The 1,090,188-nt window shown below is 50.1% G+C and overlaps 329 protein-coding genes across 329 annotated transcripts; 152 read left to right on the top strand and 177 right to left on the bottom strand.

Annotated features, from left to right (window-relative positions):
- Nucleotides 1-15,730: 15,730 nt before the first annotated feature.
- On the top strand, nt 15,731-17,213 carry PG986_001056 (uncharacterized protein; the record flags this gene model as incomplete). The annotated part of the gene is made up of 2 exons (XM_066837278.1): nt 15,731-15,736; nt 16,017-17,213. The coding sequence occupies 2 exons, from the start codon at nt 15,731-15,733 to the stop codon at nt 17,211-17,213; spliced, it is 1,203 nt and encodes a 400-aa protein (XP_066706171.1).
- Nucleotides 17,214-17,678: 465 nt separating this feature from the next.
- Nucleotides 17,679-18,594, top strand: PG986_001057 (uncharacterized protein; the record flags this gene model as incomplete). The annotated part of the gene is made up of 2 exons (XM_066837279.1): nt 17,679-17,880; nt 17,945-18,594. 2 exons carry the CDS (start codon nt 17,679-17,681, stop codon nt 18,592-18,594), a joined length of 852 nt encoding a protein of 283 aa, XP_066706172.1.
- Nucleotides 18,595-19,416: 822 nt separating this feature from the next.
- Nucleotides 19,417-20,090, bottom strand: PG986_001058 (UPF0220 domain protein; the record flags this gene model as incomplete). Its single annotated transcript, XM_066837280.1, has 2 exons — nt 19,417-19,839; nt 19,998-20,090. The coding sequence occupies 2 exons, from the start codon at nt 20,088-20,090 to the stop codon at nt 19,417-19,419; spliced, it is 516 nt and encodes a 171-aa protein (XP_066706173.1).
- Nucleotides 20,091-20,623: 533 nt separating this feature from the next.
- On the bottom strand, nt 20,624-21,333 carry PG986_001059 (uncharacterized protein; the record flags this gene model as incomplete). Its single annotated transcript, XM_066837281.1, has 2 exons — nt 20,624-20,946; nt 21,033-21,333. The coding sequence occupies 2 exons, from the start codon at nt 21,331-21,333 to the stop codon at nt 20,624-20,626; spliced, it is 624 nt and encodes a 207-aa protein (XP_066706174.1).
- Nucleotides 21,334-23,205: 1,872 nt separating this feature from the next.
- Nucleotides 23,206-24,977, bottom strand: PG986_001060 (uncharacterized protein; the record flags this gene model as incomplete). The annotated part of the gene is made up of 4 exons (XM_066837282.1): nt 23,206-23,569; nt 23,623-24,745; nt 24,810-24,862; nt 24,967-24,977. 4 exons carry the CDS (start codon nt 24,975-24,977, stop codon nt 23,206-23,208), a joined length of 1,551 nt encoding a protein of 516 aa, XP_066706175.1.
- A 5,207-nt stretch (nt 24,978-30,184) lies between these two features.
- PG986_001061 (exocyst complex component) lies at nt 30,185-33,498 on the bottom strand (the record flags this gene model as incomplete). The annotated part of the gene is made up of 2 exons (XM_066837283.1): nt 30,185-30,845; nt 30,902-33,498. The coding sequence occupies 2 exons, from the start codon at nt 33,496-33,498 to the stop codon at nt 30,185-30,187; spliced, it is 3,258 nt and encodes a 1,085-aa protein (XP_066706176.1).
- Nucleotides 33,499-34,157: 659 nt separating this feature from the next.
- Nucleotides 34,158-35,887, bottom strand: PG986_001062 (uncharacterized protein; the record flags this gene model as incomplete). The annotated part of the gene is made up of 3 exons (XM_066837284.1): nt 34,158-35,486; nt 35,542-35,675; nt 35,731-35,887. 3 exons carry the CDS (start codon nt 35,885-35,887, stop codon nt 34,158-34,160), a joined length of 1,620 nt encoding a protein of 539 aa, XP_066706177.1.
- A 1,028-nt stretch (nt 35,888-36,915) lies between these two features.
- On the top strand, nt 36,916-37,710 carry PG986_001063 (uncharacterized protein; the record flags this gene model as incomplete). The annotated part of the gene is made up of 1 exon (XM_066837285.1): nt 36,916-37,710. One exon carries the CDS (start codon nt 36,916-36,918, stop codon nt 37,708-37,710), a length of 795 nt encoding a protein of 264 aa, XP_066706178.1.
- Nucleotides 37,711-39,237: 1,527 nt separating this feature from the next.
- Nucleotides 39,238-39,905, bottom strand: PG986_001064 (uncharacterized protein; the record flags this gene model as incomplete). Its single annotated transcript, XM_066837286.1, has 2 exons — nt 39,238-39,708; nt 39,846-39,905. The coding sequence occupies 2 exons, from the start codon at nt 39,903-39,905 to the stop codon at nt 39,238-39,240; spliced, it is 531 nt and encodes a 176-aa protein (XP_066706179.1).
- Nucleotides 39,906-40,203: 298 nt separating this feature from the next.
- On the bottom strand, nt 40,204-40,960 carry PG986_001065 (uncharacterized protein; the record flags this gene model as incomplete). Its single annotated transcript, XM_066837287.1, has 2 exons — nt 40,204-40,607; nt 40,669-40,960. 2 exons carry the CDS (start codon nt 40,958-40,960, stop codon nt 40,204-40,206), a joined length of 696 nt encoding a protein of 231 aa, XP_066706180.1.
- A 3,340-nt stretch (nt 40,961-44,300) lies between these two features.
- Nucleotides 44,301-44,651, top strand: PG986_001066 (glucose-repressible protein; the record flags this gene model as incomplete). The annotated part of the gene is made up of 3 exons (XM_066837288.1): nt 44,301-44,349; nt 44,429-44,501; nt 44,558-44,651. The coding sequence occupies 3 exons, from the start codon at nt 44,301-44,303 to the stop codon at nt 44,649-44,651; spliced, it is 216 nt and encodes a 71-aa protein (XP_066706181.1).
- Nucleotides 44,652-45,935: 1,284 nt separating this feature from the next.
- On the bottom strand, nt 45,936-46,460 carry PG986_001067 (uncharacterized protein; the record flags this gene model as incomplete). Its single annotated transcript, XM_066837289.1, has 1 exon — nt 45,936-46,460. The coding sequence occupies one exon, from the start codon at nt 46,458-46,460 to the stop codon at nt 45,936-45,938; it is 525 nt and encodes a 174-aa protein (XP_066706182.1).
- Nucleotides 46,461-46,971: 511 nt separating this feature from the next.
- On the top strand, nt 46,972-47,844 carry PG986_001068 (EBDP3 protein; the record flags this gene model as incomplete). The annotated part of the gene is made up of 2 exons (XM_066837290.1): nt 46,972-47,355; nt 47,455-47,844. 2 exons carry the CDS (start codon nt 46,972-46,974, stop codon nt 47,842-47,844), a joined length of 774 nt encoding a protein of 257 aa, XP_066706183.1.
- Nucleotides 47,845-48,967: 1,123 nt separating this feature from the next.
- Nucleotides 48,968-49,282, top strand: PG986_001069 (uncharacterized protein; the record flags this gene model as incomplete). Its single annotated transcript, XM_066837291.1, has 1 exon — nt 48,968-49,282. One exon carries the CDS (start codon nt 48,968-48,970, stop codon nt 49,280-49,282), a length of 315 nt encoding a protein of 104 aa, XP_066706184.1.
- Nucleotides 49,283-51,124: 1,842 nt separating this feature from the next.
- PG986_001070 (uncharacterized protein) lies at nt 51,125-52,676 on the top strand (the record flags this gene model as incomplete). Its single annotated transcript, XM_066837292.1, has 7 exons — nt 51,125-51,357; nt 51,428-51,493; nt 51,549-51,820; nt 51,889-52,087; nt 52,132-52,224; nt 52,300-52,333; nt 52,422-52,676. The coding sequence occupies 7 exons, from the start codon at nt 51,125-51,127 to the stop codon at nt 52,674-52,676; spliced, it is 1,152 nt and encodes a 383-aa protein (XP_066706185.1).
- A 309-nt stretch (nt 52,677-52,985) lies between these two features.
- Nucleotides 52,986-54,257, bottom strand: PG986_001071 (uncharacterized protein; the record flags this gene model as incomplete). Its single annotated transcript, XM_066837293.1, has 1 exon — nt 52,986-54,257. The coding sequence occupies one exon, from the start codon at nt 54,255-54,257 to the stop codon at nt 52,986-52,988; it is 1,272 nt and encodes a 423-aa protein (XP_066706186.1).
- A 1,422-nt stretch (nt 54,258-55,679) lies between these two features.
- On the bottom strand, nt 55,680-57,839 carry PG986_001072 (inorganic phosphate transporter PHO84; the record flags this gene model as incomplete). The annotated part of the gene is made up of 5 exons (XM_066837294.1): nt 55,680-55,749; nt 55,821-56,997; nt 57,088-57,160; nt 57,221-57,502; nt 57,582-57,839. The coding sequence occupies 5 exons, from the start codon at nt 57,837-57,839 to the stop codon at nt 55,680-55,682; spliced, it is 1,860 nt and encodes a 619-aa protein (XP_066706187.1).
- A 1,583-nt stretch (nt 57,840-59,422) lies between these two features.
- PG986_001073 (uncharacterized protein) lies at nt 59,423-59,647 on the top strand (the record flags this gene model as incomplete). Its single annotated transcript, XM_066837295.1, has 1 exon — nt 59,423-59,647. The coding sequence occupies one exon, from the start codon at nt 59,423-59,425 to the stop codon at nt 59,645-59,647; it is 225 nt and encodes a 74-aa protein (XP_066706188.1).
- Nucleotides 59,648-60,955: 1,308 nt separating this feature from the next.
- On the bottom strand, nt 60,956-61,933 carry PG986_001074 (uncharacterized protein; the record flags this gene model as incomplete). The annotated part of the gene is made up of 1 exon (XM_066837296.1): nt 60,956-61,933. The coding sequence occupies one exon, from the start codon at nt 61,931-61,933 to the stop codon at nt 60,956-60,958; it is 978 nt and encodes a 325-aa protein (XP_066706189.1).
- Nucleotides 61,934-63,837: 1,904 nt separating this feature from the next.
- On the bottom strand, nt 63,838-67,074 carry PG986_001075 (uncharacterized protein; the record flags this gene model as incomplete). The annotated part of the gene is made up of 1 exon (XM_066837297.1): nt 63,838-67,074. One exon carries the CDS (start codon nt 67,072-67,074, stop codon nt 63,838-63,840), a length of 3,237 nt encoding a protein of 1,078 aa, XP_066706190.1.
- Nucleotides 67,075-73,007: 5,933 nt separating this feature from the next.
- PG986_001076 (uncharacterized protein) lies at nt 73,008-74,075 on the top strand (the record flags this gene model as incomplete). Its single annotated transcript, XM_066837298.1, has 4 exons — nt 73,008-73,250; nt 73,315-73,537; nt 73,609-73,743; nt 73,804-74,075. 4 exons carry the CDS (start codon nt 73,008-73,010, stop codon nt 74,073-74,075), a joined length of 873 nt encoding a protein of 290 aa, XP_066706191.1.
- A 57-nt stretch (nt 74,076-74,132) lies between these two features.
- PG986_001077 (uncharacterized protein) lies at nt 74,133-75,335 on the bottom strand (the record flags this gene model as incomplete). Its single annotated transcript, XM_066837299.1, has 1 exon — nt 74,133-75,335. The coding sequence occupies one exon, from the start codon at nt 75,333-75,335 to the stop codon at nt 74,133-74,135; it is 1,203 nt and encodes a 400-aa protein (XP_066706192.1).
- A 987-nt stretch (nt 75,336-76,322) lies between these two features.
- PG986_001078 (Protein cwh43) lies at nt 76,323-80,645 on the top strand (the record flags this gene model as incomplete). Its single annotated transcript, XM_066837300.1, has 9 exons — nt 76,323-76,416; nt 76,490-76,657; nt 76,808-77,098; nt 77,149-77,275; nt 77,732-77,990; nt 78,138-78,830; nt 78,911-79,920; nt 80,257-80,405; nt 80,452-80,645. 9 exons carry the CDS (start codon nt 76,323-76,325, stop codon nt 80,643-80,645), a joined length of 2,985 nt encoding a protein of 994 aa, XP_066706193.1.
- A 676-nt stretch (nt 80,646-81,321) lies between these two features.
- On the top strand, nt 81,322-82,903 carry PG986_001079 (Cytochrome P450 71A20; the record flags this gene model as incomplete). The annotated part of the gene is made up of 2 exons (XM_066837301.1): nt 81,322-82,686; nt 82,760-82,903. The coding sequence occupies 2 exons, from the start codon at nt 81,322-81,324 to the stop codon at nt 82,901-82,903; spliced, it is 1,509 nt and encodes a 502-aa protein (XP_066706194.1).
- Nucleotides 82,904-83,314: 411 nt separating this feature from the next.
- PG986_001080 (uncharacterized protein) lies at nt 83,315-83,570 on the bottom strand (the record flags this gene model as incomplete). The annotated part of the gene is made up of 2 exons (XM_066837302.1): nt 83,315-83,458; nt 83,505-83,570. 2 exons carry the CDS (start codon nt 83,568-83,570, stop codon nt 83,315-83,317), a joined length of 210 nt encoding a protein of 69 aa, XP_066706195.1.
- A 2,019-nt stretch (nt 83,571-85,589) lies between these two features.
- Nucleotides 85,590-86,643, top strand: PG986_001081 (uncharacterized protein; the record flags this gene model as incomplete). The annotated part of the gene is made up of 2 exons (XM_066837303.1): nt 85,590-85,839; nt 85,901-86,643. The coding sequence occupies 2 exons, from the start codon at nt 85,590-85,592 to the stop codon at nt 86,641-86,643; spliced, it is 993 nt and encodes a 330-aa protein (XP_066706196.1).
- Nucleotides 86,644-88,378: 1,735 nt separating this feature from the next.
- On the top strand, nt 88,379-88,834 carry PG986_001082 (uncharacterized protein; the record flags this gene model as incomplete). The annotated part of the gene is made up of 1 exon (XM_066837304.1): nt 88,379-88,834. One exon carries the CDS (start codon nt 88,379-88,381, stop codon nt 88,832-88,834), a length of 456 nt encoding a protein of 151 aa, XP_066706197.1.
- Nucleotides 88,835-88,894: 60 nt separating this feature from the next.
- On the top strand, nt 88,895-89,787 carry PG986_001083 (uncharacterized protein; the record flags this gene model as incomplete). The annotated part of the gene is made up of 2 exons (XM_066837305.1): nt 88,895-89,221; nt 89,365-89,787. 2 exons carry the CDS (start codon nt 88,895-88,897, stop codon nt 89,785-89,787), a joined length of 750 nt encoding a protein of 249 aa, XP_066706198.1.
- Nucleotides 89,788-90,489: 702 nt separating this feature from the next.
- On the top strand, nt 90,490-91,854 carry PG986_001084 (uncharacterized protein; the record flags this gene model as incomplete). Its single annotated transcript, XM_066837306.1, has 5 exons — nt 90,490-90,589; nt 90,641-90,759; nt 90,832-91,405; nt 91,467-91,593; nt 91,779-91,854. 5 exons carry the CDS (start codon nt 90,490-90,492, stop codon nt 91,852-91,854), a joined length of 996 nt encoding a protein of 331 aa, XP_066706199.1.
- A 161-nt stretch (nt 91,855-92,015) lies between these two features.
- Nucleotides 92,016-93,119, bottom strand: PG986_001085 (uncharacterized protein; the record flags this gene model as incomplete). Its single annotated transcript, XM_066837307.1, is given in 2 exon segments — nt 92,016-92,993; nt 93,009-93,119. The coding sequence occupies 2 exon segments, from the start codon at nt 93,117-93,119 to the stop codon at nt 92,016-92,018; spliced, it is 1,089 nt and encodes a 362-aa protein (XP_066706200.1).
- A 23,043-nt stretch (nt 93,120-116,162) lies between these two features.
- PG986_001086 (uncharacterized protein) lies at nt 116,163-116,880 on the bottom strand (the record flags this gene model as incomplete). Its single annotated transcript, XM_066837308.1, has 3 exons — nt 116,163-116,347; nt 116,396-116,753; nt 116,806-116,880. 3 exons carry the CDS (start codon nt 116,878-116,880, stop codon nt 116,163-116,165), a joined length of 618 nt encoding a protein of 205 aa, XP_066706201.1.
- A 1,401-nt stretch (nt 116,881-118,281) lies between these two features.
- PG986_001087 (uncharacterized protein) lies at nt 118,282-119,685 on the bottom strand (the record flags this gene model as incomplete). Its single annotated transcript, XM_066837309.1, has 1 exon — nt 118,282-119,685. The coding sequence occupies one exon, from the start codon at nt 119,683-119,685 to the stop codon at nt 118,282-118,284; it is 1,404 nt and encodes a 467-aa protein (XP_066706202.1).
- A 3,655-nt stretch (nt 119,686-123,340) lies between these two features.
- PG986_001088 (uncharacterized protein) lies at nt 123,341-124,641 on the bottom strand (the record flags this gene model as incomplete). The annotated part of the gene is made up of 2 exons (XM_066837310.1): nt 123,341-124,109; nt 124,274-124,641. The coding sequence occupies 2 exons, from the start codon at nt 124,639-124,641 to the stop codon at nt 123,341-123,343; spliced, it is 1,137 nt and encodes a 378-aa protein (XP_066706203.1).
- Nucleotides 124,642-125,821: 1,180 nt separating this feature from the next.
- Nucleotides 125,822-128,278, top strand: PG986_001089 (uncharacterized protein; the record flags this gene model as incomplete). Its single annotated transcript, XM_066837311.1, has 9 exons — nt 125,822-126,520; nt 126,579-126,623; nt 126,687-126,744; nt 126,801-127,086; nt 127,146-127,245; nt 127,299-127,385; nt 127,463-127,660; nt 127,726-127,879; nt 127,968-128,278. The coding sequence occupies 9 exons, from the start codon at nt 125,822-125,824 to the stop codon at nt 128,276-128,278; spliced, it is 1,938 nt and encodes a 645-aa protein (XP_066706204.1).
- A 361-nt stretch (nt 128,279-128,639) lies between these two features.
- Nucleotides 128,640-129,560, bottom strand: PG986_001090 (uncharacterized protein; the record flags this gene model as incomplete). Its single annotated transcript, XM_066837312.1, has 2 exons — nt 128,640-129,178; nt 129,260-129,560. The coding sequence occupies 2 exons, from the start codon at nt 129,558-129,560 to the stop codon at nt 128,640-128,642; spliced, it is 840 nt and encodes a 279-aa protein (XP_066706205.1).
- Nucleotides 129,561-130,372: 812 nt separating this feature from the next.
- On the bottom strand, nt 130,373-136,246 carry PG986_001091 (Negative regulator of mitosis; the record flags this gene model as incomplete). Its single annotated transcript, XM_066837313.1, has 1 exon — nt 130,373-136,246. One exon carries the CDS (start codon nt 136,244-136,246, stop codon nt 130,373-130,375), a length of 5,874 nt encoding a protein of 1,957 aa, XP_066706206.1.
- Nucleotides 136,247-136,745: 499 nt separating this feature from the next.
- Nucleotides 136,746-140,891, top strand: PG986_001092 (uncharacterized protein; the record flags this gene model as incomplete). The annotated part of the gene is made up of 3 exons (XM_066837314.1): nt 136,746-137,168; nt 137,225-138,231; nt 138,278-140,891. The coding sequence occupies 3 exons, from the start codon at nt 136,746-136,748 to the stop codon at nt 140,889-140,891; spliced, it is 4,044 nt and encodes a 1,347-aa protein (XP_066706207.1).
- A 586-nt stretch (nt 140,892-141,477) lies between these two features.
- On the top strand, nt 141,478-142,101 carry PG986_001093 (O-acetyltransferase CAS1; the record flags this gene model as incomplete). The annotated part of the gene is made up of 1 exon (XM_066837315.1): nt 141,478-142,101. The coding sequence occupies one exon, from the start codon at nt 141,478-141,480 to the stop codon at nt 142,099-142,101; it is 624 nt and encodes a 207-aa protein (XP_066706208.1).
- A 946-nt stretch (nt 142,102-143,047) lies between these two features.
- PG986_001094 (uncharacterized protein) lies at nt 143,048-144,378 on the top strand (the record flags this gene model as incomplete). Its single annotated transcript, XM_066837316.1, is given in 2 exon segments — nt 143,048-144,268; nt 144,280-144,378. 2 exon segments carry the CDS (start codon nt 143,048-143,050, stop codon nt 144,376-144,378), a joined length of 1,320 nt encoding a protein of 439 aa, XP_066706209.1.
- An 820-nt stretch (nt 144,379-145,198) lies between these two features.
- On the top strand, nt 145,199-146,939 carry PG986_001095 (isotrichodermin C-15 hydroxylase; the record flags this gene model as incomplete). The annotated part of the gene is made up of 4 exons (XM_066837317.1): nt 145,199-145,258; nt 145,314-145,913; nt 145,971-146,203; nt 146,258-146,939. The coding sequence occupies 4 exons, from the start codon at nt 145,199-145,201 to the stop codon at nt 146,937-146,939; spliced, it is 1,575 nt and encodes a 524-aa protein (XP_066706210.1).
- A 934-nt stretch (nt 146,940-147,873) lies between these two features.
- PG986_001096 (beta-1-6-galactanase) lies at nt 147,874-149,151 on the top strand (the record flags this gene model as incomplete). The annotated part of the gene is made up of 1 exon (XM_066837318.1): nt 147,874-149,151. One exon carries the CDS (start codon nt 147,874-147,876, stop codon nt 149,149-149,151), a length of 1,278 nt encoding a protein of 425 aa, XP_066706211.1.
- Nucleotides 149,152-149,729: 578 nt separating this feature from the next.
- On the top strand, nt 149,730-151,763 carry PG986_001097 (uncharacterized protein; the record flags this gene model as incomplete). The annotated part of the gene is made up of 2 exons (XM_066837319.1): nt 149,730-150,227; nt 150,282-151,763. 2 exons carry the CDS (start codon nt 149,730-149,732, stop codon nt 151,761-151,763), a joined length of 1,980 nt encoding a protein of 659 aa, XP_066706212.1.
- Nucleotides 151,764-152,200: 437 nt separating this feature from the next.
- Nucleotides 152,201-152,838, bottom strand: PG986_001098 (40S ribosomal protein uS10; the record flags this gene model as incomplete). The annotated part of the gene is made up of 4 exons (XM_066837320.1): nt 152,201-152,285; nt 152,363-152,571; nt 152,700-152,718; nt 152,801-152,838. 4 exons carry the CDS (start codon nt 152,836-152,838, stop codon nt 152,201-152,203), a joined length of 351 nt encoding a protein of 116 aa, XP_066706213.1.
- Nucleotides 152,839-153,403: 565 nt separating this feature from the next.
- PG986_001099 (uncharacterized protein) lies at nt 153,404-155,446 on the top strand (the record flags this gene model as incomplete). Its single annotated transcript, XM_066837321.1, has 2 exons — nt 153,404-154,572; nt 154,624-155,446. The coding sequence occupies 2 exons, from the start codon at nt 153,404-153,406 to the stop codon at nt 155,444-155,446; spliced, it is 1,992 nt and encodes a 663-aa protein (XP_066706214.1).
- Nucleotides 155,447-155,514: 68 nt separating this feature from the next.
- PG986_001100 (uncharacterized protein) lies at nt 155,515-158,276 on the bottom strand (the record flags this gene model as incomplete). The annotated part of the gene is made up of 3 exons (XM_066837322.1): nt 155,515-157,229; nt 157,291-157,966; nt 158,106-158,276. The coding sequence occupies 3 exons, from the start codon at nt 158,274-158,276 to the stop codon at nt 155,515-155,517; spliced, it is 2,562 nt and encodes an 853-aa protein (XP_066706215.1).
- A 1,510-nt stretch (nt 158,277-159,786) lies between these two features.
- On the top strand, nt 159,787-161,060 carry PG986_001101 (uncharacterized protein; the record flags this gene model as incomplete). The annotated part of the gene is made up of 3 exons (XM_066837323.1): nt 159,787-159,840; nt 159,901-160,099; nt 160,156-161,060. The coding sequence occupies 3 exons, from the start codon at nt 159,787-159,789 to the stop codon at nt 161,058-161,060; spliced, it is 1,158 nt and encodes a 385-aa protein (XP_066706216.1).
- A 1,242-nt stretch (nt 161,061-162,302) lies between these two features.
- PG986_001102 (uncharacterized protein) lies at nt 162,303-164,230 on the top strand (the record flags this gene model as incomplete). Its single annotated transcript, XM_066837324.1, has 3 exons — nt 162,303-162,360; nt 162,415-163,480; nt 163,603-164,230. 3 exons carry the CDS (start codon nt 162,303-162,305, stop codon nt 164,228-164,230), a joined length of 1,752 nt encoding a protein of 583 aa, XP_066706217.1.
- A 677-nt stretch (nt 164,231-164,907) lies between these two features.
- Nucleotides 164,908-165,866, top strand: PG986_001103 (uncharacterized protein; the record flags this gene model as incomplete). Its single annotated transcript, XM_066837325.1, has 2 exons — nt 164,908-165,090; nt 165,267-165,866. 2 exons carry the CDS (start codon nt 164,908-164,910, stop codon nt 165,864-165,866), a joined length of 783 nt encoding a protein of 260 aa, XP_066706218.1.
- Nucleotides 165,867-166,366: 500 nt separating this feature from the next.
- On the bottom strand, nt 166,367-167,651 carry PG986_001104 (Sec14 cytosolic factor; the record flags this gene model as incomplete). The annotated part of the gene is made up of 4 exons (XM_066837326.1): nt 166,367-167,020; nt 167,145-167,268; nt 167,331-167,380; nt 167,463-167,651. 4 exons carry the CDS (start codon nt 167,649-167,651, stop codon nt 166,367-166,369), a joined length of 1,017 nt encoding a protein of 338 aa, XP_066706219.1.
- A 1,510-nt stretch (nt 167,652-169,161) lies between these two features.
- PG986_001105 (uncharacterized protein) lies at nt 169,162-170,148 on the bottom strand (the record flags this gene model as incomplete). The annotated part of the gene is made up of 6 exons (XM_066837327.1): nt 169,162-169,269; nt 169,333-169,458; nt 169,515-169,613; nt 169,675-169,786; nt 169,924-170,049; nt 170,117-170,148. 6 exons carry the CDS (start codon nt 170,146-170,148, stop codon nt 169,162-169,164), a joined length of 603 nt encoding a protein of 200 aa, XP_066706220.1.
- Nucleotides 170,149-171,404: 1,256 nt separating this feature from the next.
- Nucleotides 171,405-173,277, top strand: PG986_001106 (uncharacterized protein; the record flags this gene model as incomplete). The annotated part of the gene is given in 7 exon segments (XM_066837328.1): nt 171,405-171,545; nt 171,595-171,954; nt 172,009-172,213; nt 172,225-172,389; nt 172,503-172,771; nt 172,835-173,104; nt 173,170-173,277. The coding sequence occupies 7 exon segments, from the start codon at nt 171,405-171,407 to the stop codon at nt 173,275-173,277; spliced, it is 1,518 nt and encodes a 505-aa protein (XP_066706221.1).
- A 1,996-nt stretch (nt 173,278-175,273) lies between these two features.
- Nucleotides 175,274-176,616, top strand: PG986_001107 (Ligninase LG5; the record flags this gene model as incomplete). The annotated part of the gene is made up of 3 exons (XM_066837329.1): nt 175,274-175,519; nt 175,578-176,279; nt 176,353-176,616. The coding sequence occupies 3 exons, from the start codon at nt 175,274-175,276 to the stop codon at nt 176,614-176,616; spliced, it is 1,212 nt and encodes a 403-aa protein (XP_066706222.1).
- Nucleotides 176,617-176,967: 351 nt separating this feature from the next.
- On the bottom strand, nt 176,968-177,825 carry PG986_001108 (uncharacterized protein; the record flags this gene model as incomplete). The annotated part of the gene is made up of 1 exon (XM_066837330.1): nt 176,968-177,825. The coding sequence occupies one exon, from the start codon at nt 177,823-177,825 to the stop codon at nt 176,968-176,970; it is 858 nt and encodes a 285-aa protein (XP_066706223.1).
- Nucleotides 177,826-179,576: 1,751 nt separating this feature from the next.
- Nucleotides 179,577-179,940, bottom strand: PG986_001109 (uncharacterized protein; the record flags this gene model as incomplete). Its single annotated transcript, XM_066837331.1, has 3 exons — nt 179,577-179,668; nt 179,741-179,749; nt 179,820-179,940. The coding sequence occupies 3 exons, from the start codon at nt 179,938-179,940 to the stop codon at nt 179,577-179,579; spliced, it is 222 nt and encodes a 73-aa protein (XP_066706224.1).
- Nucleotides 179,941-181,128: 1,188 nt separating this feature from the next.
- On the top strand, nt 181,129-182,103 carry PG986_001110 (uncharacterized protein; the record flags this gene model as incomplete). The annotated part of the gene is made up of 1 exon (XM_066837332.1): nt 181,129-182,103. The coding sequence occupies one exon, from the start codon at nt 181,129-181,131 to the stop codon at nt 182,101-182,103; it is 975 nt and encodes a 324-aa protein (XP_066706225.1).
- An 824-nt stretch (nt 182,104-182,927) lies between these two features.
- PG986_001111 (uncharacterized protein) lies at nt 182,928-183,704 on the bottom strand (the record flags this gene model as incomplete). The annotated part of the gene is made up of 3 exons (XM_066837333.1): nt 182,928-182,937; nt 183,097-183,426; nt 183,574-183,704. 3 exons carry the CDS (start codon nt 183,702-183,704, stop codon nt 182,928-182,930), a joined length of 471 nt encoding a protein of 156 aa, XP_066706226.1.
- Nucleotides 183,705-185,136: 1,432 nt separating this feature from the next.
- Nucleotides 185,137-186,238, bottom strand: PG986_001112 (uncharacterized protein; the record flags this gene model as incomplete). Its single annotated transcript, XM_066837334.1, has 3 exons — nt 185,137-185,935; nt 185,987-186,045; nt 186,206-186,238. 3 exons carry the CDS (start codon nt 186,236-186,238, stop codon nt 185,137-185,139), a joined length of 891 nt encoding a protein of 296 aa, XP_066706227.1.
- Nucleotides 186,239-186,828: 590 nt separating this feature from the next.
- On the top strand, nt 186,829-187,986 carry PG986_001113 (uncharacterized protein; the record flags this gene model as incomplete). The annotated part of the gene is made up of 3 exons (XM_066837335.1): nt 186,829-187,181; nt 187,432-187,609; nt 187,678-187,986. The coding sequence occupies 3 exons, from the start codon at nt 186,829-186,831 to the stop codon at nt 187,984-187,986; spliced, it is 840 nt and encodes a 279-aa protein (XP_066706228.1).
- Nucleotides 187,987-188,465: 479 nt separating this feature from the next.
- On the bottom strand, nt 188,466-190,360 carry PG986_001114 (uncharacterized protein; the record flags this gene model as incomplete). The annotated part of the gene is made up of 5 exons (XM_066837336.1): nt 188,466-189,072; nt 189,134-189,195; nt 189,258-189,883; nt 189,961-190,060; nt 190,133-190,360. Coding segments are annotated over 5 exons (1,623 nt in total), but the record flags the coding sequence as incomplete, so codon positions are not given.
- An 869-nt stretch (nt 190,361-191,229) lies between these two features.
- Nucleotides 191,230-191,571, bottom strand: PG986_001115 (uncharacterized protein; the record flags this gene model as incomplete). The annotated part of the gene is made up of 2 exons (XM_066837337.1): nt 191,230-191,389; nt 191,519-191,571. 2 exons carry the CDS (start codon nt 191,569-191,571, stop codon nt 191,230-191,232), a joined length of 213 nt encoding a protein of 70 aa, XP_066706230.1.
- A 572-nt stretch (nt 191,572-192,143) lies between these two features.
- Nucleotides 192,144-192,913, bottom strand: PG986_001116 (uncharacterized protein; the record flags this gene model as incomplete). The annotated part of the gene is made up of 2 exons (XM_066837338.1): nt 192,144-192,729; nt 192,810-192,913. The coding sequence occupies 2 exons, from the start codon at nt 192,911-192,913 to the stop codon at nt 192,144-192,146; spliced, it is 690 nt and encodes a 229-aa protein (XP_066706231.1).
- Nucleotides 192,914-193,566: 653 nt separating this feature from the next.
- PG986_001117 (dna polymerase epsilon protein) lies at nt 193,567-200,534 on the bottom strand (the record flags this gene model as incomplete). The annotated part of the gene is made up of 3 exons (XM_066837339.1): nt 193,567-199,628; nt 199,677-199,819; nt 199,918-200,534. 3 exons carry the CDS (start codon nt 200,532-200,534, stop codon nt 193,567-193,569), a joined length of 6,822 nt encoding a protein of 2,273 aa, XP_066706232.1.
- A 644-nt stretch (nt 200,535-201,178) lies between these two features.
- PG986_001118 (uncharacterized protein) lies at nt 201,179-201,818 on the top strand (the record flags this gene model as incomplete). Its single annotated transcript, XM_066837340.1, has 2 exons — nt 201,179-201,521; nt 201,580-201,818. The coding sequence occupies 2 exons, from the start codon at nt 201,179-201,181 to the stop codon at nt 201,816-201,818; spliced, it is 582 nt and encodes a 193-aa protein (XP_066706233.1).
- Nucleotides 201,819-202,111: 293 nt separating this feature from the next.
- On the bottom strand, nt 202,112-203,248 carry PG986_001119 (uncharacterized protein; the record flags this gene model as incomplete). Its single annotated transcript, XM_066837341.1, has 1 exon — nt 202,112-203,248. The coding sequence occupies one exon, from the start codon at nt 203,246-203,248 to the stop codon at nt 202,112-202,114; it is 1,137 nt and encodes a 378-aa protein (XP_066706234.1).
- A 1,577-nt stretch (nt 203,249-204,825) lies between these two features.
- PG986_001120 (putative carbohydrate binding protein) lies at nt 204,826-205,942 on the top strand (the record flags this gene model as incomplete). Its single annotated transcript, XM_066837342.1, has 2 exons — nt 204,826-205,349; nt 205,435-205,942. 2 exons carry the CDS (start codon nt 204,826-204,828, stop codon nt 205,940-205,942), a joined length of 1,032 nt encoding a protein of 343 aa, XP_066706235.1.
- Nucleotides 205,943-206,003: 61 nt separating this feature from the next.
- Nucleotides 206,004-208,795, bottom strand: PG986_001121 (uncharacterized protein; the record flags this gene model as incomplete). The annotated part of the gene is made up of 2 exons (XM_066837343.1): nt 206,004-208,067; nt 208,139-208,795. The coding sequence occupies 2 exons, from the start codon at nt 208,793-208,795 to the stop codon at nt 206,004-206,006; spliced, it is 2,721 nt and encodes a 906-aa protein (XP_066706236.1).
- A 760-nt stretch (nt 208,796-209,555) lies between these two features.
- PG986_001122 (uncharacterized protein) lies at nt 209,556-209,890 on the bottom strand (the record flags this gene model as incomplete). Its single annotated transcript, XM_066837344.1, has 2 exons — nt 209,556-209,679; nt 209,763-209,890. The coding sequence occupies 2 exons, from the start codon at nt 209,888-209,890 to the stop codon at nt 209,556-209,558; spliced, it is 252 nt and encodes an 83-aa protein (XP_066706237.1).
- An 809-nt stretch (nt 209,891-210,699) lies between these two features.
- Nucleotides 210,700-212,491, bottom strand: PG986_001123 (amino acid permease; the record flags this gene model as incomplete). The annotated part of the gene is made up of 4 exons (XM_066837345.1): nt 210,700-211,711; nt 211,769-211,881; nt 211,943-212,165; nt 212,232-212,491. The coding sequence occupies 4 exons, from the start codon at nt 212,489-212,491 to the stop codon at nt 210,700-210,702; spliced, it is 1,608 nt and encodes a 535-aa protein (XP_066706238.1).
- A 1,241-nt stretch (nt 212,492-213,732) lies between these two features.
- Nucleotides 213,733-214,274, top strand: PG986_001124 (uncharacterized protein; the record flags this gene model as incomplete). The annotated part of the gene is made up of 2 exons (XM_066837346.1): nt 213,733-213,850; nt 213,934-214,274. 2 exons carry the CDS (start codon nt 213,733-213,735, stop codon nt 214,272-214,274), a joined length of 459 nt encoding a protein of 152 aa, XP_066706239.1.
- Nucleotides 214,275-214,414: 140 nt separating this feature from the next.
- Nucleotides 214,415-215,153, bottom strand: PG986_001125 (uncharacterized protein; the record flags this gene model as incomplete). The annotated part of the gene is made up of 2 exons (XM_066837347.1): nt 214,415-214,719; nt 215,057-215,153. The coding sequence occupies 2 exons, from the start codon at nt 215,151-215,153 to the stop codon at nt 214,415-214,417; spliced, it is 402 nt and encodes a 133-aa protein (XP_066706240.1).
- Nucleotides 215,154-215,350: 197 nt separating this feature from the next.
- Nucleotides 215,351-216,007, bottom strand: PG986_001126 (uncharacterized protein; the record flags this gene model as incomplete). Its single annotated transcript, XM_066837348.1, has 1 exon — nt 215,351-216,007. One exon carries the CDS (start codon nt 216,005-216,007, stop codon nt 215,351-215,353), a length of 657 nt encoding a protein of 218 aa, XP_066706241.1.
- Nucleotides 216,008-216,648: 641 nt separating this feature from the next.
- On the bottom strand, nt 216,649-217,892 carry PG986_001127 (L-fucose permease; the record flags this gene model as incomplete). The annotated part of the gene is made up of 5 exons (XM_066837349.1): nt 216,649-216,752; nt 217,001-217,131; nt 217,188-217,417; nt 217,473-217,702; nt 217,823-217,892. The coding sequence occupies 5 exons, from the start codon at nt 217,890-217,892 to the stop codon at nt 216,649-216,651; spliced, it is 765 nt and encodes a 254-aa protein (XP_066706242.1).
- A 1,634-nt stretch (nt 217,893-219,526) lies between these two features.
- PG986_001128 (uncharacterized protein) lies at nt 219,527-220,405 on the top strand (the record flags this gene model as incomplete). Its single annotated transcript, XM_066837350.1, has 1 exon — nt 219,527-220,405. One exon carries the CDS (start codon nt 219,527-219,529, stop codon nt 220,403-220,405), a length of 879 nt encoding a protein of 292 aa, XP_066706243.1.
- Nucleotides 220,406-220,513: 108 nt separating this feature from the next.
- On the bottom strand, nt 220,514-222,826 carry PG986_001129 (uncharacterized protein; the record flags this gene model as incomplete). Its single annotated transcript, XM_066837351.1, has 2 exons — nt 220,514-222,205; nt 222,263-222,826. 2 exons carry the CDS (start codon nt 222,824-222,826, stop codon nt 220,514-220,516), a joined length of 2,256 nt encoding a protein of 751 aa, XP_066706244.1.
- A 2,330-nt stretch (nt 222,827-225,156) lies between these two features.
- On the top strand, nt 225,157-226,556 carry PG986_001130 (uncharacterized protein; the record flags this gene model as incomplete). Its single annotated transcript, XM_066837352.1, has 3 exons — nt 225,157-225,248; nt 225,475-225,776; nt 225,907-226,556. The coding sequence occupies 3 exons, from the start codon at nt 225,157-225,159 to the stop codon at nt 226,554-226,556; spliced, it is 1,044 nt and encodes a 347-aa protein (XP_066706245.1).
- A 106-nt stretch (nt 226,557-226,662) lies between these two features.
- PG986_001131 (efflux pump antibiotic resistance protein) lies at nt 226,663-228,818 on the bottom strand (the record flags this gene model as incomplete). Its single annotated transcript, XM_066837353.1, has 8 exons — nt 226,663-227,208; nt 227,289-227,361; nt 227,421-227,768; nt 227,852-228,071; nt 228,162-228,312; nt 228,379-228,423; nt 228,517-228,570; nt 228,612-228,818. The coding sequence occupies 8 exons, from the start codon at nt 228,816-228,818 to the stop codon at nt 226,663-226,665; spliced, it is 1,644 nt and encodes a 547-aa protein (XP_066706246.1).
- A 34,197-nt stretch (nt 228,819-263,015) lies between these two features.
- On the bottom strand, nt 263,016-264,815 carry PG986_001132 (uncharacterized protein; the record flags this gene model as incomplete). The annotated part of the gene is made up of 5 exons (XM_066837354.1): nt 263,016-263,650; nt 263,719-263,860; nt 263,919-264,303; nt 264,383-264,539; nt 264,614-264,815. 5 exons carry the CDS (start codon nt 264,813-264,815, stop codon nt 263,016-263,018), a joined length of 1,521 nt encoding a protein of 506 aa, XP_066706247.1.
- Nucleotides 264,816-265,258: 443 nt separating this feature from the next.
- On the top strand, nt 265,259-267,034 carry PG986_001133 (cytochrome P450; the record flags this gene model as incomplete). The annotated part of the gene is made up of 4 exons (XM_066837355.1): nt 265,259-265,511; nt 265,582-266,123; nt 266,198-266,534; nt 266,610-267,034. The coding sequence occupies 4 exons, from the start codon at nt 265,259-265,261 to the stop codon at nt 267,032-267,034; spliced, it is 1,557 nt and encodes a 518-aa protein (XP_066706248.1).
- A 481-nt stretch (nt 267,035-267,515) lies between these two features.
- Nucleotides 267,516-268,364, bottom strand: PG986_001134 (uncharacterized protein; the record flags this gene model as incomplete). Its single annotated transcript, XM_066837356.1, has 1 exon — nt 267,516-268,364. The coding sequence occupies one exon, from the start codon at nt 268,362-268,364 to the stop codon at nt 267,516-267,518; it is 849 nt and encodes a 282-aa protein (XP_066706249.1).
- A 1,165-nt stretch (nt 268,365-269,529) lies between these two features.
- Nucleotides 269,530-277,567, top strand: PG986_001135 (Beta-ketoacyl synthase; the record flags this gene model as incomplete). The annotated part of the gene is given in 11 exon segments (XM_066837357.1): nt 269,530-270,001; nt 270,076-270,193; nt 270,275-271,551; nt 271,644-271,764; nt 271,776-272,757; nt 272,866-273,181; nt 273,259-275,363; nt 275,447-275,524; nt 275,606-276,018; nt 276,125-276,296; nt 276,395-277,567. 11 exon segments carry the CDS (start codon nt 269,530-269,532, stop codon nt 277,565-277,567), a joined length of 7,227 nt encoding a protein of 2,408 aa, XP_066706250.1.
- Nucleotides 277,568-278,132: 565 nt separating this feature from the next.
- On the top strand, nt 278,133-279,823 carry PG986_001136 (uncharacterized protein; the record flags this gene model as incomplete). Its single annotated transcript, XM_066837358.1, has 4 exons — nt 278,133-278,136; nt 278,289-278,821; nt 278,915-279,178; nt 279,254-279,823. The coding sequence occupies 4 exons, from the start codon at nt 278,133-278,135 to the stop codon at nt 279,821-279,823; spliced, it is 1,371 nt and encodes a 456-aa protein (XP_066706251.1).
- Nucleotides 279,824-280,466: 643 nt separating this feature from the next.
- Nucleotides 280,467-280,891, bottom strand: PG986_001137 (uncharacterized protein; the record flags this gene model as incomplete). The annotated part of the gene is made up of 2 exons (XM_066837359.1): nt 280,467-280,680; nt 280,764-280,891. The coding sequence occupies 2 exons, from the start codon at nt 280,889-280,891 to the stop codon at nt 280,467-280,469; spliced, it is 342 nt and encodes a 113-aa protein (XP_066706252.1).
- A 1,991-nt stretch (nt 280,892-282,882) lies between these two features.
- Nucleotides 282,883-283,283, bottom strand: PG986_001138 (uncharacterized protein; the record flags this gene model as incomplete). The annotated part of the gene is made up of 2 exons (XM_066837360.1): nt 282,883-283,223; nt 283,277-283,283. 2 exons carry the CDS (start codon nt 283,281-283,283, stop codon nt 282,883-282,885), a joined length of 348 nt encoding a protein of 115 aa, XP_066706253.1.
- A 1,060-nt stretch (nt 283,284-284,343) lies between these two features.
- PG986_001139 (uncharacterized protein) lies at nt 284,344-285,627 on the top strand (the record flags this gene model as incomplete). Its single annotated transcript, XM_066837361.1, has 4 exons — nt 284,344-284,596; nt 284,726-285,078; nt 285,161-285,411; nt 285,489-285,627. 4 exons carry the CDS (start codon nt 284,344-284,346, stop codon nt 285,625-285,627), a joined length of 996 nt encoding a protein of 331 aa, XP_066706254.1.
- A 973-nt stretch (nt 285,628-286,600) lies between these two features.
- On the top strand, nt 286,601-287,487 carry PG986_001140 (uncharacterized protein; the record flags this gene model as incomplete). Its single annotated transcript, XM_066837362.1, has 3 exons — nt 286,601-286,636; nt 286,726-287,267; nt 287,346-287,487. The coding sequence occupies 3 exons, from the start codon at nt 286,601-286,603 to the stop codon at nt 287,485-287,487; spliced, it is 720 nt and encodes a 239-aa protein (XP_066706255.1).
- A 245-nt stretch (nt 287,488-287,732) lies between these two features.
- Nucleotides 287,733-289,315, bottom strand: PG986_001141 (FAD dependent oxidoreductase; the record flags this gene model as incomplete). Its single annotated transcript, XM_066837363.1, has 3 exons — nt 287,733-287,995; nt 288,054-288,995; nt 289,054-289,315. Coding segments are annotated over 3 exons (1,467 nt in total), but the record flags the coding sequence as incomplete, so codon positions are not given.
- A 2,011-nt stretch (nt 289,316-291,326) lies between these two features.
- PG986_001142 (X-Pro dipeptidase) lies at nt 291,327-292,815 on the top strand (the record flags this gene model as incomplete). The annotated part of the gene is given in 3 exon segments (XM_066837364.1): nt 291,327-291,800; nt 291,811-292,638; nt 292,708-292,815. 3 exon segments carry the CDS (start codon nt 291,327-291,329, stop codon nt 292,813-292,815), a joined length of 1,410 nt encoding a protein of 469 aa, XP_066706257.1.
- Nucleotides 292,816-293,437: 622 nt separating this feature from the next.
- PG986_001143 (nucleoside-diphosphate-sugar epimerase protein) lies at nt 293,438-294,684 on the top strand (the record flags this gene model as incomplete). The annotated part of the gene is made up of 4 exons (XM_066837365.1): nt 293,438-293,454; nt 293,510-293,769; nt 293,828-293,991; nt 294,064-294,684. 4 exons carry the CDS (start codon nt 293,438-293,440, stop codon nt 294,682-294,684), a joined length of 1,062 nt encoding a protein of 353 aa, XP_066706258.1.
- Nucleotides 294,685-295,589: 905 nt separating this feature from the next.
- On the top strand, nt 295,590-296,798 carry PG986_001144 (uncharacterized protein; the record flags this gene model as incomplete). Its single annotated transcript, XM_066837366.1, has 1 exon — nt 295,590-296,798. One exon carries the CDS (start codon nt 295,590-295,592, stop codon nt 296,796-296,798), a length of 1,209 nt encoding a protein of 402 aa, XP_066706259.1.
- Nucleotides 296,799-297,572: 774 nt separating this feature from the next.
- Nucleotides 297,573-299,183, bottom strand: PG986_001145 (uncharacterized protein; the record flags this gene model as incomplete). The annotated part of the gene is made up of 1 exon (XM_066837367.1): nt 297,573-299,183. The coding sequence occupies one exon, from the start codon at nt 299,181-299,183 to the stop codon at nt 297,573-297,575; it is 1,611 nt and encodes a 536-aa protein (XP_066706260.1).
- A 775-nt stretch (nt 299,184-299,958) lies between these two features.
- PG986_001146 (glycoside hydrolase 28 protein) lies at nt 299,959-301,136 on the bottom strand (the record flags this gene model as incomplete). Its single annotated transcript, XM_066837368.1, has 2 exons — nt 299,959-300,673; nt 300,751-301,136. The coding sequence occupies 2 exons, from the start codon at nt 301,134-301,136 to the stop codon at nt 299,959-299,961; spliced, it is 1,101 nt and encodes a 366-aa protein (XP_066706261.1).
- A 1,460-nt stretch (nt 301,137-302,596) lies between these two features.
- PG986_001147 (ANTH domain-containing protein) lies at nt 302,597-304,753 on the bottom strand (the record flags this gene model as incomplete). The annotated part of the gene is made up of 4 exons (XM_066837369.1): nt 302,597-304,027; nt 304,087-304,328; nt 304,382-304,626; nt 304,734-304,753. The coding sequence occupies 4 exons, from the start codon at nt 304,751-304,753 to the stop codon at nt 302,597-302,599; spliced, it is 1,938 nt and encodes a 645-aa protein (XP_066706262.1).
- Nucleotides 304,754-306,469: 1,716 nt separating this feature from the next.
- PG986_001148 (aspartyl-tRNA synthetase) lies at nt 306,470-308,974 on the top strand (the record flags this gene model as incomplete). Its single annotated transcript, XM_066837370.1, has 4 exons — nt 306,470-306,692; nt 306,750-307,507; nt 307,555-307,866; nt 307,913-308,974. The coding sequence occupies 4 exons, from the start codon at nt 306,470-306,472 to the stop codon at nt 308,972-308,974; spliced, it is 2,355 nt and encodes a 784-aa protein (XP_066706263.1).
- A 530-nt stretch (nt 308,975-309,504) lies between these two features.
- Nucleotides 309,505-310,908, bottom strand: PG986_001149 (sulfonate dioxygenase; the record flags this gene model as incomplete). Its single annotated transcript, XM_066837371.1, has 4 exons — nt 309,505-309,858; nt 309,952-310,160; nt 310,226-310,439; nt 310,498-310,908. The coding sequence occupies 4 exons, from the start codon at nt 310,906-310,908 to the stop codon at nt 309,505-309,507; spliced, it is 1,188 nt and encodes a 395-aa protein (XP_066706264.1).
- A 1,201-nt stretch (nt 310,909-312,109) lies between these two features.
- Nucleotides 312,110-313,369, top strand: PG986_001150 (NCS1 nucleoside transporter family; the record flags this gene model as incomplete). The annotated part of the gene is made up of 1 exon (XM_066837372.1): nt 312,110-313,369. One exon carries the CDS (start codon nt 312,110-312,112, stop codon nt 313,367-313,369), a length of 1,260 nt encoding a protein of 419 aa, XP_066706265.1.
- A 633-nt stretch (nt 313,370-314,002) lies between these two features.
- Nucleotides 314,003-316,776, bottom strand: PG986_001151 (uncharacterized protein; the record flags this gene model as incomplete). The annotated part of the gene is made up of 6 exons (XM_066837373.1): nt 314,003-314,647; nt 314,716-315,178; nt 315,256-315,516; nt 315,594-316,371; nt 316,429-316,544; nt 316,616-316,776. The coding sequence occupies 6 exons, from the start codon at nt 316,774-316,776 to the stop codon at nt 314,003-314,005; spliced, it is 2,424 nt and encodes an 807-aa protein (XP_066706266.1).
- Nucleotides 316,777-317,811: 1,035 nt separating this feature from the next.
- On the top strand, nt 317,812-321,288 carry PG986_001152 (glycoside hydrolase family 31 protein; the record flags this gene model as incomplete). Its single annotated transcript, XM_066837374.1, has 3 exons — nt 317,812-318,128; nt 318,193-320,719; nt 320,794-321,288. The coding sequence occupies 3 exons, from the start codon at nt 317,812-317,814 to the stop codon at nt 321,286-321,288; spliced, it is 3,339 nt and encodes a 1,112-aa protein (XP_066706267.1).
- A 389-nt stretch (nt 321,289-321,677) lies between these two features.
- PG986_001153 (uncharacterized protein) lies at nt 321,678-322,256 on the bottom strand (the record flags this gene model as incomplete). The annotated part of the gene is made up of 1 exon (XM_066837375.1): nt 321,678-322,256. The coding sequence occupies one exon, from the start codon at nt 322,254-322,256 to the stop codon at nt 321,678-321,680; it is 579 nt and encodes a 192-aa protein (XP_066706268.1).
- A 951-nt stretch (nt 322,257-323,207) lies between these two features.
- PG986_001154 (uncharacterized protein) lies at nt 323,208-323,762 on the bottom strand (the record flags this gene model as incomplete). The annotated part of the gene is made up of 1 exon (XM_066837376.1): nt 323,208-323,762. The coding sequence occupies one exon, from the start codon at nt 323,760-323,762 to the stop codon at nt 323,208-323,210; it is 555 nt and encodes a 184-aa protein (XP_066706269.1).
- Nucleotides 323,763-325,087: 1,325 nt separating this feature from the next.
- PG986_001155 (major facilitator superfamily domain-containing protein) lies at nt 325,088-326,927 on the top strand (the record flags this gene model as incomplete). The annotated part of the gene is made up of 2 exons (XM_066837377.1): nt 325,088-325,811; nt 325,885-326,927. 2 exons carry the CDS (start codon nt 325,088-325,090, stop codon nt 326,925-326,927), a joined length of 1,767 nt encoding a protein of 588 aa, XP_066706270.1.
- A 618-nt stretch (nt 326,928-327,545) lies between these two features.
- Nucleotides 327,546-328,304, top strand: PG986_001156 (uncharacterized protein; the record flags this gene model as incomplete). Its single annotated transcript, XM_066837378.1, has 1 exon — nt 327,546-328,304. The coding sequence occupies one exon, from the start codon at nt 327,546-327,548 to the stop codon at nt 328,302-328,304; it is 759 nt and encodes a 252-aa protein (XP_066706271.1).
- A 713-nt stretch (nt 328,305-329,017) lies between these two features.
- On the top strand, nt 329,018-329,911 carry PG986_001157 (uncharacterized protein; the record flags this gene model as incomplete). Its single annotated transcript, XM_066837379.1, has 1 exon — nt 329,018-329,911. The coding sequence occupies one exon, from the start codon at nt 329,018-329,020 to the stop codon at nt 329,909-329,911; it is 894 nt and encodes a 297-aa protein (XP_066706272.1).
- Nucleotides 329,912-330,353: 442 nt separating this feature from the next.
- Nucleotides 330,354-331,862, bottom strand: PG986_001158 (uncharacterized protein; the record flags this gene model as incomplete). Its single annotated transcript, XM_066837380.1, has 4 exons — nt 330,354-330,612; nt 330,992-331,109; nt 331,204-331,585; nt 331,692-331,862. The coding sequence occupies 4 exons, from the start codon at nt 331,860-331,862 to the stop codon at nt 330,354-330,356; spliced, it is 930 nt and encodes a 309-aa protein (XP_066706273.1).
- Nucleotides 331,863-332,811: 949 nt separating this feature from the next.
- PG986_001159 (uncharacterized protein) lies at nt 332,812-333,147 on the top strand (the record flags this gene model as incomplete). The annotated part of the gene is made up of 2 exons (XM_066837381.1): nt 332,812-332,969; nt 333,033-333,147. 2 exons carry the CDS (start codon nt 332,812-332,814, stop codon nt 333,145-333,147), a joined length of 273 nt encoding a protein of 90 aa, XP_066706274.1.
- Nucleotides 333,148-334,274: 1,127 nt separating this feature from the next.
- PG986_001160 (uncharacterized protein) lies at nt 334,275-335,460 on the bottom strand (the record flags this gene model as incomplete). Its single annotated transcript, XM_066837382.1, has 2 exons — nt 334,275-335,158; nt 335,271-335,460. 2 exons carry the CDS (start codon nt 335,458-335,460, stop codon nt 334,275-334,277), a joined length of 1,074 nt encoding a protein of 357 aa, XP_066706275.1.
- Nucleotides 335,461-337,099: 1,639 nt separating this feature from the next.
- On the bottom strand, nt 337,100-337,511 carry PG986_001161 (uncharacterized protein; the record flags this gene model as incomplete). The annotated part of the gene is made up of 2 exons (XM_066837383.1): nt 337,100-337,348; nt 337,485-337,511. 2 exons carry the CDS (start codon nt 337,509-337,511, stop codon nt 337,100-337,102), a joined length of 276 nt encoding a protein of 91 aa, XP_066706276.1.
- A 1,136-nt stretch (nt 337,512-338,647) lies between these two features.
- Nucleotides 338,648-339,712, top strand: PG986_001162 (uncharacterized protein; the record flags this gene model as incomplete). Its single annotated transcript, XM_066837384.1, has 3 exons — nt 338,648-338,837; nt 339,259-339,287; nt 339,368-339,712. 3 exons carry the CDS (start codon nt 338,648-338,650, stop codon nt 339,710-339,712), a joined length of 564 nt encoding a protein of 187 aa, XP_066706277.1.
- A 645-nt stretch (nt 339,713-340,357) lies between these two features.
- PG986_001163 (uncharacterized protein) lies at nt 340,358-341,086 on the bottom strand (the record flags this gene model as incomplete). Its single annotated transcript, XM_066837385.1, has 1 exon — nt 340,358-341,086. The coding sequence occupies one exon, from the start codon at nt 341,084-341,086 to the stop codon at nt 340,358-340,360; it is 729 nt and encodes a 242-aa protein (XP_066706278.1).
- An 873-nt stretch (nt 341,087-341,959) lies between these two features.
- On the bottom strand, nt 341,960-343,827 carry PG986_001164 (uncharacterized protein; the record flags this gene model as incomplete). The annotated part of the gene is made up of 3 exons (XM_066837386.1): nt 341,960-342,199; nt 342,225-342,880; nt 342,957-343,827. 3 exons carry the CDS (start codon nt 343,825-343,827, stop codon nt 341,960-341,962), a joined length of 1,767 nt encoding a protein of 588 aa, XP_066706279.1.
- Nucleotides 343,828-345,260: 1,433 nt separating this feature from the next.
- On the top strand, nt 345,261-345,673 carry PG986_001165 (uncharacterized protein; the record flags this gene model as incomplete). The annotated part of the gene is made up of 2 exons (XM_066837387.1): nt 345,261-345,456; nt 345,513-345,673. 2 exons carry the CDS (start codon nt 345,261-345,263, stop codon nt 345,671-345,673), a joined length of 357 nt encoding a protein of 118 aa, XP_066706280.1.
- A 585-nt stretch (nt 345,674-346,258) lies between these two features.
- On the top strand, nt 346,259-348,330 carry PG986_001166 (uncharacterized protein; the record flags this gene model as incomplete). The annotated part of the gene is made up of 3 exons (XM_066837388.1): nt 346,259-346,811; nt 347,344-347,948; nt 348,022-348,330. The coding sequence occupies 3 exons, from the start codon at nt 346,259-346,261 to the stop codon at nt 348,328-348,330; spliced, it is 1,467 nt and encodes a 488-aa protein (XP_066706281.1).
- Nucleotides 348,331-351,806: 3,476 nt separating this feature from the next.
- PG986_001167 (uncharacterized protein) lies at nt 351,807-353,528 on the top strand (the record flags this gene model as incomplete). Its single annotated transcript, XM_066837389.1, has 1 exon — nt 351,807-353,528. The coding sequence occupies one exon, from the start codon at nt 351,807-351,809 to the stop codon at nt 353,526-353,528; it is 1,722 nt and encodes a 573-aa protein (XP_066706282.1).
- A 546-nt stretch (nt 353,529-354,074) lies between these two features.
- On the bottom strand, nt 354,075-355,792 carry PG986_001168 (uncharacterized protein; the record flags this gene model as incomplete). The annotated part of the gene is made up of 3 exons (XM_066837390.1): nt 354,075-354,868; nt 354,940-355,511; nt 355,602-355,792. 3 exons carry the CDS (start codon nt 355,790-355,792, stop codon nt 354,075-354,077), a joined length of 1,557 nt encoding a protein of 518 aa, XP_066706283.1.
- Nucleotides 355,793-357,541: 1,749 nt separating this feature from the next.
- Nucleotides 357,542-358,234, bottom strand: PG986_001169 (uncharacterized protein; the record flags this gene model as incomplete). Its single annotated transcript, XM_066837391.1, has 1 exon — nt 357,542-358,234. One exon carries the CDS (start codon nt 358,232-358,234, stop codon nt 357,542-357,544), a length of 693 nt encoding a protein of 230 aa, XP_066706284.1.
- A 721-nt stretch (nt 358,235-358,955) lies between these two features.
- Nucleotides 358,956-360,191, bottom strand: PG986_001170 (uncharacterized protein; the record flags this gene model as incomplete). Its single annotated transcript, XM_066837392.1, has 2 exons — nt 358,956-359,190; nt 359,266-360,191. The coding sequence occupies 2 exons, from the start codon at nt 360,189-360,191 to the stop codon at nt 358,956-358,958; spliced, it is 1,161 nt and encodes a 386-aa protein (XP_066706285.1).
- Nucleotides 360,192-361,236: 1,045 nt separating this feature from the next.
- PG986_001171 (uncharacterized protein) lies at nt 361,237-361,909 on the top strand (the record flags this gene model as incomplete). Its single annotated transcript, XM_066837393.1, is given in 2 exon segments — nt 361,237-361,683; nt 361,700-361,909. 2 exon segments carry the CDS (start codon nt 361,237-361,239, stop codon nt 361,907-361,909), a joined length of 657 nt encoding a protein of 218 aa, XP_066706286.1.
- An 18,886-nt stretch (nt 361,910-380,795) lies between these two features.
- Nucleotides 380,796-381,864, bottom strand: PG986_001172 (uncharacterized protein; the record flags this gene model as incomplete). The annotated part of the gene is made up of 2 exons (XM_066837394.1): nt 380,796-381,237; nt 381,326-381,864. 2 exons carry the CDS (start codon nt 381,862-381,864, stop codon nt 380,796-380,798), a joined length of 981 nt encoding a protein of 326 aa, XP_066706287.1.
- Nucleotides 381,865-382,222: 358 nt separating this feature from the next.
- On the bottom strand, nt 382,223-383,303 carry PG986_001173 (alpha/beta hydrolase fold-domain-containing protein; the record flags this gene model as incomplete). The annotated part of the gene is made up of 2 exons (XM_066837395.1): nt 382,223-382,835; nt 382,900-383,303. The coding sequence occupies 2 exons, from the start codon at nt 383,301-383,303 to the stop codon at nt 382,223-382,225; spliced, it is 1,017 nt and encodes a 338-aa protein (XP_066706288.1).
- Nucleotides 383,304-384,170: 867 nt separating this feature from the next.
- PG986_001174 (MFS transporter) lies at nt 384,171-385,774 on the top strand (the record flags this gene model as incomplete). The annotated part of the gene is made up of 3 exons (XM_066837396.1): nt 384,171-384,339; nt 384,395-384,481; nt 384,519-385,774. 3 exons carry the CDS (start codon nt 384,171-384,173, stop codon nt 385,772-385,774), a joined length of 1,512 nt encoding a protein of 503 aa, XP_066706289.1.
- A 470-nt stretch (nt 385,775-386,244) lies between these two features.
- PG986_001175 (uncharacterized protein) lies at nt 386,245-386,976 on the top strand (the record flags this gene model as incomplete). Its single annotated transcript, XM_066837397.1, has 1 exon — nt 386,245-386,976. One exon carries the CDS (start codon nt 386,245-386,247, stop codon nt 386,974-386,976), a length of 732 nt encoding a protein of 243 aa, XP_066706290.1.
- A 629-nt stretch (nt 386,977-387,605) lies between these two features.
- Nucleotides 387,606-388,709, top strand: PG986_001176 (D-threonine aldolase; the record flags this gene model as incomplete). The annotated part of the gene is made up of 1 exon (XM_066837398.1): nt 387,606-388,709. The coding sequence occupies one exon, from the start codon at nt 387,606-387,608 to the stop codon at nt 388,707-388,709; it is 1,104 nt and encodes a 367-aa protein (XP_066706291.1).
- An 883-nt stretch (nt 388,710-389,592) lies between these two features.
- On the bottom strand, nt 389,593-389,961 carry PG986_001177 (uncharacterized protein; the record flags this gene model as incomplete). The annotated part of the gene is made up of 1 exon (XM_066837399.1): nt 389,593-389,961. One exon carries the CDS (start codon nt 389,959-389,961, stop codon nt 389,593-389,595), a length of 369 nt encoding a protein of 122 aa, XP_066706292.1.
- A 4,371-nt stretch (nt 389,962-394,332) lies between these two features.
- Nucleotides 394,333-395,130, top strand: PG986_001178 (uncharacterized protein; the record flags this gene model as incomplete). Its single annotated transcript, XM_066837400.1, has 1 exon — nt 394,333-395,130. The coding sequence occupies one exon, from the start codon at nt 394,333-394,335 to the stop codon at nt 395,128-395,130; it is 798 nt and encodes a 265-aa protein (XP_066706293.1).
- A 3,361-nt stretch (nt 395,131-398,491) lies between these two features.
- On the bottom strand, nt 398,492-403,180 carry PG986_001179 (fatty acid oxygenase; the record flags this gene model as incomplete). Its single annotated transcript, XM_066837401.1, has 7 exons — nt 398,492-398,845; nt 398,889-399,785; nt 399,903-400,212; nt 400,440-401,911; nt 402,077-402,827; nt 402,958-403,103; nt 403,163-403,180. 7 exons carry the CDS (start codon nt 403,178-403,180, stop codon nt 398,492-398,494), a joined length of 3,948 nt encoding a protein of 1,315 aa, XP_066706294.1.
- Nucleotides 403,181-405,743: 2,563 nt separating this feature from the next.
- Nucleotides 405,744-407,057, top strand: PG986_001180 (uncharacterized protein; the record flags this gene model as incomplete). The annotated part of the gene is made up of 1 exon (XM_066837402.1): nt 405,744-407,057. One exon carries the CDS (start codon nt 405,744-405,746, stop codon nt 407,055-407,057), a length of 1,314 nt encoding a protein of 437 aa, XP_066706295.1.
- Nucleotides 407,058-407,139: 82 nt separating this feature from the next.
- PG986_001181 (uncharacterized protein) lies at nt 407,140-407,916 on the bottom strand (the record flags this gene model as incomplete). The annotated part of the gene is made up of 2 exons (XM_066837403.1): nt 407,140-407,774; nt 407,844-407,916. The coding sequence occupies 2 exons, from the start codon at nt 407,914-407,916 to the stop codon at nt 407,140-407,142; spliced, it is 708 nt and encodes a 235-aa protein (XP_066706296.1).
- Nucleotides 407,917-408,755: 839 nt separating this feature from the next.
- On the bottom strand, nt 408,756-412,803 carry PG986_001182 (uncharacterized protein; the record flags this gene model as incomplete). The annotated part of the gene is made up of 4 exons (XM_066837404.1): nt 408,756-409,721; nt 409,777-410,787; nt 410,846-412,080; nt 412,140-412,803. Coding segments are annotated over 4 exons (3,876 nt in total), but the record flags the coding sequence as incomplete, so codon positions are not given.
- Nucleotides 412,804-413,607: 804 nt separating this feature from the next.
- PG986_001183 (uncharacterized protein) lies at nt 413,608-414,216 on the top strand (the record flags this gene model as incomplete). The annotated part of the gene is made up of 1 exon (XM_066837405.1): nt 413,608-414,216. One exon carries the CDS (start codon nt 413,608-413,610, stop codon nt 414,214-414,216), a length of 609 nt encoding a protein of 202 aa, XP_066706298.1.
- A 546-nt stretch (nt 414,217-414,762) lies between these two features.
- Nucleotides 414,763-416,034, bottom strand: PG986_001184 (uncharacterized protein; the record flags this gene model as incomplete). The annotated part of the gene is made up of 1 exon (XM_066837406.1): nt 414,763-416,034. The coding sequence occupies one exon, from the start codon at nt 416,032-416,034 to the stop codon at nt 414,763-414,765; it is 1,272 nt and encodes a 423-aa protein (XP_066706299.1).
- Nucleotides 416,035-418,870: 2,836 nt separating this feature from the next.
- PG986_001185 (uncharacterized protein) lies at nt 418,871-420,742 on the top strand (the record flags this gene model as incomplete). Its single annotated transcript, XM_066837407.1, has 5 exons — nt 418,871-419,075; nt 419,128-419,969; nt 420,039-420,211; nt 420,268-420,482; nt 420,582-420,742. 5 exons carry the CDS (start codon nt 418,871-418,873, stop codon nt 420,740-420,742), a joined length of 1,596 nt encoding a protein of 531 aa, XP_066706300.1.
- A 76-nt stretch (nt 420,743-420,818) lies between these two features.
- Nucleotides 420,819-423,393, bottom strand: PG986_001186 (Integral membrane protein; the record flags this gene model as incomplete). The annotated part of the gene is made up of 8 exons (XM_066837408.1): nt 420,819-420,870; nt 421,079-421,824; nt 421,900-422,218; nt 422,340-422,537; nt 422,601-422,713; nt 422,789-422,995; nt 423,050-423,159; nt 423,303-423,393. The coding sequence occupies 8 exons, from the start codon at nt 423,391-423,393 to the stop codon at nt 420,819-420,821; spliced, it is 1,836 nt and encodes a 611-aa protein (XP_066706301.1).
- A 4,046-nt stretch (nt 423,394-427,439) lies between these two features.
- On the bottom strand, nt 427,440-428,459 carry PG986_001187 (uncharacterized protein; the record flags this gene model as incomplete). Its single annotated transcript, XM_066837409.1, has 4 exons — nt 427,440-427,637; nt 427,710-427,819; nt 427,995-428,171; nt 428,228-428,459. The coding sequence occupies 4 exons, from the start codon at nt 428,457-428,459 to the stop codon at nt 427,440-427,442; spliced, it is 717 nt and encodes a 238-aa protein (XP_066706302.1).
- Nucleotides 428,460-428,784: 325 nt separating this feature from the next.
- Nucleotides 428,785-430,921, bottom strand: PG986_001188 (polyphenol oxidase- variant; the record flags this gene model as incomplete). Its single annotated transcript, XM_066837410.1, is given in 4 exon segments — nt 428,785-429,519; nt 429,537-430,445; nt 430,502-430,632; nt 430,684-430,921. 4 exon segments carry the CDS (start codon nt 430,919-430,921, stop codon nt 428,785-428,787), a joined length of 2,013 nt encoding a protein of 670 aa, XP_066706303.1.
- Nucleotides 430,922-432,465: 1,544 nt separating this feature from the next.
- Nucleotides 432,466-433,557, bottom strand: PG986_001189 (uncharacterized protein; the record flags this gene model as incomplete). Its single annotated transcript, XM_066837411.1, has 2 exons — nt 432,466-433,482; nt 433,552-433,557. The coding sequence occupies 2 exons, from the start codon at nt 433,555-433,557 to the stop codon at nt 432,466-432,468; spliced, it is 1,023 nt and encodes a 340-aa protein (XP_066706304.1).
- A 648-nt stretch (nt 433,558-434,205) lies between these two features.
- Nucleotides 434,206-434,765, bottom strand: PG986_001190 (uncharacterized protein; the record flags this gene model as incomplete). The annotated part of the gene is made up of 2 exons (XM_066837412.1): nt 434,206-434,294; nt 434,342-434,765. The coding sequence occupies 2 exons, from the start codon at nt 434,763-434,765 to the stop codon at nt 434,206-434,208; spliced, it is 513 nt and encodes a 170-aa protein (XP_066706305.1).
- Nucleotides 434,766-438,354: 3,589 nt separating this feature from the next.
- Nucleotides 438,355-440,643, top strand: PG986_001191 (uncharacterized protein; the record flags this gene model as incomplete). Its single annotated transcript, XM_066837413.1, has 1 exon — nt 438,355-440,643. The coding sequence occupies one exon, from the start codon at nt 438,355-438,357 to the stop codon at nt 440,641-440,643; it is 2,289 nt and encodes a 762-aa protein (XP_066706306.1).
- Nucleotides 440,644-443,110: 2,467 nt separating this feature from the next.
- PG986_001192 (uncharacterized protein) lies at nt 443,111-443,791 on the top strand (the record flags this gene model as incomplete). Its single annotated transcript, XM_066837414.1, has 1 exon — nt 443,111-443,791. One exon carries the CDS (start codon nt 443,111-443,113, stop codon nt 443,789-443,791), a length of 681 nt encoding a protein of 226 aa, XP_066706307.1.
- Nucleotides 443,792-444,791: 1,000 nt separating this feature from the next.
- On the bottom strand, nt 444,792-445,538 carry PG986_001193 (uncharacterized protein; the record flags this gene model as incomplete). Its single annotated transcript, XM_066837415.1, has 1 exon — nt 444,792-445,538. The coding sequence occupies one exon, from the start codon at nt 445,536-445,538 to the stop codon at nt 444,792-444,794; it is 747 nt and encodes a 248-aa protein (XP_066706308.1).
- Nucleotides 445,539-446,533: 995 nt separating this feature from the next.
- On the bottom strand, nt 446,534-447,755 carry PG986_001194 (uncharacterized protein; the record flags this gene model as incomplete). The annotated part of the gene is made up of 4 exons (XM_066837416.1): nt 446,534-446,959; nt 447,021-447,089; nt 447,198-447,597; nt 447,736-447,755. The coding sequence occupies 4 exons, from the start codon at nt 447,753-447,755 to the stop codon at nt 446,534-446,536; spliced, it is 915 nt and encodes a 304-aa protein (XP_066706309.1).
- Nucleotides 447,756-448,318: 563 nt separating this feature from the next.
- PG986_001195 (pre-mRNA splicing factor ini1) lies at nt 448,319-448,816 on the top strand (the record flags this gene model as incomplete). Its single annotated transcript, XM_066837417.1, has 3 exons — nt 448,319-448,335; nt 448,404-448,677; nt 448,778-448,816. 3 exons carry the CDS (start codon nt 448,319-448,321, stop codon nt 448,814-448,816), a joined length of 330 nt encoding a protein of 109 aa, XP_066706310.1.
- Nucleotides 448,817-449,206: 390 nt separating this feature from the next.
- Nucleotides 449,207-450,685, bottom strand: PG986_001196 (uncharacterized protein; the record flags this gene model as incomplete). Its single annotated transcript, XM_066837418.1, has 2 exons — nt 449,207-450,083; nt 450,153-450,685. The coding sequence occupies 2 exons, from the start codon at nt 450,683-450,685 to the stop codon at nt 449,207-449,209; spliced, it is 1,410 nt and encodes a 469-aa protein (XP_066706311.1).
- A 1,864-nt stretch (nt 450,686-452,549) lies between these two features.
- PG986_001197 (uncharacterized protein) lies at nt 452,550-453,969 on the bottom strand (the record flags this gene model as incomplete). The annotated part of the gene is made up of 2 exons (XM_066837419.1): nt 452,550-453,014; nt 453,967-453,969. 2 exons carry the CDS (start codon nt 453,967-453,969, stop codon nt 452,550-452,552), a joined length of 468 nt encoding a protein of 155 aa, XP_066706312.1.
- A 1,414-nt stretch (nt 453,970-455,383) lies between these two features.
- PG986_001198 (uncharacterized protein) lies at nt 455,384-457,223 on the bottom strand (the record flags this gene model as incomplete). The annotated part of the gene is made up of 2 exons (XM_066837420.1): nt 455,384-456,369; nt 456,677-457,223. 2 exons carry the CDS (start codon nt 457,221-457,223, stop codon nt 455,384-455,386), a joined length of 1,533 nt encoding a protein of 510 aa, XP_066706313.1.
- Nucleotides 457,224-458,426: 1,203 nt separating this feature from the next.
- Nucleotides 458,427-459,810, bottom strand: PG986_001199 (uncharacterized protein; the record flags this gene model as incomplete). The annotated part of the gene is made up of 3 exons (XM_066837421.1): nt 458,427-458,907; nt 458,974-459,371; nt 459,490-459,810. 3 exons carry the CDS (start codon nt 459,808-459,810, stop codon nt 458,427-458,429), a joined length of 1,200 nt encoding a protein of 399 aa, XP_066706314.1.
- A 1,343-nt stretch (nt 459,811-461,153) lies between these two features.
- PG986_001200 (transferase) lies at nt 461,154-462,751 on the top strand (the record flags this gene model as incomplete). The annotated part of the gene is made up of 2 exons (XM_066837422.1): nt 461,154-462,579; nt 462,675-462,751. The coding sequence occupies 2 exons, from the start codon at nt 461,154-461,156 to the stop codon at nt 462,749-462,751; spliced, it is 1,503 nt and encodes a 500-aa protein (XP_066706315.1).
- A 294-nt stretch (nt 462,752-463,045) lies between these two features.
- PG986_001201 (uncharacterized protein) lies at nt 463,046-464,148 on the bottom strand (the record flags this gene model as incomplete). The annotated part of the gene is made up of 4 exons (XM_066837423.1): nt 463,046-463,116; nt 463,172-463,185; nt 463,250-463,816; nt 463,886-464,148. 4 exons carry the CDS (start codon nt 464,146-464,148, stop codon nt 463,046-463,048), a joined length of 915 nt encoding a protein of 304 aa, XP_066706316.1.
- A 652-nt stretch (nt 464,149-464,800) lies between these two features.
- On the bottom strand, nt 464,801-466,222 carry PG986_001202 (uncharacterized protein; the record flags this gene model as incomplete). Its single annotated transcript, XM_066837424.1, has 3 exons — nt 464,801-465,715; nt 465,768-466,078; nt 466,198-466,222. 3 exons carry the CDS (start codon nt 466,220-466,222, stop codon nt 464,801-464,803), a joined length of 1,251 nt encoding a protein of 416 aa, XP_066706317.1.
- Nucleotides 466,223-467,231: 1,009 nt separating this feature from the next.
- Nucleotides 467,232-469,589, top strand: PG986_001203 (uncharacterized protein; the record flags this gene model as incomplete). Its single annotated transcript, XM_066837425.1, has 9 exons — nt 467,232-467,500; nt 467,552-467,751; nt 467,939-468,124; nt 468,189-468,391; nt 468,447-468,862; nt 468,920-468,945; nt 468,998-469,125; nt 469,179-469,443; nt 469,513-469,589. 9 exons carry the CDS (start codon nt 467,232-467,234, stop codon nt 469,587-469,589), a joined length of 1,770 nt encoding a protein of 589 aa, XP_066706318.1.
- A 1,035-nt stretch (nt 469,590-470,624) lies between these two features.
- PG986_001204 (uncharacterized protein) lies at nt 470,625-471,032 on the bottom strand (the record flags this gene model as incomplete). Its single annotated transcript, XM_066837426.1, has 1 exon — nt 470,625-471,032. The coding sequence occupies one exon, from the start codon at nt 471,030-471,032 to the stop codon at nt 470,625-470,627; it is 408 nt and encodes a 135-aa protein (XP_066706319.1).
- A 2,649-nt stretch (nt 471,033-473,681) lies between these two features.
- Nucleotides 473,682-474,969, bottom strand: PG986_001205 (uncharacterized protein; the record flags this gene model as incomplete). Its single annotated transcript, XM_066837427.1, has 2 exons — nt 473,682-474,671; nt 474,736-474,969. 2 exons carry the CDS (start codon nt 474,967-474,969, stop codon nt 473,682-473,684), a joined length of 1,224 nt encoding a protein of 407 aa, XP_066706320.1.
- Nucleotides 474,970-478,110: 3,141 nt separating this feature from the next.
- Nucleotides 478,111-479,320, bottom strand: PG986_001206 (uncharacterized protein; the record flags this gene model as incomplete). Its single annotated transcript, XM_066837428.1, has 2 exons — nt 478,111-479,004; nt 479,081-479,320. 2 exons carry the CDS (start codon nt 479,318-479,320, stop codon nt 478,111-478,113), a joined length of 1,134 nt encoding a protein of 377 aa, XP_066706321.1.
- Nucleotides 479,321-479,873: 553 nt separating this feature from the next.
- Nucleotides 479,874-480,263, bottom strand: PG986_001207 (uncharacterized protein; the record flags this gene model as incomplete). The annotated part of the gene is made up of 2 exons (XM_066837429.1): nt 479,874-480,191; nt 480,252-480,263. The coding sequence occupies 2 exons, from the start codon at nt 480,261-480,263 to the stop codon at nt 479,874-479,876; spliced, it is 330 nt and encodes a 109-aa protein (XP_066706322.1).
- A 1,025-nt stretch (nt 480,264-481,288) lies between these two features.
- On the top strand, nt 481,289-482,113 carry PG986_001208 (uncharacterized protein; the record flags this gene model as incomplete). The annotated part of the gene is made up of 1 exon (XM_066837430.1): nt 481,289-482,113. The coding sequence occupies one exon, from the start codon at nt 481,289-481,291 to the stop codon at nt 482,111-482,113; it is 825 nt and encodes a 274-aa protein (XP_066706323.1).
- Nucleotides 482,114-482,774: 661 nt separating this feature from the next.
- PG986_001209 (uncharacterized protein) lies at nt 482,775-484,347 on the top strand (the record flags this gene model as incomplete). Its single annotated transcript, XM_066837431.1, has 5 exons — nt 482,775-482,856; nt 482,914-483,004; nt 483,183-483,347; nt 483,427-484,161; nt 484,233-484,347. 5 exons carry the CDS (start codon nt 482,775-482,777, stop codon nt 484,345-484,347), a joined length of 1,188 nt encoding a protein of 395 aa, XP_066706324.1.
- A 736-nt stretch (nt 484,348-485,083) lies between these two features.
- PG986_001210 (uncharacterized protein) lies at nt 485,084-485,650 on the top strand (the record flags this gene model as incomplete). Its single annotated transcript, XM_066837432.1, has 2 exons — nt 485,084-485,398; nt 485,471-485,650. The coding sequence occupies 2 exons, from the start codon at nt 485,084-485,086 to the stop codon at nt 485,648-485,650; spliced, it is 495 nt and encodes a 164-aa protein (XP_066706325.1).
- Nucleotides 485,651-486,056: 406 nt separating this feature from the next.
- Nucleotides 486,057-487,152, top strand: PG986_001211 (uncharacterized protein; the record flags this gene model as incomplete). The annotated part of the gene is made up of 2 exons (XM_066837433.1): nt 486,057-486,956; nt 487,015-487,152. 2 exons carry the CDS (start codon nt 486,057-486,059, stop codon nt 487,150-487,152), a joined length of 1,038 nt encoding a protein of 345 aa, XP_066706326.1.
- A 325-nt stretch (nt 487,153-487,477) lies between these two features.
- PG986_001212 (het domain protein) lies at nt 487,478-488,438 on the top strand (the record flags this gene model as incomplete). Its single annotated transcript, XM_066837434.1, has 2 exons — nt 487,478-488,311; nt 488,385-488,438. 2 exons carry the CDS (start codon nt 487,478-487,480, stop codon nt 488,436-488,438), a joined length of 888 nt encoding a protein of 295 aa, XP_066706327.1.
- Nucleotides 488,439-490,071: 1,633 nt separating this feature from the next.
- PG986_001213 (FAD-binding domain-containing protein) lies at nt 490,072-490,722 on the bottom strand (the record flags this gene model as incomplete). The annotated part of the gene is made up of 2 exons (XM_066837435.1): nt 490,072-490,314; nt 490,435-490,722. The coding sequence occupies 2 exons, from the start codon at nt 490,720-490,722 to the stop codon at nt 490,072-490,074; spliced, it is 531 nt and encodes a 176-aa protein (XP_066706328.1).
- Nucleotides 490,723-493,044: 2,322 nt separating this feature from the next.
- PG986_001214 (uncharacterized protein) lies at nt 493,045-493,357 on the top strand (the record flags this gene model as incomplete). The annotated part of the gene is made up of 2 exons (XM_066837436.1): nt 493,045-493,177; nt 493,224-493,357. The coding sequence occupies 2 exons, from the start codon at nt 493,045-493,047 to the stop codon at nt 493,355-493,357; spliced, it is 267 nt and encodes an 88-aa protein (XP_066706329.1).
- Nucleotides 493,358-494,872: 1,515 nt separating this feature from the next.
- Nucleotides 494,873-498,037, top strand: PG986_001215 (polyketide synthase; the record flags this gene model as incomplete). The annotated part of the gene is made up of 10 exons (XM_066837437.1): nt 494,873-495,118; nt 495,294-495,572; nt 495,644-495,922; nt 495,990-496,331; nt 496,429-496,467; nt 496,518-496,851; nt 496,917-497,010; nt 497,094-497,226; nt 497,309-497,708; nt 497,748-498,037. 10 exons carry the CDS (start codon nt 494,873-494,875, stop codon nt 498,035-498,037), a joined length of 2,436 nt encoding a protein of 811 aa, XP_066706330.1.
- A 145-nt stretch (nt 498,038-498,182) lies between these two features.
- Nucleotides 498,183-499,850, bottom strand: PG986_001216 (uncharacterized protein; the record flags this gene model as incomplete). Its single annotated transcript, XM_066837438.1, has 3 exons — nt 498,183-499,122; nt 499,346-499,721; nt 499,784-499,850. The coding sequence occupies 3 exons, from the start codon at nt 499,848-499,850 to the stop codon at nt 498,183-498,185; spliced, it is 1,383 nt and encodes a 460-aa protein (XP_066706331.1).
- A 1,082-nt stretch (nt 499,851-500,932) lies between these two features.
- PG986_001217 (uncharacterized protein) lies at nt 500,933-503,212 on the top strand (the record flags this gene model as incomplete). The annotated part of the gene is made up of 5 exons (XM_066837439.1): nt 500,933-501,309; nt 501,384-501,523; nt 501,599-502,112; nt 502,210-502,977; nt 503,035-503,212. Coding segments are annotated over 5 exons (1,977 nt in total), but the record flags the coding sequence as incomplete, so codon positions are not given.
- Nucleotides 503,213-506,336: 3,124 nt separating this feature from the next.
- PG986_001218 (uncharacterized protein) lies at nt 506,337-506,975 on the bottom strand (the record flags this gene model as incomplete). Its single annotated transcript, XM_066837440.1, has 1 exon — nt 506,337-506,975. One exon carries the CDS (start codon nt 506,973-506,975, stop codon nt 506,337-506,339), a length of 639 nt encoding a protein of 212 aa, XP_066706333.1.
- A 2,407-nt stretch (nt 506,976-509,382) lies between these two features.
- PG986_001219 (60S ribosomal protein eL32) lies at nt 509,383-510,103 on the bottom strand (the record flags this gene model as incomplete). Its single annotated transcript, XM_066837441.1, has 4 exons — nt 509,383-509,491; nt 509,569-509,690; nt 509,815-509,939; nt 510,064-510,103. The coding sequence occupies 4 exons, from the start codon at nt 510,101-510,103 to the stop codon at nt 509,383-509,385; spliced, it is 396 nt and encodes a 131-aa protein (XP_066706334.1).
- Nucleotides 510,104-511,006: 903 nt separating this feature from the next.
- PG986_001220 (DnaJ like subfamily A member 2) lies at nt 511,007-512,475 on the bottom strand (the record flags this gene model as incomplete). The annotated part of the gene is made up of 4 exons (XM_066837442.1): nt 511,007-511,093; nt 511,149-512,234; nt 512,296-512,354; nt 512,433-512,475. The coding sequence occupies 4 exons, from the start codon at nt 512,473-512,475 to the stop codon at nt 511,007-511,009; spliced, it is 1,275 nt and encodes a 424-aa protein (XP_066706335.1).
- Nucleotides 512,476-513,805: 1,330 nt separating this feature from the next.
- Nucleotides 513,806-516,014, top strand: PG986_001221 (glutamate--tRNA ligase- mitochondrial; the record flags this gene model as incomplete). Its single annotated transcript, XM_066837443.1, has 6 exons — nt 513,806-514,124; nt 514,169-514,231; nt 514,297-514,334; nt 514,400-514,804; nt 514,859-515,125; nt 515,208-516,014. The coding sequence occupies 6 exons, from the start codon at nt 513,806-513,808 to the stop codon at nt 516,012-516,014; spliced, it is 1,899 nt and encodes a 632-aa protein (XP_066706336.1).
- Nucleotides 516,015-516,331: 317 nt separating this feature from the next.
- On the bottom strand, nt 516,332-517,534 carry PG986_001222 (JAB1/Mov34/MPN/PAD-1 ubiquitin protease domain-containing protein; the record flags this gene model as incomplete). The annotated part of the gene is made up of 2 exons (XM_066837444.1): nt 516,332-517,377; nt 517,510-517,534. The coding sequence occupies 2 exons, from the start codon at nt 517,532-517,534 to the stop codon at nt 516,332-516,334; spliced, it is 1,071 nt and encodes a 356-aa protein (XP_066706337.1).
- Nucleotides 517,535-517,863: 329 nt separating this feature from the next.
- PG986_001223 (mitochondrial 37S ribosomal protein uS10m) lies at nt 517,864-518,842 on the top strand (the record flags this gene model as incomplete). Its single annotated transcript, XM_066837445.1, is given in 5 exon segments — nt 517,864-517,917; nt 517,975-518,030; nt 518,087-518,158; nt 518,172-518,638; nt 518,694-518,842. 5 exon segments carry the CDS (start codon nt 517,864-517,866, stop codon nt 518,840-518,842), a joined length of 798 nt encoding a protein of 265 aa, XP_066706338.1.
- Nucleotides 518,843-519,541: 699 nt separating this feature from the next.
- PG986_001224 (tryptophanyl-tRNA synthetase) lies at nt 519,542-520,769 on the top strand (the record flags this gene model as incomplete). The annotated part of the gene is made up of 3 exons (XM_066837446.1): nt 519,542-519,895; nt 519,975-520,215; nt 520,297-520,769. 3 exons carry the CDS (start codon nt 519,542-519,544, stop codon nt 520,767-520,769), a joined length of 1,068 nt encoding a protein of 355 aa, XP_066706339.1.
- Nucleotides 520,770-522,208: 1,439 nt separating this feature from the next.
- On the top strand, nt 522,209-523,376 carry PG986_001225 (uncharacterized protein; the record flags this gene model as incomplete). The annotated part of the gene is made up of 5 exons (XM_066837447.1): nt 522,209-522,547; nt 522,608-522,659; nt 522,727-523,015; nt 523,093-523,173; nt 523,235-523,376. The coding sequence occupies 5 exons, from the start codon at nt 522,209-522,211 to the stop codon at nt 523,374-523,376; spliced, it is 903 nt and encodes a 300-aa protein (XP_066706340.1).
- A 1,748-nt stretch (nt 523,377-525,124) lies between these two features.
- PG986_001226 (uncharacterized protein) lies at nt 525,125-527,293 on the bottom strand (the record flags this gene model as incomplete). The annotated part of the gene is made up of 2 exons (XM_066837448.1): nt 525,125-526,631; nt 526,692-527,293. The coding sequence occupies 2 exons, from the start codon at nt 527,291-527,293 to the stop codon at nt 525,125-525,127; spliced, it is 2,109 nt and encodes a 702-aa protein (XP_066706341.1).
- A 1,027-nt stretch (nt 527,294-528,320) lies between these two features.
- PG986_001227 (Lysophospholipid acyltransferase) lies at nt 528,321-530,361 on the bottom strand (the record flags this gene model as incomplete). Its single annotated transcript, XM_066837449.1, has 6 exons — nt 528,321-528,841; nt 528,906-529,443; nt 529,476-529,926; nt 529,995-530,094; nt 530,211-530,255; nt 530,340-530,361. 6 exons carry the CDS (start codon nt 530,359-530,361, stop codon nt 528,321-528,323), a joined length of 1,677 nt encoding a protein of 558 aa, XP_066706342.1.
- A 1,519-nt stretch (nt 530,362-531,880) lies between these two features.
- Nucleotides 531,881-533,227, bottom strand: PG986_001228 (uncharacterized protein; the record flags this gene model as incomplete). The annotated part of the gene is made up of 3 exons (XM_066837450.1): nt 531,881-532,317; nt 532,390-532,849; nt 532,949-533,227. The coding sequence occupies 3 exons, from the start codon at nt 533,225-533,227 to the stop codon at nt 531,881-531,883; spliced, it is 1,176 nt and encodes a 391-aa protein (XP_066706343.1).
- Nucleotides 533,228-534,788: 1,561 nt separating this feature from the next.
- On the bottom strand, nt 534,789-536,077 carry PG986_001229 (oxidoreductase; the record flags this gene model as incomplete). The annotated part of the gene is made up of 2 exons (XM_066837451.1): nt 534,789-535,871; nt 535,940-536,077. The coding sequence occupies 2 exons, from the start codon at nt 536,075-536,077 to the stop codon at nt 534,789-534,791; spliced, it is 1,221 nt and encodes a 406-aa protein (XP_066706344.1).
- Nucleotides 536,078-536,970: 893 nt separating this feature from the next.
- On the bottom strand, nt 536,971-540,422 carry PG986_001230 (leucyl-tRNA synthetase- cytoplasmic; the record flags this gene model as incomplete). Its single annotated transcript, XM_066837452.1, is given in 5 exon segments — nt 536,971-537,928; nt 537,989-538,091; nt 538,142-539,808; nt 539,871-540,209; nt 540,220-540,422. The coding sequence occupies 5 exon segments, from the start codon at nt 540,420-540,422 to the stop codon at nt 536,971-536,973; spliced, it is 3,270 nt and encodes a 1,089-aa protein (XP_066706345.1).
- Nucleotides 540,423-541,509: 1,087 nt separating this feature from the next.
- Nucleotides 541,510-542,079, bottom strand: PG986_001231 (histone H3-like centromeric protein cse-4; the record flags this gene model as incomplete). The annotated part of the gene is made up of 3 exons (XM_066837453.1): nt 541,510-541,725; nt 541,786-541,910; nt 541,968-542,079. 3 exons carry the CDS (start codon nt 542,077-542,079, stop codon nt 541,510-541,512), a joined length of 453 nt encoding a protein of 150 aa, XP_066706346.1.
- A 1,136-nt stretch (nt 542,080-543,215) lies between these two features.
- On the top strand, nt 543,216-544,032 carry PG986_001232 (ER-associated proteolytic system protein; the record flags this gene model as incomplete). Its single annotated transcript, XM_066837454.1, has 2 exons — nt 543,216-543,398; nt 543,472-544,032. The coding sequence occupies 2 exons, from the start codon at nt 543,216-543,218 to the stop codon at nt 544,030-544,032; spliced, it is 744 nt and encodes a 247-aa protein (XP_066706347.1).
- Nucleotides 544,033-544,897: 865 nt separating this feature from the next.
- On the top strand, nt 544,898-545,872 carry PG986_001233 (uncharacterized protein; the record flags this gene model as incomplete). Its single annotated transcript, XM_066837455.1, has 4 exons — nt 544,898-544,931; nt 545,240-545,550; nt 545,629-545,688; nt 545,759-545,872. The coding sequence occupies 4 exons, from the start codon at nt 544,898-544,900 to the stop codon at nt 545,870-545,872; spliced, it is 519 nt and encodes a 172-aa protein (XP_066706348.1).
- Nucleotides 545,873-546,339: 467 nt separating this feature from the next.
- PG986_001234 (uncharacterized protein) lies at nt 546,340-548,469 on the bottom strand (the record flags this gene model as incomplete). The annotated part of the gene is made up of 4 exons (XM_066837456.1): nt 546,340-546,570; nt 546,675-548,101; nt 548,153-548,212; nt 548,274-548,469. 4 exons carry the CDS (start codon nt 548,467-548,469, stop codon nt 546,340-546,342), a joined length of 1,914 nt encoding a protein of 637 aa, XP_066706349.1.
- Nucleotides 548,470-550,509: 2,040 nt separating this feature from the next.
- On the top strand, nt 550,510-552,304 carry PG986_001235 (uncharacterized protein; the record flags this gene model as incomplete). The annotated part of the gene is made up of 4 exons (XM_066837457.1): nt 550,510-550,717; nt 550,786-550,985; nt 551,057-552,064; nt 552,176-552,304. The coding sequence occupies 4 exons, from the start codon at nt 550,510-550,512 to the stop codon at nt 552,302-552,304; spliced, it is 1,545 nt and encodes a 514-aa protein (XP_066706350.1).
- Nucleotides 552,305-553,763: 1,459 nt separating this feature from the next.
- On the top strand, nt 553,764-555,463 carry PG986_001236 (uncharacterized protein; the record flags this gene model as incomplete). The annotated part of the gene is made up of 2 exons (XM_066837458.1): nt 553,764-554,543; nt 554,642-555,463. The coding sequence occupies 2 exons, from the start codon at nt 553,764-553,766 to the stop codon at nt 555,461-555,463; spliced, it is 1,602 nt and encodes a 533-aa protein (XP_066706351.1).
- Nucleotides 555,464-555,501: 38 nt separating this feature from the next.
- PG986_001237 (uncharacterized protein) lies at nt 555,502-555,889 on the top strand (the record flags this gene model as incomplete). The annotated part of the gene is made up of 2 exons (XM_066837459.1): nt 555,502-555,509; nt 555,637-555,889. The coding sequence occupies 2 exons, from the start codon at nt 555,502-555,504 to the stop codon at nt 555,887-555,889; spliced, it is 261 nt and encodes an 86-aa protein (XP_066706352.1).
- Nucleotides 555,890-556,143: 254 nt separating this feature from the next.
- On the bottom strand, nt 556,144-557,157 carry PG986_001238 (uncharacterized protein; the record flags this gene model as incomplete). Its single annotated transcript, XM_066837460.1, has 1 exon — nt 556,144-557,157. The coding sequence occupies one exon, from the start codon at nt 557,155-557,157 to the stop codon at nt 556,144-556,146; it is 1,014 nt and encodes a 337-aa protein (XP_066706353.1).
- A 563-nt stretch (nt 557,158-557,720) lies between these two features.
- Nucleotides 557,721-559,332, bottom strand: PG986_001239 (FAD binding domain containing protein; the record flags this gene model as incomplete). The annotated part of the gene is made up of 5 exons (XM_066837461.1): nt 557,721-558,089; nt 558,110-558,224; nt 558,292-558,762; nt 558,862-559,007; nt 559,117-559,332. 5 exons carry the CDS (start codon nt 559,330-559,332, stop codon nt 557,721-557,723), a joined length of 1,317 nt encoding a protein of 438 aa, XP_066706354.1.
- Nucleotides 559,333-560,429: 1,097 nt separating this feature from the next.
- On the top strand, nt 560,430-561,847 carry PG986_001240 (uncharacterized protein; the record flags this gene model as incomplete). The annotated part of the gene is made up of 5 exons (XM_066837462.1): nt 560,430-560,871; nt 560,933-561,007; nt 561,068-561,188; nt 561,248-561,315; nt 561,405-561,847. 5 exons carry the CDS (start codon nt 560,430-560,432, stop codon nt 561,845-561,847), a joined length of 1,149 nt encoding a protein of 382 aa, XP_066706355.1.
- A 745-nt stretch (nt 561,848-562,592) lies between these two features.
- Nucleotides 562,593-564,332, bottom strand: PG986_001241 (uncharacterized protein; the record flags this gene model as incomplete). Its single annotated transcript, XM_066837463.1, has 1 exon — nt 562,593-564,332. One exon carries the CDS (start codon nt 564,330-564,332, stop codon nt 562,593-562,595), a length of 1,740 nt encoding a protein of 579 aa, XP_066706356.1.
- Nucleotides 564,333-565,235: 903 nt separating this feature from the next.
- Nucleotides 565,236-567,187, top strand: PG986_001242 (uncharacterized protein; the record flags this gene model as incomplete). Its single annotated transcript, XM_066837464.1, has 6 exons — nt 565,236-565,307; nt 565,375-565,408; nt 565,472-566,002; nt 566,058-566,132; nt 566,185-566,427; nt 566,484-567,187. 6 exons carry the CDS (start codon nt 565,236-565,238, stop codon nt 567,185-567,187), a joined length of 1,659 nt encoding a protein of 552 aa, XP_066706357.1.
- Nucleotides 567,188-567,784: 597 nt separating this feature from the next.
- On the bottom strand, nt 567,785-569,009 carry PG986_001243 (naringenin-2-oxoglutarate 3-dioxygenase; the record flags this gene model as incomplete). The annotated part of the gene is made up of 2 exons (XM_066837465.1): nt 567,785-568,075; nt 568,131-569,009. 2 exons carry the CDS (start codon nt 569,007-569,009, stop codon nt 567,785-567,787), a joined length of 1,170 nt encoding a protein of 389 aa, XP_066706358.1.
- A 634-nt stretch (nt 569,010-569,643) lies between these two features.
- PG986_001244 (uncharacterized protein) lies at nt 569,644-570,999 on the top strand (the record flags this gene model as incomplete). Its single annotated transcript, XM_066837466.1, has 4 exons — nt 569,644-569,874; nt 569,945-570,483; nt 570,534-570,606; nt 570,649-570,999. 4 exons carry the CDS (start codon nt 569,644-569,646, stop codon nt 570,997-570,999), a joined length of 1,194 nt encoding a protein of 397 aa, XP_066706359.1.
- A 741-nt stretch (nt 571,000-571,740) lies between these two features.
- On the bottom strand, nt 571,741-572,553 carry PG986_001245 (uncharacterized protein; the record flags this gene model as incomplete). Its single annotated transcript, XM_066837467.1, has 2 exons — nt 571,741-572,257; nt 572,549-572,553. The coding sequence occupies 2 exons, from the start codon at nt 572,551-572,553 to the stop codon at nt 571,741-571,743; spliced, it is 522 nt and encodes a 173-aa protein (XP_066706360.1).
- Nucleotides 572,554-575,311: 2,758 nt separating this feature from the next.
- Nucleotides 575,312-578,300, bottom strand: PG986_001246 (uncharacterized protein; the record flags this gene model as incomplete). The annotated part of the gene is made up of 10 exons (XM_066837468.1): nt 575,312-575,533; nt 575,638-575,874; nt 575,956-576,102; nt 576,178-576,243; nt 576,306-576,524; nt 576,590-577,251; nt 577,320-577,674; nt 577,743-577,843; nt 577,905-577,945; nt 578,002-578,300. The coding sequence occupies 10 exons, from the start codon at nt 578,298-578,300 to the stop codon at nt 575,312-575,314; spliced, it is 2,349 nt and encodes a 782-aa protein (XP_066706361.1).
- Nucleotides 578,301-579,186: 886 nt separating this feature from the next.
- Nucleotides 579,187-580,651, top strand: PG986_001247 (uncharacterized protein; the record flags this gene model as incomplete). Its single annotated transcript, XM_066837469.1, has 3 exons — nt 579,187-579,750; nt 579,837-580,073; nt 580,139-580,651. The coding sequence occupies 3 exons, from the start codon at nt 579,187-579,189 to the stop codon at nt 580,649-580,651; spliced, it is 1,314 nt and encodes a 437-aa protein (XP_066706362.1).
- Nucleotides 580,652-581,657: 1,006 nt separating this feature from the next.
- Nucleotides 581,658-582,839, bottom strand: PG986_001248 (peroxin 11C; the record flags this gene model as incomplete). The annotated part of the gene is made up of 1 exon (XM_066837470.1): nt 581,658-582,839. One exon carries the CDS (start codon nt 582,837-582,839, stop codon nt 581,658-581,660), a length of 1,182 nt encoding a protein of 393 aa, XP_066706363.1.
- A 1,547-nt stretch (nt 582,840-584,386) lies between these two features.
- Nucleotides 584,387-587,656, top strand: PG986_001249 (uncharacterized protein; the record flags this gene model as incomplete). The annotated part of the gene is made up of 5 exons (XM_066837471.1): nt 584,387-584,814; nt 584,870-584,925; nt 584,984-585,826; nt 585,919-586,036; nt 586,090-587,656. The coding sequence occupies 5 exons, from the start codon at nt 584,387-584,389 to the stop codon at nt 587,654-587,656; spliced, it is 3,012 nt and encodes a 1,003-aa protein (XP_066706364.1).
- A 3,342-nt stretch (nt 587,657-590,998) lies between these two features.
- Nucleotides 590,999-595,146, bottom strand: PG986_001250 (RasGEF domain-containing protein; the record flags this gene model as incomplete). Its single annotated transcript, XM_066837472.1, has 5 exons — nt 590,999-591,026; nt 591,217-591,487; nt 591,562-591,778; nt 591,832-594,159; nt 594,307-595,146. The coding sequence occupies 5 exons, from the start codon at nt 595,144-595,146 to the stop codon at nt 590,999-591,001; spliced, it is 3,684 nt and encodes a 1,227-aa protein (XP_066706365.1).
- Nucleotides 595,147-606,737: 11,591 nt separating this feature from the next.
- On the top strand, nt 606,738-609,548 carry PG986_001251 (uncharacterized protein; the record flags this gene model as incomplete). The annotated part of the gene is made up of 3 exons (XM_066837473.1): nt 606,738-606,897; nt 607,145-609,329; nt 609,410-609,548. The coding sequence occupies 3 exons, from the start codon at nt 606,738-606,740 to the stop codon at nt 609,546-609,548; spliced, it is 2,484 nt and encodes an 827-aa protein (XP_066706366.1).
- Nucleotides 609,549-611,451: 1,903 nt separating this feature from the next.
- Nucleotides 611,452-612,642, top strand: PG986_001252 (glycoside hydrolase family 16 protein; the record flags this gene model as incomplete). The annotated part of the gene is made up of 2 exons (XM_066837474.1): nt 611,452-611,976; nt 612,133-612,642. 2 exons carry the CDS (start codon nt 611,452-611,454, stop codon nt 612,640-612,642), a joined length of 1,035 nt encoding a protein of 344 aa, XP_066706367.1.
- A 3,559-nt stretch (nt 612,643-616,201) lies between these two features.
- PG986_001253 (uncharacterized protein) lies at nt 616,202-617,508 on the top strand (the record flags this gene model as incomplete). Its single annotated transcript, XM_066837475.1, has 2 exons — nt 616,202-617,370; nt 617,403-617,508. 2 exons carry the CDS (start codon nt 616,202-616,204, stop codon nt 617,506-617,508), a joined length of 1,275 nt encoding a protein of 424 aa, XP_066706368.1.
- Nucleotides 617,509-618,457: 949 nt separating this feature from the next.
- On the top strand, nt 618,458-619,740 carry PG986_001254 (uncharacterized protein; the record flags this gene model as incomplete). The annotated part of the gene is given in 4 exon segments (XM_066837476.1): nt 618,458-618,857; nt 619,045-619,328; nt 619,457-619,605; nt 619,620-619,740. The coding sequence occupies 4 exon segments, from the start codon at nt 618,458-618,460 to the stop codon at nt 619,738-619,740; spliced, it is 954 nt and encodes a 317-aa protein (XP_066706369.1).
- A 1,246-nt stretch (nt 619,741-620,986) lies between these two features.
- On the bottom strand, nt 620,987-622,151 carry PG986_001255 (short-chain dehydrogenase; the record flags this gene model as incomplete). The annotated part of the gene is given in 4 exon segments (XM_066837477.1): nt 620,987-621,364; nt 621,376-621,783; nt 621,850-621,981; nt 622,047-622,151. The coding sequence occupies 4 exon segments, from the start codon at nt 622,149-622,151 to the stop codon at nt 620,987-620,989; spliced, it is 1,023 nt and encodes a 340-aa protein (XP_066706370.1).
- Nucleotides 622,152-622,562: 411 nt separating this feature from the next.
- Nucleotides 622,563-624,575, top strand: PG986_001256 (uncharacterized protein; the record flags this gene model as incomplete). Its single annotated transcript, XM_066837478.1, has 3 exons — nt 622,563-624,241; nt 624,325-624,413; nt 624,523-624,575. The coding sequence occupies 3 exons, from the start codon at nt 622,563-622,565 to the stop codon at nt 624,573-624,575; spliced, it is 1,821 nt and encodes a 606-aa protein (XP_066706371.1).
- Nucleotides 624,576-625,348: 773 nt separating this feature from the next.
- Nucleotides 625,349-626,647, bottom strand: PG986_001257 (GTP-binding protein GTR2; the record flags this gene model as incomplete). The annotated part of the gene is given in 4 exon segments (XM_066837479.1): nt 625,349-626,204; nt 626,259-626,360; nt 626,380-626,522; nt 626,561-626,647. The coding sequence occupies 4 exon segments, from the start codon at nt 626,645-626,647 to the stop codon at nt 625,349-625,351; spliced, it is 1,188 nt and encodes a 395-aa protein (XP_066706372.1).
- A 2,398-nt stretch (nt 626,648-629,045) lies between these two features.
- PG986_001258 (uncharacterized protein) lies at nt 629,046-631,183 on the bottom strand (the record flags this gene model as incomplete). Its single annotated transcript, XM_066837480.1, has 4 exons — nt 629,046-629,308; nt 629,370-629,787; nt 629,879-630,223; nt 631,166-631,183. 4 exons carry the CDS (start codon nt 631,181-631,183, stop codon nt 629,046-629,048), a joined length of 1,044 nt encoding a protein of 347 aa, XP_066706373.1.
- A 1,366-nt stretch (nt 631,184-632,549) lies between these two features.
- PG986_001259 (uncharacterized protein) lies at nt 632,550-633,305 on the bottom strand (the record flags this gene model as incomplete). The annotated part of the gene is made up of 1 exon (XM_066837481.1): nt 632,550-633,305. One exon carries the CDS (start codon nt 633,303-633,305, stop codon nt 632,550-632,552), a length of 756 nt encoding a protein of 251 aa, XP_066706374.1.
- A 2,249-nt stretch (nt 633,306-635,554) lies between these two features.
- On the bottom strand, nt 635,555-637,671 carry PG986_001260 (poly polymerase; the record flags this gene model as incomplete). The annotated part of the gene is made up of 4 exons (XM_066837482.1): nt 635,555-635,774; nt 635,824-635,947; nt 636,043-637,460; nt 637,529-637,671. The coding sequence occupies 4 exons, from the start codon at nt 637,669-637,671 to the stop codon at nt 635,555-635,557; spliced, it is 1,905 nt and encodes a 634-aa protein (XP_066706375.1).
- A 955-nt stretch (nt 637,672-638,626) lies between these two features.
- On the bottom strand, nt 638,627-640,773 carry PG986_001261 (uncharacterized protein; the record flags this gene model as incomplete). The annotated part of the gene is made up of 3 exons (XM_066837483.1): nt 638,627-639,558; nt 639,620-639,770; nt 639,820-640,773. The coding sequence occupies 3 exons, from the start codon at nt 640,771-640,773 to the stop codon at nt 638,627-638,629; spliced, it is 2,037 nt and encodes a 678-aa protein (XP_066706376.1).
- Nucleotides 640,774-642,381: 1,608 nt separating this feature from the next.
- PG986_001262 (putative PHO85-cyclin-dependent protein kinase) lies at nt 642,382-643,434 on the top strand (the record flags this gene model as incomplete). Its single annotated transcript, XM_066837484.1, has 2 exons — nt 642,382-642,450; nt 642,514-643,434. The coding sequence occupies 2 exons, from the start codon at nt 642,382-642,384 to the stop codon at nt 643,432-643,434; spliced, it is 990 nt and encodes a 329-aa protein (XP_066706377.1).
- A 1,056-nt stretch (nt 643,435-644,490) lies between these two features.
- Nucleotides 644,491-646,242, bottom strand: PG986_001263 (Bctaz1; the record flags this gene model as incomplete). Its single annotated transcript, XM_066837485.1, has 4 exons — nt 644,491-645,221; nt 645,368-645,660; nt 645,722-645,842; nt 645,999-646,242. The coding sequence occupies 4 exons, from the start codon at nt 646,240-646,242 to the stop codon at nt 644,491-644,493; spliced, it is 1,389 nt and encodes a 462-aa protein (XP_066706378.1).
- Nucleotides 646,243-646,899: 657 nt separating this feature from the next.
- On the top strand, nt 646,900-648,110 carry PG986_001264 (Nitric oxide synthase-interacting protein-like protein; the record flags this gene model as incomplete). The annotated part of the gene is made up of 2 exons (XM_066837486.1): nt 646,900-646,909; nt 646,987-648,110. 2 exons carry the CDS (start codon nt 646,900-646,902, stop codon nt 648,108-648,110), a joined length of 1,134 nt encoding a protein of 377 aa, XP_066706379.1.
- Nucleotides 648,111-648,788: 678 nt separating this feature from the next.
- PG986_001265 (uncharacterized protein) lies at nt 648,789-650,719 on the bottom strand (the record flags this gene model as incomplete). Its single annotated transcript, XM_066837487.1, has 3 exons — nt 648,789-649,980; nt 650,098-650,225; nt 650,579-650,719. The coding sequence occupies 3 exons, from the start codon at nt 650,717-650,719 to the stop codon at nt 648,789-648,791; spliced, it is 1,461 nt and encodes a 486-aa protein (XP_066706380.1).
- Nucleotides 650,720-652,328: 1,609 nt separating this feature from the next.
- On the bottom strand, nt 652,329-653,920 carry PG986_001266 (SCA7- zinc-binding domain-containing protein; the record flags this gene model as incomplete). The annotated part of the gene is made up of 5 exons (XM_066837488.1): nt 652,329-652,723; nt 652,807-652,983; nt 653,054-653,581; nt 653,644-653,781; nt 653,893-653,920. 5 exons carry the CDS (start codon nt 653,918-653,920, stop codon nt 652,329-652,331), a joined length of 1,266 nt encoding a protein of 421 aa, XP_066706381.1.
- An 839-nt stretch (nt 653,921-654,759) lies between these two features.
- PG986_001267 (uncharacterized protein) lies at nt 654,760-656,986 on the bottom strand (the record flags this gene model as incomplete). The annotated part of the gene is made up of 6 exons (XM_066837489.1): nt 654,760-655,452; nt 655,493-655,573; nt 655,629-655,775; nt 655,832-656,441; nt 656,846-656,902; nt 656,958-656,986. 6 exons carry the CDS (start codon nt 656,984-656,986, stop codon nt 654,760-654,762), a joined length of 1,617 nt encoding a protein of 538 aa, XP_066706382.1.
- A 793-nt stretch (nt 656,987-657,779) lies between these two features.
- Nucleotides 657,780-659,041, bottom strand: PG986_001268 (uncharacterized protein). Its single transcript, XM_066837490.1, has 4 exons — nt 659,002-659,041; nt 658,319-658,492; nt 657,977-658,130; nt 657,780-657,906 (listed from the first exon to the last, which is right to left on the bottom strand). Coding segments are annotated over exons 1-3 (330 nt in total). The 5' UTR covers nt 659,004-659,041; the 3' UTR covers nt 657,780-657,906.
- A 2,106-nt stretch (nt 659,042-661,147) lies between these two features.
- Nucleotides 661,148-663,196, bottom strand: PG986_001269 (uncharacterized protein; the record flags this gene model as incomplete). The annotated part of the gene is made up of 7 exons (XM_066837491.1): nt 661,148-661,661; nt 661,803-662,216; nt 662,306-662,429; nt 662,561-662,674; nt 662,741-662,767; nt 662,840-663,071; nt 663,134-663,196. 7 exons carry the CDS (start codon nt 663,194-663,196, stop codon nt 661,148-661,150), a joined length of 1,488 nt encoding a protein of 495 aa, XP_066706384.1.
- Nucleotides 663,197-664,915: 1,719 nt separating this feature from the next.
- On the top strand, nt 664,916-666,642 carry PG986_001270 (uncharacterized protein; the record flags this gene model as incomplete). Its single annotated transcript, XM_066837492.1, has 6 exons — nt 664,916-665,123; nt 665,225-665,244; nt 665,510-665,541; nt 665,636-666,007; nt 666,039-666,080; nt 666,174-666,642. The coding sequence occupies 6 exons, from the start codon at nt 664,916-664,918 to the stop codon at nt 666,640-666,642; spliced, it is 1,143 nt and encodes a 380-aa protein (XP_066706385.1).
- Nucleotides 666,643-668,290: 1,648 nt separating this feature from the next.
- On the bottom strand, nt 668,291-670,065 carry PG986_001271 (uncharacterized protein; the record flags this gene model as incomplete). The annotated part of the gene is made up of 4 exons (XM_066837493.1): nt 668,291-668,596; nt 668,653-669,066; nt 669,116-669,796; nt 669,856-670,065. 4 exons carry the CDS (start codon nt 670,063-670,065, stop codon nt 668,291-668,293), a joined length of 1,611 nt encoding a protein of 536 aa, XP_066706386.1.
- A 2,177-nt stretch (nt 670,066-672,242) lies between these two features.
- Nucleotides 672,243-673,199, bottom strand: PG986_001272 (uncharacterized protein; the record flags this gene model as incomplete). The annotated part of the gene is made up of 3 exons (XM_066837494.1): nt 672,243-672,534; nt 672,589-672,719; nt 672,807-673,199. The coding sequence occupies 3 exons, from the start codon at nt 673,197-673,199 to the stop codon at nt 672,243-672,245; spliced, it is 816 nt and encodes a 271-aa protein (XP_066706387.1).
- Nucleotides 673,200-674,046: 847 nt separating this feature from the next.
- Nucleotides 674,047-676,637, bottom strand: PG986_001273 (uncharacterized protein; the record flags this gene model as incomplete). The annotated part of the gene is made up of 2 exons (XM_066837495.1): nt 674,047-676,421; nt 676,487-676,637. 2 exons carry the CDS (start codon nt 676,635-676,637, stop codon nt 674,047-674,049), a joined length of 2,526 nt encoding a protein of 841 aa, XP_066706388.1.
- Nucleotides 676,638-677,882: 1,245 nt separating this feature from the next.
- PG986_001274 (uncharacterized protein) lies at nt 677,883-679,263 on the top strand (the record flags this gene model as incomplete). The annotated part of the gene is made up of 2 exons (XM_066837496.1): nt 677,883-678,911; nt 678,985-679,263. The coding sequence occupies 2 exons, from the start codon at nt 677,883-677,885 to the stop codon at nt 679,261-679,263; spliced, it is 1,308 nt and encodes a 435-aa protein (XP_066706389.1).
- A 329-nt stretch (nt 679,264-679,592) lies between these two features.
- Nucleotides 679,593-680,220, bottom strand: PG986_001275 (RNA-splicing factor; the record flags this gene model as incomplete). The annotated part of the gene is made up of 3 exons (XM_066837497.1): nt 679,593-679,803; nt 679,853-679,879; nt 679,988-680,220. The coding sequence occupies 3 exons, from the start codon at nt 680,218-680,220 to the stop codon at nt 679,593-679,595; spliced, it is 471 nt and encodes a 156-aa protein (XP_066706390.1).
- Nucleotides 680,221-680,667: 447 nt separating this feature from the next.
- On the top strand, nt 680,668-682,035 carry PG986_001276 (uncharacterized protein; the record flags this gene model as incomplete). Its single annotated transcript, XM_066837498.1, has 1 exon — nt 680,668-682,035. One exon carries the CDS (start codon nt 680,668-680,670, stop codon nt 682,033-682,035), a length of 1,368 nt encoding a protein of 455 aa, XP_066706391.1.
- Nucleotides 682,036-683,173: 1,138 nt separating this feature from the next.
- Nucleotides 683,174-684,449, bottom strand: PG986_001277 (uncharacterized protein; the record flags this gene model as incomplete). Its single annotated transcript, XM_066837499.1, has 4 exons — nt 684,298-684,449; nt 683,894-684,236; nt 683,283-683,839; nt 683,174-683,217 (listed from the first exon to the last, which is right to left on the bottom strand). Exons 1-4 carry the CDS (start codon nt 684,413-684,415, stop codon nt 683,174-683,176), a joined length of 1,062 nt encoding a protein of 353 aa, XP_066706392.1. The 5' UTR covers nt 684,416-684,449.
- A 7,253-nt stretch (nt 684,450-691,702) lies between these two features.
- PG986_001278 (uncharacterized protein) lies at nt 691,703-692,733 on the top strand (the record flags this gene model as incomplete). Its single annotated transcript, XM_066837500.1, has 3 exons — nt 691,703-691,748; nt 691,929-692,029; nt 692,104-692,733. The coding sequence occupies 3 exons, from the start codon at nt 691,703-691,705 to the stop codon at nt 692,731-692,733; spliced, it is 777 nt and encodes a 258-aa protein (XP_066706393.1).
- A 414-nt stretch (nt 692,734-693,147) lies between these two features.
- PG986_001279 (uncharacterized protein) lies at nt 693,148-694,407 on the bottom strand (the record flags this gene model as incomplete). The annotated part of the gene is made up of 2 exons (XM_066837501.1): nt 693,148-693,494; nt 693,552-694,407. The coding sequence occupies 2 exons, from the start codon at nt 694,405-694,407 to the stop codon at nt 693,148-693,150; spliced, it is 1,203 nt and encodes a 400-aa protein (XP_066706394.1).
- A 726-nt stretch (nt 694,408-695,133) lies between these two features.
- Nucleotides 695,134-697,936, bottom strand: PG986_001280 (chloride channel; the record flags this gene model as incomplete). Its single annotated transcript, XM_066837502.1, has 3 exons — nt 695,134-695,196; nt 695,260-697,218; nt 697,307-697,936. The coding sequence occupies 3 exons, from the start codon at nt 697,934-697,936 to the stop codon at nt 695,134-695,136; spliced, it is 2,652 nt and encodes an 883-aa protein (XP_066706395.1).
- A 3,257-nt stretch (nt 697,937-701,193) lies between these two features.
- Nucleotides 701,194-705,041, top strand: PG986_001281 (glycoside hydrolase family 27 protein; the record flags this gene model as incomplete). The annotated part of the gene is made up of 12 exons (XM_066837503.1): nt 701,194-701,313; nt 701,389-701,802; nt 701,867-702,031; nt 702,101-702,238; nt 702,308-702,742; nt 702,797-702,830; nt 703,432-703,560; nt 703,625-703,632; nt 703,730-703,737; nt 703,799-703,993; nt 704,065-704,395; nt 704,607-705,041. The coding sequence occupies 12 exons, from the start codon at nt 701,194-701,196 to the stop codon at nt 705,039-705,041; spliced, it is 2,412 nt and encodes an 803-aa protein (XP_066706396.1).
- Nucleotides 705,042-705,531: 490 nt separating this feature from the next.
- PG986_001282 (uncharacterized protein) lies at nt 705,532-707,572 on the bottom strand (the record flags this gene model as incomplete). The annotated part of the gene is made up of 4 exons (XM_066837504.1): nt 705,532-705,966; nt 706,024-706,723; nt 706,803-707,009; nt 707,145-707,572. 4 exons carry the CDS (start codon nt 707,570-707,572, stop codon nt 705,532-705,534), a joined length of 1,770 nt encoding a protein of 589 aa, XP_066706397.1.
- Nucleotides 707,573-709,466: 1,894 nt separating this feature from the next.
- PG986_001283 (NOL1/NOP2/sun domain protein) lies at nt 709,467-711,287 on the bottom strand (the record flags this gene model as incomplete). The annotated part of the gene is made up of 2 exons (XM_066837505.1): nt 709,467-711,023; nt 711,087-711,287. The coding sequence occupies 2 exons, from the start codon at nt 711,285-711,287 to the stop codon at nt 709,467-709,469; spliced, it is 1,758 nt and encodes a 585-aa protein (XP_066706398.1).
- An 853-nt stretch (nt 711,288-712,140) lies between these two features.
- Nucleotides 712,141-714,906, top strand: PG986_001284 (potassium uptake protein; the record flags this gene model as incomplete). The annotated part of the gene is made up of 7 exons (XM_066837506.1): nt 712,141-712,374; nt 712,450-712,575; nt 712,635-713,291; nt 713,349-713,415; nt 713,477-713,799; nt 713,873-714,066; nt 714,189-714,906. The coding sequence occupies 7 exons, from the start codon at nt 712,141-712,143 to the stop codon at nt 714,904-714,906; spliced, it is 2,319 nt and encodes a 772-aa protein (XP_066706399.1).
- A 697-nt stretch (nt 714,907-715,603) lies between these two features.
- Nucleotides 715,604-718,228, bottom strand: PG986_001285 (uncharacterized protein; the record flags this gene model as incomplete). Its single annotated transcript, XM_066837507.1, is given in 3 exon segments — nt 715,604-715,906; nt 715,917-718,110; nt 718,188-718,228. The coding sequence occupies 3 exon segments, from the start codon at nt 718,226-718,228 to the stop codon at nt 715,604-715,606; spliced, it is 2,538 nt and encodes an 845-aa protein (XP_066706400.1).
- A 3,130-nt stretch (nt 718,229-721,358) lies between these two features.
- Nucleotides 721,359-724,852, bottom strand: PG986_001286 (uncharacterized protein; the record flags this gene model as incomplete). The annotated part of the gene is made up of 6 exons (XM_066837508.1): nt 721,359-722,409; nt 722,472-723,477; nt 723,531-724,392; nt 724,449-724,467; nt 724,537-724,595; nt 724,670-724,852. Coding segments are annotated over 6 exons (3,180 nt in total), but the record flags the coding sequence as incomplete, so codon positions are not given.
- A 1,667-nt stretch (nt 724,853-726,519) lies between these two features.
- PG986_001287 (Dolichyl pyrophosphate Glc1Man9GlcNAc2 alpha-1-3-glucosyltransferase) lies at nt 726,520-728,231 on the bottom strand (the record flags this gene model as incomplete). Its single annotated transcript, XM_066837509.1, has 4 exons — nt 726,520-727,181; nt 727,248-727,741; nt 727,798-728,070; nt 728,155-728,231. 4 exons carry the CDS (start codon nt 728,229-728,231, stop codon nt 726,520-726,522), a joined length of 1,506 nt encoding a protein of 501 aa, XP_066706402.1.
- A 929-nt stretch (nt 728,232-729,160) lies between these two features.
- On the top strand, nt 729,161-730,587 carry PG986_001288 (legume-like lectin family protein; the record flags this gene model as incomplete). Its single annotated transcript, XM_066837510.1, has 3 exons — nt 729,161-729,273; nt 729,346-729,359; nt 729,428-730,587. The coding sequence occupies 3 exons, from the start codon at nt 729,161-729,163 to the stop codon at nt 730,585-730,587; spliced, it is 1,287 nt and encodes a 428-aa protein (XP_066706403.1).
- A 439-nt stretch (nt 730,588-731,026) lies between these two features.
- On the bottom strand, nt 731,027-732,811 carry PG986_001289 (uncharacterized protein; the record flags this gene model as incomplete). The annotated part of the gene is made up of 4 exons (XM_066837511.1): nt 731,027-732,383; nt 732,440-732,566; nt 732,650-732,690; nt 732,759-732,811. 4 exons carry the CDS (start codon nt 732,809-732,811, stop codon nt 731,027-731,029), a joined length of 1,578 nt encoding a protein of 525 aa, XP_066706404.1.
- A 1,093-nt stretch (nt 732,812-733,904) lies between these two features.
- Nucleotides 733,905-737,168, bottom strand: PG986_001290 (fungal specific transcription factor; the record flags this gene model as incomplete). The annotated part of the gene is made up of 5 exons (XM_066837512.1): nt 733,905-734,771; nt 734,825-735,836; nt 735,897-736,665; nt 736,728-736,774; nt 736,912-737,168. The coding sequence occupies 5 exons, from the start codon at nt 737,166-737,168 to the stop codon at nt 733,905-733,907; spliced, it is 2,952 nt and encodes a 983-aa protein (XP_066706405.1).
- Nucleotides 737,169-742,913: 5,745 nt separating this feature from the next.
- Nucleotides 742,914-744,559, top strand: PG986_001291 (COP9 signalosome complex subunit 1; the record flags this gene model as incomplete). The annotated part of the gene is made up of 5 exons (XM_066837513.1): nt 742,914-742,983; nt 743,050-743,094; nt 743,159-743,439; nt 743,499-744,263; nt 744,320-744,559. 5 exons carry the CDS (start codon nt 742,914-742,916, stop codon nt 744,557-744,559), a joined length of 1,401 nt encoding a protein of 466 aa, XP_066706406.1.
- A 470-nt stretch (nt 744,560-745,029) lies between these two features.
- On the bottom strand, nt 745,030-748,715 carry PG986_001292 (uncharacterized protein; the record flags this gene model as incomplete). Its single annotated transcript, XM_066837514.1, has 9 exons — nt 745,030-745,301; nt 745,439-745,610; nt 745,711-745,794; nt 746,198-746,785; nt 746,932-747,073; nt 747,130-747,167; nt 747,227-747,344; nt 747,403-748,048; nt 748,121-748,715. 9 exons carry the CDS (start codon nt 748,713-748,715, stop codon nt 745,030-745,032), a joined length of 2,655 nt encoding a protein of 884 aa, XP_066706407.1.
- A 575-nt stretch (nt 748,716-749,290) lies between these two features.
- Nucleotides 749,291-750,150, bottom strand: PG986_001293 (uncharacterized protein; the record flags this gene model as incomplete). Its single annotated transcript, XM_066837515.1, has 2 exons — nt 749,291-750,068; nt 750,122-750,150. The coding sequence occupies 2 exons, from the start codon at nt 750,148-750,150 to the stop codon at nt 749,291-749,293; spliced, it is 807 nt and encodes a 268-aa protein (XP_066706408.1).
- A 753-nt stretch (nt 750,151-750,903) lies between these two features.
- Nucleotides 750,904-751,482, top strand: PG986_001294 (uncharacterized protein; the record flags this gene model as incomplete). Its single annotated transcript, XM_066837516.1, has 4 exons — nt 750,904-751,009; nt 751,077-751,112; nt 751,225-751,340; nt 751,429-751,482. Coding segments are annotated over 4 exons (312 nt in total), but the record flags the coding sequence as incomplete, so codon positions are not given.
- A 279-nt stretch (nt 751,483-751,761) lies between these two features.
- PG986_001295 (potassium channel regulatory factor) lies at nt 751,762-752,814 on the bottom strand (the record flags this gene model as incomplete). The annotated part of the gene is made up of 1 exon (XM_066837517.1): nt 751,762-752,814. The coding sequence occupies one exon, from the start codon at nt 752,812-752,814 to the stop codon at nt 751,762-751,764; it is 1,053 nt and encodes a 350-aa protein (XP_066706410.1).
- A 591-nt stretch (nt 752,815-753,405) lies between these two features.
- On the top strand, nt 753,406-754,247 carry PG986_001296 (uncharacterized protein; the record flags this gene model as incomplete). The annotated part of the gene is made up of 2 exons (XM_066837518.1): nt 753,406-753,470; nt 753,545-754,247. The coding sequence occupies 2 exons, from the start codon at nt 753,406-753,408 to the stop codon at nt 754,245-754,247; spliced, it is 768 nt and encodes a 255-aa protein (XP_066706411.1).
- A 1,410-nt stretch (nt 754,248-755,657) lies between these two features.
- Nucleotides 755,658-756,517, top strand: PG986_001297 (heterokaryon incompatibility protein-domain-containing protein; the record flags this gene model as incomplete). The annotated part of the gene is made up of 3 exons (XM_066837519.1): nt 755,658-755,706; nt 755,780-756,126; nt 756,173-756,517. The coding sequence occupies 3 exons, from the start codon at nt 755,658-755,660 to the stop codon at nt 756,515-756,517; spliced, it is 741 nt and encodes a 246-aa protein (XP_066706412.1).
- A 65-nt stretch (nt 756,518-756,582) lies between these two features.
- PG986_001298 (HET-domain-containing protein) lies at nt 756,583-757,902 on the top strand (the record flags this gene model as incomplete). The annotated part of the gene is made up of 1 exon (XM_066837520.1): nt 756,583-757,902. The coding sequence occupies one exon, from the start codon at nt 756,583-756,585 to the stop codon at nt 757,900-757,902; it is 1,320 nt and encodes a 439-aa protein (XP_066706413.1).
- A 516-nt stretch (nt 757,903-758,418) lies between these two features.
- On the bottom strand, nt 758,419-759,433 carry PG986_001299 (uncharacterized protein; the record flags this gene model as incomplete). The annotated part of the gene is made up of 2 exons (XM_066837521.1): nt 758,419-759,141; nt 759,164-759,433. 2 exons carry the CDS (start codon nt 759,431-759,433, stop codon nt 758,419-758,421), a joined length of 993 nt encoding a protein of 330 aa, XP_066706414.1.
- A 547-nt stretch (nt 759,434-759,980) lies between these two features.
- Nucleotides 759,981-760,763, top strand: PG986_001300 (uncharacterized protein; the record flags this gene model as incomplete). The annotated part of the gene is made up of 3 exons (XM_066837522.1): nt 759,981-759,999; nt 760,046-760,239; nt 760,296-760,763. The coding sequence occupies 3 exons, from the start codon at nt 759,981-759,983 to the stop codon at nt 760,761-760,763; spliced, it is 681 nt and encodes a 226-aa protein (XP_066706415.1).
- A 169-nt stretch (nt 760,764-760,932) lies between these two features.
- On the bottom strand, nt 760,933-761,931 carry PG986_001301 (acetylxylan esterase A; the record flags this gene model as incomplete). The annotated part of the gene is made up of 2 exons (XM_066837523.1): nt 760,933-760,937; nt 761,019-761,931. 2 exons carry the CDS (start codon nt 761,929-761,931, stop codon nt 760,933-760,935), a joined length of 918 nt encoding a protein of 305 aa, XP_066706416.1.
- A 1,420-nt stretch (nt 761,932-763,351) lies between these two features.
- On the bottom strand, nt 763,352-765,199 carry PG986_001302 (uncharacterized protein; the record flags this gene model as incomplete). Its single annotated transcript, XM_066837524.1, has 6 exons — nt 763,352-763,624; nt 763,700-763,798; nt 763,822-764,006; nt 764,081-764,580; nt 764,612-764,696; nt 764,758-765,199. The coding sequence occupies 6 exons, from the start codon at nt 765,197-765,199 to the stop codon at nt 763,352-763,354; spliced, it is 1,584 nt and encodes a 527-aa protein (XP_066706417.1).
- A 426-nt stretch (nt 765,200-765,625) lies between these two features.
- Nucleotides 765,626-766,883, bottom strand: PG986_001303 (uncharacterized protein; the record flags this gene model as incomplete). The annotated part of the gene is made up of 5 exons (XM_066837525.1): nt 765,626-765,695; nt 765,767-765,950; nt 766,003-766,585; nt 766,646-766,773; nt 766,829-766,883. 5 exons carry the CDS (start codon nt 766,881-766,883, stop codon nt 765,626-765,628), a joined length of 1,020 nt encoding a protein of 339 aa, XP_066706418.1.
- Nucleotides 766,884-769,748: 2,865 nt separating this feature from the next.
- On the top strand, nt 769,749-773,147 carry PG986_001304 (uncharacterized protein; the record flags this gene model as incomplete). The annotated part of the gene is made up of 2 exons (XM_066837526.1): nt 769,749-770,001; nt 770,944-773,147. 2 exons carry the CDS (start codon nt 769,749-769,751, stop codon nt 773,145-773,147), a joined length of 2,457 nt encoding a protein of 818 aa, XP_066706419.1.
- Nucleotides 773,148-774,340: 1,193 nt separating this feature from the next.
- Nucleotides 774,341-775,015, bottom strand: PG986_001305 (uncharacterized protein; the record flags this gene model as incomplete). Its single annotated transcript, XM_066837527.1, has 1 exon — nt 774,341-775,015. One exon carries the CDS (start codon nt 775,013-775,015, stop codon nt 774,341-774,343), a length of 675 nt encoding a protein of 224 aa, XP_066706420.1.
- A 1,784-nt stretch (nt 775,016-776,799) lies between these two features.
- Nucleotides 776,800-778,310, bottom strand: PG986_001306 (uncharacterized protein; the record flags this gene model as incomplete). The annotated part of the gene is made up of 3 exons (XM_066837528.1): nt 776,800-777,141; nt 777,195-777,716; nt 778,278-778,310. The coding sequence occupies 3 exons, from the start codon at nt 778,308-778,310 to the stop codon at nt 776,800-776,802; spliced, it is 897 nt and encodes a 298-aa protein (XP_066706421.1).
- Nucleotides 778,311-778,537: 227 nt separating this feature from the next.
- PG986_001307 (uncharacterized protein) lies at nt 778,538-781,139 on the top strand (the record flags this gene model as incomplete). The annotated part of the gene is made up of 2 exons (XM_066837529.1): nt 778,538-779,056; nt 779,106-781,139. The coding sequence occupies 2 exons, from the start codon at nt 778,538-778,540 to the stop codon at nt 781,137-781,139; spliced, it is 2,553 nt and encodes an 850-aa protein (XP_066706422.1).
- Nucleotides 781,140-781,570: 431 nt separating this feature from the next.
- On the bottom strand, nt 781,571-782,708 carry PG986_001308 (xylitol dehydrogenase; the record flags this gene model as incomplete). Its single annotated transcript, XM_066837530.1, has 2 exons — nt 781,571-782,626; nt 782,688-782,708. 2 exons carry the CDS (start codon nt 782,706-782,708, stop codon nt 781,571-781,573), a joined length of 1,077 nt encoding a protein of 358 aa, XP_066706423.1.
- Nucleotides 782,709-786,402: 3,694 nt separating this feature from the next.
- On the top strand, nt 786,403-787,476 carry PG986_001309 (uncharacterized protein; the record flags this gene model as incomplete). The annotated part of the gene is made up of 3 exons (XM_066837531.1): nt 786,403-786,955; nt 787,019-787,085; nt 787,146-787,476. 3 exons carry the CDS (start codon nt 786,403-786,405, stop codon nt 787,474-787,476), a joined length of 951 nt encoding a protein of 316 aa, XP_066706424.1.
- A 1,183-nt stretch (nt 787,477-788,659) lies between these two features.
- Nucleotides 788,660-788,932, top strand: PG986_001310 (uncharacterized protein; the record flags this gene model as incomplete). Its single annotated transcript, XM_066837532.1, has 1 exon — nt 788,660-788,932. One exon carries the CDS (start codon nt 788,660-788,662, stop codon nt 788,930-788,932), a length of 273 nt encoding a protein of 90 aa, XP_066706425.1.
- A 1,452-nt stretch (nt 788,933-790,384) lies between these two features.
- Nucleotides 790,385-791,044, top strand: PG986_001311 (uncharacterized protein; the record flags this gene model as incomplete). The annotated part of the gene is made up of 1 exon (XM_066837533.1): nt 790,385-791,044. The coding sequence occupies one exon, from the start codon at nt 790,385-790,387 to the stop codon at nt 791,042-791,044; it is 660 nt and encodes a 219-aa protein (XP_066706426.1).
- A 252-nt stretch (nt 791,045-791,296) lies between these two features.
- PG986_001312 (uncharacterized protein) lies at nt 791,297-792,187 on the top strand (the record flags this gene model as incomplete). Its single annotated transcript, XM_066837534.1, has 2 exons — nt 791,297-791,401; nt 791,549-792,187. 2 exons carry the CDS (start codon nt 791,297-791,299, stop codon nt 792,185-792,187), a joined length of 744 nt encoding a protein of 247 aa, XP_066706427.1.
- A 1,929-nt stretch (nt 792,188-794,116) lies between these two features.
- PG986_001313 (uncharacterized protein) lies at nt 794,117-795,202 on the top strand (the record flags this gene model as incomplete). Its single annotated transcript, XM_066837535.1, has 4 exons — nt 794,117-794,197; nt 794,272-794,587; nt 794,659-794,898; nt 795,015-795,202. 4 exons carry the CDS (start codon nt 794,117-794,119, stop codon nt 795,200-795,202), a joined length of 825 nt encoding a protein of 274 aa, XP_066706428.1.
- A 502-nt stretch (nt 795,203-795,704) lies between these two features.
- Nucleotides 795,705-796,677, bottom strand: PG986_001314 (uncharacterized protein; the record flags this gene model as incomplete). The annotated part of the gene is made up of 2 exons (XM_066837536.1): nt 795,705-796,306; nt 796,371-796,677. 2 exons carry the CDS (start codon nt 796,675-796,677, stop codon nt 795,705-795,707), a joined length of 909 nt encoding a protein of 302 aa, XP_066706429.1.
- Nucleotides 796,678-797,280: 603 nt separating this feature from the next.
- PG986_001315 (aldehyde reductase) lies at nt 797,281-798,336 on the top strand (the record flags this gene model as incomplete). The annotated part of the gene is made up of 1 exon (XM_066837537.1): nt 797,281-798,336. The coding sequence occupies one exon, from the start codon at nt 797,281-797,283 to the stop codon at nt 798,334-798,336; it is 1,056 nt and encodes a 351-aa protein (XP_066706430.1).
- A 1,255-nt stretch (nt 798,337-799,591) lies between these two features.
- PG986_001316 (uncharacterized protein) lies at nt 799,592-800,734 on the top strand (the record flags this gene model as incomplete). The annotated part of the gene is made up of 1 exon (XM_066837538.1): nt 799,592-800,734. One exon carries the CDS (start codon nt 799,592-799,594, stop codon nt 800,732-800,734), a length of 1,143 nt encoding a protein of 380 aa, XP_066706431.1.
- A 956-nt stretch (nt 800,735-801,690) lies between these two features.
- Nucleotides 801,691-802,737, top strand: PG986_001317 (uncharacterized protein; the record flags this gene model as incomplete). Its single annotated transcript, XM_066837539.1, has 3 exons — nt 801,691-801,768; nt 801,842-802,081; nt 802,156-802,737. 3 exons carry the CDS (start codon nt 801,691-801,693, stop codon nt 802,735-802,737), a joined length of 900 nt encoding a protein of 299 aa, XP_066706432.1.
- Nucleotides 802,738-803,172: 435 nt separating this feature from the next.
- PG986_001318 (uncharacterized protein) lies at nt 803,173-804,288 on the bottom strand (the record flags this gene model as incomplete). Its single annotated transcript, XM_066837540.1, has 1 exon — nt 803,173-804,288. One exon carries the CDS (start codon nt 804,286-804,288, stop codon nt 803,173-803,175), a length of 1,116 nt encoding a protein of 371 aa, XP_066706433.1.
- A 1,240-nt stretch (nt 804,289-805,528) lies between these two features.
- On the top strand, nt 805,529-806,917 carry PG986_001319 (uncharacterized protein; the record flags this gene model as incomplete). Its single annotated transcript, XM_066837541.1, has 1 exon — nt 805,529-806,917. The coding sequence occupies one exon, from the start codon at nt 805,529-805,531 to the stop codon at nt 806,915-806,917; it is 1,389 nt and encodes a 462-aa protein (XP_066706434.1).
- Nucleotides 806,918-807,426: 509 nt separating this feature from the next.
- On the bottom strand, nt 807,427-809,035 carry PG986_001320 (uncharacterized protein; the record flags this gene model as incomplete). Its single annotated transcript, XM_066837542.1, has 2 exons — nt 807,427-807,570; nt 807,644-809,035. 2 exons carry the CDS (start codon nt 809,033-809,035, stop codon nt 807,427-807,429), a joined length of 1,536 nt encoding a protein of 511 aa, XP_066706435.1.
- A 646-nt stretch (nt 809,036-809,681) lies between these two features.
- On the bottom strand, nt 809,682-810,589 carry PG986_001321 (3-oxoacyl-reductase; the record flags this gene model as incomplete). Its single annotated transcript, XM_066837543.1, is given in 3 exon segments — nt 809,682-809,945; nt 809,959-810,015; nt 810,080-810,589. The coding sequence occupies 3 exon segments, from the start codon at nt 810,587-810,589 to the stop codon at nt 809,682-809,684; spliced, it is 831 nt and encodes a 276-aa protein (XP_066706436.1).
- A 721-nt stretch (nt 810,590-811,310) lies between these two features.
- On the top strand, nt 811,311-811,988 carry PG986_001322 (uncharacterized protein; the record flags this gene model as incomplete). The annotated part of the gene is made up of 1 exon (XM_066837544.1): nt 811,311-811,988. One exon carries the CDS (start codon nt 811,311-811,313, stop codon nt 811,986-811,988), a length of 678 nt encoding a protein of 225 aa, XP_066706437.1.
- A 2,582-nt stretch (nt 811,989-814,570) lies between these two features.
- PG986_001323 (high-affinity nicotinic acid transporter) lies at nt 814,571-816,474 on the bottom strand (the record flags this gene model as incomplete). Its single annotated transcript, XM_066837545.1, has 6 exons — nt 814,571-814,979; nt 815,046-815,257; nt 815,311-815,727; nt 815,811-816,097; nt 816,161-816,218; nt 816,280-816,474. 6 exons carry the CDS (start codon nt 816,472-816,474, stop codon nt 814,571-814,573), a joined length of 1,578 nt encoding a protein of 525 aa, XP_066706438.1.
- A 565-nt stretch (nt 816,475-817,039) lies between these two features.
- PG986_001324 (uncharacterized protein) lies at nt 817,040-817,438 on the bottom strand (the record flags this gene model as incomplete). The annotated part of the gene is made up of 1 exon (XM_066837546.1): nt 817,040-817,438. One exon carries the CDS (start codon nt 817,436-817,438, stop codon nt 817,040-817,042), a length of 399 nt encoding a protein of 132 aa, XP_066706439.1.
- Nucleotides 817,439-819,125: 1,687 nt separating this feature from the next.
- On the top strand, nt 819,126-819,501 carry PG986_001325 (uncharacterized protein; the record flags this gene model as incomplete). Its single annotated transcript, XM_066837547.1, has 2 exons — nt 819,126-819,209; nt 819,277-819,501. The coding sequence occupies 2 exons, from the start codon at nt 819,126-819,128 to the stop codon at nt 819,499-819,501; spliced, it is 309 nt and encodes a 102-aa protein (XP_066706440.1).
- A 1,059-nt stretch (nt 819,502-820,560) lies between these two features.
- PG986_001326 (MFS general substrate transporter) lies at nt 820,561-822,010 on the top strand (the record flags this gene model as incomplete). The annotated part of the gene is made up of 3 exons (XM_066837548.1): nt 820,561-820,850; nt 820,922-821,764; nt 821,821-822,010. The coding sequence occupies 3 exons, from the start codon at nt 820,561-820,563 to the stop codon at nt 822,008-822,010; spliced, it is 1,323 nt and encodes a 440-aa protein (XP_066706441.1).
- A 723-nt stretch (nt 822,011-822,733) lies between these two features.
- PG986_001327 (uncharacterized protein) lies at nt 822,734-823,824 on the top strand (the record flags this gene model as incomplete). Its single annotated transcript, XM_066837549.1, has 3 exons — nt 822,734-823,297; nt 823,358-823,540; nt 823,612-823,824. 3 exons carry the CDS (start codon nt 822,734-822,736, stop codon nt 823,822-823,824), a joined length of 960 nt encoding a protein of 319 aa, XP_066706442.1.
- Nucleotides 823,825-824,968: 1,144 nt separating this feature from the next.
- Nucleotides 824,969-825,444, bottom strand: PG986_001328 (uncharacterized protein; the record flags this gene model as incomplete). Its single annotated transcript, XM_066837550.1, has 2 exons — nt 824,969-825,067; nt 825,124-825,444. The coding sequence occupies 2 exons, from the start codon at nt 825,442-825,444 to the stop codon at nt 824,969-824,971; spliced, it is 420 nt and encodes a 139-aa protein (XP_066706443.1).
- A 361-nt stretch (nt 825,445-825,805) lies between these two features.
- On the bottom strand, nt 825,806-826,684 carry PG986_001329 (uncharacterized protein; the record flags this gene model as incomplete). The annotated part of the gene is made up of 1 exon (XM_066837551.1): nt 825,806-826,684. The coding sequence occupies one exon, from the start codon at nt 826,682-826,684 to the stop codon at nt 825,806-825,808; it is 879 nt and encodes a 292-aa protein (XP_066706444.1).
- A 962-nt stretch (nt 826,685-827,646) lies between these two features.
- PG986_001330 (uncharacterized protein) lies at nt 827,647-828,957 on the top strand (the record flags this gene model as incomplete). The annotated part of the gene is made up of 1 exon (XM_066837552.1): nt 827,647-828,957. One exon carries the CDS (start codon nt 827,647-827,649, stop codon nt 828,955-828,957), a length of 1,311 nt encoding a protein of 436 aa, XP_066706445.1.
- A 699-nt stretch (nt 828,958-829,656) lies between these two features.
- Nucleotides 829,657-831,661, top strand: PG986_001331 (putative uracil permease; the record flags this gene model as incomplete). Its single annotated transcript, XM_066837553.1, has 5 exons — nt 829,657-830,262; nt 830,322-830,504; nt 830,566-830,758; nt 830,821-831,245; nt 831,320-831,661. 5 exons carry the CDS (start codon nt 829,657-829,659, stop codon nt 831,659-831,661), a joined length of 1,749 nt encoding a protein of 582 aa, XP_066706446.1.
- A 497-nt stretch (nt 831,662-832,158) lies between these two features.
- Nucleotides 832,159-833,700, top strand: PG986_001332 (uncharacterized protein; the record flags this gene model as incomplete). Its single annotated transcript, XM_066837554.1, has 4 exons — nt 832,159-832,408; nt 832,487-832,588; nt 832,655-833,454; nt 833,521-833,700. 4 exons carry the CDS (start codon nt 832,159-832,161, stop codon nt 833,698-833,700), a joined length of 1,332 nt encoding a protein of 443 aa, XP_066706447.1.
- Nucleotides 833,701-834,044: 344 nt separating this feature from the next.
- Nucleotides 834,045-834,868, top strand: PG986_001333 (uncharacterized protein; the record flags this gene model as incomplete). Its single annotated transcript, XM_066837555.1, has 2 exons — nt 834,045-834,639; nt 834,684-834,868. 2 exons carry the CDS (start codon nt 834,045-834,047, stop codon nt 834,866-834,868), a joined length of 780 nt encoding a protein of 259 aa, XP_066706448.1.
- Nucleotides 834,869-835,115: 247 nt separating this feature from the next.
- On the bottom strand, nt 835,116-835,934 carry PG986_001334 (uncharacterized protein; the record flags this gene model as incomplete). Its single annotated transcript, XM_066837556.1, has 1 exon — nt 835,116-835,934. One exon carries the CDS (start codon nt 835,932-835,934, stop codon nt 835,116-835,118), a length of 819 nt encoding a protein of 272 aa, XP_066706449.1.
- A 633-nt stretch (nt 835,935-836,567) lies between these two features.
- Nucleotides 836,568-837,096, top strand: PG986_001335 (uncharacterized protein; the record flags this gene model as incomplete). Its single annotated transcript, XM_066837557.1, has 2 exons — nt 836,568-836,694; nt 836,768-837,096. The coding sequence occupies 2 exons, from the start codon at nt 836,568-836,570 to the stop codon at nt 837,094-837,096; spliced, it is 456 nt and encodes a 151-aa protein (XP_066706450.1).
- A 159-nt stretch (nt 837,097-837,255) lies between these two features.
- PG986_001336 (mitogen-activated protein kinase kinase) lies at nt 837,256-839,448 on the bottom strand (the record flags this gene model as incomplete). Its single annotated transcript, XM_066837558.1, is given in 3 exon segments — nt 837,256-837,290; nt 837,749-837,995; nt 838,015-839,448. 3 exon segments carry the CDS (start codon nt 839,446-839,448, stop codon nt 837,256-837,258), a joined length of 1,716 nt encoding a protein of 571 aa, XP_066706451.1.
- A 2,617-nt stretch (nt 839,449-842,065) lies between these two features.
- Nucleotides 842,066-842,656, top strand: PG986_001337 (uncharacterized protein; the record flags this gene model as incomplete). Its single annotated transcript, XM_066837559.1, has 1 exon — nt 842,066-842,656. One exon carries the CDS (start codon nt 842,066-842,068, stop codon nt 842,654-842,656), a length of 591 nt encoding a protein of 196 aa, XP_066706452.1.
- A 119-nt stretch (nt 842,657-842,775) lies between these two features.
- Nucleotides 842,776-843,221, top strand: PG986_001338 (uncharacterized protein; the record flags this gene model as incomplete). Its single annotated transcript, XM_066837560.1, has 2 exons — nt 842,776-843,043; nt 843,181-843,221. 2 exons carry the CDS (start codon nt 842,776-842,778, stop codon nt 843,219-843,221), a joined length of 309 nt encoding a protein of 102 aa, XP_066706453.1.
- Nucleotides 843,222-844,089: 868 nt separating this feature from the next.
- On the top strand, nt 844,090-844,397 carry PG986_001339 (uncharacterized protein; the record flags this gene model as incomplete). Its single annotated transcript, XM_066837561.1, has 2 exons — nt 844,090-844,336; nt 844,366-844,397. The coding sequence occupies 2 exons, from the start codon at nt 844,090-844,092 to the stop codon at nt 844,395-844,397; spliced, it is 279 nt and encodes a 92-aa protein (XP_066706454.1).
- An 829-nt stretch (nt 844,398-845,226) lies between these two features.
- PG986_001340 (uncharacterized protein) lies at nt 845,227-846,512 on the top strand (the record flags this gene model as incomplete). The annotated part of the gene is made up of 6 exons (XM_066837562.1): nt 845,227-845,360; nt 845,418-845,442; nt 845,502-845,705; nt 845,727-845,900; nt 846,038-846,222; nt 846,266-846,512. The coding sequence occupies 6 exons, from the start codon at nt 845,227-845,229 to the stop codon at nt 846,510-846,512; spliced, it is 969 nt and encodes a 322-aa protein (XP_066706455.1).
- A 399-nt stretch (nt 846,513-846,911) lies between these two features.
- On the top strand, nt 846,912-847,580 carry PG986_001341 (uncharacterized protein; the record flags this gene model as incomplete). The annotated part of the gene is made up of 2 exons (XM_066837563.1): nt 846,912-847,063; nt 847,223-847,580. 2 exons carry the CDS (start codon nt 846,912-846,914, stop codon nt 847,578-847,580), a joined length of 510 nt encoding a protein of 169 aa, XP_066706456.1.
- A 684-nt stretch (nt 847,581-848,264) lies between these two features.
- On the top strand, nt 848,265-849,398 carry PG986_001342 (uncharacterized protein; the record flags this gene model as incomplete). Its single annotated transcript, XM_066837564.1, has 2 exons — nt 848,265-848,386; nt 849,125-849,398. 2 exons carry the CDS (start codon nt 848,265-848,267, stop codon nt 849,396-849,398), a joined length of 396 nt encoding a protein of 131 aa, XP_066706457.1.
- Nucleotides 849,399-852,904: 3,506 nt separating this feature from the next.
- On the top strand, nt 852,905-854,231 carry PG986_001343 (uncharacterized protein; the record flags this gene model as incomplete). The annotated part of the gene is made up of 2 exons (XM_066837565.1): nt 852,905-853,067; nt 853,126-854,231. The coding sequence occupies 2 exons, from the start codon at nt 852,905-852,907 to the stop codon at nt 854,229-854,231; spliced, it is 1,269 nt and encodes a 422-aa protein (XP_066706458.1).
- Nucleotides 854,232-855,280: 1,049 nt separating this feature from the next.
- On the top strand, nt 855,281-856,290 carry PG986_001344 (pyrroline-5-carboxylate reductase; the record flags this gene model as incomplete). The annotated part of the gene is made up of 2 exons (XM_066837566.1): nt 855,281-855,839; nt 855,986-856,290. 2 exons carry the CDS (start codon nt 855,281-855,283, stop codon nt 856,288-856,290), a joined length of 864 nt encoding a protein of 287 aa, XP_066706459.1.
- Nucleotides 856,291-856,744: 454 nt separating this feature from the next.
- Nucleotides 856,745-858,673, bottom strand: PG986_001345 (heat shock protein; the record flags this gene model as incomplete). Its single annotated transcript, XM_066837567.1, has 3 exons — nt 856,745-856,897; nt 856,975-858,526; nt 858,603-858,673. 3 exons carry the CDS (start codon nt 858,671-858,673, stop codon nt 856,745-856,747), a joined length of 1,776 nt encoding a protein of 591 aa, XP_066706460.1.
- Nucleotides 858,674-859,619: 946 nt separating this feature from the next.
- Nucleotides 859,620-860,774, top strand: PG986_001346 (uncharacterized protein; the record flags this gene model as incomplete). The annotated part of the gene is made up of 1 exon (XM_066837568.1): nt 859,620-860,774. The coding sequence occupies one exon, from the start codon at nt 859,620-859,622 to the stop codon at nt 860,772-860,774; it is 1,155 nt and encodes a 384-aa protein (XP_066706461.1).
- Nucleotides 860,775-861,491: 717 nt separating this feature from the next.
- On the bottom strand, nt 861,492-862,515 carry PG986_001347 (peptidyl-prolyl cis-trans isomerase; the record flags this gene model as incomplete). The annotated part of the gene is made up of 5 exons (XM_066837569.1): nt 861,492-861,678; nt 861,747-861,853; nt 861,919-862,088; nt 862,342-862,364; nt 862,505-862,515. 5 exons carry the CDS (start codon nt 862,513-862,515, stop codon nt 861,492-861,494), a joined length of 498 nt encoding a protein of 165 aa, XP_066706462.1.
- Nucleotides 862,516-865,240: 2,725 nt separating this feature from the next.
- Nucleotides 865,241-867,064, top strand: PG986_001348 (uncharacterized protein; the record flags this gene model as incomplete). Its single annotated transcript, XM_066837570.1, has 3 exons — nt 865,241-865,322; nt 865,383-865,494; nt 865,582-867,064. 3 exons carry the CDS (start codon nt 865,241-865,243, stop codon nt 867,062-867,064), a joined length of 1,677 nt encoding a protein of 558 aa, XP_066706463.1.
- Nucleotides 867,065-868,331: 1,267 nt separating this feature from the next.
- Nucleotides 868,332-869,997, top strand: PG986_001349 (uncharacterized protein; the record flags this gene model as incomplete). Its single annotated transcript, XM_066837571.1, has 3 exons — nt 868,332-868,673; nt 868,741-869,154; nt 869,185-869,997. Coding segments are annotated over 3 exons (1,569 nt in total), but the record flags the coding sequence as incomplete, so codon positions are not given.
- Nucleotides 869,998-908,912: 38,915 nt separating this feature from the next.
- PG986_001350 (uncharacterized protein) lies at nt 908,913-910,958 on the bottom strand (the record flags this gene model as incomplete). The annotated part of the gene is made up of 6 exons (XM_066837572.1): nt 910,848-910,958; nt 910,720-910,786; nt 910,102-910,276; nt 909,588-909,789; nt 908,987-909,526; nt 908,913-908,942 (listed from the first exon to the last, which is right to left on the bottom strand). The coding sequence occupies exons 4-6, from the start codon at nt 909,768-909,770 to the stop codon at nt 908,913-908,915; spliced, it is 753 nt and encodes a 250-aa protein (XP_066706465.1). The 5' UTR covers nt 909,771-909,789; nt 910,102-910,276; nt 910,720-910,786; nt 910,848-910,958.
- Nucleotides 910,959-911,932: 974 nt separating this feature from the next.
- Nucleotides 911,933-913,082, bottom strand: PG986_001351 (uncharacterized protein; the record flags this gene model as incomplete). The annotated part of the gene is made up of 5 exons (XM_066837573.1): nt 911,933-911,998; nt 912,074-912,449; nt 912,520-912,602; nt 912,665-912,936; nt 913,073-913,082. 5 exons carry the CDS (start codon nt 913,080-913,082, stop codon nt 911,933-911,935), a joined length of 807 nt encoding a protein of 268 aa, XP_066706466.1.
- Nucleotides 913,083-915,535: 2,453 nt separating this feature from the next.
- PG986_001352 (uncharacterized protein) lies at nt 915,536-917,559 on the top strand (the record flags this gene model as incomplete). The annotated part of the gene is made up of 2 exons (XM_066837574.1): nt 915,536-916,176; nt 916,272-917,559. 2 exons carry the CDS (start codon nt 915,536-915,538, stop codon nt 917,557-917,559), a joined length of 1,929 nt encoding a protein of 642 aa, XP_066706467.1.
- Nucleotides 917,560-918,447: 888 nt separating this feature from the next.
- PG986_001353 (Cyanobacterial phytochrome B) lies at nt 918,448-923,389 on the bottom strand (the record flags this gene model as incomplete). The annotated part of the gene is made up of 3 exons (XM_066837575.1): nt 918,448-918,828; nt 918,895-920,522; nt 920,581-923,389. The coding sequence occupies 3 exons, from the start codon at nt 923,387-923,389 to the stop codon at nt 918,448-918,450; spliced, it is 4,818 nt and encodes a 1,605-aa protein (XP_066706468.1).
- Nucleotides 923,390-926,727: 3,338 nt separating this feature from the next.
- PG986_001354 (uncharacterized protein) lies at nt 926,728-930,156 on the bottom strand (the record flags this gene model as incomplete). Its single annotated transcript, XM_066837576.1, has 7 exons — nt 926,728-927,242; nt 927,293-927,593; nt 927,732-927,755; nt 927,809-928,275; nt 928,349-928,472; nt 928,528-929,510; nt 929,586-930,156. The coding sequence occupies 7 exons, from the start codon at nt 930,154-930,156 to the stop codon at nt 926,728-926,730; spliced, it is 2,985 nt and encodes a 994-aa protein (XP_066706469.1).
- Nucleotides 930,157-930,896: 740 nt separating this feature from the next.
- PG986_001355 (2-dehydropantoate 2-reductase) lies at nt 930,897-932,133 on the bottom strand (the record flags this gene model as incomplete). Its single annotated transcript, XM_066837577.1, has 4 exons — nt 930,897-931,211; nt 931,261-931,914; nt 931,988-932,054; nt 932,111-932,133. 4 exons carry the CDS (start codon nt 932,131-932,133, stop codon nt 930,897-930,899), a joined length of 1,059 nt encoding a protein of 352 aa, XP_066706470.1.
- A 14,491-nt stretch (nt 932,134-946,624) lies between these two features.
- Nucleotides 946,625-948,494, top strand: PG986_001356 (Copper resistance protein CRF1; the record flags this gene model as incomplete). Its single annotated transcript, XM_066837578.1, has 2 exons — nt 946,625-946,731; nt 947,316-948,494. Exons 1-2 carry the CDS (start codon nt 946,726-946,728, stop codon nt 948,492-948,494), a joined length of 1,185 nt encoding a protein of 394 aa, XP_066706471.1. The 5' UTR covers nt 946,625-946,725.
- A 2,430-nt stretch (nt 948,495-950,924) lies between these two features.
- PG986_001357 (2og-Fe oxygenase family protein) lies at nt 950,925-952,033 on the bottom strand (the record flags this gene model as incomplete). Its single annotated transcript, XM_066837579.1, has 3 exons — nt 950,925-951,271; nt 951,339-951,654; nt 951,719-952,033. 3 exons carry the CDS (start codon nt 952,031-952,033, stop codon nt 950,925-950,927), a joined length of 978 nt encoding a protein of 325 aa, XP_066706472.1.
- A 959-nt stretch (nt 952,034-952,992) lies between these two features.
- PG986_001358 (cytochrome oxidase assembly) lies at nt 952,993-954,473 on the bottom strand (the record flags this gene model as incomplete). The annotated part of the gene is made up of 2 exons (XM_066837580.1): nt 952,993-954,067; nt 954,139-954,473. The coding sequence occupies 2 exons, from the start codon at nt 954,471-954,473 to the stop codon at nt 952,993-952,995; spliced, it is 1,410 nt and encodes a 469-aa protein (XP_066706473.1).
- Nucleotides 954,474-954,805: 332 nt separating this feature from the next.
- PG986_001359 (cation efflux family protein) lies at nt 954,806-956,619 on the bottom strand (the record flags this gene model as incomplete). The annotated part of the gene is made up of 7 exons (XM_066837581.1): nt 954,806-954,975; nt 955,067-955,484; nt 955,541-955,696; nt 955,821-955,895; nt 955,956-956,033; nt 956,092-956,118; nt 956,182-956,619. 7 exons carry the CDS (start codon nt 956,617-956,619, stop codon nt 954,806-954,808), a joined length of 1,362 nt encoding a protein of 453 aa, XP_066706474.1.
- A 2,526-nt stretch (nt 956,620-959,145) lies between these two features.
- PG986_001360 (ZIP Zinc transporter) lies at nt 959,146-960,622 on the top strand (the record flags this gene model as incomplete). The annotated part of the gene is made up of 4 exons (XM_066837582.1): nt 959,146-959,236; nt 959,296-960,340; nt 960,408-960,532; nt 960,588-960,622. 4 exons carry the CDS (start codon nt 959,146-959,148, stop codon nt 960,620-960,622), a joined length of 1,296 nt encoding a protein of 431 aa, XP_066706475.1.
- Nucleotides 960,623-962,444: 1,822 nt separating this feature from the next.
- Nucleotides 962,445-963,579, bottom strand: PG986_001361 (catechol 1-2-dioxygenase; the record flags this gene model as incomplete). Its single annotated transcript, XM_066837583.1, has 4 exons — nt 962,445-962,459; nt 962,517-962,702; nt 962,783-963,218; nt 963,278-963,579. The coding sequence occupies 4 exons, from the start codon at nt 963,577-963,579 to the stop codon at nt 962,445-962,447; spliced, it is 939 nt and encodes a 312-aa protein (XP_066706476.1).
- Nucleotides 963,580-964,950: 1,371 nt separating this feature from the next.
- On the top strand, nt 964,951-966,180 carry PG986_001362 (carboxy-cis-cis-muconate cyclase; the record flags this gene model as incomplete). Its single annotated transcript, XM_066837584.1, has 3 exons — nt 964,951-965,097; nt 965,159-965,267; nt 965,351-966,180. 3 exons carry the CDS (start codon nt 964,951-964,953, stop codon nt 966,178-966,180), a joined length of 1,086 nt encoding a protein of 361 aa, XP_066706477.1.
- A 295-nt stretch (nt 966,181-966,475) lies between these two features.
- Nucleotides 966,476-968,684, bottom strand: PG986_001363 (uncharacterized protein; the record flags this gene model as incomplete). The annotated part of the gene is made up of 3 exons (XM_066837585.1): nt 966,476-967,493; nt 967,550-968,415; nt 968,484-968,684. The coding sequence occupies 3 exons, from the start codon at nt 968,682-968,684 to the stop codon at nt 966,476-966,478; spliced, it is 2,085 nt and encodes a 694-aa protein (XP_066706478.1).
- Nucleotides 968,685-970,103: 1,419 nt separating this feature from the next.
- On the top strand, nt 970,104-970,974 carry PG986_001364 (uncharacterized protein; the record flags this gene model as incomplete). The annotated part of the gene is made up of 2 exons (XM_066837586.1): nt 970,104-970,662; nt 970,886-970,974. 2 exons carry the CDS (start codon nt 970,104-970,106, stop codon nt 970,972-970,974), a joined length of 648 nt encoding a protein of 215 aa, XP_066706479.1.
- Nucleotides 970,975-972,242: 1,268 nt separating this feature from the next.
- PG986_001365 (uncharacterized protein) lies at nt 972,243-975,204 on the top strand (the record flags this gene model as incomplete). Its single annotated transcript, XM_066837587.1, has 3 exons — nt 972,243-973,861; nt 973,915-974,304; nt 974,388-975,204. The coding sequence occupies 3 exons, from the start codon at nt 972,243-972,245 to the stop codon at nt 975,202-975,204; spliced, it is 2,826 nt and encodes a 941-aa protein (XP_066706480.1).
- A 4,377-nt stretch (nt 975,205-979,581) lies between these two features.
- Nucleotides 979,582-980,791, top strand: PG986_001366 (ice nucleation protein; the record flags this gene model as incomplete). Its single annotated transcript, XM_066837588.1, has 2 exons — nt 979,582-979,678; nt 979,746-980,791. 2 exons carry the CDS (start codon nt 979,582-979,584, stop codon nt 980,789-980,791), a joined length of 1,143 nt encoding a protein of 380 aa, XP_066706481.1.
- Nucleotides 980,792-982,049: 1,258 nt separating this feature from the next.
- Nucleotides 982,050-987,154, bottom strand: PG986_001367 (uncharacterized protein; the record flags this gene model as incomplete). Its single annotated transcript, XM_066837589.1, has 6 exons — nt 982,050-983,108; nt 983,158-983,664; nt 983,696-984,850; nt 984,922-985,416; nt 985,486-985,581; nt 985,640-987,154. 6 exons carry the CDS (start codon nt 987,152-987,154, stop codon nt 982,050-982,052), a joined length of 4,827 nt encoding a protein of 1,608 aa, XP_066706482.1.
- Nucleotides 987,155-987,949: 795 nt separating this feature from the next.
- On the top strand, nt 987,950-989,284 carry PG986_001368 (uncharacterized protein; the record flags this gene model as incomplete). Its single annotated transcript, XM_066837590.1, has 1 exon — nt 987,950-989,284. One exon carries the CDS (start codon nt 987,950-987,952, stop codon nt 989,282-989,284), a length of 1,335 nt encoding a protein of 444 aa, XP_066706483.1.
- Nucleotides 989,285-990,789: 1,505 nt separating this feature from the next.
- Nucleotides 990,790-993,097, bottom strand: PG986_001369 (nitrogen regulatory protein otam; the record flags this gene model as incomplete). The annotated part of the gene is made up of 2 exons (XM_066837591.1): nt 990,790-992,580; nt 992,837-993,097. The coding sequence occupies 2 exons, from the start codon at nt 993,095-993,097 to the stop codon at nt 990,790-990,792; spliced, it is 2,052 nt and encodes a 683-aa protein (XP_066706484.1).
- Nucleotides 993,098-997,501: 4,404 nt separating this feature from the next.
- Nucleotides 997,502-999,310, bottom strand: PG986_001370 (uncharacterized protein; the record flags this gene model as incomplete). The annotated part of the gene is made up of 1 exon (XM_066837592.1): nt 997,502-999,310. The coding sequence occupies one exon, from the start codon at nt 999,308-999,310 to the stop codon at nt 997,502-997,504; it is 1,809 nt and encodes a 602-aa protein (XP_066706485.1).
- A 1,293-nt stretch (nt 999,311-1,000,603) lies between these two features.
- PG986_001371 (major facilitator superfamily transporter) lies at nt 1,000,604-1,002,105 on the top strand (the record flags this gene model as incomplete). The annotated part of the gene is made up of 3 exons (XM_066837593.1): nt 1,000,604-1,000,813; nt 1,000,873-1,001,355; nt 1,001,428-1,002,105. 3 exons carry the CDS (start codon nt 1,000,604-1,000,606, stop codon nt 1,002,103-1,002,105), a joined length of 1,371 nt encoding a protein of 456 aa, XP_066706486.1.
- An 869-nt stretch (nt 1,002,106-1,002,974) lies between these two features.
- On the top strand, nt 1,002,975-1,004,960 carry PG986_001372 (uncharacterized protein; the record flags this gene model as incomplete). The annotated part of the gene is made up of 7 exons (XM_066837594.1): nt 1,002,975-1,003,296; nt 1,003,373-1,003,400; nt 1,003,461-1,003,516; nt 1,003,586-1,003,609; nt 1,003,666-1,003,888; nt 1,003,968-1,004,295; nt 1,004,355-1,004,960. 7 exons carry the CDS (start codon nt 1,002,975-1,002,977, stop codon nt 1,004,958-1,004,960), a joined length of 1,587 nt encoding a protein of 528 aa, XP_066706487.1.
- A 284-nt stretch (nt 1,004,961-1,005,244) lies between these two features.
- On the bottom strand, nt 1,005,245-1,006,938 carry PG986_001373 (impact protein-like protein; the record flags this gene model as incomplete). Its single annotated transcript, XM_066837595.1, has 2 exons — nt 1,005,245-1,006,742; nt 1,006,826-1,006,938. 2 exons carry the CDS (start codon nt 1,006,936-1,006,938, stop codon nt 1,005,245-1,005,247), a joined length of 1,611 nt encoding a protein of 536 aa, XP_066706488.1.
- A 795-nt stretch (nt 1,006,939-1,007,733) lies between these two features.
- Nucleotides 1,007,734-1,009,141, top strand: PG986_001374 (Methyltransferase OMS1; the record flags this gene model as incomplete). The annotated part of the gene is made up of 2 exons (XM_066837596.1): nt 1,007,734-1,008,348; nt 1,008,395-1,009,141. 2 exons carry the CDS (start codon nt 1,007,734-1,007,736, stop codon nt 1,009,139-1,009,141), a joined length of 1,362 nt encoding a protein of 453 aa, XP_066706489.1.
- Nucleotides 1,009,142-1,009,829: 688 nt separating this feature from the next.
- On the bottom strand, nt 1,009,830-1,011,154 carry PG986_001375 (uncharacterized protein; the record flags this gene model as incomplete). The annotated part of the gene is given in 3 exon segments (XM_066837597.1): nt 1,009,830-1,010,190; nt 1,010,207-1,010,608; nt 1,010,688-1,011,154. The coding sequence occupies 3 exon segments, from the start codon at nt 1,011,152-1,011,154 to the stop codon at nt 1,009,830-1,009,832; spliced, it is 1,230 nt and encodes a 409-aa protein (XP_066706490.1).
- Nucleotides 1,011,155-1,015,441: 4,287 nt separating this feature from the next.
- On the bottom strand, nt 1,015,442-1,017,294 carry PG986_001376 (uncharacterized protein; the record flags this gene model as incomplete). Its single annotated transcript, XM_066837598.1, has 6 exons — nt 1,015,442-1,015,647; nt 1,015,778-1,015,857; nt 1,015,923-1,016,019; nt 1,016,114-1,016,323; nt 1,016,582-1,016,930; nt 1,016,998-1,017,294. The coding sequence occupies 6 exons, from the start codon at nt 1,017,292-1,017,294 to the stop codon at nt 1,015,442-1,015,444; spliced, it is 1,239 nt and encodes a 412-aa protein (XP_066706491.1).
- Nucleotides 1,017,295-1,019,545: 2,251 nt separating this feature from the next.
- PG986_001377 (CCR4-Not complex component- N.t1.c1-domain-containing protein) lies at nt 1,019,546-1,026,465 on the bottom strand (the record flags this gene model as incomplete). The annotated part of the gene is made up of 4 exons (XM_066837599.1): nt 1,019,546-1,023,448; nt 1,023,471-1,025,551; nt 1,025,631-1,025,952; nt 1,026,184-1,026,465. 4 exons carry the CDS (start codon nt 1,026,463-1,026,465, stop codon nt 1,019,546-1,019,548), a joined length of 6,588 nt encoding a protein of 2,195 aa, XP_066706492.1.
- A 2,119-nt stretch (nt 1,026,466-1,028,584) lies between these two features.
- PG986_001378 (uncharacterized protein) lies at nt 1,028,585-1,028,864 on the bottom strand (the record flags this gene model as incomplete). Its single annotated transcript, XM_066837600.1, has 2 exons — nt 1,028,585-1,028,776; nt 1,028,820-1,028,864. The coding sequence occupies 2 exons, from the start codon at nt 1,028,862-1,028,864 to the stop codon at nt 1,028,585-1,028,587; spliced, it is 237 nt and encodes a 78-aa protein (XP_066706493.1).
- A 1,240-nt stretch (nt 1,028,865-1,030,104) lies between these two features.
- Nucleotides 1,030,105-1,033,947, bottom strand: PG986_001379 (PAB-dependent poly(A)-specific ribonuclease subunit PAN2; the record flags this gene model as incomplete). The annotated part of the gene is made up of 8 exons (XM_066837601.1): nt 1,030,105-1,030,927; nt 1,030,980-1,031,193; nt 1,031,255-1,031,660; nt 1,031,707-1,031,823; nt 1,031,877-1,032,016; nt 1,032,070-1,032,320; nt 1,032,370-1,033,755; nt 1,033,796-1,033,947. 8 exons carry the CDS (start codon nt 1,033,945-1,033,947, stop codon nt 1,030,105-1,030,107), a joined length of 3,489 nt encoding a protein of 1,162 aa, XP_066706494.1.
- Nucleotides 1,033,948-1,070,834: 36,887 nt separating this feature from the next.
- On the bottom strand, nt 1,070,835-1,073,644 carry PG986_001380 (phosphoenolpyruvate carboxykinase; the record flags this gene model as incomplete). The annotated part of the gene is made up of 9 exons (XM_066837602.1): nt 1,070,835-1,071,471; nt 1,071,534-1,072,240; nt 1,072,766-1,072,799; nt 1,072,864-1,072,988; nt 1,073,057-1,073,098; nt 1,073,168-1,073,217; nt 1,073,293-1,073,324; nt 1,073,390-1,073,441; nt 1,073,533-1,073,644. The coding sequence occupies 9 exons, from the start codon at nt 1,073,642-1,073,644 to the stop codon at nt 1,070,835-1,070,837; spliced, it is 1,791 nt and encodes a 596-aa protein (XP_066706495.1).
- Nucleotides 1,073,645-1,077,139: 3,495 nt separating this feature from the next.
- On the bottom strand, nt 1,077,140-1,079,371 carry PG986_001381 (P-loop containing nucleoside triphosphate hydrolase; the record flags this gene model as incomplete). The annotated part of the gene is made up of 3 exons (XM_066837603.1): nt 1,077,140-1,077,196; nt 1,077,250-1,078,988; nt 1,079,044-1,079,371. The coding sequence occupies 3 exons, from the start codon at nt 1,079,369-1,079,371 to the stop codon at nt 1,077,140-1,077,142; spliced, it is 2,124 nt and encodes a 707-aa protein (XP_066706496.1).
- A 1,323-nt stretch (nt 1,079,372-1,080,694) lies between these two features.
- Nucleotides 1,080,695-1,082,730, top strand: PG986_001382 (uncharacterized protein; the record flags this gene model as incomplete). The annotated part of the gene is made up of 3 exons (XM_066837604.1): nt 1,080,695-1,080,805; nt 1,080,874-1,080,942; nt 1,081,006-1,082,730. The coding sequence occupies 3 exons, from the start codon at nt 1,080,695-1,080,697 to the stop codon at nt 1,082,728-1,082,730; spliced, it is 1,905 nt and encodes a 634-aa protein (XP_066706497.1).
- Nucleotides 1,082,731-1,083,261: 531 nt separating this feature from the next.
- PG986_001383 (SNF2 family domain-containing protein) lies at nt 1,083,262-1,086,378 on the bottom strand (the record flags this gene model as incomplete). The annotated part of the gene is made up of 1 exon (XM_066837605.1): nt 1,083,262-1,086,378. One exon carries the CDS (start codon nt 1,086,376-1,086,378, stop codon nt 1,083,262-1,083,264), a length of 3,117 nt encoding a protein of 1,038 aa, XP_066706498.1.
- Nucleotides 1,086,379-1,087,418: 1,040 nt separating this feature from the next.
- On the bottom strand, nt 1,087,419-1,089,835 carry PG986_001384 (class E vacuolar protein-sorting machinery protein HSE1; the record flags this gene model as incomplete). The annotated part of the gene is made up of 5 exons (XM_066837606.1): nt 1,089,763-1,089,835; nt 1,088,907-1,089,648; nt 1,088,685-1,088,859; nt 1,088,325-1,088,625; nt 1,087,419-1,088,269 (listed from the first exon to the last, which is right to left on the bottom strand). The coding sequence occupies exons 1-5, from the start codon at nt 1,089,803-1,089,805 to the stop codon at nt 1,087,419-1,087,421; spliced, it is 2,112 nt and encodes a 703-aa protein (XP_066706499.1). The 5' UTR covers nt 1,089,806-1,089,835.
- Between the last annotated feature and the right edge of the window lie 353 nt (nt 1,089,836-1,090,188).

The following is a 1,090,188-nucleotide window of genomic DNA, read 5'->3' on the forward strand; positions in this document are numbered from 1 at the left end:
TTAATTAGGAACACGAACAAGCCTTAAAAGAGTATATCACGGAAAATCTCGAGAAAAGAGTTATACGACTATTTACGTCGCTAGCAGGATTCCTTATACTTTTCGTCCTAAAAAAGAGCAGGGACGGGAAACCCAAATAGCGTATGTATATCGATTACCGGAAGCTTAACGAAATTACTATTAAAAACCGGTACCCTTTACCCTTAATTAGCGATTTGCGAAATAAGCTATTATACGCCAAAATTTTTATAGTATTTAACCTTTTTAACGTATATAACCTAATCCGTATTAAAGAAGGAGAGGAATAAAAAACCGCGTTTTAAACTAAGTATGGACATTTCGAGTATTAGGCTATGCCGTTTAGTTTAATTAACGCATTAGCTAGTTTCTAAGCAATAATTAATTACGTTTTACGAGAATACTTCGATAAGTTTATTGTAATATACCTCGATAACATTTTAATCTATTTCGAAAACGATAAATAATACCGAAAACACGTTAAGTTAGTACTTCGGAAATTATAGGACGTTAACCTACTGGTTAACCTAAAAAAGAGCGAGTTCTACTAACGATCCGTCATATTTATAAAATACGTGATATCCCCTAGAGAAATCCGGATAGAACCTTTTAAAATTTCAGCAGTCAAAAAGTGGCCCACGCCTATAAGCGCTATAGAGGTTAGATCCTTTTTAAAACTAGCTAACTATTACCGGATATTTATCCCCGGATTTGGCAGGTTAGCGATACCTTTAACGAACCTAATGAAAAAGGACGAACTATTTCGATAAATAGAGAAGGAAGACTAAGCTTTTTATAACATTAAAGAGTGAATCCTTAGCGAACTAGTGCTTCGCGTAATAAATCTTACTAAGCTTTTTAAAATCGAGACCGACGTATCGGATTATACGATTAAAAGGCAACTCAGTCAACGGAACAACAACGGAAAATCGCACCCTATCGCATTCTTTTTAAAAAAGCTTAATAGACTAGAACTTAACTACCAGATCTATAATAAAAAAACTAATGGCTATTATTAAAACTTGCAAAGAATAACGATATTACTTCAGCGGAACGGTAAAACTAGTTAAGGTCTACACTGACCATAAAAACCTTATTACGTTTACTACGATAAAAAAGCTAAATAAACGACAAGTATAATAGTTTGAATTCCTTTTAAGATTTAACCTTACCATTATTTACCGTAAAAGTAGCGAAAACGGTCGCGTTGATACACTAAGCCGACGATTAAACTATTAAGAGGAGGTCCCACCTAAGACACGGACTATTTTAACCTATAATTAGGATAATAACCTTACGCCGTTACAATAATTAAATACTACGAGTTCCGTATAGTATAACGACGATTAAATCTCTAAATTCCGACAATTAAAACAAACCCCGGATTTTACCAACTATACCAGGGATCGCCTCGAGAAACGAAATAACCTCGTCTTTTACCGAAATAAAATCTATATTCCCGAGCAATACCGTAAAAGCTTTATTAAAAAATTTTACGAGCACCCCGCGCACGGATACCAAGGAGTATTTAAAACCTAGAAACGGATTACCAGGCAATTCGACTACGGAAACCTTAAGCCAACTATAATTAAGATAATTAGCGAGTACGACTTCTATAATAAGGCTAAAGCCGCCCGATATCGACTATACGAAGAACTATAGCCGATCCCACCGTTAAATAGGGCGTAGAAAATAATCGCATTTAACTTTATAGTTAAGCTACCCTTATTAAAGGAACCCCTAATTAAGGTTAATTACAATAGTATCTTAATAATTACGGATAAATTTATAAAGTACACCTATTTCTTATCGTACAAAAAATTTAATAATATTAGCGACTTAGCCTACACGTTTTTACGAATAATCGTTAATTAATATAGGCTACTTAAAACGATTATCTCCGACCGAAATAAACTGTTCACCGCTAAGTTTTAAAAATCGCTCATAGCGTAACTCGGCGTAAAATATAAGTTATCCACGGCCTACTACCCCTAAACGAACGGGTAGACCGAACGAATAAACTAAACCCTAAAGTAATACTTACGTTATTACATTAACTATAAATAGGATAACTGGGTATAATTATTACTTATAATATAATTCGCCTATAACAGCGTAAATAACGAAGCCACTCGCATGTTACTATTTCGGGCAAACTACGGGTATAACCTAAAAGTTACTAGAATACCCCTAGAAAAAAAGCTAGCACTTATCGCGACTATACAAATCGAAAAACTAAAAAAACTGTAAATAACACTATAATAAAACTTTACCTTCCTCTAATAATAAATAAAGTAGTACGCCAACCGAACCAGGTTAAAGGGATTAACCTTAGAAAAGGGAGGAAAAGTTTACCTCTTGCGACGAAACATTAAAACTAAACGACTAAGCGAAAAATTAAACTTTAAAAAGATCGGACCATTTAAAATCGTAGAAGTTATTTCAAAAACTAACTACCGACTATCGTTACTTAAAATAATATAGATATACCCTATATTTTATATTTCATTACTCGAACCAGCCCCTAAAAATATAAAAACCGAGACATAGCTAAAAGTCGAAACGGATTAGCACGAGTATAAAATCGAGACAATCCTCGATAAAAAACGGGTCGGGAAAGGATAGAAATACCTCGTTAAGTAGAAAAATTATTTAACAAAAAACAACACCTGGGAACCTAGGAAACACTTAAAGAACGCCGTTGAGGAGCTTTAAAAGTTCGAGGGACGACCCTAAACTCCGCTAGTAACGACGGCTTCAGCAGTACGTTAAGATACACAGCGTTTTAATCGAACGAAAAGTCGGAAAGTAATATCGGAACCTCTTCGGGAGCCAGTTCGGATATAGCTTTATAACGAGCTTCTTTATTAGCCTTTTCGCGCTTAACGCGCTCGAATTCCTCGATACTATTAATACTACGATAAACCGCCCGTATTATTTTTCGAACTAGAGTTTCTTTTATTTTCGAAAGCGAAAAACCTTTTCCTTCGTAGTTTAGAGCTTATTTTTTAGCTTTTAATATTACTCGGCGATTTTTCGTAACTTAATAAGAATAATACTTTAAACGTCGTAACGAGACCGACTTTAACGAACGTACTTAGTATAACGGAACGAATTTTGTACCGAAACCTCGTAAAAAAAAAAAGCCACGGCTTTCGTAATAAGAACACGACGGCATAGTAACGAAATACTGTAAAATAGTAAATAATAAAGCGTCGCGTTGTTTAGTTTTTTTAGAGCGAGATTTACGTTTTTTAACGCGATTAAATAATATAATAAGTATATATTATAATAAAAAGTAAAAAGGAAGAAACTTACGAAAAATCTTAACACGACGGTAAATCCGTGGGTATTTATAGCGACCAAAACTGCTTTGGGGATAAAGCAAACAGGAAGAAGGGAATAGTATTACGACCTGGCCTAACCATGCGGCCTAGAACCTACCCTACGGCACGGCCTTACGATACCCCGAAACCCTGCATAAAGACCTAGTAACATTCTAAGCCACACTAGTCAACGAAGCCCCACCAGTCAGCAAAGCCTCACTAGTTATCGCGACCCCACTAGTTAGTAAAAACCTACGACGATTAAGCTACGACGATAACTAATACCAACGACGACAGGCAACACCCGACGCAGCCACCCTAAGACAGTACGAATTAAACAGCACGAGTTAAACAGCACGGACTAGATAACTAAGAAAAAACAACAGGATAATACTGGTTACGTAAAAATAAGATAGGGATATATTAGATCGCGGATATTTAATACGAGCCAAAATAAAATATATTAAATCGCGGATATCCAATAAGACCTAAAAAAATTAATAAAAGAGAGATTAAATATATAACGATAAACGCTCCCTATGTATTTCAAATAAACACTCTCTACTTTAATAATTAATCTAAGCATTAATTTAACCCATTAATAAAGCAAACAGCCTTAACGACTCTATTATAAATCCCCTTAAGTCTACGCACCTTAGTCACCTTTTATTCCTACGGCTATTACACATTATATCGATAGGAGTAGACTTTTATCGCACGTTTAAATACTCTCTCGTATTGCCAAACATAAACCCCAGTACGTCTTACTAGGTTTCCTTTAGAACCCAGATAGCGTTCGTTACACTAGGATTTACCACGCGAAACATTAATTCGCTAAGGATTTTATCCTTAATAGCTTAAAAGGCCGATTCTTTTTTATTAATTTATTAAAATAATGTATCTTTTCGTGTTAAGTGCGTAAAAAGTGTCGTTATTTTACTAAATCCAGGGACGAAGATCCGGTAATAATTAATTAATTTTAAGAAAAATTTAATTTTTATAACGCTTATAAGCCTAAGCTATTCTTATATTATTAATATTTTAAAGGGTTTTATTTAAAATTTTCCCGGGGATACCACGTATTTTATAAAAATAATTAACTTTTTATAAAACTCGCTTTTTTTAAATTAATTAAGAGTTTAGCGTTTTATAACTTTTAAAATACTATTTTAATATACTCTTTATACTGTTCCTCGTTTTCGGAATAGATTAAAATATTATTTAAATAAATTACCACGAACTTATCGAGGTATTTTCGTAAAATATAGTTAATTATATTTTAAAAACTCGCGGGTACGTTAGTAAATTTAAAAGGTATAGTTTAATATTTAAAGTATCCGTATTTAATTCGAAATGCTATTTTCTATTCTTTTTTTTAATGCGAATTAGGTTATATATATTAAGTAAGTCGAGTATAATAAAAATAACTGCTTTATATAGCTTATTACGTAAATCGTTAATTAAGGGAAATAAATATCGGTTTTTAATAATAATTTCGTTAAGTTTTCGGTAATTAACTTATAATCGCTATTTCTTTTTTTTCGTCTTTACTTTTTCGGGGAACGAAAAAAATAAGGTATCCTATTAATAAAGTAAATAATCGTATAACTCTTTTTTCAAGGTTCTCTTTAATATACTCTTTTAGGATTTCCTCGTATTCTTAATTAAACTTATATATTAATATAAACTATAATTCTTTCCTTTTTTTAAAAGGTATTTCGTAATTTTACCGTATATAAAACGGTAAACCCGTCTTTAATTTCCCACTAAAAAATCTATAAATTATCGGTATGTTTTTAATATAATCATCGTAACGTTCGGCTTAAGTTTTTTAATAATAATATATACTCGAAATACTTTAAATTTATTTAAGGGTCCTTTTTTAAAACGCTGCCTAGCGGTTAAAACTTTTCCTAGTATATCCTATTAAAGTTAAACTATTCTCTAATTAATTTTAAAATTATTTACTCGTAACTAAAGTATTTTTAATATTATATCGTATCTTAATATTTTCGTAATATTATATATAATTCGTTTATAACGTCTTTTAATATTAATCGAAAGGTTCGCGACTTCGCTTCGTACTTTACTATTTTCGTAGGTTATAAATCTTTTATCGATAATTTTAAATTAGTATAAAGCGTTTTTTTTACTAGTTTAATTTTAAGTTATTAACGATTTTTAATAAAATATAGTTTTTTTACGCTTCGTTATTAAGTAATATTTTAATAGTAACTTTTTTAATATTTATTATTAATATTATATACTTATAAATATTTCATTTATTCGTTATAAGGTATAAAAACCTATTTTATTTTATCGAATATCGTTCCTTTATAATCGGCGGGGTTCGTTTCTCGATCGTCGTTATAAAATTTCGTAAGGTATATTAATTTTTTTTAAGTTTATACTTAAACTTTTAAAGTTTTTAATTATAAACGTCGTATTATTACGCTATTCGTAATATACTAGTTTTATTAAATAATTATTTATTTTTAAAAGGTATTATAATAATAATTCTTTTTATAATAATTATTATTTAAGTTTTAATAATATCCTTGCTACGGCGCACTTTAAAATAGGCCTTTAGTAGCCTTACTAACCAGAGTGGGGCAAGGGCGTACGAGAAATAGCCCGAGCGCTACTTAACCTTTCCCTACTTATTTAAATAAGGAAATCGTCCCGGTAAAGCTAGACCTTTTCTTTCTTTCCCTATCTTTTTCGGTTTTTTATAATAAAACAATAATTTATAGCCTCACCTCCCGAATTACTATAATTATAATATTATCGAAAAAGATTTAACTTACTAAGCCTAAGAAGGCTTTATAAATATCCCACCCTTTTAAAAACTAAAACCTAAATTAATTTTAATTAAACAAAGTAATTAATTAAAATAGCCGCCGGCCTAGAAGAACGCGATACGCGCGTAAAATAAGCCCGTAAGTCAATACATTTTAATATCGACGATATTAACCGCTTCCTCGCGAACTTAAAAAGTATACCGCACGAGATTCTTTATTAATTAAACGTATATCCTTTATTTATTTTAACGTAAACCTAATAAATATAAATAACTAAAGCGTTATTACCGGGCGCGAAAACGAAAACTTACTATTTAATATTAAAAGCGACTTAAAATAAAAAGTTACCGCCCTTAAATTATCTTACTAATTATATTAAATCGAGACTAAACTTAAGCTGCAAACGTTTTTTTTCCCGATAATTTCTTTAACGTTATAAATAAAGATATCGAAAAAAGATTAAACGATTAATTATTATATATAATCCCTATTATAATACTCCCGCGATACTTTTCGTAACTTTTACCGAGACCGCGAAAACTTAATAGTTTAAACGCAAAGGCTTAATTATTAAAAAATATTTCGATAAAATATATAAGGAAAACCTAACCGCTATCTAAAAAGAGTTTAAACTACGAACCTTCCTTATAATAAACCTTAAAAACTAAACCCTTAATTTAATAAAGATTTTTAAAAACTTTAATATTAACTTAAAAAAAAGTCACATATAAACTGCCGTCCTCAGCGAAAAAGACTTAAATAACGACGCTAATTAAAAAAAATAGTTAAGATAGAGGATTAGATAAGGACGGTAAATTTACCGAGAAAGAAAAAAACCTTATATTAATCGTTATAAAGAGAGACGAGGAAATCTAGCAATTAAATTAATATATCGTTAATCTCTTAATTTAAAACCGAGGAATTTTAGTTTAAATAAAAGGGACGACTCGCACCGGCGTTATATCGTTTAATGGTTTAAAACGAAGTATTAAAATATTCGATCTCTCTTTATTTATTAATAAAAAAAACTTTAAAGTTAAGTTTAATTATTAATTTATAACCTTAAAAGGTAAGTTAAAAACGAATACTAATTACTATTTTACCGATAAAGATAAGTATACCTATATTATTAACCGGGTTAGCGGTAAAGCCGCTAAGAATTTATACCCTTTCGTTATTAACGAGTGGGATAACCCCTTAGTTAAAATTTCTAAAGATTTTCTAAATTACTTATACAAATAGTACCATAATTTTAACGCTTACGAAAAGGCCCGTAAAGCCTTCCGAAACTTAATTATAAAGCCTAATAATAGCTTCTAAACTTTTTAACTCGAATTCGTTAAGTTAACCGGACACGCCCGCGTTAAGAAAAATAATTATAAACGGGAGTTTAACGATAAATTACCCGCCTAATTAAATAAAAAAATAATTATCGATTATTATAACGATAATGTTTTATTCAATAAATTCTATTTTATTATTTTTCGATACAACTATTAATAGAATCGTAATTACATTCAGCGCAACGGCGTAAAAGAGAAGGATAACGTTAGAATTATCGGAAAGAGTGCTAAACGAAGTATTGCTTTTAAAATTAATTCCGCCGGTAGCTCCGCTACCGGATCGTTTAAATAGACCGATATTTCCCGTCGTATTTTTATCGCTGAAATAAAGAAGTTTTTAATTAAAAGAGTATATTTTAATTATAAAAAGATTAGATATTTCTCCTAGAACTATTTTAATAAAAAAACCCTCGACTAATAACGTACTAAGCGAGTTAACGGATTAATGGCTTTAATAAGATATAATTTTACTAATTTTAAATCGATCGTTTTATTTAATTTTACCCGTTTAGAAAAGGATTCCGATAACTCGGAAAATTAAATACCTTAGGGAATTTTAACTTTTTTCTAGGGATATTATCTAAGCTAAGTATATAAGATATATTTTTTTAATTTTTTATAGACCTATTTTAAAGGGGACCCTTTTATTTTTATTTATATTATAATAAGTAATAGATTATTTATTATTATTATTAATATATTTATAGATACGGGAGTTAACGGAAAGTTGTTTATAAGCGTAAAATTAGCCCGTAAAGTAATAAAGCGATTAAACTTTCGATAATTAATTAAGTTTTAATTTAAAATTATCGGAGGATACGACGATAAGTTTTTTTAATTAATTAATATCGCCCTTTTTTTAAATTTTAAGATATAAGGATATAAAATACTTTTTATACTTTTTTTTATAATTAATATAAAGTACGACTTTATTATCGGACGAAAATGGTTTAAGGAATATAATATTATAGTAAACTGTCGAAAGAAGCGGCTACTTTTTTTAAAGGACTAGCAGAAAGCCTAGACTTAAGATATTAATATTACGAAAGCAGGATAACTTTTAAAGAAACTCGAGTATAATTAAGACATTATTTAAAGGTAAAGAAAAATATTTATTAAAGATAAACGAAAGCGGGATAGAGTTTTTTTTTAAAGCTTTAGCTTAATTATCGATAGCTTATTATAGTAAATAAACCGGAAGCCTTGAGTAATAACCCGTTCCTAAGTTAACCTAAGGAACCGGAGGCAGTTCTTTAAACCACTATAAAAGCAGTTCGATAGTGTATTAAATAGTTTACTAGGGAATAGAAAATAAATAATTAAAATTAAATAATAAAAGGATTAATATTACCCCGTTACGTTATATTAAAGCCGTTTTTAAGGGACCGGTTTAAAGATTCCGAGATCTTTAAAATAAACCGTTAACTCGATAAATTACTACCTCCGCGCCTAATTAAAAAACTTTCACCTAGGAGGGGTTATCCCCTAAAAAACCTTTTTTACAGGCTAAAACGAGACGGCATGGAATAATATAAGTTAAAGCCCGTCGAGATATAAACTTTAAACGTAAGCGGATTTTTTAGCGATATCGATTCCGATATTATAAAAATCGTATACTTAAACGATATTAATCGAGTTATCGATTTTAAAAGCGATTTCTTATTAAACGATAAAGAAACCCTAAAATAAAAAGTTAAAGAGGCTATACCCCTTAATTATTATAAATACCACGATGTTTTTAATAAAACCTAATCTAACGTTATTACGCCGTACCGGGGAAGCGTAAGCGATTATTAAATAGACTTAAAAAAAGGAAAAAGCCCCGAGAATTTAAAGTTTAGCTTACTTTATAAAATATCCCTTAAGGAATTTAAGGCTTATAAGGAATACGTTACCGCCGCTTTAAAAAAGGGTTTTATTATTAGCAGTATTATTTCGTAGGTAGCGCTTATTTTATTTATATAGAAGGTTAATAGAGGACTTTATTTTTATATTAATTATCGTAAACTAAATATACTTATTAAAAAGGACCGGTATTCGCTACCGTTAATTAACGAAACCTTTAGTAGAATAATTAAAGTTAAAATATATATTAACGTTGTTTACTACTACGCGACGCATATCACTTAGCGACGCACCTTAATTTAATTCTAATATAATTAAACTTTAACGCGTAATACTTCTATAATTATAATACTTAATTAATCTTAAAAAGATCGGATAGTTTTAATAATTTAAGCGACACGAAACGGACCGAATTAAATAAACTAAAAAATAGTAATAAAAGTTTATAATATACCCGAATTAACTTTACGTTATCGAATTTATAGCCGAACTTTAAAATACGAAATCCAACCGAAACGACGTAAAATAAATTTAATTAAAAAAGAGGTACTTCGTAAATATATAATTAATTTAAATATTCGAGGGATGCCTCCCGATTTCGTTAATATAAAAAATATAGTTAATTTTTTTACCGCGTTACGCGGCGGCGACCGCGTTAATAAGTATTAAGTTAAGCGTTTTATTAATTATAACCCGGACTTAAAAATTAAAATAAATCGTCGATACGATTATTAAAAAGCTCTTTACGAAAATTCCAAAGTTATTTCTACTTAATTTACGCTGGTTGTAAATATAAAAGCGAAATACGGGATCGTCGATAAAAATATTTAGAATTTCGACGAAACCGGCTTTATAATAAATATAATCGGGTTAATACTCGTTATAATACGCGCCGAGCGGCGTAGAAAAGCGAAATCGGTCTAGCTTAATAATTAGGAATAGGCAACGGCGATTAAATATATTAATTTATAGGGTTAATATATTCCGCCGTTTTTAATCGTTTAAAGTTAATATTACCTCGCGAACTAGTCTCGCGAAACCGATTTACTGGGCGATTAAATAATTAAGCCGACTTTTAATAATTAAATTAATAATAAAACAAGCTTAGACTAGATTAAATATTTCGATAAATATACTAAATCGTAAACGAAAGGTCGTTACCGCTTTTTAATTCTCGACGGCTACGAGAATTATATTTCGGCCGAATTTAAAGTATATTACTAAAATAACGATATTATTACTATTAATATACTTCCCTATTTATCGTATTTATTTTAATTTCTCGATATAATACTTTATTCGTTTTTAAAGCGTATTTATTCGAAAAGAATCGAGCTATTTATTAAAGCTTTTATAAATTATATTACTAAGCTCGAGTTTTTTTATCGCTTTTAAAGCCGCGTATTTTATTATTTTTACGGAAATTAATATTAAATCTAGATTTAGCGTATTTAGTTTAATACCTTATAACCCTAACGAAGTAATTAATAAACTAAATATACGTCTCCGAACGCCTATACTTAACCTATCCCGTTTAAGGACGGCTAATATTTACGACCCTTAAACGCCGTTTAACCTCTAATAAATAACTAAACACTCTATTTATATTAAAAAAAGGGTGTTTACTTATTAAAAAAGCTCTTTAACGCCGATTTTAAATGCGGTAAATTAAATAGCGAAAAGTATAACTAAAATAGCCTATAAAATAACCTTTATACGCGATAAAATATATATATTAAAAAAAGCTAATTTAACACTTTTTAAACGCCGGAGAACTAAAAAATCGCGAGTTTAATTTAAAAAAGCCCTTACTATTAAAGAATTTTAATAATTATAAGACGAAAAGGTAAAAAGGAAACGTTTAGCGCTTAATAAAAATAAAAATAAGGGTTCGTCGAAACGGAGGGCGACCGGTAAAAAACGCTATAATATCTACGGCGAAATAGGTTATAATACGCGAATATATAAAACAAATATAAAATTAAGCGAGGAATCGAATAACGAGTAGTTTTAATTAATTTTAAGCGTTATAATTAAATTAATTTATATAAAAAGGTCGAGAAATAAAAAAGGTGCGTCGCCAAGTAATATGCGTCGCGTAGTGGTAAACCACGTTATAATTCTTTCCGTTATTTACGATACGTTTTAAGTAACGGCATTAACTTTAAATAATTAATATATCCTAGTTTTCTTAAGTACGTAAAAAAAGCATTCGTTTATTTAATATTCTAATTAATTAATCTCTTTATTTAAGCATTTACGTAGTTATTCGGGTTTTTTTTATTAATAAATAAAGAGCTTAAACGATAAAATATATAATCTTTATATATATAATATCGTAATAATAGTATATTATAAATATTAAGTTTCTACCGATACGTCGTAAAAACTAATAGTATATTATTTTATCGTTTAAATATTCGATATATATATTATAAATATATAAGATTTATAAAATAAAACAATATTCGGTACTTTCAAGGCTAACCTTTACGTTATTACTTATTTAATAATTGTTTTTTATATTTCGGAATAATATATCGAGTAAACTTTTTATAATTTATTAATTTATAAGTATAAGAATTTTAAGGATAATTATTTATTTATCCTCGTAAAATCGCCGGGATTATTAAGCTACCGTAAATATTATTTCGGTAATTAATAACTAATTAATTTTTTTAAATTAATAGCGTCGTTTTTATATAATCCGTTTTTTATTAAGCGTAATCAATTTAATAGTACTATTAGAATTATAATTATCGCTAATAAATATTCGTTAAAGTATAACGACTATTTAAAAGGTTATATATTTTTTAAGTGCCTTCGGGAATTAATTAAATTTTTTTTACTAGGTAAATAAAGTACTTATCGTCGTAATAAACTATTTAAAATAAGCTGCCGTATAATATATTTAACGTACTATTAACACTATTTTTTTTAATAATTATTAAAGGTCCTTTTACTTTAATAGTATTAACGTAATATTTATCGGGAATATACTTAAACGTTTTTTTAAGATTTTTATAATCTTTTATAAAATATTCGTCCTTCTTATAATTATAATAAATAACGTCTTTCCGGCGTTTACTTTTATTATTTTAATAGGTAGCGTTTAAGTTTATAAGTCCGCTATATAATTTATAGAATATTTTTTTTAAGTGCGTTAAATAAGTTAACCGTTATTAACCCGGGGTTTATTATTTAATTATAAAGCTCGATTACCCGACTTTTTTAAGCGTTATTTATATAAATAATTATCGATTTTAACTGTTTTTTTTATATATTTATCGAATTACTCGGGACGATCTTTCCGATTAATTTCGTTTTTTATATTTTTTTATAATCTTACGTAAAAAAGTATTATTAAAGCGTTATTATTACTTTATTTCGTTCGCGAAAAAATTTATTTAAACTTTACAATATACGCGAAAACTAATCCTTTTTATTTAAACTATATAAATTATTTCTCTATAATCCGAGCTTTATTTAAATTTCTAAAAATAGCTTATAATTTCTCTTTAAAAATAAAATAATAATACAAAATACGGCGTATTTAAATATTTTACTTTTTATTAAGGGGGTTATCGAGATAACTTTTTATAATAGGTTTAAATTATACGAAAACGTCCTTTTTAAGGTATTTTACGGTATAGAGGATTCGATCGGCCTTCGAGTTAAAATTTTTAACGTAAAAACGTAAATACGCCTTTATTTAAGTTAAGAATTTATAAACGATCCCTTTTTTATTATTATAAGTTTAAAGTGTAATAAATTTATATTTAAAGCGTTAACGCGTAGGTAATAAAGCTATTTAGTTAATAAGCTACTTATTATCGTTAATTAATTAATTAATTCGCTTTTAAAGCTATTCGATAAGTTAAAAAACGTCCGGTCTTTCGATTAAATTACTTATATTACCCTAAGCGGGGGTTTCGTTATTATTAAAATTTTAAGGTATTATAATATTCTTATAGGGATATTATTTAAGGGTTTAAATAGTAATTCGTAAGAATAAAAGCGATTAAAATATAACGAACGGCTATCGAGGTTTAAAAAAAACCTTATAAACGTGCTAAGGTTTATATTAATTAAAATAAGAGAGTATTTAAACGTGTAAATAAGTGCGTTTATTTAATATAATAAATAATATTTTAAATTAATCGTAAAACTTAATTAAAGGTGTAATAAGTTCGTTTAAGGTAATATACTTTATTAATATATTAAATTAATATTTAAATTAATCGCTAAAGTAAAGAGTGTTTATATAAAATATATAAAAAAGGTTTATTATTATATATTTAATCTCTTTTTTACCGATTTTACTATATTTCTTTAAATTACTAGCTCGTTAATAATCCGGTAATTTAATCGTGGTATTTAATTTATTTATTAAAATAATAAGCTATATTTTTAAACTTACGGTAGTTTACGGTAATTTATAATAAACTATTACGTAACGAGGTAGTCCGTACGTTTTTTATTAGTATTCCCGTTTATTATTTTTAATTACGGGGTTTTTAAAACCGCTATACCTCTTTTTAACCGTATAAATAGCTAGGTCGTAATATAAATATATTAAATCGTAAATAAAGGGTCGTTACCGCCTTTTAATTCTCGACGGCTATAAAAGCTATATTTCGGCTAAATTCGAAGTATATTATTAAAATAACAATATTATTATTATTAATATACCTTTTTATTTATTATATTTACTTTAACCTTTTAATATAGTATTTTATTCGCTTTTAAAGTATATTTATTCGAAAGAAATCGAGCTATTTATTAAGGTTTTAATAAATTATATTATTAAACTCGAGTTTTTTATTACTTTTAAAGCTACGTATTTTACTATTTTTACGGAAATTAATATTAAATTTAGATTTAACGTATTTAATTTAATACTTTATAACCTTAACGAGGTAATTAATAAATTAAATATATGTCTCCGAACGCTTATATTTAACTTATCCCGTTTAAGGATAGCTAGTATTTACGACCCTTAAACGCCGTTTAACCCTTAATAAATAATTAAGTATTTTATTTATATTAAAAAGAGGGTGTTTATTTATTAAAGAAGCTTTTCGACGCCGATTTTAAATACGGTAAACTAAATAATAAAGGGTATAATTAAAATAACTTATAAAATAACCTTTATATATAATAAAATATATATATTAAAAGAAGCTAATTTAATACTTTTTAAACGCCGGAGAGTTAAAAAGTCGCGAATTTAGTTTAAAAAAGCCCTTATTATTAAAAAATCTTAATAGTTATAAAACGAAAAGTAAAAAAAAAACGTTTAACGCTTAATAAAAATAAAAATAAGGGTTCGTCGAAATAAAAAGCGACCGATAAAAAGCGTTATAATATTTACAGCGAAATAAGTTATAATACGCGAATATATAAAAAAATATAAAATTAAACGAGAAATTAAATAACGAATAGTTTTAATTAATTTTAAGCGTTATAATTAAATTAATTTATATAAAAGGGTCGAGAAGTAAAAAAAGTGCGTCGCTAAATAATATACGTCGTATAATAGTAAACCACGTTAATAATAATAAATAAAAAGTGATAAAAAATAAAGTTAACGTTTATTCTACTATATTTTTAAAGGGCTTAAGTTTTTATATATATAAAACGGCTAAGTAAAGCCGAAATTAATACGTAAGTACCCCGTTTCCTTTACCTTTATTATAATTACGTAAAAAATATAAATCGTAAAAATAAGTTTCTTAGTATTTTACGTGTAAAAGTAAAATCTTTACTTTAAATAAATATTAAAAATAATAGTGTTTTATTTAATTTTTTATTACTTTATAATATAAAACTTTAAAAGCTTAAATATTAATATTTTAAAAGTGTAATTTAAAAGCTATTTTATTTATTTTATAGTAATATTATTCGTAGATAGTAATTACGGTGTAAACCCCCCGGCCCGTTGCAAGGGTGGCACGTAGCGCCATAGGCCGGCTTACCTAAATTTGAATTTAAACCTGAACCTATAGATAAATGACCGGCATGGACGGCTGAACAGAGGCAGCTAAAAACAACGATTTTTGGCCATTTTTTCACTTCAACCACACCCTTTACACACCGATTTATACGCCCCCAAAAGGCAGCAATGTACCCTCGTCGCCAGCCATCGTCCGAGCCAGCCTTCGAGCCAAAATCGACATGCGCAGCATTCAAGCCATCGTCGCCAAACCAAACCATCGTCACCAAGTCACTGTCACCAAGCCATCGTCGTGGAAATGTGTTGATTGTGTACGATTGATGCCAATTCCTTCCGATCGACGCGAAATCTAGGTCGTACGTCGATTTTGGCTGGCTTGAAGGCTAGTTCGAAAGCTGGCTCAAAGGCTGGCTCAAAGGTTGACTGCGACGAGGGTTAACGATGAGGGTACATTAATCTTATCGATAGGGTAAAAAGCAGCTAGGATTAACCGTTAGGGGGTAAATCTAACCGGCTTTTAGCTCATTGTTACAGTGTGGCCTCTGTTCAGCCGTCGCATATCACGATTCACATCAAGCTTCAGGGCTTCAGGGCTTCAGGGCAAGGCAGGATGCGAGGGGTTCGGAATTGTACGAGATGTCTCTCCAACATATCAAATCAAGCGACACATCTACACCACCCTCCGAGGTTGGTGCCGAACAAAGCTTTGCCTACTTTCTCTCTACAGCCAGTGCAAGAGAGAGCGTTCTCGGCGTCTACACCAGCGCAACGCAGCAGCAGTTCCACTACCCCTGGATCAGGCCCCAAATCAAAGACCAAGAATCGGCGGAGTCCCCTTGCGCTTCCAATTGGCGCTGCTACCGTCCTCGCAGCCTCATGGTATGCATTGGGGTCTGGGACCAAGGATGAGAGCCTCAACGACACCAGGTTCACTGCGTTCGACGTCGTCTCCAACGAGCCCGTCTCGCCCACCGCCTTCGTCTTGACCATTCGCAGTAGAGACAGCGAGCTGGCCAAGAACTCAGCCAAGTTGAAAGCAGCATGGGAGCACGGGCTGTGGTCGGTCGAGTTCAAGCAGCCGCAACTCCAGATTGCGCGCCACTACACGCCTTTGCCGCCCCTGGAGGGAGAGGATGGCACCGAGGGGCAGCTACGCTTCCTGGTCCGGAAGATGCAGGGCGGTGAAATGTCCAACTATCTGTCCAGGATGCAAGCCGGCAGTCAAGTGTGGTTAAGAGGCCCGCATCATGGGTTCGATATCCCCAAAAGACTGGGCGATGCCGGGGAGATTGTGTTCCTCGCCGGTGGAACAGGTATCGCCCCAGCTCTGCAAATGGTACACAAGCTTCTCGATACGAGCAGCATTGATGGTTCTGCAGATAACAGACCATCTATACGAATTCTCTGGGCGAATAGACGAAGTTTCGACTGTGTGGCTCGTGATCAATTGCAGGGCAAACTAAAAGCAGATGACGAGATGCAGTCCGTTTTCTTGCGCCAGATCCTGGATATGAAGCGCAAGCATGGCAACCACTTCAGCATCGACTACTATGTTGATGATGAGAAAAAGTTAATCGGCATCAAGGATGTAGATGTCGCATTACGTAGCGCTGGTGCTGCCAAACCCCCATCGACGCTCCAGCCAGCCCACAAGAGCTGCCGCTGGCACTCTACGGAGCTACTTGCCGTATCTATGGATGAAGACGATGGACAGATGCCGGGTGCCGCCTGTGCTTGCGCGCAAGAAGGCTCAGGACGCAAAATTGTTTGCGTTTCAGGCCCCGATGGGTTCATCGAGGCATTCGCAGGGCCGAAGCGGTGGGCTGGAGGCAGGGAGTTGCAGGGTCCAGTGCAAGGTGTCTTGGGTACAATCAAGCGGCAAAACAAGGGGACTATGGATGACTGGCTTGTCCTGAAGATGTGATACGCTCTCTATATAAACACTTGTATCACCACTGACATGTATACATATATATCCGGATAGACCATATAGATACTCATGAAAATCAGACCTCTCATGACCAAACTGCGTCAAGTGTCACCGCAGCAGTAGCCATTAAGCTTTCATTGCAGCTCATGTTCTCAATTCTGTCTACCGATACAGACAACAACATTCACATCACTGAAGGTTATGATTATAACTTCAGTTGCAGCATAATATTATCACGTATGACTGTCACATGAATTGAATATCACACCAAGTCAGTATAACTGATGATATGTATACTCCAATTACAGGTACAGTATGAGTCAAGATGGCATGCCTCTCCCAATTTCAAAACAACTCGACACTAGTATAAATACCCCTAGACAGTTTTCTCGCTCTGCTTGAACGAAAAACACCAAGATACCAAGACTACCACGATAACCCAATAATACCAATACCAAAATGTCTAGAGCCCCTAGCAAAGCCCCTTCCCAGGCTCCTTCTCAGTCCCCATCCCAGGCCCCATCCAGGGTTCCTTCCCAATCGCCATCGTCGCTAGCCGAGACGAGCGCTCCTCCGCAGTCACCTAGCTCCAAGGCGCCCTACATGACCACGATCGCCGAGGGCGCCGGAAGCATAAGCCCCTCCCCCGAGCCCATCCACCGTTGTCCCTGCCTCCCGAGGCCTCCACCTGAAGACATCCGCGCCCAGCGCCGCCCACGATGCAGCCTCTCCAAGCCACGCTCCGAGTCGCGCTCCCACCTCCTCGTCCTCCTCGCGAGCACCCAGAGGCACCTACGTACCGAGCGTGTCTGCTTCCCGCGCGCCCTCGAGCTCGGCAGCCATAGCCCGTAGCCAAGACCCCCACACCATCGCCGCCACCTCACGCTGGGTCGACAGCGGCGGTGCCAGCAGCCACCACACCCAAGTCCCCACCCTCTCCAACGCCCGCTTCGCGGCCCCCAGCGCCGCGCCGACGGTCCGGATCACGCGGTCCATCGTGCCGAGCGCCGTGCTCCACGCCGCCGCCGACGTCGCGCTCCCACCGACGACCATCGCGCCCGCCGGCCGGACCGAGTTCCCCACCACGAGCAGGGACCCGCAGGCCGCCCCGACCATGATCCCGACCGCCAGCGGCGTGCCCGTCGCGTCCCGGTGGACGTCCAAGGCCGACATCGCCGCGGCGACGCGGCAGGTCAACTACGCGCAGCTCGGGCGGGAGGAGAAGCGGGTGCAGGACAAGTGGGCCAAGGAGAAGGCCGACCAGTTCGCGCCTTGTCCTGCGAATTGGCCTTGGATGCGTCACGAGACGCGTGAGCTCCCCCTCCCCCCCTTTCCCCTTCCGGCTTCTGCCTTCCTATATGCGGCTGATCGATGATAATATATACTTACATCTTATCTACCGACAGATCCAGGTTATCGGTGTACTGGTGGAAAGCACTACAGTAAGTTTTCGCCGCCTCTTCTATATCGTTTTCGCGCTCTCTCCTGTTTCTCGCATGGAGCCAACACGAGATTGCTCCTGTGGGACCATTTGTCTTCGATGCCTGCTGACAAAACAACAGTGAGCGACCTGATGTTGGCCCAAGGCGAACCAGGCTTATACACCATCGGCATGCCAGTTGAATTCACGCCACACTACACCCCCAATTGGAACGAGGGACAGGTTCCCCGGGGGTATTATGGTCCAGTTCCGCCATTGGGGTGGGATGATCACCAGAAGAGGTGGATATATCCGATATGGTGTTAAGCGAGACCTTGTTCTTTGCCAGTACTTTCATGGCAGGGATGCGCGCATCATCAGATGTATATAGCAGCTACAGTAGCCCGTGGGTTATACCGAGATAGGTCACAAGATAGTAGAACTACCAAGTATGAGCTTCCTCATACCGGTTCAGAAGACGCGCATAGGTTACTTGACTAAGCCTGGTCAAGGGTGGCGAACAAAGTAAAAGAGGTTCTTAATTATGGCGCCTAGTCGCCAAATCAGCAAATACCGCTCCATTTGCTGTGCCTTACTATACACGTGAGAAGAAGTGCACTTCCCTGCAATCTCTCTCCGTTCCCAATTCCACACCGGCGTATCGTGGCATCCTAACTTGAATTCGGCCCATGTCTGCTTTACTGGCCGAGCCCTCTGCTTTCGACCACCATTTCCAACTTGTAACTGTCCCGGCGTTCTCGTTGCGAAGTATCAGATTTATAGGGCAAGGTTGTACGAGTATTCGTCCTCCATGTTCTGGCTGAGCCAGAGAACGACGCTGCTCAGACCGACCAGTCCGTTGGCAACGACATTCTCGACGCCCATGGTGAGGGCGGGCCACTGGACTTGCGGGACGATGAACTTGAGGACGAAGACGGTGACACCGCCGGCCATGCCGCCGGCGAGGGACGCGAAGCCCAGGAACAGGACGACGCGGGCCTTCCAGGCGACTCCGCTGCCGCTGTACGAGAAGGAGTCGGCCGACAGACGCGCCTTCTCGACACTGTTGATGATGAGCATGCCCAGTGAGCTGAAGATGAGCGGCAGCCAGTCGATGAAGGTCACGTGGACGTCGGAGCCATTGTTGGGGGATTTGGACCAGACGGCGGCATCGAGGAGAACGTAGAAGGCGAGGGAGAACTAGTGAATAGCAGTCGAGTTAGCGGGCGGTTTCTCGAAGGTTGGGTCTCTGACAGAGCGCGACGGCTATGCTGAAGAGCTAATAGCCTGATGCTTCGGGTAGATACGACGTATTGGCTTATGTGAATAAGCGAACAGAGAGAGGATGGTATGCATACCAGAGCGCCAGCGCTATAGACACCTGCGTTGCGAACCCAGGCGCTGTTCATCCATTGCGGCTTGCTGAACTTCCACAAACGATCATCCTCCATTGTCGCGGTCGGACGGTCGTCGGGCTTGTCGGGAAGAAGGAAAGGTTAATAATACAAGTCGCAGCTGTAACCGGTCGGACAAAGCCCAGGCGATTTGCTGGGGGCCCGTAGTATGGAGAAGTCGTCGTTGGTGGTGAAGTCGCAGTTGTGAGCGCAAAGAGTTGATAGCTAGGCTGCAGCTCTCGAGAACGACAGGGTCGAGATGCTTCAAGGGCAAGGCAAAGGCAAGCCGTCGGGCTCCGGAGGCTGGATGACGAACCACGGTGGGTCATAGCGCCCTGAGCTCACTGACTGACCAACCATCACGTGCGTTACAGCGCCCGCTTTAGCACTGTCCAGCTGCCAACAGCACTGAGCACCTCGGGCGATGTTTAAACACCCGACATAAAATGAATATATTGGTTACGGAGTGCGGGCATGAGCCTGTGGAATGAAATGCACACCCTAGACATGACGATCCAAAGAAGTATCCAGTCCTTGCCTGGCTCATACTTTCTCGACAACCCTTTCTCGGTCCACAACGCCCTCAACTGTTACCCCTCAGGATTTGATCCGTTGCCGAGTGGTGCATCGGCAATCAACGGGCCCTGCAGGTTGATGGTTGTCGTCAGCAGAAATGCGTACCTCTTCAGAGACACGGGAAAGAGACGATGGGGTAACGTCCTTACCATGTAAACAAGGTTCCGGTTGGTGATCCTCCATCCATCCTCCCCTCCTTGCCGCTCCCATGTATCCTGGTACTGTCCGTACGCGTACACGACACTTTGAGGGCCCGTCAACACCTCGGGCCCTGCCCCAGCTACCAGGAAGTGCGATGCCGTGTAGTAAGTGACCGAGATGGCCGACGTGGGACTGCCTTTGATTCAATAGGCAACACAATGTCAGCATGGTTAAGCGGTCGGCACGATGAGATGGCGGAGGAGAGGATATGTCACTGCTTACAAACTTGAATAATCTGCGTGCCATACATGTGTTGAGTCCCTTTCCACGTCGTCTCGAGCGCCTGCTGTAGAGACGTCTTGATAGCCTCCCGACCCTCCATCACGCCCAACGGATAGGAGTAGTTAGCGCGTGCATCGACGCTGAAGATGCGATCGAGCGCCGAGAAGGTCCTGGTATCTATTGCCAAAGGATACAAAGCCAACGTGTTGCGGATCGTGGATTCAGCAGCCACGTCAGAGACCGCACTCAGGGGCTGCAGAGTCTGGACCAGCTCCGAGACAGGCACAGGGCCTGAGGCCATGTTAGGACATGGTTGCGAGGAGGGCGGAGGTGAGCCAGATAATTCGGGGCCAACGCTTTGTGCTGGGATGACCAAAAAAGCCAGGAAGAACAGTACGGAGGCTGCCAGGCTCGGCATCTTGAGGTGCCAGCTTGATGGCTGGAGCGCTTTAGTGTTTAAGAAGAGTAAAACGAGTCACAAATCACTAGGCCATGGTCTTATTCTGCACGAGGTGCATCTAAGCCCGGTATCTAGCAACTTGAATCCAACCGCCCGCCGATGCCGCTTCTTTGATTGGATGCCACGATGGGACGAAGCTAGGGGGCCGGGAACGCCACACGACGACTCCCGAAGTGAGGGGCCGGCCGGCCGGGCATGATCTTTACCTACTCTATTTGGGATCAGTTCATTGACAGATCATGCATTTTGGGCCGTTACCAGCCGAATATCAAGCCGTTGGAGGGTGTGATAGCATCGGAAACTGTCGTGGCAGTCCTCGCGAGCAAATCAGGTGGTTAACTTGTCCGATATCCCTCTGAATAAGGAGGGGTTTCGACATTTGATGAGTGATATCAGATCGAGATACGTATACGACTGTCAGGGCCGTTTATCTCCCTCAAACCAAGCACCCTTCCCCCTGCTACGCCGAGACACCACAAGAAACAAAATCACTGACTCGCTCCAAACATTATTGCCTACCTACTCGGTGATGCTGTCCCCTCCTCCCTACTGCGCCACTCTAAAGTGAATACAAGCCAAAGGTGGACTTGCCCGGCATCTTCCTGCTGCCCGTAATCCCCATTACGTTGGGCATTATGCGCCTCGGCAGTACGACCAAGGCGAGGAAGAATTCAGAGACGGCCGTCACCGGTGATCTTGTTCGGGGTTATCACGATGAGCTCAATTCATCGGCGGCGGCGGCAGCAGCAAAGGGAGGAAGGCAGAGAGAAACAACCGCCTGGCCAGCAGCCTAGTATGCCGTTGTTCCACCTGAACTGCCAGCCCCTGTCGTTGTTGCTTCACATTATAACACCTACATCAGTGAATAACAGGGGCATATTATCCAGGGAAAGGTAGCATGTTCATTGATCTGAGCAGCACTGGACACAATATAATAGAAGAATGGCCTACCAAACAAGACATAATGCTGCCATACATACACACTCGTTATAAGTCATCGTCAAATTCAGCTTTGTAAATGCGTAGAATTCAGGCAATATAGGTACTCTATTAATGGCGACGAGGCCCTCTGTGCACCCCTATCGCAAATTCCGCGATGCAGACCACCTTAATCGTACTACAGTATGGGTCTCGTAATATGCCGAGACTATGTGCCGCCCCTCAACGCCTATGCGGAAATTCAGCACTCCGTGAACGCCAGAGCGTGGCCAGGACGGCCCATCTTTCCGGTCTTCTTCCAAAAATCATCGCCTTGTGTGATACATGCAGAGCACAGATGTCATGGCTCGTAAACTTGCTGCCCCATCTTCATCCCCAAGAATACTTATCTAAAGCACCCCGAGCGGAGCGAAGACGAAAAGCTGCACTTAAAATTCGTAGTAAATGGTCGACGAAGGCGCAAAACGGGGTTATTAATACAACAGTATGGCCGAGTCGTTTTCGGCCAGGAAAACACACCAAATGACGTTATTGGTAGTTGAGTGAGCCCAAATTTAGATATGCTGCCTTGATCCTGGCTCCCGTTGATAGCCAATGCTGGCCCTCAAGACGGTCCGATAGATGTGTTGCAGCAAATAAAATATTTGCAGACCGCCCCAAGACCTTTCGTCCGCTGTTTAGAGGGTAATCAACAATACGGGCATTGACAACGTCAGGATCGGGTGACGCAATATCAAAATCGGGTTGCAGTAGTTGTTGTAGTTGTGCATTCGATCAAATCTCGATCGTCTTCATGCCCTCTTCAATCTCTTCCGAGGCATTGCCACTCACAGCAGCAGTCTCGGCTTTTGGCGATGAGTTTTCCTTGTCCTTGGGCGACTCCTTCACTTCGGGAAGTTCCGTTGCCTTGGCTTCGTCCCCGGGTCGTGGGGTTTCAACTTCAACGAGTTTTGCTGGCGCGACGCCGTTCGTGTTGAGCTTATTCTCTGAGAGAGCCGCAGCGCCACCTTCCTCGGTGACTTGAGCCAGAGGGCTCGCTTTTCCATAGCCTGGCCGAATGGGGCTGGTCAAGGGCGACGGGCTGCTCAGTCTCTGAAGAGACCTGCCGCGGGATTCACCGTTGGGAGCATCGGCAGGGCTGGCGTAGGGAGAAGAGGCACCAGGAGAGGGGACCCCCCCGGGATCATTGACCTTCTCTTCGCAGTGGCCTTGGCAGTCCGGCCATGCTTCTGGTCCATTCTCCAGCGGAGAATATCGAAGTAGGAGGGCTCGACGCGGGTGGCCTTAAATTCCCGCAGTTTGAGTTCCGAGGTTTCTTCGTCGACAAACCACTTGCCGCTGTTCAAGTCGTCAGCTACCACCGCCAGAAAGTGGCCCCATGACCTTGCAACGACATATTTGATATCGTAGTCGCGACCGAAGAGGATGATTTGTCCCCAAGTTCCGGTGGGCCCGGGAGCCAGATCAACGGCCAGGTTGTTGCCACCCCAGTCTCGCACCAAAGGAATCCAGGCTTGGTGGGCATAGGCGCGCTGCACCGCACCGGCAGGGACACTGTCTTGCTTCGCAAGAAGGTCTTGTTTCCAGTTGGAGGTTTGGGATCCGGAAGGTGATGATCGGGAGGATGAGGCCTGGTTGCTGCTACCGCCAAAAGCCTTGGAGGGCACGGCCGGTTTGACGACATTCGTTTCGAGCAGGAACTCATGGTTCACCTTGCGCCACTGGTCCCATTCTTGAACGATCTCCTCGCAATCCAACAACATAGAGCCGAAAATGATACCTGTGGGCAGACCACCTCTTTCCTGTCCGTCGTGGACTGCCAGAGAGTCTCTGATATCCTGTGGTAACGAGCAATCCAGCTGATGCTCCAATTCGTTGATATCATTGTTCGTGCAACCTTCACACAGCTGGTCCCAGAGTTCGGGGTAGTTCTCTTCAGCCCAACTGTCTATCCGCCCCCAAGTGTGGCTAACAGGAGGTGCCGGAGGCCCACCATCGGCAAAGGACTGCATGGGGATTTCGCCCGGGCTGCTGATTGTCTCAAAGCCGTCATCGCCTATGTTCTTTGCGCTGAAGGACCGGAGTCCCGGCGAATAAGGGCCGCTCGGACCAGGGCTCGTGAGGGAGACGGGAGATGGCGCAGGCGCTCCCAAGTACGAGTTATCTTGACCAGCCAATCGACCGGTCTCGTCAATGTAGGGAGATGAGACGTCGGCACGAGATTCGTTGGCGGCTGTGGCGACGGATGTGAGAGTGCTTTGTCTGTTCAAAGGAACGTGTCGGCCGGATCGGTACGGGGAGTCGTAGGAGGAATCTGGAATCTGGCGGTCAGCAAGTGAAAAGACGGCGCTTTTGAGGTACCTCGGCAAGAGACTTACGGCGATCATAACTGGTCATTGTATGCCAGAACGACCGAAAGGTCCCTCCAATCCTGTATTGATGGTCAGCCATGTCTTCACGTCGAACCGTGGCCAATCGCGTTCGTTCTGCTTTCGCTTGCGCTTCTGGCCGTGGGCGGTCTTTTCTCTGACTTACGTGTTGGCCATGTTGACTGCGTCGATGCGTGTCCAGTTGAGGTTGGTATTAGGGGACTTGTAGTTCGGAATCTTTTTTTCCTCAGGGCCGGGACGGCAGCGGGAGCGGAAGGGGCGATGGTTTGATTACAATTAGCTTCGCGGGAAACTGGCTCTAGGCGCAACTCGGGACAGTCAAAAAAAAAAAAGAGGGCGTGGTAAAAGAGCAGTTTGCAACGAGCAGCAAACAAAGAATGATTGCTTTGGCGACTGGAGTGTCTGCTTCGCAGAAAGAACGATTGACAGGAAGCGTGCTTGGCCGAGACGCGGTGGTGGTCGAACACGAATGAGTGAACGAACGAACGGAAGGACTGGGCAGGAGTCGCCGAAAATGCCAATAATAAGTTTTGGAGGTGCCTGCGCCACGGGTTGAGAAAGGGGGTGTTTTTGTACAATGGGGGACTGGACTGGGCGACGGACGGGGGTGCAAGATCCAGTCAAGGTGTAGGGGCAGTGGAAGTAGGGGAGGCCGCAGGTGGGTATCGTCCTGTAGGGTCAGAGGAGGGTGTGTGGGAAGGAGACGCGGGAGGTACTTTTCCTGTCCCCTTAGGCTCCTACTCCTAGTAGCAAGCGATTTGATTGATGGTAGGACGTGAGATGTACAGGCGGATCTCAACAACTGGACTGGTAGGCCGCTTAGGTTAGGCGCAGGTACCTAATAAAGGCCACCCCCCCTGGTCTAGCTCGGATGTGGGTGCTTCACAATGCCTGAATGCCTGGGCTGGTGGGTGTGTCTGCTATGTATTTGCTGTCCTGTGCTCCCTCCCTGCTAATAAGAATAAGTTTGCCAGCCAGCGTCTGTGGCCTGCAGCGAACGTGTTTGGCTAATTTCGGGCCGCCTGCGAATCAATCGAACGAATGGCCAGTCGTCTTCCGTGCTGGGTTGCTCTCAGTCAACAATCAAGAAATAATCAAGTGTCAATTCAATGTTGGTGCTCTGCATTGTTTAATGGGTTGGGTAATGGCAGGATACCTAGGTCGTCACGCACGAACGAGTACGGTAAACGGGATAGGTAAAAGCTGCTCTGCGGGAATCGCTGTTTGGCACGGAATGTACGAGAACTGAATTGAACAAAAATGGCCCAGGATATCTGAAGTCTGCCGTCTGCCCGTGGCTTTGTCATTTCAATGCATCATGTCGATGTGTGTAGACCCCCGGCCAGTGCCGCGGGCTGGTAATTAAAAGTCGAGAAGCATTAAATGCTCTCACCCGCTTGCAGGCTTGCAGCGACCCATCCACGCATTCACTTCACTGCTGCCGCGAGATGAGCTCCAGTGATTGAACGTGCGTCTACGGCGTCGCTGAGAGTCGAGACTCTGACGCTTGATTCGGATGGTGGAGAAGGGGACCCCCGACCCAACTGTTGCGATGGTGATTGTACCGTAGCCAAGGGATCATGGCTCGTCGTCAATATTTTTCATCAAGTTTGCTGCGTGACCAATCCTTCGCCCCGTGACAGACTTTGCCGGGACGTGTGTACTCACCAGCTCTTCAAGGGATGGCTGGGTAGAGACGGATGTAGCGAACGTCACTTCTCGTAAGCACGCAAGCCGATTCCTATCGACTGCTGCTCAACGATGAAGCTCGGGGAATATCTGCCAAAGCATGAGAGATATACGCTATATATGTGACTATACAGCCCCAATTTGACCAGGTTTACTTCCAATGGACGGTTCAATGCTACGCCAGGCATGCAACTGGGCATACCCTCAAACAAATGGAGGCAGGGAGGGGCGAGAGATGGATAGCAGGGTCAAACCCAGAGCCGTTGGATCAAGATCTGGTCTCAATTGCATGAATTGACTGCAAAATGCATCGCGGGAGCCAGACAAGTAGGTAACAGACCCAACAGGCCTATTGCCCTACGCAGTGCTTGTTGGCTTTGGAACTCTATACTGCGAGGTCATAAGCCCTTCGCTGAGGTGTGTGTGGCTCATATTGATCCTTACCTAGTACTTATCACGTCATGGCATGCAATAAAACAACTTCGAAATCGCTGCCGCCGTAAAGAAACGGCGTCCATCATGAGCATCCGTCATAGTGATGCTGCTTTGCTACATAAGCCAAGGAGATACTGTAGAAGCCTGCATTAAGTGCCCTTCCTGTCCTGTCACGAACCTCTTGGAGGGTTGAGTGCGGCTCATCCCTTTATCCACCTGCCTGTGCCGTTATCTTGATGTTCGTTTTAAGTTCGGGGGCCTGATCGGGTATCGCATGGGGGAATGGTAATTTGTGAAGTGAGGAACCAACGACATTACCACGCCCCCGAAACCGAAGCCCCCGGATGGATGTGGGCGAGTAGGTAGCGTGAGGACACCCTCCTGTTTGCCTGACTGCCTATGTATTAACGAAGATATAATAATATTGTTGCTCTGGTACGCGCACTTGCAAACACGTCACGGTTGACGGTCGATTCGAACCATCGCGCTTGCGGTCGGTGCATGCGGAAGCTCGCTCCACTTCTCGTCTTCTAGCCTTTCCAGGGCTCCCTCACTCCCTAGCTAGGTAGACTCCCAAATTACACGGGCTCTTTTTTTTTTAAGGAGGAACTCTGGGATGCCTTCTCCCCGCCCGCCCTCCCTTCTTGACCGCCACGCCGAGGGCTCCTTTTTTTTCACTGCTGAAACTGGTCGACTGGGAGACTACGTTATTCGTTCTCACCGAAACTATTTCCGGGCCACGGTAGCTATGAAGCTGAATTCTCCGTGGTCTGATACGATGGCTACCGGCATGCACTCTCTCTATGTAGGTATCATCAAACAGGCCAAATCCTGCTTTGGTAGTTTGGAAGAGGGCTGGTCAGATCCTGCACGTTGTGCTTGCAGCATGCGCTGGTCGATCCAACCCAATCGAACCAAGAACATGAGTGCATTCTCACGCACTGCACTGGAGTCTCTGGAGTCTCTGTACCCCTTTTAACCGCCACATCTATCAACCTTTTTTGACAGACGCCTACTGGACGCCCGCCCTGTGCCTTACCACTGCGGCTCCCTTCCCCACTCCCAATCATCCCATAGTCTGTCTGTTGTTAGAACTTGTGCGCCTCAGTCGAGGAACCGTTGGATCACTAACACTAACCAATACCCCGTAGCGGCCTATCCACGTCCGGCCAGTCGCAACAACACAATGCAATTCTTTGCGCCTAGGTAAAAACTAGACACCCCCGAACTAGCCGGATGGGTAGAGCAAAGACGGCATATTCGGTACCTGACCTGTCAGAACTCGCTTGCACTATTCTGGGCCGCAGCAGCATTGGTCCTTGCAATAGTCCTGCCAGCCTGCATCCGTCTATCACACGGCTCGAACCAGAGTGTTCTGTAGCCAAGTCGGCTCTACGGATATAAAAAGAAGAACAGCACCAACAAAGGCGCGCCCGCCCCCCTTACAGACCAAGCCACTGGCACCCGTATTGCATATCGTCTATCGGCACATTTCTCATGGATGCCCGGAGTTTCCCATCAATCACATCATAGAGGAAGACACGGCGGCCGGCCGCTAACTTCCTTCGGAATTGCTCCTCTTTTGTTGAAAAGAATTCCGCTGATAAATCGGAGCATTTTTTTTTCTTTTTTTCTTTCAGCTTGAACTCCAATCTGGCCGAGCCTAGAGGGAGATGGGGGATCCATTCTTGGCACTATGCCTGGAGAGATGTAATGAGATAGGTATGCCGAGAGTGAAAGCCCCTAGGCCCCGTTTTGTTTCCCAACCCGCGCACCGCCACATCGGAGCAACATGCAGCCAAGACGATTAGCATCACCATCACACCCCCGCCACTCACTCACTCCCTCAAACTGCTCGCTCAACCTTTATCAGAGATAGACGATAGAGGGGAGCTTGTGACCTCTGAATACGCATACCATATGCACAGTAAGCAGGCTCGCAGACGAGACTTACATGGATCTATCTATCTATGAAACTTGCAAACCGGTTTTCCTTTTTTTTCTTCACGAGAGAGGAGCTAGGCAGACAGTTGAGTGGGTATGCAGTGCACTTCTGAACTCATGCCGAACGTAACTCTCCTACCTCTTAAACGCCCCAGCAGCCCAGCTTACCACCCTGAGCCGAAAGCTGGTGAAGGAAGCACGGCCAAACCAACAACCACTGGTTTCTGAAACAAATTCGCTTCCAACTCATAGGTAACGTTTCTCCCCCCCTGGCCTGCGCACACCATAAAACCATAATCAGCCCCTCCAACGACGCCACGGGCTTATTTACGAAAGGGGGAGAAGGGAGGAGGAGGCGCCAGCCAAGGAGAGGAGGCGCCAACGGCGTGCCGTTCCTGTGCCTTTCCCCAACCTCTTCTGTCTCTGCCACGTACCTAGGTAATAATAGTTTGTGTAAGTGGTACATACAGTCGCAGCCACAAACTGGTTCGCCCCACACACACACACACACACACACACACACCAAATGATGGCGTGAACCACACAAGCTGAAACGAATCAGTCCGCAGAGATAATGACGTTCTTGTGTCACCCACGAACGACCAGAGATCAGGATAGGTAGCCTACCTACTACATGCGGGTAGTCAGGTATTCAGGTAGTCACTTTGTCCCTTCGCATCGCATCTACTGTCCTTCTAGCCTGATTGCCATGCTCGCTTGGCCCCTCGCCTCCTTGCCTCCCTCGCCACCCATCTCTCGTATCCAACGTCATACAGCCTTTCGCTCGCGTGGTGTCTAAATGCGCTGAGCCGCCTTTACGAAATGTTTCACGCCAATGCAGCTCAGCGAGCGCTTGACGTCCAACCTGCAAAAGGCGGCACGGCGAGGAGGGGCAAGGGGGGGGGGCACGACGCCTATCGTTCTGCGACGGAACGTCATTCCTCGACGTGAAGTTTCTGGTGAACTGGCGCTATGCTGTTCTGATACGACGATTATAAACCATATGGAGGGAGGCAAGCCGTCTATGTGTATCTGAATCTATCAAATCCGCCGTTGTTACCCAAGCGGCTTCGTATGGACTTGGAGTTAAACAGTCCACCATACGCACATGTTGTGGTCAGATGTTCATGAGCTTCGTAGAAGTGCCCATCTCCAGTTTCATACCCACGAGAAGATCTAAATATAAAGTTCGATTACATATAAAAGTTCCCCAATACAAGCAAGCTCTTCGTAAGGACTCATCAAATACCTGCTATACGTACGTTATGCTATGTAGGTAGCGGACCAAACCAAACCTAGCTCTGCCACATATACTCGCTAAGCGCCAAAACCTTCTCGCCCATCTGCCTCTTGGCCGCGGCCGCGATGCCGCGCTCCGCGTGGGACAGCTGCTCGCTGTAGCACAGCTCCAGCATGGCCTTGAGCTCGTCGTAACTGAACCTCTCGCTCTCCGGCACGCCCCCATCCGCCCCCGCCTGGGCATCCTTCTTGGCCTTCTCCACGACGCCGTCGGGCCCCGCCGTGAACAGCGAGAAGTAGTTGGCCGCGCGCGCAAGGTCCACGCCGGCCTCGATGTTCTTCAGGTTCTGCTGCAGCACCAGAATGTTGAGCTGGATCCGCTCGCAGCCGCGCGTGTTCATGGGCTGCGCCACGAGCGCGTTTGACACGAGGTAGGCGTTGACCAAGCGGCCGAGCCCGGTGCGCACAAAGTCGATCTCGGTATCCCGTAGGAAGCGGACTATCGTCTCGTCGTAGGCGACGAGCTCGGAGTTGAGTGTTATGATTTCCTGGTCAGGCTCCTTGATCTCCTGATCTGGCGGTAGGACGTAAGGGGCTGTGGTAGGTGAGACTGAAATGGAGAGGGAATGGATGATGCGGGCGCGGATCTCGGTGTGGAGGGTCAAGAGTACAGAGCCAGCAAGCTCCTCGTAGGATGCTACTAGTCTGTCAAAGGACCTATACGACCGTTAGTCCAGGTCAAATCATAACAAATCTAGAAAGTTCGAACTTACTGTACAGTATCCTGGGTCATAGGTAAATACACAGGACCGCTTTGATCACTTGTAGCTTTATTGGGATCGTTGAGGAGAGTCCATCGTCGGTTCTGCGTCTTGGGCATGGTCGGCCGAGACGAATCAGTTTCGTGGGAGGTGATATGTCGCAGAGCCACGGCCTTGACTGCGAGCCATTTCATACTAGTATATAGGAGACAAAGCGAGGAAATGACATCGCGATCTTGGATAACATCGTTTGGCTCCAACTTGCGTTCATTTGTCTGTAAAATGAGCAGGTTGACCTCCTTGTCCAGCAGCTCGAGGTCGAGGTTCTCGGAGGTCCATAGCTTCTTAATTGTCTCCTGGAGCTCTCCGGTTGTGGTGGCAAGCTCGGCCGAGTAGCGTAGTGCGACTGAAGATGTTGGCGGCTCTTGAGCTTTTGAAACCAACGATCTGAACCATGCTTGGCATCTTTCCTGGTATCTCATCATCTGGCTGATGAGCAAGGAGCTGAGCGCCTGGTCGTGAGGAATGGTTCCCAGCATGCGACAGAACGCGGTGACAATGGTGAAGAATGACGTGGTGCCCTTGAATACAGGCCGCCTGGCTACCAGGGACCAGTCGGCATCTTGTTGGAACGAGTCAATTTCCGCAAAGACATTGTCGCTAAGCTTGGCCAACGTCTCGTCCAGCTGAGGTTGGAACACGTTGACCAAGAAGTTATCAAGGAACGATGTGAGGGTGCTTGCTGCCAGGTCAGAGCCAGGCGGCACAATCACCTTAAGCCGTTGCAGGAAGACCAAAGTTGGCGGCAGGAGCAAACTCATGTTGAACACGCTGGGTTCAACCAACGACTTGTACGATCCCGGAGCTTGCCTGTTCTCATAGGCGCCCAGCATTGCGTTCCTCTGTAATTCTTTTCCGCCTTTTTTGTCTTCTTTGTTCTTTCGCTCACCGGACGTCAGGCCAGGAACAGCAGCACGGATGATGCTATCGAGTGCCTCGTACTCGGCCGTCATCTCCACTGACTTTGAATCTGCTTCAGAGAACTTGAAGAGGTGGTCTCTGCCAGCATCTTTGTTACCGTTCAGAGGGCCACCTAGGTTCGGCGAGTTGTTATACTGGTATACGTCCGCATCCGTCGTCACATAGTTATGTAGTAGTGAGCGAATCTCGTTCTGGTAAAGGTTCCAAAGCTCCTTGAAACTACCAAGTAGAGCATTGTTGTTCCCTGACCCTTCTCGTCGAATGAGAGCTTTGATGGATTCATGGAAGACTCGGTGACCTTCGGCAATAGCTTCAAACTTGCCATACAGCGTCCACAGCAAGTCGTAGATGACATCAGCTCGCATCTGCGTCTCACGGCTGCCGTACATATGGAGCCCTTCCTGGCTTAGCGAGCCTCCGCGCAATGAGCTGGGATGCCTCTGGTCCACCTCGTTGATCGTTTCGTTGACAATGGAGAACAGTTCAACCGGCAATCGTTGCTTCAGGTTATCTACTGCACCTTCCAACCTTCCGAGTTTGTTCAGAGCCTCGACCAGTAGACTCACGTACCAGAAAGTATCGGCCTCGGGGTTCTTTGCCGGATCCTCGACTACGGCATGTCGAAGATCGAGGTTATCAAGGACGACATGAAACGGGATGATGTTAGATTGGTCGCCGTAGCTCTCGTTGTAGCCATCTTGCTTTTTTGCGAGATTCTGCCATCTTTCTTGGCAGTATGGCGATTTCAGATATAGATGCTCATGTAATTCCTCCACCAAAATGTCCATCAAGGCTGTCTCTTGGTTTGCCAAGTAACTCCTCAGATCGCTCAACGCTCCGATGTCGTCCAGCTCGGGCTTCCTCAGCTTGCGCAAAGCGTTGTGCAGAACCTCGACCGCCGTAAGAAACCTCTTCTCGGATATGCGTGCTTCGAGTTGGTCAGGGACCGTCCTAAGGTCTTCCAACTCGTTCAGCGTCTGCAGCACCTCGTCGTACATATGCGACGCTTTGTACATCTTCTTGAGCTCGGGATCGGTGGAACAGAGGTTGGCTCTGGAGGTGTTGAGAGATTCCTTGAGGGCGCGGACACGCTTCTGGGAGGACTGTATGCTCCCCTGGATTTTGTGAAAGGTACCGATCGAACTGTTGAAGCCCTGATGGTGCTCGTGTACGATTCCCTTCAGCGAGTCCTGGAGGTATTGATGGGTCTGCTGGAAGTTCCTGTATTCGTGGGCCCTGCCAACCGAGCTGGTGTCGAGAAGTTGCAACGCCAGCGACGCCGGAATGCAGTTGGCCTCGCATAGTGCGGGCCATTCTGCCTTGACTTGTTCGAGGACTTGGGAGATCTGTCGTTCAGCGCTCGACTGCTGGGCGCGTTGAAGTCTCGAGGACGCAGTCGAGCCACCGTAGCCAGCAGCGCCATTCCGAGGCGAGTCGATGGGGGGTGGTCGTCGTGGGTTCATCTGTTGCGGAGGGGTACCGTAGCGCTCGCTCCCGTAACCCTCGCCAAATTGATCGTAGTCATCGCCGCCTCCTCCATTTTGCGGTAGATCCTTCCTCCCATAGGAGCCGTAGCCATTAGCGCCGCCATTGCGATATGATGCGCCGCCGCCGTATCGGTTCGCCATGTTGATGCATATGCACCGGCCAGGTTATCGTCGACTTGAGGCGCTATTGCGGCGGATGACGTGGCATCGCGGGTCGGGTCCCAGTCGCAATACAGTCGGTGGTTCGATCAAGCAGTCGGTATGAGTGTCGGAATGATCTGAACGAGACGATCTAGTCGTCTGGTTGCTACTCGTTCTCGAGGATGTTGGGGGGCGGGGGTTATTAATGTTTCACTGGAGATTGCTGGTAGCCGTGGTAGGGACCTAAGCTTTGGCATTAGGCCACCTGCAGCGTGTCCCAGTTGCAGGGATGCGCTAATCTCAACCTCAGCACATGCCGCCCTTACCCAGCATTCAGCCCCCAATCGCAACCTCATCCAAACCTGGGACCAAATCCCATCAGATCTTTCATATGTACTCGTGAATTTTCATATACCTATTTTAGGCGAGCTACCAGTGTATTCGAGCTGCCTAAACACAGATGCACGAGGTGGCTGCGGTGCCCAATCTTGTCTTTGGATATTTCGCTACATGCTCATATGGCATTTAACGGACAAGCATTCACCATCAGAAGCAGGACGAGGCATGCGGTAACACATATTAGGCACTTGACATTACTACTGTCTAAATACTGTATCGTATCGTATCGTATTGCATTCATTATTAACAACCACCTCCCCTCAAGGCTTGATGCTCTTGAGCCAGGGGCTGCTCAGATCCGTGTAGAACGAGGCACCCTTGACCTTAGTCGGTGCCCCCGCCGCCGCGACCGCGCAATTCTCGAGCCAGTCGCCCTCGGCCGCGTACTTTTCGCCGACGTACTTGACGTAGTTGTCGAGCAGGCACGAGCGACCGGGCCCATTCTGGCACGAAGGGACGGGATAGACGGCGTCGTTCAAGCGGATGCGGATATAAGTGGCATTCTTCTGGGCAGCTGGCGTCCCAGTGATGGTGGGAACTGGAACACTGCTGCTGCTGCTGCTGACTGGTGTGGCGGTGGCATTGCGTACCATCGACGACAACGTGGTCGGCTGAGCTGTTTTGTGACGGCAGCTCCGACGCGTCGTGGTCACGGTACCGTTGCCGCTGCCTCCTCCGGACACGGCGCGGCAGTTTAGGCGTTCAAAGGCAATGGTGCCTCGCATGGTGACGTAGCGGGAACCAATCCACAACCGGCTATCATCCTTCTCGGTGGGCGAAAGCAGCGGCTGGGCGTCAAAAACACCACTGGAGGTGACGAGCTCGGTCAGCTGGCCGTCGTTTAAAAACGACACCAGCAACTTGGGTACGTCAAAGCTAGAGCCGTCGGCCTTCGTGCCGGTGACGTTGGGGCCCTGCGTGAAGAGGCCCATGAGGGCGTCGAGGTACGGAGTCATCATCTTCTTGTTGAGGCCGGTGCCCGGGCCGATGCCGTAAAAGTACCGCATGTCGTTGGAGTACTGGTAAGACTTGAGTTCTTCGCTTGTCAAGACGTCACACCAAGGGGACAGGCGGCCGGTGATCTGGCTCTCGTAGCCGCACAGGTAAGGAATGGAAGTGATATCGCCGGCCGTCAAAGTCAGATTGCCACTGATGAGAGAATTAAGGCGGGCCTGGACCGGAGGAATCCAGATCTTGTCCCACACACTCTGCTGCTCACTTCCCTCGCTGTCCGCAAAGTTGGGGCACATATCCGAAGGAGCGAGGGAATCCCCAATACCGCCAGGGAAGCCCTTTGAAGTGACGGAAACGATGCTACCAAGGGAGTCTGACTCCCAACCAAGGAAGCCACGGACGAACATCTGGGCAGTCTGGAGGACACGAGTGTAGTTATTGGCCCACACCATGAAGTCGTCTCCGTCCTTGTACAGGTCTGGGTATCTAGTTCGTAGCTGGTACCCCATGTCTTGAGCCTCCTTTACCCCCGTGGGGCTCTCCATGGCAATCTGTTTGGAAGGGTTCGTCAAAACCGTCTTCCAGCTTGGCATGAACGATAAAGCTCCAGAGGCTGTATATCCTCCAGCGGAAAGCTATCACAGGGTCAGCACAACTTCAGCACTCGGGAGGAGATTCATAGCACGGTACCTTCTGCTGAAGGCTGACCCAACCATTGTAGGCGCCCTGGTCAGGAAACCGAGAGCCATGACGCGAGACGTAGGCGGCCTGGTCCACATAGCAATTCTCGGGGACATCAGCCGAGATGCCATTCACATTGTCGCCTAGACACTCAAATCAGCACTGTTCGATCTGTACAGCAAACTGGCGCTCACGTACCAGCAAACCACGGGCCATTGGCACCCAGCCACTTGAGGGGCTCTGCAGCGTTCGCACCGGCGGGCAGATTGATGTCCTGGGCCGGGGCAAGAGGTTGGCCAGCGGCGGAAGCACCCGCGGCGGCGAGCGACACACCGATGATCAGTGAACTGACCATGATCGCGAACGAACGGTAGTGGCAGATAGACGAGTGTGGGAGTATCGAAAGAGTGGACGCCTACAACCAACAGGCACAGTGAGAAGAGATGCAAGTTACATCTTGTAATACCCAGGAAACGCATGCATCTTTAAGTCATCGCGGAGAGCAAGTGACATGACTCGGCTCCACCCGCACCCTTGAAGATGCCTCCCCCCCCGGGAACCGAACAGGCCGCATGGGAGAGCCCATGGCGGCCCCAGCAGTTCCTGCGCGTGTATCGAGAGGGCAGGCGAATGGACGGCGTCAGGCCATCGTGTCGTAGTTAGACGACAGGGCATACTCGCTACCAGGCTGTAAGACAGATAGACTGCATGAGTTCGAATTGTCGCCAAATCTCTCTACGAAGGAACAGGTGTTATCATACGTGCAATTCTCTCATTATATTCACACGTGAAGGAGCCTCTATAGACCACGTGGGAGGTCAATCACATCTGGTTCGTGGTGTTGGAGGGGGTGATAAGATGCACATCGGAAATTGGATCCAAAGAGGGTGGTATCGTGCGGGGGGTTAATCTAGCGGGCTAAAGCGTTCACAGCAACCCCTGCCGGGATGGTCCTCGGTAAACCATACGTTGTAGGACGTAGGGCATCCAGCACCTCGGTTCGTGGATGGGGTTCTCGACCGGCGAATGCACCCGAACCTTCAGATTGTATCTGGCTTTGATATTCTTGTCTTGTCTTACAGTAATACAATACACTACTGCGTTGGCCCAAAAAACGAAGCTCAGCACCTGCTTGATGGCTAAGCAGGGTGGAGTTACGCGCATGCGCACTCCGGGCGCGGGGAATCCCCACCACACCGGCTTCCTTTCACCGCGCAGAACTCGCCCGCCCGCAACCTCCAGCGCAACGACGGCACCGCACCATACGTCATTGGCCGTAAGCTGCCTCCGAAAGTCCCAGCAAGCTACCGATTATTTGCACGCGTGTAGATGTCACCACCGCCTTCCCTCGTTGCATTTCCTTATCCAACTCTTTCGGACAACATGCCCACCAGAATCCCCCAACCAGAAGACTTTGCGTCGCTGGCGCCCGCCATCACTGTCGGGCTCGCCTATCCCGAAGTACCAGAGACCACGACGGCCATCCTGATCCTCTTCCATGGACTGGGTGACTTCGAGGAAGCCTACACCGGCCTCGCCAAGACTCTGGCCCTGCCGGGTGTGATGGGTATTTCCGTTCGGGGCGTAACGCCGCTGCCGCCGGCGCTGCTGGGCTTGTCGGACGACGACGAGATGCCCACCCGGCACTTCCACTGGGGCGACGACCTGACCATCTCCCCCACGACGGGCGAGCTGGAACTCGACCCTGGATTCACCAAGACGACGGATGCGGTGCTGCAGAAGCTGATCCGCGGCGTGCTGATCGAGAAGTGCGGCTGGGGCACGCGCGACATGTTGATGTTCGGCTACGGACAAGGCGGATCCGTCGCGCTCGGTCTGGCATCACGCCTACGGGACAGCGAACAGACCGCGGACGCCACAGGAGGCGACAGTGCCGCACGGCAGGTGTTTAAGGGTATCGTGTCGGTAGGAGGACCGTTGCCGGCGAGTATGGTCCCGTCGATAAGCAGTCGGGAGAAGGCTCGTACGCCAGCTTTGGTATGCCATGGGAGATCCAGTGAGGCGGTCGACGAGGCGGCTATGGACGCACTGAAAAGCGAGTTCACGGACGTGCGTGAGGTGAAGTGGATGAAGGGCAACGATGGAATGCCGGATAGCAGAGAGGAGATGCTGCCAATCATGCAGTTTTTTGCCGAGAGGTTGCAGGATGTTCAGTAGTGTCCAATCCCAGAAGACACGAAGGATCCTACGTCAATTGAACAGAAGTGAAGGGAAAAAAATGTCTCTCAAGGAATCTGATCTGGCTGGCGTAGGAGGGATTCATTATTGACTTACTTCTTAGTGGTGTTTCATGGTCGTCATCGTCGTCGTCGACAACCGGACCATCCTCAATCTCATCTGATCGTCCATCATTTTCGGTCCTCGCGTTGGAGGAAGTAGTGAGTACGGAGGTACCCGTCCTTGTAGTAATATGGTTGTGTGACGTCGTTGAGTCTCACACGAGCTCTGATCTCGTAGCTTCATGTGGAAGGGGAAGCAGGCAGTGCTGCCATACGACGTTTCCAGACAATGTTGCGTGAATACATGTGTCTTAAGTACATGTTATTGTACTCGGTCGAACTGTTTGTTCGGCGATCTGTAAGGATAAGTCAGCATTGAATTCAAGTCTCACACATTAGCCAACTAAGCCAGACCAGATTCCTTGGTCGTCGGGAGGGGAGCTTGTTATCCGGCGATTTGAAGGTAGCTGGGTGAGTAGGTCTCTAGGTAGGTGGGCGGGTGTTTTTGGAAGGTCCGGGCAATCTCTCCTCTTTCATAGGTGATGCTTCTTGACTGGAGCTACTCTGAAGTGGGAGGGTAAGAAGCCCTGTATCCCATTCCAGTAATCTCGTCAACGACTGATGCGAAATTGATTTAATGATGGTCATGATGCGACGAGCCCCACCAATGTGTGTTCTGGGGTCTGGTTTCGCAAGACAAGCCGCACATTGAATGAAGCTCTACTTCCTCCGTTTATGATTCACGAGTGATCATCCAGGATACTCGTCCCATTATCGATTATAATGTTGTAGTAAACTGAAAAGATGTGAATTTCTCGCCAATAGATCAGTCGGGGGAATCTAACGGTGGTGGCTGCTCCATGCATTCTTTCCTACCAATATACCTTTTGATATGCAAAAAGTCAAGCATTGCCGCCTTTATCAATCCGAAACGACACCTGCAAAGACCTTCTATATTTAGGCATAAAAGTTGACGATGGAGTATTTACATGCTGCTACTGAACCCTGTGACTTTCGGACCCTCCAGATGATGACTGATCATTTCCTGGATGATGCCCCTTATCCTGGACGCAAGCACATCTCCTGTCTATATTATTTCCCTCGTCCTGATTAAGAACAACAATGTAATTTTCGGGGACTCGACCGGTCAATGCAGTTTCCATGCCGTCTATGAAGCAACAAGGTTAGCATAGTCTGGCTACGTTCAGAACGACAGATGGGGGTCTGGATACTCACACATTGCAAGATACGCGGCTTCCACGAGGACAGGTAACCACGTCATAGTAGACAGGATTTGACCAAAGGGCCACTCATTCATCGGTTCAATAGCCCAGCGGATGTACAGCAGCATCCACAGCCCCGTCCACATAGTAATCATGGCACACCCCATGATAACATGCCGCATGACCTTATTAATGGCACGTAAAAGCTTAGCAATCCCGGACCGAGGAGCAAGATATCCGAGTCACCAGCCTAAAGCCAACAAGAGCAGACGGATGACTGGACCGAACACTGTAAGAATACTAGTAACCGAAGTAACATAGATCGCGACGCTGCCCCCGTCCATCTGCGTCTGGCAATGTTGTACCTGGAAGGCGGTATAGTGCTCCCTGACAAGATCGCTGAAAGTATGCTTTGCGAACCATTTATTGCCGAAAGTCGCCCCTGTGGCCGCGCCCAAGCCCGAGTCTGGCCCCGCGTTGGCCATCGAGGTGATGTCCGCCCCGACCACGGCCACCGGGAGCGCATACTGCACCCATGTGGCGAGATCCACGAGCCGGCGCCGCCTGCGGTGCGGGTTTCCAGCCAGCGCCAGAAAGAGGAGCAGCACAGGACAGAAGGCGAATGTGGAGACGACTGCCGTGGTAAGCACGAAGCTTCGCGACTCGTCCGTTACGTTGCCGAGGTTGCCGCGGGACTCTCGAATTGCGGCTGTCTGGATTGCTTGGCATATGATACATGCTCCTAGAAACAGTTCGGATACTGAACCTCGGGCTACATTGACTACGTGGTTGAGTAGCGACGCTGACTTTCCGGGGCGAAATCAGCAAACAACCCACAATCTATGCCTACTTCCAGCTGCTGGAATGCGCTGCTTCCAAGCGGCGGTCCGTCCCATCTGGAAGTGGCCATGCTGTACGTACGAGGAAGCTACAGTTTTTCAATCATTTCCCATGCTGCTATTCAAGTTGATTCAAATATCTTTTCGGATAGACGGCTGACAAATGGATGTGCCCCAACACTGTCTCAATGCTGTCAGCAGGGGCAGCCAATCACATTACTGTATAAATGAGGCTATTTTAGACCATAATCAGATATATGCCCCATTGGATCTCTCAAAGGGACTGGTCATATTTGGAATTCATAGTATGCGAGTCTGGATTTGAGGCGCATATATATATATATAGATATTGGTCAGAATGCCCATGTCTCAAGCCTTCACATTTCCCACACCGCAATGCGTCAGTATCCTCACATACCAAGGGTGCAGGAAGATAATCTTGGGCGGGATCGGATGCCCCACGCCCTTGCCGTAGGAGCCCGCGCTGTCGAACAAGGCGGACTTGAGGCTGAAGACGGCCTCCTGCTTCTCGCGGTCGATGCGCGCGCTGAACAGGATGAGCCCATCCGAGTTCCTCAGGCCGGGCTGCAGCGGCGACCCTCCGCAGCGGACCGTGATCTCGTTGCCCTGGTTTTCGACGACCTCGAAGTGGTTGACGAACTTCAGGCCGGGCTCGTACTTGGCGACGGCCAGCTCCGAGGTCTTCCACGTGTGACCCTCCGATCCTGGAGGCGCATCGTAGCGCTCATGAAGCTTGCTCTGGGGCCAGAATCCTAGCAAGTCACGTTAGTAAGGGTGATCACGTCGGTAGAAAGCAACATTGAGTGACTGTACCCCATCGGCTCCAGCAGCCACGACAGAACTCGAGGGTCAAGGCGGCCTCGTCATTTCGGAGCTCCGGCCGAATTTTGCTGAGTGGCACACGCTTGATGCAGTCGTCCTGAAGAGCCGGGTTGGCTTTCGGGTTGTATTTTGCGTATGTCTTGGATCGGAACCATGCGTCTTCATTCTTCAGGTCGACGATTGAGGTTGTGGCACCGAGATAAGCCATGCCAGCGCCCACACTCGCCAGGCCGCCTGTGATGCCATAGAGGCCTGTCTTAAAGGTTGCCCGAAGAATCCCCATCCTGGTTGTTTTCCTTCCGAAATCCGACGTTAAAAAACACGAGCGTAGTTGTGATGTCGCGGGCAAATCAAAGTTGAGCCAATAATTCGGTTTGTCGCAAGCAATTGCTCGGCCCGTTATCCTGCACCACCATCAAGCAAGCCATCTCTAAACTTCGATGGGGCTGGCCAAGCCGGTCGTCAGACTCTCGACCCCGCCCGGGCACGGACGGTTTCGAGCCGCCTTGCTTTTGCGGCTCAAGTTACTGAAGCTGCAAGCATCCTGAACCACCGATATCGAGGTTCGAGCAAGAAATATGGACAAATATATTGTCCAGGAACAACGGCGTGCTTGCTTGGGCAATATCATCAAGTCCCGGTCACTGGCTGACAGCGACTAAGAATCCAAGGCTTTCGATATTCGGAAATGACAGTACTGATTTCGCTTAATGTACGCAATCCTGAATGGCGCTGTTCCCATGGCATGCGTGAATCAATCTCCCGATATCCCCTTAACGGCGAAAGAGCTGTCTGATCCCACCATATTATGGTGTAATGCACGGGAGTTGTGATCATGCAGTCTCTGGTTACATAAACGGCAAGTCGATTCTTGACGGAGGCCGGTATACCAGAAGCAGTGTTTCCGCCATCAAGGGGATATGTGAGATGTGAGAAACCGACGTACGCCAAACACGTATAGGATTTCTTCCAGGCAACCTGGTAGCTAGTCGAACATGCAACTCGCATTAATATTGATCCATTCGCTTTTCCTGGAGGAACCCAACGAATGCGTTCCTCATCAGGTGTGGTGCTTGCTTGTTCACTTAACAGGAAATTTGGCTGAAGGCTTGAACGAGGCATTAACGGCTAGAAAAACCATATCCTCCCCAGACACATGATCGACAGGGACGGCTCGGCATGCGCTGCAAGCTAAAAGCAGGGGCCAAATGTTTATGCCACAAGTTACGTATCATAAATCGTAGGCGGCACTCTGGTACAGTACTCTGTGGTGCATGGTGCAGGCTATGTGCTCAGACAAGCTTTGCCATCAACCAAGCGGCTAGATCCGCACAAGATGAATACGATCACGGATCGCCGCAGATGAACGGAGGAGTATCGATGCTTGTGATAAGGGTGACTACACATGAACCACAACAAGCCTTACCCCATGTGAATGCTTCATAGCCAGAGTGATGTGATACAGATCACGACTTCCGCCCAACAGACAGGCCGGAACGCCAGTCAGCAACAGCAAAGCGAATCAGGCCATCCGGAGTATTACCTATTAGTCGCCTCAATACAGGCACAAATATGACCCGCCGAGCCTCATAATTGCAAACTGTCAACATTGAGCAGGGAGAGCCTAGAATAGGGCCTAGCTCAAACATCGTGAAATCTGGTGGCTGTCCATTACGTCACGCAGCTTGCCTGGCAGAGAAGTGTCACCTAGCGGCAGGCTTGACGGTGTCCGGCGTAGACGGGAAACGTGTTTGCCCGGGCGTCCGGATGCTTCTTGCCAAACAAGTGGGCGGGCATTGCGTGGCCGGATCGTGATGCAATGCATGAAGATTCACAGTGGTGGACATTTGATGTGTTAAGGCGGACCAATTGCTCCGTGGGTACGGGCAATGGCTGGGACGCGATTCGGCTGCCTTGGATGTGGCGCTTTCCTCCTTGCAGGATTTATGTGGCCTTCTGACCCCGAGCTTGGACATGATGCAAGATGGAAAACACGATGAGAGCACTGGGGCATGATCGACGGGTAAAGCAGGCAGAGTAAGTACCCATCTGCTACTGCTTCATAGGCCAACGAGGCCAGATACCTGACCCAGCAATCTCGATCGAACATTGTTGCCATTGGGAGCGCCTCTTCATTTCAAGCCGACGGTCCCTCATGTTTTGGTACTATTGATACACAAGATCTACTACTATGGCTGAAAGCAGCTCGGCTAGCAGGCTGTTGGCGGGGTATGTGTGGCTTTGACGCACTCAGGTGCCACAGTTCCGAGGGGGCTAGACCGATCTGCCAGTCTCACTTCGCGGCCTACTGCAATGCAGAAATATCTATGATGTCAGACTTGCAACCACTAACAGCCCGGAGCTTTTTGAGCTGCAGCACATCCTCAGGAGTGGATGAGGCTTTTGATTGGCTGCCGAGCATGTTCCCATGCTACTAAGAATGGGCGGATCTGGCATGTGGGGGAATCCTTGACAGCTCTAGCTGTAACGTGCCAGGAACAGCCTGCAGAAAGACGAGCATGGCACATGGGCTTCTTGCAACCAGGATGGGAAACTGCGAGCGTTCGCCGGTGATTTGTGTGCTGACCGGCTGCAAGTCCGAACTCTACGTTTCGTGCAGCTGCCTCCCCGCGAATTGAATCAACACGTCTGTCGCAATCAGCGGTTCTTAGAGCACCGACTTCGCGGGCAGCCTGTCTTGATGGGTTGGGGCGAGAAAAGGCTTTACGGAAGAAGGTACTTGCTCGCCGTGCAGCAAAACCTAGGTAGCTGGTAGCCCGTCGGTTCGTTGGGTTGATAGGTATCATTGCAACCATGACGTACGTCGGTAGCTCGACCCCTCCAACATCATGGATGACAATATCTCAACAAAGGCATGTACACAAGTACTGCAAAGCTGAATCGTGCCTACAGACTCTCAAGCAGGCAAATAGTTGATACCCGAAATTGATGGCAGGTATCCATGGAAACTTGGAGGATTGAAATCCGCTATGTACTTCTGCAAACAGCTAGATAAAGAGTGAGCGTGTGTACTTACGTCCCACATGTTTGTGAGAAGAGGCTGACTGACAGGCTGGATCTAAGGAATGGAGCCCTTTAACCTACGTGCGTTTGATCCAAATGTCAACGAGGGGTACGAGGGACTTCCGGCCAGGCTTGTTCCTCTTTGCGGAGGGTGACCAATGCCCCTCCTTCATCCCTCCCTTTTGCGGGTTGTCATCGAGGTACATGGGGGATGTGGATGACACACAGGGTGGAGGGGAAACACAATGGCCCTTTCTCTACAATGACGTACATCCATGCCCTTTCCATTCTCCATGTGATTGCCCATGCATGGGGCTGTTTGCGTTTCGTGAATTCGATCAGTGAATCATAGAGACCATTGAATCTAAGGCAGGCAGGTGGCAGGTACCTACGTCAACGTATTCAAGGCATCGAGTAGGTTGTCAGATCAGGCAGGCCAACTCCCAGCAATCCCTCTATATAAACCCTTCCATCTCCCACTCTACAACCACTTCATTCTTTCATCATCACCATCACAACTCTCACACACACCATAACTCTCACACACACCACAACCTTCACACTCAACCAACCAAACAACCAACCAACAAACCTTCACAATGGATACCATCAACAACGCCGCCTCTTACGTCGCTGACACCGTCAAGGGTAAGCTCCCCTCTTCTGCCCTTGGCCGAGCTTCCTCACGCCTCAAGCATCAACAATACTAACCCTTCTCTTCTTCCAGGTGCCACCGCTACCGCCTCCAAGGAGGGTAACAAGGAGGTCGCCAAGGACGGCAACGCCTCCGCCACCACCCGGTAAGCATCTTGCTTTTTCCAACATCCACTTCTCCAGCATACTAACTGTTCATCAGTCTTACCGCCGGCAAGGACGCCATCGGTGACAAGGTTGACGAGAAGAAGCACAACACTTCTGCCGATGTCAACAAGGAGGCTGCCAAGCACTAAATGCGTCTTCCTCTACCACCAACAATCATGATGGTTCGGATTTGATTACGACCAAGGCGTTGGGCATTTCCTATGGATGGGAGGAAAGGATTCCTCAGATACGAGAGCTCCTAGAGCTAGCTTCAATACCCCTAAGATGACTTAGAATAAAGCTACTTTTACATCCTACACATTCTTGACTATTTTGACCTTATTCTGCTACTTCAAACATTATGACTTTTCCACCCGATTGAATATCAAATGCTCCTCACATTTGGTACATTGGCAATATTTACCCCTTCCGCAGCGACAACTTTCAGCAACAAATCCAGGTAATCAGTACGGACAGCTCTTCTATTTTTTGTTGCATGTCTTTGCAACGAAATTGTCCAAACTCGCAATTCAGCGCAAGGCTGATCTGATATGATGGGATGTTGATATGTTATCGACCTTTTCACATCAAGCCTTTGCGAGCCCGGTGGTCCATCAATCGTTCGGATTACAAGTGAGTTCCATCATGATACGACCTCGATGCTCTACTTCTCATTGCCGCCTCCACAGACAGTTACCAATTCACTTAAAAACAAAACTACGAATCAAACAGCCTCTTGCTTGCAGAAATTTCCCAATGCAAGTTCCAAAAGAATCAGTTATGTGGTGCTTCGATAGCTTGCCCCGTCGCACCCAAGACGTATGCACGGAATCCATGGTTTCCCACGATGTGGAAATTCGCAGTCAGTTCGCGTACCGATTGACAGGTACAAAGCTAGGCCTGATGCTGAAAAGCAAGTTACCGACGAGACACTCGCCAACCAAGCGACTGATAAGTGATTTGGACTAGAAGCATGGCCGCCAACATCAAGTGCTACAGGGCGCCCGGAGTTTATGTACATACAACGACTGGTGGAAAGTCACTGGATTACGATTTGCAGCACTGTTGAAGGGCATCCCATTGGTTATCATGGGTCTAATGGCCCCCAAACCTATCTTTCTGGTGAGCTTATCTTTTATCTTACCCACAGCAGATCTGGGGGCACACTACGAAGCGGGCTTGATCAGTGATCCTTGATGGCAGGGAGTATCTGCCGATTCTTCTCCGCTGTCATCACAATCGCAGCGAGGAAAGGGACGAAAGTGTTACCAGTGAGAGCAAGCGGGCCGTTAAGATTCTTAGGTCGCCCCAGTCATCTCGCAGCGTCGAGCTCTGCTTGAAACCCATCATCACCTTCTTTATCGGTACCACCTTGAGCGTTTCGTCCAAATAATTCAAAGACTGGGAGCCGATGAGGTCTCAAAGCGTGTCCACTAAAAGGCTCTCCCACAGCCGCATGCCTCGGAGCCATGGAGCGAGGGGAGGAAATGGCATATGTCAGACTCGCCGTCCGCGACGCTATGAGATACAGCAACGATGTCTGCCGCAACCTGGCTAACAGCTGTGTCACTATTCGTCGTCATCTCGGCGGAGGTAGTAGGAGCAGTCACAAACGGATGGGCAGACCACGGCAACTTCTGTTCCTTGGCCGGTAGCTCTGGTGTGCTATGTCGGTCCATGGTCCCTCGCGAAAGCCATAGGCGGGCATCGATTGCACATTGGCGTGAAGCAGCGCGTTCCTGCAACGGGTTTACCTCGAGATCTTTTATTCTTGGGGGCGGGGCCAGGAGGATCCCACAATCGATCCTCACGGGGACCCTGAAAAACTCCAGTGGTTCAAGGAGACTCTGTTCGACGATACCACCAACTTGCCGCGCAGCATCGGCCAAGGCCTGCTCACGAGAATGGTGCCCAGGTCGAGACAGACGAAGGGAAGCGGCAAGCAGTACCGTGTTCATGATGCAGAGGAGGCTTCGTGGAACAATCCCCATTGGGGAACCACGGCGGATCTCAGCATGATCTGAAAAAGGCGTCATTGGCTATCGACAATTTCAGCGACGCCATGATTCAAAGTATATCTATTTTATTTTGAGTGGTCAAGCATATTTTAGTGGAGGCCCATCTGGCCCATCTGGCCCTGAAGTTGGACTCTGACACAGACGACCGGGGCAGAAATGGGTGCATGGGCTAACAAGATCTCAAGTTGATATCTGTCCTCGGCGCTTGTTGGCTGTATTTTTGTAGATTGCGGTGAGGATTTGAAGCTATGCCACGAATGCCACATGCTGTTGTCCGAGCTTCGCAGAATTCTGGGTTCAGACCCACAGACGGGACGGTGAGAGACAACGATTCCAATGGGACCCCGAAAAGTTCGAAGACGCAGAGACCACCGCAACACCAACAACTTTCCCAAATCAATCAGACCCGACCTGTGTTGCTCAGCTATTGATCTGAGCAAATATTACGCACATGACCATGTCGCTCCCGGCCGATATCTTCGATCCGATCACGCTCATTTCGCTTGCGTCCACTCTCGCCATTTTGGCCGTCGCGTACAGCACATCCCGCGCCGTGCTATCTAAATCGACCTCTGTCGCCTGGCGTGGCTTCTTCATCTGGCATGCCTTTGATGCGCTGATCCATTTCATCTTGGAGGGGAGTTTCCTCTACCACTGCTTCTTCAGTTACCTGCCCCTGTCCAAGGTCAGGAACAAGCTGGCGCTGGCACCCACGGCGCACAACTTCCTTGGCCATACGGACCGCGCCTATGGCCCCCAGGCGGGCAGCAGTCCCTTTGCTCAGCTCTGGATGGTATACGCCAAGGCCGATCGGCGATGGGCTGGTGCAGATCTGGTACGCTTCTCCCTCTTTGCCCCTACCTACAACCCGAAGACAAAAAACTGCGTACCTAGTTCACACATGGCTAACTTCTGCTTTTCCTGCGTTTCATAGTCCGTCATTAGTCTCGAGCTCCTGACCGTCTTGGTCGCCGGACCGCTGGCCTGCCTCGTCTGCTACGGCATCTACAAGCGGGACCCCCGCACCAACATTGTTATGATCATAGTCGCTACCATGGAGCTCTACGGCGGCTTCATTACCTTCTGCCCAGAGTGGCTGACGATGAACCACAACCTCGATTCGAGCAACTTCATGTACATGTGGGTCTATCTGGTCTTCTTCAACATGCTCTGGGTTGTCATCCCCGTGTACGCCATCTGGTTTGCCTCCAACGAAATCAACGATGCGTTCGCAGTAAAGCCCACTTCCTTCTCGTCAAGGGGCAGCAGCAGCAGCAGCAGCAGCAGCAGATCATCCACTACGAAGAAGTCGAGACGCGATTAGAGCTGTGTTGCGCTACGGCCAAGAGTTCAACAACTGGTGGAAGACACGCACAAATATCAGCAGGCTTGGGGTCTCCATGAGGTGCCTGTCCGTCCAACGATAAAATTGTCGCCAGGTATACACCGCCTCTCGCCAGGCGGTTTGTTACATTGCTGTTTACCATTCGATGCAACCCGGCTTTGGAGCTGATATAGGAGTCTAAGGGCCCGCTAGTAAACGTTCGACTGCGTATATATAGCCCTTATATATACATATATATATATAAACCCCAATCAACTTATCTCATGTGGGCGTTTCGATCAGGACGGATCGATCACCACTGACCCTACCACGAAAGTTATGGGCCTGTCGATGTTTGCTGGCACTGTTTTGGGGAATTCCAAGCATAATGTGACCGTACCTCTGTTTGATATTTATATTTTGGCATAAGCGACATACATAGCCGAGATCTGTGCCAAGTAACGGTTTCTTCTAGTATGTCCCCACAAAGACCAAAGACACAGTACGAAGCAACCGTTGCCAGGGCGAAGTTTTTGCTTTTCGTCTGCACCCAGGAACCTCGTATGGCTGTTGTAACGTGGTGTTCTTGCTTCCCAATGGTATTGACCAAGTCACTGTTCGCCTGAAGATACCAAACCATTCTTTGTAACGTGGTGTCTTCTACGCAGTCATATCCTGATGTCATTTATCCGGGCCAGCGTGAAGTTGCATTGCATGCAAGGCACAAACACATAAACGACGGTAAGCTGCAAATGAGTATCTTTCCTTCTTCTGTGAGGACGGGAAAACTAGATCGAAACGGATTGACGGCGGACTGACGTGCATACTCGATCTGTAAAAAGGAATATACACCCGAAAAGGGGGTATAATCGCCTGAACGAATGCATGTCAAGGGTGTATTGCATCGCAACGCATGCGGAAAGCTCCACTTGCAACAAACGTTTCCTCAATACGAGATATCAGTTTCCTTGGACTGAGAAGACGATGTCGAGGGATATATCGTCGTCGTTCTGCCCACTATGGGACATCGTCCTCAATAGCCTCCTGTCATCTAAGGATCCTCTTCTATCCCACATCACCCTCGTCGCCGCCATCAATATACCCATTGAACAGTACCTCCAACATGAAGTTCATCACTGGATCCCTCGTCGCGCTCACGGCTGCTGGGGCTATGGCATCTCCTGTGCCTACCGTTCTTGAGGGGCCTATTGAGCAGCTCATCGTTAACGATTTTGTGCGCACTAGTCTGCCGGGCGAGCCGACGACTGTGCACTTCTCACTGCTGAACCACACCATCACCTGCGACAACGAAGCGCTGGAAGAGTGGCCCTCGGAGCGCTTCTATTGCACTGATCCTGGATATACCTTCTTGGTCCTGGACAGTGCCAACTCCAACTATTGGATCCTCGAGGTCCAGCATAGGCTAGACAACGGGTGAGTCGTAGTCATCTATTGCTCAGCAGCTGGCTGCTGCAGTTGAAATCGGGTGAAATGGGCGGAAAGCCCGCTGACCCCAAAACCCACCGCACAGTACCAGTCTTGCTGGCGCCTCTGTTCACCATCTGCTGGCAGGTCGGGACCGCAAACTTTGCTTTGGTGAATGTGGATTAGGAGCCGATGTAGGCCTCTTGTGGCCAACTCGAGTACGTTTGACGGGATTGATTGGGAGGACAAGCCTTCGGGCGTGGTCTGTCCTGAATGCCGGCACCTACTACCTGTGTCCATGAGGTAGCAATATCAGTGCGTCTGGTTTGATATGGTCATGGTCTATCAGGGGCAAGCGATATGTAACCGCCACTTCAGAAGTGGTCGTTGCTTGTCGTGCCACATTACCTAAGAAGCTGAGGAGTGATACATCTTGCACTGAATGAATCACAGTGATATATCATATGTTGTGCTACCTGTTGGTCGGACCCCTAAATTGTTATATTCCGTAGCTTCGGTCGCGGGTTTGCGGTTACCTGTCGTCAATTGTTTCGAGTAGGTACTGGCCGTAGATAGATGGCAGGGCACGGGGGTAAGGGCGAAGGTATGGATGAATGTCTAGTACAGACCCGGGCGATGAGATAAAACACCCAGCATCGCAACTGCCAATACATGAAGACGCCTGCTTGTCGGTCTCATGCGAGGCTTATGTGACACCCTCGGCCCGAGACCCCGTGCCCTTTGGCGGCGACGTGATTGTGACAGGAACTCGACATATTTGGTTACATTACCCGAGCTAATATCCTATCTGCCCAATCTGTATGTAGCCGCTAGGGGAAAAAAAAGAGCTCAGCTGCCGAGACATCGCTTGTTCGACGTCACCCATGGTACAAACCTCCCCGTGGCTCCAAATCATGTCCCTGACAGCCGGCTCCAAAACCGACCTCAGGCGAACTGGCGGGACGTTTCGTCTAACGGGAGCGAGGCAGACCTAGACTCTAGTGAGAGTAAGCAAGAAGACTGACAAGCTACTTGGTCGAACACATGTGAAGCCTTTTCAATGATCTAGACCCAGCTGTTTGCACGTCGCTAACACCCCGGTTCCTTATAAAATCGTACGTTCCCCGAGGTCCCTTTTTTACACCCGATATGGCAATCAGAGTCTGGCGTTGTGTACATGTAGGCTAGTCGACTTCCGATTGGATCTAGCTCTACGGGACGGTAGCTGTAGTAGCTCAGCTAACAGCATGGACGCACTAATCTGGGTTAGATGTATATCTCATTGGAACAAAGATGCTTCTAGGGATAAAGCTAGCTAAAACACGGCGTTAGGAGCGTTTTAATTTGGATGCGGCTGAACCGGAGCACCCGATAGACTTGATGATTGGGACAGGTTTAAGTATATAAGGGTCTTGGCAGTGGTTTCGGGGGAGATACGAAAGCGGCAATCCCACACTGGCTTCGGGGATACAGTCGAGCTGAATGTTGCTTACGGGTTCTGGACTCTCGAATAGCTAGCTTCATATAAAAAGAAACGAAACTGTTTCTCTATATCGCACTCAGCGGGTACGCTCTGTGACTTATCTGGACGCTTGGTAACTCCTGCAGATACTTCGTGGCCTATGCAGGTCCTTGGTGACTTCTGTACATGCCTAATGACTTGTGCAGAACGACCATGGGGGCACACGCTTGCTTTTCCGAAATAAATATGGAGAGTAACCTCTTCAGCTCAGATGCAGTGTTACTAGTTATGAGAAAACTGTGCAGTCATATCTGCCAGAAGAACGAATATTTAGCCTAGAGCACCGCAGCCCTACCTTCTTTCCCCAATACACTCTCCCTACGCCAACTGACAATGGACGCCTTACCTATCAAAAGACCCTACAGCCCAGTCCAAACCTTTGTCAAGGCACCTCGGATACCCGAGATAGGGCAACCAGAGCCCCCTAGCTTCGACGAGGTGAAAAACACCTTGGCCGGCCAGACGCTGGCTGTCCCCGACCTCCGTCCCCTATTTCAACACTGGCCCCAGGATGTAAGTCCAGCGTTGGACAGACTCCAAGAGGCAGTCTTAGACACCCTCGAGAAGTGAGTCCTCGTGTCGCCAAGCTGCCCACCAAAGCCATCACGATGCTGACTTCACTCTGAAATACGAAAGGCTTGACGTGAAGCCCCAGCTTCGCCAAGCACTGATCGAGGCCGACGTGGCCCACCTCACAGCCCAGTAAGCATGACCCTGTATCAGCCTTACTTGGAGGGACTCGCTAACAAGCAAACAGCTGCTGGCCAGACGCCGACTTTGAGGACCTAAACTTTATGGCTAACATGGTGCTCTGGGCTTGGGACGTGGAAACGTACACGGACAAGCTGAGCGCCGACGAAGAAGCCGCTCACACATTCCATGCCGAGGCCAAGAGCACTTGGAGCAGCATGCTCCGGCTGTATAACCATGACGGGACCGGCTGCACTGACTTCCAAGAGCCCTTGCAGTATCCAACGATCGCTTCGTTCAAACCGATTGCGGCTCGCCTGTGCCAGATGTTCGACCGGGGTAAGTGAAATCCGTGGTGCGACCCCTTTCTTTGGTATCGTGCGGTTTAGTAAGACGTATCTTGACAGAGTCCCGACAACTGCTCTTGGATGAACTGTTCCTCTGGCTCGATGGCACGAAGCTCGAGGCAAAGATGCGACACACCGGTCAGATGCCCCCATTTGATCGGTATCTGTACATGCGTGCAGCGGCCAACGGAAGCGATTTCTTCGTGGTCGTTACTGGGTATGTCCTGGCGTATCCTATATGCCTCCCCCTATCTGTTATGTAAGTTGCCCCAGTGGACGTCAGCAACTAAGAGATACACACAGACTTCAGAAGCTAGCTGCCGCTGGACACACTGCCCTAGGCAGGTCTCCTCGATGGATGGAGCTCAAAACGACAGCAGCGGCCATTAACTCCTTGTAAGCCTACCTGATCCTGGCCCTGAACAGGGCCTGAGCCGAGACGAGCCGAACCGAGCTGACACAATCAACCAGCGCCAACGACCTCTTTTCGGTGAGGAAAGAATTCGTGAGTACTGGCCAACACTTTCATCAGTGGCTGAGCAGACGGGCAGCGGGCAGCAGGCAGCTAACAGGCAAAAAACAAAACAAAACAGGAATCTGGCGAATACCTAAACTCCGTCATCCTCCGAGCGTATGATCTGGGTAGCGTCGAAGCCAGTGTTGCCGAGTGTATTGCCCGCGTCAAGGACCTCGTCCAGGAATTCGACCAACAGGCGCAAGCGATCCTGGCAGACACACCCGAAGAAGGAAATGCGCGCTCCTCGGCGGCGGGTGCCATTGAGGCGTTGCGTTCTTTCAACGTCGGCTGCCTGGAGTGGAGGCAAGTCGCTCATCCCGTTACTGGATGAAATTGAAAATGGCTGACTGTAGCCGAAACACTAGTCTGCATGTCAAGCGCTACGGTCTCCAAGACCACAGGCTGCCTGACGGGAGCGTCCGGCTCAAGTTGGGACCATGATAATGATGATGGGTATGGTAAAGAGCGTATCTTGGTCGGAATGAAGGCACTGCAGGAGCAGAATACTACCAAGCGCCTGGTAGTTATTGTTTCTTCTCGTATCATATGTTCTCTGAATTGGCAAACATGAAATGCATTGCCTTTGAATCTTGTCCAGCCGCTCTATTCTTGGTCGTCCATCGTATCTCGCAATATTTCATTAGGAACCGAGTACATCTATGCCTCCCCTCAGCAGCGGACCCCGCTTGAACGGCTCCACGACCTCGAACTCCCATCTCTTAGGAAGGCTCTCCTGCCTCCAGTGCACCATGCCGTACCGCAGCCAGTGCGCGTACGTCCCCGGCACATCGTCGGAGCCCTCGTTCGCCCTCCACAGCAACCCCAGCGTCGGCCCCAGCACGCGAAGGATCAGCCCGTGCGCCAGCTTGAACGCGAAGCTGCGCCGCAGGCACCCCTCGACAATCCCCCGCGCCTGCCGCTGCTCATCGCTCTCCGCCTCGCCCTCGCCCTCGCCCTCGCCCTCGCCCTCGCCCTCGCGCGGCAGCGGCAGCGACATGAGCGCGAAGGCCTTGGGCCCGTCCCAGGCCGTGAGCGCGTTGACCAGCTGCGACGCCTCCATGTAGTCGCTCGCCCAGACGTGCTCGCGCACGTAGCGCGGCCCGTCCCAGCCGCCCTCGTCGTCGACGAGGCCCATGACCAGCGCCGCCGCCTGGCCCTGGATGATGTAGTCGGACAGCAGGTCGGCGACCTCGTCGGGCCCGTAGACGCGCCCGTCCTCCTCGAAGCTCAGCGTGCGCGCCATCTTGGGCACGCCCCGCAGCAGCGGGCTGTTGCACATGCCGTCCGTCGTCGTCTTGCCCCCGTCGGCGGCCCACAGCGCCAGCAGCAGCTGGTGGCACCGCAGGAAGAGCGGGTTGTCCCGGTCCGACGCCAGGAAGTAGTTGGTCAGGTCGCGCCCGTTCATGGTGAACGTCACGACCTCCAGCGGGGAGGACTCGTCGCCCACCGTCTCCCGCCACAGCCGGTCCAGGTCGCCGATGGGCATCAGGCCCACGTCGGCGTAGACGCCGCCGTACCGGAGCAGCAGCGGCCAGCGCACGAGATCCGACGTGTGCTGGGCGCCGTATCTGCCGGCGAGGGTGCCGTCGCGGAAGGCGCGCGGGAACACGGCCGGGTCCGTCACGTCGAGAAAGTTGGCCACGTTCAGGGGAGAGCCCGGCAGGCGGTCGAGCACGCGTACGACCCAGCCCTGCCGCGAGAAGCGCCGGTGCCAGGTCCGGACGTTGCGCTGCGCGTAGCCGTGCATCTGGGCGAAGCCCGTGTCCCAGAACAGCCAGATGTTCTTCTCGCCGGACACGGGACGCGGGTGCAGCAGGTCGTGGTCGACTTCGGAGTCAGGCCGCAGGTCGAGCTGCTCCTCTGGAATAGGGGTAAGCCCCGCTGGGATGGGGTAGGGAGATGGCTGGGTCATGGCGTCTAGTGGCTGGGTTGTAGAAGAGGAGTTGTTTGGACAGTCTGGCATCAAAGCAGGTGTTAGCACTCCTTGCGATGTAAGTTGATGATGTCTTGACAGAACCATACCTGGCGGGGCGAGCCGACATATTTATCTCCATCATCGTGGCGCGAAGGCGTCCTTCCTTCCTATACTGTATCGTATCATACCATAGGTCCAGATGTGCTCGATTAGATGCTTACATGCATGTGGCCATGCAGTTTACGTGTGCAGTCGATGAATCATCCTGACCATCATCGCGCTAAGCTGCTTCAGGTCAACGCTCAGCTCCGTCTGGTGGGGGTCAGCACGCTAAAGTCTCACTGAGAGCTTAGCACCCGAGGCTTTTACAGGGCATCATTCTGTTCGGTCTGATGACGAACCTCGATATAGTACCGCTTCCATACCTTCTGGGATCCTTTCAATTCATGGGATTCTTTCGATTCATTCGATTCATCCGACTTTTCCAAGAAATTGATCGCAAAGTAGTTTGGCAGAAGGCCGTAAGTACTTGAAGAGAATGTATTTTCTCCATGCGCAGGTCTAGTAGGAAACTTGTCAAGGTCCCCAGCTTCACCGGGATCATTCTGGAAGGGCCTGGCCTTCGACCCCATTACTGTGATGTTGGTGGCGGATAGCCACCTATGTTGGCAAGGAGTTATGTGGCGAGGATTCCAACCAAGGGCTGGCTAGAGTGGGAAGACCAAAGCGTGTTGGAAGGAGGACATGAATGAATAAACGTGTATGGTAACGAAGAGGACTGATACATGAAGCGGGTCTGGGAACTAGAAAGTAAAGCAATCCATCGTGTTGCTCATATGGTTAGATTGACAATCTGATCCAGTCATACAGTCTGGGGTTTGTGCAACTCTTCCAACGCAGTTTGGAGTCATGACTGTCCTCACATACGAATATGAGCACTTTGGCAATTGTTAAGATCTAAACCGATTGTTATTACTGTTATTGCTAGAGCCGCCATGCCCACAGCTTGAGGCACTTACAAGAGCCTTCCGCATCACACAAAAGTCACAGCTAGATCCACCGCAAAGCTTAAGCAACTATATTTTCATGAATATATGTTACAAGTACTAGTATACAGATTGTACATCCTTTGTCGAAAGGATCCCGGAGACTTCTCCATGCCAGCACATGGTTGCTGCACATATGGCAAGCACAGAGAGGCTCCTGGGAAAATGCGGGAAGAGCTCTCTCTCTTGTACAGGGCTCTCTATCCGGCCGAAGCAACCCAACGACTGAAGCCGCGACGCCGTGCATTGTAGGGTGAGCATGAATGAAACGAGCGCCAATCTGATGTACATAGACATACATGTGCCGCAAGTGGTAAAAGAGGGACAGAAGCTACTGCTTGTTGCTCAACCAACCGTGTAAGTGAATGAATATCTAGAGAGAGCTGCGCTGCTCGGTCGGGCCCTTCTCGGTCTGTGAAGAACTGGTTGGAGATGGAGGCGCGCTGTAGACACACACACGCATTAGCAAGTTACCTGCATCAGTATGTATGGCTGTAGTGGTGGCATTACTTACGGCAACTCATCGCCTGCGCCGAGCTCCTCGAGCGTCTTCCTGGCCGACTCGGGGATGAGCAGGGTCGTGAAGAATCCCGCGAGCATGAAGAGAGCGAAGATCTGGATGATGTGCGGAAGCCAGGGGGTACTCCAGCGGGGGTCGTTTACGGCCTTTACGGGGTCGGCGCCGATGACACGCAGAGGCCCGAAGACGCACTGGGCGATGATGGCGCCGATCTTGCCGGTAGCGGCCGAGATGCCGTGGCTGGTGGCGCGGTACCGCGTGGGGAAGACCTCGGCGGGGATGATGAACGTGGTCGAGTTGGGCCCCGCGTTGAAGAAGAACTGCATGATGGTGTAGAGCACCATGAGCGCCTCGCCCGACAGGTTCCAGAAGTGGAAGCCCATGATGCAGAACGTCAGGGTCAGCATGAAGAAGCCGAAGAGCTGCACCGGCTTGCGCCCGACCGTGTCGATGACGGCGGCCGACACCCAGTAGCCCGGTACGGCGCCCGCCAGGACCAGGATGATGTTGCCGATGGCGGTGTCGTAAAAGTGCTCGTACATGTTGTCGTTGCCGCTCCAGCCGATGGCTTTGAGGATGATGGGGTTGTTCAGCCAGAGGCCGTAGGAGCCGACATTCTTCCCAGAGGGGTTAGCCGATGCGCAGAGGCAGATAAGGGTAACATGGCAGATAAAATGAAGACTCACAATGCAGAACCATGATAGAGCAGTGCCGAGGAGGACCTTCAAATTCTTCCACTTGCGGTAGTGCTGGCCAAAATCAGCCCAGCTGGCTTTGGGCGCTTCGGGCTCTGCGGCAGGCACAGGCATCAGAGTAGGGACGCGACCGGCTTCGTCCGCCTCCACCTCTGGCCATTTGGCCCTCCGGAATGCCTCGGGGCCGTTGGAAACACACGCCGCATCTCGGGCGACGACGATGAACGTGTACCGTGGGGTCTCAGGCATGGTGAGCCGGAAGTAGAGCGCGACGCAGCCGGGCACGGCGCCCATGCCGATCATGATGCGCCACATCTTGTCCACGGCCGAGTTGCATCCGTTCGACGTGGAGCAGAGGGTGTGGGTCGCCGATCCGATGAGAGAGTTCTTGAAACCGGCCGTGACCACGAGGAGCAGCAACGCGGCCGAAAGCTGGCCAATTCCCTGCATGGCGAAGACCGCGTTCATCATGAACCCTATCTACAGGTGAGCATCAAGTGGCATTTTCCCCATAAATCAGCAGTGTTCGATGTCCAGGGGGTACAGGAGTAAAAGGCGCTACCTACCTCTCCATTTCGTCGTGGCAAATTCTGAGGTGATGGTCGCGGATAAGGGGTAGTCCCCTCCGATGCCAACACCCTGCATAAATAGAGGGTGAGCAAATCCACCTCAAAAGGGGTCCAATAGTGTTTGACTCACCATAATGACTCTCCAGAAGATCATCAGGCCCACAATGCTCATGGCTGGCGAGCCGGAGGACAAGGCCTGAGCGAGCGTGACGACGATGATGATAATGAGCTCGAGTCCGTACATGGACTTGCGCCCGACAACGTCGGAGAGGATACCAAAGCTGACTTGACCGATGACGACACCGCCGAAAGTGGCGGCCTTGATGGCAGTGTCGGCCTCGGCTGGCAAGGTTCCGCCAAAGTAAACTATCCCCAGCATCGAGGTCACTAAGCCGATGGTGAAGATATCGTACTAGATGAAATAGAGAAGAGAAGTGTCAGCTGAAGGACTGCCTCCTGCGCCACAGTGTACGGGATTCATGAACACATACCGAGTCTGTGTAGAAACCAATGCCGGCGATGGCGCATGCGCGGACATGATACCAGCCAAAGGGGGCCTTGTCGATCTCGGCCAGGGCCAGTCGGCGTCTCTCGGCTGGGTCGCTGACATGGGCGAAGTCGTTATTAAAATTGTGGAAGGCGGAGTTGCCGCCCACCGTCGTGTTGGACTTGAGGATTGCGGCGTTGACCTCTGCGTCCGACAGCAGGCCGGGCGGCGCTACTTGGATCTGGTCTGGGTGAACGGCCATGTTGGGTTCTTGAAGGTTTCAGTCTCGTTCCTAAGCTTACATCCGGGTGGTCTTTTCGAAGTCTACAGCACCTGTGCCTGGAGAAGAACAGAGAATGCTAAGGAGAAATGGAAAAGGAAAGTCCTGAGGGGTAATCGCAAATCATATATGTAGCGATCAGGGAGCTGTCTGTGATGACTGAACGTGTACTCCCCTACTCCCAACCGTGGGCTGGCATCTGTTAGCGACATGGTGAACGAGATAGCGACTTAGGTGACCGACACGCAAGATCTAAGTCGCAAGCTTCGTATCAAGTTCGATAGTTTGTTGAACTATGAATAGTCATGCTGAGCTCCGTAAGAGGCATAGTCGCCAAAATACCCGGTCTTCTTGATCCGTCTGATTGAGCGACAGCTCAGGAAGAACGGACGGCCCCACGATTCAGCAGAGCCCAAGCACCCGCGTGCGGTTGGTTTGCTGCTGAAAGATAGGGATGAAGCAAATTGATAAGCTTGTTCTCGTTTGGTCTGAGGTCGACATCATCGCGCACTGTTGATCCCTCGAGGTCCAGCTGGCACGGGCCAAGACGACAGTTTGAACACATTCTTTGCGGGCGAAGAGAAACGTGTGGTCTCAATAAACAGGCAGTTTCCTATTCGAAAAAGGATACTATGGCGCCTATGTACCACCAGTGCTGATTGAGTAGCGAGGGGATGCTGGCATGTCAAGTAACTTTAGAGGCGTCGCTCACCTAGAAGACCCAGGGTTCCTTCTCGGGAAATGCGGTCAAGAGATAGGGACGTCCCCAAAGTGAATAGGAAAGAGGAAGAAGACACGTTGGCGCAGGCCGAGTATGCCATAAGCCGAGAAGAGACATACCACCTTGGTATACTCTGAAGCCAGCGAAAGCTTGTCCAATACCTCAATGAACATACATGACTTGAGGGTGTGTGCTCTTTGACTGCTTGGCAGGGGGTCTTAGAGGTGGAAGCAGGATCTAAATACATTCTTGTTGGCTGTTTGACATGCCATCATGCATCAACAGAACATGTTAATGATAATATTAGTTGTCAGCCAAGACAGAAATAACCTGAATAAGTGGTTGGGGTGTCAGGCGCCACACCCGCAGGAATAAGAAAATGGTAGATATCATCATACCTTCCAGGGGACAGAGACCATGTGCAGCGTACCCCTACGAGTCAAGACACAGGAGTCCGTCGATGAGATCACCGTGAGGAACTGCGCTGTGTTGCCAAGATAGCCTAGGGGAGTTTTGATGGTATCAGAGGGCTAAGAGAGTAGAGTGTATCTTGATAGTCCAAGCCATTGGACTGTGGGTTCTGAAGGGGCGTTGAAGTCCCGAGATCTGGAGGACGTCATCGGCTCTTCGCCAATCTCTGGTGACACCCACGAGGGCTTCTGAGTATCCGGTCGCAAGGGGGACAGAAGCAGGGCGTCGTGCTCGTCCCGAAGAAGGCCAGCCGCCGTTCGATCGGGAGCCAGTTCTTCAGTTTGGGCTACTGTGAAGGCATATGCAGCCGACTGACACACAGTTGACAGCGCGGCTCTGCTTCCGGTGGTGGCCAAACATTGATTGCCTAGCGATGCCGGTTTCTCCGCGTGTAGCTGGTGGTCTGGCGGGTCTGGCGGACCGGAAAGGGGTCGTCGTCAGGGCGCAAATCGGCGGCAAGCTTCACAGCCTCGCCTTGGTCCTCCCAAGACACAGACCGAATGCCAAGATGGCGGTAGAGCCGCCTTGGGAGACCGCTCAGATCTGCGCGAATCAATCCAGAATGGAGCCAAAGTCACCCGACGGCGAGATGCAGTAAACAAAGTGAACAAGGTTTTGAGTTTTCGTGCGGAAAAAAGCTTCGCAATGACGGGCCAAGTTTTCCCTCGCGATTGCGCTATTGGTCTTCTCTGTTTTGCGACGACCACAGATACTCAGCTGGACCAACTTCGAGTTGCGAAAGAAATTTTTTCCTTCTTTGATGTCGGGCTATTTTCGTCTTCATCACCAGAACCAGCTTTGCTTCTGCTTGTCGTGTCGGATCGATCGGCTTTCAATCGAGCCCTGGCGACAGGTTCTGACACGACGGGCCCTCTGCCGGGTGTCTTGGCTGAAGCATAGCAAACTCGCAGCTGCCGTCAGAAGCATGCACCCATTATTCTTGGCGATGCTTGCGAATCACCCACTAGATGGGGAGGGTATGTTCAGCGAGTCGATGCTCTCTCCTTTGTGCTCTTCGTGTTCTTCATTCATGCACCGTGAGAAAACTGGAAGGGCCAGAGAGAGGTCCGTATCGCCTCTCATCAACGTAAGTGATCCAAGTCATGCCTGCCAACACTTGCACTTGGCAACTCCCGCGGCCTTACCGAAAGCCACTTGCATATATCTGACATTCTGGTCCTTGCCCCCAATGAAATCCTGGGGCCCAGGTACGCATCACGAACACTGCGCTGCACCCTAGTCTCGAGAAGCCCATCGTGCCATCTCCGCTACTTTCTCAGTTTGCTTACATGGGTCTGGTAACCAAACCGGAAATTCGCTCGTGCACTTCTCCCCAGCCCAAAGGCATCTTGTGTATCATATCATCTTGATCCACAGCTAGCATGTAAAGTCAAACCCGCCCATGAATCCATCGACTTATCATCCAGTCCAGTCATCTCGAGTAACACGTCAATTTTGGCAAGGTTCATAACATCACAAGATCAATGAACTAGGAATATGAATGTGCGTATAGACATGACAATTTGTAATTGGTGGTTGGTATATAAAAGGTATGTTCGTAAGTAGGTTTTACACAGTTAGGTCGACGTGAGCAGGACTTTAGTTTAGGTCTCGTGCCCCGGATATGTATGGGATGGGATGGGTATGGTGGTACATGCATTTCATCATGCTATATATAAAGTATGGGGATAGGATAATCTGCCCTTCTTCGTGAGACTTCATCAGCCTGCGGGCTTTGCGGGTATCCTCACAACTCCTGCCTCGACAGGCGACCCCGACCGCGAGGGGCTCTTTTCATTAAAATAACGCATCCTTTCCGTAGCGTACACAGGCAGCGCGTATATGTGCACGCGGGGGCGAGAGAGAGAGAGAGAGCTGTGTAGATCAGATGTCTTTCTCTCGCCCACTAGCGGTACGCCTGGGCGGTGGTGAAGTTATTCTGGCTGTTGAGGCTGGGGTCCTGGTGGTACTGCTCAAGCCCGCGCTGCCAGCGCTCCTTCTCGCTAGGCATGGTCTCGAAGCCCGTGGGCTTGCCCTGCTCGTACATGGTGTCGAGCTGCTTGAGCTGCTCGTTGTCGCCCTCGCGGCGGCGGCGCCAGTGCCGGCGGAGCAGCACGATGGACGCGGCGATGAGCGCGAGCGCGCCCACGCCGCCGGCCACGGCGATGCCGATGGTGGCCCCCATGGGGAAGCCGCCGCTCTGCGCGGGCGCGGGCCCGTTTTGCGCCTGGGCGAGGCTGTTGGTGGGGGGAGGGGCGACGGAGCCCGACGGGGCGGCGACCAAGCTGGTGGTCTCCGGCAGAGGCGTGTTGATGAGGCTGGATACAGGGTCCAGGGGTGGGGGTGAAGTAGTGGTAGCAGGCAGAACGCTGGTTTGCATTGTGGTTGGGGCGCTCGTCTGGGCCGTGGTGGTTGGTTCAGGCTTCTTCTCCGTGGGCTCCGCGGGTTTTGTAGGCTTGGGAGCGTCATCCGCCTTGGTGGTGGATGGTGCCGGGGGCGCAGGCTCCTTGTCTTTGTTGTCGTCGCCGCCCTTATCTTTGTTGTCATCGTCGCCCTTCGCTGGGTTGGCAATGGCGCCCGGGGCTTCGGTAGCATCCGGTAGCTTCGAGGTTGTCTTCTGCGGCTCTGGCTTCGTCGCCGGAGGAGACGGTTCCTGCTTCTCTGGCGAGGATTTCGCCGGCGGCGTCTCCTTGGCCGGCGGTGCTGGCTCTGAAGCTGTCGGCGTAGGTGCAGCGGGTGCAGCGGGTGCAGCGGAGGTGCCAGCACCTCCACCGCCGCCGCCGCCGCCGTCGCCACCACCACCTAGCAAGTTGCCCACATCTTGACCGATCCCGCCCAACGCTCCGCCCAACGAATCACCAACTCCGGTTAAAAGGCCAGCCATGATGAAAGTAAAACAGCGTGATCAAACGCTGGACACTCCAGAAGAAGAGAATTAAGAAATAGGAGGAAAGAAAAAGGAACGAACGACTACTGGGTTCGGTGTGGTATCATCTAAACTTGGGGTATTGGAGGAAAACAACAGAACGGACGGTTCTTGTTGGTTAAAAGAAAAGAGGGAATAGCCATCACATATCACGGTAGCAGCCAGGGACTTTTGTGGACTGTCTGCAGCAGCAGAAGCTGTCTCCTCCAGTCCTCCCCATCGCATGTCCATGTGGCATCCGATAGCCGATGGGGATTTGGGTGGCAAACCATCTCGAGCGACATGCCATTAGCGCGCTGCCCAGTGAGGTCCGCAGTTCAGAAGCCAATTGCCCATGCTGCGCGAGAAGCAGAGTTGGGATGACGTCCAGTTCCGAGCGGTTGGACACAGTCGACGTTTCGGAGGCCTGCGGTGGAGTGCAGCGACAGCCAAGCACAGCCTGCCGTTCGTGATGCGGCATGGAGTTGAGGGCCGAGAAAGGGAAGGATTGCCGGTGGATCGGCTGTGTATCAAACCCCAGCAGCTTGGAAGCCCCTCCATCCGTGACCACCCCTGAAGATCAAAGACGACCCTGGATTCGCAGCCGCCTTAAGTGCCATTGCCGAATTTCGCGCCTGCGTCCCTGCGCGCTGTGTGGCTTTTGCGGGAAAGAGCGCGAAAAGGTAGGCAAACGCCCCCATTTCTTTTCTCCCTGGCTCGTTTCAACACAGCACCCCAACCAAAGATTAATTGACCGCCGTCATCACATCGTGCCATGTGCCATGTGCCAGTGTGCCATGACAGCCGATGGGACCTTTGGTTGGACGCGCAGCTCAGGCATGCACGCATGGAGAGAGGGGCGTTTTCGCTGGATAACGGGCAGCCCAGCGGCTGACGGGCAAGCGGCATCTCCTTCTCGCTGGATTGCTGGGCACCCACGCGCCACACTGCCTCGCATCTCTCTCTTTCCTGGCCGTGCGTCCTATCGTGACGAGTTCAGAGTAACCTTGGGTTGCAAGATGGAGTATGGTTAATTTCTGGGCTTACGTCGCAGTCAGGAAATCCATCATGAGATGAACAATTGACGTCAAGATACGACTCCCAAGGTTGATAACAGACAACGTCTCCAGAGGGCAGTGAACCTCTGCTCGTATTTGTGTTAGTCCCGGCCTGTCAACCCCGTTCGGGAGCTTTTCGTTTTCCAAAGAATGCTTAAAAGGCAGCGAGGGTCCGTCGCAAAGTCGCCAGGCAGACCTTGCCTTGAGACTTGACAACATTCTGTTTCGTTTTGCCTTGCACCCCCAGAAAGACTCGGGACCCGGGAACGACGAACTGCATACCCGAAACCTGTTGCTTAAAACGCCTTTTGAGACACTAATTCCATGAAGTGAAGAACATGACAGAACATGAAGAATTCCCCCCCTCTGGCCCAGCGTTAAGAATGGCATCTAGTTCAAAAACAGGTTGACTTATTATTTTTTATTTCAATTCCGATACTGTACATCCAGATGAACAACGGCAAGCCAGGTTTGGCAAGTCCATCGGCCCAAGCCGAGTAATGACAATATCGTCTCGACACAGGCTTTTTCGATGCTGGGTACGTTGCTGCATGCACTCTGCCTTAGGACTCATTGAACACAGAAACACACGTATGGGGAGTACCATACATGTAATCACAATGAATAACCAATCAATAAACAGTATCTTTGAGACGCCACTAACTCGCTCCAAGTCACGCCACTATGCCATGTCCCGTAAGTCCGTGAGCCCGTAAGCCATAATCTACACAGGCAGTCCACCAAGTCGGTATAGTCCAATATATACGATAGACAACTCCTTTACCTTGCTCCCGACTAGCCCCCTACGCGCCAACAGAAAACCACCTAGCCCTCCAGCCCCGCGTAAGAGCTTAATTGATTGAGCAATGTCGTCCACTTGGGACTCTTGAGGCTCTGGAGAGCACCGAAAAGACTCTCCTTGGTTGGCAACGCGTTCGGTGGTATGCTACGGGGATCGTTGGGATCTCGTGCTTTCTCGCTTAGCCTCCTCAAGGTCGACACACCCCACGTGATGATGTGTAGTATATCTGTGTCTTCACGGGGTTGAGCGGCCCTAGACCCGCGTGTAGGTGGTGGTGGAATCGGCTCGGCTTGGTTGCAGAGGGTTCGCACCAGCCGAAACAGATTCTGCGCAAACCCCTCTCCTGACGATAGCCAGGCTCGGGTGACCCCGCTTTCGTACCCGGGAGCTAGGGAAGCAATGATATCTGCTGCCAGTAGCCCTTGCATGATGACGGGTTTCCGGGCTTCGATGAATGAGGGTAGATTGGCAGGCCGCGTTTCCTTGTTCTGGTCTGGAATGGAACAAATCGCCAGCGCAAATGTCCGTGTCAGCAGTTCGCACGACGGGGACGAAGCTGTATCTGCGGCAAAGATAACCTTATAATGACTCCGGTTCGGCTCGTCACGCGCCAATAGCTTCGCAAGCGAGTCCACGGCATGAGGCATATAAGGGTGTACCGCTGGCTCGAATGGCGCAAAGACGATATTGTCATCGGTCATGCGTGGGGCTGGACTGGGTGCGAAAGCTAGCAAGAGATGTAAAAGACAGAACGCTTGTTCCTTGCCTGGCAATTCTAAGGCGCCGGCGATATTGGACAGCAAGACGATTACATCTTTCATGAAATCCAAGATATTTTTCGGAGACCTTAGCAAGTTGTCCAATGTACCCAGGGAGCGAATAGTACTGCAAAGAAACCTGACCACTGTATCCTCTGCTAGGATCGGCTGGTTTGGTTCGTGAAACGAGAGGTTGCGGAGAATTGTGGTGATGGCTATTAGTCGATCGGCGGCGTGCTCCAGTTCACTTTCCGCATCGCCGAGCATGGAAACCTTCTTCACGCTATACTGGTCCATCCGACACAACCGCATAACGTCTTCGTACGAGGGAAGATCAATTTCGTCGGATATCGGTTTCGAGGCCTCGGCAAGATCGTCCGCTTGCTCTTCAGCGCAGTCAATCAGCGACTCGACCAGGTCGTCACAGCCCCGAAGGTCTAGCATTAGATTGGGATGGCGCCAAGATTCGTGCGTCACAGTACCAAGAGTGTCCAGAGCCAGGCGGACCTCACCGCGGATGCCACATTGAAGGCTTTTGATAAGGGCATGTACATCGATCTGACCGAGCTCCAGAGGAGGGGGCACGTCAGGCCTCCATTGCTCCAACTCAGCACCGACTTGTGCGATAATGCCGAGTTCGAAGCCTCCAAACGCGTTGTTCATTCGTTCCATTTTGTTTGGCATATACTCATCGGATTGCGAAGCCAATGGGGCTGGAAAGGCCAGCGCCGGACCGCTGGCAGTCTGCGCATGATCGTGCTGTGCGTGAGGTGTGGGTATAGGCACACTTCCCGCCTTTCCGGCAGTGGACGGCGACGGCATCGGGAAATCTCCCGTGACTGGCGTTGTATCGACACTTCGGGAAAGGCTATTGCGCAAGTGCCCTGGCGCAACAACGGGAGGTTGCTGTGCCATCTGACCTGGCTGGGGTGTAGGGAAGCCATTCACGTTGGCCTGGTGCATCGAGGGCGTCTTCACTGGTGTCTGGTGGGATGGTTGCATCTGTGGCGGCTGCCCAGGCGGTTGAACTGGTTGGTGTGGTTGACCTGGTGGCATCGGCCCTTGCGCGCCCATCCTCTGAGGTGTACCTGGACCAGACGTTGTAGGCATACCAGCCGGGTTCGCCATTTGCTGATTACGACCTTTCTGCTTGTTCCATGCCTCCTCAAACTTGAGCAAGTTCTTTTCATATATCGCCTTGATCTGCGAAGGCGCGGAAGGGAACTGTGCTGGGAATCCCACAGCCGCAGCAACCTGACCCCATGTGTTACGTGCCATGACTGTTCTATAGCACCCAAACTTGCCCATGACTAGGAAGAGCTGAAGGAGGTTGACCGGGCGGCCATCGATCTGCGGATTTGTTTCGAGAGGGAGCCTTTGTAGGTTCATAAAGCTGACTAGGTTCTTCATGAAGCTGTCTGGATTCTGCCTGGCCATCTGGGACTGTTGCGACTGCATGGACCCAGGAGGTATTTGTCCGTTGGCCATGGGCATAGGCATTGGCGGCTTGTTGTTACTGTTGCTATTGTTGGGCATCATACCGCGGCCTTGGCCCATATTCTGTGCCTGCATTTGAGCAGCCATGTGCATGTTGCCCTGCGTAAGTTGTTGCTGAAGACGCATTTGATACATCATCTTTTGTTGCTGCGCCGGATCCATGGCTCCGCGTCCGGCGTGCTGGGCCGCCATCTGTTGCTGCATTTGTTGCATTTGCTGCATCTGGGCCATCTGGCTAGGGTGCATTTGAGGCATTGGCTGGCCCATCTGGCCCATTTGCGGCATCTGAGGCATCTGTCCCATATGTCCCATCTGGCCCATGTGCCCGACTTGACCCATCTGTTGAGGCATCATCTGTTGGCCCATAGGATTCTGACCCGATGGTGGCCTAGCTGGCGACGGAGATGGCGTGTAGCTTTGACCGAAGCCTGGTGGGAAGTTCTGATTTTGCATGTAAGGATTAGGTTGGGGGGTTCCGCCGTGTTCTGAAGGAACAGGGGATGCTTGCGGGCCAAACTGCCCCGAAGCGGGCGAGAATGGATGCGGCGATGCGGTATTGACGCGTTGAGGCACGCTTCCGGGTCGTATTTGGTTGCCGGCCATGACCGGAGAAGGCGACGCAGTTCCTGACCCGTTAGGCTGTAGGTGAGGATATTGTTGAGGTTGGCCGACGCCGTGCTGCTGTTGTGCCTGTTGCTGCTGCTGCATCGCGTTAGGCTGAAAACCCGGATAAGGTGATTGCTGGGGCGTGTCGGCGCGTGATGTCGGTAGCATGCCCGGGTTCTGTCGAGGCGACGCGCCCATGCTGTCTTCTCTCGGCCGGGGTCGCTTGGACGGCACGACGGAGTTGGTTTGATAGACGGGATTCTGGAAGGAGGGCGACGCATTGCGCATCGGGCCGTTCTGCATCGCCGAGGCTATCTGCTGGGGATTCGCGAATTGACCAGCAGCGGCGGCTGGATTGAACTGGGCAGGATTGGCCATGAAGGCCGATGGATCCATCATGTTCGCGCCTCCCCGAGGTTATTCGGATCGTTCATGTGCGGGAAGCCGTTGTTGCCATTGTGGTTCGGTACGGCCGCTGCCTCATTCATCCAAGAGGTCATGACTGATGGAGTTACCAATGGGAACCCATCAGACTGCGAATGCAAGCGGCGTCAGTAATTACAAAAAGAAACTAGAATTAGATAGCGACAAGACCATTCAGATGGAAACCCAACAAAAAATGGATGAGCAGTGACACGTCGCGATGCAAGAGTCGCGTCTGTCGCGGGTCTGGGTGACTACTGACCGATGCAAGAGATTGAATTGAAGGAGGTAGCAGGTTTGGGGCTGGGGTGTTTGGTGTCGGCCAACGGCACTTGGGGAAAAGGTGGAAGAGAAGAGAGAGGGAACGTGCTTGCTGCTTTGCTTTGCTGGGCGTGGGCGTGGGCGTGGGCTGGTGCTGGTGTGTGTCGGCCGCGTGCGCTGCGTCGGCTGCTTGTTGCGTCTGCTGGCTGGCTGGCTGGCTGGCTGGCTGGCTGGCTGCTACGTCCGCCGCGGGAAGATTTTCTCTGAGCGCCGCCTCCGAAGCAAGCTTCAATGGCAGAGAGCGAGCGAGCACGATTGATGGGAAGAGACACCGACTACGGCAGCACACCGCGTAGGCCGACTCCGAAAAAAAAACCGGGCAATCAACGGATGGTAGCACGAGACAAGCCTCTCGATTCGATATATCTCCAAAGTATCAGCCGGGCCAGGGTAACAGGAGATTGGAATTGAGCGAGGACAACGAAAAGGTCTCACCTAAACGTTAGGCGCGCTCCAGCATTGGTTTGCTTTTGGGGGAGGTGATTTGGCAGCTTCTCTCTCGGGAAATCAGAGCACTGTCTGACGCCAAGCCACGCTAGGCCAATAAGGGACTAGTCTATTCTAAGTGGAAACACCAAGCGAGATTTGAAGTTGGCTGGCCGCAACCTGAAATTGATAGCACCGCAAGTAGCTCAGGCGCTACTTCTGGTGCAATATCGGAGAAAAGAGACTTCTGCCGCAACCAAAAGGTTGACAACGGGTTCGCAAAGACAGCGAAAGAAACAGAAAAAAGAGGACATGTCCAGTTTTAGTTGGTGGTGTGGTTGGCTCGGACCTTGCTGATGTCCGCCTTCTAAGCCTGCCTTTGTCAACTCTTTACCTTTCAATTGCAATGTCTTCTTGACGAAGGCCCAGCAAAAGAGCCAGTGGTCAACAACGGAACACTCCGTCCATCATCAATGGCACATTGAGGATGGTTTTCATCGCTCCAAGGGGGAGGAGCGACTCCAATCGCACCAACAAAAAGAAGCTCCATGCACACACTCGTGATGTGCACAGCTTGCAGCTTCACGTCGGATGGAAATGCCAACTTGCGCTTGCAGGCTGTGACTTACCTGAATTCCCCCTATTAGTGGGCAGATTCCATTACCTGTGGTCAATGATGTGAGATTGATTCAGATCGCCAGATAAGCCATCAGTCCATGGATGGGTTGGTCAATAGTACGTGGGTTCAAGCCTTGAGCGATCCTGGGATGCCCATAACAAGTAGGGGGCCTGCGGTGTATGCGATGTGTACGTCCGGTCTCTGTCGATGCAGTGTCGAAATCCGATCGAGCCGCACCTACATAGACGGCCGTACGGCCCTGGGGCTGCAGTGTGTGAGAATCGATTTCAACCTCACGGAAGTTGGTGCCAAAGTCGCTGGCCCAGGTGGTGGTGGCACAGCTTGCCTCAGCGCACCCGGGCCTTCCTTCATGTTCTCTCTGTAGATTGCCGCAGTGTGGCCTGGCTCCAGGTTGGACACCCACGTCCCTCGCCATTTGGGTCGTTTGTGCATAGCGCTGCCCTCAAATTGTTGCCCGAACCAACACGAAAGAATCCTTTTTGTGTTTGATAGTAGGAACCGACATTGGCAGCCACTTGCAAGGCCATCGAGAAAATCAACACTCTCCTGGCAGAAGGCTCAAGCCAGTCCATGGGGAAGCTCGCAGGTGATTTGGCCCTTGGGGCCACGAGGACGCTGCAGGGCTGGGCAGATGCTGACAATGACTGCAAGCTGTGCATCCCTGAATGCGGTTGATCCGGGTGTGTACGTCGCCGCCAAAAGTGGCCAATGGAGAGGCCGGACAGAGTATGGAGCTAGTGCCCAAGTAGTTGGTTCCAACACGAATAACGTCGTCTTATCACCCTGCCGGCTCCCACGTCTGACTCGACCTCCCGGGCAAGCGTTTCTGACGAAAGTGAAGGCTGGATGAACTGTGGCCGAGAATAATAGAAGTTGTTGGTAAGGTCAACTCAACTCATCATACATTGGCATATGCCAAGTTGGCTGGGTCGAAGCGTGTTGCGTGCGAAACCTGGTCTCCTGCATGATGTGGAATTTGCGGGGGCGCGCCTGGTCGAACCCAATCCGTCCGTCCACATTCCCATTTTGGTGTCATTCTTTCGAAACAAGTGCCGTCTGTGTCTGCGCGCAAACTTCGAGTCCCAGGCAGTGAGCCATATGTTCGATTCGTTCTCTCCAGAGACAGAGGAGCGAAGAGTCCGTACCTGGGGGCACATTTTCTGCGGTGCTTTTCCCCGTTTCTCGCTTCCCCCTTCTCGCTGATGGTTGTTGCTGGTTTCCCGTATCAAATGGCAGCCCCCGTAACTGGGATCGAACCCGTAAAGAACTGTAGCCGGCGCTAAACTCCGTTGGAAGCTTCAGTTGAAGAACAACGAAAGCAAGCGCACCGCAGAACGCAAAAACATATGACGGGCAGAAATCATGAAGAAGCCGAGTGGGAGGGGAAGGGAGGAGAGAAGAAGACAGGAACAGCCACGGAGAAAACGAAGAGAAGAAAAGACGGTCACAAGGGAAAAGGGAACGGGGTTGCCAGTTTAGGTACAAAAGCTTTAACATCCCATCCCATTTACTCACTGACTGACAGGTACCTACCGATGGCTGGCTCGAGGTACTTTGGATGTATCTTATCCAATCCAGCCATCAATAGGACGGCCCGTCAACTGCGAAATTGACGCTAACAGCAGCAACCAGGCAGGGATCCATTTCGAGGCCATTTCACCCTGCAGCAGAGCGCCGAGCAGCACCCTACGCAATTGATACACAGTTGAAGGACAAGAGAAGAACCAGGTCGACACATGAGATCAGAAAAGCCCGTTTGACCTGGGGCAACGCAATTCCTTTGGTTTGTTTGCCCGCCTCTCCAGTTGAGAGTCTCATTTCCCCCAGTCGTCATCCGTTGGATCCTGTGGGAAAGAGAGAAAGCGGATAAGCTCCAGCTTCTAATTGCAGACACCAGACCCTATCCTGTTTCGTGTACCAACAAGGCCGGCAGTGCGTTGCTGGAAGTAGCCGTTTGCGAACAGACGACGCATATTGTGTGTTGGATCTCTGGGACACGCAGATCTATCATCTCGCCCCCCTCTGCCCTCCTGCCCTCCTGTCCTCCTGTCTCCTCTACTACCGTACTCACCCAATCCAGGCGAAGGGGGCTCGCTCACTTCTTCACAGCAAACCTTCGTCAATCTCTTCCGCTTCCCCAGCGTCCTTCACACGCATTCCACCCACCCTTTAGGTCGGAGCATGGGCCGCAAGAATTCTCTTTTGATTTGACTCATTACTGACAAAAGCTGCCGAGTGGACGACTGATAGGCTCCAGAGGGAGCTGGAGGTGGTGGGAACCGTCCGTCGCTGTCACGTTTCCATCCCTGTCCCATGTATCCCCCTCGTGTCTCCATTTTGCCTTTGGTGTTTCCCGATGCTAATGTAATAACAAACCACTGCCCAAGGTAGTCACAATGATTGACCGCATCCTTTATCCTGCACCATTGTACATGAGCTGATGCTTCGCTTGGGATTTGGGCCGGAAGATCAATGAATCTCACCAATACGATACGCCAACTATTGCCGTTCGTTCAACCCTCCAATCCGCCCCCCTACGATTTGAAGAGGGGAGAAGACTCGGAAGAGTTGGTTAAGTTGGGCGAGCCGGATCCACCTTATAGGCCACTGGAAGTCAGGGTCTACCTAATCCGCTGTGGGACGGTTGTACCGATCACGATATCGCGGTATGTATAACAACAACACATCCATACCTCATCAATTGCGGCCAAATTTTCCCTGACGGAGAACGAGCGAACAATATTGCGCACTCCCCCCCAATCCACGGGTGAGCTTTCTGGAACACATGCAACACGAATCCTTTTCGCCTTGGTCGGGGCCGTCGCAAGCCATCGCTGGGTTCCTGATGATCATAACGCTTAGGCCTGTGCCACTCAACGCTATTTTACCCCGTCGCCCCTCTCCACCACAAGTACGCACGCTCTGGGCCTCCTGCTGCTTCTGGCGGCTGCTGTACATACACGTAAGTCGCAGTGTGTGTTTTGTAACGCTTGCCGCTTGCCGCTTGCCGCTTGCTGCCTGCTGCCTGCTCCTTGAGACATTATCTTGTACCGGCGTTTTGCCCATCGTTGAGCGGGTTAGGTATATTCTGGTGTTATGATGCAATAGACCAGAGCCCGGAGATGATGAATAGAAACCACGCAGCGGCTAGTTCGACTAGTAAGAAGAGATTGGTTCCGGCGCTGCTGTCTCGCCCGGATTGGGCTTTCAATGCAAGATCTCATTGTGAAGGTTGACAAGCAAGGAGGGGATTTCACACCGGTCTGGTAGCAAATGCCACCCAATCTGTACCCAGAAGACCTGCCTTCGAAAAGACGAATTCGTCGCAGCAGGTTGCGGCTGGAGCGGGAGATGCTGCTGCATATGGTCAGAAAACGACTCGCGAGCCTGCTCATAAAGTAAGTGCACATCTCCTCTCATGCATTAGGTACAGAGCTTATGCCTCGGTCCCTGACTATCGACCTGTTCAATTGGCGTAACGATAACCTCCCGCGTTTCTTCGCTTGGTTTATTCCCCATAACGACAAGTTCGCCTGCGTGTATGTATGCTGCCTTACATATATGCAAGTGAACTATACTAGGAAAACAACGACGGGTAATCAACTGCCTGCCGACACACATGTCGTGGAGAAAAAAAGGAACAGAAGACGACATTTCGCACGCAGTTCTGTGGGATTGATGTCCATGCTTTCGAAGGAACAAAACCAGCCGAAGTTCTGGACGCGATATGCCTTCAGCCGCTTCAACTGATCTCACGAGTGGACAATTGGGACGGTTACGTTTAAACGCCCCCCCCCCCACCTTTCAACGACTACATCCGTGTACCTCATTGGTATCGACGGCGGATCACGACGAGCAAGCAGAATACCATAGATGCATCTATGCGCAGCGCAGGGGTTTCTATGCATCATACGCACATCAAAGCCCCCTCTTCCCAATAAAGACTCTGTTTCTGCGAATTGCAGCAGTCTCCCAAGATACGTAGTGCGATCCGTTAGCAAACAGTCCTTCCTGTCTCGCAGGCGTGAAAATCCCACCGCCTGTACGATACGTGAACAAACAATCTTGCAGGCTGCACGAGACGTGATGCCGCGCCCCTTTGAACCAGTCCGATGTACTGTGTCGCGCGTGATGAATGTCGACCGACATTACTACTATTGGAAGTACTCATGCTTCCTCTTCTTTTCTCTTCCTTCACTCGTTGCTTTTATCCCATGAAGATGTTTGGAATACGTGACAGCCTACGTGCACTTCTAAGCTGCAAATGCTGCGGAACATGCCCTTCAAGGTACAATCAAAATTATTGCCTGTTTGGGACTGGGTTACCTAAACTTTATTCCACTGTGCGCAACTCATGGGCACTTCCATACATGTACAGACTCGGTACGGGATATTCATTCGTACGGGTATCAGCAGTCAACTAACTCATGCTATATGCAACTGCTACTCTCCTAACCTGAAATAATTACCTCTGACAACCTGGAATCGTATCATCACCCCAGTAGAGCCATTCGTTAGCATCATGCCGCCCAAGCGAAAAGCGCCGCCGCCCGCCGAGGACGAGGTAGCAGCGGAGTCCTCAAACCTGCGCAGATCGACGCGTCGGAAACCATCCGCCCCCGTCGACGCGACGAAGGCGGCGACGACAACAACAGCACCAGCAGCAAAGAGCAAGACCTCCCCTATTGAGAAAAAGTCCGCGAAGAGTGTTAGTCGCAGCAGCGTAAAGACCAATGGCGACTCGAAGGAGAAAACTGCCAAAAGTGTACTGATCTCACATTTCATCCATCACACATCACATATACACCTACTAACACCTCTTCCTATAGGATACACAGCCTAATGGCACGCTAGACTCAACAAAGCCGGCCAAGGTCACTCAGGAGGAGTCGGCATCAGAGACAAACTCTGGTGCCGGGTCGAGTGATCCATCATGCGAAAAGTCATACTGGCTACTGAAAGCCGAACCAGAGACACGCCTGGAGAATGGCGTAGACGTCAGGTTTTCCATAGATGATTTGGCTTCGCGAACAGAACCAGAACCATGGGATGGTATGTTTTCCTCTTCTTCACATTTTGGGATTTCGAAGTGGGTTGCTCGTTATATATTGACAAAAATCTAGGTATTCGTAATTACGCCGCGCGTAATAATTTGCGGGCGATGAAGAAAGGCGACCTCGCCTTCTTTTATCACTCCAACTGCAAGGAGCCGGGTATTGTTGGCACGATGGAGATTGTGCGCGAACATTCCCCTGATCGTAAGGGCTATCTGATTTATCCCTTCCACTGTCTTGTTCTGTTGGCTAACACTATCCCAGTATCGGCCCATGATCCCAAAGCGCCATACTATGACTCTTCATCAAAACCATCTGAACCCAAGTGGAGTGTAGTGCATGTTGAGTTTCGCAGCAAGTTTGCTCAGCAGATAGGCTTGAAGGAGCTGCGAGAGATGGGCAAGCCTGGCCAGCCCTTGGAGAATATGCAGCTGCTCAAGCAGAGTCGTCTGAGTGTAAGCCGTGTGAGCCCTGCAGAGTTCGAGTACTTGATAGGGGTCGCAGCGGCAAGAGGTGGCATGTCCAAGGAGGTATGAGGGTCTTTCCGGAAGTGGGTTGTACGAGTAGTGGACTGCGCGATAAAGATGATTGTTTTACGGCTTCGGCAAAGTCTGGGCAGTGTATTCTAAAACCATGCGAAGACCAGGATCAAGACTTTCTGAAGCCAACACGGGGTTCATCCAGGCCAGCGTCTTGCGGGCCAATTGGATCTTGTCGCTGGTCGATGTCAAAGACGACTTGAGCCGGGAAAGAGTCTCCCGTAGCGCCTGAGGATATGCCGCAGAGTCGATAGAAACGCCAAGAACAGGCTGCCGAATAAAGCAATTGCACGCCGCTGGGTTATGAGGGTAGAGCTCCGACATGGTATCCAAAACGTGCTGGACAATCTTGGGTTGAGAAGAGACTTGTGGGAATTCGCCAAAAACGTCGAAAAACTGCTCTCCTGCTGCCGCGTTGAAAAAGGGCTGCTTCTTTGCGATGTCGAAGATGGCCATGGGTATCGCTCCGTCCAGGGCCGGGTTCCCCTCCTCCAGCTTCTCGGCCGTGCTATTATCGAAGACCTTCTTTGTCTGGCCATCGGGATTGGGTACCATCAGGCGACCGTTCTCGTCGGCGTCGTCTTCGCTATCTTCTTCGTCAAAGAGCATTTGGTCGTCGTCGTTCTCGGCTTGCTCCGCAATTGCTCTGTTCACGCCGCCCTTCTTGTTCTTTCGCGCCTCCATCTTCTCGAGCCACTGCATCTCGCAACGAGCATACTCGACCCATACCATGGAGTCTTTTGTGCAGAATCTCGCCCCACGCATGAAGAAGTTTCTCGCAGCGCTCATATCGTTGTTATCGGCGGCTCTCTTCCCGGCAAGCACCCACAGCTCGCTCTTCGCCGGGTGCATCCGCAGGGCTCTGGTTATGACTCTGCGCCACCTCTTAGTGGCCTTGACGTCCTTTGCAAACATCAGGTATTCCCTCCATAGCTCGAGACTTCCGGGATGCCGCGCGATAGAGCGTTCTAGGATGCCGAAGACGCGGCCTTCGCCGGCGTGAGACGTGCTTTGACTGATCCGTAGGCGAGCGCAGCGCTTCGCGCGTAGCTTCTCAAGAGACCGCTCCCACGCGACGTAGGCCAGGTAGTCGGCGGGCTTGCAGCCTGGCGAAAGAACTTTGTGCTCGAAATCCTCCCGTTTTCGTACTAGGTTACGAATCTCGGCCTGGGAGAAGATGTTCTTTGCTTCGAAGTCGCGGAGCTGGGGTACGGACTGTTCGAGGTAGTAGCGGGCTTTGTCGGCAATGGCGGCCATCTTGAAGGCTCGAAGATCTGCGCTGCTGCAGCCTGTCTAGAGAAGCCTGGTGTTATGATGTTGTCTGGTCCAGATGTTTCTAGGTGCTGGCCTCGAAAAAGCTCGATTGGTAGGAAACGAAGGATTGAACTTTTTAGTGGAGCCCCTGCCGTCTTCAGTGTGGCATCGGGCACAGGTCTGTGGCTTAACCGATAGGACCTGCCTGGAGATTGATAAGAAAGGTAACACCCACCCGCAACTACCGCGATACTTGATGAGGCTCAGCGTGGGGATTTGCTGCTGTCGTTGTGGAAATGACGCTACGTATGGGGACGTTGAGAAACATTGGCCATCTATGTATGGAGTATATTCGGCCAGGTAATGATTACCCCCGACTTTCGCAGTCCAATGTGATGTAAGCAACTGCTTTCACGTATAGAACACCGTCGGGAAAGTTGCCGACTTTTGGCGACGCAAGCAATGGACCATGTCGGTAGGACGATGAGGAGGACAAGGAACTCAGTTGTCCAACCCCTCTTTAATGTGAACTCTGTTACCCTCATTGGATAGGGCAAACAAATTCATGTCCCCACGGCTGCGGTTAGATGCAGAAAGCAAGACTGGCCTGACCTTACGCCTACTGGACGCCTTCCCACGCGACACAAAACCGAAGCTGCCGGAGCTAGCTGGATCTCCGATCAACAGACAAAAAGTAACCGTCTGCTTCCTGCCCAGGACCCAAGCCAGAATCCGAGCGCAACTGCCAAACCAAATGCTCGTAGGCTGGGTACACGGCTCGGCGACAAGCAAATAAGAGTTGGCGCTTCATGTCCTCGCCCCCCCGCCTTCTCCTCCTCCCTCTTCCTTCTCCCATCTTCTCTCGTTCCCGTCTTCCTCTAGTCTGCCAGACAATAAATGAACCGCTCTCTTTTTGCCGTCATCTGATGTGCGCCCATCGACTATTTTCTTGAGTTGTGAGAGGGAGTCGGGTTCCATTCATTGATCACGATGGTGTCTTCCACCTACAAAGACAAGCCGAGCGGGGCGCTCTTCGCCTTTAGCGCAAAGTGGGTTTCCTACGCGCATACCATCGTCGCATACAGTCAGTGAGGTTTTTGTTGTTGGAATCATATGTTCCGTCGCAGCAAGGTCTAGTCGTACTAAATATGCGTCAGCTGCTTTCATCAGCGCACTTGTCGTCGGCATATCGCTGCATTACCACAAGATTGTCGAGAACGAGTTCTACGGCTACCCTCAAGAATGGTTTCCTTCCGTTTCGGCCACGATCGGCGACCGATACCCCGAGCGATCCTTCTTTCAGCTCTTTATAGCTCTAACCTCCGGTACGTACGTTGCTGTGCACCTGAGTGGAATTGGGCAAGCCGACTGGCGTTCTCGATACTGTCAAATAAATGGCACAATACAGGCCAGGAGCTAATGCGGTTACACAGGACCCCGGTTCGCTCTCGTGGGACTCTGGTATTTATTGACAGCGAAGCCCGGGAAAATGCTTCCTAAGTTTGTGGCCGGTGTGGGCTTATTCCGGACTTTCACTTGCGGAGGTTGGACCTACGTTACCTCAACAGACGATCATGATTGGCACGACATCTTCATGATATCCTACCTTGTCGCAACCCTACCTTGGACCCTCGGTTGCATTGCGTTAAGTCCAGCGAATCCCAAGGCGATCAAGTATCGAAAGTATATCGCCACCGCCTTTTTCGGCACCCTTCTACCTTTGGTATACTACTTCATTCAACACAAGGTCCATCGCGTTGCCGGAGGTACGTTTGAGCATGTGCAGTGGCCTAGCTGGCTTGCTAACATTCTATAGCTTACACTACGTATGCCTTTTTCGAGTGGTCATTGATCCTGTATGACGTTGCCTTTGACGCCGTCACCGTCCTTGACTTTTCCACTTTTGAGATTGTCGTCAGGGACGTCGGCGGACTCAGCCAGGGGTACGTGCAATGGCTCCCCCAGTAACTGCTATTTTGCAATCGCACACTCGCTTGGGCTGGTCATATCGCCATTTTGGATTCTGTTAATTTGGTCTGCCATGATGTCTACTTTTTCCGTCTCCGGAAGTTGCCTTGGGCTGGTACTCTTCGATGAAAGACAAGACGAGATGCTCATAAGATCCATGCTGGTTCTTCTTCGGTTTTGTCCCCTTCAGCACTGGCAATTTGGGCCTCAAGGACTTTCTTGCTGGATACGGACAAAAGTTGGAGATTGTTGATGTTGGTTGATTTCGTTCGAGCGATTGGCATACTCAGCCTGACGAAGCCCACTGCATGCTTGGCTTGGAGCAGGATCAGGGCCTTGACAAGCGGGCAAGTGGTGAACCAGCTCGAGCGAGTGTGGGAGTGCTTTGTTGAGGCCTAAGTTGCGCAAGTGTATGCTAATGCATTGGCTAGAGTGAACAAATCTGGGATGTCTGATGTCGCGCTCGAAGAGCAGAAGACGAAAGCCACTGGCGGGATCTTCAACATCAAGTTCACCTGGAGAGAGACCTTTGACACGATCGCCGAAGTGTATCATGGCTATGTTTTCTGGTCCATTCTCACAGGTCTTGGACTCGTGATATGGTACTTCCCACTATGGTTCATGGGCATATCGGGCTATGAGGCTTTGGTTATGTCGACAATCTCGCCTCTGCTGTTAAGCATCAAGCCTGTGAGATCATTCGTCACCAACCACCTGAGAATATGTCACTTTCTTTCCCTTGCCGGCTTGTTAGCCTATCGGGTCGAAAGTCCGATCTATCGCCTCTTCACTGTCAGTTTTGGTGTATCGATGTCATGTCTCTCCTGGTCGGCTCAGTTATATTCGGAGAATGTCCACGAAACCCGCCTCGAGTCCAAAATACTTGCTTGGTTGGTCGGCTTGGTTCTTTCTTCAACTGCGAAATTCGCCTGGTGGACGAACAATCCCATCTGGCCCATCATGCATGCGGAGAACGGCGGACAGAATGAGATTGGGCTTCTCTTGGCGCTAATAGCTGCGTGGCGGTTCACTCGAAGAGCGCCATTGAATACCGGGGCCGCAAAGAGCGAAAACCTGGGGGACTCGGCGTTCCTGTCAGCTTTAGGGGTTGCCGGCCTCTTCTTCGGCCTGCACTCTCTCTTGTCCGACTCGAGCACCATGATCTCCTGGGTCTGGGAAGGCTATCCAGTACGAGGTCCTGTGGCCGTGCCCCATGGTTGGTTTACGATCGCGGCCATGACCGCCGGGCTTTTGACAGGCCTTGCGCACCCGAGTCTGGTTGGCACATGGTCTGTCTACGGCATTGCATGTGTTGGAGCAGCGATCCTCACATTGTATGCTAACTGGTTTGGCTACTACGGTGGAATTGTACTTGCATTCTACCTGATGGCCATTGCAGGGCCTTTTCTCAAGAACGCTGCGAAGAGGAGCCCCGCGACAACCTTCGGTCTTGGGTTCTTTCTCTACAATATCATGGTTCTCTTCCATGTCTGGGTGGTCGCTTACGCCTTCGTTCCAGGTGGTCCTTATGTCCGAGAACACACTGATTGGGTCATGATTACCATGATGTTATTGATTGGCGCTGGCGTCTTCAACCTGACCTGCACCAGTTCCCATGGACCACAGACACCACAGCGCCCCAATTCATCGCAGCACCAGAGATACCATACATCGGCATTGGCCTTGATCAACCTATTTTTCTTGCGATGGCATACCTCCGCTTCCCTTCGAATGACTATGTGCCTTATCATGCCGATTCACAGATCATCACCGCTGGCATCTGGACCATTCACTTCTCTCTTGACAACGATATGTGGTCTTCCGAGAAGCGCATCCGAAATTTGCTCAAGGAACTCGAGGTCGACGTTGTTGGACTTCTAGAGTCGGATCTTCAGCGCATCATCATGGGTAACCGCGATACAACACAATTCCTCGCCCAAGACCTCGGCATGTATGTGGACTATGGCCCGGGCCCTAACAAGCATACTTGGGGCGCAGCCCTGCTCAGCAAATTCCCTATTGTCAACTCGACACATCATCTATTGCCTTCTCCTGTCGGCGAGCTCGCCCCTATGATCCAGGCAACTCTCGACTGCTACGGCGAGCTGGTGGACGTGTTCGTTTTCCATTCGGGTCAGGAAGAAGACGCCGAGGATCGTCGACTTCAGTCAGAGTACGCCTCTAAGTTGATGGGCAATTCTCCTCGGCCTAGCATTCTCTTGTCGTACCTTGTCACCCAGCCACAGCAGGGTAACTACAAAACCTACGTGTCGGATCTGTCGCGGATGCACGACGTCGAACCGGGTGATTGGGACCGCTGGTGCGAGTACATCTTGTACAAAAAGTTACAACGTGTAGCGTATGCTCGCGTAAGCCGATCAACTATCACGGACACTGAATTACAAGTCGCCAAGTTCGTGGTACCTCGGAGACAAGAGGAAAAGGCGCTTGTATCAATATTGGAGGCGAATGAACAGGCGAGGGACTGGAAGGTCCAGGAAGATGAGGTGCCTGTAGGATGGAGATTCCCGGCTCTTTTCCGTGGGAAAGGCGTGAGGGGCCACCGCTACCACGTCTTTGATGAGCCTTACTACTATTCGCCAAAAGGATTAGGCCAAGGGTGAGTGGGAGCCGAGTAATTGTAACATAATGTGTATACTGGATGGTGACTGATACCCTTTCACGCAATACGGTGGTCCACGGGACACCAAGAGATGGATGAAGTGTACGAGACGGCCGAGAGCCAAGAGCGACTGCATGTTTTACGTTTAATGAGCATACTGTTCCATTCTTTGTAAATATGTTTCAGGTCCCACTTGTGATCGAATGGTTTTGTTCAATTGAGGCAATGGCCAATTGTGATTTGGGCAATAGCCAAACCCCTCCCTCTTCGATTCACCACTGCAATCGGATTAGCCTCTCTCAGGCATTACCACTCACCACAACTCATGCATAGCCTTGTTCTTCTTAAATTGAAACGCGTCGCGAGACGCCTTCGTGCTCATTGTGGTCCCTATAATGCGAGCGAGGGGCGAGGAATGAGTGTGCTTGCGAGGATGCTATCCGAGAGCAACATCCTCCGGGGCATCTTCTGGCGCCATGTCTGTCCGAACGTGAGAACAAAAATCCGGTCTTTGGTACACCTTTCTAGGCTCGGCAGCCGCTGGGAAGGGCTCGCGCCCTGAGCTTACGCTAGGTAGCGTGGACGAACCCGAAGCCGCCCCAGTCCGCGACGTTGACGGCGACCGTTACGATGCCCTTGGCGTAGACCGTGTCCCCGCGGGTCGTCGTGGACGGCTGTGCCTTCTTCCTGTAGCACGGGCAGCTGGAATGGTTCGCCGATGAAGCAGGCGGCGCGCTCCTGGAAAGCCACCTGCCGGTGTCGCGCGTCCGGGTTCCACTGCAGGCCCGAGTTGGTGTCGAGTCCGTATGTCGGCTCATGAGCCTTGGATGTAGCCCGAGCTGCCGTACGTCAGGTAGCTCAGCGGAAAGGATAGGAAACTTGGATGTTGTGATGTTGGCTAAAACCAAAAGGGGTATAGATCAAGCAGTGGTCAGAAACAATCAAAGACCCAGCGGGTTGCTGATCGAGGTATGACAAAACAAACAGACATTGGCATGCGCATACGAAGCAGGCATATACGCGATCTGAGCATACGTGGTATGCATATATATCTAGTCAGCAGCCTTAGTCGCTCTCCTGAGTAGTTCTTGTCATGATTCGCACACGGGGAATCAATCGGCAGCAACATGGGGGGTTCGCATGATTTGCATTTTCATACCCCGCAGCGGCTACAGAACCTGTATGGTCAGTTAAAGATTAGTACAGCCATGGGTGTTACATGGCTCTTACCCCTGGTCCGTTGCCCTCGGGGAGTCAACGGTCGCTTCAAGACACATCTCGTGATCTTTCATAAAGAGCTACCTGCGTCGCTTACGAAAAATCTCGGCTCAGTTGTCCCGTCCATTAGGCTTCTACAGTACTGCCGCCTGAGAGGAGCGACTGGAAACGAAAACGACAATGACGATCATAGCCGGACTCGGACTAGTGACCTTCGGAGTTGTCTCTGCGATCGCTTACTTCATACTCACAAGCATTCGCACGTATCGTCGGCTCCGCCACATCCCAGGCCCCTTTTGGGCGCGATGGACCAACCTCTGGCTCAGCCTACAGATGTTCCGCGGCGAATACATGGAGGTCATGGATAGGCTGCATAGACAGCACGGTCCCATCGTGTGCCTCGCCCCGGATTACGTCTCGATCAGCGACCCCGACGAGATCGCGAGGACCAAGAAGAAATGCAACCGCGGGCTGGCCTACAACGGCATGCGTCTGAGGCCCGGCCAGGATTCCCTGTTCGTCGAGCAGGACGCCAAAAGGCACGACCGGCTGCGGGCGAAGTTCACGCCAGCATTCATCTCCAAGGACGTCCTTGAAGGTGTCGAGGCTATGGTCGATGGCCATTTGACCAGCCTTCTGGAGCTCATCGAACACAAGTACATCTCTACCCCTGATAACTACCGCCCTATGGATCTGACCAAAGTCATCACCTATCTCACGACGGATATTACTTCCTGTATGGTTCTCGGACACGACTTCGAGTGCCTGAAGAGAGACGATGATTACCATGGGTACAACCATTCGATAGAGTCCTATCTACATGTACTGTCTTCACTGATCGTGCTACCCGCTTTCCAGAAGTTCATGGATACGCCGTGGCTAAGATACCTCGACGTGATGCGGCCTCCCTTGCGGCAAATCTTGGGTATTGCCGAAAGCTCTGTTGCCACGCGGTTCGGCGAGAAGAAGATCGAGAGGAAGGACATGCTGGGCTCGTTAGTCGCTCACGGGCTATCCCAGAGCGCACTGGAGTACGAGACGGTCTACGTCCTGGCTGCTGGCTCGGACACGAGCTCGACCGCCATGAAGGCGACGATTCTTCACGTGATGTCCACACCACACGTATACCGCAAGCTCCAACAGGAGATCGACGAGTCTCTTGCGTCGGGCAAAGTCACAACCTCACCCATCAACTCAGCCCAGGCAAGGGAACTCCCCTATCTGCAAGCCGTGATCAAAGAAGGCCTCCGGGTGTTTCCGCCCGCGGTAATTATACCGGTGGCATCGGGTCAAGACGAGGTGGTCTGCGGCAAGCTCGTGCCGGCAGGCACCAACGTCGAGCCGTCGCTCAAGACCGCCGCCAGAGACAAGGGTGTCTACGGCGATGATGCCGATTCGTTTCGACCTGAGCGGTGGTTAGAAGCCGATGTAGAGAAGCTCAGAGCGATGGAGGAGACCTCGAGGATCATCTGGGGAGGACCGGGCCGCTGGGAATGCCTCGGCAAGAAGATAGCCCTCATCGAGCTGGACAAGGTATTTTTCGAGGTAAGATTCCCTCTGGTGGAGCTTTCACGTTGTGGTCCAAATTCCAACTGACCATCACCATCTGAATGCAAAGCTGTTTCGGCGATTCGACATGGTTCTAGCCGACCCCACGAGCCCGTGGAAGACCAAGAGCTGTCGTCTCTGGGTCACGACCGATATGTACGTGAAAGTGGAGCGCAGGAAGGCACAATGTGACCCGAAGACACATCCGGCTTAACCGAGACAGCGAGACACACTTTTGGCAGATCACCTGCGTAGTGCTGCATGTTGGTAGTCTTGGTCACTCTTTATGCCAACATGATCTGATAAGTCTCAATGAGGAGACTAATAGCCTGCCCCGCCTGCCACTGCAACGAACCCCCATACAGGGATGCCCGATGGCCTTTCTGAGGGGTACCAAGTGAGAGCGAGGCCCGAATGTTGGTATCCGATTGGGCATATAGTTTCCTTGGTGGTCCCCACTTTCTTATTGTGTGCTCAGGAGTCAGGAGTCAGGGGTCAGGGGTCAGGGGTCAGGGGTCAGGGGTAGATTGTTTTCATGAATATCATTGGTACCACATATCCGGGTTTCTATCCAACTGCAGACACTTGACTGGATTGCTTCATTCAGGACCAACGCCTGCCCTCCCTACTTCACATTCGGTGTCAGGCTGTCCTTTCCGTATGCCGCCTCCCCTCGTTTCTCTACCATGTTGAGGCTGTTGACGTTGTAAGGTAGCGTGGCCGTCTCTGGGCTTCCATAGATGACTTCTGCCGGCTTGGCCTTCTTCTCCTTAGCAGGTAATTTGGAACACATAGGACCTAATCAGTGAACTCACTATGGGTGCCCCAGTTGCGAAGGATACCAACAAGGCAGAGAACGTGGCAATAGCTTGGAAACGCATCGTATGTTTTGTATTGGGGGCAATATCTTCCGTGTAGGGCAAAAGTTGGGTCTTGGATAATGTAATGGTAAAACTGCAATCGATGGATATCTTCCTGATATTTATATTTGAATTGGCTTTCAAAGTTTTGAAATCATATCCATTTGATTGAGAAAAGAGCTCACAGAATGCAGTACTCGTTAGTGATATGATATGCCAGGGTTAGTTGCATCACATGCAGCAGGCATATCACTCCTCACGCAGGGCTAATCCTGAAGGATCATGTAACTGGCCAATAGGATTCAGAGGTATCTTTATGTTTGCTTTCTACCTCCGCTCGGCAGTGTCTATCACATCAGGACCCCCTTCTACTCATCCGACCTCCATTCTTGATAGGGGGGTTGATCACAGCCTAAATGAGTCTGGGACATGCAAAGCCAGCATCGAGAGGACCAACTGGGCTTCGAGTCCTCGATAGTAGGCGAGGGGAATGGATCACCGTTCCATGCAGGAATTGGTCCATATTACTCGCCGCTCATAAAATGCTGCGATTTGTAGATCAGCAGGCCTCTGTTGAGCTCTCCTCAACAAGATACAACCCAATTGGAGCATGTCCTACAAAGACACATTGCGTTCATAGCTCCAACTGTTAGCTATTGGTAAGATGCAACCCCTATCGGCTGCCCCCCCTTAAATAACCCATACATTCCGTAGTTTCCCACTTAAATCGGTAAGATTTAAAACTTACTATAAAATTAAATAAAATAGGTAAAAATATAGAACTTTAATAATAAGATAGTAAATAAAATAAGAAAAAATTAGGCACTTTATATTAAAATTTAAAAAATTTGTTAAGGTGTTTTTTAAATACTTTTAAAAACACCGTATAAATTCGTGAAAAATAAACTTTTTATTTAAAAGAGATATAAAACATTATTTAAATACGATATTTAAATAATTATAATAGGAAAATGGTTTTTAAAAAACGAAGTTAAAAGCTATTTTATTTAATTTTATAAAATTATTTTAATATTTTATTTAAAGTTTACTAAGGAAAGTTTATTAGAGAAAACTCTATTTAAAAATAAAATCCGTATAGATTTTATTAAAGTAATAATTCTCTCTTATATCGATAAAATAAATAGTAAATACTTAAATATAAAAATATTACGTAATAAAAATAAATAATAAAAAACATATTTAAATAATAATAGTTTTTAATATAAAACATCTCTTTGTTACGACCTGGCTATTTATGCGGCTAAGAAAGAGGCACAGCGGTTTTAGAAGCCTCGTAGTTAAAAGCAACGAACGGGAATACTAGCAGAAAACGCACGGACCACCTCGTTACGTAATGGCTCACTATAGATCACCGTGAGCCACCGTGAGCCCAGGGGTATAGCTTACCATTTTAGTAAGTAAGCTAAACACCACGATTAGATTACCGGATCACTAGCGAGCTAGTAATTTAAAGAAATATAGTAAAATCGGTAAAGAAGAGATTAGATATATAACGATAAACCTTTCCTATATATTTTATATAAACACTCTTTACTTTAGCGATTAATTTAAGTATTAATTTAATACATTAGTAAGGCATATTACTTTAAACGAACCTATTACACTTTTAATTAAGTTTTACGATTAGTTTAGGATATTATTTATTATATTAAACGGACGCACTCGTTTACACGTTTAAGTACTCTCTCGTCTTAACTAATATAAACCCTAACACGTCTACGAGGTTTCTTTTAAACCTCGATAGCCGTTCGTTACACTCTTTAAATATTTAATTAAATAAAATGATTATTAAAATACAGTTTTTATATTTATAAGCGTTTAATAAAAAGTTACTAGCGTAGAATATAAAAATAATTTTTTTAATTTATTATTTAATTTATAAATAACATTTACTTAAAGGGTTAACGGAGGGGAAAGGGGTGGGGTCAGCCGGTAGGGGTTGCATTTTAGTGCAGCTTATTGTTATAAATGCCTATTATTCTATTATAACCCTTAAATTATGTTGAAGCCTACTTCACCATGACCTCGCATACCGTTGAACAGCATGGCCTGTTGTGCTCGCCGGAAATCGATCCCGGCGAAGACATAGGCTTTCTCAGCGAGAAACGACACGTTTTATCCCGTTCTGGCAAGCGTATGGCGAGAGCCTATCTCTGCATCACTATATTCAACGGCCTACTCTTCACTCTTTCATGTGTGTTGTTTGGGACGTGGTACTATAATGCGCATATAAGGAAGAATGGTGCTTTGAGACAATCGTCATCTTACAGTAAGTAGCTCACACAGGATCATGATCTAACCATAAATTCCCCAACTAACCAACCTCCGAGGCCCAATAATTGATATGCTGGAACTTGATATGAGTGTCCAGACCATGAACGGGACTCTGTTGCTGCCCAAGGATGGTGGATCAATTGCCCGGCAGATGCCCAACCCGGAGTCGGATGCCATATGGTCAGAGTATGAGCTCACTCGTTATTTCCCCGCCACTTCCGACCAGATCCGAGCCATGGGAAAGGACCACGCAGCAGTGGCCAAGCTTGAAGACGAAGATTGGGGCCTCGGGGACGACGCGTACGTGACGATTCTCGACGTGTACCATCAGCTTCATTGCCTGAACACGTTGAGGCAGCTGGCCTACCCCGAGTACTACTCCAACATTACACATCAGAACTCAATGACCACAGGTTCGAAGAAGGGTGAAGGCAAGAGAAAAAAGAAGAAAAGCGAGATACTCGCCATCCATGTCAACCACTGCGTGGACATGCTGATGCAGGCCATCCAGTGCAGCGGCAATGTGAACCTGATCACCATGCACTGGGTCGAAGAGCAGCCGTATCCGTTCCCGGACATGTCGGTGAACCGACAGTGCATCGACTTCGACAAGCTGATCACATGGCGGAAAGACAACACGTTGGACATGGAGAAGTACGTCAAGACGATGCGGAAGAAGGAGGACAGGGACTACAGCCAGCTGAAGGCCCCTGATGCGTACTACAAGTACTACATGCCGGACGCGGTCAACCCAAATCACCTGAATGGGGCCAATCCTGGAGAGGATTTCAATCTATAGCTTATAGAAACAGTTTGATATAGAGTGAGTTGCTTCGTTTGGAAGCCAAGTTACTGGGGCGTTTGGTGTTTGGTTTGATGTGCTTGCATGCAACCGTGTCTGATTAGAGTAGAACCCGGAAGCACACGGATAAGTGCCGACCTCTCGTATACCTGTTTAGACCTGTTGCATGAGTGAACGGAATTTAAAGATACCAAGAAAAGTCCTACATGACGTGGATCTTCGTGAGGTTCATTACTAGGTGCTCACCGACATAACGACCTCTCGACTAAAAAGATTAGTGAACATTCCCCAGAACGTCCGCCCATGTAAGGCTCGCATGTCAGAGGAGAACACATCTCGCTGGTGCTGGGAGAAAGGAAAGTTAGACGACGGGCATATTGCATCAGATTGGAGGCATCAACTCCTGACCCTACAGAAGTGTAATTACCAGGATTCTAAGCCCCAGTCGACACTTTGCAGGTAACTTATGCAAGAGAACGGAGCACCTGTAATTATTTCTCTTTCTGGCGCCAGCCTGAAAAGCAAACATCAGACCTGCAGGTATTCGGGCTGGTTTGGGGGCTGGGCTAGACCCCTTTCGTATGTCAGCAGGCATGCCACATTTTGGCTGGGGAGCCTGATGGAAGTCGATACATGCTGCCTGATCCAACACCATCGACCATTACTACCTTGTTAGTATCTGATCGCCATGTAGGAAGGCTATGCTGTTGACCAGCGTTGCCAGAAGGATACCAGTCGATGATCCGCTCCGGCTTTCGGTGAATGCGACTGTCAGCAATGGCTGAGGCCGGAATTCGGGCCTGGAGCCTGGCGGCTTGCGAGTCTCGGGGTACTGAGCCTTTACATCGCTACAACGGGCTCCTGAAATCTGCCTTAGCTGGATGTCACGCCCACACACCTCGGAGGCTAGTCAGCCTTGGGGCTGCCTCCATACCCGCCAAATACCTGTTCCGTTGGACAAGACGCACATTTGAGATTGATAATCGACCACGGGCGTCCACATATATTGGTTCCAGGTCTTACTATGTCGTGTTTGGGAGGCAGGCTAGGCGTGCCCGACTCTTTTCCATTACAGTATGATGCCGCGACTACACAGAAACGAGAACACAAGGAAGGAAAGATATCGCGAGAAGGAGGGAGGAAGCAAGACATGGCGGTAAGCAGGCTGGTTTCATTTGGAAATTAGTGCCAAAGACTCACACCTAATATCCAGAGAAAAGATCACCAGGCCCTTACGCCGGCTTGGACGCAGACGCAATGGCATGGAACCCAGAGAGGAGCTGTTCCAGAAGCACAGCATGAGCAAGAACATTGTTCGCAAAAATCCCGTACCGATCATGCCCAAACCCGATGAGTACATCAAAGGCTTCTCGGCTCAAAGTCCGTGTGCGAAAGGCACCCCGATGGCCTGCGGTTCCACACAGGATACAGTATTGCCAATAAAGGGGGACAAAGAGCCACATCCTGCTGGGAGTGACGGACCGAGTCGACCTATGACGCCCAAGCCGGCTTCCACATGGCCAAAGGCGTCCAAGGAGGACACCAAGAAGCAGGCCCAGCAGACTCAACTTGCCAAAGACAAGGTTCTCATCACAGCCCAGACAATGTCTCTTGCTCAAAGCAAACATGATACAAAGCCATGGGAGGCTGACGCAATCTCAATGACACCCATTGCGCCAGGCCATGGAAAGAACCAGAAGGTATATCAGAGCAAAGTCCGCGAGATCCAGAGATGCTCAACCCAAACACGAACAACGAAGCCAAGTTCACAGAATATTGGGAGCAGAAGCTCCTGCCCCAAATTGTCGATATATTGGGAGCCAACATCCAGGGCACTTACAGCATCAATGTTCGCAGGGGTGACGGGCCTGACCAGCGGGTTATAGACCTCATGACCCAGGGCAACTGTGCAAAGAAATACAGCGACGTACTCGAGGCTGCCAAGAATGAGCTCCTGCCGGAGGAGTTCAGCAGTAAGACCCAATTCGACTTCCGCAGCGGGAAATGTGCCTACTGTGTCGACGATACCGACAGTCAGACGTCGTCGCAGGTAGACTATTCTGCCCATTACCTTGGCGGAAACCCGCATCACTACAAGACCCCTGTCATGGGTGACTCAGCCGGCTCGAGATCGAACGACGGCAGTGCAACACTGGGTCCGCTGCTCCAGATTGGCGAGAAGTTCTAGCGTCTCGTCAACTGGCACATGTTTGACGATGGCAGAGAGAGCCAGTTCCGGCGATGGAACATGAAAAGGCCACCAGAAGAGCTCGACCTCGTCCACCCTTCCCCAAGCGACTTGCAGATCTACTCTCCAGACAAACAACATGTGGAGATGGGGAACTTGGTGGCCTTCTCAGGCCATATGTATAAGACGTACCGCCCCGCCACGTCGTCTGATGCAGGTACCAGCCCTCTTTCAAGGCGCTCACAAGTCACGACTGACTGGGCGCTCTTTGAAACAAAGGGGCCTGGTCTGTTGAACAGGATACGGCACATCATGGATGGACAGAGATCGGACCCTGCAGAGCCGGCCATCACCGGGACTGCCTCGGAAGTGAAGATAGGCGACGTGGTCTGTTCAACAGGGCGGTCTAGCGGGCACAGTTTTGGCACAGTTTGCAGGCGAGGGTTGCTCAAAAATGAGGATGGTACATTCGGGACTGGGCGGTCTCTTCCGATTATGATGACTCCTGGCACGATGGTATGGGGGTGAAGGGTGACTCAGGTGCAGGTATTGTAGACTGCGTCACCAACAAGCTCATCGGTCAACTCTGGGGGAGAAATCACTACGACGAAGATCCAAAGGAACCTGCCATCACCTACTTCACCACCATGTCGGACATCTATAATGACATACAAGTGCGCTGGCCTGATGGGCAATGTCCTCGCCCTAGGCTACCGGGTGAAGTGCCTTCTACAGAAGAAGCCCGCGGTACCTCCGTCACCAACATTGGGGGTATCGATGAAATTTTGGCAGCTGAAGATCACACCCCGCCATCCGGTGAGGGCTACTCAAACCTGGATTCTAAGTCGAGACGATCAAGTATCAGATCGTCTATACTCGTTGCGAGTTGTGGCAACATCATGGCAGCACGTTGGGTGCGGCATGCCGCTACGTGGCCAAGATTACAACATTAACTTGAAGGAACGTTGCTGTCCACCGATCTCATTTTCCCTACATTCTGAATTTATTTTCTCTTTTTCTTCCCTTCTTGTTCACATGGACATTTTGGGTTCCTTTTTGCACCATGAGATTAGCACTTGCATACGAGCTATTATGCTTTGTAATCTTGTAGTCATGCCCAAATCTGAGTTGTAGTGCTGAGCAAATTTTACACGCAATGGTGCTGTTGAAGATTGGCATCACCATACAAAGGGGGCATTTGTAAGTGGTATTTGACCTGGCCCGTTATGTTTTGGCGAACTATCATTGGCTGCTTTAGCCGGTTTTGAGTTTACCCCTGAACATCAATTGAAATCAGTCCCACCCCTGAGGGTGTGTACAAACCAAACACATGCTACTACCCCTTTATGACTCGGAGTATGTGATTCAGTTTAATGGCCAAATATTAAGCTTCGTTTTGCCAGGGCAGCAATTTTGCTCGCCCAAAATAGTAGTAGAGAACGTGTTTGTACGATTAATGCAAGTGGGCAAGATGTTTCTGTTCGATTCAAATATAATACAAGGGTGTCCCAGTCATCGAATATCAAACGCTTAACAATACCCCTGTTTCTGAACACGTGACCATCCACTGCATTCGCATCCTACATTCCTCGTTTGAGCTGGCACTCCCAGTCCATGTTACCTTCCCCTCATCTTCCTACATATACATTGTAATCATGCCAGCCAGCCCGGACTGGGACGGAACACCTAATTGGGACAAGGAGCCAGAGGTATCTGAACAATACATCCGTTACATCGATATTAACGTACAAGCCGGTAAGCCTGAGCCTCTAATGAGTCTGCGATCTAATGCCTGACAAGGAGCAGGGGTGCCGGAAGGGATAACAGCTTACAAAATAGTACCTCACGGCGCTTCTTTCTGGACTCGAACAGCACGGATCGAAGCCTTCGGGGAGGATGGATATTCTTACAGCTTCTTTCTCAAGGTAAATTCAACTTTTTTATCAGGAAACCCAGGCAAACTATTTGGCACTCAACGTTCATGTCATTTTACCTAGGTCTCGATAGGGGACGATGGAAAGGGTATGATGCACGGAGAATACGAATCGATGAAGGCCCTTCATAAAACCATGCCGGAGCTTGTTCCCCGTCCCATCGCATGGGGTACTTATTTCACGGCTAAAGGCATCCACTTCCTGCTATGTGAGTTTCACGACATGGAGGAGGGGCTATGCTCCATGGGAACGTTCCCCAAGCTCCTGGCTGAGCTGCACGAAAAGGGGGTCTCACCTACCGGCCTGTTCGGGTTCCCCGTCGCGACCTACCAGGGATGGCTGCCGCAGGACCCGACCTGGTGCGACACCTGGGAAGAGTGCTTCTCGCGGAACCTCGACATCATGTTCGAGCATGAGCTCCAGGCTCAGGGGCCCGGCGGCGCGGAGCTGGCCGAACTCCGGCGGACCGTCATGACGAGGGTCGTTCCGCGGCTGTTGAGGCCAATGGAGTCCGGAGGGAGACGGGTGGTCCCTCGGCTGATCCATGGCGATCTGTGGGAAGGCAATGCCGGAACGGATCGAGCCACTGCGATTCCCAAGATATTCGACGCATGTAGCTGGTATGCACATAACGAATGTGGGTTTCTCCCTGATCGTATCGTATCGCAATCGCGCCTGACTGACTCGATCTTGCGTAGTTGAGATGGCGCCGTGGCGGCCCGCGAGGCAGAAAATGGGAAAGCCGTATGTGGACGCATACATCCAGCACTTTCCTCCTGCCGAGCCAACCGAGGATTTCGATGGTCGCAACGCCTTGTACGCACTGTAAGTATCAATGTAAAATGTGAGTGGGAGAATAGGCTATGATGATCTGACATTTCCATAGACGCTTCAACTTGTGTTCTTCGGCACTCTACCCGGGTAATCTGAACTATCGTAACGTGTAAGTAAGTCTCTCTTAGTATGCATCTTGACAAAAATGGGTCTAGAGGTCTAACTCGCGGTTGCAGGGTAAAATCGGATCTCCGGGAGCTGGTAAAGCGATATCCCGAGACGTTCGAGGAGTGGCAAGAAAGACAAACTTAAAGGAGTCGACCAGGCGAAGAGTGGTAGTCTATCTGGGTTATTCTATAATAAAATCTACTGTTCCTGCTCGCCCGGAGTGTTCATTGTGTAGCCTCACCTGTTTGAGCTGCAAAGTCAGCTGAGCCCGTGCCGCCAGCCGTCTCGCAATGCTTCACTCCTAGTCACTGTTTGCGCCAAGCGTGCCCCTTCCGCGTCAAGATCAGGATGGCCGCCACCCCGCTCAGGCTAGCCGCGAGGAAGCCGCCGGCTAGGTACGACAAGCCGACTTGGAGGTTGTTGAAGTGGTATATCGGTCCATATATCACGGGGATGGACGTCTGGATGCAATAACAGACCGAATAGACCACTGCGGCCGTCCAGAGAGTCAACGACGTGTCTCGGTAGAAAACGATCCTCAGGGGTCCCAGCGGATTTGGGATGATAAACCTTTTTCGCCCGGTTGCCTTTGTTCCGCTACTGCTCGAACTCCTCAGCTCTAAATCGCCTGGAACATTCCCTGAGGGCGCGCCGTCTATCATTTCTTTCTCCTCGCTGTTGGCATGTCCCCTTTCCCGCCACAGCCAAAGCAGGGCATCCCACCACGTTCTCCAGATCCCCTGAGCGGCGATCCTGCCATTCCCCACAATGGCCCGATTGGTCTCGGGCAGGGTCCAGCCGATGAGCAAGAATGCCGTGCCCCCGAACACGACGAGCGTCCAGAAGCACCAATCGGGCCGCCCCGTCTCCCAGGCAATGACACCGCCGAGCAGCGGCCCCACGCAGGGCCCCAAGTTGGTGGCGGCCATGAGCGGGCCCAGCATGCGGCCGCGCTCGGCGGACGCGACGACGTCGGCCACGACGCCGTACGCGAGCGACAGGACCGTGGACCCGCCCAGGCTCTGCAAGCCGCGCAGGACGAGGAGCGCGGCGTAGCTGGCGCGGTTCAGCGCGAGGCCCAGGCCCGCAGCGCCGTAGACGGCGAAGGTCGCGAGCAGGACGGGCCGGCGGCCGAAGGAGTCGGACAGGGGCGCGAACAGCGCGGGCGAGACGGCTTGGAAGACGACGTAGAGCGTGATGGTGAGGTTGATGCCTTGCACCGAGCTGGCGTACTGGACGCTGAACAGCTCGATCAGGGGGAAGTAGATGGTGGCCGTGAGGAACTAGGCGAGGGTCACGTAGCCGAGCAGGAAGACCAGGTAGCGGCGGCGGCGGTCGCTGAAATGCGAATAGATATAATCACCGCTGGATTTGGTCCGTCGGCTTTGTACTGCTGGCTCGGCCGCCATGGTATAAAAAGGATGTAAGACGCTTACCCCCTAACGCGCACACCCCTTAACGAGCATTTTCTTTATTTTTAAGCTTTTAAATTTAAATAAATTAATTGTTAAATCTTAAAAAGTGGTTTTAATAAATTAAGTACTTTATTTTATAATAAATAAATTAATTTATTTATAATATTTATAAAAGGTGCACGAATTTAAATAGTAATAATAAGTAAAGGATAATAAAAAATAAAGTTAACGCTTATCTTATAGTATTTTTAAAGGGCCTTAGGTTCTTATATATATATAACGATTAAGTAAAGCCGAAACTAATGCGTAAATACCTCGTTTTTTTACTTTTATTATAATTATCTTTTCTTTTAAATAAACGTTTTAATTATATAGGCGGCTTTATTAGCGCGGCTCGTACCGGTTTTAATTAAAGTTTAAATAATAAAAGGTATTTATAATAAGTAACGAAATCGTAAGGTATAAATAAAAGGTAAATAAAGGGCGCGAGGCGTCGAAGCGTTTATATTTAAAGTGCTTAAAAATATAAATAAATTAATAAGGTTTTTAAACCCGCGCCCGTGTTATAATTATAATAATTCGAAAGGTAACTTAAAGCTATAAATTATTACTTTATTATAAAAAACCGAAAAAGATAAGGAAAAAAGGAAAAGGTTTAGCTTTACCGGAACGATTTCCTTATTTAAATAAGTAGAAAAAATTAAGTAGCGCTCGAGTTATTTTTCGTACGCCCTGTTTTATTTTAATTAATAAAGCTATTAAAAGCTTATTTTTAAAGTGCGCCGTAATATTACCCTTTTTTTAAAAATAGCTCGTCCCGAAATATATTAAGTAAAAAATTAGTATTATAACTATTTAAATTTATTTCTTTATTTAAATTACTATCTCTTTTAACCCTTTCGTTATACCGTTTTTTTAAAAAAACGGCTGGTTTATTATTATTTTCGTATAGTTCGTTAAACGTATCGTTCTCGGCCGTTTATAATTAATATTATAAACGTATTAAAGGATTAAAAGCTTCGAGATTTTACTCGTAGTAGGTTTATAACTATTTAACCGTATTTTTAAAGATTTTTACGAGATATTAAGTTAAGTCGAGGTTTTACCCTTTTTATTCGATTTAATATTATAATTTCCGATAATAAGTTTTTAAGTTAATAATACGGTATATTTCTTAATTTTTTTCGCTTAGTTTAATTACTTCGCCGTTAAAATTTCGTACTGCTTATTTAATTAAAGGGTTATTTAAATATTTCCTAAGTCGATTTATATAAAAAACCTTAAACTTATCTATTTTTTTAAAACTTTTAATAAATATAAGTAACCAATTTTTCGTTTAATTTTATAGTATTATCGGGTTAAAAAATAATCGAGCTTATCGATAAACTTTATAAAAAACTAGGTTTTTTTAATAATAAATACTCGATTCTTAATATCGAAATCCGGTTACCGTCGATATTTATTTTTTTAATTATATATTTTTTAGTAAACTTTAATTATATTTCTTTTAACTATTTTATAATAATTAACGATTCGCTTTATCTAGTTTTATACGATTATTCGGCTAAGCTTTTCGCGTTCTTTTAAATCCGTTATATTTTTAATCTTAGCCTTTTAATTTTAAGTAAATTTTATAAGGAACCCTATTTCGATCTTGTAAAAAGAATACCTTATTAAATTTTAAAATAACGTAACTTAAACGGTATTTATAGCCGGTAAATGTGAAAGGTGCACGAATTTAGGTGGTAACGATAGGTAAGGGGTGGTAAAAGGATAAAGTTAACGTTTATCCTTTTATATTTCTAGGGGGCCTAGGTTTTTATATATATAAAGCGGCGGAGTAAAGCCGGAATTAATACGTAAACGCCCCGTTTTTTCTATTTTTATTATAATTATTCCCTTTTTTAAATAAGCGTTCCGATTATATAAGCGGCTTTATTTACGCGGTTCGCTTATCTCGACGGGAGTTTAATTAATAAAGAGTTCCGTGGTAAATTATAGAGTAATAAGGTAAAAATAAAAAGTAAGTAAAAAGTAAATAAAAAGCGCGGGCGCCGAGGCGTTTATATTTAGGGTGCTTTTCGGAATATAAATAAATTTATAAGATTACCGAACTTATATTCGATATTTTTTTTATAACGTTAATTATAACTTTTTTTTATAATTATTAATACTACGGTTTTTTTTCCGTATTTTAATATTTTCGCGCCCGTTACTTTATTATAACTTTTTTAATACTTTTTTATTTATTATAGCTGCCGCTCGCCACCGAATTAATTTATTAAGTAATTATAACGGCGTTTTTATTACTATCGCGGCTAATTAAGCTTACTACTTATACGTTTCGTTTTAAGCGATTAATTATAAGCTTTTCGAGGGCGAGTTACCGGAGTTTAATTACGTTTTTAATAACCCGCGCTTTTTATTATATAATTAAATATACTCGAAACTCGGCTATATTAACGGTAATAAAACTTACGAAGCTGTAAGTACGCGCAGTTTTTTCGGTATCGATAATGTTTCGTTAACGTTTTATAATAAATTCCCGGCGCTTTTATAAGCGATTTTAATATTATCGACACTATTTTTTTAAGCTTGGCCGAGTATTTTTAAAAGGTAAATAATATCGATAAATACGTTTTTTTTTAGCCCTTCGCCGCGAGGCGGGTAGCATTTTTTGCCGTTTCGTTATTATTTTTACTTGTATAGTTAAGGTTTATAAGGCCGAATTTAATATTAGCGGCTCGAAAAAAACCGTTAAAATAAATAAAAACTCTCGGCCATTTTCTTTATAGCTACCGCGAGTACTTAATAAATCTGTCCTAAATAAAAAAGCCTAGTCGATTACCGCTAAGAGTGCCTCGCTCGCGAAGATATTTTACGTAAACGTTTTTAGTTTAATGCCTTTAACGCCGTAAATTTAAGGATCCTTTTTTTATATTACGTAGTTTCGTTAACGTTTTTTTAAATTATCGACGAGTTTATAATTATCGAAGCTTTCGTTTAGTTTTACTTATTATCTCGCGACCGTGGCTTCGTTATTTAATATATAGCCTTCGGTTTCGCTTAAAAACGTATCGCCGCTTTTTTCGCTCGTGTTAGCGATAACGTTATTGATGAATAGGCCGATTATTTCGAGGATCGTTTAAGATTTGTAGGTTTAGTTTTTTAAACGGAAGTTTCGTTTTTATTTCGACCGCGTTTTTTTTTATTAAGTGTATAGTTTAATCGGCGTAATACGAAACCTCGTGGCTTATTAAAAGGGCGTAAATATAATTACCGTTTAAGCGAGTAGGTTTAATTTCTATCGGGGCCCGGTTTTGGTTATATTTTTATAATTATTAATTAATGATTTACTAGAGTTTTTAAGTCGTTTCGGCTTTTTATTATAACTTTTTTTAAGCTTGCCTCTTTTTTTCGTGGTTAATTAATTAACGTGTGCCCTTTTTTCGTATTACGCGATTTTCGCCGGCGCGTTCTTTAAGTTTTTAGCCGACTTTTACTAGTTATATTTAAACGGCTAGCTTTTTTATTTTATTAGGTAGTATATTTAGTCTTCCTATTTTATTTTATTTCGCACTTTTTTTATTTCCTACTCTTCGTCGGCCTCTAGTTCCGGTATCGGAAACGTTTTATTAACCCTCGCCGTTTATAGCTTTAATAGCTAAATAAAAAAAACGTCGTGAAGCCGGGCGTATTTCTCGGGTAGGGCTAATCGGTAAATAAAGGTTTCGATACGCTTTAAAACCTTAAAAGGTTCGACGAACTTAAGGGCTAGTTTTCGGTTCTAAACTTTTAAGTTTTTAGTAGACAGGCTTATTATTTAGCCTACGTTTAAAGTTAACGGTTTATAATGGGAGTTATAATGCTTCGCTTGTTTTTCGGTCGCCTTTCGCTATTTCTCTTTTATTTCCGCCCGTAATTCCTGTAGTTTTAATAGCCGGTTTTTTACCGTAAGGGCCCCTTTCGAAAAGAAGTCGTCCTCGACGAATATTCGGAAATCCGGCTGATAACCGTAGGTTGCCTCGAAAAAGGAGAGGCTTATTGATGAGTTAACGGTTAAATTAATTACGAAAAAAGCAGTGTGTAATAGGTTCGGCTATAACTCTAGCTGTTCCGCTACGTAATAGCGTAGGTAGGTTTCGATAACCTGGTTTATACGCTTTGTTTATTCGTCGGTTTATAGGTGAAATGTTATCGAATATTTTAGTTTTACTTTATTCTCGTAGTTTAGCTCGGATTAAAAGGCGTTAATAAAAATAGCTTCTCGGTTTAAAAGTAGTTTTTTTAAGCTCCCGAATTAATACTTTATTTTTTCGTAGAAGAGTTAAGCTAGCTCTACGGCGTTAATAAAAGTTATTACTAAGAAAAAGAAAGATAGTTTAATATATCGGTTCATTATTATAAGAATAGCGTTAACGGCTTTTTTATAATAAAAAATTCCGGTAGGCCGATAATAAAGTTTATATTATATTTTTTTAAAGCGATTTAATTACGATAACGACGCGAACTTACTATAAAATTAATAGTGTTTCGCTTTCGAGCCGAGGTATACCGAATAGCCTTTTATATATTTCGCTGCGTTACTTTATAGCTCGGGTTAATAAAACTTTTTTTTAAAAGCTATATTATTCGGTCGCGCTTAAAATAATTATTAAACGGGTCGTTATAATAAACCTATAATAATTACGCTCGTAACGCTATTTATTTTAATACGTAAACTTTTTTTTAAAGTATATTAAGTTTTTTTTTATAATCGATTAATTACGGTTTAAATTAACCTCGGCCGCGGATTACGCTTTACTTTTTTTAATAGGTTTTGTCCCGTTTTTAGGCTTATATAATAAGAATTTTTAAATTTATATTAATTTAGTTTATTAAAGGGTTTTCTTCCTAAGCGGACTTTTTTATTTTTCGCCGAGATATCGCCTGCGATAAAACTATGCGTTCCTCCGCACTTCGTGTCCTATATATCGCCTAGGCTAATACTCGTAGTCTGCCTTTTAAAGGTATAATATCTATTATTAACTTTCGTTTTAACGTTAATAATAATATTAAATTATTTTTTATGTCGGCGGTATAATTAGGCCGTTTCGACGGGCTATCGGCCGGGTTATTTTTTCCCGGCCGGTGTATAATCGTAAAATTAAAGGGAATTAAATATATATACTATTATACTTAGCAATTATTTAACTTCTCGCTCCTTATAAAGCTTTATAAATTCTTATAGTCCGATAATATTTCGATAACGTATTTCGCCCTTTTTAAGTAATATTTTTAGTGTTTAAAGTACGAAATAATCGCTAACACTTTTTAATTTAAAGTTTTATAGTTTAATTTTAACCCCGAAAACTTTTTTAGAAAAAAGGAAATCGGGTGTTAAAATCCTCCGTTATTTTTTTAAGAAAAGGTTCCGGCTATTGTGAACCGGGAAGCGTTTATTTCGAGCTTTACCGGTTTTTCGGGGTTAAAATAGGCTAGTAACGGAGCTAATTAAAAAGATTACTTTAAATATTTAAAGGCTTACTCCGCGGCGTTATTTAGCGGGAATAAACTCTCGTTCCTTTTAAGGTTACGCCTTTTTAAAAGCTTTATTAAAAAGGTAGCGATTCCTAAATATTTCTTTATAAATTGTCGGTAAAAGTTATAAAAGTTTAAAAAGATTTATAGGTTATAAACGGAGTTTAATATAAACTATTTTTAAATAGTGTTCACTCGTAACGGGTTTATTAATACTCTTTTTATAAAAAATCCGATACTTTAGGAATTCGAGCGAGCTTTAAAAAAATTAATACTTAGTATACTTAGTGTATAGGTTCGCTTATATTAATTTTTCGACGATTTATTATACGTGTTTTTCGTGGGTTTTTTTATCGGTAAAATAAATTAAAATATTATTTAGGTATATTATATAGTATATATTAATTAATCCCTCGAGGTATTACGAAATATAGTATTAAAATATAACTGGGGCGTTAATAAAGTTTATAATTATTATTAAAAACTCGTAGTAGCCGTATCGAGTACGGAACGCGGTTTTTTACTTATCCTTTAATTTAATACGAATACGGTAATACATATTTTTTAAGTCGATTTTAAAAAAGACTTTTAATTACGAAACTTTATTTAATATCTTTAAAATAAGGGGTAAAATATAACGATTTTTAATCGTAATTTTATTAAGGCCCTTATAGTTTACGTATAACCGTAGCGTCCCGTCTTTTTTAGGGACGAAAAGAATAAGGGCCCCGGTTAAGCTTTAAGATTCGCGGATCTTCCCTCCCTTTTTTATTTTGTTTAGTTATTCGCGTAAGGCTTTTAATTTAAAGTATAACAACGGGTAAATAAGTTTATAAAAAGGTTCCGTGCCCGGTTTAAAATCGATAACATAATTTACTAATCGGTTAAACGGGAGGATATCGCACTTTTCCGTATTAAAAAAAGTAATAAGTCCATTAAAGTATTACGGAAAGGGCGCGTCGAAAGGATAATTAGCGACTTTTAACGTTTCTTTTTTTTTATATATCCTTTTTTAAAGATATTACGGCGTAATATTAAGCTCAGCTTTTATAAGCGCGATAGAATACCCGAAATATAAAAAATTAAACTCGCGTTACATCGATAAAAAACTATTAACGGTTTAATTTCGTATCGAGTATTATTCGTAATATTTATATAGCCTTATAAAATAAAAAGACGGGGGCGCCGATATATCGGGGGTCCCGGTTAATCGCGACGTAAAATCGGCGAACTTTTTAAATTACCCCTCGGAAATTAATAATATTAAACTTTACTTAATAAACGTTATACGTAGAGATATATAATTTATTAACCGACGTAATTAATACTACGCGAAATAAAGCTCGAAATAACTTAGCTTCCTCGGCGAAAATATAATTAACTATATTTACCTTTAAATAAATATTTAAATCGACGAACGTATAAACCGGGGCAAAACGTAATAATAGGGTAATAACCGTAATAGGGGTCCGTAAAGTTCTAAACACTTTTACGATTAAATTAATAGTTAAAGAGGGTATTTCTCCGTTTAAAACTTACGGTTATTTCCCGATATATACTATATTAGCGCTATGTCCAGGGCTATATATTTATTAGCGTAGTAGCCTTTTTTCCCGTATCGGTAATAAGTAACTTAGTTTAAATTAAAACGATTCGCGGTATTATTAAATAGAAATCGTATATTACCCGGGTAAAACAGTAAAATAATAATATCTTACCGAGCTTTAAAAAGGTTTATTTTACGCTACTTGAGGCTCCTTTTTTTAAACTCGGTAGCGTCCTCTTCGTTTCGAAATCGTTTCTTTAAAATTAACCTGGTTCGGTTATAAGGTTTTCCGTTTTTTATAAAAACGGGGAGGATTTCCTATCGTTATTTCGTAAAATCGACTATATTATTACGCCGATTCGGGAGGTTATGATAGTAATTTATAATGTTTTAATATAAAAATAAAAAGAGTTTCCCGAAAAAATAGTGTGCACGTTTTTTATCGAAACGTAAATATACCTAACTTTTTAAAAACGATAAATACTCATAAAACTACCTCGGATTTTAATATAAAAACTAATAAGTTTTTTTAATTATAAATTAATTATAGCGTTTTCGTTAACGGGGCTTTAAATTATTAATTTCGTTTAAATTAAGAAAGTTTTCTAATTATTTCGTAACTATTTCGCCTCGTTTTTTATAAAGGATTCCGTTTTAAGCCGAAACTATTATTTTATTTTTAACGTTATTTAACTACGGGCGTATAAGATGCGCGCGCGCGAGCGTCGATATAGTTTTAATGCCGCTTTATAAATTATCCTTAGCTCCTCGATCTAGCCCTTTTACTGCGCTCGTGTAAAAGTTAGGCTTAATTGTTCGTAGCGGAATTTAATAAGCTTACTAAGATTTATATCCGAGTCGCTAACCGATAAAGCTCCTTCCGCATTATTATTAAAATAATTTAAGCTTTAATTACGCTTATTAGGTATCGAAAAAGTATCGCTACCGTTATTTAAAAGTAATAAAAACGAAAAAGGGTTTTTATTATCCCCCGCGTAGCTAAAACGTAGTCGTTAATTATTAAGTTTTTTAAAACGTTATTTAAACGAAATACGGCTCGCTATAAACTATTTTATTTCTTTTCGTAAACATATCTAAAAAGATTCGAAAGGAAACTTTTTTAATCCCGTAATGCCCAAAGCCTTAACTATAGCGTCGTTTATAAACTTAAAAAGATCTCCTTTTTATAATAAATTCGGGGCGTCCCCGAAACTTTTTTTACCCGGGTTTAAATCGAAAAGGGCGCGCTTTATAAAAGCTTTACCTTTTCTTTTTAAAATCGATATCGTTATTAGGTAAATTATTATAAAAGCGTTAAAATTATAAAAAGTGCACGAATTTAAGTAATAATAATAGGTAAAGGGTAATAAAAGAACAAAACTAACGCTTATCCTTTTATATTTCTAAGAGGCTTAAGTCTTTATATATATAAGGCGGCGGAGTAAAGCCGGAACCGGTACGTAAGCGCCCCGTTCCTTCTACTCTTATTACAGTAAAGCTTTATTTTAATCGTTTTAAAAATAATTAGTAAATACTTCTAGCTTTTATTTAAAGTATTAAATCGTTACCTTAACTTATCCCGCTATTTAAAAATAACCTACCGAGGATAATTTTTACTTAATTTTTAAAATTTTTAAAACCTTATTTATTAAAACGGAGATAAACTACGGTCCTTAGTTTAAAATTATTATTAAAAGGTAATTATACGTTTAATATAATCTTTCGTAATATAATTAAGCTATTTTAATTACGGTAATAATTATTTAATAAACGATACTTTATATTCGTTTCCTTAATTTATTAATTACTAGTATAGTATTATCGTTTCTTTTTATTTTTAAATATTATTTTAAAGTTTATTATAATAACGTTTTAAAGTTATAATAAAATTAATAATAAGTATAAAAAGCTTAATATTTTATCGCGGGGAACTTTACTCGGCTTATATTCTATATAATTAATTACGAATATATCGTAATTTTTATTTAATTTTAATTAACGTAATCCACGGTTTAATTAAATACACAGTCTAATTAAATACTTTCTTTTAATTCCGTATAACTTATATTTTATACCTTATACCTTTACTATTTACGATAGTAAATTAATAGAAAGAGAACGATATATAATTAACGCTTTAAACGCTTTAAAAAGATTTTAAATTACGTATACGAGCCGTAGCGCGAATATATAATATCCCTTATATAACCTTACGTTATCGACGTTACGGTAATATTTTATAACGAAATATATAGTCGTTAATATAAAAGCTTACGAATTTCGAAAAGTAATTAATTATATAATATATAATTAATTTAGATTCGCGATCGTTTCCGACTCGAATAAATAGTATTAAAGATATAGCGAATCGCTTATTTAATTTATATAACGCGGAACGCGTCGGCGTTAATTAAGCTTTTAATTTTATATAATAATAATTAAATTTCCGGACTTGTTTTAACCGAAAAATCGATTATTAAAGAATTTTTTACGAAGATCACGACGCGTATTACGCGTAATTTATTCTTATATAGAATATAATTAATAAATATAAAATTTAAAAAGAGGATATATATAATTTCGATAAAACCGGGTTTTTTATAGGTTAAATTTTATTCGAAATAATCGTAATTACCTTTAATCGACGCGGAAGGCTTAAAGTAATATAGTAAAGGAACCGGGAATAGGTTATAGTGATTTAAGGCGTCGGATTATATAGTTACGTTATCCTTTTATATATTATCTTTACCGGGAAAACGTACCTTTTTTCTTAATATAAAAACAGCTTATTATCGAAAGACTAAGTAATCGTAGTTATTAAAAATAGCTAAACTATAAATAAAAAAGGCGAAGACTAAATTTAATATTTTAATAAATATATAAAATCTCGTATAAAGGGTATTTATCGCCTATTAATCTTTAATAGTTATAAGAACTATTACTCGATAACTTTTAAGCTTTATTATAAAAAGAACTCGATTATTATATTTTATATACTTTTTTATTTATTATATAAACTTTAGCTTTTTAATGTCGGTTATTTTCGTACGTTAAAAAGGACGTATAGGAAAGAAATTAAAGGTTTTATATAAGCGTAACGTGGTTTACCACTACGCGACGTATATCACTTAGCGACGCACTTTTTCTATTTCTCGACCTTTTTATATAAATGTTACGACCTGGCCCAACCATGCGGCCCAGGACCCACTTTACGGCACGGCCCTACGATACCCCGAACCTCTGCATAAGAAACCCAGCATAACTTTAAGCTATACTCGTTAACGGAACTCTACCAGTTAGTAAAGCCCTACTAATTATTACAACCCTACTAGTTAATAAGATTTACGACGATTAAACTACGACGATAACTAGTATTACGACGATAAGCAGCACCCGATACAGCTATTCCAGGATAGGCAGGAATAGATAAGCAGGAATAGATAAATAAGAATAGATAAACAGGAATAAGTAGACAGGAATGGATAAACAGGAATAGGCAAACAGGAATAAACAGACAAGAGGATCACGTAATAGTAGCTCAAAAAGAATTACTAAGTAATACTAAGCGTAATTAGTAGTAATCGCTGACTAGGCGCGATTAGTGAAAAAGGGATTAAATATATAACGATGGACGTTCCCTATATATTTTATATAAACACTCTTTACTTTAATGATCAATTTAAGCATTAATTTAACCTATTGGTGAGGCAAACAGCCTTAACGACTCTATTATAAATCCCTTCAAGTTTACGCACTTTAGTCACCTTTTATTTTTACGGTTATTACACATTATATCGATAAGAGTGGACTTTTATCGCATATTTAAATACTTTCTCGTATTGCTAAATATAAACCCCAGTACGTCTTACTAAGTTTCCTTTAGAACCCAAATAGCGTTCATTACATTTTAATTACTCTTATTTTTACGAGTCACTACCTAGACCCTTAAACAATAGCACCTACAGGAACCATATCTACACCTAAACTAAGCAACACCCCTCGCCACGGGAAGGCCCCTGCCACCACCGCAAACACCTCTCATCGAGACCCCGCGATAAAGGTAAACAGCGATAACAGCGACGATAGCCCTACCCAATAAACGTTGGCTAAACGAATCAAAAAACTTAAGCAGAAAAGCGCCAACTATTAGCACCACTACGTTAAGCTTAAAAAGAAACGCAACGAACTCTTAACTAAAAACACCCCAGGATAAATACTAAATATCGACGAACTACGAGAAAAAGTACGCCTCCTCCGTACCGCCGCTAACATTATTTAAACCCCTGTTGCTCCCAAGGGAGGCATAAAAATTAATACCCTAGCAACCTTCGACGGGACAAGTAGAAATCTCCGCGGATTCCTTATCTAAATTAAAGCCTACTAACGGTTTTATAAAAAACGTTCTAGAACGCTACTTAGCGAGTTGTCTACGCCGCCTCGTTTTTTAAAGGCAAGGTACTCGCCTGGTTTAAACCTTACCTGGACGAACTAGTAGAAAATAACTAATAAATTAAGCTATGCCGCGCAAAGGCACAACGAATTTTCGAAAACTACGATAGCTTCGAACAAGCTCTCAAATCACTCTTCTAAAACCCCGACGAGAAGCGATAAGCAAAAAGAAAATTAGAAACTTTCAAGCAAAAAGGATTAGCCGCCTCCTACACCGCCGAGTTCCGACGCATTATAGCTCGACTAAATTATACCGAAGCCACGAAAATTATAATATATTACCGGGGGTTAAAAAAAGATATTAAGGACGAACTCAACCGGCTTAATACCCTTAACAATTTTTTTTCGTATATAAAGCTCACCATTAAAATCGATACTCGTATATACGAACGACGCCGCGAAAAACAAGGCGAATAATAACGGTAAACTAGTCGAGTTTAAGCCAATATAAAACGACTACGTTACCACAATAACATGCCACTAAAAAAAAAGCACGGCGTATAATTATTACAGTAAACCTATAGACCTCGACGCTACCAGACACGATAAACATAATAAAAAATAGGGCGTCACTTACTATAACTATTAAAAATAGAAACATTTCGCCCGAAACTATCGATCCTTAAAAAAAGACTTCCGAAAAGTCCCGGATAAACGATAAGTTAATATTATCAATAATTAACCAACCCCTACAACTATTAAAAAAAGCAGCGCTAATAATACGATAAACGTGCCCCACGGTAGCCTATCCTGGATAGCCTATTACGACGATAATTACCACGACTATTTAATAAATAAAAAAGGGACGGGATAATTCCTTAAAACCCCCAAACGGCAAGGTACTATACGTACCCTCGCGATGGTACAACGATAAACCCTCTATAATAACGGAAACAGCGAAAGCAGCAGCGAAAATAAAAACCCGAGGAATAACCTAGTCCGCGACGAGCGCCGACTAAAGGATCCTAAACGGCTTATTAAACTGCCTACACCCGAACTTACCGTAAAAGTAGCGAAACCCCGAGACCTAGACATCGACAAATAGCTGGCGATCCCAAGAGTTACACTTCCTAAATCACGAAAACTGCGGCAAGTACTTATCATGTACGGACTTAAATAAAGAGTAAAGGGAAACTACGCTATTAGTAATAATCCTAAAATCTCGCCAATACACGATAATTACTTTTTACTCGCTTAAATCGGCTATATTCACAATAGTTACACCGAATACTTAACAGAGAAGCTCGAAAAAGAATAGTTCCCTTAAAGGATTAGCAAACACCCAATCAGGCAACCATACTTCAACCACCTCATCGGGAAAGTTAAAACAACTATACCTAACCCCCGACGAGCCTACCTACTAATCGAAAAGACTCCACAGTAGCCCCGAAAATACCACCTAGAGAAACAGGACTAAAGGGACTACACCAATAACAAGTACCTACAGCACGTTTAAAAAAGTTACGAGCCTACCGAACGCTCAAAAAAAGCGCACGATACTTCCAGAATACCTAAAACTCTTAGGTTAAAAAACCTGCCATAATAATAAAATTTTAAATACCGCCACCACCGTACAACCACGAGATACCGTACGCATAAATCCGTCGCTACTAACGAATAGCCGACGAACGAAACCTACTACAACGGTCGGGAAACGACTCCCGCCGGTTATAAAAAAATAATACCCGACGGGACACAATAAATCCCTGTGTTTAATAACGGATAACCAAAATATCTACGACTATATCGTATTAATAATCGAAATTAAAAGAGTTACCATCCGAGCGCTACTAAATAACAGAGCGTAAAGTAATTATATTTCACTACGAATCGTTAACAGCTTAGCCTTAAAATAGTAAGAAAAAAACGCCCTATACCGACTTAAAACCGTCGATAAAAAACTTATAACGTACGATAATAGAAACGTACGAAAGGAAATCGCGAACCTTTTAATTAATATCGAAAGACGTTATAAACGAATTACGTATAATATTACGGACGTCGTAAGATACGATATAATTTTAGGGATACCCTAATTACGGGTAAATAATCCTAAAGTCAATTAAAAAACAGGCTAACTTTAATAGGATACACCAAAAAGAGGTTTAATCGATGGGCAGCGGTCTAGGAAGCGACCCCCCAGCAAACCTAAGGTCCTTAGGGTATATATCATTACTAAAAAGCCTAAGCCGAACGTTACGACGACTATACCGGAAAAGTACCGGCAATTCGAAGCTCTTTTTAATAAAAAATTAAAAACAGGCTTACCGCCTTACACACGGTAAGATTATAAAATACCCCTTAAAAATAAAAAAGAACCCTTATTCATACTTATATATAAACTTAATCAGGAGTACGAACAAACCCTAAAAGAGTATATTACGAAAAATCTCGAGAAAAGAGTTATATAACCATCCACGTCACCAGCAGGCTTCCCTATACTTTTCGTTCTAAAGAAAAGTAAAGACGGGAAACCTAAGTGGCGTATATGCATCGATTACCGGAAGCTTAACGAAATTACTATTAAAAACCGGTACCCCTTACCCTTAATCAGCGATTTACAAAATAAACTGCTACACGCCAAAATTTTCACAGTACTTAACCTCCCCAACGCATATAACCTAATCCGTATCAAGGAAAGAGAGGAATAAAAAACCGCGTTTCGAACCAAATACGGACATTTCGAGTACCAAGCTATACCGTTTAACTTAACTAACGCACCAACTAGTTTTTAAACAATAATTAATTACGTTTTATAGGAATACTTCGATAAGTTTATCGTAATATACCTCGATAATATTTTAATCTACTCCGAAAACGATAAGTAATACCGAAAGTACGTAAAGTTAATACTCCGGAAACTATAAAACGCTAACCTATTAATTAACCTAGAAAAAAGCGAGTTCCATTAACGATCCGTTATATTTATAAGATACGTAATATCCCCTGGAGAAATCCGGATAGAACCTTCTAAGATTTTAACAGTTAAAAAGTGGCCCACGCCTATAAGCGCTATAGAAATTAAATCCTTCTTAAGACTAGCCAACTACTACCGAATATTTATCCCCGGATTTAATAGGTTAGCGACATTTTTAACGAACCTAACAAAGAAGGACGAACCATTCCGATGGACAAAAAAAAAGACCAAGCCTTTCACGACATTAAAAAACGAATCCTTAGCGAACCAGTACTTCGCGTAACAGATCCTACTAAACCTTTTAAAGTCGAGACCGACGCATCGAATTATACGATCAAAAGGCAACTCAGTTAACGGGACGACAACGAAAAGTCGCACCTTGTCGCATTCTTCTCGAAGAAGCTTAATGGACCAGAACTCAACTACCAGATCCACGATAAAGAGTTAATGGCCATTATTAAAGCTTACGAAGAATGGCGACATTACCTCAGCGGAACGGTAAAACCAGTCAAGGTTTACACCGACCATAAGAACCTCACAACGTTCACTACGATAAAGGAGCTGAATAAACGACAAGTACGATGGTCTGAATTCCTCTCAAAATTCAACCTTACCATTATTTACCGCAAGGGTAGCGAGAACGGTCGCGCCGACGCACTAAGCCGACGACTAGACCACCAGGAGGAGGTCCCACCTAAAACACGGACTATCCTGACCTATAACCAGGACGGTAACCTTACGCCGTCACGATAACTAAGTACCATAAGTTCCGTACAGTACAACGACGATTAGGTCTCCAAGTTCCGATAACTAAATCAGACCCCGGATCTTACCAACTACACCAGGGATCGCCTCGAGAAACGAGACAACCTCGTCTTCTACCGAAATAAGATCCACATCCCTAAGCAGTACTATAAAAGCTTTATTAAGGAATTTTACGAGCACCCCGCGCACGGACACCAAGGAGTATTTAAAACCTAGAAACGGATTACCAGGCAATTCGACTGCGAAAACCTTAAGCTAACTATAATTAAGGTAATTAGCGAGTGCGACCTCTATAATAAGGCCAAGGCCGCCCGATATCGACTATACGGAAAAATATAGCTAATTCCACCGCCAAATAAGGCGTAGAAAATAATCGCACTTAACTTTATAATTAAACTGCCCCTATCAGAGGAACCCTTAATTAAAGTTAATTACAATAGTATCCTGGTAATTACGAATAAACTTACGAAATACACCTACTTCCTATCGTATAAAAAATCTAATAATACTAGCAACCTAGCCTACACGTTCCTACGAATAATCGTTAACTAATATAGGCTGCCTAAAACGATTATCTCCGACCGAAACAAGCTGTTCACCGCTAAGTTTTAAAAATTGCTTATAGCGTAACTCGGCGTAAAATATAAGCTATCCACGGTTTATTACCCTTAAACAAACGGGCAGACCGAACGGATAAACTAGACCCTAAAGTAGTATTTACGCTACTACGTTAACTATAAATAAAATAACTAGGTACAGTTATTACCTATGGTACAATTCGCTTATAATAGCGTAAATAACGAAGCTACCCGTATATTACTATTTCGGGTAAACTACGGGTACGACTTAAAAATTATAAGAACACCCTTAGAAGGAAAGCTAACACCTGTCGCGACTATATAAATCGAAAAACTGAAAGAACTACAAACAGTACTACAGTAAAACCTTACCTTCCTCTAATAACGAATAAAGCAGTACGCCGACCGAACCAGGTTAAAGGGACCAACCTTAGAAGAGGGAGGAAAAGTTTACCTCCTGCGACGAAACATTAAAACTAAGCGACTAAGCGAAAAACTAGACTTTAAAAAGATCGAACCATTTAAAATCATAGAAGTTATTTTAAAAACCAACTATCGACTATCGCTACCTAAAATAATGCGGATATACCCCATATTTTATATCTCATTACTCGAACCAGCCCCCGAAAATACGAAAATTAATACACAGCTAGAAACCGAAATAAATTAGTACGAGTACGAAATCGAAAAGATTCTCGGTAAAAAAAGGATCGGACGAGGATTCTAATACCTCGTCTAATAGAAGGGTTACCCACCCGAAAATAACACCTAGGAACCTAAGAAACACTTAGCGAATGCCGCTAGGGAGCTACGGACGTTTAAGCAGTAACCTCCGGCATCGGCTCGAAAAAAAATCGGTCGCGGTCCAGTCGATAACGCCGAAACCACCCTAACCCTGGACGAATAGAGCAGCCTCAAACTCCTAACGCTCTTGCTCTTCTAGTTCGTCCAGAGAACGAAAGCCGCGTTGCACCAGCTTCACACCTTGGGTGCGAGCCATCTCCTTCTATTTCCGAAAACGAATTAAGCGGGCTACGGCCTCGTTAGTCTGCCGCTGCAGCTCGAGGAAGTACGCCTCTACCGCCGATTCCTCGTAAGAAAAACGCTTATACTCTTCTTATACCCGACGAAGGGAAAACAACGGGACCCTAGTACCATTATACGCGTAACTAACCCGAGTACATTCCTTACACTTATTAACACCTTCTATTATAATATAAAACTACCTTTTCGAGAAACAACGGCTATAAGGCATAATATCAAAACCAAATTTATCGAAGGCCTCGATAAAATTTACGCGACGAGCGGTAAAAGAACGAATAAACTTAGGTCGCGATTTTTTAATACGACTTAACATAATAAGTATATATTACAATAAAAATAAAAAGAAAGAACTTACGAAAAATACCAACATAAATAGTAGACCCGTAAGTATTTATAGCGACTAAACTACTTTAGGGACAAAGTAAAACAAAAAGGAGGGAATAGTATTACGACCTGGCCTAACTATACGGCCTAGGACTTACTTTATAGCACGGCCCTATAATACCCCGAACCTTTGCATAAAAAACCTAGCATAACTCTAAGCCATACCCGTTAACGGAACTCTACCAGTTAATAAAGCCCCACTAATTATTACAACCCCACTAATCAATAAAACCTACGACGACTAAGCTACAACGATAACTAACACTACAACGACAAGCAGCACCCGATATAACTACTCTAAAACAGGCAAAAATAGATAAGCAAAAATAAATAAACAGGAATAAATAAACAAAAATAAGCAGACAGGAATAAACAAACAGGAATAGGCAGACAGGAATAGATAAACAAGAGGATCACGTAGTAGTAGCTCAAGAGGAATTACTAAGCAACACTAAGTATAATCAGCAGTGATTATTAAGTAACACCAAGCGTAATTAGTAGTGATCGCTAACCAGGCGCGATCAATAAAGGAGGGATTAGATATATAATGATGGACGTTCCCTATATATTTTATATAAACACTCTCTACTTCAGTAATTAATCTAAGCATTAATTTAACCTATTAGTAAGGCAAACAGCCTTAACGACTCTATTGTAAATCCCCTTAAGTCTACGCACCTCAGTCACTTTTTATTCCTACGGCTATTGCACATTGTATCGATAGGAGTGGACTTCTATCGCACGTTCAGATACTCTCTCGTATTGCCAAACATAAACCCCAGTACGTCTTACTAGGTTTCCTTTGGAACCTAGATAGCGTTCGTTACAATAAATTAATTTAATTATAACGCTTAAAATTAATTAAAACTACTCGCTATTCGATTTTTTACTTAATTTTATATTCTTTTATATATTTATACATTATAACCTATTTCGCTATAAATATTATAGCGTTTTTTATTAATCGCTCTCCGTTTCGACGAACCCTTATTTTCATTTTTATCGGGCGTTAAACGCTTCCTTTTTACCTTTTCGTTTTATAATTATTAAAATTCTTTAATAATAAAAGCTCCTTTAAACTAAACTCGCGACTTTTTAACTCTTTAACGCTTAAAAAGTGCTAAATTAACCTCCTTTAATATATATATCCTATCGCGTATAAGGGTTATTTTATAAGTTATTTTAATTATACCCTTCGCTATTTAATCTACCGTATTTAAAATCGATATTAAAGAGCTTTTTTAATAAGTAAAAACCCTCTTTTTAATATAAATAGAATGCTTAATTATTTATTAAGGGTTAAACGGCGTTTAAAGGTCGTAGGTATTAGCCGTCTTTAAACAGAATAAGTTAAGTATAAGTGTTCGGAGACGTATATTTAACTTATTAATTACCTCGTTAAGGTTATAAAGTATTAAATTAAATATATTAAATTTAAATTTAATATTAATTTCCGTAAAAATAATAAAATACGCGGCTTTAAAGGCGATAAAGAATTCGAGTGTAACAGGAGCAGAAGGAACGGGGCGCTTACGTACCGGTTCCGGCTTTACTCCGCCGCCCTATATATATAGAAACCTAGGCCCCCTAGAAATATAGAAGGACAAGCGTTAGCTTTGTCCTTTCACTACCCCCTTACCCATCGTTACCACTTAGATTCGTGCACCTTTCACATCGAGCTTAAAAATATAGTTTATAAAAGCCTTAATAAATAGCTCGATTTCTTTCGAATAAGTACGCTTTAAAGGCGAATAAAATATTATATCGAAAAGTTAAAGTAAATACGATAAATAAGGAGGTATATTAATAGTAATAATATTATTATCCTAGTAATATACCTTAAATTCGGCTAAAATATAGCTCTCGTAGCCGTCGAGAATTAAAAAGCGGTAGCGACCTTTCGTCTACGATCTAATATATTTATCGAAGTACTTAATCTAGTTTAAGCTTGTTTCGTTATTAATTTAATTATTAAAAATCGGCTTAATTACTTAATCGCCCGGTAAATCGGTTTCGCGGGACTAGTTCGCGAAGTAATATTAACCTTAAATGATTAAAAACGGCGGAATATATTAACCTTATAAATTAATATATTTAATCGCCGTTACCTATTCTTAATTATTAAATTAAATCGACTTCGCCTTTTTACGCTATTCGACGTATATTACGACGAGTGTTAACCCGATTATACTTATTATAAAGTTAATTTTATCGAAATTCTAAATATCTTCGTCGACGATCCTGTATTTTACCTTTATATTCGCGATTAGCGTAAATTAAATAAAAATAACTTTAAAATCTTTATAAAAAACCCTTTAATAATTATACCGACGATTTATTTTAATTTTTAAATCCGGGTTACGATCGATAAAGCGTTTAATTTAGTGCTTACTAATACGGTCGCCGCCGCGCGACGCGGTAAAGAGATTAGTTATATTTTTTATATTAGCGAGATTAGGAAATATCCTTTAGATATTTAAATTAATTATATATTTATAAAGTACCTCTTTTTTAATTAGATTTATTTTATATCGTTTCGGTTAAATTTCGCGTTTTAAAGTTCGGCCGTAAATTCGATAGCGTAAAGTTAAGTTAAATATATTATAACGTGGTTTACTACTACGCGACGTATATTACTTAGCGACGCACCTTAATTTAATTCTAATATAATTAAACTTTAACGCGTAATACCTTTATAATTATAATACCTAATTAATCCCAAAAAAATCGGATAGTTTTAATAATTTAAATAACACGAAACGAACCGAATTAAATAAGCTAAAGAGCAGTAGTAAAAATTTATAATATACCCGAATTAACTTTACGCTATCGAATCTACGGCCGAACTTTAAAACGCGAAATCCGACCGAAACAACGTAAAATAAATCTAATTAAAAAAGAGGTACTTCGAAAATATATAATTAATCTAAATATTCGAGGAATGCTTCCCGATTTCGTTAATATAAAAAAATATAGCTAATTTTTTTATCGCGTCGCGCGGTAACGACCGCGTTAATAAGTATTAAGTTAAGCGTTTTATTAACCGTAATCCGGATTTAAAGATTAAAATAAATCGTCGGTACGATTATTAAAAAGCTTTTTATAAGGATTTTAAAATTATTTCTGCTTAGTTTACACTGGTCGCGAATATAAAGGCGAAATACGGGATTATTAATAAAAATATTTAAAATTTCGACGAGACCGGCTTTATAATAAGTATAATCGGGTTAATATTCGTCGTAATACGCGCCGAGCGGCGTAAAAAAGCGAAGTCGGTTTAGTTTAATAATTAGGAATAAGTAACGGCGATTAAATATATTAATTCGTAAAGTTAATATATTCCCTTGTTTTTAATTATTTAAAGTTAATATTACTTCGCGAATTAATCTCGCGAAACCGATTTACCGGGCGATTAAATAATTAAGCCGACTTTTAATAGCTAAACTAATAATAAAATAGGTTTAAACTAGATTAAACACTTCGATAAATATATTAAATCGTAAACGAAAAATCGTTACCGCCTCTTAATTCTCGACGGCTACGAAAGCTATATTTCGGCCGAATTCGAGGTATATTACTAAAATAACGATATTATTATTATTAATATACCCCCCTATTTATTACACTTACTTTAATTTTTTAATATAATACTTTATTCGCTTTTAAAACGTATTTATTCGAAAGAAATCGAGTTATTTATTAAGGCTTTTATAAATTATATTATTAAGCTTAAGTTTTTTATCGCTTTTAAAGCCGCGTATTTTACTGTTTTTACGGAAACTAATATTAAATCTAGATTTAGCGTATTTAATTTAGTACCTTATAACCTTAACGAGGTAATTAATAAGCTAAATATGCGTCTCTAAACGCCTACACTTAACCTATCCCGTTTAGAGACGGCCAGTACCTACGACCCTTAAACGCCGTCCAACCTTTAATAAATAATTAAGCACTCTATTTATATTAGAAAAAAGTGTTTACCCATTAAAAAAGCTCTCCGACGCCGATTTTAAATACGGTAAACTAAATAACGAAAGGTATAATTAAAATAGCTTATAAAATAACCCTTATACGCGATAAAATATATATATTAAAGGAGGCTAATTTAGTATTTTTTAAGCGCCGGAGAGCTAAAAAATCGCGAATCTAGCTTAAAAAAGCCTTAATTATTAAAAAATTTCAGCAGCTATAGGACGAAAAGGTAAAAAAAAAGCGTTCAGCGCCCGATAAAAATAAAAATAAGGGTTCGTCGAAGCGGAGGGCGACCGGTAAAAGGCGCTATAATATCTACGGCGAAATAGGTTATAATACGCGAATATATAAAAAAGATATAAAATTAAGCGAGGAATCGAATAACGAGTAGTTTTAATTAATTTTAAACGTTATAATTAAATTAATTTATATAAAAAGATCGAGAAATAAAAAAAGTGCGTCGCTAAGTGATATACGTCGCGTAGTAGTAAACCACGTTAAGCTTTTACTATTACTCTTTAACTTATTTAATTTAGTCCGTTTCGGATCGCTTAAATTATTAAAACTATTCGATCTTCTTAGGATTAATTAGGCATTATAATTATAGAGGTATTATACGTTAAAGTTTAATTATATTAGAATTAAATTAAAGTGCGTCGTTAAATAATATACGTCGCGTAGTAGTAAACCACGTTATATTACTTATATTTTAAAGGAAGATTTCCTATTAACGTTTTTAAAAGCGTTCTAAGCGATTTTTACCGTTTCGAATATATAAGGAGGCTTTCGAGGGATAATATTTATCCCGTATAATCCGGAATATATTATTTTATAATTAAATATAAAGCTATATATTTTAATACCTCCGGGGACGTTTTCCGGCTTACCTATTCCTTAGGAATTAAAAATTTTAAATAACCCGATTAAGGCTTAATCTTAAATTAAATACGTTTAAAACTATATTATACGGTATTAAAATAGCTCTCCGATATCGATTTTAATTAGATTTAATTAGATTACGAAAGGTATAATATAAATAATATATTAGCTCGCTTTTTTAAAGGGTAAAATAATTATATTATAAAAGGTAAATAAAATATTTAACCGGCGCCGCCGTATAAAAAAAATAGCTATAAGATAAAGGATTATTTTATATATAAATTAAAGAAAACCTATAGTTTTAAAGGAACGTTAATAAATAATTATAGGATAAATTGCGCCGGAGTAATAGTCGTACGAAAAGGCTTAAGACGCGCCCGCGACGCTATAGAATCTACGGGGAGCCCGGGTATAATTCGCGTATTTATTGAAATAATATAAAAGTATTTAAAGAGGAGGATTTCGATTAATTTTAATATATTAAATGCGTTATAATAGAATTAATTTATATTTCGTTATACGAGGCTTTAAAAAGTATTTAATTAAACCGTGTATTTAATTAAACCGTGGATTACGTTAATTAACTTAATAATAAACTACGTTAATATTTCTTTAATTTTTACTATTTTCTATATTTAATTAAAAAGGTTTTAAAACATAGGAAATATCTCGATTTTAATATAAAATAGCCTGTGCGTTGAGGAGTGTGAGCGCTGGGGGTGCAACGGCTTATGTTCGAAACCAAAAGCCCCTTATTTTTCTTCTAGATTAAATCGTTTACAGACCCCAAGCCTAGGGCCTCGGTACTAGGGCTTTGCGAGGCAACGAGTAGCTACATCTTCGGTCTTTCCAAACCCCGCATCAATCGGGAATGCAACGCTGTTCGTTGGTAACCCAACAGCCCGACAGTGAGGTCCATGGATCTAGTAGGGTTCATGATAGTTAGTTATGCTCAGCAAATAGGGGTCGCATTCAAGTCCTCCTCACCTGAGACGATTCTCTTGCCAGTTTGAGATGATACCTGGCTCCGGGAGAACATTGTCGTTGATCACGAGCTTGGCGCCCTTCTTCAGTGACGGGATGCGATTCCGCAAGATCCTGGTGCAGTACTTGTCAGCCCAATTATGCAGGATCCATCGGAAGAAGTAGACATCCGCCCCTTGACGGGCTGTTCCGTCAAGAAGTCATGTGCCATGAATTGCACACGGTTGGAGACGTCTGCCGGAATAGCGCTCTTGGCCGATTCGACGACGGGCGGCAAATTCCTGAACGACGAATTCCATAGTAGGGAAGTGGCGGGCAAGGGCGATGGACACGAATCCTTGCGATCCACCGACCTGCTCAAGATGGTTAGCTGAAGTACGAGGGGATACGATCAGGGCCTTCCAGCTTACGTCTACCATGCGACCGCTTGCATGATCAACCGAGGGATAACTGTTGACCACATGCGAGAGTTCAAAGCCTGTTCCCTCGGTGAAAGGTCTCACGGCGTTACCGAAACGTCGAGCACGCTCGGGGTTCTCGGCAAAGATCTCGTAGACGGACTTGTTCGTCCCGTTTGCCACTGAGAAGCCCTGCGCAAAATACAACCTCGTCGTCTTCTGGCTGGTCTCAAGACGTATAGACCATCACCACGACCAGAGGACCTTGGGAAGGGTCTAGACCCAGCGAATTGCCACCTCGGGCCATCGACTGCTCCATCATGGATACTGGCAAAGGCTCAAAGGTTATGGAGAAGAGGATGTTGCTGACATTGCGTAGCCTTTCGAAAGAAGTGCGGAATAGCTCGACGGCATACTCTAGAATGCCACAATCTGCCTTGACGGTGGTTGACTGATGACATTTTTTAATCAGAACTCACCCACACTTGGTGTGAAAAAGACTTTGGTGGTACGGATTTCTGAATGTACGGGATGATGCTAGCATCGGTAACAATGGGATAGCAGTCCTGAAGGCGACTTAGTTATCTAAGCCAGATGATTCGCTATATGCTGCATTTAGCGAGACCGTCAAAGACCAGCTTGTTGTATGCATAACCGGTGCAAGTATATGCGGTTGGCTGTACTCTAATGTGCAGTTGGTTACCCCCCTGGGCCCCTGTTGCCTTGGTATCGATGCAAGGGGGCCAGAACTCATGACGTATGCCGATCCGGATGAGAGGGTATGAGATCTTGGCGGGCCAGTTTCCTCTCTCTACCAAACTGATCAACACTTGAGAGTCTATGATAGGTCCATCTGGACTCCAAATAATCTCACCGGGCAACGGGCTCGGCGCCGCTCCTATTCGGTTTGTCTAAAGTGACTGCCGGAAATTAGTGGGGGCGATCTACAGCTAGATTTCCCGCTACCGCGATGGTTAGTCGCCGTTACGGTGGCGCTTTTAGTCAACTCGTCTGGCTTGGAGATGGCCTGTAGCTAAGAGAGAAGAGCTGAGCTAATCAAGACAAAGTTCACGGCTATCTATAGAAAAGTAGCTTGGTTGATTGCTGACGAAGAAACTGTTTGAAAGGGGCCAAAGCGCGAGACAAGAAGAGAATATACCAAACCCGATAGCGAGCGCCACTCAGCACTATAACCTACCCCATTCGGTTTTTCGTAGGATTCTATTAGTGGCTTAGCTTCAGCCACAGCAAGCTGTTCATCGAAGACAATTTAGATACAGTCCCGGGGCTGCGGATTTCCGGGGAGAAAAAACTGGAAGGAAACTCGTAACCTCACTACCTAGTCATTTGGTTTCATGGCTAAGCATGTTGGATTGTAAGAAATTACGTGCAGCAGATGGGTTGCGATACATAAATGCATGTGGAGAAATATTGGGGCTCGGGGTAAGACAATATTCCAACTGGATGTTTAAAGGCTTAGAAGGATACTTGCCGAATAATTATAGCCACTTTAAATATGATTGTAAGGAATTAGATTATACAGTAATCTTTTTCTCTCTTATTCAACTGGATAATAATTTGGAGACTAAACTGAGTATTACCTTATTACTTAAACGACCAAGCCACTCCTAATCATGAAATCAGTTAACTCCAGCACTATTTCCCCGTATTATATACCCTCTGGGTCTTGCATTTCCCCTTAAAGATCGATTCCCGGTTTTTACAAACAGAAAGACCACGAGGATTCGACCTCGTAGTGAATAGATCCCTGCCAGCCGGGCTGGTAGGTGGCAGCAGAGCTATCGTACTGCTGGGCGAAGAGCTTGCAGTAGGTGCCCTTGGCGACACCGTTCTCCTTGATCATGAAGCCGTTAAAGAAGTTGCACTTGCCAGGGTTGTAGCCTAAGTAGCTCGACCACTTGGCCCAGGCGCTCGAAGCGACGTTCTTGGCGTTCTGGGCCTTGGCGTAGTTGGCGCAGAGAGAGATGTCAAAGGGACCGGGGAAGAAGTGCTGGCCGATGCAGGTGCGGGGATGGTCGTGGACGTTGCCGCACTTGGTGGGCTTGGTGCAGCCGGAGGGAGTCTCGGGCGTGGTGGTGTTTGTCTTGCTGTAGCCGTTGGAGCCGGTGATGACGACCTGAAAACCGTCGCCGCGAGTCTGGCCATTGTTGTTGGCAGCCTCGGGAGTGACACCGGATCCCCAGTACGAGCACTTGTAGTTGGTGATGGAGTTGGGCAGGGAGCAAGAGCACTGGTCGCTGTTCCACGCAGGGTCACGCTCCATGAAGATGTTGAAGCTGGTGCAGAGCTCGATCGTATCACACTTGGCGGCGCATCCAGCGACATCGTAGCTCTTCAGGGTATCAACACCGAGGTAGGTGTTGGCGTTGACAGCGGCCGTCAGGTCCTTGAAAGTGGCAGCATAGCCCTTGGGGTCCTGGGCGTTCTTGGCGATCGCGTGGAGAGCAGGGTCGGTAACGAAGCCAGCAGCAGTATCAGGCTTGGCAACGGGGCCGTAGCCATCGGGCTGAGGAGCGCAAGGGTCCTCGGGGTTGATGAAGCCACAGTAAGTGCCCTCCTCGAACGGCTTGGCGCACCCGGTGGCAGTGGTGAAGACAAAAGTGTTGGACCAGGTGCCAGTGGGAGTGCAGGTAGAGGGGACGAGGCCGGTGGTGGTGGGTGCCGGAGAGGAAGCGGCGCTGGTGGCGGGAGTGGTAGTCTGGACCACCGTAGCCGTTGTTGCTGTCGGGTAAGAACCGTAGCCAGTGGGAAGGGGCTGGCTATTCCCGTACCCACCGTTTGAAGGGCTTTGAGCAACCGGGGGGCTGGGGCACCAGAACCACCAGCAGAACGTACGGTTGTCTAGGCTACGCTCGCTCAGCCTGCGCTCGTCCAGGCTGCGCTTTTCAGCAGCGGTAGCAGAAGCGGAAGCGGCGGCGGTCACAGCGGCGGTGGCGCTGGAGGAAGCGGCAGCAGCATTGTAGACTTTTGATTGCGAGGCAACGCCGGGGACAGGGCCGGTCGGGGCCGGGGCATTTTGGATCGCGGCGAAGTCAAGAGCCTGGGGTGCCGGAGAGGCGGCGACGAGCGCCGCGGCGGCGCCGAGGACGATGGCAGAGCGCATCTTGTGTCGAGGAAAGGAGTTGATAAGAATTAGCGAATGTAAGAAAGAAGCGAGAGTGGAGGGCGAAGCCTGCTTGTCTTGGAGAGGATGAGGAGCAAAAACACTGAGCTCGGGGGAGGACAGGCGAGTTTATATACGCCTCTGTCGCGACCTCTGATGCTGCCGGTGATGCGAGCCAACCCCCAGCAGACCCTCTGCATTCGTCAGCCAGCCAGCCGTTCGTGGGGCACATTGGGCCGCAGCCTCGGTGGAAATGTCAATGTGTTGTTTAGTCGGTTGGCAGTTCGTGTTGACGATGCGGTCGCCATGACTCTGTGTCCACGATGCATCATCAACTAGGCCATGCAGTTCGAGCAGGGGACGTAACCCGAAGGAGCAACGGCGTCGAAACCGGTGCAGGGGCTAATCAGGCACATCTGCCTCCAGCGGGCCTTAGCTCGGGTAGCCCGCGCCCAGCAACCGCCCGGTATTCAAGCAGTGCAGTGCGCGGCATGGCTGCGGACCCTGTTCCGACTCACCTAATAAAACCTGCCTACAGTAGATGCAAGCCATAGCGGAATGGCTGGCCAGGTTATTGAATGCTGCCAGGAGAAAGTCGGGGTTTGACAATTGATTGAATGGCATGGTTACGTCAAGTCAAATTGTCATCTTTGCTTTTTCAGGGCTCGAGGCGTCTTACTTTCTTCTTTCCTTAGACGTCCACTCTAGCGATACGAGGATAGAGCCAAGCATTCAAACATGGGCGACGCGACGCGACGCGATGCGATCCATATTAAAACAATGCAGCAAATTTTTGCCAAAGCCATTCAAGGTGGACGACTGCCCAACAATGGATTTCTGTAGGGCATGTATGTTGGTGTCTGACAACCAAACAAAGAGACGGCATGGTACATGGTGATGCTAGCACGGCATTTTTTTCTAGATTGATCATCATCCTGGTTCACACTGATGCGATGGAGGAGATGCAGAGCTAAGTACCTTGTACCGACTTCGACTAACACTAGACGAGAATCAATCTATGCAGGAACCCGCCCGTGGGTTTTTTTTCTTTCTTCGCTCTCTCGCTCTGTCTCTCTCTCTATTTTTGTCCCTGTAGTGGCCCGACCGCTCGCTAGCTCGAGGTTAGGTCCAAAGCTTATTAGTTCGTCCACCACAGACCGAAATGGAGTCGTGCCGTAGTCAGATCAACCGCCGACGGGCGAGTTTTCTCCCAGTATGACGGCACTATGAGATCTTGCTCCGTATACTAATTCATGGCAATTCTACGGATAAATTCTGGACCCCAAAGCTCTTCCTGCTTCGGGAATGATGCGAGCCCGAGGCTCCGGAAAGTGATCGACAGTCACTAAAATAGGCTCCGAGCGTAGAAGGCAAAAAGAAATATAATTATCGCCTGCCTTGCGCCAATGAGATCGACATAGTCAGGCCGGCGTCTGGAGCTTGGCTTGCCGCTTCTTACCGCCTCACCGGACGCTACGCGTGCATGTGCTTGGTTCTTGATAGTTCTAAATTTGGCGCCAACGGCCAAGGGGAAAGGGTATATTCCTAAGAAATATCTTTTGCAAGCGTCTCTGTCGGTGCATTCGCCAGTTGGCCTATGAGGTCCATGAGCCAGAAGCGGCCACTGCTTGGTCAGGAAAGAATAGCCTCATCGCGGTGAACCCACCACGGATCTACCGAGGGACCGGCTTTGTTACCTGGCTATATCCACTATTAATCCGTGCCGCCCGGTCACTACGATCGGCATCATGCCTTTTTGGGGGCGTTGACCTCTGTTTTTGTCTCCCTGCGTGTAGTCTTTCTTGCCTCATCATTGCACCGAACCCAGACCATTCTAAGATCGCTAGACTACCATGGTCTCTTCCAATACAGGACCTAGAATCCGGCCATCTATGTTCAGAGCGACTCGTGCGCCGGGCAGCGGGAAAGAAGCGGCCCCACAGCTCGAAGAGCTTCAGGGGGTCGATCGAAACCCCAGGAGAGCCACCTGATCCTCAGCCTTCTCCTCGCCAACTCGCCATTTACAACATCATATTTTGGTATAGTCACATATGGGTCACATGGCGCAATTGCTATTCTACGCCACAGACGCCAGTACGTGAGCAAGCTCCAGGCCGGGCTAGATCGTATCCATCGACGTTTCGTTGCAAAGTCCATGTTCTATTCATGGGGGTCATCAGAAAGGAGTAACAGATCAAATTATACTTATATGGAAATATGAGAAATCTTTGTTCTACTAAAAGAATGAGTTTCACTTAAAGTGTCGAGTAAAACGTATCTTCCGGATAAAAATTTACCATTTTCTTCTAAAGGCGCCCAAAAGACGGGAAAGGGAGAAAAAAAGAAAGAAACGAAAAAAGTATTGGAGCATTTTCCGGTCTCCACATACCATACATATAGCCCATCCATCAGAGGTCAAGTTATTGTCCATGCCTGACAGGCATGCTGAATTTACGAAGCGAAGCTGGGGCTGGTTCACTCCCATAACGGGAAATACCCCCCCCCAATCTAACCACTACAGTACACAAGGAAAACGCCTCTCGCTGAACATAGATTCGCAGCAGTTAGAAAAGTCTATTGGCTTGATTTTATCTGAAATTATCAAACGGCGTTGTATATTTGTAATTAGCTAGCTGAGTGTACTAGACGTGATATGTTAACCCTCGAAAAAGCTACGCAAATTCTCTATGTGAAAATAATTTCGTAAAGTACTTTTGCTGGGCAGACAACCTGTGCCCGGTCCCTCTCTTGTTCCGTTAGCCGCACGAACGAATCATGGCATTGGGATATATCGATTGTCCCGCGCTCTAGAGCGTTTGGTGTGTCATGCTCAAGAATAGCCGGGCAGAGGCAGTACACTATCCTTCTTGGGGTATCATTGTCGTTTGGGAGGACAAGCAAGCCCTTCAGACGGTACGAATCCTCGACGGAACTCTTCTCCGGAAACCACAGCTCATATTTGTTGTGAGAAAGAGATATTTGCAATTTCAGCCGGAGCAGCTGGCTGAATACATCTGTCAGTTCCGAGACCCGCCATGGACTCTCGCCCTCAACCATTGTGCCGATGTTGGGCGGAGCAAACCTAAGAGGGGCTCGACTTTCTCCAAACGCCAGGAATGGTGCAATCCTGTCAAAGAATCTTTCCGAGTAAATCCTGGCTGCGCAATCAAGCGCTCGCGGCAAGCCACTTTCGGGGTCGCCCAACATCCTGGTGACTGCCTCGCAATACAGTATGCGAAAAGCCCCTCTGCTACCTTTATCGTGAGAAAGACAGACATTAGCGAGCTCAAGAAACCGATAATCCATGCATCAACTTACAACGCAAGCTTACGGCTTCTAGAAAGGTGTTCGCAAAACCCTTGTTTGAGCCTGAGGCTAGGCTCTGGGTTATTTCAAAGTGCAGGTCTTGTAGCGCCTCTGGACTACCTGTAGAAATAAAAAGTTAGCAAGTCAAGCATGTTTGCAATAGTAGTGTATGCCGAATATACTTGCATCTGACAGAGAGTTCTGTATGGATGGAGTGTGCCAAGACTAAATTAAGCTCGGCATTGAAATGAGACATGAGTAACAATTCGTCACTCGCGATTTGATCTCCCATGTTTTGGCCAGGATAGAAACTCCAGTCAACAGCGCAAACACCCAGCATGGCTCGCAATCATCTTTCAGTCTCCCGTTGTGACGGTGGCTCGGAACTCGGCTTCTGGGGATATGCAAAGCGCGATGATAAGTTCATCTGCTCTGTGAGATATTTCACCACAGGCACCTCGGCGAGAAGGAACTTTTCTCTTATCAGGGACTTCGAAATATTGAACCATTGAAGTGAAATCTTCTTGAAATGAGATTGTATCTCATTAGAGTCCGGAGCCCATTGTATATCTGCCGTAGCGTATTGACGTTCGAATGAGATAAGTGATCCTCCGAAACTAGTATGGGCGTTAGGTAGTGGTGAGATAGCATGTATCTGAGACCAACCGGCCCTTGGCGGTTGCAGTGGCACATCGTGCTCGACATCTTCACCAGAGATCTGCGGTTCCTGGAAACCAGGCCTAGATTTCGTCGGTCCTTGGCCACCAGGAGAGGAATTCGGCCGTTCTTCTGTATGAGGGGTGAAAGTCGAGGCGTTTCGAGAATCGGGATGGGCAACCAAGCGTTGTTCAGGATGAGATTCAAAAGTAAAGCGTCCGTCGATATTGTCATCCAAATTCGAAGGGGCACCCAGATCGGGGGCCAAAAATTCCTCAGAACTCTGCATCATCTCATGTTCTCTTTCTAAGTTCCCATGGGTTTGGCACTGGTCACACAAGTGGTCGTCGGGGGCCACGGTGACATCGTCCGCTCCATAGTAGCACACTACGTGCTGCCAGAACGAGCAATCCGGGTTCGTGCATAGGATCGTGCCACCCAGAACATGACTAAAGCCGCATCTGCATTTGATAGGTTCATCGTTTTCGGGAATCTCCATTTGTTGGTCATTCCCCTCCAGACCCGGCTCTTGGGTTCGTGCCAAAAGTCGTCTATGCAAAAAGGGCTGGATTAGTGACAAGAGGGCATTTGGTGCCAGACGGTCTTTGGGGATAATGGTACTCACTCACTGTTATCGCGTACATCTTGATTAACGCGATTCCAGATATCAGGAAACTCACCTTCCAGGCGCGGTAGAGTCTTGTCCCAAGCGCCTTGCATGTACAGAGCGTCGGGCTCATGATCGCCATCATCGGGGCCAAAGTTTGTCCATAGCCACTGCATTTTTCTGCGTATCTGAGCAGCCGAGTAGGCAGGAAAGATTGTGGTTAGATGGTCGCAAGCTCGAGATATGCCTATCTTCCTGTGTTTCGGAGAAGACTTTTCGCAACTGTTGTCTTCATAAGGCCACCATTGTCGAATTCTGCCCACCGAGACATTGAGAGAAAAGAGCAGACGTTGGATGTCGTCGGGGCTCCATGCTGCAACCACCATGGTGGCTGTGGCGCGCGTGTTACACCTAAAAATGGCTGGGAGGTGCTTGCTAGGTAGTACAGTGACAACCTTGGATGAAGCGGGAGGGGACGGAGCGTGAGCAAACCGATTGCCGTAGACGCTACCAACTGATTTGATGGACAGCCTTCAGTTCAATGTAACTTCGGATGAGATCAATCGATGAACAGGTGAAGGAGGGGCATCGACAAGTGCATGAAGCAAACAGCCGGTTCTTTCGTTGCTGTTGCTGCCTGTAGGTATGCGATTTATCTCTGATGTTGAGATCGATAGGTGTCCAGATTGAGGGCCGCAAGGCCGGGCCGTTCAAAGTTGGATCGACCACGAACGCGGAGGGTGTCTTGGATGCGCCACGAAGATGCAGGGCACCGTGTAGGTTTCGTCTGTTTGCTGAGAAAAATATAGGTATTGGCCTACATAAGGTAGGATTGACCCATGGCACCGCACCTGCAGATAGACTTACTGCAAAGGCAGGCAGGCAGGCAGGGAGACGCGTCCTGTTTGTTTGTTTGTTTGGTGGCAAGAGAAAGAGAACGGAGAGAAAGAGCCAGCTGATGCCAACCAACCCGGTTCCTATCCCATTGGCAGGTTCATGAATGCAATGTAAGTAGGCATCAACACCTTACCAAAGTGAACACGGATTGATACATGAATGAACCAAATTGATAGATTTTCCTGGTTGGTGAAGTCTGCCTAGGCAATTCCCCTTATCAACATCTAGTGAGTGCTCCGCCGATCTGCCGAATGTGTATGTGCGTGTTTGGGTAGCAAGTGATGGAAGGTGCGAAATATGACCAGTCGTTCTAATTGGACGGCTTTCAGTCACACACTAATTTTCTGTTGCACCAGGCAATGATTCCATCTGATGCAGGTGCGCTTCAAGCATTCAATTGTTCTGGGTTCCAGCCGATGCCTCAGGTGTACCTATCTGTATGTACCTACCTACCTATATGTATGCCTCGCCGAGAGAGACCCTTGTTAGTGGCATCAATCTGTTTGCTTCACGCACGTCTGCCTGTCGCGCCCACCATCGCCGACACACAACTCTCTTGTCAGCAGCTTCTTGGGTTGAACTTGAACTTGAATTTCGAGTCGGCGACGCATACGCCCCGTCGCCAGGAACTTCATTCAAAGTAACACCCACCAGCCCCAACAATACAGCATGGCCATGGGCTCCAATGGTAACACCAACGTCGATGGCTACGTGCCTAAGCGCTGGAGAGCTGCGCTTGACTTTGGAACCACCACAACCAGCATTGTCTTTTGCCTTCCATCCGACTCCATTCCGGTCTTGCGAAAAGGGAAGATAGTGCATGTTAACAAATGGCCTTGTGAGACACCAGAAGAAGGCGCGAGTCGACTGAAAGCCACCAGCGAGATCCCCTCCGTCATACGCTACGACCTGACTGATGGCTCTGTCAAGATTGGCTGGGATGCCCTCACCACTATCAAGAGCCCCCTGTGGAGAAGAAACCCTGGCGTCATCATCGAACGCTTCAAGTTGCTCCTGGACACCAGCGAGAGCACAGCTGGTCTCCGAGGCGAGGTCCGACAGCGCATGGAGGCCTTGCAGACTCCCAAGGGAGAAGTCGATATAATTGCCGACTACCTACACCATGTCTTCGCCCATTCGCTTGATTTCATGCGCACCAACTATATGTTGGATGAGCGTGATGACATTGAGCTGATCCTGACGCTGCCTAATGCTTGGTCTCCCATGGCTGTGCGAAAAATGTACGGCGCCGTCGACATAGCCTCGCAATCATCAGGGTTGCCTATCGGGCAAATTCGACGAACCGTATCAGAAACAGAAGCTGGCATGGCGTATGTGCGGGAGACAAGCCGGGATGTCGAATTTGAGGTCGGTTACGATCAGTGTTCCTCCTTTACCTCCACACTGTTACTTACTTGTTGGGCAGACAGACGATTGCGTCCTCATGGGTGATATTGGTGGTGGTACTACGGTAAGTAATACTAACAATCCTGTCCATTTGAAGCGCCCTTGAGAGGTAACTGACGATATTTAGGATACCGTCCCATACCGCCTAGGAGCCTCCAGACTTTTTGAACTGGCACCTAGCACAGGTAAACCGTGACCCCCTCTTCAACTTCAATTTCCATATTGACTTGAAGATACATAGGAATCTCATGTGGTTCAACGAATCTCGATCAAGGATTCAAAACCCAATTGACAAAGGATGTCAAGCGCAGCATGCGGCCCGGCCTTAAGCTACACGACAACCCTTCACTGCAGAACAAGATTGATCTGGCTACGTTTGAGTTTGGCAAAGATCACAAGAAGAACATCAAGAAAGGTCAAGTGATTGACCTTTGGGTGCCGTTCAAGTTTCGAGAGGCTCGAAGTGTAGATCTGGCCAAATTTGCAGAGGATGACGACTGTGATCTTGGGTACTATTGTATCAATGAGTAAGTGATATGATGAGATCCTATCCAAGTGTGTGTATACTAGCTAACATCGGACCCAGACATGAGATCAGATCGGTATTCAATGCAGCTTGCAATCAGGTTTGGGCTCTCCTCAAAGAGCAGTTAGACCAAGTCATTCAACTGGGCCACAAGGTCAAGGTAGGCATCAAGTTGGGGTTTGGTAGTCTCGTTGTGCCACTAACAATACACAGATGATAGTGCTCGTCGGTGGATTCTCCGAGTCACTTTACCTACGCGAGGTTATTATCTACGAGTGTAGATCTTATGGCGTCGACGTCGTATTTCCCCCAAATGGTAGGAAGACCTGACGAATTTATCTCCATGGAAGAATCTAAGTTAACTTGACAACAGTCAGTGGGCAGTCGTAGAAGGGGCAATGATATGGGCCAACAAGGAGCAGTACCAAGCGGACAGAATCAGCCGCTACAGTGTTGGTATCAAGAGACACATGGCATACGAACCGCGGAAGAGATACCACAAAGGTATAAAGCCAGATGTCGACGAGTGGGGACGCAATTATGTTAAGAATTGCTTGGAGTGGGTGATCAAGAAGGTACGTTTTAGCGAAAGCGGACCACTCCAGGGACTTCGCTCATCACGTTTGCTTACATTCACCAGGGCTCCTTGATACCTGCCAATGGCCTCACCAAGACGTACGATCTCCACATATCCGTTGAGGAAGACAACTCAAGAACCATCCTATGCCAGGCTATCTACATCTCGGAGACGGCTTGTGAAGACAACTATCGCGATAGTGATCCAGTGAATGCAGGTACGTACACGTGCCGCGCCCCTGAGTCGGGCCACTTACTGTTGGCCTTTCCATGCCAATCTCCAAACAAAACTAACCAAAGATCCAGATGCCGAGTTACTGGAAACAGCCGAGTTCTCAATCGAGCTGGAGCCAATACGACATCTGATGAGACTCACAAAACTGACCAACGTCAAAAGACGCAAGACGAACAACGGAAAACGAACAGCTGATCGCCTCTACATGATAAATTTCCGACTCAAAATCACTATCAATGACTTGGCCTTGTCTTACAGAATCGAGTGTACAGACTCCCAACAGAAGGCAAAAACGGGCACTCTACCTTTGTCATACATCTTTGAACCGGGCACTGTTCTTAGAAACAGCACTGGAGACGTGCTAGGAGCAGATGGAAGATGAGGAGGATGCTCAGGTTGCAGTAGTCAATGCATCTGGTCAGCATGGACAATGATTGGTGGCTGCTGCTCTTGCTGGTTTGGCCAGCCACGTCCAATGGTAGAGCCAGACACCTCCAAAGGGGTCCATAGTGGATGATTTAAACCTCTGAGATTTGAGATGAGGTTACCATGTTCTGGTACAATTGTTGCTTTGTAGATATAGCTGAAAGGGAGACTAGCGATGAACAATCCGTGGTGCTTAACTGCTCTGACAACTTTGGTGCCGTGTAAGAAGTGGAATATCCCGTGCCTGACCATCCCATACCTACCCGAGACCATGCTGCCGGCAATTTTCTTTTCCCATACCTTTCGCTGTCCCCACATCAATGCATCACAGTCAAGGTATGCACGTAGCGAAGCTTGCCCCCTTCAACGCGGAACTCGTGGCTGTCGGGATCCGCGCCGGCAAAGTCGAAGAAGACGTCGACGGCGCCCGTGACCTCGTCGACGACGTAGCGGCGGTTGGTCTGCCGGACGCCCGAGGGCACGCCGACGTCGCAGCGGGGCTGGACGTAGGAGCCGCCCTCGAGCCGGGCGCAGGGGCTGCCCCAGGGCACCTTGATCGACTTGTCGTTGAAGAGGTCGAGGTAGGCGTCGGCGGCGGCCTGGATGACGTCGCGCGCGTCACGCTGCGCCTCGGGGATCTCGCCCCAGCTCTCCTGGGAGGCGTACCGCAGCGTCGCGGGCGCGTTGAAGAGCCAGTCGCCCGTGCTCGTCACGATGGTCTCGATCTTGCTGATGGTGGGGGCGGTGCTGTTGGGGGAGAGGCGGATTTGCGTCGCGACGACGTGGGGGGTTCTGGGCATCGGCGATGACTGCGGGGGTTGGTTGGGGGTTAGCTGTGTGTGTTGTCTTCCCATTCCTGTAGGGGAGAAAGGGCGACTGAATTCAGGGAGGAGTGGGCAGATCGGGGAGACAAGAAGTAAGTGGAAGCAGCGCATACTCAGCTCCGTGTAGGTGGCGCACTGTGTGGTGTCGTGGGTGCTGCGGTTGTGGTCGATCTTGAAGGACTGCGAGAGCAGGCCGCTGGCCAGGGTCGCCGTCTTGAAGTTCTGCGTGTAGACGGTGTTGGCGTCGACGCCCTTGAGCGTTTCGAGCTGCCCGGCTGCTTGAGCGGCGACGTACGAGTCCGAGATGGATACCAGAGTAGCGCGATCACAAGCGGTGGCGGCGCCCACAGCAGCGGGTCTTGCTGCGACGGCGCCTGCGAGCGCCGAGATGGCGGCGAAGAGTTGACGCTTCATGGCCAAGTTGTTTCGAATGACGAGTGTGTAGTTAGTGGAGGGTAGGAGGCAGCAGTACTTCCAGTATACGTTAATGTAAGAGGACGATAAATGGAGAGAGCGAGGAGCCTGGCCGGGTATTAAAGGTCAACAATGAAATGATATGCCGCAGTTCCGTGACATTATAAGATCCCTTCATTATTGCTCTCCAATGCGGAGGCAATATAACCGGTATTGATACTATATTAAGTCCCGGCAGTAGTAAAAGCTCCACGTTCACGACACGATTGGCGGCTAATATGGAACATGTCTCGATACCAGGGCGTTCGTCGGAACTCAGTTCACGGCAATCTCGACTTGAGGCTCCGGAGGTCACATAACTCCCACATTCGACCATGTGCGTTCATTGATTGACCCGAATGGGGGCGATGCTGGAAGCTCCCAATGGCTGCGAATAGCGAACGGAGTCAACAGTACTGTCTGAACGCCTGGTAGAGAGCGTCCTTGTTGCCAACCTGGAAGGCGACGAACAGCGGAACAGAGAAATCATAGGGCTTAGACTCCGAGTCTGCGATCAGTATAGAGGCGGCCATTCGTAAATCAGGTTCACAAGTCGTGTTGATGGACTAAGTCAATTCTTGGCTACATGTAGATAATTAGCAGCTTGATGATATACATACATGAAGAGTGCACTGTAGCCATGAAAAGAGTACACGGGGTACCTCGAATGATGATATTTGGGAATGCCACTATCGGCATACAGCAAACATCTTGACATCCCTTTTCCAACTCGATCCATGTCCTGTAGATTGCGGGCTGGAAGGCGGTTTGCACTATTCGCCACCTTCCCTGCCGGCAAGCCAAATCATACCCTTGAGGCTTTCCACGACGCTGTCCCTGAGCCAGCTCTCGCCAATCCATTCGTGATTATTTTCGCCCATCCTTGTGTGAGACCCCTGCGCTAGAATGTTCTTGTCTGTTTGTACTTTCCGCGCTCTGCCATCTACCCATTCAAACAAGGCCCTCAGGGCAAGCAGGTCATCTCGGCGGCCGTTTCGTACCGCTTCTTCCAGCATGAGCCTGGCGTCGACTACACTTCCATTGCTTAGTCCAACATCGGGACCGCCGACTCCGGTATCCAGAACAATGCCGCGTTCGGCATGGGTGAGTCGCCTCAGACTTCCTACAGCAGTGAACAGCCACTCTAGGGGTTGGCTGATTTCTTCGACTTGAGAGCCGCCTCCCGGCGCCTGGCGACCTAACGCCAGCATCGTGGCCGAGAATGGACTACCACCGGCAGGCCGGCGCCTGAGGTGCAGAACCTGGTTCAGTGCAAACTTGTCCCGAAGATCCTTCCCTTGCCCACCAGTAAAATCAAGGTCCATATTCCAATACTCGGGACTCGTCGTACTCACGCTGGCAATGTCATCGAGTGGGGGCAGTAGGCACGGTGTGGTTCGCGCGTCCTCCGGGCGGCCATCCTTAAACCTGATACGGATCGGAACGCCGACAGGAGTATCAGTGGCTACGTCCTTGGTAACAAGACACCGGGGGTCGGTTGCCAGAACCCAGAAATGGCGGAAAGCCTGCAAATGACTCTTATTGTCTTGCACTTGATCTGGGAAGACGGGGTAGAAGGCCACTAGTAGGGAGGCAATCGCAAGGTTGGAGGTGCTGAAGGTTTGAGTACCACAACCTAATGAAAGCACACCCATAGCCATGTGGATCGCCATGTGCGAACCAAATGTTGTTTCCGCGTCGTTCCGACCGTGAAGGGACCGTAAAATGCGAAGAACCTTGATGTCGCAAGTGCCAGCCATCACGGCCGCGGTTGATAGTGCAACAACATCGAGACACATGCGTCCAGTCACTTGGACAGCGCGTTCGTCAAAGTTGGCCTTGTGCGGTGTAGAGCGGCATAGACCGTAATAACGATACAAGTAATTGAGCAAAAGATCACGCACAACCGGATCGCCTGATCCAGCATACCGAAGACCAATCGCAAAACACAGACCGGCCAGGATTGTCAGGAACGGGAGATGTGTGGAGTTTAGCGGGCCACGTCCTGGGCCGTTGAAAGGTTGGGTCGGGGGGCTGACCCTTGACTGGTAACGAGCCGGTAGATTCTTCCGTATCCAATCATGGGTTGGCTTGATTTCAGACCACAGTATCAGGTGTTTTGCTAACGTTCGTAGGAGAAGCAGGTCTGGTCGAATGTAATCAAACTGCAACATGGCGTCTGGTACGTCGATCTTGCGAGCAACGATGTGATCCTCCGACTTCATATAGATCAAAGTTATCGCGACAATAGCAGCTGCACTCGACCGGTCGAGAATGTGAACCAGCTCGACCTTTTTCGACGTAGATGCCAGCATGAGGAGTTGTTCCGTAATGCGCATGTCGTGTAACCCTTTGAGATCACTTCCTTTGCCAAGGTTGATGAACCCAAGGGCGAAACCGGCGGCTAGACGGTAGCATTCACTACGCAGAGGTTCTTCCTCGTCGCCGGTCTCTATGTGTGATATCTCCGACATCATAATCTCACTCATACGGCGATGTTGGCTATTGCAGTAGAGCAGTCCGATGCCCATGATGCCAGTAGTCTGGGTCAACGGAGACAAGTTCAGCTCAGCAGCACCACGTGGCAACATCCGAGTGACATGTACGGATAAAAGACGAGTGATGAGGGAGTCCATTGTTCCGATGTACGAGGCAGCAAGGCCAAGTAGTAAACCAATCGATGTCATGGTATGCTTAGGGGTAAGGTATTTGAAGGCAACCCATTTAGCCACGCCTTTGAGATGGCCATTAAGACCCAGAGCGAGCAGGAATCCTGCGTGGCGGTTGTTCAAGTCGCTACCCGGCTTGTTATACAGGATCCAAGATGTGTCGATCCCTTTGGCTTGTCGTGAGATGGACAGTCCACCTGCAACCCCCGAGTGGAAAAAGGCCCAAGCAATCTTCTCCTCGGTGAAAAGAGTCTTGTCGACTCCGACGGTCTGATTCGTCGGCGTGACAGTACAGTTGAGCACAAACCCATTGATGTGGAATTTCTGAGTCAGCAAGGGAAAACGTAGACCATAATTCATCAGCCCCCGGCCAGCTGGGATTGACAATGTGTTGGTCGCAAGTCTTGTGACAAGGTCCTTCTGCTGTTCCAGGTAGAACGCATCCGACCACCCGGACTGGGGGTCAAGGCGAATTGCTCGAGGCTTGGTTGTCGTGAGCATAATCCTGGTCTCGTCTAATCTGCGATCCTCTTTAAATATCGCCCGAATGACCGCCTGCTTGTCGCTTTCAGCAACATCGTCTGTCGGCGCATCATTGAAGTCCATGACATTCTGACATAGAGAACTAAAGTCCCAAGATGCAAGGTGAGAAGATGTCATAAGATTGGTAGAGTTCAAACGCTGTTGATTCGTTATTGTGAGTACCGAGCCGACGTCGCTACGATCCACAAGAGCCAGCAGTTCTTTTGACCATCCCGGAGGTGGGCGTGCCTGACACTGCGCAATTGCATCTTGGAGAGGGACAAGAACCGCCTCCGGCAACGACTCTAGGAGAGTATGTGTGATACCGCTGTCGTGCATGGCTTCGACAAACCCCATTGGTGAGTCGCCTTTCAGCTTGAGATGATAGAAAAGTCGATCGAACATTTTGATACGCGGCAAGATGTCTGTCGACATGTTTGAAGTCATGGCCGGCAAAGTCCGGTCGAGGGTCGAGTCTTTCATCAGATTGCCTTGAATCCAGTCAAATATGTTCCAGATCGGTGGTTCGGGTGGGAGAATGGCGATTTCCGTAATGCCATTGGAGTTATCCGCAAAGTCCAAAGGCATCTCGAGGTCGTAGATATTGACCCATTGGGACCATTTGAGCCACTTCGCGATTTGGAGAATGATCGCCCGGAGGTCGCTGGGGCCGGGGGACACTGTCGTTGGGGTGGTAATGTCTAGCTTCTGCTCTTCTAGTAGCAAATGAAGTGCGATGAGGGCGTTCTGTGCTTGCTTTGACCTGTTTGAATCACTGAACCCCGGAGAAGTTGCGAGATAACCGCCTGGCCCACAAGCAGCTTGCCCAAGATCTGTGGCCATGAATGATTGAGCATGCTTCAAATGCGAGGAGAAAAAGGCCATCTCTTGTTCTCTCCCTTGGCTAGGTTTGAACAGGGTCATACTCGAATCGTCTCTCTCCAAGATCCATTTCCAGGCTGCGTGTTCCATCCAGTGGGGGTGTGTTGCGAAATTAGGCGCTTCGATAGTATTCATGACATCCCAGTCGCTCAAGTCTACATGAACTCCGCTACTTGATCTTAGATGGCCTCGCCTGCGCCGGTGACTAGGCCGGGTCACATGGGATGACCTAGGAAACTCAGTCGCACCCAGTGCGAGGAAAATAGTGGTCAGCAGTATAACGAAGGCCGACCACTCAATATCGGTTGCATCTATACACTCATGCTGCATCCATTTCATGACTTGCCACCAGCCAGGCAGCAATTTGTCGCCTTCGTCTGGACCTAAGCCTATGCGAAGAATGTCAAGGGCCTTTGCAACCTGTGGGCTTGCAGGCCGTAACTGAATGCGAATTTGATGAAGCTGTTGGCTTTCGCCGTCGACGATATCCACGGTCCCGTTCAGCTTGGAATGGCGGAAAGCTGCAATTTCCCCAAGAGGAGGCACTATCGACCGCCTCAAGCCAACATCTCGTTTGGCTTCACTACCTCGGTAGCCAAGACTGCGAATATTTGCAAGAGATAGCTTTGGCGGTAGTTCTAGAGGGGTGAATTGCCTCCCAGGTGCCTCGAGGCTAAGTACACGCTGGCCATTGCCAGCATCGGACAGGACCAATATCATGGCAGTGGGACCGTCCACTATCTTGCATGAATCGATGACATTTTGGGCTTTCTGAGAATGCAGAAAGTTGATGTCAATTGCCTTCGGTTTACGGGACGTTTTTGGTTCCATATGGACTTGGACGTTGAGAGTGAGCAACTGTAGACGCTTCTCCATCGGATCTTGTATACCAATCAGAACCTGGCGACGTTGGCGATCATCTGCGCAATGCCACGGCCCAGACATGCAAAACACGTTGCATTGGGTTCTCGCTGGCTGTTTCGAAAGAGAATACCGAACATTTGAATTCTCGACAGGGACCGAATGAATCTTCAAAAGTCGCATTTCTTGGGCCAGACCATCAAAGTCGTGGTCATCAAGACCCATATTGTGGAAGCCTTCGAAGTCTCCACCGGATCGCAGTTCTTCTAGCAGGTCATCAACAGGCGCTTCTAAAAAGCTGCCCATTGTGCTCTGCGTGACCGTGCCGCTGAAACTAACGCTGGGGAAGGCCCCACTGGTCCGAGGAGGTCTGTGGTTTCCGTGTGACGTCTCTCTTCGGGTCCCTGTAGCATTTGCAACCTGGGCTTGTTCGCCAAAGGCTGTCCTGTCCTGTGAGGCCGACAGATCGGCTCTGGCAAGCATAGAACTCACTCGGCGAGAAGCACGACGTCCAATGCCAGACTCCTTGTCCAGTCCAAGGGATGATTCGAATTTTTCGATGGCCCGATCTGTCTTGTCTTGCTTCTCACTCTTTCGAGTTCTCTTTCGAGGAAGCGGGGCGCCAAAGCTGTCATTGAAGCTTGCCTGAACTGGCGACGTGACGCCGCTTGGGTGGCCTGGCTGCATGGAGCTTCTTCGACGGTCTTTTGGCTTCTTGGGAGTTTTGGAAGCCCGGAAGGGGTCTTCGTTGTGGATGTAGGTAAACCGCCAAATACTGTACATGCTCGTCTCCCTGTTGATAGTGACTGCAAGAACTAACTGATCTGAATCGTGCGGGTCACGCCCCGTGTTGGGCAGTTGGATCTCCTCAAGGTGAAGTATCTCCTCGGCCTTGTCTAAGAAATCAGGAGATCTACTGGAACTCCTGCGGCTTTTTGGCTTTGCGGAGCGATCAGATTGTGTGACAACTAGGCCGAGTTCAAGGAGAGGGTCAACCAGGGACACCAGCCTGGGCCAATGGGAGTCATTAATCTCAGATGGCAACTCCCACAGGTTGTCCATCGTCGTACTACTCAGCCGCAATGGCAAGGCCTTTGGCCTACCGAGGGTTTCGGTAGTAAATGTTGTTTGTGCCGACGATGTCCTCATGGAGGCAGGGGAAGATTGGGGTGAAATGAAAGAGTTAGGAGGTACGCGCGGGAAAGTGACACTGGCGGCGATTCCGACCTCATTACGCTGCTTCCTTTGTATGATGACACCTTGGGGAGCTGCAACGGCAGACTCGACCTCGAAAGGCATATGGACGACATGGCTTGTCCCATCCAGGAAATATATGTGTGCCTGTGTTTTCAGAAAAACCACCAGGGCCTTCGAAAGGGGTCGTCCATCGATGCTCAGTCTTTGTCTCGGGCCACAGGGATATTCTTGCTTCGGGGACTCTTCCGACGTAGGAAAATAGGTCAACAGTGCTTGCGTTACGGGCTCCTTGTCCAGCTTGAATCCAAAGCATTTGCGAAATATGTTGCCCCTTGACCAGACGACAGCCTCCTGGGTGACCAGCAGCTCGTCTTCTCCCACATCGTCGCCATCGTGGTTTACCGCGATCTCCCAGCTGTAGTCGGAAGCTGTGGCGGTTTCTGGGAGGAGCTGCTCTTGAATGGCATAGCGAAGGGCGGTCGGCTCGTGCAGCCCGAGGGATGTCACCGAAGCCATGTTGATTGTGGGGGCTGCTCCATGAAGCAAGGCCAAGTATCAAGCTGTCTGTGTCGTAAAATCAGATTGGTCGTTCAATTTCGTAGCATCGTCAATCGTTTACGTAAAGGCCTGCAGTTCCGTCTGCGTCGTAGCTTCGGGTTTGGCTCTCCTGCTCCAAGTAACGCGACTTTGCGCTGAGGACGCGATTGCTAAAGTTTAGGTATGGAGGGGCATTGAGCTCCGGATCAAGATCTACCAGTACCGTATGCGCTACTGTGCACACCGCCTATTTGGGGTGGCAGAGGTGTGTCCAGCGCACGGATATAGGCCATTCCCCACTGTGCGAGCTACGCTCGGTCACTGACGTAGCCTCGGATCACCGCATAGCTCGATAGCTAGCAGCCATCTGTAGCTTCACAAACAAGTCCCCAGCCACAACACCATTCACTTGTCAACGGAATACCGGTGCTTACGAGTTTGTCTCTACCATGCCAATTCACAGGCCAAGCTGCCTATCATGACAGACGAATCGCCCAGTACGGGCAAAAGCAAAAACATCCATTACGACAGTGATGCCTCGGTCTCCAGCCCCGAACTTGTGAGGATCGATCCCAGACCGGTAGAGGACGAGGAAGAGGACGAGGAGGCTGCGCCTAAGACCGAATCCGACCGCCACCAAATACCAGGCGATGATGCTGGCGATCAACCCGCTGCCAATGCTAGCGAAGATGAGGAGGACGAGGAGGTTGGGGCAGATGATGATTCCGACGGCGAGGAAGTTGAGGAAGACTCCGACGATGACGAAGAAGACGACGAGCCGAAGCTGAAATACGCTCGGCTCACACAGCACCTAAATGCCGTCTATAGGAATGGCGACATGACGAGTGCATTTCTTGTCGCTGGAGATAAGATGCTCGTTGGCACGCATAATGGAAATATGGTAAGGACCGAGGCGCTTCTCCCCAGTTATGCGCCCTCGCACTAACTCGTCGTCAGAATGTAGTGCAACTCCCCATGTTCCAATCGATACGCGTATACCATGCACACGAGTCATCCGTGACGGGTGTATCGATATCGCCGTTTCCGCCGCCGCTACCCCCGACGACGCTGAAGTCAGAGGTCGCCAGTCGAGCTGTTTCGCAGGCCACAACCGGTCGTCATGCGCCCTCGCAGCATTCGGAGAGGACTGGATCAGCTGGTTCTCAGCGAAGGCCACGAGACTCCGTACAGCAGCTGCCGAATATACCTTCGAACAATATCTTCATTGCGACATCCTCCATGGATGGCAATGTATGTGTGCAATCCCTGATTGACATGACTGATGTCTCACTGCGGAACTTTGCCCGGCCAGTTCAGGCAGTAGCTCTTTCACCAGACTATAAAAATGACAGGACCTATGTCTCGGGAGGAAAAGCAGGGAGTCTTGTGCTGACGACAAATCCCCCTCGAGCCCGCAGCACATCCACGACTGTCGGCACTGCTGCGGCGACGGCTTCAGGCTGGCTTGGCAGTGTGGGACTGGGAGCCAACACCGGCAAAGACACTATCCTACATTCTGGAGAAGGAACAATCAGCAACATCAAGTGGTCCCTGTCAGGAAAGTACTTGGCTTGGCTAAATGAGCACGGTATCAAAATCATGCGGACAAAGATGCATCTAGACAGCGCAGATTCAGAAGACGCCTGGAAGCGTGTTGGCCATGTTGACCGTCCACAGACCGATGAATGGGAAGAGATGGCTGGTGTGTGGAAAGGGCGTGCTGAGTGGATAGACGAGCAAGCCGTGGAAAATGACGAAGATGGCAAGGAGGCAGAGGCCTCGCCGGCCTCGTCGGCAGCCGCAAACAAGTTGAAGCAGACAGCTTTGAAGGCGAATAAGAATATTGAACGGCTGTTGGTCGGATGGGGCGGTACAATCTGGATCATCCATATCCATCCTAGCCGGATGGGAGTGGGCAAATATGCCGGCGAAAGATCCGTTGGCCACGCAGAAATTGCGAAGAAGTAAGTAAACTCAACTACATACTTGAGTATTGCTAACCATCCCTAGGTTACGTATGGATTGCATCATCTCCGGCCTTTCCTTATACACTCCAACCCAACTTCTTGTTTTGGCATATTGCAAGCCAGACCAAGATGAGGAGGAAGATGACGTTAAGAAACACGTCAAAGGTCATCAGGCGCAACTGTCAACTACATCTAGCAGTAGCGAGCCCTCCGGGGGCAGGAGGCGACGCCAGAATGCGTTGGCACCAGAGTTGAGGTTGATTGATTTACAATCCCAAGCTGAAGTAGACAAAGACAGTCTAACTGTCAGTCAATTCGGGTCTTTGACGTCCAACGACTACCACTTGGGCGTTCTGCCGGCCGGGAACGCGGCGTCTGTGGTAGCATCGCGTGGTGTGTTGGATGCAATGGCTGGCTTTGGTTCGGAAATGTGGAATGCGGCCATCAACCCAAGATCACTTTTCAGTTCCGGTGCCAGCATCCGGAGCAATCCCAGTAATGATAATGCTTCGGGGACACAAGCGGCCAGCACTATCGGCAGTGGTCGTGCGCGCGCCATGCCCCCGCAGACTGTGCACCCAAATCTTGTGAAGCCCGGTTCCAAGATCTTCATACACAGCCCCTTTGACTGTATCCTGGCGACCAAGCGAGACCTTGGTGACCATCTGGAATGGTTACTTCAACAGCAAAGGTATGAAGATGCCTGGACTCTATTGGACGAACATCCCGAGATTATGGTCGCTTCTTCAGAAATGTCACCAGAATTTGTCCCTCCTGCACTTGAAAGGAAATCTACAAGTGATGACTTCTTCGAGGATACATCATCTGTGATAGAGTCACAGGTTCGAGCTCAGAACTCATCCGCAGAAAAGGAGAAACGGCGGATAGGGGAGTTGTGGCTACAGGAAATCGTTGAAACCCGCGATTGGGTTCAAGCAGGCAAGGTCGCTGCCAAAGTCTTGAACACGGCAGATCGTTGGGAGAAATGGATCTTCAACTTTGCAGGCGCCAAGAAGTTTGATGAAATCGTCAACTTCATCCCTACGGAGCCAATGCGACCGCCAATTCCGGGTACTGCTTATGAGATCGTTCTTGGTCATTATATTCAGAACGACAAGCCTCACTTTAAAGAATTGGTGGATAGGTGGAACCCAGATCTTTATGATATTCAAACCATCACTACTGCTCTGGAGAACCAACTGCGGTACCGAGACGTCAGAGAGGACAGTATTGAAGATGGAGAGAAGGGCAGGGACTGGCGAATTGTGATGGAGTCCTTGGCTCATCTTCAAGAGTTGAACGGGCGACACCGTGAAGCATTACGACACTACATCAAGCTTCAAGATGCCGACTCGGTCATGCGGTTGATAAGAGACAACCACTTGGCCGACGCTGTCACCGACGATGTACACAGTTTCATTGCGCTTAGGGTGCCCGAATCTCAGCTTTCGCAGATGACACTATCCGAGATAGATGAAGCAACATCAGAAGCTATCACACTTCTTGTGGAGGAGGCCCAACGTGGCTTGATCAAGCCAGATATTGTGGTGCAGCAGCTGGAGAAGAAGGAGCTCACCCGCTATCTCTTCTTTTATCTTCGCGGTTTGTGGAAGGCTTACCGCGAGCGGGCCGTCGATGAGACAGTATCGCTTGCAGATGACTTTGCGGATCTTGCAGTGCAACTTTTCGCCGAATTCGACCGGGTTCTGCTGATGGATTTCCTGAAAGTGTCCACAAGTTACGCATTCGAGACGGCTGCCCAGGAGTGCGAGGGCCACAACTATATTCCAGAACTGGTCTATCTCTACTCCAAAACGGGCCAGATGAAACGCGCACTCTATCTCATCATCGACAGGCTTGGAGATGTCTCGCAGGCAATTGCGTTTGCAAAAGAGCAGGGTGATCCGGATCTGTGGGAGGACCTTCTCAACTATAGTATGGACAAGCCTCAATTCATCCAGGGGTTGCTCGAAGAGGTTGGGACCTCAATCGACCCGATCACTCTTGTCCGGCGTATACCTGAAGGGCTGGAGATTCCTGGGTTACGAGAAGGTCTGAAGCACATCATGAAGGAACACGAAATACAGTACAGTATCTCGTCGGGTGTAGCACGTGTCCTCCGCTCCGAAGTTGCAGCCGCGCAGAACATGCTTCGTATGGGTCAGCGTAAAGGGATAAAATTCGACGTCAAGGTCAAGACTCAAGATCATGTCGATGTCCAGGTCAAGGAAGTAGCAACTCTCGACCCCCAAAGCAATCGACTGGCGGGTGATGTGAGCGGGACCGGAACCCCTACGGCATCAGACAATGTGGAAGCAGCTGTAGGAACGCGACAGCTCGAGCACGATCACCGAGCTGCGAAACCCGGGCACTGTTCTCGTTGCCACGAGCCATTCACCGAGTTCGAGGTCGAAACCCTCGTCGGGTTTGCTTGTGGTCATGTTTTCCACGTCAGCCACCTTCTGGAACAACTGCACCCCGGCGAGACCCCGGATCCCGGTCTAGTAGGAATTGACGATGAAGAAGACCGCACGAGCAACGGGCGTTTCGTCCGTAGGAAGGTAACGCACGCAAGACTCCTTAGGGATAAGATTGAGGCCGGCTGCCCAGTATGCAGCGATCGGGGCGACGTTGTCGACGGCGCGGTGATGGCATAGCGAATTTGTACGAGCAATCATTGCATTGAATGGCGTTTGGCGATGGACAACGGGTGCTTTTGAAGATTGGAAGTTCAATACCTCACGCGACGTAGGTAACCTTGGGACGCTACATAAGCATATCATGATATACCGTATTATTGCATTTTGGGATAATCCACTTCATTATACCTAGAGGATATCCTCTTCCTTTCCATTTGACATGTGTGCCTTCCCTGTGATTTCGATATATGCTGTCAAGGAATGATGCCTTGAAGTTGGTGGCTGTAATCCCCGCCAAGTGGGGGCCATTGAGCTGGCATCCACTGGGGGAATCCACGACCTGGAAGCACCTGGAGGGTCGTTCAGGCAAAGAAGCAGGCAAATAACAACCATTATTTGCTGCAAACACGTTGCCCTCTTTCATCTGATTGTGGTTTGCGAACTGCAAAGCTACGACCCCGAGTGATCCAAACTTACGATCGTTTTCCCATTTATGCTTTCGTTTCCTCGCCTTCCTTCAGCTATTAGGCGGCTACAAGCTCTGACATCATCGCTCAAACCAGCAACCAGTGCAGCACCAATCCAACAACTCCGTGCCTTCAGCATGTCTCAAAAGACGCAAGAGCCCGTCGTGAACAAGCTCACAGAGCTGGCCACTCAGGATGCCAAATGGATCACCCTCAAGAGGATCGACTACACAGATCAGACGGGCAAGGACCGCACCTGGGAGGTCGCAACGCGCAAGACCCGGGGCAAGGCCGACGTCGACGCCGTCGCCATGGGGAACGTCCTGCTGCATCCGTCCAAGCCGCCCTCGACCCTGGTCGTGATCCAGTACCGGCCGCCTCTGGACGCGTACACGGTCGAGTGGCCGGCGGGGCTGATTGACGCCGACGAGACGGCCGAGGAGGCCGCCGTGCGCGAGTTCAAGGAGGAGACGGGCTACGACTGCAAGCTCGTCAGCATGTCGCCCGTGCAAGCCGCCGACCCGGGCATGAGCGACGCCAACATGAAGATGGCCATGGTCGAGGTGCAGCTGGGCGAGAGCGACGAGCTGCCCGAGCAGCGCCTCGAGGACGGCGAGCACATCCAGCGCGTCGTCATCCCGCTCGCCGAGTTCTACGACCGCCTCGTCGAGTACTCCAAGAAGGACCGCTTCATCGTCGCGGCCAAGCTGTTCCACTTCGCTCACGGCATGCGCTTTGCGCAGACGCAGAAGTACATGTGAAACCTGGTCATTGGGGGAAGCGAATGGACCGGGAACGGCCAGCAACGGAAAAGACGACTTTTGGAGTTGGGTCACATGGCCACTTGAGCGTTACTGCTTCGGCCATCGTGAGGTTTTCACATCGAGATATAGCAAAAAGGTCAAATAAACAAATCATATGAACTATAGCTGGTCACTGCTTGGCGATAACGAGTGTGCATGGAGGATACGGACTGGTATATTTACTGTGTCCCCTTGAGTGACCTATTCGTGTCTGCAGTGGTTTGTAATCATGTCTAATGACTTGTCCCAAGACTCAATAGCATATGTAATACTATTCCAACGACGTTGATATGATAGTAGTCTTGATTAAGAAATCGGCGCAGTCGAAATGATTGGGGTGAGGCCATCGTGGCGCATGCTAAACTTGCATTCTTGATTCCGCCTAGTCGGTAGTACAGCCCCAAATATGCGTCATACGTTCGCTGGGAAGGTCCCACGTCAGCCTGCACATAAGCCTATACGGCACAGCAAGCTCGCAAGGCGTGCACAGCCTACATGCGGAACCGCCTAAGGTTACAGTACGTGTCAAGAAATGTTAGCCCCCCTCCACTGTTTCCCGAAAGGCAATAGAATACCATGCCTATTACCGTATATTCTAGGCCAGTTTGATCAAAAGTTAACCTTTGTAGGCATAGATTTTCTCACTATACTTTAACTTTTCGGTAAACAGTGGAGGGGGGGCCAACATTTCTTGACACGTACTGTAGTTTGCTGGTAGTGTCTTCCTGAGCCATGCAAACCCATGATTGATCAATGTCTTGTCTAATAAAGGCAGCAGACAATCATGCATATGTAAGTAGGTATGTAACCCGAACGGTTCCCCGTAGGAATTTTGCAGCATCAATTTGATCTTCCTGGTTCTTCTGATTTCATTGCTTGTAAGCTACCTATCATTTCACCCGAGATGCCTCTCGATTTGCAGCAATCGATTGCGGCTAGCATTGAACTCGACAACTTTCAACTCTCGTACAAGCCGGGAGATGTCATTACCGGCAACATCGTGCGGATCCAACTAGACCAACCTGACGAGGTGGTGGTGACCCTCCAGTTCTGGGCTCGGGTGAAGACCCGGATAGCCGAACGCCAGAACAACGGCGCCAATGGCGCCAGTTCAACCCGGCATTATGAAGGGGAATCGACCCTGTTCAATATCGCTGAGACCCTTTACCAAGGCCGGGCCTATGAGGGAAAGAACGTTTGGCCCTTTACTGTGACCATCCCGGATACGCATCTGCCTCCACGGCCAGCGGCAGGCAACACTCTGCCGCCCAGCCATTATTTGCGGGATGAACATCTTGCTCATATGAGACAGCGGCGCAACTATCTCTACGTCAAATATGTTATGGAGGCTGACGTCCGAAGCCTCACCAAGAAGGGCAAGTCTGCGCTGGCCGTGTTACCCCTCAACATCAGGACCCCATCTTCGCCCACGCCCATTCGAGACTTCGCAACTCGCGCAATGGCCACGGAGGAAACTCTCAGATCGCTGCATTTGCTCCCCGAGTACGCCAACGAGAGCCTATCCATTCGCCAGCACATGCGGAGCGTCTTCAAGCGGTCCAAGATTCCCCATTACAGTTTCGCCATCGTGGTCGAGTTCCCCACCGTCATTCAGCTGGAGCACCCGACTCCAATACCGTTCAAGATTAGGGGCATTGTGCGAACCGGAGAGAACGAAACGACGAGCGCCGTGGCCGAAAAGCCGCCGGACATCCACCTTGTCTCGGGTCAAGTGTACTTACGGAGTGTGACGAACACCGACGGCCTGGATGCATACAGCTACAAGCTGAGTGGCGTGTCGGAGGGCCGATGGAATCACCATCCCCTCATCACGCGCACCGACTTCCTCGACTTCAACGGGAAGCAGTTCGTCGTCCCCATGGAGGGCAAGCATGAACACGCGTGGATTGACATTGGCACGGCCGTAAGCCTGGGGGTGTCGACGCGAGGCGTGCAGGAGTCGGGGCTTTTCAGGACGTTCCAACTGCCGCTGTTCCCGTCGTTTCACAGTCAACACGTGCAGCACGTTCACCAGATGAAGTGGGAGCTGGTCTTTGCCTGTGCAGGCAAGAAATTCGAAATTGGGGGAAGCACCCGGTTCGCATTATGGGTCCGAGTCAGGAGCGTGAGCAACAGATCATGGACATCATCGGCCCGGATGGGATCCAGGGAGCTCACAGGGCTTGGGCGAACGGCAATGTTGACAACCCAATACTCGCACTTGGAATGCCGTAAGCATCAGCCCAGCTGAACTGAACGACGTATAAGCCTGGCGGTCCAAGAGTGCGCTGAGTAAGGACAGAGCCCTAGCGCCGTCCCAGCCAACACCAGCCTCCATGCGCCAACGCATTTGTGTTGACCTGCACGAAGAGGGCTAGAGGCTGGTAAAGGGGGAAAAAGTCCGGGCCTTGACTGAAGGAAAGTCCACCTGCAGATGTTTTATACATCCTAAGCCGAGATGTTTCGGTTGACGCAGCCAATAAGTTCGGCCAATCTAGAGTTCCGCGCCTTAGCCCGGGGCGCGGAAATGGATCGCTGGCGGGCTGAGCCTACAAAGCCGGCGCCAAGCTACGGCATTACCACATAAGATCCGCCAAGCCCACAGCAAGTCTGGGGAATCGTGGGGTTCGGCTGCATTTCGATTACCCAAGAGTAACAAGAAATGCCGCGTGACCATGGATAGAAGACATCTAAATACCCAAGGGCAATCCCTCTTACCGTCTAACGTCCATGGTTAGTGCAAGTCTGGCTACTATCCGGTTCCCCGCGACTAGCCGTTGATGCTTTGTCCGGAAAGGGCAGTTCGTCATAGCGGCTTGATAAGCTTTCAACGCCGCCTCCAACCGAGCCGGCATCATAAGAACAATGAGCGCCCACGAGACGTGGGGGTGAGCAGTGGAAATTGAGAAGGGACTGAAATTGATTGAGGGATACGGGGTTTCAAGAACTCAGTTTCTCTTTCTTAGAATCAGCCCATGCTATAAGAGACAGCTCTAATGAGTTGAGGGGGCATCTTCCATCGTATCCGCAAAGAGAAACAAGTCCCTGAACAGCAATGCTCTCTGTCAGTCTCGTCACCGCCCTCCTCGGCGCGGCGGCAGCTTTTGTGACATATGTAAGTTGTTGGAGCGCCTGTGCGTTTGCAAGACTTCATATCTAACCGCCTCCAGGTTGTAACGATTATTATCTATCGTCTTTACTTCCACCCGCTCTCCAAGTACCCCGGTCCGTTCTGGGCCAAGATCACCGACGCGTACCAGCTCTACCACGCCTGGAAGGGCGACCGACACCTGGAGTTCTGGCGCAACCACGAAAAGTACGGCAAGATTGTCCGCTTCGGGCCCAACTGCCTGTCCTTCAACTCCAACACGGCCCTCAAGACCATCTACGGCTTCAAGTCCAACGTGCGCAAGGCCGAGTTCTACGACGCCTTTGTCCACCCGGCCCCCAACACCCACAATGCCCGCGACAAGACGCTCCACGCGCGCAAGCGCCGCGTCCTATCCCACGGCTTCTCCGACAGCGCCATGAAGGAAATGGAGCGTTATGTGCTGGCCAACGTGCGCTCGTTCTGCGACCAGATCGGCGTGGGGGCGAGCGATAACCAAAAGGGATGGACGCCGGCCAAGAACATGGCCGACTGGTGCAACTACCTGGCCATGGATATCCTCGGAGACCTCTGCTTCGGCAAGGCGTTCCACATGCTGGAGAGGCCCGATAACCGCTATGCTTTGGAGCTGGTCTCGCTCGCGACGACTCGCCATCTGATTGTAAGTCTTTCTCTTACCTTGGCTGTAAATGCATGAGATATTCTAACATGCGCGCAGTGCGGTACAATGCCCATTGTTGGCAGGCTGGGTTTCGACAAGGTCCTCTTTAGCAAGATTGCGGCTGGCCGAGCCAAGTACATGGCATACAGCAAGGCGCAGCTGACCGAACGCACAAAGCTCGGCGACGAGACGGACCGACGGGACTTCTTCTATTACCTCTTGAGAGCACGCGACCCCGAGACAGGAGTCGGCTTCACCACGCCGGAACTGTGGGGCGAGTCCAACTTGCTGTAAGTACATACCTACCCAGTGAGAAGCCAACTATAGCTCACACGCGCTCTTAGTATCATTGCTGGATCGGATACCACATCAACGGCGATGGCGGCGACTTTCTTTTACCTCGTGCGCAATGTCGCGGCTCTGCAGAAGGCAGCGGCAGAGGTTCGCGGCGTGTTCAGCGACGCTGAGGAGATTACCCAAGGCGCGGGTCTGAACTCGTGCACTTACCTCCGCGCTTGCGTCGACGAGGCCATGCGCATGTCCCCGTCCGTCGGCGGCATTCCTCCCCGCGAGGTGCTGCCGGGCGGCATCACCATCGACGGCGAGCACATCCCCGAGGGCACCGTCGTGGGGACTCCACACTACACCATCCACCACAACGGGTCGTACTACCCCGAACCGTTCACGTACACGCCCGAGCGCTGGATCGCGGGATCGCACAAGAGCCAGGAAGGTGAGCGCGTCACCACGGCGTCCGAGGTGGAAGTAGCGCAGAGCGCTTTCTGTCCCTTTTCCATCGGACCCCGCGGCTGTATCGGGAAGGGGCTCGCGTACCAGGAGATGATGACGACACTGGCCCGCACGCTGCATCTGTACGATATCCGCAAAGCTCCCGGCGTCGTAGACCCGGGTGAGGGTAGCCCGGGGAACGAGTATGGTCGCCATCGTGTGCAGGAGTTCCAGCTGATCGATCAATTTACAAGTTTGAAGGACGGTCCTATGATTGAGTTCAGGAAGCGTGTTTGAGTTCGGGGCAAATGGGTGGTGGCTGGCTTGTAGCCTCAAGAGCTCGGGCGTTTGGTGACTTTTTTAGGGGCACTGTTCAAAATGAAAATGAGCTGGCGCTTGGTCGAATATATATATAATTAAAAAAACATCCCGGTGATAAAATTCCGGGTATACTTTCCCGTGTGCAATAAGCGAAAACGCTATATCGAGGTGATAGACTTAGGCACTTAATCAATAAGGGTGCTACTCCATCCCTGACTTCCAACGAGTACCGGCGAATACCGGCATCTGGAGTCCGGAACGCCGCGGGCCAAACGCGCTAATCAGGCAGGTACACTGTCCGGTCATGAGATCAAGATGGCAACCAAGACTGTAGTATCGTAACATTACCCTGGCAATCATGTTTGCTAGTCTTCAGGAAGTTGGAGATGCGGGGAACGAACAATCTGCCGGGATGAAGTCAACATAGGCTGCGGGGAAGACGGTCCCTCTCCAAATTTATGGCTGGGATGGGGCCATGTCGTATTCTTGTCTTACAAGATCTTGGTCTCAAATCAAACAATTTCCTCCAATCAGACCGAACACCCACTCCTACTTCCCCTGACAGATAAGGTGCGCCAGTCCGATGCGGCCTTGGCTTGCTCCGTATAGCATAACTACCAAGGCCGTTTGGGGTAGCGCTGCCGAACAGGTTCGTGGTGTTGCATGGGTACGCTCGGCAGGTGACGTGCTGACCGAATATTCACCAGCACATGTGACGAGAAAACATGGGGAAGCCCTCGCCTCGGTATCTCCCGCCCTTCTGGGCCTTCGTCACCGTGGTTGGCGGGAAGGGGGGCGAGTGCGCAACGACGTAGTGTGGAGGCGGACGATATAAGGAACGCATCGCCTGTCTTCCTGGAAAGGTGCTATCTGCCCCATACGCGCATACCGTCTAGCCTACATTGCCGCAATGAAGTCGATTCTCCAAGCCCATTTCCTTCACTTGCTTGCTGCAAGCAGCGGCTTCTTCGCGCAGATTGCCGAGTCGAGAACACTGCCAAGACAAAACGGCTGGCCCTTTGCTCCCTTCGTCACTTCAGGTCGTGATATCAAGGACACGCAAGGCCAAGATGTCGTCTACGCCGGTGCGAACTGGCCAGGGGCTGGTGAAGTCATGATCCCTGAGGGCCTTCAATACCAGTCCGTCGAGACTATCGTGTCGAAGATGAAGAGCATTGGAATGAACGCGATTCGTCTCACCTTTGCGATCGAACTGATTGATCAGATCTACGCAAATAATGGCGTTGACGTACCCCTATCAACCGCCTTCACCGAGGCCCTCGGTGCTGAGAATGGCACTATCATCTTAGACCAGGTCCTCGCCAACAACCCGTCCTTCACTGGAAGCACGACCCGGCTGGAGGTTTATGACGCAATCGCGGCCGAATGCGCAAAGCAGGAGATCTTCGTCCACCTGGACAACCACATGTCGAGGGGCGCTTGGTGCTGCAACACCGAAGACGGGAACTCGTGGTTCAACGATGTGGATTTCAATGTCGAGAACTGGACGAGGGGACTGGCGTACATGGCCGAGCACGGCAAGTCTTGGCCGGCGCTGGTCTCGATCGCCCTGCGCAACGAGCTGCGCAGCCCCGACAGCAACCCGGCGCTGAAGGAGAGCTCCTACAACTGGCAGGACTGGTATAAGTACATCCAGCAAGGCACCGAGGCCGTCCACGGGGCCAACCCGGACCTGCTCATCTTCCTGTCGGGCCTCAACTTCGACACGACCATGACCCCTGTCGTCCGGGGCACGGCCCTGACGCCCGGTAGCCGGACGTTCGACCTCGCCGACTTCGACGGGTACGCGGACAAGCTCGTGCTCGAGCTGCACAACTACGACAACAACGCCAACGACTGCGCGGCGCTCCAGGGCGGGCTGCACAACAACGGGTACCAAGCCATGAGCCCGCCCGGGGAGGAGGACGCGACCACGGTCAACGTCTTCCCCGTGCTACTGACCGAGTTTGGGTTCAACATGAACGCGACCGAGTGGCGGCGCACCTACGCGACGTGCCTGGCGGACTACATGCTGAAGCTCAGGTCCGGCTGGTTCGTCTGGGTCCTGGCGGGAAGCTACTACGTCCGTGATGGTACCCAGGACTACGAGGAGACTTGGGGCTTGCTCAACCACGATTGGTCGGATTGGCGCAGCCCCGGGTACGTCGAGGGGGGCTTATTCCGTTGATTGAAGGGACTGCGTCGCCATAGCTGTATTGTGCACTAGCTTGACACGATAGCCGGTAAAGTAGATCATGGTTGGATTAGGCAATACCATCATAAAAAGGCAGCGATATGATCTAAACGAACATGAACAATTGTCCGACTTTTGGTTTTAAGTGGCATACTTCAGATAGTCCAGTATGATACAACCGATTTGTACTATTAGCATCTCATTCGGGATCAGTTTCAGGTCGATCTTAAGTGACAGGTAGGATCAAATCAGAGCTGCTGGTGGAAAACGTGAACTTCAGGTACATACAGGCAGGACAGGATGCGGATGAGATGTGGGCTGCAGATACATTGGTACAATCATGCGTTTTATGCAATCTGCTTGCAGCTGGAGGTATGCAATAAGTGTGGTTGAACGTTTATGCGCTACCGAGAGCTTGAGCTTGGGAATTCCAGTAAATATGGGTCGCGCATTGTTCTCGCGTCGTAGGCGACGATTTATGCAAGGCTGTGGAAGGCTGTCGTTTTCTTGTTGGAAGAATCAACCGACAACCAGCTCAGCCTGGAGAGACTTGAAGTTCTATTGTTCTTGCAATGGCACCATTGTGCAAGTTCTACCAACAGGGAAACTGCCGCAATGGAAGTAAGTTTAAATCCACAAACCCTCTGCGAAACCCTCGTTTCTCTGCCTCAGGCTTGCTAGCTAGCACCCGCAACCAATTCGGTCCCAGAGCACCAACATCATACAACCTTGCGATTGGCATGAACCTCACTGACGCAATGTTCTCTCTACCAGCCAGTTGTCGCTTCGAGCACCCGGGTGCTTCGTCGAACCCATTCGGAGGCGCGAGTAGCAACCGTTTCGGCGCCCTGAGCTCGGGCGGAGGAGGAAGCAGCAATGGCCCCAACAAGTACAAGATCACCAAGGAAGCAATCAAGACCGATCTGGCAGACGAACGGCCGACATGGATAATGTCAGCATACGGCCCTGGCAAGGACGCCCCCGACCAGCTCTTCGGCGGCTACCCCCGCGAACAAAGCTTCGAGGAGCTACGACTGCATGTCCAAAGCAGCGCGAATCCGCAACAAGCAGTATGTTTTTCTTATCATGTTGTAGCCATAATGTAACTGACACGCAGAAACCAGCTTCAAGATGTCAATGCGCTGTACCAACAAGCCGAACAGCAAATCGCTACGACCCTGAACAACGTCGACCAAGCCATACAATTCCTCTTGGAATCTGAAACCCGACACCCGAACCGAAACGACATTTGCGCCCAGAATTCGCAGCAGGGCGGAGCAACCGGTGCCTTTGCCGTGGGCGCGAACCAAGCAGGCGGCTTTGGCTCAGCACCCGCAGCTAGCCAGAACCCCTTCTCAACAGGTCAGAGCCAGTCAAACCCGTTCGGCGGGGGCGCTGCTGCATCTACAGGCGCATTCGGGCAGCCATCATCACTGGGACAGAAGCCCAATCCATTTGGATCTACGGCATTCGGACAGCCATCTCAGCTAGGATCTACTGGAACCTCTGCATTTGGCGGCGGCTCAGGCGGCTCGGCATTTGGACAACCATCACAGATTGGTGGTTCGGGCGGTTCTGCGTTCGGACAACCTTCACAGCTAGGAGCTACAGGGGGCTCTGCATTCGGAGCACCATCGGCATTAGGGGGAACAGGAGCGTCTGCATTCGGGCAACCGTCCCAGCTAGGAAGCACAGGTGGTTCGGCATTCGGGCAGCCTTCGCAATTAGGAAGCACAGCCCCATCAGCTTTTGGTCAGCCATCCCAGTTAGGCGCGACAGGCGGTTCAGCGTTTGGTCAAACATCAGCTTTAGGGGCAAAGCCTAACCCATTTGGCGCACCATCTGGTGGCTCTGGCTTTGCTCAGGCCGCACAGCAGACTACGAGTGTTTTCGGCCAGACTGCTGCGCTTGGACAAAAGCCCAATCCGTTCGGGGCACCTGCTGCTAGCCCCTTTGGCGCGACGGCGCAGACTCAGAATGCGGCACCCGCAGCAAATCCGTTCGGACAGCCTGCCCAACCGAGTAGTGGGGCGTTCGGTCAGCCTGCCGCTACCAATCCATTCGGCAGCGCTCCGAACCCGCCGGCGGATTCCGCAATGGATACAACAGGCCCAGCAGCCTCAGCGGGAACAGCGGCACCCGCCAATCCTTTTGGGCAGCCAATGTCGAATGGAACTGGCCCTCAAGCCGCAAACCCCTTTGGTCAACCGCAACTCGGAAACGCCGGCGCAGCCCCAGCAGCAGGAGCAGCCGCCGCCGCGAAGGGCGCACCTGGCAACCCCTACGCACCCAATAGCACCAAACAACACCCACCGTATGAATCGTACGCCAACCGCGTGGGCGCCAAGCTTGTTCGGTTCAAAGGGCAGCCGGTCATGTACAAAGACGACGCCACCCCTGGCCTGCGTCTTCCCGACGGTAGCTTCCGCAAGATCTGGTTTCCTAACGGGCCGCCGGCTTACTATCGCGGCACTGAGCCCGACGATCCGTCCACCTATACCGATGCAGTCAAGAAGGCCTACGCAGATATGCATGCCAATGGGCGCTTCCTGGGGCCGATGCCCGATGTGCCGCCTCTGAGGGAGGACTGTGTTTGGGATTTTTAGATGGGAGATCTAAGAAAAGAGAATGAGGTTACGATTGTGCATCATCAAGGGCGTCGTCATGCATTACCGACCGGCGTTAGGGGCAGACTTGGCAAGCGGTTACGTGTGCATTTGTGGTTTATATACCCGATCTTAGGTCTTTGATGAATAGATTCAGACCTATCAATTTTGTCAATACTGGTTTCTTCTTCTTGACAGCGGAAGTTTTGCAGAAGTGTATCCATGCAAGTAGTCTCTACAATCTCAGTGTCATCATTTACATTGCATATTGGGTGTATTTGGTATTTTTGGTATTTTGTTTCAGCTTTGCATTCATCTCATTGAACAAAGAGTCTATAGTCAGGGGTAATATTTGGTGGTTAGACCAATTTTCTCCCCTTACGGATTTCACTCCGTTGGCCTCAAACCCTCGAACTTGCGACAAGTGGGTAACCAATTTAAGCAGCGATGGTGACCTCAACCTCAACACCGGCCTCGATGTTGACGATGATCTGCTTGACAACCTCGGTAGGGGCAGTCAGGCTGTAATTTTCGTTAGCGCGAGAGCTCCGTTCAGAAACAAGACGTATGGAATATCTGAGGGTAGGAAGGAAACGTACTCGATGAGACGCTTGTGGAGGCGCATCTCGTAGGTGTCCCAGGTCTTGGAACCCTCACCGCAAGGGGTCTTACGGGTGGTGACCTTCAGGTTCTTGGTGGGGAGGCGGACGGGGCCCTTGACGCGCAGGTCCTTGGACTTGGCGCGCTCGAGGAGCTCAGTGCAGACCTTCTCGATGGCGGCACACTTGCGGGAAGTGAGGGTGATACGCTGTTGGGGATCCGAGTTAGCAAAATTGGCGCCGTCTAGGTGTCCGTGTCGGAGCTATCGCAAATCGGTGGGATCGCGCGACTGCTGTCCGGCTGGTAGCATCAGGCAGTGAATGGGTTTCGACATACGATGCGGTGGGTCTTGGCGCTACAGAGAGGATATATTGTCAGTATGGTGATCTGTCTGTCGATGCGACTCGTCGCAACTTCCGCAGGGAATTTGTACTTACGCCTCGCCGAGATCCTTATCAGCCTTGTTGTAAGACATCTTGAATGAATTGGTGGATGAGAGATTGCTGGGAGTAGCTGAATAAAAGAGGTATGATGATTGCTACCTTCCGACTCGAACGATTTGCGTTACGGTTACGTGAGAAGGTGCCGAACAAAAATTGCTATGGTTGATGGGATCGCGAAAGGGAAGACTTTCTGCAACTTTTCGAACATTTCGACACTTGAATGTGGGGTGGATTTTTGCGTGGGTTGAGGGTTATCGATTACGGGGTGCTCGGCCAATCAGAGGGCAGGATCTGGCATGGGTGGGAGCTGACCAGCCGCTAAGCCCTTCCAAGCCTCAACATTGGGCGAGCTGGCGGGGGATCCACTGTTTTGGGCGGGCTCCTCCTTGATGGAGGTCTTAGAGTCACTCGGCCAAGTAGCAATGGATGCATCATCATGGTTCATGACAGCCCCAGTCTGGCTTGACGTGCTGTTATAAACCGCCGATCCAGGCCAAACAGAGGGAACTCATAGCCATACATAATTTCGCTGATCCTGCCTCACTCCCGAAAGAGCACGACTGATTTGATTGTTCGGAGGCTTGCATTTACCTCAACATGGCACCTTCTCTCCCTCCGTTTGCGCCGTTCCCCGAGGCACCCTGGAGAGATCATATCGTCCCGGAGGAATGGGAGGCTTGCCTGTCGTTATGGGTGTCCTTGGCCGAAGCCCACATGGCTCTCTCAGATGACGAGTTTCTTCAGCTATCCGTCAAGGACGAGTCGATTGAAGGCTATCTGGTCCCATTCATGAAGGAGACGGCCCTTTCGGGCATTACTATATTGGGTTCATCGAACAGTGCTTCCTCGCTGCTACGCCAAACATATTACCTCACATCCAGACTACTGAGGGCCCGCTCATCGCCGGCGGGGTTGTTACAATGGGAGTTCTTGTCCGACTTCAGCAAGATCTACGGGAAGAAGAGAGTATCGGCAGCACTGACCTTCCTCTTCCAGAAGCCGAAGGATACACCTGTGCCTTCTTTACAGGCCCTCAAGAAGGCACTGATCGTTGCATTGGATACTGGTATCAAGGGTGACCTGAGAATCCCCGAGGCCCGACTGAAGCAGCTCAACCATCTGCTTCACGCTTCACCCGAAGCAGCTGAGCTTTTCCTTGCTGGCACCGACTTTCTTGACGGGCTGGTCGCCTGTTACAAGATCATGAATCCGCCCCTGAGGAAAGCAATCATAACCACGGGTTATCTGTGTCTGGTGGGATTGACCGAGTCGGAGCCGCCAAAGTACTCGATGCTGTCAGATCAACTTTACTCCTTGAAAGCTGCCGCGGATGCACACAAGGCAGGGCCAACCAATGCGAATGATTCTATGGTCGCGGAATTGGTCACGGTCACACCAATCCTGAAGCAAGTTCAGATCAGACTTGAGGCATCCGGGTCTACGACAACCAGGACGAAGGCGGTTATTACTGCATTGGAGACATTCCGCAAACCAGGTGGGGCTGCCAGACCGAAGAAGTTCGTGAAGCGGAAGGTCGACAAGGGGAAAGGGGTGGCAAGCGCAGAAGATGGCGAAGATCTGTCACAAATGAGGGTTCATAGGATGAGCCAGATTTCACAGATCCAGGATTTATTCCCCGACCTAGGTACGGACTTTATTTCCAGGTTACTGGATGAATATGACGACAGCACGGAGCAAGTCATTTCCCATCTGCTGGAGGACTCACTACCGCCACATCTGGCTACCGCAGACCGCTCCAAGGACCTGTAAGGAACCAAATGCATTGATGTATTGTCAGATTACTAACAGAAATACAGGTCACCTGAACGAACTCGCAGGAGAAGAAGCAGTCTCGCACCACGAGCAACCCCACCGCTTCTACCCCAACGCCATAACGTGTTTGATGATGACGAGTTTGACAAGCTGGCAGTCAATGTTGGCAACTTGCATTTCGGAAAACAAAATCCAGGAAAAACAGCAGATGAAATGCTCAAGGACCGCTCGGCAGCACCTAACAAGGCTGCGATCTTATCGGCACTATCTGCTTTTGATGCAGACGACGATGAACGAGACGATACCTACGACGCTGTAGATTCCGGATTCGCTGTTAACGACGCATTAGCTGATGATGCCGAGGACCAGAAACGCAAGGACGTACATGAGGAGACTTTGTTCAAGGCGTATCAGGCAGACGCGAAGCTCTTTGGTCGCGACTCAGAAACACGCCGTGGTAACTACCGGGCGAAGCTCAAGCAGGACACGGGGATGACAGACGAGGCTATAGAAGGATGGGGATTGATGCTGAGCCGCAACCCTGCGCAGATGAAGTCATTGGAGATGAAGTATTCCGGATTCGATGGAAACCAAGCCACGATCGCCCCGACATCGTGGCGTGCCGGTGCTGACGATACTGAAGAGTCTGGTTCCTCACGCGGTGGCCACCGGGGCCGTGGTGGAGGCCGAGGTAGAGGAAGAGGAGGTGGAGGTGGAGGCCGTGGCGGAAACGTTGCTGGTCCGACTGGCGAGAAGGAAACCGAGAGCGCACGACGTCGCAAAGAAGCCAACAAGGGATCGCGGGCCAACCACAACAGACGAGACCAACGAGCCAAGAAGATGGCTCGTGGAGGCTTCCCCGGTTGATCTCCTAGTAAGACACCTTACTCTCTAATGATAACTTATTGTATGTATGGTTAAACGAGGCCATGATTTCACATGACTCTTCGTCTCTTCTCTGGCTGGTAAGTCCCAGATTGATGGCTGTTGCTACGGACAAGAGCTGTGGATCCCAACTTTCTCTTCCCATGTCCCGAATGTCGCTCATCTGGACACCTTGGTCCGAATAGGTCTTCGTCGTTCAGGGTCATAGCGTACGGGCTTCTCATCTCCAAAATGCCGGGTGAATTGGCTGCAAGGCCAAACGAGACCGAATACGAAGCCATGGGTGCTGGAGATATGGCACTATTGAAGGAATTAAAGGAGGATCCTACGTCTTCCAGTCCAGCATGGCGAGTCCAGTGGTGATTGTCGGCGCTCGCCTTAGGGGTTGCCAGCTCGGAGACCGAAGTGAGGTCGTGCTCGCTATGTGATCCTTCCCCGACTCCAGCAATCATCGAGACGAGTGACTCTCTGGAGCTCCTGCGGCTCTCCATGTACTCGCGCAGATCGTAGCATGTCCGGCAGACTGGGTATACAGGCCAGCGGTCGGCTTCGTCGCGGTATTGTGGGAGCTGTGGCCTGGTCTGCTCTCCACACTTTTCCTGGATGTCGTCAAATATGTCGAACATTGGTGTAAAGTAGGTTACCCGTGAACCACCGCCGTGATACTTGTTTCTTCCCCACAACTGGCCGATCAACATGTGCGTCTCGCAATCTATAACGGCAGCCCCGCTGTCGCCGGGGACGCCAATGCCACCTCGGATCCATTCATCCTCGTCATCTTGCGACTCGGGCTCCTCGATGAACCATTCTCTTGTGCCTTTGCCCGTGCCATTCCCGCTGTTCTTGCCGTCGACATAGGCAGGGATCTCGCAGACCTGGCCGCGCTGGTAGCCCGATGTGCGACCCGTCGAGCAAACGTCGGCTCCGGGAACCACACTGCTCATCCTCGTAATCGGGACTTCTTTCTTAGGAGCTGCGCCAGTTGGGAATTTTCTAAGCAGATTCGCTTCTCTGGTCTTGGCCGAGATCAGTGCCCAGTCGGTGACCACCAGCGGTGGCTCCATGTCCAACTCTTCCCAGTACGGTTCATGTGTGATCCTTGTCGTTTTCAAGTCATAACCAGATTTCGCCGCGATCTTGCCCAATTCGAAATCCAGCTCATCGCTTTCCAATGCATCGTGGCCCTCCTCGCGACACTGATCACGGTCCGCAGGCGAGGGGTGCAGGACAAATGCCAAGTCACCCGCGATGTTTGTCTCTTCGAACGGGTGGAAGTTGGCGAGCCAGTAATTGCCACCGCCGACAATAATCTTCGGGCCTAGTGTTGCACTCGTATCATCTCCATCTTGTAGGACGGCCCCGATGGAATCTCCCATGCAAGGGTTGCTGTAGCAGAATGGGTTTCGCGGGTTGCAGACCTCGTCTGGCATCTGCCTGCTCAGACCCCTTGCCCAGGTCAGCCGGTCGACCTCGCCGGTGGTGAAGACGAAACTGATGCCATGACGATACGTCTCCGGCAGCAGGTCCCGCACATGGGCCGCGATGGTCATCTTGCGCGCCTTGGACACGGGCTTCTTGGTCATGAGACAGATGCACCTCGTGTCGCGCTTCTTGCCTCTGGTGACGCTGATGACGTGCCCGGGACCGCACCATTTGGGTATGAACTCAATGAGGAAGGGGAGCACTCCATGCTCCCACACGAGGGGGAAACTCGCATGTTCGATCAGTCGGGGTGTGCGAGGACTTTCGGCCAGTTTGGCCGGTCCTACTACTCCGGGCAACGTCAGCTTACTTGGTCATACACTGGGCTCGATTCAACAATTTACCATTCTGGCGGCAAATTTTCTTTTCCAAGGCACCACGCAGCTTCTCGCGACAGCGCCTCTTGGAAATGCCGATCGACATTTCCATCTTCAGCAATCTGTCCTGTGCTGGGCCTGCGATCGCTGGCGGCTTCTCCATCTCGGCTTTCTTGCTGATGAGCGACGAAGATTGGGTCCTGTTGGTTTCCAAGTTGCCAACTTGGGTAGTGGTTGTAGCTGCGTCGTCCAACCTCGCACTTTTGTGGCCCCACCTAACATGGCAATCCAGTACCTCCTTGTTAGAGAAGGAGCCTTCGACACAGCCGAGGACGGGGCATTCGAGGAGATGCTCCATCTTGACGTGCCAATTGAGCTCTTCTCGGTTTATAAAGCTGCCGCTCCGGCATGGGCCGTTCTCATTCCAGCGGCACATGAGTGATGGGATGCCATTGGTGAGATATCCGGACTTCTTCTGCGAAAAAATAATGCTGAAGTCTGTGTTCGCATGGCTGGGCTTTGTCCTCATGCCATCCCACTGTGTCGGGTCATTGGAATCCGTCGATACAGGCTCGGTAGGGAACAACAAGGGGCTTGGTCGGCGCGTCCACATATGATGGCCCTGCATGAGGAAATCCTCCGTCCGTGTCGGCGAGAGGACCTCGGTCATGGACGAGGCCCATGATATGGCTGATGATGATGACTCGGGCGGGGGAGATATCCAGCGGCGGGGGTTCCGATGGGCCGTATGGCAGAGACAGAGCTTGCAGCTGGCCGCCCTTCGGGACTTCCTTCGAGCCTGATGGTCCGCCGAAAGGGAGTGGATATGGGCCGGAATAGACATTGGACAAATTGTCCTTCGCCTGGAGGTTGTTGTTGTTGTAGTATGGCCAGTTGGGGTCGATCTCATGTGGACTGTTGGCGATGGCGACTTGTTCTCCAGCAGCATTGGCGTGGTTGAGCTCGTAATCCGGATACTGGAACGCCGGCGCATGGTAAAAACCACTCTCCATTGGTGCTAGAGCCTGGTGAGTATCGGTTCCGCACACGGAGGCAACTCTATTGCCACGGGGCGGCGCCGCCACCGGCTGAGACTTTCTGGGCCGGGCCATTGCGGACCGAGTCTCCGTTGAGCGGAATCCCGGGTCGAGCGTTGGTGGTGGTCGCCGGGCTTACAAGAACAGCGCCGGTAAGTTGCTGGTTGGATTGACTAAGAAATTAGGTTTCGACAAAGGGATGAACGGGGTGGTTCCATTATGGTCAGGATTTGGGATTCTTACCGGGAGATATGAGTCCTAGGCCTGTCAGCAGATGCGGAGGCCTCTAGGCAGAAGCGTTGGACCGGGGGCGCAGCTCTCGCATATGCTGACTGTCCCTTATTGGTCGACCGGAGAACACCCCGGGTTGCCCGGAATCGTCACCTTCGTCATGTTGGGCAACTGGAGTGCAGCTTATATCAAAACGGGATGCGAAGATTGTCTCATTTTCTATTCTTTCTTTACTGAACATGCCTAGGTTTGACTTAGGGCTGGTGATGTTTTTGGGGTGTTTTGCATGCCGCCAAATACTCGACCCCTCGACGGCGAGCCCTGGACTTGGGGGGTTCACCCCCCCCTCCAAAACAGCTACTAAGTACAGCATAATGCCCTGGCAATGTGGGCATTGGTTCACAGATAGATTTAACCATTTTGAGCTCCAGTGTGGGATCCACAATGAATCACTGGGAATTGACGAGTGAGGTCTTGCGGCGGTCACGGGCCAGTTGTGAGCAAAGGGGCTCCCAACGGCGGTGTCTCTGTATGGTTTCACGAACAGCATACTCGGGCCAGCTGTAAGAAAACTGCATCACGCATCTCTCACATCGTATAATCCATGGCGAGTATCACTGGAATCACTATGAGCGGGTGTTTGGGTCTCTGAAGCATCTACCATGGGACGACTCCAAAGACAGGGGCGAGGTCGTGAACATCACACTGGTTCTCAAACTTGAAGATAATGTGCAATCAATTTTACATGTAATTAGGCCTTTCACATGGTTGCAGACAGAAAGAAGTCTGTTTATTGGCATTGTTGGGATCGTAACAACTGTACAGGTCGACGAGACTAACACTGTGGACGAGCAAAACCAAATTGCACTATCGTGACTTCATTGTCATTAAAGGCACTCGATGAGAAGGCTTCAGGCAAGCTCCGCATTTTCCACAAAGGTCTTTTGCCTGACCTGACCTTCTCATCACCTGCGAACTTTTTAGTCGGCTACCATTCTTTGGTGAGATGCGAACACTTTGGTCAGCTATCATTCTTTTGTGAGATGCAAGCAAGTGGCATTTTGATTTTCACAACACTTTCATCTCCCTCACCTCTACCCCCGAAGTCCCTGTGCGAAGTTTCTTGTTGCTTCCTGCTTCATTGGGTGGATCTCTGCATACCCGTCGACAAACTGTAGTCCTGTGAGATGTTTTGAACCCCAATACGATACCTTCAGACGGGAGTAATCAACGGCACAGTCGCCGTGTGAGCAACATGGTCATACACGGTATCAACGAGCGTGGTCCTTGGGACCGTCGTCACCAGCATGTAAGCCGACGGTTCCATTGGTATCGAAATCATCGAGCAGGTGGCAGAAACAGACGCCAGGGAAGGAACCAGGTCGACCGCCGGGGTCAGACTTTCCAGGCGATTCAGCAGCCTCACCAACATCATAACCCACTGCCTCATCCTTACCAGCCGCATTCACAGCCGCAGCCGGCGTTCCATCCAGCCCCCTCTACGTCATTCTCGGGGGTAAGTCAGCAGCCTAACGTCGGCGGCAATACATATGCCCAAGGTCCGCAAGGTACGTGTTCTTCCTGGTCGCCTCAAAGCTGTGACATTCTCTAACTCTTGAAATAGGCGAACATTCCAACTTCGATGGAAGGAACCATGGTCATGCTGCCTTCGATGTGCAGCATGCGTTTGGCGCCACCGTGTTCTCTGCTCTCCCTGGAAGCTGGCAACATCATCCAACATTTCCGCCTCAAACTAGCCAGACTATGTTTGCTGGGAAGAATTGCAGCGAGGCCATGATCGAGTCAAGAAAGAACATGCTCTGCCACAACTGCAAGCGCAGACACCCCCCTGAGCTCTGCCGCGGCCCTCTAGACGAAGGCGGACTGCTGAACTGTTGTGGTTTTTGTGGACAGAAACATCTAATCGACGACTGCCCCCAACTGAAGAATCTAAGTCCCCTGTCTCAAGGACTCTGGAAGCAGTACATCATATACGAGTCTCGAAGAGGCCTGGCACCTTTCGCAACAATGGAGGGGTACAGTATGTCCAATTTCCACGGAGGCCCCCGACTCGAAGTTCTCAACCCCGAGGTAGCCAAGCGGTGGGAGCGTCAGGTCTTGGTATACGATGAGACGGCTGGGCGCCGTCCCTACTGGTGCCGGTTCGACTGGAACTCGCAGACGCTGAAGCCCACAACGGACCTGTCCAACAGACTGCCGCGGGATCCTACGATTCCGCCTCACCTGCAGTATACAGGCCCACCCAGCCACTTAGCACCGAACCCAACCGATCCTCTCACACTTTGGCGTACAACGCCCGGATACTTGAACCTGAAAGACTGTCGAGAAGACGAGCTCCAGTATAATCCGTACTGGCTGCTCTTTGAGTCTGGCCGAAGATCCCCGGAAGACACGGGACTGTCTATCGTGAAAGCCCAAGTGCGGCTCAATAAGATGACGGGTCAGAAAATGGATTTCTACTCCCGTCTGGACTGGCCAGAGCACAGAGCATCAAACCTTATCGGCTAGACGATATGTACATTGGCCTTTGAATACGCAACGAAGTCCAGAGGATGGCATGTGGTCTTGCGTGCGACCTTGCCCAATGCTGGTGGGTTTATTAACGTTTGGGAATTTCGGTATGACGGTGTAACCTGTTGTGGAAATTCGGTAGCCATATCGAGGTTCTGATGTATGTTGGTCTTATTCACGGTCACGATCAAGCTGGAGATATTATCCACGTATCTCCAACTTTCCAGCATCTGAGTGACTGGAGAACAATCAAGGAGATAGCTCGGAATGTTGAGACCATCAGGATAGAAATGGTAGCAATATAGCATGATGCGGTAATGGCCGTACAATAAATGAGCAAAGCACCGCCGAAGAACCGTACAGTTTCTGTGTCACCCTTTATCCTGAGGTCCAGTTCCAAGTTTAGTGAGTGTATAATTGATGAATACACGGAACCTTCTGCCAATAAAATCACCGACATTAGCATAACCTCGTGGGTTACTCCTGAGTATCCGAGCTCATGGTGCCAACCGACTGCTCGACGAGCTTTATTATGGTAGTTTGGAGATCCAACTAATATACGACGAGGATAATGGATGCAATCACAGGTCTCAAATATGAGCTGTAGTACTCGAACGGCGGCGTTGCGAGCGCCGCGTGTTACCCGCACATCCTCGTCATCGTGACAAACCAGGGCATCGAGGACCACGACCTTCTGTTGGCCTACATAGACAATCGTCTTGTGATTGGCTTCCCAAATTAAGTAAGAGCGGGCAAGGAAGCTGTGTTACATGCCCGTACCGATCCGACTCGATCCCAGGGAAGCACTGCCACATGCAAATGTGGAAGGCCAGTCGGATAATTCCTGCGCAATGCCGATATACTCGATGGCATCCATGGTTGAAGCGAAGCTTAATGATGTGCGCTTTTACTTAGCGGGGAATAGAGCGGAATTATTACACAAATCACTTGAACATGGGAATCGCCTGCCTGATATCAGTTGTACCTTCTTCCCACCTCAACGATTTGGCGTATATGTGTACGTAGCCAGCGCCTTGAAAGTTGCATGGTGTATATCATACGATCAGCCGTGTACGTCAAAGAGCTAGGCAGGCGCCCACGGTCTAGCTCATGGCCAGGCGGTATAACAAGTGTCTCCATTAAGGGATTAACTCGACCAACTGATGTGGAGAGCCGTCTCTATCATCTGGGGCTGACAGGTGAGTTTGTTGTCCAGCATCAGAAAAGAAGAAGAAAAAAATGCATGAGAGGGACGACATGAATTTGGTGCCTCGACATCTGAATTTTGTTTATATACGTCTGAAATTTGTTGTTTCAATTCTTTATGGTCCGAATCTAATATTTCAGATAGGGGGCAAGCTAGTCGTTCGAACAAATAGCCTAAGCAATCCATGGTTTGGCAATCCAACTCAGCGCGTCGGCTATGGGGGCCGCACCCCAGTCCGCAAGCGTTACGTCGCCCTCGGCACTAACCCGGACGAAGATGTCACAATAATAACTGCGCTTCGTCCTCCGTTGCCCAGCATCGCGACTGTGCTCAAGTCCGCTCGCGTACCGTGGACGTGGTTCACTGGTATCAGAATAGGGCACAAATACGGTGACCCCTTCAGTGGCTTCTATGGCGTTCCATTGCCAGACCTGGAGTCTCGGTTTCCTGTGGTGCTGTTGATCAATGTGCAGTATGGGACTACCTTCGCCCTGGTGGCATCGGCCACCAGGACTGTCAAGACCATCTTGGAATCCAATGGCCTTGAGGAGATTCCAGTGGAGGTGCGCGAAAACGAGGTATATCACCACACTTCCAGAGACACATATGCGACCTATGTCGAAGATATAGTCAAAGACGAGTACTGGAAACCCCCGGCACATGATCCCTTGCAACCTTTGAGTAAGAGGTTGTTGCCTCTACTACCAACACTGAGCTGGGAGGTAATGAAGACTGCAAGTAATGAGGAGTCTGCAAAACGAGGAATTGCTGGTCCCTTCATGAATCTTGAAGGCGTTGAAGGCCTCTTTGCCACATCGTGTCGTCACGTTCTCCTGCCACAACCACAAGGGCCATATGCCACCAATCATTTTGAAAGAACGGGCTTTGAAGTCTCGCAAGGATCACCTGAGACTGTAGCAAGGTTATTACGGAAGTTCAATTATGATATGGACAGCTTTAAGCGAGAGTACCCGAAGGCAGAAGACAGGGTTAAGGCGTTTGGCGACTGGCTTGAGACATTGTCAGGTCCGAAGCCTGAAGAGCCTGACGGATTTGAGCGCGACGAAGTGAGCACTGTACGTTATCTCGAGGACATAATCGCTGTCTTGAGCTCTGTCCACGATGAGCCCGTCCCCGGCCGGCCCGGTGACGTGATAACAGGCACTGGTCTAGCTAAACGAAAAGTTGGATTCGTGTGTGCGGCTCCAGAGTATGGAATATCTCCAGTCCTGAGGCATTCGCTCACAGGGTTTTCAAATGACTGGGCCCTTTTGAAGCTGGACGAGGACAAATTCAAGAAAGCCAGCAACAAGATCTACCTGGGGTCTGCAGAATCCGCACACTCACAAGGCCTTTTGATTGGGATTTCCCTAACGAGATGCCGGCAACGAATTTTGGCTTGTATTTTGACCTGCCAGGAGAAGTTAAAGCCAATGGTGGCTTTCTTCATATGACCGGATACCTAGCCGGGACTTCGGATGATATAACAACCAAAGGAACGTCTGGCCTACCCTGCGACCGTGTCGTGAAGCGCGGAGCCAAGACCGGCCTGACGCTCGGGGTGACAAATGGCATCGAGGCCTGCGTCCGCGAGGGAGCGGTGGCGGAAAATGGGCCAGGCAGTCATGGCACGGGTGTCTGCTCGTGGAAAATGCTCGTTATTCCGTTCCCGGGACGCATGCAATTCTCAGCTCCGGGCGATTCAAGGGCGGCGGTGCTGAGCCAATCGGGGGTGTTCATGGGGCAGGTCGTTTCGGGCGGTCCCAAGCACAAAGATGAGTATCGGGGCGAGCAGCCCTCCTTCGACGTGGACGTCACTTTCATTGATATGGCTTGGACGATTGTGGATGGCATTGAGAGGCTGACCGGGAAAAGGCCCAAGTTGTTCTTACAAGAACGGCAGGTCTGGAATGACGCTTTTACGTCTTCTGCTGGAAATAAATCCCATGCATCCCATTGACAGATACACGCTGTTCTTGTTAAGCGTATAAGGAGAGACACGGCCATGAGTTTAAGGTCTCCGCGGTTATACAAATGATCTCGAAACAAGCAGTACAGGGACGTGGCTTTCACTTCGACGGTGCTTTACTTTCGACGGTACGGGAGGCATATCAAGAAGGATCTGGATATACTACTAGTGCAAAAGCGGCCGTTCGAATACGAAGCAGATGAGGCTTGAGAGCAAGTGTTGATGACTATTCGCTGTTGATTGGATGCGGTTCACCATATGGGTTGAGACAGAAACGCAGAGGAAGACAGATAGGGGCAACTTTTCCGAACGCAAATACTTAGCCAAGTGGCTATTTTCCCTTGCGTCCCAACATGCCAAAAAAAGATCATGAGACTTTCCGCGGCAAGGCCCGATAGGATGGAAAAGGGACCGTCAAGGTTCTCTGTCTGTCTCAGCGGTTCCCCGGATTCTTGGGGGCCCTGCGACTCCAGTAGCGGCCCCACCACTTCAGGAACAAATGCTTAATTGACAGCGGCATGATAAGCTTTCGATAAGCCGATTCATCCCGCCATTATCTCCATCGTCAACAAACCAAAAGTAAACACAGCGAGCAAGTAAACCTCCTTGTCGCCCGGTTCTTCGAATGCCATTTGGGGGAGAATTAATACCGCAAACTCTCTCTCACCATGGACACGGCAGTGTCTGCGCATCAGCGCAAGATCGAGCTCCAATCGCCCGAAGACTTGGCTTTCCTCCTGGCCAATGTGCGACGCGCAGCCACCGCGCGCATCGACGAAGCCTTCCCGCCGGTCGAGGGCGCCCAGGGCGAAGATGAGCTACGAACACGCATCGAGCAACTGATAAACGAGGTATGCATCAGACTCCTCACAATAAACACAAGAGATCAGTTCGCACCCCATTCGTTGCGATGACCATATTCCTACCAAACCACCCGAGCCCTCCAGCCCCAATGCCTAGTCTTGAGGCCCCCTCCCAGCAAACAACCCAGCTAACCCGCTCCCCCCCTCGGCATCTCTGCATATAGTACATCCAAAAGACCTTCGAGCTCGCCGCGCCCAACCTCTCCATCAACGGCATGCCCGTTGACCCGACCCAGCTGTCCTCGAACGCGACGTACTCGTCCTCGGGCAACCCCGCGGAGCCCGAGGTCGTCTACACGCCCTTTGACGCGCGCAAGCGGGCCCGCGTCGAGGAGCTGACGCGCGAGGAGGAGGACCTGCTGCGCGACATCGCGCACCTCAAGAAGACGGTCCCCGGCGCCGCCGCCGCCGCCTGGGTCACGGGCGTGCAGGCCGGCATCAAGGCCGACGAGGAGGCGCTCGAGGCACTCAAGGCGGCCGACGAGCAAGCCCAGGCCGAAGCCCAGGCTGCTGCTGCCACCACCACCAATGGGGACGGGACACAGCAACAGCAGAAGCAGCAGCAGAAGAGGAAGAGGAAGCAGAAGGACGGTGGCGAGGAGACCGGTTTGCGGGTAGAGGGCTTGGAGAGGCAGGCCGAGGTGGAACGACGGTATGGCGAAGCGGTGGCCGGCCTCGAGAGGCTGAAGAAGGAAATGCCTTCGATTGTGGCCAAGATGGAGAGGGCCAGGGGTGCGGGCGGATATGTGGTTACGGAGCGATGAACATCTTGAAGCTTTTGGGGAAGATCAGGAGCAACAGCAATTGGGTTACGACGGCGTTTCCGGGGCGTTTAGGTGAACCAAGACGAGATACCACATGGCGAATACTTGATAACTCATCCAGTAGTTGTTCTTGAATAGGGCAGGGGGAACTGGGCCACATAATGCTATACGGCCTTGTAAGGAGACCTGCTGTCATTGTTACAAGGCGGGAAACAGGAGCTCGAAACGAGTTTCTAGTACAAACAGTATGAGTACCAATCTGTATTGATGGATCGTATTTCTTATTGATCTATCTTAGTCGGCAGTACAGTGAAACTAGGAATCAAATGTGTCCTTCTGTTTGTATCTACCCGGGACACACAAATCTTCTTGATCTTTCTCAATGCAATTCATCCCCATGGCGAATCCCATGTCTAGCTTTCTTTCAACGACAATGGCTTATTCCAAAGTCTCAACACATCGCTGAACATCGTACCCACGTGGTGTGCGGGACAGCCACCTTATGCGGCGGCAGGGGCAGGAGCGGCAGCGGGTGCGTCCTCAGCGGCAGCAACCGGCACGCTCTCGCCAGCAGCAGTGGGCGCGGGCGCGGTCGTGGTGGCGGTAGCCGCCGTCTTCTTCTCCCACTTGGCGGGGCGGGCCCACTGGGGGTCCTGCCAGGGGCCTTGGTTGCTGAAGGCGCAGCCGCCCTCGCACTCACAGGTGCCGCCGATGCTCTTGGGTAGGTTCTCGGCGGGGACCTGGGCGAGCAGCTCTTTCTGGTAGCCGGAGCCGAGGATGTGGATCTTCTGAACGGTGACGGGGTCGAGCCAGCCCTTGACGGCGTTCCAGACGCCCGAGAAGCCCCAGGGCGCGTTGATGAGGTACATCCGGCCGAGGCGCTCCGGGTAGTAGTTCTGCGACATGGCCGAGGCTTGCTTCACATACGAGTAGACCTGAGGCACCTTGGTGATGCCGACGCCCTTGAGGTCCATGATGGTGCAGCACGTCTCCAGCAGGTTGCCGGCCTTGCGCGAGCAGGCGGGCAGGCGCGGGTCCGACAGGCGCTCGTACTCGACGGCCAGGTTCGTCAGCATGCGCTCGGCGGTGGTGATCTTGTACATGGCGGTCAGGTCGATGCCACCCATCTGTTCAATGTACACGGGGCGGCCATCCTAGAAGACGAGGGAGGGATCATGTCAGCAAAGAAAGATTTCGCAAAATAAGCCTGGCCAACATTGGACCACATTCGTGACCTTCGTGGACCGATCGATATGTGTGGGCGTTGGGTTCATGTACCTTGTCTGTCTTGTGGTAGTACTGGGGGTAGTACTTGAAGAGAGCCTCCTTCTCAGGGTAGTCCCAGGTCGGCACCGTCTCGTCGAGCTTGGTCTCTTTCCGCCACGCCTCGCAGTCGACGAACCTAATTTGGAGTCAGTCAGTGGATGGTCCCCTTCCACCGTTATTGCGTGGGCTCTGTCTCACATCTTCTTTGCGTTGTTGACATCGAACTTTCGGGCGCGCAGGAATCGCAGCTGTCACAACGATCTCCATGTCAGTGAATTGTTCGTATTGCACAGCTCTGTTACGACCACCACACCGAAGGGTGACACATACTAGGGTCAGCGTATCCAGGCGGTCGGTGAAGCCCTCGGCCTCGAGCAGCAGGCGCAGCTGGTCGACCTGGGCCTCCTGCTCGCTGGTGAGGTGGCCGGGGTGGCCGGGGTTCTTTTCGGGAGCAGTCGTCGGGAAGTCATAGTCGTCGTACTTCTCGTTCAACTTCATGGTAGGGTTTTCGGACGCCATGGTGAATGTGGTAGGAGGAAGAAGTGGGTTGGCGAGTTTGTTGGTGGTGTTGGGCGCGGGGGAGGATTGAGATAGTAGGTGGCAGCGAGAAGGGAGAGGAAGAACGGTTGAATGGAAACCTGTTCTTTAGCTGGGAGCGAAGCGTAGCCGACTCGGAGAAACGTTCAAAGGGGATGAAATGTATCTCTCGACGCAGGCAGAGGCAGTCAGGTAGCAGAGGGAAAGAAGATTGGCAAGGATATACCCGTAATAAGACTGCTTGCTGTCTGTTTCTGTTTCTCCTGGAAGCCCCCCGGGGGTCGAGTCCAAGCCAAATCCGGTTCGCGATGATTAGGGTCGCTGGGGCGTTTAGTCGCTTTAGTCGCTTTAGTTTAGACCCGGAAGCCGGGCCTGGACGACAGTGGTGGGTGGTGGGAATTTGGCAGGCATCGGTTGGCCTGTTGCCAATCAGAAGTGGGCTGGCCTCATGGGATCACTGATAATGGACTCCAGAAAACCGACGGTTAAGGCCTTCTCGCAACTGACCCTGACAGGGCCTGGCCACTAAATTATCCAGTAAACCGCTATCCACCTGTCAGTCAGAACCGTGTTGAGACCTCGTAAACAGCGGTGGAAGATCGGGTGGAGCTTCTACCTTGGCTCAGCTGGAATCTTTCAGGCTTGAATTGGCTTTTGGCATTGGGCTCTGCACTCTACATACTACCTACGTGTACGTGTCAGCGTGCAACGAACGAGCATCAATGTACAGCACATCAAGAGACAGACAGGCCAACTTCCCCTATTCTACATACTACTCTACATGACTACCTACCTACTACGTTCAATGTTACATCGTCCACTTCTCTTGCGCATTCCTGAGCCTCAGTTGCGATTGTCCTGGTCCAGAGCCTGCTGCGCCTCAGCTGTGCTGCTCATCTAAGCTCTAGAAGAGGCTACGTAATCCCAGGGTCCATTCTTCAAGGGAATCTGAAATTTAACCCCTAACCCCGCCAACAGATTACGATACGATTCCCCGCCCCAGGGCGCGTTCAGCGCAATTTTACTTCAATATTTTCCCGTGGCTAGCCCATTCGCATATCACGTAGCCTTGGGTCACTGAAAGGGGTCAAACAGATCGTGCAAAGAATCAGCACATACATTCGTTTAGATACCGAGCTTCCATTCCGTTTCTTCCAGCATTGCCTGACGTCAGCAAGCACACAGCCGCCTCCCTCGAGTATGTGTCATGTCTCCAGGCTAGATCGTCATATGCTCCAGGAAGGGCAGATCGCCCGCTTACAAGTCTGCTGAGATAGCCCAGGTCCTCATGGGTGCCCTTCTTGTATCTTTGCCACGGCTACAGTAACGTCCCTCGCGGCCAGCCTGTCGGACGTGACATTGCACAGCCGTATTAGTGGCTGTAGGATTTGTCGTTTTGCAACTCCCTCTGCTGTCGAGGGAGCCAAGCCTCAGGCCATTGAGGCAGTTTTTCTCGTCGACATAATCAGTAGTCTCGAAGGCCCGAGGCCGATCACGACTTCTCTTCAGCCCCCTTTCCTTTGCCCTCTTCGTCGGCCTTCTCTTTCCTCTTCTGCACGACATCCCAGTTGTAAACTCTCGCTACTGCAACTTCCATGGTCTGCAAGGTACGTCAGTAGCTGTATGAACATTGCCATGAGGATCCCCAGCACCAGCGTCTTACCGTGATCTGCTCCCGCAAAAAGTCGAGATCTTCTTCGCAGTTCGCGAAGCTTTGTTTTGCTGCTGCGAGCTTTGACTTTAATAACTCCTCGGCTTCGTCGATCGGGTATGAAAGCATCACATTTGCCTGTGTATATTATGTCAACAAACATAAGCCGCGTAGGATGCTTCAGGCACACGTACGCCTAGCCATAGGTAGACCTCGTCACTCGGTGGTACCCTTGCCTTGGCATATAGTGTGTCGTTAAGCTCGAATGTCGTCTCGATCGGATCGGATTCCTCCTAGATAGCCGGCTGTGCATCAGTGGATGCCACGCTGAGCTCGAGAGCATGATCGGCTTACCGTTCTTGTCTTCAAAAACCGCACCGTTTCGAGCGTCTTCTGGATGTCGGGCATCTTGTCGTTGAGTCCCGCGACTCTTCGCTGCAGATTAAGCTCCATGAACTGGTATTTTCTGAGGATTCGGCCAAGTCAGCCGTGCCCCGAGGTTCGCTTCTAGCTGCTCGACTGAATCGTTCGGCGCGCATTTACGAGGGATCGCCCGCCTATGCTCGTGCTTATGGTTTCGAGCGACCATGGCTGTGTACGTACGAGATCATTTCCTGGAAGTTTCGTAGCGTCCCTTCGACCTCTTCTCTGGATGAGACATAGTCCTCGACCTTGTCGACGAAAGGCGCCTGGGGGATTCCTCGGGGATTGGTTGCGCCTGCCTCCTTGCTGCTTGCCGATTAGTCGCGAGGGGTTCGTTGGTTGAGTAGGGCGCTGCATGACGGATCGCACGTACCTGGAGACGGCGTCCTTCCCTGTTGCCGACATGTTTGGGGGCGGCTATGGAGCTCACTGCAATAGCTGCTATGGCGGATGCAATTGAAGGGCAATACCGAGAGGATTGGCGGCGTCTTTCACAAATCTCTACGATTGCTGGAGGCACAATTTTGTTTCGCTCTGGGCCAGGCCGTCACTGAAATCCAGCGTGGGGTTGACTATGACTTGGCCAGAGCTCCCGCTGCTCAAGGTGGGGTTCTACAGACCACACTTCCAGGCCCCATCTTCAACCTTCAATCATGTTCCTAGTCCCATATTGGGCCCCCCTTTTGCAACAATACTCTGCGGCCTTTGGGGGTACACACTGAACAGGATCAATATGTCCAGTCGATTACGTTACTGTCAGTCTCACGAGAGCTGTGCATTGACACTGATTTTGCAGCTTCAAGAGCGGCCCTAATACCGGCACGTGGGTTGTCTGTTGCTAAGTCGTTTTCAAGCAAGCGCAGTATTCCGGACACATGCATCTCTCTGGTCCTCGTTGATGAGCCCAGCTTCGACGTTGGACCATCACTTTGAATGTCCAGGTGTAATTATACAAGGTATGTCATAAGTATACCTAACATGCTCAGCAAGAGCTTTGGTTAGCACCCTCCATTATCCTGACACATTACAAGTAACATGAAAACAAAAGCGTTGGCCCTGCAGTTCTTCATGTTACCCTATGATTCATCTGCGGCCGCGGATGCGACCATAGATGCTGATCAGCTCTCGTTCCAATGGCATCTGTGCCTGCCTACGCCACGAGAGCCCCAAACAGCACCCGACTCTTTTGCGCATTCTCCACACAAGCTGGGCCAAGATACTGCGGCCATGGCTTGGAGTTTTGACAAAGCTCGAGATAGATGCCGGCCGACGTCGTGATATTGGACCTCGGCATGGGTATCATTGTCAATTCTCGAAATCGAGATAATCTGAGCGTAACGGGCCAAGAACTACCCCCCGCCTCCGCATTTCCCCAGACCCTTGTGGCATTGCAGTTATGGATCCTCTATAGCCAACAGGATAACTGCCGAGAGCTGCCAAGCTCGTCTCTTTCAAGCCTGATAACCCCCTATATACGGGCTGTCGCATCTCATAAGATGCGGGGAAGGCCAACCGAAGTCTTGGACTGTAAGATAGGAAAGATCCATCATGTGATGTCCATGCTGCCTTTGGCTTATTAGTCGCAGCGCGACGTCTCTCAGTGTCATCTTGTAAACACAAAGCAAGAATACCTCAACGGTCGGTCACTCTCCAGATTCAAGATGGGTTCTATCGACAAAGATAGGATTCGCGCTCACTGGCGCTGTTTTCTAGCCTGTGGGCTGATTATCCTCTCTCCTTTTCAATATGGAATTGATTTCGGTATGATCGGGGGCCTTCAAGCTATGCCGGGATTCCTGATGGTTTGTCCTAGCCTGTCATCTCAGCGTTACTATGTATTGACCATTGTAGGTGTACGGGTACAGAGTCGACACCAGCGTGGCCAAGTTAGGCTGGAACATCTCCACGGAGCGCCAGCAGTTGATCTCGTCTCTGATGACGCTGGGCGCCTTCATCAGCTCTGGCACGGCAGGCTTCACTGCTGCCAAACTCGGGAGAAAAGCCTGTCTATGGCTTGCTTCACTCCTGTGCTGCGTTTCGAACATCATCATGATGGCCACCGAGGACATCGGAGCGCTGTACGCTGGGCGGTTTCTCATCGGCCTAGCTAATGGCTACTTCATGACATATTCTCAGCTATATATCCAGGAGAGCAGCCCAGCCAAGTATCGCGGCCTATTCTTGACTGCATTCCAGTTTAGCACCTCCATTGTAAGCCACTTCAACGGGAATTATTGCAGACATTTCTAATCCAAGATCGCGAAGGGCACCTTGATTGGCACCATAGTCGATTGGGCAACCGCTGGCCGCCCCGACAAGTCGGCGTATCTCATCCCACTAGGGCTCATCTACATTGTGCCGTTCATTTTGAGCATTGCCCTGATATTTATCCCCGAATCCCCACGATGGCTCATCCTGCAGGGAAGCTCGACAAGGGGCGCAAATCTTTGGAATGGCTCAGGCCGAAGGGGTCCCCAATAGATGACGAAGCCGCAGCCATTAAAGCTGCCATCGACAAGGAGCGAGAAATGGGAAGCAATACTGGGGTCGTGGACATGTTCAGGAATCCCATCGACCGCCGACGAACATTCCTTTCGGTTTCTGCTGTTACCCTCCAGGCGGCTTCAGGATCAATGTTTATCATCGGTGAGTGCCAATCCGGGGGCCATGATTGGCACCCGAAAGCCCATTTCATGATCAAAATGGGCTCCGTATCAGCCCCATATACGGCAAGGATGCGTTGACTAATAATGTGGTAGCCTACAAAGCGTACTTCTTCGCCATGGCCAATGTCTCGGACCCTTTCGCCATGAGTTGCGTCCTAAGTACAATGGGACTTATTGCAATTATTGCCAACTCTCTTATCGTCACGCGATACGGCCGAAGGAGAGTCTTGTTAATGACCGGCCTCGTAACTTGTGGGATCTTGCAGCTGATCGTCGCTGTGGTCTACGACAAGAACCCCGGCGCCAAGGTAACGGGCCAGGTTTTGGTGGCCTTCTCCTGTCTGTACTTGATGAGCTACAATGTAAGATCGTGACAATATACAGCCAGTGGCCTCACGATTCTACAATGCTAACAGTGAAGCCAGGGAATGATAGCCTCGTACGCATGGCTGGCCGGTGGCGAAATTCCATCGCAGCGCTTAAGGAGCCACACCTTTGGTCTGGCCGCAGCCGTGGGCTTCTTCTTTGCCTGGCTGACGACCTTTACAGCGCCCTACTTCATTAACCCAGAGTCTTTGAATTGGGGCCCCCGTTATGGATATATCTGGTTGCCGTCCTGCATCATTGCTGCCGTCTGGGTGTATTTGTTCTTGCCCGAGGTCAAGGGCAGAACACTCGAGGAGATTGATGAAATGGTACGTTCCACAATGCGCATGCCACTATCCTGGATCTTCTCACTGACATGGCGCGACACAAACAGTTTGCTTCTCGGCTGCCCGCGAGGAAGTTCAGGGGATACGTCTGCGTCGAAAACAGACCATCTGTCGACGGGGAAAAGGAAGAAGTCGCGGTGGAGGAGAAGGAATAAGACGATGGAATGCTGCTCTGCCTGAGAAGGGTTTGCCATGACGAATAAGCGAGCACGGAGTACGCCCGTCGACCCACCTTCTATACCAATACAGAGTACGAGCTGCAAGGTGGCAGGGTGCAGGGTGGTGTGATCAGATCCTATCGGGCTCAGCCGAAAGCCTCGCCCCTATTGCCTTCCGACGCTGGCTGGCTGGATGAATAGATATAACCTCTATATGGAAGTCTCCCCCATCCGAGATATATGTATCACGCAGTATCACGTTGTCCTACATGCTGTTGTCAGGTACCCGCTGGCATCGAGCAACGGTAATGCTTGGCGCCTCCTGGCTACCTACCTAAAGTAATGTGTGTGTACCTACTTTAGCGCAGCCCCCAGCTGACAACCGAAAGCACAGAAGAACTAGAGCTCTCATGCGATTTCCTAACAATTGCTCGAGCTAGCTTGCTTGTTCCATATCATGTTCACTTGGTCGCTCACTCGTTAGTTCTAGGTCGAGCCCACACCCGATTTCGACCCCCAGCAACGGATTTGCAGGGTTTTGTTATTCTACGAGTCGGGAGAAGCCACGTCAAAGCTTGGTCCGTGGCTGCATTCCAGCCGCATGCCAAGTCGTCACACAGGAAAGTACGACCTGAAGCAACAAAAGAAAATGTTGTCGGCTGATCGGGTACTGCAATTCTGAGGTCCGAACTTTGGGGGTTCTTTTGCTTCTTCAAAACTGATCATGACAAGACAAGCCTTGCTTTGCGATAATCCGGAGATATCTCCAACCCACCATCCGCCCCGGCCATCGGGATAGTGTCGATAAGCGAGAGTCAGGTGGAGGATCGACAACCGAAAAGTTATGTCAATTGGTGCGGCTGTCCAATTACACAGGAGGCGATTATATGACTGGGCTCAGCTCCTCGACGTTGCTCGAAGCCGATTGGGCGGGCGGCGCTTGGTCGATGCAAGCGCTAATCGAAGACCGAAATAGGCGGCATGGTTCGCTCTAGAAGGTGTGCGCCTCTGTAGATCAGAGCTGCAAACCAGAGCTGCAAACCGACAGGGGGCATATGCAGCCAGTGGCACACCACATCCCGGCGTTGTGCTGGCAACCCTTGCCCGTACAGCCTTCACGAGACCAAGGGCCAGTGTCTGTTGCCCTGGGCGCCTCCCAACGCCAACGCCCTGACATACTTGGAAGTTGGCACTAAACAGCTGGGCAGCCTAGCAGTCAGGCTCTGTCGCGTAGATCAGAAGGGTCGCGTCTAGACTACTGCAGGTTGCTTAATAGTCACAGCACCGCGGGGCTTGTGCCGACAACAACGACCGTCCTACACCAACGCTAAACCCTAAACCCAAGGATTGGTCTGGACTGGCCTCCCAGATCTACCATGCCCTCGCCGTACCCACGGTAGCGGGGAGTGATTACGAGATTCTTCGCATGAACAGAAGGAACTGGGACAGGCCAGGCCCAGTCATCAGGTCGCTTGGGACGATCAATGGGACCCGAGATGTTGGTAAACTCTGTGAGCTTCCAAGCCGCCGGGTCATGGTCTACCGGGTCTGGTATCCTTGGCCCTGTCTTTCCACATCTGAGCACCTACACCGGCTGGATATAGCAGCAACTCTCCGGCCTGGGGGTGGTGATGGCCCAGCAATACGATGACTACTAACCCGTAATCGAAGAGCGAGCGGCTGGGAGTACACACGGCTGCTTCTTTCAATGGTAGCCGAAGGGTTGTGCAGCCGCCCTCGCACGATGGCTTGCACCCGGCTGTCATTACTGGAATTTGATGGTGGCGTGAACATCTTTTCATTCCTGTAGAAATCGAGTATAAGAATTCGCAATGCCCCCGGTGTATGCCATTGTCTCAGATCCCATCTCACACCATCATCCACCTTATCGACATTCGCTCACTCGACCCTCATTCTTCTGAGGCACTCACTGCCTATCCCACTCTCCATTCGCTCTCCCTAGTTCCCATACCCACCCAATCATCCATTAGCTATGTTGTGGTCCAACGTCATTGCCACTTCCGTGGCCTTGGCCGGTGTCCCCTCTGCCCTGGGCTACCCGGGTATGGGCGAGCAGATGGCCGAGATCATGAGCCGTCAAAGTGCCAACGACGGGTTCGACTCGACGGAGCTCCTGGGCGACCTCCAGACTCTCCCAGACAACCAGCTGACCCCCACTGCGGCCGACATCAAGAAGATCCTGACCGGCAAAGGAACCCCCCCAGAGCACTACAACCTGGTCTGCCCCCAGGCTCGGCACCGCGGCGTGCCAGAAGGACACCTGCTGCGTGTGGCAGTACATCGTCAACGACATGGTGGCGGACTTCAAGGGCAGTTCGGGCAGATGCACGTCGTGGGCCCGACGGGCCGTGCGCCTGGGCTTCCACGACGCCGGCACCTGGTCCAAGACCACGGCCGCGCAGGGCCTGCCCGGCGGCGCCGACGGTTCGATCTGCACGACGGACGAGATCAACCGCGCCGACAACAACGGCCTGCAGGATATCTGCCAGAAGGTCAACGGCTGGTACAACACCTGGAACAAGCAGAAGGGCTACCCCGTGTCCCTGGCCGACATCATCCAGATGGGTGCCACCGTCGCCACCGTCGTCTGCCCCCTGGGCCCGCGCGTCAAGTCCTACGTCGGCCGCGTCGACGTGGCCAAGGCGGGGCCGCCCAACCTGCTGCCGGGAGTGGACCAGAGCGCCGACGACCTCATCGCGCTGTTCCGCGACAAGACCATCGGCCCCCACTCGCTTACCGCCCTCGTCGGCGCGCACACGACCAGCCAGCAGTTCTTCGTCAACACCACCCGCGCCGGGGACCCGCAGGATAGCACCCCCGGTGTCTGGGACGTGCTCTTCTACGGCCAGACTCTGGCTAAGAACGCGCCGCCCCGTGTCTTCAAGTTCAACAGCGACGTCGCCTTGTCGAAGCACCCCCAGACCGCCCCTGAATGGCAGAAGTTTGCCGGAGCCGGAGGACAGAAGGACTGGAACGAGGTAAGCATCAGACAAACCACCATATTTCTTTACTCTTTGGCCAGATTGACTCACACAGATCTTCCTCTTCTAGGACTTCGCCGCCGGCTACATCCGCCTGAGTCTGCTCGGCGTCAACAACATCAACAAGCTGACCGAGTGTACCAAGGTCCTGCCCGGTGGCATTCCATCCTTCACACCCAACGACCAGGCCAATGTGGACAAATGGCTCAACACGGCCGACCAGTCGCCGACTGCGAAGAAGATCTCCGACGCCCTCCACGCTGGTCAGAGTCTGCTGGGCTGGCTCTTCAGCTTGATCAAAGGGATTCTTGGAGGACTGAAGAAGACGGCCTAACCGGTTATCCTCTGCGCTGGATGGTTGGTCACATCATGTTGTGTATGTGTGTATATGGATGTATGTTTAAAGCATGTTATGAGTTGCGAGACTTGGCAATCTTGTCTACCTAGATAGATGTTACCCGCGACACCAATTTGGTATAATATTGTAATATATACACTTCTAACTACTGATCCGCTTCGTCCTCTTCACCTGTTCAATCCATATTAGTTATATGTAGGTACCGACATGCATTAGTCCTATGCTATATCGTACATTCAGATGCATATACACAATAATACATTACATATAGCCATCCATCCGTCATATGACCATCGCAATCTCACCACCTGCTGACACCCGACCTACCTAGTACACTCCCGGGATGATACGGTAGGGAACCTCCTTCTTGAACTGGACCCACTGCTCGCCGTACCGCTTGGAGCAGTACTCGTCCAAGACCGAAACGGCACGGCTGCTCAGGTCCCAGCCCATCCAAAGGCCCATCAACAGGCCGCCGACCCAGCCGCAGCCCACCATGGCGTAGCCGCCCCGCCAGAGCGCGTACCCGAAGTAGTTGACGTGCCGCGCCCAGCGCCACAGGCCGACCTTGCAGACCTTGCCCTGGTTCCGCGCCGCCCGCTTGAAGCGCAGGCGCTGGTACTCGGACAGCGTCTCGATGGTGATGCCGGCGGCGTACAGCAGGGCGCCGGCGAGGAGGGAGAGGGGCAGGTCGCCGTAGGAAGAGTCTTGGCCGAGGAGGAGGGAGAGGCGGGGGCCGCTGCTGCCGGCGGCTAGAGAGGAGGTCGCGGCGCCCGCGATGAGGATGGAGTTGAGCGAGTTGACGGCGGTGTTGAAGAGGCCCACGGGCACGGCGGCGCTGACGGGGAACTCCTCGGCGCTCAGGTAGGTCAGCCAGAAGATCTGCTTCGCGGACGAGCCGGCCGCCATGGCGAGCAGCAGGAGGCGCGGCAGCGGCAGGCCCAGCTTGTCGGGCAGATCGATGCCCGTGGTCGTCGTAGCGGTCGTCGTCGCCGCTAAGGTGGACAGGCCGACCGCGGCGAGGGCGCGCTCGGCGGCGCCATTGTGCAAGAGGTGGTACTGCCAGGGGATGTCGGCCAGGCGCATGCCGATGAAGGACGCGGTGCCCAGCGGGGTGGAGCGCTTGACCCCGCGGTTGATGAGGTCGAATTGCTTCTTTTTGTGTTTGTCGTCGGGGGGCGCCATGGTGGAGGTTCTTTTAGGGAGCTGTTCCAATTGACTCTGTTGCGTTATTTTGCAGTAAACAATTGAGTTCAAGCAAGGCATTTGTAACAAAGGCCCATAGACTGGAAAGACAATAGGTACGATGCTCGGCGTTCACTGAAGAGCCAAGTCCGTTGCGGCTGGTGGTCGGGACCGAAGCGGAGAGCGCTCGGGAAGTTCCATGACGACATTGTTGTGGTGCCAGGCTCAGGCTACTGAAACAAGAAAGTCCGTCCGATATTTTAGAGTTCTGTCTGTTTTGGTCTCATTTACCCAAGACTAGGAGATAGATACTATCGTATGTATATCATTTAACGACGAGCGGAGTACATCTCATGGACAAGTAGTACAATGCCCAAGTGCCGTCCGGGTCGGCCTACAAGCCTCCCGGCGCCCGCCTGTCGCTCATGCAAACGACAATCGACCTTCCTCATTCCGCAGGTAGGATGCATTCGGCAGTTGGTTGCCAGTCAGACTTGGGACGTTTAACTCATCCACCTCAATGGCGCTGACTCGGAGGAACCTGCGGTTTAACATGTATTGCATCCCGGTTCATGGCGATGTCGAACTGGCCTCTGCTCGTTCCCTTGGCGGCGAGACCCAGCCGGCCCACGCCTGGATGCCCTCCTCGATCTATTCGACGCTGCAGGGGCCCGTGTGCCCATACCGGGCATAGACGTCCCAAGCGTCTGGGTGTTAGGCACCTGGTTCAGCCGGTCCACACAGGTCTACCAGTCCTTGTCGCACCCGTGCGGAATGAAGCTGCTACCCTTGGGCCTGTAATTATTGATCTCGTTCTCGCCGGGTTCCGAGGTGTTCCGCTGGCCGGTCTTGGGGTTAATCACGGCGTAGAAGTGCGTGTCCGGCTAGGTGCTCACGGCGCCCACCACCCCGGCCCGTCCGGCGGACATCGTGGCGCCGCCCGGTAGGGGCTGGTGACAGAGCCAACTTCATGGTTTTAGCTCAGAGACCAAATGTCAGTTTCTTCTTGATTTGGGTATACTTACGTTGCGGTTGAGATGGTGGATAAGAGAAAGCCAAGGTCGAGATCATATCCCCTGTTTATGCACTCTAACTAGAAAACTAGCCACTTGTGTATAATGAAACTTGGAAGAATTGACAAGGCTAGAAGGAGTGAAAGCGTTATTGCTTGTTGACAGGCCTCATCGTACTAGTCTTCGTACATGCTTCACTCCGAGCGCTTCATGCTAAATCTTGTACGAAACGTGGTCCGTGAATTGTATGGTAGATCACATTGCCCCTAGAAACCCTTTTCAGACAACAGCTGGCTAGTGCTGGTCCCTGAGGTGATGTCTATTACCTTGATTGGACGAGTGATTAAGGATGCTGGAATGACGATGTTCATCATATTGCCAAGGACCAAAGTCAGTAATCTCAGGAGCATTAATACGAAACTACGCGGGACACCACCGAGCGTAATCGGACAAACGAAGCTCAATACTGGGCAAACAAGACACACCGGAGGCAAATCTGGAACCGACTTCATGCCGTCATTATCCGCTTGTTGACGCCATAAAGGAAGGAATATATTTGGTGGTATACTGTTAGCTTGACCCAAATGATCGATGACTCAACCCCTTTAACTGCCTTAATATCGACAACAAAACCTCCAAAAGCATAGCAGTCCATTTGCGCCCTTTGCAGTTTCACCTCAAACACGCTTGACATATAGCTAGCTGGTGACCACGGTCCGGGGGCTATCCAAGGCTCTCTTAAGCGAAGACACCCTTGACCCAGTCCACAGCCCGGCGGTAGGTGCCGTAGCTGGCATACGAGCCAGGGGGCTTGTATTCGCCGTAGTTGCCTAGACAGCTCAGATGTTAGATATCGGTTATTATTCGACGTTTTCATTGCCTGAGTGCCCTTCTTGACATACCGTACTTGCCTGGAAGGTCATTTCGTTAGCTCTTGAAACAAAATAGAGAACGTTTCGAGTAGGGGGACATTAAACTTACCGTAGGCACCGTAGTCGTCTCTCGCAGCCACCGCTTCGGCAGGCTGGGCATCAGCAGCCGGAGCCGGAGCAGCCAGAACGGATGCTGCGGTGGCAAGGACGAGGAGAGCGTTGACCTTCATAATGAATATTGTGATAATGCGACTGCAAGTGCAAAAAAAGGGGTAAGGGTGGTCTTGTCTGTCGAGTTTCGGGTACAGGCTTGTTGAATGCTTTGGAGCGTGATGGACTGATGTTGTCGGCAGATGGAGACGAGCACGTCTTTATATACACGGCTTTCTTGCCTTGGCTTCTCTATGTATCTGGAAGGCCGAGCTGCCTCGTATGGAAGCCATCTACTGCATTTCCCCAGCCCAGTATCAAAAGCTGTCTCCATCCACTCGGAATGTCTCAGCGACATCCGCGTCGACTCGTGCGGGGTTCAAAGGGACGGAGATGGTGCTGAGTTGACGCCCTACCTCTTGCGCTAATGAAGCCCGAGATGACGACAGAAGCAACCAACTACTCCGACTGGACTTGACGCTACAGCCTCGTGAGGACGAGTCCTGCGATATGTCGTGTAGCTACACGAGCTGATATTGTTTCTAAATCGGTCAGCCTACCCCGAGTTGGTGGCTAATGTAAGCGTCAGCTGGGGTACGTGGCGTGCGGAGATGCGCAAGTCCAGCTAATACCGGCATTTATTAGCCAAAGTCTTTGCCCAGTCCTCTTTCAGCTCCCCAAAGCCACGGCCGTAACCCTCTTCCAAGTCCGCACGACCGTCAGGTTCCGAGCCGGCCGACTCTCGGGCAAGACATTGGGGTAAATAGAGCTCAAGTCTTAGAATAGTAGCAGCTTCCAACTAGTGTGTTGTCCTTTCGCATCATGGCGTAGCCTAGAACATTCTCGTCTTTGATGCGATTCGTCCACGTCCCTCCCTGTGCATATACGAGGCTCCAAGTCGAGTAGGGCTGATATATTGCGCGGCCGGCTCTATCGACTTTGTCGACCAATAAGCTCAGACGGCGTGTTCGGGAATGGTGGCAGTGGTCTTGGCTACGGCAGTTATCCAGTAAGGACCATGCATTACCGAGGGATCCGATTCGAGACTCCTGGGACCGTATGTCAGCTGATTGCATTATTGAATTCTGACTTGGGTGGTGGTGGAGTTCTCTGACATCAACAATACTGATTCGACTTCAGCCGCAACCTCCCTAGGGGACTATTCTGCTCGCCTCGGGAGAACTCAACATTGTGTCCCGTTAACTATCATAAACAATTTTACACTGAAACTCTCCCTGAATCTTGACAATACCAAGTCCATCTGCAAGATGCCTGTGGCAAGCACCAAAGAAGAGCAGGAGAAACCTCTGACGGGCCAGTACGACAACGAGTACGACTCAGAAGAAGAAGAGAGTCAAGCAAGAAGACGTCGCAAACAAACATCATGGCGGGAGAACTTAGGCTGCAACCTGTGCATTTTGGCCGTTGCGGCTATCGTGTCAGCAGTCCTCGGGGCCATTTTAGCCTCCCGCAATGTTGATCTCGACAGCAAATGTTCGGCCTACACTTCGCAATACTGTATTGACCCCAAGTTCTTCTGTGCCAAGGCTGTACTGACGGAGATAATAGCACCGGTGTTGAAGGACGTCAAAATCAAATACGATATGGTGTCGTTCAACGGCTCCTTCAAGGCCCAAACCATATATCGGCAAAATGCCTCGCCTGAGGTCGATGCAGCCTGGGAGGCTCTTGGACTAGATTGTATGCTCGCAATTCCCGACCCAAACTCATTCCCTTGGAAGCTCACGATTCTCCCATTTCTAGCACGTGCCGGCGTGATCCCTCTGTCCGAGGGCCCAGCTTCCGGCCTCACGCCGCACCACGTTCAAGTCTCGCCCGAGCACGGCGGCGGCTACTTCGTCAACGTGGAGGGCCTGCACCACCTGCACTGCCTGAACCTGCTGCGCAAGGGGCTCTGGTACAACTACGAGTACTACCGCGCGCTCGGCCTGCACGCCTTCAAGAACGAGGAGCCCATCCTGCAGCTGCACGTGTCGCACTGCCTCGACACCCTCCGGCAGGTCCTCATGTGCAACGTCGACACGGGCGTCCTCGGCCAGGTTTGGTACGACCACCCCGAGGGGCCCCAGGCCTTCCCGGACTTCCAGTCCCGGCACAAGTGCAAGAACTTTGACGCGGTCCGGGACTGGGCCGTGGCGCTGCAGGCGCCGCCGGCCGAGGAGCTGCCGGAGGATTTCATGAAGGCGCCCGTGGATGGTGATGTTATACCAGGAGATATGTAATTGCGACATGTTTACTACACCCATACATGACAAAGGGAACCAAGCCTCGAAAATATAGGATAAATAATGAAAGACCTATGAAAATAATCCGTTGAATATTAGTCTGCATATGGGAGCAAAGCAGCAAATTACCCCTATCTCCTTCGGCTGCACAAGTTGCATGCAGAGTTCACCACCCAGAATGCAGTCAATTGAATCAATTGCTGATGGTGGTAGAAAAAGGCAAAAAAATTGGTTACTGCAGTGAAGTGAACATGGCTTTTGCAATTCATATCCCATTGCTGGAGCTCAGAATAGAAAGAAAGAAAAAGGCAAAAAGAAGTTTCTCCTGAAGACTCGCCTAGGACGGTTGATAGGAAATGGCAGATTGGTCACTCTCCCGAGCCGGATTTGAACCGGCGACCTGTGGATTACAAGGTGTGAAAATTACAGTCCATCGCTCTGCCAACTGAGCTATCGAGAGTGAAGCTAATTGGATGATAAATTGACCGCCTATGGGCAATTAGATATAGCAAGGCTAGCAGCACTCAATGCGACACAGCAACAGCCGTGGCTGGGTTGGTCACGACAACTCCCCATGACCTTGACTTGCATGTCAAGAAGACCAAACGATGAGGTGGCTTGGAAATGCAACCGGTGTCGATTCACTCATGGGCTAGCTGCGATGCAGGACTAATCCGCTGAAAAGGCAATTGTGATGTGGCTCTTTCTCACACATCACCAATGCTGTTCGTGTTATGGTGCAGTAGCTAAGTGATTGGTGCCCCCGGCAATCTTCAATGTCATTATCATCTTCCATGCTTGTCGTCAATCCGCCATCTTCTCTAGCGAATGCTATTTGTACGTGTATATGCGTGTGTGTGTGTGTGTGTGTGTGTATGCCTTTTGCCCAACTCCCATTATGCATCATCAAACATAGGTCCTCATTAATAAAGTGCATCGCGCCATCATTTCCCAATCAATCAATCAATCAATCACTCTGCCACTACATACTTCGTCTGCATCTTGAGCTCAAAGTCGGTGGGCCCTATGTACTGGGTGATCTGCCCGTTGGGGTTGTTGCTGCCCGGCGACTGCATCGTGATGACCATCTCGTTGTCGCTGGTCCAGGTGCCGGAGCGGCCGCCCTCGGCGGTCTCCTTGACCGTGAGCTCGACGGCCTGCTCGCCGACCTGGTGCATCGAGAAGCCGAGGCCGGAGCCGTCCTCGCACTGGCCGTCGGCGATGGGCGTCAGGTAGGGCGTGCTCGACAGGGTGGCGCCGCTGCCGTTGGAGCAGATGATCTCTGTGCCGTTCGCCGAGCGCGACACGGAGAATGAAGTGCTAATTGGTGGCGGAAGTGTTAGTATTGTTGCAGTTGTGCATGCGTCTCGCATGCGAGAAAATGGATGTTGCGGGATGCGAGGTTGTTACTGAAGCAGGTGGGCCTGGGCGGTGCAATACAGAAACGAGGGGGACAATTCGGCTTACACTTGGGTGATGGAGTGCGCAGCGACGTAAGATGCGAAACGGGTCACCTTCCAGCCACTCTCTTGCCGGGGAAGTGCAAGCGCATCGGCGGCCGTGGCCAGGGCAATGGTGATGAGCGAGTTGGCCTTCATTGTGTCGGGTCAATGAATGTTGTGTGTTGGTGTTGCTTCAGCGAATGACGTGAAAGAAAAATGAGAGTTTGGGGAGTTGTTGGTTGAACGAGACGGGGCTCTCTTTTCCGACTATTTGCTTTCCTCTTTTCTTTCTTGTTGAACAGGATTGGGAATGGCAAGCAAGCAAGTGTAGCAGCTAGTCCACCTGTTTATATAAAGTCATCGTCATATTGTCACATAGCTGGGTTTTTCTTCTCTTTCGACGGGGCCCCGATCTATATCGGTGGTGTGTTATTGGCATCTCGTATCGTACCCATCCATACCGTCGCTAGCCATATTAACTTCTGCGCTGTCGCCCAACTAACACTGACGTGGTAGCATCGGCTGCTCTATTCTGGGAGGCTTCGGGGACTCTGGTCTCAACGTCGGCACCCCTCATTGGCTGCCTGGGCTGCAGCACCTCGAAGATACCCTCCCTCTGTCCATCAATTCGTATCGAAAAAAAAGTGTGCTGTCGCGAATGATCTCCTGTTGTCACTCACTTCTCCGTCTCGTTGCGGTGCCTGTGCCAGCCACACTTCGCTTGCGCACCAGAAACCAATTGACTTGCCTGTCTGCAGAGCCTGTTGGTTGTTTGTCCCCGGATGTGACCCCAGCCTGCCCCAACACGGCACTTCCAGGCCGCGCCTGACGTAATCGGCCAGCATCCAGCCCCTTGAGGCTGTCTTACATTCCCGTCGTACCATTGGCAGCAGCAGCCGGTCAGGACGAGCTCTCAGCCTAATTCAGAGTTTGGCACCACGCATTCTCAAAACAGACGGATCGGCAACGGCGGTTCTCTGGGCGGTTCAACGTTACATGCGCCAAAAATCCACACCTACTTTCTGGCGGCGGCCAGTCCGGCGTTTTTTTCGCCGTTTTATCGCCGTCTCTTCCGGGCAAGTCAACCCCTATCAGCCAAGACTCCTGCGCTACTAGATCGCTTTGCATGCTCCCTTCTTCTGATTACCTTGATTGTGTAGAAGATCTGCAACTTGCTCATTTCCTTCGAGACACCTGAGAAGCAATTATGATATCAGCCGCAATAACCGAATCATGGCGAACAGTTAGTCAGTCCGCCCTTTCCTGGCCGGCTATCTGGCATTCTCGAACAGCAAACTGCACTGCTCGGTGTACCCTTTCTCAAGCGAGCTAGTCGTGTTCGCATCGATCCCGCATTTCGCGATGAGTGCCTGATGCTGAGTAGGCAAGGCTCATCCCTGTCTCTGGCTGCTCCTGAGCCGACGTGTCATAAGAGGCGTCATTTGGATACCGAGAAAACAGGGACATAGCTCGACGAGTAGAATTTGATAGATGAAAGATTGTGAATAAACGTCACTCTGTATAACTAAATAACTCTTTGCCAAAACCACTAATGCCATACCCAACTTTCCCCAACTTCCGATCCTATTTAACGAGTGACGACTTTGTTTACTTTACCACCACCTATTGCCTTGGGTCCACAACAGTTTGGAACAGTTGGAATCAGTTGAGATAAGAGTCCGGAAGGAGGAAACATTCTCAACTCTCCATGTATTTGCCAATCAACAACCTGTTCCTTGTGGAGAACTGAGAGAACATCCTGAAGCGTGTCGAGCTGGCGGTCGATAAACACCTTATGTGTTTTGACTACGGTTTTGGCGTGCTTAGTGCCTGGCTGGACGGGATCTGGCCGACCCATGGGGTTAACACGGAAGGTGTACTGAGTCTTGCGGAACTCGCTGCCTTTATCGACATCAGATTTGCTGGTCATTACAGTACCCTGTTCTCCGAGTACGAATTCCATCGAAGCAACGTCCTCGGGACGACCAAGGACCTCCAGGCCGAGGAGCGTGTCCAAATGGTTCGAGGACAGGAAGTTGGCCACCTCTTCAAAGAACTTCTCGTCAACCTTCATGAACCGGTCATCTAGCTTCCCATAACGGAATTCGTATGGGACGAATCCTCCGGACACTAATCTGTATATATGCCCGTGAATTGGCCCTTTGACGGCTGAGACTGGGACCGGCTTTGTCCAGCACACAGGTCTGCCTTCAACCTCGGTACAGGACCCAATCATGACGGCTCCCTCGGGTATACTGGAGTGGCTATGCACAAGATGAAGTCCGTACATCTCATGGGCGTGGTGACGCACGAATATCTCAGCGAGCCGTTGCAAGTTATCTTCCGAGACATCTGGCTGATCAGCATCATCTGGCAGATGATTATATCTATAGCCAATGTTAGATTGATTGAGGAAAAGTGACTGTTTCTAAACTCACGTAGCGTTCGAAGATTGGAAATCGCTGTGCTCAGGGAGGTAGTGAAGCCCTGCAAGTGACTTGGTTGATGGTACGCGGGATTTGAACGGTAGCGGAAGCCATTTCAAGAAACTTTGAAGCTATTCTTTCTCTAGATATATGTGTTTGCTGATGATAGTCTACTAGCTCGACGTAATGGACTGGGAAATAGCGATCCTTAAATCTCTATCATATGTGCACCTCCTTGACGGTATTCCCAACTTGGGATCTCATGGTATCAATCTTGAGGTATTTTGCGACGCCTTTTGAGGCACATTATTGATACTTTTTGCAGTCTCAGATACAGAAGGTTCATTCAAATCCGTTATCAGAGGCACCGAAGTCAGCTCTTGTGTTAAATTGCAGACGGAATCCAGATGATATAAGGCTTCGTTGAACTTGATACCAAACGCATACCGGTCCTTGCATCCCCGTCATTCCAAGAGTGATAAAGGCGACTGGGGATTGTGGAAGTTGCCAGTTGTTCAGATAAAGGAGGGAATAGAGGGTTAGCCCACGTAATACCTCGTCTTTGTTATTTGGAAAGCCTGAGATCGATCTCATGGAGTTAGATAACGAATGAGACAAGTCACTTTTCACAAGGATGCGTCGTATCCCGACATCCGTCACAAATACCACGGCCAACGCAACCCCTTTTGCTTCTGGTCTTCCTCCACCTTTCCAGTAGTCCTCTGGATCATATCTCAAGAAACACCACAAGCGAACATGAGTGAACCACGAGGGAGTTAACCGGTGGATGAAGGAGTCCATCGAAGAATGGTTTACCGAGCGACCCAAGCCTACACAGCAGACCCCTGATGATCATGCAAAGGCAGTTCTCAAGGGCACGTCAGTCCGAACCTGTTGGTATACAGGGTAGTCTCAGTTACACTGTCATTGTGGCCACGGAGAGGATTGTGTCCTTCAGAATCCCAGAGCAAGGCCTCGGGGGCGCGGTTGATAAGCTCGCCGCTGACATACATGGAGACATAGTCCCGCTGGCCACAAACCATGGCATGATTGGACACGACGGCACTGAAAACGGAGACCAGCCTCTACACATTGTTAGCATGCCGTATCTTCCTGGGAGAACGTATCTGGATGTGGGCCCGAGCAGCGCAGTACTTGATGAAAGCACGCGCAAGAAGCAAATCACTCTCAACGTCCATTTGGCCAGGTAATGCCCATTGACATAACCCTCCCCTCTCCATCAATGTACTATGCATATTTGGCTAACCCCAGTTCCAAACCAGATATTTTGCAAGGGCATGGAAGAATCCTCAGCCTGTTGCAGAGTCTCAGTTACGTGAGAAGAGGGACTTCATGCTCGCCAAGCTGGCTATTGTTAAGAAGCGCCCGCAGTTTGACTACTTGAAGCCTCATATAGATTAGCTGGAGAAGGGAGATGGCATTCGGCATCTCTATAGCCAACAGTATCCACAGGCACCGGCCCATGATGACCTCAACCAAATGAATCTTTTGGTCGACGTAGACACGTTTGAGATCCAGGGTATCATCGACTGGTCTCTCGCCAACATTGCGCCCTTCGGTTGGGACTACCACAATGTCAGGAGGCTCAATGGAAATGCCAATGAGCTTGGCTGGGTATGCCAACCATTATTCTCTTGCACATTTTATCTTACTTGCTAACGCGTCGTCTACTCTATCTGCAGACAGATTATAGTGACAGAAGTCTCCTGGAGAAATGTTTCTGGGATGAGTTCTTCACCGAGACTGGAATCAGCGATGTGAAGGAGCAAGAACAGGTCCAACGCGACACAATCCCTGCTGCGACACTTGCTACCATCATCCACTATTGCTACTGCAAGGATCTAGGTGGTACTACTATAGACACAATTCATCCAGAACCACCGGAATATTTGGATGGATGGCTTGGAAACGCACCCTGGGATCATGTAGTTCAAGCTCAGACACAAATTTCAGAGCAGGCCAAGCCTGGATATGATGACAAGGAGTCCTGATAAGCGTCTAGGCTGATCCGGGTGATGGCAAAGAATTGATCATGCCATCGCTGTTGGATAGGTATTGGAAGGACGAGTCACATGAGTGTCAAATTGAAAAACACGGAAGTCCAGCTGCGTCTAGTTAAAGTAATAACTAAAGCGATTGCCTTACCCATGCTTTCATGAGTATGGTTGCAAACCTAGACATAGATGTCTTCGGGTCTAGTCATTTGCTGCCCCTGGTTTTATCAAACAGATGAAAGCTATCTTAGGTGGATTTGTACTCATTGGTTACGTACGGACAATATTGTTGTCCGCTGCCCAATCCACCCCAGGAGTGCAGAACTAGTAGGCAAGATATCTATTTGTTATTTCCCACCAACCTCGTTGGCGCTTTTACCGAGGTTATCATGAGTATTATAGGGTTTGCCTCCCGTAAGCTCGAACACTGCATCACGCCAATTAGTACTTATTCACGCTTCTCTTATCTCTTAGGGCTAGTCCAATGGGAAAACCGAGAACTTACAGTCTACCGGAGCTGTAGCGAACTTCCTGGCCGGCGTCCGCTTCTGAAACAAGTAATCGAGCTCGCCGAACGTCCGGTTCTTGGTCTCGGGGAGGAAGAAGAAGATCCAGACGGCCCAGACGCCGCAGAGCCCAAAGTAGAAGAGCCCCGTCTTGGCGCCCCAGTTCCAGGCGTCGCTGCTGTCGTTGAGCATGCGGGGGTTGAGCTGGTTGACGGCGATCTGGCCGACGACGTAGACGGCGCGACCGAGCACGATGGTCTGGGCCCGGACGCGGCTGGCCGAGGCCTCGCCCACGATGGTGTAGCAGGTCGGGCCGATGGAGATCTTGAAGGTGAAGTTCACCAGGATCATGACGACGGCCACCGCGATGGCCGTGTTGGTCTGGCCGGGGACGAAGCCGAGGATGCCGATGATCAGCATGAGCAGGCCGATGCCGGTCGAGCCGTAGAGGTAGAAGACGCGGCGGCCGATGCGGCCCATGAGCGCGATGGCGATGGCGGTGGCGAAGATGTTGACGGATTGGATGCCCATGCTGTAGTTGAAGGTCTGGACTTGAGGCATACCAGCGGACCTCAGGCTGAGCTTTTGTTAGTGCCCACTCACATAGAGGGTCTTTTGTTTTAAGGCATGACGCTTACAAGATGGTCGCAAAAGAAGCAATGGACTGTCCATTCAGAATTTGGATAATCCAAGCCATGCACTGGAAAGCATTGAGTTGGTATTTCGAGAAAGAGAGCGACGGCTGAACCAAGGAGTACTTACCACGATACCAGTTCGCCGTAGGTTGGTGCCCCCGAAACAGTCCTTGAAGCTCGCATGCGCCGACTCGATCTTCTCCATCTCGTTGGTATGCACCATGAGCGCGAGCGTCTCCTTCATCGACTGCTCCGTGTACAGCCCCTTCCGCGCGAGGCGCCGCAGCGACTTCTCCGCGTCCGCGATGCGGCCCCGGCGGACGAGGTACCAGGGGCTCTCGGGCGCGGCGAGGGCGGCGAAGAAGAGCGGGACGACCCAGACCCACTGGAGGGCGTAGGGCAGCTTCCAGCCGAGGTCGCCGTCGAGGTCGAGCGAAGCGCGCAGGACGCCGGCGGCGAGGAAAGAGCCGCAGCCCCAGCACATGGAGACCCAGGCGGTCAGATAGCCGCGCATGGCGGCCGGGCAGATCTCGGCGGCGTAGGCGGTCGTCAGGGTCTGGAAGATGCCCCACGGGACGCCGCACAGGATGTTGGCGGCGAACAGCATCTGCACGTTGACGGCGAAGAAGAGGGCGAAGATGGTTGCGCCCATCAGCGCCATGGCGCCCATGTACACCCGCCGGGACCCGTAGCGGGACTGGAGCCAGCCGTTCAGCAGGAGCCCGATGATGGAGCCGATGTTGTTGCCATTTCCTAGCGGTCTAGCGTCAGTGGTTTGGCGCTTGGTAGATGTTCAACGGCCAGGTAATTGTATGAGGGGTAATAACAACCAATGGCCGACTGCCAGCTAGTCGGGATGTGCTGCTTCCCATTGGCATCGGGCCATCCGAATTTGTCCAGATATCCCTGATGGCCGAAAAAGTTGTTGACCTTGGAAGCAACGGCCGGTTAGTCCACGTCCTCCCCAGCCACCAACTGGAATAACGAAATCGGATAACTCACCAAACCAACGTCCATACCCTCCATTATGAGAGCCATGCTCAAGAGCACACTATAGACCGCACCGGGCCAGTAGCGGGAGAAGAGCTCCTTCCTCGGGAGTTGCGTCTCCTTGTCGCTGTTGGCGATGGCTGCCTCGACGAGAAGCGTGTCGGGGACGTACTCGGCATGGTCAGATCCGCCCAGCTGACCCTTCTCCAAGTTGGCCATTTTGTGTTTTGAGACGTAAGTACTATGCGCACTCAAGGTTTCTTCTTGATGTCAGTCTGAATGGGAAAAAGCGCCCTTTTTATATAGTCACAGGTCAAAGATTTCAAAGGAGGCTGGGATGTGAGACATGCAACGGCATCCCGCAAAGGTGCATCTCGGCTTCCTTTTCCCCGGACAGAACCCGGAGCCAATGCCGTGTCATCCTTGGGGCCAAGCAGACGTGCCATGCTTCAGACGTTGTGGTCTACCAGAATCAGTTGGCCAGGCTTGGCTCAGGCGGCCCTATCAAGCTGAGTGGCTACCCGAAGCCCCCGCCGTATTACCCCAGATCCTGTTTCCCCATGGGGGGCCCTCCCACAACCCATGCGGTCGGTAAGCGCTGGCGTTCAGGTGCCAAGAAGCCTGGGCGAGCCCGTGATCTCTTCCTCAGGATGCGCAAAGCCTAGACCACCACGACGGCTGGCGTGGGCCAAGCATGCCAAACTCGACTTCCCCTCTTCTGCGCCGTAATCCCCGATGCCAAGGTCGCTACCACGGACTCCCTCATCAATCCAAGGAGATTATGACTGGATCCAGGAACGTCTCTCCGAATCGAGAGACAGGGGGCGCTTACTTCGCTCTCAGCAGCATGCAGCCTAGCCGATCAGCTCTACCAAAACTCGGATCATCAATTCAAGTAAGGTTGGTCTACTATTGGTTATCGGTTGTGGGAACCAGTGGATTGGGGATATTACAATGCCACAGCTCACAAACTTTTGTTTCGTTTCTTATTTTGGTCACCAGTCGTATGGAAAGATACGCGGTTCATTCCGGTTCACTCATGTCTTCGTTTCGTAACTATGAGGTCGACCAATTCAGCCCTAAACAGGTTGCAGTTGGCAAAACACAGTCTATGATGAGTCTATGCTGAGATATGGCTTCTCCTCAGAAGGCTTGATCGCATGTCTCCGTATCCGGGATGGGTTACCATTGCCAGGCGATCTATAGGTATCGCGATCGAAAAGATGGTCGGTATCGGCGCCAAGGTACGGTCCCAGGGACGACAACGTCCTATAAGTAAGATTAGCTTCCGGTATCCAGGTATCGTAATCCGGGAAGAGGATATGAGGAGACACGACCTCCCACGAGTTGGGTACCCAGTTGTTAACGTACATCGAAATATGTTTGGTCATGTCTTACTCGTCGACAAGATTCTCGCCGTCGTCTCCGTCGACGGCGGATCCAGAGGCCATGTTGGTGCGGTCAGCGTCACTCTTGGCCTCTCACGTGTCGGCTATGTGGAGGCAACAAGGGATTAGTAAGTGCAAGAACCGGAGCATTTTGGGTCGAAACGTACATCAGCCTGTCATTAGAAGTCGTGGTCCAGGTGCAACCAGCCCTAGGGCAGCGGATGAGAGCTGGTTGTTGTCCGTCACTGTTACCGTCGGTAGATGCCATGGTTGCTGTGACTGGTTGAGTGCAACTGGCTGATGAAGGGAAAGTTGTATAGGAATTTGTGTTGTTCACACAGAAAATTAGTTTGGTTAGTCTATTTTTCTGCAAAGCCTTCTTTTATTTGTTATCAAACGTGTTATGGCAACATCGACGACCATGGCCCTTGCTGGCCAGCTAACCTTACCGAATTCCATGCTTGACTTCACTGTTAACGCCGTAGATGAAAAAGGTCTCAGAACCTTTAAAAAATTACGACATTGGCAACAAGGGCTATGTCACTTCATAGGAGCACAAATTATCAGTCTCTTTACATGTGTACAGAACCTGGTACTCTCTCGTGTTACATTATCACATTATCACCTTCCCATCCTCACTGGTCGATTCGACCTTGAACGAACCCGACCATGATAGCAATCCTGGCGATCTTAGCGGAAAGCAGTTCACGAGACTGCTCGAACTCCTCGGGGCTGTTCACTCTCATATCCAAGATCTTCATGTCGATGGTGTAGAGATCGCCGACGACTCTGTTCATCTGCTGCTCCACATCGCCTGCGTCCTCGACAACAGGGGCGGCCGGGGCAGCAGCAGCAGCAACAGCAGCAGGTTGTTGTTGGCGAACGACCTGTTGCTGGATCGGGGCGATCACAGGAGCAGCAGCGCCGTCGGGTTGCTCTGCATCATCTGGCTCGACGCCCTGACGCTGCGCGGGATTCGCATTCTCCTCCATTGTGGCGCCGCGGTGGACACCCTGGAGATGGTTTCGGAGTGCCTTCTCAGAAAGAAGTCCCTCGCCATAGCGTTTGCAATTAGGCTGATGACACACCCACTCCGTATTGATGTTGTGGTGTTTGAACTCGTGAGTACGGACCGAGTCCAGACGGACCGAAGTGTAGGCGCACTCGGAACATCTATGGTGATGTGCGTGGCGACGTGCGTGCTGCGTCTTGTTGTGATGTCTGGGCAGAGGCAATGTATAACATTAGTAACGCATCCATCATGGTAACCAAACCAACCTATAACGGGTACTCCTACATACCGCATACCACGCTTGTCATCAAGCGTGGTGGTCCAGTCGCAACCCTCGCGAGAGCAGGGCCAGGTGTTGACCTGTTGCTGACTTCCGTCTGAACCGTCCGACATTTTCCTTTAGGGGGAAAGAAAAACCACCCAGCGTGCTCAGAAAAGTGCAAAGGGGATGGTGGTGCGGACGAATTTGTTCGAGAAGTGCATGTGCAGAAGCCCAGGTTGAGGATGGCACTGTCGAAAGCGGCCTAGAATACGGATTTTGAGCGCTCCGCTATTGTCCGTCAAGTCGCCGACTCCTTTCGTGTTTTTTGTCTACCTGTGCCACACCCGCAGAACACTTTGCTTTCCATTTATGGCGTGGTTGGGTTAATAAACCGACGACCACTTAACCTCAGCTTAGTATGTATTCATACCCCCATGTGTTGGGAAGAAGAAAAAAAATCGTCTGATAGAATATCGCGACTACTGCGGTAAGTCAAGATATTACTTTAGGGGGCAACTGCCAAGAGTGAATGCAAAGACCTCATCCCTCAACTCCATACAAAGCCGCAAACGCGAATAAATCCAAAACTGCACAATATTCTGCGGTCGGCGACGATAAGAAGTTGAAACAATTTAAACAATTGCTATCTATACATGTCCTGTGGCCTGATAAACAGGAGTCACGTAAAGGCCGATATCAACACAAACTCCCCAACTCCAGCTATGAAAACAAAGCGCCAGTCATCATACCAGTAACCGATCCGCAACAGCAAGAAACCATCGAACTACAAACTGCCCAACACCTCCTCCACCACCGCCGTCAACATCCGCATACCAAACCACTCAGCCACCCCCTGGTACACCGCCAACTTCCGCAGCATCTCATCCCGCTTGACACTCTCGCCCCAGGCGCCGGAGCAAGTACAATGCTCAGCGAACTCGTTGAGACGGACGCCGCCGCAGCGCGTACACTTCACATCCTGGGTGGTCCACTCGACGACGACGCGCTCGACGTCGGCCATGAGGCGCTCCTCCACACGCAGGCGGTCGAACTCTGCGTCGCAGAACCCGCAGCGCCAGCTCTTGGCCGCCGCGGCCCGCCTCAGCTCGCCCTGGATCTGCTCGGCGGGCGCGTCGGCGGGAAGGTTTGCGGTCACTGTTGCCAAGTCCGGCAGTAGCGCCTCGTCGCGGCAGAGGTCCCAGTCCCGCGCCAGGGTGCACTCGGCGCAACTCCACTGCGCGATCTTGAGTGACGCCGAGGGATTGGCGAACGCCGCTTCCTTGGAGAACTCGCGTACATCGAAGAAGGCGAGGAGCTCCTTGCGGAGGAGGCGGGCCTCAGTCGTGATGTTCTTGTCCAGAGAGAGGACCTGCATGAGCGACTTCACGAGCTCAAGCACGGCGTTCTTGCTGGTAAAGCGCTTAGTCTTCTTCGATTTCGAAACGGTGGATGCATCTTCTTTCGAGAAACGGGAAAGGTTGTCTTGGGTGCCCGGTAGGACAGGGATAGACCAATCGGACGCCAGTTCAGGATGCAGGAGTTCGCGGGCTTGGGTGGACAGCAACCCCTTGATCTCCCTCTTCAGGGGCTTCTCGAACTGTTTAGTGAGGATGATCGCATCTCTCTCGCCTTCCTCTCCGTCCTTGATCGGCAGCTGGGTCAGCCGTGGCGTGGAGTTGGGATCACCACCCTTCAATGCCCCTGGTCGCTTCAGTGCATGCATGATCTCAATGAACTCAACGACCCAGTTCTGGAAGATATCCTGAAGGCGAAGTGGCAAGAACATCTTCATCTGCCAGTTCATGATGACCTCAAGCTTCTGGGTTTCGGCCTCGATGACCTCTTGACACGCCTTTCCACCAAAGTTGAACTCGTCATACCATACAAGGTAGTCCCAGTATTCCTTAACCTCCAGGTCAATGAAGTGAAACAAGGGCTTGCTCTTGATACTCTTGAGAATGTACTGGCTGTAGGCGTAGGCATTGCCCACCTCAGACTTGCTTGTCTGCAAGAGTAATCTGTTCGAATTGGCGAAGACCACCTGGGATCCCACACGTCTGAAGTCCGCCATGAGTTGCAGCAGAGCCTTGCGTGACATCATCTGCACGTAGTAGTGCAGAGCGCGGTCGTACATGAAACTGTCGGGCGATTCGACCCAGCGGACAAGATGTTGAACGAGGATATCTGCCATCGTGCTGCCCTTGCAGGCCTCAGACCACCACGACTTGACCATCTCACGAAGAACGAGGACACCTGCATTGGCGAACGCATTTTCAGAGTACAATGTATCTGTATCGTCAGCGCCGCTCGCGTCGGTAGCAGGGTTGAATGAAACGGAGTTCGCGCCTTCGAGTTCGTTGATTAGGGATGAAGTCAAAATGGTGTTGATGGCCAAATTCCGAACGTCGAGGTCAATGCACACTGAAGCATAAGTGCCAGGGTTATTAACAGAGGGCATAGAGACAGTATCTAGGGGACCAGTAACATCATCTTGCTCATAACCGGCGTGGTCGGGGCGAGCACCGGGAGACCACCAGAGAACGACATTGTTTGTCTGCAACCGACGGGCATACGCGATGTCGATCAAGAAGCGAGGATCATCCCGCTCCAAATTGCACAGGGGGATGTCGCCATACTTGGCAAGGTTCGTGAGATGCTGGATCCAGGCGCCGAGGTTAAGATAATGCGTCACAAGACGTCTTGCGATGACTGATTGCCAACCCAACGGTGGGAGAAGCCCATCGGCCTGATCGGACTTCAGCGGCAGAATAGGGAAGTCGGCAAGGACAGGCACGTCGTGGATGAGCTGGTTGCGCTGAGATGACTGGATCACAAGCATCAACGGCTTGGACTCATCCTTCTTCATCTTCTTGATCAAGTCGCCAACCTCCAGATGTGCCTTCCTGCGCGTGGTGACTTGAGTGACCTTGAATTGCAATGTGCTCTGGTATTTGAAACAGGCTTGCCAAGAACCGTCCTCTGCCTCTTGGAGGCGTCTGGTCATCATCTCGTTGTAGATTTTGGAAACGTTGGGTAAGTCTGCCCCGGCGTCTTTGTTCTTCTGGAGAATGACGATGTGAGCCTGTTCTCCAGCCGAGGAGAATATCCCGAATATCTGGCGTTCGCCTGCCATAACATGTGAGATGTACAAGTACGCCAACGGGTTCGTTGCGAGATAGCCCGTCTTGTTCTTGATAGGCCGCATCAAACTGTTCAAGTCGAATCCTTGTTCCAACCCTTTACCAAGTACGCCGGCTTGGCTCTGGTCGATAGTGGTCAAGTTACCCAGCTGCAGGACGGCTCGGATGTTCAGGGGCACTTGACGCTCATAGACACCCTCAACACTGGGATGGTTGAAGAGTAGAGAAAACTTCTCGGCCTCGGCAAAGTAGATCTCTTCAGGGACTGTAAGCTTGAAGAGATGCGTCGATGAGTGACCATTCGGCAGAGTATGGTTGACTTGCTCCGCTTCGCAGCCCTCAACCTCAATGTCAGGCAAATCTTTGCCCTTGAGGTTTAGGAAGACCTGGCGTGGTACTTTGATGTTGAGTGTGTGGATCTTTGAGTCAATCAACACGAATGCGCTCACGATACCAGGGTTGTCAGTCGCTCTGAGCTGCAGGAGCTGCCACGTATTCTTAAAGGTGACCTCTGCCTGGTTGCGGAACGTCTGCTGGATGTTGCTGCCCACATTTCCTCGACGCTCACCAAAAAGATGGCGGCGTCTGATACGAGCGGCCTTCTGGATCTTCCACTTCTGCTTTTGGTACTCAAGGAAAGCAGGATAGTCTTCAGAAGGGTCGGGCATCTTCTTAGGCAGAGTTGCAAAGGGGTCGATGTTCTCCTTGTCAGGCTCCGGGGACTTGCGCTTCTGCGCAGTCTGGGCAGGCTGCGAAGCGCCAATGACGGCCGAGGTGCTCTTAGGTTTGAGGAGATTCGCACCATAGTCCTCCAGGTCTTCAAGCCTTGGCCCATTGAGATTCGTTATATCTTCTAATGGGCCCTTGTTGAACATGTCGGTCATCTTCTTCTGCTTCATCTTATCATCCTTGATGTTGATTCGTCTCTGGAGCCAGTCCGGATGAGCCACACGGGGCACCGGATTGCGCACCTTCTGCAACGCAGCAGGGATGGTGATGAGCTTCTGAATGACAGAGCCCAGACGTTCCAGATAGTAGTCCCAATCGAGGAGAGCCCGAGGATCGGTATCCGACGGCTCTTCCTTGAGCCATTTGGTCAAGAACCTCCGTTTGATTTCGGGTTCAGCAGAGAAGATGGCCACCGGGATGGCGCGCTCGGTGACGGGTGCGTTTCTAGGCTTGGCGCATATAATGTACTTGCAGTTCAGCCCCTTATCCTTGACCATCTGCTCGCCGAGGAATTCGGCCAGGCGCCTGGCGGTCGTGATCGAGGTGGACTTCTGGGTACCATACTCTTCGAGAGTCTTGGACATACTTCGGTTTTCGCAAATCAGGTCAATAAGTTCTTCATCCGCCAGCGTTTTTCCTTTAGTGTTCAGCACATCCAGCCACCTGTTGGCGACCTTTGCGACAGCGCCATAGCACTCTGCCAGCGTGGTTCCTTCCAAGAAGAACTTGAAGATCTGCTGCTGGAAAATCTTGATGAGCTTCAGCTCACCACGACGCTTGACCTCGAACCCCTTCAGCTCAGCCAGACTACCGTCATCGTTGAAGACGGCGTATCGCTTCTTCAAGTTCTTGTCCTCCTCCTTTGAAGTGGGCAGGACCATGGCCTTGTAGGGACCGTCCACTTCGAAGAAGATGGAGTTATCGCTGTGTGTCTCGTACTTGAAGTTGACGGGATCGACAAGTGTCTGGTATTGATGGTTGGTGAACTTGGCGTGGACCTTGTGGTTCAACATGACGCAAGGATATGAAATCGCAAGCTTCTTGCCGTTCTTCGTCTTGAAGACGACGTTCTCAGGAAATGTGGCTGGCAACATACACCAGATACCATCAGTGTCCAGCTCAAGAGGTCGACCTAGTCGTTCGACAAGCTCTTTGGCAAGCTGGATGATTGTAGCTCCGGTTAAACATGTGACACCGGCCATTTCGAGGGAATACCACCGTGAACCCTTTCGCATGGCGTAACCATAGAACGAGTTGAGAATGACTTTATGGGCAAGCTGAAGCGAGTCGTACAACACGATCATCTTCTTCGCAGCATCGACCTCGGAGCTTGGGGCGCCAGATGACCGTAGAGCCTCCGTCTTGCCCTTCCAGACCTTGGTCTGGCCTTTGTAATCGTAGCGCCGGTCTCGGAAGTCCCTGACAGTGTTGACGTAAAATGGGTTTTCTCTCTGGCAGATGATGGCCTCACGCACGATGGTAGTCTGGTTACGAATCTTGTGGTAGACCTTCTGACTGTACGTCGTCAGGCGTTTCCTCACAAGGTTGGCCTGCTCCTCTTCTGACAGTTCTGACCATGACCGCATCGGAGAGTTGGGATACCTGCCAGGGAATCTCTCATTCTCCAACGCGTGCCGGATCATGTTGTACTCGTCGCGTTTGGCGGGCAGGTATTCGCCTCTCCAGGCCCAGGGCAGCCTCCTGTCACAAGTTTTGCCGGGTCGGTTGAAGTCGCATGCTGCGCAGTCCGACTCCGGAATCAACGAATCTGGCTGTAGTCGGTTGGTCGTCATGATATTGGGATACATGGAGGCGACATCCAAATGATAAATCAAAGGGTTCTCGCTCCGATTTGGTGTCTCTTTGAGCTTCATCAACTTCTCCGTGATCTGAGCCTTGACTTCCTCGTAGTTGGTAATGTCGTCCAACGACTTCTTCTCTTCGACAGTGATACTGAACTTCAGGGCAGCGTCCAGGTCGTTGAGCAGCTCATCGATAGCTGTAGTGTCGACAGCGAAGTTGACCGGGATATCTGCACGAAACACGCCAGCTTCGATACTCTCGACATGTCCACCAACATAAGTTTCGGCGTCTAGCAGATGGCCTTCCCAAAACGACTCCTTGGGCGCAATGTACTTGTTGGGAATCACAATGTTCTTCTGATAGGCCTGCACCATCAACAACATTTCACAAAGTGTACCCGTTCCTTTGCGCAACACATCGTCGCCACCCAGGGGCAAAATCGTACAAAGCGAGAAGACGAAGGGATGAATGTACTTCATGTAGAGATAGTACGTCGCAACAGCATCGGACACGGAGTACTCGGCCAGAGTCTGCGGCCTCTCGGCGGCGTATGGCGTCATGAGTTCGGGGTCAAGCTCGTCGGGATCGTAGCCAAGCTTGGCGACAGTGACGGCCTTCAAACCACGAGATCCTTGAGGAAGATAGGAGTCTCGGTTGACCCAGGCAAAACAGTCCATGTGTACACCATACGTGCACTTGTAGATGTCCTCACTGTCCTTCTTCCAGCCAATCTCGCGATACATGTCGATTCCATTGATGCTCGCTCTCGTCTCCACAAAAGGCCAATCGAAAAAGTCTCCGTTGTAAGTGGCTATTACTGAAGGCCGTGCCTCCTTGATGTGGAGAAAGAAGCGTTCTATTACTGCCTTCTCGTCCGGTTCGTTGAAGATCATGAAAGGTCCCGGGTATTCGGGTTTTGGCGTATATTCAAAGTCGGATATGTCTTCGGAGACAATCTCTCGATTCGTGATTAGGAAGCCTTGGCCGTCTATCATGTATGAAATCATCATAATTTGATCTACCGCCGCATCGGGAAACTTGAGAGGCAGTTTTGTGGTTTCGATATCGAAGGCCATCACGACCGGATCTGCTGGTGCCAGCCTTTCCTCGTTCAAAGTTATTGTAGTCACGCCGTGTTTGGCCTCCACGAAGTACCATCGTCCGGCTCTTATACCTGGTTCTTGTCAGTATCGTCGCATAGAGCTGTGATCGAAGAACTGACCTGTATCCATCATTACTCTTACATGGTACGGTACATCGTACTCTCTAATATCGACAATGAAGTCGCTCGCATCGGCAAAAGAAGCATTATTTCGTCTATCGTCATCTCGTGAATCGTCAAAGAGGTCGAAGCCGGCTTGTTCGCTGTGTTCCCGTTAGCAACAAGTTTCCCTTCTACTTTCGGGTATTGCCTCTACCACAACACCGCAATTGGCTCTGGCAAGGGGAAACAATAGACTTACGCAGCTACCTCGGCGTAAACATCGGCCGCATCCATCGCCTTGCGGTTCTTCTCGGCCAGGGGCAGAATGTCTTTCCTTGCCGCCATTAAGTCGTTCACATTCCTGAAGATGAGTTGTAGGAACGTCCTGCGATGCCCCAGCAAGTGGTTCGGCAGATTCAGGTCCTCCCGTTCGACCTTGTTGACGTTTTTCACCACGCCGCCGCCGGGGGCTCGCTTCACCCACTCCTCGACGTCGCTCTCGTGTCCCCTGCGCACCGCGATGAGGAAGTAGGGTTCGAACTCGAGGGATGCCTTGAAGGAGTTGCCGTCCTCCTCGATGAAGTAGCAGTCGAGGGCGGCGCGGCCGCCGTCGCCGTCCTCGAGGCCCAGCGTCGTCGGCTGCAGGTTGACGAGCCACCCTTCCTTCTTGCGGCCGGATTCGTACCGCGTATAGCCCATGGACTCGTCGATCTGCTGGGCGAGGGCGGCCCGCTCCGCCTTCTCGTCGGCGGACGTGCCCTCGGCGCGCGAGGAGGCCGCAAAAGTCTGGGGGCGGCCGCCGTGGAAGGCCTTCTTGCCGCCGCGGCGGGCGACACCCTTGGTGGGCTGCTTTCGACTAAGATGTGTATTCGGCATCGTGGAGGGCCCTCGTGGTATCTATCGGTTCGTGGGATATGAGGTAGGGTATGGGACCACACTGTCCCTCCTCAAGGAAAAGGGAAGAGATCAAGTAGCATACACTTGAGAAAGTGGTCGAAAGATAACCATGAATTGCGCCAATTGAACCAAATGAAGGCCTACCCAAACTGCTATGCAAGAATCTAACGATCGACAGTATTTGGGAGCCCTTGGCAGATTTCGGATTACTGAGCGAGTATCTGGCAGTCAAAGCCATGTACCAGAAAATCAACATGGGCAATCCAATCTCCATCCATGCAGAAGCCGAAATCCACTAAAACGCGGCGCGTGCAGACGACGCCAGGACGCGTCTGACCTGCACCAAAAGCGCGTTCGGGTCGCCGAACTAAAGTGGTTTCCACTAAAGAAGCCAAGCAGCACTAACAGAAGACCCTCTCTAAATGCATATGCACCCCTCCAGTGATCGCCCGCGTCATAATAGCTTCCCTTAATCGGCCTCGAATTAGCTAGCGTTTTTTGTGCAGCAGATACATGGGTATCGAAATCGATCAATTGCGCCCGAAAAACGAGTCGCCGTCCAACCACCGGAGGCACGATATACGTACTCGGCCTCACCTCCCCGACGTCCACACCCACACACCATGTCGCAGGATAACCAAAGGCCGCCCGCTGTGCGTAGTCCCCCGCCGGGCGCCACCGCACCTCCCGACCATGTAAACCAGCCCCAAGCATATGAAATCTTCCACGGCTCGAAGCCCGAGGACCGAGATGGCAGCATATCGACGACCGCAGCGTCGGCGAGCGCCAATGCGGCGCCACAGACAGAGGGAACAGGAAACAAACGGCCAACCGTGTCGGATGGGTTCAAGACCATAAAGCGGGACGATTGGTTCAGAATACATCAAATACCGTGCGCAAGAGAGGGCTTCATGACCGGCATTGTGACGGGTTTCGTAACCGGGTCAGGCAGGCTGATAGCTGGAGGTAAGTTACGGATTACTTTGCTTCAATCATGGCCCTTCTAAATATGCATAAATTACAGGCAAGTTATCTAAGGGCCTGAATTGGGGCGTTGGTGGATTCCTGATATCCAGCCTAGTCGGCTGGGAGTATTGCCAAGCTATGCGAAGGAAGGAAAAGGCCGCCATGGCCAGGGTCGTAGAAGTCATGGATCGTAAAAAAGCAGAGAAAATGAAACAGGCCGAGGAGGCGGCACGGAAGCGCAAAGAAGCTGCGGAGAAGGCCAAAGCAGAGTCTGCAAGGTGGTATAAGTTCTGGTAAAGCCATTCAATCGCATCCGATAGATGATACGGTTCAGTCTTGCTTCTCACGCTTCTCACCTCATTCTAATACCCAGTCGTGCTGTGTATATATGAATCATGTTGGGCTATAGCTACTTACCCACGTCGATAGGGTAAAATATATAATAGAAGCTGCTCTTGAGTCACATGTAAAACGCCGATTTCCCAGCACGAGAAGGCAACGGCCTCGTCAGATTGGCGTGCAAATAGTGGTATCGTGGTCAAACTCCTGAACTCCGGTTCCCTGTCGGTCGTATTCCGAAAACGTCACTATCACGTCATTACGACCGCCTCAGGCTCTGCCTCAGAGAAGTGCACTCGTATCATGGAATGGCTTCGCTTCAGAACAGCGGCTTCGCCCAGCTGCTCCCTGCGCTTCTGGTTTCTCCGGGCGCGGGCCTCGCTCTCTTCGCGCTTTTTGTATTCCGAAAGCTGCTGACGGCGCTTCTGTTTGCGTGCATAGGCAACGGCGGCGGTGGGTTTGAAGCCAATGCCGTTCAGTCCGGTCCCGTCATCATCCTTATCCTCTGCGTCGTACACGGTGATCTCGTCCTCGTGCCAAGTAAGGGCGGCCCGGATAGGATCAACCACAGTAGGTTCCTCTTCTATGCTGGCCTGGACTGCCTTCCGTCGAGACGAAGATAAAGGAGGTGACCCCACCCTTCTTCTGCTGCGCGACTTGGAATCAGCAAGGCGGTTGATGGAAGGATAGGACTTTTTCAGCGGTCCAGAACTTCCGTACTTGGCCTTCACAATTCCCGGGTCAACACCCTGGAATGTCAGCCTCCCATTGCCGTCAACCCCCACCGGGCCTGCTGGGTCTGCAGTTTCGCTGCCGGTGGTCCCGAAAGCTGCAACAGTGTCGCAATCTGGCAGCTTCACTCGCTTACGCGAGGCATCACCATCGTCGTCCAAGTCCATTTGTTGATCGTTACTGCTGCTCATATTGTTGTTGCTGGTACCCCTTGCACTGTCGAAGTCGAATACTCCAAGCTCTGTTGCAAAACACGTTCGTCCAGGCTCAGGTTGTTGGAGTTCGCTCTGTTTTGCAGCTGGGCTGGCGCTACTGCTGCCGTTGCTTTTACCGTCTTCGCTGCCGTCCGCGCCCGCCGTAGTAATGCTAGGCTTAGATTGGGTTGATGCGCCGACCCCACCCCCGCTTTCGCTTTCCACCAACGCCAAATCGCGGAATTGGTGAGCAACCTTTGTCCTGGGACTGCTATTGCCGTCCTCGGGTTTAGATGGCAGAAGTTTCGGGGCCTCAAATGAAAAGACCATTTTGGTGATGTAAGGGTATGTGCTGGCAGTTGAGCCGGCTGCGGAAGCCAGGCGTTGCTCGTTGGCAACATCATCTCTCTTGCGTTTCGGGGTGGACTGCAAGCCCGGGGGTGTGCCGCCTGAGCCCGCCATAATAACGGAGCTGGGTGGCTGCAGCTCAATTCAAGGATAGATATCGATTTTTGAATGAATATGGGGTAGAGCTGGAATCCCAAGGCCTAGGCTCGTTCTCTGTGTCCAAAATGCAGGGAGCGGTAGGACTGTTCGAGAATGATGGCCAGGAGTGTTGTTGCTCAATGAAGAAGTGAACCGCAGGAATCGGAGCTGAAAGTACGGCTGTGTTAGGTATGTGTGTATGCCACTTCGGATATTGACAGATGGTAGGTAGGCAGGTTGGCTGGCTAGGAGGTATGTAGGTAAAAGTGGAGGATCCCCAGGGGGTTGTTCGTCAGATGCATGCGTGGGCAGTCATTTGGCAAATCAGAGCGGGAAGTCGCAGCTGCCAAATAGTATGGTGATCTCGGTATTCGTACTTACCTCCCTGGGTAGGACCTTCGGGGAAACAGTCCAGACAAACCAGTTGGCCTGTCCTGGATCCGTGTGCGGCGTAATTGGTGGGTTTGATACACCCAAACTCGAGTCAACGGACTATGATGGATTGTCGAAGGGTCCCGTGCTGCTGCGGGTGATTGTTTGATCCCTGTTCTGGAACGGCGGTCGGAGCAGAAGCCCAGAGTAGCGGTTGGGCGATCGAGTTGTGGTTGTGGTTGTGGTTGTGGTTATTATGATGTATGTCTGTAGCCACATACGAAGGCCATCCACGTGCAGAGAATACCCAACGGTATGGTATGTCTTGACAGCTGCAACACATCACGGTTCCTGCGGCACGATTACGACGGGTTCGAAAGCCTTACTAAAACTTACTTAGTGTCGAGGTCTGTCCGATTACATTCACCGCATTGAAAGCCCCCCCTATTGTCTGACATCATCCACCGAATTGCCGTTAGATGACGGCTGAAAAGGGCACACAAGCGAAACCTAACTTCTCGCAAGCATCCAGTAAACTTTGATGAGGGTAGAGGGAGCTTCATAACCACGATCTGTCGGTTTGAGAAGAGCTCCTGCCAGCCATCGCTTCTCAGGATGGAGACAGAAAATGTCGATCTTGGACGAACACGCGGAACGTAAGAAAGCAGCTAGATAATCGTATCCGCTCAAGTAAAACCGATGTCCTGTCTATGCCGCGATACCTTCCGGCGCCTATGCATTTCCTTGCTCAGTTCTAGTCCAGCCACATCAACATATGCTCCATGCTGCCATGCCTTGCAACGATCTGATGTTCCAATTTACCCCCCATTTGAACCCCCCAACTTCTGGGCTTCCTTCCCATCTCCAAATTACCCCGCCTAACCCCACCACGATCGCCAGCAAGCTGTCAAGGCAGGAGCTGTGCAAATAGCCTGAATTGCTTGCGTCGTCGTCATGGGATTCTCTTCTCCTCTGAATTGCCACGACCATCATACGAGATGCGTTATTTCCTTTGCTAGATGACAAACCTGACAAATATATATCTATGGCCAGAACCTCCCAAACTTGAAACCATCGTATCAACTGCCACCTCGAAGCTCCTTCCCACCCTAGTAACACTTGCTTGCATTGGCACAGTTTAACGATTGGCAGCCGGTGACCGAAAGAGAAAACGAGCAACCATGGCTTCCGAGATCGAGTTCCTGCCCCTGGGCGCCATCATCAAGACCCTCAAGGTCGACGGCACCAACATCGTCCAGGGCTTCCCGACGCAGGAGCTCTACGTCTCGCACAACGAGCCCTTCTTCGGCGAGACGATTGGGCGCGTCGCGAACCGCGTGAGCGGCGCGAAGCTCAACTCCCTCAACGGCGGGCAGTCCTACCCGCTCAAGGCCAACGACGCGCCCAACAGCCTGCACGGCGGCGACAAAGGCTGGGGCAAGCGGGTGTGGGAGGGCCCTACGCCCGTCGGCCTGCGCGAGATCCCCGGCGTCCAGCTCGACGAGGGCGGCGAGAGTGTCCAGTTCCGGCTGCGCAGCGAGGACGGCGACATGGGCTACCCCGGCGAGGTCCTCGCCACCGTCACCTACACGACCGGCATCCAGAAGGTCGCCGGCGGCAAGAGCGCCACCGTGCTGGGCATGGAGTACGAGGCTGAGCTCGTGGGCGGCGCGGAGGAGACCGCCATCAACATGACGAACCACTCGTGCGTACCGGATCCACATGTTCATGTCGCATACCTCATACCTACGGATTGCTATGCTAACCTTGACTGCCGCCTACGTATCCAGATACTTCAACCTTTCCGGAGATCCCAAGATCGATAACACCGAAGTCCAGCTATGCACAGGATCCTACCTCCCCGTTGACGACGGCGGCATCCCGACCGGCGGCCCCACGACCTTCCCCAAGGTCAAGACCGACTCTAAATTCGTCCTCGGTGTTACCGACCCGGACATTGACGACTGCTTCGTCGTCGACCCGTCCGCCTCCCCGAGCTCCGTCCCGATCGACACCCGATCCCGATCCCTGACCAAGCTCATCTCGGCGCGTCACACCGGCAGCAAGATCAACCTCGAGGTCCTCAGCACCGAGCCCGCGTTCCAGTTCTACACCGGCAAGTACATCAATGTGCCCGAGGTCGCCGGTGTGCCCGCGCGCACCGCCCGAAGCGCCTTCTGCGTCGAGCCCAGCCGTTACGTGAACGCCTGCAACGTCGAGGAGTGGAAGAACCAGCAGCTGCTGAAGAAGGGCGAAAAGTACGGCTGCAGAAACGTATACCGCGCGTGGAGGGATTAAGAAGTTACGAAGTAGCAAGAAATGCTAGCATACTTCAATTCAGGTCTATCCCAAAATAAGTTCAGTTGTATAAGTCTTCCTCGTCCTCGTCGGCCTCTTTGATTGGTGCTGCAGGGGCCTTGGCTTCCTGCTTCCTCCATAAGCCAGCAAGAAAATCATTCGTGCTGGCTTCCTCAATGCCTTTGTCTTCCCGCTTTCGAAGGAAACGCGGGAATCGTAAGCTGAGGCCTCGATCCTGACTCACTAGACCAATGGCCGCTGTGTATACCGGAGATAATGTGATGTCTGCGAATGCCATTTCCCACACCTCCTGTGGTTCAAACCACACGTCCGGATGGCCGCCGCTATACTCGACAAAGTTCGGTTTTGTCTTGCGGGTATTCTTGTGCTTCCCCTCACCCTGCTCGCCCAAGTCATCATCGCTGTCGCCTCCTTTTGGTTCCTCTTTTTCTTCGTCTTCAGCCTCCCCAGACCCGTCGTCGTAGAACTTCCTATTGGCCTTGTAGAATGTATCTGTGAAACCACTCATGCATTTACACACGGCCTCCAAAGTACCCGTTTCCTCATTGCGTACGGCCATAAGAATGGGCGACCACCATTTCGCCTTGCGGCCGGATCCGTGCCACGCGGCCACGGGGATCAAGTCAAGCGTGTCGAAAGAAGCACTGTAGTCCTTCTTCACTTTGAGCCAGGAGTCTAGGCGCTTGTCGGGCTCATACGTGGCCAGCAGCGGCTTGCGACGCGAGAATGGCTTCTTCTCGCTGGCGGCATCGCTAGCTTTCCCCTTCTCCTTTCCTTTCCCTTTCGTCCGGCTCTTCGACTTTGACGGTGTCGGGGGTGCACTCGCGGCGGAACCATCCTCTTGAGCTCCATCTTGCGCATCGACTCCTGGTGCTGGGACATCTGTGAGGTTGTCGAGAATCTTGACCATGATTCCCTCGCATTTCGACTCTGTCGCAGATTTGAAGAACTCCAACACGGTCTCGGAATCCTGGGAATTCGCATCGATGCTTTTGACCCACGTAAAATGGTGCGGTATCTCGATGAAAAGCGACTTGAGCAGCTCCCGTCTTTCGCGAAACGGCCTGTCGAGGAGAGGCTGTCCGTTCAGGTACATGAGATCAAAGGCGAACAGACACACATTGATGGTGATCTCGCCAATGGCGACGTCCTTGCGCGCCCGATTCGTGAGGGTCTGAAAGTTCTTCAACTCGCCATTTTGCCGGTCCACGGCAACGACTTCGCCCTCCATGATGAAGCTGCTGACGCCTTCGCCGCGGATCTTGGGTACTAGGTCCACTAGATCGGGGTACTTGTCTGTCATGACTTCCAAGTGTCTTGAGAATATCGAAACATTTCCATTCTCGTCGCAGTGCACCTGCGCTCGTTGTCCGTCATACTTGTATTCGCAGGCAAAGCCGCGGCCCTGTAGCTTGGTAAGCATCTCAGAGAGGTCGCGGGTGATGCTTCCCAGCATAGGCCTCAAGGGGATGTGCAAGGTCAAGTCGCAGCGGATGAGCAGTTCGTCGCAGACTCCAATCTCCAGCAAGATTGGTACAAGGTCATTGTAATTCGGTCGGCGCGCAAAACAAGCCTTGACGATCTCTTCTGGCCTACTCCAGACTTCGGCCAGTTCATCCTTCTTCAGCTTTGACAGCTCTGTCACGGACCGTAAGGGGAAATCTGTATCGGTTGGTCGCGATAGTAGAAACGCCCTCGATAACGCGATCAGCATAGTCGTCTTCACAGCGCCGATACGAAGGTGCTGACAAAGAGTGCGGACAACATATCGAGACTCTTCGCCGCCACGTGCATCCTGTAGAAGTCTATCGACTATGCGCTGCTTGACTTCACCACTCCCTTGGCCCTGGCTGGTGGCGATTTTGACGAGCGACTGGTAGACGCTTTTGATGGTGAGAGGTTTGGGTTTGCGAAGAGTGAAGCTCTGTTTCTTCTTAGCCTCGAATGCGACATCGCCAGCATCTCCGTATTTATCATATATGGCCTTCAAGGACCTCTGATCCAAACCGCAGACCTGCTTCAGCGCTTTGGAGATAGCCGATCCACCCAAGCCCAGCTCTAAGGAGATGTACGGGGGTGATATCGAGTTGGTCGCCAACCACACCTGCATTAATGTCAGCACCGGTACCCAATCAGTAGTTTCGGATATATAATATATGACCGAGATGTACTCACGGCCGGGAGCAAGCTGCTGGGATCAGCTTCTATGATGACCCTCAAGCAGTTGACCAGGGTATCTACGATCTTGATGCGACTTGTAGTGCCGTTTATCAGTATGAAACAGCGAGTCAAAAGCGCGTATGACGCATCACCCCCCTCCGATCCCCAGTGGCTTTGCAGCAACGGCACGTATTTTGAAGGCTCGAAAGTCAAAGGGCTCTCATCAAAAGGGATGGACTCAGATACAGTATCCACAGATGCCGCGACTGACTGAAGCGACAAAGTCCCCTTCTGGTCTTGATCTGATGCAACGGCAGGCGTGACCTCACGACGCGGCACAGGTTCTACCGTTCTGTCGGCCTCTGTCCCCGGGGCCCGAGGAGGCTCTGGCTGTGGTGGTGTAGCTTCTGGGTTCACGGGATCTGCGCCATCCCGTGCGCGTTGCGCATCTTCCTGGTCAAACTGAGCCTGCAATTTCCGGGCCAGTTCCAAGTCGCTCGACTCATGATCTGGCCGTGTATCCTCTTCAGCTTCAGGCCAATCAATCGCTGGCTGCTCTGCAGCGCTGGTTTGTTTCTGCTTGGTGAAGAAGTATTCCAGTCCTCTCGAAGGCAAGGGTGGTTGCTGCTTTCCATCACTGTTCAGCTTTCTCTTTTTCGCTGGGCTTGGCATAATGGTGGCTGCGGCTGCGCCTGTTCCCGCATTTGCGACACAGACTACACGTATATCAAACTGGGTATTTGATTGAGGTGAATGGTTTCCGTAATCGCATCGTCTATGAGATCCAGGCAGCTTTGAACCCGTTGCTCGGTGACAACGAGACGTGCACGAATATCGATGATGCAACCGAGGCTGGGCTGGCAAATCGCATTATGCATATGAGCGGTATATTCATTTAATGAATTAGCTATCGCCGCCTTTACCTAAGGCCTTCAAGAGTACGTTCTTTTGCAAGGCACATACAATACGACCGATCAAACGTTTCTTTTGATGAGATTTTGGCTCATCCAACCCTGGCAAGCGGATTGCGTGAAACATTCCCTAACCTCGGCCCATTCTGTGAGCTTTACTTTGTGATACAGACATCTCACTCTTGCATGATCGGTTATGAAAGTCTTAGAATTCAGGAGAACATCATCCCTCGTATTTTCCGAGACGTAGCATGAATGAGCTGGAAGAAGAAATCTTCGTCAAGAGAAACACCAGAACTCAGGGCCATGCCTTCTAATCAAAGACCGTACTGGTGACAATCATGCACCGAAACATTATCCAGGAATTCCACCAAGAGAAAAGACCAAAACTCCCGAAACCACTGCAGATACCACAGAGCCCCCCCGAGTCAAACACGCAACCTGTTGAAGGTAGATTGCAGCTAACGGCGATTGATCCAATGCTCAGTTTGCGTAGCCGAGTCGATTATAGCCATATTTGCTTAAGGAGCGCAGGTGGCACCCTCAGAGTCGTCCATGCTGCACTGCCAGCCGTTGGCGCAGATGGAGGAGGTGACCCAGCTGCCGTTGTTGCAGACCTGGACGGTCGAGGTGCCGTTCATGGTCCTGTGTATCGGTCTGTATTAGTGACTCATTCATAACAAGTAGTAGGCATCGCTGCTTTTCTGAACGGCTCAGAGGTTACTCACTTTCCGCACTGGTAGGTACCGCCATTGCAGACGGCGCCCGAAGCGACCGGGGCGGGAGGAGTAGACTGGTTGCCCTGCGCGGCAGCGACGGTGGCGATGGTGGCGATGACGATGCTGGTGAACTGCATTTTGGATTGACTGAGGAGGATTTCTGAGAGAAAACTAAGAATGATTGGCAATGAAGCGAGGATGAAGCGAGAGATGATTGAGTGAATGAGGCTGTTGATGATGCTGAAGCGGATGCTCGAAAGAAGTTCAATTCCATCGACCAGATACCGGATTATATATCCATCTCATCGTCGTATGAAGGAGACGTCGAAACGTTTTCGTCCCGCACGAATGCACGCACTCTGCAAGGAAAACGGTCAACGAAGGTCACGATTTCTGTGGTCACGACTCGACATATCCCCATGTGCCGAACTGATTGTCTGGCAACTTTGATATCCCGCCGGCAGCATGCATCGGGGCTATACTAAGTCGACCTTAAAAACCGTCGTTTCTTACCAGACATAGAGTTCTGTCAAAGTCAAGCCTAATTCCGAGTCAGTCGTTCCTGGGTCTGAACAGCAGTCACGAGAGACCGAGACAACGAATTACCACCAATGCTTCCAGAGACTGGATCCAACTTTGTGCGTCTGCATATCAAGTGAAATAGGGATTCCGGCATGAGTGACATTCATCCCACGATTTGCACATATGTAAGATTGAGTTTGGTTAGTGGCGGGATGGCATTGGTCGTGTTGAACGTTCAACTGAGGCTAACATGCCATCGCACGTTTTTAGCTACCTACGCAGTTTGAGGCTTGAGCATCTTGAAAGGTAGAGGATGAAAGTTGAGGGCACCACGGGCATTAGCTCTAACGGCGCCTTGAGGCTCTATGGGCGTTCTAATACAAACGATATCCAAAGTCGACTCAACCCTGTCCACGCGCCGAGCCTAGAGGCTTTTGATCAGCTTCTGCCACAGAGTTTGCCGCCCATCTAGTTCCCCTTCGGCCAACTCTTTCGCCTCTTCGAGATCACGGCGCCGACCCGACTGCAGGTCAATCTCGTCGAGTCGCCAATACCGAGTCTTGCGGACAACCTTGTACCCAAAGTAGATGATGGGGAAGAGGGGCAACAAGATGTAGGCATCGACGAAGTTGCCAGCATTGAAGGGGCTGAACGTCGTCCAGCCTTGGACGAGGGCCAAGAAGATGTTGGCGCCGAGCCCAAAATACGCATTCCACGGATAGGCCCACGAGACGAACGGCAGGTCCTCGACGCGGTAGCCCTGCAACTGCCACGCTTTGCGGAAGCGGATGTGGATGAAGGAGATGGAGCCCCAGACCAGGAACGCCGAGACGCCGCTAAGGTTGACGATGTACTGGTAAGCTTCGCCGGCGCCCGTGGAAATGTTCATGAGCGACAGCGCGCCCGACGCGTTGGTGAAGATGATGGCGGCCCAGGGCACGCCGCGCCTGTTTGTTTTGCCCAGGATCCGCGGCGCCTTGCCGTCCTGCGCCATGAACAGGAGCGTGCGCGAGCCGACGTAGATGGAGCTGTTGACGGCCGACAGGCACGTCACCAGGATGAAGGCGTTGATCAGGTGCACGCCACCCTCCCAGCCGGCCTGCTGGATCGCGACCGTCATGGGGCTCTTGAGCGCGCGGCTGCCGCCGTTGACGAGGCCCTCGGCGTTGGAGGGGCAGGTGAGGCCGAAGAAGAAGGCGGAGCCCATGTAGATGAAGACGATGCGCCAGAAGACCTGGCGGATGGCCAGGGGGATCGCCACCCGCGGGTTCTTCGTCTCGGTGGCCGCGACCGCGACGGATTCCACGCCGGCGTAGAAGGTCGAGCAGAACACGAAGACGGCGGCTACCCCACGAAAGCCCCCCACGAACGGCCCAGGATCATGCCAATAGCGAAAACCTACGGCGTCGGCCCCCTTAACGCCCCCAGCGGCATAACTTCAAGGCGTGTGTCAGTTGCGTGCCGAGAATTGGGTGGTGGCTGGATGTACGAACATGATTGCGAAGATGAAGAACGTCGTGAGACCGACAAGTTTGATCAGTGCTAACCAGAACTCGGCCTCGCCAAACGTCTCGACTCCGAGCAGCTGAAAGCCCAGGAACAGGAACTGCAGTCCAAGTCAGTACGCCGCCCAAGTAGGTTATGGACAGGCGAGCATCGGTACATACCCATAAGATGAGGAACCAGCCCCAGACCGGAACGCGATCGCTCCAGAACACCAACACGCTCGTGATCGCATTGTACTCGTTGGAGAGCACTGCAACCCATATGATAAAGTAGTTCCATCCGACAGCGACGCCAAATGCTTTGTCAACGAAACGGTCGGCCAGTTTGGTGAATGCGCCACCGCTGGGGTACAGAGTTGTCAACTCTCCAAGACTCTGCATGATGCTAGTCATGTTGTCAGCGCCATTGTCATACCCGGGGATGAAGTGAGGGCCATGAATAAGGTCTTACCTAAAGGCAACCATGCCGATGATGCCAAACCCGATCAGCAAGGACGCCGGACCACCACTCGACAGCGCGCCTCCAGCCCCGACGAGCAGGCCGGGGCCGATGATGCCGGCCAAAGCCATCATGCTCAGATGTCTTGTCTTCAGCCCTCGCTTGACTCCACTGTCGGGGTCAATGGCCCGGAAGTCATCGCTGGCGTCACCTTCACCTGGTGCCACATCGGCCATCGGCTCCACCGTGCCGTCCTTCTTGGGGCTGTACATCCTGAGAGTATATCCGTCCGGGTTCAAACACGGAGATTTTCCAGGAAAGGCTGGCTGAGATAGACACGACGAGGGATCAACCGCAGAGAGAAAGCATCTCAACGGAAACTTGTAAAAGCTCGTCGTGGGCACGTTAGCCGATGGACATGGATGATATCGAGTCTGCCTTTTTCTTCCCTCCCAACCTCATTTCGGTGGGGGTCGCCGCTCGGTGAGGACCCCTGAGGGTCTCGATTTCTGGAGCAAATGGCTCAAAGCGGTTTGCAGAGAGTAACCATGAACCATGACGTGATCGCCGGGGCCCCGCAACTTGACCGATGTCCCCATTGTGATTGGCTTTTCACGGCAGTGCCAAGGAAACGCCCGTCTTTAAACTCGAAGCGGCATCGCTGTGGATGGTGTGAATGGGTGCGCAAGACTGGGAGGTGTCCACGGTAGGCGGCGAGAGAGATAAGATGGGGGCTGATGATTTGCAATTGCGCCATGCAGCTCACGGCATGAGCAAGTAACCGTAAGCCGAAGCCCTCGAGTCATCCATGGTCAGCAATGGATTTCTAGCGTATATATACATAATTTCCATCAAACCAATATGTGCCAATTGAATTTGAATGTGTCAAAACTCGGTATTCCGACTCCTCTTTTTCATGGGAAATGTCGATGTGACCTGAAGAAGACGGCATCTGCAGCACGCAGCAAATCAAAGCGCGTAATCGGAAAGGAAAGACAGCCGGCTGCGTGTGATATCTATCTGCCAGGTACTAGGTTACCTATAATCTGCATCTGCATCTGCACGTCAACTGACACAAACCCTCCGTTGGGTGAACCCGACTGCCGGGCCAAACGCCGTGAGCGGCATTACCATTCTCCAACCCGCCATTGCGTATGCCATCCCCCGTGTGTTATTGCATGTCACAATAGCCCCGACGGCGGTATCTCCGATCTTTCGGCTTCCAGGCCTGTGTGATACGCAATGCGTAGTAGACGTAGTAGACACGCATGGCAGCCTCGAGAAAAAGCAAATTCCAGTGTTTTAGACCCCGAGGCAACGAGGCAAGCTGAAAGGCCGCCTAGAAGTAGGATAGAGCTTCCGCGTCGCCGAGTATGTATTTGAGTCCGGTCTATTTCCTCGAAGTCCGCAGTGCACGTAACTGCCTCGAGGGGCCTAGGCTTCGAGCTTGCCAAAGCCGCCTTGGTCGCTGGACACGCCGTGATAGCCTGCCGCAGATCCGGCACGAGAAGGGATGATTGATACTGCGCATGAGATTACCCAGCTGGGCGGCACGTGGGTGCACATCGACATAGGTAGCGAGACCCTCGAGTCGATTGGCGCCTACGCTGCCACCAAGTATGCCCTCGAAGGTCAGTGCCCCCCCCCAATGACCATAAGCGCGCATCGCATCGCGAGTGACAGAGAAGCAAGGCGCCGACACTCGCGTCCGCAGGAATGACCGAAGCCCTTCACGCCGAGCTCATACCCTTTGGCATCCGTGTTCTCCTCGTCGAGCCGGGCGCCATGGACACCCGCTTCACCGCCACCAGCCGCGGCAACTGCACCGTGGAGACCCTCTTCAGTAACAGCTACCAGGGCTCGCTCGCGGAAAGGGCCGTACGCCACTTGACGGACGTGCCGGCCTACACGGCCCATGCCGGCAGTGCCGAAAAGGCCGCACTGCACATCGTCGAGGCCGTGGATGGCACTGGTACGTTGGGAAGGCAGGCAGGCCGTCGGGCTCCGCCTCCCCTTGGGCAAGGATACGCTCGAAGGCTTGAGGTCGAAGGGTAAGCAGCTGAGTGGACTGGCGGAGAACCTCGGGGAAATCACGGTGAGTATCGCTTGAACTAATCAATGGTCATGCATTCTCATTAGCAGTTTATCCCCAAGTATTTTTTCCCAATGGCCTCGCGTACGTTGTGCTGATGATACTATGACGCCTCTTGCTCATACCAGAGCACAGGTGTATCCCGCTCAGACCTCGCAATAGTCTTCCAGCCGGATAACTTCTTATTATCCCAATTGATGGCGTCGCAGCTGATGGTGCCCTCAAATTTGCGACAGTCGTTGCCGGAGAAGACGAGGTACCCAGTACCAGATCTCTCAGCCGCTCCGTCGTCAGTTTGGGGTTCATGGCCATGAAACCTCAACCAGAACTTGGGCGATCTGAAGCTGTTCTTCTCGAAGGTCTCAAATCGGCCCTGTTGTTGCTCTTCAAGTGACTCGCGCTCCACACCTGTATCAACAAGCTGGGTGTCTGTCCCAGCACTTGTAATACTCGAAACAATGCTGTCGCCGTCAATCTGATTTCCTTCGACATCTCCGTTTGAACCAGGCTCTCGGGCAGAATCCCCATTGGCATCCCCGAAATCGTCAATAATCCTGCTTAGCGCTTTCCTGCTGCCGGCCATCAATAACGTGGCCGTCACTGCCCCCTTCCAAGTGCAAATCCCCAATAACGCCTTCACCATCCATCGTGAGTCGAAGGATCTCTAGTGTCGACGAAGACGCATTCTTCCCCTTTCCAAGCTTGACTTCGTAGGTCCCAAAGCTCTTGCGCACGTCGAACACACCGTGAGCCTTGTCGCCTGCTTTCGATTTCCCGGCGCGGCCTCCGACGCGGTTATGGATGTGCCGCGACGACAAGACTGCATCTTCCCAATCGTCCATATTGTGTGCTATCTTGTGTGTTTTGGGAGCTTGCTCAATTGCCCAAGAATACGGCCGTTCTCTTAGCTTCTTGTCTTGGACAACGCAAAATCATTGACGTCATCAACCGCCATGGTGAGCTTTAACGAAGCTAGCCACTCAATTCGAGCTCTACGACCCAAGCGACGTTTTTTTTTTTTCCTTTTCGTCATGTCTCATTATGGATGCATTGACCAGTAAAATTTCATCTCTCGCGCATGAACGAAGCTGCAGCCTCTGATGATGCGGGAAGGTTTCGTGGGTGGCATCACGTATCCGATCTCGGCCCCCTTCCGACCATGCCACAGCCTGCGCACCGTACCCCTCGTGTATATGACCGGAGCAGTGAAAACGAGGCTTCGTTCTTCGGATGGCCCGCCACAGATGCGAGCAGCCTCGGTGCTCCTGTTTGCCATTTGTATCAAGGGTGCAATCTGCGCTGTCGGGTAGCTGGAAGCTCGACGGAATCTTTGGAGGGCGTGAGTCATGACGATATCGACACCGGCGGGGATGGGATTATTCGCTTGGCCTCCGCCATTGAACCGGTCTTCGTCGGGCGTGTACGCAGACGCATAGACCGAAAAGACGGCGCCGGATTGGAGCGTGAACCGATGTACTCCTTCCTCCAGATAGTGGATGCCCCTGTCGCGGCCACTCCGCCTAACTTCGAGCGCCTTGCGTGGCTCGTCCGGGTCGTCGTCTTCGTCTAGATTGGCAAGCCACCAGCTGCTGTCGAGTTCGAGGTCGTGGTTCCCGGCAATGACGAGCTTCAGCTCGGCATCAATCTGTGGGAGCGAGGACATGGCCGAACGATAGTTGCTGAGCCCACCGGCCATGGTCATATCTTCGCAGTGAAGGACTACGTCTACGGTTGGGAGGCTCGTAGGGTCTGGAAAGCTGCTATTATGCGTGTCTGACAGTATGAGAAATCGTATGGCGGGGGCCATTGTCGTTGCAGCTTGTGGGTGGTTTGGAGATGCGTGGATTTTGTGGTAGCTTATTGTCCGGGATAGTGAAGCCGGGTTGGTACGCTTGTCAACTACGTTAATGGAAGTTGGAATTTTAGATTTGAGGGAACGGGAGATCTAGTTATGGTTACCAATGTATGTTTTCCTTGACAGTTTGGTGTACCATGGGCTACATCTCTATCTAATCATTGTCTTGGATTTCCTGGTACGACTCGAACTTTAGATGCCGCCGCCATCGCCCCTTTCTTCCACACATACTGATACCTGTGGATACTGAAGGGTATAGACCTTTATCTCAAGTGTATACTTAAGCAAGTATGTTTTCCGTTACGAGTCATTGCTTTATTGCATTCCCTTCGTTATTGGAGGTTACGCGGTTCGGTACCGTCTTTAGGGTGGCCAGTTTATGACCAAAGAACTCAGGAATAGCTACAAGTAAGATTTTGATTTTTTAAACATGGATCTAGATAAAATTTGCCGCTTGAGGAAACTGTGGAACTCCAGGCTGGTCATTGCTCTCGTAGGGGCACCCATGCATACTCTTGGGCTTGCTGAAGTTCGGTACGCTGCTCTCGTAACCCATAGCCCTCGCGGCCCGATTGCACAGCCACCCCTTTGAGTTACGATAGAAACTTGGAAGCGGTGCTGGAGGATGGATTGGGGAGTCGGTTACGTCGTTACCGAAAGAAGAGACACTCATGTCGCGTCGAGACGGCGTGTAGGTGCCCAAGTCGCCCCCTGACATGCGCAAGGAATTCTTTCGTACCGTGATGAAGACGGGGCGGAATAGCGGGAGACAGGCTATTGCGTAAGTGTCAGTCGCCGTAACATACGCTCTGTTAATTACTGCACATGACTAACCTGAGACCACGGACAGGTTCACCTCAACGGTAGCCCATAACATGATGTTTGCCATATTCCAAGGTATATCCTTAGATGAGGAGTTGATCTCCTTGGCCAAGACGACGACAGTAAGGGATGCAGCGCAGACCCTAACCAATGTGTGAGCAGGCTGTTATTGAAGGTATACAAAGAAACGTAAGCTTACAAGATACCAAAGCCGAACAAGGAACATGTGCCAATCTTCTGCTTCGTCGAAAACTGCTGTAGCTTGCGGATCTCGACGACAGGGAGCACAATGATGACCACATCGAGTACAAAGTGTGCCAACGTGGACCAGAAGATGTACTCGGAGTCACTGATCAAGCACGTAGCGTCCTCAACAGTTTTATCCCAAAAGGCGTGCACCGGGACACAGTGAAATATCGTAATGAAGGTCTGAGACGTTGATCAGTATCGTTGCCTCGTGAGAGCCATGCGAGTGTTTACTCACCCTTGCCAGCAGCCACACACCGCTCAGTATGGCCAGAATGATGATGGGCCATCTTATGGACGACGTATTGAACACGCGCCAGTAAAAGGCCAGAATCGCGAACTTGATGAGAGTAATGGAGTACGTAAAAGCAAGCTGGAGGAAGAAGGTAAAGAGATCGGAGGTCCGCAAGGCAACACCTTCTGGATCTTTGACCATATCAATATGCCGCCCTAACCCGCTGTTGATCCCTATCGGACATGGTTAGTATAGATAGGTACGACAAGAGCAGTGGTGTGTAGGTAGGTATGACTTCTTACATAGCAATATGAGTGCCCCCCATGCCGTAGCAAAGAACTATCTCCAGATACCAGTCAGTTGGTCGTGAACCTTAGTGAAAGTCAGCGCGAAGAGGTCGAATAAACTCACATAAGCACCCATGCAGAACTAGTCATCCCACCACAGATCAACTTTGGTGATCTTTCTGGCCGGTAGCCGAAGCCCAAGGGCGCATGTGGCAAGCGAGAAGGTCACACCCAACGCGATCATGATCTCGAGTTGTTTTGTTGCCATAGCCAAGTTGTCATACGGTCGACTTCTGGAGTCATCAAGGCGGCTTTGGGGGAGAACAGAGCTTAGCAGAACAGAAGACGATATGGAGTGGTGGTGGATTTGATATCTGTGTTGGGCGTAGCCTTGAATACGATCCGTCCATCCCGACCGTGTATCATAGTAGTGACGCCAAGTTGGCTCGCTCAAAGTTCAGTAGCAGACACTGACCAAGACTCGATGCTAAAAGCTGCGAAACATCCCCGCGGCACCAAAACTCGAGGGGGTAATGGCAGCAGTCAGGCGCCAGTGGGAGGTGTGCTTGGCTGCCTCACGCTACACCGTTTGCGACCGTCACAGTCAGGTACACTCTCTCGTTGCGCCATGCTCTTGTACTGAATTTGTTACCGTTCTCCCCTTCAGAAAGAGATATTAAAACGAAGGGCAAGAAAAGTTCGTTTCCTCCGTGATCATCGGCAAGACTGAATGCAATACTGACTCTGTAACAGGGCAGCCTGTTGCTCACCTCGCTTACCTGACCCTGCGAGCAGGGAGATCTGGGACCCGGCCCCAATGGAGTAGCCGAAAACGGACAGGGGATCCTATAAACGGAAGAAGCCGGTACTATGCGCGGCAAAGAACATAAATTCTCATTTTGGCTACTCTCAACCAGCGTGGTTCAGTTCGCCGTCATCCAGACGCGCGAATGATTCGGTCGAGGCTCGCGCTTGATACGCGCAGTGTGTCAGTAAGACATGCCCTACACTAGGCTAACTCAGCCTGTACAGGACAAGCTTCGGTGCTGTTGATATATCAGTGGTTCTATATAGTGAGCAGAGCCCATCATTCCCCATGCCGTGGAAATGAGCATAAATCGACGACAACGGACAGGCCCCTTCGTTGCCACATATGGTTCACGAGGTGGGACTGTGGTCTGCATCAACCAGAATGCTGCTGCGTGTTCGGATAACGCGAGCTTTTCGCGCTGAATCTAACCATAACGTACCACGTGGTATCCCAAAGTCTTTGGGTCGTTTTTCTTTCCTTTTCGGGCTCCGGGCCGTATTACACGGGCTGCCACGACATTTGTTGCTGACTCCGGGCGTTGGCCGTCGGAAGAGGAACAATGAACGCGCATCGCGAATGTGAAAACACTAGCGGCAACACCATTACGAAGTTAAGAGCGTCGAAGATGGGATGAGACTCGATTGGCTGTCCAGCTGATCAGATAGGCTGGGACGGTGGTTGCAGTAAATACTGTGTGGATTATCGCTAAGCTTTAGGTATTTACTGTGTGAAATCAAGATCGTCATCCATCTAGGCTGCCCCCCTTCGCCTGAAGCTAGCGCAGAGGCTAACTCGGAGAACCCCATCTCCAAAATCTCCAAAAGATCGCAGCTAATTTTCGGGCCGCCCACCCCCACTAACCGTCCAGCCGTCCGTCATTACATCGACACCAACGCGCGCCGTTGCTGCTTGACACCCTACTAGTATCAAAGCCCGGCGTCGCAATAAATCCAAACGACATGATTCGCCCCCAGCCCCAAGAAGTCGAGCTGCTCATCCTGGGCGCGGGCTGGACCTCGACCTTCCTGCTGCCCATCCTGGAGAAGCAGGGGATCCAGTACGCCGCCACGACGACCGACGGCCGCGACGGCACCATCCCCTTCCGCTTCGACCCGGACTCGGACGACGAGGGCCAGTTCAAGCGCCTGCCCAGCGCCACGACGGTCCTCATCACCTTCCCGCTCAAGAACAAGGGGCCCGCCGCCCGCCTGACGCAGCTGTACGCCAGCACGCACCAGACCACCCAAAAGAAAAAGCCCCACTTCATCCAGCTCGGCGTCACGAGCATCTGGAAGGGCACCGACGGCTGGCAGGACGAGTCCTCCCCCTACGACCAGTCCGACGTGCGCGGCATCGCCGAGGACGAGCTGATGGCCGTCGCCGACGGCGCCGTCCTGGACCTCTCGGGCCTGTACGGCGGGTCGCGGCAGCCGCGACACTGGGTCGACCGCGTCGTCCAGACCAAGGAGGACCTGCGGGCCAAGGGCGCCGTGCACCTGGTCCACGGCCAGGACGTGGCGCGCGCCATCGTCGCGCTGCACCGCCACTTCACGCCCGGCCGGCGCTGGATCATTTGCGACATGCACATCTACGACTGGTGGGACCTGATCGAGGACTGGGCCATCAGCGCCCTCGCCGCGGCCGTGGCCGACCCCGCCAGCGTGTCCGAGGCCGAGGTCGCGAAGCAGAACCGGCTCTTGACCTGGGTCGGCGAGCTCATGCAGGAGGAGGGCGTCAAGGCGTTGCCGCGGGACAGCGCCCGCCTGGGTCGCGTCCTTGACGGTCGCGCTTTCTGGAAGGAGATGGGGATCATGCCGGTTTGCGGTCGCGTTCGGTAAAATTGAAAAAGGGAACAAATAGTCAAGTGTATATATATCGACTCCATATCCAACTCGCTCATACACGCGTCTGTGCGACACAAACATACATAACATCCCGAGTACATACTACTCCTTAAAAATAAGTTCGTCCCACAACTCGTTCGAAAACCGATTCTTCAGCTCCTCCAGCGTCCAATTCTGCCCCTTCCCGATCTCGGCCAGGGCCGCCCGGAACTTGGGGATCTGGTCCTTGTAGGCGACCGTCTTGAGGTACCTGCGCGCGTCCATGCCGCCGAGCTGGAACCCGTCCCACTCCTTGGCCCAGTGCGGGCGCACGTTGAGCTTGGCGCGGTCGCGGTCGGTGTAGGACATCCAGATATCGGACATGCGCTGCACGTAGCCGGCCCACTCGCCGTCGTGCGCCGCGTCCGGCACGGTCAGGACCTCGATGCTGGCGGTGCCCCAGGTGTTGCCGTGCTGCGGCGCCATGAGCATGTTGCTGCCGCCCATGATGCGCATCTCGAGGGTGAGCCTCATGGGCGCGGTGCCGTCTTCGTTGTAGATGTCGTAGACCAGGTTGATGGCGTCCCACCAGGCGCGCTTCACCACGGTGAAGTCGGGTCGGTCCTGGTCGTCTTCGCGCGCCGGGATCGGGATCTGGAACTCGATGTCGCGGACCCGCATGTTCTGGATGCCGCGTTGGAAGTGAAGCGCGTTGGGCAGGGGCGTCACGATGATCGGCTCCTTGTCCTCGCCCGCCTTGGGCTCGAGACTGGCCATGCCGTTGATGGCTAGCAGCTGTGCCTGCCACGAGCCCGGGATCTTGCTGAACAGCTTGCTGCTCGTCATGATGTGGCCCAGCCAGCCCTGGACCCACTGCAGGAAGACGGTGGCCTGGTCCGGGTACTCAGGCCAGATTTTGACGTCCGATTTCACCTCCTCGACGGTGTTCCACGTATTGACCCAGGCCTTCTGCTGGTAGGGGAACCAGAACCATTCGCTGTAGTAGTCATTTTCGGCCCGGCTCTCGAAATCGGCGTCAGCCTCCTGCAACTGCGTATCCGCATCGGCCTCGTCGAACCACTCGGCTCTTAGCGCCTCGGGGATGTCTTTCTTGTTCACCGGCGGAATGGCCAAGCCAATGTCCTTCTTCCGCGGCTTCAACACGGCGTAGGTCATGGCGTCCAGCTCGAAGGTGATGTGCGTGACGACACCCAGCAGGCCGAAGCAGCCTGCTGCCGCCTTGATCAGTTCCGGGTCGTCGACCATCCGCAGCTCCCCATGGCAGTCTACATACTCGATGCGGCGCACGAGGTCCGAGCACGTCTGGTGCCTGCGCCCGGCGCCGTGGCAGATCGGACCGTTGACGCCGCCGATGGTGACTTCGACGAGGATGACATCGACGGGCAGGGCCCAGGTCTTGTTCGCAAGGGCCCAGCGGCGGAAGTCCTCGTTAGTTACACCGGCGCCAATACGGCACAATCGCTTTTTGGGCCCCAGCTCCTCCTTCAGCTCAATGGTCTTGAACTCCGACATGCCTGGTACCATCGCTCCAGTGAAGTCGCCAGGTTCTAGGCTCATTGGGTCGGGCATGGACGTGACCTGGGTCAGGCCGACGAAGGAGACCAGCACGTTGTTGTCCTGGCTGAAGATGGGGGACCAGCTGTGACGGTAGCCGGCGCAGCGCACACGCAGGTTGTTGGATGCCGCCCAGCGAACGAGGTTCTGCACACCTAGGACTGTGGTCGGGACGAACGTGTACTGGGGTGTGTTTGTCACGGTTTGCCCCCAGTTCTGGAATTCAATCTGGGTAGGGACCTGGGATTATCGCGTTAGCTAGATGGCCTGGGTGCCGCACGCTTCAGTGTTGCTCACCAATTTCTTTGACTTGGCTTCATCTTCCCATATCTCCAGTGAGCTCGGTGGCTGTGTCCTGTCTCTGAAGTAGCTCGTAACGAGGCCCTTGACGTTGAGTATCTTGAGGAGTATGTTCTTCAGCACCGCAAATAGCGACTGCTTAACAGCAGAAGTCTGTGCCTCCTTAGCGGCAGCGGGGTGGTGTATGGTGTGACTGCCAGGGAATTTGATGTCTTTCCTGCCTACCACTTCCTCTGCTGTATCCCCATCCAAGAAGGCTTGAATCTGGTTCCTCAACTCGGGCGACTCGATATTCTGAAGTGCCAACTTGAACGTCAGCGTGTGGCGAAGTGCCTTCAGGATACCCCTGATCTGAACTTGAGGATCGAAGTCATTTTGTAGGACTGGATCGAGCACTTCGTGCTTCAACGTGTCCGGGTCGACATGTGATCTGTACCTGCTCTCGCCAATGTGATCACGAATATCTTGGAGAATGCGATTGCGCTGGAGCTCCCCGACGCCCAGGGATCGTCTTCTGGCGCCCGCAGCGGCGGCGGATGACAACGAACTCGACGGTGGCATGGTAGTGGTTGCTTATGATCAGCAATAGCCAAACACCCACGACCCCCATCCTCACCCACGCCGGCCATGGGCTCCCTCATATATAGATAGGGCGGAATGCCAGTCTGCCCTGCCTCGATCCTATGGTCGGTTCTCGAGGTGGGTTGCAATATGATTGCTGACAGCCATTGGGCTTACCTCTGCTGATCTGATTGGGCTGGCAGGGGACCCGACGCTGCCGCCTCGGGAGCTGAACCAGTACGATGCCGGGATACCTCCCACCGCGAAGCGATTGGACAATGCGCCCGAAGCGACACAATGGGACGCAATTCATCATATGTCTTTTTCGTGTCGAGCAGGCTCCTCGAGGGGGGATGAGCTGCATCATTCTGCCACAATGCCAATTGCCGTTTCATTCAATGCGACGTTCGGTTGATGCTGATTGATGGCACCGTCAGGCAGACTGCAAGGCATTGGGACCATTGCGCAAAACCCTGGGCCGGCCCCCAAGAAAAGCAAAAGGACGTTGCGGAAGGTCGAACGAGGAAAAAAAGGAAAGAAGAGTGGATAATGTTTGCTCGCTCGAGTCCAACATCAGCCCAGCGCTTAATGGCCTTCAGGCCTCATTGGCGAATTGGGGGCTTCTGCAGCTGAGCCCCTCGGAACTAGACTCCCCCACGAACCTGTAGGTAAGATTTCGTCATCGCCAGGGGATTCTTTAGGGGCTGAGCTGAGACTTGTTATCGTGTGATGGGTGGTATTAGGCAAATTAGGCAAACACGGAGAGGTGAGAACCTGTTGGTCAATTCGCGCTCACCGAGGACTTCTGACCCGCGACCAACCGATTGGCGGCCTTCCGCATCTCACCAGAGTAAGCAAGTCTTCGCCGGCGACTTGATCCACGCGCTTTCAATTCATGATGCCTGCCATTCCGTACAGCGTCGTACAGTTCCTTTCGATCTTGTGCCCGCACGTGACCTCAGAGTGGGCGCCCGTCTTTGGTTTGATGTGCCCGTGGACAAGCAGCTGGCAGTGGCTGGGTATCATGGTGGCCTTGATGCGGCGGACGAGGAGGATGCACGTCTCGTCGGCTCAGTCATGCAGGGCCAAATGCACGTACTAAGTGCCCGCGCCTCTCATGGGCTGTTCGACGTAGGAGGATGTAGCCTACGCGTATAGACCAGGCCCGCACTTCACCTTTCCAAACACCCCATGGTCGCGGTGTGAAATATCATCTGACGGAGAATTTCTTCGTCAAATTCCATTTCTGCAGCGAGGTCCGAGATCCCTTGCGGTTCGTCCCCCTGGCCGACCACAGCTCTCCAAATGCCGGTGTCAACACTGAAACACAAGGCCATGACTCCTTATCGTCGAACTGAACACCAAAAAGGGGTTGGAAGACTCAACTAACTTGTAGTCTTTGTTGGTAGGCATTGGGTCTACATATAATCACTTTACATGCAGTATTTGGCACTCCTTTAACACCTGAGAACAATCTCAAGACCCAGCATCGATCTTACCCCATTAATCGTGTAAGTATACTCGCGATTTATTGGAAGAAATGCTTACTGACTGTCGGCAGGAATTTGTTACTGTCTCGTAATCGTGTAACGCTTCCTTACGACAGTTGTGCCTGATACTGGCAAGGCCCTGACATCGAGCGATCTCCCGAATCGTGGGTTTCGGCCAAGGAACCCATGGGACCGGATCACCTTCGCGGAGGTCATGTCTACCACCGGCCCCTTCACGTTCAGGAGGATCTTCATAGAATATTCCACCAGCATCACCGGTATCTTCCACATAGGAAACCAGTTGAAGAACCTACAAGCGCTGAATCTTATTGGGGACGTGCTGGTCTCTTCTCTGTTGGCTGCTTGGCAAAAAACCCTGTCCCCGAGAAGAGCGACTCCAAACTGTTGGTAGAGCATTGGTCTGTCGGTTCTTGGAGGCAGGGGGATGGAACACCGGTGTTTAAGAGACAGAGGTTATACAGGAGTGTGGCAGATGTACATTTCATAGAAGCAGCCAAGATGCTCACCGCCATCGACCGAATCTACATCATGCTGTTAGATGAAAGTCGCCATATCCTCATCCAATAAGAGAAGCTACAATGCAACATCCCGGTCTCTGTTACATTATCCCTGGCTCTAGACTTTGTAACCTTTGGCAAAGGACAGTGCTTCAGCATCTAAGGGGATGAGCGTCTTGCACTTCCACCACTCATGCAAATATCACCATCTTTTCTCACTCATTTCGCGCTTGGACAAGAAAAGTCAAAGATTCGTAGAATAATGAGGTATTTGTAGATTCCGAGTGCCGAGCCAACATCAGGGACTACTGCGATACGTCGCATGAGTTCCGCCAAGAAAAGAGATCCCTCCGAAATTAGAAAATCTTCATTGGCCCCCGTCAAGCGCAACACGACGGCCCTGTTTGATTTCGGGTAGGTGCTGGGGAGAGACGCCGCCTGAGCCCTGTGTGTTGCAAGATGTAGTACGACCCGGCCCGTTGGTCGCGAGGAGACCCAACATCTCCCTCTTTCCCACCTGGCAACACCATGGATGATATTTTCCCCAAGGGATCAAATCTCCCACGCTAACGTTATGGCAAAAATTGTTTGTTTGGCTGCACACCTCAGCTTCCAACTCTGTCTATATCATATTCTGCAGACCCCTTGGTCAGCTTGGGCGATATGGCTATGCCGTCACTCAGGGATCATTCTCTGTTGTTATTGGTGTTATTCATGTTCCCCATCCACGCCTTGGGTGCTGCGAAGTGTTTTTACCCCGAGGCAAGGACGCCTTGGGCGATGCACCATGTAATCCTGAGCTGGATACCAGTCCCTGCTGCGGCGGCGGGTATGGCATGGTCTGTCTAGAGAACGGCTTGTGCCTGGGACCCAAGACCAACATTGTTCGAGGTTCTTGCACCGACGCGAATTGGGGACCTGGATGTTCGCGACTCTGCTTAGGTATGCACACCCTCCTCTCCATGAATATCGGGTCGAGAAGCCGCCGACCCTGGTTGCGCTGCGCTGCCTTCAGAGGAAATGGAGGTCCGACTAGCCAATGCACTGGGTGCTAACAACTCAATTGACAAAGGGGGCAGTATGGGCGGACCGGACCTGATCTCGTGCGCGAACTCTACAGGCAGCGAGGGTTCATACTGCTGCGACCACTTGTCGAACTGCTGCGATACAGGCGTCGGTCGCTTCCAGATACAGCGGCCGCGGCCAACGGCGTCTTGGAACACACAGGCTTCGCGATTCGAGCTTGTCGCCCAATCTTCCACATCCAGCAGCGCCGCTACCTCGGCGGCAAACCCCACAACATCATCCAATAGTCCCGGTACCCAGGGCGATCCGGCACCAACCGCCGCCGACGCGACCCCACAATCGACGGAGAGGCCCGCCGAGGAACAGCAAGGGCTTGCCTCGTCGACCGCAGCCGGCATCGGTATAGGAGTCCGGATTGGTTTTAGCGCTTTGGCAGTCTTCGGGTACATGGCGTTGAAGAGATACCGGAGCAACAAGGCAATCTCCAACACACAGGCCGCTCCTACTGGGGGAGACCCTATCGAGGTAGACGGCAGTGCACAGCATAAATATGACACGGGCAACTGGGGGTTTTCAACATCTGCTCAAGAGCTCCACGGTCAACAGAGGCCGCAAGAGTTGCATGACCAATATCGGCACGAGCTGCCTGAACAGTATCGACCGCAGGAGTTGCCTGGAGATTCCTACAGGGGCTGATTTTCCCGTTGGGCGTTGGGGGATATTTATGCTGAAGCTCTCTCCATTTGATTTACATAATACATTGTAGCATAAGTAGATATACTTAAATTAAATTACGTTAAAGCTAGGCCTTAACGCTCACAGCCCGAAGGTCTTGTAGTGACTTCCTCACGGCCAAGAACGAGACCAAGAGCGCGAGGCCGCCCAGAGCGGTTCCCATGGCCCACGAGGCCTTCAGACCGACGGCGTAAGCCTGGAGTACGCGGTCCAGCTCCTCGCCGCGGAATGCGCCGCGGATCCCGGTGGCGCCCACCGCCAGCACGTCGGAGGGCTCCAGATCGGGTACCAGCCGGCCCAGCGCCCAGATGAAGCTGTTGGTGAGCACGGCCTCCGTCGCCGCCACCCAGAGGGCCCCCGTCACCAGCTGGAAGAACATGACGATGGCGGTCACCAGGGCAATGTCCTGGGGCGCCACAATCGTCTGGGTTACCGTGACGGGTATCTGGATGCTGCATCCGACGCCGAAACCCATGAGCAGTTGGTATCCCACTATTTGGCCGATGGACGTGTCTTGATCAAAGGTGTAAATCAAACCGGCACCGAGCGTGACGAAGGCACCCCCAGGGCCAGGTACCATTGGTAGTGGCCAAAGTGCGCCAGAAGGTGGCCGCTGAGCCAGGTAGTTAGGGAGCTCATGAAGATCATCGGAAGGTTAAGGATACCACTGAATGTAGGTGTATAGCCCCTGACCACTTGGAAGTACTGGGGTAAATTGTACAAGGTGGCGAAGTTGGCGGCGTTGAGGCTTGCTAAGGAGTCAGCACTACTACTTACCTAAGTAGGGTAAGACGGGCATGTATGGGATTGGATCCGACGACTTACAAAAATATGAAGCAGTATAAGGGGAAGATGGCCCTGTGCTTCAAGAATCGAGGTGCTAGAATGGCATTGTCTTCGGAACGCCATTGCACGATAGCGAATAGAACCAGCATAACGACAAAGCCGACAAGCGTGCCGATCACCGGCGAAGAAGACCACGGATCGATTGCCCCGGCACGCTGCATGGACACGGTAAAGCAGATGGTCCATCCAAGAGACAGTGCGATACCTGGAAGGTCCAAGGCCACAAGCAACTTTTTCGGGCTGATGGGTACCGGTTGGATCGTTGCTGGTAAGAAAATCATGAGTAAGATCATAGCAACACCACCGATCGGGAGATTGATATAAAAGCTGAAGGAGTTTTGTTTTTGTTAGCCTCATCATTACTTTTTCAACAAAGGGCCAAGAGGGTTATGCAAGGAGTTATGACGTACGCCCATCGCCAGGTCACCTTGTCAGCAAATACACCTCCAAGAAGGGGTCCCACTACACTGGCGACGCTCCAGACCGCGCCCACGAGCCCGAAGTAGGACGGTGCCTTGGCCGGGGGGACGATGGACACGATGATGTTGTAGATGCCGCCGGTAACCCCTGCGCCGCCGAGGCCGGCTACAGCACGGCCGACAATCAGGGCGATGCTACTGGGTGCCGCGCCTATATCGTGATACGTTAGAACACTCTTTGATTTTCATCCTGCCTATTGCCGCCTGTCGGGGGTTGGCGACCCCAAGGTCAAAGTCATACCGCATACCACGCTGCCTACTTCGAAGATGACGATGGTCGTGAAGAAGACGAGTTTCTGGTTGAAGTGTGTGTAGGCCCTTCCCCAAAACGACTGGAATACAGCCAAGGTGATGAAGAAAGCAGCAGCATACCAGCCGATGTCTGCGATGGACTAGAGCTGCCTGTTAATACTCCTAGGCGCCTGTAAATACTGGGAGTGCTCGCAAGGGAAGCTCACATTAAACTCGTCGGTGATCTTGGGAATGACTGTCGCCACAATGGTCTGAGGCCGAGGTACACCACACGAGACATGTCAACACCATGCCGGGTAGCGGCGGCCAGCAGGCCATGGGATTAGGGGGGGATTGTATCGTACCATGTCAAGAGCCACCTGCGGGAGGGGAAGGGAGGGAAATGTGTCAGCATCGTTCTGAAGTGTTCGGCAAGCCGCACTACTGAATATGTACTCACTAGAAAGATGCTGAGAAGAAGAGCAGAAATAATGGCAATAAGTCGCGGGCCGGCAGGATGGTCCATTTTTTTCGTAATGACTTCACCTTCCTGTAAATGTGCAGCTCTTTCCGATGTCCCACCGTCACCGTTCGAGTGGCCAGCCTCTACTTTGACGGGACCTTCCCCCGCAGCGGGTGTCGCATCTTGGTCGTATGGTGATGGCATGGCGCGGCGCACGAGGGCCCAGAGCTGTAAGCACACAATGAAGCACGTTGATGTTGACTCGTGGTCGTGGTTTGTTTTCAAACCTGGGGCTCGATAGAGAGGACGGGGGAAAGGAAGACGCGGGTCGCGTTTTGGGAGACCGGAGTTGCTACATCATTTACTCGGACTCCGTACCTTGCAGGGGGGCCGGCCGTCGTGGATAATTGGCCGAGTGATTGATTAGTGATTGGCTGACCGCGATATGCTACGCTTACGGTAGCTATGGACTGTCTGACTCGCGGGGCCCAGCATATCCTATGCATTATCTGGGGATACTGTGGAGTTAAAAGACCTGATAGGTAGTATGCAGGCTGGGATACGGGCCAGGACATGGATCTTATTCCATTCAGCTGGGCACTTTTTGCCCCAGGGGCCTTCTGGCTATCGGAGGGCATGACTCGTAATGTCAGGCAAAGCACCGGTAGCAGTATATCCACCTGGAACGACACAATGGGGTTCGCTACACCCAACGGAGATGGTAGTTATACTATACTCTAGTAAACAAAGTATCTCAGGCAACGCCGCCCACCATCTAAGAGACTGATCGGCCGGCATCTCTGTTCCAGCCCATCCAAGCTGATTACATGGGTATCATCAGATAATGCACCTTCCACTTGCAAATATAGGTAGAAGTTCCATCTGGAATGCCGGGCATTCAACGCGTAAGATGCAACCCCTATCGGCTGCCCCCCCTCAAATGACCCCCCTAAAATAGATGCGAAAAATAACATCAGTAATAGATAAGTCAATTGAGCAATACATACTGCAATTTAAAGGCTGTTTCGGCTCGTGCGCACTATAATAGAGTTACTTTCACCACCAGCTCGATTTACATCACTTTTCACCACTTTATCGGCACCTCTTTTCGGCCTCTTTTTTAACCTTCTTTTTTTAATATCCTTTTTAAACCTCCCTAATATTTATTATATATATAAAGCTTTTATTAAGGTTTTTATTAACCTTTTTATTGTTTTAAGTTTTTATTTTTTTTAAATTTACTTTTAAACCGGCCGTCTTTTATTTTAACCGGTTAATTTAAGCCGTTAAATTATTAATATTTTTACCGAGCTTTTTATAATAACCTCTTAATTAAATTACCGGTAGTAACTTTAATATTAAATATTAACGTAATCCACGGTCTAATTAAACACACGGTTTAATTAAACACTTTTTTTTTATTTCGTATAACTTATATTTTATACTTTATACTTTTACTACTTATAATAGTAAATTAATAAAAAGAAAACGAGATATAATTAACGCTTTAAACGCTTTAAAAAACCTTAAATTACGCGTACGAACCGTAACGTAAATATATAATATCCCTTATATAACCTTACGTTATCGGCGTCGCGGTAATATTTTATAACGAAATACGTAATTATTAATATAAAAGTTTACGAATTTTAAAAAATAATTAATCGTATAATATATAATTAATTTAGATTCGTAATCGTTTTTACTTTAAATAAATAATATTTAAAATATAGCGAATCGATTATTTAATTTATACGACGCGGAACGCGTTAACGTTAATTAAGCTTTTAATTTCATACGACGATAATTAAATTTCCGGACGCGTTTTAACCGAAAAATCGATTATTAAAAAGTCCTCTACGAAAATTTCGACGCGTATTACGCGTAATTTCCTTTATACGGAATATAATTTATAAATACGGGATTTAAAAAAAATTATAATTTCGACGAAACCGGGTTTCTTATAAATTAAATTTCGTTCGAAATAGTCGTAATTACTTTTAATTAACGCGGAAAGCTTAAAATAGTATAGTAAAAAAAACCGGGATTAAGTTATAATAATTTAAAGCGTTAAATTATACGGTTACGCTATCCTTTCGTATATTATTTTTCCGGGAAAACGTACCTTTTTTCTTAATATAAAAACAGCTTATTATTAAAAAACTAAATAATTATAATTATTAAAAATAGCTAGATTACGAATAAAAACAGCGAGGATTAAATTCGATACTTTAACTAATATATTAAGTCTTATATAAAAAGTCGTTATCGCCTTTTAATTTTAAACGGCTACGAAAATTACTACTCGATAAATTTCAAGTTTTACTATAATAATAAATCAATTATTATACTTTATATACTTTTTTATTCGTTGTATAAACTTTAACCTCTTAATATCGACTGTTTTAATACGTTAAAAAAAGCGTACGGGAAAGAAATTAAAAGTTTTATACGAGCGTATATTACTTATATTTTAAAAGAAGACTTTTTATTAACGTTTTTAAAAACGTTATAAGCGATTTTTACCGTTTTAAATATATAAGGAGGCTTTTAAAAAATAAAACTCGTTTCGTATAATTCGAAATATATTATTTTATAATTAAATATAAAGCTATATATTTTAATACTTTTAAAGACGTTTTTCGGCCTACTTATTCCTTAAGAATTAAAAACCTTAAATAATTTAATTAAAGCTTAATATTAAACCGAATACGTTAAAAGTCGAATCGCGCGATATTAAAATAGCTCTCCGATATTAATTTTCGCTAAACTTAATTAAATCGCGAAAAATATAACGTAGGTTATACACCGGCTCGTTTTTTCAAAGGGTAAAATAATCGTACTATAAAAAGTAAATAAAATATTTATTACAATTATAATAATTTAAAAGGTAAAGCTATAAGTTATTATTTTATTATAAAAAACCGAAAAAGATAGGGAAAGAAGGAAAAGGTCTAGTTTTATTAAAACGATTTCCTTATTTAAATAAGTAAAGAAAAATTAAGTGGCGCTTAGGCTATTTTATACACGCCCTGCCCTATTTTAATTAATAAAGCTATTAAAAGCTTGTTTTTAAAGTGCGTTATAATATTACCCACCTTTTTAAAATAACTCGTCTCGAAATATATTAAGTAAAAAATTAATATTATAACTATTTAAATTTATTCCTTTATTTAAATTACTATTTTTTTTAACCTTTTAATCACGTAATCAGGTTTTTATAAGGCGGGGCTGTAAATAGGTCCTGAAATAAATGGAATTTACGACGAAGAGGAAAGGAAAAAGAAAATCGAGCTAGGGCCGATGCGGCAGATCGGTTTTAATAATAAGGTGGTAGGGCTAGTATAGGGTTTTTATATTAATTAGCGTATAAATTAACGTATTATATTATTACCCCCCTTTCGTAAAAAGGCGGCGCCTTAACGACTTTAAAAGGGATTTAAACGAAAGTATTTTTTAGTTAAAGTAAAAATAATTTCGGGTATTTACTTAATTATTCGATTATAAAGCTTTAATTTCTATAATATTACGGTTAAGTTTTTTCGTACTTTATCGCGAAAATTTCGCTAATTAATTTTTTTATAACGGGGTAATTTTATCCCTTTTTTTATAGGATTTTTTATTATAATTTATTTAGTTTTTCGCTTTACTAAACGGCGGATTTTTTTCGATATTAATAATTCGTTATTTAAGTAATTTTTATCGAAGCGGTTTTCCTTGGCCGCGAATTTTTATTACGTTAATTATATCGGGGGTCCGGTTTTATCGGGGTTTTAGCGATAGAAATCTTTTAATTTATCCGGAGTATTTTTAAAATTAAAGGCCGGGTACTAAGTATCGTTATTCTTTTAATTAATTTAATCCGCTTTATATTATAATTTATAGTAATAAATTCGAAATATTTTAATTTTAAATATTTTATACTCCGAGGTTTTAGGTTTATTAAAGTTTATAATTTTATTAGCCGGGCGCCTTAAAGCTTATCTAGGCAACGGGTTATTAAGGTTTTTAAAAAGTTAATTAATATAGTAAATCTTATTTCTTTATAAATTAAAAATATCTAGTTTATAAATATAATTATCGCGGAATAAAATACGAAAAGATTATTAAGTATAAAAGAAAGTTAATTTATCGCCGAGTTAATTCGTTTTTAAGCCGGCGATCTTTTTTAATATAAACCCGGTTATTTACGTTAAAATCCGGTTTTTTCGGTGTTTATTTATTTACTCCCTTATCTTTTTTAAAAAGTTAATATCGCTCGCCGCGCGGTTTTAACGTACTCTTTAATAATTTATATATTTTATTAGGTTTAAATTCGATCTAGTTTTTCGTTAAACAGAAATCTTTTTAAATCTTAGGTTTTTTTTTAATCGAAATAGTTCTAAAGTTTAAAACCTCGTTTTACTTCGAAAAGGGATATTTTTTTAAGGGAATCATATAGAATCGTAGTTTAAACGTAGTTTAAAACGGGTAATATATTAACCTAATTATTTTAATAATAAATTAAAAATAGTCGTAATCGTTAATCTATATACTTATTTATAATTTCTACTTAACCGATTATATTATAATATACCGTAAAAGCGAACGTTTATTTAATACCTAATATTTAATAGATTTCTTTTATAAAAAAAGCTATAAATTAAGTACTTTTATCGTTAATTACGATTCGTAATAGTTTAAATATTTAAAACGGCTTTTAATAATAAAACTAAGCGGCTTTTTTCGCGTTTATATTCTTATTATAAGGGGAAGTTTAATTATATTTTATTAAACGGTCGATAACCGCTATTATTATATTGTAACCCGTTTTTTTATCCGGGGGTTTATAGCTTTAAAGTTTACTATTACGTCTTATTACGATTAATTAAGCACCGGGAGTAGTTAAAGCTTCTCTAGTATTTTTATGCGTGGGATTTTAATTAGCTTATATATATAATTAACAATAAATACGTTATAATTATTTATTAATCCTAGCTATTAATAGCCTTAAAAAACTAGCTTTTTAGTTTTAATTATTTTTAAATAAGTAATCGTTATTTAATAATAAATATTTTTAATAATTTTCGTTCGAAAGTTATTTTTTAATAAAACCGTTAGTTTTCTTTTATAAAATAATAATTTATTAATTAATATAAAATCTTTATAATTTATACGCGCTTTTTTACGTAAAACCTCGAGGTTTTTCGATTATTAATTAACGTTAAATAGGGTATTTAAAAGGGATATCCTTAATAAATTAAGGGGCGGGATATTATCCTTTAATAATATAATTTTAATATCGACGGCCTTAAAACTAAATTTTAATAACGGGCTTAAGCGTTTAAAAATAGCTTGGTATTTTTCGTTTTTTTTTTAAACATAAAGGTTTTTAGTTCCTCCGTTTTTCGAAATAACGCGTTCGCGACGGTGTTATTTTTTTCGGGCCGGTAAAGAATAATAAAATTATATTAAGTTAAGATTTCGGTCTAACGGATTTATCGGGAATTAAAATACTGTTTAATATTAAAATATTTAAGCGCGTAATAATTAATAATAATAATAAACGGTTTAAAACGTTAAAGCCTAATTAATTTTACGCGTTAATATTATAAACTTCGAATTATAACTAATAACTCTTTATTATAAATAAAATAATTAAACTTTAATCCTTAAAGGGATTTAGAAAAATACCCGACTAAATACTATTCCCTATCGTCCCGTTTTAAAAAAAACGCTAGTAATAATATAATCGAATAAATCGGTTTTAAACTTCGTTTCCTTTTCGTAATTAAAATATAAAAAAACTAATAACGTGGTTTACTACTACGCGACGTATATCACTTGGCGACGCACCTTAATTTAATTCTAATATAATTAAATTTTAACGCGTAATACTTTTATAACTATAATACTTAATTAATCCTAAGAAGATCGGATAGTTTTAGTAATTTAAATAATACGAAACGGACCGAATTAAATAAGCTAAAGAATAGTAGTAAAAGTTTATAATATACCCGAATTAATTTTACGTTATTAAATTTACGGCCGAACTTTAAAATACGAAATTTAACCGAAACGATATAAAATAAATTTAATTAAAAAAGAGGTACTTTATAAATATATAATTATTCTAGATATTTAAAGGATACTTCCCGATCTCGTTAGTGTAGAAAATATAGCTAATTTCTTTACCGCGTCGCGCGGCGGCGATTACGTCGGTAAGCACTAAGTTAAGCGTTTTATCGACCGTAACCCGGACTTAAAGATTAAAATAAATCCTCGGTACGATTATTAAAGGGTTTTTTATAAGGATTTTAAAGTTATTTCTATTTAGTTTACGTTAATTATAAATATAAAAATAAAATATAAGATCGTCGATAAAAATATTTAGAATTTCGACGAGATTAGTTTTATAATAAGTATAATCGGGTTAATACTCGTCGTAACACGCGCCGAGCGGCGTAGAAAAGCGAAGTTAATTTAGTTTAATAATCGGGAATAGGTAACGGCGATTGAATATATTAATTTATAAGGTTAATACATTCCGCCGTTTTTAATCGTTTAAGGTTAATATTACTTTATAAATTGGTCCCGCGAAACCGATTTACCGGGCGATTAAGTAATTAAGCCGATTTTTAATGGCTAGATTAATAATGAGATAGGCTTAGATTAAATTAAATACTTCGATAAATATATTAAATCGTAGACGAAAAGTCGTTATTGCCTTTTAATTCTCGACGGCTATAAGAGCTATATTTCGGCTGAATTCAAGGTATATTATTAAAATAACGATATTATTATTATTAATATACCTCCCTATTTATCGTATTTATTTTAACTTTTTAATATAGTATTTTATTCGCTTTTAAAGCGTGTTTATTCGAAAAAATCGAGCTATTTATTAAGGTTTTTATAAATTATATTATTAAGCTTAAGTGTTTTATCGCTTTTAAAGCCGCGTATTTTATTGTTTTTACGAAAGTTAATATTAAATTTAAATTTAGCGTATCTAATTTAATACCTTATAACCTTAACGAGGTAATTAGTAAGCTAAATATGTGTTTCCGGACGCCTATATTTAACCTATCCCGTTTAGGGACGGCTAATACCTACGACTTTTAAACGCCGTTTAACTTTTAATAAATAATTAAGTACTTTATTTATATTAAAAAGAGGGTATTTACTTATTAAAAAAAGCTTTTCGACGCCGATTTTAAATACGGTAGATTAGATAGCGAAGGGTATAATTAAAATCGTTTATAAAATAACCCTTATACGCGATAAGATATATATATTAAAGGAGGTTAATTTAGTACTTTTTAAGCGTTAAAAAGCTAAAAAGTCGTAAGTTTAATTTAGAAAAGCTTTTATTATTAAGGAATTTTAATAGTTATAGAACGAAAAAGTAAAAAGGAAGCGTTTAGCGCTTAATAAAAATAAAAATAAGGGTTTATCGAAACGGAAAACGACCGGTAAAAAATACTGTAGTATTTACGGCGAGATAGGTTATAATACGCGAATATATAAAAAAGATATAAAATTAAGCGAAGAATCGGATAGCGAGTAGTTTTAATTAATTTTAAGCGTTATAATTAAATTAATTTATATAAAAAGGTCGAGAAATAAAAAAGGTGCGTCGTTAAGTAATATGCGTCGCGTAGTGGTAAACTACGTTACTTATAGTAAAACGTTTTTTAATTCGTTAAAAATAACTTATTACTTGATTTCCTTAAACTTATAATTAATTCGACTTCGTTAATATCGTTAATAGTTTAACGATTTTATTATAATTTTTAATAAATTTACGATAAAATTATAAAATCTAAAGAACGATTATACCGTTTTTATATTTATTAATAAAGACTAATTTTTTACCGCGGAGATCTTATTAAAGTTCACGGCGACGATATTAGTTTTAATAATAAAGCCGAAATATTTAGTTTTTATTATATTAAATTTATACTTTTTAAAGTTAATTTAAAGGCCGGCTTTTAATAGTTTTTAAAAAACTTTTTTTAGGTGCTTTTCGTATTAAAAAAAATCTTTAGAATAAATAAAAATATTATTAATATAAGTATAGTAAAAATTATCGAAATATTCCCGTAATAAGTTATTAATAAACTTTTAAAAAGTAAATAGTTTATTAATTAATTTAAATAAAAGGACTTTATATTTATATACTTTATAACGGGTTTAAAAAATCGTTAAATTTTTGTCTTTTTCCTTTAAGCGAACCTTATAAAAAGCTTACCGAATATTAATCTTAATATAAATTTTTATTTTAATTATTTTATTAAAAGTTTCCTCGATTAATAATAGCGAATATCGATTTTTTTGCGTAACGGCGTTTAATTTCCGGAAATCTACGTAAAAACGAAATTCGTCGTCGCTTTTAAAAATTATAAATATCGGAGCCGTTTAAAAAACGTCGCTTAATATAATAAAGCTTTTTTAAAAGTTTTTTAAAATATATTTTTAAATTACGATAAATTTTTCCAAAGATATTTTATAAAATAAACTATAGTTTAAATTATTTAATTTTATACCGTTTATTAATTTAACTTTATAGTTTATTAATTCGCGGTGTTTAATTAATTTATCGGATTATACTTTATTAAATATATAATAAAAGTCTTTATATATTTTAAATACTATTTTTTTTACTTTTTAACGTAGCTTATTTTCGTCCTTAAGTAAAGAGTTATTTCGAAAGGTTTCTTTTTTTTAAATAAACTTATCGATTTAATAAAAAATAACTTTATAAATTTAGTATAAATCGTTTTTTTATACTCTAATAAAAACTTAAAGCGTTTAAAATTACTATATCGAGCGCTCGTTAATAGTATTAGTTTATAACGTCGCGGGCGAAGTAATAAAGTTTATACTTATTTTTTTAATCGTAATAAAGCGTACGTTTTAACGTTTATTCGCGATTATTACCGAATTACTTTAATTTCCGTAGCTTATTATTCAAATTACGCTATATTTTAATTACTTTTTTATTTAACTAATAGATAATACGCGGACGGATTTTTAGGATTTAAATTTCTTTCTTTATAACGAAAAAACTAAAAATATTAAATAACCGCGTACCTTTCTTTTATGTAAAATAGGTTTTTAATTAAAAAAGTCGGCCGTTTTATTCCTATTTATTTATTTTAATTTAAGCTTTTAAAGCTTTATTCTTAATATCCGTATTTTTTTAATAATTCGAATATTATAATAATATACCTACTTTGTTTATCGATATATCCGTATTTTTAATAAAGTTTTAATTATTAAAATAATTTAAATAATAAGTTTTCGAGCGAATAATAATATCGTATTCTTCGAACTATTTCCGTTTAATAATAAAATTATATTTTATATTAATTACTACGAAAAAAACTAGCCCGGTGCTTTAATAATAAATTCGTAGGTTAACGAATATTACTACGTTAAAAAACTAAAAAAGTTTACCGTTAAAACCCCTAATTTCGTAAAGTCGAAAAGCGGTTACTCGTTTCGCATTTAATTATTTAATTATTTTACCCGTAAAGTTTACGTTTATAAATAAATAACCGGATATTTCCGTATTAATAAACGTTACGATAATAAATAACAATAATCTATTATTTCTTATAATATATTTAAAAATTAAAAAAGGGTTTTTAATTAATTTTTATAAAAAATTAGATAATATCGTTATTAAATTATTTTTAATAATAATTAATACTTATTTTAAAAAAGAGTCCTTATTTTTTAGGATTAATTTTTTAATTTTTTCGGCTCGGCGAGGGTTTAATTAAATTTATAATTATTAAAAAAAGGTTAAGCGACGCTTTTTTATACTTTTAATAAATTTCGTCAATATCTATAAATTTACGTCTTTCGGTATTATATTATTTTAAAAGGTAGTTAATTTTTCGATAGTTAATTTAGTAATAGTTAAAGTATCGTTTTTTTTACTAGTTTTTAAGTCCTTTTAACGGTAATAAAAAAAGGGTAGGTTTTAATCGAAGAAATATTTATTTACGGGGTAAGTCTAATAAAAATAAGGGTTTTAAAAATGTTAGCTTTATTGTTTTTATTACCGGAATTATTTTTACCTATCGACGAAAAAAAGGGCTTATTAAATCGCTTTCTTTTTTGTTCGCGTTTACGTAGCTTTAAATTATTTATTTATAATACTTAACGTAAACGTTAAAATCGATAGTTTTATTGAAATATATTATAACGGTAATAATTATAACGCGGAGTATAAGTTTATTATAAAAACCTTTTTTTAAAAAAACACGAGGGAATTCTTTCTTTCTAATTAATTTAACGAAATCGGAAAAAAACTTTTAATAATCGGTTAAAAAACTTATTTCTAATTAATCGTATTTTTTTTTACCTTTTCGCGAAAAGTATAATCGAAATATCGCTCTTAAAAATAGTCGAAGAGCTCGTTAATAGTAATAATACGATTAAAATAGTAATCCCGGAGGAAAAATAAAAGCTTATAAACAGTATTGTTTTTTATATAATTATAAATAGCGTTAAATATTTAATTATTAAAAAAAATGGTCGGTATTTTTAATTCGTATATTTTTAATTTAATAAAATTAAACCTTAAAAAATTTTTTATCCTTATTTTTATCGCTATAAAAATCGTTAACCTTAACTTTACGATTTTTTTTATAACGAGTACCTTTATTATTAATAATTATAAAAGAAGTATTATTACGTTTATTTATAATTAATCGGGTAATAACGGCTTAAGTGTTATATAATTATTTTAATCGGTTCGCCGATTTAATATTAACTTTTATAAGGTTAATAATTAAATCGTTTATAATTACCTTTATTTATTCCCGGGTAATAACGGTTTTATTATAAGCTTTAATTAATTCTTTTAAAGTAGTTTTTAACGAATTAAGTTTATCGTTTAATCCGTTAATTTTAAACTATTTTTTTATTAAGTTTTCGTTTTTATAAATATTGTAATAATCGAAAAGAGGGAACGAAGCTAAATATTTAGCTTAGGTAGCGGTTAATTTTAATTAAAGGTTTACCCGGTGAGCTTTAATATAAAAATTAAATATTTATACTATACGGATATAACCTAATAAAAATATAAAGCGTATTTCTTAGAATAGCTCGTTCGGTGTTACGACCTGGCCCAGCCATGCGGCCCAGAACCCACCCTACGGCACGGCCCTACGATACCCCGAAACCTCTGCACAAAGACCCAGCGTAATCCGAAGCCCCACCAGTCAGCGAAACCCCACCAGTCATTACGACCCCACTGGTCAGCAAGGCCAACTACGACGATAACCAACACCACGAATTAGACAGCACGAATTGGATAGCACGAACTGGACAGCACGAGTTAGACAGCACGAACTAAACAGCCAGGGAAAGACAAGCCACAGCAGGATAACACTGGTCACGTAGAAATAAAATACGCGCAACGACTCTCGGGATCGCGATAAAAGCCAGAAAGTCAGCTCGACAGGATCTCGCGAGAGCTGCGAGATCCCCGAGATCTAAGGAAATCAATAAAGGAGAAGTTGGATATATAACGATAGATATTCCCTATATATTTTATATAAACACTTTCTACTTTAGTAATTAATCTAAACATTAATTTAACCTATTAGTGAGGCAAACAGCCTTAACGACCCTATTATAAATACCCTTAAATCTACGCACCTCAGTCATCTTTATTCCTACGGCTATTACACATTGTATCGATAAAAGTGGACTTCTATCGCACATTTAGATACTCTCTCGTATTGCCAAACATAAAACCCCAGTACGTCTTACTAGGTTTCCTTTGGAACCCAGATAGCGTTCGTTACATTCGGGTTATTATATATTTTTTAAACTTATTAAAAGCGATAAATCCGTTTTTAAAAAATTATTTAGCTTTTTTAATTTTAATTTATGAGGCGAAAAAAAAGATAGTTTTATTATCGTTACGGGTATATCGATTAAATAAAGCGTTTAACCGAGCTTAAAATCGTTGCCGTTTAAATTATCGATTATAGTGTTATATCGTAAATGTTAGGCCTCTTTTTATAATTATTTAAAATCGGCGAGGATATAAAAACTTTGTTCGTTTTTTACGTTATCGGGGTTATTTTAAGCGGTTTATATTTATTCGATCTTTAAATTAATTAATAGGCTATATCGGTTTAAAGATTAGCGGAAAAAACGAGTTAATTTCTTATTAAATTTTTTAAGTTCGTTAATAAGCTTTACGAAAGCGTTTTAATTAAAACGTATATATTATTTAATTTTCGCTTAAGAGGCGCGGTCGTTTTCGTTATACGTTATAACGCGTTTATATTAAGGTAGGTCGTTAAGTATTAAAAGGTTTAATGTTAATTAATTAATTTTTACTTTTTATTATATAACGGCGAAAGTAATATTAATTAATTCGGATAATTAAATAAAATATTATACTACTAAATAATAAAAAAGGCGGTCGTAAATAATTACGCAATTAAGTTTTTATAAAGCGAGGCTATAAATAAGTTTTAAAATAAATAGAATTTGCGACAAAGAGGAAAAGAAAGAGAAAATCGAGCTAGGGCCGATGCGGCAGATCAGTTTTAATAACAGGGTGGTGAGGCTAGTGTAGGGTTTCCACACTAACTAGCGCATAGGTTAACGCATTATATTACTCTTTTTATTATATCGTTTTCTTTTTAAAAGCGGCTAGTTTATTATTATTTTCGTATAGTTTATTAAACGTATCGTTTTTAGCCGTTTATAATTAATATTATAAATATATCGGGGAATTAAAAGCCTCGGGATTTTATTCGTAATAAGTTTATAATTACTTAATTATATTTTTAAAGTTTTTTACGAGATATTAAGTTAAATCGGGATTTTTATAAAAGGTGTACGAATTTAAGTGGTAACGATAAGTAAAAGGTAGTGAAAAATAAAGTTAACGCTTATCCTTTTATATTTTTAAGGGGCTTAAGTTTTTATATATATAAAGCGACGAAATAAAGCCGAAATCGATATATAAACGCCTCGTTTTTTTTACTTTTATTATAATTATTCCCTTTTTTAAATAAGCGTCTCGATTATATAAGCGGCCTTATTTACACGTCCTATTAATTAACGGGAGCTTAGTTAAAGAAAAGTTCCGTAATAAATAATAAAATAGTAAAGTAAAAATAAAAGGTAAGTAAAGGATATTAAATATCGAAGCGCTTATATTTAAAGTACCCTTTAAAATATAAATAAACCGGTAAGGTTACCGAACTTTCACTCGTTTTTTTATAATATTAATTATAATCCTTTTTATAATTATTAATACCACGGTTTTTTCTCCGTATCTTAACACTTTTATACTCGTTAACTTATTATAACCCCTTTAATACCCCTTTACTTATTATAGCTGCCGCCCGCTACCGAATTAATTTATTAAGCAGTTATAACGGCGCCCTTATTACTATTACGGCCGACTAGGCTTACTATTTATATATTTCGTTTTAAGCGGTTAATTATAAACTTTTCGAAGACGAAATACCGGAGTTTAATTACGTTTTTAATAACCTACGCTCTTTATTATATAATTAAATATATTTAAAGCTTAATTATATTATTAATAATAAAATTTACGAAGCCGTAAATATATATAGTTTTTTCGATATCGACGGTGTTTCGTTAACGTTTTATAATAAATTCCCGGCGTTTTTATAGGTAATTTTAATATTATCGGCACTATTTTTTCGAGCTTAACTAAGTATTTTTAAAAGGTAAATAACGCCGATAAATACGTTTTTTAGCCTTTCGCCGTAAGGCGGGTAGTATTTTTTACCGTCTCGTCGTTATTTTTACCTATATAATCGAAGCTTATAAGGCCGAATTTAACATTAACGGTTTAAAAAAAAACTATTAAGGTAAATAAAAACTCTCGGCTATTTTTTTTATAATTACCGCGAGTGCTTAATAAATCTATTTTAAATAAAAAGGCTTAATTAATTACCGTTAAAAATACCTCGCTTATAAGGATATTTTACGTAAGCGTTTTTAATTTAACGCTTTTAACGCCGTAAATTTAAAGATTTTTTTCTTATATTACGTAGTTTTATTAACGTTTTTTTAAATTATTAACGAGTTTATAATTATTAAAGGTTTCGTTTAATTTCGCTTATTACCCCGTAATTATAGCTTCGCTATTTAATATATAATTCTCGGTTTCGTTCGGGAACGTATCGCCGCTTTTTTCGCCCGTATTAACGATAACGTTATTAATAAATAAATTAACTATTTTAAAAATCGTTTAAAACCCGTAAGTTTAGTTTTTTAAATAAAAGTTTCGTTTTTATTTCGGCCGCGTTTTTTTTTATTAAGCGTATAATTTAATTAACGTAATATAAGACTTCGTAGCTTATTAAAAAAGTATAAATATAATTACTATTTAAATAAATAAATTCGATTTTTACCGGGGCCCGGCTTCGGCCGTATTTTTGTAATTATTAATTAATAATTTATTAAAATTTTTAAGTCGTTCCGGTTTTTTATTATAACTTCTTTTTTAAACCTGCCCCTTTTGTTCGGAATTAACTAATTAACGGATGCCTTTTTTTTATATTACGTAACCTTTGCCGGCGCGTTTTTTAAGTTTTTAACCGGCTCTTATTAATTATATTTAAACGGCTAACCTTTTTATTTTATTAAATAATATACCTAGTTTTCCTATTTTATTTTATTTTATACTTCCTTTACTGTCCACTTTTTATTATCCTTTAATTTTACTATTAGGAGCGCTTTATCGGCTTTCGCCGTCTATAATTTTAATAGCTAAATAAAGAAAACGTCGTAAAGCTAAACGTATTTCTCGGGCAGGGCTAATCGGTAAATAAGGGTTTTAATACGTTTTAAAACTTTAAAAACTCCGACGAATTTAAAGGCTAATTTCCGGTTTTAAACTTTTAAGTTTTTAATAAATAAACCTATTATTTAACCTACGCTTAAAGTTAACGGTTTATAATAAAAATTATAATATTTCGCTTATTTTTCGATCGCTTTTCGCTATTTTTTTTATTCTCGCTTATAACTCTTATAGTTTTAATAGCCGGTTTTTTATTATAAAGGCCCTTTTCGAAAAAGAGTCGTTTTTAACGAATATTTAAAAATTCGGCTAATAATTATAAATTACTTTAAAAAGAGAAAAGCTTATCGATAAATTAACGGTTAAATTAATTACGAAAAAGGTAATATATAATAAGTTTAGCTATAATTTTAATTATTCCGTTACGTAATAACGTAAATAAGTTTCGATAACCTAGTTTATATACTTTATTTATTCGTCGGTTTATAAATAAAACGTTATCGAATATTTTAATTTTACCCTATTTTTATAGTTTAATTCGAATTAAAAAGCGTTAATAAAAATAATTCCCCGGTTCGAAAATAACCTTTTTAAGTTCCCGAATTAATATTTTATGTTTTTATAAAAGAATTAAGCTAACTTTATAGCATTAATAAAAATTATTACCGAAAAAAAGGATAACGTGGTTTACTACTACGCGACGTATATCACTTAGCGACGTACTTTTTTTATTTCTCGACTTTTTTATATAAATTAATTTAATTATAACGCTTAAAATTAATTAAAATTACTCGTTATCCGATTTTTCGCTTAATTTTATATCTTTTTTATATATTCGCGTATTATAACCTGTTTCGCCGTAAATACTATAACGCTTTTTACCGGTCGCCTTCCGTTTCGATAAACCCTTATTTTTATTTTTATCGGGCGCTGAACGCTTTTTTTTACTTTTTCGTTTTATAGTTTTTAAAATTCCTTAATAGTAAAGGCTTTTTTAAATTAAACTCGCGATTTTTTAACTCTTCGGCGCTTAAAAAGTGCTAAATTAACCTCTTTTAATATATATATCTTATCGCGTATAAAAGTTATTTTATAAGTTATTTTAGTTATACTTTTCGCTATTTAGTTTACCGTATTTAAAATTAGCGTCGGAGAGCTTTTTTAATAGGTAAACACCTTCTTTTAATATAAATAAAACACTTAATTATTTATTAGGGGTTAAACGACGTGTAAGGGTCGTAGGTACTAGCCGTCCCTAAACGGAATAGGTTAAATATAGGCGTCTAGAGACGCATATTTAGTTTATTAATTATTTCGTTAAGGTTATAAGGTATTAAACTAGATACGCTAAATCTAGATTTAATATTAACTTTCGTAAAAATAATAAAATGCGCGGCTTTAAAAGCGATAAAGAATTCGAGTTTAATAATATAGTTTATAAAAACCTTAATAAATAACTCGATTTCTTTCGAATAAGCACGCTTTAAAAGCGAATAAAATACTATATTAAAAAGTTAAAGTAAGTACGATAAATAGGGAGATATACTAATAATAATAATATCGTTATTTTAGTAATATACTTTAAATTCGGCCGAAATATAGCTCTCGTAGCCGTCGAAAATTAAGAGACGGTAATAACCCTTCGTTTATAATCTAATATATTTATTAAAATGTTTAATCTAGTTTAAGCTTATTTCGTTATTAGTCCAGCTATTAAAAATCGGCTTAATTACTTAATTACTCGGTAAATCGGTTTCGCGGGACTAGTTCGCGAGGTAATATTAACCTTAAACGATTAAAAACGGCGGAATATATTAGCCCTACGAATTAATATATTTAATCGCCGTTACCTATTCCCGATTATTAAGCTAAATTAATTTCGCTTTTTACGCCGTTCGGCGCGTATTATAACGAGTATTAACCCGATTATGCTTATTATAAAACCGGTTTCGTTAAAATTTTAAATGTTTTTATTAACGATCCCGTATTTCGCTTTTATATTCGTAATTAGCGTAAACCAGGTAGAAATAACTTTAAAATTCTCGTAAAAAACCTTTTAATAATCGTACTAACGATTTATTTTAGTTTTTAGGTTCGGGTTACGATTAATAAAGCGCTTAACCGAGTGTTTACCGACGCGGTCGCCGCCGCGCAACGGGGTAAGGAAATTAACTATATTTTTTATATTAACAAAATCGGGAGGCATTCCTCGGATATTTAAATTAATTATATATTTATAAAATACCTATTTTTTAATTAAATTTATTTTACGTCGTTTCGGTCGGATTTCGCGTTTTAAAATTCGGCCGTAAATTCGATAGCGTAAAGTTAATTCGGGTATATTATAAGCTTTTATTACTGCTCTTTAGTTTATTTAATTCGGTTTATTTCGTATTGCTTAAATTATTAAAACTATCCGAGTTTTTTAGGATTAATTAGGCATTATAGTTATAAAGGTATTACGCGTTAAGGTTTAATTATATTAGAATTAAATTAAGGTGCGTCGCCGAGTAATATACGTCGCGTAGTGGTAAACCACGTTAGCTTAATATATCGGTTTATTATTATATAAATAACGTTAATAGCTTTTTTATAATAAAAAGACTTTAATAAGCCGGTAATAAAATCTATACTATATTTTTTTAAAGCGATTTAATTACGGTAATAACGCGAACTTATCGTAAAATTAGTAGTATTTCGCTTTTAAACTAAAGTATACCAAATAGTTTTTTATATATTTTATTACGTTAGTTCGTAATTTAAGCTAATAAAATTTTCTTTTTAAAAATTATATTATTTAATCGCGCTTAAAATAATTATTAAACGAATCGTTATAATAAATTTATAATAACTACGCTTATAACGTTATTTATTTTAATACGTAAGCTTTTTTTTAAAGTATATTAAGCTTTTTTATAACCGATTAATTACGGTTTAACTTAATTTCGGCCGCAAATTATACTTTACTTTTTTAATAAGCTTCGTCCCGTTTTTAAGCTCATATAATAAAATTTTTTAAATTTATGTTAATTTAATTTATTAAGCGTTTTTTTTAAGCGGATCTTTTTACCTTTCGCCGGGATATCGCTTACGATAAAATTATACGTTCCCCCGTATTTCGCGTTCCGTATATCGCTTAAGTTAATACCCGTAATTTATTTCTTAAAAGTATAATATTTATTATTAATATCTATTTTAACGTCGATAATAATATTAAATTATTTTTTATATTAACGGTATAATTAGGCCGTTTTAACGGGCTATTAACCGGGTTATTTTTTTCCGGCCGGTATATAATCGTAAAATTAAAAAAAACTAAATATATATATTATTATACTTAGCGACTATTTAATTTTTCGTTTCTTATAAAGCTTTATAAATTCTTATAATCCGATAATATTTTAATAACGTACTTCGCTTTTTTTAAATAATATTTTTAATGTTTAAAACACGAAACGATCGCTAGCATTTTTTAATCTAGAGTTTATAATTTAATTCTAAGCCCGAAAACTCTTTTAAAAAAAGAAATCGGGTATTAAAATCCTTTATTACCTTTTTAAGAAAGGGTTCCGGCTATTGCGAACCGGAAAGCGTTTATTTCGAGCTTTACCGGCTTTTCGAGGTTAAAATAAACTAATAACGGAGTTAATTAAAAAGACTGTTTTAAGTATTTAAAGGCTTACTTTACGGCGTTATCTAATAGGAATAAACTCTCGTTTCTTTTAAGGTTATAGCCTTTTAAAAGCTTTATTAAAAAGGTAACGATTCTTAAATACCCTTTTATAAATCGCCGGTAGAAATTATAAAAGCTTAAAAAACCTATAAATTATAAACGGAATTTAATATAAACTATTTCTAAATAATGTTTATTCGTAACGGGTTTATTAATACTTTTTTTATAAAAATCCGATACTTTAAGAATTCGAATAAACTTTAAAAAAATTAATACTTAGCGCGCTTAACGTATAAATCCGCTTATAATAGTTTTTCGACGACTTATCGTATATATTTCTTATAGGTTTCTTTATTAGTAAAATAAATTAAAATATTATTTAAATATATTATATAGTACGTATCGATTAATTCTTCGAGACACTACGAAATATAATATTAAAACATAATTAAGGCGTTAATAAAGCTTATAACTATTATTAAGAACTCGTAGTAACCGTATTAAATACGGAACGCGGTTTTTTATTTATTCCTTAATTTAATACGAATACGGTAATAGGCATTTTTTAAGTCGATTTTAAAAAAAAACTTTTAATTACGAAACTCTATTTAATATTTCTAAAATAAAAGGTAAAATATAACGGTTTTTAATCGTAATTTTATTAAAGCTTTTATAGTTTACGTATAACCGTAACGTTTTGTCCTTTTTAAGGATAAAAAAGATAAAGGCTCTAATTAAGCTTTAAGATTTACGAATCTTCCCCCTTTTTTTTATTTTATCTAACTATTCGCGTAAAGCCTTTAATATTATAATTATAGTAATTCGGGAGGTAAGGCTATAAGTTATTATTTTATTATAGAAAACCGAAAAAAATAAGGAAAAAAAGAAAAGGTTTAGCCTTACCGGGACGATTTCTTTATTTAAATAAATAGGGGAAAATTAAATAGCGCTCGAGCTATCTCTCGTACGCCTTTACCTTATTCTAATTAATAAAGCTATTAAAAGCCTATTTTAAAATACGCCGTAATATTACCCGCTTTTTTAAAATAGTTCGTCTCGAAATATATTAAATAAAAAATTAATACTATAACTATTTAAACTTATTCCTTTATTTAAATCACTATCTCTTTCGACCCCTTCGTTATACCGTTCTTTTTTCGAAAGCGGCCGGTTTATTATTATTTTCGTATAACTCGTTAAATATATCGTTTTCGGCCGCTTATAATTAATACTATAAACATATCAGGGAATTAAAAGCTTTAAAATTTTACTCGTAATAAATCTATAATTATTTAGCCGTATTTTTAAAGTTCTCTACGGGATACTAAATTAAATCGGAATCCTATCCTCTCTATTCGATTTAATATTTAATTTTCGATAATAAATCCTTAAATTAATAATATAATATACCTCTTATTCTTTTTCTTCGCTTAATTTAATTACTTCGTTATTAAAGTTTCGTGCCGCTTATTTAATTAAAAAGTTATTCAGGTACTTCTTAAATCGTTTTATATAAAAAACTTTAAAACTTATCCATTCTTTTAAAACTTTTAATCAATATAAGTAACCGATTTTTCGTTTAATTTTATAATACTATCGAATTAAAAAATAATCGAGCTTATCGGTAAGCCTTATAAAAAACCAGGTTTTTCTAATAATAAATACTCGATCCTTAATATCGAAATCCGGTTATTATCGGTACTTATTTTTTTAATTATATATTCTTTATTAAGCTTTAATTATATTTCCTTTAACTATTTTATAATAATTAACGATTCGCTCTATTTAATTTTATACGATTATTCGGTTAAACTTCTCGCCTTTCTCTAAATTCGTTATATCTTTAATCTTAGCCTCTTAATCTTAAATAAATCTCATAAAAAACCCTATTTCGATCTCGTAAAAAGAATACCCTATTAAATTTTAAAATAACGTAGCCTAAATAATATTTATAACCGGTAAAGCTTCGTCTTAATCGTTTTAAAAATAGTTAATAAATACTCGCAGCTTTTATTCGAAATATTAAATCGTTACCTCGGCTTATTCCGCCGTTTAAAAATAACCTACCGAAAATAATTTTTACTTAATTCTTAAAATCGTTAATACCTTATTTATAAAAATAAAAATAAACTACGGTCCTTAATTTAAAATTATTATTAAAAAATAACTATACGTTTAATATAATCCTTTATAATATAATCGAGTTATTTCGATTACGATAATAATTATCTAATAAACGATACTCTATATTCGTTTCTTTAATTTATCGACTACTAATATAATATTATCGTTCCCTTTTTTACTTTTAAATATTATTTTAAAGTTTATCGTAATAACGTTTTAAAATTATAATAAAATTAATAATAAATATAAAAGGCTTAATATTTTATCGCGGGGAACTTTACTCGGCCTATATTTTATATAGTTAACTACGAATATATCGTAATTTTTACTTAATCTTAACTACTAATATTTTATTTATACCAGCCGCTTAATTTTATTCTTTTTTAAGTATATTATAAAGGTTCGAAAATAAACCTTATCGATTATATAAGTCCGAAAATCGCCTTCGTTAAACATAATAAGGCGGCTTTAAAATAAAATAAACCGTCCGTTAATAATTTATCCTTATATTTTATTTTCTTAGGCTCTTTATTTATATATCTTTAACCTCGAATATATAATATTCTCGTATAAAAAGGTATCGATAAATTTATATTTAAAACGTTTAAATAGCTTTTTAATTAAGTATAATTAAAAGCTCGCTTCCTTTTTAATTAAATAACGCGTTTCTTTTAAAGCTTAAATAACGTTTAAAAAAATTAGCTTAAATAAAGCTATAGTTTACTACATGTCCTTCTTATCCTTTTAAGTTTTAAAATTACCCGCTTTTTTAAAAAGTATATTAACGAGAATATTTTCTCCCCCCGGCTTATAAATAATTATAAAATTATATTATAATAATATATCGATTTAAACCGTTTATTTTATATTAAATAATCGTTTAATACCGAAACATTAAAATACTTCGTAATTAATAATTATAAAAAATAATTAAAATCGTTATAATTTTATTAATTCCGCTTTTTAATATTTAAACGCTTTTACTACTATTAATATTTCTTTATTTTAAATAAAGTAATTATACTCGGCTCTTTATATCGTTTCGGAATAAAAATATATAAAATACTATTTATTATTAAGTCCCTCCTTTTTAAAATAAAACGCTAATTAAAACATTATCCGATATATCGGTCTCGACTCGGGTTTTTTTATCGTAAAAAAAGTATACTAATACGGACGCCTTTAAAAGTAACTTTTTTAACCTTTCGAATACCTTTTAATATTCGTCGGTTTACGCGAAAATAAAACTTTTCTTAATTAAATTCGTTAAAAGCTTAATAATATAATTATATTTATATACGAAACGTCGATAATAATTATAAAATTTAAAAAAAAAACTAAACGGCTTTAACATTAATAGGGGCGTTTTAATCCTTAACGGCCTTAATCTTTTTAAAATCGATTTCCACGCCGTTTACACTCACTATAAAACTAAGGTATTTAATCTTAATAACGTAAAATTCGTATTTTTTTATATTAATTTAAAAACCTACTTCCCTTAATTTTTATAATATTTTTTTAACATATTCTACGTAATTTTCCTCGTTTTCTAAATAAATTAAAATATCGTCGAAATAAACGCTATAAAATAAATTTAAGTACTCTTTTAAAATTTCGTTAATAAATCGTTAAAACGTTACGAGGTTATTAATAAATTTAAAAGAAAAAACTTAGTATTTAAAGGATTTATACTTAATTCGAAATATCGTTAAATCTTAATCTTAAAGTTTTATACGAACCTTATAAAATATTTAGCGAATATTAATCTTAATATATATTTTAACTTTAATTATTCTATTAAGGGTTTTATTAATTAATAATAACGGATACCGGTCTTTTTTAATAAATATATTTAATTTATAATAATTAACGTAAAAACAGAGTCTTTTATTAGCTTTCCGTATAAATAAAATAAACGCTATTTATAAAATAATACTATTAACGATAAAACCTTTTTTTAAAGCGGCGGTAACGTATTTTTTATAAACTTTAAATTCCTCGAGGAATATTTTATAAAATAGGCTAAATTTTAAATTTTCGAAGCTTTTTTTTTAAATCTATTTAATGATCGCTTACGCTTTCTCGATACGGCGCGATAACGTCGAATTAAATCTTATTAAAAATATCGTAATATTTATAATAATTAAAAAGTATAACCTTTTTAATTTTTTATTTTAAGGTTTTTTCGTTATTTAATAAAAAATCGCTTTTAAAATCGATAATTCGATTAATATCGCTTAGGTATATAATTTTTATAACGTCGAAATCGATATCGTTAAAAAATCCGCCTACGTTTAAAGTTTATACCTCGACGGGCTTTAATTTATACTATTTTACGCCGTTTCGTTTTAACTTATAAAAAGGGTTTTTCGGGAAATAACCCCTTTTAAGTAAAAATCCTTTAGTTAAGCGCGAAAATAATAGTTTATCGGGTTAACGATTTATTTTAAAAATCTCGGGATTTTTAAACCGGTCCCTCGAAAGCGGCTTTAATATAATATAACGGGGTGGTATCGATCCTTTATTATTTAATTTTAACTATTTATTTTTTATTCTTTAATAAGTTATTTAATACGTTATCGAACTGTTTTTATAATAGCTAAAAAGACTACCTCCGGTTCTTTAAGTTAACTTAAAAACGAGCTATCGCTCGAAGCTTTCGGTTTATTTATTATAGTAAATTATTAATAATCAAATTAAAGCTTCGGAAAAAAGGCTTTATTTCGCCTTCGTTTATTTTCGATAAACATTTTTTTTACCTCTAAATAATATCTTAATTATACTCGGGTTTCTTTAAAAACTATCTTACCTTCGTAATATTAATATTTTAAGTTTAAGTTTTTTACTAATCTTTTAAAAAAAACTAGCCGTTTTTTTTAATAATTTATTATAACGTCGTATTCCTTAAACTATTTTCGTTTAATAATAAAGTTATATTTTATATCGATGATAAAAAAAAGTATAAAAAATATTTTATATCTTTATATTTTAAAGTTTAAAAAAAAGGCGATATTAATTAATTAAAAAAACTTATCGTCGTATTCTCTAATAATTTTAAATTAAAACTTAATTAACTATTAAGGTTTTAATTATTTTATTACTTTATAAGTTAATTTTACGTTTATAAACAGTTTTTTATTAATTCCCGTGTTTACGAGTATATTAATAATAGTAATAAATAATTTATTATTTATTATAATATAAATAAAAATAAAAAGGTTCCCTTTAAAATAAGTTTATAAAAAATTAAAAAGTATATCTTATATACTTAACTCGGATAATATTCTTAAAAAAGAGTTAAGATTTTTTAAAGTATTTAGTTTTTCGAGTTATCGAAGTTTTTTTTTAAACGGGCAGAGCTAAACGAAACGGTCGATTTAAAATTAATAAAATTATATTTTATTAAAACTATTAATTCGTTAACTCGCTTAATACGCTATTAATCGAAAATTTCTTTATTAAAACAATTCCGGGAAAAATGTCCGGTTTTTTTATAATTAAAACATACTTTTTTAATTAAAAACTTTTTTTATTTTAACGGTAGGAATACGACGGGAAATATCGGTTTATTTAAATAATCCGGTAATAAAACTACCGGCGGAATTAATTTTAAAGGTAATACTTCGTTTAACACTTTTTTAATAAATTTAGCGTTATCCTTTTTTTTACGCCGTTATATTAAACGTAATTACGATTTTATTAATAATTATATCGAAAAATAATAGAGTAAAATTTATCGAATAAAATATCGTCGTTACAATAATTAATAATTACTTTTTTATTTAATCGGGTAAATAATTTATCGTTAAATTTTCGTTTATAATCGTTTTTTTTAACGCGGGCGTATTCGATTAACTTAATAAACTCGAATCGAAAAGTTTAAAAATTATTATTAAGCTTTATAATTAAATCTCGGAAAGTTTTGTAAGCTTTTTCGTAAACGTTAAAATTATAATATTATTCGTATAAATAATTTAAAAAGTTTTTAAAAGTTTTAATTAAAAGATTATCTTACTCGTTAATAACGAAAAAATATAAATTCTTAACGGTTTTATTATTAACTCGGCTAATAATATAAGTATATTTATCCTTATCGATAAAATAATAATTAATATTCGTTTAAAGCTATTAAGTAATGTAACGCCGATACGGGTTATCTTTTTTATTTAAACCGAAACTCTTCGGTTTCGAATTAAAAAATTAACGATATATTAATTTAATTATTAAATTTCCTCGTTTCTCTTTATAATAATTAGTATAAGGTTTTTTTTCTCGGTAAATTTACCGTCCTTATTTAATTCTTTATTTTAACTATCTTTTTAATTAATATCGTTATTTAAGTCTTTTTCGCCGAGAACGGTAGTTTATATATAGCTCTCTTTTAAACTAGTATTAAAGTTTTTAAAAATTTTTATTAAATTAAAGGCTTAATTTTTAAAATTTATTATAAAAAGGGTTCGCAGTTTAAACTTTTTTTAAATAGCGGTCGGGTTTTTTTATATATTTTATCGAAATATTTTTCGACGATTAAGCTTTCGCGTTTAAATTATCAAGTTTTTACGGTTTCGATAAAAACTATGAAAAGTATCGCGGGAATATTATAGTAAAAATTATATATAATAGTTAATTATTTAATTTTTTCGATATTTTCGTTTATAACGTTAAAAAAGTTATCGGGAAGGAAAGGCGTTTATAGTTTAAATTTAACCTCGACCTAGTATAATTAATAAAATAATTTAAAGGCGGTAATTTTTTATTTTAAGTCGTTTTTAATATTAAATAATAAATCCTTATTTTCGCGCTTGGTAGGAACGTTTTAATTATTTACGTTTATCGGGTTTATATTAAAATAAACGAAGGATACGCGTATAATTAATAGAGAGTTTTACGCGGTATAGTAATATAGTGCGTTAGCCTGTGCGCTGGTTAGTGTAGAGACCCTACACTAGCCCCACCACCCTGTTGTTAAAACCGATCTACCGCATCGGCCTTAGCTCGATTTTCTTTTTCTTTTCTTCTTCGTCGTAAATTCTATTTATTTTAAAACTTATTTATAGCCCCGCTTTATAAAGATTTAATTACGTAATTATTTACGACCGCCCTTTTTATTATTTAATAGTACGATATTTTATTTAATTATTCGAATTAATTAATATTATTTTCGCCGTTATATAATAAAGAGTAAGTATTAATTAATTAACGTTAAACTTTTTAATACTTAACGACTTATTTTAATATAAATATACTATAGCGCGTAATAAAAATAATTATGCTTTTTAAGCGGAGGCTAAATAATATATACGTTTTAATTAAAACGTTTTTATAAATCTTATTAACGAACTTAAGGAATTCGATAAAAAGTTAACTCGTTTTTCCCGCCGATTTTTAAACTAACATAGTTTATTAATTAATTTAGAGATTAAATAAATATAAACCGCTTAAAATAACCCTAATAACGTAGAAAACGAACAGGGTTTTTATACCCTCGCTAACTTTAAATGATTATAAAAAGAGGCCTAATTTTTATAATATAATACTATAATCGACGATTTAAACGGCGACGACTTTTAAGCTCGGTTAAACGTTTTATTTAACCGATATACTCGCGATAATAATAAAACTACCTTTCCTTTCGCCTTATAAATTAAAATTAAAAAAGTTAAATAGCTTTTTAAAAATAAACTTATCGCTTTTAATAAATTTAAAAAAATATATAATAACCCGAATAAACTGTTTTAAAAATAACGCTTTATATTTTTATTAGGTTATGCCCGTACGGTATAAGTATTTAATTTTTACGTTAAGGCCCGCCGGGTAAACTTTTAATTAAAATTGATCGTTATTTAAGTTAAATATTTAGTTTTATTCCTTCTTTTCGACTATTACGATGTTTATAAAGGCGAGAATTTAATAAAAAAGCAGTTTAAAATTAACGGATTAAACGGTGAACTCGATTTATTAAAGATTATTTTAAAAAAGTTAATTAAAGCTTATAACGAGGCCGTTATTATTCGGGAATAGGCCGAGATAATTATAAACGATTTAATTATCGACCTTATAAAGGTTAATATTAAATATGCGAACCGATTAAAATAATTATATAACGCCTAGGCCGCCGTTACTCGATTAATTATAAATAAATATAATAATACTTTTTTATAATTATTAACGATAAAAATACTCGTTATAAAAAAATCGTAAAGTTAAAATCGATAATTTTTATAGCGATAAGGATAAGGATAAAAATTTTTTTAAGGTTTAATTTTATTAAGTTAAGGATATACGAATTAAAAATACCGACTATTTTTTTTAATAATTAAATATTTAACGTTATTTATAATTACGTAAAAAGCGATACTATTCGTAAACTCTTATTTTTTTCCGGGATTATTATTTTAATTATATTATTATTATCGACGAGCTTCTCGATTTCTTTTAAAAGTAATATTTCGATTATACTTCTCACGAAAAAGTAAAAAAAGAGTATAATTAATTAAAAATAATCTTTTTAATTAATTATTAAAAATTCTTTTCCGATTTTATTAAATTAATTAAAAAAAAGAATTCCCCCGTATTTTTTAAAAAGAAGGTTTTTATAATAAATTTGTAGCCCGCGTTATAATTATTATCGTTACGATATATTTTAACGAAACTATCGATTTTAAAGCTTATATTAAATATTATAAATAAATAATTTAAAGCTTTGTAAACGCGGACGAAAAAAAAGCGATTCGATAAGCTTTCTTTTTCGTTAACGGGTAAAAATAATTTCGGTAATAAAAATAATAAAGCTAATACTTTTAAAACCTTTATTTTTATTAAGCTTACCTTGTAAGTAAGTATCTTTTCGATTAAAACTTACCTTTTTTTTATTACCGTTAAAAAGACTTAGAAGCTAAAAAAAAACGATATTTTAACTATTATTAAATTAATTATCGGAAAATTAATTACCCTTTAAAGTAATATAATACCGGAGAATATAAACTTATCGATATTAACGAGATTTATTAGAAATAGAAAGGAGTATCGCTTAAACTCCCCTTTAATAACCGTAAATTTAGTTAAGCTTTCGCCGAGTCGAAAAGATTAAAAAATTAATCTTAAGGAATAAGGATTCCTTTTTAAAATAAATATTAATTACCGTTAAAAATAATTTAATAACGATATTATTTAACTTTTTATAGAAATTAATTAAAGGAATTTTTTTAACTTTTAAATATATTATAGGTAATAATAAATTATCATTATTTATTATCGTAACGTTTATTAATACGGAAATATCCGGTTATTTATTTATAAACGTAAACTTTGCGAATAAAATAATTAAATAATTAAATGCGAAACGAGTAACCGCTTTTTAACCTTACGAAATTAAAGGTTTTAATAGTAAATTTTTTTAATTTTTTAACGTAATAATATTTGTTAACTTACGAATTTATTATCGTAATATCGGGCTGGTCTTTTCCATAGTAATTAATATAAAATATAACTTTATTATTAAACGGAAATAGTTTAAGAAATACGACGTTATTATTCGCTTAAAAATTCGCTATTTAAACTATTTTAATAATTAAAACTTTATTAAAAACACGGATATATCGGTAAACGAGGTAAGCATATTATTATAATATTTAAGCTATTAAAAAAATGCGGATGTTAAAAAAAAAGCTTTAAAAGTTTAAATTAAAAAGAATAAACGGGAATAAAACGGCCGATTTTTTTAATTAAAAGCCCGCTTTACGTAGGGGGAAGGTACGCGGTTACTTAGTATCCTTAGTTTTCCCGTTATAAAAAAAGAAATTTAAATCCCGAAAATCCGTCCGCGTATTATTTACCGGTTAAATAAAAAAGTAATTAAAATATAGCGTAATTTTAACGATAAGTTATAAAAATTAGAATAATTTGGTAATAATTAGGAATAAACGTTAAAACGTACGCTTTATTACGATTAAAAAAATAAGCGCGAACCTTATCGTTTCGCCCGCGACGTTATAAATTAATATCGTTAATAAGCGCCCGATATAATGATTTTAAACGCTTTAAATTTTTATTAAAGTATAAAAAAAACGACTCGTATTAAATTTATAAAATTATCCTTTATTAAATCAATAAGTTTATTTAAAAAAAAGAGACTTTTCGAGATAATTTTTTGCTTAAAAACGAAAATAAACTGCGTGGAAAAGTAAAAAAAATAGTACTTAAAGTATATAAAGATTTTTATTATATATTTAATAAGATATAGTTCGATAAATTAATTAAATACCGCGAATTAATAAACTATAAAATCGAATTAACGAATAATATAAAACTAAACGATTTAAACTATAGCTTATTTTATAAAATATTTTTAAAAGAGTTTACCGTAACCCGAAAATATATTTCGAAAAACTTTTAAAAAAGCTTTATTATATTAAACGACGCCCTTTAAACGGCTCCGGTATTTATAACCTTTAAAAACGACGGCGGACTTCGTTTTTATGTAAACTTTTAAAAACTAAACGCCGTTACGCGAAAAAACCGATATCCGCTATTATTAATTAAAAGAACCCTTAATAGACTAATTAAAGTAAGAATTTATACTAAAATTAATATCCGGTAAACTTTTTATAAAGTCCGTTTAAAAAAAAACGAAAACTTAACGATTTTTTAAACCTATTACGAAGCGTATAAATATAAAATTCTTTTATTTAGGCTAATTAACGAACTATTTATTTTTTAAAGGTTTATTAACGATTTATTACGGGAATACTTTAATAATTTTTATTAACGTGGTTTATTACTACGCGACGTGTATTACTTAGCGACGCACTTTAATTTAATTCTAATATAATTAAACTTTAACGCGTAATACTTTTATAATTATAATGCTTAATTAATCCCAAAAAATCGGATAGTTTTAATAATTTAAGCGATACGAAACAGACCGAATTAAATAAACTAAAAAGTAATAGTAAAAGCTTATAATATACTCGAATTAACTTTACGCTATCGAATTTACGGCCGAACTTTAAAACGCGAAATCCGATCGAAACGACGTAAAATAAATCTAATTAAAAAAAGATACTTCGTAAATATATAATTAATCTGGATATTTAAAAAATACCTCCTGATTTCGTTAATATAAAAAATATAGCTAATCTCTTTACCGCGTCGCGCGGCGGCGACCGCGTCGGTAAACACTGGGTTAGGCGCTTTATTAATCGTAACCCGGACTTAAAAACTAAAATAAATCGTTAATATAATTATTAAAGGGCTTTTTACGAAAATTCTAAAGTTATTTTTATTTAGTTTACGCTGGTTACGAATATAAAGACGAAATACGGGATCGTTAACGAAAACATTTAGAATTTCGACGAAACCGGCTTTATAATAAGTATAATCGGGTTAATACTCGTCGTAATACGCGCCGAGCGGCGTAAAAAAACGAAGTCGGTTTAATTTAATAATCGGGAATAAGTAACGGCGATTAAATATATTAATTTATAAAGCTAATATATTCCGCCGTTTTTAATCGTTTAAAATTAATATTACTTCGCGAACTAATTTCGCGAAACCGATTTACTAAGTAATTAATTAATTAAGCCGACTTTTAATAATTAAACTAATAACGAAACAGGTTTAAATTAAATTAAACACTTCGATAAATATATTAGATCGTAAACAAAGAGTCGCTACCGCCTCTTAATTTTCGACGGCTACGAGAGTTATATTTCGGCCGAATTCGAAATATATTATTAAAATAACGATATTATTATTATTAATATACCTCCCTATTTATCGTATTTACTTTAACCTTTTAATATAATATTTTATTCGCTTTTAAAACGTACTTATTCGAAAAAATCGAGTTATTTATTAAAGCTTTTATAAACTATATTACTAAGCTCGAATTCTTTATCGCTTTTAAAGCCGCGTATTTTATTATTTTTACGGAAATTAACATTAAATCTAGATTTAAAGTATTTAATTTAATACTTTATAACCTTAACGAAGTAATTAATAAGCTAAATATATATCTCTAAACGCCTACATTTAACCTATTCTGTTTAAAGACGGCCAGTACCTACGACCTTTAAACACCGTTTAACCCCTAATAAATAATTAAGTACTTTATTTATATTAAAAAGAGGGTGTTTACCTATTAAAAAAGCTTTCCGACGCCGATTTTAAATACGGTAAACTAAATAGCGAAAAATATAACTAAAATAGCTTATAAAATAACCCTTATACGTAATAAAATATATATATTAAAAGAAGCTAATTTAGCACTTTTTAAGCGCCGAAGAGCTAAAAAATCGCGAGTTTAGCTTAAAAAAGCCCTTACTATTAAAAAATTTTAATAACTATAAAACGAAAAAGTAAAAAAGAAACGTTTAGCGCCCGATAAAAGTAAAAATAAGGGTTCGTCAAAACGGAGAGCGACCGGTAAAAAACGCTGTAATATTTACGGCGAAACAGGTTATAATACGTAAATATATAAAAAAGGATATAAAATTAAGCGAAAAATCGGATAACGAGTAATTTTAATTAATTTTAAGCGTTATAATTAAATTAATTTATATAAAAAAGTCGAGAAGTAAAAAAGGTGCGTCGCCAAGTGATATACGTCGCGTAGTGGTAAACCACGTTAGTTAAATTAATAACGAAACAAGCCTAGATTAAATTAAATATTTCTATAAATATATTAAATTATAAACGAAGGGCTACTACCGCCTTTTAATTTTCGACGGCCAAGAGAATTATATTTCAGCCGAATTCGAAGTATATTACTAAAATAACGATATTATTATTATTAATATACCCCCTTATTTATTATATTTATTCTAACCTTTTAATATAATATTTTATTCGCCTTTAAAATATATTTATTCGAGAAAAATCGAGTTATTTATTAAGGCTTTTATAAACTATATTATTAAGCTCGAGTTCTTTATCGCTTTTAAAGCCGCGTATTTTATTATTTTTACGGAAATTAATATTAAATTTAAATTTAGCGTATTTAATTTAATACCTTATAACTTTAACGAGGTAATTAATAAATTAAATATATATTTCCGAATATTTATATTTAACCTATCTTGTTTAAGGACGACTAATATTTATAACCCTTAATAAATAATTAAATACTCTATTTATATTAAAAAAGGGTATTTACCTATTAAAAAAGCTCTTTAACGCCGATTTTAAATGTAATAGATTAAATAATAAAGGGTTTAATTAAAATAGCTTATTAAATAACCTTTATACGCGATAAAATATATATATTAAAGGAGGTTAATTTAGCACTTTTTAAACGCCGAAGAATTAAAAAATCGTAAGTTTAGCTTAAAAAGGCTTTTATTATTAAAAACTCTTAATAATTATAAAACGAAAAAGTAAAAAAAAAGCGTTTAACGCTCGATAAAAATAAAAATAAAGGTTCGTTAAAACGAAAAACGACCGGTAAAAAGCGTTATAATATTTATAACGGAATAGGTTATAATACGTAAATATATAAAAAATATATAAAATTAAGCGAAAAATTAAATAGCGAATAGTTTTAATTAATTTTAAACGTTATAATTAAATTAATTTATATGAAAAGATTAAGAAGTGAAAAAAGTATATCGTTAAGTAATATAAAATATAACCTCCTTTAATTAACCCCCCCTCTTTATTAACCCCCTTTAATTTTAAATAACTTTAATGCCTTAAAGTAATAATAATAATATATAAAGAGGTTAAATCTCATTTATTTATTAATTAAAATATATTAAACTCTTCGTTTTCTTTTCTTTTTTTTATTAATACTATAATTAATAAAGAAATATATATTACATAAACGATTTAAACCGTGTTAACCGGCGAAGATATTAAACGTGTAGCTAAAAATTATAATATTAATAAGGGCACCCTTTATAATTAAATTAAAGAGAACCTTAATAAAAAACGAAATATAAGGCTTTATAATTATTTACCCTTATAAAAGAGACTTTTTTAATTAAATAAGCCCTTTTTTAAACTAGTTTAAGCTACGTATTAACGTACCGGTTATTTCGTATATACGTTTAAGGTATTCTTTTTATAAAAGGGGTTAATTAATTTATCGGTAAATAATAAATGCACCGTTTTTTAAAACGTTATTTAGCTTTTAAAACCGTACGTATTAAAGCGATAAATTTCCGGTGTTTCGTATATATATTAAACGGGGCTATATAAAGGTTTTTTAATTAATTTAATACTACTATTACTAATAATATACCCCCTCGACTTAAATTTAACGCTAATAAAATAGGAATTATAATAATAATAAAAGAGGGTATTATAATAATTAAACTTACCGCTTATTAAAGTTTAATACGAAACGACTCGGTTAATTATAAGTGGGTAATTATTTTTAAGTATATTAATATTATTAGTAATATTTTATTACTTTTAATTATATTTAAAAGTTAATCGGTTTAATAATAGTAATTCCTTTAAAAAAAGGATAAAATTAATTATAAATATAAAAATTAAGCTTTTAAGGCGTTATTAAAAGAATAAACTTTTAATTTTATAGCTTTAAAATAGTTAAAAAAAATCTTTATTCCTTTAACGAAGCTTAATAATTTTAATTAATAAAGGCTTTTAATTCTTAATAAATATAAAAATTATATTAATAATAACTTTATATTAATAACGTTAAAGGTTAAAGTATAGCTTTTTTATTTACTATTATATAGTTTTTATATACTTTAACCCTTAAATATTAATTATTTTAAGGTTTTAAAAAAAGGTTTTAAAAAGAGCTCGATTTAATATATACTATTATTAATAATAGCTACGTTAAAAAGGGGGACTTTTTTTCGAATTTAAATTAAAGTACGTAAAATAGCCTTTACTTTTAAAATTATTATTAATAAATAAATAATAATTAATATTTACCCCTTTAATATCGAAAAGCCGATAAATAATAAGCTCCGGCGCTTTAATATAATACGAGCTATTAATAAAGCTATTACCGCCGAGGATACACGCTAGCCGGTTAAATTAAAAACTAAAAAGATCGAAACGCCGAAAAACAGCCGGCAGGTTAAAAATTTAAAGGCTATAATATTTAATATAAAGGTTACTACCGGTAATTTAATTAAAAAGTTATTATAAAAAAGCTCGGTAAAAATATTAATAATTTAATAGCTTAAATCGGCCGGTTAAAATAAAAAAAAGCCGGTTTAAAGGTAAATTTAAAGAAAATAAAGGTTTAAAAAAAGAGGAAGGTTAATAAAGACCTTAATAAAAGCTTTATTTATATAGTAAACATTAAAAAGGTTTAAGAAAACGTTAAAAAGAAAGGCTAAAAAAAGGCCGAAAAGAGGCGCCGATAAAATAATAGAAATTAATATAAATCGAGCTAATAATAAAGGTAACTTTATTATAATACGTATAAGTCGAAATAAACCTTAAAATATAGTATATATTATTTAATTAACCTATTTATTAATGTTATTATTAATTTTTACATTTATTTTAAAAGGGTTAATAAAGCGAGGGGGGTTAATTAAAAGGGGTTATATTTTACGTCGCGTAATAATAAATTACGTTACGTGCTTTTTTAATTATAATAATAGTAATAAAAAAAGAAAAAAGAGTTTAATATACTATAATTATTAAACGAATAAAATTTAACCCCTTTATATACTATTATTATTACTTAAAGGCTTTAAAATTATTTAAAATCAAGAGGGGTTATTTAAGGGGGGGCAGCCAATAAGGGTTACATCTTAGTAGCTAGTAAGTGAGTGTCATTGCCAAGACTATATTGCCCTGGGTCGAAAATACTCTATTTAACGATGACTCTCACTCCATTGCTCTCCTTGTCCACCATAGGGATAAAGTAGTCTGACTTCATCTCCACCGTTTCCATACCCGTTTCGAAAAGCTCCATGTTGCAGCGCCGCAGGACGACGGCGAGGCCGATGATCATTTCCGCCCGCGCCAAGTTCATGCCGACGCACATCCGAGGACCGCGCCCAAAGGTCAGGAGGTACTTGGCCAGCGGCTCGCCGTTCCGCGCCCGCGGCTTGCGGCCCGACTCGTCCTCTAGCCAGCGCTCGGGCCAGAACTCGTGCGGCGCCTCCCAGATCTGGGCGTCGAAGTTGGAGAAGTAAATCGTCATGCTGAAGTAGGCGCCGGGCGGGATGACCCAGTCTTTGTACACGACGGGCGCGCGCGGGGACGTGCGGATGATGCGCTGCGAGAAGCCCAGAATCATACGCAGCGACTCGTTAATCACGGCGCTGAGGTAGGGCAGCGACTCGAGCACGTGCAGCGGCGGCGTCTGTCGGGGGTCCGGGAACACGGCTTGGAGTTCGGCGCATACCCGATCCCTCACGGCCGGATTGTTCAGGATGTAGAAGAGGGTTTTCGTCAGCGCTGTAGACGTAGTCTCGATTCCGCCAGTCACGACAGATACCCCTATACGGAAGCAGATGAGCAACTCTCCCAGGCCCGTGACATTGCGCCATGGACATGACAAGACATACCTTCTTGCCTCAGCCGCTCCACGGTTTTTTCCTCTTCCGGTAGGTTCGAATGGATCAGCTCGTTGAAGACAGTCTTGTGGGAGACGTGTTTGTGCGCATCATTGTCTCCTGACTTGATAACTTTGACCTGGTTTTCCACCGCCTGATATCTTCCCAGTCAGAACGTATACACTTCCCATGGAGCTGTGGGCGTCACTGACCTCATGAAAGGTGAACATTTCACCCATGTGGGGGTTCGAAGCTGCCAGCCATTTCTTGGGGAGCGATTGCAAAAACGTGAAAAGCCAAGGAAAGTGGCCTGTCATGTGTACGGTGTTGGCGATGGACTTGGCGGCCGTGGTGAACGGGCCGCAGAATGTTGGGTGCTCGAGATAGTCGTCGGAACGGGCAAAGACGTAGGCGGTGATGAGGTCGAAAGTATAAGCCGTGAAGGCATTATCCATAATGACAGGCTTTCCACTGTGCTTGTACTCATTGTCTAGTCTGTCGCATAAGCGTTGGGATCTATTGGCGATCAGATCGGCAATACCAGCAATCTTCTGCTTCGAGAAGAAGGGTGATAAAGCTGCGCGCCGAGACTTGTGGCTGCATGGGCGTTGCACTTAGTACAGGCCATGTATGCTGACAGAAAAGGTAATTAGATGAAGCAGTACGACAGTCTTACAGATGATGGTCGACCGTGTCAAATGCGGATTGTGGGATACCAAAACGGTAACTCCACTCAATTTTCTTGTTGAACTGCGAATTACCCGCGAAGACTATATCCGCCGCGTCCGGATCCGAAATGTGAACCTCCCAGGGGTTGATTCGCACGATAGGGCCTGCCATGCAATTTTCCAGTATTAGTCTTGATCGGCTCTTGTTGGTGGGATCGGATCGGGGCTTGGTAAATTACCATAATGTTCATGCCATTCCTTGAGCTTGAAGAAGAACTGTCCGCCCTTGTACACATCGTAATATGTCTCAACCCATCCGGTCAGAGCCGCCAGCTTCGGACCTGGGAACTTGGCAAGGGGACTGAAGTATAGTCGGTATAAGCACACCCCGAGGATCCATGCTGGGGTGGCGGCTAGCACCACCAGGAGACCATTCTGCATGGTGATGTTGTTATAAAACATGCTGTGCAACTAATCATCCAATTCGGCTTGTCGTGGGTTGAGGGGCCAGGTGACGATGAGAGATCTGGCGGCGATATGTACTACGCTCCGGCGATAAAATCATCATTGCCCATTGCACCGGAACACTGAAGCGAGCTCTTCGTATCATTTCTGTCCAATCACTTCAAGTATTAATTACCCCGCGTGGGGGGACCGACCGACCCACCGATTGGATTGTACACCCTCCGAACTCCCAAGATTGGTTGATATGGACTCGGCGACTTTCCAATTTTCCCAGGCCTGAGTTAGACTGTGCTGGCATTCGGTCCCGCTTCCTTGTCGGCTCAGGGTACAAATCGGCCCGTCAGCCCCAGAACAGCAGGCCTGTCACCACTGTTTTCTCATTGCAGGCGCTGCCAGGTAGTGCAGCCAATCTCGCTACCATGGAACTCGCCCCTGACTTGCGTGAATACGTCCGCGCGGTGTCACTGCAGCAGTGGACCCTCACCAGCATCCTGCTGATTGCTCTGGACCTTGTCTGCATTGCCGTGTACCGGCTGTGCCTCAGTCCCCTTGCTCGCTTCCCGGGCCCCAAGCTGGCGGCGTTGACGTATTGGGTCGAGACCTACTACGAGCTCTTCGTCGGCGAAGGTGGACAGTTCCCTTTCGAGTACCAGAAATGGCACAAGAAATACGGTAAGTTTCCAGTAGACGCCAATTACTCCTTCCTAAGTAGCCTGGCTAACTGAAGCAAATAAATAACTAGGCCCAATTATTCGCATCAACCCAACCGAGATACACATTGAGGATTCCTATTACTATGAGACCTTTTACGCAGCGAATAAGCCCGTCAGTAAAGTCGAGGCGCTGTCACGCCGCTTCGGCAACCCCACGGCTATCTTTAACACGTCTCCCCATGACCTACACCGCAAGCGGCGGGCGCCGCTGGCTCCCCTGTTCTCCAAGCGCAAGATTTCCAGCCGGTGCCACCTGATCCAGCGAAAGGTCGACGAGGTCTGTGAGATTATCAAGTCCGAGTACAAGGGCGCAGGGAAGGTCCTCAACTGCAAGAACATGTTTGCCTGCCTGGCCTGTGATGTCATGGTAGACTACTGCTTTGGGAGCAACGGCGACTGCATCCACCATCCAGACTTTGCCGCGCCTCTCATCGTGGCCACATCCAGTCTCGTAGAACCGATCCACTGGTTCACGCAGTTCCCGGTACTCCAAACCGTGGCATCGTTCTTGCCCGATTGGCTTACGGACAAGCTCGACCCGAATATCAAACACATCAGAAAATTGAATTCAGTAAGTGCGCAGTTTCACCTTCTTGATTTTACAGACCGTTGAGTTGGTTGCATACTAAGATGTGACTACTAAAGGAAGTGATGGAGCAATGCACAAAGACAATCAAGGCAGTGGACGCCGGCATGACCAAGGATGAAAGCGATACCATCGTGGTATCACTGCTCCGTGCGGATCTGCCCGAGGAGGAGAAGACCCTGCTGAGACTGTTCGATGAGACTGTCAGTCTTGTCGGAGCCGGTCTCGAGGCGCCCGCGCGTGGCATGAATGTCGCTCTGTTCCACATTTTGAACAACCCACCCGCGCTTCGGACGCTCCAGAAGGAATTGCAAGAAGCCATTCCGGACCCGGACATCATGCCCCCATGGGAGGAGCTGCAGCAGCTACCTTGGTTGAACTGCTGCATCGAAGAGAGTGAGTTTCTCCCACCCCTCTCATATCCAAAGAGACATAAGCATGCAAACACCTCATACTAATTGGTACAAAAAGGTTTGCGTCTAACATACGGTACTTCGCAACGGATGCCGCGCATCCTCGACAAGGAGCCGATCATCTACAAGGAATGGGCCATCCCGGCAGGCACCATCGTCAGCATGGACAACTGGCCCGTGTCGCACGACGAGACCATCTTCCACGACAGCTTCTCCTTCAAGCCCGAGCGCTGGCTGGGTTCCCCCAAGGCGGCCGACGGCAAGAGCCTGCAACGGTACCAGGTGGCCTTCGCGCGCGGCACCCGCGGCTGCTTGGGGACCCAGCTTGGCTACGCCGAGCTGTTCATCACCATCGCCACCCTGTTCCGCCGCTTCGACTTCGCGCCGCATGAATTCGACATCAAGGATGTCGAGTTTCACCGCGACCGGCTGGCTGTGCGGCCCCCGCTCTCCAGTAAGGGTGTACGTGTGTTGGTCAACTGAGAGTAGAAATTAAAGGTTGGAATCAAAGTCCAAACCCCAGGGGGGAAGGCTCAGGGTTCTTATAAGAACGACATCACACTACTGCAGGCCAAAGCTATTCTGGCCAGCGGTGGAGTAGAATATGGGAAACACTGGGGCACTTGGATCTTGTACGTGCATTCACGGGATGTTCATGCTATAGTCGTCGCTATTGTGGGACCGCTTGACGGTCTTGGCGAGGTGTCTCTTGAATAACGCCCAGGACATTGTTACGTGCTACGCCAGTCCAGGTGCGGGCATTCCAGATCATCAATCCTTTCAAAATCGGCCTTAGGATTATGCACATTTGCCCGCACTTCTGTCGACTCCCTGAACACTCTACCGCTCCGTACCCACTATGATAATTCCCATCTCACGTATCGGAGCAAAACACCATTTTCATGATCATGGGTACCATCAATAATCGTTGATCTACCCAAGCCCGCTGTTTTCATTATTATAATTATACGTGACGCAACAAAACCTCGGCCTGCAAAGCGGACAAGTCGGCAAAATCGTCGCCACTCAGCACATTGAGATGGCCCTTTCCCAGGGCGACGTGGACCTGTTTGGGCTCGGGGAAGGAGTCGAACAAGGCCCTCTGCTCTTCCGGGGGCGACATCTGGTCCAGCTCCGGAATGACCATCAGGACGGGCGTCGACTCCAGGTATCGCATGATGCCATGGGGCTGCCACATGAGCAGTTTGTAATAGGTCTGCACGGTGGTCTGGTTTTGGTAGTTGGGGGCGCCGCGCGACTGGGCGTTGAGCATGTAGTCGAGCTCGTCGGTGGAGGCGCCCAGGCCCAGGCCGGCCGGGTTGCGGCCCTGGGCCGTCAGCACGGGGAGGAATATGGGCGGGTTGCCGGCGAGCTGGGAGGCGCGGTCGCGCATGGCGGTGGCGAGGACGCGCGCGCGCGTCGCCGCCAGCTCGAAATTGAGCAGCGGGCACACGGCGATGCAGCACTTGGCGCGCCGGTCGAGCGCGGCGGCGCACAGGGCCACGGTGGCGGCAAAGGACTGGCCCCAGAAGGCGATGCGGTCCGGGTCCACCACGTCCAGCGTGCGCAGGTAGCTGAGCGCGTCCGAGTAGTCCGAGGCCTGCTTGATCGGGTCGATGTCGTTGCGGGGCGCGCCCTCGCTCTCGCCCAGCGTCCGCGGGTCGTACGTTAGGGCGGTGATGCCACGTGACTGGAACTGCTCGGCCACCTCGCCGACGAACATCTCCTTGACGCAGTTGAAGCCGGGGGGTGATGACGACGGCGGGGCCGCGCTGGTCGGCGCTGTAGAGCACTCCGGCGAGGACCAGTCCATCCAAGGTCTTGAAGGTGACTTTCTTTCCCGACATGATGACAAAGCTTGAGCCGTTGGGGAGTGGAGGGCAGCTGGGCTCAAACTCTGCGCAGAATCGCCAATGTTGGCTCCAATATGTTTCCTGGTGGTCTTTGGCCTTCTTGACTGCGAATCGGCGGCTTGCCAGGCACAGGGCACTTATATTATTGGGGCTTGCCTACATGTAGCTATTGCTGCCGGCAGTTGGTACAGACATTCATGGCTACTTCTGCATAAGCTAGCAGGGGACACAGGGGGGACCGCCCGAACCTGGTCAACGTCTTCAGGCTCCCTCGAATGCTACGAGGCTGGCAGGTGAGAAGCAGCATGATAACGTCGGCGCGGTTCGTTGCATGAGTGCCTAGGCAGATGTACCAAAGGCCTCCGGGCTACGGCGTATTAGTGGTAGTAATGGTACTTTCGGCATCGGACACTTTGCTCGGGGATATTTCTGCTTCTCCGCTTCATCTAGCGCATGGAGGCTTCGTAGATATTCTACCAATCATATTGCTGTAAATGCAAACCCCCTAAATAATAGTACTATAAAAAGTTGTTAACCTAAACCTTATTTAGTCGCCGAATTGAGACAATGATTGTGTATACTTTATCAACGTAATGCGACGGCGATTTGAACAACCTTACCCCATTGTACCGCCAGCCGTGATCGGCGAGGAGAGCGGGGAACCTATTGCGCTGGCCTAATACGCTGGTCGCACCGATGGAGGGAGTTGCACCAGGATTGTGTCGCAGGCAGTGCCAGACGCAGCTATTGCCAGTTCAAAAAACATCCTCTTAGGAATAAGATGCTGTCTGAAATCAAGTGAATAACCCCACAAGCTAGCATTGCGCTACGGTGCCGGAACTTGAGTTATCCCTATGCACCTGTCGAGTCCCTGTAACTGAGTTCACGAGGCTGATTTGAGCATTCGACAGCGTAGTATGTTACGCCAGCAGCTGGGGATATGTACCGAAGACCTTCAGCCTACGGTGCATTAATAGCAATAGTAGCTTTGACGGGCGTGACTTATATACTGGGGCAGTCGCCGGAGGTTTACGGGACGCGACTTTTACTCTCGCAAGACGGCTTGTCTCCTTCCTTATATTGCATAACTCCGTAAACGTCCGCAGCCGTCGATTGCTCGCAAAGATGGTGGCAAACGACTCAGGAGCCATGCTGGCTCATGGCGATAGAGGAGCAACCGCCCCTCTTGAACCCAAGATGAAGGTTCCCTACCGGCAGGAGCCAATTGCTGTGGTGGGCATGGCTTGCCGGCTGCCGGGCCAGAGCAACACGCCCAAAGCTCTCTGGGATTTCCTGATGCGCGGCGGCATCGCCGATACCCACGTTCCCGAGTCCCGCTTCCGCCAGTTCACACACTACGATGCGTCCACGAAGCCCAAGACCATGCGGTCTCCTGGAGGCATGTTCTTGGAGAACATTGATGTGCGCAATTTCGATGCGGCGTTTTTCTCTATATCTCACACCGATGCGGTCACTATGGACCCCCAACAGCGCCAGCTGCTCGAGGTTGTCTTCGAGTGTCTGGAGAACTCCGGGATCACTTTGGAGCAGCTGGACGAAGCTGCCGTGGCTTGCTTGGTCGGCACTTACTCGGTCGGTGAGTCTTGTTCGAGAATCAGGGGTCTCTTTTTTTTTTTTGCCTCCTCCCCGGTTGACACCTGGTCCTGCTAGATTACGACTACATGCACGCACGTGATCCCGAGGACCGCCCTCCCGGAGTCACTATCGGCATTGGACGAGCGATTCTGAGCAACAGAATAAGTCATTTTCTCAATATCAAAGGACCCAGGTAGGCCTCAGCTCCGCTTCGTGGTTCTTCACGCTAGCCGGCCGTATTCGAGGTATACTGAATCTTCTTCTACCTCGTCAGCATGTCGATAGACACAGCCTGCTCGGGAAGCTTGGTCTCACTGGATGTCGCCTGCCGCTATCTCAACACCGGCGAGGTGGACGGCGCCATAGTGGCAGGTGCCAACATCTACCTTAGTCCGGAACACGTCATGGACAGCGGGACGATGAAAGGGGCCGCGTCCGTGTCCGGCAAATGCCACACTTTCGACGCCAAGGCCGACGGGTACATCAAAGCCGAGGCCGTCAACGCCGTCTACCTGAAGCGTCTCTCGGACGCGATACGCGATGGCGACCCCATTCGATCCGTCATCCGGGGAACCGCCACCAACAGCGACGGAAGGACGCCGGGTATCGCCAGTCCGAGTGCCTCGGCTCAGGCCTTGGCCATACGTGCCGCGTATGCGAACGCGGGCATCGCCAACTTCAACGACACATCCTATCTGGAGTTCCACGGCACGGGCACCCAGGCCGGCGATCCCACCGAGGTCCAGGGCGCCGCTTCGGTCTTCGCGCCTGGTCGCGACCCCGACAAGCCCTTGTACATTGGCTCCATCAAAAGCAACATTGGCCATTCCGAGCCCGCGGCGGGTATCTCGGGCCTCCTCAAGGCGGTCCTCTCGATTGAGAACGGTATGATTCCCGGAAATCCCACCTTTATCGACCCCAGTCCCAAAATCGATTTCGTCGGCAGCAAGGTTTCGGCGTCGCGGGTCGCGCGTCCTTGGCCGGCCGCAGCACGATGCAAGCGGGCCAGTGTCAACTCGTTCGGGTACGGTGGGAGCAACGTCCACGTGGTGATCGAAGAGACGGGCTCCTTCGTCCAGGACACACGCCACAAGTCTTCGTACATGACCGACAGCGACGATCTCTTGGGTCTGGAGGAGGAGGAAGACGCATCGTCTGCCGCCAGCCGACGGCCGTACCTGCTTTGCCTGTCCGCCAACGACGACGACGCGCTGCAGGCCAACTTCGCGCGGTTGCGGACGCACCTGATGAACCCCCAGGTCAAGGCCGGCCTTCCCGACCTCGCCTACACGCTGAACGAGCGTCGGTCCAAGCTCTATTCTCGTGGCTATATCATCACCTCGTCCACCGACCTCGATGCCGGCGCTTTCTCTCGCGGCAAAAAGAACACGCACGCGCCCAAGATAGGCTTTGTCTTCACCGGCCAGGGTGCACAGTGGTCGCAGATGGGTCACGCCCTGGTGGAAACATTCCCTAGCGCAAAGAAGATCCTCGGTTTGCTCGACGAGGCGCTCCAAAGCCTTCCTACTCCGCCAGAGTGGCGCCTCCTGGGTACGTTTGTCTCCACGGTGCTTTTTCGTCGCGCCCACCACATGGCGGCTGTGATGTATACTAACCGTTTTTGTGTGCTTTCTTCTGCGTAGACGAGCTGACCCAAGTGCGGAGCCCGGAATACCTCCGCAGGCCGGAGTTTTCACAGCCCCTTGTGACGGCCCTCCAGATCGTCCTAGTCGACATCCTCCAACAGTGGGGGATCTCGCCCGAGTCCGTTGTAGGCCACTCTTCGGGGAAATTGCGGCGGCCTACACCGCCGGTCTCATCACCCGAGAGCAAGCCATCGTGGCCGCCTTCTACCGAGGCTATGCTTCCCATCTCTCCGCCCCGGCGCAGGATCTTGGCATGTTGGCGGCCGGCATCTCCGCCGCCGAGTTTCCAACCTACTCCGAGGGGTTGGAGGACCAGGTCTCGATTGCCTGCTTCAACAGTCCGCAGAGCATCACCATTTCGGGCCCCGTCACCGCCCTGGAGCAAGTGAGAGCACGGCTCGCCCAAGACGCCAAATTCGGCCGCCTGTTGCAGGTGAATATGGCCTACCACTCCAAGTTCATGGACCACGTCGGCGCAGAGTACTTCGGGCTCTTGGCTCCCCGGTTCCAAAGGCACAGGCGCATCGACAAGGGCGTCCGCATGTTCTCCTCGGTAACCGGACAGCTCCTCGACAGCGACAGCGGGACTGACACGGAGTACTGGAGGGGCAACATGGTGAACCCGGTGCTCTTCGACCAAGCTGTGCAGTCGCTGCTGGCCAGCGACAACCACGTCAACTTTCTGATCGAAATCGGCCCGTCCGGGGCCCTTGCTGGACCCATCAAGCAGATCCTGGTCGCCATGGGAGACGACGTCGCCGATGTGCAGTACTGCGTCGCCCTCTCCCGCGGCCGAGATGCTGTCCTCTCGACTTTCGACGTCGCTGGGAAGCTGTTCGTCGCGGGAGGCTCGGTCGATCTGCGCGCCGTGAACCAACTGGCCAGTAGCGGCCAAGAAGGCAGGCCCTCGCTCATTGTCGATCTTCCCAACTATGCATGGAATTATAGCACGCAGTATTGGTTCGAAAATGACGCGAGCAAAGACTGGCGGTATCGTTTGTTTCCTCACCACGATCTCATTGGAACCAAGATCCCCGGGACGTCATGGAACGAGCCCTCGTTCCGAAAGAAGCTCAGCCTCAACTCGTTACCGTGGCTCAAGGATCATAAGGTCAGTAGTTTTTTTTTTTTTTTTTTTTTTTTTTTTTTTTTCCAACCCGTGTGGTGTGGTTTACCGATGCGCGGCACAGTCATCATCATCTAACGATTCGTGTAACAGATGGGGACAGATATCATCTTCCCAGCCGCTGGCTTTGTAGCCATGGCCGTCGAGGTTGTACGTCAAAAGACCCAAGCCATGGCCATGCTAGAAGAAAGGCCGTTTGCGAATTCTCTCACCTACCGATTGCGCAACATGACCTTCTCTAGGGCCCTTGTGCTCGAGGAGGATACCGAGCACAAGGTCATGCTGACACTCACGCCCAAGACCGGATCGGGGGATACTTGGCATTCGTACAAAGTCCTCAGTCTGGTGGGAGACATCTGGCAAGAGCACAGTCGGGGCCTAATCAAGGCGGAGGCTTTCCGGGAAGAGAGTAAGCAAATGCCCTAGGCAACACCCAGCCGTCATAGAACGGGACGAAGACACTGACCAGAATTTCTGATATTACAGAGGCTTCTCCGGATATTTTGGCACCTCTCCGCTTCCCGACGGACGCGGCACTCTGGTACAAAGCTATGAACGATCAGGGCTATGGCTTCGGTCCCGCTTTCCAGAACCAGATCCAAGTCGAAGCCACCTCTGGCAAGAGGAGTAGCCGCTCGACCGTGTCCCTTGAGGAACCAGCCAGCGAGTACCGGCAGTCCTTCTACCCGCTGCACCCAGCCGTCATGGACGGTTGCTTCCAGACAAGCGGGCCTAGTCTTTGGGCTGGGAACAGGTCCGACTTGGACGCCGTCCTCATCCCTGCCCTGATTGGGGAGGTGGTCATCCACGATGTGCCCCAGAAGAGCAGCCGAGGCGTGGCGCAATCTCACGCGGTTTATCGGGGCCGGGGCCGCCGTGAAGAGGGCAAGAATTACATGTCCAATGTTTCTATCTACGACCAGGAAAGCGGCGTGCTCTTGTTGAAGCTGTCCGGCCTGGAGTACCATACCTTGGCGACATCAGACAACGTTTACAGCAAGCATGTGTACAGCCACGTCGTCTGGAAGCCGGATCTCTCCATGACTGCGCGAGTCCGACGGGGTCATGGCATCCACGATACGCTAGGAGCGAGTTTCGCGGCGTCTGCTACACCCCAAGAATGCGCAAACCAGATCATTGACATGATATCGTACAAGACCCCCCAGCTGAGCGTCCTCGAACTGGTCCACATCGCCGGCGTCTCCAGCAGTCTCTGGTACGGCAACAAGCCCGACTTCGAAAGATCCACCCGGAAGGCTTGCAGGAAGTTTCGGTACGTGGCCGTCGACCCCAGCGACCTGCTCGCCGCGCAGGAAACCTACCAGTCGTATTCGGAAAGTGGGGAGTTTGAGTTGCTGGATACGGCCCAAGCCAGCTCTCTGCCTGACGAAGACGATGTAGAGAAGTTTGACTTGGTCGTGGTGCGAACTCCCCATCACGGCATCGGTCAAGGAAAGGCGCTGGAGAATGCGAAACGGTTCGCCAAGAACAACAGATCTGCTTTCCTCCTTCACGTTACCACAAACAAACAGGGAGAAGCAGAGCAAGCGAGCTACGCCAATGGTACTACGCCGTGCGGCACGCAATCAATATTCACCAAAATATATCCGAATGGGCTTGTTTCTCTGAGCCTCAATATGAACACGGACGACGAAGACGACGGGGCCAAGGAGCGGACAGGCGCAACAGGACTGGACGTCTTTAACTTCACGCAAAGCAAGGTTCCAGAAAGCATTCGTGCAGGGCTCGTCGAAGCTGGCTGGGGCGTGAGTGAACCCGATTGGCCATTTGAAGTGATGAAATCGAGCAACATTACGCTCGTACTGGAGTTGGGAGAGCCCATCATGCCGACTTTGTCCAAGGAGCAATGCAAGGCGCTCCAGGCCCTCCTGAGCAGTGGTCGGAAGATCTTATGGGTCACAGAGGGGGCTCAGATGGAGGTCACCACACCCGACAAGGCCATGATTATCGGTCTCGCAAGAACGGTGCGTGCCGAAGACCCATCTGTCGACATCACCATCCTGGACGTGGAGAGGCATACGAATCCGGCCACGCTGCAGGCTATACTTCAGGTGATCCAAAGCATAGCGTCCAGGGAGAAGCCGAAGCTATATTCGGAGAACGAGTACGTCGAACGCGGCGGCATCATCTATATTTCGCGCCTCCTCCCGCACCACGCTGTGAACCAGGCGGATACCCAGCTCGTCAAGGGCTTGCCCGAGACCGAGGTCGACCTCCACGAGGCCGAGACCACGATACGCCTGCAATGCGAGCGTATCGGGACCCTGGAAGAGCTGCGTTTCAGCGAGGTCGCGTCCGCGGCGCTGCTCCTGGAAGCGAACCGCGTCGAAGTCGAGATCTTCGCGGCCGGTCTCAACTTCAAGGACATTGCCGTGGCCATGGGCATCGTGCCCGAGAACGAGCACCTGTTGGGCCTCGAAGGCGCCGGTGTCGTGCGTCGCGTCCACCCGTCCGTCACGAGGTTTAAGCCGGGCGACCGCGTGGTGGTGTTTGAGAAGGGGACCTTTGCCAATCGTATCATTCTCAGTACGGAGCGTACGCACCATATTCCCGACGACATGTCCTTCGAGGTAAGGAAAAGAATCTGCCGCCGGCGCCGTCATGATAATCATCATATCCGAGCGGATACACAAACTGACACTCACGGCTACAGGACGCCACCACCATTCCCGGTGTCTTCTTGACTTCCTTGTACAGTCTATACAATCTCGCCAACACCCAAAAGGGACACGTAAGGACACCCCCCGAGAAACGTTGAATTTTGCTTGAAAATACCAAGAGCTGACCCATTTTTCCCTCTTTTGAACCGCAGCGTGTCCTAATCCATTCCGCCTCTGGAGGGGTGGGTCAAGCGTGTATCCAGATCTGCCAGTACATCGGCGCGGAAGTGTTCGCGACGGTCGGGAACGACGACAAGAAGAAGCTGCTGATGGACACGTTCGGGATCCCCGAGAGCCAAATCTTTGGGTCCCGCACGACGCAGTTTGGCGACAAGTTGATGCAGGCCACGCAAGGACACGGCGTCGACGTCATCATCAACACCGTGGTCGGGGACCTTCTGGACGAGTCGTGGCGCTGCATCGCCGAGGGGGGCATCATGGTCGAGCTGGGCAAGAAGGACATGTTGGACCGCAATTTCCTGTCCATGGAACCTTTCAACCGGAACGCTTCCTACCGAGCCTTTGACTTGTCGCATCTGAGTGTGACCGATCAGGTCATTGACAGGTATGCACACCCAGCGTTCATTCCCCCTACGCCATTCTCCCTTTAAGCCGCCACTGAGCGGAAACTTGGATCTGACGAGAAGCACTAACACGAGATGAATGTATAGACTGCACCGTCAGTTGTGGCCCTTGGTGTCCGCCGGACACTTCAAGCCCATCAGGCCGGTTCAGACCTACTCTTTCGCCGACATTCCGGCCGCTTTCCGTTACATGCGTGGCGCGACGCATGTTGGAAAAATCATCGTCACCGATGGTCCTAGCGGACGCCCCAAGGTTATGGTAAGACAGACCCTCACCCCACGCTTCTCCCTCCGTGAGAAATTGAAAGGCTTTTTTGGATACTTATACTTACTGTACCCACCCTTTCTGATAAATAGGCTCGGCGAGCGCAGGAAAAGCTCGGCCTTCGTGCTGACGCCTCGTATCTCCTCGTCGGCGGTCTCAAGGGGCTTTGCGGCGCCATGGCGGTCCAAATGGCGCGTCTGGGCGCCAAAAGCCTCGTGGTCCTCTCGCGCAGCGGCTGCGGCGACGCCAAGTCGCAAAACGCGATCCACAACATCGAGGCCCACGGCTGCGCCGTCCTCGAGGTCCAGGGCGACGCCGCCAAGGAGAAAGACGTGCGACGGTGCTTCGAAGCGGCCCCTGCGCCCGTGGCGGGCGTGATCCAGGGCGCCATGGTGCTGCGGGACCGCATCTTCGGCTCCATGTCGGTGGAGGAGTACCACCAGGCCATTGCCGCCAAGCACCGCGGCACGTGGCATCTGCACCACGTGGCGCGGGAGCAGGGCTGCGACCTCGACTTCTTCACCCTGCTGTCGAGCGTCTCGGGCGTCGTGGGCCAGCGCGGCCAGGCCAACTACGCCGCCGCCAACGTGTTCCTCGACAACTTCGCGCACTACCGCCGCCGCCTGGGCCTCGCGGCCTGCGCCGTGGACCTGGGCGCCATCGAGGACATTGGCTACCTCTCGGAGCACAAGGAGATCCTGCAGGCCTTTGATCCGTCGTGGACTCCCATCAACGAGAAGCTGTTCGTCAAAATCTTCGCGCGGGCGCTCCGGCAAGACGTCAGCAGTGGTGGTCCGAGGGCGGCCGACGCCGTCGCCGACGCCCAGCTCGTGACGGCGCTGGCGGTGCCGCAGCCCCAAGACGCGCGCCTGCTCGCCGACGCTCGCTTCGCCGCGCTCGACTTCGGCTCAACGGCCGAGGGCGGTGGCGGCGGCGGCAGCGGCAGCGGTTCTGTATCGAGCGAGGCGGCCAAGGCGGTACAGGCGCTGTTCCTGCTAGTCAAGAGCGGCGCGCCGGCGTCGTCGGTGCTCAAAGCCACCATCGACGTGGCCAATCGGCAGTTTGTGGCGACGCTGCGGCTCGGCGAGCCCATGGAGATTGGCAAGTCGCTCGTGGCCTACGGGATGGACTCGCTGGCCGCCGTGGAGTTCCGCAATTGGGCGCGCGCGGAGCTGAGGGTGGAGCTGACGACGCTCGAGATTACGAACGCGACGTCGCTGCATGCGCTGTGCGAGAAGATTGCGGCGAGAATACCGAGATCGTGAGGAGTTCAGTGGTTGTTGTTAGCAAATGGGAGAGAGAAACATTCTAAGGATGAAAATGCATTAGGCAGATCGGAATCGGGCCTAAGTCACTGAGGCGTCTAGGGGACTTAGCGGGACTTAGCGGGGCTGGGGGAGCTGTTTACTTGTCGAAGCGCTGGAAAACGTATGGTCGGTGCTCAATGAGAAGACCTGGGTAGATTTTCATTGAACACTACTTAGGCAGAGCAGTTCACATTCACCAAAGTGACTGAAGCCGTAATACCTGAGACAGTCAATAGATTAATCACAGTGTGACATCTACATTATCATTGTATATCCGATCGGTGGTCTGCCTACTTCGCTAATCGGAACGCGAAATTTCACCGGATAGTGGGGGGGGGAACGACCTAGGTTAGTGCTTAGGGCCCCCAGCACCGGGCCCAGCACGCCCTTCCAGTCTCCCGGGTGACTTTTTAAGAGGGACGGACATTCAAGGGAGTTTTCGGGTCAGGTTGCGTGGGTAGAAAAGCGAGTACATATAAACGCCATCTCCTACAGCATCACACGAGCTGGAGACTATTCTCGCATGGGTAGGCCCGCGAGAGAGAGCAGCCATAAGCCTCATACCTATAATTTCCAATGGCAACAGCACGAGGCCAATTAATCCCACTGACAAGGCAGTCGGAGGGACGAGGAACCCATTCCGAACATGACCTCCAAGATCCACCCCCAGCCGCCCCAGTGCCGGCGCTGGCTCCAATATCCCGCAAGAAGCAGGCGGCCGTGCTGTTGTCGGCCTTCACCACCATAGCTCTCACCATCGGCTACAACCAGTGCTTCGGCGTGTTCCAGCAGTTCTACCTCTCCGCCGACCAGGACGTCCTAACGCCCTCCCCGGCCTCTGCGGCGTCCCCGCCCACGGCCCTGCTCGCCTTCGTGGGCACGCTCTGCTACGGCCTGACCTGGGCGGGCGGCATCGTCGTCAACCCCGTCATCTCGCGCATCGAGCATGGCGCCTGGGAGTCCGGTACCTCGCAGTCCTCCCGTCTATGGTACATCCGAGCCCTGCGCCTGCTGACGCCGAGGATGATCACCATGTCCGGGGTGTGCATGATGTCGCTCGGGTTCGCGCTGGCGTCGCTGAGTACGTCCATCTGGCACCTGCTGCTTACGCAGGGATTGATTGTTGGGTTGGGCATGTCCCTACTGTACTTCCCACTTCTGGCTCCGGCGCCTGAATACTTCACCAACCATCGCGCTACAGCCATGGGCTTCGTAAGTCCTTCACACTGCCTTTCCATGGCTGCATTAAATCTCAAAAGATATTGTCGCCAGTTCCAGCTGACCTTGTGACGCCTTTTCTCACAGATTCTCGCCGGTGGTGGAGCTGGTGGTCTCATTCTCTCGCCCGTGATACGAGCATTGCTCAGCTCACTCGGAGGTCGCTGGACTCTTAGGATCTACGCTGCCTTCAACTTGGTGGCCGGTCTGCCTGTGGCTTGGTCAGTGCCGCGCAGCCGATTCGCAGCTGGCTCTTCTTCTGAGCCACCCGAAAGGCCTAATACCCACGTCTCGCGGGCGCTGGCCTCTCGGTCTACTTTCATTTTTTCCGCAGTGGCTGCGTTTCTCCAGGTCTGTGCCCCGTATATACCTTACTTGGTCCCTTTTCGTGGTGAGATGCCAGGACCCGCTCTAACCTGTTGTTAGGCTGCCGGCGCACAACTACCCCTTTCATTCATTCCCTCGTACACTGTGGTCCTTGGCCAAACAGCATCAAACGGAGCGACGCTTCTCGCCGCCAGTAACGCGATCAACGCCGTATCGCGCGTCCTAACGGGCTACGCCGGCGACCGCCTGGGGCGGCAGAACACGCTGATCCTCACGCTCCTGCTTGCGGCGATGAGCGTCTTCTCCTTCTGGCTCAGCAGCGTGCTGGCAACGACATCAACGACGGCCTTCTCGCTCTGGCTTGGCTTCATCGTGCTCTACAGCTGCTCCGCCGGCGGGTACTACGGCCTTTTCCCGGCGCTGATCGCCGAGGTCTTCGGGATCCGCCAATACGCCGCCGTCAACGCCTTCATCCTGTTCGTGCGTGGGCTAGGGACCATGTTTGGCAGCCCCGTCGGCGGCACGCTGCTCGGGGGGGCCGGGAAGGGGACATCGGCGTATGTGAGTATCGCGTACTGGGACGGCGCGCTCTTGATGGGGGCGACCTTGTGCTGTGCCGGGGTGCGGTGGGCGGACAGCCAGGGCAAGGGGTGGAAGTGGATTGCCTGAGGTCTTGCGGCTTCGCAGGCTGTTCACCGCAAGATTCATATTCGGCATGTCTTACGATGCATGCCAGTTCAACAAGCCCAGCGATTGCTCGATAGTATATCATAAATATATACATCGTGATACATTTCCAATAGCTAGTACTGGCGAGTTCGCAGTATCTATACACTCGGTACAGGAATATTCAAGAAACGGATGTGACACTACTCACCAAGGCTTAACCCCCTAACCTAGAGAGGTAGCTACACATCTGTGGCTGTACTTCCCCCCTCCCAAGCCCAACCCCAAAATCTACCGCATGAAACGTGGGCTAGAGGACGTTAGAGCGTTGGCTAGCTCAACGACAGCTAGGTGCGAACTAGTCTAGTGGACGTAAGTTGCGCATTAGCTACGACTAACTACTGGCGGCGAGTTGATCCCACTATCACAATCGAAAGGCCAAGTGACACGCAGGTTGGTTCTTGCCCAGAATGTTTGGACTTCTTGTATTATTATTTCAGAGCGGTACCGAGCCAAGCCACACCACCCGTACTGCTAGTTTATGGCGTCATAATCATCATCGTACAAAATATGTCGTAAATATCGACGTCGTCCCCCGAAACTCCCGTGTAGTAACGAGGCTTGCCAGCCAAAATAGTCAGGTAGTTTAGATGCCGTACTTGTTGAAGTTGCCCTTCTCTTGCTGCTGACCGCTCGCCTGGCCGCCGGGGCGCTCGCCTCCGGTGATGCCACCGACGGTGTTGCCGACGGTGTCCGTCACGCCGCCGACGGTCTTGCCGACTCCGTCCGTCGTCTGTCCGACGGCGTTGCCGAGGCCGGCGGTGGTTTGGTTGAGGCCGCTGCCGAGACCTTGGGTCGTGCTGTGAGAGGAAAGGGATGTTAGCACCTTTGTTTGTATACAGGGCTGCATCAAATTCATGGCCTTTTAGTAATGAATGCTTACCTGCCCACGGCGCTGCCGACACCTCCGAGGAGACCGCCCTGGCCCTTGGCCTTCTCTCCGCCGGTCAGGACGTTATCGAGACCACCAACGACACCGCCGAGGAGACCGCCGCCTTGGTTGCCAGACATGTTGATGGGTGTTTGTTTGGTGAAGTGAGTTGTATGTGGTTGTCAAAGGGGTAGTAGTTGGACTTGTTTATCTTCTGATGAGTTGAAAGAGTTGATCTGGGAGAATCTAGAGTGTAGTTACAACAATGCAACCCTTGGGTGTCTTATATATCCAGTACCCGTTGCCCGTCTTGTAAGTGACATATGAGTGTGGCAGTACGTCAGTCGCGAGCCTCGGCCAGTAAGCCACAGCTGCCCTGTGACGTAGCTGGGCCGTGATGATATCACCCCTGATCCAATGGCGGGGCTGTTTAACGGTTTTGAACGGCGGGCGGTTGGAGTGGGGGCCGGTTGTGGTTGGTGCCTATTTTTTTGTGGCTAAGCGCGAAACCGGTTTTCTGCTTCGGCATCAACCACCTCGACAGCCACTCAGAGTTCAACGACCCCAACTTCTTTGCAGGGCAGCCAGCAGCTGAGCTCACCTCGAAAACAGCGCTAGCGAATTAGCCACAAGCGAGAGTCCTGGCCACAAGCGACTTCTGGAACGTCGAGGAAGGCGAGTGGATTCAGGGGCCCCAACGGCGGCTACGCGGATCGCCTGGCGAAGACGATCAATGGGGAAACGGAGCTTTGGGGACCACATGCCATCAATAGATTGCATATGCCAGATATCTCTTCCGCCGTATGTGTGACCAGTGAGGTCACTCGAAGTGAAAGATCATGATCGATCGATTGCTTAATAAGGCCAATCTATCAGAAACACGGAGGGTCGGGGGGGGCTGCTGGCAGGGGAAATGTGTTTTGCTCCTTGGCTCGAGGCTTCTCCCCATGACAGTGCATTAGCCAAACCTCCTTTTCGCTGACATGCTTAATTCGAGTGACTCATCGACGTCATTTCCATTATGGCGGCTCCCTCGTCTGCTCTCGTCAGTGCTAAAATCTTCCACCGCTATTACTAACGTGTCAACTACTGATCATCCATCCCCTCGAGCGAGATGTCTGCCTCTTAAGGTGTAGCGTGGACCGTCCGCCCAGATCATCACCCTATCGATCGATACACCTCCAATCTTGCATTAGATCGAAGCCTAGCCACTGGCGCCTGACCTTGCCGGTAGGTTGCTTGCCTTGCTCATGGAACCCATTTCGTAAAATTCTTCTCGAAGGACTGACTGCCGTTTTGTGCATGCTTATGTCCATGCGGATCTGACCTATTATATCTCTCTTGTGTGACCAGAGGTTGGTACGCACGGCTACTTGCCATTTGTCCCACACTGGTTCTGCCCCTTTCGAAAGGTCGCCGCCGTCGATGTTGACGTGACCTATCAGTACTATTGGCGTACAGTATTCATTGTCCTAGCCAACCATCAACCCTCTTAGACATAACGTACCTTCGAGTGCGATGATGTTTAAGGTTGCATCGAGTTTTGTATTCCCGCGTGCGGACCGCTATGCTTTCCATGTGCATAGGGTAAAAGGAGGAGACCGGCACCTTTGAGCCTACACTAGACGAGAGACTCCCAGAAATGCATTGTAACGGCCTTCGCGCGCTGCTGGCCGATGTACTGCTGGCCAATCAGCGTTTTTGACGGGAATAGGGGTTGATATAAATGCAAACAAGAGCAATGTTCTACCCAGAAGTCATTTCGACGACGACTACTCCCGATGAATCTGTACGTATGTAACCATGTAATCATAGATTTGGCTGCAACTATAGAATATGATATAACAAGAATCCTTAGGGGGTTCCTCCAAGACTAGCATTGACTAATCCTGCCGTATAGACAAATACAGCTGTTCACAAGCCACGGCAATTTATTTGGTGAATGTAGTAAGAGCATTGACCTGATGGCTGGAATCATGTATTCCACCTGCCTTTTTCCTTTCACGGCCTAGTGTCATGGTGAAAGGTGGCCAAGTCAGTCCCATATAAGCCTCAACGTAGGGTCATATCGATAAATGCAGGCGTTCAGTATAGCGCTAGAATGTGGTAACTCTGTCAAATGGTAAATTCGTCACCAGAAGTTACGGTAGATGGCGCGAGCCCCTGCACGGTATCTTTCCCGGTAGTTGTCCGGGTTCAACTCCGAGAGCTCCCAGGTGTGGTGCGTCTTCGGCGCCACGACGCGCAGGCGGCAAGGCGCTGGAGCACCCTTTCCATAGTAGTAAAGCGACTCGAGGGCCCGAGTCCAAGGCAACCACCAGTATCCGTCCCGCACGTGACTGTCAAGCCTGTCACGGTGGCTGAGGCTGGCGATAACGGTCACGTTCCGCAGGGCCGGCATCCGCTTCAGCTCAGAGCGGTAATAATCGAGGAAGTTCAGGTTACATGCGTTTTCGATGACGAGGTTCTGGGCTTGAAGATGTTCGATGGGATAGTCTTGGATTTCAGCAGGGTATAAGGCGTACACTGCATCGACTTCTAAATTGATCCATTCGCCTGGCAGCCCAAGACGCTGTAGGAGATTGGTTCCGAGACTCGCTGCAGGCGTACAAGAAAGCGGGCTGTTTATTGAGACCGGGAGGACCCCACAGCTTGTGGATACGATGGTCCTGAGGTTCTATGCTTAGGGACTAGATCATTTGGCGGAGCTCGGGGGGTAAACGCGAGAACGGGTGGAACACCCGCATTTCAGAACGCCCCTCCATAGACGGGATTATCTGAAGTGGTAGTGGGGGAGGTGACATCATTGCAGGCGTCGTTGTGCAACGGCAATGTTGGATGCTTGTGTTAGCATAAGGGAGCAGGCTATGAAACAATCTATCCAGAGAGCAGTCTTACTGTATGCAGGTCTATGATTCAAAGAGAGCGAGGGAGAGAATTTTCCCACTGCGCGTAATTGGAGGTCATTGTTACGCTGTCAGCGATCCATGGGAAAGACATATACGTGATCATGTTTGAGTTTCAGAACATTCAAGCACGACTGCGCTTTGAACTGATATTTTGGATGTAATATGCCTATCGCGGTAACAAGTCGGAACTGGAGTGAAAATATTGCTAGCATAGATAAGGTTATTTGATCAGGTGAAGACACCTCCTGCAACCCCCTGGGTACCTAGGTTAACTTGATTTGACCAGTAGGATACCTATAAGGGTTTGTTGGGGAGACGGGCGATTATAGATGGAGTGTACTGCAGCGAAGAATAAGCCCACATTGACAATATAGTCATTAGTTGTATCACGTTGAATCAAGCATCGTCACTGGCAAGCGGGCGAGTCACCAGAACATTTCGCATCAAAGGATGACCAAAGGAGTCTCACTATTCACAACGCTGAAGAGGAGACACAACTCCAAGTAGCAGCCGAATGTTATATAGCGGAATTTGGATGCATTTGCTTTTGATTCTCTAGTTTCTCCTATTGCATTCAATACGATAGTAAACTACGAAAAGCATCCCTTGAACACAACCTAACATCATAGTGCCCCTATTACTAACCCTGTCCTTTCCGTCATCCACCAACAATTGGTACTACAATGCAGGAACAGACCCCACATACTTCCTCCCCAGACTCGACTCCTCATGTAGGGGGAAAGTCCCTGCTCTCGGATGCCAAAAGAGAGTACAGTGTCAAGACAAACTGGTCGACCTTTGTAGACCAGCAGATGACCGGCCACACAGCGTCTCAGCTCCTCAGCAACCAGATCCCGGTAGTCCGGGCGAAGGGGTTTCTTACCCCGGAAGAGTGCGAGAAGATGCTCGCGATTCTCAAGACACACGAAATTGTAAGTGTGGGAGCTAATATTTCCATAGCTCCCGTATACCGGGGGGCCTGACTAGTCGATAGGGAAGCTACAAAAACACTTGGCCACGCCTCGGATCTATCGGTATACACCATTTTAACTATCTCCACGGTAGGCATGGGTGTTGAGGTGTCGTCTCGTGACCAAGCTGGGGACGCTGACCACGTATGTCCAGACAAGACACGATACTTCCATGACGTATCCAAGGCCCGGAGCCTTCAGCATCGCTGGAAAACCGAGGCCGGCATCGACATCCTTGAGCGCGTCGCTGGCAAGGTCCAGGAGGTTACCGGCGTCCCCACGCGCGTGGCGAAAAAAGGGGACAAGGAATATTTCGCTGGACTGGTACGAGCAGCTGACAAAGGCATTTCCATTCATGCAGACTGGAAGCCCTATGTGAAATTCGATTGCCATCAATGTGAAGCTTCCGTTGCCGCTGTTGCCCAAGAGGAAAACCATGGCTCTGGTGTAAGTCGATATTCCCCTCTCCTCTTCTACCATATGTTTGTTGCTGTTTCCATTCCTCTTGAGTAAATCTAACGATCAACAGGCCGGGACGACTCAATCATCCAAGGGATGGACGGTTACGAACATTGCGGCCCAACTGAGTTGGAACATCGTATTGAACCCCGTGTATGGCGGCGAGACAATCATCTATGACCGCGTGTGGGACGCGCCAGCGGACGAGCAGGCCTGGCAAAAGGAGATCGATTTCGACACCTACCACAAGAAGATGCTCGAGGGACGTCCGTTCAAGGTCATGTTGCCAGTGCCTGGGGGTCTGGCCTTTTTCAATACGCGGTGAGTATTCGCCCCCAGCGATATTCGGTTCGACTCGATCTTGTTAATCGCCGTGCTCATTATATACTTGAATGCAGTAACTTCCACGAGGTCCTACCTTGCGACACGTCCAGGAAGCACCCCGTCCCCGAGACCCGCTACACCGTGAGCTCGTTCATTGGATACAAGCCTCCCAGGGACGAGACCGACCCAGGGGCCCTGGTCTTGTGGTCGTGATAGCTGGCAAGATCAATCGCCTGCATGCAAGGTAAAGCCTGCTGGTCGTAAACACGCATGAAGATGAAGAAGACTCCACCGCCTGCGCTCGCGACAACGGGCAGGCCAGACTCTGGCAGACGTTTGCTTCGGGACATAGCGGGCTCGATGACTGGAGTGTGTCCATGTCGTTGCGGGTGCGACATAATAAGCACCGTCACATTTTCCTGTTCGATATTTGTTATTTATATTATCAATTCTTCGCCTGTGTCTGAGTCAGCTGATAGAGGGCTATTATATCTTCCAGTTTCTGGGCGTGGGGTGGGACGTGACCGTTGCAACGAGGTCGGAGGACATTCTCTCTGCAGAGCCGATCATTGATAAGAACAATGTCCGCATAGCACTCCAATGGTAGAAATAAACACAGCTAAACACTAAGAGATGTAATAACTGTTGTCTATCCCACTTTTCGGCCGTCGATATACCCGTTGACGACTGGCGGTGGAAATGACAAGTCCAGAGGCCTGTCAGAGATCCATGGAAGAAACCATCGGCCACTGGTTCTTTGCTATCAACCTCAAAGACAACCCGAACCGGGAAGGGTCACCCGGATGCTGCTTGTGTCGCTAATCAAATGCGGGGGAGAGATACAAGGAGCCCCCGAACCAACCAACTCCTCTAACCCCTCCTTTTCCTAGATATCCGGCTCATGCCGTAAGTTCAGCCGCGACCCATTCGGCGCCTGATAGCAACACCCAAGTCTGCTGATTGGCGCGGGGGAGGACTGATAGTGTAGTAGCATTGATGGCATCTTCCATTTCGATCAATGGTAGTCCCCAAGAAAGCGGTCTCAGACTTACTTCTCGAGCCTCGCATCACGGTACACTGCCGGTAACACGGGCTTGAATACACAGCCCAATCCGTGAAGCAAGCCCAAGAAACAAGCATAGAGCCAGAGGCGTTCCAATCAGACGCCTCGCTGCAGCTTACCACAATGGCCAGCTCGAACAAGCACGTCGTCTTTGACGTCGTAGGCAAGCTCCCCTTTACTGAGTCATTGCCCACAAAGACAGCAGCTAACCAGGGTTTCTGCCTGTCCACCTACTAGGGACTACGAAGCCTTCTACTCCGCCCTCGAGTCCCGCCTCGGCGCCCCGCCTGCGCGCCCACGCCATCGGCCCCCGCATCTTCGGCTACGCCTGGATGGAGGCCGGCGAGAAGGAGTACACCTACCTCAGCATGTCGGGCCGCTACGTCCCCTACTCGGCCGTCTCCCGCGCCCTCTTCTACCGCACCCTCTGGCAGGCCGGCGTCGCCGACCCCCGCGCCTTCGCCACCGACGACGACCGCGACTTCTTGCTGGCCGCCTACCGCCAGCTGCGCACCCGCCCGGGCGTCGACCGGTGCTTCCGCACGCTGCGCGACGCCGGCTACACCGTCTGGGCCCTCACCTCGGGCGACGTCGCGCGGGTGTCGGGCTACCTCCGCGACGGCGGCGTCGAGCTCCCGCCCGAGAACTTCGTCTCGTGCGACAGCATCGGCGTGGGCAAACCCGCGCCCGCCGTCTACGAGCACGTGCTCAAGAAGTTCCCGGCCGAGGGACTCGATGCTTGGTTCGCGGCTGGCCACATGTGGGATGCGTCCGCTGCGCGACAGACTGGGTAAGTGGCAGCCCCACTGCCTGTTTTCGTTGCACTCGCGATACCAGTTTCTAACATGGTAATCCATTGGGTGAATAGATTCAAGGGAGCCTGGATATCCTCATGGGAGAAGGATATGTGCTCCGAAATCTTCGGGGACATGGATGTGGTCGCCGACAGTCTACCGGAGATGGCCGACCGCATAGTGGCATTCGAGGAACAGCTAGCTGGAGAGGAATGAGCATGTATGGAGGTTCCCGAGGTCCAAGCAGGGGTTTCCTGGTTTCTCTTGATAACTCTCCATAGCCTATGACCTTCCTATGAATGATGTGAACACGGTAAAGATAAGGGCACCAAGAGCCCATGGGATATAGCAATTGCTCAGGTGGAGCCAAGCCGATCTGACATTGTATCCTAAGCCTAACAGCCAACTGGCGAACGACGCACATCTCGACACTATGTTCAAGCATAACTGAATGCTGCAATTTACAGCTTGGCTCTCACATTCCCATGTCCACCCCCTAAGATCTCGTTGTTTGTGGACTCCAGGCGCTTTTGGGTGACTTGGTAGACTTCCGGCACACCCGTCTCTTCGAACTTCTTCCCATGCCGCAGCATATCAACTATCCCTTTCGCAGACCGGAGGATAAGAGGCATGCCGTGTCCTGAAAAGCCTGCCAGCACCATTTGGCCCGGTTTTCCCGGCACCGCGCCGACGTGTGGCATGAAGTCCGAGCTGTAGCCCATGACTGAGACGAATGTGTTAGCCCGAATACAGAGAATGCGGTTAGGATGCGGGATACATACTGCCTGTCCACAGCTTATCCACCTTGGCACCACTGTCCTCCCAACCGAAGAAGGTCCGCTGCATGAACTCGTCGAAATGTGTCTTGGCCGGTTCGATGAGCTTGCTGTCATCGGCCACATTGTACCAGTGCGAGGGCTCTTCCCAGAACTTGACCCGGGCACCTCCGACGATGATGCTCCCGTCGGTCCGGGGAATCAGGTAATCGTACATCGCGGGGCCATGGCGAATGCTGTACGAATAGGGGAGGAAGGGCGCCCTGCGTGTCTTGTCGGGGACGATGTGACTGCAGATTCCCCGGACGGGCACAATATGGTCCTTGAACTGCGGGGCGATCTTGGCCGTGTAGCCGTTGGTGGCCAGAAGGACTTTCTTGGCTTTGATGCTCCCGCGGTCGGTCGTGACGAGCCAGCGGCCATCCGGCAACGGGGACTCGGAGACATGCGTGACAGGGGTATGGGTCTGCAGGTTGGCCCCCGTTTCACGGCACCCTGTAAGAGATGGAGCACCAGCTTGTATGGCCAAAGGTGAGCAGCCGAAAAGGTAAAACACGATAGCGCTCCCTTGACACCGGAAACCTGTGTGGTGGTTTCTTGTCAGGATCTTGCATACTCTTGGCATAATGTCAGTAGGTACAAGATAAGATAGGCTTACCTGCTCGGCATCTTTACCGTAGGCATGATATACGTCTTTCAGGTTTGCAACGCCAGACTTTGTCAATTCCATGTAAGCGTCGTGCGAATCCTTGGCCATAGTTGGATCCAAGGTGGCGTCGCACGCCCTAGTCATGACAAAATCGCAGTCGATGTCCTCCTTTTCCACCAGCTCCTTCACGGCGAAGAGATGCGAAGTTTCATAGGCCGCCACCTCGACGGCGTCCTTTACTCCGTACTTCTTAATGTACTTTGGCACATTGAAGTAAACATCGGGCTTCATGTGGCCGCCTGCGCATCATGTAAGTAAAGTTCAAATTGGCGGCGGGGCATAAACATGGTTACTTACCATTCCTACCTGTTGCGCCCGAGCAAGCTTCCCGGGCTTCCAGAATGGTGACTGATGGGGGTGAGGGGTTGTCTTCGTAGATGAAATGGGCCAGAGAGGCGCCGGAAAAGCCAGCGCCAATGATAACAATATCAGATTCCGTCGGAAGATCGGGAGTGGTACGGTGACTGTCGAGCTGGTGAGGCTCGGTCCTCCAGAACGGCAGAGTCGAGTTTGGAACTGGGAAGCCCTCCGATGCCATGGCGAAGCTAGTCGTTTCGTACCTGACTAAAATAGGCGGGAATTAGCGAGCTTGGTAGAACGTTCAGGGGCGTCCTGTAACTTTTCGTCCCTTCGCCTTTCAACACTCTGAGCCAAATTGAGACTTTGTCGACCTCCGAACAACAGCTTTAAACCCACCAGCTAAGATGTAATAGCAGAGACTGCCATCGAGAGAATTCCTGCGAATTCTTCAAGGCGCATCGTCTTGCCTAGTCCGTCATTGCCGGTCAGCACTCCAGGGAGGTACCCGGTGCCGCTATCGGCGGCTGACGCCTATACGCCGTAACTGGGGCAGGTCCACTCACTAAAGCACGCTGTGCAGCTGCCCTAAACGGCTCCCCCGGGGTATCTGACGGGATTGTCCAGGGGTTGTCGATACCCACGCGCATCTGTCATCCCGGTGGGAATGGATAGACCACGAAAATTTCTTCGCTTATCCTGACCGCTTGACCGTAGATGCCAGGGAGTTGAAGGGCGACTGACGTAGCTGTAGTTTCTGACAGTGGCTGTCCATTGAACCAAGCACGATGCATCTGATCTGGGTATCGGTACTGAGATGCTACCCGCAATCCAGATCGCTCCACATCCGCCATCTTGCTGCAGCCCACAACAGTGCAAATACGCCCATTGCTTCCCAACATAAGACCAACCGCCCTTCGGACTATCGTAGATGTCGAATCGACCTATCTATCGATAATTGAGATTAGATTCGTAGTTACAGATAAGCAAGTAAGTAGAAACAAGAATAGCGCAACTAAAGGCGTCGGTCGTTGATCTTCCTGCGTTCTGCCTGAACCTATTAATCAATAGTAATCCCCGGATGCACAGGATATCCAAGAAGGGAAGGTAAGCAACTCGTGCATGCACGGTGATTCATCACTCTGGGACAGTGTAGTAAAGAAGTAAGCGCTGGGAGTGGAAAGAATAAACATTCAAAGACGCCTACCACGAACTCGTCTATTGTTAGCCCGGTAAGCCAAGACAAGCTCCAAAGACGTCTCTCGGCGGACAGGCCCGAGACGACGGGGAAACCGGGCCGTACACGGCTACAAACACCGGCGTCAGTGACATAACGGCTTCATCGGGTATGCACGCGAAGCAACAATGTGAGCCCTATCAGAGACAAGATGCTGGAACGACGGGGACATATGTGCTGTCGAGCATGCCATGCTTCACAGCTTGTCGTTAAGCCAGCTATGTCGTATCTTCACATTCGTAGCCCGGGTTCTCGAAAAGTTCCAGAATCAACGGGTAGTTGTCAACACAGAGCTGTGTCATCCCCTTCGTTCGATTGCCGATGAGGACCTTGCTCCACGAACAGCGCCCCGCGCTTCTTGGCAGGTATCATCATCTGTTCTGCCTGTCGTGGAGGTCACATCGTCGTTATAGCCCTTTGGACGCTGTGATATAGGTTTGAGAATCTGCGTCCAGATCGAGAAGAAGCGCGACCGGTGTGTCTAGGGAAGAGCGGGAGTGACCAGGCGGGTCGAGAGCTGTGCAGAGCAGATAAGACGGATAGGGCGAGCTCTCATTCCTGATACGCCGGGTAGAGCCAAATTTTCAATTTAAGGAACATAGGTGAAAATATGAACCGGATATGTATTTGGACATGATCGAAGTAACTATCAAATTGATTTGATTTGGACTGGTGCTGCTCCTCAATCGCAACAAATTGATTGACAGAATATGGGTGTTGTGGTGTTAGCTTAGGCGTATAATGGGGATCTTTTAGTGCACTTATCACAGCAGGTCGTGCGAACAGTGCTGATACCCCGCTTTTAGGTGACTTCATGTTGGTTCGGTTAGCCGGAGAGATAAGGAACTCTTTCCACTAGTCGCAGTACTAGTTAGTACATTTCAAGGAGCTTGAACTTCCAGAACGCTTCCTTCAATGTAAACAACAATCCTATACAGCCACGCCATTCTTCACGATACATCGTGAACTGGATCAAGACACAGAAGTGAGGTAGAATCGGAATCCGGACTGGGCTTTCCCGCCCTTCAGAAAGGAAATGGCCATGCCCGACGCATCGGAGCCTCTGCTCCCACGTGCGTCCAGGCCGCGCAACGGGGCAGTTCGGCTCTGGGTCCTCCGTCTTGGCGTAGCCGTCGTCACCATCGGCGGTCTTCTGGTCCTGCTGAACCTGTCGCTCCATGACCATAATGGCAGCGGCGACGATGGCGCTGGCTCTGGCCCCAACGAGGGAGGAAACGCACCATTATCCGCCGCGTCGCTCGAAGCCTGCGCCTGGCCCCTTCTGGAGCCCCACGTGTCGCTGCTGGACGTCCCGGCCATTGCGCGCGACGAGTACCTGTCCCGGCAAGAGACCCTGGCCTCCGCGCTCGCCGCCGCGGGCGTCGACGCCTTCGTCGCGGAGCCCTCGGCCTCAACGGAGTACTACGCCAACATCTCGTCCTCCTTCGACCTGTCGGAGCGGCCGTTCCTGATGCTGCTCGAGGCCAAGACGGGAGTCTTCTCCTACCTCGTCCCCCCAGTTCGAGACCGGGCGCATCGCGGGGCTGGACATGGTCTACGACAACCGCGACCGGACCGACAGCCAGAACGCGACCGAAGTGGCCGTGGCGTGGGCCGAGGAGGAGTCGCCGTACGCGGTGCTGGCGCGCGCGCGCCCCGGCTGGAAGAAGGTCATGCTCGACGAGCACGCGCGCTACATGATCGCCGCGGGCCTGCAGGGGGCCGGCATCGAGGTCGTGCCCATGAGCGAGACGGTGCAGGCGCTGCGGGCGGTCAAGACGGCGGCCGAGGTCGCCCTGCTGCGGGGCATCAACACCTTCACGCTGGAGCTGGTGCGGTCCGTGCAAAAGTGCCTGCGCGTCGGCATGGCGCAAGAGGCCGTCGTGACCGCGTCGAGCCATCTCTTCGCCCGCGTCGGCGTCGGCGAGGGGTACTGGTCCATCGTCCTGTTCGGCGACCAGGCCGCGTATCCGCACGGGGGCAAGCACGGCAAGACCCTGGCGGAGGGCGAGTTCGCGCTCATCGACATTGGGTCTAAGCTGCACGGGTACGGGAGCGACGTGACGCGCACGATCCTACCGACGGGGGCCGAGGTCAGCAACGAGCTGATGGGCATCTGGCGCACGGTATTCGCGGCGCAGTCGGCGGGCTTCGAGCGCATGCGCGTCAACGAGACGTGCTCCGATGTCGATGCGGCTTCGAGGGTCGTCGTCAAGGAGGCCGGCTACGGTCCGTTCTACACCCATCGGCTAGGCCATGGGCTCGGATTGGAAATGCATGAACATCCCTATCTCAACGGGGCGAACAGCGAGAAACTGAAGCTGGGCGAAGTGGTCACGAACGAACCGGTACGTGGTTTTCCCCAACCCCTTATTTCCCTTGGCTTCCGTGACACAAAACTGACATTTGCGTAACAGGGCATCTACGTCACGACGGAACAAGCGAAAACTATTGGGAAGAAGTTCGGCTTCGGAGTCAGACTGGAGGACCCGATCCTTGTCACCGACAAAGGGGTGAGCCCATGACCGGGCGCAGAGCGCGTTCGCCCTACGACCCTTGAAGTGGTGGCGTTTTGATATTTGTCGAGGAAAGATCCCTCTCATCGTTACCAGACATATAGACGAGAAGCAATTATAGACGTTATTCCACAGATGATCCCCTGCGCCGTCGCAAACGAATCCAGACTTGGTCAGCAAGAGTATGCGACAACCGCGCCAATGCCAAACTCTTGGCCATGTCGAAAGCGCTGCTTTCGTACGATACTTCCAGCAAATATCCAATAGGATGCTGTATCCAATTAGTTTACATATCCAGTGGAGTACCGCTTTTGCCATCAAGGGGAACCTACACCCCACTTAGCAAGTTATTCTGGTGTATGGGAGCACGGGAGACGATGGCAGTGTGGGCGACAGTCAGCAATGCACATCTAGCTTCATGATCCATGCTGTCCAAACTATACCACTTCCAGCAGATGGGTGGGTGCTGGAACGAGCCAGTCGCTCCAGTCGCGAGGGCAAAAAATGGAGAACATATCAAATGAGAAGAGGGGAAAGATCCGTCCCAAGTTTGTTCTACTACACTCCGAGGTTCTCACTTACCGCTGATATTCGATCTACATGCGACTGATAGACATTATCCCACCTCAAGATGGCACGCATTTTCTTGTACGAGACCCCAGCAGCGATGATGTGTAGTAGGAGGTTGCTGACCCGACGATAGCATTGGTGGCACTGGGCACATCGGAGGAGCAGTCCTCCACAAGACGGCCGCGAGGAATGCCAACGTAGTGGTGACAGTGCTTGTCCGCGATGCGGAAAAGGCACAAAGATTGGTTTCCAAGTATCCGCAAGTCAAGCCAGTGATTGGCGACCTGGAGACCTTTGACGTGATCGAAGCGGCTTCTCGCGAAGCTGATATCGTGATCAATGCTGCACCAGACATCACCCATGACAAAGCCATCGAATCTGCGATCCGTGGGTGTAAGTTGGCGTGTATGGGAATTTGACAGATTAAAGCAGTTTTGCTGATATGTGTTAGTGGCGGGCCGTTCAACGAAAGGCTACTACATCCACACTTCAGGGGCGTCTATTCTTTGGGACGAGCCAAACGGTTCCAAGGAGGCTCGGACCTGGGATGATGTCGACGACATTGCAGACATCATGGCGCTAGACCTGGACAAGACGCACAGCGTTACCGACAATGTAAGCATATGCATCGCCGAGCCAAGCAAGTTACCTCGGAGCCGTTACAGGATGTGCTGAACGCCGCCATAGTTGGTTCGCAATGCAGCTGCGGACGTGAATGTGGCCATCATCTCGCCCGGGTTGGTCGGTGGCATGAGCCCGTCCATCGAGCATCCGACGCCGATCACGACGCCGGGCTTTGTTCTCACGTCGCGGGCATTCAAGACGGGGTTCCAGATCGCGCAAGGAGAAAACCAGCATGCGTGGATCCATGTCGAAGACATTGCCGACATGTACATGCTGCTTGTGGAGAAAGCGCTTGCTTCAGACCAGAGCTGCTGGGGTAAGGAAGCTTATTACTTTGGAGTTGGGGAGGTTATTGCCTTTTCCGACGTGATGCAGCGTCTTGCGCCGGTGCTGCACAAGCATGGCGTGATTGAGAGCGCAAAGGTGCAAAGCGTCGATACGGACGACGCAGCGAAGGCGAGCATGTACGGGGCCAGCTACAGCGAAGAGTCGGTGCCGCCGGCAGCGGATTCCTGGGCCATGCACATCGCGATCATGTACGGGGTCAACATGCGACTACGGGCGACGAGAATGACGAAGCTGGGTTGGAAACCTCAGAAGGGGCCCATTGTGGAGACATTCGACGAGGTCTTTGGCAGCTTTTTGCGTTCTGAGCGAGAGGCTGCTGACAAGGGTAAGGCGTGAGTGATGCAGTGTCTCACGGCATCGTACGACTGCAACAAGCCACATCCCGCAAGCACCTGATGACCGACCGTGGGATTGAGGGCGGGTGCGGGGGAGCAACGTCAAAGCGTTTCATCATGCAGGCCAGGCCAGCACTGTGGCAGAAACAGGTGAATATAATTCTTGTCCCTCTATCCAGTCAGACATATGCAGTTGGGGTTGATATGGGCTAGGGCGTAAGGAATGGAAGTTGAAAACGACTGATGAATTGGAAAAAGAATGTCTGCTTGCAGATCTGACCGTCCTGGCAGGCCGGCACGTGGGGGAATGGAACAAGTCAGACAGTGTTTCGTTTTCAGAAGCAGCACCGACACAGTGACCAGTGACAGTGACAGCGACAGTGCAGTACAGTGAGTGACCTACTGAATGGTCCGTTTCGGTGCATTTTACTGGTCTCAGCTGCAGCTGCCAGCCTTAACGCCAGTGAGGGTGTGAGGGTGATGGGTGAGATGTGGCTAGTGCTCCACTCTTCCCTTTTCCCCTTAGCTCCTGCTTCCGCCTGGAGTTCAATTCGTGCCTGTCCCTCCCGTTGCAGCCAGTCCTTTTTTTCCATTTGGGATGACAAAAGCTTGATGGGAATCGAAGGAGGCTTTTTTTTTCTCGCTCATCCTCTCTTTTGTAACGTGCATAGATCTCCTGTCCCAGCTTGCCTGATTTCTAGTATATGTGCTCACCTTCGTCTCTGATTGCATCGTTTCCCATCAGCTTCATTCATCTCGACTGAACCCGGCCCTTCCATCGTCTTTTCCCCGCGGGTTCAGTGCTGGCTCCTGGTCTTCCCCACGTTATCAGAGCTCGAGGACTCCACCATCAACTTGCGACCTACTTGCGCCTTGCGCCGGGACTCGACTCGACTGACTTCGAGCATGTCGCTGGACTCGTCGGACAGCGACCGCACCAGGAACGGGGATATCCATCGCGACCGTCTTGCTCAGCTCCCCGACAGTCTGCTGCTGCACATCTTTGATATTCTGGGGCACGCCTCCAAGCGCGAACTCTGCAATGTCTCCCGTCTGAGTAAGAAGTACCACAAACTCAGCGACGCCATTCTTTACAAAAGCATTCTTTTCGAGACCCCCGAACTGCACCTCGTTTTCAGCGACTCCCTCCAGCGGAGACCCCGCCGTGGCTCCGCCATCTATGAAGTCAAGCTGGCCTATCCCTCGTCGGAGCTCTCCCAGCTAACCCTCGATGCGCCCGTCCACGGCTCCCACTATGACCCGTCGCGCTTCGACGGTCTGTCGCGCACACTGTCCATCATGTCCAACCTCGAGACCCTGGACATTTCCGTGCCCGCCGTTCTTCTTCACGGTATTGGAACCTTGTTCAATGGACCGTTCGACTTGGCCTGTTTGAAGCATTGTTCCTTGTTTTACCAGACCCCCAACGACCAATACTGGGATCTTCGAGAGAACATCCACATTTTCTCTCACCCGACCCTCGAAACTCTAACCATAAAGCGCGCCAAACTGGATTACCGGGGTTTTGATTTCCTTGAGCGTCCCCACGAGACAAGTCTCAAAAGGCTCCGGCTAATCGAATGCGACATCAATGATGATGCGCTTTCCGACGTTCTCGAGTTCCCCGAGGCTCTGGAAGAGTTCGTCATGACTCAGACTGACGAGCCAGAACCCGCGCTGGAGGAGAGCTCCGACAATTTCTGGGACTACATTATCGCCCTGGGATCGCAAAGTCATTCGTTGAAAAGCCTAACAATCGACTGCCCAACTCTCAGCTGCCGCAAAGCTCTGCGCATGAGGGAGTTTACTGCTCTGAAGACTCTGCGCATGAACTGGGATTACCAACTGTTCGGGAAATCGTCCAAAAAGCCGCGTCTCCACTCCGTGGGCCTCCCGCCCGAGCTAGAAGAGCTGGAGCTCTTCAACGAACTGGGTCATGATGAGGAAGTCACCGAACTCCTGCTCTACTTGCTTCAGACCAAGAGCATCGTCGCGAGCACGTGGAAGAGATTCATAGTCGTCGAAGGCGATAAGGGGGTGTCCCAGGACATCATTGACGCGTGCAAGTCACAGGATCTGCAACTGGACATCATTGGGGCCATGGATACCGACTAGAGACAGTAGAGAGCGACAGACTGACCTGGGTCAAGATACAGGGTAGATGAAGGCCGAGTCTGAGAAGATTCCGTGCTATAATGGGCCAGATGACCAGGCAGTCTGTTGCCACCAAGGATTGAATAAAGAAAAGAAACTAGAGATAAATATAGATTAGAAATTCTTTATATACCACGCAGGCTGTCAAGGCCAACAACACGGTGTTGATCAACTACTGCCTCCAACGTGGGGTAACGAACCTTCAGTGGGGTTGCATTCCGAGCCGCCTGTGTGGCTTCGTGGAGGGTTGCAGACGTTACCTCTGTTCACACCTAAACATGCACCTTGTATAAGAAAAAGCTACATGTACCCTATCACTTTCGAAAGCTGGACGGCTGAACAGAGGTGACACTGTAACAATGAGCTAAAATCAATGGTTTTTTGCTATTTTTCACTCCAACCACACCCTTTACACACCGATTTATACGCCCCCAAAAAGCAACAATGTACCCTCGTCGCCAACCATCGTCCGAGCCAGCCTTCGAGCCAGCTTTTGAGCCAAAATCGACATGCGCAGCATTCGAGCCGTCGTCACCAAACCAAGCCATCGTCACCAAACCAAGTTTGTTGGGCATTATGGGTGTCGAAAGCGCGTTTTGTAACTCGACGCCAACGGGGGTGGTATTACATCGCGCCAAGAAAAACCATGATTCGTATCGCAAGTAGGTTATTCGTATCATTACCGTAACATTCTTCTCCTTCTTCTTCTTCTTCTTCATCTTCTTGGCCTTAGTCTTAGTTGCGGCCATCCGTATCGGAGCTGTCCTCATTCGCCACCGACACCCCAAACGAGGGCCCGAAATTGCAGTTGCGGCTCAGATTCCGCTGCAGCCGCTGCTCCTCCTTGGCCTCGCGCGTGATGATCCGAGAAAGCCGCCGTTCGGCGTCGTCGTCGTCGTCGTCGGGGCCGGCACCGTCCCCAACACCGCTGGCGCTGGCGCTGGTCATGGTGCCCGCGCCCGTCGTCGAGGCGGCCTCCCCGTCGTCGGCGCCCTTCTCGCTCCGCTGCTGCTGCTGCTGCGGACGCCGCTCCTTGGCGTCGCGCTCCCGCTCGAGCGCCAGCGCCGCCGTCACGCGCTCGCTGGACTGCTTGGCCTGCGCCTCCTCGGCGAGCATGGTGTAGTGCGACCGCCGGAAGACGCCGAGCGCGCTGAGGGCGCAGCTGACGAGCCACCAGGCGAAGAGGATGGGCAGGGCGTAGCGCAGGTGCGGGTTGCAGCCGCGGGACCAGATGTCGAGGAGGGTCTGGTAGACCTCGTGCGAGGGAAACAGGTAGCCGAGGCGGTAGAAGGCGGGCGAGAGCTCGAACGGGAGCAGGATCGAGGTGACGTTCATGATGACCCAGGAGATGAGGGCCATGGGCACGTAGGGGACGGGCAGCCAGATGGTGAAGACGTCGATGACCTGGAAGTTGAGGTGCGCGAACAGCCAGAGCACCATCCAGCTCTGCCCGAACTGCAGCGCGCCCACGTCCCAGCCGGCGCGGAAGGCCCAGATCATGCCCGTCACGCAGACGGAGCCGACGAGGCAGTAGGCGGCCGACAGCAGGAAGCGGATGACCATGACACGCGACGGGTGGACGCGCGCGTAGATCTTGAGGTTGGCGTAGAGGCCGTTGATGGCGCCGAGGTAGAAGAACTCCTGGATCAGGATCAGGATGATGACGAGCGTGTTGTAGATGGCGCGCGAGCCCTGGCTCGTCGGCTGCAGGTCGTCCTGCCGCAGCTTCCACGGGTCCGCGAGCACGGTGAAGGCCTCGGGGCTCGTGATGCGCCGGAGCCGGCCCGTCCCGTCGGTGCGCGAGTAGGCGACGCGCGCCGCCTCGGCCAGGGTCTGCATGTTGGACAGTACGGCCGTGTCGGCGACGGTCGAGTAGCGCGCCTCGTTCCAGATGAGCGTCATGACGTCCGAAGGGTCGTACGCCAAGGCCGGCGGGCCGCCGCCTAGCGCGTCCTCGAGGCGGGAGGAGGCGTTGGCCGAGACGTAGAGGCCGCCCCAGTAGCGCGTGCTGCAGACCGCCGAGCGCAGATCGGCCGGGACCGGGAAGGCGTCCGGCGCGGCAGCGACCAGCGTGGGAAAGTTGTCGCCCTTCAAGGATTCGTAGGCGGCCCGGACAGAGGCCCCGATGGCGCCGCCATCGTAGTCGACGAAGGCGATGTGGATGTTGTGGGTGTGCTCGGTCTGCTGGTAGAGGGAGCCGAAGCAGTAGGCGAAGAGGCCGAGGAAGAGCAGCTGCAGGAGGATGAAGTTCTTGAGGGCGATCTTGAAGAAGGCCTTGCCGAGCCCCGAGTGCTCGCCCCAGCCGATGCGGTTGTCGGTGGCCTTGGTGTAGTGCCACAGGGCCATGGTGTCGCTTGCCCCTTTTCGGTCGTGAACTAACTACTATTGCTCAAGAGGCCAAACACGAGTCGGACGGGTTCAGCCGCGCGATAAAGAGTCCGACAGAACATCTGATCGTCGGCAAGGAGCGCATTTTGTTATGAAAACGGCGCAGTCGCCAAGAAGTTCCCAATTTCGAGGTGGATTGGTGGTGGAGATGGGTTAGGCCCCTTTCGGCCGACTCCCCGGGCGGACCCTGTTCACGATGACGCCTGAGCCAGGTTTTTAGCTTGTAGCAGCTATTCCAATCTCAACTTTAGGCCAGCAGGCCCTCCCACGTGGCAGTAGGATCCCCGGACGTCCCGGCTAAGCGGTTGAGGTTGGCTGTTGGCTTTGGCTGTTGGCTCGCCTGCTTGCAAATGACGGATAACACCGCCACCGCGAACACCACCTCCACCAGGAATGTTTTACCCATCCTCGGTATGCTCACCTAGCTACAAGCTAGCAGACATAGTGCGGCGGCTACGTAACGCGGTCTATCTGAACAAAACACGACTCCCATCATTATGACAATTGGCTTCACGAAGTATCGGTATGGCGGGGCAAGCGACCAAAAGGAGTAACCAATGATAGTGATATATATATATACGATATGGTTTCATGTTCGCCGCGCATCAAGCAAGCTATTTACAAGAAAGAAGAAGCAGAGGATCCACCATTTGACCCCTACTACAGCGTTGCACTGCTATATGCCCCAAGCCGGAATGCGCATAGCAGAAGCCATCGCGACACAAGGCGCGATTTAGCAAGAAGCCGGGCTCGGCACGTTGCTGCACTTGTCCGAGGCCTTACCGCCGTCGATCTTGACGCCGCTCCACTTCCAGTTGGAGCAGGCGCCCTTGGCGCAGAGGATGTAGATGGGCGTGGCCTTCTTGCCGGAGACGGAGCCGGTGACGCCCGAGATGGAAAGGTCGGTGATGGGGACGCCGTCGGTGGGCTTGCCCGTGGGCGAGCCGTTCTCGTAGTCCTGCTGGATGACGATGCCGTACTTGGCGATGTTGGTCAGGGTGATGTCCTTGTACTCGACGCCCGAGACGGAGCCGGTGGCGCCCGAGACCGTCTTGATGCGCACGCCGTTGTCCGAGTTGGCAATCGAGGTCGAGAGGATGTGCACGTCCTTGACCACGTTGTCCTTGCGGCCGCCGACGGAGCCGATTGAGACGCCGTGGCCGCCCGAGCACTTGCCGCCCGTGAAGGTGATGTTGGTGCCGCTGTTGACGGCTAGGCAGTCGTCCTGGTTCTGGATGTTGGCGCCCGAGATGTAGACGCCGTCCGAGGAGCCGACGTCGAAGGCGTCGGTGTTGTGGCCGCCGTTCTTGTCGCCGGCGCTGTTGTCGATGGTGATGTCGTACACGCCCAGGTTCTTGGCGCCGTTGATGCTGAAGCCCTGGACGGGCGTGTTCTTCACGTTGAGCCCCTTGATGTTGGAGTCGATGAGCTTGTGGGCGTAGAAGAACCTGGTCGGGCGTGTTAGTCGTATGATCCCTTCTACCCTCCTCACTTCTCGCAGCTCTTCCCGTGCAGAGTAACTTACTTGGGCTTCTTCTTGCCGCCGTTGGTGCCCTTGGTATCCCACCACTTGGCGCCGTTGCCGTCAATGACGTGGCCGCTAGCGCCGTCGATCTGGATGTTCTTTCCGGAGAAGGAGAGGAGCGGCCCCTTCCACTCCTTGTAGCCGAAGGAGGTGTTGCCCTTGAAGGTGACGTGGGTGCCGTCCTTGAGGCCGGTCATGTCCAGCGTGGTGCCGGCGGGGACCGAGATGCCGTCGAGCACAATGTTCGAGCACGACGTCTTGGACTTCATGGCGGCGGCCGCGTCGGTGAAGGTGCAGCTGTCGGCGCGGCTCTCCATGCCGGCGGGCATGGCGGCGGCCTGGAGCGCGGCGGCGGCGCAGAGGCCGAGGACGGACTTGGCGTACATGGTGGTGGTAGCGGTGGTCAAGGTGGTCCTGGAGTGGGTCTAGTAAAGACTGGTGAAGAGAGCGCGCGTACAACGTGGTCTGCTGTAAAAGAAAGTGAAAGAAGTTGTAATGATTGGCTCAGCCAAGTCTTGGCAGGTACGGGATGTAACGAATGGAACGGCTGCTAGTATATCAAAAAAGCTTAGTAGAGAGGAAGCCCCGGCGTAGGGTTACCAGCCGGGCGTCGTTCTTATATACTCTAACCTAGCCGACGTAAGCAGGTGGGAACAATCTCACCTAGCGGCGGGAATGGAAGGGGAGCCAGCAAGATCGGATGGTAGCAGGGGTTCTTGCCATGATATTCCCCCAATGAGAGGGCGAGCCTCAAGTGCTCAACCATGCACCCATCTCCCATTTGCGTAACAAGGCCCAGGTGATGGAAATTAGCTGTGGCCATGAGTCTGGGTTGGTTCGAGTTTCACGTATCTACCCCATAACGGGGTCGCAAGATGAGCCCGTGTCCGCCTCCCATCATATGGATATGAGCGGATCAGCATAACACATGGTGGAAGGCCGACTCGTGTCTGAAAATGAAAAACCCAGGTTGAGCGAGTCGACTACCACGGATGGCTTTCGGACGCCCACACCCAGCACGGCCTGGTCTTTCCCATCCTGACAGGAACCTATGTTGCAACCCAGGCTGGAGCATCTGCAGGGATCGGACGGTCCCACCGCTTCTGCCCCTTCATATCCCAAGAGCGGAGCATTCCTAGCCTCAAATCTCATGCTGCACGCCGAATCTAGACTGCTCCACCCATCGCTATCCAGGTGGTGACCGGGAACATGGCATCTCGTTGACGATCATTAGCCTAATACCCAGCGATAGGTGACCTGAGCCTCAAGCACTGGCGCCGCAAGTCCCGTCGACTCTTCACCCCAACGAAGAAACCGATACAACTAGATTATGAAAACAGCAGACTGTTTTACCGTTTGCCTGTACTTTTGACAAAAACGCCAACGTACCGACCCCGTGGCCTTGCTATCTTGACTGGTATGCACAGGCCAGCACGGCGACTCAGCAATGACCGCACATGTGTTGTTGGTTACTTTTCCTTATTGACTATTGATGTAGTATCTATCAGATAAAACCGCCATGATGAAATTAATGGGGGAAAAAGCTTTGAATCACAACGGAACCCGAAGAATAAGAGAGCAAACGCCCAACTCTATGCAGTGTCCTCACCAGGCCCCGTCATCATGACAACCATTCGAAATATAGCCAGCGGCGTAACGACACGAGCCCTTATCATACACACACCCCCCTGCCCGTCGCCGCGTTCTGTCGCCTCTAAACTCGGCGGCCGAAATTATGATCAAGATATGGTCTCCGTTGGATAAGAACGGCCACCCGATCGACTGTTTTGCCGCGTGCCACACCAGTACCTATGCAGTATAAATCATCACTCACCATCACCTCTACTCAACCCTGCCAGGGCGTGCTTGTAGTCGGCCTCGGGAAAACTGGCGTCGTCTGGAGATTATCCAGGCCGCCGCCCATCATCTGTTGACCATGCTGCCAGCCGGTCCCCGTTTGGTGGTTGGTAAACGCACCATGTCGGAAAGGGTTGGTGCTGCCAGTTGGTTGAGGCATCAGTGCACCACTTGTCTGTGGCCTCTGGTCTTGACCCTGCGCTGGAGGGCTGAAATTCCTCGCGAAGGGGTTTGTTCCTGTTGCCATTGCCTGCAAAGGTGCCGGCGCTGCTTGCTGAGCAGCTTGGGATTGGAAAGCGGGGGAGGCCGTATTTTGAGCGAATGGTGAGTTATTCGACGATGTAGCAGGTCGCGCAAAGGGGTTAGTGGACTGGCGGTTGAGCGGGGCGGCGGGCGGAGGACCGGTTGTGTTAGCAAATGCCGTAGGGGCATTGTTGGACATGCCAGTTGGGTTTGCCATGAGCATGGATTGGCGGAACGGGTTGGTCATCGGCTGGCCAGGCTGTAGACCAGTCTGCATTGGTGGGGAGAGATTGCCGGATTGGAAGTTGCCTGTCTGGAAGCTGGCAACCGAGTCTTGTGGGATCGAGCCCAACCCAGAGTTAAAGGGCTGTTGCTGAGAGAAGCCGCCAAAAGGGGCCCCAGTATAATTCGGTTGCATCTGCTGTGGCATCTGTTGCGGCATTTGTTGAGGGACTTGCTGTGGCGTATTGAAAGCGTTCATGTTCTGTTGCTGGAATGGGCTGTTGTTCATGAATCCAGTCTGCTGGGGCGCAAAGCCTTGCATCTGGCCTGTTGGCTGGCCCATCATGGGGCCATTCGACGGCCATTGATTTCCGCCGTTGAGCTGCGCATGTTGCTGGGGGTCGACGGCCATAGTAGTCTGGTTTTGTTCGATCGAATCAAAGAAGTCTATGAGGTCTTGGTCGGCACCCTTCGTGGGCTCGGCGGATTTCGTCGTTTCTGAAGCCTTGCTGCTTGCTTCTGGGAACGAGTTTCCTGCCGTAGCGGATGCCTTTGCCGCGCTCTTGGCTGCACTGGAAGAGCCTCCGCCTCCGCTCTTCTTCGCCTGCGTCTCTGCAATGTATTGCGAACGATGAACCTCGAAATCGGGGTCTTTGAGATATTCCTCAAGCTGACGACCAAGGTTAACTGGTGCGTGTTTCAACTTGGGGACCTCAACGCGTGTATGGTGTTCGTATTGCCGCGCTACCGAGAGAAACTGAACAACGTAATCGGTCTGGCGGGTGAAAGTACGGTAGATCTCCATTGCTCGCTCCGCGTCGGGCTTGGACATTTCGAAGAAGTGGCCCAAAAGATTGATCATGGCTTGGTTGAGCACTTGGAACAGCGATAGTAGATCAAGCACCAGCAATCGGAAGGCGGTAACGCTAATCTCACTGTCGGCCTCGTCAAGGATCTATGGTGTATTGTTAGCATCGGGCTGGATCGCCTTCGCCGCCACCCTGGTTGACTTACATCGCAGTTGAGCAGCGCAGTCAGCAACCTCTGGACCATCTCCGTTTTCCGCAAAAGTCCGCCGCCCACAGTCGTGTTGTCGAGACGGTGTTCCTCCTCGGGTCGCACCCAGTCGATTCCGGGCCTCTCCTCCGGATCTCGGCGGCTTTTGGAATCCTGGTAGGACTTGGAGTCGTGGTAGACCTTGGCTCGCTCGGAGATATACTTTGCATAGTTAAAGATGTTTCGCCCTTGTAGTTGGCCTATTGCAAGTTAGACCTCCTGTGGTCGTCAAGATAGACGCGGTCGAGCATACCTTTGGTGACAGTAATATTGTTGAATATACCCCGATGTCTTCCCAGATATTCCAACGTCGCGTTTGGTTTGAGTGCGCCCTCTCGTATCATCAGGTGTATCGTTATCAGGGCCTTGAAGACGACTGTCCATGTCGGAATCTCGATTCTGGTTTCGAGCGCTCTGAATACCTCGGCGACGGCGTGTTCTCCGGCGTGGGTAGCGATAAGAATATGTTCGATGTACTTGGTCTTCGGGGGGAGCGTTCTGCGATTGCCAGGCCACGTCAGTTGGGATTTCGCTTGGGGGGCGCAAGGGAGGCGCAAGGGGCCTGCCTATTCCTCACCTTGACTTTCGTCGCTCCCCTCACCGACTTCTCGTACGAGCTCGCCATTGCTCTTGTCGGTGTCTGCAGTCAGAGAACGGGCGAGTTGAGGTCAATCAAATTAAGCCGGGTAAACGGGGTCGAGGCGCCCCGAGAGCGCTGATGACAGAGCTCGGCGCGAAGAGGCAGCGAGGTGGTGAAGGACTCTGGAGGGTGCAAAGGCCAGCGCGGAAGACGAGGATGAGTCTGACTGTGGCGACGAACAGGGCGCACCAGAGGAATGGGTAGGTTTATGCCTAAGTCGGGCGGTAGGGCAGCAAGTGAATTCTAAATCAATCCATCGCAACCGCTACAATGAACGCGCAGACGGGTGTTTATTGGCCAGAAACGGAACAAGGCGGTTCGTCGCTTCGCGTGAAACGGGCTCTGGTGCGGAGGTCAATGTGGTTATTGACAGGCCGCTGAAGGTGCTGCGACAAGACAGCCCATCCGGAAAGAATCAGGTCGTTTCGGAGTGACGGAATTGAATCTGGGGATGGGATTGGTAAGGGACATCAGCGAGTCGGTAGGGGTTGGAAGCAGGAGATTAGTCCCGGACCTTGTAGCACAGGTTAGGTAAGTAGGACGCCGGACAATGGGCCTGCATGTGGCCCGACGGCTGGGGACACAGGGGGCAAGACCACTGCAGACCACTGGAGAGGCGGAAGGACGGAATTGTTGGCACGGCAAAGGGGCACCAGAAGCAGGACACTACTACATTAGCCAGGGCATCGCTGATGATCAATTGATTCTTGGGATGGCGCGGACCCGATAAGCAACGTCGGTATTCTTCATGAACGTGGTACGGGGAAACGGGCGGCTATCAGCTGTGCAGTACGGCATCCGTCCTGGCCAATTAATTAGGCATCATCGGGTACACACAATAACGTAGGCAATCTTAGTTAATTGCCAACTTTGCGACTGGCAAATCATCCATTCCTTGCCCGGTGGCTGAGGAGAATATCGACCTGTCAATCGCGACGATCCAGTCGTCGTATCAATTTGCACTCGAGGATAATTTGAGACAGAACGATTTTTCACCTATAGTAGTATTCTTGCTATATTATGCGACGGATCTCCCGAAGACAGCTGACCTGCCAATAAAACCAACCATGCACAACCTCCATCTCGGAACACGGCCACACGTGCACTTGCGAAGCTTCATGGCGGGGTACAAGGGTGTTGCTGGGTAGGTGAAGGTCTTCCATCGCCAAACTCCGCGAGAGGAACAAACAAACAAACGTAGGTGGTCTATTTCAGTACTGACTTCTTCCAATCCTAGAAGGAATTCAGAGTTGCTTTTCTCGCGTCCGATGTGTTAACAAGGTCCAGGTGTGTCGGACGCTTATATCATGGTTCCGATCCTCCCATTGCGACAGAATCACTTGAGCCTCCGAAGAGGAGAATTCTTGCCGTTCTGGTAGGTGGAACGCATCATTTGGATCACGCAGCTTTCATCATATTGTTTTGAATTGGAAGGATGAGGAGAAAAAGAGGAAAGGAAATCGAAAGCTTCAGAGCTCTCCACGGTTTTGATGCAATTGCTGCTGGAGTTTTTTTGCGGTTGGCGCCGGGGCGGAGACGCGTTTATCCGCTAAAACTGGTCCGCCAATTCACTGTGGGCCTTGAGCAACAGGCCGGGACCTGCGGCAGCAGCTCGATAGTGAGCTTCAAGCAGTAAACATATGACGATATTTACTTGAAGTTCCACCTCTCTTCGGTGATGATACGGACGACAATAGCTCAATGGTCAGATTCTCTTTACTAAAGACCAGGTCTGGCGCCCAGAGATGCACTCAAACCCTTTCATTGCGTCCTGGGTGCAGGCCCTGGCAACTCAGTAGCTACCAGATACGAAGCATCAGATGTGCACACGATGCTGCATCTGATCCAGCCGCAAAGACGGAGACATCGACTCCCAGCACTTCAACGCCGCACAACCCCAGGATCTCGGCTTTCAAAAACTTCTGTGAGGCTCATTACGGCATTGAGATGTCGAGGTCATCATGCTAATTCCGTTGGCCAGTCGAGTTTGAACAGGCAACCAACTTGCCGCAGTGGGTTCCCAAGTCGAAGACCGGCGAAGAGGTGACGGTCGTCGGTTTTCTTGGCAAAAGACGGGATCAATCATCAGGCCTAAGCTTTTGCGAGCTTGATACTTACTATAAGCCCGATGTTCAGATTGTCTCTCAGGTCACTGAGGGAGACGACGAAGCCGGCAAGTCGGCTGCTGCCCATGCATCTTTGCGCGCCATACCCAACTACAGCCCCGTTGCTGCTACTGGCATACTCGTTGAGCGGCCTCGCAGACTCAAGGCTGTCGAGGAATTTGGCGATAACCGGGGCCCTGACGTCCTCCCGCAGGATAAGGTATGGGATCTGAGGCTCACATCCATCAAGCCTCTCAATGAGTTCCCCAAAGACATCATTGTATCCAAGAACACAGTCTGGCCACCTAAGCAAAGGCACATGCAAATGAGGTTCGATCGCATGCTCAGAGATAGGATCCGATTGCGCGACTTTGTCACGGCCAATGCCCGGCAGTTCCTTCGAAATGATCGGTTTGAGGAGGTCGAGACTCCCATGCTCTTCAAATCTACCCCAGAAGGGGCTAGAGAGTTTCTGGTCCCAACACGCCGCGCCGGTTATGCATATGCTCTGCCGCAGAGTCCCCAGCAATATAAGCAGCTGCTCATGGCTGGCGGGTTTCGAAAGTACTTCCAATTTGCTAGATGCTTCCGCGACGAGGATCTGCGAGCTGATCGACAGCCTGAGTTCACACAGGTATGTCCATTTGGTCTGCGTCGACAATACAAGCTAACAGTATGCAGCTAGATCTTGAGATGTCGTTTGCATCTGGCAAAGATGTCATGCGACAAGTGGAAAGGCTAATGCAGCTCCTATCCAAAAGACTAGGCGGCGCGTTCGGCTACAAGGAGATCGATGGCATCCGCCATCCCGTGAAAGCCAGCCCAGAGCAGCTAAAAAAAGCCGGCCGCGCAATGCGGAAATCCCCGGGCCGTATGGAACCTGACGCGCTTCATCCCTGGCCGAGGGTTCCTGAGCGCTTTCCTGTCTTGACGTATGATGAAGCTATGACCCGGTATGGCAGCGACAAGCCCGACTTGCGAATCGAATCCCAAGTACGTCAATCCAAATCGATTATAGAAATGTAGCTAATGTCACTAGATCTGGCGCATTGATGATATCGTCACACCTGATTTCGTCAGCATGATCACCAAACTGGAGAAGCCGGTCGTTGAAGCCGCCCAGTTTCGATTGACAGGGACGGTCCAAGAAAACCAAGCTTTCATCCATAAGTTTATGGACAACCTGCCCAAGACACCTCTAAAATTTAGTGGCGACGCCACTCCTGGCGTGTTTGTATTTGATGAAAGCAAGCCTCTCAATGGGTTGTCCGCTTTTGGCCACGAGGCTGCCGAAAAGCTCGCAGCCCGCCAGAGCGAGCACTGGAAGAAGCTGGAGCATGGCGATATCGTCATCGTCCATGCTCGACGAAACGTTCCATTCCGAGGTGAGGGCTGGACAGATCTAGGCAAACTGCAAAAGGCCATCTATGAGGCCGCCGTGGCCCAGAAGCTCATGGCGCAGAGGTTCAATTGGGGGTTTTGCTGGGTCACGAAGTTCCCACTCTTTACGCCCAACGAGCCGGAAACCATAGCCGCTGGCGAAGGCCAAGGAGGCGCAGCTGGCTTCTCTTCTACTCATCATCCCTTCACCGCCCCGTACGGCCCTCGCGACTTCGACCTCCTTGCCACCAACCCGCTGGAAGCCAAGGCAGACCATTACGACCTCGTCTGTCGCGGCGTGGAGGTTGGCGGTGGCAGCCGCCGTATCCACGTCGCCGAGATGCAGGAGTATGTCATGCGCGATGTCTTGCAGATGACTGATGCCGGCGTGGGTCAATTCGCTCACCTGCTGGAAGCGCTCCGTGCCGGCTGCCCGCCGCACGCTGGCTTCGCCTTTGGCTGGGACCGCTTGATAAGTATTCTGACGGGCGTCGACAGCGTGCGAGACGTGATTGCCTTCCCCAAAAGCATGAAGGGTGAGGACCTGTTCGTCAAGAGCCCCACCAAGATGACAGACGAGCAGATGAAGGCTTACCACTTGGAGATTCGTAAGAAGCCGACAGCATTCGAGCCTGTCACATCGGCGCCGGACTTCGAACCGTCTCCTAGCGCCATTCCCGTCCCGGGTGATGAACCGCTACCCGGCAGCTCGTCGGCCTAGAGCGGTAACAACACTACTGCCTGATGGGCACTGTCGGTAATCTCAATTCATTATATAGCCTTCGTTGCCGTGTAGATATACTGTACAATCTCAGCCGACGTGTATACCAAGGCAATCATATATGCATTGCGTCATTGTGTCACTGGTCCAAGTCCTCGCCAACCTCTATCTCAGTTGCCGTCATTGTCCCCATCCCTACAAGCATTGAGTCGTTAAAGCACCACTGCTCCGTAATTACCCACCTTTGGTTGAGAAGTTACCATGACCAGTGGAGAAGCCGAGCCCGTCAGGCAGAGTCTTGCCAGCAGAGTAGGCCATGGGAAAGTGGCCTCGGACCACTACCCCTTTCTCTTCCGACCCGCCCGCAGATGGCCATGGCAGATTATAGCCGGACACATCCCACATGATGACCGTTATAGTTGGCCGTGCCTTTTAAAAAGTCCATCCCCACAACATCCATCTTGTCTCTTGAGTGCCCAGGAAGATCGTCTTGCTGGAAGAACGCTCTCGTATATACGGGCTCTGCATCTTCAAGCAGCGGCTCGGTACGCCGTCGGCGGCGTACTGCTAGCCATCGTGCACTGCCAAAACAATCTCTTTTCCGGGTCTGACTCGCCAGAGGGATGAGTGAGTTCGCCGGTGATGGAATGAAGCACGCCCCTATTGTGGAAGATGACCAAGTCGCCTTCCTGCCATCGATGCGCGTAAATGTTCTCAGGGGTATATACTTTGCTCGTAAGCTTGTGGCATATTCCCCTGACCTCGTCAAGGCCGTCTATGACCGTCACTTCGCCAGTAGCGGGGTTGGTTGTGCGAAGAGCATACACGCAACATCCAAGAACCTGCAGGTGCGGTTTGCCGTTTCCGTGGTTGCGCCAGACCAGCTTTGTGGGATCAAAACTGTCAGCAGAGTCTCCTTTTTGCAAAGCGTTCGAGAGAATCAAGTAGAAAAGAGGGAGTGTGATGAAAGGACTTACCGGGAAAGCATGGACTTTATCCCAACTCCATTCCAGTAAGTCCTCGAGCCTCTTTTCTTGGCCTGATCTGGCGATGGTCATGCCGTCTTCGGTGGCCTTACAGTCAAGCATCCACTCGTACGCTCTAGGTGCATACTGCACGGTGGTGTTCAGCGCAAATTCCTTCTCTTCGTCGCTGAGAAGCTCAAAGGCACGGGCCCCAGAATAGACTACACGGCAAAGTAAGTAGACGCCTGCACGGTCCCGTTATCCTGTACCCTCTGGTATGACCTACATGCGGTGGCACCGGCAGCAATCGACATAACTTCACCACTGCGGAATCGTATCTTCTGGTCAGGTAGAACGGGGTTTTTGAGTGAGTGCAGTGAGGTCACATAGCCCGGGAGGCGTTCGTATAGAGGTGCATCCATGTGCCACCTGTACGGGCGCGTAAGCCCATCTTCCAGTTCCCTTTCCGTACACGGTGTCTCATGAAACTCGGTATGGCTCTATACAACTGCTTATCAGCTGTCGTAAAAGCTTAAAGCAGGAAACGTAGGAGCTTACCACATGCTTGAGGTCCAAGTCCGGCAGTCCTTCATATCCCGTCCATTCTCCCTTCCCGATGATGCTCACTTGCGGCGCCCTGGGCACCCTGGCGCCCCGGTTCTGCGATAAGATGTTCTTCGGATCCGTCACCATCTTCTCCCCGCCGGAGTGGATGTCCCAGGCGGTCTCGTCGAAGAACCGCCCGATCTGTGGCATGACGTTGGGGTCGAGTCCTTGCTGGCTGCGGACGACGAGAACACCGTTTTCGAACAGCCCGCTCCGCAGCGTGGCCCTTTCCTCATCACTCAGGCCATCCAAATCCACATGTTTCATGGACGGAGGCAGAATGACTTCCGCTCCGACCCCGGATTGCTTCCGGAGCTCCGCCGCCAGGGGCACGATGCGCAGCGACTCAACCATATGAGGCATGTTGATGATATCTTGGGTGTTCAGATCTGGGATGGCTTGTGATTCCAATATGAAGTGACCCGGTCACTATCCGCCAATCTCTAGAAGTACTGATGTTGTTGTTTCGAGTAGGAACTTGCTGACCTTCTCGTCCTGATTCGGCCGGTTCCGAAGTGGGGTTCAGACCAAGACCATATCCTCCGACCCCTTATCAGTGAGCTTGACTGGACAACCCCAGTCCTGCCGTCCTTTAATCGCTTATCTACTTGGGGACCAATCGGGTGTTCCGAGCAGGGGTCTGGGAGAACCAGTGCAGCAATCTTCCGGCTGTCAAGAACTGGGAAGCCGAATTGCCTTAGGCTACTGCCACAGCTTGTATCACGACCGGCTTTAAGTGTCCGTACTCCTCGTACGAACAGGATATGCATAATTACGTAGCATGTATCTTCATTACCAAAGTCGTCTTAGTTTGGGTCGTGAATATGCAGTACGTATGTCTTAGACATGCCCCTCTGATGAATTGTGATACGTCTTTTGCTTATCAATAGGTTTCACCACTGCCAGTAGCAGGAAGAACTTGACCCTAACGCAAATAGTAACGCTGGTATTTCCCCCCGTCTTTCTTATCTACTTGCATAGACCAAGCTGCACGCCCTGTATTGGGCTAGTATTAGTAGACGCCCAGTTTAGATGTATAATACCCCATCGCCCGGTCCGTATTTATGTTTGAGTAGTCAGTCATATTGAATACCTTCCGTGGCGACGCCGTTTGTAGCAGCATCTACATGTGATAGGATGAACCTTTTTCACGACGACAAAACCAAGTCAGCCGGGGTTGGAGTGGATGTAGATGCAGACGTTTCCAACACAGAGATCTCTAACGGGAGCTCCACTCCCATACTTACTGGGAATATCTTCACTCGACTCAAGAGGAGAATCCAGCTTGAGCCCCAATATGGCAGCTTCGCCCCTGGAAGATGGAGCAACGCAGGTGAGTGACAGCTGTAATTTGGGGGGCAAGGATTTGGCTGACTTTTATTGTAGATCTGGATCCGACTCCCGTGGAAGAGCAAACGTGGAGCAGCCTGAACTGTAGGAACATCTCCGCAGAGACATTTCATCATATATGTTCCTCAACGGCTGACAGGATCTAGATACCTTCTACTGGCTCAACGATGCAATTGCCCCCGGAACCTTGCGACTTGGGTCCTCCCTCTACACCATGGGACTCTCCTGGAAACTGTGCATCGTCATCATCACACTCGGGCATTTCCTCATGGCGATCGGGCTGACCCTAAACGGGGTCGTCGGCTCCCGGTTCCACATCCCCTTCACTATACAGAGCCGAGCATCCTTCGGAATGTTCTTCTCCTTCGTCATCGTGTCGATCCGAATGGTAGTTGCCGCTTTCTGGTACGGAATTAACACCTACACAGGCGCTCAGTGCGTCAACGTGATCATCCTCGCAATCTGGCCCCGGTTCGCCCAGGTGCCCAACCATTTGCCAGCCTCGGCCAACATCACGACCCAGATGATGACGGCGTACATCGTCTACTTCCTGTCCGTATTGCCGTTCCACTGGATTCACCCACGGAACCTCCGGTGGTTCTTCGCCATCAAGTCCATCCTCTGCCTCCCGGCCATCTTCGGTATGCTGATCTGGGCGTGTGTGGCCACGGGTGGCGAAGGAACGGAAAACCCGGTATTCCGCCGAGGCAACACCATTGCCGGCAGCGAGCTCGGCAGGGCCTTTATGAGCGGTCTGAACGCCATGATGGGCAACTACGGGACCCTCGCCGTTAACATCAACGACTTTACCCGTTACGCCCGGAGCAGTCGGCGGACCTACGTGCAGCTTCTCGTCATCCCCATGTCGTTCATGCTGATGGCGTTCATCGGGCTCGTCATCGTGGGATCGGCCGAGCGCATCTATGGCGAGCTCCAGTGGGACGTGCTGAGCATCATGACGCGGTGGAACGACAGCGCCGGGGCGCGGGCCAGCGCCGTGCTGGCGGCAGGGTCGATGGCCATGGCGCAGGTCGGGACTAACCTGGGCGCCAATTGCGTGTCGGCGGCCAACGACCTGAACGCCATGTTCCCGCGCTACATCAACCTGCGCCGCGGCTCCTACATCATCGCCCTCGTCGGTGCGTGGGCCCTGACCCCCTGGAATATCCTCGCGTCTGCCGATGCGCTGTTGAACTTCATGGACGGTTACGCCATCTGGCTGGCCCCGATCACGGGTATCTTGCTCGCCGACTTCTACATCGTCCATCGGCAGCAGTACGAGGTGCGCGAGTTGTACGACCCCAATGGCCGGTACCGATACAACCGCATCGGGACGAACTGGCGTGCATTAGTATGTTGGGGCATTGGTTGGGTACCGTTACTGCCCGGTCTTGTAGCAGCAGTAAGTCACATTCTCCCACCTTTCAAGTGCCTTCGATATGGATGTTATGGAATTTGGAGAAGTAGCAGCTAACGTGTGCAAGACTACTCCAACCGCCGCGGTCAACACGGGTGTTCGGCATATGTATGCCCTTGGCTACATGTACGGGATGTCTTCTAGTTTCCTTATGTATGTGGTCCTGCATAAGTTGTTCCCCATTCGTACCAGAAAGGTATATGAGGCAGATACGGTGTAGATATGTATAACGTACTATTAGAACGAAGTTCTATATAATGTATGGGCATATTATTAAGGATATAAATGTCCGAGGTTGCCCAGGTATATCCCGATCATACTGACCACACCCCCTCAATATTCATTACGCACACCACGCTACAAGCAACACTGGCACAAACAACACCCCCTTTTTTCATATATAAAGCACACAACCAAACGCAAGCACCATACCAATACACACACACACCATGCAGACCTACAAAGGCATCTGGCGCAAACGCCAATTCGTGACGCTGGGGGGAAAAAGAGGGAGGGAGGTGGCAAAAAGCGAAGCGGAAGGCATAGCGATGTCTTTAAACAAAGATACGACAGGATAGATGACACAATTCAGGTATACAGATAAGAAAACAAAATCAAAAAGACCATGTAACCAATTACTTCCTGACCATTGGTGTTCCTCGGTCTTCGGGCGAGCCATCAAGTAATGCCCTAAGTTTCCTGCCCGTTGTCCACCGCCCGATCGACAACCCGTGGGTCGAACTCGATTGCCATCCAAACGTCAACATCCCCCTTCTGGTTGCCCGCTTCCCACTTGTGCCACGGGTACCGAACCGTATCGACCTTCTTGCTCGTCCTCTTCGGTCTCCCGTCCGAGTCCCTCTCCCACAGGCCGCCGTGCTCCTCAAGCTGCTTCATCGGGAGCCAGTCGAACGCCTCCTTGGGCAGCTGGTTGTACTTGCTGGGGTCGGTCTTGTCGGCGTACTCCTGCTTCAGCCGCGCCATCCCACCGTTGCCGCTGCCGGGCGAGAGGCACACGTGGACCTCGCAGAAGGTGTCCTGCGCGTGGTTGTGCACGCCGCAGTTGACGGCGGGCGCCGCCGTCCAGAACTGGATGTGCGCCAGCGGCGACAGGGGTACCGGGTCCGCGGAGGCAGCCCCGGGCGCGCAGCCGCCGTCGTCGTCGGGGAGGAAGCGGAAGTGGAACCCGCTCAGGTTGTAGAAGTCCAGCCCCTTGAAGGGCGCGCCCCACCAGAGGGTGTCGACCTTATTGAACTCGAGGCCCGGAAGCTGGGCCGGGAGCGGGGGCGGCAGGGCCAGCGTCGTGCGCACGGGGACCTTGTCGGCCGAGGGAAGCTGCGCATGCTGGCGGCCTGGAAGAAAGATGACCGGGCCTCTTTGAGGGGCCGGAGGCGCAGCAGCACGGCGCCCAGCTCCGCGTCCGCCACGGTGCACTTGGCGTCCGCGGGCGCGGTCGTGGCCGCGGTGGTGAACCCGGGGACCGAGAAGGGCTGGCGCGTCGTGCCGTCGCCACCGTGCGCCTCGAGGAACAGCAGCGACCCGAAGAGCACCTTGAAGCCGTCGCCTTTGCCGACGGGCAGGGGCGACCCCGGCGGGTAGACCTCGATGCTGATGGCGTAGTCGGCGATCTCGATCAGTTGGGCGATGGAGGGCACCGCGATCCCGTTCTTGGTGGCGGAGGGATCTCGGAGGTAAACCAAGGCCTCGTTCTCCCACATAGTGGGGATGATGGCTGGTTTGTCTGCTTGTTGCCGCATGACAGAGTTGTTGAGGTGGAGCGTAACCACGGGGTCTGGCTCTTCGTAGTACCTCGCGACATTGTAGCTCATAGACACGAGGTCCAGTTTGCCCTTGCCGGAGAAATCACTATCCCATGCAGCGTCAGTTCTTCTGTCTGCCTGTCACGACGGATAGGGACGGAGAGGTAAAACACGATCACCTACCCAAGTGCAATACGAGCGGATGATTCATCGGCCACTCTCCACTTTGCGAATATACCAGCGTCGAGATCAACGGGCTTGTAATACATGATGCCCTTGAGCGGATGCCGGCCATGCGGTGCCGGGGTCGATTCGCCCTTCTCGTCACGGTCTAGGGGGCCGAGAAGGGAAACGAGGAACTCGTCGTCTCCATCGCCGTCGAAGTCGGCACATACGACGAAGTGACCCGGGCCGTCGCCGTTCTTCAACAGTTGGTTGGGGGTTCTACGTAAACTCATGGTTACCGTCACAGTCTCGCAATCAGATGTGTGAAAAGTAATGAGATGGGGGGGAGTGCCTACCCGTAAACGTCAAGGCAATGCCTCTTCCACTGGATGCCACCATTGAGCTTCTGTTGCACTTTGGTGTAGACCGCCACAGTGTTGCCGTGGAATGGATCCATGGTTGCGATGTAGGCATACGGATCGCTGCCCACCCTGCCAATATCACACGATCCAGAGCCCCAATGGTCGCCCGAGCCGGGCTTCTCGGAGTCGGGCGTCTGCCAAGGTTCCTTCGGCTCCCCCATTCCGACCACCTTCCTGTCCCAGACCCTGCGCTTCTGGCTGTACGCCAGAATGGTGGTTCCTTCGCGGCTCGAGACGATCAGCGAGTCGAGGCCGTCGGGGCCGTCCAGCTTTCGCGGGGTCAGCTCGTGGATGATGGTGAAGTTCTCGTCGTCTATGACCTCGCACGGCCATTCGGTCGCTTCCACCACCTTCTGCGGCTGCTGGAAGCGGAGAATCGGGATGGGGGTGGTCTTGTCGTGCGGGCCGTAGACGATGGAGGCGGCGACAATCTCGAGGAAGGACTTTTGGGTGAAATGGCCGATCTTGATCCTGTGCATGGCAGGCCACCTGCCCACATAGTGCTCCTTCCAGAGTCCACCATCCTTGAGCTTATCCCGTCCTGGGTTCTCGAGCCACACGATGTGGCCACCCTTGGGGTCGCATTCCAGCATGAATGGGCCGTAGTCGCAACAGAGGATGATATCGTTCAAGCCATCTCCGGTGATGTCGTGAGCCACGAGGGCGACAGGAGAGCGATCAGTGTAATCGCCGATCAGATACTTGGTCCAGCCTGCGACGTCGGTAAGACTCGTGCTAAGAGGCGCTCATGTTGTAGTTAAGGACTGACCTTTCTCGATATCGGGCCCGCCTCCAGTCTGCTCGACGCCAGTTGTCTTCTTCTTGTATTCTGCTTCGGCGATCGGATTGTCCAGAAACTCAATTTGCCCAGACGCGAGACCAGAGCTGAAAAGGGGGGTCGGTCAGTAAAATTGTCCCACGCGACCAGGGCGGGAGGGGTCCTAGGCAACCCTTACACCATGACACCTGGCACTCTGTCGTCGTTGGAGAACTTGAACGTCTCTACCCAGTATCCGTCTTTCCTGTCAGGTTGGATCACGGCGGAGCCGAATGATGGCTGAGAGACGCCGCTCGTAGAGCCGGGCGCCTCTCCGGATGGATGCATGGGTACTTTCATGATGGCAAAGATATATCGAGCTTTCTTCTTGGTGGGGGTTGAATGCTTTCTGAGTTATTGATCGATTGCAGAGCTGCGCTTTCGTTTTCTATATATATATATATGAAACGCCAAAGGGAACGGACATCCAAGATTGAGCAGCCGACACCTAAGTTGCTCTCGGGACACCGGAGACATACAGGTAAATTTTACCTAATATTCGAGACTGCACACATAATTAACAGACAATGGACAACAAGGGTGTGCATCGGAATCCCTCATGTCCAATAGGCATGGAAGGCATAGCGACGACACCTCATCCTGCCTTCCGCTTCAATTCTAAAGCATAGGAGCAGGTGAAGAAGGGTATGATCTCAACAATACGCGAGCTAGCGTCTTACTGAGACATATGTCGCTTGAATGGTTTCCAACCCAATGCGTGGTCTTGGCCTTTGTCCACTCGGTCAACTTTACCGGCGGGCGTTCTGGATTCCATACAAAGTGACGGGACGGAAACTGAGTTTGAGGTTCGTCCAACCTTTTCCACATCCCAACTGAATGCTTTGCGAGGTCAATGGCGTTTTGTGTCACCCCAGAGTATGCAAACCAATTTTGATATGACCGAACTGCACAGACATTGCGTCAACCGGACTCAACCTTGAGCTTATATCCCCGGAAGTAGACCGTGGCACTGCTTGCGACGAGGTCGGTCGGCGAAACTCTGCATTGAGTTCATGCTCAGCTGCGGCCCGGAGGAGTTGCGGGACGCGGGACGGCACGAGCAAACTCCAATTGGGCACGGTGATGCCGCCATGATCCGCAATATCGATTTGACACCGGAGGCTAACACGAAAAGCATAATGATATTGCAGCCAGCCTTCCATCTCCCGGGGGAACAATGGGTTATTAATATATATTAGTTACAAGCTACTATTACAATCTCTTATCTAGTTGCTTGCCCAAGCTACTTCTATAGCTTCTCATCTACTTGCTTACCCAAGCTTATAGTACCAGCTGTGTATTGTATACCCCTATAACCCCCCTTGTCTACCCACCATGCCCCGCAACGACGATCCGAGTTATCCCCAGCACCCAAAGTCTCGGGACCCCTACACGTTCCAGCCTGCGGATGACTTCTTTCCCGGTGTAGTCGGCGGGCAATCCCAGACCCATCAGCCCAACTCTGTCGAATTCCATGCCGAAGACCAGAAGGGCAAGGATGGCAAGACCAACCCCGTCTGCGAGAAGTACGGCCGCATCTTCCGCTTTGACGATGGGAAGCATATGGTCGTACAGTTCATCCGCCCCCGCATCTGGAGAATCCGATTCAACCCTCGCTTCCAGGAAGCCTCGGATTACTCTGACTACAACACGTAGGTTGCTGTTGTACCACCTCAGATCCGATTTTGAACTGACAGGGACCTCGTTCTCCTCTAGCCGCACCATTGTCCAGGACGACCTGACGGAGCTGATTGAGATCCTCGACGCGGCCGAAGGCCTCAACTGGACTGTCGAGTTCAAGCCCGTCGGCGACCAGTTCTATCTTCTTCAGTCTGTCCGCACCACCAAAGACTCGGCCCGCACCATCGTGGTCCAGCTCTGGATCCAGCGCAACCCTTTCAAGGTGACAGCCGTGCGCTCCATCGCCTCAACCGGCACCGTCGACACGAGCCCGGCCCTGCAGCACCCGGCCCTGGACTCGGTCGACAGCATCCCCAAGGAGCGCGGGCGCGCCAACGCCATCATCTGGGAGACCAAGTCGCGCGCCATCCTCTACCAGGAAGATGCCACCATCCTGAACGTTGACAAGCCCCTCACGGCCAAGTACCTGGGCTTTGGCGAGCAGGGCGGCAAGCATCTGTTCAAGGACAAGACCTACATGAACTACTTCAACTTCGACAACATGCGGTACTTCAACATCTACGATGAGGGCCCGACTTGCGACGCTGAGCCCTTGTACCATTCGGAGCCGTACTGGATTCAGGTCAACGCGCAGCCCGGCTACATGTCCCAAGTCGCGACCTTTATCGACAACTACTCGCACGTCCTGGTCGATTTGGGCAAGACCGCATCGGACCGACTGAGCATTGCGACCCGGTTCAACAGCTTCCAGGGCATCTTCATCGCCGGTGACGACATTGGCCAGGTCATCCAGCTGTACACGTCCATCATCGGGAAGCCCTGGCTGAGACCCCGCTACATCCTGGGCCACCACCAAGGCTGCTACGGCTACGACAGCCAAAAGCTCGTCGAGTACTATGCCGACGAGTACAAGAAGCGGGATTTCCCCCTGGACGGCATGCATATCGACGTCGATATGCAGCGCAACTACAAGACCTTCACCATTGACACGCGCGAGGGCCACTTCCCCGACCCCAAGGGAATGTTCACCAAGCTGAGGGCCCAAGGCATCAAGTGCAGCACCAACATCACGCCCGTCATCAGCATGAAGGAGGAGGCCGACTTTGAATACGAAACCTACAGCAGCGCGTGGCGCGGGTCCGGCAAGACGGGCGACAGGAAGCTGGACAACTACTTCGTCCGGGACGAGCGGGACAACGACCCCTCGGTCAACCCGGTCAACGACGAGCGCTACGTCGAGTTCGGCAAGGGCACCCGCTACTTGATGAACCCCAACTCGGACCGGCCTGAGTATGGCGACGACTACGACTTCGCCACCAACCGCAACAGCGGCTGGCCCTTCCACGGCGGCGTGGACTACGGCGGCACCAAGGGTAGTCCCGGCTTCTACCCCAACCTCAACCGCGGCGAGGTGCGCAGGTGGTGGGGGAAGCAGTACCAGTACCTGTTCGACCAGGGCCTCGAGTTCGTGTGGCAGGACATGACGTCGCCCTGCATGGCGCAGCAGTACGGCGACATGAAGTCGTGGCCATTCCGGCTGCTGCTCGACTCGGACGGCTGGCCCAACGACCCCGTGGCCAAGTCCAAGAAGCGGGCCATCGAGATCTGGTCGCTGTACAGCCTGAACCTGCACAAGGCCACGTTCAAGGGCCTGCACCAGCTTAAGGGCCGCGAGGACAAGCGCAACTTCATCATCGGCCGCGGCAGCTTCGCGGGCGCCCAGCGCTACGCGGGGCTCTGGACGGGCGACAACTCGTCCACCTGGGAGTTCTTCAGCATCTCGGTGGCGCAGGTGCTGGCCTTGGGCCTGGGCGGTGTCGCGTTCTCGGGCGCCGATGTGGGCGGGTTCGAGCCTGTGGACGACTGGGATCGCTTCGCCGACCCGGAGCTGATGATCCGCTGGTACGGCGCGTACTCGCTGCTGCCGTGGATGCGGAACCACTACGTCCGCAAGGGCAAGAAGTGGTTCCAGGAGCCGTTCGAGTACGAGAACTACCGGCTCGAGAACGACGCCAAGATCCCCGACGACCAGAAGGCCCTGTACCGCTCCGTCCTGCCCGTGACGAAGTACCTGGTCCGGCTGCGGTACAGCATGATGCAGCTGCTGTATGACACCATGTTCGAGAACGCGATCCGCGGGCTGCCGATCGCGCGCTCCATGGTCATCTCGGACCCGCTGGATCCGAGCCTGTTCGCGTCCAACGAGTGGTACACGGCGCACCAGTACACGGTCGGCAAGGACCTGCTGGTGGCGCCCGTGATGGAGAAGCGGGCCGAGAACAACGGCGTCACGAGCGTCTACCTGCCCTACCCGGACGCCTGGTACCCGATGAACCTGCGGCCCGACACCGACCCGAACTCGCCCGGCGCCCCGCTCGAGCCCAAGGCCCGCGGCGGCGCCTCCATCAACTACGACGCCCGCATCGACTTCCAGGACTCGCAGCTGCCCTTCGTCACCCCCATGTACATCCGCGAGGGCGCCATTATCCCGCAGCAGGAGGTCCGCCAGTCCGTGCCCGACCGCACCCGCACCGACATCCCGGGCCTGGCCGAGGAGCCGCCGATCCCCGTCACCATCCACGTCTACCCGGGCAAGGACAACGTAAGTTGATGCTTTCTCCTTTATCCTTTCTCTCTCCCACTGAAACCACTTTGCTCTATTAACACCCACACTAGACATACAGCATGTACCTCGACGACGGCGTGTCCCGCCAGAGCGCCCCCGCCAACGACTGGCTGGCGATGCAGCAGGCCGAGATCACGGAGGCGGCGAGCCGGAAGCTGGTCAACGCGTACGGGGACGCCAAGGCGCAGTCCAAGTTCCGCGAAGTGAAGATCCAGCAGACGTCGGTGCGGACCAACCAGGCGGACCAGGAAGGCGCGGCCGCCGGGGCCGCGACCACGTGGCGCGACGTGCGCACCATCACGGTCGCCACGCCGGTCGGTTCGGGCTTCAGCGACGACGAGGTGCGCCGCACCGTGGGCGATGAGTACCGCGTCGCCATCTGGCACGCGCGCGACGTCGACCTGGACTCCCTCCGCGTCCGCACCGAGAAGTGCAGCTCCACCTACAAGCCCTGGACCAACTACGACTCGCGCGTCACGCTCGTGCGCATCCCGATCGAGGAGGAGTCGCGCAAGGCCGAGATCGTCGTCACCGCGGCGGTTTGAGGTCGCGGGCCGGAGCGCCATCGGGAGGCCTCCTGTCGAGGCCTTGCGGGGTTTACTTCGCAGTGCGAACCCTGTCGGATCGGGGATGCCTCTCTATGATTTCATCAACAGTACTTGCAGTGGTTTGGTGGTCGGGCTTTATCCCGCCACAGCAGTCCTTTCAAGCTCGGACTAGGGAAGATTAGCCTTGAATCAAGAGGCTTTTCAGGACATTAATTAATGGGTCGTCTATAAGGTTAATATTCCTCATCTAGCTCTAGATGAATGCCACTCCTTCGAAACCAGAATGACAGATGTGGAAAAGTCCTCTTGCGTCCTGAACCCCGAATTCCCCCTCAATCTTAACAGTAGTAATTCGCTCCAGCCAGTTTCCACCCATACCCGTAGCCTCATGAGTATTGACGAAAGGGAATGCACTGATTGCACAGGACCTTCGCATGGGCCAGCCGCAGCGTGGCCCCGGCGTCCCCACACCTTGCACAAGTCTCGCTCTCCAGGAGCTGGCGCATAGCCACGTAAGGGCTGATGCGGATGAGGGCGGACCAGAGCCTCGTGTAGTGGCCCACCGAGCGGGACACGCTCTCCCGCAACGCCGTGGTCAGGGCCACGAAGCCGGGGAGGTGCTTGACGATGGCGTAGGCCGCGTGGTTGACGCGCAGCACCTGCGAGAGGAGCGTCTTGACGGTGCAGTACTGCAGGACCGCCGTGATGACCTCGTTCGGCAGCCGGTCTAGTACCCCCAAGAAGTGCGTGGCGCCGCCGGCCGCCGCCTGGCTTGACCCACGCGTGGCGGCTTGCGTGACGTGGAGGTAGCTCGGGCGACGGGAGACGATGCATTTGCGGGACGCTCGCAAGGCGTCGTAGCGGTTGGGGGCGTCCGAGGGGTGTCGGGTGTAAAATGCCCGATCTGAGGACTGCAGGCTGTAAGTGTCCGCCTGTTCTTGCTCATTGTTCTGAAGCCGCTGCATCGTGACCGAAATGGATTGTATGAATTCAAATCTCGCCGCAATAGTAAATGGGTTTACAAGTGACAGCCCTGACTGTTGTGTCAATTAAGGCTAGGGGATGGATGCCCAATAGTACCAATACCCTGACCAGAGCGTGGCAACATTGTCGGCATCGGTGGTGCTGGTGCATGTAAGCAGCGCCAGGAGGTCACACGCATGAGTCGCTAGCTTCGGATTACGGGATAGACCCAATCGGAGGGACCTGCCGAACGACACAGTCTCAGATCTCGGTCTAAGTAGGCCGGTGACCAGTAGTCCAGCGGCTGGTCTAGAGCTGTCCATCATGACTCGTGACATCTCATCGGCAGTTGACTTAGAGTTGATTAGCCCTTCAGGGCCTGATAGCCATGGTCGCAACCCCCCGTGTTCGGCATACTGCCGTCGAAGCTGACTGGCCCCCAATCCTCCCATATCCCTTTGCTGTTTTATGGGGAAAGTACTTTCCCGCGTACGACGTAGGCGGCCTGACTATGACCCAGACGGCCAGCAGCGATTCTCCTTGCCTAGATGGGAATACGAATTCGACGATCCTGAGGACAACGCAATCGGAAATGTCGACACTATCGTTCTCCTACTCCAGAGCATTGCCACGGAGAAGAGGTATGCACTGGTTCTCCATGCGTGGAAACCGGAGCTATTGTTGATTCATACTATTTGCTCGCTGTGGGTCAGGGGTGGGATAATCCCTGTCCAGGAGACAGAAGACTGTTGTGACGTCAAGGCAAAGATCGAACGAGATCGGGGCGGGCCCCTGCCAAGATACTGCCGACAGCCTGACGCTATCCTTGTGGTAGAAGTTTCCCGCGAGCGTTACGTCGGGAAGGCTACGCCGCTTAGTGTGGATATCCGGCGCCTCGAATACAAGTAAATCGTAACGCACTTCATCTTATTCGTGCCACATCCCTTTGACATCTAGTACTCTGTGTGGGTTTGGTTATAATTGCTCATTCCATACTCCGCATCTCCCGTCTTGCGAGCGCCGCCGCCCTGGTGCGACAGCAGCCCCTTGCGCTGCCGATGCGTGAACTTGGCGCCGTAGAAGAGCTGCACGAGCGCCGTGACGACCATGAGCAGACCCAGGATGATATCGAGCACGGCCGAGACGGCGGCGGCGGTCGCGACGGCCGCGACAATGAGGTAGTCGAGCCAGCCCGCGGTGCGGATGACGGCGAGGACCAGGACGGCGGCGGGCGACAGGCGCCGGCGGTGGAAGAGGGCGGCCTCGACCACGTTGGCCGCGATGGTGAACAGGCTCAGGAGCAGGAGGTAGACGGCCTCGCCGATGAGCCAGTTGCGCGTATCATCGTCGGCCCAGATGTCCCTCGCGAGGCCGTATTGACCCGGCTTGAGGCTCGCGGCCCACAGGGCGAGGCAGGCGACGGCGACGAAGAAGCCCGAGACTAGGCATTGGATCACCCAGGAGGGGACGAATTGGCGTTTACGCCAGATGCCTTCATATGTCTGCATTGTGTGCTTGTTTGGGTTTATGTGGGCTGGTGCTTGCTGGAGCAATTTGGGTATGTTGTCGAAAGACACGACTTGTAAGAAAAAGTGAGCTTTGGTGGTGACGTGGCGGAACGGGTGGTCAAGGTAAGCCTGGCTGAGATAATTGCAATCTGGGGAATACCGAATAAACATGGGGAAGCAACAATGTTTATATCCATTGTGACACACCGCGCCAAGTCGAAATCAGGCTTGGACATGAGATGCCTACATGTGGCCAGGCAGACAGGGCAAAGTCAGCCCAGAAGCCAGTTCTGGCCAGGGGCTGTGGGTGGCCAGATGGCCTGCCTGGGTTCAAGGCTATGCTGGAGGGAATCGTGCCTGTTTTTGGCTCACAGCCACGGGGCACGGCGAATGAAGTTGGTCCGTTAGTTGGCTGAAGGTCATGCTTGGCGGCGCCTGATGGCCGCCAAGTAGCCGGCCAACACGGGCCTAGACTCGACGATATACGATATGAGAAACATGGAGTGACAGCTGCATTCCTGTAATAGGCAGACTACTAACATCTGTGATGCAGGCAGGCAGGGCTGAGCTTCTGCAAGATGGAAAGCGCCATGAGCTCGTAATAATAAGACACCAGCAAATGCTTTCTGTAAGAGTGCCCACAAGGCGGTTTGACCCCACCAAATTAGCACTGCGGCTGCTAACAAGGCCAGGACTAGGCCAGAACTATGACCAACAACGGCTCAATTCGGCATGAAGAGCCCATGCTCAAAATGGGAGAAGGATATGGTACGATGAATACCTAGGATTGAGCAGTTGCCAATGTCTCTTGGCGCTCATCATACAACTCAATCATGCGTTGAAACTCGGCCCAATGAGGAACAGGCATCCGGGTGGATTGGTGAGCGAGTGGGTGTGGCTGCTTACATTTCCATGCCAGACTCCGGTACGGAGTAGAGTAGAACCTGGGCCGATCTCACGTCTCCCTTCCACCACCACGAACCGAACCGAGCCGAAAACAGTGCGCCCATGTTCGGGCCCGCCGCCACCGCTGTTACGGGTAGAGACACGATCCCGAATACCAAGAGAAATAAGGGACAAATGGCACCAATAGCAGGTCCCAAGGTCCCGCATGCGCGTACCATCAAGTCTCGCGTTTAAACATTGATGTTGCTTGCTTCAACCTCCTTGCTACCCCAGATTTTACTCACCCCTTGCGTTTCGCGTCCCACCAAACCCCAATTTTGTCGAACGTCACACAGAACTGCCAATTCATCCGAAGCTGTCAACTTTTCTACCATTCCCTCTTCACCTAAATCCTATCAGTATCCCAGGACCGGATTGTCATGTCCCAAGACAAGAAGGCCTCGCAGCTCTCACAACTCCAAAGCAGCGTAGACGACAGCAGCAAGACCACGCCCTCGCCCGCACCATTGACCCCTACGAACGATGAGGACGAAATCGCTCCGTCGACACCTGCCGGCGGCGAGGATGTCGCATCAGCACCCCAAGATGCTGGCGGCAGCAAGCTGAACAGGACCGCCAGCACCGCCACGGTCCAGTACCCCGGCTCGCACATGCGCGCCTTGAAGCGGCGCATTCTGATGTTCTCGCTGTGCCTGGCGTTGTTCCTGACGGCCCTGGACATCACCATTGTGGCGACGGCGCTGCCGACCATCACGCGCGAGCTGGGCGCCAACGCGGCCGAGTACTCGTGGATCGGCAGCTCGTACCTGCTGGCCTCGACGGCCTCGGGCCCCATCTGGGCTAAGATGTCCGACATCTTCGGACGGAAAAGCGCTTTGCTGGCCGCCAACTTGCTGTTCATGGCGGGCAGCCTGATCGCGGCCCTCTCACGCACCGTCGGCATGCTGATTGCGGGGCGCGCCGTCCAGGGCTTGGGCGTCGGCGGCCTAACCGTGCTCGTCTCCATCGTCATCGGCGACCTGTTCGAGCTCAAGGACCGTGCCAAGTACTACGGTATGACGGGCATGGTCTGGGCCGTCGCCGCAGCGCTGGGCCCTGTTCTTGGCGGTGTCTTTACCCAGAAGCTCTCCTGGAGGTGGTGTTGTAAGTCTCTATCTTGGTGCATGACAAGAAGCCAATGCTTCGCTTGTGTAGCAGTACTAACATGGAGGCACAGTTTGGATCAATCTACCTTTTGAAGGCGTTTCGCTCGTCGTCTTGTTCGTCGTGCTAAACGTCGATTGGCCAAACGTAAGCTTTCTCAATGGTCTTAAGTCGCTTGACTGGATCGGCTCCGCGATGATCGTAGGCGGAACCATCATCTTCTTGTACGGGCTGGAGACGGGTTCCGGCGGCCAAGCACCTTGGGGCTCCGCCCAAGTCATCTGTCTTCTTGTCTTCGGCATCCTCCTACTCGCCTCGTTCTTCTTGTACGAGGCCAAGCTGGCCAAGAACCCCATGATTCCCATGCGCATCTTCAACTCCGTCACCAACGTCGCCTCGTTCGCGACGTTGTGCGTGCACAGCTTCATCTTCATCAGCTACGACTACTTCCTGCCCCTGTACTTCCAAGCCGTGCTGCACTTCGAGCCCATCATCTCGGGGGTCTCCCTCTTCGCCATGGTCGTGCCGCTCTGCTCCTTGACGATCGGGACTGGGTACTACGTCAAGCGGACGGGCGACTACCTGATCCCCATCCGCGCGGGGGCCATCATCATGACCGTCGGCACGGGTCTCTACATCTACCTGGACGCGACTACCAACTGGGCCAAGATCATCGTGTTCCTGTTCGTCGCGGGCCTGGGCGCGGGCCCGCTCTTCCAGACGCCCATGCTCGCGCTGCAGAGCCACCTCGACCCGCACGACATCGCGGCCTCGGTCTCGGCGATGCAGTTCATCCGGAACCTGTGCACGTCCATCTCGATCGTCATGGGCAGCGTGCTGCTGCAGCGGACGCTGGGCGGCGAGGGGTTGAGCGAGGGCGTCGGGCACGGCGCGGGCGGTGCGGGGCAGGAGGGACCATCACGGGAGACGTACGTGTCGGCGCTGCACATCATGTGGATCTTCTACACGGCGTGGTGCGGGGTGCTGATCGTGTTGAGCTGGCTCATTCAAGGCAGAAACATCAGGGCAGACACGGGCAAGAGCAAGGACAGCAAAGTGTCGGATACGGAGAAGGGGGAGCATAAGTCTCAGCCTGAGCCAAAGTTGGTAGCCTAGCCCCGTGGCCCGTCAGTTTAGAGGCTTCAAGCTAGCCCCATCCCACATTCTATTTCAAGGTGTTCCAGTGCCTCAGCCTACTGCTGTTCAGTGTAATAGTAAGAAAAACTAGGTAGATCTATGTACCCAGGTAGTAATGTTGTGCAACTCACTATACATCGGAGCGGTCTACTTGTTTCCCAGTATGCATGTGATAGCTTCTCGAGGTTAACAATCACGACGGGCATGTTAGATGTTAAAGCCAAGTTAGTTAGCCTGGAAGACTGCGTCTCAATCGGCAATGCTCCCGTGCAGCGTCGCACTGCATCTTGTACCAACTATGGCCATGGGCCGATAGCACCAATCAATACACCACGTTCCTCAGGTGCAATGCAATGGTAAATCTCAAGGCCGGACATAATGAGTCATGGATGCGGGAATAAGTAGAATATTCGTATTGATGTCTCATCGAAGATTGGTCTATACTTTTGGGAAGCCATTTACGAATACGAGTAGAATATGTCTTGCACTGCGTGAGCGAGAATTTGGCTTTCTTTACCACCGCTGACTTCACTGCTGTAGCACACTCACTGGCTTACCCCCGCTGAAGAACGGCGCCCCGCCCCTAGTTAGCCCACAATGCACCTCACTAACTCCTTGACCATCCTGGCCCTCGCCGCAAACATGGCCATGGCGCAAGACACGCTGCCTTTGCGCATCATTACCTGGAACATTCGCTGGGCCACGCCGGTGCGCGAGATCAACGAAAAGCCCTGGTCCACGCGGGCGCCCCTGGTGATCTCGACCCTGTCCAAAGCGATAGCCGACACGCCCAACGCCGTCGTGATCGGGATGCAAGAGGTGATCGCGGCCCAGCTCGACGACATCAAGGCCGGTCTGAACCAGCAGGCCCGGGCCCAAGGCCAGGGAGAGGAGTGGTCGCACATCGGCGTGGGCCGCGACGACGGCCAGGCCAAGGGCGAGTTCAGCCCCATCCTGTACCGGCCCTCGGCGCTGCGCCTGCTCTACAACGAGACCAAGTGGCTGTCGCCGACGCCCAACATCCCCTCCCTCGGCTGGGGCGCCGGCAGCCGCCGCGTCGTGACCGTGGGCGTCTTCGAGCACGCCGCGACGGGCCGGCGCTTCGCCGCGGCCAACACGCACCTCGACAACCTGAGCGCGCGCGCGCGCCGCGAGGGGGTCCAGGTCGCGCTCGCGCGGGTCCAAACTGTGCAGCAGGAGTATGCTCGCGAGGGAGAGGCCCGCCTGCCTGTGTCGCTGACGGGCGACTTCAACTCGGAGCCTGGGCAGGACGCTTATGCGACGGTGGCGGGGTCGGGGTGCTTGGGGGAGCTGTACGAGTTGGCGGGGGGAGGCGCGGCGGGTTGGGCCTTATGAGACTTACACGAGTTTCTCGTCGTGGAAGAAGGGGTCGCGCATCGATTTCGCGTGGCTGGGACCCCTGGCCGACATGAAATGGACAGTAAGCCGGTACGAAGTCGTGGACAATGTGGTGGACGGAGTTTATGCAAGTGACCACAGGATGGTTTTCGGTGACCTAGAGGCGGCTGCATAAGTTGATGTTGCTGTATGCGACAGCTAGAGTCGCTCCGTCTTGTGCGAGCACGACACTAGGTTGAGTAGTCCTCGCTCCTGTGAAGTAGTTATTTCAATACAATACCGCTGAAACACCTCCGTCTATGTGCCCGCTGTCTCTCTGATCAGAAACGTATGGATCCAGCAGTTACTTAGTATTACTAACACCGTCACTGCGGAAGAATCATCCAATGGCTTGAAATGGCATGATACGAAGTGCGCATGTATTGGCTAGTGTTGGACTAACCACCAAAAGTCCGTATCCTTCAATTCGGTCTTTGGGTATGCCCGATACCAACTTCCGCTTGGCATGTATATAAGCCAAAAGTGACTTTATGGACAGAGACACGGCATTAGGTCAATACCAATCATTGTTCCATATGCGAACTACTGCAAAGCCTCCCCGTTTCCGCATTTTGTCCTCATCATCCTACTTCGTTTCACCCAACCGATACACGCACCACTAACATCCAAGTCCACCAAACCCAAACCCCAAACCACCCGCCACCGCCAAAATGTCGTCTTTCAATGGAGTCCCTCCCGCGCCCCACCAAGACGTACCACACCAAGTCCTACGCCCCCTCGCGCAGGACCACGGCTTCGAGAGCGCCGGCAAGACCGTCCTGGTCACGGGCGGCGCCTCGCGCCTCGTCCTCGTGTCCCGGTCCGCGGCGCCCCAGGCCCGAGCCAAAGCCGAGCTCGAGGCCGGGCACCCCGGCCTCGAGGTCGTGACGTACGCCGCGTCCATCGCGGACCGCGCGCGCACCGCCGAGATCCTGCGTAAGCTTGAAAGTGATGGAGGCGGCGGCGTCGACGTTCTGGTGCTCTGCGCCGCCGTCGCGCATCGGCGCGTCACCGCCGCCGAGGTGCAGCCCGAGGAGTTCCGCGATGCGTTCGAGGTCAACGCCGTCGCCGCCTTCGGCTGGGCCCAGATGTACCTGGCGTCCAAGAGCAAGAGCAAGACTCTGATCAACGTCTCCTCCCCCGTCGCGCAGATGCGCCACCCGATGCGGGCGGCGTACGGGCCGAGCAAGGCGGGCGCGGCGCAGATCATGCAGGCGTTCGCCGCGGAGGTGGACTGGCAGCAGAAGATGCGACAACAACAACAACAACAACAACAAGGAGACGAAGGAACCACGAACGACGTCGAGGGGAAGACGCGCATCTTCTCATTCCACCCGGGCTCCCTCTACACCCCGGGCACGGCGGAGCACTTCGCCCAGGACGCGCTCGAGTGGGACGACATGGAGCTGCCGGCGCACTTTGCGCGCTGGCTCGCGGGGCCGCAGAGCGACTTCCTGCACGGCCGCTTCCTCTGGGCGCACTGGGATGTCGACGAGCTGGTGGCGGCCAAGGAGAGGCTGGCAGGGAATCCGGAGGCGTTGACGATTGGGTTGATACAGCTGTAGGAGTAGCAATAGGGGTAATAGGAGAGTATATGACGGACTGGGTATGGAAGACATGTATCAAGAGACGGCAAGGTGCAAGGATAGGTAGGGTGTTGGCTGTAATTATAATGGGATTTGGTTACTTTATTTTATTGCCAATTGGAATGATTAATGTTGGCAAGGACCAAAACCTTTCAGAGCGACCCAATGCTTTTTCCATTACCTCTTTGACTGGTATCATCGCTAACGCCAACTGTGATAATCGCTTGCGGGCTAAAGACTGCTAACACAAATTACTCGTCAACGCTATTCTTGAATCGTTCCCTATTATGCGTTATTGAGGCACGCCCGTGCTACTTCGGCTGCACGACGGTAGTAGAAGTCTGGATGAGCCCATTGGCCTGCCTTGACGGCGGCAGCGATGTGCCCCTCCCTGCCGTGGCCGTCATGAGAAAGAGCTCCCTCAATGCCTGTTGTCGTTGGCGTTGTTGTTGTTGTTGTGGGCGGCCACCTCCACGTCCGTCTCGGCGATTATAGCGCTGTCGTTGAGGTGCTGGACGCGCCGCTGGATGGCCGTGGTTTTGCCCCGCGAGGTAATGAAGTCGATGTATCTCTTAAACCTACCCCGGCGGCATTCTATAAAGTTAACTCCGCAGGCCCTCTCCATGAGCGGTTGCAGGATCGGGATCGACGACGCGATCACGATGGTACTTCCTTCGGTCCTGTGCGACGTGGCCATGTACGTTAGCGTACATCCTACGACGAAACAAATTCAGGGGAAGGGGGTGTGCAGCATCGGCCATGGTAGCCAACGCTCTTGGTACGCACACTGTCCACGTTTGCAAATCTGCATTTGCCCCTATTTCGGCCGAGAATGAGTCAGTGCTGCCTGGAACTCGCGAAGAAGGGAGTTGCCACTAACAAGTAAAGTCGGGGTCCGCAAGAGCAGGAAGATGCGTTGTCTTGTAGACGGCTACCGCCCCGGACCTGGGCTTTCTCATCAGTCTCTCAGCGGGCAGTACGAAGGATGCAGTTTTCAGGGGTTTAGTCGAAGTCCGAGTTTGGATTTGGGTTCATCAGGCAAACGCCAATGGTACTTACAGGACCCCTAGACCAAGCGCGACAGACAAAGCAACCTTTTTCCTACGGCGCATCTGTAGGCTGTACAGGACGACCGAGGGATAGATGGCGAGGTAGAAGTCGACAAAGGCAGACAATGCTTCGAAGCCATCAGACCGTCATGTTTACTCCACGCTGCGACTCGCGACGAGGGAGACGATAGAGAGGGCAACTCTCGGGTGTAGTGTACTCACATCCAGCGAACAGGCACCATTTGACCTGGACATGGACAGGGACGCAGTGTTCCGGAGGGTCGAGCCGGATATCACTGAAAGGCGGGCACTTTTTGTCGATCACCCTGATCAGGATGCCGACCGTGGCGAGCAGGGTCAGCTGCACCGTGATGCCCATGCCCCATAAAAACATGTAGTGGCCCTTTCTGGGGACCATGAGGCGGACAAGCAAGGCGATGACGGCCAACTTGGGGATCGCGAAGGACATGACGCCCGGGCAGAAGGCGATGTATGTCCAGGTCGTGACGGCAACCTGCTCCTCGCGCGAGAGTGCTTCTACATGGCGACCGAGGCCATGGGCGACGGCGACGGAAGTGAGCGCGCACGACGCGATACTGGCAGCCTGCAGCGATGCGAAGACACATTGTCAGTCAGTCGGGGGCCAAAGTATTGCACGTGGAGCTTTCGACTGCGACGCGGGGTAATACCAGGGTTGCCGGTGCACTTACGACGGAGAGGATGATGAAGCAGTCATCATTCCGCACGTTGCGACGCATGACGGCCCGGACGTAGAGCCGCGCGAGAGCGACGAGGAAAGCGACGCCGGTGACGGACCAGGTCGAGACGAGCGTGGTGGTGCTTCGGTCCTGGGCCAGATAGCTCGCGCGGCCGGGGTCCATCGTGCTTTCATTCCCTGAAGCGGCCGGCATAATCACAGTATGGTGGAGTCGTCCAACGACAAACCATGGTGCTTATCGCATACGGAGACCGGCGCGATATCGTTGTCACTTTTGGGGTGCGCTATACAATCCAAGGGAGGCGGCGGAGCGGGGAATGGATGATTGATAACCGTTGCCACCGAGAGCTTTCAACGACAAGTACAGTCGGCGGATCGTATGGGCTTTTGTCGATGACATGAGCGCCCGCCTTGGGGGAAGCGGCCATTTTGTGTCGTAGGCTTTGACATTTTTGTAGTTCTGGTACTAGCCACGGCAATGTTAAAGGTAGCCTATAGAGTTCTGGGCCAAGGCGACGTTGCATCAACTGAACTCGTTCCGGAGCGTCGCCTGAGTTGGTATTGGCCAGCGGCGACTGTTGCCAAGCATCTTGGTTCATCCGACTGAAGTCAATTCGGGACTCTAGTCCCTTAAAGGTTGATGCTCCGAACGCTGGAATGGGGGTTGCGTTTGACGGGACTTCGGACGGAAACATCATCATAAATATTCAGCCGGTATCAATAGCCTTCGGCACAGAAACACGGGGTCGAACACTCACCCGGCCGACTGATGTTGCTGTAAATGTAACTGTAACTGTAACTGTAGCGGCAGTAGTTCAAAGTCCCGCATAAGTTGCACAATTTGTGCGATCGTCGCGTGGCGTAGTAAGCATGGAACAGTAAGACCGGCGTGATCTCACCTCCGAAAATGGCGAGCACTCTCGGACTTGGCACGAGCATCCAATGCCCGACCCCCGAGGCCGAGACCGAGCAACGTCCGAGCTGGGATAAAAAGGCGATGGATACCCTTATCCAACCCATGTTTCTCTCTCTCTCTCTCTTCAGCTCACAGTTCTATGTTGATATCAACCGTTATTTAGATTTACTTTTCCTTCCAATCAAACTCACCCATCATGCATCCGGATATGCGCAGCCACCAGCACCCATGGCACGCCTACCGCGCCACCATTCGCGGCATGCCCTACCGGCGCTTCTACGGCGGGGGTTTCCCTCTCCTTCGATTGGCCTTCTTTGGAGCCGGCTCCTACTTCATCGCGAAATACGTAGTGCGGTAAGGCTTGATGGTGTTTTAACTTCCTTCGCGGAGAGAAAGCATATTAACTCTTACCATTAGCGACGAGCTCAGACGCGACGAGGCATTGCGGCAGCAACAGCAAAAAACCGTCAGGTGCAGTGACTGCAGCAGCAAGATCGAGGCCGCCCAGAATAATAACCAGCGCACGCTTTGAGGACCTTATACCAGCGGATAATGCATCTACGACTCTTCATCCCGGTTAGAGGCGGGACGCGACTCAGAGCTGGAGCACTTTGGGTGCTTTGCATGTGTAATACTATCATGCATCAAGATTAGACGGTTTCGGATACCGCGTGTAATATACATTAAGTGTTTTGTGGGTAAGATCTTTTCTCTGTCATATGCCCTCCGGTCTAGGTAGTTTGCATGATTCTTCTACCGTACTTTTTGTTATCGAATCTAGAGTCTTTACGCCTGTGAATGTGGAAATGAATGTTGTGGTATTCCTTGTTTCACGGCTACGCCAGAATGCAATCTGACAGTTACCCCATTGGGCAATCGACAGACACATGGGAGTCTATCCCACGGATCACATAAGGCTGTGTCCCCCATAGTATATACCGATTTGGCAATAGCGCTGCTAATGCCTGTCAACCATCGTCTGGAAACCTTTCTTAGAGGAAACAGTTTCTTGAAATATCCAGGACAAAGGCAAGATCCAGGGGTACGGCTTCCGCATCACCCACGTGGGCCACCGGGTATCAGCTGCCGATTTAGTCCGGTGATCGTTCCGGCTGACTTTTCTTTTTACTGGTGGCATGGTATTGGGATAGATGAAGACACAAGCGGCCTCCAACTCATGCATAAGGAGTGATGGAATGTATGCACGCAAGACAAAAGAGCAGTATTGATAATTTGATCCGCTTGTTTCGCTTTCTGGGGACGCAGGTCCCGGGCCAGGGTGCCGACGCTGGACGCCCGAGGCAGTACGGAGGGCTCAGAGGGGCCGTGCTATTGGTTTCTCAAGAGGTTGGGGGGCGTGGATGGACAACAGGGCAGGGTGCGAAAGTCGCATGTAGAAGCATCAATCCTTGAAAATAATGGAAGCATTGTGGATATGAGGTCAGTGTTAGAGATGTGCATGGCTTGGGAGAAAACACTGAGCTCGATCGTTTACGCATCAGAGAGGAAGGGAAAAGACAGAAATACCAGCCCCTGAAGCGGTTGTGGCCAAATGACTATGGTCGTGCTGTAATTTACCAGACCAAGGTGAGGAGCCATGAGTGATGGCGGATGCAGATGCATTGGAATTAAGTCTACTTATTCATTTGGTCAAGATACCTAGTTCTCAAGGACATATCTATATCTCGCCTTGCCCTCCTCCATATCCACGATGGCCTTGTTGGCATCCGCCATGGGGCGCTTTTGCACCCACGGCTTAATCTTCTTGTCCGCCGCGAGCTGCAGCATTTCCCGGATCTCGGACGGGGAGCCGATGCCGCTGCCGCCGACCTTGATGCCGCTGAAGATGACGGTGAAGGCGTTGATGTTGGGCAGCTCGCCGCCGTCGGGCGCGCCGACCTGTATGAAGGTGCCCTCGACCTTCAGCAGGCCCAGGTACTCGGTCAAGGGCATTTTGCCGCTCGACACGGTGCACACGATCAGGTCGAGGCTGCGGGCGTTCTTCTTGGCCCAGTCGGCGTCTTCCGCAGTCGCGATGTACGAGTCGGCGCCCAGCTTCAGGACGTCTTCGCGTTTATCCGCCTTGCGCGAGATGCCGACCACCTTATCGGCGCCAAGGGCCTTGGCGAACAGGACGCCGAAGTGGCCCAGGCCACCCACGCCGACGATGCCGACCGTCTTACCCGGGCCACACCCGTTCTTCTTCAGCGGGGAGTACAGGGTAATACCACCACACAGCATAGGGGCGGCGTCAGCCGAGTCAATCCCGTCGGGGATGGGCAGCACGAAGTGACCGTTCGTGCGGTTGTGCTTAGCGTACCCGCCGTAGGACTTGCCCTCGCCCTTGGGGTACACACCGGCGTAGGTGCCGACCATGCCGCGGGCGCAGTAGTTCTCCAGGTTGTTCGAGCACTCCGGGCAGTCGGACTCCAGACACGAACGGGCCTGCGCGCCGACGCCAACACGGTCGCCCACCTTGACGTGCTTCACGTTCTTGCCGACGCGCACCGCCTTGCCGACGATCTCGTGACCAACACAGCAAGCTAGGGGTAAAGAGGTTAACTTTCACCTCGCTTTCGGAGGGCGGGTGCGGACGGATGGGGAGTAGATAGACCCGAAGGGGGAAAATGCTGAGACGAAGAAGCGCAAACTCACGGTAGGGAGTCTCGCCCCAGCCAGATTTGAGGGTATGGAGATCAGAACCACAGATGCCGCAGTGGCTGATCTTGATGTCGACATCGTCCTCCTCCCACTTTTTGGGCTCGAACTCGCCCCATACCATCTTGCCCTCTACGGCGTCGGGACCGTGGCCGAGCCATCCCTCGAATTTGTCTCCAGAAGCCATTGTGAGTGTTTTGCTTGGGTAGTTTTGCGGGAGGGTCTCAAAAGTGGTTGTCAGAAAGCGAAGCTGTTGCGTCCATTACCTAGTCAGCGGGGGCAGCGTCGTTTTTTAATTCTATAGTAGAGCGGTTGAACGGCCATTCCCCCTCTCTCCCATGGGGTTTGAGGATCTCCGTGGGGTGGCACGCATCATGGGCTCGGAATTGGCGGAAGTTGGATTGACTGGCTAGCCATGGAGTCGTGGGAGTTTTTGACTCCACCCGTTTGCCGGTTATTGCCCTGATCGAGGTTGTGTCCATGACGAATATAAGGTTTCGCAAGTTCGGATGACATCAAGTCACGATAAGGCGAGGAATTAGCTCGCAGCACCAACTCGCGGAATAAGGGCCGGGACCGACAATCGACCCGCCCCGGCAGTTGGTGACAAGTGCGATGCCACCTTCTAGGATCTTCTAGGGGAGGAGACTCGGGGGAAATCTTGACCGCTTGGCCGAAATGGCACGGCAAGGAAACAAGGCTTTCGCGGACGGGCCATGATGCGCCCAGAAAGACAATCAGAGGTGTTTCCGTTAGCGGCGTGGAGAAGTTGCGGTAAGAGATGTTGCCCTCGATGACCCCTCGATACCCCGGCACGACCCTTGGATCCCAGCATTGTGCGAGTCATGGACCAATGGCGTCGACAAGACCGAAGACTCCGTACGTCACCTACCAAAGATCAGGTATGGGTGCAATGGGCTGGAACTAGGTATGTATTCAATGTTCCGTACCATCGCACGCAATCCAGATCCAGATCGCCTTGGACCGTACATGTACTGCAGAAAAGATGGGAACGATATGGTCGGTCTGCTTGCAAGATGCAAAACAAAGGCTAGGCGGATTTAGGAGTCTTTGGGGCCCGCAAATGCCGCATCCATCCGCACCTGCGATCTCGATTTTTATTTCGTTTTAGTGAACTTCCGTCTCCACTCTGCTTTGTAATGCCGTTTGTTGCTTATCAGTGGGCGCGGTGTTATCAGTATTTTTCTTAAGTCCGCTTATTCCAACAACCTGTCCCAGACGGCCATCTGTTTTGGGTATGGCCGTGCAGAAGTGCCTCCGGCTTGGTCACGGTGGACGGACGGCACACCAAAAGTTACCAGATGTCCGATATTATTCGCAGCTAGCCGCATCCAAAGAGAGTCATCTTCCCCGGTGCATGTCGTCGACCCCTGTTGCGAGTGGCGTCCTCTCTTTCTGTTCCGTTCATGTTTGCTCCTTCTCCATGTTGCATCAACCTTTTGTGTGTTATTGCACGTTTGCGGCCTGGCTTGAAACGTCGTCCGGAGGCGGTAGTGCTGTAACCAACCAAGTCTAGCCTTGTCGGGTAGGACGCCGTTTCGACACACAGCCTTCAGGCAACATCTTCGTCTTGCACACACTTCGACCAGACCAAGATGGGCATTGCATCGACCTATGTGCGCCGTGACCGAAAAACTTCTCGAAGGCGGAGCTGAAGCTGAAAATGGCTTGGCGGCCGTGACCGAAACGCCCGCGCCCGATAGAACATAGGATGCCAAGACCGAACCTGTGAAGCAGCTGTATGGAAGATGTCGAGATAGGGAGACATATTCGTCCGTGCATCACCAAACGAAACCAGGCCACCGCTAACTCGTACCGTACGACGTCAGATATGCGATGAGGATGAAACGAAAATACCATGGGCACATCGCCGCCGCCATCAAGACAGCCTTTCTCGGCTCATCGGGAGGGGCAAAGACCCAAGGTCGGGAGTGGATGTGCCGGCCGCTATTCATGATCTGAGTATCCGCCTGCTGCTCGGATGCCGGGCAGGAAAACAGGGGCCGCTCTCCACGTGGTGTGGCGCGAGATTCTAGGGCGCTGTCCGGCACCCACTAGAACGTGAGGTCTGCCATGGTCAGACGGTTCAACCATCCCATCGCGAAGCAGCTGCGCTGGTCTGGCCTAGTTCCATCAACAAACTTCGTGTCCCGTCTCTTTTACTTTGTTCGCCATGCCTTGTAAACTTACAGTGGTCGAGATAGGAGCTTCGTCCATTATTTCGGCCAGCATCCTTCCTTTGCCCTGTGTGGCTCGACAGAGGATAACTGCAGGACCGGAGCGGAGCGGATGGATATCGAACTCGATGAGTCTGGTCTTCTGGTATCCCAGATTCCCAGGGCTTTTTGGAGATAAGGTTCAGACAATAGCTCCCTTATCCGGAGGTGTTGCCCGGTTGGCTTGTTCGGCTCAGCAGCTGCCGTCCTCCTCCTGAAAGAATGACTCGGGGCGGTGGTATCCAAGCTGCGTGCTTCATCCAGGCCTGGAACTGCTCGATGAGAATACCCCTCAATCGAGTCTGGGGATCGAGGCACCTTTTATACTGCGATACCATATTAACCAGAATGCGACTGGCCAAAGAAACCTCGCGACGGAGATTTGCTTGTTGGATCATTCGATTCCGGCAGCCTTATGATGCCGCCTGGAGCTGGAGCGACAGCGAGGTCAGGCAATATGTCGTCTTGATGGCGTGAGCTGTTGAGCCATCAAAAGTCGACTACGTTTCAATCACGACGAGTAGGGGAAGGTCGCATCCATAGTTCGGGTTCCTCATAGGCCGAGTTGGCCTGGCCATCCCCGTCCATGGCTTTCTCCGGGTGCTTGGACCTGGCCCGGTAATTCCCCCCAAAGTCTCACATAGTAGGCTTGAGTCATGGAAGGCCTGTCGGGGCACCGAGAATATCTGATATATGCTCAGTACAGCTGCTAATGGTCTTCTAGAAGCCTTCCAGCGATCTCGCCAGCAGGTGCATCAATCTCAATTCGCGATGGGCCAGGCACCGAGATAGAGTTTCTCGAGATCGCTGCATCCCTTCTTGTTCAGACTGTGCCGTCTCCTTCGGTTCTCCGCGCTGCCTGTTCCATTCTTATTCTGCCATATAACCAGAATCCCAGACCAAACAGAGTTTGAAGATTGCTGGCCGAAATCACCCCCTCACTGGGACAGCCAGGGCCCTCGCCCTTGGATGCTGGCCGGTTTGGCGACCATTAGTTGGGCTGTTTCTGCCGTCTTGGTGGCCCCGAAACAAAACAAAACAAACACACTCATGCGTTGTCCCAGAGAACTGGGGAGACCGCTTACTTACTGAACCTCCTCTCCGCCGACCAACATCTCGTTCGCTAATGCCTCGACAATGCCGCCCGGTCCTGTTGGAGCTATCCCGCCGCCTCCTGGTGTAACGCCCAACTTCGAGAACCCGGAGGACATACTAAACACCATCAACTTGGCTTCGCAGATCCTCTCCATCGTCGTTATGACGGTTTTCCTGGCCTTGCGCGTGTACGTAAAGACGAAAGTGGCTCCTCCGTTCCTCCTGGATGACTGTGAGTTGTTTCTCTTGCTTGCGCCTCTGTCTAGAAAATGGACGTGCTAACATTGGTGTGCGATCAAAGGGGCTTGTTGTATTGCGTGGGTGCGTGTGCTCTCTCGACTCCAATTTCTCCTGTTCGCCATATCTTCCGTTGACGTAGAATGGGCTGACCACCGTTGTTCAATGACTAGGTCCTCGCCGTGGCATACAGCTTGACAGCCATAATGAGTGAGTGAACCATCCCTTGCCCGAACCAGAAGGAATAGCGGAAGCTCATATCGAAACCAGTGGGACACTTTGGGGGAGGCTATCATGCATGGGATTTGACTGTCCAGGATTACGAGGGGTTTCTCAAGGCACGTCTTACCACATCTTCCTCTTTGTTGCTGCTAACCCGCATCTTGTCTAAAAGGCGCTCTACGCAGACACTTTAGTCTATGGCCCTAACGCATGGTTTACGAAAGTATGCGCTTCGCGAAACCTGCCTCTCGCTCGGCACTCCATCTCCGGCCGATCAGCGACTAATGCCTATTCTATCAATAGTTCGCCTTGCTGCTTGTCATCGCACGCGTCTTCCGGTCTTTCAGAGCGACGCGCATCAGCGCCTGGGTCATCATCATCCTCATGCTCTGCTACTACGTCCCCGTCTTCATCATCAAAGTCCAGGTCTGCCGCCCGATCAACGCCTACTGGGACCTGAGCATCAAGGGGGTCGATCTCGTCTCGCAGCGCGCCCCTCTTCGTCGCCGATACCGTCATGAGCACCGTCTCCGACACCGCCGTCCTTATCCTTCCCATCCCAGCCACTGTCTCGCTGAGGATACACCTAGTGCAAAAGCTGAAGATTTGGAGCATGTTGGGTTTGGGAGGGCTTGCGACGATGGCTAGCATTGTGCGAATGGTGATTGTTGTGAAGCTGCAGAGCTCGAACGATCAGAGTGTCGAATTTGTTCGCTTCAACTTGCTCGGGTGGGTAAACCTTTTCCTCATTTTTCTTCCACTTCCCAACCTCGTCCACGGACGACCGTCCCTCGGTCTGCTTGCGTTCTTGACGAAACCTTCATCAAACGAGCACTGGTTCGCGATCAGCACTGTCTCTTGACGTCTAACCTTCTTTCTTCTGTAGCACTGCCGAGGTCACCATCGGCGTAGTCTGTGCCTGCCTTCCCGCCCTCAACATCCTGGTCGCGCGGCACCGCATAACATCGAGGGAGAGCAGCGAACAGTCGCAGTCGAAATTCGTTGAAGCAATGAGGAGCATCAAGTTCTTGGCGGGTAGCAAGCTGCAGACGGCGCCGCCCATCACACCCTTACGTGTAACCAATATGACGAGAAACAACAACAACAACAATAACAACAACCCTAATGTTAATGATAATGACATGGAACTAAGGTAGGCGTTATACTGTCTAGGAAATCAAAGAATTCATATTAATCATAGTCTGCCTATAAAGCAGTACGTGATGCTGCTGCTTTCCTCATAATGTACTAATAAGCATCTCGCCGGTATTCCCATCAACTCCTGCTGCCCCTTCATCCTCTGTCGATGTACTTCTCGCTGTTGTACTTCTCCTCCTGCTCCGTGAAGGCATTGAGGACTTCGTAGTAGTACAAATTGCGATAGCTGACTCGTCCGGACTTGGGGCTGTCGTAGTTGTGGTAGAGAAGCTTCACTGTACGGTGCGGCTTCCGGTCTGGCTGAGCGTCTGCCTTTGCCTTGGCGGCAAAGTACTCGTCAGGGTTGAGGAAGGGATCCATCTCTTCCTCCCAGGTTCCATCCTCATACAGATGGAAGGTTCGGTCTCGGCAAGAAAGGCTGTCAAACTTCCAGTCGAAGGAGTCTGCCAGGTTGTAGAGGGGCATGAAGCCGAATCTTCTGGGGAGGACGGCATGTTTATCGATGAAGCGCCCGACGGTGTATATGAGACAGAAGAGGTAGGCGTCAAGCACCAGGGGCTCGGGGTCCCGGATATGAAAGTATTTATGGTAGGGGAGGATCTCGGCAAAGTGTAGTAGGACCGGCATGCGGTAAAACTTAGCCAGGAGACAGGTGTGCTCCCGCTGGCGTCGGCTGAGGTTCGGGAGTAAATTCATCACTTTGGGGAGGTACAGGCACGGCTGCAACGTGTCGACGGGATAAGGTGCAGCCTGGTTCCAACACTGGAGAGGGTCGTCATGAGTACAACCCTTTTTGATGCAAGCTGTCTGGACTGGCCATCTTCCGAACGTCTCGTCGAGGGTCGCTTGTTGCTGGGGGGTCATGTCGGCGAACAGGACATCGACCGTGATGCCGCTGGAGCTATCAACCCTCGGAGTCAGTATAAAATGTCAAGGGGGTGCATACATAGTGCTGGAAACACTGGAATAGACAGTGATAGCAAGGAGTGAAGAAAAACAAATGAAAAGGGAACGAAAAGTGGTAAGGGAACTCAAGTCGAGCCACTGAGTAAACAGTGCGTACACCAAACACCCAGGTCGTAGATAGTACTGGAGGCACTGGAATAGGGAGTAAAAAATAATAAAATTCTCTTACCGAGCAGGGTTATTCGACTGCGACGACGCCATGGTTGTTTGTTTGGTGGTGATGCGAGTGGTGTTATTGAACAGGATGGTAATGTTGATGGGCTGCAGACAAATCGCCAAGATGACCGCGGTGAGAAGGAAGTGGCAGTTTCCTTGTGTGCTGTTCCCCGGGAGTTGATTTTGTTCGGGGCTCCGAAGGCTGCGGCCTCTCACGGGCAAAGGTGGAACCTTGGTCGGGGTGGGGCAGTGATGGTTCGGCGGGGTGTACACAAGCCATGTACCTTTGCCCAAAACAAATTGCCCCCGGTACCTGGTGTACCTTGGAAAATTATCGCTGCGAATTTTTCGTAGAATTTCCCGCATAACTGTCCTGTGTATGTGCGTCTGAGGCAATTACAGGGTAACTCGCTACCCTGTAACGAGGCTTGAAGGCACCCATACCACTTGGTAGGTCCAGAGTTCTGTCATGTAAGTTCATTCGCGACTCGGTGTCTATCTAAATCCGAGTCTCCTCGAGGTAGAGAGGAGAGCTTGTAGGCATCATAACTATAAGTACATAAGTAAGCGCCGAGTCCGCCAAGATGTCAGTCTTGTGTCTGAAACCACTTGCGCCTAGGCGTTGGGCGGCTCCATCTCAAGGCGCGGCTTGACGGACTTGACCCAAGTAGAGTAGCTCTCCTTGAGCTCTGTGGCCACATCCATGGATCTCGCGAGCGATTCGCTAGTGAGCAGCTTCTCCAAGGCGTCCATTCTCTCGTCCATGGTTGCCTCTCTCCGGGTGGCCCAGTCTTGGAGCTGCTGGCGAGCAGAGTCTTGGTCTTCCAGTTCCAGGATCTTCCGGATCTTAGCCCGCTCATCTGCCATTGGAAAGCTTCACGAGGTCCAGAGCCTCATGAACATGATCCATCACAAGCTCCGAGTCGTTCTCCCCGTCCTGCAACAGCTTGCCTGTGTCCCACTTGTTGTAGATGCTCTCGACGTGAACGTGGAGCAGCTTCTGTCGCTTGTTACTTCTGGACAGGTTCTTCTTGCTGTCCTGAACCATCCTGTTGTGCTGCTCTCTCTGCTGGCCGAGCTCTTGGAAGGCCTCGTCGAACTTCCGTTTCATCGTGGCGGCCTCGCGCTGGTAGCGCTGAACAGCTTCTCGCAAGCGGACATTCTCAATGTCGGCCTTGCTGTCGGTTTCGTGCTTGATCTTGATGGAAGTCGCATTGGACTCAAGAATCTCTTGTTTGGCCGGTTTGGGACTCGTGCGGTGGGCTTCACTGGTACCCTCCTTTGCTGCTGCATGGATATGATTCATCTCCTCGTTTGCGACAGGATAGTCTTCGTTATTGAGATTCTCGGCCCCTCTGACGGCACTATTTCCGTCAGCCATCAAAGCGCTTCCCGTATCTCGCTCGAGTCCGTTCTCTTCTCGAGGTTGGGCACCCTGGGCTTCGAACAGGTCTTTGAGGGCATCATTTAACTTTGCTTCGAAGACTCGAAGGTGGTTCGCGGGTCCTGCGATCGGTGGCTGTTGTGCCTGCAGGCCTTGGGCCGGGGTATTTAGGGGGTTCTCCAAGACGCTCTGGCTGCGTCACCATGGACTGGGATCTTGAAAGCATACTGTGCGATAAAAGCTCTTCGAAATGGCCCCCTCTCTCGCGCTCCGAGTCCGCCGCTTCGTCGTTTGGGTCCTCGGACTCCTCGCGTGACATTGTTTTGAGAGCCCGTGCAACTTCCTTCTGGAACTCGTTTACGTGAGCGCCTCCTTCTGCATTAGCCAGTCCCAGGAACCGCGAGTAGACCAACGTCACCTCAACCTTGACATGACGCAGATCCTCATCGTCCGGGTCTTCATCGGCTGGGTGCTCTTCCCACTGTCCGTCGTCGTACCAACAGAAAACTCTGTCCTGGTTCTCCTCAAACTTCCAATCAAAGCCCTGATGGCTCTTCGAAGGGTAAGGCTTCAAAAAGCCAAGTCTGTCAAGAAGGATTTCTCGCGTGTCAATGAATTGGCCAACCGTGTACATAATGCACACCATGTAGGCGTCGAGGCTCACATGCTTCTTTCTGGCCTTCTGGATCGGAGAGATGAGGTTGTTATATGGCTTGATAGGAGAGAAGCTGAGGCTGATTGGCACGCGGTAGTGCTTGGCGAGTAGACAAGTGTACATCCACTGCTTGCGGGTCTTGGAAAGCGACTCAGGAAGACTCTCTATCACACCAGGTAGATAGAAAGAAGGCTGCTTCGTATCGATGGGGTAGACGGGGTCTTGGTTCCAACACATGCTGGGCGGTCGGTGAGCGCAGTTCTTTCGCACGCAAGAAGTCTCCGTCTCCCATTCTCCCAGCTCATGGGCTAATGTCTGGAGTTGCTGATTGTTGAAGTCGCCAAAATACTGTCGGACGTTGGAGGACCTGTTATTGGCGACGGTGCCCGATGATTCCGCTACACTGGCCTCGGCCCTGGCAGCTGGTGTGGCTCGACCAGGCATCTTGTAATCTTTCCAAGATCAGGTTGGAATTGAATGCTGAGATTATGTTTAGTTAGTTGTCATAATGTCAGATGAGGGAGTAGCATGAGACAGAAGTCGCGACATGGGACGGATGAGGCGATTTGGAACGAACCCGATATTTGAGACGGAAGTGAGTTGGGACGAATATGGCAAGATTTCTGAGGTTTATGAAGAGAGTGCCGAAGACCAATCGTATTTGCGGTTGTCTTCTCTCCAATGCACAGGCTCACTAAATTCATAGATGCCTGGGACACGACAAAAATGGGGATACAGGACTGCCGTGAACTGTGATGTGAAGCTGGGCTGGGTGTCGGTGATTACTGTCAAGGCGAAGGGACGGAAGTGTGGCTTGGGACGGAAGAGCAGTTCGTGACAAGACTGAACTTTGGGACGGTAGTGAAGCATGGACGGAAGTTGTGTTATGGAACGAGGCTGTGAAATGAGACCGAGTGGTGGCAAGTTGTTGTCTTACTTACAATACGAAGTTTGCTTGGATGTTGGTGATGAGGATATGTGCAACCCGCGTATGGCTGAGCTCCCACAAACGATGAATATGTATGAAGGTGTTGGAAGCTTGGAAGACGAAGGATGGTGAAGATGTTGGAAGGCTGGGAGAAGAAGGCAGGTGGTGGTGCTGGAGATGGGGATGGGTTTTAACTACTGCAGTACCGTTGAATGCATCGGTATTTCTTTCGTAATTCAATACAAGAGCAGGCTAGAAACCACCCATACCGAGATGAATTATCATGAGTCGGTATCCTACCATTGACTAATCAAGAATGAACTTTTCTTGTCGCAACATGGCACAGCCTCGACACAATCGACGACAAAGTCGGTACTGCCCCTTTTGTTCAGCAGTACCTCCCTGCATGCCCTTGGCATGGATCACTGAGCATTTGAGCCTTGAGGCAACATTAAATGTAATAGCGCAATGATTAGCACAAACCCACCGGGCGCGTGTTTGTTGAAATTCCCTTCTGCTGCCTTCAACAAGCACAAGCCAAACCCGATTTCCATCATCCCTGTCGGCGATTGTTCACAGTCATCCATGAACCCTTCTATGACTCGTTTGATTCTACACATCTGATCATCAGGTAAGTCGCGCGAATATTATTTCTTGACATTCGGCCTATTTTCATCTCAAAAGCATCCCTTGGTTTGATTCGTAACCGCGCGTCTTCACCATATAAATAAATCATACAGCATCTTGCCATGGCGAGAGTTTTCACAACTCTGAAGCGATAAGGCCTGAGTAATTATTGACCTGACCCTCATCGCGACCAGAATCTCCATAAATCACACGCGTCCTGAGGGTCTCTTGTCGCTTCGACCAATCCATCAAATATCCCCTATCATCGCCCAAATCATCAAGCCATCTCATTCACGAAATCAGTATCAACGACAACGGCATCATGGTTGATAACCACAAGAACCCCGCAGACCTAGAAAAGGCCAAGATCACGGTACTACACCTGGCGCGAGTCGCCGCGGATATCAGAACGAACATAGCCCTGCTGGACGCCGAGATCGAGGCCCTGAAGCGAAACATGTGGCGCACTGAAGACGAAGTCTCAAAATGCCGCGATGCTCGCGTCACCAACATCCTGGGTATATATCCATCGCGATTCCACCCTTACAAACAAGCAGCTAACCCTGATATGAAGCATCGCTCCGTGAGAGAGTCCGTGGCATCGAGGAAGGCCAAGTTGACTCTCGTCGCCAGCTGAAGGAGACCACGACTGAGATCAAGCGAATTTGGCGCCACATCAAGACGGCCCAATCTGCCCCAGAGAGTGACGACGGCAAAGCAGCACAGGGAAACTGATGAGGACCACCACAGAAGATTACAACTCACAAACTGGATGGTGGAAGCAGTGATAACAGGTTCGGCATACTCTCATGCTCTGTTTTGGCTGGATGGTTGGAAACCCCTAGAATAGGCACATAGTTGGTGACTTCTTGCATAGATGTGCCCAAATACCTTCGCTGAAGTGTCACCTATGATCCGTGAACTTGGATTTATGACGATGCCATGTTGTGGCTTGGCCACGCAGGTACTTTCAGATGCCTTCGACCCTTTGTGGTCAATATCATGGGAATGTGTCGATTCTGTCTGTCTACTATCCAAGTGAAAAGGGCCTACCTCGTTTTGTTACCCAAATCTTAGTACCACGAAATCTGTCACCGATCAGGATCTTAAGGCCGGCTGTAGGCGGGGTCTTGTCGTACAAGCGCCTGTCAGAACCGCATCGCTGATTCGGAATCTTGTAGGGTTGTAATTTCGGCGTTGCAGATGGGCTAGCATAGCCGCGCCTCATCCCTGGGGAAAAGCCTGCCCGCCTTGATCAGCGAGTGTGGCTACAGGTGCTCAGCCCGCGTGAAATCTTCTTCTTAACCCCAATGAGTGCACATGGCTGATACAGAATTATGTCCTACACAGTACTGGAACCGGCTCTCCTACCGAGATGAGCTCAAAAAGAGCCTCATGCTCGTTGGAATCGGCACCAACATGATCACCAACATGATCGGGGGCGGCGAGTACTTCGCCCACAACGGGTCCAACACGGCCATCGGCTGGGTCCAGCCCGGCCAGCGCGGCTGCATCGCCAGCGGGCGCTTCCAGGGCGCCGTGGCCAACTTGGGCCCCGTCGCCAGCCTCCCGAACTTGACCACGGACGCAGCCTATCTCCGTGTAGATAATCGTCACCAAAGTATACATGATAACCTTGTAGTATCCTATCAACCAAACGGAGGTCGCTTACAAAAGATTTCAAGTTCAAATCAAACCACTGGGCTCGTTTCCTGTCGTTTGCTCAAATTTCCTATCAAGCTAAACGTCAGCGTCACCACTAAGGTCGAAAGAGAGTCTCGACCTCGTCGAAAGGACAGAAGACGTTTTGAAAGCACGGACAACAGGACGAGCGCGATCAGTGACACTAACCAATCGCAATTTGCCGAGCCTTGTCAGTTAGGCCCCCGCTGCCATTAAGGGACAGGTGACGATGCAACTCTTCCAAGGGAGCCTATTGGATGCCTCAAGGTTTAGCTAGGAGTTTCCGATTCGTCGGACAGAGGGTGTTGGGGCCGGCTTTCTTCGTCTGGCTTTACGGGAGCGCCCAACCGACATTGGTGTTTCAATGTTTCAGCCCATCTGGCCAAAACAAAGTGTATTTATAGACTGCCATTGCTATTGGCGAGGCCGGTCCATTACACTCTGCCGGGGAATGATGGGCCTGCCAGGATCCCTCACATGGTTCATGATTTTGCACTGAAATCTAGCCTGGCCCCTGTGAGTATGCTACTCTATGTTTCAGACCCCTTTTCAGCCCTGCCGGGCGTCAACTCTAAGCCCGGCCTAGGCCGGGAGGGCTTGCATATACTTCGTTGTGCTCTGTCGCGTAATTAGTTTTCTGATTACATTCAAGGCACATAATATATCGACAATGAGGCTACCGATAAACTTGTTTACTCTGTTGCTTGGCTACTGCACTCAAGCCTGCCCTACTGAGGGACTACGTCGTACACGAGAGTCCAGGAGTCAAAGTGGCAGTCATCGAAATGGACGGGTTCAGAGAAGGACAAAATCAAGCAGCGACGCCATCATTCCCGTGCGGATTGGGCTCGCACAGAGCAACCTCGAAACGGGATACCAACGACTGATGGAAGTGTCGCACCCGTCCTCGCCTAACTACGGCAAACATCTCTCGCACGAAGAAGTTGTCGAGCTGTTTGCTCCGAAGAAAGAAGCCTCGGTCTCCGTCCAGGCGTGGCTCACGGGCGATAGTCCGGGCATCGATGTGCAGTACCCCAACGCCGTCTCCGGCGGCTTCAACCAGACTCAGATGTGCGGTGCTTCCAAGCCCGCCAAGGTCATCTCGTTCTCCTACAGCACCGGCGAGGCAAACCTGCCGCCGAACCATGTCCGAAGGCAGTGCAATGAGTTCATGAAGCTCGGTCTGCAGGGGACCACATTCATCTTCTCCTCGGGGGACTACGGCGTGGCCACCAGTCCGGGCGATGTTTCCCCATCTGGGTGTACGTCCACCGCGGGGCAGAATGGCACCATCTTTACACCGCAAATGCCCATGGGCTGTCCATATGTAAGTGTAAGATTTCCAGTATAACCGAATCCGGTTTTGCAGTCAGCAGCATCCTCTGCTACCCGATTAACAGTCCCCAGGGGTACCAGGCCTTCGTCCAGGGGAAGCGGGGCGCCATGGCGGGCACGAGCATCTCGGCGCCGCTCTGGGCCGTCGTCGTAACGCTCGTCAACCAGGAGTGCCAGGCCGCCGGCAAGGGGCCCGTGGGGTTTGTCCACCCGGTGTCTATGCCCACCCGGAGGTGTTCAACGATGTCGTGAACGGGTCTAACCCGAACTGCGGGTCCACGGGCTTCGCGGCGGTGCCCGGGTGGGATCCGGTCACGGGCATGGGCACGCCGAAGTATCCCGAACTGGTGAAGCTGTTTTTGAGTCTCCCCTGAGCCCAGGACGGCACATATGGGTCTATTGCTACTGTATATATTCTTAGTAATTGAGACACGACACCTAGCGCATTACTCGTTAAGGATACCTTACAAGATAGAGAGTTCTTCTCAATGCCAACCGGGTGACTGCAATATAGTATACAACGGCGTAAATAGCAAATTCGTAACGCTGCAAGTGAACATGGTATATACCAGGGGTGTGCTGATCTGAATAAGGGGCTAGCACCACAGACAGCACCAGTCACGCTAGTAGCCCGCATTTAGCCGTCCTGCTCTCTTATTTGAAACACCAAAGAGGCCTGAGCAGTGCCGGACATATTCAGGCCTAGCCCGAGCAGGAGCTCTGGGATCCCAGACGGTTACAACTGCAGAGGGACGTACTACCACACTTGTGAACGCCTTGATTTGCCATCATCCAAGTAGCTGTAGCCTGACCGCGCTATCGTTGCGAGAGGTATTGAAGGTGCTTCCAATTCCGCAGCCAGGTGGACTGGGTGTAGACGGACTCGATGGACGGATGTGTGCTGTAGACCAGGAAGGAGAGAATCGCCCGTGATGCCCACTTGAGCACGGCAATTCAATGATGCAGGTTGCAGGGTCTGATGTTGTGTCAGTCGTGACCTGCAGTTGGGCCATGCTATGGGCAATTGCTGCTCGTGATGGGCTCAGAGCGAAGCAAGTGCGGCCACGGTAGCAAGTCGTTTCATCATCCACAAGCACCCGTGTGTATGTCGCTGTTTCCCACAAGGAGCAGATCAAGCGCAGCATCACCGGCCTCTCCTGCGACTTCCTCGCCAATAGTCCCCTCCCCACGTCATCCCTCCAAGGCCTGCTTCCCACACAAATTATCATGCTCAACGAGCATTGAACAATCCAACGCTTTCTCGAGTAGCTGCGCCCAAGTGGCCTCTGGAAGCCACTGTCCTGGGCCATGCAGCGTGTGAAAATCTCGAGTATTCAATCTCCCCGGCCTCCAGATCTCTTCCAGTCTTCCTTTTCCTTTCTTCCTCACAAGCCAACCACTAGAGCCGGGCTCCGTCCCCTCTCTATGGCGGGTGGCCCCATGTAACAGTGGGATATTCAATCGGAGGAGTCTGAGGGTCCTGCATCGCACTATGTGGGTTCCTCACTACGATTCCAACATCACAGTCTTTTGCTCCCGGAGGCCGAGTCGTTTGAGCTTCCTCTCGACTTGGGCATCCCCCGTGTCTCTGGTATTACAATGCCTCCAGACGACGCGGACCCTATCTTTTCATTGCATTCTCGAGTTCGCTCAGGGTGTGAAGAAGAGATCGTTTGAGGCCATCTGCAATCGGGTGAGCCGGCATTTTATCCCAAGTTGCAGCACCGTGGACTTAGCCGTCATGCAGTGAAAAGAATTTGCCACTTGCACGGAGGAAGAGCGAATGTGATGGTATGGTTTCGTGCAAATGGTGGCTCGGATCTTGTCCAAAGTAATCGTCACTGCCTGTTGTTTGCGTGGGAACGTTGTCAGTCATTTTCCATACCGCACAAATGAATCGGCTCAGGTTCACCGTCATTACCGACGCCTGTTCGGAGGGGTGTTGTAGGTCGGGTAGATTGGCCGAGGATGGCTGGCACAGGGCAAGGAATCGCGGATGAAGCAGGAAACGAAAAAGAGCGGAATGCAGCGTCTTTGGTCTTGGGCTTTCGTAGGCGGGAATTAGAATTGGGCTTCAGGTGGGCGGGTGCAAACTTTGTTAGAAGGGTGCTGGTCGATTCACCCACTGGAGACCACTGAAAGGCTCTTGTTTTACAGCTGTAGCTTCTGCCCTTCCGGGGTACGATTTGAACCATGAAAACACTCGTTTTCAAACTTGCCCACGAGGCTCAAAACTGGAACTGAGTGGAATATCTCGTAAATGCAATCTGCTTGCCAGCGGTTTCTCTGTCGATCAACATGCTGCTTGGAAGGCTAGCGTACGCTATATGGAGGAGTAAACTCTGCAGGTTCCCCCATGAAGTACATACATGCAGCCACAACCTGCTCCCTCCTTACCTGTCCTCGGGACAGGCACGAATCCCATCACCATGGATGACATGGGGCTTATGTCCTCATTCGGACGAAGCGGTGTGCAACATCCTCTCGGTAGCTACCGGCAGTCATGGAAGCGTGTTATGTTTCGTGTCAAGTCTCGCGCATCGAGCCATGCGCCTGGCGTCGGGTTGCCGAGTATCGTATCACGTCAATCAAAATCTCTGTTCCAACTTTCGTGTCCATATGTGTGTGTCCCCGAGTCCAATTTTAACCGTCCCTTGGCCGAAGCACACTGGAATAAGCGTTGGTGTAAGCAATAGCGCCTCAGGCCCACCCACCACCACATGCGTGTGGCTGACCCTCGTGGATTCCAATGTTCTAAGCTGGTTTTGGAATTGTTGAAAACCAACAAGGTGGAACTGGACGTACTCGTACCAACCTCCCTCTCGCATCTCACAGCCAGTGACAGGTTGCCGCAAGCAAGGGCCAGAAGCCGACGAATCACGAAACGTGTGAGCATTGGCGATGGAATGCGTGCCGAATTGACGTATTCGCGCCTGCCATTCTATTATGTCGCCCATTGCGGGGAAAAGACCAAGCCTTTTGCCCAGAAGGAATATTCCGAGTCGGACCAGACTGCTAGGTTGTGCTTTCTGCTGGCCCGTTTCAGACATGTCATGTTTCCTACTCGGCCGAAATGTGCCACTGCGATTTCTTCATCGGATCGAGTGTGGCAACGTCGTCCGTGCTACACGCCGTACCATTGTTGAGGCGCATCGCTGCATCGGGGCATCATCTCAATACCGACTGCAGCGCCCGTACGACGTGATGGCGCGACGCACCTGGCCTAACTTCTATGCTGCCGTACTCACTTGTCAACTAAATATCAAAAAGAATTGCACACGGCGGTCGCATGAAAGACGCCGGTGACCACCAAAGACATGTCGATACCGGCCAACCTTCCCCGCATTGAGTACGACCGCTTCTCCACGGGTCTCCAGCAGGGGTTTCCGGGTGGCTGTGCGAGCCCGTTTCGAATACGACGCGGGGCCGAGGCACATCACATCCCGCCATCAGATCACGCCGAGGGGGCAAGGTGTGTCAAAGGGAAGATATTCCACATCGGAAAAGTTTGGTTGTTTCGTTGTTCTATTGCTGCGTACCGAGATGGCAATAAGCATGTGGTCCAGCCCGCGCCCTCCCCCCTACTCCAATCGGGTTGGACCCTATTCCATCTGTGCGCACGTCTGACTTCACTTGGGAAGGGTCGTCATCTCAAATGCTCCTGGCAGCTTGCCAACGTCTTCAGCGAGCCATTGAAAAACATGCTGCATCCTCCCGCCGCCGCAGGATTCTCAAGAGCCTGACGTTTTTCCTTTTCTTTTTGGTTGGTTTGACTTGACGAGAGTATCCCTACATCATCGTCGAGTTTCCTTGAGTTTTGTTTATTTTATAACATCAGAATAGTGTTACAATGCTTCTCGACCACAACCCATGGACCTACGCGGCCGTGGTGGGCATGAAATATGGCATCACCTATATCGGCCTGTGGTGTCTGGTCTACTTCTTCTTCGTCGCCTTTGCCTTCGGACTGAAGGGGATCTCGCACCCGGCGTCCATCGTCATCGAGTTCTACGGCCTGATTGAGATTCTCTGGTACTTCATATGGTTCCTGCCCTTCAAGGCGCGCCTACAGCGGCCGGGCATGCCCATGTCCCCGACGACGCGGGCGCAGCGCAAGAAGCTCATCGCCAACATCCTCAAGAACGTGCCCGACGTGCGCCTCTTCGTGCGCAAGTGGTTCTGCTATGCCCACATCGACCAGATCTACCGCGACAACGTCAAGGACTGGCTGGCCTGGGCCCTTTTTGCCCGCGACAGCAAAGACCTGAGCCGAGAGGAATGGGACGAGCTGGACGAATACCTCGACGAGGCCCAGGAGATGGCCGGTCTCGACCTTCCACCCGGTAGGGCCGATGGGAAGCCGATGCGGCTCAACCTGGAGCCAGTCGAGATGTACCACCGCCCCCTCTTCTGGTACGTCTTCATCGTGAGCTTTACCGAGGTCGCATGCTGGGCCTTCCTGGCGGCCAAGGGCTTCACGTTCTACCGGCAGCCACGGGGTATCTTCTTCTCCATCTTCCCGTTCCGGCCCATGACGCTACTAGCCCCGAAAGCGTCGGCGTCCGACAAGTTTAGCTATTACTGCAGGCCCCACCGGTCCAAGACGCACCGGCCCGTACTCTTCGTCCACGGCATCGGCGTCGGCATGCCGACGTACATGACTTGGCTGCCCTCGATCCCCAAGGACATCGGCGTCATCGCCGTCGAGATCATCAACGCCTCGAACCGCATCTGTCCAGAGGGCGTGCACCCGAGCGTCTTCGCGCGCGCCGTGGCCAAGATCCTGCGCCAGCAGGAAATCGACGACTTTGTGTTCGTCAGTCATTCGTACGGCACCTTCATGGCGCGGCCCCTGCTCGAACACCCCGAGGTGGGGCCTAAGATGAACTCCATGATGCTCTGCGACCCCGTGGCCATACTGATGCACCTGCCCAACGTCGCCTACAATATCACGCGTCGCGTCAGCGTCACCACGCCCGAGATCGAGATCGACTTCGGCGCGGGGCGGGACCCCATGATTGCGCACACGGTGTGCCGGCGCCTGCACTGGCCCGAGCACATCCTGTTCCGGGAGGACATGGCGGGGCGGCGGACGACGGCCGTGGTGGCAGGCCGGGACTGCGTGCTGGACGGGCCCGCCGTGGCGAGCTACATGTACTACGGCAAGGTGGACCAGACGTCACACGCGGACCTCAAGGAGCTCGAGAAGACGTGGGACACGTGGACGGGCTGCGGCGACATCGAGCTCATGTACCTGCCGGACCGGGACCACGGGCAGTCGCTGCTGCTGCCCAAGCTGGCGAAGCGCATCTGCGAGGCCATCGCGACGTACTGCGACATGTCCAAGGACCCCGCGACGACGACGAGTAGCCCCTCGTCGATGGAGCCCAAAAGCGAGAACCCCCGACCCCCCCAGCCCGCCAGAGGAGCACCGCGGCCTGGGCGAGACGGCCGGGATACCCCTGGAGGACATCGCGCACCACTCCCAGAAGGTAAGGACGCTGACCGCCATGAAGACGGCCGACTCCCACTCCTTCGAGGACGGCATGACCATGGTGGAGTCGCCCCATGACGAGAACGAGTGGCGGAACACCCACTTCATTGAGTCGTACGCTTCGAGCAGATACAGTGTCCCCGATCCAGCCCCGTATCCAGCCCCGTACCGGGCCACGAGAGATATGGTGTAACAACCATGGCTACAAAATCGGAACCCTGATGCTAACAACATTCCTGGCCCAATCTTAGTAACTTCCTGCCAGACGGACGGACATGCAGACGATAACGGCCCTCCTGAAATTACCGGTTTCGGAATATCCTTTCCTTCTTTCTCTATTCTTCTTTTTCTATTCTTCTTTTTCTATTCTTCTTTTTCTATTCTTCTTTTTCTATTCTTCTTTTTCTATTCTTCTTTTTCTATTCTTCTTTTTCTATTCTTCTTTTTTTCCCCTCTTCTTTTTCTTTCCCCTCCTTTCATCGAGACGACAGGGGGTTGCGTTGGCATGGAGTTTTGATCTTCTTCAACATGAAGAAAGAAAGGATATCATTCCACAACGTATATATACCGTGCGATTTTGCAATACCTGTATTTACAAATCCTTCCGAGCAAATAAATAAACCATCAGTCTTCTACTTTGAGCGCAATGTCCACCACCGCCCGGTTGGGCCCTTCCCACCGGTTCCTCCGGACCACCCAGAGCGAGACGGCGAAGATCAGGACCCCCACGAGCATGGGTCCGCTGTAGTTCATGGAGGAGGCGTCGACGGGGGTGGTCTGCGGGAAGGGCAGCCAGACGATGACGTAGACGGTGTAGACGAGTGCGGCGACGTTGACGGCGCGGCCCCAGCGGCCAAGGTTCCAGGGGCCCAGCTCGATGCCGCCCCGGGCGGTGGACCGGGCGTAGAGCACGACGGCGAAGACGACGGCGTAGCTCAGGTACATGGCCATGGACGAGAGCGAGGTGATGGCGCCGAGGGCGATGTAGGTCTCGCTGCCGAGGTTGAGCAGCGTCAGCAGGGCGACGAGGAAGGAGGTCAGCCAGACGGCGCGGAAGGGGATGCGGTAGCGGCCGTCGACGTGGCCGAGCCAGCGCGGGAGGGCGCCGTCGCGGGCCCAGGCCCAGGTCAGGCGCGAGACGGACGTCATGTTGCCCATGGAGGCGCTGGTGTTGAGGAAGTAGAGGAACCCGCCCAGCGCGGTCGTCATGGTCTGGGACTGCGTGACGTGCAGGAGCACCGCGATGACGGGGCTCGCGGCGTCGAGGATGGCCTCGACGGGCGGCATGCAGAAGATGGTGACGAGCAGGGTCACGAAGCCCATGGAGACGCCCGCGAAGATGGACCAGAAGAGGGATTGGGGCACTATCTTCTTGGCGTTCTTCGTCTCCTCGCCCATGTGGATCACAGCTTCGAAGCCTTTGGTAGGGTCAGTCTCGACTCGCTAGGGGCTGACATGATAGCTCGACAGGAATTGGGATGGTACTTACCGATGAATAGCCAGACGTTAGATAAAGAACCGATTTGGCTGGCCGCGTAGTAACTCTCCCAACCGGACGACACATTGGTCTGCCTGAAGATGTCGCCGCTGTTCTTCGGCGCCATGACCAGGAAGATGATCATGAAGGCGACGAAGAGCAGGATGTTGAGGACGCCACTAAACAGATCGAACCAGGGCACGGCGCGGAACGCGAACAAGTTGACCAGCGTGATGACGGCGAGCGTGCAGAGGCTGATGAGCGTGGTGCGCCACCCCTCGACGACGTAGTCCGGGTAGTTGAGCTGGATGATGCCCTCGAGCACGGCGGTGCCGAAGTTGACGCTGCTGGCAAAGGTCGCGACGTAGCCCGTCCAGGTGACCCAGCCCTGGATCCAGGTGAGGAAGCGCCGGCTGCGCGCGGGCGCGAAGTGGTACGTCCAGTAGTACTGCGCGCCCGCGATGGGCTGGATCGAGGCCAGCTCGCTGAAGGAGGCCGTCTGGCACAGGGCGCCCACGGCGATGACGATGTAGCTGGCGACGTAGGCGGCGGGGCCGCCGTTGTACATGGCGTAGTACATGTTGCTAGGGGAGAACGCATTTTTCAGTGGGTGAACTGATAAGGATATAATGATCTCGCCAATCAAGGCGGGACTGGGTGGATGGCTGGCTTACCCTGGCACGGCACTCCAGGTGCTCATGTACATGAGCGACAGGGCGAAGAGTTGCCATTTGTTGAACAGCCTCCGCGTGCGCGTCTGGAGGATGGCGAGGTTCTCCGACGACGTGCTGGCCGATTGCGAAGGGGACGCCAGCATTTCGGCCTCCTTGTTGCCAACGGTGGTCGACTTTTCCGATTGGCCCATGTTGTTGGCAATTCCAGCCTGCGATTTGGCGATGGCCCTGACCAGAGGGGCTTGAGGCGATGATTGGGTGTTCCGTCCGATAAGTACTGTTCCGGTTGACGTTCAGCGCATCGCCTCCTGCGCGACGACAACCCGGGCAGCAGCCATGGCGAGTTATATAAGTCCCGATGGAAATATGGAACAGACACGGACTCTTGCCTGAAGCTACCTAGCCCCAGATCTGGGAGGATCTAGATTCTCCATGTGGGTAGCACAAGAGTTCGCAAGTGTCTTGGATTTCCATGCGGGGCTCGTATGGGAGGAAATGCAGCAAGCACGGCAGCGAGCTGGATCAGAGCAGCCCCGGGGCATGACTTGATAGGGCCTAGATAGGGTTGCGATCGCCCCCAATGGAGCCATTGTCTCGGTTCCGTAGGTGGTGCATGGGCTGCTGCGTTTGCTTTTTTCGCCGAGGAAAAAGGGATCGGATCGCAGGGTGCTTTGTTGCCGCCCATGCAAGGCCAGCAGCACGATGTCCAGTCAGTTTTGCTTGATTGGAGAGGAAGGACCGACACGTCCCCGGTTAGTCCCCCTGTGATGATGCACGAATGAAGGAGTTGCACCCAAACCACCGAAGTCGCATTAGACAGTAGCTCTTAGCCGGGCTTGTGTCGGATGGCTTGGCTCACTGCCGGCAGAGCTTGCACACATGTCGAACGAAGTACCGAAATTTAGTGTCGTTACTGCTGACAGTGCTAATGCCAGCAACCCGAACGAATCTCGTCGCTCTCGTGGGATGATTTGCAGATAAAAAAAAAAAAAAAGAAAAAAAAAACTCCCACTGATTATCAACTTCAAATCCCGCCACGGTAGCAGCGGCAAGACATCCGGGCACTAGACTGGTAGTGGGTATTGGAATATTGGATCGCAGTAGTAGCATTAGCAGCGGGCGGTAGGGGCCATATGTGTGTGGCTTAGGTAGAACTTGCCTCCTGCTCATGTATGTGCATTTGCCCCCTGTTCCGGTAAAAGGCAATTGCAGCGTACTGACTACGTAATTATCTACCATCTACTCAATAAAGCAGCAATTCCACGAATCAATAATCCGCAGGAATAGCATGACGGGATCGCAACAGCAAGAATTCCGATCAAATTCTACTACTCGAGGCGATTGTCGCGATACAGTAAGCCCACCCATCCATCCATCCATCCCCCTGCTCCTTGGCAACTTTGGGCTGAACATGCGACTCCGCCGAGCCGCTGCTGCCGCAAAAGACAGTGGTCATTTCTGTAATCGATCTCAATGATGACAACCATGCCTACGCTGCAACATAAGATTTTCTCTTCGAAAGTGTACGTAAACAAGATGCATGAAAAAAAAATCCAATTTTATTCATGTCGTCAGTTGTATTGATGCATCGTTTTTCCGGAGAAAAGGCAAAAAGCTGAACCGGACCCGATTTGAACGGATGACCTTCTGGACTGGAATCAGACGCGCTACCGCTGCGCCACCGGTCCTCAGCTGCTTGTCGCACTGTGTTATAGTATCAGGCTTTTATCAAAACCTATATTAACCATAAAAGCAAGTTCTATAGGTATTCTATCTATCTATCTACAAAGCGCTCTCAAATACTCCGCGCGCAGAAGTCCAAAACCCAACCCCCAAAACCCAAATTCGCAGCTTCATCGTCAATGCACTGTCCAATCCCATCGCCATAATCTCATCACTCATATCTCCTTCATTGCACATCGCGTTGCATCCTACAGTCATCACCGCTTAACCTTGCTGCGCGACCCATTCACCATCCGATCGAAAACTACCCCCCCAATCGCGCTCTCCATCGCGTGCCGCTTATTCTTCTCATCCCCGGTCCCGCGCCCGAGCGCCAGGTCCACGGCCACGGCCCCCGCCGCCGCCGTCGCCACCCGTCGCATCTTGTCCGGGTTCCCGCGCGACCGCCACGCCTCGGCGGCGGCCGCGCCCGCCGCGGCTTCGGCCGCCTGCTTCCAATTCAGGTCCAGGCCCAGGCCCAGGGGATTCTTGTTGTTGTTGTTGTTGCTTGATGACTTCTTCCTCTCGTGGTGCGAATGCCGGCGGCCGTGGGGGTGTTGGCGGTCCCGCTCGTCGCTGTAGCTGGTGCTGGTGCTGATGTTCCGGCTACGGGGCACGGGGCCCGCCGAGTACGAAGGTCGCCGTTGACTGTAGGCCGGGCGCCGCCGCCGCTCGACCTCGTAGATTTCTTCGTAGTCGTAACGTCTGCCTTTGGGTGGAGGGCCCGGTATCTCGTAGTGTTCTTGTCGGTAGGTGGAACGTTCGCCATCACTGGCGCGACGTCTATGCCCGTGTTGTTGGGTCTCCCTGCCGCCGTCGCGGACGTAGGTGCTTTCGACGGCGCCAGGACCACGGGGATGCCGCGGTGGGCTATAGTCGTCGTAGCGCGCGGAGCGCCGGCCGTAATCCATCGTTGGGGTTTTGTGGGCTCTTACTCCACTTGTTGCGGGTGTTCGGATCTCCCTTTGTCGGGTCTCGGGTAGAGGCTTGCGTGTGATCTGAGAATGGGGCCTGGTGAGAAAAAGGGGAAATGTTTATTGCTACTTAAGATAGTAGTGTCCGTCGCATCCCTGGGAAGAGCGGATGCGACAGAACCTTTATATGTCTACGGCATGGTCGGAAGCGTTACCTGGAATTTGCCATAGATTGCTCTCGATACTACCATACCTATTCGTTCGGTTGGTTCGGAACCTGATTTACATCCGCTATTACCTGCTATTGACACAGCCTGTATGGTTGACTCACTCACTCACTTGGCGATTGGGCAAACCCTCAGGATGATCTCATCTTGATCGCAATATGTGGAGCAAACCAGTTTAATGACTGGGCCGACGATCTCTGAATTGCTCGTTGGCCGGGTTGCATTCAGGGTCTTTGGGGAATCCTGCCTGATGGCGCTCGTCGCGCTGGTCAACTGACGACTGCCGTAGGTAGCTCGCCTCGCTCGCGCCATCAGCCTTGTTTTTGCTTGGCCCATAAAATGACTGCCGTAGCATCCCCCTTAGCGCTCTTTGCGAATGCCCTAGGCCCTAGTCTTTCGTAGCACACTGCCCGATTGGGGAGCAGTAAACCGACCATGCTCGTGTATTGCCACATTAGGTCGCTTATGGCGGTTGTGGTTGCTTGGCCTCTTCAGGGTGAGGAAGGATCGTATTCCTGGTGGGCTATTGTGGCAGTGAGCGAACTACCTTCTTTAACATGCTCGATTTGGCTCTCAAGGTAGCTAATCCATTCGATTGTGTCGTCATCGGACAGTCTGCGGTCGGGGCCTACGCAGCAGACCTCGATCTCGCGTGCTTCGCGAGCATATCCGAGAGCAAGCTCTAGATCATCAACCTCGACGCCGAGCTTAGAGGCGCTCCAGTAGCTGCGCCGAGTGTTAGCGACGATGGTTCGTGATACATGATCGAATCAACGGCGAAGGCAGTCGGTGACAACATACGTGTGATACAGAGCTTCTCCGTAGAGTCCCTGGTCCTTCAAAAGCTGGATAAGCTCCTGTGCGACTCCTAGCGCCTCATCAGGTCCTTTCAGAAAGGGTTCGTGGTCATCGTCAGTATCCGACGAGAAGTCATCATGATAAAAGAGATACTCTTCCAGCATATCGTCAAGCTCAACAGCACGTTCGCCCAAGGCATCAAATGCCGGGTTTGTGCAAGCCGAACACTGGCAGGTGAAGCCCCAAGCTTCCAACGTTTTCTGGCGTTTCTTCCGCGGTTGCAGAAGATCCACGTATGTGGAATGGATCTGGTCTCCGGCCTTGATGTCGTGGATCGCACGAAGACTCAGCTCCTTGGTGTTTGTGTCAAAGAACTCATAGATGTCGGGCCGACACGAGTGGTTCATTCGACTGAAGAAGGGATAGACACCACGCCCAGAATTGCCGCCGGTTTCCAGGTTGTTGGTGAGGAAGATACCGTAGCATCGACAGGTATGATCAACAAGCTTGCTGAGTTCGTGATGGGACATTCTCTGGCCACTCCGGTTGGTGGCGAGATTGTCTTGGCACCACTGCCAAACCCTCGAGCGGACACTATCTTGACTGACGGAACCCCAGGCCAGAGGATCGAGACTGAGACTTTGTAGTCGATCAAGGTTGGCCTTGGAAATCTGGTGAAGAGCTTTGCAAAACTCAATAGCGGCCTCCTCGTCGGGCACTTGTGGTATGGAGAGGACGGCCGACTCGACGGCAATCAGGGCGCCCTTGGGGATGTCCTGGGTAGCGAAAACGCCAAATCCGGAAGACGGCGTCTTGGCAACCTTGGCCAGCTTAGTGACAGCTTCTTCGTGCGGATGTATCACGAGTGACGACAGCTCCTCGGCGGTGAGGTCCACCTCACCAGCAGTGCGCCGGTCCTGCGAAGCCATTTTGTCTGCGGTCGAGATTGGTCCCTGCGGGTGATGGGAGAGGTAGAGAGTTTAGGGAGATGAGGCCAATGTGCGGGATCACCGGTTGTTGCAGACGTACGCCATATTGAAAGGCGTGTTGCTGATGTCTGACGGGTTCAAGCCAGAAACAGAAAGATAACCAGAAATATGTCGATATTTTGCAAGGGGGGGGAAGCATCACGCGCGAGAGTCATTCCCGTTAGATTCGAAGTTTTTGGTGCGTCGACGGGTGACAGACCCACATGGTTCTTCAGCCACAGCTGGCCAGACTCTTCCTCAGCCAGGTCTCAATGTCCTCAGGCATCTACTTCATGTTCGTACCGAAAGTACTGCTAAACGACTGTATGCGCTGTCTGGATAGCCGGAATAATAGAATGCTCGCGTCCGTTATTCCAGATTCCAGATTTGACCTTTGCGACCCAACCGGGAGCGCTTGAACTTGGGTAACATGGTCGATTCTTGGGGTCTGCACCGGGACAAATTCGGCAATCGACTCGACACCAGCGCTACGCCCTATGACGTTATGCTCCCGTCGGAGTTAAGTCCGGCGCAAACGTCGAGGCTATTCGTTCCAGCCTGTTTGGTGCGTGCTGAGAATCCTGGACTCCAGATCGGCGAGGGGCAAGGGGAAGGGACACTCGTTAACCTGATGTGAAGATATCAGCTGCATTTCGTGCCTTCGCTGCGCGCGTTACACATCACCGTATCCAATCCACAGGTTGGCTGCAAGGTTCGCAGCCGTCTCCAGGCGTCAACTAGACCGGCGCTCAACCTAGCACAAAGAGGAAAGTCGATGACGTCAAAGCCGCCATGAAGCTACCTCATTGTCGGCTTTCGTCAATCTCGAAAACTGCGAGAAGCTACAGCACATTCAACATTGCCATAAATTTACTGCCCGTATATATATCTAGCTAAAGAATGAGATTGACCAGGCATCCAATAGCCGCTTCAACGGGAGTAACAATTGCCTCGATATCAACTTGTGAAATATATTTTTCAAGACCTGAGCCAGTACCCTTTCAAGATGAGTAACACCACTGTCGCGGCCTTGCAGGTCGCCAGCATCACCTCGTCGCTCATGGTCGCCGGCGGCATCGCCACCATGTCGCTCTTCGACATCCCCATTCTGCAAGCCCAGCCCGCCTCGCGCTCGCTGCCCTCGATCCGGTGGCTGTTCAGCCGGGGCTCCCACATTATGCCCACGGCCGCCTTCGCGGCGGGTACCGGCTTCGTATCCCTCGCGTTCCTCGCCCTTCCTCCCGCGGCGGCAGCAGCAGCAGCGGGCGGAAACGTGCTAACCCGGATCCTTGCCGGGAGCAAGACGCGCGGGTACCTGGCGGCCGCGCTCTGCAACTTCGCCATCGGCCCCGTGACGGGCCTCATGCTGCCCACCAATATGGCCCTGATCAAGAAGAACGAGGAGCAGGGGGGGCGCGCGGAGCGCCCAGGCCGCCAAGGACGGGGCGCGCGAGTACGAGCCCGGCCAGCGGTCGGCGGAGGATAGCATCGCGGGCAAGGGCGAGGGAAACCAGTTCACGGACCTCAGCGGGCCCCAGGAGAAGACGCCCCTGGGCTCGTCCGCGGCCGAGGATGGCGAGGTGCGGGGGCTGTTGGGCAAGTTTGCGAAGATGAATGCGGTGCGGGCGGCTTTGTGTATGATTGGGGGTGTCGTAGGTTTATGCACAGCATTGGCGTAATACTTAGCATACGTCAGTGTCATGACCCAGTGAGTTAAACGATGGTTAATGTATTATAGTCGTATGCATTTGAAGTTTTGCCTGGTACTTATCCACCTCTTTCGGGTGCTTCGTTTTCTATATTCATGTTGTTACATTTAAAGTAGATAATTTGTATCCGAAACCGAGTTCCTCTATAAGATGCAACCCTTATCGGCTGCCCCCCCTTGAATAACCTATACATTGCGTAGTTTCCCACTTAAATCGGTAAGATTTAAAACTTAATATAAAATTAAATAAAATAGGTAAAATATAGAATTTTAATTATAAAAAAGTAAATAAAATAAAAAGAATTTAAGCACTTTATATTAAAGTTTAAAAACTTTATTAAGGTTTTTTAAATACTTTTAAAAACACCGTATAAGTTTATAAAAAATTAACTTTTTATTTAAAAGAGATATAAAATATTATTTAAATATAGTAATATAGTGCGTTAGCTTGTGCGCTAGTTAGTGTGGAGACCTTATACTAGCCTTACTATTTTATTATTAAAACCGACTTGCCGTATTAGCCTTAGCTTAATTTTCTCTTCCTTTTCTTTTTTATTATAAATTCTATTTATTTTAAGATTTACTTATAACCTCGTTTTATTAAGACTTAATAGCGTGACTATTTACAACCGTTTTTTTATCGTTTAATAGTACGATATTCTATTTATTTATCCGAATTAACTAGTATTACTTTTATTATTATACGATAAGGAAATAAACCTTAATTAACCGATATTAAAAACTTTTAACGCTCGACGATTTATTTTAAAATAAATACGTTATAACGCGTAATAAGAATAACTACACTTTTTAAGCTAAGGTTAAATAATATATACGATTTAATTAAAGTGCTTTTATAAAGCCCGTTAATAAACTTAAAGGATTCGATAAAAGATTAACTTACTTTTCCCGTCGTTCCTTTAATCGATATAGTTTATTAGTTAACCCGGAGATTAAATTAAAACAGATTATTTAAAATAACCTCGATAACATAGAAAATAAATAAGGCTTTTATACTTTTACCGATTTTAAATGATTATAAAAAGAGGCCTAGTCCTCGTGATATAATATTATTATTAGTAATTTAAATAGCGAAGATTTATAAGTTCGATTAAACGCCCTATTTAATTAATATATATACGACGGTAATAAAACTACTTTCCCTTTCATTTTATAAATTAAAGTTAAAAAGGTTAAGTGGCTTTTTAAGAATAGATTTATAATTATCGATAAGTTTAAAAATATATATAATAACCCGAATAAGTTATTTTAAAAAGTACGTTTCGCTTTTTTATTAAGTTATATTTATATAGTATAAATGTCCGACCTTTATATTAAAGTTTATCGAACGGATTCTTAATTAAATATAATTATTATTTAAATTAAATATTTAATTTCTTTCCTTTCGTTTAATTATTATAAAATTTATAAAGGCGAGAATTTAATAGAAAAATAGCTTAAAATTAATAAATTAAATAGCGAATTTAATTTATTAAAGTTTATTTTAAAGGAATTAATTAAGGTTTATAATAAAGTTATTATCGCTTAAGAGTTTATAAAGGCGACTATAAATAATTTAATTATTAACTTTATAAAAATTAATATCGAATTAATAGATTAATTAAAGTAATTATATAATATTTAAGCCGCCGTTATTCGATTAATTATAAATGAATATAACAGTATTATTTTTATTACGATTCGTAATAAAGGTACCTATTATAAAAAAATTATAAAATAGAAGTTAATAATTTTTATAGCGATAAAGATAAGAATAAGGTTCTTTTCGAGGTTTAATTTTATTAAATTAAGAATATACGAATTAAAAACGTCGATTATTTTACCTTTAATAATTAAGTATTTAACGTTATTTATAACTATATAAAAAGAGAGGCCGCTTATAAATTATTATCTTTCCTTTAATATTATTACTTTAATCGTGTTATTATTATTAATAAATTCCTTAATTATTTATAGGAACGTTACTTCGATTATACCTTTTATAAAAAGGTTAAAAAAAAGTACGATTAATTAGAAATAATTTCCTTAACTAAATATTAAAAATTCTTATTTAATTTCGTTTAATTAATTAAAACAAAGGAACTCCCCCGTACTTTTTAAAAAGAAAGCTTTTATAATAAATTTATACCTTATATTATAATTATTATTATTACGATATATTTTAATAAAACCGTTAACTTTAATATTTACGCTAAGTATTATAAATAAATAGTTTAAAGCTTTATAAATATAAACGAGAAAAAAAAGTAGTTTAATAAACTTACCTCTTCGTTAATCGTTAAAAATAATTTTAATAATAAAAACGATAAAGCCGGTAATTTAAAGACCGTTACCTTTATAATGTTTATTCTATTAATAAATAATTCCTCAATTAAGACTTACCTTCCTTTTATTATCGTTAAAGAGACTTAAAAGCTAGTAAAGGAAGGATATTACTTTAATTATTATTAGATTAATTACTAAAAGACTAACTATCCCTTAGAGTAATATAATGCCGGAGGATATAAATTTATCGATATTAATAAGATTTATTAAAAGTATAGAGGATCTTTATTTAACTTCCCCTTTAATAATTATAAGCTTAATTAAGCTTTTATTAAGCCGGAGTGATTAAAAGATTAATTTTAAGGAATAAAGATTCCTTTTTAGGATAAATATTAGCTGTTATTAAAGATAATTTAATAATAATATTATTTGATTTTTTATAGAAATTAATTAAAGGATTTCTTTTAACTTTTAAATATATTATAAGTAATAATAGATTATCGTTATTTATTATTATAACGTTTACCGATATAGGAGTAATTAATTATTTATTTATAAACGTAAATTTCGTTAATAAAGTAATTAAATAATTAAGTATAAAGCGAATAATCGTCTCTTAGCTTTATAAAATTAAGGGTTTTAACGGTAAACCTTTTTAATTCCTTAATATAATAATATTCGTTAATTTATAAATCTATTATTAAAGTACCGAGTTAATCCTTTTTATAATAATTAATATAAAATATAACTTTATTATTAAGCGGAAGTGATTTAAGGAATATAATATCGTTATTCGTTTAAAAACTTATTATTAATCACGCTATTAATTTTTAATGAGACGGGGCTGTAAGTAGGTTTTAAAATAAATGGAATTTACGATAGAGAAGGAAAGGAAAAGAAAATCGAGCTAGGGCCGATACGGTAGGTCGGTTTTAACAATAAGGTGATAGGGCTAGTATAAGGTTTTTATATTAATTAACGTATAGGTTAATGTATTCTATTATTACCCTCTTTCGTAAAAAGGCGGCGCCTCGACGGTTTTAAAAGGGATTTAAACGAAGGTGTTTTTTTATAAATAGTTTCGGGTTTTTATTTAATTATTTAACTATAGGGCTTTTTCGAAATAATTTTATTCTCTTTTTTTATTTTTTTTTAAATTTTCTACTATAATTTATTTAGTCTTTTATTTCGCTAATCGGCGGGTTTCTTTCGATATTAATAACTCGTTATTTAAATAACTTTCGTTAAAACGGTCCCCTTTAGCCGCGAGTTTTTATTACGCTAATCGAATCGAGAAGCCGGCTTTATCCGGGTTCCGGTGATAAAAATCTTTTAATTTATCCGGTACGTTTTTAAAGTCGGAGGCCGGATATTAAATATTATTATTCTTTTAATTAACCTAATTCGTTTTATATTATAATTTACGATAATAGGTTCGGGATATTTTAATTTTAAATATTTTATATTTTAAGCTTTCGAGTTCGTTGAAATTTACGATTTTATTAACTGGGCGTTTTAAAGCTTATTTAAGTAACGGGTTATTAAGGTTTTTAAAGAGTTAATCGATATAGTATATCTTATTTCTTTACGAGTTAAAAGCGTTTAATTTATAAATATAATTATTACGGGATAAAATACGAAAAGGTTATCGAGTATAAAAAAGGTTAATTTATTACCGGGTTAATTTATTTTCGAGCTAGCGATCTTTTTAATATAAACTTAGTCGTTTACGTTAAAGTTTAATTTTTTCCGATATTTATTTATTTATTTCCTTATTTTTTTAAGAGGTTAAAATTACTCGCCGCGCGGTTTTAATATACTCTTTAATAGTTTATACGTTTTATTAAGCTTAAGCTCGATTTAGTTTTTCGTTAAAAGGAAGTTTCTTTAAGTTTTAAGTTCTTTTTTCTTAATTAAAATAGTTCTAGGGTTTAAAACTTCGTTTCACTTCGAAAAGGGATATTCCTTTAAAAGAGTTATACGAGATAGTAATTTAAACGTAATTTAAAGCGGGTAATATATTAACTTAATTATTTTAATAATAAGTTAAAAATAATCATAACTATTAATTTATATACTTATTTATAATTTTTACCTAACCGATTATATTATAATATACTATAAAAACGAATATTTATTTAATATTTAATATTTAATATTTAATAAATTTTATTTATAAAAGAGGTTATAAATTAAGTATTTTTATCGTTAATTACGGTCCGTAATAATTCGAATACTTAAAACGGCTTCTAATAATAAAACTAAGCGGCTTTTTTTACGTTTACGTTTTTATTATAAAAGAAAGTTTAATTACGCTTCGTTAAATAATTAACGACCGTTATTACTATATTATAATCCGCTTTTTTATTCGGAAAGTTTATAGCTTTAAAGTTTATTATTATATTCTATTACGATTCATTAAATATTAAAAATAATTAAAGCTTTCTTAATATTTTTATACGTAAAATTTTAATTAATTTATATATATAATTAACGACGAATATATTATAATTATTCGCTAATTTTAATTATTAATAGCTTTAAAAAACTAGCTTTTTAGTTTTATTTATTCCTAGGTAGGTAATCGTTACTCGACAATAAATATCTTCGATAATTTTCATTTAAAGGTTATTTTTTAATAAAATTACTAACGTGGTTTACTACTATACAGCGTATACTACTTAGCGACGTACCTTTTTTATTTCTCGACCCTTTTATATAAATTAATTTAATTATAACGTTTAAAATTAATTAAAATTACTTACTATTTAATTCCTCGCTTAATTTTATATCATTTTTATATATTCGCGTATTATAACCTGTTTCGCCGTAGATACTATAGCGCCTTTTACCGGTTGTTTTTCGTTTCGACGAACCTTTATTTTTATTTTTATCGGGCGTTAAACGCTTCCTTTTTATTTTTTCGTTTTATAATTATTAAAATTCTTTAATACTAAGGGCTTTTTTAAGCTAGATTCGTAACTTTTTAGCTTTTTAGTGCTTAAAAAGTGTTAAATTAGCTTTTTCAATATATATATCCTATTACGTATAAGGGTTATTTTATAGGTTATTTTAGTTATATTTTTCGCTATTTAGTTTATTATATTTAAAATCGGCGTCGGAAAGTTTCCTTAATAGGTAAATATTTTCTTTTTAATATAAATAGAGTGTTTAATTATTTATTAGGGGTTAAATAACGTTTAAAGGTTATAGGTATTAATTATTTTTAAACGAGATAGGTTAAGTATAAGCGTCCGAAGATATATATTTAATTTATTAATTACTTCGTTAGGGTTATAAGGTATTAAATTAAATGTATTAAATTTAAATTTAATATTAGTTTTTATAAAAACAGTAAAATGTATAGCTTTAAAAGCGATAAAGAATTTAAGTTTAATAATATAGTTTGTAAAAGCTTTAATAAATAGCTCGATTTCTTTCAAATAAATACGCTTTAAAGGTAAATAAAGTATTATATTAAGAGGTTAGAGTAAGTATAATAAATAAGGAGGTATATTAATAGTGATAATATTATTATCTTCGTAATATATTTTAAATTTAGTTAAAATATAGCTTTCGTAGCCGTTGAAAATTAAGAGGCGGTAGCGACTTTTGTTTACGATTTAGTATATTTATCGAAGTGTTTAATTTAGTTTAAGTTTATTTAGTTATTAATTTAATTATTAGAAACCGGTTTAATTATTTAGTTACCCGGTAAATTAGTTTTATGGGATTAGTTTATAAGGTGATATTAGTTTTAAACGATTAAAAACGATAGAATATATTAGCTTTATAAATTAATATATTTAATTATCGTTGCTTATTCCCGATTATTAGGCTGGATTAATTTCGCTTTTTTACGCCGCTCGGTGCGTATTATAATGAGTATTAACTTAATTATATTTATTATAAAGCTAGTTTCGTTAAAATTCTAAATATTTTCGTCGATAATCCTATATCTCGTTTTTATGTTTACGATTAGTATAAATTAAGTAGAAATAACTTTAAAATCCTTATAAAAAGCCCTTTAATAATTATATCGACGATTTATTTTAATCTTTAAGTCTAGGTTACGGTTAATAAAGCGTTTAATTTAGTACTTACCGACGCGGTCGCCGCCGTATAACGCGGTAAAGAAATTAGCTATATTTTTTATATTAATAAAATCGGGAGATATCCTTTAAATATTTAGATTAATTATATATTTACGAAGTACCTCTTTTTAATTAAATTTATTTTATATTATTTCGATCGAATTTCGCGTTTTAAAGTTTAACTATAAATTTAATAACGTAAAATTAATTCGGGTATATTATAAACTTTTACTATTACTCTTTAACTTATTTAATTTAATCCGTTTTATATCGCTTAAATTATTAAAACTATCCGATCTTTTTAAAATTAATTAAGTATTATAATTATAAAGGTATTACGCGTTAAAGTTTAATTATATTAAAATTAAATTAAAATGCGTCGCTAAATAATATATATCGCGTAATAGTAAACCACGTTAGCTTTTTTTTATAAAATAATAGTTTATTAATTAATATAAACCTTTTATAACCTATACGCGTTTTCTCGCGTAGGACTTCGAAATCCTTTAATTATTAATTAGCGTAAAAGAAGTATTTAAAAAAATATCCCCGATAAATCGAGGGGCCGGATATTATTTTTTAATAATATAATTTTAATGTTTTTAATAGCTTTAAAATTAAAATTTAATAGCGTATTAAAGCGTTTAAAAATAACTTAATATTTTTCGCTTTTCTTTTTAACTTTAAAAGTTTTTAATTCCTCCGCTTTTCGAAATAACGCGTCCGTGATAATGTTGTTTTTTCCGGGCCGATAAATAATAATAAAGTCGTACTAAGCTAATATTTCGGTTTAACGGATTTATCGGGAATTAAAATATTATTTAATACCGAAATATTCGAGCGTATAATAATTAATAATAATAGTAAACTGCTCGGAGCGTTAAAGACCGATTAATTTTACGCGTTAATATTATAAATTTTAAATTACGGTAAATAATTTTTTATTATAAATAAAATAATTAAGCTTTAAACTTTAAAGGGAATTCGAAAATACCTAATTAAATATTATTCTTTATCGTTCTGTTTTTAAGAAAGGATATTAACGATAATAAAATCGGAAAAGTTAATTTTAAGCTTTATTTCTTTTTCGTAGTTAAAATACACGAAAGTTAATACTCGTAATAAAGCGTTTTTCGGTTCGTTAAAAATAGTTTATTATTTAAATCTTTAAATTTACGGTTAATCGGTTTTCGTTAATATTATTAATAGTTTAATAATTTTATTATAATCTTTAATAAACTTATAATAGAAATTATAAAATTCGAGGAATAATTATACCGTTTTTATATTTATCGATAAAAACTAATCTTTTACCGCGGAAATCTTATTAAGGTTTACGGCGACGTTATCGGTTTTAATAATAAAGCCGAGGTATTTAGTTTTCGTTTTATTAAACTTGTATTTTTTAAAGTCGGTTTAAAAGTTAATTTTTAATAGCTTTTAAAAAACCTTTTTACGTATTCCTTATATTAAAAAAGGTTTTTAAAATAAATAAAAATGTCGTTAATATAAAAGTAATAAAAATCGTTAAAGTATTTCCGTAATAGATTATTAATAAACCTTTAAAAATGAATAGTTTATTAGTTAACCCGAACGGGAGAACTTTATATTTATACGTTTCGTAACGGGTTTAAAAAATCGTTAAATCTTTATCTTTTTCTCTTAAACGGATCTTATAAAAAGCTTATTAAATATTAATTTTAGTATAAATTTTAGCCTTAGTTATTTTATCGAGGGTTTTTTCGATTAATAATAATAAATATCGATCCTTTCGCGTAATAGTATTTAGTTTTTTAAAGTTTATATAAAAGCAAAGCTCGTCGTCGTTTTTAAAAGCTATAAATATAAAGGCTGTTTAAAAAGCGTCGCTCGATATAATAAAGCTTTTTTAAAGGTTTTTCGAAATATATTTTCGATTCGCGGTAAGCTTTTCGAAAAATATTTTATAAAGTAAACTATAGCTTAAATTATTCGGTTTCGTGCCGTTTATTAGTTTAATTTTATAGTTTATCGATCCGCGATATTTAATTAATTTATTAAATTATATTTTATTAAATATATAATAAAAATCCTTATATACTTTAAATATTGTTTTTTTTTACCTTCCGGCGCAATTCGTTCTTATCCTCGAATAAGGTGTTATCCCGAAAAGTTTTTCTTTTTTAAATAAACTTATTAATTTAGTAGAAAATTATTTTATAAACTTAATACGAATTGTTTTTTTTTATACTTTAATAAAACTTAAAGTATTTAAAATTACTATATCGAGTACTTTTTAATAATATTAATTAATTACGTTACGAGCGAAGTAATAAAAGCCGCGCTCGTTTTTTTAATCGTAATAAGGCGTACGTTTCGGCGTTTATTTACGATTATCGCTTAATTATTTAAGTTACCGTAATTTATTATTAAAATTACGCTATATTTTAATTAATTCTTTATTTAATCGGTAAGTCGTACGCGGAAAGATTTTTAAAAAAAATTCGTAGCTGGGGAGCTAAGAGTATTAAGTAACCGCGCGCTTTTTTTTATAAAGCGGGCTCTTAATTAAAAAAATCGGCCGTTTTATTCCCGTTTATTCTTTTTTAATTTAGGCTTTTAAAGCCCGGTTCCGAGTATCCGTAGTTTTTTAATAATTCGAATATTTTAATAATACGTTTACCCCGTTTATTAATATATTCGTATTTTCGGTGGGGTTTTAATTATCGAAATAATCGAAATAACGAGTTTTCGAACGGATAATAACGTTGTGGTTTTCGAATTATTTTCGCCCGATAATAAAGTTATATTTTATATTAATTATTACGAAAAGAACTAGCCCGGTACTCCGGTAATAAATTCGTAAATTAACGAATATTATTACGTTGAAAAATTAAAAAAGTTTATCGTTAAAACTTTTAATTTTGTAAGGCTAAAAAACGGTTATTTATTTTACGCTTAGTTATTTAATTATTTTATTAACGAAATTTACGCTTATAAATAAATAACTAGTTATTCCCGTATCGGCGAGCATTACGGTAATAAATAACGATAATTTATTATTATTTATAATATATTTAAAGGTTAAAAAAATCTTTTAATTAATTTTTATGAAAAATTAAATAGTATCGTTATTAAGTTATTTTTAATAGTAATTAATATTTATTTTAAAAAGGAATCTTTATTTTTTAGGATTAATTTTTCAATTTTTTCGGTTCGGCGAGGGCTTAATTAAGTTTACGATTATTAAAAGGAAAATTAAGCGAAAATCTTTTATATTTTCGATAAATTTCGTTAATATCGATAGGTTTACGTTTTTCGGTATTATATTATTTTAAACGATAATTAGTTTTTCGGTAATTAGTTTAATAATAATTAAAACAGCGTCCTTTTTTTATTAGCTTTTAAAGTTTTTTAACGGTAGTAAGAGGAGGGTAAGTTTTAATCGAGGAGTTACTTATTAATAAAGTAAACTTCGTAAAGATAGCGGTTTTAAAACCGCCGGTTTTATTATTTTTATTACTAGAATTATTTTTAGTGTTTAACGAAAAAGTAGGTTTATTAAACCGCTTTTTTTTTTCGTTCGCGTTTATAAAATTTTAAATTATTTATTTATAATGTTTAGCGTAAATATTAAAATTAACGGTTTCGTCGAAATATATCGTAACGGTAATAATTATAACGCGAAGTATAAGTTTATTATAAAAGCTTTTTATTTTTAAAAAACACGGGGAAGTTCTTTTTTTTCGGTTAATTAAACGAAGTTAAATAGGAATTTTTAATATCCGGCAAAGGAAATTATTTTTAATTAGTTATACTTTTTTTAGTTTTTTCGTAAAAAGGTATAATCGAAATAGCGTTTTTATAAATAATCGAAAAGTTTATCGATAATAATAATATAATTAAGGTAATAGTTCCGAAAAAAAAGTATTAGTTTACGGGCGGCTTTTTTTTATATAGTTACGAATAACGTTGAATATTTAGTTATTAAAAATAAAGTAATCGGTGTTTTTAGTTCGTATATTTTTAATTTAATAAAATTAAACCTTAAAAAAACCTTGTTTTTATTTTTATCGTTATAAAAGTTATCGACTTTTATTTTATAATTTTTCTTATAATAGATATTTTCGTCGCTAATCGTAATAAAGGGAATATTATTACATTTATTTATAATTAATCGGGTAATAACGGTTTAAGCGTTATATAACTATTTTAATCGATTCGTTAATTCGATATTAACTTTTATAAAGTTAGTAATTAAATTATTTACGGTCGCCTCCGTGAACTCTTAAGTAATAATAGCCTCGTTATAAGCTTTAATTAATTTTTTTAAAGTAAACTTTAACGAGTTAAGTTTGTTATTTAACTTATTAATTTTAAGCTATTTTTTTATTAAGTTTTCGTCTTTATAAAAATTATAATAATTAAACGAAAAGAGAAAGGCTAAATATTTAATTTAAATAATAGTTATATTTAATTAAAATTTACTCGACGAGCTTTAATATAAAGGTTAAATATTTATACCGTACGAGCGTAACTTAATAAGAAAGCGAGGCGTATTTCTTAGAATAATTTATTCGGGTTATTATATATGTTTTTAAATTTATTATTAATTACGAGTTTATTTTTAAAAAACTATTTAGCTTTTTTAATTTTAATTTACGAAGTAAAAAAGAAAGTAGCTTTATTATTATCGCGTATATATCGGTTAAATAGAGCGTTTAATCGAGCTTATAAATTTTCGCTATTTAAGTAATTAATAATAGTGTCGTATCGTAAAGATTAAGCTTTTTTTTATAATTATTCGAAATCGATAAAGGTATAAAAGCTTTATTCGTTTTTTACGTTATTAGGGTTATTTTAAATAGTTTACGTTAACTCGGTTTCCGGGTTAATTAATAAGCTATATCGGTTAAAGGAACGGCGAGAAAAGCGAGTTAATTTTTTATTGAATTTTTAAGTTTATTAACGGGCTTTACGAAAATATTTTAATTAAATTATATATATCGTTTAGTTTCGGTTTAAAAGGTACGGTCGTTTATATTACGCGTTATAGTGTATTTATTTTAAAATAAATCGTTAAGCGCTAAAGGTTTTTAACGTCGATTAATTAAGGTTTATTTCTTTATCGTGTAACGGTAAAAGTAATATTAATTAATTCGAATAAATAAATAAAATATTATATTATTAAACGATAAAAAAAGCGGTCGTAAATAGTTACGCTATTAAGTTTTAATAAAACGGGGCTATAAATAAATTTTAAAATAAATAGAATTTACGACAGAAAAAAAGGAAGAGAAAATCGAGCTAGGGCCGATACGGTAGGTCGGTTTTAATAATAAAGTAGTAAGGCTAGTATAAGGTCTCTATATTAACCAGCGTATAAACTAACGCACTATATTACTCTATTTTAATTATCTTAACGATTAAAACTTTATTAAGGATATAAATATATTATTAAATAAGGTAGGCGTATTATTAAAATATTCGAGTTATTAGAAAAATGCAAATGCTTAAAATTAAGCTTTAAAAGTTTAAATTAAAAAGATAAATAAGAATAAAACGGTCGATTCTTTTAATTAAGCGCTCGCTTTATAAAGGGGGAAGGTATATAATTACTTAATATTTTTAACTCTTTAATTATAAAGGAAACAATTTTAAAACTCTTTCCGTATATAATTTATCAATTAAATAAAGGATTAATTAAAATATAATATAATTTTAACGATAAATTATAATAATTAAAATAGTTAAGCGATAATTATAAATAGATATTAAAACGTACGCTTTATTACGATTAAAAGGATAAGCGTAATCTTTATCGCCTCGCTTATAATATAATTAATTAGTACCGTTAAAAGGTATTTAATATAGTAATTTTAAACACTTTAAACTTTTATTAGAGTGTAAAAAGAGATAACTTATATTAAATCTATAAAGTAACCCTTTATTAAATTAATAAGTTTATTTAAAAAGGGAAATCTTTTAAAATAACTTTTTATTTAAGAATGAGGACGAATTACGTTAAAAGGTAAAAGAGATAATACTTACAGTATATAAAGACTTTTATTATATATTTAATAAAGTATAGTCTAATAAATTAATTAAATACCGCGGATCGATAAATTATAAGATTAAATTAATAGATAGTATAAAACCGAACGATTTAGGTTATAGTTTACTTTATAAAATATCTTTTAAGGAATTTATTACAGCCCGAAAATATATCTCGGAAAACCTTTAAAAGGGCTTTATTATATTAAGCGATACCCTTTAAGCGGCCCCTATATTTATAGCCTTTAAAAGCGACGGCGGGTTTTACTTTTACGTAAATTTTAGGAAATTAAATCTTATTACGCGAAAGGATCGATATTTATTATTATTAATTAAAAAACCCTCGATAAGATAATTAAGGCTAAAATTTATATTAAAACTAATATCCGATAAGCCTTTTATAAAATCCGTTTAAAGGAAGAAAATAAAGATTTAATAATTTTTTAAACCCGTTATAGAGTATATAAATATAAAGTCCTCTCGTTCGAGTAAATTAATAGACTATTTATTTTTTAAAGGTTTATTAATAATTTATTAAAGGAATATTTTAACGACTTTTATTATATTTATATCGGTAATATGTTTATTTATTTTAAAGACCCTTTTTAATATAAGGAGTATATAAGAAAGGTTTTTTAGAAACTATTAAAAGCTAGCCTTTAAGCCGATTTTAAGAAGTGCGAGTTTAATATAATAAAAATTAAATACCTCGGCTTTATTATTAAAACCGATAGCGTTACCGTAAACCTTAATAAGATTTCCGCGGTAAAAAATTAAATTTTATTAATAAATATAAAGGTAATATAATTATTCTTTAGATTTTATAATTTTTATTATAAGTTTATTAAGGATTATTATAAAATTATTAAACTATTAATAATATTAACGAAAACCGATTAATTATAGGTTTAAGGATTTAAGTAGTAAATTACTTTCGATAAATTAAAGGATGCCTTGCTACGAGTATTAATCCTTATATATTTTAATTATAAAAAGGAGATAAAGCTTAAGATTAATTCTTTTAATTTTATTATCGCTAACGTCCTTTCTTAGAAATAGGATAATAGGGAATGGTATTTAATTAAGTATTTCTTAGAGTCCCTTTAAGGTTTAAAGTTTAATTATTTTATTTATAATAAAGAGTTATTTATTATAATTTAAGGTTTATAGTATTAATACGTAGAGTTAATTAGTTTCCGATGCTTTAAGCCGTTTATTATTATTATTAATTATTATACGCTTAAATATTTTAATATTAAATAGTATTTTAACTCTTAATAAATCCGTTAAATTAAAATATTAGCTTAGTATAACTTTATTATTATTTATTAGCCCGGGAAAAATAATATTATCGCGGATATATTATCTCGAAAGGCGGAGGAATTAAAAACTTTTAAAGTTAAGAAAAAAAGCGAAGGATATTAAGTTATTTTTAAACGCTTTAATATATTATTAAATTCTAGCCTTAAAGTTATTAAAAGTATTAAAATTATATTATTAAAGGATAATATCCTGCCCTTCGATTTATCGGGGATGTTCTTTTTAAATACTTTTCTTTATATTAATTAATAATTAAAAAACCTTCAAGTTTTACGTAAAAAAGCGTGTATAAGTTATAAAGATTTTATATTAATTAATAGATTATTATTTTATAAAGGAAAGCTAATAGTTTTATTAAAGAATAACTTTCAAATAAAAGTTATTAAAAACGTTTATTATTAAATAACGATTACTTATTTAGGAATAAATAAAACTAGGAAGTTAATTTTTTAAGGTTATTAATAGCTAAGATTAGCGAATAATTATAACGTGTTCGTTATTAATTATATATATAAGTTAATTAAGATTTTATATATAAAAATACTAAGAAAGCTTTAACTATTCTTAATATTTAATTAATTATAATAGGATATAATAGTAAACTTTAAGGCTATAAACCCTTTAAATAAAGAAACGGGCTACGATATAGTAATAATAGTTATCGATCGTTTAATAAAGTATAATTAAACTTCCCTTTATAATAAAAACGTAGACGTAAAAAAGGTTATTTAGTTTTATTATTAAGGGCCGTTTTAAATATTTAGATTATTATAAACTATAGTTAACGATAAAAATATTTAATTTATAGCCTCTTTTATAAATGAGATTTATTAAATACTAGGCATTAAATAAACGTTTATTTTTACGGTATATTATAATATAACTAGTTAAGTGGAAATTATAAATAAATATATAAATTAATAGCTACGATTATTTTTAACTTATTATTAGAATAATTAAGTTAATATATTACTCGTTTTAAATTACGTTTAAACTATTATCCCGTATAACTCCCTTAAAAGGATATCCCTTTTCGAGGTAAAATAAAGTTTTAAACTTTAAAGTTATTTCGATTAAAAAAAAGAATCTAAGATTTAAAGAGACTTCCTTTTAACGAAAAGTTAAATCGAGCCTAAGTTTAATAAAACGTATAAATTATTAAAAAGTATATTAAAACTACGCAGCGGGTAATCTTAGCCTCTTAAGAAAAAATAAGGGAATAAATAAATAAGTATTAAAAAAAATTAGATTTCGACGTAAGCGACCGAGTTTATATTAAAAGGATCGCTAGTTTAAAAATAAATTAACTTAGTAATAAGTTAACTTTCTTTTATATTTAATAATCCTTTTATATCTTATCTCGCGATAGTTATATTTATATATTAAACGCTTTTAATTTATAGAAGAATAGGATATATTATATTAATCGATTCTTTAAAAGCTTTAATAACCCGTTACTTAAATAGGCTTCGAAGAGCTTAATTAATAAGATTATAAACCTTAATAAATTTAAAAGCTTAGGATATAAAATATTTAGAATTAAAGTATCTTAAATTTATTATTATAAGTTATAATATAAATCGAATTAGGTTAATTAAAAGGAAAATGATATTTAATATCCGGCTTTTAATTTTAAGAATATATTAAATAAATTAAAGGATTTCTATCGCTAGAATCCGGATAAAGCTAGCTCCTCGATTTAATTAACGTAATAGAAAAATTATAATTAAAGAGAACCGCTTTAATAAGGATTATTTAAACGACGAGTTATTAATATTAAAAAAATCCGTTAATTAACGAGACGAAGGGTTAAATAGATTATAGTGGAAAAAATTAAGAGAAATAAAAGGAGGAGGATAAAATTATTTCGAAAAGGCTTTATAATCGAGTAATTAAATAAAAACCCGAGATTATTTATAAAAAGTACCTTCGTTTAAATCCCCTTTAAAGCCGTCGAGGCGCTATCTTTTTACGAGGGGGGTAGTAATATAATGCGTTAGCTTATACGTTAATTAATATAGAGACTTTATATTAACCCTACCACTTTATTATTAAAACCGACCTATCGTATTAACCCTAGCTCGATTTTTTTTTCCTTTTCTTCTTTATCGTAAATTCTATTTATTTTAAGACTTACTTATAGCCTCGTTTTATTAAGATTTAATAGCGTGATTAATATAATATTTAAATAATTATAATAGAAAAATAATTTTTTATTTAAAGTTTACTAAGAAAAGTATATTAAAGAAAATTTTATTTAAAGATAAAATCGATAGATTTTATTAACGTAATCAGTTTTTTTTATAACGATAAAATAAATGGTAAATATTAAAATATAAAAATATTACGTAATAGTCACATAGCGCCATCGGTAGTATATACGAAATTAGCTAGTTAAGTGAAATTAAAATATATTAAGCTAGAGAAAAAAGAAAGGAAAGAAGAAAGGAAGGTTAGTTTTAATACGGTGCGAAAGGTAAAATAGTAATATATAAGGTTAAAGTGGAGCTTTAATAACACCGATTAATTAAACCACGTGCATTAACCTTAGTAAGGCTTAGCTACGTGACTGTAATAAAAAGATATAATAAAAAATATATTTAAATAGTAAACTTTTTATTATAATAATATACCTTTAAATATTTAATTAAATAAAATAGCTAAAAAATATAGTTTTTATATTTATATACGTTTAATAAAATATTACTAGCGTAGAGTATAAATTTAATTTATTTAATTTATTATTTAATTTTTAAGTAATATTTACTTAAAGGGTTAACGAAAGGGGGAGGGGGGTTAGCCGATAAGGGTTATATTTTATTTAGTTATTATTCCCGGTGTTTTTTAAGAGAGCTTAATACTCTATAACTTTATAAGCTTAAATATAAGTAATAAACTCGTAAAACTATTTTCCTTTCTCTCTTTAAGATGTAACCCCCTCTAGTTAACCCCCCTTACTGACCCCTCCTAATTTCAAATAATTTTAAAGCCCCTAAGCAATAACAATAGTATATAAAGGGGCTAAATCTCACTCGTCTCTTAATTAAAATAAATTAATCTCTTCCTCTTTTTTTCCTCTTTTTACCACTATTAATATAACTAAAAAAACACGTATTACGCAAGCGGTCCAGGCCGTGCTGGCCGGCGGAAACATTAACCGTGCGGCTAAAAACCACAACGTTAATAAGGGCACCTTTCGTAACCGAATTAAGGAGAACCCTAGTAAAAAAAGAAATATAAAGCTTTATAATTATTTACCCCTATTAAAGAAACTTTTTTAATTAAATAAACCTTTTTCTAGGCTAGCCTAAACTACGTACTAACGCACCGGCTATTTCGTATATATACTTAGCGTATCCTTTTTATAAAAGGGGTCGATTACTTTATCGGTAAACGATAAATGCACCGTTTTTTAAAACGTTATCCGGCCTTTAAAATTATACGTGTTAAAGCGATAAATTTCCGGCGTTTTATATATATATTAAATGGGGCTATGTAAGGGTTTTTTAATCAGTTTAATATTATTATTATTAATAATATACCCCCTCGATTTAAATTTAACGCCGATAAAATAGGAATTACGATAACGATAAAAGAGGGTACTATAGTAATCGGACTTGCCGCCTATTAAAGTTTAATGCGGAACGACTCGGTTAATCGCGAGTGGGTAACTATTTTAAAATGTATTAATATTATTAGTAATATTTTACCGCTTTTAATTATATTTAAAAGCTAATTAGTCTAATAATAATAGTTCCTTTAAAAGGAGGACAAGGTTAATTGCGAGTATAAAAACTAGGCTTTTAAAGCGTTATTAAAAGAATAGATTTTTAATCTTATAGCTTTAAAATAACTAAAAAGATTTTTAATCCCTTAACGAAGCCTAATAACCTTAATTAATAGAGGCTTTTAATTTTTAATGGATATAGAAATTATATCGACAATGATTTTATACTAGCGGCGTTAAAGGTTAAGGTATAACTCCTTTATTTATTATTATACAGTTTTTATATATTTTAACCCTTAAATATTAACTGTTTTAAAGTCTTAAAAAAAAGGTTTTAAAAGGAGCTCGATTTAGTATACGCTATTATTAATAATAGCTATATTAAGAAAAGGGATTTCTTTCGAGCGTAAGTTAAAGCATATAAAGTAACCTTTACCCCTAAAGTTATCGCTAATAAATAAGTAATAATTAACATTTACCCCTTTAATATTAAAAAGCTAATAAATAATAAACTCCGGCGCTTTAATATAATGCGAACTATTAATGAAGCTATTACCGCTAAGGATGCGCGCTAACCGGTTAAACCGAAGGCTAAAAAGATTAAAACGCCGAAAAACAGCCGGCAGGTTAAAAATTTAAGGGCTACGATGCTTAATATAGAGGTCACCACCGGTAATTTAATTAAAAGGTTACTATAAAAAAAAGCTCGGCAAGAGTATTAATAATTTAACGGCTTAAATCGGCCGGTTAAAGTAGGAAAAAGCCGGTTTAAAGGTAGATTTAAAAAAAACAAGGGCTTAGAAAAAAGAAAGGTCGATAAGGACCCTAATAAGGGCTTTGTTTATATAGTAAACATTAGGGAGGTTTAAAAGGACGTTAAAAAAAGAAAGGCTAAGGAAAAGGCCGAAAAGGGGCGCCGGTGAAGTGGTGAAAATTAATGCAAATCGAGCTAGTAGTGAGGGTAACTCTATTATAATGCGCACGAGCCGAAATAGACCTTAAAATGCAGTATGTATTACTTAATTAACTTATCTATTAATGTTATTATTAATTTTTATATTTATTTTAAAGGGGTTAGTGAGGGGGGGGTTAGCTAAAAAGGGTTACATTTTACCGCTCCCTTATATACACTCTCTCTCTCTTTATCTTTATATGTGTAAATATTAATTTTAAGTAGTTAGAGAGTATTTAAAAGAAGTATAGTAAAGGTCTCTTAAATAGATATAATATAAGTGTATATTCGTATATTTTATATGTGTAAGTACGTAATTATATAGTATAATACAGTAAAAGCTCAAATCCCTATCCTAAGGCATCTCATAGAAATGCGATTGTCTCCCATGCTGCTAGCTGCTGTGAGGAATTGGCGGCCCCGTTGTCGTCGCCTCTTGTTGCTGTTAAGTCTGTCCTTGAGAACTAGTAATCGTAGCAGCCGGCTCATAGCTTTGTCCCTGGAGCTCCGTGGGTGGTTCGGACGGCGGGGCCTCGTAGATCCCCGGCGAACTGGCCTCGTAGAGTCCCGGCGAGCTGGCCGCGTACGGCTGGTACTTGTAGTCGTTGGCACCGGCTCCCGCCGGAGTTGTCGCCGCGGGGGTGTACTCGGGAGCGGCGGTCGGCTCCTGTTGCTGCGCCACCTCCCACTGCTTCTTGGAACGGCGACGTCGGACCAGGAAGAAGACCAGAGCGGCCAGGGCGACGGCTACGACGCCGCCTACCACCCCGCCTACTATGGCTCCCGTGTGTGATGTCGATTGTAGCGTCTCTGGCTCGGATGTGCTGTTATCGCTCTTGAACAGGTTCATCACGTCTTGCGAGATCCAGCCGACCTTATCTTGGTTTCTGTCACAAAGAGTTAGCAAACTCCCAAAACAGTGTCCGAACTAGACTTTTTGGCCGAATTCCCATATCGGAGGAGTTGAATACATACCCAGCGTTGTACCAGTCCTTGACCATGGCCGGCGGCTCATACGCGGGTGCAGCAGGGTCGTACTGCGATCTCCACCGCAACTCGGACAGGTCCAGGACATTGATGCCGTTAGTCCAGGGGTCGGGGTCCCGGAACATGGGGTAGTACTGCAAGTCGCTGTTGGCGCCGCCCACGACGGCCATCTGGCGACTGTTCTTGCCCATGAGGGCACAGGCTTGGCCGACACGCGGGGCGCCGATGTCGATGTCGGTCTTGAACCAGACGAAGCCCGGGATCGAAAGGACGTAGACGTCGGTCATGGACTTGTTGGCCGCCGCGTCGTACCCGCCGTACATAAAGAGCTCGTACGACCTGCCGCCGGGTGCCGCCGCCGCCACGACGCAGGCGCGGCTCCGCGGCGACGGGATGTCGCCCGTGGCCAGCTGCGAGTGCCACGTCTCGGTCCCCATGTCCCAGAAGGTGATGTTGCTGAGGGACATGAGCGCGTCATTCTTGGCGTCATAATCGCTTGGGCCCGCGATCTCGCCGCCCACGACCATGATGAGGCCCTTGTTGTCGGTGCCGAAGGTCGGCAGGGTGCTATTTGTTTAGGATTGCGGGTATCGTGTGAACCAATCGATATGACATGCCTAGCTGGGCGAACCATCCGGTCTGTGTGGAGTGTAGTGATTCAGTTTTCGGGCTTTTCCTTTTTTAGAATAGCAATTCGATGCCAGAGCCAACCATAACCGTCATTAAGCTAGGCTCTGGTCCGATTGAATGGGGCTCGTACTAGTGGTCTGTCACTTGTCAAGTCAAATTCCTGCCATCCCATCATCCTCCATCCGGAACGACATTACCCCAGTGTGGCTGGAGAGCGAGCGCGGTAAGCAGGTTTCAAAGCTGCCAACCCCAATTTCATGCTGTGCTTCCATAAAGAGCGTTGCGAAGAGCATCGCAGAACAACGTAATTGAGCGGGATCCGGCTTCCAAAACAGCGTCCATGGCGATAAAAGGGTGAGGCTGTCCCTTCATGATGTTGATATCTGCTTTCACCCCAGCCTCTTCCATTTTCTTGCCAAACTGCTCGCCCTCGGACCGGAGCACATCGAGCTCGCCCAGCACGAAACACGCCGGCGGCAGCTTCGACCAGTCGCCCTCCCAGAAGAGAGGACTCGCCTCGGGATGCTTCCAGTCTTCCTTGTTGGGGAGAAAGTGATATCGATACCAGAGCATCTTCTTGGCCGGGAGAGCCGGGCTGAACTGGTTTAGCTTCCAGGACTCGTTATTTGTCTCGTCGGCCGTGTTGTCCATAACCGGCACAGAGAGCAGCATAATAGAGAACTTGGGGCCGCCTCGATCCGCAGCCCTTTGGCACATGATTGCAGCGAGGTTGGCGCCGGCAGAAGAGCCGCCTGTACCCATCCTCGTTGTATCCAGGTCGAGAGTCGTCTTGCCGTCACCCAGAGCCCAAAGAACGGCCTCCCAACAGTCATGGACCGCAGCGGGAAAGGGGTTCTCCGGGGCAAGCCTTTGGAAAAGTGTCAGATGTCTGTCATATCTTCCGCGAAAGACTGCAACCGGAGGTTTCTCACCTGTAATCCACCGACACTACTACGCATTTGGCACGGGCACAGAGGTTGGATGCAATGACATTCTCCGTGTCGATGGTGCCCAGGACCCAGCCTCCTCCGTGGAAGTAGATGCAGACGGGCCAGCCCGCTTCGGGTTTCTCCCCCTCTGGAGTGAAGCACCGTACTCTGACATCTGGTCCTTCGCTCTCCTTTCTAGGAATAGAATGATCTACAGTGCTGCCTACAGGGTGCAGCGGCCCGGCGCCGGGAATGAGAATGCCACTCGCGCGGGATGCCTCTATCGGCTGCAGATGGACCTGCTGCTTGTCGACGATGTGCTTGTTGTAAAAGTCGGCATACTCGGCGTCAATGCGGCCGAGAACCGACTCGTGAAGAGGGTAGGGCGGTTGAGTCTTCTCTGTCATGATTGCAGCAGCTATCGAGTTGATGTTGAGGCTTGGGGTTGCTTGGCTCGGACGCGGTTGGAGTAGGGGTGACGGTGTCCGTTTTGTCCTACGCTCAGATCGCCTGTGTCTCGTTGACACTTGTTTCAGTGCGCGCTAAACCGGCACCAAGGCCGACTTAGGAGCTCCGACAGTCGGCCTGGGATGGGCCAGGGTGGCAGAAATGCCATAACCAGTTGTATGCCTCTTTCCATCCAGTCTCCATCTTCATGAGCAGTGGAGTCAGACATGATAGCTGGAGAATGGCATTTGTCGGGAGTGCGCCCACTCGGAGAAGCCCCCTGTACTCCGTATGGCACCAGCCGTCTGCAGTGAGTTCGTCAATTCAGATAAGAGGCTGATAGGCGAGCCTTATCAGTCGTACCAGTACAGCGTCGATTACCCCGCAAAGTTCGCAGGCAGCGTCCACTAATTGTGGGTGCTGTGTGCAGTGGACACGCACTGAGATATACCGGGGTAGGAGGGCAGATGCAGATCACCAACTCCCAATACCGGCCAATGCCGACGAAGAAACGAGATGCTCACATTCGACTAAGTGAGATACGGTAAGACGGATGATACGTAGTATTCGTGGCAAGCTTCCAGGATGCAACGAAGCCGTCATTTGTTGGCAGGGGTCGCGCGACATACATACAGGAGGCGGCACATGAGCATGCCGCTGCCTGCCGCTCTCTGCTGCTGTTTGCTCCCTGGACTCGCGACAGGGTTCCCCATACGGATCTTACATATTGGGACCCCTCTAATATTTCCATCTGCGACCTTTTAGAATGAATTGGATCACTTTCAGCAATTTTCGTTTTCAATATGTCTGGGGATACGTGCAACAAGATGGCTTCTCCTTTACCCGGCAAGCAACTGGTCGAGGATGAAGTCGACGTAGGGCCCGCCATCAGCAATGAGCCGCCAGCTGAATCGGCTCGCGTTGTCGACCACATCGCCGAACGGCAGCTCTGTCGCAAGTTCGACGTCCGGCTCATGCCGGTCCTCGCCATTATGTGTTAGTAGTGGCTGAACCATCAATTTCGAACGTCACTGATCACTTCTCTCGCCAGATCTTTTCAATGCACTTGATAAAGGCAACATCGGCAATGCGCAAACGAATGGCCTGAGTAACGGTAGCGATTTCGTCTTCGACCCAAGTGATTCTTTCAATTCGGTAGCTAACCTCGATCTCAGACCTTGGCTTTCCCGAGGAACGATACAATCTCCTTGTTTCCATCTTCTTCGTGCCATATGTCGTCTTCGCCCCGCCTGTGGCCATGATCGGGAAGCGCTTCGGCCCCGCCCGCGTGCTGCCAATCCTCATGTTCACCTTTGGGACCATGACTCTGTGCTCGGCCGCAGCCACCGATTTTGGCGGCATATTTGCGCTGCGGTTCTTCCTCGGAGTGGCCGAGAGCGGGTTCTTCCCGTTGGTGATCTACTACCTCACGACTTTCTATCGCCGTGGGGAGCTTGCCAGGCGACTGGCCCTCTTTTACGCAGCTTCCAACATCGCCAATGCCTTCAGTGGCTTGCTTGCCTTCGGCGTGTTTCATATCAAATCGCACCTCGAATCATGGCGATACCTTTTCATCATCGAGGGAGCTGCCTCTGTGCTGTTTTCCGTGTTCGCACTTTGGTATCTGCCGCGCGATGCAGCTTCAGCTCGGTTTCTCGGGGCTGAAGAAAAGGCACTGGCATACCACCGAATGGTCGTCGACTCATCCTCAATCGTCTCGGAGAAGTTCAACTTCAAGGACTCGATCAAGATTTTCAAGTACCCCACGACCTACTGCTTTCTCATGATCGAGATCTGTCTCGGCGTGCCTATCCAGTCGGTTGCCCTATTCATGCCCCAGATCATCCAACGGCTTGGCTATAGTACAGTGAAGACCAATTTATACACGGTGGCTCCTAATGTAGGAGGTGCAGTGATGCTTCTTATCTTGGCTTTCAGCTCCGACTTTCTTCGGATACGATTCCCGTTCATCATGCTCAGCTTCACCTTGACCTTCATCGGCTTCATCATCTACGCGGCCATCACCGACGTGCAGGCGCAGATCCAGGTGGCCTACTTCGCCACCTTCATGATGGTCTGGGGTACGAGCGCACCCTCCGTCCTGCTCTCGACCTGGTACAACAACAACATCGCCCACGAAGGCCGCCGCGTCGTGCTGACCTCGGTGGGAGTACCCCTGGCCAACGTCATGGGGCTCGTCTCGAGCAACATATTCCTCTCTAAGGAGAAGCCGAAGTACGAGACGGCGCTGATCACCACCGCAGTGTTTGGTGCTACAGGAGCTACGCTTGCTGGGCTACTGGGAACATATATGATCTTTGACAATCGCAGGCGCAACAGGAAGGCTGGAGTCAAGACCACGGCCCGGGATGTACCTACACATAAGCTACGCGACGGCCCAAGTGTTCCGGAATTCAGGTGGTTCTTATAAAATAGACATCTCCTGCCTGTGAAGGTTAGGTTGCTGAGACCTGCTAAGAATACAAGTCTTTTCCGCCATAACTGTCCCCTTGTGTTAGTACTTGGATGATCAAGATATATTACAGAAATTCTTGATACTGACAAAAAGCTCAGTTATGGTAAATATGCGGCCCTTTCTGGTTTCTACGCGATCTACAGGTGGCATGCTCCGGGCCAGGAAATTTATATCGCGGATGTACACACACGGCTCAACTGGCTACACCGCCTTCCTCATGCAGGCAAATTGGGCCATACAGGCAAACATATTCATGGTGGGTATTCAAATATTGCAAGATGGTACCGCCTTTCCGATGAGGTCCTTGAGAACACCCGTTTGTGCCTAGTATTCAAGCTTAGGTTGCATGGTGGCTCTCGAGCAGGACACAGCTAACTACCGAAACGATCATTAAGCAAGTTAGAACAAACCGGGATTCTTTCATCATGCCGAGTTCGAACAAGAAACCCACCATTCTGCTTCTTTGCCTGGGAGATAAATGGATGGCCAGCATGTTGGACGATCCACAGGCCTTTGGAGAGGGCATTGACATCCTCCTGGAAAAGGCCGTTCTCAAACGCGCCAAAACCCTCGGCGGCGCCCTGAAATACCTGGACCAGAACAAACCGGACGGCATCCTAGTCACAGACCCAGGCATCGTAGCCCCGAGCAATCGCGAGATACTTGGACGACTCACCGCTTTTGTCCAGTCCGGCGGCACGGTCGTCTTCAGCTTCAGCTTCGCCAGCAACATCCGTGCTGACGATATGGATCGTCTCTGGAAGGAGAGCTGGAACCTTCCCTGGACGATGGGCAATTACCACCGCACCACCTTCCAGCTGAACACTTCGGCCCTCGGCACCAGCACCGCCCCGGACAGCGACGGCGACATCAGGGGGCAGAGCTTGCTGTGGCCCGAGTACAGCCAGAAGGCAGTCCACTTGGACAATGTCGCTCGAGAGAACTGCTGGTATCTCCCCACCGGCGAGTCACGCATCGAGTCTATGGCCTTCCCACCTGACCGGGTGACCAACCATTCGCAGACGCCTGTGGCCTTCCGTCGCGTGGGAGATGGATTTGTGGGATACACTGGCGATGTCAACCAAGAGAGAGGAACCAACCTCGTCCTTCTTCGCATGTTCAATCTCGACATCAAACCAGTCGTGGAGGACTTGTAGCTCGATACCCAAGATAGAAGTGACGATAGTAACAGAACAGTCGAGATGGGGCAATTTTTGGAAAAGATGGAAGTCGACATTGCGAGTTGAGAACACGTACTATGCTGACCATTTACAACAGGCGCAGGGAGGAGGGTCCTTTCAGCATTGGTACGAAGCTATTGTGATGTGTCGTGATGCAAATGGTGCCACTGCGTACGCCCCGTGAGATCCTAAGGTATGCCTTATCGGGTAATCCGATAGTGTCGCAATATATCCGACAAGTGTGGGGATGGATGCGGAGGGGTATCGGGCTATCGGGCTATCGGGGGATCATGGCATATGCCGACCTTGGCTGCTTGGTATCTTCAAAATATCTCCCCCACTTGTGCACTTGCGCCTTCGGAGGCTTTCGGAGGCCATCGGAGCTGAGATTGAGGCGATTACAGCGACAATTGACTAATTGCACATCAAGTTTCGGCCCGTGATGCGATGCGGTCGTAGGAGGACGACCTGTTGGCTAGTACTCGAACAAATGCTGCAGGCTCATTGACGTTGCAGCAGAACATTACATCAAGACTGCATCCTACGAGCATTCAGGCATACAGTTCCAACTCGCTCCTAACCGAAAGCGCACTCACTCTGTCAAAATGTATAACCCGCAAGTGGGCGACAAGGTCTCAGACCTGGATACACCATCCATGATTGTCGATCTCGACCTCATGGAGGCCAACATCAAGAAGCTCATGGACAAGCTGCTACCGACAGGCGTCAACATCCGCCCGCATCTCAAGACCACCAAGAGCGCCGTCCTGGCCCAGAAGCTCGCCGCCGCGGGCGCCAAGGGCGGCTGCGTCGCGAAGCTGAGCGAGGCCGAAGTCATCGCCGAGGCTGGCTTCGACGACCTGCTCATCACCTGCGAGATCATCGGGCCCGTCAAGGTGAAGCGGCTGGTGGCCCTGTACCAGAAGCACCGGAAGATCCGCATCGTTATTGACAGCGCGGTGGGCGCCACGGCCATCAACGACGCGCTGGCGGCGTCGGGCATCGAGGAGCCCATCTGTGTGCTGGTCGACCTCGACGTCGGCCTGCACCGTACTGGTGTGGCCGCGGGAGAACCGGCGCTCGCGCTGGCGCGGCACATTGGCGGCCTGAAACATCTGAAGATCATCGGTGTCCAGGGGTACGAGGGACACCTGCAGCACCTGCACGACCGCGCGGACCGTGAGCAGCAGTGCCTCGCGTCAATGAAGACGCTGACAGAGACGGCCGATGCGTTACGGCAGGCCGGGTTCGACATCCAGGTTGTCACGACGGGCGGGACGGGCACAGCCGAGTTCTGTGTCACCGTGCCCGGCGTCAACGAGGTACAGCCGGGCTCCTTCATCTTCATGGATACTGATTACCGCAACGCCGTTGGCCGGTTCTACGGCAACAGCCTGACCATCCTGTCGACCGTCGTCAGCAAGCAGGGACCCCGCGCCGTGACCATCGACGCCGGCCTTAAGTCCCTCACGACTGACAGTGGCCTGGCCGAGTGCAAGGACGCGCGGTACGCGTACGGGGTGCTGGGCGACGAGCAAGGGTCGCTGGTCTGGGAAGAGGGCACGCCGGATCTGGATGTCGGCGACGTGGTGGAAATGATTCCTAGTCATATCGATCCCACCATCAATCTGCATGATTTCTATTACGCTCACCGGAACGGGGTCGTCAAGGAGATTTGGCCTGTTGACTCACGCGGCAAGGTGCAGTAGATTTAGCAGTGTTGCACAGTCCAGAATTTATTAGGGGGCTTGGGGGCCACCTAATTTAGCGGCGCAGTCCGTGTTAAGCATCTACTTCTACCTCGCTATCTCATTTCGACACCACGACAACAGGGTCAAAAGTTCCATGCAGCAATTGGGAGGCATCATGAACGAAGTTATACATTTCAATTCTTTGCCTTGTTTGCCAATCGCAAGTGAGAGGTTCTCCATCGATCTCGTATTCGCCGACTCATTTTCTATCTGGCCAATCTGTTGTTGGGATACCTGGGTGTTTGCATGTCCTCCAATCCCCCGGTCTTTCAGCTCCTGCTGCGGGGTCGACTAAGCCCTATAAGCCCCTCTCTAGGACCAGGCCAAAGGGATACAGCCCCTCTGTAACGTCTCGTTTAGTCTCGCCGGCGCAGACTCACCGGTGCCAACAAGGGCTCGGCAAACCAGGCAACAGGCCCAAATAGATTGACACCACCTAGGCTGTCAGCATCATGATCGCATGACATGATATGCGACACATAAGTACTGCTAGTGCACCCTCTTCATCAGGGTATTTGAGATAGCTACATTATACACAGTTGTTCTTCCATCACACCCCGATATGGCGGCTCAATTGACCATGGATCCGGCACGTCTGCTGGATGTCGACAACGACAAGGTTGTCCCCTACTTCAACGAACTCAGACAACAGGGGCTTTCAACCCTCACGATAGGCGAGGAACTTCTCCGTCATGTGAAATCAGAAACCCTACCCCCATATCTACTCGCCATCCTCCTTTCCTGGGCAAAGTCGGTCGAGGTTCTGACGCGTTGTCTATTTGGCGAGGAGGCAGCAGCCTCTCGAGGTATACGCAGGGTAGCGCTCAGGAAGCTGGGCTACCTACTGGCCGACCCGACCATCTGGGAGGAGATATGGGAGGCCCTGGGCGGCACGGTCGGGATCGTGGACCTCCTCGCGCGCAGCTCCGTTGAGGACGTCAAAATGCTGGCCCGCGCCATCAGCTTCGGCGGCCGCAAGCTGAACAAGCCCCCGGAGCAGGCCGCTGCGGTCGCGGACCTGCTCCGGGCCCTGGTGCCGACGCACTACAAGAGCGACCACCCGAGCACAGATAAGCGACCCCTCCAGCACAACTACGCCCGCATGGTCCACGCCTGCGATCAAGAGTTCCTCGGCGAGCTCCTTCGGTCGCAAGACAAGACAAACCCGCTCTACGCGGGTTGCAACCCAAAACGGATCGAGATCCGGCATGGCGCCTGGATGCAGCAGCAGGTGGTCGATATGTTATGTGGCCACATCCGCGAGGACGGCAACATGCAAAGCTTCTTGAAGATATGCGTTTCCAGAGAACCTTCGATGCCGACCGATGATAGCCACGTGTCTGAGTCCATGGCGTTCTCGCTACGTCTATTGCGCGGCCGTCTCGATGGGACATTCCAGGACAAGTGGTGGCAGAACCATTTGGACGAACTGCAGATTCTCAGGTCCGTCTTCAACAGAATGGAGAAGAAAGGCGCGAAGAAGGAGAAGCTTAACGAGCTCGCCGTCTTCGCCATGGACCTGGCCGAAGCCAAACCAAAGCTCCGAACCAGTCACAACCTGTGCTTCTTGTGGAACCGGCTCGTGGCGTTGTGGAAGACGGAGCCTACCCAGGAACACGAGAAGCTGGTTGCCAAGGGGCTACGATGGGGACTCGACAACGGATCGGCTAAGAGCATAGGGCGAGACTGCCGTAACAGAATGATGCTCCTCCGAGGCGATCTCAAGTGGCCGTTGCTGCGGCTTTATTGTCTGCACGTACCTGAGAAGGGCGTTGACATCGACACCGCGCAGAAACTCGGCGTGATTGCGAAGCAGAAATGGCCGTATGAACTCTTGGAGCAACTGATCCCAGTTGTTCCGCAAAAGGTCATTGGGTTACTAAGGAGGCTGCTGGACTCCAACCCCGACTACTGCTTCCTAAACCCTCCCGATGGCAAGCCAGGCTTCCTCAACCCACATTACCGCCAATACGACCCTCCTACGGGGCCGTCGATTCTTTCCCTCGCCGACTTGGTGAAGCAGAGGAATTTCAACGTCGAGCTCCTCCTTACCATGCTTCATCGCGAAGACTCCGAGTTCCAAAGAAAGACTGCTGTCGGTGTCGACAACCTCCGCCAGAAATCTGCCACGGCAAGGGATCAACACCACAGAGCACAATATGCCAAAGGGGCGGCCGCTTTGGCCATTGCTACTGGAGATCTGAGTCTTTATGCGGATACTATCACATGGCAGCAGAGATTCGTACGCGACCCTTTGACCGTCAAGGTGATATTCGCCAAGGACGCTGTCATGACACGGGAGGGAATCGAGCTACTGTCTGGGATCCCCAAGGACCTGCCCACAGGCTGCACACTGGACGACCTAGTGCAAAGAATGGACATCGCCGACGGGATCCTCCTCACGCTCCGCAACTGCTATAAAGAGGCTAAAGCAGAGCCGTCCTTTTCCCATGCAGATTGGAATGCCGTGGAGAGCTTGTTCGATACTGTCTTCACCCACCGATATTGGCAACTTCAAAACATCCCGAAACGCCTGGACGTATCGGACGCCGATGTGTTCACCGTCACGTGGAACAGGACCATGAAAATGGTCGAGGGACTGGGTGCCGACTTCCTAGTACACATCAAGCGCTCGATCGAGTACTATATCCGGGGTCTTCCACCTACCTCGCTTGCCGTTGCCGCCAAGACCCTGCTCGAAACAGACATCAAGAGGCGAGAGCGAAAGGATCGCAAGAAAGAGGACCGCCACTTGGAGTCGCTCTCTTACACTGCACTACTGAAACTGGCCGACTCCGACAAACCAGAGCTAGCGCATGACCTGATACTCAAGACCATCCTTGAGCGGCCAGATGCGAGCTCCTGGCACCGACAGTTCTTGTCTTCGGGCTATCTGAAGAAGTTGCAGGCCAAGGACGCCCAAGATATCCTCTTCGGTCTGGCTAGGGGTATTGGTGAAAAGCTCGAAGAGCAGTCGTTCGTCAAGGTTGGCGAGGCAGAGCCCGCAAAACACGCACCGCCCAAGTCGCTGGTCAAGGTGACGACCGTCAAGCATCTGGCCCAGCTCCTGGACAACGCTGACTACATATCTGTCGAGGCGGCCGTCGAGGTGCTCGCGGAGCTCTTCAAAGTCGCCACGCACCGCGACATCCGGATCGCGACGCTCCAGAGCCTTAGTAATGTTTTGACGAAACTAGGCCCGGGAGATGACGGATTGTGTGAGAGCAACTCGTTGGCCATGAAGGTTCTGACCGCCATTGAAACTGTTATCCCTGTCGCGGCTAGTGTCAACGGGCGATTTGGCACCGATTGGGAGGCGGCCCTACAGCATCGGGAGCTGCCCGAGATCTCCGAAGACAGCGAGGTATTGGTCAAGGAGATCCTGATGCGGGACGGGCTTGGAAGCTACATGCACCAAGACAGCAAGTCCAATGGGATAATTTCTGCCTATGCTGAACGCATTGTCTGGCCCCTCTGGAAAGCTTCAACAGCCGAGCACCGACGTTGGGTCGAGGTGTTTCTGCTCAAGTACGAGGCACCTGTCTCGGTTCGTGACCTTCCCAATATCCCAACCCACCCGGAGGCTTGGACAGCACCCCTGCAGAGGTTCTGGAAGCTTTTGCCCTTTGAGACGTTGGAGGAATTTCACAGGTACACCGTGTGGTATTACAATCGCCCGGCGGCGCTACGCAAGTTCACCGCGGCACTGCGGTCCAAGTCCGAGCTGCGAAAGCAGCCGGACGTGGCTCATTTCCTGCAAATCTACGACTCCAACCTCCTCTACGGCGTGCGAGCGACGGTTCAGTTCCTGCGCAGCGCGAAAATAACAGATTCTGTACTACCAAGACTTCTGGCCATGCAGGCAGAGCAGTGCGCCGCGATGCTCGGGGACTACGAGAGCAACGTCGAGGGCTGGCACGAGATTGCGCATATATACCGGCCGCCCGCCTGTCGCAGGGGGTCTGGACCGAACGCCGCGCTCCGGGCGTCGGGCGTCTCGGAGTGGAACTGCAAGGGCCGCGTCATTCTGGAGAAGATGGTCGAGCAGGTCGCAGCCAAGAAAGAGGAGCACAGGAAGCAAGGAAAGCACTTGTTACTACCATCTACTACGGCGCTCTCTCTGTGGCTGAATCCATTCAAGGGGGTCCCGAACGGTCGAGAGATCGACGAGGTTTGCCACGAGTACGCAACATCGCTCCGGCAGACGCTCCGGTCGCTGCTCGAGGGTGGGAACCACCTCCAATGGCATAAAGTCGCCGAAGAGGCCGGGAATTTGGATCGATTCATGATCAACGACGAAGAGCAGCTACGCGTGGCAGTGTATCTCGGTCAACTGGCAACAGGCGCCACGACTACGGCTACGACTACTACGGTGGGCGCCGGCAACACCTTGCCTGCACTCAACTTGGTGCAGGTATCAGTAGCGATGCATCTGATCCGGGCCGCCAAGAACCACGTCATCAACATCAAGGACGACAAAGATGAGAAGGCGAAGCCTACAGCTGCAGAGAAGCGGCGCCTGGCTGGTAGCCTTGGGGAGCTGGTGGGCACGTGGCTGCGGAGCGATGACGAGATGGTGAGGGATTTGGCGTTGGAGTGGACGAGGGGGCAGAAGGAACTGGTTGCTGCGTTGGAGAAGGAGGCGGCTGCGGAAGGGTTGTTGAGGGTGCGGGATGCTTCTGGTACTCGACGGGAGTAAGAAGGGCGGTTGATGTGATTTCCCTCGGTGTGGAGGAGTACCTAGGGGCAGATGTTCTTGCTACGAGTACTCAGGTTGTATGCAGATGGCTGGATCTTGCCTGGCCTGGTTTCTGTTAGTAACTCGGTTCGGGTTTGGAATTGATTGATAATCATCGAACACAAGCAGTGGCCCAGGATGGTGAGCAAGCTGATGATGCAGGTGGAAGTGGCACGTTGCTAGGCTTCGAGGCTGGTCGATACTGCGCATACCAAAGGGGGTGCCTTCTTCGCCAGGTGTGGGCAGCCCGTGGCCATCACATGCACCACAAGATCTTGCATGATCAGCAATGGAGAATGACAGCATCGGACAAGGTAACGACTTCTACATGGGAAGGAGCCGTGTCTAGGCCCTGAGTCTTGCAGCTCCATCTCAGACTACATGCATGGTATGGTGGGTCGCGGAGCAAAGGGCCCTGGGGGCGAGTGTGTCTCCTTCCTTTCCTCGACTTGGCCAACCCGCAACGTGACCCGATCTTGGTGTCATGGCCTGCGTCGTGTCTGGTTTGCAAAGGAAGGTGCTCGTTTTCCTTGCATTGCTGCCTGTGTGTCAATCCCAACAAGTTGCAACATGTTGGGCGTCTCTCCCAAACGTGTTGGCCATAAATACCCTTCCTGGCCACCGACTCTTCGGCACTCTCTCTTCTTCTCCATACCATACCATCCCAAACAGTTCTCAACACCACAGCATTATCACCATCATCATTTTGCTCCATCCAACACAAGACCAAGTCACACTCACTTCTTCACATTCTTCTCTTTTGGCTCGAGTGCTCTCGCCGGTTTTCTCCATCCAAGCCATTCTTCGGTCCATCACTTGATCACCCCAGTCCATCCAGTCACGATGCACTTCACCCAGACCACTGTCATCACCGCTCTGGCTCTCGCCGGCCCAGGCCTGGCCTTGCCCGCGGACAACCACAAGGACGACGTCGTCATTTCCGCCTCGATTGGCTGGGGCGACAAGGACGGCGACGAATCCAGTACTTCTACCTCTCATCCCGAGGCCTCCACTGCCTTCACACAATCAGTCACTACGACAGGGGTAGTCTCCCGCTGCGTGGCTTCCACAGCTACCACAGTCACCACGACACTGAACCCCATGACGGCCGAACCTGCCGCTCCCTTTGACTCGCCACATCAGACTATTGGGCCCATACCTCTCTTCAGTGCCCGCGTGGGCGAAATCGGAGCTCAATTGCTGGCGAACGTCGAGATTCCCAGCGATCCCTCTCCCACTCCCAGTCCCACCTCTGGATTGCAGGCCAACGCCGTACCGACGGTTCCTGCCTATGCCCTTCCAATCGACAACACCAAGAAGGATGGAGACGTCGAAATCAAAGCCAATGGGACCTTGCAGCTAGCGTTGAACCCAGACCAGGAGACGGATTCCACTCAGGCACTCTACATGGACGGCAATCTTGATGGCGTGACCTTGCTTGAGGAGCAAGAGGAAGATACCGAGTCTATGCACAAGCTGCGGGAGGGCAAGTGCAATGGTCAGAATGGCAAGTGTCACATCAAGATCAAGGGTGTACCAACAAACAAGGAGTGCGAGCAGGGCACCACTTGCAGCAGCAAAGGGAGCCGGTGCTTCCTGACGGGCCGCGTTTGGCATCGCTCTTATGTCTCTTGCACCTAGACGGCATGGCCGAATCAGATGTTTTCGAAGGCACGGGGGTTTGGAGGAAACGAAACCGACGGCCTGGAAGGATCTTGGTGGAAGAACACGGCTGTACTCATAGCTCCTAATGACCCTAATTGACTTCATCATACTTTTACCACTTGAATTATTCGCCTGTGCCAGTGCTTGTATTGGTGTTTGATGTCGTCGTGCCTTGAGAAGGCTAGCCAGGCTCCTACACCATCTAGAGATTGCATCAAACCTGTTATGCTCGAGATGGCTGTCAAGATGGAATGTCCAAAGGGTAGATGCAAGTTCTGTAATCCAGTATTGTTCCGTGCTCCAGCGCATCTGTCGGTTGGTTTAGTGCTCCAGTGCACCCCAGTGCGCCCCGCTTTGGCCCCTACAGTTGATCGGTTCAGTGGAGGTCGGCGCTACACAGACAAACAGACCACCAGCACTGGCATGCGAGAGACAGGATGAACTGACAAGGGCACAACTTGACAGCCGACGATCCCATCGCCACAGGGGGCCTCGATTGTCCAAGACCAAAATGGGTGTTTGGAGGAAGGCCGCCATTGAACAGGACCGATTGAAAACGATAGGCTTTCGACATTGGCCGGCATCGACTTTTGTATTTAGGGCTGGCGTCGCATTAGAATGTAATGTCGTCCGTTAACTGCAAACGGGTCCTGTTCGCCCTTCCCAACCAACCAGCCCGCCAACCACCAACCGCCAAAATCCACAAATTGCATCAGGACCCCCTCGCCCGACCCCGTCCTTGTGTCCCTTCTCCGTCCCAGATAGCCGGCTCCGGGTGGCTCGGCCTTACTCGCCCTTGCAGCATTTGCACCCGTTCGGGATGGAGCTCAAGTCGCCTGCGCGCTGGCAGTCCATCCTCCCGTAATGGGAGATCCATTATGACTTGCTTCAATACTGGCGGTCCCTGCCGGCCAAATGGCTCATGATACTCAGTAGCCTACGCTGTTCCACGACGAAGAAGAACTCTGGAGGGGCAGGAGGGGGTGGGGACAAAGTGGGGGAGTAGTACAAGCCAATGTTGAGGGCAAGGAAGGGTAAAGGGAGTTGGTAGCATGAAGGGGAGATGGAACTTGGTGATATGAGTTCCAACTACGGCAAGACTTGGGACACAAAGTCGGTGTTTAGTTCACGAGTTTAACAATTACGATCCCAGAGCTTGGCTGAAACTATCAGGAGTAGTATATAAGGTCTCATCATCTGTCTTCTTGGTACAGAGCAACGCATTTGCGGTGTCTGTATTAAGATGCAACCCCTACTGGCTGCCCCCCCTCTGATTGACCCCTCCTGATTTCAGATGATTCTAGAGCCCCTGAGCAATAATAATAATATATAAAGGGGTTAAATCTCACTCGTTTCCTAATTAAAGTAGATTAATTTCTTCCTCTTTTTTTCCTCTTTTTACTATCACTAATATAACTAAAGAAGCACGTATTACGCAGGCGGTCTAGGCCGTACTGCTCGGCGGAAGTATTAACCGTGCGGTTAAAAACTATAACGTTAATAAGGGTACCCTTCGTAATTAACTTAGGGGTTAACCTTTGAAAAAAGAGAAGTATAAGGCCCTTTAACTCTTTACCCCTATTAAAGAGACTTTTTTAATTAAATAGGCCCTTTTTTAAGTTAACCTAAGCTACGTATTAATATACCGGCTATTTTATATATATACTTAACGTATTCTCCTTATAAAAAAGGTTAATTACTTTATCGATAAGTAATAGGTATATCGTTTTTTAAAACGTTATTTAGCTTTTAAGACTGTACGTACTAAAGCGATAAATTTTCGGCGCTTTATATATATATTAAACGGGGCTATGCGAAGGTTTTTTAATCGGCTTAACATTACTATTATTAATAGTATACCCCCTTAATTTAAATTTAACGCCGATAAAATAAGAATTATAATAATAATAAAGGAAGGTATTATAATAATCGAACCTGCCGCCTATTAAAGTTTAATGCGGAACGACTTAATTAATCGCGAGTAAATAATTATTTTAAAGTGTATTAATACTATTAATAATATTTTACCGCTTTTAATTATATTTAAAGGCTAATCGGTTTAATAATAATAGTTCCTTTAAAAAAAGGATAAGATTAATTATAAGTATAAGAACTAAGCCTTTAAAGCGTTATTAAAAGGATAAACTTTTAATCTTATAGCTTTAAAATAGCTAAAAAAAGATCTTTATCCTTTTAACGAAGCTTAATAATTTTAATTAATAAAGGCTTTTAATTCTTAATAAATATAAAAATTATATTAATAATAACTTTATATTAACGGCGTTAATAGTTAAAGTATAGCTCCTTTACTTATTATTATATAACTCTTATATACTCTAGCCTTTAAATATTAATTATTTTAAAGTCTTAAAAAAAAGGTTTCGAAGGGAGCTCGACTTAGTATACGTTATTACTAATAATAGCTATATTAAAAAGGGGGACTTCTTTTAAACTTAAGTTAAAATACGTAAAGTAACCTTTACCTTTAAAGTTATCGCTAATAAATAAATAATAACTAGTATTTATCCCTTTAATATTAAAAAGCCGATAAATAATAAACTCCGGCGTTTTAATATAATATAAGCTATTAACGAGGTTATTACCGCCGAGGATACGCGTTAACCGGCCGAACCGAAGGCTAGAAGAATTAAGACGCCGAAAAATAGCTGGTAGGTTAAAGATTTAAGGGCTGCGATGCTTAATATAAAAATCACTACCGGTGATTTAATTAAAAAGTTACTATAAAAAAGCTCAGTAAGAGTATTAATAATTTAATAGCTCGAATCGGCCGGTTAAAATAGGAAAAGGCCGGTTTAAAGGTAAATTTAAAGAAAACAAGGGCTTAAAAAAAGAGGAAGGTTAATAAGGACCCTAATAAAGGCTTTATTTATATAGTAAACATTAGGGAGGTTTAAGAGGACGTTAAAAAAGGAAGGCTAAGGAAAAAGCCGAAAAGGGGCGCCGGTAAGGTGGTGGAAATTGATGCAAATCGAGCTGGTAGTAAGGGTGACTCTATTATAGTGCGTACGAGCCGAAACAGACCTTAAAATACAGTGTATGTTGCTCAATTAACCTATCTATTGCTGTTGTTGTTGATTTTTACATCTATTTTAGGGGGGTCAGTGAAGGGGGGGCAGCCAGTAGGGGTTGCATCTTACCAGCCCCCTGATCTTGGCAAGAAGAATTATGCCTGCAACCTTTAACATAACATACTCTTCTTGTTCGCAATTCCTCTATGCAAGAGAAAGCCTGTGCAAATGTATAACCCCATGAGTTCGTGGCCATCCTCGTGGCAAGGCAGTTTCATGGTTCATATGCAGCACTGACAGTCATCGCTTCACAAGTGGACCGAAGCACCAATATAATCGCAGGAGGATAATTCCTTCTCGTTCAGGCTCCACCCCACCGTGAATGCACACTGCGTCATCATCATGGTCTCCCGATCCATTCGACGCGGCAGTTCGTCGGCTCCCATAAACCCGCTGAATGAACGCAGGAACTCGGAAAGGTAAAAGGCGAGATCCGGCGAGTCATAACCCGACATTAGCATGGGAGGAACCATGATACTCTTCAACTCCCTGGCCAGTCGTGCCCCTGCGTACTGCTTGAGAACATAATCCAGGAAGGCGATGTCAAGTGGTGTACTCCAATGGTGGAGGTCGCGGCTACCTGGCATTGGTATAATTAACATCTGCCCATCTAAGCAGAGAGTGCACCGACTGGTCAGTGCGGACGCTTGAGTATTCAGCCGGTTCGTGAAGGAGTTTTTCGAGGTCGTGGTTGGCATCCCAAGTGTTGTGTGATTGCGAAGACAAGAGATGAACTTCGACGTCTTGGACTCGGAAGCTTCCAAAAAGAACGATAGGGACTGTGAGGCAGCTGCCATCTGACAAGTCATCATGAACGCCTTGCTCTTGGCGAGGAAAGCGTGCTCCCCAGTCGTGTGGGTATGCATCCGGATTGATTGCGCCCCACATGTGTCTATAGACCCAGAGCATCTGCAAGACATTCCTGTAGACCAGATGGCGACTGATGCAGTCGTCTCTTCCAGGCGACTTGTAGGCACAAGGTCTCTTTGAGATACAGAGGTTGTCTTTGCTGCCATGCTGGTTGATTTCCACCGTCAGTTTGTGTTGGGCCTTGACGTCAGATAGAATGTCATCGACCAGCCATGCTGAAATGTGCTTGAATGCTGGCCCTCTTGAGTCAGCCTTAGCGCCCCAGTCGTAGATGGGGAACCTCTTCCAGAGCTCTGGGTCGTCGTTCACATGGGTTTTGCCAGCCTTCTCCGCTTCAAGGAATGGTTCTGTGTAAGCACCTGCCAGAGCAGCGCCAGCAATCAAGACTCGGAACACGGCCTTTCGCACGTGTTCCCTCAGCTCGGGGCATTGCTTGAACTCTTCTGCCGTGGTGTGTGTCTCACTCGACTGGCATGTGTCCAGACAGAAGGCGACTTCCAACTTGTCGACAAGTGATTGTAGCTGATTGGCAGGCTTGACTTCTGCAAGAGATGGCAGGTTGGCGGATCCACTCAATGTACTCGGGTTCATGTCCTTGGGGGGGAGTTCCCATCGGTCCTCTGCTTGCTGGAGAAGTCGGCGGCCATGGTAAGCCGGGTGTGGGCCAATCTGCTGTGAGGTTGGAGGACAAAGTAGGTTGCAACCACAAACCGAAGGGGATTGATGGAAGAATGAGAAACAATGATGAAACAATTGGTTTCATCTACTTGCACTCAGGCTGGTTCGTACACATTCCCGTGTTTTGATGGTGAAATGGGTATCCTGCTGCAGGAAGGAAGGCAGCTGGTTGATGTAGAATGGCGCTCCCAGAAGGGACAGGTGATTGAGGTTGGTACGGTTCGCAGGATGGAAAGTGAAATGGAAGAGATAGGAAACGGCAACCTCTTTCCAGCTGATGGAAGTCAATGGATGGAAGGTCGAGCAATCCGCGTCCAGTGCTTCAGATGAGGTATCGAAAGACGAATGGGAAGACAAATCCCATGATTGGATTGTGAAGAGAGCCTTGTGTGATTGCAAAAACACGATCTGCTTTGGTTCACTACACAGAAACGAGGGGACCTGCAAAGGGAACGCACGGCCTTGTATCGAGAAAAAAAAAGAAAGAAAAAGGTTGGCAGCATTGATGGGGAACAGTAGGCATCTGCCACAGCAAATTGTACGTATTCATCCACCTTTGAATGTTTCTATCTGTCCATGTTGCAATTCCAGGCTACAGGCAGCCATTCTGGCATGTTTCTCAGTTGACCACCGTCTCTAGTTACATACAGGGTTACTTCACCCCGTGGATGTGACTCCCATATTTCCACCATCTCATTGCCGCTCTTATTCTCATCATCTGAGACGGATATCCAGTTGCCGTCCTCAAGATCGTCACGATCTTCCAGCAAGTCCCAATCTACTTCGCTGCTTACGTCCGCAGAATAATCCACAGCCACGATACCCCAGTGGTGTGTTGGTATGTTGATTCGCCGGGGTTGACCCTGATGATTGTCCACCACTTCCCATCTAGAAAGAGTAGCTAGCTCCAGGAACAACGTCAACATTGGCTGCGTAGCGAGGAGGTTGAGCAGTGTCTTCCCTACGCCAATGTTTTCGTAAGACTCCAGACTTCTACTAAGAACCAACGCCCCAGGATTTGGATAAGTGGCATTGTTCCTGGCAGAGGCCGAGACATTGATGAAGGTAGGACTCCAAGTCGTCAGCTTCCGCCAAAAGCTGCGCCCATCCGCAGCTAGATACAATCGGTATCCCTCAAGGAGATAGTGAAGCACCTGAAATCCGGTCGTTCTAGCGCAGTTGGGGTGACCGTCGTTCATGCCCAAGGATAGCTGTTGGATTTCTCCCAGATGCATCTTTCCATTTGTCAAGAAATACTCAATGCTCTCCACCAAGACTTGTTGAATACTGACCAGCTGGTGACAGGCCATCTTGGTAGCCGGGCACACGCTGTGGTCAACGTCTTGGGAGTCCGGCCAGTTCCACAACAGTCTTTCTCTCAACGCTTTTCTCGTGCGAGCTTTCTTCGACTTTATATATTGGACTCGAAGCTGCTCCATGGCATCCATCGCTCTTATGTTTAGGTCCAGGGAGTACACCGGATCCAGGTTGCACGCAGGCTCATATATCGACTTCATCGCCTGCCATACTTCCGTAGTGGTGAGAAAGCCATCGAACTTGGTCCTGGATAACTTCATCGAGAAGTGAGAACAGAAGAGCCCCGAGAAGTAAGGAGCTATGACTTGATCCACAAGATCGATTTCGATGGGTTTATGCCTTGGGCTATTTGCGGTCCTGCTCACAACGGATCGGAGTTCTCTGGACGCATTTGGAAGCATGGTTTTTGAAGTCTCCAGGACCCCGGTAAGCCCCAGCGGCATTCCATAGGATTGCGCACTTCCGGCGATGGCTTCTAGACTGAAGATAGTCGGTGCTGACGTGGTTCCATCCGCAGCCTCAAAGGAGTAATACGCGTCCGAGCCAAGTCTGGCCAGGATGGCGCGATTTCCATCTGGTGTCACAAACGGGAAGTGGGCGAAGACACTGTCCGCAGAGAAGTGGTTCGAAAAGGCGCGGAGTAATAGCTTGTGCATCACACATCCGTATTCGACATTTTGATCTGAAGAAGACTCGTGGTATCTGTTGCAGAAGACTGCGCGGCGGTACACCCACTCCCTGCTTAGGGGAATGAATGTAGTAGCCGCTCCCAGATTAGTATCCTTGTACTCGATAGGCGATTGCTTTTTGGCCAGTCAAGAGGATCCTCGTGTGACCCAGAAGGCATGACAGAGCACCCAGAAATAGGAGAGGTTGGCAGGCACTTACCCCCAGTTAGTCACGCTGCTTGGGCTCCAGTCATCCGTGTAGAACGGATCGCCCCTGATCAACTCCAAGGTATCACGTACAACCGCATGCGTGACTGTCGATCCAATCCATGACCATTTCCTTGCAACATTTGTTGCGAACACGTTACTAGGCGGGGGCTGCTCGGCAACCATGCCTGGATATAGTTCGACGTCGTCCGGGTGTGCATATAGAGCCCTCAGCTTGGCGGTGACGAGTGGACTTGTATTGATATGCTCGAAAGTATCGTGCGCAGGCAAGCCTATAATCTGCCGGAAGTTGTTGAGTGTAGGCAGCTGTTTCTCTCGGGCTCGAGCAACGGTTTTGATTTGCGAGTTGCGGAACGCGATGGGCACCCGATTAGTACTGTAGGCACTTGCGATGCTCTGAACTGAGCGGCGGAGCTCATGTGCCATATCTTCCTCCGTTGGATTGACTACTGCATCTGCCTTTGGCGGTTTAGCTTGGTATGTGCTTCTGCTGTATCGAGTCGCCATATAGTCGTTATCTGCTTCTGACAAAGCATTCTTCCACCAGTTGCCAACGACGAGACTTACGGCAGCCTCATAGCCTTCCTTCGGACTAGTCTTAGACGGTTTGCTGAGTGGCGGTAGAGCTCGTCGAGTAAGACTTTCCGGTTCCAGGTTGCAATCTGCGTTGGTTCTGTTTACGCCCAGCAACGTCCGAAAATAGTCATTCAGGATGATATTGATGTACAGACGGCAAGTGATGCGCCGGGCCAGTCGGTAAACAGCTTCGTCTTTCTCGGCCTGCGACAGTTTCGCGGGGAACCGGTCGGACTCCTCATTGATACTGGGACAATCATGTCAGGACATGCTCCGATGCTCGTCGATGATTGTCCATACACTAGAAGCCCGCTGGCTATAAGTTATGAAAGCGGTTGAACATTACAAGCAGAAGGCGAACGCCCGGAGGCAGGAACCATGCTTCCGAGGTGGCGAATTTGTCGTCTTTTATTAGACCGTTCTTGAACTGCCTTACAGCGGCTTCTTCTGTGGACGACTGGCCGTAAAGGGGTAACAGCCGCAGGCGTGGTTTGCGCGTATGAGTAGGCCCACTCATGTTGCACTGTGAGGCTGTTTAGTATTGCTTCCCTCGACACACGTAGCAGTTGCGACCCAGCTTACCGATCCCGATCTGTCCATGCTTGTCAATGCTGCAAAATGTAGGAAGAGACTCGATACCTGGCTTGGGTTGTCTCGTATGGCAACACCTCTTGCCAGTAGGATCTCGAATACTAGTGCTGCATCGGGCAGGGAGGCCCTCGTTGGTGAGTCAGGGTAAAGGGGAAAACTAGGCTCGGCAGTATTGGCACTTGATGGTGGGAGAGGTTTGGTGAACGCCAGTAGAGTGCTTGTTCGCCACGGACTTGGCCACGGACGCGGTTTTGGGAAGAGGACTTGCAGATGCGAGTCTAAGCAGATATCGCCATGATGACTTAAGAGCCCTCGAACTCGGTGTATCGTAGCGAACAGTTGTTCGACGAAAGGACCTTGCAAAGCAGCCACCTCGACTAAGAAGAACGAGTATATGATCTCAATCGGAGATACTCTGAAGTACCTGGAGGAGAGGAAAGTAACGGGAAAGACAATACAACACCCCCCGCCACATGCTTCGTGTCAAACTCATTATTTGACGCATACGGGTAGGTAGGTAGAAGTCGCGACGGTGATGGTAGTCTGAAGGAGAGGTTCGAAGGCCATGGTTCGAAATCGTGTGCCTGAATACGGGAAGCAGGAAAGCTCATAAGGGTAGGCCCGGAGGATGACCTGGTAAGATTTATACTGTTTCCCGTGTCGCATCGTAGCATTCATCGGTTGCGAGTCCGACATGACAATGGTCGGAGGTGGTCAGGAAGTAGCAAACCCTGGTCTAGCTGAGGTTGACATGGAGCGCACCCACCACCTCCCTACTCCCTTCCCGGCATGCCACGAACCCCGAAACCTGGTTTAGGAGGGCGGGTAAAGGATCCACTCCTCCCTTTCGGCAGTCCAGGCGATCACTAACGCATTACCGGACTGGGTGATCCTTAGCACACTTTCGAGGGGTATGGGGGCGCTCTCGCATCCGTGTCTCCCGGGCCGTCCCCCACTGTCACCTATTCTTCCCTCACGGCCCCCAGCCAAGTTTGGTTTGCCATTGCTCATCGTTGTTCATCATGACCAGGAGTACAACGAACAAAATGATACCCCTCGACAAACTTCAAGGCCACTCCAGGTGGCGAGTCGAACTATCGACGCAGGTACGTGGGCGCCGGGCCACGGCTTACAATAGCCACAGAGCCAACAATTGCTCCGAGGCGAACCATCACGACCTGATGGCTTACGCCCCCACAATATCCACTTCAGATGGAAGTGGCTTGCGCCTTCCCAAGGGCTAGAACCTTCCTGTGAGGCACGATTATTTGGCGAAAGAAGGAAAAAGCCAGATGGGAACTTGTACAACCATCGGAACCAACATTTTTCACGGGTTGGCAGCTTGGAGTAAGGCCAGGTACCGTGGCGGTCTCGTGGAAGGGGCTTGATGCGGTGAGCGATCGTCCATGCGCAAGCCACGATGTAAGGGACAAATGGACTCGTACGACCACCGTGACCACCTGGCGTTGACTCAAGTCATTTCCATGAGGCAGGAAAAGGGGTCCGATATCAGGCCTCGGGACGGCTTGTACGAGCACAAAAGAGAGGTCACATGCCACCGGGTGGGTAGGCTGGTGGGAAACGCGGAGGCGGAGAGTTTATGCCGGATGCGGAAGATGGATGACGAGAAGCCAGATACGAGTTTATCCGTGGATCGGATCTGGCACAAACCCAAAAGGGGCGAGAGGGCTGGGGTAACATCGAAACGTGTTCGTGAGACGCTTCCAGGTATGCGTTTTTGGATCAGGTGGCTTGCAGTCGCAGATGTCAAGTGGCCTGGTCCGGGACTCGGATTCTCGAAAGCAGGGGGCCGGGGGGTATAGTGATTGGCCGTATGCGGAACGCCACAATATGCACCTCGTCGATAACCTTGGCTCAACCAACCACCACTCCGTGGGCAGCTGCAGCCACTCGCTCGGAAAAGAATCTGAATGCTGCTACAGTAAGCGATGCTGCATGGAAAGGCACCCAATAATAAAGTCAATCATGCATGATGCGCGATGATGTCCAACGTGAACCAGATACATCTCAGATGATGGAAAAGGGGGGTGGGGGGTTCACTGAGTTTCTTTTAAACCTGTTTTCCTCGGTGATATTCTGAGCCTGTGCAACTCTTCCATCTACATATTGCTCCTGACATGCCCGACGATAGGACAAGACGTCGTCCCGAGTAGAATATTGGCAAGCGTAGTCGCCGAGGTCGGCGACGTCGCTAATGCGAGGAAAGGAGTAATCTCGTTCAGGTTGCACCCATGACCTAGTCATGTTTGTTACCCCGTGTGAGTGTGATTGTGAATGGACAGCAGTCGGCTCCTATCTCTCGTCGTTCTAGTGAAGAGAGTGAAATAGATAGGTCGAAACTAGACTTCTCGTACGTTTAGGATTGTTACACCTTGATTTGCGAAAGGTAAAATTAAAAGTAGTGGGCGGGTCACGACAAGGGGCCGCGATTGGATGTTCCCACAAGCTTACGGTGCACCGCCTCGCCTTGGCGCACTATGCCGATCGTCAGACTGAAGCAAACCCAACCCAGCAGATCCTCGTCTCTGGTCGAAACCCAAATCCAACAACGATGTCTCATGATCAAGACCATGCCTGGGCCGTCGTTAGACCACCACCACCAGGCGGAACCGCCGCCCCACCATCCCCAACGACAGGGACAACCAGCAGCTCCACCGAGCGCGCCGCACCGAGCGCCGCGCAGCACCAGGTCCTCCACACGCCCGAGCTCCTGGAGGCGATCCTGGCCGGCAGCGGGGACATGCGCGCCGTCCTGCTCGCCCAGCGCGTCAGCGTCTTCTGGCGCGACCTGATCCGCGCCTCGTCGCTGCTGCAGTGCCTGCTGTACTTCGAGCCGGTGCCGCCGTTCGCGCCCGGCGAGGGCCTGGCGCCCGAGGAGCTGCGCGCCGCCTTCGCCATCAACCCGCTCCTGACCCACTGCTTCCCCCAGTGGCTGCGGATGACGACGACGGCGAGCGACGAGCCGGGGGCGGGGCTGGCGCCTCGCTCCCTCGCCACGCCGCAGCGGCAGTTCCCGGCCCATCCCGTGTTGTCGCTGTCGCTGACCGGGCTCCTTCATTTTGCGCGGCGGGACTACCGGCAGGATGAGGACGGTTATGACTCCGACAGCGAGGAAGAAACCGGCGGGGGCGGCAGCGGGGAACAGGGAGAGTGCTCGGGCTCCTCCTCCTCCTCCAACTCCAAGTTACCCGTGGTCCCCCTATTCCCGCCCGAGCGTCGCGACGCCTTCACCCGCGCGGGGGCCAGCTGGCGCCGCATGTTGGTCTGCCAGCCGGCCTCGATGGGGCTCGGCCTCGAGCTGGTCCGACCGGCCGCGGCGATGCCGCCCGAGTGGCACGAGATGCACGAGGCGCACCGACGAAATCCTATGCCGAACCCAGGGTTGAGGGGCCGGGAAATGGTGGAGGCTTTCCAGGAACCCATAACATCAGGGCGGATCTCCGGGTTGCTGGAAACGCCATTACCCACCGAGATGGAAGGGCCCGAGTGTGAGGGCGATGGCGAGGGCGATAGCGAAGGCGGCGGCCTGCGCATGGGTACGCTGTACGACATCTGCCTGCAGCAGCTCCTGGACAACGCCGATGTGAGGAGGGGGCGTCGGCCTTCCTTCGTCAGGCTGCACTGGCTGCCGCCCGGGTACGGCGGCGTCTTCCCGCATCACGAGCTGGAGCTCAGGTTCGGACCCTCGACACCCGGATTGGGGGTCTCGGTGTTCGCCGTGCTCGAGGACATTGTCCATAGCCGGGGCTTTCACTTTTACGGACGGCGCACGAAGGCCAAGCATCTGCCCAGGGAGGAATTGGAAACCTTCAGATGTGAAGAGCACTTGGTCAGGAAGCCCATGTCATTTGTGACCCATCCATGATTCTAAGTTACACTATTGAGATCTATATAGCTTCATTACATCGTGTCCATGCTCTATATCCATGCCAGTAATCTTCGGCATATTAGTTCAACTTGGCCAGCGCCTCCTCGACGTCGAGCTCGGTGCTGGTGGGCGCGTAGCCGCCGGCGGCCGCGACGTCCTCGCGCTGGTAGAGGTAGGCCTCGTCCCGCTCGACGTAGGCGGGGTCGAACTCGAAGATGCGGGCCTCGGCGTTGCGCCACATGTAGGTGCTGGGGCCGCCGCCGCGGGGCGTGCAGGTGATCTGGCGGAGGATGTCGCCGTGGCAGACGAGCACGATGGTCTTCTCGGGCCGCGCCCGCAGGAAGTGGCGCACCCACTTGGCGCGGTCCGCGAGGGCCTCGGGCGTCGCGGCGTAGAACCCCTGCTTGCTCGTCCAGTCCGGCGTCAGCGACTCGAGGTTGAACTCGGCGAACTCGGCGTCGGCCTCGAGCACCTCGCGCGGCGAGCCCGTGTCGCAGGGCAGGGCGTTGCACTCCTGGGCCTGCGGCAGGCAGATGACGCTCTTGGTGCCGCCCAGGCGCTCGACGGCGGGGCCCCAGCCCAGCTTCGTGGTCTGCAGGGTGCGCCTCAGGGGCGAGGAGACGACGAGGTCGGCCTCCTTCTGCAGGTCCGGGATCAGGCGCGCCAGGGACAAGGCTTGCTTCTTGCCCAGCGGGGTCAGGGGCGCATCAAGGACTGGTCGGTGCAGATCGCATCAGTATTTATGTCCGGGCGGCATTGGATGATGAGTCAATGGGAGCTTACTGCTGTAGTCGAGATCGACGTTGTGCTCGGCCTGGGCGTGACGGGTGAGAATGATGCGGGAGTTGGGGGCCATGATAGAAGAGGCGATGACGTCAGCGACGAAAAGCAAAAAGAATGGTTAACTTCGACGGTGGTTCTAGAACGATGCGATCCACTGTAAGTCAAAGTCTAAGGGAATGCAACGATGGTACAATTTCTAGTTGAAATGCGTTCTGGAAACTGGCTGGATGTAGAAACTGCAATGCCTGCACGGAAAAGAAGCGGTCGTTGCAAATGACGCACCCTGACACTCTCGCGGCGTGGCGGCTGCGACACCGCCCTCGGAGCTGCTTCGGCGTCAAAATAATCCACGAACGGGAGACCCACTGCCTGCAAACGTGCGTCCACTCAAAGCATCTCTCAGCTTCCGCCGACATGCCACTGCCGACTCATGTGGTGTGTACCCGGGTAAAGGCTTCAGCATACCGGCCCGTTGTGCTGTTTCTGAAACCCCATCTCTACAGCGAATTCATTTCAGCATTTTATCAAGCGAAGTGCAACTGACTCATGATTGATTGACTTCAGAGACGGTAGCCGGAAATTTGTCACCCCAGCCCCCTTTTCAGGGGCCAGTCTACGTATCAACTTAATGTTTATGCTGGGCCCCTGACTACTTTAATCAAGTCTGACCTATACTCTAATAAGTACTCATGTGGCCCCAAGCCCAAAATGAGGACGCCAAACTTTGATTCGACGCCAAGTGAGACCCGCATAGTTCACGTAGAAAACATACGCCGCACGGCAATAGTAGAACATGCATGCCATCAAGTTCGTGCGCGTCCAGCTCGGGTGCCGAATTTACTAACGTGACTATCTATTCAAACTGAATACCTCTCGACTTACCCGCGATTTTCGTCATTTTCTCTCTCGCACCATAGTCCCCCTCCCCTGCAACCGTCGGAGAGCAGCCCCTTTCCTATTCAAATCCGGAATCTGGTACTCGCTCCTTCTCTCCCGCCGCACCGTCTCCCAAAAGTCATATTCGACTTCCTTCTTTCTCCTCCGATCCTTCGCGCGATCTTCCTTGACCTGGGCGCGCCGCTGCTTGACCTCCTTCGACACCCGCGGCAGCATCCGGCCGAGCTGGTGCTTCGCGTCCACGACGCCCGCCCGCGCGTGCCGGAACAGGTACTTGAACGCGGCCTGGACCCGGCTGCTGAAGGCGGCGACGAGGCTCAGCCCCACGAGGAGCGCCGACGCGGGCAGCGAGATGGCCCCGATGGTGCGCAGCGAGACGAAGTTGTCGTCCTCGCCGCCCCACTCCTGCGTGTTCATGCCGAACAGGCTGGTGAAGAAGGAGAGCGGCAGGAATATGACGGTAAACGTCGTGAAGATCATGACCGACAGGTTCTGCGTGCTCGCCAGCTCGGTCTGGAGCCGGCTCCAGCGCACCTCGTCCACCTGCGCCTGCCGCTGCACCATCTCGAGCAGCTTCTCGTAGTCGGCCCGCGTCGCCTCGATCCGGTGCCGCATCCCGCCCACCTGCTGCGCGTACTCGTCCAGCCGCTGCAGCGCCTCGTCCAGGTACGCGCGCCCGTGGGCCGTGTGCGGCTGGAGCTCGGGCCGGTCGTAGATCTCCTTCATGTGCGCGAGCGTCGTCTTTTGCTCCAGGAACAGGTTCTCCATCGTGTTGAGCTCGTCGTCCATGTCGCGCAGCTCCAGCAGCGCCGAGGTGTTCTCGCGGTTCTCCCGCTCCGACTGCTCGAGCTCCCGCTTGTGTCGCTTCTTGATCGACTCGGCTCGGTTATCTTCGAGCTCCGAGGAGGCGGACTCGTCGGTCAGTCTGTCTCGGAACGACTGCATTCGAAACCGCTTCAGGGAGAACGTCATTCTTTCGGTCTATGCGCATGTTAGTTTAACGACATACCCCATTTATACCCTCATATCAACTTACCAACACTCCTAGAGCTTCCTCAAAGATACGAAAGATCTCCAGGTCGCGGTGCGACGTTCGGTCGAGCAGCACGGTCACGGCGTGCAGTGCAGTAAAGGCCGCGAGATCCAGTGCGTTGTCGCATCTCCCCGTCAAGTCCCCATTTAACTCATTGTAGACGCTGTTTCTCAGATCCGCCTGTTGAAACATGGGCCCCTCAGATGGATGCGACTCCCGTTTGGGAAAGAACGTGGTCAGTGTCGTCATGTCGACGGCCCACAGCCACAGCTGATCGACCATGAGTAGGTTTCCATCCAGAATCTCGTTTTCATCATCCGAGGACTGGGACTCGTCGTCCGTGAGCATGGCATCGGCTTTCTTGATTCGATTGGAGAACATGGCCAGCCGGCTCGCAGGAGAAGTTGCAGTCAGAGCGTCGCCTATCAGATGGCGTTTCTTGCTTCTGGTGAGAGCCACGCGCTCTTTGGTCAGCTTGTATAGCATCTGGTCGTCATCCCGCGCATAGGTGTCGCGAAGAGATGGATAGCCGTACTGATCCAGCGTCCTTCGTGAATTGTACGGCGGGTCATGGCCTATAAACTCCCAGGCCACACGCATCTCCAGGGACTCCTCCTCGGAGATATCCTGCGGAACCGGCCTGGCTCTACCAAGGCCCAGTCGCCGCCGGATGGCATTGCGGCGCTTGATGACGTTCTTGTATGTATCGAAGTGGAGATAAGGAAGGTACAAGTACAAATGTGACGGCGTAGGGCTACCGGGACTGCTTCGCCCGCTGATGCTTGGTGATGAGGGCCGGGGCGAGTCTGGGACGCCAGTCACTTGTTCATTCTTGGGCAAGGAAATATGGACGGACTTACGACTCTCGGAACTGATGTAATCACAGCCTGGTCTAACATAGGAAGCGTGGGCCTGCGCATGCCGGCCTCGAACATGCCTGTCGACCCAATTCTCATTGCGGAGAAGCTTCGAGTAAGTTTGATGTCGGGTTTCAGCTAATTTGTTGAAGATGCTCTATCAGTCATGTTAGCGTGGTGATCAGCGCCCAAGGGTATGATGAATTGCTCATTACCTTGACCCAATAAGGGTTGTTAAATGGCAGATGGATCCACATGAATTTTCTCTTATTTGGATCTGGTCTAGAGAAGCCTGCCGTGAGGTCGGCAAGGGCTGAGGCATGGTTCAGTTTATGCTCGTCGTCACTTCCTTGAGCTGCGAGATCCCGAATTTCGACCTCGGGAGTAGTAGACAGTGCTTCCTCTAACTGTCGCGGTTCCGATGGAGATGGTATCGTGCGAGGCGATATTTCGACACCGGCAGGGTCCGATAGGCTCCTATTGGTCTCGTCATTGTTAGTGCGTTCGTTACGGCCTCGGCTGCTGCTTCGGCTAGAAGGACGGCCAAAACCAGGGGTTGACAGCGGAGGCACTGTTAGTCCCCTTGCCCGCCCTGTAACAGCAGTTGCCCCCGCTTGAGATGGGTTGTCGTTGCCTGAGGAACTTTCTGTTGCGTGGCTGGTTACGACTATCTCTGGGGAGGTTCTCCCCTCCTCGTCCGTTAGATGGGACTGCGAGCTCCTGGGTCTTGGCAAGGCACCGAAGAAGCCCTGGACCATGTTCCTGATTCCCAGCGCACCAGAACGGATGCTGTCGTTTGCTGTTGAAGCAAATCGGTTCGGTCCATAATGCTGCTTGGCCGCGACAGCGTTTAATCGCTCCTGCAAACAGCGTTCAGGGCCCTTATCCAAGAACTCGTCCAGATGGTGTTTGGACACGTATAGCCGTACATCAGAAGTGGACTCGGGATCTGGATCCTCATAGAACCCTATCAGCTCGAGTATGACGTGTTGGCCTAACCGTAGTGGGTGATGTGTAGTCTGGAAACTGATCGACTGCGCTTTCTTCACAGCCTCCGCAAGGTCCAAGAGGTAGGCATGCATGATCTGGAGGTGTTCCGGTCCGAATGATGCGCAATCGGCGTGGGTGATATCGAGAGAATATGGCTGTTCGTGTGTGCTTCCGAGCAAACTAGACTTGATGGACGCTAAAGGGGCACTGAAGTGGACCTCGTCGAAGTCCGAGGACCCCAGGCCAGACAATTGCGAGTCCTTCGTCTCGTAAAAGGTCCAGATGCGCATTTCGCTCGCGATATCTCGGAATACATCATGGATGCGCAGCAAATGTTTGTGGTTGAGTCTCAGCTCCTCAGTTATGGACCTCGGCCAGGGCTGCGAGAGGTGAAGCAGATGCCGGATGCTCTCTCTCAGGTTAGGCATAGATAAGTAGCTGGAGCCAAGATGGGGAGTTGCTGTTTGAGTCATTAGCAGCTGAGCAGTAAAAAGGCTCAATTTTGCAGGGAGAAAGTACCAAAGAATGTCATGCCATGTGTGTGGAAGATGAGCCAGCGCATGTCTTCTCTCCCGCTCGCCTTCGCCAATGCCAACTTCGCCACGAGACCGCCTATGCTGTGACAGATGAAGAACATGGGTCGGTTCTGTGACATGTCTCTGGTCTTTCGAAGCCGGTCGAGCAAGTCTTCGGCCAAGTCGTCAAGAGTAAGGCCCTCTGCCAGTTCTCGGTGCCTGTAGAGCATCACGCGAGCCGTATTGACTTCCCGTCTGATGCCCTGGCGGATCCAGAGGTGCTTCGCCTTGGGTAGCGGCCTATTGATGGCTGGAGACAAGATCGTATGGCCCTGAAACTCTTTGAGGGCGGGATGGGACTCCAACTCTCGGTTGGTTGGATGCCCGAAATAGCCGTCTGGTAGAGGCTCGCGCATCCATGTCTCGACGGGCGATGCACCCGGACACGGAACGGCAATGATGTCGGTCTTGGTTTCATTATAGCCTGACCCACCGACCTCGCCGTCCACATGGGCGAACCCCGGTTCGGGGTCCCAGTGCGAGAGGCTACTGCGGATGGAGGTTTCCCCCTGACTATCCATGCCTTCAAACGTCGCGACCCCATCATATCGTGCTACCTCCCTCGCGAGCCCTCGTGCGTGGGGTCCTGCTGCTTCCTGGTCCGCCATGGTGGTTAGATCGATAACCGGGACACTGAATTTTTGACATAGCTGATTGGGCCTCAAAGCAGGCTTTTGGCGGTTGGTGGTGCGAAACTTTACCATTAAAGGCTCTCATCTCTTTAAGATGACAGATCAAGATGCCTTGTCAGGCTGCGCCGCGCGAAAGTCCTTTGATTACGAGATTGCTGTGTATGACCGTGTCTCACCCACCACCACCATGGCCCCCAACTGTGGGTTCCATTGGTTCGCTTCCCCGCCTCCGTATTCCTCCGTATTTCCAGCTGCATGTCAGCTTCACGAGGCCACACCCAATTGGTCTTAGAGCGTCTGTAAGCAGCGCCGGAAAATGTCGATCTCTAGAAAGCCCTGCGGCTGAGGATGCGTGTGGCATTATGCTGCGCCTTCATAAAAAGTGCATTAGTCCGGTATGCTTTGAGTGCGGCGCTTCTCTTCTGCTTCTCCGTTTGCTCGACTTATTGTCTCTACGAAGTCACGCGCTTCTCACAACTTCCTTAGTGTGCGTCGCCCTTATAATGACAATCTGACATATCAAGATTCAAATGAGACGGAAACGTTGCTACCAAGGCAGTGATCCGACTCGAACATCACCACGTCCCAGTGACGTCAGTCGGCAACTCTCAGGTTGTGAGTACGACGTTAAAAGATTCGCCGCTTAATCACTAAAGCCTGTGATAAGCAATTCCAACGAGCAATTTCCAATATCAACTAGGTTAGCTCCGACGAGAACTCAAGTTCCGAATGATACATAACAAACAATAATAAGGCGTCGTTACAGCTTTCTATTCCAAAATGGAGCAACCGTTCTACAAGCGCAACATGGAAAGCGCATCCCTTCAGACGATGGACATACCCTGGGCAGACTTTGGTCAAGGTAACATGGAAGCCTTGCCTATATCCCAGGAATTCGACATTTTTACGACGACTCTGCTAGATCCCCTGTTACAACGCCCATTAGAGACACTACAGCTCCATGAGTCTACAGCTTACAGAACCAGTAAACCGTCACTTTCAGGGGTAGCCTTATCTACCGACTTTGGTACAGATAACAAGCCATCTTCCGAGAACGGACCCATCGGTCTCAACGGATATGGCTGCTATCCATATAAACCGTTATTCTCTGGTCAGGTCTCGGTGGTTCCCCCGAGCATTTTGGATGGAAGAACCTTGAGTGCCCCAGGCCCCGTATCCTATGGCAGTCCATGGATACTTCCCTATCTGGGCCCTGTCATTGATCCCTTTCGTTCGTTCCCTGTCGATACCCAGAATTTGAGGGAAATCCCAGTCATGCCTACCGTCGAAGAGCCGGCCGTTTCGGGCTCGATAGAGGCAGGCTACTATCAAGATTTGCACTTGTCAGACACATTGACAGCTACAGATATGATGTTGAGCTGCGCTTGAGCGGCCACCTCGCCTCAATCAAGCCCGTATACGGCCGATACTCCGCCTACCACCAACCCTACCAGCCCCTCCGATGACTCGACTGGCAGCAGTACCCCCCCACGAGCCAGGCGCCACCAACAGCCACCGCCGTACAGTTGCCACACGACCAAGACAGCTCGCTTGATCATGTGGCAGCTTTGGCCCCATGGTTTGTAGGGCTGGTAACCTTTGGCGGCATATGAAGAAAAGGCATAAGATCAGGAATGGCAGGTTGATGCGGGAATTAGAGTAATTGATCGAAGGGAATGTTGGTCCATTTCCCCCTTTCTCTTATTTCACTACCGGGGTTTTTCACGACTTGTTTCCCGTTGGTTTCCAAATTTGGTTTTATATTCTGCTCCTAGACGATATTGGTTGTAGCTACCAGTTTAGATATAATTTCATTGCATATCTCTCTTACGTACCCAGTATGTGACGAAGAACAAAGATCCTCCGATATTACTCAACTCGTTTCCTCCGATTGATGGGGAACTACGTTACTTACCGCAAGGCCGAAGAAAGGCGTTAAGCCCTGTTGCTTGGCTTTGGACGAGGGACTCTCAAATCAACGGCCTCATCTTCGAGCTTCATGATCTTAAAAAGCTCCCATAGAGCGAACCTATCCGGGCTCGGGTTCTCCTCGACATCATGGCATATCATGACGATCTCGTTGAGCTCGTCGTCGGTCATGTTGAGCGCCGCGTAGCGGACGACGCGGACACAGAATCGGCTCCAGGCCACGACCTCGGGGGTGTCGAGGGTCGCCTCGTGCTCGCGGAATTCGATGGTCGGGTTGATCGTGCCTTCGAGGAACTTCTTGAAGTCGTAGTTGGCCCGGCCCTGCGTCGTCAGGAGCCAGGCCACCTCCTCGGGCTTCTTGCACGACTTGATCGCCTCCACCGCGTCCGGGATGGGGACCCAGTCCACCACGTTGGGCTTGGGCTGCGGGTCGAAGTAGTCTGGCTCCTTGGGGTCGATGATGCTCTTCCCGGGGTTTTTAAGTCCCTTGATCGCGTCCGCAAGTTTGTGGCCGCGGGCGGCGTTGGAGAACTTCCGGATCGACTGGCAGTGCTCGTTATTGCCGCTCCGGCTGTCGGGGCGCAGGGCCGCCAGGAAGGGGTCGAGGGCAAATAAGAGGGAGGCGATCTTGCGCAGCGGAACCATGGTTATCCCGTGCTTACCAAAGGCCACATGGACGTGGAGCCCGCAGGTGTCGTTGACGTGCATGAAATTCAGGCTTTTCACGATGGTGAAGACCTTCATCACTTCCTGGAAGCTTTGGGGCGTGTCGGTCAACGCCGGAGAGATGAGCTCGATCCCGTTGCAGCTTTTCATCTCGGCCTCGAGATAGGAGTCACGTTGCTTTTGCTGAGCGGGATTGTAAGTGCTAGAACTCTCCACACTGCCATCCTCTGTAACTGACCAGCGGTGGTAGATATCGCGGGTGGAGTTCGCGTTGAAGGGGGTACCCTGGGAGATGATCGCCGAATCTTGTGGTAGGATAGGCTCACACAGATTGTCTATATCATTGGTGTGCACACCACGCTCCCGTAAGAGCCTTATAATGTTATTGATGATGTATACACCCTTGTTACCCAGAAACTCCCTTGGGACGACCAATGCGCCAGGGTACAGCTGTCCCAGTGCCTCGGCGCTCTCTGACCCGTTTATTTTGGATCCGAGATAGGTATATGTGTTTGCATATGCCGGGATATCAGCTGCTCTCCATTGCGCAATGGCAGTTGGGAAGAATTCGAACTCTATCCCGAAGGTGCCTCGTTCAGTAGGGTCAGCCATGGTCGTTTTGCGAAAGTCAGCAAGTTATCCTGTGTGTTCCTGGGAGATTTTGCGTGTATCGGTGATGTTGTAATCAGCGAAGCAATTGCAGATAGTGCTTCTTCAAATTGAAGCTAGGGGCGTACTCATGTTGTTATATACTTATGTTACGTTTGACTCTGGGCAGAAACAGGCATTTCGTTTGCCCTCTATTGCCATGGGAATGGAACAAAGGGCATATACATAAATGCAAGGACTACATAGCCTCAGCTGAAAGCCATTGTCTCCAAAACAAGGCCATTGTGCGAAATAGCCAGTGTCTCGTACCTTACGTGGATTCTGGCTAACACACTCGACTCCTTTGTAAGCCGGCCACCCCTGCTACGGGCCAGGGTAAAAAACAAAATAATAATAACACTATAATATAGAAATAATTTAATTAAAAAACAATAATAAATTTTAAAAATACTAAATTAACTGTATAATACCTCGATGGTGCTCTCGGTATTACTCTCAAAGTTAAATTTAATTATAATGGCGTTCTGCGCCGACGATAATGTAGTTACCATTAGACCTTCCTGCGCATCCTTTGCTATCCCCCTCTGTGTGCGATGCATATCTGCTATCGTTGTATACTTTTAATTAAGGTCGGGGATTACTCTTTTTTTCTTTTTTCCTCTTTCTCTTTTTAAATTTATCTTTAAAATAAACTTTTCGTGCTCTAGATTACCGATTTAGTTCGTTAAAGTGTTAAGACCCTTTTTAAGCTTTTTAAATAAATAACGCCGAGTAGTGCTATCGAATATAATATTATTATTAGTGAACAAGGTAGTGAGCTGTTTAATTTGCCGAGAGCTGGTTAGTGTTATTAACTTATAAAAGGTAAATTAAGCGTGCGAATCGATCGGTGATAGCTTAAAAGGTTTAGCCTGAGCCTGCCGGTCCGCATCCCTCTTAAGTCTACTATTTAAGGGCTTATTAATATCACGGGGAAAGATACCGGTAGCTCTTTAACTACTTAGTATATTGGTTTTTTTAAAGGCTATCTTACGAGCCTTATATTAGCACTAGATAAAGTCTTTCTTACTTATCGTTATATTTTAAAGCCCTAAGCAGCGGAAAATTAGTATCTGGCGGAACCTTTCTTTTAATATATAGAAGGAGCCGAGATTAAGGGGTTAAAGGAGGTGCGAAGTGTAAATAGGAAGGAAGAGGAGCTAAATCTTATTATTTAGGCACTTTAATATAAACTTTATAATAGCGTAGCTGAAATAACTATTTAATATAAGAAACCTTTATTAATCCCTCTGCGCCGGCGTAGTTTAAAAGATAAAAATCTTTTTAAACTATATAAGCGCTAGCTTATTACTCGTTCACCCTTTTAATAACGCCGGAAAAAGCTAATCCTTAATTTCCGCCGCTAGGTTCTCCTCCGCCGTTAAGGACTATTATTATTGAATTAATAACCCCTTAAATATAATTAACGGCGGGAGGGCTCGACTATTTACGTTAACGCACTTAATAATTAATACCTATTCGCGATTAGTAAAGTCCTTAACGATAATTCGTTTTAAGCCGGTAAAACCGATTACTATCTAGTTATTACCGAGGCTAATTTAACTACTTATTTTATTAACGTTATAAATATACTCGATAAGGGTGTTACGAATAAAGTTATAGTTAAGCTTATTAAAAAACTCTCGTATATTTTCCTCGGAGGTTATTATAACTCGTTTAAAATCTATTAATTTTAAAAGAGCAGAATTAATTAATAAATAACGCCTATAAAACTTCTTTACCTAGTTTTTCTTAAACACGGTGTTATTACCGGCGGCCTTAAATATACGTTAGGTAAAGATCCGAAAAATATAATAAAAAAGTGAAACGCCGAGAGTATACTATATAAGGGTCTAAGATATAATCCGAGCCTCTTCGGTTATAAAGAGGGCTTAAAAAGACTCATTTTTTTCTCGGATTATCGAACGGCCTTATATCCGCGCAGAAATCGTAATCCGCGAAACACTATATAGTTTCGCGGCGAATCTAATTAATTAACTATTTAAAACAATTTAAATCGCAGCCTGTAATTTCTTCTCGTTAACTATTATTATAAATGAAAAGAGAAAAGGAAAAGGAAAAAAATAATGTATTTCAATTAATTCTACGATAGAAAATAGCTAACTTATATACACATTTAAGGGTGGTGATCGCAAGGGTTAATAAGATGGAAGGGTGGCCCGTAGCAGGGGTGGCCGGCTTATGTCCGAATATGCAATGTATCCATGTATTCCAGCCCAGAAGATTAGCCTATACCGGGCCTAGCTTCAGAAAAACGTGATATGATTGTCCAATCTGTCCGGCCTTTCATCGAAAGACAAAGATGAGTAGGTGCTGATAAAAATGCGCCGGAGTCTTGCAAATGTTCCGTCACTATAATCCACCAATATCACACAGGCCTAACAGAGAATGGCCCGTCAAGCGGGGTGCATCAGCGCGGCTGATTGCTGCGGATATCTCATGCAGCCATGATCTGGGGTACCCGGAGATCTCTCCACCGAAGACGCCGTATTGGGTCAGGGTTTCCCCAAGGAGCTAATACTTCCAAGCATGTCTCGCCTAACCGCCGCTCTCGTCAACCAATGGGCCCTCGTCTTTGGGCGGGGAAACACCTTGGCGATGAAAGGCGGACATTGCGCTCTAGTAACGGAATCGATAGAACGCCATCAGGGGAGATATAAAAGCAGCATGCTTCGATGACTCGTAGCGAGACCTTTAGATCTCAAGCACTGCTCTTGTCATACCCTAGCAAAGGCTACCTAGACTCTGATATATAGCTTCTGCATCATCTGCCGACAATATGGCTATCATCGGCACCAAGGAGGAGTTTGGCGATCCTCGGTTGTCCAGGATCGCTCAAACAGACATCATGAAATGGTACCAGAAGCCCAACCTGAGGCTACTATATCTCATTCTCGTGCCCTGTGGATTAGGGGTAGAATGGACATCTGGGTTCGACTCGTCCATGATGAACTCACTTCAGGCCGTGCAATCGTGGGTAGACTGTAGGTACCCCCCCCTCTCCCCTATATTCTTTCCGTGATCGGACGGAACCAGGCGTCTCACCCATGGAGCACCGCACAGACTTTGAGAATCCCACCGAGAGCCGCCTGGGCCTCCTGTCGGCCATCTACTCCCTCGGCGCGCTCCTGGCGATCCCCTTCGTGCCCACCCTCTCGCAGCACCTCGGCCGCCGGCGAACCATCCTGGCCGCGTCACTCGTCATGTGCATGGGCGCGGGCCTGCAGGCGGGCGCGCGCAACGCCGACATGTTCATCGCGTCGCGGTTCGTGCTGGGCTTCGGTATCCCCTTCGCCATCGTCAACGCGTCGGCGCTGATCGCCGAGCTGGCCTACGCCCGCGAGCGCGCGGTCCTGACGTCGCTCTTCAACGCCTCGTGGTTCGTCGGCGCCATCGTCGCGGCGGGCGTCACGTACGGCACGTTCCAGATGACGTCCACCTGGGCCTGGCGCCTGCCCAGCTTGCTGCAGCTCGTGCCGAGCTTGTGCCAGATCTGCTTCATGCCGTTCTGCCCCGAGAGCCCCCGCTGGCTCATGTCGCGCGACCGCGCTGACGAGGCCCTCGCCGTCTTGCAGAAGTACCACGGCGAGGGCCTCCATGGCGAGGAGTTTGTCCGGCTCGAGTTCGCGCAGATCCAGAGCACCATCGCGCAGGAGCAGGCCATGGCCAAGAGCTTCGTCTGGGCCGACGTCCTGCGCGACGCGCCCATGCGCCGCCGCTTCTTCCTGGCCTCGGTCATGGGTTTCTTCACGCAGTGGAGCGGGAATGGGCTCTTGTCGTTCTACATGAAGAAGATCTTGAACCTGGTGGGGATCACGGACAACCGGACGGTGCAGAAGGTTATCCTCAGCAACACTTGTTGGGGGTTCATCAATGCGGTAAGGGCCCCTTTACTTGGAGTTGGCTGTGGTTGGGGGACATACTTTTACTGACCTAGAAGGGCACAGGTGCCCATTGCCCTTGTCGCTCCGCGCTTCAAGCGTCGCCGTATGTTCCTGACATGCACAATTGGAACGGCTGTCGTGTACACGGTCTGGACTATTGCATCGGCGCGGTATGCCATGGAGAACACGGCATCGGCAGGTATCGCCGTGCTAGTTTTCATCTTCGTCTACTCACCGTAAGTAATAATCCCCGTCTAGATCCCTGTGTCCCGTGCCTCACGTCGATCCTTAGATTCTACAATGTGGGATGGAACGCGCTAGCCTACACGTACCTCGTGGAGATCTTCCCCTACCAGCAGCGCGCCAAGGGCATCGCGGTGGAGCAGCTCATGGTTCGCTTCGCCGTGTTCTTCAACACGTACGTAAACCCTATCGCGCTTGACCGCATCGGGTGGAAATACTACATCGTCTACTGTGTCTGGATCCTGGTGGAGATTGTGACCGTCTGTAAGTGTCCCCCATCTTCTTTCTGCATGCATGTAGTACTGCAGACTGCTTTGTGAATTCGACTCCTGGGGATGGTACTGATCAGGCAACTTGTCTCAGACATGGTTTTTCCCGAAACATACGGGAGGACGCTGGAAGAGCTCTCTTTCATGTTTGAGGGCAAGGCAGTCCAGAACAAAGTAGAGAGCAATGTCGACAAGCAGCTGGAGATGGAGCCCATCGGCGCCTCGGCTGCCCACGAGGAGGCGCCAAAGGTTTGATTGATACAATAGCTAATTCTCACATGGAGGGAAATCGAACTCTGCGTCAAAACGAGTGTATTTATGACGACGCAGCTTAGGCGGCCTTGCCTGGAGCCAAAACCATCCGTGCCTTTTGCCAGATGGTACTATATATAAGTTTGGTTGAGCGAGTAGACACAAGAAACGAATTTTCCCACCTATGGTATCAATGTTCGAGCGAGAGTAGACAAAGAAAAAGAAATTCCACCCATGGTATCATCAACTGGTATCATCTGTTCCTGCTCAAAAGCGATAACGCCAACCCAAAGCAAACCCGGATTCCGTCTCCACGACTAAAGTCGCCGGCTTACTTACACCATGCTAACTTTGTCCGAGGAGACGAGACTTTTGAGGCTTTTCGCCCGTTCGCCGTAGGTCTTGACCCCTCGGAAATCCCCGGATTCCACATCGCTGGTGCAGAGATCCTCGCTGTCCCGGCTGCTACTACTCGGCCTCGTCGCATCGCCGAGCCATGTGAGCCGCGGCCCCGTCTCCTTGTCCTTCTGCTGCCGGTCCTCGACCCGGAGAGCCCGAGGGGACGAGATTCGGGACCAGGTCCACGTTCGGGAATCGTTGAATCCCGATGCGGCAGTGGGTAGAGTCTCGGACGACTTCCGACTTAGCGGGTATCCATCGTCGAGACTGGGAGCGCGGTCGAGGTCCAGCCAGAGAGTAGAGATGGACTGTTCGGCGCGATGGTGGGCTGGCTCAACATGACGATCATTACTGCTGTTGCTGTCGTGGGTGTCGGTTTTATTGTTATCTTTGTTGGTGTTGTTATTGATGTTGGCCAAAGCACCGGCGTTGGCACTGGCGTTGGCACTGGCGTTGGCACTGGCGTTGGCGCTGGCGTTGGCACTGGCGTTGGCACTGGCGTTGGCGCTGGCGGCTGTAGCGGCCCGCGTGTCTGGTTGCTTGACGGCGGTGGGACTGGACATCCTCGGGTTTCTGCAGGGCCCAAAGCTTGTAAGATACTGTGTTTTTGGAGGGGCGCTGATGCCCAAGGCTTGGGGTAGGTGTCTCGTGAAGAAAGGCTTTGTCGCAGGTACGGAGGCACATATCTGATTTGATACCAATGTCTCGTTAGTAAGACGTCAATCATGAAGTGGGAGGCAGGGTAGCCAAGCACAACTCACAATCCCAGTGTTCAACTCGACAGCACTACTCCAAAACACGGACCCGGCATGATACGTCAAGTCGTAGTCAACAGTCATATGCCAGGTGATGTACGTGCGAAAGGCGCCCACGCCACAAGGAAGAAAGCCCAGGCTGAAGAGGCCCACGACTACGAGCCGGTTGCGGGTAGTCAACTGCAGCTTCAGGACAGTGATGATGGGTAGAAGGACGACGACGAAGTCGGTGAAGGTGTTGATAATTCCTGCGGCCAGGAGATGAGCGGCTTCGTCAAAACAGTTACGCGGTTCGGCCATGACGTTCCAGTAATTCGAAATGGGTCTGCATAGATCATAGCCAATCAGTATGGAGCGTTTCGCAATTGATGTGTAGGCGAGCAGTCGTTGTAGAGGCTAGTTGAGGAAAAGGGGTGTCCACGGGGCTGAAAAGGGGTTTCCCATACATGCATTGAAATATGGACACGAGACAGAAGATGACCGAGTTGAGCGAGATCAAAACTCCGCAAATCGCCACAAATACCTTCAACTGCGACCGACTGGCACCCAGCAGTCTCCACAGAGTCGAGAGTATGGACAGCTTGGTGAAGCATGATGCGAAATTGAAAAGGTTGACGGCGATCATACTGTTGGTTTCACGAACACTGTTAGAACGATATTTCTATCCTAGTGCAACAGTTCGAAGACTAGAGACAGGGAAAACTTACACAATCTTCAGTCCGAGCTTGAACTTGGTTGGGTCTACATCGTAAATATGCGTCCCCCATCCGACAACTTGCTCGGCCAGAATAGAGATGCCTGTGAAGCCTGTCGCGAAAAGCTGGCGCGATCATCATATGTCAGTGCACGATCTCGTAAAGACGACGGGTATAGTGAGTAAGAAAGGGTCTCATACGTATGCTGCCAGGATGAAGCCGTCGTCCATCCCGAATCCTCTGGTAATGTGTATGCGGGTATACATACGGATAGCGATCATGACGGTCACGATGGCGGTGAGAACATAGACCACGATCTCCCCGGCTGGACCATGGCCTCGCGGATGCTGGAAGTCGGGCACCGGCCAGCTGGCGATGACTTCGGGGGCGGGAACTTCATATCGGGGCTAGGGTGCTTGGACGCCGTCCAGATCCTATCACCGTTGAATAGACATTAATACCCGGCCAGCTCTGGATGCCTCAGTGGTGGTTCCGATGCACCAGGTAAAGAATATTATTATAGCAGAGACTATCAGCTCGGGTGGAGAGGCGCGACTCTGCAAAGGGGAATCTGCATCCCATTTATGCAGACAGACAGATGCAACAAGTTTCGACTGCTCCCGTTTCTGCGGAAGTGGATAACATAGCTTGCTTGTTCTTGAACGGAGTGCTTTGCAAATCCCAATGCACGATCCGGTCCGCGATCGCGCATACGTCTGTGTGCAGCAGCGCCACCCGTTGGAAAGACGTTGAAGCCAATGCATCGTCCCCTCAGTGTGTAGACCGCCGTCAAGTGATCTACCATGTGACGGCCGTTGACAGCAGAATGGGACTTTCTGCGTTTCTTGCCAATGGAAACATGGATTCTGGCCTCGTCCGGCAGCGAAATGTAGATGATTCATCACTTGTCATATTGCTTCCTCGCATCGGCTGGAGGAAAGAAACGCCACTGGAGTCAATCGGGGGAGGTAATTGCTTTTTTTTGCACATTTTGCTGAGGCCGCCTCTCTGACCAGTTCACTCAGGGGCTTGCGGTTTCATCTCTAAGGCATAGAAACTGGGTCGGCTTGCATCACACAATACCCCCATCATGATGTTGCACTTGAGTTGATATTGCGGTCACGACTCTGGCGAAACTGCTGGCTGGAGCGTACGGGGTCATGCTTCGGAGGCATGGCCAGGTGTATGCAAGTGCGTCAAACAAGTATCCCGACTGCAGTATCCCCAGGAGAGTTCAACGTGGAGCTTGCACTACATTGTTCGCATGCTTTGATGCTTTCAAACCGCTCTGCGCAAGACAGATACTTAATGTGCAATGATAGACATCGTCATAACCGTTCGATTCCACGAATGCTAACTCTGCGTGAACGGAACGGTAGAGGTCAGTCGGAGCCGAATCCACGGACATTACTTGGACAAGGCAGCATATGCAGGCAAAGGCATCCCCACGTCCTGCCGGCGGTTCAATAACCGATCGGACGGAGATCACGTATGCGGGCGTCGTGCGTATCGGCTGGCATGCTCAAGACGCTGCAGGACTCCGCCGAAGGATTTGCAGGACTAATGAGGCTCGCAGATGGTGTGTGGAAACATCTTCATGGGGTCAAAGGACCAAGAGGAGGACATGGGATGAAACGGAGCAAGACCACTTTATTCTGCAGCTTGAGCCGGCTGTGGTCAAGTGGGGGTTGCATCTACCCCTGCCCCCTGTCAATGTACGCTTCTGCAGACTTCAACCTCGAAGCGAGCTTTTTTGCCGCGTTGATCATGCCGAGCACACGCAAGACAGATTAAGCTAACCGAGACGACCTGTCTTCACAAGACATTCCTCTGCCTTGGCTGATAAATCATGGCTCGACAGAGCTTGTGCCACTCCCTTCGCCTTTTGGCACCTCGCGTGGCTGCGAACCTGTGCATCCCCTTTGCACCCTTTGACCCCCGATCGTGGCTTGGCGCCTCTCCAAGTCCCACTCTCCGCCCTGGATGCTGTGCGGCCTGTCATGACGTGCATGCAAACTCGAATGCGAGATATTGGATTCTCAGAATCGTACGAGCTGGAAGGAACCAGCCGTGATCTTCATACAACGTGTTATACAACCCCAAACGGACATTACTCCAGAGCCGAATGTCCATGAGGAGCGTTTGGTAGCGTGGGGACAGAGAACTGGCCAACATCGCCGAAGCCTGATTCGCCGGGAATAGGAAACAGTCGAATTGGTTAATAGATGGCTTTGCTTTTTTGTATGGGTGTCCCGGGATCCAGGGGCTCTATCGGCGACAAAGCCAAAAAGCCGCGTGGGAGCACACTGAAAATTGCTTTAGGCTCACAGAATTATGATTGCAGCAAAAAGCAAACCCACGGCCGACATCGACTCTTATGGCAAGCACATCGTGGGTTCTCAATATCTATCGAGATGTAATAGTAGACGTTATATAGCCCAATTGGTCCCTTTCGTTCATTGCGTCGTCGCATCCATCTCGCCCGTTTCATCTCTGTCTTCGTTTACCCGGATCACACCCCCGCCTATCGATCCGGTCACTTCGCGCCTAGACCACAACACACCATCTTCTGGACGTCAAGCATCGCAGCCAAGCCAGTCTCTGCCTTGTTAGTCAGCCCAACAGCAAACTTCAAGCGATGATTGATATAACGGTTGCAGCCACTTTACGCCCTCGCTTCTCCATGCAGCTCGCTTCGATGCAAGGAAAAGGCCGCCCTGGACCGAGACCCTTCTCCACAACGTCTACGCGAAGATGCACGATCCTTACCAGTCTAGCGCCCTATTGATACTCCCTATGCTTTTCTTGAGCCAGCAAGCATGTCTCACATCACCCTTCGACCGGTGGTGTAATGAAAAAAGGAGGAGGGGGTATCGTGGTCCTTGGCCGGGGCCCGGATCAACAACTCCCAAAGAAGGTAACAAGGGCAACAGTATGACCTCATACCATATTACTCACATGGCCGCACGGTTGCACCGCGGGGAGGTCTTTTCTTCGATCAGCAGAAACTCACGAACAGTCCGCAGGTTCCCGGAGGCCGCGCGTATGTCTACAAGGAGGACTCACTTGTTCCCGGTATCGGTTCTAGGCGCCGGCGGTCATCGGTTGCGTGGTATGTTCCGGAAGCGGACAAAAGCTCCGGTGGATAATGAGCCATGAGCTGACAGGAGACGGGTCACCATGTATACCTCTGCTCCGAAGCCGGGTTTTGGTATCCTAGGCTGAACAAACCCACTCGAAATTGCCAAAAGAGGGCTGATGGCACGGCACTCTCTCCCTCCTTCCCTCCCTTTCAACCTGGATGCAGGACCTAGATGTCGTCGAAAGAAAGGAGTAGAAGTCCCATGAGTCTACACAGTAGTTTCAATATTGTAGCCTAGAAGTTCGAGTTCACCATTTCAGTTGCTGTCGGACAGCCGGAGCCCCCGGAAGACCTAATATCTAACCCTCTTACCGCGCTACCCAGAAGATTGTTGGTGAATATAGGGATCATCGTAAGCGACCATGTCATCGTTCGATTCGATCATCTCCACTGTACTTTTTAAGTTGCCTTCAAAGTTCTTTACATATAATAATATGGTGTTTTGGCTAGCACGTGTGTCTGAGTGTTTCATGATTATGAGCGGTGGGCGACTATTGCGCAAGAGGTGTGACCAGATTTTTCTCTCATTGGAGTGCTGATCTCGTTCGTAGCGGTTCCAGTGCAATACTCTTCTCCAGTTCCTCGCATGTGCCCAGATTCTCCTGTGCTGTGAGTATATCACCCCACCCTCCCCTTCTCCTGTGCCTCGATGACGATATCGGCAGTTCCGGAGACCTCCCTTTTCCAAGAACGGGCGGAAGCATCCGGGGCAGCCATCATGTGGGTGGCACCCTCCCTCCTACATGAGCTTGACTTCGGCACATATTTTTTTCTGTGACATGGACGGGCCAATTCGTATCACAGCTCCTTTACGCTGAGCCCTGGATGGGTGTGTGCCTGGCTTTCTTACCCTCCTTCGCTTCGTAGACCAGTCAGTCTGACTTGCACGTGGGCGTGTATCCACCCTACAGTCTCGGAGCTCTCTAATACACTTTTCGCCATGGTGGAAGCCTCTGTTGCCCTGGCGGGCAACTCTGTCGTACTGAGCTGCATGGGCAATCAGGTATGTAATTTTGCAAATATCAGCTTTAGGCTTTCCTACTATTCTACCTTCTTTCGACCGGGAGACTCAACGCATAGCCTTCACAGATCCGGAGCCTACCATTGCTTTACAGCCTGTGCCTCGTTAACAGGCAGTTCAACGTCGAGCTCTCGCCGTTTCTCTACCGCCACGTCGAAATCAACGACGACCGGGGGTTAAACAGCCTTGCCGAGGCTACGGGCTGTCTTCGATACACCAAAGAGATCTCCTTTATTGGTCCACTCACGGGCAGCAAAGCCAACAAGGTTTTCAGGAGAATCCTCCCATGTATCATTGCACGCCTGGAGGCGTTCAAGTGAGTTTTGCTCCTCCCGCACTCTTAGATTCGGGTCTGACGGCATCGTTCGCAAGCTGGATCAACATACCACTGGCTACCCAGACGATCAGCGCGCTACAGGCGGCGCCCAGCCACGTCCGCAAGCTCCACATCGAGTACCCAGAGGACACGACATGGAACTTGCTGGGCCTAGCTGTCGGACCCGAGGAAGACGAGGGCGGGAACACGAAAGCGGAATCCGTGGAGAACCGCAAGCTGTACCGCGTCCAGGACCTTTCGGTCGGATTCGCGAACCTCGCGGAGCTAACCGTCCACAGCATCCACGACGATCTCCCGCGCTGGCGTCGTCGGCTCGCGGCGACGCTGGCCCAGTCGCCCGGCCTCCGCGCGTTAAGCCTGTCCCTCGCCGTTGACGCCGTCGCCCGCGCGGCAAATCGCGAGCGCCACGACGACTATGCGGGCTTCTTTGAGGAGCTTGCGCGCGAGTACGCCGAGGAAGAGGGCGGGGCGCCGCTTCCGCTGCGTATACTGGACTGCGGCACGGGCGTGTTCCCGACGGAAGCGCGGCGCCTCCGACAGCTGGTCGACCTATCCGGCCTCGAGCAGGTGCATGTCCAGAACGTGGACGTAGCTCGGAATGCGGTGTACATGGAGCTGTACCCTGGCAATAGCCACGATGGGGCACCTGGAGACGACAACGGCAAAAGCGGCATCGTCTTCGGGACCTTCCTCGACCCCGTCGCGTGCCCCCGCCTGCGCCGCTTCACGGCCTGTGCCCTCATGCCCGACGTATGGGAGGCCCTATGCGCCATCGACGACCGAGCCTTCGCGCGGCAGCTCGCCGTCTCGTTCCGGCACCAGGAGGTCGGCGGCCTCGAGCTGGCCCGGCTCCTCATTCCCCACCGACGGAAAGCCGGCGCCGACGGCGACAAGGTCGGTACGTACCCGCGCCTTCCCCTGCCTCTGAGGATGGCCGATCTCGATCTCTGCCGCGGTGGCGCGGCGGATAGTGGCGACGGCGACCTTTCAGTGGAGAAGGTGCTGGGAGGCCTCGTCGACTCATGCGCGGAGAGCCTCGAGGGCCTGACCGTGCGCCTGCCGGGCTACCCGGAGACCGCGAAGCTGGCTGGGTTAATGGTCCCGCTGATGGAGGCATTGGCCCATCTTTCGGGACTCACGCAGCTCGTCGTCAAGACCGAGCGCCGGTACTCCGCGTCGCCGCCCGGCTTCGCGATAGTCATAGCCGAGGAGCTGGCTGCGTCGGCGCCTCGCCTCCGGTACATTGGGATGGACGACATGTTCTGGCAGGTGAGCCGCGTCGGCAGCAGCGGGAGCAACGGCGGCGTGGACTGCATACGACTTCGGGAGTTGGATAAGAGGGAACAGGACCGCGTTGAGCTCTTCACGCATACCATCTTTGAGCCGGACCCGTAGCACACGTAGTTGAGACGGGATGACATGTCAGGATGCGGTTAGAAATGTCAATGAATCACTTCAGTCATCTTGCATGTCCGCCCATGTTATCCATGTCAAGCCCTGAAGCGGCGACTCAACCAAATACTTGTACACGTAGAAATTGAAGATTCAACTGTAATTGAATAACATATTAAAGATTATGACTAATGTACATATATATGGATGGTAAGGGAATTTAGTTTGTTGTGATCGCTCAATCATGTGGGGGAAATTCAAATAATGACGTTAAAACATGTGTTCGCGAGACACCATCGCCCACTTATTGCGACATCACCGCCCGACGGTAAGTTCCGCTCCCCTGGCTGACATGGTTCTGGTTGTCATTGCTTTGGCTAACGTGGTTCTGGTGGTCGTTGCCTTGGCTGACGTGGTTCTGGTGGTCCTCATGGTCCTTCTGGCCCTTGTGGCTCTTGTGCTGGTCAGCTGAGCCGGACGCCGCCTGGGAGGCGCCGACCTTGTGCAGGAAGTCATCGCCCGAGCTCGCGCTGCCGACCTTGCCCATGGTGACGTTGAGGTGAGCCGTGGCCTTGCCGAAGATGGGGAAGGCGCCGTTGGCCTTGCGGCTCGGCGGCGTGACCTCCTGCTCGGCGACGAAGACCTTGAGGCTCTCGACGGACGCGACGGGGATTTCGGCGCCCGAGACGTCCATGATGCGCCACTGCAGGTGTTCGCGCAGGTAGGGGGTGGCCTCGTCGACCTCGAGGTTCTTGAGCGCGCCGTTGTCCATGCCGTTGAGCATGGCGCGCGTCAGGGGCACGGTGCCGTAGATCTTGAGGTCGCTGGGCAGGTCGTCGCCCATGGGCCGCATGCACGGGTACGAGCCGATCAGGTTGACGTCCGAGAGCCACTCCTCGGGCCCGCTCGCGGGAGCGCCCATGAAGAAGCAGAGCACGAAGGAGCTGTTGAGCGCAAACTTGTTCACCTCGAGGTTGATCGACCACTGCTTGTACTTGCCGTCGACGATGGCGGCCGGCGGCGGGTTGAGCGAGCCGACCTGGTCCGGGGGTTGACGCTGCCGGCGCCGCCGCGCTTCGAGCACTTCTGGTTGTGGCGGCGGGCCAGGTTGTTGCTGGGGTCGTACAGCTTCTGGATGGCGGCGCGGACGTCGTTGGAGTTCTGCTGCGCCGTCTTACCCCAGGGTCGAATCTCGGGGTACGTGTAGCCAAGGCTCCGCGTGTCGCGGACGTCGTCGCTAGTGTAGAAGGTGCCCGCCGCGTCCTTGGCGAAAGGGTAGAGCTTGGTCTTGTCCGTCTGGAGGCCTGCGGGGATGGAGAATGTTCCGAAGGTATCGCGCTGGTTGATCACCCAAGAGTCGGGGTGGATCGCTTGCCAGATGGCGACGAGCCTGTCGACATTGGTATGATGCAGGAAGAAAATGGGGTCGAATCCGGCGTAATCAAGGTAGCTCATGTGGCCACCACTGCCACCGACAGCGTTGTGGATCGTACCATGAGGGTTCTCGATTGAGCCGTATCCCTGAATGGTGCCCGGGAAACCGTTGTTGGAGAACTCAGCATAGTTGTCGGTCTGGGTGAGGATGAGATAGGTGGTGTCGTGCAGGTAAGCAGCATTGCGCTTCAACGCAGCGTTGACAGCCTGGTGGTTCGACGCACCGTTCTTGGGCGATCGGAGGGTTTTCTTGTACGCCTGAGGAGCGCTGTTGCCAGGGAAATCGCTAGTTTTGGGCCCGGTCGTCGAGCTACTTTGGAATGAGTACTGGAAGAGAGGGTTGTTCACGGTGGTCCTGCCAGTCGGGCTGTTGATGGTCACCGTGGTTTGAGTCACGATTGGCGGGAGTGCTGCTTTAGCCACCCAATCCCAATAAGGGAATCGAAGCGTCACAGCGGCCGCGATGTACTGGTTGCGCGTCTCGGCTGGGTAGGACTTCGCCTTGGTCTGAGCACACTGCCAGATGTTTTGCTGTCATAATGTAAGTCGAAGCTTCACTAGTAATAGGACAGCAGCGAGACACTTACTTCGAGAAGCTGGAGATACGGTCGGTGCCATGTCGGGAAGAGAACACTGGAGTGAGGGCAGTAGCCCCCAGCCTGAGCCCCAGCGGCCTTCTTCACATTGTCCCACGCAGAATACGGTCTGCCGTGAATGCCTTCATCATGTTAACCACATTGCAGCAGTGCCAGCAGGGTGTACTACATACCTGCGATCTGGTACCATGAGTCGATAGTGGTTTGGGGCCTGTTCTGAAGGTCACTTAGACATTGAACGAAAAGATCCCAAGCAGGTCCGCCCGAGCTGGCGAAGCCATTGATCTCCAACCGATCCGGCCGTTCGCCCGTAAACTCATTCACGCCGCCTGTGTTGGGAGTGATCGGGTAAGCGGCGTCTACGTGTGTGGCCAAAAGGCCGAAAAGAGCGGCAGCATGGGAAAGATGCATTGTAAAAAGAAAAGAGTGACAAGAAAAAGAATGAGTTTGACTAAGAAAGATGACGCATGGGAGGGGAGTAGGAAACAGACCTCCTCTGATCTTGGCCAACTCACGGGGAGGAGCTGGACTTATACAGTCCTCAGTCTTTAGAGTCTGGGGGGTATTGGGGTATAATACCTCCTTTTTGAGTTGATATGTGTTGGGTTTGCTCGGTTTTGAGAGTCCTCAGTCGGCGATTCGATTGTTGACTGACTGACGGCCCATAGCAAGGTCCAGCCCCACGCCGACACCAGAAGGCCAAGCAGATGCTAGGGAGTAGAGGCTGCCGCGCGAAAGTGAGCCACCACCATTGTTGCACCCGACTCGGCGTGACCCCCTGGGCACGAGAGGCCGAGGGTTATCAAGTCCTGACCGAACATGGTCTAGTATGATTTCTCATGTTACTAGCTTCGCTCCAAGGGGCCCAAAGACGTATAGTCTGCTTGAAGTAGTCCGTCACTCGTCTGGTATTTGACTTTTCTTCGCACGCGGACATGGAGGGCGCTTCAGGATGCTGTCTACTTTTCGCCAATGTCGAGATCCCGTGTTCTCCACGTACGCGCTGGTATTTCAGCAAACGGTCGGTCGAGACTCGTCTATGCCTGCGTGATCGACAACCACAGATGCTTCTGGGACTGTCGATCTCGTCCCGAAAACACACTGAGTGCAGTAGTCGGATCGGGGCGATCAGGGGCCCGGGGCTGAAGGCTCCCCAAGATGTAGCAATCTCCTTAATTTAGAATTTAGAATGGCGGTTGTGTTAGCTCGAGCTCCACTATGGCGCTGTGAGATCTGGTCGTGACTGGTTTTTTTCGTTAGCGAAGACGACGTCCGGTGAGGCAGCATTAGACCAGTGCACCGGTGTCTTGGCGATTAATATAAGCCTGCTAGTCCTCGCAACATTCACTGTTGATTTGGCAATTCTCGTGATGTCAAGACCCGCCGCTGCGGCACCCTAGCCGTTCGACGGGTGATCGGCCTGAAAAAGAATTCTTGGAATCCGCTACCAGGATTCTCGTCAAAAGCTCGCTAGTAGTCTCAGGTTGCTATTGGCGAATCTTTGCATACGATACGGGGTTTGTCCAACCCGGCCGCCCTAGGGACTCGTCATGCTTCCGGGTGGCGGCAGCGCGGTTTCTTACTTGTGCCGTATTTAGACGTTGGCGACATTTGTGGAAATTGGCATTACGTGCCCAAGGGCTTTGACGCAACGCCAGTGGCTATGGAGCCTTGAAATAAGGAATACTCGGCGTCAGCTCAGCTCAGCTCAGCTCAGCTTTCCGACGAAGATCACCATGCATGCATATGCAGGATTATTTGTTGCCAATTGCGACAGTCATTCTGCAAGGACCGCTCGTCATGACAATGGGATTGTTTCGTTATTGCCATACCTTGCCATGTGGACATGATGAGGATTCAAGGGAAGCGAATCAAGTGTTCCGCTGGGTATCATTGCTGTCGGGATATTCTAGGGCTCGTAGCTCGTAAAAGGGGCTTTGTCAAGCTTGCTGTGTTCACCCCTCCCGCTCGAAGGCATCGTTAAGATATCTGACGAAGCTATCCCGGATCCTGGCTGATCCGGACAGGTTGCCGACCAATTCGAGGCCGATACCGCCTCTGTTCAGGTTCATGTAGGCACGGCGCATCCTCTGAAGCTGCGGCAGGCCTGTTTTCTTGCCCGTTGGCAGTTCGACGACCAACTCGTCGCCGCTAGCCTGGCTGGGATCCTTGGGTAGCCTGATCTCGTCGCCTCCCTCTTCCGACTGCTGATCCAAGATGCGCTTCACGACGTCTTGGGTTTCCCGGTCGAGGATGTAGAGATAGTCGCCGCCGGCGTCGCGGCCACGCTGGATGGTTGCCTGATTGGGTTTGACGATCTTGCGCCCCTCACCGGCTACCGCATCCCACAGACTATTGAACGTCTGCTTTGTTTGCTCCTCATCATCGTCCCAAAGCAAAGTAAACAACGGACTGTCCCATCTAGTCATGGCATTCGGCTCCTCGTACCGGAACACCAAATTTTCCCAGTTCTCTGGGGCATACGGCGCTTCGTTTTCGTCTCCTGGGGAGGACTGAGCGGGGTGCTGGCTGGCGGGTTCTGCCTCTTGCTGTTTTCGTAGTCGTTCTTGGTTGACCTCTTTCGCCTTGTCTGTGGGGCATCCGATCTGGAGAAGACAGCTCGGTGTCCGCACCGCTTTCGATTCGCAATGCAGCTGGTACCGCCAGCCTTTGATGTAGTTTAGGCCATCCAGGATGACAATGTCTTTATCCGACAGCACGCGTTTGACGGCGCCGTAGATGGCTGCTCTTGCATCCTTTTCGGAAGCGTTGGCCGAGCGAGTATGCGCTGGCAAGGCCGAGAGGTCGTAGACTGAGCGCGGTATCGAGAGAGTCTGGTCGGAAATGAGGTGTAAGCGGTACTTGGGAGCGGCCCCGTTGGGCGTGTCTTTTATCCGATCGTCGAGGTAGGAATATAGTTGCTTAGCTCGAGTAGACTTGCCCGATGTCGGGAAGCCTGTGACCATGATCAGCTAGGCGCATGTCAGTCGCGACTTGTTATCTCCTGTGCCCATGCTCAATGGTTGTGTTTTAGCACTTACCGGCATCTTGAGGGTATGGCGCAACGAATACGCTGGGTTGAAGAAGCGAGCTGATGAGCCTTTCTACTCGGTGAAGCCCAGACAGCGATATTTTTTTTCTCTTTGGCGACGTCAAGTCACTACCCCGCCTAAACCCCACTAACGTCAGGCCCAGCTGGAGCACTAACAACCTTAATCCTTCCATCCACACTGAGCTTTGAGACACACCGTACAACCTGTTTCCCGGGTCAAGAGCGTGGCAGCATTGAACACTGAACGCCCAAGTTGACCAACTCCCTCACGGTTTTATAACCAGTACTTATGCGCGTTTGAGGGAAGATTCCTATAATACAGCGTCTATGAATCACCAATCCCCACAGAAGAAATCACATATCAATGCTGAGTATTTGCATCGAGGATGCGATCCTGTAAAAGTCCCGCCCGCCTCCCCTCTCCTGTCTCCCACAGAGCCTGACTACATCCTAGGATCCGCAGCGACTCATCTAACACAATCACTATGCCATGGCAATGCCATTGTTGCTCAGAAAATCATCCCACTGAATTCCCGAGAGACTTCCATTCTCATAGACCATCGGTACTGTCACATCCGCCCACCGAAATACAACACAGCATCGCTCAAAGCGACCTTCCTGCACCCACTTTGACAAGACGCACCTATCCATATACGCCACCACGGCGGCGTACCTCAGTACAGAGTAGAATTTGACGGCCTCGCCCAGATGCAGCCTTCCATCCAGCAAGGCCTTGAATTCCGCCGGGCGTATATTGGCTTTCGGGTCGTGCTCCATACCGTGGTTGAGATTGACGCACACCACGGGGATGGTAGCCGTGTTCTCCGCCGGGAGGTAGAGGACGCGCGTGTCATCGGGCAGGATGTGCACGCCCCTGGATATCAACACAGGCCGGTCAAACGGGCCCTCGTCGACAAAGTCGCCTCGGAAATAGTGACTGAGCCAAAGGCGTGTCTCGAGTAGTGTGGCAGCTCTAGCGGCGATGATTGAGTTGGTTGCGTAGGCAGAATCCCAGGCTCGGTCGATCTCGTCGACATGTCCTCTGGGTATATTTCCGTCCACCTGTGAGGCAGCTAGGGCTACGATGACTGTGATTCCAGTGGCCGCCATGAGAGTACCAGGGCGTTTCTTGGCGTTGCTGTCGGAGGCAAGTCGCGTGTAGAAATTGCGACGCGTCGGGGGTGGACTCCGGTTCAGTCGCATGTGTGACCCCGGCGGCGATGACGGTTTATGTGCGACGGGCCTGGAGAATAACCCCCTTACGGCCGCCGGGTTGATTGCGACACGAAGCATGATGACTGGATGTTCTTCTGGGTGTATAGGAGCCAGTTGTATCAATGGAACCACATGTGCTCGAAACAATGGGCGAGGTGAAAGGATGCCCAGCACCAGCTACGAGTGAGTGACTCGGTTTTATTGGTTGATCCAGCAGACACATTCGAGGGTATTCGGTTGCCTGAAGTGCCTGTCGCTGCCTTGTGCACGTGCGCGCCCCCTTGGACCCCCTCGATCGGATTAGGCAATGACCAGGATCGTATTTTCAACAGTTTTGACTGGTAATTCATCTCTTCGTTATCGTAAGATTCCTGAGCGCCATGCCGTCACTGGAACTGCTCTTTTACCAACCCGGCATCCAGTTCAATGAGGCATACACGTGCAGTGACGCAGGGCATTCATGCCGATTATAGCGACTACTAGACATTGATTCGTATCTTAGGTAGATTCCAAGGCTTTTTATTCATTACCAGACTCACTATTGGAAATACTCGCAATGAGGACAAGTGCCTTGTTTGAGGCCGGTAGGGGCAGCCACGCGCAGTGTGCCAGGATGGCTGTGATGCACCACTGGTACCGAGAGTCGGGGTCTGGGGCTTTGCCGTTGCCCAGCGTTTCCCAGCTACATCAATGCTTGCGATCATTGCCTATCCGCCACCAAGTGCTTGGAGAAGATGGAAAGTCTGGTCTAGGAAAAGGGCAAGCATGGTGGCCCACAATGTCTAATATACACCAAGTATAACACTGTCGTTAGCATTATTTGGCATGCCGAAGCTCGTGGTGAGACTATTCAAAGGCAAAGTTTCAAACCTGTGCCTTTTCCAACTGCTACCAGTAGAACAACTGACCCAAGATGGAGTGGTTATATTGATGAGAGCTACATACTATTGCATGGGAGAGATTGCCTGCCCCTTTTCGACGTGTGTATATTGAGTATTCCATGTCTGATTGATCCGAGCCCTTCGATAGTTCTGACGCTTGTCGGCACCTATATGACCACGATTGCATATCGGCTGAGGGGACAGCCGATTATGCGAAAGGCGATTGATCCAGAGGGCACCTCATGGCGTCCTTCATTGTGATTGATTCGCGTCCACCTCTTGAATCATGATGACAGGTAAGACTCCAAATAGCCAAACAAGACCACCTTTTCGAACGGGTTCAGTTCCATTAAGGACGAGATCAGACGCTGAACAGAAGTCTCATGACCGTAACACTCGATTACCGGAGGACGTTATTCGGGCTAACTCCAGAGACTGTTAAGCAGGAAGTCAAGCGGACGAACACGCGGCAGAGGAACCCAACACCGCCTCCACTCCGGGCCATTTACAACAGCTGCATTTAGAGCGCGACAAGATATTTCGGGAGCTTGACGATATGCGGGTGGCCAACAACAATTTGATGGGTCATATTCAGGATCTGGAGTCGAGTTTGTTAACAATGCCGCTTGAAATACGTGCACGGTGGCGGAGGATTGGCTTACTATCCTAGCTGATATCGTCATGTCCGCCGAGGGTGGGAACGAGGCAATAACAAACTAGAGGCCGGAGGAGGAATCCTTTATTCTTTTTTGGCGGTTCGGGCCTGCGTTGGTTACGATGTCACGTTTCGACGTGACCGAAATAGGTGATGCTATCAGGGACGGTATGACTTGCCGAGAGGAGCAGGTACAGATCCCACAAATGACCAGCTGGCTATCTCCAAGCATTTCATCATTAAACAAGTTCTTGTCGTGCCGGTTTCGTTTCTTTCGAATAGGTAAATGCCCATGACAGAGTTGGAGAACAATTGATTTGCGCTCTCATTAAAGCAATCATACACGAGCAGCTCAGACTAAAACCGTCTGAGCCGAAGTTAAAGGAAAGACTGGCCGAGATAGTTGAATCAGAAGAAACAGCAGTCTTACATCGTCACGGAGGTTAGTGTAGACTAAATATACCTATCATACTGCAGCGAAGAAGTAATCAACGCCGCCAAGGTTGTGCTGAAGCAGTCATCATACGGGAAACGTGGTCCGCCTGGCTAGGCGGCTCGGAATTTGGACATCAATCATCCCCAGACCCTCCAGCCCAGCAAAACCCGTCCATGACTTATCTCAAGACGCATCAAGCGAAATTTTGAGGTTAAGATCTTCGGGTGGTCTGCGTCTATCATGCATACATATTTACCTAATTAAGAGGCCGAAAGAACGCACCTACAATGGTGTAAGTAAGCAAGTATGCGTCGAACTGCAGTCTAGGCCAAGCTTTCAGGACAGCCGCCGCCTGGCGAGCAGGACCCGGTCAACAGTGAACAGGCCGCAAAGTTTCGCTCCTAACTGCGATCTTGCTACCCGAGTCAAGGCTGATTCGAGAATACTCGTGCCTTCCAATGCCTGGTCACAATGCCTGGTCATCTACTCAGTGGGAGTTTTTCTTCGATTTGATCGTCCTCCAGGTTACCGTTTCATCCCTGCGCTTGTCGACCCCCTGCAGCTTTAAAAAACCGGGGCCTTCAACAGTTTTTAGCTCACTAACCACCGCCCGGACCAGACCTTTTACAGCACTGTCTCGATCTGCCAGCATTGTGCTGCTTCACCATCGTCGGCAATCATCGTGCATCCCAATTGAACCATCGGTAGAAGCAGGGCTCCAGAGGAACCGATATTTCTCAGCATCACGTCTACTGATATGAGAACTAAGGGAGAGGTCAAGCTGTCATTCGCAACGAGTTCCTGTTTTAGCTGACTTCAGTTGACAGTTGACGGCTGATCTCTGTGTCTGTGTCTCTGCCAGCTGCCGGTGCCGCTTCCTTAGCGCACCGTTGTCATCCCATGTTCGTGCCAACTTCCCAGTCGTCAATTGTTCGCAGCGACATGGACATTGACAGGAACCCATTTGGCCCCCGGTCGCTTCGAGCTGCCCCCTGGTCCTTACCATGGAGTCATCATGGATACCTGGTACCCATTTGCATCTATGCTTGGTGCCAAAGACAGCCTTAGGTTGCCGGGTCAAGCCTGCGAGGTTGTATTGAGGTGGTCTTGCCGTGCGCTTCCGTGTCCCTGAAAACACCCCCGCCGAGAGATTGCGAGTTTGAAAGTCCGACTTCAGAGAGACATATCCACACCAAGGCGCTGCCAACGTCCATGTCAGGTGCACTGCCACACAAACGGCCATGATGCTCCAGCCGATGTGACAGGGGCAGCCTGACGGACTTTAAGTCCGAATCTTGCCTGGCACGCTCCATCCAGATCCCACTGCCGGCCATCCGTGCCGTATGTACAGGGTCCCTGTCGATACGAGAGAGCAGAGAGCAGAGAGAGCATCACCCAGGAAGCCGTGCTGCAACTCTGCATCTGCCAGCTCTCATAAGGATGGCAGCCCCGTGCGCTTCGCCCATGGGCCTGCCTTTTCTTCTTCTCACGCTTCTTTCGCATCTTGCTGTCGTTGGTTGCGCCGGCTTGTATTTGTTTCGTACTTCGTTCTTTTTTGGCTAGTCCAACTTTTTCCATTCATTCATTGCCTCGCTGTTGATCACCATGAGGCCTTCTACATTCTTTTCTTTTCTTGCCCTGGCGGCTGCCGGCAACACCCATTCCGTGGAGATGCATCCTCACCGAACCATCCTCCAGGCCCGCACCTTCACTAACGTCAATTCTTGCATGGACAAAATCTCCGCTGCTGTGTCCCAGCTGGCCGACTCGACCGGCGCCTTCGCGGGGGACGCCGCAGCTATTCAGTCAGATACCCAGCACCTCGTCCAAACCATACAATCGTGTACTGCTTCGATGGACAAGGCCCAGATGTCAGCTCAAGATGCTTTGAACCTCAGTCCGCTCATTGGGAACCTCGGAACTGGATGCCAGTCACTGGTGGACAACTTCCAGAAGAAAAAGCTCGAGTTCGAGCAGTCGAAACTCTGTACTGTCCTCCAGACCGGCGTGGACAGTATCGGCAAGGAAGCCCAGAAGCTGGTCGATGGCCTCGTTGGCAAGTGTCCCAACGAATCGAAGTCGACCACCCAGACCGTTGGCAACGTTCTCAACTCGATCTTGAAGAAGGGTCTGGATCTGGTCAACACATTTCACTGTACCCCGGCAGCATCCACCTCAATTGCTGCTACCGAATCCAAGGTGGTATCCTCCGTCGCCACCGAATCCAAAGCCAAGGAAACGAAGACCACAGCTACTGCATCAGAATCGAAGGCAGTGCATACAACCACCACGTCCGCGTCCAAGGCTGAACACACTACCACCAAAGCTGGCTCCAAGGAAGGTGACATTGTCAAGACTATAATCCATACCGAAACTGTCAAGGTTACTGAAAAGATCACCGAGAAAGCCAAGGAGACCATTCCTGTCAAGGTGACGGACCACATCAAGGAAACCGTCGCCGTCAACGCCACTGTTCCTATCAAGGTTACAGAGAAGGTCAAGGAGACAGTCCCTGTCAAGGTTACAGAACACATCAAGGAGACCATCCGAGTCAACGCAACTATACCTGTCAAGGTCACCGAGAAGGTCACCGAGAAAGTGAAGGAGACTATGAAGGTGACGGATCACATCAAGCAGACCATTGCCATCAATGCCACCATTCCCGTGAAGGTCACCCAGAAGATCACCGAAAAGGTCAAGGAGACTATCCCGGTTAAGGTTACCGAGAAGGTCAAGCAGACTGTCGCGGTGAATGCTACCATCCCCATCAAGGTCACTCAAAAGATCACCGAGAAAGTCAAGGAGACAATCCCCGTCAAGGTAACAGAGACGGTCAAGCAGACCAATGCTATCAACGCCACCTTGCCCATCACGGTCACGAAGAAGGTGGAGGAGACCATGACTGCCAAAATTACCGAGAAGGTCACGAAGAAAGTCAAACAGACAATCCCGATCAAGGTCACCGAGAAGATCACCCAAACGATTGGTTGGAACACCACCCAGATGGTGGTCACGCACACAATCGCCGAAAAGGTCACGGAAACGGTCAAGCAAACCGTTCCCGTCAAGGTTACCGAGAAGATCCACGAGACGGTTGGTTCCAACAACACCCAGATTGTCCATGTTACCGAAACCAAGAAGGTGCTTCACACGGTCGTCCATACCGTACCCGTCAAGGTCACAGAGACGGCAAAGGTCACAGTCACCGAAAACAATGGGGGCATGGTGGTGCACGATACCAAGACCGTGGTTGAGCACGTAACGGTCACGTCGCATGTCGTAATGGAGAAGCCCATGACCCATACGCTTGTTGAGACCAAAACGCTGGTCCATACCGTCGTCGGTAGCTGCGCTGCTGCCCCGGCAGTTACCCTTACCCATACTGTCATCCAGTCTCAAGCCGGTGTCGCACCTCCTCCAGTCACCGTCACCCACACTGTTGTTCAATCTCATGCTGGCGTCGCACCTCCGCCTGAGACTGTCACCGTCCATCACTCAGCCCCGGCTGCAGCACCGCCACCGGCGCACACTGTCACGGTTAAGGAGCCTATGGCCGCACCGCCTCAGACCATGACGGTGACTGCTCCCTGCAGCACGGCTCCGCCATCAGACACCGCCATCCGGGCACCACCTGCTGCGCCCAGCACGGTCGTCGCGCCACCAGCACCACCTGCCGTCACGACGCCTAGCAGCGCTGCCAGCTTGGCCCCGGTCGTGACCATGCCGCCGCCGTTCGCCGTGACCGGGGGTGTCAACTCGACCTCCACAGCGGGCACGGGCGGCATCTTCCCCACTGGCCAACCCATCGTCACGGCTGGCGCGGCGAAGCCGGCTGTGGGATCGTCCGCGCTCGGCGCTGGTGTTGTTATGGTGGCCGCCTTGCTCCTCATCTAATCGATAGGGGGCAAGCTCCCCCCGCCTCCACGGCACAACAACCCCCTTTTTCCTAATGTAATGTAGAGCAATACCTTTAAATAGAGAATGGCCCCCAAACATGGCCTGGCGTTTTGTATATACCATCAGAGTCTCATGATTCTCTAATGATACCCCTGAGTCTTTCTTCGCCCTTAAAATATTGGCTATCCGTACTTGTCGGTGCTTCATCTATATCATTGACGTGAATTATCTGGTTTGATCATAGTGGCTAAGGTTACCCTTTTTATATCGAATATGGTTGACACTTGGTTGTATATACGACACCATTAAGCTAATACAGCTCAGTGACAACCAAGCTTAACGGGAATAGCACGTACAGAGCTACTCCAAGAAGCTTCGGAATATCATCAACGTCCTGAATATCAGCACCCAATACCTTGGCTAGCTGCTGGATACTAGGCTTAAGACTTTACAGGCTGCCATTCTCACCGATTCGCCTACCATAACACATCCTGAGACTGCAATCATTCGTGTCAATGTGCCCATGGAAGCTCGAGAGCCCGATTACAAGCAGTATAAACTTCCACGTCTATCTTAACGCTAGCCTCGGAGAAGGGGGGTGTGCACGGGCTCATGGAATGATGGAGGTATGACGTCCCCGGTAATGTTTACCTCCCCTGACCAAGACCATTTTTCTAGAGGAACTAAAGTTAAACTAACTCATACAGGGCATTGGAGTGTAACATCCAGCCAATTGGGTCAGAAGGCAAACATGGGACGATTAATGGATCATGGTTTCGTAGCTATGTTTTGGCAACGCACCGCCGAAGCATGCCAACATGTCCAAATATTTGACCTTGCCAGGCCCCTCTCATCCGCTGCTGATGCGACACTTGCCATTCCTACCGGAAGCTCGTCACAGATCATCTTTTAAGGACCCAAGTATATGTCTTGGACACTCCATATCGACGAATACGCATTTCCGATCAATGCCGTGAGCAGGGAGGGCTCCGGGACGCCGGAGTTGGTGACGCTGGATCCTGAAGGAGATGTCATTATCACGCCGAAAGAAACAGTGGAGTGCTACAAGCCGCCCTTCTTGGTCTCGTCTCGTGTGCTCAGCCTGGCGCCTCCGGTGTTTTGCCAAGATGTTTGCCCCGGTGTCCAAAGAAGGAGAAGAACTTCGAAGCCGAGGCCAGCTGCGTCTCGGATTGGATGATGACGACCCCGAGGCGGTGGCACTCTTGCTTTGCGTGCTGCATTTTCACTCGTCTGCAATTCCGCAGCGCCTCGACATGATTAAGCTGCTGCCGCTAGCACGACTCTGCGACAAATACGACTGCTGTGAGGCCTTGATGCCCTGGAGTTTACATTGGTGTGTTATAGATGAAGACACCATGGACTATGATGTGGCAATCAAAGTATTGTCGGCTTATCTATTTATTTCGCACGTCGACCTTTGAGGCCATAACATCCCAGGCCGTCAGACATGTATCCCTGAAGTCCGTATCATCGTGGTCCGACCATGGTTCAATGCTTCAGTTATCAGACCGAATCACATGTAACGCCTTGCATCTACCCTCGCAATAATTTTTTTTTTTTTCGCTGACCCATTGTAGCTGCCTTTGCCAGAGTCCTGATGCAGGCCTTTTCGAAACTTCATGAGGCATTGCAGTCTGTTGAGCCCAAATTATGCCAGGTGAAAGGCGGCCCGTGGCATCTTTGTGCTAAATGTTGGGAAAACTGGGAGGGCGCTTTCTATGGTCACGCCTGTCCCTGCCGTGGTTGTAACGGCAGGATGGTAGAGGTGCACAACGGAGTACTTTAGCCTGTTGGAACGCAACCAACTATGGCCTTCGACCGACTCTTTCTCAACTCACACCCTGTCAGACATTGCCCGGCGGTTCGACTGCGCACGAGAGGGCAACAGTCATCGATGCAAGTCGGGCGCAGACTGTCCGCTCAGCCTGCAGCTGGAATACTTGTGCGAACGAGTTCACTCGGTGGTGGGGGACATCAGAGGCATTACTCTGGATGGAAAGATTGGGAGAGACTCGCCATCCGAGCCAGCGGGCTTTGCAATTCTCGAGTCGATAGACAGGCAATGAATGGAATTCTGTCCGACATTGAGCCACGCTGGTGGGTGATGGCTGGCCAGCTGTGAGCAGATGGGTGTAGTTTCTCGTCATCCCTACTTTTGGACGCTTCGGTCTGAGGGGAATTGGGCCATGAACTTGATGATAAGAAATACCAGATGATTTTGAGTTTTGGTTTCGCAACAGTGCTTCCGTGCTCGTCGGTCTACACTTTGATAGCATCTCCAACAACTCTCAAGTACATCATTATGTGGAGAGGACTAGCGACAAAACAACCGACGCCTTCCCCTCATTGCCCCAGTTTCATCGTGCAATTCTGCAATATTCCCCTTCTTCCGGATTCCTTCCGTGATATTTTCCAGTTTCAGCCATCTTGTGACCACATTAACATGGGGAAAAAGAGACTGGCCACGGAGATCAGCGGTGAGGGCAACCATGACCATGGTACCAACGGTGGCGTCGAAGTAAAGTGTTGCGAAGCGCCAGAAACGATGGTACTGGACCCTGACGGGGATGTCACGATCAAGATCAACTGCCCTAGGTGTGCCGAGGTCCGGTGCTTCCAGGCATCGTCTCATATGTTGAGTCTGGCATCGACTGTCTTCGCCAAGATGTTGGGCCCCGACTTCAAGGAAGGGCATCAGCTTCGAAAGGACGGTCGGGTCACTGTCACCCTTCACGACGACGACCCAGACGCGACGGAGAGGGTCCTTTGTGCTCTTCACTACCACCCCAATGCGACGACAGCGGCCGTCGATGTGGAGCGGCTCGTGCCTATGGCGCTGTTCTGCGACAAATATGATTGCTGCCGGGCGCTGGCGCCTTGGGTCCTCCACTGGTGCAAAGTGTTTACAGAAATAAGCGTGGCTGAAGCAGGATATATGTTGCTGGCGGCGTATCTATTCCGAGCTTCCAACTTCTACGACATATCTAGCAAAATTGCCGGGCACCTCCCTCCTACCTTTGCAGCCTTATGGAAGAGGCTAGAAAAAATGTCCCCTCTGCCACAAAAACTCATAGGTAGCAACCCTTTCCCTTATGGCTCCCCTTTACTGACAAGCGACAGATGAGGTATCGGAAATTGTATCTGAGACATTCCAAGAGTTTCTTGACAATCTTCAATGGGTTGAAGTCGAGCTCCGGAAGTCGAAGGGATACCACGCGATGGAGGGGCCCAAGTGGACGTGCCCGTCATGTGGCGACGGGGCCAACTTATGTAGTCATTGCCAGTCTTGTCATGTTGAAAGAATGTGCCTTGAAAGAGTTTGTACTCATGAGTCCAGGGTTACGGCGTACTTCGGAATATTGGAAGACTGCGCGCTATGGCCCTCCAACCAGCAGTTCTCGGAATGTACACTGCAGGAGCTCTCGGTCAGGTTTGATCGTGCCCATAAGGGATGTAAACACAGAGGCGCGGCAGATGAATCTTGTCCGCTGAGAGAGCAACTGAAAATTTTAAAGGAGCGAGCGGAAGTACATGTAACATTCCATGAGGGGTACGTTTCGAAGAAGAAACATTTACCGATGAGGAGGAAGAGGAGCAGGAAGGAGGAGAGAGGGAGGGGGAGCAAGCTGCATAAGGGTCCTCCAGTGAAAGGGGGTGAGCTGGATGACGTCGAAGTGGACCAACCGTTTGTGGTCTTTGTGTTCTCGTCCAGCAGAGATGCAGGGTATCACTGTCACAACAAGCGCCTTTAGCCGATCACATAATGATTACGCGTAGCTGTTTGGGTATTTCCTGTAACTTGCGTAGCTTGGGGTCACCAAACCAGCTGCTAGTCTCCCACCATTCTCATTCCAATACCATCTCGCATTCAGAACCAGTCTTGCCTGTATGTACTTCCCCAAAAAGTCGGGTTAGGCTGGTACTTGTCACCGGCAGTATTCCTCCAGTCCAACAACTAGTGAAACTCCCAGAGAAACCTCCTTATGGTCCCCGTCAGTCCCAATAACCACCCCCGATAGCATCCAACCTCCAGTCTTCTCACTCCTCGCATGCTCCAGACCTTTGCGGCTCATAAACACTCGATACCAAGTATGCGCTGACACAGCCTGTGCTTGATCTCATGCTCATTTCCACGACATCCAATCAGGAAAGCCGAGCCTCGACTTCCGTTCCGGCACAGCGTGGCGGTCCTTGAGCCTGGTACAGTTCGCAGGCTCCTTCGGTGCCGTCGTGCTCGTTTCGCCCGCCGTCTTCTGCTTCTTTGCCGGCCTATCCTTGCTGTTTTCTTCGTTGTGGCCCTTGGACTTCCGCTTGCCCGACGTGGCGATCTTCACTTCACCATCTCCGATATCCTCCGTTGCGGTGCCTCGTGGCTTCTTCGACTGGCCCGGCGGGCGGGGAACCCCCTTGGGGAAAAGGGTCTTGTGCATTTCCCCGTAGACATCGACATCATCCGCATCGGAAGATATACAACCGCCCTTCGCGTCATTCGTCGTGTGTCCACCGACAGGAACGACACCACTGACCGCCTCCGTCTCGGCAGCGGCAGCGTCGTTGCTATCCCGAGCATGGGCGTTGTGTTTTCCGGCTTCCTTCTCGTCGTCCGCTTCGTAACCCCAGAATTCCGCCTCTTGTCGCTCTTCCTCCTCCTTGATCCGGCGCAGGCGGGCCCGGATGTCGCGGGGTACCGGCCAGCCGCAGAGGAACTCGCACTGGAAGGTGTCGGCCTTGAAGGGGCAGGTGTAGGTGGAGGGGCGGCCGCAGAGGAGGCACGGGCCTGAGAGGGCGCCGAAGATGATGTGGTCGGGGTCGTCAACTTGTGCGGGAGCGGTGCCGTTGTCGGGCTCGTCGTCGCTCGTGGGGACGGCCATGTTATCTTGACGTGCCGACGCTTCAGAGCAGAGGAAGTGGTTGATGAGTGGTGAGGAGACGGTGAAGTGTGGAAGAAGAGGCGAGTTGTTGATTTTGCTGATTGAGAATACTGTGGTAGAAGGTCCGAATCCGTCTCGGGGGTGCTAGTTGTAGATTCGCTCACGCCGTCCCGAAAGGGGTTTGTTGTTTTTAATGAGACTTGTGCGTAGAAACGTCATGTGCATGGTGGGATTGAATGAACTCGGAGTGGAAGTAGAAACTGTGTGTATCCCGCTGTTGTTTTCAAGTGTCATGCGTGTAGTGGGAGTGAGGTTCTCGTGAGTGGTGGTTCTGGAAGTAAGGTGCTGAGAAACAATAACAGTAAATCGAGAGAACGGATCTAATTCTCAAAAGTTACCCAGTTCAAATGTGATGAAGGATATCAAATCCAAGAGAAGCCACCAAGGCTCCAGCTTGGGGACTGTGGAGGGGGTCTTTGGCGATGTACACCATTTGGCAAGAAGAAGTGATGTGAAGTGTCGGCCTGTAAGGTCGCCCTTTCAACCTGCCTCAGAACCTTTGGGCACGACCAATGCCGCCTTGTGCGCCCTTCGCATTGTCCCATTCCAGCAAAGCTCACATCCCAGGCAGCAAGTAGAACATATGGGTCTTTCTTTCTCAGGCTGCAAGGACCCAACGACGGCCAGCCGTGGCGAGTGAAATTGGTACCATTTTCTGGCTTCAGTTAATAAACATAGCAGCGCAAATACCTCCGCCCGTACGGTTGAATGACCGAAACTGAGGGAGAAGGAGATAAGCATGGTCAGTAGCATGGGCTGGCCCAGAGGAATAACACGGCAGCCCCTGAAAACAGCCATTACACGTATCACTACTGCCAATCACTCCAGCACATTTCGACACGCTCATGCTGTAAGACAGATAAGATGCGAGGTAGGGTATATTTTGCTGAACTATCAATGCTGGGTAGTGAGCCTTATATCATTACAGTTAATTGTTAGTAAATCACCGTGTCTTCGCCTTCGACCACCATGACATCCCCGGCCTCGTCTGCCTCCTTAACGTGGGCACCACCGGCTTTGCTGGCTTGTGCGGACGCACGATCATTAGTAGAATCAGGCTGTGCTGGGGGGTTAGGGTCGCTGTCATCACTCTTACTACCCACAGTGGACTGCTGCTGCTGATGCTGCTGATCTTCTTGGGGCTGGTCTGACGACGGTGGGGGTTGTGAGGTCTCCTCTGTTACCATCTCATCACCGGGAGGAGTAGGAAGTTTCTGCTCGGCTATGCCGGAATCGCCATGTCGTTTCTCTTGTCTTTGCTTGAACTCACGGGTTTCCTGATTGACCAAGTCTTGCGCATCTTGGACCTGGTCCTTGATGAGTTCTTCCTGGCGTTGGGTGAGGTCCCAGGGAAGATAATACTGCGATGGGGGTTAGTAATCGCAGCGACGAAGGGAAGATCGATAGGGACGTGTGACTTACGATATGGGGTTCGGTTTTCGTTCGGAGATAACGGGCCATGGAGACCAAATGGGAATGCCGGGTTTTCATCTATCGTACAGAGTCAGCCAATTGTCTCTCTCAGCTATAGCCAGCGCCGTAGGGTCAACCAGCAGCGACTATGGGCTTGAAATGGAGGCAGGGGAAAGCGCAACTTACCACCTGTTCCTCGAAGTTGATTTGCTCTCGCTGACGCACTTCTCTGACTTTGGCCAGCTTCGCCTCTCGGTGCTTGCTATCCTCGGCTCTCTGCTGGGTGGCTTTTTCCTGCTGTCGTCGCTCAATCTCCTGCCGTCTCTTCTGCTGCGAGTTGGTAGTGGTTTGACTTAGGGTGTTCAGCAAACCACCGAATAATCGCTTGCCGCGCTTCTTCTCCTCCATCGAAGTGCTTAACCGTCGGTCAGCGGGCGAGATCTGCCGGGGGACCGTGGGCGACCGCGTGGCAGTAGAGCCGCGGCGACTGCCTCTATCGGCGGCTTGGGGGGTCTTCGCGTCTCGTGCGCTTGGGGGACTGGTAGGTGGTCGCCTCCGAAGGCGAAGGCGATCGCGCCTTGCGTTTCTGTGCGTTCGAGGAATCTTCCATTTTCGCATCGGTAATTGTAGTAGCACCGTCGTCGGCTCTGCGCAAGCTATGGTGATCTGTCAGCAATCGGATTGGGGCGTGGTCGGAAACGGGGATTGGAAGCGTATAGCTTACCCATCATCATCTGTCGACATCTTGGCCCTTCCCAACGAGCGCAACCGAGCGCTACTGAGCAATGACTGCTAAAGCTGGCTGCAAACAGGTAAATACGTCCAAGGAATTCAGAAATGCGAATTGACTGCTGTCAGCTCATGCTACTTTATTTCGACTGGTCTGACGCTCCCATTGGTGGGAGATGGCGGGACGTCGTCGCAAGGCTGGGGAATGAGCATTGAATTAATGATTAGTAATCCCAGCAGGCGATTGAGTTCATGCTCGCTCGCCTGCATCTCCACTTTATGAAAGGGCACTTGTGCAAGGTACCGCCAACCACCCCCCACTTTGGCCTGGCCTGGCCTTATGCTGGCCTTGCTCAATGCAGCTCCGAGCTCCCAACGTCAGTTTTAAGAAAACTCCAGAATTTGGTGGCAAGGCTGAGGAATCCATCATCACCACCCAAACCTCGACGCGCCTTCTCTATATCATATCCACGCACCGAACGCCCGACAAACGAACCGACTTGCGCATTTACCCTCCCACATACACGACAGAAGACCAAAACCACACGCTGTCGAAAAGCCTCCAGATATAATCCAAGATGTCGCGCCATCATCCGTAAGCCTCGCCCCGTCCTCCCCCCTCGGAAGCAAGAACTACCCCATACTGACTTACTTCTCCTCCAGCGACTTGGTCATGTGCCGCAAGCAGTCCGGCGTCGCCATCGGCCGCCTCTGCGACAAGTGCGACGGCAAGTGCCCCGTCTGCGACTCGTACGTGCGCCCCACGACGCTCGTCCGCATCTGCGACGAGTGCTCCTTCGGCAACTACCAGAACAAGTGCGTCGTCTGCGGCGGCGAGGGCATCTCGGACGCCTTCTACTGCTTCGAGTGCACCCGCCTCGAGAAGGACCGCGACGGCTGCCCCAAGATCATCAACCTCGGTAGTTCGAGGACTGACGTGGGTTCTCCTTCTCCTTCTCTTCTCTCCTCTTCTCTTCCCTCGTCAACATGGACGGGGGCGTGTATTGGCCGGAAGCTAACCATCATTCTTCGCGCAGTTGTTCTACCAAAAGAAAACGAATCGGACGGGGTACTAGTTCCCGTGTGGCCCGGGTCTGGGCGCGATTGCTCGAGTACGAGGTGGACATTGTTGTACATGGATAGGGGCGAAGCATCAGCAGATTATCACAAAATGAGCAGAAGAATTTGGGATATTGCATTTACAAGGCGTTACAGAGGTTTTGGCTTTCGAAGGGTTGATACCCCAGTGATTGGAAGAAGTAGTGCAGTACAGCATATACATACAAAGTTGGCAAAATCAAACTTGTTTTTGGTCTCGCTATAGACTGCTGAAGCAGATACATGAACTCGTGACGCCGTGCGCCTTGCGTGACCCCCCAACGCTCCCGTACCCATTATAATGTACAAGGTGTAGAACTGTTATGCAAAATCATAAACCCATCAAACCCAGCGAGGGGTCAGCAAGGTTAGATATAGCTGACCTTGACGCCCATGCCCGCAGTGGCCTTGAGCTTGCTCCAACCGGAACCCAGTATGCGACTGATGCGCTCCCGTATACGCTGGTTGCCAAACATGACGAGCATGCCGATAATAAAGGCCATGAACCGCATAAGCAACATCGGATTAGTCTTGAACTGCGATCCCAGCCGCTCGAGGACGACTCGCAAGTTCGAGAGGATCATCGTTGCGCGCGCGCTGAGACTCGGGGGACCTACAGCCTTGCCCTTGGCAGCCTTGGGTTTCGACAAGGCCGAAGGGCCCTCTTTTGTGCGGCGACTCTTGCTCGCTCCGTTCGCGGCGCCGGCCGTCTTCTCGACCCCGTAATCCACCTCGCTGCCCTCCCGCCGGGCCCTCTCCTCTTCCAGCCGTTTTTGCTCCCGCGTCTCGTTCTCGGACCGGAGTCTTTTAGCCTCCTCTAGATCCCTGCGGAGCTGCTCGTCCTGTCGCTCCTGCTCCTCTCTCTCGTTCCGCTGCTGCTCCTGCTGGTCTTCCTGCAGACTATGCAGAGCCAGTAGAAACGCGTCGCGACGCTCTTCGTCCAACACTGACGACACACTGATGAACTCCCGGGCATAATCCCACTCGTCGTTCCTCAACAACACGTGTAGTGTATATAGCTCGAGGATCTTAACTCTCGCGTTGAGATCCCGTGGCGTGTCGGCGCCGCTCGTGGCCTTGGACTTAGACTTGGACCTCCGATGCTTAGTCGAGTGATTTGAAGATTGCGTCTCTTCTAGCCGTTGTGCTATGTCCAGGTTCGGCTCTTGGGATGCTGCCAGGTAGGCCTCCAATCGTTTCTGATTGAGGGTTTGAGTGCGGGCGTGCGCCAGGAGCAAAGTGGCTCTGTCGCGCATGTTAGTTTGGCCGAATTTACCGAGGTAAGAGTCGAAGTTGATTGCAGTAGTAACTTACAGGTTGATGACAACGTCTGCGTCCACGTTGCCTTCGATGCCATGGTAGCCGTTCCGAACGACCTCCTCCCAGATGTCACCTTCGCGCACCTTGTGGCACAGGGCGCGGTACTCCTGCGTGCCGAAGGAGTCCTTACCCTCATCAGGCTCGAGCTCGAGGATGCCGTTGAGAATGGTCAGATACAGGCTCCACACCTTAATGCGGGTGGACCGGCTGGCCTGGGCAACGGGGGCCGGCTCGTTCTCGGCGACGGTGTCAGTGCTCTCTCCTAGACCAGGTGTTGGTGGCGTGACGAGCGGGAGTATGGTGGACAGGGCCTCGGGCATGCGACGCGTGAGGAAGAGCTGGGAGGACTGGCGGTACGTCTTGGAGATGTGCGAGGAGGATTGGCGCGCGGCAGTCGTCGGCGAGGAGAGGGACGAGATGGACGAGGACAGGAGCTGTGAATGGTGCGAGTTGTACATGTTGCCGGACATGGACATGGAGCCCGTAGGACTCGTAGAGGCGTCGTTGTTTTGGTCGTTGAAGGCCATGACGTCTTGTCAACAAAGCCCCGAATTGGATTGTTTATTTTTTTCCCTTATTGGTGCGGCTGGCGTGCTTCATCAAATTCCCGTCATTGGAGGAGGCGTGGATTGTACATGTCAATTTGGAAGCGAGGTTGAAAAGAAGCTCAATGGAGGCGATCAAGCGAAAGTATTAGTTAGAAAGGAAGGCGGCAGTGCTAGGGACAGACGACGCTCCCGTTATTATCCTCCAGGTCAGTAGTTATTCCATGTGGTGGCAGCGGGTGTTGATGATCATTGACGATATTGACGGTTGTTTATGGTTGAGTTAGGTTTGGGTTCGGTTACCAAGGGCAGCTGGAGGTTGAGGGTGTCCGAGACCACATGGCGGGCTGTCATGTGGATGGAATGTTTAAACTGCGGTCTGGGCAGTTGGCCGGCTGATTTGTCGACGCGAGTCGGACTCCCCAGGGCCGATTCTAGTGGGAAGAAGACTGACAGTCTTTTTTTTTGCCTCGGCTTGTCGGGCCTTGCCTGGGTGGGCCACCAGAAGGCCACTGGCAGGCTGGCACTGGCTGGCCAGTGCTCAGGCTGTCAGGGACTCCGGGCCACTAACTCCCAGTTTAGGTGCTTGGACCGATGCCCCGGAAATGCTTCCCAAGGCCGTGCTGATTGCCTGACCCCAATTTCCATCGACAGTCACCTGGCCCGCCATGACGGCAGGGACCAGAGGGGATTGAATTGACCTGTGAAGATAGGCGGGACCTCCGTTTTGCGCTGCGATCTTCGTCGCTACGTGTATCAAGATCGTCAGGGCAGGCCGCAGGCCCCTTTTAAGCCAACGCAACGCCCAAACACCAGCCAAACCGCCGCCGCCGCCGCACTGCGCATGTCTATTTTGACTGCTGACGCAGTTTAGACTTTCGTTTTGACAATTGCCATGGTGATAGAAAAATAGGGCTCACCAACATCGATCTTCAGCACCAACCTCGCATGCCTCTGCTTGTTGACACGCACACCAGAGAAGCGTCAGATGTCTCCTAGGAGACGAGGCGCTCATGGCATCTCTTCGGTGACCATTTACACGCTTTCGTGCCGCGCATTACAGTCCCGGAAATAATAGCCCAATCCATTTAGGCTGCCTAGGATCGTGGCAATCTTCGCGGAGAACCCTGTCAATAAGGACTTGTCAGTAGGCGTTCAAAAGAGGATTGAGATGAACTACCTAGCCCCTGTCCGTCAAAGCATATGCCGAAATCGCCCATTGGCACTAGGGTATTCCTTCCGGAGAAGACGATCTGGACAAATCATCAGTTCCTGGGTGCCATATGCCATCCGATCAGTATGTATGAACTTTACTAGATGAGGCCGTATTGTGCATTCATCCAATCATGAACTGCCGCCCCTAGTGAGAGACGTTAATTGCATTAGGATCTAATAAAACGGCATTTCCACCCACACACGGTGATCGGAGAAAACACGTCTGCGGCTCCCGCTCGCCATCAAAGATGTTCCCAACTTATTCCGCTCATATCGAACGAGGATATGGACCGTTTTCGGCTCCTGATCACACCCAATCGATGCAGTATCCACCTAAAGTACTCCCGCTCAAAAAGAGGGCAGAATAGGGGGGTTTGTCTAGGAGAACGCAAAATGCCAGCAGCTTGGCAACGCTGTTCTTCTGTCACGCACCCAGCGGTTCGTCGATACTTTTAGCCGGTTAACCCATCGGTACTGAGTATTCTGGGAATAGCTTTTTCATCACGTAAATGTCCATGCTTGCGCGTCAATATTATGAAGAGGCGATTGCTGACCCCCCTACCAACTTGAACCACACTATAACGAATCCCAGCACGTAACTTCCAATACCATTCAACACACTTGACTCTCCTTAGCCGCGAAGGGCCCGTTCGAGGCGAGTCGCGGCAGCCGCCGTGACGAAAGCCTGCGCGCTTCCACAGACATACCTGGGAAAGTCCCACAACGACCCATATAGACCACACATGACCAAGTCACTAAAGGGGCCGCATGCGGCAATGTCAAAGAACATCCAGAAGCGCGGATTTTGCTGTCGAGAGTACCCCGGAACGGCCCGGAGGCCCAAGACGCCGGACGGCAGCCCGCGGACGAGAGGGCGGTTGCCTGGGCGCCAGTATCGTGAAAAGAGGAACGCAGTGTTTTTCATCTGGCTGACAAGAACCTGGCCGAGGCTCAAGTCAACTTCATAGCGGTCCGGACGGACCAGGTACGGCAGCAAAAGGTGGTTGAAGGTCGCGACAGCGAGGCTGGGGAGGAGAATGCAGAGGTAGCCCTTGGCCGCCTTGGGCAACAGGTCGGTCAGGACGTATCGCAAGTTCTTCCGGCTGATGCGGGTTGACGATTCCCCGCTTCGTCTCGGGGGACAAGAACACAAAACACAGGCTGACTGGCGCCATCACGGATAGAATGGTCCTGGTTTTGCCGAACGGTCCGTATTTGAGGAAGTCGTAGAGCTCGCCCTCGCCTGTGGGCTCTACGGGCAGTGGGGGTAGCCCCTTCGCACGCAGTAGCTGATTGAAAAATGCATCGAACTCGGGATCAGGTCCGGGATTCGTGGCTGCAACCGCCATGCAAATAGCTGCCAAGAACCCCTCGGCGCGCTCGAGTCGGGTGGGTCTGAAATTGAGTATCGCTTCCATGACTGAATATGTAACCAGTGCTGGTACTGGTTTAGAGTGCGGATAACGATAACTTGTGACGGTGCTTTTAGGGCTGAAGAATCACTTCTTGAGTATGTGCCAAAGGATGCCTTTCAAAGAGTGGTGGCTGCTGTTGTTGAGTGAGCAAAGCAGTGGTGGGCACTTCTGTACCAATGCATGTTCGATATGTGCAAAAGGAAATGTGTGCACTTGAGCAGGTACAGTCAGTTATAAATGCATGTCTGCGACTTCGCTATCCTACCTAGCAAGTGCTTTCTGCGTAGTGGCTAACAAGGTGGGAAAGAGGTGTGGTCTGGCTGTACCAATCACGGATGGAACCTTGCGATGAATGTTCCAAGGCAGAAGCAACGCAAAAGACCATGCACTGTAGTGTATTGTAATAACTTGTTGTTGACATTCCACTCAAAATCTGGAATCCAGATGACTCAAAGAATATAGGTGAAAGCCGCCCCGACGCGTTCGATTGCTTGCCATACAGTTGTTTTCCTGAGTATGCATCATAAAAGTAAACATGTACTCGTGATCGCGCCAGGAATATATGCAAACCGCATGAAAGAACTCGTATCATGTTCGATTAAGAAGATAACATGCTGAATTGACGGTACGTACCATTGGGAGAAAGGGAAGAAGAAGAAAATTAAGAAGTATATAGCAAATATATCCAAAAATAAACGGGTTGGACGCGGGTGAAGAGAAAAAAGAGAAGAAGATCCATTGCATGCCTTCAAGCTGGAAGTCGCGCCTTCCCTCCATAGCTTCCTCCATACCTGCCCTCGATACTTCTTGCGAAGTTGGAAGGAAGGAGCAGGTGCGCACCTGAATATGCAGGTGATCAAGCACCCGGACCCAGTGACAGAGAGGCACTTGCCAAACTTCCGTTGCCATAGACACGGGCGTCATCACGAGCATCAACTGGGAATATGCAGAATGCGTGTTAAGAGTTGATGCTACTAGATATGATAGGAGCATATCTTTTTGTATTTCACTGGGTCCTTTCTTAATAGGGGGAGGGCTGACATATACTCTAGCGATACTAAAGAAGGCCACATATTGTGAGTGATGGCTGCATGTCCATATGGAGCTATGTAGACGAGAGGTCCAGCAAGATCTGAATCGGCACATTCAAAAGGCAGGACAGGAATACAAGGCTGCTGCCATGGATGGCCAGAACACCAACCATGCAGGTATGTCAACGGTTCAAATCTGGAGAATCCATTCGAGGCAGGCGAAAGGGTAGTGGAGTGGCATATGCAGCTAGCTCCGTCAACCGAAGACGCTCTTTCCCCAAAATCTAGCCATGGGACACACAATGAGCAGCCAAGCTACCTAAGCACTTACATGTAGGAATGAGTCAGCGAACTACAATTTCTCCTGGCCAACATTGAAGCTCGAATGTACTTGGGTACCTGGTAGATGCCACCTGTACGTAGCGGCATGTGCCTCCACGTTCAATTGCATTGATCGATTCAAGTTTGCAAGAGCGAGCTTGTGGTTCGCGTGAAGACTGGAGCCTGGCGTCGACGCATGCCATATCTCCCTGCCCTTTCGAATTGGAACAGAGGACACCCAAGTCAAATACGCATTGAATGAGAGCCGACGACGAAGGTGGAGGCGGGGTCCATCAACAGCAGCTACCCACGCATGTAGGCAGTGGTCTGATGCCGCGATGGGTGTCGGTGCGCTTTCGCATCGATCTAATGCAGGAAGTGTATATTTCAACCGGTTTCCAGTTCATTTAATAAGTATGGAAGGCTACTCCTAATATTCCCTTGTCTTACGTGGAACACTGCGTACATGGTCGTTCACCCTAAGGTACGTGAGGCAAGGTGTGTATCCTAATGGTGCGCCACTCATGGGTTCTGGTGTCTGCTGTATTTCGGCTACCTGATAGGAATATACTGCATACATAACCATGTAGCTACGCCTCATCGATTTTCAATTTGGTATTCAAATTTAGATCTTGCAATGAAGATGCTTTGGGCCATGTATCCCAAGCCGCCCCCGTCCACCACAAACCCTCACCACCCTAAGCATCCTTAACCTTCCCATACTTGGTTTGCCACTCCTCATTCACACCCCGGTAATCCTCAGGACCATACGGATCCGTCCATTCCGCCAGGAACCCGTTCTTCCGGTGCACCGGCAGCCCCAAATCCCGCAGCAGCAAGTCGAGGTACGGCACCGCGTCGAAGATGAAGCTGGGGTTCTTGCTGCCCCAGTCGGTCGGGTAGCGCCACCGCCCAAACCGGTTATACAGGACCGTCTTGTAGCGCAGCTTCTCGAGCTCACCCTTGCTGTTACTGGCCGCGCACGCCGCCGCCGGGTCCTGGGCCAGCGACCCCGAGAAGTAGGCGCTGATCCAGAGGCCCTGCAAGTGCGCCGTGATCGCGTTGCTGAAGTTGGATACGATGCCGGCGAACGCCACGTCGCGGGTGCGCAGGAAGCGTTCAGAGGGCGGGACTACGAAGTGGTGCAGCACGTACGGCGTGAGGGGCGTGCACGGGGTGACGGCGTCGTCGCTGTCGATGCCCTTCTGGTCGGTGAGGGGGACGTAGAACCTGTTCCAGACGGGCTGTTTCTTGAGTCGGGGAAATTGCGCGAAGATTTCCTCGTCGGCCCTCTTCATGAGCAGCTGCTGGTTCGCAAGGTCATCTTGGAGACCCTTCTCCGTCGGCGTATGCGGCAGGCCCAGCTCCTTTTCGATTCCCTCGGGCAGGAACTTGAGCGCAGGCACATGCTTCCAGCCCGTGTTGGCGAGAAGAACGTCGGAATCGAGCACGGTCGCGTCGGACAGGTGGACCTTGCCGGGGCTCAAGTTGGTGATGTCGCTGATGTGGACCCGAACCCTGCCGCTGCGCACGAGGGCCAGGAAGTCCGTTTCGTAGTTGAGGATGCTGAAGCTGGCGCCGGTGAACATGGCCTCGGTCCATGGCTTGAGCTTGGCGGTTTCGGGGTGCGAGTCGAATTTCATCAGCGTCAGCGCGTCGTTCCCGAGGATCTTCCAGAAAGCGTCTACAATGAGACGCCCGACGAAGGTTCCATGCAAAATTCGACGAATGGGGCTGTAGCCATCGGCCCAACCCCAAATACAGGGGGCTGAACCAGGTCAAGAAGCGCGTGTCTAAGATCGATCAGAGAGTGTTTGATCTATGGAGCGGGGGCGCCGCCTTACTAGCTAGCTTCTCGATCCATTTCTTTAATGGTGTCACGTATGGCGGTGCAATCCAACAAGGGCCATGCCCAGATGCTGGCATTGACCAGATTAGTAAAGCTCGCCCATCAGTCTACCGGAAAGTCATATGAAAAGGGGTGGACATACATCGAATAACCCAGTCGACTGACACTCCGGCCGTGGCATAAGCATAGACAGCATCCCATCCAAACTTGGTTCCGCCGAAAACGGTGACGTTCTTGGCGTTATGTAAAGTCTCCCTGTTTTGCTTGAAGTATTTGCCGTGAAATATCTTTCCGCCATAGCTTTCCTGACCTTCGAAATGGGGCAAAAACGGGTCCGAAGTGAGGCCGGTGGCGATGATCAGCTTTCGCGCCTTGACACGGGTATTGTCGCCGTCGGGGCCTTCCACCGAAAGAGTCCAGCCCCCAGTCTCGTCATGGTGCTCGGCGGACCGGACCTTGGTCTGGAGGCGGATATGATCGGCGATGCCAAACTCCTCCGCATAAGCCCTGAGGTACTTGTTGACGACTAAAGCGGGAATGTGCTGTCCCGGCTCGACCCCAAAGGTCGCCGTGTCCATGGGGAAGTCGGGGTACTCATACGTCCCCAAGAGGTTGTTCGTCTTGAGTCCGGGGTAGAGGCGCTCGTCTGCCCAGGTGCCACCGAGAGTCGCTTGCGAGTCGTATATCATCAATGAAGCCTCGGGCTCAGTGCAGTGATACTGCTTGGCGGCGGCGAGCCCATACCAGCCTATATACCGGTTAGTAACACCATCCGCCGGACATGATAACACACGTGAGACGTAATAGGGCAATATTACCAGCACCTATAACGACACAACCGTACTCCTCCATATTCCCAATTTGTTGGTTGAATTACAAACACACAGACTCTCTCTCCTCACGGAGTACCGATGCAACTTTTCGTTTTTGGAGTAAATTTTGGGGGTTGGGGTGAGACAAACCCCATGCAGAGAGTAAGCAGTAAGCTGAAATAAAGGGATAGGCCGTCCCCACTTTGTGCGATAATCCGGATAATATCGCGGCACCGGAGCAAGGGGGGGATGGATATGATAAGTCAAGAGTCGGCAATTAAGTATGTGCATCACTTTTGCCATTAATTGAGGGAGTTACTAGTAACTCTATATACTGACAACATACGAGCTAACTTAGCTAAGTATACACTTTAGTAAGCAAATTTATACTAACCTCAAAATATTATAATGCGCCTTGTACCACCATTTCACCATCTTGATGTCCGTGGTGTTCCGAAATCAAAATAAACCTACTAAATTATCCGCAGGATCCGGATCAACCTACCTTACCACTTCGCCTCAAGAGACAAAAGTGAGGGTCTGTAAGGCACAGCAAGCGATTCTCGAACGTGAAGCTCCCACCTGTCGAAACGGCTCGGTGCCATAGTCTCTGACTAGTTGCGCAACAGCTTTGCAGGCCTCGAGGTTCGCCAAGTTACGGCCGGGACACTGGTTGTATCCCGTGCCCCACTACGAAAGATGTCGTATTGATACAGGGGAGATAAGGACAAGTGGCAGTGGGCAGATAGCGGCACGGCTACTTACATGCATGAGATAAGTTGCCATTCTCCTGGACTCTTCCGGATCCAGCCAGCGATCCGGATTGAACGTGTCCGCATCCGCACCGAAGACCGAACGACTACTGTTGATGACCCAGGAGTTGATGCCGAGGACAGTCTACGCGCGTATGTGAGTAAATCTCCGCAGGCTCGGGGTAGTATGACGGACGGGGCTCTTGAGCATTCTCAATCGCTAGTATACAATCATCAACATCATTATACATCTCCGTATTATCCCATGCCATCTGATCCCTAAAACACACCACCCCCTGTAAGCTACTTTCTGTACACGTAACAGAACCTATGACCAAGCGGACACCGCCTGAGGCTCGCCGGCCTTCCGAGACCCCTTATCCTTTACAACCGTCACCTGCGTCGTACGCACGATGCCACCCCCAAAGGTTGCGTCGCCGTCTTTCGAAGAAGCCTCACGTAAGTGCTCGGTCGACTCGGACCTATCCAGCTTGCTCAGCGGCATCCCGGTTTCGGTATCGCCAAACATGCCGTCCTTGTTGCGCTTCCGCGACAGCGCGTTGTAGCTCGAGCGAGGGCCGTGGTGGTTGGAGCTGGACCCGGTGCCCGACACGGTGCTGCCGAAGATCTTGCGGAGGAGGTATGATTCCTTGACGGTGCGGGGCAAGCTGGGGGCACAGGCTACGATGAAGCCGCACGTAATCTCGGCCGTGCACCATAGCAGGACCGGCGAGGTGAAGTAGAAGACGTCCTTCTCGGTCGCGAGGGCAAGCGTGTCGACCAGGCGGAAGACCGAGCAAACCACACCCCTGTTCATTTCTACCCGTTAGCACTCATCGCAGTATCAGAAAGATATATGTAGGGAAATCACTTACAGGATACCAAGACTGAAAACAAAGGCAAGTCCAACCTTCTTTTGCATCGACAGGTTCAGCGACCAGACCACCTTCTGGGGCAACAGCACCATGATAACGTCGGTGACGAAGTGGGTGCTGGCCGAGACCTTTTGTAGGATGGGAAGGGGGAAGCACTTGGCGCCGGCCACCTTGGTGACGTCCCAGATGGCCTCGTGGGGAATGCACTGCACATTCAGGAGGATGGTGATGACGACCAGGACCAAGGACTGGAGGGCGACGATGAACATGGAGCCCCACCAGAAGTAGCTCTTCTTCCGGGTACCAGGCGGGACGAATATCCGGGACCATTCGAGCGGGATGGCGATCTTGATGAGGCCCAGGGCGCTAGAGTAGAAAACGCCAAAGAGGAACGCATACTGTCAACGAAGCATATTAGTATTTCTCTCAATTGACACTGACACAGACATGGGAGAGAGAGAGAGAGAGAGAGAGAGAGAGAGAGAGAGAGAGAGAGAGAGAGATTGCTCTACGTACATACAGTGCCGAGATCTCGGTCTCGACCTTGATATCCCAAGCATGGACGAAGTAGCCCGGGTACTGAAGCCACATCAAGTCTGTCCATGCCGCCGCGACGAAGGCGGCGTAGGCGCCTATGATGAGGACATCCTCGGCCTTCAGCTGTCTCGCGATCCCGAATCTGCCGTAGAGCCGGGCCGCCACGGCCAGAGTCGACACCACGAGCATGAGGCTGACAGCCCCGAGGCCTAGGGCGTTGTTCCTGCTCGGTGGGTCGTCGAAGTTGGAGACCATGCCATCCGGTGGCGGCAGGACCGAGGCGGAGAGATCGAGCGACATGGTGTGGATGCCGTCAGGAACCTGCTTGACGACAAGGAAAACAGCAAAAAAAAGCAAAACACAAAAGCACAATGCGATGTTCAGGAGGGCTTGGGGGAGGGACCTCGTTGGCTTGAAACGAGAAGAGATCACAAATACCTTCGAGATAGGGGGGGCGCGGACGGGAGGCACTAGAAGAATAAACAACACTGACCAGCCTAGTAAAAGCGTATCGGACTGGATAGACGGCAAAACACGGGAACAGATCGAGAGTATCCCAATTCCCGATAGGTAACCCTGGACTGGGGTCGCTCGTAATTAACATCCTGAAACGGCAAGCAGAGATGATCATGATCTTCGTCGCGAAATCCTCCTCGGTGGTATCCCGCCTACTCCACGCCTTGGACACCCCGGAAAGAACGACAGTCTAGGGTAGCAATACGACGTGACGGCAGCATCGACGGCAGCATCGACTGGCATATAATGCTCAACATCTATATAGGTTTCGCCTTTCTAAAACGCCGGTGCGTACTGAGTGGTGCCTAATGGCCAGGGGCGGCATGTCCTCGCACGAGCACCCGTAGATTACTATATCGTAAAGCCCCCCTCTATTCTCTGTCCGGGGTATGGCGGGTAGGGCGGTTTAGGGCCTCTAGGAGCAGTGAAGCCTAGATTTCGATACAATCTTGGAGCACTTACGTAAAACGCCGATTTTTCACTAAAGGGTGATCAAAAATATTAAGATGTTGCATGCTTTTTAGTTCCTCCTAAATATATCCGGTTAAGAGGGGGCGGCACAGTTAAAGGGGCGGGGGCGCGGCGGGGCGCGGCACAGTTAAAGGGGGGCGGCGGCGGCACAGACAAAAGGGGGGCGGCGGCGGCACAGTCACGCCGGTGGGACAGCCTGCCAGTCGGCCAGTCGTGAGCCTGGTTCCTCCGCAAGTGCGGGCCCGGCACGCGCCCAGTAAGTCGCTCCATCAGGACAACGCTCCGCCCTGGCTTTCCAAATCTGACAGCAGCTCGGAATGGAACTGGACGCAGGATCAATGGCCATGGACCGACAATGGCCCTGGGCAATGCCAGCCAGATTGTGATAGGCCGTATGTCGCCATTCGATGTAACATGTTGCTGCGACTAAGAACATTACGCATGCGAATAACCCCATCACGCCCCATCAAGCAAATCTGGGGCGTGCTAGCCGGGGAAAAAGGGGACCCTGCAGGCTCTCGCAGACGTATTTCTTGCGGCAATCGCTTGTAGCTTCTTAACTACCTATACTACATATCACGCACACCATATCGGCGAGGTTCCCAATTGATTTGGAAACCAACCTAGTAACCCCAACACTACACAGAGTCGCAGTCATGGTCGTCACACAGCGTGAGCCCAGGCACGAAGAACACGCCATCCATCCCACGGGTTGGGAGAACGACCCCGAAGAGGAGCGGTTCCGCCTATCGCTCTTCGATCCCATCATCCTCGTCGTCTACTGTCAGTTCGCCCTGTACTTCCGCCTGGATGACGCCCACAAGGACCAGGCCGCCCAGGTCCTGCAGCAGGGCCTCGAGAAGACGCTCAGCCAGGTGCGGCACCTGTGCGGCACCATCGAGAAGGACGAGGGCGGCGGCTTCTCCTTCGTCAAGAAGAAGGCGACGACGGTCCGCTACGTCGTCAAGTGGCTCGACGGCCCCGAGTACCCCTCCGTCGACGACATGGAGAAGATGACCTTCTCCGGCAAGTCGCTGGGCGACCACGCCGGCGCTTTCGCCCTCGACGGCATGCCCTACGGCGAGGGCCGGCCCGAGTCCAACCCCAACAACAGCCCCATCACCTCGGGCTTCCAGCTTAACTTCATCCGCGGCGGCGCCATGTTCAGCTCGCACCTGCACCACTGGGCCGCCGACCTCGTGGGCTGGCGGAACTTCACGCGCCAGCTCTCCGACAACTGCCGCGCCATCTGGGACGCCCGGGCCACCGGCGGCGCGCCCCAGTGGCCGTCGTGGGACCCGGCCTGCATCGACGTCTCGCGCTTCACCAAGCAGCTGCCCCAGGACCAGCTGGTCGACGGCCCGCCCGTCGCGCCGCGCCACCCGAAGCTGCCGTCCGAGGACCAGTTCGAGTCGGTGCTGTTCCACCTGCCCAAGAGCAAGGCCGAGGCCCTCAAGAGGCTGGCGCAGCCCACCGCGGCCGAGGGAGGCGGCTGGGTCTCGACCTACGACGCCATGTGCGCCTTCGTCTGGCGGCACCTGACGCGCGTGCGCGTGCCCTACTACGAGGCCGACCTCGCCGCCACGGCGCCCTGGTTCGGCGAGTCGGTCGACATGCGGTCGCGCTTCCACAACCCGGACCCGCCGAAGCGCATGATCCGCAACATGCTGACGGGCGGCTTCAGCGAGATGGCGCCGCCCTCGGTCCAACTCCCGGCCATCGGCGAGCTCGCGTCGCCTCCCGGCGGCCACGAGACGCCGCTCTCGCACATCGCCCTGTACGTGCGCCGCCTCACCCACAGCGTGACCCAGGCCGGCGTCGAGGCCGTGCTCGAGTACATCGCGACGCTGCGCGACCAGCAGTCCATCAGCTTCAACCTCATGGCGAAGCCGCCCCTCTCCCTCTTCATCACCGACCACCGGCCCGCCGACGCGACGTCGTGCGACTTCGGCTTCGCGCGCCCGCTCACGCACCGGTTCCTGACCCGCGGGTCCGTCTCGGCCAACCTGGCGTTCGTGTACCCGCCGCAGGCGACGAGTGGCGGGGACGACGACGACCAGGGGACGATATGGTCCATTTGCAGTAAGTAAGCCCGACTCCAACCCCCAGAGTCCAAACTACTTTGTGGGAAGATCAATGCAATCAGGAGATGGTAGCTGATACAAGAACGTCTGTAGTGGAGAAGGATCTCGTTCCCAAGCTGCGTGCTGACCCCGAATGGAGTCAGCACTTCGAGTACAGAGGCGTGGACTAATGGCTAGCGTGTTACTTGTTTGTGTTTCGAGATGTGCTGCGGTCGAAAGTCTGATTTAGAGCCAATGCAATACCATGACTAGTTAGCGGACGGGAACGTCAAAATAAGTTCATCAGCAATTATCAGCCCAAACCCTACGGTGCCCTCTATTTTTGGTGATGGTAGTTGGGGAGTCAACTGAACAAGATTTCCTAAGTGAATATGTCTTGGCGCCGATGGCACCCAGTCTCCCGCGGGAGCTGAATCATGAATATTTTTCCTTCGCCATCAAGGAGTAATGTTGGTTTCCAGCTATTAAAACCAAAGTTGACCAGGGGGGTACTCCCTGCCGACGACCCAGTCCCAGTGACAGAGGCATTGTGTACCTGGCAGAATGTTAGCAAATATGCATCTCGACCTCAGACAGGTTTTGTAGCTTACAGCGAATATGGTTGCTGCAATGTGATATCGTAAGTTAGCATGTTGTTTAGTGAAAACGACGGTAGGGGCGTTGCTCACCAGCCGTCAATCTTCTCCGTAGGCCGTTTGCAACCTGGACAGGGTCGCGACAGCTTCGAAACCGTCTTCTCACCCTCCTCCATCTCCCGGCGCCGTGCCAGCTTCCGCTGCTCCTCCTCGCGGGCCAAGCGGCGTTGCTCCTCGACCCGGGCTCTTTCGGCTGCTGCCCGCTCTTCCTCCCGGCGGCGCGCCTCGGCAAACTCGAACCGCGCCTTGGCCGCGTCCTCGGCGCTCAGGATGGATTGCTGGAACTGGTGTTTTGCCTCCTTGATACGCAGGTCCAGAGAAGCAATTTCCGCGTCGTAGGCTTCTTCCCGCTCTCGCTCCCGCTGGAGTTGGCTCCGGAATGTGTCGTCGGCGAGGTACTGGTCCCACTCGTCGCAGGTGTGCTCCCTGTGCCAAGCGGTTTGATGCGTGAAACAGAACTGGCGGCGGCAGCCCTGGCAGAGCACGAGAGGCTGCCGTATGCCGGACCAGTGGATCTGTCCTGATTCACAGCCGCTCAGGGGACACCAGACAAAGTGGCTGATGGAGGAGATGGTCTTGTACATATCACGTTCGGTATGCCTATTGACTTTAGTCAGTATCCAAGTATACCATATACCACCCCAGAAATCTTAAGTCTGCTGCACCTACGTTCTGAAGCTGACTGGTGTCACAAAGGCTTGCACATCACGGAACGTAAGAAGCTCCGGACACTCGGGACAGATAATCTGTTGAATGGATTTTTCCTCGAGCTGGGCCTGCAAGGAAAGCTGGACGCACTCCAAACATGCAGAAATGGTGTGAGTGCAGGCGTATGAAACAGGTCGGGTAGAGAACTCCTTCAGTGTCTTGGTCTCGCAGCAGATGACACACTCGCGATTTAACGCCAGGGTATCAAATAGCGCGTGCTCCATGTTGCTACTAATCGGAATATGAGATTTCGGGTTTGTTATTGAGAAAAGATATTTGTCACTCACACGATAATCTGACCGCCACTTCCTTTACCGGTATGCTTGTCTGTATCTGATCCGTGGTGCCGGCGTCCTCGGTGAGCATATTCGAAGTTTGTTCCGCTTGGGGTCAAGACTCTCGCTCTCGTGGTTCGTTCGGGATATGGGTGCCACGCCCATCGATTAAAGGGGTGATGTTGATGAGGTAGTCTTGTCAGACTTGGCTATGAAAGTAAATTGAGAAGAGCTACCGTGACTCGGAAATCGATGGTTCTTTATAGGCTAGCATATTAAAACTGCCTCGGGTGCTTGGCGTCTAGGTTGCAGACTCAAATCGGGTTGGTTGCTTCCAGTAGTTTCCATTTTCTCCAATACATAGAAGTAGTCCATGAGTACGAAATCACTGATCACAAGATATCTAGATAACATCGCCAAAGGAAAACATGAAATATCAACATGTTAGCCTTCATGGTCAGTCAAGGGCCGTTTGTACTTGGGTACTTTCAGGTATCCATTTGAGACAATCGCTAGAATATTCTGCATTATTCAATCTGATTCATATCTGCACATAGCTTCGGCCTCGCTGACATATCCCTGCCACAATACATCCCCCCCCCTACATTCGGAACTGGCGATAAAGTTGCGAGAAAAAGGTCGGGCCTGCGTTTTCTTGTTCACGAGCTTTCTGGACGGGATCCAATTTCCATGACACAAGACGGTTCTGCTTTGCAACAACTTCTGGTTCGCCAAATGTGTTATCTCGCTGGACCTTTCGCATTATAAGGCCTGGCGATATAGCGATAAGACGGATGAATTTTTCCGAATGCGCCTGATCGTTTGGTTCCATCGCAGCGGGCTTCAGCGGTCGATGGTGATTTGTGATGTCGAAATAGCTCTCCCACTCAAAATCGACCTGGTGGTTAGCCGTACCTTGGTCGTTGGATGAAGGGATAGTCTGGCTGAAGAGCACCCGGAAGCTCTCCCGACTGGTTTCCATCTTTTCCTTCAGTCTAAGGGCAGGCTCTATCACATTCTTATGGAGGGAATGGCCAATAGTATTCAAATTTCTTCCGTCAAAAAACATTCCCATCCCGCTCAGAGCTTCCTTGGTGATGTCGATAGTAGCGTGTTCGCGGTCGATCTGGTACCTTGAGCTCTTGATCCAAGCATTGTATGTCTCTGCTCTCCAAGACTGCACCGCGTATAAGAGTTCGCCTTGCTGTGTCATTGTTCGCTCTAGAGTTTCAAAGAGGCGAAGCGTACTCGGAGAGATGCGTGAAAGACCATGGATGAAAACACTATGAGTCAACCAGTGCGTAATAGCGGTCTTCACAATATCTTCCTCTGTCTCGGGTAGACAGGCCGTGAGCTTGGCCCCCTTTTGGAATATGATCTTAGTGACGATCCACTGGGACTCTGGATTGTCCACGAAGATATCAATCGCTCTCTTTCTGCTGTTCTCGTCCAGGAATACTGGAGTGACGAAATCAATTATCCACTGATCGATCGCCTCGAGCAAGGAATCAAACTCCTAAATCGAAATCGTCAGTATAAATGTTTGAGATTGGTGGAGTTGGTCGCACATTTGCAGCCTCACTCGCGGTAAGATGAATTCTGCTCGACTGAAGGCTACTGATATGAGCTTCCGTGGACACAAGGCTTCGTTGAATTTTCGATGTAGCGATCCCAGCCGACTCGGCTCCTTGAGCTATCTCAGCTCTGGCATTCTCGAGAGCCTCGATTACTATCTGAAGCGAATCCGCTGTAGTTGAAATCCTCTGGAGTGCACTCTCAGCCGATTCTTGTTTGGCTTCATCTTGGTCGTTGCGCGACGAGGTCGCCTTCGGGATTCCGTGACCCGTATCTCGGACCTCAGCCGAAGCACGCTGAGTACCTGCTTGGGACTTTTGCGTGCTCTTCCCATGGCTTTTTCTTTGGCATTAGCGATACCGGTTAGCTATAGTAACGTCTAGAGGGTATCAACCTATCGTGGCATTGTTGAGGAGGAGATACTCTCGCCAGTCTTTGCAGTAGGCATCGGACGCGGCTCAAGCGGGCCAGATTGGTCGTCCGAAGCGAGTGTTGATTCCTGAAGCAGTCTTGCCAAGGAAGACTCGTCGAAGTTCAGACCACGGTCTACGTTTGTTAGTACCTAGTGATGCGCTCGAAGTATTGTAAACATACCAGCAGCTTTTGGCGTATGTTTCCTGGAACTTGGTGCCTTGGGTTTGAGACGACGGGGTGGTCTGGGGTTACCATGCCTAACAGACTTGGGGCTAGTTATAATCACCCCGAATAGGTTAGCTAATCCCATTAGGAACATGTTTTCAGCTTGCTTTGCGAAGGGAACGGGAGTTAGACCAAAGTCATGTCGCAGTATCAACGGTATTTATCAGGGGTTTCGCACTTGGCATAAAACAGTACCTGGGGTGATCTGGAAACCTTCTCAGGCACCTCAATCTCTTATTGCAGTGAAATGAGCAGATGCCTTTCATTATCTGTTACTTTTTCATTTGTTTCGACCGTGGAAATCTTTTCATACTAAAGGTAGATAGAGGTCTGGCCATGAAAGATTATTCTTTTCAGACAACTTCCACTGTATTCGGACTTCTATGGATCCATATCTATGGAATGTATAAGATAAAACATTGGTTTAAAGTATCTCATAATATCTTTTATCGTTATGTAAAAGGGGCTGTTATTAGAAAGGACAGCTGTCTAGCCTGCTTCATTTCTTTCATGCATAGAACATTAAACATTAGACATCACAAGCGTTGTAAAAAGGATCTGTCTTAGCATTTTATGGAAAGAACAAAATGTATCGGATCTCTATTGTTGACCTTGATTCCTCAGTCTCGGGGGATTATTCTGTGTCTCAGAGGTCGTTTGCCACATTTCACTTTAAATAAACGTACATATTATGACACCTTCTCCGCTTGCAGGTCATCAGCCTTTTCCTCCTCTGATATCCCCCTCTACATTGCTACAGCAGATAGCTCTACCAAAAGTGGCCACAAAAACATAATCATATCGATACCCTGACGAAAATGGAGGATTCCTCTGCGGAACATCGCATCCTGGTGGTCGGCATCGACTTTGGAACCACCTACTCAGGTATAGCCTACGGTCAAAGCAACATACCTGACCTCAGAGTTGCATGCGTATCGTGGCCGAATCAATTCACGAAAGAAGGCGGGTCCGGACAAAAGGCGCCTACGACGCTCCGCTACCTTCCCCGGCAACAGACCAACTTTGAATGGGGCTTCCAGATCGGCAATTCTGTCCATCCAGATGAAGTCTTCCGGTGGTTCAAATTGTGAGGTACATTTCTAAGTGCTTGAAGTTTGCTTATTGACATACCAACTAGGGGTCTCCAGTCTGCTCGCGATAGACCGGCAGACCTTCAAACAATGCTTGCTGACCACGATACGGACCGTCTGGTACGAGACTACCTCTCTGGCCTTGGTGAACATACCATGTACTTTCTAAGTCAAACTCTGGGAACGGCCATGGTGCAAAGATACGTGGAGAGATCTGCTCTACGATTCGTACTCACAGTTCCAGCAGGTAAGTAGTGCAGCTTCCAACTCTCTACTCTCTTGCTTTGATCGACTAAACCCCTGTGATCGCATAAATATCACCTGGGTATGTTGGCTGCCTCAACATCCCCTGTTTTCCTATCCGTTTTCGGCGCCCTCGCTTCGTTTCGCGTGTATTCTAAAAGTGTTGCTGATACTCATATTAACCGTCACAGTATGGAGCGAGCTTGCTAAACACAAGACACTGCAAGCTTTCCAGAAAGTTCCAAGCTTGTCTGGTCTTGGCGGTGTCACTATGGTCTCTGAGCCAGAGGCTGCCGCGACTTTCTCTTTGCACACAATGGCACAAGACCTATCCCTGAAAATTGGACAGACTTTCATTGTACTGGATGCCGGCGGAGGTAAGCTACTGACCCTATCATTGTTCGAGGGGATTCGCTGCTGACTTAACATGGTACTCGTTAGGTACTGCTGATCTCATTACCTACACCATCGTTGACCTACATCCCGTCCTTCAAGTCAGAGAGGCAGCCAAAGGTTCGGGAGGCCTATGTGGTGGAGCCTTCGTTGATGAAGCTTTCAAAGCTCACCTCCAAGCCGCACTCGGGCACGAGGATGCTTTCGATAACGAAGTCTTGGGAGTGGCTGTGCAGGCCTTCGAGTCGGGTGTGAGCAATCCACTCCTCGGTTCTTCGCTTCAGTAAATGCTAATATTTTAGGCAGCCTAAACGTAAATTTTCCACATCATCGATACCCAATGGCACTTCCTCAGTCCCGGTCTTTGGCATGGCGAACAATCCCGAACTCGGCATCAGAAACGGTCGACTCCACCTGCGAGCCTCCGATATATATTCAATGTTTGAGCCGGTTGTCCTCCAAATCATCCGAGTAGCCAAGGAACAAATCCACTCTGCCAACGTTCCCATTGATGCGGTGGTTCTTGTTGGAGGCTTCGGGACCTCTCTGTATCTTCGAGAGCGACTCAAGGATGAGATCGAGGACAAAGAAAATATCCCACTCCGTTTTACCCCCCAATCACAACTGGCCGTGGTGCTTGGTGCTGTAATGAAGGGTCTTGCGGATGCGGTTCCGCAGGAAGACAGCACATTCCCCAAAGTGCTTGACAGAAAGGCAAGAAGGTATGTATTGACCAACCAGAACCCTCATGAAGAGCGAGCGCGCTAACGAATTGTCAGTAAGCATAACAGGCTGGAAAGTCCTGGTGCAGATGAGAGGCCAGAGTCGGGCAAGAAGTTACGCTGACGTTAATATAGATCACTACGGCGTAGAGCTTGGCGTGCCCTACAAGGAAGAGTTGCATCGTGACCTCTATCCCAAGCGCTACTGGGATGGATTGGACGGTTGCTGGCGTGTGAAAGTTATGGATTGGTTCATCCGAAGTGTAAGGCTTCTTTCCCCAGTAAAACCAAACAAAACCATGCTAATCTTCCACAGGGCGAGCACGTGGCCGAGTCCAAGCCATACTTTCACAAGTTCCACCATGATTTCAAAGTTCTCCTCGGCCGCCCCGATATTATCAATATCCAGATCTGCGTAGACAGCGACTCCGATGGTGCACCCTTGGAGCGGAACCGCAATGTGAGGACTCTATGTCGCCTCGAAGCCGACCTCAATCCAATCCCCACTTCACAATTCCGTGTCAGACGTGGTCATGATGGTCTCGACTACTACCGCGTCCGATGCGAGATCGAGGTCGTTTGTAAGTCTTCACCACCTGGTTATGATCTAAATCAAGCCTGCACCGTGCACTTAGCTAATGTTTTTCCAGGCAAATCGGCATCCACTGACTACACCCTGATCCACGATAATCAACGCTACAAGACGGTTACTGCGGAGTATGCGTGAGCGCATTTGAGCACTATTTGCCTCACTGCAACCTTCTCGACAACGAATAGATTCACATGGGAAACATGGGACTTGATATGGGGCGCAAGACGTGATATTGAGGGCTTATGGGGGAACTGTTGCGACTGGGTCAGTGTCAATAGTACTTGAAGGACCAAGGATTGGATATCACAAGATGGTCTGGCTGGGAGGTTTAGATAGCCTTTGGTGTAAAGGCTTGATGCTTACAGGCTACCATTTCCTCTGGCAATGCGAAGTGGTACATTGACCAAACTGCGTTCGCCTGTGTCTGGAATCAAGAAAGTGCTGTCGTACCCACCGGGTTTAACCCCCTTTCTCGATTAGGCATCGCATAGCATGCAGGAATTTGACAGGCAAACTACCTTTCCTTCTTTCAGATACTTACGCCTGCTCCCCAATATGCACCGAGTTGACCAGTCACACCAATGCTAGAGATGCCACAAAAATGAAGACTGTTTGGGGTGAGAAGGGAGGAGCCAGGTCAAAGATCTCAGACTGAAGAGTTCGGCTTCATGGTGCTGTGGTGAGCATCTGAAGACCCGTGGGCTAGCGTACTAGTGACATTGGTCATCACTGATCTTGGCTTTTCCTTCCACAGCGATTGTTACGATCTGATGAAGACGTTGTGGAAAGAAGAGAAAAGATGATTTATCCGTATCAAGAGTGCCCCTGACAGATATACCTGGGTGACGGTTGGTCTGTGCATTGGCTGCTTAACCTAGAACACGCCAAACTTATTCAATTGCCTCGCTTCTTTTTTTTTGGCATCGAGAATTGATATCGCACACTTGCCAAATTCGACCTCCGGAACAGCGCTTTCTCCCTGCGACCTGAATACCACCCGCCTCCGTCAATAATGATGCTTGCGAAAGCCCCACATCTAGCGCAAATGTGTCCAGCATCATGGTGACTAATAACATCTGGTAAGATGGCGTCGAAGCTGGTGGCTCATATCAAACATTGCTCTGCTGCCCGCTCTGCGTGTTGTTCCTACTCCGGGGTGCGGACAAGTTTCTACGAAATGGCAGTGCCTTTCGCACGCCAAGGTACATCCTTCTCCCTAAACGTGATGAATCTGCTGTTTCTGGGTCTGCTGGGTTTGCTGGGTTCGCTGGCCCCGTCCCGCCCGTTGAACTCACGACGTGCCGCTCTGGCCAGCCGAAAGTCCCTCCACAAGGCCTTCAATTCCGAAAAGGTTTCATTCTTCTTCTCTGCTGCCTGCGCATCCTTGGACGTGTGGTAGATGATGAAGATGCATTCTTCGTCGGCCGAGGAGATCACAAGGTTCGCCCGCTCCAAATCGGCCTGCGTGGGTTTCGGCTGGTTCTTGAAGAGTTCGACCTCGGCAGTTCTCCTTCCCATGTAGGTTTTATAGGCTGCCTCCATCTCCACGGGACTTGCGGACCAATTGATTGGGCTCATCTTGATGTGTCGCTGCAAAAGAAGTGGTTGTGGCGGTGGAATAGTGCAGGTGGATTGAAGGGCGGCAGTGTATGGAATGCAATGTATGTGGGTAGACTCGCAGATGCTTGGGCGCAGGCGGATGGGTAGGTGGCAGGTTGTAGTTGGGTTGTTCAGGCCAGAAGAGTACCAAAATCAAGTGCTAGAGGCCTTATGTACTGACTGGCCTGTTTCGTTTCTCCGATGTACCGAAAGGTTTCCAGGTCTGCCAAAACTCAATTATTCTGCTGTGGCCAAGTAGGTAATTGGGGACTTTAATTGAGCCATTCTCTATTGGAATATTTAGACTTTAGGCATCCAGCCCAGTACACACTAAAGTAGAGTACTCATTTCACTGGGCCCTTCTGGTGCCAATTGTCTTTGGAAAAGCCGTCCTCGGTTGCAATATCGATCCCAAATGCGTCCTTCAGCCTTCACGCGTGATAGTCCCGGCATCCTGTGTCCCAGTCTTCGAACCTGCTATATGCCCAGGGCAACCGGAATGCCACCAAATCAGGACTGAAATCATTACGACGTCAAATCCAACACGATCACTCTGCCTAGTGCCTGCCCGACGCTTGTTTCCCGAATTGCCCGACGCTCGCTTTCCAATTACCCAACGATGCCAACGTGATGCCCCAGGCCAATCCCACGAAAGTGTCGATTGTTTGGACGCCAAAAGGGCCCCTGATTTGGGTGGGGTACCCCTGGGTCCTGGAGATGCTGCTTGCAGTAGCACAGTCCGTACTCTAGGACACGAAGCAAAGCGAAGCCGAGAAACCCCCCGCGAGACATCAACGACTCCAAGTGCACGTCCTAGAAGATCGTGGTATCCTGGTTCCGAGTCGGACGTGTCCCTTGCAGCCGCCTTCGGTCAGATTAGAACAAGAAGTTGGGCTTTGAGCAGTAGCTCAGGGTGATTGATGCCTTTTGGAGATCGGCCGACCACACGCGATACCAAACTCCATGTTTATGTGATCCTTTGGCCAGGAACCGCCGCGTCTTGAGTCACTCAGCACCTTGATCTCGATGCGGAAGGCAACGCCTAAGCCCGACAGGACGACGAGGATCCGGTGCATCACAGTCTGTATTTGATCCAGTCGTCTCGTGTATGTCGTCGTGCCCGAGACGAGCCGGGCCCCAATGGGAGGTCTGAATATGCCCAAGTTGCGAGACTATCCCATCCCGAGTCTTTCCACCTGCTTTCGCCCGAGGCATGTGGGGTAGTAAGTCCACGGGGAACTCGTCGGGCGCACACTCGGTTGGCTTGGCTCGTTTGATCATACACGGCGTTCGGTGAACACCTGTCGTCTGTATGGCCGTTGTGATGTCAACCCAGCCAACACAATCATGCCGGCCTTTTGCGCGTACATCATGAGATACAAGGCAAATGACGATGCCAAACATGCTTCTGTACCGATGCATGGTGCATGGATCACTGCCAGTCGGAAATTTCCACCGAAGGATGGTGATTCTACATCGGCAACTGGAATCTGACAGAGATTGATATGTGCGCCACGCGCTGGGATCAATCATGTCCCGCTGCCAGGTCATCCCTCTACCAACCCCTTTTTCGGGGGACTTTTTTCGGGGGAATTTTTTGGGGGCGGTTTTTTTTGTTTTCAATTCTTTTGTGTTTTTTTATTTATTTATTTTTATGACAAAGGAAAAGACGGCATCGAGCCACGGCATTTGGATATGATGATATTTTTTGTCCCCCGTCTTTTTGTTTTATTCTTTTATTAATTGATGTGATGACAAAGGAAAGTTGGCGTCGGGCCACAGCAGTTGGTGAAATCAATATTGTCGAATTATGTTATTGATTAATTATGTTGCCGCTATCGAAGACGACGATGGTCGACGGGGCAGAGCTAGATGCAGGCCAGACCGTGCATCTTCGTCGGCTTCACGAAATTCGGCAAGAGCTACCTGCGGTCTTCACTCAGACGGCGGGAGCGGCCTCAAATAGCCTGCCGACCAAAACATTAGTGGTGGCCATTCCATATTTGGCAAACTGGGCAGTACGGAACCCAGTAGGACCTTTTTGAAATGACTGACATTGTCAATCATGGTAATACAAGGGGCCGCCCAGATTCCCGGCTGTATAGGTAGGCAATTCATGGTAATGATTTGATTAGGTCCAGGTCAGTATCAATTTTGGCGACTAGTATACCAATGCTCTGGCATGCAGCTACAAGCCCTAATCAGGGACTTTCAGACCGGCTTGGAAAGATGACTAGATTAGTGGACAAAAGAACCTTTTACCCCTTGAAATGTACCTCTACTCATCAACGATAATTCCTCCCTGGATATTATGCCGTTAACAATCTGAATTATACAAAGGTATACACGCCGATACACATAAACGCGATAATATTACCATGGGTGGGTTTCTTTTAGCCTTCATAGAAATCTTCTGTACCGACTATATGTTTCGATGTAGTTACAGCGGCTCCTCCAATACACGTTCCATCTGGTTTCTACGTATTCTGACAACAGGCTCGAACCGGGTCCAGATCTGGCGTGTGAATCCCAGTAATCCAAGTCCCTTGGAAGCTATTCGACGACTACATGTGCCCGACAATCTTCGGTGATACCTGGGGAATATCCCATCTTCTCTTATTACTTTCTCTACTCATTCGCCTTGGTTGGCCGTGTTCTAAATGACAGTAATATTCCATCTATGGCATACGTGTTTCCAACACCGCGGGCTAGGAAGTCGGGGGTTTCATCCATGGTTTCACGAATGAACTGTGACCAGAATACTACCTCATTCTCCTGTTGACCAGAAATAAATTTGTCGAAGTCCTCCTTCCATGCGACTAGACGTTCCTGCTTGACGCATACTTCGGGCTCGTACCAATTGCGGTCATCCCTTAGCCCAACTGAGGAGAGGAATGGGCGCAAAACACCAAGCATCCTGATGGGCTTCGTGTCGTCCATGTTTTTAGCGTTGAGATGACGATGGTGGCTCGTGATGTCCAAATACTCCTCCCACTTAAAATCAAGCTGTGACTTCGTCACATGGTCATCCACATCTTGGGTAGTAGTGACCTCGAACTCCAGATTACTAGCCATCATCTGCTCCTTCAGCTCCAAGTTAGGCTCTATAATTTCCGTTCGTAGGGAGCCGACCCAAGTGTCCAAGTCGCCAAGGTCGGGTAAGAGCATTGCCATGCCAGTCGCCAACTCCTTAGCCATATCAAGTGTGTATTTCTCACGGTCGGCCTGATATCGGGATGTGTTGATCCAGGCATGGTAGGTTTGTGCTTTCCAGCCCTGCAGAGCAACCCCGGGGAATTTGTCCTCTCCCATGAACTGTTCCAGGTCTTGCAGTAGTTGAAACGAGGCTGGAGAAACTCGCTGTAATCCATTGCCATAGACTTCACGCGTGAGCCAGAAATATATGCTAGTCTCCACAATACGAGTTTCCAAGGAGGGAGCGTGAGCTGCGAGTCTAAGCCTTGGATCATCCTCCAGGGCTTTTCTGAAGACTGCACCATAGCGAGGTTCCTTCTTTGCAGTTTCGAGCACCCTCTGAAGGTTGTCTCCCCCGGGAAGATCCTGGCCAATATTATTGAGGACCCAGTCGTCCACTTTGCCGAGGCAGAGTTGAAATTCCTACGAAGATGTATTAGTATGGTAGATATTAGAAATGTGTGCATACGAATAAGCAATATCTTACCGGTGTTGCTGAGTCTGGAAGGAGACATACTCGCATTGGCACCTGGGCAATAATTTTCCTTGTTAGATTATCAAACATTTGGTTTCGTTCGTCGGCGGCCGCTTTCTTCTCTTCATCTCGGCGTTTGAATTCATCCTTTAGTTGGGCAACTGTCCGGTCCAGCAACGTACTAAGACGCACCAGTTCATCTTGGATATGCTGCTGGTCCTCCTCGGAAAACTGATTGTCAGCCATTTCTACCGAACTGTGAGATGAGATCTTGGATTCGCTGGGCTTGCTCTGTTGGTTACTGCTTCAATTTTCGGTTCTGGACAGAGAGACTGGTTGACCGAATGGAAGCTACCTATCTACTTAATGTACCGCCTTCAGGATGGTGCCCCGTAGCATGGTTCTCTCTCAAAGGTTTTTCTTTCTTTCGCATTCCTTTGTTCTTGCCCATGTCTTTCTACTTGTCATTCCCATACTAGATTGCGATCGGGAGAACGAATCACAGCACGACAAAGAGCTCTCCCGAAAGTTTAATGCATCTTTCATTCAATCAATTCACCGGAATTCTTCTTTGTAGCAATATCAATGCCGGAAGTGCTGACATTCTTGAATCAAGCTTGGATCAGTATCTATCTTGTCACTAAGTCGGCCACCCCTGCTACGGGCCACCCCTGCTACGGGCCAGGGTAAAAAACAAAACAATAATAACACTATAATATAGAAATAATTCAATTAAAAAACAATAATAAATTCTAAAAATACCAAATCAACTATATAATACCTCGATGGTACTCTCGGCATCACTCTTAGAGTCAGATTTAATTACAATGGCGTCCTGCGCCGACGATAATACAGTCACCACTAAACCTTCCTACGCATCCTCTACCATCCCCCTCTATGTGCGATACACATCTGCCATCGTTACATACTTCTAATTGGGGTCGGGGATCACTCTTTTTTTCTTTTTTCCTCTTTCTCTTTCTAGATTTACCTCTAGGATAGACTTCTCGTACTCCAGATTGCCGATCTAGCTCGTCAAAGTGTCAAGACCCTTCTCGAGCTTCCTAAACAGATAACGCCGAGTGGTGCTATCGAACACAACATCATCACCAGTGAATAAGGTAGTGAGCTGCTTAATCTGCCGAGAGCTGGTTGGTGTTGTCAACTCATAAAAGGCAAATTAAGCTTACGAATCGATCGATGGTGGCTCAAAAGGTCCAGCCTAAGCCTACCGGTCCGCATCCCTCCTAAGTCTACTGTTCAAGGGCTTATTGATGTCACGGGGGAAGATGCCGGTGGCTCTCCAACCACTCAATATATTGGTCTTCTTAAAGGCCATCTTGCGAGCCTCGCACCAGCACCAGATAAAGTCTTTCTTACTTATCGTCATATTCTAAAGCCCCAAGCAGCGGAGAGTTACCATCCGGCGGAACCTCTCTTTCAATATATAGAAGGAACCGAGATCAAGGGGCTGAAGGAGGTGCGAGGTATAAGCAGGAAGGAAGAGGAGCCAGATCTTGTTATCTAGGCACTCTAACATAAACTCTATGGTAGCGTGGCTGGAATAACCATCCAGTATAAGAAGCCTCCATTAATCCCCCTGCGCCGGCGCAGTCTAAGGGATGAAGATCTTTCTAAGCCACACAAGCGCCAGCTCATTGCTCGTCCACCCTTTCGGTAACGCCGCGAAGAGCCAGTCCTTGATTTCCGCCGCCAGGTCCTCCTCCGCCGTTAGGAACCACTGCTACTGGACCGATAACCCCCTAAATATAACCAACGGCGGGAGGGCTCGACCATCTACGCTAACGCACTCAACAACTAACACCCATTCGCGATTAGCAGAGTCCTTAACGATAATTCGTTTCAAGCCGGCAGGACCGATCACCATCTGGTTACTGCCGAGGCCAATCTAACTGCATATCTCGTCAACGTTGTAGATATGCTCGATAGGGGTATTGCGGATAAAGTTGTGGTTGAGCCTATCAAAGAACTCTCGCACATTTTCCTCGGAGGTTGCTGCAACTCGTCTGAAATCCATCGATTTTGAAAGAGCAGAATCAACTGATGGATAGCGCCTACAAAACTTCTTTATCCAGTTCTTCCCAAGCACGGTATTATTGCCGGCGGCCTTAAATATACGTTAGGCAAAGATCCGAAAGATGCAATGGAGAGGTAAGACGCCGAGAGCATACTGCGCAAGGGTCCAAGACACAATCCGAGCCTCCTCGGTTGCAGAGAGGGCTTAAAAGGACTCATTTCTCTCTCGGATTGTCGGACGGCCTTGTATCCACGCGGAAATCGTGGTCCGCGAAACACCATACAGTTTCGCGGCGAATCTAACTAATCGACCATCCGAAACAGTTTGAATCGCAGCCTATAACTTCTTCTCGTCAACCATTGTTATAGATAAAAAGAGAAGAGGAAAAGGAAAAGAATGATGTATTTCAATTAATTCTACGATGGAAAATGGCCAACTTATATACACATTTAAGGGTGGTGATCGCAAGGGTTAGTAAGATGGAAGGGTGGCCCGTAGCAGGGGTGGCCCGTAGCAGGGGTGGCCGACTTATGTGATTCAGTTAATGTATGCTAACTCGTTACCCGTATGACAAGATTTGCATACAGAAGGAACCGACTAAATATGCAATGGCTTACTCCGACGAGATCCCATAGTGGTGGTCCGCAGGTCTCTCGCCCTCGGCATGTATGACACACGTTCGCTGTCTGCGGCAACGTGTACCCCCCAATCCACAGACGCGTCAGTGCCTCCCAGCATCGAGTCTTAGCGTCCACCCCATTGAGGCTGAGCTGATGCTCAGTACTTGTGTCGTGACTCCCTCCGTTCTGGTATAAACTTAGCCGCTGTATAGATTGTTCAGAAAGCCCCTGAAATGCCGAGACCCGACTTCGGAGAAACTAATCAGTTTTTCCATCGTGGCCGCATACACGCGGGGCCACGAATTATTAGTCTTCCAAACAAGAGGCTCGAATAACATGACCAGCGGAGTAACAATTGGAATATTTGGCGAAATTTTCTAGTGCGCTTGATTCGCTGCGACGAATGTCTTTCGGAGAAATAGCCGTCGCGGATCCGTCTTGTGATGCTGTTTGTAATTAAAATGAATGTATAATGTCAGAGAATCCATGACCATGTAGTGGTGTAATACTTAAGGCTATAGTCGATGATTAGGTGTCAAATGTAGCGGTGTGTTCACGCACGGTTTCTCTCTCCCATCTCTCTAAGACATAGCTATGAACTGAGCATGTACCGAACCCGTCCCTACTACCAAATCTATCCCTGCTCCACGGGACCGGGCAGCACCTCTCCAGGGTCATATACAACTCGGTAGGCACTATCTACCGGCTCCTCGCCTCAAACCAACACAGCTAGGAAGCCGGGGTGGTGTTGGTGGTTTCCCGAAGGCATGAAAAGAACGACAGCCCTTCTTCCTCCTCTTCTATAAAGAATTCATAATCATAATCCTCTCCCCATGTAACCAGACGCTCTTGTTTCACAAGGATTGTGCTGGGTGTCCGCACACCGTCTGGTAGGAGGCTTCTGATAACTAATCCGGGAGAGCTGGAACTAAGAGCCCTGATAGGCGCGAATTCTTTGGTTTGTCCGGGCCCGACTTCGCTCAAGTTATCTGAGATGTCGATGCACGTGTCCTCCGCCCACACGATATCCTTCGTTAGGCGGGCTTGATCGGTTTTGAACAGCAAGCGAAAGTTGTGCGTGCTGATCGTCATTTGCTCTTTCAGCGCCAAACCGGGCTCTATGATCGTATCATGTACACTGTCGCTGAAGGCATTCTGGTCGCCTCCTTCGTCTAGGAACATCGACATTCCGGCCGCCAGCCTCTTAGCCAGGTCGCGGGTATATCGCTCGCGATCGGACTGGTATTGCGGAGTTCTGGACCAAGCTTGGTAGGTCTGTGATTTCCAAACCTCGAAAGCTTCGGGGTTGAAAATCCCCTGTGCGTTTTGGAATTCTTTCAGTGAGTTCTCCATATCTTCGACGACTGGAAATGACGTGGGGGAAACTGGCTGCAACGAGTTCTCAAACACCTCCCACTTCATCCAGCGAAATATACAAGAACTGGCGACACGCCACGCTGCCACCTTCATACGAGCCGCCTGTGCAAAATTTGGCTCGCCGTTAAGGGCTCGGCTGAAAACCTGACCACGCTGAGGTTCCTTCCTGGCAGTAGCTAGCGCTTTTTGGACACGATCTTCATCCTCAAGGACAGGGCCGAGATGGTCGGTAGCCCACTGGGTGACCTGTACCACCCATGAACGGAATTCCTAGCCGATCTAATTAGCGTGGCAAACTTCGATTGTTGGATCTTCCACTTACACCTGCAAGTACTTCAGGCTTGATCAACTCTTTTGGTCCTGAGCGGGAGATTTGTAGAACCAGGTCATCATTGGTCCGTCTGGCATCTTCGAGTTCTTCGGCGTGCGTCGCCACCTGCTCATCTCGGCGTTTGAACTCATTCTTCAATTGACCGACTGTCTGGTCCAATAAAGTACTAAGACGCACCAGTTCCTCTTGGATCGACTGCTGGTCCTCTTCGGATAACCGATTGCCAGCCATTTATTTCTACCGAACTGTGTGATGAGATATTGGATTCGTTGGGCTTGCCGTTGGGGTTTCTGCTTGAGTTCGGGACTGTGGATAGACTGGTTTACCAAATGGAAGCATGCTCCATTTCTGCTTGTCTATCTGTCAGCCACTTGCAGGATAGTGCCGAGTAGCATGGCTCTCTCAAAGGTTCCGCTTTCATTTGCATTTCTTTCGCATTTCTTCATCCATTGTCTTCCTGCTGTTCGTCCCCTCGTTGGATCACGGTTAATCAAAAAAGGGCAGCATAACAAAGAGGCCCTCGAAAGCTCGATGCGTCTGTCATTGAGCCAATTCACTAGGTCTTCTCTTTGTAGCAATGAACATTGCTGGAAGTGATGCTATTATTGAACCAAGGATGGATTATTATTTCTCGTGTCACTACGTAGCTCCAGCGAATGCGTGATATCGGCAACTGCATGGTGAGTTGGACATACAGAACCTGCTGATTACGCAACGGAGCCCGGCGCCGAGATCTTCCAGTTGTACTTAGCAGGCTATGGCTCAGCACTCGCTGTGGCGTTACCTACTCCGTCGTGGTCTGGACGTCGCCGCTCAGTGACTTGATCAAAAAGAAACCCTGAACCGCCAGGAACCGGCTTCGGTGAACAAGGCCGTTCTCGAAATCGCGGCGGCACACGCGCGGAGCAGCGCCATCTCCCACCACGTGACGAGCTGTACCATACTTCCCGAGGAGAAGGACGTTGTCGTATGCCACACGCTGAGGGTTTACGGGTTGCCGGGGTGTGCGTTGTGCCTCCTGCCTATCACAGCGGGGATCACGCAGTCTGTAGTATGCCATCGCAAGACGGGCAGTGGAAGAATGCGGAGCGGTAGTGTGAACCTAGGAATGGATTAAGAGGTCGTGGTTTCGCAACTTGTCGACATGACGGTCTGAATAGACCTCATATCTCATAATGGAGCAGCTTGGCAGGTGCAGTTTATAATCTTTCATGAGATCTAAATCGCGAAACGCCTGCTTATTAGAATAGAAGCTGGGACATACAGGTCCAAAACAAATGAATTGATGAGATGAGGCTCGTTTTATTTCAAGAATGTTTGCGAAACACAATTGCAGCGGTCATCGTATCCCCAACTGCATCGTTAGGTCAATATAGGGGTTACACGGACACCTTTCAGTACTTATATAGCAGCAAGGTCGCTAGTCAGATTATAGGGTATTGTTTGAAATACTGTTCTACTTTTACGTAAGGAAGATCTTGCGTAAACCTAATATCACAGAGCCTTTCATCGAGGCGCTGGCTGGCAAGTGTATAGGGTGGGCGAGTCTGGGCCGGATGGCTCGGACTGCCTGATCAAGGGGTCTGTCATTGACAGGCCCGGCCTCTTGGGTGCATGTGTTGGAACTTATTTAGTCCTTGGGATCCTACGCACCGGTTCTGAAAACCAGCCTCCGAGTCCATGAGATGGTCTAGAACAACCCAATGCTTTGACCGAGCTAGTCCTGCTGCTCTCGGTCCTGTGGGTGAACTGAGTTTCGGGATGCTGTGTCAGCCACGCGACTCCCGGTTACGCTTAACGCAGCCCCGAAGCTTTAGCTGGCACTACTCGACGCCACGAACCACAGCGCCTGGTTGGTTTCCAATGTGATGTAAGCAAATAAGCCTCCTAGCTAGAAACCTTACGGAGTGTTATGCTTCTAGGGCATGGGCAAGGCGTCGGCTAGCAGCAACGGCTGTGCTAGCACGATGGCTGGATCTAGTCACACGTGGAAGTGCTCACGATGCCTTCATGGCAGTATATATATCTTTCGATATTTCCCTTTATTGCCAACATTCCTCATCACTCCACAATCCAAACCAGCCACAGCAACCAGCTTCACTTACATTCGCTAACACATCTCACACTCGCTATTCATTCATTCGCTAATCCACCTCTCGCTTAAGTCCCCTTTTCCCCAGTACCAACAAAACCATCAAAATGAAGACCACCATCGTCGCCACCACCTTCGCCGCCACCGCCCTGGCCATCCCCGCCCTCGATGCGCTGGTCCAGTGCCCCAAGAACACGGCCCAGCCCGACGGCAACCTGCCCGCGAGCGTCAAGGACTACGTCTCCCCCTCGCTACTGCTGCAGATCTCGGCCAAGGAGCCCAACAAGAAGTTCGCCGGCAGTGTCACGGCCGAGGTCACCCCGGGCGACAAGTGCACCATCTTCAACCTCGACATCCCCGTCAAGGAGTCCCAGGGCAAGGTCTGCAACTTCGTCTTCGACTTCCCCGAGAAGCCCACGTCCGCCCTCACCAAGGCCCGGGTCCAGGGCCTGGTGGCCGGCTTGGGCGGAGACCTGGTGGCCGACCACCGCCGCCCGGGCCCCGGCGGCAAGGAGGGCGAGCACACGGCCTTGGGTGGCGAGCACAAGCCCGAGGGCGGCGAGCACCCTCACTACGGCAATAACCTCCCGCGCCTGTCGTCGCCCCTCGCCTCCTCGCTCGACTACAAGTTCGACGGCCCCGGCAACTTCAAGTTCATCGGGTACGACATCGGCGTCGGCGCCGTCGCGGGCGAGACCACGTACGCGCACCAGCCCAAGTCCGGCCCCAGCCCGCCCAACCCGCCGCCCAAGATGCTGCCGGGCCACAGCTACGTCATCAACGCCGCCGACTGCGCCTTCCCGGCCAACCTGACCAGCGTCAAGGTCAGCGGCGCCCTCTGCTCCGACGACACCACCATGCGCTACGACCAGGGCTACCTCGGCACCTGCCCCATCGGCTTCTACGTCGTCTTGACCGATGCGAAGAAATAAGCACGAAAAGGGGTGGTGGCTTCTTCATGTTTTGGTTTTGCTTTTGTTGGTGTGGGGGTTCTCGTGTAACCCCCGAACTGGCTGACTTGTCTCGCTTTCAGTGTTTTTTTCTGCTGGTCCTCTTGGTTTACGGATTATTCATCGGTTTTCCTTTTGCAGTGTTTGCTGGAAGCTGTGGCGATTGGGTTCCGGCTTGATACTTGATTCCCCCTTACTGGAGGAGACGGTGGAAAGCTCGGCAGCGGGTGGATCCTAATACCAATGTATTTATGGCTTTACATACTTGCTTACGTACACTACTTTCCTCATTCCCGAATCCTCTTCAGAGCGCACAGACGTGAAATAAATTGGTGAAAATGTCGCCGTTGCCAGCGGCCAAGGTCAGCTTTAAGCCCGGGCACGACGTTGGAATACGGGACTGCTGGGTGTAAAGGCACCACCGGTCCGTGTGATCATATGGGCAATTACTACTTCCACCGGCGAGATCAGTAGTATACGGCTCCAATATTCCAAGTCAAACTACGGTCACATCCTACAAGCCTCGGATATAGTAGGACTAGGGTTATTGTTGCAAAAATGAAGATTCTCTAAAAAGGGCATCCGAATATGATCCTTGCACTGAAAGGTATTGGAAAGGAAACGCTGGACGCATACTGCCAGCATGAGCCGAGGCGCGGAATCCCCACCGGCACGGCCCCACCACGCCCGCATCGCATCCGGAGTAGCCCCGGAGACCACTCCGGGTAAGGAGATTGCCGCGTGCTGAATCTTACCTTGAGTGCGCGCTTTTCCCCTCACAGCTAGAGCCATGCAAGGCAAACAGACCATGCATTTTGGGGTATATAGTCTGGGTCAAGAGGTTGTCATGTTGTACCGTTTAAGCCGAGCGGGGTGCGTCCGAATCGGCGAAGGTGACGATGTAAACACTCTTCGAGCCTCGATCTCCGACTTGCTGCAATCCATTCCGAGAATTCATCTGAGGGGAGCAACAAAAATTAAATAGTGGAGAAATTGACCCTTGAATGGTTCGGTGTGGTCACCTCTGATCGGTACGCTTTGCATTCTAAAGGCTAACGTCTGGAAAAGGGGCAACAGCCTTCCGCCTGCGCACCCGCGGAGTCACCATCTTCTTGGACACATGGCTAGACAAGCCAGATGTGATGTCTAGTTATCTGGCCGTCGACGACGTAACTGAAGCTGATTACATCTTCATCTCCCACGCACACCTTGACCAGTGAGTATCCGATTGGCGTTTTATTCAATTTCCCACAAAACACGGGAGAGTACCGGTCACGACAACTAACCACCGACAGCCTCCCCGGTGCCGACCGCATCGCTATCAAAACGGGCGCTATCGTGATAGCCAATTGCGAAGCCATCAACTGCCTCCGGGATGCCGGGGTCCCAGAGGAGCAGCTGTTCCCCGTCCAAGGCGGCGAGCGTATCCCCCTCTTCACGAGCGAGATCCGCATCAAAACCAAGGAATACGAGAGTATGAGGAATCCCGGATTCCCCGGCGCTCCCCCGATGCCCGCCGAGCTCTCCGTGCACGTCTGGCCGTCGCTGCACTGCCTGATGCCGCAGGACCACCCCGAGGTGATCGACACGGCCACCGTCTACACGGGCGCCGCGTCGCCCTACAGCTGCACGCTGGACATCACGTCCGGCATGAAGTACGGCCTGCTGCGGATCGGGGACTGGCTCCCCGCGGAGAAGCTGACGCCGGGGCACCGCTCCTTTATCCGTTACGTCGAGGACCGGAAGCGCAACGTCTTCTCCCACTGCGACGGCGGGCAGCTCATGTTCAACTTCCTCGTACCCACCGCGGCCGGAGACACGAAGGCGCTGCTCTGGAGCGCGCACCTCGGCGGCTACGAGGCTGTCCTGCGGGCGATGCAGCCGAAGCCGGATACCGCCATCTTGGGCATCGCTGGCCGGGCCAACTTGGATGGTAGACCTTTTGTCGGTTCCGCCGCTGAGTTCGCCTCGAGGCAAGTGGGGTGGCTTGGAAATCCTGCTCAGGTTATCTGGTGCCTGCATGATGAAACGTAAGTTGGACCAACGGTAGCAGCAAGCTATTATTGTCATGTCTCCACTAACGGTATACATAATACGATAGCTGCATTCCTCCATACAAGATCGACACCGATGCTGCCACAGTGGCCGTTGAGAAGAGCGGAAAGACCAAGGTCTTACCTCTGAAGCATGCCGAAATGGTTTCATTGGGGTTATAAGTTTCGGTATTGAGTTAGAGTCGGTGACCGGGGGCAGAGCTCCATCAGCCGCCGGTGGTACTCCTGATGCGCAGTGAGCCATCGCAGCATCCCCCGTCGTTATAAACGCGTGCAATTACATACCGTGCTCTTAAATATCTCACTCTATATTATAGACCTCGGGATAGTAAGTCTGAGACGGACCCGGATCTGATATCACGTGCAGCTGTTTGTGGACCACACCGAACGTATGGTGGTTGTCAACGACGGATGCATAGTCTCGTGATTCTATTTCCTCCCGTACTTGTGGCGGTATGTGTTGGGGGTGGACTTGCGTGTGTCTCCATACTTAGGATAACCGGCAGGTATGACCTCTGCCCGGCCCCCGCCGGGGAACATAAAAGTGTGTGCGTCCCCAGGTCTTGTCTACACTCGCCCCGACATGATTAAGGGGAGGTCATGCATATTTGCTTTTCGACTCATACCAGCGCAGGCCAGCGGAAGAAAGTGACTCAAACCCGAGCAAACCCCAACACATACCGACTCAAAAAGAAGTTATTATGCCCTAATACGCCCAAAACTCTATATACAAGTGGACATAGCGTCCCCTCGGGGAAAAAATTGCGTAAAAGTCAGGGAGACGCATCACCACAGTTCAGAAAATAGATTCGCGTCGACTCCGCAGCAACAGGATTTTACTTTGATCAGCCCAAGAGCGTCTTTTCCTCGTTGAATATCACCAATGCAACCAGCAGCCATGTTTGCCGACGAGAAGCAAGCCAGGGAGCCTCCACGGGGAGGACCGGGAGCCTCGATAGGCGCGGAAGAAACAGATGCCGTCGAGTGGAAATTCGATGAGCAGATATTCACGAGTTCTGACTTCCCTGAGGGTCGACGAGAAGACTGGCTTGCGGTTTTCGGTGCGTGGTGCTTGGTCTTCTGCACGTTCGGCCTCGTCAGCTGGGTCTTCCTCGACGACTACAAGAAAGGGCCGCTGGCGGCTGACAACCCCGGTGCCGTCAGCTGGATCACCAGCCTCCAGGCCTTTGTCCAGACGGGCGGCTCGGCATTGGTAAGTGCCACTCACTCCAGCACAATAAACCTTCCCTCATGCTAAGGTGTGTCGATGCAATCAGTGGGACAGGCTGTGCGACTCCTACGGCCCGCGCTGGCTCTCCTGATCGGCGCCCCGCTCTACCGCTGCGGCCTGATGATGCTCTCGCTGTCAGGCGAGCACTACCAGACCTTCCTCGCGCATTCCATCGTCGTCGCCCTCGGCTCCGGCGCCATCTTCACGACCAGCCCGATCTCGACGACGTCGTAATTCTTCCGGCACCGCGCTCCGGTCTCGGGCATCGTCAACTCCGGCTCCTCGCTCGGCGGCATCGGCATGTAACAGTTCACGTTGAGTAGATGACTAGTTGGGCCGTTTAATGCAACTCGAGATAATACTACTGATGAACTTGACCATCGCGTCGACCACCAACTTTCTTTATGTTACGTACGGGGAAGGCCAAGTGAGAGGGGAGCAACGGGGGTGAATCGTGTGGGGCCGGTGGGGGGATCTAGATGACCCTATCTCATACCCCTGACTCGCCACCTTGCATGCATAACTTGATTTCCATGTGACAAATGTAGTTGCACCGAGTTACTTTTCGTTGGCTCTGACCTGCCTTACTCTCGTTCAACCAACTTCTCTCGTGACGACAGCAAGCAGCCCATACAGATAGATGTCTCCCCTCAAGGTCATCATCGTCGGCGGCGGCCTCTCCGGCGCCTGCCTCGCCAACGGCATCCTCAACCGGGCCGACGACGACGGCGCCAGCCCCATCGACGTCACCATCTACGAGCGCGGCACCGAAGCCTCGAGCCGCGGCGGCTACCAGATCCGCCTGGGCGCGCACGCCCTCGTCGGCCTCCGCGCCTGCCTGACCGAGCGCCAGTACGCCGACTGCCTCCGAGACTTGCCACGGCCCCTGATTCAGCAAGGGACTATTTACACGGCGTCCTCCAACGCGAAGATGTTCGCCGCGGCGTACCTCCCCGACGAGCTGCGTCCTTCTGTTGGGTCCACAACGGCCAAAGGCGGCCTGAGCAATGCGGAGAAGCCGAGCGACTACGACGAGGACCAGGCTTCGCTGTTTGTCGCCATGGCTTGGGTGGACGGACCGTCCGCCGTCGAGGCATCCAAGGTTAAAGACAAGAAGTCCTTGATGCGCAAGATGCTGCAGGCATCCGGGTTTCATCCCGACTACTTGAAGCTGGTGGATGCGCTCGATCCCCAGGAGATCATGGCAGCACCTTGGAGGCAATCCAAAGCCGACACGCCCGTCGACTGGAGGCACAGTCTTCTGGCCGCCAGCAAGACTCAGTCGGACCCGCGCATTGCCCACCCGTGGGTGTGGTTACTTGGCGATTCGATGCACGCTATGCTCCCTTACAGAGGCATGGGCGCCAACCAGGCCATACATGACACGGCCGATGCGCTCGGCCCCCTCCTCGAGCTCGCGAGGAAGAAAAACGCGGATGGTCGCGTAACGGATGAGGAAGTGCGCCGCCAAGTCGCAGTTTACGCGAATGCCATGATACCTCGAGCCTTTGAATGGGTTAGAAAAAGCGCGGCTCAAGGGGTAAGTGGACCAGCCAGTCGCATGCAATCAGGAAGTTGAACGCTAACAAGAAATGCAGCTACCGGATCTGGAAAGCTTCAAGGGGAAAATCATAATTGCTTGTGTCCGTGTCGTGCTTCATGTGGTCGGTGGCTTCATGGGTGTGTTGAAGATGTTCGGCTGGAAATCCACGGACGACGCACCCGAGCTTCCCTAGAATTATATTCAAGGAGTCGGGTGATTACATGAATGGTATGGTCGTTTTATTGGATGGAATATCGAACAAATGAGATACGTCTCTCGAGAAAGCCTTGCAGAGCTCGGCAGCGTATCCGATAGTTGAGCCGGCATTTCGCCCCCAACGCAACCGGGTCTACTCGGCTAATGTGAGTCCGATTCCCCCTCATTCTTACACTCCAGAGTTAGATTTCCTTGCCATCGTCGCCTCCTGGCACATCTTCCTCTCTTCTATTCTTTTGGTTTTCCTGCTTTAGATATTTGCAAGTCCCTGGACTACATTGGTCCTGGTACGAACCTTCGCAATGCGGCTGCTTGACACCACCAACCTCAAGCTAACCTACTTCACTGAAGGCCAGCAGGAGCCTTACGCCATTCTATCCCACACATGGGGCCACGAGGAAGTCACATTACAAGAGCTTGAACAGTTCCACGATGCCGTTACCCAAGAGTCGCCACTGGCTGGCACCATCTCCTCCCGGGCCGGCTTCCAAAAGATACAAAGCTGCTGTGACCAAGCTCGGCGCGATGGCTTGAGATGGGCCTGGGTCGATACGTGCTGCATCGACAAGACGAGCAGTGCAGAGCTGTCCGAATCCATCAACTCCATGTTCAAATGGTACCAACGATCCGACGTGTGCTACGCCTATCTGGCCGACGTATTAGTCGACCCCCAGTCGCCCCCAGAATGGTTCGCTGAGGCGGACTCCTCCTTTCGTGACAGCGCATGGTACACGAGAGGCTGGACACTTCAGGAGCTAATCGCCCCGCGGCAAGTCCGGTTTTACGACGGCGCCTGGAACATCATCGGGCAAATGACAGAAGGCTCGAGACTCTGTGAGGTCGTCAGTCAGATCACTTCCATCCCGCCCGCCTTTCTATGCGGGACTCCCCTGTCCCGGGCATGTGTGGCGAAGCGCATGTCTTGGGCGTGTGCCAGGAAGACTACCAGAGAGGAGGATATTGCCTATTGTCTTCTTGGGATCTTCGATGTGAACATGCCCTTACTATACGGGGAAGGACCCAAGGCGTTCTATCGTCTGCAAGAAGAGATCATCAAGCGGACGAACGACCAGACCATCCTAGCTTGGGGTGACCTCCCGTCAGACGGAGCTGATTCATCAACTCAAGACGGGCCAGTAAGTGCCCTCGCAGATTCGCCAGCGGCGTTCCGTCAATGCGGAGACTTCGAACGGAACACGACCTTCACAGGGCACCAAAGGACTCCTTTTCAGTGTACAAATCGGGGAGTACAAGTCAGGCTGAGAATATACAAGCTGAAAATCTCCGCCAACAAAACTTCAACCATCGCAGCCAACCTGGACTGCTTTAGCTGGCGACGTCCGACTCATTGCATCTCCATCATCATTCATCCAATGATTGGGGGCCGCTTCAACCACGATTATCACGTGAAGCGGATGCAACCGAACTTCACGGGGTCCCCTAACGGTACGCTGTATCAGAGAGGAAACTCGTCTCTGAGTTTCACCAGTTATGAACAGAGGTCTCTCAGGCAGTACTCAAGAACCGTCAACATTGCGACTAGGCCTGAAGACAGCCAGCCAGGCCCAATACATACGATCACAGAACATCGCAGCAAGACTATTCAGCTCGATCTACCTGACGGATATGAGTACGTGGTAAAATACATTGATCCAAGACTAGGGATCAGTACCAATCCAGAAAGAGGCGGGAAATCGTCATTGCATGTCACGTTTGAGAGCAGCGGGCGCTGGCCGTACCTATCTCCAACGGCGTTCTTCCTCGAGAAATGTGTCAAACGGACACCTATAAGACCAAGTTCGGTTCAGCTCTTCATACAAATATCCCGCCCACGATCTCTATTGACATCAACCGAGAACGCATCGTTTGGGGTTATGCTCATAAGAAGGGCCTACACAGGCCTACAGCCTTTCGATTGTTTCGAATGTTTCCAGGCTGTGCCTCGTTCAGGGTCAGGACCAATCCGGCAACATTCATCTAGTCCGGACAGCCTGCTCGATGATCTCAAAACGTATCAGTTGCTAGAGGTTGCTGGCCACTATTACATGCCCCCTGAGGAACAATTTGAATCGCCCAATCCTAGGCCCTTTGCGGACGTTTCATTTTCTGGCATTTTTTACTCTGGATTTGTGAATCTGGAAGATTTGGCAACGCTCTACTTCAGGATCGATAAGCTCGAGATCGGTAAACCGAGGAGGAGCCTACGGCGAATGCTGCATTCGATAACCGCCAATGCGTGGATCGGTTATGATATAGTCATGTGGCGGTTTTTCGTCCCCTATGCGCATGTCGGCTTCATACTGGGTTTTGCCTACCTAATAGTTGAAAGCATGATTCCTTGCGAAGGAAAAACTGGTTTGATGGCTTTCACGTGGACCCTTCCGGTTGTCTCCCTTCTTTTCGTGGCCAGGGATGCCCATGGCCAGGATGGCTTCTATATGAGAGTTTGGCCTACTGTCCATATCTACCTTTCACCGGCTAGTTGTTTCATCCTCCTTTGTAGTACTCTTCTTGCAATACTAACGACTACTGGGACCATTGGGCCGGCTTGTTGAGAGGAAATGACACCACACTAGATCGATATTGTTTTATTGAATATACGTATTAGACTTCCTCCTAAGTGTCGGTGTACATGGGCCCCTGATCGAGCGGCATAGTGTCGATGGAGATGGAATGCCGGGCCTTTACGTCGGCTAAGTTCGTGTGGGCTAATAATTGTTCAATGGGTGCTGGTTGCAAGAACCAACTGTCTTTGTTGGTTGTTGGTGCACCAACCACCACCCGTATCGTATGTAAGCACCAGGGTATGCCTTTTTCTACCGGCATACCTTTACCCTGCGCCCCAGCCAACACGGGGTGGGCTGGGCACTTTCATGGGGGTTGCCTTAAATCTGGCTTACCCCTCCCTGACCGCAGCCCCGGCCTGCGATGTCTCCGAGATGGTTATGGCAGTTCCATCCGCTAGTACCGTGTTCAGCTTGACGAAGTTGTCGCTGACCAGACCAAAGTGGCCCTGCCATCGTCCGTGCCCACCCCCCAGGCCAGGGCCCTGAGGAGGCTCAAGTCGATCTCGATACCCGAGAACTTGGCAACGCTCATCGTCAGGGCGTGCCTCCGGTTTGTGGTCATGAATGCTATACTGTTCTTGTTGGCATATTTACCCAAGTTTACCAACAGGCCGGCCGTGTGTCAGGTTAGCCAAGTTCAATTCCACACTTGGTATCGATGCAAGAGTAAGCGAGAATTAAGGTTGACTCACGATAATGGCAACATCACCTTCCTCTCCCGGCTGAACGACCAGCTTGATACTGGGCCGCGCCAGTGCTTGGAACCGAAGCGTGGCATTCTCCCAGCGAGGGTCGTCATCGCCAAAAACACTGGAAGTCTTTGAGAGCTGCGGGCCCAAGTCGGCAGCAATCTCTCCAACGGAAAGATCTCTTCGCGAGACCTCGCAGGCGCCGTCGAGACAAGTGGCCTGGGGAAATGCTGTAGCAAGGCGTAGCACCAGTGCGAAGCAACACGAGAGAATGTAGATGAGTGGGGCCATATCTGACAGCCTACCTAATCTATGGTTATCGAATTTGTATGGATGGTGTGATAGTCGCAAGGAGAGGGCGGTTCATTGAGGAGCCAGTCTCATGGATGATGATCCTTATAGGGATATTTAACGCGGCACCCTTGGGCATGTCGTATATGAAAGTTAGACAGCTATCAATACAATAGGCTAGAGGTAGCACTTACAGAATCACTCTCGGCTCCTAATTGGTAGCCTAGTATGGTTGCAACGTTGGGGCTGTCTCTGTTATAACTAGACAGCACCTCGCTACAGAATGGCGGAACCAACAAGATTAAGCCCCGAATGCATACCATACATTGCTTACTGGCACCCCTGTCCAATCCCATACCACCACAAATGTGTGGATCAGGGGCGCAGCATTGCCGCTGGCTGAATGGGCTAGATTCGCCTTTGGGGGCCGCTGACGATATATTTGATCGGGGCTTAAGGTTCTTTAGAAGAGTTGGCTCAGCCCCCTTGCTTTAGTAGACTCGGCCATTTCCTCTCCTGTATCCTTTTTGACGCGACCGTTATAGGAATAGTAGGTTCAGGAGGTGGTGTCATGCCAAGACAATAAGTAAACGTGATAACGAGAAGAGGCCGGTGCTATTGCAGCGGCGGCCAGTGGTATAGCTAGTAATTGCTGAACAAGTACTCATGCAGTTAGCTCCTAAGTTGATGCTCGTTTGCCTGGCTTGTGTGCTGAGTTCAGGTAGCGTAGCTCGTTGCGTGGAGGGGCAGATCTTTATTAATAGAGCTGTGCAGCAACCTAGGCCTCTATGGGTGTGACATAAGGGGGACAAAGACAGCTGTACAGCGTAAGAAGTACGTACTATTTTACGCCCGTAATATAAGTTAACGGTTCTTTCATTAATTAACTTAGTAATAATTAAGCGGTTTTATTTTATTACATCGCTTTTATATAATATTATATTCGTAAGGGGTAATATTAATTTAACCCTCCGTCACCGAATTTAATTATTATAACTTCGAATAATAAACAGCTATATATAATAATCCGGAAAAGCACAAGAAGGATATATACTCAGACTACAAATTGCCGTGTTTTCGGTGATGGGATCCTTTTATTTGCCGGTCGAACTTCTCAATTAGCCCTCATTCAACTCTGGGAGCACAGTTTGTAGCCAAGGGATCGTCCCGTGTTCTCCGTCAAACGGGATATATGAAAGCAATCGTCCGTGCCGCACGAGCAGAAGAGACACCAACACGCCCCTGGCAACCCATTATATATCAACCCAGGGCAGTACGTAGGTGTGCCATGTCCACATGGTCCACGAGAACGTCCTGGTCAGATCGTGCACCATGGCGCGCCCTCCCTCCCATATCGTCCTGCACTCGTTCTCTCGAAGTTGCTGGTATCGTTCGAACGTCTGCCTCAATGCCGTGGTTGATAGACTATCCATATGTGCTTTTTGAAGCAGCCAGTGCACTAGAACAGCCGTCTTCTTGTCGGCGTGTTGCCAAACGTCCCCGAACGTGACTCCGGGGCAGATTGCGACATCAGATATTGCTTCCGCGTACATGTCCCTATCTTCAGGTGTATATCTTGTTCGGGACACTGTCGCCTGGGGTAACGGGGTGAGGGTCACGAAATGGACACAGTCCCCGTTACGAATGCATTGTATCGCAGTGCCTGACCTGCGCGATTCGAATAGGACCTCTGCTTCAACCTGAGGCGTCCCGGTGTATGCACGCCCGAAGATTCCATAAAACTTCGAGGACATCGGGTTCTCTTCATGCAGACTGGGGAGACCGTCTGGCCACCAATTTCTGCATTATTCTTCTCGTCTCGCTATGAACGCCATCTGCGCCGATCACGATCGATCCCTCAATGGTTGACCCGTCCCTTAGTTGGACGTTGACACCGTCCGCGTTCGTGAGTATTTCTACGACTTCTGTGCTCGTTTTGATGCAAGTGTCGTCCTTAAGGTTTCTCCATACTGCACTGGGAGGAACGGATAGCCGTGGCTGCGATGAGAGAATCAGTTTATATACTTTACGCTTGATTGGAAGCCCCTTTCTCAGTTGCCAAGGACAAGGCGATTACGTACTTGGTTCGCATAGAGTCCCAAAAATTGCTGGTAGTCAGCACCTGTCCATCTGTGCCGGACGTTCTTTTTTTCCAGTGAAATTCGAGTGAGACCTGGAGAAGGCCAAATCCGCAGAGGTACGTACGACCTTGATTTCCTCATCTCTGATTCTTCTGTCTACATCGACAGAACGAATAAAAAAGCTGAAGAACTAAAACGCGATCAGCCCCCGCTGCACTACCATAACGGCTGCATTGTCCGCATGATCGACTTCGGCCCGGACGTGGAGTCCCCGATGCACCGCGCCGTATCTCTCGACTATGGCATCGTGGTCGACGGCGTCTTCGAGCTCATACTCGACTCGGGGGGAGAGGCGGATCATGCGGCAAGGGGACGTGAGCATCCAGCGTGCCACGGTCCATAAGTGGAAGAACATCACAGGGAACGGCACCATGCCGGGTCGAATGATGTGGTTTCTCCTGGACTGCCATGATGTGTACGTAGATGGTAAGAAGATGGAGGGCTACCTTGGTGACTTGGCGAAGGAGTATGTAGATCAGGGTGTCTCGAAGTAGACCTTTGATGATGTGCCTCGTACTTCGCAGAATACAATGTATATACCATCCCTCTATCTACCATAAATATATGAACAGGCTCCTACACTAGCTACATCATATATTACGTGGGTGAGGTTTATCAGACATCACGATCTGCTTCGAGGCGAGTATTACAGGTCGTACACGCATACCTTGTGCGTCTCACCGTAGAAACTGTGAACTATGTAGCGGACTGACCGGCACGAGGATAGTAGCTATTCCATCTACAGGCTGATTACCCAGCCATCTTCGATAATGTGGCCGGCTGCATTCGTAATACCTCCATTGCCCGAGCATCTCCTGATAGCGCGCCAGACGCGGGGTTTTCGACCTAGGTTAGGCAGGACAGGCGGCCACCAATGTCACACAGGAACCAAATTCATCTCGAAAAGGTAGATTAAAGGAGGGGTCTGTGTATGGATGGCAAATACCGATGAGCTTACACCTCCCTGAGTCCGAGAGCAGCTTGCATGAAGCCCGCTGTAAGCTCGCTGTTGATTGCTGGGATAGCACTGGTACAATCTGCATGTTGCCAACGTTACACTGGCATAATTTGGTGTACACGAGACTCTCTCTGGTAGTAACATCTGTCGGTACATGGAACATGGTAGAGATGGGTGTGCCAAGTCCGAAGAGCAATCAGCGAGAGTGTGTCTGACCGGTATGTTACCTTCATAGTTGCATATGCTATAACTCTGCATCACACGTATTGTTACCATATTTACAGGGAGTTCGAAGGAACGACAGCCTATAAGGGAAACTGCCAGTACTCTCGACGAATCCTGCAGTATGAACGGTGTAAATGGTGAGGTGCGATATGCTGCAAACGGTGCACAGCACCTCCAGGATGCGTCAGCTACTGTTCATGATGCTGCGGCATTGATAGATGGCTCAGATGAGTTTCAGGACGATGATTCAATCTGTGTTGTTGGCATGGGCAAGTCAACTTGGAACTTTCAAGGAACAAAACAAGAATAATCACTGACACACGTTTACCAGCCTGCCGCCTACCAGGGGACATCCGGTCGCCCTCGGATCTATGGGACTTTCTCGTTCAGAGGAGGACGGCCCAAGGACCAGTGCCACGGGAGAGGTTCAACGATGCAGGAGAAAGTAATCCGCAAAGCATATGCAGCAGCTGGGCTTGATTTTGACGGGACAGACTTTGTCGAGTGCCATGGGACCGGGATGGCGGTTGGCGACCCCATAGAAGTGGAGGCCTTGCGAGCATGCTTTGGGCCTAGGGAGCATTTGCCCCTGAAGATCGGATCCGTCAAGTCGAGCCTCGGACACAGTGAAGCAGCCAGCGGACTGACCTCCTTGATCAAGGTTGCCATGGCGTTCGAGAACGGCAGGATCCCCCGACACACGGCGTCAAGAGTCTAAATCCGAAGCTACATCTTTCCAGGGCCAACATGAGCGTGCCGTTGACTGCGGAGGACTGGCCTCGACATCTTCGTCGTGCGAGCATCAATAGGTGAGTAATTATACGCCATGTATAATGTCTATACGGCTGAGGTCGATGCGAGGCTTTATCCCTACAGCGCGACCTTATCCAGTGACCAAGATTCAGAGCTGGCGATGAAGAGGCTGGCCGGGTCTCTTTACCAATACGGGTACAATCTTGCATGGAGACAGGTCAATGATCTGGGTAACGAGGACATACCAGTCCTGCACAACCTCCATCCATATCCTTGGAACTATTCGGCAGGCCTTTACTGGCACGAGCCACGCCAGAATGTGGAACTGCGGAACAGAAAGTAGCGGCGCCACGAGCTGCTTGGCTCCGCGCAACTCGCAGGCAATGGCATTGATTGGTCGTGGCGGAACCCGTTACAGCTCCGAGAGGCCTCATGGTTATCTGAGCACCGGATCGAGACGCAGGTAGTATTCCCGGCGACCGGTTGCCGGGCAGAGGCTGGAGGGCGGCGGATGTTACCACTTGCGCAATGTGGCGATATCCTCGGCCCTCGTCGTCCGGGCCGATGACGACGAGGTGGTGAATAACAGGGCGGCAAAAGATACTACGGAGATCCACACAATCCTGTGCGCCAAGAAGATCTCAAACAGGACTACTTCGCGTGACTGGTTCGAGTTCTCCATTTCTTCCTGGTACGAGAAGCTTGCCAACCGCGGTCTCTGCTTCGGGCCGGCGTTTCAGGCCCTTGACAGCCTGCGGACAGACGCCAACCACGTACGTACCGATGCCATCTCCACTACCAAGACCATGACCCGGGCTCCTGGACCATTGCGAGACTTTCGGAGAATGGAGGTATTAAAGTCGAAAGTGACACGTGCGGCCCGTTCGACGCATTGGTGCTCGACCAGAGCTTCGATTCGAATCAGTTTTGGATACAGTCAGGCGATCATATTCGTTCCCTCTTGAGCGACACCGGCGTGCTGGTTGCCCGCAGATCGGATTCCGCCTTACTGGCCTTGTCTGCTGGCCCATACCTGGTCGCTGAGGTCGGAACAGACGTCATCGTGGGTGTAGGGCAGAGCAAAGTTGTGCCGCCTATCCGGGGCAAGGATGTGGCACTTGTAGTGAGTGGTGACGTTTCCATCTTGAACATTTAGATTGGGTGAGCTGAGACTAATCTATCGTGCGCAGTGCCAGACCCCTTCACAGGCAGTAGAAGCCTTCGGGGCGGCTCTTTCTACTCACTTATACGACATTGGAGCAGCCCACGTGTCGGTTACACCTCTCGATAGGATCGAGACAACTCCCATCTCACCGAGCACCCTATGCCTGTCTCTGCTAGAGCTGGAGCATGAGTTCCTCGCGACGATGAGCGACGTTAATATGGATCGCCTAAAGTCTCTCCCGAACAGGGTGTCGAACTTACTATGGCTCACGGGCGCCAACATGCTGGGAGCCCCGAACCCCGATTTGACTCTTTCAAGCGGTCTGTTGCGCGCGTTGGGTCTGGAACAACCATCGCTGCGATTATCCGTCCTAGACTTGGGCCCCCTCGATGGCCTTGAGACCCAACCCACATTTGGAAACATTGAGCGCGCTCTGACCGCCTACGACGAAAATTGACGACAAGGAGTTCATCCAGGTCGACGTCTACAGCGTGAGCGGCCATGTCGAGACCAAGTCAGGCACCGCGGCCCTAGAGTTCTGCGCGCCGGGGAGTCGGTGCTGATCCACGCCGGCGCCGGTGCCCTCGGGGCCGCTGCCATCAACCTCGCCAAGATGGCGGGGGCGACAGTGTATGCGACGTGCAGCTCCGAAGCCAAGCGTCGTTATCTTGTTAACCAACTTGGCGTGCCAGTCCAGAATATCTTCAACTCGCGGGACACTTCATTTGCCGAGGGGATCAAGGCGGCTACTGGTGGACATGGCGTAGATCTGGTTGTCAACTCCTTGGTGGGAGATTGTATGCATGCCAGCTGGGACTGTATCGCCGATTTTGGCCGCTTCATCGAGGTCGGGAAACGCGAGCTCGTAGATGCGGCCAAGCTGCAAAGTGAGTCAGTATACATACTCTGCGCACACACCTTTGACTCTTCATGGATCTAAACTCGTTGTCAGTGTCCACGTTCTTGAAGGACACGACCTTTACCGCGTTTGACTTGAGTGAGCTCTTCTACCATGAAGACCCGTACTATCGAGATATCTGGATTGCGTAAGCCCACCGACCCCCCCTGACAGAACTGGACTGATGTTGCGTTTTAGGAAAACGAAAGTGGCCCTCGATCTTTACTGAAGTGGTAAGATCAAGCCCGGGCCAATCACCACGTACGACGTTTCCGACATCTCCTCGGCTTATCGAGCCTTTTCTGCAAAGGATAGGATCGGCAAGATAGTGGTCTCCCTAAGGAATCCCAATAGCTTGATACCGGTAAGGAGCTCCCCCTAATTACCCATGAAGCTTCAAAATGACCATTCCACTTACTTATGCTAACCCGCATTGGTCTATGTAGGTCGCCCCAGCTCGGTATCGTACTGCCTTTGACCCCCGGAAGATATACCTGCTTGTCGGGTGTCTCGGCGGCCTCGGCATGATCTCCGACGTCGGGTACCTGCACGAGAACCCGGACATCGAGGCGCTCCTGCTGCGCAAGGGCTTGCAGCCACTCGGCGAGATGGAGTTCTTGCAGGTCGTCGACCTGGGCCTGTCGGGTGCCGGTGGAAGCGGCGGCAGCGGCCATGACAACAATACCAGAAGTCTCCGTACCGCGCATATGCTTACGGGCTTGGAGTCGCAGGCCTTCCGCAAGCTGGCGGAGCGGGGCTGGGACGTCACGGGCGTCAACATGCTCGACCCGCGGTCGTCCGTGTTGGCCGTGGCTGAACAGGAGGCGGGCGGCATGTCCTCTGGAGGTGCGCAGCAGCTGTAGGACACTCCGCCGTGGCTCACAGGCCTCTCGCCCGCCGTGATCCAGGCTCTTGCCTCGGAGTCCGGGGCTTCGACGCTGGTGGATGCCATCCTCCGCGGTGTGCGGAAGCGTTTCTCCTCCTTGATCCTGATGCCGCTCGACCAGATCGATGATAGCCAGGCCTTGTCCCAGTTCGGCGTAGATAGCATGATTACCGCCGAGTTTCGTACGTGGATCTGGACTGCCTTCAAGGTGGATATTCCCTTCCATGACATCATGAGCCAGCAGAAGACGCTTGCTAGTTTAGCCTATGCTATTAATATAAGATTATAGGTTACGGTATAGAAGGAGTTTTATATATGTAATTAATTATGCTACCAAAATGTTTCATGATCATCATCCATCATCATGCAGAATTAAACTCAAAAACACATTACATCCGTGCTCTCATCAATGGGTATAGACAGCAACCAAATCTTTAAAGGTTCATAAACAATGGCATGAGAAGGCCACCAGCAACCAAACCGACGACTCCAGACTTCATCTGGTTGGCCGCGGCCGTCACCACCGGAGTGGGAGAGGAGACGCCATCCGTAGCACTGGTCGATGCCGCGGGTGTGGTGGCGGACGGAGACGATCCGTCAGACTCGCCGGCAGAGGCGGTAGTAGCCGACGACGGGGCGGGCTGCTGGCCAGCATCCGTGGTGGGCTTGCTGCTTTCAACGGCAGAATTAGCATACGTAGCGGACGGGGCAGGCTGCCCGGCGTCCGTGGTAGGCTGCGCAGTCTCCGCGGCAGAGGTGGGAGCTGCGGTGGCGGTGCTCGGCGGCGCCGGGGGAGGAGCCAGGGTGGAAGTTGCGATCGCTCTGCCGTTTTCGTAGTAGACGGCAATAACACCGGCCGGGCCGGTGGTGACGACCGAGGTAATGCTCGGCGGCGGCGCGGCGGTGGTCGGAGCAGGTGCCTCAGTGGTAGGTGGCGGCGCAGGCGCCTCGGTAGTGGGCGCGGGTGCCACAGTGGTAGTAGGAGCGGGCGGCGGCGGCGGCGGCTGCACGGCCGTGGTGGGCACGAGACCTCCGGTGACGGTGGGGATGGCGTAGGGAGGATCGAAGAGACCGAAGCGGTCGCAAGCGGCGCAGGGGCTGGCCCAGGCGCGGATCTTGTCGGGGGCAGCGAGGATGGGGTCGCAGCGCGAGTCCGTCATGGTGGCGATGGCGGACGCCTCGGCCGTCTGCGGGCAGTCGGTGCCGAGGTCGCTCAGGGAGAGCTGTTGCGTTGCCGTGCCGCCCACGATGGTGGAGACCTCGGACAGGTCGAAGGCCCAGATGGCGCTCGTGGCCGTGGGCTGCACGGTGGCGCCGTCGATCGTGTTGGTGCCGTAGATGGTGGGGATCAGCATGTACACCGACGGAGACGTGCTGTAGGGGCGAGCGTTAGTGACGGATACTAGGCGGGAGGCTCCTTTGTTACAAGTAAGGAATGAACATACAAGGTGTAACCCATCGCCGTATCAACATGAGTAGGGGGTATGTGAAGTCATTGTTGGTGGGCCAGAAGAACAAGTTCACCGTGCCGGCGGACCTAGGAGAGGTATTAGCAATCGTCCATATTGATGCATCGAGCGCGCAGTCGGATACCTACATGCTGCAAGTCTGGTCACAGGAGTTGTGGGTTATGACAGGAGGTGGGGTCGTAGTCGTGCATGTCGGTGTCTCGGTGATGGTGACGGGGATAGTGGTCTTCTTCGTAGTGGGAGCGATGGTATAATGAGGCACTGTGACATTGGCGTGTGATGTGGTGTGCTTAGTGCTGGTCTTGATCACCGTGCTGATCGTAGTGTTGGTGCAGTACGAAGTCAGCGTCGTTGCTAGCGTGCTCTGCGACGACACTGGCACAGCGCTGTAGCCCTTGCCGGTCTCGTGTGTTGTGTAGACATGAGAAGCAGCTGTTGACAGCGTTGTCGACTGCTGTTCGGCAGTTGATATGTTCTGGAACGGCGGGGGCTGTGGGTGGACGCCTTCGTTATGTTAGTTAGTGACTGGACACTCTTCAAGTGATGGTTAGCTGCGCTTCGCTTACCATAAGAAGCGTCTGCGCCCAGCACCAGTAATCCCACTGCGAGGGATGATAGTCTTGAGGCGGACATGTTAGGCGTAACTGGGGTATGCAGGAGGACCGATATGATTTCGTCGCTTATACTATCCAATGGCACCGAAACGAGCGTGACCCAACAATGAACAATACCGAGAGTGGAAGATAGGCCGACGATGGGATAGCAGAGCAGGGCAGAACAGAGCTGGAAGAGGGACGAGAATTATTAATGGCATTCAACATGCAAATCCTTCAACGCACGTCTGTGGCTGCCGAGCTGACGCGATGTTGACATGGCACACAGCCAACCGAACGATATTGTCTGTCGCATTTTGGCCGCTAAGCGAGGCCTTCATGGGATGCAGGCAATTTGCCTGGGCGGAGATTTTGTTCCTGCGTGGGAATGCCGTCATGCCGCACTTACCACCGTCCCCAAAAGGAAAGAGAGCTACAGCGGTCCAGAGGCTAGGCGGGTTGTCGGCCAACGAGCGGGCACTAAGGGGCAGGGATTCCCCGGTATTACCAGCGACCCGTCGCCCTCATTGGGCTGGACGGTAACGAGGAACCGAGTAAGCGAGCGTTACAGGGGTCGAACAGTTGTCCATGACGTGACGGCCAGCAACGTCGCAATAGGATTAGCAATTTTTGGAAAAACCTGAATTGGGACCGCACCTGGGCTAATCAAATTGACGCGATCCGGATGGAGACGAAATGGAGTAGGAAAAGGGCCCCAGTAGCCAAGACTGCCGATCGCCCTATCCACTCCGGAGGCCAGTCCATGCCTCTCGGCCTGTCGTTGCCGCTCTGCGCTCCAATCCATAGGAATCATCGGGGCAAGCAGTTGACATTGTCTTTCTCAAGTGCGTGTTCGCCATGCTCGATTGCAAATCTGGACGGTCGCAAAGTTTTCGACATGCTGCTCAATGCGCCGAATAGCATATTTGTCGTACTCTCCTGGGCCCTGGGATCCTTGGCACTCGACGGAGTCGACGGAGTCAGTGTAGCCAGCCCACGTCGCCCACGCATACCCAGAGACCACGAATTCCCGAAGCCATTGGTAGTAGGGCCCAGCCAATACTTGTGAATAACCTGAAATCCCCTTTCTTTGCAGAGCTCCAATACTGATGCGACAACAGCGAGGGCAACGATGGGCCATGGAGTACTTTCCATGTTCGAGTAGGCACCCCTGAGCAGGATGTCAGAGTCCTGGTGTCCACGGCATCGCCCCAGTCAATGGTCGTCCTACAAGAGCTTGGCTGTTCTTCGTCGGTCTTCGCGGATGTGCCACCCAACTGTGCGGTATCCAGGGGCACATTGTTCAACCCCAAAGATTCATCGACTTGGTTAGATGCTGGTCAATACGGTATCAATGATGGCCAAGTGGGTCTCGAAGCAAACCTGGGGTACTCTCAGCCTGCGCAGTTCGGCTTGGATGATCTGGCAGTAGGTCTCACGGGTCCGGTTCTGAAGAACCAGACTGTCGCTGGCTTTGCAACAGCAGATCCCTTCTACCTGTGAGTCGTTCGAGGATTAGTAAAGGCCACCATCCACGATTGAAGGCATCATGGCTAACACAGTGTCGCTCAAGTGGTATCTTCGGACTGAATGGTCAGCCAGTGAACTTAACATCCTTGAGCAATGAGTTAGCCCCCTCTTTCCTCAACACGCTCAAAGACCAAGGGCATATCCCAAGCCTGAGCTGGAGTTACACAGCTGGCGCTCGTTACCGTAAGTAGTCATGAACAGAAACACTTTGCCGATGCTCCTGGATCGCTAACAGTAGATCTTGACTGATTGGAACAGGCCTGAAGCAGGTATATGGCCAGCTCATCTTCTCGGGCTACGACACTTCGCGCTTCAGCGAGAACTCGGTATCATTCACCATGGCCCGCGATCTCACGCGCGATCTTGTGGTCGTCCTCCAATCCGTAAGCTACAGCGGTGGGTCGAATTCCGACACCCTCCTGTCGGAGCCCATCGACATATTCATCGACTCAACGGATCCGAACCTATGGCTGCCGCAGAGCGCGTGCGATGCCTTCGAGAAAGCCTTCGGCCTCACGCTGGATGATGCCAGCGGCCTGTACCTGGTGAACGAGTCACACCATACACAACTGCTGGATTCGGATGCGCAGGTCACCTTCCGGCTGTCTGATGTGAAATCTGGCGGAGACACGGTGAGAATCGTGCTACCGTACGCCGCATTCGACCTCAAGGCCGAACACCCGAAGGTGCGGAACACCAGCTACTACTTCCCACTGAAGCGCGCTGCGAACGCGACGCAATACACGCTTGGTCGGACATTTCTTCAAGAGGCGTGAGTAACCATCCGTTCTTTTCCCTTATCAGTTCAAGTCCAAGACTGGGACTGCAGCTTTGGGGTGTCGCAATCGCTGACCACCAATTTTCAATAGATACCTGTCTGCCGACTACGAGCGCGGCGTTTTCAACGTCTCGTCGTGCACCTGGGTCGAGGGTTCCGATGAGAACATCGTGACGATCACGAGCAAAGACTCCTCGGACAGCGGCGATCCCGGATCCAGATCCAAATCAGATACTGGATCAGGGCACTCAAAGTCGTCACTCGGCGGTGGCGCTATAGCTGGAATCGTCATCGGGGTTGTGGCTGCCTTGGCGCTTATCATTGCCGCCGTTGTCTTCTGCAGGCGACGGGAGCGAAAGAAGGCCTCATATGCTGCGGAAGAGCCCGAGCCGGACGAGTCCATGTTGAAGGGCCCGGTGCACAACTCGCATGTGCCCAGCGGGCTGCCGATCAGACATCCCTCGGCGCCGGAGCTCGACGGAGACGTGCCCCAGATCTACCAGCTCCACGGTGACTCGTCATCGCAGCAGCAGCAGTCGCAGCAGCAGACGACTGGCGGGAGCAATGCGAGCGGCCCTGTAGAGCAGCCCGACCCCATCTACTACGAGCTCTCGGGGGCTAGCCACCTGGGCCCAGCCCCCCGGTCCAACACAACGGGTTCGGATCGAGTGTCCCCCTTTGGCACTGGCTCGTCGCCTGCCTCGCGTAATATTGAACCGGAGAGGATGTCGGTGAGTGATCGACCGTCACCTCCGTCGCCGGCGGTCTCGACTATGGGCACAGAGGGTTTGGAAGCATCGTCGGATATTGTGTCGCCGACAACTCCGGTCACTCGGTGGTCGCAGCCGTGGAAGCGGTCGTAAGGGTGGTGAATATGGAATCTAGGATACCTTAATCGTAATGACATTTTACCCAGACTTCACTTGCAACAAATGGCAGGGTTCTTGCAGGGCCGTGCATACTTCTTGGGGCGCGTCAACGACCACCTACCGAGAGGTGCCAGTTCGAATTCAACTGGGCCGGGCTCCAAAGACGTCGCATGGCACCGAAGCATGTTTGGCGTAGAGGAGGAGACACGAGTTTTGCAGCCATGACACAATGTATGAGCCGTAGCGCAAGGCCTGGGGAGCGATTCCTAGAGGGCTGAGTCGACGGTGGGGTCGGCACCAAAGCGGGACAAGTTGGTGTGTGTCCAAGAAATTTGGCGATCTCGAAAAGTTGTTGGTGGGTCTCTCGATCCGCTATCCGCTCTGGTCAGCGCTAGCCCAGAAACGAAAAAGTGCGGAACCTTCCAACTTAAAATCAATGACCAAGAACGACCAGGCACGACGGGCATGGCTTCAGGGAAGGGCGCTGGTGATATTCAGTGGTCTTGGCACCGTCAGGCTAGTCCCAGATAGGATATGTCAAGAAGGAGATACATCAGACTTGAAGCTGACCGTGCTATGTCGGTCTCAGCTGTCTCTAGTGGTCTGCCATTATAGATCATCCCAGCCATATTCTCCAATTTCTGCAGCAATCAGACGTAATGTGCACGAGATGAACATCTGCACAAACAAATAAGGCATTCTGATTAGTGACGTGCCTTCGAGGATTATGCTCTATGCGCTCCGGTGTCGCCTCTGATATATCTTGATCTCTAACTCCACACACACCAAGTCGTCAACGTCCTTGAAAAAAAGAAAGCCAGTGCACCGGAAAGAACGAAGAGATACGCACCTTCATGATGCCGAACGCCACGAAGAACTCAATTTGGTCGCGGTGCTCACGGTAGCCGTCCGGGTAACGTCGTAGCCACTACGTCCACCATCATCTCCAGAACCTGAGGTGGTGTCTTCAGTCCCATCCATGACTTCAACTGAAGAGGGTTGGTTGCTAAGAAGTATAGCTACAAGTCGTATCGGAGGCAAAGATCGTCTCAGGAGCAAATATATACGAGAGTGACGGTATGTGTTGTGAGGTGTAAACAAGTTCCGAACAATGTTTGGATGTGTGAAGTGCACGACGGTCCGTCCTCTTGTGGTCTTTATATGCCACAACCTTGTAGGAGAACTGGTGTTCTTTTACCCCTTTCCAACCATTTCCTGTGCCCTGCATACACTACAATTGGAACTGGCTGACTACGATACAATTTCGAAATAACTCTGGAATACTGGTGCCTCACTCTTCGCAGGTAATCCTGTCATATACGACAGTATTATTTGGGAAATAGGAAGTGGTCAAGCGTCACTGGTCCGATGAGCATGAAGTGCTGTTCGGGATCACCGAGGTAGTAAGACATTTCCACCAGCTACTTCAAACTACACGGCATGACCCTCGTGGTATGTGTCCCTCAGATGACAACTCAATTTCGATGGTAAATCGACCATGGTATTAATAATCAGTCTATGTTGGTGGGCAAAGGGAAACGAGGGTTAGATTAGGTATCAGAGCGTCAATGTTACCGACCGTCTTTGTTCTTTCTGATTTGGTTGAGCCAAGCTGAACTCGCGATGCGTACATCAGATACCGGTGTGGACTGGAGCTAGATGTCCTGGCCTACCGTTGCATGGTCTCTGTCTGGGATAAATTGGTACTTGAGATGTAACTCAGAGCGCCTTGGAAAGGATATCGAAGCGGAAGACCAGAGGCACTAACGGTAGCAGGAACTCGGCTGTCGTAGATTGGCAGAACTCGTCAAGGACGGAGTCCCAGACTGATTGGGATGTCACGGATACATAAGCTCTGATAAGATCGAAGATGGCTGACTTCGAATTCTCGTCCTTTTTGCCCGCTGGTGCCTCGGTGCTGGGCTCGAGCCGACACCACGACCGACACACTCTTCTTCCTTCAATAAATACTGACCGTCAAACGGGGAATCCGCCGGGACCATCCCACACCGAACTGGCCATGCCGTATTACCGGGAGAGGTCATTGTAGGCCCAGAGTAGTACAGCATAGTAGGTCGTGTTGGTGAGGTCGATAGTCGGGACACCACAATCGTCCTCGCTCTTCCCGATGTCGGTGATGGCAGCATACTTCTTGAATATTCCTCAAACCCCTTCTCGGGCTTGCTAATCGGCGAAGATTCCTAGAAGGGAAAAGGGAAAGCGGATCGTCGTGGAGTTCAGGATTCCCGTCATCGTGTCGGCAGAAGGATGCGTTCTCAATCCCGAAACGCTGAGACGTGGTGGATAGGCACGGCTTCCATGAGGTCGCCAATAGTAGGAATCTCGGGATAGGGAACCGGGATTATTGTGGTGGTGGTTCATCTTTGCCTGCTGGACCAGTCATCGTGGGTCGATAGGTTTCGACCCTATCTGCGTCGAAGTCAACCAGGAGAGTGAATCGATGACACTGGCATCGTCGCTTTACTACAGCCAGCCAGTGCGTGTCCGTCTTAAGCGCGATAGGGAGGGAGCAGTGGTAGTTTGGAAACGCTTCCACATGAAAGTAGGCCCATTCGGACGGGAAGAATTGGGATTGGGTATAATTGTAACAGATCGTTGACCAAGATCAAGACACGGGGTACCGGTATCGATTGGCAAACTTCGTATTGGTTTCGTCGGGTAGAAACCACAAGGCCTTAGGACCATTCAAGAAACACGGACAGCTGGGTAACTGCTAGGCACATTTTACAAGTAAAATCAAATAAGGAAGTAGCAGCTCACGAAGAGACCTGCCTGTAGTACAGTGTGGGAACAGACAACTAAAACAAGCAATTGAAGCAACTGCCCTACTCACCCAATTTGAGCCCATATTAGGAATTGCCAGTTTACATCATTCAGATTGCAGACTTGGGAGCTGAGATCCAGCAATTGATTGATTTTTGTAAAAAGATTGTCTCATTAGATGTGTTTCCCCGGGGTATCTCTCAAGAAAATGCCAACATAACTCCTCAACGCCTAAAGCCCCATCAATGCCAATACAGCGCTAACAAGCAACTGATTGTACAGTACGACTCCAACAAGGTGGTCGCCGACCCAAGCGCTCCACCGAAGTGATCAAAGCAGACTTGTGCAACGATTGAATGAGCTAGTAGCCCGGTGTGTAGTAGGATGGCAACGAGATACCTTTCGGATTCGAGAAGGTTTATCCAATGAGAAGTTTCATCGTATAGATTTGTGTGGGTGGGCGTTTGATAATGTTTTGGTGATGCCCTCCCTTGATGTATTGTGTTGTGGCTATGGTCACGCGCCAATTGGAATGGGTGTGTGTCACGGGTCGGAGTGTAGGCTCCTAGTAGTGTAGTTCGGACAGGGTGGGCTTCATGAGGATGTCACCTTCCTCGTCCACCTCGGTGTCCACATCAAGGGCACGGAGTACAGGGTGTCCGTGAGGATAAGGAGCTGAAATAATAGGTGCCGTCATGTTGGTATCGAAGGTGCCGTCTGCGTCAACAACCATGTAGTCCATGTCCATTTGATACAGTTCGTCCCTCTGGTCCCAGAAGCTGAGCTGGTGGCTCGGGGTGTCAATTTTCATCATTTCAATGTTGTCCCCATTGGGTGGGGTTTTAGGATCTAGATCCATTGGGGAATCCGGAGGAGTTATTTCCGTGGGATCCCAATCTTGGTCATCAAAAGAGCTGATGGACATAGCATCGTCATCAAGCTCAGGGACGTCACAGCTGTCCCAGTCCTGCATATCGACGTCTTGAGGGTCTTGAGAATCTGAAGAGTCTGAAGGTGGTTGCCAACAGTTGATTGTCTGAGTAGCGTTGCCTTGCTGGTTTGTTGTGGCTATTTGTAGAACACCAAATGTATGGTTTTGAGTAGCCAACTGGATGTTGTTGCTTGCCAGGCCAACCTCGGTGGTATTGGAAGCGGTTGAAGTAGAGACGGGATTGAAACCCGAGAGTTGTTGGGTGTAAGCCATGATGACTGGTTCTCAATAGAAAGTGTACAAGTTGCAAGACTGTTTAATCAAGAAATAGAAGGGTGAAGTGTGTAGTTGAAAACCAAGAGTCCAAGTTGGAGATATTGGTATCAGTGTAAAGTGACAGTGTAGGTGTGGAACAGATGCTTGATGTTTGACGGGTTGGAAAAAGAAAAAGGACAACCGGTACTGGAGGATCTGGGGCATATATACTCCCCCAGAAATAAGGTTATGCCAGACCAACTGACCCGAGCCAGGTGATGGAAGGCTTGACTGTCAGAGATGCCTACGAGCCAGCCGGGGAGCCTGTCCTGGTTCTGAAGCCCGGGGCTTTGAAGGGCTTTTAACTCAATCTCACGTCTGGTAGAAACAAAGTTCACCGGCATTTCGTATCCTGTACAGGGGAGAAGTGGGTGTTCGTAGGCATAAATAAGGCTGTCTAGGGGACGTAAAACAGGTATGCAGGCGCTGAGGAAAGACGTTGTGATGCTCTGATCCCCTCGTAATGTCGATGGCCAACAATCACCTTCTCTAAGTCAGATACCGGGAATCCTGTGGCCTCAGCTATCAGAACTCGCCAGTCGGAACAAAAGTGAAATATCACGTTGGGACAGTAGGTTGGGCTTGATTGATCTTCTAGCTGAAAGGGCCCGAACCATGGGCCAGCTCGAGACAATGGCCATTGACCGTGTGTAATCGAGTCACTTGGCCCGTTGACGGTTGTAGGCTGTGCCTGGCATTGAACAAACTTTAGTTTGAGAACCATTCGAGGTCCAGATCCAGTACGAGGTTCCAAGTATCACTCCAAGGTGGGCAATCATGAGTTTATCAATCTAACAATCCAGGACTATACTCGAGAACCTCTGATCAGCAACGTGCAGGTATTGCTGGCCTATAATGCCTAGGCATGTACCAATGTGTTGGATCATTCACAAAATGGCAGCCTAACTGGAAAAAGGTCGATATATTCCACAGCAAGCAGGTTCTGGTATGTGGTTGCCTTTGCTAGTGACCCGAGAAAAACAATAGAATCGAGTATCCTGCGGCTTGGTAACTCTAAACCGTTGATTGTCCCCAGTATCCGTACTTCAGTTGAACACTCGAACCATGGTAAGACGTAACTTTCTTGTGGACCGAAACAAACGGCTCGTGTCTCAGTTCATACACACTCCAGGCAAAATGATCAAATCGAGCCATACACACTGAACATCAAGATAAATCGTATTCCTTGTCTACTGAAAACCCCCAAATAAGGCTTGCCTACAACTGCAGCATCGAGATTCTCAGCCTCGGATCATCACCACAATCCAGGCGATCGAGAATGATGCATTGGCAAGGAAGAAGGGCATATCTACATGCTAAGTAGGGACAGGTCTAGGTGAAGACAAAGGTGCATTCGGATAATAGAGAAATGCGAACTACACTTCTTGGTTGAGTGTTCGTATCATATATCCGATAAAGGTCTTCAAGGATGGAACACGTGAATTGAATTTAATGTCTGAAGGCACTGGACGGACATACACACATTATCCCGTCTAATTGCCATAGGGATAAGTCTTCCAAGGCTCAGTAATACAGAAGGACGGAATGAAGCGTTCTATGGTGGCTTTGTCTACAAGAACGCGCCTACGTAGCCTGTACGTCGTTTCGCGTCGAGGTTGTCTGCCAGGTAGGGTGGGTTTGTCTTTGCCGCTGCTGCTAGTCACGGCAATTGTACACCAAGATGCCGAGTTTCATAATATTACAAACGACAGTCTGTTTTCCCAGGCCTATGTGCTTGAGGAACTCGCGCGATATAAAGCTCCTGGCATGTGTAACGTTGATGGCTATCAGTCACATTTAAAACCAATTCATCGATGGATCCATGTCACGAATTGACGACCGTCTCAGTATCCCCATATGTGGTCTACATGGCCAGCAATTGACAAAAAAGCCAGGGTTCACATCAGTTATGCAGTAAAACACATTCGTATTGAGGACTTGAGGCTTTCAATTGGACCCTTGAAGTCGGCCATATGGTCTAGAGAAGCCAGGCCCCTCTCGTCCGAATTGGGTGTCTTCGCCGCCGAGCCCTTGGGGCTCAAAGTGTGCACCAATCGCCTCGGGCGATGGTGGTCACATCGTAGTCTCGTCGGGGAAAAGAAATTGACAAATCCCATGTCACATTGGCTGCCCCATCATGAAAGAGAGCAGACCATGTCACGATGGGAGGGTTTTCCGAACCGAGTATCGTGAGGTATCGTTTGTTGTCATCGCAGTAGTATTTCATTTCCTAGCACGGAGTGCATGCTAACTCGTAGCTGTCCGTAGACCATAAGAGCAAATCCCTTCCCTGCATGCAATGAATGCCATAAACAAATCAACCGGACCCCGAAGTCGCCGCAACCGTGGACAAATAACCCGTTTTTTAGATCTCGGTGGTCACCTTGGCCTTGGGGTTGGTGACCTTGACGCCCAGCTGCTTGGCGCGGGCGATGATGTCGATTCGCTTTCGGGACGAAACGTTGTGGGCGATCCTGCAGGGCTAGTCAGTATGATATCTCCAGATTCCATCTCTGTCCAGCAGTTGATTGACGGGGCGCGTTTGACGTACTCTGCAGCGTAGGTGCGGTTGTGCATCATCAGAAGCTCAACATCGTTGGTGTTCTGAACGAGGAAGGCCTTGTGGCCGGAGGGCATCATGTGGCGGGTCTTCTTGTTGGAACCGAAACCGATCTGTGGAAAGAAGTCCACCGGTCAGCAAAATATTTCCCACGCAATCCAAGAATGTCGCGGATCTCCGACTCGAAATGCCGAACTACGATCCAAGTTGGAGATGTCGCGATAGGGATCAACGTACAGAGGGCATCTGGGTGTTGCCACGGAACCGTCTTCGGACACGGTTGTCAATACCCTTGGGCTTGCGCCATGATCGGTCGAGGCACTTGAAGCGATCGGCCTGGTGGCGGTTGAAGGTCTTGGTTCCTGTTCAAAAAAAAACCCTGTCAATTTCCATGTTCCCGACTGTCTTTCGCGCGAATATTAGGTGCCACGGGATGGCGTGCTTCGTCGCTGTGGGAAAAAAGATCGAGGGGTCGGATTGACGTACGCTTCTTGACGATAGGAACGTGCTTCTTGGCGGCAACCATCTTGACGAGTTGTTAGAACAAAGGTCCAATTCTAGTGTGAGAGAACTTCGGCAGAGATTTGGCAATTACCTTGACGGATTATGGGGATTTGTCCTGGATGGTTAGTAGGTGTCGGGTTGGGGGGTGAGAGTGTGGTAGACTGGCTTCAGAAATTATCGCGAAAAGGCAGAGCCACTGTAAAATTGATACACACATTCCAATTTTGCCCTTCCGAAGGCCTGATTTTTCCGGGCCGTGGGGCTTGGTTGGTTGGCTCGAGCGTCAGAGGTACGTACCTAGGGCTTTTTGCAGTGGTGTGCGAATTGGGCTGCATGTGGGTAGTGTGGCTGGTAGCAGGAAAGGCCAAAGGGAGTGGGGCCCCTGCGGCTGAACTAGAGTCCAGTCTTAGTAGTAGATGAGGCCAGGCCCGCCAATTATGTCACTCGCTTCCATGGAAGTGGATGGGGAAGAAGGGGTTAGCTACAAATAGGTCTGCATGTCCTCCATCAACAGGCAACATGGAAGATTACTTATGTCTGGGGTACACATGTGGTAGATACATAGGCACCTTGTTGGGTGTTCGCATTTCCGCCGCAAGCTCCTTTTACTAATGATACCCTCGAAACATTGCCTCTCCCGTATTAACATCGAACCCATGTCCGTCTTGATGAGGAGATGATTGGTTCTCGATATACGAAAAGCCCAGAGGGGCATACCAGATCTATGTTCGCAATGTTGGTCTACAACTCGCTCTGCCAAATCCCAGCATATCCCTGCCGATGAAGAATGACACATCCAACGGTCCACCGACGTTTTCTAATCATACCAGACAGTCATGCCGTCTAGGACCATCCATGGGCTACTCCGGCCCTTGGTTGGTATCTCTCTGCCCATCATGTAAATATTCTCATGTCTCATAACTCATTACTGTTGCGCGCACTGAGCCTGCGGCTCATCATCCTCATCCGCCCACTCGCTCTGGTATCGAGGATCGCCAGATTGAGCACCCATCTGGTATTGCGTTAGCTTTGGCAACGACACGAAGAGTGGTGGTAGGTCAACTTACATCTTCGATATCAGCATCGTCATCGTACTCGACATCATCAACTTCCTCAGCCTTGATAGGCTCAGGCGGGCCAGGTAGAAGCTTGCGAAGACCCTCGTACTCGATGTCATCCTTGAGCCAGCCATCCTCAGGGAATTCGATCTTCACGATCAGGTAGAGATCACCCTTGGATTCGCCTCTCTTCAAGGGCATACCCTCACCCTCAACCTTGAGCACTTGGCCAGGTCGCAGAACCTTGCCTCTGGGATGGCTAATCTGGATACCACGGCCGTCAAGGTGGGTCAAGACAACACGAGAGAAACCGCAGATGGCTTCCTCGAGCGTTATCTCCAGGTCGGCCGACAAGTCGTTTCCAATACGGTGGAAAACATCATGCGGCTCCTCTACCAAGATAAAGACGAGATCACCCGGCTTCTGGTCGGGCAGCTGATCAGCTTCGCCTTCCAGGACGATGCGCTCTCCTTGCATCGATCCCCGGGGGATGTAGATCTCGAGTGGCTTCCGCTCCTTGACGGTGCGCTTGCCCTTGCACTTCTTGCAGCGGTCCTTCTCCTTGAAGAAGTTGCCGGAGCCCTCGCATCTGTCGCAAATGGCGGATTCTCGCGTCATCATGCCGGGGCCGATCTGACGGAACGCCTCCACCATACCGTTACCCTTGCACTTCTCGCAAGTCTGGGGCTTGACATCCTTCTTTCCTCCTGTTCCAGTGCAAGTGCTGCAGAGAACCTGCTTGTCGGCAGCGAACTTGACCGTCTTGCCCTTGTAGAGATCCTCTAATGTGACATTGTACCTGGACTCCTCGTCGGCGCCGCGTCTGGGCCGGCGGGGCCCGCCAGGACCGCCAGGGCCACCGGGGCCGCCCATGCCCATACCAAACATCTGCGCCAGAATGTCGTTGATATCTACTTCTGGGCCCATGCCGCCGCCTCTTGAGGGATCAAAGGCGGCCATGCCGTGTTGGTCGTACATAGCTCGCTTCTCTTCATCTTTGAGGATTTCGTAGGCTTGCGAAACACTCTTGAACTTGGCCTCGGATTCTTCGCGGAGTTCTTCGCTTACTTTGTCTGGGTGGTGTTGCAGTGCGAGCTGGAAGCGAAAGGTCAGAACTATGTAGCAATGCAAATGCAAGATCAAGCGGGTAGTTTACCTTTCGGTAGGCCTTCTTGATGTCGTTCTGGCTGGCATTTCTGTCAATTTCGAGGAGCTCTGCGAAAAAGCATTAGATGACTGATTTTGCAGATGCGGCGATCGTCCCGCGCTGCCGATGGCGGGGTGAATAGTTACCGTAGAGATCAACCTCTTCTTCCTGCGCTCCAGGGAAGTCCATGACTGAGTCTTGCTGCGAATAGGGAGAGAAATCAAGGCGAATAGCGCAAGAGAGTGATGTCTATTCGGTTTGCCTTGCACGAAAAGCGAAAAGATGTCTTGGAGACGTTGTCCCGCAGCCGTGGATTTCCAGGGTGTTGGGCCTTGTTGGACTTGTTAGAAATTATTTAGCGGGGCAGGTGGTGGCAGTCACGGTTTTCCAGCGTTTTTACCTACGCCATCGGTACGGTACCTCCCAAACTGACATCAACAGAATGTACCGGCATGACCGATGGTCAAATTCGTCCATTATCAAATGCGCAATTGGATGCCTACTGCTAGGGAATTTATCAATAAACGACATGAAACTGCTACAAACTATCAACCCCAAATGAAGCCTAGCATTGTAAAACATCGTAGAAAAGCAACACTGCCTGCCCAGATCGCACAGGAATATGCCAGAGCAAAGTTATGGTTTCCACGTGCAACGCAAATGCTTGTGCCGCCATGCATGCCTTGATGTATTCCAGACGCAAAAGTAAGTGTGGAAATCTGGGTAGGTGGTCTGGTGGTAGGTATGCTGGTACAATTAACTGGAGGTGAAAAACTTGAAGTCCCAAAGGATTGCCAAGTTCTATGGCAATCGACTTGCGGAAAAGTGCCTTCCATGCATCGCAATCGACTTGTGATGTACGTCTCCTCGTGCTTTTTTTTAGTACGAAATGATTTTGGCGTCGCCACCATCAACATACGATTCATAGAGGCTTACTTCAATTCAATTACAGACGCGGCGAGTTTTCACTTCTTACCAGGTACGTAACTGTCGTAACGTAAGCCCACCTGCATAGGGCTGTCCAATCGGGATGTCGACTGGTCAGTTCGCTGGAGGACCAAAACCCGCCTAGACTTTCAGGCTTTCTCTCAAGCTGCATATCCCCCACTTCTAGGCGAACGATGGAATACTACTATGAGCATGTACTTTGTGCGGTCGTTTCAACTGCGAGGTTCCGAAAGCATTGCGGATTTACTGGATTGGGTAAACCGAGAATTCCCTTGGATGATTTTCGAGTTAATACGAAGCTGTTTTAAACCTAGATCTTCAATCTCTGGGCGAGTGAGGTTACAAAAAGATGACGGACGTGCGGACCCTGAAAAAGATTACCCCAGGTCTTTTTTCGCATCAGAAAAGTGCATTCTGAGCTCGGGGCACGATATGTCTTTAAACGGCATAACACACAAGCTTTCTCAGGTCCAGCTCTCAACAGCCCCCTGTAAATAGCAAGAGGGCAGAACGTATCGGACGTCGAATGCAATACCCCTTTTTTTGTGCGAAATGCGATGAAGCTTTTATAATGAGGAATATGCAGCACGTCGGTGGTCCCTTGCGGCGGATGTTGCCGAGGGCACAGCTGCTGGCTGCAGGAAGGACCACCATCTTCAAGCGCTTTGCGTTCGCCGGGAGACCTGAAAAGGTCGAGCAGAAGCTGAACCAAGCAAGAGCGCTACCGACGACTCCGGCCCGGACCCGGTTTGCGCCCTCGCCTACGGGCTATCTGCACCTGGGCTCTTTGAGGACGGCGCTGTTCAATTACCTGCTGGCCAAAGCCACTGGTGGTCAGTTTCTTCTCAGGCTGGAGGATACGGATCAAGTGAGCAACATCCCGAGCTATCGTATGAGTCAAGAAGCTTACACGGCCGACTGCAGACACGGATAGTGAGCGATGCTGAGCAAAGGCTGTACGAAGACATGAAATGGGCCGGGCTCCAATGGGACGAAGGTTCGTTCAACCTGTCATCAGTTTGAAGAAATTGTCAAAGGTATTAATAGTATATATATGTTCAGGCCCTGACATTGGTGGCGAGTTCGGACCATATAAGCAAGTAATTGCCCCCCCTATGTCCCATCATAACTGCCAGACAACAGCATATGCTAAACCCGTTTACAGTCGGACAGACTCCCCATCTACCGCCAACATGTAAAAGAGCTCCTCGACCAAGACAAAGCCTACCGCTGCTTCTGCAGCCCCGAGCGGCTGGACGAGATCAAGAAGCTGGCCATGGCCAACGGCGAGGAAATGACCGGCTACGACGGCCACTGCTCCCACATCCCCGTCCCCGAGTCGGAGCGCCGGGCCGCGAGCGGCGAGGCCCACTGCGTCCGCTTCAAGACGCACGGCAGCAGCGGCAACTTCAAGCCCCTCTTCAGCGACCTCGTGTACGGCGCCTACAAGCCGCCGCCCGGCTCCGTGGACGACTTCATCATCATGAAGCGCGACGGCTTCCCGACGTATCACTTCGCTAACGTGGTCGACGACCACCTCATGGAAATCACACACGTTATTCGTGGAGCTGTAAGTGTCACCATGGATGTCTCTGCAAGGAGTCGGCTGACTCCGATTGGCTAGGAATGGCTCGTATCCACCCCCAGACACGTCGGACTATACGACGCCTTCGGATGGAAGTCTCCCACCTTTGCGCACGTTGGGCTCTTGACGGACCAGAACAAGCAGAAGCTCAGCAAGCGGCACGGAGACATCGACATTGCCTCGTACCGGAATAAAGGCTATCTCCCAGAAGGCTTGCTCAACTATGTCGTGCTGCTTGGATGGAGTCCCGGCAAGGGTACCAAAGGAACGTCTGAAGTCATGGATCTTCAACAAATGGTCGAGAAGGTTAGTTATCGACTTGCGTGCTTAAGAAGACGAGACTATCGATCACATTGTCGAGCCGCATACTGATCAACTTGTACACCAGTTCCACCTCCGCTTCACCCGAGGCGACATCCGCGTCTCCAACAAACTCGACTTCCTGAACAACAAGCATAAGTCCAAGTTCCTAGCGCAGAGCCCCGAAGACCTGCAAGCGCAAGTCGTCCCGCCCCTCGCCCTGGCGATCCGCAACCTCGAGAAGGAGCGCGACCACCTGTCCACGGGACCAGCACCACCGCAGCTCTCCGAGAACATCGACAACGACAACGTGGCCGCCACGCTCGGCCAGTTCGTCCCCGCCATGGCCACCGCTGGCGACGATGCCGCCGGCCTCGATTACAACGCGGCCTACATCGGCAAGGTCTTCGAGCTCGACCAAAAGACGTACGTCAACGCCGCGAGCTACGTAAAGCGCACCCGGTACCTATTCTGGACCGTCCCGACGGAGCTGTACCGGCAGACGCTGCACGAGGGCCTGCGGGATGTGCGCTGCCTCTTCGTCCGGTCACCCGCCGCTGCCGCTGCCGAGAACGGAGCCATGGAGCACCAACATACCGATTCGGAAATGGACGCCGCCGGCATCGCCGGGTTGTTCGCCGATGCGCTCCGCGACATCCCGGCGGACGAATCGTCATGGACCAAGGAGTGTCTCGAGGAGGTCCTCAACCCGCTCATCAAGTCCATCTATGGCATGCGGACGTCCCCTGAGACGGAAGAGCCGTGGGGTTTCCACATGCTGCGGTGGTTCCTGTGCGCGCTGCAGCCTGGCCCGGCCCTGATTCCAAGTATGGTGGTGCTGGGCAAGACAGAGACGATGAACCGCATACAGCGAGCGATCGACTCGATAGCTTGATATCATTTCGTCGAGGAATTTCGTGCGCATGGCATGGATATGAGATAAAAATAGAATATAGGGAGGTTCGGATGTAGATTATGTGGTTTGGTAGACCCAAACTTTCTTGTATTATTCCTGTAACCTGCGTAGCCTCTAGAAAAGACACCCAAAGCAAACCTCAACTCAGAACGCCGTCTGATGCTTCATGATCTCATAACCTCTAGCTTTTATGTAAAGTAGAACCGGGTCTCTTCACCGTTGCTCCTCTGGGGCCAATAGACCTGCATGCCGCCAGTCTTGCCTATATCAGATACTGCTAAAGACTCATGACGACTTTACGTTGGAACGGGAGCTGTACTTCCGTCATTGTTGCCCAAACCGTTGAAGACCTTGACCTTGACGTCCGTCGCCATTAGTCCCTGCACCTCTTTGCCAACAACGGCGCGACTGTCTCTGGAAAGTTTTTCTAGGTCCGCGTCGGTTGCTCTCGAGGTAATAGCTGTACCAAACATGCCGCCAGGGCCGCCTCGGGTAGCGCGCGAAATCATCTGTGACGCCTCCCGGATCTTGGATCCCAAATCCAGCATTTGCTTGTTGCCGAAGTCGCGGTTCGTGAGGAGGGGACTCTGCGACAGAGTCTGCACCCAGTATTTGTTCCACAGCAACTCCAAAAGCTTCGTGTCGAGGGTGCTCTTGAAATGCGAGACCTCCATGCTGTAGTATTTGTTGGCGTGCGCGCCAAAATCTGCCGCCTTGGCCAGGGGCACCGAGGTACCTCCATGCTCTTTGCTCTCCTTGGTGTTGCCTGAGGACGACCCGGCGTTGTCGGAAGCCTTGTAGCCCTGAGGGAAGGTGCGGAAAGCTCCGATCTCGACGCGGCCGGCGCTGATGGTGCGGTCGGGGTCGATGACGACGGCGCAGAACGGGTCCTGGAACTGCTGCTGCAGGGCCTGGGTGTCGACATCGATACCGCTGAGCCAGCAGCCGTAGCCGGGATGACTGTGGTACCAGCCAACAACATTCTCCTCGCGACCTCCCTGGTCGCGCGAGAGCTGCAGGTATTCGATCATGTACTCGTTGGCGTCGCCCTGGGCGTTGACTCGGGTCTCGGTACCTTCGACGGGCAAACCGAAGGCGTCCGTTACGATAAATGTGTCACCGGAAACGTATCCCTGCATCAATCCCATCACCTCGATCTCCCCGCCAGACCGCGCATGCATGACCATCTTGATCAGTGCCACCGCGCTAATGCGCACATGCTTGAAGTGGTGGGGGTTCTCCTTCCATGGCTTCTTCTCATTGATCGCCTTTTGGTCGGCGGGCGAATAGGCGTATAGTGCGTCTCGCGTTTCGTCGACGAGTTTAACATCGTTGTCGAGTTCTAGACGAAGGTGGGTGGTTTGTTAGTCTGGGGACATGATGTACGACTTGCTGAGGCGGGTGATGGTGGGGTCACAGCGATAACGCTGGATGGGTTTGGAGTTGCCTCGGAATGAGGTGAAGTGAAACTTACCCCATGATTTCATAGCAACCTCCATCTTGGCTGCTGAGCTCCACTGGGAGCTTGTATTGGATCTTGATGGATGGTTGTCAGAGAGTAAACTGCAAATCGAGAAGTTCGGTTGCCGATGTTGTTCAATGTGCCATTGACATTGACAGTTGAAGGTGGGGAGCTAGGCTGCAATAGCTGATAGCAGCATGTTATTGTGTAGTTGCCTATCGATATGGAGACCCGCTTTCTCGATACGCCCCGGCCCAAATTTCGCCGGCCCTCAATTGAGGATCCTCGAATTGAAGGTAGAGGGCAGATCGCGACTTTTGGCTGTCTGGGGGATGTGACGACGCACTTGCAGCTATGGCAACCACAATGTCCAGATCCAGCATATTACAGCCCTTGCGGCAAACCCTCACGAGGCCGGTGGTATGCATACCTAGGAGAACCAGAATCGCATATAGTTTGCTAACAATTCCACTACAGGCCCGACAGCCTCGGAGCGCATTCATTGCCTCCGCCAGCCGTTCAAAGGCTTCAATGTAGACGAGCCCCTCAATCCGACTGTTGCGCGACCAAATATCTGACCCTTGCGTAGAGCCAAGCCGAACCAGACGACGCCCGCCTCCGTCCGGAGTGACGAGACCCTCACAGTGCCGTTTCCCATGAGGTGCGCCGCCCAGTCTATCTCCTCTCCTCGAGAACCACACTTCTGACATTTGTGAAAGGCACGAGGTTCACCCGGAAGAGCCAGCAATCCGACTCCCGCGATCTGTGCAGTCGCTCTACCTCCAGCCTCTGCGCCGGGAGGCCAACTATGGAGTGCCCACATGCGACCTGCAGTTGCGATCATACAGCGTACCGAACCTCGAGTTCTTCTGCGATTTCGCTTTGCGCGCCGCTTACTACCTGAACCTGCCGGCTTTCGGACCGGTGCCGCTGCCCAAGATCAAGGAGCGCTGGACAGTGCCCAAGTCGCATTTCATTTTCAAGAAGAGCCAGGAGAACTTCGAGCGTATCACTCGACGACGGTTAATCCAGATCCGCGACGGACATCCCGAATCGGTGCAGATCTGGCTGGCGTTCCTTCAGAAGCATGCCTACTATGGTATTGGTATGAAGGCCAACGTATGGGAATACAGCAAGCTTGGTAAGTCGTGGTTTCTCCGCTTGGGTTTTATGTCCGGGGACTAATGAACATGCAGGTGTCGGTAAGGAGATGGAAGGACAAGGCCAGGCCATGCAGGACGTGATCGAAGACAAAATGAAGTTGCTGGGCCGCGACAAGACCGAAGGTACCGTCCAGAAGGTCCAGGAGCTGTTGGAGAGCGAGCGATTCCGGATCCAGGGCTGATTTGGGCCATCCTAAGGCCCAGCGCATATGTCCAGGGGGTCTAGCAACTGTACAAAGAAGATATGTACTATATATAGAAAAAATGACTGTACTATCACTTGGATAGGGCTGCGTAAAAAAGGCCTAAGCAACCCTCCCGACGTACACTGCAGCTCTAGAGTCCAGAAGCGTTAATATGCGGCCATGTCAGTCTTCCATCAAGTAACCAATAATATATTACTCAATAGCAGTTTGTCCTGAAATAGGTTGTGCTGTAGAGGATATTCTGCGCCCCTGAGCTCTGGATGTGAGTTTAGGGGTTGTGGATGGTCCGAGCGCCTGTGAAGTTTGTTGTTCGGTCGAAATTGTTCAAAGACAATGATGAGATGGGAAACACAAGTCATAAGGGCAATAAAACCGACAAAATTCCTCGGAAATCGCATCTATACCCAGTCTGATGTGAGTATCGTCCAATTTCCCAGCTTTTCAAATCGGCACGTACTAATTGGCTTCAGAGTCCCCGCATTGCAAGCAGAAGGCATATGCTCAATTGCCAAAACAGCAAAGAAAAGCCTCTGGATAAAGTCCTCCCTAGCTGAGCTGAGTAGGCTATTCCTGCTGTGGCTTGCATATACATCCAGATACCACGTGTTTTGAGGGGTGCAGAAAGTCGTTCGCCCAGCATCGGAAGAAACGCGCCCTTTTCTGCAGCGGGAGGAAATGTCGGCCAAGGCTTGCGCCCGGATCTTTTCCGGCATCCAGCCGACGGGCGTGCCGCATCTGGGCAACTACTTGGGTGCTATGCGGCAATGGAAACGGCTACAGGACGAGGCGCCTGAGGGGACCAAGCTCTTCTTCTCCATAGTCGACCTGCACGCCATCACAATGCCCCAAGATGCGCCGGTGCTGAGGCAACGGAGCCGCGAGATGATGGCCTCGCTGCTGGCCATCGGGTTGGACCCGGCCAAGTCGACCATTTTCTACCAGTCCAGTGTCCCGGCACACAGCGAGCTGATGTGGATTTTGAACTGCACGGCATCGGTGGGCTACCTCAACAGAATGACGCAGTGGAAGGTATGTCAAATTCTAGTGGCCTGTCGTTTCTCAAACGTCGGGTCTGGCTTGGGCAATCTAATCAAGTCGGCACATGTAGAGCAAGCTGGCGGAAGACAACAACGCTCTGCGCATAAACGACGATACTATTGAGGCGAAGCTCAAGGCGGGCCTGTTTACGTATCCCGTTCTGCAAGCCGCGGACATCCTGATACACCGGGCAACACATGTCCCTGTCGGTGATGATCAGCGGCAACATCTCGAGTTCGCAAGGGAGTGCGCGACCAATTTCAACCACGCCTACCCAGGTGGTGACTTGATCGCTCCCGAAACGATAACAAGTATGTTCCTCTCTTCTATCTAGGGCCCTATCGATGACTCCCAATCACATGAATGCTAACCCCCAATACACAAAACCACAGCTCGAGCACCCCGCGTCATGTCCCTGACCAACCCCCTCAAGAAGATGTCCAAGTCCACGCCAAACCACCGCTCGCGCATCCTCATCACGTCCGGGGAGCCCGAGATCCGCCTGCGCGTCCGCGGCGCCGTGACCGACTCCCACAACGCCGTGACGTACGACCCGGAGGCGCGCCCCGGCGTGTCGAACCTGCTGGACCTGCTGTCCCAGTGCGACCCCGACGCGCGGGAGCCCGAGGACTGGGCGCGCCGCCTCGCGGCCGGGGGCGCCGGCCTCGGCGACCTGAAGCAGGCCGTCGCCGACGCCGTCGTGCGCGAGCTCGCGGGCGTCCGCGAGCGGTACCAGGACTTCCTCGGCCGCAAGGGCGGGCGCTGGCTCGAGGAGGTCGAGGAGCAGGGCGCCGAGGCGGCGCGGGAGAGCGCGGCGGAGACGATGAGGATGGTAAGGGACGTGGTTGGGCTCAAGCAGATTTGAATGAAACGCTACGTTAATGTGGCGTACACACACGTATGCATTATCACACGTTTCCCATTTGGAAATCACTTCACAGGCCACACATATGGGTCTGCAAGTACGCTTCTCCATTCAAGTGTATAAGTACGTCGGTATGTGTAGGCGTGAAACAAGTGTCTGTCTGTATGTATGTACGATGATGCTTGCCCGACTACTCCGTTTGCAGGTCGGTATTCTGAACTGGGCTACCTGCAAGTCACCCTTGATGAGCTCTGCGACTCTCAGTCCCTGACCGGCGGACGTGCGGCATTCTCTTCTAGTAAAGAAGGCATAGTGAGTGCGCACCTGCCCGCCTGTTACGTCAATTTGCTGTCTGTCTGCCCTCTGTTGTGTCCCCTATTGGATACACATAGGAATTGGCCGGAATCGCACAATGAGGTGTTTAGGCCATGCTAATGGTGAACTTAGGCCTTCGATACCAGGGGCCGCCCGACAAAGTAGGTCCGTAATGACGGTCACATTCGTTTTTCTTTTTTTCTTCTTCGGTTTTTTTTCTTCCCCCATTCAAGACAGTTCCTGCCTACGGAACATCAAAGCCGGTGGGTGGCTAACTAACGGGGCTACCAGCACAAAGCGAACAGCCAAGCTGGTTTGCGCGGACGACGAACCAGTGCCGTTCAACGTCGCGGAGGTTTCGATCCAGCGCTTTGTTAGTAGGCGCGAAATGCGGCTCTAGGCCTCTAGGACGCCTGTTGGCGGCTGGTAGGGTGTCTCTTGGCTTGGCAGCTAGATCAACCCACGAACAGACCCAACGGCCATCTGGCCTACCTCAAAGCTTAAGCACCTGCTGCTACTGCGAACTCTAAGGGCAGTGTAGTAGTATACTTAGCAGCTTGCACAAATGGACGCACCCGCTCGTCATGTATACCGCATCGCCTTGCCGCACGTGCTCCACCCAGCCGTCCGTGTCATCATCACTCTTCCTTCCTTCCTTCACTGCGACCGTCTGACGGAAGTCTAAATTCTCAAGCGAACAAAGGCCAAGGTGGCGCACAATTCCATCATGAACGGCGATAGCTCGTCATCAAATGCCATCTTGTCTCACGGGACCCCTCTTAACGTCTTTTGACCTTGGCTAGGGCCCTGCGGCTGGAGAGCTGCGCGATGTACTGCTAGGGGGAAGGGTTGACGAAAGAACCCTAATAAGTATGTCTGTATGTACACTGCAGCATCTGACCCGTCGTCTTGGATGCCATTGGGCGTCAAACCCGTTGAGATAGGAGAGACAACTCCCATATTTCTTAGTTCTATGCCCGTACTGCCCTTGAGCGCGCTCCTAGCCCCTACTCCCACTTGTCCTCTTTTCTCTCTCTCTCTCTGTCTCTGTAGGCGAGACACCAACGTCAGCGAAACGAGACAAGAACTCCCGCCATCCCAGTCCTAGGACATCAGCCGCCACCATGAACGTCGACCGCCCCGGCCGCCGCATCCGGATGCCCTGGGAGCCGCGCACCGAGGTCAAGATGCGCAGCGCGACGACGGGCTCGCTCGACGACGGGTCCACGGTGGCGTCGCACCCGCGGCACATCCCCATCCTCAGCCGCTGCCCCAAGAAGGTCAAGAACCACCTCGTCGCCATGCTGTCCGAGTTCGTCGGCACCTTCATGTTCCTCTTCTTCGCCTTTGGCGGCACCAACGCCGTCAACACCGCCCCGACCCAGGGCGAGCCCCTCAATGCCAACCCGGCCAAGCTGCTGTACATCTCCCTGTGCTTCGGCATGAGCTTGATGGTGAATGCGGTACGTTGTTTCAGACCGTTGGCTTATTCCCATGTGGTCTCTCACTGACGCTTTCATTAGTGGGTGTTCTTCCGTATAAGCGGTGGTCTGTTCAATCCCGCTGTCACACTAGGTTAGCTCCATCGCCCCTTTCTCTGTCGGTGTATGTGCTGGATACTCACTGATATCTCTCCGTGTAGGCATGATGCTAGTAGGAGCGTTGAACTACGTCCGCGGCTCCCTCATCATCATCAGCCAGATCCTCGGGGGCATCGCCGCCTCGGGCGCCATCTATGGCGTGCTCCCGGGGCCCCTGAACATCCGGACGAACCTCGGCGGCGGCACGAGCGTCGCCCAGGGCGTCTTCATCGAGATGTTCCTGACCGCCCAGCTCGTCTTCACCATCTTCATGCTGGCGGCCGAGAAGCACAAAGCCACATACATCGCCCCCGTGGGCATCGGCATCAGCCTCTTCATTGCCGAGCTGTTGTGGGTTTTCACTCTCTGTTTCTATCCCCCTCGATTCTCGTGATATCCGATTTGAAGCTGACCAATGTGGTGACCAGGGGTGTATACTACACAGGCGGTAGCGTGAATCCTGCCAGGAGCTTCGGACCTTGTGTTGTTCTTGGGTCTTTTAGTCATTAGTACGTTCCACAAGACCCCCCCATCTTGATATGATGGAGTCCTAACATGTATTCTCTGCAGTCACTGGATATATTGGGTTGGCCCCATACTTGGCAGTCTCCTAGCATCGGCGTTCTATCTTCTAGTCAAGGCACTTGAGTATGAGACGGTGAACCCAGACCAGGACTCACAGCACACTAGAGTACGAGACGATGAACCTTGACTAGGACAACGTACATAATTGACGATTACAATAAATATAATGGTATAGACGAAATTTAAAGATCCGGTACACATTTACACTTGTATATCAGGGATGAACTCATGCATATCGGGCAGTGAAGGCCATGTTGCATCAACTTTTTATCTATGAAGCGAGTCTTGCTCGTCAAATGGCCATATCGTGTGTGGTGGTGTCTGATGGTGTTCAGCAGTACGTACCCCTTTCTCTACCTACATTCCCGTGGCATCTTGTCTTTCCGTCAATGTTCCTTGGCATATCTGCAAGGAAAACTTGTGTTGCCAACCATTCGGTCGCCCCGTTCCGTTGACTTGAGCGCCAGTTTTCAGTGAAATCTGGAGAACTGCTGAAACTTTCTCCGAGCCGTCACGGCACGACGCTTGCGCTGCGACATGGCCCAGGTTGATCTGAACCGGATGGTTCCGTCTCCATCGGTAGGTTCCTGTTCTCGTTTGGTCATATTCCTCTCCCTCATCGTGGCCTGCCAGCGCGCAAGGTCCTCGTCCAAATAGGCGAGAGCCGTCTCGGTGAGTATCGGGTCATCAGGGTCCCAAGGGGGTCCACAACGACCGCGGCGCCAGTGCATACCAAAAGAGTGAACTCTCGCCGCCCACTTATGCCCAAAGCAAGAGACCCGTTCCATCTTCAGCATTCTATGACGAAACCAGTCAGACCTTAATTGTTGTTCAGCCTGTCGCGGAAGCTTCCGCCTCACGGCCGACTCGAGATATCTCAAAGCAGTTAGAGGTAAGTGCGAAGCGCTGTGAAGCACAAATCTCCTCGTGGGTAAGAACCAACCACCAATCAACATGTAACTCGAATCCGAGACGTCTTCCCACCAGGCTAATTTGTAGACACCTGTTGTTGGCAGATACATACACCCTATCATCAGTCCTTGGAGTTGTCGAGGCACGTGTTCCAGAAGTCGGCAACACATGTGCCAGTAGCCCTCACCATAGATAGTTTCGCCAGGAACCATGGTGTACCACTTCCCGACGAACTTTTCAGCTTTTTCAATGTCTATGATATCAATCTTGACTGGGTAGTGGTTTTGGGCTTCGCGTCGGGCTTCGCTATTGGTAGTGAACAGAGGCGAGGGGTAGTAACGGCACTCGTAGCCGATGCCGATAGGGGCCTCGCTTTCTAGTGCATATGTCCAAATCTCCAATCGAAGTTCGCAGGGTAGTTGAGGGAAGTACTGAAATGACATCATCGGTAGCGGCGTCTGTGTGCTGGAGTGAGTCGATTCGGCTATTGTGTACCTCGTCTCTACTGGATCCCATGGCTTGGTACCGAGCGAGTAAAACCAAGGCTGTGTGGGTGATGAGAATGGAGGGCTTTTATATCGTCAGCAGGGACAGTGCTAAAGGCAAGAAGATCCGAGTATGAGGAGACAAGAGAACACTTTGTGTATGTCCCAGGCACCAGTGCTAAGTAACAAGACCCTCCTGATAAGACGGACACCTAAGGGCGTGTAGGGTCTCATACGCAAGACGACTGACTATCCGTAAACGCCCAGGTAACCATAGACACCTACACGCCGATAGGGATGCCTTGAGTGAAGGTCGATGCCAATACCATGAACTCATAAGACATCACGCCCAGCAATCCATCTACAATTCCATCATAATCTGAAGGATCTACGACACGTTGGTTCCGTCCAAAGTGGTTCGCCCCCAGCGTCAGACCCAGGGATCAAAACGGCCTTGGGCTTTTCTTGCCTGGGATCATCATTTCGTTTTTTGCCGTTTGCTAGGGCTTCCGCCATCCTCAACCTCCGCGTCATTATCCGCGTCTATCCCATGTTTACCCCCATCCGCATCGCCACCATCTTCCTCCTCTTCGGCCTCGGCCTCGTCGCCCTCTCCCTCTCCTTCTCCTTCTCCTTCTCCTTCTCTTTCCTCGTCCTCGTCCTCATCCTCGTCCTCCACCTCAGGACTAGGCGACCTCGGCGCCCCCCGCCCCTCGCCCCGGAGCTCGCCCCGCACCTCCTTATACGCATCGAGCGCCTCCTGCAGCGCCTCCAACCTCTCGTGCACGTCGACGAGGAGCGGGTGCCTGCTCTCGTGCATGTTGAGCGGCGGGTTTCCCGGCTTCCGCCCCCCCTCGGGCCCCTCGTCGTCGTCCGAAGGCGGCTCGTCCGCATCGAGCCGGTCCCCCTCGCGCTCGCACAGCAGGACTAGCGCACCCAGAAGCTCCTGCGCGTTCCGGCCGAAGCCGCGCGTCACCTGCTCCGGGTCGATCTGCTCCAGGTACCGATCGTCGAACTGGTCCCGGTCGGCAAAGGGCGGCGCCGCCAGCGCCGACGACGCCGCGCCGTAGCCCGTGTCGACGAGCGTCGGGGCGCCCCAGATGAGGCGCTGGTACTCGTAGGGCGCGGCGAAGCGCTCGTAGACGCCCAGGCCGACGAGGACGCGGAGCCGCTTGACGCCCAGGGACGTCGTGTGGTCGCACAGGTACGGCTGCAGGCGCTTCGGCTTGGTCCACGACATGTCCAGGTCGCTGTAGCGGGCGTTCTCGGCCAGCCGGCTGCGCCGCGCGACCTGGGCTCGGGCCAGGGGCAGCATCATGTCGACGACCCAGGACATATCCGGCAGACCGTCGTACCCGTGCGACCCATCTGGCCGCTCCCCGTCCACCTGAATGGCGTCGCCGTCCCGGGCCCATTCCAGCGTTTCCAGCACGTTGATCAGCTCCTCCGAATAATGCGGCCCAGCCTCCCCGTCCACGCCATCGAAAGCGGTCGTCTCGTTGCACTGCCGCATGCGGTACTCGTCGAGAAGGAGTCTGTCCAGATCGCCTTCGGGAACATGCGCCACGGCCAGCCTGCGCAGAGTACTGCTCAGGCCATCAACGTCCTGCCAGGGATCGACCGGCCAGGCATCAAAGACGCCACGCCTCTTGTGACGGCGGGGGTCCCCTTGGATGTACGACTCGCCAAAGTCGCCCACGACGATGTCGGGGAAGGCATTACTGCGCTCGCCGTTTGGCTTGCGGCCCCTTCGCGGGGGCGGATAGTGTACCCAGATGTTGTTCGCATAGAGATCGCGGTGCATGGCCCTACGCCAGTTTAGCTGGTTGGCGCTGGCGTCGGCCCCCCGAGGTCGTCCGTAGTGTATCCAGGCCAGGGCCTCGCCGAGCTGCTCGGCTACGAGCCAGATGAAATGTTCAGGCACACGCCTGCCTTTTTCCATGTGTATATTCTCTATGTCATCCAATGCGCCCCCATTGTAGTACCTGGATCATCGATGGTGCATGAGCGTATGCTACGAGTGGAACGAGGGTGTTGATACGTACTTGAAATAAAGGGACCAGACTGGACTTTCTTCAGTGCCTAGCTTTTGCCAATGGACTATCTCAGGGAAGTAAGGCTCCGGCGGTAAGGTAACTGAGTAGTCATTGTTGTTCCCAGCATCCGAATCGTCCGATTCCGAACCATCATCACTTTCTTCTACTTCTTCTTCCTCCTCCTCCCCCTCCTCTCCATCTTCGTCTTCATCGTCTTCTTTCTCTTCCTTCCCCTCATCCTCCTCTTCGTCTTCGTCGTCGTCGTCCTCTTCTTCTTCCTCCTCCTCTTCCTCCTCCTCCTCCTCCGTCCCATCCTCAGCATCCAGAGGCTCGCCCAACAAATCAACCATACCCGTGGCTACTGTCGAGGTCTTGATCTCCGCCGGACGGGGGCCCTTGTACTTCACGTCTCGTTCCAGAATCTTATTAACGTACAACTTTCCCGTCCCAATGGACTGTAGCAAGAATATGTCCGTTTTTAATATCTTGACGAGCAGGAACCCGTCCCTCTGAATCCGGTTGTCCACGCTCCATTCATTATCCGGGCCGGGGTCGAAATAGGGCACCTTGACGCCGTAGTCGCCATATGGCATTCTCTCTGGTTGAGCCATGGCGCCCCTACTGTTGTTGAAGTCTGACTGTACTATAAGTTGAGTGCTCGGGGTCTACTGCCGGCTCGAACTATCCAGAGTATATACAGTTAGGGAACCTGGTTCTTCTACACCAGACGCAGGAGAGACAGGACCATCGCGTGTTGTATCTGGTGAGACAAAGAGCCTGGGACCTTGTGGGCGCAACGGATGCAGCATGGTGTCTGGCAACAAAGCGAAAGAAAGAGGCAATCCATCGTCTCTTGAACACCGGCAGACAAGGAATTGATACCCATGATGACCCGGTAACGTTGCGAAAATGGCAATGAGAATAATGCATGGGTTGGATGTATATATACAGAGTAAATAAAATATTTAGCATGGCGTCTAGATGGAAACCGTCGACAGCTAAGGGGTTTCTTTTATACAATCACATTAGGCGACAGCAAGGCTATTTCAAGCAACCCCTTGTCTGCCGGATTTCTTCAGAGACTTACTCACGACAAACTCATAGCCATGACCTTTCGCAATTGTCGAATCCGTTGCTTTACATGGCATGGCCATGATCCACGGCATCCCCAGCTTAGGAAGACCCCCCTTCAGATGCAGCTGTTGTCGTTTTCGAAGCATGCATCAGTCAATAAGAGTCATAATGCCCCTACACGACGGATGGTTGATAACAATAATCAATTGATACATTATGCTAACTCCTTGCTCGCCTGGTAGCATCGGTCTACCCACCGTGCTGTCCATCGAAACTCCTGTTCCGCCAAGCCGCCATGCACAAAACCACCCCCAACATAGCATGCGAATACCACCTGTTTCAACAGTTCAGTACGAAACCATGGTCGTACTTGACCGGTTCAATAACCAAACCGACCGGTCCTTCTCCCTGTCTGCGTATATCCATTAGCAAACACCTAATATGAGGAGCGGCAGCCCACTGCGAAACCAGCATGCTCCTGAAGAGCCTTCTTTTCTGTCGCAGATGTAGCTTTCACCGGTCCGCCCCCTCTGTAGCTTGACTGACGAGCCGCCAAAGAATGCCCTAAAGGTTCTTCTTCGCCTTTTCCGCCAGCGCCGGCAGCGACGTCTTCTTGCCGCTGCCGCTGCCGCTACTCTGCGACTGCCGCCTCTTAATCTCGGCGCGGATCTCTTCAAAGGCTTCATTGGTTTCCTTGGTCATATCTTCGCTGAGTCCCGGGCCGACGAGCGGCGGCCTCCTCTCGCGGCCGCCCGCGGTGATGCTGCTGAGACTGTCGGAGCTGACGCTACGGGCCATCTTAACGCCGGCGTCGCGGGTCCGGCGCTCGAGCTTGGCGCGCAGCCACTGCTTGCCCGGCGAGTGGAAGAAGCCGAAGCTGCTGAACGTGATGAAGGCGGCGTAGAAGTAGACGCGCGACCAAACCTTGATCGAGTCGTCGAACCGGAGAATCACGAAGGGAGCCGTGACGAAGCAGAAGATGAGCTGCGTCGCGAGATACGACGCGATATCGTAGTACCGCTTCGAGGGCAATGGGCTCTGGGAGACCGGGTCAAGGAAGAACGGACGAAGGTAACGGCGGGCGTCTATAGTTCAATGGTTAGCCCTACAGCTTTCATAACATAACACGTAAATATTGGAGGTGCATACTCTTGGCAGCAGTCTGGACGAAGCTCGCGAGCACAAATGTCAGGTAATAACCTGGGTAGAATCCATGCCAGAAAGCACTCGTCGTGAAAGTCGCCAGGCTCGCACGGAACCCGGGCTTCTTGTTGCGAGGCGTGACGCGCAAGTAGATGTAGTAGCGGAGCCACTTGTTGGTGCCCATATTCCAGTTCTCGAGGTAGGCGCGGCTGTTCTGCGCCGACTCGACGCCCCAGGGGTTGATGTTCTGCAGGCGGTCCCAGCTGACTCGGCCAGTCGTGGGGTCGATGCCCTTGTAGCCCAGCCCAGCCAAGATGCAGGCGCCTTCCGTCAAGGTCCACACGCCGTAGTACTTGAGTCGCGCAGTAACGCCAACCATGTGCAAGTAGAAGATTCGGTGCAAAATCGAGTAGCTCATGAAGCCATCGGCGAGCATGAATTTCCAGTCAAACCAAGAGCTAAACTTGACAAAAGCGCCGATCCAGAGGAGACCTCCAGCCGCCTTCCACATGGCCGGCGTGGCACTTCGCGGAATCTTGCGCTTCTTTCGCGTGGGGGTCGCTTAGCAGGATCGACATTCGAGGGCACATCGAACATGGTGCAGTCGACCCAGCGCTTGTACTCGTTGTAGTCGAACGGGGGACCGGCCATGAAGGACGGGAAGAACAAGACGAAGCCGGCGTAGTCAAGCAGGCTCGGCAGCTGGACGATCTTCCTGTCCTTCTGGAAGTCGGAGAGCTGGTCCTCGGGCAGGGTTCCGTCGGCCACGTTCCAGCAGAAGGCGCTCAGCTTCATGACCATGACCATCTGGGCGCCAGTGATATCGACGTCGGCAGGGTTGTTGGCGAACTGGCGTCGGAGTTGGTTCACGGCCGTGTGGCCCATCAGGAAGACGAAGCCCATCCATGGCATGTAGGGGCTACCGCGCAGGAAGTAGGCGAGGGCGTAGGTGACGGCGGCGGACAACAAGATGTGCCAGAGGCCATCCCATAGGTCGAAGAGGCCGACCAGGTAGAATATGCAAACACTGAACCGACCAGTGTTAGTTCCTCTTTCCTAGACCAGAGCGCTCTTCCAAATTGCTAGGCTACCCACCTGATGCTGTATATGTTCTTGTATGCCGGCCGTGCGTCGGGGACCCGTTTGAGAATACCGGCGAGCGGATACGAGAGGAGGAAGGAGAAGATGAGCTTCACTAGAGGTGGAGTTAGAGGGACCGGCGCAATCAACCAATGCATGGCGAGCAGATGTTGTCGTTCGCCGTGGGCGAAGAGAGGAGGGCTTGGTCTGTCGGGTCTGGTTGGTACATACGCTCATCGGGGGAGGCTCCCACCAGTCCGGCGAGGGCTTCGAAAGCTATATAATCGGTTGGACATGATCAGCTTCAAGAACGCGACAACAAGCGCGGGAGGATACGGGGTGATTGTGTGCAGAACCTACGCTTGTTGATATAGGGCAACATCTTGGTTTCTGCGCAACGCGGGTTGCCGACGTGTTACATCCAAGCCGAACAATGGTAGGCCCCAAGGCGGGGGGTAAATGGCATATAAAGCAGAGCAGAAGCCGTCGCCAGGTCAGAGCAAAGGCAAAGCGAGTAAGGGAAGGCGGGGAGAAGGTTTTGGATGCGACACTGTTAAGACATAACTGGAAAGGCTTTATGGGTTATCATGGACCAGGCCGACAAGAACTCTTTTGGGCGTTTGTCCTACGCGGAAGGGTTTTGGCAGAAAAATCAGGAAAGAATTCGCGGGTAGCGGGCCCCGAATCGGTTTTGTTGAGCTGAAGCCCAGAAAGTTGCCAATGACGACCCTGAGGCTCTGTGATGTCACCTGGGCCTGGGCCTGGGCAGACAAGGCAGGGCAAGACAGGGAAATGGGCAGATGCGAAAGACGATGGATTTATGGCATGTGGCCCCAATGGCGCTATCAGTGGCCCGCCCTAGCCAGTTCAGCGCAACCTTGATCCCATTGATAGGTGTCCAAGTAGCAAAAGACGAACCCTATCCACAGCCGTTCAATGAGAAGAAACAATCAGGTAGCTACTAGCATGGCAATCTGATCATCTGATAAACCAGGTAAGTAGCCTTCAAATCGGAAGCGAATAACCTAGGTATGCTGCTGACCAGGTAAGTTAGGGGAAGCTGGTGTAACCGCCACGTCGTTACTAGCACCTACAGTACAGTAGGTTAGGTACTTACGGTTGCTGCTACTGCTGCTGCTACTGATATTGCAGCAGCATGACATTCCCCATGTCCGCCGCAGGCCTGGCTTGCTGACATTGGCCCAACACACCATGGCTGGCCAACATGCATGCCACATGGACATTGTCGCGTCGCATTGTCACACCTCAACAGAAACACGAAAACAACCAAATGTAATCTGTCTCAGGGTCATCACAAATGCACCCTATCCGGCTGATAGATAGCAGGAGATCGACCGCGAAATTGGAAAAAAGGATTACTTCGTTCTATTATGACCCCCTAAGGCTGCCTGTAGCTGGAATTTCAACAGAAAGGTATCACCTCCATGACACCCATGCAACCCCGATATGCAGCATACACCATTTCCTTCCTGCCTGCTGTTGCGACAATAACCTATCATTTGCTGTACCTTGTCATTGCCTCGTCGTAGAGTTTCGAGTTTTGCCTGTGTAGTCATCTGCCCGGGGCAAGACACTCAACCCTCGTCGTAATGCGCCGTCCCATGTATAAAAACGATTCGCGACCATACGCGCCCCACGTGTTCCAGTCCCTTCCTTTGCGAAAAAAGTAGTCTATGCCAAAGTGGCCTGGCCTGTCCGGTGGCGGCAGTGGAAGATAGGTTGGAAGATCAAGTATTATACATCTAATGTAATGCGGCAAATAAGGACGGGGGGTTTGCAACAGCCGTCTTGCAGATCCTGTTAGCCCCCGCCGAGAATGGGAAAGACGCTCTGTCGTGGACTTCGTAGCTGTGGATTTTTCGTTTGTCGGTAACCAAGCTTTAGGAGTTGGCATCGCGGTTGCTCTGGGAGCTGGCACTCATGGTAGGCTGCGAAATGGGCAGCGAGTTCTTGGCGACCTCGGACTGGCGCACCTTGGCCCAGGCGTAGACGATACCACTGACGAAACCAATGAAGATTGCCGACACACCACCAAGCGTGACGGGGGCGGCGAAGAAGATGAAGCCGCTGATGGCAATGGGGAGCTTGTTGAGGGCGCCAACCATCGAGTAGGTGGTGGAGGACGTGCATCGGATGCACCAGGCGGAGCAGTACGAGATGAAGATGGCACCCATTCCAGAGTAGATCATGCCAATCAGGATACTGTTACGCGTCTCGGGAGGGAAGTTCCTGGCGAAGTTCTCGCTGGACCAATCCTCGGCGACAAGAGAGGCGACGATAAGGACAGGGATGGTGAGCAGGTTGTTGTAGAACATGGCTATATCGAGCTGTTAGCAAAATTTCTACCACGTCGCCGTCTTGTTCGGCATGATTAAAAGGGTGTACGTACTGTCCCAATCCTTGAAGTTCATGCTCTTGATGACCTTGCGCATGCCCAGGACGTAGGAAGCGGTGCAGAACACGTTCAGGCCCATCCAGGCATATCCGGCGTTCAGGGTAGCCAGAGCAGCAGCGGCCTCGGCGGTCTGGCTGGCGTGGGCGGTATCGGCCCAGGCGGCGATGACGGAGCTCAGCACCATGAGACCGAAGGACAGAAGGGCCAGAGGGGTGACGCTGCCTCCGAACCAGAGCACCTCACCGTAGGCGATGACGATGATGGTCAAGTTCTTGAAGATGGTGTAGACGGGGACCGAGAGATACTGGAGAGACTTGATACTGGTGTATATCATACCGACGAGGAGAAGCGAGATGGGGAACCAGCGCTTGCCCTTGTTGGTGTCGAAGGGGGCCAGGTTCTTGATCAGGCCAGCTTGCCGGCAGCCTTCGATAGTCGCGATACAGACAATTGACTACACGAAACGGTTCAAGGTCAGCGGGCAGTTCAGTTCAGTTTGCAGTCAAGCTGACAGAAAGGTGCCACGGGCGTATTGCATTATGTGTATGCTTACCTGAACGGCGAGGTAGAAGAAGTTCATGTTCCACTCGGTGCCGGACACGACATATTTGTTGACGACAGTCATGCTGATGGAGGACAAGCAGTAGGCCAGGACGGAGACGGGCGGGCTGTTCTCGAAGCGACCGATGGTCTGCATCAGGGCCTTGGGAGGAGCAGCGGCGCGCGCCGGTCGCGTGGGGATGAAGGGCTCCTTCTCGCTGCCAAAGGGCGAACGAGGGCTCCGGGCAGAGTCCATGTTGACCACGTAATCTTCATTCTTCTTGTCCGACATGTTTGCGACGATTGGGGAGGTTGAGGATCTCCGGATGGGTAGAGATTCTTGGGTGGAATAAACGAGTGTGAAGTGTCGCAAGAGAGGGTCGAAGCAAGAAGGAAGGGGTCGAGTAGGCGACAGAAAGTCGAGGGAGGCGAAATGTCGATCACAAGGCGGGATGAAGAAAAGGGAAAACTGGTTTCCTTTTTTCAGGTCTGGGATGGAAATTGATGGATTGCAGGTAGTCAGTCAGCCAGTCAGCCTGGGTCAATAGGAGCTGCGCAATTAAAGGGGGAACGGGCTAAAAGCGACTGGGCGCAGGGTTGCCTTTGCAGGCCAGACGAACAAATCCGAAAGTCTTCTCTAGGCTGCTAACATTGAGATAGGGAAGTAGAAGAGCCAGCCAGCAGTGGACCCCGACAGCCAGACAGCTGCCAGCCCAGCCCTTGATGGGAGCAAACCAAGGGCCCAAGCAGAGCCGGCGCCGGAACGCGCGTTGCTGCCTTGAATCAACCAATAGACACACCCAGGCACTCTTTGGTAGATGTGCACTATCGTATTATGTACCGACTTCTTACGGAGTCGACAGGTTCTTAGATAACGATCTGGGCCTAGCAATACTGTACGGATTTCCATTTTCTCTTCGCACACACACGACGACTCGAGCTGTCAAGCGTGCCAGGCTGTGCGTGCTGCATCTTGTCTTCCCCAGACCGCCGCAATCATTCCCCCATCGGCTGGTAGAGCTTCGTGCAAGTACGCGTAGAATCAGATGAACTTGTCTCACTTGCTGCAACAGGTCATTGCTTGTCGGCAAACATTGTTGCAAAACAACAAAATCCCGGCCATCTTCATTACTTCCCAGTCTGCCAGTCTGCCAGTCCCTTGGTAGGGATACACCGACTCGTTGGAACTTTTTGCCCTCCTCTCTCAAGGATGGCTTTCATTGGGATGGGCTTTTTGGGGGGACGTTCGAGAATTGGATGGTGCTAGGTATGCCCTGAACAGGCTTAAGCAGCGCCTGGCCCATGCGCCCGCCAAGGACGGAGCGTAAAATTAGAAAGGCTTCTTTCTCTTCGCAGAACAACGTGTTCCCGGCTCTGCGCCCGAGACCAAGCAAGCAAGGCACTCCAAGTCTAAGTCTCCAAGGGAACTCCATAGCATAAACCGCAATGATGAGCCTCGATCGAGAGCAAACGCCGCTATTGGCCAGCCAGTCCGATGTGACTAGATGCATCGCCTGTTCACCGCCACCGTCTGCCATGCACCTCCCGAGTCGCCGCGGGGGCTTAGCCTGCGGTCAAACTTCTTCTCATGGCTTTGCATCTCTTGCATCTCTTGCATCTAGCCAGTCCAGCAAGGCCGTTCAAATACAAAAAGCCACGTACCGTAGACGAACACATACACTGAAAAACACGTATGGCCAGTGAACGGATCGCTTATTCATCTTGGAACCTGGACATGGAAATCCAACTGGGAATCAATAACTGCCATATTGAAAGCTATGCCAAATAATCGCTACACATGATTTCCTGCGTTCCCTCGTAGTCGTGCCTTGGTAGCCTAGTAAATGGGACTCTCAAGTAATGACCATGATTTGATCCTGCGTCTCGCCGCCCGAGTCACCCGCCATTTCCTCGTCCTCGTCGCCTCCCTCGGTCTTGATCTCCGGCCCCTTCTCCTTATCTTGCTGTTGCTGCTGACCCTGTCCCTGTTCTTGTCCCGTCGCCGAACTGACACTCCCGCCCCGCCGTTGTTGGCTGCCCGCCTCCGCCGCGGCCTCGAGGACCTCGGGCGGCGGCGCGTGGTGGAGGTGCTTCCAGTCCTCGAGCTCCTCGGTCACGCTGCGGAGCCGGTCGCGGATGCTCTCGATGGCGTAGCTCCCGAGCACGAGCCGGAGGGGCGGGTAGGCGCAGTGGCCCAGCTGCCAGACGAGCTCGGCGCACTTGACCGCGCTCGTCGGCTGCTTGTCGCCCAGCCACTGCACCATGCGCTTGGCGTGCAGCGCGGGGCTGGCCGGGTGCGCGTACGGCTCCGACGCCGGCTTGATCAGGAAGTGGCCCCACGTCGGCAGCGGCAGCGGCTGGCCTGCCCCCTCCTGTCCTGCTTCGTCAGCCGGCTCGTCACGGCGCACAAGCCCCGGTTCCACCAGCGTCGCCTTGACCCCGAAGCTGTCGATCTCGTACAGCATCGCCTCGATCAGACCCTCGACCGCGTACTTGGTTGCGCAGTAGGGCCCTAACCCGGGGACGCCCAGGGCGCCACTCGTCGAGCTGAAGATGAGGTAGCGGCCGCCGCGCTGCTCGCGGAAGTAGGGGACCGAGGCCTGGATGATGTAAAGCGTACCCATGAAGTTGGTCTCGAACTGATTGCGGATCTCGTGGTCATCCTGGTCCTCGCACGCGCCGATGACGCCGTAGCCGCTGCAGTTGGCCACGACGTCGATGCGGCCGAAATGCTGCCGCGTGCGCTCGATAACCCGCGCCACGCTTTCGCGCGCCCGCACGTCGCAGAGAAGACCCAGGCTGTTGGGCCCCGGGTGCTGCTGTGCCATAGCCTCGGGTGTGGTCTCAAATGTGCGGCCGACGGCGGTGACAAGATCACCCCTCGACAGGGCACACTTCACCAGCGAACGGCCCATATGGCCGGTGCCGCCAAACACCTAAAATGGGACATCAACTTGTGAGTGGGATGCATCAATAACGAACGAGGTGAAAGTAGGCCACTCACAATCCATACGAGCTGCCTCCTTGGGGTATTCGGCATGGGAGGGTCACAGCTGGCGGGTAATAACAGTTTGGGTCGCGGGGGAGCGATGCTACTACCTGGTGAGGTGTGAGCCACCTCGGATGAGCTCTTTGCATCCATCACCACATTTCAAGAACTGAAGTAGGTATTCAATGACCAAACAGTCCTATCATGTCTGTCAATTGTTCGAGGGCAATTATACTTGATTTCGTCGACTTCATTGGCGTGTTATTGGTGGAATCAATAAACATGGTCACGGAAACAAGACGTTTATCTAACGTTTGACTGAGCATTTGTTGATAGGCGCAAGTGACACTAGCCCCGCATGCCGCTTTCGTCCTTCAAGATTGGATTTAACCGGGCTCAAACGGACGACCATCTCATATTCAGCACGCCGAGAATACGAGCCCCAGTATGGACTATATCCAAAACATATGGCTGCTATAACTGTAACGAGGCCAGATAGAAACAGGACATAGTATTGATAGTCTCAAAATCCCCTTTCTTTTTTACACCCCACTACCATTTCCATCAGTAAATCTTCCGTTCACACATGCTCCCCGGATTTCATCATGATGATGACCGCATCTGTAAGTGAACGCTTCTCTTTATCATGACAAAGATGGCTTTCCAATTCGCGTACTTTCCAAAAGGTTCAATATAAGTCTGCGGTATTTGAGAATGTCGCGATGTCATGGAAGGAAATTGTCAGCTATGTAGGATTTGGTGATGCTGCTGCGCCCATTGTAATCCATCTGATGTAAAAGGCCTTCGAGGGGTCGAGCTGTTTTCAGTCGGTCCTGCAGACTGTAATCCAACATGATTGGAAGAAAGTCGCATGTGGCGATGGGCAAGCAGGGTATAGCCCTTCCTGTGCTAGATTCCCAGCAGGAGCTTCAATGTATTCTGTGCGAGGTCTGCGTTCCTTTCGATCCAGAGTTCACGCTGCTGGAATATATATATTTGTCTAGTATTTCTTCTCATTTGTCTGGGAAAGGTGGTTTCCTAGATCTCTAAGCTTCTATATTCTCGAACAAGAACGTAGGCTGACCAGGTACCGCCTGCTCAGCCACTTGGGACATGATGTCCACCTCGCCACCGCTGAGGAGATCGGTTCCCTTCTTGGTATCCTCTGATACTTCAATCACGCTCACTGCTGCAAGACCAGCCGCCTTCTTCAGGGCGGGCACCATGAGCACCAAGGTCTTGGGCTCGTCGAATGCGAGTTGACGCTCCATCACTTCGCTAGCGGGCTCTCCGTCACGGAGTCGCTTCTTGAGGCGCTGAACGAACGGCATGGCATCCTTGATCTTGCCCAGCTTAGCGATGCGACCGCTCAATTCCTTGTCTGTGCAAGTCTGCGAGTTGGTCTTGTCATCCCATGCCTCCTTCAGAATATCGATGCACTGTGTTTGCCACTTGGGGAACGACTTTGTGGAGAAGATGGTGAGCTTCTTGGGCTTCTTGGGATCAAAGTTGGCCTGCTTGCCCTTGGCGAGCTTCTTGAGTTGTGCAGACTCGGCCGATGTCACGTTGGATTGCGTAGTAAGGACGTAGGCACGGGCTGCGCTGAGCTTGGGATCGGCCGCCGGAACCTCAGGCCACCTCGCAAGCTGAATGGTCTTGGGCTCCTTGAGAACCTCCGTCCAGATGTACTCAGCCCAGTGAGGAGCGATAGGGGTAAGGGAAAGAGCCTGAAGTCGGATGTACTTCATGACCATGGCCTTGTTCATCGGAATACCGGCAGCACCGCATGCGGCTCTGTACACATCCTTGGCGTTGACGAAGTCGAAAAAGCAAGACTTCAGGGCAGCCTTGTAGTTCGTATCGTCGTAGCTCTGCTTGGCTTCAGTGATGAGTGCGTTCATCTCGTTGTCGAAGAGGGGATCGTCAAAGTCGTTCATTTCTGTCCGGAGCTCCTGGCTTTGAGCCATCTCCTCGCACCAGTCCTTGAGGGTGTGAAGTCGGAGACTATGGTGCACTTGAATTAGCTTTCATTCATCAGGTCATGCCGCCGGCTTTGTTGCTTACATAGTGTTATCAGCGACATCCTCGACGAAGTTGGAGTCTTGAATAGTGTCACCGGCATCAGCAAGGGCAATTCTAGCTGCATCTGCACCATATTTCTTCACAACTAGAAGCGTGTTAGTATATAATATCAGATGGGAAGATGGAACAACAAACCATCATCAAGCGTCATGAAGTTTCCGGTGCTCTTGGACATCTTCTCGCCGTTGAGTTGCAGATGACCGTTGGCTCGAACACCTCGAGGCCAGTACTCCTTGTCCAGGAGGGCGACATGGTTGTACAAGAAGAAAGTCAAGTGGTTGGGGATGAGATCTTTACCGCTGCCACGAAGATCCAACGGGTAGAAGTAGGAGAATTCACGGCGCATTGCCTCAAGAGTCTCCTTGGGGATCTTGGACTTCGTAAGGACCTCGTCAGTGAGCTCGGTGCGGCAAAGAATGTAATCCCAAACTTCGTCGATCATCTGCTCGGGCGCAATGTTGCCCTTGCCCTTCTCCCGGCCAAAGTTGTCGCTGTGGAGGTAGTGAGCAACCGTGTAGTAGGCCATGTACACCGTTGAGTCACTCAAACTCTCTACCAGGTACTCGGGCGCCCAAGGAAGGCGGGAGCCAAGGCCGTAAGTTCGTGCACACGCCCACTGCTTGAGCCAATCAAGAACGCCCGCGAAAGCATTGCGCGTGTCGTTCGAGTAAGTGTTGAGACCTTCCTTGACGTGCTCAACGACCTGTTCGCGCCACGACTCCTCACCGTAATCGATGTAGTACTGCTCCATGAGCGCCACAGTACACTCATCACCACTTCTGCTGACAACCTTGTCTTCGGGCTCAGCGTACTCAAAGGCCAAGCCAGCATCGATGAGTTGTTGCCGCACCTTGGGCTTCGCGTCAGCTACTTTCGCGCCCTTGAAGTCTCCCACCAGCATGTGTCCCTGGTAGAAGCCCTCCTTGTAGGCGAGCTCTTTCGCCTCCTTCAGGGGCTTCGCGTCCTTGGGCGATGCGATCTTCAACTTCTTCACCAAGGCTTCAGCAATGAGATCAGAGGTCGGTGTCTGGATGATAGGCTTGATCTCGAGCTCAGCCCACTCCTTCTGAATTCCATAGTACTCTGCCTTCTTGGCGAGGTCTTTAATCATGACAAAATCATCAGGGGAATCTGAAGGAACGCATGTAACCACGCCCGTTCCCTTCGTCTCAAGAATAGACTCCATCGGCAAAACTCGAACGCCATCCTTGTGGAAGCTCAAAGGCGCATCGACCAGGGATCCAATCAGGTCAGAGCCCAGGACGTCGGCTGCCTTTTCAATTGCACCTTCCTTGGCAAAGATCTCCTGGTAGGCCATGTTCTTGGCGGCTCTCTCTGTAATGATATAGTATTCGTTCTCGTTCGCCTTGTACAGGCCGTAGGTGATCTTGGGTGCCACAAAACAGGCTACCTGTCCGTACATGGTCTCTGCTCTGAGAGTAGCCGGGAGAAGGTAGATCTTGGCACTCTCTGGGACTTTGCTCTTCAGAGCCTGAGCCTTCTCGGCGAATTCGAGAACTCGCATTTTGATGCCGACATAGAGTTGGGGGTTAACACCCTCTCCTTCGCTTCGGTCGTGGTCCATGCAGGGTTGGCCGTCCTTGATGGAGTAGATAGTGTGTCGCTTTCCGAACTTGATTTTGCTCAACTCTCGGAGGCGGTTCATCTGCCATCGGACGAAGCCGTCGAAGTAAGGGTTGGCATCGGTGGTGACGAATTGTCTCCTCCAATCGATACGGCAGCCGAAGTTGGTAAGATCGTGCTTGACCAGCGGGGGAAGTATTCGAGCCAGTAGGCAGGGTCTGCGAAGAGGTGAATCTGCTGGAGAGGAATTCCCATGGCCTGCATGATCTGGAATTGGTACTTCATCTTGACAGCCTTGGCATTGGCCTTGCCCTTCTTGGCTGTGAACTTGGTCACATCATCCTTTTCTTTCTTGGCAGGAGCGGCGACAGCCTCGACAACTGGCTCATCTTCCTCCTTGTAGTTCTCGAACTCTTTGCCGAACTTCTCGACCTCCTTTACCAGCTTGTCTGCGCAAGCCTTGATGGGAAGACCGGTACAGTGGTATCCTTGCGGCCACAGGACGTTGAGACCTTTCATGCGGGCATAGCCGACGTGGAACTCGACCTTGGTCCACGAAAAGGCGTGACCAACGTGAAGACGTCCGTTTGTGTAGGGGGAAAGCCACAGTCGCGAAGAACTTGGGGTACTTCTCTCGAAGCTCGGCCGAGGTGATGGAGTTGAGGGGGATGTCAGATGCCGAGGGAGCATCGGCGTTGAAGAGACCAGCCTCCTCCCATTGTTGCTGGTACTTCTTCTCGATGGCAATCAGCGCATCTCGCTTCTCGGTTCCCTTGAGGTCCTTCAGGGTAGCATTCTGAAGGCCTTCGACGATCTTGTTTGCGTCCGCCATGTTGTCGTTGGGTGTTGATCGTGAGTACTAGGGACTGACTCCACTCGGAAGACGCATCGATCAAGGACTTTCTCGCAAGTCGAATATCGGCGCACACGTCTAGTATCCCAGGAAGAAAAAACTGGAAGCAAAGCGATGTGCCACTCGACCACACACTGGGTCCTCTGTGAGTCAATCGCTAAATCGCGGGGCACTAGGACCCGAGGGGTCAATTCTCAGAGCTTTGGTGGGGGAGCGGTGGAAACCGGCAGAACTGTATGGCATGAGTGACTTGGGTACATGTGTTACCCTTCCTTGGGATCAAGATGATCAATATTGATGCTTCCATCACTTTAGGTATTCTAAGCTCTGGGAGATATTGCTACTCAGATCACCCATCTTGTTCCTATATTCGCCGCAGTATATATGGTAGCTATCAGGTCATGGTCCCTGCAGCTCCCGTGAGCCAGCTATGATGCATGGCTTGGAGGGTTCCCATGGGTAGCAGCGCAGCGCAGCGCACTTCGGCTCATCATGGGATACCGATTGTTGATGATTTTTCTTCCCGTCTGAAAGGACCGGCCAGCCGTTTCTCAACAGTCTGCGATGGACCTTCCCGGCGTCCTCGGTCTTCGGCCCGTCACTTGGCGCCCGTCACCTGGGTCCGTACCTTTATGATGCGATATAAAATCAAAGAAAGTAAGTAGTTCGGTGTCGAACGACTCCAGGAACCAGAGAGCAGTATGCATCACAATGCGACCTAGCAAAGCCAATCAGATAGGATGAGACATCTTTGCTTGAACAACCCAACCGAATGGGTTGCGCTTGTTTTATTACTTCTTCTCAAAGCTCTAGTTCATGTTTCATAGGCAAGTACAAGCCCAAATAAACATGGAGCTCGCAACGATCTAGAACCCACAACGAAGGTTGACATCGTTGACCGAGTCTTCAGCAGATGGAACCCCCAACGCCTTCGCATAAACCTTCCTTACGATTGTACACGGTAAAAGCAATCCGAACTCCGCCGCCTGCATGGAATTGAATGCCAAGCAGTATGGGTATCAAGTTTTTCTTTTCTTTTTTCTTCCATCCTCACCACAAGCGAGTCTTAGCCAATGCCACCCCAGACACCGCGGATTCTCCTTGCCAATTGGATGTCCTTCTGCATAATCGTGACTCGCTTGGCGTGTATGGCACACAGGTTGGTGTCTTCGAAAAGATGTACGAGGAAAGCCTCAGCCGCTTCTTGCAAGGCCATGATGGCTTGTGACTGCCATCGCATGCCTTCGTCTCTGGGTCGGAACTGCATAGCAACTTCGCGCACCTAATAGTTGAAAGTTAGCAAGAGTACACCAACTGTAGTGGGTGGAAGGTATGAGCTTACGAGACGAGCGAAGGGGAGCTTCCGTATTAATAGGTCGGTGTTGCCCTGGAGTCTTCTGATTTCTCTGAGGGCTACGGTACCCGGTCTGTAGCGCCGCCTCTTGCCAAGGGGAATTGGGTCGCCAGCTGGAGGGAATTAGTAACACAATCGGTATGATCGGAGGAGACGGCATGATGACTTACGTTGTACTACAGGTGCAGCGCCGGCGCCACCGCCTCCTCGGCCACCTCCGGACGCCCGTCCACGCCCACGCCCCCGACCCCGACCCCGACCCCCGGTAGAATCTCGATTCATGTATGCAGTTGGTGGATTATCGGGCAACGAAAGAAAAAGGCCCCAAAAAGGGAATTCAAATTAGAGTACGGTTCGGCGAACCAACCGCTCCAAGGTGAACAGTCGCCAAGTTCAGGCGCAAGTTGCGACAGTAGATGCGACAACGCGAGAGATGGAGCTTGCTGCAACACAGGCCCGCAGGGAGGTTGCGGTGATGTTTGTGAGACTCGACGAGCCCTAAATAAAAGAAGGGAATTGTCGACGTCGTCGATGGGATGGTAGCAATCGGAATGCAAATGGAAATGGAAAAGGAACAATAAAACTGATTTCAGATAGTTGGCAGGGGAGCGGGCTTATGAAAGGGAGGAATTGGCGACAAATTCGAGTGGCTGGTACTGGAATTCCATACGTCAAACTGGGCGCATCACGAAACGACGCGCTTTCCCGCGTCAGGACCCGCCCAACCTTTCCCTTTTCGATTATATTGAAAAGCTCGGGTAGTTAGAGTGGGACCTGACTAATTACAGCCACGAATTTGAAGTGGCTGGTACAGCTCCCTGAGCCCTCTGAGGATTATGCATTGCATAACATCCAAGATGGTACAGCATTCCAGCAACGTTGAAGTTGTGCATCATCCCACCATCCTCCACTTGTCCTCTTAGACCTTCCTCCTCACCATTCCACTTCGGCAATCGATTAGTGAACTTCGGACAATGACTTGTTGGCCGCCATTGAATTGAGTAACAGGCCCAACGCCCGCTAGCTATTTCCAACACAGCCATCCTGCCTCAATAGAAGCCAGATCACACCTCTCTGCAATTTAGAGCAGCAACACAGGGAAGACGGCATGCGATAAATTGCCACTCTTCGAAGTTCGATACCTACATAGCACCAATTGCACTGCATTGCTTTTGTTCCGATCGTTGTCCACTCCCTCCTCCTTACTTGCATGTCCTGTGCGCCTTTCTAGACTGTTGTTGTTCGTTTGCTGCAGCACACCCCCAAACCCGCCGAACCCATCCGTCATTCTGACCACAGACTGTCTTATCTACTACGCCGAGGCTCCGTACCTCACTCCCAACCTGCGACACCACCAACATCGAGACCTCTTTTTGACCCTAACGCCTCCCAACTAAACCGCCGACAACTAACTCATCATGGATCAAATGATCCCCGGCGATGGCGGTCGCAACCCTCTGGAAGCATGGTTCTGGGAGATGCCCATATGCACACGTTGGTGGACGACGGCTACCGTCCTGACGAGCGCCCTGGTCCAGTGCCAGATGGTGTCGCCATACCAGCTGTTCTATAGCGTTCGCACCGTGTTCACCAAGGGAGAGGTAAGCTTTCTTCTTAACTGGACCTCTGCATGTACCTCGTGTATTGCACAAGTTTCTAACCATCATATCACAGTATTGGCGAATGCTAACGACATTCCTCTACTTCGGGCCGTTCTCTCTCGACCTCCTGTTCCACGTCTACTTCCTCCAACGCTACTCGCGCCTCCTCGAAGAATCGTCCGGTCGGTCGCCAGCCTATTTCTCCTGGCTGCTCATGTACTCGATGGCCTTTCTTCTCGTCCTGTCGCCGCTGGTCGCCATGCCGTTCCTCGGACACCCTCTGTCCTCCATCATGGTGTACATCTGGTCGCGCCGGAATCCCGACACCCGACTCAGCTTCCTGGGCCTTCTCGTGTTCACCGCTCCGTACCTGCCGTGGGTGCTGATGGGATTCAGCCTCGTTATGCACGGGACTATTCCCAAGGACGAGATCATGGGCGTTGTGATTGGCCACATCTGGTACTTCTTCACGGACGTCTACCCTCCGATGCACAACGGCTCGAGGCCTCTGGACCCTCCGAGCTGGTGGCGCAGGATCTTTGAAGGCCGCCCGCGCGAAGAAGCCGCCACGGCCATTGATAATGAATTTGCCGTCGGGGGCGGACCGGATCTGGCCGCTGCGGAGGTCCGATAAAGGGGCTTGGCAAATCAGTATTCGATTCCCGCAAGCGTTTGAATTCTACTTTGACGATATCGAGGCATGCCAAGGACTGCATAGGGGATATCCATTACGGCGTTATACAAGGTTGGCCTTTACATCAATAACGGTGTGCTTGAACGAAGAGTGTTGCCGCGCATTCGTTTGTACTTATGGTGGGTTACATAATTACAATGGAATACATTGATTATAGAGTTGGTTCTCTACAGTACCGTGCCTGCTGCTCCTCTCTGCTGTCCATCGCGCGTATCATCGAGCCGAAAACTCATCAGACTCAAACACGCCGCTGGGTAGAATAGATGTTAAGCGATGGCCAAAAGGAGCATCGCCTTGTCGTATATTCAACGCCCTAGGCACGTTGGCAACAACAGTTCGATCAAAGGTACCGCTGTCGCAACTCAGACGTTTGTTGCTTCAGTGCTGGTCGCCGTTTCGCAAGATGTGCAGCTAATGTATGTGCATCAGCGATATCTGCCAGAATCTCCGGTAATATCTGACATTGCTGCGTTGAATACCTACTTGGGTAGGTACACGATGCTGACAATTATCCGTCCAGTCAGTGGCACTGATGTCTCCCTGCCCCACCGACGTCACCAGCCGACTGAAACAGCGCTAATGGCGTGCTCAGGCGGGGCAATATGCAAGCACTATTCTCAGGGTCTCTCTTTTCTTCTGGCCCGGTAGGTTGGGGGGTGGTAGGCAGTATATCAAGATGAGACGATCGCTGTTTTTTCATGTGAAGAAATAATCTCAAAATTGGTATTCTCGTTTGTATTCCCAACGATTCTTTGCTCTAGTAATTTGATTGCCCAAGATAAACGACGAGAAAAACACCTACAAGATGAAGGCCTACTGGTATGACAATGTCGAGGTAAGTCGGGAGAAAAACGAACGAACGAACGATGAGAGAGAGTCGAACATGCAGACAAACCCCGCATCGTCACATTTCGCGGCGCGACTTCAGCCCACTCACGCTGTGACCTGTTGCGCACATCGTGAGATCCTCATCTCATCATCATGGCGAAACCCTCTTCCCACCTCCACTTTCACCTATGTTTGAGACGTCGAATAGTCTCACATAGATCGATCATCTCTTCTCTTGGAAATTGAACTCTCCCTCCTCTCTCCGTTCTCGTCCCGCACCTACTCAGGCACTAACCATGGCCACCACCACCACCACCAGGGCGACCAGCGCCTCCCCACGACAGCGGCCGCGCCCTGAGCGAGGCCGAGCTGGCCGCCGTGGGCGTGACGTACTCGCGGCACCCGACGCTGGCGACGGTGGACCAGCTGGCCGAGGAGCGCGGGTACCGCAACCGCGACGAGATCACCGTGAGCCCCGAGAAGATGGGCGACGTCTACGAGGAGAAGGTCAAGAGCTTCTTCTCCGAGCACCTGCACGAGGACGAGGAGATCCGCTACATCCGCGACGGCGCCGGCTACTTCGACGTCCGCAGCCGCGGCGACGAGTGGATGCGCATCTATCTCGAGAAGGTATGAATGACAACACTCTTCCTCCCCTCTGCGATGTTGAGTGAGGAGGCGACAATAACTGACAAGTATCACTCACAGGACGACCTGATCATCTTGCCCCCTGGCATTTACCACCGGTTCACCACAAGCGAGAGCAACGTAAGTGTCACCAGAACTAGAAAAAAGGGGGTTAAGGATCGCTGAACTTTCGTGTCTAACACTTTTGCAGTACATCCAGGCCATGCGTCTGTTCAAGGACGAGCCCAAGTGGACGCCCTTGAACCGAAGCGACGAGTTGGAAGAGAACCAGCATCGCAAGGAATATGTACGACAGTACAGCTGAGAGCGTGGGACTGATCCGATGATGGATGCGGCATTGAAAAAATGCAAGGGCGTTTCGTTTCGTATTACCAGCTGAAGCTGGCAATGAGATCTGAGACAATATTGCTTATGCAACTAGTCTGACCGTATAGCATGCTCTGTTCTCTCAGAATGAATGGTCTATTACGAATGTGTGCCTCGCCGCTATCCTGTATCAAATACTTCGCAACCAGGCCACATTTCAAGTCAAAGTTGACGGAGTGTAGACACCGCCTCCAATGCGACGTCCTGCCGATTCCCTTGGAAGTGAGAGCTCAAACTCCATAGGAGACCCCTACGCCATGCCATGCCTGAAAATAATATCACTGCCTACCAATGACCATGAATTACCCTGCCAAAAAGTCGATACTGTGATGGCTCATACTTCATAATAAACCCATCCACCCTGGGCCGCTTTCAACTATTTCGTGCAAATTCCTGGTGAAAGTCCTAACGCCAGCGACCACGTCCCGTAGTCGTCTTGTTCCGTGCGTTCTCGAGGTTCTGTTTGAAGTCGCCATAGAGAGCTTTCACGACACCTGACTCACGCCAACCATCGACAATCTTGTTGGCTAGCTTATTGCGCTTCTTGGGTTTCAGCTTCTCGCGCTCCTTAAGCTTGTCTGGTTTCATCCATCCGTCGCGCTCGAGCCGGTCCTCGACCCACTCCTTCAGCGCGTACTTCCAGTGCAGTAGACTGTGTGCCGTCTCGGCGTTGCTGCAGCAAGTCGACCCCACGACCCACTGCTTGTTGGTGGGGGGAGTGAATTGCCTTGCGAATCGACCGAGGCGTGGTCGTCATCCTCATCGCTATCGAAATCGGAATCGGAATCGGTATCGGATTCGATTTCGTCCAGAGTTTCTTTCCGATATGGTGAGCCTTGGAATTCGATGCGCCAAGTTGCTGGGTGTCCACTACGGCCGCACGCCTCGCAAGTCTCATACTTGCCCGCATCGCCAGCATCCATTTCGTAAGTATCAATTTTGGGTCGAGCGCGAAGAGTGCGGTAGAACTCGGGTTTCCACGCCGAGCTGGTGAATTTGGAAGAGGCCAAGCCACGAACCTCGTCGTCCAGCTTGCGCCATGCGTTGGCATAAATGGGGTCTTCACGGCCGAAACGAGGGTTGATCCGATTATGCACCAACCATTCCACTACATAAGGGAACTGGTCCTTCAACGGCATGGTCGCTTGTGCAGTGAACTCCAGGGGAATCGCGATGTCGGGTGCGCCAAGAGGTCCATCTTCGTCTGACTCGATAAAAGAATCCAGGTCACTGTCCTTCTCCTCGTCGCTGCCTTGTTCGCGTGCTTTCTTGGCCGACTTCGACTTTTTGGACTTTTTGGACTTCTTTGAAGGTTGCGGGACCTCTGCCTCAATGTCCACCTCTTCATCGTCGTCATCAAACTCCTTCAAGGCTTGCATTCCTTCGTCACTATCTGTATCGTAGAGTCCACGTTTCTCAACATCATCCTCCGATCCCGACGACGTGAGTTGATCAATCTTTTCACCAGCTCTTCGGCGTTTGAGAAGTTCCATCTTCTTCTGTTTATCGCTTCGATGGCCTTTGGGCCGCTTGGTTGGCGATGAAGCTGAGTGTTGGCTCAATCTACCTTTTTTGGCGACAAGTTTCCTCGCCGACTTGGTAGGAGACTTGTTGTGACGATCATCTGATGAGCTTCCACCGCTGCTAGATCGGCGTGGCTGCGAACTATGACCAATCTTTCTCCTCTTTGCCGGAGACAAAACAACCAGCTCATCATCTTCGTCTTCACTTCCTTCATTGGAGTCCAGGTTGATGACGAGAGCGCGACGTCGCGAAGAACTGGGAGGGATAGGTTGGTCATCCTCATCATCCTCTTCTTCTTCATCATCGTCATCAGACAACACAGTGCGCTTCAATCTCGTTGACACTGACTGAGAAGAGCGTGGCGGTGGGATATTCTCGAGAGATGGCAGTTCATCTTCGTCACCAGAGCTATCGTGCAAAACCACACCTTCGGCAGCGGCCTCCTCATCGGATGAGTCAACGGGGGCGCGACGTTGGCTGCCTGTAAATCTGGGCATAAAGCTGGCAGCCGGCTGACTGGCGCTAACCTTGTCTTCGCCTGTACGCATCTTGTGGTAAGAATTTGGCCTAACGAATTGGAGAATGGGCGCAACATGGAAAAGGTGCAGATGGAAAATCACAGGCAGGGTCTGGAGTGGGGTGACTGTATTCAATAGCAGCTCACTTTGGGTTGATTGTTTGTGTAAATGCGTACCAGGATGATGAAGATGTGGGGAGGTGAAAAAGACAAAGATCATTTCAACGGAATGATCAACTGAAACAGTCACAGTCGGAGTAAACCTGAAAGGAGGCGAATTAACAAATAATGGACATACCCGTAGCTTCGCCGATTGTCTGTTGAGTGCCGTGGGAACGCTTCAAGCTCACTGGCTTCAACGGCGACGGGCGTGGCGGCATGGCGGGCTGGGTTGAATACCGTATCCTGGCGGGAGTCATGCGTTGATCGGGCGAGCTTGATGCATTGGTTGGCTCGAATGCCAATCGCGCCTGTCTCTTTCTTTTGGGGGGCATATTGTCCTCGAACGAATATGAAATGCCTAGCTGGACAAGGTGGAAGAGAAAAGTAGATGTAAAAAGCACTTACAATCCATGCGCTGGTGTGTGTTCGATTCGGTACAAGGTTGCGCAACTTGAAGCGGGCGACGGATGGTGTGGTAACAGCAACTCGTAGTGGTGTCTTTTTCAATCAACCGTCATCCAGAGACGAGGTGCGGCTCATGCGACTGTCCTAATAGCGAAATATGGGCGAAGGGTTGTCTTCATTAACATTGCCTGTGAGGAACCGTGTCACTCGATGCAGCAGTATCTCGTCACGCTGAATGGATCCCGACTTTGGCACTGGATCGCGACCCGACCAGAGTCATTAGCACACGCGAAGTCACGTGCCAGTGATTAACTTAATTGTCGGAAACCTATTCCGTACCTAGGTACCTAACCTGCATATATTCAGCCACCTGCCACACACATCTGCGCCATAATGAAACTGTATTCCTCAGCAGCGTCAAATGAATGCCTGAATTCTTCCCACACATTAACTGTAGGGAACATCCTCTGTTTTTTCAAACCTCTTGTTTTTATTGCAGTCAGCGAAACAACCTCTTTAAACCGCTGTACTGTATTGGAACAAGCAAGATCACCGCACTGGATCATTGATTGGGCTGAGTTGGATGTGGATTGGTGTCGAGCTCTTGCTCCCCAACTGGGTTGAGGAAAACGCCAAAAAGTCATGCGAGGCAACAGACGAGATAGCTGCATTGGCAGTGTACATAATGTCCAATTCTCTCGCTGTTGAATGAAGCAAATCAGAGCCGAGATACCTTGCAGTGTCTTTTATGCCAGTATCCCTGGTGTTCTGCAAATTCGGGGAGAGAATCTACAGCAGTGGCTTCTCTCGAGTCAAATTCCGACAGAACTCAAGGGGAAATTAATTGGCCAAGGACGACCAACAACCCCTCCCCACCCCGTCTTTTGAAATAGGAGTAGGAAGAAGGGGCGAAAGGGGGTTGAGGTATGTTAGTAAACTGATAAAGGTATCTATGGCATATGAGAAGAGACCTTTTCCAACCCCTTTTTCGACTTGTAAATTAGTATTAGGTGCTCAATCATATCGATATTCTGCCATGCCGTGTATAGGAAGCCCTGCAACCCAAACGGGCAATAATCTGAACAACTCTGACAGTAACGGGAGACTTGACCACTTTCGACGGCTTGAGATCCCACTAATCCCCCAGAGAAGAACCTAAGCACTTCCCCCGGGAGAAATAATCCTCGACACTGGTGCCACTGATGGGAATCATGGGCGAGTCGACTTTTATAGTACCTTTTCGTGATCAGAGCGAAGAGCGTGTCGGCCTTGATCTCAAAAAGGGTGACCAGAAAGCCCCTATATGAAAATTATGTTGGCTTCTCGTCGTTTTGGGATACCCCAGGTCTCAACCAAAATATTTGCGTGTCCGGTTTCTATTAGGAAAATGTGATGGGCTCTTCATTCCTCTGGGATAAGCTCGAACTACTGGTCATACTCCTTCCCCTTGGCACTATATAACATGAACAGAGTCAATGAGACGTGCTTCGTTGCAAGCTGCAATTTAAACTAATACTATCGACTGCATGGGCAACAATGTTCTACAAGGAATATCAACTCCCGTCCTATGTGTCCACGATGCGCGGGATACCCCACGCAAATCTGTTTTAGATGCTCCAAGTGCCGAGGGAGAAAATCTGGCATTGGGTAAATATAATGGAGACAACGCGGGAGTATATGCACCCCGCATCTGCGATTGGTATTCTGGTCTGTTCATCAGCAGTAATATGACGACAACCAGCAACTCAAGGTTGTATCGTACAGTAGCACTCCTCCACTTCATGACTTGGCTGCATGCTATACGGCTCGGGCATGAGTAAGCTACATATATCGTAAGGTTTGCTCCCGCATCATTTACCAAGACTTCTCGCCTCCAACCTCCCTTTCCCTCCCCCGAAAAGGTCCATTACAGGCCTTCTTGAATGGCAAGATATATTGATACATCACCAGGATAGTACCATACCACCATGAGGATCGCTGCGGATCTTTACGAATTTCGCTGGTACATTGCCTTGGCTGCATTAGCAGCCTATCTGTTACAAAAGACTCGGACATATTGTCGACTGAGATCCTTCCAGGGCCCTTGGAGCACTGGCTGGTCCGACTTGTGGCATTCCTGGGCCATCTTGAGCTTGAAGTCACACTTGAAATATGACGAGGCATGCAGCATGTATGGTGAGTTTGCATAATATTCTCCATTGCACCGTAGCTGGCCAGAGGGCTGATCTATCCCTTAAACACAGGTCCCATTGCTCGGGTAGGACCAAATGACTTGGTAACGGCTTCCCCGGAGCTCATCCTGCGTATGAATGCGGTCCGTTCCCCCTACAGCAGGACCGACTGGTTCTACCGAACCACGCGACACAGGGGAGATGTGGACCATGTGTTCAGTGAAATGGACGAGGCGAAGCATGTCGATCTGAGACATCGGATGGCGTCCGGGGTAAGTGTGGTGTTCAGTACCTAAGCCGAGAGCAACTTTGCTGACCACATTCGAGCCGCCTATGGTAATAGTATTCAGGAAAAGAGAATGTCGGGCTGGAAGAGTCGATCGATGTCCACGTTGCAGAATTTGTCCAGCTATTCCGCTCCTCGTACATCTCCACTGACACTATGGCAAAGCCTGTGGACTTTGCCAAGAAGGTTCAGTACCTGTCCCTCGATGTCATCAGTGACATTAGCTGGGGCAAACCCTTTGGCAACCTCAGGGGAGACAGAGACGTCGACGGCATTGCTCACTCGTCCGAAGAGGGCATGTGGTTCTTCAACTTCATGCTGGCCACGGGGCTGTACCGCATCCTCCACCTGCCCCTGATCGCCCCCTACGTAGGCGTGTCGGTAAAGGACGCCACAGGCTTTGGCCGGCTGTTGTACAACGCGCGTGACATCATCCGCAAGCGTCTGCAGCGCGATGCCACCCACGACCAGAAGTCCGACATGATCGCCTCCTTCTTCCGGCACGGGCTCAGCGAGGACCAGATCCTGTCCGAGACGACGCTGCAGATGGTGGCCGGGGCCGACACCACGGCTTCGGCCATCGCCACTACCCTGTTGTACCTGATGACGCACCCGCGGGTCTACGCGAAACTGCAGTGCGAGATCGGCAATGCCTGCAACCGCGTGAGCTCGACAGACGACGGCGGAGTCATCTCCGACGCGGACGCGCGCAAGCTGCCGTACCTGCAAGCCGTCATCAAGGAGTCGATGCGGATCCACGCCCCCGTGACGAACGCGTCCCCGAAGCGCGTCCCGGACGGCGGGGACACCGTCGTCATCGACGGCCGACCGATCTTCATCCCCGGCGGCACCAACATCTCCTACGCCGTGTGGACGCACCGCCTCAACCGGCGCATCTTCGGCGAGGACGCCGCGAGCTTCCGGCCGGAGCGCTGGCTCCAGGAGAAGGACGAGGAGAGGCTGGCGGATATGAACCGGGTGCACGAGCTCGGATTCGGCCATGGCAGGTATCAATGCCTGGGCAAGTCCATAGCCTCCATGGAGATCGGGAAGACCATATTCGAGGTGAGTGTCCGTCCTCGAAGGTCCCTATACTTCCCCCTTTCCACGTACTCGAGCAGACAGAGGTGAGGCATGCGATTTGGGTTGTCCAGTGTGCCTAACCGGATGGCGTAGATGATGCGAAACTTCCACTGGTCCCTTGCGCGGCCGGCCCAACCGTGGAGGGAAGGCAGCTACGGCGGGATCTTGGCGCACAAGGATATGTGGGTGCTTGTTTCGGAGCGTAAGGAGGTCGCGACCTGATGAACGACTGAGCTAAGTCTAATAATACTTCCTGGTCACCAATCTCCCGATGGCCAAGGCGGCACTTGAATGGGCCGATAACCTCCTGCGTCTTCTTCCTATCTCTGTTTACCTTTCGTCTTCGGCCCTAATTCCATTGAGAAGGTTTTGTGGTAGGACAACTTGCAGCCATAAAACCAACTGCGACCATCATCCCTTTCTTGGATCAGCCCCAGACAACAAACTTCATCTATGTCGCCGAGGTCAAGTCCCCGGTCGACTTCCATTGGGTGAAATACCATATATTGAGACCGTAGAGGTCGCTTATGAGTCGGTCATGTACCAACGAGGCGGGTTTCATGTTGTGCATAATCCCTAGTTGGGCTTATATAAGACATGACCCGATCCGGCGGGAAACAAGCGATGCGTGGAAGGATGGTGCGGAGTATCGGAGGACAAACAAAGTATTATTCGTTGCATTTCAGCCACACGAGCAATCTACCAATGACCATTTAGGATCCAGGAGCTGCTGAATAAGATATGATAAAGCCGTGTCCTTCAACGCGTCTAATTATTGCCCGAGTTCTTCTGCCCGACCTGAAACGTGTTCCATCATCAACCTTCTGGTCAACATCTCGCCCTGTTGAAAAGTCACGATCAAGCAATATTTCCAAAGCAGATGCGAATTGTCCTTTTCTTCCTTGGACCTAATCTGCCACTTAATATACCGGACTGAGTAGCTTTTGGTATTACACATATAGATAGCAAACCATAGTAAAGGTAACGTAAGTCGTCAAAGCTTAACATATTGCCAAATACATCGGGTCTGGAACATCCTGTGGAGTTCTTGTGTTGCCGAATGATAATTAAGAAATGAAATGCGAAGCAAGGGGAGACCTAAGCGGTCCCAGAAGAGTGATCAAGCCCGGGAGAGCTGAGTTTTGCACGACATCCCGCATCCGACACTCTGGCTCAAGCTACGGCCAACGAGTGCGAGTTATCTTCCTAAGAAGTGTCCGGCATCCGAAGTCGGTCGGCAAGCAAATTGGAAAGCACACACCGAGTTCCCTCTATGGCCATGCTGAGAAACTTTACAGGTGTCGCTTCCGCCGACAATTCGTTGGCATGCGGAACAAACAATGATTTGTAGGCAGGCGTGAATAATCCCTTGCCTACTTGCAACATGAAGAGGAAAGAAGAAAGGACCAGGCTCGGGTCGTTACTAGCCTGTAGGGTCCTCGTGGTCACGACCTGGAGAATTGAATATGACTGCGGTCAACGTTTTGGCTTCTTATCTTGCTTTTCTTGGACAGTCAAGTACTTATTGGACATGACCCTACTCCATTCACAGCTCCCAGAAAGCAAGCCAGGGTAATAATTCTTTTTCTCTTTTTTTCTCTCTCTTTTTTTGGATTTGGTGGCCATGCTGTAGAATGGATGTTTTGCAACGCTCACGGCATCTACACAGCCAACCATCAGGATGGACACGATAGAGAGGGGCAACGGTACCCTGTACTGGGAAAACGATACTCTGCATCCTTTGGGTGGCCTTCAGCAAGGCCTGATCGCAGTGGCTGTGGTGTCAATAGTATCTTTCGTTACGACCGCAGCTTTTTTCTTCTATTTGCTTTTCAAACTCATAATCGACTCCGGCTGCTGCAGACGGAGGCGGCGACAGCGGCAGCGGCGCCGGCAGCAGCATCAGAGTCCGGGCGAGACTCGATCGGAGATTTCCCTGGACTTGTCGCTCAGTACCCCGGCCCAGAGACAGTTGGACGGTGGCGGCCACGATGGCAACCCCGTATCCCGCAGCCACTCAACTCGGAGCGGCAACAACCATGACAACAGCATCAACAACCAAACGCAAGATGCAGATCGAGCACCATCAGCAAGAGAGCCGATCCGAAACCCGTTCCCGTTCCTCATCATCGGCATCCTCGGGGCCGAATGCTATACCACCCTCGGCTTTTCGCTGAATCTCGTCTGGGTGCTGCGCGACGGCATCTTTGTCAAAACGCCAACTTGTGCCCTACAGGGTTGGCTCAACAGCATGGGCATCCTGTACAGCAGTATCGCTTACATGAGCATGGCCACGAGCAACTACCTGGCCATCGTTTGGGGATTCCGAGCTCGGAACAAAACCATCATCATCACCAACCTAGTTGGATGGCTCTTGACCATAGGTCTCGTAACAGGTGGCATCGTTTCAAGAAATAACGGAGAGGAGTTTGGGGGTTGGTACGTCCGAGCTAACGCCTGGGTATGTGCATTTTCATATGTGTTCCTCTCTTTTAGTCTCCCCTTTCCAAGATGTTTTCTCGACGGCATTGGACACGGCTAATTTCAGGGAGTATACAGTGCTGGATTAACCCTAAATACACTCAGGAGCGTATTTGGTCCTGTTGGGCGTGGGTGCTGTTCTCGATCCCGTATACTTGCTTCCTCTACGCGCTGATATTTTGGGAAATCTGGCGCCAAAAGCCTTGCCGCCGCCATCAAGCCCCCGCCGGCCAAGTCGCCTTGACGCGCGGCGCCGCGAACCTTCCCTCGGGCTACCACCCTGCCTTCTTCGTGTACCCGTTCGTGTACATTGCCTGCACGATCCCACTGGCCATTATCCGGCTCAAGCAGAGCATGAACGACGGCAAACGCGACAGCGGCCAGGATGAGGCAATGGACCCCGCGTACTACTACGTCGCCGCCCTAATGGTGTCGAGCAACGGGTTCTGGAACACCATCCTCTGGCTCACCACCATGTTCGTCAGCACGCCCGAAGACATTCGTCATGCCGGGCTAGAGACATTCGCCTTCATCCGGACGCCCGAGTGGCGCAAGTTCGGCAACATGGTCTGGATCTCGGGGCCCATGAGCAAACGGGCCATCACCATGGCGGGCAGGGGCAGGGGCATGGGAGGCCACCGCCACGGCAGCGATAACAACGATGGTTCATGGTGGTGGTGGCGCATGGGCGGCGAGACGCGGCTGCGCAACAGCGGTTCCACCCCGCAAGGCCCCAGCCGGGAGCACCTGCATCTCGAGGACAACGGGATCCAGATGGACGTCGTGACGACGATCACGGTGGAGGAGGCGGTGGACCGGGACCGGGACAAGGACGTCAGCGTCAATGGACGGCTGTCGCACAAGCATGATAAACACGATGATATGGATAGCATCGCATAAAGGGGTGCCTGGCACCGTCCTGGCCAAAACGAATCAAGATGTTCACGTACGATATGGTTGGACCATTCTAAATACTAAATTCATATGGTTTTCTATGACGTACACCATGTTGATCAAAGTTATGTTTTAACTAAAAGTCCTCCCAGTCCCGGCCCAGGTCCTTTCACCATCAGCCAGCAGCCGGCCGCCCAAGCAAGCCCCTCGGACGCGATCCTTCAAGCCGCACTGAGCGGCTGCCCCATTTTCGACGGGCGCGGCCAGCCCGTGTCGGGCGTCACGGGGCGGATGTGGATCTATTCGCCGACCTTCAGCTTCGCCTTCACGAACGCCTGCCAGAACCAGTCCGCGGGCTGGTCCGCCACCCGGTACGACGTGGCCATGGCCCCCGGCTGCGAATTCGCTTACTTGTGGTTCTACGTCGTGTGACGGAGCAGGAGGGAAGGGCGGTTGCTCTACTAGTCCGAACGTCGCACACGTTCCGCGCAGTTTAGAGAACATGGAATACGAATGCTTATAACCATTACATGTGCGCCATGTGAGTCTTATACAAGTATAATATTTAGCTGCAATCAATAGGGGTATTATACGGGTTTACGCGATGCCTAGTCCAAAAAAAGGGGGCTAAACCCGGAAGGTACGACAGTGTGTCCTCGACTACCTAGGGCATATTAGGAGTGGCTTCACAACCGCGACGCCTTCTCCGCCCCCTCCGTTTTCCCCCGCTTCGCCCGCATGATGGACTGCTGCGACATGACCGACACCAAATTCCCCTCTTCGCGCCACATCCGGCCCTCAGAATACGTGCGCCCCGCGCCGCCAGCAATGGTCCGGCGCTCCCGCAGGTGCCAGCGGTTGAAGTCGGGCCGGGGCGCCATGGCCCGCAGCGCGAAGTCGAGCGACGAGCACGCGGCCACGTCGGTAAGCCAGCCATGGTCGTGCGTCAGCGGCACGAAGGACAACCCGCCATCCAAGCAGAACGCGAGCGCCGCGGCGTGGTCGGCCGGCGATTCGAGGGGCGTCTTGTTGCGCACCCACTCGGCCGACGTCCGGTCCGCTAAGGGAAGCGCATCTTGCGTCGTCGGCCGCGCTTTTAGGATCCCGTTCAGGTTCTGGGCCGCGACGCCCCCGCGGCAGGGGCGAGTCTCGAGGAAGCGCTCGTTCAGGCCGAAGACGTCGCGGCTGCGCGCGACGGCGGCCTCCTCGGCGGCGGACAGGACGGTTGTAAGTACTACAGGGGTCTCGGACTGCGCGTCGGGCCCCGCGTAGGCGCGCGATGGCGTTACAGAGTACGTCATTCCCGGCGCCGCGGGCTCTTTGGCGTGGAAGTCGGCGATCAGCTCCATGCACGTCCGCATCTGCGTCTGCGTCTGCTCTCCTCCGGTGGTGGTGGGCCGGTGGGCCTGCTGGACGACGACGCGGCGTGTGGCGAAGGACTTGGTGGTGCGGGTGTCGTGCACGGTGCAGACGAGCGGCTCCGTCGTCGAGGCCGGGCCGAGGTAGTGGCCGACGAGAGAGTAGAGGCGGTGGGTGGGCGGCACGGCGGCGGCGTAGGCGGCGCGGACGGCGACGCCGAGGGTGCAGCCGCCGTAGGCGATGGGTTTGGCGTTGCCCATGCGGCCCGGGTTGTGTACGGAGCGGAACTGGCCGGGCCCGATCTCCTCGATGGCGGTTTGTTCGGTGGTGGTGGAAGCCATGGTGATGTTGCTGCTTGCAGGAGGGGGATGGACAGATAGACAGCCGAGAGATCGTGAGTCGTATGGGGTGGCCTAGACCTTCTTATAGTGCAGTCACCACTACGGGGAAAATGAGAAGATCTGGGTTGGCGTTCCCATCTCATGAGACGGATGCCAGAGGATTCACACCTGGGATTCCCCTGCACATGCCTGCAGAATACCACCCAGTCGGCCAGGGCAGCTTACATGCGATAGGGAAATTGTGGGGAGAAGGATCTCGGGCCTCGGCTGCCCCTGGGGCGGAGTGGGTCAAGATCTATCGTGTCCGATTAAGGGCGTGATCGGTGAGATATAGTATGTCCTAGCGTGCTGCCAGAGTCTATGCTTATTCTGTCTGCAAGAAGTATTAGTGCTTATGTACCTCAGGTAGGGAAGCCTCATAAAACGAAGGGTTACGAGTGTTATTGCCTTTGAAGGCTTGGTTTTGCACTGCAGTCACATGTCTGGCTTCGAATGTATATAGTGTGCAGGGGCATACTTGAGACACTGGACTCAGGCGGAAATTTGTATTAGTCAAATTCTGCTTACCAATCATCGTCAATGTTCGAAATTTTGAACCCCGAAGAGACTCGTTTCTGAAAGAACCCATCCGGGTCATACTGAGCTGCTACTCCCTTCATCAGCCGGACGTTGTTCTTACTATAGGATTTCAGGGGGTTCTGCGACGGATCAACGTAGTTGAGATACCGCCACTGGGTATAGCCACCCTTCTCGACGGTATATGCCTCTAGTGTATCTGTGAGGTTTCTCATAGCCCTTTGGAGGTAAACCTCTTGTTCGGGAGTGGACATGGTGGCATCGGCCAGCCAGATGATTGAATCATGCTCCAGGGTTTGGTCCAGACCCAGTACGTTCTGGCTACCACCAATCTGGCCGTAGAACTTGGCCAGGGGCTGGAAGACGGAATTAAGACCCCAGCCTCCCCGGGCAGCGCGCTCTCGGCTTCGGAAGTCACCTCCTCCCAAAGCGAAGCGGCTTTGTTGACAATATCGGCATCGTCCTTGAAACAAAAGGAGAACCAGACCTTTCTGCGGGGAGAAATGTCAATAGTGTTCAGTATAGGCACCGTGGGGGCGGGAGAGAAAGCCTGCGTACCCGAACCCTCCTGGTTGCTGAAAAGCAGTGATGTACTCGCCATACGTCCGTCCCTTGACGTCCCGGGACGTTACGGGAACGTTCTGCAATGGTTCGAAAGACGTCGAGTTCTCCACGCCGTCAAGATTGACCACGGCCATCATAATGGCAGCCGGGCCCGGGCTGTTGTATTCCAAGATGAGAACCCCAGTATCTGCAGGATTCGCTTCGTTGATATCGATCATTCTGACGAAAGCGCGTAGCATAATCTCCTTTTGCTCGTATTTCATGGAGCCGAGTCCGCCGTAGATGCCACCGGGCGTGGCTTCAAACGTGAGCATGTCAAACCGGGTGACGATGCCAAAGTTGTTACTGCCCCCCTTTAGTGCTTTGAATAAGCCCGGGTTGGTTCTTGCATTGGCGTCTATGACGGAACCGTCGGCAAGCACGACCTCGAAGTTGGCGACATCGTTTGATGCGATACCACGTTTGCTGTAGCTCGTGTCAATGGACTGAAACCGCCATCAAACACAAGAAGTTGTAGTCGATGCCAGAATCTACAAGTTCTTGGTTTCTGTCCGAACCACATACCTTGTGTAGAAGGACAAGCCTCCTCCGAGAAGCAACTCGCCGACGCCAACGTCTCCTTCACGCCCCCCTGTGGCTGTCCGGTTGTATTTCTCGATTTCCAGCATAACGGCTCCCCATTTTGCGCCGGTCCCAACCGAGGCAATATTCTAACGTCTCGTCAGCAAGGGATGTTGTTGTGCAGTAATAGCAAGGAAAAGCTAGGAGCAACATTGTGCGACGATCTGGAGTGTATAGGCTCGGATGGTGTGTGCTCACGGTATCCTCTGAGTAGGTCACCTGATTGAGCAAGCTGAGATCAATCGTCACACCACCGGCCACATTGTTGGATGCCCAGGTAGAGTGGCCGCCAGAGCGTATAGCCACATCATCGGATTTTGGTGTCTTGGAAAGAACCTGGAGATTTACGTTCTCGGCACCGGTAGCCGTTGCTGCTAGTTTGGCACTGGATGCGGCGAAACACGAGGCGAGCATGACGTGTAACAGTGGCAGTACCATGTTCTGGACGAACCCTGCGAGGATCATTTCCCCAAAGGACGACGAGATGATCAAAAATGGATAAGATGAGGAATCTGCAAGGGCGGTTGACAGCTATGCAAGGGGGCCCAGAACTTTTTAAGGCGGGCAGGACGTTGCAACAGGAAGGCGGCACAGTGACGGCATCCGGTTTTTGGCCAATCCGGCAGGGCGGCCAGGCGGGCGGCAGCAATAATGCGACGCCAGAAGCAATATCTGCATCCTTCGTATGCAGATATGCAGGCCGGTTGGGGCAAGTTGGGGTCCGTGATGGCTGCCCACAAGGGCCACAACGGCGACTGGAGCCGTTGGTCCGTGAGGCCAGATGGGATGCATGGTGCATGGGAGGCGTAGCCCGGTTAAGAGGGATCGTCGACCTGCTAATATCCCCCCGGCTAGCCCAACCGCCCACGGTCGGGAATTGGCGCGTTGAAATAAGGTACCGCCGCATCCGCGGGCGACGACGGCCTCGATTGGCCGAGCCACCTCCTCTGCCAGGACTCTGTCACTTCCTGGGCCCAGAACCGTTTGCTTCACCGGCCCCCCTGCCCCCCTCTCCTCCATGCCCGGTTTGGTTAATTGGAAACGCAGGCAGAAACAGGCAGAACGTGTCGCCCACGACGGTGGAAATGAACATCTCATAAGGAACGATGCGCCCCCTTGCATTCATGCCGGAACGGGGGAGTTGGGAGATGCTGCTTGACAACAACGACTCGGTCCGAGATTACCAGTCGCAATATTGAATCCTTGGATCCTTGGCGTGTTGGTTCTCGACTCCTTTCGGGGTCCCGTCTAACGCGCCCCCCTCCGCCGATCAGGTAGAGAGCCATCTGAAGTTTTGGACTTGTCGTCATGTATTCAATCCGTTGCCATCTTTCTGTCGCTGAGCGTGGAATGGTCAAAAAAAGTCTCCTTCTCTGAACTCCACGGCGTTCGGATCCAAGAACCTAGCCATCAGTCATTCGTTATATCCCATTCCTATTCATATTCATATTCACAGTCTTCTGTGACTACGGGGTAGGCATTTCGTCCATCCTCAGGAGAAGAAGGATCCGATGGCTCCGTCATTCAACGCCGAGCGCGACGGCGACGTGGCCCTGGTCGGCAATTTTGTTGTTTGGGCCATGGCCCTCGTCTCGGGCATCTTCCTCGGCGTGCGCGTCTACATCCGCCAGGCCCGCAACCAGCTCTCGTGGGACGACCACGCCCTGGTCGGCGGCTGGGTCTTCACCATCGCCCAGAGCGCCGTCTTCGCCGAGATGCTCCGCCGCGGCTTCGCCAAGGCCACCATCGCCGAGCCCACCATCCTGCTGCTCATGCTCATCGGCGACAACCTCCAGAAGTTCGCCCTCTCCCTCACCAAGCTGTCCTTCTCCCTCACCCTGCTGCGCATCTTCCCCTCCGGCTGGCAGCGGTGGACCATCATCGCTCTTCTGCTCGTCATCAACTCGTACTACATCGCGCATCTGTTCCTCGTGTGGCTGAATATATGTGACCGTATGTGCTTCCCTCCCTCAATCATATTGCCCATAGGAAGAGAGGCCTAACAGCATTACAGACCCGCAAGCCAACCGCATAGAAACGTCGTGCTTACACCCGACGAACGGGATAATGCTGCAAGTTGTCGGAGCATGTAGGTTTCTCCACCCCTCTATCGGCCCCCTTCTTGTCATGGGCTAACGAAGCAAAACAGTCCTCTCCGCCAGCTCCGACTTCATATTGGCCTTCTTGCCCCTGACTCGTATGTTGGAGGTCACTCTGAAGTCACACGATAAGTGGGTTGCTGCAGTCATCACGACGAGCATCGGTGTAATGTAAGTCTAGAAGAATATGGGCCATACTTCAAAATGACCGAACTAACCCATCACTACAGAGCAGGACTTGCGGGACTGGTAAAAGGATTCGAGGGCATACGACTCTTGGATTACGAGAGCACCAGATGTAAGTTAACGTCTCTTCCTCTCTAACCCCCTTCTCCTCTCCCAAATCATCGAGACCTCGAACCAGAACTAACGGGCGATCCAAATTAGACTTCCATTCCATCTGGGTCTTCCACATCGTCGGTATCGCCGAGCCCAACGCCACCATCGTCGCGTGTTCCATCCCGATCCTGCGAACCTTCTTCCGGACCCAGCGGGCCTGTCACGGGACCGTCCTCCCCCGGGGGATGGGTCCCTACGTCGCATCGGACAACGCCGGCAAATTCCCGGGCGGGGGCGGTAGCAAGATACAAGACAAGCACCAGAGCAGCGACACGTTCAGCGAGAGCGAGAGTAAGAAGAACGCGCAGAAACAACTAGAGCAGGAACGACGACAACAACAACAAGAAGAAGAAGCAGCAGCCGAAGCCGACGCCCCGGGCATCATGCGGACCCGGACGGTGGCCGTCACGTACGACGACAACATGATAGGGGCAGGGCCGCCGCCAGGAACCGCGGATATCGAGATGCTGTCGCGGTCGGCTCCTACCTAGTTAGGTAGTCTTGCGGTTTCCTAGATGCCAGCCAATATTCTTCTGTATAGATACCCCGATTTCTTTTTAAAAAAAAAAAGAAAACCAAAAAAAAAAAAAAAAACTACGAAGCAAATGCGGTCTCCGACTGATCTATCTTCCCGGCGTCGGTTCCATATCTTTGAACGAGCTAAATTGAATCTCGTGATACTTCATTCTCTGCGACTTTTTCTTCGGGAAACCAAGGTAGAAACCCAGAAACGGTTGACGGCGGCACCGCCCGGGCACCTCGAACGTTATGTCCATGACCAAATGCCTGAGGATGGTGTGGAGCACGGCAGCGTGACGGAAGAAATGTCGCACACTGCCACAGCTCCGTAAGGCGAAGTACTTCTGTATGGTGCCCGCGAAGAGGATGGCGTTGACCATCCGGTTGGTGTCGGCGGAGGTGGAAGTGGAGGGCAACCGACGGACACTGCGTTCGTGTAGTTCTTTGGGGCTAAAGGAGGTCTTTAAGAGCTCTCCCTTGAGTTCGCACTGCTTTGGGCATAATCAAATACATGGAATCATCGACTGGGCGAATGGAAGAGGCAGCGCTGGCCAATCATCATGTATTCTGGGACTCAAATGTGCAGTTAAACGCAGCTTCCAGCCATGAGCACGAAATCATGGCAAATCTCATTGGTATCGTCAAATCCCCTTTTACGGGTATTTCCTGAACGCCGCCCAATGCCAATCTTGTATATACATCGCTCGCGTGTAGAAATTACCAAGCATCAAAGTTTCCGAACCCGCCGCTCTTGGCCTTTTTCTGTGCCGGCTCTTCCCAGGTATCCGGGACGTCGTCCTCGATAAGCTCGTCTGCGCCCGTATTCTGATGCTGCTTCCGCGCAGCTTGCAGGTATTTCCCAACGCCGGGACCCCCACTCCCAGAGTCTGCAGTTCCGTTGCCGCGGATCCGTTTGCCAGTCCATGTGGTCCGGTCGTCTTCGGTCCCGCCGCGGCGTTCCACCTCTGCTTTCCGTTCCGCCTGCAGGTCACGATCCGCCTTTTGCTTTTGAAATTCCTCGAAGGGATCGAGGTAGACAATAATGTCCTTGATGGTAATCTTGTTGAGCGGTCGGTCCGACCCGTCGCCAGGCACCTCCTCCATCCTCTTGAGAACGTCCATACCGCCCACAACTTTGGCGAAGATGGTGTGCTTGTTATCCAGATGCTTCACCGGCCGATATGTGATGAAGAACTGCGAAGAGTTTGTGTTTTTGCCCTTGTTAGCCATGCTGATGACACCGCGTGAGTCATGGGTCAACGGGGACTCGAATTCGTCCTTGAAGTTTTTGCCCCAGATGGACTCGCCGCCACGCCCGGTTCCTGATGGATCCCCACCTTGAATCATGAAGTTCCGGATATTGCGGTGGAACGACATGTTGCGATAGAACCCCTTTTGCGCAAGACGGGTAAAATTCCAAACGGCCCGTGGCGCATATTCGGTATGGAGCTCCAGGTTCAGGTCGCCCAGATTGGTCTCCATGCGTGCGTAGCCCTTTATCTTGACGCGCCTGGGTTTCAGCATATACTCTTCGTCGGATAGCAATGCGCGCTCGCCACTCGTCTCTGGAGTGAGACCTGTGCTTGTGAATGAGGCTGCCGCTCGGCCCGTCGTGTATGCTGCCGCGTTGTATGCGGTTTTCTTGTCTTGTATCATCGACTTGCGCATCGCAGTGCTGCCGTCGGAGCTTTTCGTCAGGGCTTTCGAATGGGTATGGTTGATGTCGCCACCAGCTTCGCGCTCGCGCCTCGCCTTCTCCACTGCCTCCTTCGCCCGGAGTACCTTGTCTCCAACACGCCCGAGAGCATCGATGTTGACGTTCCCTTCTTTTCGCTCCGTTTCTTGTTCTTTGGTCAGGAGTGCCTCCCCGCCTTCCTTGAGGAATTTGAACTGGCTAAGGTCTCGACTCGCGGCATTTTGCGGATCCTGCAGGGTAATGATGTCGGATCGACCGAACTCCTTGTCGTCGACTAGATCGCGCCACATCTTGGACTTGATGTTCATCTTCTCGACGGTATCCCAAGCAAACACATTGGCGTAGGCTCCATGCCGAATGGCGACAATGTGTGTGTTGTCGGTGAAGACCTTGAAGGTGACTGGATCTATCAGATCACCTTTTCCATCACTGCCGGAACCATCTTGGCCTCGCGAATCGACGTCGGCGTTGCGCGCAAAGTTGAGCTTGATTAGGTCTCGCATAGCCAGGGGCTTTCCGTCGACGGGGTTCGTATCGTGATCTTTGAGCCATTTTGAAATGACTTCGATGTCGAAAATAGTGCCGTCTGCGGTGCAAACAGCATTCTGAAAAGGTTGGAGGCTGGCGGCGCAAAAGTTGAAAGGCAGACGTTTAAATGATGCGCCGGGGGCTTTGGAGCGAGCACCAGTGTTGGCCGAAAACGCGTCGGAGGATGACCATTCCGAATGGGTGATGTACAGCTTGTCGGTTCCCTTGCCCATGTTCTCTCGCTGCTGGAAGCTGTATGCAATCCCGACTCGAGATAGGTAGGTGGTGTGTGAGCAAGAAAGAGTAGAAATACTCTAAAAGATGACGGAAGCTTAGGCGGGACGACCGTGGCTGCTAGGTGTGGCTGGTTGTGAACCAATACCAATACCCAACCTGGGCAAGTCTACATATGCAGGTTGAGGTACGGAGTCCAGACGCATATGATAAGGTACAGGCCCGGAGATTGGAATGCAGGTCGATTTGCAGTCTCAAATTGGGATGAGATGCAACTTTTTCCGCACTGGAACTCAGCTTCCCGGATTCTTGACTCGCGATGGCGATGGCGATGGCCGTGCTGCGGCGGTGGAGACCTTGCACTGCTTACAGGCTTCCAGCGTGTGATTAGGCGTCGTAATGGTCCCCCCAGACGAGAACCCGAATGGCGGCAGCGCTTGCGCGCAATGATAGCATGCATGCCGTAGCCGGGGCAGCAGCTTAGCGCGATTTGGTTTCAACTGGGCCTCTGAACGTTTCCAAAGCTGCCGCCAAGCCATTCCAATAGGCTAGGCCAGGGCTCCATCGACTTCCGGGCATCCTCGTCCCAAAAAAGCCATGAGCTGTTCTTCCAATTCTACATCGTCGTCAAAGGCCCTTTCCTTTTCTTCGCTGGGTGTTGCCTTGTATTCCCGCTCAATTCTGATCCAGACTCTGCCATCTGTGCTGCGGCTCGCTATCCCAAGCACCCTCTCTGCGTTCCCGTTGCACGCCGTGCGGAAGCTGAGTGGCCCGCGACTCCGTGAGAGCAGGCACTCCAGTTATCCGACCCGAGCTGTCCCAGCTGTGGACAGATTGATCTAGCTTGCCGATTACCTCAACCTCGGAGAGCACGACACACACGCCCACACTCATCATCAACCATGAGGTGGCTCTCGACCTTAACGGTGCTGGGCCTGTCCTTGTGGACGGCCCAGGCCTTGGAAGTCAAATTGGTATGCACAGCCTGAAGAGCGCCCGGCCGCGGTTGGTTAGTTACTCTGCTAACAGAAACTCGTTCAGGATGCATCCGAAGAGAACAGGCAACGATGCGCCGGTATGAATAGATATGCGCAACGCAGAAAAACCTGAACATGTGATTCTAACTCTGTCCGTCTAGGCATGTACAACAAGAAGACATGGGGCGGTCCTACCGATCCGTTTATCCTGACGAAATTCCTCGGCGACCCCATCGACGGCGAGGCAGACCCCATCGTCAGTTTGGTCGTGTTTGAGTGGAAAGACGACCAATTCGTCGGTCTTCCCATTGAAGGCGATCCGTACAACAAGGAGTACATTTGTAACAAGGAGGCCATCAACAAGGGGTATTGCAACGAGACCGATGCCGGCGAATTCATCCTGGCTGCCAATGCCACCGAGAAGTCGACCAACCTCATCTTGACCCAGGCTGTCCATCTGAAGGACGCCAAACCCATCAACTACCCCATCACCAAGACCGGCTACTACTGCGTGGGCGCCATTCCGTACAACATTGACAACTTCGCTGCCGCCGTCGAGTTCCGTGAGGCGTATGGCGAGCTTCCTGCGACGCAAATCCCCAAGCTTCCCTTTTACGGCGGCATCACCATCCTCTATGCTGTCGTTGCAGTATTCTGGGGCTTCTTGTACTACCAACACAGATACGACATCTGTAGGTTTAAGACACCAATGATCTACACCGCTCAACGTAACTGACCTCTCGATAGTACCTGTACAGAACTACATCACAGCCATTCTTGTGTTCCTCGTGGTAGAGATGTTGATGACCTGGGGTTTCTACGGTGCGTCTCCTGGCTATCTTCCGCCGATTTTATGCTCATATGTTTTGCGCAGACTATTTGAACCGGAACGGGTCAAATGTTGGTGCCCGGGTACTGTTGGTTGTCGTGGCTGTGCTGAACGCTTTCCGCAACTCCTTTTCCTTCTTCCTTCTGCTGATCGTATGCATGGGCTACGGTGTCGTCAAACCTAGTCTTGGTAAGACTATGACCTATGTGCGATTCCTGGCCATTGCGCATTTCGTTTTCGGTTTGATCTACGCGATTACTAGTCTATTGATCTCTCCCGATACAGCTGGTAAGTTCGGGTTTATTCATTTCCATATCCTGTGCCAACATGCTAACCATTGGTAGGCCCGTTGGTCCTGCTCGTCGTACTGCCCTTGGCTGGTACCCTCACTGCCTTTTATGTGTGGACGCTTAACTCGCTAAACTTCACACTCAAGGACTTGCGTGAACGCAAGCAGACGGTCAAGGAGGCCATGTACAAGAAGCTTTGGTGGTGCATTCTCATCTCCATTCTGGTCATCTTCGGCTTCTTCTTCTTCAACAGCTTCAGTTTCGCCTCAGCGTCGGACCCCGACTACGTGCCGTTCCACTGGAAGAGCCGGTGGTTCATCCTCGATGGCTGGCTGAACCTGGTGTACTTTGCCGACGTGGCCTGGGTCGCCTACGTCTGGCGCCCCACTGCCAACAACCGACGCTTCGCCATGAGTGACGAGATTGCCCAGGATGAAGACGGAGGTTTCGAATTTGCTGATGTCGGAAACCCGGATGACAGCGACGATGAAGAGGCCAACATTGCTAAGCACAGGAATGCCCGCATCAACGCCAACAACAACAATGGCACATCTGCCGCGGCATCCACCCGACCCGAGTCCCTTTATGCGCCTCCCGCTGGCCCGCCCCCGTCGCAAAACAAGGGAGCGCGCAAGGCTGTGAGCCCCCGCGACTCGTTCGAAGACGGCGAGACCATCTTTGCTGTCGGAGAAGACGGCGACAAGTTCAGCGACGATGAAGACGAAGATACCTCTAAGTTGGTTAAGGGGAAGAAATAGTCTAACTGTTTATCTGGAATGTTCGGTCCCTAACTGAGAATTCGGCTTCCTTTTTAGCACTCATCATAAATACAGGCAACTGGTCTCTACAGTACGATTGCTTCTCCTAGACTTTGTCATTGGGCCCGCAACTCCAATGAGAGTGAATCACTAGCACCAATGCTATCAGGGTGCGAAGCGCCGTAGGCGGGGAGCATGAAGTAATGGATACATGTTATCATGACGATGGAGCCGTCGTGGTCGTTATTTTATCGGTCGGCCATGATGAATGAGCATGGCTTTGAGCTGTAAATGTAGGGTTGTATACATCATAGGAGGCGTTCGGTAGTTTTATTCGTCCAGCAAGCACAATACACCTCGTTCAGATACCCCAGCCTCAAAGAACACCTCATACTGGAGCTCATGCCTACTGCCGAATGACACATGGTGTGGCAGCCTTTAGGGGAATTGATATAGCCCCTTTTTTATGGTTATAGCACATAATAGGAGCCATCTTTCCCCTTAGCTTTCTACGCCGGGAGTGCACTCTTCCATGATGATTACGTTCATTTGATTTTGTTCATAAAAAGGGATACTCTGGAGACAGGTTCTTAATGTTCACCAAGTAGTCCGTTTCCTAAAGAAGCTACCGTCTATTTTGCTGACGAGGTGATCCCAGTACCGGACCTCGGGGTCGGCCTCGGTGCCGCCGAACTCGGGCAGGCGCCGGACGACGACGTGCTTGGCCGGCTCGTAGAAGAAGGGCACGCTGATGCGGTAGCCGTCGCCGTGGTGGAGGACCTTGTGCACCGTGCTCGTCGCCCAGCCGCCGGTCCACTGCTCCACCATGTCGCCGATGTTGACGACGTAGGCGCCAGGGGAGGGGGTCGGCGTCGACCCATTGCTCTTCTTTTTGTTGGTCGTCTTGGCCTGAGCCATTTTCGTCTCCTCCGGCGACTCGGACTTTGAGCGCGCCGGGGGTGTCGTCGGTGAGGAGCATGGTTAGGCACCCGTAATCGGAATGCGCGCCGCATCCCACCATTTCCTCATCTTCTTCGTCATCGTCCTCTCCCTCCTTCTTTCGGAAAGCAGGGGGTAAAGGCGGGTAGCCCAGCACGCGCAAGCACCAAAACGAGTCCCGCGTCGCCCCGACGAAGAACTCCGGGTCCCTCAGCTCGAGCGCGAACCCCAGCGCCCGCATCACCGCCTCCCCGACGCTGCACAGCCGCGCGACGTAGTCCGGGTACACGTCGCGCATGGCGGCGGGCCGCGGCGGGTACAGGTTGCGGCCCTCGAGCAGGCCGTCGACGCCGGGCCAGACGTCGGGGCGCGCGGCCTTGAAGGCGCGGTGGGCGGCGACCTGCTCGGCGCCCGCGATCTCGGCGTAGAAGTCGAGGGCCTCGTGCCAGTCGTTGCGGGCGACGGCGTCGACGTCCTGCCAGCCCCGCGCGCCGTCGCCGTAGCGGTCGCCGCAGGGGCGGCGCGCGATGGACCGTTTTGGGGGCAGCGAGTCGGGCGCGGTGTAGAATTGCCGGCCTAGCGACAGGACGCGCTGCATCAGGGCGCAAGGGACGCCGTGGCCTGTTAGGTAGAAGAAGCCGGGGTGCTGGACGGCGGCGCGCAGGGCGGCGACGGTGGTGCGCTGGGTTGGGGTCAGGTGTGCTGCGGTGGTGGGTTTGGGGAGGCGGGCTTGGGGGTGAGCGGCGCCGTTGCCATGCTCGGTTTCCTTGGGGGTGTCAGGGTTGGTGGCATGGTCATCACTTTCGGGCGAGTCCCAGGATATGAAGGGGGATATGTCTATCACGGGCAGGCTGAGTTGCCCCCTGTCTGGTGATTCAGACATGGTGTGCTGCAGGTGCTGTGTCCAAATGGTTGATGTGCGTTTGCGTGTGAAGCGCTAGGCTCAGAAAGCGCTAAGAGCACACTCTCCAAGTTTGACGATGACGGGTCCGACTTGGTTTTCTGAGGCAAGTACAGTGTCCGGGATGGATTGGCCAAAATGATGAAATCTATTCCAACTGATCATTCTAATCCGTGACACATCCATAAGTCGATGCCTCGAGAATCGTACGTCCGGGAAGCGTTGCAGGCCCACTTGGCCCCGATGCCCGAAAAAAGCGGGAGTCCAGATCGAGCAAAGCACCGCCCAAATCCATCCACCTGGGTTGTTGTATGCACTCTGGTCAGCTTCAGCTTGCCTACCTAGGTACATACTCGTATGTGCTTGGTACAGTTGCAGACTCGTCCAAGTGCACATGGCATTCCGGACAGCTGAGATTCAGCCCCGCTTGCTAACAAAAGACAGACATCATTATGGCTCATAGCGCCAAGCATCGAGCTGGACCAATAGCTGCCGGGGCATCAGTTACATGCCATACTTCAAGTGTCATTGCCACTTAGCTATAATCCTCCACAGAACAGATCAAAAATACTCTTCCTCTTTGCAAATCCATTGGCTCCAGATCTCCCAATTCACCATGGCTTCAACCCAGTCCGAGGCCGAAATACAATCTCAAGTTCTTCGCTCGCTCGAAGGCACTCCCTTCGCCGCCACGTCCCTCGTCCCGCTCTCCGGCGGCACCGCCAACTTCATCTACCTCGCCGACCTGGCACAGCCGCTGGATGACGGCGTCCGTCGAGTGCGCGTGAAGCACGGCGAAGGCTTTCTCGCAAGCAATCCGGGCTTCCAGCTGTCTACGTCGCGCTGTGTAAGTAAGAACGCAACCTTCTTCTTTCACCCCTGCCCCCGGCGAGTCTGACTTACAACATTCGTCACAGCACATTGAAGATGTCTGCCTCCAAGCTTTCTCTTCGTCTTCTATAGGTGCTCCCACGGCTCCCAGTGATGACGGCTACCGATACGTAGTCCGTACGCCCAAGCACTACCCCTTTCCGCAGGACCCCAACACGCAGATCCAGGAGTACCTACCCAACGGCACCAACCTCAAGGCCTATGCCCTGAAATACTGGTCATCCTCCTCCTCCACGTCCTCTCCTGCTGGCGGTGAATCGAAGACGGACGTGCAGCGGACTCAGGCCCACCAGCTGGGCTTGTCCTTGGGCCGCTGGCTGCGCGACTTCCACGACTCATCCGAGCTCCACCGAGAGGAACTGCGCAGCGCCGTGGCCAGCAACGGCGTCATGCAGTCGCTGAAGCACACCATCAACTTCCAGTGGCTGCTGGACCGCGTCGCGCAGTTCCCCGACATCCTGACCGAGGCCGTGCCCGTCTTCAAGGAGGTCAAGGAGATGGCCGCGGCGGAGCTGCGGGACGCGAGCCGGTTGCAGGTGATTCACGGAGACTTCTGGACTGGCAAGTAAGTTTAGGGAAACCTTACGGGTGGTGGGTGTTCCAAACGATATATAGCCATTCACTGACCGTTATCAACAGCATCCTCCTCCCCAACACCGCCCCCACGCCCCAACCCCCCAATCCCGCAGTCCCCATCCCCCTCTTCGTAGTCGACTGGGAAATGGCGTAGCTCGGCGCACCAAACCTGGACCTAGGCCAGATGCTGGCCGAGATGTACGAGCTGTGGCTGTACAAGCAGCAGCGCGCCGGCCTGTGGATGATGGCCGGGTTCGTCGCCGGCTACGGGCCCGTCGCCGCCTCCGAGGCGTTCGCGCTGCGGACCGCCGTCCAGCTGGGCCCCCACCTCGTGTGCTTCGGCACGTCGGTGCACGGCTGGGGCGCGCCTGAGCAGGTCCGCGAGGTCGCGCGGGCGGGGCGCGATATCCTCTGCCATGCGTGGCGCAGGGACAGGGCTTGGTTCGAAGAAGGGAAAAGAAAGGACGAGCTGGCGTGTTTATTCAGTACCGTCAAACGGGGTTAACCTGGGACCACATTACCCAGGCATATTTTGAAAGCCATCGAGTTTCATGATTCCCCTACTCGCTTGTGGTTAGTCACAACAGCCAGCAGTCAGGGGTGATTCGTTGATTTGACGTTCTTTGGGATTCATTGATTTCAGTCATAATGGCTGGTAGTATACGTTGTCTCGTGGCAGGATTTCATATCCGTGATAAGTTGTTGGTGGATCTCGCAGCCCAAGATGGCTTTCCAAGATTCCGACTTCTGCAGCTTCCCCTTACTGCATTATAGCATCAAGAATTCCATCGCTGTCCCCTTTTCTAGTACTCATACAAGTTCTTCTTCGCCAAACTTAACTCCATGGATGATGCGTCACTCCAAACACAAACCATATCCCAACGCTGTCTGCTCCTGTCCCCATGTCCCCAAGTAATGAATGTACATATGTATGCCCGTCTCAGCCCAGCTCTCTTTCTATCAATATGTTTTACAAATTAGGCTAATTTTCAATCCAAGGAGTGATTATCCCGCGATGTCGAGTTCTCCCCTCTCTCTTCCCCTCTCTATCTTTGCCAATTTCGCCTACCAAAATAAGATTATTGTAACACCAATGGCTGCTACTAGAGCATTGGCGAGATGGATTGAGCGTGTAGGTGCGAAATTGACAATTGTATCAAACGGACTGCCGCCTCCTGTGACCTTTGGAGCGGGGCCTATAACTGAGTCTGTTTGCGTCTCTGTGGGCTGCGCAGACGTTACCTCGCTAGTTGGCGATGGTTGAGACACTACACTCGTTGGCGGCGGCTGAGTCTCGGTTGTGTCGGTATCTGTTGTCGGTTGCATAGTTGAAGTGGTGCTGAGTGTCGTAGGTTGCGTGGCCGGAATGGTTATAGTGGGCTCCGTAGTCGAAGTCACTATAGTCGGTCGTGTAGTCGAAGTGACTGTCGTAGGCAGTGTAGTAAATGTAGGGATCACCGGCCTTGGCGTCTTTGTCGACTGTACTGTGCTGGTTTTTAGCGTCGTCGGAGGTAAACGTTGGGTCTCTGTTTCTATCGGCGGCGGCGGCGGCGGGGAAGGTGGTGGTGCCGGTTGTCCTGGTTGTTGCCCTGGCGGCACTGGTGGAACTGGAGGGCCTGGCTGTCCTGGCGCCCCTGGTGGCCCTGGAGGCCCTGGAGGTCCCGGAGGAACCTGTGGTGAAGGTTGGGGCGACCGTGGTGTTGGTGAGGGTTGTATGGTCACGGTGAGTGTTGTAGCGGGCAGAGGTGATCCAGGACACAGAGCTGACAAAAGTTGACCATTCATCGTCATTCCCAGTAACGTCTTGGGATTTACAGCCACCCCTTTGCAGAATGTGTCCATGAGCGAAGCCGTTTCTACTAGTCCTTGCACGCAATCGGCTGAGCACTGCCTGCCATTTTTAAAATCGCGCCGGGAACAACCAACGATTTGATTGTTGTATGCGGCGATGCAGTTCGCAGGGACGGCATCGGATGTGATCAGCTGGAAACTGGCGAGCGACAGTGCAGACGCCATACGGCCCAGAGTGAGCAGTAGTAGCAGTTTGGACGTACTACATTGCTTTCGCTTCATCCGTGACATTGCAAAGCGTGTCGACTGAGCTGACGCTAAAGCGCAATGCAAGCAAGACAGACCGGGGCTGAGGACCTTAAAAGAAGAGGGCAGGGCAGATCCTGGGGTGCCGCGTGGTCGCGATCAGGAAACGCGTTCTGGAATGGCCGAGAGCAGCCGGGCAGAGAGGTTCGAAACACGAGATGTCAGATGTCTCGGGGAACTGCGAACGATGGAGATGTGCCCGCGGGGGGCAACAGCCAATGGGGGCTGCAGGACGAGTCCGGACAGACGTCGAACCAACGTCAATGCGACTGAGAAATTCTCCGAACTATGATCGAGCCAGCTGGGTCCTATCGACGGTCTCCGTTGATCATCTAAAGATTGACCAGATGGTATCAAGGGTCCAGCAGCGATCAATTCATGCCGTCAGTCCCTTTGAATCTTTGCCGTGGCGATGGGCGCGGAAGTCGGCCGTCTCCAAGGCCAAGTGAGCCCAGCCTGGTGGTTCGAACTGGGAAGTGTTACATCAGGCAAGTAACATCCGGCCAAACGAGTAACACCGTCAAACGCTCCAAGTCGCTACAGGTGTCGATAGATGACTCCGGCTGTCTGGCTCAGTAGCACCGAAAGATAGCGAGGCCACCTTTGCCACTACCCAGCAAACTCGGGAAAACCGGGCATGAAACAGTATTGGTAAGGAAAGAGCGAAGGGGGGCTGTCGCTCCGGGTCAAGGTACAAGACGAAGCGTCAAGATGGGGAAAAGAACGAAGCACTGCTTCGGGCAATCGGCCAAGTGCGACTGCGGGAGAAAAGAAGAGCCAGCAAGTGGCAGAGTACCAAAGAGACAGGCGATAATTAGGAATGATGCAAATATGGAACGAGAATGAGAAAAGCCCAGGCTGGGCTACGAGCAGGGAAGAAGACGGGCCGGTGGGAAGAGCAGACAGTAGCCACGACAACTTGGCAAAGGCAAAAGTGGCCTGGAACCTGGAGAAGAGGAGCGTGTGTTCTTTAGGTGGGAAGGGGCCGCCTTCAGTACTACCACGCTATCTCATCAAGAGGTCTGCGACAAGGGCATCCATCCGATCAGATCAGGGGTTTCCGATTATCCTTATTGGGCTTGCAAGCCCATGGTTGGTGCGCAAGGGACGAGCGGCCGATGCAGCCTCATCATGGTACATGACACCCAAGCTCTTGAAGATGCACATGCCAGGTTCGCGGTTACCTCGCGGTGCACTTTTCTCCCACTGACCCGTCCGTCTGTGACCAGGAACGAGGGAAAGAAAACCGCAAGCTGGCCAGCCAATGGAATTGGCCAATTGGGCGCAAAGGAGAGAAACGAAACGTCGTTGTGTTTGAGCTGCTTTCTTGGTAGTCCGCGAGCTTTGCTGCGATTGGCCAGGGTGCGCCATGGCCGCCGGGCAGTGGCTTTGTATGGGTCCCGTCAGTCAATTCAGCCGCCGTGGCACGCCAAAACTGCCAAACCACAGGCTGTTCTTAGCTGGCTGTTAGCGGCCTGCTTTTCCTTCTTCTTTAGCGTGGCGCCTACAAAACCGGGTGACTGGATACGAACGAGCGACTGCAACACCAAAGCAAATATCACTGCATAGCATAAAACTCTCAGATGCTCTTGAAGTCTGGGTCTGCTTCGTCTGCTTTTTGTCACTGCATGCCATCCATACTTTCTTTCCTATCATGCCCTATCAGCATCGGGAGCTTTCACATCGGGTCGAGACGGATGACATCGATAGGTCCCTTTTCGTCCTGATCGTCAGCAGTGCAGCAGTGCAGCAGTGCAGCAGTGCAGCAGTGCAGCAGTGCAGCCAGCAGCGCTACCAAAGGTGACCTGCATCTGTTCGCGACCCCTAGCCGCCAAAGCTGCACCTGTTACTGCAGGCTAAAAGCTGGCGAAGCGCTCCGAGCCATCACTCGACGCCTGTGCTGTCCGTTTTGACCAAGAAAAAGAAAATTGCCGCTCTGCAACTCGCACTTCGGACCACCTATTTCGAGGAACTCGACGGTAGCAATGGACTACAGATGCTTCAGGCGATGTCGCACTGCAGTTTTGTACCGCATATATGCAGCACGAGTCAAGGAGCGGGCGGCGCTCGTGTGCCGCTCCAGCCTCCAGGTCTCGCTTCGAAACAATTCGCTACTCACTTCCTCGTATCAGGTCGAGCACGGCTGTGTCTTTGCTGGGCAATAATAGCCAGCTCAATCGCAAGCTCTGCAAAGTGGCATTCATGATCATGATCATGAATCAGTTGCAAGCCCCTTCAGCAAGCAGAGCGCGGTAAGTCACATCCCACTTGGTGATCTTGCTCCAGTGAGCCAGAGTACTAGGCAACACTCGTTTAGCAGGACTGGATTCTACGTGATTCGTATGTATGTGTGACCTCCAGTTGCACATCATTATAAACGGAGCCAGATGGAAGCCAGATCAATCCGTTGATGCCCTCGGCTTAACTGGCTAGAGAAATACATCACATCACCACAGTCTGAGTACTCTCGCCATGTGCCAGAACTCTCCTCTTGGAAACACCAAAACGCCCTTATTCGCACACCTTCTAGAATCGATCGCTAGGACCTGTCCCACAACGGTGATGTCGCCATTCACAGGAAACGATAAACCCCCGCGGTTGTCTCGTACGTCAACAAGATCAACATCTCTAGAGCCACGACTTTTGCTCTGCCTCCAGGATTTTACCCCGTCTAGATGCCAGTTAATGGTTAGTATAGTTTTGCGGTCTCTGGTCACAGCTCATGTGGAAGGGGCAGCACTGACAGGGAAAGGCGCCATGATCTTCGCCTTGTAGTAGGAACCTCCCTCCGAGAGGCCCCTCTTCGCCTTCGCCTCTGCTTCCCGCTTGGCCGCCTCGATAGCTTTCTTGGTCTCATCGGGCGGAGTCACGTGCAAGAAGGCTATGTCTGCAGCGATGGCCTTTGTCTTGCTCTCGAGACCGTCCATGACCTCCTTTTGTCGCTGTGCGAGAGTTAGCATATGTATGACACACATCTCCGGCAAGGGTGTGGGACGGAGGCTGACAGCCTTGCGGGAGGAAGCAGCTGCTTGGCAGAAAGACGCACCTTGTCTAAGAGGTCCTTGATCCCTGGCAGGGCCATCTGCGTCCATCTGTTCAGGGTGGCTTGCTTATATTTCATTTTCTTGTTGGCATCGTCCTCGAGCAGCCCCTGTGCCTGCATCTTGTCGACGATAGCAAGCCCCTCGTTAAGGTACAGGATGTGCACCTCGGTATAGACCGCAGCCAGATCTCCGAAAAGAGAGAAGTAGCTTCGAACGTTCAACATGCTGTTGAACACCGGCTGCGGGGGGTTCGCCAAGGTTAGCCCTTATTTAATTGCCCATCGCGCAACATACTCCGGTGGAATCTGGATCCGACTAACCTCAGCAGTGAATTGGTTGATGTCGTAGTGACCGAGTTCTACGGGTTGCGCGTCTACAGCGCTGGTACGAGCAATGAACGGGTCCACCTGGTTTTCGACAGCCATCTCCACGATGGATTGGATCGAATCGAAGAAGGCGGTTAGTTTCTGCGAGATGAATCAGCATCGAGAGCTATGCAGAAGCAGCGCCGTGTGGGGATAAATGGCGACTAGGGAGCATACATTTATCTGGGCTTGGAGTTGGACCAGCATCTCGATACACTTCACGAGCAACGCCTTGACTTGTTCCTACAATCCGGTCAGTAAAATGTCCCACTTTCCGTCTCCCCAGTGCATTCAGGCAAACCTACTAAGTGCACTTTGTCGGCGTTCATCTTTGTGATTTCCGCCTGGATCGCACCAAGACTATTGATGGTCTCAACCCATTTGTCGGAGCTTGCCTTGAAGTTTGCCTGAGCTGTCGTCAGCATGGCGGCTGCTTGCTCCATCTTCGTCGTGGCAGCCGAGATGATTTGAGCGCGCAGGCCAGTCCCATCGGGCTTCTGGTAGGGAGGGGTCGGAGATGGAGCCTGCCATCCGGGAGTCAGTATGATCGTACTCGGTAGCCCAAACGTCCTTGTTCGGGTAGACTTACAGGGCCCGGTCCGGGAATCGAGGCGGCAATAGTACTCATCGCGGCGGATTTGGTGTTGTGCTTGTGCACCGTCGAAATCCACCCTTTCACTTCCTCGGAATCGTTCTTGGGTCGATTCCCTGACATGGAAGGGGCGCTGAAGCCGTCGACCTTCTCGCAGACGCCGATGCAATCAGTCAGGATGGTCTTCAAGTCTTTGCTGGGTGGCATCGTTGCCGGCTTCTTGTTGAGAGTCTCCAGGTCATGCTCCATCATCAGCTTGATGAAACCAGGTCCACTGTTCTTGTCGGTCGCGTTCGTGGATCCCGCAAGCTCCCAGTTCACCCCTCCCTTGTCCGAAGTCAGGAGCCCGTTCAGCATGTCTACCCAGCCTGCAGAGGTCTTGATCACGGTATAGGCAGGATCCTGGTAGTAGTCTGGGAGAACAGGCGCCGTAGGTGGCGGGGCGCTTTTTGCTTCCTTGACATCACTGTGGTCGGCCGAAGCCATGCCTTTGATGCCACCCATGCCCTCCTTGAAGATGTTCATGCCGCTGTTGATGTCTTTCATCTTTCCGGTCAGGGTATAGTTGTCAATCAGGGCCGGGATGGCTTGGTTGAGGGCGTTCGTGGCTGTCGAGGCAAGGTTGCTAACCACCTCTTGTGCTACTAGATCCCACCCGCCTGAGGAATGCAAAAGCCAAATCATGTTTCCTCTCGTAACAAAGAGTCGTCACAGAAAGCGAACGTACTTGGGAATTGATCCGCAGCTTTCTGGTACTGCTCATCTGCATGCTTGAGGACGGTCTGGAGCGTTTCCATGCTACCTTTGGCGGCATCGACGGCTTGTTGGCTGGCCCGGGCCATCACTTGCTCAGCAGCCAGATGAACCTCGTTCACCCTCTGCTTCTCTGACACATCTGTGGAATCCTGGCAACATGCGGCGTGGACCTCGCAGGAAGCACTCAGCCATTTGTGATAGTGACCAGCCATTTGCTTGGCTCTGTCGGCACACCTCTTTGCCTTCATGTTCAGACTCTCGACAGTGCCTTTGAACATGATCCTAGCGGTATCCGGGTCATTCAACATCCTTGTGATATCGCGAACCTTGGTTTTACGTCACTTGTAAGCGGTTCTTCTTGCCTGCGCCATCAAGAAATAGCAGCAACACATACGTCTTGGATGATGGCTGTGCTGTTCCCAGCGATCTCAGTCATTCCGATTGATGAGTCCGTAAAGGCCATCTGTCTGAGAGCCGAGATTCCGACCAGGCACGCTACGAACCGTCAGCTGTTTTCAGTCAAGGCCCCAGGTGAATCTCGGGTAATCATGGACACACCTTGTAGAGACATCTCTCCCCCGGGAACCTTCAAAGGTACTGTTTCTCTATCAGCTAGTCTCGTCAAAGCGGCGTTGAGAAAACCTCAAGCTTACTCAATATTCTTGAAGCCTCCAGCCGGGGGAAGGAGGGTAATTCCACTGGCGAGAGTCGTGGTAGATGCGATGAAGATGGCTCCCATGACGGAGATGGAGATTCGTGCACCACTCAACATGTCATTCCAATTCATGTTGGGTTGGAACAACAACGAATGCTTGGCCGAGGCCACAAAGTCGAGCACTCCGTTTGCTCTGGCAAAATCGGCATGCTGCTTTTCCTTCAGCTGGAGGGCCCTCTGGGCAGCTTCATCGAGTTTCTTCTCGTCCATGTGGGCAGTGGCTGAATTTTCGGCCATGGTGGATTGATATATGTGGAAGCTGGAGGAAAGGGTGAAATGGTAGAGACGAGCTGGGTTGTTGAGAAACACTGGATGTTGGAGATCGTTGTAGGCAGCCATGGGAGCTTTATAGGTAGATGGTTTCAACGAGCGGTTGGGAACCCTACGTCCTCACAGCGTCGCTATGGTAATCGTTGAGAAACATCGAGCGTACGGAACTGATGACAGACTCGACGTACATCGCGCCTATCGGAAGAGACAAAATTCATGGTAGCTGAGAAGACACATGGTGAATCGCATGGCGGGCTGAGGGCATCGACATGAGCATGTGGCGTTGGATACCGCACTGGAATCCTGCCCATAGTACATGATATTTCGGTGTGCCGAGTGGGTGTCGGGGATTCCGGTGGTCTAGAACATGATGGCGTTATAGAGACGGGATGCTGCACACCGCCAATGGTTCAGTTCCCGTGGCGTTTGAGATCGAGTTGGCTTGCCAGATCCGCAAATTCACGGAGTAACTGCTCCAAGTATTCGTGTTCTCGTGGGCGCGGCTGTTGTATAAGACTAGGGACATGCATGGAGAGCTGAGGATTGCGGCTGACTGAGGTGCTGGTCTACATACGCCTCCGGGTTCAGACTCGCTCTTGGCGACATGACGCTTGATATCGGCACTTGGTCACCATGAAAGCATTAACCACCAATGATAGTCAAGGGCTTGTATTGAAAGTTGTCGCGAACATAGAAAGCACCCGTCCTATATATGAGCATTTTCGGCACCTGGTACCGTTGGTCATCGAGAAGCTGGAGTGCAGTGCATTGCTGCCCGTTGCGTCCCCCTTCGTTTTCTTGTCTGGACTCTGTTGACCCTGTCTGTTTCCATAAAATTCCTGTCGAGACCAAAATGCCAATGCCACTGGATGAATTTCTCAAGGTCGCTGGAGACCTGGAGAAAGGCCTAGAGCAATGGATCAAGGATGGAGAAGCCGCGCTGCCGACCAACCTGTCGCTCCCGTCCGACCCTGGCGACCCTTTTTGGAAAAAGATCCAAAAGTCGGTAGAGGCGTCTGGCGAACGCTTCAAGGCCATCGTGGACGATATCGGCATCTACATTCCGCCCGAGATACTTGCGTATACTGATAAAGATTCGGCCGAGATGAACGCCCTGGATCAAAGGCACGATGATCTGCAGGGCCGCCTTGGCGATGCCAAAGACAAGCTGGATGCGATGCTCACCAAGGCGAACCAGTCGTATGAGCACCTAACTTCAGCATCAACGGAGGATCTGCGAGCAGCCGTCCATGCGTTCACGGCCATTGCCGAAGCCATCCGTGGAAACTTCGACAAGGATATCCTCGACTCGACAAAGAGACTGGAGCTGATCCGGAAGCTTCGCGAGTCGACTTCTCGCGCCGCTGACTCCTCCAAGACTGCGGCAGAGAGTGCCGAAAGGACGTGGGAGGAGACTGTGCATACACTGACAGCGATAAGTGAGCCCCTTTTATATTGGGGTCTAAACCGGTGCAAGAAACAAGCTAAAATGTATCGAAATAGTTAACCGACTTTTGTAACAATACCATCTTGGGTGCTCCACACGGTCTCAGCCAAGCTGTTGGCAGTTTCAAGCTGGACGTTGACAGCTGGGTAAAAAAGACCAACGACACAATAGCTGCACAGCAAAAGATCCTTGACGTCTACCAGGAGTCACTCAAGACGCAGCAAGAGACCCTTCAACATACGGAGAAGAGATATACCGATGCAGTCTCCGAAGCTGACTGTGAGAAGGCCGGTGTAAGTCCCCACTTTCTTTTACAAGTGCCCTGTTAGGGCGCCGCCGGGAGTATAGACAGTATTAGCTGACGCCATCTCCGGATCACGGCCTGCAGGAGATCGCAGCGTGGATCCTATGCTGGCCCGTCGGCATCGCCCTGCACCTCTCCGTCAGCAAGGACCTGATCGAAGACGTCGCCAACGCACAGCGCCTCGTCGACCAGACGCGCCGCCAGGCGCTGCAGTCCGAGAAGGACGTCCGGCGGGTGCAGGTGCAGCTCCTGAAGCTGCAGAAGCTGCAGGGGCGCGGCGACAGCCTGACGACGGCGCTGCACGCGCTCCGCGAAGACGTGAATAAGGTCGCCGACGCGGCCTCGCTGCGCTGCGACGCGGCCCGGGCCCTCATGACCAAGGCCCTGGGCGTGTGGGCGCACGTCCAGAGCACCGAGGACCGCGCCGAGGACGCGCGCCCGGCCCGGACCAAGGCCCAGTACGCGACGCCGGTCCTCCTCGCGCTCGCCGAGGCGCAGTTCGTCGTGTCCGAGGGCGTGCGCGCGGCCGGCCGGGGGCGTGCTGGCGGCGCTGCGGGAGGGGGATGACGAGTTCGGCACGGTGGCGGCGATTCGGTCGACGGCCTGTTTGGCGGGGATCCGCTCCTGGCCAAGTTGACAGAGTTGTATAAGCCGGCAAGCTCGGGGACACCTGATGTCAAGTGTGTGGTCCAGTAACAGGGAGTTAAGTTGTATGTCAGCCACAGCCACACTAGGCGTATTGAGTTCGGGAAAAGGGGGTGAGGATCCACAGTCCCGGCAACAGCCTACCAGTGTATGGGAAACCCATAGAAGGCAGAGGACTACTTACGGCTTATAAGTCTTAATGACAAGAGTTTCTTTCACCCAGTGGTAAAACACTGCGGCATATGGTCGACTTGAAACAATACAGAGATTATCAGCATGGCCCCTGCACCAAGGATGACACATGCGATCAAAGAAGAAGCAACAAATTTTTATTTTTATTTTTTTTATCTTAATCGTTCACGGTGACTTTCGGTAGCAATGTCAGCATCATATATATCACTTCCCTTTTTCCAAGTATTGGAGGATGTCGTTTCAAGGGGCTAGAAGGTGCCCCTTGACGACCAACTGGACTCGTACTTTGATATACTCATCAGGGGGTCGGGAGTTCAAGTCTGGCATCGAACAGATTCTAGGCAAGTTTTGTTCAATTTTAGCACAGCATTCAGTCAGCTATCCCGATTTAAGTTTCGGCTATGAACGGCAGATAGGATAGCGTGAGACTGGCCAGGAAAATATATGCAAATGCTAAGCAGCGTCTCGTCAAACACAAGCCGAAACGACTCCTAGGAATCATGGGGCTGAAATCCATCGCTGTTATTCATTATACCTTCTCAAACTAATGGTACTTCAACAAACCGCCATAGTCTTTTGGTGCCTTCGTCTATATCGCTCCACCGCGAGTATACACATGTGTTTATGTAGCGCCGTCTCCCCATCCACAAGTGCTCTATAATCTTTTCTACTCTTTCTGCACTCGGACTCGGGACGTCCATCAAAACATTTTCCTCCCGGTTTTGTGTCTTGCGTATTACGCGGTCTTGGCCCAGAGGTCGCGCATCTGCACAACACCCGGGATGCTGGCGATGGCCCCGACCGTCATATCGCTGAACAGACCCTGCTCGAGGCTCCAGTGGATGGTGAGCGGGAACCAGGCCAGCTGGCGCACGACCGTCTTGCGCCACTCATCCGTCCAGGCGCTCTCCTCCTGCTCCATGACGGCGACAGTGCGGTCGCCCAGCCGCTCGGCCGGCGTGCGCTGCGAGCGCCGGTAAGCGCTGTAGAAAAGCTCCCCGATCTTGAGACCCACGAAGCAGCCCCAGAAGCGCGCGCTCACCCGCATGACCTTGCCGATGTTGGCGGGCTGCCACGACAGCACTCCCTTCTGCGCCAGGTACGCCCCGTTCTCCAGCGACTGGAAGATGATGCACGCCACGAGCTGCGTCACCGAGAACGACACCTCGAGCTTGTCGAGCTTCGCGCTGCCGCCCGCCGCTTTCTCGTCCTTCACCTGCTGGCGTGCTGCGCGGAGGCGCATGATCAGCCCCCGCGCCCAGAAGTACATGTTCAGCAGCCCCCACAGCCGCAAGAAGGTGCGAGCCTCGCTCAGCATGCCACTAAAGGCGCGCAGGCGCTTCGCGATGTTGAGGAGCAGAGCGGCGGACGGCGAGAAGGACTGCAGCGACTTGGCGGTGAAGAGGAGGGTGGCGTACGGCGGCAGCGCGGAGGCGATGGCGACGAGCTGGCTGGCGCTGCGCTGAACGGCGGGGCCCGTCAGGGACTCGAGCACGGCGGCGCTCAGGCGTGACGAGTAGCAGAGGAAGAGGGCGGTGGTGTCGATGCCCGAAGGCGTGCTGAGGCAGCGCTGGAGGTGGGCGAGGAAGGCATCGATGTTGGACGGCGTCGCGGCCAGCACGGCTTTAATGGGCATAGGCCTCGGTTCTGGTGCGGGGCCTGACGAGACGGAGGGCACAGGATCGCCCGAGGGCAGGTCGCTGGTCGCTTCGCTGGGCGTTTCGACTGCGGCTTCGCCCTTAGATTCGGTTCCAGTCTCGACCCCAGTTTCGACTCCAGCTTCGCCAGATTCGGTTCCATTCTCAACCCCAGCTTCAACTCCATGTTCAACTCCAGCTTCGACTCCAGCTTCGACTCCAGCTTCGACTCCAGCTTCGACCTCGGCTCCGACGTCGACGTCGACTTCTGCTGAAGACATGATGGGTATTGATGCCGATGATATGTTTACCAAAGAATGTATAGCGGTACGGTTCGCAGGCCCCGGGGTCGCACGTGTGAATCAATGAATCAATCAGTTGCCAGAAAGTGGTGGGTGACGTCGGTCGCGTTATCTGGACCTCGAGCCGCTAGTGATCTATGTAGTTCTTGAGAGTCGGTAGTGTAGTAAAACAGCAAAAGCCACAAATTGGGACTAGAGACAGGAAAGGAAATCCGGGGTAAGAGCTGTGGACAGCTTAAAAAGGACGACGGACTCGACGGAGTTGGAACAGGCCCAGAATACGAGGGGAAGGGAGCACAGCACACGCGCGTACAGGCAGGAAATGAGTGAGTCTATTCAAGTCATGCAAAGAAGTTGATGAAATGCTCGGAACTGGAAGGTCGGGTATTGCACGCAGTAATGGCACAACGCGATGCCTGGATTAGGTCGGGACTGATGGGGCCCTCCACACTTCATCAGGTACCTCGGCTGCGGTCCGATCAACGGCAGTGGGCTCAATTCTGGGCTCAGTAGTGGCAGAGTGGGTTGGATGGCTGGAGGGCATGCCGCATGCCATCACCAAATGCAATGCACTGCCAAATGGCCAAAAGTGGGGTACGCATGCAGCATGTCAAGCTAGCACTGTATGCGGGTAATGGGCAACTACACCGAATGTTCGTGTTGCGATGCGTAGCCATGCATACATTGCGAAACGTATCTTCGTCATACTCATTTCACTACAGGAAATCATTTGTACATAAGTTCCTAGCATAATTTATGATATGAAATATGTAAACGCAGTGTTGTCTTGGACAGGTGCAAGACACGATATGTTTACTTTAGGTACGTACCGAGGTACACATGTAGCAGACATGTAGGTCGTAGAAGGAAGGAACGATCGAGAAGAGCCCCCAGCCAAGCCTCGACTACCTACTTCGACTCAATCTAAACATCACAGCTAGATACATGTACATACATAAGATACATGCTTTCCATTTACCTGGCCTCCTTGTATGCTCTGGTCTGCCTGCTGTGCTATGCACGTTTCGCTACTTCTGTACATGAGCAGAGTGTCTGGGAGCGACTTCGTTTCCTGGTCATGCCCCCAGGATGCAAACACCAAAACTCAACCACCAGATACGAGTGCTTCGAGAACCCCAGGCGTTGCATATGGACTTGGCGCAGCACAGGAGTTGTGCTCTGGTACCTGGGTGCGGTTTGTCACGGAGAAGGTAGGTTGCCCGGTGGAGGTTCAGGCCAAGGTCTCCCGCTGTTGGGCTCTCTAACAAAGGCATACGCTACGGTTTGCGTTGCTCCTCCAGAAAGATATTGCTCTTGCGAAGTAAGTATCTTGCTCCCCAGGAAGAGAGGTAGCTCCCTTGCCTTCGGTATCCATCCCTCTTCAGATCCTTCTTAAGACACCATTGACACTTTCACGTCTGGGCTATCACCTGACTTCCAGAGTCTGGTGTCGAAAGGATACGCCTTTTCGTCCACTTGGACTCGTTCGTCATGGTCGAGTACTCTGGTCACCATTGACGTAAGCCATGGATCCAGTAACGGCCATCGCCCTTGCTTCGCACTCACTCAAGATCCTCGAGGAGATCATAAAGTTCTGCCAGGAGTGCAAAGAGGCTTACGAGGATCTACCATTGGTCATCTCACTCATCGAGTTTGAATGTAACACCTGGAACGCCTTACTTGCGAGACTGGAAAACCGTCTCAAGACTAACAACCCCTTGGGGCCATGCCTCGATCTTGCCCCGTTCCGTGTTCTCGAGAAGGTCCGTGACAGCATCTCTCGGTTGCAGGCTTTCATCAGTGCCAAGAGTTTGCAGGATGACTCAGACATCACAACGCGGATTAAACAGGCCTGGAAGTGGACCCCGATAGAAAAGAGAAAAGTGAAAGCCATCATAGATGAGCTCAGTCCCATCAAGAGTAATTTTTACTTGGCCTTGGATGTAGACACCAAGTATGGCCGAAGAAGTATACCCGTCTTAGAAAGACACATGCTAATGCGTCAATAGTCTCAGTGTGGGTGAACTGCAAAAGCAGATTCAGCATGTCGAGAAGACAATAGTCGGTGAGTTCATAGCAGAACCACGACAAAACTCCTTTCCAGGAAGCTGACCCGGCCGTAGGCCAGTCTCTCCAGATACAGCCCATGAACAAGATCAAGCCTCAGGATATTATTCCTACGGAGACACATCGCCAGAAGAAGGCTTTGCGCATTGATGAGACGTGTGATTGGATCATCGAATCTGAACTCTGGCAGGATTGGCTTCAAGGCGGCTCCGAAAGCTGTTGCCGTTTTCTGTTCATTCACGGAATAGCCGGAAGCGGAAAGACAATACTCGCGTCCGCTCTTATCGACGAGCTACTCCATAACCTTGGCAAACGAACACTCGAGGAGAGACAAGCACATCTGAAGGGGTTTTCGTACTATTACTGTTCCCATGAACACGATGTCGACGAGAAGCGACCCTTCCTCCGTTGGATCATCTATGACCTGTGTCGCCAACTTGGGGACTACGTGCCCGAATCGCTCGCAGGCGTTGCAGACGCCAGCGAGGTTCCGGACGAGGTTCTTCTGAAATGTTTTCTCGCTATCTCGAAACAGTTCAAGGAAAGGGTCTACCTTGTAGTGGATGCTGTGGATGAATGCCGATCACCGCGCGCAGGGTTTCTGGAAGTCTTGACTACCATTGGTGCCTCTCCATCGTACAAGCATGTTTCCCTCCTCATAACCGGAAGGTTGGAGCCTGACATCAACCGTGCGGTTGGTAGCGCCCTCGAGGACAAACACAAACTTCCGTTGCAGACCACATCCCCACTGAAGCGAACATCGCATCAAATGACACCCGAATCAAGCAAGCGTCGCCGTTTCGATCCTACTCTAACCAGTGCCCAAAAACGAGAGGGATCTGGTCTTCCCCATCTGCTACAAGAACCAGTCCTGCCAAGTCCCAGAACTCCGGACCAAGGTAGTGGTCAAAGCGATACGGAACCAGACAATTTGGACCTTGATGCGGATGAGAGTCCGCAGCCACTATTGACCATTCCGGCTGTTAGACAGGCCACGAGATCTATGTGCACAAAGAGCTCGGAAACATTGGCTTTTGGCGAACTTGGGGAGAGAAAGGCGCCTTTACCCTGGAGATCAAGAAGAAGCTCGCTGAAAAGGCCAGAGGAATGTAGGTGTTGACAGCAATTTGTGCCTTTATGTCATGATACTGATTCGTAACAGGTTTCGTTTGGCATCGTGCCAAATTGAGATGTTGCGCAATGGTCCGCTGTATGACGACAAGGCTGTCAGAGAGGCCGTGAACACCATGCCGGATACTATTTTTGATATGTACAAGGGACTCGTGATGAAATGGGTACCTGGGGCTAATGCCCCGAACCATGTGGCCAGAAATGCTTTGGCATTGATCTGCAGCTCTACTTCTGAAATCCCTTGCGCCGAGGTCTTGGTGGAAGCAGCACGGTTGGATGTTTCGTCAAACACAAGTCTCATCAGGTTCACCCTGAAGAATCTTCGAGACTTGCTTGGCTGCCTCATCAAGATTACTGAGATGAAGAGAAAACCGGAATCAGCATTCCAGCGCAATGAGGATGACGTGACCTTCAAGGAGGTACTCCCTGCCCATTGCACGGTGAAGGAGTTCGTGTACGACAAGACAACAGCAGCGGATCCCCGGGTCGGGTATTTTGCACAGACCAAGGCATCCAACCTGATCTTGGAGCTCCAGGTCGTCTGGGCAGGTCTCACGCATTGGGGCCAGCATTGTCCTGCTAACAATACGAAAACTCCGACCCGTTTTGAGGAGTACTGCTTAAAGATGACGGACAAATCTCTAAGACTGCACCGGGCAGCTATCGCTGAGGAAAAGAGCATATACGAACACGTGTTTCCTTGCTTGGGATGGAGTAGCCCTCACTTCTCGCAAGTGGGACGCACCCGAAGGGCCTTTCCCACCTGGTTTCAGATTAACCAGACAAATGTGTATCAGAAAGATGGCAGCCCCTCCAACGAGAACACCAGTATTCTAGTCAGCCTGCTGCTATTAGACTGGCCCGAGCTGGCAAAGAAGCTGCTATCCACTCTTGCCCCCAAAGAACGCAAAGCTGTTTTGAAGGATGAGTTTTCCCTGGAGCGCAGACCGCAGAAGGATTTTGCCACGACCAGCGACCTAGTCATCCAACCGCAAACGACTATACTCAGGGCCTGCGTTGCCCTGCGCAAAGTCAGCTTCTTGCAGGCCCTGGTGGACTGTGGTGCCGACTTCTTGGGTGAGCCCGGCATCATCTACTATCCTCTAGAACTGCACGGGGGCAACGATCCTATCGCACCCGATGAGTTTTCCACCACTGACTCGCTGCTCAAGAGTCTCTTGGATGCAGGCGCAGACCCATGCCCCCGTGGCTACTTGTTCACCCCCTTACAGCATATCGTGACATATCTTGAGGAGCCCTGGGTGCACACTCTAGTCCACCGCCTCCAATACCGGAATGGCAACATCAACATGGTGGGCACCCCGGGAGGCAAGGACCCCTATTCCAATGACGACGAGAACGATGAGAAGGAGGCGTACTGGTGGTATACTCAGAATCCCCTCAAGATCTGCCGGACCGTCATCCCGGGCTGGGCTAAGGACGCGGGCGAGGACGAGGTTGATCAAGCGCGCATCCAGATCGATTTACTGCTCAGGACGTTCGGTGCCTTTGAGACGGACAAGAGGCAGCCGCGCAGCTCGCGAGGTGCTGGTCTCGTCGTCAACATCTCCGATGATAAGGAGGATGCTCTTGCTTAAGTTTCGTTCACACCACCCACTGCACTCGACACATTCTTTGTCGATTCTTACAGGGTGTGAAACAATACCTTCTGGCTGTCTTATCTTCATCCAATGGGCCGAGCCTGGCTCTGTAATGTTTCTGGATGAATAAGAGAACGTCTATCACGAGCAATGTATCAAGGAACTGTACGAGGACACGACGGGCTTCTCGATCTGGCTGATGGGAGTTTATATGGTGTATTACTGGCCGCCGTGCAATAGATATGAGATATGATGTAGAATGTGGATTAGCAATGAATCTACAGCTGATTAACAAGTTTAGATATCCCTGAAGAAGTGTGCCTGGTCGTGGTACAATCTTCTCGGAGACTCGAGACTTGGAACTCACAGGTAACGGGGCTACTGTAGAACCGGAGACCCTGCGCTATGGAGGGAATTACTACTGGTGTATGATCGTCATCCCAGGTATGGTTCTATGGTTCTCCTGGCTCATTGTTTTCCATCCCGATCTCTTATGAGGGGGTCGAGTAAGCGGCCAAACATAAAGCTGCCGAATCTCCCTTGCTGAAACATGCCCTTAATATCCTGTGAGATGAATACTAACGCCGAGGGTCGCATATTCGAGCACCGGACGGCTCATTTTCGACGGATTGGGTTTGCCAGGCTGCATTCTCGTGACTTTGGTGCTGGTTGCGAATGAAGGGGGCTCAACCGCGCTCTTGATCATGCTTGCACCAAAGACGACATCCCGGATGATCTATACGAGGCAGCGGATAGCGAACACAAGTACACGACAGACTTAGTCTAACATTATGTGCATATTCACTTGGACCACCACAGTGTATGCCATACTTCTTGTCTCTCGGGAATCTCCGATTTGGTCCATCAGAGATTCGCCGGAGCCCCAAGCAACATCAACTGCTTCCTTCTCTATGGAGCATCCTTCGGCTATTCAACCTGTGGCCCATGAGATCTGGCCCCTTTGCAAAGTTCATAGGCTGACGACGGCACCGGAACCGCATGGCAGGACCAACTGCTCACCTTCATCTCCCGCTGTGCGTTCACGATCGTCATAACCCAGAAGTTTGGTGGTCGGGCTACTCCGGTAGGGGACGAAGCCCATCACGTCCTCCGTCCCCGAGGCCGGTGGAGTTTTTGGTTTCCTACTTGCGGCGTATGCTGCGCGGGGCCCCTATAGGGACTTTCTCTCGGGGATTTTGGACTGGGGACTTGTGGATGGGGACTTGTAGATTTGGACTTTTGGACTTTTGATCGCTAGACTGCCCGACTTTGGACTTTGGATTTTGGCTTTTGGACTGCCCGTCTTTTGGATTGGACTTTGGACTTTGGATTTGTTACAGCCGTTCGCTGTGGCATGGCTTGTAGACTAGAATCGATTCGACCAAGGTCGGCCTCACGCAAACGGGCACTGGAGAACAAAATTACAGGGGTTCCCCAAATCTTGGGGATGGATCGACCATATAGAAATGATGGGGTTGGATGCATGATCCCCAGCAGTTGCTGTCCATCCCCAGTGGTGGTGGTGGTCCCTCACAAGTTCAGGGTCAGCTGCAGCAGCCGACACGCGGGCAATGCTTTTTCGCTTCTGCGAGCACTTAATGCTGGCGAGGAATCGCGGTCCAACAGGGTAGGGGTATCGTGCGTGCGGACAAGCTCAACGAGACCACTCCTCCCCCTTCAACCTTCTAGAAGGGAATGGCCCCCCTAAGTGCATAAAGAACGAACCACCTCATAGCATTGCACTAATCATACAACAACTACTCAGTCAGCCAACGTAGGACATCCCGCCCCCCGAATTGCCTGCCCAGGAAACCCTCCAGATCGCTCTACCAGCTATGCGAGCCAAGAAGCCACATGCAGCCGTTGCAACCCTGCAGCCACAAACGGTCGACGACCGGTGAGCCGGGGTGGTCCCAAGCAAAAAGCTAGACAAGGGGCACGCAATGTCAGCCAACCCCCCAGCAGCAAATGACGGTTAAAAAGGCCGGAAAAGGTTGCACACACAAGTACCAAACCTCTCCCCACCCCCCACCGGCTCGGCTGGGCAGGGTTGGGGTCTGTCTTACTGCATGGAGAAGGGCAGCAGGGGGGATTCGAGAGGAGCTGGGACGAGCGAGGGATGGTTCCATATCTCGCTCTCTGTCCACTTACACGGCGCCTTACCGATCGGGTCTCGTGCAGCAGCCCCAATCGCATCCATGCCGACGCGGCCAAGTCCGTCTGCTTTTGTTGGTATCTCACATCATCGCTCACCGGTGCGGGAAACGCGACATAGTAGGACCGAATCTCTCCTCCAGTCAGGGGCCCCGGCGAGTTCCTGTGGTCTTACCTGAGGTGAGGGTGAGGGTGCCTATGCCTACCACCACAACCTCCCAAGTCACAGGGCTCGCGACGGCCAAGTATACACAGCTTCAGCACTCTCTGATACGTTCTCGAATCGAGTCTATGAGGAAGCATTTGGCAAATGGAAAGGGTCGGAAAACCAACTCCCACTTCCCCTTGCATCCAGAAGAACAAGTGACCGAGCCATGGACGGGTATAACTGCTTTCGTAGCTTACTTCCTCACACCTCCCCCTTTTCTTTCTGGGGGGGGGTTAAACACCATCTACAAAAAGGCACTCAATAGCCGTGCGTAGTAAATATTTGGACAATCATATCGAGTTGCCCCGGTACATCTTGAAATATCATGTGCTTGTCTCTTGCTCCTTGCAAATGCTCATGGCTCAAAATGGCAACTACAATACCCCTTCAGATCGGATGCGCCCTTTCGGCATCCCTGATTTGCAGGACCACAACACCTTTTTCCCATCCCGAACCCAATCCTGATTCATAGCCTGAATATATGCCCTCTGTCGAGCATCAAGATCGCGGGGCTGTATGCAGCTAGTGGCACCATGTGCAGGCCGTAGGCCATAGCCCATGTGCCACCAGAATCCCATCTTCCATAGTGTCTTAACCCCAACCCCCTCCCTTTCTCCTTTCCGACCATGGCCAACTCTGGCCACACCAAGGCCGCTCAGGCAGTGTCGCCATATTGAGCCACCTCATAATGGACGTAGCAGCTTCTGCCCACGAAGGTCCAACTGCTGGGTAGCCTACCATCCATAATACCTCGCTGCCCCAGCCATCCCCTATACGAAGTGCAGAGGTCCAGCAATGTTCGGTTATGTTATTAGTCTCGACGGTGAGCTCAAGCTTAACGTGATGGTCAGGATAGCTTGATGGGACCGGTGGGCAGCCCCTGGTATCTGTGTGAAATAATCCGTATGGTAATCGCGGCTGTAGACTCGCGTACGCAGAATGGTTCAGCGCAAGTAGATGAGAGGTTACTCGCTGGCTCAGAGGAAACCGGATTCAGCCAAGACTCTGTAACACACCCAAGTCAGTCAAATGTCGCCCTAAAATATAACAAATCACAAGAAACTGGTCGCTGCCTGCCCCTACGAGAGAGGATAGGTGAAAATAGAGTTTGCCGCCGACCGCCGCATATGGTCTTGAAACCAGAAGGGCGTCGGTGCACCGGCAGCTCCTCCATCAGCGCCCATACTTTACGTACCTCACAATTTTTTCGTCCTCGCGTTCGCGGGGCTCGACCACCAAGCTCTTGTCGTACATCTCATGAACGTCTCCTGCAGCCTGCATGTTGCTCAATATGTAGTCTTGCAACTCGGGTACAGGCTGCAGGGAGTAGGGCGCGTTCTGATACTGTTGAATGTCACGGATGACCTCGGCAGTCTTGGCCCGCTTGGAAAAGTTGATGAGGTTGGTCTTCTTGATGATGGATGGAATACCATCTTCGATGAAGGTAAGATCCGTCAAGTAGACACCTGTAAAGGGTGATGGTTAGTAAAAGGCCCGGCGACACACAAAACAGTAGATACTGGCGTCGAAGGCTACATACCAAAAAAGGGAATGCATGGCGGGTTGGCGGCATGCAAAGTCTCTCGGTACTCTCCGAAGTTCTTGGTGCTGGCCATCAGTTTACGCATTGTCTCGAGGACGGCGTTGACCCTAGCCGGGACTAGATCCCAGGTCCGCTTCAAGCGAGCAATGGGTGCGGTGCCCAGGGCGGAGATGATGGATGTGAGCGTGGAGAAGTTGTTCAACGCCCGGCATTTCTGGGAGCTATTAGCAATCTTGGCAAGATCCATATGATCGAGGTGCAACTTACATCAGCAACAGACACAAAGTGTTTGATGACGACCACGCGCTTCTTGACGTCCATCTGGGCCAAAATCATCTCTGCAACCCAGTTCGTCATCTGGTTGGAATGCAGAATAAGGGCCTTGACGTTTGGCGCCGGCTCGGGATCTCCTTCGCCCACCTTCTTCTGCCATGTCTTGTTAAGACATTCGGTGGGCTTGATTTTACCATACAGCTTGGACTCGATGATTGTCAGCTGACGGGCAAACTCGGTAACATCGATATCTAGGAACTTGAGTTTCTTCATGTTCTTTGGCATGATGGGCGCAGGCACGTTATTGGTGAAAGTCTGGATCATGCGCTTGGACGAAATCTCCTTTCCGGCAAGACGCTGATCCAAAACTGCCATCAGGGGATGGGAACCGGGGGTCTCGGTGGATTTGATAGTGTCCTTGGCAAAGGCATAAACGTCCCTGATGAGCTGTTTGGACTCATCGTTGGACTCCTCCATCCAGAAGTTATCGAACCAACTCTTCATAATGTTGACCACACGGAAACGGATGAGCTTCTGTTTGCGATCTCGCCACAGTTCGTAGTCGACATTACTCAAACCCTCGGGGGGTTGGATACTGAACCGCTTGACGAGAAGTTCAAAAATCTCGCGAGCAGACGTAAACGACCGGTAGGTCAGGAGGAAAGTGTTGTTGAAGTTAGAGTCGAGCTTGTCATGGCGTGTCAGCTGCTCGACCAGCGCTAACAAGGTACCACCCTTGACAGATGGGGGTGACGTCTTGAGATCCCAAGACAGCTCGCCCTCGAGGTCAAGACGCAAGAAAGGCGGCGTTTCCTCGACTTGCTGCATAGCACCAGATGGCGTCGGGTCGTCTCCCAAAATCTTCCTAACTTTTGACAGATCGCCCTTGCGGTAGTTGTTCGTAGCCGGAGCCGTAGTATCGCCTTCGGTGTAAGACTGCGCAGTCTGCAGCGTTGGCCTCGCACCCATGGAGCGAGAGTCGGACCTCTGGTGAGCTGGGTAAGGCATGGTCTCGTTCCTTTGGAGCTGTTGACGATCAAAAGTACTATCGCTCCGAATGCGCGATTCAAACGGTTGTGGGAGGGGTATTACCACCTGCTCGGAGAGCAACTGGAGCGAGAACCCAATATGCGAGGAGTTTTGCTCCAGCGCGCGTGCGCATTGCCGGACATACTCCAGCCGGCTTTCGAGCGACTCTCCGCGAACCTCAGACCACTCATCGCCTAGAGGGCCGGCTACAGCCTGGCATCCTAATATAAGGTCGGAGACGTTATCGTATAGGCTCTGTTTATAGGTACTGAAGTCGCCCAGCTGTGGGTTTTGGAAGTTGTTCCCGAGGGAAGATAGATCGACCGACTCGATCATGGAAATCCACGGTTTGAACATCTCCAATACTCTGCTGCCGGCGATGCAGACATTGTTACCGAGAACCTCGTGACGGAAGGGCGTGATGACCTTCTCAGAGACCCCCAAGTTCTTCTCGAGCTCCCGGATACTCGACACGAGCATCCTTTTCTGCTCATCCAGACGCTCCAGGAGCTTGCCGTCAAGGATGGCGGTGGGATCTGTCGATCCCTCCTCATCTTCCAGGAAGTTGGACATGATAGGATCTCTACCACCAAGAGCATTATTCTGCCAGCTGCCTCCGGTCGTGCTTCCAATAACGAAACCCGGGAATAGGCGCGGTATATCTTCGCCTCGCTGCTGCCTGGCTACTTCAACGAAACTGAAAACGCCGAGGAGTACGCCATCAGCTTCTTGCATGCACTTCTGAGCAGACTCCGCATTAGGCCAGTCTGCGGCAGCAATGTGGGAAGAGATGACAAGCTTGGAGAACTTGGACATCATGTCGCGGAAATGGGGGTACAGCGCCTTGTTGGTGGTTATGACAGATGGCTGGCCAGAGTGGTTATCTGTGGTACCAGACCCAGCTGCCAGGAGTAGGCGCAAGTGGTCGGATATATCTTCAGCGCGGGCAACATATTCGGCACGGTTGTTGCTGGTAATCGTATCTCGGTAACGGTCGATTGCTCGTTTCATGTTGGCGACAAGCAGATTCCAAGTCAAGGGAGGAGTGCTGCCATCGTCGAAAAAAGACCGTGGAATGGAGGCGGCTTGAGGAAGGTTGAAGCTGGTGCCTGTGAAGGAGGTGGCCGAGGCCAACATTGGGGTTTGGCCTGCGCCTGGCGGCATGAGGCTGTTGTTGCCATAGGTTTCCGCCCGAGTTCGTGCCATAGGCGATGCGCCATTCATGGAGTCCATTGAAGGAGCGGGGGAGATTCCAACGCCATCATGTGTATATCCGCGACGCCCGCGTGAATGCTAGAACAGTTCGAAACTATGTGAGTAAAATTCTCGAGAGGTGGGTTGGTGGGTGGTCACACGAGACATGCGGCAACAAACAGTTGTGCATCCCCTCCACACCCACACGCACACACAAAGAAAGCTCGGGGCCGGAATGTGACTTACCAGTGAGCTATGTGACGGCTTTCTACTGGATTCACCCTCTAGTTCAGATGACGAAGTGACCTCCGAGTCTTCATCCTCGTCTTGCGTCAAGCCGCGTGCCATCATCTCCGGCGGTGGCCTGGTCTTCTCGGGCATGTTCACATTCATCCGGTCCCGTGGCCCACTTTCGGTGAAGGAGGTCGGCGATTCCAGGGGCAGTTCCATGCTGCTCTCGCCAGTCATGGTGTTGTAGTAAAATAGCCTACCATCGGTGGTCGCCTGCGGAATCCAAAAGTCGGCACCGCCGGATCTCACTACTGTTTCTTTTGTCCCTTCTAGAGGCAATCCGTTGAAATCGTCCTGGTCCGATTCGTTGTCGCGGTCGTATTCATCCTCGTACAGACCCTGGTCTTCCAGCTCGTCCTCTGCGGCACCTATTTCGCCATTCTGCATGGCTTCGGGTATCTCATCTGGACTCGTGATGGTCTGACAATAGTTACTTGGAAACCAACCACGCACTCCATTGATGACACCATCCCACCACCCGCTCTCGAGTTGTGTAATAACCTGTATAACATCTCCCTCGTGGAAACTTAAACTCGTGCGATCGTCGGCCTCGTAGTCGTAGAGTGCCCGCACGTACAAGGTGCCGGGCGGCGCTGTCCCCATGATCCCGTTCATTATGTTGTTTTGTTTGTAAAAGTTGCCGTCACCGCCGGAGGTTCCCAACAACGCCGGCTCGGATAGGTTGGCTGCGGAACTGGGGTTATTCTCGTTGGAGTTGGCCTGGTAGCGCAAGTTTAGTGTGTTAGTTGTTCGTGTTTGTCGCAGAGCCGGGCTTGCATTGACTGTCATGAGCATCGTGGACTCGGACGCATCGAGCTCGTAGTGCAGCAGGTGAGGCCAGTGATGCGATCAAGTCATCGTCTGGGCCCTACACACGTATGACACGAAAGAGATGTCGGGAGAAGAGAGTTGGCCAGCCCTACGAGGACAAATGAAGGTCGCCAAGTAAGTTAAAGTTCCGATCCGCACGAAATCCCGAGGATGGAAAACGCAGGCCGCACGGACGACGGAGCTGGGAGGAGCGGTGATTAAAAGGCGCTGTTCGGACTGGAATCGTCGCTTGCTGCCTTGGTGGTCGCGTCGCTTCGAAGCCGGCTGTCAAAAAGGGGCGTTGAGTTGAGCGAGGCGTGTAGTGGGCGCGTCAGTTGCCTTGCCTTGCGTTGCGAGGGAGGAAAGGGATTAGGACAGGGCAAGTGCCGCGGACCAAAAGGAAGGACTATCGAATTGACCACACAGCAGTGCTTTCTATGTACCCCGTCTTCGTTCGTCGGGCGGCGGTCGTGAAGTGAGCAGGAAGAAGAAAAAAAGGAAGATTCAATCTCTGGCTGGCCGTTGATTGCTGGATCTGGGCGCTAGGAGATTATTTCTACACCTGAATTGTGAAATGATGGTTCCAAACCAATGGGCTGACTGGTTGGCCGCTCTTCGTCGCTGGGCGGGTAGGGGGGGGAGGGGAGAGGCAGGCAGGGAGTTTCAATTCGCCTGATCTGGCGAGAGAGACTGAAGAGGAGAGGGACCCAGGTCAGGTCAGGCCAGAGCAGCTTGGGATGGTCTGCAACTGGTGCGTGTCGGGTCGCCTTTTGGCAAGCCTGCAACACTACTCGGTGATAGCTGGGCACTTGCAAGAGGGAGGGGGCACAGGACAGGGGGCCCGTATTTTCCCTTGTCACCTTGGACGGATGGACAGGATTGAATTGAAGCGACAGATGCCAATGCAAATGAGCGTTGCAGCAGAGAGGACGACCCGAGCGGACGGATCCTGGGTTGGCCGTCGTTCTTTTTGGTGAGATTGATCCTGTCTTCCTTTGTGTTGTCGGGTTTGGTTTTTTACCATGCTGTTGGGAATCTTCGTTGTTTTGCCATGGGCCCTGTTGTTGTTATTGTGTTATCATTCTTCCTGCGACGTACGTCCTACCAGGCTACCATTTCCACTGCTAGAGAGCATCATCCATAAAATTTGGGTTTCTTTCTGCGCTTGCAGCATGCGAATACCCCTCTTTCCCTTCCCGGGTCCCCCCCCCTTTTTCTCGTCCCTCGCGGCGATCCAGCAAAGTATCTTGGTATCTCTTGTTTTTTTTTCTTTTCTTTCTGTCTACTCCCTTGCCTCCTCTCTTGTCGCGCAGTGCTTACCACGCTGTACATATTACCCGCATGGGTTTTGGGGGGGCCCCCGTGTGTACGGGGTTTTGCGTGCCTCTCTTACCTTATTGGTGCATTTCTTTTACGTATTGCGCGCCGAGCCCGAGGCTCACTTTGCCAGTTATTAAATGAAGACGTCTGTATTCGTCGCCTGGTTTCTGCCGGTGCTTCCTCGTTGGGTGCACGTTATGGATGAATGGGCAGAGATCCTCGCCAAATGCGTCGCGCAGCGCAACGGTTTGGGCACTGGGGGATACCTACTTGTACCCCGAAATCTGGGGGTTGACGGCTGTGCTTTGCAGACAAGCGGGAGTTTGGACCCAGCCTTGGTTGGAGCAGATAAAACAACGACCCTTGATCCGTGTCTTTCGCGCGACAAGAAACAGGCACCAGTCACCAGTCAGAAACCAGTCACTATCGATTCCTATCCGCCGCCAACCCGACTTATGAGCATCTGGTTTGATCGCTGATCTGCATCATAGGCAGTCAATGATTCTACTACCACTACCTACAGAGCGACCCAAGTGGCTCTGATTGAGCGCACACGATACACCATTCGCTGCACACGAGCTCCCTCGAGTATCACGCGTGCCCCGTCTGGCCCATCAATGTAGCTACCTCCTACCTAATAAGGAGGCCGATGCCTACTTAGTACCAGGTTGGATGCCGGGGTCCCACGTTCCCTGCGAGCTTTTACCGCTGCGCTGCATCACCCAACCCTCCCACTTCCGTTGCACACACCTGAGGTTGAATGCTGAGACAGATTTGCGCAACTGTCCCCCTTCGTGCCTCTGCAGCTATGGATCTCTCTTTGCGTGCATACACATAAGTACCTACACATGCATGTAAGAGCATACTCGAACGTGCGCCGTCTGGCTCGTGCAGGCCATGTTGGAGTCCCTAACCTACATTGGTTGGGTGTTGATATTGCTACATTCACCACCATCCGCAAAGGAATACGGTGGGAAATAACGTAGAAACGTAGAGCGACAGTAGTACCTGCAGCAGCAAGTGGTGCACAGGAAGTATTATTGATTTGTTTAAGCAATCCAACCCTTTTCCGTATCTGACTAGATCTGCATTGTACCTACGAGTACATGCATAGGCAGGTATCCATTGCAGAGGGGAGTTAAGGTTAGTCAGCCATGTATGTCCATTATCAATGTCAGCTAGGCAGGTGGGTATGCACCAAAGCGGGGATTAATTGAGGTTATTCCAAGGGATGACAGCGCTGATGTTAATCTTTCCCAACCGCCTGCCACCGCCGCACGTATGTCGAGAGGGGCAACGAGCACAATCTCTTGATCCCATTGGGACTGATACCGGCACGGCGACGGTAGTTCGTTCAATGTTGTTTATTAATGATGCTCCACTGACTGCCATCTCCACACGACGACGCCCATTTCGCCGTTCGCTCGCTCGCCCGCTCGCTTCCTTCCTACCTGGGGCTTATCGTACCCTACCTACAATGTAAATCATATTATACATGCATACGTACATATGTGGCCATCGCATATGCACCTCGCGCAGTCCTCGCGCAGTCCTCGCTACTTCTCGCTACTATGCATGCATATGCATCGTGTGGTAACAATGTCTGAGATCAATTCCTCAGTGTCAAGGAGAGGATGTAACCCTCCCTGTGGAGTGGTCTGCCGGCCTGGACAGCGGTGAGTCGACATTTGTCCTCCCTCAATTGAGTGCGGCAGTTGCTCAGTCCGTCTTCGTCTTCGTCTTGTCGTGTCGTATCTTTGTCTTGTCATATCTTGACTTGTCGACTATTCTTACCGGGCCGAGGTTGGGCGAGGCACGGCTAGGTAACCGAAACACCGTCCAACCTTTGTGCTATGGGATTTCGTCCGTCTTGCTGCCTCGGGCTTGGTAAGAACAGCCTTGGCAGGCTGATTCACATCTGGGACTGCACGTATGTACCGCCTACTATTCTGCAAGACTTACTTATAGTACTCCCGAGTCGTGACTATACATCGGCGCCAGCCAGTATCGTAAGTTGATGCCATTCCCGTCGGCCGAGCACAGTCATGGGCGTTCTGAAACAAAATGGAAGATGGACTCTGCAATGGAACAATGCGAGGGTTGTTTCGGCAATGCAAGGGTGGCCAAGGTCGCTCAAGACGCAGCCACCACGAGGAACGAGACCCGGTAGGACGAGCTGTGTATCGACTGCATAGGTCGTCAGATTCTGTCGGGTTGCACGATCGATATATCTGCGTCTCTGACCTGTGCTTCGGCGCCAGCGCGTGAAGAAAAATGCACCACTGAACCATCTGTTGTCATATCGGCAGAGCCTTCCGAACCCAGGAAAGGATTAGCAGCTGGGAATAAGCATCGCGGAGGTCGACTGGAGCAGGTGCGCCAAAGGCTCCCGGCGCGGTCCCTCTGAGGAACCGGGGGAAATTATCTCGTGGGAGGGGTGGGTGGCCTGGCCTGGACCCCGAGAACCACAACCCCTCCGTCCATAAGGCTCCTGAGAGCTAAGCTGTATTGAGAAGCCTTCCAGAGTCTGATCAGCGAGGTGAACGGGAGAAGGCAATGTCGGACTCTTGGGACAGCAAATGGTCGAGCGACAGAAGGTCTCATTTCCGACCCCCCCCCGTCAAGTGCAACTTTCGATTGGCATCCCAACTCTTCTTTGAGTTTGACAGGTCACCAGCAGCCAGCCAGCCAGCCAACCAGCCAGCCAGTTGACCAGTTCCGCGTATCGTTGTCAAGCCATGCCACTGCTGAGGACTTATTTAGCCGCATAAAATGGCATAGATCCGGGCGCACGCGCGCTAGATCTCGCCGTTAATGCGATTGCTTTTTCTCGTGGTCATCCGAAATCGAAACCCTAGAAGCAAACCCCCACGCCCACGAGGATCAGGTCATATTGATTTGCTGAACGGCAAGCTTCTCGGGAGAATATTCTCCTCCCAGGAGCTTCTTTTAGGCGTACAACCACTAGTACTGGATGCCTTGCCACGGCGACGCAGCTGCTGGACTGGACTGTCTATTGCAATCTTGGCGGCACTAAGTTCCGCAATTGAAGCGAAGGAGAAATTGGCCGTGTCTTACTACAGCGTCAAATAGCCTGCCTCAGGGGAGAAGCAGTCGGTGGCGATTTTCTCCGGGAACACTTGGTTCGTGGAACGGGGAGAGCCAACCGGCGAGCAGGTCCGGAATGGATATATTGCTTCTCTGGACGCTACGTCGACGAGCATCTACGGGAGGCCGCATACCGAGAAGCAATCTAGAACACCAAGCCGAAATGCCATGTAGCGACTCGTATACGTCGATTTACTTGTGTGACAATTGGTGAAAGGCTTGCTACGAGCATGCCCAATCTAGAACACCTTCGTTTGACAGAAACTAGGTTGACGACAGGCGGGCGGCACAGTAATACGGATACCACGGATATAAACCTGTATATATGTGTGTGTGTGTGGCCTACACTCTGTTTCTCTATAAAAGCAGAGTCGGTGACCACATTCCAGCCTTATATGCATGAAACAAAAGAAACCACGGCATCTTGTTGTTATACGACTAAACATAATGATCTATCTGATCGTCGTACATACCAAAATAGCTACACGTCCCTTGCAGCTGGGCTGCTTGCTTTGCCCCATGGCGGCAGACTAGCTGCCATACAAACTGATATCATAATGCGATAGAGTTTGCAATGTGCCCGCCACTTCATAAGCAAATTCCAGAAACAGCATCCGGTCGTATTCTTTGCACCCTTGAATGGTGATCTTCAGGGGGGACACAGCGAGCGAGACCGGAGTGACAACTCAATGAAATGCCAAGCGCGCACGCAAGATTTTCGACTTCCCTGACATGTTGGCAAGCTTCTACCGACATAGTACAGCTGTGTGTTCGCATAATAGTCACCGGCATAGTCTCTGGGAATGACGGTCTGGTTTCAGAGCGATAATGGCAGCCGACAAAGGTTCCCGTGCATGGGCTGATTAACAGACGACGACTAGCATGGAGCGCGGCACATTCCCCCCCAGCTGGTCAATTAAACCCGGATCAGCAAGACGCGTGCTAGCTACTAGAAGAGGAGCTGGACGCGCACGTGGGCCCGGATCGATCCCGCGAGCCCCAGGCCCTCGTTTTCCGGGATTACTTCAGTACTTTTTGCAAAACCTTGCCCACTTTCTCTTTCCCCTGGTCAGTTTCTGTCGCGACAGATTCGCACCGTGCTGACATATGCACAACTCGGGCCAGGAACTGCACGAAAGCGGGCAGACGGGATGAATAACCCACCTATGCACACCGACAATCAATGTTTGTTATGCTGGCTTCTCACCTCACCGCCAACGAGTATCGGGAAGTCGAAGGACGGTGAGTATCGTCGGGCCTCGTCCACGTCAGAAAACGGCGAAGACACCGAGAAGCCCAAGGGAGAGGAACCGCGATTTCTCGGCGGGGCTCGCACACTATCGAAAACGGGGCCTGATGGGTTGTCGAGGCCTTACGCCTTTTGTTACGCGAAGCCAGTCAGTGGTTACCGGACAAGAGGCCGCGAAACGGCTAGAGTCAGTAGGACGACTAGAGCCAGCGTACGAAACAGGAGACGGACAGGCTGACTGGTGCTACTGGATGGTTGGTGTCGGTCTTGGTTTCGAAAAGCAGAAGCGCCTTGATCCCTTGAACGCGTCGTGACCCAGCAAGGTCTCCGTCCTGACTCCCATCCTCCACCTCGTGGCCCGACGATGATGTCGGGTGGTGTGGATTTGCTGCTTTTAATACATGCAGCTCGCATCATCATTGCCGTCGGTAATTGATGAGCCTGAGGCCCTTGGGCCCTGCGCAGGCAAGGGCCGGAGAAATCGAATTGTTCTCGAACGCAAGCCTGCCCCTTGATTGTGGGCACGGAATGTTGATGTTTGAAAGGTCTTGGGAAACGTCAAGGCGTCGTCTGAGCTTCAGGTCGCGATATTACCTCCAAGTATAATATAAGTAGGACAGTTGTCATGGAACAGGCGCCCACCTGAAGTTGGCCTAGGAAGGCGGAAGGCGCAATCCGGCTGTACCGTCGTGTCAGCAATGGGGCAGTTATTTCCAGGCAAGTAGTCGGCGTGGAGGGTGGAGTGTGTGGCTTTACACAGTAATTTACCAACCCTGAGGATAGCTGCAAATCCCATGTTTGTTCCTCGCCAATCCAACGGCACAAAGTTTGTTCCTCTAATTATGGAAGGAAAAAGTTTTCTCAATTATTGACAAGCCGTGTGGTATTAATCTCAATATGGTGATGCCGCCCGGGCCGGGAGGGGTTTCTTGGTTGGATGGGTGCCAAACTAGAGCCTCGAAGACAATGGTGAATCAGGTGCCTCACTTGATGAAGCGGGTGTGTGCGAGAGAGACAGAGAGAGACAGAGAGAGAGAGAGACAGAGAGAGAGAGAGAGAGAGAGAGAGAGAGAGAGAGAGAGAGAGAGAGAGAGAGGATCAGCGCAGATAGAATCAGAATTACACCAGACCGGACTTTTCGATACCGCTGCAACCGTAGAATTCTGGAAGGCTTTGCAACCTCACGCATTGCAACATGAGAGACTGGCAAAGGCTATGCTTTCTTTACTTCGACGGCTGAGGTTCACATCAATCCATTGTAATGAGATTAAAGACAACCGATGAAGTCAACAGGCTCCAACGAATTAGGTCGGCACCTTTTTAGTCGGTCCATGTGTGAGTAAGTCGGCAGGTACTCAGCTATGCAAGTTGCCATCATTGGATTCCAAGGATGGAGCTTTGTGGACGAGCTCCCCCTCCCCACGCATCGTAATTTGAATGCCGACGATATGTCGAGGTATACTCCCCAGATGGCGCCCCAGGACCTCCTCCCCCAGCTGCTCAGGCTGGGCTGATCGCCGCAATGATGCACCTCACTCAGAAGTCATCATGGTGCATTGTGTGTTGTGCAGAGGACTGCGACCAGCCGCATCTCGACAGTATTACATCCACGTTGGGTCTCCATACCGCCATTGCCAAAGGCAGACAGTGTCTCTGATCTCTGGCAGGTCAATGTGTTGCCAATTGATGGGTATCCGACTATGCGGTGTCTTGCTCGGTGCTTGACTATTTGATAGATGTTTGGTTTTTCCAAGACAAAAGTCCGCTGCCAAAAAGTCAAACGGTTGTTGCAGCGCGATAGCCATCTCAATTTTACGGGAAGGTTTGGCAATGTTGAATCAAACCGATTATCAATAGTCTCAATTGCGTGGTGTATTTCGTTGGTCAGAAAAGGTTGCTAAGCTAAGCTAAAATGTATTTTATGCGTGCTTTGGCACGCCACACGCAGTGCCACCGCCACAATGTCTCATGTTGCCGATAATTCGTGCCAGCATGCTTCTCTTTCTCAACGAGCCCATGAAACCGTTTGACTTGACCCCTCATCATTTTGGCTATCGGATCGTTCACGGTTCAAGGTGCATGCCACCCCGCTCAGCTCACATGCGTCTCGTATGCCATCTACCTATCTTCTCATGTACCCCTCATCTCAATGTTGTAACCCATGTCTCCGAGATTCTACTATTGATTCAAGCCTTGCGACAAAGCGTGAACGCGGCACGAGTACGAGTAGCAGTAAGTAGCAGTACACCGGGAATGTTGTTGTTGTCGCTGTTGATGTGGGGATCCTGTTGTTGCGGTCTGGCAACACTCAGTAGACGATATCGAATACCTAACCTATATTGATGCGGCGTATTGGCATATTATCCAGGTCTGCCAGAGCGGTGTTGAAGGATACGCGACTGCTGTGGATGATTAAGTGAGCTGGCAGCACCAGCCTCGCTCTCGGAATGCAGAGAGGATCCATTTTACGGCATGGGTCCTGTGTATACACACAAGGCAATTCACCTAGGGAGTCGGTAATGCAGGTGAGTAGTTCGTCGATCAATGTCCAATGGCTTTTGGTGTCGCCTGACGCTATTTTGGGGGAATGGCCGGCTTGTCTGTCTTGGGGTGCCTCGCTCCATGAGTGAGGGAGCAGTGGATTCCGAGGCCTAGTTGCATGCATTGGACTCCTCCTCATGCGAGGCTGCTTCGTGGTCCACCAATGCCAGTCCGCTTCAATTGACAGGAGGGCATTGAATGTACAGGGCGCATGGTATGCACGTAGCACAGTAGGTTGGCACAAGTTTCCAGCCGCCCCCTACCTTAAGGCGAGGGGTTTATCACTGCATCCTGGGAAAACTCTTCGTCTTGCCGCAAGGGGTTTCTGAATAAGATGAGGGGCCAAGGATGCTGATACGCGTTTATCTCGATTGGAGTTCGATATTTTAACCAAAATAGCATTCAAGACGGGGGGCCAGGAACAGGAAAGGAGGGGCAGGTATGACACTCACTGGCGTTGGCCCGGAAGGAACGGTACGTACACGTACCACGACATATGTAAGTAGTACCCTTGACATGCCGCCCCGTCCTCGTCTCTGGGAATGGCAAAAGGAATAATGCCCCACGCTGATGGAAGCATCTCTAATGGAACAAAACCGACTCCTCAGCTTCCGAGTTTGGGGGAAGAAAGAGACGGAGAGCCACTCGTGGCTTAACAGGGCTCTACTGTACGTTATGGTATGCGAGTGGGGACAGGCAGGTCTCTTGACCATGTGTGCGTGACGCTTTGGAGGAGCGCTGGCGATGCCTGAGAGGCTGGGCTGCCACTTTCATCATCCATGGCCACAGGTGCACGTGCACCCACAACGGCACGGAAGGAGGGCCATGCCGGGTTAATCAATGGTGACGGGATGGATGGATGAGCGATGATGCGTGTCGAACGCAAAGAGCAAGTGGTGTGCGAGTGGGTGAAAGAAGGCGTGTGACGCCAGCCCAATTTCTCGTGTCGGTCCGGCTAAGCCTATCTGGGCTTGTCGCTGCTTTTGGCACGATAATAAAAAGGATCGAATGGAAGGTCGGTATTCACTTCAATTTGTTTTCTGGAAGACCGGGTTGGGTGGGCGGACATCAGCGACAGAAAGTGGATGGAGTAAGTGGATGTCGTAGACTTTGGACCTGTTCCCCGGTGAACTAATGTGCCCCAGCTCCTGGGAAGTGGAAAAGCTGCCGCCCCCCTCTGATGTGTTACTTGGTTGCGTGACTGGCCCGGCTGGGAAGAGAGCGTACCTGGAGTCGGGTGAGAGAGAGAGTCCTCTAGAGCAAGCTTAGGTGCTACTGTGACTGGCCCTGAGGCATGTTCGTTCTTCCTACAAACCTCAAGGTTTGGGACGTCGTTTATCGATGATCGGTTGATGATGGACTGGTAAGTGCTCAGTCTGGGATCCCGAACAAGATTCTATCGGTGTTGGATTGGACAGAGTGTCTCTCTGAACCTGCCCTGTAGGAGGCATTGAATCGATGTATGGCATCAACCTTACCCCACCTTCCGTCTTCTTTGCGTTGTGCTGTGTCGGTGTTGTGCTGGGTAAACATTGATCTTGGGCTCATGGATCATGGTATTCGTTCCGACATGACCTGCATTGCTAAACTATCACATAATGGCCATGAAGCCTGCCATGACGGTGAATTACTTTTTGCAGGTGCAAGGTACCGACCTAGGGTCGGGTCGGTCTGTAGAAAGGCTCCAAGACAGAAGCCCAAGAAGGTCGAAATCCACTAAATCGTAGGTTCGCTGTCCAGGGGGGTAGTTGATGCGCTAAACCACATGCACGCACAGCTCTCTCCAAGACCTGACCGACCGTATTGAATACCCCTCGTAACATTCGCACATTCTCTCCGACCGCCCAGATTCTTACTGTGCCCACTGTACGAATAACTCGAGGGGCCTGCTTGTCCACCTTCCACAGTTATCATTTTCTGCGCCCATCGTATCGACGCGGCCAGCCCCCCTCCCTCCCCCTCTGCCCGCCGCCCTCTGCCCCTCCAGAAAGATTTCCCCCTCCCTCTGTCCATCAATCTCAAATGCGCCCGCGCAGCTTGGTGGGCTAGCTACTAGGTTAGCTACACTCTGCGACAGGAAAAACACAGTGCCTTGGGGTACATTCCTCCTGTGGCCGCTGCGGCGCTGGAAGCCCCAATTTGCTTTGCGGCCTGGCGTCGCGTTCGTTCGTAGGAGGTGAGGAGCACTGGGTAGCTGTTGGCAAAGCTGACACAGGCAGCAAGTACATTGGATGCAGGTGCGCGTAGTAAAAATACCACATTGAATCGATTGAACCGCAGCCAGCACCCAAAGGCCGGCCAGCCCCAAAAAGCATTCAATGCCAGGCCAACCCACAGTACAAATTGCATTAAGACCCGACACCCTCAAGGGACAACACATACGGCACACCCGCAATCCTAGTAGATTTGGGGGGCCCAGAGCCTGCGCAACAGCCAGCAACAGCAGCGTGCGGGAGGGGAGAGACCCATTCAGTACGGTACTGTAGGTGAGTACATTCTTTCGCTTCCCTGTTTCTTCCACTGCACTGTCCGTCCGCCGCTGCAATGTCCTGTCCTGCTATACAGTAAGGCCCGGCACTGTGTGTCTTCCTCTCCGTCTCTGCCTGTCCCTCGTCCCTCTTCAGACTTTCCCACTCACTCCCTCCCTCTCGCTCTACCCAGCCCAGACTCGCTCCCCAGCAGGCCCAGCCCGAGCTTTTGACCTCGCCCTCCCCCTCCTTTTTTTCCCAGATTTCTTGTTCGATCATTTCCATCAACCCCTCGCTTGCTCAAGCTTCTCAACAATCGCAAATCTTCAACCCATCCCCCCTCCAAAAGTCGCGTCGCCTATTTTACAGGACGAGCGCATCACCCATAATCTGGTACTCTTGTGTATCCAGACTAATTTAATAGGCCCTGGCCGCACTCTTTTACCACATTCCATTCCATGACCCGCATAGCGATACAAATGACCAACTACGTCCAGACGAGTCAAGAAGACACACTTTAAACCCCACGGGAGCGCGCGTGCGAGCGAGGAGAAGAAGAGCAGTTTCCAGAAGAGATAGACGATACTCAACTATCGGTCTGTAAGGGCTCTTCAGTCAATCACAACCTTTCGGGAGAATCAGCCGTAGCCAGTTTTCCACATCTGCCGTCGTCGTAAACGTTGAGCCGTTCGATTCGATTGCACACGTAGAGAACAAGACGAAGAAGAGAAGCGAGACGCGCCACGTCTTGAACCCAGCGACACGTTCGCCAATTTCTTGACCAGTCCTTCGCCCACACTTCTCGGCACCGGCATCCATTTTACGTCGCCGCCGTCGACATTCGATTGTCATCCGCAATCACCCACCAGACCTCGCCGGACTTTGTCAAGATGCCCGGCGCCAACGCGGCAGTCGTGCCTCCCACGGACGCCTCAGCAACTCCGGCCACCCGAAAGACCTCTCTCGCGCAACCAGACAGGAAGTACAAGTGCCAGTACTGCAACAGGGCATTCAGTAGGAGCGAGCACAGAAGCAGACATGAACGATCACGTATGTTGCGATTTTATTATTATTATTATTCTCCTTCGTCGCATCGCAGCCCCTCATGACCTTTTCCCTTTGCCAAAGGAAGCTCGGTTTACACACCCCCTCCCCCTCTCCCCTCATGCGGAACACCTGACTCGCGTCTCCCGCTCCCGTTACCCCTCAACGCCATCATGCACAAGCGCGCGATGCATGTGCTACCCCTCATCGCGATCAACTTTTGGGTGTCCTACTAACCAGTTCTTATCAATAGACACCAAGGAGCGTCCTTTCAAGTGTATGAAGTGTAGAAGTACCTTCGTGCGACGCGATCTCCTCCTTCGCCATGATCGCACTGTTCACGCAAAGGATGGAGGTGTTCCTCTACACAGCGACGGCAAACGACGCGCCGGCCCCAAGGCTCCACGAGCTCTGTCAGGTCCCGCGAAGCAGTCTCTTGCCATCGACAACGCCGCTCTTGAGCAAATTGAAGCCAGCAGCGAAGGAGTCTTTGATGTCGAAACTGCCGCCATGCTTGTCGCTGATCTTCACCACAAGGCCACAGCTGCTATGCGCAACGGCAGTAGTCCTTACGAGGGTTCCTCAACGATGTCCGGAATGACTTACACCCAGAATGGTCCTCCCATCTTGGAACCAGCCGTTGGTTATCCGTCCGAGTCAATGCCTCCCCATGGTGTTCAGTGGGATAGCTTCATGTCCCAATCCGCGGCAGAGCCCAAGGCTCACTCCATCACGTCCAACGCCTCTAGTTCCTTCGACCAGCATTCTTTCGCCAGTGTGAGTACCGCTTATGCCCGTGTGCAACCTGGTTCTGGGCTTCCGTCCGTACCGATCACCCCTTCCATGGCCTCTGGTCAAACCTGCAACGGTTCCGTGCCTGTTGTGCAGTCGATATTGAGCTCTATACCCCCTTCCTCAACTGGTGCCACCACAAAGACTACTCCAACATGCACGCCCCATCGTCATTATATTGCAAATGCTGACCCGTCCAAGTCTCCTTCCGGCTTCAAGGCTCCCCAGGTTCTCAGTGACGACGAGCGGAATATCATATTGGACAACATCCGAGCACATGATACAGAACGCGCCATTCCCGAGGGCTTCCGCTTTCCCAGCCTAGGATCTCTGAATCGCTACCTCGCAACGTACTTCGGCCTGTTTCATCACCACCTGCCATTCCTGCACCCTGCTTCATTCAAGCCCACGGAGTGCTCCCCGGCTCTTTTGATGGCAGCCCTTTCCATCGGTGCTTTGTATGCGTTCGACCAAGATCAAGCTTACATGCTTCATATCGGCTCCAAGGTCCTCGTCAACGAGTTCCTGCAGAACAAGGAGAACTTCAGCTCTCGCAAATGCCCTCTCTGGACCATGCAAAGCTCTCTGCTCAACATGGTTTTTGCCAGCTGGAGTGGCGACCCCAAGGGTCTTGAGTGGGCTTGCTCCATCAAGAGTCTCCTTGCCAACATGGTTGCTGGCAATCGCTACGAACTGAAGCTGAGGCAAGAGGCTCGTGTTGGAACCTTCCCTACGCGGAATGAATGGGTTGAAGATGAAGGCTGCCGTCGCACGTACTACGCCGTCTACATCTTCTTCGGCTTGCTCACTCTGACGTACAACCACACGCCTGCCATCAGCTTCAACGAGTTCGAAGATCTGCAATTGCCTTCCTCCGAAGCCCTCTGGAACTCCAAGGTAACGGACGAGGCCGCCTGGCAAGAACAGCTCAAGGGGTCCCCTGCCGTTACATTCATGTCGGCGCACGATAACTTGTTCCAGGGTGAGACCTTGAAGTACAGTGCCTTTGCGACGCGTGTTATGATCAACGCCTTGTTCCTGGAAGTCTGGTACCACAAGCGTAGCCCTGAGGCTCTGCAAGACGTCGTGACCGAATACAAGCTCAGACTGGCTCTAGAGACGTGGGAGAAATCTCTCGATCTCTGCGAGCCCGAGGTTGATACGGTTCCTCTCAGCGCTCCTCACAAGGGTCACCCGTTGATATTCAATGCCAAAGCTATGTTCCGCAATGCGCGGGCTCGCCTCGAGGTTGACTTGAAAACGGTGCAAGAGGCTCTGCGGTACCATGACCCGTACGAGGTCGCGGCCGCCATGTCAAATGCGCGTGACAAGGTCAGGCGATCCAGCGAGATGATCAAGGTGATCCAAGAATGCTACAACTGCATTGAAACGGCTGTTCGCCAGGGAGTACGCTGGGTCGCTCGCACTTCGCCTACGAATTGGAGTATCGAGCATCCTCTTTGCGGCATGGACCTCATGATCATCCTGACTCTGTGGCTGTACCGTCTGGAACATGACGAAGAAGCCGCGACTGAAGAGGAAGGAGCGATGTATATGAAGGTCCGTTCGCTGTTCGAGAATGATTCCGAAAGCCCCAACCCTGGTCAGCTGAGCTCGACTGTTGCTGGTCTGTGGGGTTCCATGTTGTCAGAGGTAGTTGTCTGGGGTAAGTTGCCGCTCTCGTTTTTGATTCTGGTTGCGACGCTGTGCTAACGTCTATTCGCAGCATCACCCGTCTTATGGGCGAATCCTTCCAGCTACACTCTCAAGCACTCATTGGGTACGTCGATGATGTTGAGGCGTCGTCGAATGTGTCGACTCCGTCGATGACGTCTCAAGGTGCCGATGAGGATAGCGTGTATTAGATATTTTGACGAGACCCACGATTTCCTTATTCTGTCGGTGTTGTTGTTTCCTCGGTCATGAGTTTTTCCTTGGCATATACCTCTCGCGTTTGATTTTCTCGTCGTCGTGCGCGTACGGTTTGGACTGGCTGGCGTGGCGGAGAATGAGGAGTTCGTTTGCTTTTGCGATTGTCTTTGCATCAAACGTCTGCATTCTCATGGTCACCGGTAATCAGGACGGTTAGGCTGGCACGCCAGGGTCTCTGGCGGTCCAGCAGAGAGGGGAATATCAGCGCCGTACGCGCAAAACCTAATGTGTGAAGCGTTGGCTGGTCCATTTTCGGAATTCGTTTCCCCTCTTGTCCTATTAGCTACGGCACTTTATCTGTCTTCTAATTGCCTCTGTCGTTGTTTGATTTCCTCTCCTCTTCCTCGTCGTCGTTTTCAGATACCTTGTTCAACAATATTCTCCAAGCAGCAGCCTTTGCGTTGTCATTTCCTCACACTCTTTTTTCCTAACACTTCTTACGGGCACGGGCTTGGGCGAATCTCTCAGACGTATACGGGCATGGCAGGTGGGGGACCCGGATATTAATGCAAGCCTAGCACTCAGAGGGATAGGGCACACGCCAGATTGAAATGGACATTTTGGAACCTTTGAAGCCCTTTTGTGTGTATAGATATCTCATCCTTGGTTCGAATGCATCATCGCTTCTCTCCTGAGTCTCCAGTTGCTTTGCAATGATGTGATTTGTACTGACTACGAAGATGTAAAGACCGCAATCTAACTCCTGTGCATCTTTCCCAAGGGCTGTGACAACAATCCAGCAGACAGCCAGCCCCCCAAGGCGCCAACGAGCCATTCCTCATCTTAGGCCGAATATGGCAAAGGCTATATATACTCCGCTGCTGGCCAGTAGATGGGATATTACAGCTGTAAGGGATGTCGTTCCAACGGTGGCTTGGACATCCCCTCTCCCCGCGAGGAATGCGGGTGCCTGCATGTAGCTGTGAGGTCCGTTCCCAGGATACGCGGGTAGCGGCATCGGTTCACGCGTTGATACCTGTGTTTCCATCCTTTTGCTTCTCGGGCTCTGCTTTGCGGTAGATTGGCACTCGCCAAGATCATTACTTGCGATTTTCCTCTCTTTCTTCTCGTCTTGTTCTGCATGTGTTACTTCCTTTTTGCGCGGAAAAGTTTTCTTCCAATTCCATGCCGGCAGAAGAAGAAAAAAATGCAAATGGCTACGGGTGGAACGAATTGACACATGCCGTCATGCTAGCTACTTTCTCCCCGACTGTTTCTACCGTATACGACATGCTAAAATGGCTTTGGGCTGTTTTGCATCTGCAACGGCGCGTAGTAAGCGTATCTACCCTTACATGTAGATAGCCCCCTCGTCGTGCTGCAGTATCGCACGAGATCATGGAGGCCAGGGGGCATGACTGCCTGTTGCTTTTTTTCTTCTCTCTCCTTCTTATTGGCAGATTAGCTTAATTTGGTTATTATTTCTTCGAATGAGGGCACGGGTGAATACATGAAGCTTGGACGCCGGTAGGCGTGCAAGGGAGTTTGCTGCTCTTTTCTTTGTGTCACGGCGGCGCCTTGATCCCTTTTCCGCGGCGCGTGTGGTTCAGTCCAACCTGAATTATTTCTTTCTGTTGGTTTTCTTCTTGTTGTATTCAATGTTTCTCGTCATGTAACTTCTGATGTGCGTAAAACCAACAAAAAAATATCGAGTCCCGGCTCTTCGCTCGAGTTCACGACTTTGTTTTCTGCCTAAACGCAAAAGGGGTCACGACTGTTTCACGTCGAGCCTATTAATGCAGCGAGCTTTCTCTATTTTCCTCGATATTTGATTCTTTTCAGCTCCTGTGAACCCAAAAACAAGGTATATATCTATCTGCTATGGGAATCAGACATATGCACATAACACGGCGGCCTTTGGCGACTACCTCGGTCTCGTGGGCGTCGCTGTTGTGGCCGCTGCTACTATTCCTGCTACATCCCCTACCGACCGCAGCGGACTGCGAGTGCGGGTACTCGACGACGACGACGACAAGCGGCGGGGCGGCATCCGACACCGTCTTTTCGGAGCTGCTCGAGAGCGACTTCACGCGGATCGACTACTTCGGCGACGACTACAAGGGCCCGCAGCGCTGGGCCCGCCAGGCCTTTGACAAGTCCGCGGGCACCGCGCGGGGACCGTTTGGCGAGGCGTACGTCACGGAAAATGCCCGGTCCGATATCATCCCGACCACGGCAAGGAACAGTAAAATTAGTAATAATGATAATTGTGGTTTGCAGCTCGTCGTCGGGAGCAAGGTCGTCGACGGCATGGTACAGAACGCCGAAATCGCGACGATGGGACAGGACTACTTTCACGGCACGTACAGGGTGGGACTCAAGGTGACGGACGTGCCGGGGACATGCACGGCTTTCTTCTGGGTATGTATTCTTTCCTATCGCAGACCTAGAAACAAAAAAACACACGTCTTTTGCGCCATGGTCCCCTTGCGGAGACCTCCCCTACATGTTTGATATCTTTCTCTTTACTCTTGTGACTCTTGTTCGCAACTGACCGAAAAAAAACACGCGTCATAGTATTTCAACGATACGCAAGAAATCGACATCGAGTTCCTCTCGCACGAGTTCAACCGCGCCAACAACTCGTACCCGGTCAACCTGGTGCTGCAGACGGCGCAGTCCCGGGCGGCGGGCTACGACGCCTCGCGGTCGGGCACGGGCACGTTCCAGAAGCGCGAGCTGCCCTTCGACCCCACCGCGGGCTTCCACGAGTACCGCATCGACTTCCTGGCGGACCGCGTCGTCTTCTACGCCGACGGCACGGTCCTGGCCACCATGGCGGGGGACGGGATCCCGTCGGTGGGCGGCAACCTGCTGCTGTCCCACTGGAGCAACGGCAACCCGGGCTGGTCGGCCGGCCCGCCGGCCGCGGACGCGCGGTCCGTCGTCCGTTACGTCAAAGCGTATTACAACTCGTCCAACGCCACGCGCGGCGAGGAGGCGCGGAGCAGGTGCGAAAAGGCCCCGGCGGGCGGCAAGACGGTGTGTAAGATCCCGGAGAGGGATCGAGGGGGGTTTCTTTTCTGATCCGGGTTCGGGCGGGAGTGGTAATGGAGGAGGTGATAATGCTAATGGCCAGGGCCGTAATAATGGAGATGGGCACCGCAATGCGGCAAGTCCTTCGACGGCAATGGGGAGAATGGGCGCCCTAGCTCTGGCCGTGGCGCTTGGGGCAGCTATCTGTATAGTTGGGTTGTAACGTTGGTGATGATGATGATGATCTGTATATATATATATATATCAGCATAGGCTCGCTTCTCTTGAGTACAGAGCATGGAGTTCGGGCGTTTGGGGAGGGGTTTGTGTTGGTTGTTGCCATTGACAATTGTTTGCTTTCGGGATGTGTTCTCGTCATGTTGTTGCCTCTCTTCAGGGGGCAGGGGCGCATCGTCGGTGATTATGGCACTAGTCCCTGGAGATATGCTCGACGATCTTGCACTCGCCTCCTGGAGGTCAGACCGTTGGGAGGGGTCGCCATCTTTCTTCTATTATAGCCGCTCCACAGCCATACTGCCGGGAGCATCGAGCAACACAGGGCCCAGGAGGCCCAGGATCCAATCATGGCAACGTTCACGAGATACGGAACAATGGTATCGATAGTGCAGTAGGGGTAAACTTTGAATAAGGACTCCCATGCATTCGGTAGAGAGGGAAGGTGTTGGGCATGATAAGGAAGTTGGGAATCCTACTGATATGTGCATTTCGTCCAATGATAGAGCACGACTCTCCAGCCAACCTGCATCGTCACATGTCACGACTAGCATCTGCATTGGCATGCAGGTATCGGTGTCACTATGCGTCCATCATGTAGAAGTCGAGTGTTGGAAGCTGCATTACGCAAAACAGTGCGTATCGTGAGTTATGTCTGTACTTACGGTATCCCTCCGCACTGAGGCTTTCGTTATGGCGTCCAGGCCGAGGGCGCGCTCTCTCTCTTTCTCTCTCTCTCTCTCTTCTCTTCAAGCACTACGGCCGGGAGGTAGCGAGTGGCGGCTGTCGCAGCAGTGATCAGTCAGAAACAATGTGTCATTATTTCGGCGTGCAGGTCACTCGTTGGGCAGCAGGCAACTTCGTTTCATCGTGATTTCTTTTCTTTTTCTTTTTTATTCTTGAACAGCTGAGTGGCAATGTTGATGACAGTTCCCCGTCTCAGCGTGGAGTGCGCGCGAACGGCCATTCGCCGTCTAGATCAAAGGTCAATTGGGTTGAGGATCCCCGCCTATCCCTTGCTTGCCGCCGATTGCGCCTGTGTGTGTGTGTGTTTGTGTAGGATATTAAAAATAGGCCGAAAAGTTGGGCTGTCGGGTGGCTGGATGGTTCATGACAGAGGGCATGACACGAACTCTATTCCTTACCAACACTGCCTCTTGTGCCTGCCCTGGTGACCACTTCTTCCGGGGGCTCGGGTGAGACAGAAGGCGGGGGACGCAGTTGGAGGGCACCGAATAGGGACCGAAGAATGGTAACACAGGCCCGAGGTAGATCGACCACCATCCTGTCAGTCGCTCGCCCGAACCAGTCAGCAAAAGTCGAAGAGCAAATTGCAGACCACCTCGACGTCTCCCCGCCTGCCCCTTTGGGGAGCTCAGGTGCTGCAGCCTTGATATTGGAGAATGGAGAACGTGACGGGGATAGCTAGCTAGAAGAATGAGGGATGCTGGCTGCCGCAGTTGGAGAAATATGCAGGTGGAAGATCATCGTGGAGTGTCTTTTTTCTCCCCCCAGGGTTGTTCCAGGGCAGGAAGCGGCGGGTTAGGCACTGTGCCCAGAAGCTGTTGCTGCCTTCAATGTTCAATCAACCAGTGTGTCCCGAATGTACTTCTTAGTGCACAGATGGGTGACGGGCAACTCCATTGATACCCGCCGCCCTGGACGAACCCCACGATACGATCTTTCAAACGATCCTCCAGCTGCTCCACCTTCCTTCCCGCCATGATCGACTCGGGCATTATTTCCTTCAAGACGGTCGGGGCAGTCCAGTTCAGTCCAGCCCAGCCCAGTTCAGCCCAGCACGACACACCAAGGATTCATAAGTTACCTACTTCTTTACTTGCTGCTGGAGCTGTTGGAAAATGCAGGCTCAGCTGATATGAACAACTACTGCTAGCAAGAGTCTATTTGTGTTTTCGGGATGATGTGTCTTACTGCGAGACTCAACCGACCACCACCCTTGAAGACCGTACAGCCCTGCTTCAGATCATACTACCAGCCTTCTGTCGCCCGCGACGTGTTTCGACTTTGCGACATTGCCGAATAAGTTTACCTGCATTATCAAGGTGACTTCTAACGGCCGGCTTGACATTCGAGCCAAGCATGCCAGAGGAACCTTGGCGGCGCCGCCGTGCACACTCGGACGTATACAGTCTTGGATGGTTCGCTAGTCGGGGGAGGCTCGGCCATGTGGTCTCGCCTTCAGCACATCAGCTTCTTTCTGGGCAATACCCTCCGAGACATCGACACCAACACCACCACCCTTTACGCGCGTGCTGTCTTTCCCTGCATAGGTCGAGAGAGAGGAGCCAGCTGCCCCATTACCAATACAATGCTAATGCTCTTCTAGCGCCGGCTCTTCAAAGGGTGCCAATATCGAAGAAGCATACAGCTTACCAGCCCGGGCAGCTCATCACTGGAGGGCCAGTACGGGATCGGGCCCACGAGCAATAGCGGCTCCACTGTCGTCTTCCAGATGGGGATTGATTCGTGACGATGTTTCATCAGCAACGTCATTCCGTGTCTCTTTACAACCGCCCATTCATGCCCGGCCAACTTGAAAGTTGGAATGCTGTTCCAACCTGTCAAAGCCCACCCAATGTTTCTCTCTTGCCCGGGGACCACCCATTCCTCGGTCGGTTGCCGGATCTCTCTCATCTCCTTTTTGTTTCCTTTTCCACCTTAGCATGGGTCTCTCAGTCAAGCGGCTGCTTAATTACTATGACATCCAGCGCCCCTACCCATCGCTAAAATTCCCAAGTTGGTGAGCTGTCAGAATGCGATTTGCTGCCATGTCTCCGCCCGTTCCTGGCATTTCCATGTCAGCCAGCCTTGGCAAGATCGCCGGCGCAACATCGTGCATGGCCCGGGTGACCCACGTTCATCACATCATTCGGTACCCATCCATGTGAGAGCATGGCTGCTAATGGCCCTTCGCCATCCTCGCTATTCGCAGCTTGCCCCAGAAACTGGCCTATCCAGAGCCAGAGCCGACACTTTGCACAGAAATCCAGGCTTTCAGCTTACGTATCGTTGTTAGGTCAATGTGTCTGCACAAGCCTTTGCCGCCTCTAATATGACCTTTTCCAAGGTCACAAGTTGACTGCTGCTGAGCTTGGAATATCGAGCACATGCATGAACACGCTGGGCAGGGTTCCCGACCAGGGGGTTGGGTCGTCCTTTTGTTATGTTGTCTCGTCTTCGGTCCTTGGAATTTAAAGGCTTCTAGAACGTCTCCTTTCCCATTCCAATAGTCTACATTCTCTCTCACTCTCTCACTGCCATCTTCAACTTGCCTTGGTTTTGCTGTCCTATATACACTATACCAGAGTAAAATATCCACTGTCACTGCAGGGTCCTGAGCCAATCTGTCAAGATGACGAAGCCAACCACAGACATCGCCCTCAAAAACAACACCCAGTCGTCCAATGTCCGCGCATACATCACAGGGCTGGACATCAACCGTAACAACCGTGTCCTGTTGATGCAATCGGACGGGAAAACAGTCTACCACCCTGACAGCCCCTCGAAACCTCAAGCTGCCTTGACTGCCAATTGTGCCATTGCCTTGGGCCCGCCTGGATCAACGACGAAGGTCACGATTCCTCAAATCGCCGGAGGTCGCATTTGGTTTGCGGTCGATGGAGAACTGAAATTCACCGTCAATCCTGGCCCAGCTCTGGTTGAACCTGCCGTGAACAACGTAGCGGACCCCAACTACAACACCAACTGGGGGTTCTGCGAGTTCACTTACAACAAGGACCAACTCTTCGTTAACATCAGTTATGTTGATTTTGTGTCGTTGCCCATCGCGCTCGAACTGAAGAACGAGCAGGGCAAGGTCCAGAGTGTAGGCGGTCTGAACCAAGGTGGTCTGGATGCCATCTGCAAAGGGCTCGAAGCCCAGCACGCCAAGGACGGCAAGGGCTGGGACAAGCTGGTTATCAAGGGCCCCAACGGCAAGAACCTGCGCGCGCTGAGCCCCAACGCCGGCGACGTCATCTCCCCTGGGTTGTTCAAAAACTACTACCAGCCCTATGTGGACCAGGTGTGGGACAAGTACACCAAGGAGGAGCTCACCATCAACACGCAGGCCGCCGCCGGCAACGTCAAGGGCAAGGTCGTGAACGGGCAGCTGGACTTTGGCGACGCCGGCGTCTACGCGAAACCGACGGCCCAGGACATCTTCACCTGTAGCACCGGCCCCTTCGCGACGGACCAGAACCAGGCCAAGCTGGCCGTCATCCCGCGCCTGGCTGCGGCCTTCAACCGCTCCACGCTGCTGACCAACTCGAACCAGCCGCTCGGCGAGAAGGTGGACAACTATTACAAAAACAACATCACCAACCACTACTCGCGCGTCGTGCACGAGAATAACCAAAACGCCCGCGGCTACGCCTTCCCCTACGACGATGTCGCTCCCGGCGACGGCCAGGACCAGGCCGGTACCGTCTTTGACGGCGCGCCTCAGCTGCTGACGGTCACCCTCGGCGGATGCCCTCCGGGCACCACCGCTCCCCCCACCAAACAGAAGCAGAACCCCCCGTTAACATCGGCGGCGACTCCAAGCGAGGCAGGCTTGCCGAAGACAAGCCCGCGGACGGGGAGAAGAAGACGAACGGATTGTGGGAAAAGACCAAGGGCACGATGGGCAAGGTGTCACAGAAACTCCTGTGCAAGTGAGGCTGCGTGAAAAAACGACCGTGAGGAGAAGAATCCGAACGAGAAAGACGAAAGAGTCTTGTGGTTCGGATATCTCATTTTCTACGTCACTTTCTTTTGTCTTTTATTTTCTTCCTCTTATTCTTCGATAATGTTCTTGTTCAAGTTGGATACTGGGATGATATCATTGACCATTTAGACTTGAGGCTATTCCCTTTTACTCTCCACGACAGCACGCGCTGGGGGAACGGCACCGCAGGGTCTTAGGGTATACCGGTTATTTTGCATTTGCATTTCCATAGGTTGGGGGTTATTTGTTTGGGGTGGACTTTTATTGACGAAGGAATCATTATGATGGATGACAAACTTGCCACATGCTGGGGGATACAGGAGGGACGCTCATTGGGGTTTCAGCATTGTTTGTTTTATCTTTAATACCGAGCATTGCATGTTTATATTTATACTATATATATATACCAATACCATTCATTCACGAACATAAAATTTATAGATATACGCGGGTTAGCTACGATGTTAGTTAACCAATATGGGATGTCTCCCCCACCAGCATTGGTTGATTTAAGGCCATGACATTTGCGAAACCAGGGCTACGTAACTGTTTGCTGCCCGGATGTGGTGAACCACCAAGGTACAGGCTGTGAGACCCGACTCGCCCCATATGCTTCGAGGGCACGGCTTGCTTGTTGGTATCCGGCAAAAACCGAGTGTTCGCTGTCATTGCACAGATTCGAACTGGTACCCCATGATTTCAGAGCGGTCAAGCGTATGTATGGGTGGCTATGTCCTCCTTTCCATGGCTTCGTGGTCTTTCCCATCTCTCCCTATGTAGTTGCCTACGATCCAAGCGGCGTTTCAACGAGCGTTGTCATAGTTCATCGCGAACGAACTCTGTATTCGAAGAAGAGAAAACCGACAACTCTGATAAGAACATCCTCAAACCACCACAGCCATGACCTCAGAAGCCGAACCAACAGCAGCAGCATCATCATCGCCACCCCTACCTCCCACCTCCACCTCCACCAACGAACCGAAGCAACCAGCAGCAACGACGGCGTTCCGCCACCACCCCAAGGGGTACCCCTTCCTCGCGCAGTTCTGGTCGCAGACGCAGACGGGCATCGCGCGCCGGTTCAAGCGGCTCGCGGCGCTCAACGTGCTGTACCTGCAGGCGGAGCTGAGCCACCTGGAGCGCGAGCTGGAGCGGCAGCGGCGGCGCGACCTCGAGACGGGCCGGCCCGAGCGCGCGGATTGCGACTGGAACTGGCTGCTGCTGAGCGAGCCGGCGCTGCATCGGGGGAGCCGGCAGTGGGAGGTGGCGTTGGAGATTCGGGAGAGGTTGGGGGAGTATTGTATGTTCTTTCGCCGCTGTTACTGTCGTCGTCATGTACCCCTTTCCATTTTCTGCCTTTACGCCAAGCTGCCTGCGTACGCTGAGAGCCTTGGAGGCCATGTTACCTTGACGGATGAAGGGTCAAATAGACCAGTCAAACGAAATCAGCATACTAACCAGTAGTTAACCACCAATCGCCGAACCAGACTCCGCGTTGTTGCAGTACTCGCAGATGGCCAGCCTGGCGCCGCCGACCGAGGAGCAGCGCAAGGAGATGTCCAAGATCATCGGGTCCTCGTCCCTCAACGACCGCCTCGGCGCCTTTCAGTCGCTCGACCTCGCAGGCGTCGAGGGCCCGGCCGCCTACGCCCGCGAGAACGCGCACGACCTGGTGCTGCTCGACGGCAAGGAGGAGGAGAATGACTTCCTGTCGACCTGGCTCGTGGAGCCGTTCTTCCGGGCTGTGCACTGCCTCTGCAAGCGACATAAAGTATGTAAGAAGGAGGGAAACATGATGATGTTCTGTGGCGCCTTGTTGTTGCGTCTCACGAATACATAGCATGCCTCTTTCCAGTGGCGACCACAGAGAGCTGACTCGTATTCCCAAACTTCCCCTAGAAAACGCTACCGAAAGACCTCGAGAGCGCGCCGCCAATGCCGGGAGACGACAACGACTTTGGCGTGCACCTGTACTCGGCGTACCACTACGACTTTGTGAACCGGATCGTCGGGGCGCTGGTCGGATCGGCGACCCCCTGGCGTCCATGGTCATCCTGTACAGCGTGCAGAACAACGGTGCTAAAATTGGGCTCGTGTGCGTCTTCACGCTGCTATTTTGTTTTGCGCTCAGTACGCTGAGTAAGGCGCGGCGGATCGAGATTTTTGCGGCGACGGCGGCGTAAGTCACTGCTTTTCTCATTTCTACTCGCCCACTGCCAGCCAATAAGGAGTTTCTTCGGGTTTTGCAACGTCAACCGTTATTCATGCTGTCTTGTTTTCGTTTCTTCAGATTCTTGATATCCCTGTGGTGCTGCGGATTAAATGACGGAGCAGGAGTCAGAGAGTCAACTTCAAGGGCCAGGCCAAGGGCTGATTCATACTTGCTCATACAGATTCGGCAGCGTACAGGTAGTCTGGATCAGTCAACAGATATCGCAAGGATCTCCAGGAGGATCTTAATATCTATGCTGGATTTTGGGGGCCTTTGAGCCTGGTGACTGAGCAGACGTGGAAAGGGTGGATGAGATGAACGTTAGTTTGACTGGGAAACAGCGATTGTGAGCATGCTGGACATGAGTTGATGATATGGATCGTGCCTTCCACGATTGAGGAGGTTATAAAGGATTTTCCTCCAGTCCAGAGATGGTATGCAGACATAACCAGCAATATCAAGCATATTTCATCCTCAGGTCAAATTTCACTTAGCAAGCAAGTTCTGCACTCTCGTCGCTACTTCAACCGAGATGTGCTGCTGTGGTTCACCACCACCTGCACAGATGAACAACCCTCAAAGCAGCGGAACTGGTCACCTACAAGCCAGACCTATTTTACCGGGTATGACTCTGTCAATCCCCCTTATATGGTTTAGCTAACAAGCAGGGTGCAGGAGAGCAACAACAGGACCAGGACGTGGCGAGACAAGCTGCCGACATGGGCAATCGTCGCGCACTAGAACTTGAGACGCTTAATAATAACGTACGATATAATCCTCATCCACAGATGACGGTGTCTCCAAGTTGGAGCGCGGCCGCAATGGAGCAACAATAACCCATTCTGGACAGACAGCGTGCCGCTCAAGCATAAGTTCTGCAGCCACCTATCCCACTGACGCTGGAGCGCCAGCAATGAATATGAGTGATGCAGTTTCCACCACAGTCTCACCATCCTCGGAGGCCAGAACTCCTGCGCAGAACAGGGCAGCTTCGACACCAGCCAAACCTACTTCAGAATCCAGCGCGCCTGGACAAGATGACGACAGTGTTGCCCCAACTTCAGCTGCATCAGCTAAGGATGCTAACAAGCGATGGTGGAAAATAGGATAATGGCAAGATGGTTATCATAAAGACCACATGGGTTCATCAGTAAACATTTACATAGCCTCGTTACATAAGCCTTCGTACTTGGGAGAACTCATCTATTCCTTGCCAATTATACACCATTCGCCTTGTTCCTGTAGCTTCCCGGGTGTCCATTTTTCTTCGCGAACTTCCTGATCTTGCCGTAAATGTCAGGCAGAGCGAACAACCAAGCGATCTGGGTGACACCACCAACGACGTAGTCCACGATCCAGTTGTTTCTGGGCGAGCCGCCCTGGGCGCTCCATCGGAAGAACTGACCGAGCAAGCCCACCGTGACGAAGTAGTTGCCGTTCTCCAGCCCCTGGATCGCCCGGGAGGCGACCTCCTCGGGCGTCTGGACCGGGTCGTCGGCCTCGATGATCTTGGTGATCTCGGGCTTCGTCTGGTTCTCCCGGTCGAAGCCGGGGCTCTTGATACCGCCGGGGAACACGACGTGCACCTTGACGTTCTGGGGTACACCTCGAGCTCCTGGACCAGCGTGTCGGCCAGCGCCCGCAGCGCCGCCTTGGGCGGGCTGTAGGGGCCGTAGCCGATGACGGGGAAGAAGGCCACAACGGACGCGGTGAAGATCAGGTGCTTGGGCTCGGGGACCACGGGCGCGTCAGGCGCGCACCACTCGCGCAGTATCGCGTGGGCCATCTCGGCGCTGCCCCAGTAGTTGATGTCCATCTGCTCCCTCGACAGAGACAGCGGGGCCTCGAACCAGTAGTCGGGGGTCGACTTGCCGGCAATGCACCAGACGATATCCAGAGACTGGCCATTGTTCCAAGCCACGGCTTCGGCGATCAGCGACCGGGCGTAGTCGGGCTTGGAGACATCCGCCGAGATGTAGTGGAAGCGCTGAGTCTGCGGGTTCTTGGCAGCGGACTTCAGACGCAATGTTAGCGTCGAGTATGCAATGTTTTCAGTCCAAAGATATATCGGGATGCTTACCTTGATCTCAGCCACCGTCTCCTCGAGCCTGGCGACGTTCCGCGAGACGACAATGACATTGGCACCTTTGGCGGCGAGCTGACGGGCGGCACAACGGCCCATCCCCTCGGTAGCACCCGTAACCAAGATGGTCTGGGCAGGTAGAGTCAGCGCACACTCCAAGACATAGCATCGTACAGCGTTGGGCTCCTACTGACCTTGCCATCAACGGGCATGTGGTTGCCTCCACCGAAGAGACCCATGGCGAGAACCGAGATAAGTGCAACAACCACAGCTACAGCGATATAGAAGTAGGAAGACATGGAGGTAGACAAGAGACAGGGTGGGCTTCTTCAAGGGATCATTACTTATATTGACACCAGTCAGCACAAAAAACCAGGAACAGTTACAGAACCGCAGAACAAATCGCGAGCGCGCACATGGAAGTGGAATCATGTCAATGCAAGGGGGGAGGTTGATTGACATTATTTCGTTGGCTGCAGTTGCTTAATTTAGCCTTACAGGGGGTTGAAGGTCCAGCTTGGAAGCGGCGGCCCCTCCCCGTCGCCTGTGTGGGGCCTACAGCTCGCTAAGAGGCTAGGCTAATCGATAAGAAAAAAGTTGTGGCAGTGCCAACTTGAAGATTGCATGCGACCCTCCCAAGCCCACCCTCTGATCTTGGGAGATTCTTCATTGACCACCGCCAACAACAACATATAATCCCCCTTTCAAAGATGGCTCGCAAAAGGAAGGCCTTGGGCCCTTCGGCGCCCAAAGGCCCCAAGGAACTCGACCCCAAAGATGCGCGCATCAACCTGGAAGATCTCTCCGACTCCGAGTCTTGGCAAGGGCAGGACGAGATAGCCTTCGACGAGGCCCCCAGCAAGAAACAGAAGCGCCAGCAGGAGGAGGAAGAGTTTTTCGAAGAGTCCGAAGATGCGCTCGACTATGGCGAAGAGGAGGACTCCGAGACCGACGAAGAGACCGCCGAACTCGCCAGGCTAGCCAAGCGCATGGCCAAGAAGGGAAAGAAGTCCAAGGCGGCCGAGGCCAAGGAAGACGAAGACGAGGACATGGAGGGCTGGGGCACATCGAAGAAGGACTACTACGGCGCCGACCAGATCGATGCTGAGACCGAGGCCTTGGAGGAAGAGGCAGAGGCCAAGCGGCTACAGAAGAAGCAGCGAGCGAAGATGACCGAGTCGGATTTCATCGAGTCCGAATGGCTTACCGCCAAAGACGACGAGGACCAGGAGGACAAGGACGTGGTGACCGAGGTTCTGGGCGATATGGAGATACCCGAAGATATGTCAGAGCACGACCGGTTACGCCTATTGCAATCACGCTACCCCGAACTGGAGCCCCTGGCCGAGGAGCTGCTGTCTTTGCAGCCACAGCTCGACCAATTGCGAAAGGATGCCGAGGGACAAACCGGCAGGTCGCTGCCTGTGATCAAGTACCGCGTATGTGGCTCGTACGTGGCTACGCTGGGCATGTACTTCGCGCTCTTGACGTCGCCGGTGCGTGACTCGGACGGATCCTCATCCAAGCCATTGGACCCAACAGAGCTTCGCGACCATGAGGTTATGACCTTCCTTCTCGAGACGCGCGAGGCTTGGAATAACGTCAAGGATCTCAAGCCTTCCAAGTCGGCCTCGGCCATCGCCAGCATACCGTCTCCGCCGGAGGAAGACGCCATGGTGGTAGACGACGCGGCCGATGTGGCGGTGAAGCCTGCGAAGAAGGAGAAGAAGAAATCCAAGAAGGAGAAGCGTGAAGCCAAGGAGATCGAAGACTCGCTGGCTGACCTCGATGCCCTGATCACGACCAAGACCAAGAAGCCCAAGAAGCCCAAGGCCGCTGAAAAGGTGGCGGCCAACGACGACGACGACCGCTCCGACTTTGGAGACGAGGAGGCCCTGGACGAGGCGGACGCCCAGGAGAAGGCCAAGCGCAAGAAGAGCTTGCGATTCTACACCAGTCAAATCGTCCAGAAGGCCCAGAACCGCGCCGACCGCTCGAGGTTGGCTGGCGGTGATGACGACGTGCCTATCAAGGAGCGCCTGCGCGATCGCCAGGCTCGCCTGAACGCCGAGGCCATCAAGCGCGGCACCAAGAGCTCCAAGTTGGGTACCAACCTCGGCGAGGGCAGCGACGACGAGGAGAAGGAGGTCGCCGACACCATGCGCAAGGACGAGGACGAAGAGTACTACGACATGATCGCGGCCAAGGGCAGCCAGAACAAGGCGGAGAAGGCCGCCCGGAAGGAGGCCCTCGCCAACGCCGGCCGCGCCGACCAGGTGGTCGAGAAGGAGGAGATCGGCGAGGACGGAAGGAGAATCATCACCTACCAGATTGAAAAGAACAAGGGCTTGACGCCTCACAGGAAGAAGGACGTCAGGAACCCGAGATTGTGCGTATACTATCCACCTTTGGCCGTTTTAATAATCTTCATGCGCCGAATCTTGGCTAACCCCCTTTTCTTCCCCCTCACAGGAAAAAGCGTCTCAAGTACGCCAAGGCGCAGAAGAAGTTGAAGTCGATGAAGGCCACCTACAGTGGCGGAGAGGCCCGTGGAGGCTATGGTAAGCAGCAACAACCCTTTTCCTCACTGATGCTTGACATCTACATGTCTTGGATGAATTTGTCCACTAGATTCACCAGAGCAACGGCTGACCCTCATTCTTACTACAGGCGGAGAGGCTACGGGTATCAAGGGCAACCTGATCAAGAGTACGAAGTTGTAATATGCCGGCCACGATTTAGGAAGGCTTATAGAAATGAACACGACTGCGGTCCACGATCACGATCCATGCAATCTTGAAAACACACCGTGACTAAATCAAAGACGAGAGGACGTGTCGCGTCTCCTATGCGTGATCATGCTGTAAATGGCAAAGGCATTTGCCTCTGTCTGCCTTATTGCATGATTAAGAAAACAGGTTTATAGCTATTGCCCCAGGTGACCATCTCGCATTCGAAAAAGGCTAATATATATATATATATATTAATAATAATAATAGTGGCCAAAGGCAGGGGTTAAACACGCCTGCTTTTCGAGATGTCGTTGAGTCTTAAGAGTACTCTAAGAAAGCGCCATAGGAGATGTGAACAGTACCACTCGACCACCGTTGGCAGAAAAGCCATTATTTGGAATTACTACCTTACCCTTCCCCCTCCCTATGTACAATCGCTGTCCCCCCTCCTTATGAAGAAGCACTGACCATATGTACAATATTGCTCAGCAGATCCCTTAAATGAGTTGGGCATGGTGCAAGGTTCCTGGCCTCAATGTGTAAATCCTGAAAACTGTGCTGTCATATATTACTACAGTATTCCTTTTCGTACAAACGTCTAATGTATACGGCGGCAGGTTCAAAATGGGATGATAGTACCCAATCCCGTCGAAATGAACTGGCCATGTATCTGCCCGCTTGATCTAGGGCTGGGTATGTGGTATACCCGAAGTAGTAGTAGCCTGCTCTGCTTCATTCGCCTGAGATGTTCCGGAGCGTCTTTCCTATTTCGGCTTTGTGATATCGAAGAACTCCTTCAGACCCTGGACGACCACCTCGACGTTCATGTTGACGAGCGGCATCTTGTCGTAGCTGTCGTCCTTCATGATGGCGACGAGGGCCAGGTACTTGTCCACCTCACGCAGCATAATGGGTCTGTTGGCGTCCGTCAAGACCATGCAGCTCTCGGCCCAGTTGCTGGCAACCTGGTCGTCGAGTTTCTGGTTCCAGGGTGCGCCTTCGAGTGACTCGCGATACCCCTTAGACCGCGGCCAGCTCCCGTAGACCTCCGTGATGTCGATGATGACGTCAATGTAGTCTGAGCAAATCTCGTAACTGGCCATGTCGGCCGGCGCATTGTCTGTCGCGATATATATCTTGGATAAGACATCGAAGAGATAGGCCTTCTCGAATCGGCAGGTGCGGCAAAGATTTGTCAGCATGGCTTCCAAGCTACCAAGCCGTGGTATCAGCTTTTGTATAACTTTGCTGAAAGCCTCGAAAATGCTGTGGTTGTAGATACTCGTGAGGTGGAAGGTCACGGGTGCGTTCTCGAACCCATGATCCGATAACTCGTCCTGAATTCGGATGGTGATATCTCTCTGGATATCCAGCTTGTAGTCGTCGGAAAGGCCGTCGACCTTGTGTATAAAGACCTCGATCTTGATGTTCGGGTAAGTTCTCTGTAAATTGAGAATCGTCACGTTCAACCGGGCAACTGCCTCCAAGTAGTCATCCTGCGCATCGATGACCCAGATCAGGGCACCGATTTCGCCAAACATGGCATCAATATCGAAGGTGGGATTGTCAAAGATATCGATCTGTCCAGGGAAGTCCCAGACCTGAAAGTCCATGAAAGAGCTGTAGAAAGCAGGTCAGCAGTGCAGAACAAGGTAGAGGCAGGGTGCCACTCACGCCATGGAGTCTTTCTGGATTCGAGCTGTAGATTCAAGATACAGCGTTTCGTTGGGCGGGAGCTTGTGAAAGACCACGCTCGATATGGAGGACTTCCCACTCCTGTTGCTTCGTTAGCTACCCGGACTTGGCGATATGCTTAGGAATGTTCGCTTGCCTTCTCTGGCCCATCAAGAGCAATCTGGGCTTTCCCTTAGCAGGCGCACCCGGCGTAGAGGGCTCCGTTGCTTTCGACCCATCTTTCTGTTGCTGGCGTGCCCTATTCTGTACATACAGACGTTCAAGATTTAGCTGAGCTGGACTGAGAAGACTGGAATGTCTCCGAAGCAAGATTCTACCACCACCCTCCAACTCGGAGGGGGATCCCGGCCGCGAAGCGGCGAGTCCATGATGTAGTCAAGCGAATGCCAAAACCGAGAAGGAAAATCAGAGATGAAGGATGTGCTAGCCCTAAGCGTGTCGAAGCCGCCTAACTGTCCATCTTGCAAGGAACCAAGGCCTCCAAATGGTATATGCGGTTTCGTCTTGGATTCATAGCAACCCCCGATAGCCAGTCGTGAATTCGAGGCGGACTTCTTGGTACAAACGAGTAACCCAGATGCGCCTCGTTTGCTGCTGTGTTTCTGTGGTTGGCGTCGTAGCGAGTTGACGAACGAGCCAATCTACGAACAAGGACGCCAAATTCACAAGCTCGGACGGCGGGATGCTAGATCGCGAATCTTGTCCAGGCGTGACAATTGGACGGCTGCCAGCAGAGGAGAGGCAGGTTTTCCAGCCAAGGAGATGATCAGACGTTGTATTGGAGAGACGACCGCACGTGTCTTAAGGCCACCTCAATCATACAAGACAACACATGCTGCCGTTTTTTGCAGCTGGGAGCGTGAGATGCACTGGGATTCATTGCTGCTGATCTCACCGTCGTACGAACGGTAAGTTCGGGACCTCAGCTCAGATGGTGACTCAAAGGAACCAAGGCGGCGAAACTCTTGAGCTTGGGCCTGTTCGCGACGCCTGCCCAATCCCTATCTCTCCCTAACGGGAACCCAACGTGGTCTGATTGTTTATTCCAGCCAGCGCCAACGCCAGAAGGATTCCGGGGAGCGGATAGCAGAAAGAAAAAGAAAGACGCAGTGGGTATGGACAGGGCAGGGCAGGGCAGGAAGAGCGGTCTGGCGGCGTAGAGTGGTAGTCAAAGTGACTGCAAACGCTCAAATGAGAGCGATGGCAGACGTAGTCAAGGCTGTATCCATGCCACTCGGCCGAGCACGTTCCGCGGTGTAGATATTGCTCTCATCGGCGTAATTTAAAGCAGGCAGGATCAGGGTAAGTCGTTAAAATTCCAAGGAAAGCGAGAAAGGCAAGGGAAAAAAAAAGTATTTGTCTCACCTCCATGATGCCGGTAGTAGCCAGGGGTTCTCGCTAGGCTCTCGCTCCAAGCTTGCCCGTTCGTGTCTTCGCAGGTCCGTTCCTCGAGCGCTATCACCCGATCCTCCCCTCCTCCTCGGCGGCGATCAAGCTCATGCACCCAGTGAGAGGTGCCCTTGGACCAAGACCTCCTTCCGTTCTGGTGAACTTGTCGATCGGCGCGATAAGAGGAATGTGAATCACAAGGTACTGGCTGTTTGTATCGGACCCCCTCAAATTACAGCGACTGGTACAATCCGAGTTTGCGGGTCGGGATCCAGGGAGACTGTGGCACAGGCAGCTCGACAGTGATTTGTTTAGTGAGGGGGTTTAGGACGGAACTTGAGCGAGCCCTGATTCGACTGGAATCGCCGAGTGTATCCAGGCCAGTACGAGCCGATGTGACTGAGCCTTCGCTTCCGGGATGCAATCGGAGCTCGCCTGGTGAGATGGTCTTTGACAGATGAATTTTTCTTGTGGCCCCAAATTGTCAACGCTGAGAATGTTGGCGGGCGGACGGGCTGGCGGGCGGGCGAGCAGGAATGTCTCGTGCGAAACAAAAGACGAGGCTGGGATCCAGTGCTATTTGGCAATGCCGTCCTACCTGGTAGGGTCGCCAGAAATGCGCTGTCTTTTCAGAAAGCCGTGCTGGTGAGTATGCGCAGATTGTCCAATACCTAGGTAGCCTGGGCAGGTGAGCAAACTAGAGGCTGCCAGAGGTATCAAATACTGGAATCAACTTCCTGGGCTTCGCGTCAAGTCAAGCCAGTTGAAGCTGCGGCTTGGATTGAATGGAAGAAGTACGCGCATAAACCAAGTACTGTGGAGTGGCATCACGTAAGGCAGCCGCTCTGCGGGGTGCCTGTTAGCGAGTACAGTATGCAACGGACTGTACAGCCTTATTCTCCCGACTTCTTATTTCCCTTGGTACATACATCATGTGTACCCTATTCATTCCATCAGATGCAGGTTGGACGAACCAGTAAAGAGGGGGAAACAGTAATTAATTAGCATGTCGATGCTTCATCGTTCATCTTTCCCGGCATTACTTCCGATAATGGCATTATGCTATATTGCAATGCTCAAAAATCAGTCCATCGTATACGTCAATGCCACACCTGCTGAAGGTTCCTCTTGGAGCTTCGGATCTTGGCTGGTAGATTTGATGCGGTTCAGCCAGCGCTTGTTCAGTGGGCCTGCATCTTAGCTGTAGGCACTTTAATGTCAATGACCCGTAAATCTAGCCTCCCGATAACTCCGAGCTACTTTTCTAATATGTAAGTGCGTGCCCTGCCCTGTTCCTTGTCGCAAGACCTCCTGCCCTGCTCCTTGAACCTTCATTCCTGCCTGACTTTCCCTTTCCCATGAGCGCCCAATCTCTCATTAAACCACCGCCCCGCTCATCTTTGGCCGCCTGTCTTTGGTCGAACCACGGCCCCCAAAGAGTGAGCTCACAAAGCTCTTTTTCCGTACTGCTATTTTGGCCGGCTTCTCTTCCGGCTCCTGCTCGCTCTTCGGAGGAGTAGGAGGATGCTCCGGGATGGTGGTCGCAATCATGGGCGTGTCGTCCATGCTGCTAGGGGAGTCGGCAGCTTTGCCTCCTCCCGCATCGACATGGCTGAGGATGGTCGGAGACCGGGGAGAGACTGCGGTTTTGTGTTAACATGTCGTCGTCGTCGACACCGTCGCAAGGAACCTCGCGTTAACTTACGCGAACACCTAGCATCTTCTTGGTGGACTTTGCGGCCCTCGAGGGGGTCCGGTCGATTGCTGTCCCGTCCTTCCGGTTCCTGTCCACGTCGTCCATCTCGCCTGCTACCGTCTTCCCGCCGTATGCCATGTTTGCTTCGGGTGTGGCCTCGAAGCGAACATATCCCCGTGATGCCGGCACTCCCAAGGTGTCCTGAATATGGGTTTGTATTAGAGCAGCATTCCTCTTGTTCGTCGTAGGCTGGACCAAACTCGGAAGCGCGTGGATGGTCAAGGTATACGCCGGCTCAAAGGAGCCGCCAAACATTATACACATGCTATGCTGGACGTTGACAACAATCGAGGACATGGGCCGCTGATAGCGGTTGGAGATGTGATAAGAAAAGTCCGTGATGAACGAGAATTCGTCGTCTATCTGTTTGGAGAGTTAGCCAGGTACCCATCGGCTTCTCTCTAATGCGACTGGGGACCGTTCTGCCTGTCAGTCTGTAGGTTGGGGCACTTACTATAACGTTGGTCTTCAACTCGGCCATGACAATCGCCTCGTTGCGCACGCGGTCCATCGCCGGGTTGCTCTCCCTCGTGGCGGCGAACTCATTCTCGTAGTATGCGCTCTTCTTCTTGGCCAGCGCCGGCTGCACCTGCGACTTGCGCCGGTACAACATGTCTCCAGGTAGAGGCCGGTCGACGCTGCGCAACAGGTGGTTTCCCTCGACAATGCTGGACTTGGAGGAGGAGCGCGACGACAGTGCCTTGCGTTGCGCAAAGAGAGACCGTCCGCTGCTGCAGTCGCCGTTCCTGGAGGCGTGGATGACGGAGTAGCAGGGACGGTCGGCTCCTTGGGGCGAGGACTGGAGGGTATTTTAGCCCCTCTGGAACTTGCTGGACGTTGCTCCATTCTGGAGATACTGTTGCGGCGATCTATAGAGCACAGACTGGTGTTGTAGTAATGCAATCAATGCCCCATGAGCTCCTCAAAGCATCAGGTGAGGCTTCACGATCGAGACTAGTGCCCAGCTGAAAGAGTAGCTGCGGGCCTCGCCGATGGCCCCTAGATCCTTCTAGTGGTCCGATTGCAGCTTCCTTGGAGCCTAGAATCTGCAAGAACGGGGGATTGGATGTTAGGTTCCTCCTCCTCGGGTCTGGCAGATTGACTGCAGTAAATATCTGGCAATGTCTCTGGTTCACGGCCCAGTCAACAGAGAGCCAGGTCTCGGTTTTTGGTAGTTGTCCAATCGAAGATGCAGGTCAAGACAAGACAAGACTATTAAAAAGGGTGGACAATTCCCAATTCCGAGAGGAGAATGGGATCGAGGTGAGATCTCAAATCCTGCAAATGCTGTTTACGGACTTGGTTATCTGGGGCCAGGAAGCAAGGCGGGGATTGGTGTGTTTGCTCTGGTACACGATTAGGAACCAAGATGCATGTATTCGAGCCATACGACGAAGGTCGGGCTCTCGTTCGAGACAAAAAGGGAAATGAGTACTTAAGAAATACAATCGGACATTCAACCGAAGAAAGAGAAGAAAAGAAAGGAAAGGGGAAAGCCTCTGGGGCTGCAAACAAACAATCCACCTCCCTCTCTTCCTGTCTCGGTTTATTCTTCCACTCTCTCGATGCTATTCAAGGGGTGTTGTGTGTGCGCGCGCGTGTGTGGGTGTTGCCGGCAAACGGAACACCGCCTAAGGTAGGGGGGAAAGCGGTGCAACGGAATACATAAGACCAGACAGAGCCCAGATACCACGACAGCTGAGATGCGGGATGATTAGGTGCTTCTTGATTGCCTTCCCACCCTGCTGCCAACCCGCATGCTTTTTGACCTACATGCCTACATGGTATCGACCTACATTTGATGCATTGATGACTTTGTCTTATCTTCGTATAACTACTTAGCCTTCGCGGCCCTTGCTTTCGCTCACACTTTCGCCTTTCACACACACACACACACGCACTATCTCTCTCCATCGTCGGCAGCCAGGATCTGACAATGGGCTGGATACGTGCAGGAAGGAGGTCAATAGTGTCAAGCGTGACCGACCTAAATATATAATTTGCTTGGCTCCCGCCAGCACAGCCAGGCTCTCTGTGCCCGTTTGTACAACACATACCTGATACCTCCTACCTCATTAGTATTTACGTAGTGCCAGCTCCCTCCCACAAGTGGCGGAGGTGGAGGGGGATGGAGGGAGGGAGGGGACAGATCTTGGAGAACGAGAGACGGATAACGCTCCGCATACTTGCATACGTAAAGAAAGTACCTGCACAATCTACGCAACCTGCCGAGTGCCAAGCTCCCTCTCCAGAGTGATGTTGTCGTCTTTATCTTTAGATAGATTGGCCGCTGTCCTGATAAGCATCTTGAAGCCGCAGAAGTGCTCTATGATAAGATAGAGATCTGGCAAGCGCTATCCACATACATACGATGCTACTTCCCCGAGTGGGGGTTGTTGGTTCTAGCATCGGACCCTTGTTGCTTGTCGGGGATACTACCTAACGACGGCAGCTGCTGATACCACCTAACTTTGACAGCTTATACCTTGGATTTTGATATTTTCTCACGATTCATGTACTCCATACGACCTGGTGCCTTTGCGAACCCGCGTTCTCTAGGAGCGGATAGAGGCTAACTGATCTCCAAGGCGACACCCGGGGCATGCGACTTCCCGCCGCCAATCAAGACGAGACACTGCCCTCGGCCTCGATGCATGTATAGTACAACCTGGGGTCGTAGCCGATTCCGATCAAATTTGTCTGTGGATCAATCTAGAGGACTTATAGGCAGAGGCGACGGGCATGGCGCTGTTTGCTACTCTAGTTTGTTGGAGCGGGACATATCACGTCAGGTACATACGGTCTATGCATACGCGGCATGGAGAGATGAGGTTTGTAATGTCCGATGGACAGCTTGCATATCAATCATCATTCAGATGCTTCATTACTACTAGGTATTGTACAGTTCATCATGCGCACTCGTCGCCGTCTGGACCGGCCTTTGCGGAAAAAAAGAAAAAAAACGCATCTAGCGACCCGAACCTAAGGCTGACCCCCCCGGGGAAGGCGGAGTCACCGGCGCCTATCACCCGCATCCGTTGAAAACAAGTATCTTCCATCAATCAAGAGCCTGCCATGGCCTTTACCGTATATCCTCCCGGGATGTTGAAAGTGATACATGCCAGCTAAGACAGAGCAGGGCTTCCTTTGCGGGAAGGCGCCATACCGGCTGCCTTTCTCTCGAGAATCAACTGATAGCCGGCGAGGGAGAGAACGAAAGCCTCGACGGGAATCAGGATGATGGAAAGGTAGAGGGCCGTCTTGGTCTCCTTGCAGACGGCGCCGAAGTGAGGCTTCATCTGCATCGAGACAGACTCCCACCGGCAACTCCAGCTCTGTACCGTGTCAACGGTGGTGGAGCCATTGACGGCGTAGAAGAAGATCATGGAGATCATGGCCGCTACGAAGCCGATGAAGGGAGCCGCAAAGGTGAGAGGGGTATGAAGCGATGTTCCGTTACGGAGCTTTGACCGGGGTTTCATGTTAGTTAACTCGCTCGCAGAAGAAGAAGAAGAGCAGAGTGGGTGGGCCGCTGAGTATGCGTTGCTTACCATCTTAACCTTGCTGAAGACAAGAGACACGATGTTAGTCAGCACGACGATGGCACTGCCGACGACCAGGGCCACCGATGGCCGAAGGTCAAACTGCCGAGGCCACAGCGACAACTGGGAGTCGGGCGAGACACTGGTGGTGTTGTAGACCATGAGGGCATCGCCTGATGTTCCGAGGATGGTGATGCCACAGAGTAGGGCAAGCGCCGTCAAGCCCACCCGGACGCTGTCCACTAGGCGAATCGACTTGACATGACCCTGGTAAGCAAGGTCACGCGGATCGACCTCAAAGTCGGAAGAAGACGCCGTGATTTTGGTTTCGTTGGCCATTGTGAATGAAGGAGGGAGCGAATCGAATGATAGGTGGAATGATGGTCGATCCGTACAAAAAGCCACTTTTCCAGAAAGAGTGGGAGGATCAAGGCAGCGACCAATATGGAAGGAGAGAGCGCGCCAACAGGAGAAGAAGGAGACGAATAGAAAGGAGACAGACGCTCGTAACAAGAATAATGATGCTGGTGAAGGAGGAAGAAGATGAGGAAAAACAACGATCTTTGCCTACCTTTTGAAAGATGCGAAACACTCCTGATATCAACGAAGCACATCAAATAGCCGCTCAGACTTCTGGAGCATTTTCTTTGCCATTTTGTTTTTCCTGCTTTGGCCGTGACTTAGCCGGCGTCGTCTAGGTGGTGTAGTTTCCTGCGGCTACACAGGTAATACTACATACGGTACGTATGTGCTCCGTAGTGGTGTGCATACTAAACATGGTTTTGGTGTGAGTGAGGTTCTAAGCATAGCAGCAGCGCCTGCGATGCGTGTCAGAGAATGCCCCAGCAGCGATGCGCCCATGCACGCCAGGACCCCCAGGCAACCGGCCAGTCAGATCATGACAAGTCCAGATTCCGAGCCGCTAGGGGGCCAGGGGAACGGCTCGAACGTACATGACCGTCAGAGATTGGCTGCTTGGGTGTGCAGCGAGTCCAAATTTGGACCATCTGGGCGCTTAAATCCGAGGATGGGTGTGCAGGTCGGCCAATGCCAACGAGCCGGCATGGTGGATTTTTGGGGTTACCGTCACATCTGCCATTCTCCACGCAATCTGCAATGGGCTAAAACAAAATCATACCGGGCAAATCTAATTCAAGTGCCGCCGCCTGCATGTCGGGCAAAAAATAGGTATAGAACAGACAGAATATTGGTATGCGTTGTCGGTTCGTTTAGCCCTCGCTAACTTCGCTTTCATGGTAGCAAGTTCTCGGTCTTGCGCATATTGACGCGCTCCCCCTGGTGGTGGGACTATGGGAGGACTGTTGCTTGCCTAACAGCCATTCGTAACCAGGTTACGGTGCATTGCAGCTCTGGGCGTGCATTGGGGTTTCATACCGGTTGCAGGTGACGAGAGAGCTGGGAAAACCTCCAACGCCAGACATCAGACATGTCAATATAGCTGTCGGGCTTTTGTGGCTGGAAGTGGCGGGCGCCGAAGCCACTCGACTTGATTCCAACCCTGTACATGTCTTCATTGGTTGGTCGAGCACCGAACCAGTCCCTGGGGCGTACTTTATGTCTCGGCTGCAGCTATATATACATACGATTGGACCACGAGAAAGCTCGTATTGCTGCTCAACAATGTTTACCGAAGGACCTGGCAATCCCTGGTAAAGGACAAATAACAAGACCGACAGGTTGGTTCGGATAAGATTCGACCCAGACTGGCGGGCCTCTTTGCCGATCGGATCACAGGGCGACTTCCGAAAGGTGCACTGGTATTACAACAGTTGGCACCCCCTTTTTCGATTACTTATATAAGTCCACTGTTGATGCAGCCACTATAAGGTAATGAGTAAATAGAACTGCCTGTTTACCTGCACGTCATTGGTCTTGCAAACACCATGCCCAGCATTTGAGTATCAGATCTGACAGCCATGTCGGGTCTTGCCGGTGCATGATCCATATCCTAATTGATTTGTGAACACACAACCACGAGGACGTGTAGGCTAACGGACATGCTGGGCCGTTGCGAGACAGAAAATCAAAGTGCACGGCTGCAGGAACTGACAGGGCGGGTGTTGTAGGAAAGATGCCGCGATCGAACGTAGGTCATCCGTCTGTCAATTTCACGCCTACTACACTCAAGTGCTATTGAGTTAGCACCACACATGACGCAAGCAAGAACAAGCAATTGGAAAGGCCGAGGCGCTTGTGCCTCAGAAAGCTAATTTATTGATCTGCTGGCATGGGGTTTTCCTAGATACACGAGCCGAAAACTCCTATCGATCCGGGATCCTGCAGGGATCTTATCTCCCCAGCCACGTATGTGGTTCAAGTGCAAATAAAATGGATGTCGAGAAGTACGAAGGAGGCCTTCTTCTAGGCCTGGGCAATTTCAGCAGCAACTGTCAAGTAAATCAGTACGCGATCGTACCACGCTCTGAGGTCCGTCAGCCAGCATTCGGCTCGCCTGTCTCTTGCTGGCTGACCCTGGAGAAAGGGCTAGGGGCATTATAGCCATCTCATCTCACTGGGAACTAACGCCCGTTACCTGGCTTTTGTACACAACGCATATACAGGGCGTCCTATTCTAGATTAGTAATCGTTGGAATTCGGCTCGGTCCCTCAAGTGGCGGCGGCCAGTGAAGCCGGATTAGTCGATTGCGGGCGTTTCGGCGGGGGAGGCCGCCGTCGTTCGGCGCAGGGCGCTTTCGTTGAGCTCCGTTGGCAAGGGCGCCCGGTTTCTTAGGTTGCCGGGTAGGCTTGACCTCGCCAGGCTCAAACACGTCGTCTGGCAAGTTGATGCTGTGGCGTATTAGTTGAAAACCATTAAGGGTTCACTCCGTTTGCGTACCTCTTGACGTGCTGAACGCTTAAAGAACTAAGCTTGGATAGAGGCTTGTCTTTATACTTGTCCCACCCGAAGCACGTGTCCTTAAACTCGTTAACTTGGTAGGAGAGATCCAAAGATTTGGCACCTGCAAGGTTAGTTACTTTCCCAAAGACAGAAGAAGACGGAGACTTCGTTTTAAGAAATTGGTGGTGTAAGGGTCTGTGTACGAGGCACACCTACCTTCAGCGAGCTCTAGCCCGATGTAATGGGTTGTCGTATACACAAGTAAGTTGGACGTGGGGACATCTTTCAACTCGCCAGTCTTGCTATCTTCAGGTTCAGCTTTGACATCAGGATTTGCCGAGTTAGGCTCGGCACTGGGTACTGCTTGGCCGTTGGAGCTTGCCGGCTCTTCGCCCTCGGCCTTGACACCATTGGCATCGCTCTTAACGGGCGCCTCGTCCTTCTTCTCGTCTTCTTTGACAATAAAAGACATGCTTCCGTCCATGACGGCCTCGAATTCCTGCGCGTTCTGCACCCGATGCCGCCGCTCGAAGCCTTTGTTGAACGGGTGGGCAATGGCGATGGAGTGGTGCTTTTCGAGGCTCGCAACCAGAATTCTCACTTTCGACTCGATATATCCAGACCAGATCTTATGCGCCTCATCTTCCTTGGACGTACTTATGATGGCGAGGTAATACTTGTAACCCTGAGTGAAGAAGCTGTGTTTCACAAACAATTCTTTCCACGGCAGCTTGCCTGCCATGATCTGGCCCGCGATTTGACCTGCCCGAAGGAGCTCTCTCTGTATGACCTCCTTGTTCGAGTGGGTGATATTGAAGGTCGAGCACATCTCGGGATACGCCGGGGTGATGACGGGCATCAAATGGAAGCTGTCACCCCTGTACACCTTCGGATTCCAAACGCGGACATTCAGAGGTCCCTCCTCCATAGCTTTCAACATGACTGGCTGCGGCCATGGCCATTGTCTGATAAGGTGGAAGAACTTGGCGACGATGGTAGCACTGGTAGCTTTTGGATAGAGCTGGCAGACACGGGCGACCAGCATGGCCCAAACAACACCACCCGGAAAACCGACGATGTTGGCGTATATCGCACGTCTTTGAGCCCACAACTTGATGGCGCGCAGAGCGAGGCGAAAGGTGCTCTGCTCGGGTACGAGGTTGAGGATCTCGTTGGTGACTCGTGTGCCGTTGACCGATCGTAGCTCGGCGTCGTCGAGGCCACGTAAGTAGGAGTTGTCGCTAAGCTTCAGCTGGCCATGGGGTGGGAACTGGTCCAACGTCGCGATTCTGGAGAAAATTAAATCAATGCTAATGCCCCAATACTCAAATTTGATGATGGGTACGAATGCATCCTCGACAGGAGTCAAGTCCGTAACAGCACCCTTGGGGGCCATTTCCTCGAGCATCTTTGGTAAGTGTTCGAAGTAATCTTGTCGCGTCACATATTTGGGGGCAACAACCAGCGTATCTATATCGGAGCCAGGGCCGTATACGCCCAAGCAGAAGCTGCCATATGTGAAGACTTCGCCGCGGGCGTCTCGGATCAGGGTGGGATTACGAGGATATTTCTCCTTTGCGATCCTTCGCACGAGCTCATCGACGATTCTTTGGATGTCGGCGAGGACCTTTTTCCTGGATGGCGAGGAGGATTTCATTAGTCGATGGGCAACCCTGTGCTGGACTTGTTTCAGCTGACTAACCTGGTGTTGGTTTCCTCGGCCGACTCGAAGGTGCCCTGTCGCTTCAATTCTTCGAGTAAGGCATTGCTTGCTTGGGTCTCGGCGGGAGTTGGCAGGGCGGTCGAGACAGGAGGGGTGATTCCCCAACTCCGCTCGCTCGACATGTTCGGATCGTCGGTTGTGGAAGAAGGAGAGTCTGATGGACAAAGGCTTTGCAGCGAAGACTCTTGTACCGAGGGAGCCCGGACGAGTTTACACAGCGGCCATCAACAACAATGACGCGGCAGGTTGAGGTGTGTATTGCGCCGATGCCTGGGCCACGAGAGTAACGAATGAATACTTGATCAGAGGTTGGCGCAGGGGACGAAAGACGCGAACGTTTGCGACTTCCAAGGTTGCGTCGTCGTCTGCGTTGCTCTGGTGGGATGGAAGTGAAAATGCGCGACCCTCGTCCTGGATTGATGATTGTCGAAGGGTTGTTAGCTCGTATTGAATTGAACCTACTTCTTTACCTGCCTGCGCACTAGCTGTTAGCTTAGCCTCTGCTCTGGGCAGCTCTGGGCAGGCAGGATCCACCTTTGGGTGATTGTGGGCAACTAGCGCGCGTCTACACTCCTGCCCTTTACGTTATCGCCAGGCACACTCGGGTGGTGGACTGAGATTCAAATTCGTGTTTTCGGAAAAAAGTGAAAGAGAGAAACATCAAATCAAACAACCCACAAAAGAACATCGTATTGCGTTGAGAAGCAAAGCCGCAATAGCCATGAATGTTTCCCTCAAACCAACACTCCCTTTCAATCCCGATAAAACTCGGCGTCTATCATACATCCGTTTTACATGCACCAACCTCACGGGCCATCTACATTAGGTGCTAAGTAAGTAGGTACGTATGTACCCAGACGTCTGCCTACGGTGCATTTGCATACCTCCTTACCCGGGATGAGTTGTACAGGCATCGTCAACAGTGGTGGGTAAACAATCCTTGTGTTTTTCAAATCGGAACATGCCATAGCTTGGTATATTTGGCCAGTGTCCGTCCCGTCCCCGCTGCTACGAGCTGGGGTTATTAATCGGCGTCGAAAGATAGATACATGAACCTGAGAACTCCATTCCTCCCTCTCAAAAGTCCATTCCCCAAAGCCTTGCCCACTCATCTGCGAGCGGCGCCGGCTCCGATTGCCAGCGCTGTCTCGCTAGCAGGTAGGCCAAACCGCCAATAATGCCAAGGCCGCCCAGGAACTCCAAGGCAACCCAACCTTTCGCTTTCATGTCCGCCACCACTTGGAGTAGGCCAAGGGGGTCTTGGTGACGAAGGGTACATCGTGATGATTTACGCTTCATGCTTCGTTTCTTGCCGGGCCTGCCGGCCTTTGGTACATTCACAGGCACCAGTGTGCCCTCTTTAACACATTCGTCAAGTTTTTCCGTTAACCACATTGCTCCAAGTGCCTCGTACTGCACTCTCTCGTTGATCATACTCCTCTGGAGCTCGGCAGCCCAGTCTACCAGGCGAAGTTGAGGCGGATCACGATTGCGAGCTGGAGAGTTGATCCGGGCGAGCGCCAAAGAAGTAGGGGCCATGGGAGAAGCCGCCTGTGTGGGCGGGAGGCTCAGGGGTCGATATAGACTCTTCGGCCGTGAAGGATTTGCGACCTCGCGCCATCGAAGGTACTTCTTGACAGCGGAATGGCGTAGCCATGAGGACCCATTGGGGCTAAGGAGTTGCTCGACCAGTGCACCTAGCTCTGTGGGAACCAGTGGCTGCACATATTCGGAACTCATCAATAAACTAGCGTCCATCACGTCGTGGTCCGAGCCGGTGGCACTCGACACAGCATACAACCCAGACAGGGCACCTGAAGAAATCGTATCGATGTTGATCGAGGAGAAGGAGAAGGGCTGGATGCCAGACTCGTCAAGTTGACGAGAGATCTTCTGCTTTAGAGATTTGACGTCGTCGGTCGAATGACTATCTGCTCTGGCAAGGAGCGGGATAACATTCGTCAAGGCCGCCAGGCGCCGGATATATTCGACATCAGCAGGCTTGAGACCTAAGCGTCACATCGTCAGCCCAATACTCACATGCGGGTGCAGGAAGAGTGCGCTTCATACCGCCATCAATCATGTACAAAACCGCATCTACCTGAAAGCCGCCGCCGCCGCCGAATAAGTGAAGCATTTCTTGGTCATTCAAGGAGTCTGAAGACGCTCGGGCAAGATGCGATTCCACATAATCAACACAGGGCACGATACCCTCCATGGCCTATAATCGTCAGCAGGCTACAACTGTCAACATTGTTTTGCGGACTTACCGATGACCCTCTTCCATAGCCTGGGGTGTCTACAAAACAGATATTACGATCAAGGACATTGTCGCCAAGACTCTTCCGCCTCGAGTCAACACGAGAGCCTTCAAGCTCCGCCCACCATTCAGGATATGGCTTGGTGCTAGCGAAAATCTCGGTAATCTGGGTAGTAGAATCGGAAGGCTTTCTTCTTGGTCCCGTCGTTTTGTCGTTGATTCGTGAGGATCTTCTGCTGTTGGCGGGTGAGACTATAGGATCAACATGCACGATGTGTTCGCATGTTTGCACGATGGCTTTGATTAAAGAGGTCTTCCCAACGTCAGAGTCTCCAGCGACCAGCACCTTGAGACGCCCGATACTTTTGCCAACATCGGTGAATGGCCTACGGCTAGGCATCTGGATGCTGGGCATAACAAGTTGCGGGGCGCTTCCGCTGTCCATTATGGACGAGATTTCCCGTCGGAGGGGCTCGTCATCCTCATCCGAGCTGACAGCGATCTCTGAGATGGAACCCGAGAGCGAGTTCCGTCTTGAGGATGGAGTGCTGATGATGGACCCGCCGCATGAGGTTCCCAGCGTCATGGGCGTTATGGGCCGTGACAGAGACTGGAAATCATGCGACCGGATAGATGCCGGGCTGTGCGTCGCGACTGAAGCGCGTGGCACTGGCGACGGCGCCAACGCCAGCCCTCCGTCTCTGGGGGCAGACTGCCGGGCAATATCTTGATGTCGTGAAATGTCTGGCTCTCTATCATCTTTACGTCCAGCCGCAGCAGCCGAGTCATGTGCCTTTCTCGCATCTCTCGGACGGGGGATGGTTGGGCGCTCGAGGCATGCATCCAAGGTAGCCTCGTCGGCGAGGAAAAAGGACATCTGGTTGTTGGCAGTGGTGATGGCGCGTGGTGGGTAGTCGGTCGCGCGGTGGCGCCCGAAGGCATCGTCGCCGGGAAGTGGGCGCATGTTTGCAGACGAGGGGTTACATGGACGGATACGTCAATAGATCTGGGAGATAGGGGCGGCACGGTGTGCCTAGGTGTAGATGTTACGGCTATTTGAAAGGCACATAGATCAAGAGTGGAGGCAGATGCGTAATACGAGAGAATCAGTCCATTTGATAGAGCTGTGATAGTGGTTTAATGGAGTTGATGGATGGCATAGACGACGAACATGCCATGTCAGGTGTGTAAGTGTGTCGAGAGACGGAAGATGGGACGTGGTCCTGGTCCTGGTCCTGGCCCGGGGGGTCTTGGGCTTGGGTCTGATAAAGGGACGCGCTAGCCTCGAGACCCCGCATCGCATCGACTGTGTAAGGTACAACCTGCCGCGGATGAACACGTGCATCCAAGCTCGGAGTTGGTGGGTGACCTTTGCCTGCCTTTGCTTACCTTGCCAGCCTTCTGTGTCGAAACCGAATGATGGAAATAGGCGCAGGGCGAACCCTGCCCGCCGGACTAGGATGGCTTGCAGCAACTCACAACATTGAATGCCTCGCTCGATACGCCTACCTCCTGCTCAACCCAACCTCTACAGCAGCGGTTCTGCAACGAGGTAGTCGGAGGTTGGTGGTGCGTGATGTAAGTACAATGCTACCTATATACTCCACGATTTAGTAAGTACCTACCTACCTGCCGCATACAATATGTACTTAATATAGAAAGAGAGTGGGGATCGGGCAGTCAGAAGTGTCAGGAGTGTATTAGTATTCAATCATCGTTGGGGTAGGCCAACTCCGCAGTGACACCAAACTGATCATTCATCCATAGCATACCTAAGGTAGGCAAGTACCTAAAGTACAGCGCAGATTTGCTGATATCGCGGCTGGGTGCGTGCTGACTGCTGAGAACAACCAAAACTTGCTCAGGGAGCCGCTGGTTGCCCGCCTTCTGCGAAGAACACCAAGTGACTCAAATAACTGGAAGTCGGGCAGGGGGTTCCCAACTTAGAAAGTCGACGATAGAATCTCCAGGTGCTAAGATTCTGCTAAGGGTCCTGTTCTGGGTCCTGCGGCCGGGGTTTCCCATACAGTAGGCCCCCCCTCCCCCCTCTTCATTCAACCTTGCCTTTTGCGTGGCCACGGAATTTTGCCCCTCATTGGATCTCAATCCCAGACTTCCAACGGCCTGAGGATAAGCGCCTGCACTGCACAATCTAGACCACCACCCCAGCAGCGGGAAGTGCAAGGTTTCTCTGCAAACCCCTTCCGCGATATTTGACTTGCTTCATTCCCTCGCCTTGCCAACATTTATCCCTCCCTCACTCTTCATACCACACTTTTGCTTCTTGCACCAAACCCACCCATCCACCACCCCGTTCCTTGCATCTCGAGTGCAGGCGGGCCGAACAGTCTTTCCAGAAACCCGCCCGTTCACCCTCCAACCCTCAAAACGGCGGAGAAGGCCGTTCAGCCAGGAGCCCGTGGCAGCCCAGCCTTGGATATCCTGAGCAAGACCTGCACTTCAGGCAGTCTACTGTTCGACCCCGAGCACACTGACCGTCAGGCTCCTGCCCCCCCTTCCTCACTTCACAATCTTCCCGAAACCCGACAAGACAACACGATCCGCCATCATCATGGACGCCAAGAGACATCCCAGCTCCTTCCAGCAGCTGGAGAAGCTCGGAGAAGGAACATATGCTACCGTACGTGGACCCCAAAACATGGCGCGCCTGCCTCGTTGAGTACTAACCTTATGCGCAATACAGGTATTCAAGGGCCGTAACCGACAGACCGGCGAACTGGTTGCGTTGAAAGAAATTCACCTGGACTCGGAGGAAGGCACGCCATCGACCGCAATCCGAGAAATCTCCTTGATGAAGGAACTCAAGCACGAGAACATTGTTGCGCTCCATGATGTCATCCACACCGAGAATAAGCTGATGTTGGTGTTCGAGTTCATGGACGGCGATCTTAAAAAGTATATGGACACCCATGGTGAGCGAGGGGCCCTGAAGCCCCAAGTCATCAAGTCCTTCATGTACCAGCTGTTAAAGGGCATCGACTTCTGTCATCAGAATCGTGTTCTTCATCGCGACTTGAAGCCTCAGAACCTTCTGATCAGTCCCAAGGGCATGCTGAAGCTGGGCGACTTCGGTCTGGCACGAGCCTTTGGAATCCCCGTCAACACCTTCTCCAATGAGGTTGTTACACTCTGGTACCGTGCACCTGATGTCCTGCTCGGCAGCCGAACCTACAACACTAGCATCGACATCTGGTCTGCAGGCTGCATCATGGCTGAGATGTACACTGGGCGGCCGCTTTTCCCTGGTACGACGAACGAGGATCAGATCATCCGCATTTTCCGAATCATGGGCACGCCCACTGAACGAACATGGCCCGGCATCACACAATTCTCCGAATACAAGCCGACTTTCCAGATGTATGCCACTCAAGATCTCCGTCAAATCCTCCCACAGATCGACAGCCTGGGTATCGACCTCTTACAACGAATGCTTGTCCTCAGGCCGGAGATGCGCATCAGCGCGCATGATGCCCTGCAGCACCCTTGGTTCAGCGACATTCATCAGCAACACCTGATGCAACAACAGCAGGCTATGCAGCAGCATAGGGGTTTCGCGCCACAGTCCGTACCCTCTCAAGGTGGTCAGTATGAATCTGGCTATTAATCGGGCTCATTTCAAGATCCAGTGACCACATAAGCGCCATCGACGTTATTCGCATGCCCTGTTATGAGATATGACAACCATTCGCAATTAGCAGTCGCCAAGGCACTCGTACAGCTACGGCGGGATGACCCTAGATATCCTTCCCTGGCAAGTCTCTGAGCTTTGCTAGGATCATTCAATTTACCAAAGACCACCTCCATAACGCTTAGCATATCCGAGTTGGCCTACATCAGAACAAGTCTATTACCTTCTACTTCTCTGTTGTACCGTCACTCCATAGACACTAGAACCGCTCCGACCTGGTACTTTCACATACCACGACACATTAAAGCTGTCCAACAACTCTTTCATCCCCTCACTCTGATTCGATCAATGGGATCTAGAACTACAGACATCCGTACCAAACACAGCTTCTGGACACTCTTACAGACCCGATTCCCAACATCTCCGGGCCCCTTTATCATCAGCAGCTTTATTTATCTGGGACAAGGCGCTGGGGGGTTTATTCTTCTTTGATGACATCAATAATGGTCAGGAGATGACCAAGGCCGACCAAGGAACAGAATATGCGCGAGACGCTAAGGAACAGAGGGTGTTGTGTTTACTCGGGGGGCATAAGCGGTCGATTCGTACTTGATTCTCTACCTTCCATCAGCGCATTTGTTTTATCTTGGGGATTGCATTGTTTGCTTGTCTGTCATTGGAAGGCCGAAGCCGCAGACGAGATAAGACGGAGCAGGCGTTTCTAGAGCAAATGGTAATGTTTGATGATAGACGTAATAGTTAGTAGCTCTGCAGCCAGAGAATCAAACTAATCGTCTTGGCTTTCCCCATGACTTGCTCCTGTCCCTGTAGTGTGATTGCATATGCCCCCTTGAGAAATAATATGCTTCTTGATATGGTGTATTGGCTACTGATTTCCGGTGTCTGTTTTGTTCGAACAATACGATCTTTATTTACAAACCCAAACCCCTAGTTATCTTCGTCTTGGACGTATTTCCCTCGCTTCACATGGGTATTAGCTGGGGGTTTCTGTCCATACACAATGGATATTTATTACTCTTTCGTGACCAAGCTCCCGTCGACTTCACTCTTGAAGCGACGGGCACCGGCAGGCTCCTTGGCCCACGTCTCGGCCAGAGCGAGCTTGGGATCGTCCTCGGGGTAGCCGAGACTGACGCGCAGCTTCTCGATTTCGTCGCGGACGCGGCGGGCTACCTCGATGCGCAGCGCCTGGGCTTCGGCGCCGTACTTGAGCTCCTCGCTGAGCTCGCCCATGGCTAGCTGGCCGCTGGTCCTCTTTCGGCTTTGGAGAGTTGTCGACTGCTGTTGTAGTTGTAACGGGCTGTCGGAATCGCTCGATGACGATGATGGTGGTACTGTCGTTTCAGGGGTCGATGTCGATGAGCTCTTGGATGGCCAGAGCGACGACAGCGATGCCCATGGCGAATTGCTACTCCAGGTTTTTGCGGAGGCATCGTTTTCCGCTTTGCCCAGCGCTCTCAGCCGGTCTTTGCGGACCAGCTCCTGCCATTTCCGGCGCAGATCCCCGAACGTGGCCTCCATATCGAGGAGCTCGCCAAACGTGATGTGGAACTTGTGGCCCCCGCGCGGCAGAAAACGGGGAAAGGTGCGCTCCTCCGACATGATGTTCTGGGTGCCGTCGATGAACATGGGCAGCATGTCGGGCATGGGCTCCGACTCGAGAATGAGACGGGCGACGCCCCATTTGAAGTAGCGCATGGTCATGGACTGGTGCTGGTGGATGCATCCTTCGGGGAAGATGTCTATGAATAAGAGTTAGAGAGTGATCAAACACCTACGAGTCGTCACCCCCAAACAGGGGGCGTTATACAAAGAAAGGAGGAGGCTACCAAGGGGTAGGTAAAGGGGGCCAGCACCCTTGAAAGGGGCATCTAGGGGTACTACTTACGGACCCAAGCCAGACGATTCTGGGCGTAGATGGAGGGGGCAACAAAAGAATCGTTGCCGTCAGTGGAATAAGTCAGACCGTCGCCGGAAGTGAAAGGATCATGTATATCAGCGGCGCCGAGGGCCTTGGAGGAAGCCTCATCAAGAGAGCCGGGCTGCAAGCTGCCAAAGGGTTGTGCTGATAGCAGCCGGATGGCCTGGGGTATCGTGGCCTGGAAAGCACCGCCATGAGGCGAGTACGATGCTCGGTGCGTGGGCAGCACCTGGCCCAGGCTGAAGAAAGTCGATAGGGCTCTGGGGGGTTATGCGTAAGTCTCACGGGCAGGGGACGTCGAAACCGGACAGAGTTGCTCACTTATTCTTGAAACATATATCGTGAGCCCCTAGTCCCCATCGCAGGTTGGTGGGATTGAAGGCATATCGTGCTGGTAATATTCCCCACATGATTGGGTCGTCCATCCTGTACGTCACGACGGCTGATGAGTTGCCATTTCATAGTAATGTGACTTTGGTTGAGACACTTACACGCTAACATGATTACACACTGATCTACCGGTCAGCACTTGAACTTGAACTTGGGAACATAAAATGGTATTTCAGTGAAGACATAGGCTTGTATAGGAGGAACCCACCTGTAATGAGACCTCTCTCCCTCTTGTCCACGTCTTTTCTCTTGTCTAGTAGCTCCAGAAACCGATCCAGACCCGTCGTCTCAACCGTGTTCAGGCCGTACAAAAAGCCTCGACACAGCATGCTAGTTGCGCCGAGGATGAAGGACGAGGACATGCGCCATGACAGACTGGGCTGGTCCAGGGGCGTCCTCACGGCGGTGTTGGTCGCCATGGACTCGGGGGTATAGGGAGTGTTGCTGGCCATGGCTGGTCAATGTTCCCTCTTACTCTCACTGGCGCTCCCTCGAAAAGGTCCCAATACTAGTACAATGACGGCGCATGAGCAATAAAGCACGAGATTACAGGGCGATTCCACCAAAATGTACATTCTAGGAGAAAAAGGCTCGCAGGTCAATTGCAAAAGGCGCGCAGGGTGACGAAGGAAAAGAGCGACGGAAGGAGTGGCCAAACATCAAGAAGGCGAAGCCCTTGTCGCAATGACGACAGCCTCAAGCGAAGCGGGTTGGGGCGATTGGAATGATTTTTCGAAGGAGACAGCGAGTAAGCGAGAGCCGCAAAGCGAGTAAGCGCGGACGGGTCCATCAGTCCATCAGTCCATCAGTCCATCTCCAGTTTGTTGCAGTGTGGCCCCGGAATCCGACGCCCGCTAAGGCTCAGGCAGGCAGGCGCCTTTCCAGGCTTTCCAGGCCTTGCAGTCGCTGAATTCAGGGCTGCTGGTAGGGGAAGGTGGGGGCATGGGTTTCTAGAATAAATCGCCCTAGGAAGCTTGGACTCTGGGCTTGGCTTTCTGCGATAACGTAACGACGGAGCCTCCTAGCTCTCTCTGACCTTCCGCTCGCAGGTATTCACTTGGGTAGGTATTTGCTTGTTCTACATACCTCATACCGGCCACACTGCCAACATGTCGCACAGTAAGTTCATATGTCCCAATGGCCTCAATCCAGCCATTGCTTGCTTGCAGAGCAAATCATTGACATTCCTGTCCCAGGCAAACGCAACACGAGCCGCGCCGTCTTCACCTCGCACGAGCGCGAGCAGGCCAAGAAGGCCTGGTCCTCGACCTCGGCCACCCTGTCGCGCGAGTCCTTCCTGCCCTTCTCCTCGTGCCGCCTGTGCCTCGAGCCCGCCCTCGACCCCGTCGCCTGCACCCACGGCGACCTCTTCTGCCGCGAGTGCGTCCTGTCCAACATCCTGGCCCAGAGGAAGGAGATCAAGCGCCTGGACAAGCTGCGCGAGGCCGAGGCCCGCGACCGCGACGAGGACACCGCCCGCCAGGAGGCCGAGGAGCACGAGCGTGCCGTCCGCGAGTTCGAGATGACGCAGCGGGGGCTCGACGTCGCGGGGCGGAAGTTGGGCGAGAAGAAGAAAAAGCCTACCCAGGATACGACGACTATTCCGGATACAATACCGGAAGAAACCAGAAGTAGCAACGGCACGACGGGCACCAAGCGGAAATTCGAGCTCGACGACCAGGAACTATCGCGCATCGCGTCGGAAGACCGCGCGAAAGCCCGCAAGGCGCTCGAGGACGAGAAGGCGGCGAAGCCCAAGCTCGCGTCCTTCTGGGTGCCGTCCATCACGCCCACCTCCAACACCAAGGATACCCTGCACGAGGTCACGAAGAAGGCCAAGACCACACCCACCTGCCCGGCGTCGCCCGAGGACAAGCCCCATACATACAGCTTACACACCTTGGTCGCGGTGCACTTCACAGAAGAGGAAGAGGAGGGCAACGGGACGGCGCAGAAGGCCGGCAAGAGCAAGAAGATGCAGAGGGTATGCCCTTCGTGCAAGAAGGCCCTGAGCAACTCGTCGAGGGCGATGCTGGCCCGCCCCTGCGGACACGTGCTCTGCCGGAACTGCGTGGATAGGTTCATGCGGCCGAGCGGCCACCACGATCCGCATGCCGAGGGAGTAGATCCCGAAGGACTACGGTGCTATGTTTGTGAGACTGACCTCGTAGACCGAGGGGACGAAGGCGCGACCAAGAGCAAAAAGAAGGAAAAGGAGAGAATAAAACCGGGCCTCGTCGAACTCCGGAGTGAGGGCACTGGCTTCTCAGCCGGTGGTGCGAACCAGGTCCAAAAATCAGGGGTAGCTTTCCAGTGCTGAGAGCTGCGTACAAGCGTCTCGCCGCCCCCGTACTATTTCCCCTTCGTCGAGAAGGATTGGCAGCAGCACTATGACTACAATCCTGTGTGAGCCGCTTACTTCACCTATGCCGGTACAACTATAGAGTCCAATGGACAGTGTCTTGCTAACGTGGTCTTTAGAGCTTAAGTATATAGCCATGCTGGCTCACCTCTACCGCAGCATACCCATATGGCATAAATCTCACGAATCCTCGTGTTCATTTCTAGATCTAGAAGTCTAGATAGAAAGTATCTGAAGGCTTTCAACTGCAACCCCCGAGATAAGAGAAGATTAGGTGCCAAATGAAATGAAAAACGGAAATGATTCGCTATCGTAAAAAAGAAACCCCCAGGGAAACTCCCCATGTGTGCCCCCGTGCTCCAGCAAACAACCCAAGAAAATGCTCCCAGAACAGCAACACCGGCTGTAACGCAGCTAGCTTACAGTAGGTAATACAAAGATATTACATGTGTACAGTGTAAAACGGAAAAACTTCAAGGCCCCCCACAAGCCACCCAACCCATCCAAGAACCAACAAACAGGAAGTAGTACAGCAATGGAAAACAACTTGAACCCAGGCTTTCTTCCTTACAAGGGGTACTGGAACCTCCTTTTCTTCAAAGACCAAACCCAGATCATGTACCAACATAAGCCCCATTAAGGTATCTTCCGCTGCGACGGATCCGTCACGTTCACAATGAAACCCGCCGCGTCGCCATCCAGGACGCTGTTCGGGCTCTTGCTCCCTCCACCACCGCTGAGGAACCAACCCCACGGCCGCCTCGGCGAGTCCCGGTCCATCCGCATCGCCCGCGCGATCTCGGAGAAGTCGTTTCGGAACTTTAGGGCCCGAGGCAGGTCCTGTCCCGACCCAGCATCGTCGTCGTCGTGCATAGAGTAGTTATTCGTCTCCCTCGAGCCCCCTCCAGTCGGCGACACCATCCTCTGCATCCGCTGTGACGCCCGTCCCCTCCGCACCCGCATCTCGCGCAGCACGCCCGCGAGGAAGAGGTACAGCTTGAACAGCAGCTTGTGCACGACGTCCTTGGCCACCATGGTGGTCCCGTGGCTGAAGAAGCCCTTGAGCAGCTCGCCGGGCAGGCCGTCGTAGAGCGCCGCGACGCCCTCCTCGCGCGCAATGGCGACGAGGGTGCCGAAGATGCTGCGGCGGGCCAGCTTCTGGACGGCGCGGACGGCACTGAGCTTGGCCTCGACTTCCTTCTCCACGTCCCGAGCGGCATCCTCGCCGCCGCCGCTGCTGCTGCCGTTTTCTTGCTTTTCTCCTTCGGCCTCGGCCTCCGGCTCGGCAGGCACCGTGCTGACTTGCAAGCGCGACTTGGCGATCTGGAAGGGGTACGTGACGGAGCTCGCGACGGCCTTGCTGACGGCGGCCAACAAGAAGGTCAGGCCCGATCCGGGCTCGTCCCAGCGGTCGCTCGAGAGGAGGGCGCGTTTGAAGAACTCCTGGAGAAAGAAGGTCAAGCTCGGGTTGAGCGTCAGCACCAGGCTCGCCGAATAGCCCGACCAGAGGCCCGCGAGCCCCTTTTCACGGCGGATCGCGGCCGCGATCTCCCGGACGCTGAGGTCGGCAACAGAGGTGGCGCCCGAGTCCTGGTTGTCCACGAGGGCGGCGGTCTGCTTCCGCGCCACGATGGTCGCGATAGGGGTCGTGAGGGCCCGGGAGCAGGCGCCTGCCGCGACACCGACGGCGAGCTCGGCGAGGACACCAGAGCCCTTGGAGTTGCCACTGCTGCTCCGTGGACCACGCAGACGGGACTGGAACAGCTCATAGAACAAAAAGAAGAGGAAAGAGTCCAAGACAGATTTGGTGACGTCTTGTGTCAGGCCACTAGTTTGACAACCCACGTTAGTCATACACCTCTTCTTCCGTCGTCCCGACTGTTACAAGATCATGTAAAGGGGGTTGTGGGTATCAGGCAAGTACAGCGGGACAAGAGGTACTTACGTATAGAGAGCTTTCCACCCTTCGCCATCCTCCTTGCCCTCTGCACCAGCACAGATCCGCGAAAAGGCTTCGATGATGCCTTCGTACTTTTCTTCGGCGGGAAGAACGCCTTCCCGAGCTAGTTGTCGCTGGTTCGGTGTCATATAGCGTTAGTGGCATGTTTACACGTCGAGATGCCCAAAAGGGGTTGGCTGGACTGGGGTTGAACGCGGATGGATGGCGTGTACAGGTGGGTATCAAATCGGGATGGGGCAGTGGATCGAAGGTTATTAAGAGGATCTGGATCGCAGGCATGGTATAGTGCTCCAGTGTACCTGATGGGCATGGCTAATGGGGCTCCGTGAACGTGGCCTCGGTGAGGGCGAGGTCCAGAGCTAGCTAGGCCCATGAGGGCACACTACGCAGTGGAACGGCCATGTGTTTGTGGACTGTTGAACAAGGTCTGAGAGGACTCGGCAAGCGGATATTACTTGGTACTCACCTGTGCTTGTAACCGCGTAAGAACTAGAGAGAGTGGATACGTCGTACATGTTGCGATGGCTGTTCCCGTGGCACCGGAGAGGGCGTGATGAAGGGCGGGAAGTATGTCGTGGAGGGTCGTCCGTAAGGATGTGGCTGACATGATGAGTAGGTAAAAGAAGTAGATGTTCAAGAGAGGCGGCGAAACAAAGTAGATCCGAGGTTATATTCTTCTGGGGAGAGCCAACACAAGTGATGAAAACACAAGTCGCCACTTGGATGGAATGCCAGTAAAGAGGAAAGCAGTTTTCAGCAATCCGAGGGGGTGGGCACAAGGTGGTAATTGGGTATTGGGCACGAAAGGATGCGTGCGTTATGCTGGGTGTAAGTCGATATCCGACATCAAGTCGCAATGCTGCCAACTGGCTTGCCGTTTCCTCGTAAACAGGCCTGGATAGTGAATAATGGACAGATAGCCCAGCCCAGCTTTCGCTGCCCGGTGCAGTAGGTACTTGGTCAAGCCTACCGCCTGCAGGGCTGACTGGCTGGTGTTCGTTTGCTGCCCTTGGGGCCCTTGGGTTGCGTGTACACGTCTTAGGCTCCAAGGCTCCAAGAACAAACAAACGTGATGTGACGAGTAACGGCGTCTAGAGTACAGTCTGGTGTGTTTGGGTATTGGGCTGTAAGTCAAAGACGGACTGTTGATGAATGAGCCAGCCGCCAGCCTATAGCTGGCTGACCCGAGGTTCGGCAAACAACCGGTTGTTGCGCGAATCGACGTCATTGCCGCCGACAAGCAAAAGCCAAGCGAGCAGGCGGGCGTTGGCGCCTCTGTTGCCCACACCTCACCCACAGGGCCCCAGGGCCACAGCTGAAGCGCGCTGGGCTGCTTTTCCCCAGGTCCATCCTTGTACCCCGCCATCCATTCTATCCAGTGTAATGTTAATCTGGACTACTACCCAACTTTTGTACATCAATGATTCATCCCCAATTTCTATTTCAAACATTCCCAAGCTGGTAGCACAGCAGCCTATGGGGACGTGGCAGATCTCAACCCCAATAGATTGCCGAAAACCACGCAAGGCGAACCATAGCCAATCTCATGCGCCTCGCCAGTCCGCCTGCACTTTGGGTTTGGGCGTCAACGTGTGAGTTGTCCACCTTATCTCTACCGAACATGGCCCGAGGTAGCTTCACAGCCGTCAGGGTGAGTGAGTAGGTACCGTTGCAAAGCGTGCTTCAGCCTGAATGACTACTCATTTTCAGGTTCTTGTCTACTCGATGCCATCGGCTTTTTTCCCGACAACAGTATGATAACTGGATGGGTAAGCGTACCTCGCTTAGGTCAATGCCATCATTCAATCGCTATAAATCATTGCAAACCCGTTACCTGATTTGCTGTCTCTTTTCCCCTGAGAAAAACGCCTACCCCAATGATGCCTCTTCCTGGCCGCTTGCCAAGAGCGAAAAAATGAATACGCAAACGATGGGCATCCAACCCTGGTATACCGTGAACGCCGTGCAAACCGTACGCCATGCTGTGCCTATTTCGTACAAGTGTTGAAAAAAGAAACCCGCCCAGATGCCCGTCATCTTCGTGGGCCCCTCCGGGCGGTTGTTGGCGACAGAGGAAGCTCCTCTTGCTGCCTCTTGCGAACCTGCTGCGGACGCGGGACCCCAAGGTAGGCACCCCGTACCACGTTGGTCTGGTTCGCTAGATAATGTACACCCCCTCTCCAGGGAGACATGGCCTCTGGGGCCGCGTTAGCCCTCTAAGCGCGGCTGGCCACCGAGGGGCGCCTGGAGGGGGCTTGCATGCTGAAGCTAGAAGAACGCGCGCTTGCTACGGGGAAATCAGGCTCGCCAGGCGCATCTTCCATGTCCACGTTGTTGTCCAGCTGGTTCTCGGGCAGCCTTTGCGCCCCAAAGCCGACAACCTTGAAGATGTTGGTTCGCCCGCCATTTGTTGCCGTCTGCAGCTGTTCGTGAAGTCTGGCCAATTGGTATGTGCGTTTGATCGGGGTAAATATCGGCGGGGGTATTACGGGTTGCGGGTTCCAATGCGCGAGGGCATTCATGACCGCAGCCGTCTCTTCGTCCGAGTCGACCGGGCCGGCGTTCGCCTCGTCGTCGTCTTCTAACGGGGCATTCGCATCCAATGCGGCCTCTGTTTGGAATCAGCAGCCGTCCCCGCCATCGCCATTCCTCCAGGATAGCATAGGTAGAATGAGAAACACTTGGTAGACTTACTTTGCTGCTTCGCTTGGTTCTTCTTCTGGTATGCAGCAAGTAGCATATCATACGGGAGTGATCTGCCTGCCACCGCTCGTTTCGCACCCATACTATGGCTCTTGCATGTCAAGGAACGAGCGCAGGGCTGGCCATTCGGCAGTAGGACACCGCATTGCTTCTCGACATCCACGGGACCTAGATCGCGAGAAGTTTGGTTAACGGGGCCGGGGGCGGAGGGTCATCTGCAGGGTTCCAGTAAGGGTACCTTTGGGCTTGGGGGCCTTGGGTTTCGGCTCCTCCTTCTTCTTCTTGTTCTTTGGCCCTTTCTCGGCGTCTCCGTCGGCCTTGCGTTTCTTCCCTTTGGCCTCGCCGTCGACCTTCTTGCCGGCCACCTTCTTGTTGGCCTTACCCTTCTTCTCGAGAGAGCCGTCTTCGTCGTCATCGCTGTCGTCATCCATCTTGGTATCGCCATCTCCGTCGTTCTTCCGCGCTTCCTCTTGCCGGGCCTCCTCCTTTGCCCGCTCGCGCGCCTCTCGAGCTTCCTTTTTGCGCTGCGCCTTCTCTTTCTTAATTTTCAGGCATTGCGCAATGTGGTCCTTAGCGGCGTTCCGTATGATGCCCTTCTTGCAGTGTTTACATTGCTGTAGAGGGAATCCGTCTTCCAGGGGCCGGCCGGTCTCGAAGGTTTCGCGCGAGTGGTCATCGAGAGGGTTGACCAGCGGACTTGGGGAAGAAATCCCCAAGGCAGCTGAGGGGCTTTCACTGCGCTTCTTCTTCTTGTTATTGTTATCATCTGCAGTCACCACGTCAGCAGTCAGGAAATCGATCACCCTAGTCCCCACGGAGGAGACCTACCATCGGCGACGCTGCCGTCTCTCCAGTTACCCGGCTTAGTCTGCTTGGGTGGCTGCTTCTTAAGCTTGATGGGGCCGTTGACCCTATCCTTGGACATCTTCTTCGAAGCAACGTTGATGGTTCCTTGGTCGTCGGGGCCTGCCAATTAAACAAATAGATCGTGTCAGCCAAGTGGTTGAGCGATTTAGCGTCGTCTCTGTGAACGGCGCTGTGGCCAGGCATCAAGGCGGATGTGTGGATGCGACGTACCTTTGCGCCCCTCCGACGCGGTAGGCATTGTCGCGCAACAAACCAACAATCGGTTATGGTGCTAATCGGCAATTCAGCGGCCGATCCTGCAGTCAATTGCTGACTGGCGATGGAAGCTGCCGTGGATGGATGGAATTTTGATGGAATGAGGTCGCGATGTTGGTTGTCGCGTCGGCCGGAAATACCCACGCAGCGGCCTGGGCGTGGAATTGGAGTTGCGACCGGAGCTAGCGTAAGAACGTAAGGTTGTCGAGAGGTTCCTAAGATAAGACGCTTATCGCCCAGTGGCGCACGTGCGTTCGGTATTAGGTATCAGGTACAGTACGTATACGTACAGCGGGGCCGTCGACTCTCCCGAGATGGATGGGTCAATTTGATGTCAATATCGAGATCGCGGGGTTGCACAGTAAGAGGATAAGTGCACATGAACAAGTCCTGCTTTCCACTGCACTTCTCTCATGCGCAGTCTAGCCGAGATATGTGCCTGGGCGATGCTGCAATGGGTTTAGTGAAAGGAAATAAAAATACCGTGCTTTCAGCCGAGACAGAAAGGGAGGTCTGGCCATACGCCACAATGGTGCTTGCTGTAAAAGCATCCTCCCAATTGCCACATATAAACACAGCTCGTTTCTTCATGTTTTGACTTTTTTTTTTTTTGTATATACGGTTGTCCGTTCCAATATATCATCACATCCCTAATGTACAATCCCTTCCGCGGTTGCAAGACCATGTAGCGTCCCGTACCCAACCCGCCCACCATCCCGAAGCAAATCCAAATACAGATGCGAGTCTCGGAGTCTGTTGCTCTGTAGTTGCTGTGCGCTTTTCGTGCCTTCTGACAAAGAAATACGCCATTTCCTCTGCTTTTTACCAGTCCTCGTCTTCTTTCTTGAGAATCCGGTCTATGGCCAGTTGTTCCAGACCCGCTCGGTGGCCCTCCATCACTTCGGCCAGCGCAAGTGCGTGATGCATACCCATGTTCTTCCATACGACTTGGATGAGGTTGTACGTCCAGTCCCAGTACTCTGGCGGGACCCCCGGGGCACAGCCTGCGATTTTGAGATGCCATAAAAGTGCTGGTAGTCCAACACCACCCGAACCTCCTTTGCCTCCTGCGGCAAACTTCTTCGCCGATGCTTGATCTAACATGGGGTGGTGCCAATGAGACGGCGTGCTGGTGATGGTGTCTTCCGCCATCCTGATTGCGGTACTATAACATTGATCCCGTCGTGGCTTTGGCAGCATCACAGAGCCGGAGATCGGGCACTCATTGCTCACGTCCAGGAGTTTTTGGACCACGAGAATCCTAGCCCAGCGAAGATGGTTCCATAGTCGTGCGCCCCAGATCTCGCTATACGCGTGGTATTTCCCCTGGAATACCGCCGCTGGAGGGAAGTCGCCCTCTTCGACATAAAAGGGGTATGCTGCTTGCAGACCAGTCTCCAGGCCTTCAAATATATCGTCAAGTTCTAGTAGTTGTCGAAGGATGCCCTCTGTCACAATATCCCCATCCGTAAGCTTCAGCGTTTTCAGGGTAGAGACCACGCGAAGGGAAACGAGCTATCGTGATAGCTAAGTCGCAGCAGCATTGCTCCTTTACGGGTAGCGCCGGTTTGCAGAACTCTAGGGCTTCAAAGAACACAGCAGGGAGGGGAGTCTCGGTGAGCTGGGAAGGGATGAACTGGTGTACAATTAGCACGGCGGATCAGCCTACCACTTTGACAGGGGCCACCTACGAGGGAAAACATGAGTTGCAATATGCCCCGCACCCCGCCGGCAGGCGCTGTACGTATCGGCAAGACACCGCGAAGAAGCGCAATGGCACCATGGATATGAATATTGGCAGTCCCCGTCGATAGTTTCGAGCCACCACCTTGCACAATCTGTTCGATGTTAGTTGTGGGCCAGTACATTGTTTCGTCTCCGGGAAGATGCTGACCTCGAATAGAGCGAGTGTTATCACGGCCCGCACGGGGAACATGACGGTGCCCGGCTGTGTCGGTTTTGCAGCGATCAACTGCGAAGTCTGTCTCAAGGCATCGGTATACTTTTGCCGCGACAGAACATTCATTGCCCGGTCTCCTTGTGTGTTGGAGAGTCCAGCAAGGCCGACAGCCACCATGACATTTTGCAGGGCATCTGGCCCGCTAGCATAGGCAGCTAGCTGTTCCGAGCTTTGCGGGGCATCCGGCTGGCCCAAAAGGTAACGATCCAAGAAAAACCGATAGCCCTTCTGTTCTATAGTCGGCTCCACCGTCATACAGATCCTGGGCGAGAGGCCTTGCGGATTACGTCTCGTCGCAACTGCTGTCGATGGCCTCCTGTATGGAGGGCTTGAGCCATCGCTAGATGTGGTTGACGAGGGGGATGACGAGGAGGACCATGATGAATATGATGGAACTGTCGAGACGGCCGATGAGGGCTGGTGGGCCTGATCTGGAGAGGTTGTTCCCCATGATGCGTGGGACTTTTGAACGACTTTGCTGGTCTCATCCCGGAACATCAGCGACAGCTGGTCTCGGTATCCAGGGCACTTCTTCGCAACGCGTCTGCATTGCGAGCATTCTGGTTTGACTTTATCGCACTACATTTTCACAGGTCTCGGTCAGTCGATCGGCTCCCCCCGCACCAGGATCGCCAATGGCGGGGTATATGGATGGATGCCACATGAACCGGTAACCGAGCCACATGGCTTGTCCGATTGCAGTGGAAAGGAGGCATCGCGTTTGATGAAGAACGGGATGCAGCAAGGTGGAAAGCTCGTATGTTTGCCCTTTGCATTTGGGCTGAGAAGGAAGTAGAAGGAAGTGGAGCATGATGGGATGACCTCTCTACTATACTAGGTTCACTCGAACCGAGAGGCAATGCAAGGCCTGGTTGGGGGCACAGAGACCGACCCGACGAGCGGGTAGCTGGAGGCTGGGGCGGGAGTTTGTTTCTCTGCAGTGCATACCTTAATGCGTCTAGTCCGACAGCTTTGGCATCTGTTTTCTTCTTGATTAGTCCCTGCCTGGCAGAAAGTAGGGAGGTAGGACAGCATGGAAAGGCAGTCTTGTCGTACATACCCTTGAGACGCCTTGCCGCAATAGACCATGGTGCAAAAGAACGGGGGTATTCCGTGCTGCGAACAATGGGTAATCAGACGAACAGTTTACCAAGTAAGGCATGAAGCTTAGGGATGGGATGCTGCTGAGGTGCGAGTCGTGTGCGGTGCATGCCCGAAGCCTCTCCACTGGCACCACTGGGACACGTCAAAGCTTATCCAAAGAGGAAAGCAGTTCGTCGAAGGGGCTGGCCGAGAGAGCAAGTATATATAAGCGTTCCTCAAGATGGAATGCCGCGTATCGTCTTGTTCCTGCTTCTCCGTTCTGTTAATTCTCCACAAACACTCTTCCTCTCTCTTTCCCACTTGCTCTTCTGGAAGGGGTATAGTTGGCAAGCTGGAAGAACGCGGGTCCTCGCGCCAAAGAGCAAGATCCAGGGACTTTTTGGGGGGGTATCGAGAAAAAAAGTAGATAGTAGAGTAGACCGCCAGGTCTCGCTCCCAAGGTGGAATCGAATTCGAATGCAGATGCAAGCAAGCAGACTAACAATAAACGGCCAACGGCTTTAACGGTTGGTTTGGCTGCAGGATCGACGCAGGCAGATACTTGTATCCCGAGGCGAAGAGTTCGTTCGTGGTCACCGGAGGCGGCGCCACCCCTTGCGATCAAATAAGAAATCTCGAGCTCGTGGATCGGGCAGGGGACAATCAATTGCCTAGGTGGACACTAAATAGAGAACGGGATAGACGGGGGGGCACCACCCAAGTATTGGTGGAGGCGCCTCCAGTACCCAATACCTACTACCTACATGCATACATGTACGTGAGGGACGGCCGAAGCACCCTAGTCCATGCAGGTGCCACAATCACCTCCTTCTCTAAAGGCCCGGAGGATGGGAGAATGACGATGGCGGCACACAGCACCAGAACCAGAACCAAGCACGCCATCTACGCATAGTGTTGCCGCGTAACTATAGATTGGGGTATTGTGTGTAGGTCACTGAGGTAGTCTATACGCGTCTGTGTTCGGGGACAACTCACCTAGCATGTGCTGGCCATTTGGATCGATGGGCGGAGCCCAGATGGTGGAGATTCCGAAACCAATATGGGACTCGCCGGGGGAGGCCAGAAGGGCATGAAGGCAGGAAGGGGAGGTAGAAGAACTCCCTCCTGCTTGGAGTGGGAGCCTTGGGTTCTGGAAAAGGTGGATACATAGACCTCAACTGCCAGAAAAGAAGGGAGGGCCGATGAGCTTGGCGCTGTGGTCATGTGGCAACGAGCCGGGTCTCTGGGCCAGACAGAGCACGTTCACCAGGATCAGTCCGGTCTCTTATTATAGCTGAATGCAGTCAGGCAGCGCATCGGATGGCTACATGTACATACATTTGACATATGTTATGGACGGCAGGTCCAACTGCGAACCCTGACTGACTGAACGCATTACGCAGTTCGCAGCCAGCAGCCAGCAGCCAGCAGCAGCAGCAGCAAAAGCGGACGATTTGAAGAGGCCGAAGGTCCGTCTGTCCCCGCCTCGCAGCCCATCCTGCATGCTGTAGCCTGTAGGTGAGGGAGTTATCGTATTCAGACGTGCTTTTCTGATACGCTTGGACAGACAAAGCTCATGACGACAAGGTTCCAGGTTAATGATGAGAAGCGATTGCACGTAGGGATTCAGGGAGGGGCCAACTGTATTGATTGCGTGCATATGTACATTTGGTAGAACCGAGCCGCCCGTGACAAAGCACCAGTCGTTAAGTTCATGACCGGTACGCTTATGGAAGTACTCCGTCAACCGTTTGTCAATGAGTTAGCACGGCAAGACACTTGATGGGAAATTCAAAGTGCGTCCAAGTCGTCGTGGGTTGTCGGATATCACATTTAAGCAATTTTTAACTATTGGTTCGTGCATCTCATCCTCTTTTCTTTTGCCCAGCCAAGCCGCCCATCCTCCACCACTGACAAACTGCCTCGTCATACATTTTTGGCTGGGTCGAGTAGCCGTCTGCGCCATCGAGAACCACGGCGCTCAACGCAAACGCAAACGAACATAACCGTACGATACTTACATGCAGCGGGAGCAGGAGAGGGGTTCTGGGTAGGAATCATCGCGAGCAAGGCCTGCCTACTGGCCTGCCTCCGCAGGGCAGGGGCGATCCATGTCACTGTCTGGATGTCCGATTATCAATCATTCATAAACTGGCATTGGCGTGTCTTCCTTCTGACAGACGCAGAAACCACTTGCCCACAACATAATGATCTGCGAAAGCTGTGTTGCAAGCATCCATCCTTCTTCAGCTGCATGATGTGTCAAGGAGATAGGAGAATCCTCCATCGGCTGCACACCAGCGCCCCAGGCAGCGATGCTTCAATGCTTCCATGCTTGCGGCTTGGTTCGTGTCTCCTGGCTGGTCGTGAACTTACCGACACCCCGGCAGAGAGTTGCGTCCCATTCAGATCCTTTCTAGATACGGGCTACACGGGTCGGTCCAGCGCGAGAGAGTTCACTGCAGACTTGGTTGGACATGGTGATTGGCGCTAGTTTCGCACGTCCGTTGGATATTATCGGGGGTCCAGGGGTTACTGCCGCGACCCCTGCAACGCGGTGATGTGATTGCCGCCCGTCCACGAAAAGCCTTCATCAGTTTCCCTCGACAAGTTCCCCTCAATGCGATGGTGCGCGGGAATTCCCAGGACTCCTCGGCAGGCCAAGAGCAGATGGCACTGCCGTAATGCAACCAGCACCACAGCCTGCCAAAGTAACAACGCCAGGCAAGGAAAAGGATACTTTCACATGGCTATCCTCGTCGTGTGTCATGCGGCGGATCGTGGGAGAAGAGGGTTCGCTCTCGACATTCACCATTCCCCTCATTCCATGCTACTTGAAGCTTCACCTGTTACAGTTGTACCAATCGAAACCAGGTTACGCAGGTCTGTCAAGGCTTCTCCAACTGTCAATCACTCGGCTCCTCCTTTGGCACATCATCCACATCGCCAGACGGTGAACCATATAATACCAGGAACCGGGTCGCCCCGCAGGTTGCGACTCTTACGAAGTATGTATAGAGTACATGCTTGGAAGAACTCGAGATTGAGTCAGAGATCCCCCGCCAGCAACTCCCCGATCCAATGGCAGTATGCCGTTGACTGTCATCTGAAACTCATAGGCCCTGGAGTGGTATCGTCGACCTGTTGATCTTCAATGGCCTCCTAAATCTAGGTTGGAATACCAGCAGGGCCGCACCACGACGTTGCAACGCCAAGTTGCAATGTGTGGAGAAGTCCGGCAGTCTGGGTCTGGACGACACCAGTATCGATAATGCCATCCACCATCCATATCACGGGCATTAGTGAACCACTCCGAATGGGCATCGCCTCATTGTCTATCAAGCCGTTGCAGGCTCTGGTTTGGCGTCCCTTACCAGGTTTGAAGATCAATGCAGGGCGCGGGAAAATCCATCGATCAGCTTATGGCAGGCAACATCTTGACCACTTGACCCAGATTACCAACATCCCATCTTTGATCCAACTAACCCCTGCGCGCGAGCATACTATTTAGCTGCTGGCTGCTGTACTTATGCTGCTTATAAGGGGCGCATGTTGTGGCCATCGCGTTCTACGACGCTTTTGCATGAAAGAGTAGCGTTGATGCTTCACAGTTGCCTACCTGCACAGCCACCTTCTACCGCTTTGTAAGAATGAAGTACGCCTCGGAACAGGTTGGAACTCGTGGAGCCCGTTCGAGTGCTCGCATTTGCTCTAAAGGCCGATCGAAGTCTTTGCTACTGGCTTTCCTTGACGCCGCAGGACATCAGTACGATCCGCTGCGGAACATGCGTGCGGATAGAGCCCTGCTTCGACTCAGTCAACTCCTTCGTCTGCCCATCAAGTCGAGTGGCATCCGCGCTACTGCGAGACATCATGGGCACAGCCCCAGCAAAAACACGGAGTTGAGTAAATTAGGGATAAATGACGGTAGCGAGTATGGTCAAACAGCTTGAGCGGTCGAGTATCAATCCTGCAAATCATCTCGTGCGGCAGGTCCCTATCTTTTGCGCCCTATACCATGGCTAAATTATCATTCTACAGACAGGGGTTCGGGACAGGGATTCGAGTCATTGTCCACCGGTCTCCTCCGACGGACGACTATTCTCGGAATTGCGACTATGTAGGGATTTGCACTAAGAAGAGCCTCAGTCCTCAACCGCCCCAAATTCACTCCTCCTCTGGTAGCTTGAACCCGCCCGGCATGCGTCTCCGGAGGGTTCCCTCAGGGTCGTACTTGGCCGCGACGCTCCGCAGGAACGCGACGTTGTCGACGCCGTACGACCGCAGCGGGTCCTGCGCCTTGTCGGCGTAGTTGAGGTACTCGAACGCGACGTCGGTCCCCGTGCGCACGCTCTCCCGCTTGACGGCCTCGCGGTAGCCCGTCATCCGCCGCCGCGCCTCGGCCTCGAGCTCCGGCCCGCCCTCGAACACCAGGAAGGCCTGGTGCAGCACGCAGTTGCGGCCCCGCATGCTCGTCGCGTTCATTCCCAGCACGTTGCCGCCTCCTTGCGCGGCGCCGTGCGCGAAGAGGACCGCTGGCAGTGGCTGGAACGGCGTATACAGGCTAAAGGTGTCGTTGCCCACTTCGGCCTTCCAGGACTCCACGAAGGCGTTGTGCTGTTCGATTATAAATTTAAGGATCGCCGGGTCATTCACCACGGTTTGAGTGAACCAGACGTTACTATAGCGGATTGGTCAGCAATAGATCCGGTCTCATGAAGCCGACGGTACGCAGGGCTTGTGTGGAAATATGGGAAAGGGGAGAGGTATGGTCCTTGTTCCACTAGGAAGGAACATTGAATCTGTAGGGAGGAAGCCATACCGAAACCCTTTCTCGAAGTTCAGCTCGATAGTCATATTCAGATGACTGTCCTTCCGCAGGCTCGATGAAAGTCGCGGCTCGATTGCCGCGTACTCGGCGAAGGCGGGCGCATCGGCCGTCCCGGTGGCGTCGTGCAATGCCGAGATGATGACAGACTCGGAGGCGCCACGGATATACGACCAGAAGGTGAAGGCGGATCCCGCGTCGTAGTCCGCCGCGCCGTCAACGAAGTGCGAGAATGCGCTGATGATCCGGTCCGTCGCGCTGAGCGGGTGCGTAATGAGGCCCCCGTACAAGTCGCCCGCAGCAAAGGCGCGCATGTCGAAGCGTGTGACGATACCGAAGTTGGAGGAGCCGCCTTTGAGGGCCTTCCACAAGTCGGCGTTCTCGTTGGCATTGGCATTGATCAAATCTCTATTCGCGAACAGGGAAATCAGGGCGTCAGCTAACAATACTGCAACACAAAGTACCCGCTTCGGGTTTTGGACTGCTAGAGAACTGACCCATTGGCAAGGACGATTTCGTAATTGACGACATTATCGCAAGCAAAGCCGACACGGCCGCTGTAGAAGTTATTCCCGCCTCCGAGGATGAAGCTGCCTACACCGACCGTCGAGGTGCGCCCGCCTATAGACTCTCGTTCTTAGTATTGTTGGTTCAAGAAACATGCTACATGTCTGAGGGGGTTCCCAGGGAACTATACAATACCTCCCGAGACACATTAATGCAGGATGGATCGAACACCGAAGGCTGCTTACCGGGAACACTCGCTCCGTACGGTTCAAGTATGCTATATACATCTTTCCAAAGCGAGCCACCTTGGATCTTGGCAGTTTGCGTTTCTGCGTCATACTCGGTTCGGTTCATCAGCCCTGAGAAACTTTGTCAGTAACACGATGTTGCGTAATAGTGAACCGTCGGAAGAATGGCAGACCTACCAAGATCGATCGTGACACCATTGTGGACTTTAGGTCAAGGCTACTTGTCAGTTTATCGGTACGTTGATTACCTCAGTCAGGCGGTGCTCGCGATCTTACTATCAGCTGCCGGGCCCCAGGCAGTATGGCCACCGCAGCGGACAGCCCAGTTGGAGGTAGTGTTGGTGACCAGGAGTTTCATTAACTTGGAGACCTCCTGGGCTATCTTGGGTTGGACGATGCATGACGGGCTCAACTGCGCCGATGCCGAGTAGTACTCGGCCTCGCGTACATTGCATTCTGCAGTGTTGGGTCGAAGGACCTGGAAGCCAGCGGCCTCGAGCAGGTTACACTGCTGGTAGATCAGTAGGTGAAGCAAACACGTCCAAGGGGGCGGGGTAAGAAGATACGAACCGTCGAGTCGGTACCCGGGACAGCACCGGTTGCTTCATTGGCTGGCAGTTGAGAGCACGTCATGTTGGTATGCGGTGTGAAGGCTACCACAGCTGCTGCTACATTTAGAACGGCAGATGCCAGGTTCTTAAATGAGGTATGCCTCATCACTGACGAGGGGAGGGGTGTACCGGCAAGCGGAATGACTTCCGGATGTGATAGGTCGTGCCAAGTGCTGATCCGTCTGGTCGGGTAAAGGCTCTGCAGGACTTTGGAACGACGAAAAGGGCCAACCAACCAACTGACTGACTGGTGCAGCAGGTCTTATAAGTTATCTATATCGTGTATGCATAGGACGAGCAGTGTAACGCAACCACCCACTCGCGCTGCAATGCAGAGAAAATAGACTTGGATGATGATATTGGTTTGTTCCTTCGATGGGACGCTGGACTGCAAGCTTTTATTAGCCATTCCTTCGGTAGCCCTCCACCTGGCCGACCCCCTCCTATCGCCATATACATACATGTATCATGCAGCTGAAGAAACCCGTTGCCCCCCCCCCGTCTCCGTCTAAACTGGAGCGCTCCCCAATCGGGTGACTGCCTAGCTGAACGGGTAGCGAGAGGCGGTGGTGTTCACACCCCCACGTTGACATGGGGTGCGGAAGGAGCAAATAATGGGAGTAGAGGGGGGATTGCGGCGTGGTTGGTATCCACCACTGTTCGTTAACGAGAATCTCTCCTGGGCTGCACACTCTCTCACACGCGCGCAAGGAGACACCAAGCTTACAAAACTGAACTCGATCTTCTGGTGGAGTACGTACTCGTTCTTCAGCTCGATGATGATGGCGGCTGATACCAGATCTCCAGCCCGCTTCCCCTTCTCTACGCATCGATTCGTCATGTGGTCGAAGAAGCGTCCATGATATCGAAAGGCAACTCGCCTGTCCGCTATTATCGTTGTGGCTGGGGTAGAATCATGCGATTGCTGACAATATGCGCCGAACCCGTTAGTGCCCGTTGTCTATACTACCGATTATATACCCTGAAGTAAAGATAGGGTCCTTGGCTCTCCCCCTGAGACTGGTTTTGGGTTCGTTCTTTTCTTCTTTTTCTTCCCCGTTGCGTGTAACATCCGAACGCCTCGTCGTCTGGATTTCCATTGGCAGCGGCACTATTGGACGGTGTGCTATTTCAGCCCATGCATGGACAGGGGCTTCCTATGCGGGCCGCGGCCGGGCACCGGATCTCGCTGGTTCATGATTTCAGGGAGGGGGGAGGACAATATCGGCGGGGGACGTTTCCCCAGACCCCAGAAGAACCCTGGAGGAACAAAACTCAGATATGCTAAGTATGTAGGTGGCTCCAAGCTTACCGCCGTTGCGCTTGCTTGGATGCGGGGGTTCAGAGTTGGTATCAATGCCACGGACAGGGAACATGCTTCCAGCTCAGAACGGCACTTTGACCGTGTTATGGATCAGCACTCAGAGGTAGTAGGGTATAGACTCCTCCTCCTCTACAGGCAATCGAGCAAGTGTCGGTAGCCGTGGAAGGGTCTCTACTGGCCGGTGCTTTAGACCATGGCTAGATTATGATTTTCTGTTACACAATGCAATGGAAAAACTCGGAGAATCATGTTTCGACCCCTAGAGCGCTTCCTCGGTATATAGAGTAATCTTCTTTGCCGACATTGAAAAGCCTTTGGCTCTCATGTTTCCTCGGGACATCCGTAGGCTATGCCATTGCTATTCCTGTCATCACCTTAAGGGCATCTTTAAACACGCGCGCGTGAGACGAAGACAATATGGCTTTCCCCGTCATCAACGGCACCGAAGTGCTCCTTCCACCCCCGGAAGGCTGGGTAGTCAACTTCACCCACCCGTACCGAGACGAGAGCACCAAGACAAACGTGTTTCTGGCCTTTGGGACCGAGTTCCCCATCGCCACACTATTTCTAGCACAGAGAATCTACACTTCTCTGTTTGTGATGGGGAAATTCCTCGTCGACGACTGTACGTGATCGGCGGGCTACCTGATCTTCAACGCGTGTATATTATGACCACCTCCATGTCACCAGCTGCTGACATGTTGCTTGCCCTATGTTCAACAATAGACTTGATTGTGGCTGCTTGGGTAAGTGTCGTCGTTCCGCTGGGTTGTACTAACCAGTCTCGTTTATGAACCGGCATCACAGGTGGCTGACTTTTTGCCTTGTATCCATAGGCATTTCTCGTGGCAACCCAAGCAATGATGCTGCATCTATGGTCTCTTGGGCTTGTTGGATTGCATGCCTGGGAACAGTCGCTGGATAAGTCTATTTATATGAGTGGAGTACGACAACCCCCTTTCCAGCGTGTAGACGATATCTAGAACCTGCCTACTAACGGGACGGTAAAAGGTCATCCATGCTTTAACCCTGACTGCCATTCTGTAAGTCTTGTCCGTTCCTTCCCAGTTCCAACCTTTTCCCCATCCATCATAGCCCACGTCGAATCTCGAAACAGCCAAATCGCTGACGGAGCAGGGGAACCGTCCTGGCCAAGCTGGTCCTGTGCATCTTCTACTACCGCCTCTCGCCCGCGCGCCGGTACCGGTACGGCATCCTGTTCACGGGCTTCCTGTGCATTGCGTGCTTCGGCTCCGTCTGGCTGGCCGTCATGTTCGCGTGCCGCCCCGTCGCGGCGGCGTGGGACCTGCGCCTCTACACGGGCGACAACTGCATCTCGCGCCCGCCCTGGTACCTGCTCCAGGCCATCGCGGGCGGCGTCACCGACTTCCTGCTCATGCTGCACCCCATCCCCACCGTCCTGGGCCTGCAGATGTCGGCCAAGCGCAAGGCCGCGCTGCTGGCCTGGTTCGGCATCGGCACCATCACGCTTTGCCGCCGCCGTCATGCGTCTGCATAGCCTGCTGTCCATGATCACTAGTCCTGACACGCCGTGGACCATGGCTGATGCGATGCTGTGGCTGTAAGTATTTTCCACCCCCCGTATACTGTCAACAATACCCTTATACACCCCCTCCCCTCTTTGACGCTACCGCTGACGCGCTTCGCCCAACAGGGTCGTCGAATCGAACCTCATCGTCCTCTGCGGTTGCCTCCCCCCCTCCGCGTCTTCGTCCTCCACGTCACATCCAAGCTCCGTCGCACCGACGAAGCTCAAAGCCAGAGCCGGGGCAAGGGATACCGGGGTGGGGGGCGGCGGTGGCAGCAGCAGTGACAGAGGAAGCCACAAGCTACGCACGTTCGGCGCGGGCTCGACGCGCAAGGAGTTCGACAGCATTGCCGAGATCGGGCTTGGCGACCACTTCCGGCCGGCCAACTACCATCACCGCCAGACAACATCGTCAGCGCCGGGATCGGGGACGGCTGTTGGTGAGATTGGGAATGACACTGCCTGTTCCGCGGGCCACGATGGTGGCGGCGACGGTGCGAGCCATGCTGAGCACGGTAGCGAAGCGAACGCCCTGAGGCATATGCAAGACGAGGGAGATGCCAGGTTGACAAGAGAGGTCACGAGCGCATGGTGAGCATAATCGGCGTGGCATACTGGCCCTTACCAGTTCTGTCCTCACAGAACTACCTGGCGACCAACACTTGAATTGATTATAGACTCCGGACAAGAGAAAACTGGCAACATTAGATGTCATAAAGAAGAGAAACTCTAAGCTATAAGAAGATTCCCATGTTCTATCGGGAGCTATGACACGAAATGCATCAGATAATGCACAGTAAACCAACTGTTCACCCCATCGCTTTCGGCCCCAATGTGGTCTCTCCCCCTTTTCCTAGTCCTTGGGAAACTCCCTCTTGTCGATCACGGGCGCCACATTGATGGCCCCTATCGATACCCCATGTTCAAGCTGATCGAATCTCACACGACGCCCACGCGCTTCTGCACACGAGCACACACATATGCACATACTTTGGATAATCCGCTGCAGTCCCCACCTCCCCTCTCTTGAGTCCAATATTATCTCCCTGTAATAAAGCTTCTTGGCTTCCTTCGGGGTTCTTCTTACTCGTATCAAGGGGAAAGAAACATGAACAACACTCAACCAGCCAGGAGGGTTTGCCGCTACAGAGAAGTGAGGGGATAAACGAAGGTAGTAGTAGGTTTCTCAAGATGCCGATCTGATAAGAATGCGGAGTCGGCAACCCATGCTCGTGGGCCAGCCGGGACGGGACGTCTCGAGGCAACCGAGGAGATGCCCGTAGACGGGCCGGTAGCCTTTCTCCCTCCTCTGCGTTCGAATAAGCGTTCCAATTCCCCGAATCAGATGACCAGTCTGACACATGCCGGTTTGCGTCAGTTGCCGTGTTACGTTCGACATTGCATACTGCCCTATGCAGGCCCTGCAGCTGGCGCCCCCGAGGCTGGCCTATAGGACACCGCCAGCTAACTGTTCCAGGTAGGTGGTAGACACACGGGGGCAGCCATTGGTTATCATGCCCATCTCTGGCTGCCTGTATTTATAGTAAATGCCATGGCACACATGGGGAAAGTTGTCCATTGGTCAAAGTCGGTGCTCCTATCACCATGACAAGAAGACAGCCACGGCAACCCCCTCCTGACAGCGACCTTACCTGGACTGGAATACGACAAGCAAGCAAGGCACAGCTAGACATTGGTATTTTACACAAATTGTCATTAACTTCGTTGTACCATTACACTACACTAATACATGAGGTAAAAGAGTTTCAAAATACTTTTGAGCCAGTATTTTATACTCTCTTGTTCGCTGTAGAAATCCCAAACCCCTCCTATTTTTTTCACTCCATCCATGCAAATGAATAACGAGGTATCAGTTCAGCTTTTCCCTCCCCAGCCCTCTTTGATCAATGTTTGTACAGATCCCCCTCCAAATAATGCTAGCCGCCAGCAAAAATCAATCGTCGCCATGCTGCAATCCCAGAGGTCAATTTGGCCCTAAACCAAATCGAAAACTCGAAACCAACGCACACACATCAAGCATATGACAAAGTCCTTCCATGAGCACCTTTGTGGAAACAACCCCCTGAATTCAACCCCAGCCCGCCTCTTCGGTTCTCGTAAGCAATGCTGTGGTCCATCATTATGTCGTACTCGATGCGTAACCCCCTAGCTGTGTCGCACAGCTCGGCTTTTACTGAATATACCCATGCCATTTCAGGCTCATCCTTCAGACCTAAAGGATTTTAGGCATTGGCAGCCTGGGAAGCACCGCGCGCACCACCACGAGGCATACCACCCCGGCCACGGTTCTGGCCACCGAAGTTGCCACGTCCTCCCTGGCCTCCAGCTCGGCCTCCGTCCATGCCACCACGGCCTCCTCGGTTGGCTGCGTTACCGCGGCCAGTGTTGCTGTAGTTAGCTCCGCCATAGGCACTGGCCTTGGGGCGCCGGGGCTCAACGACGATGCTCTCGCCATTGACCACGTGAGGGTTGGCAGCAGCTGCTGCGTTGTAACCAGCGGGGCTGGCAAACTCAACAAAAGCACAGCTCTGTATGATCCATTAGTGTCCATTATCCCAACAAGCACGTTTCAAGATAGGCATACCTTTTGGCGGTTGATGTCGAAGTAGACCAACTCGCCGTGAGCAGCGAGAGCGGCTCTAAGATCCTCGCTCTCCACCTTCTCGGTCACATACTTCACGTAACCGAGGGTTCCCTCCTTCTCGGCACGGGGGGCTGAGATAGATTGCGGGCGGGCACGCTTGTTGTCGCCGCCAGCCGTCTGCCATTCGGTGGACTCCTTTGCGGCGGCCGGCTCAGACGTCTGGGCGGGTGCCGGAGTGGTTGCCGCGGCCTGAGCAGCGGCGGGTGCTGCGGCCTGGGCGGCAGGGCGAGGCTGGGCAGGAGCGGCAGCGGCAGCAGGCGCCGCAGTCTTGGGGAGCGCGGGCTTGGGTGTGTTGGCGGCAGCAGCAGCAGCAATACGGCCAGCCCAGGTCATAGGCTTAGGAGGCTGGGCAGGCTTGGGGGGGAGCAGCAGCAGGAGGGGGCGCAACTTGACGTGTGGCAACAGGGGTAGGGCTGGGGTCGGTGGGCTTCTCAGGCTCCTGAGTGGTTTCTGCCTCGACCTCCTTTGCAAGAGCCTCAGGGTCAGGCTTCGAGGCCTCGGCCTTCTCGGCGGTCTCTGCAGCGGGTGCAGCATCGGCACTTTGGTCGACAGCAGCATCGCCATTGACGCTGGCATCCTTGCCGGACGCGCTCACCTCCTCAAGCTTCTGGTCGACAGCGGCAGGGTCCAGAGAGCTAGCAGGAGCAGGCTCCTCAGCAGCCGGCTCGGGGGCGACGGGCTCGGCGGTCTCTACGGCAGTCTCGGGAACCGCACTCGCAGACTGCTCGGCAGGGGCCTCCTCGGCAGCCACGGGCTCCTCGGCCTGCTCCTCCTCGACCGCGCCGTCATCGACGTATCGGAGAATGTCGTTCAGGACGAAGTAGCCCGACGGTTGTTGGGCCAGCACGAAGGTCTGGACAAACTTCTTGGGGTCCTCGCCGGTCTTGTTTGAGCTCTCGCCGATAACCTGGATGACGATGTTGTCGAAGGAAGTTTGTGAGTCGACATTAGAGATGCGCACTTTTGTGTCTTCCTTAAAGTCAAGGCTCTTGATGCGCTCCTGGATCTCTTGTCGACCGACCGAAACCGTGGAGACCTCGGCCTCCTTGCCGTAGACGAGTTGCGACCGCTTGCTGTAGAAGAGCTGGGATGGGGTCAGTGGAGGCCACACACAGAAGTTGGGGGCACGCAAGCCAGACGTACATGCAGCTTCTCGGGGCTCTTGCTTAGGGTGGTGTAGTATTGCTCGACGAAATACCAGGCGACCTCATCCTTACCCAGGTTGGAGTTGCTGCCGGTGGACACGTTGGACGTGTCGGGAGTCGAGCCAGCACCTGCAGTCTGGTTAGCCAAGCGCGCACAAGAACAGGCCGAGCCCGTTCGCAAACAGGTAGACTTGCCGTTGGTTGCCATGTTTGCGTCGGTGATGTGTGTGTGGCGGTGTTGGTGGTGAGGAGTGGGGGGGGCGAAGTGTCGGGAGGAGGTACGCAGTTGTTATCTGGGGCCTCGACAAATACACAATCGGGAATTGCAAGCGCCGCGGACAAGTTTTGACGGGGTCGAAGTGGAGGGCGAACTGTGGAAAGTGGTGATTCGTTAGCCCTAGCCTGGCGAGAAGAAAGAACAAGAACAAGAAGGTGAACGAGAGAAGAAGAGAAGGAAGCGGCGACAAAGTGTTGGTGATTTTTTTTTCCGATTTGCAGCAGCTTTGGTACAGTGTGTAAGGTGGCTTACCTTTTTGACTTTTTGGATGGTTAAGTGGAAGCGCAGCAGCAAGCTAGAGTGGGCTCGTCTGACAAACGACCAATTCTACCAGGCTATGATGGAGGACAGATGAGAGATAAAATGAGGTTTGACGGAGTCGCCTGCGGGAGGAACGCGAGCCACGAGGAGGGTGTTCTGTTGGTGTGGTTGTATGTATGGACGCACTGATTTGACTTATTGTTGCTGTAAGTTCTGGGCGGAGGGATAGGCGGGGGAGGTGGAAGAAGATGGTCCTGGTTTTGCGCAAAATTGCGAGGCGAGAGGGAAGAGAGGGAGAGAGGCGAGAATGGACGGGATTGATTGGATGGCTGTTTGTTTGTCCCGTCTCGATTCAGAAGTTTCTGGAGACAGGGCAAGAGGATGGTGGTCGTCAAATTTACCCAAGGTCAGGTCTAGGTCGAGGATGGAGAGGGAAAGATGGGATGGCCTGGCACTGAACGATTTTGATCGCGGGCGGGCTGGTTGGAGACAACGCCCGGAGTTAGTCCAATTAGGAAACGTGCTCGTTCCGGTTCGCCGCTCTCTCTCCCTCTAGGCCTCTCGCTCGCTGTCTAGGTCCCTGACTGTCACTGCTCTTTTTAGGTGCTCCAGCTCCAGCTCTGGCACTCTAGTAGCACTCCTAGCACCCACCCCCCCCAATTGCCGTGGAGGGATGTGCTGCTCTCTACTTGGACTACCATCTTCGACCCAATTGATAGGACGCGGACGTCATGATGGATGGGCCTGTGGACACTCATCCATTGGATGAATAAAGTACGGGCTATCTAAACTCAACCTACACTTCTCTATTACGTACATGTAATTTTGTATGTTAATTTTGGTAGAAGAGCAACAGGATATTTTGCGATCTAATGCCCCCCAGAAATCCCAGTATACTAAATCAACACATGGAGCGAGCAGTGAAAAGACCTGCACCTGGTGTTCTCCAGGGATGGCAACCCCCCATCTCCCTGGATGTAATTCATATTGCCGGTCTCGGATCTACACCGGTTCCCATCCGCATCCATTGTGCATTTAACACCGAGACATCGGTACAGATGTTGGCGTCATATATATCTGCCATTGATGCAAGCTGCTTGGGGCAACGTGAACAACTGCACTTCATGCCATGTTAGCTAGGCCAATCCCTTCAATCTTCCCGTCAATCAAATGAATGCTGTCTTGAGATATCTGCCACTCTTCGAAGCTTCCATCAGGGTCGTCCTATCTCACCATTTGCCTTCTCTTGTCAATACATGGGTTTCCAGGGTGCTCGAAGCTCATGCATGAGCATTTGCATACTTACTATCAAGAGCACTTACTAAGTTAGCCTCGATAACCTTTCCCAAGGCAACTATGGACTTCTGCGTCTCCTTCGTATCGCGGCCCGGTCATGATTAATCCAGAGCTTGACTGGTTCCACCCACCCTATCTTCTCCAACTTCATTAGGATACGCCGCGAAACCGAAACCTTCTGGGAGCCCATGTGGCGCTGCATGTCAAACTCCAATGCCTTGGCCGTGGAATCTTGTACATCCCGTGTTTGGCATCCATAAAGAGCTTGCCCTACGGCTCCTCCTCGAGGAGACGAGGCATAGGAATCCCGGACCACTTCTTGTAGGCGAGGCTCGACAGCGCGGTCCAGCGCCGACCATCCGACGCGGCGGATCGTTTTTTTTACGGCTCTCAGCACATCCTGCTTGCATATCTTTGCGTCCCTTCACTAGACAGCAGATCTACCTGGCGGGTCGTGTAGAGGGTATCTGGAAAGGGCGGAGAAAGTAGTTGGAGGCACGTTGCTGCCGAACATAGGCTTCGGCAACATTGGTTTGGATCCTGGTTTATCGTCATGATGTGTCCATCATCATCTCACTTTCGACCTCGCGCGTCTCCTTCGCGATCTCGGTTTGCACGCCAGCATCGTCCAGCATGCCGCCCGCTTCTTCCAGGTCCTTGACCAGTTTCTCGAGCAGACCAGTCAAACTCGAAAGCTCGGCGCGCTGCTGCTGGATGTCTGCCCAGAGCCGCGCGTTGTGTGACTGCGTTGTCTGCAGCCGCGCATTGAGCTGCGACTGGGACGCCACGAGGTGTGGCTGTAGATGCGCAGCCAGGATATCTGACGCAGGCAGGAGATGGGGCCTGTTCTTGGGATTAGTATAGCATCCAGTAGCAATAGAAGCTAGATGAACGTACGGTGTAGGGATATTGTTCTGGTCAGGAAGTCCAGCCTCGTCGCGACGCAACTCAGCTTCGCTCACCAGCCCTTCAAGCTCATTAAGCTTGTTGACAACATTTCGACTCGTCAAGATGGAGTCAAACTCTTTCTGTTTTCTCAAACGTTGCCATTAGCCTGGCCCTTATGCTGAGTGTCGCATAGTATTCGGGAGACTGAGCACGATGGGAGAGCATACCTTGCAAAGCATCGTTAGACGATCCACCATTTGTCGCTGTGCTGCCTTGAGCGTTGCGGGCGCACGATCCGCAATCGTCGGGTAGCAACTGGCGAAGTTGTCCCACGTCACCTTCCCCAGCGTATGTTTTAGCGAGTCGTCGAGGACCTTTTGGAAGCGGGCGGCACGGGGCCCCGGGGCTTGGGGTGTGTGTCGGGTCGGTAAGGGTGGGGAGGCCGGTGCCGCGGCAGGCCGCTGTGCCTGTGTGGAGGAGCCAGCAGATGCCGGTTCTGTCTGTTGTGTTGCGCCCGTGGAGTTCGATGTTGGCTCTGGTTGCGCTGGCGATTGCTGGGATGTTGCGGTGGACTGTGGTGCTGCCGTCGCGGCTTGTTCTTGTTGCTGATCGGACTCCATGTCGAGTGCTGGTTGCGCGGCGCGCAAAGCAGTCAAGCAGTTGTGTGCCGATAGTCTTTGCGAGTCCAACAGCGCAGGGCCACAACTGTCCCTTCAGTGAGTCAGATTGGTGTTCTTTTTGAAATGGTTGTTGAACGATGGACGCGTTGAGTTGTTCGCTTGTTCGCGTTCCTGCGCTTATCGATAAATCTTAGGTATACTTTCTCCTCCGCCTCCCCAGAGAGCTGGGCCCCACTGGGCTGCCGACGATTACTACTGTGCAGACCGACCCTTGAACCGGGAACGATCTGGGCTAGTTTATAGACCTACATGCATCAACGATGCCTTACATACATACCTCTTAGCCTGCGTACCTGCATGGCCGACTGGACCTACTTATCTCAGCGTCTTTGGTTCCAAGGTTCCCTGTGCCAGTTTCTGGCTCCTGTGCGCGGCCCGGCCTGGTTCAGACAGTAAATATTCTGGCATCGAGAAACTCGACATTGTTACAGTCCCTGACATATTTGGCACGTGGGACGCAACGGAACCGATTCATGAAGAGCAGAACATTCGTATTGGCAGTTTGATCATATCTAATACAGTACAATAAATCCAGCCTGGCCTCCAAATCAACAATTCCCGCCTCGGAGCCGTCGTATCTACATAATTCCCATAAACCCTCTTTTTATTGCGTGCGTCATTAAGGTAAACAAATCCAACAGATGATGAGAAAGGTGCTAGGTTGCTCATCTACAACCGGAAAATGCTGCATCAATGCAATCCAACGCCCATATCAAACGCCTAGCAATGATGCCATCCTTCTGATCTGTTGTATCGAATTCAAAAAAATTAACGACAGCCTAGGCTATTAGTCGAACTCAACGGTACCCGACGGCCGCCCGGTCCTCCTCTCCATCCTTCTCTGCCTACGCCTATCCGCTGCCGATGTGGTGTTGGAAGCCCCGGTTCCGCCGGGTCCGCCGGGCGAGGGGCTCATTGCGCTCCACGTGCCATGACTGCCGATACTAGAGACAGTGTTGTTATTATGGAGGGGCGTCATGGGAGGAGGGCCTGTGGGAGGAGCTGGTGGAGGGTGGTCCGGCCCAGAGTAGTAGGCCGAGTCCTTCGCTCGCTTGCCGCCTGCGAAGGCAGGAGTTGGAGCCGACAAGGGATCATCCCCGTGTCTCCCGGAATGCAGGTCTGTGACTGTCCGGTTCGCACTTGAGTCCCTGCGGTAGCGTCGTCGACTGCTACCTTCACCACCTGATGCGCTGCTGATCGAATTAGATCTGCGGTTCCGCTGCTCCCGTGCTGCCTCCTCCTCGGTCAACCGACGCAATGTGACGTTGCGGTCATGGTCGTCGTGGTACTTGACCTTGACACTGACGGGCTGACTGCCAGCGCGTGTTCGGCTGTGATCGCGACGTCGTCGGTCGTCCACCTCGGATGCCAAAAGACTTGCCGATGCGGCGGCGGCCGCAGCTGCAGCGCTTCCGTCCCTTCGGCGGCGGGAGTCACGCCTCTGGGGTCTTCCACTCGCTGACACGTACCCGTCATTGACAGACTCATCCCGATGAAGAACACCGTGAGGATCAGGTGGGAGAGGCGGCATATCTACCGGCATGGGGGGTGGACCTCTCGAATGGGATCGGGAACGGGACTTGTAGTGTGGTGCGACAGGAGCTGCGGCTGCGCCACCTACTGGGCCCAGAGGTGGCATCGGCGGGCCTCCGTGTCCAATTACAGTCGGGCGCGACTCAACAGCTGACGAGAAATCGGAGTCGCCAGACATGGTAGTGTTCGTGCCAGCGGGTGCAGTATACCGGCGCGGGGGGTTTCTGCCAGGCGAGTCGTAGCCATCCCCAGTATACTTGGAGCCATGGCGACCGTCTCTCCGTTCTTCTTCATAACGAAGGCGGTCTGCATCTGCTTTGGCCTCCCTCCTATCCTTCAGTTTCTTTGTGAACCAGCCCAGGCCAAGTCCCGCCAGCAGGCCCTTTCCAGCACTGTCGCCAGTATCGCGCTCCTCTCGTGCTCGTCGCGACGGACTAACGTAAGATGAATAGTCGGAATCCAGGGTGCTGTCCAGTCTCGAGTCGCCAGGGCGTGCGTGCGACGGTCGTGGTGTAATTGGTCTGTCAGGGCGGTCGGCGGCACTCATGGCAGCAGCCATAGCTGTCGGGTTACCAGGGCCGGGGAGAATAGGCTTACCGCCCCGATGGCTTCGGGTGAGGTTGGTCATCTCGTCACTGAATTCGCTTTCGGTGTACTCGGATCTGGCCGGCCGCCTGTTTCTTCTGGGTGTATCTGTCGCCACTGACTGATATTCTTCGTCTCCATGCTTGCGACTGTCTTTGCGATCCAAGAACCGCTTGGCCAGTGCGCCAGCACCCACAACACCAGCAGCGCCGATCAGCTTGTCCATGAACCCGCCGCCGCGCGGTGCCTCGCGCTTTTCTGTGAATTTTTCATCGACATAGCTCGACCCTCGTCTTGATGGGATGACCTCAGGGCCTCGGCTTCGGCTTCTCGAACGAGATCTGCTCAGGCTCCGTTCTCGCTCTTTCTTGTCCTTTCGTCCCTTCAGGAGAGCAAAGATGCCAGCGCCAGCTGCCAAGGGGCCCAGCCATCCATGTTCTTTCTTTTCGGTAACGTCCGAGGCAGTATACCTGCTCCTGCTCCTGCCGGTGCCAACTTCCGATCTCCCACCATAGACGGTCCTTTCGTCCCAATCCCCCTCGTGGCGGTAGCTCAAGACAAAGTACGTGAGCAACAGAATGGCCATCCAGATCGAGTACAAGATGAAGGTAACCTTGGGCGAGCCATATAGCGTGAGGCCAAGCGGAATTTGGATCATGCCGAGGATGGTGACGATGCGTCCAATCCAGCGATGGAGCATGAGCCGTAGCGAGTGCTTTCGAATGCTCCTGACAAGACGGCCGCCGACAGCTTGGACCAAGATCATGGTGTAGATGGCGACGCCGATGCCATGATGCGGATTGGTCAAGCTGCGGTTCGGCCCAACGGCAAACCAACCAGTGACAAAAACAACGGTGGCCAGGAGAATGGCGAATATCTGCAGATAGGCGTGATATCGGATATTGGCACCAGGCGCCCCTCTGTGAAAACGGGCCATCATGACGCCAATGGGCACGATGAAGAGGAAAACGATGGCAGCGATCACCCCATGCGCCAGGATCAGGCTGTGATACTGTTTCACTGTGGAAAAGCGATTGCCCATGCCTAGTATAGCGGTGTTAAGTGAGCCAATATGCTTATATGCGTGGCCGGGTGGAGCAAGTTCTTACCATTGTATTGCATCATGTCGAACGGCATGCCCTGCAGGTTGGGGAGTAGGAAGTCATTCTTGGTGAAGTCCCAGGTCCCGTCGCCGACAGACATCTTGTCCGAGGAGTAAGCAACCGCTCCCGGCGCCGACAGCGCATCGGTCGGCGCCATAGCGGCGGCGGCGATGAGATGGTAGGCGTCAACGTGGGTATGGTGCTAAGTGAGCCTGCTCTCCGGAGAATGCGGAATGCTGACTCGAAATTATTATGCCTTATGCCTGGAGAATTGGGAATGCGTGGTTAGGTGCGTGTCCAGGTAGGCAGGTAGTAGGTTATGCAGTGGATTCGCTTCTCAGGCACGCAACGCACTCAATCGCTCAACAACCCGTCCAAGTCGGTGTTGAGAGAGCCTGTCTGTCGGTGTCGGTATCGGGGTGTGGGGTAGGCAACAACAATTGATTAATGGCACATACCTGCAGACAGCTGCTCGGGCTGTTGTTACAAGGCTTGCTCGTTGTTGACGTACCTATCTCTTGGTCGAGAGACGGCCGGCTTTGAGGAAATGCTTCGGTGTCTCAGCAGAAAACCAGACACAAGATGCAAAAGAAAAGATGTCGCATCCAACCAACCTCCCGCCCCAGATTCGCGCTCCTCTCTCTGCGGCCTAAACTACGATGGCGGTGGTACCCATTGATGGGCGTGACAGGGGTGCGTCTTGTGTTTCCGGGTGGTTGACACGGAGACGCGTGCCGGCCTCTTCGCTAACCTGCTGCTTTGCTAGCTACTGCTTGCTACTGCTTGCTACTGCTCACCCGGACAACTCAGCCCACCACACCGCCTGCTATTTCCAGCTGGGGAGTGCCAAGCAGTCTGTTCAACGAGCACCACAGAAACAGGTATGTCGAGCGCAGCCAACGGAAAACCCTGCTTCAGCACGCAGGCATCCTGGGCATCCTGGCTTGCCTGTCATCCCGCCTCTCAGCAAGCAGTCCGCAGTCCGATGCGCGGGGCCCTCTGAGCTGTCCATGCACGTGGATTTGAATGCTAACAGAAGATCCAGCACTAAGACTGATAAGGCCCAGCAGTGGCCCAGCGCCGTACCTAGCCGTACCTACATACCTACAATTTGGCTCATTTGGTTCTGGCCAGCTGGGCAAATGACGCCAAAGTGGCCGCCGGTTTTAGGGGCCCCCCCATCTATCTCGACAACTGGAACTCCTAAGTCCCTCAATCGCTCCCAGCTGTAGCAATCATGACCTGCGCTTGACGGGACCAGAATCCCACATTTGAAATCCGACGCCGCTCGACCACCAAATAGGAGTAGCATGATTCAATAACAACCTCCCCCCCTTTCGACCCTCCCTCCAAAAGTCGAAAACACCAGACAATCATCATGCCACCGCCGCCGCCAGCCAACATGCGCCTGCCCTTTCTCTATCCGCACCTCTTCCGCTCCCCCGTCCGGCGGCTCAGCAGCGAGTCGCCCGCCGTGACAACTCGCACCGCACGGCGGCAGACCGCTCGCAAGGGCCACCGTAGGGGCGGCAGCCTCGTATCGCCCTCCTTTTCCACCTCGGGTCGGGTACGGCAGGCCACTTTTGAGAGACATGGCAAGGCCGTCGGGCCCCTACCCGTGCCTCCCGCTACCGGCGCCGCCAAATTGCCGCACCCGGGCGGTGGGCCCAAGGGGTCGACGACAAGCGAGGGCGAAGTGAACAGGAAAGACGCTCGCACTAACGACGTCCAGGCCCAGGCGAAGAAGCCACAGCAGCAAAAGCAGAAACCTAAGGCGCAGGGCACCGTCGCAGTAGCCGCGGCCAGGGCCAACGAAAAGAGTCAAGGAGAAACGTCACCGGAGAAGGAGGCGAACCCAGCCGAAACTGCGCCCGCGGCAGACAGTAACGGCAATGTTAGGAAAATCCATGCAGGAGGGGCAACGACGCCCACGCAAGCGGCTGCGGAAGAGACGATGCAGTCGGCTGGGCCGATGGATGCCGTGCTGCACATGCCACCCCCGGGCGAGATGCATCATCCCCATATCTCGACACCGCCGTATCTGCACCACTTCGACAGCTACACCTTGGTCAAGCAGCTGCAGGCCGAAGGGTATACCCAGGACCAGGCGATCACGCTGATGAAGGTTGTGCGCGCGCTTCTGGCCAAGCACCTTGAGACCGCGCAGGAAGGGCTGGTCTCCAAGAGCGACGTCGACAACGAGACGTACTTGTTCCGCGCCGCCTGTTCCGAGCTCAGCACCGAAGTCATCAACAACCGCAAGGCCGCCGACGAGAAGTCGCGCCAGCAGCGGACCGTTCTGCAGCACGAGGTGGACATCCTCGGCCAAAAGCTCAACCAGGACCTGATGACTCTCCGCGACGACGTGAGGGGTCACTTCAATGACCGGAAGATGGCCGTCCGTGAGGAACAGAAGCGAATGGACAATGCCGTAAGTTCAACCAACGAGCGGTTTCGCCTCTCATAACGAATGGTCTTGAATTGAAAGCTAACATAACTGCCAGATTCAACAAGTGAACTTTGGGATCAGCGTCACGCTGACCAGCGATGCCAAATCCGAGATCGAGGGCGTGCGATGGATCCTGATCCGCAGGGCCGTCTTGGGCATCGCATTTATGGTGTTCCTTACCCTGTTCACTTTACGGTATGCCACCTACCTGGGGCAGCAGAAGCACAAGGAAATGGAGAAAAAGAAGAAGGAGGAAGAGGATGCCAAGAGGAATGCAGGCCGCGTCGATAACGCTGATGGGCCCAATGCAGCCGAGATTTTGGCAGCCAACTGATGAAGGGACAATTGAATTCACGGAAATGGCATGATACCCACATAGACAGGAGAACATACATAGACACAGGGACATACTCTAGACTTTCGTTTGTCATTTGTACGCTGAAGAGGCCACAGCGGGTTAGACACAAGCCTCTGGCGCTTATCCAATAGACATCTCAATCCTTCTAAGCGAGCATTCTCGTAAGGTAGAAATCAAACCTGAACGCCTTCGCCAAACGATGCAGACAAACCCAAGTCCCAGCACTGAACAAATAAACACGCGTACCTACCAGCGCCCTTTTCATATGATATGGGCTGCGTAGGCTACGGACATGGCGTAGCTAGCTAATAACTCCCTTCCTTGTCCCGATCGGCCGCATTGTCCCTGTCGACGGCCTTCCGCAGGCGCTCCTCCTGCCTCTTCCAGTGGCCGCCTTCCTCGTAGTCCTTGCTGATCTTGAGGGCGCTGCGCAGCCTCTCGCTCTCCTTGATCTTGGCGTCGGCGAGCTCGTGGACCTGGTGCATCTTGAGGCCCTTCCGGGGCTCGGTGCCTCCCCTGGTTCTTTTCCTGCTTGGCGAGGAGGTCTTTGCGCATGGCGTCGCACTGCTTGTCGATCTCGTCTTCGTCCACGCTGAAGGGTTGGTAGCATCAGCATCAGCATCAGCATCAGCATCGGCATCGGCATCGGAATACTGTTGTTGTTGTTGTTGGAGGTGGGTATGTGGGGTGGCAAACTCACCCTTCATCCTCCAGCTTGTCCCGCAGCTCAAAGACTTTGACCTCGACGGCGCGTTTGCGCTCGTGCTCGAGGATGCCCTTGTCGGGCTGGCGCTGGCGGTGCCGCTCGAGGTCGCGCGCGGCGTACGGGGCGCCTCGGTCCCTGTCGCGCGGCTTGAGGTGTGCTAGGTTGCGCTGCACGTATCCCGAGGTGCCGCTGCCACGCGGGGTGGAAAGGCCTACGTTGTCGGACATTTTCGGCCTCTGCGGGAAAATGTTGAAAAGAATAAATAGTAAGATGTCACCGTGGCTTCGCTCCTTGGAGGCCTGGGGATGGTCGATTAGGCCTGGGCTGGGAACGGTAGATGGGTAGCGGTCTGAATTGGCAGTAACAGACCAGACGGGACGGACATGCAGAGCAAAAGTAAAGCATAGTGGGGTTGCAGTGATGTGGTAGCGCTCCTGTTCAGGCGGGTTTCTTTTTTTGGTTCAGGTTCAGAAGCAATTGCCCCGCGATGACTCGCATTTGCAGGGTCTCGTCTCTAAGCGAAATCGATGTTGTGAGTCAACGTTCACGTTAGGAAGCTTTCCTTGCATTTATAAATCGGAGATGTCATTCTTGCTTGCTCATACTTGATATTTGGTCAAGAAAAGAGTCAAGAATATTCCTAGCCAACACATCACCCCCGTTCTCTTGCGAAGATGCCGGACGCCACTGGCACCACCACCACCTCCGGCGCAAACCGTAACCCGGACGCCGCAGCCCTCCTCGAATTCCCTCCCATAACGCGGGACCACATCCTCCACTGCTCCTACGACTACTGGTTCCCCAAGTACCGCACCTCGTGCATCAAGTCGCGCATCATACCGCTCACACCCGACTTCATCGAGTACATCACGGAAGACGGCATCGTGCTGGGCGACGAGGATGACGAAGGGCAGGATGAGGACGATGACGACGTAGAATGGGAGTCGGGGCCTACCAACCTGTCGACGGCGCAAACGAGGTCGAGATACGAGCAGGCGCCCGACGAGTCGGACTCGGAGAGCGACGACGACGAACCAGAGCGCCTCCCGCCGAACAAGCGCTTCCCGGCCCTCCACCAGACCATCAAAGACACAATTGCCGAGCTCGACGGCGCCGTAGCCCCGAAGCTGAATTGGACCGCACCCAAGGACGCGGCCTGGATCTCGACACACCAAAACACCATCAAGTGCACGACGCCCAACGACGTCTACCTGCTGCTCAAGAGCTCCAACTTCATCACTTACGACCTGGAGCACGCCTTTGACGACTGCACTCCCGTTGCGGGATCGAACGGCAGCACAACAACAACAACAACAACCGAAGCCCCCGGGTCGTCGTCTCCGTCGCCGCCCCAGCAGCAGTTCAAGCCCGTCCTCGTCCTGCGCTCCTTCTTCAACCCCCACACGGCCCTCGAGTTCCGCTGCTTCGTCAAGCACCGCTACCTCGTCGGCATCACGCAGCGCGACCTCAACTTCTACGAGTTCCTGCAGGGCCTCCGGCCCGCCCTCGTGGCCAAGATCAGCCAGTTCTTCAACCACAAGCTGCGCTACACCTTCCCCGACGGCAGCTTCGTCTTCGACGCCTACATCCCCGAGGGCGAGGGCGAGGGCGAGCCCCTCGGCCGCGTCCGCCTCATCGACATCAACGCCTGGGCCCCGCACACTGACTCCCTCCTCTTCGGCTGGCACGAGCTGAACGAGTGGCCGGTCCCGTCGGGCCCCATGCTGGGCACCGCCTCGGCGGCCGAGGAAGAGCACTCGGAAACGGCCCGGGACGGTGTGGGTCCGGACGAGAGCGACACCACAGACGAGGATGATGAAGACGAGGAGGACGACGTGGTTCCCGAGCTCCGGCTCATAGATAAGGAAGATCCGGCGGCCTACAACTTCAGCTCGCCGGCTTACTCGGCCCACAAGTTGCCGAAGGATGTTGTGGATGCAAGTCTGGCCGGCGAGGGCGGCATGCGCGAGTTTGCGCAGAAGTGGAAAGAGATGACCGAGTACAGGGGGGATATCGCGTCCGGGGAAGAAAAATTACCATGATCTTCCTCCTGTGGATGATAGAAGACGACTAGAAGTACATAACAAAGACTTCAATCAATAGAGTAAAATTACACCAAGCTAGCATACGTGCTGGACTCAGCAGATGAGGCCCTTAGACATAGGGCCCTACCTGGACATATTACCCGGCACGTGATGCTGAATACTGCGAAGCCTTATCTGGTTGAATGACCTTGCGAGTCTGCGTATATATTATATAATAGCCTATTTTATTATTGTCGATACACCATTACTCCACTTCACATAACAGACGCCAAACGCCAGATGTTTCAGATCAATGTCATTGTTCTTAACTTATAGACACATCCATCTAACAGACCGACCACCACAGCCAGCCGCTGCCGTCGAGCAAGGAAACAGAGCCAGTCCTCTGGTGAAGCTGACAGCGGAAGAGGAAAAGAGCCCACGTCCGAATATCAGCGCGACCAACTGTTGCGTTCCTTCCAAGACGACAGCCCCCTATAGGTCCTTCGCACACAGCAGATAAGATCTGCCCATGGTATACTTTCAACGTCTCAATGTTTCTCTCACGTCCTGAACCCCCTCTCAACCGCCAGGCGACTCCTCGCCTCCATCAGCTGCCATCCGCTCTCTCCTGCAATAACAACAGACCGCCTCCGCCAATAAATGTCGGCCCATCGTTCAGCGTGAGCTACCAGATACTACAAGAAGAAAAAGGAAAAGAGATGAAATAAGGAACCGGTTGACTCCACACAAATTCATAATTAAACAAGAATATGTAACCCCGCCATGCCTGTAGATGCAAATGGTCGAAACTCGACCTCGCCAGCTCCATTCCATGGCCAACTTTTTTTCGTCCGCATCGGCATCAGCCCATTGTCCTGGGGCCTCTCAAAACGGGCACCTACAGGGCTAGGCCCAGCCGGGAAAGGTATGTGGTACTGGTAGAACAGGTGTGGTTGTAAAGAACTTATTCGATGTGTCGATGTCGCAAAATCGCAGAACGGAACACATGGCGGTAGAAAATCCGATCGGGCAGCATTGCCCATGCGGTGTATGAGGCGAAATCATTAGCCAGGTTCGTGACATTACTGGCAGCCCATACAACGGAGTAATCGAGAGAGAAATGGGGTATTCATCGTATAGCATCGCATAATAATCAAATGAGTCCACAGAGACGCAAGTTCTCTTGGATGATTATATCTGTAAAATGTCAGTAAGCCAGAGGCCTCAAACCCAGCAATAAGGAAAGTTTCGAGAACACATACCATTGACGGCAGCCATGACGAAGCGAATTTGTGTTGTGTCGGTGGCGCATGTGAAATGAGTGTAAATCTGTTTCGTCTCGTGCTGGTTCAAGCTGACGAAGCGGTTCAGGATGTAGTCGCAGGCAGCGGCGTAATCATCGCCTCCCTCGTAGTCGGGGAAGTAGTTCTTCATGGGGCTGACTGGCAGCTTCTCCTTGAAGCGATCGATCTTGTTCAGGAAGAGAATGATGGATGTCTTGATGAACCACCGCGAGTTGCAGATGGAGTCGAACAGAGTCAGGGCTTCTTGCATACGGTTGACCGTCTCGTCCTCGAATAGCAGTTGATCGTATTCGGAGATGGCGACCAGGAAGAGGATTGTCGTGACGTTTTCGAAGCAATGAATCCACTTCTTTCGTTCCGAACGCTGACCACCGACATCGAACATACGGTAGGTCAGATCGCCAATGATGAACGTCGTCTCTGTGATACCCGTTGTCTTGACACGAGACCGCAGTACATCTTGGTCATTGGGCATGTAGTCAGGGGCAGCAATTCTTGCAATGTTATCGAAGTAGCTGCAACCCGTGTTAGTCAATCAGGCATCACGGCCGTGGTTTGTCGCGACTTACTATCGTGCCGAATCGTTCAGCTGGTATTCACGCGAACGCTTGAAACACTCCTGGACACCACGGTCCTTCCACAACGCCTCGATGGCATTGCCGACCTCTGGGGGCAGAACATCTCCCTCGATCTGGGCGGGTTGCATGAAGATGGTCTGTACGTGGTACTCCATCCGTTGGTCCTCGAGAGGAAGCTCGAGCGACTCCATGGCTTCCAGAATGACACGCATTGACTGCACGGTGTTGCTGAAGATGATTTCCTTGAATGATTCCCTTTCGTCACGCGAGTATCCGCCCTCGTGGATGAGCTTCATCTGCTTCAGAATTGTCGACTTTCCGGATTCACCAGCACCTGTTGGACCATCATCAGACCGCGTTCGGGAGCGTGCGTGTTGACGTGGAAGTTATCTTACCCAGAAGAAGCATCTTGATCTCGTTGCGCTGCATCATCTTGTCGCGCTTGAGCTGGTTCTCAATCTCCTCGTTGCGGGCCTTGCCCTCCTTCTCCTCTGTGCTCATTCCGCAACCCATTTTGACGATGTGTTCGCGCTTTCGTGATGAACAAGGCTATTGCGTACGAATGAAGTAGGGTTGTGGATGATGGAAAGGGCCAGTAGACTATGGCAAACGTAGTGTTAGTTAAGCAGAACCTTGATTGAAACGCGTGTCTTCTGCAAGATTGGCCGAGTCGATGTTTCGTAGTAAGCGCAGCAGGAGTCCGGAAGATGTCGCGCCTCCGTTGTGTTGGCCACACCCCCGAGCCGGTAAAAGGGTTGAACAGGGTAATCGGACGGGTTCACCAGGCTGGTGTCCTGAGAACGTGGCGATGCGGTTCCGAAAGAAATGCGTCGCCTCCGAAGAGAGAGGGAAAATGGTGTACTGGAGATGGATGCGTCCGCAGGTACCGAGAGTTGAATGGTCGAGGATGGCCGAGTAGCGAGTTCCGATGCGATTATGACGGGTCGCGCGGGAACAAGGTTTGGGGAAGGAGAGGGATAGGGAGACGGAGCAGAGGAGACGCATCGACTTACCAAGCTTGCCGCTGTCTTCTACCACTCGTTTCCCAGTAGCAGCAGCAGGTATTGCTCTTCGGATGGCTGGTGATGAGCCTGAGTCGGTGATGGAGGTGAGCGGTCAATCACGATAGTCGTCGACTGATGGAACAGTGAGGGACAAGATGCATACAAGCGAAGACACAACAACACGCAGGGGGGCAGGGCAAGAAGATAGAATTGCGACCGACGGACCAACCGTGAGAAAAGGGAAAAAGAAAAAATTGGGTGGTTGAAATTGTGACGGGAAGGCCTGTCTCCCGTACCTAAGCAGGAAGGGGGAGGCTTGGGTACTTGGTGCTTGTTGCTCGTTGCTTGTTGCTGCTTGGGGGGTGGACGGGGTGGACGGGGTGGACTGCGAGGGTGGATGGGGACTTTGATGGGTGGGTGGATGGATATGGATTGATGGATGGATGGGTGGGTGGGTGGACGGGCGGACGAGCGAGGATACAGTACTACTAGAGAGAGCCAACAGGAGCAGGAGCAGGCAGGGTAAGGCGAGGCCAGTTTGGGCCTGGAGCAGCTAGCCCAAGGCGAGGGTGGAGCCCGAAATTTGCCTAGTGCGGATGTGCACGGAGGCTGTCCTGATTGCTAATTGCTGCTAACAACACGAACCATCCAGTCATGCAGCGACATTGAGCAGGCAGTTGACTGGCCGCGCAGTGTGCCGTGTGCAGCGTGCCGTGTGCAGCGCCTGTTGCATACGGTACAGCCCTTCCTGGAATATTACACCTGTCTATCCCATATTCAAAGCGTCTGTCGGTATGCACCGCCCAGCCGGCACAGTGTGTTTATTGAGTGTTGGCCTATTGAGTGCGGTCGGTACGCTACAGTACTCCAGACAGATAAGCTGGAGTGGGAGGAGAGGGGCGAAGAAGGAAAAAAGAAGCCGAAGAGTTGAAACATTTCCCATGCTGACAGTATGCACCTAGCAATACACCAAAGCACATCGACCGGAGAACGGCGGGGAGGGCACGCAGGTTCGATCTCCCACGCTGCATTGGATGGGATTGCAAGTACCTGCCCGGGCTGCGCTGCCTGACTATGATATCGAGGTACAGACTGGATACCGGCTAAAAGTATGTATGCAGGCAATGTTAAGCACCACCTACATTAGGTGGCACTGGGTGGGCACATCTGGGTCTGTACCTGACTGACTACTGCAGCAGCAGCCGCTAAATCACGAAATTCATTAGGGAGAGCTGGGTCTCGTCGGTCGCTAACCTCCATGCGTTGTAGCATATTGATCAAAGATTTGGGCGCGAGGTGACAGATCGGGGGAATAAAAGGGGTCGCCTGGCCGGGGTTTGCTGCTGCAAAGTGGAGGGCGACCAGACTCAAAGCAGGCAAGGCTCACGAAAGGAAATGATGCGTGGTCATAGAGGAACCCATGCCCTTCCGATTCCAGTCTTTTTAGTACATAGCATTGATCAAATACAACTGGACCTCGAGTCGACCCCATCCTACCGTCCAAATTTTTATTACAGCAGCCAGAAAGCGACGCCTGGTTTGCTAGGCAAAAAGCTGACAGCCGGCCAGGCACAGCTGTCGAAATCTTAGCCGTCGCCGTCGCCGTCGCTTACTTGTAGTAGGTTGCGTTGTGCCCGGCCCTGTGGCAGCGGCTCAATGTCGCCTCCGTGGCCCGCTAATCATGAAGCAAGCGTTGGCGCTGGCGTCGTGGTTACTACTACTTGCGGGAGCAAATATGCACCTGCGCCGCCCGTCGTCGTGCTGAAGCTGATGGGCGGGCGAGACTCAGCTGAGATCCCGTGACGGGCTGGCTGGTGCTGTAAACGTGAGATATGCCCGGGTCGTAGCAATTGCACATCCAGCTAGAGTCACATTTCCCCAGTTTGATTCGCGGGCTCTCCGTCCCTATCAATAAGGTTGGTCAGATTCGGCGCGAGCTCGCAGACAAGAATAGCAATAGAATCGTCAGACTGCATTGCATGTATGTAAGACACCACTAAACCTACTGGCTGGCTATATTTGGGTGCCAAGTGTCTCTTGCCTCGCCGCTCTTGCAGAGAAGCGGAGCACGCAAAGACAGATTCTGCATGGTGATGATAGCTTACATGGTGAGTCTCGTTCCTGTAGGAATGTATGTGTGTGTGTGTCTCTCTCTCTCTCTCTCTCCATTTCTCGACTGATGATATAATGGAAGCGAGGATGTGATATGAACCAAACACACAAGGGGCTCATCAGAGGCCGCCTCCCGAATCGAGTAGTAAACAACAAACCAAGGGACTGGGGCTGGCTAGTCGAACAAGGACGCCCTAGGTGGTTCCTCGTTCATTCCTCGCCGTTGTGCCCACAAGCTGCGACGATGCACCCGTACAGCAAGGCATACATAAGAAACACTTTCGCTCGGGGCTAACAAGTAGGACTTCTTCTATAGTAGTTCGAACACGCGCTACCTGACCACTCACGCCGAGCCGTCTATTCCTCTCTACTTACTGCAGAACACCCATCTCGCCATCTCACTACCGCAGAGACTTTGGCGAATGGCGAGCCAGAAGCCGGCCGCCCTGCCAGCTCGCTCGGACGTCTAATAGAAGTGGTGTGGAGCTGCTGGCCTGTCCACGAACAGCAGCCAAAAACATGACAATTCGAAGGGCGGTTGTGGCCGCCCATCAACCAGCGAACGCACGACTGCTGTCCCGGTAATATAGGGTACTGGTACACACACACGTAATCGCCAGACAGGCTGAGACAATGGCGGCGGCCGACTTGTTCTGACTTCTTCATGCACTCACTGCATGTCCCCATCCAGCCCGCAAGGCGTGGTGTGTGCCCACCTGCTGTTCAACGGCTGTTGCTTACATCACACGTCCGGCGACAGAATGTATCTTCCCCCCAAACCCCTAGCCATCTCCAGGCCTTCGGGTAACCTTAGCGATTTGTATCAGAGATGGGATGGAAACTGAATCATTGTGACATTCATCTCTATCAAGGCCGCTCCATGCCTGTGCGCGCGCCTACATACAGACAAGCAATCCCACCTCCAATGGAACATTTTCATCCGCACGGAGGACCGTTTTCTACGAGAAGGCCTTCAGAGTGACGAGGCACCATTTCATCTGTCAACATTGCCCGGGTCATCGGCAGAGGGCAGGCAATTGCGTCGTGATGTCGGGTTTAATGCAGTGCCCATCTACGCCACCCCATCACGCTTTATTTCCGGGCTCAAACAATTGGCTTCGACGTTGCGTACAGTAAGTACATAGAGGGGGATGGGTTGGTTGATAAGGGATCGTCGTTGATCTGAGCCCCGGGCAATCTACCGTCCTCGTGATCTACCTTGCTGAAGAACAAGGCTCCCACTCCCACTCCCACTTCCACTTCCACTAACACCCTCCTCCCCCTCCCGCTTGCCTTCCGCACCTGCGCACCTCGAGATCAGACAAGACGTTTCATGTCGGCTATGGATCATGGTGCATGTCTACGAACATCGAAGCCCCCTAGCTAATCTGGCCGGGGGGGCGCAAAACCAGTCTTCACGTTAGATGCGCACCTCTCCCATCTCGGCTTTGAGGCTAGCCAACTCTGGTCCTTGTTGCTTGAGATGAAGCCCATAAATCGGCGAGTGGGTACCGATAGATTCCCTGACACCACCACCGGTCTTGACCAGTTTGGTCTGGCAAAAGGAACCAGGGGGGAGAAAGAGGAAGCGTGCTTAGAAAAGAAAAGAAAGACTCCTCTCCTTCTTCCGCCCTCGCGCGTGCATGGTCAGAAGGCAACGGCTCTGAGATATGACAGACCGTTCCATCGCCTGTTTCTGTGACAGGTCGGCCTTGTATCAGATGTCAAGACAGCGGAAGAGAAATGTCGGGACCCAGTACATACAGTACGCATGAGATATTAACCGTCGCTCCATCCCGAATCAAGTAAGAGCCCCTGGGCCGTCCGATACAGCGATGCCATCCCTGACGAACATCAGACCGAGCTGGACTTTGCTGAGAAGGGCCAGCCAGAGTGGGGTCTCTTCCCTCCCCCCAACGCAGCGAAGTTTTCGATTCGTGTTCTAGAATGGCCAATTTCGCTTCGTCCTGTTCCTGACTGGCAACTGACGCCATTGCTGTCGCGCTCGAAGCTATTCCCACATCGGCCCTGGATAATCGCCGACGGCTCGTCAGGCTACCAGACTAGCACTGGAGGCTAGCCATTTTCCTTTTTACTGGAGACGACCTGCCCGTAAACTCACCACTCGCTTTCCTTGGATCGGGCGCGCGAGCTTGCTTTGCCACATGGCAAACAAAGAGCCATGGCTGCATCGAGTGTCTTCCAGCCCTCTTTTTGCCGGCTCCAATACCCGGCCTAGCAACACCGGCCTAGCCGTAGGATCTCCAGCGCCGTCACCTTTGGTAATGCCGGCCAGTCCGGAGGTGGGTAAAATCAGACAGCAACTTCCTGGAGCTCCTACTTTAGCAAATGGGCTGATCTCTAATGTCTACCATCCTGCTACTCCCACAATAGTAGTTGAAAACCCCTGTCGCCCTTCCCACTAGACATCGGGACCAGTTCCCGCTTCATCTACTCTTGAGATACGGATCGTCGCCCTCTACGTTCCCGCGAACGGACGTATGCCAGATTGACTTTCAGAAATCCCGGGAGAATGAATCATGCCTGTCTACCATCGCAGCACACTGGGCATGTGTCCGTCGCCCTGCAGCACATACAGTCTTTTCTCGGGCGGCCGTTACCAGCTAACGCGAGCAGAGACGGCCGTTACTTGACTCAGTCTCTGCAACGCTTGTCCAGATACCTCTTGCAACCCAGCAACGGGGATAGGCCTGCCACGTGGAGGATTCGCGCCAGCAACATCACAAACGATGACCGAATGATGGGTTCACGTCGTTAGGATCGTTAGGATCTGGGGTCTCCTATGCTGCAACTAAACGAACCGGTAGGGAACCGGCATCACTGCATCTTTGCATTGAAAAGCAAACATGACAGGTCCCAAAACAGCCCATCGGTAAAGCTGCCATCATAGGCGTTGACTCAGGTTGATTACTGATCCGACAAGATGATCAACTCACCGACTGGCTTGAAAGTTAAGACGACGGGTGCTGTAAGATACGCCAGGCATTGCGGGATGGACATTGCACAAGATATCAGAGAACGACAGGCCCTCATGGCTGTCATGGTGACGTGTTCTGAGTACGTCCCCTGTCACAACTATGACTGACAGCAGACAAAGAACATTGCGATTTCGCAGAAGCGTTTCACGTCGATGTGGGCATCGTGTGAGGCGCCCATATACACGAGCAGGAATCAACTGTATTCATTCAGCATCTTAGCTTGCCGTTCCATATCGCGCGCGCAGATACCCGTCTTTGCATGCAACCCAAGCGGCAGGGCCACATGGCACCGGCAAAGTCGCGGCACGCTGCTTCCGAAACCCGTTCCGCCGATACGGGACTGTACTGGGAAGTTGCCCGGGCCTGCAGCAGCGGCTGTTTCGTCCATGGCAACTCGACTCAGGAGGTTCGTTCCACACGGATTCTTGCTTCCCATGGCTGACATAGTGGCGCCTTACCCCGGACTGCGTCGGGATCGATCGAAATACGGGCACAGCTTCGTACCGCAAGGCCATTAGCGGGTAGACAGGGTTCGACCAACCGGCTTGCCGAGCCCATCAGCTCTTTCAGATGATTACGTCAAGTAGTTGCATTAGGGGACGGGGCGAGCTCCGTTGCAATTGTAGGACTGATGCTCCGCTGCCCGCCCCGCGTCCGTTGTCGCGTAGGCTCTAACCGGAAGGCTGCAAACGGAGTACCTCGATTCAGTATAGTATTGCCCACCGGGCTGGGACCGGGCCGCCCGACCTCTCCTGCTCAGACTTCGGCTCCTGCCACGGATGTAGCGTACTGGCCGTGTGTCTCTTTCGCTTTCGTAGAACAAGATGGCCCAAAGAAACAACGACCACGATCTCGGGGGTATGGGACCTTTCTCGACACCATCATTGACACATTTCTCGATCTCAAACACTTGATGTGGATCTCGGGCCTTTGATTGGTCGGAACGGGAAACTCGGACAAGGAGAATCACAGCCTTACGACCTATTGAGTATGACGCTGGAGAGTGACTATCTCGGATGCATCATTTCTATACGTTGTTATGGGTACTGGGACAACAATGCATCTGGGGTTCATAATGTGCTAGATAGCCATTGGCCCCGAGTGGTAAGACGGTGAGACCCAATTGCTATGACCTAGTCGCCCTCTCTTCTTGCAGGAACCCAGCTCAATGCCACTATCTCATTATCAGCTCGTTCATAAAATGACTGGCGACAGTGACATCGTGCCCTAACCGCCTGGAACGATGCTACAGCGTCAGATTGAATATGGCCAGACTGTTTGTTACTGACGAAGACGTTCAGCCGCCAGTAGGTAATTGGGTACATGTAGGTATGTGTTATGTTATTGGATCACCTGCACACGAATGGGGAAGTTTGCAGATCTGCCGCCGTATGACATCCATCCTTGCATCTCAGGTCGACCAGCTTGGGGTGGGATTGATAGGTTGAGAAAACTTGGCAGCTCTCCGGCGCCTAACCTTCACTGGGGAATTCCAGGTACCAAAAAACAAGGAAGTCGGTTCAGTGTTGTGTATTTAGTAGTTGTGCTTGCATGTGCTCAGCCCCGTCGACACACCTCAAATTCCGTCCGCGATGGTCCGACAGTCCTTCGTTGGCAATACCTAATATATTTTCATCCTTATACTCTCGTTGCTTTAGCTGTTTGGTTTGCCAATTGCACGCACAATGCCTGGAGGAAATGCCATCCCCATGACCCGCCTGGGCGGTAACGGTGAGTGAAAGTCTGCCGCCCGAATTGTGCGACTTGCGCAATGCGCTGCTGCACCGTGCCCTGGCGACGCAACTCCAAACTTGAGCGGTGTGCCGAGGACGATATATCCAAAGCCTCAAAGAGTCGCCGCAGATGGCATTGGAAGAAGATACTCCCGCTGACAGCCCGACGCCCCTATAGCCTTCAGTCACAGCGCCGACAACGATGCTGAGAAAGAGTACGACCGCCTGCGCGACATGGCGCGCGACGCGGCCCAGAAGCGCAACGCCTGCTTCGACAAGGTACGGAATCCTTCCCCCTTCCCCTTGAACCTTCCCAAGTGCGTGCTCGGCTTACACTTTCTCGGCGGACACAGGCCCACCAAGCCTACGAGCGCGGCGACGGCGCCGAAGCCAAGCAGCTGAGCAACGAGGGCAAGCGCCACGCCGCGCAGATGGAGGCCTACAACAAGCAGGCCTCCGAGTACATCTTCCGGGAGAACAACGCGACGGGCCGCGTGGCCGACGACACCATCGACCTGCACGGCCAGTTCGTCGAGGAGGCCGAGGACATCCTCGAGGCCCGCATCCGCGACGCCCGCGCCCGCGGCCAGACGCACCTGCACGTCATCGTCGGCCAGGGCCACCACAGCGCCGGCCACGTCCAGAAGATCAAGCCCCGCGTCGAGCAGGTCTGCCGCGAGCTCGGCCTGCACTACGCCACCGAGGACAACGCCGGCCGCATCTACATTGACCTCCAGGGCGGCGAGGTCGGCGGCATGCCCCCGCCGCCGCAGAAGCCGTCCGGCGGGCATGCAGGTGGTGGTGGAAAGCACAAGCAGCACCAGCAGCCTCAGCATGGTGGGCAGCAGCAGGAGCAGCAACGGCCTCAACACGGCAGTGGCCGACAAAATCGACCGGAACAGAGGCCGGACGAAGACGCCATGGACAATCTCTTTGGAAACGTATGCAGGAACCTCAACAAATTCTGCTGTGCGGTCATGTAACTGGACGTTTATTCCAAAGGAGAAGACATTATTGCCTCGATTCCTCACTGGCAGTACGATGGGACGACTTATATTATATACCACTTGAAGAATCAGATTGCGGGCGGGAGTTTACAGTCGGGAGAGCGTATATATTACCCATATCACGAGATAAACGGTGCAACTGCTTTTTGTGTTCACTTTCACGATACGGCCTGTTGTTAGCAAGCAATCTTTGTATACTAGGCAATCACGATTTGGATAAGTTCCAAGGTCTTGGGTATACTACATAAAGCAATCCCATGAAGCTGCAAGACTTAGTTGGGACACCAGGATGAAGGAGAAAAATAAAACCAATTCAATGTATCGCTGAAATCTAGTGGACAAATATACAATCGGCATAGTCCCGTAAACCACACGCATTCGACCCTCCCTTCATGGACCATCTTGATCGTCCAGCATGGACGGCGGGGGCGGTTGACCCTGCACGTCAACTTGTGTCTGCGCCACTTGGTGGTCCTCTGGCTGTGTCTCCTCGTACTGCAGTATGTTCCAGGCTAGTTGTTTGGCGGCGACCTCGATCATAAGCATCTGCCGCGTGCGCTTGTCGGCTGCACGGAGGTCAGCCATGGCGCGCTCCACCGTATAACGCACAACAGGATCCGACGACGACGGCACCGAGGCGTAGTTAAAGCCGGTGAGGGCGGCGGATGGTATGGGCGGGAGCTGGAAGGCGCCATCGGGGGCTATGACGTTGGCGTGGGCAGGAGGATTCCTTGTTTCTGTATTGCGACCGTCAGCGCACGAGCGCGATCAAGGCGAAAGGGCGCGTTACTTACCATGGAAAGAACATCTTGCGCCGGAAGCGTTGAACCAGCAGTTGGCACAGCTTCCACACATCTGGCCGTCGACCACGACGCACGTCGTCCAAGGGCCATGGCCCTTATGGCAGTTCTTGCAGGGCACAGGCGCCATCTCTCCGGCGATGTGCGCAAATAAGGCCTCGACATTGCTGCGTCGCTGCAGGTTCAGTGACTGTTCTGGCCTCCGCTGGGTGGCGAGGCGCATGCCGGGCTCGCGCGACAGTCGCTTAGCCAAGGCGCTCTCGACAACGACGTTCTGGTAGCCCGAGTCGCGCGCAAGCTCTTCGGTCGTCGTCATGGAGGGCTCTCCCTCGAGATGCTGATCGAGATCTGGGTGCTCGTGCGGGTCGACCATAGGGTTCGTGCCGTTGCTGGTAAGTATGCTGGCGGCGGCGCTCAGGTCCATCTGTTGCTGTTGCTCGTGCTGCTGTTGCTGCTGCTGCTGGACATGGTGTTCTGCGGCTACGGCGGCGGCGGCGGCAGCAGTTTCGGCGTCGAAGTCATCGTGATGTTCATGGTGGTCGTGATGTTCGTGAGGGTCATGAGAGTCGTGGGAGCCGTGGTGTTCGTGGTGATCAAGATGCTGTTCTTCGGGGCCTAGGTGGTGCTCTTCGTCCTGTGGTGATTGCTCATGGTGTTCATGCTCGTGGTGCTCGAGGCCATCAGGAGCATCGGTCAGATCGGGATCCAAGCTGGGGTCTTGGTTGAGGACTGCGTCATTGGGGCGGCGGTTGGGACGGCGAGGTGTGGCGGAAGGTTTGGTGACTCTGGCCGGTTTACCTCCACGCGGGTTGAAAACCACACCTCTATTGGCATTATTACTCGAGCTCATCGTGATGATGAATGGCAGCTGCTTGACACCTGGTTGATGCGCAGAGGATTGCCAGTTGCGACAAGGGAATTTTTCGGTTGGGGGCACCTGTTGAAATCGGATAGTAAGAATGCCAACTGGAGATTGATCTGGAATAATCCCCCCCCATCACTTGCAAAGCGGGGCTGGCCCCAGGAATAAGTGGATATTTGTAATAACCAGGTCTAGCCTTCGCCTAATGGAATAAATCCTCATCACTGTTTGCTATTAAACGGATAACAGCATCCTATGGAATTGGTATTGTTACACTACATACCTGCCTATTTGAACCTCTTCCAAGCGGCTGATGTTTGTAATGCAGGGACTGGGGGTCTATGGCTAACTTCATCTGCCCTCGGGGATTCTTTGTCTATATGTCCAGCGGCTTGATTGACGACCGCATACGAGCCGCTGCTAACCGGTATCTATTAACTTGCGTGTGTCTATGTGTACCGTGATAGCTGGTGTGGAATCAATCTCGCGAACCAGTTCAGACCATCTAATAAGTCATGGCCTGCAACATAAATAAAACTTAAAAACAGAACAAAAGGCTGTCCCCTCTGGAAAATGCAGAATGCCAAGGCCCCGATAAACAAATGCAAATGCCTACAGATATCCGGAACACGAAACGCCAGCCACTATCTCCATGACGCTCAGAAAGACTAAAAACGATTCGCAATCACTGGTATATGCAAATAGCCACGCTGCTCATGAACCGCGTTGCTCCTCTTCCAGTTCTCGCATGTACTTTACGAATTGCTTCTTGTGAGTCTGTCATCGTTGGTCAGTATCAACAAACAGTATAAGAAGACGTCGAAGCTGTATCAAACATACCATGCCAGCATAGCGCCCATCTTTCAGGACACAGATATATCGCAGGCCAAGTTTGACGAAGCATTCGTAGACCAGATCCATTGGCGATTTGATGTCCAAGGCCACTGGGGCTGGGTCAATGTAAGGCGTGAAGTCGGTCGGGTCACGACCTCCCTCGTCATCATCGTCATCGATATTTGGAACGTCCGCCATGAGACAGAGGTTCGTGCTCTCGTCCTCGAGCTGGTCCAGAGCATATTCCAGATCTGGAGCAGGTATCAGACCCACAAGGACGCCGTCTCGGAGGATCGGCAAGCCGCCATCGAGCTCGCCTGTTCGGTGCAAAGTTTCCAACTTGGCCCGCAGGCTGGCTGCTGGGACCAGGGGCGAGTTGGTGATATCCACGACTCGTTGGGATCGGACACGAGGGACAATGTCAGCCAGGTCTGATGTGAAAATGGGCTTGTGCTTGTTATCCAGGAATGGATAGGAGTTCATCTCGGTCAAGAGATCGTAGATGCTGAGAGGTTCAATGGCATCCGCCGTCCACTTCGCCACAAGAATGGCCAGAGAGAACGGCAACACGTAGTCCAAGCTTCCCGTAAGTTCAAACAGAATAACAGCCAATGTTACAGAGAGTCTCGTCACTCCGCACATGGTCGATCCAGCTGCAATCAAACCATAAACTCCCGGTTGGATGCAGGAGCCGTCGGCATAGATCGGGCATGTGCCCCACAGTGCCCAGTGTGGGAATCTGAGCACAATCCATTGAACAACATGACCAATGATTCTGCCCAAGAGACCGCCGACAACCATAGACGGCACATATATGCCGGCGGGAACCTTGATACCAAAAGTGATGGTAGTTAGAAAGCTCTTGATGAAGAGCGCGGCGATGAGTGTTCGCAGTATAGCTGGGATCTCGTCTATACTAGTGGGACAAAGATCCAGCTCATCCCTGGTCTCGTCGTCGCATGGCGCAGCAAGGTTGAGGAGAAGCTTAGCAACTGGAAGCTTGGTGAGCACGTTCCAGTAGCCAATAAGAGCCGTAACAAGGGCCACTAGAACGACCTCGACCATCGGGTATCGTTTAATGACCGGTATTTTGCGGAAAGTCACAGCCCAAGCTCTCGAGGCTTTGATGAAGAGGGCACCAAGAGCCCCGCCAAGAATGCCGCACAGGACGAAGCTTACGATTTCAAAATATTCCCATTCGGCGGTGTAACGAACCTCAAACATGACGATCTTGTGGGTTCCGTATGGGTTGAGGAATTTCAGAGACAGAGCAGCGATAATGCAGCAGAAGAAGGTCCGGAACAGCGTCTTGGCGGGAAAGAAGTACGCCACCTCTTCCAGGCCAAATAGAACACCGCCAAGAGGAGCCCCAAAAGCCACCACCACACCGGCAGCGGCTGCAGCGGATAGCACTTCTCGCCTCTTGCCATCATTGCGGTCATACTTGGAAAACATTCGGCACGCAATATTGCCAATGCACGTCGCGATGTGTACATATGGGCCTTCCTTGCCCAAGCTGAGACCAGAGGCCACACTCAACACAAGACCGGCCGATTTGATGACCAATGTTTTGAAACCCAGGAATCCGTGCAACACGAAGCCACTGAGGATAACGCGCACCTCAGCGACACCACTGCCAGCTGCTGAATAGTAAACCATTGGCGGAACGACCTCTTCTTCGGTCACATGCCTTGGGCTGACATTCTCGTCGGAATCCTCATCATTGTCGCTGTCATTTTGTTGACTAAGGTTGACGGCGGCCAGGTTCTCATCGAGTGTAGTCATACGATACGCAGACGGCACAACTGTCTTCGTGGTCAAGGTCAACAAGCACGCAAGGACCGAGAACAGCACGACCCCGATGAGGTAAACGCCGAATTCGGTCCATCTGTCACCGAAAGGATGACCGCCCAAAACCTCGGACCATGAGCGCCAGTCTGTGCACGGACCGTGAGGGCAGCATCTCTGTAGGATAGTCAGTACGTGATTTCCAAGGCAAAAAGCAAAGTATGGGCGGGGCACGGAGTTAGAGTTCAAGGCTGCAGAGACTTGCCTTTTCGCGGAGATACCAGCCCTTTGCACAGTAGCCGTCCTTGTAATCGAAAATGGTCGTCTCGGCCACATCGACGCAGTACGCCAGGACGGCCACGAGGAAACCGACGACGGCACTCAATATCCAGCCCTGGGCGCCGTCAAAGAGCACGATGAGCCGGCCCCACAAGTCTTTCCGGGCCCTCAGAGCCTTGACTCTGTAAGCGTCCGCTATGCTGTCATGTACCCAATCGGTCGAAGTAAACTGATCGTACCACACTCTTTCGTCGGAAAAGATCGAGCCTTTGGATTCGGCCATGGAGTCATGGCGGCTGTCACCCAGAGCGTGCGCCAGGCGTTGGCCCCACGAGCCGTGGCGGCTGTGATGCCGCGACTTCACACTCCCCGCATAGCTGTGGTTTCTCGACAGAAAGGGCGCCCTCGGGGATGCAGCGGGGCTCTGGATGCGTATGCGCGACCTCGAGGGTCGCCGTAGCAGTGCAGTCCGCTCATCTGGCTGTTCGGACAGAGACTGCCTTCGGGACCGCACACCGTGGCGACGCTGGTAAGTAGGAGACACCGGGATTGAGAGATGCTGTGAGGACTGCTGCGAGGGCGGCACCGAGTCGTACGGCCCAATGTCTTCGGACATTTTTGGGGGGGGGTTGCTATCGGTCGCCTGCGTCTTGTCTTAATGCGTCCTTGTTGACGGGACCAAGGGAAAGTTCAGGTGGTACCCGAGTAGGGGGGATCGCCTAAGTCGGGCGCCTGCGCTCGGATGTCGAAGGTTGTAGATGTGGTGGGAAGATCAGACGGTGATGCTGTCAGACAAAAGTTGAAGCGGTCTCGTCGGTTTGAGGGTTGGGCAGAGAGGTTTCGGCCAGAGCTATGATAGTCGCGGCCGAGGACCCGCTTGATGAGGAGATCGTGGGACCGAAGCAATAGAATGGATAGCTCAGAACTGGCAACGATCAACGAATGGCACAATCGCAATGGCGTGCTTCTGTCAATGAGTGAAAGTAGGTACGGTGGGTTTGTAGGCTCGATTACTGCAATCGACGGTTGTTCTTGTCTATGTAGCTTGCTCGCACGTAAAACCAAGGATATTGCAGCTTACGAGTCATTGTCATTCGGAAGCCATATGCATGTCAGGTGAAACGACGATGACAATGTCCGCCCATAAGACTATCGGCTAGGAGAGGGTGTAATCCACACTGGCAACGATATGTAGCCGGTGACGGGAAAGAGTGGAAGGGATGATGGGGAATGTCAGATTGACGGACGGGCGCACTTGGGAGGACTTGAGATGCTCGGTCGAGGTTCGAGGTTCGAGGTTCGATGCTCGATGCTCGATGCAGCTGCTTCCTGGATACGAAGTATTGTAATCAACTGGTAACCCAAGTCGGAGCCGCAAAGGAAGCAGTGGGATGATATTTGGGGTAAAAGAGAAGGAGGGATTATATCATTGCCTGTGCTTGTGACGCACCTTCCGAGAATTGGCGGACGATGTCGCGTTTCTCTGACCAACCGGATCGAAAAAAGGTGGACTGGCACTGATCCAAGACCCCTAAAAAAATGCAGGCAGGGCAGGCAGGGCGGGCAGGGCGGGCAGGGCGGGCAGGGTGTGGGGGTTGTTGTCTTGGGTCCTAGTAGCAAAAGGCCAAGGGAAACAAACATGCCATCAGCACATCCACCCAACTGCCACTCTCGTCCAATGAGGCCGGGTCCCGATGATGCGACCTGCTGCTGCTTGCCCAACTCGAGTCTAGATTCCTGCAGGAAGCGTAGACGGGCGACTCTGCTTAGAGCCTTAGACGGCTAGCCCACGCGCGGTGTGCTCTCTCCGGCTCGGGTCTCCTATTTCTGTTAACTGTTTATTCTAGCTTTAACGCTGCAAGCGCCCGAGGCATTGAGAGTTCCAGCCAGGTCCCGTTGCCGTCTCTTTTTTTTTCTTCTTTCTTTCTTCATTGAACATTGGAGGATACGCTGAAGGGGTCCAAGGTTACTGCTGCCATGCTCTGTCCTCGAGAAGAGAAGCGATCGGCAAATCGGTCAGCAATCGCTCTCCTCAGCTAGTAGTAGATTGTCTCGGGTCGAAAGCAAGATAACTGACCCGTGGTGTAGGCTGAGCTGGTCACAGGGTGGGGTTTGGTGCCGCCCAGCAGCCGGTGGACGGTTCGACCTCCCAAAGACAGCAGACAGACCTCTCTCTAGCACTCTCCTGTCTCTAGCACCAAGAGGCCAAGAGATTTAGTTCGTAGAGATCAAGGACGTTTCGAGTCAGCACAAACATCTATCGTCCCCAGCTGATTGATCCTGAACGCCGTGGATACGCAAGCCATTTGGTTGCCGAACCGTTCGCCACTGTTTATCAAACCATGCAAAGCCTTTGTCCTCTGCAGGTCATATGTTGTCGAGCGACCGGCATTAGCTTGTAACTTGGGGTACGAAATAACAACACCACCACCAACGCCCAACATGAGGAAGTGTGGACGCCACAGGGGGGATTTGCAAACGGCCGCTTTTCTTGTTGGTCTCTGGGACAAACCTATTTCTGCATCGGCGTTGAAGCATATCGGCCATCGATTCAGCCTCACTCACTACCCCTGATTATGTCATCGCATTCGGTTGTATGTCAATCGTCAATCGTAGTACCAGGCATGTCGTGTCGCCCACTTGGCACCCGTTGACAATGGTCCTATGGGCATGTGGATATGATCCCAACCAAGCTGCACTCGCCTTGTAATGCAGCTCCACATCTTACCATGTGGTACGTATCACCATAGCTTCGTCCCTGCAGTATCGCAACAAGCTTGCGAGAGAAGGAAAACACGGGTATCTAATGCCGGATGTCATATCAGATCTCTGCTCATGGCGAGATATGAAAGGTGGAGGGAAGTGCCTAATTGCGGAATCTTATACCTTAGGTTATACTCCGGAAGTGGCGTGGGAGACAGCAACTTGATTGGTCATGCCGATGAAAACACATACAGGGACAGCTTGAATGCTATGCCATACGAGATTGCTGCTCCCTTGCTGCCTTCCTACGACAAATCCATAACAATCCGGCATATGGTCTGCTATAGCCTGGATACGCCAGTAATGCCATTGGTGTAAAATCAGAGGTGATGTTCAACCTCCCCCGCACCGGATACGGGCTACCAGGGTTCTCTCCGCGTTTATGGTTACATCAACCAACGGAGCAACAGAAACGAGGAAGACTGCGGTGTCATCTATTCGTGCGAATCTTCCTGGGAATGCAGCTCGCCGCGGCTCGGAAAGAGTGCCGATTGCTGCGACCACACAAGCTTCTTATACGAAGTTCGGCAGCCAAGCACCGTACATCGTTTCCTCGCCTAGCTCCCCGGCTTTTTCCCTCAAAAGATGGTTTGACATCGCCTGACTGGTTATTGGTGCGCCAGAGAGGTTGAAGTGAGTGTAGACACCTCTTTCTCTCTCTTTCTCTCTCTCTCTCTCTCTCTCTCTATATATTTTTATGTTCTTTTGCTTTTCGACTCATACCAGCGCAGGAGCAGAAGCAAGCGACTCAGATCCGAGCAAACCCAACACATATCGACTCAAAAAAGAGGTATTATACCCTAATACCCCCCAGACTCTGAAAACAATTCAAAATAGCCACCTCTATATAAAGTCTGTTCCCGAGCCATATTATACACACGACAAGAAGCTTAATATTTGTGGCTTTCGCTTCAGCACTAACAATTGATGAGCGACGAGTGATTACATTGGACGTTCTTTGAGTTCAGAGCAGACAGTGGGTGTGCTCCCCTTTATGTTTATATGACTTGCTCGCTATTGTGCTTCATACGAAATCCCATTTTGATGACGGAATCGATATTGATCTAAACCGGGGAAAATAGTATACACGACCGAAATCGAAGGCCCAACATGTATAGCCGAGTACTACTTGTTCTACCGGCTCTCGTCTTGGCATCACCGGTTGCCGAGATGGACAAGCGGCTTGAAAATGGTCTAGGGAGAACCCCCGCGCTGGGTTGGAACTCTTGGGTAAATGATACACTCCTACTCACTACTATTCCCTTTTTCGCCGATCATAAAAATTTACAATGATACCCTCTGCAGAATGTTGGTGGGTGCAAGTATGCCGATGCCAACAACGCCCTCAAGACCGCCAATCTCTTCGTCTCGCTCGGTCTCAAGGACGCCGGCTATCAGTACGTCAACATCGACGACTGCTGGAGCACCAAGAACCGGAACTCGTCGGGGTACCTGGTGCCGGACCCGGCCAAGTTCCCCAAGAGCATGAAGGCCCTTGCCGACGAGATCCACGGCATGGGCCTCAAGTTCGGCCTCTACGGCTGCGCGGGGACCAAGACCTGCGCCGGCTACCCGGGCTCCTGGGGCCACGAAAAGGAGGACGCCGAGGCGCTCGCCAGCTGGTCCGTCGACTACTGGAAGCACGACGCCTGCTACACGCCCTGCAACGGCAAGAACCCCCCAGACGTGCTGGGACCCCAACGTGAACCCACGCGCCTGGTACGAGACCTTCCGGGACGCGCTCTCCGACGCCGGCGGCGACATATTCTACTCCATGTGCGAGTGGGGGCGCAACAGCGTCTGGACCTGGGGCGGCAACGTCGGCAACTCGTGGCGCATGTCGGGTGATATCGCCAACAACTGGAACTCGGTGGCCGGCATCGCAGCGACCGCGGGAGGCATCGCTCAGTACGCGGCACCCGGCGGCTTCAACGACCTGGATATGATGGTAAGGTGACGTGCTTTGGTCACCCAAACGGGACGGATCGGGGAAAGACAACTTGCTAACGTGGAACAGGAAATTGGCAATGGCGCCCTGAACGAGAACGAAGAGAGAGCCCATATGGGTATCTGGGCGCTGGCCAAGTCTCCCATTATCATCGGCACTGATCTGTCCAAGATCAAGACTTCTTCGCTAAACATCCTTAAGAACAAGGTAAGTAATACCTATGCACTCTCTACTTCCTCTTGGCAAAGTGGCTCCTAATGAACATGCTGTGTAAAGGCCATCCTCGCCATCAACCAAGACCCCCTGGGCAAGGCGGCCGGCTACTTCCGCCCCTCAGGCGCCGCCGCCCCCGTCAACGGCCAGCTGTACCCCTACTGGGCGGGCCCGCTCAGCGACGGCGTGGTGGTGGGCGTGGTGGCGGCCGGCGGCGCGTCGACGCTCTCGTTCAAGTTCGCCGACGTCCCCGGCCTCGGCGGCTCCGGCTCGTACAGCTGGACCGAGCTGTGGACGGGCGCCACGGGCAGCGGCACCGCCGTCACGACGAGCCTCGGCTCGCACGACATGCGCGTCTACAAGGTCGCGACCACGACCGGCGGCGCCAGCCCGGGGGCTACCTCGACCGGTTCGCCCACGACCACCCAGGCTCCGGCGCCCGCACAGCAGACGCAGTTCGGGCAGTGCGGTGGAAACGGCTACAATGGACCTACGGCTGTAAGCTGTTAGAGCCGCCTGCGGGATTCCTCGTACTAATTCGTACTGTCCTAGTGCGTGTCGCCCTATACCTGCAAGGTCTCCAATGGTAAGTCAACCTAGCAACCCTACTTGGAAGTACCAGACCGAAAGCTGACGGGTGGCACAGAATGGTACTCGCAATGTCTGTAGGACCTGCAGGAATTAGAAAGCATTGAAGCCCCTGAAGTCCCATCCATGGGGGTGTCGAAGTGGAATGTTACCAGAACACAAACCGCAACTTTTAGGAGATAGCTCAGTCCTTGCACAAGGCTCATGAGAAAGTGGTCGAGATGTATCCATCGAATCAATATAGGATGAACTCCCACGATATGCTTGATGTATTTCTCTTCGATTAACCATAAATTGCCACGCATTCTCATCGCGCTGTCGCATCTGCGCACAGAGCAGAGTACAGGCTCATCGATTCGATTCACGATGCGTAGTGGGTAAGACCTTCTCGATGGGGCAAGTGGAATCCGCTGGCCACTGCATTTTCCCCGATTGATCCCTGTTCTTGGTTATGTAATAATTCCAAGGCCGGATGAAACGCCAGTAGCTGTTTACCCCTTCAATGTGCAGTAGATCATATATAACCTGACTTTTCTCTGCTAAACAGCGGTTCCTCCTTTGATATACTGCATAGTATCAGGACTGACTGTTGTATACAGCAAAAACCGCAATGTTGAAACTTGGGTTAGCTGCTTGGCTGGCCGCCACTGGTGTGTGCGCATGGGAGCATGTATCCCCATCTGACTTGGAGACCAGTATCAAGAGCCACGATGATGTTGTTGTAGCATGTAAACATCCCTGTACCCTTGATGAGGAAGAAATATTTAACTGATTCACTGCTACTGTTCATAGTTGTTGCGGTATAGTTCCCACTTCCATCTCATGTCCCCTCTGAAAGAGCAGGGTCACATCTTGTATACCCGCTGCAGACGCTGACAAGAGAAATGTGCGGTGTAGCCTTCAGAGTAAGATGAAAAACATTTCCCTTCAGAGGGATGATTAGACCGTACTAATTATTTGATACAGGGAGAAATCCAAGGCCCTCGAGCTTGAGTGGACGCCCGCCGTGGCCGACTTGACCGCCATCTCTGCCCTGAGCGTTGACTGCTCACAGGCAGCAGATATCTGCCAGAAACACGGCGTATCAGCGTACCCAAGCTTGAATTTATTCCAGGGTGGCGAATCCAAGTCGACATACCTTGGTCCGCGACGGGATTCAGCGTACGTTTCTATCATCTTTCCTACCTAGGTACGTGGAGATATGATATATGTGTCTAACAGAGGGCTTATAGGATCACCTCATGGATAAGGCGCATTCAGCGGCCGCTTGTCTCCGAGGTTTCCACCGAGGATCTCGAGGCTTTCAAGTCGGGCGACGAGACGGTGTTCCTCGCCTACTTAAATGCAGATGACCAAGAGTCCCGCAAGGCCTACGAGGACATAGCGTCGCAGTTCCGGGACGAGTTCACCTTCGGTGTCAATGTCGGTGATGAGGCGGCCAGACAGGCCGAAGGCGTCGAGTCTCCCGGCTTGAAGTGCCACAGGCGCCTGGACGGCGACGTGGTGACGTTCAAGGGCAGCTTCGACGCCGATGGCCTGAAAGCGTTCGTCATCGAGGCTTCGGTGCGTGTCTCTCTCCCCACACAGACCAGCCAGGCGACCCGGAAGACTGACATTCTACACAGCGTTCCATCATCTCCGAACTGACAGTGCAAAACCAACAACGCTTAGTGGATGTGAGCAAATCCAGCCCGATCCCTGTCCATGATGGGTGTCTTGATTCTTCCTCGACATGTGTATATCCCTTGACTAACACACAACCACTCCCTCCCAGCGCGCCTGGCCCATGGTCTACCTCTTCGCCGCCACCGAACCCGAGCGCGCCGAGTTCCGCCGCGCGTTCCACAAGATCGGCCGGAGCTACTACGAGTCCCTGACCATGGCAACGGTCGACCCGCTCGACTTCCCCTCGCTGCCCGCGCGCCTCGGGCTCGAAGCCAAGTACCCCTGCGGCGCCGTGCACCAGCTCTCCCAGGACCGCATCTACCACTACCCACGCGACTACCCCGTCACCCCGAGCGCGCTGCAGAAGTGGGGGCTGGACGTCTGGCAGGGCCGGGTGAGTGCCTGGAGCCCCGACGGCGAGGAGGCCGCGCCGACCAAGGCGCAGCAGGGGAACGAGATGCCTGGCCGCATCCGGGCGACGCCGCGGGTCTCGATTGCTAGCTTCCCGGGGCTTAATATTAGGATCGGCCGCGATGAGCTGTAGATCCTTCTGATGTACTTACCATGCGGCAAGTGCGTCTCATTCCGGCTACTAGGTCGGCCGCCGAACAAGTGATGATGGGGTCATGATATATGGCATGCACTCAGGCGACGTGTACAGCAAAAAATGGAAGGAGAACTCACAGTATTATTCGCACTTAATACGCATCGGCTATAGAAGAAGTCACAGTTTCGACATATCTATATTCGAAGGGACCACAACCAGTTATCTTCATTAGTGCGCGTGTGCGAAGTATGATTCACTATGTGCCTATCTACAGGAAATGCCCAACAATATTCCTTTTTTGGTTGATCCCGCCCGCTATGCAAAACCAGAGGGGTATCCAAGTCTAAGTCTAATATTTATATATATATAGATATGCCTACCTACCTTGACGTAGCATGGGTAGGTAGGTAGGTAGGTAATGTTGCCACCGAAGGCATTCTCTAATATATTTCTAAAAATAAAAAATAAAAAAAGGAGCCGAAGCTTTCTACGTGGACAGCTTCTCCTTATTCAAAGACTCCTCCGCGCGTCCACCATCGGGGTTGTTAAGTGTCGTGGTGTCGTCATCAGAGCCGGACACATTGTTGGTAGTGACGACGACGTCGTCCTTGTTTCCTTCTTCCTTCGTCTCCATCGGTTGCGAAGATGGCTGCTCCTCGCGGCCCTCCTGCATGGCGCGGAACTGCTCGAGCACCTTGGCGGCCTCGGCGGCGTACTTGCACTTCATGCGGATGCCGCCGCCGTACTTCCAGAAGAGGAAGGGGAACGGCAGGCAGGCGAGGGACAGGAAGGCCGGGATCGTGCTGGCCCAGTGGATGCCCAGGTTGCGGTACATGTCGGTGGTAAAGAGAGGGAAGGCGGCACCGAGAAGGGATCGCAAAACGGCGTTGGATGCGAGGACCGAAGCGGCGAAGACGACGTACTGCAAGTTGTTAGTTACATGTTTGCTGATTCGGGCTGCGATTGGGGGAAAGCTTACAGAATCAACCAGGTAGTTCATGAGACTAAGGAACACCAGAACCAGACCCGCGCCAAAGAAAGCACTGCCAATGATGGGTACGATCCAATGCACGTTAAGGCCATTGGTCCAGGCAAACCAGAACAGGCCGATCGGGAGCAGCACGGAGCCGAGGATGGCCGGAGGCAGGCGAGCCTCGGGTGGCGCATTGCCACCGTGAGCCTCCGAGACGCGCGCGTAACGCTTGTTGTCGAACATACTATAGGTGACAGACGCCATCATGCCAACGAGAACACCGAGGAAAGCGAGACCAGAGACGCCGGCCGACCAGCCGCGCTGTTGACGGAAGACAATGGGGAAGGCGGCAAACATCATGTAGAGAGTACCGTAGACGATGGCCATGTAGAGGGCGGTCAGGAAGACGATGGGCTCGCGGAACAGCAACTTCCAGGGGCGCGACAGGGCGACCTTGAACTCCTGCGAGACCGTCTTCTTGGGCTTGCCGGCGTCCAGCATAGAGATGTGGACCTTGCCGGTCAGCTTGGTGAGCTTCTCGGCGCGGCGGCGCAGGATGACGGGCGTGTAGGTCTCGGGCACGGTGAGCGAAACGATGATCCAAAGAAGGCCGGTGAAGGCGGCCATCAGACCCTCGATCCAGCGCCAGCCGGCAGCCTCGCCAAGGAATCCGGCGGCGATGGGGCCAATGGAAGGGCCGAGGAAACTGCAGTAGCACGTTGCAGTCAGTAATCAGGTTCACAAGGCGCCAAGATCCGTTTGGTGTAGAGAGTATAGAAACTTACGGTGCAGTTGCGAATACAGCCGTTGCCATGCCACGCTCGTGTGCCGTGAACATATCAGCAATGACACCACCGGCGTTGGTCATGGGCGAAGCGCCGAAGGTACCGGCGAGGAAGCGCAGAATGATCAACGTCTCGATGTTCTTGGAACCGGCGGCTCCAGCGTTGAACGCAGTCAAGGCCATGTACGTTCCGAAGAACAGGAACTGTCTGCCGTACATTTCAGATAACGGAGCCCAGATCAGGGGGACTATATCGAGTGGAGACTGAGTCAGTATATATGCTCAGGATTTGCGGTTGCTGCTACAGCATAGCAAGCCGGGGGACAGTGCGACGGTAACTCACCCAACAGCGAAGCCGGTAACGAAAAGCGAAACTCCGAGGATGGCGATGATAGTGTCGATCTTGAACTCGCGGATAATCTCGACCACACCTCCACTGTAGGCCGTACTGACAAAGGCCACGGCCAAGACGGCGACGGCCTGGACCATCATGATGGACCACCTCTTCAGCTGGGAGAACTTCATGGGGTTCTTCGGGTCGTTATCGATGTAATCGACCAGGAAGGGGTCCTCCTCGGTTCCCTTGCCAGACCACCGCCAGGCAATGACTTCCGGGGTCACGCCGCCCTGGTCCAACAGCAGTTTGAAGTGCGATATTATGGGAGATCGTGAAGATGAACCCTGTGCCTCCACATCTCCTTGCCCGTTGGTTGCATCCATGGCCGTTACAGATGATGACGCCGAGTCCGCGGGCGGCTGCTTTGACGGCATGGTGCTGTCGATGTCGTTGCTCCCGGTGTAGTCGGTGTACTCGCTCCGGGTAGATATATCTCTTGCTTATACGTATGTATATATGCCAATGTGTGAGCAGCAGCAGCAGCAGCAACAAGAGCTAACTTGCTGTATTAGAAAAATTGTATATATAATAAGTACAAGGTATATCAAGTTTGATACCAAGAAATGAACGGCAGGCCTAGAACAAGGCAGAGAGTGGTGTGGTACGGAGATCGGATCTCGAACCGGGGGAGGGCTGGGCCTCGCGATATATATCTATAGCCATGCTGACTGCCACCTGGCCTGGGTATCTTTCCCGGCTCTGCGGCGTGGTGCTTCATATCGGCGTTACCTCCCACGCCTGAAGGTGAAGGGGGCAGAAGGGGGGGGCCTGGCCTCCTGTCAAGGTTAGTTGCCCCATCGTCCATTCATCAGCAGTGTGCGGGAAGGCCATGGGCTCCATTCCGTTGTGGGCCGGGGCTAGCAAGGAAGAACGACGAAGATAGCACGACAAACACCAGATTGGGCGGGTTTCTGGGGCCAGAGTCAGGGCTACGGGCGGCCGGTTGTCGTCTTTGTGCAGGCAAGTTGTGCAAGGCCACACCGACGACACGAACCAACGGCCCGCTCCCTCGGATTTTGGCCGCATACAGCTCGAATGTCCGGCGCAGATCCATGCCACACACCCATGCCTCCTATGCGCGCGCTCTAAACCATTGCAGCGTCGCCAGGCTTAGCTGCTTTCAAATCAAGCAAGACTTGACGTGTGCTAGTAAACTCGGGGCGGCGTTCGGGCCAGGCGTTAAATCCCGTTGCCAGACACGACATGGTTCGTGGACGTCTTCGTGATTCAGCCTCAGACTAATCTCCTTGCGTCAAAGCTGTACCATGCTCTTGGGAAAACGCCGATCATTGATATACTCTCTCGTCTCACGAACTCGATCGAGCTTTGCTCATATGTACTGACTAAGTACCTACCTGCAGATGAACATTGCCGGCAAGCTTGTTTTCGTGTCGACCCTGCGTGCAAAGCACCTGGGTAGGGGTTGCAGTAGTCGAACGGAAGAACAGGCTTGGCATTCTAGCACTGCGGGTTCTCTCTTGCTCCTCAAGAAGAAAGAAACAAACAAAACCTGGCCGGAAGTCGCTGGTCCTCAAGACAGACTTGGGGATAACGCCACTCGAAAGGTCGACGGCGGTGTTCCCTTTTCGGTATATTTCAGCTTGGAGGATGGCAATTGATCTTATCTCAGCTGATGTCCGGAGCGCGCAGGGTTACTGTGCAGGGGGCCGATCGAAGCCAGTGCTTCCAGTGCTTCCAGTGCTTCAATAGGTTATCGAAGCTTCCACCATAAAACTTCTGTTACTGAATCCAACCCCACTTAGTTCGGAGTCTTACCCACCCGCTTGTCCTTTCCCTAAATTCATGCCGAGGCACGTCGGCCTTGGAAACCACACTAAATTACGTGACGCCCGACCAAAAACGGAGACGAAATGTTATCGAAAACAATTGCAGGAACTGCAGGCCGAGGTTCGATTTGTCAGATTCATGCTACCTGTATTTATTGATAATGGACGGAATGCATTCAGTACACACTGGAACCGCAGCAGCAGTGGCAGCAGCATCGCTTCGTCATCGCATCATAACTCGCTGGAAACACTGGCATTCGATCGCTTTCCACTCTAGGAAAAAACGTGGGCTACGCGTGGCATCTCCCCAGAGACCGAGGAGTTGGCAAGTAGACAGGCATGCTGTTCCTGTAGGCAATTGATGTGATTTGTTTGCCGGCCGTTACCGTGCTTTGTATGTAGTAGATGCCTAGTATGGATGTTTTGACTCAGATGTTATTTTTCCCAGCCCATCCGTTCGAGGGCACACATCCCCCCTCCCCTAATCACCAAATCCGTCCCATTCGTCGTCGTCAACATCATCCGAGTCTACTTCACTGTAACTCTCATCTGCGGCCTCTTCGTTGTCATCCTCTGCCACTCGATTCGTCGTAACCTGGGGTTTCTCGTGTGAATGCTGGTCGAGGGCACGCTGCCCAGATTTCAACGTTGGTATACCCACTCCGTCCCGAACGATGCGCCCATCATCGTCCCGTAAGTATGGTCCGTCGCCATCCGCCTCAGCTTGGTCCGGGTCCCTTGCGAAGGCTGCCACGAAGAAGCCCATGACCCCACGCCCGTCGTCCTTGTAGGACCGAATACAACCCTCTGCGACGTCCTCGTCGCCCTCAGCACCCTCCAGCGTACCTCGGACGGGCCATTCGCGCATGCCGCGGACTTGCTGCTGCCGCTTCAGTATGCGCCAACCGCGGCGCCTGGCCACCTCAGATTGTAGCGCCTTGAGCACCACCTGCTCGTTTTCTTGTGCGTGTATCGAACAGGTCGAATACGTGATCTTCTTCGCAGCCGGGAACTCCATGGCGTGCTGGAGCAGAATGAGCTGGAACGAGGCCAGTGCCTCGAGACGTGCTGACAGCTCCTTCTCCGAAGAGAGCACCGTCTCCTCGCCATCATCGTCAACCAGAACAGGCTTCTCGGCATCTTTGCTGCTGTCATCTGTTCGCTTACGCTTCCGGTTCTGCTCCTTGCCCGTCTTCGGAGGCTGGGGCTTGGCACCAGCGGGCTCAGGGAGGTGCAGAGTTGGCAGCGAGTCCCGGCCGACGATACCGCTGCCTGAGCAACTGGGATCCAGCAGCAGACAGCCAACGTTTTTGTACGCCGAACCTGCATGATTCACCTTGAGAAAATCTTGACCAAACCCTATCCGTGTCATCTCGTCTCCTCCCGCGAGCTTGACCATCTTCTCTAGAGTCTTGGCCCGGCGCGGATTCTTCTCGAATGCGAAGACTTTCGGCTGTTTCGCCTGGGCGTCCCAAATTCGAGAGTGAATGATGGCTGTAAGGTGAGTGGTCTTGTTGCCGGGCGCGGAACAGGTGTCAATGGCATCGCCATCCTCGGGCATTGCATCAAGCAAGTATGCTGGAAAGCAAGAGGCCTTGTCCTGAAGAATGACCTTGCCGGATTTGTAGGTATCGGTTTTGGTGATTTCGAAACTAGGCGATACGGCCAGTAGATTTGGCACATGCTCATCTATGTAGAGGCACTTCCCCCTGCCAGATACCACATCCTTGATGGAGTGTACCCTGGTAAAATCCTTGAAGGTGGCATCAAGCTGGTCTTCGAGAGAAGTCAAGAGGGTATTCACCCGCACCCAGCGGGGATACAGGTTCTCTGTCTCGGCGAAAGCGGCTTCCACCTGGTCTCGGAGAGCATCTATCGACACTGCTTTCCTCCTTAACCTGGCTCTTGTGAGTTCAGACGATAAGCGAGCCTTGTGGCGCTCGACTGCAGCGCGAAGGCCATGGGTACTGGGGAGTGCCACGCCCTTCTTCGCCAGAAGGTGGTCGTGCACTAGCAAGGATGCAAGGACTGGCGTGAGCTATAGGATACGTCGGTCAGTCGTCTGGTCTGAATGTGCCAGATTGATGCGGTAGTGACACACCTTGCGCTCAAGCTTGAGGATGCCTGCATTGTCGATGACTTCCTTCAGTACGGCGCTCCACTTGCAAGTTTCGAGAGCTAGAGCATAAATTTGCTGTTGCGGCGACTTGAGATCCTTGCGGTTGAAAATGCGAGTTTTCAGATTGCCGCCAGCCTCGGGCGAAAGCGACAAAATCTCTGCCGCTTCGTGGTAGAGAGACATCTCTTCAATCTAACAGGTATGAGATCGACTGAGGCAATTGCACATGCATGTTGAGCCTCGAGGAAAGCTCAACACTGGCCAAGCGATGGTTGTACAGTCCCCAAGTAAGAAGCTTTTTTTTCTTTTTTTTTCTCCTGGTAAAGTATGTACATATGCATGTATGCAGCTTTCAGCACCCCTGCCAGATTCGTATGTACTTAGGTGGAGTCATGATACTCGGTAAAGTGATAGGGTCCGCTTTAGAGTTCACCTCCATTACCTGTGACCTAACCTAAGTGAGTGCCTATCCGTCGACCAATGAAGTCGATCAATCTGACAACCAACTCGAGGGAGTGGTCATTCTCCTCAGGGGGTCGGTTATCTTGCTACATTGAGCAAGCATACACTTCTAGTCGAAGGGGGGCCTGTTCTACGCATCGGTTGATCACTCGAGGCTATCAGCGCCGATACGTCACGAGTCAGAATCGAGCTCAGCCATGTTCTATATGCCTTTCAGACCAAGTGACGCCCTTCCATCTCAAGGCGGTCAACAGCATGAGATGGGATGGGAGATGCAGATCTCGGCTAGAGACTTGAGCAGTCAAACAATCCTTCCTTGCTGATCTCAATCTGCAGCTGCAAGATCTGGAGAGGCATTTGTTGTCCAGTGGCGCATCGGTCACAAGCCCCGCGAACTAGTCAGCGGCCATACTTCTTTCTGAGTTCTGCAGGGTAGACCGTGGGTTGGGATATACAGCTACACCGACCCCAGTCGATATAGAAACAGACAGCCCCGAGTCCGAGTACCGAATTCACGGGCTCTTGCTTTAGCTTTCTCAGTTTCCGGGGTTCTCCAGGATCTGTAGCTGCTGTGATGAGGAAGACTGCGCCCCAACACTCCACTCCTAGGATTACCAATGGCAGAGTGATCGAACGCCCGCCACGACAAAGGTCCCCGGAAGAAGCGAGCATTGCGAGGCACTGCTCAACGACCAAAACACCCATTCAACAGTGTGTCTCCAATGCCAGCGAGAAAAGGCAAACAGTGGATGACGTGGAACGAGCAAGACGACTCGACCAAGAAGACTTCGGTAATAGCCGTGCTCAGGTAATGCCACCATCGTGACTGCCCCCCAGGCACATCGGATCTACATTGTAACATAATCTTACTTGAAGGAAATAGACCTACCACGGATCCCTTCTTTTCTGGCTTTCGTTCCAGAGCCTTGGAGTCATCTACGGCGATATTGGGACATCGCCCCTATATGTTTTCTCCTCAACCTTCGGCCGCCATCCCTCCTGGGATGATGTAAGTGAACCACCACCCCTATCTTCCAAGGAACAAGGCAGCGGCTGACTCCTCGCTAGCTTGTGGGAGCACTTTCAATCATAATCTGGTCTCTGATCTTGATTGTGACCCTAAAGTATTGCTTCATCGTCCTGTCGGCCAACGATGATGGCCATGGCGGCACCTTCGCCCTCTATAGCTTACTGGCCCGGTCCATGAAGATCATGCAGCAAGACCCGCACAACATGCGGCGTGCAACGGGATCCAGTCACCAGTCAAACAAGTCGGCCAGCCAGAGACTTCGAAGCTTTCTGGAAGGGTCCTCTACGGCGAAGTCAACTCTGCAGATCATCGGCGTTCTTGGCGTCTCGCTCGTCATAGCGGATGGCATCTTGACCCCGGCCCAGTCCGTACTGGGTGCCGTCCAAGGACTCCAAGTTGCTAACCCGAATTTGGGCAGACCCGCCATCATTGGCATAACCTGCTGTACTCTCGTGATACTCTTCCTCATCCAGCCTTTCGGCACGTCTAAGCTTGGTACATCCTTTGCTCCGATCGTGACGATATGGCTGCTGTTTAACCTGGGGTCGGGGATATACAACTTAATCACGCACGACTACACGGTCCTGAAGGCATTCAGCCCACACTACATCTTTGCTTACTTGATTCGGAATGGCTACGAGGGATGGAAGTCACTTAGTGGTTTACTGCTCGCATTTACTGGAGTTGAAGCTATGGTAAGTCTTTTGCATCTTTTCTGTCAAAGCAGGGTTGCCTAACTTTGACCCCAACAGTTCGCCAACTTGGGTGCTTTCAGCAGGAAAACAGTCCAGATATCATGGTTAGGGCTGGTCCTCCCCTGTAAGTCGGTTACTTTTCCAGACCAGCGTCGATCTTTGTCTAATCTGTACGCGTCCGATAGGCTTGCTTTTCGCCTATATAGGCCAAGCGGCCTATATATCCGAGGACACGACGGGGACTGCCTATAGCAACCCATTCTTCTACACAGTACCACCAGGGACTTTGTATTTCAGTCTGGTCATGGCCGCACTCGCCGCCGTGGTCGCCTCGCAGGCACTGATCACTTCCACCTTCCAGATCTTGAGCCAGGTTATGCGTCTGTCATACTTCCCCTACGTCAAGTCCATCCATACCTCCAAGCGGTTCCACTACCACATCTACATCCCCGCCGCCAACTGGCTGTTGATGATCTGTACAGTGACAGTGACGGCTATATTCGATAATGTAAGTTTTCTCTACCTGCCAAGAGTCTGCTCCGTCTAGACGTACGTATACGTAACTGAACTATTGCTTATAGACTGCTTCCCTCGGCAGTGCGTATGGTGTCTGCATCATCCTAGTCATGCTCATCTCGACTTTCATGGTCGGGCTGGTCGCCATCTTGATATGGCAGATTCGAATATACTACGTACTGCCCGTGTTCCTGATCCTCTTCGCCATCGACGCCACGTATACCTCTGCGGTTCTTACGAAAATACCCGAAGGAGCCTGGTAATTTGCCCCCGCCCTCTTTTTCCAATGATATCCTTCCTACTCCTCTCTCTTCAAGTATCTCAACATCCCAGTCTCGACCCGAACCGCTGACTGTGCGATCTCTCTCTCCCTATCTCCAGGTTCACCCCCGCGCTCGCCTCCATCCTGTCCGCGGTCCTCGTGCTATGGCGATGGGGTAAAGAGGCGCAATGGGCCGCCGAGTCCACCAAGCGGCTCCGGCCCGAGAGCCTCCTGAACCTCGAGCGGCGCACCCCGTACCTAGCGCGGCAGTACGGCGGCACGCGGATCGGCACGCTGCCGGGGCTGGGCATCTTCTTCTCCAAGTCGGGCGACCCTAACGTCGTCTCGACGTGCTTCGCCCAGTTCCTGACCAAGTTCGCCGCCCGCCCGCGTGTCGCCGTCTTCTTTCACGTGCGCTCCCTGCCGCAGGCCTTCGTGGGCCCCGACGACCGCTACATCGTCGCCCGCGCCGACGGCCAGGGCTTCGGCCCCCACAGCTACCGCGTCGTCCTCCGCCACGGCTACGCCGACCACGTCCTGCGGCCCGGGCTCGACCAGGAAATCATCTACCAGATCGAGCGCATCCTCTCGGGCGGCGACGCCGCCAGCCTGCGTGAGCTCCAGGTCCTCCGCGCCGCCCAAAACGCCCAGACCGTCTACGTCGTCGGCAAGGAGACGATACGGCTGCCCCGGCAGCAGGTCGGCATCCGGGTCTTGCTGCGGCGGCTGCTGCTGCAGGCCTTTTTGTGCATTCTCAACAACTCGCGCGCCAAGATGGCCGACATGGATCTCGATGCTGATAGGATCGTCGAGGTCGGCTTCGTTACGGACCTCTAGTCGTGGTTCTGCGGGATTACTCGTCGTGCTCACTGGAGCAAAGCCGGTGTATATATCTACGCTATACGTAGTGAGATGGATGGCAGGGAATGGCATATAACTGCTTGATGCTCCACCACCGAAGGAGAAGCTCAAATTGTCCCCAGACCTAGCTCATTACATCATCTTGGAGGTCTTTTCTGTCATAATAGATACTCGTTCACAATCGCACATATGCGCAACAAACCGCTTTAACTGTAAAGTCGAGTACCGATATTCATAAATTTTGATGAGGCTATAGGGGCACATGAATACCAACTGCCGCTTGCTGAGCTTGGCTTTGCTGCAGACGACCAGGCCAAGGACTGTGAGGAGAGTTGGGGAAAGCTTGGCTTCGGGCAGGACCGAGGATCCGGAACATTGACTCGAAACAACCCTTGTGAACCCATGCACGTACATAGTTTCTTGGTAGGATAGTGATTGCCAATGTCTTCTTTCATTCTTATACACACAAGCTGATCACCCATCATCATGAGAGGACATCAATACCTATCTCTATATCTACCTACCCTGCTTAAAGTAGCTAATGTTCTATAATTCCCTCGCGAAAACACCATATAATAACCCGTGTGATCCTGAACCCAAAGTCAATATTCATTATTTATCATTTCGCTAAAATGCAACTATCGTCACACGCACGATGCCATCGCTGCGATATTTAACCCAACGAGGATATGGACTTTGTCCCTTGAGCTGTAGGCCCAAGCCCGATGCCCTTTTTACGTCCCCGCGTGATCGCGTCCAAGGCCTGGCCTACCGCGTTCAGGTCGCCCAGAATGGTGATATGCCCCCGATCGGTGCTGATCCGGCCGCCCTTGACTATATCGTAGCCAGGAGGCAACATGGCCTCGCGCGCGAGCACGACACCGTCGCCGCTACGGAACATGAGTTCGTCATAGCAGTCCGTACTGGCGATCGCTTCCCGGCACGTCACGTGGGCAGCAAAGACGGTCGGGATGTCCTTGCCGTACATGACGGCGAACGGGGGGGTATGAGTTCGTTTCGGCCAATTCCGGTTTATGGGCCAGTTCAGCGCGGAACTGTTTTGTGTCCCTCAGCGTGCGAATCAGGTACTCCATGTTCCGATCCCTGGACCCAGTGTCTCCGCTCTGCTGGATACTCTTTGTGTCTGGCTGCCCGCTGCCCATCTGGGGCGCGATTGTACGGTCTTGCGTAGCTTCGTTCCGGGCGGCTTCCGCTGCGTTATTGTTGCTGCGTGCCTGTGGACCGCGAGGATCACTGGCGCCACTGTTACCCCGGCTCCTCCCGGGCATGGCCGGCAAGGAGGCAGAGAGGTTCAGGAACGAACCGAAGGGGCTTTGCCTGGTATTCCAGGCCGGTAGCGGAGGCTCGATGCTCGGACACAGGCTATATTTGGCCCATGACTGGGGATCATAAAAGTCGACAGGGAACTCCTCGCCAGTGTGCTTATTGACGAAGCAGAATCCATCCTCGGGCAGGAAGACGAACGAAGTCCTAAGCGTAAAGTTGACATGAGCTGTAAGTACCTTTTCGTTGAGCATGACAGCGTCTCCATTTCGCAACGGCCCCAGGATATTGATGCATCTCTGGGGGGTGCCGGCGTAGATCACGCCAGCGAATAGCTCCGGCCTTTGGTTCACGGCATGACGCGTGATCAGGCCTCCCAAACTATGCGCGATGACTGTGGCACCTTTTGCCTCCGAAACACCTGGTTGGTTCGATGGAAGCTTCTCTAGGAACTCAAGCAGCTTCCTGGAAAGAAGCTTGGGGCTCAGCCGCCAATCCCAGCCAAAGTCCCATACCCTCAACCTTCCGTTTTTCGCATTATCACACTCCCGCAGCTTCTTGAATAACCGCTTGGAGATATCGACAGGGCCAATGTTTGTAAGCATGCCCGAAGGGTAGATGGCTTCTTCCATCTTCTCCTCGTCCTCGGGATCCAACCCTACCTCCAAGTTTACCTTTCTTATGTTCAACCCTACTTTGACGGGGACCCAGACTTGCCGGTTCGTCTTGGTCGACCTCAGCACAGATCCGCGGTAGCCACCCATGATGACAATATCGCCCGTCAGGGATTCCATAGCACGATCAAGCTCGGGGAACTTGCTGTCGAGGGACGAGTGAAAACCCGGACTCGGCGCGCCCGGAGAAGGCGCGGGGCTAGCGCCCTCCAAGCTGAATATCGAGTTGCGTTTCAACGGTGCCGGTATCATGTTGGGAAGCTGGGGCATCTTGAAGGTGGGCCTGTCCCAGCTGTCCTTGATGGCTTTGAGCCTGGAGTTAGTCTGCTCACGAACATGACCCCACCGTTCATCGTCCCCATACGACGAAACCCGCGAAAGCGTGAGATAGGGCATCGAGTCGTGCGAAGTCGACCTGCGAATGGGCCTCGGTCTATTACTAGACACTGCCGATGTCGGCCTGGAATCCGCACCCAAGCCGTTCGGGCTCTTCACGATGGGATCACTTGTTATCCGGTCTTTCGCTTGCCCGTTCTTGGAGCCATTTGAGCCCGACCCATCTCGCGGAGAAGCGGACCGCGACTCTGCATTGCCGTCAGTTGAAGGGAGCGCGCCCTTTTCGGAGGTCTGCTGTTTCGGGGTCGTCCCAGAAAGGAAAGAAGGCGAGGTAATGTTCGAAAAAAAGTTAGTAGGCAGTGTGATGCTCGGGAAGGCCCCGCGGATCCTTCGAAAGGTCTCAGCACCGGTGGTTGTCGATCTCCGGTGCGGGCTCTGGCCGAAGCCCGCATACCGGAAGGCCTTCGACGCCGACGATTCGCCCTCGACAATGTGCGTCCTGGGCCCAGCCTGCCATGGGGAAGGGCGCTTCTCGATTTCTGTTGGCTGGGATGGCATTTGGCCAAGGGAGAAGCCTCTGTTGTGGCGGTGGTGTGCCTTGGCTACGTCCTTCGGTGTGGCGCTTGGGTCCGAACGTGCGGGACTCTTTGAAGCCGCTGCGCTGAGATCTGGTGTCGAGCCCCCTTCCATCATGCTGAAGAGCCCACCGCCCTCCAGCCTGTCCATGGCGGCCGCCTTCTCCGCCGCCGGGGTCTTGGGGGACGTCAGGCGGGTGACGACGGGGCTCAAGGCAGGCTGGATCATGGACTGAGCATCATCGGGATCAACAAAGAGAGGATCGTCCTCGCCGCCACTGTCCGACGACGAGGACTGAGGAGGCGGTCCCCTCGAGGGGGATAGCCAGGCCTTGCGGCCCCCCTGCTGCGATTCAGGTTGGCATTGGCGTTGCCAATGCCATTGGACGGCAATGCCGGCGAGGCGTCAATGGTGGACATGCTAGCCATGGTGCCGGTATGTTTGCATTCCTCCTCCCTAGACGGCGAGTTCGTTGAAGCCAGGCAAACTGACGGGGTGTAGTTGTTTGTCAGAAGGACAAAATAGAGCGATTGATCGTCAGGAATAGGATTCCATTGGTAATCTTGAAAATAGATGGTCCGTTATGAACCCGAGGCAAAGCAAGCTCTGGCCGGTGGAGGGTGTCCACTGGTAGACAGGCAACTAACGAATAAGTTGTGGTTCGGATATGCCGGGGGGGATGTGCAGATAAGAAAGCGTCTCTTTTATAGAGGGGGAGGGTCAGGGACGGTGTCGAGCGTACAGAAACAGGCCGAACCAGCAGAAAATTCACCTTATTTTGTCATCAAAAGAGGAGGTACTGGTCATGGGCTCAAATTCGAGGAAGAAGTAGTAATGTGTGTGTGTATGCGGGAGTCAAAGGTGAGGTAAGTAAGCAGGAGGCAGGTAGACAACATTGAACCTAGCCAGCAGGGTTGTGTTGGGTTGGCTAAAGATGGAAGGAGTGGTGATGGGAAAGTCAGACTCGCCAGGGCAGCAGCAGCTACTGGGAAGTAAATAAACAGACTTCCCAGAGCGAGGTCTGAGCAGAATTGATTCTAGTTCTCTCAGGGGTCGTGTGCTGCCCTGTCCGTTCAACGCCTCTTGGAATAATGATACTTCCAATGTCTTTTCTTTGCTGCTGAAAAAGATACATGCACACAGCTAGGTAAGCTAACATCAAACGTCAGGCGGTTCAAACTGTCAGTTCCCGGGTTGTGTGTGCTCTGCTCGCAGGCCCCCACGTTGCAGCAGGCTAGCAGCTTGACGAACCAGTCAGCAGTTGCTTGACTGGCAACAAGCAATGCCACAATGGATGCCCGCCCCCTCGTCCGCCGTCCGCCCTCGTACATACAGGCCCAGCAGCCGTATTTCTATTCCTGTAGTAAGCTGGAGCTGAACCGGAGCCCGAGCCCGTCCATTGCCAGCCAGTCTTTGGGCCAGGCTCCGCGCCCGCCTCCAATTTTCTGGCCCTTTCTCTCCTTCCACCGCATGTTGCTTGCTTGCTTGCTTGCTTGCTTGCATGCTTGCATAGCACGGCATAGGCAGGAAAAAGGGCGCTATTGTACAATGAGGGACTCGCCCGGGCAATCCGGGGTCTAGTGTCGATACATATAACCTCTCGGTCTCTCTAAGCAATCTACAGTACACACACAACATGCATGCACACCATACTTGCGGCCCTGGGATCGAGTCAATCGGACAGCTTAACCTTAGGCGCAGAGAGACCAGGGATTTCCGTGCTTGACGTCATTCTGCCGGAAGACTTGCACGGTACTTGTACTCGCTCGCGTCCCTGGCCGCCGTCGGTCGCGCGTGCGCGCCCTGAGCCTGAGACCTGAGCCTGAGACGTGCTGCAGCCAGCTAGCTAGGTACCTTCTAGGTAATGTACCTACATTTGCATCACCCCCTCTCCAAAAAAGCCCCAAAAAGCCCTGGCCGCGCCGCCGGTACAGTAGCGGAATCAGATCATGACGCCAAGCTTTTTATCCGTCCCTCCTCCCTCTCTCCCTCTCCCTCTTGCGGCTCGATTGCGGCACTGGAGACAGAACAGAACTATTGAAATCCCTCGTCACGATTGATGATGTGTCGGAGAGGACAACGATCTTCCCACCACGCAGCCCCCCCCTCCCCATACCCGCAAATACATGCACCCTCCTACCTGCAACTCTTTTGAGTCCTTCCCAGGTGGCATTCACTTCGGATCATTGGACGAACTACAGCAGCAGAACCCGTTACATACCTACCTAGCCGACGCCTGCGCACCAGGGGATCAGGTAGGTAGCGCAGGCGGGCAGATAGACAGAGGCAGTTAGACAGCTCAGCCCGGCAGCAGCAATCAATCAATCCTGATGCCTGGCCGCCTGGCATCCCCTACCCCTGTCAGGCCGAGGTGGGGGGGCGATCTTTGTGCTTCTAGAATTTCCCTTGTTTTTTCCCTGGTCCCCCCCCTGGCAGTTGAGCGATCCTACCTTGCTTCCTTGCTCAGAGCTGATCCAAGTAATATCCCTTATGCAGGAACGGACAGGACTATGGAAATCCTACATTATAGTCTGCTTGTTTGCATAAGATATGTAGACATCTTATACCATGAAAAGATCCATGGATCATTCCGGCCAGATACTACCAAAATAGCTGTTCTACAGACGGCATGGGGGACCACTGGCATAACGACCACCGTGGCAGGGCAAAAGCACCCACCGTGGCACAGGTCCGTCCCTCTTCAATTCGCCGATTCCGCGATCCACTCGGATCCATTCGCGGTGGATTGAGACGTGTGTTGGTTGCTTTCAGGTCAGTCCATAAACACCGGCGGTCGGAAGCCACGGTCGTTTACCCAGACAGCGTACAGACAGGTATTGGTATTGAGCAAACACTGGCATGTGACTGAGCACTGCATGCGATGCAATTCACTATGAGGGTGATACGGTTGAGGACGTTTGTAATATGTTTTTGTGCGATTTTGTGCTTGTATGTGCAACACAATGGGGGGGCCGAGTTTCTGCGTCGCCCATACCATGCCATCTCATACTCAGAGCCAGACTGACTTGACTCGCCTCGACTATGTACCTAAGTTTTCCAGGCAAGCAAGCACGGCGAATGTGTGATGGTGGCATCTCTCTAAATAACGCAAAATGCAACGCAACGCAACACTGTGCCACATCGGCAAACGCAGAGAAAGATAGATGCAAGGAAGAAGCTGTCCTCCCCTTCAGTTAGCTTCGTGAGCCACCCGAGCAAACCCAAAAAACTATTCGCTCCGCCAAATGAGCACTTTTCTGTCGTGTCTCGAAAAAGACCTCTCGCTCGCTTGCCCAATGCACCGTAGTAATGTCTGTAAATCCTTTCATGCATGCCTCCTTCCAGAAAGTTTGTGAACGGAACGCCAGTCTATGTAACACGAAAGTGCCTTATCGTGTGTCAAATTTCAATGTTCGTAAAAGGTGCCAAGACACCAAGGGGCCGGCTGGACTGCCCCGACGACGAAAGCTGAGACTCCCTAAGCACCAGCCAAAGTATATCGGCTGTGCATGCATCGTAGAAGAATACTTGAGTTGTGTATAAAAGCCACCCCCCGCCTTAGCCTCGAGACTTGCGAGATCCCTTGCCCTTTTTAGGCGCCGGGGGCGGCGGGAGCTCACTGTGAAGGTGGCCCAGCTCTTCCATGGCCATCGTATTCGTCCAATTCTGGCACCGGAATGCCACCGGCTCGGGCGAAGGCTGGTTCTTAGCGCGGGTGCTCATGCGTTTCGACTCCTTGGCCGGGGGCTCCTCCTTCTCCGTCTCCTTCTCCTCGGGCGGGGGGCCGAGGTATTTCACCCGGCTTTCCATGTTGGCTACGATCTTGTCCTTGAACGCCATGATCTCCTTGCGCAGCTTGAGCTCGTTGTAACCGCGAGGATCGAGCCAGTTCAGCAGCTGGTCAACATCGCCCGGATCGGAGTAGTAGCCCCATTGGTGCGCGTTGAACACGCTGGTTCGGCCTTCTTCCATCTTCTTGCGCTGGGGTACCGTCACCTTGAACTGTGCTTTGTACTCGGCCTGCAAGTCGGCCGGAAGGTCGATATAACCTTCCCGCTCCATGTCGTCAGGTCCTTGAACCCATATACACCCGTTGGCGTAGGCGGCCTCGGCCGTCGAGCTGTTCGGTAGGCCACCGTACGGCATGCCGTTGCGTTCAAACCAGTAATACCTATTCCAGAAGCGATCCTTGCCCAGTACCCGCGTGCGTCCGCAGTCGGCCTCGCGCAGATCATTGTCGAGGGTGGCTATCTCCTCTTCGCACTGCTTGATGTAATCCTCTTTCTTCTGTATGTCCTTGACGACCTTGATGAATTGCTTGGACTGTTTCGGCATCTTGGCGGCCAACTCGGCCTCCTTCTTCTTCTTGGCCTCCTCTGCTTCGCGCTTGCGTTGACGTTCAGCAGCTCTATCGCCGCCGCGCCTGAGACTCCGGCGACCGTGGCCTTCTTCGTCACTATCGACTGCCTCTTCGCTGGGCTCAGCTGCGGACTCCTCGACATCAGTCATCTTGACGTCTCCGTTGGTCTTGACTTCTTCCTCCGGCTTGGGCATGTTGTCAGGGAGCAGAATTTTCCGCTGATCATTGAGTGGCTTAAGGTCCTCAATACTAGAAAGAGCGTTCGTTAGTATAAAATAAAAACGCATCGTTATTCCTGGGGTTTGCCTTACGCTTGTTTTCTTTTCCTCTGCCAGTCAATCTTCTCTTTCCGGTAGGTCGTCATCGTCTCCGCGCACTCTTCCATGTACTGGCGCACGGCCTTGGTCTGGATTGTCAACATGCAGATGATCTGAAGTGCCTGTATACGGAGATTCAAGTCAAGATTGCCGTAGTGCTCGCGCACTGTATCTCGAGACGGCTCCTCAACGTCGGCGGGGACAAGATGGCTCAACAGCTCCTCGCAGACTTCGGTCTCGCGGGGTTCTTTGGATAGCTGGTGCAGTAGGCCAACCATGATCAGCTGCCAGCCGCCGTCTTGGAAATCCCGGTTCTTGAGATGCTCTACCCAATCAAAATCAGCCAGGGCTTGGGGAGCATGATGCTTGACGGCAGGCTCGGCCTCCTTCTCCTTCTCCTTTTCCGCAGCAGCTGCCTCGGCTTGTATTCTTTCAGCTTCAGCTTTAGCCAGGCTACGTCTAGTAGTACGACCAGACCGTTTGGGTTCCGGCTCGGGCTCAGGTTCAGGACTCGGTTCCGCGCTCTCATCTTCTTCCTCATCCTCTTCGTCCTCATCTTCGTCGAGTTCCGGAAGGTTCACTTGGACTTTTCCACCATCGGCCTCGGACGAAACGATATGTTTGAGAACAGCACAGTGGACCTCGGTAAATAGCTCGCAGGGTGTCTCGTCGCTGGCCACTTCCATTGCCTCCACGAAGTCATCGAACGTGAAGGAGTCGAGCTTGAAGATTTCACAGTAGACGTTGAGGGTGTCCCAGGTTTCCAGCAAGGGCCCAATGGACTTCATGAGGATCTTGTCATTTCGAGCACCACTGTCCACAATACCCTCCGGCGGATCGTTGCACAGGAATTTGAGCGCGGGCCGGACATAGTCGTCGCGAGGCTCGAGTTGCAGGTCTTCGATGGGGTACTTGGGCGGCGGAGGCGGGGGGCCGGTTCGGGCGGGATGAAAACCGGCGGCGGCGGCGGCGGCATGTTTGTCCGGAACGACACGGGGAACTGAAACGGGTTGTTCCCAGGCAAGTAGCCTGGCTCACGGCCAACGAACATACCCTGTCTGCCTTTGGTGGGAGGTAAAAGTGGCAAGTCGGGAGGCGGATGGCCATGCGTGTGTTTCGGTGCCTTGGTAGTATGGCTTTTCGGGGCGGGTTTGAGTTCGGGCAGGCGTGCCGGGCCAAGAGTGACGACCGACGAGCCGTTGCCGTTGGTCATCTCGGGCCAGTGGTTTGGATTATGTGCCTTCTTTTGCGCCTGGTTCTGTTTCCGTTCGAGGAGCTTCATATCGTAGCGCAAATGCGGAGGAACACGGGTATCGATGTGGTACTGTTGCGCAACGTCGTGCTTGACGAGCCAAGGCGCGCCGTTCCATGCCTCGCGTGTGACCGTCTTCTTGATGAAGGACCGGATGACCGACTTGGTGAAAGCTTTCTTATCCCGGTGGCAGTGTTTGTCGTCTACGACGGCCTCTTCGTCGGGTCGCCCGTCGATGCTCGCAATGTATCGTATGTAGGGAGGAATCAGAGTTCCATCTGGCGCGAGTCGGCTCCCGAATCTTGTCTTGTCTCGGACGACTCCCGTCACTCGCTCTCCGTTCATCAAGTGGATCGTGACAGGTTCGCCGGGGTAGTAGTCGTCTTTGAACTCTTCGTAGATCATGTCGACGAGATGGTCGATCCTCGAGAGGGTCTGGAACTGGATGCGCCGGAGTACAGGACCCTTGATCGCTTCGGGGAAGGCCTGGTCGACCTCTTGTGCGCCGGCTTGCTGTTCGACGCGGTTAGACGGCCCCAGTCGCGTATCCCAAGATTTGCCGATTTGAGTAGATAATTGCGCTGGGACTGAACATACCTCACTCGTGAGCGCCGAGAAAAAACTCAGCCCAGAGTGGCCAGTAATCTGGCAGATGAATCGCGGCTATGGGGGATGTCAGTACCGTGATGCGCGGCGCCTTCAAGGAGGGCTCTATATACCTGGGCGTAAAAGTCCATGCTGGGCGCTAGTTAGCAATGCGTGGGACTACATCAACACTCGGTGCGCAAGGGAGCAAATGCAACTCACCGGTTCAGGTAATCTTCATACGAGGTGAAGATCTCCCCCGTTTGGGGAATATGCCAAACCTGGGGTTGCGTCAGTCCTTGGCTCCCGGTTTGGTGTACTTGTGCCCAAGCATAGAACGAAGAGAAAAAGTTACCTCGGTAGATTCATCTTGGAGATTGGGCGTCTGGACGAACTGCACCGGTTTTCGTTTGAAGAGCACCTTTTTGGTCAGGTTAGTAGCAGTCGCCGGGGGGCCGTTAGGGAGGGAGAGTCGCGTCGAGACATACCATGTTGGCGGCACCGAGTGGTGGCAGTCGCGACCCCGGAGGGCAGGGCAACTAGTTGGGAATTTTAAGCTGCAAGGCTGAGGGTCAGCCTTGTGACTTATAAGTCACTTTTGCAAGCAGCTGGGAATGGATGTCTTGGAGGATGTAGAGGATAAAAAGTGCAAAGGGCATGGGCGTGGGTGGAAAAGACGGGTGCAGTGTTTTGGCCAGGAATTTGCGGATCTCGGGCGTGGTCCAACCAGGGTAGGGTGCTAGTACATGGGCGGGTGGTGATGTGTGTGTGTGCGTGTGTATGTTCCGGGTGGGAGGAGGAAGGGCGGATCAGGGAATACTCACGAGCACCGGAAACGCGGTCAGGGCGAATCAAGACGCGTCTAGGCCGGTGTAAGTGGGCTGAATCGGGGGAGACGAGAGCCGCTGCTGAGGATCAGGGGATCGGCGGGAGGCGCATTGGAGCTGCTGGCGGCGGGATGGCGAGAATTTGGAGGGTTGTGGGAGGAAAATAAAAACTATGTAAGTAGGGAAGAAAGCAGTAGGCCAGGTCGGAACGGAAGCAGTAAGGGTAGGGTAGGTAGGTAGGTTAAAGAAGAGCAGAAGAGGTAGAGACAGACAGACAATGCCGGGAGCCAATACCTTAGCCCTTTCAGTCGAATCCCCCCCCTGCGAGTGGGGCTGCCTCTTCTCTTCTTCACTTTCGTCCCACTTAATACACCGAGACCACCTCCCCATCTCCTCGAGCTCCTTCTAAGCACCCTCAACCCCCAAGTCCGCTTTTCACCCGCGTTCTTATATTCGATCGACTCGCCCGCGCCAGGGCATTCCAACGAGCCTTGAACCGCCCCTTTTGCCCGCCATTTGCCCCCTCAATGCATCATATACGCCATTCGCGACTCGGCGGCCCATCAGAGGTCCCTCAATCCTCGACAAGCTTCTCCTCCCGGGGGGCCACCTCGCGAGTAGATCACGAGCAGGCCCCCGTCGAGCTCCGTCATGTCGGGGATATGGCAGAACGAGCCAGGTAAAAGGCCAGGCATTCGTATATACGTCTATTGGAGCTTCTATCGCTTCCATTGTGACCTTTTACAGGGTCTTGCGGCATGCTATAGGAGTAACCTATATTCATTCCACCACCACCATCTCTCCTTGCCATGCGGTTCATGGGATGGTGCGTGTGCCATTTCTTGTTTGCTCATCTACGTTGAAGCTCTTGAGCAGCACCCATAGTGTGGGCTGTGTTGGTCTTCTTTGTTGCTTCTGCCATTTCTCGAGATGCGCCTGCCTCCCTTGAAAAGAATTGGGGCTGCTCGCGGGACTGGCAAAGCTGGTGCTTTAGTCAGGCAATGAGGGCCCAAACCTTGACCCTCCCCAGCAGCAGGCCTGCTCCATACGAAGCCTGCTGCAACCCATGCCCAGATTGAACTCATCACGACTCTTTCAATAGGAGATATCAACGCTATCATATACTCACGTATCAATCTACACGGAGGGCTTGATAGATTCCCATGGTTCCAATATCGCATTGCATATCGCATTTGACTCTACTCTGTAGGCAGGCAAGGAGCTCCGGCAATCATGGATTATTCTATCCATGTCGAATAACTCTGGAGTGACAGGACCATGCCTTTTTCTCTCGATTACTGTATTATCAAAATGCACGGTCTATTGGGTATGAAGATCGACTTATCTATGCAGTCTTGCCGGCCCACCCCACTGTTGCCTATGACGTGAAATAGACCCCCATGAAACCCAGCCAACTTCCCACGACTCCCACGGCAGAGTAAGAGCTCATGAACATGAGAGGCAGGAATTCGTAGCGATTGCCAAAGACTACCGAGTGGACCAGAGAGCAGTAGGCAATCAACGGGATGCTGATTGCAATGTAAAGCGTGCTGAACCGGTCAAACAAAAAGAATCTCTGCCTGTTAGAGGCCGGCGCCAGGCGGTCGAACATGACCAGGAACAGCATCAACCAGAAGATGGTGTACACGGTCTTGATAGGAAACTCGGCAGGGGTGTACAGCAGCGGGAATAAGGAGACGTGGCCCGCCACAGCCAGAGGGCGGAAAGCGCTGAGATGGCGGCGATCCCTTAAGGCGATGAGGCTGAAAGGAATGATGACGAGAAGGATGGCCTTCTCGTGTACATGCCAGCCGAACAGGAAAGACGCATATCCGCATAGGGTGACGGCTCCGATGAAAGCCTCCCAAGTCGGCCGCAGGAACAGTTTAGTAAGCGGAATGGCTTGGAAAAGGAGAGTGAGGGCAAAGCACATGCGCGGTGTGACTTCCGGAAGCACGGCAAACGATGTGTCACCGACCAGGCCTCTGGTGACGCTCTTCAATGCTTCTTCGTTGACAGTGAGCCCGACTCGTGGCGCAACTAAAGATGCCCGTTAGATATGGCTTCCTATTCAGACAACAAAAGACTGTAATTGGCAACACTTACCGGTGATCAGCAGTCGATCCATGAAAGAGTACATGGCCCACACATTTGGCGCCCAGTAGGCGTGGCAGAGACCGCGAGAGAAAGGGAACAGTCTGCTTAGGATCTGAGGAATTTGCCCCTTCAGGGCAAATGGCCCGAATGCTAGCCCGAGGATGGCGGCGATGCCAGATCCCAGCTTGACACAGTTGAAGAACTGGATCTTGTAGATGGATCTGGGAGACAGACAGTAGGTCCTGAGCAGGAACACGAAGTACGCCGGAGCCAGGTAGGCATATATGTGTTTCATACAAAGCAACGCCGCGAAGACCAGGCCGCTCACAAGGAGACCTGACTTATGTCGAGCCAGAACCAGGGATGCAATCAAGATCCCATACATGCAACCGTTGTACTGGAAATGGATGTGATCAATGATGAGAAGCCCGGGCGACAGCAGGATGGAGATGGCGGCCGCCTGCGCAGCTCGCCGTGAGGTTCCATGGGCTGAGTCGATAAACCTTGGCACACTGTAAGTCGTAGCTTTTCGGAACAGGTGGGGAATACATATGCTTACATCTGGAGGCCATATACCAGAACCAGCTCGGATACAATGACAGTGAACCTTTGGAAGTAGACAGTTTGCCAGCTATCGTATCCCAGGTTGTACACCCGAAGCATGGCGGGGTCGACCAGTCTGGCAATCTGGGACATAGCGCACTCGAAGTAGGCGAAGAAAGGGGGATAGTCCAGAGTCCATTCTGACGTCTTCTCATAGTACCAATCCCAGATTGGGAGGGTGTGAGTGATGGCTAGCCAGTTGCGATGAACCTCAAAGTCGGTAGATTTGCTTTTGGGTAGCATATGGGGTCAGTTCGTGTCGCGGCCAGTATGTGTGCGGACGGGCGGGATGAGGCGGCGGAAGTGAACCTACTAGGCAGGGAAGAGCAGGATCTTCACGGCGGCTGCGACAACCGCGCATTGCGCCAAGGAAGGGTGAATCTCGGTCATGGTGATAGAGTCATTGAAGAAGGCACTATCTAGCCATAGACTGCTCAATGAGCTGGGCGCAATTCAATTGATGCAGCGCGACTTGGCCGGGCAGCTTCTTCTTCCTTTTTTTTCTGGAGAAGGGGTCCAAAGTGACACTGGTCGTGGGTTTGTGGGTGGTGTTGACAATTCACGGCCTACTGTGACTGGAGGTAGGTCGGGATCAATAATCGCCGACAGACAGGGGCTTAAGAGTCAAGCTGGGTATAGCCTGCAGGGTACAGCTGTACGTGCATTAGGCTGGAATTGGAACATTCTAAACGCGGCGCAGTTGGCAGGTGCTCCCAAATTTGGATCCCAGCTCACCTACCCCAGATAATTGATCAATCAGGCCAATTGTCTCAGCTGCGACCAGTACATAGTAATAGCCTGAGGTACTGTAAGTACATCCCTAACCTAGGTTAGTCCACAACGGTTCCTGACAAGGAGCTGGCTGGCTCTGGTCCTTAACGAATATACTCCCCAGCCTCAATCCTCTGTGCCAATTGCACTCACTTTATCCTGTTCTTGACCTAGAAATTCACATCAATCAAAAGTTGTTCAACAAAAGAAGAAGAAACCGCCCTACTTGCTGGGGTGTACATTCATCCATCAATGACAGCTTGCCTCGGTTGAGGCCCCGTCAGCTATTCGGCTCAATTACGAGCAAAGTGTCCTCAGCCCGCCCACCTTTAACCATCCCATATCTTACAGGGGTCCAAACATAAAACTGGCCAGTCCCCAAATCCCCCACCACCACCACCAACACCACCCAGTGTTCACAGAAGCGACTTGTTGCCGTTTTTTCCCCTTCTTCTTCGCAATTGCTCTTTCTGCCCCTACAGCTTCTCCCGAGCTTCCTAGGTCCCTTCCCCTTTCCCTTCTCCGACGGTGCTGGATCGCCCATAGCCATGCGCCCGACACCTCCCTCGGTGCTAGCTGCCTGCCTGGCTGCAGCTGCAGGTTCGGCAGAGGCTGCCCAGAATTTCCTCGTAGACAGCCTCAGCTTCGGCTACAGCGGAAGGTAAATAGACCGGAAAAATTATTTGGCTGCTCCTCCTCGAACATCTCGAGCTTACCTGTCGTGGTCGCTTAGGATAAACCCTCAGGGTCAACAATCAGTCCCCGGCTTCTCTTTACAAGGAACACCTAACACCCCGAAATCCTCTCCAACAAAGTCATCCTCACCCAGCCCTCGCCCGGAAACGCCAGAGGAGCCATATGGGGCGACAACCTAAACCAGTACAGCCAATGGGTTGCCGACGTCGACTTCCGCGCCAATGGGCCCGAGCGAGGGAGCGGCAACTTCAACATCTGGCTGGTCAGGCGGGGAGCGCAAGACGTCGGCTCGGCGAGCATCTACACTGTCAATCACTTCGAGGGTCTGGCTCTGGTGGTTGACCGCTACGGAGGCGGCGCGGGCATGATCCGCGGTTTCTTGAACGACGGCACAACCGACTACCGCACACAGCCCAGCGTTGACAGCCTGGCGTTCGGCCACTGCGACTACAGCTACCGCAACCTCGGCCGGCCGTCGCAGATCAAGCTGCGCCAGGGCCACAACAGCTTCAAGGTCGAGATCGATGGTCGCCTCTGCTTCGAGACCGACAAGGTCAGCTTGCCCACTGGTTACAACTTCGGTATCACCGCGGCGAGCGCCGACAACCCGGACTCTTTCGAGGTCTTCAAGATGGTGGTCATGACCGAGAACTTGAATGCGCAGGCCGGAGCTCCTCCCACCCAGCAGAATCAGGGTCAACAGCAGCAGCAGCAGCAGCAGCAGCAAGAGCAAATCAACCGGGGCGGCTACAACGGCGAGAAGAACATGCCCCGGGGAGGCGGCAACGGCAACGAGCCCTTTGACGACGTCATCCCGGACCAGTCGGCCGACTCGATCACCAGCACCAAGGCCCAGTTCGCCGACCTCCACAACCGCATCCAGAGCATCAACCACCACCTGTCGACCATCTTCCGCACCGTGGCGTCCCACGGCACCATCGGCGAGACGCGCCATGAGGAGACGTCTAAGTCGATCCACGACGTCAAGATGCTCCTGGCCAAGCTCGACCGCCTAGATGGCCTCGCGAACCAGCTGAGCACGTTTGAGCGCGACATGAACAACTTCCGCAACGACATCACGCGCAAGGTCACCGACTCGGAGGCCAACATCAAGCGCCTCCTAGGCGACTCGCATGGCACCATGCTGGAGCACGTGGCGGTCCAGACCACGCCGCGCCACGGGACCCTCATATTTGTCATCATTGGCACCCAAATCATGTTGGTCGCTGCTTACATCCTGTACGAGCGGAAGAAGACCTCGCCGAAGAAGTACCTGTAGACTGGTAAATGATACCCCCTGACAAGTCGGGCAGCGAGAAGGATAGAGAGAGAGCGCGCGCGCGAGAAAAGAAAAGACGCATACAGGACGCAGTCTAGAGATGTTGTTTGTATATTTGGGGACGGGGATAACACGATGTTTTATGGCAACGGAGACGACCCCATGATCTATATTTCCATCTTTCTCTCAATGGCGCAATCGAACATGCAAATTCCAAATTTTCGTCCACACGCATGAAAACATTCTATCGTGAAATGAATGCTAAGTTGCCTTCCAATCTGTGACAAATGCAATGACCCCTGACTACAGACATAGCTTCTTTGCATGCTATGTTTGACGATGTCTATAAGACAAAAACAAAACAGTACGCCCAAATTCCATGTGATAAAGCAACGAGGGCTGCAAATCACAATAGTGTGCCCTGCCATCCCGCCCCCTTTCATTTCCCATTGATGACCTTCAGCATCTCCTCCCCCTTGGGCGCCGTCGTCAGATTCTCATACCCGTCCTCGGTGACGAGGATGCAGTCCTCGATGCGCACGCCGCCGACGTCCCAGTAGCGGTCGAGCACGCGTACATCGATGTAGCGCGCCAGCTCGGGCTTGCTCAGGTAGTACGCCTCGATGTACTCGCGGCAGAAGTAGATGCCCGGCTCCACCGTCACGACCATGCCGGGCTCCAGGGCCCGGCCGAGGACGACATTGGTACCGGGTACCGAAAAGGAGGAGGCGGAGGACTTGATCATGTAGACGAGGTCCTCGCGCAGGATGAAGTCTCGCTTGTTTTTCCGGTTGCCGACGGTCCAGGGGGAGACGGTCGACATGAGCCGCTGCTTACCGGCGACGTCATGGACCTCGAGCCCGACGTGGTGGCCCAGCCCGTGCGGGAAGAAGGCGCTGCTCACGCCGCTCTCCAGGATCGTCTCCACCTCCTCGGCGGTCGCGATGGTACCCTTGCCATTACTGTCACTGCCATCACCGCGGCGCAGGATGCCCAGCTTCAGGAGCTCCTGGGTCGCGACGCGGTGCGCGTGGAGATGCATGTCGCGGAAGCCGGTACCGGGCGTGATCATGTCGATGCACTCGTCCTGCATGCGCGCAACGACATCATAGATCGCCTTGCCCTCGGTGGTGAACCGGCCACCGACGGGCAGCGTCCGCGTCACGTCCGAGGCGTAGCACTCCCACTCGGCTCCGGCGTCGAGGACGAGGTGCTGGCGCCCCGCGAGCGGCTGGTCGTTGGCGTCGTAGTGGAGCGTGGCGGCGTTAGGCCCGGCGCCAGCGATAACGGGGTAGGACTGCATGTGTGCGTTCTCGGCGACGCAGGCCTCCAAGAAGGCCGCCTCGACCTCGCACTCGTTGGCGTAGCGGCGGAACCCGGCGCAGACGGCCCGGTGCGCCGCCGAGGAGATGTCGTTGGCGCGGCGGATCATGGCCACCTCGTAGTCCGTCTTGACGACGCGGGCCTCGGCCATGGCCGGCAGCAGGGAGCTCGTGTCGATCTTGATGGTGGGCTTGAGCAGGCCGAGGTCCAAGGACTTGGGAATCTGCTCGGCGCGTAGCACATAGAGGGAGCCGACATCGGCCAGCGTGGAATTCAGGTACTTGGGTAGATCCCAAATGTACTTCACGTTGTCCACGTCGGACTTGGCGAGGCATTCATCGGGCGATGGCGTTGTGCCGAACCAGAGGATCAGCGAAGGAGGTGTGTAGGGGATCCAAAGGGTGAGATTGTCTGCGCCAATATCGTAGGTAACAGCGCAGCCTGGGAAGTTAGCACCGCTCAGATAACAGAAGCTGTTTCGCGTCTTGTCAGCTTTCGGATTGATGATGCTTTCGGGGGGACATATTACAATCGACGCTGCCGGAATGGGGGCCCCATGTCAGAGTCCTCCCATTGCGATACACCCTTGCCAGGCAAGTATACGAGGCCATTCTGGACGCCTAACTGCTTGGTGACCTTCTTCGCATGCTCCTTGGCTAGTGAATAGTCAGAACGCGTTGAATGCCCATGCCCATGCCCATGCCAACGGAAGCGCGAGACGATCATGGTGACAGCTTACCAGGATACTTGGTACCAAGTGGTGTTCTGAGTTCAATGGCACTGTACAATTATGTTAGTCAAGCCGGCCAATTCCGTCGATGCTGGCGTTTCTGGGATGTACCACCTACAGGGCATCGAATTCGTCAATTGACACGACATCGTGATCAACGGCAGCCTCCATTCTGGATGTTTGGACGGAAGTAGACGATGGTACCTGGATTCGGATGGTGGTTTTGCGATTGGATGTGTTGGTTTAAGTGGCATCAGAGAGACAGAGACAAGGTCGGCTTTGGGGCCGACGGTAGATTTATTTCCTCATGTACGTAGCACGTTGTACACCGCATGGACCGACCTAACATTAGGGATCGGCTGGGATACAACAGACCGAACATCTTGACTCAAGTACATCACCACGTACCTGCTTCATTGCTATTGGTATTCTAATATATAGGTACATACATTCATGACTTCAACGTTCTCTCTCATTGAGCTGTTAATTTAAAGGACGTTGGCAGCAATTGGCCTTGGCCAATTCTGAACATACGAATGAGTACTTTAAGCACTTATCCCAAGTATGTTGCATAGGATACATGTTGAAGTCGGTGCAATTATTATGTCTATAGATTCCATATCGTCCATGTCTACTCCATTGGGTACTTATACAAGGTCGTGCATTACGGAGTATGCCGGCCGCCTTATCGTTGAGTCGCCGCTCCTACCATGTTCACATCCCAAGCCTAGAATCAAGAACGTAGTAACGGTCTGAGAAGGCCCAGATTTCAAACGCCGGGACTCAGTCTCGTTGATTAGGTGAAACCAGCCAAATGGCTCCAAGACAAACATAATCGAACTGCCGGCCACGATGTGATGCCACCTGCGCCTACGCCAACCCTCGACTCCAGCGGCGCGGTATGTATAGTACACAACATGCATCGTACTTAACAATCCACATATAACGAGGCGCAACTTCCGGTCGTCGCCAACTCTTGATTTCATGCTCAGTCCCTGTACCCCCTTCACAGCATTGCCGGGCGCCATTCAAGCAACGTACTGGTGACCTTGCTTCTCTTCATGCTACGTTTCCTACGCACGCAAGCACCCACCACTTATAGATCGTCAACCGTTGACGATGGCGCGTATGCCCCGAATAAAATGTACACTGGCCCCGTGTTCCCGACGTGTCGTCGGCCAAATCAACCGCTCAAGCACCTTAATGATCCGCCAGGGTTGCCACCAAACTCCAATCCCTCTTTTTGTCAAATCGCTCAGGGTATCTATGTGCGCTCCATTCTAGTCCAGGTGTGGGAAAATGCCAGACCACGGTGTGTTTGCAAACGTCTCCAGCGTCGTGTCGTGTTGTCGATTTTGCGCTGCCAGCTGCCGTTGCTGGAGGCTCGATAACCGCTGCGTCGGCGGGGCTTGGGGAGGTGGCCGGCTCGGCTGCATCGGTACAAACATCGGATCCGAGTACATCTGCGTCGGAAAGTCAAACATCGACTGACTCTGCGTCTGCATGAGGTAAGGGGGAGCGGGCCCATTAGTTGGCCTTCGATGCCGTCATAAGGACCTGTAGTGAAGTACTGCGACGGATCCGGACCGTGGCTGACCACCGGATTGAGCGAGGGGCTCATGTGCTGCTGGAAGCCAAAGTCGGCCCTTGGCTGATGGGGATACGCAAGAGGGTCCTCCGGAGGAAACACCATACCTCCAAGTCTACTCAGAGAATTCATGTCCCCGCCAGGTGTCCCATGGTGCATGTTGTGGTGCGTCTGCTGATGCATGCCGTTTGTGGAAAATGCGTCGACATTGTTACTCGACGCCGACGCCAGCTCCAAAGGCGACATGGATTGAATTGTTGGCGAGAAGTTTGATGAACTGAGGTCCTGGGTTTGGATACCCCCCATGACGTCGGGGAACACGTGAGATGAGCCCGGCCCGACTGACGATCTGACTGGCTTGGCCGAACCACTTCTTGATCGGCTGGTGTCATCTTTTCGGCGGTGCGTTCTCGTGTGCAGGACTGGTGGCGACGGGGTAGCAATAGCACCACCTTTTGCGCCGGGAGCTGAACGCTTCTTCGAGGGCGCAGAGGGCTTAATTCTGACCTTCTTCAAATCCTCAGGGAGACCATCGAAAAGGATCTAGACAATTAGTTGGGGTTTCCATGTGTCTAGACACCAAGGGGCAAACTTACATTGAGCGCATTGCTGATACGATCCGCCGCCATGCTCTTCGGTGCAAGCTTGCTGATCATCTCCCTTCCTGCCGAGGCGTCGGCCATAAGATCCACAACACCTGGCTTCTCCTTATTTTCCAGGATGAAGAAAATTAGAGATATGATGGCGAAGAACTCGGTGAAGAATGTGAACCAGTAAGGCCCAACCAGAGAAACCTGTTTCCGCATCTCGGTGCCTATCTGCATGATATTGCGGGCAACACTGATGCCAGCTGCGCCGCAGGCATATGCGCGGTCATCGACCTTTTTACCTGCCGAGATCCTTGGGGAAACGTAGTGTAGAAACGGTCGATATAGTACCATCTGTACGTGCGCGTAGGCAAAACGAAGCAGGTTTCGGACCCGCAGGACCTCTTCCGTGCCCGACGAATTTGGCCGCCAGGCAACAGGAAGTTCTTCGTACCATTCTTGGAGCTTCTTTTCCATCTCTTTGATTTTGGAGTACTTGATCATATAGGATGCGCTGGATTGAGTTCCGTCTTCAGAACTGTCCGTCCCCTTCAAAGGGTAGACCTGTCGTATGATCTGGCTCAATATGTCCATCAACCGGGCATGTGCGTTGAAAGCCTCAAAGAAGGACGGCGTTCCAGGTGGCACGGGGAGGATACCGTCTTTCGTGATATACTCGTCATTTACCGCCGTCGGTAGCAGCTGGTCAACGTCATCGTCATTGAGAAGCATGGGAAACCCGAGTAGTGCGGAAACATAGATGTCCAGCTGCCGGCATACGTAAAAGACTCGTCGTCTTGATTCCGTCTCAATGGGATCAAATTTGCGATTGGACAAATTGCGATGTAGTCCCATTCGCAACGCGGACCGTAACGCAATCCCGACAAAGCCGTAGCAGGTGCTCAGATTTGACATGGACTGTATAAAGAAGATCTGGAAGAGGAGCGCCTGGAGGGAAGCTAGGTCTCGACACTCTGTGGGATCATTCAGTAATATTCGCGCAGAGGTATAGTACTTCAGGCTGTTCAGTGTGGGTTAGCAAAGAACGTAAGAGATAATGCAAAGGAAAAAAAAACTATACCCTTGTTCTATAGCCAGTTCATAAGGCGAGGGCTTTCCTTTCGAGTCCTTCCCCTCCGGTACGTTGTACATGCACCCCAGAGCCATGACAGAGTATGCCAGCGCCAAGTTTTTGTTATCCTCGCGGTCGTACTCGTGAGTAGGCTTAGCGTACAGACTTTCTAGCATGGCCAGAAATGATGGTATGTGAACGATGCGCAACAGGCATGTCGCGTAGTTTAGGGAATAGTTGCATAGAGCCCTCGCAACCTCGAGGGGAGGCATATCGTATATGTTGGTGCTTGTTGTCGGCATATCCCATCGCGAACTCATCGACGACCTCGGAGAATCGAGCCCAAGAATATTACCGGATCGCCGGCCGCGGGCGTGCAAAGGCGCCTGGTAGTCACGGCCCAATAGCGTACGGAAGTGATCCTTCATTCTTCGGAAGAATACCGCGCCCGAGGAAACGCCGTGGAAGTCGTAATCGCCCTTGTCATTGAGGTCAAGCGAGCCTAACGTAGGGATCATGGACATCAGTTGTCCGCTCAGCATTGACGAAGAGCTCGACGACGTGTCATCCAACACAAGCCGTTGGCGCTGTGTTCTAGCCTTGTCTCGCATCCGGAATTCCTGTTGCACCGAAGGATCCAGGCTTGGGTCGTTGAGGTCCACGTCAGGCATGAACTTGCGAAGCAGCATTTCTGCGCGCTGTAGCTTGCTCTCGAGAGCCTCGATGTATTGGGGCGCGGGATTCCTCCGCCGATTGGAGGGCTTGTCGTAGGTACATTCTGCAGCCGGTGTCAGCGAACAAGATATACGAGCAAGAAGCTCCACAATAGAGGACAATTACCATAGCTGTAAACCTGACAGTGGGTACACGGCTGTTTGCCATCGCATCTATGCAATCAGGATTAGTATCTACGTGATTCTGGTGTTGGCATTTGGCGCGTAAGCTGGAGCGTGCCGCGCATCGAGCGCATGGCCGTCCTCCAAACCGCCTCGGGGCTGTGCTGGGCGATTTCGCGTTGACGTACTTGATCTTTTTCCTTCGGCACTCGTCACAGGCTCTTGTGACCCTTCGCCGTTTCTGCAATGGTGCCGACGGAGCTTCGCCGTTATCGACGCCCTTGCCCTTCTGCTGCGACGGGGCAGACGACTCATCGGCGGATTGGGCATCGGAAAGATCCTCGACGTCGGACAGATCGAGGTCCGGGACATCGACGCTCTCGCCTTTAATGGGGGATTCGGGGACCGAGGCGAGAGTCTGCGAGTGTTGCGATGAGGGAGGCATGGCTATCGTCGGTTGGGGTGGGGGTAGCCGTCTCCCTCGAATGACGGTTGGTGGGGTTGTTGGATCGTCCTTGGGAAGGCGCGTCCTTTGTGGGATGCTTGACTTCGTACAATCGACATGAGATGCCTCCCTAGCATTATGGACAGGAATGCCGCGGGCCTACAATCGCAGCCTCCCGCTCATGAGAGAGGCAGTGGAGGACCGGACTGCGACGGTAGGGACCCAAATGAATTAACCGGGGCCGATTACCCGAGACCACTGTTCAGTCAGGTAAGGGAATTACTGGAGACGCAAAAGTTTTTGGCTGTTTTAAACTGACCCAGCACCGCCGCACATTGCAAAGAACGCCCGAAAGAACAAGCAGATAGGGAAAGGGTACAGTGTGTGTTTGGCGTGGGTGAGTGAGTTGAGTGTGAGGAAACTGGAGAGAGGTGTGGTTGGGCTTGGGTGGTAGCGGAACAGATGCCGGTACGACAGAAGCGTCGTCGATTGATTGAGAAGGAAAGACAGGTAGGTAGTGGCAGCGGTAGGCTCGACGTTAGGTTAGGTGGTGGAAACGAATAGGTCAGGCCAGGCCAAAGTTGGATCAGTGGGCGTCGATGGGTGGACGGGATTGGAGACAGGGGGGATTGGAATTGAGATATGGATGGGACAAAACTAGCGGGCGGTAGTAGCGCAGGTCGACGTGCAATTACGTAGTGTAGAGAGAAGAAGGCCTTGCAAGGTACGTAGATTTGGATGGGAAGTGGAATAAGAACGCCTGGTCGGGAAAGAAGGGGACTAGGGGTCAAGGGTATCGACAATTGATCAATCGAATCGAATGTACGGACTATATCCGTAGATACAAAGGCACAGGAGATCCAGGTCCTTGAAACAACTTGCGAGGGACGTAGGCTGACCACTTTCTTCAATGTTCCTTGCCGGCAGGCCCAGTTCGCTTGTAGAGGGGGGGAGCTATGCAAAGCAGAGGGGAAAGTTCGAGTCAAAGAAGAACTGGGAGCAGGCAAAGTTACCTACGCAGTAACAAAACCTGAGTCCATGGCAACCTAGGTTAGGAACTTGGGTATGGATCAGTGGTATTGCAAAAGAAGTAACATCGAAGTGGTATGGATGAGGGATCAGATCAATTGATGGAGAGAGGATGGAGGATGGAGGAGGCACTGTATCAGTGGCCCACGCCCACGCCACAAGCGAGTCTACTACTACCTCCGGTAGGTATCGCTGTGCTGGACCTGGCAAGCTGGCTGCTGGCCCGGCACCGACCGGGAATACGAGTCAAGACGCCAAAGGCCAGTCACGTAACAATGCAACTGATTGATCGGTTACGCGGGCTAGTGGCGGATATCCCACTGTAGCCCTGATTCAAACGTCGATTTCGGGGCATTCAGGTACGCTTAGCCCCAAAGTGCCCGGCTCGTTTATCGGCGTCGATTGATGTAATGACTTCTCTCTTGGTAGTAGAATACATGTATCCATCGAGCCAGCCACCGAGCACCAACCCAACGTGAACCGGTTTCCCCCCCTGAAGCTGGTCCTAGCCACATTCCATTATCTCCGCGGCGCCGGACACTGAGACGACGCCTGCACCGTATGTGCACTGTCGCGCGCCCGCCCCCTACTGTACATGGTGGTGTGGTATGTCTGGACGTAGTGCGGTGGGTGGTGGACCAGAAGGGGTTTTGACCTGCGAAAAAAATAAGATAGCGGGGAGAGAACAGGAAGTTTGGTGTCTGGGAGCCAACCGCCTCTCCGCTTGTGTAAGCCGCCCAGGGGGCACCCATCCCATCCGGAATTGAAATCCCCAGGGGTAATTTGTGGTGCGTCACTGTCCGGTGCTTGGTCGGGTTAGAAAGGCCGCCTACCTTCATAGCCTCATCGTCGACCCCGGTCCAGCCTGTTGTGAAATATAGTATTGTAAGAGGTAAACGAGTCGCGAGTGATTTCCATATGGGCGTGTTATCAGGCAGACACTTTCAAAAAAGAGAGAGTCCGAAGTACATGTATGACAAGGCACGCCTAATAGCTACATAATCAAGTACGACATTCTTTGCTTTGACTTGATAACGTGGTTTACCACTACGCGACGCATATCACTTGGCAACGTACCTTAATTTAATTTTAATATAATTAAACTTTAACGCGTAATATTTTTATAACTATAATATTTAATTAATTTTAAAAAGATCGGATAGTTTTAATAATTTAAGCGATATAAAACGAACCGAATTAAATAAATTAAAGAGTAATAATAAAAGTTTATAATATACCCGAATTAATTTTACGCTATCGAATTTACAGCCGAACTTTAAAACGCGAAATCCGATTAAAACGACGTAAAATAAATCTAATTAAAAAGGAGGTACTTCGTAAATATATAATTAATTTAAATATTCGAGAAATACTTCCCGATTTCGCTAGTATAAAAAATATAGCTAATTTTTTTTACCGCGTTACGCGACGGTAACCGCGTCGGTAAATACTAGGTTAAACGCTTTATTAATCATAACCCGGATTTAAAAACTAAAATAAATCATCGGTACGATTATTAGAAAGCTTTTTACAAAGATTTTAAAGTTATTTTTATTTAATTTACGCTAATCGCGAATATAAAGGCGAAATACGAGATTATTAACGAAAATATTTAGAATTTTAACGAAATCGGTTTTATAATAAGTATAATCGAGTTAATATTTATTATAATACGCGCCGAGCGGTATAAAAAAGCGAAGTCGGTTTAACTTAATAATCGGGAATAAATAACGGCGATTAAATATATTAATTTGTAGGGTTAATATATTCCGCCGTTTTTAATCGTTTAAAATTAATATTACTTCGCGAATTAATCTTGCGAAACCGATTTACCGAGCGATTAAGTAATTAAGCCGATTTTTAATGGTTAAACTAATAATAAAACAAGCTTAAATTAAATTAAACACTTTAATAAATATATTAAATCGTAAATAAAAGGTCGTTACCGCCTCTTAATTCTCGACGGCTACGAGAGCTATATTTCGGCCGAACTTAAGGTATATTATTAGGATAATAATATTATTATTATTAATATACTTCCCTATTTATCGTATTTACTTTAATTTTTCGATATAATATTTTATTCGCCTTTAAAGCGTGTTTATTCGAAAGAAATCGAGTTATTTATTAAGGCTTTTATAAATTATATTATTAAGCTCGAGTTTTTTATCGTTTTTAAAGCCGTGTATTTTATTATTTTTACGGAAATTAATATTAAATTTAGATTTAGTGTATTTAGTTTAATACTTTATAATTTTAACGAAGTAATTAATAAGTTAAATATACGTTTCCGAACGCTTATACTTAACTTATCCCGTTTAAGGACGGCTAGTATTTATAATCTTTAAACGTCGTTTAACCCTTAATAAATAACTAAGCACTTTATTTATATTAAAAGAGGTTAATTTAGCACTTTTTAAACGCCGAAGAGCTAAAAAATCGCGAGTTTAATTTAAAAAAACCCTTATTATTAAAGAATTTTAATAATTATAGGACGAAAAGGTAAAAAGGAAGCGTTTAACGCTTAATAAAAGTAAAAATAGGGGTTCGTCGAAACGGAGGGTAACCGGTAAAAAGCGCTATAATATTTACGGCGAAATAAGTTATAATACGCGAATATATAAAAAAAATATAAAATTAAGCGAAAAATCGGATAGCGAGTAATTTTAATTAATTTTAAGCGTTATAGTTAAATTAATTTATATAAAAAGGTCGAAAAGTGGAAAAGGTGCGTCGCTAAGTGATATGCGTCACGTAGTGGTAAACCACGTTATTAAATTTCGTCACTACGAGTCTACGACTGTCGCATCTTAGGCTGGCAGGGAGCGGCTTCTATTTTCGGTGGTCCCGCAGCCAATACCAGCGCTGGCGTTCGCTAATAAGATGCCGACATTGTTTTCTGTTCCATTACGCTTTGCGCGGGCCCGTAGGTTATTTCCGTGCGCCTGCCAGAATGCACTGTCCTGTCACTGTGTCGAGCAGCCAGACAACCATCCTATTAGCGGCAGTTAACTAACTCGCTCTATCGAACTCACGGGCGAACCGCAAAATCCCGCGACGGTTAGGGGCGATGACTGCCGGATTTCTCAATCAATGCCCTGTGTCGTAACACACTCGTCAACGCCAACATGTAAGAGCGAACCTACTACAATTCCGAGAATCTCCGGAAAAGCAGATCGTTCCATCAAAACTTGACAACATAGCCAGACAGCCAAACCTCATGACAATACTCGTGCCCAGTGCAGTTCCCCAGGGGCGGTGCTACATACGCGATGGGCCGACATCGAGTGGCGTCTCCAAAGGCTAGTGAGGCCTCTGGAGACTGGCTGACTGGCTGCTGTGTTGCTTTTGTCACCTATTCAACGGGGCAAGCGTTAACGATGAGGCTGCATGTACCAGGAGTATGCAGTCTCTGGCCTGTCTAGCCTATCAAGGAACATCCTTTCACCCAAGTGACGTGCGTCTTGGGCAACGGGGTATCACCGTGTTGTAGCGCGTCATCCAATGTTGGGAAAAGACCAAGCCAAGACTTTATCTGCGTGCTTCTACGCGCCTTGGCACCTTCTTGGTGTGGGCAATGGACCAGGATGGTGTGTGCCGGATAGCCGGATTGTAGTCTCATCTTTCGGTTTCGGTGACCCGGTTGGAATAGTGGGAACCCGGCGCGTCCTCGTGACATCTCACAGTCGGGTTGCACGCCGCTGTCCGCCTGTGACAATACGTACAACAGCAACGGCCGCCGCGTTTGATGAGCGTCGGAAGGCGGACCAACGGCCCTGGCCACAGCCGGAAACCCTGGAGCTCATCGGCCGAGCGCCAAGCCTGCCAGAGCCGGAACAGCTTTTCTTTTTCGTGCCCGCCCGGTTCGATTCGAAGCGCCTTCAACATCTGATTTGAGACTCGGGCTAGAATCATGCATGTCGCAGGCGACTCGCGAGCTCATTCTGCGATTTGGTTGGCATCAGTGGTATCAATGACATCGTCAGGTTTGAGGGGGTCCTGTGCGTTTAAGCTCGGAAATCTAACTTGCTTAGGGGAGAAGTGCACATGTATGCGTCAAGTGGGCAGCCCAGCCCCCTGGATAAAGCCTCGCGCTCTATTGGCAACGCCATAAGCACCAAATCCTATTTCTGAAAATGGTGAAAACGCGGTGATGTTGAGAGGCTGACTGGATTGCAAGTGCTCTTCGAACCATGCCCGGTAGGTAGGGCGCTGAATGCATAAGGCACAGGACTGAAGAGGCCTGGACTAGGCCAGGCCTATGTAAGTATTCGGAGGTGTGGCTGAGAGAAGAAGCTGTGAGGTTGACTAATCCCCCACACATACCACATATGCAGTACCTGGTTACCTGGTTACCTGCCTACTTAGGTACCTTGGGCTAGGCAATCAAGAGGCTGAAGCTACCCCTCCATCCCAAGGCACGAGGCTCCCACGTCTCTCCTCCCCACTTCAGCTTGTCTGCCTTGCAGTCTGGTAATGAATTAATTCCTTCCTACATACGAACATAACATTGAACATACCTTGTGACACCTTGAGGTGCAGCTCAAATACCGATACCAACTTGCCTACTTTGCGACTCCCCTCCAAAAGTGCCTCGACGGTTTCCAACAAGTCGGTTCGCATCTGGCGAACCATTTCCCAACCCAACATCTATCTCGACCCCCGGTTTATGATAGCCGTTTGGCAGCGACCCCGTCGCGGGACTGTCTAGTGAAGATGGCGTCGGCTGACCCTATCCTACATTTCTTCACCATTATGGAGAGTCAGAGTGGCGTCATTGTGAAGGGTGATTTCTATTCCACTGCTCTTCTCGGCAACACTTGGACGCCCTCGAGCTGACACCGCGTAACAGAGACGCCGAAGCTCGACCTTGACCTTTACATCGCCAACTACCGAGGTATATAGGCCATCACTATGCGCCAGCCCAGTACCTCGCCATATGCTAACACGCCCCATCCTAGGACGAACTTGCTTCGATCGACTGCTCCTGATTGGACGTAGTTCCGTGCCATTATGTGTCGACGCCCTCAAAGCTGCCATATCCGAGGCCAAGAAAGGGAAGGATGTCCAGAGATACCGCGACGCATGGGAATGCATTCGGATCGCGGCCCCCACTGATCCCGAGTCCCAATTGGATACAGCCTGGATTGACAACACGGAAAAGGCGAATAGGATGGAGACGGCTCGGTTGGAGGCGGAGCTTAAACAGTACAAGAACAATCTGGTGAAGGAGAGCATCCGGGTAAGAAGCTGGTCTTATGGATTGGAACGTTCAGTGCGTGTGTCTGACATCATGAACAGATTGGTCTGCGCGACTTGGGAGAGCATCTGGAGCAAGTTGGCGACTTGGGGGCTGCATCAGACGCCTACCTCCGCATGCGTCCTGAAGCCAGCACGCAGGCTCATATTGTGGGTGTTGCTAAGCACCTTATCGGCATAGTCATCCAGAGACGCGACTGGCCGAGTGTGCTAGCAAACGTCGGCAAGATGCTGACTGGTGGCATGAGCGACGAAGAGCAAAAGGCACACCAGCCGTTCCAGAAGCTGGTGACAGGCATCGCAAACTTGCACTCCGACAAATTCTATGAGGCAGCCAAGAATTTCCTCGAGGTCGGCGATCCCTCTATCTGCCAGGGTTGCAACGACATCGCAAGTGCGAACGATGTGGCCACATACGGTGGCTTGCTGGCCCTTGCCTCGATGGACCGCTCGGAGTTGCAGTCCCGGGTTCTTGACAATTCCAGTTTTAGGAACTACTTGGAGCTGGAGCCCCATATTCGCAAGGCAGTCTCCATGTTCGTCAACGGCCGGTACTCGGCATGTCTCGACATACTCGAGAGCTACCGCGCCGACTATCTACTGGACATTCACCTCCAGCCGCATGTGCCTGCGATCTTTTCGGCCATTCGCAACAAGTGCATTGTGCAATACTTCATTCCTTTCTCTTGTGTCACTCTGGAGAGCATGAACAAATCATTTGCCAAGCCTGGCGAGTCTCTGGAATCGGAGCTCATTACCATGATTCGAAGCGGTGTGCTCAGGGCCCGTATCAATACTATTGACAAGGTAATCGGATTCACGCCTCCATTGGTTCTGAGGTTACATGCTGACTGATTTCTTAGCTATTGGTTGCTGTCTCAACTGACGACCGAGCTGAGATGCAAGCGAAGGGGCTTGAGATGGCCAAGAATTATGAGAAAGAGGCCCTTGAGCGAATCCGCCGTATGAACATCGCAGCTGCCGACCTTGAGGTGAAGGGAACGCGAAAGGGTGTTGGCAATGCCATGTCCAGTATCAGTGGTGAGACCTGGTTTGATGATACACGGCGGCAGTTGAGCCAGGGCGAAAGTTCCGCCGGGTAGAGAGTCCTGGGCCGATGCAGAGGCTCACCATTGGGTTTAATAATTGGCTGTTAAGCGAGGCAGTACGGGCGTTCAGGGGCGTGGGTAAACATGGCTTTGCAAGAATCGATTCGCGAAGACTTTGGCCAGTTGGCACTCGGCACTTGAACTCCATTGGTCCGGCCCGCGTGTCGGGCTTCACGACATGGAGCATGAATACATCTAGTAATATGAAGTTTTGCCATGCCATGTGGCACTTGAGACACGAACTTGACGAATTCTCGTCTAACAGAATACACTGATTGCAACTTTCTCCAAATGAGTATTGGTGATATTAAGTGGTCGACGGGTCCTGAGACCAAATATAGCTTTTTGTGAATGGCCAACTCAGTCTGACTTGCTCTGCGACCAATATCTCCAGATATTGTGGCGAGTCTTCAAGTTCGGCGGCACGTCGCGGAATGCCCACCCAAGCTCGTATACGAGCCGCATCAGATGGAGTCATCCGCAGCATCATCGGGCCAGCACGTCGCCACCACCAGCTTGCCTTCTTTGTTTTCCTCGAAGGACAAGACTACCGAGGCGCCAAACTGCAGCGGGTTGTTCTCCCACAGCACCACGTCCATGCTCGGTTTCAGCCCCAGAATCGCCTCGGCGTTCCCCGAGACCAGCCGGACGGCCTCGTGCTCGCTGAGACCGGCGTACTTGGCCGCCCAGGCCGCCTCGAGCGCCAGGCTCTGGATTCGGGAGTCGCCTTGGGGTACTGTTTTTTGCTCGAGTCAGCGAGGTTTTCTCCCCGCTAAAATCGTTACGGTGTTGGGGGTGGTTTTGTTTAGGAGTCAATAGTGTATGAAATGGGAACGAAATCAGAGAACAGTTGGTAAAACCCAAGATACTTACTATCTTCTTTCACGGCAACGGCGTAGAGGACGCCTGCCTCGCTCAATACGCTGGCGGGGCTGCGTGTCAAGGGCGGCCCTACGAGGTAGTCCTTGCCCTCCCAAGTCGCGAAGCCTGGTCGTGTGGCCGAGAGGATGACGGGGATCCCGGCGTCGGCCAGTTCGTTGGCGGCCTGCACAAGACACAATGGCATGGTTAGTCGGGTTCTCACTTTTAAAGGGGCTATTTGTCGCCATGGGAGGTTAGGGGGCAACAATCCTGCATGTGCTTACCAAAGGCGCTGCGTGTCCGCCGTTGAGAACCATGTTGACTCCCGGAAAATCCCTCTTGATGGCGATGATTTGTTGAGTAGCCGCCTACATTATGTGAAGGCAATCATTAGAGACAAAAAGCCTTCCTGATGTTCGTTTGCTCTAGGTTGGAAACCCTCGGGGGAGGACGTACCAAGTTTACCACTGACACCAGGAGCGGCATCTGCCCGTCCGCCACCATCCCGTACACGCTTTCGTTAGCTTTCCCCTTGTTCTCCAGCAAGACCCCCGGAGCGTCTGTATAGCCTGGCTGACGCTCCCTTTGGCCTTGTTCTTGTCCCCGATGACTACATGCAATCCCACGTCGTCCCGGAAGATCCCACCGTCGAGAATGGTATGTTTGCCACTGGTCTTAAGGCCAACCGACACCCCTTGCAGCATGCCGTCCGAGCCCAGCTCGGGTGGCGTAACCACGCGCGTGACGCCTCCGATGCGCGCACGGGCGAACCCCCTTACCGTCGAGGTAGGCGCCATACTTGGCGTGGTCGATGGAGGCCGGATCTCGCACCTCCTTGACTGATGCTGCCCCGTTTCCAGTCGACGCTTGCGTGGCGATCTCCTTGAGGCCGATCAAGTCAGTCAGCGCCGTTAGGCCAGGAAGCAGATAGCCGTTCTGCAGCTGCACATGCATGGGATGGTCGTTAGCAGTGGCGACTGAGGCCACGGCTGTTCTGCAGTCGTCGTGGGTGCCAAGACATGAGAGCTGGCCATTGTCGATGACCAAACTAAGGTTATCAGACTTCCGAGATGGTGAAACGCCACTGAATAGCTGGGGATAGTTGTCCAGGAAAGACTTCTTGATGCCTTGGATGACGAAGCTCTGGCTTTCTTTGTTTGCCGAAGTACAGAAGTCCTTGGCTTCCGTCTCCGACTTCCTCGTGCGCATCTTCGGAACGACTACAGGGGCCAACGGGGCTACATACGCCTCCATAGACGACCCAGTAGCCTTCTCAACGTCCTCGGACTTGAGTGTGGCAACACCATCGGCGAAGACCTGCTGCGGAGTGGCGCCGATGGATAATGGATGGGAGTCCCACTGTGACCAATGTCAGGATTGCTATCACTCGTGTTCATGTATGCTTGAGCCGAATGTCTCCCTGATACTAGATCTGGAAGCTTACTAGTGGCTCTGCCTGGGACCGGCTCTTTGCTTGCATGATGGATGTCAATTATTGAACTTACAACCACTATGTCAGCATCGTACCCTTTGCGCAAGTAACCAACCCGGTGCGCTACATCGATAGCCTTTGCCGGAATTGAAGTCACGGCCTGTAGGGCTTTCTCGGCTGGGAGGTGAAACGCGTGGCCGATGGCTGCTTGCGACCTGCGTGGCTGTAAGCGTAAGAACCCAGATATGCAGAGGTGCAGTTGCGAACATACAAGACATATTTCGCGTTTGTACTCTCGAAGAAATGGTCCTGCTCGAGGTTAGCTGACATAGGCTGTAATCACGGAAGCAGCCGGAAATGCGGCATACCGACTTATACGCAACAGGAACTCCGTGCCTATCGAGTATCGCCCCAGCGTACAGGTTCGGATAGTACGCCTCCTGCTTGTATAACGAGATCTCCGCAAACGTTGCAACCGTGATGTTACTGGTATCGATCGACCCGTCAGTACGGATCCCATCCGAGCTTCCAGCTTGAAACTCACTCTCCGTCCTCCTTCAACATCTCGGGGACTTGCCACGCCTCGATGGCGTGGTGGAACGCGCGAACCCGTACGCCGAACTCCCGCGTGACCCGGAGCATGGTCTCCATGTCCTCGGGCTCATAGCAGTGGTTGTGCATCGCGACGCGGCCGCGCATGAGACCGATGGTGGACTCGAGCTCGAGCTCCTCAGGGTAATCCCCCGCCTGCTCCATGAACCGGGTCTGCTCTGCCGCCGCGGCCCCCTTCCGAAGCTGAGCCGCCGACTCACACCACGCATCCTGCTTGTCCATCAGCTGCTTGGCGCGGCTCAAGTGGCGGCGCAGGATGTAGGCCAGCCCGAAGCGCTCGTGGCCGTACGAGTGCTTGGGGTTCTCACCGCAGGCGAACTTCATGTACCGGTGCCGCTCCTCCGTCGGGAGGCCACGCTCCAGCAGCATCTCCTCGACCACGTACTCGCCCGAGTCGCCCGACTTGAGCACGTTCTTGATCACGGTCCCCTCTCCGCCCATGGTGTTGGCCGAGCCGGGAAGGATCAGGCTGGTAGTGATACCTCCCGAAGCGATGATCTCGGTGGATTTGTCGTATGCCTTCATGGAGTCGATGATTCTCAGAAATGGCGTAAGGGTCCCGAACATGGGGTTGATTTCTGGTTTGATTTAGTTTTCGACTCTCTGCGAGTTCATTCTTAATCTGTAGTTGATTTGACAGTAAGACGTACCGTTATTATCTTCGCTGATTGACGTCCCCGGCCACGACCCGGTCGTGTGATGCGAGTGCATGTCCACCAAACCGGGTGTCACATATCTGCCCTGAAGGTCGAACTCTTTGACCCCCATTATCCTAGACTCCGCATTGGATGCCGGCGTGACCGAGGTGATGAGACCCTTGGAGAATCTGATATCGACAGGACCCGAGACGAAAGATTCACCGTCGAAGAGGGTCGCATTGCGCAGGACGACCGTCTCGCCTTGCCCTCGGACCGCGTTCCATCTCGAGTTCGTTTCCCTGGCCTCCGGCATGGGCTCGGGTGGCCGAACATAACGGGCAGCACATGCCTTCAAGGCTGCCTCGAACTTGATGGTTGTTGACGATGAGGACGACCCCTTGGCGGGTGTGCGATCGAGAAGCGTACCCCTCTCAAGCAATACATAGAGATATGTGATACTGAAAGTGAGAGTCAGAGCAAGCAGTACCGGGACCGAGCAGGCTTTGTGCAATCTGCGTCTGAAGCGCGGCTGGCGATGATGTGCATAAGCCTCTGCCTCGTATGGCGGCGGCGACATAGACAGACTCTCTTCATTCTTGGTTGCCATGACTTCGTCGCTCTTTTGGTCTCGTTCGAACCGTTTCAGGCGCATCGGCCTTTGGTTAATTGACCAGAACATGAATTACCAAACCGGGAATTTGAAAATAATAGATCAGACGCAAAACCCGCCGTGCCTATAACAGTGTCTCCCCTTGTGTGACTTCAAAATGTGTCAACACAGACTGAATCGAAGTGACAACTGTATTTCCTTAATACGTGACGAACCCCGACAAATATGCAACAGGCTGACGTACGGTATCGCTCGGTATTCTTGCATGTCACATCCCAAACAAGAAGGAGCTAATGATTCCCTGCATATACCCTTGTACATGAGCACGACGAAAATTCGCACCACACTTACGACGCCGGCTACGATGAAGAGCAAACAGCACTCACTCATGGGAGTATTTACTGAATCGTGATATAACCTTGGTATGAGAAAGGTGCGTAATTTGCAGCGTAGTTATTACAACTTCTCTTACGATTCCATCGCTCAGGTTATTTCATGACGTATACGACCCCATGGCTCGTCTCGTGTAGACGACGATCGCGTGCCGGCGGAACCCCGGGGTTTTCCCACTTCTAGGGGAATTTGATTCCGTAGCTGCTATCGATTTCCTTGATCTTCGCCACCGACTTCTGGTAGCCGGGTTCCTTCTCCATCCGGTCCATCCAAGCCCATAGCTTGGGGTACTGCTTCTCCGGCGACTGCTCCCATCTGCCAAACGTGCCGAACTGGCCCTTGGCCGTAACGAGACCAAATGCGAGCACAATGTCCGCAGCGCTGAGCTCGGTACCGCACATGTAGTCACCCCCGGAGGTCGTGATCTGCTGCTCGAGGAAGCCGAGGTGGGTCTTGGCATTGGGGAAGATGAATGCGGAGAAGATCTGGTTCGCGATCATGGTGGTCAGGGGCCGCACGAGGAAGGGCACCTTTGGGCCCTTGAGGTTGCCCAGCACCATGGCCATGATCAGCACGGGCATCAGGCTGCCTTCGGTGTAGTGCAGGAAGTACTGCCAGCGCATCCACTGCTCCGTCTCGCCGCCGGCCTTGCCCTCCTGGCCCTCGCGGTAGCGTGGCGGCATGAGCGCGCTGGCCTTGCTGCCCGGCTGGGCAAAGTGCTCGCAGAGGTATTGCGTGATGAAGCCCGTCTCTGCGATCACGACGGGCTTGGCGCCAGTGGTGGCGGCATCCGACGGCGTGATGGTGATGACGGGCGACTTGCCCAAGGCGTGAATCTGCTTCAGCTCGGGAGGCGCAAGCATGGTCTCCTTGTTGCGATGGAAAAGCTCGAGGTCGTAGTCCAGCTTGAGCTCTTCCAGCAGCCAGAGAATGCTCTGGGCTCTGGACTTCTCGAGCCTGCCAAGTGTCAGTTCTGTTTCCCAACCCTGAGTGGCAGAGTGGACAATTACCAGTAAAGCTTGATCTTGGGCTGTGCCATGATGTTGATGTTGTCTCGTATAAGCTGCAGACTAGACAATGTGATTCCAACTTGACAAGAAAGCCCTACAGATGCTGTGGTTTGCAAAGAGGAAGAAGAGAAGTGATGCTACAGAGACTCGGAGGCCAGATGATGCTGGAAAAGCCGTAGGCGCTTCTATAATACCCAAGGTGTAATAAGTGAGCAATCAAGGGAAGAACTCAGCAGATCGTACGAAGATTCGCAGGAGTGACCCACTGAAACTACTAACTTACAAAACAAGCCTCGGCAGATATCTGCAGCTAGCTAGGCAAGCTGAAGCTCCGGCCGCACCTGTTTGCTTTGTTTTTGTCCATGATGTAGATGTACACGCCGATCACTGCGAATTCAAAGTAGGGGCGACGGAGTTAGGAAACTCTTAGTCGCCTGCTTGCCTGCTCGCCGAGGGTATCCGTGACGCATCCTGGGGCGTGCATCAGATCCGATTAGTTATTCACGTCGTCGCATGTTCCATCTATGATCAGATCGGGTGGGGAAATCGCAGCTCTGCGCAGATGGGATCAATGGGATCAATGGGATTCGATTGAGATTGCCCCGTCTTACAGACGTATGCATGAAGTAAGTAACTTGTATTCTGTAGCGGTACCTATGTGAGCTGGCTGGCTGAGAAACTGCGCCACTGGCAACTGGCTGTGGCTCAAGCCCACCCGAGGCTGAGCGTTGATCCGAGCGCCCTGCGAACCACCAAGCTTCAACCCGAGCAGCGCTGCGAAACCTCGCATTGAACGAAGTCGTCACAGTTCACGAAACCGCATAACACCACACCCAGTGCAAGACGATCAATCCAAGTTCGTCAAGATGGCTGGCCTCAAGCACTACAGTACGACCTAATACCCATGATCCCTCATTGACGTCCGAACAGACAAGCTAACAATGCGCCCTCACAGAGATGTCGATGGACCCGGCCATCCAAAAGCTGGGGAGTACGTTCTCACCCTTCCCCCGAACCAATTGACGGTTACGACGACCCGGACGGATCCAGAAAATGGGCGCCATCTTGGCAGGATGCGGGAGAGTGCTAACTTGCGGCTCCAGCCATGACCACGAACCGTCACAAGTACTTCCGCTTTAACCCCCGTACCGCCCGCCTGACCATCATTTACGCCATGGTCGTGCCCGCCATCTTTGGTGTCATGGCATACCAGACCGACGTAAGTCTTTTCGAACCAATCCGGCTGCTTCAATTCAGGCGGAAAGAAGTCCACCCACGCATATCTGACCAACGACATAATCTCACAGGGCCGATGGGATCTCCGAGCGAAGCGGAGGGGTGATGTGATCTCTGAGTACTAGAGTCGGAGGAGCCGGGACTACGAATACTGGGAAGCTCAGTCTACAGGGCAAGACACTGTACATATTAGGGGCTCACACCAAGGGGCAGAAGCCGGCTGGCATTGAACAAGCAGACCTGCAAACATTCTGATATGCGAAGAGGGTTCACCCGAGAACCTTTCGACCGTCAATTTTGGGCCGTTTCGAGACACGAACCGAGCCAAATCCACCAGGTTTGGAGTGTTTTCCAAGGCCAGCGTATGGTACAATTATGATAGATAAGGGGCTGTCCCTGATGTTCTAACCCATCAACTGTCGCACATCCTCTGGCGGCCACCTGACCTGTGCAAAGGTCAAACACCGCTTGATACTCTGTAGAAACTTTCGCGTAACTTCGTCGCCCATAACATGACCCCTCTCGCCGTTGTGTAGCTTCTCTCGGGCACTACGCTCGTGAATACCCACCATGGTGACACCGATGGGCCAGGCCGCCTTGCCGATGCTGAGGCGCAGGTAGCCGTCGTTGGCGTCGACGTAGCGGCGCTCCTGGGCGGCCTGGACGATCTCGATGACGGGTTTGAGCACGTCGTCCTCGAGCTCGTTCTTCTCGAAGCGCCGGAACAGCGGCACCATGTTGTCGCGGCTTTGCGTCATGGCGCTGATGGCCGCCTTGCTCTCGAACGTGTCGCGCCGCTCCTCGCGCGCCAGCGCGGCCTCCCACTCGCGCAGCACCATGGTGAAGTATGACGCTAGCTGCCGGAACAGGTATTGGCGGGCCTCTTTGTCGGTCGGGATGTTGCCGTCCGTGATGCGCATGTCCTTCTCGTCCACCAGTTGTAGAGTTGTCGGGATCGGGCCCCGGGTTATGACGGTCGTCAGCTTGCGGTACCGCCGCAGCCGGCCCCGATGCGTCTCGGCGAACAGCGTGGCCGGCTCGCCCAGCTCCCGCAGCTTGGTCACCAGCTCCTCGTCGGGAATGTCCTCCGTGCCGTCCTCGGGCGCGTCCGTCGAATCGGTGCTGTCCTCTTTCCGCAGCTCGGGGAGCCCCAGGCGTTTCCTGCGCTGGCGCTCCTCCTCGGCGGTGGCCTCCTCGCGCCGCCGCCTCGTCTCCTCCTCGAGCTTGCGTCGCTTCTCCGCCTGGACGAGGGCTTCTTCGGCGGCGTCCTCCTCGCGTTTGCGCTTCTCGGCGGCTTTGAGGGCGCGCTTCTCTTCCAGGGCTTTCTGTTCGGCGAGGTAGGCGGCCTCGCGTTGGGCTTCGGCTTCGGACCGCCTTATGTATTTCTTGGATTTCTCCTCGGCGGCTGGGGCCTTGGCCTTCGCGATTTCCTTGGACATGAGAGAGGCGAAATCCATGCTGGGCAACCGGGTGTGTACAATTTGCTGTATCAGCCAAGTGTAGTTGTGAATCGGGCTCTCGGAGTAAGTATTGTAGTGGTCGTATTACTTGGTTGATTTGTTGATTTGTTGGTCCAGAAGTTGACCAAGATCAAGTTGAGCCCGACCTTCTAGAACATTTGCGTGGGGTGGTGTGTGGTTGCTAAGGCGTTTACCGGAGATAGGACAGTCAATTGGGTGTGATTTAGGCCTCTTTACTGCCATTCGGCCAGAGCCTCTGCGCTAATCGATTAAGGTTTCCAGGGAGAGTGGGACAGTGACAGCTCCCAACCGACCGGCTCCAGCGCAGCTCCAACACAGCTCCAGCAGCAATTAGTAGCTCCAATTGATCCCAAGCATCAGCTCTCGATCCCGAATTCCACCTGTCCCTCGCGCTGTTCTTCCTTCCATTTCCCAACCTCATACGTCTGGTAGTACCGCGGACCCCTGGGGCGCGCTTGGGAATACTTGCTTTTACGTCCATGATGACTTGAAGCGAAGCGATTCGTTCTTTTTCCCTTTGGCAGCAGAGGAAGCAGCCCCCCCGGCGACTTGTATACAGAAATCAAGATGGACCATCGCGACAAGCCTCCATTCGCGTTGCAGCTGTTCTATCGCACCGGCGCATTTCACAGGTAAGCATATTCTCATTGCGAGTCTAGGTATTCAGGAAAGCAATGCCAACTCAACATGTCTCCTCCAAACGCAGACCCGACGAATTCTCTGCGCACCACCTTCCGCCACACCTCACTGTCCATACCTGGAATGACTGCACACTCCTCGAGCTAGCGCATCACCTGGCCTCGGCTCCTTCGTTATTACTACCGGAACCCGCCATCGGCACCCGTCTGGCCTTCCGTTTGATCATCCCCGACACGCGCAGCGGCAATGGCGGCGGCCCTTCTGCCTACCAGCCATCCAGCGGCGGGGGCGCGCGGTTCATGGTCAAGGACCTCGGCAGTCTCGTCATTGGGGATGGCGGGCCGGGCCTAGACCCAGATGATGCCGAATGCGCCAAACAGATCGATTCGACCTCGGACGCAGACAAGACGCTTGCGGATGCGCGTTTTGTCGTCGGGGACTACATTTCGGTGGCCATCCTGCCGCCGCTTGGCGATGGGAGCGTGGCGCCAGCCAGCAGCGCGAGGATGGGACGTGGTGCCGGGGCCGGGGAGGCGGGCAGAGTACGTGATCGGTTCTCTGGGGTCGGAGGCGGCCCAGGGGGCCACAGAGATAGGGAGAACGGGTTTGGAGGCGGCGGGCGTCCGGGGAGAAGCCGCGGAAGAGGAGGCGGTCCAGGAGGCCCTGATGAATTCGGACGTGGTGGCGTGCCTATGGGCGAGTGGAGGAGAGGAGAGAGGCTGCCAGATGCGCCTCCAGCCGGACGAGGTAGAAGCAGAGGGCGTTTCTAAGAGGAAAAGCATCGATACATATGTCTTTCTCGGGAGAGGCTCCTTCATACGAGCATTGAGTCAAAATCCGGATACAATAGTTACAGGCCGTGATGCGCTGAGTCAAAGAATGGCTGTTTGAGAAAATCCACAGCCTCATGAGCCGTCTGCAGTTCGACTTTATGCAAACCACTTGTGAATGAAGACTGATGTAGCTGGGTTCGCAACATCAGTTCTTGGAGCAACCAGAGTTCTGATGCAAAAAGGGTCTCTTATTCCTTTCACGGCATCATCAGAACTGCCAAAAAGTTAAAAAGAGAAATTTGTAGGGGTCTTGCCGGGGATCGAACCCGGGACCTCTCGCATGAAGCATCAGGGTGAACCCTAAGCGAGAATTATACCACTAAACCACAAGACCGAAACCCCTTGAATCAGGTTCATGGTAGTGATGAGCTTATGATAGATTATAAAAGCGTTGGCGGAATGGTGGCCCGAGGTCCGAATGGAATGGGGGGCTTATCCAATTTTCGGTGGTGGGATCGTCGACGACAGCCTCAGGCCATTGTGGGTGCGGCCCCTGGATAAGCTCCTCAGGATCCATCAGCAGAACGCACGTCTCAGCTTCCGCTGGTGCCGTCTTGAGACATATGCGGGTGGGAGACATGGCCATGTGCCCCCCCTACTCTTTCCATCGGGCCCGGGCTGGGTTGTGGGCTTGACTTGTCTACACGGGTGATCACTGGCGACACACGCGAGAAGCAGAAGATCGCTCATCAATCGGCATGAACTGAATGAAAGGAGTTATCGAGCGTCAGTGACTATTGCTGGAGAGAAATGATGATCCAGTGGATGGTGTGAGTGAATGCTGCGGCGTCTACAGAATAAGGGTCCATGTGTTGTGTGTATTGTCGATCAAGAACTAACTAGTAGTACTTACCTCAGAGATCTAAAATCATGGCCGAAGACGGGGTATAACAGAGTGCCGACATTGTAGAGCCCCTTTCCCGTCCAGGTCTGTCCCGAACAAAGCGACAGAAAGAAGAGCACGCAGAAAAAGGACTTCCCCAGTGTTTGATATACCTGTCCTCGCAAGAATAAAACAACAATGAGAAACTGAAGTGCGGGCAGAAGAGAGATCATATGCAAAATGGCCGGAATATCGATGGTGATGGTGATGGTGATGATGATGATGCCTTTGAACGTGGCCAGGTGGCCAGGTTTGGGGGGACGAGGTTGTTTTTAGCCAACTGCATCTCGAGAGCGACAAACCAACTGCTTACCTAGGTACTATTTGAATACCAGTCCTTGGGCCAGCCAAAAGTCCTGTCGGTCAGCTGGGCAATGGCTGTGAGAGGCCATGTCGTTATCGAACCCATTCCCTGCCATGAAGCCTAATCCAAGCTAGATTGGTTTCGCATGTCAGTCGCGACCATGCCGCTTCTGTTTTCGACGTTCCCCGCGGGCATGGCGACATCGGGGCGTATCCACATCAAGCATCTACCGAGACCTGGGCCATACCCGAAATGAAATCCGTCTCATCCGCATCAGCCCAGGCCAGCGGCAGGGCGACGTCTCTTGCCAATTGAAGACTGTCTCTCTAGACAGGCGGCCAAAGTACGACACCCTGTCGTACAATTGGGGGAATGCCCAGGACACGTCGACGATATACGTCAATGACCAACTGGTGCGAGTCTCCGCCAACCTGCTCGATGCCCTGCGCGGCGTCCGACATGCGCGCAAGACCGCCACGCTGTGGGCCGACGCCCTCTGCATCGACCAGTCCAACGAGGGCGAGAAGAGCCGGCAGGTGTCCCTGATGGGCCAGGTCTACCGCCAGGGCCGCCAGACGTGGATCTCGCTGGGCCAGCCCGACGACGACGCGGACTGGGCCAAACGGCCGGTGGTCGCCGAGTCCCATCGCGGACCGGCACGTCGGCCGGCTGAAGCGGCTCGCCCGCGGCATCTGGCGGCTGTTCTGGCACCATCTCGTGCTGCACCGGTCGCGCCTGTCGCGGCTCGGCGTGACGCACGTCTCGGACGCCGTGCGGCTGATGGAGAGCCTGGGGGCGAAGAAGCTGGATGCGAACTACCAGAAGGACGGCGACATGGCCAAGGCTATGCTGACCTGGCTCGCCACGCACGAATACTGGACGAAGGTGTGGGTGATGCAGGAGGTGGCATTGTCTCGCAAGGACCCCGTTTGCCTCTTTGGCCAGCACCGTATTCCGCTCCTGTCTCTGGACTCGGCCCTGCTGCACTGGCGGGACGGGGGCACGATGCCCCCTAATTAGTTGGCGCAAGGGAGGCTTAAAGCCGAAGGAAACTTCCTCTGTGGTTGTTGTGCAACTGCCCCCGGATGTCAGCAGCGGCAATCAACCGCGCTCGCGAGGTATGCATGCTACGAGACGAGCTGTGGACCCTTCGGCCCGGCAGGCAGCCCCCGTTGGCTCTGGCTCGGACTGCCCAGCTGGCAAGCCACAGAAACACAAGCAACGCGCACGACTACATCTATGGACTTCGCGGTCTGTTATCCCCGGAGGACCAAGCACGGGTACCCGTCGACTATGGGCTCTCGATCCCAGAACTATATGCTTCCGCCACCGAGGCCATACTTCAAAAGGACAAGTCGGCCAGCCTGCTCGGTGCAGCAGTGGGTATAGGAGGCCGGAAGAATGAATATGGTCTGGCATCCTGGGCACTGAACTTCAGCAGCCCCGTGAAGCTCCCAGCTGTCCGAGATGTCCATGATCTCAGTGAATCCCCTTCAATACAGCCTTCAAGTGAGCTCCACGCCCTCACAACCAAAAGTCGATATTTGGGGAACCACATCATTGCAACTCTTCCCCATGGCCTCCCATCAGACGATATAGTAGATGGGCTAGGCTCTGTAGACCAAAAAGGAGGCCGGCAAGTGTTCGAACAGCGGGCCACTGAAATGCTTTGCCAACTTCTTGGTGCCGGCGCCGAAGCCAAACCCAAGCCAGATATCCCACCGTTCCTGCGGCTGCTGACAGGCCCGTTCTACAAGGCGTCTCTGAAGGAAGGTGGAGTGCGAGGCACCCCTACCGATCTTCCACTGGACGAAGCTCTCCATGAGCTAGAAGGCTCCGATGCAGGCCCATCGGTTCGACTCCTTCAACTCAGCCGCGAGGCCCTCCGCGATTCGGCGACAATGACCGAGGAAGTCGTCGCGGATCTCCAGAGGCAGCTGCAGGGGATCAAGCTGGGGGCACTGGCGCCTTATCATGCCAAAGTGCTATTGCTGTTTCAATACAAGCAGAGAGGCTTCCGGGGCGAGAACGGACAGCTGTTCCACACCAGTGAAGGGCTGCTCGGGAAATGCCGAGGCAATGTCGAGCCCAACGACGAGATATGGGCATTGCCTGGTTCGACGACAGCCTTCGTTCTCAGGCCCGTCTCGGGTGGGAGCAGCCCAGGCTCGAGCACACTAAGGAATGCGAGATACCAGCTGGTTGGCCCATGTATCAGCGACGGCTTGATCGTCGACCGCGACGATACTTTAGGCCATACAGCACAGTACATGAGACATAATCTGAGAGAACGACGACGGCTGAATGTGAGGAAACGCGGCCTGCTGCGTGTACATGTGTTCGTGAACCGCACCTACAGAGATGTGGGTAACCACGCAATGTCACCTCCGTACATACATGTATGAATGAATCAGAAGCGATATTGACAAGACACAGCTTGACAAACTGCCAGCCGTCGCATAATAACACACGGATGGGATAACCAAACACATCGGCACTCGAATAAACACACTATAAGAATATCACCGCGAGTTTGTGGCCGTTACTACGACTGTGGAAGATTAGTTGCTTGCGTGGCCTCATCTGGCGTGTCCTTCACTCGCTCGTCCTGTAGAAGATCGTACGAGTTATTCTACTTCATCGACTGGAGCAGATTCATTTTCATATCATTAGGGGCCGAGACAAAGGATTGATCCAGGTAGGATATCTTATTTCGTGCCACGTCTAGGTCCATATTTACAGGAGAAACAGATAGATATACAAATAAAGCGGTATCACAGCACGGCGTCCTCCGCTACTGTCATCCCAAGTGCGAACATGGCTCGTGTCCATTCGTTCATCCAACCATTACCTTCCTTCACATCGAGGCATGCGAAGCCACTCACCGCGGCCACCACAAGTCGAAAGAAACAACTGCTTGTTTACTTGGACAGGGTGAGCAGACCGGGGCGGTAGGGCAGGAGGTCGTAGTTGCCGCCGGCCTTGGGGTCGCGGCCCTGGTAGAGCAGCTGGAGGTTGCAGGGGTCGATGGTGAAGGTCTGGTCGGCGTTGCTGCGGACGAGGTCACCGTGGCTGATGTCGTTGGTCCAGGTGGCGCCGCTGTTGGCCTTGCCGGCGAAGGGGGCGGCCTCGGAGCCGGCCTGCTCGGTCCACTTGCCGTCGAGGGTGGGCGAGGTGAAGGAGCGGAAGTAGCGGCCGTTGGCGCCCTGGGCCTCGAGGATCATGAGGTACTGGTTCTGGCCGGCGACGGTGTAGACCTGGACGGCCTCGAAGACCTTCTGGGGCGTGTCGCTCATGATGATGGTCGAGGCGGTGCCGAAGTCGCCGGGGAAGTTGCCCACGGGCATGCTGGCGCGGTAGACCTTGCCGTTGTCGCCGCAGAAGAACAGGTACATGTTCTTGCTGTCCCCGATGACGGTCTGGTCGATGGCGCCGGTGCCGCTGTCGGCGATCTTGCCGCTGAAGAGCGGCTTGGGCTGGGACCAGCCGTTGGCGTTGGTAGGGTCGCTGCTGGTGCGGTAGCTGAAGGCAGTCGGGCCCCACTGGTGGGCGAGGACCCAGGTCTTCTTGGGGGCGAAGTAGAAGATGGTGGGGGCGATGGCGGCGCCGCCGCTCATGGTGTTCTGGGCGGCGGTGGCCATCTCCTTGAAGTCGCCGAAGGGGGGCGAAGGCCATGGAGCCGTAGCCCTTGCCGGTGTCGTGGGTGGAGGCGTAGACGAGGTGCTTGCCGTTGTAGGGGACCATGGTGAAGTCCTTGAGGGCGGCCAGGCCGGCCTTGGGCTGGGCGAGGGGCCCGGTGGAGGTCCACTTGTAGGTGGAGGGCAGAGGGCAGCTCTGGGCGCGGGTGACGCAGTTCTGGTTGGCCGGGGCGGCATCGACGAAGGCGGCGGAGAGAATGGCGGCGACCAGGCCGGCGTTGGAGGCTTGGAACTTCATGGTGTCGGTGGTGGGTTCTTCAAGAATCGATTCAAAGGTAAGAGGGTGGTGGTGTGTATAAGGGTCTTCTCCTGGAAAGATCCACAGAAACGAATGTAATAGGGAAAGAATGGGATGGCAAGGTGCGCCGGATGTTATTGGTCAAGAATATAAACAGAGAGTGGTATGAAGAAGGGCCAACAAAACCCGAGCTTGGCGAGCGCGGCGGCATGTTATATATCACAGCTTCTTGGGCCTGCTTTGCACAGGGCCACCATGTTTCATTTTAGCCGGTCGCATCTGGATGGATGCGTTCGTGGACCGGGGGGGTGCTGAGGAGCGTTTCCACCACAGGTCGACCCGGGATACGTTGATGGTAGTGGCAGTGGGACGTGATCTGTTGGCCCCCCCTGCCGGAATGCCAGCATCCCTGTCTCTCATCCATTTGACGTGCCAAGTACGGTACCTACCTCGAGAGAGCGAACAAGCACAACGTGTAGCGGACGAGTCAGGCGGGAGCGGGGACGCAATGTCGCGTATATTGCTGTTCTGGATGGTAGGCACCATCATGCAGAGCTTCCTCTTTGGTGTGGACGCAGCCTAGCTAGACGCAGGGCGCTCTACTTGTAGTAGTGCCGACAGGAGGGACCCGCGTACCTGGGTCAGGACCAGGCCAGGACCTGGGCCGGGAGTTCCTGTGCGTGCTGGCCGCGGCTAATTGCACCGGTTTCAAGTGCAAGGAGCTGAGCGGAGATACCCATCCCACCAATCATGACCACGCCTGGGCCTTCTCCGCCCCCCCTGAATCCCGAATTATGGATGGATTTGTGGATTGACGTGGGATCGAATTGATCAATGCTGTGCTTGTGCTACACTACTGTAGTTACACACACAGCACCTCGCCTCGGAGCTGAGCCGCACACTCGTCCCCGAAGCTACCGACATTGGCTCGTCGCACCTCCCAGTAGCGCATCTTTCCGGCCTCGGTTGCGGTTGTTCCTCAATCGCCTCCACCGCCGAATGCTATTATCTCATTGACGGCGAAATCGCTGCTTTTCGTACGATGCTTTCCGTAAATGACCGACTGGAAAATTCACCTGCAACCAGTCAAGTAAAAGTCCAAAGCGGTATCCTAACAGGACGACTAACGAACGAAATCATCCCTAATCCGTACAGCACGGGATATTCTAGCGCTTTCGCCGTCAAGGGGATAACCCGGATTTACAAGGACGGATCTTCGGGATTGGGCCACGCAGAACCAAGCCTCGCAGAATGCCATCTTTCAGTGGCAAAATCCGCATCTCATTTCAAGCCAACCATAGGATCTACTTTACACGATCCAAATGTTTGATATTTACCCTTTCATCGCTATATATATGTATGTGACTATCTTTATATATTCCACGCGCAAGTATTTACAATAAGAATAGGCAATGCGAGCCGGGTCTCAAGAGCTGGCAAATCCAAGAACCGCCTGGTGTTCGCTTTTGGAAACCGTCGATGCACATAATGGCATTGGTTTAAGCTGAATTCGGATTTTCTGCATTCGGTGGCCAGTCAGAGCGTGTACTAATTCGAGTCTTTCCACATGGAACATGGGACTTACACAAGATTCCAAACCAAGTCAGCGCCTCCGTCTCGTTCGTCGGGACGACGTGGCCAAAGCCGTGGCCCCAGATGCCCTGGAGACGCTCGCCGTAGATGTACTTGGTCAGACGGGCGCCCGGCGTGTTCTCCTGGGTCTGCTTGGCGGTGCCCGAGTAGCCGAAGATGCCAGACCACTCCTTGATGGACTCGTTGAAGCTGTTGATGTTGAGCGTCTTGTCGACGTCGCCGTGCCAGACCAGCATCTTGGGATACGTGCCGGTGTAGCCCGGGTACATCTTGTGCACCTGCGCCGCCCAGTCCGCCGGCGACTTGTTGACCTGCCCGCCGGCGCACTGGCTGTTCCACCCGCGCACCGAGCCGGTGCGGAAGCAGCCCGCCGGCTCGCCGCTGAACTCGGACGCGGCCGCGAACATGTCGGGGTAGACGGCCGCCATGACCTGCGTCATCATGGCGCCCGACGACTCGCCCGTCACGTAGACCCGGCTGGCGTCGCCGTTGTACTTCTTCAGCGCGTACTTGACCATGTTGGCGAGGCCCGTGCTGTCGCCGCCGCCGTCGTGCGTGAGCGTCTGGTCCGACGAGACGTCCCAGCAGTCGCCGTCCTTGGGCGTCTGGCCGAAGACGAGCACGAAGCCGTGCTGCTCCGCCAGCTGGCCGTACTTGGTCGACCCGAAGAAGGAGCTCGCCGTCCACGCGCACGCGTGCAGCACCAGCACCACCGGCGGCTTGGCCGCCAGCTTGGCCGGCACGTACGTGAACATCTTGATGCCCGACGGGTTCTTGCCAAAGTCCTGCACCTGCGTCAGGGAGCCGGCGCGCGCCTCGAGCTGCTGCGTGCCGGACGCGGGGGCCGCCGTGGCCAGGCAGCTGAGGAGGGCCGTGAGGCCGGCGACGAGGTTCATGGACCGCATCTTGCTAACAGGCTATGGGTGTAGATCTTGGGGTAAAGAGTTTATCTCAGCTGAAAAGGAATGAAAGGTGACACAGCAGGAACCGGCTCAATCAGAGTCGATATACCGGGCTTATGAGGAGTAAGGCGGAGGGCTGAGTAGCGAATATTGGGCGAACTTGGTATGCCAAGTACCGATGATCTTCGGCTGATGTGCCCCGGATTATAATCTCCCGTTTTGAGGAGATGGCCAAGATTTCCCATCAATAGCGCAGGCCCAGGCCAGAAGACTTTATAAAAACCGGTCAGGAAGGCCGTGCCTCGAGGCGCAAGGGTACCTGGCGAGTGGTGGAGAAACAACCCGGCCGTGCAATATATTGTGAAACTTCGCCCTATAGTGGTTCTGCCCCCCCTCCCCCTGACGGATCAACTCCTCGCTCCACCATCATGCCGGGTGGTCAGATCCAGACGCGCCGCCATCTTGGTACGTCACGGAGCCGATGCAGCGCATATGGGGTTACGACAACACCAAAGTGGTCGTACCGACTTTTACAAGATTGCACCTCAAGCGCACCCCTGCCTTTGAAAGACGTTAGAAATAGTCGCTACGCCCTAGCTATTACTGCTCTATCTAATAATTTGTCCGTTCTGCTCATCCAATGACTCGCTACCACCTGTCAGACTTGGTTACGGCTTCTCGGCATAACTAGTCTGTGGATAACGAACACGACGAGTCTTGCATCGTGCGGTGAAGGGATGATGGCGAACGAAACAAGTGACCATGTACGAACAATAATTACTCTGCCAACCGGACTTCGACCTCATGCATCCTCTTAATCGCCGAAATCCACATGGGCCTCGAGCCAGTCACTTGAGCCATCCACACTACCATCCACCCTTTGTAGTGTTGCCCCTGACGTGACCTGCTCTGCAGCAACGGTATCTTATGTCGTTGCAACTCGCGCCGGCTCCGGGTTGTGACACTGTTGTTGGTTAGTCAGCATCGACACCCTGCTGTACTGGCTCTGCCAGATCGTCGCTTACAAGACTATTTTCGCTAATTTCGTCTGCGCTTTCAGACCCTGAGCAATATGTGTAATCTTCATTGTCCTACCGTATTTCGCAATACCAGCACATTTCCCTAAAAGGAGCGTCGCCACAAATACATTTACCTTGAGATATGTTCCGGTCTTCTTCATCCCAGGGTCTGCAATCTCTCACCATGTTCGCAGCTCTGTAGTGGCACTCCTTCATGGAAAACTTGATTCAATGAATGAATTTCACGATGATACCCTTTTTAATTATTAGATTCCCACCATGGGCTCGTACGACGAATCGAAACGTCGGTTTGGCCGTTGCCAAATGTCACACGTTGCCCCTGCGGAAACTGAGCGCTGTTGCCCTCCAGAGCCCGTGTGCTTCTGACTGCTTATTTCTGACTTCTAGCTTGGGTGGTTGGTGTCATGGTCAGCATTTTCCTCGGCCTTCTTGCGTCTCCATGACATGCCCCGTTGTCGCAAGACCCACGCCAAAGGCACACACATCATAAGGAGGATGGCATATATGCCAAAACACCAACCTGGCCCAAGAGACTGGACCAAGGCCTCCATGGCCGCAATAGCACCCGCCGCACTGAGGCACCTGACAAGGTTGGAGGCAGCCTGGGCCGTTGCGGATCGGTGTATGTTGAGATCCGTCAAAAGCGTACCACATAACTGTGTCAAGGCTTATGTCAGTCATAATTACTCATCGTACTAACAAGAAACGGCAATGTGCCCGAGAGTACTCACGACAAATGTGCTTGCCGTCGTGCCCCCTGTGATAAACTGCATAATAAGCATGGCGGATATGTGCTGTTCACCAATCAGCTCTGTCGCGATGTCGAAGCCCTTTTGTGAGCCATTGAGCTTACTGTCTGCGTCATGAGAACTAGTCCGTATCCAACCGCTCCGAGGGACCCGACAATAGAGAGGATATAGACGCCTTGTAGCCGGGCCGACTCTAACGGGAAATCGAGCGATTGCTTATTCAACTGCTCCCCCTTTTCTGCCTTTAGACGTGCCCTGGTCTTCTCGTAGGTTCGATCAAGTAGCTTTCCTGGAAGTTGAGGTAATTAGCTTTCCAGGCTTCCACACAAATATGCGTAAGGGAAGGGATGCGTGTCATATTACCGGCAATGAATGACCCAATCCCGCCCCCAATTCCCGAAGGGAGATAGGTCAAACCAGACTGCAGATAGGTTAGGTTATAGGTCTCAACACCCAGCGTCCCCAAAGATGTCTGAAGCGTCATCTTCACTGCGTAGTTGACTGCAGTTATAAGAATAGTGAGAAGCGATGCCTTGTCCAGTAGTATCGGCAAGCAAGCAAATGGGTTGGGGAAGTGGCAAATTCGCTTGGACGTTCCTTTTTCAACGTGAAAAGTTGTGTCTCTCGGCCTGAGGAAAGGTAAAAAGCTCTTGTAAACTCCCCTGGTCTTCCAGGAGCCGTTGCCAGCGACTCGTCTTTGGGTTTCCGGGAGGAAAAGGAGGATGACGAGGAAGTGAGAGCCAGTCAGGATGACAAGAAACCAGAAAATCCACCTCCAACCCGCCTGCTGGACCAGAACGCCACCAAATACTGGACCTAGGCTTGGGGCAATATCTGTCCTATCATTGATGGTAAGTAAATATCTGGTTTGGGAGGATGTCATCCCAGACTCACATCAGCAACAAAATTCCCACATATGAACCTCGTTCCTCGATCTCCGTGATGTCAGCAACAACTCCATATGCAGCCCCGTATAGTCCTGTATTTCGAGTTCTGTTAGTAAATGACTTGTTGGCATTGGCCCTGTATGATACGCTTACCTGAAGATCCGGCACTCTGAACCATTCTGAGGACCAGTAAAGCTGGGAAAGATGTTTGCAACGCCATGCCAATGTTTGACGCAATCATCAGCGAGAACATAAGGATATAGACCGGTCTTCGCCCATTCTGATCTGCCATGTCTCCCATGAATGCGGGCGCGACCCCTGCAACAACCAAATATGAGGTGACGGTCAGGTTGATGAGGAAGAGGGAAACGTCCAGATCCGCCGAGATTGGGACGAGAGCAGGCAGATAGACAAAGCTGCTCATAGTCGAGAACATAGCAGCGAAAGAAGTGATAAGACTGATGAGGATCTTTTGCGAGGGTTTGAAGACAGTGTATGGTTCTGGTGGCGGCTCTGAAGTCGACATCCCATCGCCTATTTCTACGTCCGTCTTTGTCGTGGAAGTTCCAGGGCCTCTTCCTGGGTCGGAACACATCTCGTCTGTCGGGAGGCCTGATGGCGGTCTCGCAGCTGAGGTTGCCATCTCACATAGCTCAGCGCACCGTTTTCGTGCAACAAGTCAAATGATCGATCGGGTTGTTTGAACAAATTATCAGTGGCCGTGGCCTTGGGGGTTTACCAAAGAGGAGGTGCCAAGCTCATTGGCCACCCAAACACCCAACCAACCAACCACCCAATCATGCAAGGGGGCAGGCATGGGGGTAACAGGCATGACACTCCCCGCGCCACCGGGGAGATCCGAAAAGTGATCAGCAATGTCCTTGCTCTACTAGATAAAGACCCAATTTACGAGGGGGATATTTCTTCTTGAATAATGCTACGGTCTATGTGAGACATGATTTTCCATATCCAACTAGCCCCTTTCTCAGTTCAATGTGTATGTTGGACGACGCAATATTCGCTAGACCCTGCTCAACTTCTTTTCCTCTTCGGTAACGGTTTCCACTAGTTGCCGCATGCTTGCAGTCCACCTGAGCTTGGTAGTCAGTTCCCTGCTCACTCTACGGCGGATAAGTAGCCTTGGAGAAATAGGACAACTTACACCTCACGAAGGGTCGGCTGTGTTGGGTACAGTGTAGCCAGCAGGATCTGGTTGCGAATCATGTACATAGTGTTGCGGCTATCTGCATCCTCTTCCGGCGCTGAAATCGGTATGTTCTTCCAGTACTCCTGCAGGTAGGGCCGTCCCAGCGGATACCGGGGATTGCGGAACACACCAAGATCCGCTGTCAAATGTTTGTGAGAGAGGAAGCGACTCAGCAACTTGTGATCACACACCTTCATTGTGGCCCCAGAAAGCACTTGCATCGTACATGCAAACAGTTTCCATATCCAACTTGTATCGGCAGTTGCCAGGCCAAAGATCCGCATGCACTAGACATGGCGTGACTGACCTTCCGTCAGACTCCAGAGGTCGCAAGTATCGTGGCAGAACCTTGTCAAAGTAGGTCTCTCGGAGTTGGGCAAGGTCCGCCGGATGTTGACCTCTAATTTTCTCTTCCCGACTAAGCATCTCCCTCATCTGGTTCGTCCAGAAGACCTCCCAGGAACCAGTCCAGAGGTTGCTCTGTTCCAGATCGCCAAATCTGGTGGGGATTGGGAATCCGAACTGTCCGTTAGGTGATTTGCCAAAGCTCCGGTGGTGTAGGGCAACAACAGCAGCCATGTAAGATTCGGGGCTGGGGATGTCATCCTCAATCATGTCAATGAAGTCGGAGAGGGAAAAGTGCATGTTCTGGTCGGACTCGTAGGTCCCTACAACAATCGGCTTCGGGCTGAACTCTGGGACGAACTCATGCAATATCGATTCAGCCTGGAAGCTGGCTTGCATCATGTCATAACCATATTGTCCCTTGCATTCCTGGAAATTCAAATATGCTTAGCCCATCCTAGGTAGACGACATTGAACAAAAGTACATACCTTCTGGAAGAAAGCCTGGGAGGTGCCATCAGCAAGCATCACCTCGACTCTGTAGGTGTTGCACCACTCGCTAAGTCCTGCAGGCGTGACCGAAGTGGCTCGAGCCCCATCAGGCAAAGCTAGACTTGCTAGTAATTCCTAGTTGGTAATAGGTGACTTGGACTCAGAGCATTGCTAACATACCGGCGAGAAGATTAGCATCCAACCCCGTATCAACGTCTCGTGCATCTACAGCCATGGTGTAACAGGGCTGATATCTGACTTTTGCTGGTTTTGTTTGGATGTTTCTTATTCGCCTGATAGAAAGCAAGAGGCGTGAAGTGTTGAAGGATTGGATACCCACAACTACGGGATGGGTGTAACGAGAGATTCGACAGCCATTTTCCTAAGTGATGCAGGTAACCGGCGAGATCATATATCTCCAATCATGGCTCGGTTCCATCAGACAAGGGAACAACTTGTAGTTCTTGTACACTGACGACCTATAATTAGCTAGGCGCTGCCGTTCTGGCTTGTTGGTCCGGCTCTGATGCATTGCATGGAGCCAGCTCAACGCACCCTGCTGAACAAAAGGGGAGCAGGGATGGGTGTGTGCTCGATTAGGGATCCGACTTGGCCGGCGCGTATTGAGCACCAACGCCGACAACCGATTGCCTTGAGCAGTCGGATCTGGTCGAATCGCAGCCTGCTTATCTGTATGATCGTCTGGATCGTTGCTAGACCAGGCATTAATGATACATACGTTCTGATGTAACCCAAAGGCGGGGGGTCAAATCGCTCGTACGATTTCTCCATTTGTCCTCTTGGCGGGACACTCAAGCGCAAGCCCGAACGAGTACATACATCACTTCTCCAGATGCTTTCTCTCTCTCTCTCTCTTTCGGAAGCGGAATGATGCGATCAGATAATCCGGTCTGCATGTTCACCTTCAAAAGTGAAGAGCCTCGCAGAATGACCTTTCAGGGCGCGATAGGCGGAGGTGGGCATCATGACTAGTAGATGGACGGCAAACATGCGGTATTGCTCGTTATCATAGAGAATCGAACATGTGTAATGTTCTAATGCGCATGGTGTGATCAACCAACACGAACCTTGCCTCGGGTAAAGACTCCGTGGGGGCGATAGCGGCGATCCGGGAGATGAATGTCATTCATACCCCTGCTTGAGGGAATGCCACCCTTGGCAGCAAAGCGAACCTAGCCGTGGGACCTCGGTGAATGACTTGACTGACTTCCTTGCTCTGCGGTTTCTTCCAAACGCTTCAGCATATATCACTCTCTGGCCAGAATGGCTCACCAGTCCCAGTCGAAAGTAAGTAGATAAAGGGGTACCTATGGGCCTGTTTATTGTATGCATGCGTAGAATAGTCTGGTCTTACTAATGCCGGCCAATGAAGCAGTGGCAAGGGTCCGACAGGAACCCAACTTCCAACTCCTCCCTGCAGGTACCGCCTCGGCCATTCCCCCGCGGGAGGCAATCAGCACCAGGTATACTGAAAGGTCGACTTGGCTCGTTTCGAAGAGCATTATCCCCTTCCCCGTCACTTGCTGGCAGCATAATCGATGAAGTGAAGGGGCCCGTAGGTCTAAACCTGCTCTACGAACCTTCCGAGCCACTGGTCGAATTTGTTTTTGTAAGCCAACGGACATACAACGCGTTCAAGGTGTGGTCACCCTGCTGATCTTGACGGTTCCAGGTTCATGGTCTCGGTGGAGGCTCAAGGAAAACATGGAGTGCAACCGAGAACCCCGAGTCATTCTGGCCGCGAGAATGGTTGCCATTCGAAACCGGGTTCCGCCACGTCCGCATACATAGCTTTGGGTATGATGCGGACTGGACAACATCGCAGTCAAGCTCCCTGACTATCCATGATTTCGGCCAAGCACTCTTAGCAGACTTGTCGACTTCACCCCAGATCAAGAAAAACGGCGATGTTAGTTGTCCAGCGCGTTTGATCGCCTAATCAACCTAATTCGGAGAGCTAATGCTAGTCGCAGACTCCCATCGTGCTTATCGCGCACAGCATGGGCGGCTTGGTAGTTAAAAAGGTGGTGCCTACATCATCCTCGACGAAAGGAACTCTCAAGGCTGACAAACACTCCAACAGGCCTATTTGCTTGCTACACGCGATCCGCACTACAGGAATCTGGCTTCGAGAATACACAGTCTCTTCTTCCTCGCAACACCTCATAGAGGTGCAGATTCCGCGAACCTCTTATCTAGCCTGCTGTCCATTAAGGGGGCAAAGGCCTTCGTCAAGGATTTGATACCCGGCTCGGGATCGTTACAGGTTTCGTCGCCGCATTCTTATTCTATTATAATGCCAAACCATTACTAATACTATCTAGGCAATTAATGACGAGTTCCGGCATGTGTGCGCCGACTTGCACCTCTGGTCGTTGTTCGAGGGAGCAGCAACGTCAAGCGGGCCGGCTTCTGTTACGATCGTGGAGAAAGAATCGGCAGTACTGGGTATGTGACGAACCAACAGTGGTATGCACACGGTGACTAAGCTGACTTGAAGACAAGGACTCCCTGGCGAGAGAACTCGATACATCCAGGCGGATCATCGACACATTTGCAAGTTTGGGACACCTAGTGACCCTAACTACGCTATATTGCGTGACTGCCTCCGCACGTCCATCAACGAGGCCCAGCAGATATGTAAGTGTCTTGCCCAGAGCAATGCTTCTTACTGGGGACTAATGACAAGCCTCAGCCACCTCTGAGAGGAGTGAAGATCACAAAGTGCAGATGAAGTCGATATCCGAGGCTTTGGAGAACGCACAAAAGCCGGAAATGGACCTCCCTCGCAGCCGTCGATCAAAGGCATGATGGATCCGGATCATGGCTGACAGACCATGAGAGCTTCAACTATTGGCTTCATGGCCTAGAGCCTGGAGATGTTGCCATAGACTCTTTGGAGCCAGTGCACCCTCCTAGAACCCTGTGGTTGAATGGCCCGCCAGGATCTGGAAAGTCTGTACTCGCTGGTCACGTCATCAAACTTCTCGAGTCGAGCAACATCGATTGCGCTTACTTCTTCTTCAAGAGCTCCAACAAAGCCACCGTCTCCCAGCTCCTTTTGTCCCTGGCATTCCAGATGGCCGAATTGAACTTCGAGGTGCGACGTGCATTCCTCAACCTGCTGAAGGATGGCAAAATCCTCAATAGTCTCGATCCTTCGGTTATATGGAATACACTGTTTCTTGGCACCATTTTGAAGATCGGCTTTTCCCAGACCCAAGTGTGGGATATCGACGCACTCGACGAATGCCCTAGTCGCCAGCTCGGCTCATTGGTTCAGATGATCGCCAAGATCGACCCTTCCTCGTCCTTCAGGTTCTTCTTGACTAGTAGGCCTAGTGAGAATGTTGAGCGGCTCTTGACCCAGGAGAAAGTGAAGAGATATGAGATCAATACCGGCCGTGGCGAAACCCTGAAAGACATCTCTGCATACCTTTACTCAAGGCTCTCGCATGCTGTTCCGTCAGACGACCAAAGCGAAACAGGCCACAATCCGATCGTTTCACAGATACTGGAAAAGTCCAATGGTGTGTTTCTCTGGGCCTCGCTAATCGTCGCAAGATTACAGGATACCTACACGCTGGAGAAGATGCATGAGGTTTTGGATGAGGTGCCTTCTGAGATGAACGGACTGTATCGGCGTATCATTGTGTCTCTTAAGGACTCATCGAGCGCGCCCCTTGCACATTGCATGCTAAAATGGGTGGTATGCTCCCCGCAGCCACTCTCAACGGATCTGCTCATCGAAGCTGTGAGGTTGGACATTTCGCAAACGTTGAGAACCTCCGACAAGATACCTCACATATGCGGGAACCTTGTGACTGTCGACAGCAGGTCCAGAGTTCAACTCATGCATCAGACTGTCAAGGAATTCCTGATAACGCAGGAATCTGATCGCTTTGTCAGATGAAACGAGGCTCATTCTCAACTCGCAGCGAAGTGCCTCGAACATCTTACTCACCCACGATTTTCCCTCTCTCGGCCTCGTCGTATGGTGCAGACAGTCGCCTTTCACGCATCTGTTTTCGATGATTACGCCGATAGCAATTTCTCATACCATCTCGCTCACGCCTCTACAAACCCAGATCTCGACTTACTCCCTCTACTGGCAGCGTTTGTCAAGGATAATATTCGATCATGGATCGAAAGGACCGCTAGACAAGGGAGGCTGTCCGTTTTTCAAAGGTGCATTGAGAATGTGAAAAGGTTTCTGCACCGCTATGCGAACGACCACTCTCCGTTGGAACTGGAGCATCAGATGGTTTCACGAGTGGTCGATGATCTTACTCGGCTCCTGGCCATCTTCGGGCCGAACTTGGTTGATACACCACCAGCTATACGCAGCCTGGTCCCGCTTCTCTGCCCTACCACAAGCTTCTTCCACCAAACCTTTGCTACTCAGGCTCGACAGCGTCTTGTATGCAACTTCAACGAGCAGTGGGACGAGCGACTATCTAGCTTGCTGTTTCCTAGCCGAGCCCTATGCGTGACTTGTAATGACAGGTATCTGGCTGTCGGCTTGACAAGCGGCAAGATCCATCTGCACCGCGCTTCTACATTCGAACTAGTCACTGTCATGAACCATGGGGAGCCCGTCCGACGGCTTGCATTCGGGAACACTTCCAACCTCCTCGTGTCAGGCAGCCCAAGGAAAGTGGCTCTATGGGACGGCGACAACACTCAGCAATGGATCATTCCCGTCTCTACACTACCTCTATCTCTAAGTCTCAGCTACGACGATTCTAGAGTCTTAGTCCCTGTCAGGGATGGAGTTGTCATGGCTATTCGAAGCTTCGATGGACTACCGCTAGAACGTATTCCCATCATTGACGATAGTTCGGATTCGGACTCGGACTCGAGTACACACGGCGGCAAAGGGATCGCTGCGACCATCGTCCGACTATGCCCCAAGCTGGACCTTATGGCTGTTTCATTCCGCAACTCACACTTGTCACTTTGCTACATGGAGACGGAAGAGAAGATTGGAAGGTTTGAGAAGGAGGGATACGAGGGCTCGAGACATGCTCCTCAAATACTCGATGTCGCTTTCAGTACTGTACAGGAACTAAACCTCGCCGCCGCCACCTACCAGGACGGCGAGGTTGTGACATTCAGTACCTTGACATTGCAACAGAAAGACACACACCATCTCCATTGCAACATTCTGGCCACTTCTCCCGATGGAAGAACGCTTGCTGCTGGGGACAACGACGGGGTGATCTCGTTGTTCAATTTCGAAAACCTGCGCCTGATCTATCGGATATCTTCTCTCGACGAGCGGATTAATGGGATTATATTCTCATCCAACAGTCTTCGGTTTTTTGACATCCGCGGCAGCAGCTGCAATGTCTGGGAACCTTCCGTTCTGATTCGGAGGAATTTTGCCGACGACAGCTCCAGTGAAGCCGAAGATCAGATACTACCGGTGCAGGAAGCAATGTTTACGCGGCATTTCGAAAATGGGACCGCGATTACTATCATCGCGCAAGCCGGTAGCTCAAACTATCTCTTCTGCGGGCGCGAGGATGGTAGTATCACCTACCACGACATAAGAACAGGGAGGAGACTCGAGAGACTCCAGTACCATGCACGGCTCGTTGCCATCACGCAGTTGGACTGGCATGCCAAAACACAGACGCTGTTTAGCGTGGATACTTCTGGACGATGCATCGGTACCCGATTTTCTGCATCGCCATCAGGGCAACTGCAATTCAAGTCTCATATTTTCGACCACCGCGTGGGAAGCACAACACAGCAGGCACTCGTTAACTCGGATGCAACTGCTTTCTTCGTTTCCACATCTGTGGGCGAGGAAGTCTGGCACTCTGATACAGGGATATTTGTATCATCAAAACACTCCAAAGATGGTGGACAATGGCTTGTTCACCCCACGGACAGTTCCAAGCTGGTATTCGTACGAGACGCAAATATGAAGCTGTTCAGCTGGGCAAAGCTGGATGTGCCAGTGGAGTCTTTCGACTTGTCTGAAACCCCTCTAGCAGACGCCCACGCGGCTTCAAATCAGCTGACCATATGGTTCGCCCGCCATGAGCTCAAATATCTGTTGTCCCTCGTTCCAGACACCCTGGGCCAAGGGTCCGCTCTATTCCTGCTGGACACATCGAACACTATCAACCACGGCGCTGAGAAGGCGACTGTTGAGACTGCTAGCATTGGCCTGCCAGAGGTGAAGTTCGTGATTGGATTCCACCGTTCTGAACTATATTTCCTGACTAGACAGGGCTGGGTCTGTTCTTTGAACGCGAAACATTTGCCCTCACTCAAGTCGTACACACGACACTTCTTTATCCCCCCATTGTGGCAGGCCGGTAATGACTTTGCCGGTCGTGTTCTTTCTTCCAAGAGTCTCGCTTTTGCCTATAGAGACGAGCTGGTCATCTTCAACAGGTTCTTGGAATTTGAGGAGAAAGTCGACCTGCAAGTGGAGGAGCAAGAAAGTACTTGTCAACTGTAGGCCGAAGTGTGGCCCTCTTAAGACACAGCCTAGAATGAATACCAAACGACCTACTTGCCCTCGTCTTTGCCCCGGTTGGTCATCGCACTGCCAACGCTTCACATACTTCGCATCCTGTGACATTGCTGCTGTTGTACAGATTTGGGTCATATACTACCGTACGGCGCTGTTCGGGTACATACGACCATATCCTGCTGAATACTAGGGATCCCGTCCGCTCTCCCATATATAAGCAGCAGAGAGCCGAATTAGTACTAGGGTCGGTGACGACCTGGGAATCCTCGGTGTTGTATGTTTTTGTCTTTTTGGGCACAGCGTATCTTGCCTCTGAGACGCAGTTAGGCATTACTCAGGATACTTATTCCGCCCCGAATGCTCCCCTGCGGGAGCGTCCTTCGCTGGACGGACGACCCAGCCCCTGGCATGTGGTGGGTCCCCGTCGACACCCCTTTTGCATGTGCCCAGATCGACAAGCATATTCTCTTCGTATTGATGGCAGACAATGCCCAAGTAATTATGAATAAGAAGGGTTACGACTACATGTAACGTTGACTTCAGTAGACATGTCGAATTGGCAGTTGGGGGGTGGCATTTTGGGCCACCGGTCTGCAGCGCCGGGCCCCGCCATGGTCAGTCCCGCGGCCTGTGCTACCTGATGGGGTTCAACTCCCGGGCTCTGACCGGATCGGCCGTCCAACACCGGCCGACCACGGCTGCATCCGCCCACCCCCGGAACCTCAAAAGATGAGGACATCGTCCCTTACCTGAACAACTACAACAGGAAGGGAGGTTCCACGCACTGGCCTTTCGAGTACGGAGGCACCCAGCTTGAGATCGTCCCCGCAGATTGGAGATGCCCAAAATAGGCGGGCAAGTACATTTCCCTGAGATGGGCCCTGAGATGCCTGTCATGATCAAAGAACAAAGATCACTTGTCGCTTGTAACTGTTCACGTTTATGCTGTGTATAACCTCATCTGCATCAGGCTCCTCAGGGGCCTGAAACAGCGCTAGCCTCAATCTCTACTATACATAAGTACAAAACTCTTACAACTCTCGACAGCGAGTCGAATGGGGTAGATTCCTATCTTCGGGACAGGAGGGGAGATGCTATCCTTGCGGGATCATTAGTTCACCAAGCCGTCGCCTCAGCCAACTTGCTCAAGCGACGCTCCTCGGACACCTGCCCAACTGCTAGCTCCATGATCCCCGCCCAATACCCATATCTTCTGCTGTCGCCTCTCTTGTTCGTCTGCAGATGCAGCCACCTTGCCAGGCCAGACAGATCGTCAAGGCAAGGGTCTGCCCAGTCGCCTCCCCCCGTTCGAGGAGAGCGAAGGCGGCGGCGTACCTTCGGAAATGGACGGCATAGACGAAGCCGGTCCTGCCCTGGACGTCCCGTGCGTTGATGTTCCAATCCCGCCATCGGAGGACCTGCTCGAGATGGGTTTCATCGGACCAGGCCGCCATTTGCAGGCCTTGTAGCACGGTCTCCGGACACCACTGCCGGTAGGAGCCTATAATCCTGTATTGGTTCCAGGGAATCAGATACCCATCGGGAGTGGGTGATGGGCCGAAGACAACATCCATGATCAGATCGAAGATCTTCTGTGGATTCCCGTTTCTGCAGCGCATGAGCTTGAGCAGCACTGCCATGAGCTGATCTTGCGACACTGCCTGAGTCACTGTGATCAACAAGCGAACTGCCGGAAGCATTCGGTCGTCTATGGCGGCTTCTGTCAACGTGTCCACCCAGCGGCCAGCAGGTATCTGATTATGCTCGATGCAGTACTTGACCAAAAACTCTGCAGTCTTGAAGCCACCACGGGTGTTTTCCAAGGCAACCTCGAGCGCAGTGTTTAAACTCATGGCTGTTGTATTCGGGTCCGCTCCGTGAGCCAAAAGACAGGCTACGTACGACCTGCGTGTTATCAGACCGTCTCGCGGCAGCATAATGCAGAGCAGAGTCTGTGCCAACAATTGTCTGGCTAGTACCGCCCTGTCGATATCGAGTGGTTACCAGCGGGCAACCTCGTTCGAGCCATTTTCGTACCCCATCAACATCTCCCCAAAAGAAAAGCAATCTGCAGGGGCCAGAAGCGATAAGTCGGTATGCTTGAACAGATATTCCGCGGCGTTGGGGTGGCCGTGAAGAATCGAAAGGCTTAGGCAGTCGGCGGGCTCCATTCGGTAAGGATAGTTGCAAACCTGCCAAAGGCAGAGCGTATGGAATACAGGGAGGTTGATACGAGAGAGATTTGTGAACACGTCCCAGTCAAAAGGAATCAGAGCTGGGCTTAATAGATTTTATTTTTGCCCAGCCAGAAACTGGATAACAACTTCACGTTTTAGACAGGAAGCTTTGAAGGGTGGCACATACGCACTTTACTCTAGTTTCGTTTTCTATAACCTGCGTTAGGCGATCGAGACCGACCCTGAAAGCGCCTTACCAACATGACCGTACGGCGGACTGGCACGTTGCCGGCATCATCTTCCCCAGTTGTGCTTCAGTTAACGTGACCATCCCGGGAACCCCTGCAAGCCTGTCTGTCCAACACTGAGTAGCTTACCACGAAGACAAAAGAATAACAACACAGTATTTGTGTCCTTGAAGATTCACGTACACTAAGCACGAAGACGAGCCGATCTCGCCTTCACGATCGCCGACAACGCCCCGGACAGGCCTGTAATCATAACCACTCCATGGCCTATTCTGCTAAATCCAACAAGCAACTGACTTTTCCAGTGCCCTGTCTATTACTATCACTTTGCTGGACTCGCCTGTAGGCCAATAGGCAAAGTTGATTGGATGATCTGTCCCTTATAAGTAAACTCAAGACCTACTTGTTTGTATGATACCATGCGAAATCCTGGGGCTCTCGGGCATGATTCTGTCAGTCTGCGGGTGACTCTATGTCCCACAACCAACCACCATCAATGTTTGCGGCAACGAACAGCATCCAATGGCGTTATGAGTCAACTCTAAAACTAGTACGCAATCAAAGTTCTGTGCAAGGAGCATCTAAAACCCACGCTGTATAATACTGGCCTGACAGATCCTCCTTTTCTGTTGAAGACTATTCCCACGGCCCCGGACACTGAACGCCCTAAATGAAAACTCGAGTTAAACATAATCAGCCTGAATAGGACTACTCTTTAACAGTTTACGTACCATTTCTTCACTTGCGGTAAGATACCTGCTCAAGAACTGTCTACTTTATTTTCATCTTCTACCTGTTGTCTATATAGAAATTGGTGCAGCGAAAAAAAAACCGCCTACACGCATTTCAAATCGATCTCTTCACGTGAAGAACATCTATTATGTGTGTTTCCATAGCAAGCGTCTTTCACCCAGTGCTCCTGGTGCCCATGAGCCATCTATTGAGTTTCATCTAGTCTTACATCGTTGCCCTTCGCCACCGCTCTTGCTCATCCAGACACGTGTAGCTCGTCGAGCCAATGTTGAAACAGTTCCAGCAAATGACGACAGGAGTTGAGCTCGTTCGCTCAGATTCATAACCATGGTCCTGAGAGTATACAAATCGATTACCGAGTCATTTAACCCACGCCCGTTGCGTTGCTCGCCTTGTCATCCATTCCTTCAAGTTTACGGGGGCGGTCCAGGGTTTCCTCTCGCAACGCCCACCGAAAGTCTATGACATTCCCTCCAGCCGAGCAGCCCAGGATAGGCATCTACCTTCCGCCTGGGGGTTCTCGCGTAGCCAAGCCGCCATTGCCAGCTTTTCAGTACAGCTTCGGAATTTCCACACTGCGTTGCGCTCCATGAGCATATGTGCGGCCTCGTACCGACGATAATAAATGGCATACGTCAACGCCGTTCGTCCTTTGACATCGCTGGCTTCGAGATCCCAGTCTCGATACTGGAGAAGCGTCTTGAAGTAATGCTGGGTCTTGTTTGCCGATAGGATTGCCTGCAAGATGGTCTCGGGAGCCCAATAGTGATACGGTTCGTTGATGTCGCACTCATCCCATGGCTGAAGGTATCCGTTGTGTTGTGTTGCGAATCGGGGGCAAACAGCTTCTCGACCAAGAACATGACTGTCGGTAAGTCATCCTCGGGGTTCTTGTTGACCATACGGAGCAACGAACTCTTCATCTGCTCTTCTGAGACGAGATCCATTGATTCTACCACGGCCAGCTCGGCTGGCGACATATGATCCCAGTACAACTTCCGGTCGATCATCTCTTGCCAATTGGTTGCCTCCAAACGGTTGTTCTGGACCGCGTATCTTAAAAGGAACTTGGCATTGGCGGGTGAGTGTTGGTTCCAAACCGCGACCTCGAGTGCGTTCAAGCCGAACTTTAGTACAGCCTTGCCAGACAAGGCTTCGGCTCCGAGTCTGGCCCCACGTGCTAGGAGCAACTCCAGGACTGTTGTGTTGTCTCCAGGGTGAGCAGCATCATAATGTAGCGCCGTTTCTTGTCGTCTGGTGAGCACAACCAACCGCGATGTTTTCTGCAGGAAACCCAAGTCGAGCAGTGCCTCCACCAGCTTGACATCTCCGACCAAGGCGGCAACATGCAGAGTGTGAGATTCGCTCTGGGCTGCCTGTGAATGGACGTCGGAGTCCCATGTGTTCCAGCAGATACTGAGCTGTGCCCGTCCGGATCCAAGTAGTCAGTGAGATGAAGGACAATGACCGCCTGCAGTCAGATACCTACTTGGGCTGCGATCGATGTTGCTAAGATCGCCGCCCCAATGACGTTCACGTGGGTTTCGGGGTTCGTCGCTCCGTATGAGATCTAGCTTTTGGTGGAGCCGTTCCCCAACCACGATCCGGCTCGGAACGAGGATTCCTGCATCGACCGTCCTGCTATCGCGACTATCGAACACGCGCCAATTGCCATGAATCGCCGTCAGTACTGTCCAATACCGGGCTTACTGAAACTTTGATTGAGGAGCTGATGAAATTCCGACATTAAGTCAGATCAATTGCACGCGTGCTGGACAGCGGCCTCGGGAATGTGTCCAATGTGTCGCGTCTGGACAATTCGGGTACTTGAAGATGCTCCGAAAAGGCAACCGCGGTAACGTAACGAATGGTTACCTGCAGCGCTGGGTTCGGGGTCTGTCCTCCCGTGCAACCCCCCGCCTGCAAAGCCGACTAACATTGATGAACACATGCACCTTTCGACCGAACATCGTGCGATTTGCTCCTCCATCGCCCTCGTATTTAGGGTCCATCGAGCCCGTTACAATTGAGTCTCTTCAGTCCCCATTCCATCCGCCACTCTTGATCCCATACGTGTCTTGCCTTCCCAATACTATAATAGACAGGAGGTCGTAAGTTCTGCTACTAGGCCATACACCTACCCCGCAATCCAATCCCAACCCGCCCTGGGTGACACACTAACCGCCTATCAGCCAAGATGGAGCCCCGCGTTGTGATCCCCCTTGACAAGAACTGGGAGTTCAAGCAAGTCGACAATGAGAACAGCAAATACTTGCCAGTCTCCCAGTTCCCTACCCACGTGCATCTCGACCTCCTCCACCATAAACTCATCCCGGATCCTTACATTGGGAAAAATGAGCTCGACGTCCAGTGGATTGGCGAGTCCATCTGGGCTTACAAGACGACCTTCACAACACCGGATGGGGTCTCATCTGCATCCTCCAACAAGGCCGTTCTGGCCTTTGACGGTCTCGACACGTTTGCGACCGTGGTACTGAACGGCAAGACTGTCCTGGAATCGGAGAACATGTTTACCCCCGAGCGCGTGGATGTCACCGATGGTCTGGTCAAGGACGGCGACAATGAGCTTGTCATCACATTTGACAGTGCTTATTTGAGAGGCTGGAAGCTTGTAGAGAAGTACCCGGATCATAAATGGGGATGCTGGAATGGCGACAATTCCAGACTGGCCGTGAGAAAGTCACAATACCACTGGGTAAGCTGCTCTCCTTCTTGCTTGCATTGGGCTTGATTGACAAGTGAAGGGATGGGACTGGGGACCAGCTCTGTTGACATGCGGGCCCTGGCGACCTGTACATCTGGAGATATACTCATCAAGACTCGGAGACCTCTGGCTAGACATTGCCGTGGACGAGTCACTCAAGACTGCCACGGTCAAGGCACACACATCAATCGAGGGCAAGGCTGGAAGAATACGATTCGACGTTGAACTCGATGGCCGCACGGTAGCTGCTCAAGAGGTCGATGGCACGGATGCCACTTTCCGCATCAATGACCCAGAGCTATGGTATCCTGCTCGCTACGGGAAACAACCATTGTACACCGTGAAGGCTACCTTGATCCATGGTGGACAGAACATTGACTCTATGGAGAAGAGGATTGGCCTCAGAAGAGCGCAACTGGTACAGCGGGCACTCAAACAACAGCCCGGCACATCGTTCTTTTTTGAGATCAACAACATCCCCATCTTCTGCGGTGGCAGTGACTGGATTCCAGCCGACAACTTCATCCCACGTATCAACAAAGAAAGATACCACGACTGGGTCAAGCTAGTAGCTGACGGTAATCAGCTCATGATTCGAGTTTGGGGTGGCGGTATCTACGAGGAGCAGGCGTTCTACGACGCATGCGACGAGTTGGGGGTTCTGGTCTGGCAGGACTTCATGTTCGGCTGCGGCAACTACCCGGCATGGCCGGAGCTACTCAAGTCAATTGAGTGTGAGGCCGAGGAGAATGTGAGAATGCTCAGGCATCATCCTTCGATTGTCATTTGGGCCGGGAACAACGAGGACTACCAGTACGCTGAAAGCGTCGATCTCACATGGGACAAGAACAATCACGATGCCGAAAGTTGGCTCAAGACGGACTTTCCTGCTCGCTACATCTACGAGAAGATTCTTCCTGACGTATGCCAAAAGATGATACCAGCTACCTATTATCATCCTGGAAGCCCTTGGGGAGGTGTCGATACCCGCGATCCCACGATTGGCGATATCCACCAGTGGAACGTTTGGCACGGCACGCAAGAGAAGTACCAGAACTTTGACAAACTTGTCGGGCGCTTCGTCTCCGAGTTCGGCATGGAGGCATTCCCCTCGGTGAAGACAATCGACTCCTTCCTGCCGCTGGGCAAGAACGACCCGGACAGGTATCCGCAATCATCCACCATCGACTTTCACAACAAGGCCGACGGTCATGAACGCCGCATAGCGCTGTACCTCGTCGAGAACATGCGATATGCGCCCGATCCCCTTGAGCAGTTCGTTTACTGTACACAGCTGATGCAAGCCGAATGCCTTGCGTCGGCATATCGGCTCTGGAAGCGCCAATGGAAAGGCCCCGGCCGTGAATACTGCGCGGGAGCACTCGTCTGGCAAATCAATGACTGCTGGCCCGTGACCAGCTGGGCTATATGCGACTACTACCTCCGGCCGAAGCATGCTTACTACACCGTCAAACGCGAGATGGCGCCGCTGAGTGTCGGCATGACACGGCGCGAGCACCGTTATCCCAAGGACAAGTATACGCGCGTAGATATCGACGTGAAAACGCAGATCGAGATCTGGGGATCCAACCTCATGCTCGAAGACCTGACTGTCGACTGTATCGTTAAAGCATGGGACGTCGAAACGGGCAAGCAGACGTCCTGTGAGACCGTTGTCAAGGACAAGCTTCTACCGCTGAACCGGAGTACCGAGATCGCCGCTTTCGAAGTCCCGGCACCCACAAAGGCGGATCAAGCACGCTCTATCGTGGCGAGCTACCTCATAGACAGGGATGGCAAGCAGCGCGCACGCTACGTGAACTGGCCCGAGCCGCTCAAGTATCTGCACTTGCAGAAGCCGAAACAGCTCGTCGCCAAGCTCAGCGACGACTGCCAGAGTGTAGCCGTCAGTGCCGAGGTACCTGTCAAGGGAGTTGCGCTGGAGTGCGAGAATGACGATGTCAAGTTCGAGGATAACCTCGTGGATATCGTTCCAGGCGAGGTCGTCACAATCGGGGTCAAGGGTGCGAAGGAGTCGACGGTTATTACGACTCGGTACTTGGGCATGATTTAAGGGAGGCCCGGATAGGGTCTAAGTAAGGGCTCGGGGTTATTCAAATGTACTTTTGACGGAATCAATGTCAAGACGGGCGGAGTATCGACACATCAGGCCATTCAACCACAACATGTGTAAATGGTAAACGCTCCTCATGTTTAACTGAATCCGTAACCGTCAGATAGCCAAGCACCACACAAAGCAGCCACAAGCTACATTTCATCACATTTTTGGGAACCCAGCACAATAGAGCATACTTTAAGCTGCTACTACTACGTCTTTTCAGCCTATCAAATAAGGTCAATTTCTGGGACACGTTCCCCGTTCGCCATCATTTGCCGCATTTCATATTGCCCTCAAGGTACCCAAAGTTTTGGATTATTAATTGACATCGTTATATCATTTCGCTATTCATTACAACATGGCCTAATTTACTTCAGCTCCCGACTTTATTCCTTCTCATTGGGACCAGCGATCACAATCTTGATCACTTGCCCCTCCTTCACCTTCTTAAAGGCGTCCTCGGCCTTCTGGAACGGCACGGTCTCGCTGATGAGCTTCTTGACGTCGACGCGGCCGGCGGCCACCAGGTCGACGGCGAGGCGGTAGTCGCCGGCGCCGTAGCGGAAGCTGCCCTTGCACGTCACCTCCTTGAGGCACATGGCCATGATGGGGAAGGTGATGTCGGCCTTGCCCATGCCGCCCTGCAGGTAGGTGCCGCCCATGCGGACGGTGTGGAGTGAGGCCTGGATCGAGGGCTCGGCGCCCGAGGCGTCGATGACGACGTCGGCGCCGCCGGGGCACCCGATCAGCTCCTTGATGTTGCGGGCGTTGTCCTCGGCCGCGACGCGCTGCGACACGTAGGTGTGCGTGCTGGCGAAGCCCTTGGCGAACTCGAGCTTGGACTCGACAATGTCGACGCTGCACACCTTGGTCGCGCCGAACGCTTTGGCCACGGCGGCGCACAGCAGGCCCACGGGGCCCGCGCCCATGACAACGACGGACTGGCCCGGGCTGATGGCGGCTTGGCGGGCGATGTGCACGGCGACAGCGAGCGGCTCGATCATGGCGCCCTCCTGCGTCGAGACGTTGTCGGGCAGCTTGTAGCAGAAGTCGGCGGGCGCGGCCCAGAAGCCGGTCAGGGTGCCGTGGTAGGGCGGCGTCGCGGCGAAGCGCATGTCGGGGCACAAATTGTACTTGCCGGCGAGGCAAGGGCCGCAGCGGCGGCACGGGTAGCCGGGCTCGAGGGCGACGCGGTCGCCGGCTTTCAGGGTGGTGACGGCGCTGCCGACGGAGACGACGGTGCCGGCGGACTCGTGGCCCAGGACCATGGGCTCCTTGACGACGAAGTGGCCGATGGCGCCGTGCTCCCAGTAGTGCACGTCGGAGCCGCAGATGCCGGTGTGGTTGATGGCGATGAGGACGTCGTGCGGGTCCTTGGTCTCGGGGACCGGCCGCTCGGCGTAGGTTACGTCATGGGGCTTGTTGAGGATGAAGGACAAGTTCTGCGGCAATCGAATGGTTAGTGGTGGCGTTCAATTGGAAATTACTCGGCAGGCAGCTTACGCTTGCGGATTTGGGATCCATGGTGCTGTGGTTGTTGTATTTCACAATGGACGAAGCTCGGGGTCTGCTCGGGGTGTTGAGATGGAGGGGTAATGACAGCAGGAGATTAGAGTTCACACAACAACGAGAAGACGAGAGGGATGGGGAGGGAGAGAGAAAGTAGAAGCAGGAGCAGGAGCCGAGACAGCCACAGAGGGAAATATATGATCAATTCAACAGATACGAGTAAAAATCAAGAAGGCAGTATGACCAACAGTCAGCCCACAGTATCAATGTTATCAGAAGACAAGAGGGACCCAGGGATCTAGACTGCTTGCTCTCCCCCCAGCGTGTCTCTTTTGCCGACCCAATGAGACGGGGCGAACTGGACCTGCATCCACCGCAGACTGGATCAACTGGACAATACCTAGAATACCAGCGCGAGTCGGGCACCCGAGAACGAACCACCCAGGCGCACTTGGGTGTGAGTTGAAGTGGGAGAGGGCTTGATTAACCGGATGTTCAGGCACACGATGAATTCATTCGATGGAGCCGGTGATGTAGGGGATGGGGCTCTCTCTCGGACGCCTCCAGCAGCTTCAGCACCACCAAACAAGCGCGGGGCGGGATCAGAGACGAAAGGGTCGAGGGTCGAGGGCGCACCACTTGGGAGCTTCCCCGCCGGCTACCCGCGAAAGAGAGGAGCTTGGGAAGATGCTCGATGACGATTTTAACCGGGTAGCTTCAAGCTGGGTGGCCATTTTAGCCGGGCCAATTAGCGGCCAGATTGGCGCCGATTTGGAGACATTCTAGACCATCAAGCAAGCAGGTGGAAGTTGGCTCTCTTCACTTCAGGTTTGATAACAGCTATATAAAGCGTCAGATCCAACAGATCTGTCACATACGACCATATCCTGCTGAATACTAGGGATCCCGTCCGCTCTCCCATATATAAGCAGCAGAGAGCCGAATTAGTACTAGGGTCGGTGACGACCTGGGAATCCTCGGTGTTGTATGTTTTGATTTTTGCCCGGGTTTTTTTTTTTTTTTTTTTTCTTTTTTTTTCATCGTGAAGCTTACTACTCGTTGACGCTTATCAAGCATGGTGGCCAACAGATTCGACTGTCTCACATCGCAAGTGACAAGGGTGTACTTGGGCAGAGTGTTAACATCGTGAGCCGCCGCAAGCCCTTGGCTCTATTCAACAAGACATGGTTGTTGTGGGTGGTCCTTCTTCTGGCCGAAATGTTTCATTCTGCGGCCGGAAAGGCGATATCATGCGAAAGATCATCATCCCGTTGTCAGGCCCTATGTTGTACGGCTTGAGTGATAAGGGTGTCTGGAGACGGACGGTGTACTGCTAGTCGACGCCTCCAGATGGTTTTGGGTCGACATGGGATGCGACGGATGTGAGCAAGATGGCAAGATTGGATTTAGCAGGACCTTGATGTCCAGACGGCTCGTTCGTACTCAAAACGTTACAGGCGCTTATACGGTAGACTCACGTGTAAGCTAACTCATGTCGTACAAAATTACCCACCATCATTCTTGTTGGTCATGTTGAACCGTTACACCTGCTGGAGTTGCCCCAATCTCACGATGAGTTCTGGAATCACGGAATTTTGACATACGTCTTGAGGATTCAGGAGACAAAGGGCATGGTCGCTTCACGTTTTACAACTCATCAACATCGACATGGCCAAAAAGAGGCTCAGGAGAAGACTGCGACCCTCTGCCGCGCTTCCATCCACATGCAGATACGAGAAGTGATGAGCATTCTCGGAACAGGGTAGAGTCTGGATGGCGTAAAATCAGGCCGCGACAGTACTCGCCATCCACGGAACGAGGGAGCTGAGAGTCGGAGCAATACGCGCCGCCTGATTGAGTTCATATATACTGGCCTTACGCACCTATAATATATACGTTATATGAGAACGAGTAGCAAAGTGCCTAGTTGTAGTTTAGATGCGTATCTAGGGTAATTCGGTCTAGGGATACACCCATTGCGAACGTGGCTTGTTGGCGGACGTTGAGCGCAGGTGAGCTCAGCTCCCTCAGCTTCCTCACCTAGGTTGCGGTCTTAGTCAGCGGCAGTTGGATGGAAACTTTTTTTTTTTTTTTTTGAGGCTGCGGTTGCCGCCGTTGGTTGTCGCACCCGGCCGTTGCCTGTGTGGATCAGTCTGGGCATGGATCAGGCGGGATTAAATTGCTGAGGCTCTGCCACGCAGCACAATATGCACATAATCCACACCAGGCTGTAAGGCACGTCGGCGTCAGACGATTCGATGCAAGCGGTAAGATAAAGATCTTACGGGGGCCCTTTTTGACTTTGAGCCAAGTGTGCCGTTATGCAAGATTGACGTCGGACGTCGTCGGAGCTGGGTGGCTGGTTACGGGCTGTCTTGATCTCGTTTGGAGAAAATCGAAAGATTCCCCCAACTTTCTTGGGAAATATTCAATGGATTGCCCTCGACTCCCGACGGTCGTCGCGCAATCGCAATCGCGCGAGTGCCAGCACCCGCACCCTCATCCGGGCCCTGGGCCCTGGGCCCTGGGCCATTGGCTCTCTCAGCCCATCCGGCAGCGCAGATTCCGAGGCGCTCTAGCGCTCTTTGTAGTGCCTGACTCCTGCCTGCTACAGCACAGCACCTGCTACCGACAGTAGTCTACTAGTGGCATTAACGCAAGCGCACGTCAGGTTTGCTGGCTTCCGCGCAGGCAATAGCAAATGAAAAGGCCAGAAATGGCGCAACGGAGTGATACAAGTAGAGCAAAATACAAAACTAGACCCCTGCCGGGGGGCGTGTGACGCTCTGTGACCCTGACTCTGCTAGTGGTTGCTAGTCGGCTGCTGCAGTGCCAAGGCGCCTTTCGGGTTTCCCCCTGAATTGACTTTGCCCTGGCCCAATGGCGATTAGTTGGAGAAGGTGGGGTTTGGCATAGATCGCCCAAGTCATACGATGATTGGCCTGTCGATGGAACGTTTCTGGAAAGAATCGGGTTTAACGCAGCGCGGAAACATCTGTTTCTCACTTGCCCATCGCGCGAGCTTGTTGCCAATCTGTTGCCAATCTGCCTGTGCCCGTTTGCTGCAGGGTGGCAGGGTGCTGTGCTGTGCTGTGGTGCTGCGTGGCAACTCCGAGCGATGGCGATGGGTTACATGGATGGTGCGGGTTGCGAAAAAAAAAAAAAAAGCTCTATGAGGTCTGCCTCTGCCCTGCAGGGAACGCAATCTCCATGCTCGGCCTCTCGGTCGGCGGTCAAGGCCAGGGAAAAAAAGCACGGCGATCCGTGACTCTCCAGTGCCTGGTTGCCGATTCCACTTTGTCACAGGTCAATTCGAATTGGCTTGCAATGCTTGAAACCCGGAGGAATGAAGATCCGCTAGCAAGATGGGACTCTGGATGAACTCATCTTATTTTCTTGCATATACTACATACAATTCCCCTCCTCCCCCGTCTGCCGTCCATGCTATGCTGTTCAGGATCCAATTGACTTTCGGTGGCTAGCCCCTTAGCTTAATTTAATCGTTCGCGCCCTCGACTGTTCTTCCTCTCTTTTCCCATCCTGTCGCGCGCCCCAAGCCAACGCAGCTCGATCCCTATCCCTCCCTCTCAACCCCGATCTTGGCGAAACTTCAGCAAAAGTGTAAAACTTCAGGCCAGGAACCCCAAAACTCTGTTTTTTTCTTCCTGCGCGCGCGCATCCTCCTGCTGCATCTGCACCACCCGCCACCATGGACAGCATCCTCGAGTTCCTCGACCCCCTCGTGCTGGACAAGGCCTGGGCCTACGCCATGCCCCAGACGCCCTACGCCCTCAACCAGACCGACAGCCTCTACGCGGAGCAGCTGCACGATGCCGCCCTCCCCGCCGTCTCGGCCTGGGCACGCGACAACATCTACCGCCAGATGATCTCCATATACATCATCACTGCCATTGGCGCCGCCGCCATCTACTTCATCTGCAGTTTCCTGTCCTACTACCTCATCTACGATCGCCGTCTGGAGTACCACCCGCGCTTTCTCAAGAACCAAGTCCGCCAAGAGATCATCTCCTCGCTGTGGGCCATTCCCTTCATCGACATCATGACCCTGCCCATCTTCCTGGCCGAGGTTCGCGGCCACAGTCGCCTGTATACCAACATTGACGAATACGGCTACGGCTGGCTGTTTGCCTCGACCATTGCGTACATGATCTTCAACGATGTTGGCATCTACTGGATTCACCGTCTCGAGCACCACCCGAGTGTTTACAAATTCCTGCACAAGCCTCACCACAAGTGGATCAGTAAGTGCCGGCATACTTCTCCCAACCGAGCTCCCAATGGGCAGCAGCTAACCCAATAAACAGTCCCTACCCCCTGGGCCGCGCTCGCTTTCCACCCCATGGACGGCTTCTGCCAGTCTCTGCCGTACCAGTAAGCTCGACTGCATCCATGAACCTTGAGGCCCAACGTTGTGACTGACGCGCAATCCAGTGTTTTCCCCTTCGTCTTCCCCATCCAGAAGTACCTGTACCTGGTCCTCTTCATTGTGGTGCAGATCTGGACGATTGTGATTCACGATGGCGACATGATTACCGGCCACTGGACCGAGAAGTTCATCAACAGCCCGGCGCACCACACGCTGCACCACATGTACTTCACGGTCAACTACGGACAGTACTTCACGTGGTGCGACAACTACTTCGACTCGCACCGAGCTCCCCAGCCCGAGTTGGACCCCATCCACGATGCGCTCAAGGTGATGCGCGCGAAGGGCTTGGTGGATGAGCAGGGCAACCCCATCCCCAAGAAGAAGAGTGAATAAGCTCTTGACGATGACGATCTTATGACCGCTGCCTAGCAGAGCTGCCTTCATTACCTTCGAAATAGCGCCTCATAGAAGCACCATACATAAATGGAGAGGGAGACTGCGCAGCCTCTCCGCCTAGATGTACATACAACCAACTATATACGTAAACTAATGCCTAATACACACACACACACACACACATGAACCAATTACCTACTGATTGCCTTGCTACGCGCGCCTTGTGAAGGAGCAACCTCTGCATCCAAGCTATCCCGATACATCCGATTTGATATTGTGCACGGAACGTTGAGGGTTGTACAACCATGCTGTCGTGAAGATGGAATTAAAACACTAGCCAAACTTTGGTGGCACGACACGCTGGGGACACACACGGACGAAGGCTACTCATCCGATGGCAAGGACGACAAGCCGGCACAAGATGAAATAGTACGACCTCATCGGGTAAAGATGCCACTGATAATCGGCGTCCACTTGGGGGCCCCCTCTTTCTTCCAGAAGCAGAAGCAGAAGCAGAGGATCCCTCCTCCCGCATCGCATGGGCTTGGGGTCTTGAGGAGGGACGGGAGGGAGGTGGTTCACCGACGGACCCAAGCTGTTGGGATTCTGCGGCGGGGTAGGTGTTGGCAATTGCTGCGATCAATGGATTGGCGATTGAGAAGAGCCGGATACGAATACGACGCGACATGCAAATGAACAGCTCAATGTGGGAAGGTGGGGCGTGGGCGCGCCTCCCAAGCTCCAGTCCAGGGGGTTAGGTTAGGTAGGAGCTTTTTAGGAGCTTTTTTTTCTTTTTTTCGGAGAACATTGGAAGCTTGGTCATCGTGCCACGCTGGTTCCGGTAGACAGCTGACATCGGCCCATCGACCACCGGGCCTGGAAATTGCCAGATGAGGATGAGCCGGAAAGGAGCATCGGTGAGGCCATCTTTCGAGCAGTCGGCCGGCTGAGGACGTAGTCAAAACCCTCCGTGCAGCGCTGGTCCAGCATGCCGTGACATTTTGCTTGCAGTTGCACACTCGCTATCAAGCATACCTACTGTCTCTCACTCACGGCACTTGTTTTCGTTCCCTCGGTCGCACAGTCCAGAAGAGGACCAGCCAACCATCTTACACGCAGACCCACCCACTACAGCTTTCTAAGGTCGTGTGTCCAACCCTTGTTGTTACACCCAGACATCATGAACCGCCGCACAGCCACAGAGACGGCCGCGCCACAGGTGGTGCTGCCCAAGGACAAGAGCAAGAACCGGGTGCACTACAAGGAGGAAAAGGACGCGCTCGACGACAAGCCCAAGGACTGGTACGTCGACGTGACGGACTCGGAGGCCGAGACGCACCAGGCCATGCTGGTCCAGTGGATCTTTGTCTTCATCGTGCTCGTCGGGAGCATGTACTGGTACTTGGGGGACGACATGATGAAGATGCTGCAGGAATTGATTGCTACTACCTAGCCAGCAAGCGATGATTTGGATTGGATGCTTGTTTGGATATTGATTTTGGTTGTTTCCGGCATGGCGCAGAGAGGCAGCAGAGAGGCCTGCCGATGATGCATCTAGTAGAATCTGCTAGGAAGGATGAGCCGAAAGGAAGGGTCCAATTCGGGGTATTTTCTTCATCCATTGGGCGGGCTTCTACTGCTAACGGCCTGCCCGCCTTAGCCTCCTGTACCGTCATGCTAGTTCCCGTCGGCGCCCGTTTGATGAAGTCATGAATGGACCTCCCAACGGCAGTCGTCAGTGTTTATTTTAGCAGTATCATGGATTTTGAGGTGTCATGGTTTAATTTTTTTTTCTGGCATGTTCTCTATATCTCATCTTCGTGGTGCCTAACGAGCTACTTGAAATGCTCGAGGTTACTGTTCTAGTGCCTTGTGATAAGGTTCTCTTCCGATTGCATCATACCTTCAGAACGACAGGTCACAGGTGGTTTGGACATACCGGATTCGAGCTCACCTCCTCTGTTTAAGGACCCCCACATTGGGAAGGGCGCGAGTAAGCGGCAGCCTGAGGGAACATCTCACGGGGTCTCAATGGTGACCCGGTAATTGACCGCCAAACATGAGTCGCCAACGCTTCTAGATCTTTTCCCTCTTTGTATACCTACTCTGGGCTCATCCGATTGCTCTCAAAACACACCGCCTCACCGTCAACAGTGTTAGTGGTAGAGTAGTCAAAACTGATCCGCGCCACTGCAAGAGCAGGCGCTCCAGGGTATCTGCTTATGTGAGGCCATCCATACTTGACTCTTTCGCGTGCCGTGATACTTATGACGTCGCCGCCCCCAACGAGATATACCCCACTAGCTCGGAGGACATGCGGGGGGTGAAGTGAACGCAAACGCAAACGCAAACGCCAATCACCGGTAGCAGCCTTCCTCAGGCACTTATCAAAATCTACCCCTGTCCGTAACCGGCACTTCGCATACACAAGCGTCAGGTCATTGATAGGGTTTTGGTAAGGAATAGTGACCCGTCTTCTGTAATATGGCTCGGTAAAGATATGGTTCTTGAGAATAGGCCGATCCGTCTCAGGCTTCGTTGGTAAATGGTTTTGGCAACATGTCAGTATTGATCAAGAGCAGGCCATATCGCATTGATGAACACTCCATCCTACCGGCCTTGGATGGGTACGATTCTTGCGCGGGGTCCTTTGGTGCCTGAGGAAACAGGCCCAATCAGGATCACTCGTCATCATTTGCTCGCTTAGATGTGCTGGTAAGCTTACTTGCATCTTTTCACCCAGGCGCAAAGATGGAGAGAACAGCCCCCAGCTCCTCATTCTTTCTTCGCATCCACCAGTTGCTTTTTGGTCGGGAGCATGTCCACTGGAGACGAACTTTGTGACGCCTGTTCCAAGGTGGATTTGTACTCGCTCTTTACCGGGCCGCGTTACTTTCCAGAATTGATGGCAACGAGACTCGAGGTTCGTCTGGTTGGCAGCGATACTTGTTCCGAAGAAGAACTATCGATAATCAAGCGGTATTCCAGGCGCTCTGGCATACGGCTTTTGTCTCCCGAGTCCGTGGTTCCTTCACGTCCATTACTCAACGGGTTCCGCGCCACTAACCCGGAAAGGGGCCTGGAATTATTGAAGCAATGGATGGGAACATGCGAGAATGATCATGTCGACACTTGTCAATTCGACTCACTGATTGGTCTACCCCTGAGTCTTGGCTTGGAAACTATTCAGGTGATCGATCTCCGTGATAGGAGTTTGAGAGCGTTCGATCCCAAGACCATCAAATATGCTTCGCACAGTTACGTTTGGGATGAGGCTGGAGATGCACACCGCGACTTGTTCTCCACACTGCAAGCCAAGGAGGGCGCTGGCGTTGAAGACTCGAAAATGCTGCCTTCTCATGTACCTGGCGTCATTGAGGAGGCCATCATGGTATGCAAAAGGCAATCGATACCCTACTTATGGGTCGACCTCTTCTGTATACATCAAGCCGACCTAAGCAAGAAAGCCTCGGAAATGAAAGCCATGGGTTACATCTACCGACTCTCCCACCTCACCATCGTTGCCGGCACCTCCCATCCCGACGGCACACACACCTTGCTCTGACGACAAGTCTCGATCAGGGGAAGCAGCCGTTAGGCTCGAGGCAAAAGATCGAGACGATTGGGACCAGACAGTACATAACATCGCTTCCCTCAATTACGGACCAAATACACGTCTCAGCTTGGTCCAAAAGAGGTTGGACATACCAGGAGGGACAAATGGCCAGGGGGATAGCCTTTTTGGGGGGACTATGACATCTCCTTTCGTGTGGTGCTGGTCACTGGAGGGAATCCTTGCATTCCGGGAAATTCGGCCATGACGCGAGACGTCCCGGCGTCGACCTGCATTCGCAAGGGTACTATGCTCTGTCTTCCGACACCTGGCTCAAGCATGGAACATGGTCCTTCCATGGCTATGCAAGTATAGTGCTAGCATACAGTCAACGCAGACTCTCTTACGAATCGGACCGTTTAGATGCCATTTCTGGATGTCTCAACATCCTTTCACACACCCAACGAGTCCTCCGGGGCTATGAATTTATCAAACGATGGGACGTATGATTACTAGGATCCGGAGACTAAAATCATTGGGTTGCATGGTGCCCTGGTCGGTTCAGGGGTAGAGCAAGCGCACCAGAGGAACAGATGCGCTCAAAGCCTTGCCCAGCTGAGTGCATCGGAGAGTAGCGGTATCTTGACTATCGAGTCGGAAGTCGTAAGATTCTTCTTTGATATCAAGGCTGACAAATCGCCACCAAACTATGACTTGACAAAGAAGAAAGGCTGGGGGCTTGTACCGTGTGGTTTTGATAGCACAAAGGGTCAGCATACGACAGATTGGGAGCAGGATAAGGAGTATCGCCTCCCTAGGGGACGAATATGTTTGCGAAACGTCTCCGGAGACGTATACACCATCCATTTTCCGCCCGGGGAACATTGGCCAACCTTCCACTTGACTCTACCCTACGCTCTTCGTGGGTCTACCCTGACGTGGCTGCTCTCCCAAGGAATCGAGCTGGTCAAGATTGTGGAGATCGAGCTTCTGGAAGGTGCTGACGGTCTAGAGCCTCTTCGCCATGTCTTGTGTCTTGGGATCGATCGGAGTAATGGGCATCCAGACTGTGCGCAGAGGATGGGCATGGCATTTCTACCCAAGATAGCATGGGAGAAGGCAGGACCCAAGAAGATGACAGTGAAGTTCCGATAATCCGCCAGTGAGAGGGTCAACGCCTCGATTGAGACACGGGAAACAATTTCTTACTTCGTTTCATTTGCACCTTTCTTGCTTTCTAAGTTATTTGTTTTCTTCATTTGTAACACTGAAACTGTCTACACCCCATGTAACCTCAATATCCTCGGTTGATGTCCAATTTGACCGTGTTACGTCAGCCAGCCCCCTGTCACTGTTTACTCAAGGGGAGGACCGCGGAAAACAACACTCTTCGTCCAGAAACCCGGTTCGGGTCGGGATACGAGCCTTGGAAGTAGCATGAGTCGTGTGCTACAGAACTAGGCATAGCTTTGGCTGAGTCGGGTAAATCGGACGAACCCCAGTTCTGACAAATGCTGTCGAGGTCTACCGTCTCCTTGCAGTGGTGGGGTTGTAGAATGCTTGCTTCAGCGATACGATATATACCTGTATCCATCCATGGAATTTACAGCCTGTGCTGGCTGAGAGACTTCTTGGATGATGCACATGTTCGCAAAGCTTTGATTCAAACCCTTACCAGGTTGTGGCTGAGGGAGATGAGATGCCGCAAAATTTGAAGCGGAATACAGCGGTGAGTGCATGTATGCAAGTAGCAATCCAAAGTCCATAGCAGAGTTAGAGTTGACACGGTGAATTCAAAAAAGGGGGCTGCGGAATGAGACTACATGCCACCAAGCCACTTTATTTCCATCTTGATCAAGCGAACGCAGGCCCCCTGACTGGCATTTTGCAGTGGCGTAAAAAGACAAATAAACGAAACTGTTTCTGCAGCTATCCATCTTCCCTTTTCCAAGTGTGTATTGTATTAGTCCCGGCCCGCCCGTCCTCCGCACGCCAACGATGGACGCCGGGGACTTGGTCATGCCATCGTGCCGCTCCCGCCAATGCCTGGCAACCATGTGTTCCTGCTACCCTGTTTCTGGCTGTCTGCCTTCGTACACGCTGGGACGGCGGTGGCAGATTCCGTCAAGCGCCGCCCCAACTCCCAGCTCTGGCACGGGGGCGAGCTCCTCGCGGCCCGGATTAGCGGCATCATCGTCGCCCTAGTAGCAAGCAGCGCATGCGCCGCCTTCTTCTGTTCGCCATGCCCGCCTCGTCCCGCGATGTTGCGAGTGTCATAACTGTCCGACTGACCATCCCTGCTTGCAGTATTTCGACTGGTTCAGGTGAGGAGCTGGCGGTTACTTCCTCCTCATGGCTGGTGTGAGCCTCCCTTACTGCTCTGGCGGATGGCTATTGCTGCATTCCATCTAAAAAACAAGCTGACGACTCTCTCGGTGTACTCTCACCGGCAGACCTCCTACTCATATACGCCGACTCCTTCACCTTCATCATGGGCTCCGTCATTCTACAATATGCCTTCGACCCCAAGAACGACAAACATTGGTGCGCAGCTGCCACTCTCCTGTGCATTTGTGGCTATCTGACCGGCAAAGTGCGTACTCCACTTTCTATACATCATCGGAGAAGAGAAAGTACTGACGTATCTCCGTATAGCTGGTAAGCATATCTAAGAATTCTATTGGGGGCGGGGTGGGGGCTTCTCCTTTCGCACGAGAGCCGACTGATTACAACCCTACCTACCAGTTGATATACCTTTTCTTCTCGGATCGCGTGGTTAGTACATGTCCATCATGGCGGCTTCGCCGTCCAGTACTGATTAATCGACTGAAAGCATATCGTCCGAGGCTGCGCCACTCCTCGGTTGCGGTCTAAGTTCTACATTGTGAACAATTTCGGCGCGATACGTATGAACAGACTCGTCATGTTCCCATGGGGGCCGTACGCTTTACTGACTAATGACAAGTCATATTCGGGGCTTTCATGGCCGTCTTCTTCGTCTAGTGAGACAACCCTCATCCTTCCTACCCATACGGCACATACCAGCGGCCAGCGAACTGGTGTGCTTCAAAAGTCGCTTCAGCCATGTCGAGGATGGCGCATGTTATCATTGGCATAGAGCAGCGAGCTCTGGTAATCCCCGTTGCGTTCGACGTGTTTGTGAGCGTATGTGTTGACCATATTAGCTGCTTGGCGGCTCAAGAGAAGTGCTGATAAGAGCTTCCTTAGATATACCTCAGTGTGCTCTTCATCATACCCCTCATGAAAGGAACGTGGAACGTCCAATTCGAACTCAAGGGCAGGACGATGTCGCTCGGGACGCAGGCAATAATGGCACATCCTGCAAGCGCGAGGCTGAGAAGACTGGCAACGAAAAGCCTCATCGGTTCTTGCGCGACCCTCACCAGCAGCGGGTCGTAGGTCTGGTCTTGCGTAGACACACCGACAACGTACTAGTACATATGCTGACCATTACCTGTGTTAGGAATCTGATTGCTTTGCTTGTTCTGAACGGCGAGCCGGCATGGCTATGCCTCATCTGCTGCAAGACCGACAGTATGTTATACAAGCGTGGTGGCTATGTGCATAACGGGCTGGGACGCTCATGCTTCTTTCCTATTGTCTAGTTCTCGTCAACGCACTGGTGATCTTCTGGATCACTTCGACTAGGGATTCTTCCACCTCGGCCAAATCGCTTGGCACCTCGACAGGACCGCAGTGCCTGACTTCCCGACTCATTACGATACCAGCAAACCAGCCCGAATCCGATGACCCGGACATCCTGCCGCACGCGGGCCATGCGTGGGCCCCTCCGCCGAGCTCTGCCCCCGGTTCGCAGCCTAACGACCTATCTATCGACGACATCTGTAAGTTATGGCATACGAAGCATGCAACCTCCGCCAGTCTATTCCCAGTTCATCAACACCAAGATGGGCACGAACTTCTATTTGGGCTTTACTAACTATGCAATATCGTCTAGTAGACGGGATGGAGAATACTGATGACTTTGTGAGGCGCAGCAACATTTCGTCTCGGGGAAATCAGAACTGCATGGATGCCGAGGGCTTGGAGGACCTGCGGGAGGAGGACGAGGAGAAAAAGGAAGACCCCTGGTATTGTGCAGTGCCTGACAACGATGCGACGGCAGACACAAATACTCATGCTGGGTAATCTCAATTTTTTATGTATAATTCTTTCTCGGGCTGCGCACATCCAGCTAGTATTTTCACCCCTAAGTAATTGCTAATTATATATCAATATTACACAAAATGAGTTTGTATATTACAGCCCTATTTTCTGACCTCGCACCTTGCCTATTGTCCTTGTGTCTTCGTATGTTTATATTGGGTCTCCGTCGAAGCCACGACTTCGGTGGTGGCGGGATGGCTCTCGCGCCTCGAAGCCTTCTTGACCTCGGGCGTGACAACACACACCCGTAATGAAGAAATCTAGCCAGAAAAAGTAAATCACCTGTTGAACAACGAGTATGCCCACAGCGTCGCTTGTGCCACCATATCACCAGGGGCAACTCCCCTAGATGACGCGCAGAAAAGTAGACAATCCCACGCCGTAAGCTGTCAAAGCTGTAGTGGATCTCCTCTACTAGGTCGCGGCGTGCCCCGATCCATTATTTCGTCATTATGATATTCAGTCGCTGGACGACCTTGTTCCATCATGCAAGCTCGAAGCGTTCTCCCGGCTGCGTGTCAAGCTCTGCCGTAGGTCTTCCGCCGTCCCGCGTAGTTGATGGTGCTTCGGCTAGGTTTGCAGTCGGCGTGCCTAGGATCTTCTCATCTCCACGTTTACCAGCGTGATGTGCGGCGTGCCCGGGCTCTTGGTACGGCGGCTTCTCATACTCTCCCGCTGCGCCCGTGGTTTTACGTCGGCGTAGGAGGAAGAAGGCCACGAGACCCAGTATCAGGAGCGCGCCTCCGCCGACACCAGCGCCAATGCCAGCTTTCGCGCCGCTGCTCAGCCCTCCAGCATCGCTGTTAGCCGGATGATCCGGCGTGCCAGCCTGTTTTGTGGCTGTCGGGCTCGCGGTCGGACTCACGGTCGGACTCACGGTCGGGCTCGCGGTCGGGGCGCTTGTGGACGAAGCCAAAGTGGTCGTGGCTTGTTTCCGAATAGAAAAGGCCGGAGACTCGAAGGGCAAGCCGAAGTCGGAGCCGTTCACGATGTAGAGGTAAAACTGGTCTTCTCCCCATTTGCTAAAGCCGTCCGTGGCTGGCCTGGGTGTCCAGGTGTAGCTGGTCGGATAGTTGAGAGAGTCGGCTACATGAGCAAGAGGGTTAGCAAGCGACAACAGGAGAATGCGACGGAAGGCAGGGCAACGTACAGATCGGCGATTTGACGGTTACATTGCTGCTCGAGTAGTAACCGAGCGATAGCTGGGAGTAATCAGCTGCGCCCGTCCATTCCACATCGACTCTGCTGCCGACTTGGTAAAAGTTCTTCCCGTCTGGGCCGCTGGGAGTGATAAAGGTCCCCTCGGCTCCTGCAAGCGGCAGGAGCGACAGTGTCAAGGACACCAGAAGAGAAGAGCGAGAAGCTGCATAGTGGGTGTAGATGTAGGCGACAGGCACACGCAGCTTGGTGGCAGCGACAACATGCCATGGGAAAATCGCCACGACCCTTTCCCACATTTTGCCCGTCTGCCAGCGACTGCTTCCCGTCCGATCCACCGTAATCAGCCGGCAAGTGCCTGGCGCCAGTGTAGCCCGTCTTTTGGAGCGACTAGGCCGGTCATTGTCGACCCCGGCTCCCTTCTTCCCCGTTGGGCCGTCTTTGCTCAGCCTGTATCCTGTCCTGCTTGACCTTGACACTCACACTGCACGGGCCAAGGGACCGCTGTGGCGCCATGGCAGCCTGGAAGACCCAATGCCAACTGAGCACACGCACAAGATGCATTCGATATGCAACTGCATGTACGTAGATGCGGTTTGTGAGCTTCATTGGCACCTGAAAAGCTGCAAAAGCCCATGTTCTGCTTAGCAAATGTGATCATGAACCACCCTCCCTAAACGTCCAAGATCGGCAGCATCAAGTCAGCACAAGGCAGCAATGGCTCCAACGACGCGCCGGGGGTACGGCGGCCCCCGCTCCTCGAGAACCTCACCGGCTCACGCTGCGCCAGCACGATCAGTCTGGACACAAACGATACTCCAAGGAATTGTCCGTGCGACGTATCTATCATTGCGACGCATTCGTCACCAACACGCTTGAGTCTCTGTGACCACTCCAACAGCATGGATCCCGCGCCTTCCTTTGCACGCCTTGGAAAGGGTGACATCATACTCGTCACAGGCGTCTCAGGCCTGCTAGGGTCAGCAACTGCAGAGCAGGCATTGCAGTGGGGGTTTCGCGTACGCGGCATCACTCGGGATCCCTCGAAGCTATTGGGGCTGAAGGCAAAGTTCGACAGTGCCTTCGGGGAGGGCCAATTCGGGGTTGGCCGCGTTGAAGACATGACCAGGCCCGAGTCTTACGCACCGCATCTGCAAGACGTTGCCGGCATCCTCCACATCGCCAGCGACGCGTCCTTTCGGCCAGCTCCCAGAGAAACCGTCGATGGAACCGTCGCCGCCACCGTGGGCCTCTTGCGCGAAGCCGCCAAGGTGCCGTCCGTCAAGGCCTTTGTCCTTACTTCCTCGCGTGTTGCTGCCTTCAACCCACCGCCGCCCGGGGACCACCTGCACGTGACATCCGACACGTTCCTGGATGATGCGGCGGAAAAGGCGCTCGCCACACCAGCTACCGACCCAGACCTACCAAGCCTGTCATACCAGGCAAGCAAAGTCGAAGGCGAGAAGGCAGCCTGGGAGTTCTACCGAAAGGAGAAGCCCAGCTTCGCTTTCAACACCATCCTGCCCGATTGGGTCAACGGCGTACCCGTGAACCCGCGGCCCGGGTTTTACTCGACCTATACATGGATGGCCAAGTTTTACAACGGCCTGTACGAGCCCACCAGCATCTTCCACGTTTTCACTAACCCGCCGAGCACATGCGTCGCGCTGCGCGACGTGGCGGCGCTGCACGTTATCTCACTGGCCGCCACTGAGGTTAACGAGGAGCGTAATTTCGCCATCGAAGACACTTGGTCCGCTGGGGACGTCGTGCAGGCCATCCAGAAGGTGGATTCTGCCTGGCAGGCGCCGGAAGGATGTGCCGAGGCTATGCCTCGCAGCGATATCACGATCCCAAACCAGCGATTCCGAGACTTGATACAGAAGTGTTGTGGTAGACCGTTGATCAAGCTCGACGAGGCCATTGCCGAGGTTGTCAATACCTGCAGATTGGCTTGACATTCGACCAATTCCTTCGTTTCCTGTTCATTTCTCCATTTCTCTTCCAGCTTAAAATCAAAAGAAGTATGAACAAATAAAATTTCCAAAAGCACAGCCAACCACAGAGGCCACTCACAGCCACCATAACTCAGTTGATCAGCTTCATCGGTAGGTCTCGAGTCCAGGGCTCTGCCCTTTTCCCATTCTCTAGCCTGGAGTTACCAGGTAAATGATTATGTGAGGCTATGAGAGCTGGAAGCTACACTGTACGGACGCTTTTTGAGATGATAAGGCTCGCTCAAAATTCAGTCAGCAGACAGAAACTGAGGACGCTTACAACGGGATAAAGGCATCCATGGAACATGATCTGGGTCTGTCTCCCCATCGCCGTCATTCAATCGATTCACTTTGACCCGATGCAATGGCAGCCGGTAAACTCAGAATCGAAGGAGAAAGAAGAAATCGTATACTAGCATCGTGCTACCCCTAGGTATAACAAACTCAAAATGGAAAACATTGCACCCGACACCATCAGGCCTTGAGAAAAACCACCCGTCCCCTGTATATTGGATATAATTCCATGGATCAACAAAAGCTTGCGCCGGTTTCCGTTCTGTACCTTTCTTCCATGGTAACTCAATCAAATATCTCCGATTTATATATAAGGCGTGTTCCCCCCTACTCTCGGGTCGACTTAATCTTGCCATCTATTCTACACATACCAGAAAAGCAGAGAACCACCAAGCATTCTAAAGCAGAGTCTTTCTTCTTCAGAGACCAAATTCAGGGCAACCTTTCAAGCTCAACTACTTCCCCATTTATTGAGCAATCACCAGGCCTCTTGAAGAGCAGCCACTTTCTTCAATTCTATTATTTCGTCTTGGAGACCTACACACCACAGACGAAAGCCAATCTCTTTCACGTCTCCCACCTCCAGGACATCCAGACACTTGATCTGCCCATCCTCGACTTGTCAGGAGACCCTATCATTGACAACTTGACTGGCTCATTTGCTGCACATCCCAATGCCACATCTGAAAGGCAAAATCTGAGCCCAGACAACCTTCTTTTGAGACCAACACCCGGTATCTTTGAGGGCCACCACTCAAAATCCAACCCCAGCAAACCAGTGCGAGCTTCAATTGCAGACATCTCGAAACCAATTCGCTCTGGTTCAACAAAGACAAAAAGCAACACAACAGGCTCCACACAATATCGTCAACTTACACCAAAAGTTTCAATAATACCTAATATACTATCTACAAATCCAATCATGGACTACACCATGGATACTCACAATCCCGCATCGTCGGTGCCTGCTCAATTCTCGTTTATGGGAGAGAATGTCCTGAAGTGTCCCGAGTGCCCACCCGAGGCCGGGGACGAAATTGTCGACGACTTCCGCACTGGTGACTGGATCTGCACCGGATGCGGCATGGTACTCGACAGGGTCGTCGACGACGGGGCTGAGTGGCGGACGTTCGCCAACGAAGACGGCACCGACGGCCCCGATCGTTCGCGTGTCGGAGGCCACGGCGGGGATGAGTTCGCCACCTTCATTGGGGGCAACCCCAAGACCAGCAGCCTAGCCCGGGCCGAGAAGCGAGGCAGAGAGGCCAACAAGAATTCCATGGCGGTCCAGAGGGGCAACGCCAGGATCGACGAGTTCTGTGAACAGCATGGTCTCTCCACAGCCATCAAGGACCAGGCCTACCATATATACAAGTTGGCGCAGACTGAACATCAATTCCGCGGCCGCGTCAAGCAGGAGGCCATGTTGGGCCCCATCATCTTCATCGCATGTCGAACGCTGAAGCAGCCTCGTACCTTCAACGAGGTTCAGGCGATGACCCAGCAATCCAAAAAGGTCATGTATGCCACCGTGAACAAGCTCGTCGCCTTACTGCGGAAGAAGGAACCACAAAAGGCGGAAAAGGGATCTTCTACCTCTGCCTCTACCTCTACCTCTACCTCTACCTCTGCCTCTACCTCTGCCTCTGCCGCAGTTGAAAAGGAGGGCCCTAGTCCTATACCCGACACGACGACAGGCGGCCCGAGACCCGACACGAAGGTCGGAAGGATCAAGGAGCCCCTGGCCCGTTTCGTCGCGAGCATGAACTTCCGGAACGCTTTCGTTGTCGAGACCATCGCCATAAGGATGGCGGAGAAGGCAGAGATCATCAGCACTCCGTTCGACGGCCGTACTCCCACCTTGCTGGCCGCAGCCTATATCTGCTTTGCGTCGTGGCTGGTGGGAGAGCCGCGCACGATGAAGGACATCGCATTGGGCTGCAAGGTTGGCCTGGGTACTTTGAAGACCATCTTGAAGTCTTTTGTCCAGATGCAAGACCAGCTTGTCGACAAGAGTTGGAAAGCGGTCGACGTCTCGCGCGTCAAGGACTTGATGGCATGCTAAAGACACAACAAAGGATGGATGGGTGGCCTTGCCCGCCTTTCCCCGGCAGCAGGCAGCAGGCGACATGGGCGGGGTGGATTTACTTTGGGACCAGGTGACACCCATGCGTTCAGGCAAGGGTAGGAGGATGGCAATAGCGTGATATCGGGAATGGGTTGGAGGAAGAGTTGGAATCACATGAAATTCCGGGTAGGGCCACGTCTGACCGACATGTTTCCCTCTGGGGAGACGATGACATGACGTATGGATAATTCAATGAGAAATAGTAATGAACACAATATCATGAAGCAACTTTTGTCGGTATCAGTACCCAATGTGATATGCAGGCCAGGCAATTGCTTCCCCAGTTTTATCAAATTCGGTGCAAGTGCCGGCCGGTGATGGCGTCCGCGGACAAGACAGCATGTTCCCATAATTACATAATCAACCGCCGCATAATTTCAACATGTGCCTGGTTCGTGCATCCCGGCAATGCAATATGCCACGATATGCCATCTCGTGTGCAAGGGACCGTACGACGGTATCTGGGAACGCATCTGGGTATAGTCTGATGTTTCCTTTTGTTTTCGACGTGAACCACCACCGTAGAGAAAAGCCAATCTGAATTTTAATATCCCCCCCCCCACGATGTGACGCTGGCGATCAATCGGCCAGCCGGCTTGCGCGTCCATCGTGCAATGGTGATGGCGGCATGAGTGCAGCATCGTGCCTTTCAATAATGCAGCACCGCCCATCCTCAAACGAGAATGGCGCTATCGTAACATGATGGCTGGCGCCTCTCAGCCTATCCGACTGCACTACAAATACATACCCGTATTCTGCTCATAATGGCTATCATCAGCACTCACTCACGCACTACCTAATTCATTAATCAACTCACTCACACACTCTCTCTCTTTCTCTCTCTTGGTCAATTACATCGCTCCGACCTTCCAACATCAACCAACCTAATCACCATGAAGGCATCTCTCGTTCTCGCATCCGCAGCCCTTGCTGCCGCCCAGGGCAGCTTCCCCGGCGTCCCTGACTGCGCTGTAGGCCCCCCGCCCCCACGTCCACACATGCCACATGTAATCCGCAAGCATTGACCTAACCCTCTCCGAACAGGTCCACTGTATTAGGGATGCCCTCCCCAAGGTCGGCTGTGGCATAGACGACAAGGCCTGCCAATGCAACCCTGACACCAAGTCTCGCATCACCCCTATCATCACTCCCTGCATGATCGGTTCTTGCTCCATGAGGGACCTCTTGAAGGCACAGAAGGCCGGCGACGCCGACTGCAAGAGACTTGGCTACAGGTCCGTTGCTGCCCGCGACGAAGACTTCTACGGCCTGCCTGCCTGCGCTGTAAGTCAACTCGCCCCCGTGTGTACATACACACGCACGGATCCTGATGCTAAACATGCCTTCCCCCAACACAGGTTCCCTGTATCAAGGAGTCCCTGCCCAAGGTTGGCTGCACTGTAGGCGACATGGCCTGCCAGTGCAACGATGACAAGCAGGCCGCCCTGACCCCCATCGTGGCCCCCTGCATGCTCAGCTCGTGCACGTCTACCGAGCTTTCGCAAGCCTTGGAGGCCGGCGTGGAACAATGCGACGCCTGGGCCAGCCAGCAGACCAAGGCCCCCGAGACCAGCCAGGCTCCCGAGACCAGCCAGGCTCCCGAGTCCACCAAGGCCCCCGAAACCACCAAGGCAACCGAGACCACTAAGGCCGAGGAGATCACCAAGGTCCCCGAGAGCACCAAAGCCGAGGAAACCACCAAATCCACCGTGACTACCAAGGCTGCCGAGACGCCCGCTCCCTACCCCACTACGGCCATTTCGGGCAGTGCCGTTGTCGTGACTACCAAAGAGACGGCCACAGCCAGCGGCCACGGTGCGATTCCTACCACAACCGCGACTTCCACTTATGTGGCCGTTGCTGGCGCGGCTACCCAGGGCGTCGCGAAGCTTGTTGGGAGCATTCTGGCTGGCGCTGTCGGCGTCGTTGCCGCTCTGTAAGTGGGCAAGAGTGATTCCATGGTGTCGGGACCTGATCTGGGGTCACAACCTCACCTTATGTGTCATGGGTTAGGAACGGAATTGCCATGAAAAGTAATGGATATGGATAGTACGAGATATATACCTTCGATTCGTCTGGCCATCTGTACTTTAGATGCCTCGTGGTAATTTGGAAATTACTTATTAGTTATTGCATGTATAGACTTTTGTTTGACACCGTACTGTGCTCATTGCAGAAGAACGTAGTGAAATACCAATAGCGCTGATGGGAATCGAACCCATCTTCACTTATGAGCGTATCTTCCAGTATTGCTTCGTGATCGGAGCGAAAGCGACACATTGTAGTTCTCCCATTCTGGTCGTGCCAGAACCAATAGCATTACTAGATCTGGTCAAGCATCGATGATGTCCCTCCTAGGGAACAATAAGCATGGCCTAGCTGTGCACGTCAAGACTCGCCAGGAAACTAGCCGACGGCGCAAAGAACGTCGTTCCCGTCAGCGCCGTCGAGTAGTCCAAGATACGATCGTGCATGCCATGCGGGACTCCGATGAACATGCGCTCAAGCATCTTCTCAACGACCCATAACCGCCGGGAGTTGCCGATGAAGTAGGTGCCAAACTGCTCTGCCCCTGGCGACCCGAAGGGCATGTTATCCCGCAGAATGCCGTGCTCTTCACCCGTCTGCTCGTCCACGATGGTTGTGAGCGTCTTATGTGCCTTCTGTGCCAGTGCCGTCGCGTCGTCCAGCTCCCCGTTGGCCAACTTCGTCCGCCCGATGACAGACTCCTGCTGCTCGGTGCTGAGGGCATTCCACCGCGCCATGTCGTGCGCGTACTTCTGCACCACGACGTAGCTCCCACCCACCGCGGCCGATGCAGCGGCGAGATCAGTATCCGACGCGTCTTTATTGCCGCCGTCCTTAACGGGCAGGACGTCGGATTCCTCAACAAGCACGGACGCGGGTAGGGCCGCACCAACTGGATTCGCAGTCCCGTCTACGAAGCCTAGGAGATCTCGCGCATCGAAGTAGCGGAATCCCACCGTCTCGTCAACGACCTCAACCACGCTGTCTTCGCCCCTGCCCAGCGAATCCAGTAGCTGCCGCTCGAACTCGAAGCACAGTTCTCGCCGCTCCGCGCGGATGTGGAATAGCAGGTCACCGCGCGTCGCAGGCGCGGCGTGTATACGTCCGTGTATTGGACGGAAGGGATGCAGCTCTGCCGGCTTCGTCGTCTTTGCTACCGAGGAGGACGGGGACGAATAGAAGAGATGGTCCCAGAGATCGCTGCCGATGCCGACGGTGCACGAGAAGCGCGCGCCCAGGTCGCGCATCGCGACGTTTTTGGCGCGGCTCGACACACCTGCGAGCGCGGAGCAGATGGCCAGCTGGGCGTGGGGTTCCGCGGGCGACCTCGCGGCCAGGACGAGGAAGGTGGCGTGCTGCGTCAGGGGGCGTCGACGCTTTGCGGCGCGATGGGCACGCGGTGACTGGCCATTCCCATTCGCTGCTGGTAGAACGTAGTGGCAGATAAAGCTCTTTGGAAGCATGATACCCTCCACATGGGAGATGCGTAGTTAGGGAACCTGGCGTGGATGGCGGGACTTCTGGATACAGCAGTCCCGAGGAAATGGTAGCTTCTTCTTGGTGCCATAATGTCTTATAACCATAGAAGATGACAGCGGCTGGAAGGTGAAGTCCAGAGTGGCATCACGGCCTCCTATCCGGACGGGTTGGCAATGGCATCATACCCCGCTCATGCAAGGTGCTGATTAAGTTTCGTAAGTTTCGGCTGGTGGTTGTGGTTGCTGTTGTGGACCCAATCGTCGACTTCGTTCAGTGCCCAGTCATCCCATCATTGTTACGCGTTGTTTGAGTTGGTATGGGACGATATTCGCGTCGCAAGCAGTTTGTGTGAAGATTAGATGTGTGCCTCTTTACCCAAAAAAGACTTGGGGTGTCAGATTAGAGGTGCAGGCACATGAATAATGAAGTGAGCGGGCCCCACAAGGCGACATTATCTTGCCCGCTGCTACTTAGTACTATCAATAGGTACTCGCTTGCCTTGCTACCCTGCTGCTGCTGCCTTCTACCCTGCTGCCTTCTGCCCTGCTGCCCTGCTGCCCTGTACCCTGCTAGCCTGTTTGCCTCGCTGCGCCGCATCTACAGTACGGTGACAGAAAGATTAACACCCCCCCCCTGCTAGATCCCGAAAAAGTCAAATATAGACGGCGAAACTTGACCCTGGTAGGTATAAATTCTTTGTTTAGTATTGCACTTCTCCAAAGGTTAACTTTGGTAGGTATAAATTCACTGTCTCTATTTGACTTTTTCGGGATCTAGCAGGGAGGGTGTTAATCTTTCTGTCACCGTACTGTATCCTTAAGGTATCGTTCAAGTTTGGCGGGGGAATAATAGTCTTTGGTACTTCGCAGGTTCACCACGCCGGCCTGCCAGTGGTTGCATGCCTAAGTGCTGAGTGCTAAGTGCTAAGTGCGCCTGCCTGGCACGGCTACTGCTGCATGTGGAGGTGATTGGGTGATTGATTTGGCCTCCTGCTCTTACTTTTGGGCCAGGCTGCCATTTGATTCAACATGGCTGGCCTTCGTTGTTAATTCCTCAACTGATTCTAGGACTTCCCAGTTAGAGGAGACAAGTCATCCTTCCTGGCCTTACTTTATCTTGGACGAGTCAACACCAAGTCCCCCGTCTTCAATCCATCTTCTCCTTCATCCATCAATCCATCACGGCTTTTTTACTTCACTGCGCTCCGACAGGGGAACCAGCGCCATGACGCCCGTCGTGGCAAACCCGCCTGAGAGTATTGCCGATGATTGGCAGGACATTAACGATGCTACCACCGACGACGCTTTCTCTTTCGTATCCTTGAGCATATCCGAAGACAGCGAAGACGAAGACGACGATGCCTGCAAGTCCGAGACTTTGCCTCCCTCGCCACGCCGTGCCGCTGTTACCAAAGACCCTACCAAGTCGAGCCCCACGGTCCCCACCTGGACATCAGACGAAGAAAGTGATGGAGAAGAAGCGGGTCTCGAACGCCTCGGCGATGCTATCAATGCTGGGAAAAAGGATATGAAGAGCGCAAAACTGCCGGAATCGCCTTGGTCTTCGACTGCGTCCATCAGTCGGATATTGGACGCAGACTGGAATCCTCCGTACCTCTTGAGGGTCACGACGTCGCTGGGGAAGCTCATCGGCGAAATAATGGGTGCCATCAGCTTCCACGGCAACTTCGCACCACTCCAAGGGACCAAGGAGCTACGAGGTGAGTGCGGCAAAGTCCGCGACGCCCTCAAGACGCTCGAGCCCATGGTCCAAGGGTACTCGAAGCACTGGGTCACCCACCAGACTAGCGATTTGCCCCTAGACCCCGGACTCTACGAGTGGATGTCCAATCTCCGCATCGAGCTACTGGGCTTGCAGCGGCTGCTCCAACATCATATGGGTGAAGCCCATTCCGCATCCGACGCCGACGAGGCTTTTTTGGGTATTGCCAGATACCAGTCTTCTCTTATCGAGTCCAACGCTGCCATAAGCGGGTTCCTCCCCATCCTCCAGGCTGACTATGACGAGTTCCACGCTGCGAACCTGCACGTGGCACCGGCCAATGGCTCGCCAGTGGCTGGACAGTACGAAACGCATTGGGGGCCGGGCAACGATGCCTCAGTCTCACGCTTGCGGCGTGAGCTGTATGACCTGAAGGATGAGATTGATTCCTGTCAAAGCGAGTTCTCCGCCCTCATCCAGCGCCAGGATATACCTGTGCAACAAGAGCCTCTGCGGCACTTCATAAAATCATACGCTCTCATTAAAGCCAGCCTCGGTACGATGCTATCCAATCATGCCTCGGAGTGGCTCGACTACAGTATGGCCGGAGGCATCACGTACCACGAATTTTGCCAACTCAACCCGGACACGATCCGGTCGCTGATCCTCCAGCTTCGTGATGTTCGCAACAGCCTCGACAGCGAAGTGTCCCGTGTGAAATCCGCCAGATATATGAACGACCCCGATTCACTACTTGACGATATACCGATGGAGATCAAGGAGAGCGACGTGGAGACATTGGCAGTGCTTCAAGAGGTACTTTTCTCACTGTTGAGGATTCAACCTCCATCTCAAGAACAAGCACCTCCAGAGCGCGAGCTTCAACTCTGAATACAGCGATGACCGGTAATATTAGCCTAGGTTTTGTTGTGCTTTTGCCGGATGGCCTTCCATTTGACTTGTGCGGTATGGCATTGGTGGTCACGTAATTGTATCATTCATCTCGGGCATTAGGAGTACGGTTGGATATCCATGATAATGACGGGCAATGGGCAAGGTTGGATGTCGGCGTTATTGCTCATGTTCCCGATATATAACTTAACAGTACAGGTACATTATAAATTACGATTGCTTGGGCGTTGCTGTGCTGCAGTTCAGCACCTTTTTTCGACTTAGGACTGCTTGTCACCGGTCAAATCGGCATCATGCTTCAGAAGGGTGCGAGCTGAGCATTAATACTGTAGGGGTGGGACAGTCTGCCCTTTCCATGTAACCCCTAACATGTGTTGCTCGACTCCCATCATATCCGCTTCCTATGGTCATGAGGAGTAGTGCCATACCTTTCCTTCCTCTTCCTTAGCCTATTCATTGCTCATCAAACATGTGAGCTAGTACGTGAGCTAGTAATGACCTTCTACTGTCAGTGTTCCCGTCTTCGTTATCATGAATTCGTTAATCGCCACATCTTTCCCGCTCTCCTTTCCGACCCCACTATGCTTGATGCCACCAAAGGGGGCCTCGGCCGATGAACAGTTGCCCGTGTTCTAGAAGCGCGCGCAAAATCATTGCGTATCAGCATTTAGATTCTGAGGCCGTGCCATGTGGGAGGAAACTTACAAGCCCTATCATGCCCGCCTCGAGCTTCTCGAACATGCGCCACAGCCGATCGACGTCCTTGGTGAAGACGTAGCTCGTCAGGCCCATGGGCGTGTTGTTGGCGCGCTTCGTCACCTCTTCCTCCGTCTCAAAGGCATAGACGCCCAGAAGCGGCGCGAAGGCCTCCTCCTGGCTCATGGCCATCTCATCGTTCATGTTGATCAGGATCGCCGGCGCCATGTAGTGTCCGTCCGGGTACTTATCGACCGAGTGCCGCTTGCCCGTGCCCAACACGAGCTCGGCGCCCTGGTCCAGCGCGTTGCGGGCGAGCTGTTCGGCCTTGTCGAGCCCGCGCGCCGTCGTCAGTGGGCCCATGGTGACGTCTTCCGTCATGCCGTGGCCGACTTTGATGGCAGACGTCTTCTCCACCAGAGTTTTCACCAGGGCGTCGTGGGTTCCCTCCTGCACGTAGACTCGATTCGCTGTGACGCAGGCTTGGCCCGCGTGCCGCCACTTGAGCGCCATGAGCTGCTCGACGGCCTGGTCCAGGTTCGCGTCGTCAAAGACGATGAAGGGGCAGTTGCCGCCGAGCTCGAACGTGGCTTTTTTGAGGTTGCGCGCGCAGAGGCTGGAGATGAGCTTGCCGATCCGGGTGCTGCCCGTGAAGGTGACCTTGGCCACGGCCGGGTGCAGGCACAGGGCCTCGGCGACGGCGGGCGTGTGTTCGAGGCTCGTGGGGACGATGTTCAAGACGCCCGGCAGAAAGCCCGCGCGGGTCGCGAGCTGCGCCAGGGCCAGTGCCGTCAGCGGCGTCTCGGGCGACGGCTTCACCACCATGGTGCAGCCCGCTGCGAGGGCGGCGGCGGCTTTGCGTAGCAGCAGCGCGACGGGGAAGTTCCAGGGCACGAGGGCCGCGACGACGCCGACGGGCTGCTTGATGGTCAGGGCGCGGCGTCCCGGGACCGCGCTCGTGACCGTGGCGCCCTCGACGCGGTCGGCCTCGCCCGCAAACCACCAGACGAAGCTTAAGGCGTAGTCGAGCTCGCCGCGCGCCTCGGCCAGCGGTTTGCCCGTCTCGGCGACCAGCACGCGCGCCAGGTCCTCGCAGTGGGCCTCGATCTCGCGGTGCCAGGCATGCAGCAACTTGGCGCGCTGCCGCGGCGGGGTCTGGCGGTAGGCGGCGAAGGCGATGGCGCTGGAGTGCACGGCGGGCTCGACGTCGTCGATGGTGCTGTCGGCGCTGTGTGCCCAGGTGGTTCCGGAGCCGGGATCCTGCACCTCGAAGGTACCGCCGCGTCTGGCCGGGATGACCTTGCCGTGGATATAGCAGCTAGCCTGCTGTACAAGAGTCTCATCGCTGAGTTGGAAGGGGAGTGGGGGCTGAGTGGCTGTGGGTTGCTTCGTGTCCGGCATGGTGACTGAAGTCGGCGTCAACCATGCCCAAGGTAGGTAGGTGAACTAATCTGGAGACGGGCTGGGATTCGAACAGGCGATAGTTCCTTTGATTCGGCCCAGGCACTCGAATATCTTCTCAGCGGCAAGGGCGTCCTGGCAGCTGTTTGTCGGATGAAGCCGCTGACGAAGATACGTCATCCCGTCATCCCGTCATTCCTACTGGCCACCAGCAAGTGGGGAAGACTGAGCCGGCACCTGGAGAAGGTGCGGGGGATCTCCACAGCGGGAAGGAAGGAGCGAAAGGGCGAAAGGGCGAAAGGGCGAAAGCTCATTCTCGTGGCGGGAACTAGGCATTTCGAAATCCAATTGATGGGCATCATGCTGCTGACATGCCGTATTGTCGCGTTGTGGCGTGCCCGGGGCTTCCTGAGGCTTCAATGTGTATCTTACTTACACCAATATCTAGCAACATTGGATCTAAAGAACGATGGTCTGTAGCACAAGGGCCAGCTCTGGCACAAACAATCATTATGGGGGTCAAGTACTGTGGGCAGGCAGCACTGGAGCTCGCCTACAAGTACAGGCTCAACATTCCGTACGGTGATTCCACAACACTCCCCGCCACCACTACTACTCCCGACGTATGCCGGATATGATCCAACGCTCATACACAACGACCGCCATCCACCTCCAGATTGACCCCCGTGATGAATGAGGCCTCTTCGCTGGCCAAATAGCAACAGGCGTTTGCAACATCCGCCGGGGTCGAGCCACGGCCCAGTGGCACGACAGACAGGAACCCCTTCCGGTTCTCTTCGGTGTCCGGCTTGCCTAGGAACAAATGAGTCCTGCTCACTGAAAGGTTAGTCCTCTCAGCTGAGACGGAGACGTGGGTAAGTCTGGTGGCATGTTGGAGAAACTTGCATTCCTGTACTCCCCACAACCGGAGAAACCGAGTTGAACCGAATCTGCTTCGGCCCGTACTCCACCGCCATAGTCTATAACAGTCAGCTTAGTTAGTTGCATCGTGGCATGGATGGCGTAGCAGCTCTTTTGCGTTACTCTCCGCACCTTTGTTGCATTGATGACAGCCGCCTTGGACGCATTGTACCACGTCAAGTTGGGCCTCGGCCGCACCCCCGCCGTCGACGCGACCTGGATGAAGCAGCCCGGCCGTTTCTTCTCGAGAAAGTACGGCAGGAGCACGTCGGTCGAGAGCCAGACGGACTTGACGTTGACGTTCATGACCAGGTCAAAGTCGTGCTCCGTGACCGTCTCGGTGGGCTTGTTGGCGTACGTCATGCCGGCGTTGTTGACCACGACGTCGAGCCCGCCGAACCGGTCGACGGCCGTCCGCAGCAGCGCCTCCCAGTCCGCCCGCCGCGTCACGTCGGCCCGCACAAAGTCGCACTTGAGCTCGGCGGCGGCGGCGCTGCCGGCCTCCTCGGACAGGTCCGCGATGATGACCTGCGCGCCCTCCTCGACGAACTTGGCGGCGATGCCGCGGCCGAAGCCCGAGGCGCCGCCCGTCACGATGGCGACTTTGAATTGGAGACGGAGATGCGGTGCCATTTCGACAACGGCAAACTGCTAAGTAAATAGAGAGAGAGAGAGAGAGAGAGAGAGAGATAGCCGGTTGGTCGGGTCTGTAGACGCTTGTATGCTTGCAAGGTTCTAAACGCTAGGCATGGATGGAGTAGAGGAAGCTGGCAAGGCCTTGTGAGCTGCTGTCGGCTCCAATGATGATGACCCCTCTCCCATGCGAGCGGAGACTTCATGTATTTCGGATGACAGCGACGGGTTCAATGCCGAAGCTCTCAGTAATGTGCTGCTAGCATGCGGGGTGCATACATATCCCGAACGCCCGATCAATGCTGCTGCTGCGGGGCATGATCCCAGTAGTCAACAAACTCCCATCAGGATGGTTGCGCTGGTTGGTCCGGACCTGGCTAATCGACTCCGATAGTGGCAGGCCCAGTCGGCAGTGCAGTACATGCACTACTTAGAGTTCAGCACCGCCGCTAGCGGTGTCCAATGCCGCGTAGTAAAATCAGTGCACGGCACAAGCAAGACATGGAAATCGTCATCAAGGACTGCCCCTCCCTCTCGGACTTCCGGTGCGACGAATGCATTGAGCAAGTGCAGAATTCCTCGTCCGTGATGCTGTTGCTGGGCGCCGTCATCTATTCTTACTTCTTACCTATCTTCCCTTCCAGACTTGGCGTTTGGTAAATGCAGCCAACCCACCACCCTCTCATTCGGAATCCCGGCTATCCACCTTTACGTCGTCAGTATGCCATCATCAATACCCAACGATATCTACCAGTACTCGCTCTGGCCTGCGTTTGCGGCGGGGCTGGACCACGGAGGTCCACGAGTGGCCGACTTGGTTAACCACGGCACCTACGGCGTCGGGGTATTTGAGAGGAGCCCGGGCTCAACTCCTCCGAACGGCGGTGGTGGTGATGGATCCGACACGCTCCCTTTCGCAACGCCGCCCAAGGAGATGGTCCAGATCGAAGGCAAAGCCTACAGCATCGCCTACGACGGCACCGTGGAGGAGGCGGAACCCCGCGCCTCGCTGCCCTACGCCATGGTGACCGTCTTCAAGCCCACGGACCGGGTCGAGCTCCACTCGTCCTTCACATTCGCCGATCTGCGGAAGGTCGTGTGGCCAAACTCCCCCATGCCCTTCCGGATCACGGGCGCATTCCGCAGCGTCCACACGAAGCAGGGGCTGTTCGAGGATGTCGAGGGCACCATCTTTGGCTTCATGATCCCCAAGTGGCAGGCGACGGTGAGCGGGGATGAGTACTCGCAGATGCGATTCATCGACGACGACCGGCGGCAGGGCGGCGGGAGCGTGCTGGGTTTCGAGACGGGAGAAGGGGTGTTGCTGGAATCGGGTGGCTGCGGCCGTTTCCATCTCGGGTTCCCTCAAGATGAACAGTTCAATCAGTTGAAGTTTTAAGCATGTTTATTTATTCTTGGGCCGACATCTCCAAGAACTGAGCACTCGGGTTCAACCTGTCTTACCGTTCAGATCCGAAGCAGAAGACAAAAGATGGATACACGCTACCTGAAAACTAGAGGAGCCCATCAAGGAAACATTGAGATAGATGGATAGCTGGCCAGTTGGCTGTTGGAAAACCAAAGTTTGTTTTTGACGTATCTAAAACCGGATATACACAAACATAGAAAGAGAGAGAGATGAGATGTCAATCCGGCATCTCAGCGTCATTCGTGTCCAAATGAGTATACCCCCTGAGAAGAAAGTGTCCAGATTCTGACCGATCTCGTGATTCAAAGGAAATACCGTTAGGGAAACAAGATAAAATCTTCCGAACGATACTTGGTCGATCTAGGTCTTTGCGAAGTCCTTGCTATGTATGCCTTGGCTTCCACCACTCCATCGATGTCAGCATTATACCTATGTACTGAGCTGGGACATGGTCACTTACTCTGGGTTTCCATCTTGCTTTGCCTGCTGCTAGGATACAGGTGTGCTTCCGAGTTGGTACAGCAGGCACAAAGATCCTGGACCGATTCTGGAGGAGGATCAAAGTCCGGCGTAGGGAGCCGCTCTATCTTCGGTGCTCTTGGCGGAACGGGGGCCGAAAGATCTCTCCCCGGGGTGGTTTGCTGCCGCCGGCGACGTCGATTTGGATCTGTGCTAGGCAGACGGATGACCTCGACAACAGGATCGAACGAAATCATCTTGGCCTCCCCAAAGGGTTTTCTCTGGTTGATTGTCACTCGGTCGTCCACAGATCTGTGATGTTCGCTCGGCTGCCGTGGTACCTTTGGTCGGAAGTCGTTGCCACGTGACCCTACCCCCTGCTCTGCTTTCGGCCTGCTTCTTACTTCTACTCCGGGCTTCAAACCGACATCCGCCACCGTTGACCTCGCCAAAGAATACGAGTTATCATAGCTCCGTAGATGGTCCGAAGACGGATGTCCGTGCCGTCTCAGCAGTCCTGCAGACGAAGTGTCTTGGCATCCGCCCCTTTCCTTGAAGACTGGCCTCCCCGCATAGCTTCTGGGTACTCTGTAAGTGCCCAAAGCATCATTGGAAGATGGTGAAGTATCTGGGAATATGTATACATGTTAGGCTCCTCAATGGTCTGAACCATTATTGGATATAAGGGGAGTTCCCACCAGGCCGGTTGTGTGCACCGCCAACTATGTGGTGCATTGACTCCTTGCGTCTGTGGAAGAGTGCAGGGTCATAGTACCAGACAGGTGTGCCCCGGTAAGCTGTATGCGGATTTCAGTTTCGGGACAACGATACGGAAGGGTGAGTGGGTGGTAGTGACATACGCTGGTGAGACGCCATAAATAGTACTAGGTGGCTTTCAGGGGCTCAGGGGTCGGTGAACTTGATGCAAGTGGATGCAATTGGTGGTTGCGGGATACTTCTTGATGAAAACAGCAGATTCGGTGTATTTGATAGATGAAGGAGGAGAAGATCAGAAAAGGATGGTAGGGGAGGGGAAGGGGGCTTTTAAAGGTGATAGACCCTTTTTCGACCAGAGGTCGAGCCAACCAATCAGAGCTCGCAGCGGCTTCAACCCCTGCTCCGTCCTGCAACACCCACCAACGACCTATCAACGTCAGCCTAGTCCTTCACCTCTGAGGGAACGGTGTCCATGAGTTCCAATTCACTTTTCACAGAACTAGGACTCGACTACAACTACAGTAAGCTGTCAGACCCTGCGAAAACTGGTGCACATCGAATAGGGGCTAAACGAAGACACGTTGAGCTCCCCTGCCAGTCCCGGCGACGCCGTCCATCCTCCTCGTGTTATATCTACTGGGCATGCTACAAACCATCAAGCATATACTCCTAACACGGTAGTCATATGTAGAAACTCTCCACGAGGCCTCATGGTGCCGCCATTGTGCGATGGCAGCATGGGGGACTACGGAGACTGCCTACATTTTGACGTGACGATGTCATGTCTTCTAAAAGGAACCGCCAACGAATTATAGTAACTGCATGGCTTCCAAGGTCTTGATATACAATTGGAAACATGGGGATGTTCTGCACCGGTCACAGGTAGGCATCCTTCAGTAGGTGGTTGTTTTATGGGGCTGATACTCCCGGGCAACCTCCCCCTGCCAACTGCCCCTGCTCGGGAACTTTTTTATTACAGTAACAAACTAAGTAACCATCGCCCACGTGGCTCATCCTCGCTCTACTCAGCAGCGCATGGTCCCACGGCACTCGCATAATGATACCGGCATACATGTACTTCTCTACAAAATAACATGATATCTACATCGAATCTTTCCTCGTTGGGTTGTTCGAGTAGCCCCTATAGCTCGAGTTTCAATATTCGTTGGTTCGTCAAGGCGTCCAGTTTCATCAGCAACCAACGATATCGAGGGGCATTAGATCTAACACAATTTTAAGGCATTGAAGAGGGTTGGAATGCATTGCCCTGCATAGTTGCATGGGAACGACCACATCAGGTGCTACCCAACATCATGACTATCTCGAGTGCCATATCAATAGTCAGTCCGTAAGTTCTAACTTCTGCGTATGTCTACTCAGTACATGTATCTAAAAGTGACAGCTTTGTCGCCCTGGACAGCTAGCTGCGCATGGGAGAACTGCTGGTCTTGCTGCTGGTTCATGGACTTGGCTCGCTTCTTGTTGATAGCCCCGTATGCTGTAAGCAGGACGACCGCGGCAATGATCCCTGCTGTAACGAAGCCCAGCTCCAAGCCGTGGCCCAGCGTATAGTGCGGCGAGTCCTTCTGACGATAGAAGTTGGACGCCATGGCACCGCCCAGGTTGCCCACCCCGATCTGGATCGCCATCCCGGCGCTGCGCTTGTAGCTCCCAGCAAGGTTGTTGCTCAGCCACGCAATGTTCCCCGGGAACGCCGGATAGATGGCGCACGCTACAATGAAGACCCCGCCGTAAACCACTTTGGGGTTGGTCGTTGAGATACACCTGCATTATGTGTCGATGATTAGCCTCCTGTTGCCGTTTCAAGATCGAGCCATAGGCTGAACTTACATGGCAAAACCAACCACCATCAAGAGGAGGAAGAAGATGACAAAGGGGCTTCGATTTCCGATCCTGTCTGATACGTACGCGACAATCACGGCAAGGACAGCAGCCACGATGTAGATCGGAACTGTCATCAGTTGTGCCGTGCTCGACTTGTAGCCAAGGTTGTTGACGATGCTCGGCAGGAAAAGACTGATTCCGTATAGCGGACATACGATCTACCCAGCTTGTTAGCCTCGAAACCGCATCTGTTGGCCACTGTGGCACTTACACCCCAATAGACGATGATGTTCAGCCAGATCTGCCAATCCTTGAAAGCATCCCAGACATACCGCCACTGGAACTCCTCGGACTCGGCCACTGCAACATGGCGTTCTGCCTCGTCGCCGTCCTTGTGCTGACCGTACTTCAGACGAAACACGACAAAGGCCCTTTCCTCCTCCGTCAAAAAGGTGGCCGTCTCGGGGAAGTCGTACAGACAAAAGAATGCGCCGACGGCGACAAGGACCGTGACCATGCCCTCCAGGATAAAGATCCAGCGCCAGCCCTCAAGGTTGCCAACCCCGTCCATCTTGGAGATGGCGAAGGCGAGAAGACCGCTGAAAGCGCCGGCGATGGATGCGGCGGAGAAAAACATGGCCTGTCTCAGCTGTATTTCGTGGCGGCAGTACCACATGGTGAGGTAATACTGACGTCTGTGTCAACATGGCGACGCTCGCAGAGACAAGGACGGAAGCCGACAGTGGCCGAACAAGAGGGGGAAAGACGTACAGCGCATCCAGGATAGAGGCCGGCCTCGGCCACGCCGAGGAATATGCGCGCGGTCAAGAGCCCCTCATAGTTCTGCACGATGCCCATGAGAGCCATGACAGTCCCCCAGGCGACCATGATCATGGGCAGCCAGCGACTGGGTCGGAACTTCTTGAGCAGCAGGTTGCTGGGAACCTCGAAGAAGGCGTAGGGGAAGAAGAATACGGTCAAGCACCAGTTGTACTGATCCGGCGACATCTTCAGATCGTCCTGGAGTCCTTCAATCTTGGCGTTTCCGATGTTGCCACCTGGGCATCATTCTTAGCAGGAGTCATGGTGGCGTGGTGTGGTGAACGTTGCCAGGCACTTACGATCGAGGAAGGAAAGAAGATAGAGGAGGGCAAGCATGGGAATCAATCGCATGTCCATCTGGATATAAACGTTTCAGCCTATGCTTTGAGGAGTCTCATCCGGGAACAATACACCATACCTTTCGCAAGATTTTCTTCTCGTCGAGATGCGCAAATGATGTGATAGTGGTGCCAGGGGCTTCGGCGATAGCGTCGATGCGGTCCTTTTCGGCCACCTTGTTGGGTCCATTTTGCGGCCGCTCGTGATGCGAGACATCGGGCTCGCTGAGGTCCGGTTCCTCGGACGGCCGAGAGGAAGACATTTTACTGTGCATATAACTATGCTATATCATTGGAAGATCCAGCTTGTTGGTCCGCAGGAGATTTGCTAGAGAACACGGGATATGCCATGCAGGCACAGCGCCTATATAATACTCACGGGAGACCAGATGAGCACACTTGCTGGGGAAGCCTAAAGTCCGACGACCTGCTGGGGGGCGTCTAGACTAAAGCCCCTGTTCCCTGTCCCCCACACTCTAGGCCCCTATGTAGGGGGCTTGATGCTTGGGGTACCGTCAGCGTGCGGGGAAGCCCCATGGCCGGCATTTGCCATGGGACACTCGAGGTCCACTACAAGGCAAGTCAACGGGTCATCCTGGCGCCTCTTCGCTGGGAAATCTACCGAGGCGCCGTTTAGTCTTTGGCTCTTTGGGATGCTGCGGGAACCGGCGCGGCTTCTGGGCAGTAGTCCTGGACTAAGCTTAAATCATCGTCACGCCCAACCGGAGCAGCATCCCGAGATAGTCCGTTGTTGCAGCCCAAACAAAGCATCCAGCCTCTGTCTGTTCGCGCTTGTCTCAGCATGCTGGGCAGCGTCCACGATGCGCATAATCAGGTATATCATCTGGGCTTGAATGGCTGCAAGAAGATCGTGAGCCGAGGTACAATGTCGATCGACTCGATGACACTATCGCCGCCGATATCCAGACCGCCATCGTCGAGCAGCTCGACGACATCGAGAAACTGACCTGGATCGGCACGGCTTTTCCCCTGGCATCTGCTTGCGCAATTCTGCCTGGGTAAGACAAACTCTTCGTCAGTTACACTCCTTTCGCAAGGAAAATAGTGGCGGCCACTGTGGAGCACAGGGCGTCCATATGCGCCATCTTCAACCTCAAAATTATGTTCATTGGGAGCAGAGCCCCTGTTCGAGGCCGCGTCTGCGCTGTGGGGTGCAGCCCCTTCGACGAACGCTCTTATCGTCGGTAGAGCATTGGCCGGCGTTGGCGGCACTGGCATATTCCTTGTGTACGTGATGATGAAACACCGTCGTGGTCTTGTAATGTGCGAGCAAGCTTCTTCGCCTATACGCAAGGCGATTTGGAGGTGATGGCGGCGGTGCGTCTGCTCCCGTTTACCTGCTTCCTCATGGTCTTTAACATGGCCTCCAACGTGTTATATCCATGCAGAACCGTTAGCAGCTTGGTTTCCAGACCATGAGTAAAGCCTACATCTTGAGTAGTGCCGCTGGGCTATCACAATGCTATGCGGAGCCCTTATGAAGAAAGAAAAGCTCTTCAAATAGTCTTCTGAAAAAGTGACTATCGCGGCCGGAGCTTGACACTACAGGCCGGCCCGTTTCTGCAAGAACTCATGTTGGCTGAGCCCGATTTCTTTCTGATTTGAACCGGACCAATCCCTTTGCTGCAAATATAGGCCTTGGTGGTAATCGTGGAGGCGACACATGATTCGGGCAAGTGTGCTTTCCTCGAGTGGCGTACATAGATTGCTTATTGTATTCCTCCATCGTCTGCATGACACGAGCCCCCAATCAGAACCGTCGAAGTCTATCGCAGTAAGATGCCCGTTCTGTCAGCAACTTGGAACCTTTCGCCATATCTAGACAGAACAGTATTTGGGGAAGTGGCGTTCTCATATTGGCACGTCGTGGAACCACTCGAGCCATCGTATTTGGCCGATGAGCTTCTCGCAATATGTCTGCCATGGTGAAACACACACGTAAGCAACAAGTTCTGCAGGGTCTCGCTTGGCCAACTCCTGCAACATCCGTGTATGAGTGAGATGGCCCAAGTATCACAAAGCTGATCTCGTTCAAGTGGACGGGCGGGCTTTTGCTTACTGGCGTCCACAAGTAATTGCATTTCTCCGCGGACCTCTGGGCTGGTACTGACTCAGCGAAGAGGGAGCAAACTGCCTCTACTCATCGTTATTACGTGCGTGCCAGGAAGTACCGGGTCGATCTCTTCAAGCAGACTCGTGTTGGGTGTAGATAGGATGTTGCTCGATCCAAGGCAAAGGGCATTTCCTGCCTTCAGGGATGAATGGGTCCAACTGCTACGACCGAAGCCAAAGCAGCCCGAAATATGTAGTAGTTCCCATCGTACGCCTGATGCCGTTTTCTTCTTCTTCTTCTTCTTCTTCTTTTCTAGAGATGCGAGGGGTGGGTAAAGAGAGACACAAGGTGCTAGTGTAAGTCAGTCCTACTCGCAAAGTCATACATAGTGAATAGTCTCTCAGGGTGGGGGCCAAATTCGCTGCCAAGAGTACCATGTCAGATTGTATCTCGTCAGATCTCGCTAGATCGGACTAAAAATAGCAGAGATGTGCACAGTATTTGCTTTTGGTGTAACGACAGGCAGATGTTGGCTGCGGCTTGGAACCAAAGGTAAGCAATGTTTGGCCCCCGCGCCGGAGCAATACGCCTCCTTGTATACGGCGCATTGCTGACGGTTGGTCCGTCAAACACACGGCACGGGCAGTACAAGGCATCTGCACAGCCTGAATTCCTATGGCTGGGAGGTCTTATAAGCCTTCTGGCCCTTGAAAATATCAGAGAAACACGGTCAAGAGGCCGTTCGTCCACTCTGGACAGGCATAAAACGGTTGGCCAATCCGCGATTTCTTTTCACTTTTCCTGGACGGGTGTTCTTTGGAGCCCTTCATCTTCGTGGCAGCATTACCCAAAATGTCGAAAGGGGGGTCAAGCATTGACCCAGACGAAGTTCTGCAGAATCCAACCTTCAGTCGCTCCATCGGCTTCATACAAGACGTACAGGCAAGCTCTGCATTCTCTCAGGCACCGGTAGATTGCGAACCACCTCTGACGCCCTATGCAGAAACGATTCCAACAAACACCCGAGGAGTACAATAAATTCCTGGCCGCCTTCAGCGACCTCCATGTTCCAGGCCAGGGTACAGCTAGTGGTGGCTTGGAAAAGGCGGTTGCAGTCGTCCACAGCAAGATGAAATCGATATTCGAGAACCAACAAGACTTACTAAGGGAGTTCGAAACGTTCTTGCCAGAGTGGTCCGATGACAAACTCAGGACAGAAGATACATAACGGCCGGTTGGAGGTGTTTGGTTAACCCGTTTAGTCACATCATCAACTCCGCGGCGAGAAGGGGAAAATGAAAAGGGGTGTTGGATAGACATCCTTGCAGTTGCGATGATAGATCTGACGGAAAGTATATTGGCACTTTTCTTTCACTTAACCTACCTGTCAACTCGCTGCACATTCTCGATAGAGAAAATCTGGCTGCAATGGTGAATGCGGACCTGCATACGTAATAGGCCTGTGGAAGGCCCAATTCGAGACCCGCTCGCTCTAGACCTACCGGTAAGCAATATCTCATACGTAACATGGGATGGTGGTCTATGCTAGGTCGCTAGCTAGCCTCCTTAGCTAACAGTAATTGCCACCAACGAAAAGCTAAAAGATTCAACGCTCTTTCAGCTGTGCCAGGTATAACATCGAGAAGCTCTTTCGAGTTTCACGATTGGTATCGTGCTGCAAAAGCCGAAGCGCAATCGAGGACTAGTAGCAGTTGCGCCTTATTGCGACATGCCGACGACTGTAATTAGGCCGAGTGAGTGGTGACTGAAAGAGAGCCACTAGCAGTGTGATGATTTCCCTGGGCTCATTGCTTATTTAAAAGTCGGCATGCCTGGGATCGCCGGGAGAAGGGCCTTCTCCTCCGCAGAACACCGTTCTATGAGCGAATCCCGTAGCCCTCCGCCCCCGGGGTTCTGAGAGGTGCAATACATATAAACAAGGCATCCTCCTGCCAAATGGGGAAGTATTCGCCTACTGCTCGCGTGTCTGACGTGTGAGCTGCGGGCAGATCAATGCGGCTCAAGATCCCAATCGGTCGGGTGTTGCTCCACTGAAGTTGGGAGTTTTCACGCATGAGAACAAGCGCGCCCCATCAATAAGTAGTTGCCCCTGTCAGAATATTATAGCACTAAGGATGGCGTGATTGGGCCCATCAATGATGAATAGGAAAAACTCCGTTCGTATATTGACCCGATGCTCCCAGTCCCTTCTCCTTGCATCCAGCCAGCCAGCGTCAGTCAAACCTTACGAGAGACTGGGACTGGGACCTACGTACGGAGCCTTACCATGTCGAGCCATTCCACGCATTCGGCAGAAGCGCCGGGCGCTAGCCCGGTGAAGCATTCCATTTTCCGCTCAGTGCCATTCCAGATCGCCGTCGCCTGCGGTGTCTCCTTTACAGCCCCGGGCATGTGGGATGCCCTTGGTGGACTCGGAGCTGGCGGTGCTGCTGAGCCCTATGCGGTCTCTGCTGCCAACGCGCTCGTCTATGGACTATTCGCCATCCTGTGCGTCGCGGCCGGCGCCATCAACAACCGGATAGGCCTTCGATTTGGCTTGGCGCTGGGCGCCATCGGGTACCCCTGTACGGTGCTGGGCTGTACACCAACAACGTCAACTCGACCACATGGTTCATGCTGTTCGGAAGCGCCCTCTGCGGTATCTCGGCCGGCTTCTTCTGGGCTGCTGAGGCGGCCATCATCATCGGCTACCCCTCTCCCCAGGATCGCGCCTTCTACCTGGCGGTGTGGCAGACAGCCAAAGCAGCCGGGCCCATCGTTGGCGGCGCTATCAATCTGGGCCTCAACGCGAACAAGTCGTCTTCCGGATCGGTCGGCTCGGCGACATACATTGTATTCATCGTCATCATGTGCTTCGGCCTCCCGATTGCGCTTTGCCTGAGCCCCGCGGACAAGGTGTGGCGTAAGGATGGAACCCGAGTCGTCGTTCATAAACAGCCCAGCTGGGGTGGCGAGTTCAAAGCCGTGTTCAAGCTGATGGCTTCGCGCCGGATCCTGCTACTGATGCCGGCCTTCTTCATCAGCTACTTTTACAACGGCTTCCTGAGCACGTGGTTGACCACGTACTTCACCGTCCGAGCACGAGCCTTCTCGTCGTTCTTTACCAACTTCGCCGGCATCTTCAGCTCCTTCATCATCGCGGCGGTGCTTGACCGACAGGCCATCTTCATCAAGACGCGGGCGAAGATCGCGTTCACGGCCATCGTGACGGTACTTATCGGCACCTGGATCTGGGCCATCATCCTGCAGAAGCAGTTCTATGACGCGGAGACATCGCCAGTATTCGACTGGTTCAGGGGCGGCTTCGGAAAGACGTACGCTCTGGTGTTCTTCTGGACCTTTGCCGGCCAGGCGTTCCAGCAGTTCCTCTACTGGCTAGTCGGTCAGTATGCGACCAACCTGTCGTCACTTTCACACCATACTGGAATCCTGCGTGGATTCGAAGCGCTTGGCCAGACGGTCGCGTGGGCGTAAGTTGCCTTGTCGAGCCCGTAACGGGATGATGATCGCTAACAGTTTCGTGCAGTATGCAAAGCCAGGGTCACGCCAACCACTTTGTCAGCATTGGCCTCAACTTTGGCATCCTCCTCCTCGCTATCTTCCCGACGTGGGTTGTGCTTTCCGAGTTGGAGCACAGCCACGAGGTGCAGGTGCCAGAAGTCAACCTAGATGAGGGCCATGTCTCCGATGACGGCCCCAAGACGCTCAAAACATAGAATTTGGGTGCGGCCTTGAAGTGGCCTGGGACGAGAGTGCTTCAACAGCACCGAGGTAGTATTAATTAATAAGATTCAAACAAACAAACAAGCAAGTCCAGACTTGGCGAACGATGCACCAAGTGAAGCGTGATTTGATCAGCCGCAGAGCATTTGAATGCGTGTATTCATGGCACTGCCTCGCTGGAAGAGAACAGGAGCCTGCCTGGCTGTGCATTGGTGCTTATGCTGTGTAGATGAATTAAAGTGAGGACTCTCCAACATTCCTAGCCACCGGTGGCTTAAGCTTAGTCCAACATTGGATAACTCAAGCTGCGATTAGATAACCGTCCTTAGTGGACAAAGCATCTAAGCCACACTTGAAAGAGCACTTATTAGGCATGTACCCAGCACCAGGTCCCAGGCAGCCAGGCTAGAGGAGGTACCTCCAAAATCATCCATGCTCGCTCATGCCCAAGCTTGCTCCTAGTTTTTTGCCGTTGCGGAATTCCAGCTCTGGCCAATTGAACGCCCCGATACGGTCGCCAATCCGATCCCTACCTAGCCTACCACCTAGAGCAGCCGTCCGCGCGCGTCTCCTCCAACTTCGGCGCTGTTCAACCCAGCCATCACCACCATTCCTGACGCCAACCTTCGCTCTCGACCATTCGCCATCACTTTCACCATTCCCAGCCTCGTTCATCGCACCGCTGCATCCATTGCCCTCCATTATCGCCGTCCACCATGGGCAAAAAGAAGCGCAGTCATCCCGATGTCGAGGATATCCTGTCGCGGCCCTGGTGCTATTATTGCGAACGAGATTTCGAGGATTTGAAGCTGTTGATTTCCCACCAGAAGGCCAAGCATTTCAAATGCGACCGTTGTGGAAGGCGCTTGAACACCGCCGGTGGTCTCTCGGTCCACATGAACCAAGTTCACAAAGAATCCTTGTCACACGTCGAAAATGCTCTCCCCAATCGCCAAGGGCTCGACGTCGAAATTTTCGGCATGGAGGGTATCCCCGAGGATGTCTCCCAGCAGCACAACCAGCGCATCATCCAGAACTTCTACCAAGCCCAGGCCGACCGATACGCCGCCACTGGCAATCCACCGCCCGGCCAGGGCAGCAAGAACCCGCCCAAGAAGCTCAAGATTGAGAGCCCAGACGACATCAAGAAGCGTCTAGCCGAGCATCGCGCCCGCATCGCCGCCCAGAAAGCCGCAGGAGGAGCGCCTACCCATACACCCCCGTTGGTGCGCCCGATGGCCAGAGTCCTGCCCAGAGCGCATCTCCTGGCACATTCGTATGTCGCCTTGTCCCAGCTTCCATCCTTGCTATCGTACCTTCGCTGACCGTCTCTCTAACAGAACTCCCCATTCCCTCCTCCTGGAGGCCAATACCCCGGCTTCCCTCCTCAGGGCGCTCCCGGATTCTCTCCTCCCCCGCAATATCCCCAGGGCGGCTTCAACTACCCTCCGTCCAACCTTCCCTCGCGGCCAGGATCCAATCTTCCTGCGCCTAGTGGTCTCCCCCTCGACCTGGCCAGCCTGGTTTCCCTGGCTACTCTCCCAATGCTTCGACGGTGGATGAGTTGGTGGCAAGTGCTTCTTCTGGTCAGCAGGGCGATCACATCGACCAGATGATTCGCGATCTTGAGCGAGGGGAGGCTGCACCCAAGTCGGCAACACCCGCAACAGCAGAAGAGCCAGCGCCTGAAAAGAAGAGCAAGAAAGACAAGGACAAGAATGTCAGGATGGTATACGACGATGACTTGAGTCCAGAAGAGAGAATGGCTCTTATGCCCAGATATGCTTTCGTGCCGCAAGCCGTATGAGGGCGTGGCCAAGAAGAAGACACTGTACCATATATTGTGACAAGAGGTGTTGAGGCGTTGGTAACACCAGCGGCACGGGGTTATTGGTGCCAAGATGAACAGTGCCTCGAGGGCACTGTCTGATGGAATACAACTATGTTGGCGATACATGCCAAAAGTCGATATGGGACTGCGCAGTCGAGCACCCATCAAGCCATGAGTTTATTCGTTCCATCCGCTTCTCGGGCTGGAAAAAAAGCATCAATTCGATAATGCGTCTTGAAAACCTATGTCTACCACCATGCGCTTACTTGTAACGTCTCGCTCTTGAAGGTGTATATGTTGATCATACCACGGGGACAAAAGCCGATGCACTGACACTGACCCAAATGGTATGTCGGTATGTCTTGTCAGAACCAACTCTATATCTGCGGCCATGTTCTGCACTGGTCAATGCCCAATCTTAGGTGAGTGAGCATTTGGTATTAACATGGGGTTGCGGCTGTGTTGCCATGAGTGCCAACGTAAGCAGAGTCTTGAAATATGAACCGTGTCGTTATTAGATTACTGGATGTTCCGGTCTAGTGGCCAGAACACTTGCTGATGGGTTCAGTTAGAAGGATTGCCCTTCCAAGAACAACAAGCCGTCCCAGTCGCAGAGCCCAGCAGCGCCCGTGGCAATGTGGCAGCGCCGTGTAGGAGTACTCAGACTGGGTGGACAAGCATTTTCTCATTGAGCTCCGCTACTCTCTTTCTCTCTCTCTCCCTCTCTCTCTCTCTCTCAGCAAGCTCCTTCTTTACATTCTTTTTCCACCCTGAGATGTGTGACACCGGATAAGTAGGGTACAGGGAGTTTACGTTGAGGAACTAGGGTTCCAGGTCTTAGTAGTGACCCGCCTCTTCCTTTATTCCTTCGTTCCGTAGAAGAGGCTGCATGTAATAGACGTGCGTATCAACCGTAGTTCAATTGTACGCTGAAATCAACAGCTCCCAAATCCCTAGAAAGCGGTTCAACACAATAATATATTGAAGTATCCAGTGTTGGAAGCTTGAAGCGTATAAAATCTAAACCTGTGTTCTACTTTCGGCGTGTATTTGACGGCCACGGGGCGTCCACTTGGTATGAAAATATATTCAGGGACCAGAAGTGGTTTAATGGCTCATTTTATCCGACCTGGACTGCTACCTCGGCTCCTTTCGGTGGAATCGTCACCAGAATAGCGCAGTTTGAGTACTCAGTTTCCAAGACTGATTCGTTGCCGTACTACATGTCGAGGTTAGCTGCTGTGGTGGGATGAATGCATGGCTTGCTCTGCTTACCGCGATATATGCCAACTGCAACTCTCCTTTGCTCGGTGCCTTGGTCAGCCAGTGGATGGGCGTAGGGCTGTACTTGCCGAAGTCGCTGTAGAGACAGTGCCAGTCTTCAACCGTCCTTTCCTCCGTGCCGCTGTTGTCGATCTGGACCCCGAACTCGTTTCCGATGATCCACTCCGACGGCATCGTCTTCGGCATCGTGTCTAGGCGGCTGGGGCCATATCTTCCTCCAAACTTTCTGAGTTCTTCGTCATCCGCGTCGTCTTCAGGCTTGGCTTCGTACCACTCCTTGAAGAACTCGAAGATAGAGCTGTCCATGGCCATTACGGGCGCGATTTTCAGGTCGAGGCCCAGGGACTGGAAGATCTCCCACAAGACCGCGTCGATCCCCTTCAGCGCGTCTGGGAGGGGCGACTCGGTCTTGTGGTTATACGCGTAGGCGTGCGAACACCAGAAACCCAGTGTGCCTCCTGATAAATATGTGGTTAGTGACACGCGTGCACGCCCGTTTGCCAGGCTTGATCTGCCAGCTCCTTTTCTTGACTTACCTTGACCGCCAAAAGGATCTTGGGACAATATTCTTTGGATCGTCTCGAACAGAGGCAAATGGGTCGGATTTAGGGGGTTGGAGATAACGCGGCGCCCGTCAGGCGTCCGAAGCCCCGGGCAGCGTACAGATTGTAGGTCAGGGCGATGCGATGACCTCGTGCTCGCAATCGCTGTAGAAGGCGGCCCAGTGCGCGACGGCATGATGGCTGGGGTCGTCCTTGTTGTTATGGGTGGTGCTCCAGTCGAATGTCGTCTCTTGACCCTCGTGGCGGACCTTGAGCTGACCGCCCTCGTGCTCGACGGGGAGGCAGACAACGAGAGATCCGAACTGGCCCCGGGACCGCGGCGTGTCGACATGGGGCTTGAACTTGCCAGAAGGTGCAGAGTACACATTGAGCTTGTAGAGTTCGGCTCGCACACCTCGATGGGTGGTAGAATCATAGACGCTCGGCAGCAGCACTTGGGCCACGGTGTCAATGATGCCTGCCGAGTAGGGGTCGAATGTGGTACAAAACGCGGTTGGGGTCATCTGGCCAGCCCGGCGATAGCTCTCGTCATAAACGTCCTTGCCGCCCCGGCCGAAGGTGGCGGGCTGGCAATGCTGAATCAGTCGCTTCAGACTGGTCTCGCCTCCAGCCCTGGGGACTGGTGGCAGGTTGAGCTTCGCACATGGTGTCGCCACTTGTCCATCTGCAGCTCCATTGTCATCCACATCCCAACGAATCGTGATGGGCTCATGCTGTGCCTTTGGTTCGTTTGCAAGTGCCGGCACGTTGGTCTCGATCCCTTCTGCCTTTTCACCTCTATCGACAGGTTCCTCTGCCTTTCCAGCTCGCCCGACAGGGAGAGTGCCTCCGCATGCGAAAAGGTGGTTTTGTTCTTTCAGCATGACTCGAAGGTCCTCGAGGAGCTCCTGCTTTGTGCTTTCTGGCTTGCCTTTGACCGGGTCATCACCGCGACGCGCACGCTTAGCTACGGGCTCTGTTTTGGACGACGAAGACGTTGATGATGGCATGCTGGCGGGTCTTTTCCGTCTCTCCAGTGGACTCTCGGATGTGTATGGTGCTTTCCCGAGATAGACAAGACGTCAAAGGAGAGAACAAATGCAGCTACTAGAATCAACGGTCCAACCGTTTGCTTGTGCGCCGCTGGACTAGTGGGCTATTTGAACCATTGAAGGAAGAAGAAATAAACACTGGAAGAATGAATAAACATCGGAAGTTGCGTACGGTGCCAGCCTAGTAGCATTCTTGGTTTGCTGGCATGTCTTTGGCAGCATGGCTGTTGTGGCATGGATCTGTCTACATTCCAAGACAACGGAGCCGACCGACCGCGTGGAATGCCATCAGATACGTAGACGTCCATGCCCCCTCTCTTGATATCGCGAAATAGATATCTGGAAATAGTATATAATAACGGCTACTGCTTGTAGCAGCTACACAAATAACTATACGTCTTGACGCTTCCTCGGGCAATTGCTGGGCATTGGCCGGCGTGATGTTGAGAGCAACATGCTCCGTCTCTCGCGTTCTATGAGTACTGATGTATACGCTTCAGAGATCAAGCAGTTGCTGGAGCTATACCGGGTTTTGGCTTTCAGTCTGGCCTCATTCTCGCATTCAACGCCGAGTTATGTCCTGGATGCCGCTCCGGGTGCGGGGGCGGCGTCAGCCTTCAATTCGCGAGGTTACCGACATAGCCAATGCCACTTCTCGGGCTTGGGGATTCAGGTCTGATGGAACCACGCGGCAGCAAAATCATGGGCTCGACTCGACTCAAATGGAGGTTGATGTTAAGGATGTTGAGGATGTCGAAATGGCGGCTTGTGTTTTGGCCTGGCCTGGCGGTTATTTGCATACCTAGGTTAAATTGAATTGGCATCTTCCAAAGGCCCACAATTTCGCGTCTCCTACTTTCCGCTCTTTCTTCCATCATTCGGACCAGCTCGTCGACTCTCCCCGGCGTGGGAGCAAAGCCATGACAACCCACTCTCCACACAATCGCAGCCCGCCGACGAGACCTAGCTCCCCGGTCTCGCGCCTGCTTAGAAAGCCCGTCCGTACCTTGCAGGAGTACGTGGCGCTTCGTCATGGCCGCCGCTGCGGCTTTGTTGCCCTGGACTGCGAATTCGTCTCCGATGTACATTGGGACACCGAGCCCGATCCAGCCAAAGTCTTCGCGTCTCAGGCCCCGACCGAGGTCGGCCTTGCATTTGCACATGGCCCTTTTCGGTCTGCTGCTGCTGCTGCTGCTGCTGCTGCTGCTGGGACAAGACAAAGGTCCAGTCTACAGGACTTCTGTCGTGATCTCCATGTCGAGGCCATCTCAATTAAAGTCCAGGAGCCTTATCTCGAAAAACTCCAGCAGCTCGCCCAAAATCCCCCGGTCGGAGAAAGGGGCCGCAGCAAGCTTCGCGAGGAGTTCCAATTTGGCGAATCGGAATTCGTGCCCGTCAAGCAAGTCGAGGCCCGGGTGTGCCAAGCCGTCGAACAATACCGCGATAGCACGCCCGGTGCTAAAGTGGTCCTGGTAGGTTACGCCCTAGATGCCGATTTTAATGCCATGCGCCAGGCATTTCCCGCTCTTGCCGACCTATGTGACAGCTTCCTCGATTTGAGTACCCTTATCCGGTCTGATGTCTTCACCCCCGAGGCAGTCGTCGAACCGCCCGGCCTGCGGTCGCTGCTCAAGCTGTTCGGCTACCCCCAGCATGATTACGGCCTTAGTGAGAGCATGTACCACAACGCGGGCAACGATGCCGTCAAGACTCTGGCGCTGTTGCATGACTTGGCCCGGCCCGAACACATTGAGACTCTGCGGATACGCCAACAGATCCCCCATGAGATCCTGTTGTGCGAAGACGTGAAGCTCTCGAATTTCACCAACGTTGCTTTCGTCCGGCCTGCAGATCACATGTTTCTGCCTACCGCGCTGGACAGTGTGCTCAAGCTGGCCCTTCTCGCACTCCCGTACCGGCCTCAAATGGTGGGCATGCACAAGCAGCTCAAGAAGATACCAGAATCCCCGCTCAAGATCTCTGTGCCCCGAGGCTGGGTACGTTTTGGCTCGGCGGAGGATACGGAGGCCTTCGTCGAGGCGAAAGACCGCGTCATCATTGAAGGTACAGAGGTCAGAATCGCTCTGCGCGGCGACGGAGCGAGCCATACGAGAAGGGCTACTGCTGGTTCAAAGGCCGATCGACCTCATGAGACGGACGAGATCGGCAACCATGTTGGGGATGAGAGCCACGCGGAGGAAGATTTCCTTTCCCATGGGCTCTTTGAGTAAATCCGTCTTATCCTGGAGTGACCCGAATACTGCAATACCTGCTTACTTACATTGGATACATCTCACTCATGCCTGCCCCATTTCGGACTCGATCCGGAATGTGATCCCGGACTTAGACATCCTATTAGAGGGCGCTTGTTCTAGCGTCTTGGGTACGGTCCCCCAGATTTCCTGCGGAGAATACATAGTCATCGTCATGATACAGGGTACTTGCTCTTGGTTGGTTTATGGGCTTCCCTGTGTTCCTGTGATTGTCGGTTGGGGCAACCCGATCCCTTTCGGGGGTTGGGGGGGTCTTCTCCATATCGCATCCTTGACCAGATAGGATACGTTCCGATAGCTTTATCTCGAACCCCGGAACTTGGCCTATTAACACATGATTGACAGCTGTACGCCAACCTGCCAGCTCTCCACCATCGAAAGGCCGTGTCGTGCCTACGCAGAGTCTTGGCCGCAACCAAGCCCCCGACGGCGGTCGATACCAGTGCAATCTCCTCATTTTGGTATATCGATTGGCGGCGAAAAGGAAAGCACGGCCATGCAATTTGTCTTATATGATACACGAGTAGCTACTTACTTACGGATGTGATTCGCGGTTACAGTTAGCGACCATCTCGGTCGTTCTCCCATTGCTATCGTCAGTCCTGGCCGACCAGCCAAGTGGTGACAAGCTGACGACAAGCTGACGCATGCGACAGAATGGTTCGTTTACCTAGCAGGCACGCCGTCCTGGCGCCTTTTCAGTCCGCCGAGGCCTTTCGCGACTTTGTTCGCGCCCCGCAGACCGCAGGTGGGCGGGAGCAGATTGGCAACGAGAAATGGTCCAATCGCGATCTCGAGCCGACACACCCCGAGGAGCGAACATGGACGGCGATTAGCCTTCCCATGTATTGGTTCACCAACATGTTCAGCGTGACGGGGTGGAACGTCGCCGCCAGCCTGATCGCCGTCGGCCTGACCTGGCAGCAGGCCTTCATCTCGGCCGTCCTCGGCTGTCTCCTGTCTTCGCTCGCCATCGTCTTCATGGCGCGACCGGGTGTCATGTACCATGTCGGATACCCCATCATCGCGCGGGTCACCTTTGGCATGTACGGATCGTACTTTTTCATCTTCATCCGCGCCGCGGTCTGCATCATCTGGTACGGCGTGCAGAGCTTCTACGGGGCAAACCTCGTCTCCGTCTGCTTTCGCTGCATATTCGGCGATCTGTGGACGAAGTGGCCCAACGCTCTACCCGCTTCGGCCCATGTGACGTCCAAGCAGCTATTGGGGTTCTTCATCGTCTGGGTTGCCGAGTTCCCCTTTGTGGGTTCCCATCTTGGACCCCTCGGAGACGCACTTGACGCATGCTAACCAGACACTAGATGTTCATTCACCCCACCAAGATCCGACATCTCTTCACTTTAAAGGGCGTCGTCATGCCGATCGCTACCTTTGGCTTCTTCGGCTGGGCGATGGCGAATGGTGCTGGTCTCAGCGCGCTTGATGCAGCCAATAAGGCGGGGGAGAAGGTTGCCGCGACTACAACACTTGGATGGGCTGTGATGGTATGAAGCACCGCGTCGAACTAAACAACAGGAACGAACACATATGCTAACCCGCGGGCAGAATGGCATCAACGTCATCTTGGGAACTCTGTCGCCAATGCTGGTAAACCAGCCTGATTTGGCACGCTACTGCCAAAAGCCCTGGCATGCCGGTGCGCTTCAGGGGATCGTCGCCTTCACGGCGAAGGTTCTCGTCTTGTTTCTCGGTCTGGCCAGCACGGCCGTCCTTACGCCCACGCTAGGAAAGGCTTACTGTAAGCTGCTGCACCCTCTCCCCCCGAGTGAGTCGTATACATCAGATTGACACGGCCCCTAGGGAATCTCTGGGACTTGCTTGATGCCATTCTGGACAATTATTGGGGGCCCGCGGCCCGCGGCGGCGTCTTCCTCGTGTCTCTCAGCTTCCTCCTGGCTGTCATCGCCACCAACTTTGGATCCAACTCGATACCGTTTGGAGCAGACCTGACTGGATTATTCCCCAAGTACATGACCATAAAGCGTGGGCAGGTCTTGTGCGCATTCCTCGGCGTCGCCGTCGTGCCCTGGGAGCTTCTTGCCAGTGCCCAGGCATTCTTGTCGTTTCTTGGTTCCTACAATATCTTCATGGCACCGCTCTGTGGTGTTATCATCACAGACTACGTGTGGGCAAAGACTGGTAACTACCACATCCCCTCGGCCTACGACGGAACAAAGAGCAGCGCCTACTGGTACTGGGGTGGGGTCAATTGGATCGCAGTCTTGGTAAGCAATGAGGTTCCTGTGAACCATTCTCCGACGCAGAGCCGACTTATTCTGACATTACATTGCTACTACAGGCTTGGGTAGGTGGGATGACACTTGGGCTTCCTGGGCTCGTTGCGCAGTATCAACCACAGGCAGTCAGCCAGGCCGCCAAAGATCTTTACAAACTTGGATGGATTATCACGTTTGCGGCTGCCTGCATTCTCTACTGTATCATGACAATTCTCGTACGGCTGCGTGTCTTGCCTGCAGGATACGAGAGTGTGGCTCTGTCGTTCGAGTGCATGGCCAAGAACGGCCGAGAAGGTTTCTTGGATGGCGAAAGGGACGGTGTCGGTATTGCAGCGTCGCCCGTCTTGACAGCGGCCAGGGACAGTCGCAAAGACGGAGAGAAGATCTCCGAGATGAAGGTCTGACAGAGAAGAGATGGGTTCGTAATGAAAACCACCAAGTTTGTACGTATGGATAAAGTACGGTGTCCTATGTAGTGCACTCACCATGTAGTGATGTCTCCAATAGTGAACATGGTGGGGAGTTGGAGACGAGAGCCAAGCGGGGGAGATTCTGGGGAAGAGTAAGTACTTAGAGTACTTGTCAGGGGATGCCATGGGTGAATCTTGCTCGAGTCAGATAACCGACGCCAGCGAATGGCCCCAGTTTGTCGGGCTTTGCCAAAGAACAGCTCGGCCACTTTCGGGGTACCGACCGATAACCGCTCCGATGGGGTCCCTCCAAATCGTCGCGGAAGCGCATCCGATCACGGCTCCTGATATACTTATGCTTTCTTATATGAAGGGGATCCTGTGATAACACCATAGCAGCTGTAGATCAACGTTGAATCTGTACAGTGCTGCGTCATCTCGAAAGCGAATCGGCCCCTTTAATCCCTCATCTGTGCAAGCGTGCGTTTGTCATGGAAGCATATCAACTTACGGCAACGCAGGTGCTGGCGAGGCTCAAAGACGGCTCCTTGACAGTGGAGGACTATGCGCGCTCCTTACTCTCGAGGATAGAACAGCGCGACGCGACCGTCAAGGCATGGGCTTATCTAGACCCTGGGTACGTGGTGAACCAAGCCAAGGCTCTGGACCAGGCGCCCCGAGAGCAGCGCGGGCCCCTACATGGTGTTGCAGTCGCCGTCAAGGATGTGATTTACACAAAGGGTAATGTCTAAGTCTCCTCGCCGGAAGAGGACTCCCGCGCCTATTGTTGCTAGCTAATCTGTCCTTGATCTTGACCAGACATGCCCACTCAGTTCAATTCGCCCATCTACGAAGGCCATGCGCCATCAGTCGACGCAGCATCCATTGTCATACTGCGTAAAGCCGGCGCGCTGCTCTTGGGTACGCTTTTTGCTCCGTCCTCTCGCCCTCATCTGGGCGAACCATGGCGCTGACGGAGCACCACAGGAAAGACCACGACAACCGAGTTCGCAGCCAAGACGGTGGGACCCAAGACCAGCAACCCACACGATCCCACCAGGTCCCCTGGCGGCTCCTCCTCGGGGTCCGGCGCGGCCGTCGGGGACTTCCAGGCCACCCTCGGCCTGGGCACGCAGACGGGCGGTAGCACCATCCGCCCGGGCTCGTTCAACGGCATCTACGCGTTCAAGCCGACCTGGAACTCCATTAGCCGGGAGGGCCAGAAGATCTACGCCCTCCTCTTCGACACCCTCGGCCTGTACGCGCGCAGCGTCGACGACCTGGAGCTGCTAGCCGACGTCTTCGCCCTGCACGACGACACGCCGCCGCCCGAAGCGCCCTTCCGCGTGCGGGGTGCCAAGTTCGCCCTACTGAAGACCATGGTGTGGCCGGAAGTCGGCACGGGCACCGCGGCCGCCATGGACAAAGCTGCGGCCTTGCTGCGCGCGCACGGCGCCGAGGTGGACGAGATCCAGCTGCCGCCCGAGTTCGACGGCATGCCGCACTACCACCGCGTCGTGCTGCACGCCGAGGGCCGCGTCGCCTTCCTGCCCGAGCACCGCACCGCCGCGGACCGGCTGCACGGCTTCCTCGTCGGCCACGTCGAGAACGAGCACAAGTACATGCACGCCGAGCAGCTTCGCGCCTGGGACAGCATGGCAGCGCTGCGGCCCAAGATGGACGCCATCGCCGCCGGGTACGCGGCCATCGTCACGCCTAGCGTGCCGGACGAGGCGCCGAAAGGGCTGGAGAGTACGGGCAGCGCCAGCTTCTGCAGCATCTGGACTGTAGGTCAACGTCCTACGATCTGTCCATGGACACTCACTCTCGCATGAAGCTGACCGCGTTGGCAGGGACTGCATACGCCAACCGTGAATGTTCCAGGGTTCAAGGGAGAAAATAGCCTGCCGATTGGCCTAACGCTTGTAGCCCCCCGATACCACGACAGGCATCTACTCGTCGTCTCCAAAGCTGTGGGGGAAATCTTCGAGGCCGAGGGTGGCTGGGATCGGAATTCGTCAATGGGCGTCTAAGCAAGTTTCTGCATACTATACGAGCCCTTGGCCGATGTACTGTGCCTGTCGCTTCTAGGTGGCATGGTGGCATGGTGGCGTAGAAATGCCTAAATAAAATGAGCCGGCAGCAGTGGTATTGCTATGCATGTTAATATAGAAGAAGCGGAGTGATGTAACTGTGTTTGGAGACCCAATTCCGGATTTAGCAATTTAGCCACGGCAGTCAATGTGTTTCTTTCGTGTATGGCTTCGAAGACGAGCTGGGCCGGTATAAGTAGCAGGGGCAACTGGAGATGTATTGGAAAGTCAAGAAACCCTCCCAGCAGTGACACACTTTAGTGAATATGCTGACATATGCGACAATGTTCAACGGTCTGACTATCACGAAAGCCCTCTGGGCTCTGCTCTGGACGGCATGTCACATTAGCCGGGCAACGGCACAGTGTTCCCGAGACGAGCTCCTGGCCACTGCCGACAGCTACCTCGAAGCGCAGGCCAGCGGGACGACGGCGGGGCTCCGGATCTCGAGCGACAATTTCACCTACATGGAGAACAACAAGAAAGCCGACATGGCCAAGGGCCTGCTCAGCCAGCCCCTGAAGCTGGACCTGAACCGGTCCACGGCCGACACCGTGGCTTGCGCCAGCTACACCATGTTCATCTCGACGACGGGCTCGAAGCCGTACGTCGTGGGGACGCAGATCCGACACCAACCGCCGGACGGGTCGGCGAACGGCACGACGTCCATCACCATGATCGACACGGTGCGCGCGACGACGGGCGACCTCTTCTTCAACGCGCGGCAGACGCTGTCCTACATCCAAAAGGAGGACTGGAGCCCCATCGCGGATGCGGCGCGCCGGCCGGGCCGCGACGCCCTGCGCCACGCGGGGGATGCGTATCTGGACATGTGGACCAACGCGACGGCGGCCGGCTCAATCCCCTGGGGCACCGACTGTGAGCGGGTCGAGGGCTCGATGCTGACACGCCCCTGCGGGCAGACACTCCCGCGAGGGGCAGCGCCCGGGTCAACGGGCAACGCCGGTACGTCATCGACGAGGTCGTGGGCTCGGTCGACGTGCTGTGTGAGTTCAGCTCGCTGGGGGCGTGGCCCGATAGCCACGAGATCCGCATCGTGGACGGTAAGGTCAAGTACGTGCACACCATCACGGTGATGCGCCAGTAGGGCCCAGCGGGCCTCCTGGTCGGTGGTCTAGTGGCGGAGGCTTGGTTCTGAAATGGGAAGGGTTATCTACGGAAAGCCGACGTGATGGAATGCTACCGCGCGGTTCATAGGCTAGCCTACACGGGTTATATCATCTAGCAGACTTACTGCACCGAGTCAAGTCGTATGGTTTCTGCTTGGGCCTGTGCCCGTTTCAAATAAAGACTTGAATTCAAAACCATCATGAACTAACCCGTCGTTTTCCGTCTCACGCCGAGTTCAGGTAAAGGTTAGAAGCTTCCACCTCCCTCAACCACAAGCCCCAGGGCCGCATCACCGTGTCGCTCGCCATGCTCTTGGAAGCCTCGGCCTCCTCGGGCGACAGGAACTTGATGGGCTGCAGCGGGGCGTCGTTGCGGCTGTGGTAGGCGGCCTGGGTGGTTAGGGCGGTGGTCTGGATGGCGGCGTTCTGGGCCGTGTAGACGGCGCGGAGGACGGCCTCCTCGATGCCGCCCGCGCCGGCGACGGCGGTGAAGCCGTGGCCCCGCATCAGGACAACCGTGGTGGAGTACTTGAACTGCTGGGCGAGGGCGGCGCCGAGGGCTTCGGTGCGGACCAGCATGTCGCCGCTGCTGCTGCCGCCGGCGCCGGCACGGGCTGAGGCGATGTCCCAGACGGGCGACCAGTGGCCCAGGAAGCCGGCCATGTGATAGCAGGGCCGCAGCGGGACGCCGTTGATGGTGTAGGGCAGAACGGCGTCGGCGTGGCTGTGGACGACGCTCTGGATGGAGGGGTAGGCGCGGTACAGCTCGCTGTGGATGTGGCGCTCGGCGAAGCCCTTGGGGGCGTGGTCCGGGTCCACAGGAGCGGCGTCCTTGACCCAGTACTCGACCAGGTCGCGGGGCGACGTGATGGTGGCCGGGGCGGCGTCCCGGGACAGGATGAAGACGTCGGGCCTGGTTGGGTGGCGGACGGAGAGGTGGCCGTAGGCGTCCAGGACGCTGTGGTGGTGCAGGATGTGGCTGCCGCTGATGAGTTTACGGTGGACGACGCCCAGAGCGGCGGCTTTGAGAGCCTCTTGATCCATCGTGGTGGTTGTTTTGGGGCGTCAGTCGAGCAAGGTAGGGAGGGTTTGCTCATCTTGGTTTGGAGATGCTGTGTGCATCACCACCGCGTTGTGTGTGTTGCGTGTGACCTGCGTTACCATCATGTGACCTCGGCACCGATTGTGATGGTCGTCCGTCATGTCCCCCCAATCGGGCAGTGTGCAACTACCCCGACCTGCAGCTTCGCCAAGCCAAGCCAGCCCGCGCCGCGTCTTCCACTGATGCTGCAGCAGGTGAGAATGTTTGAGCAAATATAAAAGATGCCAACTCGCGATCCGGCGCTGTGGCTTGGCGCTAAAGGGTTGGGTCCGACAAGCTGAGGCTTGGCAGCGTAGAGAGAGCGAGAGAGAGAGAGAGAGCCTGCATCTGCAACTGCATCACGCCTGCGTCTGGGTCGCTCAAAGGCAAGACGGCTATGTCCACACACGAAACACATGCGGTGAAAGACGTCAAAGACGTCAAAGTTCCTGCCCCCGGCATTGGTATACATGCATGTACATGTACTTATATATAATCCTCAGCGTGCCCTCTCCTTGTTTGTATACCTTCCAGATCTATCTTTGTTGAGTACGCTACCCGCATCTATCTAACACGACCAAGACCAAGCATTCGCCATGCTCTCATCAATCCTCCTCCTCGCCACCTTGCAACTCTCGGCGGCACACTTCTCCATCGAGTATCCCACCTGGAGAGCCGACACGCTCGCCGAGAACACGACATACGACCAATGGCGGTACCCATGTATGCGACTTCACTCATCCTTCTTGTTTCTGCAGCCGCACGGGTCCTTTCACTGACGTGTATCCTTGAAAAGGTGCCGGCGCCGCTCCCGGTGCCGCTGGCAGGACGGAATGGCCGGTCCAGGGAGGCTCCGTCGTCTTGGGTCTCCACCACGAATGGACCTATGTCTTCGTCAACCTTGGCCTGGGCACCAATGCGAGCGCCTTCAACGTCTCCCTCACCCCAGACTTCGTCAACGCCACGGGAAGAGGCACATACTGTATCCCATCCCTGCCGCTTCCCATCCAGCCGCGTGATGGCGACAATGCCACCATCCAGGTCGTTACCTCGGGCAAATCTGGTTCGGCCCTCTATAACGTAGGTTCCGCCCCGACACTCGAGGGAAATCGTGCTTGGTGGTGAGCTAATGGTACTGTTGACAGTGCGCCGACATCACCTTCCGTTCGAGTGCCCAACTCTTGTCTGGCGATAAGTGCAAGAACAGCACTGGTATAACCGCAGAGTACGTTGGGCAGGCGTCCAACCCCTCTGCTGGCTCGTCTTCCAACTCCACTTCCGCTTCTAAACCTCCTGGAAATGCGGCTGCGGCGAAACGGCTGGATGCCGTCTCAATGATAGCCATGTTCGGGTTTTCCATGGTATATGTGCTAGATGTCAGACTATGAGACATTTCGAAGCATCGATGATATAATGCCGTCACACGCGACAACGAACAAGTGGTGTCGTTGAGTAAACGATCCCGAACATATATTACCTCGATGGCGACAGCGCTGCTCCCATCGTATTATGCCGTACGGTACGGATCGGTGATTATTGAGTGTCAAATATATAGTTGTCCCATCCCACTGAATGGGATGGATTATTCCACTGGATATGATGATTATTCCACTCATTGGATATACCGGTTATCCCACTTGATGTGATGGCTGTCCCGCTGGATGTGATGGTTGTCCCGCTGGATGTGATGCAAGTTCGGACATTACCTTCGCCATGGTGATTCGATGGCTCGGGTTAGGTGTTAGCATCTGCGAGACCAGCAGGTGCAGCTTATCACGTGTATTCAACTTCGACTTCGCCTCGTTCACCTCGTTCAGCCACTGCTGCATTTGGGTTACAGCGGAAGCACCTTTGCTGGGATGGTGCGACCTTCGGTTGAGATCGGCAATCATCCAGTACAACTGCTTGGGGTGTCCCTGGCGACCACGAGCGTCGGGAAAGGTAATCTTCCTGAGCACGTACAGCATGGTGACGCCCAAGGCCCAGACGTCCGAGGGGCTCCCTCGCAGCTTTTTCCCAATGAACTCGGGAGGGACGTAGTACGGTGTGCCCCCCGTTCGTCGCCGCATCATTCGAAAGTGTTGATAGACCAAAGTCGCACAGAACCGCGCCGCGGTCCCGCGAGTATAATATATTGGCAGGCTTGATATCATTATGGACGCGCTTTCGTTGGTGTACGTAGTTCAGCGCGCCCGCGATATCCTTAAGGATTCGCACCGCATCGGCACGATTGCCCGTAAAGGTGTCAGTTCCTGCATCTCGCCAGACGCTGCGAGCCGCTAGGTCTTTGCCGTCCACATGCTCCATATATAACGACAGGTACCGCGCGTCGCCACCGTACAGCTTTACGATCGACTCATGTTGGAGGTCATCCTGGCTCCGATACTCGCGTAGCCATACGTCTGCCTGGCGGATAACATTCCTATGGCTGTCCTGCGGTCTGGCGTTATTTGGCCCGCTCGTCTTGAGTACTTTCACCGTGATGACACCACCGTCAGGGACCTCGGGGACCTTGGAGTGTTGAGCAGTAAAAACCGAGGACGCTGCCGTGGTGGCAATCTGGTCGCGCTTCGTCAACCGGTATTGGTCGAGCTCGTAGCCACCCGGAATTGCAATAGTTTCGTCCTTTCCAACTTGTAACAGGGCTTGTGGATAGAATACGATGACGCCGTCGTCGTCGACATTGGAAATGCGCCGTCTTTTCTCGGCCGTAGCCGCCTCTCCGCCGTCTTTCTCGGAGAAGGATCTCTTGGTCGATGACTTGAGGGATCTCTTGACCAATGAGTTAAGGGCACCAGAACTACTACTTGTACTTGTAGTAGCTGAAGGGACAATCGATGGCTCATGAGGAGCCCAGACTGTTGCAACGTGTTTGGTCAATACCCTGAAGTCTATGACAGCCGTCCCATAAACACTGAGTCTCCATGAGGCTGGACATAGCTCCTTGGTAGTTCCAGGCACGAGTTCTTCTTCGAAATTGGCATAGCCATCCTCTCCATCCACGAGTGATGGTGACAACTTCGTTAGAGTAATGGGGACGTCCGAGCGGTTATACAGGATTTGATTGTCGCTCGCGGGGTCGTAGTAAAGCTCACACCAGATAGGGGGTCGCGTCTCGTCGACGCCACTTTCTCCAGGTATCCGCAGCGCGAAGTTGATGTCTTTAGAGGTCTGAGTCACCGCCAACACTTTAGTCTCGGCCTTTTCAGCGGCCGCATCCGCAACCTCGGCGCGTAGAGCGAGCCATCTGCAGCTGTCCGAGCCGGGACTAACGGAGCGGCTCCTGGTCAGTGGCCGCACCAAGATACGGATCCCTTCGTCTCGATGTTTGTCATGGATGATAAGTTTATCCAAAGGGATCGAGTCATCGGATGACTCCAAATCCTCGGGGACACGAATGCTGTTCTTAAGTCGGCTGTCTATTTCCGCCTGGGAGAAGGGTTCGGTCCTCTCCTCGGAATAGTAGTATTCGCCCATGGCGAGAGCAGGCTGAACTGGTCAATAATAAAGCGTTAACCCACAGATCCGACTTCTGATGGATGCTCGCCCACTTACCAGTTGGCGTCCTTCGGCGGAATAGTATTAAACTACCGCTGAAATTGGAATCAACGTTTGGATAATCGTCAACGCGTTAGATTTTCAGCCGTCGAATAACTGTTCATTCCATTCTCAGTCAATGGTGATCAGTCCGGTTTGCGTTTACTCCAGTGAATGTTCATTCCAACCTGGGTCAACGGGTAACCATTCGGGGAGCGTTTATTCCAGTGTACAGTCAAAATGCAGTTGAACAGGAAATTTGGGAATAACGAGAAGCAAATGGAGAGCGGGAGGCCCCTTGAAGCTCTTCAACCGGCCGCTGCCACTGTGTACTTGTAGAGAAGACAACGTCAGGTGCAGTGTCCTCAGGGCCTATTCGTGGTGAACACGAACCCGGAACATTGGAGGAGTCATGGTATGTAGCCGTCAGAAGTCTGTTGCGGCTGATCCCGCGCTGGAGTCGCCTGGCTGCCTAGGATTGCTGCTGTTAAAAATGGTGCCAGGGTGCGCGAACGGGGGCGGTACAAGAGTACCTACATTTCGCCTGATGTCTGCATAGCCCTGACCACAGCCCCGGTTGCCGTTTTGACTGTCAGATCGGTGGGACATGCAATGCTCCCCGTCATACGAATAGACTACACCTGGCATTGGTATTATAGTCAACCCTCCAATACAGCCTGGGTAATGAACAGAGCGGCTATTCCACCGAGTAACCCAGCAATAAAAACAGGGAAAACGCAATAATGAAAAAAATCGAATAGAATATCCAGTCCCGACTATTCTCAAACTACTTACTTGTCAAGCCCAATGGCGACCTCGGAATTACACCACTCTTGAAATCACCAGTATCTATTTCAAAATAGGTGGTGCAATCCCGAGGCAGCTAGTGGGGCTTTACACGTAGTTTGTTCGCATGACCGGACCGGGAGACATGCGCGCAATCGAGACGGTGTCCATCCAACCATGGGAGCACCAGTGACTCTACTGCTTGCTCCGCCCTTTTTGGGGAAGATGGGCATCACAGGAAGAGGTGGGTAAGCTGAGCATAAAAAACAACCCCCCCCAAAAAAAACCCGTCATGATGGCAGTCGGCTGGCTGTGCATGAGGTGCAGCCAGCTGTTCAAGGATGGTGTCACTTTCCAATGTTCGCCTCAAACATCTCCCGTGACGCGCCAGCTGGAATATAGGATATGATTGTATATAGAAGAGAAAGTTTGCAAATCGAGCACGCAGGCACAATTAGGCTTGCCAGAGTTCTCGGTAGCCATCCATCCACACATGCGTGTAGCACTCTGGCAAAGCCTATCTGGTCGACGGATTGTGGACTGGCGGCTGCTGAGGGAGGGAGGCATCGCAATCACCCGATTGATTGGTTGCCCAACATTGGCGTGGGAATTTGTGCAGCGGGGCCTGTTGAATCGTTTCCCTTCGGCAGAGGGGGTGTCCCTATGGATATTCGCAGGACATTGACCAACACAGAATGGCGGCCACAACCCCGATTTGTGAACAACGGGGGCGTCTATTCGGGTGCCCATGGGCTGTATCATGCCTCTCGGTTGAGATGAGAGCGTTGCAGAATATCAACTTGATACCTTTTTGCTGCTTAGATGGGCCGTCTAGTAGTTGGGAGCCTTGTCGAGGACACGGCACCTTGTTTGGCCAAGGATATGTGAAAATAAGTATGTACCCAGGCATCACCTCTCTGCTGATCAAGAGCATTGGATGGACGGACCATTCGTACACGCCCGTACCGTGGCTTGCCTACAGTAAGGTTGGGATTCGGGAACTTGGGAGAGGGCGAAAATGCAGCCAACGGCAGGATGCTCCCAGGATGCGACGTATTTTCATCATGGGGGCAACTGCGATTGGCAGATCGGACCACTAAAACTGGGCGTGTCAGACACATGCGTGCCCCGAAGGCCGGTTGATTGGCCAGACGGAGGCCGCTATCAGGCTAGACGCAGTAAGCCCTTTGCAGTGCAGTCTAGGCAGTCCCGCGGGCTGCACGCTACGGTGCTTGGCGGCCCTACGAGCAGGTCAGACCCAGTTTAGGCCTGAACTCTCAGGCAGCGACAGGCAGCGTGTCGGAGAATGGGCACCCAGGCTCGCCCAACTCGTTTGAAACCGCTCCCGGCTAGGCTGTTCCGTGGTCATATCCTCCCCATCTTCCCCCATTTCCCCGTCAACAAAGGCTCGTCAACGCTCTGCAGTCACAAAGGGTTCCCCAGAGGCACACGCGAAGCCATCACCGCGCCCGCCGATTCCCTCCAACCCCCTAGCCAACTTCTTCTTCACTGAACGAACACCGCCGCAATGGACCTGATGGCCTGTATCTAGATCGATGCTTTCCCGACGAGCCCGCCTGAACGACACGACACACGACACCCTGTATACCATAGCCATCGCGACGACCACGCTTTGCGCACCGCGCCCTAGCCCGTCTTTCCCTTTCCGGACCTTGTTTTATTCTATTATTATTATTTTCCTTTCCTGCGTTTTGTTTGTGCCGTTTGGATTTCGATTTTCGCTCTTGATACCCCCACCGATAGACGTAGAATGGACGACGAACTAAGTTGGTCATGGCCCGCATGGAAGTTCGGAATGAAGAGGGACGACCTCTTTACCAAGCTGCACGACCAGTACAACACTTTCCAGTCCACCATTCAAGACCCCGAGGCCTTCCACCACGATGTGTTCGAGATTTCAAACTCCGCCGCCACCGCAGATGAGTTCCACCGTCTTCTGGCCGACCGCAGAGAGCAACGCCTTCGCGAGCTGAACGACTGTCTCGAGTCTGCCTCATTCGAGATCGTTGGCAATCCCAATCTAATTGGTACGGATCAGTGGCAATACGCCGTTCAACTCTTCCGGACAAAGTCGCTGGACTCGCTGGTTAGATACTTCTCATCCTACCTTCCTGACGGCCACCCATGGCGCCAGTCCGACGCCGACGACGAGCAGAATGACGGCGACGCGCGAACGACCGTGTCTTCCACTGATTCTGCTGTCGATGTTGTCGGTGACCACGACCACAACTCCAGCAAGCCCTTCTTCGATGAGGGCGACCCGTACTTCATCACCGATGAACCCCTTGTCATCAATACATCTGTCCCTGCGAGCCATCTCCCCCCTTCCCCCGATCAATGACCATGTGCTCTGATTCCTTGGCTGCTTCGCCTGTGAGCGACGATGGCCATCACAAATACAGCCTGGCCACCTTGACTCCAGCACGGACCCTGTCCTTTTCAGACTCGGAGTCTGATGTAATGGCGCAATCCGGCCTGCTCCCTTTCGAGCACGACTACGAGGAGTCGCAACCTGACGAGAGTCCTGTCACATCGGTTTCTGACCTCTCGGTATCGAGATTTTCTACCGACTTTGATAAGGACGATTTCAGGCACGAAGCTATCACGCTTGCAGGGTGTGAAGGTTCGGTCGAGGACTCGGTGGAGTCGGATACACCCACACCACATAACGAAACACCGGCAGATTCGTACATGTCTTCGGGACCTGCAAGGTCGGCGACCTCATTAGGTACAACATCCACCCTCTATGCACACGTACTGCAGGAGTACGCTCGGTCATCCCGAAAAAATAGGCGAGACGGCAGTCCTTCGAGGGCTGGGAGGCGGAAGAGTCCCGATTTGGGACGCATACAAAAACCACTGCAGGACCCAGTAAGGGTCAGGCCAAAAGGTCGGCAGAGGAATGATTAACGATGCTTGGTGAATTTTGCAAATATGCTACGATGGCAGTGTACATAGTCTAATGCCGGAAACATTATTTTTCCTGAATGTCGGTTTGCGTTTCCACTCTTCCTCGTCGCCGCTCAATGTCGCCCGAGACGTAGGGTCAAGCCGAGATTTATGTCACCACCACGGTTGGTGTTTTCTATAGGGCGTCCGGCAACACGCGAATGGTTAATTGTGCTGATAAGACAGGCCTATAATCGGCTACCATGGCAAGGAGCGAGGTCAGGAGATGAATATGATGATCATATCTGGACCTACATAACTGCATGTGCTCATGGTGATGTTGGTTGCCAAGTCCAAATCGAGCAGGAGTGGTGAGCGAGCGTCTGGGGTACAGTGCCTGAGAAGACCCGTACAAGCTAACCCTGTCATGGCGGGGTAATCCAAGCTGCTGGTAGGTAGAGTACCTAGACGTTGATGGCCCTGCATGGGATAGATTACTTCAAACCGGTGGGCTTCGGTGGTAAGAGTCTACATCGAAGGCAGGTCGTGAGGTCATTGGCTTTCAGTAAGCCTAGCTTGTGAAGGCAGGAAGCCCCAGGCAGGAAGCCCCAGGCAGGAAGCCCCAGGCAGGAAGCCCCAGGCATATGAAAATGAGGTCATGCGCCAGAAAGGGGCATCCTTGGTCTTTGTAGGGCTCTCCCACATGCCTGAGGTAAACAGGGCTATCAAGGTGCCCTCGGCTGCTTGAAGGTAATGATGGCTTTATATCATCATCATCGTCGTATTCATCACCACTGCCTTCCACATCATCAGGGCGCTTCGAAGTAACTATTTGCATATATAAAACACTGTAATATATCCAGTGACACATCATCCACAATACCAATGTTCTACTTGACCCTCGTCTCACTCAAGAACACCCTTTCCGCGGGTCTCCAAAAGATCAGTGATTCCGTCCTTCTAAACGACGACAAAGCTCTCGAATCACTACCCGAGCCGTACATCCCCTCCGCCACTGCGTCAGAACAGCTCGCCGCCAGAGAAGACTGCAACAGGACGATGGCAGGCAGCGACCACGAGACGCTCCGGGAGAAAGCTTCCAAGAAGCTCCACGGGTCCGATGCCAACCCGAGTATGTTGGGCGACCCCATTAGCCTCAAGGCCGAGAGCAGCGAGACGAACCCTACCCCTGACGAAGCGGGAGCTGGTCGGTCCCTGTCGTCCAGTAGCCCCAGCCAAAGCAGCTCAGAAACTTGCGACAAGGAAAACACACAGAATAGCGACAGTCGTGGGGGCGACACATTGCGCGAAAGGGCGGCCAAGCAGTTGAAAGGTCCGCACGCGAATCTGAGCCAACTTGGCGATCCTATCAGTCTTAAGAGAAGAACGAGACGAGCGACCACTTACCGAAGCCTGATGAGGCTGGAGCCCGACACCGCGCATCCAAACTATAAACGGCCATGTAATCACAGGTTTAGGGGTTTGCCTATGAAAGAACCATTGTGCCTTTGTTAATATCGGTAGTCTACCGAATTGATTTCATCGAGAGCGCTCATCCAGAAGGCAGCCAAGTTTAGGACCCTTTTCTCTTATTTGTCATCAATCACGTTGGCAAAGGGTTGGCGGAAAGCATGGGGTTTGTCAATGGCGGCATCGCTAATAAATGTATGATTGCGTGATGCGCTTACAAATTGCATTGAACGTTTACGCTGAGCTGCAACGCAGTAACTTCGATGAACCTCCTCCATCCATGTATCCAGATGTTTGAATGCACCCCGATGTTAGCATCTCATTTTAGCAACTCAACCCAGCTAATGCGATAAATCGTACCAGTGGAAGTTCTCGACTTTTTACATGCCTCCGTTGATCTTTTTCATCCGAAAGCCCTTGTTGTGATCGTAGGCCGTCGACGCAGCCGCTCAATCCGGACCACCATCTCATTGATCGTACTCGGCTAACCCGCCATGTCTGTACGTCGTGGACCTGATTGTGATAAATTCCCCCTCTATTACCAACTCTAACATGCCTACGCGGCAGCAGAAAGACCCGGTTTATCAAGAGGACAGGAAATTTGTCCGTCCTGCGTCGACTTTTCGCAATTTCATCTCGAGGGATCCTACCTCACAATTCCCAGCCGAGAAAGGTCGATATGCGCTGTGAGGGAAAACTGCCCCCTGACAAGAGATCCCCATTACTGACTATTACGTTCGCAGCTATATCAGCACGGGGTGTCCCTGGGTAAGCCATGCAGCATAATATACTCCTGGCGCAAGTCAGCTTACAGCCAATCCCTCAAGGCACACCGCACCCTGATAGTACGCGGGCTCAAACACCTCGAAGGTATCATCGATCTCCACCTTGTTGGCAGTCTGAGGCCCCCCGCCGGATGGATGTTCGATGGCACATTCGGCTCGCCTACCGAGGACCCCCTGCATCCTGGCTTTACCACCCTTCGCCAACTGTACGAGCTGGTTGAGCCCGGCTACAGCGGTCGCGTTACCGTCCCTGTCCTATGAGATAAGAGGTCGGGCACCATCGTCAACAACGAGTCAAGTGAGATTATCCGCATGTTTTACACCGAGTTCGACGACCTGCTTGCACCCGAGTACCGCGAGGCGAACCGACCTGGTGGTGGTCTGTTCCCGGAGCCCTTGCGGTCGCAGATCGACGAGCTCAACGGATGGTTGTACAACACGGTAGGCCATCTATTCGTTCTGTCTTGCCCTCGCGATACTTGGCTGTCTGTGAATTTTCTGCCGTTGAGAGGGCTGTCCCCCCTTTCAAGACACGGATCGTCTAGAGCAGCAAGGCTAACATCGAATGGTGACAACAGGTCAACAACGGCGTCTACAAAACGGGCTTCGCCAAGACACAGGAGGCATACGAGGAGAACCTGTATCCGCTCTTCACGTCTCTGGACAGACTGGAAGCCATCCTGGCATCCCACCCAGACCAGGCCTTCCTCTTCGGCGACCACATTACCGAGGCAGACGTGCGGCTCTACACCACACTGATACGGTTTGACACTGGCTACGTGCCCGTCTTCTACTGCAACCTTAAGACCATCCGTCATGACTATCCGTCATGACTATCCGCATCTGCACCTTTGGCTTCGGCGGCTGTACTGGGATCAGGGAGAGGCAACAGCGGGTGGTGCGTTCCACAAGGCCACAGAGCCGTGGATTAAGTACTATGGCGAGGGCTATGCCATTGGTCGACAAGCGGTGGTGGCTCCCGAGTCGCCTCTCATCATTCCCAGGGGACCATTGGTCCTGATAGAGCCATTGGAGGAGTATGAGAAGCTGTGATTGGTCCAAGTCGAGTGTGTGCTCTATGTATGCGCGTGTGTACATACATGTAGCGCTTTCGTGTTCCATAGCAGTGCTAATGTTGAATCGAACCAAGACGCTGCTGACCTACCGATACAAAGGTATGGGCTTGTACGCTAAGCAGTATAGATCAGCGTTACGTTTCCGATCGCGGACAAATACAGGATCCGTGATGTTGGACTGCTAGGATCTGCGAGGTAAGGGGTCCTCCGGGTGCCTGGTGGCTGGCTAGTCTCCAGGCGACTGGATTCCTGCGTACAAATAGATAAGCGCCGGATTTCCCGGTCTCCTCGTCATCCATCTCATCATCGAATCGAACTCATCCCATATGTTACTTTCGGGTCATCAGATATCGGTACAGTCAATAAGTCAATCACGATGGCATCACTTTACGACCAGTCTATCCCCGTGTTTGTCAAGTACCTCAAGAACTTCTCGGCTATGATTGACAAGTCAGCTGCATACGCCGAAGAAAAGGGCATCAGCCACGATGACTTGCTCAGCTATCGTCTAGTTCCCGACCAGAGACGGTAAGCTACATCTTTTTTCCGTATTGCCGGTGTTAAGATGGGAATCCTGATAATGTGCTTGCCCGGCTCGGTGGTCTCCCGAAGCGACGCCAACCCAGGCAGCCACTATCGCGTCCTTCAAAACCACTGGGTAAGTAACCATGTTAACCATCCCGGCAGTCTTACGTACCAGGTTCAGAGCTGCTGCAACACCGTCGTCTGGTTCATAGACCGCGTTGCCCGTCGCGAGCACGTCGCTATAGCAGATGACGAGACAACCATCGCTCAGCTCAAAGCACGGCTTGACCGGACCGTCGAATACGCCGAGGGCGTCGGGGCGGCCGAGCTGAGCAATACACCCATCACCATGCTGGACAGATTCCACTTTGCGTCGGCGCAGACGTACCTGTCGGAGTTTTCCATTCCAAACTTCCACTTCCACCTCAGTACAGCGTACTGTATCCTCAGGACACAGGGGGCACCGCTCGATGCGATGGACTACCTGGCAAACGTGTTTCAGCCAATCACAAAGACATGATTCCCGTTGGTACACTGGATCTCGGCTCTACATGTGAGCGAACTTATGCGGCATCTTTGTCAGGCCATGTTCCTTCGGATGGCGTAGGAACTTGGGAGATAAGCAAAGGCGTAGTATAAGGAAGGTGTAAGGACCTCGGGTAGGAACAATAATTGTAGACATGCCGATGTCTTTTCGGCAACCCATTTCGTACCTAGTTAAGTGAAGAAGCTTGAATCTATGAACTCCAGACTTGTCGGATCAATACTGCATTTGCAGAATAACGCCTGCTATTTCCGTGGACACCGGGCTTAGGTTTACTGGGTGTCACCTCTCCCCCCGAGTGCTTCCTGGCCAGAACAAACAACCAGCTGCGGTGGCTGCAAGCAATTTGTCTTGTGGCAGCCTCAAGTAAACAGCAACGCCCAGGAATTCTCCAGGGCTCAGTTGTGCTCTTGGCCATTCAGTGGTTCCTCCTGGGCCAACTTCTCTACAGCCGAACCACCACTTTTCCCATTCATTTCACGACGCAGGCTGCAAGGACACCTTTTCATATACGCCAAGTAGTATTTCTGCCCACTCAGTGCCGCATCCACTCCCATCCAGCCTACTTCTCTTGCCCTTTGTCCCAAACAAACAGCAGAAGGCTCAACCCAACCAAGTCACACACATAAATCACAACCATCACCCACCCACCTCGCAAACATGACTCCAGAGCAGGAGAGAAGCATCATCTTCCTCGTCCTGATGAGGACTAATCCAGCGCTGTCTGGTGGCAGCTGGACCGAAATTGCGCCCAAGGTTGGCTTAGGCCACGAGATTGTCCGGTGAGTTGATACGGTTTTCTTTGTTGTTTCTGGTTCCTTTTGTCTTGTTGATCGACGGCCCTGGCTGGCTGGCTGGCTGGCTGGCTGGCCGAGCTGCATCGGGGCTGCGTTCTATCCCGTGTACCCTGTCGTGTGCCCTTGGGCCCACGACGGTGAGGTACAGGATACTCTGCTCTTTCCCTGCAGCTGACGGGCAGCTTCCCTTTCGGCAACCTCTACGTACCCGGGCCCCAGATCCTCTTTCTATCCCACTCCAACCCATTCCGTGCGTGGTTTGTTCCCTTTGCGCCCAGATCAACCTTTGGTTTTCCCACTCCACCCGCTTCTTCGTTGACTTGACCTTCGGCCACTCAACACTCAATTCACCCCCGGGCACCGAAACCAACCCCCCAATCGACATTTCTCTCCGTGGTTATGGCATCCGATCAAGATCCCGACGTCTTTCTTTTGACGTGTCTCCTCCAGATACACATCTCTGGTCTTTCCGGGTCCAACTGGAAGGAGATCGCTGCCAAACGGGACCAGCACCCCTCCACTCTGAAGCAAGTGACTTGTTAACCAGAATCCCAACATCCCATGTACTTTTGCCCGTGTGGAACTTATGCCTTTCCTCCTTTTCCGTTTTCGCTTCTTCTTCTTTTTCTTTTTTTTTCTCATTCTTTTCTTCTTTTTTCTCATTCTTTTCTTCCTATAGGCTTACCCTCAAGTATGTAAAACTGACCATTATCGACCCTATAGGAAGAAGTTCGCCGCCATGCGCAAGGCGTTCTTGGAATCCCAGGCCGCTAAGGGAGGCGCCGAATCCTCCACTGCTGCCTCTTCGTCGAAGAAGCGTGGCCGCACCAACAAGGCTGCCGATGAGGAGGAGGAGGAGGACGCCGAGCGTGACGCGAGCCAGGCCAAGAGACAACGACGTGGTCGGCGCTCCAACAAGGGAAATACCCCTGCTGCCAAGGTTGGGGCCGACTCGGACGAGGGTAGCGTTGACGAGGTTAGTTTGCAACCATGGTGATATATGTCTTCATGACTCGGGCCGGTACCAGTGTCATCGGACGGAGATGGAAACGTGGCCAACGGCCCGGGTCAGCATATTACTACATCGTAACCCTGTACAGATAGGGTGCTTGCCTTCGGGATGCCATGCAGGCAAACACGCGAACCAGCAAACACTTCCACGGCAGCGCATCCGAAAGAGACGTAGCTAAGTTTCAAAGGCGAGAGCACCCATTAATCCGAGACTTTTCTGCATGGCTGGCCATTGTGGCCCAGGCCCATCTATCCGGGTATGTAGCTGCCTAGGGCTGAGCGCTGAAGGGTGTGGCGCCGGCAAATGACGGCGGCGTTTGATCCTCAAGCCACCATGGCACACAAATCAAGCCCAATGGACCTCGATCATGTTGCCTGGCAGCCTGGCCTCAGGTTCCTCCTGCTGATGAGACTATGATGCCGGCAGGATCTCATCTGCAAAGATGGGCATGGCAATGGCCTTGACAGATTCACAAAAAGCTTGGTCGGAAGTATTGGCATGCAGGGAATGGCTAGCCGCTGGCCACTGCAACGCTGCCATTGTCAACAGCGGGGGGAATGTGTGGGAGGCGGGCGAGGGTTGGAGCCGAATCAGCACTAACGCGACGGAGATGGTGATCAGACGAACAAAAATAGAAGTCGACGCGAAGAGGAGGATTTCCATTCGTGGCCCCATCACGCATCCAAGCACCAGGGGAAGGCCCAAGCAAATCAATAGAGAGAGAAAGATGCCAAATGATGCCCATGGGTGGCCCATGCTCTTCTCCTTCTTCTTTCTTATTTCGGCAATGCATCAGATACATCGTCTTGTTACCTTGTGCTGTGGTCGGTTGTGTCCTAAAAATGTCGCCAGCCCACCACATTTCGGGACCGGCGCACAGAGTGGCGCAGGCAGTTATGCTTATTCGCCGGGCTGGATCAGATGGATTCCACTAGGAGGGAACTTCCAGGAAGGATTCCCACCCCCGGCCATAGGTAAGTACTCTTCAGCAAACACCGCCAGTCTTATCCTGGTGTTGTGTTATGTCACCCAGACGAGCTCGGGGTTTCACCTAAAGACACGCAGAGTAAGGGGAGAGAAGGGTCGAGAGAGCGAGAGAGAGAACGCCAGAAACAAAGTAAGAAAAGGCCGTTAGTGGACATTGTCAGCCTTGTACGAAAATAGCTACACTCACCGCACTGGAAAAGCCAGGACTAACCAAGTAGGAAAATGAATGACGGGCCGCCACTCACCACTGTCCCGACAGCCGATAGACGAGCTGCGCGTGTGTGTGTGGCGTGGCTGTGCCTGTTCCGACCCCTTCTCCCCTTCTCTCCTCCTCTCCCGTCGTCCCTTGGCCCTTGGCCCTTGGTTCATTTGGCCTGTCCGTCCGTCACAATCAGCAATTGCAACGACCACAGCAGATGGGACGATTGGAATGCATCGATAGATAGATCCGTCCGGGTGGGATTGATGTGCCACGTAATCGATTGTCCACCGGGGGCACCGGGGTACGTACCGGGCACCTGTTCTGGTCGCAGTGGACCCTCTGCTGGTGCCCTATTATTGTACAGTAGGTACCGCTTTTTGCTTCATACCTCATACCTGCATGTTAGGTAGGTAGGTATGTACCTAACATACCAGTGCTACCTACGTACAGTCCAAGTCCAGACTTCTTCGTTCAGGACGGACGGTCCAAAACCACCGGGAAACAACTGTACCGCATCGTCCTGCTTCCATCGATGCCGATGATCCTCCGCCAGGCTGCCCATGTGCGTGCATTGCATGGTGGCCTAAGGGTACTCATAGCTCAACAACTTGCTTGCAGGCTTCAAGGGCCGACAGATGGGCCGAAACCCCAAAGTGCTGCTGTTTCCCTCAATGGTGCAATGCTGCCGACCACGGCTGCAGAAGCAAGAGACAGCCCCGTCGAACCGCCCCGTATATCATATAAGGCTTTGCCACCATCTGTGGAGTATGGTCCTTTTCTAACTCGATGGAGCTGAGCAGCAACAGCAGCAGCAGCAGCAGCAGCAACAGCAGCAGCAGCAGCAACAGCAGCAGTCTTGCAGTGGCCAAGACAGCCCCGTTGTTTGTAATATATGCACACGGTCAGCCGCACGCACGCTTATGCACCTCGCTGCACCTCACAGACAGTCAACCACAGACAGTACAAGTAGGACTGCGCAAAAAGCAAAAAAAGAAGAAGAAAAAAGGTGCCAGACCGTTGCGGTCGTGGCTGGAGAATGCGTCATCTCACCATTCTTTCTCGAGACTCTATAGACGCGCCAGACGGCGACGGGACGGCAACGTTCCAGATTGCTGGCGGTACTTTGCTGGGATTGCTTCCCGAACCAGAAGACCTACAGTAGAAGACGAGAATAGCTCGAGGCCGATCATCAGACAGGCATATTCATTCCCACCTGTGCCTAACCCCATCCAGGCAAGCCGTCGCGCCTAGGCCCTATTTCCATTTGGGACGTGGACCGGTGGCATCTCCTGGAATCAATCTACCATAGTACTGGTGCCGCAATGCCTGGGGACATCCCGGCGAGGACGCCCCAGCAGACTCTCCCAGTCCTCGACCAGGGTCCCACTAGCCAGAATAGGCCGTCTCCTCGACACTCGTCCACATTGGCGCAGCTGCCGACCTGCCTTTCCCCTTGTTTCGTCCAGCAGGCACCGGTCTTCTCACCTAGTCTTGCTAGCCGGTCCCTCTCATCTCTCTCCGTATACGCTACCCTACGCTACCCTACGCTACCCCCCTCTGCCAGTCTGTTTTTGGCTCCTCAGGGTAGCCGGCCGGACCAAGGAGCTAACCAGAGAGCATCGCCAGGGAGCCGCGAGAGAGAGAGAGAGAGAGAGAGAGAGAGAGAGAGAGAGAGACACACACACGCTGTGTATGTACATGGAAGTCTTTCTTGGGGCCTGGGGCAGCAGGCACATCGAGTTAGCATTGCATGGACCATGCATGCATGCATACATCTGATCTGCTGCGTGCATACAGCACCGACCGCCGTATTCACCCTACCTCAGCTAAGCCCTGAGTGTGGGGACTGATGATCCGGAAATCTCAGAATGGACCCCTTCGACTCTGGCTTTGGCCGCAAACCTGCCCAGTATGTTATTTTCGGTATGCGGCTAGGGCGTTTGGTCGCCGAGCCAGAACACACCAGCCTCTCGACTAGAGCGGTCAGAACCGCTCTTCGCCCAGAGTGTGTAACGTCGACTGATGACCCGCGTTACTCCAGTTGGCCTATAGACCTGTCCATGTTCCTGCATGAGCCTAGTTCGGCTGAGAGGCACGATTGAGCCATTGCCTATATCTAGACCTGACCCCCCAATGGCCTCGAGTACCTGGGGTCTGCTATTACGAGCCGATACTTGCTTACCTCCATTCCGGATTCATCCCATACTTATTATCCAAGACAACTCCTTCGTCCTTTCCCATCTGCCACTGGTACACCAACCCACCCAGCATCCCAGAACTTCGGCCAACTGCTTCTTCCACCATGCCGATCTCTTCTCGATCGCCAAACCCAGCGTCATCGCGATGCAGCCGCTCCCAGACTATATCGTACGCAGATCTTATGAAGCCCGACGAGGACTGGACCAAGCTCCCGGATGCTTCTGAAAGGAGGAAGATCCAGAACCGTCTGGCCCAACGAGCGTACAGTAAGTTACCCCTCGGACCCGCCGGATCCGACCTGCCCGCTAAACGCCCGGTGTCCAGGACGCAACATGCGAGACAGAACCAAGGAGGTCGAAAAGTTGAAGAGACAGCTACAGCAGCTCCAAGAAGGGCAGGGACGAAGCGGCACGCCTCCCTCCGAGGCCGGTTCATCGGTTTCTGGCGCGAGTAGCCCATGCAGGAGCGACACGGCGCAATCCAACCACTCAGACGCCGCGACGCCACCTATGATCACGGCCTCGGACTGGATGGGAAACTACCTTTGGTCTCAGGCGGCTGAGGCACAGCAGGCCAACGGCCTTGGGCTTATCAACAACGGCCCTCAAGCCCCTAGCTACGACGCACCGTCCTTCTTCCCCGCTGTCCCTTCCTCGCACGAACCGGCTGTCAACTCGACACCGCCCATGGGTCTACGAAGCCGTGCCGTGTCGACGTCATCCAACATGTCTTCTCCTGGCCACTACCCGCAACAACTGCGCGGCAATGCGCCACCACATCTATCATCGTCATCTCGGGGGCCCAGCCCCGCCAGCGCCTCTTCGCCATGGCCACAACCTCAACGGCACGACAGCTACGACGGCCTTCATGTTGCTGTTAGCTCGGCGCAACCTAGCCCCTTACTCGTGGACACCAACGCGCACCAGGGCCATATGCTCGGTATGCCCCCTGCCGGCTACCACCACATGTACCCAAACCGAGAGCACCTAGGGGTGCCACGTCCTGAAGGCGCCTTCTCGATGGACGACGACATGACTCCTACCGCAACTTACCCCACGCCTCCCGACACGGATCTGGCCTGGTACCACAGTAGCCGGTCCGACGCCAACATGACAGGCCGCGCACGTAGCCCGTCGGCCGCATCGTCGACGTACCAATCCACACTGAGCATGAGTGAACAGCAGCAGCAGCAGCAGGCGCCACCCAGTCTACCTGAGACGAGCGCGCCACTTCTACACATGGCGGTGGCGGGTGGTTCCATGGACACGCTGCGGCTGTTGCTACAGCGCTACGACGTGGCCATCAATGGACTCGACGCGCAGGGTTACACGCCGCTGCAGCGGGCGGTCGTATCCGGGCGGACGGACATGGTGGGTGTTCTACTGGAACACGGGGCGAGCGTCGAAGGGGCCAAAAGCGCGGCGCAATAACAGGTTGCTTGCCGTGTTTCCTTGGCCGCTCATATATGTATATACGATGTTACGCTTGATTTGACTTTTGCGAGAGCGCTGCATTGGGAGGTTACGACTGGCGAATTGTGGTGTTTGGGTTACACCGGGGACTGTACATATACACACACATACATATATACATACATATTTATTGAAATTCACATCTGGGCTCCTCTGGATGGAGCAAATACTTGACTGCTATTATCTGTACTGCGGAAGCCACATGCTCGAGTCAGATTATCACTTGGTGATGCTTGTCGGATCTGGGACATGTTGACTGCCATTCATGAGGGCAATAGCTTCGCTCGTTTAGGTATGAAGGGACTGGACTCGCAGTCATGGGACCTGTCAACGTCAATGCAAGCACATCGGACGACTGTGTCCACATCGCATCAAGGTCATCACCACCTCAACCTCGACCTCGACCTCGACCTTAACCTTGGCCTCCCGCCGCACCGTAGCTGGGCTAGCCGGGAATGGAAGCTGCTGACACCCGGCTTGACGAGAAGTGCATGCGGTGGACCGCGGCCAGGAATCGAATCAAAATGGGGCACCGTCGGCGACACTTGTGCGCTAATCGCATCATCAAACCACCAAACCACCCTGCAATTCCCCCAATTTGCTTCTTTGAATGCTGTGCCGGTTCTATTTTTATTTTTCTTCCTGTCACCACGGCCCGTCCGTCCAGGGCGGAGAGCAAAACCTCCGCCACCCCAGCCGTTTCCTCCGCCACCTGGGCCATGCCAGGCAATCAACTCCAGCCGCAGGTGGTGGCCCTGGAGCAACATCGTCATCCCATATGCTCTAGAAGACCGGACGAACCTTGCTTTGCTTGGCCCAGGCCTCCTCCGACTTTCGGCGCCTCGCCCGGCTAGTCACGGCTGGACCCACTCGGCGCAACCCCCCACCGAGACAGTCAGTCAGTCGTTCAGCGGCATATCCAATTGATAATCTTTGGTTGGATCAATCCTTGACTGACTAGACTACCTACCTAGGCACCTACCTTACATAACCTGCAATACAACGCCATGCCCCCCGCAAACCTTCATTCCGCCAACCTGGCCTTCATTGGCGGCGGCAACATGTGCGCCGCCATCGTCGGCGGTCTCCTGGCCAAGGACATCATGCCCAAGGGCCGCATCACCGTCTCGGAGCCGTGGGAGGTCAACCGCCAGAAGATGGCCGACCTGGGCGTCCAGACCACCACCTCCAACACCCACGCCGCCGCCGCCGCCGACCTGCTCGTCCTGGCCGTCAAGCCCCAGGTCGCCAAGGCCGTCTGCCAGGAGCTCGCCGCCTCCTGGGCCGCCCGCCAGGAACTGCCCCTCGTCGTCTCCATCGCCGCCGGTATCACCCTCGGCAGCCTGTCCGACTGGTTCACCGGCCCGGACGGCCGCGCCCCGCACGTCGTCCGCGTCATGCCCAACACCCCCGCCCTGCTGGGCGAGGGCGCCTCGGGCCTCTATGCCGGCGCCGGCGTCTCCCCCGCCGACAAGGACCTGGTCACCGCCATGCTCGAGAGCTTCAGCAAGGCCACCGAGTGGGTCGACAAGGAAGAACTCATCGACGTCGTCACTGGCCTTTCCGGTAAGTAGTTCGAGTCGCATGGCCTGGCCTGGTGTCCTTCTTCCCCTGCCTACCCCTCGTCCCCTTTCTGTCCCTACTCGTACCGGGGAGAAGAAAAAGGGCGAGACATACGACAGCAAATCGAGGCGGCTAACACGCACGTGCAGGTTCTGGGCCGGCATACTTCTTCGCCATGGTGGAGCACCTAGTCGCCAGCGCAAAGGCACAGGGCCTTTCGGAGGAGCAAGCTATGCGCCTGGCAAAACAGACCTGCTTTGGCGCCGGCAAGATGCTCGTAGAGTCTTCCGAGTCTCCCACGCAGCTCCGGAAGAACGTCACAAGCCCCAATGGCACCACCGAGGCGGCCCTGAAGAGCTTCGAGGCTTCCGGCTTCGAGGGCATTGTCGACAAAGCTGTCAGGGCTGCGAGCAGTCGCGGTGAGGAGCTAGGAAGAATCCTGGGCCAGTCATAAGACGATGCTGGTCTTCGGAAACTGCTGCACGCGGAGTCTTGTAGCATGAGGCGAATAAAGCCCAGTTGGGCCTGGGGGCGCCTGCTGAAGCGCCGGGAGAGACTAGACTACGGCGAGAGGTCCCGGAAAAGGCTGGCAACACAGACGTAATCCCTGTAAGAGGAAAGGAAAGAAGATGCGGCAATGGCAAAACATCTGGACATAAAACCATTCGAATCTCACTTTGGAAGTCCATTACAATATGGTGCACGTGCTATTAAGTTCCCAGGTGCTCGGCTCTCGGTTCTCAGGTCGTCAAATCATTAAATTACTCCATCAATGCATTTTGGGTTTGCAAGCAACGCCTAGCTTTCGTGACATCAAAAGAAAAGTCAATCCCTGGATTAGAATACACCGCCCTCCCATGAACCTGCCAAAATCCATCCGCCGTCTCAAGGCACTACCTGACCTAAGCTCATCGGCCCATGCGGATAACACCAGCGGCCACCAGTTTTTGGATGTTGGATCGGACCGAGGGGTTCTTCATGTGCTCCTGAAGAGCGGCAGGGTCCGATTGCGCCTGCTGGAGAATGGCCTGCATAACAGGGTCTTGCATTATGCTCATAATCTATCACCGGATATTAGCACCATCGTCACGTAATCTGGGCGGCGTTCCCTTGATGCAGGTAACTACTCCAAACTTACCTCGGGATCCTTTTGCAGACGCTCTCTCGTCTGCTCCTCGGTCTCGTTGTCTCGGGCCGAGTACATGGCTTGAATGGCCTTCTCCTGCTGCTGCGAAAGCTCGCGGGCGTTGGCGCCGTTGTGGTGCTCGTTGTCGATTTCGGTTGCCTCGGTGCAGGCATCCAGGCACTTGGAGTACTCGCGCATACCGAAATAGACCTGGGCCTTGCGAATGTAGGCACGGATGAACTTGGGGTCCTTCTTGATGGCCAGGTCACAGTCCTGAAGGGCACTGGGGAATTCGAAGAGCTTCACGAAGGCAGCCGCGCGGTTGCTGTATCCACGAGGGTCCTCGGGAGCGCGCTTGACCATTTCGCTGTAGGCCGCCACAGCACCCGGGAAGTCTTGCTCCTTGAACTTCTTGTTGCCTTCCTCACGGGCCTCCTCGGCCTTCTGAGGGTCGATGTAGGCCTTCTTGGCGGCTTCAATCTTGTTGCGCTCAGCAGTGCGCAGCTTGGTGTTGACCTCGGGGGTTCGGTGCTCGGTCAGCGACTTCTTGTAGTTGGCAATAGCCGCATCGGCGTCACCCATCTTTTCGTAGGCACTGCCAATGCGAGCGTACGACTTGGCGATCATCTTGAAGTCGGCATAGATCTCGCGGCCTTCGTCGATGGCCTTGGTGCAGGTGTCGATACAGGTCTGGTAGTCGCCCTTTTCGAAGTAGGCGGCGCCTAGGTTGTTGAGGTAGGTAATGTCCTTGTAGAGGTCCCAGGCAGCGCTGTAGTGTTTAATGGCCTCGTCGAAGTTGCGCTTCTTGTAGTTCTCCGTACCGGCGGCCTTCTCCTTGTCGGCCTCGGCCTTGGCCTTTTGCTTGGCCAGCTGCTCCTCGTCTTGGACGGGCTCGGGCTCGGGCTCGGGCGCCTGCTTCTTCTCGGGCTGGGCCTTGGTCTTGGTGTCGTTGGGCACCAGGTCAGGCATGTCGACATCCTCCTCGGCCTCCTTGGCACCGGCACCGGCACCACCAGGCATGTCGCCGGGGGCTCGGACGTCCATGTCGACACCCATGGCAACACCAAGGACCTGGATCATACGCGGGTCACTGAAGAGGTCTTGTGTGCTGGAGGGGTTTTGCTGCAACTGCTGGACCTTGGCCATGAAGGAAGGGTCGGAGAAGTAGCCGCTTGTCTTGGGGTTGTTCATGAGCTTCTGCATCAGGTTGGGGTCCTTGAACATCTGGCCCATGCCGCCCAAGGGGTCGCCGCCCATAGGACCGCCGGCGTCTTGCTCCATGGCGCGCTGGACGCTTGCCAAGGAGGACTTGAGGCCGGCATTGTTGGGGTCGTGCTTGAGACCCTCCTCGTAGGCATCGTTGGCGCCCAAGAGATCGCCCTTGCCGTGGAGAGCCGTGCCCTTCCGGCCCCACCCCCTCGGCCAGTCGGGCTTGAGCTCTGTGGTCTTGTCGGCATCCTTCAGGGCATTGTCCCAGTCCTTCTTGGAGGCGTAGGCGGCGGAGCGGTTGCTGTAGAGAACGTGATTGGTGGCATCCAGGGCGATGGCCTTGGTGAAGGCGTCGCTAGTGGCAAGACAGGTCAGCAAGAAAGGAGCGAGGCAGATAGATAGATTGGGTGGTTTAGTGTTGGTTGGCTTACACAGCCTCATCGAAGTTCTTGTCGGCGATGGCCTTGTTGCCAATGGCCTTGAGCTCGTCGGCAGTGGACATGTTGGGCAATGTCGTCTGGCTCCGTGTGGATGCACGTGTTTCTCGAAGGCTGGGTAATCGAGAGGTGGACGTGGACGAGATGATCTATTTGCGGTCGGGGAGTGAGAGAGGAAGAAAATGCTCGATCGGGGCGGCGAGGGAAAGGCAGGCAGGCGACAGGCCCCGAAAATAAATCTGTATTGCGCGGGACGCCTAGCTTGGAATGGCAAGCTGGGAGAGAGCAGCGGCTGCTGTTCCAGAGCTTTCCACAGCGGCATCGAGACCCTTCCACTGCTGCCGGAGAGGGAGGGGCTTGGTTGGCGGGGTTGAGAGGCAGGTGAAAATGTTCCATGGAATGAATTGGATGTGCAGGCTTCAGGTTAGCTACCTACGTACCTACACCTCCTACCTTGGGTACCTACCTAGCAGGCACCAACCCACAAAGTACCTTCCTACCTTCGGTACCCACCTAGGTACATGCCGCCTACTGCCATCAAAGTTCCCAAGCTGTGGCGGTGCACACGCATCGCCAGCCAGCCAGCCAAGCTACATGTAGGTAGGTAAGTAAGTAAGTACCTGCCTGCGATGGATCTAATTGATTGATCTTATCGCCAATCCATCCTCAGCCTAGCTCTTATCGGCTTGGAGGGGCTCCAACTTTTTTGCTTGCATTATGCGCGGCTGCTATTGATTGACCTAACGAACTGCCTCCCTCTCCGTTCAATCAATCAGTCACCACCACGCCGCGCAACGCAACGCAAACAGAAGCCACCGTCGTCGCATTGACTGTGTGATGCAATACCTCGTCGCCGCATGGCAATCTTTCATGTCGGACTGCTAGCGCCCACGTACCTCCTGCCACAATTCGACCTTGCCATCCTCCAGTTCCTCGCCGCTACGACCACAACGCCAACTTTGACTCACTCACCACCCTCCCCGCGGCCGAGGCCGACCCCCAGACTCCAACATGGACGACAAGAAGGAGCTGCTTAAGGAGCAGCTCTACCAGGCCTGCGAGGAGAAGCTCGAAGGCCCCGACGAGACCGCCTATTCTCGATCCTTCTCCCAGGACGACCTGCAGAGTCTGAGCATATGTCGCGAATTGAAGATTGACCTCAAGACCCTCATGGGCCTCGTCCAGTCTCTGACAAACGACCGCCGCTTCATCCCCCTCCAGTCCGCAACCGGCCCCGTATGGCGCCTGCGCCCCGAGGAGGAGGCCAACAAGTACCGCGGTCTCGAGAAGGACCAGGTCTTGGTCTACAGCTGGATCGACAATGCCGGAGGCGAGGGCATCTGGCAGCAGACCCTGCGCAACAAGACCGGCATCACCCAGGACCAGCAGTTCAAGAACATCCTGAAGCAGCTCGAAGCCAAGCGCCTGATTACCAGCTTCATGTCGGTACAAAACGCCTCGCACAAATGCTGGATCAAGGCTAGTATCAAACCGAGCATCAAGGCGACCGGAGGCCCCTGGTATGCCGACGGCGACCTCGACGAGTCATTTATTAATATCCTGCTCAACGTCGTCTTCGATTTCATCAAGGACCAGGGCAGCTACTCGACCCGCGGCAGTGGGGGTGTCCCCAAGGGCGCCAGCACTAGTCCCGTATTGCCCAAGAAGGTACTCAAAGGAAAGGAGAGCGAGGTCGCCATCGCCGCCCGGGGCAGGAAGCGGGATGCCGACGCCATCGCCAACGACGACGAGTCCACCCCGCTCAAGGCGCGCCGCAGCAACGGCCAGCAGCGCATCCTGCTTCCCATGCCTGCCGGCTACAGCAACTACATCACTCTGGCCGAGATCACCGAGAGAATTGCCGCTGCCAACATTACCAGGGGCACAAAGCTGAAGGAGAGTGACGTCAAGCAACTATTGGACGTCCTCATGTACGACGGACGTATAGAGGAGATCAAAGTCGGGCGCCGTGTCGGCTATCGCGCCGTTCGCATCTCCAAACATGACCCGTCCAATTTCGTTCCAGGCAGCGTTCCCGCGTACGATTTGCCCTCCAATGGGCTGACCGAAGCTCCTTGTGGCCGGTGCCCCGTCTTTGAACTGTGCGAAGAGGGAGGACCCGTCTGGGCAGGCGGCTGCGAGTACTTCGATGAGTGGCTTGCATAACACGCTGAGCAGTAAACAACTGTTTTGCATCGTTTCGTCAACCCACGTTTCCTTATGGTCAATGTTTACTCCCCCTGTTTCAAATCTCGGTTCCATAGCGAATGGTTCTTCTTCTTGTTAATTTTGGTACTGCATTGCATTGCATGGTCGGGCGTTTTTATGGGCAAGTATCTCATCAAGAGGCAAAACTCGTTTGATGAGAGAAATAAATGGCTGGAGTTTTGGGCTGCGACAAGAAAATGCTATTTACTGTCCAATAGAAAGACTGGCAGGGCTAAGCGCCTTGAAATAAATACCCTTGTGCCATACTTACCGTGCCCATCTTCAACTGCCCCAGTAAAAGCAAGGGATTACTTAACGTATAGACCCGTAACCAAGCCGTCTATGACCGACAGCTGTGCTGTGGCGGTAATGTTAACCCATCACGGCCGTACATAAGGTGGACTACAAGTCCCAGGTTGCATTTCCATTACATCAAACACGATTCACGTGACAGTCGGGGCCATTTTCATGTTGCAAAGATCTTGTGATTCAAGGCTACCTAAGCTTAGCACCACGAGCTTTGCCAGACCATCCCCTGATAGATCTGATGCGTTGACTTCGTTCAGACCCTCCCCATCAGCCTACCAGGCTTTTTGGTTGTTTGTATGAATATGCCGGGAACGCAATCATGTGTAGTGTTACACGAGAGGAAGGCAATGTGTGTGTGCCACAGACTTAAGCCTCACCGCTGTTGACGATGGTAGGGCGGGTGTTGTACTTAACAGTACCGCTCTGGGAACCAGTGGCCTCCAGGGCACGGACAACGTCCATGGATGCCTGGTCGGCAACCTCGCCGAAGACGACGTGGCGCTGGTTCAACCACGAAGTGACGACGGTGGTGACGAAGAACTGGGAGCCGTTGCTATAATTTGCGTCAGTCCGAGGTCCGCGCAGGGGTGGTGGTTACTGGTTTGCGGCACAAAGACTTACGTGTTGGGGCCAGCGTTGGCCATGGACAGCAGACCGGGCTTGTCGTGCTTGAGAGTGAAGTTCTCATCGGCGAACTTCTCGCCGTAGATGGACTTGCCGCCAGTGCCCTGCAATTCCGAGTCAGTACGGGAGTCAGGGACAGGGAGTGGTTGGAGTCGGAGTGTGCACTCACGTTACCGCGGGTGAAGTCACCACCCTGGAGCATGAACTCGGGGATGATGCGGTGGAAGGAAGAGCCCTTGTAGCCGAAGCCCTTCTCACCGGTGCAGAGAGCACGGAAGTTCTCGGCGGTCTTGGGGACGACGTCGTTGAAGAGGTTGAAGTTGATGCGGCCGGTCTGCTCTACAGTAGGGGACAGCCAGGGTTAGCAATTGGGGGGTTGCCGTACACGAGTTACGCGATGCGGGGTTTGAGCTTGGAAGCTCTGGAAGATTCGGAAGCTTTGCTCGAGAAGGGCGGTAAAGCACAAGTGAAGACGAAAATGGGGGATACTCACTCTTGACAGTGCCGGTAGCGCGGCCACCCTCCATAACGGGACCTACTACGTGTCAGCATTTGACGTGATTATGGCGAGATGCCATCTGGGATTATTTACCCTCCCACTCGACCTCGAAGAAGCTGTTGGATGAGGGATATGTTAGCCGACGCCGTCAAGGCAGAGAGCGAGAGAGAGAGAGGGATCAAGTAAGACGTCATGCCGGCCATGGCAGCATGGGCAGGCACGACGCGTCGAGGGAGCAGAGGGAAGAGGGACTTACACCTTGGACATGTTGGCGGATGAAGCAGAGAAGAATCTGATTCGGTTGAAGGAAGAAGTTGTGGATGGGGGAAAAGCTGCCTTGGGTGCAACAAACTTGAGGGAAGATGTTGAAGGTCGATGGAGTTGGGAGAAAGTAGAGGAAAAGGTCGTGAGGCGGGGGGTCAGTCGAGAAGCCATTTTCTTGTATGGAAAAGCTGTTTCGGTTGCTAAGGCGGGGCAATGCTGCTGTTAGTACATGAATACATCACAATCGATCAATCAATCAATGCCCCTCCAGCTTCCAAGGTTCCAGTGGTTCCAGCCAGCGCTCATGTCATGGCCTGGTACTTGCCATGCTGTACCTGCCGTACCGCTACTTGTGGAACAGTGGGGGGAGGGGGAACATAATACATTGGGAAGGCAAAGGAGCAAGCATTGATCAGCGTGAGGGAGGGAGGGAGAGTGGGAGAGGTGAGCATGGAGGAAAACAACTACGAGGTATCCATCCCTCAACCTCCCAAAACATCGCTACCCCGCCTTGTCTGCCTCTCTGCCGCCCATCGTCCGATTGATCAATCAACTGATTCTTGCTTGCTTGTCCAAGCCCGACGGTCAATGGACGCCCAGAGAGAGGCAGGTAAAGGACGGGGGAGGGAGCTGGGCCAGAAGCTTCTCCTTAGACTGCGTGGGATTGATTTCTCCCTCCCCTCCGTCTTCCCCCGGGGTTTCCATCCCGGCCTGGGGTGCAACAAACAACTGCAGCTGGCTTCTTCTACCTGGAGCACCTGGGCATTCAGAAGAGCTCTGTTGAGTCTGCGTCTGCGTCTGCGTCTGCGAGGCGAGGAGGCTAACTTTAGGTAGGAGGAAGGAAGGTACACTCGATTTACCCCTCGATGCAAGTACCAATGTACTACCCATTTTTTTGGTGGGAGGAGGAGGAGGGAGGGAGCAACCAGGAGCGAGCAGGAGCGACCAGAAAAGACCTGGTTGGTCCTTGCAGCTGCTTCAGGACCCCTCTTCTGGCGTCAGCTTGCAGCAAGCTCGAAAGCCATCCGACACCACCGCCGTGCCCCGGCAGCACAGCACAGAGAAGAGGGAGAGTGCCAAGCGCCATGGGTGGCTGGGAAATGACGCCGATAGATATTACATCTTTCTCTGCCGTGCTAGTAGAGGTGGCAGTCATTGGCCTGACCTGGCCCTCGCCTCCTGGCGGCGAGTGGTACTCTTCTTAGTGGTACTCGGATTGATCGCATCGACTGCCAGCTTGGTGGTCGAGCTAACCAGATGTGCTGGAGCACGGTGGCCCCTCTTCTTCCAACATAGGCTGCTTGGTGCAGTGCAAGGACGCACACGTGTACGTACACATGCACACACCAGAAGCTGTGCCTGCAAGATCGGGTCCGAGTCTAGCCAATGGAGCGTGCAGGCCCGCATAGCGAGCAAAGCAAGCCCGTCTGCCCGTCTTGATGCTGCATGCCCCTTGGCCAGGCAAATCCCGCGCACTCACGCACGCCGCAGTCATCAGAGCCACCAGTGGCTTGAGCATGTCTTTGGCTTGGGGATGAGGGCGGGGGAGGGGGTGATCAGGACATCAAAAGCGAGCTTCTCGCCATGGTAAGGGTATATATATATATATAGTTGCCGCAGCTCGGAGCTGGGCCGGTGGCGGGCCAATTGCAAGGCGGATGGTTGAATCGAGCCCCTTGGAGCACCCAGGCTCACCGCTGCTCCGTGGCAGTCTCAAGGGATCCCAGGTTGCGTCCAGCTCGGACGACTACGGGAGGAAGAAGAGGAAAATGCGCTGCGCTGCTGGGGAACAAGAGGAGACGGACGACACGGCGGCACCAAGGGAAAAATTGGACGTACCTCTTAAAACTGAAGACGCAGCCTCGGATCAGGATGAGTCTGGTATGTATGTACGGGAAATCTATTGGAAACAAAGTCTCGGTAGGTATACAAGTCCGACTTCTTCGGAGGCAGTGGTGGTTGATGGATATATATATATTACACTGGACGGAGGATAGTAGTTGAGATGGGTTGGTGAGGCACTCCCAGCGAAAGTGACAGAAACTTTTGGGGTCTATATCGTCCGTGCGCTTCCTTCCACATGCAGTGCGAAGACTTCGCCGCTTGCATGCATGGAGCATGGAATACCTAGAATACCGAACCTACGACTGGCTACCAACGACAAGACCGCCCAAGTGCAACTGCCGAGGGCATTATTTTGATGCACTTCCAAAGATTGACATTCTGCCTTCTGCAAGAGTATTATGTACTTACTACTATACGGCGCTATGGGGACTGGGTAGGTAGGCACGGAGCAGAGCAAGAAGCACCTCGATTCATCCGAGATGCAAGATCTCATTGCGCGATCGGAACTCAGCGCAAGCACCGAACTTCATAGGTCAGATACTTCCAAGCTTCTTCATTGCCTGCCTACGCACATTCAAGTTGCTGTGTCGTGTCGTGTCTTGTCGTGTCATGTTGCTAAGCCATCGCCTTGGGTTGCCTGTCAAGCTTCTACATATAGCTACATGTACCTCTCTCTGTGAGCGGCAGCTGGCCGTCAGCTGGCCGCCAGCTGCCCGATCCGACACGCTCAACTGCAACCTCCAGCTTGGACCTGGTAGGCCTACACGAATGCCCAAGTGGCCTGAAAGCCAGTTAAGCTGCTGCTGATTCCCAAGTTGCATACTTCATTCACATTGTTCACATCCAGAACGTGGTGCAAAGCCATCGCGCCCCTTTCGCCAAGATGGATCTCAACAACCTGCAGAGCACAATCTCCAACCTGACCTTGTACGATCTCAAGGCAGGCGTGCGCAAAGTCCAGAATGGTAAGTGATCGATCCCGAGACCGCGGTCGGACCCGAATGCTGATTGACCGTCGCCCCTAGCCGTCATGAACTACACGGAAATGGAGGCCAAGGTGCGCGAGGCCACCAACAATGAGCCATGGGGCTCCTCCTCCTCCTTGATGCAGGAGATTGCCAATGGCACCTTCAACTAGTACGTATTCTGTTCTATTGTCTTGCCTCGTACTGCAGTGCTGCGCCAGAGGGCCAACGTCGCTAATGACCCACGCGCCATTACCAGCCAGACGCTCAACGAGATCATGCCCATGATCTACCGACGCTTCACCGAAAAAGCCGCCGAAGAATGGCGGCAGATCTACAAGGCTCTCCAATTGCTCGAATACCTCATCAAGCACGGCTCCGAGCGCGTAATTGACGATGCACGAGGCCACATCACCCTCCTCAAGATGCTCCGGCAATTCCACTACATCGACCAGAACGGCAAAGACCAGGGCATCAACGTGCGAAACCGCGCAAAGGAGCTCGCCGAGCTGCTGAGCGATGTCGAGCGGATTCGAACCGAGCGCAAAAAGGCAAGAGCCAATAAGGCCAAATACACCGGTGTCGAGGGCGGCTCCATGGGCGGCTTCTCCAGTGGCAGCGGCAGCGGCAGCGGCAGCGGCAGCGGCGGCAGATATGGTGGGTTCGGTAGCGAGACCGGCGGCTTCGGCGGTGCCAGCGCTGGGTACGGCGGTTACTCCGGCGGCGTCTACGGAGACGGCGGCGGTTTCGGTGGTCAGGAAGCAAACGACTACCGAGAGCCCGCGCGGCGCGCCGAGCAGTTTGAGGAGTATGACGAGTTTGACGACGACACGGGCGCTGCATCATCACGCGCCAAAAGGCCGGAGAGGACCGAGAGAGCCGGAGTGAAGAAAACGACACCTGCGGCCGCGCCCCCGAAGAAGGCCAAGGAGCCCGAGGTCGATCTGTTCTCGTTTGACGACCCCGAGCCGGCACCGTCGACCTCGGCTGCTGCTCCACTACCGGCAGCGGCACCGTCGAATGGATCGTCGGCGCTGGCTTCGCTATCCAACGATGATGATGAATTCGACGACTTCCAATCGGCCACTCCTGTCCCCGCGGCCCAGTCGTCAGGCTCCTCTGGCGCCTTCGCGATCCCGCCCCCGATGGTCACGTCGAGCGCACAGTCGACCGCTCAGTTTGCTGCTCCCCAGCCCCTCTCCGGGCCCCAGAATGCCAACATCAACAGCATGATGTCTGCCATCTCCCCTCCCGCTAGCACCAACGCGACCCCCGGGCCCAACTACTCCTCATTCAGTACCCCTGGCAGCGGTGTCATGTCGCCCCAGGCCTCAAAACCTATGGGATACCAGCCATCCCAGCCCAACTACTTCCAATCCGTACAGGTCGGCCAGGCACCGCAGCACACGGGTTCCTCCCTGTCGGGAGCATCTGGCATGGGTGCCGCACCTGCCGCTACAGGCATGTCAGCGTTCAACAAGCCAGCGGCCACTCCGTCAGCCAAACCTGCTGCGGGTGGTGATCCATTCGCCAACCTGTGGGGTGCTGCCGGGGGCAACGTCAAGAAGTCCAACACGCCCGCGTCAGGGCCTAAGCTGGGCGAGCTGGCCAAGGAAAAGACCAGTGCATCGCTTTGGGGAGCGCCTGCGGCAAGCACACCCAAGCCAGCGCAGCCGACTTCGGGGGCTGCTAACTCGAGCGCGGGCGCGGGCGGCAGTGGGCTTGATGATCTGCTGGGTTAGGCCCGCACGAGGCGGCATGAAATGTTTCCTCGGGCGTGCGACGGAGGAGAGGTGGCAGTGCCGGTAGAAGGCGTCTTGCGGCTGGGGTTTAGATGGGAAGTAGGCTGGTAGAGGGATCGCTGGTATGCTAACCAGGTGATGACGTAAATGCCGGTGAAGATGTATGTTTGATGGATACCGTATCGTCCTTTAAGATAGGCGTCTAGGCGTAGAAACAAAACTGCCTTGTTTGTTTGTTTGTTTTGTTTTGTTTTGCTCTTGCGAGGGCCGCTCCCTCGCTCTAGACAGCGTGATTCGTGAGGATGTGGCGCCGTCCTCAGTCGCACACGCAGAAGAAGCATGAATTATGTGAGACGAAGGGCCGGTTCATCAGGCCGGCGCACCTACTCCGCCTCATCCGTCGCAATCTCGCATGCAGAGAACGGCACTGAGCAGGTTGGCAGGGCTGCTGCTACCTTGGCCCGTCGGCGGGCCGCGTCTACACGTAAGTCAACACTCTGGATGAAGTAAAGGGACAACGGCCGGGAGCCAACCAGATCCGTGCGATCCTGGGGCTCGGCGCGCCTGTCGAGACGACGATTCGGGCAGCGGCTGCTCTTATTGGCCCCTCTGCCGGCAGCAAGGATATTGGCGTATTGGTATATTTGTATGGGGCAGCCGGGGAGGCGTCCGGCTTGCCAGGGTCGTAGCCGACTACTAAGCGCGGTGCCAGGCGGCGGCTCTGATTGGCCCGCGCCGGCGCCAACTGCAACAGCCTCCCACGATCATCATCCCGATCAACACCAACTCGGCATGATGCTCGATCGACCAGCTCAGCTCCGCTCGGCTCATATCCAAAATAGCAGCGCGACAGAGGGCGGCTCCTTGTTTTGAGTAGGCGCGGCAAGGGTGCTCTGGCTCTGGGTCGAGGTCTAGTTCGAGGCCGGGGTCTAGACGGGAGAAGCGCGGCAGCAAGTACATATAGGGAGTCGACGTCGCCCCCGTCCAAGTAGATGAGTTTTGTTCTCTCATCAAGCAATCCTACCATCGCCAGCATCACCTCTCACGACTTTCCTTGAGTCTTTTCCTACCTGTTCTTTCTCTGTCTTTCCTCTGTCTCGGTCTTGGTCTCGGTCTCCCAGGAGGGTTTTCCTATCATACATCACACATTCATACTTACACATACATGGTCTCTGGTTTTCCACCACCCCCCTCTATCAACACACAGTAGATCTGTCTGTTCTCCGTCGCCCTTTTCGGACCCCCCTGCACCTTCGCTTGCCATAGCCTTGCCCACGGTCTAGCACCGTCCCTCGTTCAATATTCCGTCCCCACTGCTCCCGACAGCTGCCATCCTCAGCCTGCGGCCGCACCCCCCCTGCGTACCGCCCTCAATCTCAACCAGCCTCGCCCCCGCCTCTCGCTCATCACCGACTTCGAGAAGCCGATTCCCCTCAGGATGCGCTTCCAGGCTCCCCAGCTCGGCGCCCTCGGCGTCACCTTCACCGCCTTCCGCGGACTCCAGCTCGTCTCGCTCGTGGCCATGGTCGGTCTGACGGCCAACTTCGTCAGTGAGATCGTATCCGCCCGTCGCGATGCCCCCGACGTCCTCGTCGGGACATTAGTGGTGGTAAGTCAACACCCTTACGGCCAGCCAATAAGCCAGGCGCGAGACAACGCCGACTAACACGCAGCAGTCTAGCATTGCCGCTCTGTATGTTGCCATCTCGTACATTCTGTACTATGACGGCCTGCTCCCGCTCCTCATCTCCGCTGGGCTGGATTTCGCTCTGATGGTCGCCACCATAGTCGTAGCCGCCACCGTCGGCAAGCCCCTGTCGATGCTGACGTGCGAGGTGCTTCCGGAAAGCTCCCCATCCTCATCCTCACTGGCCGCCAGTGTCACGTATGTTGCCAGCACACAAACTCAGGGGATTACCTACCGCAATGTCTTGTCCAAGGTCGTCAACTACTTGGCCTTTGTCGCCATCGACCAGCAGCACTGCTACGAGATCAAGGCCGTCTGGGGCCTGAGTATCGCGCTGTGTGTGCTCTTTGGCTTCAGCGCCATTGTCTGCGTCGGTCTCTGGCGCCGAGTCAAGGCTACCGAAGTCCCTCCTCCCAAGGACATCGAAGGCTAGGGGTGCGCGGGCGTTCGTGGGGTTGTTGGATCAAGGGGAGGGGAAGTAGCTGGCTACAGAGAGAAGGGTGTGACATTCGAATTCGTGCCGCCACCATCCAGTCGAGCTGTTCGGGGGCCCCCTGGGCCTCCTAGCCCGATTCTTTCCCCTTATCGCAGCCTTGGCACCGGCACTATTCGACATGCTGGTCCGGCTTCCCATCCTACCTTGGTACATCAATCTCCCGTAGCGCCCCAAGCTGCCCAGCGGGCACCCATCTTTCGGTCCATCGACGAGGATATCGATCCTGTACCTGCCCCTCCGACGATCGTCCATACCCGCAATGCCAGCCGGGGCCGTCTCCTGACTGTAAAGCAACGCACTGTCGCGATGCCGCCCATTCCTGAGTCACCCGCCGGCCTCGCACCTCCTCATACGAACTCACCAACAGAGGACTACATCCCCATCATCCACAAGCGGGTTCCAACCAAAATCCAGACGCGAGGCTTGTTTTCGCCAGGGCAAACCAGGGGCAAAGCGAAAGATGACGACGACAATAGCTTTACACCGATAACGCCGACCCCTTCAAGTGCTTCTCCGAAATCGCCTCGGAGGTGGTTACCGGCCAGCCCTCGCGATGCTTTGGGTATTCCTATAAGCAAGGTGTTCCTTGGCCGCAAATTGCACAAGAGCAACAATGTCGAAGATATGGAACCTCTGAGTCCCCGCGAAGCAGCGCCCATATTATCACATCCAAATGTCCCAGCAGTGGCGCAAGGGGCGAAAGAACGCAAAACGATTTGGGGGTTCGTGGAAGGTTGGTGGGATCTTGGGCTGTTAGATCGCGGGAGGAGTTTAAGGAGGAAGTAATATATTGATTGGTTTTATAAAATGAAGACATATGCGTCGCGTAGTGGTAAACCACGTTAACCTATTTCCGTGTATATCACTTAGCGACGCACCTTTTTTACTTTTCGACCCTTTTATATAAATTAATTTAATTATAACGCTTGAAATTAATTAAAACTATTCGTTATTCGATTCCTCGCTTAATTTTATATCTTTTTTATATATTTACGCATTATAACTTATTTCGCCGTAGATATTATAGCGCCTTTTATTAGTCGCCCTCCGTTTTAACGAACCCCTATTTTTATTTTTATCGGGCGCTAAACGCTTCTTTTTTACTTTTTCGTTTTATAGTTATTAAAATTTCTTAATAGTAAAGGCTTTTTTAAACTAGACTCGCGACTTTTTAGCTCTCCGGCGCTTAAAAAGTGCTAAATTAGTTTTTTTTAATATATATATCTTATCGCGTATAAGGGTTATTTTATAGGCTATTTTAATTATACTTTTCGCTATTTAGTTTACCGTATTTAAAATCGGCGTCGGAGAGCTTTTTTAATAGGTAAACACCCTTTTTTTAATATAAGTAAAATACTTAGTTATTTATTAAGGGTTAAACGGCGTTTAAAGGTCGTAGGTATTAGCCGTCCCTAGACGAGATAAGTTAAGTGTAAACGTCCGGAGACGCATATCCAGCTTATTAATTATTTTATTAGGGTTATAAGGTATTAAACTAGGTGCGTTAAATTTAAATTTAATGTTAATTTCCGTAAAAATAGTAAAATACGCGGTTTTAAAGGCGATAAAGAACTCGAGTTTAATAATATAGTTTATAAAAGCCTTAATAAATAGCTCGATTTTTTTCGAATAAGTACGCTTTAAAAGCGAATAAAATACTATATCGAGAGGTTAGAGTAAGTGTAATAAATAAGGAAGTATATTAATAATAATAATATCGTTATCTTAGTAATATACTTCGAATTTAGCCGAAATATAGTTTTCGTAGCCGTTAAGAATTAAAAGGCGGTAGCGACTTTTCGTTTACGATCTAGTATATTTATCGAAATATTTAATTTAGTTTAGGCCTATTTTATTATTAATTTAACTATTAAAAGTCGGCTTAATTATTTAATCGCCTAGTAAATTAGTTTTACGGGATTAGTTCGCGAGGTAATATTAGCTTTAAACAATTAAGAACGGCGGAATGTATTAACTTTATAAATTAATATATTTAATCGCCGTTATCTATTCTCGATTACTAAGCTAGATCGATTTCGTTTTTTTACGCCGCTCGGCGCGTATTACGACGAGTATTAACCCGATTATGTTTATTATAAAGCCGGTTTCGTCGAAATTTTAAATGTTTTCGTTAACGATTCCGTAGAAAGACCTCCTAGGAAAAAATAATAACTAAAGTTAGAATAAAATTTTTAAAAATAACTCTTTTATTCCGGCCTCTACGAGCTTATAAATTCGGTTATTAGGCTATTTAGCTTCTCGCTACGCTTCGAGCTTACGTTAGGCTCGGTACGGCGCCGGCGTAGCCGTTAATAGTCGAAAGTCCGTTTTTTAGCGCTTTTCGCGGTTTATTATAGCTTTTAAAAAGCTTTAATAGTGGCCGAATTTAGGTAAAATTATAAATAATATATCGGCATATACTTATATTTTTATAAGAAAGCTTATTACTTTATAATAAATTATTAAAAGCCGGCAGCGAAGCGATAACCTTGTAAGCGTGTTATTAAACCGTTTATAGCCTTTTTTCGCTTTTGTTTAAGCGTTTTTAAAAAAGTTTTTTCGCGAGTCCGGGGTTTAAATTTAAGAGACTTATTTAAACGAGATCGCCGCCGCTTAAAAGCACTAGGTTAAGTAGATCGCGAGCTTTATAAAAGCCGTCGAGATTACCGCTACGACGGTTTTAAATTAATTATAGGGTAACTCGTTACCGGGTAACTTATAAAGTAACCTATAAAGTAACCCGGTATAGGGTAACCGTATATAAGCGGCGGTGGCCCGAGGAGCAGAGCCCCCTCCGGCTATTAAAACGGTCCGCACTTAAGTTTCGGCTACGGGTGTCATTTACCGAGAGTATATTATAAAAACGACCGAGAGTGAGATTATTATTAAACTCTATATATCCTTTAAAGACGACGGGAAAGCTATTAAATCCTAGCTATAAGGTATACTAACTAAAAACCCTAGGGCCCTTATTAATTATATTAATAGCGTTATTACCCGTATAGCTATTAAACCCCCTATATTTTTAGGGGACTCGGAGAACGTTAAAATAGTAAAAGCCTTTAATAGCCCCTCGAAAAGGCCGGCACCTTTAAAACCGTATAGCGGTATTTAGGTGAATAGCGCCGTATTTTTTAAGTCCGGGGATATTTAGGTATATATTATTTTCGTGGCTTAGGTTAAGCTATTAATTAAGTATATTGATTAATAAGAGAAATACGTGGGAAATAAAGCGGCCGTGATTATCTCGATATACGAGGTAGTTATTTATAGTATTTCCTCGGCCTCTTTCGACTTTTTTAAGGCCTTCGAGATAGCCGTATAACTGTAAACTTTAAACGCCGGGATTTTTCCGCTGAATAAAATTATTTACATAGGCTAGCTAACGAGGGAAAGGGTTATTAAGTTTATAAGCTCTATCGTTATTAAATTTAGCCGCTTTAAATCCGTGAATCGATTAATTTACACAGGATATTTATAGTTTAACGAAACTCACAACGTTAAACGTTATAATAAAAATTATAAGATTAAACAATGCCTTCGATATTAAAAATACGGCTATATTATTATTTAATACGTTATTACTTATAATACTTATAGTTTTTATTCGGATTTCCACGATATAAAAAAATGCCTCGTTCGCTTTTTTTCGTAGCGTCTTAAAATATATTAATTACCGTAATTAACATAATAATTAAAGCTCTTAGTGCGAATATTAGAAACGGGAGCGTTAAAAGGTCGTAAAAGCCTTAAAAAATAAAACCACCTATTAATTCACTATTAAAACGCTAGTAATAATACTTACACTAGTATTAACGCTAGTAATAACGCTAGCACTAACGCTAGCACTAGTACTAGTACCGGCACCAGCCACCTTCGCCACCCCTATTAACACCATTAAAACGCAGGGGCCACCCCCGCTATAAGCCCCTGCCAGGCCTCCCCCACCACTACTAACAGCCCTTAAAAGACCGCTATCGTCAACTACGCCGGCGCCAATACCGGCTCACATAACCACTGTTACCCTAGAGCTTACCCTGGAGCCTACCCGGGAACCTACCCTGGACCCGACTGTTTTTTTATACTCGACTAACGCCTTTAACGCCTTTCTAAACAGCTTAATTAATAACACTTACTTTAAGTTTTCCTCGATATCTCTTAACGTAATTATAAAGCTAATAATACCGGGAAAACTTATAAAAAGCCCTTTAGCTTTTATAATTCCCTTAGTTATTTAATTAAATACGGATAATATCGACCTTAACTTTTATAAATAGGCTGCCACCGAAAAAAACTTACTTAAGAGCGGCGAAAAAGATTAGGGCTAAAATACGGCCACGGGCTAATGCGAACCTAAACGACGAGCTCTTTACCGAAGCCCCTACGGTAAACCTTATAGAGGGAGCCCTTAAAAAGAAGCGGAAAGGGGCCCTTAGCTAAGCCTTTTAAATACCGACTAAGCCGAATAACGATACTATTATTTACTATACTACCCCTTATAAGTTTAGCGCTACGGCTAGTGCCACTAAGCTTATCCCGTTAAAACGGTGCCTTAAAGGGTAACGCCCGGACTATACGGAGCTTAACTCGGAGAATATTTTATATATTACCTTTAATATTTATTATAATATATAATAAATAGTATATCCTCTTTACGTATTTTATAATATAATATATAAAAATCTAGGGAAAAAGTAATATCTCTATTCTTTTGAAATTTAAGGGTTTTAAACTACGATATTATCGCCGCTTAAAAGCTTTAATTTAATCGTTAAAAGTATAACTCTTATAACCCCTAAGCTTTTATTTTTATACTTTAGCTATTTAATCTCGGACTTTTAAGGCTTAAAGTAGCCTTTTATATTAATAAATAACTCGATTAGTCTCGTATTTCTTTTACTAATTATATTCGAAATATAACTACGATAATTATTACTTATAACACCCCTTTAATACTTAACCTTATTAACCTCGTATTTAACGAGCCTTTTATTATTACTACTTTTTATATTTATAACGTTTATAATAGCCTTAAAAAGGGTGAGCTTATAACTTATATTTTTTAAGAGCTAGCCACTATTTTTCGCCGCTATAGGGTAAATTACCTTAAAGCGGAACACTTTATCGTCGGGGATTTTAATATAAAGGGCCTTAAATAGTCGGCTTAAAACCTAAGCGATAAGGGCTCGGCCCGCGAGGCGCTGCCGTACTTTAAGGAGTTTTTAAGGACCGAAGCTTTAAAAGTAGTATTATTACCGGGAACGATTACCCGGGCTATAAATTAGTTAGCTTTTTTTATTAATTTAGCTATTTATAATACAGCGACTGTTAATAGGCTTTTAAAATATAGGCGCGTCGACGAAATATACTACGATTTAAACTATTAGCTTATATACACTATATTTTAATTATAATTATTAATAACCCCTTTTAAGCCCCCTCGAAAGCTTTAAAAGAATACCCCTATAAACGTATTTTTAATTAAATTAAAAGAGAGGCTCTTTATATTATAAAGTAGGCTAACCGACGAAAACGTGGTTAACACGCTTCGGTTTATCGAGTAAGCCCTAAATAATATTATAAAAAATACCGTACTTATAGTAAATATTATTATACGCTATTTACTAGGTTTTATAAAGGAGTATAAAGCGAAGTGTATAAAAATTAAAAGGTTACGGAAAATTTAGTAACGTACTTTAACCTCGAAAAACTGGGAAGTATACCGAAAAATGCAAAACTAGAAAAGTGCGGCGATACGGAAAGCTTTAACGGAAGCCTAGTAGAAAAAGGTAATAAAGATTTATTTAGAAAAACTTAAGAGCTTATAAGACTTAGTAAAAATAACTAGGGCTCGGGGCTAGGGGGTGGCATAATAAAACGTTATACTTATTATTAACGGGCAGACCTTTTTCGAAGGAAAGGTAGTAACCTTTAGCACCTCTTTTTTTCCGGCACCGTTAAAAACCTTTAACGCCCTTAGCTCGAAATTAACTTTTAGCATTAAAATCCCCTGCCCGTTACTTATTAAAAACGAAGTATAATAAGCTATTTTTAAGCTACGGCCGTATAAAGCCCTTAAATCTTTAAAAATCCCTAATTATATCCTCCGTATTTTATTAAACCTTTTTCTACTCTTTTTATACCCCCTTTTTAATTACTGCCTCTTTAAAGGTATTTACCCTTATAAGGAGTTTATTATAATAATCTTTAAAAAACCTAGAAAGGACGACTATAATATAGCTAAAGCCTTTCGGCTTATCGCCCTCTTAAAAACTATTAATAAAGCTTTAAAATCTTATATCGTAAAGCGTATTAATTATTACGTAAAATAGTTTTACTTATTTTTATAAAATTATATCGATGCTTAAAAAACTCGGTTTATTAAATATACTATTTACGTTTTTTTAAAACGTATTTACGAAGCCTACGGATTAGCCGATTTAAAGAAGTATTTAATAGCTATACTATTTATACTAAACGTTTTAAGGGTTTTTAATAACGTTAATTACGATAGGTTTACCGATTACTTAGCTCGCCGAGGCTTTTTAGCCCCTATTATTTTCTAGATTAGTAACTAGCTTAAAAACCGCCGCACGAAGCTTAAACTATTAAAGGGTGAATTAGGCTAAATTACTTAGAATTACGGCATCCCGTAGAGGTTATTACTATTATTATTACTATAGCTCTTTTATAATATAAACTTTTTCGACGAAATCTTAAGGGAAAACACTATTACGGTATATATTATAAGCGTTAATACGGCAGTTATTATAGGGGCTATTTTAAGGGCTATTTTAAAAGTAAATACCCCGTTAAAATAAGGTATTAACACTGGTAATAACGCCGGCTCCCGGGTAACCTTATAAAGTATATTATAAGGTACGCTATAAGATAGTTTTAGGGTAATTATTACTATTTAGGTTAACGATATTAGTATTTTAATCGTCGGCCGTAATACCGTAGAGAATTATAGGGTATTAAAAAGGGTATATAGTAAAACTATAATTTAAGCGATAAAGTACGGCTGCGTTTTTATCTCGTAAAAGTATAAGTTAATACACTTTCGTATTAAAAGGGTTTAAGCTTTAAGTGTACTTAATAAAAACGCAGTACTTATAATATTATTTACAAGGGTTAGTATACTTAATTAAGCCGCTAAGAGCCTTAACGGTACCCTATTAGCCGAATATATTTAGTTCCCTAGGTTTAAGCTTATCGAGCCGGCCGATAAGCTACGTTACTTAGGGGTTTAGTTTAATTTAAGCCTTTTTTAACACTATTATATTTAAGAAGTTATTATTAAAGTTCGGAAGTTTATTTAAGCTTTTAAAGCTATTTCCGGAGCTTATTAAAGGGGCGGCACTTTATAATTACGGTAGTTATACTAAGCTATAATAATACCGTAGATTACGTATTATAGTACGGTATAGTATTAGTTTTATATTAAGGCTTTAAGGAAAGGCTTAACGAAACAATACCTCACGGCGCTATAGAGGCTGTAATAGGAGGCTCTATAAGTGATTACTAGTGGCCTTAAAACCACCGTATTATTAACGATGGCCGTCGAGATATATATTTTACCGATTGAATAATAGCTTTTTTAAGTTAACTATATAGCTTATTTTTAGTTTCGAACGAACCTTTTAACGGCTAATTACGGTACCTTTACGGAGAATATAATACGTAAAGCCTATTAAAGATTTCCCTTAACGAGGCTTATTAAACATTATTAATAATACTATAAGATTTAACTTCCCTTAGAAACTATTTATCCTTTCGTAATCTTATCCTAGTGAAAACGAATTACGACGGTAATAAAAAAGGGAGAAAAAGAGGGAAAAGCACACTACGATCACATCGTAAAGGCCTTCGGTTTTAAATCGTTAATCTTTTATACGAATAAAAGTAAGTATAATAGCGGGGTTAAAACGGCGATTTACGTATTAATATAGCGTACTTCTAAGCTCTCGTATAAGAAAACGGCCTATATAAGTATTATAACGTAGTTTACGGTATACTTAGTAAAGTTAAAAGGTATTTATATATTCCTAGGTTATATTTTAAAGCTACGAAATAAACGGTTCACGCGGATTAACGTTTTTACCGATAATTAAGCCGTTATCGCATTATCGGCCTAGCCTTAACGCTAGTTCGATTAGTGGCTATTACGATAAATCTCGGTGTAGCTTATTACCCTATAGTAATAAGGTATTAACGTTAATATTTATTAAATTTTAGCCTATATAAAGGTTCTAAGCAACGAAAAAGCCGATAAGCTCGCGAAAGTAACCGCCGAAGCACCCGCTAAAGCCGCCGCGGCCATTAAAAATAAAGCTTTATATACCGCCGCTAATTTCGTACTACGCAGCCTTTTATTATTAGCCCCGGCCGCACTGGTAAAAACGGCGCCGGTAACTACTTTAGACCTGCCTCGAGCCGCTACCCTAGACCTTCCTTCGGCCGCTATTTTAAACCTGCCTTCGGCTATTACCCTAGATCAGCCCTCGACGATTACCCTAGAGCTTACCTTAGACCTACCTTCGACCGCTACCCTGGACCGGCCTTCGACGATTACCTTAGAGCCTACCTTAAAGCCCACCCTAGACCTCACCTAGGAAACAGCAGAGGCTGCCGCGGCGCTAGCCGCATTGGCAGCCACCGGAGCTACAGTGGCCCGGCCAGTGCCACAACGGCCTTCCAGGGTATAGTATACGCTTAGGGCCAGGATTTAGCATACACCCAGGGGCCCGAGACGACCCATTACTAACCAGGCCCCCTTTATTATAGTAGCTACTTAGCGCATACTGGCCAAAAAGATTACTAAACAGCGCTAGGCCGACGAGTAAAAGAGTATACCTTACGAAAAAGCCCTGCACCACCAGTTCTCTCGGCCTAAAAAAGCTACGCTTTTTAAATACCTAAGCTTAAAACGCGCTGTGGCGGCCACTATATTTTAAATACGGACCGGCAAAATAAGCCTTAAGGATTATTTTTAATCTATTCGGCGCCCCGGAACCGATTCGCTATTCTACGGCTACGGCGATCGCTAAACGGTCCGGTATATATTACTATACTATAAAAAATATAACCAGTTATAAGAAAAGGTTTAAGCCTTTACCGGTTCCGGCTAAAAAGGCTTTAAGCTTTTTATTAATATAAAAAAATTTAGGAGTTACGACGAGTTAAAACCGCCGCTATTTTTATGCTGTAAACGAGCTTATTAAAACGCTTTACTTAAGAGGCCGTAAAAAATAAACCGCCCCCGAGAAAGCCCCTAAAGGAGCCCCTTAAAGGCCCGGAAAAGGCCCTAGACACCGGCCTTTTTATAGCCTCCCGCGGTAAATAGTAAACCTTTTAAGCTTAATTAGCTATTATTACTATATAACTATATATATACGGCTAAAAAACTATTTTATAAACGCGCGAACGCTGCTTTATAATCGTTAATTATTTAATAATTACTTTACGGCTTACCCGGTAATTATTTTACTATGCTCGGTAATTATTTTATAGCTTACCCGGTAATTATTTTACCACGCTCGGTAGTTACTTTATAGCTTACCCGGTAATTATTATATAATAATATATATTTATCCGGATCGATCGGGGAGCGTTTTAACGTTGAAAGGGCTATTAATAATAGTAGGCGTTTTTCGGGGCTAAAATAATTTCGTGGTCGAAAAAAAACGTCGGGGGAACGCTATTTAACTATTACCGGCAGCGTACCGGTAAATTTTTATATACCAGCGTATTATTAAAGCCACTTTCGATACTATAGTACCTTTTCCGGCACCTACGTACCTTTTTTAATACGTTTAGTGCCGGAATATTACTTATTTAACTAGCTTTAATCGCTATTACTAAATAATAGTAGCCTTAAAAAGACATTTAACACGACCCGTTATTAAAAGCGAAAGCATTATTATACCGGTTATTACTTACCTTAGAGCTATTTCCGTAATTATTTTACACTGTTATTAAGTCTTTTATTACACTTTCCCCTTCTTTTCCCCTTTTTTTTAAAATACGTAATAATAGATAATAAGTATAATAAAAAACGCGGCGGCGTATATAAAAGCCTATACGGTAATTTTAAGGCGGTGGGAGCCGGTAAAAAAGTATTGGAGCTTAGGGGGACGGATACCGCGGCGGGTGCCGAAACAGGCTCATTAAAACGCCGTACCAGTATACTATAACGGTTAACATAACCTTAACGTTTATATAAAGCCTAGGCCTCGAATTAAACGATAAATTAACTCTTATCATTATTATTATTAAACCTCCCGTCGATAAAAATAAAATACAACGTTTATATAGTAATAACGAATCGATCGTTTACGTATTAAGCCGTAAACATATATAAAAAGTTCAGCGAATTATAAACGAACAAAAACATTACCTAAATAAATAAAAAAGATAAAATAACGATCGATTTAATCGACAAATAATAAATATAAAAAATAACAGCGACGAAATACCTTTTAAATATCAAGGATAAAAAACTACTAAATAAAACTTTTAACACGATATATAAAACGGGATGATTTAAATAAATAAAGCAATTAACACTCTTTAAATAGCATATATTTATCGTTTAATATATCGGTAACGAGAAAGGTAAAAAATAAATAATCGTTAACTTAAAACCTATTAATTAAATCGTAATATTAAATTTATATCCACTCTTAACGGCGAATAATATAAACGCACTCATTTAAAATAAATAATTTATCGCACTCGTAAATAGCTCGAAATATTTCTACTAACTACCTATAACCATTAAATACAAGGATTAAATATTAATTATTCTATTAAAAGGCTTAAAAATATTAAACGTTATACTTATAAAATTTAAAAATTCGCCGGCTTTCGCGTAACGATTTTTAAATTAAAAAACTATTAACTTTCCATTTATTAAAGCTTACATCGACGATATTATTATCTTTAATAATACAGTCGAACAATACCTAAACCACCTATAACAAATCTTTAAAAATTTTTAAAAAATCGGGATAATCTTCTTACCTAAAAAGTCGTTTATCGAATATTCAGCAATCTAATTACTAAAACTTATTATTAACGAAAACGATACATTAACGCCGGATAATCGAATAAACGCTATAATAAAAATTTAATACTTAAATAGATTAAATAAACTAAAAAACTATATCGGTATAACAAAATTCCTTTAAAAATTTATTTTATAATACTCCTAAAAAATCTAACCTCTATAAAAAAAGAAAATAAAGTTATTAGCTAAAAATAAAAATAAAAGCCGAACATTTAAAATAATAATAGGAAAAAAGAAATAAACAACGATAATTTCGTTTTAACCGATAAACGAAAAATAATAAGCTTTTAATATATTATAGAGTTATTTTATAAAAATATATTACTTAGTATATTAAAACCTAAATAAACTTATATTTATTAAACTTAATATATTTAAAGAACGAGGATATAAAATAGTTATTTTTTATTTATTAAGTAATTAGGACGGAAGAATAATCTTAATTAATAACTTAAAATTTATTATATATATAAATAAAATATTAACGAAAGCCGAGTCGAAATACTAAGCGACGGAATTAAAGGTATTTTACCTAATCTAAGTCTATTAAAAAAGGATTAAATTATAATTTTATATATAACCGGTAATCGTATTAATAAACTATAAATCTACGAAAGGAATTATCGAATAATTTTTTTTAAATTGATAGATTTAATTAAAAATAACCTATGCCTTATAACGGCCTCGTTATACCTTTTATAGTATAAGCTAAACGTAAAATATATACCTAGTCGAATAAACGTAGTCCCGAACGCTCTATTATAATTACTAACGCGCTTATTATAAGTAAACGACGAAACGGCGCGGAACGAGAAAACCTCGATATTAAACGACGTTATTAATAATTTCGTATACGTTACCTTTACCGAAATAATAATAAATAACGAATAAAGAGATAAATTTATCGTTAATTATTAAAAGGATAAGAAATAAAAAAAATTCGTTAAAGAGATTTAAACTTAAAATAAAGAGAGGGAATCCCGAAAAGAGGGTTAATAACTTAAAAACCCCGATAAACTAAGCTTCCGCTATAAATTAATAAACGGATTATTATACTTATAAAAAATATCGGGAAAACGACGTTTATACATACTTAAAAATTATATAACGTAACTATTAATAAAAATATACGACTCGAAATACTATTTCGGAATAAAGAAAATAATCTACAAATTATATAAGTTCGTAATTAAAAGACTAAAAAAATTAATACATATATATTTAAAATACTACCCCGAATATTAAAACAATTAACGAAATAACTAAAAAAATAAGTTATTATAATTAACGGAACGATTAAAATAACCGTTTAAAAATATTATATAGGATTTCATTATCGTTTTACTTAAAACGGTAACCGCGAACACTATATAGCAAGTCCCCGATTATTAATTCGCGGACTCGATATTAACGATTATATATTAATTATCGAGAAAGAAAATATTTCTTCCTAAGAATATTAAATTTAACGTTAAAATATAAACGAACTTAATAATTATATCCTTATTATTATTAAATTAAGGAATTCCGAGGAAAATAATTTTAAACCGAAACCCGAAGTTTATATTAATATTTTAAAAAACCTTAACGTGGTTTATTACTACGCGACGTATATTACTTGGCGACGCACCTTAACTTAATTTTAATATAATTAAACTTTAACGTGTAATACTTTTATAACTATAATACCTAATTAATCCTAAGAAGATCGGATAGTTTTAGTAATTTAAGCGATATGAAACGGATCGAATTAAATAAGTTAAAAAGTAATAATAAAAGCTTATAATATACCCGAATTAATTTTACGTTATCGAATTTACGGCCGAACTTTAAAACGCGAAATTCGATCGAAACGACGTAAATTAAATTTAATTAAAGAGGAGGTATTTCGTAAATATATAATTAATCTGGATATTTAAGGGATACCTCCCGATTTCGCTAGTGTAGAAGATATGGTTAATTTTTTTATCGCGTTGCGCGGCGGCGACTACGTCGGTAAATACTGGGTTAAGCGTTTTATTAACCGTAACCCGGACTTAAAGATTAAAATAAATCGTTGGTACGATTATTAAAAGGCTTTTTACGAAGATTTTAAAGTTATTTTTATTTAGTTTACACTGGTCGCGAATATAAAGGCGAAATACGGGATTGTCGACGAAGATATTTAGAATTTCGATAAGATTAGTTTTATAATGGGTATAATCGGGTTAATACTCGTTGTAATACGTGTCGAGTAGCGTGGAAAGGCGAAGTCGGTTTAGTTTAGTAATCGGGAATGGGTAACGGCGATTAAATGTATTAATTCGTAGGGTTAGTGTATTTTGCCGTTTTTAATCGTTTAAGGCTAATATTACCTTGCGAATTAGTCCCGCGAAACCGATTTACCGGGCGATTAGGTGATTAAACCGACTTTTAATAGCTGGATTAATAACGAAATAGGCCTAGATTAGATTAATTATATTAATAAATATACTAGATTATAAACGAAGGGTCGTTACCGCCTCTTAATTCTCAATAGTTACGAGAGCTATATTTCGGCTGAATTCGAGGTATACTGCTAAGATAACGATATTATTATTATTAATATACTTCCCTATTTATCGTATTTATTTTAACTTTTCGATATAGTACTTTATTTACCTTTAAAGTATATTTATTCGAAAGAAATTAAGCTATTTATTAAGGCTTTTATAAACTATATTATTAAGCTCGAGTTCTTTATCGCCTTTAAAGCCGCGTATTTTATTGTTTTTACGGAAGCTAATATTAAATTTAAATTCAACGTATTTAGTTTAATACCTTATAACTTTAACGAGGTAATTAATAAACTAGATATGCGTCCCCGGACGTTTACATTTAACTTATCCCGTTTAAGGACGGCTAGTACCTATAACCCTTAAACGCCGTCTAATCCCTAATAAATAATTAAATATTTTATTTATATTAAAAAGAGGGTGTTTATCTATTAAGGAAGCTCTCCGACGCCGATTTTAAATACGGTAGATTAAATAGTGAAGGGTATAATTAAAATAGCTTATAAAATAACCTTTATACGCGATAAAATGTATATACTGGAGGAGGTTAATTTAGTACTTTTTAAGCGCCGAAGAATTAAAAAGTCGCGAGTTTAGTTTAGAGGAGCTTTTATTATTAAGGAATCTTAGCAGCTATAGGACGAGAAGGTAAAAGGGAAGCGTTTAACGCCCGATGAAAGTAAAAATAGGGGTTCGTCGAAGCGGAAGGCGACCGGTAGAAAACGCTGTAGTGTCTGCGGCGAAACAGGTCACAATGCGCGAACATATAAAAAAAATATAAAATTAAGCGAGGAATCGAATAGCGAGTAGTTTTAATTAATTTCAAGCGTTGTGGTTAAATTAATTTATATAAAAGGGTCGAGAAGTGGAAAAGGTGCGTCGCTAAGTGATATGCGTCGCGTAGTGGTAAACCACGTTATATTTAATACTTAGCGGAAATAATCCATTTAAAAAAACAAAGCCTTAATTAATAAAAGTCGTCGTAAAGGGCGATAATAAGATATAATAATTATATAAAATTAAAAAGTTAATCGAACGATAAATAAATAAGATAAGCGGTAAATTAAAATTTAAATATTTAATATACTAAGAAAATTATAACGTATTATAATTAATAAACGAATATAATAAAAATTATAAATTATTCCTTAACGAACTTTAAAGCTAAGAATTACGATAACCTATAAATAAAGATTTAATCGAGGTAAATAAAGACTTCGATATTTTAAATAAAAGCGATATTATTATTTAAAAGAGAAGTAAGTTAAAAAAAGCTATAATTACTTTATAAGTAAAGTAATAAATATTTTAGCACGATTTTAGGAATAATAGCCTTTAATAATTATTAATAATAAATAATATACGATTAAACTATTATACCCTTTATTTACTATTGTAAATAAAGGAATTAAGCCGGCACGGTTAGAAATTATATATATTAAATAATTAATAAAGTAATAAATAATCGTTCTAAGTAAACTTAAACATTTTAAGATTAATAAGCCGCTATAAATAATAGTATTATATAATTAATTAAAACGGGATAAAATATAAACCCTATAACGTTTATACTTATCGGCTTAATAAAGCAACCTTTTATTAATCTAATTATAAAAAGGAGGGAGTTCCTAATTAATATTTTATATTTAATAAAACAGCGAAAAGTAACTAAGTAGTAAAAAATAACTAATAATAACCCAATTAAAATTAAATTAAATACGCTACCGCCGCGAGATTAACTTAATTATTTAAATTAATAATAATAAAGGGAATTCCGATAAATATAAATAAACTCATACAAATTATTAATTAAATAGGAAATATTTAACGCTATAAATTAATTACTTATATAATTAAACAATCTTAAATATCTGATATAATAACTAGGAGTAATTAAATTAATATATTAACCCGATATACTAAAAGTTATACTCTAAATCGAAAGCCTCCCGGCACGAAACGAGATAGAGATAAAATAAATTATTAAAGGTATTCCCGACGAATAAATTAAACGAAAAACCACTAACGCGAACTAACGTAAATTTAAAACTACTTTATAATATAGCCAAGATAATATAATAATAATCGAGGATACCGCGAATAAAAAGGAATACTAATTCGTAATTTTTTAATCGTAACGGATTTAAAACTAAATGGATAAAAAATAAATTATTAATACGCTAATTTAAAGGTTTATTCCTATATAGCTTATATTTAATAACTGTTTATACCGATTCGTTAAAAAATAATTAAAGGGTATCGTCGAAAAAGGTAAGAAATCGGATTAATTATAAATTAAAGCGATAAAGGATATTTATTTTTTAAAAATCGATAACCTAAAAGATTTATAAATTAACGGAGACGTTGAGAAAGGCTTTAAAACAATACCGAGAATTATTTATAAACTATTTATTGAAAACCGTTTATTATAACTGATAAAAAACTTAACGAATTAATTAATCCCTTAATTCTAACGCATATAGTTTAAAAAATATATTATATTATTAAAAAATAGGAAGAAAAGAACGATAATACGATACTTTTTACCTTTATAGAAGATTCTTAAAAAAACGATAAAAAGTAAGAAATATAAGTAAAAAAAATAATAGTAAGCTTTAATATTAAGTAAACCCGAGGATATAGTTGCTTTAAAAAGTTAATAATAAGAACTTTAATTACCGGAAAGCGATCGATAATCGTTAAAATTTTTACGGTCGAGTCGGACGACAGCGGCCTGAAAGATAAACAAAATAACGAATAGGATAAACCGGAGGTCGAACCGGGAAACGAATTTAACGAGCTCGAGTTAAATAATAAGTTTATTAAATTAAATAATAACCCCCCTAAACTTAAAATAACGATAAATAATTTAATTAAAAAAGCTAACTTAGCCGCTGGCCGAATTGATAAATTAAATAAGGAAGTATTTAAAGAGGGGGGCGTTAAAATTAAAATTAATAAAATTAAGGCCGTTATTAAAAATTAGCGTACAAATATTAATAAATTAAAAGTAATAGATTTAAATAAATTAACGAATAAAGTAAAGCGATAGGATAAAAGTTTAACAAAAATACGTATCGAGCTTAATACGATAAAGGCTTAAAGCGAAGCTACGAAAAAGATTATCGACGGAATAATTATCTCGATCCGAAGCTTAACCCGAAAAGTCGAATCTATCGAAAGGAATTTTTCTAGTAATAACGAGGACGAGTTATAAAAAATTAAAAAATTAAAAATAAACGGCTTTAAAAAGCGCAAAGTTAAAACGCTATTTAATCTTTACAATACGCCTAATAGCGGACGCGGAAAAAAAGCTAAATAGGTATTCGTACGATCGGCGGCTAAAAAAAGTATATTCGCTAATATTAAAAAGAAATAAACCCGGATAAGGGATTAATAAATAAAAGGGTAAACGACCGATCAATTATTATTAATATATAATCGCTTCTATTTAAGAGAAGAACTATTTATACGATAAAGAAATATATATTAATTCAAAAATAAATTTATCCTAAATCTCCTTTTAGGGAAAAAGAGGTATAGGGTTTAATTATCAAGTTAATAGACCCTATATTAGCCTATTAATTAATAAATTAGACTCGCTCATTTAACGAATAAGACGAGCTTAATCTATATTTCTTTTATTTACCTTTCTCTATTAATACGTTTGCCCTCGATATTAATAAACGAGTACGATAAAAAGTATGAACTATTCATTGAAAAGTTATAAAATAAGCAGCTATAATAACCCGTAAACAAAACTTTAATTAAAATAAACGAAAACTTTAATATATCGGATAAAAACAATATTATTATTTAAAAAAAAGGTAAACTAAAAAAAGTTATAGCTGCCTCGTAAATAAAGTAATAAGTTTTATTAAAACGTTTTTTAAAAATAATAACCTTTAGTTATTATTAATAATAAAATATACGCGACTAAATAACCGCGCATACTATTTATTATTATAAATAAATTAAACTAATACGACTAAACCTCGCCTACACTAAATAAATATTAAAGCGATAAATAATCGTAATAAATAAAGTTAAATATTTCTTAAATAATAAATTAATAAAAGTAAAAGCATTATATATTTAATTAAAACGGAATAAACTATAAACCTTATAACTCTCGCATTTAACGTTAAGCTAAAATAACTTTATATTAATCTAATTATAAAAAAAAGAAAATTCCCTATTAATATTCTATATTCGATAAAACGGTAATAAGCGGTGAAATAACGAAAAATAATTAGTAGTAACCTAATTAAGATTAAATCGAACACGCCACCGCTCAAAAATTAAACCGATTACTTAAAATAATAGCAGTAACGCGAATTTTAACGAATATAAATAGCTTTATATAAATTACTAATTAAATAAAAAACGTTTAGCGTTATAAATTAATTATTTACGTAATTAACTAATCTTAAATACTTAACGAACGAATTAACACAGTAACTTAAAATAATCGATATAATATAATAGTTCGATATAATGGGCGTAATAATTAAAAGCTTTTCGGCCTAAAAAAAAGCGGAAATAAAACAAATTATTTTAAATATTTTTAATAACTAAATTAAGCAAAAAACTATTAACGTAAATTAACGCGAGTTTAAAACTAATTTATAGTATAACTATAATAACGCAGCGATAATTAAAAAAGCTAAAAATGAAAAGTAATATTGATTTATAATCTTTTTATCGTAACGAATTTAAAACTAAATCGATAAATAATAAATCGTTTATATATTAATCTAAAAATTCATTTTAACATAACCCGTATTAAATAATTAACTATATTAACTCGTTAAAAAATAATTTAAGGACATCGCCCAAATAAACGTTAAATTAAACTAATTACAAATTTAAATAATAAAAAACTTTTAATTTTTAAAAGTCTATAACCTAAAAACGTTAAAAATTAACAGAAACACGGAAAAAGGTATCGGAACGTTACCGAGAACTATTTATAAATCGCTTATAAAAAGCTACTTATTATAGCTTATAAAAGATCCAGCGGTTTAAAAAATCCCTTAATTTTAATAAACGTAGTTTCGAAGTTACGTTATATCGTTAAAAAATAGTAAAAAAAAAGAATAATTAGTATCGAATTTTCTACCTTTATAAAAAATAATTAATAAATAATAATAATAAATAGGGAAATTAAATAAAAAAAGGAATAATACTCCTTAAAATTAAAAAAGCCTAAGGTTATAATCGTTCGAAAAAAATAACGAAAAGCACACTAACCGTAAAAAAGCATTTAATAATGGCTAGAATTCTTATACTTAACTCGAACGAAAACAATATAAAAAACAAGGAGAATAACGATTTAAAAAACGACTTAAAAAATAAATAAGGAAATTAATCTAATACACTTAAATCGAATAAATCCAACGAATTAAGCGATTAACCCCTAAATATTAAAATAATTATAAACGCGTTAATTAAAAAACTTAATATAATAATAATTAAACTTAATAAATTAAGTAATAAAATACATAAAAAAGGGGGTATCAAAACTAAAATTAACGAAATTAAGGCCATTATCGAAAACTAGCGCAAAAACGTTACTAAGTTATAAGTAATAAACGTAAACAAGTTAGCGAATAGAATAAAAAAGCAAGACGAAACCCTAATAAAAATATATATTAAATTAAACGTAATAAAGGCCGATAACGAATTAACGAAAAAGTAGCTCGATAGTTTTCGCCTTTTAATTAAAAGCTTATCTTAACAATTTAAATCTATAAAAAAATCTAAATAGCGATAACGAAAACGAGTTTTAAAAAACCAAAAAACGAGAAATAAATAGCTTTAAAAAGCGTAAAATTAAAGCCGCACTATTTAATCTTTACGGTACGCTTAACGATAACCGCGATAAAAAAGCTAAGCATATATTCGTATAATTATTAAGCGAAAAAAGTATATTTATAAACATTAAAAAGAAATAAAGTTAAGCGAAAAATTAACGAACGAAAAGGAACGAACGATTAAAAAAACGAATAGGTACTAATAAAAATAATCGCTTTTATTTAAAAAAAATATTTATATAATAAAAAAATGCACATAATAATAAAAGTATAAATTTATCCTAAATCTCTTTCGAAGAAAGGGGAGGTATAAAGTGTTCGACTATTAAGTTAAGATGACCCTCGTACACGTTAATTAATAATTTAAGTTTTTTTATTAAACTCGTTTAACGAGCTTAATCTATACTTTTTTCATTTACCGTATTTTAACCCCTACGTTCGTACCACGATATATAGTGTTTCGTTATTTTTTTCCGGGTGGCTAAAAATTCGGTAAGTTTTCTTTTAAGTTTTTTACTCGCGTTTTTATTAAAGTTTTATTTTTTTATAGCCGGTTTTTTATTAAAATTTTAGCTTTTTACGGTTTAATTATTTCGTCTATTAAAATATTCTTTAAATAATGACGAATGTTTTAATTAAACTCCGCGGATTTATATAAAATTAAATATTAAAGTTTATTAATTTATAACCCTTTTAATTATTTAAAGGTTAAAGATATTAAGCTTTTTTAAAAGAGTAATAATAATTAAATCGTCGAATAATATTAATGAGTTATCCGCTTCGTTAGTTTAAGTGTTTTTATTTCTTCTAATTAATTCTTTACGTTTTAAGGTCGTCTTATCTCTTTTTATCGACGTTAAGTTAAAGGATATATTTTAAATAAACGTATGCTTAAAAATAACGGTAGGGGAAATATAGCGAAACTATAATTATAATATAAAGTTATTTTCGATATAAAGAATTACCGCTCGAAATATTACTTTAAATGAGTATTTATTTTATAACTAAGCTTCGAGGTAAATAATAAACTTATTTAATATACGCGCTATATCTTTAATATTTAAAAAAGCTTTATATATATTTATAACGAATTAAATAACTTTTATGTATTTAACGAAAGAATAATTATAAAAAATAGTGTCTTTAAATTATTTACTAAAAAATTAACTACTTAGTAAACTTATTTTAAATTATACTTATAAAAAATAATACCGGCCAATATAAAGTGTTACCGACGTTAAACTCTAGGTTTATTGAAGGCTTAAAGCACTTAGTTTATATTTTATAGTCGACGAATATATATTACGAGGTTACTTAAAGTATTAATAAGTGTTTTACGTATATAATTTTAATGCTCGTTGTTTACTTTAACGTTATTTAGTTTAATAAACAAGAGATTAATTTATTAAAGGTATAAAGCGTGCTAAGCTTAATTATTAGGGGAGTGGGCTATAATTATTAGTGGTTAAAAGTATAAACGAGTGTAAAGTGTTTAATTTAAAGTATAAAGGTGCGAGCTATTAAAAAGTTTATTAATTTACTTTACGGCTATTTACCGGCGGCTTTATTATGAACTATTTTACGGTATTAATAAAGTATTATATTATATCGTTACGGCTCTTAGCGTATATTAAAAACACTACTATATATCGTAGTATAAACGAGAGGTTTAAATAAAGTAAATAAAAAAGTATAGATTAAGCTCGTTAAACGAGCTTAATAAAAAAACTTAAACTATTAATTAGCGTGTATATAAGTCGTTTTAACCTAGTAGTCGAATACCTTATATAATATTATCGTTTTTTTTATTTTTAAGTATTATTTTAAAGTTTATTACGATAGCGTTTTAAAGTCGTAATAAAATTAGTAATAAGTGTAAAAAACCTAATATTTTATCGCGGATAACTTTATTCGGCTTATATTTTATATAGTCAATTACGACTATATCGTAATTTTTACTTAATTTTAGCTATTAATATTTAATTTATATTAGTCGTTTAATTTTATTTTTTTCAAGTACGTAATAAAAGTTCGAGAATGAACCTTATCGATTATACGGGTACGGAAATCGTTTTCGTTAAGGATAATAAAGCGGCTTTAAAATAAAATAAACCGTCTATTAATAATTTATTTTTACGTTTCGTTTTTTCGAACCTTTTATCTATATATTTTTTATTTTAAATGTACGGTATTTTAATATAAAAAAGTGTCGGTAAGTTTATATTTAAAACGTTTAAGGGGCTTTTCAATTAAGTATAATTAAAAGCTTATTTCTTTTTTTTATTAAGTAACGCGTTTCCTTTAAAGCGTAAACAACGTTTAAAAAAACTAGTTTAAATAACGTTATAATTCGTTAAGCGTTTTTTATCCTTTTATGTTTTAAGATTATCGGCCTTTTTAGAAAATGTGTTAGCGAAAACGTTCTCTTTTTTTAATTTATAAATAATTATAAAATTATATTATAATAACTTATTAATTTAAACCGGTTTTTATATTAAATAATTCTTTAATATTAAAATATTAAAGTGTTTCGTAACTAATAATTACGAGAAATAATTAAAATTATTATATTCTAATTAATCCGGATCTGTAATATTTAAACATTTTTACTATTATTAACGTGGTTTACCACTACGTGACGTATATTACTTGGCGACGCACCTTTTCTATTTCTCGACCCTTTTATATAAATTAATTTAATTATAACGTTTGAAATTAATTAAAACTATTTATTAGCCGATTCCTCGCTTAATTTTATATCTTTTTTATATGTTCGCGTATTGTGACTTGTTTCGCCGTAAATATTATAGCGCTTTTTACCGGTCGCTCTTCGCTTCGACGAACCTTTATTTTTATTTTTATCGGGCGCTGAACGCTTTTTTTTACTTTCTCGTTCTATAGCTATTAATATTTTTTAATAGTAAAGGCTTTTTTAAGCTAAACTCGCGATTTTTTAGCTCTCCGGCGTTTAAAAAGTGCTAAATTAGCCTCTTTTAATATATGTATTTTATTGCGTATAAAGGTTATTTTATAGGCTATTTTAGTTATATTTTTCGCTATTTAGTTTATTGTATTTAAAATCGGCGTCGAAGAGCTTTTTTAATGGGTAAACACTTTTTTTTTAAATTAAGTAGAATGCTTAGTTATTTATTGGGGGTTAGACGGCGTTTAAGGGTCGTAGGTACTAGCCGTCCCTAGACGGGATGGGTTAAGTATAAGTGTTCGGAGACGTATATTTAATTTATTAATTACTTTATTAAGATTATAAGGTATTAAACTAGATGCGTTAAATTTAAATTTAATGTTAATTTTCGTAAAAATAGTAAAATGCGCGGCTTTAAAAGCGATAAAGAACTCGAGTTTAATAATATAGTTTATAGAAGCTTTAATAAATAGCTCGATTTTTTTCGAATAAGTACGCTTTAAAAGCGAATAAAGTATTATATCGAAAAGTTAGAGTAAATGCGATAAATAAGGAGGTATATTAATAGTAATAATATCGTTATTTTGGTAGTATATTTCGAATTCGGCCGAAATATGGTTCTCGTAGCCGTCGAGAATTAAGAGGCGGTAACGAGTTTTCGTTTACGATCTGATATATTTATCGAAATGTTTAATTTAGTTTAGGCCTGTTTTATTATTAGTTTAATTATTAAAAGTTAGCTTAATTATTTAGTCGCCCGGTAAATCGGTTTCGCGGGACTAGTTCGTAAGGTAATATTAGCTTTAAACAATTAAGAACGGCGGAATATATTAGCTTTACGAATTAATATATTTAATCGCTATTGTTTATTTTCGATTATTAAGCTGGACCGATTTCGCTTTTTTACGCCGCTCGGCGCGTGTTACGACGAGTATTAACCCGATTATGCTTATTATAAAGCCGGTTTCGTCGAAATTTTAAATATCTTCGTTAACGATCCCGTATTTCGTTTTTATATTCGCGATTAGCGTAAATTAAGTAGAAATAACTTTAGAATTTTCGTAAAAAGCCCTTTAGTAATTGTACCGACGATTTATTTTAATTTTTAAATCCGGGTTACGGTTAATAAAACGCCTGACCTAATATTTACCGACGCGGTCGCCGCCGCGCGACGCGGTAAAGAGATTAGCTATATTTTTTATATTAGCGAGATTAAAAGGTATTCCTCGGATATTTAGATTAATTATATATTTACGAAGTACCTCTTTTTAATTAGATTTATTTTACGTCGTTTCGGTCGGATTTCGCGTTTTAAAGTTCGGCCGTAAATTCGATAGCGTAAAGTTAATTCGGGTATATTATAAGTTTTTATTATTACTTTTTGGCTTATTTAATTCGGTCCGTTTCGTGTCGCTTAAATTACTAAAACTATCCGATCTTTTTAAAATTAATTAAGCATTATAGTTATAGAAGTATTACCCGTTAAAGTTTAATTATATTAGAATTAAATTAAGGTGCGTCGCTAAGTAATATACGTCGCGTAGTAGTAAACCGCGTTAGTATTTTTTTATTTTAAATAGAGTATTTTAATATATATTTTAACTTTAATTATTTTATTAAGGGTTTCGTTAATTAGTAATAATAAATACCGGTTTTATAATAAATATATTTAATTTACGGTAATTAATATAGAATCGAAGTCCTTTATTAATTTTTATACGAGTAAAATAAGCGTTATTTACGAAGTAATATTATTAACGATAAAAGCTGTTTTTAAGGCGGCGGTAATATAGTTTTTATAAGTTTCGAGTTTATTAATAATAATAATAAGAGTTAATTTGAAGTCTATTTGAAAGCTTAAGCTTTATATAAACTATAAAGCTATATTAACTACTATAATATATTATAACGGCGTTTTAATAGCTTAATTTAGCACCCGCCTTTTAAGCCGTCTATTAAAGTTTAAGCTACTTTTTTCTATTAACCCCTACCGCCTTTAATAAAAATAATATATTATCCCCCGCACGCTAGTGCGTCTTTAAACCTCTACGTTTTTATTTAGTTTATAAGGTAATTATATATAATTATTTAAGTTTCTCGTAGAACGTTTAATTAAAAAAAAGGGAAAGGGAACATATCGTTAATTTCGAGGCGTTTACCGTTATAAGGTAAGTATAAAGTAAATTTTAAGGTAATAAAAGCCGACGTACCGGTAATAGCTGTCGCTTTAATAAATAAAAAATATTATACATATTATTATAAGCTATTATAATTTAATTATAATAATTAAAGCTAGTTAAATAAATAAATATTTTAACGCCGTATACCCGAAGTTAAAGTTATAAAAAAGTTAAAAACGGTGCTTTTAATATTAAAAGAGGATTTATTAATATATTTATATACGAAAATTTAATAGCGTATTATAATAAATAGCCGGAAAGGGTTATTATATAACTACGTCGCCGACGACTGATTAATAATACCGATTGAAATAACGTTAACTGAAATTATAAGGTAAGTTTAAGGTAGCTTAAACTTTTATTCTTTTAAATTAATATACGAATCGATTAAAAAAGACGGCGGCTATAAAGTAGCGTTCCGGCCGGTAATAATATTTATATAGTAATACTATAGTTATTTAAGCTTAAAAGGCTTATTATTTACCGCGATTTAAATAAAGGAAGCCGCCGGAGCCCCCGCGGAGGGGGACCTCGTAAAGGGTTTATTTAATAGTTTTTTTAAAGGCTCTTTTAAAGGGTTATTATTTTTTACCGCCGATTTAATAAAGCGTTTTAAAAAACTCGTTCGAAGTATAAATATAGCGGCGATTTTAATTCGTTTAAATTCTTATATTAACTTAAAGTTCGTAAGTGGTTTAAAGGCTATTTAATTAGAGCCGATAACCCTTTAAAGATTTTTTAATAATAGTTTATATTTAATATAATTTAATAATACATATTAAAAGGTTTACCGATTACCGTAATCGTATCAAGGCGAATCGATACGCTGAATCTATTATAAATAGTTTTATAAGCTGATTTTCCCTATATAGATTTAAAATATAATAACTGCTATAGCGCGTTTAAAGTTTATATATTTAAAAAAGGTAGCTTTTTTAAGCGCGGTAAATAATAGTGTAAAACCTTTTTATAAGCGGTATATTTTTAGTTATTCTCTTAGCGTTACTTAATAGTTTATTTAACTAATATACGCTAGGCAGCTATTATAATATAAAGGGCTTAATTAGTAATAAACCGTTTAAACCCCTTAAGTTTAAGCTTAAACTATTTCTTAAATAAAAGCTTAAATACCGTTAAAATTTAAAGAATTTAAAGGATTATCGAAATTATTATAATATTAACGGCTCGTAAAGCTTAAATAATTTAAAGTGCTACATTATTATTATTAATAACCGGATTTAAAGTAAGTCCTAGGGTAAGTTTTAAAGTAAGTGCTTTTAGAATAAGTACCGGATTTAAGGTAAATCTTAAGATAAGTTTTAAAGTAAATATTTCTAGGGTAAATACTAACACCGGCGTTATTAGTTCTAAGGTAATTAGTGTTAATAATGCCGGGTTTAAGGTAAATTTTAAAATAGGTAACGGTTTTAAGGTAATTAATAATATAAATACCGTTGGTAATAATAATAATAGTATTATAACCTTTATAATTATTAAAACTTCCGTGATTACCGGAGCTTTAAAGCTTTATAGCCGAAAAATTATTATAATATATATATATATACGGCGGCTTAAGCGGTAATAATTAACACTCACGCCTTTATTACTTTTTTAATTAACTCGTTAATATACTTATTATTTAAAACGTTTATATATACTGGGATTTAATAAATACTAACTTTTATACCTTATTATTATAAAGTAATTAAGCGGCTTACGATTTATTTTAATAGTTATTAGCTAAACTATTTAAAGGGTTATATAGAGGAGGAAATAACGGCTTAATTATTAATAAAAATTTTAATGTTAATAAACCGTTTTTATTATTACGGTTACCGTAGGGTAATTTTAAAACTATATATATACTTTTTAATTTAATTAAATATACTATAAATTATTATAGTATACTATAAATTATTATAGTATACTATAAATTATTATAGTATACTATAAATTATTATAGTATACTATAAATTATTATAGTATATTTAAATATATTTTAGCGTAATTATGGGGTTTGATTATTAGGTTAATAGACCCTACATTAGTCTATTAGTTAATAGATTAAACTCGCTCGTTTAGCGAGTGAAACGAGCTTAATCTATATTTTTTTTTATTTACCTTTTTTTACTAGCACGTTTACTTTCGATATATAATAGTATTTTTAGTATTTATTAAAGGCTATAATAATTTAATTTTATACGCTTAGTAATACTTTAAATAAACCCGCGTAAATAAAGCCGCCGGTAGAAAAGCCGCAGGGCCGTTTAGTAAACCCGTGTAAATAAAGCCGCTAATAAAAGAATCGCAGGGCCGTTTAATAAACCTTCTACTAACCGCGTTCGCGTATTTTTAAACGTCCTAACCTTTAATAATTAACGATTATAACTTAGTTTCCTATTTCTCGATAAAGTAATCGATTCGAAAAAGCTATAGATTATTAATAAATAGTAGTCGTTTAATCGTTAATATAAATAACGGTCGTTAATATATATAAAATATTTATATTTTATATACTCTCTATAATACGTTATTAAATTTAGTTCATAATATACGAACTAAGCATTTTAAACTCTAATTAAATTTAAAATTTAATTTCGATAATATTTTATATCGGCCGGTATAATTTTTTATAAACATAATGTAAAATAAGTTTATTAAATAATCGATTTTTTAATTAATAATTTTAATATACTATTTTTTATAACTATTTTTTTCGGTTAAACGAATTAAAATCGTTTAATTCGCCGTAAATATATATAAAAAACCTTTAAATATTAAATATATAATTTAGGTATCGAATAAATTCGTTGTTTACCTCAAAGCTTAGTTATAGAACGAATACTCGTTTCGAGTAATATTATAAACGGTACTCTTTTATATTAGTAATAATCCCGTGTTATAACTATAATTTCATAATATTTCCTTACTATTATTACTAAAGTATATATTTATTTAAAACATATTTCTTAACTTTTCGTCTATAAAAAAATAAAATAACTTTAAAACGTAATCAATTAACTACAAAAAATAGAAATATTCGGACTAATAATATTAATAACTCGTTAACGTTATTTAATAATTTAATTACTATTACCTCGTTAAAAAGGCTTAATATTTTAAAACCCTAATTAAACCGAAAAGTAACGAGTTAATAAACCTTAATAAGTAATGCGATATAAGTTCGTAAAAAATAATCGGAAGACTTATCGCTATTCGAAAAGAATTTAGAAATTGAACAGGAATTAAATCCGTAAAAAAAGGTAATCAACGAAAACCACCTTAACGAATATCGACAAAACGTAAAATAACGAGATTTTAATAAAGATTTAAACGAAAGCCCCGAAAAAAACTTACTTAAAACTTAATTACTTAATAAAAACTAACGAAATATAATATTTAAAATTAAAGAGGAAAAAAGCAACGAATAAAGCCATTCTTTTTTTAATAAAAACTCGATAAAACGTATTAATAAAATAATAACGGTAGTAATAATAATAATTAATATACCGAATAAAACGTTAGGAAACTTTTCTTATACGATAACGATAGCGGCTTAATCGGTATAATAAACTTAAAATTTTAAACGATTAAACCATAATTAAAAAATTATAACTATTAACTATTTTATACTAAACGTCGATATTTAATACAAATAAAAAAATTATATAACCATTGAATTAAACGTTCATTAGCGTAATATATACTCGTTTATAGCTACAATTCGTAACAATATTAATTAGGATAATTAACGAAAATAAGTATTCCTTATTAATTTCCGATAATTATTAAAAAAAACGTTTAAATATAATATAACGTGGTTTACCACTACGCGACGCATATTACTTAGCGACGCACCTTAATTTAATTTTAATATAATTAAACTTTAACGCGTAATACCTTTATAACTATAATGCTTAATTAATCCTAAGAAAATCGGATAGTTTTAGTAATTTAAGCGATACGAAACGGACCGAATCAAATAAATTAAAGAGCAGCAGTAAAAGTTTATAATATACCCGAATTAATTTTACGTTATCGAATTTACGGCCGAACTTTAAAACGCGAAATCCGACCGAAACGATGTAAAATAAATTTAATTAAAAAGGAGGTACTTCGTAAATATATAATTGATCTAGATATCCGAGGGATGCCTCTCGATTTCGTTGGTGTAGAAAATATGGCTAATTTCCTTACCGCGTCGCGCGGCGGCGATCGCGTCGGTAAACACTAGGTTAGGCGTTTTATTAATCGTAACCTAGATTTAAAGACTAAAATAAATCGTTGGTACGATTATTAAAGGGCTTTTTACGAGGATTTTAAAGTTATTTTTACTTGGTTTACGTTAGTTACGAATATAAAGGCGAAATACGGGATCGTCGATGAAGATATTTAAAATTTCGACGAAACCGGCTTTATAATAGGTATAATCGGGTTAATATTCGTCGTAATACGCGCCGAGCGGCGTAAAAAAGTGAAGTCGGTTTAGCTTAGTAATTAGGAATAAGTAACGGCGATTAAATATATTAATTCGTAGGGTTAATATATTCCGCCGTTTTTAATCGTTTAAAGTTAATATTACTTCGCGAACTAGTTCCGCGAAACCGATTTATTAGGCGACTAAATAATTAAGCCGACTTTTAATAGTTGGACTAATAACGAAATAAGCCTAAACTAAATTAAGTACTTCGATAAATATATTAAATCGTAAACGAAAAGTCGTTACCGTTTCCTGATTCTCGACGGCCATAAAAGCTATATTTCGGCCGAATTCGAGGTATATTACTAAGATAACGATATTATTATTATTAATATACCTCTTTATTTATTACACTTACTTTAATTTTTTAATATAATACTTTATTCGTTTTTAAAACGTGTTTATTCCAAAAAAATCGAGTTATTTATTAAAGCTTTTATAAATTATATTATTAAGCTCGAGTTTTTTGTCGTTTTTAAAGCTATATATTTTATTGTTTTTACGGAAATTAATATTAAATTTAGATTTAGCGTATTTAGTTTAATACTTTATAACCTTAACGAGGTAATTAATAAACTGAATAAGCGTCTCCGGACGTTTATACTTAATTTATTTCGTTTAGGGACGGCTAGTATTTATAACCCTTAAACGCCGTTTAACCCTTAATAAATAATTAAGTACTCTACTTATATTAAAAAAAGGGTGTTTATTTATTAAAGAAGCTTTTCAACGCCGATTTTAGATACGGTAAACTAAATAGCGAAGGGTATAATTAAAATAGCCTATAAAATAATTTTTATACGCGATAAAATGTATATACTGGAGGAGGTTAATTTAGTACTTTTTAAGCGCCGAAGAATTAAAAAGTCGCGAGTTTAGTTTAGAGGAGCTTTTATTATTAAGGAATCTTAGCAGCTATAGGACGAGAAGGTAAAAGGGAAGCGTTTAACGCCCAATAAAAGTAAAAATAGGGGTTCGTCAAAACGGAGGGCGACCGGTAAAAGGCGCTGTAGTATTTACGGCGGAACAGGTTATAATACGCGAATATATAAAAAAATATAAAATTAAACAAAAAATCGAATAGCGAATAGTTTTAATTAATTTTAAGCGTTATAATTAAATTAATTTATATAAAAAATCGAGAAATAGAAAAAGTGTATCGCTAAGTAATATACGTCGCGTAGTGGTAACCACGTTAAAAGTTTTAAATATTTTAATATATATTAATATTTTATTAAATAAAACAGTTCTTAAAATAACTTTTTAATATAAAACTTAACAATATTTTTTAAGGAAATAGAAATCAATATACTACAGAAGAATATAATATTTATTTAATAGAAGCTTCAATGCCACAACAAGTAAGTTTTCTTTTATTTTAATCAAATATTCTATTTTATAAAATAAATTATTTTATGAAAACATTTTCTTTCAATAAAACATTTTTTAAAATAAAATATATTTTCCTAAATATAATTCCTTCATTTTATTTAAACTAATTTTTTTATTTTATAGACCGATCCTTTAAAATATTGGAATTCGAATAAAATTCGATTTCCTAATTTAGCTCTTTTAGCGAGAAAATATTTAGCTACTTTAGCCACATCGGCGCCAACAGAACGATCTTTTTCTATTTTTGGTAATATTATTACAAAAGGGCGTAACAAATTAAATCCTGATGCAGTTAAATGGTTAGTTTTTTTAAAAAGCTGGAAAATCGCAGATGTAAACGATTTTGATTTTCCAGAAAGCGAAGGGGATTAATTACCCTTTACTTCTGATTTTAAAATACATTTAAAATAAATTTTAATAAAGAATTAAAAATAAAATATTAAATTTAAGTTGATTTTATTTACTAATAAAAATAAGTAAATAAATACCTGAATATATTTAATTTTATAAATTCATTATATGTTTTATTCTAGTAAAATATTAGTATAGTGATTTTTTAGTCGACTAAAATAAGTAATTTAGTTATAGTGATTTGACTAAATTAATCAAAATCACTGAAGTGATTAAATTAATCATTACTAATTTAGTCAGTGATTTTTTTCATTAGTCAAAATCAGTGACTTGATTTTTTAGTCTGACTAAAAAAATTAAAATGACTAAAAAATCAGACTAATTACTAACCCTGCCGATCCCCGATATCGAAATCCGGTTACTGTCGGTACTTATTTTTTTAATTATATATTCTTTATTAAGCTTTAATTATATTTTTTAAAGTTATTTTATAATAATTAACGACTCGCTTTATTTAATTTTATACGGTTATTCGGCTAAGCTTTTCGCGTTCCTCTAAATCCGTTATGTTTTTAATCCTAGCCTCTTAATCTAAAGTAAATTTTATAGAGAACCCTATTTTAATCTCGTAAAAGAAATACCCTATTAAATTTTAAAATAACGTAGCTTAAATAGTATTTATAGCCGGTAAAGTTTCGTCCTAGTCGTTTTAAAAATAATCAATAAATACTCACAGCTTTTAATTAAGGTATTAAATGGTTATTTCGGCTTATTCCACCGTTTAAAAATAACCTACCGAGAATAGTTTTCATTTAATTTTTAAAATCTTTAAAACCTGGGTTATAAAAACAGAGGTAAACTATAGTTTCTGGTTTAAAATTATTATTAAAAAGTAATTATACGTTCGGTATAATTTTTTATAATATAGTCGGGCTATTTCGGTTACGGCAATAATTATTCGGTAAATAATACTTTATATTCGCTTCCTTAATTTATCGATTATTAGTATAATATTATCGTTCCCTTTTTTATTTTTAAACATTGTTTTAAAATTTACTGCGATAATGTTTTAAGGTTATAATAGAATAAATAATAAGTATAAGAAGCTTAGTATTTTATTACGAAGAACCTTATTCGGCTTATATTTTATATAGTTAATTACGAATATATTATAATTTTTACTTAATCTTGGCTATTATTATTTTATTTATATTAGCCGCTTAGTTTTATTTCTTTTTAAATATATTATAAATAATAATGAGAGTTAATTTATCGTTTAATCCGAGGCCTAGGCTTTATGCGGACGTTAGGGCTATGCTAGCCGCTATAGTACACTGGTACGGCGCTCTAGTGGGCCTGTCTCGGCACCCGCCGCGGTATCCGTCCTCCTAAGCTCCAGTACCCTTCTGCCGGCTCCCACCGCCCTGAAATTACCGCACAGGCCTTTGCACGCGCCGCCGCGTTTTTCACTACACCTGTTATCTATTACTACGTATTTTAGAAGGAAAAGGGGAGGGGAAGGGGAAGGTGTAGTAAGGGACTTGGTAACGGTGCAGGGTAATTGCGGAAGCAGCTCCAGGGTAAGTGGTAACCGGTGTGGTAGTGCTTTCGCCTTTGGTGACGGGTCGTGTTGGGTGCCTTTCCAGGGCCACTGTTGTTTAGTGACAGCGACTGGAGCTGGCTGGATGGGTGGTGTTCCGTTAAATATATTATAAGGGTATAAAAATAGACCTTATCGATTATACGGGTTTAAAAATCGCTTTCTTCGGGTATAATAAAACGGCCTTAAAATAAAATAAACCGTTCGTTAATAGTTTATTCTTATATTTTATTTTCTCGGGCTCTTTATTTATTTATTTCTAACCCCGGATATATAGTATTTTCGTGTAAAAGGATATCGGTAAGTTTATATTTAAAGCGTTCGAGTAGCTTTTCGACTAGATATAATTAAAACCTCGTTTCTTTTTTAATCGGGTAACGCGTTTCTTTTAAAGCTTAAATAACGTTTAAAAAAGCTGGTTTAAATAAAGCTATAGTTTATTAAGCGTTCTTTTTATCTTTTTAAGTTTTAAGATTACCCGTTTTTTTTAAAAAGTGCCTTAACGAGAACGTTTTTTTTCCTCCGGCCTATAAATAATTATAAAATTATATTATAATAACGTATCGGTTTAAGCCGCTTATTTTACGTTAAATAGTTATTTAATATCGAAATATTAAAATATTTCGTAATTAATAATTACGAAAAATAGTTAAAATTGTTATAATTTTATTAGTTCCGTTTTTTAATATTTAAACGCTTTTATTATTACTAGTATTTTTTTATTTTAAATAGGGTAATTATATTCGGCTTTTTATATCGTTTCGGAGTAAAAGTAAACGGGATACTATTTATTATTAAGTCCCTTTTTTAAAGTAGAACGTTAATTAAGATATTATTCGATGTATCGGTCTCGACTCGAGTTTTTTTATCGTAAAAAAGTGTATTAATATAGGCGTTTTTAAGAGTAATTTCTTTAGCTTTTCGAATACTTTTTAATATTCGTCGGTCTACGTAAAAATAAAACCTTTTCTAGTTAAGTTTATTAAAGGCTTAATAATACGGCTATATTTATATATAAAACGTCGGTAATAATTATAAAATTTTAAAAAAGATTAAATGGCTTTAATATTAATAAAGGCGTTTTAACCCTTAACGGCTTTAATTTTTTCGGGGTCGATTTTTACGCCGTTTATATTTATTATAAAGCCGAGGTATTTAGTTTTAATAACGTAAAATTCGTATTTCTTTATATTAATTTAAAAGCTTGCTTCCTTTAGTTTTTATAACACTTTTTTAATATATTCCACGTGTTTTTCCTCGTTTTTTAAGTAAATTAAAATATCGTTAAAGTAAGCGCTATAGAATAAATTTAAGTACTTTATTAAAATTCCGTTAATAAACCGTTAAAACGTTACGGGGCTATTAATAAATTTAAAAAGGAAAACTTGGTATTTAAAAAATTTATACCTAGTTCGAAATATCGTTAAATCTTAATTTTAAAGTCTTATATAAATCTTATGAAATGCTTAGCGAATATCGATTTTAATATATATTTTAGCCTTAATTATCCTGTTAAAGGTTTTATTAATTAACGGCAGCGGATACCGGTCTTTTTTAATAAGTACATTTAATTTATAATAATTAACGTAAAAAACGGAATCAGGGTTAGCAAAAATGAATAAGAGTTTTTAACTAAGACTAAATTCTTAATTTAGTCAGTGACTAAAAAACTCTGACTAATTTAGTCAGTGACTAAATTACAGTGACTAAATTCAGGTAAGTGACTAAGACTAAGATTAAAGGGGTGAGTTTTTAGTCGACTAAAAACCCTATTTTTAGTCATTTATATTAAATTTTTAAAAAATATTTTAATATTAATTTTAATTTAATTTTTATTACAAAAATATTTCTTTATTTTATTAATAATAATTTTTATTATAATAAAAATTAATTATATTTAAACTATTATTAATTATTTCTCTTTCTTTTTTTCACTATTAAATAAGTTTTATTTTTATATACTTTATATAAAAGTTATAAACTTTTATAATATTATTTACGGTTAAAAGATTTAATTTAAAATTGATTTTATTAAAGAATTCATATTTCGATACATTATAATTTAGAATTATTTTATTTTTATAAAATATTAATATTTCTACTATAAAACTAGGTAATAATTCTATAATTTCACTTTAATAAATTTAAACTTAATATATTCTTTTTAGAATAAAAAATTATTTTTAAAATATTTATTTTAGTTGATAATTTTATTTTTAAATTTTATTTATTCTATTATTTTAACTTATTAAAATTAAAATTAAAATTCCTTTTTTTCACTTACCTTAATATTTAATATTTATTATTTTGGTTTTTTATTATAAACTAATATAATTTAAATCCTTTAAAAAAACTCCATTTAATTAAATTAAGTTTCTATCCATAACTTCAATTAAATCTAAAAATAAAGGGTGTTCCCACATCTATTTAATGACCGGCCCTAAATACCAAGTGTTATTATATTTAATTTTATATGAAATAATATAATTTAATAAAATAATATAGATAATAAACATATAATAAAATAAAATTTATTTAAATTTATTGACTAAAAAGTGAGTTTTTAGTCGACTAAAAAAAACTCACTGACTAAGAGTAAAAAGAATTTAGTCACTATAGTGACTAATTTAGTCTGACTAAATTTAGTCAGCGACTAAAAATATATGAATTTAATCACCTCACGGACTAATTTAGTCTGACTAAATTTTAACTAAACTCTAAAAACTCTGACTAAATGACAACCCTGAATGTAATAAATATAAATATATAAGAAACTTAAAAAAAGGAATTTAATTTTAAAATGAAAAATATTTTTAAAAACATTAATAAATATTTTGATATTTTATTTAAAAATACTACGGGTTATTTTTTATATTAAGTTCATTTTATATTATTATTACTAAGATTAAAAATAATTTACTTATTAACTTATTTAATAATAAACCTTATATAATTAAAACATTAAGCATTAACTTAATATTTAAAGTATTTATAAAAATATTTATGTTTTTTAAATTGATTTTACGGTTTAAAAACGTAACGTAGAAATTATAAAAAATAAAGTATTTTATACTAATTTTTATTAATTAAAAACTTCTAATAATAATATTAAAAAATATATATAGCTTAAATTTAATATGAAATAAATAAAATAAAAAATAATATTTAAGTATCTTAATTATATATTTAAATTAAATATATTTTATATATATAACGTAGTTTACCACTAAGTCGGTTATATTACTTTGCTGGTTACTTTTTTTATTTCTCGACTTTTTTATATAAATTAATTTAATTATAACGTTTAAAATTAATTAAAACTATTCGTTATTTAATTCCTCGTTTAATTTTTTTTATGTGTTCGCGTATTATAACTTGTTTCGCCGTAAATCTTATAGCGCCTACCGCCCGTCGGGTGCCTTTTTAACGAACCCCTATTTTCGTTTTTATTAGGCGCTAAACGCTTTTTTTTACTTTTTCGTTTTATAACTATTAAGATTTTTTAATAATAAGGGTTTTTTAAGCTAAACTCGCGACTCTTTAGCTTTTCGGCGCTTAAAAAGTATTAAATTAACCTCTTTTAATATATATATTTTATTACGTATAAGGGTTATTTTATAAGCTATTTTAATTATACTTTTCGTTATTTAGTTTACTATATTTAAAGTCGGTGTCGAAAAGCTTCTTTAATAGGTAAATACCTTTTTTCTAGTATAAATAAAATACTTAGTTATTTATTAAAGGTTAAACAGCGTTTAAAAGTTATAGGTATAAGCCGTCTTTAAATAAAATAAGTTAAATATAGGCGTCCGGAAATATATATTTAGCTTACTAATTACCTCGTTAAAATTATAAGGTATTAAATTAAATACGTTAAATCTAAATTTAATATTAGTTTTTATAAAAACAATAAAATACACGGCTTTAAAAGCGATAAAAAACTCGAGCTTAATAATATAATTTATAAAAGCCTTAATAAATAACTCGATTTCTTTCGAATAAATATACTTTAAAAGCGAATAAAATATTATATCGAGAGGTTAAAGTAAATATAATAAATAAGGAGATATATTAATAGTAATAATATCGTTATCTTAATAATATACCTCGAATTTAACCGAAATATAGCTTTTATAACTATCGAGAATTAAAAAGCGCTAGCGACCCTTCGTTTACGATTTAATATATTTATCGAAGTGCTTAATTTAATTTAAGCTTATTTCGTTATTAGTTTAATTATTAAAAATCGGCTTAATTACCTAATCGCCCGATAAATCGGTTTCGCGGGATTAGTTCGCGAGGTAATATTAGTTTTAAACGATTAAAAACGGCGAAATATACTAGCCCTACGAATTAATATATTTAATCGCCGTTGCCTATTCCCGATTATTAGGCTAAACCGACTTCGTTTTTTTACGCCGCTCGGCGCGTATTACGACGAGTATTAACCTAATTATGTTTATTATAAAGCCGGTCTCGTCGAAATTTTAAATGTTTTCGTCGACGATCCCGTATTTCGCTTTTATATTCGCGATTAACGTAAACTAAATAGAAATAACTTTAAAATCCTTATAAAAAGCTTTTTAATAATTATATCGACGATTTATTTTAATTTTTAAGTCCGGGTTACGATTAATAAAGCGCTTAACTTAATATTTACCGACGCGGTCGCCGCCGCGTAATACGATAAAGAAATTAATTATATTTTTTATATTAACGAAATTAGGAAGCATTCCTTAAATAATTAAATTAATTATATATTTATAAAGTACCTCCTTTTTAATTAGATTTATTTTATATTATTTCGATTAAATTTCGCGTTTTAAAGTTTAGCTATAAATTTAATAGTATAAAATTAATTCGGGTATATTATAAACTTTTATTACTACTCTTTAATTTATTTAATTTAGTCTGTTTCGTATCGTTTAAATTATTAAAACTATCCGATCTTTTTAGGATTAATTAAGCATTATAATTATAAAAGTATTAACGTGGTTTACTATTAAGTGGCCCGTATTATTAAGTGGTCCACCTTTACTACTTCTCGATACTTTTATAAAAGTTATTTTAATTACGACGCTTTAAATTAATTAAATTTACTCGTTATTTAATTCGTTACTCGATTTTATATATTTTTTATATGTTCGCGTATTATAGTTTGTTTCGCCGTAAATCTTATAGCGCCTGCCGCCCGTCGCGCGCCTTTTCGATAAACCACTATTTTCGCCTTTATTAATCGTTGGCCGCTTCCTTTTTACTTTTTTGTCCTGCAGCCTTCGAGATTCCTTAATTATAAGGGCTTTTTTAAGCTAAACTCGTAACTTTTTAGCTTTCCGGCGCTTCGAAAAGGCTAAATTGGCCTCTTTTAAAATACATATCCGATTATATATAAAGGTTATTTTATGGGCTATTTTAATTATACCCTTCGCTATTTAATCTACCGTATTTAAAATCGACGTCGGAAAGCTTCTTTAATAGGTAAACACCCTCTTTTTAATATAAATAGAATACTTAATTATTTATTAAGGGTTAAACAGCGTTTAAAGGTTATAAATACTAGCCGTCCCCGGACAAAATAGGCTAGGTATAAACGTTCGGAAACGCATATTTAGTTTATTAATTACCTCGTCCGGGTTATAAAGTACTAAGCCGAATATATTAAATTTAAATTTAATGTTAATTTTCGTAAAAATAGCGAAATATATAGTTTTAAACGCGATAAAAAACTCGAGCTTTGTAATATAGTTTATCGAGGCTTTAATAAATAACTCGATTTTTTTCGAATAAACACGCTTTAAGGGCGAATAAAGTATTATATCGAAAAGTTAAAGCAAGTGCGATAAATAAGGAAGTATATTAATTATAATAATATCGTTATTTTAATAGTATACCTCGAATTCGGCCGAAATATAGCTTTCGTGGCCGTTGAGAATTAAAAGGCGGTAGCGACCCTTCGTTTACGATCTAGTATATTTATTAAAATACTTAATCTAGTTTAAGCTTATCTTATTATTAATCCATTTATTAAAAGTCGGTTTAATTACTTAATCGCCCGGTAAGTCGTATTCGGTGGCTTAGTTCGTTAGGCGATATTAGCCTTAAACGATTAAGAACGGCGGGATATATTAGCTTTATAAATTAATGTATTTAATCGCCGTTAACTATTTTTAATTATTAGGCTAAACCGATTTCGTTTTCTTACGTCGATCGGCGCGTATTACGACGAGGATTAACCCGATTATACTTATTATAAAACCGATTTCGTCGAAATTCTATATATTTTCGTTAACGATACCGTATTTAGCCTTAATATTCGCGACTAGTTTAAATTAACCGGAAATAACGTTTAAATTTTTATAAAAAGCTTTTTAATAATCGTACCGACGGTTTATTCGAGTTTTAAAGTCTAGGTTCCGGTTAATAAAGCGCTTAATTTAATATTTATTAACGCGCTCGCCGTCGCGCGACGCGGTAAAAAAATTAGCCATATTTTCCATATTAACGATCTTAAGAAACATCCCGCGGGTATTTAAATTAATTATATACTTATAAAATACCTTTTTTTTATTCGTATTTAATTTATACCGTAAGTGTCGAATATCGTGTTATAAGGTTCGGTCGTAAATTTAATAACGTAAAATAGTTCTAGGAACGTCGTATACTTTTATAGTATCTCTTTTACTTAATAAATTTAAATGTTTTCGTATCGCTTAAATAGTTAAACCGATCCGGTCTTTTTAATTTAAATTAAGTATTATAGTTATAAAATTATTACGCGTTAAAGTTTAATTAAAGTCGAAAAGTAATAAAGGTAGACCACTTAATAATACGGGCTACTCAATAGTAAACCACGTTACGCGTTAAAGTTTAATTATATTAAAATTAAATTAAAATACGTCGCTAAGTAATATACGTCGCGTAGTGATAAACTACATTATAAAAATTAATTTAAATTAAATAGATAAAGTTATTATTTATTAATAAACTTTATTAATAAAACTAATAATTCTTTAATTAATTAATTAATAAAGCTTTTTTAATAAAGATTATTAAGAAATAATAAATATTAAAAAGTTTATTAAAATGTTAAAATAATATATTACCGTAATTAATATAATATTATAATTTATATAAAGCTTAAGCTTCGAAATAAACTTTAAATTATTATTAGGACTTAATCGCAAAGTCTCTATTAAAAGTAATAGCTATGCGGCCCTCGTTAGGGATAATCGACACTTCAATACGGGTTAAAACGTCATACGACGGAGAGACGAGTATTGCAATAAAGACCAGGCATGCCGCCATTAGGAAGACCATCTTAATAAGGTCGTTCATGTCCCAGGTTATCCTCGGTGTCAGTTCAAAGGTGAAGGGGCTCTTCGGTGTTGGTACTCCGAGAAGATGGAAGACGAAGAACGGAGCACGTCGAGAAATGGCGGTTGCGGCAAGGAAGATTGCGGCAGGTAGCGCGGTGGCCCGGAAGAAGTCAGCAGTTCCAGGCAGATGGTGCCAGAACGGCCTGCTACTGGGCGCGGAAACGACGATATGAGTCCAGGCAACATGTACCGGCACCTTGAGCAGAGGAGGCAGCACGTCGGCCACGAAGGTGGGAACGAAAGGGATGGCAGCGAGGACAAGCTGTATCGTGATGTTGGCCATGTTCAATGCCAAAAAGCAACCGAAGCCACGGAACAAGGACGGAAACCCAGCGATGGACCACAGAAGCCCAAGGGTTGATCTGATGCTGGCACTGACGGGCCGATATCTGGGTTCTCCCATGTCCTCCGTGGCAATGCCTTGCGCGCCTGCATTCGAACCCGGTGCCGCCTCCGACGTAAGCTCGAGCGGCAGGTGCACATAGCCTCGGCGGGAGCGGGACGTGTCTTCGACAATGGCGAGTACCGGCACCAAATCACCAAGTGTGTAGCATAGCTGACCGACCGTTAGCCCTGTTGCGACACTGGCCGCTCGCGGCGGCAACGGAAAGACTTACGAATGAGATCACCGGCAAGCAGATCAGTGCACCGACGAGGAGCAGCGGTACCGATACGGCGGGTGTGGTTGGCTGGCTATCGGCGGCTTCCTCTGTCGACCTCCCGCGCAGCTCTGGCAGCCTGTTCGCCTCGAAGCGCCTGTGGAGATCAACGGCGAAACCAAAAAGGCCGGCGGCTGACATGTTGGACGTGTGCGCGTGTCTACGTGTGTTTTTGTAGCGTAGGGTTGCGGAGGCGGGCAAACAGATGATGGACTGTACTGAATCAGCATCTCGACGTGACTTTTTGCAAGACCCGGTCGGTGGCGGCGTTCCGATGAATGTGTGTCCGTCCATCAGAATCGATACCGGGACGTTGTATGCACGTAGGCTGGTGTTTCAAATCTTCCACGGCTCTTGGTCGATCTGCCGCACCATCAGCACACCTCCGACATTACGCGAGTGAGCGACAGGGCATCCATCGCCCAGCCCAGCGGCCATGGGAGTTGGCATGCTGGCATGCTGTTGTACTAACTAAGCATAGCGACACAGCTGTGCTTGGAACACGAAACGTTGCCTGGAGAAGTCTTGGCGGGAAGATGTCAGAAGCCCGATACTGCCGAGAAGCGTCAACTCCGGTTGCTTGTAGATGAATAAGATGAAATAAGACAGAATCGTCGATTCGTAGCGCAAAGGTGAGCCACCGCTGCCTGTATACACGTGTTTTCGCTACAGAATTTGCGCTGGCGCTAGATGCGATACAATGTGATGCGGTGCGATGCGATATGGCGCTGTGCCCCCATCCCGTATCCCAACCAACCAGTCAATAATAACATGCCTGCCACAGAGGGCGGCTCCCTTACCCCCCTGTATAGCCCAAACGCCGAATAAGCCAACCCGTATCTTGATCAGATGTCCCGTTCCAAATGTACATTCGTATCATATCGTCAACCCGTGTTCCCCTCTTCACCTCGGTCGCGTCATGTGCAAAAAGTGCTTGCACGCTGCCAACAATACGAGCCCGTGGTAAGGCCCGCGGATATAAGGTGCCCGCCCAGTCATGCCCGGAAGGACCCCAAGGCTAAGTGAGATGGGGTGACAAAGACAGCCCGTTTGCGTGGTACCTGTCGCGCACAAAGGTACCCGGCCGTACCAATCCATGCCAGCTCGCGAAGATGTCGTCCTCTATTGGCCTGCTGCTCGTCTGCCAGTCTGCCAGTCTGCCATTCTTCCAGTCAGCTAGTCGGCCAGACTACTGCTGCCACTGCTGCTGCTAGTGACGGTGCCTTGGGTGCGTGCCATGTGGACCAGTCTGTAGATGCCAAAACTGACGAGGGCGAGGACGAGGAAGAGGATGATGATGATGATGGCAATGACGTCGTTTCTCTTCATGGTTGCGACTGCTTCGTGTTAGCTGACGAATGCTTCTACTGTAGGCGCGGGTGTCTTACAGGTTGGAGATTGGATATGGGATAGACAGAACCGACGGTGGGCGAGTGGATGAGGTGCGGAGAGGTAGCAAGAGAGTAAGTAAGTAAGAAGAAGAGATAGACGACAGGCAGCCGGACGGACAGACAGACAGACTTTCCAACTAAGAAGTAGCTGCAGGTCGCCCGTCCCATGTGTGGGCGGCAGTGGGCGAGTAGAAATAGTCGTGCGTTGCCCCGCCATCCCGGCCGTCGTAAATAGCGAGGCTGGATGCCTTTTAATCGCAAGGCTGGGGCGGCAGGTGGAGCCCCGGCCGGAGGTGGACTGCCCGCCCCCGCCGCTGATTGGCCGAAGCTCCGTGGACAAGCACAGAGTAGACAAGGGTCTGTCACAAGCACCCTCCCAAAGGCACCAAAGGCACCAAAGGCACCAGCAGCCAAAGCAGCATCCAAGGCAGCTAGCTGGTGCCTGTGCCTGTGTCTGCTTTAACCTCACATGCTAGGCTAGTTAGTGTAAGCCCAGCCCCCCTTCTCCCTTCTGCATACACACACGCACGCACGCACGCACGCACGCATTACGCAGGTAGGTAGGTAGGTAGGTAGGTAGGTAGGTAGGGAGGTAGGCATGTGCCGAAACAAAGGCTCTTCGCTCTGCTGTCATTGTCACAAGTGAATGGCTTCATTTTCTTCTTTCTTCTTTTTGTTGGTTGGTTGGTTGGTTGGTCCCCATCCCCGTCCCCGGGTTGAATAGTGTACATATAATAAACCCCCACCAAGACATGCCGAGAGGATATCACGCATTATCAAGACTCCCTGACTTCAAATGACCGTGAAAAGCCAAATCCACACCTCCTATACCCCAAAAACCCAGAACAAGGAGAAGGACAAGAAGAAGTAGAAAAAAGTCGAAAGAATGTACACGCCCAAGTATCGCTCGCTTTATTCCATGTTGGCATCCGCAGTCGTCTTGACAATCTTGACGTGGCGCTCGTAGAACTTGAGCATCTGTTGTTTGGCCTAATGTCAGCTCCCTCTTGTTCCATGGCTGCTGCTGCTTCTGCTGCTGGGCTGTACACGTACCTGTTGGGGGCATCGCGAGTAGACCACCTTGAGATCGTGCTGCGTCTTGTGCCCATTCTTCCAGGTCAGGTACACCAGAAGTTTGCCCGTGTTCTCGTCGTGGCAGGCATCGACGAACCTGACCTCGTCCTCCCACGACCCGGCTGGTGGCTTCCATTCCTTGCCGCTGACGCTTGCCGGCGGCGTCTGCGATGCTGGATGGCTGCCGCGCTTCGTCCGCTTGCCGCTGGCCGGAGTGCCGCCCGCGCTCGAGCCCGCAGGCCGCCCGCGTTTCTTGGCCGACTTTTGGGATGCCGCCGTCTCCGTCTCGTCCAGGATCGCTTGTCGGCCGCCGACGCTCTCTAGGTACTCTCTAAGTATCAGAGATGCGTTATCCCTGCATGATCGGTCTCCTGGTCAGCGACGGTTCGGAACCCGGGAACACTGAACGGGCGACTGTAGCGTACTTAAGGTTATCCTCGTCCTCCCACGTCTGGTCTGACTTCTTCTCCCAGCCTTCCCATTTCACTTTGTACTTGATGCTGTTGCCCTGTTTCGGAAGGTCAGTTTCGACGGTGGGTACGTACAGCCAGGCATGCATGCACGACTCACATCAGGCAAGACCTGGTGGTCGAGAATCTTTTCCACGACGAACTCGTCCTCGCCAATCTCGTCGTCGTCCTCGACTTCCTCGCCGCCACCGCCGTCATCGTCGTTTTCGTCGTCGTCGTCGTTTCGTCCGTTTGCCAACAGCCCGGGCTCTAGATGGTCGGGCACATGTTCGTCCTCATCCTGATAGCCAACCGAAGCCTTTTTTCCGCGTCGGTTCGAGGGGATGGAGACCTGGACATCATTTTGCTCGGAAGCTTCGTCGTCGCTAATGGCTGTGGGCAGGCGTGAGGTTAGTCGAGATGGTGGTTGCGGTGACGATGGCTTTGCGCCGACTCGACTCGTTGCGATGGAAGCGAAGGAAGCGAAAGAAGCACGCGACGGGCGGTGGATAGAAGCGGAGCAACTTACCAGGAGGCATGCTGGGTGGCGCTTGGATGGAAGATAGGCAATTGACTGGTGGTGAATTTTTGCAGATCAGGATCGGATATGCGCAGAACAATGGTGTGGGAGGGATGCGCACGAGAAATGTCCCAAGCAGGCCACGGGGCGCAAAGTCGAGTTGCGGAATTGAAGCTGCTGGTGATGGTGGATGGGTCCAATTGCAGTAGCAAGCAAGCAAGCAGTGAGTGGCTGGCCTAGGAAAAGAACATTATGGAATGGATATGTGGCTCGACGCGTTGGTCTAGCGAGCGCCGCGCCTGTGTCGCGCCCTTGCCGCGTCACAGTCGTGCATAAGTGGCGGCAACACCAGCACCAGCACCAGCATAACTGGCAGCGCGGCTAAAAGGTACATACCCATGGGAGGAAGGCCGGAGGCAGGTACAGGCAAAGCCACGGACGCAGGGACGGTCAGTTAGCCGACCTCAGCAGCGTCGCTGGTGGGTGGCCCCGCCCTGCTCCCTGCACTCGTATGTACAGTGTACAGTGCCAAACAGACGGCCAGCAGACGCAGCAACTCGGAGATGATGAGCTGGTTCCCCGGTCGCCGCATTGGACCCTGCCAGTAGCCAACCAAACCGCCCGAGGTGCGAGGTGCAGAGGTGCAGAGGTGCAGAGGTGCGAGGTCTGCAGCCCCTTGACGACGATCAGTGCTAGTAGTAATGTCAATGGAGGAGCGGAGGCTCATCCACACAGCCCGCCCCCTGAACACCTGAACAACACCTGAACAACAGCAGCAGCAGCAGCAGAGTTCTGCTTGCTTGCTGGTGTCTGCCAGTCCTGCCAGTCCTGCCAGTTCTGCGTGCTGCCTGCACTGCCAAATGCTGGAATGGATCCATCATCACCACCCATCACATCACCCACTGCCCACCGCCCACCGCCCACCGCCCACCGCCCATCGCCCATCGCCCACCGCCTACACCGCATTAGATCCATATCCATCCATCCTCCAGGGCTTGCTTCATATCATTTGCTGGTTATGTGTCCAATGTACAGCAAGTCTGCATGCATGTGTGTCTATGTATGCCCGTAGTACTGTACCGTACCGTACCGTACCGTACACAGGTTACCTGCTGAACTACCTAGGTAAAGTATGTAGACTGGTGGGTCGCCTGGGTCGCCTGGGTCGTTGCGTGTAATCCTGGCCAGCTTCCCGAGTTATTGATTACCTTAGATACGAAGGCACGCTGGTACGGTCAATCATTGATTGGTTGGATGGATATCTGCTGTCTCCCTTCCTTCCTCTCTTGCTCTCCGCGGTAGGTACTTGGACCGACCGACCGTCCAGCTCGATGGTCCCCGGGTAGTCTTGGGCATGCACTCTGAAGGTTGTTAGCAGGACTCGATTCCATGTTCAGGTGTTTCTTCCATTGAGTAATTGCGTGAAGCTGAGTTGAGCTTGATGAGGTTGACGTGACGAAGCGCCAAGACAGACAGCTTCAGCTTATTAGCTTGACCGACGGTGGCCTTTAGCCAGCCCCAAAAATAGGTACCTCCCTACATACAGTACAGTACATACAACCTCCAGCACACACACAGCCTGTTCGCATTGGCGGCAATTGGTTAAACGTCCAGGTACCTGATTAAGCACGGCTGGCTGGCCTGCATTGCTAGACTAGCCCTCCCTCCCCTCCCCCCCGAGACCCTCTCCTGCTCTGCTGGTAGCCCCTGGAATCAAATAAATCATCCAGAACAATTGGATTCAGTAGGGGGAAGGGAAGAGCGAGAGCGAAGAGAAAGAGGGAGAGGGAGAGGGAGAGAGAGAGAGAGAGAGAGAGAAAAAAATCTCTCGAGACGGGCACGACAGAAGAAAAAACAAACCTCCCTCTGATTCAGTGCAAGCATTGTTGTTATTGCATTGTATACGGTGTGCTGTCAACCTCGTCGTTGACTGTCTTTTTTTTTTTTTTTTTTTGGGCGGTAATTTCTGAAGCCCCGTCTGAAGCCCGTCTGAAGCCGCGTCTTCTCTCCTCCTTGCAATCGCCGACACATTCAGCAAGAGCGCACCAGACCGGACTTCTTGTCTCGTCTCGTCCCGTCTTGTATTATCTTGTCCTGTCCTGTCTTGTCCTGTCAGGGTCCTATCCGCTCGCTGCTCGCCTGTCCATCTCGTCCCGTCTCCCTTCTGTACCCCCGGGAACGTGCAATTCCTAGCCAGCCAGCCAGCCAGCTGCTGCCCCTGCTCTGCTGTCGCCTCCCCCAGCATCTAAAGTTCCGAAGCTACCGGATGTGACAACCAGCCCAACGAACGAACGGTCGCCGGATGGAGAGCTTTCTGGGGAGCATTGCCCGCGGCCGTTGACTTCAGCTTCAACTCTACCAACAGCCACCCACATTCCTTTGACCTTGTTCCCTTGTTTCCGTATACTATAAACATATAATAAGATATCGCACGCGCACACACACGCACACCCGCTGTCCGCTGCCGTCGCTATGTCCGACGCTGGAGGCAATCCCGCCAGCAACAGCAACGACTCGCCCGCCGCTGCCAAGCCCGGTGCCCCCAAGGATCGAAGCTGTCCCTACTGCGCCCAGCCCTTCACCTCCTCTTCCCTCGGCCGACACCTCGACCTGTACATCAAGGAGAAAAACCCAAAGCCCCCAGATGGCCTCCACGATGTCGACGCCATCCGCAAAATGCGCGGCACCATTACGAGAAGGCAGCCGCGAGGCTCCTTGGCGCGACGTGATGCCTCCACCCCGAGCACCCCGACCGGCTCGACCGCCACCGCCCCCAGGAAGAGCTCCGCCCGCGAGGCCCATGCCCAACGCCCCTCCATCCCCAAGGAGGGCCAGTACTTTGTCGACCAGGCTCCGAAATGGCCTCTCCCCCCGTCTTGGGAAGCCACTGGCGTCATGAACGACCTGCCAGCTCGCAATGGCGACCTGCAGGCCGGTCCATGGGACGAGGCGGATCCGACCAGGAGACAGAGCCTTCAGCCACAGCGAGTCCCCAGCAGGGCCGCTCAGAAGCAGCAGCTGGACGCCCGCCAGAAGTTGACGGATGCGGTGGACACGGCCAGGGCCGCCGAGTTGGCCCTTAGGGAGATGCTGAGTTCATGGAGGGCAGCCAAGTACGTGGTTACTGGACACCAGCGCCCAAGCACCTTTTCATTTTACTGGGACATCGCGAAGAATCATGACCGCTAACGAGACCCTCCATTTATAGGCAACACATTGATATGAACTCGGTACCCTTCGATTTCGACCCCCTAGCTCTCGACTTTCCTGCCCTGACGCTCCAGTGTCTTCAAGCGCCGCCCACTCTCTTCTCGTCCACGCCGCATCCGACATCTACCTCGTGGTCCATACAACCGCCCGCCCAGAAGCAATTCGAAGCTCTGAAGACCTGGTTCCAAGAGGAGTTTAGGCAATGGAAGGTCGCCTGTGCCGCAGCCACCACGGCTTCGAGCGACGATTTGACATACCCGCCTTCGCAAACCCACGCCCCTCTGGATCTGCGGGAAAGCGTGAAGAAGGCAGAGAAAGCAGCCGCCAACCTGGAAAAGCAAGTCAACGAGCATTTGCAGTCCACGTATGCCGTGTGGGAACAGCTCACGGCACAGCGCCGCAGCGAGCTGTGGACCCTGGAGCTGGCCCGGAGTGTCGGTCGGCGGCAAAAGGAAGTGGACAAGTTCAAGGAGTCGCAGCACTACCTGAGGCAGGAGAACGTCAACCTCAAGTCCCAGATTGACCAGCTGAACCATCTGCAGCAGCCGAGGGAGTTCCGGGTCATGCCGCCGGCCACCGTCCCCTTTAATCCGTCGATTGTCTCTTACTGCTTGGAGTTTGGCATGAAGGGGCCGCAGGCCGTCGGCTTGAACCTCGACGATCGCCATGTGGATTTGACGACCCTGGTTTCGCGGGCCATTGAGCGCTGGAAGAACGTCATTGCCTCGTCCAGGGGCTCCGGCATGAGCTCGCAGAGGCCGCTTGAACAACCCACTCCTACCCCGGCCCCGGCCCCGGCCAATGCCGCCACTCCCGACTCACCCGCCATGGCCCAACCCAAACCTGCCGCTGCCGTGCCAGCTCAGCCACGGCATGCTGCTCCCGCGTCCGGGGTTACGCCGTCGAATGAGGTGAGAGCTACCACGACCCCGACAACAACGACATCGGCGACCTCGGCCGCCAACGACGAAAACAGTGACCAGGATGCCGATGCTGAGATGGAGGAAGATGACTTCCCCATGAGTACAAGTACACCCCTCGTCGCCAAGCCGCAGCAGCAACTCGAAGTTCCCAGGACTCGCCGGATGGGAGGCGGAACTGAGGATCGGTTCGCGGTGGATGGGCTCGCTACTCAAACCGCCGATATGGGACGATCGTTGCAGAGCTTGAACACCGCGACTCAGGGCTCCAACCAGCGAGCTCGCAATACCACGAACAAAACAGGATACAGTGCCCCCGTCCAGGGCGTCAGCGCGGGTGGAGGGGACCCCATGTATATGGATTGAGATGTCTGCTACAAGGGTTTGTTAGATATAGCGACATGAAGTCACCAAGAGATATATACAGCTGAGGACGTTTTTAGTCATGTTCACCTGGTGTAATACTGTCATGACAACTGTAGGGTCGGCATGATGCAGGGCAATCAATATATTGGAAGATGCCGCTATGCTTTCTAGCTGTGCTGATTCAAGTCTATGTATGTGCCTTGCTATCCGGACATCTTGGGGGAAGTTGCCAAAAGTGCCTGGTGATAGGTTTCGTGACAACCAATGAGCACCGACAGGGACCAACATCGTGCAGCAACCCCCCAACATATCAAGGCTCGATGTGTTCTGACCGGATGCAACGCGTTGCAGTTACCGTCTCGTGGACCATTGCCAAAGCACAGTGCCCAATGAGCCACCAGCATTCGACTTGACCCTATCGCAGACGTACCCCTATTCTACCTCCCAGCAAACCATGCCCACCTCTTCCCCCAACCTGAATACGTTGAAATGATATGTAGACGGGCGGAAAATCAAAAGCAGCGGGATATCACACACCCACACCCACACCCAAAACTCCATGCAATGCGTATACTTTCAACATGGTTGCCCTCCCTACCCCTGAAAAAAAAAGAGAGAAAAGTCTAGCCAGCCACCATATCCGAGTTTTGAATCAAACCGTTTTCCGTGATGCCGGGCTAGTCTCCCCTGAGCGCCGTTCCAATGTGTGCCTACCGCAGCCCGGACCCCTCTGGTGTTACTGCTGCTCTTGTATACTTAGCCCCAATGCGATCTTGAGCTGATTAAAAACAATAATTAATTTCGAAGACAATCGAGTCGTATCTCGAGAGAATCCCGCCACTCCGGAGTAGGATCCTGTAGTGGGCCACTCCACCCGGCAAGGCATTTTTAAGCTGCCGTGGATACAGCGCCCGTTGGCGTGATGTTGTTATCGTCTGATGAGGTATCCGAGCCCGCATTAGACCGTGACTGGAACCAGCCCCCGCGTTCCCATTCCCCTGGGACGTAGAGGCACGAGTTCCGTGTTTCGTCATCCGTGATGCCATATAGCAGTGTGTGAAGTCGTTTGATGTCAATGGGCTTCAGGATCCACCCGTCGAAGCCGGCATTGATATACGTCGGGCCCTCCTTTTCGACCAGCGACGCCGACACTGCGAAGATGGGAACCCTTCCTTGATAACTGGCTAGGGCTGACAATGTATGGCATTTCTCCGACTTCTCAAACGCCCTGATCATTTTGGTACTGGTTAAGCCATCGACAATTGGCATCTGTCAATGCAGTCAGTAGGCGGTTCTTTCATCTTCAGCGCAGTCAACATAGTGCTGGATACTGACCTGCATGTCCATGAGGATCACATCAAACGCGTCCGGCCGTTCGCTGTAAACACTTGCGCAATCCTCCCCGTTGGCGGCATGGGAGACGTGGTGACCCGCCTTCTCCAACCGCTTGCGCAGAATTCTCATATTGATGGGATCATCCTCCGCGATGAGGATTCGAAGTTTGTCCTGTGCGTCTTTTGCCGGCTCCACGGGTGGCGGTGGCTTCCGAGCCTCTGCCTTCGCCTCGTCGCTAATCTCATACAGCACCCCCGACGACTCTCCAGTCTGCGGCATGGGAGGGGCCTCCGTGTACTCGTCGGGAACTTTGATGGGCCGCACCGGCGTCCTTGTGTCGGCAATGTACGCCTTGCCTTCTTCCTCCATCGGTTGCGGCCCGGTAACTTGCCCGGTTGGGCTCGTAGTGGACCGGGCAGGTAACACAGGGCGTTCCGCATGGCTGACACCTGAAACAGTCATTGAACCAAGACTCGTGCTGGAATGGCGGTGCGAGTTGTTTGACACTTTGGAATCCCGGCGCCCCAATGATCCAACTTCCAAATCGCGATCCCCGATGGATAGAGGTGTCTGAATAGCATCGATTAGGCGGTCAGCATCGCTAATGTTGCTTTGCGCGCTTGCTTTGCTGGCGCCGCTCTTCAGACTGTTAATACTAGCTGTTTCGTCGAAGCTTCGCCGTTCTTTGAGACTGTGAGGGACGTTGATGCCACTCGAGGTGCCACTGCCGCGTTCTACAAGCGTCACCTCGCCCGCTGGGGGAGGTGGCAGACTCTTGGTAACAGATGGGACACTCGAACGGGTACTTGACACCTGCGTTGTTGTCTCGGAACTTTCTACCATGTCACTACTCGGTAATTCGAAAGGTAGCTGGATGACGAAACGAGATCCTTTGCCCTCCTCCGACTTGAGACGCAGCTGACCGTCCATGTTGCGCACAATGCGAGCCACCATTGCCAAGCCTAGCCCCAAGCTTCGTCCTTCGGCCGGCTTCTCGTCCTCGGCCTCGTGATTCGACTCGTCCGTATCCACCGTCACTTGCTCCAGGTCCTGGAAGAGTGCGTCGAGCTGCTCGCTACTCATGCCGCGGCCCGTGTCCTGGACCGCCACCTCGATCCTTACTCGGGACTCGGCAACCTCGGCAACATAGCACTCCACTTTAACATGCCCCTTGGTGGTATGTTGAACCGCGTTGGCGGTCATGTTGGCGATGGCCTGGCGCACCCGGCGGTGGTCTCCATGTACAAAGCGCGGCAATCCCGGATGGTCAATAACCTCGTAGCGGATGTTCTTCCTCTTGGCGTCGGTCCTAAAAGGCGCCGTGGCTTCCTCCAAGCACGCAGGGAAGTCGAGTATTTCGTCCTTGATAAGCTCTTGTCCCTCCTCGGTCTTTGTGAGATCGAGCAAATCATTGATAACGTAGATCAGTGACTTGGACGCCGAATGGGACTTGGCGAGGTTGTCTCTGGTCTCCTGGTCGAGAGAGCCTTCCAGGGCAATTTCGAGGTAATTAATGATGGCATTCAACGGTGTCCGCACTTCGTGGGCCGAGTTGGCCAAGAGCAGGCGAGTAAGCCGGCTGTTCTGCAGCGCCGCCTCCTTCTGCCTCCAAACCTCGATGAATTTACCTGAAACAATGTTAGCGGCCTGCAATGTCGCTGTGAGCACACGTTATGCTGGACTAACCGTAGACAAGACAGAGTACCGCGGCGGTCTCGACTTGCTCCTCCGACCACTCCCTACATTTACCGACGACTGTTTCGTGCCATACCTGAAAGCTCTTCCGCGGTTCGAGGTAGGCAGAGGTTCCTTCTTTGATGACCTTCTCGTATGGGTTTCCGGCCCACTTGACCTCGCGTATCTGACCCCTCCGGAAAAAGACTATGAAGTCGTGACCGCCTACGCTGAGTGGCACATACAGCATACCAGCGATGACGGAAAACCCGGGAGGATAGCGTAGATCGGGTAAATCTTCCTTGACATCCTGCGTTGTGACGACAGAAGTATACTTCCTGACTCTCAGATACTCGAGGAGCGCGAGAGCCTCCTGTGTCTGCCCTATCTTGCCTAGGACTTTTGTCTCGCCCCGGATGGACAGCATACCAAAGTCGGCGTCAAACAACTTTAGAAGGTCGTCTGAGGAGGCAATGATGTACCCCGAAGGGTTTTGATCGGTCGGTGCGGTGTTGATCAGTTTCCTCGCCTGTAACCGGGACGCGTATGATAACCGCTCGATGTTTCGCGACGCAGTGTCTCCAATCAACCTACACATCTTGCGGATGGGGAACGGAACCCGCATCCCCCGCTCTCCATACGAATGGCAGGAGATCAACCCCCAGAGTTCGTTGAATGCATTAACAGAAATCGACATGGAGCCTCGCACTGCCATATTCTTCAGGTACTTCAAGTGGATGGGGGACATGGCGCGGAGATATGAGTGGGTGAGGTCCAATGGCTGCTCAAGATCCTCCACGGTCCGGCAGACAAGCCGCGCAGACTCAAGATCTCTGTCGAACAGGAGCCTGACTTTGTTGATCCGATAAAGGTCTCGTGCCTGCTTGGGGATATCCGAGGCAGGAAAGTGCAGGCCTTTGTATAGGTCTCGTGTGTGGGTGGGATCAACCAGCTCGGTAACAACCTTGCCGTTGAAAGCCGAGTCAAACTGGTACACCATGACACGATGAAAACCAGTCAATTCCTTGACGATGCCAACCAGGATTTTGAGAAACCTATCAAGATTTGGCGCAGTCGCCAGTTGCTCTTGGACTTGTGACATGATATCGAATACCTGCATTGCACCGGCCTCTCCACGCTTCTTCCGGGCACTGCGCAGCACCCGAAGAGGGCGGCTGCTGACTTCTGTGCTCTCATTGAACTCCTCCAGCGTGGGATTTTGATATAGAGTATCTTGAGGCACTGGCGGTGTCATCTCGTCCGGCCCACGCAGGGGATATTCTCGGTCATCCTCCAGCTCAAACTCGCAGATGACCAGATCTGGGTTGGCAGGTGTCACATGCATGGCACACCAGAGCTTCACGCTCCTGCTCTTGGGTGGTCTGATGGAAATACTGAACACCTCCGGTCCATTTGTAGCAGGATCGGCATCATCGTCGCGAATAAAGTCGATATGGTCGAGCATATTGTCGGCCTGCTCCTCCGAAAAGATATCCACAAAATTATCTAGTCGAAACAGCTGCTGTGGAGTATAACCGAGCACGCGCTGGGAATTCTCGCTCACAATTCGTACCAAGAACCGGCCCTCGTTATCTTCTTTTATCGCAACAAGCAGTCCGAAAGACTGCACTGCGCCTGGGGTATGGATAGGTTCATCCTCACAACGCTCCAGGGTGCCGTCCCTTCCCGTAAGGATGGCATGGCCCTCATCCGTGACGACGTGTCGAAAACGTGTGGTGAACAGAGCCTCGTTGAGGTCACCTCCGGGTGACCTTCGACCCCCACTGGGAGCATCGCCAACTTTGTGGGTGGCGGTATCACCCCTTGGCGGTCCTGACATGTCTGATGTATCCGACCAGCCATCGTTGAACAGTGGCAGCCGGCCGGCGTTATGACCAGATGGGTGTTCTACGGGTGGCGGGCTTGTGACGGAAAATGGGCTACCTGACACTGTGTTCTTCCTGTGTTTTCTTGCCGCCGATCTGCTGGTGCTACGATCCTTCTCGCCGGCCGGGGTAGGCGCAGTCTCGGCACGTCTCATGCCCGACAGGTCGGCATCTATATGTGAATTGCTAGACCGGGAGCGACGATCGAAATAGTCGTACTCACCAGAAGCCCGTGGTAAAGACCAGGGGGTGGGCTGCGAGCTATCGACACTGACAACTGAGCGGATGGGAAAGACTCGGTCTGCGGGGTCGGCGTTGCTGCTGTTGCTGCCATAACCCAGTTGATGGTCGGAACTTTGACTCCAGGAAGATGGGGCTCCAGACGACGGTGGCGGGGCCGACCCGTCGAGAGTCATGGCTTGGTCGGGACCGTCCGTGTCAGGGAATATAGGAGTTGACTTGTTGCAGGCAGGAGGTGTAGTATCCTCGTCATCTGTCTCAGAGCGCGCAACTTCTGACGGTTCCTGCGTCCCTGTCATTGCTGGTCCATGTTGACCACTTGCGAAATCGTGAGCTTCCGATAATAGGGGAGAGGCAGGCAACTGGTGCTCTTGTTGAGGAGGCGGCGCTGACGATGGTTGTGCTGCAGCTACCTGGTCATGCCTATCATCCTGCATCGGCGTTGTGGCAGGTTCTATATTATTGTCAGAACTGGCACTATCGCTCCCCAGCATTTGTGATGGCTGCGCGTGTTGACTGCTTTCCCCGCCGCCGCTCTGCCCCCCTGCCTCCGGAGCATCAGGTTGCTGAGTTGGGTGCGACGTCGAGGTTGATGGTGCCGAGGATGTGCGTTCGCTCTCGGTATGTGCTGGTATGTCGTCGCCCTCGCGCGGCGGCTGTTGGTCAGTCAGGTCGGGGTCTTGGCTGGACTCCATACTGGCAAAATTGGGAGCGAGGCCTGGGGTGCAGGGGCCTAGGACATCTGTGTGTCTAGAGGGAGTGCGAGTGATTGCCTGTTGATCGAGCGAGCCCCTCCGAGCGCTCGATGGCGGCTATTGGTAAGGGTAGTGGGTGTCAGCGGACGTCGACGAGGGCCAGTTTGCCCAACTCTAAATTGTCTGGTGCTGGTGGTGCTTGTCGTGGTTGTGTTTCGTTTCGAAAGATGTGCAGGTTTGGCGTGTGATTGCCAAGGACTATACCCAATCAGCCTAATCGGTGACGGACACCGGCATCTGTCGATGTGCTGTGTCGTAGTATCCCGGAACGCGATAGAGTTGCATGAAGCAATCGACCCGTAACTTTGCTGCGCCGCAATTTAAGAATGGCGAACGGTAGGTTCGCTTTTTGGGCCCGGGGGGGGACGAGAATAAAGCGTAATTTCGAAGTAAGCAAGCGCAGTGAAAGAGGCGTCGCCGTAGAAATACCAGTAGCAGTATCAGTAGTCCCGACGAGTCGAGAAACCTATGCGACCAGCCGGGTAGAGTGGTAAGGCAGTGTGCGAGTGTAGTATCAGTAGTAGGTAGGTTCAAGGGAGCAGATGTGGTGACGGTGGAAATGCAAGGTCGGTGGCAAACAACACAAACAGCCTTGGGCCCTTGAGAACATGTAGGCAGGCCTGGATGTACACATGTATGTAGGGCGTGCAGTTGAGTAAATAGATGATGCCAGTGCAGTCTGGTGTCCGTCTTGCCAGTGTTGCCAGTGCCAGTGCTAGCAGTAGGTAGGGAGGTAATAAATCACCGTCCGCAGTTATGTGAAATGGGTATGGGCATGGGCATGGGCATGGGCATGGGCATGCCAGTATTGGGGTCGTTGCTTGAATTGACTGTCGGGCAAGAGCAATTCTATTCTTCAGGTTTCGGCTCGCACAAGTGTGGGAAGGAGGAAACCGCAGAACCGGTTCATGCCATGTAGTGGCCGGTCTAAGGCAGGCCGGGTACTGTAGCTCTAGCCTCTGGTAGCTCGTGGTAGCTGTGCTCAGGCCTGGCGAGCTGGTAGGCTGGTAGGCGGGTAGGTAGGTGCGTAATATCAGATCCCGTCACCGTGCATCCGATAAATGGACTGGATCGCCGAATGTACCTGACGGGCTGGCAATCGACTATGACTGCATACAGTATGGAGGCGATGAGGTATGTACGTACGGACGACTGGGTAGGAGGAGGTAGACAAGTAGGTAGGTAACCTAGTAGGTAGGCGGTATGGTTGATTACCTGTGCCCGGCACCCAAGGGCCAAGGCCCAAGGCCCAAGGCACCTCGATTGCACCACAACGAGCGGGTACGCACAGCAGGACCGAGGACCTCAAATCACCTCTTTCACATTGGACGCCACGACGACTGCGACGTTCCTGGGGTCTTTGACGGCCCAGGCCTACATACATCAATTACGTCGTCTGCCTACTGTACCCAGATCTACCGTGGGGCAGGAACATGTATAGGTTAATATAGTACGGATCGCGGTCTGCAAGCCTCCTCGAGAACACCATCAAACTAGGATGGGTTTGTTATATTATTACATATTTTGGCAGACCACATGGTTACGATTATTCGGGCGTTGCCGGCCTATCATCCCATCTGCCACGTTGATATTTCAGCTTGGGGCATGCGCGACGACTGTCTCAAGTATGTACTGTACGTAGATCGATCTGGCTTGCTGCTGACAGCACAGCACCCTGGCACCATGGCACCATGGCTTCGCATCCGACTACACCAGCTACTTTCATGCTCGAGTCATTAGGGTTGGGTTCTGACAACAGCTTCGCGGGACTACTAGTAGGCCGAATGCTAGGCTTCCGAATCTCTCGGCCGCGGAACCTGAACCAGGGCAGGTGCTTGATACCCAGCCTATGCAGAGTATTGAGGGCAGTCGGAGCAGAAGTTGGAGATCGTGTAGCGCATGGGCATGGTCATGGTGAGGGAGATTGGATGCGCATGGATGGTATTTTAGATGCTGGATCTGCATGTGTGCGTGTGTGTGTTTTTCAGCATGGCAATTTTGTTTGGCCATGGTGGATTGCGAATGCTGATTCCTCGTCCAAAAAGCCCAAACCACTTCGGGTACTGATCTGCAACACGATGGGACGAGAGGAAACGGCGCCTGCCTGGTGCACACTTGCACTGTCAATCACTCCAGCCGCCGTCCCCTGGAAGAAAGGTCCTGGATGCCAAAGTGTAACTGATACTGTAGTAGTCCCGTAGTTGCCTGTGCCAACTTCACACACACACACATACCAAAAAAAAAAAAAAAAAAAAGAAAGAAAGAAGAAAACAGAAGAAGGGAGGCAAATGAAGAAAAAAAGGCCGTCCAGCATTGGCAACGCGCAATGAGCCCGGGAAACTGTACCTGGATAGATGTTCAGCTACGCGGCATTTCGGAAGGTCCATGACGAGCCACCATGTTCCAAGTGCTACCTATGGATGAATGGCTTCGACATGACGTCACGTGACGTCATGACGGGTGGCTGGTGTTTTGGTGTGTGCCTCACCTTCGCTTTACCCTCTGCGGCGTGTACTAACAGGAGTGGCGTAGTCTATTGTCCTACTGCATCACCGGGATGGCTCAATGGGCCATATTCTTATGTACGTACGGAGGAAGATGAGGGGTGGGCAGTGAGATGTCTTCTTGTTCCCTAGACGGCGGTAGCGGTGGCCTAGCCAAACCTACCGAGATAGTGAACTGAACTGGTACGTGGTAGTATAGTATCGTCGCCTGGAGTCTCTCGGGCTCATCTTTATTATGCCATGACAATATATCGCCGTCCAACCAAGTCCAATGACACGAGGACCCAGTTCCGATAATGGGAAAGCCTTGCCCGCGAACCCTACCTGATCAAGATAGCAATCGAAATACCCAACGAAAACAATCGCGTGGCTCCCGGCATATCTGACGATGTCGATATGATGGATATCGACAATATTAATGGCCTGCCGGTACACGGAGCTCGCCCGCCCTCGAAAGAGTGAGTAGCTCCGAGATTGCAACTTAGGTAGGTATATATATATATAACACTGTTATTCTCTGCAAATCATGACAAGCGATCACTGCGTACCACTAGGTCCATGAGAGCACCTGCACTGTTGAATAACGCCTCCTCGCCATACTCTCCTCCCTCCCATCACCATAACGTTGGAATGCTTCCGACCAAAAGCTAAAGGATGCCCCCCCCACGGACGTTGGATGTCTCACGGCCATAACGCTATCACTCGTCATCCTCAACAGCCACCTTCTCCACCAGGTAATATCGATCATACCCGGTAATGGCGTCCCGGTCATGCTCAATGGCCAGTTTTGTTGAGTTGGACCAGGGCATTTTCCATGTGCGTGTCCTTGGCATGACGGTCCTTCCTTCCTAGGTCGTTGATCCAGTCGATCCGGTTGAGCAGATAGTATATGATGGCAATGAATACAATGACGCCGATGGAGTACACCCACACGATGACGACGGTGACAATATTCGCCCAGCCGTTGGAGGAGTTGTTGAACGCCGTGGGCGGCGTTGTTCGCATCACGCCGCCGCCAGAGCCTGATAGCCATCCGAACAAGCAGAAGACGGTTGCGAGAGCATCGACGCCCAGTATGGCGAGCACTAGCTGCCAAGACGGCCATGTCTTGCCGCCGCGTGTGACGAAGTTGAGCCAGTTCTCGGTCAGGGAGACCTGGAGAAAAAGAACCTCCTGGATGGAGCCGAAGCAGGCAATGATGCCGCCACTTCGCAGAAGCATTGTACCCCGACAGATCCACTGCCAGATGTGCAGATCAGCAAGCTGTCCTCTCGGGTTACATGCATCCACTAGACGCGCGATGCAAGGCAATGGAAGCAGCAAAAAGCACAGGGTGTACATGCCGTCCCGGCCGCGAGGAGCATCCCCGAGATCAAACTGATGGCCCATATTTTTTTCAGTTGCCATTCCACCGGTCTTGGCTCGACATGAGCGTTGTCATACGCGACGGCCACGGTGGCTAGGTCGGCAAACAGGGCAACGAAGACGATCAGAGAGGGTCGAATGGTCTCGTTGATGATAATCATGGACGTGGTCAAGTATATCTCCAGGTGAAGGCACAGCGCAATCTGGGCATACCGATCCAACAGAAACTCACCGTCCCCCGTCATGGCCGTGAGTGAACCACGCTGCTGTAGCATCTCGACCACTTGTTACTTATGCTCCGGAAACACCTCGGCAAAGCCGTCCGCCCTTTCAACGAGGTCGCTATAATGTTATTCGCGGTCAGATTGCCTGGCGCGATGCGGAATCGGAAAGGGAAGTGGGCGGCGACTTACTGTTGCACTGTCCCGGAGAGGCCGCTATGCATTAGTTTTGTTGAGTTGTACACCTGGCACCGTTCAGCATCGCGTACAACCGAGTTTAGAGTGGGAAGGAGTAAGGAGGAAGGGGTCGATCCTATGCCTACCTTGGTGCCTAACCCCAGCATCTTGCAAGTCTCCTTTGCGATGGCAATGGCATCTCCCGTGAGCCTCTTGACGGGAACCCCAAGGGCTTGGGCCTCGACGATCGTCTGTGCCGTATCCTCCCGAGGAGGGTCGAACATCGACAGCAAGCCAAGAAGGACCCGTGGCTCGTCGTTCTTCTTGCATGCCACACCCAGCGACCGAAACCCTCTGCGAGCAACGTCCTTGGTCTTGATGGTGTATGCAGTGCGAGTCTCGTCATCCGCTTCCGTGAGTTGGAGGACATTCTTGGGAGCCCCCTTTGCGCACACGAACCTGTCACTTCCTAGACGGCATTCGCAGGTAATGCGCTTGGACACGGGGTCAAAGGGCGTGAATTTGTCCGTCTCCCACCCTTGGCGCAGGATATCGCGAGCTTTGGGGTGTTTTTTTCAGGGTCAATACGGTAACCTTATCGATGGGATCGAGGGATGTGATATTGTGCGAACTGGCAAGTGCAGCTACAGCCATCATCCAGTTGACATCCTGGCCCTCGGTAACGAAGGGGTCTCGTATGCTCAGTTTGTTTGTTGTGAGTGTGCCCGTCTTGTCGGAGCATAGTACATTGACACCCTGCAGGCACCAGTTAGCATCAGCATCAGCCCGAGAGCGGCCGCTCGGAACTCACGGCTAGGGATTCGATGGCGGTCAGCTTCTGCACTATGGCGCGCTGCGTGGCCAGGAAGGCGGCCCCGACGGCTAGTGTAGTCGTCGTCACCACTGGAAGGCCGACGGGAACGCCAATGATGAACAAGACCAGCGTGTAATAGACCAGTGTCTGCAAGCCCGGCGTGGCTATGGGGATGTGGTGGAAGAACCCGCCAATCCAGGCCACCAGAATCCAGAACATAGCAAGCACGAGCAGCGAAGTGCCAATGCTGTCCATCACTTGCTTGAAATGGCCTCGATCCTTGGTTCCCTGGACCAAGTTGGCCGTTTTGCCAACAAAGGAACACCTCGCCGACGTGGTGATGATGGCATAAGCCTTCCCGCGTTTACAGCCCGTCGTGTAAAAGACCGTATCGCCCATGTACTTGTCGGCAGCAAGTGACTCTCCGGTAATGGCGGACTGGTCGCAAGCGGTGAGAGGGAGTCCGTAGTGGGAGTGCTCGTGGTCGAAGTCCTCCTCGCCGTCTTTCTTGGCGTTCCCATTCCCGCCATCTGTCGTGGCTCCGCCGGGAGGCTCTCCGTCGCCGGCGCGTTCATCTCCAAACTTGTCTTCGTTACGAAGCTGGACAAACTCGTCGTAATCACCTGGCCTACTGTAGTCAAATATGAGCTGGCAGTCTCCCGGTATGGTTTGACCCTCGACGAGGATGACCTGGAGGCAAGTCAGGGAATTCCGTACAGTCAGGGCAATGACAACCGGGATTCGATCTTCGCTTACAATGTCCCCGGGAACAAGTTCACGAGCGAGAACTTGCTGCTCCTGGCCGTCTCTTACAACAGTGGGCCTCATGGCAATGTCCCCCTTTAGGCTAGCCACGACGTCCGCTGCTTGTTTCTCCTGATAGAAGCCTGCAAAAGCGTTCAGAATCAAGATACCCACGATGACCCCAAAATCTATCCTATCGCTGAGGCCCACCGCCAGGAGAGCCGCCAGCTCCATCACTTGCGTATGTGACATCAGCGTTGCTCAACACCAGCTATATAATAACCTAGAGCCAGGGGTGTGGTAGTACCCACCATATAGAATAGGCCCCTGGAAGAAGCCGAGAAATTTTGCAAACATGTTCTCTTTCTCCGCCGACAGATCGTTCCACCCGAACGCTTTGCGTCGCGTTTCGATGTCGTGACTTGTAATACCCTGTCGTATACTGGTCTCAAGCCACGACGAGGGAGGCTGCCCTTCCTTGACCACAGGGTGAGCCGCTTGAATAGGGGTTGAAGAGGATCTCCAGAACTGCCACCACTTTTTGGATCTGCGGCCCCTACCTGCCTGGCTGGCCACCGAAGCTCGTCGTTCAGCATCGTAGTTTGTAATGAAGCGCTGGAGAGCCTCGTACTCGGGCAGGTCATCTCCACCGCCTTTTTGCGAGCTGCTTGGCAGGTCCGTGTTCCTAGGTAGTTCACCCTTCCCCTTCTCCGTTGGGCCAACGTCGTCTGATTGACGGCCTTGCTCTGTCGCAGCGTTCTGGCCTTCCGGGCGTGCTTGGTGGCGCGGGCTCACTGGCCCAGGATAGCTCACGGCCCTAGCCTCAACATCATCGTCCGCCGGCGCCCGGCCGGCGTCGTTGCGCTGGCGGAGGAATGACATTATATATCCTGTGTCGGCTTACCAGAGTACACAGATAATCACGGATTATCCATGGAACAGTAGCATTCTCTGTAGTTTATTCAAGCGGAAAAAATGCAAGATGTCATGCCAGCCGGAATCTTCTGCACATGCCATGGTGGGCGCGGAGGCGTGATCAAAACATTATCACTTGCGCCCTGTGGCAACGATGTACTCACGGGCCCAGCAGCAATGACGTGTACGTGATGCATTGCGAGGAGACATGGTCAAATCACGTAGAGATAGACTCTATCTGTCATGGCCGCGTGTAGTGGCGATGACCCAGGAGTGACAATGGACGACCTTGAAAGGCTGGATCGAAGATAAACCTTGTTGCAGCACTAAACGCGCGTAGCTTCGTCATATGTGGAAGGGAGCGAGGGTTCGTTTGCCAGACTATGGACAAGTGGCATGACCAACAGCTGCTGTCAGGAAGCAGGGTCAAGGCTCTTTCATGGCAACAAAATAGAGAAGATATAAAGAAGGTAAAGAGTGAGAATGGCAGAGCCATTGGTGGAATGCTGATACTACAGGCGACTGTTATTGTATCTACGAAGGTGGCCGGAGAGAAGGCGGAATTTGCTAAGGCATGACACCGTGGTGAAGCACTCCAGCCATTGCTGCTAAAGAGATCTAGCCAGGGTGGCCGAGACCTTATTTGATTGCGGAACGGACCTGGGGCATCTGCGCAGGTTGATGGCGAAGTGGAACCGAACTGCCTCCTATAGTCTGGTCTTGGAATTGGTAACATCTCGCTGGGTTTGCATACTTCGCAACAATGCGTAGACGCTCTGCAGACGGGGCATCTCGACACCGGCCTTTTTCGCAATCTTGATCGGATTGCCCAGGATGACTTCCAGCTCCATGGGGCGCCCGGCTTCCCAGTCGAGCAGCATACTGGGTTTTGCGCCGGCATTGCGCTCTGTGCTCCTGATGATTCTCTCAGGGGTCCCTAGATCGTCAGGGAGAGGTTGCCCAAGGACCTTTGGAGCAGCATCCCATATTTCCTGCATGATGCCGGTGATGTGCTCTCGCAACTGGGCATCTTTCAACTGGTCCGCATTGCCAAGCCCCCCCGGACAAAACGGCAGATGGGTTGAAGGCCGAGTTGATGCAGAGCTTATGCCATCTGATGGTCTGGAGTTCGAGTTCGGAGTGGGTTTTGACATCCGGGATCTGGCCGTGTACCTGCCACCATTGCGCAAGATTCGACAGGCAATCCTCGCCCCTCTTCACCACATCATTCATCTGTGGCCCTGACTCCGAATTCGATTCCGAATCCGAGGCCCCGACGAGTCCCTTGCCGAATGGGCCGATGCTAATTCGTGTCCACCTGTTCTGGCGTATGGTGCCCTGCTGGATTTGTTCGGCGCTTATCACGGTAACAGCGCTGAGGATGGGGTTCTGCGGGAAGCGTGTGCGATACGGCTCTTCCACGCCAACGCCGTTTTGGATCAGGACTATGCAAGTTCCGGCAGATACTAGGGGGGCGATCAGAGCTGCATCATCCGTCCGGTCCGGAAGGGCCTTTGTGGTCACGACGACATAGTCCCAATTCTCTGGCGTGGCTGCACCCGACGGGTGAGTTGCACCCGGGACTGCCGCATCGACAGACGGAAAAACGGAGTGAGGCTTGAAGACGTAATCTCCAAACGTGTGAGTCTGCAGAGTCACGCCCGATGATGCGATGATGTCATAGTTGGATCTGGCCGTAAGAGATACATGGATGTTGTGCGCCGGCTGGAAGCAGAAGTCAGCCAAACAGGCCAGACGGACGTGCCAGGGTGCGTGGGATGGATGAAAACTGGCTTACATGATGGAGGCGCGACGCATAGAAAGAGCCTACAGCGCCAGCGCCGACGAAGAGGATGTGCACCGGCCTGTACCCGGCTGGTCAACAGGGACAAAACGGAGACCAGAGCAGGCGCCGTCATACTTTACCGGATCACTGGAACTCATTGCTACGGCCGGAGCCTCTTTCGGGCGGAGGGGGTTGGGCGGAAGGACGACTTGACGGCAAACTCACCGTTGTTACCGCGAAAAGAAGGATGGACGGGTTTGCCAGCGCTGGACTCCAACATGTGGTGGACGCGTGCCTTAAGGCGGAGAGAGCTCGGGCCTTCCCTAGCCGACCCGAACATCGACGCAACGCAACATCGTCCAGATACACTACTATAATGTCACGCAGCAGGGGCCAGATGGTCTCGCCACCGACGAACGGGATGGCTTCAATGCACTCTGCGAATGCTAAGGCTTTGCAGATCCAGCGCAACCTGGCTGGGAGCCGATGCTGCGAGACGGGGCCGAACTTTTTCCCTTTTGCCCATGGCATCGGGCAATCAAAGATCAAGATCGTCTCTCTACTGGTACAGCTGCCTTAGGATGGCAAGACTGGCTGGAAATAAGCAATGGACTGCCACGTGCTGCTGGCATCGCCAACAACAAGACTGCAACACCAACCGCGACGATGATTGTGATGGATGTGCCATTACTCGGGGCAGAAGAACAAGACGTTAGTGAGCCAGCCGTCTACCGTGAAACCAATAGCTGATACGGGCTGAGACGGGGTCTGAGTCGAGTGACGGGAAATCACTGGCCGGAATGCAGTGAACGAATCGAGGAACGGGGAGGAGGAGCAATGCCACTACGACCAGGCCACCAGGCCACCTACCCGAACAGACCCGGCGGCGGTAGTGGATAGCCCGAGTTCTCTTCGTACATAAGCCATGAAAAAGTTTGCACAGTCCCAAGACCACGGAAGGCCAGTCGGGGTTGGAGTCTTGGAGATGGTGTGCTAGTTTGAGAGACGAGAGAGTGCATATTGGTCATGCATTTCATCGTGCATACGCCCCCCCATTGGAGATAGTTGGCTGGGTGGCCGTCCGGGTGGTGTGTGGGGGGATTGGCCCTAGGCCCTAGTCCTAGTACCTAGGACCTATACCAGAGGAGGTAGGTGCATTTGACGTAGGCAAGTAGGGCAGCACGTACAGAGACCGCTCATCTGAACTGTATCCACCCCTTAAAATTAATACTTTAGTGCATTATAAGCTATACTTTTATAATAGATTTATATATTAAAATAACGTTAATTCGCACGTAAAGTAGATAATTTTAATGCTTCAAATATAGTAATTAATATTTAATATATTAACTTTTAATTTTAATTATTATTTTAAGTTATCGCTTTATATTATTGATTAATTTTTAATAAGGCATTTTAAAACTTTTTTTCACGCCTCTTTTAAATAATTATTAAATAAAATGATTAGCACTATTAAATAAAAGTAGCGGTATATTACCCGCTTTTACCGATAAATAGTTAAATTAATTTTATAAGTGTAAATTTATATTAAAATAATTAAAATAAACTAAACACGTATAAATTATAATAATATATAATTTTACGCGTTTAATAATTAAAAGTCTTATATACTTAAAAAAGCGATTTAACGTATAATAAACGCATTTTATTAAAATAAGTTACTATTCACTTTAATTTACTACGATTAACGTAATATTATATTATTATATTTACCCCTATTACTATTAAAGCTTAATTAAACGCTTTTAAGTATTAAGAGGCTTAAAACCGTAATTTTTAAGCCTTAGCCACCTTTTTAAACGTATAGAGAAAAGTTTAAAGATTTAACCGATAAATTAAACGGCTTAAAAAGCTTATAAAAACGATTATAAACGTTTTATAACTATCGAAATAAACCCTTTTAATATATCTACTCGGTAATAAGTTTTTTTAACCGGAAGTTCGTTATAATTAAAATAAATTATTTAATAATATCGAATTAACGAGTTTTAATAGCGAGCTCGCGATTTATTAAGAGAATAACCGTATATATAAATAATAATAACGCGGTATTTAAAAACTTACGAGGTTTATTAATAATACGGTTAACGAGATTTATCGATTTATTTACTGTTTTCTTAATCGATTATTTATGACTTAGTATTATAACTTTAATATTATTAAAGTATTCGAATTAAAAGCTATTTTTATTTAAGTTAAAATTACTTATTAAATAATTATTCGACCTTTAAACAAATTATCGAAAAATATAAAACCTTAAATTTAATAATAAAAAACCGTTATAGTTTTCAGTTAACGTTACGAATTACTCGAATACTCGATATTAAAAGTTAAGGATATAATTTAATAATTTACCTCGAAACTATACTATTATAATAAATAGTATAGTTTAAAAAAAAGATTAATTAATTAAATACGATAAAATATAAAGTAATAATAATCGATTTACGTAGCTTTTATAACTATATTATACTAGCGAATAAAATAAAAAAGGCTGTTTTTATTACCTTTAATAATAATAGCGACGAAAAATAAAATAATAAACCTAAAAAGAAAACCGATAAAACTTATTTCGAGCCGAGGAGGTCATTCCTACTATAATACCGGTAAAGGGACCTCGTAAAGCCGGAAACGAGACCGAGGATTAATCGATAAATACGCGATTTACGAAAATGAGTAATATAATTAAAAGATTTATTATTACCTATATTTAAAAATAATACTTAAATACTAGGTTAATTAGCTAGCCTTAACTAAATTAATATTTTATATATTAAGTAAGTATTCGAAGATTTAAAAAAAGTATAATCGAATTAAAAAAGCTAAGGATTAAAGCATTTAAAAAAGCGCCGGATTAATAGCGAGGATATTTACTATTATACTAGCCTTTTTTATTATTATTAACTATATTTTTAAATCGCGTATTATATTTAATTTAAAGTTAACTTTATATATATTTAATATAAAAGACCGATTTATAAAATATAGTTTAATAGTAAAAAGAAATATAATAATAATAAGTAACCGTTATTTATTAATTCGTAGTTAAAGTATAATTAAAATTTTAATTATGATTAATTACGATGATTAACGCCTTTTTAATTTAATAACGTAGTATATATCGAAAACTTCGTAATTAACGTAGTATCGCTCCGATTATTATATTAACGTAGTTATTATTAAGACTAAAAATTACCGAATAGTTACTTATATAAAAATAATAATTTTAAGTTATACCGAATATTTAATCGAGTAAACTAGTTTATATTAAAAAATATTAATATAAATAACCTTTTATACGCGGCTTTTATAATATAACGGTACGAAATTAATTTATATAATTAAATATATAAAGCACGTAAAACGAAATAATTATAATACGATCGATTTAATTACGTTAATACGTAAATATTAAGTTATTTATATAGATATATTTAAAAGATTTCGATATAAACGAAAAGCTACTTTTTAATAATTTATAATAATTACCGGCTAACGAAAGCGAAGATATAAACTCGGTAAATATTAAAAACCGAGCTTTTATATTTAAATTATACGATTACTCTCGATTTTAAGTAATACGGTAAAAAATTAAATGATACTGATCGCGTTTTTTTAATTATAAACCGTTTATTAAAATACGTATATAACGCTTTTATTATAAACTATACCGGCGAAACCGGCGGAAATATTATTCGTTATTTATACCGGCTAATTAAAAAATAATTAAATTATAAAATTAAATATAACGTGGTTTACCATTAAGTGAGCCGTATTATTAAGAGGCTTAATATTGTTATTTACTTTTTTTATTAAACTTTAATACGTAATAACTTTATTAGTATTATACCGATTTTATTCTAAGAAAATCGAATCGTTTTAACGATTTAAGCGATACGTAAAGGCCGAAATTAAATTAATTAAAAATATACTGCCATTATATACGATGTTTTATACGAAACGTTATATAGTTAAATTAACGGCCGAACTTTATAACGCGAAATCCGATATTTATAATATAAATTAAATATAATTAAAAAGGAGGTATTTCGTAATTATATAGTTGATTTAAATACCCGAGGGTTGTTTTTTAATATTAATATTATGAGAGATATAGTTAATTTCTTTTTAAAATCGCGCGGTGGTGACCGCGTCGATAAGTATTAAGTTAAGCGCTTTATTAACCGTAATTTAAATTTTAAGATTTAAATAAATCGTTAATACGATTATTAAAAGGTCTTTTATAAAGATATAGGTATTATTTCGGTTAATTTAAGCTAGTTACGAATATTAAGGCTAAATACAGTATTTTTAATAAAAATATATAGAATTTCGATAAAACCGGCTTTATAATAAGTATAATCGGGTTAACTTTCATTATAATACGCGCCGACCGGCGTAAAAAGGCGAAGTTAGTTTAATTTAATAATCGGGAAAAATTAACGGTTATTAAATATATTAATTTATAGGGTTAATATATCCCGCCGTTTTTAATCGTTTAAGGTTAATATTACCTCGTGAATTAAGTTATTAAATATAACTTATCGAGTAATTAAGTAATTAAGCCGATTTTTAATAGCTAGATTAATAATAAAACGGGCTTAAATTAAATTCAATACTTCGATAAATATATTAAATCGCGGGTAAAGGGCTTTTATTACTTTTTAATTTTAAACGGTTATAAAAGCTATATTTCGGCCGAATTCGAGGAATATTATAAAAATAATAATATTATTACGCTTAATATATTTCCTTATTCTTTTTACTTACTTTAACCTCTAGATATAGTACTTTATTTACTGTTAAAGTAAGTATATTTAAAAGAAATCTAGCTATTTATTAAAGCGTTAATAAATTATATTACGAAGCTAGAGTTCTTTAACGCTTTTAAGGTAGTGTACTTCACTATTTTTATAGAAAATAATATTAAATCTAGATTTAAAATAGCTAGTTTAATACTTTATTATTTAAACGAGGTAATTAATAAATTAAATATATATTTCCGGACGCTTATATTTAGCCCGTTATATTTAAAGACAGCCGGTATTTATAACCTTTAAACGCTATTTAATCCTTAATAAACGACTCTATATTTTACTTTTATTAAAAGTAAGGTCTCTAACTATTAAAAAAGCTTTTTAACGTTAATTTTAAATATTATAAATTAAATAACGAAGGGTATAAACGCGATAATATATTTAATGATTTTTATACGCGTAGAGATTTATACTTTATAAGCGGTTAATTTAGCCCTTATTAAACGCCGGAGAGCTAAGAAATTATAAGTTTAATTTAAAAGAGCCCTCATTATTTAAAAATTTTAAGAGCTATAGGATAAAAAGGTAAAAAGAAAGCGTTTAACGATTAATAAAGGCGAAACTAAGGGTCCGTTAAAACGGAGGGTAACCGGTAAAAAGCATTGCGGTATTTACGAGGAGATAGGTTATAATATATAAATATACGAAAAGGAAATAGAATTAAGTAACGAATTAAATAGCGAGTAATTTTAATTAATTTAATGCGTTATAGTTAATTTAATTTATATAAAAAGGCTAAGAAGTAAAAAAGGTGCGTCGCTAAATAATATACGTCGCGTAGTAGTAAACTATATTACCGTTATTAAACGACTTTTCGAGGTATAAAATAATAAAAACCCGCTTTTTTATAAAGGTTAAAACTATATCGTTACTAAGCGGCCTTTTAAAGCGCGAAATAATAAAGAGTCGCCTTTTCGTAAAAATTAAAACTATACCGATTTTATTATTTAAACTTCTTGATTTAAATTAATGTGGTTTACTACTATGCGACGTATATTATTTAGCGACGCACTTTAATTTAATTCTAATATAATTAAACTTTAACGCGTAACGTGGTTTACCACTACGCGACGCATATCACTTGGCGACGCACCTTTTCCACTTCTCGACCCTTTTACATAAATTAATTCAACCACAACGCTTAAAATCAATTAAAACTACTCGCTATCCGATTCCTCGCTTGATTCTATATCCTTTTCACATGTTCGCGCATTATGACCTGTCTCGCCGCAAACACCACAGCGCCTTCCACCGGTCGCCCTCCGCTTCGACGAACCCCCATTTTCACCTTCATCGGGCGCTGAACGCTTCCCTTTTGCCTTCTCGTCCTGTAGCTGCTGAGATTCCTCAATAGTAAGGGCTCCTCCAAGCTGGACTCGCGACTTTTTGGCTCTCCGGCGCTTAGAAAGTGCCAAATTAGCCTCCTCCAGCATATGCATCCTATCGCGCATAAGGGTCATTTCATGGGCCATTTTGGTCATACCCTTCGCCATCTGGTCTACCGCATCTAAAATCGGCGTCGGAGAGCTTCCTTGATGGGTAGACACCCTCTTTTTGATATAAGTAGAGTGCTTAGTTGTTTGTTGGGGGTTGGACGGCGTTTGAGGGTCGTAGGTACTGGCCGTCCCTGGACGGGATGGGTTAGGTGTAGGCGTCCGGAGACGCACATTCAGCTTGCTAATTACCTCGTCAGGGTTATGAGGTACTAAACCAGATGCGCTGAATCCAGATTTGATGTTGGCTTCCGTAAAAACAGTAAAATGCGCGGCTTTAAAGGCGATAAAGAACTCGAGCTTGGTAATATGGTTTATAGAAGCCTTGATAAATAGCTCGATTTCTTTCGAATAAGCACGTTTTAAAGGCGAATAAAGTGCTATATCGAGAGGTTGGAGCAAGTGCGATGAATGGGGAGGCATACTAATAGTGATAATATCGTTGTCCTGGCAGTATGCCTCGAATTCGGCCGAAATGTGGCTCTCGTGGCCGTCGAGAATCAGGAGGCGGTAGCGACCCTTCGTCTGCGATCTGGTATGTTTATCGAAGTGTTTGATCCAGTCTAGGCCTGTCTCGTTGTTGGTCCAGCCATTGGAAGTCGGCTTGATCACCCAGTCGCCCGGTAAATCGGTTTCGCGGGACCAGTTCGCGAGGTGATATTGGCCTTGAACGATCAAGAACGGCGGAATGCACCAGCCCTGCGAATTAATGCATTCAATCGCCGTTGACCATTCCCGATTACCAGGCTGGACCGACTTCGCCTTTCCACGCCGCTCGGCGCGTGTTACGACGAGTGTTGACCCGATCATGCCCATCATGAAGCCGGTCTCGTCGAAATTCCAGATGTCTTCGTCGACGATCCCGTATTTCGCCTTTATATTCGCGACCAGCGCAAACCAGGCAGAAATAACTTTAGAATCCTCGCAAAGAGCCCTCTGGTAATCGTACCGACGATTCATTTTGGTCTTCAGGTCCGGGTTGCGGTCGATAAAGCGCCTGACCCAGTGCTTGCCGACGCGGTCGCCGCCGCGCGACGCGGTAAGGAGATTAGCCATATCTTCTACACCAGCGAGATCGGGAGGCATCCCTCGGATATCCAGATCAATTATATGCTTGCGAAGTACCTCCTCTTCAGTTGGATTTATTTTACGTCGTTTCGGTCGGATTTCGCGTTCTGAAGTTCGGCCGTGGATTCGATGGCGTAAAGTTGATTCGGGTATGTTGTAAGCTTTTGCTGCTGCTCTTTGGCTTATTTGATTCGGTCCGTTTCGTGTCGCTTGAATTGCTAAAACTATCCGATCTTCTTGGGATTGATTAGGCATTATGGTTGTGGAGGTATTACGCGTTGAAGTTTAATTGTATTGGAATTGAATTGAGGTGCGTCGCCAAGTGATATGCGTCGCGTAGTGGTAAACCACGTTAATACTTTTATAATTATAATGCCTAATTAATTCTAAGAAGATCGGATAGTTTTAATAATTTAAGCGATATAAAACGGACCGAATTAAATAAGTTAAGGAGTAGTAGTAAAAGATTATAATATACCCGAATTAATTTTACGTTATCGAATTTACGGCCGAACTTTAAAACACGAAATCCGATCGAAACGATATAAAATAAATTTAATTAAAAAGGAGGTATTTCGTAAATATATAATTAATTTAAATATTTAAGGGATGTTTTTCGATTTCGCTAGTGTAAAAGATATAGTTAATTTTTTTACCGCGTCGTGCGGCGGCGATTACGTCGGTAAATATTAAGTTAGGCGTTTTATTAATTGTAACCCGGACTTAAAAATTAAAATAAATTATCGACATATTTATTAAAGGGCTTTTTACGAGTATTTTAAAGTTATTTCTATTTAGTTTATATTAATCGTGAATATAAAGGCGAAATACGGGATTATTAATAAAGATATTTAGAATTTCGACGAGACCGGTTTTATAATAAGTATAATCGGGTTAATATTCGTCGTAATACGCGCCGGGCGGCGTAGAAAAGTGAAATCGGTTTAACTTAGTAATCGGGAATAGGTAACGGCGATTAAATGTATTAATTCGTAAGGTTAATATATTCCGCCGTTTTTAATCGTTTAAGGTTAATATTACCTCGCGAACTAGTCCCGCGAAACCGATTTATCGGGTAATTAGGTGATTAAGCCGATTTTTAATAATTAAATTAATAACGAAATAGGTTTAGACTAGATTAAGTATTTCGATAAATATATTAAATCGTAAACGAAGGGTCGTTACCGCCTCCTAATTTTCGATAGTTACGAAAGCTATATTTTAGCCGAATTCGAGGTATATTACTAAAATAACGATATTATTACTATTAGTATACCTCCCTATTTATTATATTTATTTTAACTTTTCGATATAATATTTTATTCGTTTTTAAAACGTGCTTATTCGAAAAAATCGAGTTATTTATTAAGGCTTTTATAAACTATATTACTAAGCTCGAGTTCTTTATCGCTTTTAAAGCCGCGTATTTTACTGTTTTTATAAAAACTAATATTAAATCTAGATTTAACGTATTTAATTTAATACCTTATAACCTTAACGAGGTAATTAATAAGCTAAATATGCGTTTCCGAACGTTTATATTTAATCTATTTCATTTAGGGACGGTTAGTACCTACGACCCTTAAACGCCGTTTAACCCTTAATAAATAACTAAGCACTTTATTTATATTAAAAAAAGGGTATTTACTAATTAAAAAAACTCTTTAACGCCGATTTTAAATATAATAAACTAAATAATAAAGGGTATAATTAAAATAGCCTATAAAATAACCTTTATACGTAATAAAATATATATATTAAAAGAAGCTAATTTAACATTTTTTAAGCACCGGAGAATTAAAAAGTTACGAATTTAATTTAAAAAAGCTTTTACTATTAAAAATTTTTAGTAACTATAAAACGAAAAAGTAGAAAGGAAGCGTTTAACGCTTAATAAAAGTAAAAATAAGGGTTTATTAAAGCGGAAAGCGACCGGTAAAAGGCCCTATAATATTTACAGCGAAATAAATTATAATACGTAAATATATAAAAGAATATAAAATTAAACGAGGAATCGAATAACGAGTAATTTTAATTAGTTTTAAACATTATAATTAAATTAATTTATATAAAAGGATCGAGAAATAAAAAAACTACGTCGTTAAGTAATATATATCGCGTACTAGTAAACTACGTTATATTAATAATAATAATATTATTATTTTAATAATATACCTCGAATTCGGCCGAAATATAGCTCTCGTAACCGTCGAAAATTAAGAGGCGGTAACGACCTTTCGTTTACGATTTAATATATTTATCGAAATGCTTAATTTAGTTTAACGTGGTTTACTACTACGCGACGCATATCACTTAGCGACGCACCTTTTTTACTTCTCGACCCTTTTATATAAATTAATTTAACCATAACGTTTAAAATTAATTAAAACTACTCGTTATCTAATTCCTCGCTTAATTTTATATCTTTTTACATGTTCGCGTATTATAACCTGTCTCGCCGCAGACACTATAACGCCTTTCACCGGTCGCCCTCCGCTTTAACGAACCCTTATTTTTACTTTTATCGGGCGTTGAACGCTTCTTTTTTGCTTTCTCGTTTTATAACTATTAAAATTCCTTAATAATAAAAACTCTTTTAAGCTAAACTCGCGACTTTTTAGCTCTCCGGCGTTTAAAAAGTGCTAAATTAGCCTTTTTTAATATATATATCTTATCGCGTATAAAGGTTATTTTATAGGCTATTTTAGTTATATTTTTCGTTATTTAGTTTACCGTATTTAAAATCGGCGTCGAAGAGTTTCTTTAATAGGTAAACACCCTCTTTTAATATAAGTAAAGTGCTTAGTTATTTATTAAAGGTTGAACAGCGTTTAAGGGTCGTAGGTATTAGTTGTCCCTAAACGGGATAGGTTAAGTGTAAACGTTTAGAGATACATATCCAGCTTATTAATTACTTCGTCAGGGTTATAAGGTATTAAATTAAATACGCTGAATCTAGATTTAATATTAACTTTCGTAAAAACAGTAAAATACGCGGCTTTAAAAGCGATAAAAAAACTCGAGCTTAATAATATAATTTATAGAAGCCTTAATAAATAACTCGATTTCTTTCGAATAAATACGTTTTAAAAGCGAATAAAATATTATATTAAGAGGTTAAAATAAATGTAATAAATGGGGAAGTATATTAATAATAATAATATTATTATTCTAGTAATATACCTCGAATTTAACCGAAATATAGCTTTCGTAGCCGTCGAGAATTAAGAGGCGGTAACGACCTTTCGTTTACGATCTAGTATATTTATCGAAATATTTAATCTAATCTAAACTTATTTCGTTATTAGTTTAATTATTAAAAATCGGCTTAATTATTTAGTCGCCTAGTAAATCGGTTTCGCGGAATTAGTTCGCAAGGTAATATTAACCTTAAACGATTAAAAACGGCGGAATATATTAGCTTTACGAATTAATATATTTAATCGCCGTTGCCTATTCCCGATTATTAAACTAGACCGACTTCGTTTTTTTACGCCGCTCGGCGCGTATTACGACGAATATTAACCCGATTATATTTATTATAAAGCCGGTCTCGTCGAAATTTTAAATGTTTTCGTTAACGATCCCGTATTTCGCTTTTATATTTACAATTAGCGTAAACTAGGTAAAAATAACTTTAAAATTTTTATAAAAAGCTTTTTAATAATCGTACCGACGATTTATTTTAGTTTTTAAGTCCGGGTTACGGTCGATAAAGCGCTTAATTTAATGCTTATTAATACGGTCGCCGCCGCGCGACGCGGTAAAAAGATTAGTTATATTTTTATACCAGCGAAATCGGGAGGTATCCCTCGAATATTTAAATTAATTATATGTTTACGAAGTACCTCTTTTTTAATTAAATTTATTTTACGTCGTTTCGGTCGGATTTCGCGTTTTAAAGTTCGGCCGTAGATTCGATAGCGTAAAATTAATTCGGGTATATTATAAGCTTTTATTGCTACTCTTTAGCTTATTTAATTCGGTTCGTTTCGTGTCGCTTAAATTATTAAAACTATCCGATTTTTTTAGGATTAATTAAGCATTATAATTATAAAGGTATTATATGTTAAAGTTTAATTATATTAGAATTAAATTAAAGTGCGTCGCTAAGTAATATACGTCGCGTAATAGTAAACTACGTTAACGTTATAATTAATTAATTAATTATTCTAAAAAAGGTGCTATATATAACGCGTTAAAAAATAAGGTGGTTAATAAGGGTGGATACAGTTCGGATGAGCGGTGTCTATACAGTATATATATACATACCCAAGGTTACCTACTAATAAGGTGTGTAAGTGCAGGTGCTTTCCGTCCATTCCCCAATCCAGATAGTCGATCCGACGTAGTATTAAGAACTTCAGCTGGAAGCGAGCTTCTTCGAGAAGCGCCCGCAGCTGGCCTCGACGTTTGTGATTCGCCGAGGGAGTTTGGACACAAGAACGAACGAATGCTTACACCCCCTCTCCTCGGATGACAGAGAGAGTAAGGTAATCGGATTTGATAAGGCAGACAGACCCTCACTAGCGTCAGGTTAGGAGGTTAGGAGGTCTTGCAGGTTCGCAGGGCATCGGGCATTAGGCCATCGGCGGGCGGACTCGAGCATTGGCCAGCCGCTGCAAGCCTCTCGGCCTCCCACGCTGCACCATGACTTGACTTACTGTACGTGATTAGCATCGTGGCATGCGGACCCTGCTGTAATGTAATCCTGTCGCATCCTGTAGGAGATCCCGCCCTTCGCCTAGCTTCCTCATCCTCCCGCTCGCGCGCGAACGACCGTACATACGGGCAGGCAGGCAGGCAGGCATGTCATGTCATGTCATCCATCCACCTAATGTAATGTAGGTATGTTCAGTACTTACATACGTAGGTATCCTCTATCTCCCCTCCCCGTACCAGGCGTAATCAGTTCGCCCACCTTTTTGTTAACTCGACGGCGATGGCGGATGGGGTAAAGTGCCAGTAGGTATCCATATCAATCGCCAACCACCTGCCGGTCACAAACCCCCTTGCCATGAGCGTCATGCTGCCAAATGCACGCCCAAGGCGCCTTTGTTAGCATTACAGCATGTACGGACTGCAGTGTTCTATTCTGAATTCCTGTTGTGTGTGACGACCCGGCCGGCTCCACCCCATACCACCTTTCGTCCTCGTACATAGTGTGTGTGGTAGGTCGTTGTCACCTTGTTTGGAACTCGAGGAGATCCAGCTTTTGCGCTGTCTGCCTGTCACTTGAGGCCAGTCAGCCAGTCTGCCAGTCCTTGTCCCCGAGCTACTGCTAGCGCAGTGATTTGTGTTCCCCCCTTCTCTTTTTGTATTATGGGACCAATCAATGCATGGGAAATGCTGTCGATTGCCATACCGACCCTGGTGCCCATCTCTCACTTCTCCTGCCTTGGATAAGAAGTCGCCCGCGCCCTCGCTCTCCTTGCCCTTGACTGCGTCGCGAGTGTCCGGATAGTTAGTTGTCTTCCAAGTGCCTCCCTGCCCTCCCTCCCTTCGACTGTGCGTAGAGCTCCGAGGGCTCTCGATTTGAGTTGGTGGTGAAGCGTCGAGTCGAGCCGTCTGCGCGCGAGACACTCACTGCGTCTCTCTCCCACGATCCCTCCAATAGGTCTGAGCTTGCCAAGCTGACCGTGTGCATGTGTGAGTGCCCACTCTCTGGGGTTGTAGCTGACACTGTTGTGGACTCTTGATCTGGAGTCTTCGCGGAGTTGGCTACTTACAGTGGACTGCCTGCGAGCTACGGTGGACATTGATTGACCTGGCCCCGACCTGGCAAGCTGCTTACGTGCTACTTACACCTAGCTACCTAGGTACTGTATGTACTTCCAGCAAGCCAGCACCCAGCACCCAGCACCCAGCACCTAAAACGTTGCCCAGCTTGGCCCGGGTCTGGGTGCAGCCCAAGCAGCCCCGGTTGGCCCATAAGTTGTTGACGTATTTGCCCGTGTTGTTACGAATTGGGCAGCTCAACCACCTTTCACACTTACACGCTGGAACAACTCGAGATCCATCACGGCCTGCATTTCGTGCCAAGCCGCATAGCACCCCAGACACAGCGAAACCTCGACTGCCTTACAGCGGATGCAGAGAAAACCTTTCTGCCGATATCAGTTGCAGAGCTCCAGTTGGCTCGCATCAATCCCATCTCACATTTGATCTATTCCCACCGGCACCCCACGCACAAGTTTACCACTATACCAGTACGTTACGTAGGTACTTGCTGGGTTGACCCTCGACGTTCGACCCGCCGCCAACCGTTTCCAAAGCAAGGCAAGGCTGGATACGATCAGCTGTGAGCCGCCTCTTTTTTCTCCCCTTCTCTCTGTCTTGGTTGCTTCAAAAAAAAAACGAAGAGGAGGAGGAAGAAAAATAAAAACCCCACCCACTCAATTGACGCTTTTCTCGGATTCCAAGGATCGGGGCTTTCACGTTTTTTTACCTTTTCGTCGTCGGATTGGTCGATTCCTATTAGTCGGACGCTTCGGGATCTGGCTCTTAAGTACTTAATCTACCACCACCTACTTGCCTGCTACCTACTGTACGCTACCTACCTGTTACGGGTCCTTCTGACCAACTTCCCCCCCCTCCTCCCTCCTCCGGCCACGCTACACTTCACTGCTATTGCTACATACCTAACCCTTGGTTCAAGATGCGTGCATAGACGAGTGGGAAGGAGGGGGAAAGGGAAAGAAGGGGGGATAGTGCTACTTACGTCTTCTTTACACGAGTCGTTTGGAGCCGGGTTTCCCTGCCCCCATTACTTGTTCGTCCGGCCACTCTGTCACGGTTGCTGCTGCACGCACAGCTTTCTTGCCGCAACAGGATAGGACAGTGCAGTACAGTACAGGCGCGACACGGGCACACATCCCTGGCAAAAGCCCCCCAATTTGTCGTACAGGCTCTCCAGTCGCTCCTCCCTGTGTGCTCGCTAGGTACTCGGGCCTTTCATCCCACCTTTTCCCTCGGCGCAGTCCTCTCGCTAGCTGTTGCCGCCGGCGTGACGGTAACGCACCAGCCGAGCCCTCATCAGCCTGCGACAGAGCCGGCGTATCAGTAAAGGCATATTGGTCCGCATCTTGGGATTGAAACTTGACCCCTCTGGGACCCTCTGCGCACCCTTTGTGCGCCACTTAGTGCAATACCCCCCGAAACTTCTTTCCGGCCTTGTGCCTTCTTTCTGGAATTCCATTGTTGTTATTACTACTGCGATTAGTCTGCTTTCTGATCCCCAGACTTTCTCCCTCCCCCTCTCTACACACACGCTCGAGAGAATGCTGATAGACGGGGGAGAAATGGGCCTGCGAGGCCTGTGTTCGAGGTCATCGTGTTAGCAACTGTCAACATGCTGGTAAGTGAGAGCCTTTATTGCCGCATATCATATAAATTCATACCTTTTCTTTCTTCTTTCTCTCTCTCTCTCTCTCTCCAAAAACCAAATCCCCAGGTATTTGCTGGCCGACTGGCTGGATGGGCTGGCTGGCAGTCTCATCCACTGCCTGCGAGCAACCAGCACAGCACAGCACAGCACAGAAAGGCAAGGCAAGGCAAGGCAAGGCAAGGCAAGGCAGGGCATGGCAGGGCATGGCAGGGCAAAGCAGGGCAAAGCAAAGCAACGGTCGCGGGGCAAGAACCGGCGCAAACCACCCACCACCACGTTGCCTACACTACCGACAGCTCACGTAGAGCTTCAACGGTCTCGGTGCAACGGTCTTGATGCACACGCTCGCCCGCCCGCCTTGCCTTTTGACCAGAAAAAGAAAGAAACCAAAAGCAAAGCCTGTCTGCCTTCCTCCACCCACAAACATACATCCACGTCGTGTCGCAACCATCAATCTTGTAAACATGTCAGATCGCTGCTTTGTTCAGTTCAGGTCTATGCACATGTTGCTAACATGATTGGCTCTATCTGCTTCAACAGACCGGCCCTTGCAGCATATCAACAAGAAGGGCCGCCCCGTCTCGCAATGCCAGCACTGCCGTGCCATGCGAAAATCGAGGGCTTCTCACGTCAAATGCGACTGCGGCGAAAAGACACACAAATGCCAGCACCTGCAACAGACGGTGGAGGGACACCACGACAGCTGCTGCTGCAACCACGGAGGCCGATGCACCTGCTCACACAAGAAAGAGCCCGTGCTCGACACCGTGCCCGAATCCGAATCGGACCAAGAGTGCCTTGCTACCAAGCCCAAGTCGACGACAGTCCGCCGCCGCCGCGCAAACACGGCTCATTCGGAACCTGTTCTAAGCTTTGACGAGAATGGCCACCACAAACCTGCGCACAAGCACAACAAGGCGTCGCAGAAATGCGGGCCCTATACATTGAGTCGGGGCCACTCCATGCACAGCAATAGCAGTAGCGGCAGCATGGCGAATCGGTCGGTGGATAATCTCCTGCATGGCAAGTCGGCGAGCAAAGCCCGCAACAAGGATGTCGCAACACTGAGCGGGCTCGAGTCGAGGGGCGCCCGGTCGGAGCAGGTTTCTCCATCGTTGGGAGGAAGTTCGACTCTGCAGCAGCTGAACGGGTCCTTGCCGCCCTTGGATCTCTCGGGCATCCAGTATCCCGAATACACGCCCTCGTTCGACTTGTTTGGCGGCTTGTCCGACCACGAGCCCCCCATATACAGTGCCGGACTCAGCGCCGTGTCAGTCGACTGGGGCCAGTACGATGGCCTCGAGCTGAACGGCGACAGCTTTGCGCCTTCTAGCTTTGACCAGGCCCAGTCGTTTACCGGCTTTGATTTAGGTTCTACGGAGCCAACCTTGACGTCGAACTCGGGCGATGTCTCGGAGACGGAGGATTTTGCCCCTGCATTTAGCGAAGCACAGATTGAGGGTTTCCGACAGAGCGCCGCAACCAATTATCTGAACATGTCGCAGAGCCAAGGCTCGATGCTCACCAGTGGCGACGTCTCTAACGTTGACCTCGACCAGTTCAAAGGTGCGGCGGCCGCTAACAAGTTTCTGCCCAACCTCGGGTCGCTCGACGACGCGGGAGTTGGTATGGCATCACTTGACGAGGATCATTACTGGCCCATGAGCAGCTTTGCAGACGGCGTCACCGAGTCGCCTGACCCTGTGACGTCGGCGTTCTGGGACACTCAATAACGCAAGTCGCGCCTAGCTTGCTGGACACGTCACACGGGCTCGGGCAACAGATTCGCTTTTTTTGAGATGGCATTCATTTACAGGCGCTGCTTCCGCATCGTTCACGATACCAATGACGCGATATGTCCCATCTATGTACTTTTCTGCATCCTACATTATTTCCAATGGCCTTCTGCTATCGGCTTTCTTCTCTTGGATTCGTCTTGCACGATGACAATCATGGACGGCGCGGGTTTCTGAAAAGCAAATTTTACGGAGAGTATAGGTCAAGGGGCGTTTGGGGGTGTGTCATTATTTTCCCCTCCCATTTTGGGTTCCTTCGCGAGACCAGCCCAGCCGAGGCGTACACATTCCGCCGTGGCTTGGCATTTACCCACTCTCAGGACGGGGGTTTGTTTCTTAGACATGCAAGACGACGGAGCTATCATGGATGATTTCCTGGGCCGTTTGCGTTGCACAACACCACATAGAGGTAGAACGTTTTTCTTTTTCTTTTTTCTTTTTCGTCTTGTTTTTTTTCTTGTGTGTTCGCCTTGTCATGGTTTTTGTTGGCTTTTTGGGTGGGTGGGGGGCGTCGGAGCTATAGAAGAAACAAGACATGGAAGGCAAGAAGGACGGTTCTCATTCCGATGAATTCATGCTTGGCTTTTTTTTCTCTTCCCCCGTATATATATTCAGTCAGGCCTTTTCCACTTTGGACATATTAATCCAGAGCGACCCTTGCAAGCGGGATGCTAGGTATGATGACGACATGACGGGCATTGGCGTGCAGGTATCTCTGTATTCGGCCGAGCCGGCGGCTCAGGGCCCAGCTCAGTTGATCAGGATCTCTCGATGGGGGGTTTAAGTAAAGACAAGCCTCTACCATACCTGATGCACTGCACCTACCTCGTCCTGCCTACATAGACAACATACCTAATGTACCCGACCGAGATGCATGTAGGCCAGGGTACGGTCCATAAATAGTTTGCCAGAGGATCCGCCGGTCGCCCAACCCCCGAAGAGGCACACGGAGGCATGGTGCACCATCAAGGGGCATCTACATCTGCATCTGCATCTGCATCTACATCTACTATACACGCCGAGGAGGGCGTTTGAGGAGTAGGTTACTCGCCTGTTCCTACATGAAGGTCGATGAGCTGCCGCACAGCAAAGCAGCAAAACGTTGATGAACCCGCTCTGTCCCCCTCCTCGGCGATCCACAGGACGGCTGCAAGTGTGCTTGGCATACTTTACCTAATGCGACGGGCGTGGGGGGCGGAGGTGCAGATGGTGTCGAAAATTTTCATCTTTCGCTTACAATTTCATGGTGCAGTGCTTCGCAGGCCCTCTTCCATGCGTCGGTCCCGTCTTTGCTGGTGCGCTGCGGCGCGGCGCAGATAGATACTGGGTACCGTTACCGGTTGATGCCGATACCGACACTGATACTGATAGTGATAGTGATAGTGATAGTGATACTGACAGATACACATCCTATCGGTCTGCCGAAAAGGAAGGTGAGTGGGGATGGCCAAGGCCGAAGCAGAGTGTGCTGAATCAGGGCAACCAAGCGCCGTTGCTAGCTCGGCACACCATGACTTACTTATAAGACGGTCGGATCGGGTGGTTTCGGTGGTTTCAAGGCCCCCTGGCCCCCTGGCCCCCTCCCCAACATGGACTGGATTGGTGCTGGCGTTAAGCTCTCGACCTCGGCCGAGCGGGCGGAGTGTCGTAATGGCATATGGACAGGTAAGAAAGAGTAATTGACTAGTAGTCTGGTGTCTGGTGTCTCGTTGCTGCTTTTGTTTTCGTTTTCCCTCCCCCGAATTTGTCGCAGCGAAGCAGCCGCCGCGGCCGTTGAAAATAGGTTCGAGTCAACCCGCACGAAGCATCGTGATCCTGTCATGGTGTCCAGATCTGGGATTGGCCGGCCAATGTGCGCTTGAGACGCCAAGCTTAGTCGAGTAAAAGAGTCGGCGTGCCGGGTCGGTATAGTGTGGAAATGGGCACAAGGGTCCGTCGCCTGAGACGTGGCTTCCATGCTTGGCCTTGACGACCAGCTCCGGAGAAGAGGGAAGAGGAGGGCAGCTGGGGAAAGGGGGATCCAGATCTATTTATCTTGGTCCCTTTTCAATCGCTCCTGGATGCACCTAGGTTGGGCTTCTTAACTCCCGCCACATTTTCCCCGATGTGAGTGGTTTTCTTTCCAGATAGGCCACGAGGCATTTACCGAATCTCGCGGGTCGATATCACTATCGGATCATGTCTCACGTTGTCACGATAATTTCCCGCGTCGATTATGGGGCCCTCAACAGGCTAAGATGCAAGTATAGCAATCTTCTATACTACCGTACCGTAACGTTATACACCCACTCAAACTAGGCAGGCAGTAAGTAGTAATAATGTACATACTCGAAAGTGCCGGGGACGCGGGACGCCCGGCAGCCATGTTCACATGGCTCGGGTAGCGACTTTGCGGTATGTCTTGCCAATACGGTGCTCCATATGTTCTTCCGTCGTCATGATCTTGCCCGTCGCCGGCACGCTGCCGTCCAACGGTGCCAGTTGCACGTCCGTGTTCCCGTCCACGAAGAAAGCCATGGAATACCTGCCCTGCCCGCCCCGGTTGATGACCCGGTGCACCGTGCTCTGGTAGACGTTCGTCCAGACCGAGAGCATGTCGCCAATGTTGACTACAAGGCACTCCGGGTCAGGCTCAATCGCGTGCCACTCCCCAGTTCTGCCGTCCTGGACTTGTAGCCCGCCGCAGCTATCCTGCCACAGGAGAGTGATGGCACCTAGGGATCCGGATGTTAGCCACCGGAACCGGGCAAGCAAATGCGGGCAGTGGGCTCCATCGCCTACCAAAATCCGTGTGCGCCCCTGCTCCCAGCTGCCGCTCATCGGAGCTCGTCTGAGGTGGGTAGTGCAAGAGCCGCAGGATGCAGACGGGGTCGTTGGACATGAAAGGCACGAAGATGCCGTCGCCGTAGGGAAGGCCCTTGGCCAGCATCTCCATGATCCTGCACGCGAGGTTGAACATTTCCGTGTAGTACTGCTGGGCGGGAATCTTGAGGACATGGTCCTCCAAGCTGGGAGGGAAAATGTTGGGTCCCATCAGCTGCGGATGGCTCCTGACCCGCTCGTCGTCAAGGTCCATGTGCTGGCCGACACAGAAACCCTGGCCTCCTCAGTAAAACAAGCTCTGGCGGAATGGGGCCGGGATCGTGTTGTGTTCGCCATACCTCCTTCAAATCAGGTAACGCGTCGGCCTGGAGCACCTGCGAGCCCATCAGCTCATACCCGCGGTTGGTCAACGTCGGGTGGACGAGCTTGGCCTTCTCTTCCAGGGGCAAGGCGAAGAGAGCCTCGGCCGCCCTTTGCATCGAGTCTTGCAGCCCCTTCGAGATACCGTGGTTCGCGACCCGGAAAAACCCACTGCTGATGCAAGCCTTCCTGACTGCATCCACGGCGCCAGCTGCCGCATCAGACAACGGGTCTCTCAAGTAAGGCCCGATATCAACGGTCGGCACTTGGAAACAGGGGCTTGGCTCCAGCATAGTGCTTGTCTCGTTCTCTCGTGATGGCTGCCAAAGGTTTGTGCCTCAAAACGTACGTAACGTGGATGACGGATCAGTCGTTATTTGGCAGGCTTCTAGTAGTCGTGCCACTTGCCGCGTCCTGGTGTGAGGGGTGATGCTGAGATGGTCGCCTGATCCAGAACTTGCTGGCAAAAGACCCCGCGCTGATGAGAGCAACCCGGGGCGGAGGGCGCCGCATACCGCATCGCCCCTAGCTGCAGAACGCAGGCCGTTCAGCCCCCCTCGCGCGTACTTTCGTTGGCACTACTAGATACACGGCGATGCCTTCAACCTGTGTTGCAGTATCCCGCATATATCTCGGAAGGGCGCACATGTCCAACGTCACATGCTGGGGTACGCTGCTACGATGTGCCCCCGGAATTCGACGATAGAATCTCCCCAGCACCTGGCCCAGAAGACCGGTCTGGGCCAAGTGCTGGGGAGGGAGAGGGGGCCTATGATATCAATTCCCATCCATACACGGGTTCACACTGCCCTGTAGCCCCAGGAAAGGAGTCGGATACGGAGCTTCAAGCTGGGCTTGGGTATAGGCTGAGCCGAGCCTTCGAGGCACTCGACAACTTACGAGGTCCGCAGACGGGGGACGGCGCAGCTTGCCCTTCAAACGTAGACACTGGGAACAAGGTAGGGAACCAAAGGCCCACGGCCCCAGTCCCTTCAAGGACGACGTAATGAAAGATTCCCTGGATGGCGAGAGGGGGATTCCGCACCATAGCGTGCCGTTTTCATACGACTACGCATCTAGGCAACCCATTGCGACAACTCTACTGTCTAGAGCAGTTGCCAATCTAGATCATTGCAGAAATGCCACGATTACTTCAGGATTATTTCCGGATAGCAAGGTGATACAAGGGTGAGGCGTGACGAGCTACTATAGTACAGTTGAGATTTACATTTTGTGAGTTCGTTGACTATGCCTACCGTGGTGTTACCGACTTGAGCTTTCGTTGGACTGAAGCTATGACAGGCCTGGGAACTCGAAGTCGCTGTCCTAAAACAAGAGCGCCAGTCAAAAGTGCCAAAGCGCCAGCCTGATGGGCAGCGGCTAGGGAAATGGGGACCATGTAGATCAGGGTAGTGATTCCGAGTGCCACCTGCAGCGAGGCCAAATGGACGATACCAAGCGTCCCTTTCTTTGCATCCTTGGGCAACACAGCAGCGACTCGACCTGTCCTCGAGTAAGCAAAGAGCGCGAGCACGGCGCAGAAAGTGGTGGTGGCAAGGATGCGGTGGTCTAGCTGAACCAGACTCGGGTTCTCCAGCATATTGCGCCACCAAAGATCCGATCCATCTTCCTTGCGCGAGTAGAACTTATCCCAGAGCTCCGACTTGGGCGGTGCTAGGCCGAGCCCCATCTTGGGAAATTCATTGTAGATGAGTCCGGCGTCGAGCCCAGCAACCAAGGCGCCCGAAAGAACCGTGACAAAGACCAAGGCTGTGAGGGCGGTCACGGACCTGCGGAACGGCACGAGGGCGGGGTTCTTGAGCGCGTCAATGACCTTGGCAGCAGCGGCCGGGTCAGCCACCAAGCGCCTAGCCCGCAAGGCACCGAGGCCGGCAAGCAACATCCAGCTGTAGCAGACGAAGGCCGTGGCCAGATGGGCGGTGAGCCGGTACTGGCTGACACGAGGGTGGCTCCCCGGCGCAAACAGGTCGTCCTTCAGGCCGCTTGCTACCATCCACCAGCCAATGGCGCCCTGAAAGCCGATCAGGCCGCTGATGCCGACCAGGTTCAGGGCCATGCGCTTCGTTACGCGACGGCGGGCGATGAAGTAGATGGTGGGCAGGACGAAGGACATGCCAATGACGCGACCCCAGAGCCTGTGAGCCCATTCCATGAAGTAGATCTTTTTGAATTCGGCCAAGTCCATATGGGAGTTCAGCATCTTGAACTCGGGGGAGGCACGATACTTTTCGAATTCGGACTCCCAGTGGGACTGGGACTGTGGCCAGAGCGAGCCGGTGACGGGTTTCCATTCTGTGATGCTCAGGCTATGCCGAGAGTTAGCGGGCGTGTTTTGCCAGGCAGGCAGGCAGGTCAGGTCAGGTCGGACGACACATACCCGGACTCGGTCAGGCGTGTAAGTCCGCCAAAGACGACGATGCCGAAGACGCTCGCGGCGCTGCCAAGGAGCCAGTAGCCAACGGCCTTGTCGTTTGTCTCGGGCCAGGCGGCCTTTGCGGGGGAGGCTTTGGTCGCGGCCGAGTTGAGGGTGGCGGTGGCGGGCTGGGCGTTTGTGCTCGCTTGTCGTACGATGCGCAAAATTCGCGAGGGGCGCATCGACGGTGGTTGTGTCTGTTGTCGCAGGCATTGCCGACAAGCAGCGCGGGCGACGGGGGCGAAGGAGGCCCTGAGGGCAATCCTCCGCAGGCCAGGCAGGAGAAGGGAGGCCGACATGCTGGCTTCCTATCCGGGGTCCGGTGTGGTGAGAAAGAAGGATGTCGGGTCCAAGATTTGTCTGTTGGACGGAGAGGGCAGGAATTGTGAACGCTCGAACGTTTTCCGTCGTTCGGTTGCCGCTTTCTCTAGCGCCCCGCCATGCATCTACCTATGTGCTAGTACTCATTGGTCTCCGTGGTCAGTGGTCAGTGCCACCCCTACCAGGCTAGGGATCTAGATTAAGTGGTAGTAGTAGGTACGCCTAGCACCTAGCTTGAAGGCAGTCGTACAAACATCATAGGTGCATTAGCTAGGTAGGTACGTACACACCCCATCCGCCTGGCGCGCTGTCACTCCTCCCTGCTATCATCTTCGCCCTTTTGCTTGGCCCCGAGTAAGACTTCCCTCAGCGACCTCCTCGCCTTCTTGGTCCTCTCGTACAGAGGCTTGTGCTCTTCATGGATATCGTGCACATCTTCGTAGTCCACATGGACAAAAGCTCGCTCGACGTCGCCAAGACCTGCAACGCACCGCGAATAACCCAAATCAGCCACCGCTCCCGAATATGGGCAAGCATTGGCGCTGCAGCATGGGACCACGGCATGACTCACCTTCCAGTTTTCTTTGCAGCGTCTGGCTCACGTCGTGTGACACCCGCAGCGCTATGTCTTGGTCCATGATGATGTCGACCTCGACGTAGTATTTCTGCCCGGCATGGTATGCGCGGCACTGCGTCTTCGTTAGTCCCGTCCCCCGGCACCGCTCGGCCTGGCTGCTTACCGTCTCGACCTTGTCAATTCGAGCGTCGTGGGTCATGCTCATGTAGATAAGCTTCGACACAAAGTCTCTGGGCGCTGCTTTGCCCACAAGCAGCCATACTTGCTCAAAGGCATTGGCCACCCACGAGCAGAGGATGAGGAGCGCGATGCAGATGGCCCCGATGGGGTCCAGGTACCAAACCACCCGGTTGCCGACCACGGACATGACCAGCCCGAAGATGTTGACAACAATGTCATTGCGGTGATCAACCTGGCCTAAAAGTCAGGCTTGGCCATGCGTCAGGCGCCTGCAGGGGCATGACTCACAAAGAAGACATGCACCGAGGGGTACTTCCGATATGCCAGGCAGTAGAGCATCATACTGCTCTTGGCGAAGATGGCAACCGCCACAAAGAGAATGGGGATAATGTGCAGCTCCTTGGACTCCGTCGCTCCACCGCCCAGTGTTCGTGCCGACTCGACCTACGTTGGTAGATACCAGGACAGGGTCAGCTTAGGCTGAAGACACTCCCGTGGCTTATATCTACAGACATGCGTATACATGTATATAAGAAACACATGCGTATAGGGAGGGGCCAGGACTTACCAGAAGTTGGATGGCTACTGTTGTCATCAAGGCGCAGAAAAGGATGATCCCGATGGTCTCGATTCTAGTCCTTCCCTATACGTTCGCCGTTCAGATGCAGTTCTTGTCCACGGATCATCGGCATGCCCAACTTACCACGGGGTACTTGTACACGCTCGCCCTGGCGGCAAGCCAAGAGGTGATGAGCATAACAAAGGACGATACAAGGTCCATCTGCCCACCGGGTTAGGAGGTTACTTGTTTCTGTGGAGCCAGGAGGGGTTCTACGGACAAAGGCATCGGCAGCAGTTGCGAAGAGCTAAGCACCAGGGGTTAACACAAAGGCGTATCCCGAGAAACCACAAGGTGAAGGTTGTTTTACCGAGAGCGAGCCTGTCGATACGGCGGCGTAGAGCTGAATCACAAACAGGCAGAAGTTGACGACGAAGGAGCCCACGACGGCGAACTTGATCTTGGGCGCGACGCGGGCGTCCTCCTCGAGCTTGAGCTGTTCCTCGTCATCGGCGCCGAGGAACTGATCGATGAGGCCGTTCTGGCGCGTGTAGAACTTCTTGAGCTTTCTCTTGTTGCATTCGGGGTGGTCGATTTTCATCTGACGTTGGGTGACATTATCACGACGGTGACGGCCAAAGTTCATGGGATCTGCGAGGCCGATGGTGTCCTCGGCACCAGTTGTCACTGTATCTCCAGTTTGGATGGCAGGATCTGACAGTTCGGGCTGGGATAAAAGGTTCTCTTGTTCGCCGTGGGCAGCAGTTCGGGATGGCCTGGCGGGGCCAGAGCCAGAGGAGACGGGCATGTTGGCATGGTAACCCACGGCCGTGGCAGAGCGAGCTGCGTCTTGTCGCGCCGATCAACGGGTTAGCCTCGTCGACGATAGCAAGAGCAGCAAGCGCAAGCGGGCGGGAAGGTGCAGTAGCAACATGGAGCCAGATCTCAAACACGTCCGGACTTCGGATGGGCGGCTTTCCATATCGCGAGCAGGGTCGCATAGGGATGGGTTGATTTGACCTGGTCTGATCTGATAAAGGATGGGTACGGAACAGAGTCGGGAAACAAACATACCAGGCGACTGCAAGGTGGAGGGCGGCGGCGGCGGTGAGTCGCCAGAGAGAGCCATTTCAGATGGTACGGCACGAGCGTGGCTATGATGATTGATATTACAAGGGATGCTTTGGGGAAGAGGAAACTTTGGGCCGATCACTGCACGATGGGACGCTATATTATAGTAGGCCTTGTCCTCCCGGTGGTCGTGAGGGCTCCCACCGGTGGGCCAGGCTGCCGTCCTTGGTTTTGAGCAGGCTCGCTTGTTGGTGATGATGGCAGTGACGACGTGATGGGATTGGAATTACTATACTACTACGTAGGGCACGGCACAATGCAATAGCTCCGTTGGACGGACTACGATGGATGTCGGGGGAGGTAGAACCGTAGAGGGCGGCAGTTGCAAGTGCAGAGCTGCAGCCTGCAGGACGAATAGGCCGTTTCGAAGACGGGTAGGCACGCTTGCAGGCCCGATTGGTGACGACTCGGTTCGTTTCGATTCAAGTCGGTACAGTTGCGAGCCGCGTCAATCCTGTCGCACGGTGACACAGTCGGCAGCAGGATGGACAGACGATCGGCTCTTGGCGCTGTCTGAGCTCTTAAGCGCAGCACGCAGGCCTAGCGAACCCCAGATTCTTAAACAACGCCAAGCGGCCGACTGTCTCAGCCTCCGACCAGCCGCAGGACAAGAACGGTCTACAAGCACATTACATTACATTACATTACATTACATTACATTACATCATTAATTAGGAATGGTTGGTAACCGACCCCGTCTCCCTCCCCTCGTGGTCCTCTGGTGGCACCTGGGAAAGGGAAACCCTTCCTGCCTGACTACTGACGCACGAAAGGCGGCTAGGACCAGGTCGCACCGCACGGCACTGGCAACCCTGTTTCGGAGCTTAGGACATGGGCAATGAATGAATGCATAAATCCTTACTTCACTTAAGCTCATGGGGCCTCACGGGGCCTCACGGGGGCCTACAGGACGGGGCCTGCCCGATCTGCCAGTGGTAATGGATGTACTGAGACTTACCGTGTGTGTAGGCAGGTATGTAGCCCAACAATGGCCCAGTAATGACCCATGACCCCATAGCCAGGGCTCCCGCCAAGTGGAGAGGCTTGGTTTCATGCTCTCAAATACTCGCGCAGCCTCTGCAAGACGGACAACGTCGACCAAGGGCATGATCACGCGAGCAGATGCTACTTTGTCCTGTCCATGTACCAGCTTGGCACCTCCATTCTTCATGATACCTGGCCCTTCTCGACCCAAGAAGTGGCTAAATATAGCCCCCCCAGAGGAGGTATCAATCAATCAAGCAATCGGATCATCCTCACCACGTCGGCTGCGCTTGCCCAGGAACTGCATAAGATGCATCTGGTTTATCAGATCATCTGAAGCCCTCGCTTGGCTTCCGCGACAAGCAAGATTTTCGAGTGACAGAATACGCAGGAAGGGGGGTGTTCAGATCCGAAGCCGTGTTTCCACCAAACTCAGACGATTCCCAACCCTCCAAGTCTGCGACCCCCGTCCAGCCATCGTTGGGCCGTGGCTGGAGCTGCCTGGCCACATCGTCCATCGACTTTCGGCTCCAACCTGGTCCCAGAACGAGACATGGCGTGGGAGAGATTGAGAGGCTGAGAGGTCGACAGAGCCGATCCGTGGAGACGGCCGCCCCAGAGTTCTGCAGAGGGCTCTCCATCATTACCGCCTACCTCTCTGCCAGGCCCTAATGTCGATCCGTAACAGGCATCGGATTGCTTCATCGCCGTAGCTTTTAGGAGCCTCAAACGGACGGCATTCTTGGCGAGCCAAGTCCACCGCGCATCGTCCTTTCCTCTACTACACAGCCCTGGCACCCACTTCGGCTCGAATAACCTCAGCCCAATGTCCATGTGCTCAACTAATCCGAGGGGGTCTAGTATAATAAAGCTTAGGCATCGCCTTCTTGTTTCCCCCCGAGTCTTGGTATACTTTGTCCCCCATAATATATAGAAGGAGTGGTGTGTTTGCTCTTCTTTTTCTTCCCCTCATCTATTCCCTTCTCTTCTCCAGGACTTGACGTCCTTTTTTTTTGTATCATCCCTCCGTTTTATTCTTCTCTTCTCGTCTTCTTCTTTTTCCCTTCTTCTTCTTCTTCTCCTCCTCTTCCTCTTCGACTCTAGCCGCCGGACGGTTCTTTCCTTGCCCCTCCCCTTATCCCCTGTCCGTTTCGGACAACTCTGGGCGTTTCTTTTACAACGCCTGTGCGGACCAAAGTCGGAAGACATACGCGTCAAGATGGCCGAATCTATGGCGGACGTTAAGCCTCAATGCGGCAGTGACAAGGAGACCGGAGAATACGACTTTCCCTTGCACGTCATCGCTCTGTGTGAGTATGGTCCCGCCCGCCGTGTTGCGTGGAAAGCTCGAGCTAACGTATCTATCAAGTTCTGGTGCTGGCCTTCTCCATCTTTGGTGCTGGTTTCCCCGTCGCATGCAAGAAGCTCCCGTGGCTCAAGGTACCCGAGAAGATCTTCTTCTTCTGCAAGCACTTCGGAACAGGCGTTCTTATTGCGACGGCTTTTGTGCATCTTCTCCCCACGGCCTTTGGAAGTCTCACAGACCCATGCCTCCCCGATCTCTTCGTCAAAGACTACCCGCCGATGCCTGGTGTCATCATGATGGGCTCCATGTTCTGTCTCTTCGTCATCGAGATGTGGCTGAACGCCAAGATGGGTGGACATTCCCACGGAGGCGCCAAGGGCTTCGAGTCGCAACCTTCGGCGGCCGCGATGAACCAGATGGCCGGCATGCATACGCATGCGCATGCACATGCACACGAGGAAGCAGGATCGCCTCCCCGCCCCCCTCGATACGACCGCAACAGCTTCAGCAGCGACGAAGACGTCTCCTTCGAGAAGCGAGTGGCCCAGAAAATGTACGAAGAGAACGCCAGGGTCAACGGTCCCAACTCGGAGCTGGATCTCAACCCGAACTCGGAAATGCCGCCATGGTTTGTCGTCTTCTACGAACAATACGTGCGCCAGCGCCTGGAGATGATGAACATGATCAAGCAATCTGGCATTCCTTACCGCGAGGAGAAGCAGATGCCGGTCGTTACTGCGAGCTCCTTTGACGTCGAGGGCCAGGACGTTGACCCCATGGTTTATAAGAAAATGTCCATGAACATCACGCTGCTCGAAGGCGGTATCCTGTTCCACTCGGTGTTCGTCGGCATGACCGTTTCCATCACCATCGAGGGTTTCGTCATCCTCCTAGTTGCCATCCTGTTCCACCAGATGTTCGAAGGTCTCGGTCTCGGTTCCCGTATCGCGGCTGTGCCCTACCCCAAGGGAAGTCTCCGGCCATGGCTGCTTGTTGTCGCCTTTGGAACGACCGCCCCCATTGGACAAGCTATTGGTCTGGCCACCCGCGGCTCCTATGACCCGAACAGCGCCTTTGGTCTCATCATTGTCGGTGTATTTAATGCAATGTAAGTAGAACCTTCCACCGACACTAGCCCCGGTGTCCTTTCCTCCTCCTTGCTAACAACCCTTCAGCTCCTCGGGTTTGCTTATCTACGCCGCACTGGTAGACCTGCTCGCCGAGGACTTCTTGTCTGAAGAGGCTGAGAATCTCACCAAGAAAGAGAAGACGCAGGCATTCTGCTGTGTCTTGCTTGGAGGTCAGTCAACCAACCCCATCATATCCTGAAGGGACCCCCCACTAACATCTCGTAGCTGCTGGCATGTCCGTCGTCGGCGCCTTTGCTTAGGAAGCCAGCTCCCCCCTTCTATCTTCCTCTCGAGATTGCTCCCACCCCATCGAAGCTCAAGCAGTCCCGGGATTTCTTTCGGTGTATGGTGGCGCCTCGAGGCTGAGGCTCTATCAGAGCATTCCGCTCGCCACACGGCACACCCTTATCACGTTTGCGAGATCTCGTGCCTGACGCAAGATGTCATTTGCTCCATCGGTTGCTGTTGAGACAGCGGCAATGGAGTCAGTCGACTACAGCAATGGGGGAGAGATGGCCCGGCTTGCATGTTGAAGGAGCTCCTGGCATCCGGGTTCGAGGTCAAACACAGTCTCTACAGATACTCCCAATGATACTCAAGTGCCATTCGCCACTGGGGTTCCCCAGTGTGAAACCTGCATGGCGAAGGCCCTTGAGATGTTATCTATATCTATTATCACGCCCACGAGCGGAACCAGAAGGCATTGTATACTAGTGCGAATGTAGCCGCAGCCCTGGTTCATCCTGTACTTATAGACGCGCCGGCATTTTGAGAACCAAAGAGCGCTTGCCAGATACATACCAGAAAGAAGAAGAAGATCCTAGCAACGAGAAAGCAAATAAACATTCAAAAATTACAAGAAAAAAAAGAGAAGAAGAAACCCCCTGAAAACGAAAACGAAAACGAAAAATGCGATAGGCCAATGCAATGCAATGCAATGCAAATCCAACCCAGCCAGCCAGCTACGGTATTGGGTGCAGGTTGATGATGATCGACGTGATAAATGAAAACAACGGACCAAAATGTCAGCGGTGAAACATGGGATCATACGAGGTAGGTGGTAGTGATTAGTAAGGTAGGATGTCAGTATGTAATGGCAGCAAAGGGTCCTGCATTCGGTACCTACATAGATGTATTGCTGCAGCCTCAGCCCTATAAGATCTGCATTCCTAGGTTACATGAGGGGGACCCTGGATGAGGCCAGCAGGGGTCCGTCTGTCTCATTGACCCGGCCTTGGTTTCAAGAGCCGTGGCAGGATGCAGAGTTCCGATGCGGCCTGCTGCTACCCACGCCTTGTCCGTCCGATCTGCGCAACGTCCGCCGGGGAAAGGGGGCGGGGCCAATGGTACCAAGGCCGTTTCAAGACGCACTGAACCACGTACGTAATCATGCGGCGCCTTTCTTCTTATAACCGAGCCAAGCCGTCCGAGTGTGCTTCCGGTCTCTGCTGGATTTATGCAGGGCTGTCATGCCGTCATGCGCCATTGCATCTGTATCTCGTTGTTTTCCTTTGGCAGCCCCAGCCACCAGCCTCCGCGACGGGGCATTCGCTAAAGCCTGCCACCCCAATGACGGTATCGGCGTGGCGCGGGACGTCCACAGACATTCACAGTCCCGATTTCCAAGTGGGTGGGTTGTCGGTTCTGCAAGTAGAGGCACCCAGACAATCAGTGTCATGGCCCGCCGAGGCTTGCCTATGGATTGCTTGGGCCAAGACACCGTCTGAAGCGACCGTTTCTGGGCCGAGCAACAACCCACCAGGGAGCTGACTTGGCTGTCTGGAGTAAGTAATTTCAAAGATGTCCAAAGCCACTTTTGCTCGACGTCTAAAACTCGGTTGTGTTTGTCTTGTCGTCATGTCGATATATATACTATCTGTACTGTATAATACGACTTTGTGCCCAGTGGTATCTCGTAAGTTTTGGCAGGAAACGACCGATGAACCCCTCGAGAGGGCCAATCCCAGTCCTCGGCACGCTGGCTCTTGGGCAACCGCGTACCTCTCTATCATTACAGCTTGGCCTTTGCTGTGGCCAAACTTTGAACAACCAACGTCACATCCAAGCCCCCATGTAGATTGTTCAGAAAGCCTTACCCTGCAGCGGAGTGTCAGTGCCCACGGCCATCATGTTGCTTGGGCTGATCCCACATACCTTGTAGTTCTTGGGCGCCAAGATGACGTTGTAGTTCAACTCAATCTCAGCCTTGTCATCTCCCTGCAGAGGGGTGAAATCGACTACCAAGTCATCCTTCACGGCGAATACAGTGTCGGTTGCCAACCATTGGTCGTCCTTGGGGTATAGTTGGGTTGTGCAGCCCTTGTATTCAGGGTGTGTGACCTACGGACTCGTCAGCCATGTTGCCCGCAAGCGGAGCTAGGTTTATACCTCGCCCGGCAAGGCCTTCTCTTCCGACTTACCATGATGTGGATGTGGGCTGGGCGCATTGGGTGGCGGTCCATCATCTGCAGCAGCGTGTACGAGGGGCCGTCGGTGGGCAGAGAGTAGGCAGTCGGGTGGTAGCAGTAAAACCAGTACTTGCCGTTCTCGTCGGCCCTGAACTTGCCGCGCAGGTTGTTGGGGGACTGGTTGTCGGGGTCCTGGAAATCGTACTTTCCGTTGGAGGAAGCCTGCCAGATGTCAAACACGGCGCCCGGGATGGGCTTTCCGGTGACCAAGTCGCTAATGACACCGTGCATCAGGCACACCCTCCCGTTAGGAGCGGTGTTCTGAATGATGGTGCCGCCATTCTCGCGGAAGGGGGCGTTGGGTGACCAGAAGGGACCGAGGATGGCAGACGAGGTGGGATCCACGTCGCCCTCGGCAACAATCTTGTGTGCAATTTCGTCGACAAGACTGGCATGTGGTCAACTGGAATGGCCGGAGAGCGAGGACGGGGCGCAAAGGCAACTCACGTTTCGAGACCGAGGATATCCGAGACGCGGTGGGACTCGTTTCTCGTCTTCCCCGAGGCTTCATAGATGGCACCGACGGCGTTGACGAACTGGACACCGGCCATCCACTCATCGATGGACAGCTCGACCTCACGGGCAAAGTCATGAATGTGGCGAATCAAGGCACCGAGAACCACGCGATTCCTCTCGGTAGTCTTGGGGCCCATGGTGTCGAGGACATGTTGCGTGAAGGTGGGATCAAACCTGGACGGGTTGGGCTGCTGGGCCGCGTTGGACAGGCCGGTGGCAGCGTCGGAAGACATGATGGCAGTTATGGGCCGGGACGAGGAATGAGGGAGAGGACGACGACGAAGAGGTAGACGAGGGAGGAGGAGGAGGAGGGAGGAGGAGGAGGAGGAGGAGGAGGAGGAGGAGGAGGAGGAGGAGGAGGGAGAAGGAAGAATGGAGAGAGAGAGAGAGGGAGTTAGGATGGTCTAGGGTGGAAACAAAGGGGCTCGGGGTGAGCTTTATACAGGGAAGGAAGCAGTCGACGTCTCCATCCAGAGCTAAGCAGCCATCGGGCTTCCTGTCATCCGGGGTCGCTGAATGACTTGAGGATGCCACGGTAGGAGGTTCCGAGAGCAGACCCCGCCATCACATCACGGTGGACCGGCCTCATGTCGCGGCAGGCGAGGCCGCTGGGACTCTGGGACTCTGGGAGTGGCAGCGTGGCTCGGGCAAAGCATGGTCGCCCAGCTTCTAGAACCTAAGCGGCAGCGTCTCCAACTGGCACTGCAGGCTGCCCGACAAGAGCCCTGGAGGCAGGAGGCAGCTTAGCAGCGGCCTGGGATGGCCGGGTCAAAGATTGCCCTGAGTTGGGGATGCTGCAGCCAGGGAACCATGTGGCCAACAGAAAGGGTAAAGGGTGGGTAGCCCAAGAGGGATTTTGCGGGGTGCGCATATGGGAACGTGGAAGGTGCAATTGACCGATTGATTGATTGATTGATTGATTGACACCTGGACTGATTGATTCGATACCAGTATGTATGCGGTTGAACCTGAGTCTATGCCTGAGGTCGCTGCCAGATCAGCACTTGCTTCCTGACTCGGTGCATGTGGTGACAAAGTACAAAACATGCAATGCAAGTCTGTACACTCCGGTACACGCTGCAAATGGATGTGATTGGCGCGGGGCAGCAGCAGATTCCGGATGCCTATCGTGGGGGGAGGGGGGAGAAGCGATTACCCGGCAATTCGTGAATAAGATTCCGCTGCTAAGTCCCAAACTTCTTTCTGGCCGACCAATGATACCGAAGGGAATGACCATTTACCGCAACGGCGTGCCGAAGCCGCCCAGTGGTACATCTTTCTTCCCTGAATCGAATGAATCGATGGAATGGACTAGGCGGAGGCGGAGGGGTAAACCGTCTGGTGGGAACTGCACGTCCGTTCATCAATCAATTGACACCAACATGCAACCAGTCTGCCAGTGGAGATGCATGACAACAGACAGCGCCAAACCTGCCAGTATACAAGTACCTCAACCATGACCCCATGATGGCCATGGTCATGAAGCCTCAGGCGCGCTCCAGCTCAGGAACTTGATGCATGTGCTCCCTTTCGGTGCTGCCTCGCTCCTACGACGACGACGACGACCACTAAGCCTGCCGGCCCTTCAGCAGTACGCCGCCAAAATGCCTATCCATCACTTGATGGTCGGCACCTGGACGCCGCCCGGCGCCATCTTCACCATTGCTTTCGACGACGACAAGCTGACATGCGAACTGGTCAAGCGAACAGGCATCCCCCACGACGAGCCCATCTCATGGATGGCCTTCGATGTAAGCTCCCGCTTCTTGCCGCGCCTACCTCGGTCCAGCTGACGCCCCATCCAATGTGCAGCACCGGAAAAAGAACATATACGGCGCCGCCATGAAGAAGTGGTCGAGCTTTGCCGTCAAGAGCCCGACCGAGATTGTGCACGAGGCCTCCCACCCCATGCTCCACGACCGTACGTCCACCCTTCCAACCCAGCCCGTGCAGCTGTGTACGGCCATTGCACCCAGGGGCTGACTCCCCCGACCTTCCATCCAGCCCAAGCCGCTTCGGCAGAGACCAACACGCGTGCCATTTTCCTCCTCGCCGCCAAGAAGCCGCCCTATGCCGTCTACTGCAACCCCTTCTACAAGCACGCCGGGCACGGCTCCGTCTTCGCGACGACGCCGAGCGGCGCCCTAGCCGAGAACCTGCAGAACTACGAGTACCAGCCCGACACGGGCATCCACGGCATGGTCTTCGACCCGACCGAGACCTGGCTGTACTCGGCCGACCTCAAGGCCAACAAGCTGTGGGTGCACCGCAAGGACGGAGACGGCCAGCTGACGCTCGTGGGGTCAATCGATGCGCCCGCGCCCGGGGACCACCCGCGCTGGGTGGCCATGCACCCGACGGGCCAGTACCTGTACGCGCTGATGGAGGCGGGCAATCGGCTGTGCGAGTACGTCATCGACCCGCACTCGCACATGCCCGTCTACACGCACCACGCCTACCCGCTGATCCCGCCTGGCATCCCCAACCACGACACCATGTACCGCAGCGACGTGTGCACCCTGACGCGCTCCGGCCGCTATCTGTTCGCCACCTCGCGCGCCAACAGCTTCGACCTGCAGGGCTACATTGCCGCCTTTCGCCTGCGCGACTGTGGCTCCATCGAGGAGCAGCTCTGCCTCAACCCAACCCCAACAAGCGGCGGGCACAGCAACGCTGTCTCTCCTTGCAATTGGAGCGACGAGTGGCTTGCCATTACCGACGACCAAGAAGGCTGGCTGGAAATCTACCGGTGGAAGGACGAGTTTCTCGGCCGCGTCGCCAGAGTGAGAGTTCCTGAACCTGGCTTTGGTATGAATGCCATCTGGTATGACTAGATGGCCAGGCTGAAAAAATGGCTTTGTATGATCCAGATGCGCTCCGAATGCCTATGCCTTATGGCATTAGTTGTTTCCCGCCATGAGAAGGAGATCCCCCTATTCCCACCAGGCACACACATGCCATAATTGGACGAACAATATGTAGCTATTATCAAAATATACTCGAATCATTGGGCCTGGCTATCGATAAGATGTTGCCACGACTTTTGTAGCGAAGCATTAATGTTGTAAAATACAGACGCAAAGAAAGCAGCAATGTTTACATTGGTAACATGGCTAGTAGGCGGAGAGCCTATTTCCCACCCTTCTTCTTCCTCCGCTTATTCTTTTTCTTCCCTTCACCTCCAGAAGGATGAGAGGCTTCGGCATTCGAAACGCCTTCGGCGTGTGCACCACTTGCTGCAGGGCCCTCCGCGTCCTCCTCCGAGGCCTGGGACCTACTATGAGTGGGACTCTCTACAATAAGTATCTCGCCCTCGTCGCCCGAGGCCGTAGCTTCAAGAACGACCTTTCGTATTCCGCCGGCCTCAACAACGTTCTCCGTGATGCTGCCGCTGCGAACATTGCCCCGCCGAAGCGCCCGCCTGTCTGCCAGTAAAGATCCAATACTACTGTTCGAAGCTACCGTTGGCGAGCTGTCATCGTCCTGCTGGGAATCCTTCGTCTGTGCGCCCCTCTCGGGTTGTTCGGCAGGGTCTTGGTCGACAACGATGGTAGGTCCTCCTGTTCTTTGGGGTGCTGCCGGGGATGTACCGTACGTTTGCTGCAATGCCTGGACAGCATCCTTAGAGGTAATCACAGGCTTAAGCAGGCTTGTACGCTCGTTGGTACCATCGCCGTTTGGAATGAAGTGTTCGGAAGCATTCTCTGTCGCAACCGACCCGGTTCGGGTCTGCCCGCCGGTCCCGGGCTTGATCTTGACAGCGGACACTTTGGTAGACCTTGGGTTTGATGCCGGATTAGAGGGACCGAGGTGCTTGAAATGGTCTCTCATCTCTTCGAAATTGGCCTTGATCGGGACGGTGGTTCGAGAGATCTGGCCGTCATGACCAGCAGAGCTTCTACGCATTAGTAAGGTCGTCTTGGGACTACTTGACAGTGCCGCAGTATCAGTCTTTCCGCCAAAGGATGTTCGCTTGTTCGGAGGCGGTCGGTTGTTTTCATCCTCCAGATCAATCAGGCTGCCGTCCTTGACTCCAACATCCTTGTTAAGAAGGTCCTTGCGTTGGACGCGAGCCTTGGGGGCCGGGTGCGTCCGGCGAATAGCTCTGTGGACGTCGACGTAGACGTCCGATTCATCAATGATTTCCCTGAACCTTGTTAGCATTGACCTGTCGATAAAGCGGTTCGGATGCCTGATACGCACTCTCCAATCAATTCTTCGATGACGTCTTCCAGCGTAACAACCCCGAGAGAGCCATGGTCCTCACCTGGGTACTCGGAAATCAGAACCATATGTGATTTGCCTTCCTGAAAGAAGTTGATGATATCGAGGCAGCTAGTCTCCGGGCGGGTCTCGGGGAGTGTAGCGAGCGCAAAGTCTCTAACACGTTTGCCGTCTTCAGGATCATAGGTGATGAGGATCTTGACCAGAAGCATCCCCACGAAATTGTTCGGGTTACCAGTCTGGTGGATCGGAATACGGGAGTAGCCGGCGTCAAGGATCTGGTCGATGGTCTTTTCATCGAGAACAGTGTCTTCGGACATGGTGTAAACATCATCCATGGGTGTCATGACTTCTTCCACTGGCTTGCGCTTGAGGTCCAGCACAGCGCTGATGATAGTGACTTCATCCTGATTCAGGCGCTCGCTAACATCGCCTAAGGATTTATGCAATGTCACCAATGTCTTGAGACCACTCTTCTTGTATACAGTGCCGTGGTCCTCTCCAAGGAGCCAGTCGAGGAGCTTCGCGGTAGGCCAGGCGACGGGTGCCATTGCATACATGAGCGCCAGCACAGGCCCGGACATGTATCCACCGATTTGTAGGCCATATCGGACGCAAACTGACTGAGGGAGGATCTCGCCGAATATCACTATCAGCACTGTACTGCCGATGACTGCAGCGACGCCACCACCGAAGCACCTATCGAGCACGACCGGCAAAGTTTCGTTCACAATGACGTTGGACAAGAGTAGTGTTACAAGGACCCAATGTTTTCCCTTGTTCAAGAGATCGTGGACGCGCTTGGCGTTCTTACGCTGAGGCTCTTCGGGATCTCTGGATATGACCTGCAGATATATTCCGTCCTGACCCATCAAGGCGATTGTGAGGCCGGCAAAGGCGCCCCCAGCAACACCAAGATCATGGAGATAGCAAAGAGAACCCATAGCGCGCCACCCTCTGCCTCGGGCTCTTCGTCGTGAAGGTCTCTGGCGTGTATGCTGTTCATTGGGGCCGCTGTCACCGCCGAGATGGACAGCATGGCAACCTTGGCGGCGCCAAGGAAGACTGGACGGATGATGCGGCGCACATTGGCGTTGTCGTGTGTTTGGCGCATGGTTGGGTGTTTTGATGGTAGCGGCGGGAACCGTCGAGTTTTAACCCCTTCTCGAATCGTAAACGGCGACGGGCAGTTTATCGTCCTGAATATGGGCTGTATATGTAACACAGGGGACGAGTCGTCTCGAAATAGTTCGTCCGTTCGCGCAGGGACTTCAACCTGGGGAGAAACCTAAGGACCGCTAGATCCGGCTGGGTGCCTGAACAGACTCAAGCTGTCAAGCAACAGCAAGCATGCCTGGCGAGACCAGATTGTGTCCGTGGTTATGAATTTCCCGAGGTTGCCTTTTCTCTCTTTACCGTCGGGGTAATACGCGTCGCAAGGATTACAGTGTGAGATCGGATGAGGATCCGAGTATGGCGCTGGGCAGGATGTGGCGGCAGCCAATGATGGAATTGAATTGGCCGATGAGAGGAGACGGGAGCTGACTGGAATATATGGAAATCACTCTCCCTGCGTGACGCGGGACTTGGATCGAGAAGGAAACAAAAAGCTTTGGCGGGTTTTTTTTCTCTTGCCTGGCCCTCTGGGTCTTCAGGTGGGGAAGGCAGCTGCCTATGTATGTAGGAACATACATTAGGAGGTATGCATGCAACATTGGAAGGCCAGGCTTTCCTAACCTTACGCAGCTGCTAAGGAAGTCACAACGCTAATACGTACCTGGAGGAAGGCCTTATCACTATGACGATGTAAGACCCGACGGAACGAGAGATGCTTACGAAGAAGCCGTTAGATTCGGGCTCGTGCTTGGCTTGTGAGTTCATTGGTCAGGTTTGGCCTTGGTATTGCATTTCACATGCGGGCTGCCGCATTGCCACTACAGCACATATATGTAGGCATGGAGGTATGTACATTACATACCACGTCTCTGGCGACTTGCCACGGTCTGTTCTGGTTGTTATGTTGCTCATACGGGAGCATGCACCGTCCAGCTACCATTGCCCTGGTGCAAACGGTCAGGTGCGGCTCTCTCGTGGCCTTCAAGGTGGCTATCAACTGAGAAACCGAGAAATCGAAAAAAAAAAAAACCCTATCAAGCCGTGAGTCATGACGCCGTGTTCTTCAAGACACCCGGCAGCATCGCGCATTGGCATCTGATGCGAACCGCGCAGTGGATGCACGCGCCCCTTCGCTCAATTGTACCATAGTACTAGCGTAGATACATACATCATGAGAGCTGCTGCACTGGGGCGGGTCCGGTTCCCGCAGCGAGCCCGTGCCCCACCAGTCCACTGACGCTAAAGCCTGCCGCCGATTCACCACAACCAGCAGTCGTCCTGCAATGCATTTACATCTACGACTGACATGCTTATCCCGTCCCGGATCACCGCACACAGTTGTTTTTGACGGTTGAGCCGTCTATCATAGCGTTGCCCAATCCGGGAGGCCGTCAACGGTTCCACTCCACCATCTGCCATGGCGAAAGACTCCAAGGCAACCCCCAAGAATTGGCCCCCAACTCTGTCCTATCTCATAAAGCCCTCTTACGCAGCCCATGTGACCAAGGAGCAACTCGACGCTCTCAGGACGCGCGGGCCAGACCTGGCATCCGAGATCCCTCTCTCACTCCCCAAGGGGCCGTCTGCCTTGGTCAAAATCACGGCCATCACGCAACCATCTCACCCTGCCCACGGACAAGCCGGGCTCTGCGCCACCCGTAACCTAGCACCCGGCTCTCTCATCATCCCGTATTTCGGTGTTGTGCACAGTGATTCGGCTCTGCCACAGCACAAGCTGGAACACGAAAAATCCGACTATGATCTCCGAATCGACCGTGATGCCCAGTTGGCCGTAGACGCTGCCAAGGCCGGCAATGAGGCCCGGTTCGTCAATGACTATCGAGGAATCCGTGACAGGCCCAACGCCGAATTCCGCGAGTGCTGGGATCTAAGGTTCAAGGAGAAGTCCATGGCTGTTTTTGTCCTTCCGGCCGGCAAGAACGCCGCAAGAAAGGGCGAGGGTGGGATTACTAAAGGTAAGTACAGAGAATATCCTCAGGGCCATTCCTGTCTGTCCCCTCCCACCTGCCTTCCCCTCCCACCATGTCTTCGTGTAGTCGTTTGATAACGCGCCCACACATGTCGATATACACATTGGTCGAGTGTCTCGTTGACCAGGATAACACGTGGTTTGAGGAAATATGCTTCAAGATACTTATATCATCGGGTCTTCCTTGATTGACAGTTCTTCTTATGTAGGCGAGGAAATATGTGTAAGCTATGGCAAAGGCTTTTGGGGCAACAGGAAGGACGGAGACGGGGCAGCAGCAGGCGACGTAGCCCAGTAACCACGAAGCGGTCTCCTGCTAAACTATACCAGACACGCCATGTCCATATTCAGATTGATATCGTGTCTCGCTAGGCAACTTCTCTCCCTTGGACTGGCAATGCAATGCAGCCTTGCCGCCAGGTAGGTTCGTTTTATAGATGATGAAGCACTATGGAGTGGCACCTAAGCTTTGCTTGGGCTTAGTCTATATATTCTACGGTGTGGCCCTATACAGGTTACCTACATCACTTGCTAGTTGGGAGGAGTTGGATGGTGGACGTGTAACTGCCGATTAATCAGAAGTTCAACATCGTTGTCATGGCTGGTGTGTATGCCTGTGGCCAGCTGTCAAGATAAGTGGGACGGGAGCTAAATATCTACATCCATGTACATACATTGACCAATTGTAGGTACCTCTTTGGGGCAATCAATTGATTGGTGATTGCAGGACGGACCCCACCAGCCTGCCTGTCTACTACCTTTTACCTTGGCTGCTCTTGAACAGTCAGCTTGATCTCGCAAAATCTTCTCCCGTCTCCCGAGAAGAGAAAAAAAAGCCGGGCGTAACGTGAGAATCAATCAGAACGGGCTGTATCACCACCGGAGGTGGCTGTTCCCTAGAGAAAAAAAGGTAGTCATCGGCTGTACAGGTTCTTCCTCTTCCGTCTCTCGTCCGGACAATCACCAATACGTTTTTCCTGTTCCATCCCCATATTATCGGAGCTGCTCGATTGAATCCCTAACCTTCAAGGTGCGTTTAACAATGAATTCGTTGCTTCCCATTGCAAAATTCTCCAATCCCCCCAATTCTGGCGTCGCAACCATGGCAGCCTGCAAGAACAACCACTTCTCGCGATGCCAGCGCGCTGTCGCAGCTGGATCGCGTGCGATGAGCTTGGGATAGCTAGCTCCATTGCACGCGCTCGCGACTTGGTGTGAGCCTGTCGCGCCCAAGGCATTGGACATCCTGTACATACCTTTAGAGCAGCCTGTAATTATTCCTGAAGCGTCCGAGGCGCAGACAAGGCTATCGCGACCAAACTACGGACTGAACATGAGCACGGAACTTTTAATAACAATATCGGTTTAACTGCAGAACAGCGAGGCACACTTTGCATGGTGGACAATTGGCAACTGCCTTGATGAACTGGCCACCCAGCAAGCAACTCCCTCCCGTGCACTTTGTCTCGTCAGCCTGCTACCGCGTCTGCTCAAGGCTGCCAACGCATTGAAGGACGGCCCCAACCTGCAGCCCACCCTCCGCCGCCGACGACGGGACTACCCAAGATGGAGAAACAGGAGTCCGAGGTGGAAGTTGCTGAAGGGCAGGATGTCGTTATGCAGTCATACCCGTCCCCCACTGCCGATGGTCAAGACAATGGCCCTTTTTATAGTACGAACCCGCGTCCGGACGAGCAGCACGAGCTCGGCCAACTCGAACAGCCAGCGGAAGGGCAGAACCAACTTGACGAGCCTTCTACCCCACGGCAGCAGATTCGACATGCCATAACGAGTGCCGAAGAACTCCAGTTAGCTGCCCAATTGAGCCAGGGCATCGCTCATGGAATTCCTATGATGGTCCCCGGCGAGGATCCTAGCCTACAACAGATGGTTGACCACCAGACTTTGGATCAACATGAGCAGGGTCTACAGCAACACGAAGACCCCCTAAATGATGAAGTCCTTGATCAAGAACCCATGCGCCAGGACTCCATCCACCAAGAACACCTGCATGCAGAGCACATATCCGATGAACATATGCCCCACGATCACCTAACTCAAGAACATATGACTCAAGAGCATATGCCCCAGGACCATCTGCCTCAAGACCATCTGCCGCAAGAGCATTTGCCCCAGGATCAGCTGCCCCAGGAACACATGCCCCAAGATCATCTACCTCAAGACCACATCGCCCAAGACCATATGCATCAAGAACATATCCATCAGGACCACATGCACCCAGAGCATCTGCAGCAGGAGCATCTGCAGCAGGAGCATCTGCAGCAGGAGCATCTGCAACATGAGCATCTGCAGCAGGAACATCTGCAGCAGGAACACATGCACCAACAGCAACATGATCCACTTTCAAATCACGACCAGGCCCTGGCCCACGGTTTACAGCAAGACCACCAGTCTGATGCCGACCAACTTCTACACCAGCATGGCCAACAGGGACATCAGCAACAGGCGCAACCACAGTATCTGCCCAACCAGCCACAGAGCCAACATCCGACGCACTTGCAACCTAGCGCCTCTATGGAAAATTTACCGCCGCACTTTCATCTCCCGGACAGTACGCCTCCCAGGAAACGGTCCAAAGTGTCGCGAGCTTGCGATGAGTGTCGCCGCAAAAAGGTCAAGTGCGACTCTACTTCAGAATCAGGCGAGGAACCTTGTTCTAATTGCCGGCGGTCCAATATTCGTTGCATGTTCAGCCGAATACCCCAGAAGCGCGGGCCTAGCAAGGGATATATCAAGGAGTTGGCTGACCGGATCAACCATATTGAGGGCAAGCTTAACAGCGAAGGCAATCATGGGGATGCCACGCTCAGTGAACTACTTGTTTCGGCGAGAAGGGAGTCATCGGACATATTTCCAGGGGGTGCTGCCCAATCGGATGAGGCCACACGTAAACGACCCTATTCTAGCATATCGGGAGCAGAATTTGGCACACTGGCCACTTCCCGCCAACCGACTTGGAGCACAGAGCCTAGACCCATTCAACCATATGGCACCCCTTCTGAACGCACCCGACCGAGCTATTCGGCCAATGGACTGGCGCCGACTCCTATAGCCTCCAAGACTGAGGGTGACGGACCGCCACATCCATCTAACGTGCTAGATGGTATGATTGATCTTAATGGCATTGCCTCGGGTCGCGAGGTCGACGAAGGCACTTACAATGGGTAGGTCATTGTCAGAACGTGCCGAGGAGCCATATCGCTAACTTTCTTTCCAGATATCTCGAGGTTATTCATCCGTCATTCCCATTACTCTCCACATCCAAGGACCGGCTGGAGGCACAACTCGCCCAGTGTCCGTCCACTCTTCGAGACGCGTTCATCGAAGCGCTCCATGGTGCCATGCAGACTTTTCCGTCTTTCACGGGCCCTTACGCCAGCGGTGACATGGTGAATGCAACCCGTATGATTACCGAGTGGGAAGTTGACGTGTCGAAGCGTCCCTACGTAACAAACCTAGTCCACCTTGAGACCCTCATCTTGATTGCTATTGCTACCGACAACTACGGCCCCGGCTCTCTCAGGGGGAGCATGGCGGCGCTGCGAAAGCATCCATTCTCGGCCGGGCGGTTGGCCTGGCATATTCTATGCGCCTGCATGTTTCCCAGGTAGATCAAGGCCAGGACCTGGACCAAGACTCAGACGAGAATATTGCAGTACGTGCTTGGTGGACTTTAGTTTCACTCGATAGGTGGAACGCCATCAGCACCGCTAGCCCCCTGCTTATTCCGAATGACAGCGTGGTCATTCTTCCACGGCTAAATTCACTTCTGGGAGACAATGGCTATCATCTGGTACGGCTATCTAATATCCTGGGGCACTTTGCTCCCGTGGCATTGGCACCACCGAAGGCCATGACGCATGAGTCTGGGGCAGCCCCTCTTCTCAGCTCGTTCTTCAACCTATCCATGGAATTATTCCGAGAAGTCCTCCCTGCCACGATTACACCCGCTTCTTACCCAATACTGCACATGGTGTACTGGCACTGCAGGCTGCTGGCGTATCTATTTCAGACCAATGCCAAGTCGAGTGATATCCTCTGGCCGTGCAAGGAGTCTGTGGCTCTGCTCACCGCCAACGCGCAGCTCATCACGCCTCTGAACTACCACTTCTTTTCCCTGACGACGTTGACGCTTCTGGAGCTGAAAAAGGTTGAGGCGGTCCAGGAAGAAGCGACGGAATACCTGAAAGAGCTTCACAATTGCAACTTGGCTCCATCCACCTGGGACGAAACGATCCGAGCTCGCATCGCGGAGCACATCGAAACCACCCCTCCGCAATCGTCCTCTATGGAAGCCACCGCAAGCCAGAGCCTACAGCATCTTGCAGATCTCGCTACCGCCACGGAGCTGGATGCCATCAAGGCCGACAAAGACGCGCCGGAACCATCTGTTTCGCTCCGAACCAGCGATAACTACGAGGATGTTGGCTTCGATCCACGGTCCATCACTCGTGGCGGCTATCTCAACGTACTTGCAGCAGAGCCTCGGCCGCCTACTGCTCGTTAGGACATGCCCGAGTTGTCTTAATAGCATAGTGAGCCTGGCTTTTCGCCGTACACGGCGCAGCTTCGTGGGTTTTACCGTGACTGCCGACCATTGATTGATGGAGCTGCCGAAGTCGACCACTGTACTATATCTCCATTTAACATTCTCTCCTCATTTCTCGGTTAGCCTGTCACATGGTATATATCTTGTCAGTGCCTCGATGATAGGCGTGTAATTGTAATATCGCGAAGGGGGTCGGATGTGGTTGCGGCACACAGAATAAGGAGGGGCCTGGGAGCCCTTGGGTGCTGGCTCGGGACTTTCCTTTGTCGTGTGGCACGTCGGGCGGGCCAACCAGAAAGACGTCAGGACAGAAAAGGATCGGGATGATGGCCTCGGGACAGGCAGTCTCATGCAGGGCGATGCAGCTTTGGTTGATAGCAGCGCTTGGGTTGTCTGCGGAACTCTGTGGCCATTGCTGGCTGGCACGTCCCGGCTTAATCTTGGACGATAATGTAGGATAGCAAAGGAACAGCGAAGTGCATGGAGGCGCTTGGCCGCAACGGCATAAGCAGAGAGAGCCTTTTGTACTGATAAGGATACGGTACCATGGATACCGCAAGCCATGTATTACTGCAGTCAATCTCACTCAGCCGGCGACTGTGCTAGGTGTTCCAGAGTCGACTGACATGGCTTTGCTACATAGACGTTCAGCATGCACGGTCGGCTCCGAGACGAAGGGGCCGTGTCTATTCCGCTGTATTGAAGGTATGGCCGCCGTCCGGCCACGATTCGGATGGAGAGCTGGCATGGGTGGCCGAGAACCACAATTGCAATACGAGGAAATCGACAGAGTCGTTATTCTGTTCTGGCGAAGTCGCCCACTCAGCGTAGCTCGGCTAGCCGTCTGCCACTAGGCCGACCGACTATAGCCTCTTAGCTCGGGGCTCCTTTTTATCAGTGGGCACGCAAGGCAGGTCAAGGCACCTCTTATGTATGTAAATACATGCGTATCGGGACTCTGCTGAGACTTATGGAGATTGTATCGAATGACTAAGGGCGGCTAGCAGGCTAGGGATGTTACCTAATGGCAGCCACTCTGGGATAAGAGTGAGCGCTGGGTGGTGCCGCGATCCGAAAGAACGGAAAGTCGAGCAGGACTTGTGGGTAAGCAGGGCAGTAGCAGGGCAGTAGCAGGGCAGTAGCAGGGCCATCTCGCTCCCTCGACCTGCCAAACCCGGGCGTGCAATTTGGGAAGAAATGGGCATTCCCAACGGCGGGTCGCTCGGCCACCCAAACAGCCAAAAGAATTTGCCAAGTCCGGGGTGTCACACTCAACCTGTCAACGTCCAGTCGAACAGCCAGCACTGCCACACAGCCCGGGCAGACACGAATTACCCGTTGACGGCAAGATGCGAGCAGATGGGGTTGATTTCTATTCTTGTCCAGAGACATTCCTCGGGGTCTCGGGGGCGGATGACTCAACCCAGCCACGTCGGCCAGCTGGGGAGAGGTAGGCACTGCTGGCAGGTCAGATGGAAACGTTCCATTAGCGCCGCGTGCGTGCTATGTCCGAATTGGTTGCCGACCTAATAACCTTAGGTACCTACATATGTAGTTGCTCGGGTGCAGGATGAATTATGTTGGTAAGGGCGGGTAGCAGTCAGCGGCATGAAATGGGTGGCCAAGCCGCTGGGCGACTTGTTTCAACCCCTTTCTGCTTTCTGCGCAAGAGGAACGATAGAGCGCGCGCGCTCCGTAACGCCGAGCCCAAGATGGAAGCGAGACCCCTGCAGGTCGAGCTGGGCGGTAGTAGTACAAGTACCACCACGACAGGCCGAGGTAGTTGAGAGGTGGGTGGGTGGTAGGTACATGACAGACTTGCATTTGCATAAAGCCAGCAGCAAGCCAAGCATAACTGCCCAGGGCGGGCAGGCGGGCGTCGGTCGTTCAACGTGTGACCAGATCGACAGTCTGTGTTCCTAGCTGGTTCTCCAGCTGGTCCTCTAGCCTGGCCGCTCTTCCCCAGCAACGCCTCTAGTGCGGCTGCTAACTGCTACCACGTACTAAAACTAGCCGGTCGCTGAGCGATCGCCCATTCTGTTTAGAGTTATTTTCTTCCTCGCGATGATCTTTGCTCCCAATCGCGCTGCTGCCAGCTTGTGCTGGTGTTGGTGTTGGTGTTGGTGCCCGTGCCCGTGCCTGCGCCCGTGCTTGTGTGCGCGCAACCACGAGGGGAGGGATTTTCTGTCTGTCCCGCCCACCTATGTAGTAGTAGTATTGCCTTTTGCGGTGCGCGCGCCCATGGCAAGGGGGTTTTGGCGAAATGAGATGAGCAGTCCAGTTCCCACCGCTCTCTATTCGCCGCCGCCGTGAGCGACCAAACGGGGGCCCCAGCCATACGCGGTAGAGAGGAAATAAAGGGCGAGGATGACTGCAGGCAGCAAATGATGAAGAGAAAAAGAAAGAGACCAAGAAAAAAGGAACATGCTTACATCCATCCAATCCAATCCAATTGGACCAAAGGGAGAAAAAGAAAAGACGAGGGGGGCCAAGAGGCAACACCAAGATCAAACATGAGGCAGGGGTCGTATAATTGAATGCTGGGGGTGCGGCTGCGGCCTACATATTGGAGGATGGATGCATGTACATCCAATGTCGCGTCGCGCTCTACGACATAACATGAGAGGCACAGCACAGCAGTGGAAGTCATCATCATTAGTCAATGTACCCAGATCGTATCGGTCTGATGATGGCCTCGGATGGTTGCCCCAAAGGGCCAGCACCAAGGGCCAAGCAAGGGCTTATTGTTTGGACCGTGGGCATCGCAATCTCGTGTTGTCCGGTTGGCGGTGGGTTTCTTCCATTTGGGTCGGCATCGTGAGCGACGAGGGCCGCCGTGGCTTCCATGCTCTTTTCTTTCCTGTCCACCACCACACCGCCCGCTGCCCGCCATGACACAACACAAGCACCATGGCCCGACACGATGCATTCATGATTGAAAGTACGATGGGTTTGGTCTGGACGATGTCGATACACGTAGATAGCTGGGGCGCTACCGTATTCCATGCCGGTCATGATATGTCAGGTACGATCAAAAGGAAGGAATGGATCAATGGGTGGGTGGGCTTTCTTTCTGGAACTTCTTTTTTTTTTTTCTTCTTCTTTCTTTCTTTCTCTTGCCCGACCGCGGCACGAGTTCACGAGCTCAGGAGTTTACGAGCTCCAGCCAGAAGCTCAGGAGCTCCCACGAAGAAGACGATTGCCTATTTTGGGAAAGAGGGGTCCTGCGATGCGATACGGGCGGCGCAGAAGAACGCCCCTGCTTCTTTTGGTCTTTTGGTCCTTTTTGGTCGGATGCGGTTACTCGCAGGGCCTCCGTCACCGATTTTGAGCTGCTAGCGTGCTTTCTGCCTGCCCGCTAGAGCCGCTAGCAGCCTGCCAGCCCGAACCAGTCTAGCCGTTCTAGCCAGTCCAGCCAGTCACTGACTGATGGGCTCGGGGGTGGGCCCGAAAGGGAAAGACAGCGCCACTATTCTAGAGCGTCGGGTCGCTGCTGACTTGTGCTGACCACTGACCACTGACCACTGTCCATTGACCACTGTCCACTGTGCCTGTACCTGTCAGGGACCCAGCGTCCCAGCGTCCCAGCGACCCAGACACTCAGGGACCATTGAACTTGAAGTCTGCCAAGGGTACCTACTCAGGTACCTACCTACCTGTCCAGCCCAGTCTATCGTCAACATCGCCTCCGGTTCGTCTGCTGATTCGCCAGCTGCCCCAGGGCCTGGGGCCCAACCTCCAGCAGAACTCGAGTAAACACCCCCCTGCATGCCTCCTGTGTCTTTCTGGCCAATCCTGGCCATCCATCCATCCTGGACCCTCCTCGCCCCCCTGACCCTGACACTCTCCGACCCTGACTGAGCTGGGGCTGGTAGCCTGCGCTGGGCTGATTATGGACGGGGGGGGGTTGTAAAACCGAACCGGCCCAGGGATCCTCATCTGACGCTTTACGAGTAGGAGGACCAGCGCAGGCCGGCTGGCATTGGCCGCCGCGAGCACAGCAAGCTGCAAGTCGCAGCATGGCATGGCATGGCATGGCATGGCATGGCATGGCCTGGCCTGGCATAACCGTCCCGATCTACTAATAAAACCTCCCATCCCTCCCGTCCACCCATCCCGAGTCGCTCCTTCATTCCCAGCCCAGGCAGAGAGTCTTCTTTATATTCACTCCCACCCACATTCGCTCACCAGCACAGCTCCAACCACATTCCTGTCGTTGCCCTTTTTGGTTGTCGTCCTTCGCTAGAACAACAAGCTTCGTCACCTACTCCTAGAGCTTTCTACCCTACCCTATACACCTCTTGTAATAACCTAGAAACCCTCACCTCCGCCGCCATGCTCACCCGCGTCTTCAAGGCCACCGCCGTGGCCCTGGCCGCCTCCGGCCTCGTCTCTGCTCAGACTCACACCGACTGCAACCCCATGAAGAAGAGTAAGCACGCCGACCCCGACCTCCCGTGAACCTGCTCGAGCTTGGCCCGCTAACTCGCACCCCATAGCCTGCCCTGATGACGCCGCGCTCGCTAAGACCCTGTCTATCGACTTCACCAAGGGCAAGAGCGACTTCTTCACCGAGGCCGTTGGCACCAAGATCACCTACGACGGCGAGGGCGCCAAGTTCGTCATCAACAAGGACAAGGAGGCCCCCACCGTCACCAGCCAGAAGTACATCTTCTTCGGAAAGGTCGAGGTCGAGATGAAGGCCGCCCCCGGCGCCGGCATCGTCAGCAGTCTCGTCCTCCAGTCGGACAACCTGGACGAGATCGACTACGAGTGGGTCGGCAACGACGACACCCAGGTCCAGACCAACTACTTCGGAAAGGGCGATGACAGCACCTTCGACCGTGGCAAGTTCCACAGCGTCAACCAGCCCGCCGCCGAGTTCCACAAGTACAGCATCGAGTACACGGCCGAGAAGGTCACCTGGGCCGTCGACGGCAACACCGTTCGCGTCCTGAACTACCAGGACGCCAAGGGCGGCTCGCGCTTCCCCCAGACCCCCATGCAGATCAAGCTCGGCACCTGGGTCGCCGGCGGTCCCGACTCCCCCGAGGGCACCAAGCAGTGGGCTGGTGGCGCCACCGACTTCAACCAGGCTCCCTTCACCTGCGTCTACAAGAGCATCACCATCCAGGACTACAGCAATGGCGTCAAGGGCGCCACCGCCTACAAGTGGAACAAGGACAGCGACGGCAGCTACCAGAGCATCAAGGTCCTGACCACTCCCGATGACAACGTCGGCGCCACCAGCTCCGCTCCCGCCTCTTCCACCACCTCGGCTCCCAAGTCGGATGCCAGCAGCAAGGCCGGTAGCAAGACCACCCTGGAGAGCGTCACCCAGAGCAGCACTTCTGCCATCACCCAAGCCACCAGCGGCCCCAAGAACAACGCGACCGAGTCTGACTCCAACCCTAGCAGCGGTTCCGGCAGCTCGACCTCATCGGCCTCTTCGGGTGCCCAGACGAGCCAGGTTCCCACTAGCGGTGCCATCCAGAGCCTCGCCAACCTGGCCCTGCTGGCCTCGTCTCTGCTCATCCTTCTGTAAAGAGAGAACGATCATATGTTATTTACGCGACATTGAAGGCCACGGCGCATTCATGATTTTAGGGATACGCACAAGCGAACCGCAGTCTTTCACTTCTCGACAATCCTTTTACACCCCGACCCCTTTTCCTCCCTTTGGAAACCCCACGTGTATCTTTGGGGGAGGGCTCCATGGTCGGTCTTGACATCGTATAAGAGCACTTCTAATGGTGGTTCGCACAAGTGGTACAAACCCGGCAGCATAGGCGGCATGGGGAAGATTTGGGGAGGGTGGTTGATACCTCTAGAGAAGATTAGACTGGACATTACGGCGCCTGTCGTTAGTCATTTGCCTGCCAGTGAGCGAGGGCAGCGTTGTTTTTCCAAGATACCATTAAGAGAGCACTCCATTTTATTTACTTTGATCCGCCTCATCTCGTGTGACCGACCTCCGAAGCCTCCCTTCCTCATTGCCTCCCTCGTGAATCTACCTCCCGCCTCTTCCGGCTCACCAGGACCCCCTTTTTATGTCCACCTTACGGCCCCGGCCTCGACGGAACGGACTTGTCTCGTTGGATGAACGTGCCACTCCATGGTCTATTCCACGGCAGCAGTGGTAGTGGTGACAGTAGGCTGAACCCGTGGGTGCCGTGGTCCCGTCTGGGGGGTGGCTTTCGGGGGGTAGGGATGTAAAGCAGGGAACCTCCTAGTCTTACTCCCAGGATGGCCGCATGAAGTAATATATAAAGACGATCCTGAGAGGCGCAATAGACCGGGGGCCTCGACCTTTCTTTGTGCTCTGTGCCACTTTGCTATGGGGTTCGATGGGTACCTGGACTTTTGTGGCAGTGTTTCATGTTGACTTCCTGGTGAACCCGCCTGCCAAGTGATTCGAGCTTGCCGCCCGTGCCCTAGCCTAAGGAAGGAGAGCTTGCCGACGGCTTACTCGTATTGGTGCACCATGTGATCCAGACATTTTATATGCATTTGTAATCGTTGATCTATATATCCATAACCCCTTCCTTCATCCCTGGTCGTTGGCCCGTCTTTAATCCTGTACATGCTATCTTCAAAGAAAAAAAAAAGAAATGTTGTGCTCGGCGCCGTTGCGTTGTGCTCGGCGCCGTTGCGTTGTGCTCGGCGCCGTTGCGTTGTGCTCGGCGCCGTTGCGTTGTGCTCGGCGCCGTTGCGTTGTGCTCGGCGCCGTTGCAATATGCATACAATCCAACGTTACTCTCTCGTCTTCAGCGGAAGCCAGGTTATACACCATAACCAAACAATCAGTAGCTGCCACCGCTGCTCACAATTTCGCTAAATATATCCTGTAAAATGGGTTTGCCCTTGAGCAGCGCCTTCTCGGTGACCCTGCCCTTCTTCGCCGCACATCTCATCATGCTATTGTTCTCTTGTCCTTCTTCGTATATCGTTTTGTGCTGGTTGGTTCTCTTCCGGGGACTCAGCTCAACGAGGGAATTCTGTGTGGCCGCGACGCCAGTGGCAGCGGTTGCTTGCGTGGCACTCTCGTCGGGCCAGTAGTGGCTGTCGAGCGCGTCCGCCGGCAGGTCGTAGACCCAGTCGCGCTCTTCCATGAGCCTGACGAAGCGCGATACCATCTCGGACTCGCCCGAACCGCGCAGCGTGCTGCGGCTGCCCACGACAAGCAACTTGGTCTTGGCCCGCGTGAAGGCGACGTTGATGCGCCGCCAGTCCTTCAGCAGGTCGCCGATGTTGCACGACTCGTTGGACCGGACGAGCGACAAGACCACGACCTCCTTGTCACGGCCCTGGAAGCGGTCGGCCGTGTGTAGCTCGATCGAGGAGCCGTGGCGGCGGAGGTGGTGCTTCAGCAGCGAGAGCTGCGAACGGTAGTGGGTCATAACCCCAATGTCGGATGCAGGCACACCCGCTGTAAGGAGCGCCTCGACGAGTTGCGTGACGATCTGCGCTTCGGCTGGATTGACGGTTCTGTTCCCCTTGGCCTCCCCCCTGGACGAGGGCAGGCCATCCGTGTTGATGAAACGCACGCGGGCCTCTGGGTCAATCATAGAGCGAAGCCAGCAACTGGTATTCCTCCAATCCGCACAGAAAGACTTTGGTGTGCCTGGACGCGCAATCGTGTCTGCGTCGTAGTGCCTATGGCGCAAAGCATCCATGCCAGGTACGTGCAGCTTGACATGACGGAGTTCCTCAGTTCCGCACTTGAGCCGGCCATTGTAGATCAGAGTATTACTGAGCGTCATGACGTCTTGACACATACGGTATTGATGCTCAAGATTGACCACCGAGTCAGGATGCGTCTCGGAAAGCAGCTTGAAGAGGCTGATGTCGAGACCCCCAGCCTGGCTTGCTCGTTTTGAACAAGAGGGGGAGCTGATTGTGATCTCCAACCAAGACAAACGTCCGAGCCAACCTGATCGGGCCAAGACAGATGGGTAGAGTGATTTGGGATGCTTCGTCCACGATACAATAATCAAAGGTCCGCTCGTTGAAGACGGCATGGCTTACTCCGAGGCAGGTTGTCGCAACAATAGGGGTATCGTGCCATGCGCTGTGGATTTCTTCAAACGTCTTCATGGGCTGGCCGGCTAGAATAGCAAAATCTCGCACCTCCGGGTGTACTTTGGCGGGCGCACCAAGACGCAAGATGTCAGTCTTGTCCGACTTGAGCTTCAAAAGAATGTTGTCGACGGCCGAGTGCGTGTAGGATGTCAACAACACGCTCTTGCCTTGCCGCACCAGCGCGCGGATAATATGCGCAATCGTGGTCGTCTTACCGGTACCAGGCATACCGAGGACGAGGGCATAGTCTTTAGCGCTCATGACTTTCTCGATCGCCTTTCGCTGGTCCACGTTGAGGCTATCTGGGCCAGTGATTGCGTATTGGCTCGTCACCGACTTGAAGGTCGGGGGGCGCAAGGTCGACGACAAGCCTGCGGATCTCCCGAGAACCGAATACCCCGTCAGACATGACCTGGACTAGGTTGTTTCGTACCGTTGCCATGCCGTTGCTGAACTCGTCTTTGTCGAGCCGGTAGCGGATCAGTGGCGTCTTGAACATACCCTGACTCTGCGTCGGAGTTGCTCCCTCCGGCACAACTTCCATGATACTGGCGAAAGTCTGGTTGTTCGTCTCGTCGAATCCCGCACGGCGGATTCTGGCATTATGCAGCCGGCGGTCGACAGCAACACTTATCTTTTGCTTTCGTACCGAGGTGACATACCCCAGAGCCAATGCGAAGTGGCCCTGCTCATCGGACACAACGATGGGCTCACCCACCGCGAGCTGCGAATCCATGAAGGAAAAGCCGGGTGCCGGGGTGTCCTTAATAAATGTGTACTTGTAGCGGTTGATCTTGGGGCTGTCCTTCTCCTCGAGTGCTGAACCCTCCTCAATCATTACATTGGCAAAACACCGGCCAACCTTTTCTCGTTCCGAGCTCAGCATCGTCCACAGCTCCCTCCGAAGCTTCTGCGACTCCTTTTCCTCCTTGGTCAACAAATCTTCCCATCGAAGGAAGAATTCCTGGTGCGTGGGAGTCAAGTGTTTGACTACCGCATCGAACTTGTCTTTCATGGCGCTTGTCTCAGCATCGCCATCGTCCGCAAGCTTGTGGTAGATGAAGCAGGGCACTTTTGCATAGCAGTTTCCGCAGGCGTTGCTGCTTCGCTTCATAGGCGGCAACTGCACGCTTCGTTCTCGTATGTAGCAGGCCAGTTGGTTGCGCTGCATGATCATATGCCGGAGTTCGTGGCGGATAGTGGGGATCCGGGTAGTCTGTGAGCTTTCCATATAATATAAAATGCCATAGGCAATCTCGATATCGTAACGATCTGACAAGAGCAGGTTGTAGAGCGATGTTTGCGCCTGATGATTGCTCGTTGCTCGGTGGCCAGTCTTGACCTCAAAAGGGACCGTCAAGGTTCTTTTCTGAGGACCGTCTCTCATCGTCACCTGAACTGTGGCGTCGATGTTGCCTTTCAGCCCGTACATGGGTGACCATACATGTTCTTCGACATCTAACAGTTTACTGACACACATCAAAGCATTGTCTCCATTGCGGCCTTGGACAACAGCGTCCGCCTTTCCATAGCATATTGTTAGCAGCAGTTGGAGAAGAAAAGACGGGATCTACGTGGGAGGACGGAGCTTACCTTGGGCTGGCCAGAAACAAAAGCTGCGGCCCAGCTGCTCAGCTCAGGCATCTTGGATCGAAGATGTTCACGGGCGTCGCTCATCGAAACCCTGATCTTGTACAGGTCTTCCACATGCCTTTCGCTTATCTTCACAATCAGCATGTTGAGGAAGGGGCCACTCCATTGGTTCGCCATCATAGCCTCCTGGAAGATCTCGTGCAGCAACGTGCCGTATACCAGGGGCGCAGAAGCTTCACTGGTAGCCTTTACGCGATCTTGAAGCACGGCACGCCGCATGCACGTGAAACTGTCTGCTACGACTGTGGCTGATATCAGTTGGTCGGGGTGCAGAATAAGGATGTTTTGGTTGTTGTCTATAATGCATCTTCCCGAAGCTTCGAAGTTGCCGATGATATGGATGAACGACTCCGCGCTGACGGCCGTGTCAACCCAATCGCCTCGAAGATGAACTGTCCTGGTATCCCTGCTTCTATCAACTTGAACAAGCAGAATCTAAGTTTGTCAGTCCGGCATGTTCATCGAGAATAATGATAGAAGGGCGTGGAAAGATATGCGCCTCACCTTCTCTGGGCAGGATCTTCCTGACTCAGTAGTATACTCGTGGTCAAGGACATTTGTCACAAGATACCGTTGGATTGCCTTAGGCTTCAGAACCACCTAACAGAGAATTTAGCACATAATCGATTCATAGCTACTGAGGCCGAGGTCTACGTACAGGTGGAAAAGACCTGCTGACGTTGCTTTGCTTAGCAGACTGAGTGGCGGCAATTTCAGCCGCCTCGAAATCGAAATCAACGCCGAAATCATCCCCAAAGGCATCTTCGCCGACATCTTGCACTTCACCTGCAGATAGCGGCGGCTGAGCCTTGGTTCCCTCTTCCACGATATTGCAGGAGTTCTTGCGCGATACATGGCTCGACTCAGCTTGCACCACCAGGTTCTCTGCTGCTGCGAATACATCATCATCCACATCTCCGAAGTCATCGCCGTCGTCGTCATCAGGGAACGCCTGTTCCAGTACTGCGGGTACGTTTTCAGACGTCGGACCTGTATCTGGCTGAGGCATAGCGACTTCCAAGCAGTTGCTGCCCGAGGGCGCCATGGTTACATCGAGCTCCATCAGTACGTCGTCAAAGTCGTCGTCGCCATAGTCGGAAGAAGTCTCCCCGAGGGTCTCTGACAACTCTGAAGTTGCGGCCTGTGGGAGTTCTATTTCGGCATCATGGTGGCGTGAAGCGGCAGGGGACTGCGAAGATAATCTCGGAGGAGAGGCAGCCTCTGCCTCTGGGCGTTGGCGCTTCTTCTTGGGAGACGGAGACCTTGATGGATCCTGGTGTAGCTGTGAAGCGCTCGACTTGTTGAGTTCACCCGTCATGTTCTCTAACAGGATATTGACCATGGAAGACTTGGAGCCGCCGCTGGGGCTGCCTTCGGCCACTGTACTGATACAGGAAGGTCGGTATCCGCCACGTTCAGCCCTACGCCTTTTGGGCCAATGGGCGCCGCAGCTTATAGCGCGGCGCAATCCGCCCTCGGATGGAGGAGGGTTCGTTCCCGCAAGGAACTTGGGTGGCCGTGGGGAGGAGGAGACCATCATGGTAGCCAGGGCGGGATGGGCAGCGCCAAGAGGAGTGGCAGCCGAGGAATTGGTCATGGAGAAGCGGTCCCATAACTCCAGGGCCGGGTCGGGGTGTGGTGACTTGAGGGCTTCGCACAGCTTCTTTACATCCATAGCCGGTGTGTTGGGCTTAGACTTGGCGGCGGGAGACGAGACGGGCGATGAGCTACGGGCACGCTTTTTGCCCTTCTTGCGTGGCAGCATAGGCGAGAGAGAGGTGGCGGAAGGATCCTGTGTCGTGTCCCACAGGATTCGCTCGGTGGGGCTCGCATCTCCGTCCTCGTCCTTTGCCTCTGTGGCGCCAACGAGATCCTGCCAGGCCAGCTTGCTGGAGGGGGTGGGAGTGGCATGTTGGGCCGAGGAGTCGTTGGTAGGCTCCTGGGCTTTTGCCTTGATGGCGGCGAAAAAGGCGTTCTCGTCGCCCGGGACGGGTAGCTGGGGGCGGTAGTCGAAAGCGTGAAGTTTATTCTTGGTGATGTCGGACACGGATGCCAATGGCCTCTTGGGCGGCAGGTGGGCGGGATTGGCCGAGGCGTGGCTCTTGGAACGTTGCCATTGTTGACGGGATCTGTATGAGCGGTTCTGCTCCGACAAGGACTTCTGGAGGGGCATGTCAAGAGGATCGAGGGCGATAGGAGGCTATTCCCATGGTTTAGTTGAGGCTGGATGGTCGGGTTTCCACCATAACCCAGACGGTGAATAGATAGCCGTGGGATGATGGGTGGAGGAGACGGGTGCGCGATTGTGATTAAGAAACCAAGATAAGTGTCGATTGCCTCGCTAAGTCAGAAGTGCATTGGTGCCAGATGACCAGGGGGTTGGTCGGGTGGTCGGGTGTATAGTAAATTATCCTCGTGTGCCGGCATGCCACCACGGAGGAGGAGGAGAGAGCGATGCAAGCGATGCAAGCGATGCAAGTGATGCAAGACGCGACTGACGGGATTACGCGATGTCAATAGATAGATTGAATCGACGCGAAAAAGCCACGGCCAGTGGGAAGGTAGGTACCTTCGGTATGTACCTACCTAAGGTTAGGATGTACTACTTGTACATACTAATTGCCCAACATTGAAGTCCCGGCATTGCAGGGCTTGCAGGGCTTGCAGGGGTAGCTGCCCACTTCGAGCAAGCCTGTCCGTGCGCCCCGGTTTTGGTAGTTCACGTTCGATTCCCAGTGCCCACATCCCCCGAAACCGAACTGCCCACTGTCGTCATCATCCGTGCCAACTGAACTCATCATCACGGGCCGTCTTTTACATGAAGGAAGCACCAGTGGACTGCTCAACACCATCAATCCAAACCACCCGCCCCTGCCACAGCCTGCGTATGCCCGAGGAGATCCTTCAGTCTCAGGAGGCTGGGAACAAGCAGCCTGTGCCATCTTGATCCCTCCCGTGCTGGCTGGCCATGGCCTCGTCCACCAGCGGCGACGGCTCCTTCAACGACTCGTCCGCCTTCGATGACACTTTCGCCAGCAAACCCTGGCCCAAGGTTGCCCCTCAGAAACAGGCCGAGATTGAACGTCGCTTTTTTGAACCGGGCGCCACCATTCGCTTTGATCAACTGTCCTTGTCCCGCGGCTTCCTCTTCACCATCCCCCAGTCCAAAAGATCCGAGCTCGTCGTCTCCAATGTCCTCAGCGCCGCCACCGCCACTAACCGCAGGCTGAAACAGACCGAGATTGACGCTCTCAGCGAGTCCGCCAACCACGCCGTCGGACGCCTGGCATGGGTCTATCCTCTCGGTCTGGGCCTCGCCGTCGCCGCTGCCGCCAATGGCCGGAAGAAGTTCAGATTCCCCTTGTACACCCCCAAGATGAAGACCTTTGACCCTCGCGCCTTCCCCCACCGCTCCTTTGCCGCCCTTACTGGAAAGAGCGCAACCTGGGCCTGGCACGGCGTCAGGACGGCCGCCTACTTCCCCTTGACCTGGACTGCCACGCTTATCTTCATGGGATCCATGGTAAGAGCGCGTCTGCTGGCAGACCTGGCCGCAGACCAGCGCTTGAGCCAGATGAAACAAGAACTTGCCGTCATCCACCAGCAAAGCAGCCAGCTGCGAAGGGACCAAAGGGAGCAAAGACAACGCCAGTCAGCCCAGCATAGTCCACATGGAGCCAATCAGCTCCCTGATGCCCAGGGTGCAGATCAGCCCTCGCGCCAGGACGCATGGATCGAAACTTCACAAACCCAAGCTCCGGCCGGTTCACCGCCGCTTGGCTCCCCGCAAAGGACCGCTGGTCTTTCTGGCAGGTCTGGACCGCCTCCCAGCCAACAGGGCTTGCAGGGCTCGTACTATGGCACCGGTGCGCAGGCCATGGGCACGCAAGAGCAAGAAAAGCGAACTGCATTCGACGACGACGATCTGTTCGATGACGATGACGGCTCCCCTGTTGCCGCGTCTGCTAGAAGATCTGAACGGCAGCGAGTGCAAAGCCGGGCTTCTCAAGGTGACTCGGCTTCTTCCTGGGAAACCATTAGGCGGCAGGCCAGGAACGAGTCTTCGCCCTTCGCCAAGGGAGACCACTCCAAAGACGACACAGCCTGGGGTCAGGCGAGACAGGATGGTGCTAGGACAACGAGAGACACTTCTAACACACCTGCTCGTGAAGACTACTCCTACAACGAGGCGGACGAAGAAAAGGCTTACGCCAAGGACCAGGCACAGAAAGAGTTCGATGCTATGCTGGAGGCCGAAAGGCAAGGCCGTTCAGGCAGCAGCAAATGGTCGGGGGTCAAATGATATGGGTAGTAACGGTGGGAGAAGTTGCCATAGCATTTGGCTATTATTTACATGTAAGTAGTATGCGTCAGGAGCCTCTGGCAAGGCGCAATATCTGTGACGTGGTATGGTTGCAGAGGCAAAGCAACACATCTCACCGCCACAGACTTCCAGGCCTCAATGACTATAGGATACAATCCACAGCACGAGGACCAAACCCTCTAAAATCCAATTGTTTCTCAGTATTCCATCACCTCGATTGGTGTGTCAGTGGGCAGGCCATGATCTTGATTCAAAATCCCAAAACAGCGGTATATACCGCGCCGTGAGACTGAGAAACGGGGATTCACATCCACCAAACCCATCTCGTATCAAGATGCATTCTGCGTGGGAGCATTGCCCTTGCGTTGCATTCCTGCTCGAGGCTCGGATTTGGGAGGACAAGGATTTCCCTGTTTCCCCGCCCGTCCAAATCTGCCGCCTATGGTCCGAGGTGCTGGCCATGAAACGCCTCTCCAAGCTGGCCGCATAACCCAATTGGCCCAGACAACGGATGGGCGCATGCGGCGACGGCATTATTAGCACACTGTATGTTGATAGAACGAATATGTGCGATTGAGAATCAAGGCCAGCAGCTCGCGACTCTGCTTGGCGCCAAACTAGGAAAAGGCCACGAGCGATCTGAGAATCTACGAGGTATCCCTATTTGGATGTTGGAAGGCCCCAACAGGGGCAGCTCGTGTATTTCTCTTTGTCCCTGTTCATACTATCGACAAGGAGGATGTGCTACGTATGTGTCTACTATATTGAGATAATCTTCGACGCATATGCTAATGTTCCCATATGCGTATCAACACGGGGGACACATTGGTTGGGTAAAACCACGGTTCTACAGTGGCAGTCGCCTGAAGTCCAGAGGCAAGCAAACAAAAGATGGATGGGAATCACAGAAGCCCGTCATCCGTGCTCATTTGCTACATACTTGACATTGCTATACATACACAGTGACAGCCCTCTACCAATTTACCCCAAGTAGTGTCCTCCTTCATCAACCAAGGAAAGGGTATACGTGACCAACCCGGTTTGTCAGGACATACAACAGCCATCCAAAGAACCAACAAAATGTGGCAGAAATAGTGTGCCGCTCAAGGAAACCGCAAGGCAAAGAAAAATAGAGGGAAATGCTCTTTGGTGCTAGACACACTCTAAGACGGGGGGTATCTGCAACGACGGCAATACAGGAAGGTATACCCAAAACAAAACCCGCGCATAGCCTCACTACCAATGATGAACGATGGTGAAAGAGCACGCCATTCTCCCATCATGCTGGCGTGACCCGAGCAGACCCTCGCGTCATACCAGTCGACGCATTCCTTGTTTTGTTTTTGTTGTCCCCCCCCTTCTTTTATAACTGAAAAGAAAAACCCATATCCGGCCTCATATCTCATTGAAGTAGGCTTACGAGCACGCATGTTGTTCAACTTCTGAAATGACACGTCTTTCCACCCCGTCATCATCGCATGAGCTCATTTGCGCATCGAAGCCAATCCTCCCGTGGGCGCAAAGTTATCGTACATCTCATCGCTGCTGTCCGTCTGGCTGCCGGGACTTTGCGCGCCGCTCACGTCCGCACTGGCCATGTCGCTTTGGAATTCCATACGTGGCGCATCCATAGTCATGGCGAGAATGCTCTCCCGGCGGCCGCTGCTCATCTCGAGGGCACTGCCGCTGCGACTTAGCTCCGGCTTCTCGGGCAGCTGCTTCAGCAGACCGGCTGATATATCGAGCATCCCCATGGCGAACTCGGTCAGGCCCTTGCCTTCTCCGGGCTTGCTACTCACACTCAAGGTCCAGCGATACTCGCCCAGGCGGCGACGGTACCAGTCTGCCTCCTCTCTTCCTGGCGCAGTCGCCCAGAGCATCGAGCCGAAGGTGCCGATCAAGGCGAAGTTGGTCTTGGAAGCAAAGTACCAAAAGGCTCGCAGGTGTTGAGGTGTGAGGCGGTTGACGAAATCCATGGCTGATATCAGACGAGCCTTGGCAGCGCTGCGACAGATGTGTTGAAGATACGAGTCCACATCCTGCGCATTCACTTCTAACGATCGAATGATACGGCGATGCAGCGTGATCTCGGTCGCAAAGTAGGCCAAGTGAAGATAGCCTATACTGGAAAGTCGGCCTGTTGTGTTGTTGTGCAGTGTGAGCGACGAGTCCATTCGGATGTTGGCAGGGATTGCCGAGTACCACTCCTTCAACTTGAGCTGGATTGGTTTCGCCAGGGACAAGACAAGGTGAGTCCCTTGAGGGCCAGCGCTAATGACGGCGTGCATCGCCTGGAGCGTATAAAAAGTCTCCAAAATTTCAGCAAGAACCTGGGAGAGGTAGACCATCTGCACAAAGAGGGTTCGCCCGCGCTCGATTTCGAGTTTCTCTTCCACATCGTTCTCGTCGTACTCGGCTTCGGGAAAGTCGTTCGGGAGCAGAGGCTGCACAATCCAGTTGTTACTGAATATATGAGAAGGCCGGCCATGGACGAGGGCTCCCCATTTATCTTGCATGTACAGGGCCCATGCAAGCCGCTTCCTCAGCCCCTTCTCCCATGGCGGGATCTTCCAGTGGGTGCAGTCTAGGTGCAGGCCCAGCTCTTGTGCGATTGCTACGAGCTGAGCTGTCGGTGCCCATTGATCCCCTTCGGGCTTCTGGGAGAGCAGGAGGCCGGCCTGCACAGTCGAGAGCTTGGGTCGCCACATGGCATCGGCCAGTGATGAACGCATGATCTTCTCGATTCGTCGAATGTCTGGCCGGGGGGTTGCCGAGAGCTCCTCGGACAGGTCCCACCAGTTGATGGCTAGGATGTAGATGGCAGCCAGGAGCGGCGGGGAGAACTCGCGGTAGTCTCGTTCGTACCTCTCATAGAAGACATTTTTCTGTATGATGGGGAAGCTGGGATGAACGACGCGGAAGTACAGGTCAATCAGCTTACGCCCGTTTGGTGCCACCAGCCTCTCGATCTCATCAACATCTTCTACTTGACGCTCGTGGCCTGACGTGGTGTAATCCGGGAGCATCAAGAAGGTGTCGTTTTCACTGACTTTCCGCAGAGTGCCCCGTGCCAGTAGGCTCTCATCTTGAGGGTCAAAGGGGGAAAGGTTGATCAGAGACGGTTCGAAATCCGTCGTGGGGCCGATATACTGGCTGTAGCGGTCATGCTGCAGACCAAGAGTGCGCTTGAGCAGAGTTGGGCCGCCGAAGTTGGCCATGTCTTCAATCAGAGAGTTGCTGGCAGTGGTGCTGGAGAGACTGGACTGGTGTTGCCGCTGTCGTCTGTTATCAGACCGCCCAGGTGACCTGTGGACCAATCGCATGTCAGCCATTGGGCGTCTCGTTTGTTTTTCCCTCCACGTCTCATCGGGCGATCATGCCACGCAAGGACCGATAAAGAAAAGTTGGGGGTCAGTCAGGCAGGAACTGCCGGGTAGACTCACCCTCTCCAAAAGTTGCCGTCGTCCGCCAGGTCACGCGCCAACTTTCGTTTTCGCGGCTGGGGGGCTTCGGCTTAAAAGAGCACTCGACCCCGTTGGCTTGGCATGAGACGCAGCTGCTCGTCTCTTCGTCTTCGGTCATGACGCACTTGATCCTCCGCTGGGCGCAGAAGTCGCATAGAGAGGTCCCGCTGGAAGGAGTGTCCGAGTCGGCCGACTCATGGCCGTTCATGCTACTGGTGAGAGCATCGCAAGCATTAGTGGTGCTGTTCTGCCGACGGGGACTGGGACGGGAAGGTTTGGGCGCAATGGCAATGGGAGCGGTCCGGGGGACGGCAGTCGAGCTGGACATGATGACAGAAATAGAGGGACCTGCGGCACTGCAGACCCGGTCTCGCTACTTCCGGTCTGGCTATCGTGACCTGTTCCTCGAGGTGTGGGAGGTTGCGGGCCGCCGCCTGGTGGGTAGTATCCCCACGGAGGGAGGGTGATGTAATGACCAATGCACTGCACTGTCAGATACGGTGGATGGCCCTGCTGGGTATACCATAGGGACCGGGTCCACTGCGCACGAGATAGCAGCACGCGCAGAATACACCCCCAATCTGCCAAATCCCACCTGAGAGAGCTGACAGGCTGGTGATAAGGCAGGCAGGCACGGAGATAAGATAGTTGACAGGGGGGGCGGGCGGGTGTGCAGTGTCTCAGCCGGCGACTTCGGCTTGGGTCTTTGTCAAGGAGGCGAGAGCTTATCGTGCAATTGCCAGAGAACGGCGTGGACGACAAGAATGGATATGAGGCAGGCTGGGAGATGGTGTATGTACAAGTAGGCGACAGGAGTGCCGATAGACCAGGCCTGATACGACACAGATCAATGGTTGGCTTGCGGGCTTGCATGCGTGGGTCAATCTGGGTTGTAATGGGCCAGCCAGAGTATCGGAGTGGACGGCCGATCGGTAGAGGCAAAGTCGGTACGGGAATTGCACTGTACGGACTTTGTTGTGTAGGTATGGTATGGTATGGTATGGTAAGGTAAGGTACGTACGCGTGTAGGCAAGGTAGGCAGGTATGGGAGGTACTGGTAGAGTTAGGGCCCAACTCTCGTCTGGGTGAAGCTAGGTTATAATCGAGACAAGGATGAGATAAGCTAGGCTTATCAACGTCATTGGCGCCCTCTACAGATGGGAACGTTTATACCTGGGGACTAGAAGCGCGGGAGGGGGATGGAGGATATGTAAAGGGAACAGAGGGAGGCGCCTCGGGGAAGACCAGGGGAGACAGACCAATGCTGGCTGGATGCAAGTGAGTGAGTGAGTGAGTGAGTGAGTGAGTGAGAATGTTAGTTGTGTTAGGTACTTATGTTAGGTATTGATGTAGGTAAGTAAGTAAGTAGGTAAGTAAGTAGGTAAGTAAGTAAGTAAGTAAGAAGTGGGATTCAGATGACTAAACCGCGGTAGTTGGCTGGACGTAGGTAGGCAGATAAAGATACCTGCGTCGAGGGACCTGACCGCCGCCGGGACGGAGTCAAGAACGCTGGATGGTGGGGTTTTCTTGGGTAAGTATGTACAAGTATGTAGGTAAAAAGTATTAGTAGCAGAAGTAGGGACCGGCATGGAAGCAGGTCAGTATGTACTTTTAAGCCAACCTGAAGCCGGCGCTTCTGCGACGGGATTATTGACCCGAGGGAAAGCTGATCATCAAAGAAAAAAGACGTTGCGAGGTCCACCAAGTCACTCCCTAGACTCTGGGCGCCGGGCCAGTGATTCAATCAGATCTCTAGAGTGCGTCGATCCGGAAGCGAGCTATGCGTACGGGAAAAACACCAGAGCACCAGAACAGCAGGGTACCTGCCACAACCCACTGGCCTTGGCTAATTTCCAATGATAGCTGTGCTGATGGAGGGGGGGAGGCATGGAATCAACATCGACAGTCGCGTTCGAAGGTGTCTGGGTTCCATGATAATAGAGAGGTACCGGATGTACTTACTGTACGTATACTACTACCGTCGAGTAATGGGTAGGTAGGTAACCTAGGTAGTCGATTGGGATGGAGGACCAAAGTCTTATCACATAACGTCAGGGACCAGGTAACGAGCCGATACGGACGGCCAAGGCGGACGAATCGCAGCTGGGCATATGATAAGGCCAATTAGCCTTATCTACAGATCTATCAATATCGAATGGCAATAAGTAATGGTAAAAGTTACGGATGGGTTGACTGCGACCGAAGGCCAGATAAAAGAGGCTCCCGCAAGTTCTGGGTACTTGGTCGCAGCGGCCCCGGCACAGCCAGTGGGGGGCAAGTGGTGCTGATGGAACAAGTCCGATTTCTATTAACCACCTTTAAAGCGTTATGTTCAAAACTTCGTAGTAAATATAAACTAAGCCGAGAAAAATTAGAGAAAATCTAATATAATAATTTGATCCTGAAATACTATTATATAAAAGCTATTTTAATTAGGGTATAAGACCGATTTAATATGAATTTTAAAACATAGAGACTTAAGTAGGTAATAAGAAACCGGACTTGTTCCATTAGCACCACTTGGGGGGTACTCGGTACGGCGCAGGCAGGCGCAGGGAGGCACAGGCAGGCACAGGCAGGCACACGGAGGCAGCATGTGGAGAGAAGGTTGTTCAAGATGCCGGGCAAAAAAAGGCGGCCCATTACGTTAGAAATACTGGCGGCCCCCAACCAGCCATTTTCTATTTGGTAATGGTGTCTCTGCTCCCTAGCGATGCCGAGTCATACCAGGGTTCCAAGGTTGTCAGTGACGCACCGCACCACCGGTACAAGAAAAACACACTCACACAAAAGAGACAACGCCAGATGCCACTCCCTCCCACTGGCGTGTAGGTGGGCCCTTTTCTGGCGCAAATGCTGCCTGCCCATGGCGACCTTTGGAGACATGACATGTCTCCTGTGAAAGTGCCTGCCGTGCATGCGCTATGTACGTGACAATTGGGCAGCCGGGGAACAGAACGGAGGACGAGGGACAAGAAGAAGTCGAAGAAGTCGAAGAAGTCGAAGAAGTCTGTACGCAACTATTCGATGTACATCCATATCGGGCCGCTTTCCCCCAGATTCAACAGGCAGAGACCGTCCAGTCAGTCACATGTCGGTCCACGAGAGCGAGCAAACTCCGAGCAAACTCCAAACATCAAGTCCGAAAAGGACGCATGCATCGCGCATGTGCACCAGAATCATAACAAAGAATAGGTAAGTAATAGCAAATGGCTCGTGACAATGGTCCGATACATGCCCACCCTCTGTCTCTATAGATGCCGGGCCAGGGCTGCTAGAGATATCGTGTCATTAGGTACGTACGTGTAGTCGTCAGACCTACGCGCGACTATGCAGATACAGATACATCCATACCTACAGTCGATAGATGTACGATACCAGATCCAGACGATAAGGGACATATTAACTCCGGTACGTGCGTGCGTGCGTGCGTGCGTGCTACATTTAATATTTCCATACGTACAGGCAGATAACGGGCGGGATGAACGACTTCTCTTTACCCCCTTACCCCCTTGCCCCCTGCGTCCGCGCGCTCTACCTTGACCAATACCAATCTGCAACACTCCGCAGCTGCGAGGCGCGGGGAGGTGGGGGGAGCTTGGGGAGCTTGGGGAGAGGGAGGGGGGTCGAGGGCTCGATCCGGTTCGCTATGCGTCCACCGCGGCCTTCCAGAAATGTGCGTGGTATGTGTTTGCGATCTGACATCACACAATCAATTGACCAAAATCGCCCATCAAAATACCCCCCTCCCCCTTAACCCCTTTGTGTCTGGGTATGGGCATCTTGGCATTCACTCGTGGGAATAACGATCAACTTGGGCGACACATGTCGGTGTCTAAAGATAGATTCCGTGGCCGCTATACCATCCACTTAGAGTGACTGACTACTTGCATAGGTAACTAACTACGTGGAAAACCCTCCTCCTTGTACCGCATGATAATACAATGCCATAGGGCAGCGTGAGTCTAAACAATAGTTGTGAACAAAGTATGTAGCTATCAATAATTGTCGCGCCTCTTGCACATGCTGGTCGCTTCGCGGATCCCTCCCGAGTGCCTCATTCAGGTACATAGGCATCGCCTCGGCGAGACGTAACTTCTGGAGTCTATGAAGAGAGATGACACACAAGAACGCCTCGACGGCCCCTTGGCCGACAAGTGAGCGCACCGAAGATCTGACGCCACGCTGATGTCCCCTTGCGAGCCGCCCAGCACAGCCAACATCGATCTGATTATGCTGTAGCACGATGATTCAACGACATTGGTTCATCGAGGTAAGAATATAAAGCTTTCATTATTACTGTGTTGTACAAAGACGGCGCTTAAATAAGAGAGTACTGGAAAAGTCATCAGCCTTCAAGCCCGGTCCGTTCTATAGCCATGAAGCCTGCAGGCAGATTCCCAGAAGAATTCGGATGACCCTCGAGCCTTTCGGGAGCACTGTTTACCCATACCTAATGCCCGTGTCCTACCAGTCATGCCTGGGTATCAATTCATCCAGAACGCCTTCTCAAGATGCGCCTATGCCACTTACGCCCAAGGATACTTCTTCTCCATCACTCCTATGCGAATATGTTGCCGTTCCACACAACCACGTCGATTGACGGCTCTGAGCTGTTGTACTAGAGGTCACGTGGTGTATGGGGTATGGCAGCCTTTGGTGGCCTGAATCAACCAAGCTGGTCGAAAATACGGTCGAACGCATCAATCTCATCCGCCGGGTCACGTTCCTCCTAATCCTGACTCGCCGATAGATCGAGATTCTTCTCCCAGAGATTACGTAACAATGTGGTAATACCCTCATTGTCGTCATCGGCATAGCTTGTGCCACTTAATCCTTCAGGGGCAGTCTCGTCTTCAGCTTCGAAGCTCGTGTTGGCGCCATTAGCCCGTATCGTCCTTATAGACTGGGTCCGCCTGGGCGTATCGGGCCGCGATCTCGAGGCTGTCCCGTTCGTGTCAACGAAACTGTGTCGAGCAGAACCCAGTCCTGCCACGCTGGAGGGCTTCTTGCTATGCATGGTGCCATATGCACCGTTTTGCTTGGGAATATGCTGCGTCTTATCGGCGCCAGGGAGCTGTCGTAGCCGTGTTATGGATCTTGCGATGGGATTTTGGTATCTTCGAACGACGAGGTATTCCATGCCGGTTCGTTCCAGCAATCTACTGATGCGAGGGTCGCGGTTGTCGTAGGCATTGCTGCCGACCAAGGGACTGGCGCTTATGACACTAACCCCTTTCCCAGCTTGCACGGGTTCCATACTGGAGCTTGCCCGTTGGAGGTTGAGCTTTTGTTGTGTACGCGACTTCTCCGCAGGCGGGGCTCTATAGCCAGACCTCCGAGAGCGAGGTGCCAGCGCACTGTCGTCGTCCACTTCGTTTTCGTCGGCAGCTGGTTGCCGGGGTTCCTTCTGAAGGTTGACCATGGAGCGGGGCCGCTTGGTGAGGTCGCCCTGTCTCGCGGACGACGCCTTGGTGAGTGAAAAGTAAGATCCAGTATCGGCATTGACGCCGGAACTGGGACCACTGACAAAACGCGAAGTGAGCTCGTCGGCAGCGCTTCCCATCTTAGGAGTGCTGCCATATGTGACGGATGAGTCTCGGCTGAGGTTAGAATCTGGCGAATTCGTATGTGGTTGGACCCGAGCGGTTTCCGAGGACATCTTGGGCGGTGCGCCGTGAGAAGGCGTACGCTGCAGTAGTCTGGAGGTCAAGTACTCTTTGTGCTGTAGTCTCTCGCGGTCTGGGGTCGAGGGTCTACCACACTGCTCTTCCTCGGATGTTGCCTCGTGCTGACGACGAGGGGATTTTGAAGTATGTTCCGGACTGGCCGGGGGCTTTGCTAAAGACTGGCCGCTGCCGACGACGGAGCCGCGACGCGAGAGGTACGGGGATGCTGAACCACTGGCATCTACCCACTCGTTCTCTTCGTCCTGGCCGTCATTGCCGAGGTCGAAATGGACTTGACCCTTTGGACCCTTGAGTTTGTTGACGTCTTTGGTGGACGACGAGCGCTTGATGTTGGCGCCGGATTTGGCGCGTTTGCCGACGTCAACGTGGGAGCGATTGCGCTTGATGCTGGTGTGAGACGCGCTCTTTTTCAGATTGAAAGAAGCCGGCGAGTCTATTCGGGCGAGTCGGACGTCGGAGGTGGTGCGGCGATGGGTAGCAGGTAACATGGGAGGCCGCTCAGGTCGCTCTGGTCGCTCGGTTCGCTCGGGGGATGGGGAAGCGTGACGGCGGTTCTGTTGGGTCAATGAAGAGCTGGGGTGAGTCAGCTTGGCAGCTGGGGCGAGTTGGTGATGGTTCTTGTGTAAGCCTTTTGAGGAGGGCACGCGTGCAGCATGCAACCTGCTTCCGCCGCCTACGAGGTGGTGTTTCTTGGGGCGTTGGGGGGCGTAGAGCTGGGAGGCTTGGTCGCTGATCTGGGAGTCACTGTCATGAGAGACATGGTGTTGCAGCCCCGGTCGCTTTGATTGGCTACCGTGAGCCGTTTGGCCAGCGGAAGCTGATGTGTCACTGTCTCGATCCTTGTTGACCATGCTTGCTTGCTTGCTTGCTTGCTTGCTTGCTTGCTTGCTTGCTTGCTTGCTTGCTTGCTTGCTTGCTTGCTTGCTTGCTTATTCCAACCACGGTAACCAGCGATCGGGTCCGTCCGACCAGGTTGGTTCAAGCCAAGGGCACCCGCAGCCAGCGAAAAAGACTTTGCCCGTTCAGCTTTCAGCCCGGCTCGGTCGGGTGCTCAGCGTGCAATTGAAAGGAATGGGATGGATGGATAATCTTGGTCTCGGCTGCCTGCTCAGTCGGCCGTGTAACGGTAACGGGCTTTTGCACGCAATTCAATCAATCCCAGCCAGCCGTGGTAGATGGAGGAGAGGCCTGGAAATCGGGATGTAGTATTTGATGCATGCGACGGAAAAGGGCAGGCAATCTTGGGGGGTTAGGTTACATCAATGTAGGTAGGAGGTCGGAGAGGTTGAGGAAGTATGCCGAGGAGAACGGGTGGGCCAATTGGAGGACCTGGACGCAGGCGCCCTGGAAGGGCATTTGAGCATAAATACATCCATCAATGTATCCATGTACGTAATGTTATCCGCCCAGCCTAAGCTATGTCGTGTATGTAGGCACAGGTACATGTACCGAAAGCAAGCACATCAAGTGCACTTCACCCCCCTTCTTCATTGAAATACTAGTATTCATTCTACAAGCCGGTCATATTATCCGCCTGCCGAGATCCGCACCCCCTCGGCTACTGCCACCTACCAACCGCGCCTCTGCGCTTCTTCCCATCCGGGGAATCTGGAGTTTGGAAACCCGCTGCAAATAGATTCCACGATTGACTGATCATGGCATCTACATAATGGCATACCGTACCTATGGGGGAGTATACCTACCTGTCCTTTACGACATGACAGTTATACAGGATATAGTCATAACATCAATACATCAGCAGCCGTCGTGACTGGATTATATATACCATTATGGAACTTGGGCGGCCCCTGCCCATTTCTCCAACACCATTCGTCGCATCAGAGCATGCTCGTCCCTCCGTACTTCTCCAACCTACGTCGCACTCCGGGTAATTGAAACGAACAAGTGTCCAGTCTGCTTTTCGCCATATGTTCGTGGCGATTGTGATTTCCCTGCCTGCCTGTCCGCCCGATGAACTGGGTATTTCTACCATGCTCATCCGTCTGCCTCTCTCTCGACATGTGTGTGTGTGTGTGTGTGTGTGTGTGTTTGTGTATGTCTACCGCGGATGAACCAGCCTCCCTGACACGTGCGAATTACTCCTGCAACCGCTTAGTAGTACCAACCACGTCACCTTCGTCGCCATGGTTGACTATCAGACCAACTTCTTTGCCCTGGCCGTCACCTGCGTGGCTCTCCTGGTGAGCCAGCCAACCCGGACGAGCGAGCTGCAAAAGCAGCGGGACGACAAGAAGTCCGACGATGCCAAACCAACGGAATCACCGCACGCTAAACACCCACAGCGAGACTTCTACTGGGCCTATGCATTGGCCATGGGTGCAGACTGGCTTCAGGTAAACTTGACCTGCCATCTACAGATCGTCACTCGGCGGGAGACTGATCAAGCGAACAGGGTCCTTATCTCTACAGCCTCTACCAGGATGAGCACGGGCTGTCTACCGGACTGGTTTCGGGCTTGTTCACCACGGGCTTCCTGTCAGGCGCCGTGGGCGGCTTTTTCGTGGGATCCCTGGCCGACAAGTACGGCCGCAAGATGAGCTGCGTGCTGTTCTGCGTCCTCTACGCCCTCTCGTGCTTCTTGACCGTGGTCCCGGCAGTGCCCCTGCTGTTCCTCGGCCGCGTGTTGGGCGGCATCAGCACCAGCATTCTCTTCAGCAGCTTCGACAGCTGGATGGTCACCGACTTCAAGAAGCGGAAGCTCGTCGAGAAGGGCTGCGACCTGTCACGCACCTACGGCACCATGGGTACCATCAACAGCCTGGTGGCCATGGCGAGCGGCGTGGCCAGCGAGGGCCTGGTGAGGCTGACGGGGACCAAGAAATCCCCCCTTCGTCGCCAGCGCGGCTCTTCTGTGGATGGCCATGCAGACAATATGGTGCTGGGTGCGTCCGCCCGAACTCAATATCCAAGGCGGCTTTCCTCCGTTCATTGCTAACTCGAGCGCCAGGACGAAAACTACGGCCATGCATCCGAGCAGACAAGCGATGAGAAAAGGAAGAATAAGAAGGATGATGATGGTGTGAGGAGTAACGACATGCCACCACAGCCCAGCCTCGCTTCGGTCTTGAGGCGCCCGGCGGTCTTAGCGCTGGTCTTTGCGACTACCATGTTCGAAGGGGCCATGTATTTGTTCGTGTTTTGCTGGGTGCCTGCTCTGCAGGCTGTGAAGAAGACCGAAGGAGAGCTGCCATACGGCCTCATTTTCTCTTCTTACATGGCGTCAGTCATGGCGGCGTCGCTGACATTCAACCTCATCATGCAGCGGCGGCTACTGAAGTACTCGCGGCTGCTGGTAGGGCTGCTGGTCATGGCCAACTTTGTCTTCGTGAAGCTCTGCGGCCCGCGAGACGAGTCTGTGACGTTCTGGCTCTTCTGCGTCTTCGAGGCCTGCGTCGGCTTCTACTGGCCCTGCATTGGCTACCTGAAGGGCCGGATGATTGACGACGGGAACCGCTCCAAGGTGTATAGCATGATGCGGATCCCGCTGAATATCTTTGTGGTGGTCTCGCTCATGATGACGCGAGAGAGCGACGGGTTCATGCGCGTATTCTCCATCTGCTCGGTATGCCTCACAGCCGCCTTCGGGGCTGTCTGGGCCAGCACATTCACCGAAGCGGTACCCTAGCGTACCTCGAGATAGCCAGTGTCAGATGTTGCATCGCGTCGAAGGCTGCTGGTGAGAGTTCCAGCTAGCATGCAACTTCCTTATTCCAATACGACGTTATTGGGCCGCGGCAACATGGGCCCCAGTAGAGGCAGGCCCGTGGCACCTTGATATCACGGGATACTTGCAAGATGCGAGGAACAGGGGTTTACGCGCATCTCGGACAAGGAATTGGCCTCGGTTAGATTGGTTTAATATATCTCGGTGTTGCTGAAGATGTTGCGGGGTAGGCTAGGTAGGCAGGTAGGCAGGTAGGCAGGTAGGCAGGTAGGCAGGTAGGTAGGTACTATGTATAGAATCTGCAAAGTCCCATGACTGGTAAGCCATGCATCGTCATATCATAGGCTGCCTGCAAGTCGGGACCCGTTCCGAGTGCCTCGCTCGACCTGAAAACAGCCCAAGTGATCCTCGGAACCCGGTGTCCAGCCCGGCCGCTGGTCGGAACGTTTGGGGTCATTGGCATGGTCAGCACCCCGCGTAAGAGAAAGCTTGAATCCTGGATATAGCTATTGAACGTAGTGAGACCCCTGCACCCATGGCTGATGACGACCATGTTACCCAGGTATCTCCCATGCTCCCTCGGGTAGTTGCAACGGCAGATCTTCCCCAGTCCTATCGAGACTGCCTGCTCAGTCGACTCTACTACGTGGTCTGAGTCTATCTGGCAAACGCCCCGGCTTTGGGGGTTCTCGACCTGACCCAAGCCTGGGGTGAATGGCATGAGTGTAGTAGAGATAGGTGTCGTCACTCGACTAACTGCTAATAATTCCCTTCGACTCCCCATCCACTCCCTGCACTGCATCTCGCGCGGGAAGCTTGCGTGAGGAACCATGTTGGCCGAGGAGAATGAGTATGCAGGCGCCAACGAGCCGCCGGCAGCTCACCTCGATCACTCCGATGTGAGAATGGCCTCTTCCGGCGTCCGCGGCGACATCCACGAGTATAAAGAGGACGAAGGCTACGATGTCGATGTCGAAGACGCCGCCGTTGGCGACAGAACAGTCAAGCTCGCCAAAGACGGCCACACAAGACTGATTCCTCAGCCGAGCAGCGACGCCCACGACCCCTTGAACTGGCCGTGGCGCAAGAAGCGCACGATCTTATTCATTGTTGCCTTTTCCGCTTTGCTACCCGACTACGGATCCGCAACCGGTTAGTTTTCCCTCTCGAGCCGGCCCACCTCAGGTGCCGGAATCACCTGGACGTTGTTGATCTGAGTGCTTTGCAGGCGCTGTCACCTTGCTTCCCCAATCCAAGTACGTATATCGAAGGCAGGGGCCGGTTTGTTTATTGTGACGGCACTAATACGAGGCCAGAGAGTGGAACATGACCGAGGATGAGGTCAACCACTCGCAAGTTGGCAACGTTTTCAGTGAGTAGCTGCAATGCCGTCCTGCCTGTATTTCTCGCTCGCCCTGCTAACCGTGAGCCCCCTCCGCAGTGCTTGGAGCCGGCGGTATCTTCAGTAGGTCTACTGATCAACGAGGCATATACGGAGGCGCATCTGACAGAGCCTCACAGCCGTGATTCTGAGTGCATACTTCGGCCGCCTTCCGGTTATGTTCTACTTCCTAGTGGTCGCCCTGGCCACGGCGATCTGGTGCGCGGCCGCCACGACTTTCGACTCCTTCATGGCCGCGCGAATCTTGAACGGCTTCTTCTCGACCGTCTCGCAGGGAGGAGGCTTGATGTTCACCCAGGATCTGTTCTTCCACGAGAGGGCGAGAAAGATCAATCTCTGGGCGTACGTCCTTCCAAGATTGCCGCCGTCCTACTTGGCGCCAACTGACTGACACAATCTTGCTTCCTTTCTTTGCTTCTAGGTCCTTCTTTGTCATCAGCCCCTACCTAGGCCCTCTCCTTGCGGCGTTCATGGCAGCTGCGAAACCGCGGCCGGTTCCCTTCTGGGTTTACGTGGCGGAAACCGGTCTCGCTCTGGTTCTCACCGTCCTATTCGTCAAGGAGACATTCTACGACAGACGCGTCCCTGAGACAGAGCAGCCGCCGCGTGGAACGCGAGTCGGTCGCCTGTTGGGTATTGCGCAGTACGGGACGAGACACGCCCGAAACAGCTTCGCCGAAGCCTGCATGCGCTCTGTGAAGGTTGTAATCAAACCGACCGTGGCGATCTCTTGCATTTACTATTTACTAGTAAGCTGACCGAGTTTCCCCCGTTCTTGTTTGCACCCAGCTCACTAGTCTTTCTCTAGACATTTGCGTGGGTCGTGGGCATCAACACCACGCTTTCCATTTTCCTCGGTCCCGTCTACGGCTTCGGCTTGAAGCAGACTGGCTTCTTCTACTTCACTCCTGTCACCGCCGTCATCTTGGGCGAACTCGCCGGCCATTTCCTCCACGACATCCTCGCCAAGCAGTACATTAGGACACACAAGGGCCACTTCGAGCCCGAGGTCCGCCTGCGAGCCATCATTGTGGCTTTGCCGTTCATGCTGGTTGGCTTGGTTCTGCTCGAGCAGTCGTTGCAGAACCAATGGCACTATATGGTCGCCTCCATTGCCTGGGGGCTTTATGTCTTCGGCGTCATGATCACCACCGTGGCCATATCGTCGTATAACCTCGACAGCTACCCCGAGGCATCGGGGGAGGTCTCCGCATGGGTCAACATGGCCCGAACACTGGGAGGCTTCATTATCAACTATTTCCAGGTGAGATGGGCCCACGCTCGCGGCACCAAAGAGAGTTTCGGAGTTCAAGCTGCCATATGTGGTGGTGCATTCTTGCTGATCCTGCTGCTAATGTGGAAGGGAGAGAGTATGAGGATCTGGGCTGGACCACTGCACTTCGTCACGGCGTAAGAATGCATCAGGCTCCAATGGGAAGCGATGATACTACTTGCTACCGGTCGGCTCATGCATTTAGAGTCACACTTCACCTATATATTTGGTGCGTGGGGGGGGGCATTAGTTATACATAACCCGAGTCTCTCCGTCACTCGAAAGCACCTGCATTCCCAGCAGTCCCATAGTCTAATTCGATTCGGTTACCGGATGAGTACTTCTTTGAGACTCCAAACGCCACGGGGTATGAGTGTACTGTACCGTATCCCCGTTATGATTCCTTCCGCCGTAAAGCTAGAATATTAGCCAGCTTCAGATTTCCCCTTTGCGCCCCATCCTGACGGGCCGCTCTCAACTTCGGGTCGTACCGACATGTACCAACTCCAGGCTCGACGATCCAGCTCGGATGCGCTCAAGTGGCCGGCCCAGCTATCGTACAGCATTCGGATAGCTCCTAATAATCGGCCGAGATTCTCCTCTTTCTCCGCCTCAAGCGCTTTGGCCGTTTTCTTCTTAGGGGCAGGTTTCTCCTCATCCCCTTCCAGGCACTGCGCAAAGCTCTTTAGGAGGTAGGCTCTGGCGGATTCAGGGCGATGGACCGGCATTCCTACCACACTCGCCGAGTATGACCGTGTCGACGATGTCGCCGTATTCGTCTTGCTTCTCATAGCTTCGAGGTCAAGGCCCCAGACTGCTTCGCCGCTCATGCTCGCCTGCTCGCCAGTCGCCCGCGACCTCTCGGCCAGCGCTTCTTTGAGGCACGTACGTATAATGCGCCATCGATCGGGTCCTAACATGGTCCCGCCGTACCACCTCGTCATCACGACCAAAGTATCAATGGTATTAGTTTCGCGCATAATCTTGAGCATAAAGTCGCCAGAACCCCTTTCCCCGTCATCAAAGGAGTCCTCTCTGATGACATGAGAACCAAACATGTCTGGCTTCTTGACCCGATACGCCCAGGCGTTGTGGTCAGCACTTCGAAGATTCGGGATGGCGGTGAACAGAGCTTGCAGACTAGCTTGTCTTTGCGACAATGTTGCGAGCTTAGTGGCTCGGACGATGAACGTGGAGTCCCTTGACGTGATTGGAGAACTTGCGGACCAAGTGTGCGAGATCTGGTCGACCGTGGTATTATCCCCCGGGCCGCTGCTCTGCGACTCGCCGGGTACCGCTGTAGCCGATGATGCAATACTTGGGGAATTTTGGGTCTTCACCTCCGATTCGGCTTCCCCCTCCCCTTTCCATTCGTATCCGCCTCGCTTCAGCACCGTGACCTCCCGGCCCATGATTTGCACTCGCGGTTGCCCGTGCCCCCAACCTTCTTGATCGGCACTGGGGCCCTTCTCGATACCTATGGAGACGGCCTTGCCACGAGAGTTGGCACTGACGACAGCCTGCGCCAGGCTTAGCCGACTTGACGGTGGCTGCTCGGGCATGGTGTAGCGTAGCAGTTCCGCCGCGAAAGCCAACACCAAGGGCGCGCGATTCGTCAACAAGGTTGTCGCACTGATGGCATGCTCGTCTGTCTCGACAGGAAGAGCAAGAGAGGCCTCGAAATCGGCTGGTGATAAAGGCGTGGGCCCATCTTGATATGACGCGCCTGGGTCGGCCTTGGTGCGCTTGTTGGCGCCGTCGGTGGTTTGAGCCAGTAACGCGGCGCCAGCGCGCTTGCTCCCGGCGGAAACAGCAGGGTTCTTGAGGCGGGCTTTGCAGGCATTGTGCAGTTGTCGGGCGGCTTTCGGATCGGGGATGGCGGATTCGATGGTGGGGAGCGTTGCTTCTGCAATGTCTTTGATGCTATGGAACGAGGTAGTGTCAGACTCAAGCGTGAATTGCGGTTCCGGCGATCCTACGGTTCAGGTGTAGAGGGCTGTATCTACCTGCGAAGGTTCTGGGCCTGCAAGGCCTTGACCCGCATCATGGCGTCTTTGATAGGGACCTTGGCTACCGTCATGAGCCTGAGCAGCTCTTGCAGATCCTGTTGCGATGCCATTCTGGATGCCGACACAAGAGACAGCTCGTTCAATTAGATGGGCGACAATATGTGAGAGGTGCGGCGCCGGCACTCCAGGGTTGTGGCTGTAGTTGCGACATCAGATAGGAGAACGCGTCCAGGCGTGCGTAGTTTGCGGTCGGGGTCGCGTCCTGTTCAGGGTCTCTGTCTGGAGTCTGGAGTCTGGAGTGCGTCATCGGAAGCTGCAGGGAGGCGGATGGATCCAGCTTTCTTTTCCCCGCAGAGCATGCGACGCATCTGGTGCACTGATCAATATGATGCATTGCCAGCTGACGCTGACCGGAGAGCGTCAGAGCATCAATCGTGGACTTTTGATCGATCAATCAACTGGACCCACATGGGCACTTCCCCGAAAACCGAAAACCGAAAAACCTGTCACCGAAGCGATGGCACGGAGCGCAACGCAACCAACCCCCGGGCCAGTCCCCCAACGACCTGCAATTTGGGACGAGTCACGACAAGGAACGAACCCTTGCGGAGACGGACTCTGGCCCTTTTGAAATCAGACTTTGAACCGTCATCCGTACTCCGGCCTGTGCATCCGTTTTGCTCACCAACTGTCCGACAGGGGACGTTGCAGCAGTCAACACCACCAGTTCGGCTGGGAAGGGAGGGGCACACACGTCCCCCGGTCAGGACTCGCTCGCAGGCGGGCTCGGGCCCTACAGTTTCTCATCGATTGATTCTAGCTGACCAAAGCTTGCCCGGGGGAGTAGGGAGGGCTGCGCGGAAAAAGAACCGCCAGACTGACAGACTGACAGACTGGCAGTCACCATGTCAAATGTCCATGCGCATCGTGCTTTTACCGGGGGCCCCATGAGTCGGCCAACGAGCATGCCATCTATGGTGGCTCGACTATCGAAGGGTGGCCACGCATCCTCGCTATCGCCGCTGCAGCGGCGCTGCTGGAGGCGGGCAGCCTCGTCGTCGTCGAGGAAGAAGAACAGCCATAAGCCGCTCCCCTATCGTGCAGGCAGCTCCACGCAGCCCCCATCGTCGTCGTCACAAGCAACCGCGGCTTCAGAGAGCCTCTTTCAGAAGCAACCGAACGCGGCCACGCCCCAGCCTGTGAACCAGCTCTTCCGCGCGCGCTGGCTCGGCCTGTTTGGTGCTGGCGCCGCCGCGCTCTGCCTCGGCACCTTCACGGCATCCTTCTGGATTGCCAACTCGGGCGAGGCCCCTCACTACGTCACAGGCCGCGAGCCGGTGGTGCCGACAGGGCGCCCGGCCATCGAGTCGCCCGTCGAGTTCGACCAGCACCTCGACCGGTCCGAGTGGCGCTTCGGCATCACCAAGCTGCGACGGCGCCTCGCGGCCGAGGCGACAGGTCACGTCCTCGAGGTCGCCATGGGCACGGGGCGCAACATGGAGTTCTACGACTGGGGCGCCGTGACGGCAGGCTACGTTCCCGTGGGGGGAGCGCAACCGCTCCAAGCTCGTCAAGAGCGGCTGGGGCACCAAGGGAAACATCACGGACCTCCTGGAGATGGAATCCTTTACTGGCGTGGACATTAGCACGGCCATGCTGGACATTGGCCTGCAACGCCTTTGCCAGGTTGTTCCACATGGCGCCATGGAGGACGTGCTGCCGAACCAGCCGAGCTTTGAGCAACTGGCACGATCAGGAGCGGGCGCTGGCACCGGCACCGGCGTCCAGCTCCTGAGTGGCAAGGTACGCATCGTGCAGGGCGATGCGCAATCTCCGCTTCCAACACCGCCCAAGAACGTCGACAAGTACGACACGGTGATCCAGACATTTGGGCTCTGTAGCGTGCGCGACCCGACGCTGTTGATCCACAACATGGCCGCCGTCGTGAAACCCGAGACGGGCCGCATAATCCTGCTCGAGCACGGCCGCAGTTGGTGGGAACTCATCAACGGCTTGCTCGACCGCAGCGCCAAGGGCCATTTCGAGCGCTTCGGGTGCTGGTGGAACCGCGACATCGAGGACATCGTCGAGGTGGCAAAGAGCAGAATCCCCGGCCTCGAGGTAGTCGACTTTCAGCGACCCGGCTGGGCCACTTTTGGAACCCATGTTTGGGTTGAGCTGCGGGTACGAAACTTGAAGCCCAAGGGCGGCCAGGGCACGGGAGCGGATGAACGCAGTAGGGGTTGGCTTCGCTCCTTAGGTTCATCGTGGTTAAGTGTCTCAACCCCCAAGAGTGGAGAGAAGAAGGATTAGGTAGGTGATATCAAAACAGCCAAGATATTATTATTCATACATGCATGCCAAAAATAGGTAGCAACCCATTCGCAGTCATATCAAAAATGCTCGCCTATAACAAGGGTCGGACACGGTGCGTAATTTGGAGTTCATGGGAATGAAGGGGGAATTTTCTTTTCAGATTTTGGAGTCGTGGCAACTTTTCCATGCCCAGGGCCACACAACAGATGTGCGTTTTTTTCTCTCTCTAAAGCTCTATCGAGTATGCAACGGCATCTCAGTCAGGCTCTAAATGTACAGAAGTCGTCTATCATGAACAGCCCATAACTCTCTTCTTCCCGTCTTTCGTCCTGCGTCAAGTGCACAATATTCCATGCCCACTGCGTTTTCGACGTCGACCAGGGAGGCAACACAGGTCTATCCCAGCCTGCGTTGCCATGAAAGCTGTATGCCGTATGCGTCTCTGCCCAAACAAGAGACATGGCCATCTCAACCGAGTGACCACAGAAGCCCCAGATCAATAATGATCAACAAATGCCCAACATGCCAGCTGTAATATACCAGACAGATACGCCGCCAACACCAGTACCCAGAAACCAATCCGTTTTTTGGGTTTGCTCCGCATCACCAACTCCTAATTGCACGCCATCTTACAAAATTAACCAGCATGCCTTCATGGCCAAAGTAAATCATCGAAGCATTATTTTTAAAAGTCGTTGAGCAAGCCGTCCAGCTCGTCCAGCTCGACTGTTTCAGGACTCCTGTCCCAATCCAGCATGGCATCCAGCTTATGCCAGTTCTCTGCCTCGTCCTTTTTCGGTGGCACCACGTAGCTGGGGCGCATTGCTGGGCTCGTCATGAAGGCCACGTGCGGCAGCAGGCTCGGGGCCAGACTGAGCCCTTTTGTTTCACCGCCAAACAGTTGCTCGTGTTGCATCCCGTCGTCCAGCCTGAGGCTCTCGGCCGGGCCAGATGAAAGAAAGCCTCCGCTCAGTTTCCGCTTCTGCAAGCCGTCGGCCGTCTCGGTGAATTCCTTCTCGTCCTTCTCCAGTGGGGGGCTCGTCAATCTTTGAATTGCGCGACATGGAGGTCATGGGACGGTGTCGCTGGGACATGGAGACGGAGCCCATAGGCGTTCCCGGCATAGGCATATCATCCTCCATTTCGTCGAACTCGGGCGACGACAAGTCAATCTCGGGCGAAAGACTGAGCTCTCGTCTCCGGTCGGCATCGGCGCTCTCCGTGTCCTCCGAAGTCGAGGATGAGCTCGACAGAGAAGGCGTGACGATGGCGCGCTGGGCCAGTTGCGCAGAGGATGGATCCGGCAAAGGCTGGTGGGGGCAGACGGTCAGGTAGAAATATGTGCGTCGCGGGTGAACCGTCTCGAGCTCCTTGGCCAAGGGGCAGGGAGCAATGGCCGACCAGCAGGAGCGCTTCAGGTAGGATGAAAGGCGAGAGGAGATAATGGCACACGGATTGGCGGATCTGATGGAGGGAGATGGGTCAGTCTACGCGTTTCGAGCATGGACGGGATTGACAGCACTGGGGCGAGGCGCAAACTTACTGTTGGACTATTTTGACCTGGCCCATCAAAACATTGGCCAACTCTTTGACCAGATGGGGGCGGTTGCGCGTCTGTTGCAACTGCACGATAACAGCCTCGACTATGTCATCGTTGATCCCTTCCAAATCGATCTTCTTCATCTCTCCAAGATCGTCAGCTTCCTCAATCGACATGTGCAGGGCGGGTGACGGAGGCGGCGTCGCGCGCGCCGCCCTGGCGGCCGAGGCTTTTGAGAATGCAGCCGACGGCGGTGCTGTTGTCGAGGCATCCGAGCCATGTGACCTTTTCACTTTCTTGCTGGGGCGCGATTGGGTGTTCTCGTCTGAAGGGGATGGCCTGGTGAAGGATGTGATAGACTTGGGGGACATGTTGGGCGATTGCTTGTTGCTATGGCGAGGGTGGGACGAAGGAATATGGATTCCGAGCGAAGGCAGCGACAGCGACTTTCGACGAGTATTATAGGGCATGTTGGCGGCGGTTTCGAATGCAGTCACGGGGTTGGGACTTTTTATTTTTATTTTTCTTTTCTTCTTGGCGGCCGAGATGGAAGAGTGCAAGGGGTGCAGATGGTTTGTTCTGTCTTGGGGTTTGTTTAGGATTGGGGGGTGATGCGATGTGAGGTGCCGTTGACCAGGAACAGGAAACACAGGCGGCGCGGCCCAAACAAAGTATGAACGGACGGAGGGGGAGGATTAGGGAAACACGGGACGATGATGTGAACTGGATCCAACAAGGACAACACAGCAGCACATGCGCAACGAGAATAGTAGTAATAGTAGTGGTTAATAGTTGGCAAGGGTAATAGTACAACAACACACAGGACAAGAGGCGGTGGAGGAGGAAGATGGATGCAGGTATGTGCAGCAGCAGAGCAGTGCAGGAATGAAGGTGGAGGGCTGGTCTGGGGGTGGGATGGATGGGATTGCTGAATCGTACCGTAGTGGCCGACAGAATAGACGGATGGTGATGTGTTGGAAGGGGGAGGGGAGGGGAGGGAGGGGAGGGGGTGGCGGCGAGAAGGCGCTCAGGCGTTTGTTTGTATGTTATGTATGTAGGTATGTATTGTATTGTATGCAAATGGGACAAATCGCAGGAGACGCGAAGAGATAGAGCAGGCCAAGTAAAAGTACTGTGAGTATGGAGCCGAGTCGACGACAAAAGCCTTCTTCTTGCTCTTCTATTTTTTTTATTTTTTTTCGCCTTCCTTCTCTCGGTCCCCTACGACAGTTAACAAAAGACGAAGGACCCCTGGGGCGGCTACGTAAAGTAAAGTGGAAGCGAGATGCGCAGCATGTCCCAGCGAGGACTGTCCTGTGCCACCCACTCTCGCTCTTGGGCCAGCCAGTCAGATGCCTGCGAAGCCTTCCCAGTTTACTTCTTTGGGGAGAGAACGGCAAAAGTGCATTGAGCGTGGTGATGGTGGTGCAGGCAAAAACTGTACCAGGCCGCCTGTTCGCTCACGGTTTTCCCTTTCTCTTCGGTGTGGTAGGAGCACCCTGAGACAGAGGCTTTTTTTTTCCCTCTCTTTTTTTTTTTTTTTTTCTTTCTCGAAAGCAAAGCAGGCGGCCATCCCTGCTTAGCGGTGCGCTAGCTGCTATACAATTGGGCCATCCACAATTGCGGTATCATCACTGTGGATGCCTAGTCTTTTGGCTGCATGTCACCCCCTGGATAGCGCCGCTAAGTACGTACAGCATGTACGAGCTTTACATGCCGGGTGGGGTCCCGGACCAGATGGAAACGATTTGACGAGGGGGGAAAGAAAGAAAAAAAAATCAATGGTCCATTTGACTTGACTGACAGGCTCCCCCAGGAGACCCAGCTGACGCACTCTTCTCTTCCCTGCTGGACAACCAGTGAACGGGTCCAATGTGCTGCCCGTTTTAGGGGTCTCGCTCTTGACTGAGAATTTAGGTAATGCTAATTGTTTGTCTTGTTTTCTCCCCATCTATTGGGTTTTGTGTACTGTACGCGATCGCCGCCATCAATGCGTAATGGGCTGGCTGATCCATGACTTAACGACGGACGGCGCTCCCTCCTCTTCCTCCTCTCCCACTCGGAGGGGCTGGCCACTGGCTGGCCTCACTTGTATGAGGTAGGGCTACATCATCCCCATTCTTCGACCAGGGAGACAGCCACGCCACGAGACGGAGAGGGGGCAAAGTCGACGAGAAAAAAGACTGCAGCAACAGAAAAAAAGAGAAAAAAAAGAGCGGTAAGTAAGTCAGCATGCAGGCGGCATGCGACACAAATGAAATGTATACTGTAGAAGCCGATGCGTCTGGCGACAGGGGTGGAAGACCACCTATCCCAAAACAGCATCCAGCAGGACCAAATCGGCTGGTGGTTGGGTCTTTTGAGATGCAACTATGGAACGCGAAGCCCCAGCTCGGCCAGCGAATGACAGCCCAAGCCGGCCCCTCCACTTGGCCAGAAGCAGAAGTCGGGCGCTGTAACCTGTCTTTCAATGCGAAACTCGATCTGCGCAGCGGCAATCTATCGGTCGGGTACATACGCACATACACATTCCCGAGGGAGGGGAGAGAAGGCCGAAAAAAAGGCATTTGCTATCCATCTGTCTATATATCCGCCATCTTCTTGCACTTCCAGCTCACTCAACTCTGGCTGACTTGATGTAGGTGTTGTTAATCGCTTGTACCGTCCGTCCAATGCCTAACCACTCGTACTGTCCAGCAACTGTTGGGGGGGGCTCGCCGAGTAGTCGCGTGGATGCGGAGACAAAAGTAACAGGCATGATGCGGCTAAAAGTTTAGGACGTTGGTATGGAGAACAGTGTGGTTTTCTTTTTCGCCCTTGTTCGGGTGATTTCATTATGGGATTCCCATTCAACTGGGCCCCTCGGCGAGGACAGGGCGCGAAAAAGAAAGGGTTAAGAAGAAAAAAAAAGATAGAGAGGGAGAGGGGAGGGTCGGGGAAAAAAGCGACGGATGCAAACAAACACACACACACACAGATCAATAACAGCCTGTCGCCGAGGCAGATTCCACCTGTTGTTATTGGGTGATTCTACCTCAGCTTATGGGCACATGAACTGCCGTGGCCGTGCAACCTTTTCAAGACAAGAATACCCAATGGCAAGGGGAAGGAAATGATGTGACGACACGAATACTCCAACATGACCGGATGGATATTCGGACTGGTCAAAATGCAAGCAATAGCTCGTCCGCGTTGGCATACGTGTATGCCTGCTTCTAGCCCGAGGCAGTAAGAGGCAGGAACAGTAGTATACCAGTAGCCTGGCGATGGTATGTCTCACCTCCGGGCAAAAGCACCGGCGGAAGACTGCCGCGACGATGCCTAGGTGTGTGTGTGGGTGGAGACGGTACATGACGTTGCGATGCCGGGTCTCTCTCGCAAGTCTTTCCTTCTGCTCCGGTGGCTGTGATTGGGCCCGCCGTGGCTGGGCGGGAATACCGACAGAGCTTCCCACTCTTGGGATCTCGCTCGGAGCTGGCCTGGCGTTGCCAGCCCGCTGCTCTCCGTATGGACAATTCGACCGAGCTCTGGGCCAGGGTCGACTGTACAAAGACTATACAAACTGACGCTGGGTGGAGGGTTCTGGCAGCACGCGTAGGTGGATGAACAGAGTCGGTTCCAATTCAGACACCAATAAGTCAGACTTATTGGACGACTTACTATCCACCAATCGGATCACGAGGTCAAAGTCCAAATCCCCCAGAGCTATGCCTTCTTTTGTTTCTCCTCCCTTCCCCCGCAAGTTGGCAATTGTTCGGGGCAGCAAAGAAGTTTGCCTCGGAACCCGAGCTGCTTCGGCTTCATATTTCATATCCGACCACCTTCCGCGTTGAAGCACAACGAGGTTCGACGCTTTCGGTAGGCAACTATGGATATACTCAGTCCCTCTCAAAGCCCCGGCAACCAGGAGCCCGCGCTACGTTAGGGGGAAAAGGCCTCATGAGCTGACTGCCATGTGGCAAGGCGCTCTTAAGCCCCCTTGCAGCCTTGGTCTGTTCAGCCCTTCAAGCCTCAGCAGCCGGACTTGTCCGCTAACTGGTCCGTCCGTGGCCCGATGTCTGTTCGTCTCGGCGCCGTCGCTGGCTCCGGTCATGGCCTGTGCGTGAATTTATTTCTGTCAATGGGCATGGCCAATTCCTTCGGTTCGTTGGGTACTGGACTTGGATCTACCAAGATGACGGGCTTGCTGGTATGTGATGCGAGCCTTGAAATTGCTCTCAAGCACTGAGGCATCGGGTTTCAAAGCTACAGCAGCAAGAGATCTGATCAATCAAATCCCTATATGAGCGGTTATAAGCATAGGCCTCGAGTCGACAACCGTCTTGGTATCCATGTAGTGCACGTGTTGCATATCGCTCTGTTCTGGGGTGCAGTGGGAGAAAGGACTATATTGGCGTCCCGATTGTCTAGTTCGAAAATCTAACTCGGCAGGATCTGACTCCAGATGGGCTAGGGCAGCCTCATCTGGTATACCTTGGTTTCGAGGCATTGCCTTGTCCCGACATGTGAATCCAACATTGCCACGCGCTCGAACAAGTGAGCTCGCCAGCATCATTTACTTGAATCCCGAAGAAACAATACCTTCAAGGATTGCATAGCAGAAGCGTGCCGACCCAAGCGCGTTCTAGAAAGGACCCAAGCAAATCTCAGAAATATGCCATTTCATCCGAGCTCGACATGATTGTAGATCAAAGTACACAACATCACCGTCCTCTTCAGCTCCCACGCCTATGAATTTCCAAAGAAATGAAACCATATTACGAGATAGGTGGTCCCGTTGCTGCAAATGTCGCATAGTATAGTTCCGTCTCGGCACAGATTACCATGCTGTTGCCTGTAAACTGGAAATTGGCCGATGTTGACCCCAGGTAGATCTTGCCAATAAGTTTGCCCGACGGGTTCCAGACGTGTACGCCATCACCACAGCCTGCATAGACATTGCCTTTGACATCGCAGTGTACGCCTAGATCAGGAAGGTCAGCACCGACGCTCTCAACCATCGTTTGTGTGCTTCGGTGTATGCCACTCCACGGCTTGAAGCGAGGCGAGAAGGCCAAGGGAGGGTTTAAAGGTGCATAGGTGTGACTACTCACCATCGGGTACTCCCGACGACACATATGCAAAGGTCTTGCGGTTTTCCCATGTACCGTCTTCTTTCACGTCGAATCGATACCTAGAATTGTGTCAGTGCACCTACAGGAGCAGTGGTCGTGGAGCGGGGAGGAGTTCGCTACTCACAGCGAAGATGGATCTGAGTAATTCCACCCCTGAAGGCCATGGTTGGCACCAGTATCGGTAACATATGCATAGTTGCCATTGGGGGAAAAGGTAATGCCTTCGGAACACCAAAATGTGAGAAGATATATATACATACATACGCACATCCTCTGTTTAGATGGGGTAAACTTGTAGCAGATATGATTACTTACCATTCGGCAGCGTGAACCCGTCAGCGACCACTGTCAGAGCTCCCGTTGCCACGTTGAGCCGGTAAACCTGGTTTCGGAGACCAGGCACGGGGCGGAAGTCCTGAAGGAATCCGTACAGGGTGTCGGTGAAATAGACGTCCTTTGTGTGCGGGTGGATGGCAATGTCGTTCAAGGAGCTGAATTGGCGGCCGAAGAAGTTGTTCACCAGGACTACGCAATCGTGTTGTCAGTTGCGGAGTACCACGATATAGCCTGAAAGGCAGTACATACTCGATGTGTTATACGGCTCTTGCGGGTTCATCAGATACAACGCCGACGTGATACTGCCCCCCCTGGCCTTCGCCAGCAAAGATGATGTTGCCCTTATAGTATGTGGCACCTGAGTGGGAAAAAACAAGCATTAGTCTGTCGGATTTTTTTGTTTTGTTTTTCTTTTTGTTTTCGCAGATGGAAGACGCCATTACTCACCATTGGGGTTGATCACCTGGGGATTTGATGCCACAGTAGTGACGTCGACTTTGCCCACGGCGTTGGTTTCATTCTTTGCGGCCTTGGCCTGGGCCAGAGAAATCTTCTGGATGATGGCAGACTTGTTCAGTCCCGTGCCGGCATCGGCAGCACCGGCATTCTGCACAAAGAAGACCTCATCGGTAGGCGGGTACCAGACGACAGCCTCGTGAAACAGCGGGTCCTTGTCCGACTGCGCGAGGAGTGTCAGTGTCGGGTTGGCTCCGATGACCTCGTAGAACTCGCCATCGTAGATGTGGAAGGGCTTGGCCTTGAGGGATTCCTCAGTGACGCCGGGCCATATGAACAGCTAGTAGTTTCTTGTCAGCATGCAGCCGCGCTGGAGGGAGTGTACTAGAAAGGAGCTAGCCACCCACCGTAGTCGCATTGGCCTGGGCCGGCGGCAGCACCTGGTCTAGCACGTTGAAGCCTTTCTGATCGACAACTTGAGCGGATGATGGCACGGGAGGCGTAGCGGCGGCTGCCCATTGCGACAAGGGGTTGGGCCCCAAAGGGACCAGGAGGCCGACGAGAAGAGCAGCAACAGCCATTGGGGTTCCTACGAGAAGGGTGAAGCGTTTTGGGCGGGAGTTCTGCGGTGCTTGGGCGCCGGGGACTTTATCAGTCGCCAACCTGCCCTGATTCCGCTGCCGGTGCGGGGAAGAGGACGGCATATCGCTCAGGCTACGTACTGTATTTCATGAAGCACCGAGTCGCGGGGGCTATGGGGTTCGCTGTGGGATGCCCCGGGCGCTGGGGTTTCAACTCCATACTGGACGGTACCTGGCTGGCAGTTTGGTCGTCTCCGGCCCATTTATGCACCTAGCCTACGGCCTACCCCGCAGCTCTCTTCGACAACTTACAAGGCATGACGGCAGCAGCATGATTGATCGGTGTGCGTTACCTAGGTACCGTCCCCGTTCCCCAATGACTCCCCATGTGTGTTTGTGTGCCCAGGTGGGGAAGTATAGTCGGTAGAGGCCGTACCCCTGCGAAAGGCGGAGATAGCGACGGCACTAGGTTATCAATTTATCGAGATTGTGCCTTTCTGCTTTCTGCTTTCTGGGGGCCAATGTGGGGGAGAAATCTTGGAGATCTGCAGCGACGAGTCGCTTACTTGCTTACTTGGCTCGGCGGGATCCATCACTGTCGTAATGGGCAAGCACGGCAGCGCCCCCAGCGCCGAAGAAGCAGGAACGAGGCAGGAGGCCAGCGAGTCAAGCTGGAGGCGCCTTCCTTGCTTGCCTCCTGCATGCCGATCCTTAGGCAGGCAGCATTTGCATCATCATCATCTTTGGTGCACTCCTACCGTAGCTGTCTTCCAGCAGGAGCTCCACCACGTACAATCCCGGCCTGGGCGCCAAGCGATAAGGTGGTGAGACTAAGCTGGGGAATTGTAGTCCGCTGATTGATATTGCCAAACATTTCTTGTATGCGGCTGCCTCCATATTCTGGCTTCCTTGGGCCGACCCAGACCGAGGAGTGGGGTGCCGAGTGGCCAAGGACGTCCGGACCTATGATGACGTCACACGTTCTGAAGACCCAACCGCGGGCTCGGGCCTGCTCTCTTACCTACGAGGCTACCTATCTGGATATGCCGATATAGCCACCAAAAGACGCTTACGAAATGCCCTTGTCAGCAGTTCGACGCTGAATTTGGCACAGCAGCTGTGTGGAAGTAAGTCTTGCCGCCTCTGACCCAGCCTTATTTGATAATAGGGGCAAACACTGACGCAAAATTGCAGCTAATGTGCTGGCATTCTACTCTGATAAGTGCCGAGATGGATGATGGAGGTGAGACAGTCAGTACCCACGACATTGACAGTCAGTCGCCTCCAAGGGACTTTGTTCAGCCATGCCAGCAGTCCTGGTGACACCACGGCTATCCGAGATGCCATGTTTGATAGTTTGGGCTATGGTAAGCAAACCCCATTCACTGCTCCAGTGACTTGCTTCGATGCACCCCTGCTCAACTGGTGTCTCCCTAGGGGCCGTCAACTTCTTGTTTGATCTGCCGGCCATCAGGACGATAGACACACTTGGCAGGCGGAAGTGGCTGATCCTAGGAGGAGGTTCTTGGAGGATTTCGATCTCGTCTTTACCGTCCGCAAGGGTCACTTTATCAAGCAGCAATTGACGCAGTATCTCCCTTGGTAGTTCCAATACTATATTCGGCGCGACAAGACCGCCGAGCAGCCTTCTCTCTATCTTGACTTGTTATGGGGCCCAAAGGCTGAACAAAGCCCGGAAATATTCGACCCCAGCAACTCCCCACCGCATCACCATGACGTCGGGGAGCAGTCTATCAAGCCCGAGGATGTGCGCAACTCCACATACACAGATCATAACAGGTAAGTAGGGATAAGTCGAGTCGGAATGTCACAAGTTCTGCTGACGGTGATGAAGCGGCAGCGGAACAGTATGGATCTGCAACTTCTATATATTAATACAATAATACGGCCTCTCGAAAGGGTCTACATGCCCAGGTAGCCTTCCGGTGCCTCGTACATCTAACTTGATTCAACGCCTGCGACGCCTGTGAAATGCCTTTCGTTCGACCAAAAATAATCGCGGTTCAACGATTTAGAGCGGTCATGACATCGTCATTTTGTGGCAACCATGCTTGGAATGGCCGAGGCATGCATGCGATGTCGCGCTTTGTTTCCGGAACACCGCTCAAAGAGTCATATTATAGGGGAATTGGATTAAACCCCCATGCCCAAATGCCGTCCAGCAAAAACAAATGTAGGCACTCGGCATACTATGATTGGCCTAGTTCATACCCAAGTGTATACCCGGTTCGCCACTTCTTGGTCAGTTGGCTAGGCGCATCCTCCTATCCCGACAAGGATGATTGCCCGGCGTGAATGTGGAATGGTAGGCCTACTACGCAGCCCGGACGATGGCGACAAATTGCTCTTGAATCTAGGCAGCATCAGTGAGAGTTCGGTAAATGGTTTGGAATTTATCGCGCACCTCACGATCGCCCTTGATGAACGGCTGATCGAAGAAGAGATATTTGTCGTTCTTGGTCAGCTCCACCGTCATCAACACCAAGCCCCACGGCTGCGGCCAGTAGCCCGAGAAACGCTCCAAGATGATGCGCACGAGTTGCTGGCGGATGTCCGTCTCCTCGGGATCGTTGACGTCGTGGCCCCATAGCTCCAGCAGGGCCGACGTGAAGTAGGTAGTAAACGGATTGGGGAATCGCAGTTCGTCTACAATGCTTGATAGCAGGAAGTATCGCGCTTCTGCGTTTACTTCATGGACAAGCAACGACAGAGTAGCCATGTCTGCGGCGCCGCTGACGAAGATATCACCGCCCAGCTGCGCTCTCTTGACGGCAAAGGTGCCAATATACAAGACCACGGCGTTGACCAACGCCATGTCCGTGTTGACTGGGACATTGCCAAACACACTGCTGCCTCTCTCGTTCTTATTAATGGCGTGAGTCAGATGTGCAATGGCATCTTCGGAAGGACCATTCTGAAGGAGTTGTTCCACCAATTCCAGCAAACCATTGTCCTGGAGATAAGACGCGGCAACATCGTAATCTGTGATGAGAGCCGCAACATCCTGTGGGTCTCCGGGCTCTTGGCGAGGACTAGCAAAAAGGATGATGTTGCGCAGCTGCGTGGCGTGAGGTGGGATGCAACCGCAGAGTGCCACATGATTGGCCGCCAGGAATTCCGGGTAGTCATGCTGGATTATGACAAGGAACTTGACGCTTGCGCGGATGAAATCCTTGACGATATCGGGCACGTCGAGGGCTTTCAGATGGTCGCCAAGGTAGCGGATCAGCGCCGTAGTGATCTTCATGAAAGGAAGCCATCCTCGCTTGTCACCAATGCCCATCAGGATGGGCAAGAAGCGCCGATGGAGAACCAAGTCAAGCCAGCTATAGGCAAAACCGGGATACCGAGCCGGGTTGAGTTGGAACAAGATGTTGGCAAAGCTCAAAATAAGTTCCCGGTGGTGGACTTCGAGGCCATCTTGTCCAACGACGGCCTCGGGGGCAGCCAGGCCGAAGATTTCGGCAGCTTGATGGAGCATCATCGAGTGGAAGCGGAAGAAAACTCTCTGGCTAAAATGTTCGCCGCGAGAAACGTGGTGATGGTTGAGCACGAGAGCGCTCACGGCAAACGCTGTCTCAAAGATGGTCTTTGCTCCCGTAAAGGAATCATCGACACTCAAAATGTTATCCTGGGCCAGCGTGGCGACGAGCTTGACAAGAGCATCAATGGCTGCATACCCATCGACTTGACTGGCGCCGTTGTGCAGGATCTGCTCATACAGCGCGATCGAGGTATCAAAAGCCGTCCGCACAAACGATACGAAATCCTCCTTGCTGACGAGGAAACCCTTGTTGCGCAGCTGCTTGATGAACGATGACAAGAGCTTCTCGGACGCACTGTGGTTACTGCTGAGGTGGATCCATTCGTCAAATAGATATTCGTACTGGTCTTGCCGACTGGTACTCGAATCATCGAGCGCGGCTGGCTGAGGGAGCCCCGATCCCTGCAATTTGGCCTTCAGTTGCTGGCCAGCTTCAAGATCGGGCTCTTCAGAAATCCACCCCCAAGCTCCCTCCAAGCTCCTAACATAATCTGCAAAGAGTGCGACTGGACGGTCGTTGAATAGGGTGAGGTCCAGAAGTCTCTCAAAGAACTCCAATGAACCCTCTTCCTTCTTGGCAATTGCTTTCGACAACGCCATGTCGATTAGGTGGAGGTTCAAGAGGTCTGTTCGCAGGAGGGCTGTGATCAGAGGCAGGTTAAAGTAGTTTTCAGGGAGCTGTTGGTTAAAGATGGAGTGTACTCGCTCCATGAGTGCCGCACCGGAGCCCGCAATCGATATCTTGAGGAGCAATTCCAAGACATGCACAAGGCTCTCGAGGAATAGCGTGTTCGCTTGCTCAATCCTCTCGAACAGGAGCTGGCATATCTTTTCTGCCGCGTAGAAGGCGAAGTCCTCAGAACTCTGCGAGTTTCTGATGATGAGCTGCGTCAAGGCATCGACCACATCGAGTACTTGATGAGGGCGGGGCAGGTCAAAAAAGTGTTCTTCGCGAGATTCTGTTGCAGCACGCTGCAATTCACCAAGGAACTTGGATACCCTGTCCGCATACACTCTTGTATCCATCTGGGCCGGGTGAGCCGAGGGACGTCCGTTGGTCATGGCTTGATGGACTTGGGGATACGGCAATTGCGTCTGGAGCTGCGGTAGAGATGGGGTTTCTGCGGGTGTGGGCAGATTCGGCACTGCGGCAAACTGTTCCTGAAGGACCTCGTTGGCAATGGTTCGAGTAGCATCCGAGGCCGAAGCGGCATGAGCTTGGCTGCCGCTTGGGGCGGCAGTCCGTGGCTGCCTGGCAAACTCCTCGTAGATGGCCATTTGCTCGGGGTTCAGCCCGCTCATGTTAGGCGACAGCTTGTAGGGGTTGGGGATCGTCATCGCCCACCGGTTGAGAGCCGGATCCACGTACGGCTCATTCGGGCGAGTTCTGCGATGATGACGGCGGACTTCCAGTTCGCTCTCAAGCAGTTCCTCGATTTCGGGAACTGCCCTCTCTTCGGCGGCCTTCTCGATGACAGTGCACGCGAGATCCAGATTCAAGTTGACACACATGATGATAGTACCTTCGGGGAGGCCTTGAGGTACGTCACTGGAGAGCTGACGCAGATAATTGGTGATGTTGGCTCGCAAAGGCTCCTTGGATGTAACAAGAGCCAGGCTGCCAGCAGTAGCCTTCACCATGGTGATAGCAGAAGTTCGGAGTCGGTTCTCGTCCGGCTCGGTCTGGAAGTCTTTGTGAACCATTTGCTGCGTCGATATCGCTGCGATTGTCACAGATCTGTCCACAACTGGCTGAATAATATCGTGGAGAGCACGGCTAAGAGCAGTCCGGACGATTTCGTGCAGCTTCTGTGTGGTGACCACCATCTCGCTGACAGGAGGGACTTGCACTTGAGCACCCAGGTCAGGGATGGTAGGTGGCGGCATCGGATGCGGTGAAAGACCCGTCGACACGGTATTACCGATGCCATTGAACGACATGGTATCCACGGCATCAAGCACATCTGGAAGAGCCATATCGCCGACATCCTCCACCGGCGCTCGATTAAGCAGCTCTTGAGAAGGCTCAATGCTCTTGTGGTCCAGGTTAAGGTCTTTGCAGAGGACTTCGATCTCGAATTTGAGGTTCAGTTTTAATTCGGCGTGATGGTATAGCTCGATAAGGAGGTGGAGTATATCCATAAGCCACGGATTCGGCGGCCGGTACACGGTAGATCGTGCACCCTGTATCAGGACCTTGCAGACGAATGGAATGACCACTATAAGCCTCTTCGTGTCATGCGCTTCGATCAGCAGTTGCTTGAAAGCAATGTTTCTGTGCTTTATGGGCTGATCCCGTGCGATGGTTAAGAGACCTAGCCAGGCGCCGAGATGTTTGAGGTGAGTACGCTCTGTGGAATTCTGCATCGTGCCCTCGGAGTTGAGCATGCGGGCGGTGCTGATGTAGGTCTGTCGAAGAACTTCGGCAGAAAGACCTTTGTCCTGGAAGAGCCTCACAAAGTCCAGATATACCTCGTGATAATTGGGCTGCATCTTTGCACGCTCCTCTACTAGGTGACTAGCAAACCATTGGTGGTGCCTTTCCTCCAGTTTTTCCTGGATCTCTTTGAAGATCGTCTGCAGTTTGGCCGGGGTAAGGTTATTCAGCCCAAATTGGATCTTGTCTTGAATCTCCTCACTGGGGTCTTCGAAAAGACCATTCGTCGCAGGATCGACGTTGACAGACGCAAATGGGGGAGGCATTTGATCCCACTGCAGAGCCGTCATCAATAACACCGTTGGCAATGGGCTCGCCAGAAATGTCAGACGTCCCGTTTTGGCCGTTGGCAATCTCCTCCTCATGCTCCCTGACGACTTCGCCGGCCTTCTTCCAAGCTTCAGTGCCCTGCAGGCCAGGTATCTGGAGAAGTTGCTTGCAGAAACCGGGCCATTCCCTGAATCTAGAAAACAGTTGCATTAGGGCTTGAAGGCCGAACTTGTACATCGACTCGTCTGGCATGTGATCCTTCACTGCCTCCAAGATCATACCAAGCCCAATCTTGAGCGGAAGATCCGAGATAAGCTTGTGGGAGATGATCCCACCAAACAGTACGGCTGTTGTCGCTAGTGCCTCCAGAGGATAGTCCACATAATGGCTGTACTCATCGAACAAGCCATGGATCATGCATGCAAATACGTCCTGGTCCAAGGGGTCGCGGGAGTGCTTGTATCGCTTTAGGGTCTCCACGATTTCCTTGACTTGCACCTCATTGCCATACATCGTCTTATAGTGTTCTTCCATCCGGGCATTAGCCTGTTGTGGTAGAGCGTTGCCAGCCCGACTATTCAGCTCGATGATATCATCGTAACCCTCGCCGAAGTTGATAAGTCGAGGGTAGACAATGATGCAATGCCGCTGTACCGTGATAAGGTTCTGCATTGGAACTTTCGGCATGAAATCCTCAACGATCTGGAGCAAGGCTGCCACCGTTTTGACCTGCAGGGTCGTGCTGTTCTTTTGTGGTTGCTGCCCCTCTGGAGGTCGCTGATATGCTAATTCCATAGTACCCTTGATCATCAAGAACTGCAGCAGAGAAAGGGATATCTCGGGGCCCCTGTCGGCGTTATTGCGCGCCCACTGGCTGAGGTCTAGATAGCCTTCGGCGTGCGCCAAGGCAGCCAGATCGAAGCCGAAACCATTCGGTAGGTTGACAAGTTCATCAAGCCAGTTGTGCTTAATAACGTGCTCAAAAATGACAGGCAAGTCCATAGGCTTCAGGGCATGAGTATCGACCAGCTTCTGCTTAACCCAGTCTTTATCTTTCCTCCAAATGCTATCCATCACAAAAGTGCCATGAGGGGAGCGGCTGTGAAGAAATTGTTCGAATAGCGAGACTAATGTGTCCACAGCCATAGCGGGCCAAGGCTTTGGGACTCCGAATGCTGACACGATAAAGATGTCAAGGTTGGGCACGACGACTTCCTGGAACAGGCGCTTGGCCTCGATGCTTTGAGAGGCGTGTATGGAATGCAGGGCGACAGAAAAGATAGCCGAGAGCGCCGAAACAGAAACCAACGGATGCCTCACCGCCTCGGCGGCTCGCTCTTGGACATCCGCCGGCGAGTTCTCGTAATCTTCAAGCTTGAATGTAGGTACCAAGCCGGGGATGGTACTGGCGTCCAGCTCTTCAGGCCTCAGGGATGCAAAGGCGCAGATGAATGAAAGTTGTGTCTCGGGGTTCTCCCAATGTGCACCACCCCAAAGGAACTGAACATCGAATTTGGGTGCGTTGGCGGCAGGGGATTGTGCAACGGGCAGCAGCGCGTTATACAGACGCAGGAACTGCTGTTTAGATACTCTGACATCCCTCTGGTCGAAATACGACACCACGTCCTGCCACGAGAATGTCGTAGGTAAAACACTGCGAAGCGCCGCCACCAATACAGAAGGGTCGTGACGCGGCGTCAAGCTGATGGTGGTGTATGTCAAGGCGGACGAAACCTGCTCTTCACTCAACTGGATATTGGCCGGTCGGTTCTGCAGATAGCCTAGACATGTCTCTTCGTCGCGTGTGAAGTCGGCCCCCGTCCGCTGGATGTAGAGAGCCAGAGCATTGGGAGGTTTCTCGCCCAGGACACGTATCAGATCGAGGGAGGCAAGCACTTCCATTGGGGGTGCACGATCAGGCCCCGACCAGCGTGACTTGACTTTGTGGCTCAGCTCGGATTTAGCGGCTGCGTTGAAGTTGGGTGGGTGTCCCTGGATGTAACGGTCGACAATGTGGGCGATGAAGTCGGTGGCAAGATCGGGATGGACGTCAGGTCTTGAGATGATATTGACAAATGTGGGGAAGTTGGTAGAGAGGATAGCATCCGCTAGATTGAGAAACACGGCAGATTAGCAAACAAAACACACTATCGAGCTGTTGGTTAGGCAGGCACCGATAAGACTAACCCTTTGTCTTGAGATCTGACCGCGAGCCGAGCTTGAATGCTAGAGCCAATATTGTCTTTTCGAGAGCGTCCAACTTAAAATGCTCCATGAACGTCGACAAGTCGAAATCACGAAATGTGTCTTCTGTGCCCGTCTCAATGGATTCGGCGATCTTTGGGGCTTGATTGACGTCTGTCGCGATTTTGTTCATTTCGTCCGCCAGTATCTGGTAATTAGCTGAACTGGGCCGGTTCGATGCGCCGGAGAAGATGGTGCCCGCATTCTGCGTCACCAGTCTGGTGAAGGTTTTGGAAAAGACCTCCATGCCGTTATCATTGATAAGCTGGTTGGGAACGAGTTAGCAAAGACGTCAAAGTTACCCGTGATGCATGTGCCAAAAAGGAAAAGGGAAAAAAAAGGCCTGGTGTGCTTTATGGTTGCTGCTGCTGCTGCTGCTGCGTCTCGCCCGATATGCGATGCGTTGCCACATAAGCAGCACGGCAAGATTCGAGTTCATCTTGGAAACGTGACACAAAAGCCAAGGGAGTGGGACAACCAAGACAAGACCACATACCTTCTTCAGCTGATCTCTTTGCAAATCCCACTTGGCGCGGTCTTTATCGTCCTTGAGCGTGGTCAGCAGAAGGAAGACCTGGGCAATGACGATTTTGGTAAGACTGTTGTTCCCGGTGGTTGGGCTGCTGGTGCTGGGACTGGCGCCAGCACTCAAATTGCCGCCTTGCGAAGGATGTGGAGAATGGCCAAAGCCGCCCGTCTGTATGGGGTGATTTGAGGGAGCGGGAGTGAAGGTGCCTGATCTTGATTGTGACTGGGACGAGGGAGGTGGAGGGACCATGAGGGTTGAGGTCGCGCGTGGGGGAGGGGAAGGGAAGGGGAGGATTTAGCAGAGTGAGAATGGTTGAGATCGATTGAGGAGGCGCAAAGAGAGCAATCTAGTGCAATAGACGTCTCCCCCTGCTACTACTGAAAACGTCTCCCGGAGCAGCCGCCGTGCTGATCTCGTGTGGTCAAGAGCTCCCTGGCAGGTTTGCTAGGTAGTCAGGTAGGTTACAAGCTGGTGATTTGTGCGGTAGTGTGGGCGAAACAGTCCAGGCGCATGCTCTCCGAAGATGGGCGATCTCGGGGGGTCATACGACTAGGGACGCAATCGCTCGTCGCCGGCAGCCCAGGCGGAAGAGGCTGATGGGTTATGGAGAAGGGTTGTGTGTAGAGGAAGGAGTGGTGTTTTGGGGTATCGCAGGAGGCGGGAGCGGAGGAAAATCGGGCTGGGCGCTGGAGGAGAGACGAACAACGAACAATGGATGAATCCAAGAATTGGCAAAGAACCGGAAAATGGTCACAACAGCAGCTGGCAGCGGTGCGTTGTTCGGATAGGCGTTGGTTGGGTTTGGATGACCGATGATTAAGTTTTAATACAATCGATGGAAATGAAAAAGCCAATCGTAGCAGCAGCAGCAGTGGTGGTGGTCGTTGTTGTATCGCCCAGCATTGACAAGTTAGAGGTTGTTCCCGGCCGAATCAACGATGGACAGACAAGAGGAGGGTAGGTGTAGCCTGTAGGTAGGTAAGTAGGTACCTAACCAAGTAGGTAGTACGCAGGGAGTCAGTAGTACGTCGGTCGAAGGTCGTGAGAGGGTGGAAGAGCTTGCTTTGCCTTGCCTTGCCTTGCCTTGCCTAGGTAAGTAGGTATGCGTTCGTGCATGTGCTGCTGCTAGCTAACATTAGCTCGGTCAGAGGTACTGTACTAGATGCAGTGTTTCCCTCTCTGTCTCTGTCGCTCTGTGGCTCTGTCGCTCTCTATCACTCCAGTCTGATCCGGTCTGGTCAAGTCAAAACGAGGCAGGCAAGGCAATACTGGCACAACTCGCACAGGTAGATAGGGTCCAGCTAGAGCTTGAGGTATGGGGAACATTGGCTGGGTGGTGCCACTGCCCAATGGACCTTGATCAATGCTTGTACCTCTCAGGCCTAGCTTTGCCCAGGCGATACCTAGGCGCTACCTAGGCGCCACCACCGCCACCCGTTTAGTGCCTCCCTCAGGTGGAGTGCAGTATTGACTGATGTGGCTTGGACATAACTGGCCTTCCAATGAGTGTGACACACAGTGAAGAGTTTTGGCATATAGGATGGGGAAACGACATCTCTGAACAAATCAGAGCCGGCCGCTGATGAGATAGATTGTGCATCTCTCTCTCTCTCTCTCTCTCTCTCTCTCTCTCTGTGTGTGTGTGAGACTAGAATGCCAAATTTGACATATGCTCCTATTCACCATTGCATAGCTTAGGTATGCAAGCACTAGTCATGAATGCATGTACTGAATCACAAAGGCACCGGTGGCGTCTTCCACACCTACCCAAGTGGTTATAGGTAGTGCACAAGTCCTGCATAGTATACCATATTTTCCACTGTTTACAAAAGGTGAGTCTGTATGTAAATGTGTAAATATCGTTTTATATGTACCAACTGAGTTATGTAAGTGTTAGCCAGCTGCTTGCATGCACTAAATCATGCATTATTCCTGTTAGTTTAGCTATATCAGTTCTATGCCTATATTCAGCTTGACCACGTTTGGCGTTGAGCATCTTGGAAGAGCACTGAGCTACCGCCGCCACAACATGTAACGCAGTCCTGGGTTCACATTATCGTAGTGAAAATGCCAGCTCTCATATCCAGCAAGACTTAGTGTATCGTAAGGACTCGGACCGAAAGCAAGCTTTACTGACGACATATATATCTATACAACTTTCTGTTATATGCTCCAGACTAAACTCAGTCGGAGCAAGATTATTAGTATCAGATATACACCGATAATACGGAGATAGAAAAAGAAAGACTGACACGGTGGCCATGTGACAGACACTATTAATTGAACACTACTATGTGTATATAGATCGCTATAAATCGCTATACATTCGCCACACTCTCAACTCGATGCCGTGTTGATAGACAGGGAACTACCTAACACCGCCAAACTCGACGGGGATGGGGATGGGGACGGGGACGGCCTGGCCCGTGGACAGACCGAAGGGGCGGTGGCCCAGCACGCTCGGCAGGCTGCGGATCTCGCCCGAGTGGCTGATGATGCTGACCCATGCCTTGCCGTCGTTGTTGAAGATGTCGTCCAGGACGGCCTTGCTCCGGGCATCCTACGTGGTGCCCGTCTCGGAGAAGGGGTCATTTCCACAGCACGACGTGCTTGGTAAAGTTCTCATCGAACCGGTAGCGCGGGAACATGTTTTGCATGTACGTCTTGTTCAATTGCCGATCACACGTGTGGATCGAGGTGCCTTCGCGGAGGAGCTCCGTGGTCACGGGAACGAAAGGACTATGGGCATGGAAGCCAAGGCCGGCAAACGTGAGGTTGATAGCAGTGGTGCAGCGAGATCAAGGGCTGGAACAACAGGACTCCGGGGCTGGCATGCCTTCGCTGGTTAACTGCGAGCGCCAGAATCGGTTGGTCAGGCCTCTACATAGTGCTCAAGCTGCTGCCATTGAGTCTTCTAACCATCCGGGTCAAACGAACTATCTGCAGGGTAGCCGCGGTTGACGAAATCATAGATTGTGGTGATCTACATTGATGCACAGGTAGCCATGTACAGCACACAGACGCCCGTTGTGGTAATGGGAAGCGTCTTACGTAGTCGAAACCTCTTGGGGTTGTTTGTAGTTGCATCATCCTGTAGGAAGAACCCGTTCACGGCCGTGCAGTTGATCAAAGACGTACCGCGAGTACATGTCATCCGACTTGTCCCCTCCTGTTGGCCACTCTTACCCATCCCCAAGGCAAGGCAGCTTGGAATGAGAGCTGAAATTGAGTAACCGCTGCGGAAAGCAATTTGACACCAACGGGCAACGGTGACCAGGGGCCTGAAGTAACGCTGTAGCGAGCTAATGTGAATAAAGAGGCTAGCTGGATGGAAGCTCGCGAACAATAGGCTGCGACAGAGTAGGCACAAACCATCATTAGTACCTTCTCCAAGGCGGCTCGCCTAATTAGTTGGGCATCGAGTCAAACCGTTCGTTCGGGGCCCAGCTGCAGGGTTGGACCAAGATATACGAGATCCGCTCGCGGACATGGCGCCGGGCTCCTGCGTCCATGGCAAGTGCTGTTGACACACTGCTCTTCTCCTGTGAACAAGCGCAAGGTATCCTTACCGAGCACCAAAGTGATGGATATCAGGGGGCTGGGTTGCATCTTGGAAGTATTGCGCAAGAAAACTAATACGCTCCTGCTATATAACTGCTACTATTGGCCGCTTGTATAACTTAAGCCCAGTGGTCTTCGAGCCTCTTTATCCTGAAAAGTCGTCCACCACCGTAACCCAATGTTTGCTCGTCAAAACGCCACCTGAAATTAGTTTCCCACCCTCCAGCTTTGTGGGCGTTTACTATGGGGACCTTTTGGGTTGGAGGTCTTTCGTTTTCGGGCGAGTGGGCGTGGGGCTCGATACAACCCCTTCGCGCCTTTGAAATCCTATCTCACTCTTGAGCTATTCCCAGGCGTCCAACCGGGGCTGCTTCCCATGAAAAGGGCCCCGGGCCGCCGCCCAGGAGTGGTAGGCCCACTCCCGCCCTCCACCGGTGGCGTGTCCGTCCTGCCTTGTTTAGTGGGTGGCTTGAAGTTGTAAGCAGAGCCCTTGTTGAAGATGTCTTGGAGCATGGCCTCGAGGATTCCGGCGTCCAGGAACTCCTGATATTTCCGGTACAGTTTGAGAGCAGTCTTTGCGTCTTCAATCGAGTCGTGCGTTTCCAGCTGAATCTCCTCTTTGAGGAGGCACCACGCGAGGAATTGCAGGCTGAGTTTCCTCTTCCGCGCTGCTGAGAAAAAGAGATCGCTTGTGTCAATGATCTGATCCTGCGGAACGTGTATATTGATCACACGGAAGTCCTGCTTGAGACCATGGCCCAAGAACTTGCAGCCAAGATTGAGGAGAATCCACATCTTCTTGTACGCAATCTTCAAGGGTACGAGATTGTGTGTTGATCGCGCGGGATCCAAGTCTTCGGGCACGATTCCAGAATATGCCGTCACGTAGTCAATAACTGGCTCCCGGATATGGATGTAGTCGTCAATGAAAGCGAGTCCTTCATCGTGCCCACTGCCTCGTAGAACCGAGGCCCGCGCAAGAGCGTGGACGACCGGACGTACGATCCGCGTCTCGTTAGTTTCCGATTCGATCATCACCTCCGCCTTGGATGTGGCGACAAATTCCGTGTCAATTGCGATGATGGTATCCGAGTTCGGCCTTTCGGTCTCCGAGTCAAGCGTTCGATATGTCTTCTCTGGTACGTGTGGCCTGTCGGACACAGGTTAGCAAACCTCGGCTGACTATCAAGGAATGGGCCCACCTGAGGTCAACATAGAGCAAGCTGGTATCCAGCTTCTCTTTCCATGTCGCATCCAGCCTATTGTTTGCTTCCTTTCTTTGATATGTGATTACCGAGGGCATCTTCCAGGACGCGTTGAAAGTGAGCGCTTCTTCAGTTGTCACAGGCTTGATGTGAAAATCATTCAGAAGATACCACTGGCTCTCGTTCGGTGCCACTGGTGCCGAATGAGCCACTGCACGGTGCGTCAGTTCCAAGTGTCTATCGCCTCAAACCCATGGTAATGGAAGGCTTACCGTTCGCCACCGCTACCAGGTGGTTGCCCTTTGAGGGTTGACCCGTCTCGATGTTGAGAACAACACCAGTCAGCGAATAGACGGACATGTCATGATAGCCTCGCTGCAACTGGTACCTTAGTTCCTCGCCCTCGTAGCAGAAGAATTGACCGTTATTTATTATGACACCGATCTCTTCTGGGAGCCAACCAGGTGTAGCCCATAGCCTGCGATGCTCCTCGCTAGGCATTCCAGCGAGGAGTGCCAACACTGTTGGCACGCTCCTGATAAGTTTCTTCGTGCTGAGCGTCTGGTACTTGTGGCATGTCTGGCACCAGCCCTTGCTGGTCAAGTCACGTTCGACGCTCTTCTTAAGAATCTGCGAAAATGTGATCTTGGCGCTTTTGGCCTGTCGATGCCCGGACTTCTATACATCGTTAGCGCGCATTCTCGGCTAGCTATTGGAATTTTACCATGCAACCTGCATTTGACATGTACATCAATTCGTGTACAAAACTCGAACCAGGCCTGCTCGTCTCGCTTGTACAGTTGTTGCAGCGAATGGAACTTGTGGCTGCAGTTTCCAGCAACTATAACCCGCGTCAGTCACTGTAAACGTTAAGGACCAGGAGCCAGGCATTACCTCTCCCATTGCCACTGATTGCTGCTCCATTCGATTATAGTCGGTAACAATCTTCTCCAGCAGGAAACGGGTGAAGCTCTGTAACATCGAGGTTCGTGGGGAACTGGAAGGCAAATCCTCCAGGAGCCCTAAGTTGGCAGCTTCACGGCGTCAGTGGGCGTAGATGGTCCTGATTCGTCACAAATAGTCATACCTTGGGGTTGATGGCTGAATATTTTTAGAAGATTCGAAGCATGGCAGGGCGCTCCTTCGGCCTTTTGAAGCATGTCGAAAAGAAACCCGAGCTCGCAAAGAAGGCATGCCTCATCGAAACATCCAGTGGCAGCGTGCTGCAAAGCAGGATTTCGGATGGCTGGGTTGAAAAACAGGACCTGGAGAAGAGCGTTGACATAGCTATTCATGATATGGTTTGTCAAGCCCGAGTACTGGGTCTTGTTGAAGAACCTTTCTCTAGGTTAGAAGACGTTCACCGACAATGTAGGTGTAGACTTACTTGAAATCCCAGTCGTCGATGCCAAATCTACTGTATTGGATCTCAACGTGCCTGTATATTGGGGACACTGCATTCTTTTGGCTCTCAAGCTGGATGGGCGCAACCAGTTGCTTTGGGCCGGGAACAAGATCTTCAGGAGCCGGTGTACCAGCTGGGGCATGCGAGGCACCCCGTGCCTGTTCACTGAGGAACTTGGGCTTATTGAGCAATCGCTCTTCCTTGTCAAGTTTGCGAGTGTCTTCGACTTGGTTCCTGCGAAGGCTCCGCGTGTTTTTACCAAAGAGGCCCCATTCCCTACGCTGCAGGGACTCGAGATATCTTGGATCTTCTTTGACCGGTGGCGCTCCTACTTCGTATATTTCTTCCTTGGGCCACGCCGAGAGTAGCTGTTCCCTATAGTACGGCATGCCGATAGAGCTTAGGGTTGCATCGTCACTCCAGGGCATGGGTGCAACATGTTGTTCCGCACTCGCAAACTCGACAGGGTTCGCTAGCTCGGCGAAATGGAGGGAGCCCTGGGGCCCCCAAAGATGAATTTGACAATCGGCATCGGCAAGAGCTATGGCCTCGCCTGACGGAGCAATGTCTATCATGTTCATATACAAATGGTTCGCTTGCTTAACGGTGCTAGTGTTAGGGTTCATCAGGTCTACCACGTGCATCTGTCCACTCTGGGACACAACGATACTAGTGGTTGACATGCGCGGGTGCATGCGGACGTAGGCTGCACCTGAAGGGAACGGGACTGGAGGCATGGATACCATCTGCTTCAGGTCGAACACGTTGACTAAAGGATCATACATTATGTATCCTTGCTGACGTGGTGACAGGCCGCAAGTGACAATAAAGTCATGTTGGGCATCCATGTCGCTGATGGTAGCAGCGTGGGCCGTCCATTCTTTGCTGATTCTGAAGGTCAACGGATCGAGGATGTGCACAGCCGAACCAGTTGTCGCAGCGCAGATATGGCGGCTCCTCCTCATAATCTTGTAGTGATGGTCGGTTGGGATTTGCTTGGTGACTTCTCCCTTGTTCACATCGACGACGAACATCTTGTCCTGCTCTCCGGCGACAAGGATTTCGGCCGTACCCTTGGACGTCCAAGTCATGCATCGCAACTCTTTCATGTCCTCGTGCTTGACGGTCCAAAGCGGAGCGCCTCTCCTCTGGGCCATGTGTATGCCTCGGGAACCCAGGGCAATGACGCCCTTGTCGTTGAACAGCAGCTGGTGTATCTTTCCATCTTGGGAGCCGTGTGCCTTGAAGCTGGTGTATTGGGTGAGCTCGGGGCCATAAAAGGAGGAGACTCGGCCGTATTCATTGCCAGCCCATAGGAGTTCTTGGCTCGTATCGAAGGACAGGGTTGACACGGGTGTGGGAATGGCCCTAAGTCCTGGGGGAGGCAGGTGTATACGGGAGATCTAACACGTAGACGAATGGTCCAATTAGCATGGGATCTGGGCAAAATGCCGAAAGGGCGTCGGGCAACGCGAGGTTGCCTACGCAGCACTGTACGCGACCGCGCTCAGCATCCTCAAGGGCTCTCTCTTCTCGTACCTCGGACCAGTCTGGATCCATTGTGTATGGAATAGTTGGTCATCCTTGCGCGGCAGGCAATAGTAGTCGGTTCGGGTCGAAGCGCGTTGCTGGGAAACAGGAAAAGCAAGTGTCCAAAGAGCTGCAGGATATGAAAGAAAGTAAATGAATGCTAAGGCATGCAGCTTTATAGATGCGTGTCGCGTCGGGAACTTGGAGAGAGGAACCCTTGGCAGGTGTGCTGGTTCGTGGTTCAGCCTCGTTACGCCCAACTCGGGTAGTTCATTGGCGGGGTCAGTCCGGGTACTTGCATAACCCCCGTATATGAGGCTGCGGGCCTCCCTACTAAACCTGCTGGTCTCAGACCCCCCACCTGCGGCGTTTAACCGTGCGCACCCCTCAATGCAACGCACCCCCTTTTGCAACACGCGAAACGGCCATGTCCGCGTATAGTACAACGCTTTTAAAATTAATTTATAAAATAAAGTAAAATACTATTTAAACTGGGTAAGTAATATTTAAAAATTATAAAAAATAAGTTTTAAAGTATTAAAATAAATAATATTTTATAATTTTAATTAAAACATTATTTTTAATTTTTATATATTAAGAATTAAAAAAGAATTTATTTTTAAAAAAATAATATTAAATATAAATATAGTATTAGTTTAAATATAAATAAAATAATTTTACTTTTTAACTTTTAAGAAATAAATTTATAATATAAAATAAAGTTTAAAAAATCGTTATATAAATAAACTAAATACGTAAAAGTAAATATAAAACTTATATAAAATTTAATATTAATAAAATTAAATGTTTAATTAAATAGAATAGCTACGGGTATTTTATATTAAATATCTTTTTATATAACGTAGTTTATTACTACGCGACGTATATTACTTAGCGACGTACTTTTTTTATTTCTTGTGTTATAGTTATAATAATTCGAAAGGTAAGGCTATAGGTTATTACTTTATTGTAAAAAACCGAAAAAATGGGGAAAGAAGGAAAAGGTCCAGCCTTACCGGGACGATTTCCTTATTTAAATAGGTGGGGAAAAATTAAGTAGCGCTTAAGCTATCTCTCGCACGCCCTTGCCTTACTTTAACTAGTAAGGCTATTAAAGGCCTATTTTAAGGTACGCCGTAGTATTACCCCCCTTTTAAAATAGCTCGTCCCGAGATATATTAAATAAAAAATTGGTATTACGACTATTTGAATTTATTCCTTTATTTAAATCATTGTCTTTTTCGACCCCTTCGTTATACCGTTCTCTTTTTAAGGGCGGCCGGTTTATTATTATTTTTATGTAGCTTATTAAACGTATCGTTCTCGGCCGCTTATAATTAGTGCTATAAACGTATTAAGGGCTTAAAGGCTTTAAGATTTTATTTATAGTAGGTTTATAATTACTTAGCTGTATTTTTAAAATTCTCTACGGGATATTAGATTAAGTCGGGATTTTATCCTCTTTATTTAACGTAATATTATAACTTCCGATAATAAATCCTTAAGCTAGTAATACGGTATACCTCTTATTTTTTTTCTTCGCTTAATTCGACTATCTCGCCGTTAAGGTTTTATATTATTTATTCGATTAAAGGGTTATTCGGGTATTTCCTAAGTCGGTCTATATAAAAGACCTTAGAACTTATTTATCCTTTTAAGACTTTTAATAGATATAAGTAACCGATTTTTCGTTTAATTTTATAGTGTTATCGAGTTAAAGGATAATTAAGCTTGTCGGCAAGCTTTATAGAAAATTAGGTTTTTTTAATAATGAATACCCGATCCTTAATATCGAAATTCGGTTATTATCGGTATTTATTTTTTTAATTATATATTCTTTATTAGGCTTTAGCTATATTTCCTTTAATTATTTTATAGTAATTAATAATTCGCTCTATTTAATTTTATATAATTATTCGGTTAAACTTCTTACGTTCCTTTAAATTTGTTATGTTTTTAATCCTAGCCTCTTAATCCTAGATAAATTTTATAAGGAACCCTATTTCGATTTTATAGGGGGAGTACCTTATTAAATTTTAAGGTAATATAGCTTAGGCGGTATTTATAGCCGGTAGGGCTTTATTATAATCGTTTTAAAAATAGTTAATAAATATTTATAGCCTTTATTTAAGGTATTAAATCGCTACCTTGGTTTATCCCGTTATTTAAAAGTAACTTACCGAGGATAGTTTTTATTTAATTCTTAGGATTTTTAATACTTTATTTATAAAAGTAGAGGTAAATTATAATCCTTAGTTTAAAGTTATTATTAAAGGGTAGCTATATATCCGGTATAGTCCTTTATAGTATAGTTAGGTTACTTCGGTTACGGTAATAATTATCCGGTAAGCGATATTATATTTCTGTTTCCTTAATTTATCGATTATTAATATAATATTATCGTTCCCCTTTTTACTTTTAAGTATTATTTTAAAGTTTACCGCGATAACGTCTTAAGGTTATAGTAAAATTAGTAATAAGTGTAAAAGGTTTAATATTTTATCGCGGGGAATTTTGTTTAGCCTATATTTTATGTAGTTAATTACGAATATATTATAATCCTTACTTAATCCTAGCTATTAATATTTTATTTATATTAGTTACTTAGTTTTATTCTTTTTTAAGTGTACTATAAGGGTTCGAGAGTAAACCTTATCGATTATACGGGTTTAAAGGTCGCCTTTATTAAGTATAATAAGGCGGCTTTAAAATAGGATAAACCGTCCGTTAATAGTCTATCCTTATATTTTATTTTCTCGGGCTTTTTATCTATATATTTTTAACCCCGGATATGTAGTATTCTTATATAAAAGGGTATTAATAAGTTTATATTTAGAGTATTTAAGTGGCTCTTTAATTAGGTATAATTAGAAGCTCGCTTCCTCTTTAATTAAGTAACGCGTTTCCTTTAAAGCTTAAATAACGTTTAAAGAGGTTAGTTTAAATAGGGCTATAATTCGTTGGGTGTCTTTCCTATCCTTTTAAGTTTTAAAATTACTTGCTTTTCTAGAAAGTACGTTAGCGAGGACGTTTTCTCCCTTTAATTTATAAGTAATTATAAAATTATATTATAATAACGTATCGGCTTAAGCTATTTATTTTACGTTAAGTAATCGTTTAATATTAAAATATTAAAATGCTTCGTGATTAATAATTACGAGAAATAGTTAAAATCGTTATAATCCTATTAATTCCGCTTTTTAATATTTAAGCGCTTTTATTATTATTAATATTTCTTTATCCTAAATAAGGTAATTATACTCGGCTCTTTATATCGTTTCGAAGTAAAAGTATATAAAATATTATTTATTATTAAGTCTCTCCTTTTTAAAATAAGACGCTAATTAAGACATTATTCGATGCATCGGTTTTAATTCGGGTTTTTTTATCGTAAAAAAAATATACTAATATAGGTATTACGGCGCACCTTAGAATAGGCTTTTAGTAGCCTTACTAACTAGAGTAGGGTAAGGGCGTGTAAAAGATAGCCCGAGCGCTACCTAACTTTTCTCTACTTATTTAAATAAAGAAATTATCCTGGCAAGGCTAAACTTTTCTTTTCTTTCCTTATCTTTTTCGGTTTTTTATAATAAAATAATAATCTATAGTTTTACCTCCCGAATTATTATAACTATAATATTACCGAAAAAGATTTAATTTATTAAACCTGGGAAAGCCCTACGAATATCCTACCCTTTTAAAAACTAAAACCTAAATTAATCTCAATTAAATAAAGTAATTAATTAAAATAACCGCCGGCTTAAAAAAACGCGATACGCGCGTAAAACAGGCCCGTAAATCGATATATTTTAATATCGACGACATTAACCGCTCCCTCGCGAGCTTAAAAAACGTACCGCGTAAAACTCCCTATTAATTAAACGCGTATCCTTCGTCTATTTTAATATAAACCCGATAAACGTAAATAATTAAAATACTACTACCGGGCGCGAAAACGAGGACTTATTATTTAATATTAAAAGCGACTTAAAATAAAAAATTACCGCCCCCGAATTATTTTATTAATTATATTAGGTTAAGATTAAATTTAAACTATAAACGCTTTTTTTCCTAATAACTTTTTTAACGTTATAAACGAAAATATCGAGAAAAAAATTAAACGACTAACTATTATATATAATCCCTACTATAATTATAAAAGGTGCACGAATCTAAGTGGTAACGATGGGTAAAGGGTAGTGAAAAAACAAAGTTAACGCTTATCCTTTTATATTTCTAGGGGGCTTAAGTTTTTATATATATAAGGCGGCGGAGTAGAATCGGAATTAGTATATAAACGCCCTGTTCCTTTTACTTTTATTATAATTATTCCCTTTTTTAAATAAGCGTTCCGATTACGTAAGCGGCTTTATTTACGCGGTTCGCTTATCTTAACGAGAGTTTAATTAATAAAGAATTCCGTAATAAATTATAGAGTAATAAGGTAAAAATAAAAGGTAAGTAAGAAATAAATAAAAGGCGCGAGCGCCGAAGCGCCTATATTTAGGGTGCCCCTTAAAATATAAATAAACTTATAAAGTTACCGAATTTACGCTTAATATCTTTTTTATAACGCCGATTATAACTTTTTTTTATAATTATTAATACTACGGTTTTTTTCCGTATTTTAATATTTTCACGCCCGTTATTTTATTATAACCCTTTTAATACTTTTTTACCTATTATAGCTGCCGTTCGCCACCGAATTAATCTATTAAGCAGCTATAACGGCGTTCTTATTACCACCGCGGCCGATTAAACCTATTACCTATACGTTTCGTTTTAAGCGGCTAATTATAAACTTTTCGAGGGCGAGTTACCGGAGTTTAACTACGTTTTTAATAACCCGCGTTCCTTATTATATAATTAAGTATATTCGAAACTCGGTTATATTAACGGTAATAAAATTTATAAAGCCGTAAATACGCGTAGTTTTTTTCGATATCGGTAATATTTTATTAACGCTTTATAATAAGTTCTCGGCGTTTTTATAAGCGATTTTAATATCGTTAGCACTATTTTTCGAGCTTAACCGAGTATTTCTAAGAGATAAATAACGCCGATAAATACGTTTTTTTTAGCCCTCCGCCGCGAGGCGGGCAGCATTTTTTACCGTCTCGTTGTTACTTTTACCCGTATAGTCGAGGCTTATAAGGCCGAATTTAACATTAACGGCTTAAAGAAGACCGTTAAGGTAAGTAAAAACTCTCGGCTATTTTTTTTATAGCTGCCGCGGGTGCTTAACGAATTTATTTTAAATAAAAAAGCCTAGTTAATTATTACTAAGAGTGCCTCGCCCGCGAGGATATTTTACGTAAACGTTTTTAGTTTAACGCCTTTAACGCCGTAAATTTAGGGATCCTTTTTTTATATTGCGTAGTCTCGTTAACGTTTTTTTAAACTATTAACGAGTTTATAGTTATTAAGGCTTTCGTTTAGCCTCGCCTATTACCCCGCGACCGTAGCTTCGCTATTTAATATATAGCCCTCGGCTTCGCTTAAAAGCGTATTACCGCCCTTTTCGCCCGTGTTAATAATAACGCCGTCGATAAATAGGTTAACTATTTTAAGGATTATTTAAAACCCGTAGGTTTAGTTTTTTAAACGGAAGTTTCGTTTTTATTTCGGCCGCGTTTTTTTTTATTAAATATATAGTTTAATCGGCGTAATATAAGACTTCGTAGCTTATTAAAAGGGTATAAATATAATTACCGTTTAAACGAGTAGGTTCGATTCCTACCGGGGCCCGGTTTCGGCCGTATTTTTATAATTATTAATTAATAATTTACTAGAGTTTTTAGGTCGTTTCGGCCTTTTATTATAACTTTTTTCTAGGCTTGTTTCTCTTTTTCGTAATTAATTGATTAACGTGTGCCCTTTTTTTATATTACGCGACCTTCGCCGGCGCGTTCTTTAAGTTTTCGGCCGGCTTTTATTAATTATATTCGGACGGCCAGCTTTTTTATTTTATTAGGTAGTATACTTAGTTTTCCTATTTTATTTTATCTTATACTTTCTCTACCTTTTACTTTTCGTTAGCCTTTAATTCCGGTATCGGAAACGCTTTATCGGCCTTCGCCGTCTATAGCTTTAATAGCTAAATAAGAAAGACGTCGTGAAGCCGGACGTACTTTTCGGGCAGGGCTAGTCGGTAGGTAAAGGTTCCGATACGCTCTAGAATTTTAAAAGGTCCGACGAATTTAAGGGCTAGTTTTCGGTTTTAAACCTTTAGGTTTTTAGTAAATAGGCCTACTATTTAGCCTACGTTTAAAGTTAACGGCTTATAGTGGGAGTTATAATATTTCGCTTGTTTTTCGGTCGCCTTTCGCTATTTTTTTTTATTCCCGTTTATAGCTCTTATAGTTTTAATAGCCGGTTTTTTACCGCAGGGCCCTTCTCGAGAGGGAGTCGTCCTCGACGAATATTTAAAAATCCGGCTAGTAATCGTAGGTTGCCTCGAAAAAAGAGAGGCTTATCGATAAGTTAACGGTTAAATTAATTACGAAAAAAGCAGTGTATAATAGGTTCGGTTATAACTTTAATTATTTCGCTGCGTAATAATATAAGTAAGTTTTAATAACCTAGTTTATACGCTTTATTTATTCGTCGGTTTATAAGTGAAACGCTATTAAATACCTTAGTTTTACTTTACTCTCGTAGTTTAGCTCGGACTAAAAGGCGTTAATAAAAATAGCTCCTCGGTTCGAAAGCAGCCTTTTTAAGCTCCCGAATTAGTACTTTATTTTTTCGTAGAAAAGTTAAGCTAGCTTTACGGCGTTAATAAAAATTATTACTAGGAAAAAAAAAGACAGTTTAATATATCGGTCTATTATTATAAGGATAACGTTAACGGCCTTTTTATAATAAAAAAACTCCGGTAAGCCGGTAATAAAGTTTATACTATACTCTTTTTTAAAACGATTTAGTTATAATAACGACGCGAGTTTACCGTAAAGTCGGTAATATTTCGCTTTCGAACCGAGATATACCGAATAGCTTTTTATATATTCCGCTGCGTTGTTTCGTAGCTCGGGCTAATAAAACTTCCTTTTTAAAAGCTATATTATCCGGTCGCGCTCAAAATAGTTATTAAACGGGTTGTTATAATAAACTTATAATAGTTACGCCCGTAGCGCTATTTATTTTAATACGTAGGCTTTTCCCTTAAAATATACCAGGCTTTTTTTTATAATTAATTAATCGCGGTTCGAATTAACTTTAACCGCGGATTACGCTCTACCCTTTTAATAGGCTTCGTTCCGTTTTTAAGCTCGTATAATAAAAATTTTTAAATTTATACTAATCTAGTTTATTAAGAGGTTTTTTTTTAAGCGGACCCTCTTATTTTTCGCCGGGATATCGCCTACGATAAAATTATACGTTCCCCAGTATTTCGCGTTCTATATATCGTTTAAACTAATACCCGTAATTTATCTCTTAAAAGTATAATATTCACTATTAATTTTCGTTTTAACGTCGATAATAATATTAAATTGTTTTTTATATCGGCGGTATAATTAGGCCGTTTCAACGGGCTATTAACCGGGTTATTCTTTCCCGGCCGGTATATAATCGTAAAATTAAAGGGAGTTAAATATATATACTATTATACTTAGCGATTATTTAACTTTTCGCTTTTTATAAAGCTTTGCAAGTTTTTATAGTTTAATAATATTTCGATAGCGTGCTTCGCCCCTTTTAAATAGTGTTTTTAATATTTAAAACACAAAACGATCGCCAGTATTTTTTAATCTAAAATTTTATAATTTAATTCTAGCCTCGAAAACTTTTTTAAAAAAAAAGAGATCGGGTATTAAAGTCCTCCGTTACTCTTTTAAAAAAGGGTTCCGGCTATTACGAACCGGGAGGCGTTTATTTCGAGCTTTACCGGCTTTTCAGGGTTAAAATAAGCTAGTAATAGAGCTAATTAAAAGGACTGCTTTAAGTGTTTAAAGGCTTACTTCGCGGCGCTGTTTAACGGGAATAAACTCTCATTTTTTTTAAGGTTACGCTTTTTTAAAAGCTTTATTAAAAGGGTAGCGATTCCCGAATACCTTTTTATAAATCGCCGGTAAAAATTATAAAAGTTTAAAAAAACCTATAAGTTATAAACAGAGTTTAGTATAAACTATTTTCGAATAGTGTTTATTTATAACGGGTTTATCGATACTCTTTCTTTAAAGATTTAATACCTTAAGAATTTGAGCGAGCTTTAAAAAAATTAATACTTAGCGCGCTTAACGTATAAATCCGCTTATATTAGTTTTTTAACGATTTATTATACGTGCTTTTCGTAGGTTTCTTTATCGGTAAAATAAATTAAAATATTATTTAAATATACTATATAATACGTATCGATTAGTCCCCCGAGGCATTACGAAATATAATACTAAAACGTAGCTGGGGCGTTAGTGAAGCCTATAGCCATCACTAAAAACTCGTAATGGCCGTATTAAGTATAAAACGCGGTTTTTTATTTATCCCCTAGTTTAATATAAATACGGTAATACGCATTTTTTAAGTCGATTTTAAAAAAGATTTTTAATTGCGAGATTCTATTTAACATCTTCGAAATAAAGGGTAAAGTGTAACGATTTTTAATCGTAACCTTATTAAGGCCCTTATAGTCTACGTATAACCGTAGCGTCCCGTTCTTCTTAGGAACGAAAAGGATAAAGGCCCCGGCTAGGCTCTAGAATTCGCGGATCTTCCCTCCTTTTTTTATTTTGTTTAATTATTCGCGTAGGGCTTTTAATTCGGAGTATAATAACGGGTAAATAAACTTATAAAAAAGTTTTATACCCGGTTCGAAATCGATAGTATAATTTACTAATCGGTTAAACGGGAGGATATCGCACTTTTTCGTATTAAAAAAAGTGGTAAATCCGTTAAGGTATTACGGAAAGAGCGCGTTAAAAAAACAATTAATAACTTTTAACGTTTTTTCTTTTTTTTATATATTTTTTTTAAGGATATTACGGCGTAATATTAAGCTCGGCTTTTATAGGCGCAATAAAATGCCCGAGGTGTAAAAAGTTAAACCTACGCTATATTAATAAAGAACTATTAACGGTTTAATTCCGTATCGAGTATTATTCGTAGTATTTATATAACTTTATAAAATAAAAGGACGGGGGCGCCGGTATATCGGGAATCCCGGTTAATCGCGACGTAAAGCCGGCGAACCCTTTAAGTTACTTTTTAGAAATTAATAATATTAAACTTTACCTAATAAAGGTTATATATAAAGATATATAGTTTATTAACCGACGTAATTAATACTACGTAAAATAGGGCTCGAGGTAATTTAGCTTTTTCGGCGAAAGTGTAACTAACTATATTTATTTTTAAGCAAGTATTTAAATTAACGAACGTATAAACCGGGGTAAAGCGCGATAATAAAGTAATAACCGTAATAAGGGTCCGCAAAGTTTTAAATACCTCTACGATTAGACTAATAATTAAAAAGGGTACTTTTCCGTTTAAAACTTACAGCTATTTCTCGATATATATTATAATAGCGCTATATTCGAAGCTATATATTTATTAGCGTAATAGCCTTTTTTCCCGTATCGGTAATAAGTAACCTAGTTTAAATTAAAACGATTCGCGGTATTATTAAGTAAAGATTATATATTACTCGGGTAGAATAATAAGGTAGTAATATTTTACCGAGTTTTAAAAGGGTTTATTTTATATTACTTAAAGCTCCTCTTTTTAAACTTAGTGGCGTTCTTTTTATTTCGAAATCGTTTTTTTAAAGTTAACCTAGTTCGGCTATAAAGTTTTCCGTTTTTTATAAAAGCGGGGAGGATTTCCTATCGTTATTTCGTAAAGTCGACTATATTATTACGCCGATTCGGGAGGTTATTGTAATAATTTATAATATTTTAGCGTAAAAATAAAAAGAGTTTCCCGAAAAAATAGTGTGTACGTTTTTTATCGAAGTGTGGATATACCTAGCTTTTTAAGGATAAATACTCGTGAAACTGCTTCGGATTTTAATATAAGAGCTAATAAGTTTCTTTTAATTGTGAACTAATTATAACGTCCTCGTTAACGGGGCTTTAAATTACTAATTTCGTTTAAATTTAAAAGGTTTTTTTAGTTATTTCGTAACTATTTCGCCTCGTTTTTTATAAAGAATTCCGTTTTAAACCGGAACTATTATTTTATTTTTAGCGTTATTTAGCTACGGGTGTATAAAATACGCGCGTGCAAGCGTTAATATAGTTTTAGTGCCGCTTTATAAATTATCCCTAGCTTTTCGATTTAGCCTTTTTACTACGCTCGTGTAAAAATTAGGCTTAACTATTCGTGGCGGAATTTAATAGGCTTACTAAAATTTATGTCCGAGTCGCTAATTAATAGAGCCCCCTCCGCGTCGTCGTTAAAGTGATCTGAGCTTTAGTCGCGCTTATCGGGTGCCGAAAAAGTGTCGCTGCCGTTATTTAAAAATAATAAAGGCGAAAAAGGGTTTTTATTATTCCCTACGTAGTTAAAACGTAGTCGCTAATTATTAAGTTTTTTAAAACGCTATTTAAACGAAGTGCGGTTTATTGTAAACTGTTTTATTTTTTTTATAAACGTATTTAAAAAGATTCGGAAAGAAGCTTTTTTAGTCTCGTAATGCCCGAAGCTTTAATTATAGCGTCGTTTATAAGCTTAAAAGGATCTTTTTTTATAGTAAATTCGGGGCGTCCCCGAAGCTTTTTTTACCCGGGTTTAAATCGGAAAGGGCGCGCTTTATAAAAGCTTTACCCTTTTTTTCGAGGTTAATATCGTTACTAGGTAAGTTATTATAAAAACGTTAGAATTATAAAAGGTGTACGAATTTAGGTAATAACGATAGGTAAAAGGTAATAAAAAAATAAAGCTAACGCTTATCCTTTTATATTTCTAAAGGGCCTAAGTTTTTATATATATAAGGCGGCGGAGTAGAGCCGGAACCGGTACGTAAGCGCCCCGTTCCTTCTGCTCTTGTTATAATAATACTCCCGCGATATTTTTCGTAGCCTTTACCGAAACCGCGAAAACCTAGTAGTTTAAACGTAAAAGCTTAATCGTCGAAAAACATTTCGATAAAATATATAAAAAAACCCGACCGTTATTTAAAAGGAATTTAAACTATAAACTTTCTTTATAATAAGCTTTAAAAACTAAGCCTTTAATTTAATAAAAATCTTTAAAAATCTTAATACTAGCTTAAAAAAGAGTTATATATAAATTACCGTCCTCGGCGAAAAAGACTTAAACAACGACGCTAATTAAGAAAATAGTTAAGATAAAAGACTAAACAAGGACGGTAAGCTCACCGAAAAAAGAAAGACTTTATACTAATTATCGTAAAGAAAAACGAGGAAATCTAGTAATTAAATTAATATATCGTTAATCTCTTAATTCGAAACCGAGAAATCTCGGTTTAAATAAAAAAGGACGACCCGTACCGGCGTTACGTCGCTTAATAACTTTAAACGAAACATTAAAATATCCGACCCCCCTTTATTCACTAATAAAAACAACTCTAAAATTAAATTCGACTATTAATTTATAACCTTAAAGAGTAAATTAAAAACGAATACTAATTACTACCTTACCGATAAAAATAAGTATACCTATATTATTAGCCGGGTTAACGGTAAAACCGCTAAGAATTTACACCCCTTTATTATTAACGAATAGAATAACCCCTTAATTAAGACTTTTAAAAACCTCCTAAATTACTTATATAAACAGTACTATAACCCTAACGCTTATAAAAAGGCCCGTAAAGCTTTCCGAAACTTAACTATAAAGCTTAATAATAGCTTTTAAACCTTTTAATTTAAATTTATTAAATTAACCGAATACACCTACGTTAAAAAAAACGACTATAAACGGAAACTTAATAATAAATTACTCGCTTAATTAAACGAAAAAATAATTACCGATTACTATAACAACGATATTTTATTCGATAAATTCTACTCTACTATCTTTTAATACGATTATTAATAAAATCGTAATTATATTTAACGTAACGGTACAAAAGAAAAATAACGCTAAAACCACCGGAAAAAGTATTAAACGAAACACTACCCCTAAAACTAGTTCCGCCGGTAGTTCCGTTACCGGATCGTTTAAATAGACCGATATTTCCCGTTATATTCTTACTATTAAAATAAAAAAGCTTTTAACTAAAAAAGTATATTTTAATTACAAAAAAACCGAATATCTCTCCCGGAACTATTTTAATAAAAAAACTCTTAACTAGTAACATATTAAGCGAATTAACGGATTAATAGCCTTAATAGGATATAATCTTATTAATTTTAAATTAACCGTTTCGTTTAGCTTTACCCGTTAAAAAAAAACTCCGATAACTCGGAAAACTAAATACCCTAAGGAATTTTAACTCCCTTTTAAAAATATTATCCGAGCTAAATATATAAAATATACCTTTTAATTTCTTATAAACCTATTTTAAAAGGGACCTTATTACCTTTACTTATACTATAATAAACAATAAATTATTATTACTATCACTAACGCACTCGCGGACACGAGAGTTAACGGAAAGCTATTTATAAACGTAAAATTAACCCGTAAAGTAATAAAGCAATTAAACCCTTAATAATTAACTAAGTTTTAACTTAAAATTATTAGAAAATATAACGGTAAATCCTTTTAACTAATTAATATCGCCCTCTTTTTAAACTTTAAAACATAAAAATATAAAATACCTCTTATACCTTTCCTTATAATTAATATAAAGCACGACTTTATTATCGAACGAAAATAGTTTAAAAAATACGATATTATAATAAACTATCGAAAAAAGCAGCTAATCTTTTTAAAAGGACTAATAAAAAACTTAAACCCGAAACATTAATATTACGAAAGTAAGATAACTTTTAAAAAACCCCGAGTATAATTAAAACGTTACTTAGAAATAAAAAAAAATATCTATTAAAAATAAACGAAAGCGGAATAACGTGGTTTATTACTACGCGACGCATATTACTTGGCGACGTATTTTAATTTAATTTTAATATAATTAATGATAGGCCCCACTAGGGGGATCACCTAGTTAGCCTGCCAGTGTGGTCTGTGCCGCTGTACTAGCCCCACTGCTGGCCACCTTATTGCTAGCTCCACGCATAGCTAGCTTAGGTGATCTTCCTTCTTTCTTCATCACTTTATATGATTACGTTACCCCCTTACACAGTGCCATTAATTAAATTTTAACGCGTAATACTTTTATAATTATAATGCCTAATTAATTTTAAAAAGATCGGATAGTTTTAATAATTTAAGCGATACGAAACGGACCGAATTAAATAAGTTAAAGAATAGTAGTAAAAACTTATAATATACTCGAATTAACTTTACGTTATCGAATTTACGGCCGAATTTTAAAACGCGAAATCCGACCGAAACGACGTAAAATAAATTTAATTAAAAAAGAGGTATTTCGTAAACATATAATTAATTTAAATATTTAAAGAATGCCTCCCGATTTCGCTAATATAAAAAATATAACTAATTTCTTTACCGCGTCGCGCGGCGGCGACCGCGTCGGTAAATACTAGGTTAAGCGCTTTATTAACCGTAACCCGGACTTAAAAACTAAAATAAATCGTCGGTACGATTATTAAAAGGCTCTTTATAAAATTTTTAAAGTTATTTTTATTTAATTTACGCTAATTACGAATATAAAGGCAAAATACGGGATCGTTAATAAAAACATTTAGAATTTCGACGAGACCGGCTTTATAATAAGTATAATCGGGTTAATACTCGTCGTAATACGCGCCGAGCGGCGTAAAAAAGCGAAATCGGTTTAATTTAGTAATCAGGAATAGGCAACAGCGATTAAATATATTAATTTATAGGGCTAGTATATTTCGCCGTTTTTAATCGTTTAAAACTAATATTACCTCGTGAACTAATCCCGCGAAACCAATTTACAGAGCGATTAAGTAATTAAGCCGATTTTTAATAATTAAATTAATAATAAAACAGGCTTAAACTAGATTAAGTATTTCGATAAACATATTAGATTATAAACGAAGAGTCGCTACCGCCTCTTAATTCTCGACGGCCACGAAAACTATATTTCAGCCGAATTCGAGGTATATTATTAAAATAACGATATTATTATTATTAATATACCTCCCTATTTATCGTATTTACTTTAACTTTTCGATATAATATTTTATTCGCCTTTAAAGCGTACTTATTTAAAAAAATCGAGTTATTTATTAAAGCTTTTATAAACTATATTATTAAACTCGAGTTCTTTATTGTTTTTAAAGCCGCGTATTTTATTATTTTTACGGAAGCTAATATTAAATTTGGATTTAGCGTATTTAGTTTAATACCTTATAATCTTAACGAGGTAATTAGTAAGTTAAATATGCGTCTCCGGACGTTTATATTTAACTTATTTTGTTTAAGGACGGTTAGTACCTACGATTTTTAAACGTTATCTAACCCTTAATAAATAATTAAGCACTCTATTTATATTAAAAAGAGGGTATTTACATATTAAGGAAGCTCTCCGACGCCGATTTTAAATATAGTAGACTAAATAACGAAAAGTATAACTAAAATAGCTTATAAAATAACCCTTATACGCGATAAGATATATATATTAAAGGAGACTAATTTAGCACTTTTTAAACGCCGGAAAGCTAAAAAATCGCGAGTTTAGCTTAAAAAAGCCCTTATTATTAAAAAATCTTAATAATTATAAAACGAAAAAGTAAAAGAAAAGCGTTTAACGCCCGATAAAAGTAAAAATAGGGGTTCGTCGAAGCGAAGAGCGACCGGTGAAAAACGTTATAGTGTTTACGGCGAAACAAGTTATAATACGCGAATATATAAAAAAAGATATAAAATTAAGCGAAGAATCGGATAATAAATAGTTTTAATTAATTTTAAGCGTTATAATTAAATTAATTTATATAAAAAGGTCGAGAAGTGGAAAAGGTGCGTCGCTAAGTAATATACGTCGCGTAGTGGTAAACCACGTTAACCCTATTTAAACTAGCCTTTTTAAACGTTATTTAAACCTTAAAAAAAGCGTATTACCCGATTAAAAAAAACCGAGCTCCTAATTATACCTAATTAAAGAGCCACCCGAACGCTTTAAATATAAACTTATTAATACCCTCCTATATAAAAATACTATATATTCGGGGTTAAAAATATATAAATAAAAAGCCCGAGAAAATAAAATATAAGGATAAACTATTAACGAACGGTTTATTTTATTTTAAGGCCGCCTTATTATACCTAACGAAAGTAACCTTTAAACCCGTGTAATTAATAAAGTTCACTCTTAAACCTTTATAGCACACTTAGAAAAAAACAAAATTAGGCGGCTAATATAAATAGAATACTAATAGCTAGGATTAAATAAAAATTACGATATATTCGTAATTAATTATATAAAATACAGGCCGAGTAAAGTTCCCCGTAATAAAACACTAGGCCTTTTACACTTATTATTAATTCCATTATAGCCCTAGGACATTATCGCGATAAACTTTAAAATAATACCTAAAAGTAAAAAGGGGAATAATAATATTATATTAATAATTAATAAATTAGGAAAACGAATATAAAACATTACTTATCGAATAACTATTACCGTAACCGAAATAGCTCGACTATACTACGAAAAACTATACCGAATATATAACTACCCCTTAATAATAACCTTAAATTAAAGACCGTAGTTTACCTTTACTTTTATAAATAAAATATTAAAAATCCTAAGAATTAAGTAAAAACTATCCTCGGTAGGTTACTCTTAAATAGCGGGATAAGCCGAGGTAGTAATTTAATATTTAAAGTAAAAGCTACGAATACTTATTAATCATTTTTAAAATAATTAAAACGAAGCCTTACCGGCTATAAATACCGCCTAAGCTATATTACCTTAAAATTTAATAAAATATTCCCCTTACAAAATCGAAATAAAGTTCCTTATAAAATTTATCTAGGATTAAGAGGCTAAGACTAAAGATATAATAAACTTAAAGAAACGCGAAAAGCTTAACCGAATAACCGTATAAAATTAAATAAAACGAATTATTAACTATTATAAAACAACTAAAGGAAATATAATTAAAGCTTAATAAAAAATATATAATTAAAAAATAAGCACCGACGATAACCGGATTTCGATATCGAGGATCGGGTATTTATTATTAAAAAAACCTAATCTTTTATAAAACCTATTAATAAGCTCGATTATTCTCTAACTTAATAGCACTATAAAATCGAACGAAAAATCGGTCACTCGTATTTACTAAAAATCCTAAAAGAATAAATAAGTTTTAAAGTCTTTTATATAAACCGACTTAAGAAATACCCGAATAACCCTTTAATCGAATAAACGGCACGAAACTTTAACGGCGAGGTAATCGAACTAAGCGAAGAAAAAAAATAAAAAATACACTGTATTACTAGCTTAAAAACTTACTATTAGAAATTATAATATTAAATTAAATAAAAAGAATAAGATCCCGACCTAACTTAATATCCCATAAAAAACTTTAAAAATACAGCTAAGCAATTACAAACCTACCACGGATAAAATCCCGAAGCCTCTAATTCCCTGATACGTTTATAACATTAATTATAAGCGGCCAAGAACGACACGTTTAACGAGCCACACGAAAATAATAATAAACCGGCCGCCCTTAAAAAAGAGAACGGTATAACGAACGGGTTAAAAAAAACAATAATTTAAATAAAAAAATAAGTTTAAATAATTATAGTATTAATTTTTTATTTAATATATTTTAGGATAAGCTATTTTAAAAAGGGGGTAATACTATAGCGCACCTTAAAATAAGCCTTTAATAGCCTTATTAATTAAAATAAAACAAAGGTATACGAGAAATAGCCCGAGCGCCACTTAACTTTTCCCTATTTATTTAAATAAGGAAATTATCCCAGTAAGGCTAAACCTTTTCCTTCTTTCCTTATTTTTTTCGGTTTTCTATAATAAAGCAATAACTTATAGCCTTGCCTCCCGAATTATTATAACTGTAATAATAGGCGCCTTTAAGAATAATTTCTTTAACCTCTCGAATACCTCTTAATATTCGTCGGTTTATATAAAATAAGACTTTTCTTAGTTAGGTTCGTTAAAAGCTTAGTAATATAGCTATATTTATATACGAAGCGTCGGTAATAATTATAGAATTTAAGGAAGGATTAAACGGCTTTAATATTAATAGGGGCGTTTTAATCTTTAACGGCTTTAATTTTCTCGGGGTCGACTTCTACGCCGTTTATACTTATTATAAAGCTAAGGTATTTAATCCTAATAACGTGAAATTCGTATTTCTTTATATTAATTTAGAGGCTTGTTTCCTTTAATTTTTATAATATTTTCTTAATATATTCTATATGTTTTTCCTCGCTTTCCGAGTAAATTAAGATATCGTCGAGGTAAACGTTATAAAATAAATTTAAGTACTTTATTAAGATTTTATTAATAAACCGCTAAAACGTTACGGGGCTATTAATAAGTTTAAAAGGGAGAACTTAGTATTTAAAGGATTTATACCTAATCCGAAATGTCGTTAAATCTTAATTTTAAAATTTTATACGAATCTTATAGAATGCTTAACGAATATCGATCTTAATATATATCTTAACTTTAATTATTTTACTAAAGGTTTCGTTAATTAGCGGTAATAAATATCGGTTCTTTTTAATAAATATATTTAATTTACGATAATTAACGTAAAAACGAAGTCCTCTATTAACCTTTCGTATAAATAAAATAAGCGCTACTTATAGAGTAATATTATTAACGATAAAATCCTTTTTAAGGCGGCGGTAATGTATTCTTTATAAGCTTTAAGTTTTTTAAGGGATATTTTATAAAATAAGTTAAATTTTAAGTCTTTAGGGTTCTTTCCTTTTTTTAAGTTTATTCGATAATCGTTTACGCTTCCTCGGTATAGTGTAATAACGTTAGATTAGGTTTTATTAAAGATATTATAGTATTTATAATAATTAAGGGGTATAGCCTCTTTAACCTTTTATTTTAAGGTTTCTTTATTATTTAATAGGAAATCGTTTTTAAAGTTAATAACTCGGTTAATATCGCTTAAATATATAATTTTTATAACGTCGAAACCGATATCGTTAAAGAATCCGTTTATATTTAAAGTTTATACTTTAACGGGCTTTAATTTATACTATCCTATACCGTTTTATTTTAACCTATAAGGGGGGTCGTTCGAGGGACGACCCTTTTTAAGTGAAAGTCCTTTAGTTAAGTGCGGGGGTAATAATTTATCGAGTTAACGGTTTATTTTAAAGATCTCGGGATTTTTAGACCGGTCCCTTAAAGGCGGCTTTAATATAACGTAGCGGGGTAGTATTAATTCCTTTATTATTTAATTTTAACTGTTTATTTTTTATTTTTTAATAAGCTATTCGATACGCTATCGGATTACTTTTATAGTAGCTTAAGGAACTACCTCCGCTTCCCTAAGTTAACCTAAGGATAAGCTATTATTCGAGGCTTCTAGTCTATTTACTATAATAGGTTATCGATAATTAAATTAGGGCTTTAAAAAAAAAGCTCTATCCCGCTTTTATTTATCTTCGATAGATATTTTCTTTTACTTTTAAATAACGTCTTAATTATATTTAGGTTTTTTTAAAAGCTGTCCTACTTTTATAATATCGATATCTCGGGTTTAAGCTTTTTATTAATCCTTTAAAAAAGATTAGCCGCTTCCTTTAATAGTTTCCTATAACGTTATATTCTTTAAACTATTTTCGTCCGATAATAAGGTTATACTTTATATCGATTATAAAGAAAGGTATAAAAGGTATTTTATATCTTTATATTTTAAAGTTTAAGAGAAGGGTAATATTAATTAATTAAAGGGATTTATTATCGTATTCTTTAATAATTTTAAGTTAAAACTTAATTAATTATTAAGGGTTTAATTGCTTTATTACTTTACGGGTTAATTTTACGTTTATAAATAGTTTTCGTTAACTCCTATATCCGCGGGTGTATTAATAGTGGTAATAGATAATTTATTACTTATTATAGTATAAGGGTAAAAGAGTCCCTTTTAAGGTAGATTTATAAGAAATTAAAAGGTATATCTTATATATTTAGTTTAAATAATATCCTTAAGAGGGAATTAAGATTCTTTAAGGTATTTAGTTTTTCGAGTTATCGGAGTCCTTTTTTAAACGGGTAAAATTAAACGGAACGGTCGATTTAAGATTAATAAAATTATATTTTATTAAAGCTATTAATTTATTAATTCGTTTAATACGTTACTAATTAAGGGTTTTTTTATTAGGATAGTTCCGGGCAAGATATCCGGTTTTTTAGTAATTAAAGTATACTCCTTTAATTAAAAGCTCTTTTATTTTAGTGGTAGGGATACGATAGGAAATGTCGGTCTATTTAAACGATCCGGTAGCGGAGCTACCAGCGGAATTAGTTTTAAGGGTAATGCTTTATTTAATATTCTTTCCGGTAGTTTTAGCGTTATCTTTCTCTTTTATACCGTTACGTTAAATATAATTACGATTTTATTAATAATTATATCGGAGAATAATAAAATAGAATTTATCGAATAAAATATTATTATTATAATAGTTAATAAATATTTTTTCGTTTAATCGGGCGGGTAATTTATTATTAAACTTCCGTTTATAATCGTTTTTTTAACGTAGGCGTATTTAATTAGTTTAATAAACTTAAGTTAAAAGGTTTAAAAGTTATTACTAAGCTTTATAATTAGGTTTCGGAAAGCTTTATAAGCTTTTTTTATAAGCGTTAAGGTTATAGTATTATTTATATAAGTAATTTAAAAGGTTTTTAAAAGTTTTAATTAAAGGGTCGTTTTATTCGTTAATAACGAAAGGGTATAAGTTTTTAATAGCTTTACCGCTAACCCGGTTAATAATATAGGTATATTTATCTTTATTAGTAAAGTAATAGTTAATATTCGTTTTTAATTTACCTTTTAAGGTTATAAACTAATAATTAAACTTAACTTTAAAATCCTTTATATTAATAAATAAAGGGGGGTCGGATATTTTAATGCCTCGCTTAAAACTATTAAGCGATATAACGTTAGTGCGGGTCGTTCCTTTTATTTAAATCGAGATTCCTCGGTTTTAAATTAAGAGATTAACGATATATTAATTTAATTACTAGATTTCCTCGTTTTTCTTTACAACGATTAATATAAAGTTTTTCTCTCTCTTAATAAGCTTACCGTCTTTACTTAGTCCTTTATTTTAACTATTTTCTTAATTAGTATTATTATTTAAATCCTTTTCGCCGAGGACGGTAGTCTATATATTATAGTTACAGTAATTCGGGAGGCAAGGCTATAGGTTATTACTTTATTGTGGAAAACCGAAAAGATAGGGAAAGAAGGAAAAGGTTTAGCTTTGCCGGGACGATTTCCTTATTTAAATAGGTGGGGAAAGGTTAGGTGGTATTTAGACTATCTCTCGTATGCCCTTGCCCTATTCTAGTTAGTAAGGCTATTAAAGGCTTGTTTTAAAATACGCCGTAGCATTACCCCCCCTTTTAAAATAGCTCGTCCTAAGATATATTAAGTAAAAAATTAGTATTATAACTATTTAAACTTATTTTTTTTTAAATTATTATTTCTTTTAACCTTTTTATTATACCGTTCTTTTTTTAAGGGCGGCCGGTTTATTATTATTTTCGTATAGCTCGTTAAACGTGTCGTTCTCGGCCGTTTATAGTTAATATTATAAACGTATCGGGGGACTAAAGGCCTCGGGATTTTACTCGTGGTAAATTTATAATTATTTAACCGTATTCTTAAAGTTCTTTGCGGGATATTAGGTTAAGTCGAGATCCTATCCTTTTTATTTAACTTAATATTATAATTTCCGATAGTGAGTTTTTAAACTAGTAATACGGTATACTTCCTATTTTTTTTCTTCGCCTAATTTAATTACTTCGCCGTTAAAATTTCGTGCCGTTTATTTAATTAAAGGGTTATTCGAATACTTTTTAAGTCGGTCTATATAAAAAACCTTAGAACCTATTTATTCTTCTGGGATTTTCAGTAAATACGAGTGACCGATTTTTCGTTCGATTTTATAATATTATCGGATTAAAAAATAATCGAGCTTATTAGTAGGCCTTATAAAAAACCAGGTTTTCTTAATAATAAATACCCGATCCCCGATATCGAAATCCGGTTACCGTTAATGCTTATTTTCTTAATTATATATTTTCTATTAAGCTTTAACTATATTTCTTTTAACTATTTTATAGTAATTAACGATTCGCTTTATTTAATTTTATGCGGTTATTCGGCTAAGCTTTTCGCGTTTCTTTAAATTCGTTATGTTTTTAATCCTAACCTCTTAATCCTAGGTAGATTTTATAGGGAACCCTATTTTAATCTCGTGAAGGGAGTACCCTATTAAATTTTGGGGTAATACAGCCTAGGCGGCATTTATAGCCGGTAAAGTTTCGTTTTAATCGTTCTAAAAATGGTTAATAAATACTCGTAGTTTTTACTCGAGGTATTAAATCGCTATTTCGGCTTATCCCGCCGTTTAAAAGTAATTTACCGAGGATAGTTTTTATTTAATTCCTAGGATTTTTAATACTTTATTTATAAAGGCGGAGGTAAACTACGGTCTTTAGTTTAAGGTTATTATTAAGGGGCAGCTATATATTCGGTATAGTTTTTTATAGTATAATCGGGCTATTTCGGCTACGGTGATAATTATCCGGCAAGCGATGCTTTATATTCGCTTCCTTAATTTATTAATTATTAGTATAATATTATCGTTCCCCTTTTTATTTTTAAGTATTGTTTTAAAGTTTACCGCGATAGCGTCTTAGGGTCGTAATAAAATTAGTAATAGGTATAAAAAGCTTAGTATTTTATCGCGGGGAACTTTACTCGGCCTATATTTTATATAGTTAATTACGAACATATTATAATCTTTACTTAATTTTAGCCACCAGTATTTTATTTATACTAGCCGCCTAGTTTTATTTTTTCCTAAGTATACTATAAAGGTCCGAGAGTAAACCTTATTAATTATACGGGTCCGAAAGTCGCCTTCGTCGGGCATAATAAGGCGGCCTTAGAATAGGATAAACCGTTCGTTAATAGTTTATTTTTATATTTTATTTTTTCGGGCTTTTTATTTATATATTTTTAACCCCGGATATAGAATATTTTTATGTAAGAAGGTGTCGATAAGTTTATATTTAAAGCGTTTAGGTGGCTCTTTAACTAGGTATAATTAAGAGCTCGCTTTTTTTTTAATCGGGTAACGCGCTTTTTTTAAGGCTTAGATAACGTTTAAAAAGGCTGGTTTAAATAGGGCTATAGTTCGTTAAGCGTTCTTCCTATCCTTTTAAGTTTTAAAATCACCCGCTTTTTTTAAAAGTGCGTTAACGAGGACGTTTTTTCCCCCGGCCTATAAGTAATTATAAAATTATACTATGATAACGTATCGGCTTAAGCCGTTTATTTTACGTTAAATAGTCGTTTAATATCGAAATATTAAAGTGTTTCGTAATTAATAATTACGAAAAATAATTAAGATCGTTATAATCCCACTAGTTTCGCTTTCTAGCATTTAAGCACTCTTATTACTACTAGCATTTCCTTATTTTAAATAAAGTAATTATACTCGGCTCTTTATATTATTTCGGAATAAAAGTATACGGGATGCTATTTATCGTTAGGTCCCTCCTTTTAAAGTAAAACGCCAGCTAGGACACTATTCGATACATCGGTCTCGACTCGGGTTTCTTTATCGTAAAAAAAGTGTGCCAACACGGGCGCCTCTAAGAGTAACTTTTTTAACCTTTTAAATACCTCTTAATATTTATCGGTCTACGCGAAAGTAAAACTTTTCTTAATTAGGTTTATTAAAAGCTTAGCAATGCGGCTATATTCGTACACGAAACGTCGGTAATAATTATAAAATTTAAAGAAAGACTAAACGGTTTTAATATTAATAAAGGCGTTTTAATCCTTAACGGCCTTAATTTTCTCGGGGTCGACTTTTACGCTATTTATACCTACTATAAAGCCGAGGTATTTAGTCTTAATAATGTGAAATTCGCATTTTTTTATATTAGTTTAAAGGTTTACTTCCCTTAACTTTTATAATACTTTTTTAATATGTTCTATATACTTTTCTTCGCTTTCCGAGTAAATTAAAATATTATCGAGGTAAGCGCTATAGAATAAATCTAAGTACTCTATTAGGATCTCGTTAATAACCCGTTGGAACATTACGGGGCTATTAGTAAGTTTAAAAAGGAGAACTTAGTATTTAAAAGATTTATACCTAGTCTGAAATATCGTTAAATTTTAATCCTAAAGTCTTATGCGAATCTTATAAAATACTTAACGAATATCGATTTTAGTATATATCTTAGCCTTAGTTATCCTATTAAGGGTTTCGTTAATTAACGGCAGCGAATACCGGTTTTTCTTAGTAAATATATTTAATTTACGATAATTAACGTAAAAACGAAGTCCTTTATTAGTTTTCCGTATAAACAGAATAAGCGCTACTTATAAAATAATACTATTAATAATAAAACCTTTTTTAAGGCGGCGGTAACGTATTTTTTATAAGCCTTAAATTTTTCGAGGGATATCTTATAAAATAGGCTAAACTTTAAGTCCTTAGGGCTCTTTCCCTTTTTAAGTTTATTCGATAATCACTTACGCTTCCCCGGTACGGCGCGATAACGTCGGATTAAATTTTACTAAAAACATTGTAATACCTATAATAATTAAAAGGCATAGTTTCTTTAACTTTTTATTTTAAGGTTTCCTCGTTATTTAATAAGAAATCGCTTTTAAAGTTAATAACTCATTTAATATTATTTAAATATATAATTTTTATAACGTCGGAATCGATATCGTTAAAAAATCCGTTTACGTTTAAAGTTTATACCTCGACGAGCCTTAATTTATACTATCCTACGCCGTCTCGTTTTAACCCATAAAGGAGTTTTTTAAGGGATAACCCCTCCTAGGTGAAAGTTTTTTAATTAAACGCGGGGGTAATAATTTATCGAGTTAACGGTTTATTTTAAAGATCTCGGGATTTTTAAACCGGTCCTTCGAAGGCGGTTTTAATATAACGTAGCGGGGTAATATCGGTCCTTTTATTATTTAGCTTTAGCTATTTATTTTTTATTCCCTAATAAATTATTCGATACGTTATCAGACTGTTTTTATAGTAGCCTAAAGAACTACCTCCGGTTCCTTAGGCTAACCTAAGGACGAACTATCGTTCGGGGCTTCCGGTTTATCTGTTATAATAAGCTATCGGTAGTTAGGTTAGGGCTTCGGAAAAAAAGCTCTATCCCGTTTTCGTTTATTTTCGATAAACATTTTTTTTACCTTTAAATAACGTTTTAATTATACTCGGGTTTCTTTAAAAACTATCCTACCTTCGTAATATCGATATTTTAAGTTTAAACTTTTTACTAGTCCTTTAAAAAGACTAGCCGCTTCCTCCGACAGTTTACTATAACGTCGTATTCCTTAAACTATTTTCGTTCAATAATAAAGTTATACTTTATATCGATTATAAAAAAAGGTATAAAAAGTGTTTTATATCCTTATATTTTAAAATTTAAGAGGAGGGCAATATTAATTAATTAAAAGAATTTACCGTCGTATCCTCCGATAATTTTAAGTTAAAACTTAATTAATTATTAAAGGTTTAGTCGCTTTATTACTTTACGGGCTAATTTTACGTTTATAAACAGTTTTCCGTTAACTCCCGTGTCCGCGAATATATTAATAGTAGTAATAAATAATCCATTACTTACTATAATATAAATAAAGGTAAAAGGGTCCACTTTAAAATAGGTTTATAGGAAATTAAAAAGTATATTTTATATACTTAACTCGGATAATATCTTTAAAAAAGAATTAAAATTCTTTAAGGTACTTAGTTTTCCAAGTTATTAAAGTCCTTTTTAAACGGGCAAAGTTAAATAAAACGGTTAATTTAGGATTAATAAAATTATATCTTATTAAAATTATTAATCCGTTAACTCGCTTAATACGCTACTAATTAAAAGTTTTTTTATTAAGACAGTTTCGGGAGAGATATCCGGTTTTTTTATAATTAAAGCATGCTCTTTTAATTAAAAGCTCCTTTATTTTAACGGTAGGGATACGACGAAAAATATCGGTCTGCTTGGACGATTCGGTAGCGGAGCCACCGGCGAAACTAGTTTTAGGGGCAATACTCTGTTTAATATTTTTTCCGGTAGTTCTAGCGTTATCCTTTTTTTTACGCCGTTACGCTAAACGTAATTACGATTTTATTAATAGTTATATTAAAAAATAATAAAATAAAACTTATTAAACGAAATATCGTTATTATAATAATCGGTAATCACTTTTTTATTTAATTAGGCGGGTAATTTATTATTAAACTTTTATTTATAATCGTCTTTTTTAACGCGGGCGTGTCCGGCTAGCTTAATGAACTCGAGTTAAAAGGTTTAAAAGCTATTACTAGGCTTTATAGTTAGGTCTTAAAAAGCCTTACGGGCTTTTTCGTAAGCGTTAAGATTATAATACTATTCGTATAAGTGATTTAAGAGGTCTTTAAAAATCTTAATTAAGGGGTTATCCTACTCGTTAATAACGAAAGGGTGTAAGTTTTTAACGGTTTTACCGTTAACCCGGCTAATAATATAAGTATATTTATTTTTATCGGTAAGGTAGTGGTTAATATTCGTTTTTAACTTACCCTTTAAGGTTATAAACTAATAGTCCAACTTAATTTCAAAATCCTTCTTATTAGTAAATAGGGGGGGGTCGGACATTTTAATACTTCGCTTAAAGCTATTAAGCGACGTAACGCCGGTGCGGGTCGTCCCTTCTATTTAAACCGAGACTCCTCGGTTTTAGATTAAGAGATTAATAATATATTAATTTAATTACTAAATTTCCTCGTCTCTTTTTACAACGACCAGCATAAAATCTTTCTTTTTCTTAATAAGCTTATCGTCTTTATTTAATCCTTTATTTTAACTATTTTCTTAGTTAACGTCGTTATTTAAATCCTTTTCGCCGAGGATAGTAGTTTATATATAGCTCTTTTTAAGCTAATATTAAAGTTCTTAAAAATCTTTATTAAATTAAGGGCTTAATCTTTAAAACTTATTATAAAAAAGGTTCGTAGTTTAAACTCTTCCCAGATAACGGTCGAGTTTTTTTTATATATCTTATCGAAATATCTTTCGACGATTAAGCCTTCGCGTTTAAGCCACTAAGTTTTCGCGGTCTCGATAAAGGCTACGAAAAACATCGCGAGAGTATTATAATAAAAATTATATATAATAACTAATCGTTTAATCTTTTTTCGATATTTTCGTTTATAATATTAAAAAAATTATCGGGAAAGAAAAGCGCTCGCAATTTAAGTTTAACCTCGATTTAATATAATTAGTAAAATAATTCGGGGGCGGTAATTTCCTATTTTAAATCGCTTTTAATGTCGAACAATAAATCCTCGCCCTCGCGCCCGGTAATAACGCTCTAATTACCCACGTTTATTAGGCTTACGCTAAGGTAAACGAAGGATGCGTGTTTAATTAATAAGGAGTTTCGCGCGGCACGTTTTTTTAAACTTATAAAAAAGCGGTTAATATTATTAATATTAAAACGCACCGACTTACGGGCCTATTCTACGCGCGTATCGCGCTTTTTTAAGCCGGCGGCTATTTTAATTAATTACCTTATTTAATCGAAATTAATCTAGGTTTTAATTTTTAAAAAATAAGATATTCGTAAAGTTTTCCCAGGCTTAATAAGTTAAATCTTTTTCGGTAATATTATAATTATAATAATTCGGGAGGTAAAGCTATAAATTATTGCTTTATTATAAAAAACCGAAAAAATAGGGAAAAAAGGAAAAGGTTTAGCCTTACCGGGACGATTTCCTTATTTAAATAAGTGGGGAAAAATTAAGTGGCGCTCGGGCTATCTCTCGTATGCCCTTGCCCCACTCTAGTTAGCAAGGCTATTAAAGGCCTATTTTAAGGTGCGCCGTAGCATATATTTAATAAAGTATAGTTCGATAAATTAATTAAATACCGCGGATTAATAAACTATAAAATTAAATTAACGAATAATATAAAACTAAACGATTTAAACTATAACTTACTTTATAAAATATCCCTAGAAAAGTTTACCGTAGCCCGAAAATATATTTCGAAAAACCTTTAAAAAGGCTTTATTATATCGAGCAACGCCCCTTAAGCGGCTTTAATATTTATAACTTTTAAAAGCGACGGGGGATTTCGTTTTTATATAAATTTCCGGAAACTAAACGCTATTACGCGAAAAGATCGATATTCGTTATTATTAATTAAAAAAACCTTTAATAGGATAATTAAAGTAAAAATTTACACTAAAATTAATATCCGGTAAGCCTTTTATAAGGTCCGCTTAAAGAAGAAAAACGAAGACTTAACGACTTTCCGAACCCGTTATAAAGCGTATAAATATAAGGTCCTCCTATTCGGGTTAATTAACGGATTATTTACTTTTTAAAAGTTTATTAATAACCTATTACCAGAATACTTTAATAACTTTTATTATGCTTATATCGATAATATTTTTATTTATTTTAAAGACCTTTTTTAATATAAGGAGTATATAAAAAAGGTTCTTTAAAAAACTATTAAAAGCCGGCTTTTAGGCCGACCTTAAAAAATACGAATTTAACGTAATAAAAATTAAGTACCTCGGCTTTATTATTAAAACCGATAGTATCGCCGTAAACCTTAATAAAATCTCCGCGGTAAAAATTTAATCCTTATCGACGAACGTAAAAGCGATATAATCGTTTTTTAAATTCTATAACGTAATCCACGGTCTAATTAAATACACGGTTTAATTAAATATTTTCTTTTAATTCCGTACAACTTATATTTTATACCTTATACTTTTATTACTTACAATAGTAAATTAATAGAAAAAAACGATATATAATTAACGCTCTAAGCGTTTTAAAAAGACCTTAAATTACGCGTACGAGCCGTAACGCGAATATATAATATTTTTTATATAACTTTACGTTACCGGCGTCGCGGTAGTATTTTACGACAAAATACGTAATTATTAACGTAAAAATTTACGAATTTCGAAAAATAATTAATCGCATAATATATAATTAATTTAAATTCGCGATCGTTTCCGTTTTAAATAAATAGTATTAAAAACATAGCGAATCGATCACTTAATATATATAACGCGGGACGCGTCGGCGTTAATTAAGCTTTTAATTTCGTACGACGATAATTAAATTTTCGGACGCGTTTTAACCGAAAATCGATTATTAAAGAGTTTTTTGCGAAGATTTCGACGCGTATCGCGTATAGTTTACTTTTATACGGAATATAATTAATAAGTATAAAATTTAAAAAAAGGATATATATAATTTCGACGAAACCGGGTTTTTTATAGGTTAAATTTCGTTCGAAATAATCGTAATTACTTTCGATCAACGCGGAAAGCTTAAGATATTATAGTAAAAAACCGGGGATAGGTTATAGTAATATAAAGCGTCGAATTATACGGTTATTCTATTTTTTCGTATATTATTTTTACCGGGAAAACGTACCTTTTTTTTAATACGAAAATAGTTTATTATTAAAAAACTAAGTAATCGTAATTATTAAAAATAGCTAGATTACGAATAAAAAAAGCGAAGACTAAATTTAATACTTTAATAAATATACGAAATTTCGTATGAAAAATATTTACCGCTTATTAATCTTTAACGGTTATAAAAGCTATTACTCGATAGTTTTCGAGTTTTATTATAAAAAAACTCGATTATTATATTTTATATACTTTTTTATTCGTTGTATAAGCTTTAACTTTTTAATATCGGCTGTTTTTATACGTTAAAAAGGGTATACGGGAAAAACATTAAAGGTTTTATACGGGCGTATATTACTTATATTTTAAAGGAGGATTTCTTACCAACGTTTTTAAAAGCGTTCTAGGCGATTTTTACCGTTTTAAATATATAAAAAGGTTTTCGAGGGACCGGACTCGTTCCGTACGATCCGGAATATATTATTTTATAGTTAAATATAAAACTACGTACTTTAATACTTCCGAGAACGTTTTCTAGCTTACTTATTCCTTAAGAATTAAAAACTTTAAATAACCTGATTAAGGCTTAATTTTAAACCGAATACGTTTAAAACTATATTATACGGCATTAAAATAGTTTTCCGACGTCGATTTTAATTAGATTTAATTAAATTACGAAAAATATAACGTAAATAATATACCGGCTCGTTTTTTTAAAAGGTAAAATAACCGCATTACGAAAAATAAATAAGATATTTAGCCGGCGCCGCCGTACGAAAAAAAACGGCTATAAAATAAAGGATTATTTTATATATAAATTAGAGAAAACTTATAGTTTTAAAGGGACGTTAATAAACAATTATAGGATAAATCGCGCCGGAGTAATAGTTATACGAAAAGGTTTAAAACGCGCCCGCGACGCTATAAAATTTACGGGGAGCCCGAATATAATGCGCGTACTTATTAAAATAATATAGAAGTATTTAAAAAGAAGGATTCCGATTAATTTTAATATATTAAATACGTTATAATAGAATTAATTTATATTTCGTTATACGAGGCCTTGGAAAGTGTTTAATTAAACCGTGTGTTTAATTAGACCGTAGATTACGTTAATTTTTATTATAAATTCATTAAAAATTATAATAAAATCGTTAAACCGTTAACGACGTTAATAAAATCGAATTAATTATAAATTTAAAGAACCGAGTAGTAAATTACTTTTAACGAACTAAAGAACGCTTTACTATAGGCATTAATCTTTTCGTATTTCGACCATAAGAAGGAAATAAAGCTCGAGACCGACTCGTTCGATTATATTATTATTAACGTCTTTTCCTAAAAATAAAACGATAGGGAATAATATTTAATCGGGTACTTCTCGGAATCCCTTTAAGGATTAAAGCTTAATTACTCTATTTACGATAAAAAGTTACTCGCTATAATTCGAGGTTTATAATATTAGCGCGTAAAGTTAATCGAGTTTTAACGCTTTAAACCGTTTATTATTATTACTAATTATCGCGCGTTCGAATATTTCGATATTAAATAATATTTTAATTTTCGATAAGTCTATTAAATCGAGATTTTAACTTAATATAACTTTATTATTACCTACCGGCCCGGAAAAAATAACACCGTCGCGAACGTATTATTTTAAAAAAGCGAAGGAATTAAGGACCTTTAAAACTAAAAAGGAAAGTGAAAAACACTAGGTTATCTTTAAGCGTTTAAGCCCGTTATTAAGATTTAGCTTTAAAGCCGTTAACAGTGAAATTATATTATTAAGGGATAATATCCCGCCCCCGACTTATTAGGGATATCCCTCTTAAATACCCTACTCGACGTTAATCGATAATCGAAAGACCTCGAAGTTTTACGCGAGAAAGCGCGTATAGGTTATAAGGATTTTATATTAATTAATAAACTATTATTTTATAAAAGAAAATTAACGGTCTTATTAAAAAATAACCTTTAAACAAGGATTATCGAAAATATTAATTACTAAATAACGACTACTTACTTAAACATAGTTAAAACTAAGAAGCTAGTTTTTTAAAGCTATTAATAATTAAAACTAATAAATAATTACAACGTATTCGTCGTTAACTATATATATAAATTAATTAAAATCTTACGTATAAAAATATTAAGAAAGTTTTAACTATTCCCGATACTTAATTAATCGTAGTAAAACGTAATAATAAATTTTAAAACTATAAACCCCCCGGATAAAAAAACGGGCTACGATATAATAATAATAGTCGTTGACCGCTTAACGAAATATAATTAAACCTCCCCTTATAATAAAAACGTAGACGCGAAAAAGGCCGCTTAGCTTTATTATTAAAGGCCGTTCTAAATATTCGGACTACTACGAACCGTAATTGGCGATAAAAGCATTTAATTTACAGCCTCCTTTATAAAAAAAGTCTGCTAAATATTAGGTATTAAATAAACGTTCGCCTCTACGGTATATTATAATATAATTAACTAAATAAAAATTATAAATAAATATATAAACTAATAACTATAATTATTCTTAACTTATTATTAAAATAATTAGGTTAATATATTACCCGCTTTAAATTATATTTAAACCACGATCCTATATAACTCCCTTAGAAAAATGTCCCCCTTCGAAGTAAAACGGGGTTTTAAATCTTAGAGCTATTTCGATTAAGAAAAAAAAACTTAAAACTTAAAAGGATTTCCTCTTAACGAAAAACTAAGTCGAACTTAAGCTTAATAAAACGTTTAAACCATTAAAGAGTATATTAAAACCGCGTAACGGGCGATATTATCCTTTTAAAAAAAGATAAAGGAATAAATAAATAAATACCGAAAAAAACCGGATTTCGATATAAGCGACCGGGTTTATATTAAAAAAATCGCCGGCTTAAAGACGAACTAACCCGGCGATAAATTAGTTTTCCTTTATACTTAATAGTCTTTTTGTATCTTATCCCGCGACAGCTATATTTATAAACTAAATATTCTTAACTTATAAAAAAACAAGACTTACTATATTAATCGACTTTTTAAAAACCCCGATAACCCGCTACTTAAACAGGCTCCGGGGCGCCCGGCTAATAAAACTATAAACCTTAACGAACTTAAAAGCCCGAAGTATAAAATATTTAAAATTAAAATATCTTAAACCTATTACCGTAAATTATACTATAAGGCGGATTAAATTAATTAAGAAAATAACGACATTTAATACCCGGCCTTTAACTTTAAAAATACTCCGGATAAATTAAAGGATTTTTATTACTAAAACCCCGATAAAGCCGGCCCCCTAATACGATTAATATAATAGAAATTCGCGGCCGAGGAGGACCGTTTTAATAAAAATTACCTAAATAACGAGTTATTAATGCCGAAAAAAATCCGCCGATTAATAAAGCAAAGAACTAAATAAATTATAATAAAAAATCCTATAAAAAAGAAAAATAGAATTACCCCGTTATAAAAGGACTAATTAACGGAATTTTCGCGATAAAGTATAAAAAACCTAATCGCGACGCTATAAGAATTAAAGCCTTATAATCGAGTAATTAAATAAATACTTAAGGCTATCCTTATTTTAATTAAAAAACACCTTCGTTTAAATCCCTTTTAAAACCGTCGAGGCGCCGCCTTTTTATAAAAAAGGGGTAATAATATAATGCGTTAGCCTATACGCTAATTAATATAGAGACCCTATACTAGCCCCATTACCCTATTATTAAAACCGATCTGCCGCATCGGCCCTAGCTCGATTTTCTCTTTCCTTTCCTCTTCGTCGTAAATTCCATTTATTTCAGGACTTATTTACAGCCCCGCCTTATAAAGACCTGATTACGTAACTATTATAAGCTTTTACTACTATTTTTTAGCTTATTTAATTCGGTTCGTTTCGTGTCGCTTAAATTATTAAAACTATTCGATCTTTTTAGGATTAATTAAATATTATAATTATAAAGGTATTATACGTTAAAGTTTAATTATATTAAAATTAAATTAAGGTGCGTCGCTAAGTGATATACGTCGCGTAGTGGTAAACTATGTTAGGCGCTTTAAAAATAAAAGTTAAAAGAAAGAGGAAATAGTGTTACGACTTAGTTATTTATACGGCTAAGAAAGAGATATAGCGGTTTTAAAAGCCCCGTAATTAAAAGTAATAAATAGGAATATTAATAAAAAACCCACGGACTACCTCGTTATGTAATAGTTTATTATAAATTACCGTAAGCTACTATAAGCTTAAAGGTATAGCTTACTATTTTAATAAATAAGTTAAATACTACGATTAAATTACCGGATTACTAGTGAGCTAGTAATTTAAGGAAATATAGTAAAATCGATAAAGAAAAGATTAAATATATAATAATAAACCTTTCCTATGTATTTTATATAAATACTCTCTATTTTAACGATTAATTTAAATATTAATTTAATATATTAATGAGGTATATTACTTTAAACGAACCTATTATACTTTTAATTAAGTTCTACGATTAGTTTAAAATATTATTTATTTTATTAAACGAACGTACTCGTTTATACGTTTAAATACTCTCTCGTTTTAGCTAATATAAACCCTAGCACGTCTACGAGGTTTCTTTTAAACCCCGATAACCGTTCGTTACACTATTACGTTAATAAATATATAGTTTTAAATATAACGTTAATATAATATATATCGGGAAATAACCGTAGGTTTTAAACGAAAAAATATCTTTTTTAACTATTAATTTAATCGTAAAAGTGTTTAAAACTTTACGAACCTTTATTACGGTTATTATCTTATTATTACGCGTTGTTTCGATTTATACGTTCGTTAATTTAAATATTTATTTAAAAGTAAATATAATTAGTTAAGTTTTCATTAAAAAGGCTAGATTATTTCGAGCTTTATTCCGCGTAGCATTAATTACGTTAATTAATAAATTATATATCTTTACGTACGGCATTTATTAAATAAAGTTTAATATTATTAATTTTCGAGGGGTAATTTAAAAGGTTCGTCGGTTTTACGTCGTAATTAACCGAGACCCTTAATATACCGGCGCCCCCGTTTTTTTATTTTATAAGGCTATATAAATACTACGAATAATACTTAATATAAAGTTAAACCGTTAATAGTTTTTTATTAATATAACGCGGGTTTAATTTTTTATACTTCAAGTATTTTATTACGTTTATAAAGGCCGAACTTAATATTATACCGTAGTATTTTTTAAAAGAGGATATATAAAAAAAGAACGCTAAAAATTATTAATCGTTTTTTCGACGGGCTTTTTCCGTAATATTTTAACGGATTTATTATTTTTTTAATACGGAGAAGTACGATATCCTCCCGTTTAATTAATTAGTAAATTATATTATTAATTTCGAACCGGGTATAAAACCTTTTTATAAACTTATTTGCCCGTTATTATATTTCGAGTTAAAAGCTTTACGTAAATAGCTAAATAAAATAAAAAGAAGAAGGGAAAATCCGCGAATTTTAAAGCTTAGCCGGGGCTTTTATTTTTCTCGTTTTTAAAAAGGTCGGAACGCTGTAGTAATATATAAATTATAAAGGGCTTAATAAAATTACGATTAAAAATCGTTATATTTTACCCTTTATTTCAAAAAATATTAAATAAAATATCGTAACGTGGTTTACCACTACGCGACGTATATTACTTAGCGACGCACCTTTTTTATTTCTCGACCCTTTTATATAAATTAATTTAATTATAACGTTTAAAATTAATTAAAACTATTCGTTATTTAATTCCTAGCTTAATTTTATATCTTTTTTATATATTCGCGTATTATAACTTGTTTCGCTATAAATATTATAGCGCTTTTTACCGGTCGCCCTCCGTTTCGATAAACCCCTATTTTTATTTTTATCGGGCGCTAAACGCTTCTTTTTTACCTTTTCGTTTTATAGTTATTAAGATTCCTTAATAATAAGGGCTTTTTTAAGCTAAACTCGTAATTTTTTAGTTCTCCGGCGTTTAAAAAGTATTAAATTAGTTTCTTTTAATATATATATTTTATCGTATATAAGGGTTATTTTATAAGCTATTTTGATTATACCCGTCGCTATTTAGTCTACCGCATTTAAAATCGGCGTCGAAGAGCTTCTTTAATAAGTAGACACCCTCTTTTTAATATAAGTAAAGTGCTTAGTTATTTATTAAAGGTTAAACGGCGTTTAAAGGTCGTAAATATTAACCGTCCCTAAACGGGATAGGTTAAATATAAGCGTTTAGAGACGCATATTTAGCTTATTAATTATTTCGTTAAGGTTATAAAGTATTAAATTAGATACGCTGAATTTAAATTTAATATTAATTTCCGTAAAAATAGTAAAATACGCGGTTTTAAAGGCGATAAAAAACTCGAGCTTAGTAATATAGTTTATAAAAGCCTTAATAAATAGCTCGATTTTTTTCGAATAAACACGCTTTAAAGGTAAATAAAGTGTTATATCGAAAAGTTAAAGTAAGTGCGATAAATAGGGAGGCATATTAATAATAATAATATCGTTATTTTAGCAGTATATTTCGAATTCGGCCGAAATATAGTTTTCGTAGCCGTCGAGAATTAAGAGGCGGTAACGACTTTTCGTTTACGATTTAATATATTTATCGAAGTGTTTAATTTAGTTTAACCTTGTTTCGTTATTAGTCTAATTATTAAAAATCGGCTTAATTACTTAGTTACCCGGTAAATCGGTTTCGCGAGATTAGTTTACGAGGTAATATTAGTTTTAAACGATTAAAAACGGCGGAATATATTAACCCTACGAATTAATATATTTAATCGCCGTTGCCTATTCCCGATTATTAAGTTAAACCGATTTCGCCTTTTTACGCCGCTCGGCGCGTATTACGACGAGTATTAACCCGATTATATTTATTATAAAACCGGTTTCGTTAAAATTTTAAATATTTTCGTTAATGATCCCGTATTTCGTTTTTATATTCGCGATTAACGTAAACTAAATAAAAATAACTTTAAAATTTTCGTAAAAAGCTTTTTAATAATTATATCGACGATTTATTTTAATTTTTAAATCCGGGGTACGATTAATAAAGCGTTTAATTTAATATTTATCGACGCGATTACTATTACGTAACGCGGTAAAAAAATTAGCTATATTTTTTATATTAACGAAATTAAAAGGCATTCCTCGAATATTTAAATTAATTATATATTTACGAAATACTTCTTTTTTAATTAAATTTATTTTAAGTCTTTTCGATCGAATTTCGCGTTTTAAAATTCGGCCGTAAATTCGATAATATAAAATTAATTCGGGTATATTATAAGCTTTTATTATTATTATTTAGTTTATTTAATTCGATTCGTTTCGTATCGCTTAAATTATTAAAACTATCCGATTTCTTTAAAATTAATTAAGTATTATAATTATAAAAGTATTACGCGTTAAAGTTTAATTATATTAAAATTAAATTTAAATGCGTTATTAAGTAATATATATCGCGTAGTAATAAACCACGTTATTAATATATTAAAAATCGTATTAATTAAATTATATATTTAAATATATAAAGTATAAAATATATATTTACTTAAATAAATTCTATACCTCGAGTAATATAGTGCGTTGGCCTGTGCGCTGGTTAGTGTGGAGACCCTACACTAGCCCCACCACCCTATTGCCAAAACCGACCTGCCGCATCGGCCCTAGCTCGATTTTCTCTTCCTTTCCTTCTCTGTCGCAAATTCCATTTATTTCAAGACCTACTTGCAGCCCCGTCTCATCAAGACCTGATAGCGTGACTCCTCGAAATATTAATATATACTTATATACGAGATTACTTTACTAAATAAAAATAAGAAAGTTATAAATCCTCACATTATTTATTAAATTAACTCAGCTGCCGTAATTAAGTACACGCGCACCAGCCGAACAGTAATAATTTAAAATAGGAATTTACTCTATAAAGATGCTGTCTAAGTTTTCATTCGTACAAGAGTCCTATCCCTAGAAGAAGAGACGCCTGCGAGCCCCAGTTGCTACACAGGTTACACCCTGGTGTATCGTTCATGTATCACAGACTCTGCACTAGAGCTGCCTTCAATTCTTATCAATTTGCCCGTACCAAATCATAACCCCTTTGTACACGCCAGGCGGCGTGTCTTAGCATGCCACCCACCATGGACCAATGCACTGCGTGAGAGCCAAACAATGCGGATATCAAAGCTGGAAAATCAAAATCAAAATGCGATACCGTGAAGCACAGTGGTCTAAACAACGGGGCCAGCTGCCTTAACTTCAGGTGTAGCCTCTGACTCGTACTTCTTGAAGTTCTCAATGAAGAGACCTCCGAGCTTCTTGACTTCTTGTTGGAAGCTGTCCGCGCCGGCCGTCCAAGCAGTGGCGGGGTTAAGGAGTTCTGCCGGAACACCAGGGCATGTCTTGGGTACCGGCAAGTTGAAAACCTCGTACGTTTCGTACTCCACATTCGCAAGCTCACCCGAGTGGATGGCATCCAGGATCGCACGAGTGTACTTCAGAGGGCAGCGCTTACCGCCGTGTGTGTAGCCGGCACCGACCCAGCCGGTATTGAGCAACCAAGCATTGGCAGAGTGCTGCTCGATCTTCTCAGCCAACATCTTCGCGTAGCGCATGGGGTGCAGAGCCAGGAAAGGCTGGGCGAAGCAAGAGGAGAAGGTAGCTTGAGGTTCCGTCACACCATCCTCAGTGCCGGCCATCTTGGACGTGTACCCGGAGATGAAGTGGAACATGGTCTGCGCACTGCTGAGCTTCGAAATCGGAGGCAGAACACCGCGAGCGTCGCAAGTCAACAGAATGATGTTTTTAGGGTGGCTGTTGGATAGGCAAGGGATCTTGGCGTTGCTAATGTACTCAATGGGGTAGGCACTGCAAGCTGGTTAGTCCACACCAACGCCGACGGGGCGTCTGAAGGAATAAGAGGTACTTACCATCGAGTATTCTCGGTGAGGGTGGAGTCGTCATAGTCGACTTCGCGGGTCTGCTGGTCGAATACGACGTTCTCCAACACAGAGCCGTAGCGGATAGCGCCGTAGATATCTGGCTCCTTCTCGGCCGACAGGCCAATGCACTTGGCGTAGCAGCCACCCTCGATGTTGAAGACACCGCGGTCACTCCAGCAGTGCTCGTCGTCGCCGATCAGGGCTCGGTTAGGGTCGGCAGACAAAGTAGTTTTGCCCGTACCCGAGAGGCCGAAGAAAAGCGTGACATCGCCGTTCTTGCCCTCATTGGCCGAGGAGTGCAGTGTCAAGACGTGATGCTTGATAGGCATCTCGTAGAACAGAACGGTGAAGACACCCTTCTTCATCTCACCGGCGTATTCGGTGCCGAGGATGACCATCTCCTTGTCGGCAAAGTTAATTGCGACCGAGGTTCCCGAGGTCATGCCTTCCGTGAATCTGTTGGCCGGGAAGGTGCCGGCATTGTAGATTGTGTAGTCAGGGTGGAAGTGCTCCAGCTCCTCCCTGGACGGGCGGATGAGCATGTTGCGCATGAAGAGGGCATGGTATGCGCGGGCGCAAATAACGCGGACGCGAATTCGGTATTTCTCGTCCCAACCGGCATAGCCATCGATGACATAGATTCGAGTTCGTGTGTTGAGGTAGTCGATTGCGCGCTCTCTGTTGATTTTCCACACCTGTCGAGCCGCCCATGTCAGTATCAAAGAACATTGCACGAGCTCACGCTGTCGGGGGCACGTGATTCAAGGCGTTGCGGGGCATATCGGTTGGTGCGCGGGTGTCAGGAAAGGAAAAGTGGGGGGCGGGGTGCAGATCTCGGCGCGCCTGCAGAGTATGACGCTATCGTACAGGGGTCCGGAAAATGCGCCAGACCAGACCAACGACTCGTAAGGTCCGACCAACGAGTAATTGTTGCCCAGAGCCAAACCCCCCCAACTTCGGGCAAAGGGAGCAACACAGCAGCACTAGATTGCCCTCGTCGTCATAGCACCATGTCACTTTGGGGGGGCAAGTGTTTTTGGTGTGATGCTCGGATGGGCAAGGTACGTCACAATGGAGGGGCGTTTGATGTCCATGGCAACTAAATGACTGCGCCAAGAGGGGGAAGAAGGACGGCGAGAGGAGGAAGATTGTGAGGGGGAGGGAAGGGGGAAGGGGGAAGGGGGAAAGGGGCGAACAGAAGCTGGATGCGAAGAGCCTACCTCAGGAGCCATGGGCTTGTTGACGGGTCCCCACCTGTCCATTCATGTTAGGAGTGTTTTCAAAACCGGCGATGCCAGTGGGATGGAAGAAGACCTACCAGACTTCGTTCTCTGAAGAGGGCTCCTTCACAATGCGCTTATCGGAGGGGGAGCGGCCAGTCTTCGCACCAGAGTATGCTGTCAAGGCGCCGCTGGACGCGATAGCGGAGCCGACCTCGTATACCTAATAAGCCCGTCAGCATTGTGCTTCTGAAGGCGACACGTTTGGGGTAAGGGGTGAGGTGGTCTTACCAGAGCATCTTCGTAGAGGGCAGCGACGGAAGGGTTGGGGATCTGCCAAACACATTAGTATCGTTCCGCTATACTCCCTCGTCTTCAATGAACCGGTAGTAGGGAACGTACAATGGCGACTCTGTCGTAGTCAATGTGAGCCTTGTCGTGGAGTTCGATCTCTGTGTAAGTCGATGTCAGCTGAAGCTCGCAACGCTATCGAGTGTCGGACGGCGTCTATGTCGGCATATGCGTACCAAGTTCCGTGTGCTCAGCTTCCTGTTGCGGCCTACACCCAACGGGGATAGTCAGTCATCGAGTCCTGTAGGCTCGTTGGGGACACGGCCGACTTACTCAATGCCTCCAGGGTGGAGAGCCGTCTTGTTGACTTTGTTGGGAGCAATCACTGCAGAGGAACGTCAGCATGTCCGTCGTGGATGGGACGAGGAGGACGAGGAGGACGAGGAGGACGAGGATCCGGGGGAGGAGAAGCTCACTCTTGTGGTTGTGTAGGAGAGAATGGGTATGGGAGAAGAGCTGCTGTGATCGAGGTCCTTTGACTGACGGATCGGTGTAGGGAGAAGCAGTGCGTTGGACGGGGTCCTTCATGGTTCTTAAGCTTTTTGGAATGTTCTGATGATTCTGATGGCTGAGGGATGTAATACACGATCTGATCCACCTATCGGTCGCACACGGGCAATACTGGGCAAGTGATGGGGTGCTAGGACGGTGGCTCGTGGAGTCTCTAATCGCGGGCCTGGGCCGAGGATATAAGAAGGTTAAGGAGGGTAGGCCGGGTGGAGCCGCAGGAGGATGCTGGGCGCATACCACTGGCTGCCAGTAGTTGCTGACGGTGATTGGGCCCTGGGCCACGACTATTTCTCGGAGGCGCGGCCCCTGCACGGTCGGGAGTCGATGCATCTGCTATCGCTCTGGAGGGCTAGGCACTGCGTGTGCTTGGTCGATGACATCGTCCCCCCTGGAAACGAAAACTAGCAGCCATCCGTGGAGTTCTGGGCAGCCTGGAGGAGTTGCCGTCCCGAAGCGACCCTTTCCTGCTTACCCCAAGCCTGTCGGGGCGTGATGGGGCCCAGCTCACTAACACTGATTGGTCCAGGGACGCAAGCGTCTATTGCTGGGAATGTGGTGTGACGAGATACTACAAGTAGAATTGCCCTGTCCCACCTCTTCCCGGATTGCTGCCACGGCCAGGAAACTTGGGGTACCGTAGCCCACGCGACAGCACCTGCATGGGGCCCCCTTCACGGGCCATTCCCGACGTTGCCAGTCACGGGAAAATCATATTGCTGCTCGGGCGTTGCTGCCGATAAATATTCGTGAAACAGACGGTGGTAGGCTGAGGTCGAAATTGGAATCCTCCAGGTACATACATGCATACTGACCTAGTCTGCTAGTATCTGAAGGTACCAGTGCTATCGATGCACTTGCATACACACATACAGACACACATGATGTAGGTAGCTGATCGCGGGAATCATCCATGGCAGGCCCTTCCGTTTACCCAAAGACTCCTCTAGCCCTTCCGCATTGTTTTCTTCCCGTACAGGGTTTAGGCTAGGTCACACCCGAACTAACATGTAAGAAGCCCCGCGATTACGTTGTATGTGGTAACAGATAGGAGGAAGAAGGCTTATGGAGGGGCAAAGATGTGTGCGCATACGTGGATTGTGGGAATCCGAGTCATCGAATATTGGCAACTGGGAGGAAGAAAGGGAGACATCACTCACGGACCCCGGCTATCCATCAGCCATAAGCGCTGGCCCGAAGGAACTGTCGCTAAGTCCACGAGTCCCACACTTCGGGAAGTTGCGCGCGTGAGCTTTCCAAAGCGAGCACACTCGAAGTCTGAGGCTGCATTCAATGTTCAATGTTGAGATTGAGACTGAGACTGAGACTGATGGAATGGAAATAGATGCTGGCTGGTAGGTTCAATTTGATGTTCGGTGGGAGGCGTACCTATCATTTCATGCAGTGTGTACACCTCCGACGTTTCGACCCGATGAACAGGACTGGCAGAAACTCGGGTCGTCAAGTCGGCTACGTCGTCTTCGACCCTCCCGCTAGCCAGCCTGCCAGCCTGCAAGCCTGCAAGCCTGCCTCTACGCCTGGTGCAGTGCTGGAATGAGGCTCTCAACCGCCATGCGGCCGGGCTGCAGGTCTGATACATTCGTCGACAAACAGAGCACGCCTGCTCTACTGGTGTATCAGGTCGTCATTTTTGCTGCCTGATTCAATTTCCTCCTACTCGGCATGTTACAAGTAACGACTACTTATTACCTACTTCACGTACAGCATTCGTCTTCCATAGAAGTACGTTTGGTCTCAAGTACTCGCCAAACGACAACCCAATGAAAGCTTGCGACCGGAGAAGGCTTGGCCAAAACTTGGGGGATCGGTCACCTCCACGTTTTCCAACCCCCCTTACACCCCTTCATACCAACCTTAGGTACTATCAACTCCGCAGCCGCGCTCGCTTTGCCGAACCCAGTCCCGCCATTGGATCTAGATTCATCCCCCCCTTCCAGGTTTTCCTTCCCCAGCTGGGGTTATTATTGAATAACCCAGCATCCCGACATTCTCCGAAAAGCCGCGGGCCATGATAGATCAGGAACTAGTCCCCCCATTGTCGTAAATGGCAAACCAACCGGCGAACCGACTACCTGAAAGGCTATCCCGCATAATGGGGGTAGTGGTTTACGGGGTATTCGCCAGCAGGTACGTGTAATTAATCACAGCCGTCTGAATTTGCATCTCGGTCTTTAGCGCAATCCATCGGCTTTGGCTTCTTTCCGGGGTTTCTCACCCCAGCCAACTCGGCCTTGCCTACATGTTTAGGTTACATAAACGTAGGGTAAATTGTCACTGGACTTAGCCGTAGGCTCACTAACGCCAACGGTGGACAACAAGCGACGGAAATTTGCCATCGTGACGGGCTGGCCGGCCATAAGCAGCCAAAGGGTGCTGAGACCTGGGCATGTCACCCTGGAATCGCATTATTGGAATGTGTGCCTTTTCATGAAGCATGTGATGCCTGTATACACTCGGAACTTATCCGAAAGGGAGAGTGACGTAAAACCAGTCACGAAGTCGGGCAGCTCGTCTCACAATGCATTTCCTATGGTAAAAAAGCTTGACAACTTGGGAATGGATCGTGGAGTCAGCTTCTAGTGTACATGTACGCGTAGCCACTATTACTATGGAGTATTGCTAACCCACTAACTAACACAAACACACACCCACCACCCACCACCCACCGCCTGCCATCTTGCGGCTGGGCTCTGGAGTAATGTATGCAAAACTCTGCGGGCGCCGGTGGGGTGGAGTCCCTTTCGACCGGGCTTTCCTTGTTGTCACCAGCGAGGCATTGGACGGTAACAAGCACAGCCAATTCGTACAGGTCATGGTTGATTGACGTCGTCGCCAGTAGACCTTACCTCAGACCTGACGGCCAGTCACCCTCTCCTTCAGATACGATACATACTCATCTACAAATGCCCGTTGGTGGTCAAGGACCAGTCACTATAATTTCTGGTTGATCATCCTTCTCCTTCTCGCCGCCGTGCCCTTGTCAAGGATATCTCAACTTCCCCAGATCATGATCTTCACATGCCATAGTTGAAGATTAGGCAGTACTTGGCATTGTGCCCCATTTATGCAGCCCTGTTTAGCAGTTTTGGATCATGTATGTTTCACCATTTGACAGTGCTTGTTGCCTGGCTCCTACTTTTCCCGGCTTGTCCATATCGCATTGAAGAAGCGGAACATGTCGGGACTAAAGTCTATTCTTGATCACGGGCAAATGGCTAGCCCCTTTCCGGCATCAAACGGCCCAGACCCCTTTATCCGATGTAAGTTCGACGTCCCGAATCAATGCCACGGTTCGGGATCATCAGATACTTTTTGTATTCTTCATCAAGAAAACGTTGGCTTGACTGGCTCTTTACGATCATCGCCATATGCATCTCCCACCGCAGAGGGTCGAAGGCTTTCGTGAAGCGATTCGTAACTTAACGGGATTCCGCCTTTCCTCGTCACCTCTACTCTCCGGCCATCGAATTTAGAACAACCTTCTCTTGGCCTCATTTAAGCAGTATCGTTGCTAATAAGCTTGGTAATCTTGCCAATGGCAATTGTTTGTCCCTGACATGCGTTAATACTTTTCATGGAGGCAAATGCTCAATGCTGTTTCTTACCTGGTCTCGCAGGGTGAAACGACCCATTTGCGGATAGTCCTCGAAGCGTTCAATACAGACGGATCCCGCACCACCTGTGATCTGCATTCGCGCGATGATGCTATCGCCCTTCTTGGCGTGCGTGGGGGGCGCTTTGCTCTTTCGGCCAGTGCCCTTCTGAAGCTTGTGCATCAGCTCAGCAAATGTGACTTCTTCGATGGCTGAGTGCACATGCAGCACGCAGTTGAAACCGGCACTGAGGATACTCTTGAGCTCAAGAATCTTGATCTGTGCTTCAAACGTGGACACATTATGAACCAGACGCTTCTGCGAGCAAAGAACAAATCCAGGCAGGATATCTTCTTCCTCAATGCCTCGAAGGCGTACGCGGACTTGATCACCGGCTTGCGCGATGCCGATTTCCTCTTCCTGTTCACCATACACAGCCGCAACCTCGACCTTGTCCTTGTTGGGCATCATGATAAGGCTCATGCCTTTCTTGATAACACCGGCCTCGACCTTACCTTCAATCATGGTTCCCATGTCTCGGTATTTTCCGCTAACTGCCATCATGAAGGGGGCATTAAGCTTGCGCTCCAGTGCCGTCATGTTATCAAGGTACTCCAGCAGAGACGGGCCATCGTACCATGGGCACTTGTCCTTGGGCACTCGGTCCTTGATACCTTGGGTCTGTTGGGCAGCAATGGGCATGAAGAAGACGTCGGTCTTCAGGTTGTAGCCAGTTCCCTTCAAGAATTGGGCGAGCTTAGTAGTGCACTCCTTATATCTGTCGTGAGACCAGTTGACGGTCGGGTCATCCATCTTGTTAATAGCAACGATGAGTTTGTTGACACCCTGAGTCTTGGCAAGCATGGCATGCTCGCGAGTCTGGCCACCCTTTTCGAAACCAGTCTCGTACTCACCCTTGCGGGCAGAAATGACGAGAATGCCGACGTCGGCCTGAGAGGCTCCACCAATCATGTTGGGCACATACGTCTTGTGGCCAGGTGCGTCCAGGATACTGTATCGACGCTTTTCGGTCTCGAAGAAGCCACGGCCAACCTCGACGGTCTTGCCCTTGCTTCGCTCCTCCTTAGTGAGATCCAAAGCCCAGGACAGGTACCAGGTTTCTCGGCCCAAGTCCTTTGCCTCACGCTTGTACTTGTCCATGGTTCGCTCATCAACCATACCGGTACAGTAGAGAATAGAGCCACCAAGGGTAGACTTGCCGGCATCAACGTGCCCAATGAAAATGATGTTGACGTGCTCCTTGCCGTAGATTTCCTTTAGCGTATCCTCATCAACATCTGCCACTTGCTCGGCAGCGACAGCGTCTGCATCTCTCTTGGCCTGAGCCTTGGCGGCTCTGCTTGGGCTAGAGCGACCAGAGGAAGGAGTCGGAGAAGTCTTTCCGCTATCCTGGGTCGACTCTCCAGTCTTTTCCAGGGCCTTGGCAGCTGTGACCTTAGAACCCGCCTCAGCGGCATCCTTCTTCTCCTCCTCTTTCTTGGGCTCGTCCTTGGGCGCCGCCGGAGCTACGATCGACAAAGACTTGACTGGCGCGGCGGCCTTGGGCTTGGGAGGGTCACCACCTATGCTGAGTACTTTGGTGCCTCCGACCTTCTTAGCGACCGGCTTCGGCTCGTTGGATACTGGGGCAGCCGCCGGGGCAGCCGCCGGAGCTGCAGGGGCCTGCTGTTGCGATTGTTGGCCTTGGTAGGGCATTTGATTCTGCTGGAACTGAGGAGGGTACTGCTGGCCTGTCGTTTTGGTCAGTACACGGCACACAAAACATACTACCGCCCAGACACTTACCGTAGCCGGCTTGTTGGCCTCCGTAGACCTGGCCATAGCCTTGGCCATATTGGGGGTAACCCTGACCTCCGTATTGTTGGAACTGTCCTTGGCCACCGTAGTACTGGTTCTGATATTGGGGGTAGCCGCCGTAGGCCTGGCCGGGCTGGAAGGACGCAGCACCAGGCTGGAAAGTAGAGGCTCCCGGTTGGAAAGAGGAAGCGGCGGGGTGGAAGCTGGCTTGGCCCTGTTGAGGCTGGTTGGTCAGGTTCATCTGCTGTTGTGCCTGGCGCGCGAGGTTCTCATCCTGCGCCGCGGGGTCGTCTTCCCATGAGTTGAGGTCGGACATGGTGGCGGCAGAGTATGACTTCTCACAGCAGTGTTGTTGAGCTGGTTGGCGAGAGGTAGGCGGGATGAAAAGGCCCTGCAAAAGTGCTTGGGCAGAAGAGAAATGGACTAGTCGCCGACGGTCTGGAGTCTTTGCAGTCAGAAATTTGTGCGACTGGACAGGAAGGCAACGAAAGAAGTCTGACCTGGCGGGCTGTGAATGCGGGGCAAAATTGGACAGAATCTGGGCGGGAAGTGGCCGCTTTTGAATTAATTTGATTACGCAGGTACCTACCTACCTACCTTGCTTGGGCTGCGTGTGTGTGACGGGAGGACTTACTGGGCCTCGATGGGTGCTTGATGTTGAGTTTACTTGTTTGCAGAAGAAAAAGAATTCTTCTGGGCGAGTGTCACTCTTGGGACATCTGCCTCTGTTTGTCATTTGGAGCGAATGCTTTTCCTTTTCCTCGAGTGTTTTATTCAATTAAAATCTAGCGATGACTCCCTCCCGTCATTGCAGCCTGGTTTCCAGACCTGTAACCCAAACCCAACCTTGGTGACGAGCACAGCAAAAGTTCCCATGGCGGGGTCGGCCCCTGCAGGTTAGGCATTCGCAGCTTATTAGGTCAACAGCATCCCGTGGGAATCTGCTAGACTGTACCGATACAGTGCTTGTACGGCTCTGGCAACTTGTGTGCTGGCTCAGGCTGGGTTCTTTGAGAACCCAGCCCTACGCCCTGTTCTCTTTAGGCAATCACACGATTTCCTTGTTGGAGCTGATTGGCCTGAATGCGTACTGAACTCCTCACACTGTGCTTCGTATAGGCTGCCTTGACGCCTGGCACACTCCGGGCAGCCAGGCCAAGCCAGGGCAAAAAAAAGCATTGATCAATGTTGTCGTTGCGTTGCCATTGATTGCTTTGGGTACATAATGTATGTAGGTATGTAGGTACCTGCTGCCTGCCGTAACCTTACTTCATACTTGAGTAAGGTTAGGGGTGGGGCTCGTGCTAGGGAGAGCCCCGTGCATCAAATGTGGTGAGTGAGCAAGCTTCTTCAATGCCGTGACGAAAATGATGCCAACAGCAGCAAGCAGCCGCTCCGGGGACGAAGGAAGAGCAAGGCCACATGCCGGACTTGACCGCGATACTATGGGCCCGTTGTATGATTGATTCTTGAGACCAACTGTCTTCAATCTTGTTCCATTGACTTCGGACCTCCAATGTTAATTGCCCTTCTTCATTCTCGCCTCGCCAGTCATCGCTTCTATTCACGTCCAGCCGCATCCACATGGTTGGTTCCTGACAACTGCTAGTCCATCCCGTGACAGCCCCGAGTATTGAGTATGGATGCATTCCTTATCAAACTCTCACACCATGCTACCAGTTACGCCATCCGGTCATGCCTTGCATTGTCCTCGACCTTCATCATCCAACAAGGCTCCAGGCTGTTGAAGGTGAGTACCTGGCACCCCCTGCATTGACCCATCCAAGCCACAGACAGAGCTGATGGTTCTTGCCAAAGTCGGTCGAAGATGATCCTCTCAAAGTCGAACTGGCCATGTTGCAACGTCGCTTGGCCAGGAAAATCGAAGTAAGTCGCCACAGCTCTCCGCTGCCCGTCATAGCTGGCCCGTATTGATGAGCCAATCTGCAGCTTGTATCGCCAATCTTGGAGTCCATAGAGTTTCGCTACACGCGAGGCAACGCCGCCCTGGAGGCTGTGGTCCACACTTCCAGGGAGCTACGCGAAGATATCGATGCTCTGGGCAAGAAGCTGGCGGATGCCGCCCTTCTCGAGGAGGAGACGGCGCATGCAGGCCACACCACCTCGGCCAAGCAACGCCATGCCGACATGGTCTCCATCATCAGCCAGATGAAGTATCTAATAGTCAGTATCGACGATGCTATACCGCTGATCAGCCTATGGGTTTCGGCCATTGGTGGCATACAAACGCAGCAGTCTACCTTCAGCCCGGCCCGGCTGCTCCAAGCGAGCATGCTTCTCAATGTCGGCGACACCCAATACGTTCTCAACCCGGTCCGGCCCATGCAGATAGGCCCAGACTTTACGCTTTCCCTGTACATGCTATTCCGCGGTCATGCCTCTCCGCAGGAAGGCGAGCCATATGGCCTTGAAGAAGGTCAGCGCAAACCCACATGGCAGGAAGTTGTCCACAAAGCCCGCGTGCGACTTTACCGATCACCTCCTGTTGGGCACTATGCCGAGGACGTGCCGGCTGGCTATGCATACTCTTACCAACTCCAGATCGTGGAAGACCTGGACGATGGGCGTGTCCACACGTTGGACAATGGCAATATTGAGCCGGCATCGTATGATGGCGTCAGCCTAGCGGGGATAAGGGAGACGATCCCTGTCGGCCAAATATCGAAAATGTTCTATGCAGACGTAGGAAGGATACTCAACATTACTAACGATGATGGAGTATCCAGCAACCCAGTGCTTCTGCTGAAGAGGGATGTCCAACAGGTAACCCCGCAGACGGAATCCAGCCCGCCGAGCGACGAAAGCCCCGTCTTAGACTTGATAGAGAGAGTTGATGATGTAACTCTCGATTCCGAGGAGGAGCTTGACCCACAGGACATCATAGATCGCCAAATTCGCGAGGAGAGCCAAGTCGGGAAAAGCACCGAGCAAGGATGTACAGCAATACAGACTACAATAGCATCGAAGATTGAGAGCACATCCAAAAGACAGTGGTCAATCCCTCCTAATCTGGACCCGGAATGGATGGCGCTCGAGGTGTTCGAGCTGGACCAAGATGATTCGTCAACAGTCGACGACGAATCGTCCACGCAAGAAGCGCCCGAGCATCCGCATTTCCGGCGTGTGGCCCGCGCCTCGATAGATATCAACCTGATGAACCAGCTTCACCGTATGAGCATTGCTTCTTCATCTTCGGTTCCGACATCCCGACCGGCCTCCTCTTACTCGCAACAGCCCCAGGCTGAGCCGGCAGTGTCGTCGCACCAGTCCCTATCCCACTATCATGGCCATCCGCCGCCGCCGCCTCCATCTACCGAACTTGCAACCCTTCCTTCTACACCACATCGCAATCATCAGAATCACCACCGCCGTCAGACGCAGCTGAGCACAACGGCCATAGAACGGTCCCCTTTCGGAGCCATCCGGACCTCGCTGTCGCTGCTGGAGATGCTTCTGCGACTTACCAGTCTGCAGGAGTTCGAGCAGACGACGCACTTGGCCATCCCGGACCACGTGCTCAAGTTCTACCTCGACGAGTCGGCCTCGGAGAGCGGTCTCCATGGTAAAGAGCGATGGGCCGCCCGGGCCGAAGCGGCGAGGAAGATGGGGTTCGACCCGTACACAGATGCGCCAGGTGACGGGGAAGGCGTGTAAGGGGCATATGCATAAAGGTCACAAGAAAAAGGAACAGAGAAAAGGGTGCTTGCTGGCGCTGGCGCATGTGTTTTGGCTGAAAGAAGGTGGTACTTGGGAAGTATGAAATTATTTTCTAGACGGGGGTGGGTAGATAGACAGGCCTTACTACAGAGTCGTAAGAGCATTACAGACATACAAGCACATGCTTAGAACTAATATCACGAGACTATGGATAATGAGCACCCAATCACATCACTAGAATGGGATTAAAACTATTGTTTCATGTATTTTTTTACACCTACACAAGAACAAGAGACACCAGTCGTAGCCCGAAAAGCCGACCGACTTCAACCAATTCTATAGCCCAATCATCGATGGTGCAGCTATGCCCGTGGCCCAAAATGGGCATGTTATCCTTCTCGTAATATTCGTTCCAAACATAACATCTACTTTCTCATCAAGCGTATACCAACCAATCCCTGATACCCAACCACCCTAACGCCGTGTATACCTTGACTCGTCCAAAACTCTAGGTAGGCAGCACAGTTTCTACCACCGTCGACCATACACTGCATTCTCCTGAGCTCTCGACTTGTTAGGCTTTTGCCTCGTCACGAGGTCACTCCGGCTGCTACTGACAATACTCGCATCGTCCGAGACACGACTGCCGGCGTCCTCGTAGGGCGTGGTCTCTCGCTGTCCCCGACCATCGCCGCTGCCGCCACCAGGACGGAACAGCTCCATCATCTCCTTGACGCCCAGCTTGAGCGCTTCCTTGCGCATGCCGCCCTCGATGGCCTGTTCGGCGAGAAGCCGCTTCTTGTCCTGCAGCTCCAGAATACGCTCCTCAACCGTGTTCTCCACGGTGATTTTGTAGACCACGACGTCGACTTTTTGGGTGAGACGATGCACACGGTCGATGGCCTGCTCCTCTACGAAGGGGTTCCAGAACGGCTCGAGAATCACTACGCGCGAGGCAGCCGTCAAGTTCAGGCCAAGAGCACCGCAGCGTAGAGAGCATAACAAAACACGTGTTTTGGGATCGTTGCGGAGAGAATCAAGCGCCGCCTCACGCGCGTCGTTCTTCATCGAGCCGTCATACCGGACGTAACGAATGCCATCCTTGCGGAAGAAGCGCTCGACGATGTCCAGCATTGAGGTAAACTGGCTGAAGACGATGAATTTGTGGTCCTCAATTTCAGTGTGTAGGATGGACAGGAGCTGTCGTATCTTGGCAGATGCGAGAACCGTTGGTGTTTTCTCCTTGTTGCGGAACACTTTGTAGGACTGTCCGTCATCTGAATCCGATTCTAGGTCGGATGCAGAAACACCGTCTTCCGAATCCGTCCCCGACTCCGAGTCTGCGTCCTCGTCTTGAGACTCGTCGGACTCTGTATCTGGTGAGAGCGCGGCTTTCGCTTTCTTAGCACCAGCTCGAGACTGATGGATCTCGGAGAGGGACGGAAGACTGTCATCTGAATCCGAGTCGCCAAGGTCTTGCTGCGAATGTCTTGGCTTCAGGCTGTCGTCTTTGACGATGAAGCTGTTCAACTGGCTGCCGTCGTCTTCCGACTCATCGTCCAAGTCCTGGGAGTTGATCGTCTCTCCTTCGCCTTCCGCATTTTCGTCATCTGTGCCACCAGCTTTGCCGAGTCTCAACGAGCCTTGCTCATCTCCAGAGACTATCCAGTCGCCATCGGCCTCTTCATCATCGCTGTCAACAATAGCGCGCCGGTTTCGTTGCTTACGCTGGGGCTTCTTCACTGCCTCGGCCTCCACACTCCCTTTCTCTTTGCCGGCCGTCTTCGCCTTCAGCTTGGACTTGGACTTCGTCTTTTTCTTCTGTGGGCCTACCATGGAAGCGTCTTCTTCGTGCTTGTTGAAGTATTCGAGGTCCTCGAAACAGGATTTGCACTGGTCTTTGCCACTGACGCGGTTGTCCTTATCAAGAGCCCAGCCGCAAATATCGCAGTATTTTGCCTCCACGGTCATACCCCCAAGCAAAGCAACTAAATCATCCACATCTCCGTCGTCCTTCTTGACCTTGGCGTCGGTATTCAGCGCATCCTTGTCTTTCTCGAGCTTACCCTCCACCAGCTTAGGGTGGTTGCAGACCTGGCGCAATCGCAAGAGTAGAACCAAGGCATTTGCATAATTTACTTTGCCCTGGGATTTCATCATGCTCTCAAGGCTCTTGTCAGTACGCGCTTCGAGTCGCTCGTAGAAACGTCTCTCCGCCGGTGAGAATCTGGCCTCCACCTTTGTGACTTTCCGCTCTGTAATTTTGAAGCCCGAAGTGGCGGATTTCTCACCGAAACCCTCGTCTCCCTCCTTCTTCTCGCCGGTATCGAGTGCTCCAGGCAGCTTGAGAATATCCTTTGTGCGGCGCTTCATGAAGCATCGGAGGACACTATGCAATCGACGAATCGCCACTTCTCCCTTGCCGTTCTTCATGGGCTGCTCGATGTGCTCTTTCCACTCTCGAAGGTCATCGTAGGGCTTGATACGAAGGAACTTGACCAAGCTCTGCAGCTCGTCCAGATTGTTCTGCATGGGGGTTCCACTGAGGCACCATCTGTAGACGCTGCGCAGCTCATAGCAGGCCTTGGTGGACTTGGCATTGCGGTTTTTTATGGTGTGAGCTTCATCGAGGATGACACGGTACCAGTGCAAGCCGAAACAGCCTGCCTTTAGCGAATTGCTCGAGTGCCCGTGTTCGGACACGAGAATCTGGTAGGTGGTGATGACAACATCGTAGCGGCGCAGATCCTCGAATCGCTTGGTGCGTTGAGGCCCATGGTGCACCAGAACCTTCAGCTTGTGAGAGTCGGTCACCTTGTCTTTCAACTCGGCCTCCCATTGCCGAATCAGAGCAAGCGGTGCCACAACAAGCGTGGTCTTATCAACACCAACGAGTTTGGTAGCGTCATTTGGTTTCGGGTTCGACAGAATCAACGAAATGGACTGCAGTGTCTTGCCCAGGCCCATATCGTCGGCCAGAATGCCGCCCTTGGGAACTTTGCCTTTCTTCACGGGGCCCAGTTCACGGCCTTTCATCCACTCAACGCCTTCAACCTGATGTGGTAGCAGCCTGACCTTGAGACCATCCACTTGGGATCGGTCTACGCCGTCGTCAGGGACCTTTTCCTCGTCATCCTCAACCGATCCTTCTATCAGTGCCTTCAGGTCCGCGGCAGCCTTCTTTGGATCGACATATTCAGAATAGATTCCAGGCTGACTGTATATCGACATCGGGCCCCTGTCGTTGATTGAGATGGGGTTCGTGGCCGATCCTTCCGGTCCGGGGATTGAAGTGAACATTGGCGGCGGAGCCTGCTTCCTGTCCTTAGCGGTAGCCTGCAACGGGCCATTAATGCGGTGCGGGCGGTGATGTTCTGGTCGGTTTTTCGGTTGAATGAACAGGTTGGCGTATTTGTCTTCGATGCTCTTCCCGTAGGCGTTCGGTTTGACTGCCGGCTTTGCCCCCGAGCTTGCAGGGGCGGTGCTCTGGTTGGTGGTGCTATTGAGCTGTCCGAAGCCATTGGTCTTGGTGACGATGTTGGCTATGTCGTTCTCTTGGCTAGAGGGGCGCGACGAACCGCTCGCCTTGTCATGATTACTCGAATGGCGTGGGGGAATGTTGGGAGGAGCGTGTTCCTTGACCATATTGCCGGATGGCTGCGGGTTTGGGCCGGGTGATCGTGGATGTAACAGTTCTCTTAGCCCCTCCTTGAATGTTTCTTTCAACCCCTCCTTCAGGCTTTCCCTAAAGCCCTTGCTGGGGCTGTTCTCTTGCTCCAGCTTGACGAGCCCGGGGCACTTGGGGTGGAGAGAGAATTAGTTGACGCGTCTTGCGCTTCGAGGTCGGTGTTGGAGGATTGTGGTGTCGAGGCCGGTCGAGGGCTGCGGTAAACAACAACTTATGGCGGGGGGACGTGGGAGCGGGGTGGGCAGGCAAAAAAAAAAAAAGAGCCGACAAATAGGTGTCCAAGTAGGCTTCCAATTCTTTCGACCTGCAATCTGTTGCCAACATACGCCCTGCATAAAGCGATACCGACGTGTGATGCGATACCTACCAATCTTAAGTATCGAGTGATTTCGCGTCGCGTCCACGTATCGGTGCTTGGGTTGTTGTAGAGGGGTCGTCGTTCCTGTGGTGGGCTGTTCCAGAAACACTTGGGTTGTTTTGAGATGACCTCATTGCCTGGCCAACCCCCCTCCCCCCAGACTCCTGAAAGGGTTAAGCGCCAACCCAGTTTCTAGAGGCAGCCTGGCAGCCCATGAGTAAGTAGCAGGCACTTATCTAAAGGCCGAACGACAATTCCGTCTACGACTGGAACTACCGCTCTTCTGGCATCTCAACAAGTCTTTTACCTCTAGACAACTGGCTACAGGGCAGGGCGGCTGGCCATCGGCTACAGACAGAACATTTTTGGACAACGGTCACACCAAAAGAACCCCTGGCATAATATCACTCGTCACAACCAGGTTTCACTGGCGAGCAGGACCCGGCGACTTCAAGACAATGTCGTGACATAGGTATGACTGTTATAAATGCACACGGCCTAATGAATCAACGCTTGCAGGTATCGTATTGACAGCGATTGCCACCACGCAGAAAGGCCCAATTATCATTGCTGGGGTATATACCGTCGTTCAGGGAGTGTTCTTGCTGCGATGAGATCGTTCTCCATCCGCATTACCGCCTAGTAAGCGCTCTGCCTGTAGAAATCCTGTGGGGCACTGGGTTCGTTGTTAGATCCGGGAGGGACGTAGGCCTTGTACTGCGCCTGCCCTGGAGGGGGGCTCATTTGGCTAGGCAGGCCTTGCCGAGCATCAGAGTTGGGTGGCCGACCAATGGCAAGGGGGGCGGGGATCGGAGGAGCAGCACCCGTTGGCACGGGCGGAGGGGCACTGGTCGGGACAGACGGAGCAGAAGGGGCAGAAGGGGCATCAAAGGCCGGCTGCTGCTGTTGGTGGGGGTTGTATGCGGAATACTGCGGCTGAGAAGGTGCCGAGGGAGCCGAAGGCAACCCACCGACAGCCAGAGGCGTAGGTACCCCTTGAGGCGGGCCAACAGGTGCCAGCGGTGGAGGCGCAGATGGCGCAGTTGGACTGCTGCTGGCATAAGGGTCTTCCGTTGAATAGACCGAGGCCGAATAGGGATCGCCCGAGCCCTGGCGGTGGGGAGCGACAGGGGAGTCATAAACGGAAGTTGCAAGCTCTTGGGGATTGCCGTACGTGCTCTGGGGGCGTTGGCCGCCTTGTGCCGGAGATTGCGAAGAGTATCCCGAATAGGGCTGGGGCGGAGGAGACGACGTGGCGATGTTGGCTGGCTGTTTGCCAGCAGCTATGCGCGAAGGTTGTTGGTCTCTGGGTGGATACTGCTGCTGATTCCCCTGGGGGCCGCCCTGGGGGTACGGTGGCTGCTGCTGCTGACTGGGCGGTGGTCCGCCCTGCGAAGGGACCTCGGCCCCTTGCAAATAGAACGGGGCGGGACCTGGCGTGGGCCGCTGGAAGTTAGGGGCCGGTGACGAAGCCTGGAAATGGGGCTGTTCTGGAACATGTCAACAATGTGCGCAGGTGAAATTTGATTTATTCTATTTATTCACCTTGGGGGGCCGGCGTGTAATATCGCTGAGGATCTTGCTGCGCCGGAGCCGGTGTCCCTTGGGCAGCATAACCGGGACCGCCACCCGGATACCCTGGGCCGGGAATGGACGGACGATGTGCGTACTGATGATAAGTAGGCCCAGGCGGGTGTGACATGGAAGATTCCAATAGAGCTTCATAATCTCTCCGTGCTTTGATAAACTTTTCATTGAGCTGGGTGAAATCGTCCTTCTTCTGCGAATACTTCTCAATCAGTTTGATTAACTTGGGCCGGATGGCAAGCGTCTGATGGTAAAGTTTCTAAATGGCAGTCAGCGGGCATGCTCCGGCTATACACTCCTCTCGAGGCATGGGCTTACAGAAATCTCCTCATTGTCCTCCTCGCGAGGCGCAGTATTGGAAGTGCTCAGCAGGGTGAGCAGCTTCTCGACGTTCTTGATTTCGGCAAAGACTTCGGCTTCCATTTGGGCCTCACGGTGCAACTCATCGGGAGTTGGGTCGGTGAGCTTCTCCACGTAGTTCAAGGGAAAATGCCTGTGTTGCCCTTCAGCGAGCCACGCCACCAATCCTTGAAGACGGACTCGAGCACCGCAATGACGTCGCCTTTCTTGAATTCCAACTCCCCTGGTTCGCTTGGTACAAAGTCGTACAGAGCTCTCACGCGAGATACAGTCGCGGCAGTGGTCCCTGTAGGATGTGACGGTACCGCTTGAGATTGGTCTTGCGGGGCGCCAGAAGGACCTCCTGAAGTGGCGGCGCCGGCGCCGGCGCCGGTAGAACTGGGCCCGGGGCCGGCAGAGCTGCTCTCGGGCACCTTTTTCTTGCGCTCCTCTTCCTGTAGGGAGAGCTGCAAAGCCATCTGCAACTCCTCCTCCTCCTTCTGGCGATCGACATCGGTCAATCTGTTCTTCTGGGGCGCCGACGGCGGCTGCAATGTGGGGTTATTCTGCTTCAGGCGGAAATAGGCGTCGTACATGATGCCCAGGTCGGCGTCCTTGCTGAACATGTCGCTCCAGTCCTTCATCCTCTCGAGAATCTTGGCCTTGACCTGCTGGTGTGTGTTGCGATCGTTGGCAAGCTTCAACAGGGCATCGGTAAAGGCACGCGATGCTAGTTCGCGGTGCATCTCCTTGCCGCAGTTCTGGGATAGGGCGTTGCCCAACTCCAAGGTGTACAGCTGGACGTTGGCATTGCGGTGGGCGAGACGCTTTATAATGCTCTGGACGGCTTCCTTGGGACCGTTGGGGTCGGTAGAGACCTTGTCGCATACTTCGATAATGGCGCCCCAGTCTTCGGAAGTGAGATTCTCGTCGGTCGCCTTTGCTATTTGAGGACAGTGTGATTAGCTGGAGTGTCGCGCATGGTGCTGTCGCTCTCTTGTTCTCCCTGGCTGGGCTGTAGTTAGGGTGGCAGGCGGAGGGGGCGATGATGACGTACCAATAGCCTCGTCATACGGCGATGGAGCTGCTGCTCGGAACATGTTGGCGGTTTGCCGGCCGGATGGGCTGGTATGAGAGAGCCGCGTCTGATGGTTTCTGTGAACAAGTTGATGGGCAGTATCCAGGGGATGTCGCGATCTCTGGTCGGTTTCGGGCACGGCAATTTGAGAAAGAATATGATGTTTGGAGCTGACGTGGTGCGGTTGCAGAAGAGAGTTCTCGAAAGGAACCTTGGAAATTGGCTACCTAACATCAATGTTGGGATGTACTTACTAAGATAAGATACCTGCCAAAGTAAGTACATAGTAACCTAAAGATGGCTGTGGACGAGCTGGCTGTAGCCTAACTCGGCAAGTACCACCACCTAAAGCTAGCTAAAGGCACAGCGCTCGTGGGCTGTGTTCACTGTTCATGTGGTCCCTCC

Source organism: Apiospora aurea, assembly GCF_038362705.1.
Source record: "Apiospora aurea strain CBS 24483 chromosome Unknown utg000001l_segment0_segment0, whole genome shotgun sequence".
Classification (NCBI taxonomy): domain Eukaryota; kingdom Fungi; phylum Ascomycota; class Sordariomycetes; order Amphisphaeriales; family Apiosporaceae; genus Apiospora; species Apiospora aurea.

Coding starts and splice junctions, on each gene's coding strand:
- PG986_001268 (XM_066837490.1), bottom strand. Junction 658,131..658,318: donor GTCCATAACATATGTCAAAT/GTATGTACATGT, acceptor CACCTTTTCCAG/AACCCAAGGCTCCCACTCCA.